Source organism: Diabrotica virgifera, chromosome 10, assembly GCF_917563875.1.
Source record: "Diabrotica virgifera virgifera chromosome 10, PGI_DIABVI_V3a".
Classification (NCBI taxonomy): domain Eukaryota; kingdom Metazoa; phylum Arthropoda; class Insecta; order Coleoptera; family Chrysomelidae; genus Diabrotica; species Diabrotica virgifera.
This window is the reverse complement of record NC_065452.1, coordinates 143,815,271-144,869,667: the sequence shown is the minus strand read 5'-3', so window position 1 is coordinate 144,869,667 and position 1,054,397 is coordinate 143,815,271. Positions and strand designations below refer to the sequence as shown.

At 33.2% G+C, this 1,054,397-nt stretch overlaps 7 protein-coding genes and 1 long non-coding RNA gene across 12 annotated transcripts; 2 read left to right on the top strand and 6 right to left on the bottom strand.

Moving 5' to 3' along the window:
• Positions 1 to 899: 899 nt before the first annotated feature.
• LOC126893163 (E3 ubiquitin-protein ligase Kcmf1-like) lies at positions 900 to 1,486 on the bottom strand. Its single transcript, XM_050663113.1, has one exon. It carries the CDS (start codon positions 1,299 to 1,301, stop codon positions 900 to 902), a length of 402 nt encoding a protein of 133 aa, XP_050519070.1. The 5' UTR covers positions 1,302 to 1,486.
• A 25,009-nt stretch (positions 1,487 to 26,495) lies between these two features.
• LOC126893222 (purine nucleoside phosphorylase-like) lies at positions 26,496 to 135,069 on the bottom strand. 4 transcript variants are annotated; one of them, XM_050663193.1, is made up of 5 exons: positions 134,988 to 135,069; positions 53,415 to 53,527; positions 37,696 to 37,957; positions 30,379 to 30,616; positions 26,496 to 26,839 (listed from the first exon to the last, which is right to left on the bottom strand). In XM_050663193.1, exons 1-5 carry the CDS (start codon positions 134,996 to 134,998, stop codon positions 26,573 to 26,575), a joined length of 891 nt encoding a protein of 296 aa, XP_050519150.1. In that variant the 5' UTR covers positions 134,999 to 135,069; the 3' UTR covers positions 26,496 to 26,572. The 4 variants fall into 4 exon arrangements, with proteins under 4 accessions (XP_050519150.1, XP_050519152.1, XP_050519148.1 ...); XM_050663195.1 differs by having other exon boundaries at positions 53,433 to 53,527; positions 134,988 to 135,065; XM_050663191.1 differs by lacking the exon at positions 134,988 to 135,069 and adding an exon at positions 83,699 to 83,933.
• Positions 135,070 to 145,930: 10,861 nt separating this feature from the next.
• Positions 145,931 to 175,981, top strand: LOC126893221 (protein-serine O-palmitoleoyltransferase porcupine). Its single transcript, XM_050663190.1, has 6 exons — positions 145,931 to 146,158; positions 146,207 to 146,358; positions 151,981 to 152,230; positions 159,133 to 159,358; positions 165,892 to 166,228; positions 175,494 to 175,981. Exons 1-6 carry the CDS (start codon positions 146,127 to 146,129, stop codon positions 175,898 to 175,900), a joined length of 1,404 nt encoding a protein of 467 aa, XP_050519147.1. The 5' UTR covers positions 145,931 to 146,126; the 3' UTR covers positions 175,901 to 175,981.
• A 9,148-nt stretch (positions 175,982 to 185,129) lies between these two features.
• Positions 185,130 to 247,669, bottom strand: LOC126893216 (AP-3 complex subunit beta-1). Its single transcript, XM_050663185.1, has 14 exons — positions 247,384 to 247,669; positions 246,144 to 246,219; positions 241,018 to 241,188; positions 240,696 to 240,856; positions 240,362 to 240,611; positions 236,651 to 237,206; positions 231,360 to 231,580; positions 225,821 to 226,067; positions 219,372 to 219,529; positions 209,369 to 209,550; positions 203,482 to 203,926; positions 199,150 to 199,288; positions 192,865 to 193,075; positions 185,130 to 185,446 (listed from the first exon to the last, which is right to left on the bottom strand). Exons 1-14 carry the CDS (start codon positions 247,506 to 247,508, stop codon positions 185,299 to 185,301), a joined length of 3,090 nt encoding a protein of 1,029 aa, XP_050519142.1. The 5' UTR covers positions 247,509 to 247,669; the 3' UTR covers positions 185,130 to 185,298.
• Positions 247,670 to 268,241: 20,572 nt separating this feature from the next.
• LOC126893223 (uncharacterized) lies at positions 268,242 to 272,038 on the bottom strand. The gene is made up of 2 exons (XR_007701086.1): positions 271,757 to 272,038; positions 268,242 to 268,523 (listed from the first exon to the last, which is right to left on the bottom strand). It is a non-coding gene; the product is annotated as an uncharacterized LOC126893223 (long non-coding RNA).
• A 9,208-nt stretch (positions 272,039 to 281,246) lies between these two features.
• Positions 281,247 to 859,141, bottom strand: LOC126893217 (cytoplasmic polyadenylation element-binding protein 2). Its single transcript, XM_050663186.1, has 7 exons — positions 858,008 to 859,141; positions 644,951 to 645,065; positions 467,588 to 467,629; positions 374,040 to 374,356; positions 341,294 to 341,504; positions 332,954 to 333,246; positions 281,247 to 305,836 (listed from the first exon to the last, which is right to left on the bottom strand). Exons 1-7 carry the CDS (start codon positions 858,995 to 858,997, stop codon positions 305,720 to 305,722), a joined length of 2,085 nt encoding a protein of 694 aa, XP_050519143.1. The 5' UTR covers positions 858,998 to 859,141; the 3' UTR covers positions 281,247 to 305,719.
• Positions 859,142 to 906,316: 47,175 nt separating this feature from the next.
• On the bottom strand, positions 906,317 to 962,224 carry LOC126893218 (OTU domain-containing protein 5-A). Its single transcript, XM_050663187.1, has 8 exons — positions 962,043 to 962,224; positions 961,686 to 961,780; positions 951,036 to 951,357; positions 944,263 to 944,575; positions 935,427 to 935,638; positions 934,200 to 934,464; positions 933,909 to 934,133; positions 906,317 to 921,329 (listed from the first exon to the last, which is right to left on the bottom strand). The coding sequence occupies exons 1-8, from the start codon at positions 962,112 to 962,114 to the stop codon at positions 921,202 to 921,204; spliced, it is 1,632 nt and encodes a 543-aa protein (XP_050519144.1). The 5' UTR covers positions 962,115 to 962,224; the 3' UTR covers positions 906,317 to 921,201.
• Positions 962,225 to 962,674: 450 nt separating this feature from the next.
• LOC126893219 (rab11 family-interacting protein 2) lies at positions 962,675 to 1,041,651 on the top strand. 2 transcript variants are annotated; one of them, XM_050663189.1, is made up of 9 exons: positions 962,675 to 963,052; positions 963,114 to 963,258; positions 967,862 to 968,025; positions 988,800 to 989,170; positions 996,115 to 996,325; positions 1,004,550 to 1,004,762; positions 1,027,275 to 1,027,360; positions 1,036,151 to 1,036,323; positions 1,039,121 to 1,041,651. In XM_050663189.1, the coding sequence occupies exons 1-9, from the start codon at positions 963,022 to 963,024 to the stop codon at positions 1,039,125 to 1,039,127; spliced, it is 1,401 nt and encodes a 466-aa protein (XP_050519146.1). In that variant the 5' UTR covers positions 962,675 to 963,021; the 3' UTR covers positions 1,039,128 to 1,041,651. The 2 variants fall into 2 exon arrangements, with proteins under 2 accessions (XP_050519146.1, XP_050519145.1); XM_050663188.1 differs by having other exon boundaries at positions 962,676 to 963,052; positions 1,027,209 to 1,027,360.
• The last annotated feature ends 12,746 nt before the right edge of the window (positions 1,041,652 to 1,054,397 follow it).

Here is a 1,054,397-nt window from a genome sequence, read left to right as displayed (position 1 = left end):
TTTAAGAAACTACAATCGAAAAATGCTGAAATTATGTTTCCGTTATGTTTACTGACAACAAAATAGAACATAAACTCTGTTTAGTCAATCCATGGCTCGCAGTCATTACAGTTTGGAATATTGTGTGTTATTGTCGTGTAAATGTATTTTTTATCTCTTCTAAACTGTGTTAAAATGTAGTTAGTAAGGGTTGTGTGTTAACAAAGGATACAATGTGCAATACCCACTCAAAATATCATTATATTTTTTATTGTAAGCACTATTTTAATGATTAAATTTATTTTTTTTAATTGAACTGCTTTAACTACACTTATCAAGCCCATTGGCTAATCTTAAGTTCAAATATCTTGTAATACATTAATGTAGATACTTTCAAAAATAAACTAAAAATATATTTTTTCGTAATTTAAAATAATATTGTTGAATATTTTTCAACATTTATCCAAAAAGTCATGTTGCAATCCATTTGAAATGTTTAATATGTGTGGAATTGTTAAACTTTTTCAAAAATAGTGTTATATAGGGTCATAAAAAATTGTAATTAGGCAGGTCTTGGTATAAGCCTTCCCTCTGGTGGAATGCTAGTCACTCGCATACAAGAAATCCAAAATAAATATTAGCATAATCTAACTTGTGTATACGATTATCTGATTGCACAATATACCACAATTTTAAATAAAATTAAGTCTAAAACACATTTAAGCACGTTTACTTATTTTTGTAATGTAGACACTTCTTCTTCGTCAGATGCAAATCCACTAATGGATGTTATTGATCACATTTTCCATTTTCAACTTGCAATGTGTATCAGATATTGTATGTCGTTAATCCCTGTCCATTGCCTTATGGTTTGGAGTCAGGACATTTTCTTGCGTCCTATTCCTTTCTTGCCTTCAATTTTACTCTCGATTATAAGTTGAAGCAAGTGGTTCCGCCATTGGATCCACAGAATCTCTTGAAGAAGGGGATGAAGATGACAATCCTCCAGAGCCAAAATGCATATTGCTTCTCCTTGCCCTTGAAGCAGTGGTTGAACCCCTACCCAAATGAGTGGTACCATGAGATGTATTATGTGAAATATGTCTAACATTATGTCTAGTTCCTACTGGCTCATCCAAAAAAGAAATTAAATCTCTTGCACCAGTACGATGTTCCAAAGTTAAATGGCCAGAGAAATCATCAGTCATTAAGTTTGGGTCACCGCCTGGTATTGCAGCGCAAAGTGGACAGACCACTTCAAAATTAATATCTTGGTGATCAGCAGTAACATGCTCTTGCAATGTAACATCAGTAAATCCCATACGAGAGCAATATGGACACGTGTAATATTGGGGTAATTCCAAACTGGTAAGAGCTTCACCACCATATTACAGCTCATAATCAGATCTTGTTAATATACACTGCATAGGATGATCAGTAGTATGTCTGGTATTAGTGGCTCCTCCTTCATAACATGTTGCACAAAGATCGTAATCATAACAAACTAGACATTATTTATAGGTTTGTTTCAACTCGATACAAAACCGTTCTTGAATCGTTACGCGTATGCGCAATAACGAATAATTATGCGCTGTAACACATTTCTCGTTACTGCGCATACTCGTAACCGTTCAAGAACGGTTTTGTATCGAGTTGTAAGAAACCTTATATCTGCTCCCTCTAAAGTTTCCTTTTAGGCAGGAATCGCAGCTGACACCTTCATGACGGCTCATGGTTATTGTCAACAATTTACCGCACAATTTAATTTAATAGCAATGTACATGTATAACATTTCACAATACTATTGCAAATAAGAACATATTAGTTGTACTAAAGATTTTGATTTTTGGTAACTTCGTAATTTGGAATTTCTAACAAAACTTCATCCGACCGAAATATAAATGAAATGCCACAGTCACTCCACTATGCTCCACTCACAAGACACAAGTGACACGAAGTGAGAAACCACTGTTGGGGAAAGCAACCAGTTTCATAAATAAAATTAAATATTTTATGTAGTGCTGAAATTCCCCTTTCATCCAGTAGTTTTCTGAAGGGATTTCATCTGGTCCAGGCCAGGTGCCTTATTGATTTTTGAATTTAATATTGCCTTTTCTATCTCCTCTTTAGTGATTGAAGGGCCAGTCAGCTGGTGGTCTGTATAAACTTCACTCATGGGTGTTTCGTCACGGAAGAGCTCCTGGATATAGTTTTCCCATATATCAATTTTCTCCTTTTCACCCAACACTATCTGGTTATCCTGATTAACTATGGTAGTTGGTATTTGTTCTTTGTATATTCCAGCAGCCTCCTTAAGCTTTTTATGTAAATTGCGGCCACCGAGCTGTCGTTGTAAATGTTCTAGATCGATACATTGTTGCTTAAGCCATTCATTTTTTGCTATTCTTATCTTTGTTTTTATTTGCCTATTAATTTATACATATTGGTGCCATCTTGGTCATTCTTGTGTCGTCGTTCATCCATTAGTAATGGGTAGCTAGTATTTCTTCTGTCATCCATTTTTGCTTCTTGTTCTTTGGTGTATAACATAAGTTGTTTTTCATGATGTCTGTTACAGCACTTTAATCGTATTCCATGTTGGTGTTAGATCTTCGGCAATGTTTGTCGTCAATATTTGAATTTGTGTGTTTATTTCATTGCTTATTTCTGCTCGGGTCTTTCAGTACATCCAGTGCTATCTGTTATTGAGTTTCAGGCTTGTTCTTGCATGAAAGAGCGATCTTTATGTCAGCCACTAATAGTACGTGGTCAGAAGGCGGCACATCTGCTCCAGGATATGTGCGAGCTCTTTTGACAGTTGTGCTGAATCTACCGTTGATAAGAATGAAGTCTATCTGATTTCTTATTATGTTCTAATGTTGACACAAAGAAGAAAAATTTGGAGTAGCCCTCGTAGTGACTATGCTATTACCGACCCTTAAAATAAGCCGTTCCATAGCCTGCTTAAGTTATTATTTTTTCGGAAGGCGTCTATACCATGCTTGACCTTGTAAGAACTGTATACACCAGGGAAATAAGGCAAAAATATACCATGTTCGGGACACAATTGCAGCCAGATTGCAAATGGATTTTTTGCGTACTATATACCTAATACATTATGAATACAAAAATGCCCGTCACAGTTCGGACAAGAATTTTAGTTATTAACAAATAGGGTCAAATGGCAGTTTTTTCGTTTAAATCGCTACAGGTAAAAATAGGGTAATTAAATATCTTATTTATAGTATCCTTCTTTTAGTAGATGACCAAAAGTTTAAAATGACAGTTTTTTAATTTTGGTCCGATCATTTGTTGCTTCGGAAATTTCAAAATAAAACTAAAATTTCGTAAATAAAAAATTTGCTTTAACTTTTGTGAAAATGACCTTAAGACTTTCAAATAGCATGAAAAGTTGAGTAAAATAGTCCGTATAATGCACAAACAATTTTAAGACTATTCATCAATTAGTTTAAATTTTATTCAATTTGTTTATCCCAAAGAGCTTTTTTTTGTAATGTTATTGTTCAGAAAATTATAATGATATAGCAATTCTGTGGAAACCACATGAAAGAAAAATAGTTATCTTTCAACGTATTTAAAAAAAAACATTAAAAAGTCATTTTAATCATACCGAAAACATTTTACTAAAGAACACTCATTTTTGGCTTATAAACAATTTGAATAACTTTGTTAATATCGACTGTAGATTAAAACTACTTTAAATTTGAAAATCTGGTATTTTTACACGAATTTTCAAAAATAAACTTTTTGTCTAGGTTAATTACGGTCAAAGTTATCCACTTTTTTTTATTTAATTCACAGCTACTTTGTTTATAACAATTAAGCAACCTAACTGGCGCCATTTTGAAGTTAAAGGTATATAGTTTATGTGTAAAAGTTTGAGTAAACTTTGATCTTCAACAGAGTGGTTAATAAAGCTTTAAAAATGACGTCCTAACGAAATCGATTCGTGGTCGGTGGAGGGGAAATATTAAAATCCGTGCACTCAAAAAATGAAATTGATTCTTCAAACATATGCTGCGATTAATATCTCCGGAGGTTGTTGATGGATTTTGATCATAATTTTTTTAATTTGCATGTACTCGTAGTCCTTTAGAGTACGTTATGTTTACATACCCCCACCAAACATTACAAAATGTTAGGGGGAACCCTCTTTATCACTCAGGGATATGAAAAATCGATTACGACCGATTCTAAGACCTACCGAATATACATATATAAGTTCATAAAAATCGGTCAAGCAGTCTCGGAGGAGTATGGCAACTAACACTGCGACAGGATAATTTTATAGATGTAAATATATAGATGGCTATTAAAAAATAGTGGTTGGGTATAGAAGAGTGAAAATTAAGGGTTGTATGTATTTTTTAATGCTACATAATACAAAATTAAGATATACAATTTTGTCCAAAAAAATAAAAAAAATCTCAGGTGGGCAACCCCTCTTACCACTTATGGGTATGAAAAATAGGTTAAAACCTATTCTCAGTCCTACAGGATATATGTGTAAAATTTCATAAAAATCGGTCAAGCCGTTTCGGAGGAGTATGGTAACTAGCACTGTTACAAGAGAATTTGATGTACACAGAAGTAACTGTGAATTAAATAATAAAAGTGGCTAACTTTGACCGTAATTAACCTACGCAAAAAGTTTTTTTTGAAAATTCGTGTAAAAATACTAGCTTTTGAAATCCCAAAGTAGATTTACTCTACAGTCAATATTAACAAAGTTATTCAAATTGTTTGGGAGCCAAAAATGACTCTGCTTTAGTAAAATGTTTTCGGAATGATAAAAATGACTTTATTGATTTTTTTAAACATTTTGAAAATATAAGTATTCTTCAAGAGGTTTCCACAGGATTGCTGTATAATTATTATTTTTTGAGCAATAAAATTTCAAACAAAAAGCTCTTTGGGATAAACAAATTGAATAAAATTTAAACTAATCGCCGAATAATCTTGAAATTTTTAGAGCATTATATGTACTGTTTGACACAACTTTTTGTGCAATATCAAAGTCTGAAGTTCATTTTCGCAAAAGTTATAGCAAATTTTTTATTTTCGAAATTTTAGTCTTTTTTTGCAATTAGCGAAGCAACAAATGATCGGATCAAAATTCAAAAACTGCCATTTTATACCTTTGCTCATCTACTAAAAGATGAATACTCTAAATAAGATATTTAGTAACCCTACTTTTACCTGTAGCGATTTAAACGAAAAAACTGCCATTTTTGACCCTTTTGATTTGTTAATAACTAAAACTCTCGTCCGAACTGTGACGGGCATTTTTGTATTTATAATGTATTAGGTATATAGTACCCAAAAAAACCCATTTGCAACCTGGCTGCTGAAGTGTCCCGACAAAAACCTTATTTCTCTGGACTAGTAATATATAAAATATCTATACTGTAGATTTGTACACTATGTATATTATTTCTGTTTCCTATTTCTTTTCCTAGTCTTTTATAATAGTAGTAATATTGTTTCATAATTTGCGTCCGTAATTTAGATACTTTTAACGACAGGCTGTTTTATTACTTAGCTTTAGGATATATTGTACATCCCCGTAAATAAGGGCTACTTTGCCGTTTCCAACAATAAAAGTAGTATATAGTGTATATGTACATTTTTTTGTTTACGTATGAGAAACCAATCTAGATATAGCAGCGGCACTGCAAAGATGTATTTTTGACAGAATTGTATTAACTTATAATGTTCTATGTATTTATTATAATGTTCTAACCCTCTGCGTTAAGACCTCACAACAACTAGAATTTTAGAGTAAAGTAGTACCAGCTATCTAAAACACTCATTAATATTCAGCTCGTTCGAAGTGTGGACTTCTATAAACAAGGCATCTACCTACCTGTTTTATGAAACGCTCCCTTGTTTACGTAATTTCACACCTCGAATAGTAGTACCCCGCTTAGCTGAATATTAATAATTAGTCTCTAAGCAAGAGCGCTCACCAATGTGGCAACCAATTGGCGTGCAAGTGGTGTGGTGTCCCAGTGGTAGGTAGAATTGCTAAACCTGTATAAACATATACAGGGTGTCCAGAAACTCTACCGACAAACGAAAACAGGAGATTCCTTATATAATTTTAAGACAATTTATCCTAATTCATCTAGTCCGAGCAAGCTAAAGGAGCTAGAGCTATTTTAAGATGGCGTCTGGTAATTAGTTTTTCTTAAATATATCCAGAACGCTTCTATTTAGAAAAACTAAAATTGGTACACATATTTATCTTCCAGAGATAAATCGACTCCATCCATTGCACATTTCTAGTACCGGTCATAGGCGTCCGTTTTGGGTAGGGCAACAGTTATATTATCGCATAACTATTTTGTTTTTAATTTTTAATCATTTTTGAGTCTGGATTATTGAAATGTAAGGTATTATAGTACTAAAAGCTACTCTTACTTTAAGTCGATAGGATACACCGTTTTCTAGAAAAATCAATTTGAAAATTTTTCGTTTTTTGACTATCAAAAAAATTCAAAAAAAAACTATTTAGAAAAACGAAAATCGGTACGTTTATTTATACTCCAGAGATGAATCGATTTCATTAATTGCGAATTTCTAGTACCGGTCATATGCGAAGTTAAAGACAAAAAAGATATGCGATAAAATAACCGTTGCCCCACCCAAAACGGACGCCTATGACTGGTACTAGAAATTCACAATGAATAGAATCGATTTATCTCTAGAAGGTAAATATGTGTACCAATTTTTGTTTTTCTAACTAGAAGCGTTCTGGTGGTATTTAAGAAAAACTAATTAAAAGGCACCATCTTAAAAGAGCTGTAGCTCCCCTTGGAAGCATTTTCGGACTAGGTGAATTTGGTTAAACTGTCTTAAAATTATCTGAGGAATCTCCTGTCTTCGTTTGTCGGTAGAGTTTCTGGACACCCTGTATAGTACCTTTCGATACGTGTGACTACATATTTTTATACAGGTTTAGCAATTCTACCTGCCACTGGGTCACCAGACCACTTGCCGATAGCTGGTATGGGTATAATAAATACTCAATGCCCTTTTGACTTTATCGATTTATTTATATACAGGGTTTTGTCATTAATAATTGAAAATATTTAATCCTGGACGCAAATAATTATGGTTTAACCCAAATCACCTAGTCTGAAAATGCTTGATAAGGGAGCTACAGGTCTTTGAAGATGGCGTCTTGTAATTAGTTTTTTTAATACCTCCAGAACGCTTCTGTTTAAAAAAACGACTGGTACGCCTATTTATCTTGTAGAGACGAATCGATTCCATAAATTGCGAATTTCTAGTACCGGTCATAGGCGTCCCTGTTGGGTAGGGCAAAGGTTATTTTATCGCATAATTTTTTCTCATTGACTTTTAAGCATTTTTGGCAGTGGATTATTAAATTGTGAGGTTTTCCCGTACCAAAGGGTACCTACTCTTGCTTTAAGTTGGTAGAATACACCGTTTTCTAGAAAAATTGATTTGAATATTTGTCGTTTTTTGAATGTGAAAAAAAATTGAATAATTTTTTCAAAAAAAAAACAGTATATTTTACCGACTTAAATCAGGAGTAAATTTTAGTCTAGAATATCTCATAATTTAATAATCTAGTGTCAAAAATGCTTAAAAGTTAAAGACGCAAAAAATAATGCGATAAGATAATCGTTGACCTACCCAAAGCGGACGCATATGACCGGTACTAGAAATTCGCAATTGATGAAATCGATTTTCCTCTGAAAGATAAATAGACATACCAGTTTTCGCTTTTCTAAATAAAATAGTTCTGGAGGTATTTAAGAAAAAACTAATTACAAGACGCCATCTTTAAAGAGAAGTATTTTATACCTTAGAAGTATTTTCGGTCTAGTCTAGGTGATTTGGGTTAAACCTTAATATTTTTGAGGCCAGGAATCTACAATTAAATTATTTTCAATTATTAATGAAACATCCCATATTCAGTTATACTGCACAAACTGAGAAAATAAGCCTTGGCAACACGCTCAATTGCCAGATTAGATGCCAGACATAGGCGAAGCCACCTAGGAATCAAAACCAAAAGCCCAAAACCTAGGAATTTTGTGCAGTAAGATGAATCGTCATGTAACTTTTTGCATTCGATTCGAGAGAGTGTCAGGCAATTTTGTGAACTAAATTCATCTCCGGCAAAAATTTTTGTGCATAAGAAAATGCATTTTTAAAGTGCGTCTCGAAGAGATGGAAAATGAAAAATTTAGAACTCAGGAAATATTGACGGAAATGAGTTCAACTTTTACTCTTGGTGGTTCGTGACGGCGATGGTCTCCGAGGTACCTGGTGCCCAGGGTGGAACTCGTCGCCTGGGACGATCGAATAATTCGTGGAACGATCGGATAAATCGCGAAATGAAGATTGGATCAAAAAACTGAAAAATACGGGTTTAATATTTTTCAAAAATCTTTCGAATGACACTAAACACGACCCCCCTTCCAACCCCTGGAGGTGGGGTGCTGGTAACTTTAAAATCTTAAATGGAAACCTCCATTTGTTATTGCAGATTTCGATTGCTTACGTAAAAATAAGCAACTTTTATTCGAGACATTTTTTCGAATTGTGGATAGATGGCGCTATAATCGGAAAAACAATTTATCGTGATATCATAGGTAAATTCTAGAAATGGTCTAATACCTCGAAATACACTTCCAAATAAAAAACCAAAAAATACGTGTTAAATATTTTTCAAGAACCTATCGAATAACATCAAACACGACCCTCCACTCCACCCCCGTTAGGTGGGGGGGGGGGGTAACTTTAAAATCAAATAGAAGTTCCCACATTTTGTTGGAGATTTGGATTCCTCATGAAAAAATATGTATTATTTATTCGAAACATTTTTTAGAATTGTTGATAGATGGCGCTAATAAATAGTATTTTTCCGATTATAGCGCCATCTATCCATAATTCCAAAAAATGTCTGGAATAAAAGTTACTTATTTAAGGGAATATAAATCTGTAATAAAAAATAGGGGCTCCTATTTAAAATTTTTAAGTTGCCCCCCATCCCACCTCCAGGAGGTGGAGTGCAGAGTCGTTTTTGATGTTATTCGATAGGTTCTTGAAAAATATTAAACAAGTATGTTTTTGATTTTTATTTAGAACTGTATTTCTCGAGATATTAGGTCGTTTCTAAATCTACCTATGGTATCACAATAAATCGTTTTTTCCGATTATAGCGCCATCTTTCCACAATTCGAAAAAATGTCTCGAATAAAAATGACTTATTTTTACGTAAGCAATCCACATCTGCAATAACAAAGGAGGTTTCCATTTTTTAAGATTTTAAAGTTACCCCCACCCCACCTCAAGGGGTGGAGTGGGGGGTCGTGTTTAGTGTGATTCGATAGATTTTTGAAAAATATTAAAGCCTATTTTTCAGATTTTCTATCCAATCTTCATTTTGCGAATTATTCGATCGTCCCGCGAATTATTCGATCTTCCTAGGCGACGAGTTCCACCCTGGGCTCCAGGTACCTCGGAGACCATCGCTGTCATGAAATTCGTGTTCAGTGACCTCCAAAACCCCTAAGTATAAAAATTGAACTCATTTCCGTTAATATTTCCTGAATTCTAAATTTTTCATTTCCCATCTCTTCGAGATGCACTTTGAAAATGAGTTCTTCTTCTTCTTAACTCAGGCGAGACTCGTTAGTCTCTGGCACTTGGTCATATCTTCTCCTTAAACTTTAATAAGTCGTGTGGCCTCAACGAAGGCCAACAGTTTTCTTATTGGTAGTTTTAGGATCTCTTCTGGTTCAAAAGTCCTGCCTTACATGACCTAGCACACTGCAATGGCATAGTAGGTGTATGGCAGTTTCTTCTTCCATTTCGCACTTTCTGCACCATGGTTCATTCATCTTACCTAGTTTGTATAGGTGATTTCTTAAACGGCAATGTCCAGTCACCATTTTAGTGACCGTTTTGATCTCTCGTTTATTGAGGTTCATCAAACTGTTCGAGAGTTTTTTATCATTGTTCTTGATTATTTTTTTAGTCTGGATTTGCCCTTGAGTGGTTCTCCATTTATTTTGATGATTCTTTATCAGCCATTTCTGAACCTCGTTTTTCATAGCATCTTTAGTGATGCCACAGAAAGGTTCTGGGCCTTCAAAAGTTTCTCTCGAGCCTTGTTTCGCTAACATATCTGCTCGTTCGTTCCCATGCACCCGTTCATGACCCGGCACCCATATTAAAGACACTTTATTGTCTTTCGCCAGGTTATTGAGGAGATCTTTGCAGTTTCTCACCAGTTTTGATTTGGTGAGAGGGTTCTTTACAGCCAGAATAGCCGATTGGCTATCTGTGTAAATGTTGATTCTCTTAGCTTTAGGGTCTTCATTAATGATTTCATCAATGCAGGCCACCAAAGCGAAAAACTTCAGCCTGGAACACCGTTGTATGTAAGATTTATTATAGTTACATGTTTGCCCAAAGACTCCTGATCCAGTACCATGGGCAGTTTTAGATCCATCAGTGAACCATATTAAGTCCCCATTAATGTTTTAGACTTTCTGTTCTCTAGATGGTATAATTGTGTTAATCTTCTCAGTGAAGATTAGTTCTGGTGTCATCATATCTGAGTTCATCATAAAGATGGATTCCTCAAGTATAGTCCCAGTAATGTTTGTGTGGCTATTCAATACATAATTTGGTCTCCAAGTATTGTTTGCTTTGAGCCTCAGGATGGTCATAAAGGCTACCGCCGAAATATATAATTCCAGCTGAGGGAGACCTGTGATAGCCTCTAATGAAGCCGTTCCTGTACTATTCAAGGCTCCTGTTATATTTAGAAGCGCTTGTCTTTGTAGGGTGGTGAGAGTGGTCACACAAGATTGCAAAGCCGTCTTTCTCCACCAGAGTACTGACCCATAAGTAACTGTCGGTCGTATCACTCATGTGTACAACCAACATATCACCTTTGGTTTCAATCCCCAGGTTTTACCTACAACTCGTCTGCAGTTCCAGAAGAGTCGCTTAGCCCTATTGGTTATATTGGTAATATGAGTATTCCAATTGAGTTTCGAATCCAGGGTTACACCTAGATACTTAACCTCATTCTTTCCAGTACCTCTCCAAATAATTTCAGCTCACTCAGTCCAGTAAGCTTCCTCTTATTTGTTAAGGCTACCAGTTTATTTGTAGAAGGGTTCACGGAGAGGTTCTCTTTCAGACACCAGTTCTCTATGTAGTGATGGGCATATCGCATCTGATACGCAACAGTGCTGGGAAATTTTCCCCTAGTTACTATTACGATATCATCTGCGAAACCCTGGACTCATATTCCTTGGGCGCTTAGCCCATGAATCAGATCATCGACAACTATGTTCCATAATGACGGTGAAAATACACCGCCTTGAGGGCATCCCTTAGTTGCCCTCAGATTTATGGTATCTTCATGCGTATCTGTGGATATTATTCTGCCCCGAAGCATCTGAATAATCCACTGCGTCCAAAATGCGTTTTCTCATGCACCAAAATTTTTGCCGGAGATCAATTTAGTTCACAAAAGGGCCTGACACTCTCTCGAATCGAATGCAAAAAGTTGCATGACGATTCATCTTACTGCACAAAATTGGTGTAATTCGTTGACTCGTTTAACAAGTTTTTAAACTCTGGGATAAGAAATAAACAACAATTGGGAGAGAATAGACAAAACCGCAGATTAAATAATGTTTTTAGATGGCAAAACAAGACCAAGTCGCAGATAGTGTTTATAAATGGAAAATAGAAGAAAGTGAACCGTAGTAACTTTATATTAGCTCTCATCATACTTAACTAATGGATAAGGGGAATTTATCACCACAAGAAGACGATGAATTGCCCTATATATCTGATCACTAACTTTATGCATTAATTGTTTTTCTCCAAAAGTGTTCCTTTTCATTTTTATGGCATTTATTAAATTATATGGAAATATATTTATAGAAATATGTAACAAATTTCAGAATTCATGTACAAATACTGATAAAATGGGTAATTATAACTTAATAAAATAGTTGAAGGCTTATACAGTTAGTTGATGTTCTCGCTTTATAGGGAAGTGAACAGGACCTTTACAATATTTTGCAATTACAAGATCAATATCCTGATTAAAATTGTGAATGTTCTGTTTTGGTCTAAATTATTATTTTGTTACATATCTGTTGAAGTAATGAAGCTATTTGTATTATTTTGTAAAAAGTGTAATTAAAAAAGAATTAGATTATATTAACTCAATATTTATTCACTTATTTATTGTTTTATTTGGTATTACATTAAAGAAATTACAATGAAGTGTCTAGTTTAATTATTTTAACAGCCAGCGTGATCAAACAAGGGCATAGCAGAAATAAGCATCCAAAAATTCCTGGCAAAGATTAAAGAGAAGAAAAGAGGATACACAAAAGAAAGAAACGAAACCGCTTAAATAATAAACTTACATATTTATTTATTTATTTAGCTCAACAGGCCTTGTAGGCCTAGGGCTACATTTCTAATTACATTTTATTTTAATCTTATAAAGTACCCTGTAGAAACCTTATGAGAAATGGCTCTCTGTCAAATGCTCTGAAACTTTGGGTTCTGATAGTCCTTGATGTGTAGAGCAAAACGCGATGAGCGCGTTGCTCCAAAAAATCATGGTTTCAAGATATAAGCCTCTGAAGTTATAGAGTTGGTGAGTTGGAATAAATTCATTTTCTCGAGAATGGGAGACTCTGGAGATAAATTACGAATCAGGTCGATTTTTATTTTTAAATTATAATTTTTTGGCATATATCTCATACTAGTGACGTCATCCATCTGGGCGTGATGACGCACTCGATGATTTTTTAAATAAGAATAGGGGTCGTGTGATAGCTCATTTGAAAGGTTATTCAATTCTCTATTAACTAATATATACATTAACATAATTATTTATACAGGGTGTCCAAAAATTTTTTTGAATTAAATTAATTGAGACAGAAAGAAGAATGTAAATAATTTATTTAATACGAAATACATTTTACTGTTTTCCGAAAACAGGAAAAAATGTTTATTTGATAAATAAATATTATTGCTCGCTTAAATTCAATATTAAAGCTGTCACCCACCTGCCTCTTAGCCGTTTGAACATTTAATTTAAACGAAAAGCAATATTCTCTACTCTTTTGTACGGTGTCGAAGGTTGGACTTTAACAGTTACTCTTCTCAAGAAATTGGAAGCCTTTGAAATCTGGGTATACCGGAGAATCCTACGAGTAAGTTGGGTGGATAGAGTTCGTAACGAAGTTGTTTTGCACCGGATGGGAAAAGTCACGGAAGTCGTCATAACAGTTAAAAATCGAAAACTTGAATATTTTGGCCATGTTATGCGACACCCAGAGAGATATAATATACTTCATTTAATAATACAAGGCAAGGTAGACGGAAGAAGAGGGCCAGTACCATACTATGTATAGCCAATTTGATAGCTAACACTCAATAATCGAGCACGGCACATGAAGAAGAAGAAAAGCAATCTTTATTTTTCAAATTAACATTTTTCTCTGTTTTCTGACAGCAGTAAAATGTATTTCGAATTAAATAAATTATATAAGTACATTCTTCTTTTTGTCTCAATTAATTTAATTCAAAAAAATTTTGGACACCCTGTATAAATAATTTATACATATTAATATTTATATTAGTGAATAGAGCTAAATAATAACCTTTCAAATCAGCTACCATACGACCCCTATTCTTATTTAAAAAATTCATCGATTGCGTCATCACGCCCAGATGGATGACGTCACTAGTATGATATACACTCACCGGCAGAGAAAACGGGCACCCCAAAAAATGGGTCATTTTTAATGTCTTGTATTTCCTAAACCTGATGTCGGATTTAAGTAATTTTTTTAATATGTTATAGCCTTATTCTTTATCAATATCGCTGTAATAATATTGTTGCTAGACAGGTACATTGTCATTGTATACAGGGTGTACGAATCAAACTGTGTTTTTTTTCTCAAACTTTGGAACACCCTGTGGAATGTTCTAGCTTTTATAAAATACTGACCAAACTATAGCCTCAGGTTTTCTTAGCATTCTGTTTTTTGATTCATTCGCTTATGTTGGATAATAAAAAAGTTAAGCACTTTAACAACTACCCCTGTTTTTCGTTAATACAGGGTGTTTTTAAATAAGTACGGCAAACTTTAAGGGGTAATTCTGCATGATAAAATAATGACAGTTTGCTTTAAAAACGTATGCCCGCAAATGCTTCGTTTCCGAGATAGGGGGTGTTGAAATTGTTCTTACAAACTGACGATTTATTTATTTCTCTAAAACGGTTTGTGATATGCAAATGAAATTTGGTAGATTTTAAGAGGTAGTTATTGCGCATGAGTCAATCTGTGTTTTTATTTACAAAAAATGGTACAGCTCTTACAAGAAAAAAGATATTCAGATAATTCAAAAAACAAAGTGTTGGTGATGCCTCCGGAAAAATATGACAGGACTATGAAACAAAATCAGCTATTCCATTTTTCCACAGAATTTTTTAAAATTAGGAGAAAATACAACGCTTCCTTTCACCCCTGTACAATGACATGCAAGCAAAATTTTTGAAGTTATACTTCTTTACGGGCGTAATGACGGTGAAATTTTATATGGTAAAACCTAGCGACCGGGCGCATGCGCATTATAACTTTGATCTCGATTGGATGTTCAAATGACATGACAAAAATTATCCAATATGGCAGCTGTGGGACTGTGGTTTGGTTATAATGTATGCTTGTTGCGTTTTAAAATTTGTAGGAAGAGAAACAACAAACAAAAAGTTAGTTAATGGTTATACTGCCTTTTTAAATAGTTTTCATATTATATTTTTGTACTTATTTACATAGAAGAGATGATTGTTGCATGCCAATGTGAAAGCTCATCAAACTGTGACTAGTATGAGTGCCGCAGATCTCGCTTATTCAAAGCTAAAGAATCTTTCACTGGTAAGTGTTTTATAAATAGTTGATCAAATTTTGTTATGATATTTGAACATAGCCACTTTGCACGACGCAAGTGATTGCGAAATTTATTAGTCGTTATACGGGCTCCGATACCTACCTTTAGTGTTGCCCAAATGCAAGACCAAGACGAGACTTGGACAGTCTTGGTCTTGGTCTTGCACCAGTACACCTGGTCTTGGTCTTGGTATTGCACTCCCAGTCTTGGTCTTGCAGCAAGAGTCTTGCAAGTCTCGCAGTTACCCACGAGCATATTGCTATTTATTAATAAACAACTCACATTAGGTGGGTTTGAACCCACGATCTAAACTATCCCTGCCTGTACTCTAACTAACTGGGCTATCTACCATGTCCCACGGGAGTCAGTCTGTTTCTTAATAAATGTTTGCATTTAATAACCTGACATGTGCTAAAACATGGTGAAAACACAAAAAACAAACAAATGACATAAACTTGACTGTATTTTAAAGAACATTATCTGTCTAGAAAGGGATTGATGGACTCTCACATTAGGTATATGAAATGAAATGGAATAAAAGAGTTCTACAATTTGCCATTTATTCAAATAAAAAATAAAAAAAATACAAATTAAATTACAGCACAGTACGCAATAGCTTTGACACTATTATTAGTTGATAATTTTTGTTTGCTGTTAGTTGAAAATTTTAAGATTGACTTTTTTTAACAAGAATTAATACAAAGTAATACACGCAGTTTAATTAAATAACATTTATACAGAGTGAGTTTTATGTATGGAACGCCTCAAATATCTCGGAAACGACTTGAACGATTTTTATAGAATTTTGTGGGTAAAGGTCTTCTAATGCGGCCGATATTATAGTGGTAATTACAGATTGTTGCCAGATCTTGCGTTTTTTTGAAAATATAATTAACTTTCGTATTTTGAATAGAACACCCTGTATATTTTTGCATTTTGAACCATAATAACTACCAATTAATTTTCATGTAATATTTCCTATACCGAAATGCCGTAATTTCTGAGTTATTTCTATATTTATTAAAAAAAAAATAAACAAATTATAAAAATCAATTGTTTCAGACCTGGCAGACTTATTTTAGGTTCTTTGAATCATATGGAACAAAAAATTTATAGTTTTTGTCTAAAGTTATTCGTTTCCGAGTTATAAACAATTTAAAACTGAAAAAAATCGAAAAATGACGATTTTCAAGGCTCAAAAACACAAGTAAAAAAATATTATTTTCGAAATCTCGAAGTGACTAAACTGAAGTTTAAACTTTATTTATCAGTTGTGGATAAGTAGTTTGTTTATTTCATTTTAAAAAACATTGTTTTTTAGTGTTTAATGCGCCCATCCTCTCATAAGTTCTTCATTAACAATAAAAAAAACAATGGCAAAATCACACATCGGCCAATATCTCTTTTTATATAATAATAAATATCTCTTTTTTTGAAATTTGAAGGATTTGTAACATTTTACCGTGCGCGAATGGACTATACAGGGTAGCCAGGCATTATCTTATCTAGTGCTTTTTCAGCAAACAATTTTGTTTGGCCGATTGATCTAATATCTAATTGCACACCCTGCAAACAGTTTATAAGTAGGACGTTTAGTCTTTACGATATGGATAAGGAAAGATAATTGAGTGGTTGTCCGTAACAGTGCATATGGTATTCGTATTATATTTTTATCACCTTATAGGCGACATACTTCTTTAAAAGTTTCAATGCGTTATTATTATACTGTCGTGTCGTGTCACACAACACAAGAAGATTATTTTATGAAAGGTTGCTATTCTCAAAATCTAGACAATTGCTCAATTGTAATTAATATTGGAGCGAAGGCGTCGTCTGATATTAGGAAAGAAAGAAATATTTTATTTTTACATTGTATAATAATTTATTATGACCTCTGAGTACGTATCCAATAAATAAGTGTTCATATTTTTAATTCGGTATGTATGTTCATCGTATTGTTCATAATGCGGATAAATCCAATTTTCCAAATTTTTGTTACATATTTTTTTGTATCTCATAGTCTCTAAGCATATACCCGAACTAATATACAGGGTGTAACAAAAATACAGTTCATAAATTAAATCACCTATTCTAGGACCAAAAATAGTTCGAATGAACCTAACTTACCTTAGTACAAATATGCACATAAAAAAAGTTACAGCCCTTTGAAGTTACAAAATGAAAATCGATTTTTTCCAATATATCGAAAACTATTAGAGATTTTTTATTGAAAATGGACATGTGGCATTTTTATGGCAGGAATATCTTAAAGAAAAATTATAGTGAAATTTGTGCACCCCATAAAAATGATATGGGGGTTTTATTCCCTTAAACCCACCCAAACTTTTGTGTACCTTCCAATTAAATTATTATTGTGATACTATTAGTTAAATTCAATATTTTTAAAACTTTTTTGGTTCTTAGTATTTTTTCGAAAAGGCAGTTTTTATCGAGTTGCGGCTTCTTTTCTAATATGTTTACGTAGAGATTTTATGGGGGTTTTGTTCCTTTAAACCTCCCAAATGGTTGTGTACGTTCCAATTAAACTATTACTGCGATACCATTAGTTAAACACAGTGTTTTTAAAACTTTTTTGCTTTGTATTTTTTCGATAAGGCACATGTTATCGAGATGTGACTTCTTGTTTAATATGGTTCAAAATATACCTAAAAATGTAAATCATAAATAAATTTTCCTATTATTATCAAGTCTCCATAATCGTACTCAGCCATATATCACAGATGAACATAACATAATATATGTGACCATATACAAATATGTGGTGGATTTGACAAATAATATGCAAAATATCTCGACAAATACTGACTTTTCGAAAAAGTACCAAGAGGCAAAGAAGTTTTTAAAGCATTGTGTTTAACTAATGGTACTACAATTATAATCAAATTGAAACGTACACAAAAGTTTGGGTGGGTTTAAAGGAACCAAACCCCCATAAAATTTTTATGGGTGTCTAAATTTCACTATAATTTTTTTAAGATACTACTGCCATAAGAATGCCACATGTTCATTTTCAATAAAAAATCTCCAATAGTTTTCGATATATTGGAAAAAATCGATTTTCATTTTGTAACTTCAAAGGGCTGTAACTTTTTTTATGTGCACATTTGTACTAAGGTAAGTTAGGTTCAATCGAACTATTTTTGGTCCCAGAATATGTGATTAAATTTATGACCTGTATTTTTGTTACACCCTGTATTATTCCATAAAACGACACTCAAACTGCAAGTCGCAACAGTCTCGCAGGCATAGTCTTGTTCTTGCTCAAGTCTTGCACGGTCAGTCTTGGTCTTGGTCTTGCTAAAATAAGGCGGTCTTGGTCTTGGTCTTGGTCTTGCTAAAATGCAAGAACAAGACCAAGACCGATTTTGGGCAACACTACCTACCTTGAACCTACCAAAATACATAAGTAGTATGTAATACTTTTATTTACATAATTTGATTACCATCAAAATTTCTATCAATATTCACCTAATATATTGTTTTCTTACTCTATGTTTTGTTGTATTTTTTCAATTCTAAATCATTTCAATTCAAAATCAAAATAATTTGATTTACATAAGTTAAAAATGTCAAAAGGTTAATCTGTTTAGTTAGACGATCTTCGCACATAATGACAAGCTGTCTCTGTGGCGAAGTTTTAATGCGAGTGAATCCCAATACAACGCAAATACCAGCCGCGTGGTAAGTTAGTTCGAATCCCAATAGAAACTTTTATTTTTTTTATTTTTTTTTATACATTTTATGATTGTAAGTAGGTATATTTATTGCTTATATAATTTTATTTTCAGAAAATACGTATTTAGTTAAAAAATTTTCCGACAATTAATATTCAGAAATCATTTGTGGCATTTTTAATGTGTTTGTGTGTGTTTTATTTTTTTATTATTTTAATTTTTGGCACTGTTTTAATAAAAATGTTTGAGAAGTAGTAAGTATAAATTAATTTAATATTTAAATAAAATATAAATAAAAAGTATATTAATTTCGTTTATAATCATATAATCATATAATAGAAGTATAACTTCTTAGGTGCGTACAAAGTACACACACATTCTTTTTTGTTACCGGAATAATACCAAATGAATAAATACATGTACCTACAAACTGGTGTAAGAATCTTGAAAATCGGAGCACAAATAATAAAGTTATAAATTGTCAAACTTAATCAAAAATTTTGGGTGACGGAATTTTGTGCCGGTGAGTGTAGCTTCAATAATATCATTTTGTATATCACCTGAAACTCTCTAAAAAAACATATGTTTCTAGATGTTGACAAAATTTTTGATCCTTTTTGGCAATTAATGTTAAAAATTCCCTGTAATTGCCTGGATTGTCAGAGTCGTCGCACTCAAAATGACCACGAAACGCTAGTTCTTGTTTGGCCCAAAAACATACAGCATCTATTAGAAGTGTGCTAAGGATATACCTATCTATTTTTTTTAACAAACTCATTATGTTTAGCAATATTTGCTTTAAAACCTTAGTTAAGAGAACTTTTGATTTTTGTTTTGCCAAACTGAGTCAAATTTTGTATACATCTTACATGTAGGTAACGGAGAAATTTCATGTCTCCTTTTTAAAAATCAAACACTATTTAAATCGTGAACCTGGTCCACCCATTTTTCTGTAGAAACCAGAAGACATGGCCAACAATACAGTACTTATATTTTTCTTGCAACCATAATCTCGAACTAGTAAAAGTCAACTCCAACTGGATAATCAACTTGAACTGTAACATATACACAAACAGAAGATCCTTTTTAGAAGATTTTTCTTGAAAAAAATATTGTCAGTGGCACTCGACTGGATCAAATTTTAATTTATAAGTAGAGTTAGTTAATTAATTAGCTACCTATATATGTACCTACAAAAATTATTTTCCAATTAAATAGGTACTTATAAAACTTTTTAAATTTCCTAATTAAATTACCCATTTTCTACAAAACATGTCCTTCAATTATATTAAAATTATTTGAGTAATTAACACTACTAAAAACTTAAATCGCAATCACACATTCAAAATTTCAGATTTTGTGTCAGGATAGCAGAAACGCAAGAAGGTCGTACGATTTTTGATCAGTCGTGTATCGACTACTTTAGTCTCTCCTCCCATACTTTGTACACGCCTACAAAATGGTATTAAATCGGTAATTCTGTGAGGAGACTTGTAGTCATCGTCACTATACCGACCCGTTACAGTTTCCTTCTTTCCTAGTTTCTCATTTTTACTATATATCACATAGATGGCGCCAAGTCAGACTAAATATTAAATTAATCCGTTAATATTATATAACATTATATATATTATTTGATAGTAAGTTTAATATTTTATATAAACTAATTACGTAGTTTAAAAATAAAATTTGAGTACAGTTTGAAATTGATTAATTACTAACTACTAACGTTAACTATCTATACACTTCCAGCAGCGTTTTGATCCCTTGATGACAGATGGCGACGATGGTTAATACAAAAATTAATATTATTTAAATAAAATACAAATTAAATGTTCAAAACATATTTATTACGCTGAATAATATTATAGTTACTCTAAAATACCATTATTTATTTATACCTAAAAGACTTCCAGATATTTAATACCTTGAAATTGGTAATATTTACAGTTTTGTCAACTCACCGGTAAAGGAAACTGTAACCTGTCGGTCAAGCAACGAGGATACCCAGTACTTCTCACAGTGTTGCCGATCTCACAACATTTTGTGGGTGTGTACAAAGTGTAAGTACAACGTGAAATGGAGCAAATTCAACGACCTCCTTTCATTTCTGCTATCCTAATACAAAATCGAGTACAGTCGTTGGAGGTTGAGACCGAAGCGTGAAATTACTGACGACTATATTATTTGTTAGGTTATTTCGGACAAATTTATTTTGTCTACACGGCATATTAATTCTAAAGTCGACTTTACATTACATGATTTATCATGTGATTTGTCACATGATTTGGTCATGGAGTGAAATTTATATGTTTACACTGTGTGATTTGTCATATGATTTTGCATTGTTTATACGGCTCGTTTTGTCATAAGCATTGTCATGAGGCTCGTCATGGGAAAAATCATATGACAAATCACATGATAAATCATGTAGTGTAAAGTCGACTTAACTGCATACTTCAATGATCGATTTTAACCTGTTTAACCTGCACCATTATAAAAAAAAAGAATGTGTGTGTACTTTGTACGCACGTAAGAAGTTATACTTCTACTACATATTATGTGATTTTTAAGACAATACCAAAAATTTAAAAAAATAAAAGAATAAAACGCACACAAACACATTGAAAAATGCCACAAAGAAAAAATGATTTCTGAACGATAATAATTGTTGGCAAAAATTTTAAATACGCATTTTCTGAAAAAAAAAATTATATAACAAATATACTTACAATCATAAAATGCATAAAAAAATAAAAAAATAAAAACTTGCATCGGGAATCGAACCCGTGAATTTACTCACTCGTCCAATTCCACATTATTTGTCATGTGGAAAATAGGGTAACTGAACGTTTTACTGTTTGACAGTTGTTTTGAATATAATTAAATTATGTAGTTTAAATTTTGTGGAAGAAAATATTAAAATATAACAAAACAGTAAGAAAACAATATATTAAATGAAGATTGGTAGAACTTTTGTTGGTAATCAAATTAAGTATGTAAATCAAAGCATTAGATACGTACCTACTAGATAAATAAATCTACGCCAAAAAATCATAATTTAAAAATAAAAATCGGACCTAATTTGGGATTTCTCTGTAAAATCCCCATTCTTGAGAAAATAAATGTACAGTAGAGCGTCGATTATCCGAACGTCGATCAACCGAACGACCGCTTATTCGAACTATCGACTCCCGCGTCCCGCACTCGAATACCGAGCAAGCGTTAGTAATTGACGCTTAAAAATATCTTCAATTTTCTTCAATATTGTATCCAAAAATAATTATGTTGTTGCAAAGACTGCACTTTTTTGTTTAGTTGCTAGTTGTCATTATCAAGATATAAATAAATATGTAGGTATATAAATATGGCTTTTATTCACTTGTGGATAAATATGTATGACTATAAATATGTATCAATATATTGTAATCGGTTTTCCGAACACCTATGTCCCCCAATTAGTTCGGATAATCGACGCTCTACTGTATTTCAACCTAATCCAAATGTATAATTACAATATGATTACTTATAATAAAAACTACTTACCAAATTAGAATGAGTTTTCCTTGTCCAAAATAGTCCAAAAGTCCAAAAATATAGGTATATGAAAACTATTTAAAAAGGCAGTGTAACTATTAACTAACTTTTGTTTGTTGTTTCTTTTTATACAAATTTTAAAACGCAACAACCATAAATAATCTAACTACAGCTGTGCCACAGCCGCCATATTGAATAATTTTTGACATGTCATTTGAACATCCAATCAGAACAAAGTTATAATGCGCATGCGCCGGGATCATAGGTTTTAACATATAAAAATTCACCCTCATATCGCCGGTAAAGAAGTATAACTTCAAAAATTGTCCAAAATCTCTCCATGAAGTCACCTCATTTTCTTTGCTTTCAAACCGCAAAGCAACTCCGTCTTTTAGATGGCTTCTTATAATTTCTTTGCAGTCTTCGAAGTTCTGTATATTATGTTGGAATTTTTTTTTAAAGATTTTAATGAAAGGTACCGGATGTCGTTTTTTAATATCCCCGCCAAATTGGATTCTGCTCTCATTAGAGCTGTTTTATAAGTTAAAAATACTGTTGTTATAAAAAACTTTTCAAGCATCAATCAAGATCGATCAAGATCCGAGTTCATAAATAACATTTGCTATCTATGAGATTTAGTATCAGGAGAACAGGAAAGGCTAGGAATTATCCAATTCTAGGACCGTCTACACTTCAGTCTTTTTACCTTTTACTTTGTACACGCCTACAAAATGGTGGCTTAATATTGTAAATCACATTTTAAAGAATATTTAAAACTGAAAGACTTTTATATAAAATATTATTAGTATTTAATAATAACTATAATATGATTTCAACGTAATTTCTAAATATTTTTTAAACAGTTTATCTAATTTTATTAAATAATAAATAAATTGTAATATTAACTACCATTGCCATCTGTCAGCAAAGGCTCAAAGTTTTACTGAAAGTGTACAGATTCTCTACTGACATACTATTATAATTTAAACGAAACTGTAACAGCGCCGGCAAAATGAAAACTGTAATTCGTCAGCGTTTAGTGTGTGGCGCAACTCAACTAATTCCAACTCATCGAAGGACATTTCATATATACCCAAATCGTATTAAAGGAGGATAATAGACATTTAGCACAAAATAAATAAATTTTTAAATACAGCACCTAAAGACTTGCAGTTTTTTGAATTATGTTCAGGATGAAGTCAGGAAAAAAGTCTACTATTCAAAAATGGGCGGAAATGCATAATTGTACTGTAAAGTGCATAAAATGCATCCAAAATGGCATAAAAATAAAAATAAAGTCAAAATCAGTACACTAAGGATCAAAATTTATTATTTGGGGGGGTTTTGGGGTCACTGAATACGATTACGCAATCAGAACTGACCCCCGGATCACATGGTGCTTAAGGTCAGTGCAAGAGACGTCATCTTCTGGAGTTTCGATGGTTTTCGGCATTAAATCGATGCAAACGGATTACTCACGGGTTTTAGGGGTCACTAAGTACTAATATGCCATCAGAATTGACCTCAGGAGTACCTGGTGCCCAGGGTCGCTACTAAGGCACATCATCTTCTGGAGTTTCGAGGGATTTCGGCACTAAATTGATACAACTGAACTATTCGGGGGTTTTTGAGGTGGTTAAACACGAATATGCCATTAGAACAGACCTCTGGATTACCTGGTGCCCAAGGTCACTGCAAGGGATGTCATCTTCTGTCGAGGGCTTTCGGTATTAAATTGGAGCAAACGGATTACTCGGAGGTTTTTGAGGTCGCCAAACACGAATATGCCATCAGAATAGACCACCGGATTACCTGGTGCCCAAGGTCAGAACAAGGGACGTCATCTTCTGGAGTTTCGAGTGCTTTCGGTATTAAATTGATGCAAACGGATTACTGAGGGGTTTCTGGGGTCGCTAAACACGAATATTCCATCAGAATTGAATTCATTCCGGAGTACCTGGTACCCAGGATCGCTATTAAGGTACCTACTTATATGGTTTGTTTATATTATTTGTTGATTATGTTATTGAGAGAAATAAATATTTAATTGATCCGAAGTATTTAAAAGAATTTTGAGGGATACATTCTTGTAAAAACTCCAAAAGTATAACTCGAACATATTATTTCAAATTTTAAACGCGTTTATCTCAAAACAGTGTTTTAGGACTTAACTCTCTTTACGCACTGATCACAGATTTATGCAATTTTGGATGCATTTTATGCACTTTAAAGTGCAATTATGCATTTCCACCCATTTTTGAACAGTAGACTTTTTTCCTGACGGTATCCTGAACATAATGCAAAAAAATGCAAGTCTCTATGTGCTGTATTTAAAAATTTATTTATTCGGGTGTTTTTAGTGCTAAATGCCCTGGTCTATAAGAGTCCGCACTTAGTTTATTTTGGGTTGTAGTTGTAACTTACGGGAAGAAATACATAACAATACCATATTTGTTGAATATCAATCTTTATTTCTTACGTAACAATAAAATCATATTTTATTATGTTTAAACAAAAAAACATCCCTGTAAAAAATATTTTGAAAAAGTGTCATTTGCGTACTCTTGAGCTGCAGGGAGGCTAAGAGTACGAATGAGTTAGGGTAAAAGTACGCACTAGCTAAGAGTCTTACAATGGTCGCAAACGAAAGGTCCGCTTCCTTCATACGCTGAACAGGCCTCATGCCACCATTCTGCACATATTCCACATTGAATCCAATTATCATTAAATGACTGTCCACATCCTGGGCACTCAACAGTCTCTTCTGATTCTCAGTTTAAGCTCGTAGATGGTTTGTTTTGCTCAATATCAAAAGTTAATTTAGTTTTAACGTTTGAAGCTTTCTTTTTTGTCACTATCTGTCATATTTTTTCTTTTGATCCGCTTTTCCATCTTTGAAATCTTTAGACTGCGTACTTTTAGACTCATGTGACATGATTCAAAGAATGGCCGCTATGTGCCTGCACTAAACAGACTCTTCTGTTTAACTCCACTCATTAGATAACTAATCGTATGGTCTTTGCCTTAATATTAATACAAAATATGCCTACCACTGTTAAGTAACCTTAAACTCTTACGTTTTAGAGTAAAAATATTAGGTACATTCCGAAGGTGTACAACAATTTACTTTGTAAGAGAACAATTTACCTTGTAAAATCCAAAGACAGAGTGTCAGGTGGATGACAATATGGCGGGTTCTTCTCCAGTTGAAAGCACACTAAAACGTGATATCACGAAATTCCTGCAGTGATGCTAAGTGTTTAACAATTCCCTGCGTACTTTTAGTCGACCGTGTACTCTTTTACCCTTCTTTACCTTACTAGATATTTCATATACATTCACATTAACCTTTTCCTACCTAAGCCTAAGTAAATATCATGTTTCTTCACGTTGTAAATTGGCTATATGTACCCAAATATTATTTTATGCAATAGAGACATATGAATTTATATACTACTTTTTCAACATAGATCATAGATATAATTTGTTGTGGTTTTTTGTTGATAACAAACATTAAAATATGATGTCCATTGCAATGGACAACAGGTCTATATTGATATTTTTATTACAAGTTTTAATCCGGATAATCCAAAAGATCAACAAATTTTAATGTTATTTTTATACGATGATGATGAATTGGAACACTTATTTGATAATGTACTGTTTCAAATTGAAGATCAATCTAATTGAAGTGGGAAACCCATAAAAGAAGCATTGGTTATGCCAAAATATCAACTGGGAATTCTCCCCACACTCCAAAAAGACCCAGAGAGTTGAAATTAGATCATTAAAGGAAATATAGGTACGCATAGATAAAATAGATCATAATATACCAGAGTACGATAACAAAAAGAAAGCATCCAGATGCAAAAATGTTGGGTGTAAAGGGGAAACTCATGTTCTTTGTGAAAAATGTAATATACATTTATGTTTTTTAAATGACAAAAACTGTTTTTAATATTTTCATTTAAATTAATTAACATTTTCGTGATATTGCCTAATTTCTTATTATAGTCCCAATGTCCATTACAATGGACATTCTGTCAAATGACTACCTATTAAACAAAAATGTCAAAAATGTGATTTTAGATTAAGTATTACAATCTTCCATTAAGAAGATTCAATAGAAATTTTTTTCCTGCAGAGAAAAAGTCAGGTCTGAAAGGGTTAACGACGGGTTTTGGCACAAAATCATAGGCAAATGAAAAAATTATGGTATTAAATTTTTTGTTGTACAATTTTTAACACACACAGAAGAAAATTGTGATATAAAAACACACATTTGGTATTAAATTAAATATATTTATTACGAAAAAATAATTTAAAAATTACATATTTACAGTTAATCCTAAAACGAATTATTGTTTGAATTCCTTCGTGGTTGCGATAAATTCAATGATTTGTTTCACAAATTTCTGGAGTACTTCTTGCCTTACTTTTCCAACGTCCAATACTTCTTCGTGATTAGGAAATTCTGTGTTGTCATATTCGACAAGACATTCATTGGTTACGAGACTGAAAGCTAGGACCGTCAAGTCGCAATGACGGGCTGTGATTACTTCGTGGACTGTGGACATGCCTACGGTATCAGCTCCCCACATTTTTAACATTCTGAGCTCAGCTACCTGCAACAATAAAAAAGCTTACTACAGAAAGCTGGTTTCGGATCTGGGAGGACCTGCTCTAGCCAGGTTCTAGCTCTGATAGAACACATCGAGAGCGGATTTGAAAAACAAAGATAACAGATCGTCGACCTAGGCGCCGCGTACGACACCGTTAAGCACAGAGCCATTATTAAGGATTACCAACTCGTCAAAATAATGTAATCACTAGATACTGCAAAATAGACGATTCTACGCGAATCTTAAGTAAAATTCACTGGCAAACCCAAACTAACGGCTTAGCTCAGGGTAGCGTACTGGCACCTACAATTTTTATCATATACACCAATGATCAACCAATGTCAACTTTTACTAGAAACTTTTTATTTTACACACAGATCCCTTAGAATTCAGGTCTGCGTTTTCAACCTTCAGTCTCGACTTGGCAAAAAAGAAACTCAACATCACCTGAAATAACATGTTGCTAGAGCACATCGAAAAGCCAATATATCTGGAATACAGGTTTCACTATGAAAAAAAAACCGAAAGAAAGGTGTATCCGCGCAATAGCAATAACCTTTTAAGGAAATTTAGTAATAGTAAATGGTTAAAGATAAACTGATAAACACAAATCATGGACACAATGTAAGAAGAAGATAGTGACTACAATAAAATATCCCAAAACTTATCGTATAGAACAAAAGAGAATACCACAAGAATGGAGATCAAGCATCCTAATACACCATTTCAGAAAGGGAGACAAATCGGACCCGGAGAATTACAGAAGAATTAATTTATTAAAAACAGCATTAAAATTATCAACCAAAGTGACAACAAACAAACTGAATACAATTATAACATTAGCAGAAGAATAACAAGGTTTTAGGTCGAGATCATACACCGACGCTATACCTATTTATAATGAGGCAAGTTTAAGAGAAGTCATTAGAATACAACAAACCGACATATTTATGTTTCGTGGACCTTAAGAAGGCATTTGATAGGGTAAAATTAAAGGATGTTATCCAATTATTTCACGCAAGAGAGGTACCTCTAGGAATAATTATGACGATAAAAAATAACTATCAGAATAACACAATAAAAGTAAAAGTAGAAGAAGAGCTAACCGACCCAACTGAAGATGACAATGGTATAAGACTAAGATTCAATGACTCCTCTATTGTTCAACCTGATCATGGACGAAATAATAAAAAAAGTAAGAACAAAAAAAGGATACCAAATGGGAGAAAACCCACTTAAAATAATCTGCTATGCAGACGAGGCAATACTAATCTCTCAAGTTGAAAATGATTTACAACGTATGCTCCAATATGCACCAATTTAATATCATAATCACACAGCCAAATTTGTCCACTGTCGGACATAGGCCTCCTCAAGATGTCTCCACCCTTCTCTGTCCTGGGCAGCTGCAATCCAGTTTGTCGCTATTCTCTTAATATCGTCGGTCCATCTGGTAGGTGGTCTTCCACGACTTCGTTTGTCCGCCCTTGGCCGCCACTCTAAGATCTTCCTTGTCCATCTGTTGTCTCTCTGTCTTGTGACGTGTCCTGACCATTTCCACTTCAACTTCGTAATGCGCTTTATGATGTCTTCCACTCCAGTTCTTCGCCGTAACTCATCATTTCGTATTCTGTCTCTCAAAGTTGGGCCAAGCATGGATCTTTCCATTTTTCGTTGTGCTACTTGTAATTTTCTTATTGATGTTTTAGTCAATTTCAGTGTTTCAGCTCCATAAGTAAGCACCGGAAGTACGCACTGATTAAATGCTTTTCTTTTTAGCTTTATTGGGATGTTTTCCTTGAACACGTCTCTTAGTTTGCCATACGCTGCCCATCCTAAAGCTATTCTTCTAGATAATTCGCATGTTTGGTTGCCTCTACTTATTTGTATTTTGTGGCCCAGATAGATGTATTTGTGAACTGTTTCGATATGGCAGTTTTCTAGTGTCAGTGGTCCGCTAGGTACTAAATTGGTCATCATTTTAGTTTTCCCAAAGTTTATTTCCAACCCTACTTTTTGAGAAACTCGTTGTAGTTCTTGCAGCATTTCGTGGGCTTCCTTTAAGTCGTCGGTTATTAAAACTATATCATCTGCAAATCGTAGGTGGTTCAGCCTTTCGCCATCGACATTCAAACCTATGTTTTCCCATTCTAACATCTGGAATGCACGCTGCATTACGGCATTGAATAGTTTTAGTGACATGTTGTCTCCTTGTCTAACTCCCCTTTTTAGTTTTATTTTTTGAGTTTGGGTATAGAGGTTTATTGCTGTTGTGGCATTTGCATATATATGTTGAATAATGTTGGAATATCGGTAGTCGACTCTACAATCTCTCAAAGCTCTTAAGATGGCTACCATTTCGATAGTGTCAAAGGCTTTTTTGTAGTCAACAAATACTAGAACTAGCGGCCGGTTGTACTCCACAGTTGTTTCGATTAGGACCTTTAGGCAAGTTAGATGGTCATTCGTACCATACCCAGGGCGACAACCAGCCTGTTCTCTCGGTTGGCATGTTTCTAGCTTGTTCTCAATTCTGGCAGTGATTATTCGAGCAAACAATTTATACAGGTGGTTTAGAAGACTAATTGGCCTATAGTTTTCGAGGTCTGTTTCATCTCCTTTCTTATGTATGAGGAGCGTTATAGAATTATTCCATTCAGCTGGTATGGCTTGGTTTTCTAAGCATATATTGAAAAGGTGTTTGATTGACCTGATCAGGAGAGCAGACCTCCGATTTTTAGCGGGTCTGCCACTACTCCATACTCTCCTGGTGCTTTGTTATTTTTCATTTTCTTTAAAGCATGATAGATTTCAGCCGTTGTTATCTCGGGAATATCCTCTGAACCTAATCCCAATTTATTATAACCGTTAGAAAATTTAACACGTTAATTTCCCCAAAAAAGACCAAATTCATGGTTATAACAGCAAATCTACAAAGATGTAAGTTAGAGCTGGAGGGCCAGATAATACAACAAAAGATGGAGTTTAAATATCTAGGCATCACACTATCTAGCTACGGAAACCTGGAAACAGATTTGGAATCAAGCGAATAAAGCAAACAGAGCCGCAGGTTGCCTGAATCAAACAGTATGGTGAAATAAAAATATCGGAAAAGAAATAAAAGGCAGAATTTACAAAGCAGTCATCAGATCAATAATGACATTCACCTAAGCGGCAGAAACACGACCTTATACAGAGAGGATAAAAGAAATGCTAGAAACAAAAGAGATGAAAACCCTACGAAAAATCGATGGTAAGACACTATGGGATAGAGCTAGAAGTGCAGATATACGACGGAGATGCAAGGTGAACAACAATAATAACTGGGCAAAAAACACAAGAGTAGAATGGAAAGACCACATAAGCCGAATGACAACAAATAGACTAGTAAGGACGGGGAGAGATGGTTCCCCAAGAGGAAGACGATCAGTGGGAAGACCACGAAAACGATGGAATGACAACTTACTGAAGGCACATTGAAAAAACAGATAGAGTAATGTCTACACAAAAAGAAGAAGAAGAAGAAGAAGAAGAAAACTTACCGTTTCGAAGTTAGGTCCTCCTAAGCAGGTGTAAACTCCTTCATGGATATCCTTTTCTAAACCGAGACCCTTAGCTATCCTTTTAGCTTCTCTTATCAGTTGTCTGTCGTATGAGTTGTTCATGGGAGGGAATCTCGGTCCGAATCTTTCATCGTTAGGTCCTTGAAGTGGATTATTTCCAGCAAAACCCATGAGGTTGATGTGATCTTTGATAAGCATAATATCTCCTACTTTGTATCTATAACACAAACATAAAAAATAAGAATTTTATTAGATATCAAATATTTCACTTAAATTTTTATATTTAACATCCTAGTTAAATTTTCCCCACCAGTTCGGCTTCATAAATGCTGTTGGTACGAGACAGGTTTTGTTCTCAATACAAGTCTTATTCCAGAGATGCAGATACGTCAATTGCGACGTATAAGCATGGCTGGTTGATTACGAGAAAGCGTTTGAACGAGTACAGCACGCCAAGATGATGCAAATACTAAAAGAAACAGGAATTAACAACCAAGATCTGAAAATAATAATTAGAAACCTTTACTGGAATAAGACTGAAGACTGCAAAGAGTTGAAGGTGAACACACCAACTCCTAGGTGAACTAAACGTAAAGAAGGCAAAGTTTATTATCATTAGCAAGAAAAAGATCACAGAAGGTCAGCTCTATGTCAACCAAAACCCTGTAGGCAGAGTGAAGCACTATTACGCCAGGGAAATAAGGCAAAAATATACCATGTTCGGGACACTTGAGCAGCCAGGTTGCAAATGGGTTTTTTGGGTACTATGTACCTAATACATTATAAATACAAAAATGCCCGTCACAGTTCGGACGAGAATTTTAGTTATTAACAAATAAGGGTCAAAAATAGCAGTTTTTTCATTTAAATCGCTAGAAGTAAAAATACGGTAATTAAATATCTTATTTATAGCATTCTTCTTTTAGTAGATGATCCAAGGTTTAAAATGGCAGGTTTTCAATTTTGTTCCGATCATTTGTTGCTTCGAAAATTGAAAAATAACACTAAAATTTCTAAAATAAAAAAAATATTATAACTTTTGCAAAAATGAATTAAGTCTTCCATATTGCATGAAAAGTTGAGACAAACAGTCCATATAATGCACAAACATTTTTAAGACGATTCGTCAATTAGTTTAAATTTTATTCAATTTGTTTATCCCAGTGGCGTGCTGGCCATATAAATGAATCGGTGCAATCACCGAGAGGCCGCGGCCTCTTGAGGCCGGTCAAATAGGATTTCACAAAAATATTGAGATGTAACAAAAAAATATTTTTTTAATTTCTAATCGGATGTTAATTTTGCTAATAATATTAATAAAACAAAAAAAAACAAATTTTTTTTGATTGTGAAATACAGTTTAAGTAAATGAGTAAGACGCTATAGTTTATATACATAAATAGATTGCTACAGACAATATTATTTATTTTTATACATACAAGTATATTTATGGTTTTCCAATTTCCTTCAAACATGTATGTACTCTGCAGAATTGAAAAATGGAAAAACATCTTGCTCATTTTTGACCGAATTATTGAAAGTATCTAAAAACGATTTGATCAAGACAAATCAAATCGTTTTATGATGATATAAGCACTCTACATCCTAGAAATTTTGATACAATAAAAAAATGGTATACCTTTGATGGCATTTAAATTTAAATCATTTACTGAACAATTAAGAAAGTTTTATCCTACCATATCTGCGACTGCAATTAGAGAAGAACTCATGGATTTTGCTGATAAATGGATTGTATTAAAATAGGATTTTGCAAAATACTGAGATTATACAAGATGGAGTTAATAATGAATATGTTCAGCTTACAGAAAATATGAAGGATGATATTATTAATCCAAGTGATAATGAACATGAAGTAACAAATGACAATGTTGATATCGTGAAAACCTCACCTCCGTGTGGTACTAAAAAGTGTAAAGATTGTATAGTTTGCTGTTACGCTGTTTTGCATAAGTACAGTGAAACCTCGATAAGTCTGATTAATCGGGACCGCGGCCGACCCGTGTTATCGAAAATCCGGGTTAGCCGGAGAATATGGTAAAAATTAATAAAATACAGTATACTTACAGATAAACTCCATTATAATTGCAAAAACCTGATATACATATGCATAGTACATCTAAATTACGTACAGTTGTATACAGTATTGTTAATTTCTTGGTAAAAACTCAGTCAAGCTGAAAAAATGTTTGTTTTGTCTGATGAAAATCGGTCCGGGTTAACCGGACTTCTGGGTTATCGGAGGCCGACTTATCGGGGTTCCACTGTACAACTTATATCAGTGCGTGCTTATCCAAATAATATAGTATAATATAAAGTATTATATTAAATAGTATAATATAAAGCATTTATTAACTCTTTCAGTGACACAAGTATCTTGCGAAAAAAGCTTTTCAACATTGAAATACATAAAAAATCGGTTAAGAAGTACTTTAACACAAGATCACTTTTGTGCTAATGGCTATAGAAAAAGAAGCTTTGTAGGAGCTTAAAAATGATGAAATAATCGACGGATTTGCTCAAAAATCTATTTTAATGCGCAAATTATTGATCGAGAGTTAAGTAATTATTTTATAAAATAATTGCAAAATAATATTTAGATTATTGCGTTGTATTAACATTTTAAATATCTATTGTTAAATTAAAGTATTTGCACTGTACTTGTATTTGTACTCTCTTGTATAATTGATTTACTAAAATGCAACTTAATACACAATTGAAAAATTCTCAATTTTATTTTACTTGTACCTTAATTATATTACATCAAATTCATATTATATTGATTTAGGAAATTATGGTTTCTGCCTTACTGCATACAATATTGTCATACATGTCAATTATTATTTGTAAGATTTATTTAAATGAAAAAATATAGCAAATTAGGAAAAAAATCATTGAATTCAAAGTTTTATGTTTGATTCAAAAATAAATTATATTTTTGTTTTTTTTTAAATACCGAATAAAACATCCTGATAATAGAAGGTAAAATGAGGATGGGAGGCCGCTTTTCTATAAAATCACCGGGCCGCTTGAAAAGTTCCAGTACGCCACTGGTTTATCCCAATGAGATTTTTTCGCAATGCTTTTGTTCAAAAAATAATAATGATATAGCAGTTCTGTGGAAAACAAATGAAAGAAGAATAGTCATATTTTCAACGTATTTAAAAAAAATTATTAAAAAATTATTTTTATCACTCCGAAAACATTTTAATAAAATAGAGTCATTTTTGGCTTATAAACAATTTGAATAACTTTGTTAATATTGACTGTAGGCTAAAACTACAATGGGATTTGAAAAACTGGTATTTTTACACGAATTTTCAAAAAAAAACTTTTCCCTAGGTTAATTACGGTCAAAGTTAGCCACTTTTTTTATTTAATTGACGGCTACTTTGTTTATAACAATTAAGCAACCGAACTAGAGCCATTTTGAAGTTGAAGGTATATAGTTTATGTGTAAAGGTTTGAGTAAACTGTGAACCTCAACAGAGTGGATAACAGTGGCGGCTCGTCAGAGGAGGCAACGGAGGCTTAGTCCCCCCATAAATTTTTTACACATTTTATGTCATCTCTGGGACATAATATTTCTATAATTACTGATGAAATGTCACTGTTTTGTTTATTTTGAATCACGAGAAACAACTAGCGCTCGTACTAATACAAAGTGTAAATTCTTGCACACTTGTAACTAATGCATCTGGAACGCATCTATATATCCACCTATACGCTGTGAGCAGCTCCTCATATCCCTACCAAGGGAGGCAGAAACCAGACTCGACTCCGTTGTGTTATAAGTTACGACAAACTTCTCGAAACCAGCAATATAGTTTCCTATGCGTACAATAATACTTGATAGAGAAACGTAATATTATATCGCTTCACGTCATACTACCCAGAAATATAAGGCAAGGGAGGATAAACCAGAATTAGGCTCTCTTGTATTTTTATTTATATTCTATAAGGAAGTTAATAGTCAGGGTATTTCTTGGTGTGATTTTATCATTTTATTTTTTTTTAATTAGTGTTTGGTGAATTTTTGTAATTCATATATTTTTATTTGTGTTGTTACTGGCTTGGTAAGGTTATTTTTACAATTTATGTACCGCTGTTTGTTTATATAAAATGGGTAAGTTAAACGAAATCAAAATATCTGAAGATATAGTTGACTGGCTGCTCAGGAATAATTTTAATACTTTAAGTATATACATATAATAAAGCTTATATTATTAAAACCTTAGGAAGACCACAGCTAAATTTAACTATTATTAAATCCTCAGGTAACCGTCAAAATCGTGCATATAATATTAATTGGTATAATAAATGGGACTGGTTAACCGGGTCTATTAAGAGGGAAAAAGTTTTTTGCTATCCTTGTATCTTATTTTCAACAAAAACCGAACATACAACTTGGTCTTAAAATAGGATATTCAGATCTAAAAAAATTACCTCGTTCAACTGAAAGACATTCCAAATCTAAAGATCACATATTTTCGTCGTGTAAATTAAAACTTTTTGCTAAACAAAATATAGTAACTGCTTTAGATACAGCTCAAAAAGAGGCCATAATTACTTACAATAATCAGGTTTTGGAGAATATGATGAATTTAAAAAGGCTTATCGATATAACAATATATTGGGCTTCGCAAGAATTAGCTTTTCGCGGACACGATGAAAGTGATGATTCCATTAATCGCGGCAATTACAAGGAACTTCTATCGTTGTGGGCTAAATATAACTCAAAATTCGAAAAATTTCGTTAATTTTAGATTTAATCCCGTTTTTATAAAGTTCTTTTAGTATCAATAATTCTAACAATATTATTATTATTAATTACAAAAGCTATTCTACATCTCAGTTATCAATGCAAGCATGCGGTAAGAGGGAGGGTCCCCGTAAGGTGAAATGTAAATAAAAATAATCAAAAACAAATGGAGCCTTAAATTACATTTTTGGTGCATTTTTTTGCTAGTGCAAATTTGTCTAGATTTTTTATAGTTAGAGCCTCCCCTATTGTAAAACTCACGAGCCGCGCTGGTGGATAATAAAACTTTAAAACTGACGTCCTAACGAAATCGATTCGTGGTCGGTGGAGGGGAATTATTAAAATCCGTGCACTCAAAAAATGAAACTGATTTTTCAGACATATGCTGCGATTAATATCACCGGAGCGTGTTGATGGATTTCGATCATATTTTTTTTAATTTGTATGTACTCGTAGTCTTGTAGAGTACGTTATGTACACACATCCCCACCTAACATTACAAAATGTTAGGGGGAACCCCCCTTATCACTAAGGGATATGAAAAATAGATTACGACCGATTCTAGGACCTACCGAATATACATATATAATTTAATAAAAATCGGTCAAGCGGTCTCGGAGGAGTATAGCAACTAACACTGTGACAGGAGAATTTTATAGATGTAAATATATAGATGGCTATTAACAAATAGGGGTTGGTGATAGAAGAGTGAAAATTAAGGGTTGTATGTATTTTTTAATTCTACATCATATAAAATTAAAGTAGATAATTTTGTCCAACACAATTTAAAAAAATGTCAGGGGGCAACCCCTCTTATAACTTACGGGTATGAAAAATAGATTAGAACCTATTCTCGGTATTATAGGATATACGTGTAATATTTCATAGAAATCGGCCAAGCGGTTTCGGAGTGGTATGGTAACTAACACTATTACAGGAGAATTGTATGTATATAGAAGTAACTGCGAATTAAATAATAAAAGTGGCTAACTTTGACCCTAATTAACCTAGGGATTTTTTTTACTCTACAGTAAATATCAACAAAGCTATTCAAATTGTTTATAAGCCAAAAATGACTATATTTTAGTAAACTGTTTTCGGAGTGAAAAACGACTTTTTAATGATTTTTTTCAATACTTTTGAAAATATGACTTTTCTTCTTTCATGTGGTTCCCACAGAACTGGTATATCATTATCATTTTCTGAACAAAAACATTGCGAAAAATTGGGATAAACAAATTGAATAAAATTTAAACGAATTGACGAATCATCTAAAAAATTTTTGTGCATTATAACGACTGCTTGACTCAACTTTTTATGCAATATGAAAGTCTTAAGGCCATTTTCGCAAGAGTTATAGCAAATTTTTTATTTTCGAAATTTTAGTCTTATTTTGCAATTTCCGAAGCAACAATGATCGGACCAAAATTCAAAAAGTGCCATTTTAAACCTTGACTCATCTATTTTTACCTGTAGCGATTTAAACGAAAAAACTGCCATTTCTGACCCATATTTCTTAATAACTAAATTTTTCGTCCGAACTGTGACGTACATTTTTGTATTTATAATGTATTAGGTATATAGTACCCAAAAAATCCATTTGTAACCTGGCTGCTCAAGTGTCCCGACAAAAACCTTATTTCTCTGGGCTATATAACGCACTACCTCATCACCATAATAAATGAAGAATAGACCAACAACCAAGAGTTAAGAGGGCGCATCGGAAAAGCTAGATCCACCTTCAACCAGATGTGGGTTTTCTTCTCTCTTGATAAACGTAAGAATGCTGAGATGCTACGTCTTCTGTCATAGGTTGTACTCCAAACTACATCAAAAATCTTATTATTAACTAGGTTGTAGCCAGATACCTACGGTAACAAAAGGATTGATAGACAATTCACGACTATTAATCTCACTGGTCGTTCTTTACCATAAAGATTAACCTTTCTACCATCAATAGGTAGGTACGCATGGATTATCTAGTAAAATACAAATTTTTATATCTTTATTGTATCGCAAATGTGAAACGTGACTTTTCATGAGATAAGGTTTATACCCAGTGTAATGTATTTGATTTTAAAATATCATTTTTGTTATTCTTTGAATTGAGAAAAATATTTCCGTTGTTTATGGTTCCACCGGTACCCAAACAAATGCGCCTGCAGATTATTTTTCAGAGAAGAGTGTTTTATTAGATTTTATGGCTTCTTTCAATTCTTTGGAAGCGGTTGTCGTGTAATTTAGTGTTGTACTGATGGCTTAAAGTTTAGAGTTAACAGAAAAAAATAATAAATAATAAAAAATACTTATAGATTAAATACAATAGGGGAGTCCATGTACCCGTTGACCCCCCTTGATTAAAACAAAATAAAAGATAATTTCGAACGCAAAATAAATTAATAATTGTTTCCTGAAAATTACTGAATAGGGACTAAAACCTATTAAATCATTAAAAGCTTTTTGGTTCCTCTTATAATAATTTATTATTCAAAATAATGACACTTAATGTATCTTACCTTGGATTTAATCCACCAGCAGCATTAGTAGCTATGAGATGAGTGATTCCTAATAGTTTCATTACTCGTACGGGCATCGCACATTTCCAAAGAGGATATCCTTCATAATAATGGAAACGACCCTTCATACAGACTACAGCAACTCCTCCAATATAACCGAAAACGAGGGCTCCTGTGTGGCCTTTTACTGTGCTTTCAGGAAAATTGGGAATCTTTTCGTATGGGACTGCTATTTTCTGATCCAAAGCATCTGCCAAGGTACCTATAAAATAATTAACGTCAGTCGAGCTGGTTTTATTATGAAAGAAATAAGATACAAATAAAGCACATGGTATATTTGAGATACAATAAGCCACTTTTACATTTTTTTCAGAGTACATAGAGCATATATGCGAACTAGGAATTGATCAAACTTGAATTCAAACAAGGAAAGATACCACTTAGCGTACCATTCTGTACTTCGGATAATGACGTTTATGCGTGTGTGTCATGCAGTAGCGTACTGATATATCCGCGGGCCCTGGTTCCAGTTATGATGCGGGCCCCCGACCAATAATGCGCCCCCCCGCCCCAATTATGCGGGCCCTCTGCCCAATAAAACACACATTGTATATTAAAAGTTTTTAATAAACATTAAATATAAATCATCATATATTTTTTATAAAAACTCAGCTAATTTAAAACAGTAAATTAATATTAATCCTATCGTTTTTCATACCAACGGAAGTGATACGTACCTGTTAGTTCAGTTGTCCTTACTTTTGTTTTAGACCAGGGCGCATCTGTAAACATATTAGTACATTTGGACGTTGAGAGGTGACTCAAATTTTTTGCAGAAATTGCTTGAAAATAGCTCAAATAATAATATTTGAGTTATCCTCCGACTCAAAAAGGTCCGGAACATTGTTTAAATAATTAAAATGTCAAAAAATGAAGGAAAAATTCGATTTTTTCTTCATTTTTTAATTATAACTTTAAACATATTCATTTCCTAGAAAAGTTGTACTGACCTAAAAGTTGCGTAATTAAATTTCCTACAATACAGGATTGGTTAAAAATTTAAAAAATTGTCACCCTTGTTGCAAAATAGCAATAATTGCGAAAAAATCATAAAAAACAATTATTTACATTTCACGTTTTTCAACCATATTATTCTACACTTAGGACCTTCATATTTTACCTAAAAAACTTAATGATATAATAAAATAACACTGTGAATTTCAGTAAGACCGGGTCAATAGATTTTGCAAAATAAATTTTGCAATCCAGCTTTCGCAAAAAAAAATTATTTTTTCCAAATGTTACAGGACCGAAAATAAAGCAAACAGCAAGTTGAATTTTTTACTACTTATAGAAAAATACTTCACCTTTCATCTACAATTTGCAAAATTAAAATCGGGTAACTACCACGGCGTCAGGAATTTTTTTAAATAAACAATAATTTTTGGTGCTACGCGCAGGACAGCGGATACGTTTGCTCTGATTGGGCATTCCAATGACCTTTGATAATTATTGATACATTTTAATTTTTAGTACATTGCGATATAAATAAGTAAATTTGTTTATTGCAAAATAAAAACACATACTCTGTCTTTTGAAATAACACTTTTTTAGCAATTTTTTAGCTTTTTTTTTGTTCATATATTTTAACTTAGAGAATAAAAGTTTATTATTTTTAAACATATGCAATTGTTTAAACAATATTTCACAAACAATAATCAAATTAGTTTGATTTTTGTGGAATTAAAATATTAAAATACAACAAACTATAGAGGAACAGAATATAGAGGAAGAAAATAATATAATAGATAAAGATTGGAAGAAATTTTGCTGGAAATCAACTTGTGTGAATCGAACACCGCTGTCCTGCGCGTAGCACCAAAAATAATGTTTATTTAAAGAAATTTAAATGAAATAAAATTTAAATCTAATGAAAGGTACAGTATTCTTCTATATGTAAAAAAAATTCAACTTATCTCCCTTATTTTCAGTCCTGCGAGATTTTGAAAAAATGAATTTTTTGCGAAAGCTGGATTGCAAAATTTATTTTGCAAAACCTATTGAACCGATCTTAATGAAATTTACAGTATTGTTTTATTATATTATACAGTTTTTCTGGATAAAATATAAAGGTCCTAAGTGTAGCATGAATGGTTGAAAACGTAAAATGCGAATACTTGTTTTTTTATGGTTTTTTCGCCATTTATTGCTATTTTGCAACAAGAGTGACAATTTTTATTTTCAACCAATCCTATGTTGTAGGAAATTTAATTACGCAACTTTTATGTTAGTGCAACTTTTCTCGAAAATGAATACTTTTAAGTTATAATCAAAAAACGAAGAAAAGAATCGAATTTTTAATCGAAATTAAACAATGTTCCGGACCTTTTTAAGTGGGAGGATAACTAAAATATTATTATTTGAGTTATTTTCAAGCAATTTCTGCAAAAAAATTTGAGTCACCGCTCAACGTCCATCTCAAAACAGATGCGCTCTAGACTATTTATATTTATTTCAGTTATCAAGAATTATTACTTAAAAGTAAAAGCTAAAGAATGATGATGCTATAAATACAAACAAAATAAGCATCTTTCGTCGAGGTAATTGTCTTGGGATTAGGCATTTTTATAACCCTGCCAAAAGTATAAAACTTGCAATGACTGTGTCAATTTGCAAAATTTTACAACTTTCTAGTTTACAACTAATCCATGAAACGTGCAGATATAAATATAAGTTTTTGAGTTAAAAGGTACCTACAGGCGGTAATTCTTTACATGTGTTGAAACCAGATCTTGCGTTTTAGTCACTTTCTTTTAGTAGGTAAAACAAGTACAGAACCTTCCAAAAGTTAGTTTTCCTTGTGTCTATTATTAATTTTGTTTTCAAATTTTTTGATAAATAGGTATTCTTCGTTTTTATTTATAAATAACTACACAAAAATAAAAATTTATTAAGAAGTTACATTTTCTAATGTGTACTTGTGTAGTGCAAAATGTCCCTATCAAATTAGAAAAAGAAAGCAAAGAGCGCGTTAGAGCGGGCCCCTGGTTCCGCGGAACCATGCTCAGTACGGCACTGGTGTCACGTGTGAACAAACGAAGGTAGAGGAACACGAAGAAGACCAACCGAGGTCAACCGAGGCGTAGGGAAGAGTTGGACAAAACCGGGTAGGTTGATAAAACCGGGTACCCCTTAATTCTTCTAACTGTCTGCTGCTATCTATTAGACAATGTTAAAATTAGTGTCCCTTTACCACCAACAGTCGTGTGTATTCATTTCTACCTAATTTGAGTAATCTGTGCCGGAGCAGTAAGACCTCACCTGTTTTTTGATGCAGGAAACTCGATTTTTAAGGTAAGTTGATAGCTATTTTCTCCTCTAATGAATAGCTAATGGCCATTTCAAAATTTAACACATGTAACCTAGTATATTACCTTTAATTTGGCCAAAAATTTTGAATATTATATCATAATTTTAAAAATTTAAATAACTTTTAATGTCTTGTTTACGAGATTGACAAAACGGGGTACCCGATTTTATCACACCTCTTGTTACTTCCAGTTTCTGCAGTGGTTTTTTTGCTTTTAGTTAACTACAACGTGTGGCTTCTTCTATTGAAGAAGTTAGTAAGAAAGCTAGTAGGAAAAATTAAAATAAATCTCCAGTCGTAAAAAAATTAAAACTAAATGAACTGGACAAAAAAAAAAAAAAGAAAAAACGTGGTAAAAAGGGCTGCACCAAAAACAAAGTTTTGGAGAGTTTGGAGGAAGAAGATAATGACGATGCGTGTCTATATTACAATTAACTATTTTCAAATTATAATGCGAAGGAAGGCTGGATAAAATGTGTGTCTTGCACCAAATGGGCTTATGACGCCTGTAGTGCCTATGATGATGTAAATTAAGTTTTTATTTGTGACTTCTGTTCATATATTTTCGATTTTTGTTCACATACTTTTAATAAATATTTTATTTTCTGCCCATTGGTATTTTTACATGGAAATAAAGTTACTACCCGGTTTTATCATACCGGTTGGACAAAACCGGGTATTTTGCAATATTTTCATAAAAATAAAAAAAATTAAAAATCTAAGAATATTCTTAAAAATTGGCATTGACATATCAAACTTAAGTCATTTGAGAATATCTGCAGCAAACATTTGCTACTCTCACATAGCAAAAGATACAGACGGTTTTTGGAGTGGTACCCGGTTTTGTCCAACTCTCCCCTACCACAGAGCGTCAAGATAGGCGATTTTTACTGGCTCTGCGAGACCGTATTGCCACTACACGTCAAATCGTTGACCAATGATTTGGAGTAGAAGGTAGACCTGTATTATACACTATTATGCGTACACTATACCGTCGCATTCGAGCCTTTGGACTGGTTTCATTCCGCCCACGGGCCACGACTAGTGCTTCCTTTGACTGCGGACTGCGGATCACTCATCAACGTTTGAATTGGTATAGAGAACAGCAGCGTTGGGTGGCAGTATGGCATAATGTAGCATTTAGCGATGCATCGCGATTTTGTTTAGGAATGCATGACGGTCGTAAGATGATAAGACGCCGCCGCACAGTGGTTCCAAATGCCGAAAACGTGGTCATGAACCTTTAAAAGCGTATATTGTTTATACATTTTGGAATTACTTTCGTTCTTAAGGGTTTTTAGTAGTCGCTGATTACTAATCTGGCATTATTTTTTCTGAAAAACAAAATGGCGGATCCAACATGGCGGAAAGAAATTGAAAATATCAATCAAAAAGGAAAATTTTTTGTCAAATTTGGTAGGTTAAGGTAGCTGATTACAAATCTAACATTACTTTTTTTTAAACAAAATGGCGGATCCAATATGGACGAAAGAAGTTCGAAAATTTAATTTTAGCCGCATTTTTGTTTAAAATGTTTAAAATGTTTTGTTTAAAATAAGGGACCTTTGAAGCTGCTGATTACCAATACATTTTCTTTATGAAGTACAATATTCAGAACCTATTACTTATGTACAACTGCCCATACATACTCAACAATCGCCAGAATCATGTAATATGCGTCATTTCCCACTTTTGTATTCAAACAACTGCCAGCAATGCATAGGCAGTTATAGGCAGCTAAACCAAAGTGATTCTGTATCTCCATACTATATATTTTAAGATTAATAAACATTAGTCGCAGAATTATGCAGAATTTTGTACTTTTGGAATGCATCTTTACAAATTGTTAATTATTTCAAGTATATTTTCACTATTTATGCATTAACAGATTTAAAGCATTTATTGTTAATAAATGTTGATTTAAGTTATATCTTACATTACTACATACTTAAAAAAGAAGAATCTGCTTTACAGCGCTAAAATTGATAAACTACAAAACGTTTTACAGCGTTTTCAATATACGAGTTCTTTTTCACTTTCTTTGCCGGCCAAAATAACCCCGGACATGGCCCACTTGTTCCTGAGTTGTGAACCAGAATACATCCAGTCTGATCCTCATACCTGCGTATTAGGACTCTACGACAGTATGAGAAAACAACTGTAAACATAAACATCCCTAAATAGGGACTCCTTTTTTCGCCTCATGACCACGTTTTCAGCATTTGGAACCACTGTGCGCCGTGGAGAGCGACGAGATATCGGGTTTGCTGTTGAGAGGCATGTATATAGGACAGTTGGAGTAATGGTTTGGGGGGCTATTGCCGATGGTAGCAGATCACCACTTGTGTTTATTCGAGGCAGTATGACAGCTGCTCGTTATATTGACCACATCATACAAACCACTTTACTGGCTTATCTAGACAGCCGTCGACACATGCTTTTTCTATAAGACAACGCACGACCCCATATATGGACTTTCTCCAAGAAGCTGGCGGTAATGTTTTGCCATGGCCACACCGTTCACCGGATTTAAATCATATCAAACATAATGTGTGGGTTATGATGGGAAGGAGACTGTCCACTTTGCACCATCCTCCACAGACTCTGGCACAGTTAATCCATGAAGTTCCAAGTTGCTTGGAACTAGGTGCCACAAGCAAACATCTATCATCTTATTTTGGCAATGCCTAGACCAGTACAGGAGTGTATTCAGCTATGGGGTCGCCAAATGCATTATTAATATTTTTGTGAAAACATGTTAATAAAAATTCCTTGCCAATGTTATCGACTGGAATATATAGAAATCAATAGGAAACATTCTTGCATCATTCTTTGTTTCGGTTTAAAGTAAACCCCATAAAAACACGAGATGCTTTATCTTTAACTGACCTGCGTCATGTCATCTCCCATATCATTATTACGACACTTCGGAGTGTTGAAAAGAACAAAACAACAGCTATAATTAACAGAAATATTATTCCATGACGCAATATTAATGCTTAATTAATAATAATCAGCTATAAAACACTGTAATTTTCATGTTTTTAATGCTTGTATAGGAATTTTATTGGATAATTGAACGATCGCAATGCTGTGGAATAAGTAACGGATCAAGTATTATAGTGTTATGTATAAAAACAATTGTAATAATATGAAAATATGGAAAATTTTATTATTACCAGCATTTAATGTTTAATCTAACCATTATTGTTTGTAAAAAACTAATAAAAGAAATTCATTTTGTCACGTGGAAAACCACACGACTGAAGTTTATAGTAAAATAAAATAATATATAATCAGGAGCATAGTTGGTCTTGATTTTGAACTTATAATTGGGGAGTTTCCCAAGCCCGACTGGGCAAAGATCATAACTCAGAAAGATAAATACATCTTTTTCTTGTGGTACTGTCTCCTTTATAGTGGAGATTAGAAGAAGTCACTATTGCTCTCAAGGATGTAAAGCCAGGTAAAGCCCCAGGTTTTGACAATATTCATCCCGAATTCTTAATTAACTGCGGCAATTGTGCGAGAGAATGGATAGCCCACTTTTTCACGGACATTATGAAGACCGGTATCATGCCAAAGGAACTCAAACGCTCGAAGGTCATTGCCCAACTACCCTAAGAATTACAGACCAATAGCACTACTATCGGTGACGTATAAGCTTCTAGAGCGCCTTATCTACAATAGAATTAGCCCAAAGCTGCTTGAAACAATACCGGTTGATCAGGCAGGTTTCCGACCCAAAAGAAGCTGTACAGATCAGGTTCTTTCACTTACCACATTTATTGAGGCAGTGTTCCAGCGAAAATTTAAAACTGCAGCCGCATTCATAGACCTAACAGCGGCCTACGATACAGTCTGGAGAGAAGGCATGATATACAAGCTCCTCAGGGATCTGTCCTGGCTCCTCTTCTCTTTAGGCTATACATCTCTAGTAGGCGCAGTAATAAGCACTGCCAAGAAAACCATCCCTAGGGGGTATCGCAAAGAATATGTGCCTGGATGGACTGAAACATGTGAAGACTTATACACGAAGTTTCTCGAAAGTGGTGACCGAGAAATAGCCGATGAGCTTTTACACAACATCGATACAGCTAGACGCCAAAAATGGATAAAGACTGTCGAAAACCTTGACTTCAAAAAAAAATCAAGCCGGCAGGCATGGTCCTTGTTGCGGAAAATTGGAGGAGCTAACCAGCTGGAATCCAGAGAGTCTAAAATGTCTCCTAACAAGGTTGCCTCCCATATAGTATCTCTATCCAGAGCTCCACGAGATCGAACACATACTACCAACGTGAAAAGAGACTTAAGGGCATTAAAACAAATGAACAGAACGAACTCCGAATATTCAGCAAGAATACTTATTTCTGAAATCACACATGCGCTGAAAGAAATGAAATCAGGTAAAGCACCTGGGTTTGATGGTATCCATCCAGAGTTCTTGATACACAGTGGTGCATACACGAAACAGTGGTTTGCAATGTTCTTTAATGATATACTTCAGTCAGGTAACATTCCTTTCTCACTTAAGCGAACAAAGATAATTGCAATTCCGAAACCGGGCAAATCAAACGATAAGCCAGAAAACTACCGCCCCATAGCTCTACTCAGCATGGTATATAAACTATTAAAAAAGCTTCTCCTCAACAGAATTAGTCACAGGATACTAGAAAATGTCCCCATTGAACAAGCTGGCTTCCGCCCTCATCGAAGCTGTACGGACCAAGTGCTGTCATTAACAACTTTTATAGAAGCTAGTTTTCAAAAGAAACAAAAGACAGCAACAGTATTTATAGATCTAACAGCAGCATATGATACTGTTTGGAGACAGGGATTAATATATAAACTGGCCCGCATCATCCCCTGCAGAAAGATAATTAACCTCATTGACAACATGCTGACCAACAGAGCCTTCCAGGTTATAATGGGAAAGGAGACGAGTAGACAGATGAAACTTAACAATGGTCTTCCACAGGGTTCTGTCCTTGCCCCTTTACTTTTCAGCCTCTATATTGCTGACATGCCTGAAACCGAATCTCGGAAGTTTGGATATGCTGACGACTGGACCCTTGCAACAAGCCACCAATCTTTAGAAACTACAGAAATCACTCTCACGAATGACTTATCCATCCTCAGCGAATACCTTAAGAAATGGAGACTACAGCCAAGTACTACAAAAACTGAAGTATCAGCTTTTCATCTAAACAACAAGTTGGCAAACAGAGAATTGCGAGTGTATTTTAATAACAAGCTGTTAAAACACAATAAATACCCGAAATACCTTGGGGTTGCTCTAGACAGAACGCTCACATTCAGAGAACACCTGACGAAAATAGCAGCAAAATTGAAAACACGCAACAATATAATACAGAAACTCTGCGGCACTACATGGGGGTCCACAGCATCAACATTAAGATCCTCTGCTCTTGGCCTGATATATCCGGTGGCAGAATACTGTGCTCCAGTGTGGCTAAATAGCAGGCATACCCACCTGGTTGACACCCAACTAAACCGTACTATGCGTATGATAACAGGCACAATTAAGCCCACCCCTACAATGTGGCTACCTACCCTTAGTAATATAGCACCACCCAACCTACGCCGCGAACATGCATTGGTTAAAGAATATAACAAAATAATGGACAGTCGCCAGCTTCTAGTCCACAACGACATCCCCGATATTCTTGGAAACCGTCTACGATCCAGGTTACCCCCTCTACAATCTGCTCAAGCGCTGCAGCAATCCAACTTTGACTTAAATACCCGATGGAGAGAAGATTGGGAAAGTAGGACAGATCCGCATTACCATAGTCTACCGGACATCATAGGGAAACCTGGCGAATTTGAACGTCCCCGTAAGATTTGGGCAGCCCTTAATCGAATTCGAACAAACTGTGGAAGATGCGCCGACTCCCTCCACAGATGGGGTAAACTCCCCTCGCCTTCTTGTGACTGCGGCGCTGCAAGACAGACGATCAGTCACATTGTTCAGGACTGCCCACGCAGAGCATACACAGGCGACCCTATAGACTTTGTAATGGCAACCGAAGGGTCAATCGAATATATAAAAAAATTGGACATCTGTTTGTGATGCATTGTATAATGCATAAATCTAAATATATTCTGTGATATACTTAAGCCATACGCTAAATAAAAAAAAAAAAAAAAAAAAAATAAATAAATATACATCTCTGATATACCAGAAACCAGATCAAGGAAGTTTGGTTACGCCGATGACTGGGTCCTTGCAACAAGGTGTAAGTCATTTGAAGAAACAGAAGAAATCCTCACGGCGGACTTACACATAGTGGGAAACTATTTCCGTAAATGGAGGCTCCAAGCAAACGCTACGAAAACAGAGGTTTCCAGTTTCCACCTAAATAACAAGCTTGCAGGAAGAACACTCAATATTCAGTTCGAAAACACCACACTCGCCTACAATAAAACACCAAAGTACCTTGGGGTGACTCTTGACAGAACCCCATCATTCAAGGAACAGCTGAAAAAAACAGCGGAAAAACTTAAATCCAGAAACAACATCATCCAGAAGCTGTGCGGCACAACATGGGGAGCATCGGCTTCCACCTTGCGATCATCTGCCCTGGGCCTACTCTTCTCAACTGCGGAATACTGCTCTTCAGCATGGCTTAACAGCCCACATGTACACAATACACAAAGTAGATGCCCAATTGAATAATACAATGAGAATGATTGCTGGAGTTATCAAATCCACCCCTACGCAATGGCTACCAGTACTGAGCCACATTCCACCACCCAAACTACGACGCATACACGCACTCACTAGTGAGTACAGAAAGATAGTAGATAACGAGAACCTGCCAATCCATCAAGATATAGATACCGCCAACGGTAACCGTCTACGCTCCAGACGACCACCAATGAAAACAGTAAAGATTGCTGTGGAAAATGAGTTCAATTTAACGACAACATGGACTCGGGAATGGATGGAACAACAAAATAGCAACTTACCCTGCATCACACAAAAACCACCAGGCTTTGACTTACCACGCAACACATGGTCTATGCTGAACCGAATCAGAACCCAACACGGCAGATGTGGTTACATGATGCACAATGGGGTAAACGAACATCCTCACTCTGTGACTGTGGACAACCACAAACCATCTATCACATCACAGAACAGTGTCCCACAAGATCATATCATGGCAGGTCAGAGGATTTCCTGATGGCGACTCCAGAGTCGATAGAATATGTAAATAAGTTAGATGTACGTTTGTAAACGTATTGGGAATATAATCGGGACGTTCATCAGATCTTTATAGACTTCAAACAGGCTTATGATTCAATTAATCGTGCAAAATTATGGAAGGCAATGATCGAGCTCGGCGTACCCAAGAAACTAGCTGCGGTAACACAAATGTGTGTAAGTAACTCCTTTGCACAAGTTAGAATAGGGGGAAAAATATCAAATGCTTTCTGCGTAAATTCTGGACTGAGACAGGCAGATCCGTTGTCCCCATTGTTATTTAACCTGGCCTTAGAATATGTCATGCGAAAAATTTATCCCAAAATCAAACCAGACATAACTGCTCGGGAGCAAAAATCATACTCGCCTTTGCCGATGACGTAGACGCAGTAGCACAATCAACATTAGAAATTAAGGATATTTTCTCGAGCTTTGAAGAAGCTGCATTAAACATTGGTCTAAAAATAAATGAAGACAAAACAAAATACATGGTCGTCTCAAAACAAGAACGACGGCGAATAAGGCAAAATATTACTATAAACGATCATAACTTCTAAGTGGTTAAAGAATTTAAATATCTAGGAGCAACAATCACAAATGACAACAAATTAGAGCGAGAAGTTGAAACGCGAATAATGGCAGGAAACAGATCTTTGAAACGAGGTGCAAAAATCCAGATATATAAGACCATAATACGACCAGCAGTCGCGTATGGAAGCGAAACATGGACGCTAACAAAAAGAGAAGAGACTAAATTGCTGGTGTGGGAACGTAAAATCCTTCGAATGATATATATGGCCCTTGCAGAGACAGCGTGACAAACGAATGGAGGCGCAGATACAATAACGAGCTAGAGTCTCTATTCGGAAAAGAAAATCTAGTCAGATATATAAAGGCTAATAGACTCAGATGGGCAGGGCATGTGATATGCAGTAACGACAATCGCCTTATAAACAATGTGTTCTGGGAAAGGCCAGATGGAAGAAGGTCTATTGGGCGGCCTAGAAAAAGGTGGAAAAATGCAGTCAAAGAAGATCTAGAGAAAATGGGAGTGCGACAATGGGAATAGGGAACTTGCACTAAAAATTTTTTTGCATAAAATTGTTAATTTATGTTTTAAAATGTTATATTCAAAATATTACGTCTTAACAATGAATAGTGTACGTACAACATCTAATCAAAGTTCCGCGCCTAAAATTTCCGTTTTAAACAACTTCAAAAGCGAGACCTGAGGTCTGACGTCACAGGCCACTCGTATCGTTTGTCCGTTCGGGGTGGGCCATTGCATTTAATGCAGTTTGCCCATAGATAAATAATATAGTTGAAATGTCTTGTTTTACTCTGTGGCAAAAATGATTTTTTCTGTGACAGGTAAAATATTAACATTTTATCTCTGTTGACATGTATCAAAAAGTTCTTTTTTATGAAATTACTTTGTTCGTTTCTTGTGTTGAAGAACAAAGAAGAAACAAGTAACTTAAAAATAAACAAAACTTTTAGTAATAAAAGTAAGAGTAACTAAAAAGTATTGGTGCTACTATAGTATGCGGTCTACAGTCAAGTTTCTACTATAGCTTGCGGTCTACCGAGGGATGAGGTGTAAGTATAAGCTGAGATGATAAAGATATTAACTTGTAAAATGACAATAATGATTCTTCTTATTTATGCGTATTATTAACTTTGTAAAGAAGGATTTTGTTGCTGCTAATCACCATAATCTTTTCTCAGAAGGCTTTGAACACAATAATGAAAGGCTCCAGTAGGTACTAATAAACATTACAATAAAATATAATCTTTATTATAATACAAATTACACCGTAATCTTTTCCAGGATATACGAAATCCTTCGATTAGAGGTAGGTAGATCAAACCCACGGGGTAAACCGTATAAGTACTATAATATAATGGTACCAAACTATTGTTATAAACGGTTTAAACATGCTTATTAATAACTCTTACTTATTTGCCTTGACACCTCGCATTTCTCCAATAGAATAGCTTTTACTACTTTTTATAAAAGTTGCCACGATGAAGACATCAACGGTAGGTAAGTTAGTCAGATTGACCTTTTGAAAAACCCTCGTCCGTCATATTATGCGTTTTAAACTCTTTACAAGGTAGCACTCAACTTTCAGTTTAAAACTAAGCTGATTGGGGAACTACTTATTATAATATATAAGATGAACATAAATAATACCTAGGAATTTTTCATTAAAGACGATTAAAATGTAATATACCCGTGATACCTACCTTAATCGCGTTGTTTCCGCCGGTTCACCGTGGCCGGTGACGTCGAACCAATAGAAGGACGTTCAAGAGCCTCCTAAGATATTTGAATTTTATAGCATTTTCAAAACGTCGTAATTAGCGTACGGGTTAAAAATATTTGTTTTTTTCACATGCAAGCGTTTTAAGATCATGTTACCTTATGTTTTTTAATATCATTTTAATATTTAAAAATTTTTGCAAGTTCCCTATTAGTGGCACAGGACCGACAAACATAGAAGGCAATAGTAAACGCGGCAAAGACTCACGAAGAGTTGTAGCGCCATTGATGATGATGATGATGATGATGATGATGTTGATACAAAGCAATGCAGAAAACGACATCTAAGACTGATATTAATGCTACTGTTACAAAATAAGCTTCTCATTTTGATAAAGCCTTGTCAGGCTACCTCCATTTTCTATTTCTTGTTTATAATCAAGTTGATTGTTAAATCAGCAGACAAGATATTTGTATTGGTCTACGTATTCAAATTGTTGGTGGTTCACATAATATGTATATTGGAAGCGGTAAATTTTTGTTCTTTGATATTTTCATAACTTTGGTTTTCGCAGTGTTAATCTTTATCCCCATTTTTTTATAACTCTCAGTGACTAAATTGAACAGTATCAGGAGACTATCGTCCGAATCAGTCATTAAAACAGTGTCATCTGCATAGCGAAAGTTATTTACTCTTTTTCCATTTATCCTTATACCTTCTGAACAGTACGATAAAACGTTGGCAAATATTACCTGATAACACACAACCCTGTCTGATACCTCGTTGTATTTCAATGGCCTTGACGTGTTACCATTGGTCTTTATGATTGCTGTCTGATTCCAATAAATAGCTTCTATAATTTGAGAATATCTTTTGTCGATTTCGATGCCGTTCAATCTGTCTATCAAGGTCCTGTGCTGTACCCAGTCTAACACTTTTTCAAAATCAATAAAACAGACAAAAAGATCCGCTTGTTGATCTTTGCATCTTTGTGCCAGAGTTTGAAGACAGAATATTGCTTTACGTGTCCCCATACTTTTCCTGAAGCCAAATTGTTCTTGATCGGTGACATTGTTACATCTTCTATACATTATGCTCTGTATGATTCGCAAGAAAAGCTTTAAAATATATACTTAGAAGGCGGAAGTCCTGGCATGATTTTGACGTTCTTCTTTTTTGGCAGTGGTATGAAGACGGATTACAGTTATATTTTAGGGATCGCTTCTGTATTGTAAATATTATTAAATAGGCCAAGGAGAAGGTCTTAATTTTCCTTGTTGATTAACTTCATCAGAAAGATCAATTTTCTTCGGTGTCAGTTTTTTCAGATTCTTCACCATGGAGGACTATCAGGGCCTATTTTACCACTAGACCCGTCCCGCATTTTGATGGGGCCCGGAAAGATCACAAAAATTTTTTTATTGCAATAACAAAATAAATTTTCAAAATTCTTTCATTTTACGAACAGGAAATGATAGATGATGACTCCGCAGTTGATTTTCAAGCGACTTCACCTGTCGCAAGTACATCTCCGTCTTCTCCTATAGAAAACGACAATGAGTTATTTAGAAGAACATTGGAGAAACGTTCTTCAGCGAATAATAGCAACCATTAAATTTTTGTCCAAGAACGGTCTATCCTTTTATGGTTCAACAACTACGAATAAATTATTTACAAGAGGAAATGACATATTATACATATACAGTTCAAAATGAAGACAGCCCTATATTTTGGCCATCAGAATAAATACAGCTTTGAAGTTTTGTTCACATTTTTTAAGATATTCAGCTGAAATTTAAATTTTAAACGCAGCCTACTGCCACTCCACAAACAGGGTAAATTGTCGATATTTTGCTTCGAATTCGAGATATCGGAAAAAGATATTTGAAAAATTTGTGTCGAATATTATTCTAACCCCAATAAATATAAATTCTAACTCCTAAATAATGTTTAATTGTTTAAATATAAATTTAATTTATTGCTAATAAATATTTTTAAATTTCTGGTGTAACTATATTTCTATTAAATATTTAAAAAAGTTATTACTATCTATTATTATAGCGGGGCCCGAAAATTGAGTACTGCCTCGGGCCTGATTTGAAGTAAAATAGGCTCTGCGGACTATGGTTTAGTCATGTTCAACGTCGAGACGTTAATCACCCAATAAGTATTGCTGATTTCGAGTTCCTGGAAAAAGTAGGAGAGGAGGGCCAAATAAAACCTGGGGAAAGGTACTTAAGCAGGAGATGTCGGTAAAGAGGACTGATATTGATATGACCCAAGATAGAAACTTATGTTGTTCTGAAGCTATTTCCTTGTGGCATTTTTATAATTAAGTATTTTCTATGGGAAATAAGCCACAATTTTACTAAAAAATGAATTTATTAACGTTTCGAAGCCCAAATCGGGTTTCGTTGTCAAAATACAAAATACTATTAAAATAAACAAAAATATTGTTGCTAAGTAAAAAAATTCTTCTAATAATTTATTTAATCTGACTCATTTAATAAAAAATAAAAAAAAAGAATTGCCAATATAAATGAGTCAGATTAAATAAATTATTAGAAGAATTTTTTTACTTAGCAACAACATTTTTGTTTATTTTAATAGTATTTTGTATTTTGACAACGAAACCCGATTTGGGCTTCGAAACGTTAATAAATTCATTTTTTAGTAAAATTGTGGCTAATTTCCCATAGAAAATACTTAATTACAGAACCTTATGAACCAATGTAATTAGGAAAGCCGACCCCTCATAGGTACAAAAGCAAAGAGAATGGTGATGATGACATAATGGCTAAGTCATGCACTGACACACACGAATAGAAATAAAACAAACTTCAATATGGACCTTCATTCCAATACGCACCCAAGCCTGAGCCACAGATGATACCAATCTTGGGCTTGATGGGAACCAAATTCTTCAAAAATTCTGCAGTTTCGTTTAAAGTTTCGTAAGTGTATCTGAAACAAAGAAAGATTGATTAATGTTTTATTCCAATGTTGAAATACGTTATTAAGGGTTTTATTGACTATAATAAAGCATTCTAAACAGCTAAAGCTGTAAATAACAGCATAATAGACTCCAGGTACAGGCAACTCTTACATAAACATAACATCTATAAAACAGCAACTATGACAGTCGAATGGGAAAATAAAAAAACAAAACGAATCCCATAGCCATTCGTAGAGACATAAGACAAGGAGATGTAATACATATCCTCAAAACTCTTCACCTTAGCTCTGGAAGACGTCTTTAAAGAACTGGAATGGGAAGACATGGGTATCAACATAAATGGGAAGAAACTCAATCACCTCAGATATTGCGATGATGTTGTTCTTATTACAACCAAGAAGAACTAGCCACAATGCTGACTGACTCAACTAGCACAAGCATCAGAGAAGATAGGATTAAAAATGAACATGAGTAAAACAAAAATCATGACAAAATACAAATGACAGAATAAATATAAATAATGTTAATATTGAGGTTGTTGACGATAAGAAAGGAGTCAATAAGAAAGGAGTCCCTGGTGAATATGTAAAGATTGTGAGGGATATGTATGAGGGAGTAACGACTAGTGTAAGGACAGGTGTGGGAGAGACTGATAAATTTCATGTGAAAGTAGGATTGCACCAGGGCTCGGTGCTTAGTTCGTATTTATTCTCATTAGTTTTGGACCAGATAACAGCGAAACTACAGGGTAACATTCCATGGTGCTTAATGTATGCTGATGATGTCGTGTTAGTAGGAAATAGTGAAAGAGACTTGGAACAAAAACTGGAACAGTGGAGACAAGCTCTGTAGGAAAAAAGTTTAAAACTTAGTAGGACATAGACAGAGTACATATTTGCAATGTTCATTTAAAGATGCAGTTACTACAAATAACATGGTATCTTTGGATAATGAACTGATTGTAAAAAGCAATAGTTTTAAGTACCTGGGATTGGTATTACAGAGTAATGGAGAAATAGATGGAGATGCATGCAGTAGAATTAGGGCTGGATTGATGAAGTGGAAGGAAGCGAGTGGTGTGCTGTGTGACAGGAAAATTCCAATGAAGTTGAAGGGAACATTCTATAAAACAGCCATAAGACCGGCTATGATGTACGGAACTGAATGTTGGGCAATAAAAAAGAAAGAGGAACAACGAATGCATGTGGCGAAAATGAGAATGCTTAGATGGATGAGTGGAGATTGAGAACCGCTGATCTAGAAGGTGAAGTGCGTATGTAGAAGTGTCTGTTTTTCTATGTTGAAAGCCCTTTTGTGTTCGGCTATCCGTTTGTCAAAGGTTCTGCTAGTCACCACAAATTAGTTTGTAGACACCACTCTGTAGTTGTTTTCTCTTTCGGCTCTTATTGTTCTTAATATATTTGCTTAAGTTGTTGTGAGTTCTGAAAGCTGGTGTTATTCCTTTCTTTTTTATGTATCTGGCTATTTTTGTTGTAATCTTGCCAGTATATGTGATAGAGCAGAAGGTACTGGGTTCTTTCGGTGGTGGTGGATAGACTAATTTCAGGGCTTTCTTATGGAGTTTTTGGTTTAAAATTTTATTAATTGTTTGATCGTTATAGCCATTGTTTACTGCTATTTGTTTAATGATGTTCAATTCTATTTCGAAGTTATTTTTTGACATGGGAATTTCTGTCAGTCTATGTATCATGCTATGATAGGCTGCTAATTTGTGTTGTGTAGGATGGGATGGCCTATGTTCAGAATTGGACGAATTAAAGGGCAAAAGAAGAAGAAAGAAGAAGGATGGGATGATGAATTGTGTATAGTTGTGTCAGTATGGGTAGGCTTGTGATATACGGAGAACTCATATTTGTTGTGTAGTCTGGTAATTGTTACATCTAGAAAGTTTATGGACTTATTCTGTTCTGTTTCTATTGTAAACTCAATATTACTATGAAGTGAATTAATGTATGATAGTTGCCTGTTAGTTCCTGTAGAGCATACTAGTATATCATCCACGTATCTCCACCAATATAAGAACTGTTTAAATACGGGATGTTTTGAAATTGTTGTTTCAAGCTGGTTCATAAATATATCTAATAGCAATGGGCTTAGAGGATTACCCATAATAATAAGTCCTGCACTGTTGTTTGTGTATATTTCATTATTGAATTCAAAATAGTCTTGATTTATGCAAATTTCAAGAAGGTGTAAAATTTCAGATGCAATGATCGAATTTGTACTATTATGGTCTAAAAGATTTTTAACTAGAACAAAAGTTTCTGTAGGAGGAACACTAGGAAAAAGATTTTTTACGTCGAATGAAATTAGTCTTGAGTTGTTGGACAATTGAAAATTAAGTATTTTATTAACTACTTTTAGTGTATTTTTTACGGTGATTTTAGGTGAAAATTTAGTGTATTCTGTAATAATATCTGACAGTTTTTTTGAAAGTTTATATGACGGAGCTGTATAAAAAGAAACTACAGGCCTTATTGGGTGGTCAGGTTTGTGTAGTTTAATAAAAGAGTATAATTTAGGAGGTTGTGGGTTCATAATATTAAGGTAATTCTGTTCTGTTGGATTTAATATTGATTTTGAATTTTCAATTGATAGTTTAATTTGTTTTCGGTATTTTTCTGTGGGGTCTTTGTTTAGTGTTATACTATTTTGGTTATTTAAAAATTCTATTGTTTTGTTATTATAGTCTCTTTTATCTATAGAAATAGTAGTCTGCTTTTGTAAATATCATGCCTTTGACAAACGGACAGCAGAACACGAAAGGGCTTTCAACAATAAAAAGACACTTCTACATACGCACTTCACGTTCTAGATCATAATCATTCTTTTAATGAAGAGTTTCAAATTCTGCATATTCAAAATAAAGGCCTTAAGCTATCTTTATTAGAATCTATGGAAATTAATAAATTAAAAAATACAGATATAATTCTGAATGACCAACTCGAGACAAACAACTCCCCACTCGTCAACCTCTTCAGTTAAAGACTTTAAAAAGCAAACACATAGTAAACTAAATCACTTGAGAAAGGCACTCTGCCGAAACAGCTGTAGTCACATAGTTATAATAAATTTTGTGGAAGTATAGAAAACAAACGTTTTCAGTGTTTTATTGTTAGATTAATGAACTTCCATCAAGTAACGGTCGAATCCATCAATTTTCAAAGTATTGTAATTAATTTAGCAGATGATAGCGATAATGACACTGACCTAACACATTAATATTTTTGTATAGCTGTATTATAATTTTATAAATAAATATTTAATTAATTTTTAATAGATAATTTCATATATTTATGATTTCTTCAATTTTTTATGTTCGTGTGCCTAATTTTTTTTATAAAAATTGGTAAAGAGTGTAGTAACTCTTTACGGTAATGATTTTATAACTCTAATTTTCTACGTAAATTGGGATATCTCGTATAAAATTCGTACGGTCCTTGGACTTAGCACGGCCCTCTTCAAAGTTCAAAGCTTCGTAAACCCCCTCTGCGTTTCTTAATTGGCTTAACGCTTATATCGCAATTATTATGCCTTAGTCTAGGCACTATATTTGTGAACCTGGTATAGGTACATTTAAGAAGGTGCGTTAGTTTTGGAGAGTAGTGTAGATATTTATGTATTTAGAAGCCCCCAGAGCTGATGGAAACCCTTTATTTAAAAAAATAAATACATAATTTCAAACCACATACTATATTTCCATGAAGTTTTTAGAGAAATGTGTATTTCATTGACTGAATTTCATCATGTGGGAAATAACCAGAGACAGCGTTTTATAGAAAAGCACTTTGTGGTATTTCCGTATTTATCTGTTATTGGTTCATCGTCCCAATAGTAAAATTATAATAAAGTTACTATTCAATTTTAAGCTTAGCATCTGAAAAATCCTTCTTTTTATAGTGCGTTGGCGAATTATCTATATATTATGCAAAAGCTCGCCAGTGTTATTTATGCTTGTAAAATTTTTTATATTTCGTAGCCACGACATTTTTTTGCGACCTACGTCTCTCTTGCCCTCAATTGTTCCTTGGATGATTAGTTGAGGGATTGCATATTTTCCCCTCAGGATATGGCCCAGACATAAAAATTTTCGTACCTTGATCAAATTGAGCAATTCTTTCTCAGTATTTTTTTGGTAGCTAACCAAATCTACAGGGATCTGAACGGTAAAAGATATTGCTCAGCAGCCTTCTTGGATATATCACAGGCATTTGACCAAGTGTGGCATAGCGGCTTACAATTTAAATTGAAAGATCTCTTACCCTATCCCCACTATCTACTACTAAAATCCTACCTATCAGACAGACATTTCTTCGTGAAACAAGGGAGTGAACTTACTGCATTACATCCAATATATTCTGGCGTTCCTCAAGGCAGCGTCTTGGGACCTATATTGTTTCTCCTTTATACAGCAGATCTGCCAAGAACAAGGACCACCACTGTAGCAACATTCGCTGATGACACGGCGGTCTTCGCATCCCACACTAATCCGGCCTCAGCCTCAAAGAACCTTCAGACAAAACTTGATAAAATCCAAAAGTGGCTAAAAAGATGGCGTATCAGAGTTAATGAAGCGAAATCTACACAAGTGACATTCACTTTACGCAGAGAAACATGTCCACCAGTAAAAATCAACGACTGCTACCTCCCACAAGCTGACGATGCTAAATATCTTGGCATGTATTTGGACCGACGGATGACTTGGAAGAAACATATATTCACCAAAATAAAACAGCTAGGCCTTAAATTTAGCAAAATTTATTGGCTGATTGGACGCAAATCTAAATTATCATTGGACAACAAAATACTGTTGTATAAGGCCATTCTCAAACCTGTGTGGACATATGGTATACAACTTTGGGGAACCGCCAGTAATTCCAACTATCTAGCATCAACTACTGCATACCATGTTCAGGGCCCCCGTAAGGGTTACTGGCGCCTGTGCGCAAAAAATGATTTTGGCGCCCCTTGAGGCATTTTGGATGATGTTTTTTTACTTATTTTTTTAAGGTAGGTAGGTAATAACTCAAAAAGAAAATATTTTATCGAAAAAATTATTCTAAGCAAAAATATAACTTTCAAAAATCGAATATTTTCACATGAAATAACCAAAAAATCGGTGAATAATATAAATAATGATGATAATATAAAATATAAATGATCGATGAATAAAATGTGAATAAACCAAAAGTGACTTATCGGGGAAAACTCATTATAATTTTTTTAAAGTGTTTTTTGTTTTTTTTTAAGTTTCTAACATCAAAAGTAAGTAAAATAATTTTATTTGGATTAATTTCATTTAGGATGCTAATGAGAGGGTGAGTTTTACGATTTTTTTTACCAAACAAAGGGACTAACTTTATTTTGAACGTAACTTACTTACTTTTGATGCTAGAAACTTTTTTAAAAAACAGAAATAAAGCCCATTAAAGCCCATTAAGTTGTAATGAGTTTTCCCCGAAAAGTGCTTAATTTTTTGGTTCTTTCACGTTGGAAATATTCGATTTGGAATTTGACAAATAAGAACCTACTTTTTATGATGTAAACCATTTTTTTTCACTTTGTTGCAAGCTATATTTTTGCTAAGAACTTTTTTTCAATAAGATATGTACTTTTTTAGTTATTTGCCAAAAACCGTCTAAAACGGGGTTTTTTTGTTGAAAGAAGAGCATATTATTCACTCGCAAATAACTCAAAAAGTATTGACTTAGTAAAAAAACTCTATACAACAAAAGTTGCTTAGAATTCGTCAGTTTATCCAATTCCTGACTTATGTTCGAACGTATATTTTTTCACCCCCAACAAGCAGGGCCGTAACTACCATTGGGGCAACCGGGGCAGTCCCCCGGGGTCCCCGGCAAAGGTGGGCCCCGCTGGGGCCCTCGTTTGGTTGACCGTGCATAGATTTTAACGAGGAAAATAAAAATATGTATTTCAAAAGCCGATCCCAACGAAATATTTTCAAATCACACAATTTTAATAAGACCTTATAGTGGCACCCTAGACCTCAACATAAAGTTGAGGAGGATAAGCAGGGGCCCCCGAGACCTTAACATAAAAAATTTAAATTAATACTTAGGAAATTAGTTATTTTGGCGTAATAAAACCTAAAATGTCATTGGAAGAGGAGGCCCGGGCTAAGCTGGGGCCCCCGAGACCTTTCGTTAAGATATACATTGTTACTGAGGAAATTAGTAATTTTGACGAAATAAAAACTAAAATGCAACCGGAATAGGGGCCCCCGGTCCCAGCTACTTTGTCTTAACCAATTTACCTCAGACTACATCTTTGTACGTGAAACGAACCACATTGTAGTTGAACAATGTAATTAACATTATAGTATATTTTTTATGAAAACAGAAAAGATGTTTATTGATGGTACTTGCAAAATTATTTAGCTTAAAATATGGTGTTTTCAAAAACTTTTGTGTAGGTCAACTAAAATAGCAATATGTAGGTACAAGACACTTCAGTCATGGAATGCATTAAAATGAGTTTTCAAGGGGTTAAATATCAAACATTATAAACTCATCGGTATGGCCCTAGGTAGATCACGTTTGCCCCGGGGCCCCCAACATCGTAGTTACGGCTCTGCCAAGAAGGGATGAAACTCGCCCCAGTGAATATCATACATCAGCACAATATCAGTTGTTTTTTTTTGACCTGTTACCTATGTGTAAGCTAAATTTCATGTCAATACAAGCAATTCTTTAAAATCCACAATCAGTATTGTAATAATGCGAAGTAGATGGTATTTAGGTCTTAGGTCCTCTAATTATACGACCGAAGTATTCTTGTTTTCTCCTCCTTTTCTCCTATTTACATATACCCTATTTAATTTCTTAATTTTTTTTAAATTAATTTTTTTTGTTTGTTTTTTGCAATTTTTGACCCCGGGTTTTGGCGCCCTAAAGGATGGCGCCCGTGTGCAGTAACACTTTGCACATACGGTAGCGGGGGCCCTGACCATGTTCGTTATCTGTGATTAGGGGATGATGGATTGAACAACACCGTGCAGAACCCTTTTCCTTTTGTATTTAGGTCCCCCGATATTGGGCACTACCCTTCCCAGCGCAGCGGCTTGGGCTGTAGTGCCATTGGATGGATGGAGTAACGATTAAAGTCAAAATAAATAAACAAGTGAACTAAATACTCTAAAACTACAAACTTAATCCAAAGCTGAAATCGAATTTTTCCATACCAAATAATCTAATCAAAATTATGTCATTTCGGATAATTATATTTGTCTAAGATTTGGACTAACCAATAATGAGGATATCTTATTTTTTATATTAAAAAACGGATTTCATAATCGTTGACTAAGTATAGTGAACTCAATATCGTTAGTGTTTTTCTAAATAAACATGACACAACAGTTTCTTACGGGCAAGGGTTAAAATGCTGGTTTTACCATACAAGAAAAAATAGATTAAGACTTGGAATATCTATACCTATTAGGACAGTTCGTTTAATTTTTCAATAAATAAAAAGGTATTGTAATACTTATCTGGGCAATGAATGAATAGAAATCTGCTGAGAAGAAGACTCTAAGTAAGAGAACAATGATGAACTTATACGTATAAGACCTTAATAAGACCTGTTGTTACATAGGTATACACCAGGCAGTGGCGTACCGATAGATCAGCGGGCCCTGGTTCCAGTTGTGATGCGGGTCCGCTCGCCCAATAAAAATACACATTGTTTAAGTTAAGTCAATACTTTTCGAGTTATTTGCGAGTGAATATGTTTATTTTTCGACAAAAAAAAACACGTTTTTAGACTGTTTTTCTCAATTAAGTCAAAAAGTATTTTATCGAAAACAATTTTCTTAGTAGTAGCCCTAGTAGGAGCAGAGTTGTAGGTAATACAAAGTAGGTTCTTATTTGTCAAATTTAAAATCTAATATTTTATTTGAAATAACTAAAAAATGAAGCACTTTTATGGAAAAACTCTTCGCAACTTTTAAGTGTTTAAAAAAGCTTTATTTTTTTTTTTAGTTTTTAACATCAAAATTAAGTATGTAATGCTCAAAATAAAGTTTGTTTCTTTTAAGTTATTGGAGATACTAAAAATATTAAGTATCTAGTAAAAAAAATATAGGTTTTGCTATTGTGAGTATTTTGGATTTTTGTTTTCCTTGAGACAAAAATTGGTTAGGATATGGCTATCAATGACTCGTTTAAGCCCAAGTAGATAACTACAGCCTTTTCAAAAATAAGCACTTTGAACCAATGAATCTTACAGATCTTATAAACAATAAATATGTAAAGTAATTTGTGAAGCGGTGACGATTAATTTTATTTCGGACGCTAATTGGAGCTTTCGGATACTAACAAAAAAAAATGGACCAACATTCTTTTGATCGTAACTAACTTACTTTTGATGTTAGAAACTTTTTTAAAAACAAAAATAAAGCTTTTTTGAATACTTTAAAAAAGTTGAGTTTTCCCAGAAAAGCGCTTGATTTTTTGGTTATTTCACGTTGAAATATTCGATTTTGAATTTGACTAGTAAAAATCCACTTTTAATAGCTACAACTCTGCTTCTACTGGGTCTACAAACTTTATACATACACCATTTTTTCATTTTGTTATAAGCTATATTTTTGCTAATAATAGTTTTTTTTGACAAAATACTTATTTTTGGGTTGTTTGTGAAAAACTGCATGCAACGTGGTTTTTTGTTGAAAACTAAACATTTTCACTCGCAAATAACTCGAAAAGTATTGACTTTTCGTCGAAAAAAAGATTGACTGAATAAAAAAACGGTATAGAAAAAAATACCTAGAATTAGTTAGTTCATCAAATTCCGGACTTATATCCAGTTCCCCGTGTTCCTTAATAAATTTTGTTTTTAAATTATTTGATGAATAGGTATTCTTTGTTTTTATTTATAAGTACCTACATTGAAATTAAAATTTATTAAGCAGCTACATTTCCTAGTGTGTAGTTCAAAATGTCCCCATCAAATTAGAAACAAAAAATGCAAAAAGAGCGTTATAGAGGCAGTGGCGGCGCCTGGTGTAAAATATTGGGGGTGCACACATAATGTTAACATATAAAAAGACCTTGAGACCCCATTTCCGTAGGTAAAATTTTTTGAGTGTCTTCAAATTATAAAAATCAGAGGACCTTATTAAAAATTACAATAAATAATGTATTTTATTGACTTAAAATTATAATTTAGTGTTTAAATGTTACAAGGAAGTTGTAACGAAAGTCAGTGGCCTGTTATTTTTTAGAAAAATTATTCACAAACAAAATCAGTAAAATTTGGAATTTCTTGAATCATTTTTTTAAATTGAAAACATTGCGAGTGCAGTTAATCGATTCTGGCCCATATCTATTCTAAGGAAAGTTTTGATACGTTTCAATGCAGAGAGACATCGTTCTGTTTCTGCAGTTGTCACTGGCATCGTAACAAGTACATAATTGGAGAATTCAAATTATTTCAGAAAAATCGTCTTGTAAATTATTTTCAATCAAAAATGTAGTTAAGTGGACTGCGCCGGATAGTTAAAATCGTATCTTCTATTTTATTCATTATGCTTCCTCTTCTCCAAATATGTGCTTCGCAGCTACACAATTTGTAAGTTTTTACACAAATCTCCATTTTAAATAATCATTTATAATCCCGACGTTATTCTTAATTAACAAATTAGACCAGTAAGGATCTGTTTTTAGGTGGATGTGAGAGGTGGCATTCAGATTTTTGCGGATAAAGTTAGGTGATAACTTCGTTAATAATAATTGATTTATGCTCCTTCTCAAATATGCCCGGACCTTAATAAAAAAAAAAAAAATAAAATATTTAAAAATTTCGTTTTTTTTCTACTTTTTTTTTGCTTATAACTTAAAAATTATTCATTTTAAAACAAAGTCGTATAAGAATAATACAAAGATAATTAAATTTTCTATCAGATCCGATTGGTTAAAAATGTCTTAATTTATCACCCTTACTTCAAAATAGCAACTAATATAAAATAAGGGGGCAAAACAAGCCTGTCCTTATTCAATGATTTTCGATCACTTAGGTTACACTTGGAACTTCCTAATTCGCTTAGAAAATTTTTGTAATGTGCTAAAACCTTACACCAAATTTCATTAAAATTGACTTACTAGATTTTGCATAATAATTTTGCAATCTAAACTTTTTTTGAAATCTTGCACAAGAAAAACTAGAACATAAAAAGATTTGTCAATTTTTTCACATATAAAGAAGTACTCCACCTATCTAATGCACTTTAAAAAATTGAAATCGGATTATTTAAGCAGCCTCGGCAATGTTTTAAAGTTATTAACAATTTTTTGGCTTATAAACAAATTAGTGCTGTGGCCAGGAGGGGGTGCTACGGGCTCCTTTATTTAGATGGACTTACCCAAGTTTTTTTATGTATTTTGACCCGTAGAACACGAATTTTTTGGCTAACAGTTGATCCGGATGTCGATAAGATTGTTATAAACAAAGAACTTGAGGAATTACATAACATCGATTTTTCGCAAAATAAAACATTTTTTTGTATTTCTTGGGTAATTCTAAGCAAACAATGTTCTTACAAGTTTTTTCGTAGGATGCATAGTTTTCGAGATAGACGCGGTGGAACTTTCAAAAAATCGAGAAATTGCAATTTTTGAACGCGAATAACGTTTGATTAAAAAATAAAAATAGCAATTCTGCTGACAGCATTTGAAAGTTTAAGTTAAATTAAACCGGTTTGAATTATTTGCATTGCTAAAAATTAATTTTTTTATTTTTAAACAAAGCTATTTGTTTATAAGCTAAAAAATTGTTTCTAAATTTAAAACATTGCTGAGGCCCCTTAAATAATCCGATTTTAATTCTATAAAGTGTATTAGATAGGTAGAGCACCTCTTTATATGTAAAAAAAGTAGCAGACTTCTAAATGGTTTACTTTTTGTTCAGAAAGATTTTAAAAAATTTGATCTTTTTTAAAAACATTTAGATTCCAAATTTATTATGCAAAATTTATTAGATCGATTTTAATGAAATTTGGTACACGATTTAAGGATGTTACAAAGAATTTCCTAAGCGAATTAACAAGGCTTTAAGTGCCACCAAAGTGGTTAAAAAATATTGAATAACAACAGACTTATTTTGCCCCCTTATTTTGTATTTATTGCTATATTGCAGAAAAGGTAATACCTTAAGACATTTTTTACCAGTCGTATGTCATACAAAATTCAATTATCTTTATTTTATTTTTCTACGACTTTGTTCCAAAACGAATCGTTTTAAAGTTATAAGCAAAGAAGCAGAAAAAAATCGATGTTTTTCGAAATTTTTAAATATTTTAATTTTTTTATTAATATTCCGGGCATATTTGAGAAGGAGCATAAGTCAATTATTATTACTGAAGGTGTCACCTAACTTTATCTGCAAAAATCCGAATGCCACCTCTCACATCCAAAAATATACGTTTTTTCGCAGATCCTTACTGGTCTAAATTTGGTTTCGGCATTTTTAATTTTTCTTCTAAATATAATGAAGAAAATTTAATTGATTTTAAATATTCCACGCTAACATTTACATCCACAAATCCTTATAGTTCCGAAATTCGAACTTCACGAAAGCAAAATTTAAACATACGTGTGCCGTGCACGTTGAAAACACCATAAGATCATGCCATAAGATCACAACCGACTTGTGATCCTATGGCCATCTAAACTTGTGGGCTATAGCGGGTAGCGGGGCGGGTGGTGAGTTGTATTTTGCGGTATGAAAAGTCATTGGTATGGGAACCACCTTGAGAGCGGTGAACGCGGGGTTCTGTCTAAGGCCTCGCATCCGTGAAGTTTCTCCTTTGAAATAGAATAAAAATAATTAAATGTTACCTATTAGATACTTATAAACTCCTTGAATCTGTTATTTCGAATTTAAATTACTGTATAGTTAGATTAAAATGTTATTTATAGAATGATAAATATTACATATATGAATGTTGATGTGAAAATAATTTTGGGGGTTCACGTGCACATGTGCACTTATGGAGAAACCGCCACTGTATAGAGGGCCCCTACGGGGCCCGGGCCCTGGTTCCACCAGGGAAATAAGGCAAAAATATGCCATGTTTGGGACACTTGAGCAGCCAGGTTGCAAATAGGTTTTTGGGGTACTATATACCTAATGCATTATAAATACAAAAATGCCCGTCACAGTTCGAACGAGAATTTTCGTTATTAACAAATAAGTGTCAAAAATTGCAGTTTTTCGTTTAAATCGCCACAGGTAAAAGTACGGTAATTAAATATGTTATTTATAGTATCCTTCTTTTAGTAGATGAGCAAAGGTTAAAAATGGCAGTTTTTGAATTTTGGTCCGATCATATTTGTTGCTTTGTAAATTTCAAACTAAAACTAAAATTTCGAAAATATAAAATTTGCTATAACTTTTGCGAAAATGGCCTTTAGACTTTAATATTGCATAAAAAGTTGAGTCAAACAGTCCATATAATGCACAAAAAGGTTTAAGACGATTCGTCAATTAGTTTAAATTTTATTCAATGTGTTTATCCCAAAGAGCTTTTTTTTGCAATGTTATTGTTTAGAAAATAAGAATGATATAGCAGTTCTGTGGAAACTACGTGAAAGACGAATAGTTATATGTTCAACGAATTTTAACAAAAACAATAAAAATTCATTTTTATCATTCCGAAAACATTTTACTAAAGTAGAGTCCTTTTTGGCTTATAAACAATTTGAATAACTTTGTTAATATTGACTCTAGATTAAAACTACTTTAGGATTTGAAAAGCTGGTATTTTTAAACGAATTAAAAAAAACTTTTCGCCTAGATTAATTACGGTCAAAGTTAGCCACTTTGTTTAAATTAATTCACAGCTACTTTGTTTATAACAATTAAGCAACCTAACTGCCGCCATTTTGAAGCTCAAGGTATACAGTTTATGCGTAAAAGTTTGAGTAAACTTTGAACTTCAACAAAGTGGTTAATAAAGCTTTAAAAATTACGTCCTAACGAAATCGATTCGTGGTCGGTAGAGGGGAATTATTAAAATCCGTGCACTCAAAAAATGAAATTGATTATTCAAACATATGCTGCGATTAATATCTCCGGAGCTTGTTGATGTTACTTGTAGTCTTGTAGAGTACGTTATGTACACATATCCCCACCTAACATTAAAAAATATTAGGGAAAAGCCCCCTTATCACTCAGGGATATGAAAAATAGATTGCGACCAATTCTAAGACCTACTGAATATTCATATATAATTTCATAAAAATCGATCAAGCGGTTTCAGAGGAGTATGGCAACTAACACTGTGACAGAAACTGCCATTTTGAACCTTTGCTCATCTACTAAAAGATGAATGCTCTAAATAAGATATTTAATTACCCTATTTTTATCTGTAGCGATTTAAACAAAAAACTGCCATCCTTGACACTTATTTGTTAATAACTAAATTTCTCGTCCGAACTGTGACGGACATTTTTGTATTTATAATGTATTAGGTATATAGTACCCAAAAAAAACCCATTTACAACTTGGCTGCTCAAGTGTCCCGACAAAAACCTTATTTCTCTGGACTAATATGGGATGGAAACAACGACGATTAACAAGAAAGAGGAAGACAGGCTTCTGAAATTTGAAAGAAAAATAATGAGAACGATACTGGGCCACAATGTAACAAGAAAGGGAGAAATAAGAATGAAAACAAATGCCGAAGTTGAAGAAAAATTAAAGAGAGAAAATATAGTCAGATATATAAAATATCTTCACTTAGAATGGATAGGACACATACAGAGACACCCACACTCAAATATGTTGAGAAGAATAACTAACTGGACACCGCTATGGCCCAGGTTAGAGGAAGATCTAGAAGAAGATGGTTGGATGATGTAGAAGAAGACATAGGAGCAATATATGATAAAGACTGGAACGTTCAGTGCAAGGACGGGAAGAAATGGAAAAGAGTGACGACAGCAGTAAAGACACACAGCAAGATATAAAAACGACAGAGGAGTAGTTCACCTCGACCAAGCATATGGTTTTGAACGCCATGGCGTTAGCTATAATACCTAGGGATTGAACTGCTTAATCAATGAATCAATTAATCTGGACAAATCTGGAGAGATAATTAAAAATCATCCAGAGTTCGAAATGGTACCGAAAAATACAGAATGGAACGAATGGGGGTGGAATAAAACGAAGCTCATAATGGCAGAACAATGCTCGTATACAGACGGCTGACGGCTCTAAAAACATTGAAGGAGTTGGAGCAGGAGTATATGGAGAAAAACCAAGTCTAAGCCTTAGTTAAAGCCAAGGTTAGGTTAGGTTTTCTTCCAAGAGGAAAGAAGAACTGCAGAGACAGATGTCTAAAAATGATATCTAGGCGTTATTAAAGGCACTGGAATCGAATGGGATTAACTCCATACTCCGGACAACTTACACATCCGAGGCTATAAAAATCAAGCTGAAAGTTGGCAGAATTGTTCAAAATACCATCATAAATGAAATCTAAAAAGTCCTCATAAATCCGACCCGAGCTAAAAAATTTAGGCGGGGTCAAAGGTCACCAAATATAGTTTTTAGCGATTTTCAGCGAAACGGTAAGTTTTATCATAAAATTAGATTTAACAAAAAATATAGATTAGATAATTATCTATAAAAAAGTCTTACTACTTTTTTTCCTAAGAGCCACCGTTTTTGAGATACAACGATTCAAAAAGTTGTAATCGTCATAATATGCGCACACGATTCCTCCTCACCTTTGAGGTAGTGTACATAGCGCGTTTTTTAACGTGGTTTCTCCAGTAGGCCTATTCCACGAATTTGTTATGATTCTCTTTAATTTGAAGCTATTCTTCTTCTTCTTCTACGGCACTACAGCCCAAATTGAGCCTTGGCCTCCTTTATTTTTTGCCTCCACCCTTGCCTGTCTGTGGCTGCTCTTCTCCATACACGGACTCCTAAAAGGGCTTGTGTGTCGCTGTTTACTGTGTCTTCCCAGCGCTTTCGTGGCTTCCCAACCGGTCTCTTTCCTTGCATTCTAGCATTCAGTGCTCGTTTTGGTAGCCTATCCTCTCCCATTCTTATCACATGTCCGGCCCATTGCAATCTTTGTAATCTAATGAAGTCTGACAGGGGCGTTTCCTTATAAAGTTGATAAAGCTCGTTGTTGTATCGACTTCCGAAGATTCCGTTTTCCCTCACAGGTCCTAGTATTCTCCTAAGTACTTTCCTTTCGAATGTGTCGAGTTTGTTTTTGGATGTTTCTTTCAGCACCCAGACTTCACTGCCATAGCATGTTATTGGTCGAATTAAGGTTTTATAGATTCTCATCTTTGTATTTCGGTGGACACTTTTTGACCGAAATATATGGGAGAGGGCAAAATAAGCTCTGTTTGCCTGCGTTATTCTCTTCCTTATTTCTCCATCTTCTGATCCGTCGGCATATATTTCTACTCCCAGGTATGTAAACTTTTCAACCGTTTCAATGTCATCTTCATGTATAATGTTTTCTGGGACTATATTTCTTCTCGTCTGAGTCATTATTTTTTTTTTCTGTGTTAATTTCCAGACCTAGCATTTTTGTTTGTGTTTTTAACTCTGCATATGTTTCCTGTGCTCCTGTTGATTTTCTACTCATAATATTAATATCATCAGCATAAGCGGCCAGTTGAACCGTTCGGTTGGTCAGTAGATTTCCTCGTCCAGTTTGCATTTGCCTAACCGCATACTCCAGTGCCAGGTTAAACAATGTTGGGGCCAGCCCATCTCCCTGTTTTAGTCCCTGCGAAATGTTAAAAAAGTCTGTCCGGTGGTTTTGTATTCGTACACATGCCTGAGTTTCATCCATTGTGGCTTTAATGAGTCTTATTAACTTGTGTGGTATTGCCAATTCAGCCAATATATAGTATAGTTTGTTCCTTTTGACTGAGTCGTATGCCTGTTTAAAGTCTACAAACACGTTGTGGACATCAATATCGTGTTCCCATGCTTTGCTCAAGATCTGTTTTACTGTGAATATTTGATCCAGTGTCGATTTTCCCCGTCGGAAGCCCGTCTGATACTCTCCAATAATATTTTCTGCTAGTGGTTGGAGCCGCTGGTTTATAATATACGTGAGGACTTTATATGGTGTACATAGTAGAGAGATTCCACGGTAGTTTTTGCACTGGAGTTTGTCTCCTTTTTTATAGATCGGGCATACTATACTTTTCTTCCAGTCGTCGGGTATTTTCTCTTCTTGCCATACGTCTCTGATGAGCGCGTGGATGTGACTTGCTAGGTGGTCGCCACCTACCTTATATAGTTCTGCTGGTATTTCATCAACTCCCGGAGCTTTATTGTTTTTCTGGGCCTTAATGGCTTTGAAAACTTCCTCTATGGTTGGAGCTTCTACTCCATTCTCTTCAATTTGAAGCTATTGAATAATTGATATTGGCAAGAGTTAAAAATGATAAAAGCTATAAAAAGCAGTATAAATTAAAAAAAAGGAAATTGATCCAGCTGGTTCATAATTTTCTAATACTTCTGCTTCCCCTTCTCCTTGTTCTTCTTCTTCTTCTTCACCTTCTAGTTCTTCCTCTTGTTCTTCTTCTTCTTGTTCATCCTGGGTGCAAGCAAATTGCCCCAATAATGACACATCGCATGGCTCCTCGATAGAATCAAATGAATCCTCAATTGTTGGTGATTCAACATTGGAGCACGACCACAGTTGGAGCACTTTTTACAGTTGTAAAAAAATTGTATTCAGGAGTTTTTCCGACGCAGGTGGGAGTAAAGTTTGAATTGGTTCTAATGAACTGTCGACTAATTTCCATCCCCAGTCTTTTGGATCTAGCTGATAACCAAGCCACACTTGAACTTGGTAATATACCCGAAAAAGATGTTGATGAGCAGCCGCTGAGGTTGGAGGAAGACAAGATAATTGCACTTGTTTTTTATTTCAAGTATTTTTAAAGAAACATGCAAATCGAAACTTATCTAAGCACGTAGTTTTTAGGCGCTCCATACATAGAGAGAAGAAAGCTAATTTCGTTGGAAATAACTTATTGTGGAGTTGAATTAGTTTTTTTAAACTTCAGCACATTCTAGTAACATTCTAGTAACACGTATTTTCACTCCGGAGTAGTACTCAAGACTAATTAATACCTCGAGGGTGTCATCTACCTGAAGGAGTTCGCCACCCAGGAAGATAAAGGTGTAATTTGCATAATAGTAAACAAACTAAATTTGCATAAAGTTTATTGTATATTGAAATGTTTATTAGTACTTAGCAATAAACATTTTGCCTAGAAAGTTGGCTTTCATTATTATGTTCAAACCCTTCTGAGAAAAGAATAGGTAGAGTGATTAGATTAGCCGACGTACCGATAGAACGTGTTTATTCCGACAAAACTCATCTTTACAAAATGAATAAGACGCATAAGTAAGAAGAATTATTATAAATTAATACTTTGTCATATCAATTTACTATTTTTGTTGGGAATAAGCCGTAAAATTAAAATAATACAGCTTATACATTGCATCCCTCGGTAGACCGCAAGCTGTATAGTAGAAACATTATCATATTTATAATATTTTATATTATTACATATGTGTAATATAAGTTAAGTTGACGATAGAATATTACGTTTACTTGTATTACAGCTTCAGTGATGTATATACGTGGTGTACTAATACATATTATGACAATTAGAACTCTTTCAACTCTTTGAATCGTTGTATCTCAAAAACGGTGGCTCTTACGAAAAAAATTATTAAGATATTTTTTGTAGATAATTATCTAGTCTACATTTTTTGTTAGAACTAATTTTATGATAAAACTAACCGTTTCGCTGAAAATCGCTAAAAACCATATTTGGTGACCTTTGAGCCCGCGTAAATTTTTTAGCTCGGGTCAGATTTATGAGAACTTTTTATATTTCATTTATGATGGTATTTTGAACAATCCTGCCAATTTTCAGCTTGATGGTAAGTATTGTAACCTCACTCTAGACCGAGTCTAACTAGACCGGTCTACCAAGTTAGTTTGGAACTGTCTTCAGAATATAATACGGTTTGGGGTGGTTACTGGTTACCTAACAAAGTAAGTTTACTCTGTGTGCCTGGGCATACTGGTATTGGAAGAAACGAAAAAACGGACTACTTGGCAGGCAGAAGAGCAAAAGAAATATTCATAGAACGAGAACCTTTCGTCTGCATAGCAAGAAGCTCAACCGAAAGAACAAAATCGGACTGGATGGCACGGTTGAAACGTAACCATTGGTACGAACAAATGGGTCTCAAGCATTCGAAGGCTTTTATACAAACCTTCGAAGAAGAGATCCAAAGACCAACATACTAGATATTAATAGGAATGATATGTGATTCATTCGAATTGCAGATTCTGTCAGGCTGACGATGAGACGGTGGAACACGTTCTGTGCAACTGTCCAGGGTTGGACAGAATAAGGCCCAATACATTTAAGCATTATCAACTAGATCCCTACGACTTCATATAAGTGTCACCTAAGTAAGGCTGTAATAGACTTTGTAAAGAGGCTGGGCTGAAGAAACAACTTTAACCTAGGGGTGAGTCATCATCATCATAGTCATTAACATCTTAGTAGATGTGTTGTGGTTCATAATTGGGCTTCAGCAGCTCGGACAGTTTGATTGATAATATTTCTCCACTGGTCGCGGTCATCAGTTACATGTATTGCCTCAGTATACTGTTTGTTGAGAAGCTTTTTAGTAATGTCCGCCCATCGCTGTGGAGATCTTCCGCGTTGGCGTTGAGTCTGAGGCCTTCCTTGGACCACCAACTGCTCCATTTTGTGATCACTTCGATGGATATGACCAAAGAACTTTAAAATTCTAGAGTAAACGGTACTGGAGAGACGCTGATCCGGTTTAATTTCATCCAGAACCGAGATATTTGTACGGCGAGCCGTCTATGGAATTCGAAGCAGGCGTCTCCATGTCCACATTTCAAAGGCGTCTATACGTCGTCTATCTGATTCTTTGACTGTCCATGTCTCGCATGCATAGTAAAATATGGAAAAGACCAGAGTTGAAACGAGTCTTTTTTTGTTTGTCATAGTAATGTGACGATCACGCCAGACCCCGTTTAGTTCACTCATTGCTGCTCTTGCTAGTTGAATGCGTTTTCTAATTTCGGGTTCACAACTGCCTGTGTTGTTAACTAGAGCTCCAAGATATATCATAGATGAGACTACCTCGCATCCCGCAATAGTTTGGGTTTCAGGAAACTGTTGTTGGCGATCAATAACCATGATTTTGGTTTTGTTGTAGTTAACCATGAGTCCAAATTTAGCACTTTCTACCTCGAGTTTTTTTAATAATTCAGTAATTTCTTCTGGAGTAGAGGCTAGAAGTGTAGTGTCGTCTGAGAAACGCAAGTTAGATATCTTAACACCACCTAGGTTTACTCCTCCCTCCCAACCATCCAAGACTCTGCGCATTATGAACTCCGAATAGATGTTAAATAATAAGGGAGATAAAACGCATCCTTGGCGTACTCCCTTCTCCAAAGTGCATTTGTCAAGACAGGTATCCGTCCATTCGAATATATGCCAGGTTATCTTGGTACAGTTTGCTAATAAGGTGAGTCAAGTGTTTAGGTACACCCATTATCGTCAATATGTTCCATAGTTTGTCCCATCTAACATTATCAAAGGCCTTTGTATAATCGACGAAACATATAAATATCGGGATCTGGTATTCTCTGGCTTTTTCTATGATGTTTCTTACATTAAGGATTTGTTCTCTAGTACCTCTGCCCTTTACAAATCCAGCCTGCTCAGGTGCTATTTGCCAACTTATGAAGTTTTCTAGACGCCGTTGCAGTATGTAGAGGATCACCTTACTGGCGTGTGATATTAGAGCTAATAGCCTGTAGTTGTTACAATTATTTGTTGAACCTTTCTTATGAAGAGGTATGATTATGGTCTTTCTCCAATCCTCAGGCCAGACGCCCGTGTGCCATATTTCATTACACAATCGATGTAATATTTTCACTCCACATTCCGGAAGATGCTTCAAGACGTCTGCAGTAATGAGATCATATCCTGCTGCTTTGTTTAACTTAAGTCTTTTTAAAGCGAATTCCACCTCGGAAAAAAGTATGTCTAAGGGGTGAGTCACATGTATGTAACTAGGTGAGTGAAAGGGTGGTTAAGCTAACGAATTAAAACTTCAAAAATTACAAATAATAAATGGAATGTTGTCCAGTAATACACATATCAACAGCATTTATTTTCCAGTTGGCATAAACTGGACTGTTAGTTTAAAACAGTATGGAATCAGAAACAAAAAATTAATAGCAGCACAAAAGTCCAACTTATTCTTCTTCTCACGCTGTCTATCCGTTTCGGATGCTGTCAATCAGCATGTCTATCCTTACTTTACTTGCAGCTATTCTGAATAGTCCGGTTGTAGATATATTGAACCATTTTCTCAAGTTTTGAAGCCAAGATATGGTTCTTCTCCCTGGTCCACTCTTTACAAGTACCTTGCCCCGAAGAATGGGTTGCAACATGCCATAAATATCTCTGTTCAACAACGTCCAACAAGTATTGAATAAGACAAACTAACGTACAATCACCAAGCCAAAGCACTGATTGACAATTGCATAATTCAAAATAAATTCTATCCAAATCTACAGGTATATCTTGAAAATTCCAAAAATATATTCACAGTAAAAATATGTTTACGATAAGTGACTCCAATAATAATTTATTTATCAAATAAACATTTTTGCAAGTCCCTGTTATTTAAAATTATGATGTAACTTTTAACCTTCTTTATCTAAATTGAGTGTAAAATCAATTTATGTAACTTACTTCTAACCTAATTATAAACATATCAGCAAAATGTACATCAAAAATTTTAAAAGTGGACAAATAAACAGTTACAATAGTCGACGCATTGAAGCACAAAAATAGGCCTTACTGTCGATTTTTGGCGCAGTAAGACGGATTTTAATGCAGTTTGGCGCGTTGGATTCGTGAGAATGTCAGGAAACTTTGTGAACTAATGTAATGAATAAGAAATCTCAAATTGCATTTGTGCATAAGAAAAATGCATTTCAAAAATGCATTTCGGTAAATAGTGGGAAAAATTGACTTAATTTTCTTACTCGGGGGTTTTTGGGGTCGCTGAAAACGAATATGAGGTCGGCGAGAGTGTGCAAACTACCTGGTACCTGCAGCGGGTGTAATAAAAGTCTTCCTCTGGAGTATTGTGGTAATTTATCATATAATTGGCTTAAACTCATTACTCGGGGGTTTTTGGGGTCGCTGAAAATGAATATGAGGTCGGCGAGAGTGTGCAAACTACCTGGTGCCTGCATCTTTGCAGTTTTTGTCGGTGGTCGTCTTAGATGGATTGGCATCCTCGATGTCTTGATCGATTGCCGGTTTATATTATTCATGATCGTTTTGTATTCATTTGTTAATGAGTACGTATTAGTAATGAATAGATTAATGAAACATGAGGAGTATGGGAATAAAATCAGGTGCTCAATAATTATATTTGTTTTAAGCGTCTACAATATATTCAGGGCTGATTTCATAACGCCCGATAAAGGCATGCGGTTACCATGGAAACGACAGGCAATAACTATACCTAATCTTTTCAAAGCACATCGCTCTACAGACACAGAGCTAAGATGATAATATGGTTACGACAATTAGACCGAAATCATTAGACCGAAAGCAGTAGACCGAACTCATTGGACCGAAAAGCACTTTACCGAAACCTCACTAGACCGAAATGGTACGTAAATTAAAAAAGATTGCAGTAAATTATGCTAAGATTTTGTATATATGTCTTTTTGTTTATTGTATTTTTTTTGTATTATTTTATATATAGGTAGACTGTGTAAATTGTTACTCTAAACAAAGCAAAAAAACAATCTCTAAACTATTTTTAGTATTTAAATTTTAGTATTGTATTGTACATAATAAATAAAAAAAAAAATAAACCAAAAACAAAAAAATAAACAAAAAACAAAGTAAAAAACAACCTCTAAACTCGCCAGTACTTTGTGCTGCCAGTCCTAAGCCTAGAAAAAGGGTGAAAGGAGATTGATGTGAAAGGTGGTTAATGCTTTTCGGTCTCCTACTGTTCGGTCTAGTGAGGTTTCGGTAAAGTGCTTTTCGGTCTAATGAGTTCGGTCTACTGCTTTCGGTGTAATGATTTCGGCCTCTTCAGTAAACGGATAATATGGGCGTTTAGAAATCAGCCTCGAGATAAAACTTAGCATTTGATTTGTTAAGTATTATAGATACCTACGTATCTTCTACATAATTGTTTTGTGTTCATAAATTATTTAAGTTGAAATCTTAAAACATGACAGAATGTAAAAAAATGTAAAACTATTTTATTTACTAAAAAATCTTCGAAACAACAAAGAAATAAAACTATAACAAATAATTATCAAAAGCGGAACAATATTAACCGGTGTCACGGATATAATTGAAAGATGGAGAGAACATTTTGAACAACTGTTGAACGTTGAGCAAGGAAAACAAAGGAAAATGAAAGCAGCGTAATTGGTCGATCAGAGAAAAACACGGAGGAAACATTTGTTTTGTGTTCATAAATTTAAGTTGAAATCTTGAAACTTGACAAAGAAATAGTCAAAAATGAGGAAAAGAAAAGCTTGGATAAGTTTGTAGAAGAAATTAATGGAAGAAAACAGTAAAGAAAATATAAAAATATTTTATCTACTCTATCTCATATTATGTATAAGTTTTTAGTTTGAAAACTGTCATTATACACTGTGTCCGTAAAGTATGGAACAAATTATTTTTTAGCTAAACAGAGCATTTTAAGAAATAATCCTGAAGCACGTCGATTTTTGATTTTAATTTACCGTATTTTAAAATAATATTCTAATATACAGGGTGAATTACTTTCGAGTAATGACGTCACCGTCATTTTTTTTTAAATGGAACACCCCCATTTTGTCTCAATTTTCGGATTACTCTAGCTGAGCTGATTCCAAAAATGTATCACATGTTGATTCAAATTGGTACAGGGTGGACAAAAATACAATAATTTTGTGTGTGCTCATAAAGTAACGCGTTAGTTAAATTAACAATATCAAAAATACTTATTGTCTAGCGGACAGAATATGAAAGAAATTATTTCTTATCAATTTAAAAGAAACATAGTAGGCTATCTGTAGGCTTCTGTCCGCTAGACAATAAGTATTTTTGATAATATTGTTAATTTAACTAACGCATTACTTTATGAACACACACAAAACTATTGTATTTTTGTCCACCCTGTACCAATTTGAATCAACATGTGATACATTTTTGGAATCAGCTCAGCTAGAGTAATCCGAAAGTTGAGACAGAATGGGGGTGTTCCATTAAAAAAAAATAACGGTGACGTCATTACTCGAAAGTAATTCACCCTGTATATTAGAATAAATAAAAAAAAATTAAAGGCACTCGTGGGAGTGCCGACAGAAGTGAAAACTTCTTATAGTATATAAATTACGAGCTCAATGCTTTTACCCCATCCTAAAAGATGTGCTATACCTATATCATATACGATATACGCGATGCGTATGCCCTATGCTATTTATGTATACATACACATAATTTATATATGTACAAAATATATTTCAGCGAAGTGGTGACGGTCGCAAATTCAATATTTTCCCCATCCATGAAGTGCACAACGTCCCTAAAGAAATTTTCAATTCAAAAATTTATTTCGTCGAAGCGATAACGGTCGCTAATTTACTACTTTTTCCCCATCCAAAAAGTGCACAACGTCCCTCAAGAAGTTCTCACTTCAAATATTTATTTCGTCGAAGCGATGATGGTCGTCGCTAATTTAATACTTTTTTACATCGAAAAAGTGCACAACGTCCCTAAATAAGTTTCACTTCAAATATTTATTTCGTCGAAGCGATTACGGCCCTAATTCAATACTTTTCCTCCATACGAAAAGTGCACAACGTCCCTATAAAAGTTTTCACTTAAATAATTTATTCCGTTGAAGCGATGACGGTCGCTAATTTAATAATTTTTCCTTATCCAAAAAGTGCACAACGTCCCTCAAGAAGTTTTCACTTCAAAAATTTATTTCGTCGAAGCGATGAAGGTTCGCTAATAATATTTTCTCCATCCAAAAAGTGCATAACGTTTCTCAAGAAGTTTCCACTTTAAAAATTGATTTCATCGAAGCGATGAGGGTCTCTAATTTAATACTTTTTACATTGAAGAAGTGCACAACGTCCCTAAATAAGTTTCACTTCAAATATTTATTTCGTCGAAGCGATTACGGCCCTAATTCAATACTCTTTCTCCATACAAAAAGTGCACAACGTCCCTATAAAAGTTTTCACTTAAAACATTTATTTCATCGAAGCGATGACGGTCGCGATGACGGTCGATAATTTATTACTTTTTTCCATCCAAAAAGAGCACAACGTCCCTAAAGAAGTTTTCACTTCAAAAATTTATTTCGCCGAAGCGATGACGGTCGCTAATTCAGGGTCTAGGACGTTTCATCGCCGCCGTTTCGATGCCGCCAGTTCGATGCCGATGCCGGCCGATTCATCGCCAGTCAATTAATCCCTATCTGATATATTTCCGAATTTTCGACAGTTACAATTATTAGTTATTTTTAGTATTAATTAAGAATTCTAGGAAATGTGAGATATGACGGCGATGAAATGGACTGGCGATGAACCGGCGGCATCGAAACGGCCGGCGATGAACCGGCGGCATCGAAACGTCCCATTCCGCTAATTCAATACTTCTTCCCCATCTAAAAAGTGCACAACGTCCCCAAAAGAAGTTTTCACTTTAAAAATTTATTTTGCCGAAGCGATGACGGTCGCGATGACGTTCGCTAATTTAATACTTTTTCCCTATCTAAAAAGTGCACAACGTCCCTAAAGAAATTTTCACTTCAAAAATTTATTTCGTCGAAACGATGACGGTCGCGATTACGGTCGCTAATTTAATACTTTTTTCCATCCAAAAAGAGCACAACGTCCCTAAAGAAGTTTTCACTTCAAATGTTTATTTCGTCGAAGCGATGACGGTTGCAATGACGGTCGCCTATTTAATACTTTTTCCCATCCAAAAGTCCACAACGACCCTAAAGAAGTTTTCACTTCAATAGATATACGTAGAAAATTTATTTCGCCGAAGAGATGACGGTCGCGATGAAGGTCGCGAAATAAATTCTTTTTCCCTATCGAAAAATAGGTTTTACATTTATTTTAAATTTAAACATAAATTTTAAATTTAAACACATACACATAATATAGATACGAACAAAATTTATTTCGTCGAAGAGATGACGGTCGCTATGACGGTTGCGATATAAATCTTTTTTTCCCCATCCTAAAATAGGTTTTACATTTATTTTAAATTTAAATATTTTATACAATTTATATAATACATACAAATAATATATAGCATAAGCGATGACGGTCGCGATGACGGTCGCAATGACGGTCGCAATGACGGTCGCAATGACGGTCGCGAATTCAATGCTTTTCCCCTATCCAAAAATCGCACAACGTCCCTAAAGAAGTTTTCACTTCAAAAATATGGCATAAAAAAACTATTGCTGTTGTGCTTATTTTTATTTATACAGGGAGTTGAACTTGTTACGATTTTCATACAAAATTGGTTCTAACTTATGAAATTATGAAAAGTATAAGGACAAGAAAACTGGAATATTTGGGTCACATTACCAGTGGAGAAAGTATGCGTTGCTGAGAACTATTATACAAGGAATGATCCAAGGAAGAAGACGCATCTCCTGGCTGAGGAACCTTAGAGAATGGTTTAACTGTAGTTCATTACAACCATTCAAGCAGCAGCAGACAACAAAGTGACCATAACCATTATGATACCCAACCTCCGATAGGAGACGGAACTGTAAGAAGAAGAAGATATATGAGTATTTGCAGATGACATAATATTATTCGCCGAAACAGCTGAACAACTTAAGCACAATATAGAAAAATGCAGCTTAGGGCTTAGAAGCAAAAAAATACAACCTAAACATAAATAAAGAAAAAATACAGATAATGAATACAACAAGGACAGAAGACACGGATGACCTAATCGAAGTGGTGATTGATCAACAAAAAATAAAGTAAATTACAAATACAAATACGCGGGACTTGTAATAAATAACAGAGGAATGCGCATTGAGGATGATCTCAACAATAGACTAGAGAGTACAAGAAAACTATTCCAGGCTCTAAATATAAGATTTCTTAACTTTATTAACAACAACAAAAATCGAGGAAAACGAAGATGACCATATAAGAAACAATATACAGAGCAACGTTGACAAACGAAGCAGAAACCTGGATATTAAACAGAAGACACCAGAATAGGATACAAGCAGTAGAGATGAAATACCTCAGATAAGGACAAGAATGACAGACAGACTCAAAAATGAAGAAGTAAGAAACAAAAAAAAGAAAGGTAATACGAATGGACATTAACAGGCAAGTGAAAATAGTGTGGGGAGCTGTGGGAAAGTGGGAAGAGTGTGGGAAACCAATATGGAGAAATAGAAGTGTCAGGTCATTAAAAGAGTGAAACAGCGGTATAGCAGAGATATTACAAAATAAGGGCAAATCTTGGCAAGAGGCAACATAAATAGTGAATAACAGAAAATAAGAAAGTAGAGAGATTTGAAAATTTGGGGACTATATTTTCGAGTAAACCAAGTATCCAGGAGGAAATACACAAAAGATTAATGCCAGGAAATCGTTGCATGTATGCACTCAATAGAATACTCAGTAGCAAAAATATATCCAAAGCAGCTAAACTAAAAGGGGCAGGCCCGACCCCAAGGGTGGGCGAACTGGGCGGCCTCCCAGGGCGGAAAAAATCCGGGCGCGCAAATTTTAGAGGACAGCCAATTTTTGAAATTGAAGAAATAATAACTGATGTTTTTAATATTTAAAAAAATCAATATTATGAACAAGAGCGGCAAAAATGTAACTGTAAAAACGAGAATTAAGTAAGTAAAACAATAGCAATTACAAGGTTCATTCGACGGAAAATCGATAACACGGCCTTCTTCTTCATCGCATAAGAATAGTAGGATCAGAACTAAACTAAATTCACTGAAATTCACTTAAAATTAACTTTACTGAAAATGGATATAACAATTAGCAAAATATGGCTAAAACATTGTCCAGCCACGCTAAGTATCCAGCTCATCTACAGTCACAGCGACAGTGGGTAGAACTAGCAATTAGACTAGAATCGGGCAAAATCAAAGATGAAGAAACACAAAAAGTTCTTAATTCAGAAAGTAGTCATTGGAAAAATGTAATACAACGACTTATATCAATAATAATACGGTTCTTAGCACAACCGTGTCTTCCAGTGAGGGGCGATTCTGATAAACATTTTTATCAAAACAATGGTAATTTTTTTAAGCTTTTTGAGCTCTTTAAAAATTTTGATTGTGTTTTACAAGAGTACATTAGGAGAATAACTAATAGGAGTAACAAGCAGCATCACTACTTGGGAAAACGAAATTATTCAGCTCCTCCATGACCAAATCTTTCTTTCTTTTCCTTAGTGACCAAAATTTACCACTTTTTCTCAGCATCTCATCGTTGGACTATGCTGAAAAATCATATTTCTAGAAAATCACATTGAAACCTTTGTCCGAAACTAGATGGGAAAGTAGAATAATTGATGCAATTACTCCCATTAGATACCAAATTGAAGAAATTTACGATGCTCTTGTAGAAATCACTGTGAATAAAAACAACGATAAAACATGAGGCAAGCTGTTTGACAAATCAAATCCGTGATTTTACTTTTCTTTGCTCTGTGGTAATATAGCATGGCATTTTACTTCACATCAACATTGATATGGGAGTGTATCAAGCTACCTATCAGTTTATTAGAAAAATCGGAAATCCATTTTAAGTCTCTTAGAGGACCCGAAAAGGGGGCACAGTAATAGCCAGAAAGAGGAAAGTGAAAAGACAATTTGACCATGAGGCTGAAGATGAAAGTATGTACCTAGATCCAGCGACACGATATAAAGTTGACTTCTATTTAAAAATTATAGACACAACCGTTAATGCATTAAGTGATAGATTTCAGCTAATTAAGAGCCTTGGTGAATTTTTTGAGTTTTTGGGTATACCAAGGGGCAAAATTCCTAGGGCCGGACCTGAAGAGGGTATAAAACTGTAATAAGACTAATAGTCACGTATGCCTCAGAAACCTGGACTATGACAAAAATTGAGCGATCAATGTTACAAGTATGGGAAAGAAAAATACTACGAAAAATATTTGAGGAAAAGATGAAAGATGATAAACAATCAGTGTGGATACAAAGAACAAACAAAGAAATGGAAGAATCATATAAGTAGCCTAATATAATTGCAGTAGTAAAACCACAAAGACTTGGATAGTTAGGAAATGTCCAAAGAATGACCCAAGTTAGTATGCCAAAAATCATGTTAAGCGCTACAATAGGTGGTAAAAAGAGAAAAGAAAGGCCTAGGACCAGATGGAGTCATGAAGATAATGACGACCTGAGTTATCTCAATGTAAGCAATTGGAAAGAAAAAGAGAAGAACAAACAGGAATGGAGAAAGATTGTAAACAAAGCTATGAGCCTGCTTGGTTCGACGTGCTAATATATTATTATCGTATATATATACAGGGTGTAACAAAAATACGGGTCGTAAATTAAATCACATATTCTGGGAACAAAAATAGTTCGAATGAACCTAACTTACCTTAGTACTAATATGCACATAAAAAAAGTTACAGCCCTTTGAAGTTACAAAATAAAAATCGATTTTTTCAAATATATCGAAAACTATTAGAGATTTTTTAACGAAAATGGACATGTGGCAATCTTATGGCAGGGTCATCTTAAAGAAAAATTATGGTGAAATTTGTGCACCCCATAAAAATTTTATGGGGGTTTGGTTCCCTTAAACCCCCCCAAACTTTTGTGTATGTTTCAATTAAATTATTATTGTGGTACCATTAGTTAAATTCAATATTTTTAAAACTTTTTTGGCTCTTAGTATTTTTTCGATCAGGCAGTTTTTATCGAGTTGCGGCTTCTTTTTTAATATGTTTACATAAAAATTTTATGGGGGTTTTGTTCCTTTAAACCCCCCAAATGTTTGTGTACGTTCCATTTAAACTATTACTGCGATACCATTAGTTAAACACAGTGTTTTTAAAACTTTTTTGCCTCTTTGTATTTTTACGATAAGGCACCTTTTATCGAGATGTGGCTTCTTTTTTAATATGGTTCAAAATATACCTAAAATTGTAAATCATAAATAAATTTTCATATTATTACTAAGTCTCCATAATCATACTTAACCATATACAAATATGTGGTGGATTTGACAAATATTCAAAATATCTCGATAAAAACTCGACTTTTCGAAAAAGTACTAGGAGGCAAAAAACTTTTTAAAACATTGTGTTTAACTAATGGTACTACAATAATAATTAAATTGGAACGTACAAAAAAGTTTGGGGGGTTTAAAGGAACAAAACCCCCATAAAACTTTTATGGGGTGTCTAAAATTCACTATAATTTTTTCTTAAGATACTACTACAATAAGAATGCCACATGTTTATTTTCAATAAAATATCTCGAATAGTTTTCGATATATTGGAAAAAATCGATTTTTATTTTGTAACTTCAAAGGGCTGTAACTTTTTTTATGTGCACATTTGTACTAAGGTAAGTTAGGTTCAATCGAACTATTTTTGGTCCCAGAATACGTGATTAAATTTATGACCTGTATTTTTGTTACACCCTGTATAATTAACTGTAAAGGGTAAACAATTTAAATTATTAGAAGGCACGCAGATCAATAACTCATAATAAAGTGCAAGTAAGAAGCTTCTTTAAGACAAAAATTCTTATAGTCAAAAAACTTAACAGTTTAGTTGCAAAACTAAAAATAAGCAGTAGATACGTACGAGTAATCATAATTGAAGGTAAATTTTTTTTTTCGGCAAAATACATAATAAACTATTAAATGAAACAGCTTACAGTACAAAAATATTTTCAAATAATGAAAACATAAGGTAAGTTTACATCATTTAAACGCAAAAGTTGTATGAAACTAAATCTAAGCAAAAGAAAAATAGTATGCTTACACTCCGTTATCTCCATTTTCTACGTTTGTGCCATTAGTTTTTCCATTGAGAGCTCCATTTCCATTCATCAGGATGTTACCGTTAAAAATTGTATTCATGTTTGCAATATATGTAAATAATAAATAATAATAAACCTTTCACACAAATCGTTCAAAAATTATGCAAAACTGCTCGAGTTAGGAGCTCCGCAACTCTTATATACCCTTCTATATCGTCTTGTACCAACGAGATAAAGAGACACATCGTACGTCACTATATAGTATTAGTTTTAATGTTTATTATTTTTTTTTGTTCTATGTAATATTTTACATTTCCAAGCCTTATCGTTTTCATCATTTGACCTTCAAGTGTTGGTAGCAACAGAGATAGAATTTATTTTGATGGATGGATGGTTGGATGATGGTGTAATATTGGTTTATTTTCGTCGGATCGGACGCAAGAAAGTCATATCACTGACAGTTAAAAATTTGAAATATATAGGTTGTCCAAAAGAAGTGGCATAACAAACTCCGTCGGGGCCCCTCCGCAGAATTGAAAATGGGGCCCTCTTTAAAAAATTACTAAATGCGACTTTTGTAACAAAAACGTATACATATAGTGTACTTGTGCACTATTTATAACAACTTTATTGGTATAGAGTATAGAACTATCATTTACAACAACTTTATTGGTATAGAATAAAATAGAACAAAAATTAAGAGCATAGTCGCAAAATTTCGTGCCACTGCTTTTTCGCAATCCTGAGAGAACTACACTCACCGGCAGGGCTGCTTTATCCATTAGGCAATATAGGCAGTTGCCTAGGGCGGAAAATTATGAGAGGGCGGCAAAAATACTGTACAAAAAATATTTGCATATAAAAATTAAAATCGAATAACATTTAAGTACATTTACATCACATCCATCAATGGAATATAAGTGGGCATTCATTTCTAGAAAACAAATTGCATTTTCTTAACACTATTCATTCAAAAAGGACAGAAGTCGTAAATTTAGGGATTATTGGGCCGCGGCCGTCGGCAGCACCGCAAAGGCAGCGGGCGCACTGTTCTGCATAATTTGTTTTAAACTGAATCCCTTTGGGTTTTATATGAATTCGTGGTTGAAAATTTGCCATTTTCATTGAAAAATGTCGCCTTTTCGGACGGTTTTTTGCGAATATCTTAAAAATTATGCATCTAACGAAAAAAACTATATAAAACATTTTTGTAGCTTATGAAAAATCAAAGAGATTCGTTCCTTCATAAGTCTTCTAGTGATAACATAAAAAGAGATATGGTAGGTGAAAAGAAATTTTTTTACGCATGCTCAAATGGGTGTGTTCAAATTAATAACAAAGAAACGGTCGATTTTAAGGGTATAATGCTATCAATATCTTTTATAAGTACTGCCTGAAAAGACCTTTAAAAGGACCGCACTGTTAAATTTCGATTACATTCAAACTAAGCGAGATATGGTGCAACAAAAAATTATGACTAATTTATTTTAAGATAAAATGCGAAGTATGTATATTTTAACCCCTCATCCACCAGATTTAAATGCATCGTTTTGCTTCTACAATATCTTTTACTACAGTGTTATTTCTATGTTCAACAAGTTGGACGGGTTTAAAATGTATGGTTTTTGAAAAAAATAAGATCAAATTATAGAGAGCATTTTTAAATTTTTTTTTCTAAATCTTCCTTTTTCTCCAACTCGAAAATGATAATGAGATACAGTAATGAAAGAAAAATAAAATTGTTATCTAAAAGAAAACCTACATTTTGTAAGGTATTTTTTACGTATCTCTTATCACTTTCGAATTACATGCAGAAAAAGGAAGATTTTTAAGAAAATTTAAAAATGCTCTCTATAATTTGATCTTATTATTTTCAAAAACCATTCATTTTAAACCCGTCCAACTTTTTGAATATAGAAATAACACTATAGTAGAAGGTATTTTAGAAGAAAAACGATGCTTTTAAATTCTGGTGGATGAGGGGTTAAATATACTTTTCATTTTTCCTTAAAATACATTAGTTATAAGTTTTTTTGCACCATATCTCGCTTAGTTTGAATGTAACCGACATTTAACAGTCCTCGTTTTAAAGGTCTTTTCAAGCACTACAAAAGGTATTCGTAGCATTGTACCCCTAAAATCGACAATGTCTCTGTTATTTTAAGTTGAATACACTGATTTGAGCATGCACCAAAAAAAATCTTTTTTCACCTACCATCTCTTTTTTTATTAAAACTAGAAGATTTATGAAAAAATTAATCTCTCTGATTTTTCATAAACTACAAAAATGTTTTATATAGTTTTTTGTTAGGTATAGTTAGGTATTGCATAGAATTAGGTTCTCTAGCCACCTTCCGGCGTTAGTTTGATAAAAAAATTTCCACCCCCGAGAACGGGTGGGAACCACCCCTAAGTTAAAAGCGTCATAGGATATAGCGTAGACTTTGTTTCTTGAGCTATTCCCTACTTACAGTGAAAATATCAAGTAAATTGATGCAGTAGGATAGAATTCGGAGCCAAGTACCCTCACTGATTGCACTAATAGCTACATCATTCATACATGAATGCATTCACTTAAAGGGTCATTTGGATACCACAATAGAATCACCAATCACCAATAATTGACATATCTAAATATTTAAAAAAGAGTGGATTGAAAGATATTTTCCCTAATTTTGATATTGCTTTGCGCATTTATTTGTACCTCCCAGTTGTCAACCAACGTGTCCGCTGAAAGGTCATTTTCGAAAATGTCAAGAATTTAAAATAGTCATGAAAATAATTTCCGATCAAGTATGACGCAAGAACGTCTTAACAATTTGTCGATTTTGTCCATAGATTTTGTCGATTTTGTCCATAGAAAGTAACGTAACAAAGGCGATAAATTATGACGACATTATAGATGATTTTTCCAAAGAAAAATCAAGAAAAAAATCTGATGTGATCGAACTGGAATGACAATTTTTATGTATAAAAATCTGCTTGCAATTGTTTTTCGCAAAAATGGTACATGCTAGAAGGGCGGCTACTAGAGAATTGCCTAGGGCGTCAATTGACCTAAACGCGGCCATGCTCACCGGCACAAAAAACCGCCACCCCAAAAAATGGGTCATTTTTATGTCTTGTATTTCCTAAACCTGATGTCCGATTTAAGTAATTTTTTAATATGTTATAGCCTTATTCTTTAACAATATCGCTGTAATAATATTGTTGCTAGACAAGTACATTGTCATTGTATACAGGGCACAGGGTGTACGAATCAAACTGTGTTTTTTTCTTAAACTTTGGAACACCCTGTGGAATGTTCTAGCTTTTATACAATACTAAAAATTAAAACCCAACTATAGCTTAAGGTTTTCTTAACATTCTGTTTTTTGATTATGTTGGATAATAAAAAAGTTAGGCACTTTAACAGTCACCCCCTTTTTTTCGTCAATATAGAGTGTTTTTAAATATGTTCATACAACTAAGAATTTTATATTCACCATTGACGTGCATACGGGATACATCTAAAATGTTTATACCCGTATGCACGCCAATGGTGAATATAAAATTCTTAGTTGTATGCCAAAAAATGCGCAATAACTATCTCTTAAAATCTACCAAATTTTATTTGCATATTACAAACCGTTTTAGAGCAATAAATAAATCGTCAGTTGTAAGAACAATTTCAACACCCCCTATCTCGGAAACGAAGCATTTACGGGCATACGTTTATAAAGCAAACTGTCATTATTTTATCATGCAGAATTACCCCTTAAAGGTTGCCGTACTTATTTAAAAACACCCTGTATTGACGAAAAACAGGGGTAGTTGTTAAAGTGCCTAACTTTTTTATTATCCAACATAAGCGAATAAAACACAAAACAAAATGTTAAGAGAACTTGAGGCTATAGTTGGGTTTTAATTTTAGTATTTTATAAAAGCTAGAACATTCCACAGGGTGTTCCAAAGTTTGAGAAAACAACACAGTTTGATTCGTATACCCTGTATACAATGGCAATGTACCTATCTAGCAACAATATTATTACAGCGATATTGTTAAAGAACAGGGCTATAACATATTAAAAGAAATACTTAAATCGGACATCAGTTTTAGGCAATACAAGACATTAAAAATGGTCCATTTTTTGGGGTGGCGGTTTTTTGTGCCGGTGAGTGTAGTAAGTATTTTTGAAAAAGTAAAACGCAGAATGAAAGATTACATTATTACCGAGAGCCGAAAATCCCCGAAAACTTCTATAATGTTTAATTCAGTAAGTTACAGGGGCGAAAAAAGAGAAAATTCAGTATGATTTGTAATTTCAAATATCCCATTCAAAAGAAACTTTTTGTTTATACTAAGGGACTTTCAGCTATCGGTAATAATGTAATCTTTCATTCTGCGTGTAAAGTTTTCATAAATATTTATTAGTTTTCTCAGGATTCGAAAAAAAATGAATGCATTTAAAAATCATTAGTCCGAAATTTTGCTCCTACACTCTTTAAATTATTACAATATTACACAGTATGATTCTATGAGATGAACAACTTTCTTCGTGCACTACTATCAGCGAATAAACTGCTCGTCAAAAGTTAGGGATATAGAAAATTCTGCTGAATTTTTATAGTAGATTTTTTCGTGAACAGATTAACGGATTCCGCTATTTTTTTTTATTATTTTAGATTAGTATTTACACAGTTATGCAAAGGTTTACTCAAACTTTTTTTGTACTTATACCGGGTGGAAGAAAAGCAATGTTTTTCTTATGTTAAGTTTGAGACGCCCTGTAGGGAGGACGAGGTACAAATGGGAGTATGTATCGAAATCGTATTGTAGTCTTATGTTTTGTGAACATTTTGTTTTTTGATGTCCCTGATATCGTTGGAAATAAAAAAAAATAGACGATTTTGTAATTTAACATGTGTTTTAACCGAAACAAAAGTTTGAGACACCTTGTAGGGAGAAAAAGCCACAAAGGTGAGTATACCTCGATACTTTGTTGTAGTCTCATATTTTGTGAATATTTAATTTTTTTAATTTCTCTGATATCTTTAATAACAAAGAAACTAGACGATATTACTCTTTAATATGTGTTTTAACTGACGACATGCGTCACATCACACATGTGAAACGTATAAAAACATATTAAAGAGTAATACCGTCTAGTTTCTTTATTATTAAAGATATCAGAGAAATTAAAAAAATAAAATATTCAAAAAATATGAGACTACAATATAATATCGGGGTATACTCACCTTTGTGCCTTTTTCTCCCTACAAGGCGTCTCAAACTTTTGTTTCGGTTAAAACACATGTTAAATTACAAAACTGTCTATTTTTTTGGTTCTAAAGATATCAGGGACATTCAAACAACAGCATGTTCACAAAACATAAGACTACAATATTATTCTGATGTATACTCACATTTTTACCTCGTTCTCCCTACAGGGTGTCTCAAACTTAACACAAGACAAACATATTTTTTCTTCCACCCGGTATAAGTACAAAAAATAAGTTTGAGTAAACCTTTGCACAACTGTGTAAATACTAAATAAAAGGCTAAAATAAAAAAAATAGCGGAATCCGTCTGTTCGCGAAAAAATCAACTATGAAAATCAGCAGAATTTTCTATATCCCTAACTTTTGACGAGCAGTTTATATCTACAATAATTATTTTATTAATATCTATCTGATGGACAAGCAGTTTATATCTACAATAATTATTTTATTAATATCTATCTGATGGACAACATCGTTTTCAATACTTATAGCGCTAGAGAACTTCTAACATTGTACTACGAAGATATGGTTTTATTAATTTAAGCTCAGAAAAATATCTCTCTGAACTAGTGGTCGTGACGGGTAAAGTTGAAAACAAAATGTACGCATGTCATACTTCTGGTATGCAAGATGCAAGCAATAGTGTAGTGAAAGTCTATAAGAATAATTTTGGCTGCATCATAAATAAGAGAGTTCGCCGATTCCAACTGTGTCGTCAATGATTTTCTAACAAATTGCAGTTGCTCCAAAAACTCATTACATACTTAAATCTGACGGGTACGCACTAACTAATTTACTGACTCCTGCAAAAACTTCTGGATCCGATTTGAAAAGATATCCACTTCTAGGATGTAAGACTTTAAAATCGTTGTTCACATTGTACGTACTTATAAATCTAGCTTGAATTTGTTCAATGACTACATCGAGATTTCCGAAAAACATGCCTATAATTCATCAAAATGCTTTTTAACTCTATCAAACCTTTTGATTTTAAAAGTACAGGGAAAGCCACAATTAGCAGCAAAATCTTTGGATTCTTGTAAAAATGACGTATACTTTTGTCTAAAGATTTGATAAAAAGTCTTTACAGTTGTAATGTAAACAGTTTGTTTACAGTTGCTCCAAAAACTCATTACTTAAATCTGACGGGTACGCACCAACTAATTTACTGACTCCTGCAAAAACTTCTGGATCCGATTTGAAAAGATATCCACTTCTAGGATGTAAGACTTTAAAATCGTTGTTCACATTGTACGTACAGTGGAACCTCGATAACTCGGATTAATCGGGACCGCGGCCGATCCGGGTTATCGAAAATCCGGGTTAGCCGGAGAATATGGTAAAAATTAATAAAATACGGTATATTTACAGATAAACTTCGTTATAATTGAAATAACATGAAATATATATATATGCACAGTACCTACACATCTAAATTATTAAAAACACGCAAACACAAACCTAAGCAAACGGAAGCAAACAATACAAGACTGTACTACACACAATACAGTCACAATCGGAACGATGTTATGAACAGTGAAAACTAAGACCATTGTTTAAAAAATAATTTTTTAAATAGTCTTCTAGTCTTTTTTAAAGCAGTTTGAAATAAATAAAGGAATAACAGGTGCCTGTTGTTTCGGATAAATCCGAGACAATGACCGCCGTGTGCCATGTGTCATTTTTACTATCGTATACATAGTTCAAATTACATAAATACACATTATCTCTCAAATATGATATTACATACTATCCCTTGCAAGATAATTCGGATGGAATTCCCCAGATTAAGAGACTGGGCCGATATCAAGCACAAAATAATCTGGGGAATTCCATCCGAATTATCTTGCAACGGATAGTACATTTTTATTGTTAAAATGTTTGTCTGATGAAAATCGGTCAGGGTTGGCCGGACTTCTGGTTTATCGGGGGCCGACTTATCGGGGTTCCACTGTACTTATAAATCTAGCTTGAATTTGTTCAATGACTACATCGAGATTTCCGAAAAACATGCCTATGATTCATCAAAATACTTTTTAACTATATCAAACCTTTTGATTTTAAAAGAACAGGGAAAGCCACAATTAGTAGCAAAATCTTTGGATTATTGAAAAATGACGTATACTTTTGTCTAAAGATTTAATAAAAAGTCTTTACAGTTGTAATGTAAAAGTAGTAGGTACTTTATTTTGTAAAATAGATGGGAAGACAAATTCAAACTGTTCTATAATTATGTAGGGATGGCGGTTTTTGAAAAAACACCGGTTTTCGGTTATACCGGTTTTTTTTTATTACGGTTTAACCTGGCGGTTATAACCGGCCAAAAAAACCGGTTTTTCCAAAAACCGGTTTTTGGTTTCTCTAATCCAATAGGTTACAATGTTACATTTACAATGCACTTTAGTTTGCGATACTCCACTCGACTCAATACTCGATATTAATATGATCAAAATTAGTACTATCGAAAGAACATTAATATCAATATAAATAAAACACAATTTTTAATAAAACCATTCTATTCTATTAATTATTATATTTATTTATTATTTTATTATTATTATATATTTATTGATTATTATTAAATATAATAAAGCGTAAGATTAATATATACCTCCTACATATTGCAATAATACACAATTTAACGTAACCATTTCAACTTATCAAAAATTTCCCAGACTCTTTCAAATGGGATTTAAAAAAATAATATCAACATAAATATTTTACTTAAAAATAAATTGGATAATGCAATTTATCTTTTATTTTTACTACCATCAAAAAAAATGTATCATGTATTTATTTTAACACGTTTGTATATTTTTGTATAATAACTTTTGTATAATTTAACTCATTTAATACTTCCTGTATGGGTGTATCGTTTTGAAAACGTAGGGAAATCCTTGGAAATTCGTATTCGTAATCGGTAATTCGATATTCATAGTCAGAACATTATTTTTGGTAATCAGAAAAAGTCATTCACCCACTTTCAATGTCAAGAGTCAAGTGTGAAAAATACATGATGTTTGTGTCTATTTCAACCAGATCACTTCTTATGTAAATATTATGATTACAAATACCTTTTCAACGAAATCTTATAACAAAACTTAATTTTTTCTGGCTGATGTGAGTTTGCACTTTCAGTTTGCTTCTGTAGTTATAAAATAAAATTTGAATTATGGTTTTGTTTGGAATAATTACTTGAGAATAATAATTATGATTGGGATCCAAAATAATACCTAACCTAATCCTAATCACCGTACAAACCTAATAACCGGTTTTTACTTTAAAAAGAAAAACCGGTTATAACCGGGACAAAAAACAACCGGTAAAACCGGTTATTGCTAAGTAAAAAACCGGTTTTAGGTTAAAACCGGTAGGTTTTTCCCATCCCTAATTATTAGTTGTCATTCTCTACTCACGATCTGCGGTAGTTAATATTATTTTAGACAATGTTTTTAAAATTGTCATGTAGCTCTGCTTTACACCAAGCACAGTTTGTAATCTGGATGACCACCTAGTCACCGATAACGTTTTTAGAGTAAGCGATTTTGGTTGGACGTTTTTCTGCATTGTTTGCTAAATCGAATCGAGGGAAATCAGAAGATGGGAAGTTGAAGATTTCCAGGCACTGCTGGAAAACGTTGCGTATGCATGCTTAAAAAATTTATCAATGACATATTTTTACATAATATGTTAGACGACAAGATGGGGCCCCTGATATATTGAGGCCCCCCGCAAGCTTCATGCTGCGGAAGCCTCTGTTACGCCCCTGTCCAAAAGTACTTATAGACCAGGCGGAATCTGTTTTGGTTTGGGTAAATCGAATATGGTCTTATTTTTGGCTTTAGTGTCTTTAAAATGTTATTAGAAATGATAATTTCACTATACGAACACTAAAAAGGTGAGCTAAATTTTGTATTAAACAATTTATGAGAAAATTGGAAAAATTCAATTTTTTTCTCCTTTTCGTTGCTATATCTCGTCAGCTACGCATTTTAGAAAAAAACTGTGAAGACAAAAAAGTTTGGCAATACAATTTCCAACAAGATAGAATACGATAAAATAAGATAATTTTTATTGCAAAATTAGCAAAAACCAATAAAAAAAAGGTCAAAAATCAATGTTTTTCAATAATTTTTTCAGGTATTTAAAAACCACATAGAACCTTTACCAAAATTTACTCAGGAAATATTTTTAAATATAAATTTTATAAACCCTACACAAAATAATGATATTATAGAATAGACTGTGCGAAGAATAAATCAGCTGTACACAGTTTGGTTTTCGGAATGCATTGGGTACAAGAGAGGCTCTCTTTAGTATACAAGTGCTATTTTAACGATGTAGAGACGTAAATTGCGATATTTAGGCATGCTTCATTGATTACCATAAAGCGTTTGATACAGCAAAGCATGACAAGCTAATGGAGATATTAACCAATATTGGAATAAACACCTGTGATTTACGAATGATCACCAATCTTTACTAGAATCAAACATCGTCTATCCGTACAGAGGCATGAGAATCCGACGATATCACAATCAAACGTGGGGTCCGACTGGGATGTATACTATCACCACTACCGTTTAACATTTCTGAGGCAATCTTTCAAGAATCAGTAGATGATGTTAAAGCCGGAGTTCAAATTAACGGAGAATGTGACAATAACATAAGAGATGCAGATAAAGTTTCACGATATTCGATAAAAATATCGATATTGTATTGATATCGTATCGAAAACCAATACAATACCGATACAATATATACCTTAGCAATATTAATGTCGATACGATACTCATTATCTGAAAACAATACAATATTCTTGTATTGTCGATACGCTTGCCTCGATATTATTGAAAATATCGATATCGAGAAAAAAAAAAAATAAAACGCCACAGTTGTTTGATTATATTTTGTGAAATAGGTATCTAAATCGTAATTATTTACATAAAAGTATAAGGGTGGTTCGCCAAAATAAGCGGCATATTGTGTAACTCGCTTTTTTCTTAAGTCCTTTACATACTGTGTTTCAAATTATGTTGCCAAAGTTAAGTTATACAATAGATGAATGTACGCCACTTAACATTAATTAAAAAAAAGTATTTTTACAAGCATTTTATGCAATTTTAATGTCAAAATATCAACTCCGAGGCTGTAACCCACCTTGTTTTTCGATCTGTTTTATAGTATTACACACTGAAAAGTTACAAAAGTGCAGATAATTTTATCAATAGTTAATTAAAAACATAATGTAATTTAAAACTGTCAAATTAATAACTTTAATTTTTAAAATTAAACCATAAAAATCTACTACTAAAAACTGTAACCAACTTTGTGCATCAACACCGAGGCCTCATGAAAATATATGAAAATTTAGGCCAAACTGCACTCTACCGTATGGCAGGCAGCTTGACAAGAGAGGAACGCTTCAGTCTAACCCAAATTGTGGAAGAAAGTGGACAAAAATGATATCGTTAAGCGATAGAAAATTTTTCAAGGTGTCTTAGCGTATGTTTTTATACAGTCAACACCGAAGCCTTCGTAAAAGCCTCATTTTGCTAATTTTTTAATATGCTTTTCTTCTAAGTATGCGCTATAAAGTATTTTTGACACACGATGAATAAAGCAGAATTATTTTTAATATTTGTAGAAAGTAGAATTAAAAATGTATGAAATTATCAACACCGAAGCAATCAACTCCGAAGCCTAGTCGTGCCTCGGAATTGACGAAAGTGCCTCGGAGTTGTTGAAAGTGTGTGAGTGGTCATCCCTAAACTAAAAAAATACAATTTAAATTTAGTCTGATATAGGAAAAGGGTTACTGGGTAAGCTCTCAAGATGTTTCGGTCGGTTTGGTAAGATTATCTTCTTTTTATAGAAAATGGCTCGTATACACTGGAGCACGACGGAAAAATGAAGGCGAAAACCCCCACAATGGTTAAATAAAGATTTTATAAAAGAAAATAATATTTTATGCAGCTATGCTTATTTCTGTAAGAATACAGTCGAACCCGCTTATTGGAATAGCCTTTGTGCAAGGCAAAAATATTCTTATAACCGGGATATTCTAATAACCGATCATTGGTGGCTAGTCGAAATAAGTGTTACCGAATATACGTAATAATATTATTTACATACTGTGCCAATGTGTAGTTTTACATACTATGCCAATATGTAGTTTTATTACATACTATGCCAATATGTATATCATATTATATGTACCTACATATTCAGTGTATGTAAATGGTTTTAGGTCTTTTTACGTCAATAATACAGTAGTGTAGCTAGTACTTATCTATGTATGTGTTAAATACCAAATTACATTACATGTATGTGAATGAATACATTATATAATTAATATGAAATGTATGCAATATGTAGATATGTAAATATTTTCTTATTAAAATGCATACCTATATAACAAAATTACTTTTTTTTTCTTGAGAAATTATTGGTAATTATAGCTTTTTCGTTGTTAATCCGTGTGGTCACCCTTAATCCATTGGTTGAATAGAAGTTTTATTGGCGTCAAGAAATGGATTGTTACATTCTTGTTCTTTTCTCTTCTTTTCGAATTTAACAAAGCCATAATTCCATCTTGCAAACAAGTAGGTACTCTCTGAGTGAATTCTAACTAAACTGCTTCTAACAATTTTATAACAGGCAACAGTGCCTTTGTGTAGACAAATAAAAATTATTTTATGACCCATGCATTTGTCGGCTATGCTAAAGATCGAATTGGTATTCCTAACAAAGTAATAAATATTTATTATTCTAATAATATCTAATCCAGCACTACCGGCCGTTGACGACAAACCATAATACCAAACATAATTTAAATTTTTAGTAAATTGTAAAAAAAATATTCTTTGACCTGCAAAATATGCTAATAAGCGGTATTATCTAGTTAGATCCTATTCCAATAAACAGATAAATTTATTAAGGAGTAAATGGAAATGTTTCGGGAACTTGAATTTATATTCCATAAACCGGGATATTCCTATAACAGGGATTCTAATAAGCGGGTTCGACTGTATACCATTTTGGGTAGTCTTTTCTAATGTTGATAAAAGAGAAATCTGTCTATGTATGTACATTATGTGAAAAAAAGTAGCTCATGTGTGGAAGCGGATAACAAATCATTATGTTGCGGAGAAAAGATAGAAGAATGTATAGAAAAGAAATGCCAAGATTGTGTTCAAAAGCAGATTAGATTTTTGAAGTTAAACGGAGAAGACACGGCTACATATTAGAAAGTTTTGTCAACACGAAGGCCGGTCTTAATCAACTCCGACCCAATTGATATTTTACCTATTTTTCATGTTTTTCAGTAGTCGTTTATATCAAAATGGAATTGTTTTGTACAGTTTTATTACATACCAATTTTTATTTAATTGTTCCTATCATAAATTTTAATTAACAGAGAATTACGTCAACACCGTGGACACTTAGTCAACTCCGAAGTCAACATTTCCGTTTTTCGAAAAATATTTAAAAATGATCTCTGCTGGTATCATGGGTAAGTCGAATAGCTCATTTTATAAAAAATATTTAAAAATGAACTAATTCTAAGCCATGTTTTAACTTAAATTTCTCTACCTCGAAAGTGCCGTCTATTTTGGTGAATCACCCATAAGTGATCTGCAACCCAAGCATCAGCTGTTAATTTTACAGTTGAGTGCCTTAACTTGAAACTCTTGAGAGTGATGAAATGCATTATATCATGTGGCATTTGTGGCAATATTATGGAAGTGAGTGATGATGACGCAAAAATAATTTTCAACAAATAGTGAATTGAGATTTATTCCGAATCTCCGGGGATTTCTCTATCTTTTCAAAAGTAGTTTTTAAACAATACAGAATTAGTAAGTATTAGTCGACTTTTAAACATTTCAAAGAAGCATTCAGTCATATTCAATTTTTATAAAAATCTATACCTCATTTATAAGAAATATTCGTAATATTTTTAGAATAATGTCCATTTGCCAAGCATGCAAAAGAGGACATGAAGAGCCTACACAGCTCAGATGTAAAATCCTTTTTATGTCGATATTTTATCGAGTATTGTATCGATATTGTGTCGAAATCAATATCAATACGATATCTTTATAAGAAAGTATTGCCCATATCGATACTCGATACGATATTTCATTGGCATAACCAATACAATACTCAATACTTAAAAAGTATCGATATTGTATCGTATCGTGAAGCTCTAGATGCAGACGACACGGTGGTATTCGCTGACAGTTCTGAAGCCATCCAGGAATTAATGAGTAGAATCACAGAAGTAAGTCAGGGATACGGACTTTCACTAAACATTAAGAAAACAGAATATAATATGATGATCTCTAAAAATAAACAGCAATTTGGACGAATCAGTGTGAACGGTCAACAAATAGAAAGAGTAAAAACTTACACCTACCCAGTGGCGTAGCGTGAGTGTCAGCCGCCCGGGGCGGAGGACAATTTTGCCGCCCTCTTATTTAGGTATTTTAATTTATTGTATAACATTACATACATTAATTATAGAGAACTTTTCGGCGAGAACAGTCATCATTATTTTGCAATATACAGGTTGGATTTTAAATAAAAAAGTTTATCTAAGTTTTACAATCACGTTTATGAATATAAAAGTCTTTTATTTTAACCAATTAGATACATTGATATAACATAGGTACCTATCACTTAAGATTAGGTACACCTTGACGATCGACAAAATTAAATAAAATCAATTTTTAATTAGAACTAGAACGATAGGTACTATAATGTTATATTTTTATTTTATTGAAAAGTAATATGAGTATTTGTTAGAATTAAAAACAAAACTTCCGTCTTCAATTAAAAATTTATACGTCTACCTACTTTTTTTAAGAGAAAGTCTTTTATCGCACTGTCAATGTCTATCGCATCAGTGGCGTGCTGGAACTTTTCAAGCGGCCCGGTGATTTTATAGAAAAGCGGCCTCCCATCCTCATTTTACCTTCTACTTAAAAAAACAAAAAAAAAACAAAAGTATAAATTATTTTTGAATCAAATATAAAACTTTGGGAATTAGGAATAATAATCTTACAAATAATAAATGACATGTATTACAATATTGTATGCAGTAATACAGAAACCATAATTTCCTGAATAAATATATATCTAATATGAATTTGATTAATTAAGATAAAAATAAAATAAAATTTTGAGAATTTTGAGAAGTTGAATTTTAGTAAATTAATTATACAAGAGAGTACAAATACAAGTACAGTGCAAATACTTTAACAATATTTAAAATGTTAATACAACGCAATAGTCTAAATTCTAAATATTCTTTTGCAATTATTTTATAAGATAATTACTTAACTCTCGATCAATAATTTCATCATTTGCAAGCTAACAGCAAGCTATACAATCTTTACACTTTTTAGTACCACACGGAGGTCAAGTTTTCGCGATATCAACATTAACATTGTCATTTGTTACATATTCATCATTAACTCGATCTTCTATAATCTCAGTATTTTGCAAAATCCTATTTTTAATACAATCCATTTACCAGCAAAATCCACGAGTTCTTCTCTAATTGCAGTTGCAGATATGCAAGAAATTTCTAGGACGTAGAGTGCTTATATCATCATAAAACAATTTGATTTGTCTTGATCAAATCGTTTTTCGATACTTCCAATAATTCGGTCAAAAATGTGCAAGACGTTTTTCCATTTATATTCTGCAGAGTACAGATTTGAAGAGATTTGAAGAGACATATTTGAAGGAAATTGGAAAAGCATAAATATACATATGTATGAAAATAAATAATATTATTTGTAGCAATCTATTTATGTATAATATAAACTATAGAGTCTTATTCATTTACTTAAACCGTATTTCACAATTAAAAAAAAATAAATTTTTTTACATGTTTTAATAATATTTGACCGGCCTCAAGAGGCCGCGGCCTCTCGGTGATTGCACCGATTCATTTATATGGCCAGCACGCCACTGTATCGCATCACACCACCTCTTGCTGAATAAACAAAATAGCCAAATTAGTTAGTCTTAGAGTACTCATTTTCGATCTTGAATAATTTTTAATCAATTTCAATTTTAAAAAACTCATCTCACAGCTGTCATTGCTTATAGCAACTGTGAAAAATATTCGGAACATTATTAAAATATTGGGCAGAGTATCTTCCAGCTTGGATTTAACAATAAATTTAAATAATTCAAGTGAGTCTGCATTAATCAATTTCGTTGCCTGTAACAGCAACGAAAGTCCGCAGTCGAAGTTTTTCCAGCTTGAAACCCTGCTCGTCAATTTCGTCAGATGCGTAGTCTAGATTACATTCAGTGTTGTCTGGATCTAATAATATAGCCGGCGTTAGATAAACAAACTTATCCGTTAAATTCTGTTGCTGTTGAAAATGCTCACGAATTTCTACAATAACTCTATACTGGGTTGGGATAAAGTATGGAACCAAGCAAATATCTTTGAAACGAAAAGAACAATATTTATGAAACTTTGCATGCAAGTACAGTGACGCAAAAAGCATCTGTTGCCATATTTTTTGTTACTATTCCACTTCCGGTTTGACCGGAAATACCCCTAACTTATTTAATTTAAATGGGACACCCTATATATTTTTGCGGATTTTAAAAGAACTTGTTATTTTTGATTCATACATACCAAATTTGGTAGAGAAAATTTGTTAAAAAGTGTCTGTAGATAATTTTTTGTATTAACACAACGTAATAGGAAATAAACGAGTACCATCTCTACTATAGATTAAAATTGTTGTTTGCAAGCACTGCATGACTTATTTGAATTTAGTATAGTAGGTAAAACTGTTACTGAACTAATTGACAGAAATAAGTTGTATTAAAAATGGTTCATTTAAGTGGAAAAGATCGTATAGAAATATTAATGATAATAGGTTATGGTGAATTTTCATTTTTTGGAAGTGAATTTTCCAAATCCATGGATTGGACGTAGAGGATTCATAGAGTGGCCCGCTCGTTCTCCGGACCTCAACCCGTTAGATTTTTTTCTTTGTGTTATCTAAAATTACGTGTTTACGTTAGGCGACCAACATGCTTGCAGGATTTGAGACAAATAATAATAATTGATGAATGTCAACTAATACGTGGAGAAATCTTGCAAAAAGTGACTCACGAATTTATTTATAGGCTTGCACGTTTTCAGGAGGTGAACACAAACGTTTTCAACATTTGAAATTATTTTTTTTTAATTTTTAATATCATTGGTCTAACGTAAATAAATTAACCTATTTTTTAACTGCAAAGAGATTTATTTCTTGTTTTAATAGTTTTTTCCTCCAAACTTGGTATGTATGAATTAAAAATAACAAGTTCTTTTAAAAGCTGCAAAAATATACAGGGTGTCCCATTTAAAGTAAATAAGTTAAGGGTATTTCCAGTGAAACCGGAAGTGGAGTAGTAACAAAAAATATGGCATCAGATGCCTTTTGCATCACTGTGCTTGCATGCAAAGTTTCATAAATATTGTTCTTTTAGATTCAAAGATATTTGCTTGGTTGCATACTTTATCCCAACTCTGTATAACGAAGAAAACAGCTTTCGTCTCAACTCATTTTCACAAGACAAGCTAAAGCTAGCACCTCTAGTTCCGTCATCAAAAATATGCTTTCTTGTTAAGCGCCTTTGAGGTTTTATGGAAATTCCAAGTTCTTCACACATATTTTTGCATAACCTACAGCGCCATTTGCCCATTCCTCTCTTTTCTCTGTCAATATCATCTGCAAAGCATTTTCTTTCTGAGCGCACAATCTTATGTGAAGTCCCCTTGTTTGTAAATATTTTTGTGCATCATTCACTTCATGAAGCACCGGTTGCCAGAGGCCCAAAAAACAAAGAAAGAAAATGACTGCATCGAAACTAGTAAAGCACCTGCATCTGTCCTAGTGTTTAAGCTTTCACCTGCCTCTGTCAGTTTTTCCAAAGTGACGAGAATGTCTTTGGAATGATGCCATGTCACATTTACGGCAGCGCCTCTTGCACTCCACCGCGTATCTTGAATCCTTCTTTTGCCTGTAGCTACTATCACAACTTCCCAACGATGTGTCGATGAGAAAAAAAAAAGAATAGCAACGTTCTAAAGTGCCGAAAAAAGTTGTGCTGATCGTTAGTCATAAACGGGGAATTACCACAAGTCAGTATAGACGTTGTTGCCAGTCGCTACAAAATATCATTCAAAGAAAAGGAATTCCTCGAATTCGTCACAAAATAAGTAATGAAAAATTCCGTGCTCCATTCAATCGGTCCGAATTTGTAGTTGCGATAAAAATATAAAATGGTTCAAATATTTACAAAATATTTTTATTATTTATTGTTAAATTTTGCCGTCCCTAAAAAGTGCCGCCCGGGGCGGCCCGCCCCTGCCGCCCCCACTACGCTACGCCACTGCACCTACCTTGGTACGAACATCAAAGAAAATTGGGACCATTCCCTAGAAATCAAATGTAGGGTAGAGAAAGCAAGATCTGCATTTTAAAAAAATGGCTAGGCCATTCAAATGTCGTGATTTATCAATACGCATAAAAAGCAGATTACTACGATGTTATATATTTCCTATGCTGTTGTACAGATTTGAGTCGTGGCCTCTCACAGACGCCACCTGCAGGAAAATTAAGGCTTTCGAAATGTGGCTTTGTGGTCGAATCCTGAAGATATCTTATACCGACACGATACTAATCAGTGTTTTATTAAGAATACAAACAGAAAAATAACTAAAAAATTAATAACCATTTTCAATTTCGTTGCAAAACGAAAATACAGCCGCAACATATTCCAGTCCAATCAGAGAGTGCATCAAGCACCTCTACCGGTTTCGAAACTTATTAGTCTCTCATCAGGAGGCACATATGCTGCTCTCCCTGATCCAACCAAAACAAACTCCGGCGTGAAGTCCCGGATTGCAACGAACGAAATGGCATAGATGCCCTAGCGGCAACTGCTACCAAAAGACTAAGTTTCCACTCTAATAGCATATAAAGCAACATAATGTTACTCTACATCCCACCAGACTGAAAACAATGGGAACCTTCTCTGGTTACACCTCCGAGGCTTCTACAATTTGCAAGCCATACGAATGCTGAGACTAAGAAAGATGAGGGAATTTTACAATTTATAATTCACGTCCCATCTGCTCAGCGCGGTAAATTTCCAACGAGAATGGTTTCCCTTCATACTCCAATCGGAGTAAACATATAAATCAAAAATGAATAACCATTCTCGTTGGAACTCTACCGCGCTGAGCAGATGGGACGTGAATTATAAATTGTAAAATTCCCTCATCTTCCTTAATCTCAGCATCCGTATGGCTTGCAAATTGTAGAAGCCTCGGAGGTGTAACCAGAGAAGGTTCCCATTGTTAGAGTAACATTATGTTGCTTTTTATGCTATTAGAGTGAAAACTTAGTCTTTTGGTAGCAGTTGCCGCTAGGGCATCTATGCCATTTCGTTCGTTGCAATCCGGGACTGCACGCCGGGGTTTGTTTTGGTTGGATCAGCGAGAGCAGCATATCCTGATGAGAGACTAATAAGTTTCGAAACCGGTAGAGGTGCTTGATGCACTCTCTGATTGGACTGGAATATGTTGCGGCTGTATTTTCGTTTAAATTTATATATTTCGTAAAAATGGTTATTCATTTTTGATTTATATGTTTACTCCAATTGGAGTATGAAGGGAAACCATTCTCGTTGGAACTTTACCGCGCTGAGCAGATGGGACGTGAAATAGAAATTGTAAAATTCCCTCATCTTCCTTAGTCTCAGCATTCGTATGGCTTGCAAATTGTAGAAGCCTCGGAGGTGTAACCAGAGAAGGTTCCCATTGTTTTCAGTCTGGTGGGATGTAGAGTAACATTATGTTGCTTTATATGCTATTAGAGTGAAAACTTAGTCTTTAGAAAAATAACTGTTAACCACAATGAAAATAGACAAATTCGAATACCTCGGTCACATCATAGTCCAGGGCGGATCTGTTTTGAGATGGACGTTGAGAGATGACTCATATTTTTTTGCAGAAATTTCTTGGAATTAACTCACATAATAATAATTGAGTTATTCTCCCACTCAAAAAGGTCCGGAACATTGTTTAAATAATCAAAATGTCAAAAAATGAAGGAAAAAGTATTCACTTCAGAGAAAAGTTGCACTGACATAAAAGTTGCGTAATTAAATTTCCTACAATATAAGATTGGTTAATAATTTTAAAAGTGAGAAAAAAAAACGTAAAAAAACAAGTACATATTCGCATTTTACGGTTTTCAACCATTTATGCTACACTTAGGACCTTCATATTTTACCAAAAAAAACTTTATGATATAATAAAACAATACTGTAAATTTGATTAAGTTTGGTTCAATAGATTTTGCAAAATAAATTTTGAAATCCAGGTTTCGCAAAAAAAAATCATTTTTTCAAAATGTTGCAGGACTGAAAATAAAGCAGATAGCAAGTTGAAATTTTTTTGCGTATAGAAGAATACTGTACCTTTAATTTGCAATTGTAAAATGTAAAATTAAAATCGGTTAACTATCACGGCTTCAGGAATTTTTTAAAATAAACATTAATTTTTGGTGCTACGCGCAGGACAGCGGTGTTCGTTTCACACAAGTTGATTTCCACCAAAATTTCTTTAAATCTTTATATAATATATTATTTTCATTCTGTTGTATTTTAATATTTTAATTCCACAAAAATCAAATTAATTTGATTATTGTTTGTGAAATATTGTTTAAACAATTGCATATGTTTAAAAATATTAAACTTTTATTCTCTAACTTAAAATATATGAACAAAGAAAGTTTTTGCTAAATAAGTGTAATTTCAAAGGACAAATGTATGTGTTTTTATTATGCAATAAACAAATTCATTTATTTATATAGAAATGTACTGAAAATTAAAATGTATCAATCATTATCAAAGGTCATTGGAATGTCCAATCAGAGCAAACGTATCCGCTGTCCTGCGCGTAACACCAAAAATTAATGTTTATTTAAAAAATTCCTGACGCTGTAGTAGTTAAACGATTTTAATTTTGAAAATTGTAAATGAAAGGTACATATTATTATTCTATATGTAAAAAAAACTCAACTTGCTGTCTGCTTTATTTTCAGTCCTGCAACATTTTGCAAAAATTAATTTTTTTTGCGATAGCTGGATTGCAAAATTTATTTTGCAAAATCTGTTAAACCGATCTTAATGAAATTTTGCAGTTTTGTTTTAATATATCATACAGTTTTTGTTAATAAAATATGAAGGTGCTAAGTCTAGCATAAATGGTTGAAAAACGTAAAATGCGAATACTTGTTTTTTTATGTTTTTTTTGCAATTATTGCTATTTTGCAACAACGGTGACAATTTTTAAAATTTTTAACTAATCCTATATTGTTGGAAATTTAATTATACAACTTTTATATTAGAACAATTTTTCTAGGAAATGAATACTTTTAAAGTTATAATTATTATATTATAATCTTACCCTCTAGGTAAGACATCATTTTTGGTGGCGAATTTGGATTTCTCATCCCAATAAACCCCCGCTTACCAAATTTCATTTTGTTATCCCATGCCTATCAGGAAATATTCAAGAATAAATAAAATAAAAGTTAAACATTGACACCCTGTATTTCGGTTATTATCAACTTTCGTACTAGGGTAAGTTAGCTTAAATTGGCCTATTTTAAGCTCAGGAATCTACGGTTAAGCTATGGCCCATTCTTTACCAAACACTCTGTATATTGTTTATAAGCAAAAAATAACATTTATTTAATCGTTTGCAGTATCTGCTGCAGTAGTATGTATTATTTTTATTGTAATAATATCAACGAAGGTATAATAAATAATTTATTTTTGCCTGTATATAATTAACTAGGAAAATACGGATTTAATTTTTTTAAGTAGATAGGTATGAAAAATTAATTTAACTTCCGAGAAAACAAATTGTCATTTTGAAGGTCTACAACGTATTATGTAAGAAAAAGAAAAAACGGAAGTTACTGATCTGGAAAATATTGATGTAATTTATAACAGCAAAAAAAGGAATTGTTAGTTATGCTCATTTGGTAAAGTCCTCATATTTTATTGAGATAATGGTTTTATATTATAATAAAAATTCAATATATGTATATTTGTTTATTTGAAAAGTCTACACTTGCGTCCGTTGATTTCAATATTTTCTTTTATTTATTCAAGTTACGCATGTTTTGGATAGTTCAAGCAACGGAACAAAAATATATTGTCTATATAAAAGGAAATAGGGAAGGTCAAGGGTTGTCTAAAATTACTATTAATAAAATAAAAAAAAAATAGACAAAATTATAAATTCATGTAATGAAGGAATAATCATCAATAGGGAAGTCATAAATAACAACGAAGACATTAGACAAGAACTAGGAACGAAATCACTAAAGGTTAAAGCAGAAGAAAAGAAACTAAAATGGTGGGGACACATGACCAGAATGAACGAAACTAGACAGGTGAAGAAGATATAAGAAGCGAGAAAAATAGTGAAAAATCGTAGAGGACTACCAAGAAAAACAGGAACAATAGCATAAACGAGTTTCTCGAAGAAAGAGGAAAGACATGGAGTGAGGCGAAGGAACTAGCTAGAGACAGAAAAGAGTGGCGTAAATTTGTAGAAAAAAATTAAGAGAGCTTGCACATCGATTATGTATGTATGTATTATGTATGTATGCTATAACTACGGTATATAGATTTATCATCATCATCATCATCAATGGTGTTACAACTCTTCGTGAGTCTTTGAAGCGTTTACTATTTCTTTCCATGTTTGTCGGTCCTATGCCACTATTTCCCATTGTCTCACTCCCATTTTCACCAAATCTTCTCTGACTGCATCTTTCCACCTTTTTCTAGGCCGTCTTACAGACCTTCTTCCATCTGGCCTTTCAAAAAACACATTGTTAATAAGGCGATTGTCGTTACTATGTATCACATACCCTGCCCACCTGAGTCCATGAGCCTTTATATATTGGACTATATTTTCCTTTCCGAAGAGAGATTCTAACTAGTGTTGCCCAAAATCGGTCTTGGTCTTGTTCTTGCGTTTTCGCAAGACCAAGACCAAGACCAAGACCGCTTTATTTTAGCAAGACCAAGAGGGAATATAGTAGTTCGGATATATGCTTAGAGACTATAAAAAGATATGTAGGTAACAAAAGTTTGGAAAATTTGAATTGTGCGGATTATGAGCAATACAATAAACATACATAGCGAATCAAAATATTCATTAAAAGAACACTTGACATATTTATTTGACACGTACTCAGAGGTCATAATAAATTATTACAATGTAAAAATAAAATATTTTGTATATGTACAATCTTTCCTAGCAGACGACGGCGACGGACGCCTTCGCTCTGAAATTAATTGTATGTTAATTGTCTAGATTTTCAGAAAAACTGTCCTTTCATAAAATAATCTGTGTTGTGACGCCGACAGTAATATTCTATTGAAACTTTTAAAGATATGTCGCCTAAGTTGATAAAACATATAATACGACACACACTCAATTGTTTTTCCTTATCAGTTAGTAGGATTCTAAATACCACATCGTATAAAGATTAAACATCGTACTTGTAAACTTTCTACAGAATGTGCAATTTTATATCAATGGGTCAAACAAAATTCCTTTCTAGACAGAACTATACTTCTTTAATACAGTCAAGTTTATGTCATTTATTTGGTTTTTTGTGTTTTAACCATGTTTTAGCACATATTATGTAATATAAGGTTATTAAATGCAAATGTTTAAAGAAACAGACTGACTCCCATGGATAGCTCAGTTAGTGAGAGTATGGGCAGGGATAGTTTAGATCGTGGGTTCAAACCCCACCCGATGTGAGTTGTTTAGACATTTATTAATTTGGTTGGTTTTTACTATGTCTACAGAGTGAGGCAGATAAATGTCCTATCAGAAATATCTCGAAAACTAAAGGCAACAGAATCATGAAAATGGGAAAGAAAGGGTTTTAAAGAGTGATCTATTTAATGAAAGTATTTTCATCTATTTCCTACTTCCGATTATACCGGATATTGCTTATAACTTCGTTTTTTTGAATGGGACACCCTGTATATTTTTACATTTTTAAATTCTTCTCGATGTCTTCGTTGTTAAAATATAAGGTTTTGTAATGTTATATAGGGTAGTTTAAAAGAGAATTACATTTTTTTTTCTTAATTTCGTAGCAATATTCACATCCTGTAGAATTGTAGTAGTTTGACATCAAAAACTCTATTTACGGTCATATGATTTTTAATGTAGTCTACTATTGTTAAGAATTGTTAGTAAAGCTAAATTTTTAATTTTAGAATAAAGGGTTGGTCGAAACTCGGAATGAGTATTTTCTGAGTTTTCTTAAATGGAACACCCTGTATTTTAGTATTGTAATGAAATGATATGTTATGGTACTTTTTTATTTCTTAAGCATACCCTATACTTTACTGCTTTAGTTTGTGAGTTATTGGTGATTCAAGCCAAATATTAATTGAAACAAAAAATAAGTGAAATTTTATTATTTTGGTCGTGAACATATATTCAATTGCAAATAATTTTTCGGAAATAGATACATATTAATCTAGACTGATCCTAAAAATTACCAATAATGGTTGAGCTATCAAAATACCTACGTAGTTAACATTGTTGGCGCGATTAACAATTAAGCACAAATTAAAGCAGTTATAAAATATCATTTCATTACAATACTAAAATACAGGGTGTTCCATTAAAGAAAACTCAGAAAATACTCATTCCGAGTTTCGCCCAAGCCTGTATATCAAATACAACATTCAGATATACATACTAATAATTTTTAACAATAGTAGACTATATTAAAAATCATTTGAACATAAAGTTTTTGATGTCAAATAACTACAATTCTACAGGGTGTGAAAGTTGCAACGAAATTAATAAGAAAACGTAATTATCTTCTAAACTACCCTATATAACATAACAAAACCTCATATTTTTAGAAAGAAGACATGGAAGAGAATTCAGAAATGTAAAAATATACAGGGTGTCTCATCTTAAAAAACGAAGTTATAAGCAACTTCCGGTATAACTTAAAGTAGGAAATATATAAAAATATTTTTATTAAATAGATCACTCTTCAAAACCCCTTTACTCCAATTTTCATTATTCTGTTGTCTTTAGTTCTCGAGATATTTCTAATAGGAAGGTTATCTGCCTCACCCTGTATGTTAAGTCAAGCTGAAAATGTACCTATACTGTTACGTTGTTCTAAGATCTAAAGTAACGTTTAATAAATAGCAATATGCTAGTGGGTAACTGCGAGACTTGCAAGACTCTTGCTGCAAGACCAAGACCAAGACCAAGACCGGGAGTGCAATACCAAGACCAAGAACAAGACCAGGTGTATTGGTGCAAGACCCAGATCAAGACTCTCTAAGTCTCGTCTTGGTCTTGCATTTGCTCTGCGCCTCCATTCGTTTGTCATACTGTCCCTGCAAGGGCCTTATATAATTCGAAGGATTTCACGTTCCCACACCAGCAATTTATTTACTTCTCTTTTTGTTAGCGTCCATGTTTTGCTTCCATACGCGACTGCTGGTCGTATTGTGGTCTTATATATCTGGATTCTTACACCTCGTGAGAGAAGTTTTGACTTATACTTGATATTGCATTGCAAAGTTATTAGATATTGCATTGCAAAGAAAGACCTGTTTCCTGCGTTATCATTCGCGTTTCAGCTTCTCTGTAGCCAAAAAGACTTTTTTTGCTAATTTTTCTGGTCTGCAACGAACATAAATATTTTCTTACGCGATATCAATGACCGAATTTACTATTAACGAAAGTCGATCAGGTCTGATCCCTGTCTGATCAGCACGTGATTCCAGTTTTTTCTTGCACAGCTATTCCGCGTGATTTTGGATGATTCATGTCAATATTTGTTTAACAGACATTACTTTTTTACGCGATTACTCGTCAAACACCACCACACACTACAGAAATCAGTGACGGATCCACGAGGAGGGAAAATAGGGAAATTTCCCCACCCCAACAAGGTCCAAAATTAAAGAAAAACATTATTAAAACATAAAGATAAACCAGCTGACATGAAACTTAAACCACAGACAGGCAAATTCATGTGCAGTGCACTGCATAGTGTCACACAATATCAAAAGGGTTTACTGTAAATAGCATTTTATTATTCGCGGTGTGCAAGTACTTGGAAGGGAAACGAGAAACGACCGTGCGCGAGTCGCGGAGAAATATTGCAACTATTTTAAATAATTCATATTGTCAATTGAAATTGTCAAATTGACGTATATTTCATACCTTCTGTCATTGAAGCAGAAAAATTATATATTGCTCCACAATATTGATATGATATGCAATTATTATATAAAGGTAAATTTAATTAATTGTATTTTGCTTGCAGTACTGCATTTTAATAACTAATTTTATTTACTACATACAATTGTTTACGTTTGCATAACATAACCTGCATCTTATTTTTTCTTCTTATTAATTTTTTGGACTATGGCCTGGACAATTATCCAGCAACCAGGACTAATATAATTGGCCAATATAATTAAAAGTGCGAATAAAAGTACAGAGCGTAGAAATAGAGGTCGCTTTGCCGAACTTGCACGGTCCCAATAATACTGTAAAAAAAGATTATAAAATAATTTTAATTCAATTTATAAATTGCTAGTTTCATACTTTCATTAATTGAGCAATTTACTTTCGTACTTCTTATTAGGTATCTACAGTAGAATGGACCAATGGTTGTAGGGTGTCTAGTGGTAATCCAAAACAATTACAAATTCGTGAAACATACTTTAAATCATTTATTGCCTAAATGTTTGTATATGTATTTGTATACCATGTCGTCATAGTTACGATGCAATAAAATAGAGTCAATATCTTTATAACAAGGATTTGAAAACACTAATATTTATTGCATAACCCATTGCACTTGGATTAAGTTTACTATTACCATAGATTGCAGGGGCGTAACAGAGGGCCCCGCAGCGTGAAGCTTGCGGGGGGCCCCAATCGCTTAAGGGCCCCATCTTGTCATCTGATATTATGTAAAATCTGTTATTGTTATATTATTTTTACGTTGTCTGTTTAAATTTAAAAACGTAAAAATTTCTAACTAGACGTATTTGCCAAGTGAATCATCTCATAATATCTAGAAATTTAATCCCTTCCGGCCTACCGAAATTTTATGGCAGCGACAATAAACTATATAATGCTTTGTACGTGACTATTGAAAGATTAGAATTGCAATTTGGCGAATTTAAGAACAATATTTTTAAATCTAAAATGGGTTTTCTTTCTCTCTGTTCTTTACCTACTTTTAGTATTTCGATACAATATTATCGCCAGTAATTTCATATTGGTTGTTTGCATTGAATGTTATTTATGTTTGTGTTGTTTTACGGTTATAGTTACATCAGTTTGGTGCGCATTTATTTAACAATTATTGACGACTTTTCTTGTGTAATCATTGGACAATCTCTCAACAGATAAACGCTAAGATAAGGAAATTATAACACTTACGCTTTAGGGGAGTCAATGTAGAAAAGCTTGCTTTGTTTCGGTTTCGGAAAAAATCAAACAAGCTTATATTTTTCTAAAACATTTTTTGTTAGTTTATATATCTTATCTTAAAGTGAAAAGTTCTACTCACAAATGCCTCTAATTGTTTATTAATTCTTTAAACAATAAAACTGTTTTATATTAAATAATTTTAAAAGATATCGGCGAATTCATCATTTTATTTTGTTCAAAAATGTTTCTATTTGCTTTTTGATTATGCTGAATTCGAACATGTCATTAAATCAGGGCCATAAGTACGATGTTGGGGGCCCCGGGGCAAACGTGATCTGGGGGCCCCCTACTGGGAGGTCTGGGGTTAATCACCCAGCAGAAGGAGTCCGGGAAAATTGATATTTAACCACTTGAAAACGCATTTTAATGTACTCCTTGACTGAAGTTTCCTGTACCTACCTACATATTGCTATTTTAGTTGACCAACACAAAAAAAAAATTTGAAATCACATTATTTTAAGCTAAATATTTACCATCAATATAACATCTTTTCTGTTTTCATAAAAAATATACTACATAATGTTACTTACATTCTTCGGCTATAATGTAGGTTTCTAATCGCGTTATATTGCCTATAGGCAGTATAACGCGATTACAATCGCGGGGCCCCCTTCGCCGGGGGCTTCGAGGCACTGCCCCGGTTGCCCCAATGGTAGTTACGGCCCTGTCAGACATTACAATTTGAAAATTCAAAATAAATTTTTTTGAGCACTTATACAGTATGTCTGCGTGGCTTCGAACCATATGGGAAACATTTTTATTATCAATTTTACGAAAAAAGTTATTCTTCATGGAATGCTCTGAATGGTCTTAAATCTGAGATACAAAATAAGCCAGATAAACCATCAGATATCAAAGCTTATCAATTTTATACGAGGTAAGTCAAAAAATAGGAATTTAACTCAAGGATAAAGTACTTTTATATTTAACAATATACGATTTTAATTTTAATATGTAGTTACATTCTTATTTAACAATATACGATTTTAATTTTAATATGTAATTACATCCTTGTAAATAAAAAATTAATTTTTCCAAATATTTCTCAAATTACCGATAACCAACACCATTTTATTACAATAATTATAATAACTATTTTATTATTAATTTTTTAATTTTACGAAAAAATTCTTTATAAAATTCTTATCAGATTCTTTATAAAAAGCTCTGCATTATCTCAAAACGAAGATTCAATCGTAATATATCACATTTTACCAACTTTATACGAGGTATGTCGAAAAATATGAATTTCTCTCTAAGAGTTAAGTACCTTTATAGTTCACAATATTTCAACTGGAATGATATAATTGCATATTTAAACATAGTTTTTAATTGCGAATAACTTTTTATAATAAAATTTTTCAATATTGTAAAATATAAAGGTGGTATAGGTACTATTGTGCGAAATTAATATTTTTTGATATACCTCGTATAAAATCAATAAAATTTAATATCTGATTATTACAACTTAGGTTTTATACCATGCAGAGCATTTTATGAAGAATAACTTTTTTTCGTAATATAGATATGTAATAAAAAAGTTTCCCATAGGTTCCAAGCTACGCAAACACACTTTTTTGGAATGGGTCTGTATGCCGATAAAGATGAGAAATGTAAGTTGTTATGAACAGTGAATGATAACGCTAACACAAAAAAGTTTTTGTTAAATAAGTCGTATTTAGTAATTGTTCAACGTGGGAGCTGTCGCGCTCACTTCTGTCACGTAAGCAGTCGCACGTAGAACAAAATCTAACAATACGAATTTAAAACAAATTTCAATTTTATAATATTTTTATTTGCTTGTTATGTTAAAAATATCTATTTCTAACAATTTTAAAACTAATTGGTTCCCACCAAAGCCATAAATTCCACCAAAAAAAATAAAAATCAAATTAAAAAGAAAAATAAAAAAAAATCCTAAGCATTACTACAATCTTCTTAGAGGCACTTACAAGTGGAAAGTTATGTTGCAAAATTATATATTAAGTTATCACGGAAAATGATAAAAAGTTGGATTTTTTTCTAACGGCGCGACTGCTCCCAGATTAAAAGGGGCCCATTTCAAATTCCGCGGGGGGGGCCCCGACGGAGTTTGTTACGCCACTGATAGATTGCATGTGTTTATCTTTGTTGGATGAAAACTTTTCCAAATTTTTTAATTACCTAAATCCAAGCTCACACTATTTCAAAATGCAAGATAATATTTTTGGTAAATAATTAGTAAATTTAACAGTGATAACGTTATATTAATAACATAACACTTTTAGCAAATTTGCACGCATTGTAAAAGTAGAAATAAAATACATATGTAATTTATTATGCAACATGGATTTGTTCTTAGATAAGTATCCAGGAGTTTGTAATGTTTGTAACGGTTTATGACCTATTCTATAATTTTTATTTGTGTCAAGTGATCTGTAATTCCACGACAATCATATTACTAAAGAAAAATATTTGAGGAAAATAAACGGTCCATGTTGTGAGGTCGGAAAAATTTTCTGACTCGGTTTCTTTGCGGATTCCTGTTAAAAAATGTCCCCTTTAAACAAATCAGATTTTATGACTAATTTATGACTAATCTGATTCCTAGCGGACATCTGATTATACGAGAACAAGAAGTAGAACTAGTGGAAAAGTACTTTTACTTAGGTTATGAAATCAGAATTCGCAGAGATAACCAAACATGCGAAATAAAAAGAAGATTAACTCTTGCTTGGGTAGCCTACGGAGCTCTGAGAGACATATTTAGGAGCAGTATACCGATCGGTTTAACCCTTAAGTACTAACATCTTAAAGTAATGGCGTAAACACTAACTAACCGTCTGGCAGACGGGTTTAACATTTTAGTGGTAATTTTTGTTTTTGTTAAATATTTTAATGCAAAAAAATATCTCAATGACTTACTGAAAGTATTGATTATCTAAAAAACACAATAATTAATCTAGTTTTTATGTACTTATTAAAATAAAAAACATTATAACAAGAATGGAAGGATTGTTTGTGTACCTTTTTACTCCTGAAAAAAAGTGTGATAAAAATGAAACAAATTAAAGAATCTTAATAAAAAATTATAATCAAGTTAAACAAAGAGTAAGAAAAATGAAAATAAAAAGGTTTTTAAAAAATGTCAAAACAAAAAAAAACTGACAGGTACTATAGTTAGTACAGTGTAGCAATGGTAGTCAGTGACAACATTTTCATCACAAATTGATTCCACTTCGCTTAGGTCGTCTTCTACCTCATCAAACCATTTCAAAAGAGTTTCCTCAGGGTCTTTATTCCCTTATTTGATGATTTTTGACGAACTGGGGCACATTATGTGTAATGACAAACTGGGCACAAACACTAACACCCCGTCTATTAGACGGAAATCACACTTTGAGCCTAAATATCTTTCGAATAACAACCTGCAGCCAATTGCCGAATTCAAAACTAATAAAGAACAATCCAACTTGAAAAGTCATAAACGGGTGACCTTCAAAATTTTCTAGAAAGGGAAATATCCCACTTTCGACAAGCGATGCCGTCTGAGAGACGGGGTGTTAGTACTTAAGGGTTAAAAAGACAAGTGTTTGATCAATATGTGCTACCGGTATTGACATATGGAGCAGAGACACTGACTCTAACCAAGGCAACAGTGTCGAAAATGAGGGTTGCTCAAAGGCGTATGGAGAGATCCATGCTGGGCGTAACCCTATATATATATATATATATATAATCGATAACCCTTCTACCCTAAGGTGTTGGGTATAAAGTCTAAAATAAAGTCTATTTTTATGCTTCGTACACAAACTTCCTCCAATCCTTCTTATTTCTTGCCATTTTCTTCGCTTGTTCTTTAGTGACTCCTCTTTTGTCTAGGATGGCAGCGATTTCATCGTCCCAGGTCTTCATGGGCCTGCCACTCGGTCTTTTCAGGTTTCTTCTCGCTTCCCAAACTTGTTTTACTGGCCTTCCTTTATCCATCCTAACAATGTGGCCGTACCATCTTAACTGGGCTGCTTCGATTTTCTTCTCTATTGGTTGGACTTTAAGGCGTTCTCTTATTTCCTCATTCCGTATCCTGTCCATCCTGGTCACACCTAGTACTCTTCTTAAATACTTCATTTCCATGCTTTGCAGTTTCTTCTTTAGTCTGGTGGTGAGCGTCCAGCTTTCACATCCAAATGTTAGGATAGGTACGAAAACTGTGTTGTAGATTGTTATCTTGGCTTTTTGGGATACTTCTTTTTTCGATAGGAATGTGCTCTTAATTGCATGGTATATGCGGGCTGCGCTTGCTATTCTGTTGTTTATCTCAGTATCGTGTGCACCCCTACTCTCTATTTGAACTCCCAGGTATTTGAAAGTTTCAACTTGTTCTAAGGTGTCGTTATTGATTTTAATTTTTGTACGTTTATCTGTTTTCCCACATATCATGACCTTAGTTTTACTTTCGTTAATCCTCAGATTACGTTTTTCAAGTTTATCCCTCCATATTTGGAGGTTTTTCTGTAGTGCGGCCTCATCTCTTCCAAACAGAACGAGATCATCTGCAAATGCACATTCTGCTATCTGTATCATTTCGAGATTTCTATGTCCAACATATATTTTCGATGTTTCTTCTCTGGTTTCCTTCATCACATCATCTAGAACAATATTGAATAAGATGGGGCCTAGTACACCTCCTTGTCTTAAGTCATCATTAACTATAAACTCGTCCGATTCCATATTATCTGTACTTACTCTATTTCTTGTGTTTTTGTATAGGCTCATAATAGCTTTTCTGAGTTTAGTGTCTACTTCCCTGTTCATTAGGCTTTTGTCGATTTCTATCCTTGGTGTTCTGTCAAATGCTTTTTCTAGATCTATAAAAGCTTGGTGTAGTTCTGTGCTTGTATTTCGCGTATTTTGTATTAGCTGCTTGAGTGTGAAAATATGGTCATGAATGCTTCTTCCCTTCCTGAATCCGCTTTGTGACTGTTCCAGTTTGTGGTCCACTTCTTGTAATATTTTTTTCTCTAGTACTCGTTCGTAGACTTTGGAAGGAATACTCAGGAGGGTTATACTTCTATAATTACTGCAGTCTCGTCTGTCTCCATTTTTGAAAATGGGTAGAACAATCCCCACTTCCCAGTCTTTTGGGATCTTACTCTCATTCCATGCTTTATTGCAAACTTTTCTGAGCATTTCATTTCCATTTTCTCCCATATTTTTTAGCATTTCCGCGGATATCTTATCATAGCCAGCTGCCTTTCCTCTTTTAAGCTTGCATATTATTTCTTTTATTTCATCTGTTGTTATTTCGGTTTGATTTTGGTTTTCAAGTGAATTTTATTCGGTGTTATCTGATTTATTATTGGAGTCTTCTTGGGTCAAGAGGTTTTCAAAATATTCTCTCCATCTGTTTATGATGCTTTCGTTCTCGCAGAGAATGTGCCCATTTTCATTTTTAATTTGTTTTGGTGTTTGTTGTACCTTCTCTGCTCTTAGACTTCTCAGGGTTTTGTAAAATAATTTTTGATTAGTGTGGTAGTCTTTCTCCATTTTGTTGCCAAAGTCCTCCCAGCTCTTTTTTTTTCGCTTCCATAACCATGTCTTTTACTTTTGCCCTCTGCTGTTTATATTTTTGATAGCTTTCTGGGCTCTGCTTCCCTAGGTATTTCTTCCACGCTAACTTTTTTAATTTGACCTCTTCTTTTATTTCATTACTCCACCAATTTGTGCACTTCTTGTTTTTATTGTTTATAGTCATTCCGCAGACTTGCTTGCCCCCATCTAGGAGTGCTTCTTTAAGTTTTTGCCAAGTTTCTTCTAAGTCATAGTTCTGATTCTAGTTCTGGTCAAAAAGACAAGTGTTTGATCAATATGTGCTACCGGTATTGACATATGGAGCAGAGACACTGACTCTAACCAAGGCAAAAGTGTCGAAAATGAGGGTTGCTCAAAGGCGTATGGAGAGATCCATGCTGGGCGTAACCCTACGGGATAAAATAGGAAATGAAGATCTCAGACAAAGAACCGGTATCGCAGATGTTATAGAACGTGTCACCAAGCTCAAATGGAACTGGACAGGACACGACAACTAATGGAATGAAGAATATTAGACTCAAGACTTACTTGGAATCAGCAGATAGAAAGAATAACGAAGAGAGCGGTAACTACGTTAATGGTAGCCAGACGTACTCATGAAAAAATGTGGGGTTTGAGACCAGACATGGTATATTGGACTTATAACATGGTGGTAAAACCCACAATTACATATGCATCAGTGGTATGGTGGCCAAAAGTGCAGCAAAAAAGTGCCATCATCAAATTAAGCAAGGTGCAAAGACTTGCTTGTCTCGGGATCACGGGGGCTATGAGGGGCACACCTACGGCAGCTATGGAGGCACTACTGGATCTCCCTCCTTTACATATAACAATAAGAGGTGAGGCGAGAATGGGATATTATACACTGCGAGAAAACCTGAGCAACGTACGAGATAAATCAGGACATAGTAGAATAACGAATGAAACTGATGATGCCGAATGGATGATGATTTCTGACCATATGACATCAAGATACAAGCCTGAAATCTGAAATCTGAAGCCTGAACCTTTTCAAGTGGGCATCTGCCCACGAGACAAATGGGACAGAGGAAACTCTCGACCCAGACTGCAGGGTTGCACATGGTATACGGACGGGTCTAAAACTGCAGACGGTTCGGGCGCAGGAATATTCTGTAGTGGTCGAAATTTCAACATTTCTATTCCACTGGGAGAATATACCTCCGTATTTTAGGCAGAGATTTCTGCAATCTTGCAGTGTGCAAGAGAAAACAACCTGAGGGCATTCGAACTGTAGCGGGTTAACATATGCACAGATAGCCAAGCAGCCATTGGGGCCCGTATAAGCCCTAAGGTGAAATCTAGGCTGGTGTGGGAATGTCGACAAGAACTTGATAGACTGGCACAACGTAACAGTGTTATACTGGTATGGGTTCCAGGTCATCGGGGCATATACGGCCAATGAAAGAGCTGATGCACTTGCCAAGGGAGCATCAGCATCAGCTACAAAATACCTGGGTCCAGAGCCGGCCGTGGGAGTTCCAAGACGCACCGTCCGTGAACGAAAAAAGCCTGGATCCGAAGCCAACACAACTCACACTGGAAGAGTGTACCCGGTCAAACACATGGCAAGATGTATATCGGACGGACATGTGCTAGTAGGGCTGAGTTACTGCTGAAAACAAGCAGGAATCAGCTCAGAATCATAACAGGTTTCCTCACTGGACATGCGCCAGTTAAGGGTCACCTGCATACAATGGGGCTGTTTCATGGAGACTTGAGCTGCAGACTCTGTAACAGAGAACCTGAAACAGTCAACCATATTTTGCATGACTGTGAGGCATTGCATCGGAGGCAACAAACACCTTTCGGAGACATCGAAGTGACTCCAAATTTATATGGCACCCACCCAATAGACCTGTACAAGCTGGTACAGGGTTCCAGAATTCTGGAATGGGTTTCATAAACGAATGGAAGATGTACAATAAGCCAAGTGGCTGCAGTACAACCGGTGCACAACAGACGGCTTCCAGGAAACAAAAATGGAATGAAGACCAAGAGAAGATAAACGCAGTAGAGGCAGGCCGCCTACACGATGGATAGATGATATCAGGCAGATTAGTAAAAACTGGCAACAATCAGCACAAAACCGTGAAGTGTGGAAACAATTGGGGGAGACCTATGTCCAGCAGTGGACGTAAATTGGTTAGATGATGATGAAACAGATTAGAAGGGTGACGAGCGAAATTTTTGGGCAGAAATTGTTTAAACAATTTTTTTAAACAAATTCAAAAGATTACCTTTTTGCTCTTATTTTGGTTCTTAATTCTACACGAAATCACTCATTGACATCGATGCACCTCGTTAATAAGCTACTAAGTGTTAGACAAGTTAATGAGAGTTCAACAACAATTAGCCGAAGATTAAATAAAAGCAAACTTGAAGCCTAGACGCCCTGCCATAGATCCATGTCTTCTCCAAATTCGCAAAGCTCGTCGTTTAGAATTTGCAGGAACACAACTTTTCTTTCTTCGAATTTCGATACAACCCTCTGTGAGTCTTGGCCTGCTTAACAATGCTCTTCCATTCTGCCCTGTCGGATACTTTCCTTCGCCACTTCCTGATGTTCATGGTTTTAAAATCCCCCTCTACGTCGTCTATCCATCTTTTACGGGGCCCTCCTCTTGTTCTGTGCAGGAACACATATTCAGTGAAATATCGACAACTGGAAAAATGTTTTTTCGCCAGAATCCTATTAACCTATATAACTACGTCTACAGAAGAGTTGGAGAATGATTCACCACCTGCAATCTCGCCCAGGCCGTTAGTTTTGGAGGTGGTAAAATAATTATTTGGGGAGGTAGAGTTGGGAGGGAGGCACCGCACTTGTGGAAGTTATTGTACGGATGACTTATGACTCTTACATTCAAAACATCCTGCAAGATCATGTTTTGGCATGCCATATACATTGGTTACATTGGATATGACTAGAGATTGCAATTGCTGGATCCAGCATCCAGCAGCGCGGATCCGCAAACATGTCAAATTCGAAATAAGTTACTGAATGTCTTCATTAGCCTCTTTATTCAAAGCCGTGAGTCGGCAACTTGCCATTATATACCCCTAGGAGTAGCTCAGTATGCTGGAAAGTTTCTACAGCCTAAAAGTTTGCATCGATAAAGCGTTGATAGACATTGATTCTGCGATAAAATTCTCTGCTGGCGAGTGGTCAATAATCAACGAGTTGATGGCCACTCTCTAACCGGTAAAACTGGCTGTAGAAGCTCTTTGCAGAAGAGAGTCCACTTTGATAACGGCCGACACAACCATGACAGTTGCCTTAGACAAACTAAATAGCCAGGACTCTAGCCTTAATGCCAATCTATCGGAAGCACTACGCAACATAATCGCGGAACAGTATCTCTCTGGAATTAAAGGTACATTAATGTACTTACAAAATCAAAAAAGTATAACAAAGGACTAAACAATCCTGGTTATTTCCCCATGCCGAAAAAGAATGCAATGCGACAAGAGATGAAAAATTTGTCGATTCGTATAAATAAAACAAGTAACTGTGGAACCAGTGTAAGAGGACATAATGAAAGAAGATGGGCCAACTAATCCGGAGTCCGTGAATTTTACTTTGGAACAAGAACTTGAATTGAAACGAGAAAAAGAAAACTTTTATAACCAAAAAAAATGGTTCTCAAAAAGATTACGAAATGATTTTGGAAAAGGAAATGGCAGTTTCTGAGGCCAAAAGAGTGGAAGGCGATCATATTTGTCAATGGTCTATGACTATTTGATGACCTTAAAACCGACCAGCACAGAGGCCGGAAGGGCTTTCTCCGCAACCGGCTATATGTGCAGTTCTGTGCGAAGTAGGTTAGGCCTATGTTTTTTAAGGTCTCACTTCCAAGAAACTAAATAATTCATAAAATAAAAATGTATACCATTTTTATTCCTCTAATGAAGAGCCTCTAAAAAGAGGTGAAATCGTCTATAAGAGTGCTGGCCGCGCTCTCTAACCTAAGTAAAAATTAAGACAGTTTTGGTTTCGCATTGCAACTGAATAAAAATGGTATACATTTTTATTTTATATTGGTATTACTCCTATAGAGTAACTAGGTCCATTTTCCGTTGGAACTTTACCAGCTGCAGACGGGGATGTGAATTGCATAGTGTAGAATTCCTTCCCTTTGTCTTCACTGTAGCATCCATTTGGCTTGCATATTGTAGAAGCCTTGGAGGTGTCACCAGGAAAATGGTCCAATAAGTTTTTCAATTAAAAATCTTTTAAAAATATTTTATTTTAAAAATATTTTTATTAGGTTGAAAAACTTACGACTTAAATAATTCATGTTTAAAAATTTAGAAATTTAAAAATTTAGAATACAGACAAAAGAACATTAAAATCGTGTTTTTATTGTGATTCCACAATTTGCTGGATCCGCGCTGGATCCAGCTGGATTCAGGCCAATTTTGCAAAAATCCAGCTGGATTGCAATCCCTAGATATGACAGATGTTAATGCATGATAATGCTCGACCACATGCCGCTGCCATCTGGATGAGGTCCAAATTCGAAGATTGGATTGGCCACCAGTTGGCCCGGATTTAAATCCAATAGAGCACATGTCGAATCAACTAAAACGCCCTTTCCCTTGGAACTTTTTGACCTGAAGGTTGACGTTTTTTGACCGGAAGGATATGATGCTTGATATAAGGTTGTGTTTTACATAGGAACGTTACCATGAATCGACATTATTGTAGTTCCACTGACCTATTTGTAGAGAACTTAACTAGAGAACACTGTATAAATTACAATCAGTATTCTCGAAAACATTGTTTCGACATATTTTTTATATGTACGAATATTTCATATAAAACAATAACATTGTGTTAAAAATAAGGACAGAAAAATATGTATGGCGTATTTTATTTGTTTGATGGACCCCAGTTGATTGCGAGATGCGCTATTCAGTTGATAAGTGAACTAGAATAACTTATGTTTAAAAAAATAAATGTTGTTTCTGTATTAGTCGGCTAATCGTATTTCCCATGATGCTTGTTTTGAGAAAAGTGAATATATTATGTACATTTACACCACTCATTCATTCATTAAGCATTACAATCCCTAGGGATTGTAGCTAACGCCTCGCCATGGCGTTCAAAATCCTATTCTTGGGTGAGGTTAATTACTCCTCTGTCATTTATATTTATAGCTTGCTGTGTGTCTTTTCTGCCGTCGTGACTCTTTTCCCGGACAAATAATCCCCGGACAAAAAATCCCCACAAAAAATTCCGGGCAAATAATCCCCACCAATTTTTTTTGACAAAATATCCCCACAAAAAATTCCGGACAAAATATCCCCAATAAATATTTGCTGCCGAATAATTCTCTAAAAGTTTTCCCGGGAATGCAATCGACGCAAATGTTTTTCAGCCTCAGTGCATGAGAGGAAGCTAGGACAAATAATCTCCGGACAAATAATCCCGGACAAAAAATCCCCACAAATTATCCCTGGACAAAAAATCCCCGGACAAAAAATCCCTGGACAAATAATCCCCGGACAAAAAATCCCCACATAAATCCCGGACAAATTTTCCCGAAATTTTAACAAATTTCGAATTCCAATTCCATGCTGAAAACTTCAAATTTTACATGACAAAAGAGTGTGAGTTTTTTCAAAAATCGTGGAAGATATGGGGAATGAGCTAAGGCCCCGTTTTCATGTCAGGCGCTTAACGTGCGTTTTGATAACGCGCGATTACAATTACATACATTTTACTGAAGACCGTTCACATGCTAACCTAAATGTCCTAAAACGAGCGTTAGCATGTGAACGGCCTCAAGTAAAATATATGTAGTTGTAATCGCGCGTAATCAAAATGCGCGTTAAGCGCCTGTCATGAAAACGGGGGTCATAGCTCATTCACCATATTTTCCACGATTTTTGGAAAAACTTACACTTTTTTGTCATGTATAAACAAATAAAGTTAACACAAATAAAGTTTTCAGCATGGAATTGGAATTCGAAATTTGTTAAAATTTCAGGAAAACTTTTAGAGAACTATTCGACAGCAAAAATGTTTTGGGGATTTTTTGTCCGGGATTTTTTGTGGGGTTAATTTGTCCAAAAAAAATTGTGGGGATTATTTGTCCGGGATTTTTTGTGGGGATTTTTTGTCCGGGGATTATTTGTCCGGGGATTTTTTGTCCGGGGATTTTTTGTCCAGGGATAATTTGTGGGGATTTTTTGTCCGGGATTATTTGTCCGGGGATTATTTGTCCTAGCTTCAGCTAACGCCTCGCCATGGCGTTCAAAATCCTATTCTTGGGTGAGGTTAATTACTCCTCTGTCATTTATATTTATAGCTTGCTGTGTGTCTTTTCTGCCGTCGTGACTCTTTTCCCGGACAAATAATCCCCGGACAAAAAATCCCCACAAAAAATCCTGGGCAAATAATCCCCACAAATTTTTTTGGACAAAATATCCACACAAAAAATCCCGGACAAATAATCCCCAAGAAATATTTGCTGTCGAATAGTAGAAAAAATTATACATGACAAAAAAGTGTGAGTTTTTTTAAAAATCGTGGAAAATATGGGAAATGAGCTAAGGCCCCGTTTTGATGACAGTCACTTAACGCGCATTTTGATAACGCGCGATTACAACTACAAACATTTTACTTGAGACCGTTCACATGCCAACGCGCGTCTTAATGACCTAAAACGCACGTTAGAATGTGAACAACGGTCTTCAATAAAATGTATGTAGTTGTAATCGCGCGTTATCAAGAAGCGCGTTAAGCGCCTCTCATGAAAACGGGGCCTTAGCTAATTCCCCATATCTTCCACGATTTTTGAGAACACTCACACTCTTTTGTCATGTAAAATTTTTAAGTTTTCAGAATGGAATTGGAATTCGAAATTTGTTAAAATTTCGGGAAAACTTTTAAAGAACTATTGGGCAACAAATATTTCTTGGGGATTTTTTGTTCGGGATTTTTTGTGGGGATATTTTGTCCAAAAAAATTGTGGGGATTATTTATCCGGGATTTTTTGTCCGGAGATTATTTGTCCGGGGATTTTTTGTCCGGGGATAATTTATGGGGATTTTTGTCCGGGATTATTTGTCCGGACCCCATGAGAGTTACAGATAGCAATCTCCATGAAACCGCTTTTCGGTACGAAAATAATGAATAGTAATTAAGATTAAGCATGAATTGTAATTTCGATTACCAAACTTCAAATTTTACATGACAAAAGAGTGTGAGTTTTTTCAAAAATTGTGGAAGATATGACGAATTAGCTAAGGCTGTGGGAATCATTTTGTAATTATTCGCTTAAATATTTTGCTCACTCTGCTTTGAATAATTATGTTTAAATCATTGCGTATTCGTGATGATAACTGCTGGTTTTGAAAACGATAATCTTGATTGTAATGCAAAAAAACCTATTCCTTTTTTAAATTTAACGTCAAAATTATTTAATCATCATCATCAATATAACTCTTCGAAAGATTTTTGAAAAAACTCACATTTTTTTGTCATGTAAAAGTTGAAGTTTTCGGCCTTGGAATTCGAAATTTGGTAAAATTTCGGAAAAACTGTTTGAGAATTATTCGGCAGCAAATATTTCTTGGGAATTTTCTGTCCGGGATTTTTTGTGGGGATATTTTGTCCAAATAAATTTGTGGGGATTATTTGTCCTGGATTTTTGTGTGGGGATTTTTTTGTGGGGATTTTTTGTCCGGGGATTATTTGTCCGGGGATTTTTTGTCTGGGGATTTTTTTCCGGGGATAATTTGTGGGGATTTTTGTCCGGGAGTATTTGTCCGGGGATTAATTGTCCGGACACCCTTCTGCTACATCATCCAGCCATCTTCTTCTAGGTCTTCCTCTACACCTAGGGCCATAGTGGTGTCCCGTTAATAGTTATTTATCCTTCTCAACATATCTGATTGTGGACGTCTCTGTATATGTCCTATCCATTCCAAGCGAAAAGATTTTATGTATTTTCTCTCTTTAATTCTTCTTAAATTTCGGCATTTGTTTTCATTCTTATTTCTCCCCCTCTTGTTACATTGTGGCCCAGTATTCATTATTTTTCTTTCAAATTTCAGAAGGCTATATTCTTCTTTCTTGTTAGTCGTCGTTTTTTCCATCCCATATGTAACAACAGGACTTATTAATGTCTTATATAGGTTCATCTTTGTTCTCTTACTTAAAATCTTGCTTCTGAGCATATTTCTATTCATTCCATATGTTTTTTTGCCTTTCAGAATTCTTTCCTCTGTTCTCTCTTTTCCGGTTTTTCCTAATGTTACTCCTAAGGGGCTGTCCATTAATCACGTGATGCTCGAAAGGGGGGGAGGGGTCCATAAAAAATCACGAAACATCACAAGGATGTAGGGGGGTGCAGTAATATATCACGTGTATTTTTTTTCGGAAAATGCCCGATCCTCAACCCGTTACGTGTATTTACTTTTTTGTCAAATGCGTACAAAAATCGAAAGCGGCATTGCTGTGACTAATATTAAAAAAAATCCATTTCTCTTTCATAATATACACAACCCAGCAAATTGGTTCCACCCAAATTATCTTGAATGTTATGATAAGAAGCGGCCCATTTTAAATCGTTTTGTTGTGAATGTAGCATATGTTTCCACTAAATAGGAATACTGACTGGGACTCTGTCGCCGTTTTCGACTTTTTATTTATGAGCCTTTAGTCTTACATATGTTTTACCTACTATCTGATGAATTGGAAATTCTCAAAATCCTGTCAGTTTTATATCGTTGTTTTGTCACTGAATACATGCGTTTAAACTGTTTTTAACTTCGTACTTTTTTCGTCACAATGTCTAGGTGATCTGTATAAACAACTAGGTATTTACAGAGTATAAGAAAGGAAAAAATCTTGGTGTCGCTCAAAAAGAATTTAATGAATTGTGGGTTAACGGGAACAAAAATATACAAAGGAAGAATTTATGAAGTGGGCCAATGATCTTTTACTAGATTACCGCCGAAAGAACCAAGCAAAGAGGTCTTCCAATATTCTCTTTTATTAATCTTCTACTAAAAAGATAAGTTAAAATTTGTATGTGACTATATATTTTTATGGACGTTGTTCTAATACCAAGAATTCACCTATGTAGTTTTATTTGCAGTATTATGTTATTGTTAAATCTTACATTTTTTATAACATTGATAAAATAAATGTAATTACTTTACAAATAAAATATGCATAGCGTACATACCTACAGTTGAGTCCACGAGTCTTTACCCGTGTTTCATCATTTAAAGCATACGAAATAAGTCGATGAAAAAGTCGGAAATTGAAATTTACTAAACGCAATAGCAAGTGACAGTAAGTAGCTACCTATCCTATCACGTGTTAAAATTTGAGTTATCAAAAATATGTGTTTTATCTCGCCAGGTATTAATAACGCACGGGTAAAGACTCGTAGACTGAAATGTACCTTAAATATTACTTAAATTCAAAACATATCTTTTAATTCGTGCCATTTTGAAGTCTTTATTTTAATATTATATGAAATAAAATTGCTGGGGATGATAATATCATTAACTTATTTGCATGATAATTACATATTATGTATAATACCTACATTTAGTAATATAATACTAATTTAGTACAAAAAGTTTCTCGCATTTCTTTCATTATTTTATGTCAGTCAAAAACAACCTCCAACCTTTCTGTCTACCTCTAAACGTTATTATTGTGGTCTTTAATTTTTTATAATAAAATTAGATGATGTGTATTTTACAATTATTTAAAAAATATATTTTTTGTAGATACTAAAAAATACACGTGATATAGGAGTAGGGGGGGGTTAGTTTTAAACCTCACCATGTATCACCAAGGGGGGGGGGGTTAAAAAATGCCCAAAAAAACATCACGTGATTAATGGACGGCCCCTAAGTAGCTAAAGGTGGATACAGTTTTAAATTTATGGTCCTGTCTTATTAGATAATTCGTAGTTGTTGTGTCATACTTCCCTATCGTCATGTATTTTGTTTTGTGCTGGTTTACCTCTAGCCCTATTCTCTTCGCTTCCTGATCTAATTTTTCAACCGCTTTTATAAGTGGTATCTTCGTCTTAGGTATGATGATGATGACTAGATCATCTGCATATGCTACTAATTGAAGTTGATCTGTAATAATGTTTTTGTTTGCAAAGTTTGTTCTCCTTATTATTATTTCCATGCGAGGCAATAAAGCAGTAAAAAGTCCAAAACCTACAAATGTTTTGCAGTTCGATGGATCTCAATGAAATTTGTTGCCTTCGATTCGTAAGAGAGTTACGAAATTTTGTGAATTAAAGTGGTGATATCTAAATGAAAATTGCATTATTTAACAAGGAAAATGCATTTTACAAAGTGCATTTCGAAGTGATAAAAACTCACCTGGTGCTCAAATGGACTTCGCGATCGTCTCCAAAGCACCTGGTACCCAATATGAGCCTCGTCTCCTGAAGTTTTATGGAAAATCGATACAAAATGGGTCCAAACTCGTTACTCGGGGGATTATTGGGATCGCTGAACACGAATATCATTAAGGCGATGGGATCATTTTAGGACCTTTTTGCGGATATGCATCGACAGCATAAAAGCATAAAAGCATTACGTGATATTTCGATTCTGGTTATTATCTCTTCATCAAAATCACAATTTGTCTTTGAAATATTAATTTAAGGCCTCTCATATAACTTACTTCACCGACTAGATTTACTAATGTCTGCAGATCTTATAAATTTTCTGCAAGAATACCTGTATCGTCAGCGTATCTGACATTGTTGATTACTTCTCCGCCTAGTCTTATTACTCCCTCTTAGCTGTCATCCAAAGGCTCCGTAAAGATTTCTTCGGAGTATGGATTAAAAATACTGGGTGACAAAGCACAGTCCTGTCGTACTTCACGCTTGATAGGTAGTTTTCAGTGCGGCTTTCTCCAATTTGACTAGTCGATTTGATTGTAATATATGTATTTTATCAGTCTTATATCGTAGTGGTCAAGTCCTGCTACAAAGTTAGTACAAACATTATACCAAAACGCCACAATGCATGTAAAACTACATGATACCACCAGAGAAATTCATATCAAGCGAGGTGTGAGACAGGGCGATACTCTCTCACCTAAATATGGAACTTGCACTAAAAAATTTTTTTGCATAAAATTGTTAATTTATGTTTAAAAATGTTATATTCAAAATATTACGTCTTAACAATGAATAGTGTACGTACAACATCTGATCAAAGTTCCGCGCCTAAAATTTCCGTTTCAAACAACTTCAAAAGCGCGAGCTTGGGTCTGACGTTTATCGTTTTCGCCCGTTTGCTTTGAATGCAGTTTGCTATTGCCAGTTGTGCGTGTCGAATAACTGTGACGTTTGCTCGGTATTTATGTTATTGTATTTAGTGTAGTTTAGTGTATTTAGTGTGTAATATACTTTATCAAAATGGAAAACAAATCTGCGCAATATAAGTACTGTATAGTGCCTGGATGCACCTGGATGCATCAAAAAGTTCTTTTTTATGAAATTACTTTTGTCGTTTCTTGTGTTGAAAAAAGAAACAAGTAACTTAAAAATAAACAAAACTTAGTAATAAAAGTAAGAGTAACTAAAAAGTATTGGTGCTACTATAGTATGCGGTCTACAGTCATGTTTCTACTATAGCTTGCGGTCTACCGAGGGATGCTGTGTGAGTATACCCTATTCCACGAACATACGCCTGTTTTCGATTACTTCGACAACGAATATTTTACTGTGCAAAATAAGAAGAACGAAAGAGTTTATTGGAATAATTATTAGCGCCATTTACTTTCATACTTCTTATGTTGTACAGTAAAATATTCGTTGTCGAAGTAATCCAAAACAGGCGTATGTTCGTGGAATGGCCCATATAAGCTGAGATGATAAAGATATTAACTTGTAAAATTACAATAATGATTCTTCTTATTTATGCGTATTATTAACTTTGTAAAGAAGGGTTTTGTTGGCTATCGGTACGTCTGCTAATCACCATAATCTTTTCTCAGAAGGCTTTGAACACAATAATGAAAGGCTTCAGTAGGTACTAATAAACATTACAATCAAATATAATAAACTTCATAAAAATTTAGTTTCTTTATTATTATGCAAATTACACCGTAATCTTTTCCAGGATATACGAAATCCTTCGATTAGAGTTAGGTAGATGAAACCCACGGGGAAAACCGTTTACTATAATACATATAATGGTACCAATTTCAATTTGAAACTAAGCTGATTGGGGAACTACTTACAATATATAAGATGAACATAAATAATACGTAGGAATTTTCAATTAAAGACGATTAAAATGAACTGTTGTACTTAATCGCTTTCTTTTGAAAACCCCTCGTGAGTAATAATACTTATACGTTATAAACACATTAGTAATTTCTAAAGATTTATAAATTTGACTTCAAAGTAAATAAACTGATTGTAGAACTATGCAAGAATACAAATAATAGATTAAAATGTAATACACCCGTAATACCTAATCGTAGACGTAGATGACTGTGGCCTCTGACGTCAGACCAATAGAAGGACGTTCAAGAGCCTCCTAAGATATTTGAATTTTATAGCATTTTCAAAGCGCCGCCGTAATTAGCGTACGGGTTAAAAATATTTGTTTTTTTCGCATGCAAGCGTTTTAAGATCATGTTACCTTATGTTTTTTAATATTATTTTAATATTTAAAAATTTATGCAAGTTCCCTATTATTTATAACGGTCCTAGAATACGCCTTTAAAATGCTAAAGTGGGAAAATAGAGGAATACAAATAGATGGAGAAATGCTCAATCATTTGAGTTTTGCCGACGATCAAGTACTTATTACCGAAGATCTGGGTGAAGCACAACAAATGCTACGAGAATTAGAAAACGTATCTTCAACAATAGGTCTAAAAATGAACATCAGTAAGACCAAATTTATGACAAATTTAGTTCCCAGCGAACACCTAACCATCCAAAATCAAGTGGTAGAATTGACAGAAAAGTACATATATCTCGGTCATGAAATCAGAATAGGCAAGGACAATCAGACCTGCGAATTTGAGCGACGAATAACACTTGCTTGGGCGGCGTATGGTTCACTAAGAGACATCTTTAAGAGCAGCATCCCGACAGCTATGAAGCGGAAGACATTTGACCAATGCGTTCTTCCTATTATGACATATGGAGCAGAAACTCTCACTCTCACAAAAACAATAGCACCAAAAATGCGAGTGGCACAAAAGCGCATGGAAATATCGATTCTCGGCGTGACAAAAAAGACAAAATAAGGAATTAAGATCTAAGGAAAAGAACAGGTACCACTGATGTCGAACGTATAGCCAAGCTGAAATGGAATTAGGCAGGTCACATAGCGAGACTGAAAGACTCAAAATGGACCAGAAAACTAATTGACTGGCGCCCAACAGAAGACAAACACAGCAGAGGACGACCACCAACACGCTGTATGGACGACATTAAACGGATATCCAAGAACAGAACCGTGGAGATTGACGAAAAATGGGAGAGATCTATGTCCAGCAGTGGACAGAAGAGGTTGCATGATGAAATCCTGCTGGCCGCAGGCAGTCGAGAAGTGTATCGTATTATACTCGGTCGAATACCTTCTCGAAGTTGATGAAACAAACACAATTCACAAGTTTTTTTTTAAGAGAACGCGCATACAAAATAGAGCTTCTCTATTGCTCAAATTGCTTATTACCCATTCTTCTTTCACACAGAAGGAATACTCGGTTTTGTATATTTCGTAAAAGTATCTTAAATGTGTGGCTCATCAAATTGATTTCTCTAAATCCGTTGCAGGGCCGCCGCTACCATGTGTGCTAAGTGTGCACCGCACACGGGCGGCCAACAATAGGGGCGGCCAACAATAGGGGAGGCCAAAAGCAGGCCACTGATGATAATACTTTTTTTAAAACGAAAATAAATTCAAATAATTAAATAGTAATGATTCAGATAAATCTGTAAACTATTATTATTATAAATAGAATGTTCAGCAACTCTCTCGTTTTGATTTATTATTATTATTACCTGATAATACTAAAATGAGTTGCATTTATCATTTATAGTTCTTTTTTTCATCCTAATGTAAACAAAAATATCAGAAAATATTATTTATTGTATGTACTGCCCTTTTGCAAGTACATATGGTCATAAAGCAGTTCCGGGAATACTTTTTCATTCAAAGCGGCTGGCGGCTTTCGGACTTTTGTCGTAAAAGGCAACAAATTGGAGCAGCTGTCCGCTCTCCTCTAGCCAAGCTCCTAACCTGGCCTTGTGTCCCTGTATGATAGTTAATACTACCAACTGTCATACGACACCCACCCCTACCCATCATAGGTACACGTCCTGATACCCAAACCTAAACCCGAGGAGAAAACCTCTGAAACCAGTGGAGGAAACCACTGAAAACAAACGGATATGCATAGGGATGACGGCTATGTATCATCCTAATATATCGCCACCCCAACCTCAAGGTCGAATCCATCATGCCGAAGGGGTGATGGCCCAGGGGTAACATAGTGGGTTACAAGCGATGCCTAAGGGAGATGGCGAACCCGAGTGGAAAATAGCCTTGGAGGGGCAAGGGCGCACTGCCCCACTGAACCGATCAGTACGACCCAACTCGTGGGAAGAAAAATGAGACAAAAAAGAAAACAATAAAGGCGGAAGAGAGAGCAGCAAGGGCGAAAGAGAAAACAAAAGAGGAAGGGAAAAGGAAGGGACGAAACTCGAGGGGAGAAAAGCTGGAGGCGAGAAGTGGAAAAAAAGGAATAAATCGGATATAGAACCAGTGCAATCAAAAGCAATGGAAAAGACAGAGAAGATAAGAGGGAAAAGAGGGAAGGAAGAGAGAAACAGCAAACCAAGAGAGAGGAAGAAAGAAAGAGAACAGGAAGAGAAAAAAAGAGAGAAGAGAACAGACAGACAGACATTTCATTTATTAAAAATAATAGGTGAAAATAGTTTCTATCCTTTGTGGAATCGGTACTCACCGGAAGGGCAGCATACGTTCAGATACAATTAGCGTCTCCTTGGAAAGACAATGAAGTCGACTTTTCAAAGTAACAAGACATTTACTCAACACATTACTTCTGCACATTTCTTTAAATAAGTACTAGTAAGGTACATTTTTCTAAAGTGTTGAAATTGGAGCAGCAAATATTAAGTTGCACACTGGCGGCCAACACCTTAGCGGCGTCCCTGATCCGTTGTATTTGGTGGTAATGTTATAAACAGTCATTCCAACCATGGTTTTTTTCTTTGGTTGTAAATTTTGTTAAAAAAGTGCTGGTTAAGAACTGAAGTAGTATGTCGTCTCTTTTAGACGTCGCGTCGTATGGACAGAAATGAACTAAATTATTTAACAAGATCTTGAAAAAGGAATAATTAGAAAGAAATAAGATACTGGGAAATAGCAAAAATAGTACCAATAATTAAAAACAGACTCAATAAAGATCGTAGACATTAAAGAAGAATGACATTAGATACTAAACACCGCAAAAGAACAATTACAGGAGATAATTGACCATTCACGAATCATAAAGCTTACCTAGAAGAGGAAGAAGCAGCTAAGAGCGAAGTTTGATATCAGAGATGCAAGGATGAGAATGACAATTTACTGGAGGCAGATTGAAAAACAGCTAGAGTCATGTCTACACAAAAATAAGAAAAAGAAGAAGGTGTAAAGTGAAAGTCGTAAACCTAAAAATTGCTATAGCAAACACTTATAAATGTGCTATAGCACATTTATACGTATAAACAGGGTGTTTCAAAAAGGTATGTCATAAATTAAATCACGCGTTCCGGGGACAAAAATAAATTGATTGAATCCAACTTACCTTAGTACAAAAGTGTACACAAAAAAGTTACAGCCATTTGAAGTTACAAAATGAAAATCGATTTTTTTCAATATATCGAAAACTATTGGAGATTTTTTATTGAAAATGGACATGTATGATTCTTATGGCAGGAACATCTTAAAACAAAATTATAGAGAAATTTGTCCTCCCCATAAAAATTTGATGGGGGTTTTGTCCCCTCAAACCCCCCAAACTTTTGTGTACGTTCCAATTAATTCATTATTGTGGTACCATTAGTTAAACACAACGTTTTTAAAACTTTTTTGCCTCTTAGTATTTTTTCGATAAGCTAATTTTTATCGAAATGCGGCTTCTTTTTCAATATGTTAACATTACAATTCTATGGGGGTTTTGTTCCTTTAAACCCCCCAAATGTTCGTGTACGTTCCAACTAAACTATTATTGTGGTACCATTAGGTAAACACAGTGTTTTTAAAACTTTTTTGCCTCTTAGTCTTTTTTTGATGTCACCTTTTATCGAGATGTGGCTTTTTCTTCAAAATATACCTAAAAATGTAAATTTTAAAAAAAATTTCAGATTATTAACAGGTAAGTATATCATAGGTACCTACTTAACCATATACAAATATGTGGTAGATTCGACAAATATTCAAAATATCTCGATAAACACTAGCTTATCGAAAAAGTACTAAGAGGCAAAAAAGTTTTAAAAACATTGTGTTTAACTAATGGTGCCACAATAATAATTTAATTGGAACGTACTTGGTGGGGTTTAAGGGAGCAAAACCCCCATAAAATTTTTATGGGGTGCACAAATTTTACTTTAATTTTTTTTAAGATACCACATATCATAAGAATACCACATGTCCATTTTCAATAAAAAATTTCTAAGAGATTTCGATATATGAAAAAAAATCGATTTTCATTTTGTAGTTTCAAAGGGCTGTAACTTTTTTTGTGTACACTTTTGTACTAAGGTAAGTTGGATTCAATCAATTTATTTTTGTCCCCGGAATGCATGATTTAATTTATGACATACCTTTTTGAAGCACCCTGTATACTACTAAGGATTTCCACAGTTTTCACTGTATTTCTTTACTCAACCGTTCTCTCCAGTTCTTTCTGTTTTGCCAGTCCCTTTCCTGTAGATTTCTTCTTTCCATTGCTTCGTGCACTTTATCTCTGAAAAATCTTCGGGGTCTGCCTCTCTATCTTCTTCCTATCGTGCTCCAGGCTGTTATTCTATTTATCCAACGATTTTGGTGTGCTCTTCTGTTCTATGTTCGTACCAGGTTTCTTAATATAGCTTCTGTTCGATGTAGTCTATTATATCTAAGTTCATTCCAATTCTTTTCTTAATCTCTATGTTATTTATTCTACACTCACCGGCAGAGAAAACGGGCACCCCAAAAAATGGGTCATTTTTAATGTCTTGTATTTCCTAAACCTGATGTCCGATTTAAGTAATTTTTTTAATATGTTATAGCCTTATTCTTTATCAATATCGCTGTAATAATATTGTTGCTAGACAGGTACATTGTCATTGTATACAGGGTGTACGAATCAAACTGTGTTTTTTTCTCAAACTTTGGAACACCCTGTGGAATGTTCTAGCTTTTATAAAATACTAAAATTAAAACGCAACTATAGCCACAGATTTTCTTGACATTCTGTTTTTTTATTCATTTGCTTATGTTGGATAATAAAAAAGTTAGGCACTTTAACAACTACCCCTGTTTTTCGTCAATACAGGGTGTTTTCAATAAGTACGGCAAGCTTTAAGGGGTAATTCTGCATGATAAAATAATGACAGTTTGCTTTATAAACTTATGCCCGCAAATACTTCGTTTCTGAGATAGGGGGTGTTGAAATTGTTCTTACAAACTGACGATTTATTTATTGCTCTAAAACGGTTTGTGATATGCAAATGAAATTTGGTAGATTTTAAGAGTTAGTTATTGCGCATTTTTTGGCATACAATTGAGAATTTTATATTCACCATTGGCGTGCATACGGGATATATCTAAAATATTTATACCCGTATGCACGCCAATGGTGAATATAAAATTCTTAATTGTACGCCAAAAAATGCGCAATAACTACCTCTTAAAATCTACCAAATTTCATTTGCATATCACAAACCGTTTTGGAGAAATAAATAAATCGTCAGTTTGTAAGAACAATTTCAACACCCCCTATCTCGGAAACGAAGCAGTTGTGGGCATACGTTTATAAAGCAAACTGTCATTATTTTATCATGCAGAATTACCCCTTTAAGTTTGCCGTACTTATTTAAAAACAGCCTGTATTAACGAAAAACAGGGGTAGTTGTTAAAGTGCTTAACTTTTTTATTATCCAACATAAGCGAATGAATCAAAAACAGAATGTTAAGAAAACCTGAGGCTATAGTTTGGTTATAATTTCAGTATTTTATAAAAGCTAGAACATTCCACAGGGTGTTCCAAAGTTTGAGAAAAAAACACAGTTTGATTCGTACACCCTGTATACAATGACAATGTACCTGTCTAGCAACAATATTATTACAGCGATATTGACAAAGAATAAGGCTATAACATATTAAAAAAATTACTTAAATCGGACATCAGGTTTAGGAAATACAAGATATTAAAAATGACCCATTTTTTGGGGTGCCCGTTTTCTCTGCCGGTGAGTGTATCTCTTCTGGTTACTCTTCATCTTCTCCTTAGGATTTCCATCTCTGTTGCTCTTATTTTGTTTTAGGTTTTATTTATTGTCCAATTTTTACACCCATTTTTAAAATAAATACATAGTAGAATTTTAATGTATAACTACATTGTAAAGAAAATAGTTGAGACTGTCTTATTGACTAAGTTACCCTGATACATTTATTTTATAGTCAGTTTTTATTTCATTCTTATTTGTGTAACTGTTTCTCTAATTATACCATATAATAATATGTGATGAATTAGTGTTTCTATTACAATAATAATATGTACGTACCCTGTATTCATATTTGATAACTTTTTATTAACACTACACAGGTAACGAAATAGTTTCACATCAGCAGTATATCTATATCTAACAAATGATAATACCGGAATAACTAAAATTCACACAATAAATTCCCCATTTATATGATTTGCAGAAAATAGTATTTACTATACACTTTTAAAATAGTTATTTGTTTCCCACATTTGTCATTAACCTTACTCATTGATTAATTGTAGAGATAATCGTTTAAAAAACATATAGGTATCCACGTGTAAAGTACTGAAAATTATAGATTTTTTATTTTTTATAATGTTTTTTGTTTAGATTTTGTGCATATTCAATTTTTCAGAAATAGAAATGGTGTATCTTTTTCTATATTAAGCCCCGTTTTGCGCTTCATTAACTTTTTGACTGCCACTGCCACCCACAATAAGAGGTTATTCTTCATATGCCAGCGAAATACACATATCAAAATAGGGGGCATCCATAAACTACGTAGTAAAAAATTTGAACTTTTTAATACCCTCCCCCCAGGCTACAAAAAGCGCTCTCAAAAGATCCACATCGGCATATCAGCATACTAACAAAGGAAGATGGAAGCAAAACTTCCAACCTTTGCGAAAGTGCTGAGGTCCTGATGAAAACACACTTCCCCGGTTCTAGCATTTCAAAAGCACCAAACTGGACGGAAGAAATAATCATACCCACACCAAATGACTGGCATCTTGCCAGAACATTAATTAGTGAGGAAAAGATAAGATGGGCCATATCGTGCTTCGCCCCTTTTAAGTCACCAGGGCCTGACGGCATATATCCAGCCCTACTACGGTGGGGACTGGATATTCTTTTGCCGCACCTTGTGGGAATGTTCAGAGCCTCCTTGGCTCTGAGATATATTCCTAGAGAGTGGAGAGAGGTACGTGTGGTCTTCATACCAAAACCAGGTAGGATGGATTACACCCTACCGAAGGCTTTCCGATCAATTAGCCTGACATATTTTCTCTTGAAAACGATGGAAAGGCTATGCGAGAGGTACATAAGAGATGAAGTTCTGGTTCATAATCCACTTCATCCAAATCAACATGCATATACTTCGGGAAGATCTACCGATTCTGCACTTCATCAAGTAGTGGGAAGAATTGAAAGATCGCTGGATAATAAAGAATCCACCCTAGGTATATTCATAGACATTGAGGGAGCGTTTGATAAAACAACTTTCCCAACCATCACCCAACAGCTCAATGTCAGGAATGTCCCCCTGGCCGTGAGCGAATGGATATTCAGTATGCTGTCAAATAGAGCAATAAGCATAAATGTAGAAGACGTTTTGGTTAGAGGGATGGTTACGAGGGGATGTCCACAAGTGGGGGTGCTATCACCACTCCTCTGGAACGTAGTGTTGGATACCCTGGTTTACCAACTCAGCAAGAACGGTTTCTACACAATAGCCTATGCAGACGATATAACCGTCTTGCAAAGCGGTAAGTTTGAGAACACACTATGCGAGAGATTACAAGTTGCTCTCAGACTAATAGAAACATGGTGTAAGGAACACTCACTGTCTATAAATCCAAAAAAGACAGAGATGGTCCTCTTCACCAGAAAAAGAAGGATCACGGGCTTAATACCCCCTAGGATTCTAAACTGCAGTCTGAATTTCTCTGAAGAGGTGAAATACCTTGGTATTACCCTTGACAGGAAGTTAACATGGAACTCTCACTTAGATAGTAGAGCTCAAAGAGCATATATTGCCTATGAACAGTGTCGGCGAACGGTCGGACGCACTTGGGGCCTTTCGCCCAGGGTGGTCGCCTGGATCTACACTACTGTCATTAGGCCAATGCTAACTTACGGAGCCATTGCTTGGGTACCAAAAGTGCTACAGGCAACAGCGATCAACAAACTAAACCATATTCAACGGATGGCTTGCCTAAATATAACAGGTGCCATGAAAACAACACCAACTGCTGCAATGGAGTTGCTCATTGGCATTATCCCTTTAGACATATATGTCAGAGAGGTGGCGCTGATGACGATGATGAGGTTACGCTCAGCGGGTGCAAACCTTGATGTAGGAATGGGACAATTGAGATGTCGTTTTTGGCGGGGTGAGCTGGAGGCACTGCCCCAGCTGCATGCGGGCCATGGATGCGACTCAATTAAACTTACGTTTGTCTTCGACAAACCCTACAAAATCGAAACAAGACAACATAGGGAGTCAAACGTGGCAAATGCATATTGCATCTACACCGATGGCTCCAAAACGAAAGAAGGCTCAGGATGTGGAATATACTCCAGATCATTGAACCTTAGTATAAAATGGGGCATGGGCAAAAATGTCAGCGTAGTTCAGACTGAACTGGCTGGTATCTCCATAGCCGCAAAAGAGATAATCGGGAAAGGTATAGCCGGCAAAACTGTAATAATCTGTACAGACAGCAGACAAGCGCTACTAACCCTGAACAGACCACGCGTCATATCAGGGCTAGTAATGGAGTGTCATGAATCACTAGCCCAAGCTTCGGATGGTAACAACATCATCCTGAGGTGGTTTAAAGGACACAACAGAAATAAAGGCAACCGCATTGCTGACCAGCTGGCTAGAAGGGCAGCAGGCCTAAGACTCTTGGGACCTTGTGATCTTTTTGGCTTGTCGACTACAACAATCGCGGAAACTGTCAAATGTCACTCCCACACGCAAACCGTAAGAAGATGGGAAGAAGGGCCAGGATGTAGACTTGCCAAGGTAACACTAAGGAACCTTGGGAAGTCAGCATCAGAAAAGTACTTGAGAATGACCAGGAAAAACCTACGCTTGACCGTTGGTTTTTTAACTGGCCATTGTCAACTAAGAAAACACCTCCACACACTGGGGCTAGTAGACACATCTCTATGCAGGAGGTGTGAACGAGATGACGAAACTGTCGAGCATGTCCTATGTGAATGTCCGGAGTTATCGTCAATACGAGAGTATGCGTTCGGCGAGCCTTGGCCTACACCTGCCGATATAGGGGAGATGTCACCAGGTGATTTGTCCACCTTCCTGGAAATGGCAGGATGGATAATGAACTAAGGACGACAACCCCCTGGGAGGATGTACAATGGGTCAATTGTGGCCTAAGTGCTGTGGGACTTGACTCACACTCCCTACTCTACAGATACAGATACAGATACAGATACAGATACCCTCCCCCCTCCGTCGTAATTCGTCGTTTATTGACGAACCCCCCCCCCATGTCGACGTCGTCATTGCAGTTCACGACCCCCCTTTCAGTGATTTAAAAAAATTTAATGTTATTTCTGTTTTTTTTAATCAACCTTGAAACTTTATTTGCGAATGTATCATAACAAGAACAATTAAGGGGGTAGGCGTAAAATCTTGGTCCGATGCTATTTAAATGCATTCTTTTTTCGAATCCTGAGAAAACTAATAAATATATTTGAAAAACATAAACGCAGAATGAAAGATTACATTATTACTGAGGGCTGAAAGTCCCTTAGAATAAACAAAAGGTTTCTTTTGAATGAAATTTTTTAACTTAAAAATCAGACTAAATATTCTCTTTTTTATCCCTGTAACTTATTAAAATAAACATTATAGATGTTTTCCGAAACTTTTGGCCCTCGGTAATAATGTAATCTCTCAATCTGCGTTTAAATTTTTCAAAAATTTTTATTCGTTTTCTGAATATTCGAAAAAAATGAATGCAGTTAAATAGCATTGGACCAATATTTTGCGTATAAATTTTCTCTAAGTATAAATACGACTTATTAACTAAATAGAACACAATATTTTATTTCCATTCGTTTTTTCAGAACTATTTTTTCACACACAGTAATCAGCACATAAATGAATTAACAATTTAATATTATTTGCTTCCAGACGTTGTCCTGTATATATAGAAGCGCTTGTTTAAACCCAAAGAACAATGTCTTATTGTTTGTTGTCCTGTACAAAAGTGCTACCTAATATATTATTTTAAGGCTGTTACTGATAAAAACGAAATGTATGCGATAAAAGTATCTATAAGAGAATTCTTTTTAATTTTAACAAATGTGTATTTATTCGTAAACGTTTTGTTTTATTTTCAATTTCATTTCAAAAACTATACGTTTTTATATGAATATCTGATACTTTAATGCTGGTAAAAGCTAGTAAAAAATTATATTTATAGAGACAATAGCGACAAATTTAAATATACCAATATATTAAACTACGTCGAATGTGCACTTATACACCCCACACCCCTGTCGCATTTCGTCGAAATAAGCAGGCCCCCCTCCCTCTTCTCAACGACGTCGTTTATGGATGTCTCCTAATCTATATTAACAGCTTTAAATTAATATTAACTGCAAATATAAAAATAAATTTATGATTTTAATATTTTCTGTTGTTTTTTCAATTATTGTACCAACTTCAACGATAATGCTGACAAGAATGACTATAAAAAAATTTAACAAAACTTTAATATGCGTTTTTGTCTATAAGATAAAAAGTAATATTTCTGTATTGGTACTTGATTTTCCATGTCTATCCGGATTTTTATTTAGTTTTGCAATTGCCAATAATGGAGAGACATAATTTATATCGCGAAATGCAGTGGCGTGCTATCGGGATGCTTGGCAGAAGTTAAAGAGACGTTGCTGAGGTCCTCCACACGAACAGTAATATCATTAATTGTTTGTGATTAAGGTTTCATGAAACTGGTGACGTTGCTCAACGTTATAGAGGCCATACAAGGATAACCAATCAGATTAAAGACCGTTTTCTTAGGTTGCAGGCTTTGCGAGATCTCACTATAACTGCATCACAATTATAAATGAGGCTGCAAGAGACCCATCAGGTGTTTGTAAGTTGCCAAACTATTAGAAGTCAACTGCATGAAGTAGGTTTAAATGCTAGTTGACCTGTGAGAGCGCCTGTGTTATCCAGAGGAAATCGCGCTCATCGACTTAAGTGAGCACAAGAACACGCAAATTAGGTTAGACGTGAGTAGGCCTCTACTTTGTTCACAGATGAGTCCCGATTTGGATTTGCACCAGATACGAGACGAACAAAAATTTGGAGACGATCTGGCAATACTGAACGATTGATCATCGTGCAGGAGGTTCATAGACAGCAAGGCGACAGTATAATGGTATGAAGTGACATCATTCTTGGTAGAAGATCCAATCTCGTTTGTCTGGAACGGTTTCTAAATGCGACAGACTACCGCGATATTATTCTCGAACCTATTGTTGTACGCTTTACGTAACAAGCTGTTTCCCAATTTCAATTATTACACGACGATGCGAGTCCAGATACTGCCAGGGTCTTGCAAACATTCCTAAAAGATAATGAAATTGAGGTTTTATTATGGCCTGCACAATAGCCAGATTTAAACCCAATTGAGCATGTATGGGACATATTGGGCAGATGCATTTTACAATAAAATATTGCGTTCAATACAAGACACCAACTGTTTGATGGCCTTTCAATGGAGTGGAGCAGAATACCGCAGCAAGGCACTGACCATCTGATCATGAGTTAGCCGAACAGATGTAGGGTAGTTATCAGGCCCGGCCCTAGGGATTTTGCCACCCTGGGCAAGATCGCTGACCCCCTTGGTATACCCAAAAACTCAAAAAATTCACCATGGCTCTTAATTAGCTGAAATTTGTCACTTAATGCATTAACGGTTGTGTCTATAATTTTTAAATAGAAGTCAACTTTATATCGTGTCGCTGGATCTAGGTCCATACTTTCATCTTCAGCCTCATGGTTAAATTGTCTTTTCACTTTCCTCTTTCTGGCTATTACTTTGCCTCCTTTTCGGGTCCTCTGAGAGACTTAAAATGGATTTCCGATTTTTCTAATAAACTGGTAGTTTGACACACTCCCATGTCAATACCCTGCATACGCGACTACGTTGATGTGAAGTAAAATGTCATGCTATATTACCACAGAGCAAAGAAAAGTAAAATCACGGATTTGGTTTGCCAAACAGCTTGCCTCATGAGCAATCATTTTATCGTTGTTTTTATTCACGGTGATTTCTACAAGAGCATCGTAAATTTCTTCAATTTGGTATCTAATGGGAGTAATTGCATTAATTATTCTACTTTCCCATCTAGTTTCGGACAAAGGTTTCAACGTTAGGCTAGAAATATGATTTTCAGCATAGTCCAACGATGAGATGCTGAGAAAAGTTTTAAATTTTTGTCACTAAGGAAAAGAAAGAAACTGCAAACTGTGAGGCTTTAGCAGCATCGTTCACGACTAAGTTAAGTGAATGGCTAGAACATGGGACAAAAAATACTCTAGGATTCATTTTCAAAATTCTGTTGTGAACTCCCAAGTTCTTCTCTTCCATGTTTGCCCCATTATCATACCCTTGTCCTCTCATATCTTCCAAAGGTATTCCCAGTTCATTCTGGGACTCTGTAACTCCCAAGCCAGTGGTTTTCACTACAGGCATAAGTCCAAGAAAATGTTCTTCAATTTTAACACTTTGTGAACAAGAACCTAAATCGACAAAATGTACAATAGTCATCTGTTCCACCCCATCAATATCAGACATACAATCTAAAATTATGCTATAATACTTTGCTGATTTCAAAAAGTTTAAAATTTTATTTTTGATTTTGTCATGGAGGAGCTGAATAATTTCGTTTTCCCAAGTAGTGATGCTGCTTGTTACTCCTATTAGTTATTCTCCTAATGTACTCTTGTAAAACACAATCAAAATTTTTAAAGAGCTCAAAAAGCTTTAAAAAATTACCATTGTTTTGATAAAAATGTTTATCAGAATCCCCCCTCAATGGAAGACACGGTTGTGCTAAGAACCGTATTATTATTGATATAAGTCGTTGTATTACATTTTTCCAATGACCAGTTTCTGAATTAAGAACTTTTTGTGTTTCTCCTTCTTTGATTTTGCCCGATTCTAGTCTAATTGCTAGCTCTACCCACTGTCGCTGTGACTGTAGATGAGCTGGATACTTAGCGTGGCTGGACAATGCTTCAGCCATATTTTGCTAAATTATTATATCCATTTTCAGTAAAGTTAATTTTAAGTGAATTTCAGTGAATTTAGTTTAGTTCTGATCCTACTATTCTTATGCGATGAAGAAGAAGGCCGTGTTATCGGTTTTCCGTCGAATGAACATTGCAATTGCTATTATTTTACTTACTTAATTCTCGTTTTTATAGTTGCATTTTTGCCGCTCTTGTTCATAATATTGATTTTTTATAATATTAAAAACATAAGTTATTATTTCTTCTATTTCAAAAATTTGCTGTCCTCTAAAATTTGCCGCCCCCGGATTTTTTCCGCCCTGGACGGCCGCCCAGTTCGCCCACCCTTGGAGCCGGGCCTGAGTAGTTATCAATAACCGTAGAGGTCATACACTATACTAACTTAACCTAAAGACTACTTTGTTGGAAGTTAAGGGGCAACAAATTAGTTTTTTTATTTTTCTTTGTTGCCAATTTTTGACTTATGGAGTTCTATATTAATTTTTCAAGATATATTACGATAATTCTAAGAAAAAATGTTTATTTTATATTCAGGACCCTTGTTTATAACTTGTTTTTTAAATATTTAAAATAAATTTTTTACATAAATTGGGTGGCTCCCCATAAATTTTTTACACATGCTACACTGTTTTGTTTACTTTGCTATTTTGCTTCGCGTTAGAGATATCGGAAAAAGTTATTTGAACAAGTTGTTCCAAATAATGTCCTAACTCCACATACCAAATTTCATCACAAAATTCGCACTTTTAGTTTTTTCATTATTTGTAGTCAGGATCCTAAAACTGGAGCGGAGGCTGCTGGCCGGAAAATCTCACTTGCTAATGCTCCGCGCAGCCCAGCAGCGTTTACGGAGACCCGGTCTCCTTAGAGCTGCATTAGGCCCGACGCAAATTGAACCTAAGCGAGACACAATCTGCACCGGCTAACTGCGTAGACAGTTTTGCGCATCCTAATATCAGTGCATTCGTTCACAGGTCTCGCTTGGGAACGTTTGTCATCGGCGTACAGTTTTCTTGGGCCTTGGGACGCGTGACTCACCGCCAGATGTTTATTTTTACTTGTTTTTGTTTGCGAGATGGACTTATCTGAAATGAATACGGATGGTACCTAAGTAAATACAATTTATTGTGATAAATAAAAATATTAGCATAGTAAACACCCCGAGTGAAAACTGCGTTGTCTTTGTCATTAAATTCTGATACCTTTTGGTAGACTAAATGAGCGGCGATCGGCGATACGAAATTAATAATCAAAGTTATGCCTTTACAAAAACACATTATTAGAAAAATAAGGTGAAAAATGTTTAATGTTACTTAAAACCAAGATCGATAAAAGTATTACCCTCAAATTCAACTTGTCGGCATATTACATTTTTGTTTATTACATATTACATTTTTTATGCCTAAAAATTAAAAACGAAATATGCAGTGTTATTTTTTATGATCGATCAGTAGCGGAGGGATTATGAATTATTATGAGGAGTTGAGTAGGAATTGAGGAATATCAAATTGAGGAATATGAGTTATGACCGAGCAGTAAGGGAGAGATTATTTTAAATATGTAGGTATTATGTGCAGAAATAAAATACTTAGTGTAAGATACCTTTTATGCACCCGCTTATGATCAAATTCGATGTTTTCGAAAGTCATACCGCTACGACTACTAGGGACGTGTAAGATATTTTTAAAACGTTACTAGTTACAAGTACGGAAATACCGATTTTAAGTTGCCTACTCAATTCAGTACAAGGATCAGATACATCAGTATTTTGTAATCAGTATTTGTACTCAGTACCATTGAGAACCGGTATCAAAAGTAACCGTTACATGTCCGCACTGATTTTGCCCGTCTCTATTCGCCACGTCGACAGCCAACGGTTGTGTTGGGTTGTGCTCAATATGCGGCACGCTAGAAAAATAAATGCACGGGTCACCCGTCCCGCCGGCGCAGGTTGTGTCTGGCTTAGGTTCAATTTGCGCCGGGCCTAATCTTCGTATTTTGTGCTAAGGTTTCTCCAGTTACTATATGGACAATTATTAATAAAACACCCTTTAAGGGCCGGTTGTTCGAATGCTAATCAACAATGATCATTATCAAATATTTAATTACTGTCACCAACTGTCAATGTCAACTTTGTTTGGGTTGCTGAAAACATAATTGATTACAATTATGAAATTACTTAATCAATTATGTTAATAATTGTTATCTTAATTGATTAACTAATCTCATAAATATAATCAATTATGTTTTCAGCAACCCAATAAAAGTTGACATTGACAGTTTTGGTGACAATAATTAAATATTTGATAGTGACATATACCTCGTCCAATTTACTTACCGTTGCACGTCATCCGCGTCATAGCCTGTGACACGATACCAACACGAAATATTTAGGCGGTGGGTGTGTTCTTTTTTAGAATCACAATGATTCTAAAGGGGAACACACCTACCGCCTAGATATTTCGTGTTGGTATCGTGTCACAGGCTATGGCGCGGATGACGTGTAACGGTAAGTAAATTGGACGAGGTATAGGCACCTTTACTTAACAAGCCATGAAGTTGAAACTTGGCAACATCTATTGGTAGACCGATTAATTCTGACAGTTCTCATTTGTTTTTAAATAATTTTCACTGTATTTACAGAGAAACTGAAATATTTTACAGTATTTAGTGCTCCAAATTATAAAGAACATTAAAAGGTATGTTATTAAGATGATTTTAGTTCAATATAATATATTTTTATATAAACTTGCGTGCATATAGAAATCCGTCCACTTAAACATTTCGTCACTTTTAATGTCTTACATTTCCTAAACCTGTTGGCAGATTTAAGTGATTGTTTTAATATGTTACAGCCTAGTTCTTTAACAATACCGCTGTAATAATATTGTTGCTAACCAGTTAAATTTTTATGGTGTACCGGGCATTTATAAAATACTGAAATTAAAACCCAACTATATAGACTCCGGTTTTCTTAACATTCTGTTTTTTTTTATTAATTCGCTTATGTTTAACAACTAGATTTGTTCTTTATCAAATCAGGGTGTTTCTAAATAAGTGCGACAAACTTTAAGGGGAAAGGAACAGAATGCAAAATTTTGACGCCTGTATTTTAAATGTAATCATTTTTTTCGAATTCTGAGAAAACTAATAAGTATTTTTGAAAAATTTAAACGCAGAATAAAAGATTACTTTATTACCGAGGGCCGAAAGTCCCTTAGAATGAATAAAAAGTTTTTTTTTAATGACATATTTGAAACTAAAAATCACACTAAATTTTCTTAGTTTTTCACCCCTGTAACTTATTAAAATAAACATAGAAGTTTTCAGGGACTTTGGGCCCTCGGTACTAACGTAATCTTTCACTCTGCGTTTAATTTTTTGAAAAATACTTATTAGTTTTCTTAGGATTCGAAAAAAATGAATCCCGTTTATATTCTTGTTATTGGTTTTTTTTTTGTATAATAAAGGTTACTTACAAGGAATTACTTTTAATATTATTTTGTACAAACTTCTAATTAACAATATTTTCTTGCTCGACTCAAAAAATAATATAAATTTTACCAGAATTTGTACTTTAAAATCGTAGTTTCGAAAGCGGTAGTCCGAAAGTCAGACTACCGACGTCATCAATTGCGACGTTGCCTTTTTCTCTTCATGGCTTGTAAAGTAAAGGTGGCTATGATAGTGATCATTGTTGATTAGCGTTCGAACAACCGGCCCTAAATATATTAAACTTAGGCACTGTTTTTTCTCACCCATTACATTAAACGCCCCACCCTTCCAAACGATCCACTTCGCAGCGTTGTCGCCGGCGCTAGAAAATCGCCTGTTTCAGCCACTCTGTGGATCCACAGAGTAGCGCTGCAGAGTGGCCCGTCTGGTTTCGCCCTTAGCAAAAATACGAAATCGTCTTTTAGTGTAGTTAGTTGCCTATATGTTGGTGCGCCAGTATTTTGAACATTCTGTCAGATTTATTTATTTACTTACAAACTGTCATTTTTTATTCACACACAGGGGTGAGGGGTGTGCTGTAATTGTAAGGATTATACCTTTGTTATTGGGTTTATGAATCGTTAACCTCACATTTAATTTAGAAATGTTCAAATTATTTCTTAAATTAAGACATAATGTCCGTTTCACTATTGGAGGAACATGAGAAGTAAGTATGGATGATTTTTTTTATTTTTTTTTAAATAATGTGTTTCAGCCCTGTAGATTTTGTATATGACCACACATATTTTGAAGAAACAAGTCAAGATGTTTGGGAATATTGTGTTATTCCTTCGGCGCTTAGTATTTTCCATATTTTGTATAAAATAATACTGACCAATTTTGTTTTTGGGATTGTAATAACAATAGGTAAGTCTTAAGGCACTCATTTACATTGAGATCAGTATCAATACATGTCACAAGTATCAGTATCCCAATACAAATTTCATAGTGTATTTGGCTGTCTCAGTATGGCTGCATCAGTATCGCAAGGTATCGCTGTCTGTATCACTGTAGTGAAACCTTGATACCGATTTTAGAGTCTAATATTTCCAAGTAATTGAGGAGAAATTGCCATAGCCCTTTCGTGACCTGCTGGCACGATCGTGAGCTCATGTTTATGTGGGTATCGATATCAAAATAAACATATTTTTACTAGGAAAGATGATATAAATGTGTTGTGTCTATCTTGTATTATCAGAGTAACTGAAATTATTTAAGGAATTCCCGCTTAGTTTGCAATAGAATATCCTTTAAAGAAGGCTGTGTATTTTGACAACAAAACCAATAGAGGTAAGTAAAAGATATCTTGTTTTTTATAAGTGTTTGTTATTGTAAGGGGGTTGTGGTATAAATAAAGTTTCAACTTCAAGATTATAAACAAAATTTAAGAAATTATTGGTTTGTTTGTAGAGATCTTGTCCCGTAAAATTTGAATATCACGATAGTGAGTTGCCGTCACACATTCAATTTTCAAAGCAGGAAATTAAAATACTAAATATTTATTGGTGTGACTTTTTATTAATTTTTCTACATTTTAATGATAAAAGTAGTTTTTCTAATTATTACAGGTGTGCCTCTCACCCACGATTTGGCTCTAGAGGTGTGAAATGATGGTAAATAGTCCGAAATAGAAGATTTAGATGGCGAAAATTATGTTGCTTTTGATGTTGAAATGTTTAAAAATAACACTGATGACAAGGATATTGAAGAAACTGTATTAGAAGAAGAACCTGTATTGAATGAAGAACCTGTTCCTTCAACGAGCTCTTCTTCAGCAAAGAGGCAATGGAAAGACATGACATTTCAGCAAAAAATGTTTGTTCTATTTTAGTTAGTATGTAATAGCATATTAAACAATTATAAAAATAATGTTTATTTGGCCCTAATGGTGTTTTACGTTTAATTAAAATGAATTTTTTCATACACTTACGATCCTGCATTCATAGAACATAAGCCCAGAGCGCACGAATGTGACATGTCATTTGTGACAGATTCAAACAATGAATTTTTTTTTCTGCATTTTTTACACTTTTTTTAGATACCGTATATCATATTTATTCAAAGGGAAACTTCATTTTCACTCAAAAAAAAATTCAGGCCTGAAAGGGATAGTAAATTTTAAATCTTCGTAGCTGTTCGCTGTATCCAAATATCTTTTTTTTATTTATTTATTTTACGAGAAAACCCCATTAACAAATTACAATTGAATGGTGGGCTACAACAATGTTGTAAGCAACAGAATTAAGATTATGCAGGAGATGGAAAAAACTTATTGACAAGTCATTTATGACAATACGGATACCAATATTGCGGTACGAAAAACTCGGGGAAGGTAAAATGTTTTTAGCCTGATTGAAAGATGCTCGCATTGGTCATTGGATATACAATAATATTGCATTAAAACCTCACTTTGACCCAATCTGTCGCTTACAACGTTGTTGTAGCCCACCATCCAATTAACAAAACAAATAACAATATGTAAACAGATTGAAAATAAACTTAATTCTAAATTAAAAATTTAAAATAAATTATTTCCATTATACATTATCATATACTTCCTTAAATAGAGACTAGGTTACATCACGTCATATTGCAATCTAAAAATTTATGCTCCTTAACAGATTTTTAAAATAATATAAACTAATACCAAAGACCTCTAGATGCTACTGATTTATAATTCTTGCATATCTATCTAAAGGAGAGTAGTAACCATAGTTTGTTCGGTGAAATGGTACAAAAAATGAGATAGAACGATTTCTCCTATTTCTTGAGGGAATCCCAATGTGTAATTGATTCACTAGATCTGTACAATATATTGTACAATTTACTAATTTGTACAGAAATATTAATCCAGCACAAATCCTGCGATCTACCAGGGATTGTAACTTAAGTTGTCACAATTAGCCTTTCTTCAGCACTTACTGCATCTTCAGCTCTTACTAAATCTATCAAAGTATTATTTTTCTTTATTTTTGATTTTATTATACCCAATAAATTATTGAAATTATACTTCTTTAGGCGCGATTGAGAGTAAAATTTGATAATTCTGCGCGCATGCGCACACAGACAGTATGGCGTTTAGTTGCTAAATCTTTCTAGTTATGTATAAATATATCAGTGCAAGAAAAGGTGTGAAAAGAATATATTAGTGTTTTTAGTAAATATATTTATTATAATTTTTGTGTCTTTGGATTTGTCTTCCTCAGGAGTAAGATGAGTATTATTAAAACATTTTATTGTATATTTATTATACATCACCTTGTCTGTTTGTTACAGTGAATTGTCATTAGGTACGTTCGAACTGATACAGACACAGTCTTCGTAGCGTATTTGGTGTAGCAATCGGCCAGAGATCGAGAGGTCTTGAGTTCGACGGAATGATAGATTCGCCTCAAATTTTACAGAGAGTAGGTCTTAGGGTTCCTCAAAGGTGCACAAGATCTAAGGACGTTTTTCACTTAGAATTCCAACAAACTATTGTCTAAATAGACCTATAAGACGAATGTGTCAATCTGGAAATTTTTTATCTCTGAATAGTTTTCGAAAAAAGCTGAAAAAATCTTTTTAAAATACAATGTAGCCTGTCACTGTAAACTGTCATTTAGGTATTTATTTTATTCATTTGTCTTGTGTAAATTGCACGTAATTATTATTGAGTTCTAAAACTGTTAATATGATATGAATTATTTAATGATTGACCTCGGTGCAAGAACGGGGCAAGTCCACTTTTCTGAATAGTTGGGAAGTCGACAAAAACTTAATATTTTTAGAAAATTTGAATAAATTATGCTTAATTTAATTAATCCTCCTAGAAGAATATTAGACAAGACTTTTCTAGCTTAATTTAATTAAGCATAATTTATTCATATTTTCTAAAAAGAATGTGTGTGTACTTTGTACGCTCGTAAGAAGATATTCTTCTATTATATAATAGTCCCAGTGGTTGTTCTTATTGTTTGACCATTGAAAAATTAAAAATTAAAACTAGCTTTCATCAGCCGGAGTTGTACAGTGGACCAGAATTAAAAATTTCTTAATGCGATGCAAGAAAATACATTCCTAAGTAGTTGGTACTTTTTATATATTGACCATTAGCTCTGAAGATGACTTTTACGTCGAAAGCGCTTAGCTAAGGAAATTAAAATACATTTACACACTTTAGTATACTTCTTTCACTTCTTTCATTTATTATATAATAGGTAATTTAAACGAAGTAAATATACTTAAAAGGTTATTTGTACTTATTTTATTTTAAAATCAAACTAACTTTCTTATCTACCACTTTCAAAAAAGAAGAATATCTTCAAAAATTATATAATAATATACTTACAATCATAAAATTATAAAAAAAAATAAAAAAATAACTTGCTTGGGGCTTGAACCCACTTCACATCTACCGCGCCGTACGAAAGTTGACGGCATTTCAAACTGCGCCACATTCACGTATACGTCATGTGGGAATATACACAAACTAAACGTTTACACCATAAATTTATATGAATTTAATAAAATTATTAGTTTGATTTTTGTCGAAATAAAATACAACAAAATATAGAGTAAGAAAACGATATATGAGATGAAGATTTGCAGAAAGTGTGTTCGTAATCAGATTATGTAAATTAAAGCATTGCCTACTAATAGGTAACTACATTATTTTGTTTACATTTTCCAAATAGATAGGTATTGAAACTATTAGGTATTTCCAACTAAAACATTTAGAATTACGTACCTGCGGCTTTTCAAAACTATTTAAAAAGTCACTATAATTATAAATTTTATTTTATTTCTGTCCACACATCAATAAAAACTAATATTATACAATATTTTTGTTTACCGATAACCTCCATTTTGAACAATTATTGACAGATCATTTCAAAATTTCAACACCCAATCAGAGCCCGTATAACGACTAATATGTCGGTGTGCGCATGCGCGCGGATCAATAAAATTTTACCCTCAATCGATTCGCAGCTAAAGAAGAATATCTTCAAAAATATTAAGTTTTTGTCGACTTTCCAACTATTAAAAAAAAGTGGACTTGGCCCGTTCTTGCACCGAGGTCTTCAATTATTGTAATTGGTATAATCGTAAATAAACTATTTATTTATTTATCATTCATTCGATAATAATAATTTTTAAAATCATTTGGTTTGTGCATTTTTAATTCTTGCAGTAAATTTGTCATCGTATATTTGCTTCTGTCACGTAACCATTGCTTTACCCATATTTTTTGTTGTCTTTTCCTTTTTGAAATATCGTGGGCATACTGGGAAAATCCACCAACTCCATTTTTTTTAAATTGTGACATTTTAATACGATTAAATCCACAAATATCAATATGTTAACAGGAAAAACCGTATATCTCCAAATTCGTCATCCACCGTGCTTAAATCTTTAAATTCAATGAAAAAGAAAATCAACTCACTCCATCTTTTTCTAAGTTTTCATGAATAAAATAATCTAAAAAGGGAAGTTCCCTAGGTTGGCTGTATACCATATAGTTAAAAAACTCTATGAAGTAAAAATCACTTCTATATAATTGGTATATTTATTAAAAATTTAAAAATCCCAATGGATTGAATAAAATGTGTCTAATTCAGAACGTTTTCGGACCTATCAGTCCATTATCAGTGAATTCGAATATGTACTTGCTAAATAGCCCCAGAACCAAACAATGGTTGAATTTATAATTCAATCTACATTATGTCATAGTAATATTGAACAGGCTACACGCCGATGTTGAAAGATATAACCTCCGGGAACATGGTGAAACCCTACCAGGAAACTTAAAGAACCATCTTATGGTTGTTTAAGGTTATATCTTTTAACATCAGCGTTTAGCCTGTTCAATATTACTACGACATAATGTAGATTGAATTGTAAATTCAACCATTGTTTTGGTTCTGGGGCTATTTAGCAAGTATTCGAATTCACTGATGATAGAATAATAGGTCCGAAAACGTTCTGAATTGGACACGTTTTATTCAATTCATTGGGATTTTTAAATTTTTAATAAATATACCAATTACATAGAAGTGGTTTTTACTTCATGTTAGAGTTGAATAAAATAATGTTTTTCCAAATATTTTTATGTACCGTATATGCACACCACCTTTGGTTAACATCCTTTAAAATCATATCCAGGTACCAAAACTTGAACAGCCAGTGTACCCAATTTTTAAGAGGTAAGCCATAAGATATAAGAATGTTTAAATGCGTTTTTCTCAAAACTTTACTTTTGTGTGCTGTGGATTTTCCCAGTATGCCCACGATATCTGACAATGTAACTGCAATACGCACGCAAAAATTTTATTTCAACTGATGTTTCATGAAACCATCTCAACAGTCAATTGTAGATACAGTACGGATACAGGTACAAATCTCATAACTTGTAGCCATAAATAAATCAACACTGATCTCAACGTGAATGGGGCTCTTAACAATATATAATACTAACATTTCTTACATTCTATTTTGTACTATTTTTAGTGAAACTACCACCATCACTCTATCATATTTTTGCTGGAGGAATAGGAATATATCTAATAAATAATTTAGAATCTCTCGAAGGAAAATGTTTAATACTAATAATATTTATGAAGTCTTATCTCCTTTTACAAGCGAGTAGATATATCCAAACACATTTTCGTTCTAACCAGTATTATAATAAAACTAAAGTAAGGTACTTAAGCACATCGAATATTATGAAGTACACATTGATAATTGTACTCATTGTATGGTAAGTTGAAAATAACTATAAAATCTTTCTACTGGGTAATATTAACCATTTGTATTTACCATATTAGGTCCAATCGCTGCAGCATCCGATACACAGAATTGTTTTTCAAATTCTGCTTAAATAGGCAGCTTGCTTTTGTTTCAAATTCAGAGATGTTCATGTAGTTCTACTGAAGATATCTGGAGAGACCGAAAGGGGCTGTTCAAGTATTACGTAACGCAGGTTGGGGGGGGGGGGGTTAAAAATCTTCAAAAATTGCGTTACGTAATACGTGAACGCCCCATTAAGGTGCGGTACATATAGGGAAGGCGGATCAAAAATCTTCAAAAACCGCGTTACGTAATACTTGAACGCTCACCAACGTATGTATAGGGATGGTGGATCATCTCTGTTAGTTCTCTCTAGTTCTAGAGAATTAACAGTATCACCTACCTTGGTTGTAATCTAAATGAGAACTGGGACATGAGCAAAGAAATTAGAATACGTATAGAGAAGACCAGAGCTGCATTCTTTAAGATAAAGAAACTTATGTGGAAACAACATTACTTTGAATTTTAAAATTAGATTAGTGAGATTTTATGTGTTCTCTACTCTTTTGTACGGTGTCGAAGGTTGGACTTTAACAGATACTCTTCTTAAGAAATTGGAAGCCTTTGAACTCTGGGTATACCGAAGAATCCTACGAATAAGTTGGGTGGATAGGGTTCGCAACGAAGTTGTTGCACCGGATGGGAAAAGTCACGGAAGTCGTCAAAACAATTAAAAATCGAAAACTTGAATATTTTGGCCATGTTATGCGACACCCAGAGAGAAATAATATACTCCATTTAATAATACAAGGCAAGGTAGATGGAAGAAGAGGGCCAGGTCGAAGAAGAACGTCATGGCTTAAAAACCTGAGAGAATGGTATAACAGATCCTCTGCATCCCTTTTCCGAGCTGCCGTTAACAAAATTGCTATAGCCAATTTGATAGCCAACGTTCGATAATCGAACACGGCACATGAAGAAGAAGAAGGATCATCTCTGAACTGAAATGGAACATGAGCTGTTTTTTATTTCTCATTTTACTCATATTTTGAATACACAAAATCAACTTTCGTTGGAATTTTTCCTAGATGAATAGACAGAATGCGACTGCATATTTTAGAGTGTCTTTCGTCTCCTTTATTCGTCATCTCCTTGCCTTATAAATTGTAAAAGGCAGAGATTAAGGATGTAACCAGAAAGTGGTTTTAAGAGAATTTTCAGATTTATTGTTTAAATCTGGGACTTTTCATTTCTCGTTAAATATTAGTTTAAAAATCGGCATGCCGAGAGACTTTGTTTTATTAAAAAAAAGGGGTTAACAGGGAGTGGTGGGTAAGATCCTCTCACTTTATAAGAGGGATAGATTAACTAGATTGTATACAGGGTGTTAAGCCATAGCTTAACCTCAGATTCCTGAGGTTATTAAAATAGGCCGATTTAAGCTAACTTACCTTTGTACCATGATACTATAATAAAGAGATAGTATTTTCCCGTAACTCAAATACGTCCGAGTTCGCGCATTGATTACGTAACTGGAGACCGGAAGTTGAATTTGAATTCTTGTTAAGGTGGTATGACACAATGTTAAAATTTATATAGTTTTTAGGTACAGTTACCGTCACTATTTCAAAACCAATCTTCAACTTAGGGGTATGTACGTGAACTGTAGACTTTCTATTTTAATAGTATCTAGTTAAAATTTCCAAAGAAAGCAGTATATTTTTTATAACTGTACATAAAGGAGTCCATGTCATAACTTACTTAGTAACTTGCTATAAAAATTCGTTTTGCATAATAATTTTTGAACTTGGGTGGAAAATAACTACCAGAAACGATTAACTATGCAAAAAGCTTTATTTTAAACAAAATTTCATTGTCCATACTGCCATAATTTTTAAATTAACTGTACCTAAAAGTAAAAATTTTAGTTAAAAGCTGCAATCTGGGGATTTTGTTGAAATTACAGCAATAAGTTGGCATTTTTCTAGTGATAAATTAGTTCCGCTGTCACTTAATAGATGAGAAGATGAGTTCACGTGTCATTTAGTAGATGGCAGCAGTGATGTATTAAATGGAGACAGATGCGCGTTTGCCGGATTTTAAGAAAATCTACAAACAATTGAAAACGAGTTTTGTAACCACGGAAATACGATGAATCACGCGGTTTTGTTTAGAAAAGTGGCCCCACCCCCTCCCAGTACGCATTTTGGACCTTGTTTGACTTTCACTTTCAATCATGATTGTATAACGTCACAGTGTCTTAACAATACAAATATACATTTTTTATGCTTGAAACCGTGACGTTATACGAATGGTTGAAAGTTAAACGAGGTTCAAAATGACTCAAAGTGTTTACTGGGGGATTATACTAGTTTTGACATAATACATAAATAACATAAGTAAGCTCTAGTATGTTATGTGGGGCGGATCTAAAAACAATTTCAGTTTTATTCACTTTCTGGCAAATTTAATTTTTATAGGGCCGCAAATAATGCATTGTTCGGATACAATTAGCGTCTCTTTGTAAAGACGATGACGTCGACATTTTTACACACATTACACATGCCAATGGCCATTAGTATTTGTTGAGGCATTATCCTAATAAAAAAATTGTAGACAAAACAATATTGTATAATCATTGATTAATTTATGTCAAATATTTCCGTAAGTGAAAAAAAATATTGAAATTTACTGGAGTAATAATTAGATAAACCGATATGCAGACGATACAGTTGTGGTTGCTAGCAGTATCGACAGGCCTGTCATACCCGGGTACCTACAAAGAGCGAGTGAAAAAAGAGATTTTAACCATCAACATAAATAAAACAAAAATGGACACTGGTGAGCAAAACTCAAAAACCTGCCAGACAATTGAAAATAAAAAACCAATTCAACACGTAGAAGTATATGTATACCTTGGAACAGTCGTCAACTAGAAATGGGAGCAAACAACCGAAATACGATGTAGAATTGAAAAGGCCAGAGCTACATTTAACATGAGAAATATATTCAATCATTGCGACATATCTGTCACACTAAAAATACGGCTGCTAAAATGCTATGTATTTCCAGTCTTGTTGTATGGAGCAGAGACCTGGACAATAACGGAAACATTATCGAAAAGGCTAGAGGTATTCGAAATGTGGGTGTACCGACTTATCCTCAAAATGTCCTGGACGACTCAAGGCCCCGTCTCACCATCAAATAATTGACAGTTATTTGATCAAACTTGACAGTTAGTGACACAAAGTGACAGTTAGTATGTATAGTTTGTGTCACTAGTCAAGTTTGATCAAATAACTGTCAATTATTTGATGGTGAGACGGGGCCTTTACACTACCAACGTAGAGGTATTGCGCTGAGGAGAAAACAAAAATGAGAAATCTGTTTCACAATAGAAACGGAAACCTGAATACCTCGTACATATTATGAGACATGATAAATATCGTATACTGCCACTGACAATACAGAGTAAAATAGAGAGCAAACGTGGACCCAGAAGAAGAAGACACTCATGGCTTCAAAACTTACGCCAATGGTTTGGACTAACGTGCCAATGTCCGCAACGGACGAGGCACATGAAGAAAAAGAAGAAGAATTTAAAATGAGATATTCTTCTTCTCACGGTGCTTATTCGTTCCGAATGTTGGCGATCAGCATGGCTATCCTAACTTTGCATGCTGCTATTCGGAATAGTCTGTTTGTCGATGTAGGTATTGAACCAGTTTCTCAGATATATTCTTCTTCTCCCTGGTCCTCTCTTCCCAATACCTTGCCCTGAAGAATGAGTAGCGGCAATCTCTATTCATTCCTCATAACATGGCCAAGATATTCTACTTTGCGCTCTTTGATAATAATGTGTGTTAATAATCTCGCATTCCTTGCCCATTCTACGTAAGACCTCAACATTAGTCACACGACCCATCCACGAAATTCTTAAAATGCGACTGTAATACCACATCTTGAATGCCTTGAGTTTTCTTAAAGAAGTTTCGGAAAGAGTCCAGGCTTCTACTCAGTATAATAATCTAGAAAATACATAGGATCTGATAATAGAAATTTTGTTAACAAGTGGTAAATGTGACTTCTGAAACGAGACTTCATCATTATGAACGCTGATCTCGCTTTTCCTATGCGTTGTTTTATTTCACTAGAGTGGTCTCATTGACTGTTTATGTAGGTACCAAGGTATGTGTAGCTGTCCACTCTGTCAATTGGTTGTTGGTTAACCAAAAGCCGTGTATGTAATATATTTCGCTCTTAATGACTACCATTACTTTCTTTTTTTTTCGTATTGAAATTCCATGTTCACTACTTATGTCTTATATGCGCGACATTATTCTTTGCAAATCATCTAGGCTATCTGCAAAAACTACTGCGTCGTCGGCATATCTAATGTTGTTTAGATCTATCATCTAATCCAGTTTCCTCCAAGATAATTTATGAGTATGTGCAGCTTATCATGTTGTACTCTATCAAACGCCTTTTTGTAGTCGATAAAACAAATATATAGCACTTAGACAGTCAATAGAGCCTCTCGGGTGCCTAAGGGCAAGGCATTGCGGAATCAAATCTTTGTCCGTGATACTTGTTCTTCGCATTTTTTATATAGGTATTCTGCAGTATATTACTTTTAAAAATGTTTTAAGTAAGTGGTTCATTAGGCTAATTATTATTCTGCCTCGCATGTTGAAATGAGAAATGAAATGAAAATGTGAAATTTTCCGAGGAAAAAACTTTCCCTGTTGAAAAAACATTCAATATGAAAAAAGTTATTGTAGTGACTCTGTTTTTCAATTGACTTACGTATTTTACATTTATTAAAAATACTAATTTTATACTCGATCTTCATTCTGAGAATTAGCATAATTCTTTTTTGGTCATTTAGATAGGCACTTACTTGTATTTCAAATAATTGCAAATTTCTTTAGTTTGAAATAAATCCTTTTGAGCAGGTAAAGAATTACGAATTGCCGTATAATACAATATTAAATAATAAACTATATCCAAATGAATGAACGTTTAGTATCTATTAATGAGAATTTACCCTAGGCAGGTAAAGAAAGGATTAACAACTGTCGTCTGTAAATACAAAGTACGATTAAGATCGAGATGTGCCGAGCCTAAGTTGCAATACATGGCATCAATGCGGTGTCGTTCAGAGAACTAAATTTAATAATAAAATATATGTACGTGCTGCCATCTATTCAAAGAACTGTTAAACGTTAGTTTAAAAATTGGCCACCTATTTTGACCATAGCGTACTAATACCCCCTTAAAGTTAAATGGGATTTGTATACATTATGTGATGAAATTATTGAATTAGCAAAATAACATTAAACTACAACGTATTCGAAAAGAATTTAGTGTCGAGATTCCAGTCAAAATAACTGTCAAAGATACAATATAAAATACAACCGCGAACAATTCAAAGTAATCGGCCATTACGAATGATTACGAACCATTACGAACTTGCCGGTCTCCAGTTACGTCACGACTTCCGGATGTGCAACATATTATCTTGTTATTTATAGTATCATGCTTTGTACGAAAGTTGATAATAACCGAAATACAGGGTGTCAAAGTTAAACTTTTATTTTATTGATTTTTTAATATTTCCTGACAGGCATGAGATATCAACACGAAATTTGGTAAGTGGGGGTTTTTTGGGACAAGAAAACTTAATTCCCCACCGAAAATTATGTGTTGCCCAGAGGGCGCCACATAAGTCTTTCAGCACTCATTTAATACATTCAATTTTTTTATCCCCCACTCTATATAATTTATTTATTTATTTATTCACGGGCAAGCCCTATTCAGATATAAATGTTACAGTGTTCTAAATTATCATAATACATATAACATAATAAAGTGGTTTGAGAAAAAATAATCCTATGAGTAGTACAGTTACAATAAAGAAAAAAAAATAAGATAACATATAGGTCAGCACAATTACAAACAAAAGATAACAAATAAATCAATTCAGAAATGTTCCAAGGTATAACGGTTTTGAGTTATCTAATACATACAGGTCATGTAACACCAATCACAATACAAAAGCTCTGGCCGAAAGTATTAAAAAGTTAGGGAAGAAATATGATTTTTAAAGCGGGAAACTGATATATTAAAAATTTCGAGGTTATTTAATGAGTTAGCTAATCGAAGAGTTCTAGGAATAAATGTGTTGTACGAATAATTGAATCTATTTTGAGATTAAAATTTGTATTCCCCTATTATTTTTACTTAGAAAAGGTATACTACATTCATCTCGCCTAACTCAACCGTTTTCGAGATTTTAAATCTGCGATGCAACATAATTTTTTGCATAATATCATTATAGTTACACCTGAAAAATAAAGTTGAAACCATAATAATCGTGCATGCGTTTATCTGGAAAACGGTTGAGTTAGGCGAGATGAATGTAGTATACCTTTTTTACGTAAAAATAATAGGGAATAAAAATTTTAATCTCAACATTATGTAGAGTGAGGAATAAAAAAAATTGAACGTATTAAATGAGTGCTGAAAGACGTATATGGCGCTCTCTGGGCAACACATAATTTCTGTTGGGTAATTTAGTTTTCTCGTCCCAAAAAACCCCACTTACCAAATTTAGTGTTGATATCCCATGCCAGTCAGGAAATATTCAAAAATAAATAAAATAAAAGTTTAACTTTGGCACCCTGTATTTCGGTTATTATCAACTTTGGTAGTAAGGTAAATTAGATTGAATCGACCTAATTTAACCTCAGGAATCTAAGGTTAAGCTATGGCCCATTTTTTACCAAACACCCTGTATAAAGTTCTAAATTGGTTAGTATTTCAGAAGAGACTAATTTTTTGTGTATTTATGAATGTAAACATATTTTATAGTGAATATTTCTTATTGAAGACTGAAGCCTGGATGGAAGCTAGGGGAGTGATAATGATATTTAGTATGAAACTCATCTCACTTGCTGAGGATATTGATAAAGGTGCTGTAAAATACCCATCCTTCTTAAATTATTTTGGTTATATGTTTTGTGGAGCAAATGTTATGTTTGGACCATGGACGTCATTTAATGAATATATAGCATTGTATAACCAGACCACAACCAAGGTACACATTTTTTATTTTTTTTTTATGTTAAATATCATTTAACTTCTTCTAAGTAACATTACATATTTTTTTTTTAATTTATAATTGGCTTTGCCAGATTTTTTTTATCCAATATAAATAAATTGATTGTTCAAATTCTCACGCCCTAGGATAAATGTTATTATGTTAGTAAAATGTGTGTGTTTCTGTTTAGTGCATTTTTTTTATATGTATATTTTTTATTTTTTTATTTATATTTTTTGTTTCTTTTAATGCTTTATTTATGTAGTCTTTTGTTTAGTTTTAATTCCTTTTTTTTTCATTTTTTTTATGTTAATTTTTTCGTGAACACACAATAATATTTTGTATCGCAGAATTGCTTACAATGGTGTTAGTTTTTTACAATTTCATTTTGCAACGAATTAAATGATTATACAAACATTGATATAAGTTCATATTATTACTAAAAATTATACAATTTAGACTGGTTGGCAAACAGATTTACCATATCTTCGAAAAATGAATCAAAAATCAAAAATGATTCATTACATAATGATTTATCGATTTTGTTCTGCAGTATTTATCAGTGGCGACGCGTGACTTTTTCGAAAGTGTTACCAAAACCACATGTAAAAAAATCTTATTTAAAAAAATTATTTTAAACCTCCCAAATATAAGTTTTTGTTTTTAATCCTGTGAAATAAAATTAAACAAATCACTATTCCCAAATTATATGTATGTAATTATGTATATGTAATAGGTATACCAATAAATAATAAACAAACTAAACAGATTATTTTACCATAAAATTAACATAAAAAATGAACGAGTAGGAAAAAGAACATATTTTGAAAACTATTTTTTATATTTTAAGTCTTCCATTTTCAATAATCCCATTTTTTTCTTCAAAAATATGAGACTCATCAGGCTTATCGTACGGTATTCTTCGCACTTTTTGGCTCCTGTTTTTTTTTTTTGGAAGTGCAATAAACTCAGACTTCAGCCATTCTGTTGGTATTTGTCCAGAGTTGTATATGTTGTTGAATATTGTGATTATTGCTATTGATTCGTTGTTCATCAGTTTGAGTAGTTCTGCTTGTATATTATCGGGACCTGCTGCTTTGCCATCCTTTAGCTGTGTTATGGCAGAATAAACTTCCTGCTGTAATATTCTTGGTCCATCATCTACCTCTTCTTCTAGCTCAAAGGTGTTATCTCTTTGGTCTTCAAACAGTTTTTCTAGATATTCTTTCCACGTTCTAATTTTACTCTGTTTATCTAAGATGATGTTTCCGTCAGAATCAGTTAGATTTCCTCCCTGTCTCCGTCTTAGTCCACCTGTGAGTTCTTTAACTTTCCTATGTACCGGGTGTCCCAATAAGAATGGCTCTCGGCCATATCTCAGGAACCGTTTATAGTAGAGCTTTGAAATAAAAAATTTTTTAACAAAAGTTGCCTCAGGAAAAGCCTGGAAATTATTTTCATAATTGTGGGTCCACCGCTAGAGGGCGTAATTGAATATCAAAAATAAAAAAATCTAAATTTTACAAAATTTTCCTAATGAAGGGGCACTGGAAATCCGAGTATTGTATTCTTCATCAAATTCTGCGCATATTTGATTTAACAAGTTTAACTCTACCTTTGCAAATAAGAGGTGGGGGTGAGTGGGAACCTTGTTATGAAAAAATGGCTGTAAGTCCGGTTCTGCTAAATCAAATTTTGAAAACTGGGTCTTGTTGAAGACAGATCTTTTTCTTCAATGTAAGCGTGATAATTTTGAACCATCCTAATAAGTAATAAGCCAGCTGGGAGGCGTTATTTAATTTTTTTCAGGAATTTAGTTTTCTTTGGAAAATATTAAATACAAGTATGCATTTTTAACAATACTTTATAAAATTAGATTAAATTAGCAATAGAATAGCGAACACCGCATGTCGATACCTTTTTTCTATCTCAAGATATCTCGAGAAACGTGTAAATTTTATACATAACTGTTACTATCACCGGTAAACTAAGTTAATGAAAAGTAGTGTGCTGTGGAAAAAAACAAAATAACATTTTCCAGATGTCAACGTATAAAAATATAATTAATTAAAACAACAATATAAAGAGAAACAATACTATTAAAATTAAATATAACACAGAACAAAAAGAACTACTTAGTGACGACCTAAATATTCAAATTGTTGCCCATCGCATCATACACTACTCTAGAATACATTATCCAGAGAATACTAAACGCCATTCAAAGCATATCGAGAGCAGAAATTGAGACTGCTGTTCAATCTACTCTTGAAAGAGTAAATGTTTGCAACGAAAATGATGGGCAAAAATTTGAACGTTTATGTCATCACTAAATAGTTGTTTTTATTTCTTTGTAATAGGGCTTTTCAACGCTTCTCATTTGTTTCGAGCCTCTGTCATATGCCGTATAATCCGTGTATAATATTAATATACGAGATATGAACGAGGCTCGAAACAAATGAGAAGCGTTGAAAAGACCTAATATACGTTGACAGCTGGAATATGCTTCTTTGTTGTTTCCATAGCACACTACTTTTAATGAATTTCGTTTACCGGTGACAGTAACAGTTATGTTTTTAAATTTACACGTTTTGTAAGATATCTCGAGATAGAAAAAAGGTATTAACATGCGGTTTTCGCTATTCTGTTGCTAATTTTGTCTAATTTTGTAATATGGTATTAAAAATGCATGTTTGTATTTAATATTTTCCAAGGAACACTAGATTTCTGAAAAAAATTAAATAACGCCTTCTAGCTGGCATATTACTCAGTAAGTTGGTTCGAAATCATAACTTTTACATTGACGAAAAAGATCTGTCTTCAACAAGACCAAGTTTGCAAAATTTTATTAAGCAGAACCGGACTCACAGCCAGTTTTTCATAACAAGGTTCCCACTCACCCCCACCTCTTATTTCCAAAGGTAGACCTAAACTTGTCAAATCAAATATGCGTAGAATTTTATGAAGAATACGACGATCGGATTTCCAGTGCCCCTTCATTAGGAAAATTTTGTAAAATTTAGATTTTTTAATTTTTGATATTCAATTACGCCCTCTAGCGGTGGTCCCACAATTATGAAAATAATTTCCAGGCTTTTCCTGAGGCAACTTTTGTTATAAAATTTTTTATTTCAAAGCTCTACTATAAACGGTTCCTGAGATATGGCCGAGAGCCATTCTTATTGGGACACCCGGTACATTATGACTATCGTACTTTGATTGTAGAATCTCAATTTCTTGGCATCTCTCCATTGCTTCTTTTTCTTTCGCTTCTCTAATTTTCCTTCTTATTGATATATTGATTGTTTTGTATGTGTTGGGGTCATTTTTGGCATTTCTTCTTTCGTCCATTAGTTTCAGGATCTCATCTGTCATCCATGATTTCTTCTTGGTTAATTTATCTGCCTTTAAGTGCCTATCCTTTACATTTTGAACTATTTCGGTCATCTGTTTGATCATTTGTTCTTCGTTCGATGCGTCTCTAATTGCAGTCACTTGCTCGTTTAACGTGGCTTGGAGCCTCATTTTCGTGTCAGGGTCTTTTAGCATACGTAGTTCGTATGATTGTGATTTCTTTTTCTGCACTATTTTGAGTTTGACGCGAAATACTCCCACCAGTGGAACGTGGTCCGTCTCTAAGTCTGCTCCAGGATAAGTCTTGACAGATGTAAAGCTGTTTCGGAATCTTTTGTTTACTAAAATGTAATCTATTTGATTTCTAATAATTCTCCCGGGTTTGTCTTGAGGGGATTTCCATGTGTACAGCTTTCGAGGTGGTAATTGGAAAAATGTGTTAGTGACAACGAGTTCTGAGTCTTCTGCGAATTTTTCTAGGAGGTCTCCTCTGTCGTTTCTGATTCCAAGTCCATGTGCGCCGATGTAGTGCGTCTTATCTCCAGCTCCAATCTTGGCATTAAAGTCTCCCATAATGATAAGAACTTTCTGTCGTGGAATTTTCTGTATAATTCTGTTGATATTCTCATAAAACTCAATAGCTTCTTCCTCTTCTTTGTCTGCAGTGGGAGCATAAACTTGTGTAATATTTATATTGACGGGGTTGGCTTGTACTTGTAGTAACATCATTCTCTCTGATATTGGCGTAAAGTTAGTAACGCATTGCTACAGCGGTTGCTCCTTCAAAATTTTCAGAAAAGAGCTAGTCTCGAGCGACGGCGAGTATTCTCCTGCGTTATCATACCCAAATGTGGTAACAGCATATACTAACGTGCAACGGATTCACATAATCTCGCCAATATTTTCGTGCGTCTAGTTGGCTATTTACTGAATTAGGTACTATTAATAAATATTTCTGTTAGTAAAAAATATAAATGGAATTATTTCATAGTAGTCATAAAATATTTATTTGCAAGATATTTAACTGTTACCAATGGTAACAGTGGTTACATGGACGCTTCGCCAGTGGTATTTTTTGATATGATTAAGTTTATAGTCAACAAAGTGTTGAAATCCACATCTACACTTCCTTCTTCTTGAATCCTCCTACTTGTGATTCCTTCTCCTATATAAAGTTGGTTATCATCATAGATCTTCTTCTTAAGTGCCGTCTCCTAATCGGAGGTTGGATATCATCATCACTATTTTTACTCTATCTACCGCTGCTCTGAAGAGCTCTATAGAAATATCCACAAGGAAGAATTTCCTGTAGCTGGCTGCATACCATTAATTACACGTAAATTTAATGAAAAATGTTTCTTGGTAAAAGGTATATTTATTTAAAAACCCTTAAAAGGGCCACAAATATCACAACAAAACGTTTTCGCTCTCTAAAAAGAGCATCATCAGTGTTACAAACCTAACAGGCTTAGCCACCCAAAAATACAAAGGTAAAAACCTTTTAAAAGTTGACAAAATATCTTACATAATTAAATAAATTATGGAATCCAAAGGATGCTTGGAAAATATACTTACAAAACAAAACACCAGAAAACTATGAAGAATATAAAAAACACAGGAGACTAGTAAACGAACTGGTTACAAAGGCAAAGAAGGACAAATGGACATAATTTGGAGAAAATATGGAAACAAACAGTAAAGAGAATCAAAAACTGTTCTATGGAGTATTAAAATCAATGAGAAAAGAAAAAATTCAAGAAATAGAAAACATAAAGAATAAAACTGGCGAAATTCTTACACAAGAAAATGAAATAATGAACAGATGAAGAGAATATTTCCAAGAGATGCTACGAACTCACTGCTCTCAAGAAGAAAACAATGTAGCGAACCAAAGAATAGAAGTAGACAATGTAGACCCTATAACCATAAATGAACTGCAAGAAGCTATTGCAGAAATGAAAAACAGAAAAGCACCAGGCTATGACAGAGTAACCAGTGAAATGATAAAAAAAAGGGACAAAATGCAACAGAGCTATTATTAAAAATATTTAATGCAGTTTGGAGAGAAGAACAGATACCGATGGACTGGCAGAAGACACAAATAGTGCCGATTTATAAAAAGGGTGATAGAACAGATTGCAACAATTACAGAGGAATAACACTGTTAAGCACTGCCATGAAAATATACGAAAAAAGACTGAACAAAAGAATAATCGAAAAAATTGACAGCACACTCGAGGAATCACAAAGCGGTTTCAGAAAAGGCAGAAGCACCCAGGATCATATATTTACAATCAAGCAAATAATAGAAAGCAAATAGATAGGGAAAGTCGAGGCTCTTTCATAGGGCTGTAGCACCATTGATGATGATGATAAGCCAAAAAATTGTTTAAAATTTTAAAATATTCCTGAGGCCGCTTAAATAGTTTAATTTCAATTCTGTAAAGTACATTGGATAGGTACAGTGTCGTTTTATACAAAAATCATAGTTATTCTTATATATCATAATTATTGTGATTATTACAGCGACCGTAAATTTTTAATTAACAATTCAATTGTTGCTAAACTGTCCATTCAATTTCCATCGGCTACTGGAATTATAATCTATACAAAAAGAGCTTTTATATTACCAAGCTATTTAATTGTTGATAAACAAGTACTTATCTAAAACTTTAGTTGAAAATTAAAGATTTTGTTGGAAAAACCCGAATTTTCCAAGGAAAATTTTCGTCGAAGTAAATCGGCAAAAACACGTCTCTATGCGGAATTTAATTGCGGTGAATTTTTAATTGGGCGTTTTTGGTGTAAAGTTAAAATCTTTGGAGTTATAGAGCAAAAATTGAAAAAAACACGATTTTCGGGCGCCATTTTGTTTATAAAAAAAGTAGCACACTATCTGCGGACTTTGCATACCTATATTATTAATGTATACAATCATAAGATTCGATTCCAGCTCCAGCAATAAAATTACTGGTAAATAACTTTTCCTTGTATTTTGCTAATTAGCCCAGAGTAATCTTGCATTTCTTAAGGTATCCAACTGAGTTTTCCAAATTCTTTGTCAAGTATCAGAAGTTTGCCTAGGTAGAATGTTTTCAGCAATTTTATTATAATGTGTTGTAATTTTTTGTATAATGTTAAGCAATGTCCAAAACTCATTATCTATTTGATTGCAGAATATCTGGTGGATATTAGGAATAATAAGAGCACTGACCATCTCAGTATTTTTTCTGATGATCTCGAATTGCTGGTCCACGTATTTTATACCAGACGAGTCTAACAGATGGTTGATAAGTTACAGAGAAGCTATGTCTTTTAGAACAAGCCATTACTTCATAAGTTTTTTATCAGAAGCTTCAATGTTAGCTGCTGGCTTTAAGGGTTCCAAAATTTGGCATGAACCAAAGAACTGGAGGTACGAAGTAGTTGACCCAATAAAAACAGAATTTCCAACTGCTCTTGCCATTGTTGTTACCAGATGGAATCGACCAATGCATGAGTTTTTAAAAAAATGTAAGTACATTCAACAATGTATTACTCGTAGATCAGTATGAAGGCAACTATACTAAAATCACAATAAAGATGCACTAGAAATAAACCAAGACACGTTGAATGTTACCAAGAACAGTCCTGAATCATGATTTACAATGTATTTAACATTGTAAATCATGATTTGGGATTTAAAATGTACAGGGTGTTTGGTAAATAATGGGACATAGCTTAACCTTAGATTCCTGAGGTTAAAATAGGTTGATTTAAGCTAACTTACCTTAGTACCAAAGTTGATAATAACCGAAATACAGGGTGTCAAAGTTAAAATTTTATTTTATTTATTTTTGAATATTTCCTGATAGGCATAGGACAACAACACGAAATTTGGTAAGTGGTGCTGGTACTGTCCACCCTACTAAATTATGTTAAACAAACATTTCTGGCTACTACCAGAGACGTACGACGGGGAAACGTGAATGGTTGACCCTTCCCAAATTCTACGCCACTTGTGGAATTGCTATTTTAGTGCAATTTTTTTTATTCTCGAATACTTTCTATGTAAATAACATACTCTTCATTCGTAACGATAAAGCCATTAGTTTTCAAGATATTTGAAGCTAAAAACGAAGGAGCATAATACATTAATCAAAATAAGTGTGCCTTTTCATTTTTAACTTCAAATATCTCGAAAACTAATGACTATCGTTACGAATGAAGAGTATATTATTTACATAGAAAGTATTGGAGAATCTAAAAATTATGCTAAAATAGCAGTTTCATCAGTGGCGTAGAATTTGGGAAGGGTCAACAATTCACTTTTCCCTGTCGTAAGATTTAACATAATTTAGTAGGGTGTACAGTACCTACACTTTCTGCCAAGTATCATAAGGATATGTCAAATAGTTTTATAGTACCGGGCACACATAGTTCTTAAAGTTTTAAATAAAGAATAAAAGATTTAAAAAAAATAATACTTATAAAAATAATTTGACATATTCATGTCATACTTGACAGAAAGTGTAGGCACTGTACACCCTACTAAATTATGTTAAATATTCGGTTTTGGCTACTACCAGATGCGTGCGACAGGGGAAAGTGAATGGTTGACCCTTCTCAAATTCTACGCCACTGATGAAACTGCTATTTTAGCATAATTTTTAGATTTTCCAATACTTTTTATGCAAATAATATACTCTTCATTCGTAACGATAAAGGCATTAGTTTTCGAGATATTTGAAGTTAAAAATGAAAAGGCACACTTATTTTGCTTAATGTTTTATGCTCCTTCGTTTTTAGCTTCAAATATCTCGAAAACTAATGGCTTTATCGTTACGAATGAAGAGTATGTTATTTACATAGAAAGTATTGGAGAATCAAAAAATTGCACTAAAATAGCAATTCCGCCAGTGGCGTAGAATTTGGAAAGGGTCAAATTTTCACGTTCCCCCGTCGTACGCCTCTGGTAGTAGCCAGAAATGTTTGTTTAACATAATTTAGTAGGGTGTACAGTACTAGCACCATTTACCAAATTTCGTGTTGTTGTCCCATGCCTGCCAGGAAATATTCAAAAATAAATAAAATAAAAGTTTAACTTTGACACCCTGTATTTCGGATATTATCAACTTTTGTACCAAAGTAAGTTAGCTTAAATCTAGTCAGGCGCGGATCCAAGGGGGGACAATGGGGTCAATTGCCCCCTCCCCCTTGAGACCTCGTCTGGTATCGACTGACACTTTTTTTAATAAAGAGATAATTACGATTGAAAATAACTGAAACATAAATACGGCAGAATTCCTTGGAATCGAAAATTATTAAAATGTAAATATCTTTGGAACATTAAATGAAAAATTCCCACAATAAATAATGTCTTTCTTACTATACCATCTAATGTCAGAGACCAGATAACAATAGTAATTGCCGCTGCTACGTTATGGTAATTTGTTTTCTAGAAAGGTTTGTATTGTTCATTGTTGACTGCTGTTCGAGCCATTTTAAATATCATATTAAGTGTTGCTTGTTTTGTGTGCACCCTGTATACAAAACCATTAGTTATTGAGAATTGTTAAAAGCGCTGGGTAGTGAATATTTTGGTAATATGGGCACATCAACATTCTTCGGTTTGTTTTGATAATAATTACGTCAGATACATATCATATTGTTTTGTTGAATCAGCAGAATCGCTTAGGGAAGAATGTACCCTTGAAATATGTAACGAGAATTTCAGAATCAGAGTGTCGTATGAGTATGTGAACAGACAAGACAAATACGGGTGATCGGATTTTCAGAGCCGATAAAATATAAGTAAGTTCCGAAGATACTGTAATGCACGTCGAAATTCCGGATTACGGTACAAGCACTTTAATTATACGCGGTGTGTTATATATATATCCATTTTAGAGATATACTGTTTATTTTTCGCTTTAATATTTTGCAACTCTTTTTACTTAAAGCTAATTATAGAAGATAAAAGTACAAAGGTTTTTATTTAATTTCGAATCTCGGGGGTTTGTCTTAAGATCGGGTACATTTTTAGAGGCCCCCACAACTGCAATAAAGTAACCGATTTAAAAATTGGTTGGTCCACAGAATCCTATGTATAGACCTAAAAGTGGAAAATACCCAACTAATAAATAAGTTAACTTTAACTACCTGCTGTTGTAGCTAAATGGCACGTGTACATAGACAGTAAGATTGTTTATTCTTCACCCTGATACAAGTAACTCATTGTCTTGAAGAATAGACGGTATGGAATAAATATTTTATCGCCAACCGTCACTAAAGTCATTAATTATTATACTCATTTGCCCCCATTTGCGACAGTAAAGTAACACTTTCTTGTACTGAAAGAAGAATTTTACTTTACCTGCCGCGATTAATCGAGGTTGAATGTAAGTGGTCGATGGCAGTAATCGATTCTTTATTTGAGTTAACTTACAATTTATTTACTTTAATTATTAAAAATATTGAAAAAAATTTACGACATTGTTAATTAAATTTATGTCAAAAAGTGAAATTCTGTAGTATTTTGTAATTATATTTATATAAAATAAATCAAAACTTTACTGATTTAGTAAATATTCAATATTGATAACTATCGATTAAAAATCGAAAGCGGCCATCATGCAAAAGCCAGCTGTCACCACTGTCAGGAAATTTTTATTACGTCTAAAATTTAAAAAATTCTTAAATTGTAAATTGTAAGTAAGTGTTAAAACCAATTTCCAATTGTTGGCGATAAAATTTTGTATGCACCACGTCAGCAAAGACTCTTTATCGAACTCATTTGTTATTCGCCTTGCTCGCTACGCTCGCTCGGCTCATAATATCAGACTCTTTCGATAAAGAGTAACTTTACTGACTTGGTACATAAATAACTAATGTTGTATTGAGTGGTCGTATTGCCAGTTCATTGAGTTAATTTGTTTACTTTAATTATTAAAAATATTGAAAAAATTTACGACATTGTTAATTAAATTTATGTCAAAAAGTGAAATTCTGTAGTATTTTGTAATTATATTCATATAAAATAAATCAAAACTTTACCGATTTAGTAAATATTCAATATTGATAACTATCGATTAAAAATCGAAAGCGGCCATCATGCAAAAGTCAGCTGTCACCACTGTCAGGAAATTTTTATTACGTCTAAAATTTAAAAAATTCTTAAATTGTAAATTGTAAGTAAGTGTTAAAACCAATATCAAATTGTTGGCGATAAAATTTTGTATGCACCACGTCAGCAAAGACTCTTTATCGAACTCATCTGTTATTCGCCTTGCTCGCTACGCTCGCTCGGCTCATAATATCAGACTCTTTCGATAAAGAGTAACTTTACTGACTTGGTACATAAATAACTATTGTTGTATTGAGTGGTCGTATTGCCAGTTCATTGAGTTCTTGCATACTACTAACACGTTGTAGGTAGAAGTCTTAAAATTTATATTGAGCAAGTCATCAGTGAAGGATTCGTTTTAAAAAGTAAGTGTTTAAAAAATATTAGTTCACTAGATTCAACTGAAATATTCGTATTATACATTCGTATTAAGAAAATATTTAATAAAAAATCGTTCTGGTATAAGTACATATTCCTTCTTTTCGAGATTAAGCAAAATGTATGTAAATCTATATATTTAAAAGAGGATATTTACAGTTTTTCATTTTTTTTGTCCTTTGTGTTATAAAAATTACAGGATTTTTTTCTTATTATACAGGGTGGTTCATCTTATTCGCCTCGGTGTCTGTACGGAAAACCACTTGATATTTTAAAAAAATTTCTGCACAGTAATATACAGGGCCATTAATACTACAATCTAAAAATAATGTGAATTATACAGGGTGCTTCAAAAAAGAGTGGTATATCAAAGTTATATTTTTTCTTATGGAATGCCCTATATATGATGACATTATTGAGTTGACCTTAAAAAATAAGCTACACTTTCATAAGGGTTCCCTATACCTAAATACAGGGTGTTTTGATTTATTTCGATTTTTATCAAAATGTAAGGTTTTAGAAAAAAAAATAAATATCTACGAATCTAACAGTCAATAACAAAGTATTTTTTGGATCTTAATAACTGACTATTTAGTATACTTAAGCAGATGTTTATTGCAACAAAGTTTATTACAGGGTGGTCAAAATATGAGATTGTTCTATTAACAAATTCAAGCTGTAATAACTTACTTATTTTAAATAGAATACCCTGTATCTTACTAGCCTATCGCGTAGAAAATTTATTTAGCTTTCAATTCGTATTAGGGTTTCCTAAACCTACCTCCCTTCATTTGTTAAATATTTAAAGATTTCCTAATTTGCAAGCTTTAAAAATTAGAATTAAGTAAATATGTCGTGGTTACATATTAATATGTACAACACATCACCAACACCGGCAATATACTTAGACATGATACTGTCATTAATAAAATTTTCATTGTTATCATGTAATCACACAGAGTGTTCTATTATTTTAGTTCATTTTGGCCTACATGGGACATTGAATAATATGTTTATATTAAACTGCATACCCTATATTAGATACCGTATTCTGGAAGATATTTAAATTATATTTCATTCCGTCTAAGTATTTTCCATATCTTTAGCCAACGGTTATTAAGTAAATTTAAGAACCCCACTTTTTGTTTGAATCTTTGAACCGCAATTACAAACAATTAAATGCAATGGCTACTATGACGAAAACGAGCCTATTGTACAAAAATATGTAAAAATGGGTATTTACAGAATAACATGGGAATTTACGTTTACAGAATAATATGTGAATTGAGAATGTTTACATGGAATTGAAGAGATTTTAAATATCTTCCATTATAAAGAATAAAATATCGAGTATGTCATTTAAAATAAGAACACTCTGTGTGATTAAATAATAAAAATTTGAATTTTATTAACGAAAGTATCTTGACTAAGATATTTAAGTATATTGCCAGTGTTGGTAATGTGTTCTACATAACCACATCATAGGTACTTAATTCTAATTTTTAAAGCTTACAAATTAGGAAATTTTCAAATATTTAAAAAATGAAGGGAGATAGGTATAGGAAACCATAATAAGAATTGAAAGCAAAGTAAATTTTTTACGCGATAGATTAGTAAGATACAGGGTGTTTCATTTAAAATAAGTAAGTTATTACATCTTGAATTTGTTAATAGAACAATCTAATATTTTGACCACCCTGTAAAAGATAGGTAGGGGAAGATGTTCAACAGTGAACCAGTGGGGTACAGTGAACCACTGAAATATTAGGAAATCTGGCAACGCCAGACACTTGCGTTCTACGAATATTAACCACAGTTGACTTACAAATCCATCCGGTCAGTTAGCCGGCACGTGCTGCAAAGTTTATAGGAGGTGCGAGCCAATTGTTGTTTTTAGAGGGAAAAACTTATATATTTAAAGTAAGTATTACGATTTTTAATGTCCTTGCGTTGATTATATTTAAGAGCAAACCTTTCACATAATTTTCTTTATGTATTTGGCCATACTTATGTAAAATAGTTGCAAGTGTGTTAAGCTTTTTTCTTATTTTTTCTAACCTAAAATATAATAATGTACAGGGTGGTACACAGTGAATCAATCGACCCTGTTTCACAGTGAACCGGTTCACTGTAGACCAGATACTTTTTTGTAAGTGTTTCTTTAAAAAAATGTGAACTAAGTTAACTTTGCTTAAAAAGTACATTTATGTTTATTGTTTTTATTTATTAGACTCGAACTAAACACGTTCTAGAATAACAATTTTACGTTTTTATTTTCTAGAATGCCGCGAAACAAAATTAAGGAAAAAATTTGGAGCAACTACACAGAAAAATATGAGAAAGGCTTTAGAAGTAGTAGAAAAAGGCATGAGTATACGAAAGCCAGCTAAAGAAGCCGAAATTCCTTATCCTACACTTCGCCGCCATGTAAAAATAAAGAGGCAACATTTCTTTGGTTCCCAACTACGAAGTAAATCGGATTTTTTCTTTAGAACAAGAAAATGTATTAATTGGATACTTCAAGATTTGTACACTAAAATTCTACGGACTCACCACAAAAGACTGCAGGCAAGCTACTTATGAAATGGCGAGGCTAAACAACATTAAAATGCCAGATTCCTAGGAAAGAAATTCCATAGCTGGTGTAGAATGGCTTAGATGTTTTAGAAATCGACATCTAGATATCTCGTTGAGAAAGCCAGAATCCTGCAGTCTTGCAAGAGCAACGTCTTTTAACCGAGAAAATGTGAAAACCTTTTTTGATAATTAATCAAATGTTCTTAACAGAAATGACAAATTTGCTGATGGCACACTCATTTATAATTTGGACGAAATGGGAACATCAACTGTTCAGAAACCCCAAAAGGTAATTGCCCCAACTGGTTTGTCGAATGCCGGAAAGGTTACTAGCGGTGAAAAGGGAACTTTGGTTACAACATGTTGCATGGTAAGCGCAACAGGGCATGCAATACCTCCTGCCATTGTTTTTTCCAGAAAGAATTATAGAGACTTGATGTTGCACGGAGCTCCCCCTAGGACGTTAGGATTGGCGGCTCCGTCTGGTTGTATGAATAGTAATCTGTTTGTTGACGTAATAAAACATTTTATCCATCATACCAATTCAACTCCTGAAAATCCGTCATTACTCATCATGGATAACCACGAATCGCATCTCTCCATAGGGGCCTTGGATTTGGCATAAAATTCTGGAGTAACAATTCTCACACTGCCTCCGCACACTTCAGCTAAATTGCAGCCGTTAGATGTTTAATAAGCACCATTTTTGTAATAAAACATTAACTAAATAAAAATCATATACTTTTTCCCACTTGTTTCTGATTATTGCATTGTTGGTTGACTGATAAATTAAATGGTTCACTGTAAAATTGTTCATGATTCATTGTGGACCACCCCTGGTCCACAGTTAATCAAATGACATTTAACAAACAAAGACTAATATCTATTACATAAATTGTTAAAATTAAAAATACACTTTAAAACAATAATTTAGAAACTCTATTCTGTAGTTTAAACGCAAAAAATATATTTTAAATTTTAATTTTACCTATTTTTTGAGCTTTCAAAAAAAAGTGGTTCACTGTTGAACATCTTCCCCTATAGGAAACCCTAATATAAATTGAAAGCTAAGTAAATTTTCTACGCGATAGACTAGTAAGATAGAGGGTGTTCTATTTAAAATAAGTAAGTTATTACTGCTTGAATTTGTTAATAGAACAATCTCATATTTTGACCATCCTGTAAGAAATTTTGTTGCAGTAAGCATCTGTTTAAGTATTCTAAATAGTCTATTATTAAGATCCAACAAAAAATTTGTTACTGATTCTTAGATTCGTAGATATTTATTTTTTTCTAAAACCTTACATTTTCATAAAAATCGAAATAAATCAAAACACCCTGTATTTAGGTATAGGGAACCCTTATGAAAGTATAGCTTATTTTTTAAGGTCAATTCAGCAATGTCATCAGATATAGGGCATTCCATAAGAAAAAATATAACTTTGATATACCACTCTTTTTTGGAGCACCCTGTATAATTTACATTATTTTAGATTGTAGTATTAAAGGCCCTGTATATTTCTGTGAAGAAATTTTTTTAAAATATCAAATGGTTTTCCGTACAGAGACCGAGGCGAATAAGATGAACCACCCTGTATATTTCTATAGATTTTAAAAGCTTATCCTTTTAAAAAAAGTCTTAACTCAAACTGATATACGAAATTCTATTGTTTATTTGTTTGAAATCCATAAATTTTTGCTTTTCTTCGGGACAAACCCTAAAAGCTCTGCCTACATGTCCTGCGTACCATAACGTATAAACATCTTTTTTTATTTTTGCTTGTCCATTCCATCTAATATCTTAAATTCATTTCATCTCTCTTGAATTCCTTCAATTTTTGCATCATTCTTATCTAGTACCTTCGCTAGTTTTTAAATTTTTGCTGTTAAATTAGTATACCTAATTTAGTCAATTAGGGTATTTGGCTCCGAATTCCATCCTACTGCATCAATTTACTTGATATTTTCACAGTAAGTAGGTAATAGCTCAACAAACAAAGTCTAACCTATATCCTATGCCGCTTTTATCTCGGGGGTAGTTCCCACCCCCTCTCGGGAGAGGAAAATTTTTGGTCAAAATAACCACGGAAGTGGAAGCTAGGGAATCTAATTCTAAGCAACAATAACATTTTTTTTTGTTTTTGATAACTCGATCCTTTTTGAGTTATTCGTGGTTGAACATTAGCCATTTTCATTGAAAAATGGCACCCTTTCGGATAGTTTCTTGCGAATACCTTAAAAGTTATTCACCTAACAAAAAATTATCTACACCTACAGGGTGGACCAGAGAAAAGAGTCCACTTGAATACCCTTTCACATGAGCTACCACACGACCCCTATTTTCTTTTTAAAAATAAGGTGTTGGGGATGTGGAAGGGAGGGGGTTGACAAATGACAGATGTATTTTATTTCATTGAGAAAAATCTAGAAAAAAATTATTTCATTGACCCCCCCCCCCCTTGCAAGGTTGCTGGATCTACTTATGCCGTTGGATCTACCTATTTTAACCTCAGGAATCTAAGGCTAAGCTATGGCCCATTCTTTACCAAACACCCTGTATATACAATGTAAATCATAATTTGGGAGTGCTTCTCGTAACATTCAAAGTATTTTGGTTTGTTTATTTCTAGTGCATCTTGTATTGTGATTTTAGTATAAGTCTAAAGTTTAAAAATGTTTTTAATTATTTTCGTTATTAACAAAAGTTTTTCTTTTCAGATGTTTACAGGTCTTGGTTGCCTCACGGTAAATTCTTTGCAGTATTGGCAACATTTATAGTATCATCCTTACTACATGGGTTTGAGCTGAAAGTATCTGTGGTATTAATATCCATAGGAATATTTTCCTATCTTCAGTTTACTGTTCGACGCCAGTTTTCCAAAGCTTTCAATTCTTGTATTAACGTGTATCCCTGTAAAGAATCATGCCGTCACAGGTTTCAAAGAAACAGTATCTTTTCCTGGATGTGCCGATTGGTGTTTTCTTTTACCACTGTTGTGCATTTAATTTTCTTGGGGATGCTGATGGATCCAAATACCGATGAGATTGGAATTTTTCAAAAATGGAGTAATTTATATTTTATTAGTTTTTGGATTATGCTTGTAAATATCCTTCTTATAATGTAGTTGGTACATTTTGTAAATAATATAAGACTCCTGTATTTTTATACTATTTTAATAAAAGTTATTTTTATTAGTATACAATAATTTTAATTCCGAATTCCTTACAATAAGTCTAAAACTAGAGGAGCTAGTGAGCATAATACAAATACAGAGAAATTATTTTCATAGTTGTAGGTCCGCCGCTAGAGGGCGTAATTGAATATCAAAAATTAAAAAATCAAAATTTTACAAAATTTACCTAATGAAAGGGCACTGGAAGTCCAATCATCGTATTCATAAAATTCTGCGCATATTTGATTTCACAAGTTTAAGTCTACTTAAGGCAAATAAGAGGTGGGGGTGAGTGGGAACCTTCTTATGAAAAAATGGCTGTAAGTCCGGTTCTGCTAAATCGAATTTTGCATACTTGCTCTTTTTCGTCAATGTAAGTGTCTTATTTTCTAAATAGCCTAATAAGTAATGTGCCAGCTAGTAGGCGTTATTTAATTATTTTCGGAAATCTAATTTTCTTTGGAGAATTCTTTCTATCTCGAGATATCTTAAGAAACGTGTAAATTTTAAGCAACTGTTAATGTCACCCGTAAACGAAGTTAAGGTAAAGTAGTGTGCTATGGAAAAAAACAAAAGAAACATTTTTCAGATGTAAACGTATATAATTAATTAAAACAACAATAAGACAAATTGTTCAAATTGTTGCTCATCATTTTCGATGCAAGCATTTTACTCTTTCAAGAGTAGATTGAACAGCAGTCTGAATTTCTAATTTCGCAATGTTTTGAATGGAGTTTCGTATTCTCTAGATTCTAGATAATGTTTTCTCGTGTAGTGGGCCTAGCGGCAAAAACAAGGTCTTTAATCCGTCCCCATAAATAAAATAAAAAAAGTCTAAAACAGTTAAATAAAAGTCTAAAATAGTTAAATATGTTGCTATTCAATCTACTCTTGAAAGAGTAAATGCTTGCATCGAAAATGATGGGCAACAATTTAAACATTTAGGCAGTCACTAAAACTAAGCGTGTAGTTGCTTTTATTTCTTTGTTATATTTTATAGTTTTGTTTGTCTTATTGTTGTTTTAATGAATGATATACGTTTACATCTGGAAAATGTTTATTTGTTTTTTTCATAGCACACTACCTTTAGTTAACCTCGTTTACCGGTGACAGTAACAGTTATGTTTAAAATTTACACATTTCTTAAGATATCTCGAGATAGATAAAAGGTATCGACATGCGGTTTTCGGTATTATGTTTCTAATTTGGTCTAATTTTGTAATACCAAATTAAAAATGCATACTTGTATTTAATATTTTCCAAAGAAAACTAGATTTCCGAAAAAAATTAAATAACGAATTCTAGCTGGCATATTACTTATTAGGCTGGTTCGAAATTATAACCTTTACATTGACAAAAAAGAGCTGTTTTCAACAAGACCAAGATTGCAAAATTTGATTTAGCAGAACCGGACTTACAGCCATTTTTTCATAACAAGGTTCCCACTCACCCCACCTTTTATTTGCTAAGGTAGACTTAAACTTGTGAAATCAAATATGCGCAAAATTTTATGAAGAATACGATGATCAAATTTCCAGTGCCCCGTCATTGGGAAAATTTTGTAAAATTTAGATTTTTTAATTTTTGATATTCAATTACGCCCTCTAACGGTGGACCTACAATTATGAAAATAATTTCCAGGCCTTTCCCGACGTAACTCTTGTTATAAATTTTTTTTCTCAAAGCTGTACTATAAACGGTTCCTGAGATATGGCCGAGAGCCATTCTTATTGGGACACCCGGTACAGCCTCCACAACACTATTAAATCCAAGAGCCTAACACCAATATAAAAAATTAGGATATATAAAATAGTGACTAGACCAGCGCTCATGTATGAGAGCTTAACTTAGTTATTTTGAGAGAAAAATACCTAGAAGGATCTTTGGATCCTATCACGATCCGAATAGTAACAAGTAACGAATGAATGCGAGGCCAAACAGATATATAAGGGCTAGCGACGTAGTCCAAGAGATTAAATGCCAACGTCTAAGATGGGCTGGCCATGTCCATAGACTCCCTAATAACCGCCATAGTAAGGGAGTTCAGTTATCCATCTACTCTAATTACGGTTTTTGTACCCTGCAACGTTATTTGATGAGGCCGATATATTTATTAGGTATACCTGGATTATGAATGTCTTCCAGCATTTTGTTTCTTTTCACATTATTAAAAGCTTGTTTAAATCTATATACATATTATATTAGTTGAAGCAATAAAGCACTGAACCTCCGAAAAAAAGGACAAGATGGATCTTAATAATTCTTTTTGCATTTGATTCGTGAATGCACCAGGAAACTTTATGAACCGGAAACATGATATATTATTGAAAAACTGCATACAAAAAATGCATTCTTAAAGGGCATCACAAACAGACAATAAAAAAATTCAGAACTCATCAATTATCGGCGGAAATGAGTTCAATTTTGTTACTCGGGGGTTTTTGGGGTCGCTGACAACGAATATGACGTCAAAAGTAATCTCCGGAGTACCTGGTGCCAAGGGTGCCTACTGTTTACCTCGTCAGTAAAATTCATTAAAAAATTAGTCAAAAATCATTACTCGGGGGGTTTTTGGGGCCGCTAACGACGAATATAACATCTGAAGGGATTTTCGGAGTACCTGGTGCCCAGGGTACCTACTGTTTAGCTCTCTTGTGGAGTTTTCGGCAAAAAATTTATTAAAAAATTAGTCAAAAATAATTACTTGAGCGTTTTTGGGGTCGCTAACGACGAATATGACATCGGAAGCGATCTCCGGAATACCTGGTGCCCAGGGTACCTACTTCTTATGGAGTTTTCGGCAAATTCATTAAAAAATTAGCCAAAAATCATTACTCGGGGGTTTCGGGTCGCTGACGACGAATATGACATCGGAAGTGATCTATAGAGTACCTGGTACCTACTGTTTACCTCGCTTTCTGGAGTTTTTGGCAAATTCATTAAAATCCATTACTCAGGGGTTTTTGGGGTCTGTGACGACGAATATGACATCGGAAGTGATCTCCGGTGTACCTGGTGCCCAGGATACCTACTCTTTATCTCGTAACTAATGATGTTTGACTAATTTTTTAATGAATTTGCCGAAACTCCAGAAAACGAGGTAAACAGAAGGTACCCTGGGTACCAAGTACTCTGTAGATCACTTCCTGATGTCATATTCGTCGTCAGCGACCCAAAAACCCCCCGAGTAATGATTTTTGGCTAATTTTTTAATGAATTTGCCGAAAACTCCATAAGAAGTAGGTACCCTGGGCACCAGGTATTCCGGAGATCGCTTTCGATGTCATATTCGTCGTTAGTAGTGTTGGAAAATTCTCGAGAATAAAAAATCGGAGAATATTCTCGATATGGAGAATTTTCTGAGAATGAACCCCATGACGCACTTAAGAATATTGTTGAAGATTGAAAAATAGAGTTTTAAAAAGCATGATCTTATATACAAAATTAAGAGACGAAACAACAGTGTTCCTTGTATATAAAAAATAAAAAACAACAGAAAACACAAAATTTCTTTGATAAAAAAATGAAGTTTTCTTCTTAACAGCAAATAATCGATGTGGTATGATTCAGAATCTATTTCTATCATTAGCTCATCCTAGTCATCTACAATCTGCATTTCAATGTACTGATGAGTTGTGGGATTTTGTTTTTCACAAGTGGCCAGCTCAGTCATGGATTGTTCTACGTCTAACAATTTTATATTGTGAGCAATAAAATTTACCTTAGGAGCCCGTTCAGCAGTGAGCCGGTTTCTTTTAGAGTGGATAAAAAAACCATAAGTACTGAAACTTCTTTCAGTCGCTGCACTGGATGAAGGCATGCTTAATATATCAACAACTATTTTAGTTAATTTTGTTCCGAAACATGCACCTTTTCACCATATATGATTAAGTCTAGTTTTTCAATTGATTTTACAACGTATGGTTTTCCAAAAAATCCCTCCTTAGACTGATAAAGTGCCAAATCTGCCATTATTTCAGCCGACTCATCACCATATTTTAAAGTTGCTAAATTATTTACGAACTCAGTTTCCTCAACTTGTTCTTCTCTGCTTAAATGAACACCATTCTAACGAGCGATCCACAATTATTGGGATCAAAGCTAGCCGTGCAAAAAATTACGTATGTCTTGTTTTAATCTGAATTTATATCATTGGTTTATCAATTAATTTTGATTAACATTATAAAACATAAAAAATCAGTCAAAACCAGAACTTTAATTAAAAATAAAAAGAATTAACAAAATTATAAGTAACAATAATAAATAAAATCAAACAAAATCTCTACATAACCTTACTTTTCTTGTTAAGTTGACGTACACTGCAAAGTTGACGTAAACTGGAAAGTATATCTGAATTAAGAATAGACATGCACTGTATGAATAGACATCTCTGTCGTTCAGAGCCACCTATGGTGACAATAATTTTGGATCACACGTTATCTAAATATTTGCACGTTAATATTACACCAAAACAATAAAGATTGACACTGTAAACACCCATGCTAGTGGTTCATGGGATTGGCAAAAACAATATACCTACATATTTTTTAAATTATAATAATTTGACCCGTAAGTATCTAGTTTTTATTTTTGTTTCGGTTTTTGAAAATATAGAAAAATTTTTCCGAGAATATTCTCGAGAGAATTTTCTGGCCGAGAATATTCTCTTGAGAATATTCTCTTCTAACATCACTAGTCGTTAGCGACCCCAAAAACCCCCGAGTAATTCTAACAATAAAACACTGAAAACGTTTGTTTTCTATACTTCCACAAAATTTATTACAACTATGTGACTACAGCTGTTTCGGCAGAGTGCCTTTCTCAAGTGATTTAGTTTACAATGGTGTGCCTATTTAAAGTCTTTAACTGAAGAGGTTGAGGAGTGGGGAGCTGTTTGTCTCGAGTTGGTCATTCAGAATTATATCTGTATTTTTTCTGAATGACCAACTCGAGACAAACAGCTCCCCACTCCTCAACCTCTTCAGTTAAAGACTTTAAATAGGCAAACCATTGTAAACTAAATCACTCTACCGAAACAGCTGACAGCCGTAGTCACATAGTTATAATAAATTTTGTGGAAGTATAGAAAACAAACGTTTTCAGTGTTTTATTGGTAGATAAAATGAACTTCCATCAAGTACCTAACGGTCGAATCCATCAATTACCCCGAGTAATTATTTTTGACTAATTTTTTAATAAATTTTTTGCCGAAAACTCCACAAGAGAGCTAAACAGTAGGTACCCTGGGCACCAGGTACTCCGAAAATCACTTCCGATGTCACATTCGTCGTTAGCGGCCCCAAAAACCCCCCGAGTAATGGTTTTTGACTAATTTTTTAATGACGAGGTAAACAGTAGGTACCCTTGGCACCAGGTACTCCTAAGATCACTTTTGACGTCATATTCGTTTTCAGCGACCCCAAAAATAATTGACGAGTCCTGAATTTTTTTTATTGTCTGTTTGAGATGCACTTTAAGAATGCATTTTTTGTATGAGTTTTTCAATATTATATCATGGCTCCGGTTCACAAAGTTTCCTGGCGCATTCACGAATCAAATGCAAAAAGAATTATTAAGATCCGTCTTGTCCTTTTTTTTTCGGAAGTAAGGCCGATTTTAGTGCTTTATTGCTTCGTCTATACAGGGTGAGGCAAATAAAGGGCCTATTAGAAATATCTCGAGAACTAAAGGCAACAGAATCATTAAAATTAGAAAAAAGGGGTTTTGAAGGATGATCTATTAAATGAAAATATTTTCATCTCTCTGCAACTTCCGGTTATACCGGAAGTGGCTTATAACTTCGTTTTTATTAATGGGACACGCTGTATATTTTTACATTTTTGGATTCTCTTCGATGCTTTCTTTCTTAAAATATGAGGATTTGTAATATTACACAGGGTATTTTAAAAGATAATTACGTTTTTTTTATTAATTTCGTAGCAAAATTAACACCCTGTAGAATTGTAGTAGTTTGACATCTAAAACTCTACTTACGTTCAAATGATTTTTAATATACTCTACTATTGTTAAGAATCATTAGTATAGCTTAATTTTTAATTTTAGTATACAGGGCTGGTCGAAACTCGGAATGAGTATTTTCTGAGTTTTCTTAAATGGAACACCCTGTATTTTTGTATTGTAGTGAAATGATATTTTATAGTATTTTTTTATTTCTTAAGCATTCCCTATACCTAACTGCTTTAATTTGTGCTTAATTGTTAATCGCACCAACAATCTTGACTACGTAGGTATTTTGAGAACTAAACCATTATTGGTAATTTTAAGGATCAGTCTGGATTAATATGTATTTATTTCTGAAAAATTATTTGGGTTTGAGTATTTTCACGGCCAACCTAATAAAATTTGACGTATTTTTTGTTGCAATTAATGTTTAGCTTGAATGACCAATAACTCACAAATTAAAGCAGTTAGGTATAGGGAATGCTTAAGAAATAAAAAAGTACTATAAAATATCATTTCACTACAATACAAAAATACAGGGTGTTCCATTTAAGAAAACTCAGAAAATACTCATTCCTAGTTTCGACCAACCCTGTATACTAAAATTAAAAATTTAGCTATACTAATGATTCTTAACAATAGTAGAGTATATTAAAAATCATTTTAACGTAAGTAGAGTTTTAGATGTCAAACTACTCCAATTCTACAGGGTGTGAATGTTGCTACGAAATTAATAAAAAGGCGTAATTATCTTTTAAAATACCCTGTATAATATTACAAAACCTTATATTTTAAGAAAGAAGACATCGAAGAGAATCCAAAAATGTAAAAATATACAGGGTGTTCCATTTAAAAAACGAAGTTATAAGCAACTTCCGGTATAACCGGAAGTTGCAAAGAAATGAAAATATTTTCATTTAATAGATCATCCTTCAAAACCCCTTTATTCCAATTTTCATGATTCTGTTGCCTTTAGTTCTCGAGATATTTCTAATAGGCCAGTTATCTGCCTCACCCTATATACACTCACCGGCAGAGAAAACGGGCACCCCAAAAAATGGGTCATTTTTAATGTCTTGTATTTCCTAAACCTGATGTCCGATTTAAGTAATTTTTTTAATATGTTATAGCCTTATTCTTTATCAATACCGCTGTAATAATATTGTTGCTAGACAGGTACATTGTCATTGTATACAGGGTGTACGAATCAAACTGTGTTTTTTTCTCAAATTTTGGAACACCCTGTGGAATGTTCTAGCTTTTATAAAATACTGAAATTAAAACCCAACTATAGCCACAGATTTTCTTAACATTCTGTTTTTTTATCCATTCGCTTATGTTGGATAATAAAAAAGTTAAGCACTTTAACAACTACCCCTGTTTTTTGTCAATACAGGGTGTTTTTCAATAAGTACGGTAAGCTTTAAGGGGTAATTCTGCATGATAAAATAATGACAGTTTGCTTTATAAACTTATGCCCGCAAATACTTCGTTTCTGAGATAGGGGGTGCTGAAATTGTTCTTACAAACTGACGATTTATTTATTGCTCTAAAACGGTTTGTGATATGCAAATGAAATTTGGTAGATTTTAAGAGCTAGTTATTGCGCATTTTTTGGCATACAATTGAGAATTTTATATTCACCATTGGCGTGCATACGGGATATATCTAAAATATTTATACCCGTATGCACGCCAATGGTGAATATAAAATTCTTAATTGTATGCCAAAAAATGCGCAATAACTACCTTTTAAAATCTACCAAATTTCATTTGCATATCACAAACCGTTTTAGAGAAATAAATAAATCGTCAGTTTGTAAGAACAATTTCAACACCCCCTATCTCGGAAACGAAGCATTTGCGGGCATACGTTTTTAAAGCAAACTGTCATTATTTTATCATGCAGAATTACCCCTTAAAGTTTGCCGTACTTATTTAAAAACACCCTGTATTAACGAAAAACAGGGGTAGTTGTTAAAGTGCTTAACTTTTTTATTATCCAACATAATCGAATGAATCAAAAAACAGAATGTTAAGAAAACCTGAGGCTATAGTTTGGTTATAATTTCAGTATTTTATAAAAGCTAGAACATTCCACAGGGTGTTCCAAAGTTTGAGAAAAAAACACAGTTTGATTCGTACACCCTGTATACAATGACAATATACCTGTCTAGCAACAATATTATTACAGCGATATTGATAAAGAATAAGTCTATAACATATTAAAAAAATTACTTAAATCGGACATCAGGTTTAGGAAATACAAGACATTAAAAATGACCTATTTTTTGGGGTGCCCGTTTTCTCTGCCGGTGAGTGTAGTTATATGTCGGATTCATAAGCTTTTTCTTAAATCATTCTTAGTATGAATATATTGTCTTTTTCTTCTACGGCACTACAGCCCAAATTGAGCCTTGACTTCCTTTATTTTTTGCCTCCAACCTTGTTTGTCTGTGGCTGCTCTTCTCCATAAACGGACTCCTAAAAGTGCTTGTGCGTCGCCGCTTACTGTGTCTTCTCAGTGGTTTCTTGGCTTTTCAACCGGTCTCTTTCCCTGCATTCTAGCGTTGAGTGCTCTTTTTTGTAACCTATCCTCTCCCATTCTTATCACATGTCCGGCCCATTGCAATCTTTGTATTCTAATGAAGTCTGACAGGGATATTTCCTTATAAGGTTGATAAAGCTCGTTGTTGTATCGAATTGTGAAGATTCCGTTTTCCCTCACAGGTCCGAGTATTCTCCTTAGTACTTTCCGTTCGAATGTGTCGAGTTTGTTTTTGGATGTTTCTTTCAAGACCCATGCTTCACTGCCATAGCATGCTATTGGTCGAATTAAGGTTTTATAGATTCTTATCTTTGTATTTCGGTGACACCTTTAGACCGAAATATATGGGAGTTGGCAAAATAAGCTCTGTTTGCCTGCGTTATTCTCCTTCGTATTTCTCCATCTTCTGATCCATCAGCATATTTTATATTTCTACTCCCAGGTACCTATGTAAACTTTCCAACCGTTTCAATGTCATCTTCCTTCATGTATAATATTTTGTGTGGCTATATTTCTTCTTGTCTGTATCATTATTTCTGTTTTTCTATTTTAATTTCCACACCTAGCCTTGTAAACGTCAAAATAAACGAATTTTCAATTAAAATTGTGTTGAATTCCCATTAAAGATAATAAATATTATATTGGTGGTCTCTTAGACAATAAAAATCAGACAATTAACTGACAATTTAATACAATAAATAAAAAAAATAATGTATAAATATATATAAATGAACTATGAATGAATAATATAAAAAAATTAACTTAATAATTTAGTGTACCTTATGTATTTTGAAAGAAATATACAATTTTATATTTTTTCATATTAAAACTATAATAACAGATTATAACGAGAGTATGGTTATTAACTCGTTGAGCATAACAGAACCAAATACAATATTTTCACAATTAACTATTAGATTTGTGGATTCTTCACTGCATTCAATAGATACTAGAACCAAAGATGAAGAGGTCATGGTTTGTCCTCCAAACCTACAAAATAACATCCGATTACAATTCACTGTAGTCTTGATTTCAAAATAAAAAAAAAGAGAAATCTAAAGTACAGAAGCACTATATAGATCTCTTACGCTGGAAAGTAAACACTCTGGTAACAACCTAAAATCCGAGCCTTCTAAAACTTGCAAGGTAAACTTTTAAAATCTAAACTCTGAAACAAATTAAATCTTAAGCTGCCTCTCATTGCCTCGTTCTACTCACATTTTGAGTACTTGGAAGCAAAAAAGGTTCGTTCCAAGACGACACATTTGTACGATCCCTTGAACCGTCACGAAATCGATTGGACTGTTTTAATGCGCAGAATCGCCCTTGTTCTTTCGATCGCGAACCGATTACCGGTACGTAACCCTCTTCGAACGTATTTGTGTACCATTTCAAGTTGGAGTTGCGCCTGAACCATTTTCAGTACGAGTACCACAGTACTACTAGTAGTTTGCTAGATGGTTAGAAATTATTATTTCTAACATTCCACGAGGAAAAAATTTCCTGTAGTTGGCTGTATACCATTTATTACAAAAAACCATAAAATCCTTTATAAAAGGTATATTTGTTAAAATCCCTATACAGGGCTACATCAAGAACATAACTAGTTTTCAATCGGTTGACCGATCATCATCAGTGTTTGCCTAAAATGTGTATAACCTGATAAAATGATGCAAAGTATTTAAAATTTTGACTACGATTTTAAAAGTTATAGGTTATACTCACTCAGAATCCAACATGCTAACCACCAAAGTAAAAATATTTGGGTAAAAACCCTTTACAAATAATCCTTCATAGGAACATAGAAAATTGATGTGACTTTAAACATGGATGTTAAAAATATCCAATGTTTCCTGCTCTAGGTACCATTGAGCTCGAATTTGACTTGTTCACCTCATGGCTGTATGGTAGCAAATGTATATCAAAGTCACAAAGTGAGTATAACCTATAACTTTTAAAATCGTAGTCAAAATTTTAAATACTTTGCATCATTTTATCAGGTTATACACATTTTAGGCAAACACTGATGATGATCGGTCAACCGATTGAAAACTAGTTATGTTCTTGATGTAGCCCTGTATAGGGATTTTAACAAATATACCTCTTATAAAGGATTTTATGGTTTTTTTATTTCTAACATGTTCATTAAACATCACTTCAACTTCAAAATCTTCCTCAGAATCGATATCTGACAAATCGCTACCTTTTATGAAAAAAAAAATTATCCATATTTTTAAGATTAATTTGAAAAAAAAAAAAAATTAATAATAATTTAAACGAAAATCAAGATTCACAGGTACTAATAGCGTGGATTGTGGATTATTTTGATTGAATCATCAGCTGATCTCATAGCAGTGACCAGTAAAAATGAAAACAATCCTAACTGCGCAAGTCAGTATAAATAGTTTCTGCTTGAATGCATGTATCAAAAGGATCGTTCAGTTACCGATTTCGAAGCGGTACATGGATCGCTTGGAACAACACAGTGTACGATACGAATCATCGTTCATGTTCGCTTAGAACGCATTTTTTATAATGCGCATGACGAGGGCAGTACGAAGGACGGTTTTCATGTCACTTGGAAACGCGCCTAAAATGTAACGCTACCAAAGTCAGTACATGAGACAAAATGCTCTCAGTACAGATAAAATTCTTTAATATGCCACACACTTAAGATATTCCTCAAAATATTACATGGAAGACTATACAAAATAAAATAGAAGAAGATAATGCTAGAGGACTAGCAACGAGAGAGGCTCTGTTCGGTTTTAACGTTCTCGCGCAAAGACGACTAGATATACTAAGAATCAAAATTAACGCACCACCTTAAAAATGGGACATTTTTGATGTCTGGTATTTCCTAAACCTGTTGTCCGATTTGAGTGATTTTTTTAGTATATTATAGCTTTATTCTTCAAGAATGTCGATGTAATAATATTATTGCTAAATAGATAAGTGCCATTGTATATCGGGTGTAACAATAATAGTGTTTTTTCCTCAAAGTTTGGAACACCCTGTGGAATATTCTGGCGTATATAAAATATTGAAATTAAAACTTAACTGTAGCCTTAGGCTTTCTTAACATTTTTCTTTTTGATTCATTCGCTTGTGTTGGATAATAAAAAGTTAGGTACTTTACTTGCAACTAGCAACGTTCTTCATCAATACAGGGTGTTTCTAAATAAGTGCGACAAACTTTAAGGGGTAATTCTGCATGAAAAGATAATGACCGTTTGCTTTATAAACATATGTCCGCAAATGCTTGGTTTCCGAGATACGGGATGTTGAATTTTTTATTACAAACTGACGATTTATTTATTGCTCTAAAGCCGGTTGAAATATGCAAATGAAATTTAGTAGGTTTTAAGAGGTAGCTATTGCGCATTTGTTGACGTACAACTAAAAATGCGCAATAACTACGTCTTAAAACCTACATCCTAATAACATCTGCATATCTCAACCGGTTTAAGAGCAATAAATAAATCGTCAGTTTGTAATAAAAAATTCAACATCCCGTATCTCGGCAACGAAGCATTTGCGGATATATGTTTATAAAGCAAACGGTCATTATCTTTTCATGCAGAATTACCCCTTAAAGTTTGTCGCACTTATTTAGAAACACCCTGTATTCACGAAGAACGTTGCTAGCTGTTAAAGTACCTAACTTTTTATTATCCAACAAAAGCGAATGAATCAAAAAGAAAAATGTTAAGAAAGCCTAAGGCTACAGTTGAGTTTTAATTTCAATATTTTATATACGCGAATATTCCACAGGGTGTTCCAAACTTTGAGGAAAAAACACACTATTATTGTTACACCCGGTATACAATGACACTTATCTATTTAGCAACAATATTATTACATCGATCTCTCTCTCTCTCCTGTCGTTTCCCCATTACTGAGGATCGTGATTTCTTCCAATATTCCTAACAATGTTTCTCCATTGGTCTCTATCTTCAGCTGCTCTAAGAGCTTCGCAGAATGAGTTTCCAGCTGAATGCTTTATTTGGTCAGACCATCTAGTTGGTGATCGTCCTCTTGATCTTCTCCCCGGAACGTTTCCAGAAACAATTAATCTCTCCAAACTGTCATCACCTCTGCGAACCACGTGACCAAAGAATTGCAGAATTCGTTGCAGACATATTGTGGACAGCCTTTTTTTAATATTGAGTTGGTTTAGAATGGAAACGTTTGTCCTATAAGCTGTCCAAGGTATGCGCAGCATTCTTCTCCAGCACCACATCTCAAAGGCATCAATTTTTTGGCGCTCGCATGCGCGAAGAGTCGAAGTCTCTGCTCCGTATAGAAATATTGAGAATACAAGGGCATTCACCAGTCTCATCTTGATATTTTGAGAGACAGATCTGTCTATTACATCGATATTCTTGAAGAATAAAGCTATAACATATTAAAAATTCACTAAAATCGGACAACAGGTTTAGGAAATACCAGACATCAAAAATGTCCCATTTTTAAGGTGGTGCGTTAATTTTGATGCTTAGTGTATGAACCAGGATCTCTATGTCTGCTTTTTAGATTATCAAAAGACTTTTGATAGAGTACGACATCAGAAACTCATAGAGCTTTTAAAAGAAATGAATGTGGTCAGTCGAGATATACGGGTTATTTTCAATTTGTACTGGAATCAAAAAGCTCAGGTTAAAATTGAAAATGTCGAAACAGAAACTATAGCAATCAAAAGAGGTGTTAGACAGGGTTGCGTGTTGTCCCCATTGTCATTCAATCTATACAGCGAAGCTATTTTTAAGGAAGCAATATCGCAGGAAGAACAGGGTATATCAATAAACAGAAAAATCTTGAACAGAAGATTCGCAAACGATACTGCTATTTTTGCAGACAATCTAGAAGCACTGCAACGATTAATAAATAGGTTACATCAAGTCAGTATAAAATATGGACTACAAATGAAAGTTAAGAAAACCAAGTTCATGATATTTCTAAGCAACATACAGTAGGAAGGACAGAAATTGAGGGAAAACAAGTAGAAAGAGTGAATAACTACAAATATCTGGGAACCTGGGTAAATGAAAACAATGACAAGGTAGAGAAATCAGGACACGCATTGAAATTGCAAGACAAGCATTTATAAAAATAATGAAAAAAATGTTTGTTAATCGAGACCTTCCTGTGGAGCTGAGGATAAGAGCCTTAAGATGCTACGTGTTCTCGACTTTGTTGTATGGAATGGAAAGTTTGACACTAAAAGTAGATAATATAAAGAAGTTGGAACCATTTGAGATACGGTGTTATAGAAGGATTTTGAAAATACCATGGATCCAACGAGTTACAAATAGAGAAGTGTTAAGGATGCTACAAAAGGATCGAGAGGTCATAAAGAACATCAAAACAAGAAAGCTGGAATATTTAGGCCACATTACTAGAGGTGCGAACTATGAGATATTAAGGCTCATAATGCAAGGTAAAATTAAGGTTAAAAGATCCATAGGAAGACGAAGAATTTCCTGGGTGAGAAACCAGAGAGTGGTATAGTTGCAGCTCAGTAGATCTTTTCAGAGCAACCGCCAATAAGGTATGGATAGCCGTGACGACACATTATGTGACATGAATCCAGATGTGCCCTCCTACAAGCCATCCTTGGAAAGCGAGGTCCAGGAAGAAGAACATCATGGTTAAAGAACCTCAGAGCCTGGTTCAACACATCTGTGCAGCTTTTCCGCGTTGCTAAAGATAAAGCGAAGATAGCCATGATGATCGCCAACATTCGTCACGAATAGGCACAATAAGAAGAAGAAGCTGTGATGATAGCCAACCTCCGATAGGAGAAAGAACTACAAGAAGAAGCAAACATTCGTTGGATGTTTACCTAGATAAATAGACGGGTTCGGCTCTAAAGGCTCTCAGTTCGGTACAGGTCGATTCATGGCTGGTATGGAACTGTTTGAATGTCCTCTCTCAGGTGGGAAGTCGAAACAGGTGGACACTTGCTGGGTGCCAGGACATAAGGGTCATCGTGGCAACGAGAAGGCCGATGAATTGGCCCGAGAAGGCCACAGGTTGTTCCGGAACCCTTCTTTGCAATCGCAAGTACGATAAAAAGAGCAGCTATACACAAATGGGTGCAACAGAAGGCTCTTGAATGGTGGAACAACTCCCCAGGACAGAGACAGGCCAGACAGTTCATCAAAGGACATTCGGCTAAAGTACCCCGCACAAACCTTATGCAAATTAGTGCCCAGTGGATTTCGTTCAAACTTTGGAAAATACTCTTTGAAGCATCTTGATATAAAGTTCTCATGGGCACAACCCAATCGTATGAAGGATTTTCAAGATATAGAGGCACAAACTCGGAAAATTATAAGATTTACTGGGATTTCCAATTTCTTGAGTTACTGGTTATCTGGCAACATGTAGAAGTTTGGATCAAGGAAAAGTACTAGTAGTCTAGGTTTTTTTCCTGGCTATCCAATGGCGGCCTTTACTTTGACCTTGACCTTCAACGGACGTCATCTTCTAAAGTTTCGAGGGTTTTCAGCAATAAATTGATATAAACAGATTACTCATGGGTTTTTGGGATCGCTAAACACGAATATGCCATCAAAATTGACCTCCGGAGGACGCAGGGCCACTGCAAGGGACGTCATATTCTAGAGTTTCGATGGTTTTCCGCATTTAATTGATGCAAATGAATTACTGGAGGGTTTTTTGAGGTCGCTAAACACGAATATGCCACAAGAACCGACTCCCGGAGCACCTGGTTTCCAAGGTCAATGAAAGACGCTCCTGTAGTTTCGAGGGTCTTTGGTACTACATTAATGCAAACGGATTAGTTATAGGTTTTTGGGGTTGCTGAACACGAATACGTGATCAGCACAGACACAGGAGCACCTGATGCCTAAGACAGGTTATCTTCTGGAGTTAAAAACCTTGGTTGAGTTAAAAAAGAGTAATCCATTTGATTCCTCCGAAACTCCAGAAGATAACCTGTCTTAGGCACCAGGTGCTCCTGTGTCTGTGATGATCACGTATTTGTGTTCAGCAACCCCAAAAAGCTATAACTAACCCGTTTACATTAATGTAGTACCAAAGACTTTCGAAACTGCATGAGCGCCTTTCATTGACCTTGGAAACCAGGTGCTCCGGGTGTCGGTTCTGGTGGCATATTCGTGTTTAGCGATCTCAAAAAGCCCTCCAGTAATTCATTTGCATCAATTAAATGCGGAAAACCATTGAAACTCTAGAAGATGACGTCCCTTGCAGTGGCCCTGGCCACCACGTCCTCCAGAGGTGAATTCTGATGGCATATTCGTGTTTAGCGATCCCAAAAACCCATGAGTAATCTGTTTATATCAATTTAATGCTGAAAACCCTCGAAACTTTAGAAGATGACGTCCGTTGAAGGTCAAGGTCAAAGTAAAGGCCGCCATTGGATAGCCAGGAAAAAATCATAAACTACTAGTACTTTTCCTTGATCCAAACTTCTACATGTTGCCAGATAACCAGTAACTCAAGCAATTGGAATATCCAGTAAATCTTATAATTTTCCGAGTTTGTGCCTCTATATCTTGAAAATCCTTCATACGATTTAGTTGTGCCCATGAGAACTATTTATCAGGATGCTTCAAAGAGTATTTTTCCAAAGTTTGAACGAAATCCACTGGGACCTAATTTCCATAAGATTTGTGCGGGGAAATTTACAGCAGACTTACTTTCGCGCAGTCGCAGCACTGTCAGAATGATAGTGGGTCTGCTGACTGGACACTGTAGACTCAATAGACACTTGAGTCTCATAGGCCTGACAGAAGAGGACACCTGTCGGTTCTGTCTGGAAGAAGAGGAAACCGCTCTACACGTTCTGTGTCATTGCGATGCTCTCGCACGAGTGCGGTTTCTAAAACTCGGGGAGGAAAAACCGGAAGCACCAGGCTACATGAAAAGACCACTACCAAGGCTGTTGAGTCTCATTAAGAGGACCAAGCTAGATGAAGTGCTTTAAAAGAAGGGGGAAACACAATAGATCTGCAAAGCTCGCAGTGTATCAGGCTCTATTGGCCGCCCCATTTTCTACATTCTAAATAGACGGGTTTGTGAAATACAAATTGTAGATTCCCCCATTGTCTATCATTTATCGGTCTGTTTGCCTTGCAAATTTTAGAAGGCTAGGATTTTAGTTTGTTATCAGAATATTTGCTTTCCTTTTCTGTATTTTAGATTTCTGTTTGTTTAAAAAAAATGTCGCTATTGCGTCCATTAGCAAATAATTTCGTATTATTTTGCTTACTAGACACCTGGATTTAGTTTTGATTCAGAGCGCACCACAAGGCCGTTCTGACGACTCCTAGAGGAAGAAACGTACGAAAACGAATAGTGATGATCTCTGAAAGAAATTAAATCTTAAGCTATCTCTCAATAAAATAAAAATACTTTACCTAAAGTATTTTGGATCGGATCGATCGCAAGGCCCTAAATTTGTACATTCCTTTATTTTTTCTTCAATGTCTGGAACACAATTAGGTACGGCTTTGGAATGTTCCGTCATACCACGTAATTTGGTCTGATTCTGCAGGAACAAAGCGGTGCTCATCGTGGCTGGCCTCAACAACTCGCCAATATTTGGTTTAAGAGATACATTAAATTTACCTTAAACAAAGACTACTATGAACGCCTGTCATTGAATTAAATTGTAATACAGTAAAACCTCCATAAGCGACAACTCCTATTAAGTTACCACCTGCGTATAACGACCGAGTCTTAATAGGGAACTTGCACATAAAAATATTTTTGCATAAAATTGTTAATTTATGTTTAAAAATGATAAATTCAAAATATTACGTCTTAACAATTAATAGTGTACGTACAACAACTGATTATAATTCCGCGCCCGAAATTACCGTTTCAAACAACTTTAAAAGCGCGCGCTTGGGTCTGACGTCACCAACCATGATATTTACCACTGTTCTCGTTTGGCTACTGCCTAGTGCCAGACGTGCACTCTGCAGATAATATCTTGTAAATATTTTCATGCATTCATAATATTATTTTTAGTTTAGGGAAATACATTTTTATTTTACAACATAGGTATCTCAAATGCCAAATTATATTATAAAGTTTGAACAAAATTAAATACCTACATTAATATCATATTTCTTAAAAAATGTAAGTACATAGATACTACTAAAAAATTACTTATAAAAAGAAAAAGAAAGAATGTTTTATTATAATATATAAATATATATTTAGTTTAAAATATGAATTTCATTTTCACATAAAGAAATAAAAAATATTTTATGGATGAAACTTTATTTTATCAAATTTTTATTCCATTTATTTTTAATAATTATCAGATCCAAATAGATGCGGGAAAATATTTACACTCCAAAGGTCTTGTGCTATACTAATCAAACTGTCGATAAGATCTGTGTCCTATTCTATCCAAATATAAGTAAATTTTGAATTATTTTTAAAGTGTGTATCTGGTACGCAAAATCAACACTTTTTTTTCAAATAGAAACATTATTTGCAACTGTACTTTTGCATTGTACATTGTAACATTGGTTATTTGGTTGTCTATTGGTTATTAAATGTTCCAAATATATGTACTTCTAGTCGTAATATTTTGTAATAAACAAAACTAAAACCTATAATTTATAAATATTTTAAATTCATAACAAAGAAGAAAGAAAATAAAAATAACTTAAAAATAACAAAACTTTTAGTAATAAAAGTCAGAGTAACTAAAAACTATTGTTATAAACAATTTAAACGTGTTTATTAATATAATAATACTTATAATAGGTACCTACTTATTTGCCTCCTCGCATTTCTCCAATAGAATAACTTTCACTGCTTTTTATAAAATTTGCCACCATGAAGACATCAACTACTGTAGATTGTCAGATTAACTTTTTGAAAAACCCTAGTCAGTCATATTATACATTTAAAAACACTACTTTATAAAGTAGCACTCAAAATGATCAATTTCAGTTTGAAACTAAATATACTCATTATGGAACTATACAAGAACACAAATACCTTGGAATTTCCAATTAAATAATATGATTAAAATGGAATTAATACAATCCCCAAAACAACCTTTTTTTGAACTTTTATTTACAATCAACTTCTACATGAGAGTTTTAAGTAAATGTGAATGAATTTGTAAATAATTTCGAAATATCCTAGCGGTTTTGTTGTCGACTCATAGAAATCTAGCAGGTAGACGTGCGTCGTGACGTAAGACCCGTTTACGCGCCTCTGAAGAAATTTGAATTTTATAGCTTTTTCAATGTCTCGTAATAAGCCTATGGGTTAACAATATTTGTTTTTTTTTGCATGCATGCGTTTTATGATCATGTTACCTTATATTTTTTAATATTATTTTAATATTTAAAAATATATGCAAGTTCCCTATTCCGGGTCATTAGAAATACAAATCCCCGCTCTTTTATACCGATCATTCTCTTTAACGACAGCGGGCACTCTCATCAGCGGAATTTCCTAGTACCCTTCACCGTCATAAGCTTTGATCGCGCTGGATAACCCGAACGTACCCAGAGGGAGAACGCCTGCGCATTACAAAATCGAGCGTTCGCGGAGGTCGAATTTTTCCCTCTGAACACCCTCCAGATTTTTAATTCGGTGTTCGCGCAGTACAGAAAAAAGATCCTGAACGTGTCCGGGGATCGACGTTCGAGGATTTTGTTTCGGATTTTAAGTTCGCGCAGGCGCACAAAATATTTGGGAAGAATTTCTTGACATTCTGACCATTATTCTGTTCTTACTCCGTCCAATTCTTAACCTAAAATATTGTTTTGTTAAACAACTTGTAGATGTAGATTCTGGTTTTTAAAGTTTTTAAATTATGTAAATTGTTGTATCATTTCAATATTCTTCAAACACATTTTAATATTTTTTATATTAAAGCTTTTTTAGTTGTTTTTGTCAATGTTTTCTATTTAGTATGTTTATAAATAAGTAGGTACCTTTTCTTTATTATCTTATTACTTTTCATTCGATATTCGATAATTATTATCTATTACGGTAGTATTAAAATAAATTGTACTCTGTTTTTACTTAATTTCTTCTATCTAGATGAGCTTATAAGTACCTACATATTTTTGTGATTTATTTTTCAGTTTAATTTATGAGTTAAATTAGTCTCTTATTGAATAATGAATCATAAACAACACATCAAACTTATTCTGAAACTATTTCTTGTGTATTGTTATATTTCATTATTTTTGTGGTGTAATAAACCACAACACAATGCCACAACCTATCAAATTCAATACATATTATATCAAAATTGGAAATGATTGCTTTACTAAATTATTCCTTAATGTTCAACCCTATGTTCAGATAATGTTCAACCCCCAGGAAGTTAAAAGTAATTTTTATATCTAAATAACAAGCTGCAATTTCCAAGTAATTCAACAATCTTTTACTCTCTACAAAAATTTAGCGGGATTTCGGCGTGGAAATACCAAATTATATTGTCGAAATAATAAAGACACTAATCAAATACTGTTGCTGTTATTCTCTTTCTCTTTGTTAAAATACAAATTTGTTGGTTGCATTTGCATTTTTTGTTGACATTGATTTCGAAATAAGAAAGGGACAAGAAAAGGCTTCCTTCTCTAACCTTAATGTATGCAACCCGTCATTACATTACGAATCCGAAAATTGCTCGTGGAGAGAAAAATCTTGAACATGTCCAGGATAAGTTTACGTTGACGCCTGCGCCTTGAAAACTAATCCCGAACTTACTCTGAATACATTCGGGTTGTACAGCGCGAATACTGCTCATGATAAAAACACCCTCAACAAAGGGCAATAAAACTCGACTACCCTTAAGAAATTATGAATAAGGTCTCTCTCTTCAATCCTGATCCCCCGGAGGGAGTGTAGTGGTCGACGTGATGCCGTGTATTGTCCATCTCCAAAGATATCTGCCTCTAGTCATTTCTTTTAACTCATGCATAGGTCTTTTGCATATTCCTGTAATTTGATCGATCCATCTTGTTGAGATTCTTCCTCGTGATCTTCGGCCTTCCACCTTTCCTTGTATAATGACATCTTTCTGTGTTTGCTCTCATAGCATGTCCAAAGTATTTTAATTGTTGGAGATGGACTTTACTGGAGAGTCGTTGGCTAACTTTTAGTTCTCTTGAAATTTGACAGTCCTTCCATAGTTTGGTTAATTTTGCTATGACAACTTTTGCTAGATCGCATCTACGTTTAACCTCTTCCTGTAATGACCCTATATTTGTGATCAATGATCCCAGATATAAGTATGAGCTCGCAACCTCAAACCGGTCAATTGCTTCAAGTGTTTTTCTCATAATATGCTCCCCATATATACAGGATGTTTGGTAAACAATGGGCCATAGCTTAACCTTAGATGCCTGAGGTTAAAATAGGTAGATTTAAGCTAATTTACCTTAGTACAAAAGTGATAATACCGGAAATACAGGGTATCAAAATTAAACTTGTATTTTATTTATTTTTGAATATTTCCTGACAGACATGGGACAACAACACGAAATTTGGTAAGTGGTGCTGGTACTGTCCACCCTACTAAATTATGTTAAACAAACGTTTCTGGCTACTACCAGAGGCGTACGACGGGGGAACGTGAATGGTTGACCCCTCCCAAATTCTACGCCACCGACGGAATTGCTATTTTAGTGCAATTTTTTTATTCTCCAATACTTTCTATGTAAATAACATACTCTTCATTCGTAACGATAAAGCCATTAGTTTTCGAGATATTTGAAGCTAAAAACGAAGGAGCATAAAACATTAAATAAGTGTGCCTTTTCATTTTTAACTTCAAATATCTCGAAAACTAATGACTTTATCGTTACGAATGAAGAGTATATTATTTGCATAGAAAGTATTGGAAAATCTAAAAATTATGCTAAAATAGCAGTTTCATCAGTGGCGTAGAATTTGGGAAGGGTCAACCATTCACTTTCCCCTGTCGTACGCCTCTGGTAGTAGCCAGAAACGATTACTTAACATAATTTAGTAGGATGTACAGTACCTACACTTTCTGCCAAGTATCATTAGGACATGTCAAATAGTTTTATAGTAGCGGGCACATATAGTTCTTAAAGTTTTAAATAAAGAATAAATTATTAAAAAAAAAAGAATTCTTTAAACTCATTTGACATATCCATGTCATACTTGGCAGAAAGTGTAGGCACTGTACACCCATGTAAATTATGTTAAATAATCGTTTCTGGCTACTACCAGAGGCGTACAAAAGAGGAAAGTGAATGGTTGACTCTTCCCAAATTCTACGCCACTGATGAAACTGCTATTTTAGCATAATTTTTAGATTCTCTAATACTTTCTATGCAAATAATATACTCTTCATTCGTAACGATAGTCATTAGTTTTCGAGATATTTGAAGTTAAAAATGAAAAGGCACACTTATTTTGATTAATGTATTACGCTCGTTCGTTTTTAGCTTCAAATATCTCGAAAACTAATGGTTTTATCGTTATGAATGAAGAGTATGTTATTTACATGGAAAGTGTTGGAGAATCAGAAAATTGCACTAAAATAGGAATTCCGCCAGTGGCGTAGAATTTGGGAAGGGTCAACCCTTCACGTTCCCCTGTCGTATGCCTCTGGTAGTAGCCAGAAACGTTTGTTTAACATAATTTAGTAGGGTACACAGTAAGAGCATCACCTACAAAATTTCGTGTTGTTGTCAAATGCCTGTCAGGAAATATTCAAAAATAAATAAAATAATAGTTTAACTTTGATACCCTGTATTTCGGTAATTATCAACTTTTGTACTAAGGTAAGTTAGCTTAAATCTTAACTATTTTAACCTCAGGAATCTAAGGTTAAGCTATGGAGCATTCTTTACCAAACACCCTGTATATTAAATAATTGTGAAGATAGTATACATCCTTGTCTGACACCCTGTTCTGGCTGAGTGTGTCAAGCACTTTAACTGATCCAGTAGTGTGTTCGTACAGTTCAATTATAAGCAAAATTAGGTATTGTGGTACGCCTACTTCTTTTAGTATTCGCCATAAGTGTCTCCATTGACCGTGTCAAATACGATATTTGAATACGGCTATACGATAATCTATAAAATATATTGAATCCTCTAGATTTTTCGATTATCTGTCTTATATTCAACAGGTGTTCTCGAATGTATCTACCTTTGGTAAGTCCAGTTTACTCTTGTGGAATTTCTCATTGTAGGAATGTTTTCAGTCTCTTATTGATTATAATTATGTAGCATTATCTTGCTGGCATGTGACTTAAGAGAAATAGTTCTATAACTGTCGCATTTATGGAAGCTGCCTTTTTATGTATTGTCGTTATTGTAGATTTTGTTCAGTATTTAGGCCATTATTTTAAATGCCATATTTAGCTACAGACTAGATGAAATAATTTTACGCCAGTTTCTTCTGTAGCTTTGATTATTTCCGCTGTTATCATATCTGGACCTGGTTCTTTATGAATTTATATAATATATAATATATAAATAAACAACGTAAAATACAGATCAGTTGCTTTAATTTTTTATTTTCTTAAACGGCCATTCCTTTTTAACGACTAGTTTTTGATTCCCCGAAGGTGGTCGTTATTGGAAGGTTTTACTGTATATAAAATAAACAGTAGGTATACGAAATAAGAAGAGTTATTTCAGAAAAAAACCTGAAAGGTGTGGTAAAAGCATACTAACCTAAGGAAGACACAATTTCAAAATTTGCAGGCTGTGTAGTATCATTGAAGTCAATGCCCAATGTTGCAGGAAGGGCACAATTAGGTGGCAACTTTGATATGCAGGCAAAATCGTGTAAGTTCATTCCGAATGCCAAATTCTGCAAAGAAAAAAGTTGGAAGTTACGCTGTTACAGTTATTTTAATAACTAACTAAATTACCGAATTATTTTTTTAAAATCCTCATTGAATTCTTTGTGATAAGCCCGCCCAAGTAGCACAATAAAAACATTTTAATTTTATTTAAGGTTTATAAAGGTTTTATTGAGGTAAATAGGAAGATGATGGTTTTAAAGCTACCTTGTAGATATACTGCCAGAACTTTAAAACTGTTAAGCATTTGTCACTAGTTTTACAGTACCTAATAAGAGTATCAAATAAGACTAATCAATCTTAATAGATAATTTGTCTTATTGTAGTTTTAAAATGGTTTATTCTCAGTTCACTTTAAAACTAATCAGTTTTATGAAGAACTTCCGGACCGTCTGGTTTTATTAGATTCTAGTTAGTGACCTTTTAGTTTTATTGTAGTTTTAAAGATTCTCCTAATATGACTATAAAACCTATTATTAAAACTACCTGATCTAAAGACTCTTATGTCAGTAAAACATATGCCTTAAAACTATTTTTTTAGTTTTCTTTAAAGTTGCTTTCTTAAAAGCAATTAGTAGGCTGTATTAAAACCAAACGCTTTTAACTGAATCAATTTGGTTATTGTAAACACTAAACTATGCGTCTTGTTAGAAACAATAAAACTGAACTCATACTCTCTTCTTTAATGTCCAAAATGGTCGGCCATTTGTTTTAGAGCGAAACAGTGTTGTAGTGTGTTGTAAAATGTGGAAGTGGTTTATTTTTCGAAGAATACAACGCACACACACAGTACTACGATGCCTTGATACTAGGTTAAATTCACATTAAAACCGAGTGGCATTATTGACAGCAGCATTAAAACTAAACTGTTTCAATTCCAAGGAAACCTTGCTTTTATGTAGAATATATGCTCTTCGAAACGTATAAAATAAAACCATTTGATCTTAACAATTCTTTGTCGACTTCGGCCATATTGCTTTCTGGAGATGCTGAAAGCCATGATAGATTACAATATAAGGCTTACATAAAAATTATAAATAAGCGACTTAAAGACATAAATTCGGTTTATTTTAACATTAAAACATTAAAATTGTAGATAAAATTATTTTTCTTTTCAATTAATATTTTTCGGATTTAAATTTTTTTATTATTATTTTTTAATCGCCAAAAGTCAGAAATTTTAGGGCGCGTGAGTTCTTTAGAACTGTTTTTGTTAACATTATCAATAAAGTTGGGTGCGCAAGTGTTTTTCTACCTTGACAGTCCGAAATATCTAAGTACTTTTTATTATTTTATGGTTACAATCTACCTATCATAGCACATGTAAAAATTTGTTTGCCTGTATGGAGTATATGGGTTTAAAGAATCATTTAATATGGTAAATTGTCTTTAAAAGTCTCCATTTAAGAAACCTTTTGAAGTTTGCTATAAAACTGCTTGCACTTAAAGTGTCTTTTACTATGGTTTTAAAAGCACCTTCACAGCAGCTTTAAAACCAGTTGCTTAAGAAAACAAAGTTTTAAGAAGGTTTTTATTTTTGGATTTATTGACCTCTTTCAGAGTAGGCCCTTTTATGCTGAAAGCGGTTTTATTGCCACCTTAAGGTTTACTTAAAAACCAAATGGTTTTAATTTTAGTTTTATTCTACAGTTTTAAAGCATCCTTAAAAGACTTAATAAACCCGTTCGGTGCTACTTGGGTATGGACTTAAATTAGAAACTAGATTCAGAACTGAGCAGGCCAGAGCCGCTTTTAGAAAGATGTCCAAGGAATTATGTAACAAGGACCTAAAATTGGCATTGTGGATCAGCCTACTTCGCCGCTACGTGTTCTCGATCTTACTTTTTGGTGTCGTGCTTTGGACTGTGAATAAAAGTGATCTAAATCGTCTTGAGGCTTTCGAAAAGTGGTGCTATAGAAGAATTTTAAAAGTCTCTTGTGTGAAGAAAGATTCGAAACTTCACAATACTAGAACGTCTTGGCAAGACTACTGAGATTATAAAAAGCATCAAGACCAGAAAGCTGCAGTAATTAGGACATGTAATGGGAGGTCACAAATATAGGTTGCTACAAAATATTCTGCAAGGGAAAATAGCAAGCAAACGCAGTTCAGGACGAAGTAAAACTTCATGGTTGAAGAATTTGTGAGATTGGTATGGTATTGATACAAGCATGCTATTTAGGGTGACAGTGAATAAAATTAAGATAGCTATGGTCGTAACCAACGTTCAAGGACGTAACCAAGGACATGGTACATGAAGAAGAAGAGTTAGTCTCTATTTTAGATTTTTAGAAACAATTGTACCGGGTGTCCTAATAAGAATGGCTCTCGGCCATATCTCAGGAACCGTTTATAGTACAGCTTTGAGAAAAAAATATTTATAACAAAAGTTGCCTAGGGAAAAGCCTGGAAATTATTTGCATAATTGTAGGTCTACCGCTAGAGGGCGTAATTGAATATCAAAAATTAAAAATCAAAATTTTACAAAATTTACCTAATGAAAGGGCACTGGAAATCCAATCATTGTATTCTTCATAAAATTCTGCGCATATTTGATTTCACAAGTTTAAGTCCACCTATGCAAATAAGTGGTGGGGGTGAGTGGGAACCTTCTTATGGAAAAATGGCTCTAAGTCCGGTTCTGCTAAATCGAATTTTGCATACTTAGTCTTGTTGAAAACAGCTCTTTTTCGTCAATGTAAGAGTCTTATTTTCGAAATAGTCTAAATAAGTAATATGCCAGCTAGTAGGCGTTATTTATATATTTTCGGAAATCTAGTTTTCTTTGGAGAATATTAAATATAAGTATGCATTTTTAATCCTGTATTACAAAATTATACCAAATTAGCAACATAATACTGAAAACTGCATGTCGATACCTTTTTTCTATCTCGAGATATCTTAAGAAACGTGTAAATTTTAAACAACTGTTAATGTCACCGGTAAACGAAGTTAAGGAAAAGTAGTGTGCTATGGAAAAAACAAAGAAACATTTTCCAGATGTAAACGTATATAATTAATTAAAACAACAATAAGACAAACAACACTATAAAATATAACAAAGAAATAAAAGCAACTACTTAGTGACGACCTAAATGTTCAAATTGTTGCCCTTCATTTTCGATGCAAGCATTTACTCTTTTAAGAATAGATTAAACATCAGTCTCAATTTCTGCTTTCGCAATGCTTTGAATAGCGTTTCGTATTCTTTAGATTCTAGATCATGTTTTCTCGATTAGTGGGTCTAGCGGCAAAAACAAGGTCTTTAATCCGTCCCCACAAATAAAAGTCTAAAACAGTTAAATCTGTTGCTATTCAATCTACTCTTGAAAGAGTAAATGCTTGCATCGAAAATGATGAAAGGCAAAGACTAAGTAAGTAGTTGCTTTTATTTCTTTGTTATATTTTATAGTGTTGTTTGTCGTATTGTTGTTTTAATTAATTATATACGTTTACACCTGGAAAATGTTTATTTGCTTTTTCCATAGCACACTATTTTTCCTCGTTTACCGGTGACCGAAACAGTTATGTTCAAAATTTACACATTTCTTAAGATATCTCGAGATAGAAAAAAGGTATCGAGATGCGGTTTTCGGTATTATGTTGCTAATTTGGTCTAATTTTGTAATACAGGATTAAAAATGCATACTTGTATTTAATATTTTCCAAAGAAAACTAGATTTCTGAAAATAATTAAATAACGCATCCTAGCTTGCATATTACTAATTAGACTATTTCGAAAATAAGACACTTACATTGACGAAAAAGAGCTGTTTTCAACACGACCAAGTATGCAAAATTCGATTTAGCAGAACCGGACTTACAGCCATTTTTTCATAAGAAGGTTCCCACTCACCCCCACCTCTTATTTGCAAAGGTAGACTTAAACTTGTGAAATCAAATATGCGCAGAATTTTATGAAGAATACGATGATTGGATTTCCAGTGCACTTTCATTAGGTAAATTTTATAAAATTTTGATTCTTTTAATTTTTGATAAATATTTAATTACGCCTTCTAGCGGTGGACCTACAATTATGAAAATTATTTCCAGGCTTTTCCTGAGGCAACTTTGGTTATAAATATTTTTTTCTCAAAACTGTACTATAAACGGTTCCTGAGATAAGGCCGAGAGCCATTCTTATTGGGACACCCGGCACAAGTAAATAAAAAGTGTACATTAATAAAAAAAATGACGTACCTTTTTTCCTATTCGGATATCATCAACATCCTCACCAGTAGTATTAGAAAACAACAGATTAATATTTGTCATACTAGGAGAATAAAGATGTGGCGTTCTTGTAAACCGAAACGTCGCCGATAGACCCTTCCCGTTTATCCTATTGAGTAATTCTACTGGTTTTGTACTTAGAAATACTGGCTGAACAATCTGAATACTAGTATTCACATCTAATGGAGTTGATGGGCTGAAGAAACCGCCTAGAGAAGGGGTCATAACTGGTGCTGGATTATCGATGTCGTCAAGGTCTAGGAGAAGGTCTAAATTGGATTTCTTGCTATTTGCTACAGATTCGGTGGTGGTATTGTTAGTAGAATTAAGACTTTGGTTTTGCTTAGCAGGAGCTTCATCCGCTGAGCTAGATTCTTCGCTGGATGATTGTGATTCTTCAGATTCAGATCCCTTTCTAAATATATATATATAAAAAAATTAGCTAAAATTTAACAAGTATTTAAGGGGGAAGTCTACTGTGACAAGGGAAAAAACAGGCCGATTTTCCGGATTTTTTTTCTAACAAAATATGACTCGTACATTAAATTAAATTAAACCATCATTTTTATTATATATTCAGTATTTGTAAAAAAAAATTTCAAGTCGAAATATTCAAAATTGCCGTCGTGGTACTCCTTCAAGCGCAGGTCCGTTTTTTAGGTGCCCAAACGGTGTACAGGGTTATTCACTATATTTTGAACCCCCTGTAAACTGCTTTATTTACAGAATTAGAAAAAAATGTAAAATGCAAAAGTTATTCGATTTTTAAGTTATGGTTTTTTGACATATATATCGAAATAGTGAAGTCATACATCTGGGCGTGATGACGTAATCGACTATTTTTTTTAAATGAGAATAGGAGTCGTCTGATAGCTCATTTAAAAGGTTATTTAATTCTCTATTCGGCAATATAAACATTAACATGATTATTTATAAAGGGTGTCCAAAAAATTTTTTTTAATTAAATTAATTGACACAAAAAGAAGAATATATGTAATTTATTTAATTCAAAATACATTCTACTGCTGCCAGAAAACAGAAATAAATGTTTATTGAACAAATAACCATTACTTTTCACTTAAATTCAATGTTCAAGCTGCCACCCATCTGTCTCTTGGCAGTTTGAACATTAAATTTAAGCAAAAAGCAATGTTTATTTGTGCAATAAATTTTATTTCTGTTTTCTAACAGCAGAAGAAGATATTTTAAATTAAATAAATTGCATACATTCCTCTTTTTGTGTCAATAAATTTAATTCAAATTTTTTTTTGGACATCCTGTACAAATAATTATCTTAAGGTTTACATGACTGAATAGAGAATTGAATAACCTTTCAAATGAGCTAGCACACGACCCCTATTCTTATCTAAAAAAATAGTCGATTACGTCATCACGCCCAGATAGATGACGTCACTAGTATGATGTATATGTCAAAAAAACACAATTTAAAAATCGAATAACTTTTGTATTTTACAGTTTTTTCTAATTCTGCAAATAAAGCAATTTACAGGGGGGTCAAAATATATTGAATAACTCTGTACATGAAATCTCACGTCTGGGTGATCTGAAACAAAAAACAAAATATGGTTATCCTCTACATAGTATTGAACCTTGTCTGACGGAGGATTTTGCCGATAAAAAATTTTGGCGCCGAAAAAAAAATTCTTGAAATTATTTTCTATTTTTTTGCCCAAATTTGATGTTATTATTGTTTATAACAATTAAACAAAAAACGATATCAAAAAAATTCTCCGTCAGACGAGAGTCAATACTATGTAGATGATAACCATATTTTGTTTTTTGTTTCAGATCACCCAGACGTGAGATTTTATGTACACCGTTTGGGCACCTAAAAAACGGACCTGCGCTTGAAGGAGTGCCACGACGGCAATTTTGAATATTTCGACTTGAAATTTTTTTTTACAAATACTGAATATATAATAAAAATGACGGTTTAATTTAATTTAATGTACGAGTCATATGTTGTTAGAAAAAAAATCCGGAAAAATCGGTTTTTCCCTTGTTACAGTAGACTTCCCCTTAAGTTCACCTGGTGTACGCAGACTTACAAAAAGCATATGACAGTGTGCCCCTCAATAAACTTTGGTCAACCCATTACAGCAAACCAACTTTACACATGGACTTATCACAGCCGTCCAAAGTCTGTATAATGGAACGACTGCAAAAATTAAAACTGGATCAAGGATATCTGAGGGATTTAAGGTCACGAAAGGAATGAAACAGGGTTGCTGTATCTCGCCTACCCTTTTCAAAATTTATCTGAAATAAGCACTCAAGCTATGGAAAAGAAAATGTAATGGCATTGAACTTTTTAGGTCAACTGTAAACAAGGTCAAGGTCAGGGTAGCCTTGATGATTTGAAATCGATAGGAGTGGCACAAGAAGAAGAATGACATGGGAATCCCTCTTAATGACGAGACAACACTATACACTTTATGCTTCGCTGATGACCAAATTCTGATTGCTCAGGATCATGACGACTTGAGTTACATGACGCAGAAGCTAATAGAAGAATATAACAAATAGGGTCTCGAAGTCAACATTAAGAAAACTTAAAAAGCCATGTGTATTGGAGGGTGTTCCGATGGTAGGTTACGCAAAAATTTTTACTTTGTTTTGACCTGCGTAACATGTCTGTTTACCGTATAACTCTCCCAGCAAACCAATTGGCATAAGTTGGACGAATTAATATGATAACAACTAAGTGGCAACGCATCCCTTGTAACGGCATGTGAGTAGGTTTGAACAATATTACTATCTATTTATTATTATTATTTTGAGTTGGGATGCATATTTAAGGTTGCTTAATGTTTTAATTTGTTTTTTAATAGTTAAAAAATTTAAATTTCAACAAATATTCACAAACTGCATGCACCCATTTGCTCATATATGCTTATGAGCATTTTAACTCATAGGTGTGCATTTGTATGTATCAATATTCTGAAATGTCAACAGTTGCAAACCTTTATTTCAAAAATTTTTTCGAATTTAGCTTTCTATTAATATTTGTGCAACCAGATAATGTTCTAATTCTGGTTTTCTTTTATTGTATTTAACTACTTGTAACGCCGACCTGAAGATGATCTGTATAATGTAGAGATCGAAACCGGTCGTCAAAGTATAATTAAATGATTGTGAGTAAGTCTGTGTTTCATTACTACATTTAATATGGACTCACATATGCAACCCATTCAATATTTGAGTAATATATTTATTTATTTTGGGTAAACAAGCGTGCTTCGTTTATTATCTCGTAAGGGTTTGTTAGCGAGGGTGTGTATGAATCGTTCGCCTGCTGTGTCGATACCGCCAGACCACAACACTCTATTATGCCATCATGCTTGCGGTTTTACAATATGGCTAGAAAGGCAATAAATTACTAACATCTGCGTTTTAAAAGATTAGAAACTTTCTGTATTTTAAGAAGTTGACATAAAAAGCGTGCCAATCTGGCCTCGGAATCTATTAGTGTTTCCTTGAAAAAAAAACATTAATTTTATATAATCTGCTTAGGGATACATTTCGTTTCTTAAACTTAACGGCCCTTGTTAGCATATGGTTTGTATATTAAATGTTATTTCGTTTTGACAAAAGTTATTAAAAATTTAGCAAAAATAGTAATTACAGTGTAAACACTTTTGAGCCTGGTCACCAAAACGGTAGTGATACCAACAAATGTCACTATTACGCTCCTTACTGTAGCTTCTATCTCTAGGATATGGTCTTCCTCTTGAGTTGCTGCGGTTACGACGGTATGTGTTAGCTTGTGCTTGAGCATTTGACAAGCTAGCTAGCTGAATTTTCATTTCAGCTAATTCGGCTGTCAATTTATCGATGGTACTTTCAAGCGCGTTAGAAGCTTCTGAAATTTGGGCTCTAGGAGCTATAGCTTCAGAGATTGTGTCAGCTAGCTCGGCAACTGCGTCCAAATTAGCTTTAGCTTGAGTAGCTAAAATAGCCTGTGTAGACGATGGCAGTCTACCTAACCACAGAGACCTTACAATATTGTCTGGTACCGTTATGCCTGCTAAAGACTGTAAATGTCGTAAGAATTGGTAAGGTCTTCGATCGCCCAGTTCTTCATGCTCAAGTAGTCTTTTAATTTTTTGTTGTTGAGATGCACTAAGTCTCTTAATTAACTCTGACTTTAATTTTACATACCTCTCTGTAGCTAGTGGTGGCACAACGATGTCCCTAATTTCTGATATGTAAGCTGTTTCGAGAGTAGCAACTATGTAGTTAAATTTTGTTGCGTCACTTGTTATGTTTGCCAGTGTAAATTGGTTTTCCACTTGCAGGAACCAAATTTCGGGATCGTTGGGCCAGAACGGTGGGATTTTAACTGAAATCCGATCGACTCCTGAAGCACTGGTACCGTCCGTCATTGTCACTGTTCACTGTTTTAACCGGCAAAAGTAAATTATTAACACTGTTTTTACAAGTTCGCGTCGTTTTATTTATTCGCGGGGTCACCAATGTTCTCCTCCGTGCAAGCATCAGGGAAACATCGCGGGCAGTCGGTAAGTGCGGCATCCGATTCAAGCCCAAAGTCTCGCCGCCTTTTCGTAACAGACTATGCAATTAAAAAACAATTTTTAATCGACACCGGTGCCGATCTGTGCGTTCTTCCGCGAAAATATGTACGGGATGCGCGCGAAAAGACTACATACGAACTATACACGGCCAATGACACTAAAATCGCGACATACGGTTATGTGAACTTGATTTTAAACATCGGACTACGGCGTGATTTTACGTGGCGATTCGTAGTGGCGGACACTTCAAAGCCTATTATCCGAGTTGATTTTCTTTCCCATTTCGCTCTCCTAGTGGACATTGCTAACCAGTGCTTAATAGACAGTACGACAACCCTTCGAACTAAGGGACAGTTAGACAGTGTTTCGATAGTAGCGTAAAAACTATCGCGGAAGTGTCGCGTTACCATGAACTGTTGCTACGATTTCCGGAAATCACGCGACCCGCCGGTATCGTGAAAGACATTCAGCATCAAACCAAGCACCACATCGATACAACACCAGGTCCACCCGTTTTTTCTAAGCCTCGACGATTAGCACCTGACAAACTGCAATGGGCTAAAAGAGTTCGAAAATCTTCTACGACTAGGCATCATAAGACCATCAAAAAGTAACTGGTCTACTCCACTGCATATGGTCCCGAAGAAAGGTGAGGAATGGAGTATCGACACAGCCGGCGAACGATTCAGACACACCCTCGCTAACAAACCCTTACGAGATAATAAACGAAGCACGCTTGTTTACCCAAAATAAATAAATATATTACTGTTCATTGTTTACACTTATTTTTAATTGATTCCGTAACCTACCATCGGAACAGAGGGAAAAAGCAGTCCATTTCATTAGACGATGGAGTAGAAATTAAACACTGTGATGAATATAAGTAGCTCTGTTGAACAACTCCAATTACTGCTAAACAAAACAGTTTCTGTGAAAAATATGGACTAAAAATGAATATAAAAAAGACTAGAAATGGGCATAGAATACGAAATAATAAACACAATAAAAAAAAGAAAGTTACAATATCTGGGATAGAAATATCAGCGATATGAACTGCTAAGACTGATAATACAGGAAAGAGAAGAGGAGGAAGGAGTATAGGAAGGAGAGTGTCCTGGTTAAAGAATTCAAGGGACTGGTTTAAATGCAATTCTATAGAACTGTTTAGAACAGCGGTAAATAGAATAAAGATAGTGATGATGATATCCAACGACTGGGAGACGGCACTTAAAGAAGTTGTAGTATTTGATCGACCAGGTCCGATTTAGTGACTGTAATTGTAATATTCCAATAATAATTACTTAGAAGTTTCTTCTTCGGAAGATTCTTCTTCACTTGTATCTTCCTCATTCATGTCGTCGCTCTCACTCGAAGAACTGGTACTAGAACCATAGTCACTACTATTGCCTCCAGAACTAGCTTCAGACTCCCAGCTTCCCCACATTCCAGATCCAGAGTTGAATTCGTCTTTTCTTTTCTTGTCCTAAAAATATATCAAAATACACAAATTATGTATATGCAGGAAGCTACAAATATACAGAATTATTAGAATCAATGATTTCGTGCACAAATGTAAATGTAACAAATAAAAATCAGAATAACCTTTGAAACCTGATTGATCTGACAACGCCGCGTAACGAAAATTCTCGATCGGCCTGACCTTGACGGTTTCAGATAGTTTTAGCCCGATCAAAGAACAATCTGACCCCAAAAAAAATAAAGGAAGGATAAAAATTTGGGAATAGGTAGTTGAAATTGTCTATTATTATATAAGAAAAAGTTTACAATTCTACATCCCCTCCATTTTACAAAAATGGAGGGGATATCCCCTTCTTGGGGGTGAAAAATATACATTCAAAATAAGTCCGGAATTGGATAAAATAACTTAATTTTAAACAACTTTTGTTCTATAGGTTTTTTTCACTACGTCAATACTTTTCGAGTTATGTATTTGCGAGTGAATATGTTCATTTTTAACAAGAAAAAACATGTTTTTGGACATTTTTTCGCAAATACCTCAAAAAGTAAGTATTTTATCGAAAAAAATATTCTTAGCAAAAAAGCTTATAAAAAATTTGAAAAAAATGATGTACGCATGAAGTATGTAGACCCAGTAGGATCAGAGGTGTAGCTAATGAAAAGTAGGTTCTTCTTTGCCAAATTCCAAATCGAATAATTCAATGTGAAATAACCAAAAAACGAAGCAATTTTCGGGGAAAATTCAGTGGAACTTTTTTAAAGTGTTTAAAAAAAGGTTTATTTTCAAAAAAAGCTCTAACATTAAAAGTAAGTGAGTTACGCTCAAAATATTGTTGGTTCCTTTTATTTTTTGGTAAAAAGAATCATAAAAATCACCCCCTAATTAGCACTCCAAATAAATTTAATCGTTATCGCTTCACAAGTTACTTTGATTATGTCTTCTCTATATGATCTGTAAGTTTCATCGGTTCAAAGTGCTTAGTTTTGAAAAGGCTGTAGTTAAAATAGCTCGAACGAGTAACTAATCACGAGTTTATGTAAATTTTGAACAGCCATAGCATAACCAATTTTTGTCTAAAAAGAAAACAAAAAATTCAAAATATTCAGAAAAAGCAAAACGTACATTTTATTACTCTTTGAGATTATTGGTATTACAAAAAATTTTCAAGTTAGTTTGAAAAAAAAGGAATTTTTTTTTCAAAATTAAAAAAACATGTTATATTTTAAAACCAATTTTTTTCAAAACTGAGCACTTTGAACCAATGAAACTTATAGATCATATAAATAATACATAAGTAAAGTAACTTGTAAAGCGGTAACGATTAATTTTATTTGGGAAGCTAATTAGGGGGTGATTTTTGCGATTTTTTACCAAAAAATAAAAGGGACCAACAATATTTTGAGCGTAACTCACTTACTTTTAATGTTTAAAGACTTTTTAAAAATCAGAAATAAACCTTTTTTAAACACTTTAAAAAAGTTGTTATGAGTTTTCCCCGAAAAGTGCTCCGTTTTTAGGTTATTTCACGTTGAAATATTCGATTTGGAATTTGACGAATAAGAATCTACTTTTTATTAGCTACAACTCTGCTTCTACTGAGTCTAGCGTCTTCATGCATACACCATTGTTTTCATGTTTTTATATGCTATATTTTTGCTAAGAATATTTTTTTCGCTAAAGAACTTACTTTTTGTGTTATCTCTGTTATCAAAAAACCGTCCAAAAACATGTTTTATTTTTGTTAAACATGAACATATTCACTCGCAAATACCTCGAAAAGTATTGACTTAGTAAAAAAACTCTATAGAACAAAAGTTGCTTAGAATTAGTCATTTTATCCAATTTCGGACTTATTTTGAACGTATATTTTTTCATCCCCGAGAGAATATTTTTCACCCCGTATTTCACAATGTTTGTAAGTAAAATGGAGGGGATGTAGAATTGTAAACTTTTTCTTATATAATATTAGACAATTTCAGCTACTTATTCCCAAATTTTCATCCTTCCTTTATTTTTTTGGAGGTTTTCGTAGTTTTGTGTTCATTGATAGGGCTATTTTGTCGACTTACATACATACATACATAAACGGTTGCCTCTTTTACCATTAGGTGTCGAGGATTCCTCCTTTATATAATACTCTCTGCAAATTTACGCCACTTCTTCCTATCTGCTGCTAAAACTTTTGCTTCTTGCCACGATGTTCCTCTTTTCTTGAGTATTTCGTTTACACTAGTGTTCCAGCTTTTCCTTGGTCTGCCCCTCGTGCTTTTACCCACTGCTTTGGCCTCCCATGTCATTTTCACTTGTCTCTCACCACTCATTCTTATCATGTGTCCAGCCCATTTTAACTTCTTTTCTTCAACTTTTTCGTTGAGCGATTTTACCTGTAATTCATGTCTTATATCTTCGTTTCTTCTTTTGTCTAATCTTCTTGCTCCCACCACTTTTCTTAAGTATCTCATTTCTGTAGCTTGTAATCTTTTTCTTTGTCTGTCATTAAGTACCCAGTTTTCTGCCCCATATATTGTATTTGGCATATATACAGTTTTATATACTGTCATTTTGGTTTTCCTCGATATTTCTTTTTTGTTTAGGAAATTTTTATACAGTGAATAATAAGTTCTCGTTGCCAATTTTATTCTGTTTCCAATTTCATCTTCTTGTGTACCTTTGTTGTTTAACATTATTCCCAAATACTTAAAGAGGTCTACTTGCTCGATTTTTTGCCCTTCGATTTCAATATTTACAGTTGCTTCTTTGTTGGCTATTGTCATTACTTTAGTTTTCTCCATATTTATTATTAGGTTGTAGTTTTTTAGTTCTTCAGCCCAGATTCTAATGTTATCTGCGAAAGCCTTTTCAGTTCTTGCAACTAATACAATGTCATCAGCAAATGCACAGGCTTCAATTTTTATTTGTTGCAAATTTCTATACCCTATAGCGCATTTTTTAGTTTTTTTCCAACACTTTTTAATAACTTCATCCATAACGGAAATAAATAACAGTGGGCTCAACACTCCACCTTGTCTAACCCCGTCGTTATTAGAAAATTCGCCGGAGATTAAGTTACTTGTCCTGACCTGGTTTTTTGTGTTGACATACAAACTCTTTATTACACTTACAAGTTCTTCATCTACTTCCTTGTTTATCAGGCTTTGCCATATTCCTTCTCTATTGACCATGTTAAACGCCTTTTTCATATCTAAAAACGCCAGGTACAGTGTATCGTTTTTTAACAGTGTTTTTTCAGTAATTTGCTGTAGTGTGAATATATGATCTTGTACGCTGTGTGATGGTCTAAATCCACTTTGTATATCCGCCAGTCGAGGCTTAACTATTTCTCGTAGTTTTTTTTCTAGGATAATTTCGTAGATTTTCAACGCTGAGCAGAGAAGTGATATACCCCTATAATTACTGCACTCTTTCGTGTCTACCTTTTTGTGTATAGGCAGTATTATTGAAATGTTCCAATCCTCTGGGATTTTTTTGTTTGTCCACGCTAAATTTAGTAGGTCATGTAATTCTTGTTGTCCAAGATATTTCAATAATTCAGCATCTATTCCGTCGATCCCTGCTGCTTTACCAACTTTTAGTTTTTCTAGTGCATCTTCAACTTCTTCCATCTTTATTTTAGTTTCATAAACGACTTCTTGCCCTCTTTCAGGTGTTTCATCTGTCATCTGTGTGCGATTCTCTGCTGTTGTATTTTCATTTGTTTAAAAGTTCCTTGAAATATTCTCTCCACCTTTCTATAATGGGCTCATCCTCAGTTATTATATTTCCGTTTCTATCTTTTATCTGCTGTAGTTTAATTTCCTTTTTACTTCTCATATTCTTTAATACTCTATAAAATAATTTTGTATTTTGGGTACTATTTTCTTCCATAGTTCTTCCAAATTCTTCCCAGGCGTTCTGCTTTTCTTGTTTTATCCTTACTTTAACTTTGTTGCGCTGTTCCTTGTATTTATCGTATGCCTCTTGATTTCTTTTTTGTATATACATTTTCCATAGCCTTTTCTTTTCTCTGACTTCTTTTTTAATATCGTTGTTCCACCAGCTTGTCTGCTTTTTATGATTATTTCTTCTGGTATACCCGCAAACTTGCCCTGCTGTTTTTAATAGTATTGCCTTAAATCTGATCCACTTTTCTTCCACATTTCTACTTTGTCTTCTCTTTTCAATCCTTGCAAACTGTTTTTCTGTTTTTTTCTATATACTAATTTCTTGTTTGCAAGTTTCTCAGCTTATAGGTTCTTATTCTTCCGCTATAGTTTTTGTTTTATATCTGTTTTCGGTCCTCGACTTTGTTGTTATTCTTGAATACTCCTTCTAGTAGATAATGGTCCTTTACTCCTTTTTTCTCGAGGAACAATTATGAAGCCTATTATTGATTTTTCATTTCGCTGGGGCATTTATCTTGTTATCTTGTGTATTTCTTTGTGTTCAAAGAAAGTGTTGGCTATAACTAAATCATTATCTATACAAAACTCTAGCAATCTTTTCCCGTTTTTATTAATTGTGTGTTCTCCGTGCCTACCTATAGCTCCTTGCCATTTCATGTTTTCGTTTCCCACTCTAGCATTGAAGTCTCCCAATATTATGAGTGTTCCCTCATAATCTTCTACTGTCTGCTGTTGTTGTTCCCAAAATTGATTTTTGTCGTTTGCTTTGTCACTTTCTCCAGGTGCGTATATTACAATCAAAGTTATAATATCGCTTTTACTACAATTCATTGATACTTTCAATAGTCTCTCATTGATGAACTCCCAATTTCTTATACCTTTTACTTTATCTTTGGGTATCAAACAGGCTACTCCTGCTCTGGCCCATTCAGTTTCCTTTACACCACTGTATATTAATAGATTTCCATCTCCTATTATTTGTGTCTCAGCTCCCTTTTTTTTGTCTCAGTAATGGCTATTGCAGCATAGTTTGTGTTGCTAAGGGTTTCTACTAATTCTAACTCTTTTCCACTTATTCCTCTAACATTCCATGTCGCTGTTCTCCATACCTCTTCTTTCTTATCTATAACTTTCAGTTCCATTTCTTTTTCCGCTTTCATTGCCGAATTTGTCATCATTTTGTCCGCCTCTGCTTTTATTAGTTTTTTGGATTAGCTCTGTTGCTCTCTTTTTCAATTGTGCCAGTTTCCATATTTCATCATTTATAATGATCTTCTGGTATTTAACTTTTACACCATTACCTTTTTGTCTCTGTTCATTTGCATATTCTCTTAGTTGTTTTTGAATCTCTCTTTCTTGGATCGTATAGTCATCATCAATAAAAAGTTTTCTTCCTTTAATATGTCTTAATTTGTTCTTATTTTTCATTATCTTTGCTTTATCACCATATGTACTCAATTCTAACTTGCACATTCTCTTATTCAGTTTCGTTATCTCTTTTATCTCACACTTTGTTCCAAGAAAAGTTTGCAACTGATTCTCTATATCAGTGGTTCCCAACCTTTTTCGGCCTACCGCCCATTTTTCCAAAAACAAAATACTTAACGCCCCCCTTAAAAACTCTTCCATTCTTAAAATTAGTAACGCACTTTCATTCACAATTGTTTTACCTTTTTTGGGTCAAAGGCTACCTTAAATATGATTCGACGACCCCTTAACTAATCCAAGCAACAACAAATTAAAAAAAAAAATGTTTTTTATTGATCAAACTTTAACTTAAATACATATCATAAAAAACAATATAATAATAATATAACATTTTTAATGAGAAGGCTGAGCTTGATGTAATGATAGTAATCTGTCAATATTTGGTTCCATACTTGTCATCAGCAATCTTAAATCACCGCGCTCCACTATGGACAGTCTATTTCTCTTCTTTGTTAATATATTGCTGACTATGCTAAATCCTCTTTCGGCTAAATACGATGAAGGAAAGGCAATGAAAAACTTCTTTGATGCAGCCCATAAAGCTGGATATAATACTGAAATTTGACATTGCAGCCAAAATTCTTGATATCCATTTTTAAATTTCACTTTTAACTCTTCATTTGTTGACAATTCTATCAATTCCTACTGTAGTGATAATTCTGCTGTTTCTAAACTTGAGAACGATTCTAGCACCCAATCTGGAATAATCAGACCAAGGATATCCTGAAATCTATTCCTAAAATGTTCTTGAAGTGCTTCCAAGTGCTGGCAATATACCAGAATGTCTTCATCATTTGTCTCCACAGAGGAAAGATTTTGAAACTGATGAAATTATCTCCGACCCAAATTTTGCCTATACAAATTAAGTTTTGACACGAACGAGGAAATAGTTCCTTTTGCTTTGATCAAATTCAAATTATCACCTTGTAGCTGTTTGTTTGTTTCATTAAATTTATCGTATAAATCAGTTGAATAAGCAATATCGCTCTTAAATTTTAATAAATTGTCTCTCAAAGAATCATCTTTGCTTTCAAAAAACTCTAAAACTGAGTCAAAGAGATCATAAAATCTTTTTAGGCAGGTACCCTTCGAAAGCTATCGAACTTCTGTGTGCAACAATAAACGATTAAAATTCTCGTCGTTTTCATCACACAGTTTTCTAAACAATCTATTATTGAGAGCACTGCTTCTGATCTTGTTAACTGCAGTAATTACATATTGTAGTGAACAATGAAGGCGATCACTAAGATTTTTTGCAACTAAATGCTGTCTGTGAATTACACAATGCACGGCGAGTATATTTGGTACCGCTTTTTTCAAATATGCTATCAGTCCGCGGTGTCGTCCAACCATTGCCGGAGCACCATCTGTAGCAACAGTTATGACATTTTCCAGAGGTATACCTTTATCTGTAAAATAGTGTTCCAGAACATCAAATATCGATTTGCCTTTAGTATCTGTTTCCAGTGTTCTTACAAATAACAGTTCTTGACAGATTTTTTCACTTTTTATGAAGCGAACGTACGCAAGAAGTAAAGACTTATTGTTTGGCAGAGTTGATTCATCAAGCTGTAAAGAAAACTCAGTAGTCTTTAAATAATCAGTTAGAGAACGCTTCACATCCTCAGACATTTCGTCAATTCGTTCCTGTACCGTATTATTGCTTAATGGAATTTTTTTAATAATATCAGATGCCGGCTGGTGCAGTACAGTCCGCAAAACTTCACTTACAGCTGGCAGTATTAATTCTTCGCCAATAGTATGGGATTTTCCTGATTTAGCTATAAGTAAGGAAATGTTATAAGAAGCACGTTGCCCATCATCGTCTTGCTTTGATGCTGCTGAAAAGATACTAGCTAAAGTTGGACGTTTGAAATGTTGTTTTTTGAGCATTTCAAAATATGATAAATTTCTGTCTTTTCTGTCGGGATGTATTTTGGTCAAATGTTCTTGTAATCGTGAAGGTTTCATGGCTTCATTTGAGAAAACTCTCTGGCAAATTAAACACATTGGTAATGCCTTATTAGAAGGCGACTGAATAAAACCATACTTCAAATATTCGACATTGTATTGTCTGCACTTTTTCTTTGGATCGGACATACTGTAGGTATATCTGTAAAAATAAATATGCTGTAGCCACCGCTTTGATAATTTTAAATAATAAACTTTTAAATATTTTTTTAGTTAGCAAAATCAGTATTTCAGAGTGGCGGAATATCCAAGCAAGTAGTCGAGAAATTTAAAACATGCCACAAGTAAATAAATATACACTGAGAGAAGAATTTGAGGAAAAATTACAAAACAACTTATTAAAAATTACCATACTGTACACATATTATAAAAATAACTTTATATTCAGTAAATAGTTTATTTTTGGCAGTCTATGATCAGATTACTATTCAGTATAGTAAATTTTATTAAGATTTTTTGTACTTTTTCCCCAATTCTTTTCTCAGTGTAGGTAGGTCCTAATTAACTTTTTACTTTGATCCAGTTTGTGCAAGTTGGTACTTTTTGAATATTTTACAATAACTATACATATAAGGAAACAAATTAAGATTTATTACATTTTTACAAATACCTCGTAAATTACGATAGGGAAAAATAATAAAGAATTATAGTAAGTGATATAAATGCCACGTAGATACTTACCTTTGTGACAAATATGTATTACAATAAAATATATTTCTAATAAATGCACTGCAACTTTCTGCAAATAACACACAGAAAATTTACCACCCTGCTTTAGCGAAACAATCTCGAATGATTAAGTTATGCCTGACCATGCCGCTGCGCGAAGGAGGAGCCAAAATTCACTTAAAGCAGAAAGGTTCTACTGGAAGTGGAATTATACTAACCAAACTGAAACGTTCGACTGCAACGTCGAAATTGTTGCAGTGTTGGACTGAGTGATAAATAAAAAATTGCACGGTGCATAACCAAAATGCATTTTGTGCATTTCGTTTATATTTTCGGATTCACCTTCTCTATTTCTGTGTGAGAAGCGAAAAGCAAAGTTGTTAGAAGCAAAGAAGCAATGAGTTACTTTAGGGGGGCGGCAGCTGTTCCTCAACGCCCCCCAAATTTTCCTTGGACCCAAAAACCCCCTTATATATCTTCAACGCCCACCGGTGGGCGGTACCGCCCCCGTTGGGAACCACTGCTCTATATCTTCTTTTAGCTCTATAGTATCTCCTGCAGTTTCAAATCCGGTGATAATAATGTTATTTCGACGTTCTTTCTTTTCCATAGTTTCAAGTTTATATTCTAGCACTCTGATTTTAGTTTTCATTACTTCATTTTCTCTCCTAATCTCTTTTACTTCTTCCAAATTCTGCTTCCATTCACTTGTCAAATCTTTGACAATTTTTATTAATTCTTTACGATCAGTTCTCATCTCTTTCATTTCATTTGCTATCTCTCTCATTCCGTTTGTTACTTCTTTAACCATCTCGCTCATTTCATCCATTCCGTATTCCTCTGATACGCCTATGGACATGTGTAATATGTGTTGCCTATCTGCTAGCGCCAACGATCATCTACAATTCAACCTTGCGAATAGATAAATCGCTACCAACAGATAAGACGCCACGTTATTTTGATTTCAGCCTACCTCGAATATTATTAGTCCTATTGTGTCACTATTGTGTCACTTAGGACATGAAATTCGGTTGGGATGAGATAACCAGACGTGCGAACTCCCACGTCGCATAGGATTAGCCTGGGCAGCGTTTGGTAAACTTAACTATGTATTTAAATCGGACTTGCCCATATGCCTCAAAAGGAAAATCTTTGACCAATGTGTGTTGCCTGTACTCACTTATGGAGCCGAAACATTAACACTAACAAAAAAGGTAGTGAACAAGATTCGCGTAACTCAGAGGGCTATGGAGCGCCAGATGTTGGGTGTCTCCCTGAGAGACCGAATCCCAAACGAAGAAATACGCCGTAGAACAAAAACAACAGACGCTGTCGAAAAAATCGCGTCGCTTAAGTGGAATTGGGCAGGACACGTCGCCAGATTGCCAGACAACCGATGGACAAAACGTATTGTCGAGTGGAGGCCGCGAGAAGAAGCACTACGGAGCAGAGGACGCCCACTAACCAGATGGGCCGATGATTTGAAACATGTTGTCGGTAACTGGATGCAAGCCGCACAAAATAGAGATGAATGGAAAGAGCTGAGGGAGACCTATGTCCAGCAGTGGACGCGTACGGGTTGATGATGATGATGATGATGATTGTGTCACTAACACTCTCAGCACTTTGTTGTAGTATATTATTTGCTCACAGTTCACTCTTACAATTTCTAATTCTCGATATTTCCGAAATTCGGATGAAATATCAGAGCACTCAAAATTGCGTTGTTTATCAGCACAGTGGCGTACCTCTTTCCATTTTTGTCGACTTATATATTTAAAAACTTTCGCTTACCGTACTCTTATGAACTTTATCCTCCTCCCCTGATAGTGGTTCTACGTTCCTAACATCCCCAGTAGGCGGATTAGCAGGAAAAGGAGGTAAATCTTCATATCCATTAGCTCGTTGCTTAATGTAATGAGACAGGGAGCCTAATTGTAACTCTTCATGACCTAAAAATTAAACATTATATGAGTTCTGCCCTAAAAGTAACCAACTTTGGTTTATAACTTCACAATGCTCTATTTTTCGCCACCCATGCTAAATGTTATCTACTGTATTTAATGCGAATTTTACAGAATTTTAATTAAAACTGCGTTATAATACACAATTCGGACATATTATATACATTTTAAAGAAAAGGACTTCATAAAATGAGGAAATAGAATGAAAACCTGCTAGATCCATCTTGTGACATTTTTCAGAAGACTAAAAAAACATTAAAAATGTAAATTTCCCAAAGAGTATCCGGCATTTCCTAATCAAAGTACCCCAGGCTGTGGGTGAAAAATAGGTCGATTTCAGGATATAATTCAGGAATTTTTGAAACCTATCAGGTGTTGTAAAGGACGATGCCAGGAATAACTTCTACTAAAATGTAACCAAAAATATTGTGCGCTTTTTTTATATTGCGATTTTCATTTGTTAAATTTGCAATTGTTAAAGATTTTTAATTTTGCAGCTTAGGATATTGATTTTAGAGAAAAACTTTTTAATAGAAAGTTGTAGTAAATTAAAAAACCTACAATTTGAGCTATGGTAAGTTTAATTTCGTTTATTGTTTACTGCAAAACAGCCTGCGAAAGGTCCAAAATGGCCGTTTTTTACAATTGCATTATTTATTGTATAAATCATTTTTTTATATTTTTTAAAGCTTTAAAATGAAGATCTTTCAATTCCAAACATAAAAAAAGTTGTAAAGCCAGATTAACGAATTTGTTGCTTAGATATTATAAATTGTTTATCCCAAGAGGTCAAATGTCGAAGGCTATAACTTTTTAAAAAACAATCGTAGAGAGTTGGTGAAACATCCAATCTCCTTCTAAAGAGTTATATTTTCATATTCTGATGTAATTAAATGCGTAAATCATTTTTAAACCTCTAATTTTTGGGTTTGAAAATAAGGGGGCAAATTTCGTTATAAACATTTAGAGCTGAAGTGGCCCTGTACATCCTATGAGTTTTTAACTTACAGATTATTGTTGCTGAAGACGAAACGAAGATTTATAAAAAAATTAAAATTTTCTACAACCAACTGAAGCCGAGATAATTGTTTCTCTTTTCTTAAATCGTAGTGCATTTATTTATAACAATTAAGAAATTATTTTACAGTGATTGACTAAAGAAAGACTTATATTATCTTAAAATAAAAATTATTATAAAATATAATTTCATTTAATTATTAAAAATTATTTTTAAAATCGGTGCTTATGCGAGCGGCCGAATTTTGCAAATCGCTCGGCTCGCTTCAAATCCGCGCGCTCGGAAATTTTTTACGTAACTTGTATTAAATTTTGACAGAAAACAATTTAATAATATTACCGTTATAATATACAGTCTGTTTACCACTGTATTTGTTTTACTTGATAAACTTTTATATGTGAAATCTCATTTCTGAAGAAATAATATTACAAAAATTATACATATAATAATATATGAAATATATAACTATATTTTTAATTTTTTCATTGTTATATAAATATAATAATAATAATGTTACTTCTTATTATACAATATAAAAATTTTCTTCTTGTAGTGACTATCCGTTTTGGATGTTCGCCAACATCCAAAACGGATAGTCACTACAAGAAGAAAAAGTTTTATATTGTATAATAAGAAGTAACATTATTATTATTATATTTATATACCAATGAGAAAATTAAAAATATAGTTATATATTTCATATATGTATCATTTTTGTAATATTATTTCTTCAGAAATGAGATTTCACATATAAAAGTTTATCAAGAAAAACAAGTACAGTAGTAAACAGACTGTATATTATAATGGTAATATTATTAAATTATTTTCTGTCAAAATTTAATACAAGTTACGTAAAAATTTTGCAAGCGCGCGAATTTGAAGCGAGCCGGTTTGCAAAATTCGGCCGTTCGCAAAAGCACCGATTTTAAAAATAATTTTTAATAATTAAATGTAATTATATTTTATAATAATTTTTATTTTAAGTTAATATAAGTCTTTCTTTAGTCAATGACTGTAAAATAATTTCTTAATTGTTATAAATAAATGCACTACGATTTAAGAAAAAAAAAAAAAAACAATTATCTCGGCTTCAGTTGGTTGTAGAAAATTTTTATTTTTTTTATAAATCTTCGTTTCGTCTTCAGCTCTAAATGTTTATAACGAAATTTGCCCCCTTATTTTCAAACCCAAAAATTATCTCGGCTTCAGTTGGTCGTAGAAATTTTTTAATTTTTTATGAATCTTCGTTTCGTCTTCAGCAACAATAATCTGTAAGTTAAAAACACATAGGATGTACAGGGCCGCTTCAGCTCTAAATGTTTATAACGAAATTTGCCCCCTTATTTTCAAACCCAAACATTAGAGGTTTAAAAATGATTTACGCATTTAATTACATCAGAATATGAAAATATAACTCTTTAGAAGGAGATTGGATGTTTCACCAACTCTCTACGATTGTTTTTCAAAAAGTTATAGCCTTCGACATTTGACCTCTTGGGATAAACAATTTATAATATCTAAGCAACAAATTCGTTAATCTGGCTTTACAACTTTTTTTTATGTTTGGAATTGAAAGATCTTCATTTTAAAGCTTTAAAAAATATAAAAAAATGATTTGTACAATAAATAATGCAATTGTAAAAAACGGCCATTTTGGACCTTTCGCAGGCTGTTTTGCAATAACCAATAAACGAAATTAAACTTACCCTAGCTCAAATTGTAGGTTTTTTAATTTACTACAACTTTCTATTAAAAAGTTTTTGGAAAAAAGACTAAGTTTTTACTCTAATGGTATATAGCATATCCCACCAGAATGAAAACAATGGGAACCTTCTCTGGTTACACCTCCGAGGCTTCTACAATTTGCAAGCCATACGGATGCTGAGACTAAGGAAGATGAGGGAATTCTACAATTTACAATTCACGTCCCATCTGCTCAGCGCGGTAAAGTTCCAACGAGACTGGTTCCCTTCATACTCCACACAGAGTAAATGTAAATAAAAAATGAATAACCATTTTCAATTTCGTTGCAAAACGAAAATACAGCCGAACCATATTCCAGTCCAATCAGAGAGTGTTGCAAGCACCTGCAAGAACCAGTCTCGTTGGAACTTTACCGCGCTGAGCAGATGGGACGTGAATTGTAAATTGTAGAATTCCCTCATCTTCCTTAGTCTCAGCATCCGTATGGCTTGCAAATTGTAGAAGCCTCGGAGGTGTAACCAGAGAAGGTTCCCATTGTTTTCATTCTGGTGGGATATGCTATATACCATTAGAGTGAAAACTTAGTCTTTTGCTAGCAGTTGCCGCTAGGGCATCTATGCCATTTCGTTCGTTGCAATTCGGGACTGCACGCTGGGGTTTGTTTTGGTTGGATCAGGGAGAGCAGCATATGTGCCTCCTGATGAGAGACTAATAAGTTTCGAAACCGGTAGAGGTGCTTGCAGCACTCTCTGATTGGACTGGAATATGGTTCGGCTGTATTTTCGTTTTGCAACGAAATTGAAAATGGTTATTCATTTTTTAAAAAGTTTTTTTTTAAAATCAATATCTTAAGCTGCAAAATTAAAAATCTTTAAAAATTGCAAATTTAACAAATGAAAATCGCAATATAAAAAAAAGCGCACAATATTTTTGGTTACATTTTATTAGAAGTTATTCCTGGCATCGTCCTTTACAACACCTGATAGGTTTCAAAAATTCCTGAATTATATCACGTTTTTTCACCCAAAGCCTGGGGTAAAGTGGCAAAAATAAATGTCATAAAACGGCACACTAATTTGGTAGTCATTTTTCTGCATGCCCCTTACATCTTCAGACATTTGTACTTTTTAGTTTGGATTTAGCAGATTTTGATTCTAACCTCACATAATATTGCTCATTCTCAACTGCTTTTAGGAGCAATGAATGCACTAAAAGTAGGTATTGAACCATTTTGATAGGAAAGCATCTTCTTCTTCTTAACTCAGGCTAGACTTGTTAGTCTCTGGCACTAGGTCATAAGACCTTTGTACCAAACCTTTTTTTTCTCCTTAAACTTTAACAAGTCCTGTGGCCTCAACGAAGGCCAACAGTTTTCTTATTGGTAGTTTTAGGATCTCTTCTGGTTCAAACCTCATTTGACCAGTGAAGTCCTGCCTTACATCACCTAGCACACTGCAATGGCATAGTATGTGTATGGCAGTTTCTTCTTCCATTTCGCACTTTCTGCACCATGGTTCATTCACCTTACCTAGTTTGTATAGGTGATTTCTTAAACGGCAATGTCCAGTCACCATTTCAGTGACCGTTTTGATCTCTCGTTTATTGAGGTTCATCAAACTGTTCGAGAGTTCTTTATCAATATTCTTGATTATTTTTTTTAGTCTGGATTTGCCCTAGAGTGGTTCTCCATTTATTTTGATGATTCTTTATCAGCCATTTCTGCACCTCGTTTTTCATAGCCTCTTTATTGATGCCACAGAAAGGTTATGAGCCTTCAAAAGTTTCTCTCGAGCCTTGTTTCGCTAACATATCGGCTCGTTCGTTCCCATGCACCCCTTCATGACCCGGCACCCATATTAAAGACACTTTATTGTCTTTTGCCAGGTTATTGAGCAGATCTTTGCAGTTTCTCACCAGTTTTGATTTGGTGAGAGGGTTCTTTACAGCCAGAATAGCCGATTGGTTATCTGTGTAAATGTTGATTCCCTTAGCTTTAGGGTCTTCATCAATGCAAGCCACCAAAGCAAAAACTTCAGCCTGGAACACCGTTGTATGTTGACCTAGGCTGTAAGATTTATTATAGTTACATGTTTGCCCAAAGACTCCTGATCCAGTACCATGAGCAGTTTTAGATCCATCAGTGAACCATACTAAGTCCCCATTAATATTTGGGACTTTTTGTTCTCTAGATGGTATAATTGTGTTAATCTTCTCAGTGAAGATTAGTTCTGGTGTCATCATATCTGAGTTCATCATAAAGATGGATTCCTCAAGTATAGTCCCAGTAATGTTTGTGTGGCTATTCAATACATAATTTGGCCTCCAAGTATTGTTTGCTTTGAGTCTCAGGATGGTCATAAAGGCTACCGCCGAAATATATAATTCCCGCGGAGGGAGACCTGTGATAGCCTCTAATGAAGCCGTTCCTGTACTATTCAAGGCTCCTGTTATATTTAGAAGCGCTTGTTTTTGTAGGGTGGTGAGAGTGGTCACACAAGATTGCAAAGCCGTCTTTCTCCACCAGAGTACTGACCCATAAGTGACTGTCGGTCGTATCACTGATGTGTACAACCAACATATCACCTTTGGTTTCAATCCCCAGGTTTTACCTACAACTCGTCTGCAGTTCCAGAAGAGTCGCTTAGCCCTTTGGGTATATTGGTAATATGGGTATTCCAATTAAGTTTCGAATCCAGGGTTACCCCTAGATACTTAACCTCATTGGTTCTTTCCAGTACCTCTCCAAATAATTTCAGCTCACTCAGTCCAGTAAGCTTCCTCTTATATGTAAAGGCTACCAGTTTAGTTTTAGAAGGGTTTACGGAGAGGTTCTCTTTCAGACACCAGTTCTCTGTGTAGTGAAGGGCATATCGCATCTGGTAGGCAACAGTGCTGGGACATTTTCCCCTAGTTACTATTACGCCTAGTTACAGATTCCTTGGGCGCTTAGCCCATGAATCAGATCATCTACAACTATGTTCCATAATGAGGTGACAATACACCCAAGGGCATCCCTTGGTATCTTCATGCGTATCTGGGGTATTATTCTGCTCTGAAGCATCTGAATAATCCACTTGCATGTTGTGTTGTTGATTTTCTTCCTCACCAGTGCGCTTTGTATAGACTCGATTGAGGTATTATCAAATGCACCTTCTATATCTAAAAATGCAGCAAGGGCGACTTCTTTCTGATGCAGACTCCTCTCGAGTTCCGACACTAGATTGTGCAGGGCGGCTTCACCTGATTTCCCTGCCGATAGGAAAGCATACAAAATGTACAAGAAAAAGAAGTATGTATTTTATTGTTAATAAAACTATGGAAATAGCAGAGTTTGATTCTAAGTTAACATTTCAGTGGCATTTTGAAGAGGATTTAGAAGATTTTGAGCCGAAACCTTATGCCTGTAGATTAATAGATACCTGAACTTTAAAACTGTGTAAAAAATGGAAAACGAAAAATTTAGAATTTAGAAGGTTTTGATTCTGATGGGCTCAAATGATGGTCAGTATTTTTGATGTGCATACATATGAAAAAAACATATAGATATTGTATCTTACCCGTAAGTTGGACGTTTAAATCAGGAGCCGGCTTTTGAGCCAAGAATATTTTAAGAGCTTGAGTTTTAATTTTGCCGTCTTGATTGGGCACAAATTGTTTGAATAATCTTGCTTTATCCCGTATATCATAGTTCTGATCATATTTGGCGAGGTTACAAACATACTGGCACAGCAAAGAGGTTTGCTCGGGATTTGTTATGTACAATTTGATAGCCAGGTTCATCACTTGAAGCTTAACAATGTCATCCTAAAATATGTGAAAAACATAAATCTTTGCACTAAATTATTTTTTTGCACTATATTAACAAATATTTTGTATACGCGTTCTCTTATAAAAAGTTCATCGACTTCGAGAACGCATTTGACTGAGATCAACACGATACACTTTTCGATTGTCTGCGGGCAGCATGACTTGATCACTACGATATAACAGCTAAAATACTTAATTATAATCAAGTAGCCTCTATCCAAATTGGAGATAGTCGTACTGAAAAACTACCCAACAAACGTAGAGTACGACAGGGTTGTATTTTGTCACCCAATTTTTGAAGTTATACTTCTTTAGGCACGAGGGTAAATTTTTATTTTACTGGGCGCATGCGCACACCGACAGTATGGTATAAACGTTATACGGGATCTGAATGGGTGTTAAAATCATCTGTCAATAATTGTTCAATATGGAGATTTTGGATAAACAAATTAATGTTGTGTATATTAGTTTTTATTGTTGTGATGGCAGAGAAAAAAGCAAGTTTATAATATTGTAGTGACTTTTTAAATAGTTTTTAAAAGCGACAGGTACGTAATAATTGTAAACGATTCAGTATCCTAATAAAAAATTTCATAGGTACAATACCTATTTGGGAAATTTAAAAAGAACCTACCAAAATAGTATGTAATGCTTTGATTTACATAATTTGATTACCATCAAAATTTCTATCAATATTCACCTAATTTTTCTTACTCTATGTTTTGTTATATTTTAATATTTCTTTCAATTCTAAATAGTTGATCTTCGCACATGATGACACATGGTCTCCGTGGGTAAAAGTTTAAGGTGAATGAATTTCAATACTAACTGCGCTGATAAGCGGGTACGAACCCCAATGGAAACTTTTATTTTTTTTATTATTCTTATACATTTTATGATTGTAAGATTATTTATTATATAATTTTTTTCCAGAAAATACGTATTTAGTTAAAATTTTTTCCTACATTGTTCAGAAATCATTTGTGGCATTTTTCAATGTGTTTGTTTGTGTGTTTTATTCTTTTATTATTTTAATTTTTGGCACTGTTTTAATAAAAATTTTTGAGAAGTAGTAAGTATTAAAATTAGTTTAATGTTTAAATACAATATAAATAAACTGTTTAAAGTATATTAATTTCGTTGAAATCATATAATAGAAGTATGACTTCTTACGTGCGTACAAAGTACACACACATTCTTTTTTTTAATCTATACTCTGAAGAAATCTTTAGGGAAGCTTTGAATGACAGACCAGAGGGAGTAAGACTAGGCACACAAGGAGTCAACAGTATACACTGACGATACAGCCATTCTTGCGGAAAATTTGCAAGACATGGGTAGTCTAGGCAGTGCAGCAAGTTATCAGAGATTTTCTTCTTCTAGTTCCTATTCGTTTCGGATGTTGAAAATCATATTGACAATTATAACCTTGCTCGCTGCGGCCCAAAACAGTTACGTTGAAGTTTTCTTAAACCATGTTCTCAAATTCCGCAGCCATGATATTCTCCTTCTACCGGTTCCTAGCTTACCTTTAACTTTACCTTGCAATATGGACTGCAGCAGGGAGTAACGGTGCTGATTTCTCATAACGTGTCCCAGATACTGCAGTTTAATGCGTTTGATGGTAAACACAATCTCCGATTCCTTCTTCCTTCTTTCTAGAACTTCCTTGTTCGTGATCCTTGCTGTCCAGGATATTCTCAGCATTCTTCTATAGAGACATCTCAAACGCTTCAAGTTTTTTAATAGTGGTCTCTGTAAACGTCCACGCCTCCGCTCCGTACAATAATATACAGAAAACATAACATCTCAAATGTCTCATTTTTGTATCTAGGGATATGTTATGGCTTTTGAAGATGGCGCTCATTTTATTAAAAACGGTTCTTGCCTTTCCTATGCGGCACTTTATTTCCTGTACGTTGCTCCACTGCTCATTTATAATAGTTCTCAAGTAGCAATACTGTTTTATGCGCTCTATCTGCGTTCCAATAATGTATAGATAAGCCCCGATTATATTATCCTTGCTGATAACCATTTGTTTGGTATTTTGGGTATTAATGTTTAGTCCTATACAGGGTGTCCAGAAACTCTACCGACAAACGAAGACAGGAGATTCCTCAGATAATTTTAAGACAATTTCACCCAATTCACCTAGTCTGAAAATGATTCCTAAGGGAGCTAGAGCTATTTGAAGATGGCGTCTGGTAATTAGTTTTTCTTAAATATCTCTAGAACGCTTCTATTTAGAAAAACGAAAATTGGTACACTTATTTATCTTCCAAAGATAAATCGATTCCATTCATTGAAAATTTCTGGCGTCCGTTTTGGGTATGGCAACAGTTATATTACCGCATAACTTTTTTGTTTTTAATTTTTAAGCATTTTTGAGTCTGGATTACTAAAACGTAAGGTATTATAGTACTAAAAGTTACTCTTACTTTAAATCGATAGGATACACCGTTTTATAGAAAAATCGATTTGAAAATTTTTCGTTTTTTGAACATCAAAAAAATTTCAAAAAAAAAACTATTTAGAAATGGTACGTTTATTTATATTCCAGAAATGAATCGATTTCATTAATTGCGAATTTCTAGTACCGGTCATATGCGTCCGTTTTGGGTAGGTCAACGGTTATTTTATCGAATAACTTTTTTGTCTTTGATTTTTAAGAATTTTTGACACTAGATTATTAAATTATGAGGTATTGTAGCACTAAAAGTTACTCTTCCTTTAAGTTGGTAAAATACACCGCTTTTTTTGAAAATATTTTTCAATTTTTTTTCAAATTCACCAAACGAAAAATTTTAAAATCGATTTTTCTAGAAAACGGTGTGTCCTACCGTCTTAAAGCAAGAGTAACTTTTAGTACTAGAATACCTCACAATTTAATAATCCAGTATCAAAAATGCTTAAAAGTTAAAGACAAAAAAGTTATGCGATAAAATAACCGTTGCCCCACCCAAAACGGACGCCTATGACTGGTAGTAGAAATTCCCAATAGATGGAATCGATTTGACTCTGGAAGATAAATATGTGTACCAATTTTTGGTTTTCTAACTAGAAGCGTTCTGGAGGTATTTAACCCGCGAGTAGTCGCGCCATTAGATAGAATCTCATATTTTATCCTTTTTCGCGATAACTTAATGAAAAATTTTGAAATTTTGAAAAAATTTCGGGTGTAGTAATGCGTAGGAATTTTTTTTCTTCTTCTTTTTGTGGAATTTATGGCTTTGGGGAGAGCCAATTAGCTTTAACAATTTTTAGAAATAATATTTCTAACATAACAAGTAAATAAAAATACTATAAAATAAAAATTTGTTGTAAATTCGTATTTTGAGATAGAATCTAACACGCGACTATTCACGTTACAGAAGAGAGCGCGACTACTTCCGGGTTAAGAAAAACTTGTTAAAATACGCCATCTTCAAAGAGCTCTAGCTCTCTTAGGAAGCATGTTCGGACTAGGTGAAATTGGTTAAATTGTCTTAAAATTATCTGAGGAATCTCTTGTCTTCGTTTGTCGGTAGTTTCTGGACACCCTGTATACTCAGAAATCAGCAAATTCAACTACATCTTAGATCTAAAGTTTTTGATGCAGGCATTATTCCGATATTAACATATGGGGCACAAACATGGACAATCACAAAAAAGAATATGAACATACTCAGAGTCACTCAACATGCGATGGAAAGAGTAATGCTTGGCATATCACTTAAGGACAGGAAAACAAACACATGGATAAGACAGAAAACCAAAGTTACCGATGTGGTACAAAAATCATTAAAACTGAAATGGGAATACGCTGGGCATGTAGCTAGGAGCGATCTAAACAAATGGCACAGAACAATTCTAACCTGGAGACCATACCAACACAAAAGACCCAGAGGCAGACCTCCTATAAGATGGACAGATGATCTGAAACTGACTGCCGGGACAATTGGGTACAAGTAGCGTACAACAAAAAACAATGGAAAGGAAGACTTGAAGAGGATTACGTTCAGATGTGGACGTGAATGGCTAGACGAAGAATGTTTAGTCCGCACTGTTGACTGTACTCATTAATTCTGTCCATTAGCCTCTGAAGTCCCTCTAAACTATCTGCTATCACCATGGTGCCATCGGCATATCTAATATTGTTTACTCTTTCTTCATTTAGAAGGATGCCTTCGTCTACTCCGTATAGATCCTCGTTAAAAATTCTCTCCGAGTACATATTAAATATCAACTGCGATAGGACACATCCCTGCCTAAAGTCAGAAGTCTACTATCAGAGATAGGTACCTTACAATCAACATTTTAAAGACAAACTGGATGGCAGCTGGAAATATTAATATAGATCAAGGTCTGCTTTCTCTTAATGGTGCTATCGACGGATTCTAAAAATATTATGGATTTTGCACACTTACAATGAAGATGTTCTTAAAATGATGAATTCAGAATGTTTAATCATAAACATCATAAAGAGGAGAAAAACAGAATACTTCGGCAAAATATAGTTAGAGGACCTAAATACCATCTACTTCGCCTTATAATACAAGGAAAAGTGGAGGGAAAGAGATGGATTGTTCGAAAGAAACTTTAATGGCTGCGTAATATTAGACAATAGCGTTGTTCCACAGTAGAAAAATTATTTCGTGCAACAGCCGATAGAAACAGGTTTAAGAAAAGAATGTGTGTGTACTTTGTACGCACGTAAGAAGTTATACTTGTAGTATAATATAATCTAACTTCATATTATGATTTCAACGAAATCGATATACCTATCTACTTTAAACAGTTTTTTTGTATTGTATTTAAATATTAAACTAATTTTAGAAAGAACAAAAAGAATACCAAAAATAAAAAAAAGGATATGACTTTGTCCAGATTCGAACAGGGGACCTCTCGATCCCTGGGCGAATGTTCTACCGATCAGCTACCACCGCTTTTGTATTCAGTCGATCATTTCTAGGACATAATTACAATCACAGTGATAGATACATTAATTGAAAATAAACATTTTCAATAATACTTATTAGGAGGAAGACAAATCCACAGACATAAAAATTATAATAAATATATTTACTAAAAACACTAATAATATATTCTCTTCACGCACACCTTATTTGCGCTACATAACTTAAAAGATGTAGCGACTAATACCATACTGTTGGTGTGCGCATGCGCCAGGGAATTTAAAAATTCACCCTCGCGCCTAAAGAAGTATAACTTCAAAAATTGTAAGTATGATGACGGCCAACGTCTGACGGACACGGCACCTAAAGAAGAAGAAATAAACAACACAATTACCTCATCTGGAAAAGTTTTAGCCATTTTCCGCAACACATCTGGTGCAACTTGTGGCACCTTTTGTGAATGTTCTCCTAGGAGCCAAAGAATGGCGGCTCTAGCTTGGGCAACTGTGATGCTGTCGAGCAATCTAGCCATATGAGTGATTATCTCTTTGGGGTCAGCAGCTTGTGTCTGCAAAAGTCTTTTAATAACTACTACACTTTCTGCTACAACAGCCTCTGAAAAATAGTTTTTGTTAATTAAATTATTATAAAAAATTGAATAGTTTAAAGTCTAATTTGTTTGCAACTGGTAGCTCGTTTAATGGTAGTGTTACAAAACTGACTTGACTTTTCTATGATCTTTTAGGCACTAATGTTTAATTTTAGTAGACTTTATTTATTTTTAATAACTTACAACTAAACAAATGAAAAACACTGAATTTATATCTTTTATTTTACAAACTACGATATCTAATTTATTTATTACACCAAATCTAATAATTTATCTACATAATTACAAATTCAAAAATATACCGCGCCCGATACCTATCAAAGTACACCGACGTATTCAAATTCGCAACTAAACTCTAATTCCAAAAATGTCTATTTATATAGTTATGTACAATTAGTCTACTGATTTCCAGAAAAATCGAAAGGTAAATATTATTTACAGAACAATAAAAAAAAAAGGTTTATTGATGGCTTTCTAGATACGCCGATTGTAAACAAGTTCCTTTTGTCTCGCCCACAGAAAGGGTCTCAGACAGTTCGCCGCCAGAAGCTTCCGGAATTGACAGGGCCGGCCTGCAACCGTGACAGTAGTACTATTATGATGAACTATTATATGAACTGTATAATTAGACTATGCTTAAAACGGAATTATTACGAATTGCAAGGCAACATAAATCCTACTATAAAAATATGTCAATAATTGACGAAATGCCAAAAACAAAAGGAATAACGGTATTACGTTTGCCACCTTTTCAATGTCGACTAAATCCAATAAAGTTAATACGGGCTCAAGTAAAAACTGAAATGGCCAGACAAAATACAACTTTTAAATTGAAAGAAGTTAAACAACTTTTATTAAATTCTATATGTAACGCAAGATAACTACCAATGCCGTAAACCATGCAAAGAAGAGGAAAAAAAATTGAAGGCACTCGTGGGAGTGCCGACAGAAGTGAAAACTTCTTATAGTATATAAATTACGAGCTCAATCCTTTTTCCCCATCCAAAAAGAAGTGCTATACCTATATCATATACGCGAAGCGTATGCCCTATGCTATTTATGTATACATACACATATTTATATACGTACAATATTTATTTCAGCGAAGTGCTGACGGTCGCAAATTCAATACTTTTTCCCCATCCAAGAAGTGCATAACGTCCCCAAAGAAATTTTCAATTCAAAAATTTATTTCGTCGAAGCGATGACGGTCGCTAATATAATACTTTTTCCCCATCCAAAAAGTGCACAACGTCCCTTAAGAAGTTTTCACTTTATTTCGTCGAAGCGATGACGGTCGCTAATTTAATATTTTTCCCAATCCAAAAAGTGCACAACGTCCCTAAAGAAGATTTCACTTCAAAAATTTATTTCGTCGAAGTGATGACGGTCGCTAATTCAATACTTTTTCCCCATCTAAAAAGTGCACAACGTTCCTAAAGAAATTTTCACTTCAAAAATTTATTTCGTCGAAGCGATGACGGTCGCTAATTTAATACTTTTTCCCCATCCGAAAAGTGCACAACCTTCAAGAAGTTTTCACTTAAAAAATTTATTTCTTCGAAGCGATGACGGTCGCCAATTTAATACTTTTTCCCATCCAAAAAGTGCACAACGTCCCTCAAGAAGTTTTCACTTCAAATATTTATTTCGTCAAAGCGATGACTAATTCAATACTTTTCCCCCATCCAAGAAGAGCACAACGTCCCTAAAGAAGTTTTCACTTCAAAAATTTATTTCGTCGAAGTGATGACAGTCGCTAATTCAATACTTTTTCCCCATCTAAAAAGTGCACAACGTTCCTAAAGAAATTTTCACTTCAAAAATTTATTTCGTCGAAGCGATGACGGTCGCTAATTTAATACTTTTCCCCCATCCGAAAAGTGCACAACCTTCAAGAAGTTTTCACTTCAAAAATTTATTTCTTCGAAGCGATGACGGTCGCCAATTTAATACTTTTTCCCATCCAAAAAGTGCACAACGTCCCTAAAGGATTTTTCACTTCAATACATATACGTACAAAATTTATTTCGCCGAAGAGATGACGGTGGCAATGACGGTCGCGAAATAAATCCTTTTTCCCCATTCAAAAATAGGTTTTACATTTATTTTAAATTTTAATACTTCTATACAATTTTTGTATAGCTACACATAATATAGATACGTACAAAATTTATGTCGTCGAAGAGATGACGGTCGCGAAATAAATCCTTTTTCTTAATCCTAAAATAGGTTTTACATTTATTTTAGATTTAAATACTGCTATATAATTTATATATATACATACAAATAATATATAGCATAAGTAGTGTGACCAACTCCAGTTCAGTCCAATCCGGGACAAGGCCTAAAAAAATACCTGATATTCGGGACTTTTCAATGAAAATCGGGCCATTTTTTAATATAGAAACTTCTTTTTTTTTCTCTGATTCTGGCCTTGGTTTAGAACTAGAACCTTTAGCCACGTAATTGTATAGGTAACGTATCACTAACTCAGGTGTAATGTGTAGTGTGTGTTGAGTAAGTGTCTTGTTACTTTGCAAAGTCGACGTCATTGTCTTTGCAAAGAGACGCTAATTGTATCCGAACGTCTGCGGGCCCTCCGATGAGAAACTTAATATCATGGTTTTATTGATTATTTAATATTTTTATGTTGACAATGATATTTTTATGGGATTAAACCACAATTGGTTGTAATGATAATTATTACATTTTTGTTAGTTTTTGATGTTTCAACTTCCAATCGGGAAATCGTTCTCAAAGAAAGAAAAATTAGAAAATCGGCTGATGTTGGATTTCTATGTAAATATAAATTTAGGTGAATATAAAAATGTAATTATCATTACAACCAATTGTGGCTTAATCCCATCAAAAATATAATTGTCAAACATGCCACAAGAAAACAGCTTCAGAACATCATTATGCTGATTACTTCTTACTATCATATTTGTCGAACGATTAAATTTACTTAAAAAGGATAAGAAAACCTTTAAAAATCAATCCAATCATATTTTAAATTGACCCCAACGAACAAAATATATTCATTGTTTACATTGCTTGTTTCTTAAAATATACAATTTGTCTTGCAATGAAATTTGCTTTATAACAATGACGGTGACCCACCATGAATTTTTTCGTCCCACCAATTCAGTTTCATGTGAGTTCTTAGAAGAATAGCGTATTCAAAATTTCAAAATATAATTTTACCAAAAAGTTGAAAATTCGGATGGCCCGGAAGCCTTGTCCGGGACACGACTTCGTAATTCGGGCCATGTCCCGGATTTTTCGGGCTACTTGGTCACACTAAGCATAAGCGATGACGGTCGCAATGACGGTCGCGAATTCACTGCTTTTTCCCCTATCCAAAAATCGCACAACGTCCCTAAAGAAGTTTTCACTTCAAAAATTGTGGATTGTTGAGAATAACACTGAAGAATTTGTCAATCTATGTCTATAATCATTCCAATCGGGCCGGACAACGAATCTGACACATAAGAAGAGGAAGAGATGGAAATCCATAAATTATATTTAAATCAGTAAGTTTTAATTCATACACATTGCTTAAATGTTAGTTATAAATACGATATATCCGTTTTAACATTAATTTTATTTAACATAATATACACTAAGCGACAAAAAAATGGTACATTTTTAATGTCTCATATTTCCTAAACCTGTTGTTCGATTTTAGTGATTTTTTTAATACGTTATAGCTTTATTCTGCAAGAATATCGATGTAATAATATTGTTGCTAAACAGTTAAGTGTCATTGTATACCGGGTGTAACAATGATAGTGTGTTTTTTCCTCAAAGTTTGGAACACCCTGTGGAATATTCTAGCGTATATAAAATATTGAAATTAAAACTCAACTGTAGCCTTAAGCTTTCTTAACATTTTGCTTTTTAACTCATTCGCTTATGTTGGATAATAAAAAAGTTAGGTACTTTAACAACTAGCAACGTTCTTCATCAATACAGGGTGTTTCTAAATAAGTGCGACAAACTTTAAGGGGTAATTCTGCATGAAAAAACAATGACCGTTTACTTTATAAACATGTGTCCGCAAATGCTTCTTTTCCAAGATACGGGATGTTTAATTTTTTCTTACAAACTGACGATTTATTTATTGCTCTAAAACCGGTTGAGATATGCAAATGAAAATTGGTAGGTTTTAAGAGGTAGTTATTGCGCATTTTTTGACGTACAATTAAGAATTTTATATTCACCATTGGCATGCATACGGGTCATATTACCCGTATGCATATCTCAACCGGTTTTACAGCAATAAATAAATCGTCAGTTTGTAAAAAAAAATTCAACATCCCGTATCTCGGAAACGAAGCATTTGCGGACATATGTGCATAGAGCAAACTGTCATTATTTTTTCATGCAGAATTACCCCTTAAAGTTTGTCGCACTTATTTAGAAACACCCTGTATTGATGAAGAACGTTGCTAGTTGTTAAAGTACCTAACTTTTTTATTATCCAACATAAGCGAATGAATAAAAAAGCAAAATGTTTACATGGCCTAAGGTTACAGTTGAGTTTTAATTTCAATATTTTATACACGCTAGAATATTCCACAGGGTGTTCCAAACTTTGAGGAAAAAACACACTATCATTGTTACACCCGGTATACAATGACACTTATCTGTTTAGCAACAATATTATTACATCGATATCCTTGAAGAATAAAGCTATAACATATTAAAAAAATAACTAAAATCGAACAACAGGTTTAGGAAATATGAGACATTAAAAACGTCCCGTTTTTAAGGTGATGCGATACGTTTTTGGCGGAGTGTATAAATCTGTTCCTTTTTGATTCTCCAACACTGACCCATAACTTTCATACCTTTTAGGTATATAATCCGTGGGTTTGTATTTTTATTTCTATTTGAACAGAGTGGACTCTTTGAAAAATAATATCTGAAACTACATTACAACAGGAGATGGATATTATTTTGAGTTATTTCAGGTTGACCACTTTACCTGCTGTTTGCAGATTAGCGAAGATTTGCATTTGTAATGAGCTGCCAGTTACAAACAAATAAAGTATAGACAAAATTCTTACCGTCTCTATTAGATAATAAAGAAACTAAACCATTAAGGCACGAGTCAGTGATTTCTGAAATAGAACAGGCACATCTTCCTATAGCTTGAATAGTGGCAGCAACAAAATTCTTATCACTATTAGAAATGTAAGTCTGCAACTCTCGTAAAATAATAGAAACATTTGAAACATTCGTAACGTTAGTGAGTATATCTAATTTCAGCAACTTAACATTAGTTGGATCGGATATCCTAACAAAAAAACTCTTCAGGTAAGGTTCGAACATCCCTTTGTTGGTGAGACTCATTGATGCTATTGCATTAAGAACTATGCTTTGTACTTCAACATGAGATCTCAGAAAACGCACTAAAGATTTTGCAGCTAAGATACTTTCACTTCTTGGGGAAGCATGATGATACAGTTGAGCAACTGACATGACCACTGCAGCATTTCTGGATTGCAGTAATGGCCTTGTAGATCTTAGAAGCAGTCGATGATCTGGATCCAAACTAGGTATGTGGTTTTCAGAGGCTTCAGAGTTTGACTCATAAAACTCTTTATCAGATTCGTTATTTTCCTAAAAAGAACAATTTAAAACAATTAGTAGAAAAACAAACAATTTGGCTCACTGTAATCAGATATAAATTTAGAATAGACATTGTTGGTGAATAGTATTGTGCAGTGGCAGCTGGTGACTCAAAAATTTGGTAGTTCTGCAGTATTTTTTGGTTTTTTTTAATTCAATATCTTTTAATCGTTGTATTTTACAACGAGGCTTTTAGTTTGATATTTTACACCATATATTTATTCATTATATATCTATTAAAAAATAATAAAGAACTTACCGATTTTCTTCTTTTCAAATTGAAGATAAATCCAATTATATCAAAAATAGCAATGGTACATTATGGCACACTAGTAATTGTTTTATAGTTTATGTTTTTAGTAGAATTTTATCGATAAATACGCGAAACTAAGGAATGCAAACGAAAAAACACTACAAACAAAATCGCCACAACAATAATTGCATTATAGGGTCTTACGAACTAACTACACACAGAGCCAAATATATTATTTTTTTTATAAATAAGCTCGATTCGTCGATTTTTTTTAAAGCAAACTTGTCTATAACTTTTTCATTAAAGTTTGGTATTTCTTTTATAAGTGTTTTTTCTACTGACAACATGGTTAATGCTACAAGTCGGTCTTCAGTCATGGAATTTCTCAAGAATGTTTTAATCCGTTTTAAACTCGAAAAGCACCTTTCAGCTTCTGCCGTACTCATGGGCACTGTAATTAGAATTTGAAGCAGTTTTACAGTTTCTTGAAAAGGCTCTGTTAAATTATTTTCAATTAAAAATTTTAAAAAAGGTATTGCCCCATTAATGTCTCTACAGTCTCTTCTAAAATAAATAACAGATAATTCAGTCTTCAAGCGCTCCCTATCTAAATTTGGATATGACGCGCAAGTCAGGCTTAAATTATCATCTGGGAAATTAGCACAATAATTATCAAATTGCTCAGGATAAAGCAATGAAGTTGCAAGTAGGTGATTTTTAAAAGCAAATCTATCATTTGCACAATTTATGATTATATCACAAACTTCGATAGATGCTCTCCGATGATCTACTGGACTGTTATCCTTCCGTAACCTTTTAGTTGGTAATGGTTCAACGCATAAACTAGAACCTTGGTCAATGGTATCATCTATTGAATTTCTAACTGAATTCATGTATCTTTCGAAATCTGTCACCTTTTTATTGATTTCCAAAGGATCCGTTTTAGTCTTTTGAAGGGCATTATACAAAACGTCTACTTGTGGCATTATGCGATGGAAAAATGTTAACCAAAAAACAAAATTTTGATCCACTAGTATTCTTCGAATGGAAGACGCTGAACTACAGACAGCTGCCTTATCAAACGATTCTTCTATTTCTTCCATACATTCGATAAAAGAAGATCGATGTTCAAACACAACATTAACAGTTCGAATATTGAAGTTCCAGCGAGTTGGAGCGCCATGAGGAATTTTCTTTTGGACGATTTTATCTAAAACTGCCACTCGTTGTGGCGAATTTTTAAAAAAGGTAGGGATTTCATTTAAATTTCCAAAAAAAAGTCTAACTTGAGAGTTTTCGGAACAAGCCTTAGACATTATTAAATTTAATTGATGCGCGTAACAGTGTACAAAATGAGCAAATGGATATTTTTCTTTGATTCTGGCTGAAATCCTGCGTGCTGTCCACACATGACCGCTGCCCCATCATAACTCTGAGCAATTAGTTTATTATTTGAGTTTTCCAGGATAGGATCCAAAACACTGAAAATGTTTTTGCTTAAAGTATCTGCATTTAATTTTGAAGGTACCAAATATGTCCAAAATCGTTCTACCGGTGCTCCATTTCGACAATATCTAAATACTACAACCATTTGTGATTTTGCTGAAATGTCTGTAGTCTCGTCAGCCATGACAGCTAGATATGGAGATTCCCGAATTTCCTCCAAAATTTTATCCTGGCATAATTCCAACATGCAGTCCAAAATATCATTTTGAATTTCTTTAGAAATGCCCTTAAAAACCGTCGATTCTTCCAAGTGTTGTGCTAAAGTTCTATCCAATTCAGCAGTAAAATTTATGAGGCCGCGAAAAATTCCAGGATTGTCGGATGTTTGTGTCTCGTCGTGTCCCCGAAGCGCCAATTCGAAAACACTACAAAATTTTATGCAGTCTATAATTTTTGAGAGAACATACCTATTTTTTGTTACAGCTTCATTGAATTTTTGAATATTTATCCAGTATGCAGAATCTAACTGTTCTTTAATATTCACGGAGCCTAATAAAGCATATTCCATTTGATTGTGCAAATGATGCTTAGAAGTTTCGTGCTTTTTTATTTTATCACTTAAATGTACTAAGTCTGTTACACCAACTTGCGTCCATGACTTATCACCTCCAAAGAGTACACAAGGAAAACAGAAAAGAGCGTTTTTTCTGTTGCAGCCACATATCCAACTATTTCTCGTATAAATATCGCAATTAAATTGTCGTTTGTAATTTTTCCCTCGGCTTGATCCTTCTTTTTCGATTTTAATATCCGGCAAAGGACGTCCTTTGCATTTTAATTCTAGTTTTTCGTCATAAGAATATTTAAAGAATCTCTTAACATTAATCAAATTATAAATAACATCCATCCTGAACAGCACTTTTATTCTCATATACTTAATATAAATACCGAATTACGTGCAGGACAACTTATTTTAACAGTCGTCGCGTCGCGATCACCGATTATTTAAAATTACAATAAACGTAGGTTTCTACACACTAGTTCGAACTGCGACAAATGCAGCTCAAATATTGCTTTCAGTCGTCACCTGAAAAGTGTAGGCGAGGGTTGAGCGGGTGTTATCGGGGATATCTTTAACAGTTCACAGCTCGGAGTAGCACCGGTCCGGTCAAATAAGTGGGACTTGCTATCGCCATGAGATGCGACGGACGACAGATTAAAATAAAGGCGGCCATGCACGAAAACCATCTAAATGAATTTAGATTTTATAAGTAGTGATATTTTTTATTTAATTTTCAAAGTAATTTTGTTTGGATTATTTTGGTGGTTCTGCAGCTCCGCAGCACTTATATACCAACCGCCACTGGTATTGTGTAGGAACTATGTATATGAACTTATGTAGAGCCTATATATTTTGAAGTTTAAAAGGAAATAATTTGATACTCACTTGAAGGTTTGGATCTGCAAACTGGTTCCTAGCATAGCGAGTAAGCATATTCACAATTGTCACCTGGCCCCATTCATCCACGTCTACCAACAAGGCACATAATTTTCTAAACACTTGATGAATCAGATCTACCCTTTCTGGACATACTTCAGTAAAAGCCATTACTGCCGAACCTATTACTAAAACAGTTTTATCCGCAAGTAACTTCTGGATGATTGTGATAAGTTCAGGTTTCATATCAGGATCTAAACTAAAAAATTAAATATATACTTTACTGAAGTAACTTATCAACCCACCACATATTTTTTATCCAATACAACAAATATTTCCTTACCTGTTCAGTTTTGGAATTGCATGAGCAGCAGTCTTTCTCACATAAGGAGACATATCAGAAGAGGCATCTTTAATTGCTAACATAACTATTGGTGATATCATTTTGACTCTCACACTTGATAAAACTCTTAATGCCCCTGCTCTTATTAGCTGATTCGGTTCCTAAAATGTGTATGAAGAAAAAAATTATGCACTAATATAGGAATTACAACACATTACTAAAAAACTGGATGAGCATTCATTTTTTATCCATACCCTTTTGCCCGTTTCGCGTTTCTTAACAAAAAATATAAAAAATGTTATTCTCAAAAGTATTATCTTACCTTTAAAGCTCTCTGGAATGTAGATATGGAAAGTAAAGCTAAGTCTTGTTGTTCTTCAGCATATCTTTCCAGGTAAACGTAAACCAACTTTTTAACTTCAATATTTTTAGATACCACATTTTTTACAACAGCAGGAAAGAGTACAGAAGCATCACGTCCCTTTGCTACCATCTAAAATTCAAGAAATATAAGAAATAATTAAATTTAGTCTAATTCCATTACTGGATTCAAGTTTTAAAACCTTACTGAGTTGTCACAATTAAAAACCCTTTAAATATTATTTTATCTCTGAAAACTACATTTAACAGCAAAACAATAGAAACAAAAAAAAAAACGGAAGACAAGAATAAAAAATGCAAGGAAATACAGTCGAACCCTGATTATCTGCGCTCCACGGGACTAAAAGTGGCCTGGATAATCAGAACATTAATTTCTTATATCTAACACATATTATGTACACACATAAATATGTACCTACTGTAAAAATAAAACAGAAAAAATAAATCTCATATGTTTAAACTAACTCACAGTTCAATCTTCTGACATTATTAAAAATCTCTGTTTGCTTAGCACACATTGGCTCAGAGATTGTTACACTCTTCAACCTTTTCCGCAGAAATGACTTGGTTTGATATGTTGAATCGATATATGATTCAACCTTCATCTATATGTTGAAAAGTCAGTCCTTTCAAGGATTTGCTTACAGTTGTTTTTAAGAGTTAGAATATGAAATTTTGTAGAATTCAGAGTTGGGTCGGATACTGAAAAAAAGTATCCGGATACCGGATACGGATACTCAAAATGTATCCGGATACTTTTTAAAAAAGTACGAATACTTTCATTTAAAAATGTATTCGGATACAAGTATCCGGATATTTTTTTCGGATACTTCCTAGGATACTTTGAAGGATACTTTTTTTAAGAAGGACATAAATTATTAATATTAGAACTATGTGATGTGCATGTATTTTTAATGTAATATATAATAATAAAAATACATTAAATGATGGAGAAAAAAATCAGAAAGTACTCAAAAAATTGTTTATTGCTTATGAATAATAAAACTAGAACATAAACGGGTCATTCCATTTCAAATCACTCAATTTTGGAGCAAAAAAAATTTTGGACCTCTGATTTTTTGAAAATTGTTATATAGCTTCTGCGGGACGTAGAAATAAGATATTTAAGGTCAAAAAATCTTCTTCTTCTTTTTTTCTCAAAATGTTATTTTATGCGATTTTACAGTGATTTGGTGTTTATTTATACAAATTTGCATTTTCTATCGTAAAGTATCAATGGAAAACATAATATTTTAATAGAAGGGACCGAAAAATGTCATTATATGGCATTATAACAAGTTACTTTGACTCAAAACTAGCTTTGATCAAATTTTATAGTGTAGAAAACGTTAAAATACCATTTTTTACATTTTTCTCCATTCCCAAAATACGTCATAATCGATTTGGCTGAAAATTTACCCACAGATAGACAAAATATAGGACTTTAAGTGGTGAGAATGATTTGAATTATATTACAATACGAAAAAAGTTACATGCAATATTATAGTCAAAAATATAGGCGTCTACTGTAAGTACAATTAACTCGAACATATCGACCTCACGACAAAAATTGTTAAAAAGAAATTGTAATAATTGTAAAAAAGATTTATTTGGAACAATTTCAGTTCCTACCATTTTTGTCGAAAAGTTAAAAATGGCGGAGATATTGAGCAAAACAGGTTCTCCTTTAAAATCAAGATGACGGCTAACATAACGGAGGAATTCATTCGTGATTTTAAATTTAGGCTACTATTGACTCCCCTTAAGATCATAAAAATAAAATTTTGGGCAGCTCGGCATTCAAGGTCAAATGCTATCCCGACTGGACTAATATATACTTTTGAGTCTGATATTACTGCATGTAACTTTTTTGGTATTGTAATATAATTCAAATCCTTCTCACCACTTAAAGTCCTATGCTTTGTATATCTGTGGGCAAATTTTCAGCCAAATCGATTATGACGTATTTTGGGAATGGAGAAAAATGTAAAAAACGGTATTTTAACGTTTTCTACACTATAAAATTTGATCAAAAGCTTGTTTTTAATCAAAGTAACTTGTTATAATGCCATATAATGATATTTTTGAGTCCCTTCTATTAAAATATTATGTTTTCCATTGATACTTTACGATAGAAAATGCAAATTTGTATAAATAAACACCAAATCACTGTAAAATCGCATAAAATAACATTTTGAGAAAAAAAGAAGAAGAAGATTTTTGACCTTAAATATCTTATTTTTACGTCCCGCAGAAGCTATATACCAATTTTCAGACAAATCGGAGATCCAAAATTTTTTGCCTGAGTGATTTGACATGGAATGTACCAAACATAAGTTTTCAAATTTTAAACTTTAGGGGGTGTACTTATTTCTACTTGTAGGTACACTAAAATAAAATTATAAGTATTAAGATGTACTTTATTATAATCCGAAAAATAATTTCTTTTAATTATACAGGGTACAAAAAGGGGTTCTTGAAAAGAGAGATATAGAAAATATAAAAAATAAATGTAAGTAATTAATTAAACAACGTACTTATGAAGATTTATAACTAATTAGGTAAAAACAAAGCTCCATTAGCTATATAATAATATTTTATAACGGTGACGAGTACGAAAAATGGAATTTAACATATTAGACACATCTGGATTGAAGGAATGGAATGGCAGTATTGTGCCTACCTACGTTAGGTGCATTATCGGCGGGCGATAAATATTTAAAAGTATCCGAATATCAAAAAAAGTATCCGGATGCCGGATACTTTAAAATTTGATCACGGATACGGATACCGGATACAAAATTTAAAAAGTATCTGGATACAGCTTTCGGATAAATAAAAAGTATCCGGATATTGTATCCGGATACAGAAGTATCCGGATAGTACCCAGCTCTGGTAGAATTATATATTTTTTGCTTGCCAACTTCATAGTTGTGATAATGGTGTGACACTTTCATCTTTCCACTTCTGTTTAAAATTTCTTATGTTTGTTCAATTGCTAAAACATTATCAATAAGCTCATACATTCAGCGTAACAAGAAGCAGTAGATGATAAGCGAATTATTTCCAGGGATTCCTTGAGCACTGTTGCTATCAATATTGCATTATGCATCTCCCTCAGAGCGCATAGTGCTATGCTCAAACTGGATTTTAAAAAGAAGACACCAGAGTAGGATACAAGTAGCAGAGATAAAATATCTCAGAAGAACAATAGGGGCAAGAACAACAGAAAAACTCAAAAATTAAAACATTCCTTGACACAATAAAGGACAAAAAATTAGCATGGTTCGGTCATATAACATGAATGCACAGTGACAGGCAAGTGAAGAGTGTGGAAAGCTAAACCAATTGAGAAAAACAGAAGAGGCAGATCAATAAAAGAGTAGAACAGTGACATATAGATATTACAAAATAAGGGCAAATCTTGGCAAGAAGCAACACAAATGGCTATGAAGAGAAAAGAATTGCGAAAATTCATCAAAAGCTAGACACTCATCCCTCAACACCTAACCATAGAAGTGGAATGATTATGTACATATCACACCCTCAGTGCAAGACTGCAGTAACTCAAAAATTTTATGAAAATGAAGTAATCATGGAATTCGATTATAAACATGCATATCTATCCCCTGTAAAACTTTAGTAACTTTCAAATGCTTAATCGGCTAAATATTACAACAACAACAGTTTAACTATTTTGCGTTTTTGCACAGAACATTGCAACAGCTTCGATAACAAGCAATGAAAGGCACGAAAAAAGTAAGATATTTGTTATTTTAATATTTATATCTGTGGTGTTTAATTTTAATATACGGTGTCTATGTAATTCATTATTGGCCAAGACAATAAACAAAGATTTATGAGACCAATCTATTCATGTAAATTTTATGTCCTTTGTGTGACATTATATTTTCCATAAGATGTGTGCGATGTCGTTTGACCATTTACTTGTTAGATTGGATTAAAAACACATAAATTGAAGACTAATTATTTACAACCAAAAAGTATTTTTTCCCATGAAAGGAAAAACAATTATCTTAAAACTGTGTATTAACAATACTGACAGGTCAAAAATATCTATTCTCAGAAAACTTGTTCTATAAAAACTAAATCCCAAATTGTATGAAATCATGTTTCAATCAATGTTTCCTTCCTGTTGAGAAACAACTATAAAATTGATCAAAATAAAGAAAATGTGAAGTGGACAGATATAAAAATTCTGCAATGTAGAAAAGATAGTCCGAACACAATTTTCTTTATGTACAACTATGATGACGAACTATGGAATTCTTTTAATCTAAAAAAATCATCACGGACTACACATAATATACGAGAAGTGCTGCTTAAACCTGCCTACAAAGAACAGCAAAAAATTCAAACGGCCAAAAAGAAAGATTTGGTATACTTATGCCATTCGGGTATGATACCAGAAGCCCACCATAGTTTTTATAAAAATATTTTGGCATAAGATGATGTACGAGAAGAGGACAACAACGAATAGTAAATGTGTCTACACTTTTTACAATTTTCTCCATGCAAAAGTGTTGCAACTTTGAAATTCTAATACTTAATGTGTAGTGATTAACAATTTGCTCCGTGCAAAAGTGTTGTAACTTTGAAATTCCTAATTTTTTAGCATTAATATTATTTTATTTAAATTTCTATTTTTGGTTAACATAATAGGTATAGGCTGAAAAGCATGCAAAATCATAATTAAATGTTAATTTTTCTTAAAACTTGTGTCTTATTTCACCGATATTAGCACGAAAATAAACAAAATCATCTTTATCTCAAAACTTACTTATTTTGACAGTCTTGCATTGAGGGTGCGATATATCTTTGGCCGTTATTATAATATAAATATTAAATATGTGTTGATAGTGAAAAAAACATGCTATGTAGATGTAGTTCATGTTGTCACATTTCAATCAGTTTACTTTGTTATCTGTTCAGAGAGTTATAAAGACAGATACTAGACTGGCTTCTATGGCCATTTATACTCGCACATATTCTTTTAAACAGAAAAATTATTATTATTTGTTATTGTTTCAGGAATGTTAATCTTACCCCAATTATTCTCTTCATAGCTTCTAATTTCAGACTATCTTTATTAGAATCCAGCATCTCTTTAAGATCATCATGCCTAAAAATTGAATATAACATGATAACATTTTCAAAAATATTTTAGCCCCAGAATACTAATACTGGTAAAATATATGACGCTGAATTATTTTTTGTGAAATTTCTCAACAACGGAAAATTCTACGAACTTGGGTCCCACAGTACATTCCTCTTTAGTACCAGAGTAAAGTTTGTTGTAGGTACACATGTCAGTTAAATTTTGTGAGGAAGTATGTGAATTAGGTATCCTGTAGTAAATATTATGATACTTTAGTGTTAACCTCAGTAAGATAAGCTATCTAAGTATGGCATAAAGATTGTTATGATTTGCGATTCATCCTCCAAATATATGATTCATGCCAGCCCCTATCGTGGAAAAACCACTGATACCGGACTCTTGCAAATTTTTATGTGAAGGAATTGACAAAATCCGTCCAAGTAAAGCTCCAGAAAGACACGAAGATCATCTGTATGTTATTTATGGGATGATAAACATAGGTAAGTACTCTCAATTCATATGTGATATACTGCCAAATCATAGGCGTAACCGGGGGGGTTTGGGGGTTATAACCACCCATTGGGATGGACTGTGAGCTCTATACGCTTAACACCATAATCCTCAGAGACCTTCCAGTAGTTGTAACCCCCCCCCCTTAGGATCATCCAGGTTACGCCTATGTGCCAAATTCCCACAAAGCAAACAGGAAGCCAGTTTCCTGCTGTCAGTTTGTTTGATTTGGGCAAAAGCCTTGCTAAACCATAGATGTTCCTAAGATTAAACATACCAAATTTACAGGAAAATATTCGACAGGACATAAATGAACTCCTAAATATACAGTCAGTCCCTCAAACAGATAATCCTATCAAAAGAAAAAGTACACTATGGTATTTCGTCCTAGTCGTCCAAGAAAAATGACAACAAACTTTTGTGTACAGACACAACTTTTGTGAAAACACAACAACGATTGCTGTCCCCGGTATGTCCATTTTCTTAGGAGATAATGACATTTATGCCGACCTTAATACATTATAATTTTATTAAACTTAATAACCACTGTAAAAATTTAAATTTAATTTTTTTTAAATGTGTTTTAATTGATGTCGTAAATTTTACGATATATCGGTATTAAAGGGTATTCAAATCATATTAGTACTCTAGGGTTATTATTATTAGCAGATCACCTACTTTTTGAAGTCTGAATGGAAAAAGCCTCCCGAGGCAGGATCCACAGCATATTCTGCTTCAAAACTTGAACCTCGATCGTTTGAATAACTATTATTCGTCATGCTATTTGAAGGGGATGACAACATTTTCAAATTCGCAATATTATCGAATTAAAATTAAATATTTCATCTATAAGAGAATAAATAAAACACCATCTAAATTTACTAATTTACTAATCTTATTTGATTTCACTGCTGTCACTGTCACTGTCACCTATTACAGACGCGGATAAACACAGTATAGGCAAAGAATACTAACACACCCACAAGAAGCGAAAGCTCTTGTCGGCTCTTTGATGTTCAGGGGACAGAAATATCGGTTGGAGAATGATCGAATAGCCACGTAGTGTTACACTAAGAAAAGTAATGAGGAATTCGCTCAAAACATAGTTAATTTTTGGTTACACTGAGAAACAGAGTAATATTTAAACCTGTAGTGTTTTTTATGTTTTTCCATTAGCTGTCTTAAAAAATCATATAGATTTGCCTGTGGATTACTGGAAATAACTATTGCAAACTAAATAAAACACCAAATAGCTATGTTTAAAATGTTTTTATTCTTTATTAAAATTTGGGCACTCAAAGGAGGGGAGGCCCTTATTGGTGAAATGGCGAAGGTAAAACCCCTCTAAACCTCGCCTGGGACCTAGTAAATCCCGAATTAAAAATATAATATAAAAGTCTATAAATAACATTACTTAACATGGCTTTAAAATTCAGACCTAACCTAAGTATGCATACATATATAAAGAAATGTCACTACATTACTCACAAATAAAATCTACAATAATGTTAAATTAACTGACGTTCTTGTTAAGCCTATACAACTATAATAAAAATTCAATACAGATACAAAACACAAAATACTTTTTTCAATACAAAATTTTACAGAATTAACGGCACTGAACTGGATGTTATTAAGAAACAAGAGTTGAAGAGCTCCTTTATGGGATAATGCTACTGTTTTATCTACGTTAAAATAGAGTAAATTAGAGTCGGTCCACGTTTAAGCTGAAACATAAAATCAGGTTTTTAAAAGGGAAAATTTTTAGATATAACATGTAAAAAACAAAACAGCACAAAACAAGAATTAAAACATTTTAAAAAAATATGTGACAAATTATTAATAAATTGTAAAATCTCAAGCACTGTTGCACTGTTATTAAGAAGCAAGAGTTGCAGAGCTCCTTTATAGGATAATGCTACTGTTTTATCTACGTTAAAAGAGAGTAAATTAGAGTCGGTCCACGTTTAAGCTGAAACATAAAATCAGGTTTTTAAAAGGGAAAATTTTAGATATAACATGTAAAAAACAAAACAGCACAAAACAAGAATTAAAACAATTTAAAAAAATATGTGACAAATTATTAATAAATTGTAAAATCTCAAGCACTGTTGCACTGTTATTAAGAAGCAAGAGTAGCAGAGCTCCTTTATAGGATAATGCTACTGTTTTATCTACGTTAAAAGAGAGTAAATTAGAGTCGGTCCACGTTTAAGCTGAAACATAAGATCAGGTTTTTAAAAGGGAACATTTTAGATATAACATGTAAAAAATAAAACGGCACAAAAGAAGAATTAAATTTAAATTTTAAATAAAAAAATATTTGACAAATTATTAATAAATTGCAAAATCTTAAGCACTGTTGCACTGTTATGAAGAAGCAAGAGATGAAGAGCTCCTTTATAGGATAATGCTACTGTTTTATCTACGTTAAAAGAGAGTAAATTAGAGTCGGTTCACGTTTAAGCTGAAACATAAGATCAGGTTTTTAAAAGGGAACATTTTAGATATAACATGTAAAAAATAAAACGGCACAAAAGAAAAATTAAATTTAAATTTTAAATAAAAAAATATTTGACAAATTATTAATAAATTGCAAAATCTTAAGCACTGTTGCACTGTTATGAAGAAGCAAGAGTTGAAGAGCTCCTTTATAGGATAATGCTACTGTTTTATCTACGTTAAAAGAGAGTAAATTAGAGTCGGTCCACGTTTAAGCTGAAACATAAAATCAGGTTTTTAAAAGGAAAATTTTTAGATATAACATGTACAAAACAAAACGGCACAAAAGAAGAATTAAAACAATTTAAAAAAATATGTGACAAATTATTATTAATAAATTGTAAAATCTCAAGCACTGTTGCACTGTTATTAAGAAGCAAGAGTTGAAGAGCTCCTTTATAGGATAATGCTACTGTTTTATCTACGTTAAAAGAGAGTAAATTAGAGTCTGTCCACGTTTAAGCTGAAACATAAAATCAGATTTTTAAAAGGGAAAATTTTAGATATAACATGTAAAAAACAAAAGGCACAAAAGAAGAATTAAAACAATTTAAAAAAATATGTGACAAATTATTAATAAATTGTAAAATCTCAAGCACTGTTGCACTGTTATTAAGAAGCAAGAGTTGAAGAGCTCCTTTATAGGATAATGCTACTGTTTTATCTACGTTAAAAGAGAGTAAATTAGAGTCGGTCCACGTTTAAGCTGAAACATAAAATCAGGTTTTTAAAAGGGAAAATTTTAGATATAACATGTAAAAAACCAAACAACACAAAACAAGAATTAAAACAATTAAAAAAATGTGTGACAAATTATTAATAAATTGTAAAAGCTCAAGCACTTTTGCACTGTTATTAAGAAGCAAGAGTTGAAGAGCCCCGTTATAGGATAATGTTATTGTTATATAAAAAAATATAGAAAAGTCCCAAAGGTCAGTAGATATTCAAAGGAATACAAACAATTCGCTCTCACATGATACTTTTTTGAACCTAAAGCTTAAAACTTTTTGAAAAAAAATCTTTATATACCTACTAAACGTTGTTTGAAAAAAATGATTGGAAAAATTGTTTGTAAACCTGGCTTAATTTAGACCTCTGTATTTAATGCTATCCAATTAAAAGTTAAGACTACGCCAGAATAAATGGATAAAAATTGTATAATATATGCATTGATGAAGCTGCGCTTAAGTCAAATGTTTATTTTCATTTGGGTCGTCATGAAATTCGTTGGATTCCAAGAAGTGGGGAAAGAAAAAAATAAATAAAAGTAAAGATGATTCAGATTTGATTACAGAATAGGGCCTCTACTATGTGCTTATACGTATTTCGGCTTTAAATTAGTGGACAATTCGATGTAAATATCAGCTTCGAATTGTTTTCTAATGCCCTGTGTCCGTTTCTTCTCGATCGACGATGATAAATATATGTTTAAAGTGTGAAGTAAAAAATATGGTTATATTGACAGCTACTGATTATTACACTATAGTTGTTGGTTAGGTAACTTTCTATAATAGACTGCACTCAAAAGAGCTCAAATCCCCAATTTATAATTTCACAAATAATGTATACTAATGACAAACTTTGAACTAAGAGCTTACAATACAATTTAATCGAGGACGTTATTGCAACACTTGAAAAGTTCAATTAGAAAATATAATATTTGTCAATTTATTAAATTTGCAGGTTGAACTCTAATTGAATGGGTGATTGGAAAAAGGACAACATTCCAAAAATTTGGCGAATTACACTAAGATACAAATATTAAGAGAATGGCTATCTAACTAGCGGCTTCGACGCAAAACATTTTTCTTTTTCATTTTCTAAAAATACGGTTGTCAGGAATCTTCTCCTTTTCCAATCACCCATTCAATTATTAAAATATTACTCGATATGTTTTCCAATGTTTCAATTATACACGGTGAAACTATACAATTTTAAGAAGTTAAGAAGAATGTGAGATTACAAATAAGGAATTAATTTGTGATTTAACAATTAGCATCATGTGAGCACCTATTGCTGTCTCTTTTGACTTACTAAAAAAATAAGTCTTTAGTTGCATAAAACGTTGCGATTATTGTGGCAAGATGATTTCAGAATTGCAAACAGCCAATTACTTTTTTTTTAAATACAACCTTTGACGTCAACAACTTCTCTAAAGTTAATGTGTTACCAAATTATCAAAATCTGGGTTACATGTTGAAAGTATTTTAACTGATTGGGGGTCAAACTTTATAAAACTGTCCGGAAAATTAAATGTCACTGCTTAAGCTTATTTATGTTGTTCTGAAGCTATTTCCTTGTGGCATTTTTATGATTAATTATTTATATGGGAAATAAGCCACAATTAAAATGAAAAAATAATAAATAATATGTGGTTACCCATACTGAAAGAGGAAGTCAATAGAAAGAAAATACCAAGATTAGTAAGTCAATAATATCGAGCTAGTACATATTTTATATTTTAGTATTACTTATATATCTAGTATTATTAATATTATTTATAATTTAAACATGTTACAAGTCAGAATTTGGTATTATTTTTTGAGAGTAAATTAATGTAAGACCAAATACTTACGATGTCGGGATAGTATCACAAGGTTTTTCCTGGTGTTCCCTTGTGATTTACTATGAAGTCTCTAACGCGAGAATTTTACTGTCGTTGCATTTGGTTGTCTTTTTAAAGACAGATCACATGCTATAATTTTTTATGACGGATATTCTTGAGTTGGGGTTGATTTCATGTAATCGTATGAACTATCTTTCAGTAAGTCGTCCCAGAAACGCAACTCATAAATATTGGCAATATCATTTTAAAGTCTTCTACTTTAAAATGTATAATATATGTCTGAATTGCCAATATAAATGAGTGAGATTAAATAAAGTATTAGAAGAATTTTTTTGCTTAGCAACAACACTTTTGTTTATTTTAATAATATTTTGTATTTTGACAACGGCACCCGATTTGGGCGTCGAAACGTTAATAAAATTATTTTTTTCATTTTAATTGTGGCTTATTTCCCATATAAATAATTAATCATAAGCTTATTTATTTTTTGATCCTCCAAATTTACAAAAAGCAACTAGAAATAACTAACGAGGCGCATATTCGACCAACACACTTTTCAAATACGACAGTTAAGTAAGCTACTCAAATTTTAAACGTAACAGCTGCAAGACTTATATACTATTGAAGTAATAAATAAATTTGATATATTCAATTCCACCAATATATATATGTCACCCAAATGAATTTAAAAATGTTTTAAAGGTCTGGACTACCATCTCAATTACCTCGAAGACATGTGGATATTTTTGGACAACTTGAAAATATGTAAACATCGATATAACATCAAGATCTACATTTCGTACCAGTTGATGGTAACAATATAATATGTAAAAGTTCTTTGGCAGCGACTGGAAAGAGCAGGATTTATTAACTTAAAAGTCAGACGAATAAACTAAGACCGTTTATAAAAAATTTTAGGAAAAGACAATAAGCACAAAACTGTAAACCGTACCCCAATTCAATGTGAAAGAACATTCAGCAAATGATTTTGTCTTAATTGTTTACATCTGGAACATATGAATTGTACAGATGAATTAGGGATTATATTAACCGGCTTAAATAATATCGAACATAATACTTTCCAACCTATAAATGTTACAAAAAATATAAATACCGTTATACCCATTCCAGATTCCAACCACAGGTACAGAAAGTGTCTTTATTTATTTATGTGGATATTTGATTAAAAAAGCTTTGCAAATGCACGATTGCACTGTTTGTAATAAAGTTTTTCAATAGGCTGAAATTAAGAATGCCAATAATTTATTTACTAGACTAAAAGCATACAGTACCAAACAAAAAGTTGTTTTGGCACTATAAAAAAACAAAAGTGGAATTTCGAAAACTCTGTTTAAAGATATGTCAAAATAACATTTTAACCATCCATGTCTTAATTTTCCAATATTGCACATTGTCAAAATATTTATCAGATTATGTATTATACAGAATCGTCTGTATTATTTTGTTGGCTTAACAGCAATAATAAAGTGCATAATAAAGAATGTGTAACTGAGGTAATCCTAAACATTGATTTAAAAATTTGAATTTTAAAGCAATAGTAAAAAGTGCAAAATGAAGAATTCGTAAATGAGTTATTCCTAAAAATTGTTTTAAAAAATTAAATCTTTACTATAAAATTTAATTACTATTTTATTTGATTGAGTATATTATTTACTATACATATAGAATAATAAAAAACTAACTACATATTAGACATACAGGAGTTCTACAAGATTTACTGTAGTATTGAACAAAGTGTGATATAAAAACTACGATAATTTTAAATATTTAAACATGGGATAATATTTTCAATTTTCTATCTTCCTTCTTTTTTTTACTCTTTTTACTTTTTTTACTTTTTAAATCCGCGTTAAAATATTTTAAAGAAAAAAATAATCTTACACGAATAAATAGTTTTAATACATATGTATATGGAAAGGAATCACATGGATGTTTAAAAGGAACTTCTTTCATTACTCTAAAGTATGAGTGTGATATTCCACCTTTAGTTAATATATCTTCATAAGAAGCAGTAAACATTTTTTCCAACTTATAAATATATTGGACAAAGTCCCTACTTGGAGTTCTCAGTCCCCCATAATCACATTGATCAATACTGTATGCTTTAAAATGTGTCAATAATAAACTACTATCTAGTTCTTTAATTTCCCTTGAATATTTATTACATATGTGACAAACATGAATATTAAGAGCCTTTTTAATTAAATAACCACATACATACTGAAAAGCATTTTGGGTTGTTAGATTTTCTGTTTTATAATCACAATCTGGAAGTGAAAGAGCCTTCATTGGCGAATATTGTTGACTATTAGAAACTTTTTTTACATTTAAATCCATTAAACGTTTATCTAAATCATCTTTGCAATTCATATTGTTAGAATGCATAAAATTTTGACAAAACAATTTTTTAAATGCCCTCTGAAATTGTATGGCAGTTGGATTGATGGAATTTCCGCCTTGTTGCCTTATACTTCCAAAATAATTTTCCACACAGTCTTGGTTAAGTCTTCTTGTTTTTAAATATTTAAAACCGCTAGATGATAAGTTATCCCAAAGTTTTTTAACACCATTAATTGTTACAATCCAACAATTTTTTGATCTAGAACGACATGTTACATCTTTTCCTGTTTTATCTAATATTTTCAGGTTATGTAGGAAATCTATCATGGAATTTAGGAAATTGATCTGAAATTCAGTTCCCTCAAATACATTTTTATATTTGTTAGGATTGTTCGTATCAGTAGAATTTAAAATGTCAAACAAATTATTAAATTTTTCAATAATCTCTATTGTTCCTGATGCCTCTGATGAAAGAATACCAAGAGCAATATATGTATTCATAGAACTTGCAACAGTGTTACTTAAAATTTGGGATGCCAGTTTTACTCGCATTTTCTCAAAAGATGTGGGGTATATATGAGAGTATGTTAATTTTGGCGCACACTTATAAAATTGTTTTTTATCTTCATGATAAAATGTTTCTATAAATAACCAAGAAGTTTTTTTGTTATTAAAATGAAAGACATTATTAATTAAGTTATTTCTAGTGGCTTTAATTAAATGACATGGGTCAAATAAATAAACAATTTTTTGTCCATTGGCATCAAATTCTGGGTTAGATGGAGAAATCCCAAGTAATTTACTCAATTTTAGAAAATTCGATCCCATATCAGTAACAAGACAATTCACATATAAACCTGATTGAAATAATTTAGAAATACATTCTTTTATAATAGGAAGAAGGTGATTTGCTTCAAAGGTAGTATTCACAAAGAAATATGCTAGTTGCTGTTTCCAATTTGAATACAAACCTCGAACCATTATCACAAGTACATTTTGTGCAACTATTGATTCCTTTTTCCCAGTTCCTATATCATATAAACCAACTATTTCATCACGACCTACATCAAAAAATAAATTACTTTTAATTGACATTTCATCAATACAAATACTACAGTGCTTGTCCTGATCTAACATTGTGTCCACTTTTAATTTTAGGGCATCAAATATTTGTTCATTATTTAAACCAGGTTTACATACCAAATTTTCAGTAATTTTTTGAAGACTTCGTTTTGAGGGCAAATACAATATTTTTTGCATAAAAGCATATGCTCTTGGACCCAAAAAATATAGTGTTAACGCAAATTGTTTATATTCATCAGAATACCTCCTACTTTTTGGAGGTTTACTTTTTAATAATGCCTGAGCTTTTACTATTTGTGCTAAAGGCTTGTTTAATAGTTTGTCACACATTTGATTAAATTTATTTAAATAAGTAATATCACTTTCCCTCTTCTTCTTGGACAACTGGCATCTCTTAATATTTTTGCGTAGTGATTTTATTTTCAACCTCAATTTAAGTTTTCTTGGGGTACTACAGGACAATTTTAGGGGGGTTTGTGTTCCAGCTGTTTGTACTGGAGTATGAGGTCTGGAAGACACTACCTTATTGATATCAACATCTGAAATATAAAAGTGTATTTAATACCCAAATAATGTACAAACATTCAAAGCAGATATGGTTGTTCCATTATATCTTTGCACGAACGTTAGATTCGTTTGCAAACAAACCAAAATGTTAAGTGAAATGTATGTCGATATGTAATGTCATTGATATTGTACTGTCAATGTAATAATTCAAGGGTTCGGTGTAACAACTGGTCAAAGACCACTTTTGTCGAAATTAAGTTTATAATATTTCTTGCCTTCAAAAATACCTTTGCACAGTTTGGAGCAAAAATTGTATACACTTCAGTCCATGATTCTTTACTCGTGCGTTATCATTCAAAGCATACAAAATAAGTCGGAAATCTATTCCACGCAACAGTAAGTGACAGAAAATGGCTATTACTAAGATCATGTATATAAAATTTGCCGTTATAAAATAAATAGAATTTAAAATTTTGATGCAGAATTATAGCTACATTTGAAGTAGCTTAATAGATTATTTTAATATTAGTGATAATAAAATTTAATATTTGTTATAATATAAATATTTGAAAATGAAATATTTTCTTTTTGTTGTTTATTTCACTTTTACGGAAATGTAAACAAAACCCCTTAAACATGAATGATGTTATTTTGTATGTAAATTAATATCAAAATAAAATACTTACCATTAAATTTCAAACTCTAGTATAAAACTAGTTGTAAAAACAGCTGTTGGTTTAATATAAATGACTTCTAAATGCAAAAACAGGACAAAAAACAGCAAAAAATCAATTAGAAAATGGCTATTATCGATGGATGTATTTTATTAAGTTATATTGTACACTTATAACTATGTTATAATATAATATATTGATATTGTTATAATAAATATTATATATTTAACACAATATAACTTTATAAAATAAACGCAATCAGCCCTGTGATGTATCACCGAAGTTATTTTTAATGTTTTGAGTTAAGTTAAGAAAACTTTGACAGATAACTTCCTCGATAAGTTTTAACATAAATTCCGTGTGATGTATCCTTCACTGTTACGAGATGAGTTATTTCCTAAAAGTCAAAAAGGAAGTAAGTATTGTGTTGTCTTAACAAAGAGAACATTATGTAGAATTACCACAAGTCGGGGTGAGAAAGATAATTATGAGAAGCTATACCCACCTACACCGAACAGCTGTTCGGTGTTCGTTAGGTAGAGCTATAGAACAGTAAAATCCCTAAATGCTTAAAAATTTAAAAACATTTTTATTCTTGTATAATTTATCTTTTGTACACTGACCGGCAAAAAAGTGGGCACCCTATAAATTTCGAAAAATAAAAATTCATTGGAAGTTTTACGCACTGTTTCATATTGGGTCTCAATTTATATATTTATCGCGATCATATATAACGCCAATTCGATAATTATAACTTAACCACAGGATAACTTTACATTATATTTAACATAATTTCATAACGTAATAATTTCATGCATACGCAAAGATATAATGGAAGAACTACAGTGATGTGCAATGAGCTAATAACCGGCAAAATAACGCAAAAGATGGAAAACTAATTAAGTTGTGAGATAAAAAAAAATGAAACTAGTGGAGGTGACAGATTTAGTGATAAAACCTATAAATTTACATTCTACTTATTGTTTTCCATCTTTAGACCTATCAGATGAGTTTGGCAACTGCCTCTGTGATAGTGGCAGTTTTAGTTGACATACTCCTCTGATACATCTAAAGGTGGGAAACAATAAATAGAATGTAAGTTTATAAGTTTTTATTGCTAAATCTCCCACCTCCATTAATTTCATTTCTTTTTATCTCACAACTTAATTTATGTTATCCATCTTTTGCTTTATTTTGCCAGTTATTAGCACGCTCATCATTGTATATGTTAATACTTATTAGTGATTAGTTGAATGCATAATAGAATTGTAGGAGCAATAAATAAAATTACCTGTTACCAGAGATTCTTCCATGATAGTATCAGGTACATTATCAGCGGCATCAATTGCAACTGGCTGCATAATATCTATTTCAGTTTGACCTAAAACCACAACATAAATATTACTTAGTATGTAACCCTAAGATAGGTTCTTACAAAATAGTGTTTTAAGGCTGATATTATTCATCCACTCTAACTTTTCCCATGCGTCACGATTCATTTTCAAACAAATTAAGTCAAAACATAAAGTGAAAGGAAGGTCGATGTGTATATACATTTTTTATACTGTATACTATTGGGACCGTGCAAGTTCGGCAAAGCGACCTCTATTTCTATGCTCTGTACTTTTATTCGCACTTTTAATTATATTGGCCAATTATATTAGTCCTGGTTGCTGGATAATTGTCAAGACCATAGTCCAAAAAAATAATAAGAAGAAAAAATAAGATGCAGGTTATGTTTAGCAAACGTAAACAATTGTATGTAGTAAATAAAATCAGTTATTAAAATGCAGTACTGCAAGCAAAATACAATTAATTAAATTTACCTTTATATAATAATTGCATATCATATCAATATTGTGGAGCAATATATAATTTTTCTGCGTCAATGACAGAAGGTATGAAATATACGTCAATTTGACAATTTCAATTGACAATATGAATTATTTAAGATAGTTGCAATATTTCTCCGTGACTCGCGCACTGTCGTTTCTCGTTTCCCTTTCCAAGTACTTGCACACCGCGAATATACTACACACATCGGCATATGCATACACTTTATGTTTTGATTTAATTTAATTTGTTTGAAAATGAATTGTGCCCCATAGGCAAAGATAAAATGGAACTACTATAAAAGATCATTAAATTTCAAAATTCCGGATCCTGTTATATTATGAAAAACAACAAACAACTTATATAGAGATAGTAAGAGAGTAAGTAGATACTGATTTTTATATGACTTTTATGAGGCACTATAATTGTGAATAAATAAACTGTACCTACCTTCAAGTCTTATGATTTTTCTTAGTGGTTCATCTGCAGATAGTACGTTTTGGTTGTGTGGTGGGAATATCTTGTGTGGGAATATCGTAGGATGGGCTAGCATAAATAAATTTTTTCTTTCATTTCCCCCCTTCGATATGAAATGGGGTTGAAAATGTTTCTCACATATTCTACAATATTTATGCCAGTCATTCACATGCTTTGAAAGCAAATCTTCTCTATTTGCGGCTTTTAGCCATAATTCAGCTCTAGAAAAAAGTATATTAAATTAAAATATTAATGTTCAAATAACTTTCCTAATGCGTTTCAATTTCAAATTTAATTTGTTTACCTGCTACGATCTCTTGGTATTGTAAAGAGACTTATTTGTTCCCCAGATCGAGTGGGGCATCCACGAACCACACAAGAAAATCCACCTTTGCCTTTTCTTGCAGCCATCACAATCACAATGAGTTTATTTTAACTTAACACTTAACTTTAAGTTTAATATTTATTATTTATTATACTTCTTTCTCCAATGTGTCTTGTCACGTTGAGAAATAGCACGCACTTACACATAAGACACTAAAAAGATGGCGGATAGATCGCACATGCGTAAAGAAATTTGGATCGTAAAATGGTCGATGCTTTCGCTTCTTGTGGGTGTGTTAGTATTCTTTGGTATAGGTAATAGGTATTTAGTCCATTCCGAAGTTGTAGTTTTGTTTTGACCATAGATATATAATACTCTAGATTGCGCCCTGCGATCTTAAAATGGGTGACGGTTGCGACAGAGATAAATGAGCCTATTTGGTCGGTAGTCTCTTTTTAATTTAAGGGGAATATCGACGACGTGACTATCCCACTTTATCGAGTAATATGTGTTGACAGTTGGAGCGGGTGGTGACGAGAAATGGTCTTAGGTCTTCGGACGTGGATAATCGTGGTTCGAATCCCATACCAACTTTACCTTTTTTATTTTTATTTAATCAATATTGTGTTTATTAGATATTTTTACATCTGAAAAATGGACCTAAGTTAATCTAGCAGATAATAAATGTACCTATGTATAGTAAGTTAATATTGGAATACATAATTTGTGAACTGCATAGTAAAATAAAAGTCATTCGTTGTTAATATAAATTCGTCCTTATTCGAATGATGTGAATAATATTTGTTTGGCTTCTACTTTTTTAAAAAATTGTAACAATAGTTTCATAAATAAAAATAATGTCTAATTACTTATAATTTAATCGGTCATTTCAAAAACAGCAAAGTCCACAATTTTGAGAAACTAACTTTTTGAGAGGAATAGACTACTTTAAGATAAACGTTGTGTGCAAAAACGACACCAGTCCAGTAAAAACATTAGGAACAAAACTACAATATAACTCTGAATTTTGATGTCATCCATTTCATCCATCTTTCGACTACATAGTTAAGTTTTCTTTGCTCTTCTGTAAAATTAGGAATATGTGACTCGTGTTGTTTTTGAAATGACCGATTCAATTAATAAATCGATGGTACATTATGTTGATATTAATTATTGGTAATTTTTTACGAATAGTTTTAATTACCTACTTTATACTATTCTACCATTAACTTATTAAAAAAAATAACATTGGCTTTCAGTTTTTCTTATTTGTTATATATATTTCTTTGCATAGATTTATTTTAGAGATGTAATAATATCTAATAAACGCAATATTGATTAAATAAAAAATAAAAAAAGTAAAGATTGGTATGGGATTCGAACCAGGATTATCCACGTCCGAAGACAAACGACCAGTTCTCGTCGCCATCCGCTCGAACTGTCAAACCATCTAAAATACTCGACGACAGAGTAGGATAGTGACGTCGTCGATACTCCCCTTGAATTAGAAAGAGACTACCGACCAAATAGGCTCATTTATCTCTGTCGCAACCGTCACCCATTTTAAGATCGTAAGGCGCAATCTAGAGTATTATAAATCTATGGTTTTGACATTTCCCTTCTGACTTAACCTATAATATGTGTATCATACATTGCACATTGGTATCATAAAATAATAATTTTTGCCTTTACACTTACTTGTGAATTGTTTTTTGTTTTATTTATTTACTGAATATAGAGAGAGACTTTTAAACTGTCCAAGGTTGTTCTAGCTTTGTTTTTTTGAAATTTGTGATGTTTGTTATAATGATAATAGGAGTCTTATTTAAATTGGTGCATTAAAAGGGATTTATTATATTATTAGCAGTAATTCCAAATGCGAATATTAGAGCAGGGCATTTAGCACAAAATAAATCGATTTTTAAATACAGCACCTAGAGATTTGCAACTTTTTGTATTGTGTTTAGGATGGTGTCAGAAAAAAGGTATACTATAGAAAAATGGGTGGAAATGACCCCCGGTGCTCAAAAATCCTCCACACTCCAGAAGACAACATGCCTTAGCAGTGATCTTGGGCACCAGGTAGTGCATCCAGAAGGTGACGTGACCATAGACACGTTTCTAGACACGAAAAGTTTAAAGTCTCTAGGTGCTGTATTTAAAAGTCGATTTATTCCTATGTTTTTAGTGCTAATGGTCTATATGTTTCAACACTATATCATGCCCAAAACACGCCATAATAATGTGTTTTGAAATATGTCATAGAAACCTCATTTGTGACATTATTTACTTTTAATATTATATGACTACTGCATATGCATTCAATTTTCTGTAATTTTTGACGTTTTCGTAATCGAATTTTATCTGCACATTCTTTTGGCACCATCCCTAATTCCTCTAATTTAATCTAATAGCCTTTTAATAGTCTGTTTAATGGATTAAAATTATTTGATATGTAATTTAGTATGTTTACAAATTATAAAAAAAAGGGTGCCTGATATAATTTTGTTTTGACTATAATTAATGAATAATTAAAAAATTACTTTTTTTATATATTAAATAGTTATTTATGTATCAAGGGCATTAAATAGATGTTTATACCCTAAGGGCGACAAGCTTATAAATTACATAATTATGCACGTGGTGAATATAAAATTTTGTGTCATAGCAGTTCATTGCGTCAGTTAAAGTTTTAATTTTATAATATAATAAATTAGAAGAAATACTGTATCGCAGCAGGTATTTAGTACCGTTGCTAGAAAAGTGATGTTGGTTAGCAATTTGGTATTAACATAAACAAAGTTTTTCTATGTGAAATTGTCAAAAAAGTCAGAATGCAAGAGAAATTCGATATTTCTGAAAAAAAAGCCAATAAAGCGACTGAGAATCTATTACCAAATAAACGTATCTATGACAAGGAATACGCTAAATTTCAACCATGGATGACAGAAAATAATACTGAATGCGTAAATGAGACTACTACTGGCATACACTGTACAGGACGACCAAGAAAAACATGGAACAATAGCATAAGCAAGATTCTCAAAGAAAGAGGGAAGACATAGAGTGAGCCGAAGGAACTAGCTAGAGACAGAAAAGAGTGGTGTACATTTGTAGAAAAAAATTTAAGAGAGCTTGTACACCTCGAGACCTTCGGGTATAAGAGGTTTTCGATTATGTATGTATGTATGCATGTTAATTATAGTCAGAACAAAATTATATCGGGCACCCCTTGTTTTTTATAATTGTTACCATACTAAATTACATATCCAATAATTTTAATCCATTATTAAACAGATCGGTGCAGATCGACATTATATTGGATCCTCTACTATAAATAAAAGATCCAAAGTACCAACAATACTGTCAGTAGTCTTAAAATATATTTATTAAAACATACCAACTGTAGAAAAATAATATAACATCAAATCTGTTTATTTAAAAAATACAGCTACTATTTATAATTATTATCAATATGATTTATACATAATCATTTGATTCTAATTTCACACTATCACTTTGGACGGTTATAATATTTCTGGCATTATTCGAATTTCACTTTTATCCAATTGCGGTTGCAACTCCAATAGAGAGTCATGTAACAGTTTTGTAACTTGATTTGTGGACGTCCGTGAGAGCGGTTGCAACTCCACTGGAGATTCCTGTGGCAGTTCTGTACTGGAAACTGTGTCAGAGAAATCCTAAAAAAATATTTTTGTTAGATTCCAAAGCCACAAGAATAATGGAAACATATAGCAAAGGAATTTGAAGCAAGATTGAACTTTCCCCATTGCTTCGGTGCTGTTGACGGCAAATATGTGCAGAGTATTCCACCAAATGGGCAAGGTTCCTATTTTTATAACTATAAAGGATTTCATAGTATGGTTTTGATGGTAGTTGTAAATGCTAATTATGAGTTCATAATATACGAATTTGGTGTGAATGGGAGAATTTGTGATGGAAGTGTTATAGAGCAAACAATATTTTACAACAAATTAAAAGAAAATACATTACAAATTCCAGTCTTTGATCGCCTCAGTGGTTCAGATAAAATGCTTAGTGATGTGTTTATTGGTGTTTAAGCTTTTGCCTTAGCGCCACATTTCTTAAAACCGTTTAATCAAAGAGAATTAACAAATGAACGCAAAATATTCAATTACCGCCTGTCAAGGACAAGGCGAGTTGTAGAAAATGCCTTTGGTATTTTAGCTAACAGATTTCGAATTTTCCATACCACTATTAATTTAAATCTAAAAATTGTATATATCATTGTCATGACATATTGTGTACTCCATAACTTTTTGAGAAGTAAATATGCTTCAACCTATACTCCCATTGGAAGCTTAGACGATGACAATAGGAATGGTTTAAGAACAGAAGATTCTAATCTCATTGATATGCAGAGATAACATTACATAAGTATTTCCAGAGACGCCAAGCAAACTAAGGATAAACTTTTTTTATGGTATTTCAATAATGAAGGTAGTGTACCATGACAAAATAGCCATGGTGTAATTCATAATATAGTTTAATTATAGAATTTAATTCAAGTTCTAAATATTGTGAACGTAGATATAGTTGAATAAAGAAATTTTTTAAATTAATCGTGGTTTTTAATTGATAGAAACTTACAAAATACCTTTTCAGGTAGATATGATTATTCCACAAACGCAAATATGCAACAAATATGTGTGTCAAGTGTCAACAATAGAAATAGCAGGAAATTTCTTAGACAGTTAGAAATTCGATTAGCATCTTTTATTTCGACAAAAATTTGGCATCCATGCCCAAAATTCTGCTTAAATTTTTGTAGAGAGTAGAAAGACTTCCGGAGTGGAAATTGAAACACCAACCAGTAGTAAATTAAGAAATGCAATTTTCTTTACACCTACAATAGTGGCTCAATCCCATATGAACATAATACTACATTAAATATGCCACAAGAAAACAGTGTCAGAACTTTGCAGAAATACATAAGTTGATTAATTATTATATTCTATTATTATAAGTATGTATATAAATTTTTTTTGGCAGTAGTACCCCAATATTGGAAAATTAAATACTAAAATGGTAAAAGAAATTTATATGATTTAAAAGAATTCTCTATTTTAGAATGAACTAAAAATATAAAAATAAAATATTGCCTCTTTTAATTTTTCAATCATTAAAGTCATTCTCTACTTTTCACCTTCCATAATGCATGCCAGCTCAAAAATTTGTACAACTCTTCAATTAAGAATAGCGATGCTTCTATATCACTCATTTCGACTGTCCACCTTGAAAACTTTTGCTGGACTGAACTTCTGACCACACTTCAAGTAAAACTGCACAGGTAAAATCTTCAGCATGTTGACAAGAGTATAGGCGGCGCTTGGAGGCTTACATGTGATACCGTCTTGCTACTCTTATGCTCTTACCTGCGCAAATGAGTCTCTGCAGACATGGTCTCAGGCAAAACGTAGTGTGTAGCCAGTGTATTATACTACAGACCTCAAGGCTCTGAGGATAGTCAGCATAATTTAGATTGCTCAGATTTCTGCATTATCATTATGAATGATATATGTACAATGTTATGCTGTCATGACATTTGCAAAAAAAATTGTTTGTATTGATGGTACCTATGGAACTAATCCATATAATTTTGAGTTAACCACTTTGATGGTTAGCGATGACTTCGGTGAAGGCGTTGCTGTGACATACATGATTTCGAATAGAATGAATACTACAATTTCTAAAATATTTTTTGACTGTATTAAAACCGCACTAGGTACCTAATAATATCACTACAGATATGTTTATGAGAGATATAATGGAAAGTTTTTATAACAAGTATGTATATAAGTGCTTGAAATTTATACAAAGTACTTTAGAAGTTAACAACTTTTAAAAAGATTTGTTGAATTTTCCAACTGGAGAATGATTCTGGTACTGTTAAATTTTATGAGTACCTGAGTAAAAATTATAGTTCGAATACTAAGTCCGGGTTCTACTGTTATAGAAAGGAATTACTAATAAATACAAATATGTACTTGGAGAGTATGCACAGTATTATTAAGTATGCATATCTAGAAGGAAAAAGGTGAAACAACTAGATAAAAGCATGCATAATTTGATACACTACACTCGAGATAAACAAGTGGAAAGACTAATTCAGATAACAAAAGGTTTGTTGTAATGTAAATATGTTTTGATTTAATTTTGTCAACATTTTTGTGGCTTTCAGGAAAAAGGACTGATTGATTGATTGCCATTAATTGTAGCCACAAATTATAAATTTGATACTGAAAGTGTGGAAGGAAATGATGAATTTAAAAAATGGATAATTAAAAATAAAAAACTCAAAAATATGTACTGTTACAGAGAAACTGTTAATGTACGTTATCTTGTCAGCTACATACTATGTAAAATATGCTACCATTCCTACTCATGTACTTGCCTTGATTATTTTATTAAATTAAATTCAATCAAATCTTTAATTCAATCAAATATTTGCCAGCACATTCACTACCTTTGTATTACATGAGTCACACTAAATAATTAAGTTCCAAGCAGTGATATTTGGGAAGAACTGGAGTCTTCAGCACCTACGCACAAATCAAAAACCGAGGGATAGATAGAAATTACATAAGATACTATCTGCTCAGCACTGTAAGTAATTGCATTAGGTCAAAAATGCAACAGTGAAGATATTTTAATGACAGCCATTAATCAAATTAAAGCTGTGAAAGCCAACAAATTTCACGTTGATCCAAATATGAGACTTGAGAAAATTCAGAAAGGGTGAAACAGGTGTCTTTTCTACCAAGAAAAAGACAGTGTCTACGTCTGGTAAGTGTCTACGTCTGGTAAACTATTAAGGAAGCCCAATATCGCAGAGTCCTCCAATTTGAATGAAGTATCCTCTAAATGGTATGTATTTGCCTAATGCCTGTACCTATGTGTTGTGAGTACACAATTAAGTAATCAGCAAACTGCATGCCCATTTCTTGTTTAAGTTCACCATTATCTATAAATAGTTTTTCTCAGATTTTAAAACAACAAAACTAGAACAACTTGCAACAGAACAACTCCTCTATATTCAATGAAACAAGAAACAATTCAATTTCAATATACAACTCGGAACAACTCCTCTATATTCAATAATTCAATGAAACAAGAATCAATTCAATTTCAATATACAACTCCTTGTATACAACCAAACAACAAAACATAGGTTAGGTTAAATAAAACGGAAATGTCAAAACAAACTACAACTTCGGAATGGACTAAATACCTATTACCTATACTGTGTTTAACAGACGCGGCTAAACACAGTATAGGTAATAGGTATTTAGTCCATTCCGAAGTTGTAGTTTTGTTTTTGACATTTCCCTTCTGACATAACCTATATGTGTATCATAAAATAATATAATATATTATATACAGGCATATTATGCCTTTTTTGCCTTTACACTTACTTGTGAATTGATTTTTTGTTTTATTTATTTACTGAATATAGAGAGACTTTTAAACTGTCCAAGGTTGTTCTAGCTTTGTTGTTTTAAAATTTGTGATGTTTGTTATAATGATAATAGGAGTCTTATTTAAATTGGTGCATTAAAAGGGATTTATTATATTATTAGCAGTAATTCCAAATGCGAATATTAGAGCAGGGCATTTAGCACAAAATAAATCGATTTTTAAATACAGCACCTAGAGATTTGCAACTTTTTGTATTGTGTTTAGGATGGTGTCAGAAAAAAGGTATACTATAGAAAAATGGGTGGAAATGACCCCCGGTGCTCAAAAATCCTCCACACTCCAGAAGACAACATGTCTTAGCAGTGATCTTGGGCACCAGGTAGTGCATCCAGAAGGTGACGTGACCATAGACATGTTTAAGTCTCTAGACACGAAAAGTTTAAAGTCTCTAGGTGCTGTATTTAAAAGTCGATTTATTCCTATGTTTTTAGTGCTAATGGTCTATATGTTTCAACACTATATCATGCCCAAAACACGCCATAATAATGTGTTTTGAAATGTCATAGAAACCTCATTTGTGACATTATTTACTTTTAATATTATATGACTACTGCATATGCATCCAATTTTCTGTAATTCTTGACGTTTTCGTAATCGAATTTTATCTGCACATTCTTTTGGCACCATCCCTAATTCCTCTAATTTAATCTAATAGCCTTTTAATAGTCTAATGAGATATGATGTAAGGTCCATCTGCACCGATCTGTTTAATGGATTAAAATTATTTGATGTAATTTAGTATGTTTACAAATTATAAAAAAAAGGGTGCCTGATATAATTTTGTTTTGACTATAATTAATGAATAATTAAAAAATTACTTTTTTTATATATTAAACAGTTATTTATGTATCAAGGGCATTAAATAGATGTTTATACCCTAAGGGCGACAAGCTTATAAATTACATAATTATGCATGTGGTGAATATAAAATTTTATGTCATAGCGGTTCATTGCGTCAGTTAAAGTTTTAATTTTATAATATAATAAATTAGAAGAAATACTGTATCGCAGCAGGTATTTAGTACTGTTGGTAGAAAAGTGATGTTGGTTAGCAATTTGGTATTAACATAAACAAAGTTTTTCTATGTGAAATTGTCAAAAAAGTCAGAATGCAAGAGAAATTCGATATTTCTGAAAAAAAGCCAATAAAGCGACTGAGAATCTATTACCAAATAAACGTATCTATGACAAGGAATACGCTAAATTTCAACCATGGATGACAGAAAATAATACTGAATGCGTAAATGAGACTGTACTACTGGCATACACTGTACAGGACGACCAAGAAAAACATGGAACAATAGGATAAGCAAGATTCTCAAAGAAAGAGGGAAGACATAGAGTGAGCCGAAGGAACTAGCTAGAGACAGAAAAGAGTGGTGTACATTTGTAGAAAAAAATTTAAGAGAGCTTGTACACCTCGACACCTTCGGGTATAAGAGGTTTTCGATTATGTATGCATGTTAATTATAGTCAGAACAAAATTATATCGGGCACCCCTTGTTTTTTATAATTGTTACCATACTAAATTACATATCCAATAATTTTAATCCATTATTAAACAGATCGGTGCAGATCGACATTATATTGGATCCTCTACTATAAATAAAAGATCCAAAGTACCAACAATACTGTAAGTAGTCTTAAAATATATTTATTAAAACATACCAACTGTAGAAAAATAATATAACTTATCAAATCTGTTTATTTAAAAAATACAGCTACTATTTATAATTATTATAAATATGATTTATACGTAATCATTTGATTTTAATTTCACACTATCACTTTGGACGGTTATAGTCTTTCTGGCATTATTCGAATTTCACTTTTATCCAATTGCGGTTGCAACTCCAATAGAGTCATGTAACAGTTTTGTAACTTGATTTGTGGACGTCCGTGAGAGCGGTTGCAACTCCACTGGAGATTCCTGTGGCAGTTCTGTACTGGAAACTGTGTCAGAGAAATCCTAAAAAAATATTTTTGTTAGATTCCAAAGCCACAAGAATAATGGAAACATATAGCAAAGGAATTTGAAGCAAGATTGAACTTTCCCCATTGCTTCGGTGCCGTTGACGGCAAATATGTGCAGAGTATTCTACCAAATGGGCAAGGTTCCTATTTTTATAACTATAAAGGATTTCATAGTATGGTTTTGATGGCAGTTGTAAATGCTAATTATGAGTTCATAATATACGAATTTGGCGTGAATGGGAGAATTTGTGATGGAGGTGTTATAGAGCAAACAATATTTTACAACAAATTAAAAGAAAATACATTACAAATTCCAGTCTTTGATCGCCTCAGTGGTTCAGATAAAATGCTTAGTGACGTGTTTATTGGTGTTGAAGCTTTTGCCTTAGCTCCACATTTCTTAAAACCGTTTAATCAAAGAGAATTAACAAATGAACGCAAAATATTCAATTACCGCCTGTCAAGGACAAGGCGAGTTGTAGAAAATGCCTTTGGTATTTTAGCTAACAGATTTTGAATTTTCCATACCACTATTAATTTAAATCTAAAAACTGTATATATCATTGTCATGACATATTGTGTACTCCATAACTTTTTGAGAATTAAATATGCTTCAACCTATACTCCCATTGGAAGCTTAGACGTTGACAATAGGAATGGTTTAAGAACAGAAGATTCTAATCTCATTGATATGCAGAGATAACATTATATAAGTATTTCCAGAGACGCCAAGCAAACTAAGGATAAACTTTTTTTATGGTATTTCAATAATGAAGGTAGTGTACCATGACAAAATAGCCATGGTGTAATTCATAATATAGTTTAATTATAGAATTTAATTCAAGTTCTAAATATTGTGAACGTAGATATAGTTTAATAAAGAAATTTTTTTAAATTAATCATGGTTTTTAATTGATAGAAACTTACAAAATACCTTTTCAGGTAGATATGATTATTCCACAAACGCAAATATGCAACAAATATGTGTGTCAAGTGTCAACAATAGAAATAGCAGGAAATTTCTTAGACAGTTAGAAATTCGATTAGCATCTTTTATTTCGACAAAAATTTGGCATCCATGCCCAAAATTCTGCTTAAATTTTTGTAGAGAGTAGAAAGACTTCCGGAGTGGAAATTGAAACACCAATCAGTAGTAAATTAAGAAATGCAATTTTCTTTACACCTACAACAGTGGCTCAATCCCATATGAACATAATACTACATTAAATATGCCACAAGAAAACAGTGTCAGAACTTAGCAGAAATACATAAGTTGATTAATTATTATATTCTATTATTATAAGTATATAAATTTTTTTTGGCAGTAGTACCCCAATATTGGAAAATTAAATACTAAAATGGTAAAAGAAATTTATATGATTTAAAAGAATTCTCTATTTTAGAATGAACTAAAAATATAAAAATAAAATATTGCCTCTTTTAATTTTTCAATCATTAAAGTGTATGCTTCATTCTCTACTTTTCACCTTCCATAATGCATGCCAGCTCAAAAATTTGTACAACTCTTCAATTAAGAATAGGTCTGCAATGCTTCTAATATCACTCATTTCGACTGTCCACCTTGAAAACTTTTGCCGGACTGAACTTCTGACCACACTTCAAGTAAAACTGCACAGGTAAAATCTTCAGCATGTTGACGAGAGTACAGGCGGCGCTTGGAGGCTTACATGTGATACCGTCTTGCTGCTCTTACCTGCGCAAATGAGTCTCTGCAGACATGGTCTCAGGCAAAACGTAGTGTGTAGCCAGTGTATTATACTACAGACCTCAAGGCTCTGAGGATAGTCAGCATAATTTAGATTGCTCAGATTTCTGCATTATCATTATGAATGATATATGTACAACGTTATGCTGTCATGACATTTGCAAAAAAAATTGTTTGTATTGATGGTACCTATGGAACTAATATTGGTGAAGGCGTTGCTGTGACATACATGATTTCAAATAGAATGAATACTACAATTTCTACCTAATAATATCACTACAGATATGTTTATGAGAGATATAATGGAAACTTTTTATAACGGATGGACAGCAGTGATAATGTGACAGCTGTGTCTAATCGATTATTTTGTTCCTGGCACATTGATTGTGCCTGGAAAACTAATCTAACAAAAATTTCTGTAGTTGAAAAAAGAATGGAAGTATGTATACAAGTGCTTGAAATTTATACAAAGTACTTTAGAAGTTAACAACTTTTAAAAAGATTTGTTGAATTTTCCAACTGGAGAATGATTCTGGTACTGTTAAATTTTATGAGTACCTGAGTAAAAATTATAGTTTGAATACTAAGTCGGGGTTCTACTGTTATAGAAAGGAATTACTAACAAATACAAATATGTACTTGGAGAGTATGCACAGTATTATAAAAAGGTGAAACAACTAGATAAAAGCATGCATAATTTGACACACTACACTCGAGATAAACAAGTGGAAAGACTAATTCAGATAACAAAAGGTTTGTAAATATGTTTTGATTTAATTTTGTCAACATTTTTGTGGCTTTCAGGAAAAAGGACTGATTGATTGACTGCCATTAATTGTAGCCACAAATTATAAATTTGATATTGAAAGTGTGGAAGGAAATGATGAATTTAAAAAATGGATAATTAAAAATAAAACAAACTCAAAAATATGTACTGTTACAGAGAAACTGTTTAATGTATGTTATCTTGTCAGCTACATACTATGTAAAATATGCTACCATTCCTACTCATGTACTTGCCTTGATTATTTTATTAAATTAAATTCAATCAAATCTTTAATTCAATCAAATATTTGCCAGCACATTCACTACCTTTGTATTACATGAGTCACACTAAATAATTAAGTTCCAAGCAGTGATATTTGGGAAGAACTGGAGTCTTCAGCACCTACGCACACATCAAAAACCGAGGGATAGATAGAAATTACATGAGATACTATCTGCTCAGCACTGTAAGTAATTGCATTAGGTCAAAAATGCAACAGTGAAGATATTTTAATGACAGCCGTTAATCAAATTAAAGCTGTGAAAGCCAACAAATTTCACGTTGATCCAAATATGAGACTTGAGAAAATTCAGAAAGGGTGAAACAGGTGTCATTTTCTACCAAGAAAAAGACAGTGTCTATGTCTGGTAAACTATTAAGGAAGCCCAATATCGCAGAGTCCTCCAATTTGAATGAAGTATCCTCTAAATGGTATGTATTTGCATAATGCCTGTACCTATGTGTTGTGAGTACACAATTAAGTAATCAGCAAACTGCATGTCCATTTCTTGTTTAAGTTCACCATTATCTATAAATAGTTTTTCGCAGATTTTAAAACAACAAAACTAGAACAACTTGCAACAGAACAACTCCTCTATATTCAATGAAACAAGAATCAATTCAATTTCAATATAAAACTACAACTCCTTGTATAAAACACAATAAAACACAAAACATAGGTTAGGTTAAATAAAACGGAAATGTCAAAACAAACTACAACTTCGGAATGGACTAAATACCTATTACCTATACTGTGTTTAACCGTGTCTGTGTTTAACCGTGTCTCCTATTACTGTCATGTCGACACATCTTATCTTCATCTGTATATTCGATTCAACCTTTCACTAGATGGTTATTCAACCACTTCAAATTAGTATTCATAAAACACGGGATTTCTTGAAAAATATCGGTGGATTTCCAATGCAGGAATCCAAAAACAATAATATTGTTCTGAAGCTATTTTCTTGTGGCAATTTACTATTTTTATTATAAGAAAAGTTGTTTCAGAAAGGGGATCCTCAAATCTATGCAACACATCATACAATGTATATGTGCATTTTTTGTTACATGTCTCAACGTAATTGACATGTCAAACTTTTAAATACGCGATTTGTATAAATAACAAGAACATTTAAATTTCTTGGTTTAAGTAATATTTTCTTAGTTCGTGAGATATAAATCCGGTTGAAAATATTCGTTTGTTGTTACGTGTCAAAAAAACTGTGATGTGATGAAATATGAAAATATACATAAGCAGAAAAAACTCAGCTATTTTTTGTAATGTAAGTATAACTTTAAGTTAATATAAATTATAAAGGCAAACTGTTACTAGGTTTAGTACTGTTCATTTGTGTGGCATGTGTTTCTGTGTACAAATTACAAATGTCACAACTCTTATTAAAAAAAAATATTAGAGACTATCTGGTGATTCCCATATGAGTCATACCTACAATTTTGCTATGATCTAGCTGAAGAATTAAATTTTTCGAATGCAGTTTGCACTTTTACAACACTGTCAACTTAATCGTTAAAATTGTCATCAGATATGTAAAAGATATAAAAAAATCAATATTTTCTAAATACCTAATTATTGATATAGATGATGCATTTACCTGGCTGTGTTAATTTCAGATAATGTTCAAGTAAACTAAAAATCTGCAGCACTATATTTGTCTAATTAATATAATATATATCTAGCATTCTGTTTAATGGAAAATAGCTCCCTGTATTATAGAGCTGTTTGACACTAAAAAAACATTTTTAGCCTCAAACCCAGAGTGTTGAATTTTACTAAAAAATATAGAATATGTATATTCAGGTAATCTAATCCTTTCTGAATATTCAACAATCAAATTATCGGAAAATTGTGTTTTAAAATATTTTTTATTAAATTTACAAAAAGTGTTACAAAAGTGTCCTAATTGACACAACAAAATGAAAAAAAGTAGTTCTTGACACATTCAGGGTTAGTAATTGACATTCAAATACAAGGTACCTACTGAGAACTTCATTAATAATTATGTAATTAGGAGTATAATTAAATATTAGATTTAACCCTCTTATCATCCACTGAGACTGGAAACAGTGGAAACTGATAGTTTATTTTTTCTCCTGAAATGAGTTGATGAAATTTTAATAATGTTGTTAGACTAATATCTTTATCATTAATTCAAGTTTTCTCATTATAATTAGCTTTACTTTATCAATGTTTTTGTATAAAGTATTTGCTGTGTTATTTATGCAGATCCTGCTCTTTCTTTAACCCATTCACAGACATGACTGCATATGCAGACACTTACAAAGGGACTTTACTGTCTTCAGATGAAGATGTGTCCGCAAATGTGTTAAAGAGTCTATTTTCTTATTGAGAAACATAGCACCAATATTCCAGGGAACTAAACCACATTTTTGGAAATCATTTTCTAAAAATGATGGTACTATTCTTTCCTGTATAACTGTTTTTAAAAACAGACAGAAATTTTCCATCAAACTGGAAAAGACTAATTATCAATCCCCACTAAGTACTGCATGTTTGCAACCCCTTTCCAAAGAACAAAATAAAGTAACATACATTGGCTGAATCACAGGTGTTACATTCAGATGAAGGGGTACTAATATAATACCATGTTCACAGCATAACACCTCTCTCCTATATTGCTATAGCTCAAGTTAGGCCCTGGACTCCCTCAGCATCCGCCTCCAAGTATCTCTGTTTCTGGCCGGTCTCCTCCAGTTTTGCAGCCTCAATATCTCTTTGGTTCGGTTCTCACTTTGTCTATCCACCTCTTCCTTGGTGTAATATAAGTAGGACAATCTGTATAGAATAATATGTTTTAAGTTAATTTTAAATAACCTTGTGACATTGACCGCAGGTGAACTTATGACCACAAAACATATGAGGAATCAATTATATTATTGTACGTAGAATTGCAACATGCCTCAGCTGATTTAATATTATTGTTTATAATAAACTTCGAAGACTTATAAATAAAGTATGTAGTTAGCAGATGAAGTAGTAATTATTTAATTAAGGACTTATTTATTTATTTATTTTATTTTATTTATTTATTATTTATACATATGACCTGGCCTCTAGTGACTAATCCAGGTCGTTTTTTCCTGATGGGATTACAGATATTTTTTTTTATATTTTTACATTTTTTACTCAACTATTAAATCTATTTTTACAATTAACAATTTGCCATAATCTATTAATTACGTTTAAAAAACAAATTTAAATAAACAATTTAAAATATTTTTGGTACTATCAACTCCTTTCTAAGTTATAAAGACAGTCCCTCTATTTTCAGAAGAGAGTTGGTAGTTTTTTTTTTTTTTTTTTTTTTTTTTTTTTTTTTAATTTCATGAATTTTGTATTGAATTATTATTTTTATTTATTTATTTTATATTGAATTATTATTATTATAATTGTAAATATCTATTTTTGAATTTATATTTTATTTTATTTATTTTAATTTTATCTTACTCAACTTCATCAGGGTTGGATTATTGGTTGTCTTCTTCTATTATTATAGATTTCTTGTTGTTTTTTAGATATTATTTGTGTGAGATTGTTTAATATTTCAAAATATTCTTCATTTTGTAATATATCTCTTATTTCAATTCTTTCTAATCTTCTTCTCATTTCTCTATGTTCTTAATTATTTAATTAAGAACATAGATAATTTAATTAATAAGTCCTTAATTAAATAATTAATTTTATTAATTATTTAATTAAGGACTATAAGGGTTAATTGAGTACCAACCCTTCAACATTTCTTTTCATTGGTCTTCCTACTGGCTGACATCCCACCATAGTTCCCAGGGCCGCCGCTACCATGTGTGCAAAGTGTGTACCGCACACGGGCGGCCGATTAAAGGGGCGGCCAAAAGCAGGCCACTGATGATAATATTTTTTTTAAACGAAAATAAATTCAAAAAATTAAATACATAGTAATGATTCAAATATTTCTATAAACTCGTAATATTTCAGACAATTTAAACAAAAATGTCAGAAAATGTTATTTATTATATGAACTGCCCTTTTGCAGTTGTAGTCATAAAGTAGTTCCAGGAATGCTTTTTAATTCAAAGTGACTGGCGGCTTTCGAACTGACTGTGGCTAAGGCTAAGTCCACACGAGCGATAATTTACGGCGCCGTAAGAGCAGTAAACCTTAAACCTGACGAGGCATTGGTTGACTAACTCCTATTTCATCTACAATTAATTTGTGGAGGAGGTGTGGCCTACAGGTCCATATGCGATTTTTTCAAATTCTGAACATTTATGATTTGTTAAGAGAGTACGATACGACAATAGGATACTTTCCGAGAATTTAGATAAGTGCTTGTTAAGTTGCTCTCATTGAGTAATAAAAAAGTATTTTTTATTATTCGATGTTTTAAAAATAGTTATTTATGAAACAGTTCGTGACGTATGCTTTTTGCGAACGCACGCGATTTTTAGAGCACGAGCGACAACGGAGCGAGTGCTATAAATCGCGTAAGTTCGCAAAAAGTACTTTACGCACAGTTTCATACAATATTTTATCTACGATAAAGAAATAAAAAAAGCTGTAACTCTTCGTCGCTGGAATTCATTTCTATTTTACAATTTTTAGAACTTTGACATTTAAAAATTCTAACTACTTTCAAACCACAAAACTGTCAAAACTTTTGTTGTAATTCATTGCTCATATTGTCACCACCATGACAGCGCCAAAGTTAAGGATTGTCACCATGACAACTCGAAAGTTAAAAACAGTGCGTAAAAGTAAATCCCATTTAAAATACATTGTTACTTCACGCACACTTTAAGTTCTTCACGCACTGCTGTCTATAATGACAGTTTTCACAAACTAAAAACTTATACATAATATGACATATAGTAGATAATAGTTATTTGTGAAACAGTTCGTGAAGTATGCTTTTTGCGAACGCACGCGATGTTTAGAGCACGAGCGACAACGGAGCGAGTGCTATACATCGCGTAAGTTCGCAAAAAGTACTTCACGCATAGTTTCATACAATATTTTATCTGTGATAAACAAATAAAAAAACTGTAACTCATTGTCACTGGAATTTATTTCTATTCTACAATTTTTAGAACTTTGACATTTAAAAATTCTAACTTCTTTCAAACCACAAAATTGTCAAAACGTTTGTCGTAATTTATTGCTCATTATGTCATCACTATGACAACGCGAAAGTTAAGGATATTTGATGATATGAAAGTATGTCAAAACAGTGCGAAAAAGTAAGTCCCATTTAAAATACATTGTTACTTCACGCACACTTTAAACACTTCACGCATTGCTATCTATAATGACAGTTTTCACAAACTAAAAACTTATACATAAATGACATAGAGTAGATAAAATCTTTTTTATTACTCGATGGTTGCTCTGTTATAATATTGTTCCTTTATGCTTATGTATGGTTATAGATGGGTTATAGTTCAGTAAAGTTGAAAATTTGATGATTTTAGACACGCTTTTGATAAACGATTTTGTTTGTAATTACATATTAGTGGTGTGCCCGTTTCTTTTGCACACTACTTTATTTCAAATAGGCCTGGATCGCGCATACCAAAAAAAAGTAGATTAATAGCAAGTTGAAAATTTGTTAATAGCTTAAAGGTGTCTAGTCGGACAAACTTTGATGTACGGGAACACTGGAACAGGGGAAGTTTTAATTGTGGAACAGTTTAAAAATTTGGAACGTTAGATTAGGAAAACGTCCCATGTATTTTGTCGGACAGAACATCCAATTGATTTGTTATCCTTTCATTAAACTCTCATGCAAAAATCAGACTGCTATTACTAGCCAACATGATTCCTGTCATTTGACATGTTCTTGGTGTTCCACTCATTAAAATGCCCAGTTGGTGATAAACACCAGTCTGATTGTTGCATGAGAGTTTAATGAAATGGTAACAAATCAGTTGGAAGTTATGTCCAACAAAATACATGGAACCTTTTCATAGTCTGACGTTACAAATTTTTAACCTGTTCCACAATTAAAACTTCCCCTATTTTAGTGTTCCCATACATCAAAGTTTGTCAGACTAGACACCGTTAAGCTGGTAACAAATTTTCAACTTGCTATTAATCTACTTTTTTTTGGTACGCGGGATCCAGGTCTAAAAGTAACGTCGATATCAGAGCAATTTTTATTCATATAGGCGTTACCTACGGTTACAATGTATCTCCTGCACATTTCGTTAAATACTAGTACCTATGTTGAAACAACTAAAGTGTTAAAAGAGGGGCGGCAAATATTAAGTTGCACACGGGCGGCCAACACTTTAGCGGCGGCCCTGATAGTTCCACTAAGAATTCTACTAGGTGTTCTGTCATTATCCATTCTTATAAGGTGACCTGCCCAGTGCAATCTTTGTATTTTTGCATAATATGCTATAGAGGGTTCTTTGTAATATTGTTACAACTCATGGTTGAACCTTATTCTCCATATACCATTTCCACAGATGGCTCCCAATATCCTTTTCAATATCTTTCTTTCATCAAGTATCGATAAGGTTTATTGTCTTCTCTGTCATGATCCATATTTCTATGCCATATGTTGATAATATTGGTCATACTTTGAATTAGCAGAAAAACCTTCAGGTATGGTTCTGAACCTATTTTTTTGCATGGAGTTTTAGCTTTTGACTCATACAACAAACTGAAACTGACTGCCCATGTAGAACTTACAGACATTACTTTAATGTTCCTCTCTATTTTATGTTTTGTGTTTAATATTCCTGTAGTTTATAAGTGAAGATTTTATCTTCACTTCCCCTCTGAATCATGGGGTTTTCTTTTTTGGTAGGTATGTTAGTATTTTTTACTTTGCTCTCTCCAAGTGATTCTGTTGCTGTGTTAATTATTATGGTATCTTTGAGTTTTTCCCAGCTTTCCTCGATGTTATCTTTTTCTAATATTTCATTGTCAGTAATCTTCTCTGATTTTCTGTATAAGTATTCTGTATTTTGTCCTTTGACTCTGTCAAAGGACAAAATACAGAATACAGAATAAGGACAAGATAAAAATAAAATCTGTCCTTTGACTCTGATTTTTGTTTGTGTTAGTGCTGCTCTTTGGGTGTGAAGTATTTCATGATGATTTTACATCAGAGGTCACCAAACTATTTTTTCTCGTAGACCACTTTAAAAAATTTACGGGTTTCGGTGGACCCCCTACTGCTACATTTTTACCATATTCCCAAAACTCATCCCAAATGTGAAGATTCATTCCCAAAATACATGTCCTTCTATTTGGCTGAAAATTTGCCGACAGATAGCCAAAACACAGAACTTTAAGTGGTTAAAAGAATTTGTATAGTTTTAAAATACAAGAAAAGTTACATGCAATAATATCAGTCAAAATTATATAGTCCAGTCGGGTTAGCATTTGATCTTGCATGCCGTTTTTGCTCAATTTCTCCGCCATTTTTAACTTTTCGACAAAAAGTGTACAGACTGAAATTGTTGAAAATATGATTATTTCCTATAATTTCTTTTACTATAAATTTTTTTTGTTCCGTTGATATTTTCCGAGTTATGGGGAGAAATAGTGACAGTTAGAGCATAATTATTGAATTATCTCGTTTATTATTAGTTTTAGAACAAAAATGTAGCTATACAAAAATGGAGAGAATTAAATGTTATACTATTTTGATGTTTAATTTTTTTTTCAAAAATCAATATTTCAGGTAGTACGTAAGACCTGATTGGCTTGATAGCAGTGGTTTTTGTTCAATATCTCCGCCATTTTCAATTTTTCGACAAAAATGGTAGGAACTAAAGTTGTTCCAAATAAATCATGTTTACAATATTTATTACAATTTTTTTAACCATTTTTTTCGTAAGGTCGATATTTTCCGAGTTAATTGTACTTACAGTAGACGCCTATATTTACGCCTGATATTATTCCACATATTTTTTTTTGTATTGTAAAACTATACAAATTCTTTTAACCACTTAAAGTCCTGTATTTTGTCTATCTGTGGGCAAATTTTCAGTAAAATCGAAGGACATGTATTTTGGGAATGGAGGAAAATGTAAAAACAGTATTTTAACGTTTTCTACACTAAAATTTGATCAAAAACTTGTTTTTAATCAAAATAACTTGTTATAATGTGTTATAATGACATTTTTGAGTACCTACTATTAAAATATTATTTTTTCCATTGATATTTTACGGTAAAAAAATGCAAATTTGTTGAAATAAATACCAAATCACTATAAAATTTTCGAGGACCCCCTCATATAACTTGTGAACCCCCATTTTTATTTCACGCCAACGTAGACCCCCGTTGAGTCCTACGTCGACCCCTGGGGGTCCACCTGGACCACTTAGGGAATCACTGTTTTACATAATACAAGGCCATGGTCGCTATCTACATCTACTGAGTTGAGACATCTTACTCAATTATTTTTGAAGGATGTACCTATATATGTGTTGGTTACAACATAATCTATCATATATCTTTGTCCATGGGTGATTATTGAATGTATATTTGTGTTGGTCTTTGTGGTAAAAAATGTGTTGTTTATTCTAAGTTTGATATTCATGCAAAAGTTTATCATCAGTTCTCCATTTTTGTTTTTAACATTCTCATTATGTTTTTGCTTTATTCCGGGTATGACTTGGTTGCTTATTCGAGCATTAAAGTCTCCCAGTATTATCATCTTCCCTCTAACTTGATCTACTTTGTTACAATTCATTATAAAATATTTCCCTTGTTGTTTGATTATTATTTTCTGGGTCATATAGGGGAGAGTTGGACAAAACTGGATACCATTCTGGTTTATTTTTATTATGGAAAAAATGTTAAAGGAATTATCATATTGTTATTTTTTATAGGTATAACATTTATTGAAGCACACAAAAAACATATTTTTAGCTATTTTTAATGACTGGAAAATAGTAAAAAAAAATATTTATTAAAGTCCTGCACATCCCGTTCTAGCATACCACGGTTGGATAAAACGGGATAGGTTCACAATATTTAATTTTTTGCATAAAATTATCTAAAAAGTATATTTAAGTAGATATAAGACTGCAAAGCAAAATTTACCTTTGAAAAAACAATATCTTCAGTAGTCAGAAACTTAAAAATAGGCCTTTTTTATGTTTTTTTGCAAAATGGGAAATAAGACCTTTTATTTAGGACTAAGTACGTATATCAGAACAAAAGTCACATAAAAATATGTTGTTCTTTTCTGCAGTATGAAAACACGCTTTATCGCTGTTTAAAAAATTAATATGCCAACAAATAAATAGGTGGATAAAACGGGACATAAAAAACTGTATCCCATTTTATCCAACTTATAAGTGTCCCGTTTTGTGCAACTCAGACATTTTTCAAAACAAAAATGGCTCCTGCCTAAACGTGAAAGTAAAATTAGATAGATACACATGAGAATATTCGTTAATGAGTGCTTAATTAAATGTAATAGTCACCGGAATTATATGTTTAGATATGTAGGCAATATTTTGTAGAAAACAACGCACTTAAAAGTACAAAGTACCACAAAAATAGAGTCAAACAATTCTAAACACAACAACTTTTCATCAAATAATGTCATCGAGGTAAAACGAACTGAGAATGTTAAAATGACGACTGAGAACAAGTTTTCGTCGTTTTCCGATTGATAGCAGCACTAGTTGGGTCTCTAGGCTAGGTATCCCGTTTTATCCGACTATCCCGTTTTACCCAACTCTCCCCTACTCCGATGATGTTCAGATTTTCCTTATCCATTATTATTTTTGCTGTTACAATCCTTTCTAATACATATTGATACTCTGATGTGATTTTTGGTATCTTTGGTGAATTAGTAAGGCTGCACTTTCTATGGCTCTGTTTTCTTTTGCTACTCCACTGTTAGATTTTTGTTTTCTGTAAATTAAAAAGTGGAGAATAGGAATTAAAAAAAGGCTGCAAGAGTTGATATTTCATATGTATTTATAAAAAAACATAAAAAGTCTGAATTCTAACAAAAATAGTAAACGAGGAACTTCCCAAGAAGTTGTACAAACCTTACCTCAAATTGACTAACAAACATATAAAAGTGTATAAAATAATTATAAAAACAATTTAAATATTTTTAAAAACACAGATACAAAAAATAACGAAATAATAATCTACTTTGGTTATTAGTCGAGCCAAGAGACTGAACGGACAAAAACCGAAAAACCAATGGCTAACAATAAGATTATTAAAAAAATTGACTATTCCTAGGTGGGCTAAATCCACAGTAGGCACAGCCCGAATATATTGCACTAATGGTAACTACTAATAAAGTAATACCTATGATATTGGTATTTACTTACATATGGTGACGGGCTGTTTGGTCAAACTAATGTTTACTTACCCCCTCCACACTCAAAACAACTCTCTGACCAGTAAGCAACTATCAAGCATAAATCAGGCGAACAAGCTGGCTAAAATCTCCCTCAGTGTTGATCTGGCTAATGTTTCTTAAGATTTTCTAGCAAATATTTAAAGAAATATGGACTATATGGTTGCTCATTTGTACTGAGAAGGCAAATCATTAAGCAAATCAGCTGAATAGGAATTTAGAACACTCTATATAGCCAATTGTGTAGGCTATAAAATTTTTGATCTATTATTAAGAGAAAATAGTAATTGCATCATTAAAATGGCACAAACAATATTGAGTAGGTGTTCTCCTAGTGAGATAGATCAGATTAGATAAATAGATGTCTTCCCATGTAATAGCCGATTTTTAGACTGTACTACATTGTTAATCACATCTAAGTTATTTTCTAATGTTTTTGTTTCTCATATCATCTATCAGATTATCTTATACATCATGTTTTTATTATTGAGGCAATGTTCCTAGTATGGTTAGTAGATCTAGACATTTTGCTATCTTTTGTAAATGAAAAAAATATGCCATACTATTTCCAACACATGTATGACAAAAATTAGATGAATATTGCTATAAATAAATTATAATAAAATAAATTATATTTTATATTTTATGCTTGGTATAGTTCGTTACAGCTTTTATTTTAAACAGGTTGTTCATGTTCATGATGTGGAGATACAATTAATATTTGCCAGACTGCTTTTGGGACAAATTTTTAAGTTGTGTCACTCTGATTATACTGAAAAACTGTATTTGTTATGCGGAGATAGGAAATAGTAGACAAAGAGGTTTCTAGTGTAGGGGTGATGTAAACAGTGGCCGCTGATTGCCTTATCAAAGTGATTTGACTGCAATCCTGGTCCTTTCACGTAAAAATCTTCTATAAGTAAAAAAGCTCGTTTTAAAATGTTATGAAAAGTAAAAAATATACAACTTTCAAGATTTCCAATAAATACAGAGTCTAATATATTAAAAAAATGAAGTGCATGAAACCAGTTTGAAATTATTAGGTCTCATACAGTTCTAAATCTCATAAAATGGTTAAAAAGTTATATGAATAGATAAAAATTACAACGGGTCTACAGAATATGATACAAATGTTGTGTAATCCACCATATTTATACCACTCACCCAAGCAGGGCAGGCAGGCAAATATACAAACAGTAGAAAAAGAGTGTAAATGTTTACAAATCATATCATTACTTATTTGTACCATGTTGTAAATGGTTATCCAAGCGAAAGACTTACCACGAACGTAGTGTTTTTTCTACGCTTGGTCTATTTACAGAATTACCTAGAAACCAATATTAATTTTCGGTAAATTCTTACAACGCCCACCCCACACCCCACAATTTCAGCAAAATCCCAAATAAAATAATAATGACTAAGTAGTATCTTTCTCACATCTCTTTTCCTATTTCTACACTGCTTGTTCGATATATAAATTCTGTTAATATAAATAAAAAAATACGAGGTTAAATTAAAATCAAACCGGAAGATCTAACGATTTTTTAAGAGTACATTGGAAGATATAGGTGTTAATAATGTTGATAATTTCATAAATAAAGTTGAAATTGACCATACTCTATTCGCTGTTTGGGTTTCGTAATGCTCTTTATACAAGTGGAATTTTTAGTCTACAGGTACTCATCCAGCGTTGCAGAGATATGAATAAGAACGTGTATATTTGCTTTATAGACTACGCAAAAGCCTTCGATAATGTAAAGCACGAAAAGATAATTCAAGTACTCCATAAGACCGGAATCGACTACAGAGACATTCGAACAATAGTGAGTCTCTATTGAGGCCAAACAGCCACAGTGAAAATAGAATCTACATTGACGAATAAAATTGAAATCAAGGAAGAGGTACGACATGGCAGTACCTTATCTCATATTCTCTTTAACATATACTCTGAAGAAGTATTTAAGACAGCGCTAGAGGAAAGCACAGGGGGCATAAAGATAAATGGTGAAATAATTAATAACATAAGGTAGGCATGGAGGAGCTGAGTTTTCGGATGGGTAACATACAAAGAAGAAGTGCAGAATACGGGCTCAAACTGAAGATTACAAAAACCAAATGGATGTTAGTAAGCAAAACCTAACAACGAGCAAGACAACTGAAATTAGACAATCAAAGAATTGAACAGGTGTATTCGTACACTTACTTAGGAACAATAGTTAATTCAAGGTGGGATCAGGCGAAGGAGACACGTTTAAGAATAGAAAAAACTACGCGTCGTTCACTAGCACGAAGCAAATTTTTACCTCTAACAGCCTCACCCTGCCTCTCAAAATCTGACTTCTCGAATTTGATGTATTTCCGGTTTTGCTATATGGAATGAAGGCGTGGACAATGACTAACGATCCTGCACCGAGTCCGTGACCAACGAGGAGGTACTACGCCAGATGGGTAAGGAGAGAGAATAACTATAAAGAAAAGAAAGTTGGAATACTTGGGTCACGTTATGAGTATATAGTATTCAGTGTATTGAAGCTAGCCCGAATACTCACTTGAGATTTGGTGTCTATCTGCCCATTTGATTTGTTCGTCTGAGCTAAGCCCCTCTTAATTAGAGTTTTAAATCTCTTCTCTTCCATTTTCCCCCTATTTCGTCAGTTCTTTTCTTCAAAAATCTCAATACCCAGAATATAGAGGTTTCAATTGGCGCTCAACGTGGGGCTCTTTTCTGACCAACTAAACTTGAACTCCGCTACGCTTTTTCGCATCGCGCACAGCAAGCTCAGGTGGCGACCTCTCTGCCAATTGCACAGCTCGCCATAGGCGGATCGAAGGCAAATTCCTGGAGGGAAACAATTAACCGTTAAAGCACAGTAAATATAGAGCTAATTATCCAAGGGAAATTATACAGCAAACAGGGTCCAGGGAGGAGGAGGATTATCATCTGCCGAACTATTTAGATCTGCCGTAAACAACGTCAGAATAGCCATGTTAATTGCCAACGTTCGGAACGGATAAGGCACGTGAAGAAGAATGTGTCTAATCAAGGGAAGAACCATAGACGTATATATTAACATAGACTGAGCCTACCCTCCACGCTTCCTGACGACAAGATCTCTTGGGCAGGTTTGAGGTATCTCTTTCTAGCACATTGTATCGAAAAACTAACATGAAACTAAGTGAGACTATAGGCACGGAAGGTGAAGACTACTGTCGCAGCTTTACTATGCTTAAGAGTGAAACAGATGGTGTCGTCACTTCGCTCAACATGATACTCTGTCTATACTAGAGTGAAAGACAATTTTCCTATTCAAAAATGCAAATGGGATGAACTTCTTCTCTTCCTCCACGCCAGATTAGCAGATTACTCAGTAACGTACCCTTTATAAATTGATTAGGGGTCAATAGTCTAAACGTAACAGACCACTTTAAGGCTGTAGTATACCAGAAGTTTCTCAGACAAGCAAAAATGTTTAATTTTTCGAAGAGAGGAAGTAAATATATCCGTTTTGTAAGTTATTTGCTGTATTCTTGATCAATTCAGAGTACTGATTTTTTTTAAATATGTACAACTAGAAGTTAAATATTATTAATTTGGGAATTTGCTGAAAGCTTTAAGAAGAGTGAGTCGAGGAGTTTTTAACAACAATCTTTAGTGTGTTATAAAGATAAACTCTACTCATCATCGAAACGTTTTTTTTTTGCGATTTTCCGCTTCCATTCGATTATTTCACACATCAAAACTGTTCTAGTCATAGTCACCATTTATAACAGTTTAGTATAAAAATTCAAATTTAAAAAATACAAAGTCTTAAAATAGCTGATACTATATATAATATATACTACTATACATATCCATGCAATTTTTTTAATACATTTAAGACGTTATCAGTATCACACATGATATAGGGATGATAATATCTGATTTCTTCCCCAAACGCACAAATAACACATTACACATTAGGTAAAGTTCAGTTTCCTTAACGAGTAACAGTTAATATTAATCCTCTGAAGAAGTAAAAATGGATATACCATACACAACAATAATTAATAAATCAAAACGGGAACTGGTGTATGTTTTCAAAGACTGATAGTGTGTAAATAAATTTATTAAAATCAGCTAAGTACTTTCAGCATTTTTAATGTCATCATCAGAGCTATCGTCTTATAATTGTAACTACCTCAAATGAAGAGAAAACTTTGAACAAACACATTCTAATATTAAAAATTAACCCAGGGATCTAACCATTGGTCAGGGTAAAAACTCTTAAATGTATAAAATAATCACATTTAATGTGTATTTAAAAAATGGCTACCATTTTTATAATCAACATGATTTACAATCAACATTTACGTTGATTGTAAAAATTGTAGCCATTTTTTAAAAACACATTAAATGTGATTATTTTATACCATTTTTACAATCAACATGATTTACAATCAACATTTACGTTGATTGTAAAATGGTAGCCATTTTTTAAAAACACATTAAATGTGATTATTTTATACATTTAAGGGTTTTTACCCTGACTAGTGGTTAGATCCCTGGGTTAATTTTTAATATTAGAATGTGTTTGTTAAAAGTTTTCTCTTCATTTGAGGTAATTACAATTATAAGACGATAGCTCTGATGATGACATTAAAAATGCTGAAAGTACTTAGCTGATTTTAATAAATTTATTTACACACTATCAGTCTTTGAAATGATGATTACCAACCTCCGTCGCGGAGATGGCACGTGAAGAAGAAGTCTTTGAAAACATACATCAGTTCCCGTTTTGATTTATATAGAAGTGTGTACAAGTCAAACAGTCTGTTTCTATTAATAATTCACGGATCACGTCCACAAAAAGAAAGAGAAAATAGATAATACTGAACAGAAAAGGGCGCGCCACGTCACTGTGGAATTAATAAATATTTACTTTTTGATAAATTCACTAGACCTACCCCAAAATGTGGCAGGATCATTCTGATGGAACATGTCTCCTCGAGTATCGAAGGTTTAGTTTAGTTTTAGCCTGTCGAACGCCACCAGTGTTGGCGGTAACGGTTTTAGTTGTTTAATTGCCCCAAAAAAAAAAATTAATCGTGAGAGGACTCAATTTTCTCTTCAATCCTATTTCAAGCATCATATATTAAGGTTTTATTTTTATCGTTTGGATCCTGTGGATTCCAAATACGTGGTTCGGCTTCATACAGTGATAAAAAATTCCAATATAACATCGTTAGACCACTCCATTTTAAAAGTACCACGTCACTGACTGTACTAGCCCCTAGCTGCGTCGGATGGGTTGGAGGGGTAAGTAAGCTGGAGGCGTTGGTTCCCGTGTTTAGATTTTGCCTTTTTCTATAATCTATTTTCTATTTCTTTTCGTCACTGTGAACCGTTAGATCCCGCCTTAATACAGTAATTCGAAAAAAAAATCCCTTTGCATCACTTTCGTGAACACCCCAGTAAGGTTCAAGTCGCTTCAAGTCGAAAAGTGGTCCTCATTCGTTAAAACAATTTTTTTAAACAAATTGCAAAATCAACGTTTTTGGCCCGGAAAAATTTTTTCTCTAAAGTTGAAAGTTTTCGAGTTCTAAGCAATTTAAAATTAAAAAAAAAAACGAAAAATGGCGATTTTCAAGGCCTAAAAGCACCAGTAAAAAATATTATTTTTGAGGTTACCAAGTGCCTAAATTAAAGTTCAAACCTTCTTGTATCCATTTCCGATGAGTATTTTGGGCTTATTTTATTTTAAACTATTGTTTTTTAATTGTTATTGTTTTTTATTGTTTTATTGTTTTTAATTTGTTACTACAAATTTTACAAATGTGTAGCAACTGGCAACAATCAGCACAAAACCGTGAAGTGTGGAAACAATTGTGGGAGACCTATGTCCAAAAGTGGACGTGAATTGGTTGGATGATGAAAGAGATTATGTAAAAATATCTCATGGAATTTTTTTAAAGGATAAAAACCATACGGGAAACAGAAAAAATGCCAAAACAGAGGGCCATAGCAAGGATATGCCCCATAAACAAAAAACGTGACAAAATTAGATGTGAAAATTATAGAGGTATTGCATTACTGGAACTAGTTTACATCTTGACACAAATCATAAGCAAAAAATCAATACACTGAAAAGATATTGGGCGAATATCAGGCAGGATTTAGAAGCAATATTTTATCTCCTGTTAGACAACAGATGTACGAACGAATGAAAGAGATAACACAACAAATGAAATAGTATGTCAGGACTCTAAATCCAATAATTTTGAAACAAAAGAAGGATTTCGACAAGGAAATCCACTATTTATGACTCTTATTAATCTGATACTGGAAAGAATAGTCAGAAAAATAAAATATGTATGTAAATATGCAGAAAACGATTTTTAAAAATTGCCATCAATGTATAGCATTCGCATGCGATCTAACACAATTAACGACAAGTAAGAAATAACTAAAAATATTAATGAACAATATAATAAAAGAAGCAAAAAAGTTGGGCTTCTAATAAATAAGGAAAAGACAAAATTCATGATAATGGGGGAAACACATAAAGAAAAGAAGACAATTTCACATTGGAGATGGAAGGAGAAAATACATGAATATTCAAAAAAGTTTCCTGGGTGTAAAATTAGATGAAAAGGGACATGGGGAAGGGAAGATAACGGCAAGAATAGTAAAAGGAAGCAAGAAGTATGGATAATTGCGATCATTAATGAAATCCAAATATATTCCAAGAAAAACAAAAATTAGAATCTACAAAACAAATAGCAATATATGGAGGTGTGAAAATAGATGGTCAATGGAGAAGAAGAAATAATAAAAAACTTGAAGGACTATACAACAGACCAAAAATACCTACGTCAATTAAAGCACAGGGAATACGATATTTAGGACACATTAAAAGAATGGGAAAGGAAAGAATGCAGAAAATGGTACTATTACGAAAGCTAATACAAAATAGAATAAAAGATAGACCAAGAAAGAGATGGAAGCATAGCGCATAAATATGAAGACTTGCAAAAAAGTAATATTAAGAATTAGAAAGAAAAAGCATTGGACAGAAAACAATGGAAGGAAGTGGTTGAGAAATGTATGGAAAGGCTATAATAAACATTAAGTGTATTTTGTACAAATAGTAATTGTAATAAAAAATTAAACTTTTCAGGCTAAGGCCTTCAAGACTTGTTGAACTTTATAAATAAATAAATAAAAATTTTTAGTATACCAAAATGGTCAGCCTAAATATCGAAGTTCCCTATTCAAATAGGTGAAATCTATAGATCTATTCGCGGAGCACATCCTGAACTTACCCAGAGGGAGAACGCCTGCGCATTACAAAATTGGGCGTTCGATAAGGTCGAATTTTTCCCTCTGAACAGCTAATGCGCAGGCTTACCCTCTGGCTAAGCTCAGGATGTGTTCCGCGAATAGACCTTGTATAAGGTTACTGTTATCTCACTTAAGGAAACTGTCACTTTTGTCTCTATTATATGGCTTGTTGGATAGTTTGAATGTGTTTTATGCTTTTGTGGTATGCAGGAGAAATCATGAAGTATGAAGGATGTGACACGGTTAGCGGACACTAAGCAGGAAGCAATTTAAGTTGAAAATAACATGATCCTTTAATTTGACATATCTTCCAACTCGAAATTTACTAACTGAGCAAATATTACCCACAAATTTCATTTACCTGGTCATATTATTTATAAGATTACATTTACACATCAACAATATAGAAACATGTAACATCTTTGGTACCTACATATGTACAAGTCAAAATAGAAAAATAATTTATAAAAATTCCTAACGCGAAATTGTTTTTCAAACAACGTTACTGCCCGTCAGTTTTTCTAGCACATCACATAATTCTATGATAATTCTCACTGCTGTTTTTTTTTCAGAAATAAAATGCCCACAAATCCATATATAGACAAGGTTTACATATATGTTCTATACGTCACATCAAATCGTTTATATTACTTGGTGTTTTCTCAATAACCCTGAGTAGATTTATGTTCCTATCTATGAGGGACATTACAACTAACACTCCAAAAAAATATGGTCCAGGGAAGTAAGATTTTTCTCAGGACTTTGAATAATACAGCTATCTGACAACTTTTTTAGTTATTGTAGACCTATAGAAAGCAAAACTACCTGATTCCTGCCAAGGAAAAACGCCATTTTTTCAATTTTTTGCATCCCATTAAAAAGCTAGGTGACATAAAATTACAAAATTTTATAATTCAAGAACTAGAACATTCAAAATAGCGATTTTTAAAAGCTAAAAAGTCAATTTGTTGCTCCGCAAACTGCAAAACAAGGCAAAATCATCATTTGTTAATAACTATTATTAACATTAACCTAAAACTTTGGTATTTCACCCAAAGTTGGATATTGAGATACTTAACAAACCCTCAAAATTTGAGACCGATCCATCAATTAGTTTAAAAGTTACTCTATTTGTTTATCCGAGAGACCTTTTTGCAATAACATAAGACAGAAAATAATGAAGGTAGTACATTTCTGCTGGTACCAAATGAAAGTAGACGACTTTTACTGTGAATATACATTAAAAAAAGATAAAAATGATTTATTATAGTCAAAAATCCTAATGCAAAAGTATTGACATTTTTAGTTTATAAACATTTAGAATAACTTTAAAAATATCAACCGTAGAAAAATATTTTTACTTATTCGAAAAACTGATAATTTTTTCACAAAGAAAGAAATACATATTTAGTTATTCTGGGACGATAGATAAAAAAAGAAATGATTTTTTTAATTCCCACTAATTTGTTTACAATAATTAAGAAAAGTAATTAGTTTCATTTTAAAGATAAAAACTTAAAGTTTTATCTTTTTTTAATATACATTGATAGCATAAGTCTTCTAATTTCATTTGGCACCCGCAGGATTGTCAGATATGTATTCATTATTTTCTGCCTTATGCTATTCCAAAAAAAGGTCTCTTGGATAAACAGATAGAATAACTTTTAAACTAATTGATGGATCAGTTTCAAATTTTGAAAACTTGTTAAGTACCCCAATAGCCAACTTTGGAAGAAATACCACAGTTCTAGGTTAATTTTCTTAATAGTTATTAACAAATATCAATTTTGCCTTATCTTGCAGTTTGCAAAGCAACAAATTTACTTTTTAACTTTAAAAAATCGTTATTTTGAAGCTTTTCAATGTTCTAAAAAATCAAATTTTGTAATTTTATGTCGACTATCTAGTTTTTTAATTGGCTACAAAAAATCGAAAAAATCGCGTTTTTGCACTAAATTGTTAATCATTAAAAAACGGCTCCGAACCCTAGGCAGGAAAGAGGTAGGTTTTCTTCCTATACGTTTACAATAACTAAAAGAAGTTGTCACATACCTGGATTATTGAAAGTCCTGAACAATGTCTATTCCCCTGGACTAATAAGCATATACGCGTTACTATGATAGTGTCTTACTAGATACTGCCATAGGTATTTAATTTTAAATTACTCGTAAGTAACTTTAAAAGAACTTCGTAAATTAATTCATCGTGAAGGAAAAACATCTGAAATTTATATTAGGATTTGTTTTGGCATTATGTCATGTCCCACTTCTCCAAACAACGAAAACCTTTCTGTTTAAATATTCAAACAAAGAAGAACTTCTAATCAACATGGTTTTTCCAAAAATCTGCTAGATCTGTGCAGTACAATTTTTCAATATGGGAATAATCCCAACTTAACTATAAAAATTGAAACTAATTTTTAAAATTCTATCACACGGAAACAATATTATCACTTTGAAAGTATTTACAAAGATTTAGGTGGTCAAACTTTTCTTCTTCGTTAATTGAAAACGAAATTTACAGTTTTTGGGAAAAAACGGAATTTATTTAACTCTATAATTGTTTATACGTGCCTATCAAATAGAAATGATAGAGAACTTGGTACAGACAGACACTGAAGCAACATGGACTGCTCAAAAACAAAAATAACAAAGATATAAGAAGAAAACATCTGGTTCAATAAAAACAACAGGAAACAAGAATAGATAACGCAAGAGAACAGAACAAAAAAAAAATTAGTAAATACTCCGGTCAACTTACACATCCGAGGTTACAAAAATTACCATCAAGCTGAAAATTGGCACGATTGTTCAAAATAACATCATAAATTAAATCTAAAAGGTCCTCATAAATCCGATCCGAGTTAAAAAATTTACGCGGGGTCAAAGGTCACCAAATATAGTTTATAGCGATTTTCAGCGAAACGGTAAGTTTTATTATAAAATTAGTTCTAACAAAAAATGTAGATTAGATAATTATTTATAAAAAATATCTTATTACTTTTTTTCCTAAGAGCCACCGTTTTTGAGATACATACAACGATTCAAAAAGTTGTAATCGTCATAATATGCGCACAAGTTTCCACACCACCTTTGAGGTAGTGTACTTAGCGCGTTTTTTAAAGTGGTTTCCCCAGTAGGCCTATTCCACGGATCTGTTATGATTCTGTTTAATTTGAAGCTATTGAATAATTGATATTGGCAAGGGTTAAAAATGATAAAAGTTATAAAAAGCGGTATAAATAAAAAAAAGGGAAATTTATCCAACTGGTTCATAATTTTCTAATACTTCTGCTTCCTTTTCTCCTTGTTCTTCTTCTTCTTAATCTTCTAGTTCTTCTTCTTCTTGTTCATCCTTGGTGCAAGTAAATTGCCCCAATAATGACACATCGCATAGCTCCTCGATATAATCAAATGAATCCCCAATTGTTGGTGATTCAACATTGGAGCACGACCGATTTTGACAATTAGTGCATGCTACCGAACAACAGTCCAACTGTTTTGCAACCACATTTAGCGCTACTTACATCCCTTTTTACAGTTGCAAAAAATTGTGTTCAGGAGTTTTTCCGGCGCAGGTGGGAGCAAAGTTTGAATTGGTTCTAATGAACTGTCGACTAATTTCCATCCCCCGTCTTTTGGATCTAGCTGATAACCAAGCCACACTTGAACTTGGTAATATACCCTAAAAAGATGTTGATGAGCAGCCGCTGAAGTTGGAGGAAGACAAAATAATTGTACTTGTTTTTTATTTCGAGTATTTTTAAAGAAACATGCATATCGAAACTTATCTAAGCACGTAGTTTTTTTTAGGCGCTCCATACATAGAGAGAAGAAAGCTAATTCCGTTGGAAATAACTTCTTGTGGAGTTGAATTAGTTTTTTTAAAAACTTCAGCACATTCAAGTAATATAATTGGTTTAACACGTATTTTTACTCCGGAGTAGTACTCAAGACTAATTAATACCTCGAGGGTGTCATCTACCTGAAGGATTTCGCCACCCAGGAAGATAACGGTGTAATTTGCATAATAGTAAACAAACTAAATTTGCATAAAGTTGATTGTATATTGAAATGTTTATTAGTACTTAGCAATAAACATTTTGCCTAGAAAGTTGGCTTTCATTATTGTGTTCAAACCCTTCTGAGAAAAGAATAGGTAGGGTGATTAGATTAGCCGACGCGTACCGATAGAACGTGTTTATTCCGACAAAACTCATCATTACAAATTGAATAAGACGCATAAGTAAGAAGAATTATTATAAGTTAAGACTTTGTCATATCAATCAACTATTTTTGTTGGGAATAAGCGGTAAAATTGAAATAATAATTTTTTCGTTGGCACTGTAATTATAATACAGCTTATACATTGCATCGCTCGGTAGACCGCAAGCTATATAGTAGAAACATTATCATATTTATAATATGTTATATTATTATGTGTAATATAAGTTAAGCTGACCGATAGAATACATATTATCTTTAATTGTATTACAGCTTCAGTGATGTATATACGTGGTGTACTAATACATATTATGACGATTAGAACTCTTTCAACTCTTTGAATCGTTGTATCTCAAAAACGGTGGCTCTTACGAAAAAAAGTATTAAAATATTTTTTATAGATAATTATCTAATCTATATTTTTTGTTATAACTAATTTTATGATAAAACTTACCGTTTCTCTGAAAATCGCTAAAAACCATATTTGGTGACCTTTGAACCCTCGTAAATTTTTTAGCTCGGGTCGGATTTATGAGGACTTTTTAGATTTAATTTACGATGGTATTTTTAACAATCCTGCCATTTTCAGCTTGATGGTAATTATTGCAACCTCGCTCCCATTTTTGAGTCTAACTAGACCGGTCTAAAAGGGAAGCTAAAGAAAACTAGAATGTCAACAAAATGCCTGAATAACTTGAAGAAAGACACGACACTTTTAATGTCAATAAGAAAGTGAAAGAAATGACAGGTAGATTCATAAAGAAACATGAAACAATATTAAGAAATAATAATAACGAAATAATTATAGGTAGGTACAGAAGACAAACTGGAGAGATGGAAAGAATACATTCATACACTTTTTGACGATGATAGACCGTGTTCTCCACCATGCATGGATGATCGAAAAAAGGAAAAAGGTCCAGAAATAACCAAAGAAGAAGTCATTCATGGAGTAAAAGCTCAGAAACACGAAAAAACCACCGGTTCAGATAATATCATTGTGTCTAAGTACTTACATTAATTGAAAAGCCTAGACTTAATAATAGCACTATTCAATAAGATATATGACACAGGGAAAATACCACCCCACTGTCTAAAATCAACATTCGTAAAGTGATCATCATCATCGCAACCTCTTCTGTCCACTGCTGGACATAGGTCTCTCCCATTCTTCGCCACTCTTCACGGTTCTGTGCTTCTTGTTGCCATTTCTTGGATATTCGGGTAATGTCGTCCATCCAGCGTGTTGGTGGTCGTCCTCTGCTACGTTTGTTTTTTCTTGGGCGCCAGTCAATTAGTTTTCTGGTCCATCTTGAGTCTTTCAGTCGCGCTATGTGACCTGTCCAATTCCATTTCAGCTTGGCTATACGTTCAACGACATAAGTGATAACTGTTCTTTTCCTTAAGTCTTGGTTCCTTATTTTCGTAAAGTGATGAATATCCAATATTAAGGTTGATGACTCATGTCTCTTAAATTTTTCTCAAAATGATCCATACACGAATTTATAAGAAGTGTGAGTCTCAGATGAGTGACACTTAATTCTTATTTCGAAACGGATTGGGAACACAAGATCTTTTTGCCTTCAATGTGTTAACAACGATTCACATGAATGTAGATGTCTATTCATGTTTTATTGGTAATCGAAAAGCATTTGACTGCGTTAACCATCAAAAGATGATCGAAATTATGAGAACAATTCAAATTGTCGAACAATACTTGCGAATTATCTCAGAACTATACTGGCACCAAACGGCAATAATTTAAATAGAGCACACAACATCCGAAGATATACCACTATTATTTAACGTGTATTAGGAATCTATATTCAGAGAAACATACGAGGTACAAGGTGGAATCAAGATTAACGAAACCATCAGGTACGCTGATGGATGATGAACCAATATGAACATATTTGTTACAGTTTTTTGCCTGGATTAGCCTAATCACCGATTTGTGACGAGTTCTAAAAGAATGGATATATGTATTAATTATTCGAGAACACTTTAATATTGTTAATTATGTTCTTTAGTGATTTTTAGCGAATATTTGACATGGACATTTTGATAGACAAGTTTGAGCACCGTATTTCTTGTAAAGGCGTAAAAATTACAATTATTTATAATAAAATGCATTAAGAATTCTTTAATGAGTTATTCAACGAATGAAACAAAAATCGAAGCTATAATTTTAGCAGTTCTCATAACAAATAAGAAAAAATAGAATTAAGGAACACAATTTAAGTACATTTCTGTACATTTGAAATATTTATATACCTATTTTAATTAATTACTTATATTGATTAGTTTCACTATAGTAGCACTAATTTTGAATTCTGCTACATAATTTTCTTACGATACATTTTCTAAAAGAATAAAGAAAATAGACTCGATAGCCAGCAAAGTCTATTTATTTTGAATATTTATTTAATAAGTAAGCTACATACTCACGGTTTTTTTTAATTAAAAAAGACTATAAATGTTTCAATAATTTGTTTAAAATCAATTTGAAATACTAGATTACCTACCAACAATAAAATTTACCTAAAACAATTCAAAATGCCGTCCAAATTTTTGATTGCACAAATCCAAAACCCTGTTTGTCTATTTTTAAACCATTCTATTTTGATTTTGAGACGGCGTAAAAAATTCAATGAAATAGTTGTCAGAATTTACCTACAATTGAGATTTCAAAATTGTACTCAACCATTTGATATGAATTGATTAGTTTAATGTATTTATTTACAACATTTTACTAAAACAACTTTTCACTAATCAGTTTGTAAAAAGGCTAAGGTCCCTAAAACGGGGTCGAGATTTTAATCCGCTTAAAACCCGAAATGGTTGCATGGCCCGAACTCGGAACAGGTAGAAATGCTCGATATTCGAAGGCGCTGTTGCCAAATCTACGGAATGAAACTATATTTGGTTCTTTCTAGTATTAATTGAAAATTTATTATTGTAAATTTATTTTAAATATCGTATAATAATAACAAGACATTATGTCAATGGAGGATTAGAACTCATACTCAAATCAAATTACAGTACAAATATAAATTCGGAGGAGGAATATTCCCGAATATATTCAGTTCCGTTTTGTTCGCGGAAGCAAACAGATCATATGCATATCAATTACACTGGTGTAGGACTTAATAATCCGGTACCGTGACATTCTTTTGATATGTCCAAACCATCTCTTTCATGAAATCAAACACATATTCTTCCACTTTTAAGTTGGCTAAATAATGGTTTGCATTGAGAAATTTTAAACATATACAACATTCTTTTGATATGCCAAATATTTGTTTTAATTCATGAAAGAGATGGTTTGGACATATCAAAAGAACATCAAAAGGACATATGTTTGCATCCGCGAACAAAACGGAACTGAGTATATTCGGGAAAATTCCTCCCCTCCGAATTTATATTTGTACAGTAATTTGATTTGACTATGACTTCTAATCCTCTATTAACATGCCTTGTAATTATTATACGATATTTAAAATAAATTTACGATAACAAATTTTCATTGAATACTAGAAAGAACCAAATTTAGTTTTATTCCGTAGATTTGGCAACAGCTCCTTCGAATATCGAGCATTTCTACCTGTTACGAGTTCGGGCCATGCAACCATTTCGGGTTTTAAGCGGATTAAAATCTCGATCCCGTTTTAGGGGCGTTAGCCTGTAAAAAAATTGGCGAATTTATTTATTCTATAAAAAGTTACATTTAAGTTATCAAAAAGGTACTAATTTTTTTAAATATGCAGTATATAATCTCGCATGCTTGGGTAACATACCACCTTGAGATCTTATCTCACTTGTCACCTTTACATAATTACACATATTTAACGAAAATCAACTAAGCTATAGAATTGGTATTACTATATACAAAAATGTATTATATTAGGCTTATTTAGTCCATACTTTGCTTAACGTAGCCTTAAAATAGATCAGCATAAGAAGAACACTTTATATCCTAATATTTCTTTTACCGCTGTTTTTTATGCCACGTACTCAACATATTGGATCAAACATTTGTTTATAATCAATCAAATTCATTTTTCTTTATGTAGTCTCCTAGGATGCCGAGTCAGATTCAGACCTTACAAATTTCTAGTCTATATGCTTTGTATTTGTATATTGTACTTCTTTGCAGTCAAAACTATCTTTGGTTTAGGGAAATAAACAAAAAGACCATATTAGGGAATAATCCTGTTATCTAGCAAGTTTTTTAGTTAATATATACCTATTGAAAGAACACCTACATATTCTGTGAAACACTTATAGGCTCTAAAACCGATGAAAGAGTTGGAGCTGAGTTGGCTAAGCCTCAGTGAAAGCCTATGTAATTACTCGTCTATCTTTCAAGCATAGGTTTATACTATAGAGATGAGCCTGCACGAACTAATAAAAAGGCAGGCTGCAGTACACGCGCTCGAAAAATAACAAAGTATGTCTACTCTGGATGTCTGGACATACTGGTATTAAAGGAAACAAAAGAGCAGACCTGCTTTCCAGGGGAAAGGAAAACAAGATTCATAGGTCCAGAATCTTTCGTTGGCATAGCACGAAGCACAACCAAAATAACAGATCGGACTGGATGGAACAGATGAAACCGTAACCATAAAACATAACCACTGGTAAAAACAAATGGATCTCAAACATTCGAAGGCTTTTATAGTGACATGTGAAGTATCGTAGGTCTTCCAACAGGACACTGTGGCCCCAACGGGCATATGAATAAAATCGAAGACGAGAGGTGGAACACTTTCTGTCCAACTGCCCAGGATTGGATAGCATAGGGCTCAATAAATTTGAACATTATCAATTCGAGCCTTCGTAGAAGTGTCACCAAAGGCCATAATAGGCTTTGTTGAAAAGGCGGGGCTGAAAGGACAACTTTAACCGAGAGATGAACCATAACAGACCTTTTAGTGAAAGGGTGGTTAAGTGTCCACTCATATCGAACCTCACCTAACACCTACATGCTTCTTGCTGAGATTTGGGTGATGTTTTTTAGTTATTAACAACTGTCACAGTTTTTCCGGTACCTTCTTTATTATCCTTCTCCAGCTTTTAGTGCTTTGATCTCAAGCCAGGATTTTCCCATTTCTTTCCCTTCGTCCAGTACTCTCCTTTAGTACCCTTCTTTTCAGAGATTTTTTAGGTCTACCTACTTTCCGTCGGCATTGAGGATTCCAAACCATTATTCCTATCATCCAGTCTTCCAGTATTTTTCCATCTTCCTAAATCTTCTTAATAAGCAAATTTATTAGCAGCTTTTCTGATTCTTTTATCATTATAGCTGATATTGATGCCACTCCAGGACTTTTCTTATTACCTTTCCAGGACCTCTGATGTCCCGCTTATTAGAATCCCTTCTTTATTTTTGCTGTATACTCTTTGATTCTGACTTTTCTGGCTCTTCTTACTAAATCTATGTATTGCCCAATATCTTCTAAGGTTGCTTTTATTATTATTGATTTCGTGCGTTCCCATATTCTGTCCGTTTCTGATTGTAGCCAACGCAGTTTCTATCTTTTCTCTATATTTATGTTTTATATTGCTCGTTCTTGAAGAAATCAACCACCACAAATAACAACTTTGCATTATCAAACGTGTAGGTTGATGTTGAAAAGACTTTTTTTAATAAAAAATCATTAACGATTTTGCATTATTTTGCAGTTTTCGGAACAACAAAATAATTTTACAACTTTCAGAAGGTCATTTTGAAGCTTTTTTGCAATGTTTTCAATAAAAAAAATTTTGGAATTTTATTTCAAATGTTTTAAATAAGCAAAAAATCGAAAAAATTGCATATTTGACACTTAATCTGTAATAATTTAAAAGTCCAACTAATTCTCTGAAGGAACCATATATATTTTTTAATATTTATAATCGTTCGTTCAGAGAGTGCCATAAGCACTTTAACCGGTTTCAAACCTTGTTATGTTCTCATCAGAAAATGCATATATGACTATCTCTGAACAAACTGACATAAATCGGCCCGCTAGTATCGAATTACAACAAAACAACGTAATACGGGTGTTGTGGCGACATCTGGTTAAAACAACCGAAAGTTTTACTTCAATAAAATTTTTGGGACCAACTGCTCTGGTAACATCTTCGTGGTTTCTAAAATTTGTAAACCAACGAATGCTGGAGCAAAAAAGGCTGAGGGAGATCTAAAAGTTGCATAATTTTTTTTATTATTAAATAAATAGCTTGCTAGATCCCTTTTAAGTCTTGAGAAAAGTAGTTGCTTCCCTGGAGTACTTGTGTAAGAGTATTTTTCAGCTACTTAATCATTTATTCAAAAATATAAAGAATGGACTAAATAAGTAATTTTTTGAGGATTTCGTTTTAGTAAACTCTTTGGTTTTACTGCTGTAATAATTCCTAAATTACACTACAATTAAATGTCAGTGAAAGTGACATCAATGTAAAAAATAGTAAAAAATCCATCATATGGCATAGTAAAAAAGACACTCAAGTAGAAAGATATAGCAAAATCACATAAAAAGTTTCGGACCATGTTCTAAGAGTTGAAAGATAATATGAATTTAGGTGAGTAAGCAATTTGCAGGATACAGGGTAGTCAGGTACTTGGAGCTAAGTGGTCAACACTATTTAGCGATTTTTACTCTGTCCAGCAATGGTATTCACAAAATCCCCTTAATGACACTACTACATTTTTGAAATGAAGCGCTTCAATATAATTAGAAAAAAGTTAATAGTATAATAGAAAATTTTGATTTTAGAAAAATGTAGCAATTTTAAGGTTAACAGGTTGATGGGTCTTAGTACCTATAGATTAGTTGTACTCTTGTTCATATACTGGCCAGCTGTTCTTAAAAAGGACCAAAATCTATATTCTGTATCAAACCCAAAAACCTATCAGGAGATTTGTGTTTGCAATTAGACTAGTATTTACAATACCCTGAAGTAACTGACTAGGTCGTGCTACAGGTAATAATTAACTAAGAACTATCGTTTTCAATGTAGCACGCCGTTTCTGTGGCCAGACCAATGCTGTGACAGTGGAAACAAGTTCGCTACCACCAGGCGCCATAAGATATTTTGGTTATATGTATTATGAGATTTTGAATGTTGTCCAAAAGCCATCGCACCTCCCTTCCACTAGACAGAAATCGAATTGAAAGATAAGTCCACTACAAAAATACTCCATTTATAAAATTACCACTATCAGCCGTTTACGCCATATGTCAAACGTCAAATGTCAAATATGTCACTTGCCAAATGTCAAATATGCCATTTGTCAAATGTCAAATTGACAAATAATATTACGTAAGAACAAATTATTTGATTTAAGTTGCTATTTTGAATAATATTTGTATGTTTTTCCTTTATTCATATCTACACATTGGAGTTAAGATGTTCGCATACTAGTTTATGCTCTTGCTATAATGGTAAATTTATATATTTCGAGTTTATTGTGATAATAATATGTAGTAATGTAACCTTCCAATTATTATTTAGCAAATATTCTATATAAGTGACTAGCAAGTTTACTAAATTACGTTATTATACACACATTAATTTATTTTATGACTATATGGCAAATATTTAATTATACTATATTAGTGTGACTGTGTCACATCTAAAATAATTATTGTTAAAAAGTGTGTGATTCCCTATGTTGCCAAAAAGATACCAGACGTCATCTATCTTCATTAAAAATCACAAAGTGTGTAGGGATTGCAAAATAAGTAATGTTAGTTAACGTTACTTGCCCAATTTGCTAAAACAGGTACATTCTAATTTTCCATTACCCCCTTTTTATACTACACAAGTATTTAAATACTGTTTGAAGCTTTTTCAACGGAAATTAAAGCTAATAATGAATTACATATATTTAAATGACGTTGGGTGATGTATATGTCCAAAATGACCGATAGAAGGCTAAGAAGAAGATATGTGTCATCTATCTGGATCTAGTAGATGACGTGTACTATATTCGTTGGCAGTCACTTGGTAGTCGCTTGAGATGTAGTGCATAAGTTTCTTTGAAACAGCATCATTAAATGCAGGTATTCCTAGACTGGAACATGTCGAGTAAGGAAGCCTGTTATGATGTTGAGCTGATTTCTGCAAGTTTTTTGCAGTATGTACTTCAGCCCTATTAGAGCATGTCTGTTCCTTTTTCCACTTGTTTGCTTCATCAATATCTTTCTTGCCAGTGATGAGCTATGTCCACAGTTAAATGTTTGATACCTATTTTAAAGGTTAGGTACTTCTAAGGCTCTTGGCAACAAAAACTAATGCGAGGTAGTGGTACCACTAATGATTTCCACAGTTTTCATCGACTTTCTTCTCTACAGCTCTTTGTGTCCTCCGAATCTCCATCTTACAAGCAGTTTTCTTTCCATTACCTCATCTACTTCATCTCTGAACAATCTTTCTCAACACAATCTCAAAGTTTTCCTCTATTTTTTTCCCATCGGAGTCCATTTTTTTGTTTTTCCCTGCATCCGCTCTTTTGACATGCTTCACCAAGTTTGTCTTTTTCATTTCAGTTTTGTTATACAGTCTAATGTTTGTCTTACTCTTTCCAGTCTCTTCGGTGGTTCTTCTGTGTGATATTATGAGTATTCAGAGTTTTCTTATACAGTCCACTGTTTGTCTTACTCTATTACTTACAGTCTCCTCAGTTGTTCTTTTGTGGGGTATTATGAGTATTCATATGGTTATTCAATTATATTGATTGCTCAGCAAACTATTGACACATTTTAACACTGAGAATGATAATATTATATTACATTGATATTGTTTCAAGTGAGATTGACTAATTTTCGAGCTATTAATTAGCTTATCAGCAATACATTTATCATTCAATCTTCGATTGTCCACTGCTGGGCAAGCCCATTTAGAATTATCTCCCTCATAAGTTCCATCTGTTTTGATCTTGTGTCTCTAGCATCCAATTCCTATGTCAACGTATCAGATCTGTCTAACGTGTTGGTGGATGATATGTGCTACGGTAAGCCCTATATCTTGCTCTTCATTCTAGTATCCGCTTTGTTCATCTGTTATCTGTCATTTGAGCCACGTGACCTGCCCAGTTCCATTTCAGTGTTGCTACTGTCTTTACAGCATCAGCCACTCCTGATCTTCGTCGTCGGTGGCAGTTTTGGATCTTGTCTCGCAGTGAAACGTCCAGCATAGCATGCTCCATCGCCCTTACCGGTATTACCCGGACCATTACCCGGTAAACAACAGGTAAAAAAAGCAATAGACTAAAAGAGTAATAATCTATTCACTATTTTTTCTGTCTCTACAACAGATTTAAACTGATAATGTACGAGAATTAATAGATTATTATGTTTCTTGCATGGAAGTAGTGACAGGTTGTATAAATTTAATATTTAAGTGTAGTAGTAAACTTTCTAAAGAACTTATTGTACAATCCCAGGAATAGCTTAGGAAATCTCTGCTGGTATGATACAAACTATTCGTATTTAAGTTAGCATTATAGTCCAGGGCGCATCTGTTTTGAGATGGACGTTGAGAGGTGACTCAATTTTTTTTGCAGAAATTGCTTGAAAATAACTCAAATAATAATATTTGAGTTATCCTCCCACTCAAAATGGTCCGGAACATTGTTTAAATAATCAAAATATCAAAATATGAAGGAACAATTCGATTTTTTGATTAAACTTTAAAACTATTCATTTCTGAGAAAAGTTGTACTGACATAAAAGTTGCGTAATTAAATTTCCTACAATACAGAATTGGTTAACAATTTAAAAAATAGTCACCCTTGTTGCAAAATAGCAATAATTGCGAAAAAAGCATACAAAAACAAGTATTCGCATTTTACGCTTTTCAACCATTTACGCTACACTTAGGACCTTCATATTTTACCAAGAAAAACTTTATAATATAGCAAAACAATACTGTAAATTTCATTAAGATCGGTTTGATAGATTTTGCAAAATAAATATTGCAATCCAGCTTTCGCAAAAAATTCATTTTTTTAAATGTTGTAGGACTGAAAATAAAGCAGATAGCAAGTTGAATTTTTTTTTGCCTATAGAAGTGTACTGTATCTTTCATTTGTAATTTGCAAAATTAAAATCGATTAATTACCACGGCGTCAGGAAATTTTTTAAATAAACATTAATTTTTGGTGCTACGTGCAGGACAGCGGTGTTCGATTCACACAAGTTGATTTCCACCAAAATTTCTTCCAATCTTTATCTAATATATTATTTTCTTACTCTATATTTTGTTGTATTTTAATATTTTAATTCCACAAAAATCAAACTAATTTTATTATTGTTTGTCAAATATTGTTTAAACAATTGCATATGTTTAAAAATAATAAACTTTTATTCTCTCAGTCAAAATATATGAACAAAGAAAGTTTTTACTAAAAAAGTGTTATTTCAAGAGATAGAGTATGTGTTTTTATTTTGCAATAAACAAATTTATTTATTTATATCGAAATGTAATAAAAATTAAAATGTATCAATCATTCTCAATGGTCATTGGACTGCCCAATCAGAGCAAACTATCCGCTGTCCTGCGCGTAGCACCAATAATTAATGTTTATTTAAAAAAATTCCTGACGCCGTGGTAGTTAATCTATTTTAATTTTGCAAATTGCAAATGAAAGGTACAGTACACTTCTATACGCAAAAAATTTCAACTTGCTATATGCTTTATTTTCACTCCTGTAACATTTTGAAAAAATGAATTTTTTTTGCGAAAGCTGAATTGCAAAATTTATTTTGCAAAATCTATTGAACCGATCTTAATGAAATTTACAGTACTGTTTTACTGTATCATAAAGTTTTTCTGGGTGAAATATGACGGTCCTAAGTGTAGCATAAATGGTTGAAAAACGTAAAATGCAAATACTTGTTTTTGTATGGTTTTTTCGCAATTATTGCTATTTTGCAACAAGGGTGACTATTTTTTAAATTTTAAACCAATTCTATATTGGAGGAAATTTAATTATGCAACTTTTATGTCAGTACAACTTTTCTCGGAAATGAATATTTTTAAAGTTATAATCAAAAAACGAAGAAAAAAATCGAATTTTTCCTTCATTTTTTGACATTTTGATTACAGTAGAACCTCGATTATCCGTCAGGACACCGGACCAGGGGTATGACGGATAATCGAAAAGACGGTTAACAGAACATTAAAAAAAATAAAAATTGATAATAAAACTCTCAAATTTTATTTGTATCTTTTGTTTGTTGGTATAAGAGAAATTTGTGTTCTTGTTAATATTGTCGAATTTGGTTTAAAATATTCTGAAATCTTTGTTTGTTTTACTGATGCTTCACATTTTGCAAGGGCTGATTTTCTTATTCAGCGTAAGATCATGCAATCTACTTTAGTGGATTCTTTTTGTCGAGAATACCACTCGATGAATGGTTGAATGGTTGCATGTGAGATGCAGCTTCTCTAGCTTTTTTAGGCAAATCTTTGTCAGTTGCAAAAGCATCATCGACATCGCCACCGTCAAATTCCAAGTTTGTGTCAGCTTCTAAACTTGTTTCGTCAGCCTCTGTTTTGCCATTTCAACAATTTCATCATCTGTCAGCAATCGATAGTCATTTGCGTCCTCATCACAAGTTAACCATTCGTCATCTTTAGGCAACAAAAACAAAACAGTTGATTCAGCCATAACTTCATCTGTTACCACACTGTACATTTCAGAGAATTTCGTTTGGCTTATCACAATGCTAAAAAAGTGGTTATGTACTCAATACAACTTATGTTCGGACCCTGACGGTTAACAGAAGTGACGATTAATGGAGAGACGGATAATCGAGGTTTCACTGTATTTAAATAATGTTCCGGACCTTTTTGAGAGGGAGGATAACTCAAATATTATTATTTGAGTTATTTTCAAGCAATTTGTACAAAAAAAATTAAGTCACCTCTCAACGTCCAAATGTACTAATATTTTTACAGATGCGCCCTGGTCTATTAAGGTTCTATGCACACTTGCGTCTTTAGAAGTAGCGTGCACGCTGCGAGCAAGCTGCCTTGTTCATTTTCCGTCATACATGCCAGAAATAAACAGCTCTCTATCTACGTTGAAATCAATCACGCGATCAATGTGTATTAACTGCCTAGCACAGACTGCCAAGCCGCGTGCACGTGGCGGCGTAGCAGAAATTGGCGTCCTCTCGGCCGACGCTTCTTGCAATGCGTGCGCGCGATTTGAAAACACGCAAGTTTGCATTGAGCCTAAGTTCAGCTTTAGTAGTTTTTGTGTTTTTAATGTTAAAGATGCGTGTGGTACCCCTGATTTCTGTAAAAGGTTCTGGGAGGTGTTAAAGCCCCGGTGTTTATAAAATCGCCTAATTGTAATCGGACTGATTCATGATCTCAAATATACTCGAAATTTGTATAATTGCTACTATTAAATTTTGGCCTAAGCAATAAACTGGAGGGTTGCTACCACAGTGGTATGGTAATAAGCTAAAAAGTGGCGCAACCCCTGGCCGCAGTACTAAGCGCTCCTGCGTTAACACCAACGGAATGGCACAGCCCTAGGCCTGTCAGCCCCCTCCTTCACCAGCGGTTTGTGGAACTCTCTGCCTGGTCTTGAGTGGATGGTGGCCCAGCAGTGTTCACAGTAGTACTAAAAAATAAAAAAATAATTATTTAACTTCAATATCTAACAAGACAATATTATTGCTGTTAGTTTAAATATAGAATAAAACAGATCGCATTGATCATGCTGTCGAAATTTGCGAAAGGCTCTACCATGCCTCTACACAAGTGGGTTTAAAAGATACCCCGTCAAAATAGCCCTGTCAAAAATGCCTCTACAAAATAGCCCCGACATAATATCCCGCACACAAAATAGCTCCGACAAAATAGCCTGCAGACAAAATGGCCGCGGAATAATAGCCCGCCGACAAAATAGCCCCGACAAAAAAGCGTCTTTCAGAATTCATCATGAAATAATTCCTTAAAAATACATTTTTTCGGAAATGGTAATTATCCTCTATTCAGATGTTTATCTTAACCACATAAAATAAAAATTGTCTTTTCAGAGAACTCGAGTCTTGTCTTTCCTGCCTCTTGGAAGTTTGAACATTTAAGTTAAGCGAAAATCAATGTTAATTTATGATATAAACATTTTTTTTTGTTTTCGGGCAACAGTAAAATGCATTTTAAATTAAATAAATTAAATACATTCTTCCTTTTTGTCAAATAATTTAAATGAAAAGTTTTTGGACACCTTGTATAAATAATTATGTAATTGTTTATAAGAGGTTGTTTTAGCCGGGGCTGTTTTGACCGGAGCTATTTTGTGTGCGATCTATTTTGTCGGGGCTATTTTGTTTGCGGGCTATTTTGTCGAGGCTATTTTGTGTTGGGGCTATTTTGACGGGGCTTTTTTGACGGGGCTGTTTTGACCGGGCTATTTTGACGGGTCACGATATGACATAGACCACCTAATTAGATTAATGCCCCATTCAGTAACTGAGTGAATAGAAAATCAAGGAGGAGCCATTAATTAATGTTTTGGCGAAAATGGCGTTGCAAATTGTTTTATAATGTTATCACATAATAGACCGATCAAAGAACAATCTGACCCAAAAAAAAAATAAATTAAGGATGAAAATTTGGGAATAGGTAGTTGAAATTGTCTATTATTATACAGTATGTCCCTGTAAGTTGTATCCATATGGAAAACTTTTTTATTATTAATTTTACGAAAAAAAGTTATTCTTCATAAAAATCTCTGCTTGGTCCAAAACCTAAAGTTTAACCATCAAATATCAAATTTTTTGAATATTATACGAGGTATGTCAAAAAGTTCGAATTTCACTCAAGAGTAAAGTAGCATTATTTTTCACAATATTGAAAATTGCTATTATGAAAAGTTGTTTGGAATTAAAAACTATATTCTAGTATGCAATTACATCCTTCTAATTGAAATTTTTTTTTTTTTTAATTTTGGATAACTAACAATATTTTCAGTTATTTTAATTCAGATAACTCTTTTATTATTAATTTTACGGAAAAAAGTGATTCTTAATAAAAAGTTCTGCCTGGTCTAAGACCTTAAATACAACCATCTTATGTTAAATTTTATCAATTTTATACGAGGTATGTCAAAAAATATGAATTTCGCTCAAGAGTAAAATACATTTATTTTTCACAATAGCAAAAATTGTTATTATGAAAAGTTATTTAGAATTAAAAACTATGTTTCATTATGTAATTACATCCGTTTAATTGAAATATTCTGAACTATAAATGTACTTTACTTTTGATCTAAATTTATCTTTTTTGACATACCTCGTATAAAATTGATAAAACTTCATATAAGATAGTTGTATTTTAGGTTTTAGACTATCCAGAACTTTTTATGAAGAATCACTTTTTTTCGTAAAATTAATAATAAAAGAGTTATCAGAATTGAAATAACTGAAAATAATGTTAGTTATCCATAATTTTTCAAAAACATTTTTTTTTCAATTAGAAGGATGTAATTGCATATTAGAATATAGTTTTTAATTCCAAACAACTTTTCATAATAGCAATTTTCAATATTGAGAAAAATAAAGCTACTTTATTCTTGAGTAAAATTCAAACTTTTTGACATACCTCGTATAATATTCAAAAAAATTGATATTTGATGGTTAAATCTTAGGTTTTGGACCATGCAGAGCTTTTTATAAAGAATAACTTTTTTCTGTAAAATTAATAATAAAAAAGTTTTCCATATGGATACAACTTACAGGGACATACTGTATATACATACACATAATATATAACATAAGCGACGACGGTCGCAATGACGGTCGCGATGACGGTCGCGAATTCAATGCTTTTTCCCCTATCCAAAAATCGCACAACGTCCCTAAAGAAGTTTTCACTTCAAAAATATATACAGTATGTCCCTGTAAGTTGTATCCATATGGAAAACTTTTTTATTATTAATTTTACGAAAAAAAGTTATTCTTTATAAAAAGCTCTGCATGATCCAAAACCTAAGATTTAACCATCAAATATCAAATTTTTTGAATATTATACGAGGTATGTCAAAAAGTTTGAATTTCACTCAAGAGTAAAGTAGCTTTATTTTTCACAATATTGAAAATTGCTATTATGAAAAGTTGTTTGGAATTAAAAACTGTATTCTAGTATGCAATTACATCCTGCTAATTGAAATTTTTTTTTTTAATTACGGATAATTATAACATTATTTTCAGTTATTTTAATTCAGATAACTCTTTTATTATTAATTTTACGAAAAAAAGTGATTCTCAATAAAAAGTTCTGCATGGTCTAAAATCTAAAATACAACCATCTTTTGTCAAATTTTATCAATTTTATACGAGGTATGTCAAAAAATATGAATTTCGCTCAAGAGTAAAATACGTTTATTTTTCACAATATCGAAAATTGTTATTGTGAAAAGTTATTTAGAATTAAAAACTATGTTTCAGTATGTAATTACATCCTTCTAATTGAAATATTCTGAACTATAAAGGTACTTTACTTTTGATCTAAATTTATCTTTTTTGACATACCTCGTATAAAATTGATAAAATTTGATATAAGATGGTTGTATTTTAAGTTTTAGACCATCCTGAACTTTTTATTAAGAATCACTTTTTTTCGTAAAATTAATAATAAAAGAGTTATCAGAATTGAAATAACTGAAAAAATAATGATAGTTATCCATAATTTCTCAAAAAAAATTTTTTTTTCAATTAGAAGGGTTTAATTGCAGATTAGAATATAGTTTTTAATTCCAAACAACTTATCATAATAGCAATTTCCAATATTACGAAAAATAAAGCTACTTTACACTTGAGTGAAATTCAAACTTTTTGACATACCTCGTATAATATTCAAAAAATTTGATATTTGATGGTTAAATCTTAGGTCTTGGACCATGCAGAGCTTTTTATAAAGAATAACTTTTTTTCGTAAAATTAATAATAAAAAAGTTTTCCATATGGATACAACTTACAGGGACATACTGTATAAGAAAAAGTTTACAATTCTACATCCCCTCCATTTTTGTAAAATGGAGGGGATTGCCACTTCTCGGGGGTGAAAAAATATACATTCAAAATAAGTTCGGAATTATATAAAATAACTAATTCTGAGCAACTTTTGATCTATAGAGTTTTTTCACAAGTCAATACTATTCGAGTTATTTGCGAGTGAATATTTTCATTTTTAACAAAAAATGTTTTTGGACAGTTTTTCGCAAATAACTCAAAAAGTAAGGATTTTATCGAAAAAAATATTCTTAGCAAAAATATAGCCTATAAAAAAATGAAAAAAATGGTGTATGCATGAAGTCTACATGGTAAGACCCCAATTTAACAGTCCCCGTTTCAGCGGTTCTCGATTCCACCGACCCGTTTCAGCGGCGTTTGGTTCTGCAGCATGCCGTTTGAGAGGCATCGTTCAGGAAAATGAGTAAAAACAGGACCCTCTTGGGGACAGTAGTTTTAACAATAAAAAATGAACATATAAAATTATTTTTTCTTTTTTTATATGCATTTTTTCATCAGCTTTTCATTGAGCCTACATACAAGCACGGAACATAAAAAATATCTAAGTTATTCTAATTGTTTATAAGCTAAAAAGTCAGGTCTTTTTCAAACAGTTTTTTTAATAACAATTTCAATAAAATGTTAAATTTTTTTTAATACGTCTTAAAATTAAAGTCTCAAATAATCGACTGCGATCTGCTAAATATCTCACAGAGTCACTGTAGGGCAAGAACAGTTGTATAAACAATTGCTCTCTGGGGTAAACAAATTGAATAACTTATAAACTATTTGGTCGATCTGGTTCAAATTTAGCACACTTAAATAACTCATTAATTGACATAATTTAAAGTCATTAAATTTTACGTCATTGTGCAAAAAATAAAGTTATTAATATTTATAATTTACTGCAAAAATGAGGGTTTTTTGCAATTATCTCGGTCAATTGTTTATATATTACAATATGCTTACCACCAAATTAAAGAACTTTTTAAGATATACATTTATTTGAAACATTTTTCTCTAAAATGTACAAGAAACGTTTTATAGTCAAAAAACTGCTTTTTTCATTCTTTGCAATTGTTTAAAAAAAAAGCAAAAACAGCTGTACGTCTTCACGGAATTGTCATCAGTTATCTCTCATCTAACGTTTAAAACTTTGAAAACCCTGTAGAACATTTTTACCTGAAATCGATGATTTTTTTCCCTATTAACTGGGGTATATACCAGATACTTAGATATTACCTGTATATTTTCAAACAAGAATAGGTTAAAATAATATCCTACAATAAAACTAATTACTTATCATTGTCATATTATTATTTTCTTATTGAGACCGCTCTATTGGGGACCGCGCAGTTTTAAAAAAATGGTTTTAAAAAAATGTTTTTTTCTAATTTTGAAAAAAATTTCATTTTTGTTTTCAAAATAACTTAAAAATTATTAGTAATACCAAAAATTTCAAAGAGTAATAAAATGTACGTTTTGCTTTTCTGAATATTTCGGATTTTTTGTTTTCCCGGTAGACAAAAATTGTTTATGCTATGACTGTTCAAAATTTGCATACACTCTTGATTAGTGACTCGTTCAAGTCATTTTAACTACATCCTTTTCAAACACACGCACTTTGAACCAATGAAACTTACAGATCATATAAAGAATTCATAAGCAAAGTAACTTGTGAGACAACAGCGATTAATTTTATTTTGGATGCTAATTAGGGGGTGATTTTCGCGATTTTTTTACAAACAATAAAAGCGACCAATAATATTTTGAGCGTAACTCACTTACTTTTAATGGTAAAAGTTTTTTTAAAAAACAAAAATAAACCTTTTTTTAAGCACTTTAAATAGTTATAATGAGTTTTCCCAGGAAGGTGCTGGTTCGGTTTTTTTTGTCATTTCACTTCGAAATATTGGAATTGGACGAATAAGAACCTACTTTTCATAAGCTATAACTCCGCTGCTGGTGGGTATGCAGACTTTACGCATACACCATTTTTTTCACATTTTTATAGGCTATATTTTTGATAGGAATATTTTTTCGATAATATCCTTACTTTTTGAGTTATTTGCGAAAAACTGTCCAAAAACATGTTTTTTTTTTGTTAAAAATGAACATATTCACTCGCAAATAACTCGAAAAGTATTGACTTAGTGAAAAAACTCTATAGAGCAACAGTTGCTCAGAATTAGTCATTTTATCCAATTCCGAACTTATTTTGAATGTATATTTTTTCACTCCCGAGAAGGGGTAATCCCCTCCATTTTTGTAAAATGGAGGGGGTGTAAAATTGTAAACTTTCTCTTATATAATAATAGATAGACTTAGGCAAATATGCAAATAAAAAAGTATGAAATATGCGCATAAATATGCAGTATTTTACCCTAAAATATGCATGTTAATCTAGAAAATATGCATGTAATAAAAACAGTATTTACAAATTTTTCTTTATTTACAAAAATGTTTAAAATATCTTCACATGTTTTATTAATTAACATGTACCTATATATTTTACAAAGAAAGCTTATGTAATTAAATATTAAAGTAATATTTAACTATTTTAACAAATAAATGATAATATTACATATTTCGAATTGTGGTAACAATAAATTATCAAATGCTGTTCAAAATTTTCAATTTTTCTTTCAAATTTACGATAATAGGTGGTTGTAAATTAAATGGTTCGGAAAATGTCCTAGCTAGTACATGGTTGCTTTAAATTTTTGGAAAATTTCCTTCCCAATATGTATTACTTTTAATGTTTTGACACAATGATTCAAATTCTTTTATTCAAAATGAACTGTCTAACAATGATAATTTGAAAGATTCTAACTGGGTAATAGTTTTCTGAACAAAACTATAGTTTGATTTTATGAATTGCACTGAAAAACTGTATTTTCGGTATTTTCAAAGCACAATAATTATTCACAATTACAAAGACACTGTTCATTTTACAACAAAAGTGAAATGGACCGTCAAAATACAAATTTTTACCTAGAGATATAAACTGGCAGATTTTGGAAGCCTTGTATCAAGGACAAAACGTGATAAAATGTATAAGCCGGTATCTTTTATTAGTTAGTACATTGCAATACCAAAAATTTGAATAGGTACCTAGATATTATAAAACAAAATATTGAGATTTCCAAGCTATTTGTTACCTGAATATAAAGAGATATAGTTACAACCAAAATTTCAAATTATATGCATTTTATGCACACTTATATAAAAATATGCAAAATTGTAAATTTTTGCATTTTTTATGCATAATATGCAAAATATGCAATTTGCATATTTGCCTAAGTCTAATAATAGACAATTTCAACTACCCATTCCCAAATTTTCATCCTTCCTTTATTTTTTTGGAGGTTTTCGTAAATTTTTGTGTTCCTTGATCGGGCTATAATAAGAATATTATAATCTATACTTCTACAAATAAATATTATCAAAAATATTTTAGGCCTGGATCCCGCGTACCAAAAAAAATTGATTAATAGCAAGCTGAAAATTTGTTAATAGCTTAACGGTGTCCAGTTGGACAAACTTTGATGTACGGGAACACTGAAAGAGGGGAAGTTTTAATTGTGGAACAGTTTAAAAATTTGGAACGTCAGATTACGAAAACGTTCCATGTATTTTGTTGGCCAGAACATTCAATTGATTTATTACCCTTTCATTAAACTCTCATGCAAAAATCAGACTGCTAATATTAACCAACATAATTTCTGTCATTAGACATGTTCTTCGTGTTCCATTCATTAAAATGCCCAGTCTGATTTTTGCATGAGAGTTTAATGAAATGGTAACAAATTAATTGGAAGTTCTGTCGGACAAAATACATGGAACGTTTTCGTAGTCTGACGTTCCAAATTTTTAACCTGTTCCACAATTAAAATTGCCCCTGTTCCAGTGTTCCCATACATCAAAGTCTGTCCGACTAGATACCGTTAAGCTATTAACAAATTTTCAGCTTGCTATTAATCAACTTTTTTTGGTACGCGGGATCCAGGTCTATTTGTCCTTCTATGTGATGCATTTTTTTGGCCATCAGTATAGTAAGTCTTTTTGGCCATCAGTATGTTATGTGTTGAAAATTGAATTTTATGAGTCGATTTGATCTAATCGGTTATAATTTTTGTTGTAACATTTATAAACGATAAAAATTAGACCTTTCGCCTGAAGTAGACTTCCTTAGTCACAATTTGGCACACACAAACCATTCAGTAGCGGTTTTCTTATAAATAGAACTCATCTAAAATACCGAAAATAACTGGGACACAGTGGCGTTGTTCAACGGCGATATTGGGTTAAAAGTATATCTAAAAACATACAACATAATTACATGTTTTCCATATAATGTTATTTTCTTCACATTTTATTCTGTGTCAGGTGTCACTCTATATTAAAAATCTTTTTGTATGGTCGTCTGTTTTCTGTTGTCTTTTCTTGGTCTTATTTTCCTGTTGTATTTTATTGATATTTTCAACCCAGACACTGCCTTATGCCAAATACAGCAGGGAAATAAGGCAAAAATAGGAAATAAGGCAGATTGCAAATAGGTTTTTTGGATACTATATACCTAATACATTATAAATACAAAAATGCCCGTCACAGTTTGGACGAGAAATTTAGTTATTAACAAATAAGGGTCAAAAATGAGAGTTTTTTCGTTTAAATCACTACAGGTAAAAATAGGGTAATTAAATGTCTTATTTATAATATATTTTTTTAGTAGATGAGTTTAAAATAGCGTTTTTTGAATTTTGTTCCGATTATTTGTTGCTTCGGATATTGCAAAATAAAACTAAAATTTCGAAAATAAAAAATTTGCTTTAACTTTTGCGAAAATGCACTTAGGACTTTCATATTGCACGAAAAGTTGAGTCAAACAGTCCATACAATGCACAAAAAATTTTAAGACGATGCGTCAATTAGTTTAAATTTTATTCAATTTGTTTATCCCAAAGAGCTTTTTTTTTCGCAATGTTATTGTTCAGAAAATAATAACGATACAGCAATTCTGTGAAAACAACATGAAAGAAGCATAGTCATATTTTCAACGCATTTAAAAAAATCATTAAAAAGTCATTTTTATCACTCAGAAAACATTTTACTAAAATAGAGTAATTTTTGGCTTATAAAGAATTTGAATATCTTTGTTAATATTGACTGTAGGCTAAAACTGCAATGGAATTTGAAAAACTGGTATTTTTATACGAATTTTCAAAGAAAAACTTTTCCCCTAGGTTAATTACGGTCAAAGTTAGCCACTTTTTTTTATTTAATTGGCGGCTACTTTGTTTATAACAATTAAGCAACTTAACTAGAGCCATTTTGAAGTTGAAGATATATAGGTTATGTGTAAAAGTTTGAGTAAACTTTGAACCTCAACAGAGTGGTTAATAAAGATTTAAAAATGGCATCTGAACGGAATTAATTCGTGGTCGGTGGAGGGGAAATACTAAAATACGTGCACTCAAAAAATGAAACTGATTCTGCAAACATATGCTGCGATTAATATCGCTGGAACTTGTTGATGGATTTTGATCATAATTTTTTAAATTTGTATGTACTCGTAGTCTTATAGAGTACGTTATGTAGACACAACCCCACCTAACATTACAAAATATTAGGGGGAACTCCCCTTATCACTCAGGGATATGAAAAATAGATTACGACCGATTCTAAGACCTACCTAATATACATATATAATTTCATAAAAATCGGTCAAGCGGTCTTGGAGGAGTATGGAAACTAACACTGTGACAGGAGAATTTTATAGATGTAAATATATAGATGCCTATTAACAAATAGGGGTTGGTGATAGAAGAGTGAAAATTAAGAGTTGTATGTATTTTTTAATTCTACATCATATAAAATTAAGGTAAATAATTTTGTCCAAAAAAATAAAAAAATGTCAGGGGATCAACCCCCCTTATAACTTATGAGTATAAAAAATAGATTAAAACCTCTTCAACGTCCTACAAGATAAACGTGTAAAATTTTATAAAAATCGGCCAAGCCGTTTCGGAGTAGTATGGTAACTAACACTGTTACAGGAGAATTTGACGTATATAGAAGTAACTGCGAATTAAATAATAAAAGTGGCTAACTTTGAACCTAATTAACCTAGGCAAAAGTTTTTTCTTAAAATTCGTAATTTTTCGGAGTGATAAAATCGACTTTTTAATGATTTTTTTCAATACTTCAAAAATATAACTATTATTCTTGCATGTGGTTTCCACAGAATTGCTATGCCATTATTATTTTCTGAACAACAACATTGCGAACAAAAAGCTCTTTGCGATAAACAAATTGAATAAAATTTAACCTAATTGACGTATCGTCTTAAAAATTTTTGTGCATTATATGGAATGTTTGACTCAACTTTTCGTGCAATATAAAAGTCTTAAGACCATTTTCGCAAAAGTTATGGCACATTTTTTATTTTTGAAATTTTAGTCTTATTTTGCACTTTCCGAAACAAAAAAGGATCGGATCAAAATTCAAAAAGTGCCTTTTTAAACCTTGGTTCATCTACAAAAAGAAGAATATTATAAATAAGATATTTAGTTACCCTATTTTTACCGGTAGCGATTTAAACGAAAAAATTGCCATTTTTTACCCTTATGTGTTAATAACTAAGTTTCTCGTCCGAACTGTGACGGGCATTTTTGTATTTATTATAATGTATCAGGTATATAATACCCAAAAAATCCATTGGCAACCTGGCTGCTCAAGTGTCCCGACAAAAACCTTATTTCTCTAGATTAAAATCCCTCGTTTTCATACGACGTTTTCCTGTATAATAAGTCAAAATAGTTTGTATTTAGTTTCTTTAGTTATATCATCAAAGCATTCTGTCTTTCTTCCTTTTATTTGCAATTTTTACCAGTTTATTGGTAAATATATTGATACTAAAGCTATGGTTTATATTTATCCATATATCCATATATCTGTATATACCTCTATTAATATACAGGGTGTGCGGTAATTGAACCGGATCAAATCAAATCGAATCGAATTAAATCGAATCTAATTTTAAATTCCCAAAAATATTAAAAATTTAGTAATAAGCAGACATAAGCAAAATTTCATTAACCTACATATTGTGTATAGTAATAACGCGCTATAAGAATTATCCACTTCGGTCGGCACTCCATAAGTTTTGTTCTGTCGACCCTGTACACTAGGGTTGTTATTCGTTTTCCATAACACCAGAGGCCTTCACCTACGTCCTATTCGTGTTCAGCAATCTCAAAAAACTCCGAGTGCCCTGTTTGCACCAATTTAGTGTCGAAAGCCTCGAAATTAGCCACCACGCGCACTAGGTGCTCCGGTGCTCCGAGGGTCGGTTTTGATGTCATATTCGTGTTCAGCAACCCAAAAAACCCCCGAATAATCTTCTTGCATTAATTTAGTGCCGAAACCCTCGAAACTCCAGTGTATTCGTCTTCAGCGACCGCAAAATCCCCCGGGTAACAAAATCTGTCCCTTGATTACTGATTTTGACATGTTTTCATAAAATTCGATATGGCCCCAAAAATTTCATGCACTTTTGGATGCGTTGTATTGTAACTGAAATTATGTATTTCAACCCATTTTTCTATTGTACACTTTTTTCCTGACGGCATCCCCAATACAATGCAAAAAATTGTAAGTCAATAGGTGCTGTATTCGATTTATTTCGGTGTTTTTTGCTCTAAATGTCCTGGTCTGTTCGAAATCTTCTCTATTTAGACCGCGCTGTATCGTCGCCCGCGTTCCGATTCGATTTTTTTGCACAAACTTACTCAAAAAGAGGTCCTATAACGCATCCAGAGGGTGTCGAGGTCGAAAAATTGTTTAAACAATTTTTTGAAGTTATACTTCTTTACGCGCGATATGAGGGTGAATTTTTATATGTTAAGACCTACGATCCGGGCGCATGCGCATTATAACTTTGTTCTGATTGGATGTTCAAATGACATGTCAAAAATTATCCAATATGGCAGCTGTAGCGCAGCTGTGGTTTGGACGGTTGACGGTTTGGTTATGTATGGTTGTTGCGTTTTAAAATTTGTGGGAAGAGAAACACCAAAGGTTAGTTAATAGTTATACTGCCTTTTTAAATAGTTTTCATATTATATTTTTGAAGTTATACTTCAAAATGTTTTAATTTATGTATGTATCAGTCCAGAAAAGGCGTGGAAAGAATATATTAGTGTTTTTAAATATATTTTTCTACAAACGTGTTAAAAATGCAATTTTTAGGACTCCATAGGAGCGTTAAAAATGCTACTTTAAGGCACTAGTGCTTTAAAATTTTTAAGGCACTGCAGTTAAAAGTGAACTGTCAAATTGTGAAACGTCAAAATATTTATATTTCATTTATTAACATTAATATTAATAATACAACTTGCGGAATTTGAAAAAGGTGGTTTAAAAGGTTTTTTATTATAATTTTGTGTCTTTGGATTTGTCTTCCTTGGGCGTAAAATAATAAAACATCTATTTTTATATTTCACTTGTCACCGTGATGTATAATTATGTATATCTGAAAGTTAAGTTGCATGCGGCTTGATGGCCTTGCTGGTAGAGCATTGGACCAGAGATAAAAAAATCGCGAGATTGCAGGTTCAAATCCCGGACGATTCATATTTTTTTCTTTTTTTTTAAATATTTTTCATGGTTAAGTTTTGGTTCATTTTTGGTAATTATTGTTAATTTTTTGTATTGTAACTGTTAAGAAGGTATATTTATTTCGTTGAAATTATATTATAATAGAAGTATAACTTCTTACGTGCGTACAAAGTACACACATATTCTTTTTTAAACAAATTCACAAAAATCATTTTTTTTATTTCGAACAATATTTTTTTAAATAATTTGGGACATTCTGAGCAAAAAAGGTCTCTTGTGATTTTTCTCTAAAATTGATTGTTGTCGAGTTATACGCGATTTAAAATTTAAAAAATGCGAAAATGGCCATATAACTCGACGACAATCAACTTTAGAGAAAAATCACAAGAGACCTTTTTTGCTCAGAATAACCCAAATTATCTAAAAATATCGTTCGCAATGAAAAAATTATTTTTGTGAATTTGTTAAAAAAAATTGTTTAGACATTGTTTCGACCACGGCACCGCCCGGCACCCTGTGGATGTGTTATAAGGACCTCTTTTTGAGTTTGTGCAAAAAAATATAATCGAAATAGTTTCGCTAACGGGAGCGACGATACAGTTGGATTATAGCGCTAATTGTTAATAATTAAAAATAGCAGCTTTGCTTTAAAATAATGACAAAAACCCCTTCAGGACCTTGAAGAAGGGGTTTTTGAAACTTGATTTGGACACTTTTTGAATTTCATAATAATAATTTTTAATCGAGTTATTAAGACTTGAAAATGGCCATTTCCGCATTTTTCAAATTTTTAATCGCATATAACTCGACAACAATCAATTTTAGAGAAAAATGACAAGAGACCTTTTTTGCTCAGAATGACCCAAATTATCTAAAAAAATATTGTTCGAAATAAAAAAATTATTTTTGTGAATTTGTTTAAAAAAAAAATTTAAACAATTTTTCGACCACAGCACCGTCCGGCACCCTGTGCATATGTTATAAGGACCTCTTTTTGAATAAGTTTGTGCAAAAAAATCGAATCGGAATAATTTCGTTAGCGGGGGCGATGATACAGCCCGGTCTAATTATCATTATTTTGCCTTCTGCTTTTTATTCTAAACTGTAATGCAATGTTTTTAGCTTGTACATATTTTTATTTTTTAGTATACTCAAATTGGTTTTTTTACTAATTATTACACATAGACACGAAACAGGTTTTTGTTCGAAAATTGAATACAATGCCGTGTCAAAGTAAACTTCTATTGTATTATTAATGACAATAATGTCGATAAAAACTGTACTCTGCAAAGGATACCCAATGTTTTTGTAACATTATTATATTATCATGTTTTAAGTACAGTTTATATTTGAAATAATATTGTTTTTTTTTCTATGAAACAGGAATATTTATTATTTTGAGAAAGTTGATTGCTAGACATAAAACTCTTATTTCAATATCATAGTTTCTCATTATATCAGATTTTTGTCTTTTTTATGTGCCATATCAAAGTTAGAAGAAGAACTAACTGACCCAATTGAAGATGACAATGGGATAAGACAAAAGGATTCCCTGAGTCCTCTATTGCCCAACTTGATCATGGATGAAATAATAAAAAAAGTTAAACTAAAAAGGATACCAAATGGGAGAAAAACAACTTAAAATAATCTGCTATCCAGACGATGCAATACGAGTCTATCAAAGTGAAGACGTTTTACAACGTATGCTGCACCAATTTAATATAACGGCCAGAAGAAGTAATATGTTAATTTCCTAAGAGTACATAGAAACAAAGGCCCGAATATATAAGTCAGTTATTAGGCCAATTATGACTTACACGGCCGAAACAAGACCAGATACAAGCAAAACACAAAGGCATTTGGAGACCAACGAAACGAAGATCTTAAGAAGGATTGCTGGAAAAGGACTACAGGCCAGGGTAAGAAGTGAGACAATCAGACTCATATGTGTAGTAGATAATATAGATACCTGGGTAAAGAACACAAAAGAAGAGTGGAATCAAAACAAGCAGGATGTCTGAATCAAGGATAGTAAGAATAGCCAGGGACAAGTCACCGTTAGGCAAAAGAAGTTTAGGACGCCCAAAGAAAAAATGGAACATTTATTTAGGGGCAGAATAAAAGGCACCGTTGAAGAAAAACAGGCAGTACTGCCTATATAAAAGAAGAAGAAGAAGAAGAATCATTTCCACACAAAAGACAAAATGCATGCTTAAAACAGCAAATCTACAAGGAGGATCAAATAATAGAACAAGTGATGGAGTTTAAATAAATATACGAACAATATAGCGAACCAACTCTAGCACAATACACTAAACTGAAGAGATTACGGTGGGCAGGGCACGTGGTCCGCATGCATGAGAATAGAATTCCCAGAAAATTGCTAAATGCAAGAATGCAAGGAAAAAGACCTGTTGGAAGACCAAAACAGAGATGGGAAGACGATTTGGGAATGAAGGACACTTGCATGTCCACTTTCACGTTTACTTTTAGACCTTTACAGTTCTACCATCTGAAAAAGTTGTCTTACGTTTTGTCACTCCTATAACGAAAGTCCTGGATGACTTGATTTCATACCTTGACGTACAGGGGGTAGAAATGCGAGCCCATAAAGAATAACCAACAAAGCCAAGCAAAGGATATGTGACAAAACATGAGGTATGAAACACAAACAGTCAGACATGTGATTACATATGACGCATTAATATGGTGGTCTAAATGGAACACAAAATAAATGGAACAGAAATGTAGAGCAATAGAAAAAAAAATCAAAACATGGAAACAGTTTTATAGGGGCTAGAAAAGACAGGAAAATAGTAAGACGGCACAAGATCCCACCTTAGTCTAAGAGCTAGTGAACCCTCCGACTAACGGTCTTCCTGTAAGGCTAGAAATTTGTATAGTGATAATTCATAGCACACCAAGGCTAAAAACCATGACCTGGCAGGCATCAGCCCTGCACGTGTATCTACTAGGTGAATCGAAAGGTGCATAGTTTAGAGGAAAAATAAACTTTCTCCTGTAAAGCTTAAATTTAAGTATGTGTTTGAGTAAGTCATTTAGAAGAAATGTGTACAATGACAGGCGATTCTGAACAGCACAAGACCTTGCCAGGCGAGCGGAAAGATTAGGGGTTTTCCTAAAATTATTTTTTTTGCATCGAACAAAGTTTTTTTTAGGTTTTTTGAATCATTCCAAACAGAAAATGTCTCTAGTGATTTTTCTCTTAGATTAATGGTTTTTGTTATACAGGGTGTCCCAAAAGTAGTGGAACGGTCGAATATTTCGCGAACTAAACATCGGATCTAAAAACTGAAAAATACATGTTCAATCATTTTCAAAAATCTATCCAATGACACCAAACACCAACCCCCACTAAACCCCCTGGAGGTGGGGTGGAGGGTAACTTTAAAATCTCAAATGGAAACCCCTAGTTTTTCTTGTAGATTTGGATTCGTTACGTAAAAGTAAGCATTTTTTATTCAAGACATTTTTTCGAACTGTGGATAGATGGCGCTATAATTGAGAAAAACCATTTATCCTGATACCATGGGTAAATTATAGAAACGGTCTAATATCTCGAGAAATACACTTCCAAATGAGAAACCAAAAAAAAGGTTTTTAATACTTTTCGAAAACCTATCGATAAACACCAAAAATGACCCTTCAACCCACCCCCTGGAGACGGGGTGGGGGGTAAATTTAAAATCTTACCTAACCTCACATTTCACACTTGCCGGCACACGTGGCATGTAAAACTGTTTTTAATTGTCTTTTTCTTATGTGTTAGTGTAAAAAATAATTTGTCAATTTAGTGTTTTACACCAGGTATATTTTAATATTTTACTCAATCAATGAGTGGTGCGTGAATTTGTCACCTGTGAGTATAACATCCACGGAAAGCAAATCTCAATAACGTAAGTTTTAAAACCTTTACACCTTGTATTATATGTTTTCGAGGATGCTGTACTAACAGTAGCACTTTATTTCAGTTATTTCTGATGATGAAAATAAACATTTTCGAAAGCTTGAAACTTAGTTAAAAGAGTACACTTATTTCACCGCTGCATATCCCAATAAACCTCAAAGCTCCGTTTTCTAACGTTGTCAGCAAAGACTTCTTTTTCCTTTTATATATATACACCCCTTTAGGGGTTACGCCGCTTACGCTCTCTAGATCTATGGTTTGAGGTAGATCAGTCCTCATGTTCGTTATTTAATTTTCTCGGTTATTTTTCTCCACACTTTCCTGTCTCTGGTTTTTTCTTTCCAATGTCGTATGCCCGCCTTGTTGAGATCACTTACTACTTCTTGTAACCATGTAGATCTTGGTATTCCACGTCTTCTCTTGCCAGCTGGTGTCCATTCCAATATTGAGAATATCGTCGTAGTTGATCCGGATCTCCATATGTGTCCTAGCCATTTTGCTCTTTGCTGTTTTATTTTACACACTATATCTTCCTTAATTTCATCCAGTAGCTCAAGGTTCGTTCTTTGTCTAAATTCATTGTCACTTATTTTTATTGGTCCTAGTATTGCTCTTAGTATTTTTCTTTCTTGTATTCTAAGGTTTTCCTCTTGTTTTTTTGTCATGCTAAGAGTTTCTGCTGCATACATCATCGTCGGTCGAATTATTATTTTGTATACTTTCATTTTTGATTTCTTACTCAATAACTTATTTTTAAGTAAATTTTTATTTGCATGGAAGCTCTTATTTGCTGTAATAATCCTTTCTTTGATTTCGGTTTATCTTTCTCCATTGTTTGTTATTAATATTCCTAAGTATTTAAATTTTTCGACTTCTTCAAAAGTGTATTCTCCTACTCTAACCTTTCTCTTTTCAAAGTTTTTGTCAAATCTCATTATTTTGGTTTTTTCTTGGTTTATTTTTAATCCCATTACTTTTCCTTCTGTTACCAATTCGTTTAACATTCGTTCCATTGTTTTTCTATTTTTTGTTATTAGAACAATATCATCAGCGTATGCTATTATTTGTCCTTCTCTCATTCGAAGGGTGCCTTTGTTGATCTTCCTGACGATGTATTCTAGGGCAAGATTAAACAGAGTTGCTGATAATGAATCTCCTTGTCTCACGCCTTTATTGATGACAAATTCTTCTGTGTCGCCTACTTGAGTTTTTATGCTAACTACAGTTCTACTCATTGTCATTTGTATTAATCTTCTTAATTTATTTTGTATTCCCATTTCTTTCAGAGCTACCATTAATTTTGATCTTTTTATTGTATCAAATGCTTGCTGAAAATCTATAAAAAGCAGTTCAATTTCTATTTTATATCCATGTGCTTTTTCGATAATTTGTTTAACCGTATGTATGTCGTCTATGATATTCGTGGTAGCTTCGGTCAGTCTTCGTTGTATTAAGGCGGACATGATTTTATATGCTGTGTGCGTCAGTCCTCTGTAGTTATTGCACATCTGTTGATCTCCTTTTTTATGAATCGTGATAATTTGTCCTTTGTACCATTCTTCCGGCATTTTTTCTTCATTCCATGTTCTTGTTATTACATACTCCGTGAAAACATTTTCAATTACTACATCGCTAGGAGAATAAAAAAGTTTCTACAGGAATTAAAAAACAGTGATGGTCCAAGTTGGTATTTGTTCTAAGAATTAACAGAGAAATGTATATTGTATTTATAGATTTTGAAAAGGCCATCAACTGGGTCGATAGGCACTAACCATTTAAAACTATAAAAAAAGAGGATACTCAACACACCTACTCGAATTGCACCCTGTACATTTAACACCACACTAGAGTATCCCACACAGAAACCAATTTAAACTGATAAACAATTAATAAAATTCTAAACCAAAAACTGCAAAAGAAAACCCTGAAATTAGTCTTCCCACCACCACAGAAAAACCCAGTATTTTCTGCTCTATCACATATTATAGAGGCAAGATATAAAAAAATAGACAAACACATAAAAAAGAAAGGAACAACACCAGCTTTCAGAATAAACAACAAACAACTAAAGCAAATACATTAAGAATAATAAGAGCCAAAAGAAAAATCAATTACAGAGTGGTGTATACAAACTTGCATGTGGTGACTGCCCAAAAACTTACATCGGTCAGACTGGCACAACTTTTGACAAACGTATAGCAGAAGACAAAAGGGCTTTCAATAATAGAAAAACAGATTCTAACTTCACCTTCTAGATCATAATCATTCTTTTAATGAACAGTTTCAAATTCTTCATAATCAAAATAAAGGCCTTAATAAAGCTATCGTTATTAGAATCTATGGAAATCAATAAATTAAAAAATACAGATACAATTCTGAATGATTAACTCGAGAGAAAAACCTCCCCACTCCTCAACCTATTCAGTTAAAGACTTTAAAGTGCAGACACATCGCAAAATACATCACTTGAGAAAGCCACTCTGCCGAAACAGCTGTAGTGACAATGGGTATATTGAATAAAAATAAGTATTTGCTTTTACTTACAAGTATTTAAGTATTTACTTAATAGTAATTGAATAAAGTCATTTCTTTAATGCTTTATTTAATTATTATTAAGTATATACTTAAATACGAGGAAGTATAAGCAAATACTTTTTTTTATTCAATAGACCCATTGATTTGTAGTAAATTTTGTGGAAGTATTGCAAACAAAAGAGTTTAGTGATTTATTGTCATGCTGGGGCCACAGTAACGTCTAATGCCGTTAATTAACGCGTTATTTGACTAACGCGTTAGGTGTAGCCATGACTTAGCGCGCTAATTTGTTAATGCCATTATTAATGCCGTTAAACCATTGATTATAGACACGTGTCTATAATCAATTGTTAAACGTTAGGCGATAGATCGGGTGTCGGTTTCTTTCGACACTACAAAGGAGTTACTCTGTTACCTATCGCGTTGTTGTGGCTACACTTGCACTGTTTCAACAAGTTCTAGCTTGCAACGCAGCAGAGTTATTTGTTTTGTGAAATTTAGGTACATACTATTCTACGAAAATGAAGTGAAGTAATGAGAAAATAATTGAATTTTAACAGTGTTTGAAACAGAACCTTGTTTATGGGATCTCCGACAAAAATCACATAAAAATCGTGGTGTTCATGGTGACGCTGCATTTTTATCATCCACCATCTTCTTTTGAGTCTTGGTTTTTGCTTGATCCGTTTATAAAATAATAAATTCATACAATAATAATTAGCAATCATAAAATATAACAGCGTAGCCGCTTCGACTTCCATCTTGAAATTATTGGATTAAAAAACGCGTTTTCTGCTGACTACGCGCTAAAATAAGTGTGGCCAGTCACTTTAACGCGCAGTTTATTCCATCATTTTTGGGGACATCTTGGATTTTAAAGCACTTCTCACCTTTAGTACCATCCTTGTATTATAAGCTTTCATTTGACACCTCATTTGTCATTCTACCTGGTATAGTGACGAAGGAGTTATATTCGCGGTCGGACGGACAGGCAGCCGGACATCTTGAATTTTAAAGCACCCTAATATATGTCTGTGTAGATATTGGCATTGAATCCGACCCGGGCCGACCGTCACATGTAACACCGTTGCCGTATCCTCTATTTTTTCATACTATCACGTTACAATTTTTTGTGATATTATATTTGTGTGTGAAATGTATCATTTTTGGGTATTTTAGGTATGTTCTAATATGTTATGTATATATAGGTTTTTACTTGATTATTTTAAATCATTGTGACGTTTAACTTGCTAGAAACCTTGTAATATTGTGTACCTAATGTGTTAAAAGTAAGTAGTTTTGAAACACCAATTAAGTAAAGTTTATTATGTTGTTGTTTTCACCAATTTTGAAAAAATGTGAAAACATTGAATTGTCCACGTCCGTCTGTCCGTCCGTCCGTCTTGTCTGTCTGTTTGCAAACTCAACTCCTTCGTCATTATACCAGGTAGAATGACAAGTGAGGTGTCAAATGAAAGCTTATCCAAGGATGGTACTAAAGGTGAGAAATTTAACCTAGGCTGTCTGTCCGTCTGTCTGTCCGACCGCGTATATGATTCCTTCGTCACTGTACCAGGTAGAATGACAAATGAGGTGTCAAATGGAAGCTTATAATCCAAGGATGGTACTAAAGATGAGAAGTTTGACATAGGCTGTCTGTCCGCCTGTCCGTCCGACCTGGTATAGTGACGGAGGAGTTATATTCGTGGTTGGACGGACAGGCGGACAGACAGCCTATGTCAAATTTCTCACCTTTAGTACCATCCTTGTATTATAAGCTTTCATTTTACACCTCATTTGTCATTCTACCTGCTATAGTGACGGATGAGTTATATTCGTGGTTGGACGGACAGGCGGACAGACAGCCTATGTCAAATGTCTCACCTTTAGTACCATCCTTGTATTATAAGCTTTCATTTTACACCTCATTTGTCATTCTACCTGGTATAGTGATGAAGGAGTTATATTCGCGGTCGGACGGACAGACAGCCTATGTCAAATTTCTCACCTTCAGTACCATCCTTGGATTATAAGCTTTCATTTGACACCTCATTTGTCATTCGACCTGGTATAGTAACGGAGGAGTTATATTCGCGGTCAGACAGACAGACGGACAGACAACCTAGGTCTAATTTCTTACCTTTAGTACTATCCTTGGATTATAAGCTTTAATTTGACACCTCATTTATCATTATACCTAGTATAATGACGGAAAAGTAAATGTTATTATTCTATTATTGTTGTAGGTATATTTAACATTGATTGAAATTATGAAAGAAATATAAAGAAAACAGCATGGCAACACTGTGATGCACAAATATAAAAATGCAGCCACATTCAGCTGTGCTAGCTGTGCGTTACATAGGGTGCTTTAAAATCCAAGATGTCCCATTTTTGGTGTGTTAATTAATACGATAATAGGCGTTAGACGTTAACGTTACTGTGACCCCAGCATCAGAGATTTGTAAAAGAATAACCACGACTGTTATTTCATGTTTCATGTTTTATAAAATATAATTATTAACATGATGAATTTATAATTTTCGAAAAGCTACCCCGATAAGCTGCAGTTACCCCAACATTCGGTTATTTGCGTGCGCCCCGCTAGCGAAAGTGTAGAAAGATCATTCACCTGAGCTGCCCTCCTGCACAAAGTTATCAGAATGTGTTCCATCGATTTTTTACGAACTCACACCAACTAAGACCATCATTTTTTATTAATCTCTGTAGAAACTTTTTTATTCTCCTAGCAGAGTGCTAATTGAAAATGTTTTCACGGAGTATGTAATAACAAGAGAGAAATTGCTCCACATACTAATAATTTATCAGTTTAAATTGGTTTCTGTGTGGGATACTCTAGTGTGGTGTTAAATGTACCGGGTGTCCCAATAAGAATGGCTCTCGGCCATATCTCAGGAACCGTTTATAGTACCGCGTCGAGAAAAAAATATTTATAACAAAAGTTGCCTCAGGAAAAGCCTGGAAATTATTTTCATAATTGTGGGTCCACCGCTAGAGGGCGTAATTGAATATCAAAAATAAAAAAATCTAAATTTTACAAAATTTTCCTAATAAAGGGGCACTGAAAATCCGATTATTGTATTCTTCATTAAATTCTGCGCATATTTGATTTAACAAATTTAACTCTACCTTTGCAAATAAGGGGTGGAGGTGAGTGGGAACCTTGTTATGAAAAACTGGCTGTGAGTCCGGTTCTGCTTAATCAAATTTTGAAAACTGGGTCTTGTTGAAGACAGATCTTTTTTTTCAATGTAAGCGTGATAACTTTGAACCATCCTTATAAGTAATAAGCCAGCTGGGAGGCGTTATTTAATTTTTTTCAGTAATCTAGTTTTCTTTGGAAAATATTAAATACAAGTATGTATTTTTAATCATACTTTATAAAATTAGATTAAATTAGCAATAGAATAGCGAAAACCGCATGTCGATACCTTTTTTCTATCTCAAGATATCTCGAGAAACGTGTAAATTCTATACATAACTGTTACTATCACCGGTAAACTAAGTTAATGAAAAGTAGTGTGCTGTGGAAAAAAACAAAATAACATTTTCCAGATGTCAACGTATAAAAATATAATTAATTAAAACAACAATATAAAGAGAAACAATACTATTAAAATTAAATATAACACAGAATAAAAAGAACTACTTAGTGACGACCTAAATATTCAAATTGTTGCCCATCATACACTACTCTAGAATACATTATCCACAGAATACTAAACGCCATTCAAAGCATATCGAGAGGAGAAATTGAGACTGCTGTTCAATCTACTCTTGAAAGAGTAAATGTTTGCAACGAAAATGATGGACAAAAATTTGAACGTTTATGTCATCACTAAATAGTTGTTTTTATTTCTTTGTAATAGGGCTTTTTAACGCTTCTCATTTGTTTCGAGCCTCTGTCATATGCCGTATAATCCGTGTATAATATTAATATACGAGATATGAACGAGGCTCGAAACAAATGAGAAGCGTTGAAAAGACCTAATATACGTTGACAGCTGGAAAATGTTTCTTTGTTGTTTCCATAGCACACTACTTTTAATGAATTTCGTTTACCGGTGACAGTAACAGTTATGTTTTTAAATTTACACGTTTTGTAAGATATCTCGAGATAGAAAAAAGGTATTAACATGCGGTTTTCGCTATTCTGTTGCTAATTTTGTAATATGGTATTAAAAATGCGTGTTTGTATTTAATATTTTCCAAGGAACACTAGATTTCTGAAAAAATTAAATAACGCCTTCTAGCTGGCATATTACTCAGTAAGTTGGTTCGAAATCATAACTTTTACATTGACGAAAAAGATCTGTCTTCAACAAGACCAAGTTTGCAAAATTTGATTAAGCAGAACCGGACTCACAGCCAGTTTTTCATAACAAGGTGCCCACTCACCCCCACCTCTTATTTCCAAAGGTAGACCTAAACTTGTCAAATCAAATATGCGTAGAATTTTATGAAGAATACGACGATCGGATTTCCAGTGCCCCTTCATTAGGAAAATTTTGTAAAATTTAGATTTTTAAATTTTTGATATTCTACCCTCTAGCGGTGGTCCCACAATTATGAAAATAATTTCCAGGCTTTTCCTGAGGCAACTTTTGTTATAAATTTTTTTATTTCAAAGCTCTACTATAAACGGTTCCTGAGATATGGCCGAGAGCCATTCTTATTGGGACACCCGGTACAGGGTGCAATTCGAGTAGGTGTGTTGAGTATCCTCTTTTTTCATACTTTTAAATAGTTAGTGTCTATCGACCCAGTCGAAGGCCTTTTTAAAATCTATAAATACAATATACATTTCTATGTTAATTCTTAGACCAACTACCAACTTAAACCATTATTTTTTATTAATCTCTGTAGAAACTTTTTTATTCTCCTAGCAGAGTGCTAATTGAAAATGTTTTCACGGAGTATGTACTTAATAACAAGAGGGAAATTGCTACACATACTAATAATTTATAGACCGGGCAGTATCGTCGCCCCCGCGCACAAACTTACTCAAAAAGACGTCCTTATAACATATCCACAGGGTGCCGAGCGGTGCCGTGGTCGAAAAATTGTTTAAAAATTTTTTTTTAAACAAATTCACAAAAATAATTTTTTCATTTCGAACAATATTTTTTCAGATATATTGGGTCATTCTGAGCAAAAAAGGTCTCTTGTAATTTTTCTCTAAAATTGATTGTTGTCGAGTTATATGCTATTAAAAATTTGAAAAATGCGAAAATAGCCATTTTCAAGTCTTAGTAACTCGATTAAAGATCATTATAATGCAATTCAAAAAGTGACCAAATCAAGTTTCAAACCCCTTCTTCAAGGTCCTGAAGACATTGTTGTCATTATTTTATTACAAAGCTGCTATTTTTAATTAAAAACAATTAGCGCTATAGTCCAACTTACTCAAAAAGAGGTCCTTGTAACACATCCACAGGGTGCCGGGCGATGTCGTGGTCGAAAAATTGTATAAACAATTTTTTTTAAACAAATTCACAAAAATAATTATTTCATTGCGAACGATTTTTTTAGACAATTTGGATTGTTCTGAGCAAAAAAGGTCTCTTGTGATTTTTCTCTAAAATTGATTGTTGTCGAGTTATACGGCCATTTTCGCATTTTTCAAATTTTAAATCGCGTATAACTCGACAACAATCAATTTTAGAGAAAAATCACAACAGACCTTTTTTGCTCAGAATGTCACAAATTATCTTAAAAAAGATTTGTTCGAAGTGAAAAAATTATTTTTGTGAATTTGTTTAAAAAAATTGTTTAAACAATTTTTCGACCACGGCACCGCCCGGCACCCTGTTGATATAGTTATAAGAACCTCTTTTTGAGTAAGATTGTGCAAAAAAATCGAATCGGAATAATTTCACTAACGGGGGCGACGATACATCCTGGACTATAGCGCTAATTGTTGATAATTAAAAATAACAGCTTTGTAATAAAATAATGACAAAAATCTCTTAAGGACCTTAAAGAAGAGGTTTGAAACTGGATTTGGTTACTTTTTGAATTTGATCAACATTCATTATACAATTGTCCAATATCAAACATTCATTATTCATATCCGATATTCAACAGTATATTTTTATCATCCCGTATATGACATGAACCAATTTGTTATTATATAATTACATGTACGGGTCTCTAATTTAGTTCACGAATTATAAATTGTAAACAATAATTCGGGCAATTGCATTATTTAATTTGACGATCAAATATATTTCTTTGTTCTCAATATTTGTAAATACCGCGTGGCTTGACACCAATACTAAGTGCCACCGCTGAGAAAGAATACACATTTAGAATCATTCTCAAGATTCACTTCTACCAGGCCAGAGGTGCCTCTAACTTCATTCCTTCATACATTCAATATGTAGCAAATAGAGTCTTCAACTGAAACGCGAATAAGTCATGTCACTACTCAAAGTTCTCCCGGGGTAACCACCCTTAGTGTAGGTCTCATTAATAAATTCTCGCATTACTATTTGGTGTTTCCATTCTCTCTGAAGAACAGCCTCCACTGAGCCCCACGAAATTTATACAACAATCAATTTTAGAGAAAAATGACAAGAGCCCTTTTTTGCTCAGACTGACCCAAATTATCTAAAAATATTGTTCGAAATGAAAAAATTATTTTCGTGAATTTGTTTAAAAAAATTGTTTAAAGAAGTTTTCGACCACGGCACCGCCCGGCACCCTGTGGATATGTTGTAAGGACCTCTTTTTGAGTAAGTTTGTGCAAAAAAATCGAATCGGAATAATTTCGCTAACGGGGGCGACGATACTGCCCGGTCTATTGTTTGTTATACCCATTGTTTACTGCTGTTTGCTTCATGATGTTTAATTCTATATCTCGAAGTTATTTTTGACAGGGGAATTTACGAGGACAGATTGATATAAAACTAGCCTTTGCTAGATGGCGTTACTTGATATCGAATTGCTCTCGGTTTTGACATTTGCCATTCATGACATGACGTCTGTCAAAATATTAAGTTTTAAAAACTATTAGTTTGGTTTTTACAGCCGTTAGCAGAACATGTAATAACTTTTAAAGAAGAAGAGCAATACATTTTTTCTTAGAACATTAAATTTGCATTTAATTTACACTTAATTATGGTATAAGAATTACTGTTCTGCTGACTTTGTTCTGCTAACTTGATGGACGTCAGTATTTCAGATACACATCGGAAACATAATAACGTTGTAATAAAAGATAAAGTTTTTCAATCCTAATAGCAACATTAATAATATTGAAAAATATTAAAAATATTACTAAAAGATTTTTAAATTGAAAACTTATCGAAGGCTTCTACAATTTGCAAGTCAAATGGATGCTGCAGTGAAGACAAAAGGGAAGGAATTCTACACTATGCAATTCACAACCCCCGTCTGCAGTTTGGTAAAGTTCCAACGGAAAATGCACCTAGTTACTCCACGGAGTAATACTGCTATAAAATAAAAATGTGTACCATTTTTATTCAGTTGCAATGCGAGGCCAAAAATGTCTTAATTTTTACTTAGATTAGAGAGCGCAACCAGCACTCTTATCGACGATTTCACCTCTTGTTAGAGGCTCTTCAGAGAATGCATAGGTTGCTTTCTCTAATCCAGTAAATTTTTCGACACATATTAGTCCCACACTGCAACTGACGTGAAAAACTTGAACTTAAGCTTATACCGACCCCCCTTAGACATAAAAAATTGGGTCATCTGAAAAATGCAACACTTAAATGGACTATTATTAGTGTTTAATCCTTTCACTGCGCATGGCTTAGTTTTCAGACAGTGTGCGTGGCATGGGTCCGTGACACATGCACATTTTCACTTTCATTGCCAGTAGGAACTGAGCTTCTGGGCATGTGTTCCAGCAAAATGTAGCAGTGAAAGGGATAAAGAAAGCAATAGTTTATATATGATTTGATGTATGTGTGTCCAGGCGTGGATCTAGAAATTCATAATAGGGGAGGGCCAGACTTACCTCAAATAAATATTATATTTTCCAGATTTAGCCACACGACTCACACTTACTCTAAGGATAAAGTACACTATAAATATAATCCCAGATACCTACGGTATCAAAAGGATTGATAGACAATTCACGACTATTAATCTCACTGGTCGTTCTTTACCATAAATATTAACCTTTCTACCATCAATGGGTAGGTACGCATGGATTATCTAGTAAAATACAAATTTTTATATCTTTATTGTATCGTAAATTTGAAACGTGACTTTTCATGAGATAAGGTTTATACTTAGTGTAATGTATTTGCATTTTAAAATATCATTTTTGTTATTCTTTGAATTGAGAAAAATATTTCCGTTGTTTATGGTTCCACCGGTACCCAAACAAATGCGCCTGCAGATTATTTTTCAGAAAAGGGTGTTTTATTAGATTTTATGGCTTCTTTCAATTCTTTGGAAGCGGTTGTCGTGTAATTTAGTGTTGTACTGATGGCTTAAAGTTTAGAGTTAACAGAAAAAAATAATAAATAATAAAAAAATACTTATAGACTAAATACAATAGGGGGGTCCGTGGACCCGTTGACCCCCCCTGTATCCGCGCCTGTGTGTGTCTGTGTGTAAAAATAATGTAAGTGGTTGTACTCACCTGTAAACAGGTAACGTTTGCACAGAAGAAAGGCGCAAATTTTCCACCACATCGTTGTCCTTGGCATTCATCACACATTTGGTCATCAAGAACGTACGGTTTTACTTCTACTCTCTTGTCGATATCGCCATGTTGCAATTGTACGAAACGAGCACTGATTGCTGCTATATAACTTTGTTGATTACTAAAAGCTACTCGTCCAGCGCCTTTGGGATATTTCAACTCGGGATCAGTGTCTATTCCAGCGTAACATACGCCACCATATAGTCTATCCATTATCATTGCTAATTCAACTGAAAAGAAAATGTCAGCATTTAATCAGGTATGTAAGTAATAACTAACATAGTTGAATTTTCACTAATTTTTAACTTATTTATACGAGGAAGGCAACCAGTCCAATACTCTTTTTGTTTTTATGGTTGCCTACTATCGCGATGTAAAAGAGGTTCGCTTAATTAGCGCAAAAAGTGAAGTCTTGTGTTTTTTGAAAAAGGCAAGAAGTCAGTTGCTCGAATACGGCTAGCTAGTGTGCCGGTGTTAAAAACCTATTTGGTAAGGTTTTCTTGTAGATGGGCTTTACGCAATTGTTGGTGATAACTGCAGTCGAGGGCCCTCGGAAGTCCGGATGGAAGTACCTACGACTATTAAACGGTAAGTGAAACTCTTCGCGAATCGACTATAGTATTTTTACTACAAAAACGATATTACGTAGGTCAAAATTTTTGACGTAATAGAACTGTCAAAACATTAGATTGTGACTTTTCATTATTGCCATGTTTATTATAAACATGGCAATAATGAAAAGTCACATTCTAATGTTTTGACAGTTCTCTTACGTCAAAAATTTTGAGCTACGTAATATCGCTTTTGTAGTAAAAATACTATATCTCCATTATTTTGTACTTTTTCTCAAATTTAAATTGTTCAAAGACCTGGTATCAAACCACATTGATAAACCAAAGAACCAGCCCTATGTTGAGATCTTTCTATCATCCAAAAGAGAAGTAAAAAACCACTATATATATATATATATATATATATATATATATATATATATATATAACAGGTATATAATCTTTGCTGAACAGTTAGGAAACAAGGTTGAAATATTGGGGTAGCAGCAATCTCAAAGAAAACTCTTTATAATAATTCCAAGCTTTCGATAATGTTTATTATCATCTTCAGGGAAACTACAAATATAAATATACAGTATTTAACAATTAGTCTAACTAAAATCAATAAAAATTGTTATCTTTGTGCCATCAAAAATCCAAAACACCATAGTTTTCTCTCACTAAACTAGGTGTCTAGGATCCCCAGAAACACAAAAATAACAAAATATTGCTCTGAGAAATGCAGAGCTAATACTCTCACTATAAACACCGCATATCACAGAACAACCTTACTAAAAAATTATTTATATGTTTTGGTACTTACATTATTTGAGGATGTAGAGCCTAGTTGTTAAATACTGACATAACAATGAAATTTTGTCTTGATAAATAGTAAATAATATAAATTTTTATAAGTTTTTATATAGTTTTTACTTTAATTTATATTATTTACTATTTACCAAGACAAAATTTCATTATTATGTCAGTATTTAACAACTAGGCTCTACATCCTCAAATAATGTAAGTACCAAAACATATAAATAATTTTTTAGTAAGGTTGTTCTGTGATATGCGGTGTTTATAGTGAGAGTATTAGCTCTGCATTTCTCAGAGCAATATTTTGTTATTTTTGTGTTTCTGGGGATCCTAGACACCTAGTTTAGTGAGAGAAAACTATGGTGTTTTGGATTTTTGATGGCACAAAGATAACAATTTTTATTGATTTTAGTTAGACTAATTGTTAAATACTGTATATTTATATTTGTAGTTTCCCTGAAGATGATAATAAACATTATCGAAAGCTTGGAATTATTATAAAGAGTTTTCTTTGAGATTGCTGCTACCCCAATATTTCAACCTTGTTTTATATATATATATATATATATATATATATATATATATATATATATATATATATATATATATATATATATATATATATATATATATATATATATATATATATATATATATATATATATATATATATATATATATATATATATATATGAATTAAACGAAAAGATTTCTCTGGTATACAGAAGAAATCTTTTCCGTAGCGGACGCGAAAATGTAAATTTCAAAGTCTTCATAAAAGACGATGAACGACAAAAGACACCTCTTTGTGTCACAGATTTGTCTACAAAGCCACGTTATTCGCTACACATTCGTCAATAACGGAGAAGAACCGTGATATGAAAGGAAACGGCAATTGCATTTTATTTCACTTCGACCACCACCGATATTCTACACGACGTGTTTCGAGCTCATGTCAAGCTCTCGTCAGGAACATCTAGGTGGATGGTCGAGGTGTAAGAAAATGCTTTTGGCCTTTCTGGTAATAATAATAATATATATATATATATATATATATATATATATATATATATATATATATATATATCTGATTCTATTCAAAAAATTTTTCCCAGCCCGAAGTAGTGGATGTGTGAATTGTTCGTAAGGGGATTTTTCCGCATTCTCTATTTCATTTGTTTGTTTTCGTACGAGTGGTCGTCCAAACCAGTAACTTTAGATCATTTGATCACTGAGTGTGTTTCAAAGATCTACATCTTTTGTTTTTAAAACATACACTTTAAGTAGTAATTAGGGAATTAAAACTTGAGAATGGCATTGTCAGGTTGGGCGTAGATTTACGTTCCTGCTATGTCTAGGTCTCGAATGTTGTTTTTTGATTGGAATGTGTCTGAAGATATTCAACCTCTCATCTTCACTGATGAGCCCAGAGAGGTTGAAGAGGGCGAAACACATTTCTAAGAACTGGTGTTTGGATCTTTGATTCTATTCAAAAAATTTTTCCCAGCCCGAAGTAGTGGATGTGTGAATTGTTCGTAAGGGGATTTTTCCGCATTCTCTATTTCATTTGTTTGTTTTCGTACGAGTGGTCGTCCAAACCAGTAACTTTAGATCTTTTGATCACTGAGTGTGTTTCAAAGATCTACATCTTTTGTTTTTAAAACATACACTTTACTTTAAGTAGTAATTAGGGAATTAAAACTTGAGAATGGCATTGTCAGGTTGGGCGTAGATTTACGTTCCTGCTATGTCTAGGTCTCGAATGTTGTTTTTTGATTGGAATGTGTCTGAAGATATTCAACCTCTCATCTTCACTGATGAGCCCAGAGAGGTTGAAGAGGGCGAAACATATTTCTAAGAACTGGTGTTTGGATCTTTGATTCTATTCAAAAAATTTTTCCAGCCCGAAGTAGTGGATGTGTGAATTGTTCGTAAGGGGATTTTTCCGCAGTCTCTATTTCATTTGTTTATATATATAGAGCGTGTCTACTTAAGTTGGAAACATATGGGAAACTTTTTTGTTATGCATTTTACGAAAAAAAGTTATTCTTTATAAAAAATTCTGCATGCTCTAAAACCTAAGATTCAATCATCAGATATCAAATTTTCTCAATAATATACGAGGTATGTCAAAAAATATGAACTTCGTTCAAGAGTAAAGTACCTTTATTTCTCTCAATATCGAAAATTCTTATTATGAAAAGTTGTTTGGAAATATAAACTAAGATCAAATATGCAATTACATGGTTCTAATGGGAAAAAAATATTTTCCAAATTTTTCTCAAATTTATTGATACTAACTTCGTTTTTATTTATTACACATAAGATAACTCTTTTATTATTACTTTTACGAAAAAAAGGTATTCTTTATAAAAAGCTCTGTATGTCCTAAGGCCGAAGATACAACCATCAGATATCACATTTTATTAATTTTATACGAGGTATGTCAAAAAATATGAATTTCACTCAAGAGTAAAGTACCTTTATTTTTCACAATATTGAAAACGGTTATTAAAAAAGTTGTTTAGAATTAAAAACTATGTTTCGATATGCAATAACATCCTTCTAATTGAAATATTGTGAAATATAAAGGTACTATAATCTTGAGCGAATTTCATATTTTTTTAAACACCTCGTATAAAATTAATAAAAGTTGATATATCATGGTTGTGTCTTAGATTTTGGACCATGCAAAGCTTTTTATGAAGAATAACTTTTTTTCATAAAATGAATAATAAACGAGTTATCATATTTTTGTAATAATTAAAAACGATGTTGTGTATCCATAACTTTGAGAAATTTTTTTTCCAATTAGAAGCATGTAATTGCATATTTGATCTTAGTTTTTAATTCCAAACAACTTTTTATCATAAGAATTTTCGATATTGAGAGAAATAAAGGTAGTTTATCCTTGACCGAAATTCATATTTTTTGACATACCTCGTATAATATTGAGAAAATTTGATATCTGATGATTGAATCTTAAGTTTTGGGGCATGCAGAACTTTTTATAAAGTATAACTTTTTTTCTTAAAATTAATAATAAAAAAGTTTCCCATATGTTTCCAACTTAAGTAGACACGCTGTATATAATATAAGCCACTCGGCTAGCGCCTTTGGAATATTTTAATTCGGGATCAGTGTATACTCCGGCGTAACATACGCACCATCCATTATCATTGCTAATTCAACGAAAATAAAATGTCAGTATTCAATCAGGTATGTAAGTAATAACTACAGCATATAATTAAGCAGGAAATAACGACTGAATAGTAAAATCAAACCCATAAAATAATTATATAGCAGATGTAATTAATTATCATATCGACCGTGGTCTAAATATACACTGAAAATATGTACACTTTATAATCAGTGATAGTCCTCAACTACAAAAACTTTAACTCTGTAATACTGATAATATTATTTAGCTATATAAAGGCTATACCCATGCTGGTCTGAAAGTATGTGGGGGGAGGAAGTTCTAAACTGAGCAGGACTTCACGCAGTACAGACTATGTGAATAATTTCCACTTTCCTTGGGCTACGTCATCTCCTGAGCTACAGCTACGTCATTAATAATTGGACATGATAAACTGACTCACATATATACGAATACGTAGTAGAAGCATGAGCTGAAACGAGTAGTCTCACATTAATCTGTGATCCTAAACTTCCACCATCTTTTCAGAGCAAAGTTTTGAAAAGAGGATATAACTTAAATATCTGTTTTCAAGTACCAACTCAGTAAACTCAGTAACTGAGACCAATTAGTATATAAATGTCTTTCCAATTGGCAGACTACAAGCTATCCCACTCAGAAGGAGATTTAAATTTAAATAGGCAAACTGAGAAAAGTATGCAGACATACTGGATTTTGAGCTGCTACGTCTTAAACTAAAATCAGAAAGCTACGAAAAATTTGTAGAATTAATAAAAAATGTATCTAGGAAAGTCCAGCAAGTCCAAAGAACTAATGAGAATTAATTCCCTATAATAATAATTAATTCCCTATAATAATAATCAATTATACCCTCTATGCAAGTCTGACCCTTTTAGCCAAGAAACGATTGACTGCAGGGCAGCCGTACTTTCAACAGCTAAGTCGAGTCAAAAAGGAAGAAAGAAGTGGATCGAAACCCTAGAAAAAATGGATATAACACAGTAAAGAAATAGCATGGAACCTTGCTAAAAAAACTTAGCGGTGATCCTAAGGAACATAAACCACCTTGTCAGGTTACAGCTAACTAAGCTGCTACTCAACACCTTGTGAATTGAAAAGCTAATAAATAAGATATAAAGATCTATACACTAAAGACTGAATCAGGAGACAAACCATTTAGGAACTCCGTTTACACTAAAAGAACTCCACAACGGTATGAGCAGTTAACAAAACGGGAAAGTTGATGGTGTAGAGTGTAGATGATAATATGCAGTAAACAAATAAAGCATCTAGGCCTAGGCCAAAGAGCAACAAAATGGGTCTTGCAAACAAGAATTATGCTGAGATTACTGCCTTCCCATTCCTGACATGTAGTACCATCGTACTCAGGAGATGCATTTTCCAGATGGAAAAGTGTTGTCTAAGCGATGCCTCACAGAACTGCTGAACTCAGGAGGATTATAGCCTTGGCATAGGATGTGAGCACTGTCATGCCTGACAGCATTTCGTCCCAATTCTTGGACATAAAGTAGACGCGGTGATAAAAGAAAAAAATGGATCAGAAGAGTGAATGTTCTGAATAAAGTAAGAAAACGAATGGAGAGACGATCCCGGTTGCAGACTCTACCCCAAATAGGTCCAATAGCCCCAATAAAGCCCTCGTCTGGGACAGGTAACTTCGGCAGAATTTATTGTTGTTATAACAAGGTTTTATGTTGCCTTGATATAAGAGTCCTGGGTTTACCAGGGTGTTTGCGGGCAGCTTATATATAGCATATCTTCCGACTCCCCGAAGACTTCTAAAATAGCTTCTTCTTCTTTTAGTGCCTATTCGTTTCGAATATTGGCGATCATTCTGGCTATAATTATTTTATTAACTGATGCTTTAAATATATTAGTTGTTGTTGTGGAGAACCATTTCCTCAGGTTCTTTAACCATAATATTCTTCTTCTCCCAATTCCTCGCTTTCCGAATACTTTACCGTGAAGGATTACCTTCACTAATCTGTATTTGGTGCCGTTTCTCATTATGTGTCCGAGATATTCTAACTTTCTCCTTTTAATGGTATAAATAATCACCTCTCTTTCGTTGCCCACTCTTCGTAATACGGTCTCGTTGGTTATCTTGTCCGTCCATGATATCCTTAGGATTCGCCTGTATAGCCACATCTCGAAGACTTCAAGTCTTATTGATGGACACGTTAAGGCCAAGACAGTAGGATGCATCCAGACAGCAACAACCCCATCTGTAGCAACACTCAACATCTTTCGCTGCACTGACCTAGGGCCACAACATCTGCCCAGGTCAAGAGAAGTCCAGAGCAGTACCATTCGACGTCAAGAAGTTACCATCAGACACCAAAAGCCATAAGTATAATCCAGAATTGTTAACTAAAATAGCTAATGGAAAATAAAGGTTTTTCAAGATGATTACTCTAATGTGTCAAATTCTTAGGATTAAAACGACCAGAAGAGATACAAGAAAAACATTTGTAAGACAAAATTACAGTTTCTGGACGAGGAATTACTTGACCTTACTTCAATGAGGAAAACGGAGGTCCAGAAGTTCAGGAGTTCTATAGCCTTAAGGTTTCATACCTTTTGTAGATAACCTTCAGAGGTTTTGCAGATAAAAAATAAGGCAATGTGTTACGTTGGTTACAAGAAACTTTCTGCAGGAGACGTTTGGAAACAGTGGATTTTTCTTTTCCATCTCATTCTTCGGGATCAACATCATTGTATGCATTCGTTTGGGTTATTCTGAAACTAATGGTTTTTCAAGATAACCTACCATTGCCAGTAAATGGCCTGGAAAGGGTGTGGAAAGTCAAGAAACAAACTGAATTGCCTTTGAAAAGTTAGGATGAGTGTTTATCCAGGTACGTCCACTAGGCTACCACTTACAACCAAAATGATTAATATAGTTAATGTGGAGGGTCGTAGCTCAGCAGCAAGATACTGGCTTCATAAGCCAGAGCGCACGAGTTTGAATCTCGGCACCAACAACGACATTTTCATTTCTAAAAATGATACGAGCCATTCACCGTGCTTCGGAGTGTACGTTAAGCCGTCGGTCCCCCAGGGCTAGTGTGTGCAACGGCACTAGCTACTTCAAACAGGGTTAAAGGTGCAAGTGGCGCCGGAACCTGTCCGAAAGGATCTCCCCGGCAAAAATGCCGTACGATGTCATTATAAGAGAGATGTCGCAAAGGCATTTTTATCGCACGTTAATAGCGGAACACGCTATTTTGACATGTACGCAAGCGCAGGGTGAATGTTACGCTAATACCGGATAACGTGTCCCGTTATTAGAGAGATATTGCAAAGGCATTTTTATCGCACGTTATTAGCGGAATACGCTATTTTGACATGTACGCAAGAGCAGAGTGAATGTTACGCTAATACCGGATAACGTGTCCCGCTATTTAGGTCGAAATAAGGGACGGTAATAATGTTAACGTTAATTTGACGTTTGGGATGAAACATAAAAATAATTTATAGAATACAAATTTTATAAAGTAAAAACTGTGAATCGTCTTGTTTCATGTGTTGAGAAACATGAGTGTTCTTATTTTGTCTACAATAGACTACTTTTTGTGGTTAGGATACTGGTTATTCAGATATTTTACATTGATGCATGCATGTGTTGAAATCAGTTGAAATAGACCGTTATCCGTTATTTACGTCTCGACACTCTATTAACGTTTGCCTTTGCGACATCTCTCTACTATAATATAGTTAACGACTTACCAGCCTTAAGGGGTCGTGGTACTCCACCGACGAATACAGTTTTTCGAGGATCTAAGGGCATTGATGCGTCCAAAACAAAGTCTGCATCTGATAATCTCCATGGTCGAATTTGTACAGGTTTGTCTTTGATTGTGGGTGAGGAAACGCACAAGTATAACTTGTCTTCGTCTGTTATACATGCATCTATTAAACTTTGTACAGAATTTTCATCCTGAAAAAAAAAACAAGGTTTTTACTTTTTAATAAAAAAATATTTATTCAATAAAAAATAACGTTTTTAATCTCTCAATGGAAGGAGTTACCCTATTTTTACTTTGTTTAAACTTAAACTCGCGGTTCAGCTTGTTAACATTTTAATTAACTACTTGTACAGGGTGAGGAAGATAAAGGGCCTATTAGAAATATCTCGAGAACTAAAGGTAAGAGAATCATGAAAATTTAAATACAGGGGTTTTCAGGTATGAGCTATTTAATGAAAATATTTTGGTCTCTTTGCTACTTCCGGTTATACCGGAAGTTGATTGTAACTTCGTTTTTTTTTAATGTGACACCCTGTATATTTTTACATTTTTGGATTCTGCTCGATGTCTTCTTTCTTAAAATATATACAGGGTAGTTTAAAAGATAATTACGTTTTTTTATAAATTTTGTAGCAAACTTCACACCCTGTAGAATTGTACTGATTTGATATCAACAATTTTATTTATGTCCAAGTGATTTTTGATATAGTCTATTATTATTAAAAATTAATAATATAGCGAAATGTTTAATTTTAGTATTCAGGGTTGGTGGAAACTTGGAATGAGTATTTTCTGCATTTTCTTAAATAGAACACCGTGTATTTTTGTATTGTAATGAAATGATATTTTATAGTACTTTCGACCAACCCTGTATACTAAAATTAAACATTTCGCTATACTAATAATTTTTAATAATAATAGACTATATTAAAAATCACTTGAACATAAATGGAGTTTTTGATATCAAATCAGTACAATTCTACAGGGTGTGAAGTTTGCTACAAAATTTATAAAAAACCGTAATTATCTTTTAAACTATCCTGTATAATATTACAAAACCTCATATTTTCAGAAAAAAGACATCGAGCAGAATCCAATAATGTAAAAATATATAGGGTGTCCCATTAAAAAAAAACGAAGTTACAATCAACCTCCGGTATAACCGCAAGTAGCAAAGACACCAAAATATTTTCATTAAATAGTTCATACCTCAAAACCCCTGTATTCCAATTTTCATGATTCTCTTACCTTTAGTTCTCGAGATATTTCCAATAGGTCCTTTACCTGCCTCACCCTATATAATTCTGCGGATATAGGGTGTTTCGTTAATAATTAGAAATATTTTAACTGTAGATTCTTGGGCTCAAAATATTACGATTTAACCCAAATCACGTAAATAAAATGTGGCTCCTTATTTAGTTACAGGATGTTTTACATAAAAATTTAAAAACCTAAACTATTTCAAATATCCTTGTCACTCTTGTCAGAGGAAAGTGAATGGTTGACCCTTCCAAAATTCTATACCACTGGCGGAATTGCTAATTTAGCGTCATTTCCAGTGGCGGCTCGTGATTTTTACAATAGGGGAGGCTATACCTAACTGTAAAATATCTAGACAAATTTGCACTAGCAAAAAAATGCGCCAAAAAATGTAATTTAAGGCCCCATTTTTTGACCATTTTTTATTTACATTTCATAATATCATCCTAATTCATAATTCCATGATATCCTATCATTTTAAAAATAGTTAGTCTAAATGTAAAAGTTTAATACCAAAGTTTGTGTCGTTTATTTGTTAACAATTCCATCTATTTGTAAATATAGATACCTATGCATATCAAAATAAATGCAGATTTGAAGTTTTGCAGTCCATACATAATGAAGCTTCAAATTTTTTAAGATACTCAACTGAATTTTTTTAATTCTAAACGCGGCCTACTGCGAATTCAAAAACACCATAAATTACCGATATTTTGCTTTGAGTTAGAGATATCGGAAAAAGTTATTTGAGCAAGTTGTTCCAAATATTATTATAACCCCACATTCCAAATTTCATAACAAAATTCGCACTTTTAGATTTTTCATTATTTTTAGTCAGGACCCTAAAATTCGTTGTCCCGAGACGCACGCAACCACGCAACGGAGCCGAGAAGCTACTCTGCCTCCCTTGGTATATCTCCGGGCAGCGTGTGATGGCGCCGTAGATGCCACTGTTAGGAGACCGGGTCTCCTTAAACGCCTGCTGCGCTGCACGGAGCATTAGCAACGGAGACTGCTGAGCTTCTCGGCTCCGTTCATGCATCTCGGGATAACCCAGGGTCCTGCCTACAATAATATGTAATAAAACTGAGACGCGATCATGCGTTCTAATGCTAATGCTTCGTACGTATGGATAATTAGTGATAATATGGAATTTACACGTTGTATAATTGTTGTTTTCGCGATTCATGATAAACAAAACAGTGTAGAGTGTGTAAAAAATTTATGCCTCCTCTGACGAGCCGCCACTGGTCATTTCTCGATTCTCCAATATTAATCAAATAATTGGACTTCGTAAAAGTCCTAGGTTTTCACCCAAAGTGATCGAAAGTAGAACCGGAAGTCGATATTTGAACTCTTCCTGTAACATTGCGTCGATTAATATACGATTTCACTAATTTTAAGCCATTTTTACTAAATTTTCGCTCATAATTGTTTAAACGGGAATGACTTAAAAACCGGATCTAAAGATTCCAGCTCGACTTTGCAATACGCTTCGATTGATATGTCACATGTACCTACTATTTCTGCGTCTATAATGTGGCACTTCCGGTTAGAACTTGTTCCACTAAAAGCGGAAGTCCGTGGTCAAATTTCTCTTCTTTAATACCATCCTTGGGTTATAAGCTTCCATTCGACACCTCATTTTCCATCCTATCTGTATTAATAACGGAGGATTATATTCGCGGAAGGAGGGACAGACAGTCATGAAACCGGAAGTATATATTTGTTCTCGTCTTGCTAAGGCGCGTCGAGTAATATATCGCTTGTACTATTCCGGTGACTTTAAAACATTACTTCCGGTTGCATTTCTAAAACCGGAAGTTCTAGGTCAAATTTATCACCTGTAGTATCTTTCTTGGGTTATAATCTTTCATTCGATACCTCATTTGTCATTCTACGTGGTATGATGACGGAGGAATTGTGATTACGGACGAACGGACAGACGGACGTTGATAATTCAACGTTTTCACATTTTTTCAAAATTGTGGAAATTGGGTGAATGGCCACACACCATTAGATGGTATAAGTGGCTCCTGATTATATATATATATATATATATATATATATATATATATATATATATATATATATATATATATATATATATATATATATATATATATATATATATATAATCTTGTGGGCTATATATCTATTTGTCTTGTGGGCCAAAATAGACTGCATCCTCAAGAATCACTGCTTGATATTTGAATATACAGTCAAGAATACCATAATCTTATATATATATATATATATATATATATATATATATATATATATATATATTTCTAAGAGGGCGAAACACATTTCTAAGAACAGGTGTTTGGATCTTTGATTCTATTCAAGAAATTTTTCCCAACCTGAAATGGTGGATGTGTGAATTGTTCGTAAGGGGATTTTTCCACATTCTCTATTTCATTTGTTTGATTTAGTTACGTTTGGTCGGTAAACCAATAACTTAGATCTTTTGATCACTGAGTGTGTTTCAAAGATTTACATCTTTTGTTTTTTTTGTTTTTCAAACATATATTTTACTTATAGTAATTAGGGAATTAAAACGTGAGGCTGTCATGGTCAGATTATGCGGCGTAGATATACGCTCCTGCTATGTCTGGGTCTCGAATGTTGTTTTTTGATGGAATGTGTCTAAAGATATTCAACCTCTCATCTTTATTGATAAGCCCAGAGAGGTTGAAGAGGGCGAAACACATTTCTAAGAACAGGTGTTTGGATCTTTGATTCTATTCAAGAAATTTTTCCCAACCTGAAATGGTGGATGTGTGAATTGTTCGTAAGGGGATTTTTCCACATTCTCTATTTCATTTGTTTGATTTAGTTACGTTTGGTCGGTAAACCAATAACTTAGATCTTTTGATCACTTAGTGTGTTTCAAAGATTTACATCTTTTGTTTTTTTTGTTTTTCAAACATATATTTTACTTATAGTAATTAGGGAATTAAAACGTGAGGCTGTCATGGTCAGATTATGCGGCGTAGATATACGCTCCTGCTATGTCTGGGTCTCGAATGTTGTTTTTTGATGGAATGTGTCTAAAGATATTCAACCTCTCATCTTTATTGATAAGCCCAGAGAGGTTGAAGAGGGCGAAACACATTTCTAAGAACAGGTGTTTGGATCTTTGATTCTATTCAAGAAATTTTTCCCAACCTGAAATGGTGGATGTGTGAATTGTTCGTAAGGGGATTTTTCCACATTCTCTATTTCATTTGTTTGATATATATATATATATATATATATATATATATATATATATATATATATATATATATATATATATATATATATATGTGGAAATTGGGTGAAAACAATAATATACTCTTCATTCTTAACGATAAAGTCATTATTTTTCGAGATTTTTGAAGATAAAAATGAAACGGCACAGTTGTTTTGATTAATGTAGGTCTTAATTATATCGGTGTTTTTGGGTCATAGGATTGTATTTATTACGCAAATGAAATTAGAATCGCTATTAACAAAAAAAGTTATTTATTGAAATTTCCTAACACGAATAGATGCATTCAACATTTAAAAACAAGTTGTGATTTTAAAAAGAACCATTTGTTATAATCTAAATAAAAGAACAAATAAACACAGAACAAAAGAACAATTTTAATAACACGCGAATATCAAAAAACACATTTTAATTAAACCTTTTATAATAAATGTTCAATGTGACGTCCATTTACGTTAATAAGCTTATCGATTCTTTCGTTAAACTTTTTCTTCCAACTTTAAAAAATATGTTCAACTGATTGGCAATAGAATTTACCAATTGCTGCCATAGTGCTTGACGATTATTTAATTCTTTTGAGTAGGTATACAATGGTTTTCATATGCCCCCAGAATTAAAAATCAAAGGGATTACATTCGGGTGTTCTAGGCGGCCACGGAACTTTACTACCTTTGCCAATCCGACAATGAGAAAATTACTAATCTAGATAGTTCTGTACTATTACAATAGGACAATGGGCGGATCTCCATTTGGGTGATTTGGGTTAAATCTTAATATTCTGAGCCCACGAATCTACAGTTAAAATATTTCCAATTATTAATGAACCACCCTATATATGTCGAATATAGTAAGTAACTGCAATTTGATGATTTATTATTTTGATCTATTTCTACTATTTTTTATTGATCAAATATGATCAAAAATTATTTTTAGTTGTACCGAAAAATATGTAAAAATAAGGACGGCCTAATTTTTATTTTGTTTAAATTAGTTTTATCTATAGATAAGGCCAAGGTCGCCAATATGGGAACATGTGCAAAATAATTTGCTACATTATTATTTAACAAGTTCAAATTTTTAGCAAATATAAAGGATATTTAATGGCTATAGTTTTCTGATAAAATCTGGGACAATGAATAATGAAGAAAATAAAAAGTTTCCGAAGGCGTCATTCTGCCACAGTTTTTATTGAATATAAATACATGTATCTATGTGTTGTTTTTTTTTGTATTTTTTTGTAAATAGGCCTTCTTTGTGTCCACTTCCACTAGTCTCTATCTAGTTGCGTCGATTCTGTTAGAGCATTCGCTCTGTAACGTTTCTCTAGGCATAAAACCAGTGGTTCATATCATTCTAACTATAGGCCAGGGTAATAAGACAAAATATACCCTGTTCGTGACACTTCGGCAGCCAGGGTACTGAAGCGTTTTTTCGACAAGTAATACACATATGAACAAATTGTAACTATTTCCTGCGTAGGATCTGGCGGCCATTTTTATTTATAAACAATTAACTGTCAAAAAATGGCATTTTTCCCTTTTTTTTCAAATTAATGGAAAACAGTGAAACTTATGATTTTTTTAATACAAATATCTTTGAGATTATGGAAAAAGCTTTAAAATGACATATTACAAAGTTTGATATACTCATTTATTGTTAATATAATTGCGAAAAAAGGTCGGAATTGCAAAAAAAAATATTTTCGCAATAACTGTTGTAAAAATTAGTGTACAGGTTTGAAATTTTTGTCAAATGAGGGTTCTTTAGTGCTTAATATGTGATAAAAATTTCAAAGCGATTCATTTAATTGTTTAAATTTTATTCGAATTGTTTATCTCAGAGAGCATTTTTTTTTGCAGTAACAGTCTGAAAAAAATGACGTTAGAGCCATTCCACAGGTGTCAAATGGAAGAGCATGAGCTATATTTTCAACTTGGTTTAAAAAAAGCGAATAAAAAATGCATTTATTAGTAATAAATAATTATGCAAAAGTATCGTAAATTTTTCCTTATAAACTTTTGGAATAATTTTTTCCAAAAAAATTAACTTTTTTACTCTGTTTTAAGTGCACAACTACCAAGTAATGTTATTTATATCATAATTGATAAAAACTTGTAATAAATATATATAATTTCTTATATAACAAAATAAAAAGTTTATAAGGAAAGATTTACGATACTTTTGCATAATTGTTTATTACTAATAAATGCATTTTTTATTCGCTTTTTTTAAACCAAGTTGAAAATATAGCTGATGCTCTTTCATTTGAAGGGTACAGGGGAAAAACGGGCTAAGTAAATTTTTGGCGAATTTAAGTTATTGACGTTTTCCTATAGAAAACACGTTATATTTTGTCGTAAACATACCGCTGAGGATAAAAACACGATACGTCAGAAAATATGTAATAGGAAAAATATCCTGTACAGGAGAATAACGTGATAAGTCCGTGCGGTACCGGGCAAAAACGGGCTAAGTCGGATTTTTCACTTCTATTCGTTAGCGTGCCACGTGTCGCTATTGTGATGGTTTTCTGTAGTTTTGTCAGTATTATTCATGTTTTTCGTTAGTAAGCATTGTAACATTCAGTAACTTGCAAAGTTTGAAAAAGTTCTGTGGAAAAGAAGCTCAGGATTATTTTACCTCACTGGTGCACAATTAATTAAGAATATGGGGGACATTTTTTATTTTGTTCGATGAAAAACCTTTTAAAATAATCGAAACAATCTTGTTATTTTCTTATAATAATGGATCTATTAATTTTTTAGTTTAACTATTTTTTTAGACGTAAAATTGTTTGTACAATAAAAATATACTTAAAAAAAAACAAAATTGTTACACATTCAGGGAAAAAACGGGCTAAGTCAGAACCAACTTTAAATAACTTCTTAATTTTTTTATCAAAAAATTTTTTTAATGTTTTCAGTTTTTAACCTAAAGATCTCAGATAGTTTAAAAACATAATGGTAAACAAAAGAAATTCTGACTTCAAAAACTTTAGTGTTTGTAGCGTTTTGAACTTTAAAATTGTTTTATCTAAAAATCATAAAATGTGACTTAGCCTGTTTTTCCCCTGTACCCTTCATTTGTCACCTGTGGAATGGTTCTAACGTTATTTTTTTCTGACTTATGTTATTGCAAAGAAAATGCTCTCTCGGATAAACAATTTGAATAAAATTTAAACAATTGAATGAATCGCTTTTAAATTTTTATCATATATTAAGCACCAAAGAACCCTCATTTGACAAAAATTTCAAAGCTGTACATTAATTTTTACAATAGATATTGCGAAATTATTTTTTTTTTGCAATTCCGACCTTTTTTCGCAATTATATTAACAATAAATGAGTATATCAAACTTTGTAATACGTCATTTTAAAGCTTTTTCCATAATATCAAAGATATTTGTACTAAAAAACCATAAGTTTCACTGTTTTCCATGGATTTGAAAAAAAAGGGGAAAATGCCATTTTTGACACTAAATTGTTTATAAATAAAAATGGCCACCAGATCCTACGCAGGAAATAGTTACAATTTGCTCTTATAGGTATTACCTGTCGAAAAAACGCTTCAGTACCGCTGGCTGTTGAAGTGTCATGGAAAAAACCTTATTACCCTGGACTACTAGTATTGAAAATATTTACATGGCATGTCTGTTTGCACGTTATGACTCATTTTCAACAGTCGAGACATATCATTAAAAACAAAATACCGCCTGTGAAATGCTACATATTTACAGTTTTGCTCACCCGTGTTGAGCTGCCCCCCCCCCCCCACTTGCAAAAATTAAAAAACAAATAGCCTTGATTTATGAGCTATTTATGAGCTCTCATATTCCGCAAACTAAAAATTTTGAGCTCGTTCCACTGAGCAGGAATTTAATACCCTAGTGGGGGGGGGGCTGAGTCAGCCCCACCCCCACTACTTAAAAATAGGAATATTGAATCGGTTTTTGCGGCAGAATTACGAGCTATTTATGAGCTCTTGAAATTATATAGTTTCGATTTTTGAGCTCATCCTCTTTACCCCCAAACAACCCTTTAATTGATTTAACTTAAGAGAAAGATGCTGAGAAAACTTAAAATATATCGTATTGCGGATATAATTTCTATAGCTTATATACTCTAAGAATAAACTATTAAATCAAGGGCATTTCGATTATTGAGCTACAACCCCTTCGCAAGAAAACCACCCTATCTTCCCGGCTTAAGAGAAAGTTGTATTTAAAATGCGTTAAACTAATTATTTGGCGACTACATATCATTTAATAATTTATAAGCTTCCAAATTACGCGCATTTAGATCATTAAATTGCAATTTATTTTGCATAGTGCAGTCACTGAAGGTAAAAATCAACGATTACCTTCAAGTTCGGTGAACCTTCATCGATTTTCACGAAAATTGGTCAGTGGTTAGAGGATACGTCAAGAAACAAAGGTGACATGGTACCACCTTGCGCCTTTACCCTGAGGGTGGATACCGCCCCTTCTCGGGGGTGAAAATTATTTTATAAAAAATAACTGCACAAATCAATAGATGAACAAATTATTAAAAGCAAAATTTATTATATAAAGTTAATAAAATAAGTCAATACTTTTTAAGTTATTAAAGATCAAAGATTTTAATTATTTGTGAAAAAAATGCATGTTTTGAAGAGGTTTTTTGTAAATCACTGAAAAACTGTAAGTTTTTACAAAAAAGTTAATAGTAGTTTAATTCGTATAGCTTATATTCTAAGAATAAACTCTTAAATCACGCACCTTTCGATTATATAGCTACAACCCCTTCGCAAGAAAACGACCCCATTTTCCCGGCTTAAGAGAGAGTTGTTCTTAAAATAATTTAAATTGATTATTTGGCGACTACATATCGTTTAATAATTTATTAGCTTGCAAAATATACGCATCTCAATTATTGAATTGCCATTTTCTTTCTATAGTGCAGTCACTGAAGGTAAAAATCAACTATTACCTTCGATTTCGGTAAATCTCCATTTATTTTCACGAATTGACAATAACAACTTGGGGTTTTAGCCTGGGGTATATGTCACCCCTTCTCGGGAGTGAAAATTACTTTATTAAAAATAACCCCACAAATCGAGAGAGGGACAAATTGTAAGCAAAATTTGTTATATAATGTGATTAAAATAAATCAATACTTTTTGAGTTATTAAAGATCAAATATTTTAATTTTTGGAAAGAAAATGCATGCTTTAGAGCGATTTTTCATAAATGACTCAAAAACTGTAAGTTTTTACAAAAAAGTTTTCATCACTAAAATTGAAGCTAATAAAAAATATAATAAATTGCTTACTTGAAAAACCTTTAATGTTAATTTAAAGTAAGTTATTGGTAATTAAATGTATATTTTTTTCCGCGACTGTTCAAATCTAAGGGTTCAAGCTTAAATAACGGGAAAAAGATGCATTTTATAACACTTAGGTACTAACTACTTGTCAAAGTACTTAGAAATACCCATCAAAAATAAGATCCAGAAAAAGTTGATAGTATCAAAATCCGCTCACCAATTTTCGTGAAAATGAATGGAGATTTACCGAAATCGAAGGTCATAGTTGATTTTTACCTTCAGTGACTGCACTATAGAAAGAAAATGGCAATTCAATAATTGAGATGCGTATATTTTGCGGGCTCATAAATTATTAAACAATATATAGTCGACAAATAATTAATTTAAATTATTTTAAGTACAACCCTTTCTTAAGCCGGGAATAAGGGATGGTTTTCTTGCGAAGGGGTTGTAGTTCAATAATCGAAAGGCGCGTGATTTTGGAGTTTATTCTTAGAATATAAGCTATACGAATTAAACTACTATTAACTTTTTTGTAAAAACTTACAGTTTTTCAGTGATTTACAAAAAACCTCTTCAAAACATGCATTTTTTTCACAAATAATTAAAATCTTTGATCTTTAATAACTTAAAAAGTATTGACTTATTTTACTAACTTTGTATAATAAATTTTGCTTTTAATTTGTTCTTTTATTGATTTGTGCAGTTATTTTTTATAAAATAATTTTCACCCCCGAGAAGGGGCGGTATCCACCCTCAGGGTAAAGGCGCAAGGTGGTACCATGTCACCTTTGTTTCTTGACGTATCCTCTAACCACTGACCAATTTTCGTGAAAATCGATGAAGGTTCACCGAAATTGAAGGTAATCGTTGATTTTTACCTTCAGTGACTGCACTATACAAAATAAATTGCAATTTACTGATCTAAATGGGCGTAATTTGGAAGCTTATAAATTATTAAATTATATGTAGTCGCCAAATAATTAGTTTAACGCATTTTAAGTACAACTTTCTCTTAAGCCGGGAAGATAGGGTGGTTTTCTTGCGAAGGGGTTGTAGCTCAATAATCGAAATGCCCTTGATTTAATAGTTTATTCTTAGAGTATATAAGCTATAGGAATTATATCCGCAATACGATATATTTTAAGTTTTCTCAGCATCTTTCTCTTAAGTTAAATCAATTAAAGGGTTGTTTGGGGGTGAAGGGGATGAGCTCAAAAATCGAAACTATATAATTTCAAGAGCTCATAAATAGCTCGTAATTCTGCCGCAAAAACCGATTCAATATTCCTATTTTTAAGTAGTGGGTATTAAATTCCTGCTCAGTGGAACGAGCTCAAAATTTTTAGTTTGCGGAATATGAGAGCTCATAAATAGCTCATAAATCAGGGCTATTTGTTTTTTAATTTTTGCAAGTGGGGGGGGGGCAAGCTCAACACGGGTGTTTTGCTCTACGGAATGGGAGTATGGGTACTAAATGTTGCATCTATGAATCGGCTCGAAGCTTTCGAAATGTGGTGTTATAGGAGCATGTTACGTATATCCTGCGTTGACCGAATTACTAACGTGGAATTTCTGCGTAGAATGGGGAAAAAGTGTGAAATTCTCATAACCATCAAAACAAAAAAATTTGAATATCTAGGACATGTCATGAGAAATCAAGAACGTTACGGCCTTCTCCAACTGATTCTCCAAGGGAAGGTAAATGGTAAAAGTGGACCGGGAAGAAGATGCATTTTACGGCTTCAAAATTTACGAAAGTGGTATAACACGACTACCACTGAACTCTTCCGCGCTGAGGTAAACAAAGTCAAGATAGCCATGATGATCGCCAACATCCGGAACGGATAGGCATTTTAAGAAGAAGAACCTCCATTGAGGAGAGGGTACTTTAAGAAGAAGTAGGAACAGGAACAGTCTGGAAAAGTGTGCACAATTTTTTGCTACAAAAATAGTAAATTCTCAGTATTCGTGTGATACTTTTTTGTTCACTTTCGACCAGGGCAGCTTTATCCATTAGGCAATATAGGCAGTTGCCTAGGGCGGCACATTATGAGAGGGCGGCACAAATATTGTACCGGGTGTCCCAGTAAGAATGGCTTTCGGCCATATCTCAGGAATCGTTTATACTACAGCTTTGGGAAAAAAAAATTTATAACAAAAGTTGCCCCGGGAAAAGCCTGGAAATTATTTTCATAATTGTAAGTCCACCGCTAGAGGGCGTAATTGAATTTCAAAAATTAAAAAATCGAAATTTTACAAAATTTGACTAATGAAAGGGCACTGGAAATCCAATCATCGTATTCTTCATGCAATTCTGTGCATATTTTATTTCACAAATTTAAGTCTACCTGTGCAAATAAGAGGTGGGAGTGAGTGGGAACCTTGTTATGAAAAAATCATTGTAAGTCCGGTTCTGCTTAATCGATTTTTACAAACTTGGTCTTGTTGAAAACAGCTCTTTTTTGTCAATGTAATAGTTATAATTTGGAAACAGCCTATTACGTAATATGCCGGCTAGAAGGCGCTATTTATTTTTTTTTAAATCTAGTTTTCTTTGGAAAATATTAAATACAAGTATGTATTTTTTTCCTGTATTACAAAATTAGACCAAATTAGCAACAGAATAGCGAAAACCGCATGTCGATACCTTTTTCTATCTCGAGATATTTTAAGAAAGGTGTAAATTTTAAACATAACTGTTGCTGTCATATAAGTGGAAATATATAGAAGCACGTAGTGTGCTATGGAAAAAAACAAAGGAACATTGTCCAGATGTCACCGTATGTAATGAATCAAAACAACAATAAGACAAATAACACTAAAAAATATAACAAAAAAAGAGTGTGTGTACTTTGTACGCGAGTAAGAAGTTATACTTCTATTAATATGATTTTAACGAAATAAATATATTTTAAACAGTTTAATTTTATTTTTATTTAAATATTACACTAATTTTAGTACTTAAAATAATACCAAAAAAATAGCGTTAATATGTAAATTTTTATGAATTGTTGCCTCCGCGCATTTGCTTTTCTCTCGATGAATCGTAGAAAATGTAAAAACGTCAGATTTTCTACACAAATTGTTAATTTTTATTTCATTATATTTTAATATCAATTATCCCATTCCCAACTAAGATACATACATAACTGTTATTATCACCGGTAAACTAAGTTAAGGAAGTCAAAGTGGAAACAAGTAGTGTGCTATGGAAAAAAATAGAACTATTAGAAGTATTAACTTCAAAAAGTCATCATGTGTCAAATTAGTAAAACATAAAAATTTGTTCATTGATGATTTGTTGCGGTTTGTTTCTATTAAATTTTATATAAAATTTATACAGAGTGAAATTCAAGATGATTCTTACAAACTAAGAAGCATTTGACATGATAGCCACATTTTTTGAATGCATAAGAAATGCAACTGTTGCGGCTAGAATATATGCAATGAAATATCCCCAGAGACGTCACCCCAGTAGTAGAGTTTTTCATATTTTGTTTTGATTTATTATATACGGTGACATCTGGAAAATGTTTCTTTGTTTTTTCTATAGCACACTACTTGCTTCTATATATTTCCACTTATATGACAGCAACAGTTATGTTTAAAATTTACACGTTTCTTAAGATATCTCGAGACAGAAAAAAGGTATAGACATGCGGTTTTCGGTATTCTGTTGGTAATTTGGTCTAATTTTGTAATACAGGAAAAAAATACATACTTGTATTTAATATTTTCCAAAGAAAACTAGATTTCTAAAAAGAAAATAAATAGCGCCTCCTAGCCGGAATATTACGTAATAGGCTGTTTCCAAATTATAACTATTACATTGACGAAAGAGAGCTGTTTTCAACAAGACCAAGTTTACAAAAATCGATTAAGCAGAACCGGACTTACAGCGATTTTTTCATAACAAGGTTCCCACTCACCCCCACCTCTTATTTGCACAGGTAGACTTAAACTTGTGAAATAAAATATGCGCAGAATTTTATAAAGAATACGATAATTGGATTTCCAGTGCCCTTTCATTAGGCAAATTTTGTAAAATTTCGATTTTTTAATTTTTGATATTCAATTACGCCCTCTAGCGGTGGACTTACAATTATGAAAATAATTTCCAGGCTTTTCTCGAGGCAACTTTTGTTATAAATTTTTTTTCCCAAAGCTGTACTAAGTATAAACGGTTCCTGAGATATGGCCGAGCGCCATTCTTATTGGGACACCCGGTACAAAAAATATTTGTATATAAAAATTATGGATCTGGGTTCTCTCATTAAATATTATTCAAATTACTCTTTCAAATTACTTTACCGCAAGGAAGCCAAAAAATTGTGCCCAAATAATACATATCGAGAAATAAGAAAAAGAAAAAGAAAAATTCAATTTGACGAGGAACCCGATGATGAACTAAACTTTTCAGCTAGTGATGAGATGAAAATCCACACATTCTATGTTATAATCGACACTCTGATAAGACACCTGAATAGACATCTGGAATCTTATCGACTTATTTATCAACGTTTTCGTGTTATTAACAGATTTGCCAAAATTAAGCAATGAAGAAATTATTAAAGAAGCTGAAAATTTGATACAAACTAAAGAAGACCAAGTAGAGAAGGCGAAAACGGCGGGTTCGTTGGGAAAAATATTCCCATCAGATTTTTTTGCATAATTACATTCGCGAGACATCCCAGAATAAGGTTCAAGAAGTCGCCCACGTGAAAAGTGGGCCAAAATTTTTTTAATCAAATTGCAAATATCAATATTTTTGGCCCGGACAATTTTTTTGTAGGTTTTTTGGACCATTCTGGATAAAAAAGGTCTGTTATAATTTTTCTCTAAAGTTGATCGTTTTCGAGTTATAAGCAAGTTAAAATTGAAAAAAACGAAAAATGGCGATTTTCAAGGCTTAATAACTCGGTTAAAAGTTATTATTATAAAAGTCAAAAAGTGACTAAGTCAAAGTTTAATGCCCCCCTACAAAATCCCGAAGAAATTTTTGTCATTATTTTATTACTAAGCTGTTATTTTAAGTAATAATATTGAGCGCCATGCACGTGGTAGGCGGCCGTAAATGTGAGTGCAAGTAAGATGCACAATTGGACTGCCGGAGTGGCATCTCTCTCGCACTCAGAATTTACTGCCGGCTACCACGTGCATGGCGCTCAATAGTATTACTTAAAAATAACAGCTTATTAATAAAATGACAAAAATTTCTTCGGGATCTTGTAGGGGGTCATTAAGCTTTGATTTAGTCATTTTCTGACTTTCATAATAATAACTTTTAACCGAGTTATTAAGCCTTGAAAATCGCCATTTTTCGTTTTTTTCAATTTTAAATTGCTTATAACTCGAAAACGATTAACTTAAGAGAAAAATTATAAGATAACCTTTTTTATCCAGAATGGTCCAAAAAAACTACAAGAAAATTGTCCGGGCCAAAAACATTGATTTTTGCAATTTGATTAAAAAATTTTTTTTTTTAAATTTGGCCCACATTTCACGTGGGCGACTTCTTGAACCTTATTCTGGGATGTCTCACGAATGTAATTATGCAAAAAAATCTCATGGGAATATTTTCCCAACGAACCTGCCGTTTTCGCCTTGTCTAAAGATACATCATTCATACATGAATGCATTTACTTTACTTAAAGGGTCATTTGGATATCACAATAAAATCACCAATTGACATAAGAAGAGTTAGTGCAGTCACTGAATGTGGATATGAGATATTACCTCCGATTTCGTTGAACCTCCATCGATTTGTATGAAAATTGGTGAGTGGTTAGAGGATATCTCAAGAAACAAAGGTACCATGGTGTCAAATTGGGCTTTTACCCTGGGGGTGGATGCCACCCCTTCTCGGGGGTGAAAATTATTTTATTAAAAATATCCCCAAAATTAGATAGTGTGACAAATTCTAAGCAAAATTTGTTACATAAAGTTATTAAAATAAATCAAAACTTTTTGAGTTATTAAAGATCAAAATTTTAATTTTTGGTGAGAAAAATGCATGTTTTTAACCGATTTTTCATAAATAACTCAAAAACTAAGATTTTATTAAAAAGTTATTATTACCAAAATTGAAGCTAATAAAAAATGAAATAAACTCCTTACTGGAAAAACCTTTTAATGTTAACTAAAAGTGAGTGATAATAGATAATTGAATGTATATTTTTTTCGGCGATTACCCAAATCTAAGTACCTATTCAAGCTTGAATAACGGGAAAATGATGCATTTTATAACATAACCTTATTAAACATTTGTCAAAGTACTTAGAAATATCTATAAAATGAGCCCCCGAACAAGTTGATAATCTATATTTTAAAAAAATTTTCAACAGTTATTGTTTTTTTTAAATAACTCCGTTAATTTTTACTATATCAGGTTTGCCTAAAAAACATTTGAAAGTTAATTTTAATGGCTATTAAACCACGTTTCTATCTCGGTTATTTTTTACCCTACAGAAATAGTAAAAAGGTAAAATATTTGATACAGAAAAATCTAAAATTTGGTTATACATATATCACTTTTTACGTATATTGAGTATTTTTGGAGTTATTATCACAAGACAATGAAAATTACGATAATTTTAAAATTCTGATTTTTTTAAATTATATCTTTTTCAAAAATATGAATTCTAAACCGGTCAAAATTGTTGAAATCATTATATTTTACAGGTATATTTTATAAAATGCATTGTTTTCCCGTTATTTAAGCTTGAATACTTAGATTTGCATACTCGTCGAAAAAAATATACATTCAATTACCCATAACTCACTTTGAATTAACATTAGTTTAGTTCTTTAAGTGAGGAGTATATTCAGATTTTTATTATCTTTAATTTTGGTAATAATAACTTTTTTGTAAAAGCTTATAGTTTTTGAGTTATACTTGAAAAACAGCTTTAAAACATGCATTTTTTTACGAAAAAATAAAAGCTTTGATCTTTAATAACTCAAAAAGTATTGATTTATATTAATAACTTTATAGAACAAATTTTGCTTAGAATTTGTCCCTCTATCGATTTATGGTATTATCTAAAAAATAATCATTTTCACCCCTGAGAAGGGATGGCATCCACCACCACGGTAAAAGCGCAAGTTGGCATCATGTCACCTTTGTTCCTTGAGCTATCCTCTAACTACTCACCAATTTTCATAAAAATCGATGGAGGTTAAACGAAATCGGAGGTGAAAACCTTCAATGACTGCACTAAGTGGATTGAAAGATATTTTCCCTAATTTGACATTGCTTTGCACATTTATTTGTGCATCCCAGTTGCCAACGTGTCCGCTGAGAGGTCATTTTCGAAAATGTCAAGAATTAAAAATAATTTCCCATCAAGTATGACGCAAGAACGTGTTAACAATTTGTCGATTTTGTTAAGAAAAATTTTTTTTTTTTGAAAAGTCTTTTTTTGAAAAGAATTCTCTGATGTGATCGAACTGGAGTGACGATTTTTTCTATTATACGTATATAAACATCGTAGTTAAAATCCATTTTTAGTGTATTCTTATTTAAATAAAAATTTCTGTAATTTTTAAATTGCTTTGCACATTTATTTGTGCATCCCAGTTGCCAACGTGTCCGCTGAGAGGTCATTTTCGAAAATGTCAAGAATTAAAAATAATTTCCCATCAAGAATGACGCAAGAACGTGTTAACAATTTATCGATTTTGTTAAGAAAAAAATTTTTTTTTTGAAAAGAATTCTCTGATGTGATCGAACTGGAGTGACGATTTTTTCTATTATACGTATATAAACATCGTAGTTAAAATCCATTTTTAGTGTATTCTTATTTAAATAAAAATTTCTGTATTTTTTTTTCGCAGGTACATGTTTGAAGGGCGGCTACAAGAGAATTGCCTAGGGCGTCAATTGACCTAAACGCGGCCCTGCTTTCGACAGTAATTATGAAAATTAGCTGATACACTTTCATTAGTTTTTCTGGATATTCTACTAATCGAAATATCACCCGTTCTTTTATTTATTGGCTTCTATTAGTGCTTCAGCTTTTAAAATTCAAATATTCCATTCTCGATCATGTTTAAAGCAGAATTTTTAGACCGTAGCCCTTAAATTTCTTTTAGCCATTCTGGCCCTAATGGTACGAAATTCGATGAAGGGACTCATTGGCACGTTTCCATAAAAACCCATAAAAACTTTTTAATCCATTAATGAGAAATTAGAACAGCTGTACCTACACAAATTTCCTTAGATGCAGCCTTCGCTGTCTCTCTGACGATCAATAAGTAGCTTCCACAACTTAAATGGACTGACTATACGCAACCCGGAAAACACCTAGTTAGTCACGTGGAGTGGCAAAGCATTTCACATTTTTGACATTGATTTTACATTCTGTCAGATTCTGGTCATTAAAATACCGAGGGAGTTATCGCTTATAGGGAGCTCAAACAGGACGGAAAAGGAGAATAAATTGAAAAATATTGAAAAATAAGCAATATAAATATACATATACAGAGTGATTCAGTAAGAATGTTCAATCTCTGAGTTGTAGGGGTGTCCCCGAAAATAGTGCGTTCCTTAAAGGTATAGGTAGAAGACACAATGTAGAGGAAAAAAGTCTTATAACATTTTTTTCTAAATTCTGCCGTTTGATCAAAAAACGAAAATACATTTTGATATGCAAATTGAAGTCTGACAACAACGTACAATTAAAAATAGTAGGTTTGTAGGTCAGTTGTATCCGGTAGGTAAAATAATGAAAATGTCAACCAAACCGATATCCACATCTGGCGTCTAGTCATATTATTAAAGCAAGAAATAACTATTTTGCATATAGGAGCCATGTCATCCATCCATCCATCCAATGGCACTACAGCCCAAATCGAGCCTTGGCCTCCTTCAACAAGCTTCTCCAATCATTTTGATTTACCGCTGTTCTTTTCCATGAACGCGTTCCCAGGAAGTTCCTGGCATCCTCATCGACTTCGTCTTCCCATCTCTTTTTAGGTCTTCCAACAGGTCTTCTTCCCTGCATTCTTGTATTCAGCAATTTTCTGGGGATTTTATTCTCATGCATGCGGACCACGTGCCCTGCCACTGTAATCTCTGCAGTTTAGTGTATTGTGCTAGAGTTGGTTCGCTATATTGCTCGTATATTTCTCTATTATACCTAATTCGCCAGTTGTTATTTTCACTTATTGGGCCCAGTATCCTACGTAATACTTTCCTTTCAAACACATCTAATGCATTGGCAGATTTCTGTGTCACCACCCATGTTTCGCAGCCATAACTTACTATGGGCCTGATTATTGTTTTATATACCCGGAGTTTTGTTTTCCGGTGTACGTCTCGCGATTTGAATATGTGGCCCATCGCGAAATAGGCTTTATTTGTCAGCACAAGCCATCTATTTATTTTCGGTTCTTCTTCATTGCTTGCAACTAGATCCATTCCTAGGTAGGTGAATCTATTCACATGTTCTATATCGTCAATAAAGTGTTGTTGCGCATGTCTATTTGATCTGGTTTGTATGAGTAGTTTTGTTTTATTTGTATTTATTGCTAGCCCTACTGCTTCTGCACTCTGTTTCAACTCAACGTAGGTTTCTTCCGCTGCATTCATTGTACTGCTCATTATGTTTATATCATCTGCGTATGCTGCTAATTGGGTAGATTTGTTTGTAAGTATGTTATTTCCGCTCACCGTCAACCGTCTAATTACATATTCAAGAACAAGATCAAAAAGCGTTGGAGCCAGTCCTTGCGTTATCGTAAACGCATCAGTGATCTGTCCTTGAATACATACCTGTGCTTCTGTTTCTGTCATTGTCATTTGCACTAGTCGTATTAATTTTGATGGTATGCCAAATTCTTCCAATATATTAGGTAGAATTGTTCTATCTATTGAATCATAGGCTTGTTTAAAATCTACAAAGAGATTGTAAACGTCCATGTCATATTCCCATGCTTTGGCTAGTATTTGTTTAACTGTAAATAGTTGGTCAATGGTAGATCTATTTTGCCTAAATCCTGCTTGATATTCCCCGATGATTTTTTCCGTGAGAGGTTGAAGTCTTCGATTAAGGATGTTTGTGAATATTTTGTATCCCGAACAAAGTAAAGAGATGCCTCTATAATTCTGACACAACAGTTTGTCTCCTTTTTTATGAATAGGGCAGATTATACTTTTCTTCCATTGTTGGGGGCTTTCTTCTTCTATCCATATCTCTCGTATTACAAATCTCCTCTCACAAATTTCCTTAGATGCAGCCTTCGCTATCTCTCTGACGACCAATAAGTAGCTTCCACAACTTAAATGGACTGACTATACGCAACCCGGAAAACACCTAGTTAGTCACGTGGAGTGGCAAAGCATTTCACATTTTTGACATTGATTTTACATTCTGTCAGATTCTGGTCATTACAATATCGAGGGAGTTATCGCTTATAGGGAGCCCAAACAGGACAGAAAAGGAGAATAAATTGAAAAATATTGAAAAATAAGCAATATAAATATACATATACAGAGTGATTCAGTAAGAATGTTCAATCTCTGAGTTGTAGGGGTGTCCCCGAAAATAGTGCGTTCCTTAAAGGTATAGGTAGAAGACACAATGTAGAGCAAAAAGTCTTATAACATTTTTTTCTAAATTCCGCCGTTTGATCAAAAAACGAAAATACATTTTGATATGCAAATTGAAGTCTGACAACAACGTACAATTAAAAATAGTAGGTTTGTAGGTCAGTTGTATCCGGTAGGTAAAATAATGAAAATGTCAACCAAACCGATATCCACATCTGGCGTCTAGTCATATTATTAAAGCAAGAAATAACTATTTTGCATATAGGTGCCATGTCATCCATCCATCCATCCAATGGCACTACAGCCCAAATCGAGCCTTGGCCTCCTTCAACAAGCTTCTCCAATCATTTCGATTTACCGCTGTTCTTTTCCATGAACGCGTTCCCAGGAAGTTCCTGGCATCCTCATCGACTTCGTCTTCCCATCTCTTTTTAGGTCTTCCAACAGGTCTTCTTCCCTGCATTCTTGCATTCAGCAATTTTCTGGGGATTCTATTCTCATGCATGCGGACCACGTGCCCTGCCACTGTAATCTCTGCAGTTTAGTGTATTATGCTAGAGTTGGTTCGCTATATTGCTCGTATATTTCTCTATTATACCTAATTCGCCAGTTGTTATTTTCACTTATTGGGCCCAGTATCCTACGTAATACTTTCCTTTCAAACACATCTAATGCATTGGCAGATTTCTGTGTCACCACCCATGTTTCGCAGCCATAACTTACTATGGGCCTGATTATTGTTTTATATACCCGGAGTTTTGTTTTCCGGTGTACGTCTCGCGATTTGAATATGTGGCCCATCGCGAAATAGGTTTTATTTGCCAGCACAAGCCATCTATTTATTTCCGGTTCTTCTTCATTGCTTGCAACTAGATCCATTCCTAGGTAGGTGAATCTATTCACATGTTCTATATCGTCAATAAAGTGTTGTTGCGCATGTCTATTTGATCTGGTTTGTATGAGTAGTTTTGTTTTATTTGTATTTATTGCTAGCCCTACTGCTTCTGTACTCTGTTTCAACTCAACGTAGGTTTCTTCCGCTGCATTCATTGTACTGCTCATTATGTTTATATCATCTGCGTATGCTGCTAATTGGGTAGATTTGTTTGTAAGTATGTTATTTCCGCTCACCGTCAACCGTCTAATTACATATTCAAGAACAAGATCAAAAAGCGTTGGAGCCAGTCCTTGCGTTATCGTAAACGCATCAGTGATCTGTCCTTGAATACATACCTGTGCTTCTGTTTCTGTCATTGTCATTTGCACTAGTCGTATTAATTTTGATGGTATGCCAAATTCTTCCAATATATTAGGTAGAATTGTTCTATCTATTGAATCATAGGCTTGTTTAAAATCTACAAAGAGATTGTAAACGTCCATGTCATATTCCCATGCTTTGGCTAGTATTTGTTTAACTGTAAATAGTTGGTCAATGGTAGATCTATTTTGCCTAAATCCTGCTTGATATTCCCCGATGATTTTTTCCGTGAGAGGTTGAAGTCTTCGATTAAGGATGTTTGTGAATATTTTGTATCCCGAACAAAGTAAAGAGATGCCTCTATAATTCTGACACAACAGTTTGTCTCCTTTTTTATGAATAGGGCAGATTATACTTTTCTTCCATTGTTGGGGGCTTTCTTCTTCTATCCATATCTCTCGTATTACAAATCTCCTCTCACAAATTTCCTTAGATGCAGCCTTCGCTATCTCTCTGACGATCAATAAGTAGCTTCCACAACTTAAATGGACTGACTATACGCAACCCGGAAAACACCTAGTTAGTCACGTGGAGTGGCAAAGCATTTCACATTTTTGACATTGATTTTACATTCTGTCAGATTCTGGTCATTACAATATCGAGGGAGTTATCGCTTATAGGGAGCCCAAACAGGACAGAAAAGGAGAATAAATTGAAAAATATTGAAAAATAAGCAATATAAATATACATATACAGAGTGATTCAGTAAGAATGTTCAATCTCTGAGTTGTAGGGGTGTCCCCGAAAATAGTGCGTTCCTTAAAGGTATAGGTAGAAGACACAATGTAGAGCAAAAAGTCTTATAACATTTTTTTCTAAATTCCGCCGTTTGATCAAAAAACGAAAATACATTTTGATATGCAAATTGAAGTCTGACAACAACGTACAATTAAAAATAGTAGGTTTGTAGGTCAGTTGTATCCGGTAGGTAAAATAATGAAAATGTCAACCAAACCGATATCCACATCTGGCGTCTAGTCATATTATTAAAGCAAGAAATAACTATTTTGCATATAGGTGCCATGTCATCCATCCATCCATCCAATGGCACTACAGCCCAAATCGAGCCTTGGCCTCCTTCAACAAGCTTCTCCAATCATTTCGATTTACCGCTGTTCTTTTCCATGAACGCGTTCCCAGGAAGTTCCTGGCATCCTCATCGACTTCGTCTTCCCATCTCTTTTTAGGTCTTCCAACAGGTCTTCTTCCCTGCATTCTTGCATTCAGCAATTTTCTGGGGATTCTATTCTCATGCATGCGGACCACGTGCCCTGCCACTGTAATCTCTGCAGTTTAGTGTATTATGCTAGAGTTGGTTCGCTATATTGCTCGTATATTTCTCTATTATACCTAATTCGCCAGTTGTTATTTTCACTTATTGGGCCCAGTCTCCTACGTAATACTTTCCTTTCAAACACATCTAATGCATTGGCAGATTTCTGTGTCACCACCCATGTTTCGCAGCCATAACTTACTATGGGCCTGATTATTGTTTTATATACCCGGAGTTTTGTTTTCCGGTGTACGTCTCGCGATTTGAATATGTGGCCCATCGCGAAATAGGCTTTATTTGCCAGCACAAGCCATCTATTTATTTCCGGTTCTTCTTCATTGCTTGCAACCAGATCCATTCCTAGGTAGGTGAATCTATTCACATGTTCTATATCGTCAATAAAGTGTTGTTGCGCCGGTCTATTTGATCTGGTTTGTATGAGTAGTTTTGTTTTATTTGTAACCAAAACCAGGCAAACCACCACACATAACCTCTTCCTATAGACCAATATCACTGCTACCCACAATGTCCAAATTATTTGAAAAGCTTCTTCTCAGAAGATTGCAACCAATTATAGTAAACAAAAAATTAATTCCAAATCACCAGTTTGGCTTTAGGCAGAAACACTCAACTATAGACTAACTTCACAGAGTCACCGATATTATAGAAAATGCACTAGAGGAGAGAAAAGTTTGTTCAGCTTTATTCTTAGATTTTGCCCAGGCATTTGACAGAGTTTGGCATGAAGGACTATTTCATAAATTAGAGAGTATTCTTCCAAAGTCATACACAGACATAATTAAATCGTACTTAACTGATAGATATTTCAGAATCAAGCAAGATGATGCTTATTCTGAACTTAAAGAAATAAAAGCCGGAGTTTCTCAGGGTAGCGTAGTGGGCCCGGTCCTATATCTCCTTTATACATGTGATCTACCAGAATTCGATAACTACTGTTTAGCTACCTTTGCCGACGACACCGCCATATTAGCAGTAGGTAAAGATAACGTAGAAACAGCCAATAAACTACAAAATGCGATGAGCAAATTCCAAAAATGGACTAAGACGTGGAAGATTACATTGAATGAAAGCAAATCAGTACATGTTGATTTCACTAATAAAAAAATTCTGTACGCACCAATAAAAATTAATGGACAAGACATTCCTTATGCCAACACAGCCAAATACCTGGGTTTAACCCTAGACACGAAGCTTCGCTGGAAAGCCCATGTAAAGAAAAAGAAGGAAGAATTAAATATCAAATATAAAAAATTGTACTGGCTACTGGGAAGATACTCAGGGTTGTCAACGTATAACAAGATGCTAATCTACAAACAAGTTATAAAACCAGTATGGACGTATGGTATCCAACTATGCGGATGTACAAAAAAGACAAACTTGAAAATAGTACAAACTTTTCAAATCAAAGTATTAAGGGACATAGTTAACGCACCCTGGTACATCCGTAATGACGACCTCCACAAAGATCTACGAATGGAGCCCGTCGACAAAGAAATCCGAAAACACGCAGAAAGTCATGAAAAAAGACTTCTTCTCCACGAAAATATTGAGGCCATCCAGCTCCTGGACAACTCAAACCAGAAAAGAAGACTGAAGCGGACCAAACCTCACGAGTTGGTGTAGTGTGCGACAAAGCTAATAGCGGAGCATTGCGCGACTATTGTGCAAGCAACGTGTTGGTGTAGTGCGTTATAAAGTGAAAAGCAGCGCTTTGTGTGATAGTGCGTAAGCAAAAGGTGCGCCAGTAATCATAAAGACAACCAAGAAGACATCAAAGGGTGACTCTTAGATATTAAGTAGTTAGTAAGATAGGATAGATAAAAAGTTACTCATTGGTCAAAGACCAGATTGTAGCACTTAGCAAATAAAAAAAAAGTGGCTCGACAATCCGTTGTGGATCTTGGCCTCCTCACAAAGAAGTCGCCACTCCTGTCGATTCCTGGCCACTTCCCTCTATCTTCTGACCCCTAGAATCTTTAGGTCTTCTTCCACATCATCAATCCATCTTCTTCATGGTCGTCCTCTACTTCTTGTACCCTCTGGTTTTAAAATGTTAATTTCTTAGTGTATTCGTGATCTGGCATCCTAGCAATGTGTCCAGCCCATATAAGTCTCTGCACTTTAACGAATTTCACAATATCTGGATCGGTGTATAACTGATACAGTGCAAAGTTGTATCTTTGACGCCATAGCCTATTTTCATTTACGGCCCCAAAAATCTTTCTAAGATGTTTTCTCTCAAAAATCCCAAGAAGTCTTTCTCATTTTGAGATGAGGTCCAGGTTTTAGCCCCATATATCAAAACCGGTCTTATTAAGGTCTTGTATACAGGGTGAGCCACGCTCAACGGGACGGAGCCTACCGGGAAAACGGCTTAAGTTATTAAAAATTCCTTCCGTAGGAATACGACGTAGGTCTGTACCGGCTACAAATTAAAATTTGTGGAATACAGGGTGTTAGTAAATAAGTATGAAAAATTTTAAGGGCTAATTCTACATGAAAAATTAATACCAGTTTGCTCTATAAACATATGTCCGGAAATGCTTAGTTTCGGGGATACGGGGTGTTGAAATTTTTATTTCAAACTGCCAATTTATTTATTACTCTAAGATCAGTTCAGCTATGAAAATGAAATTTAGTGAGTTTTAGGAGGTATTATTACGAATTTTTTGACATACAATTTATAATTTTGTATTCATCATTGGCGCGCCTACGGGCAATGGTCTGAATTTTTTTAAAGAAAAAAATAGTACGCCACTGAGATATTTCAAACTAAAAATTATTTTTAAATTCCAAGTCTAATTTATGATAAAAAACCTTTCTTGCCTTTTTTCATATGATGCACCGTTTTTATGCAGAAAAATAAAACATCTTGGCGCGTATTTTTCATTTCTTAATACATCATCAAGAACTATCCAATATAATAATACTAAACTAGAACAATAACAGAAAATATTACTAATAAGATTTCAACTAGGTGCAAAGCTGCAAGAAATGTTTAAAATGATCTCCTTTACAGATAACAGAAGAATTTTATATTCACCATTGGCGCGCGTACGGGTAATGGTCTGAATTTTTTGAAGAAAAAAATAGTACGCCACTGAGATATGTTAAACTAAAAATCATTTTTGAATTCCTCGTTCAATTTACGACAAAAAATTTTTATTTCCTTTTTTTCATACGAGGCGCCGTTTTTAGACGTGGAATTTAAAAATAATTTCTAATTCGAAATATCTCAGTGGCGTACTATTTTTTTCTTTAAAATAATTCAGACCATTGCCCGTAGGCGCGCCAATGATAATAACAAAATTCTTAATTGTATGTCATAAAATTCGTAATAACTATCTCCTAAAACTCACCAAATTTCATTTTCATAGCTCAACTGGTCTTAGAGCAATAAATAAATTGGCAGTTTGAAATAAAAATTTCAACACTCCGTATCTCCGAAACTAAGCATTTGCGGACATATGTTTATAGAGCAAACTGGCATTAATTTTTCATGTAGAATTAGCCCTTAAAATTGTTCATACTTATTTACTAACACCCTGTATATACAGGGTGTCCCAATTTGGCGTAATGATATAAAGTTATATATTTTTAAACGGAACAACCTATATTTCACTTTAATTTTGAATTCTACTGAACAAAATAATGTTACTTTATTCAACATTCCCTATACCTATTTTTGACAGGTTTCGATTTATTTGGGTTTTTCTGAAAATGTACTATTCGCGAAATTAATTAATTACACATTATCGCATGAATTTTAATTAACGTCTTCTTGTCAGTTAATTGTCAACTGTATATGCTTTACATCAGAATAATTACCATTTGAAACTAATCTACAGAGTGTTCTCAATCTGAAGTGTCAATGCTGTACAATATTTTGTATAATTACTTTCTTAACTTAAATGGGACACCCTGTATTTTACTTTAATTTTGAATTCTAATAAAAAAAAATATTACTTTATTAAACAATCCCTATACCTCTCTTTAATAATTTTCGATTTATTTGCGTTTTTTTTTAAATTGCACTATTCTTGAAATTAATTAATTACACTTTATTACATAAAGTTAAACAAAACGCCCTTAAAAAATTAATTTACATTAAATGTTCAAAATGGTGTCCATTTTCTTCAATACCTAACCTCACTCTGTGTTCAAAATTTTGTTTTACTTTTCTTAACATTTCTGGAGTAACTTTTGCAAACGCATTATGAATACGCGCTTTCATGTCTTCAGCGGTTGTAGGTGGAGTTTGATAAACCAAACTTTTAATATATTTCCAAAAAAAAAAGTCCATTGATGTTAACTCAGGTGATCTAGGGGAGCAATTGACAGCACCACACCTACCTGTCCACTTTCCGATAAATTTTCTGTCTAAATATTCTCTAACATTACGCGTGTAATGTGCTGGAGCACCGTCTAGCTACAGAAACATTGTTCTTCTAATATTTAAAGGGATATTTTGTAAAAGTATACAAAAGTCTCTTCGTAGAAATCTTAAAAACTTTTGTCCATTTAAATGGCCATTAAAAAATACGGTCCTATCACATGTTCTCCTATTATTCCACCATATTATACATTAAGGGACCATCGGTTTTGTCGATCAATACATCTATATTCATGTTGATTTTCCGTATTATAATAGTGATAGCTATGTCGATTCACGAGTCCATTATTATGGAAAGTAGACTCATCAGTGAACAAAATTTTATCAAAAAAATGTTGATCTGCTCCCGTTTTGTCTAGAAACCATAAACAAAACTCTAACCTACGTTCAAAATCAGTTCCATACAAATGCTGATGCATTTGAATATGGTATTATGGGTGATATTTATATTTCTTAAGAATTCTGCGTATACTAGTTTGGCTTACTTCAATCTCCCTGGCCATCGTCCTTGTACTTGTATTTGGATTTTCAATAACTGATTGAATAACTTCTAATTCGGTATTTTCATCTTCAGTTATGGGATTTATCAATTTTCGTTTAGTATAAACAACACTGCCAGTTTCACGAAACCTTGTTGAGACTTTCAAATACTTCTTTACGAGGATGACGTTTTAAGGGAAATCTCTCAGCATAGATTCTTGATGCTAACAAACTGTTTTGATCACATTCACCTAGTATTAAAATCATATTTACTCGGCCCTCAATTGAATAATTTGCCATTTCTATTAATTGAAAGCAATACAGTTATACAAACTAATACAAACTACAAACTAATAGTTTGACTATTAGTTTGACAGCTAGGCACCTTTTGTTTTTTCATGGCATTCTTTATAATGTATAATGAGCTGTGTAATTAACGACATTTAATGTTCCAGGTAACATAATGCAAATAGATCTGAAGATACTCGATGTTAATATAAAATTTTATAATAGTTTGATTATAATAATTGTTACAGCATTTAGATACAGTGTTTTGTTTAAGTTAGAGTAGAACTTTATGTAATAAAGTGTAAAATAAAGTGTAATTAATTAATTTCAAGAATTTTCAAAAAAACTCAAATAAATCGAAAATTATCAAAGATAGGTATAGGGATTGTTTAATAAAGTAATATTATTTTTTTGATTAGAATTCAAAATTAAAGTAAAATAGAGGGTGCCCCATTTAAGTTAAGAAAGTAATTATACAAAATATTGTACAGCAGTGAGACTTCAGATTGCGAACACTCTGTAGATTAGTTTCAAATGGTAATTATTTTGATGTAAAGCATGGACAGTTGACAATTAACTGACAAAAAGACATTAATTAATTTCGCGAATAGTACATTTTCAGAAAAATCCAAATAAATCGAAACCTGCCAAAAATAGGTATAGGGAATGTTGAATAAAATAACATTATTTTGTTCAGTAGAATTCAAAATTAAAGTGAAATATAGGTTGTTCCATTTAAAAATATATAACTTTATACCATTACGCTAAATTGAGACACCCTGTATATATTTCAAAATTTTTAATTTGTAGCCCGTACTGACCTACGTATTCCCACGGAAGTAATTTTCAATATCTTTAGCCGTTCCCCGGTAGGCTCCGTCTCGTTGAGCTTGGCTCACCCTGTATATTGAGCACTGCACATTTTATATTTTTATTTTTTAAACGTTTCTGGAGACCGTGAACAGTTCTGTTTGCTATTACTATGCGTCTTTTTATTTCGTCGCTTGTCGTGTTTATTGAGTTTACTAGCGATCCAAGATATGTGAATTCTTTGACTTGCTGAAAGGTATGGTTGTTAATTTGAATTCTCTGTTGGATATTTCAAGAGTTTTTAGAAACCAACATATATTTGGTTTTTTCCTCGTTTACCAGAAGTCCTAATTCACTTGCCGCGTCCGCAAGCCTTGTAAAACAGTGCACCATGTATCTCATTATTCTGCCCACTATAACTATATCGTCAGCGAATGCAAGAATTTGCGTCGATATATTCAAAATAGTTCCATTCATCCTAATATTTAATTTTCTGACTGCCTTTTCCAAGGCAATATTAAAGAGGAGACACGCCAGCGCGTCCCCCTGTCTTTCTTCTTCTTAAAGTTCCCTCTCCTATCGGAGGTTGGATATCATAATGGCTATGGACACTTTGTTGGCTGCTGCTCTGAATAGTTGTAATGAACTACAGTTAAACCATTCTCTAAGGCTCCTCAGCCAGGAGATGCGTCTTCTTCCTATGCTTCTTCTTCCTTGGATCGTTCCTTGCATAATAATCCTCAGCAACTCAAATTTTTCTCCTCTGGTAATGTGACCCAAATATTCCAGTTTTCTAGTCTTTATACTTTTCATAATTTCTAACTCCTTATTTAAACGTCGTAGCACTTCAACATTGGTAATCCTTTGAACCCACTGAATTTTCAATATTCTTCTGTAACACCACATTTTTGAACGCTTCTATTCTTCTTATGTGTTGTCTCTTTAATGTCCACGCTTCCATTCCGTATAGCAATATAAGAAAGTATGTAGCATCTTAGAGCGCTCAATCTGAGAGGCAACTGAAGGTCTTTGTTTGTAAGCAGTGGTTTCATTTTTATAAATGCTTGCCTTGCGGTTTCAATTCGGACTTTAATTTCTTTGCTTTGGTCATTTTTGTCATCAACCCAGGTTCCCAGATATTTGTATGTCTTAACTTTTTCTATTTGGGTTTGCTCTATCATTAACCTTTCATTTCCATGTTCTGTTTTTGAGACAATCATAAATTTAGTTTTTTTCTTGTTTATTTTTAGTCCGTATCGAATGCAATAATCGTTAATTATATTTAGCAATTCTTATAGCGATTCCCGGGTGTCTGCCTTTATAACGGTGTCATCAGCGAATCTTATGTTATTTACTATTCTTTTGTTTATAGAGATTCCATCACTTAGCTCCGCTATCGCTTCCTGAAATATGGCTTCACTGTACAGGTTAAACAGTAGCGACGACAGAACACAACCCTGTCTTACTCCTCTGTTTATATCAATATTCTCGGATTCTTGTTCTTCTATTTTTATAGTTGCCTTTTGATTCCAATACAGATTGATGATAATTCGTAAATCTCGTCTGTTTATATCTCTGTTTTTCAATAATTCTATTAGTTTTTCATGTCGGACCCTGTCGAACGCTTTTTCGAAGGTTCATATCTAAGCATCTTTGAGAGAGGACATTAAACGCAAACAATGCATCTCTTGTTCCAAGTCCTTTGCGGAACCCAAATTGGGTATCATCCATATCATATTATAGCTATTTTGAGGGTATGGCTTATTAGTGATATTGTCCTATAGTCCGAACACTCTTTGGGATATATTGTTTTTGGTATTGTTACAAAGGTGGACACCAACCATTCCTGAGGGATTTTTCCGGTTTTATATACTTCATTAAACAGATCTAGTAGTACCGGTAGCGTTTCATCTTCTAGACATTTCAGTAATTCCGCAGGTATTTCGTCCGGACCTACAGTTTTTCCGTTTTTTGCGTTTCGTATTGCTTGTTCGATTTCCTTCATTATGATCTCTGGTCCCGTTTCGCTGTCGATTTCTTCCGGTTCTTGTCTATTATCCTCAAACAGATCTGTTATGTATGTCTTCCACTTTTTTAATTTCTCTTTGATTTCTAAATAATTTTTCCATGTATGTCTCTAAGAAGGCCATCTTGCTTTTTTCGCTGTGTATTTGTGATTTACTTTATTTTCTTGTGCATGTTAAAGCTATCATACTTTTTAGAATATTGTTCTATTTCACTACATTGATTTGCCAGCCAGGTGGATTTGGCCTCTTTTATTTTCTTTCCTATTAATCTCTGGATTTCCTTGTATTTTGTCTTACTCCTGCCTTTATGTTTCCTTCTTTCCTCCATTAGCTCTAGGATTTCTGTCGTCCGTCTATATTTTTTTATTATTTTTGTGTGTCTTAGACCATTATTAAAATAATTGTTTCCGTCAACATACACCAACGGAAGATTATATTGGTGACCCCGCTAATATTTAAAACGCCGCGAAAATTTAAAAAGTTAGTTTTAATAATATACGTTTGCCGGTTTTAAATACAGTGAGCATCGAAAATGACGGACGGTACCAGTGCCAATACCAGTGCTTCAGTGCTTCAGGATAACAGTGCTTCAGTTGATCGGATGTCAGTTAAAATCCCACCGTTTTGGCCCAACGATCCTGAAATTTGGTTCCTGCAAGTTGAAAATTAATATACACTGGCAAACATAACAAGTGACGCCACAAAATTTAACTACATAATTGCTAATCTCGAAACAGCTTACATATCAGAAGTTAGGGACATCATTGTGTCACCATCAGCTACAGAGAGGTATGTAAAATTAAAGCGTATCGCTATATACCCCCTCGGAGAGACTAAGACGACAGATAATACGTAATATATACATATGATGAAAATTGAAAATAACAGGAAATAAAACAACGCAATGTTTATACGAGGAGAAAGAAAAATCATTGAATTCACTGTTAACCTACACTTTCTTGATAACTTCCGGTAAATTTTGCCTTTCTTTTAGGTCTGCTGTTTGTTTTGCTGGATACTGTCATTTTTTCTGGTTCGTGATGGGTACTTTCGTGAAGCTCGTACGCTGGTTTCAATCTGTCTACGGAAATTGTTGTTTCTTCTCCATTTACACGGACGACAAAAGTCTTGTCACCTCGTTTGACTACAGGAAAAGGACCGTGATATGGGTTTTCTAAGCTGCTTTTGATTGTATCACGTCGGGGTCACCAATATAATGTTCCGTTGGTGTATGTTAACGGAAACAATTATTTGAAATAATAAAAATAAGTGTAACAAACGAACAGTAAAATATTTATTTATTTTGATAACAAAAAAAAGTGTTTGCTTAGATCTCGGAAGAGGGTCGATTGTTAGCGAGCCGAGGGTTTATCTGCATTGTTCGCATGCTGTGAAGAAACTGACTAAAACCGCAACACTATTATATCGATGTATGCCTTTCTACAATATGGCCCGAAGAGGGCAATAAATTATTTAGATCTGGCGTTTAAAAACAGAAACACTTCTGCAGTTTTAAGAAACCTCACGAATGCATGTGAGTTGTTGACACATATGGCCTGATATGGTAATTAATTTATGGGGAATTCATTTTGTTAAACTGAACACACCAAAAACCATATGGTTAGGGATGCATTTCGTTTCGTAAAACCGTGTCTTTCTTAGCATCTGGTTTGTATATTAACTGTGACTTTTATATGACCCATATTATTTCGTTTTGAGAAATATTATTAAAATTAAAATTAGCAAAAATAGTAATTAAAGCGTATCGTTATATTAATATCAAAACTAAAAATAATTCTTACCTGAAATAACAGAAAAGCGTAACCTTTTGGCGGAAAATACGATTTGCTCTCTGCTTTGTGGGGCCAGTCCACAACCAAGGGTCCGAATCTCCTGAAACTGACAGTGATTTCGTCTTCATCAATATCCGGGGGCAGTCCTCCGACGAAAACCTTCCTAGAGAATCGTTCGCCGCCCTCGGAACCCTGCGAGTGAGGCGAAGACCTTGAAGGTGAGCTCAGAGGTTGCGTTCCTAAAGTGTTGTCTACTAAATGACTAGGTTCTTCTAGGAGGACAGGACCAGCTTGATCCTCCAGGTTTGGGAAATAGTGGGATTTTCCTGGAACAAAACCGTTCGTATTAACCCAGATATGCCTAAAACTTACGTTCAAATAGTTTTTAACATTTTTCTTCAAATTTACGTGTTATGTAAGGTAACAAATATTTATGTAAAATAAGTAAAAAAAAATGCTGTACAAAATATGGTACACACCAGGCATATAACCTACTATTAGGTTTGGGTATAGTATAAAACAAAACATTTGAAATTTAAGCATACGTTGCATTTTAAACACCTTATTTATGGAATATTATGGCACAAATCATACTATAGAGTTCTTTTTTCCTGTGGAATCACCAAATGGTCTAGTCGATCATAGCAAATTTATACGTTTTCATTGGCAGATGGACGACCTAATCTAAATTAGCGTCTTCTAAATTATAACTGATCCAATTTTGTCGGCATCACAAGGTCGCAACGCAAGAATATTAATTTATGAATAAAGGTCGGCTATTCTCAAAACCTGGACAATTAATTTCAGAGCGAAGATGTCGTCTGCCGGGAAAAACCGTAAAAATATTTTATTTTTGTATTGTAATAATGATCTCTGAGTACGTGTCAAATGTGGCAAGTGTTATTTTAATAGATATTTTGATTCGCTATGTATGTTTGTGGTATTGTTCGTAATGCGCATAAGTCAAATTTTCCAAATTTTTGTTTAAAATTTTTTTGCCTCTCATAAAGTATCTAAGAATATACTCTCTAAAACGACCCTCAGTTCTAACTGCAAGACGCAAGAGTCTTGCAGGCTTAGTCTTGTTCTTGCTCAAATCTTGCATGGTAAGTCTTGGTCTTGGTCTTGCTCAAATTAGGCGGTCTTGGTCTTAGTCTTGGTCTTGCAAAAACGCAAGAACAAGACCAAGACTGCAAGACCAAGACTGATTTTGAGCAACACTAACGCTATCATATGCCTGTCGAAAGTCTATGAAGAGATCAGTGGCGGCTGGTCAGAGAAGGAGGCAAGGGAGGCTTAGCCTCCCCATAAATTTTTTACACACGCTACACTGTTTTGTGTACTTTGCTATTTTGCTTCGCGTTAGAGATATCGCAAAAAGTTATTTGAACAAGTTGTTCCAAATAATATTCTAACCCCACATACCAAATTTCAGCACAAAATTCGCACTTTTAGTTTTTTCATTATTTGTAGTCGGATCCTCAAATCGCAAAGGAGGCTGCTGGCCGGAAAATCTCACTTGCTAATGCTCCGCGTAGCCCAGCAGCGTTTAAGCATGGTTTAAGGAGACCGGTCTCCTGCACATCGCTTAACGATGTACATCGCTTAACGCACACGGTGCCCGGAGGCATCTAAACATTCCGTATAATAGCTTTGATCGCGCAGTACGTCCTGGGTATACCCAGAGGGAGAACGCCTGCGCATTACAAATTTGGGCGTTCGCGGAGTCCAAATCTTTCCCTCTGAACACCCTCCGGATTTTTAATTCGGTGTTCGCGCAGTACAGAAAAAAGATCCTGAACATGCCCGGGGTACGCTCTCGACGTTCGAGGATTTTGTTTCGGATTTTAAGTTCGCACAGGCGCACAAAATATTTGGGAAGAATTTCTTGACATTCTGTTCTTACTCCTTCCAATTCTTAACCTAAAATATTGTTTTGTTAAACAACTTGTAGATGTAGATTCTGGTTGTTAAAGTTTTGAAATTATGTAAAGTATTGTGTCATTTAAATATTCTTCAAACAAATTTTAATATTTTTTATATTAAAGCTTTTTTAGTTGTTTTTGTCAATGTTTTCCATTTCGTATGTTTATAAATAAGTAGGTACCCTTTCAAGTATTATTTTCATTCGATATTCGATAATTATCTATTACGGTAGTATGTATTACAATAAATTGTACTCTGTTTTTACTTAATTTCTTCTATCTAAATGAGCTTATAAGTACCTAAATATTCTTGTGGTTTATTTTTCAGTTTAATTTATGAGTTAAATTAGTCTCTTATTGAATATAATGAAACATAAACAATACATCAAACTTATTCTGAAACTATTTCTTATGTCTTGTTATATTTCATTATTTTTGTGGTGTAATAAACCACAACACAATGCCACAACCCATTAAATTCAATACATAGATATCAAAATTGGAAATGATTGTTTTACTAAATTATTCCTTCCTTCAGATAATGTTAAACCCTCATGAAGTTAAAGGTAATTTTTATATCTACATATCAACAATGTTTTACTCTCTACAAAAATGTAAGCTGGATTTCAGAGTGGAAATAACCACATTATATTGTGGAAATAATAAAGAAAGACTCTAATCAAATTTCTACCTTCTAAGAAAGGCATTGAATTATTGAATAGAAAGTTAATCCTTTGCCTGTTGCCTTTATTCTCTTTTCTTTTTCTCTTTGTTGACATACAAATTTGTTGCATTTGCATTTTTTTGACATTTATTTCGAAATAAGAAAGAGACAACAAAAAGCTTCCTTCTCTAACCTTAATGTATGCAACCCGTCATTACATTGCGAATCCGAAAATTGTTCGCGGAGCGAAAAATCCTGAGCATGTCCAGGATAAGTTTACGTTGACGCCTGCGCATTGGAAACTAATCCCGAACTTACTCTGGGTATGCTCGATTTGTACTGCGCGAACACTACTAATATGTATTTGGACTATAGGAGTTTTCTATTGGTTCGTTGCAGCACGCGGTAATATTTTAACCAATAGGCGGCGAGGTTCCAGATGCATATACGGAATGTTAGTCGGTCCCAAATTCATGTTAAATATCGTACACCTAAAAAGATAAGTTTTTTTAGAATCTTTTAAAAGGAGATTGATTTTAAAATACTTGTTACTGTATTATTAAATAAAAATAAAACAATTATAGTATTTCGAATGTTATTTGGTGCGAAATTCATATGCGGAATGTTAATTATTCGTAAACCAAAATAAATATATAAACCAGAATAAATAATATTTAAAACACAACCGCAAACGTTATAACCAAGTTAACATTTATTTTCGTCTGATAGCACACAACCCTAACTTCAACAGAATTGAATTATTGAATAGCTGAAACAGATCTAAACTACTTAACAACACGTGCAAGTCATTAAAAATTCTGAGAAAGCGAAATCTTAGTCAAATAAAGAAATATGTCTCTCAAATCTATACCATCCCATTTATGAATTTCGCACCAAATAGGTACCTAATCATTGTTTATTTTTCTTTAATAATACATCAATAAAATAGGTATTCTAAAATCAGTCTCCTTTAACTGAGTAATAAAAAGTCCCATTTTTGGTTTACGAATAATTAACATTCCGCATATGAATTTCGCACCAAATAACATTAGAAATACTATAATTGTTTTATTTTTATTTAATAATACAGTAACCAGTATTTTAAAATCAATCTCCTTTTAAAAGACTCTAAAAAAACTTATCTTTTTCGGTGTACGATATTTAACATTCCGTATATGAATTGGGACCGACTAACATTCCGTATATACATCTGGAACCTCGCCGCCTATTGGTTAAAATATTACCGCGTGCTGCAACGAACCAATAGAAAACTCCTATGGTCCAAATACATATACGGAATGTTTAGATGCTGCCCGGAGATCGGGCAAGTGGGATTTTTCGGCCAGCAGCCTCCTCTGCGGATTTTAGGATCATGACTACAAATAATGAAAAAACTAAAAATGCGAATTTTGTGATGAAATTTGGTATGTGGGATTAGAATAATATTTGGAACAACTTGTTTAAATAACTTTTTCCGATATCTGTAATGCAAAGCAAAATATCGGTAATTTACCGTGTTTTTGCATTCGTAGAGTAAGCCGCTTTTAGAATTAAAAAAATTCAGTTGAGTATCTTAAACAATGTAAACCGTCAACCTGTATGGACTGCAAAACTTAAAAGCTGTATTTATTTTGATATGCATGTCTACTTACAGAGACAGAATTGTTAACAAATAAACGACACAAACTTTGGTAATACACTTTTACATTATACTAACTATTTTTAAAATGATATGATATTATGAAATAATTATGAATTATGATGATATTATAAAATGTAAATAAAAAATGGTCAAAAAAATGGGGCCTTAAATTAGATTTTTTTGGCGGATTTTTTTTTTGCTAGGGCAAATTTGTCTATATAATTTACAGTTAGGTATAGCCTCCCCTATTGAAAAAATCACGAGCCGCCACTGGAAGAGATTGTGTATGGGTGTGCTAGGACAGAAGGCGATGGACGGAAATAGGGAAGGCCTATTTCCAGCAGTGGATGCAAAGGGCTGATTGATGATGTCATAAACCTCTTACGTTAGATGTTAGATCCTTTTTATATGCCTAAACTCTAAACTGTCGTCTATCGACTCTGAGGAAACATTCTGTACTTCAGCCCTGTTTAAACAAACTAATTCTAGCCAATCAAAAATCCCACTAACATTTTTACAATACCATCAAGAACTTTAATTTAAAACTTCCTTTTAATTGCGTTTTAAGAAAATCGCAAGATTTTCTACGTTTTCTCCTTTAAATCCAATTATAGTGTAAAGGCTTAGAGCTTTATCCCCTCTGATAACTTTCAAGGACTGTTCGATTCATTGCATTGAAAGTAATATACACTTAGAAAAATAGTTTGACTAGAATTTTTGACTCATTTTAATTTGTTCTTACTCCTAAGTTTTTCTTTACCCGCTATTAAAAGTACATACTAAGAGAAATAAGTAACATAAAAGAATTTCGTTATTGTCGTACTTTATGTTGAATTTCTTCTACATAATATACGTAAAGTACTGGGAACGTTTTTCGAAAGAAATGATTGTTGAACATGATTTTTATGGTCTCCAAAAGGAAATATGGCACTTTATAAGAGGTCAAAGAACGGAGGTAAAGGAACTAATAGAACCAAAACACATCGAAAAGGATACATGGATTGACTATCTAAAAAGCTCTATGGAGAGGAAGAACAAATGATGCTAGAACCGGAAACGCCAGAAATTACCACAAATGAAGATGTTAATATAAGTGCACAGGAAGCACGAAAAACACCCGAAAAGCTGAAGAACAGAAAAGCTGCAGGTAAGGATGGAATACCAAACGAGTTACTGAAATATTGTGGAGCAGCAATGATAGAACAATTAACAAAATTAATTAACAAAATCATAAAACACAATAAAATACCGAAAGAATGGAGAACGAGCGAACTAATTCTACCATTCAAAAAAGGAGATAAAAAGCAGCCAGAAAACTACAGGGGTATCAACGTCTTAAACTTACAACTAAAATTTTACAAGACCTAATGAATCAGAAATTAAAGAAACTAACAAACCCAACAAGCCTAGTAAGATATACCTCGACCCCTTTAAAAACACCCAAACACGCGAACACATATCACAGCAGATAAATAGTAAAATGCACAGAATATCAAATATATCAAACGAAAACAGAACTATTAACGAATGTTGGTACGATATTCAAAACTCGATTTTAGAAGACGTAAGGGAATCTTTAAAAACACCTACAATGTTGGCAAAAAATGACTGGATGAACCAAGAAATTCTAGACACGATGGAAGTTCGACGAAAATACAAAAATAGAAATATTATCAAATACCGTGAAATCAACAAACTCATAAAAAGAAAAATTAAACAGGCCAAAGAATCCTGGCTCGAGAATTCATGTAAAGAAATAAAAGACCTCCAAAAAAAGCATGACAGTTTCAACCTCCACAAGAAACTTAAATATACCTCCGGAATTAGAAAACAGAAAAATGCTCACGTACTTAAAACCGCAGACGGAAAAATTTGTGATCACGAACAACAGTGCAAAGAATGGGAGAGACACACCAGTGACCTTTTTGACGGTGCTTCTCGAGAAAATACTTCAAATACTACCTGTGACAACCAATTAAACAGAGGTCCCAGTATACTGAAGTCAGAAAGAAGTCATAAAAGCAATACAACAAGCCAAAAACAATAAAGCACCTGGACCAGATCAAATCCCTGTTGAGCTACTTAAACTTTTAGATGAGGAAAGCATTACCTACTTGACTACTTTCTTTAACAAAATTTACAACGAAGGAAAAATACCAGATGATTGGTTGGAGTCACTGTTTATAACATTACCAAAGAAAAGCAGGCCCACCAAATGCAGCGATTTTAAACTAATCAGTTTGGTGAGTCACACACTTAAGATACTTTTACGTATTATACAAAACCGAGTATTCCTTATGTGCGAAACTAGAATTGGTAATAAGCAATTTGGATTTAGAAATGGTCTAGGAACTAGAGAAGCACTATTTTGTATGCGTTCTATTACAAAAAAGTTGTGAATTCCGAAAGAACGTTTATGTTTGTTTCATCGACTTCGAGAAGGCATTCGACCGAGTACAACATGATACACTTTTCGATTGCCTGCAGGCAGCAGGACTTGACCACTACGATATAAGACTGCTGAAATACTTATATTACAATCAAGTAGCCTCTATCCAAATTGGAGACAGTCGTACTGAAAAACTGCCGATAAAACGTGGAGTACGACAAGGTTGTGTTTTATCACCCACCCTTTTTAATCTGTACTCTGAAGAAATCGTTAGGGAGGTTTGGGATGACAGACAAGAGGGAGTAAGGCTAGGCGGAGAAGTAATCAACAATATTAGATACGCTGACGATACAGCCATTCTTGCTGAAAATTTACAAGATCTTCAGACACTACTAAATCTAGTCAGTGAAGCAAGTTATCGGAGAGGCCTTAAAATCAACATTTCAAAGACAAAGTGGATGGCAGTTGGAAAGATTAATATAGATCAAGGTCAGCTTTCTCTTGATGGAGAGGAGTTAGAACGGGTAAATCATTTCAAGTACCTTGGCAGCTGGTTAAATGTAAATTGTGACTCTGATGAAGAGATAATAACTAGGATCGAAATATCACGGAAGGCTTTTATGACCTGGAAACCAGTTTTATGTAACAGAAACCTGTAGATTAATATTCGAAAGAAGGTGCTGAAATGTTATGTGTGGTCTATCCTATTGTATGGTTGTGAGACATGGACGTTAAAAACCACAATGCTAAACAAAATAGAAGCAATCGAATTGTGGTGCTATCGACGAATCCTAAAGATATCGTGGGTTTCGCACACTTCCAATGAAGATGTTCTTCAAATGCTGAATTCAGAACGTCTGCTCATAAGCATCCTAAAGAGGAGAAAAACAGAATACTTCGGCCATATAATTAGAGGACCTAAATACCATCTGCTTCGCCTTATAATACAAGGAAAAGTGGAGGGAAAGAGATGGATTGGTCGAAAGAAACTTTCATGGCTGCGTAATATTAGACAATGGTGTGGCTGCACAGTAGAAGAATTATTTCGCGCAGCAGTCGATAGAGAGAGATTTCAAGAAATTGTAAACATGATGAAGGCCAACGTCTGAATACAGACACGGCACCTAAAGAAGAAGAAGAATGAATCAGAGGATAAGTTTAGCAGATGAACAACAGGGTTTTTGTACTGGAAAATCGTGTACAGATGCAATATTCGTCATAAAGCAAATTACTAAGAAATCACTAGAGTATAATAGATCAGCATTTCTGTCTGATTGACTTGAAGAAAGCATTTGACTTTGACAGAGTAAGACTCAAATATGTAATCCATCTTCTGTATAATAGAGAAGTCTCCCTAGATATCATAAAAACTATTGAAAACATCTACCAAAACAACAAAATGGAAGTCAGAATAGATGGACAACTTACAGAACCTATAGATATAGGTAAAGGAATAAGACAGAGAGACTCATTGAGTTCTATGCTCTTCAATTTAATCATTGATGAAATCATCAAAAACGTCAACAAAGGAAAAGGATATAGAATGGGAAACAAAGAAGTAAAAATACTCTGCTACGCAGACGACGCAATATTGATAGCCCAAGATGAAGATAGTCTGCGAAGATTAGCCCACAGATTTAACATAAGAGCAAAAGAATTTAAAATGAAAATTTCATCTCAGAAAACTAAAACAATAGTAATCAGTAAAGAACCAATCAGATGTAAAATAGAAATTGATGGTATCAGTATTGAACAAGTAATGGAAGTAAAATACCTTGGAATTACATTGTCAATTTACGGAGACCTGGACAAAGAAGTGAGAAATCAAGTACAAAAAGCAAATAGACTGGCAGGATGCGTTAATAACACTATATGGCGAAATCGACATATTAACACTGAGATGAAGTCAAGAATTTATAAAGCCAGTGTAATGACATGCATCAGAAAGAAAACCCGAAACAGCCACAAGACAAAGACTACTGGAAACAGCAGAGATGGGAGTACTGAGAAGAATTATAGGAAATACGTTGAGAAGTCGAAAGAGGAGTGAAGATATTAGAAGAATGTAACGTACAGTGTATAAACGAATGGATACTAAATAGAAAAATAGAATGGAACAACCACATAACCAGAATGGGAGAGACACGTGTGGTCAAAATACCAAGAGATAAATCACCAATCGGTAGAAGAAGTATCGGCCGACCGCGCAAAAGATGGAGCGACAACCTTCCATAGAGGTATCAATCCGCCAATGAACAAGCAGAATTGCTTATAAAGAGGAAGAAGAAGAAGAATATACGTAAAGTACGTAAAACAGGGGCATGGCATACACCACCGAGTATTCACTTCACATTTAAAATGTATCCCAAATGAACTACACACTTCACTATAATTAAACATAAATATACACTAATCACAAAAAATATCACATAATTTTTAAAACAGAAAAAAAATTTAAAAATAATTTTTAATTTTTAGCAGAGTGTTATAATATTCGTCTATCTTCTGCTTTAGGTGTCTACATACATACCCATAACATTGTAAGTTGAAGCGTGTTTTTGCCGGAAAAAAAATAGTAAACAAAACGTTAAAGGAGAATATTTATTTTGGACATTATTTGTGTTCGAGAATTTGATTTGTGCACTATGTCTACTTGATTTTTCAATGAGGAGGTGCGTTCTTACAAAAAATGGGTAATATAACGTCTGAACAAGCAGCCCAAATTGTAGGTTTAATTGGAGATGTATCGCAGCAATATCTTGCTGATGTTAGGGGAATCCACCAATCCAGCGTCTCAAGAGCTTTAAGAAGGTATAGAGGAAGTGGAGGATACACAAGAAGATCAGTTCCAGGACTTCTCAGGTGCACCAACCCCGCAGATGAACGTTATTTACATCTGCAGACTTTGCGTTCACATCATGTACAGCTAGAAAATTTCGAAATGATCTTTCCACAGTCCGTAATGTTCGAAGTGCCAATTCGGTTAGAAACAGATTAAGGGAATTTGGAATCTGAGCCAGAATGCCTGCTACTACTTCACTGTTAACGAGGGCACATCGTATGGCACGTTTAAGTTTTGCACCAGAACATGTCTTCTTCTTCTTCTTCTTTTTATATAAGCATTACTCTGTCTGTTTTTCAATGTGCCTCCAGTAAGTTGTCATTCCATCTTTTTCGTGGTCTTCCCACTGATCGCCTTCCTATTGGGGAACCGTCTCTCGCCGTCCTTATTACTCTATTTGTTGTCATTCGGCTTATGTGGTTCCATTCTACTCTTCTGCTTTTCACCCAGTTATTAATGTTGTCCACCTTGCATCTCCTTCGTATATCTGCACTTCTAGCTCTATCCCACAGCGTCTTACCATCGATTTTTCGCAATGTTTTCATCTCTGCTGTTTGTAGCATTCATTTTGTCCTGTCTGTATAGGTCGTGTTTCTGCCGCTTATGTCATTATTGATCTGATGACTGTTTTGTAAATTCTGCCTTTCACTTCTTTTCCGATGTTTTTATTTCTCCATATTGTTTCATTCAGGCAACCTGCGGCTCTGTTTGCTTTATTCACCTGATCTTCCACTTCTGTTTCGAGCTTTTCGTAGCTGCATAGTGTGATGCCTAGATATTTAAACTCCATGACTTGTTCTATTATTTGAACCTCCAGCTCTAATTTACACCTTATTAGATCTGCTGTTATAACCATGCATTTAGTCTTTTTTGGGGAAATTAACACGTTAAATTTGCTAGCGGTTATATTAAATTCGTGCAGCATACGTTGTAAATAATCTTCACTTTGAGAGATTAGTATTGCGTCGTCTGCATAGCAGACTATTTTAAGTTGTTTTTCCCCCATTTGGTATCCTTTTTTTGTTCTTACTTTTTATTATTTCGTCCATGATCAGGTTGAACAACAGAGGACTCAGGGAATCTCCCTGTCTTATCACATTGCCAGCTTCAATTGGGTCAGTTAGTTCTTCACCTACTTTTACTTTTATTGTGTTGTTCTGGTAGATATTTTCGATCGTTTTAATTATTCCTAAAGGTACCTCTCTTGCGTACAATAAATGGATAACGTCCTTTAATTTGACCCTGTCAAATGCCTTCTTAAGGTCCACGAAACATAAGTATGCCGGTTTGTTGTATTCTAACGATTTTTCTTGAATCTGCCTCATTATAAATATAGCGTCGGTGCATGATCTTCCCGACCTAAAACCTCGTTGTTCTTCTGCTAATGTTATAATTTTATTCAGTTTGTTTGTTATCACCTTGGTAGTTAATTTTAGTGTTGTGTTTAATAAATTAATTCCTCTGTAATTCTCCGGGTCCGAGTTTTCTCCCTTTTTGAAGAGAGGTATTAGGATGCTTGATGTCCATTCTTGTGGTATTCTGTTTTGTTCTATTATTTTTTGGATTAGTTTTAATAATTGTTTGGTCAGGTCTTGTCCTCCATACTTTAAGAGTTCATTCGATATTCTGTCCTCTCCTGGTGATTTTCTATTTTTTAATTTCCTTAATGCTTCCGTTACCTTTGCTTCTTCAATATTTATTTCTTCATTTTTGTCACTTCAGGTGTTGGTGGTTTGTTATCGTTATCTTTAGCAAACAGAGATCGAAAATAGTCTGCCCAAGTTTCCTTCTGAATGTGTTTCGTTTTTATTAATTCGTTCATCTCTTTTCTTTGTCCTCTGATCATTCTCCATATTTCCTTTTGTGTTCCGTAGAAGTCGTGTTCCATCTGTTTTGAGAAACTCTCCCAGTGTTCTCTTTTTATTTGTCTGACTAAAGTGTTTGTTTCGTTTCTGATTCGTTTGTAGTGGTTGTATGCCTGTTGTGTTTGTTGTGTTCTGTATTGTAAAAAGGCTTTCTTCTTTTCTTCACATTTTATCTTCACTTCCTCTCGAAACCATGGGGTTTTCTTTTTTGATATATTGGTATTCGTTACTTTCCTCTCTCCAAGTGATTCTGTTGCTGCGTTAATTATGTTACTTTTGAGTTTTTCTCAGATGTTATCGTTTTCTAGTATTTCATTATTAGCAATCTTCTCTGATATTCTTTTTCTATATAAGTACTCCGTGGATTCCGTACTTAGTCCTTCGACTTTGATTTTTTTTTGTGTTTGTGCCACTCTCTTAAGTGTGAAGCATTTCATGGTGATTCTAATTTTACATAATACTAGGCTGTGGTCACTACCTACATCTGCTGAGTTGAGGCATCTTACGTCAATTATTTTTGATGGATGTATATCTCTGTTAGTTACAACATAATCTATCATATATCTTTGTCCACGAGTATTATTGAATGTATATTTGTGTTAGTCTTTGTGGTCAAAAAAGGTGTTGTTTATTCGAAGTTCGTTAATCGTGGAGAAGTTTTTCATCAGTTCCCCATTTTCGTTTTTGACCTTCTCATTATGTTTTTGTTTAATTCCAGGTATTACTTGGAATTAGATACATGTCGATTGGGATACTAACGACTGGGCTAATATTATTTTTATTGATGAGTCAAGATTTGGACTTTGTGGATCCGACAGTGTAAAGTGTCTAATTCCTTTGAACTGTGTCGTTTTACCGACAATTGACGGGAAATAACGGGGGCCATAAATAGAGCGTTTGGTATTAGGTTCAGGGCCGCGTTTAGGTCAATTGACGCCTTAGGCAATTCTATAGTAGCCGCCCTTCAACCATGTACCATTTTTGCGAAAAAAAATTGCAGAAATTTGCAAAAACACTAAAAATGGATTTAAACTACGATGTGTGTATACCTATAACAGAAAAAATTGTCATTCCAGTTCGATCACATCAGACTTCTTTTCAAAAAAAACTTTTTTCTTGACAAAATCGACAAATTGCACATTTTTGCGTCATACTTGATGAGAATATTTTAAATTCTGGACATTTTCGAAAATGACCTTTCAGCGAACACGTTGGCACCTGGGATGCACAAGGAAATGTGCAAAGCAATGTCAAAATTAGGGAAAATATCTTTCAATCCACTTAGTGCAGTTACTGAAGGTTTTCATCTCCGATATCGTTGAACCTCCATCAATTTTCATGAAAATTGGTGAGTAGCTGGAGTTAGAGGATACCTCAAGGAACAGAGGTGACATGATGCCAACTTGTGCTTTTACTGTGGTGGTGAATGCCACCCCTTCTCGAGGATGAAAATTATTTTTTTAATAATTCCATAAATCGATAGAGAGGCAAATTCTAAGCAAAATTTGTTATATAAAGTTATTAATATAAATCAATACTTTTTGAGTTATTAAAGATCAAATATTTTATTTTTTCGTTAAAATGCATATTTTAAAGCTGTTTTTTACCTCGAACTCAATAACTATAAGCTTTTACCAAAAAAGTTATTATTATCAAAATTAAAGATAATAAAAAGTTGAATCCACTCCTTGCTTAAAGAACTAAACTAATGTTAATTCAAAGTGAGTTATGGTTAATTGAATGAATATATTTTTCGACGAGTACTCAAATCTAAGTATTTAAGCTAAAATGATGGGAAAAAGATGCATTTTATATAAAATATACCTACTAAACACTTGTCAAAGTACTTCGGAGTACCTATCAAATGAGCTCCAGTAGAAGTCAATATCATCACAATTAAGCAAGTTATGATGAAAATAAGAGAACCCTTTAGAACTCTTTAGGAAAAAGTGAAAAATAAAACATACGCCATTTCCACAAAAATTAAAGTTATAGTAATCCTTAGAAGAATTTCTTTATATTAGCATAAATAATGATTTCAACAATTTTGATTGGTTTAGAATGCATATTAAAAAAAGATATAGTTTTAAAAAAATCAGAATTTTTAAAATTATCGTAATTTTCATTTTCTTTTGATAATAACTCCAAAAAAACACTCAATATACGTAAAAAGTCATATATGTATAACCAAATTTTAGTTTTCTCTGTATCAAATATTTTAACTTTATATAACTATATAAAACTATAGGGTATATAACTATAGGGTAAAAAATAACCGAGATAGAAACGTTTAAATCTTAAATTTTGCTGCGAGAACCATGTAACCGAGGCCATTTAACCTTTTATTAAAAAAAAAGTAAAGGGTTTAAAAGATTAAATTCAACGTCGTTTAATAGTCAATAAAATTAACTTTCAAATGGTGTTAAGGCAAACCTGATATCGTAAAAATTAACGGAGTTATTTAAAAAAAAAAACAATAACTTTTTTGGAAAAATTCTTCAAAGATAAATTTTGAAAAATATTTGGTGCATAAATTTTAATGCTATTAACTTGTTCGGGGGCTCATTTGATAGATATTTCTACGTACATACTTTGACAAATTAATGTTTAATAAGGTTATGTCATAAAATGCATCTTTTCCCGTTATTTAAACTTGAATACTTAGATTTGGGTACTTGCCGAAAAAAAATATACATTCAATTACCTATAACTCACTTTTAGTTAACATTAAAAGATCTTTTCAGTAAGTTAGTTTACTTCATTTTTTATTAGATTCAATTTTGGTACCTAGTAATAACCTTTTTGTAAAATCTTATAGTTTTTGAGTTATTTATGAAAAATCGGTTAAAAACATGCATTTTTCTCACAAAAAATTAAAATCTTTGATCTTTAATAACTCAAAAAGTTTTGATTTATTTTAATAACTTAATGTAACAAATTTTGCTTAGAATTTGCCCCTCTATCGAATTCTGGGGATATTTTTAATAAAATAATATTCACTCCCGAGAAGGGGTGGCATCCACCCCTACGGTAAAATCGCAAGTTGACACCATGTCACCTTTGTTCTTTGAGATATCCTCTAACCATTCACCAATTTTCATGCAAATCGATGTAGGTTCAACAAAATTGGAGATAATAGCTCATATCCACCTTCAGTGACTGCACTAACTCTCTTTAAATTTTAAGATATGTCAATTGGTGATTTTATTGTGGTATCCAAATGCATTCCGAATGCATTCATGCATGAATGATATATCTTGGTGGTCTTTATTTTGTACCGGATTTTCAGCTTCTTTAATAATTTATTCATTGCTTAATTTTGGCAAATCTGTTAATAACACGAAAACGTTGATAAATAAGTCGATAAGATTCCAGACGTCTATTCAGGTCTCTTGTCAGAGTGTCGATTATAATATACGAGTAGAATGTGTGGATTTTCATCTCATCACAAGCTGAAAAGTTTAGTTCATCATCGGCCCCCTCGTCAAATTGAATTTTTCTTTTTCTCTTTCTTATTTCTTTATATGTTTTATTTGGGCATAATTTTTTGGCTTCCTTGCGGTAAAGTAATTTGAAAGAGCTTCGTACTCTTTAATGACAGAACCCAGATCCATAATTTTTATATACAAATTTTTTTGTACAGTATTTGTGCCGCCCTCTCATAATGTGCCGCCCTAGGCAACTGCCTATATTGCCTAATGGATAAAGCAGCCCTGATTAGGTTAAGGATCGTAAATAACAAATGCTGAGATAAATAACGCTACTTCACGTTGCGTTGATTCCCGTCTTTAGTTATCATCCTTTTCTATTACATATTTTTTATTTTGCAAATCGTGCCACACCACGTTCGTGGGATCCCAGCTTAAGAAATGATCGGCCGTCGCGTAATTGGTTATAAAACGGCGCAAGTTGCGTAGCATACGATAGATGAGTAAAGCGATGAGGCGGTAGCACTAGCACTAAGCGGTAAACGTGCCATCCGGTTCCTAAAATAGATTCCACGCATTGTGGTATATTAATAAAGGTAAGCACATATGTTTGTGTTTATCTACTGAATAGTCCGAGATGCGAATGCTCGAAGTGCCAATGATTCAGGAAGCAGACGACGAAATATGTGCATAGAATCTTAAGCAGTTCTGCCTCATTGACTGATGCATCATGTTACAGTTTAAGTGTAAAATGCGTAAATTCATATACTCACTGCTATTTGTAAGATAATATGATCTCAACTGAAAAATATAATGAACTTTTTGATTCTCTAGGATCCCATTATGTTGGAGATTGGAATGCAAAACATACTACCTGGGTTCAAGACTTATTACACCCAAAGGAAAACATCTCCTGGAAACAGTTCAACAAAAAAATATCAACTATTTATCAACTGGCGAGCCAACTTATTGGCCCACTGATAGAAATAAAATTCCAGACCTATTAGATTTTGCTATAATCAAAAGTATACCAATCCATCAATGTGATATTAAATCAAACTTTGACCTTAGCTCCGATCATAGTCCCATCATCATCAATGTGAGTAGTGAAATTCTGCAAAAACTTTCTCCTCCTAGACTATGTTCTAAATTCACACCACTAAATTACAAATGACTTTGTAATGAGCTTAAGATTAAAGTTTACTGAAACATCTTGATGGAAACTATACATCTATGATTGTTTACTTATCTCATAGTCCATTATTATAACAATAACAGGTAGAATACGTTTTAGGGCAGTGGTGCTCAGACTTTTACTGCGAGGGATCTACCACATAAACTGCAAGCGTCCAGCGATCGACTGCTAGGAAAAAAAGCAATTTTGAAAATAAATATCTTTATTGCACATTTCTATTTGATAAAAAGTTGTAACTATATAGAGTTGTAATTACAGCAATGTTTTTCATCTTAATTTTATTTGGATGTTGATGCATGGCACTGTATATCATCCACAAGTTTTTCATATATGATGGTACGTAATTGCCAAGCCAAAAGCAAGCATGATGAGAGATGTTCGTCAGTTAGCCGATTACGACATTTTAATTTTACCACCTTCATTAATTTGGGGAAATGCAGACTCTCACACAAGTACGTTGATCCAAAGAATGCTGTGAGCTGAAGAGCTACTTGCCTCAAAGAGGGATATTTTCCAGGCGATATGAAAGACCAAAATTTCGTATCAGTCGCTCTGGACTTTTATTTTCAGTACCTCATTTTGGGCGGAAATAATAGTGGCAATTTTTTCCACATCTTCACAAGAAAATTGATTAGACATGAATCATGAATGTTACAATATCTGTCAGTTTTTAAAAATTAGCGAAGCTTCTTTCGAAGTCTCTACGAAATGCTTGCAGCTCCATCTCATAATAAACAACTTTTTTCAACAATGGAATGTTGTGTAACTCCTTTCTCTTCCTTTGATCAATCAATAATTTCAATTTTTTGACAAAGGAGTCAGCAAGTGTGGTGAGTCAGCACAGTCCCCGTCTTTTTCCATTTGTATTTTTTTCAGTGAATCGCGATCGACCGGTCGATCGCGATCGACCCTTTGAGCACCGCTGTTTTAGGGTGTACGGGTGAAGTGCACAATTTTCTATCTAAATAAACGACAAAATATTAGCGAAAGCTGTCATATTGTCATCGTAGGGCAGGCACGGGTACTTAAATGTGGATACTTAATTATATAATATTAATAAATAATAATAATAAATCTTTATTAGTAAATACATATTATATAGTTAAAGGATTTATATAGCAAAAAGCTTTCAGTATTTCATGTACCCATCGCAAACATTATAATTTATATAATATAATTATAATGGATTGTGCATGTTTTTGTTAATGGAATTAGTATAAAATAGTATTAATATCATATTTATTAATATTACAGGTGTTGTTATATTTTATTATTTAAATTTTTCTAATATTTTATTATTTATTTTATATTATATTATAAAATTAACGGCTGTCTCCACTGCAATATGAGCTCACCCAAGGCTCTGTCTTGAGTCCTATCTTTTTCTTGATATATTTTAATGACATAATTAACCTCGATATTAATGGCCAGTTTACTATATTTGCAGATGATACCACAATTTTATGGCAAAACAAGGACTCTAAAGGCTGTATGACACTATACATTTTCTTGTATCATTTCTAATATCGTTTCTGATATGTCAAAAAAATGCATAGTGTCATACACAGATACAAGAAACGATATCAGAAACGATACAAGAATTTGAGTCAGACACAGATTCTTGTACAAGAACTGCGCCAATTTCTGCGCAAAGAGCAAAAACGTAAAACCTGCTGGTAAAACATCTAAAATGTCATAATTACTTACTCATAATGGCGGCTGAAATGAAAATGGGATCATGTATTGATGAATTTATTTGTGTTTTTGTAGGTATTATTTATAAATCTTTTATTGATACTTAATATACCGTTTGGTATGGACTACTGTTCTAGGTACTAATAACCATAAATGTATTTAGCTCCTAGTAAAGTTCAAACTATAAATTTAGGTTTCATGGTGCATAATTTTTTAATAGACGAAAATACAATAGTTCCTAATTTGGATCAAACTGAAGATAATTCTAATGAAAATATTTTAGCACAAATATCAAAACACAAATAATCAACCTCAAACAGTCAACGTAAAATTCTGGTTAACATTAAAATATTAATTAAAAGTTTATAAATTTTATCTTCTTCTTCTTAAGGTGCCGAGACCGCTTGTCGATCGTTGGCTCTCATGTTGTGCAGCATATTAACAATCATTGTCTTATTTACAGCCGCACGAAATAGTTCAGTGCTAGTTTTCCCAAACCATTGGCGTAGGTTTTTAAGCCAAGAAGTTGTACGGCGGCCCACACTTCTTTTTCCCATTATTTTACCTTGCATGACAAGGTGAAGTATGTCATATTTTTCTGGGTGACGCATTATATGACCAAAGTATTCCAATTTGCGCCTTTTAACCGTGTTCACTACTTCGCAACTTTTATTCAAACGTTGCAAAACCCTTTCGTTTGTGACTCTTTCTACCCAACTGATCTTCAGAATACGGCGGTAGACCCACATTTCAAATGCTTCTAGGTTTTTCAAAAGCGATTCTGTCAGTGTCCATGCTTCAACCCCGTAAAGTAGTACTGGGAATATATAACATCGGACCATTCTTATGCGAAGTTCCAAATTTAGATCATGACTGCACAGGATTTTCTTAAATTTCATAAAACTTGTTCTTGCTTTGGCAATTCTACTTTTTATTTCTGTACTAGGGTTCCAGCTTTCATTAATATGAGTACCCAGATATACAAGATTACTTACTCGTTCAATTGACATTTATACTAGAAACGATATCAGAAACGATATTAGAAATGATACAAGAAAATGCATAGTGTCATACTGCCTTAAGGTACTTAACAAGATTATTAGTAATGATATGCTAAAAATCTTAGAGTGGTGCAAAGCTAATCATTTGACATTTAATTTTTCAAAAACCAAATTAATTTCTTTTAAGAATGATCTAAACAACATTACTCTGGGTAATGAAGGCATTTGTTCTGACACTGTTAACAAATTTTTAGGTTTCTATGTTGACAATAAACTTAAGTTTGAGCAACACACTGTATATTTAAGCAAAAAGATATCATCGGGTTGTTTGCTGTCAAATCAATTGCACACCATTTGGATTTCAAGATTGCAAAAAGTGTTTATGTGGCCCTGATTGAATCTAATTTGAGATACGGTATTGCCTTTTGGGGTAGCTGTTCTCTTCATCATTTCAGTAGAATTTTTATGCTACAAAAGAGAGCACTTAGATATTTATGCAAGGTCAAGTTTGGTACATCATGCAGGCCTCCGTTCCGGAAACATGGTATCTTGACGCTTCCCTGCATATATATCGTTGAATTAGCGTGCTTAATTTTTAAAAAACATAAAGAGGATATTCGGACAGATTCCCTTTATAACACTCGTCTAACTTACGTTATTCCACTTCCAATTCCCTCTTCCACACTAATTAAAAAATCATTTATTTACACTGGAAAGAAAGTGTTTAATCACCTACCACACAATATAAGATCCTCAAGCAATATTTTTGTATTCCGAAGAGCAATCAAGAAGTTTTTATTATCTAAATGTTATTATAGTATCGAGGAATTTTTTGAGGACAGTTGCGCTAATTGATGGCTTTTTTATTATTTTTTTTTATTATGGAAATTTTATAGTTAGTATTTTAATGTATCTTGTACTGTGTTTGTACTATACCACGTTCTGTTTTATAAATGTATACTCATTTTTAGAAACAATAAATTTTCTCTCTCTCAATAAATTTTGTGCTAGAAAATATCAAAAATATAGTTGAAGTATTTATACAACAAAAAGCTTTGCCTATTTCATGTGCACATCGTAAACATAATAATATAAATCATATAATTTTGATGAATTCCACATGTTGTTGCTATGGAATTGGTATAAAATATATCAAATATAAATCATATTTATAAAACAATTTTCATTGTATTCTATTTATTTTATATAATATTATAAAATTAACTGCTATCTCCAATGCAATAAATTTTGGAGTAGAACATTCAAAGATCCTGTCATTATTACGGATTCTTTAAGTTCTTTAACTGCCTTAAATAACATATCCTCATCATGCAAATCTAGTACTTAGCAAATCAGCAATAGACCAACTGAAAACTAAGAACATATTTAATGAAAACCTTTATAGGAATTCATATACATCATAGGTATATCAAGCTTATGTAATCAAATAAAAAAACTTACAATAATGTGTAGCTGTCAATTGATGAAAGTACAGTATAAAACTGTACAGTACAGTATAAAACAAAATAAAACTGAAAGGGGGTTCTGATGGGGTAGTGATGCGTCTCAGATAGCCTCTCCTACTCAAATGTCAACCTCACCTTCACGTTGGTGAACCCTGTTACCACAAACGAGGCTCTGACGACCGAGTATCAGCGGAATAACTGTAACAACTGGAATTAAGGAAATGTAATTCCGATAAAAACCGGCCAACACATCTTGGCAAGCGCGGCAGGTTTTAAAATCACGCCAAATACCCCCTAAACAAAATGAAAATGTCATTATCTAAAAGTGAAGTACCCCAGGCGAGTAGGAAAAAACTTCCAGAATCTCGCACTAAACTGATAGTCTGTCCCACGAACTCGGATTCTGGGGGGGGGGGACAAGATTATGACAAGTAAACATACCAAGCCTAGAAAACCCTTAAAACTCAACGTCGCTACATATAATGCTAGATCCCTGGCAACTGAAGAACGAATCATAGAGATGGAAGCAGAAATGTCGAAAATCAAATGGGATGTGATAGACGTCAGCGAGGTAAAACAGAGAGGAGAAAGCCTGAAAAAGCTGAAATCAGGTCATTTATTCTATCAGATCGGTAGTGAAACTGAAACAACAGGAGGCGTTGGCTTCTTTGTACATAGAAAGCATGAAAGCAAGATCATATCAGTAAAAAGTTTCTCTACTAGAGTAGCTTCTTTAACCTTAAAACTAAATAAACGGTATGCCTTAAAAATCGTACAGATATATGCCCCAACAAGTGACCATGCGGACTACGAAGTAGAGGAATTCTACGATGACATTGTTCTAGCCTTAAATGATACAACAACACACTATACCATAATATGCGGTGACTTTAACGCTAAAATGGGGAGAAAGGCAGACGATACAGAAACATCACTGGGAAAATTTGGTTTGGGAGATAGAAACGAACGCGGTGAAACTTTACTTAGTTTCCTGCTGGAGAAAAATCTATTTCAAATGAATAGCTTCTTCTACAAAAAAGAACATCGTAGATGGACGTGGCAGAGCCCAAATGGAAAAACTAGAAACGAGAGCGATTTTATAATCACCGACAAGAAGCAAATCTTTAAAGACGTTACAGTTCTAAACCAGTTTTCAACAGGTAGCAACCACAGAATGGTAAAAGCCTCTATAGAAATAGACCTTGGGAAAGAGAGATACCGCATGATCAAAAAGAAGTCCACAACTACCTGGACCGAGCCTAAAAATATGCATTTGAAGAACATATCAACAGCATTCTCGAAAGCGACAGGAATACAGACCTAAATGTTAACACCCTTAATGACATTATAATACAAGCTATAGAAGAAAGCCAGAAGATACACTGCCAAAAGACATCACATAACAAAAGAGTAAGCCCCCAAACACAAGCATTAATGGAAGAGCGGAGAAAAATGCAAAGTAATAGAAATAAAGAACACCACGAACTTAGAGAGATAAGTAAAAGAATACAAAAATCTATTAGGACGGACAACCGAAAATATAAAAACGAACAAATTCAACAAACAATTGAAAATAACAAGAGCCTCAGAGTTCTAAGAAGAAAATTAACAAATGGCAAAAAAGAAATTACCAAATTAAAGGATAGAGATGGAAATATCATCATCAACAGCGATGAATTATTAAGGGTAGTAGAAGACTTCTATACAGAACTGTACAACAGCCCACAAAACCATGATGAGTCACTAGAAGATTCAGGAAAAAGGTTAGTCAACCAAGGATCGGAATTGATGCCTGATATATCAACAGACGAAATCAGGAACGCATTGAGAAAAATGAAAAGAAATAAAGCTCCGGGAGAAGACAATATCGTTATAGAAGCCGTAAAGATTGGAGGAGACAGACTTTTAAACAACATAAAGGAATTGTTCAACTTATGCCTGCACCAAAGTGAAACACCTACAAGATGGCACAGTGCACTTACCATCTTATTACACAAAAAGGGCGATCCAACAGACCTCGAAAATTACCGGCCCATAAGCCTATTAGACCACCTCTACAAGTTATTCACAAGAATAATAACAAATAGACTGGAAACAAAATTGGATTTTTACCAACCTAGAGAACAGGCGGGTTTTAGGAAAAACTTTGGCACTAACGACCACCTACACTGCATAAAAGGAATTATAGAAAAATCTATCGAATACAACCGACCATTGGTCCTGGCTTTCGTAGACTTTCGCAAAGGATTTGATACGATTGAAATTAACAGCATAATGAGAGCATTGAAGGAAAGTCGTATAGATTATCGGTACTCCAAACTGATAGCGAACATATACAATAATGCAACCATGGCCGTCCGACTACACAAAGATACCAAATCTATAAAAATCAAAAGAGGAATTAGACAGGGAGATACGTTATCTCCCAAACTCTTTACGGCAGTCCTTGAACATGCTTTCAAACAATTGGAGTGGGACGCCAAAGGAATAAATGTCGACGGTGAAAGGCTCTCCCACCTACGATTCGCAGACGACATAGTTCTTATAACAGACAACTTAAAAGAGATTAGAACTATGCTTACTGAGTTAGATGCCGCCTGTAAAAAAGTTGGTTTAAACGTAAATTTTGGAAAGACACAATACATGACAAACCTGGTACCAAGCGAAAATCCAAAGGTCGACGTCAACGAAATAGCATTGGTCCATAAATATAAATACTTAGGGCATGAAATCCAAATTGCCAGGGACAATCAAACTGCTGAATTACAGAGAAGGATTACCTTAGCATGGGCCGCATATGGAGCTCTATCAGACATCTTCAAGAGCAACTTGCCAAATTATTTGAAAAGGAAGACGTTCAACCAATGTGTGCTTCCAGTCATGACTTACGGCGCTGAAACATTATCGTTAACCCAGGCCACAGCAACGAAACTTAGAGTGGCCCAAAGAAGAATGGAACGGTCACTACTTGGACTGACTCTCAGAGACAGGGTCAGAAACGAAGAAATCAGAAGAAGGATAGGCGTCACAGATGTCATAGAGCGAGTAGCATGGCTGAAGTGGAATTGGGCGGGTCATGTAGCCAGAATGAAGGACGGGAGGTGGACCCAAAAAATTACAGTGTAGAGACCAAGAGAAGACAGAAGAAGTAGAGGTAGACCACCTACACGATGGACAGACGACGTCAAAAGGATTGCTGGGAATTGGTTGCAGAAAGCCCAAGACCGACAAAATTGGAAGAAATTAGGGAAGGCCTATGTTCAACTTTGGATGCAGAAGGCTGGATGATGATGATGATGACAGTATAAAAAGCTCAACTTATACGTACAGCTGAAGACAGAAATGTTTGCCACCATAATGGCCAATCTCCAATGATGGAGACGGTACATGAAGGAGAAGAATAGATTATACCGAAAAAACCTTTTAGATCTCAGTGTGGAAAAATCTAAGAACTTAAACGACCCATTCAAATCTACAATCTACAAATTGATAGTCTGTACAATTTTCCTATTTACAAACATTTTTGTATAGCCCAAGTACCTTATAGAAAAAAGGCTGCCAGGAGCACAAGAGTTGCATTTACTTCTAGTATATCTAACGAAGGCATATGACACGGTAACCTATTAATACGAGAGTAGACTACCCGTAGACAATGGGAAGTATTAGAAAAAACTAGCATAAATAATGTATCTATTATACAGGAACTGAAAAAACTATTATAGAAACTCGACATCCAAAATTAAAACTGGAAATAAAATATCAAAAGGTTTCCTGGTCACTAAAAGACTAAGGCAAGGATGCTGTGTATCGCCAGTAATATTCAATAGATATATTGATGAAGCCTTTGGACAGTGGAAGAAGTGCAATGGAATGGGACTACCGATAGGAGATACGATAATCTGCACGCTGCACTATGCAGATGACCAAATTGTAATTGCACAGGACAAGGAAGATCTAGAATATATTGCAAGGAAACTAATAGACGATAGAAAATGGGGTCTGGAGGTAAATACCAAAAAACACACTGTTTTTGCGTAGAAAGGGAAGAAATGGAAAACTTTAACCTGGAAAGGAGAAAATTTGCAAGCTGCAATGAGGATGTATATCTGGAAATAAAACTAACGACTACAGGACGAAACGAAGAAAGTATTAAAGAAAATATAGCAAAGGGAAGACATGTGATAGGAGCCCTGAATTCGATACTGTGGCAAAAAAATATAAGAACAGAAAATTAAAAACGAATTTACAACACGATATTAAAACCAGTATTAACCTATGGAGCTGAAGTCTAGTAATAAACACATTGAACGCCACGCTAGTTGTATTTAACTCGCGCCTTGTTTGTCCCAGGCGCTCAGCGAGTTAAATATAATTCACATTAACATTGACATTTTGCACGTGGAGCCTGACGGCACAAACAAAAAATTTTAGTGTGGCGGTTAATGTGTTAACCAAAAAGTAGATATAATGCTAAATTGCTATAGTCTGTTTTTAAACCAAGAGGAGTAATTCAAATTTCCCGCGCCGTAAAGCTTGTTTGTAATTGGCCCAACTTCAGCCAAGTTTACTCCACTGTTATCAAATTTTGACACTAATGACATTTAATGACATAATATGTATGTATTTGGTGATATTTCTAGTGACTTTCTGGGATGTGTATCTGCCTTTTTAGTCTACTCCTCTTGGTTTAAAAACAAAGCTAAATCACTGAGATGGATTTTGGGGAAGGTCAGCAAGAAGATCTAGACTAGAACCCATAAGAAACTACGACATTAGACAAAAAATGGAAATAGAAAGAACAATCATTGTAGCTAGTGAACAATCAGCTAGTATGGTACGGACGCATAAGATGAATGGAGGAAAGAAGAATCCCAAAAAAAGTGTTAGAATGGACCCCCACAAAAAACAAATACAAGGAAGACCAGCAACCACATGGATAAAGGGCATCTCCAAGGCGATGTCGGAAAGAGATTTAAGAGTGGAAGACTGTCACAATAGAAAGGAGTGCCGATTAGGAACGGAAAGGCGTAGAACTCTCTAAAACCGGTTAACATATATACAATTTTCCGTTACGCTGCCGGCTCTCGGACTATATAATAAAAAATATTTACTTTTTCGCAGATGTTGAAACGCGTGTTTTTAAAATATTTTTTGTCGGAAAATCTCAATTTTATCAGGAATTTGTACGATAGTGGCAACAGTGGCTTTAGACGGTTACTACTCTACTCCCCCTCGTGTCTTTGCATAGATCATTGATCTTTTTAGAATTTAGACACAAGCTGAGTATTTTTAGCAGGAAAAAATGTATAAAATAATTACTACATCTGGACAAATTGAGGGAAAAAAAGGAATACAGATAATAAAAATAATTTTATCTTTCAACGAAAATATTCATAGTTTTCTAAAATGTTTTCAATTTATTCACAGTGAGTATTTTTAGCAGGAAAAAATGTACAAAATAATTACTACATCTGGATAAAATTGAGGGAAAAAGGAATGCAGAAAATAAAAATAATTATATCTTTCAACGAAAATATTCATAGTTTCCTAAAATGTTTTGAATTTATAAACAGTCTGAGTATTTTTAGCAGGAAAAAATGTACAACATAATTACTACATCTGGACAAAATTGAGGGAAAAAAGTAATACAGATAGTAAAAATAATTTTATCTTTCAACTAAAATGTTTATAGTTTTCTAAAATGTTTTTAATTTATACACAGTCTGAGTATTTTTAACAGGACAAAATGTACAAAATAATTACTGCATCTGGATAAAATTGAGAGAAAAAGTGAATACAGAGAATAAAGATAATTTAGATCTTTCAACTAAAATGTTTACAGTTTTCTAAACTGATTTCAGTTTAGACCGAGCCTCAGTATTTTTAGCAGGAAAAAATGTACAAAATACTTAATGCATCTGGATAAAACTAAGGAAAAAACGGAATACAAAGAATAAAAATAATTTATATCTTTCAACGAAAATATTCATAGTTTTCTAAAATGTTTTCAATTTATAAACAGTCTGAGTATTTTTAGCAGGAAAAAATGTACAACATAATTACTACATCTGGACAAAATAGAGGGAAAAAGAATACAGGTAATAAAAATAATTTTATCTTTAATGTTTATAGTTTTCTAAAATGTTTTTAATTTATACACAGTCTGAGTAATTTTAGCAGGAAAAAATGTACAAAATAATTACTGCATCTGGATAAAATTGAGAGAGAAAAGGAATACAGAGAATAAAAATAATTTATATCTTTCAACGAAAATGTTTATAGTTTTCTAAAATGTTTTCAATTTAGACAGAGCCTGAGTATTTTTAGCAGGAAAAAATGTACAAAATAATTACTGCATCTGGATGAAATTGAGGCAAAAAACAAAGATAATAAAAATAATTTATATATTTCAACGAAAATATTTATAGTTTTCTAAACTGTTTTCAATTTACACAATCTTAGTATTTTTAGCAGGAAAAAATGTCCAAAATAATTACTGCATCTGGATAAAATTGGGGAAAAAGGGAATACAGAGAATAAAAATAATTTATATCTTTCAACGAAGATGTTTATAGTTTTCTAGAATGTTTTCAATTTATACACAATCTGAGTGTCTTTAGCAGGAAAAAATGTACAAAATAATTACTGCATCTGGATAAAATTGAGAGAATAAATGAATACAGAGAATAAAAATCATTTATATCTTTACGTAAATCACACTTTACATTTCACAATTTGACAATTCACTTTTAACTGCAGTGCCTTAAAAATTTTAAAGCACTAGTGCTTTAAAGTAGCATTTTTAAGGCTCCTATGCAGTGCTAAAAATTACATTTTTAACACGGTTGTAGAAAAAATATTTTTTACATATAAAAGGGCATTCAAACTTTCAAATAAAATTGGAATTATTGAAATCCGTTCAATAGAAGAGCCTGTGGATTTTTTTATACAACTGTAAAATTTTTACAATAAATAGAATAACTTTTATCTAAGATTTAGTGATTAAAACAATTAAAGGCATTATTATATTATGTATTTACATTATCTAGTAAAAAATACTACAGTTAACATTGATATGGTAACCTTACGACCGAAAAAAAGAGAAAAATAACGTAATTTTGCAAGTGAATTAATTTATACATAAAAACATGGAAATTAAATAATAAATTTAAAAGCATCATATTTGAAAGTTTTAACTCACGAAATCCAATTAAAAAAATGATTCAATTATTCTACTGAAAGCTAAGATAATTGACATTTTTAAACACGTCGCCATTTTTAACGCGTGAAAAAAATGTTAATTGAAAATAATTGAAAAAGTTATTATATTTTTATCTATTAACTGAAAATCGATATATTTGTTTAAAAAAATTCCCCTATTGAACGGATTTCATTAATTTGAATTTTATTTGAAAGCTTGAATGTCCTTTTATATGTAAACAAAATGTCAAATATCTAAAACTTTTTTGTTGGCTCTGCTTAACTTTGAAAATTAATTAACTTTTTTTCAAAAAAATATATTGCAAAATTATTTTGTGTAAAGTACTCGATCGTTCTGTACAGTGAAGCTATTTTTAAGAAAGCAATATCATAGACAGGGTATATCAATAAACGGAAAAATCTGGAACAACATAAGATTGAAGATGAACTATGAGATATGAAAATGAACTATGTACAAGAAAAAGAAGAAAAGTTGATTGACTTGAAATTTTGTGAAGTGTTTTTTTGTATTAAAAAAATTTCCTGGGTAAATTTGTAAATTTTGAAGATTCTATGTGGCTTTTAAATACCTGAAAAAGATTATTGAAAACATTGATTTTTGACGCTTTTTAATGGTTTTTACTAATTTTGTAATAATAACTATTATTTTTTCAATTTGAAATCAATTCTATCTTGTAAGAAATTTAGATGAAAGACTTTTTTGTCTTCACAAATTTTTAATAAAATTCATAGTTGCCGAAAAGCAACAAAAAGGTGACAAAAAGTTGAATTTTCCAATTTTTTTTTATAAATTGTATAATAAAAAAATTAGCACACCTTTTGAAGTGTCCGCATAGCCAAAATTTTCATTTCTTATATTTCGAAGCAGTTAGCAAAAAAATAGGATAATATACGATTTACCTAAATGAGGATGTTTTAGAACACTCATTAAGACTAGAATCATTCGTTTCTATACTAAATTTACATTCAAGATGCAGTAGAAATAAACAAACCAAGACATGTTAAATGCTAGTAGGAGTACTCCCGAATCATAATTTACAATCTATAGAGGGTGTCCAAAAACTCTCCCGACAAACGAAGGCAGGAGATTCTTCAGGTACTTTTAAGACAATTTAACCCAATTCACCTAGTCCGAAAATGCTTTCTGAGGGAGCTAGAGCTCTTTAAAGATGGCGTCTGGGAATTAGTTTTTCTTAAATATCTCCAGAACACTGTCATTCAGAAAAACGAAAACTGGTACACTTATTTACCTTCCAGAGATAAATCGATTCCATCAACTGCGAATTTCTACCACCGGTCATAGGCGCCCGTTTTGGGTAGGGCAACTGGTATTTTATCGCATAACTTTTTTGCCTTTAACTTCTATACCTTCTTGACAATGGATTATTAAATTGTAAGGTATTCTAGTACTAAAAGGTACTCTTGCTTTATTGCGATAGGATGCACCGTTTTCTAGAAAAATCGAGTTGAAAATTTTTCGTTGATTAAATTTGAAGAAAGTTTGAAAATTTTTGTCAAAAAAAGATGGTGTATTTTACTGATTTAAAGTAATAGTAACTTTTAATACTAGAATACCTCACAATTTAATCATCAAGTGTCAAAAATGCTTAAAAATTAAAGACAAAAAAGTTATGCGATAAAATAACCATTGACCTACCCAAAACGGACGCATATGACCGGTACTAGAATTTCGCAACTAAGGAAATCGATTTATCTCTGGAAGATAAATAAACGTACCACTTTTCGTTTTTCTAAATAGTTTTTTTTTTTGAAATTTTTTTTCAAATTCAACAAACGAAAAATTTTCAAATTGATTTTTATCGAAAACGGTGCATCCTACCGACTTAAAGCAAGAGTACCTTTTAGTACTAGAATACCTTACAATTTACTAATCCAGCATAAAATATGCTTAAAAGTTAAAGATAAAAAAGTTATATGATAAAATAACCGTTACCCTACCCAGAACGGGCGCCTATGACTGGTACTAGAAATTCGTAATTGATGTAATTGATTTATCTCTGCAAGATAAATAAGTGTACCAGTTTTCGTTTTTCTAAGTAGAAGCGTTCTGGAGATATTTAAGCAAAACTAATACCATGACGCCATCTTCAAATGGCTCTATCGCCTTTAGGAAGCATTTTCGAACTAGGTGAATTGGGTTAAATTGTCTTCAAATTATCTGAAGAATATCCAGTCTTCGTTTGTCGGGAGAGTTTCTGGACACCCTGTATACATTGTAAATCCCAAATCATGATTTTAAAAGTTTATACATTATAAATTATGATCCGGGAGTGCTCCTAGTAGCATTTAACATGTCTTGGTTTGTTTATTTCTACTGCATCTTAATTGTAAATTTAGTATACATAGTTTTAAAAACACACGTAATAAACAACAGAAAAGTTGAGAACAATTGATATGTTTCCAGAATTCTTTGTATCTAGCGTTCTTAGACAAGGCATTGTCTTTCTCTCCCTGATCAATAAAAAAACGGGAGAGGAACAACATTTTTATGTTTACACTCCAATTTGTAGAAGTTCATCTTCTTATTGTGTTTCGAGATAGATAATTTAGATAAAGTGGCTCAGATAAATGGAGTGAGGTTTTTAAATAGTTGTTTAAGCTACAAAATAAGTAAGTCTGCAAATATAATCTTAAACCATACTAAAGTGTTATGGACCATATGACAGCTGACAGAAATCAATGGAACCAAAATACGATCAGACGCTATAAGCCTATTCGTTAAGTATCAGCGATGACGTGATGAGCAGTCACGAAGACATCTCCGACCACTGCCACGGGCGCCCATACAAAAATTTTCAGGGGGGGCCAGACGTGAAGATGTTTCTAGAAAAAAAAAACGTTTCCAGAAACAATTAATCTCTCCAAACTGTCGACCTCTGCGAACCACGTGACCAAAGAATTGCAGAATTCTTTGCAGACATATTGTGAACAGCCTTTTTTTAATATTAAGTTGGTTTAAAATGGAAACGTTTGTCCTATAAGCTGTCCAAGGTATGCGCAGCATTCTTCTCCAGCACCACAATTTAAAGGCATCAATTTTTTGGCGCTCGCATGCGCGCGAAGAGTCCAAGTCTCTGCTCCGTATAGAACTATTGAGAACAAGGGCATTCACCAGTCTCATCTTGATATTTTGAGAGATAGATCTGTCTTTCCAAACTTTAGTTAGGAGACTCATCGCATTTTTTGCCATACCAATACGTCTCCGAACTTCTGCTTCACAGTTACCATCGTTAGTTATACTAGACCCGAGATAGACAAAGGTGTTTACTATCTGGTATTCCTGTAATATGTTCTTCTTCTTCTACGGCACTACAGCCCAAATTGAGCCTTGGCCTCCTTTATTTTTTGCCTCCACCCTTGCCTGTCTGTGGCTGCTCTTCTCCATACACGGACTCCTAAAAGGACTTGTGCGTCGCTGTTTACTGTGTCTTCCCAGCGCTTTCGTGGCTTCCCAACCGGTCTCTTTCCTTGCATTCTAGCATTCAGTGCTCGTTTTGGTAGCCTATCCTCTCCCATTCTTATTACATGTCCGGCCCATTGCAATATTTGTAATCTAATGAAGTCTGACAGGGGCGTTCCTTATAAAGTTGATAAAGCTCGTTGTTGTATCGACTTCTGAAGATTCCGTTTTCCCTCACAGGTCCTAGTATTCTCTTAAGTACTTTCCTTTCGAATGTGTCGAGTTTGTTTTTGGATGTTTCTTTCAGCACCCAGGCTTCACTGCCATAGCATGTTATTGGTCGAATTAAGGTTTTATAGATTCTCATCTTTGTATTTCGGTGGACACTTTTAGACCGAAATATATGGGAGAGGGCAAAATAAGCTCTGTTTGCCTGCGTTATTCTCTTCTGTATTTCTCCATCTTCTGATCCGTCGGCATATATTTCTACTCCCAGGTATGTAAACTTTTCAACCGTTTCAATGTCATCTTCATGTATAATGTTTTCTGCGACTATATTTCTTCTCGTCTGAGTCATTATTTTTGTTTTTTCTGTGTTAATTTCCAGACCTAGCATTTTTGTTTGTGTTTTTAACTCTGCATACTGTAATATGTTAGTCAGTTGAATAGTGTCAAATTTGTTGACTACCATTATTTTTGTCTTAGCTTTATTGATTTTCAGACCAACTTTATTGTTTTCGTAGTCAACTCTTCGCAGAAGATCAAACATTTCTTGCTCATTTTTTGCTATAAGTGTAGTGTCATCAGCAAATCTTAAATTGGAGATTTTCCTACCAGCTACTGTTACTACACCGGCCCATCCTTCTAAAACCATCCTCATGACATGTTCACCATAAATGTTAAATAAGTCAGGTGACAACATGCATCCTTGTCTAACACCTCTCTCGGTCTTGAATTGGTTTGAGAACGTCTGATCTAATCGTACTGTCGCTATATTAGACTGGTACAGATTTTTAATAAGTGTCACCAGGTGCATTGGTGCGCCCATTTTTATTAAAATTGACCACAGATTTATCCAGCTTACACAATCAAATGCCTTTTGGTAGTCAACGAATCATAAAATCATAGGTACTTGAAATTCTCTAGACTTTTCAATGAGTTGTCTCAGGTTCAGGATTTGTTCCCTTGTACCTTTATCCTTTACAAACCCCGCTTGTTCCTGAGGTATTTGGTAATGTAGATAGGTTGTTAATCTGTTTTTGATGATACGCAACAAGATTTTACTAGCATGTGTTATTAGTGACAGTGTGCGGTAGTTTTCACATCTGATAGTAGTTCCTTTTTTGTGTAGTGGGATATAAATTGAGGTACACCAATCAGATGGCCATTTTCCTGAATTCCAAAAACAGCGACACAGATAGAATGGATGATATGTAATCCTTTGTCACCTAGTAACTGTAGTATTTCACATGGTATTGAATTAATGCCTGGGGATTTATTTCTCTTTAGTGATTTAATTGCATCTTTGCCTTCAGCGTGTAAGACAGTAGGTTCTCTAGGGTAGTCAGAAGGCCACTGATTTTCTGCTGATACCTCGTTATTTTTATATAGCTCGCCACAGTAGTTTCGCCATGTTTCCAATATTTCATCAGTATCGGTCTTTAAATTACCTTCCTTATCTATTACAGACCACGTTTGAGGTTTAAATTCTCTGGTAAGGAGTTTGATGTTCTGGAATAAGTCCCTCGGTTCATTTCAACAGCCATGTTCCTCTATATCTCTGCATATTTGAGAGATGTAATCAGCTTTATCTTTGCGGCACTGTTTTCTGATTTCTCTCGATAACGCTCTGTATTCATCGTTTGTTCCGTATCTAGTTTTATGTTCTTTTCTGCGTTGAATCACAGTCCACGTATTATCGGATATCCATGGCTTACGGCCAGTAGAAACCGCTGCCTCACAGTCTTTTCCAGCCTTGATTAGCTTATCTTTGAGATAGATCCAAGTGCTCTCAGGGTCACTATCTACTTGGTCTAAAGAAAGAGCATCTTCTAGGTTTTGTATAATCTATAATAGGAAATAACAAATATCATCTTAGTGGTATGATAAGACATGGTCTCCTCACGTATTGCATGTCGTCAGTTAAAACGCATATTAAAGAGTAAAACCGTCTAGTTTCTTTGTTATTAAAGATATCAGAGAAATTAAAAAAATAAAAGGTTCACAAAATATGAGACTATAATATAGTATCGACGCATAACCTTTTTCTCCCTACAGGGTGTTTCAAACTTTTGTTTCGGTTAAAACACACGTTAAACTACAAAACCGTATATTTTCTTTGTTTCTAGAGATATCAGGCACATTCAAAAAACAAAATGTTCACAAAATATAAGACTACAATACAATTCTGATGTATACTCAGATTCGTATCTCGTCCTCCCTACAGCGTGTTTCAAAGTTAATATAAGAAAAACGTTTCTTTTCTTCCACCCGGTATAAGTACAAAAAGAAGTTTGCGTAAATCTTTGCACAACTGTATAAATATTAAAGAAATATCTAAAATAATAAAAAAAAATAGCGGAATCCGTTAATCCTTTTACGAAAAAATCAACTATGAAAATGAGAATAAGTTTTCTATATCCTTAACTTATGCCTCGCAGTATAATATATCTGTATCGCCATCGCCTATTAATTATTACGCAAGTTATCTCTTCCAAGTTTTCTTTCATCGCTTACTGTATTTCATTTCTTTTTGTAACATAGTTTCTGAATAAAACTGATTATCCATTACTTTATAACATTAATAATCACTGAACTTGAACATGCATAAAAGGGTTGATAAAAGTAGAAGATAACACTAATAACAGAATTTTATCGGTCGCATTGATAGCCAGTAATTTTTATTTTATAACATCAACGTCAACGTCTCTTGAAAATTACTGAAACCAGATTACAATTTTAATGAACTTATGGGTAATAATAGCTTTTTTATGTTTACTATAAACCTCTTGTCAACAGCTAAGGATATTATTCCCGTATCATTGGAATTTTCTGGTTAATGTTATTACAAAAAAAGATCCTTGGAATAAATAAATTGAGTAATTTTTAAACGAACTGATAGTGTAAAATATATAATAGTGATAAATTTTGACGATTTATTGTATTGATTATGTTCTTTAGAAAGGAACTACAACGTTGAAAGGGTTTTATTGTTTCATATGGTCAATGGACCCCCTCAAATATGGAAAAACCACGGAGTGCCATGCCACCATTTAAAGAAAGAGGGGCGTTTTTGAGAAAGGGATTGATTATTATTAGTCCATCTTCAATGTTGTATCTTTTAGAATTCTATGCACTTTTCTAAAATTGTTCTAGGATTTAAACACATTCCAACATTTTGAAAAATACCTACATTTGCCACAGTAGGCATGTGTGTAAAAGTTAGGCCCACGTTATTATTTACCTTATTTTTCGCACACTATTGACTGAATAAAACATCTTTATTATTATTACTTTCTCCTCAACTGAGGCTATCTTATCAATTTTATTATTTTTTAAACAAGAAATGATAAAATAAAAATTTTGACAGTTCAAATTGTCAATATTTATAATAACTTCACTGTGACGGAACGCAACCGATACACATTATGGTAATGTGTGTGGCCTAACTTTGGCGTATTTCTGTGAAAAATTCTTATTATATTTCTCATGATTCGAAAAAAACATGAATACATTTAATAAAACACATTCAACATTTTGACAGGCGACATTTTCCACCTATGTGGTTAATATTTCAGCAGTTTCGAATTTTATTGTAATACATAATATTTAAGTTCCACAATTATTCACTGTAAAAGTTATTCATTTTGTATTAATTTCAAATTTTAATTTTTCCAGTGTGTTTTATTTATTAATATCCCACAACTTTACGAGAAACCCTTCACATTTCTCGATTTTTAATTAAACATAATAATTTAATGTCATGTCTAGAGTTATTATCGGTCATTCATGTCATATCTGTCATAAATTATAATAGAACACGAATTAATTTATGGGTACTTAATTGAGATGATGGAACATTACAAAATTAATAACAGAATTTTTTAGGATGCATGTTTAAATAAATGTGACTGACTAATTGAGAATGCTCGATGTTGTTTTAATTTTTAGTAAACCTACTAAAAACTTGCAGTCTGCCGCACAGCCCTGCTTTTACCTGGTTTGATATAATATTTTAGTTGAACTGGCAACGTTGCCTAGAAATAAGAATGACATATGTGACAAGACCAATTTACACAACTAGAAAAACACGATTTTCGGTTATAAGACTTGTACCAGTTTTTTTGACGCGAAGTGTACCTTAAGAAGAGGTGTTGGCGAAAAACTAGTTCAAATCATCAAAAGGGTGTATAAGGGAAATAGCAATTACATAATACATAAAAACATGAAATCAACAGATTTCTAAACAACTGAAGGACTAAGGCAAGGAGGTGTCATAAGCCCAACCCTCTTCAACATCTTTATGGATGAAATCATGAAGATTGTACACCAAAATTAAAGAAATTGCATATAGGATACCTACAGAAATCTCCAAAGTGTCAGCCTTTCGGAATGTGCATTCGCATATGACGTAGTTGTTTTATCAGAAAAAGAAGAAGACTCGTAAAATAACCTGCAGCCGTGGAAATAACACATTGTGTAAACATGGTATGAAAATCAACACATATAAAACAAAGACAAGGGTAATTTCACAAGAACAACTCGTGATAAATATACAAATTTCTGAAGAGGAAATAGAACAAGTGAACCATTTCCAATACTTAGGCGTTACAATTGAAAATAATGGAAAACAGGACAAAGATAATAAAGAGAGAATTATTAAAACATCTAAACTGTTCCATGTAATAAAAAATAACTTCTTGAACAAAAAAGAAATTACAAGGAAAGCCAAATTAAATGTGTTTTAAACCATTTATAGACCAGTACTTACAAACGACTGCGAAGCATGGATACTAACAAGTATACTAAAGAGTAAGTTACAAGATCTAGAGATGAAATATTGACAAAGAAAAAAAATGTTAGGATATAAAGAGTCTAATGCTCATAATCTTATTGAAGGTTTTTATTTAAACAGTTTGCGAGCGACCGGTTTCGGCGTTTACAGTTTATACGCCATCATCAGGCCCTTTAGAAACTGAACAAGCTAAAATAAATTAAGCTACGTTAAAATACAGTTGCCCTAGGTTAAGTTTTAGGTTTAAGTTTAACAATAGGTAACACGTTATAGAAAGTTTCACAATGGTGTTCCAATAGACCAGTACTAATCTGATGTTAACTGTTTTAGTCAGTGATAGTTTTTACTGACTAAAACAGTTAACATCAGATTAGTACTGGTCTATTGGAACACCATTGTGAAACTTTCTATAACTTGTTACCTATTGTTAAACATAAACCTATCTAGTTGCCATCTAGGGCAACTGTATTTTAACATAGCTTAATTCATTTTAGCTTGTTCAGTTTCTGAAGGGCCTGATGATAACGTATAAACTATAAACGCCGAAACCGGTCACCCGCAAACTGTTTAAATAAAAACCTTCAATAAGATTATGAGCATTAGACTGTTTATATCCTAACATTTACACAATGTGCTCATATCAGCAACATGTTCATCATTATTTACAAAGAGTTAGAGGAGTGACAATGAGAGACAGAATAAGAAACACAGATATACGTACAGACCTTAAGACGAAATCAATACTTGAGTATATTGAAGAAAAAACAACTAAGTTGGTGGGGACACAAGAAAAGAATGAAAGACAACATGCCAGTGAAGAAAATATTATGGTACGGTATTCTAGAAAATTCTAGAAAAATAGTGAGGGAATGCAAACATGGCAATACTTTTGATGACGAGTGTACATTATAAAACATCACATTATAATTATTATAATTATCAGGAAATCCCTTCTTCAATTTTGAAGACACTCAATATCCGCAAATTTTAAGTACAGTACTTGCATACAACGAACCATCTGCGGAGATTTATCTTTTGGTTGTTGTATAATTATTTTATCTCTAACAAGGAAAAATCCTTGAGGTTTACTGGCTAACAAATTAATGAGACAACGTAAATAAACTATAAATTATATACATGAGCACACGTGACAACTGTTTTCCATTTTCGACAAGGAAAACCATTATATAATTATTTGGTCCCAATTAAAACAACAACAAAAATTATACATTTTTTTATGGAACACTCTATATCCTGATAATGCAGTAAAAAGGGAAACCAAGTTTTTTTTTAAACTATTAAGTACAAGGTTTCCTACAATAAACAATAAATTGCCACATATCTACAATGTTCACAACTGCAAAAATAAATTTTACACAAATAAACATTTTTAATATACATATTAGAAATATTTTTACTTTTGGGCCACTTCTGTAGGGGGGTCCGCGGATTTTTATCCAATTTTATTATATTAGTGTCCCTTAAGAAAGTAGCCTATAGCTATTTTTTATCACTCTAGGTCAGGGGTCGGCAACCTGCGGCTCGCGAGCCGAATGCGGCTCTTTGTATGTGAAGCTGCGGCTCTTTAGTTCCACACGCAAATATTATTTATTTTATCAAAAAAAAAACATTTAAAATGCCTTCTTAATCGATTAATAAGGATTAGACACCGATCCTCTCAGTCACTTACACTTATACAAAAAAAAAGGCAAACCATTCTCCGATGGTGAGTATATGAAAGACAGTATTCTGACCTCCTTCTTCACAATAAAGTGCGATGGCTTTCCAAAGGTAAGGGGTTGAAACCTTTTGCTTTGTGCTTGAATGAAATAAATACATTCCTAAATGAAAAAGGTATTAATCACCCTGAGTTAGGGAACGACAAATGGTTGCAAAAATTTTGCTTTATGGTGGATATTACAGAGAAATTAAATGAACTGAATCTAAAACTGCAAGGAAAGGGAAACCCAGCCTATGTTTTGGTGGAACAATTGGTTTGTTTTGAAGAAAAATTAATTCTTTTTGCAGAAGATATTCAGAGCGGTAAATTACTTGATTTTCAATTTCTAAAAAGCAATATCGCGATATAGTGCAACTATTGAGACGAATTATTTCAGCACAGTTACAAAAAAAATTAAATATGAATTTGCTGACAGATTTGAACAATTCAAAACCAACAAAACCACTCTAACATTCATAGTCAATCCTCTCAACACAAATCGTAACGAAATCCACGTTGAGCCATTTGGAATTGATACAGAATCTTTAGAAATGCAATTAACACGTTGACGGACAGTACGTCAAATGTATAAGCAAGTGTTGTTACACTATATCTATTTTGCAAAGTAGAATGAGAAAATGCAACGTCTACAGACGTTGTGTCAATCAATCGAAATTAGACGTCTATAGACGTTCTGTCCGTCAACGTGTTAATGATTTAAAACGTAAAGCTTAGTGGAGTGGAATATTTACAGAATTGAAAAGCAAGTTGGAAGAGTTGGAGGTCCAGAAATGTATGTACGTAACGCAACAAAACTGGACAGCTTTGAAAGAAATGCCACGAATTGAGGGACTTATATTCGACGCATGGAATAGTTTTTCAGATTGCTACAGTGGGGTGAAGAAGTTGGCATTTGGAGTGCTATCTTCGGATCGACATATTCTTGCGAGCAAGAGGCCTCTTGTATGAATATAATTAAAAGTAAACTAAGAAGCCAACTAACAAATGAAAATTTAGAGTCATGTTTGAAACTTAAAACAACACGTTATTAGCCAGATTTATCCAAACTTTCTAAAACCATACAAAGCCAACGCTTCCATTGAGAATATTTGCTCAATGGTTTGTCATTGGAGTACAAGTTAGTGTTGTAAGTGAATATTTAGTTGTTTTAATTTTTTACTTGAATAAATGAAATGTATGAAAATATCTACAGTGCGCTGGAATAAGTGTTACCCCCCTCCCCTCATCCATATTAACTTTATTTTTAGCACATAAGCAAAACGCTCGAACAGGTCGATTTTTAAAATAATCGTAGTATATTAAAGCGAACTTTCGAACTTTACATGATCCCTCTTCAGGTAACAGTCATAACTTGACACATGAGAGCATGTGATACCTCATTTAAAAGCTTTTGAAATACTGATTACAAAAAACACTATAGAAGTTTTTAGGAACTTTCGGCCCTTGGTAATGATGTAATCTTTCATTCTGCATTTAAATTTTTCAAAAATCAGTATTTCAAAAGCTTTTAAATGAGGTCTCACATGATGTACTTTCCCATTAAAAAATCAAAGTTACTGTCACCTGAAGATGGATCGCGTAAAGTTCGAAACATTGATGCTATAATATACTATGACTATTTTAAAAATCAACCTGTTCGAGCGTTTTGCTTAAGTGCTAAGAATAAATAAGTTGATATGGGGGTAACACTTATTCAAGCGCACTGTATGTGAAAAACAATATACGTATACATATGAATAAATATGTAGATTAATTTTTTTTTATCAAAGAACTTTATTTATGCGGGTACTATTTATTGTTGACAAAAAAATTTGTGGCTCTTTAAAAACTTTGAAATTTTGTAAATTGTAATTAATGACTCTTCCGGCTCAAAAGGTACCGACCCTCGCTCTAGGTGACTCTGCGCGTAAGATATACCCCTCGAAAGGATCAAAATAGCCCTTTTATATATTTGAAGACCAATATCTCTGATCCCACTGGACCTATTTTAGCGCGCAAGGTCTCACTTTTCTTGCTATAATGTCAATTTTTTGATGAATAATTTTCAAAATCGGAAAAGATAAGAAGTTGTAGTTTATAGGCTAAGAAGACCTAAAATAAAACTTAAAACTTTTATGATTTTCAATTAATTGTCAAAATTTAAGGAAGCGAGGAAAAAATGTAGAAACGGACAAATCAAGGAGTTTTTAATTACCTTTCAAACGAGCATTTGTAATTTAAAATCCATGTACTATATTCGAAGATACAGCTGTTTAGAAATAGCCAGTTTTTCGAAAATCGATTTTTTTGTCATTTGTAAACCAATAGTACTTTTGCCTGATAATCTCAAATTGCGTAAAAAATTTAAGTCAAGGTAGTTCTATATGTATACAACATACTTTACTTATTGGATTTCTTGGCCAGAACCTTTAAATATTTCTTTTGACCGCCTAAAATTTGAGCTTTTTGCTTCATAAGTAATCCAAGACACGTTGCCTTTAATGGTTTTTCTCATCTGTTTGACTATTCAGTCAAAAACATTTTTGACCGAAAAGGTCCTATAGGACAACATGCCAGAGGAAGATCGAGACTTGGGTATCAACAACAGAAGAGTTCTGAAAAACAAGAAGGAATAATTGTGAACTATGGAGTCATCAATAATTTGCGATATGCGGACGATACAGTACTCCGAGCTTCTACTCAAGAATATCTGCAAACATTACTTGACAGTGTCGTTGAGAGATGTAAGGAAGCACATCTGGATTTAAAATACACACTTTCCACACCTGAAAACCAAAATACTCGTAATAAGTAGACAACAGAATATAAAACCGTCTATATAAGTAAATAGCACCAAGCTTGAGCAAGTTGATCAAATTGATTAAACGAAAAGTTCTTCTGGAATTTAACGATGCCTATGGAATTGGTCCAGCTGAAGTGGAAGCTGGTCTTGCCGCTTATAGGTCCATTCTCACTTCGGACAGAATTATACACCTACAAAACTCAAGGGAATGTCACCGAAGTTATTATTCCACTGGCTCTCCAAAGCGAAATTTTTAAATAACACGACGTGTTCTGAGGGACTAGAAACCTCAAATTATTATTTTAGTGATGACAACTTTGGCATGGTTCTGATTGTTCGTTCTATAAGAAATAAAACTGATAAATTATTTTTGTTTCTGGAAGAATTAGGATTTCCCCCGATAGTTGCGGTTACAGAGCACTGGCTTGAAGTCAACTAGCCTTTTTTTGTAGAAAAATATACCACAATTATTGTCAGGTATGATCGTCCAAGTTCGGCTCATGGAGGCAACCTGATTCTTTCTAGAAATAATGATTTTTCTCTGGTAACAAAATATGACTTTTTGTTAAGTGAATCCTTCTTTGAGTTTTCCTTAGTTTATAATAAAAATCTTAATCTTTACATTATTTGCATTTATAGATCACCTGACTCCACCGTGAAACTATTTTTTCAGAGCCTGCTAAATTTGTTAGATGACCTGCCTCATAAAAGCAGAAAAATTCTATGCGGTGACTTTATTAATTATGCTGCTGCTTGTGCTACCCAAGTGTCCCTGGCCAACATATTTGAATTGTATGGTCTCTCAATGCACGTTAATTCTCCTACAAGGATTGCAAAAACTACCTCTACAGATTTTTGATTTCAGATTTCCCACCCCTTGATGTCTGCTCTACAATTATTAATGCGGGACTATCTGATTATGAAGCAGTGTATACGACGTTTAACATATTCAGCAAACCCTCCTCAAAAACCCGACGCCGACGTTTAGGTAGGATTTTTTCCGCCCAAAATTTTCGTAAATTCCAAAATTTATGCTTAACTTCTGAGTGGCACTTTCCTTCTATAGACGTGGACTATAATTTCAGTGTTTTCTAGATAAGCTTCTCCGCATCTTCAATAAGGCATTTCCTTTAATTCCTATTAAGCCAAAACATCGGAAACCTTGGGTTACGAAAGGTATCCGCATATCAGCCAAGAATATGCGTTCACTACTATACATCAAGAAATTTACTACCAATGTTCCTGTCACTGAATATATCACAAAGTACAGGACAACATATCTAAAACTTATCAAATCAGCTAAAAACGCCTATTATCAAAATCGTCTGGGAAGCTCTAAAAGTGTTGCAAAAGAACCTTGGTCTATAATAAACGATCTTCGAAATAAAACTCACACAGCTCAATCATTTTCCCTTCCAAATCCTGAAAGTCTAAACGATTACTTCGTTTGTGAGTAAAAATATAACATCAACTATTTTGCCGCAACAAGATCCCATTTCCTGTCTCCTTAATTGAAGAAAGGTATCGAATCATTCTTTTTTAAGACCAGTCGATAACTCTGAACTGATCCAAACAATCAAAAGCAAATCAACCTGTAATACTGATGGACTATCTATAAAAATTTTCTCTAATCTCATAGAAAATGTGTTGAAAATCCTCGTCTCACTAATTAATGATTCCTTCGAAAAAGGTAAATTTCCAGAGTGCCTAAAGACAGCCATTATTATTCCTCTTCATAAGGGTGGTGAAAAATCTAATGCCTGCAACTGTAGACCTATTGCCTTACTACCGGTACTTTCCAAAATTATTGAGAGACTCATTAAAACTCGACTTATGCCCTTTATCGTTGATAACAACATTTTATCACAAAATCAGTTCCGACTTTTTAACTAATAAATGTACCACTGATACCATGTTTTCTGTAGTATATAAGGTTTACCAGGTACTAAACAATAATCTTTATACTGCCACTGTTTTCTGTGACTATGAAAAAGCTTTTGATTGTGTAAATCACGACATCTTGATTAAAAAACTAAATTTCTATGGAATTCGAAGTATTTCTTTGAATTGGTTCCAATCCTACTTGAATAATAGGAAACAACTAGTTAGAGCAAATAGCAAATGATACTGACTAGTCTCAAAAACGTTGTATGTAGAGTACCACAAGGTTCAGTATTGGGTCCTCTTCTGCTCCTTATCTTTATAAATGACATGACTAATTTAAAAATCGATGGGAAAATTTTTCTTTTTGTTGATGATACCAGTATCACCGATAAAGATCTGGTCTGACTCTAATTTACTCTCTTTTAACGTAGATAAAACAGTAGCAATATCCTATAAAGGAGCTCTTCAACCTTTGCCTCTTAATAACATCCAGATCAGTACCGTTGATTCTGTAAAATTTCTTGGTATTTTTTTAGACAGCAACCTCAAATGGTCCCTTCATAACGATCCGTTAAGTAAGAAACTCGCCTCAGCTTGCTATGCAATAATCTCTGTCTCAAGGGAACTCAATTTAGCATCTTCTAAAATAACATATTTTTCGTTATTCGAGTCTCATCTTCGATATGGTCTTCCTTTTTTAGGTTCTAGTACAGCTGCCCAATTTGATGTTATTTTTAAATTGCAAGAAAGAGCAATAAGATATCTGTTTGGCCTCAGAAGATCTACACATTGGAGAAGTTACTTCAGAGATCACGGAATTTTAACACTTCCATCTTTATATATTCTAGAAACGGTTTGTTTAATTCGTAACCACCTTCATGTCTTTCCAGCAAGGCCCAGTCATCTTTACTCCACCAGAAATTCAATCTTTGATATTTATTTACCGATCCCATCCACTGAGTTAGTAAAGAAATCTATACTATATTCCGCAAAAAAACTTTACAACCATCCCCCTTTACAACTTAAATCTGCAACATCTTTCCCAAAGTTCCGTAAAATGACAAAAGCCTATCTATCTAAAAGACCATATTATTCAATAGAAGAATTTATTAGTGAATAACTAAGAAAATTGGGTTTCATACGCAGTAGCTTAAACTTGTCAGTTCCTAATATTGTATTTTATTTATTTATTTATTTGTTGTAAGTATGTAAAATTTGCAATTTAATAAATTTTGCAATAAATTGTTTTTGTCTTTGCTTTTATAGCTTATATACTGTATATTGACGATTTATCTAATTTTAGGAAATTGTAGTTGTTATTTGTTATTAATATTATTTTTCTTTTGAGTGTATGTAACCTTTGTCCATAAAATTGTAAAAAATTTCAGTGACAATAAAGCATATTTCTATTTCTATTCTAAATTGTTTACTTTGGATATCAGTTAAATTGTAACGCAGAGAGTCACGGTGAAATTATGATGTCCAAGGTATTATGTAACAGAGACCTAAAATTGGCATTGAGGAACCGCCTACTTCGCTGCTACCTATTCTCGATCTTACTTTATGGTGTCGAGTCCTGGACTGCGAATAAAATCGATCTAAATCGTATTGAGGCGTTCGAAATATGGTGCTATAGAAGAATTTTAAAAGCTTCTTGGTTGAGCTTCTTGAGATTATAAAAAACATCAAGTAGAGAAAGCTGGAGTACTTCGGACATGCAATGAGAGGTCCCAAATACATGTTGCTACAAAAGATTATGCAAGGGAAAATAGCAGGCAAATGGAGTCCAGGACGAAGAAGAACCTCATGGTTGAAGAACTTGCGAGGTGTTGATACAAGCATGCTATTTAGGGTGGCAGTGAATAAAATTAAGGTAGCTATGATGGAAATACATATTCTGAAAGGACATGGTAATGGAGAAGAACAGTTGCCAGAGACAGGGGTAAATGGAAGATTTTTCTGAAGAAAGATTTGGTTCATAACTAGCTGTAATGCCATTGATGATAGAAGTTGTTGTTAATTCCTAAACGTCACTAAACTAAACGTCTTGCAAATAAGAACTTCAACAGTGACAAACCACTAAAAGACAAACAAGGACAACTGCTTACAACAACAGAAGAGCAAACACGAAGATGGCATGAGTATTATAGCGAACTCATGACAGAAGAAGAAAATGAGCCGCTTTCCAAGAGGGTAACGACGTAGATCCAAATGAAACTTACCTAAGGATAACTGAAGCAATCCAGCACCTGAGGAACAACAAGGCAGCGGGAATGGACGATATCCCAGCAGAACTGTGGAAAGCGGATACTAAGGGAACCGTGGAGCTAATAGCTTCTCCTAAAGAAATCCTACCTACGGTAGGATGGAATGGAATAATGGAATTATAGTTAAGCTCCCAAAAAAAGGGTACGTACAGCTATGTGAAAACTGAAGAGAAATAACTCTGTTATGTTCCATAAATAAAATATTAGCATTTATTGTTCATCAAAGAATCAAAAATGTAATAGACACAACTCTCAGAAAAGAACAAGCGGGTTTCAGAAGGGGAAGATCCTGTATATAGACCAAATTTCGACGGCAAGAATCATCATAGACGAAACTATAGAGAAGAACGCAGGCTTGATAATGGCCTTTATAGACTTTGCTAAAGCCTTCGACAGCATAAAACATACAGCCCTGTGGAAAATCTTAAAGCTAAATAAATTACCTCCTAAGATCATTGGAATAATCAAAATGATGTATCAGCAAATGACATGTCAGGTACTGCATAAAGGGCAAATGACAGATAAAATAACAATAGAAGTAGGTTTAAAACAAGGTTATATACTGTCACCTTTGCTCTTTAATATATGTCTTAACCATATACTGGAAAAAACCATTGAAAGAAAAAACGTGATCCCTTGGAACTACCTTCAGAAGAAGAAACTAGCAGATATGGAATACGCAGATGATATCTGTTTCGTAGCGAACACAATAGATGATATAAAGAGCATTTTAAGGAAGCTAGAGGTAAAATCGGCAGAAGTGGGTCTTAAAATTAACACGAACAAAACAGTAGACATAAGAATAGGAGTATCTAACTGTGACAAACTATACATCAACCAACAAGAAATAAAACAGGTTCAAGAATTTTGCTACCTAGGCAGTATAATCAGTGCAAAAGGTGGAGCTCAAGCAGATATTAAACAGAGAATACGAAAAGGACAACATGCCTTTGGAACCCTCGCAAATATAAATATGGAAATCAACACAGATTAGCCAAAATACTAAAATAAGGTTATTTAATAGTAACGTGAAAACTGTGCTACTTTATGTGAGTGAAACATGGGCAATAACTGACGGAAATGTAAATAAAATCCAAGTTTTTGTAAATAGATGTCTACGTAAAATTCTCAAGCTATATTGGCCTAATACCATAACAGATGTAGCACTATGGAGGAACACCAAACAAGAACCCTTCAGAACAACAATAAAGAGGAAAAGATGGAACTGGGTGGGACACACCCTGGGGAAAGAAAATGCATACCTACATAACTAAACAAGCACTCAAATGGAGTGCAGTAGGACGAAGAAGCAGAGGACGCCCGACCAAGACATGGAGGAGTACCATTGAAGAAGACGACAAAAGTATGAAGAAAACCTGGGGAGAAATAGCAATCATGGCCAGAAATAGAGGGGAATGGAGAAGCTTCGTGGATGCCCTATGCTCCTTCAAAGAGTAACAGGATTGGATATATGATAATAACCAACGTTCTGAAAGGACATGGTACATGAAGAAGAACAGTTGCCAGAGACAGGGGTAAATGGAAGATTGTTCTGAAGAAAGATGTGGTTCATAACTAGCTGTAATGCCATCGATGATAAAAGTTGTTGTTAATTCCTTTCAAGATTTCATTTTTATAAACAGTAAATATCGTCATTCTGTTTTGTGTGCAATAAATAAAATTTTAATAAGTTTATAATATTCGAAATCATAATTAAAAATAAAAATATTGTACAACAAATTTATTATTTAATTAAAGCAAATAATAACGAAAATTTAATGTCTGAATTGATTGATTTGTGAAAGCCAACTTGGTGTTGGTGTGCGTACCTACATAAGCTATTAATCAGAAGCACTAAAAGTTTCAATTATTTTTTCTCGAAAACATCAGAACATTAGGAAAGACGTTATCTTGTATGTTGCGTTCAAAAGCGTGATTCCACGGCAGTTTCCACATTTCAATTGATCTTCTTTTGCATATCTTCTTAGTCTTCTATCGTCCATTTTTGGACATTTATGCCTCTCCCAACTCCTTCCATTGATCTCTATCCTGAGCAACATACTTCCCATTTGTTTTTGTATGTAATGTTACAATAATACCGTTATTCCTATGAGACGGTTATGAGCAATAGCCGTGTCATTTAACAATGGCTAAAATCCATGAAATAAAGTTCGAATTGTTGGAACATCCACCGTATTCACCTGATTTGGTCCCTAGCGACTTTCGTCCATTACCTAAAAAATATGCGTTCTTCATCAAATGATGAGGTTCAACAGCTGTGGAAGCGTATTTTTTGCAGCTTTTCCAGATTCTCACTTCAGGGATGGAATTCATAAATTGGAATCTCATTCGAACAAGTGTATTGATGTTCAGGGAGACTATAATGAATAATAAAGAGTATTTATACCCATAAAATTGTGTTTTTCTTATAGAATCGCAAAACTTATTGGACAGCTAATTACATAGCAAAATAAATCTTATAAAATACGTATATATTATTAGCAAACAATTATTTCCTATGTCAGTATAATATACAGGGTGTCCAGAAACTCTACCGACAAACGAAGACAGGAGATTCCTCAGGTAATTTTAAGACAATTTAACCCAATTCACCTAGTCCGAAAATGCTTCCTAATGGAGCTAGAGCTCTTTGAAGATGGCGCCATGTAATTAGTTTTTCTTAAATATCTCCAGAACGCTTGTATTTAGGAAAACGAAAATTGGTATACGTATTTACTTTCTAGAAATAAATCGATTCCACCCATTGCAAATTTCTAGTACCGGTCATAGGCGTCCGTTTTGGGTAGGGCAACGGATATTTTATCGCATAACTTTTTTGTCTTTAACTTTTTAGCATTTTTGATACTGGATTATTAAATAGTGAGGTATTCTAGTACTAAAAGATATTCTTACGTTAAGTCGGTAGGACACACCGTTTACTAGAAAAATCGATTTAAAATTTTTAGTTTTGGGAATTTGAAAAAAAAATTGAAAAAAATTAAAAAAAAACTATGTGTTTTACCAACTTAAAGCAAGAGTAACTTTTACTACTCGAATATCTCATAATTGAGTAATCTAGTGTCAAAAATACTTAAAAATTAAAGACAATAAAGTTGTGCTATAAAGTAACTGTTGACCTACCCAAAACGGACGCCTATGACCGGTACTAGAAATTCACCATTAATGAAATCGATTAATCTCTGGAATATAAATAAATGTACCAGTTTTCGTCTACCTAAATAGTTTTTTTTAATCTTTTTTTTTTAAATTCAAAGAACGAAAAAATTTCAAATCAATTTTTCTAGAAAAGGGTGTATCCTATCGACTTAAAGTAGGAGAACCTTTTAGTACTAAAATACCTCACAATTTAATAATTCAGAGTCAAACATGCTTAAAAATTAAACACAAAAAAGTTAGGCGATAAAATAACCGCTGCCCTACCCAAAACGGAAGCCTATGATCGGTACTAGAAATTCGCAATAGATGGAATCGATTCATTTTATGAAAGTAAAGAAGCACACCAATTTTCGTTTTTCTAAATAGAAGCGTTCTGGGGATATTTAAGAAAAACTAATTACATGACGCCATCTTCAAAGAGCTCTAGCTCCCTTAGGAATCATTTTCGGACTAGGTAAATTGGGTTAAATTGTCTTAAAATTACCTGAGGAATCTCCTGTCTTCGTTTGTCGGTAGAGTTTCTGGACACCCTGTATAGTTAATACCAGGGCATTTAGCACAAAATAAATCGATTTTTAAATACAATAAATACAGCACCTAGAGGATGATATCAGGAAAAAAGTCTACTATAGAAAAATGGGTGAAATGCATGATTGCATTTTAAAACGCATAAAATGCATCCAAAATGCACAAACATGTAAGTGTATCAAGGACAAGAGTTTGTTACTAGGGGATTTTCGGGGTAGCTGAAGACAAAACCCGTGTTGATCTGCCCCCCCCCCCCACTTGCAAAAATTAAAAAACAAATAGCGCTGATTTATGAGCTATTTATGATCTTTCATATTCCACACATTAAAAATTTTTAATGTTTAAGCCCCCCCCCACTACTTAAAAATAGGGATATTGAATCGATCTTTGCGACAGAATTACGAGCTATTTATGAGCTCTTGAAATGATATAGTTTCGATTTTTGTGCTCATCCCCTTCACCCCCAAACAACCCTTTAATTGATTTAACTTAAGAGAAACATGCTGAAAAAAATTAAAATATATCGTATCGCGGATATAATTCCTATAGCTTACACATTCTAAGAATCAACTCTTAAATCACGCCCATTTTGATTATTGCGCTACAACCCCTTCGCAAGAAAACCACCCCATCTTCCCGGCTTAAGAGAGAGTTGTACTTAAAATGCATTAAATTAATTATTTGGCGACTACATAATATCATTTAATAATTTATGAGCTCCCAAAATACGCGCATTTAGATCATTAAATTGCAATTCCTTTTGTATAGTGCAGTCACTGAAGGTAAAAATCAACTATTACCTTCAATTTCGGTGAACTTTCATCGATTTTCACGAAAATTGGTGAGTGGTTATAGAATACCTCAAGAAACAAAGGTGACATGGTGCTACCTTGCGCCTTTACCGTGAAGGTGGATACCGCCCCTTGTCTGGGGTGAAAATTATTTTATTAAAAATAAATCCACAAATCTATAGAAGGACAAATTATAAGCAGAATTTGTTATATAAAGTTATAAAAATAAATCAATACTTTTTGAGTTATTGAAGATCAAAAATTTTAATTTTTCGTAAAAAAATGGATGTTTTAAAGCGGTTTTTCATACATCACTTAAAAATTGTAAGTTTTTCCAAAATCTAAGAACTCCCCTGTCATGAATCACTCCAGACGATGACGTGATCCTAGACACCAGGTGCTCCGAGTGTCGTTCTGATGGCATATTCGTTTTCAGCAACCCCAAAACCCAGTGTTGCCAATCGGCGGATAATTATCCGATTTGCGTACCTTTTTGAGAGTTGTCGTATCTTCTTCGTACCTTTAAATAAATCGGATATTTGCGTATATTTTTCAGTGTATCTACTACCATCTACTAAATCTTTCTCATCCATATATTGAAATATATTCCCAACACCAACAACACATTAATTTTCTTTAGTTCCACCCAAATTTTTATACTGGATGAATGTTAGTGACATCCGACATCCGATACTTTTCATCTTTTGACAAAAGGGACATGTGCCAATTCTTTTGTTTAGAATTTAAATGCACAAGTACCTCCACTTAAGGCATACTAATCCAATTCAAATTTCAGAAATCGTCTGCCCTCCGATGTTATTAATGAGTTTTTAGTTTTTAGTCTTTAAACTTACGAAAGCTAATTCACGCACAATTTAGTTTTATTTTCATTTTATGTAGTGCAGTGCTTAAGTAAACGTCTGTTTGAAATAATCTTTAAACGTATTCATTTTTTTCGAATCCTGAGAAAACTAATAAATATTTTTGAAAAATTTGAACGTAGAATGAAAGATTACATTACTATCGAGGGCCGAAAGTCCCTTAGTAAACAAAATGTTTCTTTTGAATGAGATATTTGGAATTAAAAATCACACTCAATATTCTCTTTTTCTTTCACCCCTGTAACTTATTATAATAAAAATTATCTTCAGGGACTTTCGGCCCTCGGTAATAATGTAATATTTCATTCTGCGTTTAAATTTTTAAATAATACTTATTAGCTTTCTCAGGACTCGAAAAAAATAATGCATTTTAAAAGCATTGACCAGAAATTTTGGGCTTATGCTATTAATGTAGCTGTAGTTTTTTTTGTATAGATTTATTTATTATTTATTTTTCTAGTACCTAGTTTTAGGTAGTTATTACGTTTTAATAAAATAATATTTAAAAGTGTTTTTTTTTTACTTAATAATTAATAAAAGTTATAATTATAATAAATATAAAGGCCGCGTCCCACCATCAAATAATTTGATCAAACTGGTTTGAGCAAACTGAAAGTGACAGTTAGTGACGTCACATCCTGAGTGTTCATTGTGGATAATAATGAAAAATGTTAATAAAGTACAAACAAGTTAGACAACTCAATACAAAAAATTTGATCAAACTAGACTGATGGTGAGAGCACAGATTTTTATAATTTCAAAAAAACTGCAACTGTGACGTCACTTTGACGTACTTTCGGAGTTTGCTCAAACTGTTTGATCAAATTATTTGATGGTGAGACGCGGCCTTAACGATCCAAATAATGAAATATTTAGATTTATTTATTTATTTAGAATTTAACACTTACGATAATACAAAATACGAATAAAATAATAATAGTAAGTAATAGCTATTTGTATAACAAGGGAGGAAAGTGCTACATTTCCTCCCGAAAATGAAGTTTACTGCCCGACGCGTAGCGGAGGGCAGTAATCATTCAAGGGAGGAAAAGGCACTTTACTCCCATGTTATACATATGGTTTTTCCATCTTCCTCAAATAACAAGTCAATTTTTCATTTTTATTAATTTATTTATGTAACTAGCCAACAAAATTTATTAGAACTAAAACTAACAAGTAGGTACAATATAACTGTCAACTGTCAAATATAAGTCAAATTATTAATGTAAACATTGTTAAATCAAAATAACAATTTACTGTTTTTTACCATTCTACAAAATACAGGCTGTTTTATAAATAAACGTTAAAATGTATAGATACTTACGTAATAGAAAATAGATATTGTACAGGGCGTCAATAAGTTATATTTCATGAATGAAATACCATGACGCCACTTTTACTTTTCCTCCCTAGGGAGGAAAAGTACAACTTTGCTCCCTACAATCAGGTCCGGAAAAGTATACTTTCGGTAGAGGTAGGTGGAAAATAGTATTTACATACATGAATTAGGTAATCAGCTAGGATGCGAGATTTTCATCTATAAACGAAATTTTTTAAACTGTGAAACAGAGAATCCAGCAGATTAAAGGGCCGGTTGTTCGAACGCTAATCAGAAATGGAATCAACTGATCATTATCAAATATTAATTACTGTCAATGTCAACTTTGATTGGGTTGCTGAAAACATAATTGATTACAATTATTATGAGATTAATTTATTAATTAATCAATTATGTTAATAATTGTTACGTTAATTGATAATTAATAATTAATTAATCAATTAATTATGTTAATTATCATAATGATAAATGATTACAATCAACTGATTGGCGTACGAACAACGGATTTTGTTATTTGTTGGTTGTTAAGGAGACTAAAAGAATAACATTGGCAACATTGATTTTGATAACAGAATAATTTTGGACCTAGCGTACCTTTTCGTGACAAATCGGATATTTTTCGAGCGATCGTCGGATAATCTAGAGAAATTCGATTGGCAACACTGCCAAAACCCCCCCGAGAAATCTGTTTGCATTAATTTAATGCCGAAAACCCTCGAAACTCCAGAAGACGACGTGCCTTCTCTTCTTCTTCTTCTTAACTCAGGCGAGACTCGTTAGTCTCTGGCACTTGGTCATAAGACCTTTGTACCAAACCCTGTTCTTCTCCTTAAACTTTAATAAGTCCTGTGGCCTCAACGAAGGCCAACAGTTTTCTTATTGGTAGTTTTAAGATCTCTTCTGGTTCAAACCTCATTTGACCAGTGAAGTTCTGCCTTACATCATCTAGCACACTGCAATAGCATAGTATGTGTATGGCAGTTTCTTCTTCCATTTCGCACTTTCTGCACCATGGTTCATTCACCTTACCTAGTTTGTATAGGTGATTTCTTAAACGACAATGTCCAGTCACCATTTCTGAACCTCGTTTTTCATAGCATCTTTAGTGATGCCACAGAAAGGTTCTGGGCCTTCAAAAGTTTTTCTCGAGCCTTGTTTCGCTAACATATCTGCTCGTTCGTTCCCATGCACCCCTTCATGACCCGGCACCCATATTAAAGACACTTTGTTGTCTTTTGCCAGGTTATTGAGGAGATCTTTGCAGTTTCTCACCAGTTTTGATTGGCTATCTGTGTAAATGTTGATTCTCTTAGCTTTAGGGTCCTCATCAATTATTTCATCAATGCAGGCCACCAAAGCAAAAACTTCAGCCTGGAACACCGTTGTATGTTGACCTAGGCTGTAAGATTTATTATAGTTACATGTTTGCCCAAAGACTCCTGATCCAGTACCATGGGCAGTTTTAGATCCATCAGTGAACCATATTAAGTCTCCATTAATGTTTGGGACTTTTTGTTCTCTAGATGGTATAATTGTGTTAATCTTCTCAGTGAAGATTAGTTCTGGTGTCATCATATCTAAGTTCATCATAAAGATGTATTCCTCAAGTATAGTCCCAGTAATGTATGTGTGGCTATTCAATACATAATTTGGCCTCCAAGTATTGTTTGCTTTGAGCCTCAGGATGGTCATAAAGGCTACCGCCGAAATATACAATTCCAGCGGAGGGAGACCTGTGATAGCCTCTAATGAAGCCGTTCCTGTACTATTTAAGGCTCCTGTTATATTTAGAAGCGCTTGTCTTTGTAGGGTGGTGAGAGTGGTCACACAAGATTGCAAAGCCGTCTTTCTCCACCAGAGTACTGACCCATAAGTAACTGTCGGTCGTATCACTGATGTGTACAACCAACATATCACCTTTGGTTTCAATCCCCAGGTTTTACCTACAACTCGTCTGCAGTTCCAGAAGAGTCGCTTAGCCCTATTGGTTATATTGGTAATATGAGTATTCCAATTGAGTTTCGAATCCAGGGTTACCCCTAGATACTTAACCTCATTGGTTCTTTCCAGTACCTCTCCAAATAATTTCAGCTCACTCAGTCCAGTAAGCTTCCTCTTATTTGTAAAGGCTACCAGTTTAGTTTTAGAAGGGTTCACGGAGAGGTTCTCTTTCAGACACCAGTTCTCTATGTAGTGAAGGGCATATCGCATCTGATACGCAACAGTGCTGGGAAATTTTCCCCTAGTTACTATCACGATATCATCTGCGAAACCCTGGACCCAGATTCCTTGGGCGCTTAGCCCATGAATCAGATCATCGACAACTATGTTCCATAATGACGGTGACAATACACCGCCTTGAGGGCATCCCTTAGTTGCCCTCAGATTTATGGTATCTTCATGCGTATCTGTGGATATTATTCTGCTCTGAAGCATCTGAATAATCCACTTGTATGTTGTGTTGTTGATTTTCTTCCTCACCAGTGCGCTTTGTATAGACTCGATTGAGGTATTATCAAATGCACCTTCTATATCTAAAAATGCAGCAAGGGCGACTTCTTTCTGATGCAGACTCCTTTCGAGTTCCGACACTAGATTGTGCAGGGCGGCTTCACCTGATTTCCCTGCCTGATACGCCCATTGCCGTTGGTGCAGTGGATTTTCATTTAAATTGTTTTTCTTGATGTGTTCGTTCAAGATTTTTTCCATGGTTTTTAACATGAATGAGGTCAGACTTATAGGCCTGTAGGAACGACGTGCCTTAGCAGTGACACTGAGCACCAGGTGCTCCGGGGGGTCGGTTCTGATGGCGTATTCGTTTTCAACAACTCCCAGAACCTCCAAGTAATCTGTTTGAATCAATTTAGTAGCGATAACCGTCGAACCTCCAGATCACGTGCCTTAGCAGTGATCCTGGGCACCAGGTGCTCCGGGGGGCGGTTCTGATAGCGTCGCCGTGGTAAGCGACCCCAAAAACCTACCACTAAGAAAATATTGCGCTTAATATGCTTATTTTGACATATTCAGTATGTCCCTGTAAGTTGTATCCATATGGAAAAGTTTTTTATTATTAATTTTACGAAAAAAGGTTATTCTTTATAAAAAGTTCTGCATGGTCCAAAATCTAAGATTTAACCATCAAATATCAAATTTTTTGAATATTATACGAGGTGTGTCAAAAATTTTGAATTTCACTCAAGTAAGAGTAAAGTAGCTTTATTTTTCACAATATTTATGAAAAGTTGTTTGGAATTAAAACTATATTCTAATATGCAATTACATCCTTCTAATTGAAAAAAAAATTGTTTGAAAAGTAACATTATTTTCAGTTATTTCAATTCTGATAACTCTTTTATTATTAATTTTACGAAAAAAGTGATTCTTAATAAAAAGTTCTGGATGGTCTAGAACCTAAAATACAACCATCTTATATCAAATTTTATAAATTTTATACGAGGTGTGTCAAAAAAGATCAATTTAGATCAAAAGTAAAGTACCTTTATAATTCAAAATATTTCAATTAGAAGGATGTAATTACATATTGAAACATAGTTTTTAATTCTAAATAATTCATAATAACAATTTTCGATATTGTGAAAAATAAACATATTTACTCTTATAAACGTCTCGTATAAAATTGATAAAATTTGACATGATGGTTGTATTTTAGGTTTTATGGAGCGTTCAAGTATTACGTAACGCGATTTTTTAAGAATTTTAACCCCACCCCCTACGTAACGCACTGTTATGGGAGTTTAACTATTGCGTAACGCAATTTTTGAAGATTCCCCCCCCCCTCCCAACCTGCTTTACGTAATGCTTGAACGGTCCCTTAGACCATGCAGAACTTTTTATTAAGAATCACTTTTTTTCGTAAAATTAATAATAAAAAAGTTATCTGAATTGAAAAAACTGAAAATAATGTTAGTTATCCATAATTTTTCAAAAAAAAATTTTTTTCAATTAAAAGGATGTAATTGCACACTAGAATATAGTTTTTTATTCCAAACAACTTTTCATAATAGCAATTTTCAATATTGTGAAAAATAAAGCTACTTTACTCTTGAGTGAAATTCAAACTTTTTGGCATACCTCGTATAATATTCAAAAAAACTGATATTTGATGGTTAAATCTTAGGTTTTGGACCATGCAGAGCTTTTTATGAAGAATATTTTTTTTTCGTAAAATTAATAATAAAAAAGTGTTCCATATGGATACAACTTACAGGGACATACTGTTTATGTATGCACTTTTGGATGCATCACTTTAAAATGCAATAATGAATTTCCACCCATTTTTCTATAGTAGACGTTTTTCCTGACATCCTCCTGAACACAATGCAATAAGTTGCAAGCCTCTAGACCTAGGTGATGTATTTAAAAATCGATTTATTTGGGTGTTTTTAGTGCTAAATTCCCTGGTCTATATAGAGCAAAGTCAACTATACTGCTTGCTATTCAGGTAAAATAACTCTTTCTGCTACACGTTTCACGTAAGAACCTTTTCGTAAGTTCACACGCCTTTTGAGCTATCCCATAATATTATTATCTTTTCACGATAACTAAATCTTTCATCAGCTCTGAAGTTAGTGTCTGATGTCTGCATACACAGGGCAGCAAAACCATTTGTTGCACTACAAAAATAATCTTAGACATATCTATCATCTATAAATTGATTTTTCATGTCCAAAGAAGATGCTTATATTTCCGTAGTGAGTGCCATATTTCAATAACATCACATTATAATAATATGTGTGTGTGTAAACTTACATACATTTTATGGAAATAGAGATATATCTACATATATGATTTTTAAACGTTGTAGAAAGGTGGTAATATGATTTAGTGATTGCTTGATATAAAATTATAAATTTCACAAAAGTTTAAATGTAAAACATTCACACTCCCTATAAACATTTTTAATCAAACTAAAGAAAACTCATCGAAATTTAATATTTAAAAAAAGATAGTTTTAAAAAATTGGAAAGAAATACTTTGTAAAAGGTATAATTTTTTTTATTAAAATCCCTTAAAAGGGCTACATCACAACAAAACGTTTTCGATTTTTATAAAAAATCATCATCAGTGTTCGATAAACTGGATGCTAGCTGAGCCACAAAAGAAAAATATCTGGGTAAAAACACTTTACATATAATATAGATGCCTTAAAAGTGCATACTTCAATAAAAAGTCCTGTGATGGTCACATGGCAACCAGGATAATGCCCTAATAAGGTAATGTATACAGATTTCCCAACACGTGGGATCCAAATTGAGTTGATTACATTTCAATGACTTAATGGCGACTGGTTGCCATTAAGTCATTAAGTATTACAAGTATTATAATGAATCTTATATTTGTAGCATATTCTGTTTTTCCAAATTAAAACATACGATCAGTTACTGATTTTTCTTTTCCTTCTTATTTAATAATTTCTTGTTTTATTCCTTCTTCTTCTTCTTCTTTAAGACCGTCTCCCGAATGCGACGGTATAGTGTAAATACGCATAGTAACAAGTCTACCTACTACTCCAGTCCAAACGAATGGTTAGCGATTTGACGCGTAGTATCAAAACGGTTTCGCAGAGCCAGTAGTCTGAAGCGCCTATTTTGACGCTTTGTGGTACACCTGGGTCTTCTTCGTGTTCCTCTACCTTCGTTTATCTACACACGATACACACACGTAATCGTCATTGCCGTACAACTAACACGACTGCCAATTTCGCAATAGGGCAAACCCATATCTCTATAGGAAACGATTCTACCCCTGTCAAAATCGCTAACTTGATAGTAATTTTGGTGTCTTCAATTAGAATTCACTTGGAATACAATTAGGCTGAGGAATAATAACTAAAAATGTCTGTACCAGCCGGTCTTCATTGTCTCTTCACAAAAAAATTTAAAGATAAAACTTTTTTTTACAAAAGATAAAACATTTATATTGCTATCATAGCATGCTTTAAATATAATCATTCTATTGCCAAAAAATATATTCAAGAAATTATTTCTTCTGGGTGTAACACATCTAATATCACGAGTATATTTTTCAAAGAAGTTTTAACTGTTTTAAACAAGACCATCCTGTATTTAACTTGTGTTGATCACTTTCTCTGTATATGTTACATTTATATGGTCACATCCTGTATAAAGAGAATAGTACCTGCAGGAGCTATACCGGATGCTGTTGTTACAAATAGAAACCATGACATAATTGCGTGATTATCAAAATTACAGCAATGAAGCAAATGAATGGAACTAAAGAAGATATTGTCGCCTATTGGCCATATTTTAAACAATTTTAAACTTGCTTTCTGAAAAATCAATTAACTTTTTAATCAATTAACATTTTACCGTTGTAAGAATATCAATCAGATGATCAAGTAATAATGGCTCAATATTATGACGAGATAAACTACATTTGAGGGCAAAAAAATCGGCTCACTCGATATAATTATAGTTTATGTAATTTCATGCAGGGCCGTGCCCGTAACTACGATGTTGGGGGCCCCGGGGCAAATGTGATCTGGGGCCCCCTACCGGGAGCTCTGGGAAATTTACCCCCAGCGCAAGGGGGGTCCTTCTTTCTTTTTTTTTTCAGCATGTCCTGCAAAACTATAAAATTAGCAGCGCTAATGATTACAGTTTTATCTGTATGTGACATTGCGGACATATTATCAACGAATGCGTTCATTCGCTACAATGTAAATGGTCCTACTTTGTACCGAACGAATAACCAAGCGAACACGTACGAATTCATTCCTTCGTTCGTATTCACTTTAATTTAAAAGCACCTTAAGGTACCTTAAGCTACTGCAGTGTGAGCCAAGCACACTCAGTGAAGCTGGTCAGTGTACTGGTGGGACTCGGTAGGACTGATCCTAATGTGCTAATTTTATCTTATGTATACCTTTCTTTTCAATATGTGGTTTCCTTCACGTACCAAGATGTGGTCTGGGGTAAATTGATTAAGACAAAGTAGCTGGAACCTGGGGGATTCTAATTCCAATTGCATTTTAGTTTTTATTTCGCCAAAATAACTAATTTCCTCAGTCACAATTTATATGTTTACGAAAGGTCTCTGGGGGCCCCAGCTTAGCCCGTGCCCCCTCTTCCAATGGCATTTTAGGTTTTATTACGCCCAAATAATTAATTTCTTAAGTAATAATTTAAATTTTTATGTTAAGGTTTCGGGGCCCCAGCTTAGGTCAGACCTCAGTGACCCTGTTCTGTTCTAATTGAATTTTAGTCTAAAAGACTAATTTCCCCAATGAAAAATGTTGCGGTCTTTTTAAAACTGTGTCATTTGAAAATATTTCGTTGGGATCGGCTTTTAAAATATATATTTTTATTTTCCTCGTTAAAATTTATGCACGGGGCCCCCCTTGGTCGGGGGCCCCGGGGCACTGCCCCGGTTGCCCCAATGGTAGTTAAATACGGCCCTGATTTCATGTTGTGTTCTTTGAATTAAAACAACTAATGCAACAAATATTGTCCACAGAGTTGAACAAGTTTCACTTGAGTGTTTGAACTTGACTTGAGTTTGACTTAATTTCAAGTCAAACTCAAGTCAATCCTTCTGACAAATATTTCAAGTCAAGTCAAACTGGTCAATCGTACAGGTTTGAAAATTCAAACTGTTTGTCAAACTAGTTTAAAAGAGTTTGAAAAATAATTTATTTAGTAGATATACTTTTTTGTCGAGATAGACATGTTAGTTGCCAATTAAGATAAGAAAATTAATAATACAATGAGTGCCACAAAAGTCAAAATTTTCAATGTGTTTTAATTTAAAACTTTTAAATGTAGATATTTATTTTTTTCGAATCCTGAGAAAACTAATAAGTATTTTTGAAAAATTTAAAGGCACAATGAAAGATTGCGTTATTACCGAGAGCCGAAAGTCTCTTAGAATAAATAAAAAGTTTGTTTTGAATGAAATATATGCAATTAATAACAACACTAAATTTTCCTTTTTATGTTCACCAATGTAACTTATTAAAATAAACATTATAAAAGTTTTCAGGGATATTCATCCCTCAGAAATAATGTAATCTTTCATGCGGCGTTTATTTTTTTAATTCTTATTAGTTTTCTCAAGATTTGAAAAAAAAATAATACATTTAAAACACATTGAACATTTTGATAAGCGACATGGTACGTCTATGCTCTTAAGGGTTACAATAAAATCAGACTATTTGGTTTTTCAATGGACAGCTCAAAATAAAATTATTTTGAATTTTTATGACTTTCTTTTATTAAAAAAGGCATTTATTGATCTTAGGGAAAGTTCGAAAAAACATGTGGTACCAAGCTGCTAATAGCTCACTCGAAAATATGTACCACAATACAAAAGTTAGTACCTATATATTGCTGTATATTCGTTGGTAAAATTCGGTATATTCGTTGGTTTTATTTCTTTAAAATTCAAAACTCACCATAGGGTTATTAGACCTGGATCCCGCGTACCAAAAAAAGTTGATTAATAGCAAGCTGAAAATTTGTTAATAGCTTAACGGTGTCTAGTCGGACAAACTTTGGTGTACGGGAACACTGGAACAGGGGAAGTTTTAATTGTGGAACAGTTTAAAAATTTGGAACGTCAGGTTACGAAAATTCCCATATATTTAGTCGGTCAGAACATCCAATTGATTTGTTACCCTTTCATTAAACTCTTATGCAAAAATCAGACTGCTATTACTAACCAACATGATTCCTGTCATTTGACATGTTCTTCGTGTTCCACTCATTAAAATGCCCAGTTGGTGATAAACACCAGTCTGATTTTTGCATGAGAGTTTAATGAAATGGTAACAAATCAATTGGAAGTTCTTTCCGACAAAATACTTGGAACGTTTAGGTAGTCTGACGTTCCAAATTTTTAACCTTTTCCACAATTAAAACTTCTTCTGTTCCAGTGTTCCCATACATCACCGTTTGTCTGACTAGACACCGTTAAGCTATTAACGAATTTTCAGCTTGCTATTAATCAACTTTTTTGGTACGCGGGATCCAGGTCTATATGGTTTTATATCTACAATTTAAATTTTTTCGGATACAGACTACAATAATGTTGGGTTTAAATTAAAAAAAAATGTATAAATATGCATTAAGCTTTCTTCCTAACTGGCGCGTTTATTGGGTTTTATTTGTCTGTCTGCGGTTTAAATATCGTATCAGCCAATACATTTCTATGTTTATTGAAATTTGTCAAAAAAAAAATTTTTGGCCCTTGTTGGGAGAGGGGGGAGGGGAATTTCCCCTACCCCTCCTCCACCCCCGTTGATCCGCCAGTGAACAAATAAAGGCGTAGGCGGTCTCATTTAAAATTGAAAATAAACACGTTGCGTAATATTCAAACTTTTCAAACTGTTTGAAGATGTTTGAATTCAAGTCAAACCTAAAGATATCGAAATCAAGTCAAGTCAAACTTTTTTATACAAAAAGTTTGATTTTCAAGTCAAGTTTGTTGAGTAAAATCAAACTAGTTTGACTTGATGCATCTCTAATTGTCCATTATAGAGCTTCTAAAAAATAATTGTTTTATGCAAATTGGCAACGTGTTGTAAAATTTGTCTTCTTCTGTGTGGCATAACGACAACTTAATAGAGACATATTGAAAAACAGACAGATGAATGTCTACACAAAAAGAAGAAGACGAAGAATAGTATATTGTGCAACAAGTGCAGAAAGGTACTAATTTCTCACGAGTTTGAAAAGTTGCGGTACGAGCGCAAGCGAGTGCCGCAATTCAAACGAGTGAGAAATTACCTTTCTGCACGTGTTTCACACTATACTTTTTCTACAAGCACAGTTTTTCTTAAAAATAAAAATCACAATTTCCAAACGACGATTAATTATAATAGGTACCTATGTGATAAATTTTAAACTGTATTTAATTAATACCTACCAATCAATTTAAATTCCTTATACCTAAATAAATTGCACAGAAATCAGTTAAAAAATTAATGCACTGCCTTAATTTGTTTAAATTTAAACAATTATTACACATTATTGACATTATATTTATGCAGTCACAGATTTACACAAAACCTACTTCATTCGACGTCTCTTGCACAGGTTGCTAAATCCTTATTGGTTATTTGATAATTATAAAATGTTTAATAAGAATAAAATTGTAAAATAAAACAGTTGTAACATCCATAATTTAGTTTATATGCTATGGTTAAATATAATAATTGTCTTATAGGTTATATATTTGTCTAAAGTTTAACCACGGATGTAAACAGAATATAACGTTACTCAGAATGCGGTAGTCCACGGATGTAAACAGAATATAACGTTACCCAGAATAAGGTAGTCAACTGTGCAGAAAAGAACTTTGCGGCACAGAAACGTCACTTTGCGGCACAGAAACGTCACTTTTCTGCACACTAATGTCAAATATCTTATACTGTGAGAAAATATGAAGTTTGCTAACATAAAACCGTGCAGAAAAGTGCACTTTGAATAGTGGTTGTAGAAAAATATAATTTATACTTATTATAATGCAAGATTTAGGTCTAGAATACAAGGAATTTTAATTTATCGTTAGCAATTAAGAAAACTTGCTAAACGGCTGTTATATTATGTTGTAATCAACCGAATTCATTTCAAATGGATTTAACTGTGGATTTAAATGCATGAAAAATAAGGTTTCTAAAATGGAATCGACAATGAACAATGTAATTGTATCAAAAGTTATTTTAAAAAAATATGAAGGTTGTAATATTGTGCAACATCATGACTGCTCAATATCAAATATTGTAATAATATCTACAAAAGCTAAACTTCTAAAAAGGCTGTTGTTAATATTTTAATAATGTTTGTAAAAATAGCAAATAAATTAATGATAATTTATTATCCTATTCTTACAAGACTAGAGAATGATTTAAAATCTATTGAAATTAGAGCATGGAGAAGAGTTGCCAAAGACAGGGGCGAGTGGAGGATTGTTCTGAAGAATGCTTTGGCTCATAAAGAGCTGTGACGCCACTGATGATGATGGTGATAAATATAAAAATAATCAAATAAGTATTATAAACGTAAGGTTAGGGTATAGTTAGTGTGACCAACTAGCCCGAACAATCCGGGACATGGCCCGAATTACGAAGTCGCGTCCCGGACAAGGCTTCCGGGCCATCCGAATTTTCAACGTTTTGGTAAAATTTTATTTTGAAATTTTGAATACGTTATTCTTTTAAGAATTCACATCAAATTGAATTGGTGGGACGTAAAAAAGTCGACAATTTCTAAAATGTAATACTAATTTTTTTTCTTCTACGGCACTGCAGCCCAAATTGAGCGTTGGCTTCGTTTATTTTTTGCCTCCGCCATTGTTTGTTTGTGGCTGCTCTTCTCCATACCCGGACTCCTAAAAGTGCTTGTGGGTCGCTGTTTACTGTGTCTTCGCAGCGCTTTCTTGGCTTTTCAACTGGTCTTTTTCCCAGCATTCTAGCGTTTAGTGATCTTTGTAATACTAGTACCACATCAAAATTTTCCTTTTTTGAGAACGATTTCCGAATTGGGAGACGAAACGTCAAAAATTTAGAAAAATGTAGTTATCATTACAACTAATAATTGTCGCTTAATCCCAACAAAAATATCGTTGTCAACATAAAAATGTTAAAGAATCAATAAAATGATATTAAAGCTCTGTATTAAAAAAAAATGGCCCGATTTTCATTAAAAAGTCCCGGATTTCAGGTATTTTTTTCAGCTTTGTCCCGAGTTCGACTGAATTGGAGTTGGTCACACTAGGTATAGTTCAAATAAAAGTCCTCAAATACGGGATCAATTTACTCGTATGTTTCAATTTTCCTAGCGATTCCAGAGATAATATAGATAACAAGACATTTAAGCAATTACCCAAAAAGCAATATACAGGGTGAGTTTTAAGTGCGACATTGGTCGATATTCCTATTATGGTACAGGGTATCCAAAAAAGTAATTTAGAAAAAATGTACGCAATGATATTTTCCACGCTTGGAAAATATGCTAAATTCTACAGGATGATTCATACCTTCGTGCTAAAGCAAACATCAATTTTTTTAAATACAGGGTGAACTAGAAAAGAAAATTATTTTCTCATTTTTTTAAGTACAACCCTATATTTTATTTTTTTAATAGTTTATAATAATATACTATAGCCTTTTATTTTTATGTAGGATTTTAAGTGTTTTGTCATTTAATGCGTTCTCATAGAGGGCTAATGTCAAAATTTCAGCCAAATCGAAATTATAGTATTGTTGTGATTGCGTGTGAAAGTCCGCGGATTTTAATAAAATGGAAAAAGAGCAATATCGGTCGGTGATTCGATTCTTGTTTTTGGATGGAAAATCACGCAGCGAAATCAAAGAGCATGCTGTGTACGGTGACTCTTCTACTTCAATGGCAACTGTCAAAAATTGGTTTAATGAGTTTCAACGTGGACGAACGTCGGTTTTTTATAAGCCACGCGTAGGAATTGCCCCGAAAATGGCTACTACGGAGAATATCGTGACAAAAATCCAAGATCTTGTATTGGCAGTCCTCCGACTAAAGGTACGCGAGATAGCTGACACAGTAGGCATCTCAAAAGACCGCGTAGGTCATATCCAGCATACAATTTTGGGCATGAGAATGCTGTCGGCGCGATGGGTGCCGCGTTTGCTCACTTCAGACAATAAGCGCAACCGTGAGACCATTTCAGAGCAGTGTTTGACGCTATTTAAGTGTGATCTAAAGGAGTTTTACGTCGTTTCATAACCGTCGACGAAACATAGATTCACTGGTATACACCAGAAACCAAGCAACAGTCGAAAGTGTGGATAGCACCCGGCTAATGTGATCCGAAGAAGGCGAATACTGTCCAATCGGCCGGAAAGGTGATGGCCAGCATTTTCTGGAATTCACAAGGTGTGATCTACATCGACTACTTGGAGAAGGGCAAAACGATCACAGGGTCCCATTATTCCGAATTACTGCGCCGATTCGACGCCGAATTGAAGAAAAAACGACTCCATTTGGCAAAGAAAAAAGTGCTCTTCCACCATGACAATGCACCAAATTGGTCGAATTGGTCGCCATGGACAAATTGGTCGAATTAGGCTACGAAGTGTTGCCCCATCCACCGTTTTCTCCAGATTTGGCCCCGTGCGACCACTATTTGTTTCCAAACTTGAAAAAGACACTCGCTAGGCAGAAATTTAAGTCGTATGAGGAGGTCATCGCCGCCACGGGAGCCTATTTTGCAGACCTCGAGAAAAGGTATTTTTCAGACGGGTTAAAGAAGTTAGAGAATCGCTGGGTCAAGTGTATCGAGGTAAGAGGAGACTATGTAGAGAAATAAATTGCCACTTTTCCAAAATGTTCCTTTTTCTTTTGTAGGCTAAGTACTTATCGGACTGCTCTATCCCTTTCGTGACCGGCTGACACGATCGTGAGCTGAGGCTGACACGATCGTGAGCTGAGATGTTTATGTGGGTATCAATATCAAAATAAACATATTTTTACTAGGAAAGATGATATTAATATGTTGTGTCTATCGTGTATTATCAGAGTAAATCGTGTATTATCAGAGTAACTGAAATTATTTAACGAATTCGCGATTAGTTTGTAATAGAAATACCCTATAAAGAAGGCTGTGTATTTTCACGACAAAACCGATAAAGGTAAGTAAAAGATATCTTGTTTTTTATAAGTGTTTATGTTATGTTATTGTAACGGGGTTGTGGTATAGATAAAGTTTCAACTTCAACATAATAAACAAGATTTAAGAAATTATTGGTTTGTTTGTAGAGATCTTGTCCCGTAAAATTTGAATATCACAATAGTGAGTTGCCGTCACACATTCAATTTTCAATAGTAGGAAATTAAAATACTAAATATTTATTGGTTTGACTTTTTATTAATTTTTCTATATATTAATGATAAAAGTAGTTTTTCTAATTATTACAGGTGTGCCTCTCACCCACGATTTGGCTCTAGAGGTGTTAAATGATGGTAACTAGTCCGAAATAGAAGATTTAGATGGCGAAAATGCTGTTGCTTTTGACGTTCAGATGTTTAAAAATAACACCGATGACAAGGATATTGAAGACACTGTATTAGATGAAGAACCTGTATTGGATGAAGAACCTGTTCCTTCAACGAGCTCTTCTTCAGCAAAGAGGCAATGGAAAGACATGACATTTCAGCAAAAAATGTTTGTTCTATTTTAGTTAGTATGTAATAGCATCTTAAACAATTATAAAAATAATTTTTATTTGGCCCTAATGGTGTTTTACGTTTAATAAAAATGAATTTTTTCATACACTTGCGATCCTGCATTCATAGAACATAAGCCCAGAGCGCACGAACGTGAAATGTCATTTGTGACAGATTCAAACAATGAATTTTTTTTCTGCATTTTTTACACCTTTTTTAGATACCGTATATCGTATTTATTCAAAGGGAAACTTCATTTTCACTCAAAAAAAATTCAGGCCTGAAAGGGCTATAGTTATTTCGATAATGGCATATGAGCGGAAACATGGATTGTGCATAAGAAACATGAATCAATAATAAACGCGGCCGAGATGAAATAGCTGGAGTTACGAAGTTTGAAAGATTTAGAAATGAAGATATAAGGAGAGAGCTCGAGCAAGAACCGATAATGAGACTGATAATGAGATACGGTCGAAAACAAACAATTGAACTGGTTTGGCCACATAGAATAAATGGAGCAAAAGAGACTAACAAAGAAGGTACATGAAGCCAAAATGGGAAACAAAAGAAAAAATGGAAGGCCAAGGAAGACATGGATGAATCAAATCCATGGTATAGGCGAAAAGAGAGACATACATATAAGTGATATGAAGAACCTGGTCACCGATAGAAGTACACGGAAGAGATGGATAAGAGGCAGAACCCTACATCCGACGCCCTGAAAGGCACCAAAGATTATGAGAAAGAAGAAGATATATTCTGGATGCAAGTAGGCAATTTTTCCAACTTTCTCTCAATACCCAGAACATATATCTTTAAATTCTGTAAAGAAAAATTCATTTTTAAAATTAAAAACAAGCTACACAGGCCGATTAAAAAGGTAATAATATAAAAACTGTCATTAATTCAATGCCTACTCGTTTACAATTGTTAACTGATACAAGCGGCCATTTACTTATTAATAATTCGTCGTCACAATCGACATTTATGAATGTTTTATTAAAAATTTTCTTAGCTTAGAATTCTATAGATATAGCATTTAATTTAAAACGGTTGCATTTATTGCACATTGTTTTGATTTATGTTATTATGTTTTGTATTAGTTATTTCTTGAATAAGAATAATACACCAGGGAAATAAGGCAAAAATATACCATGTTCGGGACACTTGAGCAGCCAGGTTGCAAATGGGATTTTTGGGTACTACATATATACCTAATACATTATAAGTACAAAAATGCCCGTCACAGTTTGGACGAGAAATTTAGTTATTAACAAAAGGTCAAATGGCGTTTTTTGAATTTTGGTCCGATTATTTGTTGCTTCGGATGTTGCAAAATAAAACTAAAATTTCGAAAATAAAAAATTTGCTATAACTTTTGCAAAAATGAATTTAGGACTTTCATATTGCATGAAAAGTTGAGTCAAACAGTTCACACAATGCACAAAAAATTTTAGGACGATTCGTCAATTAGTTTAAATTTTATTCAATTTGTTTGTCCCAAAGAGCTTTTTTTTTCGCAATGTTATTGTTCAGAAAATAATAGTTATACAGCAATTCTGTGAAAACAACATGAAAGAAGAATAATCATATTTTCAAGGCATTTAAAAAAAAATCATTAAAAAGTCATTTTTATCACTCAGAAAACATTTGACTAAAATAGAGTCATTTTTGGCTTATAAACAATTTGAATAACTTTGTTAATATTGACTGTAGGCTAAAACTACAATGGAATTTGAAAAACTGGCATTTTTATACGAATTTTCAAAGGAAAACTTTTCGCCTAGGTTAATTACGGTCAAAGTTAGCCCCTTTTTTATTTAATTGACGGCTACTTTGTTTATAACAATTAAGCAACCTAACTAGAGCCATTTTGAAGTTGAAGATATATAGGTTATGTGTAAAAGTTTGAGTAAACTTTGAACCTCAACAGAGTGGTTAATAAAGCTTTAAAAATGGCGTCCGAACGGAATTAATTCGTGGTCGGTGGAGAGGGATTACTAAAATACGTGCACTCAAAAAATGAAACTGATTCTGCAAAAATATGCTGCGATTAATACCGCTGGAACTTGTTGATGGATTTTGATCATAATTTTTTTAATTTGTAGGTACTCGTAGTCTTATAGAGAACGTTATGTACACACAACCCAACATAACATTACCAACTGTTAGGGGGAACACCCCTTATCACTCAGGGATATGAAAAATAGATTACGACCGATTCTAAGACCTACCGAATATACATATATATAATTTCATAAAAATTGGTCAAGCGGTCTCGGAGGAGTATTGAAACTAACACTTCAACAGGAGAATTTTATAGATGTAAATATATAGATGGCTATTAACAAATAGGGGTTGGTGATAGAAGAGTGAAAATTAAGGGTTGTATGTACTTTTTAATTCTACATCATATAAAATTAAGGTAGATAATTTTGTCCAAAAAAATAAAAAAAAAATGTCAGGGAGGCAACCCCCCTTATAACTTATGGGTATAAAAAATAGATTAAAACCTCTTCAACGTCCTACAGGATAAACGTGTAAAATTTTATAAAAATCGGCCAAGCCGTTTCTGAGTAGTATGGTAACTAACACTGTTACAGGAAAATTTGATGTATATAGAAGTAACTGCGAATTAAATAATAAAAGTTGCTAACTTTGAACCTAATTAACCTAGGCAAAAAGTTTTTTCTGAAAATTCGTATAAAAATACCAGCTTTTGAAATCCTAAAGTAGATTTACTCTATAGTCAATATTAACGGAGTTCAGTTATACAAATTGTTTAGAAGCCAAAAATGACTCTATTTTACTAAACTTTTTTCGGAGTGATAAAACGACTTTTTAATGATTTTTTTCAATACTTTAAAAATATAACTATTATTCTTGCATGTTGTTTCCACAGAATTGCTATGCCATTATTATTTTCTGAACAATAACATTGCGAAAAAAAAGCTCTGCGATAAACAAATTGAATAAAATTTAAACTAATTGACGAATCGTCTTAAAATTTTTTGTGCATTATATGGAATTTTTGACTCAACTTTTCGTGCAATATGAAAGTCTTAAGGCCATTTTTGCAAAAGTTATAGCACATTTTTCATTTTTGAAATTTTAGTCTTATTTTGCACTTTCCGAAACAAAAAAGGATAGGACCAAAATTCAAAAAGTGCCATTTTAAACCTTGGCTCATCTACAAAAAGAAGAATATTATAAATAAGATATTTATTTACCCTATTTTTACCTGTGGCGATTTAAACGAAAAAACTGCCATTTTTGACCCTTATTTGTTAATAACTAAGTTTCTCGTCGGAACTGTGACGGGCATTTTTGTATTTATAATGTATTAGGTATATAGTTCCCAAAAAATCCATTTGCAACCTGGCTGCTCAAGTGTCCCGACAAAAACCTTATTTCTCTGGACTATAATTTTTTTACTTCTGTATGATTTTTTTATAATTTTGTTATATTATTACAAAAGACTAAGTTATTAATTTCTACTTACAAAATTAAAGGTACATACCTACTCTTATTCTCGAAATTTTAAGAAAACTTATTAAAAATATCTCGAATAGACACGAGTTTAGCTTTGGATTGTTTTTTTGTTTCTTGTTACTTTTTCTTTGTTTTCGGCAAATAACAATATAATGTTTACAGTGAGGAGCGCGTTAGTAACCGGCAAAATAACGCAAAAGATGGACAACATAATGCGTTGTGAAGTAAAAAGAAATTAAATACTAGAGGTGGGAAATTATCGGTATTAACCTATAAAACATTCTCACTTAGGATAGTTTCCCACCTTTCCCACACAAGGCAGATCAACAATAAAACACTGAAAACGTTTGTTTTCTATACTTCCACAAAATTTATTACAACTATGTGACTACAGCTGTTTCGGCAGAGTGCCTTTCTCAAGTGATTTAGATTACTATGGGTTTGCCTTTTTAAAGTCTTTAACTGAAGAGGTTGAGGAGTGGGGAGCTGTTTGTCTCGAGTTGGTCATTCAGAATTATATCTGTATTTTTCAATTTATTAATTTCCGTAGATTCCAATAAAGATAGCTTAAGGCCATTGTTTTAAATATGCAGAATTTGAAATTGTTCATTAAAAGAATGATTATGATCTAAAAGGTGAAGTACGTATGTAGAAGTGTCTGTTTTTCTATTGTTGAAAGCCCTTTTGTGTTCTGCTATCCGTTTGTCAAAGGTTCTGCCAGTTTGACCGATGTAAGTTTTCGGACAGTCACCACAAGTTAGTTTGTAAACACCACTCTGTAGTTGTTTTCTCCTTCGGCTCTTATTGTCCTTAATATATTTGCTTAAGTTGTTGTTAGTTTCGAAAGCTGGTGTTATTCCTTCCTTTTTTATGTATCGGCTGTTTTTGTTGTTATCTTGCCAGTATATGTGATAGAGCAGAAGGTACTGGGTTCTTTCTGTGGTGGTGGATAGACAAATTTCAGGGCTTTCTTATGGAGTTTTTGGTTTAAAATTTTGTTAATTGTTTGTTAGTTATAGGCATTGTTTACTACTATTTGTTTAATGATGTTAGTTCTATCTCGAAGTTATTTTTTGACATGGGAATTTCTGTCAGTCTATGTATCATGCTATGGTAGGCTGCTAATTTGTGTTGTGTAGGATGGGATGATGAATTGTGTATAGTTGTGTCAGTATGACAACAACACAAATTAGCAGCCTACCATAGCATGATACATAGACTGACAGAAATTCCCATGTCAAAAAATAATTTCGAGATATAACGAACAAACAATTAACAAAATTTTAAACCAAAAACTCCATAAAAAGCCCTGAAATTAGTCTATCCACCACCACAGAAAGAACCCAGTACCTTCTGCTCTATCACATATACTGGCAAGAAAACAACAAAAATAGCCAAACAACAAAAAAAGAAAGGAATAACACGAGCTTTCACAACTAACAACAACTTAACAATAAGAGCCGAAAGAGAAAACAACTACAGAGTGGTGTTTTCAAAATAACTTGTGGTGACTGTCCGAAAACTTACATCGGTCAAACTGGCAGAACCTTTGCCAAACGGATAGCAGAACACAAAAGGGCTTTCAACAATAGAAAAACAGACACTTCTACATACGCACTTCACCTTCTAGATCATAATCATTCTTTTAATGAACAGTTTCAAATTCTGCATATTCAAAACAAAGGCCCTAAGCTATCTTTATTAGAATCTATGGAAATTAATAAATTGAAAAATACAGATATAATTCTGAATGACCAACTCGAGGCAAACAGCTCCCCACTCCTCAACGTCTTCAGTTAAAGACTTTAAAAAGCCAAACCCATAGTAATCTAAATCACTTGGGAAAGGCACTCTGCCGAAACAGCTGTAGTCACATAGTTGTAATAAATTTTGTGGAAGTATAGAAAACAAAAGTTTTAAGTGTTTTATTGTTAGATAAATTAAACTTCCATCAAGTAACGGTCGAATCCATCAATTATTTAAAGAAACATAACGCAACCCCTCTTATTCTAATAACAGCTTCACATAACCTAGGCATGCTGGATATTAAGCATGCTATTTGATTTAGGTCTATGGAGTTTCAGTTAGCAGTAACCGTAGTTTCTATATCTTGCAGGAAAACAGGAAGGGGCTTCGGAGTCTTAATTGTCTACCGACAATATCCCATAAGTGATCAATAGGAGTCATGTGGAGACTGTGAGGAGGCCAATTCAATATCTGAATATTTACTTCACTTAAATAGGGAGTAACGACATGCGGTACATGAGGAGGCCATGTCTTATCATACACTAAGATGAAATTACGTCCTATATAAAGTGCGAAACGAACAAAGTGTTCAAAAAAAACTCTGTGTAATGTACGCTATTTAAAGAGCCTTCACGTAAAGACACCAAATCCGTACTTACTCACACGGAAATTCCACCCCAAAACATCCATTTTCCTCCATTAAACAATATCTTCTCTCTTATGTTGTGCTGTGCATACCGCTTACTTGGTCGACAAATAACTCTTATAGGTGTCGATCAGAACTGTTTATGTTATGTGCCTTTCTGTTTTTAAAATTTTGTTAACTGTCATTTTTTATTGTAAATTTAGTAGTGTTTATATATTGTTTTATACTCTTAGAGAATAAGACTGTCTATTTTCTTTGTTTCTAAAGATATCACGGACAATTCAAAATCAAAATGGTCACAAAACATAAGACTACAGTACGATTTCGATGTATAACCCTGTAATGAGGTCGTTGATTCATCATGGAACTAGCTGTATGGCAAATTGCCGAAGCCATAAAAAAATAAAGTCGTTGCGTTGTTGTTGCTCCAGGTAACTATCAGTCGAAGAAAAAGAGTTCGCTTTTTAAAACATTTTTATTTGGAATCAAAATAAACAGAAGATAATATAATTAGCATTAATTACACATTAAGTTCGTTAATAAAATATATTTATAATTTCTACGCATCGAGCTTACTGTTCGGGCCGATGTGACGATATTTTTGTACATGAATGAATGATTTTGACGATCACGCGAAATAGGAATTGCTTTTATTAATACGACATGAATGTATAAGGAAAGGGGAGAAAGGAGATCCCGCTCACCTCGCCGGATTGAAAAGACATATAAAGGATATACGATCACCGCTCATATAAGGATAGGTAAGAAGAAAACTGTCGGATTCGCTCAGCTCGCCAAAACGACAGCGGAAAATAATCGGGAAATACTACCTACATAAACTCACCTCTTGTACCTCGCTGTTGTCTATTATTCTTCGATCAACTCTCCAAGAATAATAATCAACTAGGCTTTTCGATCCGATTTATATCGTTCGAAACAGTACAAAAACGTGTTTTACTTAATTCATTGGCGTACTCTAGATGATAAAATTATATTATCGTCACAATCCCACTTGTACATTGTCCACTCTACAGAGTGTCTCAATCTTAACATAAGAAAAACATTTCTTTTCTTCCACTCGGTATAAGCCCAAAAAAGAAGTTTGCGTAAACATTTGCCAATAGTGTAAATACCAAAAAAAATCTAAAATAATAAAAGAATATTAGCGAAATCCGTTGATCACGAAAAAATCAACTATGGAAATGAGCATAATTTTAGGTGATGTATAACTTTTGAAACTGTGTGTATATTTAGATACACTGACTCCCAAATAATATAGTAGTTCTGTACTCATCTTATTTTTTTATAAATAATAAATTACATAATATATGTTTGGTGATCTAATTTTAAGTACAGGTCAATCCTCGTTACTGATAAATCTAAATTCTAAAATTACAATGCTTTTACTTATTTCACTTTACTTGATAAAATATCAGATTGATTTGTTGGTGACCTTGTTTAATACTATTTAAACACACTTGATAGAATTTCATTTCTTGGGAGCTCTAATACCCACGCCATGTCAAATTGTAACATAAAACAAGTATTTCTATCGTGAATTTCAAACTAAGAAAACAAATATTTTCCATAAATATTGTATTTACATTCTTCATTATCCAAACTACGTACATTTCTTGTTATAGATATATTATTTTCTATCTCCTTATCAAAGTATTGACATTGCCACTTCTTCCCACATTTCACCTCACTAATTAACGCCATACTAAAATTAAAAACTTTTAAACACGTACATTAAGAGTAACAATGATCTGGACTACACCCCATGTTGGTAGTGTTGCCCAAAATCGGTCTTGGTCTTGCAGTCTTTGTCTTGTTCTTGCATTTTCGCAAGACCAAGACCAAGACTGCCTAATTTTCGCAAGACCAAGACTGACCGTGCAAGATTTGAGCAAGAACAATATTAACCCTTCGAGACTCTTGCGTCTTGCAGTTAGGACCGAGTGCCGTTTTAGGGAGTATAGTAGTTCGGATATATGCTTAGATACATAGAGACTCTATGAGACGCAAAAAATATGTAACAAAAATTTGGAAAATTGGACTTATGAAGATTACGAACAATACCATAAGCATACATAGCGAATCAAAATATCCATTAAAAGAATACTTGACATATCTGATACGTATAAATACTCAGAGGTCATAAGCATACAATGTAAAAATAAAACACTTGGTATTTACATCCTTTCCCAGCAGTAATATCGTATCGAAACATTTTAAAAATATGTCATCTTAGCTTAGCTGATATAAAAATATAATACCACAAATCTTATCGGCGTAAATTATTTTATAAACTAAACACCCTTTGTGCTAAAATTTGCTGAAAAAGCCCACCTATTTTCGACTAACTATCAAACAACAATCTATTTCTATTAACATAATGAACAATAAGTTTCTTTTTCTACAACCACTATTCAAAATGCACTTTTCTGCACAGTTTTATGTTAGCAAACTTGATATTTTCTCACAGTAAAAGATATTTGACATTAGTGTGCAGAAAAGTGACGTTTCTGTGCCGGTAAGTTCTTTTCTGTACAGTTGACTACCTCATTCTGAGTAACGTCATATTCTGTTTACATCCGTGGTTAAAGTTTAGACAAATATATAACCTATAAGACAATTATTATATTTAACTATAGAATAGAAATTAAATTATGGACGTTACAACTGTTTTATTTTACAATTTTATTCTTATAGTCAGTTCGCTAAACTCAGACACAACTGGCTAGTGATTTTAGTAGGTAATTTTTTTGTTTTTTGCCAAACCTTTCAAACTCATGAGAAATTAGTACCTTTCTGCACTTGTTACACTCAATATACTATTATTTGATACGCAATTATTCTTTTATCTCTATTATCAATTTATATGCTGTTTATCACACCGGCACTTGTCGCGGTGTTAATCACGAAACATATTATATTACCTTTTCGGTTTGCTATCTTTGATAAAGAAATTCAAACTCATCATTCTTTAATTATTAATCGCGTAGCAGAATACAAACACAAAATTGACAGTTTATATTTCATTGCCACTTTCGCATTTTAAACTTAAAGATAAAGTTTCTATTTTCATGTTTTTTAAATTACTTTAAACATTGTAGTATTAGTGTTATTCAAAAGTAATGAGACAAATAATAACAGATAATTCTAGCTACCCTATAAACAAAATACCGAAATATTTAAAGTAACGAAGTAATAATTAACGGTAGAGTATTGGACTAAGGAAAGTAATAATTATCTACTTCAGGAATTGGATGGTAACGAATATAAAGAGTTGTATTATTTTGTATTAATTCTTGGTCAAAAAAAATTAATTTAAAGATAAAGTATATACACATTATATACCAGGGGTGTCCAAACTGCGGCTCGCGAGCCACATGCGGCTCTTTGAAGGATTACTTGTGGCTCTCGATGAATGTACCCAAGTTCTTTTTCAATTTTGTGTTATTATATTTAAAAAAAATTATTATCGTTCCATATGTTTCAAAATGTCTTTTAAAATGATATGACACATCAAAAACTGCACGAATGAACATTAAGTGTGGCGTGAAATAAAAGTCAGTAATCAACAGATTGATTTGTATAACTCTTGCTACGGATATAATTTGTAATTTGGATTACACATCTTAGTCATTAACGAGTATATAAAAAAGTCAGAAGGAGTATTGACCGAACTTCAAAATAGATTTCAAGATTTAAAATATTTTGAATCGTCTCTTCATTTTTTTCTGAATTCGTTTGAAATGAACATATGTAATTCATAAGGTGAATTTTTTATTACCAGTACCTATATGACCCAAATACCCCAAAGATCAAGCTCGAAAATAAAACTATATGTAATTAAGTTTTAATATTTCGTAAATTTATTTCTGTTTTCAATAAATAAAATTTCTGTTAAAAATTTGTAAATACCTTCTTTACATGCTTTTTTAATACGTATGTAGGTATTTAATTGCGGCTCGCGAAAAATTTCAACTTATGAAAAGTGGCTCGGGCTATCGAAGAGCTTGGCCACCCCTGTTATACTCGTATACCTAATAGTAATGTCAAAGCAATTGCGTACTGTTGTGTAATTTAATTTGTATTGTATTTTATTTTTTATTTAAATAAATTGCAAATTGTATAACTCTTTTTTCCATTTTATATAAGGTGAGGGTTGATCAATCCCTTTCTAGAGGAATAGTGTTCTTTGAAAAACAGTCAACTTTATATCATTAATTTGATTTTTTGTATTTTAACTAAGTTTTAGCACATGTAGGCAGGCGTGTTAAAAATGCAAACGTTAAGAAACAGACTGTAGGCTGTTTCTCCCGTAGGCCTTCATGGTACTACTCTGTTACAGTCAGTGTTGCCAATCGGCGTAAAATTATCCGATTTGCGTATCTTTTTGAGAGTTGTGGTATCTTCTTCGTATCTTTAAATAAATCGGATATTTGCGTATATTTTTCAGTGTATCTACCAATCTACTACAACAGACTAATAACAAAAACAAACTTAAAAAAGCCGCTTCTCATTCATGTATTCCAAACAACACATTAATTTTCTTTGGTTCCACCCAAATATCTATAAATAGCCTATATATTTGATGAATGTTAGCGACATCGGATACTTTTCATGGTAATTATTCCTAAGATGAGAAGGGATAAAAGGGACCTGTGCGAATTGTTTTGTTTAGAATTTGAATGCACAAATGATTCCACTTAAGGCATACTAATCCAATTCAAATTTCAAAAACAGGGATTCTGCCATCCGATTTTATTTATGAGTTTTTAGTCTTTGATAGGTACTGCACGATTTAATTTTATTTTATGTAGTATAATGCTTAGGTAAACATATATTATGTTGAAATAAGTTTTGGTTTGTGAAAATACTTTTTTATAATGGATAAATGGTAAAATTAAAAAATGAATTTAATATATATTTGTTTCCTAATTTAAAAAGTATTTTCATTGCTATTCGTTCTACCATTTTCAAACGCTAGTGTAGAGTGTACAAAAGGGTTTTCAGTAATGTATTCCATATAAAAAAATATAAAAGAAACCAGGATTATCCTAAGGAGGGGTTACAACTACTAGATGGTATCTGCGAGATAATCCTAAGAGGGGGGTTTCAGGTTTCAACGACTGGATGGTCTCTGGGAGGGGTCGCCCCCCAAAATCGCTACTGTCATTAACACGCCTAACTTCACGCGCGACTTTGATACGAGAAGTATAAAAAAATATTCATGGAAATCTAGATTCTGTAATTTTTTGAGCATTAAAAAGTGAGTACAAAGACATACAATTTTTTTTTTGTAATTCCATCTTCAATTTACCCTGCACGACTCGTAGACTATTATCGATAAGGTAGAGTTGTCACTATTTTGGGTCGCGCCCCTCTGAGTGGTATGGAATAGTAATGGTGTTAAGCATAGAGAGCTCAAAGTACATCCAAATGGGGGGTTTATAATTCCTGACCCCCCTGGCTACGCCTATGAGCGTATCTTTTCGTGACAAATCGGATCTTTTTTGAGCGATCATCGGATAATCTAGAAAAATGCGGTTGGCAACACTGGTTACAGTGCACATATGCTAAAGGTGCCAGTGGGGGATGGCCTCTATTATTCGCAGTATTATAGTCGGTGTATGAGAAAGAAAGTATTCGAAACAATAAAATAAGTAACAAATTTGATATTATCTTTTATTTCATTATTTCGAATACTTTTTTTCTCATACACCGACTATAAATAATACTGCGAATAGAGGCCATCCCTCACCGGCACCTTTAGAATCTGTGCACTGTATGTTGTTCTAAGATCTATAGTCTATAGTAACGCTTAATCAATAGCAATAGGCTAATGGGTAACTGCGAGACTGGCAAGACTCTTGCTGCCAGACCAAGACCAAGATCGAGAGCGCAATACCAAGACCAAGATCAGGTGTATTGGCGCAAGACCGAGACCAAGACTGTCTAAGTCTCGTCTTGGTCTTGCATTTGGGCAAAACTACATGTTGGTATATTGGGAAATGAAAAAGCAGTCCAAGCCGCTAAAGTAGCATATTTTTCTCAGCCTTCAAGGAAGTCCAAATATGGATCGTAAGATACTGATTAAACAAAGATCCTCAGCTCACGAGCTGAGGAATAAAACAAAAACTAAGCTGCACGAAGTTCACCCCAACTTATCTTGCCTGTCATCTAACTTGGAACAGGAAAGAAGATTTAGTTATTCGTCGACTATGAATAGGGCATACACGTCTCAGACATGGATACCTTTCAGCCAACGTATCCAGTCGTTTCTGTTCTGCCATTCTCCGTCTCTAAGGTCTCGTCTTTCCATGGCCTCGTCCACTTCATCCCTCCATGATCTTCGGGGTCTACCTCTTCTTCTCTTTCTCATTGGGCTCCAATCCGAAATCTTTGATATCCACCGTGTATGATCTGCTCTTCTCACATGTCGATACCAAATTAAACGTTTTTCTTAGATGTAGCTGAGTCATGTCTTGTTCTACTGCTATTCTTCGTTTTATCTCCTCATTTGTAATGCGATCTATTCTTGTCACTCTTCAGCTTCTTCTCATGAACTCCATTTCAGTTGCTGTAATTTTGGACCTATTTCGTTTGTTTATTACCGAATTCTCTGCTCCATAGGTTATTACACTACGTACCAAGGTGTTATATTCTCTTCTTTTTATTTCTGTTAATCTGTCTATCCCACAGTACCGTACTGTACATAGTACTGTACATTAACAGTAACAATGATCTGGACTCCATCCCATGTTGGTATATTGGGAAATGAAAAAGTAGTCCAAGCCGCTAAAGTAGCATGTTCTTCTGACTCAGCCTTCAAGGAAGTCCAAATATGAATCGTAAGATACTGATTAAACAAAGATCCTCAGCTCACGAGCTGAGGAATAAAACAAAAACTAAGCTGCACGAAGTTCACCCCAACTTATCTTGCCTGTCATCTAACTTGTAACAGGAAAGAAGATTTAGTTATTCGTCGACTACGAATAGGGCATACACGTCTCACACATGGATATCTTATGGCGTCAGAAAACACTTCAGTATGCCACTACTGCTGTAGTCGACTTTCCATCAAACAGTGATAAAGGACTGCGGTCAATTTGATTTTTCTAGAAACAGGCACAGCTTAAAAGGAAGCCTAAAAGATATTCTTAGTGTTCCAAACCGTTTTGTCAGAGTTCTAAGAATTCAAACCATTAATAAAGGAAAAGAAAACTGTCCTAAAGAAATACAACTTAACATTGATAGAAAGCGATAAGAAGGAATATATTACAAAGAGAAACATAGCAAAAAAAGCAGTCAAAATGCAAAAAGGGAAAGCTGGGAAAAATTTGGACATAGCTCGAACGAAAGATATAAAATAAATAACAATTCTGGACTCGCATAAAGAGGATAAAAGACAACAAAAGAGAAGAAATAAGAGAAATAAAAGACGAAAATGGTCAAACGGAGAAAATAGAAATATTAGAAACTTGGAAAGAACATTATACAAACAAATTTGGGAGCGAACTGGCAGAAGAATATTTAGAGGAAGCTATAATAGTGAAAATATTACCGGAGATTACAAGAGAGGAAGTGGACGAAACCATAAATAGAATCAAAACAGGAAAAGCATGTGGGGAGGACGAAATTACTGATTTTGGAAACAAATACTAAAAGACAAAAAAGTTGTAAAATAGATATTTCATTTCAATGGCGTTTTTAGTCCAATATTATACTACAAAGAGCCAATATTATACTACAAGTTTTGAGACCCCTCTAAATATCTAGGAAAATCGAGAAAAAAATGTTTCACTGTTTCGCATGAAACATTTCAAATATGTTCACCTGATTCATCGAAGAATGTGTAAGTTCATTGAAAAAGATAAGATAACAATTCCCACGGATATGTAACAGACGTTTCATCTGTACACAAAAACTACCTGTAGGGGGATTGTTCAATATTATATTTTCACCTTATCAAAAACTAGCGAGATAAGACTTTAATACATATTAAATATTGCACCTAAGTGTCCCTATCCTATTTTTTCCGAATTAAAATATTTATTCGATTTTATTTGTGTAACGAGAATTATTTGGAAAATTACTGGTGGGCTCTCTATTAATTGGTACACGTGCGATGAAGATGCAAAAGCATTGTGGAGATAAAAACAAAAACACAATATTAAGGTACGTATCCATTACGTAGGTGCTCCGTGTGGATACGGCATGCGCTCTAGTGATGTTGATTATAGTTACTTTCGAGTAATCGTTACAAATCGTTACTTTTGTATAAAGTAATCATTTACAGTATTCGTTACTTTGATTACTATGATTACTTTTGTATTTGAGTACCGGTAATCATATCGAGAATCGTATTTCTCAGTAGGTAGGTGTAACAAAAATAAGAAAACTTCTGTTGGAGTGAAAGTCAAAACAAAGATATACTCCAAGAGAAGTAAGGAAAACTGAAGTAACTAGTTGATGGGACAAAAATGAAAATAGATGGGATGGAAGAAGAGAATAGTGAAGTGGCTTCTACGTGGAGAAGCCGAAGTAGGAAAAATACTACTTTCCAGTAGTATTAGTGGAGGAAAGTGGAAGGATGTAGAAGTGAAGAGAAGGGCATATTAAAAGGGATAGCAGTAGAAGTATAAAGAGACAGAGGCAAACGGAATAGAGTTGGCTAGCATGAGATGCAAGAGAACAACTTGACACTCAAGGATGGATACGGCTCGTTTGCATGCCTGTCGAAGAACAGTAGCTCTAAGTAGATAGTAATGATGACTAAAAGATGAAATAATAAAATAAGAATAATGTACTGAAAAGGAATGAAGATGAATAATTGCTAAAGACGAACAAAATAAATAACTAACAAATCATGGGCGCCATGAAAATGATCTTCGATCATTCTCCCAGGTATCTTATACTGCTGTCAAATACTAAATATATAACAAATCTGTAATAATGAACATAAAGGAGTAATAAAATAATTGATATACAAAAATAAATAAATATTTATTAAAAATAACTACCAGATTTTTAACAATCTCTGAGTTAGACAAAGTATATACTGTGACTCTAACATGACAAAAGTTATACAGAGGTTATATTTAAGATAACAACAATAATGTTATCTGTTACAAAATTACAGGTATAAGTACCTCTTACTTACATATACAAAAAGAGAAAATACAATAATGAATAAGCAAAGTTAAATATACAAATGAATAAAATAGGAATGGAGTTGGGATAAATACTGAAACGATGACCTAAATTAACCGAGCAAATGCAATGAAATAAAGTAACGATGAATAAACCGAACAAATGAAATAAAGCGAATAAATAAGAAAATATTTGGGGAACAAGCAAGTAATATTACAAAATAAATATCAAACCAATAATACAATATAAAAACCTAATTTTCTAGGCTTATTACGTTGTGTACACAAGTAACTTACCAGAGATACAATAGTTTGGGAACCAAATATTAATATACAAATATGTAATATGTATACAAATATGTCATATAAAAAAATGAACGCTAAATCTGAAAAAGTAACTAATAAACATAATGTATCACATAAATGTCTGAAATATAAAAACCATAGTTACTCTTATCACCACACTAATTGTTCCCAAACGACTCCTAAAGAGGTTGCTGCTGCATCCTCAGAAATGAGCATCAGGATGATGCAAAATCATGCCTCCTGTAGACTCAGGTGCGAAGACGAAAATTGAACTGGAATGCTTCCCAAAGCTTGCTCCCAATGACATACTCCCAGATTGACTTGGCGGTGGCTGCAATAAGGTCAAGGTGGCTTCCCTAGGTGGTCAAGGTGGGTACGAGTTCACATGAGGGTTAGCTTTCTTCCAAATGGCGGTTAATTTTTTATTCCTCTTCCACTGATGGTACTCCCATCCTTACTCCAGGAAACCCGTACTCCAGGAAACAAGTGGTGGTAACTTTTCACTATACTTTAACTTAGTTGAAATAAAAATTAATTTTGAAGAAATTAACCGCCATTTTATGGTACTAACTACCAACACCAACCTGTCAACCTCGCAGCCACCGGCCAAGTGTCTCTCAGTCCTCTCTCAGTCAGCGAGGAAAACGTCAAACTCTCACGGAACACGAATTAAATGACAAGGAACGGTTCAACAACTATGTTCCGCACAGTGTGACGTCACATAAGGAGTCCTTTATGAGAAAATTAAAGAAATTAATTGGGAGGTCAAGAGAAAATAATTTTTTAAAAATAATTAAAGCGCTACAAATGATATTATAACGGGTGGACCGTTACATAGGTATTTTGTATAGGTATTCCGATATAACAACGACCTTCACCGATCTGTTTAAGGGATAAAAATGATTTGATTACTATGATTACTTTTCTTACTTTTGCATTCGAGTACCGATAATCATATCGAGAATCGTATTTCTCAAGGTAGGTATTTTGTATAGATATAGATATAGATCTAGATAAAAATATAGGATTCTCTCATTCGATCTTTGTTAATGAGATACATTACATATTACGTATACCCTTAAAACGCTTCATACCGATAACGATATTCGACAACACTCGTAAAATACCGGTCCCGTCCATTACTCGCTGGGATACGATTGGTAGAAAGTAATCAAGTGTACTGGTTGTAGATACAATAGTCGTTACTCGCTCTGATACAATTGGTACGAAGTAACGAAGTAATTAGAGTAATCAAAGTAACGATTTGCCTCTCTGTATAGTAATCGTTACTTTCGGTATTCGTAAGTAACGAGTACTTTGTAACGAATAGATACTTTTTCAACATCTCTAATGCGCTCCTCTACATATAAACCGTCACCGGTTGGATCGCAGAGGGTCGAGATCACCCGGAGCGGTGCTCATACTCGGTTGAATCCGGTTGAATCCATCCAATCGGTAGTGATGTTGATTATAGTTACTTTCGAGTAATTGTTAATCGTTACAAATCGTTACTTTTGTATAAAGTAATTATTTACAGTATTCTTTACTTTGATTACTTTTGTTACTTGTATTTGAGTACCGGTAATCATATGGAGAAGCGCATTTCTCAGTACATATTTTGTATTAGTAGGATATTTTGATTACTATGATTACTTTTGTATTTGAGTTCCGGTAATCATATCGAGAATCGCATTTCTCAGTATTTCGTATAAGATCCGATATAACAACGACCTTCACCGATCTATTTAATGGATAGAAATTAAATGATAATAATATGTAATCTATTATGTTAAAAATTATTAAAAACAAGGGGTGCCCGACATAATTTTGTCCAGATTAATTAATAATTAAAAATGAATTTTTTTTTATAAATCCTACTATACTAATTTTTTGGCCCGGGCAGATATTATTTTAGATTTTTGTCAAGTAACCTTTAGTAACCTTTTGTAAGGAATTTAGGAAAAAATAAATGATTTTTAGGGAAATAGTGAAACAGGAAAAATTTTCAATAGAAAAATGGGTGGAAATGCATAATTGCAGTATAAAATGCATCCAAAAGTACATAAACATTAATCCATGATTAAATTGAAGATCATAGGACTCAATGAGTCTCCCTGTCTTGTTCTCCATAGACCAAGCCTACGTTCTTTCCGATGAGGCTCCAATAAGAGCCGAAAATCGCGATTCAAGGGACTGGACTGCGCTCCGTATTCTAATTGAAAAGTAAGATTGTTTTGCCTTCGCATTGCAACTGAATTAAAAATAAAATTTTTATTTTATTTTTAACAATGGAAATCTTCAGAAATGCTGCAGTAAAACGGGCCATGATGATCACCAATGTTCTTAAAGAATGAGCCACACGAAGAAGAAGAAGAAATAGTCCAAGACGTGAGTGTATTGATTAAACTTTTAGTAGGTAGTGTACATCACAGGGAAGCCTTTCTAAATACGTAGAATATGTGGAGAATGGTCTTCGAACCTAAATAGAGTGCATAGACTGGAGGAAGTAACCAAATACTAAATATTATATTTATACGGGAAAATGCTTTACCTATGTTACACTATGCCCTCTCTTTACTCTGCTTACCTCCTACGCAAGAAGCAAGATCGTGCAATCGTCAGTGGTAGAAACCAAATATACACTATAGAAGAAGAAGCAGAAGACGCCTAAATGGGGCACCGATAAAAAGAAACAATTTACAACAAAAGCAGATCCACAAAAGACAAAATCATTAATTCGATAACGAGCCAAACCAGAAGGTAGGGTCATTTTATTGTTATGGCACCTACATTAGAAACAAGACAGCTACAATACAAAGGCTGTTGGAAACAGCTAGACTAAAATGCTAAGAAGAATTACAGGAAATACGGTGAGAGCAGGGCTGCTTTATCCATTAGGCAATATAGGCAGTTGCCTAGGGCGGCAAATTATGAGAGGGCGGCAAAAATACTGTACAAAAAATATTTGTATGTAAAAATTAAAATCGAGTAACATTTAAGTATATCCAGGCATCGTACATTCATCAATGGAATATAAGTGGGCATTCATTTCTAGAAAACAAATTGCATTTTCTTAACACTATTCATTCAAAAAGTCGTAAATTAAGGGATAATTGGGCCGTCGTGTCACCAGCAGCGCAAAGGCGGCGGGCGCACTGTTCTATAATTTTTTTTAAACTGAATCCTTTTGGGTTATTCGTGGTTGAAAATTTGCCATTTTCATTGAAAAATGTCGCCTTTTCGGACGGTTTCTTGCGAATACCCTAAAAATTATGCATCTAACGAAAAAAACTATATAAAACAGTTTTGTAGCTTATGAAAAATCAAACAGATTCGTTCCTTCATAAATCTTCTAGTGATAACATAAAAAGAGATATGGTAGGTGAAAAGAAATTTTTTTTGTGCATGCTCAAATGGGTGTGTTCAACTTAATAACAGAGAAATGGTCGATTTTAAGGGTATAATGCAATCAATACCTTTTGTAAGTATTGCCTGAAAAGACCTTTAAAAATACCGCACTGTTAAATTTCGATTACATTCAAACTAAGCGAGATATGGTGCAACAAAAAAGGATGACTAATTTATTTTAAGATAAATTCCGAAGTATGTATATTTTAACCCCTCATCCATCAAATTTAAATGCATCGTTTTGCTTCTACAATAGCTTTTAATATAGTGTTATTTCTATGTTCAACAAGTTGGCTGGGTTTAAAATGTATGGTTTTTGAAAAAAATAAGATCAAATTATAGAGAGCATTTTAAATTTTTTTTAAATCTTCCTTTTTCTCCATGTATCTCGATAATGATAATGAGATACAGTAATGAAAGAAAAATAAAATTGTTATCTAAAAGAAAACCTACATTTTTGTAAGGTATTTGTTTACGTATCTCTTATCACTTTCGAATTACATGGGGATAAGGAAGATTTTTAAGAAAATTAAAAATGCGCTCTATAATTTGACATTATTCTTTTCAAAAACCATTCATTTTAAATCTGTCCAACTTTTTGAATATAGAAATAACACTATAGTAGAAGATATTCTACAAAAAAAAGGGATGCATTTAAATTCTGGTGGATGAGAGGTTAAATATATTTCTCATTTTTCCTGAAAATACATTAGTCATCCTTTTTTATTGCACCATATCTCGCTTAGTTTGAATGTAACCGGCATTTAACAGTTCTCGTTTTAAAGGTCCTTTCAAGCACTACAAAAGGTATTCGTAGCATTATACCCCTAAAATCGACAATTTCTCTGATACTTTAAGTTGAATACACCGATTTGAGCATGGACCAAAAAATGTTTTTCACCTACCATCTCTTTTTTTATTAAAACTAGAAGATTTATAAAAAAATGAATCTCTCTGATTTTTCATAAACTACAAAAATGTTTTATATAGTTTTCTTTTTTCGTTAGATGCACAATTTTTATGGTATTCCCAAAAAACAGTCTCTGAAATGTGTAATTTTTCAATGAAAATGGCAAATTTTTAACCACGAATAACTCAAAAAGTATTGAGTTTTCACAAAAATTTATAAAAAAGTTATTGCTTAGAATAAGGTTCTCTGACCAATCCGGTGTTAGTTTGATAAAAAAAATTTCCAACCCCGAGAACGGGTGAGAACCACCCCTAAGTTAAAAGCGTCATAGGATATAGCGTACACTTTGTTTCTTGAGCTATTCCCTACCTACAGTGAAAATATCAAGAAAATTGATGCAGTAGGATGAAATTCGGAGCCAAATCCCCTCACTGACTGCACTAATAGATACCTACATCATTAATACATGAAGGCATTCATTTAAAGGGTCATTTGGATACCACAATAAAATTACCAATCACCAATAATTGACATATCTAAATATTTAAAGAAGAGTGGATTGAACGATATTTTCCCTAATTTTGATATTGCTTTGCGCATTTATTTGTGCCTCCCAATTGCTAACAAACGTGTCCGCTGAAAGTCATTTTCGAAAATGTCAAGAATTTAAAATAGTCATGAAAATAATTTCCGATCAAGTATGACGCAAGAACGGGTTAACAATTTGTCGATTTTATCCATAGAAAATGACGTAACAAAGGCGATAAATTATGAAGACATTATAGATGATTTTTCCAAAGAAAAATCTTTTTTTCGCAAAAATGGTACATGCTTAAAGGGCGGCTACTAGACAATTGCGTAGGGCGTCAATTGACCTAAACGCGACCCTGGCTGAGAGCGAAAGAATCGTAGAGAAATCGTAGAAAAAATCGAGAAACCGTACCAATCCCCCAATGAATAAATCAGAATTACCTATAAAGAAGAAGAAGAAGACATTGAGTAACTGTGTTAGCCGTAAAGTTTGGACTGCTTAGGCTACGGCTCCACGGGCGGGAAATTGACGCTAGCAGTAGCAGTAAAATGAACTTAAGGTTCCGCGGAAGGGAATGGGAATGGCCGAACTGAACCGACTACAGGACTTGTGCGTAGTCGGTTCAGTTCGGCCATTCCCATTCCGTTCCGCGGAACCTTAAGTTCATTTTGCTGCTACTGCTAGCGTCAATTTCTCGCCCGTGGAGCCGTAGCCTTATATCACGGCTGGACTGTAGGACAGTGACATTGACCTGGATCAGTTCACGAATGAACCTTTTTTTTTTCATCTTTAAAGAGGGGGTGTCTGGAATCTTCAAAAGACATCTCAGTCCAGAACGCCGCCTGACTACTTGCGGTTAGCGAAAACCAAATACTTTGGCTTCGGAGCTTCTAGACAATTGACAGTTACAATTATTGGGGACTTAGAAATTTTACACCCGTATTTTGAATTTCTCTAATAGATGGTTTGTTTAAACCCTAAATTTTCCTTTACTGTTTTTTCTTATTAATTGAAAACAATCATTTTTGTTTAAGAATATTTTTATTATGTGAAATATTTATGTTTTTCTTTGGTAGTAGGTACCTACTGTTTTTGATGTGGCAATAATATAACTTTTATAATATGGTTAATTATTTGACTGTAATTTATAACTTTCCTATGGTTAATTATTTTATAGAGAAATTCAAAATACTGGTAAAATTGATAAGTCCCCAAGAGGTACCGAACTATAAGTAACATATCCTATACATATAGGTACATATTATTATAAGGTACCTACATGACAAAGTTTTTTATTTAAAATATTGCTAATATGTACTATATAATTAGGTTAATAAGTATATTTTGAATTTCATTTACATTTATACATATAATCTACCAAGCGCAGTGAGGTTTTTCATTTACTGTCTTAAACTCAATGATGTATAAGTTGTATATGATGTATAAGTAGTATAGGTACCATATATATACTTTTCAAATTGCCCGCCAAATCCAGAGAACTGTCAATTGTCTAGAAGCTCCGAAGCAAAGTATTTGGTTTTCTCTAGACGCAAGTCGCCTGACTGACCTTAGTGCAGGATTCATTCTTCGTAGCCCCAGCGATAGTTCCCGAGGTACTTTAAAATCACTCTCTCGTCGTCGAGGCTATCACGAATGAACATAGATTGGTCTTGTATCATAAATAGCCATATTTGGAGGACGATACATTAATTTCTGGAGAATAATTTCTTTGGTGTCGAGCAAACAATGATTAAGCTACAAATTTGTTGATTTTTCATCAGTTTGTTCAAAATTTGGTTTTCGGACAATTTTTAGCTCTAGAAGAGCTCGGTATTACTCATATACAGGGTGATTGATTAGTAGGGTAAAGCTCAATAGCTCCGCTATAGTAATAGATAGCAATAAAAGTTATTAACAAAAATTTTAGCCACCTTTGAGCTTCACATTACAAAATTAGAATGTTACAGGGTGTTCGATAACACAGTGGCAGACCTAACTTATGTTTTTTTTAAATGGAACACCCTATATTTTATTTTATATTCGAGATTCTGTTAACTTCTCTATCACAAAAATATAAAGGTTTGTAATGTTATACAGGGTATTTACAAAGTTATAACCAATTTTGTATGGAAATCGTAACAAGTTCAACTCCCTGTATAAATAAAAATAAGCACAACAGCAATGGTTTATTAATGCCAAATTTTTTATTTATTGTCAAAATTTTTAAAAATTATTGATATTGCTAATTTTCTTTATATCAAATACAGGGTGAGTCAAAACGCAAGTACATTATTTTCTCAGTAATGTTAAATAGAACACCCTGTATTTTATATCATTACTGAAAGTAACATTAACGTACTTTAATTTTTATATAACATTCCCTATGCCCAAATTTATTAGTTTTTGAGATATTTTCATTTTTCAGAGCAAATTATTTTAAGTGTTTAAATTTATCTAAATTTTAAGTAAGCCATGACTGAATTGACAATTGAAGATTACCGATTATCAATCCGGTAATCAATGTAACACTGTAGCAAATAAAGAAATAAAAATAATTTATTAGTAATACATTTTACAAACAAAAACACAACCACTACATGCAACATTTTTGAAACAATTAAAAACTATATTTTTATGTAAATGCAACAAATAAACAAAGAAAATTAGTAATAAATTTTACAAAAAAACACACAAACACAAAATACAATATTTTGTGAAGACAATTAAACACTACTTTTGTATGTAAATGTAACAATGTAACAGATAAAGAACGAAACATAATTTATCAGTAATACATTTTGCAAATAAACATGTTTGAAAAAATTAGAAGCTACTTTTAATAAAATAGTTTTAATATTTAATTACATAAGGTGTTCAAAATTATCTCCTAACACATTTATGTACGCCTAAAAACGATCATTGAATGATCTACTTACTCTACGGAGCATTTGTAAATTAACACATCGAAATACACTTTTTATTCTATTTTTCATCTCATCCCTTGTTGTTGGAGGTATTTTATAAACTTCATTATTAACGTAACCCCAAAGAAATCAGTCCAGTTTATTAAATTCTGGTGATTTGGGTGGCCACGCTACTGGTCCATTGAAAAATGAAAATATCTCGAAAACTAATAAATTTAGACATAGGGAATGTTATCTAAAAATTAAAGTACGGTAATGGTACTTTTCAATAGTTATATAAAATACAGGGTGTTCCATTTAAAATTACTGAGAAAATAATGTACTTGCGTTTTGACTCACCCTGTATTTGATATAAAGAAAATTAGCAATATCGACCATTCTTGAAAATTTTGACAATACGTTAAAAAATATGGCATTAATAAACCATTGTTGTTTTGCTTATTTTTATTTATACAGGGAGTTGAACTTGTTACGATTTTCATATAAAATTGGTTATAACTTTGTAAATACCCTGTATAACATAACAAACCTTTATATTTTTGTGATGAAGAAGTTAACAGGATTTCGAATTTAAAATAAAATATAGGGTGTTCCATTTAAAAAAAACATAAGTTTGGTCTGCCACTGTGTTATCGAACACCCTGTAACATTCTAACTAATTTTGTAATGTGAAGCTCAAAGGTGGCTAAAATTTTTGTTTTAACTTTTATTGCTATCTATTACTATAGCGGAGCTATTGAGCTTTACCCTACTAATCAATCACCCTGTAGAGTGGTCCGCTCGTTTTCCAGACAGTAATCCTATCGAATAAGTCTGGGGCCGTGTTAAACAACAGCTTAATCTTTGTAATACTTATCTAGAGAAACTTTCTGAGGTTTTAAAAGAATATTGGCAAGCTTTGAAACAACGATACTCATACGATCACTGGTTCTCGACATGGCTAGAAGAGTATAGATAGTCTTAAGACACAGCAAGGGTCCTAAAAAATATTGAATGCAAGAGTCATCAATTTACACAAAAATAAAGGTGGTAATCTTTGAAAGAAAAGTCCCAAGGAAAATATTTGGACCTATTAACGAAGACGGAGTATGGATATCCAGGTACAACCTTGAACTCTACCAATTGTTCAAACAGACACCGATTTGAGAATTCGATAAAATAGAGTCTTTCATGAGCTGGTAATGTAGTGAGGATGAAGACTGAAAGATTGCCGAGAAGAACCCTAGCTAGTAAAATTCAGGGCGCAAGATCAAAACGAAGGCCACGGAAAACGTGGATCAAGTGGCAGTGGATGTGCAAAATTTGTTAGACGTGAGAACCTGAAGAAGATCGGCGCAGGATTGAGAAGGTTGGAGGCACAATTTGGAAGAGGCCAAGTGTCGATTTTGGGGCTGTAGCGTCATTGGAGAAATGTCTTAACATGCCCAGCCCAAAGAAAGTACAACCACTCTTAAAACGGTGAGGTCCTACGAAATATTTAATGGCATATTCGCTGACGAAATCAGTGATGTTTTTGTTTTTTTTATAAATTCTAATTTAAATAACTTTGGTATAATAATAACTGTTTTTCAATTTTTATCTTTCTGGTATAATTTTGACACTGATTATTAAAATTTCATAAGGCTTTCGGGATAGTCTCAATTAAATATAACTTTAAAAACTGTTTATTTTGAATTCTAATTACATACGTACGTCAAAAGACGTACAATGTACTTGTGTATATCTGTATGCTCATAAAATGTGTGTAAATATAATCAGGTAGTTGTTTATATACAAGCCTATAATTATAATTCTACGTAGATTATATTTAATAGTTTATTTTCCAAATTTTCCTACTGGTTGGTTTTTTCTAATAGGTTTGCCCACTCTTCCGTTGAAGACACAATAGAGTATTAATCCATTTTCTATCAAAGTAACATGTTTTTTTTTGTTTTAGCTCTAGGATTAGTCCATGCAGCCATAAACGAAGTAAGTATTAAGTCTAGCTTTTTTGTTTTTAATTTTTAGTGTAAGAAAAATACACAAATAAAATAAATTCTTATGCTGTATACCATTAATCACAAAAAATTACTAAATTTTTTTATAAAACCTATATTTTATTTAAAATCTCTTAAAGGACTACATCACAGGACGTTTTCAAGCTAAAAAGTTCATCCTCAGTGTTGTTTATAGGATTTTTAACATGCTTGAGCCACCTTGTGGTAATATGTGGTGAAAACCCTTTAAACCTCATACAATTATAAAATGTTTACATTATTATGTTAAAATGAAAGTGATGTTTAAAATATTTCTGAATATAATATCCCCACGACACGTGGGATGCTTTGTCCGGAGGTTGGATCCTCACATTACGGACAGTAACTAGCAACTAGACAACTTAGTATGTGGACTTATACAGGGTGTCCAGAAACTCTACCGACAAACGAAGACAGAAGATTCTTCAAGTAATTCTAAGACAATTTAACCCTATTCACTTAGTCCGAAAATGCTTCCTAAGGGAGCTAGGGCTCTTTGAAGATGGCGTCTTGTAATGAGTTTTTCTTAAATACCTCCAGAACGCTTCTATTTAGAAAAACAAAAATTGGTACGCTTATTTATCTTTCAGAGATAAATCTATTCCATCTATTGCGAATTTTTAGTACCGATCATAGGCGTCCGTTTTGGGCAGGGCAACGGTTATTTTATCGCATAACTTTTTTGCCTTTAATTTTTAGGCATTTTTGACACTTTATTATTAAATTGTGAGGTATTCTAGTACTAAAAGGTACTCTTATTTTAAGCCGGTAGGGTACACCGTTTTCTAGAAAAATCGATTTGAAAGTTTTTCGTTCTTTGAATTTCAAAAAAAAAATTTCAAAAAAAACATATTTAGAAAGACGAAAACTGGTACATTTATTTATATTCCAGAGATGAATTGATTTCATTAATTGCGAATTTCTAGTACCGGTCATAGGCGTCCGTTTTGGGTATGCCAACAGTTATTTTATAGCGTAACTTTTTTGTCCTTAATTTTTAAACATTTTTGACACTAGATTATTAAATTATGAGCTATTCGAGTACTAAAAGTTACTCTTGCTTTAAGTTAGTAAAATACATCGTTTTTTTTTGAAAATTTTTTTCAATTTTTTTCGAATTCCAAAAACGAAAAACTTTCAAATTGATTTTTCTAGAAAACGGTGTGTCCTACCGACTTAAAGCAAGAGGACCTTTTAGTACTAGAATACCTCACAATTTAATAATCCAGTATCAAAAATGCTTAAAAGTTAAAGACAAAAAAGTTATGCGATAAAATAACCGTTGCTCTACCCAAAACGGACGCCTATGACTGGTAATAGAAATTCACAATAGATGGAATCGATTCATTTCTGGAAAGTAAATAAGCACACCAATTTTCTTTTTTCTAAATGGAAGCGTTCTGGCGTTATTTAAGAAAAACTAATTACATGACGCCATCTTCAAAGAGCTCTAGCTCCCTTAGGAAGCATTTTCGGACTAGGTGAATTGGGTTATATTATCTTAAAATTATCTGAGAAATCTCCTGTCTTCGTTTGTCGGTAGAGTTTCTGGACACCCTGTATATTATGCCTTATTTTTATTTATTTTATTTACTTATTTTGTATGCCTATTTATATACAGGGTGCCCCTAAAAGATTGGTCATAAATTATACCACAGATTCTTGGGTCAAAAATAGGTTGATTGAACCTAACTTACCTTAGTACAAATGTGCACATAAAAAAGTTACAGCCCTTTGAAGTTACAAAATGAAAATCATTTTTTTTTTCAATATATCGAAAACTATTAGAGATTTTTTATTGAAAATGAATATGTAGCATTCTTATTGCAAGGCCATCTTAAAAAAAAATATAGTAAAATTTGTGCACCCCATAAAAATTTTATGGGGCTTTTGTTCCATTAAACCCCCCCACACTTTGGTGTATGTTCGTATTAAATTATTATTGTATTACTATTAGTTAAACACACTATTTTTAAAACTTTTTTGCCTCCTAATACTTTCTTGAAAAGCCAGTTTTTATCGAGATATTTTGAATATTTGTCAAATCCACCACATATTTGCATATGGTTAAGTACGATTATAGAGACCTTATAATTTACATGTTTAGGTATATTTTGAATCATATTAAACAAGAAGCCACATGTCGACAAAAGGTGCCTTAGCAAAAAAATACTAAGAGGTAAAAAAGTTTTAAAAACACTGTGTTTATCTAATGGTACAATAATATTGTTCTGAAGCTATTTTCTTGTGGCATTTTTACAATTTTAACTATTTAGAATGGGAAATAATCCACAATATTATTAAAAAATGATTTTTATTAACGTTTCGACGCCCAAATCGGGTGCCGTTTATTTTGTATAGTATTTTGTATTTTGACAACGGCACCCGATTTGGGCGTCGAAACGTTAATAAAAATCATTTTTTAATAATATTGTGGCTTATTTCCCATTCTAAATAGTTAAAAAAGGTACAATAATAGTTTAATTGGAACATATACAAACATTTGGGGGTTTAAAGGAACGAGACCACCATAAAATGTTGATGTAAACATATTAAAAAAGAAGCCGCATCTCGATAAAAACTGGCTTATCGAAAAAATACTAAGAGACAAAAAAAGTTTTAAAAATATTGTGTTTAACTAATGGTACCGCAATAATAATTTAATTGGAACGTACACAAAGGTTTGGGGGGGGGGGGGTTGAGGGAAAAAACCCCAAAAATTTTTGTGGGGTGTACAAATTTCACTGTTTTTTTTTTCAAGATGTTCCTGCCATAAGAATGCCACATGTCCATTTTGAATAAAAAATCTCTAAGAGTTTTCTATATATGAAAAAAAGTCGATTTCCATATTGTAACTTCAAAGGGCTGAACCTTTTTTTGTGTGCACTATTGTATACGGGTAAGTGAGGTTCAATTAACCTATTTTTGGCCCCAGAATCTGTGGTATAACTTATGACCAATCTTTTCGGGACAAATATACCGGTATATTCGGGTATAAAAAAAATATACCTTTTATATAGGATTTTAGCAATTTAAAAAAAAATACACATTACTAAAAACATTTCAAACTTACCGTGGAGCTGTAACGTTGGGAACATAGTGGTATTTATGAAACCTGAAACAAAATTATAAATTAATACAATTCTTCTTTTCTAAAAAAAAAACTTATGACTAATCAGCTTCGCGTAGTCAAACATGATGATGTGCCACATCTGTCTAAGCTCTAAACATTTGTACTCTAACGACAGTACCATTAGGTAGGTATGTTACGAAAATGCCACTGAACCTCTAAAAATAATACGAACAATCTGAATTTTGGTAAGAATATCAATTTTGGGACACCAAAAAGTTGCAAAAAGTCTGCCACTTTTACCCTCTGGCTTCCTCATAAACCCCCTCGTAGGGGGAAAACGGAAAACACCGTACCAAGAATCTGTTACCATCGACTTACCAAGCCGTAGAAAAAAATGTTTCAAACAAGAAATGTAGCTGAGATAATTTTGAACATAAATGTTTATTAGCACTTTTTGTGTAGAATGAACCTTTCTCTCAGAAACAACGCATGAAGCGACTGGCGATTTTGAATGTCAGTTAAGCGCGTGAAATCAATTATTCTTTAAATCAAATTTGTATCAACTCGACGGTAAAAATGTATCAACGGTAAAAATTCGATATCTTTTGATTAGAGTGTCCTATTCACAAAAATCATAATGCGTTGTAAAGGTAAAGAGTGTAGCTTTTGTATGAAATTCTGCATTTTGACGCAAATGAAGTCCGTTTCTATAAAGCTGTTAAATAAGTGAAAGTTGCGCGATTTTTGGAATTTTTTACGATTATGAGATCAATTAAATTTATCACTTCTATTGAACGGTTGGTGGTTGTTATGGAATTTCCATTATTAGAGCCTAATATTCAAAACCTATAACATGATATTTTGTAACTAAGTAGAGTAATCGTATAATATATTAAACAAATCTCTTTCGTTCACTTGCTGTCTCCTCTAAGAAAGTTAGAAATCAACATGGTAATTAGTATTTTTGATGCTGTTATTCTGACTAATTCAACGGAACTAAATCTAAACCAGATCCTCAACTTATTTAACCAGGAAATAAGCCCCATTCATCGGCTTCTTCTTCCCTGTGTTCCGCTTTACGTTATTATTTGCAGCAAGTTATAATCTTCACTTTTCATAGACATAATTCTTACGACGAGGCTTACATAGTTCAGCATATCTCTAGTTTAGCTTTAGAGGATGCTCTAGCATTTGTCCTTGTATAGCTTCCTGAGTTTTCTTTATTATATTCAAGTTGTTCTCTGGTGAATTCTGGAAATGCATTCTTCATAATCGACAGTTCTACACGACTTTGCAATATAAGAAAAGTCGCTGGAGGAATCAACATAATGGTCTAACTCAGGGGAGTGTATTGGCACCCCTGCATTATAACAATCTATACAAATGACTTACCGAGTTACCCTGCAACTATAGGTTGCAATTGCTGGATCCAGCCTCCAGCAATCCAGCTGGATCCAGCTCTTTTTTTTTACATGCTGGATCCAGCAAACCGTGCTGGATCCAGCAGCGCGGATCCGCAAACGTGTCAAATTCGAAATAAGTTACTGAATGTCTTCATTAGCCTCTTTATTCAAAGCCGTGAGTCGGCAACTTGCCATTATATCCCCCTAGGAGTAGCTCAGTATGCTGGAAAGTTTCTACAGCCTAAAAATTTGCATCGATAAAGCGTTGATATACATTGATTCTGCGATAAAATTCTCTGTTGGCGAGTGGTAAATAATCAATGAGTTGTGTGTGTGTGTGTGTGTGTGTGTGTGTGAAAAAATGGCTTGGATGCGAGTCCGTTAGCCACAGATTTTTATTTTATTTTTACCTCAATTTATTAGTTTTGTTATATTTACACGTATTTCACTTAAATGATTATATTTGTTTCTTTCAAGTAGTTTATGAGTAATTTAAATATTTCCATTTTATGACAACTTAGTAGATATTCTATACTAATTGGAAAATAAACTTGTGTTTGTAGTAAATTGTAATATAATTGATTTATATATCTCTCGTTAATTTTGCATTCCAAGAAAATATGGTTTAAATCTCTAATCGAAACATTATCACAAAAACATACTGATGAATTATTATTCCTAATTTGTGCAGATGTGCCTCATATTTCCCGTGTCGAATTTTTAATCTGACGATAGTAGAAATATCTTGCTTTGGCAGGTTATATTTAAATATGTATTCAGGTGGCGGAGGAAGTTCTTGATGTAAAGAAAAATATAAATTTTTTGACATGCTTGTAATATTTTTCCATTCTTTTTTCCATATTTTATTTATTCTAACTTTGACGTCATTTATTGCATCTGTCGATAAGATGTGAGTTAGTATCTCACCTTTTTTTATTGCATCTTTGGCCAACTCATCCACTTTCTCATTACCCAGTATACCGGCATGCCCTTTTGCCCATATAAATACTACTTCCACTTTAGACAAATTATTTTTTATATTACATAAAATGTTTGATTTGTATGAACTAAAATCAGTATTTTCAATTGCATATATTGCAGATCTGGAGTCTGTTATTATCACAGCTTTTTCAATATTATTCTCTTTGATCCATTCTAGAGCTTTTTCGATGGCTATAATCTCAGCTGTAAAAATACTACTAATACTAGATAATTTGTAATTATTATGTTGATGGGTATTTTGCACATACATAGCACATCCTACTCCTGTTTGATTTTTAGAACCGTCTGTATAAATTACTGTGTAATCCACAAAGTCGCTCAGTATAGATTTTACTAAAATATTATCAAGTATATTCAAATGGGAAATAAGCCACAATTTTACCTAAAAATGATTTTATTAACGTTTCGACGCCCAAGTCGGGTGTCGTTGTCAAAATACAAAATAATACTAAATAAACAAAAATGTTGTTGCTTAGTAAAAAATTCTTCTAATAATTTACTTAATCTGACTCATTTATATCGGCAATTCAGACACGTATTATACATTTTAAAGTAGACGACTTTAAAATGATATTGCCAATATTGATGAGTTGCAATCCTGGGACGACTTTACTAAAATATAGTTCATTCGATTACATGAAATCAATCCCAACTCAAGAATATCCGCCACAAAAAATCATAGCATGTGATCTGTCTTTAAAAAGACAACCAAATGCAACGGTGGTACTGAAATTCTCGCGTTAGAGATTCCATAGTAAATCACGAGGGAAAACTAGGAAAAACCTCGTGATACTATCCCGACATCGCAAGTATTTGAGTTTACATTTAGTTTACTCTCAAAACTAATACCAAATTCTGACTTGATATTTTAAATTTTAAATAATACTAAAATACTAAATATGTACTAACTCGATATGTTACTGATTTACTAATTGTGGTATTTTCTTTCTATTGACTTCCTCCTTTAGTATGGGTAACCACATCCTACTGCATTCTACCGAGGAATTTGCGACACAATTGGTTTCATTTAGCATAATTAGAGCCGCTTCTTTGATTTTTCTCTTTTTACTATCTGCTTCTTTTAGGACTATACTTGAATCTCTCCACTGAACTCTATGTTCATTATCCCATGCGTGTTGACATATTTGAGATCTATCAAATTCTCTATTTTTTATATAAGACTGATGTTCATTTACTCTAACGTCTAATGGTCTTGACGTTTCACCTATATAAAATTGTTCGCATTCACAAGGTATTTTATAAATACAATTCTTTGTTCTTTCTTGTTCACTGTTAGGTTTAGTTTTAGATAGAATAGATCTCAATGTGTTTGTTGTTTTGAATGTTGTTGATATGTTGAATTTATTTCCTATTGTTTTAAGTTTCTCGGATAGTCCTTTTACATATGGTATTGATATTTTCCTCGTATTATTTCTTATATATATATATATATATATATATATATATATATATATATATATATATATATATATATATATATATATATATATATATATATATATATATATATATGGTAGAATGCAGTAGGATGTGGTTACCCATACTAAAGGAGGAAGTCAATAGAAAGAAAATACCACAATTAGTAAATCAGTAACATATCGAGTTAGTACATATTTAGTATTTTAGTATTCTTTAAAATTTAAAATATCAAGTCAGAATTTGGTATTAGTTTTGAGAGTAAACTAAATGTAAACTCAAATACTTGCGATGTCGGGATAGTATCACGAGGTTTTTCCTGGTTTTCCCTCGTGATTTACTATGGAATCTCTAACGCGAGAATTTCAGTACCACCGTTGCATTTGGTTGTCTTTTTAAAGACAGATCACATGCTATGATTTTTTGTGGCGGATATTCTTGAGTTGGGATTGATTTCATGTAATCGAATGAACTATCTTTTAGTAAAGTCGTCCCAGGAACGCAACTCATCAATATTGGCAATATCATTTTAAAGTCGTCTACTTTAAAATGTATAATACGTGTCTGAATTGCCGATATAAATGAGTCAGATTAAGTAAATTATTAGAAGAATTTTTTACTAAGCAACAACATTTTTCTTTATTTAGTATTATTTTGTATTTTGACAACGACACCCGACTTGGGCGTCGAAACGTTAATAAAATCATTTTTAGGTAAAATTGTGGCTTATTTCCCATTTGAATATACTTGATTATAAAAATACCACAAGAAAATAGCTTCAGAACAACACTAAAATATTATTTAAATGATTTGATTCTGTATATTTAGGAGTTATGATTCTGGGTTTTTTTATCAAAGTTTTATACGGAAATTTATAAATTGGTAATAATTTACTCTTGTGTAAATCTGTATAATTCCTGGTTTCAATGAATGCATCTGTTAGTGGTGGTGAATTTTTTATTCTCCAATATTTACTAGTTAAGTTTTCCATGTTTAATAAAGCCAGATTTGTTAAAAGGTCTGACTCAGTGTTTCTTAGCTTTATGCAGTATTTTTGAGCTAAAAATTGTCTACGTAAATTTAATGGGATTTCATTACACTCTGCTAGCATAACGTTTATTGGAGTGTAATCAATGAGTTGATGGCCACTCTATAACCGGTAAAACTGGCTGTAAAAGCTCTTTGAAGAAGAGAGTCCACTTTGATAACGGCCGACACAACCATGATATTTGCTTTAGACAAAATAAATAGCCAGGACTCTAGCCTTAATGCCAATCTAGCGGAAACACTACGCAACATAATCGCGGAACAGTATCTCTCTGAAATTACAGGTACATTAGTGTACTTACAAAATCAAAAAAGTATGACGAAGGACTAAACAATCCTGGTAATTTCCCCATGCCGAGAAAGAATGCAATGCGACAAGAGATGAAAAATTACAAGTAACTGTGGAACCAGTGTAAGGGGACATAATAAAAGGAGATGTGCCAACTAATCCGGAGTCCGTGAATTTTACTTTGGAACAAGAACTTGAGATTGAATTAAAACAAAAAAAAAAGAAAACTTTTATAACCAAAAAAAAATTTGGTTCTCAAAAAGATTACGAAATGATTTTGGAAAAGGAAATGGCAGTTTATGAGGCCAAAGGAGTGGAAGGCGATCATTTGTCAATGGTCTATGACTATTTGATGACCTTAAAACCGACCAGCACAGAGGCCGAAAGGGATTTATCCGCAACCGGCTATATGTGCAGTTCTATGCGAAGTAGGTTAGGCCTTAGTTTTTTAAGGTCTCACTTCCAAGAAACTAAATAATTCATGTTTAAAAATTTAGAAATTTAAAAATTTAGAATACAGACAAAACAAGCTGAAAATGCGAGCATTGTCATAACGAAAACTTTGTATATTTACGTATTTTAATTCATAATATGGAAAATTTCTATTATGAAAAGTAGTTTAGAATTAATAATTATGTTTTAATGTGCAATTATATCATTCTAATTTAAATGTTATGAACTATAAAGGTAGTTTACTCTTGATCGAAATTCATATTTTTTATATACCTCGTATAAAATTAATAAAATTTTATACAAGGTGTCCCAAAAGTAGTGGAACGGTCGAATATTTCGCGAACTAAACATCGGATCGAAAACCTGAAAAATAAGTTTTCAATCATTTTCAAAAATCTATCCAATGACACCAAACACCAACCTCCACTACACCCCCTGGAGGTGGGGTGGGGGTAACTTTAAAATCTCAAATGGAAACCCCTAGATTTTCTTGCAGATTTGGATTCGTTACGTAAAAGTAAGCAACTTATATTCAAGACATTTTTTCGAACTGTGGATAGATGGCGCTATAATTGGGAAAAGCGGTTTATCCTGATAAACTTAATTTAAAATTTAGTTTGACATTCACGAAGTGTCAAGCTCAAATGTAAATAACCTATGCTTGGCAAATCGAGATTTAAAAAAAAGTAGCCTACTTCCTAATCAACCATTTGAGCTGACGTTTAGTGCGTCTGTAGGAGATAACCGGATTGTGACGTCACATTTTAGACTTTGAGGTCGATTATCTCGAAGACGGTTAGATATATCGAAATGCCGTTTTCAGATTTGGATTCAGAAGGCAAAACTACATAAGAATCCATCGATACACCTGATCTAAGTATTGCAGGAGCGGCAACGCAATAACACACAGACTTTTGCAAATTTATAAACGAAAAGTTTTCGTTGAAAAAAAAAACATTAAAATCGTGTTTTTATTGTGATTTCACATTTTGCTGGATCCGCGCTGGATCCAGCTGGATTCAGGACAATCTTGCAAAAATCCAGCTGGATTGAAAATGCTGCTGGATTGCAATTCCTACCTGCAACCAGACACTTTATGTATACTGATGATTCGGCATTGTTTGTCCAGGGAAACTGTATCAAAGAAATGGAAGAGATTGTCTACTTCACTAGAAGAACTAACAGAGTAGGTATTATAACAATAAATTTTTAAAACCAAACCATTCAAAGACCCAAGTTTGCAGTTACCACTCAGCCAGCATACTAGAAAAAAGTTCAACATAAAAGAGAAGGTGAGATATCAGATACAAAATATCTTGAAGTAAGCCTGGATTGAGCTCTCATATTTAAAAGCCACCGCCAAGGTACGTTAATTTATGCATTTGAAATTGAACTGGAGCAAGTTTGGGAGCTTAGTCGACTGTGTTACGAGGCTCAGCCCTAGCTTTATGTTGCTCTACAGCGCTGTACTCAGCTTCAAGTTGGTCCTGATATGCTCCAACACGTCGATCACGCCGTTATCGAGACTAGTCGAATAATATCTAGTTGTTCGAAACGTATTCCAGTCTCAAGATATTCTCTGTAATAGGAATTGCTCCTCCCAAAATCAGAATTATAATTAGAAGTAGGGATGGGAAAAACCTACCGGTTTTAACCTAAAACCGGTTTTTTTACTTCGCAATAACCGGTTTTACAGGTTGTTTTTTTGTCCCGGTTATAACCGGTTTTTTCTTTTTAAAGTAAAGGTTATTAGGTTTTTAGGGTGATTAGGATTAGGTTAGGTATTATTTTGGATCCCAATCATAATTATTATTCTCAAGTAATTATTCCATACAAAACCATAATTCAAATTTTATTTTATTTTATAAAATACATAAGCAAACTGAAAGTGCAAACTCACATCAGCCAGAAACAATTAAGTTTTATTATAATATTTCGTTGAAAAGGTATTTGTAATCATAATATTTACATAAGAAGTGATCTGGTTGAAGTAGACGCAAACATCACCTATTTTGCACACTTGACTCTTGACATTGAAAGTGGGTGAATGAATTTTTCTGATTACCAAAAATAATGTTCTGACTATGAATATCGAATTACCGATTACGAATACGAATCTCCAAGGATTTCCCTACGTTTTCAAAACGATACACCCATACAGAAAGTATTAACTGAGTTAAAATGTACCTATTATACAAATATACAAACGTGTTAAAAGAAATACATGATAATTTTTTTTATGGTAGTAAAACTAAAAGATAAATTGCATTATCCAATTTATTTTTAACTAAAATATTTATGTTGATAATAGGTTTGTTCTAGCAAACAGTCAAACTAGTCAGAAACCGTAAGCAAACAGTTGGTCAGTGAGAGAACATAATACAGTCACCAGTGCTATTCCCTCTACTTGCGCTGGTCCACTATTCGCTGATGGTTTCAAACCGTTTGAAAGAGTCTGGGAAATTTTTTATAAGTTGAAATGGTTGGGTTAAAATGTATATATTATTGCAATATGTATATATTAATCTTACGCTATATTATATTTAATAATAATCAATAAATATATAATAATAATAAAATAATAAATAAATATAACAGAGACCTGGTACAGAGATCTCGAAATTCAAATACGAAGACAATGGAGAATGCAAAGTACACAGACGATACCTATTATTATGTCTACTACTGGAGTCATTCCGAAGAACCTCCTCGAAAGCATAAAAAACTGGGTCTGAATGAACATCTTTACAAGACCATGCAGAAAGCAACGGCCAGATGTGTACGAAAATTTTTGGGAGATACACCTGCATACCAAGTCACCTAGGGCTCGATAACATGGAAAGAGTCCCACCAAAGCTCAATCCTTTTGATACCGTAGGTATCTGGGATGAGTCAATTTTCCCCTTAGAAGGAGTGTGAACCGTATGGTTAAATCTGGATAATATAATAATTAATAGAATAAAATGGTTTTATTAAAAATGGTGTTTTATTTATATTGATATTGATGTTCTTTCGATAGTACTAATTTTGATCATATTGATATCGAGTGTCGAGTCGAGTGGAGTATCGCAAACTAAAGTGCATTGTAAATGTAACATTGTAACCTATTGGATTAAAAAAACCGAAAACCGGTTTTTTCAAAAACCGGTTTTTTTGGCCGGTTATAACCGCCAGGTTAAACTGTAAGCAAAAAAAAACGGTATAACCGAAAACCGGTGTTTTGTCAAAAACCGCCATCCCTAATTATAAGAGCCGTGGTTTCTGAAATTGAGAAAGAGAAACAATAAAGTGACATGTGCTATCCCATGTTAGCCAAACAAGACATCCAACGATATTGACATCTCGTAGAAGTTTCAAAATTTCTACGATTTCAATTAAAACCACTTCAGCTTTGGAGGGAAACTCATCCGTTGGTGCCCCAGATCTTAAAGAAGAACAGGCTGAGGATATCCCTTTTCAATTAATTGATTGTGTTTGTTAATCTCATTTTAGCTGAATTTTCATACAACTAATGTATCTATTGTAAATTAACGAAATATTTATTTATAGTAGGTAGGTGAGTTGTTAACGTATATATTATTATAGGACAGAAACACATTAAATTATTACTGACACACCAGCAATAACCTTGTTTTGTGATAAATATAAATGTACTTATTATGACTTACGATATTGCAGGGTTAGTAACCTTAAGGCGAAAGTCTTCCACAAACAGGTGTTTTGATAAACTGTTGTTTGGAAATGTAGCAAAACATTATTCATTTTAAAAACACATAACAGGAAATTTTAATCAGAAAGGTCATCAACGATTTGGTTAGTTTTCGATTTGGATTTGGAAAAATCGAAAATATATTTATTATTGGTCTAGATAGGATCGTTTTAAAATAGTAATAGACAAAAATATCAAGGTTACGCATTTTATTATTATTGTAAATATATGTATTGCTTTTGACACCAAAAAATTTCGGCCAATAAGGTGGCATTTGTTTTTGTGTGTCTCGTTTTCTCTTTTCACTGATGGATCAACTGCTAACATTAATTAACAATACTATGACACAATAAATTACCAGAAGAATGAAAGACGTAAAGCGAGCTAATCGTAGTATTCAAAAAGAGTGATAAGAAACAACCAGAAAACTACAGAGATATCAATTTGCTAAATACTACCAGGGCAGCGTTTAGGTCAATTGACGCCCTAGGCAATTCTCTAGTAGCCGCCCTTCAAGAATGTACCATTTTTGCGAAAAAAAATTGCAAGCAGATTTTTTTATTTAAATAAGAATACATAAAAAATTGTCATTCCAGTTCGATTACATCAGATTTCTTTCTTAATTTTCTTTGGAAAAATAATCTATAATGTCGTCATAATTTATCGCCTTTGTTACGTCACTTTCTATGGACAAAATCGACAAATTGTTAAGACGTTCTTGCGTCATACTTGATCGGAAATTATTTTCATGACTATTTTAAATTCTTGACATTTTCGAAAATGACCTTTCAGCGGACACGTTGGTTGGCAACTGGGAGGCACCAATAAATGCGCAAAGTAATAATTAGGGAAAACATCTTTCAATCCACTCTTCTTTAAATATTTAGATATGTCAATTATTGGTGATTGGTGGTTTTATTGTGGTATCCAAATGAACCTTTAAGTGAATGCATTCATGTATGGATGATGTAGGTATCTATTAGTGCAGTCAGTGGGGGTATTTGGCTCCGAATTTCATCCTACTGCATCAATTTACTTGATATTTTCACTTTAAGTAGGGAATAGCTCAAGAAACAAAGTCTACGCTATATCCTACAACGCTTTTAAGTTAGGGGTGGTTCCCACCCGTTCTCGGTGGTAAAAATTTTTTTATCAAACACCGGATGTGGCCAGTGAACCTAATTCTAAGCAATAACTGTTTTATAATTTTTTTTAAACCCAGTCATTACTTTTCGAGTTATTTGCGAGTGAATATGTTCATGTTTAACAAAATAAAACATGTTTTTGGACGATTTTTCGGATATAACTCAAAAAGTAAGTATTTTAGCGAAAAAAATATTCTTAGGAAAAAATTAGCCCATAAAAAACTGAAAAAAATGGAGTATACATGAGGACTGTAGACCCAGTAGAAGCAGAGTTGTAGCTAATGAACGGTAGGTTCTTCGTCAAATTCCAAATCGAATATTTCAATGTGAAATAACCAAAAAAGGGAGAACTTTTCGGGGAAAATTCATTACAACTTTTTTAAAGTGTTTAAAAAAGGTTTATTTTTGTTTTTAAAAAAAACTTGTAATATTAAAAGTAAGTGAATTACTCTCAAAATATTGTTGTTCCCTTTTATTTTTTGGTAAAAAAAATCGCGAAAATCACCCCCTAATTAGCATCACATATTATACATTTTAACATTACCACTTCACAAGTTACTTTGTCGATGTATTATCTATATGAACTGTAAGTTTCATCGGTTCAAAGTGTTTCGTTTTGAAAAAGCTGTAGTTAAAATGGCTTGAACGGGTAACTAATCACGAGTTTAGGCAAATTTTGAACAGCCATAGCATAACCAAGTTTTGTCTAAACAAGAAAACAAAAAATCGAAAATATTCGAAAATATAAAATCGATTTTTTTCAAAATAAAAAAAAATGTTTTATTTTAAACCCAATTTTTTTCAAAACAGAGCACTTTGAACCAATGAAACCTATAGATAATATAAACAATACATAAGTAGAGTAACTTATAAAGTATTTATTTCAGAAGCTAATTAAGGGGTGATTTTCGCCATTTTTTTAACAAAAAATAAAAGGGACCAACAATATTTTGAGCCTAACTCACTTACTTTTAATGTTAGAAGTTTTTTTTAAAAAACAAAAATAAACCTTTTTTAAACACTTTAAAAAAAGTTGTAATGAATTTTCCCCGAAAAGTTCTCCCTTTTTTGGTTATTTCACATTGAAATATTCGATTTGGAATTTGACGAAGAAGAATCTACATTTCATTAGCTGCAACTCTGTTTCTACTGGGTCTGCAGACCTCACGCATACACCATTTTTTTTTTCAATTTTTTATAATCTATATTTTTACTAAGAATATTTTTTTCGATAAAATACTCACTTTTTGAGTTATCTCCGAAAAACCGTCCAAAAACATTTTTTTTGGTTAAAAATGAACACATTCACTCGCAAATAACTCGAAAATTATTGACTTAGTAAAAAAACTCTATAGAACAAAAGTTACTTAGAATTAGTCATTTTATCCAATTCCTGACTTATTTTGAACGTATATTTTTTCATCCCCGAGAAGAAATTTTTCACCCCGTATTTTCCAATTTTTGTAAAACGGAGGGGATGTAGAATTGTAAACTTTTTCTTATATAATAATAGACAATTTCGACTACCTATTTCCAAATTTTCATCCTTCCTTTATCTTTTTGGAGGTTTTCGTAAAATTTTGCGTTCCCTGATCGGGCTAGAAAGCACTTAAAAAACAACACTTTTTGGCAGCGTATATTTTTGGACACATTGCTCCAAATTTTATTCAAACATCCTGTTATATAAGCTTATCAACGGTCGTATTAATGCCCCATGAATTATTCTAATATGTGTACATATATTTGTATGTTTCAGACTGTAAGAACGATTGAGGTTGGTATACAAACAAAAACGATTTATAAATTTACTGAGTCACATTTCGAGTATTGGGTCAACTGATAAACTTTATAATTACCCGGTATATATTCATTTTATTTTAATGTGGCATTTGTTTCCTGTCGTTAAAATTTTGAATTCTTGCTTTTGTTTTGTAGTCTCATCAAATAAAATAAAATCAAAATGTAATTCCGTACGTATTGGAACAAATTCTATATTAAAGTTTAGGTGAAAACAAAATATATTTTCAAGAAAGTAGGTACATACATACATAATTGGCGTTCCTCTTATACCGGAAGTTGTCGAGGTGTCTTCTTTACTCGTTATTCTCTGCGAACTTACGCCATTTTTTTCTGTCTCTAGCTAATTCTTAGGCTTCCTGCCACGATTCTCGTCTATTCTTCAATATTTCCATCACACTTGTATTCCAGGTTTCCTTGGTCGGCATCTCCTGTTTTTCCCTATCAGCCTCGCTTCCCATGTCATTTTGACTTGTCTGTTGTCATTAATTCTAAGTATGTGTCCAGTCCATAAATTCCAGTTCTTTTCATAAATTTTTTCCTTTAATGTTTTTACTTTTAATTGCCTTCTAATATCTTAGCTACGGCTTTTATCAGTTCTCTTAGCTCCCACGACTTTTCTAAATACCTAATTTCCGTGGTTTGCAATCTCTTTTCTTGTTTGTCGTTCAATACCCAATTGTCTGCTACATATGTAGTGATAGGTACGTAAATTGTTTTAAATATTACCATTTTGGTTTTCCTTGTTATTCCCTTTTTATTTAAGAAGTTTTAAAAAAAGGGAATGATATGTTCTTGTGGCTGCTTTTATTCTTTTTCCAATTTCAGCTGCCTGTGTCTCCTTATTTAAAATTATTCCAAGGTATTTAAATGTCTCTTAAATTAAGAAATAGTGGAAGAACGGAACCCAGTATAGATGATAGAGTGACGAAGGCTAGAAAGGTTACTAGAGCCCTAAACCCTGTCTTGTGGCAACATAACATTACCTTAAATACAAAAATGAGGATGTACGACGCTATTCTGAAACCAATTTTAACGTATGGCTCCGAAGTGTGGCAAATGACAAAAAAATCCGAAAATAAGCTGCTTACTACCGAAATGGATTTTTTTAGAAGAGCTGCCAGAATATCGAAATTTGACCATGTTCGAAATGAAAATATCAGAGAAAAAGTAAGTAGGCAGAAAACAATAGTGGAAGAGGTACAACGGAACCAACTCACTTGGTATGGACAAGTTCAACGAATGGGAGATGAAAGACTTCTAAAAATAACAATGAGATGGATACCGCCAGAAAAACGAAAAAGAGGAAGGCCACCGACCTCCTGGAAACAAGGAATTACAAAAGCCATGTCAGAAAGAAATCTACAAGAAAGAGACTGGCTAGATCGGCAGGCTTAGCGATTGGGTACTTTGTTGGGTATTTTGTTGCCTTGGTTTTCATTATACAGTGCGGTGGAATAAGTGTTTGCCCCCCCCCTGTTAACTTGTTTATTTTAAGAATATAAGCAAAACGCTCGGACAGGTCGATTTTTAAACTAACCATAGTATATTATAACATCAATGTTTCGAACTTTACACGATCCCTCTTCAGGTGACAGGCATAACTTTGATTTTTTTAAATGGGAAAGTACATCATGTGACAGCTCATTTAAAAGCGTTTGAAATAGTGATCCCAAAAATGTATATCAATTTAATCCTTTTTGAGAGCGCAGGTGCAAAATTTCGATCAAATTCTTTTTAAACGTATTCATTTTTTTTGGAATCCTGAGAAAACTAATAAGTATTTTTGAAAAATTTAAACGCATAATGAAAGACTAGATTATTACGGAGGGCTGACTGTCCCTTAGAATAAACAAAAAGTTTCTTTTGAATTATATATTTGAAATTAAAAATCACACTAAATTTTCTCTTTTTTTCATCACTGTGACTTATTAAAATAAACATTATAGGAGTTCTCAGGGACTTTGGACCATCGATAATACTGTAATATTTCATTCTGCGTTTAAATTTTTCAAATATATTTATTAGTTTTTTCAGGATTTGAAAAAAATGATTGCATTTAGAAAGAATTCGACCGAAATTTTGCGCCTACGCTCTTAAACAGGATTACGTTTTTGAAATCAGTATTTTAAGAGCTTTTAAATGAGGTGTCACATGATGTACTTTCCCATTTAAAAAAATCAAAGCTATGGCTGTCACCTGAAGAGAGATCGCGTAAAGTTCGAAACGTTGATGCTATAATATACTATGGTTAGTTTAAAAATCGATATGTCCGAGCGTTTTGCTTATATTCTTAAAATAAACAAGTTAACAGGGGGGGGGCAACACTTATTCCACCGCACTGTATACATTAACTTCTTTGTCGGATATTGCCATCACTTTTGTTTCTTACATATTTATTATTAGGTTGTAATTTTTTAATTCTGTCTCCCAGATTTCTATATTTTCTTCCAAAGCTTTTTCAGTCTTTGTTACAATAACAATATCGTCCGCAAATAAACAGGCTTCGATTTTTATTTGTTGTATGTTTCTGTATCCTATGGTTTTTTTTTTTGTTTTTGCCCAGCACTTTTATTTACTTCGTCAATTACACAGATAAACAGTAGTGGACTCAATGCCCCTCCTTGTCTGTCCTTGTCCTTGTTTCAAGAAAGTATATGATTTCACTTAAAAACACGTAATAACGCGTACTAATCTAACGAACCCGCCACGAACGCGTACCGCACTCACGGCGCGCATATCTATACATACGTACCTTTAGGTAGGGGATCATTGTTTAAATAATGAAAAATGGGTAATTTTTGCACACAATTTACTTTTTTAACTGCTGTGGTAGGTAATTCATGTTTTTATGAAGGTTTTTGCGACTTTTTTCTGCAAAGCTGAAGGAAAAAGCTATCATTTAAGAACTGCTAAATTAAATTTGACCGGTTATTTAACTAAATAATTATAAATAAAGCTTGAAAAACAAATTTGAAAAAAACATTATTTGCGTTATAAATGAGCACTATAAAATATTTTATTTTGCAGTAGAATTCGAGCTATGTTATAAAGCAATAAATAATTGGTTGAAAAATATTCAATACTTCATGAGATATTAAATTTGTTTATTAAATGTTACTATTTTTTAATTGCAAAAACGCAGTTGTTTCCGATAGCATATTTATACACATTTATAAGGTCTCATTTTTTGTTTTTATGTATATGTTCGATAAATGCAGTGAGAAATAACAATTTCATTTAAACTCCTCTTCAAAATGGCATTTAAAAATTGTTTTAATTTATATATAACTCGTTTTTTTAAATAACGTTGCGGGAATTACAAATTTTGAAATGCTATTTCGATATTCGTGTTCCCGGCAATTTTTCACATATTTAAGAAAAAAAGATTTTATAGGACCATTTGTTGCCTAGATAGCTTTTCCAACTTTAAAAATTCATATTTTGTTTATTTATTAATATTAACATTTACAACTAAGTGATTCATCTATCAAGCCTACTACTTACCAATGTCATTTCTACATATAGTCCGTTCTTTAACGGTAGAATCTTGCAAAACCTCTAAATTTTAAAGAATCGCTTGGATTGACATGAAATTTGGCATACACATAGCTAACAAGTCAAACAAAAAAAGTGATATTGTGCCGATATGTTTTCACCCCCTCTTGGGGGTGAAAAAATGTTCGTCCAAAGAAAGTCAGGAAATGGATAAACTGGCTAATTTTAAGTAACTTTTGTTCTATAGAGTTTTTTCACCAAGTCAATACCTTTCGAGTTATTTGGCAAGGAATATGTTCATTTTTTCAACAAAATAACCACGCTTTTAGACGGTTTTTCGCAAATAACTCAAATAGTAAGTATTTTGTCGAAAAAATATTCATAGCAAAAATATATCCTGTAAAAAATTTAAAAAATGGTGTATATATCACGTCTCTACACCTAGTAAAAGCAGAGTTATAGCTAATGAAAAATAGGTTCATATTCGTCAAATTCCAAATTTAATACTTTAACGTGAAATAACCAAAAATGAAGCACATTTCGGGGAAAACTCATTAAAACTTATTTAAAGTGTTTAAAAAAGCTTCATTTTTGTTTTATAAAAAAAATTTCTAGCATCAAAATTAAACAAGTTACGCTCAAAATAAAGTTAGTCCGTTTTGGTTTTGGTAAAAAAATCGAGAAAATCACCCCCTAATTAGTATCTTAAATGAACTTAATCGTTACGACTTCACAAGTTTCTTGACTCGTGTATATATTGTTTATATTATCTGTAAGTTTCATCGGTTCAAAGTCATTATTATTGAAAGGGCTGTAGTTAAAAGGGGTTGAACGAGTCACTGATCACGAATGTATGCAAATTTAGAAACACCAAATCTTAATCAATTTTTGTCTAACAGAAAAACAAAAATATACATGATATTCAGAAAAGCAAATCTGACTTTTTTTGTTTTTCGAGATTTTTGGTATCTCTAACAATTTTTAAGTTATTTTGAAAAAAAGCATATTTTTAAAATTTAAATTTTTAAAAATTTTACTTTGAAACCAAATTTTTTCAAAAATAAGCACTTTGAATCGATAAAACTTACAGATCATGTAAACACAACATAAGTAAAATAATTTGTGGAGCGGTAACGATTAATTTCATTTAAGTTGCTAATTAGGGGGTGGTCTTCCCGTTTTTTTTTTTGCAATACCAAAAGGGACCAACTTTATTTTGAGCGCAACTTGCTTAAATTTATTGCTAGTATCTTTTTGTAAAAACAGAAATAAAGCTTTTTTAAACACTTTAAAAAAGTTATAACGGGTTTTCCCCCAAAAGTGCTTAATTTTTTGGATGTCACGTCGAAATATTCCATTTGAAATTTGGTGAATACGAATCTATTTTTCATTGGCTATAACTCTGGTTCTGCGAGATCCAGAGACCTAAAGCGTACACCATTTTTTTTTTACTTTTTTATAGGCTATATGTTTGCTGAGGACGTTTTTTTCGACAAAATACTTACTTTTTGAGATATTTGCGAAAAATCGTCTAAAAATGTGGTTATTTTGTTGAAAAATGAACATATTCACTCGCAAATAACTCGAAAAGTGTTGACTTGGCGAAAAAGCTCTATAGAACAAAAGTTACTTAAAATTAGTCAGTTTACCCATTTCCGGACTTATTTTGGACATATATTTTTTCACCCCCAAGAGGGGGTGAAAGTCATCCCCAGGGCAAAAGCACACATCGGCATGCAAGCTATGCGTATGCCAATTTCATGTCAATCCAAGCAGTTCTTTAAAATTTAGAGCAAAAACCGTGAAAGAATGGACTAATACTTATAGTAAAAATTATAGAATATTTTAAAAACTAATGATTTTTAGTAGCTACCTTAAATAGATTTTTTTCCCGGAAAAGTAGTGAAGGCAGTAGTTTGCAATATATCTACGCTAACAATAGATTAATTTAAATGTTTTTTTTTAATTCTTTAATTTGGAGTAGCATATAAAAATAATAACATCTGCATGACCCTATTTGCAATAAATATTCATTAATATTTTTTCAAACAAATTTTTTCTCTGATATTGTGATAAATAAAAATTGGCACAAAAGTGTAATAAAACAAGTTTTTATATTAAAAATTAAAAAAATAATATTGAATTAAAAATTTGTTTAAGAAACATAAAAACTTTTTTTAATGTGTGAAAAATTGTCAGGAACACGAATATCGAAACGTTTCAAAATTTTTAATCCCCGCGACGTTATTAAAAAAGAAGTATTAAGAAAAAAGAAGAAGAAACAAATTATGATAATTTACCAACGCCATTTTGGAGGGGAGTTATATTTTAGTATCAAATATGTAATATGTGCGAGCAACTAATTTATTTTACACGAGACATAGGAATATAAAGTGCGGTGCAACGTTGGTTGGGACGAACTAATAAATTCTTAAGTTCTACGGTTGGAACAAAATCGGGTACCGGTATATTTCGATAATACGTGTTCCCTAAAATATGTTAGTACCAAATATGTGCGAGCAACTAATTTATTTTACACGATACAGAGGAATATAAAGCGCGGTGCAACGTTGGGTGGGATGAACTAATAAATTTTTAAGTTCTACGGTTAGCAACAAAATTGGATACCAATATATTTCGATAATACCTGTTGTTTACCATATTTTAAAACCAAATATGTGCGAGCAAGAAATTTATGTTTCACGAGACACAGGAATATAAAGCGCGGTGTAAGGGGTGCTTGGGGTACACCGCACAAGGGCAGCATGCCCAGGGGTCGGCAAATCAAAAACCAAACAAATAAAACATTAATATGTACTGGCTACTCAATAGAACGTCCAAATTATCACTTAAAAACAAACTAACCATCTACATACAGGGTGTCCCAGACTAATTTATTGACGCTATATCTCTTATACGCCAGTCAATGAAAGCAAGAACAGGATATTACCGCCGAATTTTATCCTACAACCCCTAACTTTAAATTTTTTAATAGCACTCTGCACACTTTTTTATAATTTTGGAGGTGGTCTTCCATCGTCTATTCAACAAAGTTTTTAAAAATAAAATTTGTTCGTAATTAATCAAGGAAATATCATTTTATTTTTAAAATTAAAACACAATCTTTAAAAAGGGTAAACCCTGTAGTTGGCTGTATACCTTCGATAAAACAACGTGGAATGAAGTAAACACTTCTGTTGTATACTCGTATAGGTATATGAATTGTATATTTTATATTGTATATATATTCATATATTGTATAGAAATTCATATACCTATATACAACAGAAGTCTAACAAACAAACACTGAAAACGTTTTTTTTTCTATACTTCCACAAAATTTATTACAACTATGTGACTACAGCTGTTTCGGCAAAGTGCCTTTCTCAAGTGATTTATTTTACTATGGGTTTGTCTTTTTAAAGTCTTTAACTGAAGAGGTTGACGAGTGGGGAGCTGTTTGTCTCGAGTTGGTCATTCAGAATTATATCTGTATTTTTCAATTTATTAATTTCCATAGATTCTAATAAAGATAGTTTAAGGCCTTTATTTTGAATATGCAGAATTTGAAACTGTTCATTAAAAGAATGATTATGATCTAGAACAGGGGTGGGCAAAGAGCGGCAAAGCATTTTTTTGCGGCCCTCATTTTCATTTTAAGATTTTTTTGTTTAATTATGGCTAATATTAATAATTATATAGATAATGCAGCTTTTAATTAACACTTTCGCAGCGGGTGATTTTTCTGCAGTTTCCCGTAACTAACCCGTAACTACCTAGTAAGTGTAACAATTGACGGAGCACCAAAGGGCCTAGCCGGGTAAGATGATGAAAAGTGCCCCCAACTCGATTCGAATTCCATATAGGTCACCGTTTAGCATATATAGTGAAACCCACTTTCTGAAATTTTTAGCCCCCTAGGTGGTCATGTGACCCACCTAGAGCCTAATTATGGTTTTTATGTTTTTGTTTTTTATCTCAGCCGCATCGAGAACTAGCGAAAAACTTTAAATAAAAAAGTTGTAAGCTATAAAAAGTTCTGTACCCATTTTTTTTTAATTTTTGGCGGGAAATTTAAATTTTAGAACGATTTTAAAATTTTAAATGAGTATAAAAAAATAACTAAGACATTCGTTTTCACGAAAAAATATATAACGTGTATTTTTGCATAATGTTTCACCATGAATTTTTTCAAATTTTTAAAATTGGTGAAACGCACCTTTAAAAATAAAAAACCGCATTTTTTCGGTTTTTTTTTCGTTTTTTGATACAATTTTTTACATGTTTTTCAAAAAAGGTAACACCGTCACTATAATAAGTAAAAAACTGAAAAATAATTGGGGTTTGCTTAATAAAAATTTTTTGTACCGCCATTTTGTAACGCCTCCAAAAAGAATTCAGGCATGCTACAGGAGTCAGAGTATCGTTGGCTACAATAAGAAGAAGAATTTTAGACTCAGGTTTGAGGAGTCGTCGACCAATAAAAGTTCCTCAGCTTCAATCAAGATATGTTTTGGACCGTCTCTAGTGGGCTCAAGAACACATACAGCTCCCCCCACCCAACAGATTTGGAATTTTGTGCTTTTTTCAGACGAGACCAGAATCTGTTTAAATAGTGATAACCGGCGAATTCGTGTGTGGCGAGAGCCAACAAGAGCTGCACAACTAGCCACACACGAATTCGACGGTTATCACTATTTAAGCAGATTCTGGTCTCGTCTGAAAAAAGCACAAAATTCCAAAATTGTTGGGGGAGCTGTATGTGTTCTTGAGCCCACTGGAGGCGGTCCAAAACATGTCTAGATTGTAGCTGAGGAACTCTTATTGGTCGACGACTCCTCAAACCTGAGTCTACAATTCTTCTTCTTATTGTAGCCAACGATACTCTGACTCCTGTAGCATGCCTGAATTCTCTTTGGAGGTCTGGTACAGACAAAGAAGAATTTCTACAGATGGAAATTCTGATATATCTATTCTGTCGATCATTGGTAACTCGGGGTCTACCAGACCGAGCTCTATTCCGTATCGAGTTTGTCTCCAGAAGCCTATTCCACATCCGTTTGACATCACTCTGAAAAAACAACCACTCTTTCCACCACAAATCGCTGTGAATGGTCTTCTTCAACTAAATCGATAACTCTTGTACGGCCCAACTCAGAAATTAAAGTACGATTCATTTTTAATCAAGTTTTCAAAAATTTCACCAGAATATTTTTTTCAAATGTTTACACCTTGGCAAAACCAGGTCAATTAAATGGGTAATCAAATAAAATAAAAAAACAAAAATTGTATATTTTTATAAAAAAGGCCCATTAAATATGTGATAAAGATACGGATTTATAAAAGCGTAAATATCGTGCATACGAGGGGTGATGCATAACTTTTGAAACTATGTGTAGTACGTGTTCCATAAAACACTTTATGACTTGCAAGGTCTTGCCACTTGATTAAGACTTGCAACTACATTATTTATACGTTCCTGGTCACGGTTTGAGCAACAAAATTCGGATTAGAGCAACTAATTAGCACATATATACAAGTAAATTTTTCACCAAAAAAATCAAGAAGTTTGAACTTTTTTCGGCGTGGGTGGGTGCAACTTGCCATTAGGCTGGACCCCCCCCCCCCACATTCAACGCGATTTCCTGGTCAATGGTTTGAGCAATAAAATTCGGATTAGAGAAACTAATTAGTACATAAATAGCACTCATTTTTTTGCCTAGTCCGAACTTTATCCGCGATGGTGGAGGGTGCAGCTTAATAGAAGTGAAAACCTTCATAAAAACATAAATTACCGCAGCAATTAAAAAAGTAAACCTTGTGCCAAAATTACCCATTCTTCGTTATTTAAACAATGATCCCCTTCTACAGGGTGTCTAGAAACGGATACCGGAGATTCCTCAGATAATTTTATAAAAATTTAACCTAATTCAACTAGTCCGAAAATGCTTTCTAAGGGAGCTAGCGCTCTTTGATGATGGCGTTTTTTAATTAGTTTTTTTTTTAAATAACTCCAGAACGCTTTTATTTAGAAAAACGAAAACTTGTACGCCTATTTATCTTCCAGAGATAAATCGATTCCATCAATTGCAAATTTCTAGTACCGGTCATAGACGTCCGTTTTGGGTAGGGCAAATGTTATTTTATTGCATAACTTTTTGTCTTTATGGGAGTTTAGGGGAACAAAATCCTATAAAATTTTTATGGGGTACACAAATTTCACTTTTTTGTAAAGATGTTTATTAGCAACACATAATAGGAATTTAATAAAAAATTTTCTTCTTGGTAAAAGGTATATTAGTTTAAAAAGCCCTAAAGGGCTACAAACATATGAACAAAACGTTTTCGCTCTGTAACAAGAGCATCATCAGTGTTACCTAAACTAAGTATAACCACATTAAGTAAGCAAATGTTAAAGTTAAAATGATGACCAAGCTAAAAGAAAAGTTTGGTTTACTTACAAAAACATGGTGAGCCAACCAAAAAATACAAAGGTCAAAGCCTTTCAAAAAACAGACAAAAGTCATATAAATAAAAACATCGAAACATCCAAAGGATGGATGAAATTCCTAAGGATACGGCCCTAGGGCAACATATGACTCCCACACGTTGTAAGTGGGTCAAAAGGTAACTAGGTCATTCTGTTATAAGAGGTGGCAGGCAACTCTGTGTACTCTTGTAATTAATGGTATACAGTTAACTACAGGAAGTTCTTCCTTGTGGATTTTTATAATTAGAATGCCATATGTTCATTTTCAATAAAAAATTTCTAATAGTTTTCGATATATTGGAAAAAATCGATTTTAATTTTGTAACTTCAAAGGGCTTTAATTTTTTTATGTGCATATTATTGTACTAAGATAAGTTAGGTTCAATCGCACTATCTTTGGTCCCAGAATATGTGATTTAATTTATGACCTGCCTTTTTGTTACACCCTGTATATTCCACAACCAAAACTTAACGATATCACCGTCATCAAATCGTAAAATAATAAAAAGTTAAAGCCCGGTGGTTCCTTTAATGTGATATTAATTAGAAAAGCCTTTTTTTACCGGATATAATGGCAGCGAACGTATTAAAAATGAATTAACTTATCAGTGAAGGAAAGGTAGAAAAGTAAAGGCCAGTCGTTGACCTTTTTCCTTGCGTTGCACTGTGGTAAACGTCCATTTTCCTTAGTTTGCATAAGTAAAATAAATATATCAGTTTATGTGCAAAACAATGTTCATTCATTCCAGTGGATGTAGTTGATTTGATTGTATTCGCATTCAAAATTGCAAAAACAATTATATACAGTGTGTCCAGAAACTCTCCTGACAAACGAAGACCGAAGATTCCTCTAGCTATTTCAATGGGCTTGGTCATCATTTCCTTGTAGCCGGTGATTTTAATGCAAAACATACAAGTTGGGGTTCGAGATTGATAACAACAAGCGGAAGAGAACTTATTAAAAGCTTAAACGACAATAATTTGACTACAATTTCTACTGGACAACCAACCTACTGGCCTACGGATAGAAATAAAATTCCTGATCTCATCGACTTTGCTATCGTAAAAGGAATTAGTAGTGACTTTTTAAATATTAAACCATCCTTTGACCTTTCCTCGGACAATTCTCCCATATTTATTGATGTGATGGAACATGTATGCAATACAAATAAACACCCCTCCCTTTCAAATCATAAAACAAGTTGGGGTCTGTTCAAGACTTATAATAATAATAATAATAATAAAGACTTTTTATTCATTTGGTATGTAAAACAAATAAGCATATAGTTACAGCACATTGAAGAATATAGAACAAAAGCAAAAAAGTTAAACCCTATTGGGATAACATCTGGCGAAGTCTAGCTGAAGCTACTCTTACTTAACCAAATGTTAATCCCCGACGCTTCTAATTAATCTAAAAATAAACCTAAACTAACTAATTAAAAAGAAACGTAACTTCAAAAAAAAGGGGAAAAAACTAAATATTAACCAAGTACTCAAAAAAAATATTTTTCCACCTACCTCTACCGAAAGTATACTTTTCCGGACCTGATTGTAGGGAGCAAAGTTGTACTTTTCCTCCCTAGGGAGGAAAATATTTTTCCTCCCTAGGGAGGAAAAGTAAAAGTGACGTCATGGTATTTCATTCATGAAATGTAACTTATTCACGCCCTGTACAATATCTATTTTCTATTACATAAGTATCTATACATTTTAACGTTTATTTATAAAACACTCTGTATTTTGCAGAATGGAAAAAAGCAGTAAATTGTTATTTTGATTTAACAATGTTTACATTAATAATTTGACTTATTTGACAGTTGACAGTTATATTGTACCTACTTGTTAGTTTTAGTTCTAATAAATTTTGTTGGTTAGTTACATAAATAAATTAAGTAAAAATGAAAAAATGACTTGTTATTTGAGGAAGGTGGAAAAATCATATGTATAACATGGGAGTAAAGTGCCTTTTCCTCCCTTGAATGATTACTGCCCTCCGCTACGCGTCGGGCAGTAAACTTCATTCTCGGGAGGAAAAGTAGCACTTTCCTCCCTTGTTATACAAATAGCTATTTTTAAACTCATCATTAAGAAAAAAAATTCTTTCAAAACAGCCCAACCAAAAATATGTCCATGCAGCTCAATGCACAACATAATTATTGTTAAGCAAGTTATTGCTTATCAAAAAGATATAAACGAAATTTATACTTAAATTGATTAATTGAATATAGTTTAATATTATGAGGAATTGAATTATACAGCTTTACTGCCTTGTAGGTAAAACTCCTTTGGAACCAAGCTGACCTATGTTGTGGCATTGTGAAAGTGTCTTTCAATCTCACGTCTCGCATATGAATTTCCTTTCTTCGGACGAGCTTTTGTTTAAGGATAGTAGAGGTGTTTGGCATCAGAAGTAACTTGTGAATAAAGTTACCTAGATGATGTGTGCTTCTATTTTTCATATTAAGCCAACCGCATTCTTTTATTTTATGTGAAATGTGGTCATATTTTCTAATCCCGTAAATCAATCTACAACAGGAGTTTTGCATTTTCTGTATCCTATTCTTCTCCGCCTCCAGTAGACATGGCATAAAAATAAAATCACCATAAGAGTAATGAGACAGGACAAGGCTCTCACAAAGAAGCTTTTTTAAGTCTTTACTTAAAATGTGACGATTCATAAAAATGAGTTTCAATCATGAAAAAGCTTTTTTGTTAATGTTTTTGACATGTTCCTGAAATCTTAGATTTTCGTCAAATATAATTCCAAGGTTTCTAGCTGAGGCTGTGAATGGTAAACTAACATGATCGATTTTTAGGTTTGAATTGTTTTTTACAAGTTGACGTTGGCCTTCATTTGCGATACATAATAGTTTTGATTTGGTGGAATTAAGTTTTAAGTTGTGGTCGTCAGAGAGTTCTTTTATTATTTCAAGATCAGAATTAATTTTATCCAAAGCATTAAATAAATCTTCTTTATCGAAACTAAGGTACAATTGAGTGTCGTCAGCGTAAGCAACTATGCTGCAGTATTGTAAAGAGTTAATAATATCAGTAGTGTAAATTAAAAACAATAATGGAGAAATAATTGACCGTTGGGGTACACCTGAAAGAATATTTATTGGGGTAGATTGTTTGTTATCTACAGATATTTTTTGTGTTCTATTTAATAAAAAAGATTGTATTAGGTTTACAGACTCTGCCCCGAACCCATAGTATCGCAATTTTGAACATAACAACTCATGATCTACGGTATCGAACGCTTTGGAGAAATCTAAAAGAACGAGCAGACTTATTTGACCTTTATCAGATGCTCTTAGGATCTCATCCATAACCGTTACCAAAGCAGTAGCTGTGCTATAGTTTTTCCGGAATCCACATTGTTTATCAGACAGTATTTTATTGTTTGTAAAGTAAAGATATATTTGATCATATAGAATCCTTTCCAATACCTTGGAAAGGGCTGGAAGTATACTTATAATTCTTAAATCAGAGAAAGTCTAAGGATTGTTGTTTTTGGCTAATGGTTTACCAATAGCCATTTTCCATAAATAGGGAAAATATGTTTTTTCTATACAAGAATTTACTATATGGAGAATATAAATATCTATGAAGGGGCTACAAAGTTGAAGCATTTTAGCTGATATGTTATCTACTCCGCAAGAGTTTGTTTTAATGGAATGCAATGCCAAGTTGATGCTATTCAGTGAGGTGAGCGAAAAAGCGAAATTTAGATTATTATTAAATTTGTTACTATTGTAAAATTGTACCTTATTTTTACCCTTATTAGAAACATTGGACAAATATTTTTCAAAATACTTATTAATAGCTTCGGGGTCAGCTAATTTAGGGGGAAGATCGTAGTTTTTATTAGTTCGAACATTTAAATTTTTTATTGCATTCCAAGTTTTATTTGAATTTTTTTCATAACGTATATTTTCTAAGTAGTTCTTTTTAGCAGTTCTAGTTAAGTTTACAACTCTATTTCTTAGTAGTTTATAATTATCTCTGTCTTCCTGATCCTTACTTTTTTTAAATTTTTGCAACGCCTTTGATCTCTGTTTCTGCAAAAGTCTAATATCATCCGTCAACCAAGGTGCTTTATTTTTTGTTACTCGACATCTTTTATAAGGGGCATGAACATCAAAAAGTTCAATTAATAGTGTGTTAAAGTATTCGATCTTTTTGTCAATATTTGATATTCTAAAAATGTTATTCCAGTTAAGTTCGATTAAATCATTATAAAATTGTTGATAATTAAGATTTTTGAAGCAGCGATATTCTATAAATTTAGGTGGTGGTTTATGTGATTTAAGATTAAGCGTTAGATACACAAGATTGTGATCAGAAATATTATCTGTAGGAAGAGTACCTTGGTTAACAACAACGTCCGGACAATTTACAAAAACAGGATCAATAAGTGTGCTCGTTGTCCTTGTTATGCGGGTGGGTTCATTAAGAATTTGCAGTAGACCATAAGACTTAACATTCAAAATGCAATTAATTTTAATCTTCCTCTTAAAACAAATGAAAATATTGAGGAAGCAGTCCATCACCTTACAAAAATCATTCAACAGGCAGCTTGGAGAGCAACTCCAGATCTAAATCAGAGGAATAACTCAATAATAGAGGAATAATCAACGAAAAGAGAAAACTAAGAAAACAGTGGCAAACTTCCAGATCTCCTGGGTACAAAACTCAACTGAATAGGGCTTCTCGCATGCTTAAAAGAGAACTACACAAATACAAAGATCAAGACATAAATACATTTCTTGAAGGTCTCACTGCGACGGATGACACAAATTACTCAATTTGGAAACTCTCAAAAAAACTTAAACATCAGATCAAGCATGATGGACCCATTAGAAAGGAAGATGGTGATTGGGCCAAGGCAGATGACGATAAAGCCCAAACTTTCGCTAATCATCTCAGGCAAGTTTTTCAACCTCATCCCAGAATTGTCCCTACGGAAGAAGAATAATTCATTCACAAGAGCTTAGAGGTACCCTACCAGATGTCACCTCCTATTGAAAATATCAAAATAAATGAAATTAGAGATTTAGTTAAAAGTCTTAATATCAAAAAAGCTCCAGGGTATGATTTAATATCGGGAAAGATCTGCAAAAACTTACCTGAAGAAGGACTTCGGTTGGTTACGTACATATTCAACGCTATAATAAAGTTAGGCTATTTTCCGTTTCAATGGAAAATGGCACAAATTATTCCAATACCGAAACCAAATAAAGATCCTCACGAACTATCATCTTATCGTCCAATCAGTTTGCTTCCCGTTATATCTAAGATATTTGAAAGGTTACTCCTTCAAAGAATGAATCCTATAATCGAGAGACAAAAGTTGATACCGCAGTACCAGTTTGTATTCAGGCAACAACATGGAATAATTGAGCAGGTACATAGGGTTGCCAAGGTAGCAAGAGATGCAATTGAAAAGAAAGAATACTGCACTGCAGCCTTTTTGGATGTCTCACAAGCATTTAAAGGTATGGCATGATGGGCTGCTATCTAAAATAAAAACTCATTTTCCCCATCCTCTCTATACACTTCTGAGATCCTATCTTACCAATCGATACTTCCAGGTTAGACATAATGAAGCAGTATCAAACATAACTCCAATTCTATCAGGAGTACTCCAGGGCAGTATATTGGGACCAACTTTATACTTACTCTAGACAGCAGATATTCCCACAACAGCACACAGCACAATTGCTACATACGCAGATGATACTGTTATAATGGCCTCTAGCTCGGTTCCATTTAAAGCGTGCCAAAATTTACAACATCATTTAAATGCTTTAGTTTAGAGAAATGGTTAAAACTGTGGCGAGTTACAGTAAATGGCAGCAAATCTGTACATATAACATTCACTTTATGCAGGGAAAGTGTACCATCTGTGCATATAAACAATACCATCATACCCACAAGAAATGATGTTAAATACTTAGGAATACATTTTGGCAGCCGACTAAATTGGGGAAAGCACATCTGGAAAAAACGACTACAACTAGGAATAATATACAGGAAAATGTATTGGTTCATGAACAAAAACTCCAAATTAAGTCTATACAATAAATTATTATTGTATAAGTCTATTCTAAAGCCAGTTTGGACTTACGGTATTCATATATGGGGTACTGCATCTAATTCCCATTTACTGAAACTTCAACGTTTTCAATCAAAAGTCTTGAGACATATTACCAACGCACCGTGGTATATGCCTAATTATGCTATACATCGAGACCTTCAGATCCAAAACATTAAAGACACCGTTGTCTCACTCAGTGGAACCTACAAAAATAGACTACTGAAGCATCCAAATCCGCTTGCGCAAGACCTACTTAAGCGACCGAGGAGAGGAAGACTAAAACGCCGTGACCCATTAGACCTTTCTGTACCTGTAATTACTGAAATGTAGACTATACAGGGTGTAACAAAAATACAGGTCATAAATTTAATCACATATTCTGGGACCAAAAATAGTTCGATTGAACCTAACTTACCTTAGTACAAATGTGCTCATAAAAAAAGTTACAGCCCTTTGAAGTTACAAAGTGAAAATCGATTTTTTCCAATATATCGAAAACTATTAGAGATCTTTTATTGAAAATAGACATGTGACATTCTTATGGTAGTGGTATCTTAAGAAAAAATTATAGTGAAATTTGGACACACCATAAAAATTTTATGGAGGTTTTGTTCCTTTAAACCCCCCCAAACTTTTGTGTACGTTCCAATTTAATTATCATTGTAGTGCCATTAGTTAAACACAATATTTTAAAAACTTTTTTGCCTCCTAGTACTTTTTCGAAAAGTCAGTTTTTATCGAGATATTTTGAATATTTGTCAAATCCACCACATATTTGTATATGGCTAAGTACGATTATGGAGACTTGGTAATAATATGAAAATTTATTTATGATTTACATTTTTAGGTATATTTTGAACCATTTTAAAAAAGAAGTCACATCTCGATAAAAAGTGCCTTCTAGAAAAAATACAGAGGCAAAAAAGTTTTAAAAATACTGTGTTTAAGTAATGGTACCGCAGGAAAAGTTTAATTGGAACATACACAAACATTTGGGGGGTTTAAAGGAACAAAACCCCACATACAATTTTTATGTTAACATATTAAAAAAGAAGCCGCAACTCGATAAAAACTGCCTTATCGAAAAAATACTAAGAGGCAAAAAAGTTTTAGAAATATTGAATTAAACTAATGGTACCACAAAAATAATTTAATTGGAACGTACACAAAAGTTTGGGGGGGTTTAAGGGAACAAAACCCCCATAAAATTTTTATGGGGTGCACAAATTTCACTATAATTATTTTTTAAGATGTTCCTGCCATAAGAATGCCGCATGTCCATTTTCAATAAAAAATCTCTAATAGTTTTCGATATATTCGAAAAAATCGATTTTCATTTTGTAACTTCAAAGGGCTGTAACTTTTTTATGTGCATATTTGTACTAAGGTAAATTAGGTTCATTCGAACTATTTTTGGTCTCAGAATATGTGATTTAATTTATGACCTGTATTTTCGTTACACCCTGTATAATTTAATGTGTGTGTATTTTAACTATTGATGTTTTTTATATGTTTGTAAAATATGTCTTTGTAAATTGTTATTTAGATCTCAGATATTTTTATCAGAAATGTATCGCAAAGGATTTTCATCACTGGATGGATTTCCACTATGTTAATGTGGTAAACCTATTGCTTATTGTTTTTTTTAATTGTAAAAACAGATTGCAGTAAATAAAGGATGTTTAAAAAAAATTAGAAAAGCCTTTTTTACCGGATATAATGGCAGCGAACGTATTAAAAATGAATTAACTGATCAGTGAACGAAAGGTAGAAAAGTAAAGGCCAGTGGTTGACCTTTTTCCTTGCGTTGCACTGTGGTAAACGTCCATTTTCCTTAGTTTGCATAAGTAAAATAAATATATCACTTTATGTGCAAAACACTGTTCATTCATTCCAGTGGATGTAGTTGATTTGATTGTATTCTCATTCAAGATTGCAAAAACAATTATATACAGTGTGTCCAGTCCAGAAACTCTCCTGACAAACGAAGACCGAAGATTCCTCAGAAAATGTTTAGACAATTTAACCCAATTTACCTAGTCAAAAAATACTTTCTAATGCTGGGGCCACAGTAACGTCTATTGCCGTTAGTTAACGCATTATTTGCCATCTCTGAATGCAAATGCATAAGGGAGCTGAGCTCTTTGAAGATGGCGTCTTGTAAAATGCCTTTCTGTAAAAAAATGGCAAATGCACTATGCAACACAAGCTAAACATTTCCTTTATATCATCTCAAAGCCTGTCTCCTCCAATCTTTGCGACTTCTATAAGGGAACATCCATAAACTACGTCGTTGAAAAGGGGGAGGGGGTCTTTGCTTATTACGACGATATACGACAGGGGGGAGGGAGCCATGCGTGCACATCCGACGTCGTTTGATGTTCACGAATATAAAAAATAACCCTATTTTAGAATTAAAAAGAATTAGTAGGTACATTACTTTTATCGCATACTTTTCATTTCGTTTTTATCACTCACAGCCCTAATAATATTGCTAGCAGTTTTGTACAGAATAACAAACAATAAAACATTGTTCTATGTATTTAAACAAACGCTTCTGTACAGAACAACGTCTGGAAGCAATAAATATTAAACTGTTTATTTATTTACTGAATACTCTGTGTGAAACAATTCTACAAGAATGAATAGAAATAAAATATTCTATTTTATTTAGTTAGTACATTGTATGTATACTTCATAAAAGAAATGGTACTGAAATCAAAAGAAAATAAGTATCAAGATTTATATGATGCAGTTAAGAAAGCATAGGAACTGCGATAAAAGTATTGTCTTTTGTCCCAACAAAGCTAATTAGTTGTACAGTGAATTGAGAGAAAAAAGTACGCGGATATTAATGAGCTACATAGTAATACTGATTTGGATACATTCGTAAATAAACTTTGATAGCTAACTTTAAAAATCCAGAAATAACATGTATTTAAAAAAAAATCCCTAAAAAGGGAGGGTCAGAGTTGCAATTGCGACATCGGTATGAAGGGGGGTGTAAACGACGCTTTACGACGGAAGGGGGAGGGTATTAAAAAGTCCAAAATTTTTACGACGTTGTTTATGGATGTTCCCTAACGATATTATCTTCTCGTGGAGTTATATTGACCATCTATCACCAAAAGTTGAAAGAGTCATGCTTTGCAAATAGTAAGTTTTGGTTCCTCGTAGTTTTTAATCATCCATTTATTTCTGGTCTCCCTTATTTTCTTTTTAATTCGTCTCTTTATTTCTTCGTATTCTCTGTCATATTCATTACTCTTTAAATTCCTCTTTGTTTCAACCTAATTTATCCAACTTTCTTTGCTCTTTTTCATCTTTTATTGAAAGTGAGTATTGATTTTCTAGTTATTAAGATAAGATACTTTAGACAAACTTTTAGCAGACTGTCAGTGATAAAACTTTACCAAACATATTAAGAGACAAATTGTAAAAAATTTTGCACGAATAAGACTTCATTTGGAAGAAGCATGATACAAAAACTGTGCTTACAGAGAAAGAAGAAATAATTTGTTGGAGGAGGCTTTTAGAGGATCTCTCTTCAGTCCAGAACCCTCAGAGGGAATGTAATGGTCGAAGTGATGTCGTCTCCAGAGATATCTCTCTCTGGTCATTTCTTTTAACACATGCATAGGTCTTTTGCGTATTCCTGTAATTTGATCGACCCATCTTGTTGGGGATCTTCCTCGTGATCTTAGGCCTTCCATCTTTCCTTGTATAATGAGCCTTTCCATGTTTTCTGTGTTTGCTCTCATAGCATGTCCAATGGACTTTACTGGAGAGTCGTTGACTAACCAGGTTAAAATTAAATGGCAAAATAAAGTCTGCTACTGAAGCGTTAATTCGTGTTTCATCTACCTACTCGAATAAATTCATGTACAATACTGAGACAAGATATTTAAATTGTTTCTACTTTGGACAGTCCTATGTAAGGACCGTTGAAATCTTCTGCCATAATAACTGTATTATGTATCAATATTTTTCAAATACAGGATAGTATAGTGATTTTGATTGAAACTCGTCAAATCCACTTGTTATACAAATATTTTTAATTTATGTATAAACAGAATTATTCAATATATTAAAAGACCCGTTAAACTATTTTAAAAAATTACAGAATCACAAGTTGGTTGTTTGTTTCAATAAAAAATCTCATTCATCAAACTGTATTTGTTATTATGCAACATTTATTGGCCAACATTTTGAAACATGTCGTGAAATGTTTAACCAATTTTTGATAATTATAATTTAGTAACACGTTTTTTCTAAATGTACTACCTGACCTACATTCTGACAAACACACATTTGCATGTGCTAAAAATAAATAAATAACATAATATCGTATAGTTATTCGGTTCTCATCAGTTTGTCTTAACTTTCTGATAATCCCTTGCCTTTATCCCTCTGAATGAACTTTCAGGGGAATATGCATTCCTTAATCCTAAGTAGTCAAAGTACTGGCCAAATACTTACTTGGTTTATTTTGTTATTTTTGGACTTTAGGTATACAGGGTGTAACAAAAATACAGGTCGTAAATTTAATCACATATTCTGGGACCAAAAATAGTTCGATTCAACCTAACTTACCTTAGTGCAAATGTGCACATAAAAAAAGTTACAGCCCTTTGAAGTTACAAAATGAAAATCGATTTTTTTAAATATATCGAAAACTATTACAGATTGTTTATTGAAAATGAACATGTGGCATTCTTATGGCAGTAGCATCTAAAGAAAAAATTATAGTGAAATTTGGACACCCCATAAAAACTTTATGGGGGTTTAGTTCCTTTAAACCCCCCAAACTTTTGTGTACGTTCCAATTAAATTATGATTGTAGTACCATTAGTTAAACATAATATTTTTAAATTTTTTTGCCTCTTTAGTACTTTTTCGAAAAGTCAGTTTTTATCGAGATATTTTGAATATTTGTCAAATCCACCACAATTTGTATATGGTTAAGTACGTTTATGGAGACTTGGTAATACACAATATGATTTATTTATGATTTACATTTTTAGGCTACGGCTCCACGGGCGAGAAATTGACGCTAGCAGTAGCAGTAAAATGAACTTAAGGTTCCGCGGAACGGAATGGGAATAGCCGAACTGAACCGACTACGCACAAGTCCTGTAGTCGGTACAGTTCGGCTATTCCCATTCCGTTCCGCGGAACCTTAAGTTCATTTTACTGCTACTGCTAGCGTCAATTTCTCGCCCGTGGAGCCGTAGCCTTAGGTATTTTTTGAACCATATTAAGAAAGAAGCCACATCTCGATAAAAGGTGCCTTCTCGAAAAAATACAAAGAGGCAAAAAAGTTTTAAAAACACTGTGTTTAAGTAATGGTACTGCAGTAATAGTTTAATTGGAAAGTACACAAACATTTGGGGGGTTTAAAGGGACAAAACCCTCATAAAATTTTTGTGCAAACATATTAAAAAAGAAGCCCCAACTCGATAAAAAGTAAGTCTTATCGAAAAAATACTAAGAGGCAAAAAAGTTTTAAAAATATTGAATTTAACTAATGGTACCACAATAGTAATTTAATTGGGACGTACACACATGTTTGGGGGGGGGGGGTTTAAAGGAACAAAAACCCCATAAAATTTTTATGGGGTGTCCAAATTTCAGTATAATTTTTTCTTAAGATGTTGTTACCATAAGAATGCAACACGTCCATTTTCAATAAAAAATATCTAATAGTTTTCGATATATTCGAAAAAATCGATTTTCATTTTGTAACTTCAAAGGACTATAATTTTTTTTATGTGCATATTTGTACTAAGGTAAGTTAGGTTCATTCGAACTATTTTTGTTCCTAGAATATGTGATTAAATTTATGACCTGTATTTTTGTGACACCCTGTATATTATGTAGGACCCATATATGAGGCGCTCAGAGCAACAGTGGCCTAACCCACATCTCACAATTTTACCAAAAAGGCTTTTATTACATTAAAATTATGCATGACTAAGTGCTTTAAGATGCAGTGTGGCTCAAGCAACTATTGCTTGAGCTACCCTGCATCTAAAAATACTTAAATAAGGAATAACTTTAATATAATAAATGCGTTTTGGTAAAATTGTGGGATGTGGGTTAGGCCACTGTTGTTCTGAGCGCCTCATTTATAACAAGGGGTGTTCGACAGGGATGTGTGCTTTGCCCTCTTTTATTTAACATTTATTCGGAAGCCATATTTCAAGAGTCTTTGGAAGATGCAGAGATGGGAATCAAAGTGAATGGAGTATTGATCAACAACATACATACAATATGCTGATGATGGTGTCTTAATTTGTGACAACATAGTTGATCTTCAACAACTGGTCACTATAATCGGAGAATACAGTAACCGAATAGGATTAGAGATTATAGATTATACCAAAAACACCACATTCATGATCATCTCTAGAAACTTAATGCACTTGAAAACTTCACCATAACACTGAATACCAAGTCCATTGAAAGAGTGAGCAAATTTAAATACCTGAGTAGGCTTCGGAAAGGGTAGTAAAATGTCGCATTGAGCATTCTCGACAAGCTTTCGTAAAATTCAGGAAGGTATTGACCTGTTCAGAGTTCGATCTTCAACTGAGACTAAGGTTTATTAAGTGCTACGTATGGTCGGGGCTGCTATATGCCGTAGAGGGCTGGACACTCAAAACGAGGGATATAAGCAGCCTTCGAAATGTGGCTTTATCGCCGTATCCTAAAGATACCATGGCCGGTGAAAGTCACAAATGTAGATGTCCTTAAAAGAATCAATCAAGAACGCCAACTTTTCGAAACCATCAAGAAAAGGAAAACGGCATATCTGAGTCACATCATGCGAAACGAAAGATACCAGTTCCTTCAACTTATAATCGAGGGTAAATTTGAAGGCAAGCAAGGAATAGGACGCAAGAAAATGTCCTGTCTCCGAAACATAAGGCAATGGACAGATGGATTAACGACATACAACCTCTGATACACATTGCAAGAAACAGAGAGTTAATGGAAACACTCAACGAAAAAGGTACGTAATATCAATAAAAATGTTAATTCAAACGCAATACTTAAAATTTGTCCAATTCTTGGTTTTATTGGGACAACAAAACGATGTTCATCAATTCATTATTTTCGTTCGTTGAGCCAATGTATTACGTTTATTGAATGGATGAACATTCATTATGTATACCATAATATCACTTTATTGGTATTACGAACTCTGTTCACTGAGTCAACGAACACTATTTATTGAAACAACAACGTCGTTAATTGACCGATGAAGACTATTCGTTGTGTCAATAACAGTGTTATTTCTCCTAACGTATTTCGTTTATTTCTACAATTATTTCCATTTATTGTTACAATTAATTCCGTTCATTCCCACAATAAATACGGTTTTTCTTACAAGCAATTCTATTCATTCTTACAATCAGTTTCGTTCATTCCTACTATGAACGTATTTTATATTAATAATTACTGAATGCAATAGCCCAATGTATGATATTAATTGATTAATAATAATTTTTTAAATCCCCCTTTTTTGTCCTTAACCTAAAGGACTTTACACTGTGTGATTTTTCATATGATTTCACTTATACAGTGTACTGGAATAAGTGTTACACTCCCCCACCCCCTTATTAACTTATTTATTTTTAGCACATAAGCAAAACGCTCGGACCGGTCGATTTTTAAAATAATCAAAGTATATTATAACATCAATGTTTCGAACTTTACACGATCCCTCTTCAGGTGACAGGCGCGGCGCGTAACTTTTATTTTTTTAATGGGAAAGTATGTCATGTGACAGCTTATTTAAAAGCGTTTGAAATAGTGATTCCAAAAATGTATAACACTTTAATCCTTTTTGAGAGCGCAGGTGCAAAATTTCGATCGAATTATTTTTAAACGCATTCATTTTTTTTGAAATTCTGAGAAAATTAATAAGTATTTTTGAAAAATTTAAACTCAGAATAAAATATTACATTATTACCGAGGGCAGAAAGTCCCTTAGAATAAACAAAAAGTTTCTGTTGAATGGTATGCCTATTTGAAATTAAAAATCATACTAAATTTTCTCTTTTTCACCCCTGTGACTTATTAAAATAATCATTATAGAGGTTCTCAGGGACTTCAGACCCTCGATAATACTGTGATATTTTATTTTGCATTTAAATTTTCAAAAATAATAATTAGTTTTCTCAGGATTCGAAAAAAATGAATACATTTAAAAATAATTCGACCGAAATTTCACGATAATAGACACACAAAAACTTCCTTCTATTACGGACTACACTTGAAAACGAAATGCAATTATTATTCGGCACTTCGGTAACACAGGGAAGCTAGGGGTATCACGATAGGGAAAAGCCGTTAACTTTCAAATGGTCAAGCAAAACATTTATTGTCTCAACAACTACGATTATTGTCACAATGAACGCATTGATTGTGGGTATTAAATGCAGTAGTAGATTGATTAGTGCATTCGTTGTCACAACAATCAATTTACATCTATTCAATAATCATATATTACTCTATATTAACAACATTTGTACATTGTTTTAATGAAATCTGTACGTTGTCACGATAAACCAAGGTAATTGCTTGTCATCTACGAAATCAAGAACGTGAGTTGCTGCCAGAATTAACAGTATTTATTAAATATACGAAACTAAGTTATTGGCTGAATAAATTGAGTGTTATTGATTAATGTACTCTAGTTATTCTCACAATTATTATTCAATAATTGTGACAATAACCAAATACATTCGTCAATGTCTAAAAGTTCGTTGAAACAACAAATTAAATTGTTGTGACAACGAAATACTATTCAGTAATCACTGTTAATCAATATTACGAACTAAATTTTTTTGAGTGAAATGTGATCGCTAACATCCATTAGTGGATTTACATCTGAAGAAGAAGAAGAAGGAGGATCTTTAGGTCAGTCTATAATAGCATTATAAGATGTAAATTATAAGAAGCCATGAATGAACTTAACATTCCCGATAAATTAATAAGACGTGTAAAAACAACAACTATGATAGGTGATTTGCAGAGTCTAAATATGAGGCGATATGTCACGAACATTTGAAACTTATGCAGGGCTACGGCAGGGAGACGCACTGGCGTGTCTTCTCTTTAATATAGTTTTAGTATGCAAGGTATGCAAGATGCAGATTTAGTATGCAAGGTATGCAGTTGGTATGCGAGATGCAGAGTTGCACAATGGTGGAGTGGAACAATCTTTAATAAGTCTACGCAGATTATGGCTTATGCTGATGATTTTAATTTGATGGCTACCACACAAGGACTTAAAGTGATTCCAGAGTTTCGTTTCCAACTTCTTAACGGACGCGCAAAATGTGGGCCCTAAAATAAACCAAAATGTTGGTATTGATTCCAAATTACAGAGATAGAGCTCCGGTCCGATCCATACTTTAAAAGTTGAATGGAGAAACATATAGGTCTAGAAGCTCGTCCAGTTTTCACTGTCTTAGGACTTTCTTCACGTAAGTTGGTGTTATTGAATTTTCTTGTATAAAGGATGTCTCTGACTGGAAAGATCAGTCTTATCGTTATTAAGAACTTGTGGACGATCTTCAGTTAACAGACTTTGATAATAATATTTACAATACCAATACAGAAGTAAAAACTTGGAGATGTATTCTGGTATAAAATCGTTTATTTAAAACTATAAAATGTCATGGATTGCAAAACGTTTTCGTTCTAAACAGAACATCTTCAGTGCATCCTGCCGAGTATTTTGAAACTAGCACACTGTAAATAGTGTTAACATCATCGTATATGGTTTACATAATGTAATATATTAAAATGTTATGACTACAAGTCGATGTTGATAGATAAAGTGGAACACATGCTAAAAGGGTGCCATGGTTCCCTACTCGAAGATGCTAGGTACTTGCCAATTCAATGGGCACAGTTGGTCTGCAATGGAATTTGAAAAACAGGTATTTTTATACGAATTTTTAAAGAAAAACTTTTCGCCTAGGTCAATTACGGTCAAAGTTAGCTACTTTTTTTATTTAATTGACGGCTACTTTGTTTATAACAATTAAGCAACCTAACTAGAGCCATTTTTAAGTTGAAGATTTATAGGTTATGTGTAAAAGTTTGAGTAAACTTTGAACCTCAACATAGTGGTTAATAAAGCTTTAAAAGTGGCGTCCGAACGGAATTAATTCGTGGTCGGTGGAGGGGAATTACTAAAATACGTGCACTCAAAAAATGAAACTGATTCTGCAAACATATGCTGCGATTAATATCGTTGGAACTTGTTGATGGATTTTGATAATAATTTTTTTAATTTGTATGTACTCGTAGTCTTATAGAGTACGTTATGTACACACAACCCCACCTAATATTACAAAATGTTAGGGGGAACTCCCCTTATCACTCAGGGATATGCAAAATAGATTAGCACCGATTCTAAGACCTACCGAATATACATATATAATTTCATAAAAATCGGTCAAGCGGTCTCGGAGGAGTATGGAAACTAACACTGTGACAGAATTTTATAGATGTAAATATATAGTTGGCTATTAACAAATAGGGGTTGATGATAGAAAAGTGAAAATTAAGGGTTGTATGTATTTTTTAATTTTTCATCATATAAAATTAAGGTAGATAATTTTATCCAAAAAAATTAAAAAAAAATGTCAGGGGGCAAACCCCCCTTATAACTTATGGGTATAAAAAATAGATTAATATCTCTTCAACGCCCTACAGGATAAACGTGTAAAATTTTATAAAAATCATCTAAGCCGTTTCAGAGTAGTAAGGTAACTAACACTGTTACAGGAGAATTTGATGTATATAGAAGTAATTGCGAATTAAATAATAAAAGTGGCTATCTTTGAACCTAATTAACCTAGGCAAAAAGTTTTTTCTGATAATTCGTATAAAAATACCAGCTTTTAAAATCCTAAAGTAGATTGACTCTATAGTCAATATTAACAAAGTTATTCAAATTGTTTAGAAGTCAAAAATGACTCTATTTTACTAAACTTTTTTCGGAGTGATAAAAACGACTTTTTAATGATATTTTTCAGTACTTTAAAAATATAACTATTCTTCTTGCATGTGGTTTCCACAGAATTGCTGTCATTATTATTTTCTGAACAATAACATTGCGAAAAAAAAAAGCTCTTTGCGATAAACAAATTGAATAAAATTTAAACTAATTGACGAATCGTCTTAAAATTTTTTTGTGCATTATATGGAATGTTTGACTCAACTTTTCGTGCAATATGAAAGTATTAAGGCCATTTTCGCAAAAGTTATAGCACATTTTTTATTTTTGAAATTTTAGTGTTATTTTGCACTTTCCGAAACAAAAAAGGATCGGACCAAAATTCAAAAAGTGCTATTTTAAACCTTGGCTCATCTACAAAAAGAAGAATATTATAAATAATATATTTAATTACCCTATTTTTATCTGTAGCGATTTAAACGAAAAAACTGCCATTTTTAACCCTTATTTGTTAATAACTAAAATTCTCGTCCCAATTGTGACGGGCATTTTTGTATTTATACTGTATTAGGTATATAGTACCCAAAAAATCCATTTGCAACCTGGCTGCTCAAGTGTCCCGACAAAAATCTTATTTCTCTGGACTAATAGGAAGAATATAATTATATAATAAGTATGTATTACTTAAATATAAATATTGCCGTACCACTGTAAAATCTACTGCAGTGGTTGATTATGACTCTATAATTGTTTCCTTCAAGGATCAATCAATAAGTGGTCTGTAAAAAGTTTTTTTGTTTTATCAAAAGTAAATGTTAAATAATAAATATTATTTAGGCGATCTAAAACAACCGTTATATTTTGTTTTCCTCTAATTTTATTGTGCCGGTGTAACGTTAAATTTTTCTTCTTCTTCTGGATGTGCCTATCCGTGACCAACGTTGGCGATCATCATGGCAATCTTTATTTTATCTGCAGCAGCGCACAAAAGCTGCACAGATGTTTTGTTGAACCAGGTTCTCAGGTTCTTTAACCAGGATGTTCTTCTTTTTCCTGGACCTCGCTTTCCAAATATTTTTCCTTACTAACTAGTTGTAACTAACAACAACTTAAGCAAATATATTAAGAACAATAAGAGCCGAAAGAGAAAGCAGCTACAGAGTGGTGTTTACAAACTAACTTGTGGTGACTGTCCGAAAACTTACATCGGTCAAACTGGCAGAACACAAAAGGGCTTTCAACAATGGAAAAACAGACACTTCTACATACGCATTTCACCTTCTTCTAGATCATAATCATTCTTTTAATGAAGAGTTTTAAATGCAATATTCAAAATAAAGGCCTTAAGCTATCTTTATTAGAATCTATGGAAATTAATAAATTAAAAAATACAGATATAATTCTGAATGACCAACTCGAGACACAGCTCCCCATTCCTCAACCTCTTCAGTTAAAGACTTGAAAAAGGCAAACACATAGTAAACTAAATCACTTGAGAAAGGCACTCTGCCAACACAGCTGTAGTCACATAGGTATAATAAATTTTGTGGAAGTATAGAAAACAAACGTTTTCAGTGTTTTATTGTTAGATAGCATATTTGTGTTGTTAAATGCGATTGTCTTGAATATTTTGTGTACTAATTTTGGTTACTAATAAACAATTATACCACCGGGCTCCTCACGGAATGCAGCAATATTATTAAATACCGCACTGTAGGAATACAAAGGTTCAAAGAAGACAAGCATTATAAAAGAGCTCTTTTCATATACCCTATTATGAATTAAAATAGCTAACAACATCTTCATTAAATGTTTATTTGTTAATTACCAGCTTAATTACATAACCCCTCAGGCGCCTCCCTTGTGCAAACAAAAACAAATAAACAACGTGCATGTAGGTTAAATATTAATTGTCGTTTTTCCCACAGTAGTCTATGTAATATACAGAGACATTATAAATTGAGAGACTATGTTTAAATAACCATCAAATGGTTTTGAGTCTGTCTCGGTGATAAAGAAAATAGGTGGAGGTTTCGTAAGACTTCAAAAAATTGTTTTCTAATTGTTCCACTACTTTTCATTTCCACAAATCGGGGGAGAAACTAAACAAGCACTTAAATCTCTTTTTTAACATAGACTACATCAAATTTTCCAATGTGGTATTTACTCCAAATTAGAGAGTAAACTTTTAACACACAACATTTAACGTTACCATGTTGTGAGATTGTGGAACTGAGTTCTCTAGTAACTCTTCTTAATCGCTAACCTGATCAGGGATCGTGTTATCATGGGTTTTCATAACTTGATCTTGCTGATGTTGATCCATCCTTCTCGATTTTCCTAATCCTGCATATTCTGATAGTCGAATGCCAATGGATGAGACGATGTATCAATGTATCTGGTATCCCCTGGTGTTAGTTATCATGAATCCCAGGCACACTAGGTAGTTTACAACCTTGATGTCATTTATTTGTGTTAGTTGGTTTTCCTCGCTTTTGGCTCTATCTATTACCATGAACCTTGTCTTTCCAGTGTATGTTTTTGAGACCTGTCTCTTTATTTGTGTGTTCTGTTCTCGCCACTAGTTGGCATAATTCTATTGCCGAGTTGGTCAGACGAGTTGTGTCATCTGCATATCGTAAATTAAAAGGTTCAAAAACGATTTTTGAGGTTTCTTTATGTCAGAAAGTTTGGTATCTATCCATACATGATTTCCTATAATGCTATGCTAACTTGTTTTAAAGTTCAGAGACAGAGGATAATAGAACAAATTTTCAGTCAGCCCTTTTTATTTCTTCTTCTTCTTCAAGTGCCGTCTCCTAATCGGAGGTTGGATATCATCATCACTATCTTTACTCTATCCACCGCTGCTCTAAAGAGTTCTATAGAACTGCATCTAAACCAGTCCCTTAAATTCTTTAACCATGACACTCTCCTTCTTCCTATACTCCTTCCGCCTCTTATCTTTCCCTGTATTATCAGCCTTTTTATTTACTATGTTGTAAATCACATTAAATAAATATAAAGATTGCTTTTTTATAAATAACATTAAATTTCATGTTCCAAAAACACATCTAAGAATTAATAACAAAAACTGTTCTCAACTAATAAGACTGATTGTTCACCCATAAATAAGATGTTAGAAGAATGTAACCATATGATAATTAACTGTGATATAGACTTTTTAAATTCTTCTGTGAAACAAATAAAAGTTGCTTTTGAATCAAATTTCTAGTCTACAAAAGTTGTTGTAAAATTTTAATTAGATGTATAGTGTTTTTTGTTTTTTTTTTACATGTTTATTTACTTGTTCTATTCTGTCTAGGTTTAGTTCTCTTAATATAGGTATTAGTTTTTAGCAGTAGGAAGCACTTTTTTAGTGTATTAAAGAAGGTTAAATAAATAAATAAATAAAGATATTTCTTCCAACTATGGTGACACCGCCCCTACATCCATCAGTGATCTTTCGCCTTAAGATTGAACCATACTCAGGAGATGTAAATTGTTGCCTAAGAGAACTAGCGACCTCTTGGTAATTATAGCCTTGGCACACTTATACATAGCAGATCTCCCGAGGACTTGTATAATAGTTAATGCACACAATAAGTCAATTGGTTTCAGTTCGATCGGTCTAGACGGCTTCCAAAGAAGAAAAAAATCCCTATAAGTCCTCACCTATTTAATTGAGTAATTATTTCATTTTGTATAAAATCGAAACATTATAGTGGCCTGTCTTTTTAGTTTTGCATATAACCGCTTAGAGGTCGCCACCAAAACCTTCCGACACAAACGTAACTTCAATATTTTGTTGACATAAATCGAAAGTTTCATTGCGATACAACAAGTCGTGTAGATACAGTGATTTTTGAAATTAGAAAATCTATCGAAAAATGGATCTTAGCCGAGAACCTGAAATGGTGTCTTTGTTTGGGAATGAAGCATCACACCAGTCAACTATTTCCCACTGGTATTGCGAATTTCAACGTGGTCGCTCTATCTCAGCCAGTCCCGGATTAAGAATCTTTATGCCTCTAGGTCAGCGTTTCCCAAATGGTGGGTCGCGACCCGGTACCGGGCCACGGACGCAAAATGCCGGGTCGCCTCGCCGTTTCACATCTTGCTTTTTAATACCGCGCTCTGACTGACGCAGGCTTTTCCGAGGATCAAAGCTACAGCACCATAATGTGTTTGGGCGCATTGTAGCACCCATAGAGGCATTAGCTGTCAAAAAAATGCCACCGTTTTTAACCAAATCTATGTAAGAGTGTGTAGAACTTATCTTCATAAATCGTGCCCACTGAACTCAAGAGTATTCTCTGCTTTGTGCAAAGAAATGGGAAGTGAACATGAACATCTTCTTTTACACTGCGAAGTGCGTTGACTATAAAAAGGAAATGTTTTAAGAAGACTTATTGAATTGAATGAAGAAATTTCAATGTTCTTAGAACGACATCCATCAACGGCTAAGGATGCAATATTTCAATTTAAAAACAGTTGTCATGATGTCAAGTAGTTAATCAAGACAGCCTATCTTTGTGATATTTTTGACCTCTTGAAAAATTTAAATATGACCTCTCTAGGTAGCAATGTAACAGTATTTAAAGTACAAGAGAAGATGGAAGCTGTAACAAAAAAAAATAATTTGTGGACACGAGAAAATTACAAAGCTAACAGAACTACAAAAAGAATATAACGTGAATGGGTCATTCCATTTCAAATCACTCAATTTTGGAGCAAAAAAAATTTTGGACCTCCGATTTGTCTGAAAATTGGTATATAGCTTCTGCGGGACGTAAAAATAAGATATTTAAGGTCAAAAAATCTTCTTCTTCTTTTTTTCTCAAAATGTTATTTTATGCGATTTTACAGTGATTTGGTGTTTATTTATACAAATTTGCATTTTCTATCGTAAAGTATCAATGGAAAACATAATATTTTAATAGAACGGACTCAAAAATGTCATTATATGGCATTATAACAAGTTACTTTGATTCAAAACAAGCTTTTGATCAAATTTTATAGTGTAAAAAACGTTAAAATACCGTTTTTTACATTTTTCTCCATTCCCAAAATACATCATAATCGATTTGGCTGAAAATCTGCCCACAGATAGACAAAACATAGGACTTTAAGTGGTGAGAAGTATTTGAATTATATTACAATACCAAAAAAGTTACATGCAATAATATAGTCAAAAATATAGGCGTCTACTGTAAGTAAAATTAACTCGAAAATAACGACCTCACGACAAAAATTGTTAAAAAGAAATTGTAATAATTGTAAACACGATTTATTTAGAACAATTTCAGTTCCTACCATTTTTGTCGAAAAGTTAAAAATGGCGGAGATATTGAGCAAAACAGGTTCTCCTTTAAAATCAAGATGGCTGCTAAAGTAACGGAGGAATTCATTCGTGATTTTAAATTTAGGCTACTATTGACTCCCCTAAAGATCAGAAAAATAAAATTTTGGGCAGCTCGGCATTCACGGTCAAATGCTATCCCGACTGGACTAATATATACTTTTGAGTCTGATATTACTGCATGTAACTTTTTTGGTATTGTAATATAATTCAAATCCTTCTATCCACTTAAAGTCCTATCTTTGGGCTATCTGTGGGCAAATTTTCAGCCAAATCGATGATGATGTATTTTGGGAATGGAGGAAAATGTAAAAAACGGTATTTTAACGTTTTTTACACTATAAAATTTGATCAAAAACTTGTTTTGATTCAAAATAACTTGTTATAATGCCATATAATGACATTTTTGAGTCCTTTCTATTAAAATATGTTTTTCATTGATACTTTACGACAGAAAATGCAAATTTGTTTAAATAAACACCAAATCACTGTAAAATCGCATAAAATAACATTTTGAGAAAAAAAGAAGAAGAAGATTTTTTTGACCCTTAAATATCTTATTTTTACGTCCCGCAGAAGCTACATACCAATTTTCAGACAAATCGGAGATCCAAAATTTTTTGCCTGAGTGATTTGACATGGAATGTACGGAATTCATTGCCGGATGATATTCCAGCGGCTTTCAAGGAACACCTTCGAGAACTGGAGGCACAGCAACAAAGCATGGACAAGAAATCCATTTATAATGGACGTATAATCCGAGACAGGACTTCCGGATTTAGCTATTGAGTCAGTAATTGAACTATCGTGTGATTAGGGCACTCAAAGACATATTTGACAAAGTAGCACTGATAGGTTTTTGACTGTCTTTATAAAACATATATTTTTAAAAGCGATAAACTTTATAATTCCTTTTGTTACGACCTATAAGGATGAGGCAGGGTTTTCAACACTAGTTTTCCTCAAAAATAAATATAGGAACCGTTTGGAAGTGGAACCGGACCTGAGGATAAAATTAACATCTCTTCCTCCAAACGTGAAGCTTTTAGTTAACCAGAAATAACTGCATACTTCTCAAAAGTAATAGGGGTATGCAAAAAAATAGTGGGTCACGAAGGATAAGCACAAAAATAACCGGGCCACGGAAAAATAAGTTTGGGAAACGCTGCTCTAGGCAAACCAAGCTATGAGGCCCCTTAAGAAACCTCCTCCACATTCCTGTATTTGAGTATCACTAAATGTTTAGAAAAACACACAAAACACCAAATACTGAGTTCACTGACTCGTATGCTGCCAACCGACGCCGACGATCAGTAATCAGCTTATCCAAAATTGGTAAATACGTTTCAAACTTTAACTTTTCTCCACCCTGTAGAAAAATTTCATTGGAATTAGCATTATCAAAATGTAGTTTTCTTGCTCGTTTTCGTCTACTCTCGGAATATTCGAGTACCTATTGTAGATCTCAAATTCTGCAAATTCTGATCACTTTTTGGTCAAAGTCAAAATGGAGCAAATAATTCCCACAATCCCTAAGACTAGTTGCACAAAAATGAAAAGATATAACGGTGCACTACTTCAGAATGAAGAGGTTAAGAAAAAATTCAAGCAGAAAATTGAACAGAAAATAGAAAGCCAGACAACAGTAGATGATATAGAAAGCAGATGGGTACAGCTAAGGGGAAACATTCAAGAGGCAGCCGACTTAGTATTACTAAGAAAAAGACAAAGTAAACAAACAGACTGGTACGATGAAGATTGTAAGAAAGCAATTAGGGAGCGAAATAAAGCCAGAATAAACAGCATAATGAGAAATAATGAAGAAAGTAAACAAGCCTGAGAAGTAATGAGAAGTAATGAAGAAGATCCAGAGTTAGAAATTAGAACCACGAAAAGATGTAATGAATATAAATATCTCGGATCTATAATATCTAAAGAAGGCACTACCAAAAGAGACATCGAAAAGAGAACGCAGCAGGGCAAAAAAGCGGTAAACATTCTGAGCTCTCTACTGTGGTCTAAAGATATAAGGCAAGAAACGAAATTGACAATCTATCGTACCTTGGTAGAGCCTATTATGACTTATGGGGCAGAAGTTTGGCAGATGACAAAAAAAGATAGGAAAAGAATAGAAGTAGTAGAAATGGATTATCTAAGGAGAGCGTGTGGTATATCTAAAAAAGATCACATCAGGAATGAAGATATTAGAAGGAGGACACATACTGTATATTCCAGTGTAGATAAAATTGAAACTAGACAACTAGTGTGGTATGGTCACGTGAAACGAATGAATGAAGATAGATGGCCAAAGAAAGCTTTAAATTACATACCACACCAAAGAAGAAGAAGGGGAAGACCTTCAGTTGCCTGGGAAGAAAATGTACGGCACATCATGAAAGATAGAGCCATCAAAGAAGACGAATGGATGGACAGAAAACGATGGCGGTCGAAATGCGAGAAGCGGCAGAGGCTGTAGGAACCTCGCTGATAGATAGATAGAAACAAGCCTATGCTGAAAAAAGACGGGAAGCACAGAAGATCTGTAGAAGAAAGAAACGGTTAAATCTAGAGCAGAAATTAGACCGAATTGAAGAAGATTTTTTAAATAAACAAGTCAGGAATTTCTACCAAGAAATAAAACGCGACCGAACCCAGTACAAAACCGCATCAAGATATTATAAAAATGAAGAGGGAAATCTGATAGGTGGAATAGATGAAAAATTAAGATGGGCCAATTATTTCCAGAATATATTATGCACAGACGATCAAGACGAAATAGAGCAAATGCAACTACCACATGAAGAAGAAAGAGACCCAAATGTGAATGAAGAAGTACCTACCAAGGAAGAAATATAGTATAGATATCATAGAAAACTTAAAAAACAACAAAGCACCGGGAGAAAACGGTATCATTGCAGAGTTTTTAAAAGATGGTGGCGAAGGGCTTCAAGAAGAAATCACCGAGTTAATATGCGAAGTGTGGATCAAAGAAAATATACCCAATCAGTGGAAAGAAGCTATCCTATGTCCTGTACATAAAAAAGGAGACGTTACAGATTGTAGAAATTACAGGGGAATAGCTCTACAAGATACAGTATATAAGATTCTGGCCATATTAATTAGAAATAAAATTAAAACAAAAGTGGAAAATTGTCTAGGTGAATATCAAGCGGGTTTTAGAGCACAAAGATCGGTAATAGACCAAATTTTTGCAATGAAACAAATTTTATCTAGCTCATATGAATTCAACCTAGCATTAAATATGTTATTTATTGATTTTAAACAGGCATACGATACCATAAAAAGAAGTAAAGTATATGAAACACTAGAATATTTTGAATTTCCACCAAAAATAGTAAGATTGACTAAATGCATACTTAGTGACACTAAAAGTAAAGTTATGATAGAAGGACGGGTTTCGGATAGCTTTATCACCAATAGAGGCCTGCAACAAGGTGACCCGTTATCAACAGATTTCTTCAATTTAATTTTAGAGAAGATTATACGAGAATGCAATATCTATACTAAAGGCACAGTTTATCATCACAGGCATCAATGTGTAGCATACGCAGATGATATTACCTTAATAACAAGGAGACCTGCAGAATTAAGAGAAATCTTCAATAGACTAGAAAGAACAGCCAAGGAATATGGTTTAGAAATAAACGAAGAGAAAACGAAATATATGGTGATGAAGGGAAATGAAAATCATCTGGGACAGTCCTTTAAGATACAAAGCCCAAGTAAAGAATATAACTTCGAAATTGTCGGCCAATTCGATTACTTGGGAGTAACACTAACAAATAGGAACGAAGAGAACCAAGAAATAGCAAAAAGAATGGCGAAAGGTAGTAAGAGTGCTGGAAGTCTAAATAAGATACTGAGGTCGAAGATAATATCCAGAAAAGCAAAAAAACGAATATATACAACAGTTATCCGACCTACGGTACTCTATGCTAGCGAGACCTGGACATTAAATAAAGATATGGAAGTAAAATTAGATAGATGGGAACGAAAGATCCTCAGAAGGATATATGGAGGTTTAAAAGAGGGGAATATCTGGCGAAGAAGAACGAATGAAGAAATAATGCAAATATATGGACAACCAAAAATAACAACACTCGCCAAAATTCAAAGATTAAGATGGCTTGGGCATATAGCAAGAATGGAAGAAGGAAGAGTTCCCAATCAACTAATAAACACGGAGGCTGATACAAAAAGAAAAAGAGGACGCCCCCGAAGAAGATGGTTGGAGTCTGCAAAAGAAGATCTGAAGTCGCTAAGGGTACAAGATTGGAAAAACCTAGCACAAGACAGAAAGAAATGGAAAAAAACAATTGAAGCCTTGGGCCCCTAAGGCCTGTTGAGCTGAACTATATATATATATATATATATATATATATATATATATATATATATATATATATATATATATATATATATATATATATAAACAAATGAAATAGAGAATGCGGAAAAATCCCCTTACGAACAATTCACACATCCACTACTTCGGGCTGGGAAAAATTTTTTGAATAGAATCGAAGATCCAAACACCAGCTCTTAGAAATGTGTTTCGCCCTCTTCAACCTCTATGGGCTCATCGGTGAAGATGAGAGGTTGAATATCTTCAGACACATTCCAATCAAAAAACAACATTCGAGACCTAGACATAGCAGGAACGTAAATCTACGCCCAACCTGACAATGCCATTCTCAAGTTTTAATTCCCTAATTACTTTAGAGTAAGTAAGATAATGTTTATGAAAAAACAAAAGATGTAGATCTTTGAAACACACTCAGTGATCAAAAGATCCACAGGTACTGGTTTGGACGACCACTCGTACGAAAACAAACAAATGAAATAGAGAATGCGGAAAAATCCCCTTACGAACAATTCACACATCCACTACTTCGGATACAATGTTCGTAAGGGGATTTTTCCGCATTCTCTATTTCATTTGTTTGTTTTCGTACGAGTGGTCGTCCAAACCAGTACCTGTGGATCTTTTGATCACTGAGTGTGTTTCAAAGATCTACATCTTTTGTTTATATATATATATATATATATATATATATATATATATATATATATATATATATGTATATATATATATATATATATATGTATATATTGTAGATCTCAGGCCTTCTGTTTGTAGTAAGCAAAATTATCTCTGTGATTTTAAGCACATCAAAAATGAATTTAGAAGCTGAACTGCAGTTTGAAGTTCAATATCTTCTCTCTGTAATGATTTACTGCCAACGTTGATCTAATTCATTATGAATATTTCCTTTTTTGACATTTCTTTCAACAAACACATAACCCTCATGAACTGTTTCCTTTCCGATTAGTGTCTTCAGCAAGAGTATGAAGAGCAGATTTGAAGGCGTTGTAATCCTTAGACAAAGCTTTTATTGCATCTGCCCACTCCATCTAGGGCTGTTTGTTTTTTTAAGGACTAAATCGTGGCGAATAAGGAGTAGTATTTGGATTCTTTAATTTCTTTAACAATTGTATTCAAAACGTGTTTACCCATTACTTCTTCACAGATCTTTGAAGATAAGTAAGAAGGTGTTCCAGTACCCTTATTGCCACACTTAGCTAAATGAGAGCTTAAAAAAGCTAAGTAGTTCCCATTATTTTGTGAACCAAACACGAATAAATAAGAGGCTAAATGATAACTTCCGCGGCAATCTAGAGTGAAAGGCATGGGTAGTGGAAGAGAGTGTAAGGTGGAGGCGCTACCTCATTTTTTCCTCTTGCTGTTACTACTCTTTTAAGAAAGCCTGCAGACTAACAGGCAGTACTTACTGTTGCTTCAACCAAAGGGCATTCGTTAGCGACTTATTCTCACAACATAGGCTTTCTATGTGAACAAAAGTATGCATTGTAATGTATGTTTATACGTCCATTATCACTTTTATGGCGTTGCGCGATATTTTAATTGTTTAACATATATAATTTACAGTTTTTATTTAATTCTAATTATTATTTTTTCGTTTTGGGCCCTTCGAGGCCCCCTTTGGAGCCGAGGCCCCTAGGCAACTGCCTACTTTGCCTAATGGTTAATCCGGCACTGATCTCAGCAACGAATCCAGGCCAGGTCCATTAAAAACATCAGTCACACAGGAAAACATTGATGCGGTTCATCAGCTAATTAAGGATGACCGCCGTGTAATATACCGAGAGATAGAGGCATCTTTGGGCATTTCAAAGACCTCGATCCAGAGGATCCTACATGAAGAACTGGGTGTTAAGAAGTTCGTTTGCCGTTGCTCACAGAAGAGAAAAAAGCGGTTCGCGTCAATTGGTGTCGAAAGACATTGAAACGGTTCAACAAAGGAAGCTCAAAAAACTTTTATAGAATTGTTAGTGGCGATGAATCTTGGATTTACTCCTACCAACCGGAAAATAAACGCCAATCCGCTGTGTGGATGTTTCACGATGAGGAAAAACTAACAAAAGTGATCCGTTCTCGAAGTTTGTCAAAGAAAATGGTCGCAACTTTTGTGTCAAAATCTGGTCATGTGGCAACAATTGCTTTATAAAATCCAAGAACGGCTACTTCTGATTGGTATATAACCGTTTGCTTACCAGAAGTTATCGCGAAACTCCGACAAAGCAACACACAAAGGCGAATCATCCTACGTCATGACAATGCAAGTACTCACACTGCCCAAAAGACAATAGAGTTTTTGGAGCTTCAAAACATCGAATTGTTAAACCATCTACCGTATAGCACCGACCTATGTCCCAACGACTTCTTCACGTTCCCAAAGATCAAGTATTTAATGCGTGGGCGGCGATTCTAGTCGCCTGAAGAAGCCATCGATGCCTTTAAACAGCGATTTTGCAGGTATCAACTGAAGACTGCAGATTTTGCTGCATAGTGCAGCGTATAGAGCAGGGGTGGCCAAACTGTGGCTCGAGAGCCACATGTGGCTCTTTGAAGGATTATTTGTGGCTTTCAATAAATATCTGAATTACTTTTAATTTTTTTCTTTCAAAATGTTTTAAATAAGTTAGGTAAGTAATTATTACTGACAACAAAAAATATAAAAGACTAAGTGTAACATCAGGACTCAGGACTTTGACAAGGAGACGAGGAGACTCCTTATCACCATTGCTATTCAATTTGGCCTTGGAATATGTAATAAGTAAAATATCATCTGAGATGACAGAGGGATTTGCGAATCGATTATCAAAACTATTGTTGGCCTTTGCGGGTGATCTAGGTGCAGTTGCTTATTCTACAAGAGACGTGAGAGAGGTGTTTTCACAACTCAAGGAAGAAACAGGTAGTCTGGGCCTTCGAATAAATGAAGAGAAGACGAAATACATGCTAGTAACCAAAAATCCAAGACCAAGAGTTAGGCAGAACATAACTAATGAATACAACTTAGAAGTAGTAAAAGAGTTTAAATATCTGGGGGCGGTGATCATAACCACATATAAAAAGAGGTCTCGGCAAGGATAGCGGCGGTGAATAGAGCATCTTACTCCCTATCATTGTTAAGATCCAATATGCTAAAATTGTATTCTAAATTAGTACTGTACATGCCAATTATTCGCCCAATGGTTACATATGAAAGTGAAAGTGAAACATAGACTCTACATCAGCGGAAAATAAATATGCTGCTGGTTTTAAAAGGAAAGTTCTCAGAATGATATTTGGCCCTCAAAGAGATGAATTGACAGGAGAGTGGAGAAAGCGCCGCAAAGCTGAATTGGTGACTGTATGGTACTAAAAACATCGTAAGACATTTATAAAAGCTAAGATAAGATGGGCAGGTCATGTGGTAAGATCAGAGGAAGACAGAGTGTTACACACAGTGTTTTTTGAGAGAAAGTAGAAGATCAGTAGGCCGTCCCAGAAAAAGATGAAAGGATGATGAAGAATCTAAATATACTTTAATAGTAAAAGCTGCTTGTACAATTATTTCCATATTTGAAACAACGATGTGAACCATTTTATTTCACTTTAAAATTCGTGTAATCCAAACACTGAGAGAAAAATTTTATACCTTTTTTACACTTTCTAAATTTAAATAATTGTTTAATTGCGGCTCGTGAAAAATTTCAAATTATGAAAAATGTCTCGGATTATCATGGAGCTTGGCCACCCCTGGTATAGAGTATCGCATCTCCTATCGGTAGTCCCATTCCATTGCACTTCTTCTTCCATTGTCTAAGGGCTTCATCAATATATTGAATAATACTGGCGATATACAGCATCCTTGCCTTAGGCCTTTAGTGGCAAGGAAACCAGAATAACTGTTTTACCAATTGGTTTGAACGTATGCAAAAGTGTATCGATCTTGATGAGACATATTTTGAAAAGCAATAAAGTCCTTTAAGTGTATATATTTTTTGTTTTTATGGCTATATGCAAAACTAAAAAGACAACCTATCGTAACAGCCGTTCATTCTATGATTATATTTATTTTAAGCGTGCTTAGTTGTGTAGAAAAACAAATCGCATATCCTGCCGATTAAGTGCTGACTATTGCATACAACAAAACTGAAGTTATTAAAATATGTCTTAATTGTTTTTGCATTGCTCCGGGAACTTTTTCAACAAGAACAAACAGTGAATAATGTTCAGTATGAATGCAATCTTACTTAATTTAGATGGAATCAAGGTTTTGCTGCGTAATAGGCGTGAATTAGTTATTTAAATAAACACAACACACGACGGCCGAATACACAACCACAATTGTTTTGTTCTTTTAGATCCGCGGTTCTCAAAATGTGGATTACGATCTTTTCAAGATCATTTAATCAACGACAGGGCCCGCAAAAACTAAATTTTTTAAATAAAAATAAGTGTTTCGTTATAAATTTATGTCGTGGATATATATTTTAGAATAATGAAATTTATATAATGAGCAATATTTTTACTTTTCGACCACTTTTGTAGGTGGGGGTCAGCGGATTTTTACAAAATTTTACTATATTACTATTGTAACTTCAATACCTGACATAAAAGTTGCGTAATTAAATTTCCTACAATATGGAATAAGTTAAAAATTTTAAAAATTGTCACCCTTGTTGCAAAATAGCAATAATTGCGAAAAAATCCGTAAAAAAACAAGTATTCGCATTTTACGTTTTTTAACCATTTGTGCTACACTTAGGACCTTCATATTTTACCTAAAAAAACTACATGATATAAGAAAACAATACTGTGAATTTCATTAAGATCAGTTCTATAGATTTTGTAAAATAAATTTTGCAATCCAGCTTTCGCAAAAAAAAATTAATTTTTTCAAAATGTTGCAAGACTGAAAATAAAGCAGACAGCAAGTTGAATTATTTTACGTATAGAAGAATACCGTATCTTTCATTTGCAATTTGCAAAATTTAAGTCGATTAACCACTACGGCGTCAGGAATTTTTTTAAATAAACATTATTTTTTGTTGCTACGCGCAGGACAGCGGATAGTTTGCTCTGATTGGGCATTCCAATGACCTTTGATAATGATTGATAAATTTTAATTTTTAGTACATTTCGATATAAATAAATAAATTTGTTTATTGCAAAATAAAAACACATACTCTGTCCTTTGAAATAACACTTTTTTTGGAAAACACTTTCTTTGTTCATATATTTTAAGTTGGAGAATAAAAGTTTATTATTTTTAAACATATTCAATTGTTTAAACAATATGTCACAAACAATAATCAAATTAGGTTGATTTTTGTGGAATTAAAATATTAACATACAACAACATATAGAGTAAGAAAATAATATATTAGATAAAGATTGCAGTGAAATTTTGGTGGGAATCAACTTGTGTGAATCGAACACCGCTGTCCTGCGCGTAGCACCAAAAATTAATGTTTATTTAACAAAATTCCTGACGCCGTGGAAGTTAATGGATTTTAATTTTAAAAATTGCAAATGAAAGGTATAGTATTCTTCCACATGCAAAAAAAAATTCAACTTGCTATCTGCTTTATTTTCAGTCCTGTGGCATTTTGAAAAAATGAATTTTTTTTGCGAAAGCTGGATTGCAAAATTTATTTTGCAAAATCTGTAGAACCGATCTTAATGAAATTTACTGTGTTCTTTTATTATGCCATAAAGTTTTTCTGGGTAAAATATGAAGGTCCTAAGTTTAGCATAAATGGTTGAAAAACGTAAAATGCAAATACTTGTTTTTTTTATGGTTTTTTTCACAATTATTGCTACTTTGCAACAAGGGTAACAATTTTTAAAATTTGTAACCAATCCTATATTGTAGGAAATTTAATTACGCAACTTTTATGTCAGTACAACTTTTCTTGAAAATGAATACTTTTAAAGTTATAATCAAAAAACGAAGAAAATAATCGAATTTTTCCTTAATTTTTTGACATTTTGATTATTTAAACAATGTTTCGGACATTTTCGAGTGGGAGAATAACTCAATTATTATTATAGGAGTTAATTTCAAGAAATTTCTGCAAAAAAATATGAGTCACCTCTCAACGTCCATCTCAAAACAGATGCGCCCTGGACTATAGACTCATAACAAGAAGAATGTTTGTGTCATAAACTTTGTGTTTTAACATTCAGAAATTCTTGTAAACCCTCTTATCTAAACTTATCTGCGAGTATGGAAGTGGCATCAGCATAAATTATGTTGTGTCTCGGTTATTTTTATCCTCTTTCTTGTTTTTATCTTGTTTATCGTTCTCTTTTAAGACTAGTTTGGGCAGTATTTGATAAACTCTTTTATTCATTCATTCATTAAGAGTTAGAATCCTTAGGGATTATAGCTGACGCCATGGCGTTCTAAATCCTATTCTTAGGTTAGTTGGATTATTCCTCTGTCATTTAGATTGCTGTGTGCCCTTGCTGCTGCCGTGTCGTTTCCATTTCTTCCGCCCCTCTTACTGAACTTTCATTGTTCTTATATCTTCTTCTACATCATCCATCTTCTTCTAAGCGTTCCTCTACACCGGGGCCATAGTGTTGTGCAGTTAGTTATCCTTCTCAGCAAAGCTGAGTGTGAGCGTCTCTGTATATGTCCTATCCATTATAAGCGAAGGGATTTTATGTATCTAGAGTTTGTATATTTTCTCCCTTTAATTCTTCTTCTTCAATTTCGGCATTCGTTTTCATTCTTCTTTCTCACTCTCTCGTTGCATTGGGGCCCAGTATAGTTCTCATTATTTTTCTTATAGAAGGCTATCTTCCTCTTTCTTGTTAATCGTCGTTGTTTCTATCCCATATGTAAAAACAGGTCTTATTAAGGTCTTATATAGGTTCAAAACTGTTTTATACGCTAAAGAATAACAAATACTAGTTGTAATCAAAACATTGGTCGTCAATTAGTATGTATCACATACGCTCACATAAAAGTCTTAAATATGGACGTTCGCCAAGGACAATATAGAAAAGATAACATAAAGACAACGACCTGTATAAATACAAGTTGTCATACAGACAAAATACACTCACCAGCACAAAATTCCGCCACCCAAAATTTTTGATTAAATTTGACAATCTATAACTTTATTATTTGTACTCCGATTTTCAAGATTCTTGCATCAGTTTGTAGGTACATGTATTGATGTCGTTTTTTATTATTCTGGCAACAAAAAAATTTTGCTTATATGACATTATAGGGAGATGAATGGAAGCGTTGTATTTTCCCCCAAATTTAAAAAATTCTAATCTTGAATGGGTTGCATGTGAGAGTTCATTTTAAATGAAGTAAAAGTCAGACTTACTCTCAATCTTTATTATAACTTCCGACGACCGGTTTCGCTCTTTAAAATTTGTAGAGCATCTTCAGGTCAAAGGTAACAAGTTACAAAATGCTACAAATAAACAAAAACCAGAGTTAGGACATTGTCTCGTTGTAAAAGATACTAAAGATCCATAAGATCAAGCCAATGTTGAACAACATACATAAAAGTAGCGAAATAGCATACCAATGCACATGCATGCAATCATGGGGAGGTGGTAAAACTTCCCCCAAGCGCACAAACACGTGCCGAAGTATGCTATATATAATCATGCAATTATAACGTGTCGTACTTACATTCGGATACAAGGTGCTACCATCTCAGTATTCATTATCATGATGTTTCTGTTAAAGTTATGTTAACGGGATATGGTGGAATAGACGGAGGATGCAGCAAAGGTAAACAAATTTATGGGATTTAGGAATTCTTGAGGGTGATGAGATAGTTGGTGTAAGTCAACCAACAAATCTGTGCCTGTTATAATGTTTGTGTAGATCAAATTAGTGAATGACATATATACAATTTTAATGTGTGTTGATTTTAAAGATTTTGTTTTAATTTTATTTATATTTATATATATATATATATTAAAGAATTCTATTTATTAGTAGATGTAAGATTGACAACGTTTGGATCACAAATGTAGCGAGTATTTATTGTGTATGTCAGAACTGGATGTGCAGTTGCAAACTGAATATTTCAGGTCCGTACTTGATCTTTGACGAGTACTGCTCGTGTAGAATTATTGTTCGCATAAGAGTAGGTAGATCGAAAGCTTCAAATTGTAGTTAAAATGCTATATTAGCCGTCATATAATAAAAAGAAATAAAAGTAAAAATGTGAATGTGAATTAAAATATGAATTAAAACAACAATGTAGGTAAATAAAACATTATAAATTAAAGGGTGGAGAATTGGAATAGAAAGTAAATAGGAATATAAATGTAGTAAGAAGTAACTGGTTGTGAATGGCAACTATGTTTTGAGTGATATAAGCTATGGATAGATATTAATAATCTACTGAACCCGATAAAGGAAATTAGTAGTAAATTATATTTTCGTGTTTTCGTGGTATACCTACATTGTGTTATAATTACACGAAAATATAATTTACTACTAATTTCCTTTATCTGGTTCAATAGATTATTAATATCTATCCATAGCTTATATCTCTTAAAACATAGTTGCCATTCACAACCAATTACTTCTTACTACATTTATATTCCTATTTACTTTCTATTCCAATTCTCCACCCTTTAATTTATAATGTTTTATTTACCTACATTGTTGTTTTAATTCACATTTTAATTCACATTCACATTTTTACTTTTATTGCTTTTTATTATATGACGGCTAATATAGCATTTTAACTACAATTTGAAGCTTTCGATCTACCTACTCTTATGCGAACAATAATCCTACACGAGCAGTACTCGTCAAAGATCAAGTACGGACCTTAAATATTCAGTTTGCAACTGCACATCCAGTTCTGACATACACAATAAATACTCGCTACATTTGTGATCCAAACGTTGTCAAACTTACATCTACTAATAAATAGAATTCTTTAATATACAGGGTGAGTTTTTAGTGCGGGATCGGTCGATAACTCCATTATGGTATAAAATATCGAGAAAAGTTATTTAAAAAAAATGTAGGCAATGATATTCTCCATGCTTGGAAAATATGTCCATTTCTACAGGGTGATCAATAACAGCGTGGTATATCAAACATATAATTTTTTAAATGGGACACCCTATATATTTTTTCATATTTATATTACCCTCATAATTCTTGTTCATATAATATATAGTTTTGCATTACTATACAGAGTATTTAACAAATTATGACCATTTTTATTTCGAAATCACTATGAGATTAACACCCTGTATATAAAGAAGTAATTCGTAGACAATAATTAGTTTTATGTAATATGATAAAAAATATACTGTAGGTTTTAAATTAAGTCCAATTCACATCATTGACGAATATTTGTATACAGGGTGAACTACAAAACCAAATTACGATTTTCTCTATTTTTTAAATAGATCACCCTATATTTTATTTTTCATCGTTATTGTATTTAATATACTCTTTCATTTTTATATATCATTCCCTATATCTAAACTGATTACTTTCCGAGATATTTTTAGTTTTCTTCAAATTTCGGGAATACATTAAATTTTTCTAGTAGAAATAAGTTAGTATTGAGTGATAATTAAACATTATTTTTATTAGATAAATAACTAACACAAAATATAAACCATAGCAATATGCAGTGAATATACCAATAAATGTGATACTAAGAAATTATCATATTTCAATAATATACAAGAATCGTAAAATTCCTACAAAAAAAATTTGTATATAATAATATAAAAAGATTATTTTTATTCAATAAATAACTTACATGAAATATAAATCAAAACAATATACAACTGATGTAACAGTTTTTAGATTGGTATATCAACAGCATTCTAAGCCAAGAATTTTTTAGTAGAACATTCATTTTTATAAGCACTTTTAAACTACAAAACAAAATTACGATTTTCTCAATTTTTTTTTTAATAGATCACCCTATATTTTATTTTTTTTTTTTTTGAAATATTGTATTTATGATACTCTTTCATTTTTATGTAGCATCTCCTATACCTAAACTTATTAGTTTCTGAGATATTTTTAGTTTTCTTCATTTGCCGGGAATACATTCAATTCTTATAAATATAAATAACTTAACAAATAAGTATTATGATTATGTAATAATATAACAAATATTTTCATTCAAAAAATAACTAACAAAAAAATAATAAACCATAACAAAATTTAATGAACGTACCAATTAATGTGACGTTAAGGATATAACTCTAAAGTAAATGTTGAAAATGACCAGTTTCAAAGTCTATGCAATTTTGTAACCGATATTCAAATGACCGAGCCACATTTCTAACATTTTTGTAAGTTAATATTATTAAAAGCTTCTTTTATTCTATTTTTCATAACATCAAGCGTTGTTGGATGCTTCTGGTATACAAGGTTTTTTTATATAGCCCCACTTAAAAAAAAAATCAATTTTGGAAGGACTGGAGCACCGTCGTATAAAAACCTCAACCGTCAAAAAATGTGGACCAATCACATAATCTCTAACAATATCACCTTAAACATTTATAGATCACCTAGTTTGAGTGTTAACAAAGTAGGGATTTCTTGATGCATATTAATGAAATTTAATATGAAAATAATTATATTATTAATAACTGCGGGTCACAATCTGCAATTAGGAATGTGTTACTAAAAACTTCTTGGCTTAGAATGCTGTTGATATAATAATCTAAAAACTATTGAATTACTTGTATATTGTTTTGATTTATGTTTTGTGTGAGTTGTCTATTAAATAAAAATAATCTTGTAATTTTATTATACACAACATACCTATATTTTTTTGTAGGAATTGTATGATTTTTGTATATTAGGGAAATATGATAATTCCTTAATATCACATTTATTGATACATTAATTGCATATTGCTATGGTTTATATTTTGTGTTAGTTATTTATTGAATAAAAATAATTTTGTTTAATTATCCTTCAATACCAACTTATTTCTACTAGAAAAATTGAATGTATTCCCGAAAGTTGAAGAAAACTAAAAATATCTCCGAAAGTAATAAGTTTAGATATAGGGAATGCTATATAAAAATGAAAGAGTATAATAAATACAATATTTTTGAAAAATAAAATATAGGGTGATCCATTTAAAAAAATAGAGAAAATCGTAATTTGGTTTTGTAGTTCACCCTGTATACAAACATTCGTCACTGATTTCAATTTGACTTAATTTAAAAACTACAGTATATTGTTTATCTTACTACATAAAACAAATTATTGTCTATGAATTACTTCTTTATATACAGGGTGTTAATCTCATAGGGATTTCGAAATAAAAATGGTCATAACTTGTTAAATACTCTGTATAGTAATACAAAACCCTATATTATATGAACAAGAATTATGAGGGGAATATAAATATGAAAAAATATATAGGGTGTCCCATTTAAAAAATTATATATTTGATATACCACGCTGTTATTGATCACCCTGTAGAAATGGACATATTTTCCAAGCGTGGAGAATATCATTGCCTACATTTTTTCTAAATAAGTTTTTTCGATATTCTATACCGTAATGGAATGAGAATTAGCGGGTCTTCTCGGGACAGCGAGTGTTAAAAGTTGGTGTGAACACAAGTTGATTTGCTCTCTGGTGAAAAAAGTTGTTTTAGTACGGAAGTAAACATTGGTTTTTGGTGAAATTTTCACAAAGTGTGTGGTGAATTCAACATTTCAACTGTAAGTCATCTTTTTGTTAATTTGATGCACGTAAGAGAGGAGACTTGCAATAATATTATACAGAACAATATTTTTTTAAGTTACAAATACAACATTGAATATAACAAAAACGTGTATAATTAAACATTAATGAATATTTAATTAATGAAAGCCATAAATAAATTAGCAAACAGAAGTACGGCCAAATATTCTGCGACGTTGCCGGCGTGTGCAAAATATCTGAGACCTTACCAAAACGTAATTAAAAATAAGAAGATAATAATAATAATAATTACTATTAGACACAGGTTACATTTTCCTATTTTTTGTGTATATTATAAGCTTTAAGTGAACTAAAAATATATTTTTCTCGCATTATATTGATAAAGATTTTCAGTCTAGAAAACAAACAACAAGACAAATAGATGAACAACGAAGAAAATAAAACAGAAGGAAAAAGACACAAACCGGAGCACGACAGCTCGATTGAAGAAGACAAAGAAGAGCAACATAAAAGCAAAAAAGCTCCAGACACGCGCATAAAAAAAGTAAGTACAATATTAACTGACATGGAGGAGATTAAGATATTGCTGAGCCAGATGAGGCAAGAAATTAAAGAAGATATTCTGGAAAGCAAAACAGAGATTAAAGATGAAATCAAGGATATGAAAAACGAACTGGAAGATATTAAGCAGAAGCTTAAGCAAAACAAAGCAGAAACAGAAAATTTAAAAAGAGAAGTAGAAAAAAAAGAACAAAAATGGGAGAAAGAAAACGAAGAACTCAAAAAAGCGTTAACACTCATGGAGAATAGATTAGAGAAGATCGATAAAGAAAAAATACGCAATAAATTAATCATAACAGGAATTCAGGTAGATCTGGAAGATGAAGTTAGACTAAGAGAAAACATACAAAAAATGATGGAAACAGAGCTGCAACTGAAAATAGAAGTTAAAAGTGCGTTTAAGATAGGATACAAGAAATGTATAATAGAAACGAAGAGCTGGGAAGACAAACAGAAAATACTGCAAGAAAAAGGTAAACTCAAATACAAAAGAGACTGTAGAGAAATATACATAGATGCAGCGCTGACGTTCAAGGAAGCAAAGATACAAAAAGAAATCAGAGACATAGCAAAACAACAGAGAAGCAAAGGAGCAAAAGTAAAAATCAGATACCAGAAATTAGAAATAAATGACAAAGTGCTAAAATGGAATGCAAGAGAAAATAAACTTATAGAAATTGAAAATGTCCCAAAAAACTAGACAAAAGAGAACGGATGGATGAAAAGGAAACAGACAATGCAAACGAAGAGGTAAATGAGTCACGGTATATTCAAAATAATAAGAAAAATACAAAAAAAAGGAAGAGAATTAAAAAAATGACAAAAAAAATTGGAACATGGAACGTCAGGACACTGCTAGAAGAAGGAAAAATAGAAGAGCTAGCGACACAGTTGAAACAATACAATATAGATATTGCAGGAATTCAAGAAACCAGGTGGGGGGGACATGGAAAAATCGAAAAAGAAAATTATACAGTATGGTATGCTGGAGAAGAAAAACAAGGATATGGAGGAACTGCTTTTATTGTGTTAGGGGAAATGAGGCATAAAGTTATGGAATTTAAACCCATAAGTCAAAGATTATCATACATAAGGGTAAACAGCAAACCGAACAAGTTGTCCATAATAAATGTCTATGCACCCACAGAAAACAGTGATGACTTAATAAAACAACAGTTCTATGAAACACTAGAAGAAAATGCCGAAAAAATCCCGGGAGAAGATATATTAATTATTATAGGTGATTTCAACGCACAAATAGGTAAAGAAAAATGCTTTAGGGAGGTTGCAGGGGAAAACTCATTACATAGCACAACAAACAATAATGGAGAAAGATTATGTAATTTAGCAGCGGCATTAAACATGGACATAAGTAGCACGAGATATAAACACAAAAACATACACAAGATAACATGGATGAGACCAGGCAGTCTGGAGGGGAATCAAATAGACCATGTACTTATTAAAAAGTCACACAAACAGTCGATAAATGACGTGAGATCTCACAGAGGGGCAAACATCGATTCGGACCATATGCTAGTGATTGCAAAATGTAAAATAAAAACAACAAAGAATGAAAGACGAAAAGCACAGGGAAGATGGGACGTAGATAAATTGAAAGATAAAGGAGTAAAAAGAAGATTTGTAAAAGAAGTAAATGTAGAGATGCAGTTCAAGGAGGAACAAGAAATGGAGGAGCAGTGGAAAAAAATCAAACAAGGAATAAACACTGCAGCAGAGAAAGTAGTTGGAAAAATGCAAAAAGAAAGAAGAAACAATTGGTTTGACGAAGAGTGCAAACTAGCAGTGGATGAAAAGAATAAAACAAGATTGAAATGGCTAAGCACAGGTAAAGAAGAGGAACGAGAAAAATACCAAGATCAAAGGAAAAAGACAAAGAAATTGTTTAAATCAAAGAAAAATAAAAAAGTAGACGAAATTATGAACGAGATCGAAACAGAAAATAAGAGACACAATTCAAAACCACTGTACCAATACTTAAAGCTAGGTAGTAGAAAACGGACAGCTAATGTAGCCATAGAAGCAGGAACATGGCAGAAGTATTTCGAAGAAATGTATCAAGAAACGGATGTAGAAGAAGAAAGAGAAACAATAATGAACCCGGAACAAGGTGAAGAAGAAGAATTGACCTATACAGAAGTAAAAGATACAATATGCAAACTGAAAAACGGGAAAACAGCGGGAGACGACGGAATATGTGCAGAACTTATAAAATACGGGGGTGAAGCACTATACAGAAAGATTTATGAACTAATACAGAATATATGGAATAAGGAAACAATGCCCGAAGAATGGAAGAAAGGAATTATTGTGACAATCCCAAAACAAGGAGACCACAGGATATGTAAAAACTACCGAGCAATTAATTTACTGAATGTAACATATAAAGTACTGACTGGTATAATTAGAGACAGACTAACAATATACACAGAACAAAGCATAGGAGACTACCAGTACGGTTTCAGAAAAGGAAGATCCACGATAGATGCTATCCATACACTAAAACAAGCGATAGAGAAAACATACGAGTACGACGGAGAAGCACATATACTTTTTCTAGACTTTAAACAGGCTTTTGACAAACTAAGTAGAAGAAAAATGATCCAAGACTTACAAGAGAGCAAAATACCAAATAAAATTATAAGAATGATAGAAATGACAATGCGAGATTCCCAAGCAACAATAGACACCGGAAGAGAGAGAACAGAAATAATAAAAATTAAAAATGGAGTAAGACAAGGAGATGCGCTCTCAACTGTACTATTTATTCTATCATTAGATAAGATAATAAAAAAGTTGTCAAACGCAGGAACTATAAATAAAAATACAGTACAAATAATTGGATATGCGGACGATATAACCATAGTAGCAACAGATAAAAAGGCATTAAAGAAAACCTTTCAAGAAATAGAAAACGAATCCAAACTAAGAGGACTGGAAATAAATGAAAATAAAACAAAATACATGAATGTAAGTAAAAAAAAGAAGACGCAACTGACAGAAATGACAATAGACGCACACAGCTTCGAAGAGGTTGAAACATTCAAATATTTGGGAGTATTAGTCAACAGAAGAAATGAAAGTGTAGATATGAAAAGAAGAATTCAAGCAGGAAACAAAGCATTCTACAGAAATAAAAAAATTTTCAAAGATAAGAAGATAAGCCGGAATACAAAAATGAAAATCTACAAAACGACCATAAGACCAATAGTGCTATATGCTTTGGAGGCATTCACATTAACAGCAAGAGAAGAAGAGCAGCTGAAAGTTTTTGAGAGAAAAATTATGAGAAAAATTCTGGGACCAAAGAGGGAAAACGAAGAGGATGCAAGGCAATGGATGAACCACGAAATACAAGAATGGATGGGTCAAGAGAACATAGTAAGAGCAACAAAAGCACAGAGAATTAGATGGTATGGACACATAATGAGAAGAGAGAAGAACAATCCGTTAAGAGTTATAACCGAATGGATACCACCAGGTACAAGAACCAGAGGCAGGCCTAAACTCAGATGGAGACAACAAGTGGAAGAAGACTTAAGAAGTATGGAAATTAGAAATATAGGAAGCAAAATCAGAGAGAGAGAAGAATGGAGAAAGGTAGTGGAAACAGCGAAGTCACACCAGCAATTGTAAAACTAAAGTCAGAATGGGATGATCCCCCACAAAAAGGATCTTCAAGTGAAAACAGCTTCAGCTTCCTCGGGAGCGTACAGCTTGTATATATATATATATATACCGTAATGGAATTATCGACCGATCCCGCACTAAAAACTCACCCTGTATATACAGGGTGTTTCATTAATAATTGTCCATATAGTAACTGGAGAAACCTTAGCACAAAATACGAAGATTTAACCTAAAACACTTAAATAAAATGTTGTTACTTACTGAGTTACAGGGTGTTTTATCTAAACATTTAAAAACTATTTTTTCTTAGCATTTTAAAACTATTTGACGTATCCTTTTTATACATGGCAGAAAGTGCGACTACTAGACACCCTACTAAATTATAATAAACAAACGTTTCGAGCTACTACCAGAGGCGTACGACTGGGGATGGTGAATGGTTGACCCTTCTCAAATTCTACGCCACTGGAGGAATTACTATTTTACTGCCATTTTTAGATTCTCCAATACTTTCTACGTAAATAATATACTCTTCATTGGTAACGATAAAGTCATTAGTTTTCGAGATATTTTAAGTTAAATATGAAACGGCACAGTTATTTTGATTAATTTATGATATGATTCATATGATTAAAATTTAAAAATTATTTGTACCAAGTACTTTAAAACTATGTGACGTATCCTTATCATACTTGGCAATAAGTGTAGGCACTGTACACAGTATACACCCTACTAAATTAAGACAAATAAACGTTTCTAGCTACTACCAGAGCCGTACGACAGGGGATAGGGGCTGTTTGACCCTTCCCAAAGTCTACGCCACTGACGAAATTGCTATTTTAGTGTAATTTTTTGATTTTGCAATACTTTTTATGTAAATAATATATGTTATATGTAAATATATGTAAATTACTCTTCATTCGTAACGATAAAATGAGTTTTGGAGATATTTGAAATTAAAAATGAAGCGACACAATACATTAATCAAAATAACTGTGTCGTTTCATTTTTAACTTCAAAGATCTCGAAAACTAATGACTTTATCGTTACGAATGAAGAGTATATTATTTTCATAGAAATTATTGGAGAATCTAAAAATTTAACTAAAATAGCAATCTCGCCAGTGGCGTAGAATTTGGAAAGGGTCAACCATTCACTTTCCCCCATTGTACGCCTCTGGTAATAGCCAGAAACGTTTGTTTAACATAATTTAGCAGTTTGTACAGTACCTATACTTTCTGCCAAGTATGAAAAGGATACGTCGAATAGTTTTAAAATGCTGAGCAAAAATAATTTTTAAATTTTTAGATAAAACACCCTGTAACTCAGTAAAGAACCACATTTTATTTAAGTGTTTAAGGTTAAATCTTGGTATTTTGTGCTAAGGTTTCTCCAGTTACTATATGGACAATTATTAATGAAACACCCTGTATAAATATAAATAAAATTAAAACAAAATCTTTAAAATCAACACACATTAAAATTGTATATATGTCATTCACTAATTTGATCTACACAAACATTATAACAGGCACAGATTTGTTGGTTGACTTACACCAACTATCTCATCACCCTCAAGAATTCCTAAATCCCATAAATTTGTTTACCTTTGCTGCATCCTCCGTCTATTCCACCATATCCCGTTAACATAACTTTAACAGAAACATCATGATAATGAATACTGAGTTGGTAGCACCTTGTATCCGAATGTAAGTACGACACGTTATAATTGCATGATTATATATAGCATACTTCTGCACATGTTTGTGCGCTTGGGGGTATGCTATTTCGCTACTTTTATGGATGTTATTCAACATTGGCTTGATCTTATGGATCTTTAGCATCTTTTACAACCAGACAATGTCCTAACTCTGGTTTTTGTTTATTTGTAGCATTTTGTAACTTGTTACCTTTGACCTGAAGATGCTCTACAAATTTTAAAGAGCGAAACCGGTCGTCGGAAGTTATAATAAAGATTGAGAGTAAGTCTGACTTTTACTTCATTTAAAAAATTCTGTGGAAAAATGGGAGGGCTCATTTTGTTTCATACTCCTTTTGTATTATCCTGGAGGTATCACTAACGTTTTGTTTTTTTAAATTTTCCGAATATCCCTTTTCTTGTAAGAGCTGTAAATAAAAACACTGCTTTGAAGGTTTTTTAATTAAAAATATCAAACGCACTAAAATTAACAAAACAAAATTAACAACAAAACAAAACAATCCAATAGCGGGTATGTCCACCTCTTGCAGCAACGACTGCTCGCAATCTGTTAGGCATCGAATAAAGATGTGTTATCCTTGCCTGGGTAATAGCCCGATATTCCTCTACCAGGGACATAACTGTACCAAATTTTCTGGAGGCCTAGGATGACGGCGAACAGCTTTTTTTAATTCATCCCATAAATACTCACTAGGATTGAGATCTGGGCTGCATGTGGGCCATTCTAATGTTATCAACCCAACCTCTATTTTATGAGTCAATCAGTGTTTTTATTTACAAAAAATGGTACAGCTCTTACAAGAAAAGAGATATTCGGATAATTCAAAAAACAAAATTTTAGTGATGCCTCCGGGATAATATGACAGGACTATGAAACAAAATCAGCTCTTCAATTTTTCCACACAATGTTTTAAAGTTAGGAGAAAACACAACGCTTTCATTCATCCCCGTATAATGCCATGAAAGCAAAATTTTTGTGTTACCGGAAAAATACCATACGATATCAATACATATAGCTACAAACTGATGTAAGTATCTTGAAAATCGGAGTATAGATAAATAAAGTTATAATTGTCAAACTTTATCAAACATTTTGGGTGGCGGAATTTTGTGCCGGTGAGTGTATATAGCTGGAGTTGAATTATCAACGACGAAGAGGAAGTCCACAACTTAAGTGACATAAAAAAGATACTAGACTGAAATGGACGCAAATAGCCCATGAGACAAAAGGAAAAATAATTTTAATTCATTTCGATTTATTTTTTTGTCATTACTTGTACAGTGGAACCTCGATAAGTCGGCCCCCGATAATCCGGAAGTCCGGCTAACCCGGACCGATTTTCATCAGACAAACATTTCAACAATAAAAATGTATGTATTATGTTAAAACATTTTATCTGTAGCCTCTTCTGGAATGTCTTAAAAATATCGAGTTTCATTGATAAAACTTCGCTTCGACCATAATATAATATTTGAGAGATAATGGGTATCTGTGTAATTTGAACTATACGATAGTAAAAATGACTCATGGCACACGGCGGCGGCGGCAGAGCGATGTTCATTATCTCGGGCTATCGCAAACAACAGGCACCTGCTCTTCCTTTATTTATTTCCGACTGTCTTTTAAGAAATTATCTTTTAAACAATGGTGTTTTAAACAATGAAAGAGTCACTGTTCTAAAATAACATAACATTGTTCCGATGGCAGACAATATTGACACTACCGAAACTGACTGAATTTTTTTACCTAGAAATGAACAATACTCTACTATACTGTCTATACTATATTCTATACAACTATAGGTAGATGTGTACTCTGCATATATATTTCATGTTATTTTAATTATAACGGATTTTATCTATAAGTATACCGTATTTTATTAATTTTTACCATGCTCTCCGGCTAACCCGGATTTTCGATAACCCGGATCGGCCGCGGTCCCGATTAATCCGAGTTATCGAGGTTCCACTGTACATACATTTTTGTTTTGTTTATTTTTCATCATAGAAATTAACACTAGATGGGGTGTTTTTTATAAAAATTGTAACAAGCGGTGTCGTCACAATTGGTAGTGTTTAGTACATGATTGTTTGTAATAAATACATTCAAACTGAAGGTCAGAAAAAAGTATGTCAAATTGAATTTTAATATGTGACCGTAACCATCTCTACGAGGGACATTAAAGAACCGCATGGAAGATTATCATTATTTGTTTTTATAGATATTTGTATGTAAATGACCAATGAGTCATTGTTAGTCTAGTAGATGAGATATTTTAAGAATAGAACTATTTACATATTTTTATTCTGACATTTTACAGAATACAAGTCCCTTATGGGAATCTTTACATTATAGGACTAATCAGGAACATTATGTGACCCGTTTCAGCAGTGGCGCACCCAGAGGGGGTTTTGGAGGTTAAAACCCCTCCCAGGGCATATAAAAATATATAAAGAATAGTAAGAAAATGTAACTTGTCTGAAAATGTAAATGAAAATGTCTGCGGCAGTTCTGAAGAGTTTTATTGTTATTTTTCCACTCCACTTCTATAAATTTTTCAATCAAGACCTGCGTCGTCTACCCGGTCCTCTTTTTCCTTCCACTGGTCCTTGTATAACCAATCGCATCAACTCATATTTTCATTTCTTAATATGTGACCAAAGTAGTTTATTTTTAAGCAAACTGGAACATGAAGTAAAAACCACTTCTATGTAAAAGATATATTTATAAAAATTTTTAGAATCCCAATGGATTCAATAAAATGAGTTCATCAGAACGTTTTCAAACCTATCGGTCCATCATCAGTGAATTTGAATACTTGCAAAATAGCCCCAGAACCAAACAATGGTTGTGATTATAAATAAATCTACATTATGTTAAAATAAATTTAAAATGGATAAACGCCGATGTTCAGGGATTAAACCTCTGGGAACATGGTGAAACTCTACCTGAGGACTCAATCCACCATCTTCGGTCAACGACGACTACTGGTAGTAGACTACTACCAGTAGTCATCGTTGACCGAAGATGGTTGATTGGGTCCTCAGCTAGAGGACCCAATCCTTTAATCCCTGAACATCGGCGTTTAGCCATTTTAAATTTATTTTAACATAATGTAGATTTATTTATAATCACAACCATTGTTTGGTTCTGGGGCTATTTTGCAAGTATTCAAATTCACTGATGATGGACCGATAGGTTTGAAAACGTTCTGATGAACTCATTTTATTAAATCCATTGGGATTCTAAAAATTTTTATAAATATACCTTTTACATAGAAGTGGTTTTTACTTCATGTTCCAGTTTGTTTAACTATAAGGTATACAGCCAACCCAGGGAACTACCCCTTTTTAGTTTAGTTTATTTTTCTTTCTTTTATAGAGTTGAGTATTTCCCAAGTAGCACAATAAAAACATTTTAGTTTTATTTAAGGTTTATAAAGGATTTATGCTGGTAAATAAGAAGATAATGGTTTTAAAGTTACCATGTAGATGTACTGCCAGAACTTTAAAACTGTTAAGCATTTGTCACTAGTTTTAAAATATCTAATAAGAGTATCAAATAAGACTAATTAATCTTAATAGATAATTTGTCTTATTGTTGTTTTAAAATGGTTTATTCTCAGTTCACTTTAAAACTAATCAGTTTTACGAAGAACTTCCGGACTGTTTGGTTTTATTAGATTCTAGTTTGTGACCTTTTAATTATATTGCAGTTTTAAAGATTCTCTTAATATGACTAATAAAACCTAATATATAAACTACTTGATCTCAAGACTATTAATTATGCCAGTAAAACATATGCCTTAAAACTATTTTTTTTTAGTTTTCTTTAAAGTTGCTGTCTTAAAAGCAATTAGTAGGCTATATTAAAACCAAACGCTCTTAATTAAATCAATTTGATTATCGCAAAGACTAAACTATGCTTCTTGTTAGAAACAATAAAACTAAACTCATCCCCTATTCTTTCATGTCCAAAATGGTCGGCCATTTATTTTAGAGCAAAACAGTGGTGTAGTGTGTTGTAAAAAGTGGAAGTACAGTAAGTATGGAATAATCACATTAAAACCGAGTGGCCTTATTGACAGCAGCATTAAAACTATACGGTTTTAATTCCAAGGCAACCTTGCTTTTATGTAGGATATATACTCTTAGAAAAATATAAAATAAATCCATTTGATCTTAACAATTCTCTGTCGATAGACTAAATAGTTTTATTTGGATATCAGCCATATTGCTTTCTGGAGATGCTGAAAGCCATGATAGATTACAATACATATAAGGCTTACATAAAAATTATTAATAAGCGACTTTAAGACATAAATTCGATTTATTTTAACATTAAAACATTAAAATTGTAAATAAAATTATTTTTCTTTCAAATTAATATTTTTCGGATTTAAATTTTTTTATTATTTTTATTTTTTAATCGCCAAAAGACAGAAATTTTAGGGCGCGTGAGTTAGTTAGACCTATTTTTGTTAACATTATCAATAAAGTTGGGTGCTTTTAAAGTGTTTTTCTACCTTGACAGTCCGAAATAATAAAGTACTTTTTATTATTTTATGGTTACAAATACGTATCTACCTATCATAACACATGAAAAAATTTGTTGGCCTATATGGAGTATATAGGTTTAAAGAATCCTTTAATATGGTAAATTGTCTTTAAAAGTGTTACATTAACATGGTTTTAAAAGCACCTTCACAGCAGTTTTAAAACCAGTTGCTTAAGAAAACAAAGTTTTAAGAAGGATTTTATTTTTGGTTTTATTGACCTCTTTCAGAGTTGGTCCTTTTATGCTGAAAGCGGTTTTATTTCAACCTTAAGGTTTACTTAAAAACCAAATGGTTTTAATTTTAGTTTTATTCTACAGTTTTGAAGCATCCTTAAAAGACTTAATAAACCCGTTTGGTGCTACTTGGGTTCTTTTTCTTTTTTCATCTTTCTTAATGTTTCCTTGTTTGTTAGGTGTTGTGTCCATGATATTTTTCACGTTCTTCGATAACACCACATCTCAAAGCTGGAAAGTCTTTTTTCAGTTGCGTCCGTAATTTTGTACGTTCTAATTTCTATTCTCAGTGTTCAATTGCAAAATACTGTTTTCATCTTGAATGTGCTGGCCCAGAGATGCATGGACAGGAATCAGGATATTATGTACTTATGTTTTGTAGATTCGATAATAGTTATCGAATCATCGGCCCAACTGATAGCGTATGCAGACTTTATTGCACTGGTTACTAGAGATTTAAAAACCATGCAGAATATGATATTAATACAAAGAAGCAAAAAAGAGAGGGCTAGTAATAAACCAAAGCAAAACGAAATACCTCAAGTGCTCAAGAGAGAATACGAACATCGAGAAAGAAATTAAGCTTGGTGCATATACATTTGAAAGAGTACACCGTTTCAAATACTTGGGAGTGATGGTGAATGGCAGAAATGATAGACCGGATGAAATAAATGAACGAGTCATACTGGGTAGTAAAACATACTGGAACTACCAAAAATTCTTGAAAGAAAAGCACATTAGTAAAACAACCAAATTAAAAATTTACAAGACTGAAATCAGGCCAGTGATCACCTATGGTGCAGAAACGATGTGCCTAACCAAAAAGATGAAATGAGGTTAGAAATCTTAAAGAGAAAGATAATATTCAACGAAAAAGGGACCGGTGAGGATAAGTGTAGGCGAATTTAGAAGATTAACCAATGAAGAAATTAAAGAAGTCATCCAGGGTGAAGACATAATCAAGTTCGTGAAGGCGCAAAGGCTTAGGTGGCTGGGACACACATAAATAGTTAACCCAGACACTACGCTAAAGCGAATAACTGGCTGGAGAGATCAAGTCTTAGGAGACATAAAGAAGCTGAGAATCTACAATTGGAAGGAGCGCTGTAAGGACCGGAAAGAATGGAGGAAAATTGTAGACAGGGCCAAGTCACACACGCTGCTATAATAATAAAAGACAACAGCGGACTGATTCTCCGCAATAAATGAATCAGAGCGCCCAAAAGGGCGGCAAACACTCCGCCAGGAGTGAATACGCCATGATGATGATGATGTTTTGTAGAAGGCATTTTATAAAGTTCAACATGAAAAGCTTGTAGCAAAAATATGAAAAAGCAAAAATATTGACACTTCTGATATGAAAATTATATCTAATATATATTGGAATCAAACTGCCAAGGTAAGAGTTGACAACTAGGACACCCAAGATACCAAAATACAGAGGGGATTCCGTCAGGGTTGCCTGCTGTCTAAACTACTTTTCAATGTCTACAGTGAAGCGGTATTTCAAGAAGCGGTCTCAGATTCAATAGAAGGTATATCTATTAATGGAGAAGGTTTGAAGAACTTACGTTTTGCAGACGATACAGTAATAATAACGGATAACAACAATGATTTACAGAACGTAATACAACGCCTTAATGAACGCTGTCATGAGTACGGACTGAAGATGAATTTAAAGAAAACTAAATGCATGATCATGACTAAATCAGCACACGCAAACATGCAATTAACTATTGAAGTTACTGTAATTGAGAGTGTGGATAACTACAAATACTTAGGAACATGGATAACATCAAATGCAGACCAAACCAAAGAAATTAAGACACGTATTGAAATAGCACGTGCATCATTCATTAAACTTAAAAAGTTTCTTTGTTGTCAGGGTATAAGGTTAGAAATAAGCCTAAGGATGCTTCGATGTTACGTGTTCTCTACTCTTCTTTATGGCTTGGAAGCGTGGACATTGAAACAAGTCCATTTGAATAAGTTGGCCGCCTTTGAATTTTGGTGTTACAGATGAATCCAAAATTTGCATCCCTTCTCTGTTGTCCTCAAGGAGTATTGTATCGTCTGGATAACTGAGATTGTACACTAGTGTTTCGTTAATTGATACACCTTCACTGATGTCTTCTAGTGCCCCTTTAAGTATCTCTTCTGAGCACATATTAAAAAGTAGAGGGGATATAACTTTCTGCCTCTAATGCATGTGTTATTCTCCTAGTGAAATCGAAATTTTAATATTTATATGCATATACTACATATAATTGAATCGGTGAGTGAGATCAGAAAGAGCATGAGTCATTTGGTGGAAATTTCTAGAAAATTTCAGAAAAACTGTTCCGATCAAGCAAACCTTATTTATTGCAACTGCAATCTACCATACAATATACCATAGAATATATTGTAGTTGCAATACATAGGGTTTGCTTGATCGGAACAGTTTTCATCAATGTTTTTCGAAATGTCCACCAAATGACTCATGCCCATTCTGATCTCACCGATTCAATTATATACCTAACACAAACGAAATAAAAGGCCAATGCAGTGAAGAAACGAATGGATTTATTTATCTTTATAGTGGAGTAAATAAAGATGACGAAAAAGCTAAGTAAACAAAAAAGCTAAGAAGAAACCTAATAACTTTGGACCAGGTAATTGATAGAATATCAAAGCAAAGCTGCATGTACTTAAATGTAAAGGGCAAGACATTGAAACAATTGGCAATATGCAAAATGGTATCAAAGAAGTACATACTTTATAGGAACTTAACAGACCAAATTGATAATATAGGAACTAGAAAAGATCAAGGCATAAACCCCAAAAATATAACGCTGTGAAGAGTTTATACAGAGGTCTGACGGCATACATTAAAGTCGGAGACAAATTAAGCGGCAAAATTAGCTATAAGCAAGGGTCTAAAACAAGGCTGGTACATAGCTACTACTTTGTTGAAAATTTACATGAAGGAAGCAAAACAACACGCAGAGGTAAAATATAATCGGGCAGAAATAGTCAAACAAATTACATGACGTCACTACATATTTATGAAGGAGAAAAGATAGAGGACGAGGATTATTATAGTAGATAGCAGTGGACTTAAGGCGTCCTCATGTCGGATGCCATTTTTCCCGGCTAAGTATGCGGTATGTTTTTGGTTTATTTTTAAGTTTTATCTTATAAATATAATGTATTGTATTTTACAGTATTGATAAAACTGTGCATTTGCCTATTCGATAATAAATGGATGATGCCGGTTATTTTAATCTTGTCAACGCCTTATCCCGATGAATGAAACACGTTAATTTTGTGGCTTATTGTATTCGATGTATTTTTCTGTTATCTGTCGTATTACAAAGGCAACATCCGTGCTAGATTTTATGGTGGTCTTAATGCGCAATTCTTCTGAGATTGCACGTTATTGAAAAACTTTGATTAACTATAAAAAAAATAGGTTAGTACTTTTTTAGACCTCCATTTTTATACGTTCTTTAGGAATCACATATTAGGCCAGGGAGCATCTGTTTTGAGACGGACGTTGAGAGGTGACATATATTTTTGCAGAAATTGCTTGAAATGAACTCATATAATAATAATTGAGTTATCCTCCCACTCAAAAAGGTCCGAAACATTGTTTAAATAATCAAAATGTCAAAAAATAAAGGAAAAATTCGATTTTTGTCTTCGTTTCTTGATTATAACTTTAAAAGTATTCACTTTCGGGAAAAGTTGCGCTGGCATAAAAGTTACGTAATTAAATTTCCTACAATATGGGGTTAGTTAAAATTTTTAAAAATTGTCACCCTTGTTGCAAAATAGCAATAATTGTGAAAAAACCATAAAAAACAAGTATTCGCATTTTACGTTTTTCAACGATTTATGCTACACTTAGGACCTTAGACTTTTTTTTGTACACCCTGTATAAATAATTATGTTAATATTTATATTACTGAACCTCTCAAAGCGAAACGTAGAACAGGGGTTACTGAGAAAGTATCAAAGTTGCTTTCGTACGAAGGTAATTATTTCCATTTACTAAGGCTGAAAATCAGTATACACATTCTAAATTAAATATAAATAAAAGTTATTATAGTCGGTCAGCTGTATGACCGGACAGAGCCGGTCGGTCGGCCCCAATAGTCGATTGAGGAAATGAAGCATTTTGGCTCGCGATTTCTTCGTCCAGCATGGATTTACTTGAAATTTTCACCAAAGGTAGGGAATAGTCCAAGGATCATTTTATATATCATGCCGCTATCATACGCTAATACCTTGGGGGTGGTTGCCACCCCATCTCGGGGGTGGGAATTTTTTATTACATTTTAACCATTAACCATGTAATTCGATGGAAAAAGTGATTCTAAGAAAAAAAACGTTTTTTGCATTTCCTTTGTAAAACTAATATTTTTCGAGTTCTTCGCGCTTGAAAATAACAGTTTTTCGGCGAAAAAAATCGACTTTTTAGAGGGTTTTTTGAGAATACCTCGAAAAATATGCATTTAATAAAAAAGACTGTACATATCGAAATTGTATCTTTTAGTAACACAAACCAAATTCTTTTCCTATAATATCTTTACATAAGACCAATACAAACCGAGATACGGCATGTTAAAGGTTAGTTTTTTTCGTCAAATGCATAATTTGAAATATTTGAAGCCAAATAATGGGAAAAATTTGCAATTTTTGAGAAAAACTTAAATAATCTTTTTTCAAGTATACAATTAGACCTTTCAAAAAAATAATAAAAAGTTTCTAGCGTGAAAATTAAGCGACTTATAATCAAAAAATGTCGGTACCTGCTTTTCTCTACGAAAAAATCAGTGAAAACAACCGCCAAACTACCTTCCTAATTCAAAATTGGTCTTCAACTTTCTGTAATTCCTTTTATATTTATATTATCAATACACTCAAGGAGTTTGACCTATTTAAAATGCCTAATTTTGGAAAAATTGGAGTTTAAAAAAAATAGATTTTTTGAAATTTGGTATTTTTCATCTTTTACTTCAAAATATCTCCGAAAATACTGAAGATACGAAAAAAATTATAAACTACTAGATTGTAGCTTTTTTAATGACTAAAATTACCCTGTGCATAGATTTTCATTACAGTGAATAGTTAGCCAGATATAGCTGTTTAAAACCTCTATTTAGCAGCAAACACCCCCTTATTCGAGCCCTTTAAACCCGCCCCAATTAAAAACTAAGGGATCTTATGGAATTTAATTTTCACAGTTTTATAGCTCTTTAAAAATCCTACAAAATCATTTTTGAAGAAACTTTTTATCGCTAACAATATATAGAATATTTTTCGAGGTATTCTCAAAAAACCCTCTAAAATAGTAAATTTTTTCGTCGAAAAACTGTTATTTTCAAGCGCAAATAACTCGAAAAATATTAGTTTTACGAAGAAAATGCAAAAAACATTTTTTTCTTATAATCACTTTTTCCATCGAATTAAATGGTTAAAATGTAATAAAAAATCCCACCCCCGAGATGGGGTGGCAACCACCCCCAAGGTTTTAGCGTATGATAGCGGCATGATATATAAAATGATCCTGGGACTATTCCCTATCTTCTGTGAAAATTTCAAGTAAATCCATGCTGGACGAAAAAATGGCGAGCCAAAATGTGCTCAAATGCCAAAATGAGTTCCCTCAATCGACTATTGGGGCCGACCGACCGGCTCTGTCCCGTCATACAGCTGACCGACTATAATAACTTTTATTTATATTTAATTTAGAATGTGTGTTCTGATTTTCAGCCTTAGTAAATGAAAATAATTACCTTCGTAGGAAAGTAACTTTGATACCCTCTCAGTAACCCCTGTTCTACGTTTCGCTTGACCGACCGCAGTATGTTTATCTAAACACTCACAGTAATCAACTGTGAAAAATCTAGCTTTAGTAAATTCAAAGAGATGCCTCTCCGTCTATAATTGGCAAAAATTTTGATTGTGTGACCATGCTTCCAACGAAATCGAACAATTTGACCGCAGACAGACTGGCCTGTCTGCTGCAGTACTGCAGAATTGATATCATCTACGATCTTGTCGAACGACATCGCAGTAGCATGAGTAGCCGGATTTAGAAACTTGATAAGGCTAATTTTTTTAGGTAAAAACATAAAAGGAGACTCCTTCGAAGTAAAAAAATAAAGAAATACCTAATTATTAGAAAATATTTAAAATTAAATTTAAAAAAATTATTTAAAAATAAAGAAATACCTGATAGAAAAGTATTCATTAGAAAAGAGGCGTAATATCTAATGCAACTCAACTTACCACTGGCAACAAGATTTGGCCACGTGTTGTCATAAATACTAACACACTTGTCGGCATTGCTGCAAGACCGATAATTAAGTCAATATTAATATCATTACTGCTTTGTAATTTGTTAAATATAAATCTGGTATTCAACGATAAATTATAAAATGTTCTGTTAGTTGCCATCTGTTTGATTTTTGCTGTAAGATACATTACATCATATAATTGTTCCTTAATTTTATGAATATATTAAATAATGCATATTTGTTTCCTTAACATATCTTATTCAATTGATAGACCAGGGAATTTAGCACTAAAAACACCGGAATAAATCGATTTTTAAAAACAGCACCAAGAGACTTACAACTTTTTGCATTATGTTCAGGATGATGTCAGGAACAAAATCTGCTATAGAAAAATGGGTGGTAATATATTGGCTGAATTTGCAATACCACACAAGCTAATTAGACTCATTAAAGCCACAGTGGATGAAACTGAGGCATGTGTACGAATACAAAACTACCGGACAGACTTTTTCAAAATTTCGCAGGGACTAAAGCAGAGAGATGGGCTGACCCCAACTTTGTTTAACCTGGCACTGGAGTATGCGGTTAGGCAAATGCAAACTGGACGAGGAAACCTACTGACCAACCGAATGGCCGCTTATGCCGATGATATTAATTAATATTATGAGTAGAACATCAATAGGAGCACAGGAAACATACGCAGAGTTAAAAACACAAACAAAAAGGCTAGGTCTGGAAGTTAACACAGAAGAAACAAATATAATGATACAGACGAGAAGAAATATAGTCCCACAAAAAATTATAGATCAGTATGACATTGAAACGGTTGGTAAGTTTACATACCTGGGAGTAGAACTATATGCCGACGGATCAGAAGATGGAGACGCACAAGCCCTTTTAGGAGTCCGTGTATGGAGAAGAACAGCCACAGACAAGCAAGGGTGGAGGCAAAAAATAAAGGAGGTCCAGGCTCAATTTGGGCTATAGTGCCGTAGAAGAAGAAGAAGAAGAAGAAGAAGTGCCACGTCGCTCATATGTGAGAGACACAGATATTTTGACAGGAGCCACGTCGCTCATTTTTGATATACGCGTATGAATAACTTGCATGGCCGTGGATATCAGTGGACCCTGAGAGTAGTATCGCGATTAAAGCGTGGCACGCAATGTGTTAAGGACCAGCTTTTGATATTTGGGGGCTTTTGGGGTAGCTGAACACGACTACTCTATCAGAACCGACCCCCGGAGCACCGAGTGCCCACTGTCACTGCTAAGGTGTCATCTTCTGGCAGTTTCGAGGGTTTTCGGTATTAAATTGATGCAAATAGATTTCTCGGGGGGTTTGTGAGCTTGCTGAAAACGAATAGAGAGAGAGAGAGAGAGAGAGAGAGAGAGAGAGAGAGAGAGAGAGAGAAAATTTATTGTTTCTAACAATGAGTTTACATTTTATAAAACACAACGTAGGTATAGTACAAACACAGTACAAGATACATTAAAATACTAACTATAAAACTTCCATAATAAAAAAATGTAAAAAGCCACCAATTAGCGCAACTGTCCTCAAAAAATTCCTCGATACTATAGTAACACTTAGATAATAAAAACTTCTTGATCGCTCTTCGGAATACAAAAATATTGCTTGAGGATCTTATATTAAGCGGTAGGTGATTAAACACTTTCTTTCCAGTGTAAATAAATGATTTTTTAATTAATGTAGAAGAGGGAATTGGAAGTGGAATAACGTAAGTTAGACGAGTGTTATAAAGGGAATCTGTCCGAATATCCTCTTTATGTTTTTTAAAAATTAAGCACGCTAATTCAACGATATACAGGGTGTAACAAAAATGCAGGTCATAACTTAAATCACATATTCTGAGACCAAAAATAGTTCGAATGAACCTAACTTACCTTAGTACAAATATGCACATAAAAAAAGTTATAGCCCTTTAAAGTTACAAAATGAAAATCGATTTTTTCGAATATATCGAAAACTATTAGAGAATTTTTATTGAAAATGGATGTGTGGCATTATTATGGCAGGAGCATCTTAAAGAAAAATTATAGTGAAATTTGTGCTCCCCATAAAAATTTTATGGGGGTTTTGTTCCCTTAAACCCCCCCTAACTTTTCTGTACGTTCCAATTAAATTATTATTGTGGTACCATTAGTTAAATTCAATATTTGTAAAACTTTTTTGGCTCTTAGTATTTTTTCGATAAGGCAGTTTTTATCGAGTTGCGGCTTCTTTTTTAATATGTTTACATAAAAATTGTATGGAGTTTTTGTTACTTTAAACCCCCCAAATGTTTGTGTACGCTCCAATTAAACTATTACTGCAATACCATTAGTTAAACAAAATGTTTTTAAAACTTTTTTGCCTCTTTGTATTTTTTCGAGAAGGCAACTTTTATCGAGATATGGCTTATTTTTTAATACGGTTCAAAATATACCTAAAAATGTAAATCATACATAAATTTTCATATTATTACCAAGTCTCCATAATCGTACTTAACCATATACAAATGTGTGGTGGATTTGACAAATATTCCAAATATCTCGATAAAAACTGACTTGTCGAAAAAGTACTAAGAGCCAAAAAGTTTTAAAAATATTGTGTTTAAGTAATGGTACTACAATAATAATTTAATTAGGACGTACACAAAAGTTTGGGGGGGTTTAAAGGAACTTAACCCCCATAAAATTTTTATAGGGTGTCCAAATTTCACTATAATTTGTTCTTAAGATGCTACTGTCATAAGAATGCCATATGTCCATTTTCAATCAAAAATCTTTAATATTTTCGATACATTGGAAAAAATCGATTTTCATTTTGTAATTTCAAAGGGTTGTAACTTTTTTTATATGCACATTTCTACTAAGGTATGTTAGGTTGAATCAAACTATTTTTGGCCCCAGAATATGTGATTAAATTTATGACCTGTATTTTCGTTACACCCTGTATATATGCAGGAAAGTGTCAAGATACCATGTTTCCGGAACAGAGGCCTGCATGATGTACCAAACTTGACCTTGCATAAATATCTAAGTGCTCTCTTTTGTAGCATAAAAATTCTACTGAAATGATGAAGAGAACAGCTACCCCAAAAGGCAATACCGTATCTCAAATTAGATTCAATCAGGGCCACATAAACACTTTTAGCAATCTTGAAATCCAAATGGTATGCAACTGATTTGACAGCAAAGCAACCCGATGATATCTTTTTGCTTAAATATACAGTGTGTTGCTCAAACTAAGTTCATTGTCAATATAGAGACCTAAAAATTTGTTAACAGTATTAGAACAAATGCTTTCATTACCCAGAGTAATGTTGTTTAGATCATTCTTAAAAAAAATTAATTTGGTTTTTGAAAAATTAAATGTCAAATGATTAGCTTTGCACCACAAAATTAAATGTCAAATGATTTTTAGCAGATCACCACTAATAATCCTGTTCAGTACCTTAGAGTCCTTGTTTTGCCATAAAATTGTGGTATCATCTGCAAATATAGTAAATTGGCCATTAATATCGAGGTTGATTATGTCATTAAAATAGATCAAGAAAAAGATAGGACCCAAGACAGAGCCTTGAGGTACGCCACAATTAATAAAGATATTACTAGAATAGCGCTCATTGATTGATACAGACTGGCATCTGTCTTCCAAGTATGAACTGAACCACTTTAGAGTAGTGCCTCTAAAACCATATCTTTCCAGTTTATTAAGAAGTATTTTGTGATTGACACAGTCAAAGGCTTTAGATAGATCACAGAAAACTGCAGCAGCAACATAATCGTTATTTAAGTCTAAGTATAGTTTTTCCATGAATTCGAAGATGGCATCATATATTATGTACTTTTTAATGACTGGAAACCGAATTGGCAGGAAGAAAGTATCGTGTTTTTGTAAGAAAGTCATCATTCGGATTTTGACCAATTTTTCTACAACCTTTGAAAGCGATGGTAACAAAGAGATAGGACGATAATTAGCAGGTAAATCGTGGTCACCACCTTTATATAAAGGAATAACCTTAGCACATTTTAAACAATCGCTGAAGTGACCTGTTGAAAAAGATGTGTTAATTGCCTCCGCTAAAATTTTCAGAACATTATCAGGAAGATGGGATAAAACTTTAGATGGGATATCATCCCAGCCTGCAACCATAGGAGTTTTAATGCTTTGTATAATATTTTTTATTTCAGCCGAATTAGTGGGAATAAAATAAAAAGAATTTGTAATGTTTACTCCATTTAAAAAATGCATTGGATTAGAAGAAGAATCAATTTTTCCAGCGAGTTGGACCTACTGAGCAGTACTATTCATTCAGCTCACTAGGGTCTAAGACTACTTCAGTAGTTCGGGGAACTTTAGCTCTAAGATCATTAACTATTACGCCAAGATTCCTTTTGTTTATTATTGGCATTTTCCATTCTAGATTTAAAAGATATACATTTTGCTAATTTAGTAACCTTCCTATATATGGACCTATATTTATAGAAATATATCAAAAATTCATCATTGCATATTATATGTTTTTTAATAAGTTTTTGCAGGAAATTCTAATTCCTTTAGTAACCCAAGTTTTCTTATTTTTCTTTTTAAGAATTCTTTTTTGAAATGCCAAATTGAAAATCTTCATGAGAGTGTGATGAAATTAATGGAGCAAATCAGGAGAGCAAAAAATATTATTACAATCCTCCTGATTACATAATTTGATAAACCTGTCAAAATTTCTTTTGCTGAAAATTCTACCCCATCTGGCTGTATGAGGTGGATTCTTAAGGGGAAATTCACATAGAATGGGATCATGATCCGATGAAAAATAGGGAATCACTCTACACTCAGCCAGATCTGGATGTAGATTAGTACAAATATAATCCAATATGCTGCTATCTCTGGTTGGATCGTTAACCAGCATTCTCATATTAAAACTATTAAGTAAATTTGTAATGGTAATAACATGGCTGTGTGCTGAATCCAAATAATCAATATTAAAGTCACCTGTCAAGATAATAAATGCATTTTTTGGAATCCCTTTAAGCAAGGATTCCAATCTTTGAAAGAATAGCTGCACAGTAGACTTAGGGGGTCTGTACACAACAATGAGAAAAGTATTAAGCTTCTTACTGAAAGTAATAGAAAATTCGAATTCAGCTTCAACACAGAGGTGGTTAAATTTATTATAGTCAACAAAATTGAATTTATACTGAAATGTTATACTAATCAAAAATTAATGTGCCTCCGTGGATGCTTTCAGATCTGCAAAATTTTGTTATTACGGAGTAATTATTAACACATATCCATATATATGCCATCAAAACGACACCCACAGCACATGGTGTCTAGAGTCACGTAATCTTCTCAAGTTTCGAGTGGTTTCGGCACTAAATTGACACAAACAGATTACAGGAAGAGTTTTTGGGGTTGCTGAACACAAATTCGCCATCAGAACCGACTCCCGGAACACCTGGTGCCCACTATCACTCCTAAGGACGTCTTCTTCTGGAGTTTCGAAGGTTTTCGGCACGGTATGCATGCAAATAGATTACTAAGCGGTTTTTGGGGTCGCTAAGATGAATACGCCATCAGAATTGACCACCGGTTCATCTTGTGCCCAAGATATTTACTAAGGTAAGTTATTTTCTGGGATTTGGCGGGCTTTTGGGCACCAGGTGCACCGGGGGGTCGGTTCTGATGGCGTATTCTTGTTCAGCAACACTAAAAACCCCCAGAGTAATAAGTTTGCATCAATTTATTGCCGAAAACCCTCGACATTCCAGATGACGTGCCTTAGCACTGAAACTGGTCATCAGGTGCTCCGGTGGTCGATTCTGATGGCGTATTCGTTGTCAGCGATCCCAAAAATCCCCGAGAAACAAAATCTGGCCCTTTATATACCTACTTTAATAGGTTTATGCACTTTAAAATGCAACAAAATACTGGAACAGCATGAAAACAATGAGGAAATATGGAATATGGAAAAGAGATTTAAAAAAATTGAGAGACACGTTATGAAACACTGCAAAACAAGTATGTGGAATAAGAAAGAATGGGAAGAATAATAAAAGAACTGGATGGTGGAATAAGGAAATAAAGCAAGCAGTAAAAAAGAAGAAAGAAATGTGGAAGCGATACATAAACACAAATGAAGAGCAAGACAGAGACGAATACAGAAGACAGAGAAATATAGTGAAAGAACTAGTAAAAGATGCGAAGAAGAAGAGCTGGAAGGAAGAGCTGAACAATTGAACGAAGGTTTTGGGAATAACAATAAACAGTTTTGGAATAAAATAAGAAGCATGAAAGGAACAAAAAGGAAACAAATAAGAGGAATTAGAAATGAGCGAAATGAATTGAAAACAAACATACAAGACATACTAACCATATGGAATAAGCACTATAAAGAAAAATTCGAGGAAAGCTACCAAGAAAATGAGGAGAGAGGACAGCAGGCAAGAGAAGAGGATAGGGACAATCGAGTAGACGAAATTCATATCAAAGATGGATTGGCAAGAATAAAGATTGGAAAAGAGGGAGGTGCCGATGACATAGATCCGGAGATGATGAAGTACGTGGGAGAACGAGGCAAGCTTTGGCTACTGGAAATAATGAGGGAAGCATGGAGAACAGAAAAGATACCGAAAGACTGGGAAGAAAATTTATTGATACCAATACACAAGAAAAGAGATGAAGCGGAATGTGATAACTATAGGGCTATATGCTTATCATCAGTGGCATATAAAGTCTACACCGGGATAATAGAAAGGAAGCTCAGGAAAGAACTGGACGGAAAACGCGGAAAGAACAAAACGCGGTTTTTAGGAATAAAAGAGGAACAACAGATAATATATACATACTGAGAAATATAATTGAAAAGGAAAACGAAATAGGAGAAGACTTATATATTACGTTTATAGATATTAAAGCTGCTTTTGATTCTATAAATAGAGAAGTAATATGGTCAGTAATGGAAGATCTGCAAATCCCGCAAAAGATAGTAAGCGTTGTAAAAAGTACATATAGAAACGTACTTGCTACAGTACAAATAAACGGAAACAGATCGCCAATAATAAACCTAAGGAGAGGAATAAAACAAGGGGACAGTCTCAGCCCACTTTTGTTTGTATTAGTAATGGACAGAGTAATGAAGAGCGCTAAAAGAAGGTCAAGGCAATTACAGTCAACAATAGGGTATAGAAATTTAGTACTAGTGAGAATGGAGGGATTACTATATGGCAGATGACTTAGTAATAATAGCAGACAATAAAGAGAAAATGCAAAAATTAATCTATATCTGGGTGGAGGAAATAGAAAATTTGAAAATGGAGGTAAATGTAAAGAAAACGAAGACCATGATAGTAACCCAAAAGAAAAGGGAAGAAATAAACCAAACGATATTTAGGTGCAAAAACGAAATAATAGAAACAGTCTCGACGTTTGAATACCTTGGAGTAATAATATCAGAGGATGGAAAGATAGATCAAGAAATCTCATACAGAGCGAAAAAAGCAAATAAGATCTACTATGCACTAAATAAAACAATATTTGGAAAGAAAGAAATAGATAAAGAAATAAAACTGAAGGTATACAACGCAATCTCTGTACCAACTTTAATATATGCAAGTGAGACATGGGTAAACAATGCAAAAATGGACAGTATAATAAACGCAGCGGAGATGAAGCAGCTAAGAAAAATAGCAGGAAAAACGAAATTGGACAGAATAAAAAATGAAGATATTAGACAAAGACTGAAACAGGAATCGATAATAACCAAGATACAAAAAAGGAAAATTAAAATGGTATAGACACATTAACAGAATGGGCCAGGGAAGACTACCAAAGCAGGTGATGGAATCAAAAAGATATGGTAAAAGAAGGAAAGGGAGGCCAAGGAAGAGATCGATCGATCAGTTTATAGAAATTGGACAGGAAAAAGGGAAAACACATCAACAAATGAAAGTTAGCAAAGGACCGCAAGAAATGGAAGATATGGATAGAGGATGAATAAAACCTCCGACGCCCCTGAGGGGCATAAGAAGTTTCGAGAAAGAAGAAGAAAATGCAACTATGCAGTTCCACCCATTTTGCTATAGTATACTTTTTACGATTTATTTATTTTAAATCGATTTATTTTGTGCTAAATGCCCTGGTCTATGCATGTAAATATAAATTTCAAATTTAATAGCTTGCTTAACTTTTGAATTCAAATGTTCGTCTCTAGCCTGTAATCTGTCAGCTTTAAACAGAAAAAAACCATTACTTGATACCACAAAGATAAAATACGATAATATGTGCCACTGATTAAAAGGAAGTTATTTATAACGTCACTAAAATTAGAAAAACTCTTGTATACATTATATTGTATTATAACGAAAACTCAATTTCTCTCTGGCTATTCAGTCCTACATAATATATGGATGCCTCAGAAGTCAAACGGTGTAAGTCACATTTTCCCTAAAAATGATTTATGAGATGTAACACATATTATTATATAAATATATAATAATATTATAATTTCCTTGTTTGTATTTATGAATACATTACCCATATTATGACAAATAAAGACGGTTTATTTGTTTTTAATAACTACTTATTATATTTCTGGAACTACTTTTAGAAACATCTTAGTATCTCATTTTAAACACTAATTGACTTACACCGATTGGCTTCTGAGGCATCGTAATAGGTATCTTTAAAAATAAAATAGTTTTCTTTTTATATTCTTCTCTCGCACAAAAGAATAGACTTGGAAAGGGAAGACTAGACTATACATATTTACTATATAGGTACTATTTACTATACTATTACTAATGGATGAACGACGCGACGAAGACACAAGAATGACCAAAATGAGGCAGCAATATGTATAAAAACTAAAAACATTAACAGGCAAATAAAAGCAAAGATAAGAATAGCAAAAAAAGAATGGCTTAAGCAACAATGTATCGATCTAGAACATTTAGACTCTAGTTTGGAGACTCTGGAATATACAGAAAACGAATACCAACTACCATAGTTAATCAGGATAACCAGATTTTCAGTAAGAAAATTAATATATGGAAAAACTATATCCAGGAGCTCTTCTCTGACGAAAGACCCATGAGTGAAGTTTATATAGACGACCAGCTGACTGGCCCTTCAATCACTAAAGAGGAGATAAAAAGGCAATATTAAATTAAAAAAAAAATAAGGCACCTGGACAAGATGAAATCCATTCAGAAATACTCAAACTACTCGACATAAAATATTTAATTTTATTTATAAAACTGATTTCGGATTTCTTAAAACGGATTAGAGATTAATACCAAAAAGACCAAATTTATGATTATCTCCAGAAACTTGGATGCACTTGAAAACTCCACCATAACAGTGAATACCAAGTCCATTGAAAGGATGAGCAAATTTAAATACCTGGGAACGTGGCTTTTTAAAGCCTGGGCATCGGACAGGGAAGTAAAATGTCGTATTGAGCAAGCTCGACAAGCTTTCGTAAAATTCAGGAAGGTACTGACCTGTTCAGAGTTCGATCTTCAACTGATTCTAAGGTTTATTAAGTGCTAGGCATGGTCGGTGCTGCTATATGGCGTAGAGGGCTGGACACTCAAAAGAGGGATATAAACAGATTAGAAGCTTTCGAAATGTGGCTTTATCGCCGTATCCTAAAGATACCATGGCCGGTGAAAGTCACAAATGTAGATGTCCTTAAAAGAATCAATCAAGAACGCCAACTTTTCGAAACCATCAAGAAAAGGAAAACGGCGTATATAGTTCACATTGTCACATCATGCGAAATGAAAAATACCAGTTCCTCCAACTTATAATCTAGGGTAAAATTGAAGGGAAGAGAGAATGGGACGCAAGAAAATGTCCTGGACGCAAGAAACACAGAGTTAATGGAAAATGTGATCGCTAACATCCATTAGTGAATTTGCATCTGAAGAAGAAGAAGATTCCTTCAATATTTTCATATTTTCTACGCCTTTTTTTCTTTATACTAATATAGTATTAAGTTGATATAGGTAGTTAAAAGTAATCAAAGATAACTTAAATAAAAAATGTGCAAAATTTTGGGGCCGGTTTCACCAACAACAAATAAATCGGTGAATAGTTATTGGTCGAATAAAATTTATGAATCGATTATAGTATTGAGTTTCAATAACTATTTGTATGCCACAGCTAAGTTATTCGTCGAATAAGTTCCACCAATATAGTGTAATGATTTTTCCACCAACTATACTCTTTGGCGCAAGTGCATTAAATTTATTTACCACTGTAATCATATCCATAGTCTATAATCTTACACCAGGGAAATAAGGCAAAAATATACCATGTTCGGGACACTTGAATTGCACGAAAAGTTGAGTCAAACAGTCCATACAATGCACAAAAAATTTTAAGACGATGCGTCAATTAGTTTAAATTTTATTCAATTTGTTTATCCCAAAGAGCTTTTTTTTCGCAATGTTATTGTTCAGAAAATATTAATGACACGGCAATTCTGTGAAAACAACATGAAAGAAGAATAGTAATATTTTCAACGCATTTAAAAAAATCATTAAAAAGTCATTTTTATCACTCAGAAAACATTTTACTAAAATAGAGTAATTTTTGGCTTGTAAACAATTTGAGTAACTTTGTTAATATTGACTGTAGGCTAAAACTACAATGGAATTTGAAAAACTGGTATTTTTATACGAATTTTCAAAGAAATACTTTTCACCTAGGTTAATTACGGTCAAAGTTAGCCACTTTTTTTATTTAATTGACGGCTACTTTGTTTATAACAATTAAGCAACCTAACTACAGCCATTTTGAAGTTGAAGATATATGGGTTATTTGTAAAAGTTTGAGTAAACTTTGAACCTCAACAGAGTGATTAATAAAGCTTTAAAAATGGCGTCCGAACGGAATTAATTCGTGGTCGGTGGAGGGAATTACTAAAATACGTGGACTCAAAAAATGAAACTGATTCTGCAAACATATGCTGCGATTAATATCGCTGGAACTTGTTGATGGATTTTGATCATAATTTTTTTAATTTGTATGTACTCGTAGTCTTATAAAGTATGTTATGTACACACAACCCTATTTAACATTACAAAATGTTAGGGGGATATGAAAAATAGATTACGACCGATTTTAAGACCTACCGAATATACATATATAATTTTATAAAAATCGGTCAAGCGGTCTCGGAGAAGTATGGAAACTAACACTGTGACAGGAGAATTTTATAGATGTAAATATATAGATGGCTATATAACAAATAGGGGTTGGTGATAGAAGAGTAAAAATTAAGGCTTGTATGTATTTTTTAATTCTACATCATATAAAATTAAGGTAGATAATTTTGTCCAAAACAATAAAAAAAATGTCAGGGGCAACTCCCCTTCTAACTTATGGGTATAAAAAATAGATTAAAACCTTTTCAACGTCCTACAAGATAAACGTGTAAAATTTTATAAACATCGGCCAAGCCGTTTCGGGGTAGTATGGTAACTAACACTGTTACAGGAGAACTTGATGTATATAGAAGTAACTGCGAATTAAATAATAAAAGTGGCTAACTTTGAACCTAATTAACCCAGGCAAAAAGTTTTTTTTCTGAAAATTCGTATAAAAATACCAGCTTTTGAAATCCTAAAGTAGATTTACCCTACAGTCAATATTAACAAAGTTATTCAAATTGTTTAGAAGCCAAAAATGACTCTATTTTACTAAACTTTTTTCGGAGTGATATAAACGACTTTTTAATGATTTTCTGAAGAATAACATGATGTCATTATTATTTTCTGAAGAATAACATTGCGAAAAAAAAAGCTCTTTGCGATAAACAAATTGAATAAAATTTAAACTAATTCACGAATCGTCTTAAAATTTTTTGTGCATTATATGGAATGTTGGACTCAACTTTTCGTGCAATATGAAAGTCTTAATGCCATTTTCTCAAAAGTTATAGCACATTTTTTATTTTTGAAATTTTAGTCTTATTTTGCACTTTCCCAAAAAAAAAGGATCGGACCAAAATTAAAGTGCCATTTTAAACCTTGGCTCATCTACAAAAAGAAGAATATTATAAATAAGATATTTAATTATTAATTACCCTATTTTTACTTGTAGCGATTTAAACGAAAAAACTGCCATTTTTGACCTTTATTTGTTAATAACTAAGTTTCTCGTCCGAACTGTGACGGGCATTTTTGTAGTTATAATGTATTAGGTATATAGTACCCAAAAAATCCATTTGAAACCTGGCTGCTCAAGTGTCCCGACAAAACCTTATTTCTCTGGACTATCTTTGTTATTGGTTGATCTGTGTTTGATTAATAAAAGTGGACAGAAAACGTGAAAGAACCAAAAAATATTTAGAGGAAAAGGTTAATCTGGTTTCAATAATTGAGAAATTTAAAGAAAACAAAAATATGCAGTGTTTTAACTGACGAATTTTCTTTATTTATAGATATTTAAAGTGAGGTTAACTAAAATATTTAAAGACATTTAAAGTGAGGTTTTAGTCAATTTATTCGAAGAATAAATATTTATTTAACCGATAATGAACGAATAACTTATTTTAAGTTTATTCATAGAATAAGTCTCATTGACGTTCGCGTTGGTGAAACGTAAATGTGTCAGTTTTATTGGTCGAATAACTTTCTTCATCGGATAGACTACATATTATTCATCGTTGGTAAAACCGGCCATTAGCCAGACATATCAATAATTTAATATTTAATTATATTATTTCATAGAAATATATTCATTTTTTTATGCATAATTGTAGAAATGTTTTTTTTTCTATCTTTGAATTTGGTTCCTCATTATCTCTTGATATGTTTTCCCAGGATTCCAGAGCACATTAACACTCTGGAATCATTAAATGAAACATTAACTGCACTTAGCTCCAATTTTTGTGTATTTTAAGTGATTCTTGCGCCTCACCTCACGAGTGCCTGACAGCTAAAGGGAAGAAGGTCTATAGTCTAATAGAGTATTGTTTATCTTTTGAGCGGTGTTTCCAATGTGTTCACAATTAAAGAAATCTATGCATAGATCACAAATTTTAACGTAGTCGTAAAATATTTCAAAGGAAGTCCAAAGAGAATAATATTATTTAAATATTAATATTAATTAACACTAAAATAATGGACGTACAGGAAATTAGATTATGGATCAACAACCATAAAAAAGAGAATTAAACAAAATGTAGTTAGTCACTTACAATTTTATTCAGAACCTCTCGTAAACAAAAAAAAATGAATGAAAAGTTGTGTTAAGTGTTTTAAAACAACTGGAAAGTCATGAAAGAATATCGTAATATTTAAAGTGAAAATTTACCATAAGGTTAGCGTATGGTTTATATGGTCATGAGATTATTGAATGATTTGAGTAGACTGTTGAATTGGTGTAACTTACAGTGCACAGGGATTTACGGATTTAGACAAAAGGGACTTACGAATAATAACAATCCTTTACTGGAATCAAAGAGCACAAATTGTAATAGAAAACGAACCCAGTCCAGAAATTGAAATCAGGAGAGGAGTTCGGCAGGGATGTATTATGTCTCCATTACTCTTTAATGCATATAGTGAAGCCATTTTTAAAGAAGCATTGCTATCTCAAAGTGAAGGAATAATAATTAACGGAAGATCTATTAACAACATAAGATATGCAGATGACACCGTGATTATGGCAAGCTCTGCTAAACAACTCCAATTACTACTAAACAAAACAAACAGTTTCTGTGGAAAATATGGAGTAAAAATGAATATAAAAAGCATACATTTGGGAAATGCACCGATAGAAAGGGTTGATAAATACAAATACCTAGGAACCTGGATTTCAGAGAAAAATGATCAAACAACAGAAATAAGGACCAGGATAGAAATAGCAAGAAATGCGTTTGTAAAAATGAAAACAGTTCTCTGCAACAAAGACCTTAGCTTAGAACTGAGAGTAAGAGCTTTGAGATGCTACGTGTTCTCGATACTACAATATGGACTTGAAAGCTGGACATTAAATCAAGAACACATAAATAATCTGCAGTCATTTGAAATGTGGTGTTACAGAAGGATGCTTAGAATAGCATGGACACAGAGGAAAACGAACAAGGAAGTATTGCGAGAAATTGGTAAAGAATGCGAAATAATAAACACAATAAAAATAATAAAGTTACAATACTTATCTGGGACACGTAATGAGGGAACCGCGATATGAAATGCTAAGACTGATAATACAGGAAAAGATAAGAGGCGGAAGGAGTATAGGAAGAAAGAGAGTGTCATGGTTAAAGAATTTAAGGAACTGGTTAAGATGCAGTTCTATAGAACTTTTTAGAGCAGCGGTGGATAGAGTAAAGATAGTGATGATGATATCCAACCTCCGATTAGGAGACGGCACTTGAAGAAGAAGAAGAACAGTGCACAGATTCTAAACGTGCCGATGGAGGATGGCGCCTATGCGTCGTATTATAGTCGGTGTATGAGAGAGAAAGTATTCGAAATAATGAAATAACACATTTTATATTATTTGTTTTTTCATTATTTCGAATACTTTCCCTCTCACACACCGACTAAAATACGGCGCATGAACGCCATTCCCCACCCTAACGTTAAGAATCTGTGCACTGTCAAATGCCTTGAATTTGAACATAAATAAATATAAGTTAATGAGATTTTTTAGGAAAAAAACATCCAATTACTTTAAATACCATATTGGACTAAATATTTTAGAGACAATAACAATATTTAAGAATCTTGGGGTGATTTTTGATCATACAGTAAGCTTTAAGAACCATTTTCTTGCATTTCTAAGCCAAGCCGCACACCAAAGAAACATGAAACGAAAAACATGTTTCATGAAAAGAAAACACTGCTAAAAAAATCTCAAAGTCCGCCTACTAATGAAACGAGTGTGATTCATGCTCATGACACATTTTTATTTTCGGAGAGTCTCATAAATGGCCGGATATATATTTGTTTAGCAGTGGTTTATTTCCATGAAACGTAATTTACGTTTCATGTTTCTTTGATGTGCGGCCGGGCTAATAGATACATGAAACTTTTAGGTGTCATGAAACGAAATCCCTCTGAATTTGATATTTCATCCTCATCATCATCATTCAACCCGGATCTATCCACTGCTGGATATAGGTCTCCTTCAGTCTTCTCCATGCATTTCTGTCCTGTGCTGGCTGCATCCAGTTTCTGTCGATCCGTTTGATGTCATCAGACCATCTGGTTGGCGGACGACCTCTACTTCGATATGCTTCTTGTCTTGGTCTCCAGTGTATTATTCGCTGTGTTCATCTGTTATCCAACATTCTAGCTATGTGTCCAGCCCAGTTCCACTTTAGGGTCATAATTCTTTCTATTGCATCCGTCTCTCCTGTTTTCCGTCTTATCTCCCTGTTCGTAATTCGATCCCGACGAAAAATGCCTAACATTGAGCGTTCCATGGCTCTTTGGGTAACACAAATTTTATTTCTTACTTTCTTGGTTATTGTTAAAGTTTCTGCACCATAGGTAAGTACTGGCAACACACACTGATCAGACTTTTTTTTTGAGACACATTTCTGATTTAAGGACATAGCTCAGCTTTCAGAATGCCACCCGAGTGAGTCCTATGCGGCGGCTTAGTTCGCACGTTTGATTATCTCTTCCTATGCGTATCGCATGCCCTAAGTACTTATAAGAGGTGGTTTCTTCAATAGGCATGCCATTTACTGAAATCTTTTCGCTTAACACAAGATTTGTCATGATTTGAGTTTTTGTATGGTTGATTTTTAATCCAACTTGTAAGGAGGCTAGGTATAGTTTTTCCAGTTGCGATACTGCATCATCGATGCTCTCAGCAAAAAGAACAATATCGTCAGCGAATCTCAAATGACTGCACTGAAGTGTTTCTCCGTTGATATTAATTCCTTTTTCACTCAGATTTGCGTTCTTAAACATATGCTCTAATAATGTTGTAAACAATTTTGGCGAAATTGTGTCTCCCTGTCGTACTCCCCGTTTTATTTTAAATGCGTTGGTCTTTTGATCTGCCAGTTTCACGCTTGCTGTCACATTTTGATAGATGTATTTAATCATGTTTATATAGCGATGATCTATACGACACTCTGTTAAGGCTTTTAACATTTTTTGATGACTTATGGTGTCAAAAGCTTTTTCGTAGTCAACAAATATTAGGACTAATGGCTTGTTATATTCAACACTCTTTTCTATTAAGTTTTTAATTACTTGTAAATGATCATTTGTGCCATATCCTGCTCTAAAACCTGCTTGCTCTTTTGGCTGATAGAAATCCAACTTACTTCCTAGTCTGTTGGTAATATCTCTTTAGTCCAGGGCGCATCTGTTTTGAGATGAACGTTGAGAGGTGACTCAAATTTTTTTGCAGAAATTGCTTGAAAATAACTCAAATAATAATATTTGAGTTATCCTCCCACTCAAAATGGTCCGGAACATTGTTGAAATAATCAAAATGTCAAAATATGAAGGAAAAATTCGATTTTTTTATTGGTTTTTTGATTATAACTTTAAAACTATTCATTTCTGAGAAAAGTTGTACTGCCATCAAAGTTGCGTAATTAAATTTCCTACAATACAGAATTGGTTAAAAATTTAAAGAATAGTCACCCTTGTTGCAAAATAGCAATAATTTCGAAAAAAAAAACATACAAAAACAAGTATTCCCATTTTACGTTTTTCAATCATATACGCTACACTTAGGGCTTTCATATTTTACCAAGAAAAACTTTATGATATAGTAAAACAGCACTGCAAATTTCATTAAGATCGATTTAATAGATTTTTGCAAAATAAATTGCAATCCAGCTTTCGCAAAAAAAATTCATTTTTTAAAAATAAAGCAGATAGTAAGTTGATTTTTTTTGCTTATAGAAGTGTACTGTACCTTTCATTTGCAATTTGCAAAATTAAAATCGAATAAATACCACGGCGTCAGGAAATTTTTTAAATAAACATTAATTTTTGGTGCTACGCGCAGGACAGCGGTGTTCGATTCACACAAGTTGATTTCGACCAAAATTTCTTCTAATCTTTATCTAATATATTATTTTCTTACTCTATATTTTGTTGTATTTTAATATTTTAATTCCACAAAAATCAAACTAATTTTATTATTGTTTGTGAAATATTGTTTAAACAATTGCATATGGTTAAAAATAATAAACTTTTATTCTCTAAGTTAAAATATATGAACAAAGAAAGTTTTTGCTAAAAAGTGTTATTTTAAAGGATAGAGTATGTGTTTTTATTTTGAAATAAACAAATTTATTTATTTATATCGAAATGTAATAAAAATTAAAATGTATCAATCATTATCAAAGGTCATTGGAATGCCCAATCAGAGCAAACTATCCGCTGTCCTGCGCGTAGCACCAATAATTAATGTTTATTTAAAAAAATTCCTGACGCTGTGGCAGTATATCGATTTTAATTTTGCAAATTGCAAATAAAAGATACGGTACACTTCTATACGCAAAAATTAATTTCAACTTGGCTATCTGCTTTATTTTCAGTCCTGTGACATTTTAAACAAACGAATTTTTTTGCGAAAGTTGGATTGCAAAATTTATTTTGCAAAATCTATTGAACCGATCTTAATCAAATTTAAAGTATTGTTTTACCGTATCATAAAGTTTTTCTGGGTGAAATATGAAGGTCCTAAGTGTAGCATAAATGGTTGAAAAAACGTAAAATGCGAATACTTGTTTTTGTATACTTTTTTCGCAATTATTGCTATTTTGCAACAAGGGTGACTATTTTTTAAATTTTTAACCAATTGTATATTATAGGAAATTTAATTATGCAACTTTTATGTCAATACAACTTTTCTCGGAAATGAATACTTTTAAAGTTATAATCAAAAAACGAAGAAAAAAATTGAATTTTTCCTTCATTTTTTGACATTTTGATTATTTAAACAATGTTCCGGACCTTTTTGAGAGGGAGGATAACTCAAATATTATTATTTGAGTTATTTTCAAGCAATTTCTGGAAAAAAATTTGAGTCACCTCTCAACGTCCAAATGTACTAATATTTTTACAGATCCGCCCTGGTCTACTTGTGAATAGCTTATATGTATACCTGTGACAACAAGCTAATGGGTCGGTAGTTTCTAAGGTCGCTGATATCTCCCTTCTTGTGGAGTAAGACGATTTCTGCGTTGTTCCACTGCGTCGGTGTTATCGCTTCGCACAGACATTTATTAAATCACTTAGCAAGTGCCAGTAGAAGTTTATTTCCTCCTAGTTTTATGCTTTCAGTCATTATTTTGTCTTCACCTGGGGATTTATTGTTCTTCATCTTTTGAAGCGGATTTTTAATTTCTCCAATAGTAATGTTAGGCATTAACTCTGAGCCTTGATTCTCTATTTTTGGTAAAGCGCACCTTTCATCGGATTCACTTGTTTCATAAAGTTGTTTGTAGAAGTCTTCTACTGTTCTCACTATTTCTTCCTTATCAATCACAATGTCGTCTTGTTTATTTCTTAACTTATGTATGTTCTTTTTTCCTGTGGACATGTTGTGTCTTAGAACTTTCAGACTTCTATTTTCCTCTAAAAACTTTGTTACCTCTCTCATGTTATGTTGCCTTATGTCTTTGCGGATCTCTTTGTTTATTGTTTTACTGAGTTGAGTAAGTTCTGCGTAGTTTGTGTTTACCTGTCCCTTAGCCTCCTTCTTTCTTCTATAAGATTTTTAGTGTTGAGACTAATTTTTTCATGTTTTTTCTTCCTTTTAGGACAACACAACTTCTCCGCTTCTTTAATCGCATTTACGATATTTTCGTTTAGAACTTCGACCTCTGTTTCGTCGTTGATTTGTTGCAGATTGTGGTCAATGATGCCACGAAAGTGGTCTGTATTTTCAGGCGGGGTCCATTTACGCTTGTCTGATTTTATCATTTTTGTTCGTTCATTCTTTAAATTGAACAGAATTTTTGCTCGAATCAATCTGTGATCGCTTCCAGTTGTAAATCTGTTTAAAACGTATACATCTTGTACAATTTCTTTCTTATCAGCAATGATAGAATCTATTATTATCTATAGATAGAATAGAATAGAATTTGATATTTATTGTGTCAAAAACATCTACTGTTCCCTTATTAGATCCGTTTTGGAATATGGTAACATAACTGGTCCCCGCATTATAAATGCTACAATCAGGGCCGTGCCGTGCCATGATGCGGCGAGGCAATCGCATCAGGCGGCATCACAAGGGGGGCGGCATAATCAGTAAAATAAAAAAAATTGTCAGATTGTGTAAAAATGTTGTCAGAAACTATAGAAAAAATGTAAAGTTACAGACAATCTGGCTATGACCAAATGAAAATTACTGTTAATGAATATTGCAGAAAACCTTGATGTAAGTTCCGAATTTCCAGCAGAAAATAAAATTTGAGCCAGGAGAAAAAAAAACGTTTATTTGATTATGAAAAATCTGTGGACGAGCTCTTAAAGAAGCTAAATTTATAATAAATTTTTTCATCTATATTTTAGACATTGCCGTTAATTATTTGATTGATCGATTTTCGTTTGTAGAAACTCATAATAAAAATTTAAAAATTTTATATGATACATATTTTTAAATTGATGGAAATATATTATAAAACACTAGAAAATTATTGTATGAATCTTCATTCAATACTTTTAATATAAAAAGAAAAATAATCTGATACAGAGGCAAATGTCTTCTAGAAGAATTAATTTATGCCAAATTATAATACCATACTCCATGAAAGCTTTAGAGATTTTGAACTTTTTGTGTCAAAATAACCTAATTTCTTTATGCACAAATGTATTTGTATCACTAAGAATTTTATTAATACTACCTGTCTCGGTAGCTAGTGGGGAAAGAAGTTTTTTAAAATCAAAAATTATTAAAAACTATTAACGAAGACTATCAGATAAGACACAACTAAAAAATTTAGCACTCATTTCATCGAGTCCTAATTAGCTGCTACTTTAGACTACACCAATCTGATTAAGAGTTTGCCAAAATTAAAGTCGGAAGGGTAATATATTGCAATTTTTGTAAATGTTATTTAACGTAATGTTAAAACATATTTCATTTAAGAACGTGGGCGCAAAATTTCGGTCCAATGCTTTTTAAATGCATTCATTCTGTTCTCATCCTGAAAAAACTAATACCTAAATATTTTTGAAAAATTTAAACGCAGAATGAAAGATTACATTAAAATAAACAAACGTGAAGGTCCCTTAGAATAAACAAAAAGTTTCTTTTGAATGAGATATTTGAAATTAAAAGTCACACTCAATTTTCTTTTCTTTGGCATCCCTTGAAACATATTATTGAAATAAACATTATAGAAGTTTTCAGGGACTTTCGGCCCTCAGTAATAATGTAATTTTTCATTCTACGATTAATTTTTTTTAAATACTTGAAAAAATGAATGCATTTAAAAAGTATTAGCCTGAAATTTTGCGCCCTTAAAGTAAGTATGTTTTGATTTTAAAATAAGAGTTTTCGTTCATTTTGTGTAGTTTCGCTTAATAATAATAAAAGTTAATAAAATTATTTTTTTCATTTTAATTGTGGCTTATTTCCCATATAAATAATTAATCAATAAAAGTTAAGTTCCAATAATAGTAATTTAAGGGGCGGCATTTCGAAGACTTACACCATATTTAAAATATGTACCGCACGGCTCTGGCTGCAATGATCTGTTAGAAAGAGTACATGAAAAAGTTCTGAAGATTTATAGCTTTTAAATTGAGCATACCTGTAAATAAAATCGAAGAAGAAAGATGAATATTGCTAGATGTAGCCTTCGTTTATAAATTAATTAAATCAAATTTCAAATTTGGAAGCATTAAAGCTAGTGCTTGCTCTTTTGGAAAAGGTTTATTTCCCTACCATTATCGAACTTATGTATACTGCACATAAACCCATACTGAGAATGTGTAGAAATGCAAACAAAAATAGTATGTTTTTTTTAGCAACATCGTAACATGTTTTCATTACTTTTTGTAAGTAGTACTAAAAGTAGATTTCTTAAACACTGACGAAAAACGGAGATCAGGGAAAAATAAAATGCCCATTTGCATTCTGTAATAGAGAGGACACCTACAGAAGACGTAAATGTGTCAAAAAACGAATGAGTAAGGCAAATCTCGTGAAAAATATTCAACAACACAAACACCAAGGATTGTCTAAAGTATTGTAAAAAAGAAAATAATACGTATGTACAGTAAGATTATTTTGTATAAAATAAAATGATTATAAAGAATTTATAGAGGTCGTCTCCAGAGAGATATTTTTACGAACAAGTATACTATAAACGCTGATAAACAATATTGACCCAAAATGAGTAAATAGCTTAATCTATAAATCGATTATTATTGACAAGATTCATCATTTCGTTATCAAAACAAAACCAACATTTGTTGTTTAATTAATTTTGTTGATAGAAAATTTGTGGTAAAATGTGAGACTCAACTCTCTGCATAATATTATGTATTAATATTTTTATTTTTTATTTGTTTTATGTTGGGGCTAATGAGAAAGCTATACTAAATTTACAATCAAGATGCAGTAGAAATAAACAAACCAAGACACGTTAAATGCTATTAAGAGCACTCCCGAATGCTAATTTACAATGTATATACAGTCGAACCCGCTTATTGGAATAGCCTTCGTGCCAAGCAATAATATTCCTATAACTGGGATGTTCTAATAACCGATCATTGGTGGCCAGTAGAAACCTTTCGGGAACTCAAATTGTTATTCCTTAAAGCCGGATATTTTTTAACAGGTATTCTAATAAGCGGGTTCGACAGATAGAGATGAATTTGCAATGGTTTTAGCCATCCTTCATTAGTGGAGTTGACACTAGAAGAAGAAAAGTTGAGGCTGAGTGCTGAGTCAGACTTTCTTCCTCCTTCTGGATCAGAAATATGAAATTATATTAACAAATCTTCTGTTAAGGTGGATACTGGAGATGTACCGATAGAAAGGGTTGATAAATACAAATATGTACCTGGGAACCTGGATTTCAGAAAATAATGATCAAACAACAGAAATAAGGGCCAGGATAGAAATAGCAAGGAATGCCTTTGTAAAAATGAAAACAATTATCTGCAATAAAGACCATAAATTAGAACTGAGAGTAAGAATTCTGGGAGGCTTCTTTTCGATACTATATGGACTTGAAAACTGGACATTGAAGCAAGAACACATAAATAAGCTACAGTTATTTGAAATGTGGTGTTATAGAAGGATGCTTAGAATAACGCAAGTATTGTGGGAAATGGGTAAAGAATACGAAATAATAACCAGAATAAAAATAAGAAAGTTACAATATCTGGGACACGTAATGAGGGGATAGCAATATGAAATACTAAGACTGATAATACAGGGAAAGATAAGAGGAGGACAGAGTATAGGAAGGAGAGTCTCATGAGTATAGAATAGAATAGAATAGAAATATGTTTTATTGTCACTGAAAATTATACAAATTTTATGGACAAAGCTTAACATAAGGTCAGAGAAAAAAAATAATAACAATAACAAATTATACAATTTTCTGAAATTTGATAAATCGTCAATATAAAAAATATACAAGTTAATAAAGTAAAGAAAAAAAAACAAAACCGATATATTGCAAAAATTAATAGAAATTGCAAAGTGAACATACAACAAAATAAAATACAGACATAGGAATACTTGTACATTACTCTAATTTCTTAGTTAGTCATTAAGAAACTCTTCTACTGAATAACAATATGGTCTTTTAGATAGATGAGCTTTTGTCATTTTACGGAACTTGGGGAACGATGTTGCAGATTTGAGTTGTAAAAGGAGATGGTTGTATAGTTTTTTTCGGAATATAATATAGCTTTCTTTACTAACTCAGAGGACGGGATCGGTAAATAGACATCAAAAGTTGAATTTCTGGTGGAGTAGTCATGATGAGGGCCTTGCTGGAAAGACATGCATGTGTTTACGAATTAAGTAAACAGTTTCTAAAATATGTAAAGATGGAAGGGTTAAAATTCCGTGATCTTTGAAGTAACTTCTGCAATGTGTTGTTCTTCTGAGACCAAACAGATACCTTATTGCTCTTTTTGTAATTTAAAAATGACATCTAATTGTTCAGCTGTACTAGAATCCCAAAAAGGAAGACCATATCGAAGATGAGACTCGAACAAGGAAAAATACGTTAGTTTAGAAGATGCTAAATTGATTTCTCTCGAAACAGATCTTATAGCATAGCAGGTTGAGGCGAGTTTCTTACTTAACTAATCGATATGAAGGGACGATTTGAGGTTGCTGTCTAAAAAAATACCAAGAAATTTTACAGAATCAACGGTAGAGATCTGGCTGTTATTAACAAACAGGGGTTGAAGAGCACTTTTATAGGATAATGCTTCTGTCTTATCCACGTTAAAAGAGAGTAAATTAGAGTCAGACCAAGTTTTTATCGTAAGCAAATCAGAAGTTATAGTTGCATGAAGAGATGCAATAGTTGAGTTGCTATAAGTGATACTGGTATCATCGGCAAAAAGAAAAATTTTCCCATCGATTTTTAAATTAGTGGTGTCATTTATAAACATAAGGAACAGTAGAGGACCCAATAATGAACCTTGTGGTACTCCACATACAATGTTTTTGAGACTAGAGTCAGTATCATTTGCTCTAACTAGTTGTTTCCTATTATTCAAGTAAGATTGGAAACAATTCAAAGAAATACCTCGAATTCCATAGAAATTTAGTTTTTTTACTTTTACAGTAAAATACTTACTTTTAGTTTTACAGTAAAAACTTTAAGGGATTGGTTTAAATGCAGTTCTATAGATCTCTTCAGAGCAGTGGTGGATATGGTAAAGATAGTGATGATGATATCCATATATTCGATACTGGAACTCCAGCAACTTTTCCGACGCTTTAAGAGAGCAATAAGATCCTTAATTTTTCCTACAATCGTTCCTGTTCAAGGAAAATATTGAAGGTTAAAAATAACTGCATTTTGGATAGGTTGTGATGTTCTAGTATCACACGAAACAACAATTAAATGACAAACATGTATTATTTTTTAAACAGATAGAATTATGTTAACAAAAAGCTCACGAAATTTGTTAATGTAACAATTAGTGTTAATATTGTTATATAACGTTTCATTCATTACCAGTTTCCTATACTACTGTCGTTTGAATAGACAAATTAAATGTCCTTAAAAATTTATTGTTGTGACGTAACTAATGGTCTTGTTAACTTTTACCATTGAAAATAAATATGCCAATTTCACTCCATTGGCATAAAAATTGCTAACCATGTCAACTGATCATTACCAATTGATTTATTCAACTGAATACATAATGTGATAGTTTACATTCTTTATAAGATTTATTAAGTGTGTAAGTTTGTAAATCAAGTCGAATAATTTTGAAACTAACAGTTACATAAAGAAATGAAATAAAATTGTCACCTTTCTACCAGTTCCGCTCTAGCTCCCCTAAATGAGTTCAAGCAGAAAGTATTATTTCTAGGCATGTTGATGTTATAACGCGAGTCTTCTCTAATGGGTATTAAATAACCTTAAATTTACATCCACAAACAAGATTATTGAATCCGTATATAAAATTGTGTCGCAACTGTATATTTACATACACACATGAACATTGACAGAGAAAAATCACGAGACAACTTATCACAGCGCAACTGTACGTGGTAGATCGCATGCCATAGAACACATACCTTTAGGAATACTGTTTATATTGGGCATCCACAGTGGGAGCTGATGGGGGGTTGTTTCTGTGGGGGAGTTTTTTCCGTATGCCTTGAACATCGCGCACTCGGGTCGGGCACTTAGATTACACCCGCGAACACACCGAACCCGGACAACTAAAACCAACTGACAGCACTGCTTCAAGTGTTAAGTGTTTTAAAACGTCGCGCTATGTACATTATGTCGAATGCGAGGTTGCTCGTTTCGATTTTTTACATTTCCCCAGAAATAATATCATTTACGTAACCTTAAAACTTCGCTGGAGCCGAGTAGAGCGTAAAATCGGAAGGAAACTTTTGCAAAAAAAAATATAATTTATATGTATATTGTATATATATATATATATATATATATATATATATATATATATATATATATATATATATAATATAATACATTATATGTTTATATGTATACAAAAAACTTTAATTAATGCGAGAAAATAATACAAAAAGGACAAGGAGTAATGGCATAGCCCGCAACGAAAATACAAAAAAAATGAAAAAAGGCTTAAAAGCTGGAAGGCAACCCTAAAAAAAATTTAAAGCACTCATGGGAGTGCCGACAGAAGTGAAAACTTCTTATAGTATATAAATTACGAGCTCAAAGCTTTTTCCCCTTCCAAAAAGAAGTGTTATAGGTATATTATATACGCGTTGCGTTCGTTCTATGCTACTTATCTATATATACACACATACTATATATACGTACGAAATTTAGTTCGGCAAAGTGATGACGTCGCAAACTCAATATTTTTTCCCCATCTAAAAAGTGCACAACGTCCCTAAAGAAGTTTTCACTTCAAAAATTTATTTCGTTGAAGCAATGACGGGCGCTAATTTAATACTTTTCCCCATCGAAAAGGTGTAAAACGTCCCTAAAGAAATGTTCACTTCAAAAATTTATTTTGCCGAAGCGACGACGCGACGGTCGCTAATTCAATACTTTTTCCTCATCTAAAAAGGGCACAACGTCCCTAAAGAAGTTTTTACTTCCACAATTTATTTCGTCGAAGCAATGACGGTCGGGATGACGGACGCCGATTCAATACTTTTTCCCCATCTAAAAAGGGCACAACATTTCTACAGAAGTTTTCACTTCAAAAATTTATTTTGCCGAAGCAATGACGGTCGCTAATTTAATACTTTTTCCCCATCTAAAAAGTGCACAACGTCCCTAAAAAACTTTCACCTCAAAAATTTATTTCGCCAAGGCGATGACGGTCGCTATTTCAATACTTTTTCCCCATCAAAAAAGAATATAAAAAATATACCAGTTTTCGTCTTTCTAAATAGGTTTTTTTGAATTTTTTTTTTTGAAATTCAAAGAACGAAAAATTTTCAAATCGATTTTTCTAGAAAATGGTGTATCCTATCGACTTCAAGCAAGAGTACCTTTTAGTACTAGAATACCTCACAATTTAATAATTCAGAGTAAAAAATGCTTAAAAATTAAAGACAAAAAACTTATGCGATAAAATAACCGTTGCCCTACCCAAAACGGACGCCTATGATCGGTACTAAAAATTTGCAATGGATTGAATAGATTTATTATTTTATTATTTTTGTTTTTCTAAATAGAAGCGTTCTGGATGTATTTAAGAAAAACTCATTACAAGACGCCATCTTCAAAGAGCTCCAGCTCCCTTATGAAGCATTTTCTGACTAAGTGAATTGGGTTAAATTGTCTTAAAATTATCTGAAGAATCTTCTGTCTTCGTTTGTCGGTAGAGTTTCTGGACACCCTGTATATACATACACATAATATACTTATAATATTATGTACAAAATTTATTTCCCCGAAGCGATGACAGTCGCGATGATGGTCGCGAAATCAATCCTTTTTTCCCATCCTAAAATATGTTTTACATTATTATTTTAAATTTAAATACCTCTACACAATTTATATATACATACACATAATATATAGCATAAGCGATGACGGTCGCAATGCCGGTCGTGATGACGGTCGCGAATTCAATGCTTTTCCCCTATCCAAAAATCGCACAACGTCCCTAAAGAAGTTTTCACTTCAAAAACCTTTAATCTGAAAAGGATCAAAGGATTTTCCAAGTTAATTTTTTCCTATTCTAACTTGGCTGTGCCCTATTGATGACAATTAAATAGTCAGAAATATGTATTTACGGATTAACAAACGGATGGATCTCAAAGCACGAACTAAGCAAAGAAAAATGGACATGTTTATGGATTTAAAATTTGGAACATGGAATGTACGAACCCTGTTAAAGGCAGGATCTATGATAAGTATGGCAGAAGAAAAGAAATTCGTAAAAATAAATTCTCACTGTACTACTGAGGAAACGAAATGAGACAACCTGAAAGAGGAGTAGGGTTTATAGTAACAAAAAGACTTTGAAAACCCATTATCGTATTTACATCAATATCAGACAGAATTTGCACCATGAGACTCGAAAATAAACTTCACAACGCCACAATGGTTAATGTATATGCACCGACGGAAGAACCTGGTGAAGAAGAGGTTGAAAGATTCTGTCATTCTGTGAAGAGCTACAGGAATTATGTGATAAAATCCAAAGACACGATGCTGTTATAACATTAGGTGGTTTTGCTGCTATGCTGGGGAAAGAAGAAACTTTTGTAAATATATTTGGAAAAGATAGTTTGCATACTGAAACCAGTCAAAAAGGACTTAGGGTTGCACAGTTCGCAGCAGCAGTAAATAATTATATAGTTGTCAGTACAAACTTCCAGAGAAAATATATTCATAAACGGACGTGGAAAATACCGAGAACCAACGAAGTCAATCAAATTGACCTCATCTTCATCTCAAAGAGATGGACAACAGACATAGCTAATGTCAGAACGTGCCGGTCGAACTCTGACTCATATCACTATCTTCTGGATGCAAAATTGACAATGTTGATTGATTCAAAAACCCAACAAAGAGACAAGAATATCAAAATGCTCTCCAAGTAAAACTAAAAAAAACCAGAGAGGAACATACTGTAGAGGAGGAATGGAGACAATTATTAAAAACAATAATAACGGAATCTGCAGAGGAAACTGTCGGAAAAGCCAAAAGACAAAGAAATTCGGAATGCTATGATGATGAATGGAGAACTGCACTAGAGGAAAACAAGGCAAGCTAGACAACCAACTTCAATGAACAAAAGAAATAGCAGTGAAATTTTTGAAGAAAAGAGAAGAAAGCACATAGTAGTCGTTTAGACCAAAATTGACGATATGCAAAGACAAGGACGTAGAACTACTGAGAGGATAGAACTATATATAATATGTATATAGACTTTAAACAAACTTTGGTAGGTAGTGTGGAAAGTAACAAATATAACAAATATATCAGAGCAGAGGGTTCAAAAGCCTCAATTTAGAGTAGATGGAGAACTGTCTCCTCTATTTGACATTAATGTGTGAATGAAACGCACTATCAACCATACTGTTCAATCAATTTCTTGAGGCAGTGACACTCAACGAAAAAGGTACGTAATATCAATAAAAATGTTAATTCAGACAACAAACGCAATACTTAAAATTTGTCCAATTCTTGGTTTTATTGGAACAACAAAGCGATGTTCATCAATTCATTATTTTCGTTAGTTGAGCCAATGTATTACGTTTATTGAATGGATGAACATTCATTATGTATACCATAATATCACTTTATTGATATTACGAACTCTGTTCATTGAGTCAACGAACACTATTCATTGAAACAACAACATCGTTAATTGACCGACGAAGACTATTCGTTGTGTCAATAACAGTGTTATTTCTCCTAATGTATTTCGTTTATTTCTACAATTATTTCCGTCTATTCTTACAATTAATTCCGTTCATTCCCACAATAAATACGTTTATTCTTACAAGCAATTCTATTCATTCTTACGATCAGTTTCGTTCATTCCTACTATGAACGTATTTTATATTAATAATTACTGAATGCATTGGCTCAATGTATGATATTGATTAATAATAATTTTTTAAATCCCCCTTTTTTGTCTTAAACCTAATGGACTTTACACTGTGTGATTTCTCATAATATGAGAAATCATATTATGATTTCACTTATACAGTGCGCTGGAATAAGTGTTACACTCCCCCCCCCCCCTATTAATTTATTTATTTTTAGCACATAAGCAAAACGCTTGGACAGTTCGATTTTTAGTATATTATAGTATATTATAGTATATATTATAAGTATATTATAACATCAATGTTTCGAACTTTACACGATCCCTCTTCAGGTGACAGGCAAACCTTTGATTTTTTTAAATGGGAAAGTACATCATGTGACAGCTCATTTAAAACATTTAAAATAGTGATTCCAAAAATGTATACCACTTTAATCCTTTTTGAGAGCGCAAGTGCAAAATTTCGATCGAATTCTTTTTAAACGCATTCATTTTTTTTTGGAATCCTGAGAAAACTAATAAGTATTTTTGAAAATTTTTAACGCAGAATAAAATATTACATTATTACCGAGGGCTAAAAGTCCCTTACAATAAACAAAAAGTTTCTTTTGAATGGTATATTTGAAATTAAAAATCATACTAAATTTTCTCTTTTTCACCCCTGACATATTAAAATAATCATTATAGAAGTTCTCAGGGACTTCAGACCCTCGATAATACTGTAATATTTTATTCTGCGTTTAAATTTTCAAAAATACTAATTAGTTTTTTCAGGATTCGAAAAACATTTAAAAAGAAGTCGACCGAAATTTCACGATAATAGACACACGAGAACTTCCTTCTACTACGGACTACACTTGGAACGAAATGAAATTATTATTCGGCACTTCGGCAGAGGTAACAGCATTGTTTAACAAAGAATTATTTTTTAAATAATGGTAACACAGAGAAGCTAGGGGTATCACGATAAAGAAAAGCCGTTACATTTCAAATGGTCAAGCAAACCATTTATTGCCTCAACAACTACGTTTATTGTCACCATGAACGCATTGATTGTGGTTATTAACACAACAACGTTGTCACAACAATCAGTTTATATCTATACAATAATCATATATTACTATATATTAACAACATTTGTACATTGTTTTAATGAAATCTGTACGTTGTCACGATAAACCAAGGTAATTGCTTGTCATCTACGAAATCAAGAAAGTGATTTGCAGTCAGAATTAACATTATTTATTAAATATACGAAACTAAGTTATTGGCTGAATAAATTGAGTGTTATTGATTAATGTACTCTAGTTATTTTCACAATTATTATTCAATCATTGTGACAATAACCAAATACATTCGTCAATGTCTAAAAGTTCGTTGAAACAAAAAATTAAATTGTTGTTACAACGAAATACTATTCAATAATCACTGTTAATCAATATTACGAACTAAATTTCTTTGAGTGGATGAGAAAAATAAATGTAACCGTCCATATAAATACCAAAACAGTACAAATTAGTGCATATTCAAACGCCCCAAAGAGGGCTTAAAATAAGCGAAACAAACGAAGTATATGACCGTCGAAAGAACACCTGTCAATGAAAATAATATAGCAATAGACAACTATACCATCGAACGTGTGTAATTTATTAAATAGTGTGAAATCTGGTTCATTATGTTGCACTCTTTGGTCTCTGAGCACAGTACGGTCCCAGTATAGCTTGTAATTGCCATTCTTAAGCATACTCTCAGGGATGTATTGATAATATACAGAGAAGATGGTAGATTTGGAAAAGTCCCAGTTTGTTACCTATCTCTTGCTGAAGGATCTTTCCCACTGAGTTATGTCGTTCCTTATATTCAGTTTCAGCAAATGTCCAGGAAGCCCCCTGTAAGATGTTGAATGGTTTCTTGGGCTTGACATCAATATTGACAACATATTTTTATTAAAGATTTATTGTTGCATATTATTATTATTTCCATACGTTAATTCCATATTATTTTCATATTTTTGTTGTACTTATTTATTTTTCCGATGCCAGGTTTTCTTCTAATTTCTTTAATTGTATTTTCTCTTTTTCGTAGGATTTCCTTTAGTCTGTCTCTAATATTGTTTCTGTCTTTCTGTATTTTGTATCAATCTTTTCCTGCAAATTAGATGTTATATGTGTATTACTTAATAAAACGTCGTGATAGATAATAGAGATTAATCCTCTACTTGCCTTTTTCACCTATTGCACTTCTTATTGCATAAGAAATGAAGGGAAAATGTACAGAACCGATAATGACATACGTGATAGAAACACGATCTGACACAGAGAGGATAAAAATAATGCTAGAAACAGCAGAGGTGAAAACCCTTAGAAAACTCGATGGTAAGCTAGAAGTACAACAGATATACGACGAAGATGTAAGATGAAGAACATTAATAATTGTGTAACAAACAGAAGAGTAAAATACAACGGCCACATAAGCCTAATGAAAACAAATTACTTCATAAAGACGGCGAGAGACGGTTCCTCAATAGGAAAAGGATCAGTGGGAAGACCATGAAACCGATGGAACCACAAGTTACTGGAGGCACATTGAAATACAGATACAAAAACTATACTATACAGTAAAACCTGCCATACCCGGATCAATGTGGCGACAGACCGATCTGGATATGAAAAAATCCGGATATCAAGACCACTACTTCTTTTACAGTCTCTGAAATGTTTTCTCCTTCATACATTCCAGTAATCAACGCCGTCAATAACTTTCGTCGATAGACACGTTTTATAGATTCTATAATACATTATTTTGCCATCTTTTAGTTCTTCTTTTAGTGCGCTGTCCAACAGCAGGACTGCCCTTCTCGGTAGATTTCGGTAGATCCGGACGGCGCAGAACCGTCCGGATATGGGGAGGTCCGGATATGACAGGTCCGGATATAACAGGTTGTACTGTACTTATTGCCATTATTATTCTTCCAGTCTTTTAGGATTAGATCTTGCATTTAGTTGATTTCGTCGATATCAGCATTTTTTTCTTTACAAGTATGATTTTATAAATGGAATAACTGATTTTTGGAACCTTCCGTAGGTCATTTTCATATTTCGCCATTTTTATAAGCCTCCTCAGAGTAACACTATTTGGATTTCTTTTCTCCTCATAATACTAAACACAATAATTAACAATTACTATTTAACTATTTATTAAATCCAAAATTCAATTCAGTCTAGGACAAAACGGTCCTATCTAAAACGTGATAAAGGGTTTTGAGTTGCGAATTACATTCTCTCTGAGAGTCTGTTGTACGGTCTTTATACCACCTTTAGTTCGGTCAGCAATTTTAGTACAGGCATAAGCTACAAAGGGATACACGTTTTGGAAAACAATTATTCTACTTCAGATAATTCGTAGTGAAGCATGGTGAACGGTGACTGACAGCGAAAATTGGTAATATGCTGAGCTGAGATCGATATACAGATTGAAGCTGATGGGAATAAAAGACGTGATGAACCACGCCCAGAAATTTGTTACTATCTACTAAAAAAGTTGAAAATATGTTGCCCCAGAGTGCAATTATGAGATATTCAGAAGAACTATACTTAGGTACATTCAGATAATGTTTACAATAAATTATTATTCTATGCTCCTGACCCACATTCTTTCATTTTAAAAACCAAAATAAGAAAGAGTATATCAAAAAGTCGTATAGTGGAGCCTGTTCTTAATTGGAAAAAGAAACTTGTGAAGAAAAGCTTCTTAATACGAGATATAAAAAATCCATTTTATTACGTTAGGTAAAATGGTATTGCTTCGTTTCAATTATTTAGAAATTTAGTTTTTCTGCTAATCTAACAATATTTCTTCTTCTTTCTCGAATCTCCATATGCCCCTCAGGGGCGTCGGAGGCTTTATTCATCCTCTATCCATATCTTCCATTTCTTGCGGTCCTTTGCTAACTATTTCATTTGTTGATGTGTTTTTCCTTTTTTTTTGTAAAATTTCTATAATCTGGTCGATCCATCTTTTCCTTGGCCTCCCTTTCCTTCTTTTACCATATCTTTTTGATTCCATCACCTGCTTTGTTAGTCTCCCTGGTCCATTCTGTTAATGTGTCCATACCATTTTAATTTTCTTTTTTGGATCTTTTTTATTATCGATTCCTGTTTTAGTCTTTCTCTAATATCTTCATTTCTTATTCTGTCCAATTTCGTTTTTCCTGCTATTTTTCTCAGGTGCTTCATCTCCGCTGCGTTTATTGTACTGTCTATTTTTGAATTGCTTACCCATGTCTCACTTGCATAATTAAAGTTGGTACAGATATTGCATTGTATACCTTAAGTTTTATTTCTTTATCTATTTCTTCCTTTCCAAATATTGTTTTATTTAGTGCATAGTAGATCCTATTTGCTTTTTTAGTCCTGTATGAGATTTCTTGGTCTAGCTTTCCATCCTCTGATATTATTATTCCCAGGTATTCAAACGTCGAGACTGTTTCTATTATGGTCCTTCTTTTGGAATACTATCATGATCCTTCGTTTTCTTTACATTTACCTTCATTTTCAAATTTTCTATTTCTTCCATCCAGATATCGATTAATTTTTGCATTTTCTGTTTATCGTCTGCTATTATTACTAGGTCATCTGCATATAGTAATCCCTCCATTTTCACAGGTACTAAACTCCTATACCCTATTGTTGACTGTAATTGCCTTGACCTTCTTTTAGCGATCTTCATTTCTCTATCCATTACTAAAAGCGCTCTATTCACATGCGTATTTGTCCGGCGGATATGTACGGCGGACATACATGTATCCGTTGTTAGCTACATACAGGCAGATGTGTCTCCAGACAAATTCGTTGGTGCTACACATTCAGTCGTCGCGTCGTCTTGAACCACAGACGGCGAGCAAGACACATACGGCGTACGCACGGATACACACATGCGGATCTGTCCGGAGTATCTGTCCGCCGTACATATCCGCATGTGAATAGAGCGCTTAATAATAGATATGAATAAAACTGTGCTGAGACTGTCCCCTTGTTGTATTCCTCTCCTTAGGTTTATTATTAGCGATATGTTTCCGTTTATTTGTACTTTAACGAGTACGTTTCTATATGTACTTTTTGCCACGCTTATTATCTTTTGCGGGATTTGCAGGTCTTCCATTACTGACCATATTATTTCTCTATTTATAGAATCAAAAGCAGCTTTAATATCTATAAACGTAATATACAGGGTGTCCAGAAACTCTACCGATAAACGAAGACAGGAGATATTTTAGATAATTTTAAAATTATTTAACCCAGTTCACCTAGTCCGAAAATGCTTCCTAAGGGAGCTAGAGCTCTTTTAAGATGGCGTCATGTAATTAGTTTTTCTTAAATAACTCCAGAACGTTTCTATTTAGAAAAACGAAAATTGGTACGCATATTTGCTTTCCAGAAATGAATCGATTCCATCCATTGTGAATTTCTAGTACCGGTCATAGGCGTCCGTTTGGGTAGAGCAACGGTTATTTTATCGCATAACTTTTTTGTTTTTAACTTTTAGCATTTTTGATACTGGATTATTAAATCGTGAGGTGTTCTGTTCTAGTACTAAAAGGTACTCTTGCTTTAAGTCGGTAGGACACACCGTTTTGTAGAAAAATCGATTTGAAAGTTTTTCGTTTTTGGAATTTGAAAAAAATTGAAAAATTAAAAAAAAACACGATGTATTTTACTAACTTAAAGCAAGAGTAACTTTAAGTACTCGAATACGTCATAATTTAAGAATCTAGTGTCAAAAATGCTTAAAAATTAAGGACAAAAAAGTTACGCTATAAAATAATTGTTGACCTACCCAAAACGGATGCCTATGACCAGTACTAGAAATTCGCAATTAATGAAATCTATTCATCTCTGGAATATAAATAAATGTACCAGTTTTCGACTTTATAAATTTTGAAATTCAAAGAACGAAAAATTTTCAAATCGATTTTTCTAGAAAACGGTGTGTCCTACCGGCTTAAAACAAGAGTACCTTTTAGCACTAGAATATCTCACAATTTAATAATACAGTGACAAAAATGCTTAAAAATTAAAGACAAAAAAGTTATGCGATAAAATAACCGTTGCCCTGCCCAAAACGGACGCCTATGATCGGTACTAAAAAATCGCAATGGATGGAATATATTTATCTCTGGAAGATAAATACGCGTACCAATTTTTGTTTTTCTAAATAGAAGCGTTCTGGAGGTATTTAAGAAAAACTCATTACAAGACGCCATCTTCAAAGAGTTCTAGCTCCCTTAGGAAACATTTTCGGACTAAGCGAATAGGGTTAAATTGTCTGAAAATTATCTAAAGAATCTCCAGTCTTCGTTTGTCGGGAAAGTTTCTGGACACCCTGTATAAGTCTTGTCCTATTTCGTTTTTCCTTTTAATTATATTTCTCAGTATGTATATAATATTATCTGTTGTTCCTCTTTCCTTCCTAAAAGCCGCTTGTTCTTCTTCTAGTTTTTCTTCCAGTTCTTTCCTGAGCTTCCTTTCTATTATCCCGGTGTAGACTTTATATGCCACTGATGATAAGCATATAGCCCTATAGTTATCACATTCCGCTTCATCTCCTTTCTTGTGTATTGGTTTCAATAAATTTTCTTCTCCGTCTTTCGGTATCGTTTCTGTTCTCCATGCTTACCTCATTATTTTTTCGGTATCGTTTCTGTTCTCCATGCTTACCTCATTATTTCTAGTAGCCAAAGTTTGCCTTGTTCTCCCACGTACTTCATCATCTCCGGATCTATATCATCGGCACCTTCCGCTTTTCCAATCTTTATTCTTGCCAATCCTTCTTTAATATCTTTGATATTAATGTCGTCTACTCGATTGTCCCGATCCTCTTCTCTTTCTTGCTATCCTCTCTCCTCATTTTGTTGGTTGTGTGCCTCGTATTTTTCTTTATAGTTAAATAGAATTAAAACATAAATTATTTATCTAACAATAATTAGGTAATTAATTTATGTTTAAGGACACAAAGGATGGAGAGGACCACAAAAATCAAGTGGTGGATGTTAAAAGATCAGAAAAAGACCTATTTAGGGCAAGAATAGTACAAAAAATTTGGAACATGAAAGGAAGCCCTAATACAATTTGAATCAAGATGGTGGAGTAAAATTCTTTAATAGGAACCTCCATTGTTTTTTGCAGATTTTGATTGCTTTTGCAAAAATAAGTAATTTTTATTCGTGACACTTTTTCGAATAAAAATAAATTATTTATCCTGATGCTCTAGGAAAATTATGAAAACGGTCTAATATCTCGAAAAATACACTGCCAAATGGAAACCTGAAAAATACGTTTTCATTATTTTTCTAAAGTCTATCGAATGACACCAAACACGACCACCATACCCTGGGTGGGGTGGGGGTTAACTTTGAAATATTAAACCGGAGCCCCTATTTTTATTGCAGATTCAGAATCTGCAAAAATTCGTAAAAACGGTATTTAGTAATACCATAAAAATAATTTGCAGACTTCTGATCTGTATTTGTTTTTCTATTATCATAGGGCCATATATCGCGAATCGAAAAAAAAAATCAGATAAAACTTGCGTATTTTTTGATGTAGAATCCTAACCTGCAATAAAAATGTGGTTATACATTTAAGATTTTAAAGTTGCCAAGCCATCCCACTCCCAGAGAGTGGGGCTTCTGGATCATTTTTGTGTCATTCCATAGATTTTTGAAAAATATTGAACAAGTACACTGCGATGCAAAAAAATCGATCCACTAAAAATTTCGTCATTTTTGAAGTTTCGAAATTCCTAAACCCGTTGTTCGATTTAAGTGATTTTTTTACCACGTTATAGCCTTATTCATTGACAATATCGCTGTAATAATATTGTTGCTAGACAGTCAAACTGTCATTGTATATTGAGTGTACGAATCAAACTGTGTTTTTTTCTCAAAATTCGCATCACCTTGTGGACTATTCTAGCACTTATAAAATACTGAAATTAAAACTTAACTATAGCCTCAGATTTTTTTGCACCGCTGTGTATTTTTTGTTTTTTATTTGGAAGTGGATTTCTCAAGGTATTAGACCGTTTCTATAATTGTCTTAGGATATCAGGATAAATCTATCAAAAATTCGAAAAAATATTCCTAATACAAGTTACTTACTTTTTTATGAGGAATCCAAATCTGCAATAAAATATGGGGGTTCCCATTTAAGATTTCAAGTTGCGTCCCACCCCTCTCCGGGGAGTGGTGCAGGGGGTCATTTTTGGTATCATTCGATATACAGGGTGTAACGAAAATACAGGTCATAAATTTATTCACATATTCTGGGACCAAAAATAGTTCGATTGAACCTAACTTACCTTAGTACAAATTTGCACATAAAAAAAGTTACAGCCCTTCGAAGTTACAAAATGAAAATCGATTTTTTCGAATATATCGAAAACTATTAGAGATTTTTTATTAAAAATAAACATGTGGCATCTTTATGGCATTAGCATCTTAAGAAATAATTATAATGAAATTTAGACACCCCATAAAAATTTTATGGGGGGTTTTGTTCCTTTAAACCCCCCAAACTTTTGTGTACGTTCCAATTTAATTATTATTGTATTACCATTAGTTAAGGCGGGTTGACATTACTAGTGAATAACGAACGTGGCTCACGATTACGTATTTTGCCCGTGCTATTGTTAGATATTTTATTATCTATTTTCAAATTCGAGCAGTACATTTGTATCTATGCATTGCATAAATACAAATGTACTGCTCGAGTTTGAAAATAGATAATAAAATATCGTATAAGAACAGTATAACTAAAAATAAGGATCTTAATGGTAGGATCTTAATAAACCGAATAGAAGACGACTACAAGGAAATGGAGGCAGAAGAACAAGCAGGATTTAGAGCCGGAAGATCTACAATTGACCACCTTTTTGCAATCACACGTCATGGAAAAGGAAACATCGGTTAACCAAGAGATTCATTTCGTATATATTAATCTGAAAAAAGCATACGACAGTGTACCTTTGGTAAAGTTATGGGAGGCAATGGAGAATACAAATATAAACATAGAAATCATAAAAATAATTAAAAAATTTTATAACAACACGACCACGAGAATTAAACAAGGAAACAAACTCACCGAAGGATTTCTGACAAATAAAGGGCTCAAACAAGGATGCTGGCTCTCTCCAACACTTTTTAAAATATATTTAGAACAAGCTCTTAAAAATTGGAAACGGAAATGCAAGAACATGGTACTCCCGCTAAATGACCATACAGTATGTACTCTTTGTTTCGCAGACGACCAAATACTAATAGCACAAGACTACGATGATATTGTTACGTGACAAGAAAACTAATACAGGAAATGGGGACTAGAGATCAACATAAGAAAAATTAAATATATGCATATCGGTGGAACGTAGCAGGACTTGATTCTAGAAGGAGGAGAAACAATCAGTAAATATAACGAATATAAATACCTGTGTATGAAAATCACGAATGATGGAACACTGGACGGAGCCATTAAAGGACGAAATACTCAGGGCAGGAAAGCAATTACGCTCCTAAACTCAGTACTCTGGGACAAGCAGATAAACAACCAAAACAAGACAAAGATCTATAACGCCGTAGTGAAAAGCATCATAACATACAGCTGCGAAGTATGGCTTATGAAGGAAAAAGCAAAACGAATGTTAGAGGTCACCAAAATGGATTTCTGGAGAAGAGCTGCAGGAAGATCAAGAAGAGAACATGTCACCAATAAACGAATACGAGAAATAATGAAGGTCACACATACAATAAATGACGAAATCAATGAAATACAACTACGATGGTTTGGTCACGTACAAAGAATGCACGAAGACAGAATCCCAAAACAAATACAAAACTGGAAACCGTAAGGTAGAAGAAGAAGAGGTAGACCGAGGAAAAGTTGGCAGGCAGGAATAAACAAAGCCATGGATGAAAGAGGTCTGCAAGTAGATCAATTTGCGGACAGAGAGGAATGGCGAACGGGTATCGGAAGACGAAGAACGTTGTAAACCGAAAATATATATAACTAAAAATAATAATTTGTAGCTAATGATTATTATGTGTTGGTCTGAGACTGTCTGAGTTCGCCTTCAGTGAAAAACACAATACAGGAAGAACTGGATGAAGAAGTTCTTGTCCCCGACACTTCTTCTGGTTCTTCTTATCCAATGACTGATAGGGAACGTCCTATAGATACATACAGCACCATAAGATAAGTGGCGAACAGGTAATGGATTGCAGATACTTAGGTGTGGAAATATCTAGCGACATGCATCTGTGGCAAGAATCAAAATAGCAGGCAACGAAAGCAGCGAGAATAGCTGGTTTCCTGAGGGATATAATCTGGCGGAATAAATATATGAGCACCGAAAGCAAAGTCCGCATTTATAAGACATGTGTTAGACCCGTACTGACATACGCAGCTGAGACAAGGGCCGAGACAACAAAGACCAAACAAATAATGAGAACAACAGAGATGAAAACCCTAAGATCCATAAGAGGTATCACACTCAGAGATAGAATACGAAACGAAGACACATTGAGAGAGCTAGGCGTTCAAGACGTAGTGAGATGGACAAGAGCGCGACGACGCATGTGGAGAGACCACGTAGATCGGATGGACCCTGAACGTATGGCGCATTGGGCGAAAACACAGAAGCCCAACACCAAGCGACCCATAGGAAGACCCAAAAAACGATGGTACGAGAGTTGGAGCTCCGGATCGCAGCAAAGACTGTAACAGAAGAAACAGGACATAGTCCTATTACAAGAAGAAGAAGATAAGTGTGAATAAGGTATATCCAAATGACTAACCTCGGATCAACTGAGAAAGTTACATAACCCTGAAGCAATGTTATTAACTGTAGATTTTTTGATTAAATATGGCAAACTTCCATATGTAACAACTATCTTTCTCTCGTACTCACCCACACACATGCAGATCTCCGCCATTCTTAAGCAAATCACCAGACAGCCGCAAAATTGACTCATATGGTGAGATGTATTCTGCCACTACTGCGTTCCCCAATCTCAAGGTGTAAAGTTTGTTTAGCAGTAAATGGTTGACTTCAATGGTTAATACTTATACTGGTAATTCAATAGTATAAAAGGCCCGGTGTCAGGTAAAATTTAATTGAATGTTTGTTTTTCTATAATCTTAGCAATTAAAATAGATTTAATTTATTTTAAAACTCATTTGAAAACATTAATTTCGGGTTTATAAGGCAAAGCAATATATTTTACATTCGTTTTTTTTTTTGTTTTTGTCCTCATAATTATTGTAAATTTTCTGGATCCTTTGCTTTATTATAGGAGTACCGTCTAGTCAGTGTTAATTGTGAAAATACCAACTCTGTCTACCTGGTTTGCTTATCTCTCCGGGCCGGTCTTAACAATGGGCCAAGTCAGATAAAAATAATATTTACGACCGCACTAATTGAAGTCAGCCATTTACTGCTAAACAAACTTTAATACCCTCGTGTCTAGAAGAATCACGGCATAGTGCCAGGTCGCCTGAGAGGCTACTTATTCCAGCCACATACTATCAGGTCCACCTGACAGGTCTAACTTTTCAAGGGTACCTGATAGTAAATAGCCGGCCTAAGTGATGTTCCAGAGAGCTGGCAGAATATAGCTTGTCACGGTATGGACGCACTACTGTCGTACTAGGTTTGTTCCAACTCGATACAAAAACATGCAGTAACTGTTCAACGCATGTGCACTACATTATATTATGCGTTCCAACTAGATCTGTACGATGTGCAGAATGATCCAAAATACGCTCCAACTAGAAAATTGGTGATTTCGGAACCATTCATGTACGGTCAAATCACTGGCAGTTCCGACATGCGCAGCAAAACAAACAATTTCCGGTTGTAGGTTATTATTGCATAACATCGCAGCAGTTTATGTTTAAATAAATGCACTGCGCGTCAGAGAAATCGGCCCACCTAAAAATTTGGTCATTTTTGATGTCTCATATTTCCTAAACCTATTGGCCGATTTAAGTGATTTTTTGAACATGTTATAGCCTAATTCTTTAACAATACCACTGTAGTAATATTGTTGCTAAACAGGTAAATTTTCATTGTATACCGGGTGTACCAATCAAACTGTGATTTTTTCTCAAAGTTCACTACACCCTGTGGAATATTCTAGCATTAATAAAATACTGAAATTAAAACCCAACTATAGCCTCAGGATTTTTTAACATTCTATTTTTTTATGTTGGATAATAAAAAAGTTAGGTACTTTAACAACTAGCCATGTTCTTCATCAATACAGAGTGTTTCTAAATAAGTGCGACAAACTTTAAGGGGTAATTCTGCATGAAAAATAGTGACAGTTTACATTATAAACATTTGTCCGCAAATGCTTCGTTTCCGAGATACGGGATGTTGAATTATATCTTACAAACTTACGATTTATTTATTGCTCTAAAACCGGTTGAGATATGCAAATGAAATTTGGTAGGTTTTAAGAGATATTTTACCCATATTACCCGTAAGGATGAAAAACAAAAACTACTTGGGTAGGTAGGGGAAGTTGGGAAGTTCCTTAAACAATATACCCAGAGTTTTCGTTAATAATAGCAATACTTTTGTAAAAGTAAAAATAAACACATAGTTTTATACAAGGCATGGAGGCCAAATACCTATGAGATAAAGGTTATAAAATAAAAAATAAGATCAGATTTACAAGCGTTCCAACTGGTATTAAATTCAAAAACTATTCAAAACGGGACATGCGCAGTTCATCGTTCATGTACCAATACATGCATGATTCAAGAACGCTACAAAACATCAAGTTGGAACAAACCTTCTGTTGTCTCAGCTCATTGGACAAAAAAAAAAGAGGTGGCTCCAAGAGGACTCAGAAGTTAGCCACTTTTCTGAATCCATAACAAAAATGTAGAAGGAAGTCTGTATCAGGCAGGAACCTATATAGACGAACCTTCAGGACAATAAGGCAGTTCATAATTTGCGGTTCTAAAATTTGACACTCAGACCAATCCATTATATTCATAACAAAACAAGAAAATTTTTGACTTAACTTTTTAAAAATGCCCTAAATAAAATCTACTTGAGGAATTTTTATCATATATTATTCGTCTAAAACTCACTTCTTTATTTTTGTTTTTAATAAAATTCTACCAATCAAAAAATCATTTATAACGCTGATGATACAGAAAAATAAAATTATTTTGACGTTATGTTAAAAAAATAGTGGAATATTAATAATTATCTTTTTTTATTAAGATATGTTTTTAATTGTTTTATTAATAATAGTTATTTATAGATTTATAATTAATTATAAACAAACTAAACTAATGGAATAGAAATAATACATATTATACTTAAGAGCCGCTAGTGATTTACAGAAAGTAGTAATTATTTTGGAATTATGTCCACTCCTTCTAATCAATAAAGTTGGTATGAACTTCTGTCTTCTCTTAGATTTTATTCCAATAACCTCATTTCAATTATACAGGCTGTAGAAAAAAGGTAGGTTATAAATTAAATCGCATATTCTTTTTTATCGAGAAATATCGAGAAAATCCACCACATATTTGTAAATGATTAAGATTATAGAGACCTGGTAATAATATTATGAATATAATTTTCATTTTGTTAGGTACTCAGAAGTTGTGAAACATATTTAAAAATAAGCCACATCTCGATAAAAACTGGCTTATCGAGAAAGTACTAAGAGGGAAAAAAGTTTTAAAACATTGTGTTTTACTAATGGTACCACAATAATAATTTAATTGGAATTTACAAAAACATTTGGGGGCTTTAAGGGAACAAAACCCCCATAAAATTTTTATATAGTGCACAAATTTTACTGTTATTTTTTTAAGATGTTTCTGTCATAAGAAAGCCTTGTCCATTTTTAATATAACATCTCTCTAAAGGTTTTCGATATATTGGAAAAAATCGATTTTCATTTTGTAACTTCAAAGGGATGTAACTTTTTTATGTGCACATTTGTACTAAGGTAAGTTAGGTTCAATCGAACTATTTTTGGTCTCAGAGTATGTAACATAATTTATGACCTACCTTTTTGTTACACCCTGTATATGACCCTGCATTGAAATATTTATGAAATAATACTTTATTTTAAAAAAGATCTATTCGACTTCCAACAACATCCAAAGAATCGTTGCCGTATTTATATAAAGATGCTTGCGAATAACTGAAAAGAGATAACGAAGATAATGGTATCAAAAATGCTTAATGGGGTTGAAAAATAATACGGTAAGTTGAAAAATTTTAGTATAAAAAAGTATTAGGTTATTTTTTTACACGTACAGTTCTCAGAAAGTATAGAAATCATTCTGAATTAACCAATAATTCAAACTAAATTAAGTAAATTTACTATTGCAGGGTTGATTAAAAATATACAGCGTAATAGAAAACAGAGCATGATCGAGTTTCTCAAAGGGTGTAATATTTGACCACTAGATACGATTAATGTGGTATTAGCATACTGTCAAAACGTAATATTTGCTCTACTAGCCAGTGGCGCACCCAGAATTTTCCTCTAGGGGGGTTGACTTTTGTGTGGTTCGGACAAATAATCCCTGACAAAAAATCCCCACAAATTATAAAAAATCCCCAGACAAAAAATCTCCGGACAAATAATCCCCGAGCAAAAAATGCCCCACAAAAAATCCCGGACAAATAATCCCCACAAATTTTTTTCGACAAAATATCCCCACAAAAGATCCTCATGAAATATTAATTTGCTACCGAATAGTTCTCTAAAAGTTTTACCGTGAACGCAATCGACTCTAATGTTTTTCAGCCTCAGTGCATAAGAGTTAAAGCAATGGCCATGAAACCGCTTTTCGGCACGACAATAATGATTAAGTAATTAAGATTAAGCATGAATTATTGTAATTTCGATTACCAAATTTCGAATTCCAATTACATGTTGAAAACTTCAAATTTTACATGACAAACGAGTGTGAGTTTTTTCAAAAATTGTGGAAGATATGGGGAATGAGCTAAGGCTGTGGGAATCATGTAATTATTCGCTTAAATCTTTTGCTCACTCTGCCTTGAATAACTAAGTTCAAAACATTGTCTATTATCTGTGTGCATCCATGAAAAATTTTTGCGCTATTAAGAATATTTAGCTTTGTTATGAAAACGCAGAACACAGGTTTTTGATGACTAAATATTTTTCGTTATGTACTACTAAAAGGATTACTACCATACGCCGAAGAAATAGTTGGTGACTACCAATGTGATTTCAGGCCCGGAAGATCGGTTGTTGATCAAATATTTACTATTAGACAAATGCTTGAAAGGATTGGGAGTATAATCAAGACGTGCATCAGATCTTTATAAATTTCAAACAGGCTTATGATTCAATTAATTATGCTACACTATGGAATGCAATGGTCGAGCTGGGCGTACCCAAGAATCTAACTGCGGTAACGCAAATGTGTGTAAGTAACTTCTTTGCACAAGTTAGAAGAGGTGGGGAAATATCAAATGCTTTCTGCGTAAATTCTGGACTGAGACAGGGAGATCAGTTGTCCCCATTGTTGTTTAACCTGGCCTTAGAATATGCCATGCGAAAAATTTATCCAAAAATCAAACCAGACATAGCTGCTCGGGGAGAGGCCAGATGGGAGAAAGTCTGTAGGACGGCCTAGCAAAAGGTGGAAAGATGCAGTCAGAGAAGATCTGGAGAAAATGGGAGTGAGACAATGGGAAATAGTGGCACAGGACCGACACATGGAAGGCAATAGTAAACCACTCGCAAGGATACTCGAAGAGTTATAACGCCATTGATGATGATAATAACTAAATATTTTTGACGTTACATTTACAAAAAGTAACAGGTTTTTGAATTACAATCAAGATTATCGTTTTCAGGACCAGGAGTTCTCATCACGAATAGGCAATGTTATGTACATAGTTATTCAAAGCAGAGTGAGTAAAAGATTTAAGCGAATAATTACAACATGGTTCCCACAGCCTTAGCAAATTCCCCATATCTTCCACGATTTTTGAAAAAACTCACTCGATTGTCATGTAAAATTTGAAGTCTTCGGCATGGAATTGAAATTCTAAATTTGGTAATCGAAATTACAATTCATGCTTAATCTTAATTGCTAATCATTATTTTCGTGCCGAAAAGCGGTTTCATGGCGATTGCTATAGCTCTCACGCACTGAAAAACATTTGAGTCGATTGCATAACGGGAAAATTTTTAGAGAACCATTCGGCAGCAAATATTTCTATTGGGGATTATTTGTCCTAGCTTCGCTTGAGCACCGAAATTTTTTTGTATTTTTTCTGAAAGACAAGTTACATTTTCATACTATTCTTTATATTTTTATATGCCCTGGGAGGGGTTTTAACCCCCAAAATCCCACCCTGGGTGCGGCACTGCTACTAGCAATGTTAAAATAGAAAAACGAGACTAAGTCACTCTCCCTCATTAACCATGAGACCTTGAGGTCTTCTTTTTTGGCTCTTCATCTCTATACTAAAATCACAATAAAGATGCACTAGAAATAAACAAACCAAGACACGTTGAATGTTACGAGGAGCACTCCCAAATCAGGATTTACAAAGAATAAATAACAGAAGTAGAGCCAGACCCTGTATTTTTAGTAACTACGTCTTTACTTTAGTAAAGACGATCAAAAGTAACATGTAATCCAAAAGATTGTCATGTTAAAATGGAACTGGGCAGGACACATAGGAAGAATAGAAGACAACCGTTGGACAAGTTTGAACCTTGACTGAGTCGATGGTCTCCAATACACGCTGTGCGCAGCCTACGGCGTCTTTTGGAGACAACTGGCTAAGTTGGTGGTTACTTCAATACACTCCGTAATTTGAATTTGTTTTAGAATTACTCTTTTTTAACTATTTTCGGTTGTAAGATAGGTTTTGTCCCTCAAAGTTTATTAAAAGTAACGAAAATGAACAATTTTCCTACGGCATGACGCTGTACGCAGCGTACGGCATTTATAGGAGGCCATAGCCTGATTCCACTGGTTCTGCCAAGCATTGGGTATTAAGTTCTTGATTATAATATGTTTTATCTCTAGATGGAAAATGTATCTGAATTATACAGTGTGGAAGGCATTTATGGAATAAAATTAATTGTGTTCTTGTTTCAAAAAACTATAAAAAACGCTTAGATCCGTCGATTTTTAAATAAAAATGTGCACTTTTCAACGAAAACTTTTCGTTTATAAATTCGCAAAGTCTGTGTGTTATTGCGTTGCCGCTCCAGCAATACTCAGATCAGATTTATCGATGTATTCTTATGTAGTTTTTTCTTCTGAATCCAAATCTGAAAACGGCATTTCGATGTGTCTAACCGTCTTCGAAATAATCGACCTCAAAGTCTAAAAGGTGGCATCACAATCCTTTAATTTTCTGGCGACACACTAAACATCAGCTGAAATCGTAAGTAGGCTAGTTTTTTAATCTCGATTGTTAAGCAAAGCATAGGTTATTTACAGTTGAGTTTGACACTTTGTGAATGTCCAACTAAATTTTAAATTAAGTATTAATAAAATATCAATGACATTGGATAGTGAATTTAATTATTATATAAAATAAATAAGATGTTCAAAAATACAATTTGAGTATATTTTAAAAGCAATAATTTATTAACAGCTTTAAAAAGGTTTATACGAGTATACAGCCTCCCCTTTAATGCGAGTACCTAATGATAAATGGACTGTTCCATTTGTTATGAAATGAAAATTGTTATTATAGTCGGTTCGCCAAACTCGACACAACTGGCTAGTGATTTTAGTAGGTAAATTTTTTTTTGTTTTTTGCGAATTTTGACAAAATTGGCAAAATTACTAATTATTTAGTAATTATTAACTATTTAGTAATTATTTTTTTTTGCCAAATTGGCAAAATTATTGACTAAAATCACTAGCCAGTTGTGTCTGAGTTTAGCGAACCGACTATATGAAGTAATATTGTTTGGAATCAAAAATTATGGTCTGATATGTGCAATTACATCCTTCTAATGGAAAAAAATATTTAAAGATTTTTCTCAAATTATGGATACCAACAACATTTACATTTATAACTCTTTTATTTTTAATTTGACGAAGAAAAGTTATTCTGCATAAAAAGTTCTTCATGTTCTAAGATTTATGATGCAACCATCATATATAAAATTTTATTAATTTTATACGAGGTATATAAAAAATGTGAATTTCGATCAAGAGTAAAGTACCTTTATAGTTCATAACATTTAAATTAGAATGATATAATTGCACATTAAATCATAATTATTAATTCTAAACAACTTTCATAATAGCAATTTTCCATATTATGAATTAAAATACGTAAATAAACAAACTTTTCGTTATGATAATGCTCGCATTTTCAGCTTGTTAAACATAAATTTAAATGTACAGGGTGATTCATGTAAGTCTAGCAGAGTCCATAAGCTTTAGTTTTAATGAAACACCATATATATTTTTATATTTTTAAAAGCTGCTTAATAACCTGATTTCAACGAACTATATCATGTAGCGTGTGGCGTGTGTTATGAAGGTTGAGGGTGAAATTTTGAAATTAGAAAGTATGGAAACCACTTGTGGAATAAAATTGTTTATGTCCTTATTTTAGAAAATTATAAAAATTTACTTTGACACGTCAACTTTTAAATTCAAATGGGACCTTTGCAAACATAAATTTAAATATACAGTGTTATTCACGCAAGTACAGCATAGTCCATTATCTCTAGTTTTAATCAATCAGCCTGTATATTTTAATGTTCCTCGAAGCTATTTGATGACCTCATCTCAAAAAAGTGTATTATGTAGGTCTGTAGGTCCATTGTGAATAATACAAGGTGAAATTATGAAATTATTTATAAATTTCGTTAAGACATTTAAAACAAAACCCAATAGATTTATACTTAGTTTCGAAAATAAATCACTTTATCGAGCTAATTTAAAAAAATTTAACCATTATTTAAAGTATGATAAATTATTAATTTCAAAATTGTATGTAGGTATTTAATATCTTGACGAAAATGATACATTATTTTAAAATTTCACCTTGTATTATTCATAATAAGCCCTAAATAATACACTTTTTTGATGTGAGGTTGTTTAACAGATTGTAAAAACATAAAATATACAGGGTGTTTCATTAAAATTAAAGATCATGGACTATGCTAGACTTGTATGATTCATCCTGTATATTTAAATTTATGTTTAAACAGTGCATATTTGAATTTAAAAGTTGACATATTATAGCGTTTTTATAATTCTCTAACATAAGGGCACAAACAATTCTATTCCATAAGTAGTTTCCACACACTATAATTTTAAAATTTTACCCTGTAATATTCATAACACACCATACATGATACGGTTTGCTGAAATCAGGTTGTTAAGCAGCTTTTAAAAATATAAAAATATATAAGGTGTTCCAATAAAAATAAAGCTTATGGACTATGCTAGGCTGGCGTGAGTCACCCTATACATTCAAATTTCGGTTTAAAACGCGTATATTTATATTTAAAAATGGACGGATTTTAGCGTTTTTAAAAAAATTTTAAAACAAGGACAGAAATAATTTTATTCCTTAAGTGCCTTCCACCCTATATGTGAAGCAATCCATACAGTTAAACTTTACGTTCTTAGTTTGTAGTTGATGTAATGTTGATTTGATAAGTAGTAGACTTGCATGACGAGGATATGTTATTTAAGGCAATTACAGAACTTTATGAATCCGTAATAGTGACAGGGTTTTTGATATTTTCTACCACAAAATTTATTGCATTGGGGATGGCAGTTAATTTTAACAAAATATAATTAAAAACTTTTTAATAAATATGATTTTAATACTATTTTATACTAATTCATTATAATTATATTATTTATATTATTATGTTTGCGATGTGTACATGAAATACTGAAAGCTTTTGTTATATAAATACTCTAAGTATATGTGCATTTATTAATAAAAATTTATTATTATTCATCATCATCATCATTCTCTTTGCCTTATCCCTATGCGGGGTCGGCTTCCCTAATTGCATTTCTCCATACAATTCTATCTTGAGTCATATCAATATTAATCCCCTTTACCAACATGTCCTGCCTAATCGTCTCCCCTCACGTCTTCTTTGGTCTTCCTCTCCTACTCCTTCCAGGAATTTGCACTTCAGCAATTCTTCGTATTGGGTGATTAGCGTCTCGACGTTGAACATGACCAAACCATCTCAACCTATGCTCTCTCATTTCGGCATCAATTGGTGCCACACCTAGACTTCCCCTAATATACTCATTTTTAATTTTATCCTTTTTTGTCACTCCACTCATCCATCTAAGCATTCTCATTTCCGCCACATGCATTCGTTGTTCCTATTTCTTTTAAACTGCCCAACATTCAGTTCCGTACATCATAGCCGGTCTTATGGCTGTTTTATAGAATTTTCCCTTCAACTTCATTGGAATTTTTCTGTCACACAGCACACTACTCGCTTCCTTCCACTTCAAAAATTTATTATTATTATTTATTACTATTATATAAATTAAGTATCCATATTTAAGTACCCGTGCTTGCCCTACAATGACAATATTTCAGCTTTAGCTCTTATTTTGTTGTCTATTTGGATAAAAAATACTTGTACATATCTTTAGTATACCTAGATAGATGTACATCAAGGAATTACATTGATTTGTTGGAGGTCGTTTATTATAATCAGAATAGTTTTGTCCAATCAATGGCAAGCAACTAAATGGAACTGAAACATGGGCTTTTAACAACAACATAGTCCAAAAACTCCAAATAACTCAGACAGCTATGAAACAGAGAATGCTCAATATTAAACTAAGGGATCGCAAATTCAATGAAGAATTAAAAAGACAATCAAAAGTAGTAGATGTAAACCAAACGATTGCCATGTTAAAATATAAATGGACAAGATACATAGGAAGAATGCATATTAAACACAGTAGGTACTAAGTCTAGTTGTATGTCCATCTTAGTTCCAATTTTTAATGAAGGTTTATTTCTTATAATATTGGTCTAAATTCATAAAATACGTATTATAGATTAAAATCTACGGAAGTAGAGATGTCAACGAAGATCATGTCTAAATAATCTTAAGCAATGGATCAAAATGTCATTCACAGATCTGTTGAAGATTACATTTGATAAAATTCGAAAAATGTGATTGCAAACCTCAAAAATACTTGAAGTCGGTGTAAGTTCAAAAGTAAAAAAATAAGAGACAAGCATTCAATTTTTTTCTCGTGAAAGATAATTTCTGATAACACTTGAAACTATTTTATATCATACATAAAATACATCAATGAAATATAGTCATCAAATTCAAATCAATTAATACAAATATCGGTTGTGAACTAAGGTTAGAAAAAAATATAATTCCTCTCAATCAAACTATGTTACATTTATAATAAAATTCCGCAAAAACGTTTATTTTTCGTATAAATACAGTTTCATGCGAATATCAAAAATGACATAACAGATTTCCTAAGTTATACGAAAGTGATAAGAAGCTGGCAACGTGGCTTGCCTACATTGATATCACTGACTGTCTAGCTGTTTACATGATAGATTTCAAATGGCGCGCGCATATGACGTAACATTCGCATACTGCACCAAAACAGCTGCAGCGGGATTACGAACACTCGATGCGAGATGGCAAAACGAACCGTAGGCAAACTCGATGCGAATACGCATCGAAGCCAAAAAGTGATTACGAACTGGGTTCGAGTAGACTGTCAGAAAATCATCGGCAATTTTCGTATTTTTGAACCTACGGGATAATATTTCAAACAAATGGAATGATGTGCACGTTATATGTCAAGGAATTTCTCTCATTAACCTCAATCATTATTACAATAGAATATAAAATAAAGTTTTTATTACATATTGAATTGTTATAAACGTTTATTTTATATTCTAAGGATGATACAGTGAACGTGTACCTAGATATATAAATATATGATTTTCGAACTTGAGTAGAATTTGAGATTAATTATGATTTTTTACCGTTAAAGATTAAATGGCCAGGGAAAGATGGGAGACGTTATATAAAAATATTACTAAAGGTCGTAATGGTCACTGCTCTAACTACCTATTCACTTCATCGAATTCTGTCTCAGAGCTTTCCTTCACATATTTTTAAAATAGGAAAGTATGTATTAGAGAACTTCTGTCCGTGTAATGAGTGTAATAACACCTCACTGGGAGATTTAAACAATATATTTTTTTAATGTTCAAAACATGAGAATTATTATCAAAACCGTGTATAATCTAAATATCGTTTGGTTAACGATTTACATTATTTTTAAATTGAAAAAATCAAAGTATGAAGTAAGTAGGTTATGTCATTATGTATTCACTTTTCTTAATTTTTATACTTGGGCCGGCAAGAGAGAAAGCGTTATAGGAGATCAGCGATCTATCAGAGAGAGATAGATAGTTCGAGTTGGCAACTCGACAGGGTCGTAGGTATCGAGCAGTGCCTTCGAGTTGACTCGCATCGACAACGTAGGGAAAGAGGTTTTGTAATCACTCCCTACGGTAAACATGGCGGATACGATGCGTATCGAGTGTACGTAATCCGGGCCCTGGGCTCGACGTCGGCGAAGAGAAGTCACGACAAACTAAAGTACGAGGGTAGTGCGAACACTAGCGAAGAACGATATTGTTTAAATAAATTTTTATTTATAATGTTTATTAATGTAGCAATATTTATATATATGTATTGTATTAGTTGATTTAATTTAGGTCATGTCCTTGTGATTTTCAACGAAAAGTTTTCGTTTATAAATTCGCAAAATCTGTGTGTTATTGCGTTGCCGCTCCTGAAATATTTAGAGGCCACCTAACGATGGATTCCTATGTAGTTTTGTCTTCTGAATCCAAATCTGAAAACGGCATTTCGCTATCTCTAACCATCTTCGAGATATCCGACCTCAAAGTCGTCATTGTGACGTCACAAGCCTTCTTTAAATACTCATTTTCTTCCGACATACTCAACTCAACTTGCTTTCGTTTGACGCAACTAAACGTCAACATAAAATTGAAATGTCAAATAAATAAATTTTATTTATTTATGTTACCTAATGTAATGTTAAATTACAGTTCACTATTTTCAACGAAAACTTTGTTTAATTTGTATTTATTTATTTTTTCAATAAAATAGTTTAAATATTAACTTTCTGTCAAATATTTTTATATCAATAAATATAAATAATATATCCGCTTCAACATCACATTCGGCTATAAACGCATGTAGTAGTAATCATCACGGCTGTCCAAGACGCTTGTTTTATTTGAGCTGTCTACTGAATGATATACAGGGTGTCCAGAAACTCTACCGACAAACGAAGACAGGAGATTCTTCAGATAATTTTAAGATAATTTAATCCAATTCACTTAGTCCGAAAATGCTTCCTAAGGGAGCTAGAGCTCTTTGAAGATGGCGTCTTGTAATTAGTTTTTCTTAAATACCTTCTGAACGCTTCTATTTAGAAAAACAAAAATTGGTACGCGTATTTATCTTCAAGATATAAATCTAATCCATCCATTGCAACTTTCTAGTACCGATCATAGGCGTCCGTTTTGGGTAGGGCAACGGTTATTTTATCGCATAACTTTTTTATCTTTAACTTTTATACATTTCTGACACTGGATTATTAAATTGTAAAGTATTCTAGTACTAAAAGGTACTCTTGTTTTAAATCGGTAGTACACACCGTTTTCTAGAAAAATCGATTTGAAAATTTTTCGTTTATAATTTTCGTTTATTATGAATTAAAAAAAAAATTTCCAAAAAAAAGAAAATTTTTTTATAATTTTCGTTTATTATGAATTAAAAAAAATTTCCAAAAAAAAAACTGTTTAGAAAGACGAAAACTGGTACATTTATTTATATTCCAGAGATAAATCGATTTCATTAATTGCAAATTTCTAGTACTGGTCATAGGCGTCCGTTTTGGGTAGGCAACAGTTATTTTATAGCATAAATTTTTTGTCTTGAATTTTCGAACATTTTTGACACTAGATTATTAAATTATGAGGTATTCGAGTACTAAAAGTTACTCTTACTTTATGTTGGTAAAATACTTCGTTTTTTGTTGAAAAGTTCTTCTAACTTTTTTTCAAATTCCAAAAACAAAAAACTTTAAAATCGATTTTTCTAGAAAACGGTTTGTCCTACCGACTTAAAGCAAGAGTACCTTTTAGTACTAGAATACCTCACAATTAATTAATCCGGTGTCAAAAATGCATAAAAGTTAAGGACAAAAAAGTTATGCGATAAAATACTCGTTGCTCTACCCAAAACGGACGCCTATGACCAGTACTAGAAATTTGCAATGGATGGAATCGATTTATCTCTGAAACGTAAATAGGCATACCAATTTTCGTTTTTCTAAATAGAAGACTTCTGGAGGTATTTAAGAAAAACTAATTTCATGACGCCATCTTCAAAGAGCTCTAGCTCCCTTAAGAAGCATTTTCGGACTAGGTGAATTGGGTTAAATTGTCTTAAAATCATCTGAGGAATCTCCTGTCTTCGTTTGTCGGTAGAGTTTCTGGACACCCTGTATAATATATATTATGTAGTATATTATTGTATTATTATGTAATAATATATACAGGATGTCTACTTAAGTTGGACACAGAATGATGTGAAACTTTTTTATTTTTAATTTTACGAAAAAAGTCATCAAAAATTCTGTATGGTCTAAAACCGAATATTCAACCATCAGATATCAAATCTATATTATAGGGCTTTTCATCGATTGTCATTTGTTTCGAGCTTCTGTCATATGTTGCATAATCTGTGTATAATCTTAATATACACGGATTATACAACATATGACAGAAGCTTGAAACAAATGACTATGAATGAAAAGCCCTATACGAGGTATGTCAAAAATATGAAGTTCGATCAAGATTAAAGTATCTTTATTTTTCATAATATTGAAAAGTGTTATTATAAAAAGTTGTTTGGAGTTAAAAACTATGTTCTAATACATGCGATATATAAGATATACTTGTATATCATTCTAACGAAAAAAATATTTGAAAATTTTTCTCAAATTACGGATACCAATAACATTTTCATTTATAACTCTTTTACTATTGATTCTACGAAGAAAATATATTCTTCATAAAAAGATCTGCATGGTCTAAAATCGAAAATGCAACCGTCATATATCAAATTTTATCAATTTTATTCGAGGTATGTCAAAAAATATGAATTTCGCTCGAGAGTAGAGTACCTTTATAGTTCACAATATTTAAATTAGGATATACTTGCATATTAAAACATAGCTTTTAATACTAAACAACTTTTTATAATAGAAATTTTCCATATAATGAATTTATATACGTAAATAAACAAAGTTTTCGTTATGATAATGCTCGCATTTTCAGCTTGTTTTTTGTAAATTTCGTTATTAGTTTATTTCCAAAACTGTCTCTTTGAATTCTCAACTCTACTTCTTCTATCTGACATTCTTTACACCCAGATACGAGTAAATTGTTCCAAATTTTAAAAATATAGGTATCATTTTTCTTTCTCGACACAAAAATAAATTAAAATACGAAAGAAACAAGACAATCAGATTACAGACGGAACGTATGCAAAAATTGTATGGATAAATTATATAGATATTATTTAACAATAAATTAAAGAGCATAATGGATGAAAGGAATGTAGAATGCATGTGGGAACAAAGATGCAAATAAAGAAGCAGCAAATATTTCCAGTACCAGTGAAAACACAAACAAAAAAAAAAGAATGGTTTGATGAAGAATGTGAACAAGAATTAAAAGAAAGGGTCAGGTTACGATTAAAAATGAGATTTAAGGAACAAGAGGAGAGCAGGAAAATTACATCAACCAAAAAAATAAAACGGAAAAAATAACTACGAGAAAAAAGGAAACATTATGAGGCTAAGCTGAAAAATATATAAGAAAGCTTTAAAAATAATCAAATTAGGAACCTGTACCAAGAGATAAGAAATGAGAAACGAGGACATCAGCCGAAAACTGTACATTATATAGAAAAGATTGGAGAAATGATTATGGGAGAATCGGAGATATTAGAACGCTGGAAGCAGTATTTTGATGAGATAAATGGAGCTGAACAGACAGATGATAACAACGAGAAAACAATGGATCTAGCAAATAGATAAAACACAGAACTAACAGAGTGAATAACAAGCTCCGACTATAAGCGAAATTCGGCATATCATCGAGAATTTAATCAGATCAGTAATGGGATCCAAAAGTCTGAAAATTTAAAATTAATCATTTTAAAAAAAAATATGGTTACACTGAAATATTTTTGAAGTTTTTAAAACCATTTTTTTAAATGAGTACAAAACTATCAAACATAACATACGTAAAATTCGCTATATTAAAGTTTTTTCTATAAAAAAATCGTAATTTTTGTTAAACAGCAAATTGTAAGTATCTTCGATAGTTTTTTACTAATTTTGAAAATGGTATTTAAAAAAATAGATGGTATTTTTAAAAATTTTAAAAATATTTTTTCACTGTTACCATAATTTTTTTCAAAGTTATTCATTTTAAATTATTGAAACTTTTGAATCTCACTACTGATATATACTTAATCCTTAGTTCACTCATAGCTCTGTTAGTTTTATGTATGTACTACTTTTTTAAGTACTTTTAAAAATATATTACGAATTTTTCAAATTGTCACATTCCATGAGTTATAACTCGGTTTCTATTGGGCTTACAGCAAATAAAAAAATAATCCCTTTTATTTTCTATAAACACAATTTTATCCATTAAGTTTTTTTGATAAAATAAAAGTTTCTCGGTTATTCGTGAAAACTTAATTGAAAACATAAGAAAAATTAAACTTTTTAATCACTATCTAATAAATCTAAAAATAAGTATTAATTTTTTTGAAAAAATTCCGTAGAACATTTTTTACTTAGAATATCTCTTCCTATCGATTCTTGGTAATTATTTTTAATATAAAGGTTCCAACCCCTCAGTTGGGATGGATTCCACCCCCAAGGTAAAAACACACTTTGACAAAGGGTAAGTTTTACTCGCTAAAGTATTCCCTACTTACTGTTAAAATTTCAAAAAAATCGATGCATGTTGATAGAATTTGGAGTTAAAAACCTTGGTAAACTGCACTATAATATATAGGGTGTGCAAAAAGAAGCGGGACCATTGAATATTCCGCAAAATGAACATCGGATCGAAAAACTGAAGAACTCTTGTTCAACATTTTTCAAAAATCTATCAAAGGACACCAAACACGACTCCCACTTCAAACCCTGGAAGTGGGGTGGGAGGTAACTTTAAAATTTTAAACAGGAACCCCCATTTTTATTGCAGATTTGGATTCCTTACGCAAAAATAACTTTTATTCGAGACATTTATTTGAATTATTGATAGATGGCGCTATAATCGAAAAAAAAAACAATTTATCCTTATACCCTAGAAAAATTATGGAAACGGTCTAATATTTAAAGAAATACACTTAAATGAAAAACTGAAAACCACTTTTTCTTTGAAATATTAAATAGCAGATTCTGATTTTTACCCCATGTTTATTGCAGATTCTGATTCTACAAAACATTCTAAAAACTACTATAAAAACAGTACCATAAGAATTAGTTTGCGACTTAGGACCTGTATGTTTTTCTGTGATTACAACGCTTATAGCGCGAATCGAAAAAAAAAATCAGATAAAACTTGTTTATTCTTTCACGCAGAATCCTAATCTCCAATAAAAAATGTGGTCTTCTATTTCAGATTTCAAAGTTGTCCTCCGACCTACCCCCAAGGGTAGTGCAGGGTCGTGTTTGGTGACATTCGATAGATTTAGACGAAGCAACGAAGCACCAAAAAGCCCAAAACCTAGGAATTTTGTGCAGTAAGATGAATCGTCATGCAACTTTTTGCATTCGATTCAAGAGAGTGTCAGGCAATTTTGTGAACTAAATTGATCTCCGGCAAAAATTTTTGTGCATAAGAAAATGCATTTTCAAAGTGCATCTCGAAGGGATGGAAAATGAAAAATTTAGAACTCAGGAAATATTGACGGAAATGTGTTCAATTTTTATACTTGGGGGTTTTGGAGGTCACTGAACACAAATTTCATGACGGCGATGGTCTCTGAGGTACCTGGCGCCCAGGGTGGAACTCGTCGCCTGGGACGATCGAATGAATTGCGGGACGATCGAATAATTAGCGAAATAAAAATTGCATCGAAAAACTGAAAAATACGTTTTCAATATTTTTCAAAAATCTATAAAATGACATTAAACACGACACCCCCACTCCTTCCACTGGATGTAGGGTGGGGGTAACTTTAAAATCTTAAATAGAAACCCCCACTTGTTATTGCAGATTTTGATTGCTTACGTAAAAATAAGCAACTTTTATTCGAGACATTTTTTCGAATTGTGGATAGATGGCGCTATAATCGAAAAAAAACGATTTATCGAGACACCAAAATCTATCGAATGACACTAACTAAACACGACCCCCAACTCCACCCCCTAGGTGTGGGGTGGGGGGTAACTTTAAAATCTAAAATATGTGCCCCCATTTTTATTGCAGATTTGGATTCCTTACGTCAAAATAAGTAATATTTATTCTAAACATTTTTTAGAATTGTTACTAGATGGCACTAATAAATAGTGTTATTCCGATTATAGACCTATCTATCCATAATTCGAAAAAATGTCTCGAATAAAAGTTACTTATTTTTACGTAAGGAATGCAAATCTGCAATAAAAAATGGGGGCTCCTATTTAAGATTTTAAAGTTATCCCCACCCCACCTTCAGCGGGTGGAGTGGAGAGTCGTGTTTGATGTTATTCGATAGGTTCTTGAAAAATATAAAACAAATATTTTTTGGTTTTTTATTTGGAAGTGTATTTCTCGAGATATTAGACCGTTTCTATAATTTACCTATGGTATCACGATAAATCATACTCCAAAATATATTCCAACAATATGAGTTGAAGATTTTGAATGGTTTTTTCGCCCACAAGGACATACATAAATACAACTGGTATCAGCACACAAGAGGTCTAAAATCGATAATAGATTATTTCATAACAAGACAACAAACTAAGTTAAGAGTACAGGACGTAAAGGTGAATAGAGGAGCAGAGTGCGGCTCGGACCACTGCCTGATAATAGGAAAAATATATATATATATATATATATATATATATATATATATATATATACCATTCGTAGACAGGAACTACAGAGACATCAACAAAGAACACAGAGAAAAAATAGAAAGAACTACATATACCTTAGACAATCTAGATAACGAGAGCACACAGTTACTTTACTCCTGGAGACTAACACAAAAACTACAGGAATCACACAGATCAACGAAGGATGAATACGAACATATAAAAAACTGCATTAAAGACGCAGCGCTAGAAGCCTTAGGGCCACAGGTACGGAGAGTAGATAAACCATATTGGTGGGATAGAGAAGTGGAAGAAAAGATAAAAAGAAAGAAGGAAGTCTATCAAAAGTTATCACAACAGGGAGACGAGCAAACAAAACAACAATATAAAAACTTGAATAAAGAAGTCAAACGAGAAGTGGTTAAAAAGAAAAATAGTGCATGGGAACAAAAATGCCAATACCTAGACAACCATATAGGAGGGACAAAGAGCTCTGAAGCTTGGAGAACTATAAAAACGATGAGAACAACGACAAAAAACCAAGTCATAATAAATAGAATACCAGAGAACACATGGGTAGAGCATTTTGAGAACTTATTAACAGGGAGAAGAGAAAGGTTTAAACAGACAAATGAACAAGTGGAAGTAGAAGGAAGAATAGAAATATCAATAGAACAAGTGAAAGAAGCAGTTAAGGGAATGAAATTAAGAAAATCTCCAGGCCCAGGCGGCATACATCCAGAGTTGATTAAGTATGGATCATCAAAACTGTTTGAAATGATCCGAAAATTATTCGAAAGATGCTTAAACGGAGAAGAAGTTTCAGAAGAATGGAGACAATCGTATATCTCTCCAATACACAAGAAAGGCACAAAGACGGATCCTAAAAACTATAGAGGGATCGAAGTGATTGCGACTATAGGCCGACTATACTCAAAAGTACTACGAAACCTGATAGAAAATGATATTAACCCGCCATTACACGCGCTATGAGGGAATCCCTCACCATATTTGTTTATAACCAATGAAATTGTGTAAACTAATACGACAACCTTAAGCACCCACGAATGCCTTTAGCATGGTTCATGAGAGGGTATGAAAAAGTTATAGAATATTTCAGGCGGTCAGTGTGCTGTGTGATAGTTGAAAGAAGAGATATCACTCTTCAAGTGAGGGAATTCCTCACTGCGCGTGCAATCACAGTGAAATCACGTTTCTATTATCTCAAAGAAACTTTGCAGGTTTTTATTTAATATTTAGGTAGGTTTAATTAAAATATTATTGTTTGAATTAGGTTAGGAACAGTGGCACACCGAGGGGGGGGGGTTTGGGGGTTAAAATCCCACCCAGAGCATATAGAAATATATATAAAATAAAGTAGGAAAATGTAACTTGTCTTTCATAAATAATACAAAAAACTTTCGGTGCCCAAGCAAACCCCCTCTTCCCCCCCCCCCAGAGGAAAATTGCTAGGTGCGCCACTGGTTAAGAACCCATTTTTAAATTTACCTATTCTAATTGGGAAATAAGCCACAATTTAACTTGAAAAATTGATTTTAGTGACGTTTCGAATTCCACCTCGGACGTCGTTATCAAAATACAAAATATTAATAGTTAATTACATAAATGCCACAAAGAAATAGCTTCAGAACAGTTGTTAATTTTAATTTGTATTTTTAGTAAAATGAATTCGCGTAAAGAACGTTAATTTCTTCAGTGGCCTTCTGAAATTGAAAATTAAGAAAACTTGCTTTTGATTTATATTATTTTTACTTTTGTTTTGTTAAATTAATAAAAAAAAATTGGTTTACGAGACTTTCTATAATATGTGAGTACAAACCATTTCATATTTATACATGTTGACATTCAGTCTTCCTCGAAATAAGTCGAATTGATGTAGGTGAGGGCGACGCTCATACGCGTGCAACCACGTCACAATAGAAGACGCGTGTAACGGCGGGTTAAAGACAAACAACCCGAAGAACAAGCGGGATTTAGGGCCGGACGCTCCACTATGGATAATATTTTCACATTAAAAATTGCAATGGAAAAACGAGTGCAGAGAAATAGAGAAACCCATATAGCTTTAATAGACTTGGAAAAAACATATGACAGTGTACCGATCTCCCAACTGTGGATAGAAATGGCTAAATTGAAAATAAACCCAATTCTTATTAACGCCACTCAAAAATACTACGAACAAAACTTTGCAAGAATTAAAATGGGATAAGAAATCACCTCTTCTTTTCAATCAACAAAGGGACTAAGACAAGGCTGCTGTCTGTCACCCACCTTATTTAAAATCTATTTGGACAGATCCTTAGTGAAATGGGTAAAAAAATGTAGAAACATGGGAATAACGGTGGGAGAAAACACGCTATATACACTTTTCTTTGCGGATGACCAGGTAGTAATTGCCGAAGACATCGACAATCTTAGCTATATGGTAAGAAAACTGCAAGAAGAATATGAGGTGGCAGGTCTAAACATGAATATGACAAAATGTGAATATCTCTCAGTGGAACAGATGAAATATGTGACCTAGTTTTGGAAGACGACAAAATCAAAGGCGTGCAATCCTGCAAATATTTGGGGGTCATTTTCAACAAGAAGGGCAATAGCGCAGATGAAATCAGGTAAAGAATAAACAAGGGCAGAGCAGCGACCCGTGCCTTAAACTCTCTTCTCTGGCAAAAAACAATTCGACGAGAAACCAAAAAACACATTTACGGAAATATAGTCCAAAGTATTACACTTTACGGTTCGGAAGTATGGGACGTCACCAAAGCTAATAGAAACAAACTTATGACGACAGAAATGGATTATCTGAGACGAAGCTGCGGTAGATCGAAACTGGAGAGAGTTAGAAGCGAACAAATAAGAAACGAAATGAGAATGGAGCGAAATATCAATGATGACATAGAAAGAAAACAATTAATCTGGTTCGGACATGTTAAAAGAATGCCAGAGTACAGATGGCCTAGAAGAGTACTGGAATGGATCCCTCCTGAAAGAAGAAAGAGAGGACGACCACGGAGAAGTTGGCGCAACGATATTGATGAAGCAATGGCGGCAAGAGACTTAGAAGAGGCAACTGCTTATGACACAAAAAGATGGAAATTGGGGGCGGAGAAGCGGCCGTAATCAATCCGTTATATATATATATATCACTATAAATCGTTTTTTCTGATTATAGTACCATTTATCCAAAATTCGAAAAAATATCTGGAATAAAAGTTGCTTATTTTTACGTAAGAAATCCAAATTTGCAGTAACGAATGGGGGTTTCCATTTAAGATTTTAAAGTTACCCCCACCACACCTCCAGGGGGTGAAGTGGGGGGGTCGTGTTTAGTGTTATTCGATAGATTTTTGAAAAATATTGAACACGTTTTTTTCAGTTTTTCGATCCAATCTGTATTTCGCGAATTATTCGATCGTCCCACCCTGGGCACCAGGTACCTCGGAGACCATCGCCGTCATGAAATTTGTGTTCAGTGACCTTCAAAACCCTTAAGTATAAAAATTGAACTCATTTCCGTCAATATTTCCTGAGTTCTAAATTTTTCATTTTTCATCCCTTCGAGATGCACTTTGAAAATGCATTTTCTTACGCAAAAAAAATGTTTGCCGGAGATCACTTTAGTTCACAAAATTGCCTGACACTCTCTTGAATCGAATGCAAAAAGTTGCATGACAATTCATCTTACTGCACAAAATTCCTAGGTTTTGGGCTTTTTAGTGCTTCGTTGCTTCGCCTATAATATAAGTCAATTAAAGCAGCTCAAAACTACTCCAGGGAAATACCGCAAAAATATACCATGTTCGGGACACTTGAGCAGCCAGGTTGCAAATGGGTTTTTTGGGTACTATATACCTAATACATTATACATACAAAAATGCCCGTCACAGTTCGGACGAGAAATTTAGTTATTAACAAATAAGTGTCAAAAATGGCAGTTTTTTCGTTTAAATCGCTACGGGTAAAAATAGGGTAATTAAATATCTTATTTATACTGTTATTCTTTTAGTAGATGGGCCAAGGTTTAAAATGGCAGTTTTTGAATTTAGGTTCGATCATTTGTTGCTTCAGAAATTGCAAAATAAAACTAAAATTGCGAAAATAAAAAAATTGCTATAACTTTTGTGAAAATGACCTTAAGACTTTCATACTGTACAAAAAGTTGACACAAACAGTCCATATATTGCACAAACAATTTTAAGACGATTCGTCAATTAGTTTAAATTTTATTCAATTTGTTTATCCCAATGAGCTTTTTCTTCGCAATATTGTTGTTCAGAAAATAGTAATGTAATAGCAATTCTGTGAAAACCATATGAAAGAAGAAAAGTCATGTTTTCAAAGTATTTTAAAAACATCATTAAAAAGTCATTTTTATCATTCCGAAAACATTTTACTAAAGTCGGGTCATTTTTAGTTCATAAACAATTTGAATAACTTTGTTAATATTGACTGTAGATTAAAACTACTTTGGGATTTGAAAAGCTGATATTTTTATACGAATTTTAAAAAAAAAACACTTTTTGCCTAGGTTAATTACAGTCAAAGTTAGCTACTTTTTTTATTTAATTGACAGCTGCTTTGTTTATAACAATTAAGCAACTCAACTAGCGCCATTTTGAAGTTGAAGGTATATAGTTTATGTATAAAAATTTGAGTAAACTTTAAACTTCAACCGAGTTGTTAATAAAGCTTTAAAAATAATGTTCTAACGAAATCGATTTGTGGTCAGTGGAAATGAATATTAAAATCCGTGCACTCAAAAAATAAAACTGATTCTTCAAACATATGCTGCGATTAATATCTCTAGAGCTTGGTGATGGATTTTGATCATATTTTTTTTAAATTGTATTTACTCGTAGTCTTGTAGAGTACGTTATGTACGTAAATCAACACCTAACATTTCAAAATGTTAGGGGAGTTCCCCTTATCACTCAGGGATATGAAAAATAGATTACGACCGATTCTTAGACCTACCGAATATACATTATAATTTCATAAAAATCGGTCAAGCGGTCTCGGAGGAGTATGACAACTAACACTGTGACAGGAGAATTTTATAGATGTAAATATATAGATGGGTGTTAACAAATAGGGGTTGGTGATGGAAAAGTGTAAATTAAGGGTTGTATGTATTTTTTAAGCCTACATCATATAAAATTAAAATAGACAATTTTGTCCAAAAACATTTTAAAAAACTGTCAGGGGGACAACCCCCTTATAACTTATGGGTATGAAAAATAGATTAAAACCTATTCTCAGTCCCATAGGATATACTTATAACATTTCATATAAAATCGGCCAAGCCGTTTCGGAGTAGTATGGTAACTAACACTGTTACAGGAGAATTTAATCTATATTGAAGTAACTGTGAATTAAATAATAAAAGTGGCTAACCTTGACCGTAATTAACATAGGCGAAAAGTTTTTTTTTTGAAAATTTGTGTAAAAATACCAGCTTTTGAAATTCCAAGGTAAATTTACTCCACAGTCAATATTAACAAAGCTATTCAAATTGTTTTCAAGCCAAAAATGACTCTACTTTAGTAAAATGTTTTCGTAGTGACAAAAATTACTTTTTAATGATTTTCTTCAATAATTTGAAAACAAGACTACTGTTCTTTCATGTGGTTTTCACAGAATTTCTATATAATTATTATTTTCTGAACAATAACATTACAAAAAAAAGCTCTTTGGGATAAACAAATTAAATAAAATTTAAACTAATTGAAGAATCGTCTTAAAATTTTTTTGTGCAGTATATGGACTCTTTGACTCAACATTTTGTGAAATATAAAAGTCGTAAGGTCACTTTCGCGAAAGTTATGGCAAATTTTTTATTTTAGAAATTTTAGTTTTATTTTGCAATTTTCAAAGCAACAAATGATCGAATCAAAATTAAAAAACCGCCGTTTTAAACATTGGGTCATCTACTAAAAGAAGAATACTATAAATAAGATATTTAATTATTCTATTTTTACCTGTAGCGATTTAAACGAAAAAACTGCCATTTTTGACCCTTATTTGTTAATAACTAAAATTCTCGTCCGAACTGTGACAGGCATTTTTGTATGTATAATGTATTAGATATATAGTACCCAAAAAACCCATTTGCAACCTGGCTGCTCAAGTGTCCCGACAAAAACCTTATTTCCCTGGAGTAAACAGATAAATAATTCCTCTCTGTTGTCGCTAATAACAGTGCATTTTTTCTGCGTGTACTCATTGTTTGGGTGGATGAGACACTCTTTCCCATATCGAGCCACTTATCAGAATCCTTTAACGGAATTTTCACCCTGCCGCTGATTTTCACACATGCGCCTTTCTGGTGATTTCAAGCACTACTTGAGCTCTTCTCTTTTGTAACTAAAAAATGATACCTTTGCGAAACTTTTCAAGCTACTAGACGGAAAATGCTTACGGAACAAAATGAAAAGTTGGTGGCAAGGATATATGAATGATTTCAGTTCAAGAGAAAAATCAATCCGCGGTTGTGGTGTGGGCTGTGTGAGTTCCCGTGAAAATCCAATTAGAGACTGGCATTTGTTCTGCAAATCATTGTTCTTTTTTCATTTGTTTGCAGCAGTTATATATGATTGCAATATAACATATTTATGAACTATAATCATGACATATTTATAGTAAACACATCTCACTTGTGTGAAAATGTTGTTTAGATACACATACAGTGCAGGGCCGCGTTTAGGTCAATTGACGCCCTAGGCAAGTCTCTAGTAGCCGCCCTTCAAACATGTACAATTTTTGCGAAAAAAAAAATTGCAGCAATTTGCTAAAACACTTAAAATGGATTTAAACTACGATGTTTATATAACAGAAAAAATTGTCATTCCAGTTCGATCACATCAGAGACTTCTTTTCAAAAAAGACTTTTCAAAAAAAAAATTTTCTTGACAAAATCGACAAATAATTTTTAAAAGTTATTAATATCAAAATTGAAGATAATAAAAAGCTGAATACACTCCTCACTTAAAGAATTAAACTAATGTTAATTCAAAGTGAGTTATGGGTAATAGATGCATTTTATAAAATATAACTACTAAACACTTGTCAAAGTACTTCGGAGTACCTATCAAATGAGCTCCAGTAGAAGTTAATATCATCAAATTAAGCAAGTTATGATGAACATTAGAGAACCCTTTAGAACTTTTTAGGAAAAAGTGAAAAATAAAACATACGCCATTTCCACAAAAATTAAAATTGATAGTAACCCTTAGAAGAATTTCTTTATATTAGCATAAGTAATGATTTCAACAATTTTGACCGGTTTAGAATGCATATTAAAAAAAAGATATAATTTAAAAAAATCAGAATTTTTAAAACGATCGTAATTTTTATTTTCTTTTGATAATAGCTCCAAAAATACTCAATACACGTAACAAGTGATATACAGTTGAGTCCGCGAATCTTTACCCGTGCGTCATCATTTAAAGCATACGAAATAAGTCGGAAATTGACTAAACGCAACGGCAATTGGATATTATTCCGATCACGGGTTATAGTATAAAATTTGACGTTATTAAAAAATAGAATGTCAAATTTAAGTTTTGCTTTAAAATTTTGGTGCATAATTACAGCTACATTTGAAGTAGCTTAATAAATTATTTTATTAGAGTCGGTTCGCTAAACTCAGACGCAACTGGCTAGATATTTTAGTCGATAATTTTTTTGTTTTTTGCCAATTTTGCAAAAATTGGCAAAATTACTAAATATTTAGTGATTATTAACTATTTAAAAATTATTTTTTTGCCAATTTTACTAAAATTGGCAAAATTACCGACTAAAATATCTAGAAAGTTGCGTCTGAGTTTAGCGAACAGACTTTATCATTGATTAATACACTGGCGGGCAAATGACTTTATGGTTACGAGTAATGGCAATTCCGCCAGTAGCGTAGAATTTGGGAAGGATCAGTCATTCGCTGTCCCCTGTCGTATGCCACTGGTAGTAGCCAGAAACGTTTATTTATCATAATTTCATAGGGTGTATAATACCTACACGTTCTGCCAAGTATGAAAATGATATGTCGAATAGTTTTAAAATAGTGAGCAAAAATAGTTTTTAAATTTTTAAATAAATTTAAATTTAATTTTTTAATTTTAATTTAAATTTTTAATTTAAATTAATTAAATTTATTAAGTTAGTAGGATAAGAATATTATATTCTCTATTAAAATATTTAATTATATATAATTCTATTATTAACAATAAAATATATAATTAAAATTAAAAACAAGTATAAATAAATAAATAATAATAAGTAACTCAGCAAGGAGCCATATTTTATTTAAGCTATTTTGGTTAAATCTTAATATTTTGATGTCTTCTATCACCCATTAGCTAATGTCTAATTAATTATGGGACACCCTGTATTTGTTTTATAGACCAAAAAAGGCAATTGATAGAGAAAACATGATAAACTCATAAACATCTTGAAAGGAGCGGGATTAGATGACAGAGATTTGCAGATAATATATAATTTATATTGCAACCAAACTGCCAACATAAAGTGGATGACCAGTTGACAGAGGCAGTCTCCATATATAGAGGAGTGAGACAGGGATGCATACTGTCCCCAGTATTATTTAATATACACTGTGCACATATCTTCGAGCAAGGACTGGGAGAACTACAAGAAGTCAACGGAGTGCGTCTAAACAACATTAGATATGCCGACGACGCAGTTGTTTTTGCAGATAGCATAGATGGTTTGCAAAGAATAATGTCGCACATATATCAGATATAAATAGAGAACATTGGCTTGGCAAAGTACATGGAAGTTAGTAAGCGCGAAATATTAAATACACGCCTTTTGGTTAACCAACAGCTAATTGACAAGGTGGACAGCGACACATACCTTGGTACCAACATAAACAGCCAATGGAACGACTCTATTGAAATAAAACAACGCATAGGAAAAGCAAGATCTCTTTTCAGAAGTCACTATGTACCACTTGGTGTCAAAATTTCTATCATCAGATGCTATAATATATTTTCTACGTTATTATACGAAGTGGAGGCCTGGACACTTTTTGAAGCTTCTTTAAGAAAACTCGAGGCCTCCGACATGTGGTGTTACAGACGCATTTTAAGAATTTCATAAATGGATCGTGTGACTAATTTTGAGGTCCTACGTAGAATGGACAAGGAAGGCGAGATTATTAATACAATCAAAGAACGCAAATTAGAATATCTTGGTCATGTTATGATGAATGAACAGAGATATGGCTTGTTGCAACTAATTTTTCAGAAAAAGGTATTTGGAAAGAGAAGATCAGGAAGAAAAAGAATATCTTGGCTTCAAAACCTGAGAAAGTGGTTCAGTACATCTACAGCCAAACTATTCCGAATAGCAGGAAACACCGTAAGAAGAAGATATAGCAAGTAATACAGCATTTGATTTCTGATCCCATTTTCCCTGGAGTATTGCTAGTTGCTTTCCATATAAAGCCTTCTTGGAAGAACAGTGACATTACAAAAAACACAAAATTATGCATTGGTCGAACATTTAGTAATATTTCCTATCGCCACCTACGCTTCAAAACATGGACTACAAAAAAGCCGATTGGAAGCATATACTATTGTTTCACACTGTTAAAAATTTGTAATTTTCTTTTGTAATGGACAATTTTTAATTAACATGTGTTTTGAATAAAAAAAAAACATTAGATAGAATATTTTTGGAATTTTCTTATTGGTACTCATAAAATAGAACTGATGCCTTCTACAAAATCCCCGATCTACCAATTCATAATTATTTTCATCAGGATAAAAAATGATTTCTTCCTTATCTAATATTTTTTAAACGGTCTGGAGATAAAACACTATCTGCTGTACTTATTTCGTATCTTTTACGTAAGAGGTATCTATTTGTACTAGATGTAAACTGGAATAAAGTATAATATTTGAATTTGTGATTATATCACTAATGTATACTGTGATAAACTGATGGCGAAACTATTGCATAAAGTACATGAGTAATTATTAGGTGTATAAAGATATACCTATTAACTTTTTAAAAAATGATCTTTGTTGCTTAAATCTTCATATAATATGGTTTTGACGTCAGTATTTTGTTAAAATAAAATCAACAATCGTCTCTACTACACATAGTTTCAAAGCACACCCCTCGCATTCACGATGTTTACGCTTTTAGAAATCCGTATCTTTATCACATCTTTAATGGACCTTTTTTATAAAAAAATAGACAATTTTTTGGTTTTTTATCTTATTTGATTGCCCATTTAATTGACCTGGTTTTGCCAAGGTGCAACCATTTTGCCAAAGTGTAAACATTTGAAAAATTTATTCTGGTGAAATTTTCGAAAACGTAATTAAAAATGAATCGTACTTTAATTTCTGAGTTGGACCGTATAAGAATTATCGATTTAGTTGAAGAAGACCATTCACAGCGGTTCGTGGCGGAAAGAGTGGGTGTTTCTCAGAGTGATGTCTCGCGGATATGGAATAGGTTCCTGGAGACAAACTCTATACGGAATAGAGCTCGGTCTAGTAGACCCCGAGTTACCAATGATCGACAGAATAGATATATCAGAATTTCTATCTGTAGAAATTTTTCTGTGTCTGTACCAGCCCTCCAAAGAGAATTCAGGCGTGCTACAGGAGTCAGAGTATCGTTGGCTACAATAAGAAGAAGAATTTTAGACTCGGGTTTGAGGAGTCGTCGACCAATAAGGATTCCTCAGCTTCAACCTAAACATGTTTTGGACCGCCTCCAGTGGGCTAAAGAACACATACAGCTCCCCCAACAATTATGGAATTGTGCGCTTTTTTTAGACGAGACCAGAATCTGTTTAAATAGTGATAACCGGCGAATTCGTGTGTGGCTAGTTGTGCAGCTCTTGTTGGCTCTCGCCACACACAAATTCGTCGGTTATCACTATTTAAACAGATTCTGGTCTCTTCTGAAAAAAGGACAAAATTCCAAAACATTTGGGGGAGCTCTATGTGTTCTTGAGCCTACTGGAGGCGGTCCAAAACATGTCTAGGTTGAAGCTGAGGAATCCTTATTGGTCGACGGCTCCTCAAACATGAGTCTAAAATTCTTCTTCTTATTGTAGACAACGATACTCTGACACCTGTAGCATGCCTGAATTCTCTTTGGAGAGCTGGTACAGACATCGAAGAATTTCTACGGATGGAAATTCTGATATATATCTATTCTGTCGATCATTGGTAACTCGAGGTCTACCAGACCGAGCTCTATTCCGTATCGAGTTTGTCTCCAGGAACCTATTTTATATCCGTGAGACATCACTCTGAGAAACACCCACTCTTTCCTCCACGAATAGAGATGCATCAAGTCAAACTAGTTTGATTTTATTCAACAAACTTGACTTGACTTGAAAACCAAACTTTTTTTAAAAAAAAGTTTGACTTGACTTGATTTCGATATCTTTAGGTTTGACTTGAAATCAAACTTCTTCAAACAGTTTGAAGTTTGAATATCATATTACGCAACGTGTTTATTTCCAATTGCCGACTTTTGTTTTGACTTATTTGGATAGGTCGGAATGTGTACTCTGCTAATCTGTATTCTGCAAGAGAAAAAAATCTGTAGTCGAAGCAGAATTAATTAAGAAAAATAAATATACGGATTTATTTGATGTTGCGGCAGGTGATTTCAAAACAATTAAAATTGCAAAGTGTCATCATCATCATTCTCTTTGCCTTATCCCTATGCGGGGTCAGCTTCCCTAATTGCATTTCTCCACACAATTCTATCTTGGGTCATGTCAATGTTAATCCCCTTTACCAACATGTCCTGCCTTATCGTCTCCCCCCAGGTCTTCTTTGGTCTTCCTCTCCCTACTCCTTCCAGGAATCTGCACTTCTGCTATTCTTCGTATTGGGTGATTAACGTCTCGACGTTGAACATGACCAAACCATCTTAACCTATGCTCTCTCATTTTGGCATCAATTGGTGCCACACCTAGACTTCCCCCAATATACTCATTTCTAATTTTATCCTTCTTTGTCACCCCACTCATCCATCTAAGCATTCTCATTTCCGCCACATGCATTCGTTGTTCCTCTTTCTTTTTCACTGCCCAACATTCAGTTCCGTACATCATAGCCGGTCTTATGGCTGTTTTATAGAATTTTCCCTTCAGCTTCATTGGAATTTTTCTGTCACACAACACCCCACTCGCTTCTTTCCACTTCATCCATCCAGCCCTAATTCTACTGCATGCATATCCATCTATTTCTCCATTACTCTGTAATACCGATCCTAGGTACTTAAAACTATTGCTTTTCACAATCATTTCCCCATCCAAAGATACCATTTTATTTGTACTAACTCCATCTTTAAATGAACATTGCAAATACTCTGTCTTTGTCCTACTAAGTTTTAAACCTTTTTCCTCCAGAGCTTGTCTCCACTGTTTCAGTTTTTGTTCTAAGTCTCTTTCACTATTTCCTATTAACACTACATCATCAGCATACATTAGGCACCATGGAATGCTACCCTGTAGTTTCGCTGTTATTTGGTCCAAAACTAATGAGAATAAATAAGGAGTCAGCACCGAGCCTTGGTGCAATCCTACTTTCACCTGAAATTTATCAGTCTCTCCCACACCTGTCCTAACACAAGTCGTTACTCCCTCATACATATCTCTCACAATCTTTACATATTCGCCAGGGACTCCTTTCTTATTGAGTGCCCACCACAGAATCTCTCGAGGAACTCTATCGTATGCTTTCTCAATATCAATGAATACCATATGAGCGTTGGTCTCTTTATTCCTGTATTTTTCCATCAGTTGCCTTACAATGAAAATTGCATCTGTTGTTGATCTGCCCTGCATAAAGCCAAATTGATTATCGGATATTTCGGTTTCTTCACGTATCCGTCTATCAATTACTCTCTCCCATATTTTCATGGTGTGGCTAACTAGTTTTATAGCCCTGTAGTTTGTACATTGTTGAATGTCTCCCTTGTTTTTGTAGACAGGTCTAATATACTGCTTCTCCATTCGTCTGGCATTTGTCCAACTTCCATAATTCTATTAAATAGACCTGCTAGCCAACTTATTCCTGTCTCTCTCAATGCTCTCCATACTTCCCCAGGAATATCATCTGGCCCAACTGCTTTTCCTTTCTTTATCTTTTGAAGCGCTTGAGCCACTTCCTCGTTTGTTATTCTGTTAACAATTGCTGTTACTGTCTCCGTTAACTTCACAGGCTGTCTGTCAAATTCTTTATTTAATAAGCTGTCAAAATACTTTCTCCATCTCTTTTTGACATCCTTTTAGTGGATTAGTATTTTATTATTTTCATCTCGGATACATCTAATCTGATTAAAATCTCTTGCTTTCTTTGCTCTCTGTTTGGCTATTTTATATATCTTTGCTTCGCCTTCCCTGGTATCAAGTTTAAAATTGCAAAGTGTATACTTGTATTATGTAAAAATAAAGAACAGCGTTATAAAATGGCAAATAGTGAACTAATTCTTTAAAACGACATTGCAAAGTCGCAAAAAATCCATTAAACCTACTCTATCAAAAATATAATATTTTGTTGTTCCTTCACAAATTTTCGTTAAAGTAGATAAAATTACAATTGGTATGATAAAAAAAACTTCCAACGAATTCTTTGTTAATCTAGTAACCAGAAATAAAATTAAGAATTTATGTTGACTTTCATTAAATATAAAATATTGTACCCACACCATGAAATCAGGCCCGCCGAGAGGGCGGTACAGCCGGTACATTTTACCGGGGCCCGGCGATGTAAGGGGCCCGGCGTCGACCAGACCAAAGACGTAATTTTTCCCGTTTTTTTTTTGTTATTGACTTTATGTGCATAATTCACTTAATAATCGGTTATATTTAATATGACCTTTACCTCTATTATTGTATTTTGAAATATATTTTATTGCTTTATTGCTGCTGCGACATCATACGTTGTTATTTCACATATCATACGTTGTTCCGGTGCCGGCGCACTGCTTTCATTTATCGTCTGCTAGGGTTGAAAGCATTAAACCACTAGCACAGAAATTACCTGGAATTAATAAAGCTCTAGAAGAAGTAATTAAATTTAAATATAACATCGGTATACACATAATATACACATATATTATGTGTACTAATGTCATCGATTTGGTTTAAATTTTTAACAGCAATAAATCACATATTTTGGCCATGTTATGCGACACCCAGAGAGATATAATATATTCCATTTAATAATACAAGGCAAGGTAGACGGAAGAAGATGTCCAGGTCGAAGAAGAACGTCATGGCTTAAAAACCTGAGAAGAATGGTTTAACATATCCTCTGCATCCCTTTTCCGAGCTGCCTTCAACAAAATTACTATAGCCAATTTGATAGCCAACGGTCGATAATCGAGCACGGCACATGAAAAAGAATAAATCACAGGAGTCAAATATTACAGTGCAGTCAGCTAACTTTGGCTATATGGAGATTAAAAATATATCAGATCAGGGCTTCTTTAGATGCTGATTTGTAAACAAACGACCACATTTGAATGTCAAGTGGCATTTTGATTTTTAAAGAAAACTTGTGTGGCATATTCAGTAATAATAACTGACTTATCTTCCCTTTTTAAGAAGCCAAGAATATTAATAAAAGAATATTTAAAAATTACTAAAAACATCGTTTTTTTTTCTACTTTCGTTGCTTATAACTTCAAAAGGATTCATTTTAAAGCAAAGTCGTGCGGAAATTAAATTAACGATAATTGAATTTTTCGATACGGCTGGTTAAAATATTTTAATTTATTACCCTTGATGCAAAATAGACATAAATAGAAAACATGGGAGAAAATAAGATTATTTTTAATCTGATTTTCAACCACTTAAATTGCACTTAGTACCTTCATCATTCGCCCAGAAAATTTTTGTCATATAATAAGTCCACCAAATTTCATTAAAATCGATTTAATGGATTTCGCATAATATTTCTAAACTAAAAATGTTTAAAACCTTGCACAACAAAAACTACACCATATAAAAGTTTTCCATTTTTTTTTAAATACACTGCGCGTCATAGAAAACGGGAACCATAAAAAATGGGTCATTTTTGATGTCGCGTATCTCCTTAACCTGTTGTCCGATTTAAGTGATTTTTTGAATATGTTATAGCCTTATTCTTTGTCAATATCCCTGTAATAATATTTTTGCTAAACAGGTAAATTTTCATTGTATACCGGGTGTACGAATCAAACTGTGTTTTTTTCTCAAAGTTCGCAACACCCTGTGGAATATTCTAGCCTTTATAAAATACTGAAATTAAATCCCGACTATAGCCTCAGGTTTTCTGAACATTCTGTTTTTTGATCCATTCTCTTATGTTGGATAATACAAAAGTTATGTACTTTAACATCTAGTCATGTTCTTCATCAGTATAGGTTGTTTGTAAATAAGTGCGACAAACTTTAAGGGGCAATTCTGCATGAGGAAATAATGGCCGTTTGCTTTATAAACTTATGTCCGCAAATGCTTCGTTTACGAGATACGGGATGTTGGAATTTTTTTACAAACTGACGATTTATTTTATTGCCCTAAAACCGGTTGAGATATGCAAATGAAATTTGGTAGAATCTAAGAGATAGTTATTGCGAATTTTTTGACTTGCAATCAAGAATTTTATATTCACTATTGACGTGCATACGGGTAATATGACCGATCATATTACCCGTATGCACGCCAATGGTAAATATAAAATTCTTAATTGTATGTCAAAAAATGTGCAATAACTACGTTTTAAAACCCACCAAATTTTATTTGCATACCTCAACCGGTTTTAAAGCAATAAATAAATCGTCAGTTTATAAGAAAAAAATCAATATCCCGTATCTCGCAAACGAAGCATTTGCGGACATACGATTATAAAGCTAACTGTCATTATTTTTTAATGCAAAATTACCCCTTAAAGTTTGTCGCACTTGTTTAGAAACACCCTGTACTGAAAAAGAACATGGCTAATTGTTAAAGTACCTAACTTTTGTATTATCCAACATAAGCGAATGAATCAACAAACAGAATGTTGAGAAAACCTGAGGCTATAGTTGGGTTTTAATTGCAGTATTTTATAAATGCTAGGATATTCCACAGGGTGTTGAGAACTTTGAGAAAAAAACACAGTTTGATTCGTACACCCTGTATACAATGAAAATTTACCTGTTTAGCAAAAATATTATTACAGGGATATTAACAAAGAATAAGGCTATAAGATATTCAAAAAATCACGTAAATCGGACAACAGGACAATCGGACAAATTTTTCCTGAAAAATGGAAGGATAGTTTTATCACGCCCATCTTTAAAAGTGGGAACAAAAACGATGTTACGAACTACAGGAGTGTATGCATTCAATCATCACTTCCAAAATTGTTTGACAGTATTATCAGCGACCAATTAAACTGGATGTGTCGTGGGCTAATAAATAAGAATCAACATGGCTTCTGTTCAGGTCGTTCAACTCTAACTAATCTGTTACCATATCAATCAAAAATAATTAAAGCTATGGAAGAATTCAAGCAAGTTGATGCAGTTTACACAGATTTTTCAAAGGCTTTCGATCAAGTAGACCATAATATTTTTCTCAGGAGATTATTTGATATAGGGTTTGATGTTTCGGCTGTAGGTTGGATCAAAAGTTTATTGTCAGAGCGTAGACAGATGGTCAAAATAGGTGCTTTTAAATCGGATGCAATATGTGTAACTTCTGGTGTTCCCCAAGGGGGGCACTGTTCCCCAATGTTCTTCAATCTGTTTGTGGACTCAATTTTTGATTGTTTTGAAAACAGTGAAGGTCTCGCTTTTGCTGATGATTTCAAAGCCTACAGAATAATGAATTGCCAAACTGATCAACAACTGCTACAGGACGATCTTGACAGATTAACGCAGTGGTGTCACATTAATAAATTAAACCTAAATATATCAAAATGTTGTCTAATTAGTTTTTTTAAGGGTTCCAGAAAATATGACACTTCTTACGAACTGTGTGGGCAACCATTAAAAACGGTATCAAAAATAAAAGACTTGGGAGTAATTTTCGACAAAAATTTAACATTTGTCGATCATATTAACTCTGTCACAATACAGTCATCCAAAATGTTGGGTTTCATCGTGAGAAATTGTAGACATTTTTCTGTTGACACTGTCAGAAGCCTTTACTCTTCATTAGTCAGATCTAAACTTGAGTATGGATCAGTGGTGTGGTCTCCTTACCAAGCTGTCCATAAATATACTGTAGAAAAGGTTCAGCATAAGTTTCTACGATTTTGTGGATTCAAATTATATATTGGGATCTCTGATCATAATTATTCAATTCTGGAAAAACAACTGAATTTGAAAACACTTTCAGAAAGGAGAATCTGTGCTGGATTAAATTTTTTGCATAAAATTGTTACAGGGAAAATTGATAGTGCTGAATTGTTGGAGTCGGTTAACATTGAGATTGTCACACGAAATAGGAGACATAACTACTCTTCTTTTCATATACCCTATCATCGAACAAATTATGGTATGAATTTGCCTATAGAAAGATACTCGAGATATGTTAACCAACTTCATTTGGAAATATTTGATATGTCTGAGAGTGGGTTAAGGGCTCAATTTAATAGAATCAATTTCATAGAATAATTAATACTTCAGTTTAGTGTAAAACTTGTAATTATAAATTTAGGGTTGTAATGTTAATTGTTGGTTGTTTGAACATTGTTGCAGGTTGAATTATTTTTGTTGTTTTTTGATTATATTTTTTTTCTCAATCTATTACATACATCTTACATTTTACTATTTGTTAATTGTAACTGTTAATGGGGTTTTCCCGTAATATTAATAAATAAATAAATAAATAAATAAACAGGTTTCGGAGATACGCAACCTCAAAAATTACCCATTTTTTAGGATGCCCGTTTTCTATGACGCGCAGTTTATAAAAAAGCACTCAATTATCTAACGTACTTCATAGAATTCAAATATAATGATTTGGGCCTCTATGTCAGATTTACAAAAAATTAGAAATTCACGATCTCCATTATTGAAGAATCTAAATTAGTTCATCATCATCATTCTCTTTGCCTTATCCCTATGCGGGGTCGGCTAAAGAATCTAAATTAGTTGCCAGCAATTATGAAATAAATCCAGAATTTACATCAAATAAAAAACATAATGCAAAAGCCTGCGAATTTTTTTATGATTTGCCTGGGCCTAGTAGTAACGCTACTGATAATTTTGAGCCCGGCGCAATATTTCGCTGTGAAATATTTAATATTGTCAATTGTCGACAAGATGACGACAATATTGAGAAAAAAATTGATAAGGACATCAGTGAAGAATTGATAGATGAAATGTTTCGTAAATCTTATCTTTCTCCAATAGATTTACTTGTTAAAGTTAAACATCTCAAATTGGAGTCATTATTTCCTGCGTCGTTATTGCGTTAAGAGTATTTTACACATTACCGGTGATAGTTTCAGAAGCGGAAAGAGCGGAAAGATCCTTTAGTTGTCTTTCTCGCATAAACAATGCTAAGGGTGCGTTCACTACGGAGAGCAAAGGATGGTATCCTAGCCTAGAGCAAAGTATCCTACTCTTCATATTCGTGAATTCTTGCATTTAAAATAATGCATTTATTTTACATAACGATCGATAATATAAGTTTCAATCGCCAGGTAAAATAAATACATTATTTTAAATGCGAGAATTCATGAATATGAAGAGTAGAATACTCTGTTCTAGGCGAGGATACCATCCTTTGGTCTCCGTAGTGAGCAAACCCTAAGAGATCTATAATGAAACAGGATTAGTTAACTGGCCGAGCAACTTTGTGCGTTAATAATGATTTGATAAAATCATGCGATTTTTTTAAAATATAGACATCTTTGCCAATCGGAAAACTCAAAAAGCACCTGTATTATAAATATTTTCACTATTAATATAATCAAAATTTAATCAAACTTATAGTTGAAATGCTTCTTATTAGGTATGTATTTATTATTAAAAATTTTATTTCTAGAAAAATTAAACAATTTTTTTGCTCTTCGCTTTTTGCCGGGGGCCCACTCTTCACTTCTTACAGGGGCCCGACCATTCCTTTCGGCGACCCTGCATGAAATACCAAGAAATATTGCAACCATATTGTATTTTGTTTGTGTCCTTTATCAGAAACTCTCGTGTATAGAACTCTTTACCTACATATTTTTATTTCGTAAAAATAGGATATCTTTGAGTGCGATGACATCCGGATGAGAACATCTGTTGATTTTTTGACCTGTCTCTGGCCCTTCGGAGACTTGCCTTGCCAAATTAAATGCACTGACACCAAATTTAATATTTTTATTTAGAATGAAAAATATCCCTTGCTTGGCAGAGCGAAGTTTAGTTTTTTATGCATTATGTAGGGGTAGTGTCTACAAGGAAATGAATCACTTTCGTCATGATTTATTATCAATAATATTAATCAAGTCAATAATCAAGAAATCAAGTCAAATTAAGACTATTATATACCTAATAGGTAATATGTAGCAATTACAAAGCAATAACAATTTTACCTGTTATTATTCTTAGGAAATCTAAATAAACTTATTCCTCTTCCTATTTTAACGATAATGCTACTATATAATTATATAAATGCTTAAATAAACTTTTTAAGTTGAGTATTTACCATATCCAAGGGGAAAAAGTTTTCCTGTAGTTGGCTGTATACCACATATTACAAAAAACGACGAGGTCCTTTATAATACCTGCCCGCTTTACATCAACAATAAATTGAACAAGAAATTGACCAAGTTATTCAAGGCCAAATTTGACGTGTACAAAATGTATGGTTTTTGGTACAAAACACAATTTGACATCCAATTTTACCCACAGATCACTTAAAGTGTTCTGTAACTTTAATGTGAATCAAAAGAAAATGAAGGAATTTGATGAAATAAAACAATTGGATATGTTTTATTTTGTCAAATTTCATTATTTTCTTTCTATTCACGGCAAAATTGGATGTAGAATTGTGTTTTGTATAAGCCAAATTTGACCTTGAAGAAGTTGGTCAATTTCTTGTTCAACTTATTGTTGATGTAAAGCGGGTATAGAAGGTATATTTGTTAAAATCCCTAAAAAGGGCTACATCACAGAACTAGTTTTCGATCAGATGACCGATCATCATCAGCCAAGGGCGGATCCACGGAGGGGGCCATTGGGGCCATGGCCCCCTCCGAGAATTTAAAAAATAATTAAATTTAAATATTTGCAGTTCAAATATTTTTAGTTTCAAACACAGTATATAATGAACTATTTTAAATGGGAAATAAGAATTTATTAACGTTTCGACGCCAAGTCGGGTGTCGTTGTCAAAATACAAAATAATACTAAATAAACAAAAATGTTGTTGCTTGGTAAAAAATTCTTCTAATAATTTATTTAATCTGACTCATTTATATCGGCAATTCAGGCATGTAGAAGGCAAAGTAGAAGACTTTAAAATTATATTGCCAATATTGATGAGTTGCGTTCCTGGGACGACTTTAAGATAGTTCATTCGATTACATGAAATCAACCCCAACTCAAGAATATCCGCCACAAAAAATCATAGCATGTGATCTGTCTTTAAAAAGACAACAAATGCAACGATGGCAGTAAAATTCTCGCGCTAGAGATTCCATAGTAAATCACGAGGGAAAACCAGGAAAAAACCTCGTGATACTATCCCGACATCGTAAGTATTAGGGCTTACATTTAGTTTACTCTCAAAACTAATACCAAATTCTGACTTTAATGTATGTATGCTATTTTAAATTATAAATAATATTAATAATACATAGATATTATATAAATAAACATATAAAATATGTATCAACTCGATATGTTAATGACTTACTAATCGTGGTATTTTCTTTCTATTGACTTCCTCTTTTAGTATGGGTAACCACATCCTACTGCATTCTACCGAGGAATTTGCGACACAATTGTTTTTATTTAGCATAATTAGAGCCGCTTCTTTGATTTTTCTCTTTTTACTATGTTTCTTTCAGGAATATACTTGAATCTCTCCACTGAACTCTATGTTCATTATCCCATGCGTGTTGACATATTTGAGATCTATCAAATTCTCTATTTTTAATATAAGACTGATGTTCACTTATTCTAACGTCTAATGGTCTTGATGTTTCACCTAAATAAAATTGTTCGCATTAAAATAAAAAACATCAAGACTATTAGACGTTATAATAAGTGAACATCAGTCTTATATTAAAAATAGAGAATTTGATAGATTTCAAATATGTCAATACGCATGGGATAATGAACATAGGGTTCAGTGGAGAGATTCAATTATAGTCCTGAAAGAAACAGATAGTAAAAAGAGAAAAATCAAAGAAGCGGCTCTAATTATGCTAAATGAAAACAATTGTGTCGCAAATTCCTCGGTAGAATGCAGAAGGATGTGGTTACCCATACTAAAAGAGAAAGTCAATAGAAAGAAAATACCACGATTAGTAAGTCATTAACATATCGAGTTAGTACATATTTTATATGTTAGTTTTATTTATATAATATCTATGTATTATTAATATTATTTATAATTTAAAATAGCATACATACATTAAAGTCAGAATTTGGTATTAGTTTTGAGAGTAAACTAAATGTAAGCCCTAATACTTACGATGTCGGGATAGTATTACGAGATTTTTTCCTGGGTTTCCCTCGTGATTTACTATGGAATCTCTAGCGCGAGAATTTTACTGCCATCGTTGCATTTGTTGTCTTTTTAAAGACAGATCACATGCTATGATTTTTTGTAGTGGATATTCTTGAGTTGGGGTTGATTTCATGTAATCTAATGAACTATCTTTTATCTTATTATCTAATGAAATATCATTTTAAAGTCTTCTACTTTAAAATGTATAATACATGCCTGAATTGCCGATATAAATGAGTCAGATTAAATAAATTATTAATAGAATTTTTTACTAAGCAACAACATTTTTGTTTATTTAGTATTATTTTGTATTTTGACAACTACACACGACTTGGGCGTCGAAGCTTTAATAAATTCATTTTTTTGATAAAATTGTGCCTTATTTCCTATTTAAAATAGTTTATTATAAAAATGCCACAAGGAAATAGCTTCAGAACAACACAGTATATGTACAAAACAGGAGATAAATATGTTGTCTGGACTCTAATTGAACAAAAGCAGTAACGAAAGCTTCAAGAAGGACATAGGATGTTTTGCAAATCAAAATGTTGATAATTTTACAAAGTGCCAATTGTTAGAACGACCTTGGCAGCCATCAAAATCTTATCAATTTCCATATTCTGTACACACAAAGAATAGAAAAGAAATGAAGCATTATTTGGGTCACCAGCACTTAGAACAAATGTGTTGGTTGGTACTTTCGCACAGTCAAAAGGGCTTGTTTATCAAGTATTGCGTTCTATTTTTCTGACGAAAAATATGGTCACAATAAAGGGATGATAGCCCAGAGTCTTGTCACGAAACTTTTAACATCTTTCGCCAAACTTATGGTCAAAGACGGAGCCATACAAACACATGAAAAAAGAACATACCGCAAGGAGTGCCTTCAGGTTGGGCTGGATTTTCGACAAAGTTATCGCAACCCGCAAAAGTCAGTCATTAACCAGATATACTCTACAGAGGTCTAAATAGGTACAAGAAAATCGAGAAAGACTACGACTAATAGTAGAGTCTATAGTGTTCTAAGTCGACAAATATTCCTCTAAGAAGCCACCGTGATGATAGCCTTCTGCTTCTGGACCTAGATGCTGGATCTAACAATGAAGGGAATTATTAAGGTTTAAAATCGCCTCAGGAGATAAGACTCTTAAACAACACCTATTCACAGCATCCTCCAGAGCAACATATATTAGCAGCACCAGCCAAAGTCAATTGATAACATGTTGTTGTAAAGAAATAATTGAACAAATAATGAATCAGGTTCAAAGTGCAAATTATTACTCAGTCATATTTGACGAAATGACCGACGTATCCCACGTGAAACAGCTTTCTCTAAATCTGAGATACATACACAATAACAAGATTCGTGAAGACTTTGTCAAGATCATTGACGCTTATGAGAACATAAAAATAATTAGTGAAAATCAGAAAGAGAGGGAGAATAAGGCTTGGCAGGAGAAGAATTGGGAAAAGTAGCATTAAACTTGTTGAAAGAACTGCACTTGGATCCGAAAAAATGTGTAGGAATATTTACTGATTTTAGTAACTGATAAATTTTGAATGTCTTTATGGCACTCAAAAGTGTGTGAAAAGTGCCTTAAAACTTAAAACTCACCATTGTAACCCAAATTTTTAAAAATTATCTCCAGACCCACCGGTACCCCTCTTAAAAAAAAGTTCATGGTACCTCCCGAAAATCGGTCCTGGATCCGCCCTTGTCATCAGCGCTTACGTGATCTAACATGCTAACCACCAAAATACAAAAATATATGGGTAAAAACCCTTTAAAATTGATCCATCATGGAAACATGTGTACATAAATTTGTAAATACATCCATGTTTAATTTCACATATTTATATCTATGTTTCCATGACGGATCAATTTAAAAGGGTTTTAGCTCATATATTTTTGTATTTTGGTGGTTAGCATGTTAGATCACGTAAGCACTGGTGAAGATCGGTGATCCGATCGAAAACTAGTTCTGTGATGTAGTCCTTTTTAGAGATTTTAACAAATATACCTTTTATAAAGGATTTTGGTCTTTTTTTTTTTATTTACCACACACGCCTACGGACTATCGTAAAACAACCAGAGGGACAAAATTAGCATGTGTTGGTGACATTAAACCAATCAGATTCGCTCATGCGTCTACAAAAACGTTACACGTTTTAGTATGTTCGTGTCGCTTCTCTGTAGTCGTTGTTCTATACTGGTAACACTCAAATAAAAATATAGAAAAGTGACATCGATAAAATGACACTTGCCAGCAAGCAATTCTAAGCGTACAAGAATCATTTGCAAGAAATTTACGACCCTATTATGACTATAATCGCTTCTTGTATCAAGTTATTTTTATATGGTACTCATTGTATTAACTAACATATCTATCTCGACAAAAAAGTGTATCTACTAAATAAATTATTTTTCAAACTCTTTCAAACTAGTTTGACAAACATTTTGAATTTTCAAACCTATACGATTGACCAGTTTGACTTGACTTGAATTATTTGTCAGAAGGATTGACTTGAGTTTGACTTAATTTCTTAACTTGAAATTAAGTCAAACTCAAGTCAAGTTCAAACATTCAAGTCAAACTTGTGCAACTCTATCCACGAACCGCTGTGAATGGCCTTCTTCAACTAAATCGATAATTCTTAGACGGTCCAACTCAGAAATTAAAGTACGATTCAATTTTAATCACGTTTTCGAAAATTTCACCAGAATAAATTTTTCAAATGTTTACACTTTGGCAAAACCAGGTCAATTAAATGGGTATTCAAATTAAATAAAAAACCAAAAATGGTATATTTTTTATAAAAAAGGCCCATTAAATATGTGATTAAGATACGGCTTTATAAAAGTGTAAACGTCGTGAATACGAGGGGTGATGCATAACTTTTGAAACTATGTGTATTACGTTATGTGTCTTCTTCTTCTTCTTTTTGACTGCCTTTACAACTTGGGGTGAATCTTGTCCACATCCAGTATGGTCCTCTATCTTCTACTATTTTGCGCTTCTATTTCCCATTGTTGTATCCCAATTCTAGATAAATCGGCTTCAACATCATCCTTCCATCTTTTTCTGGGACGATCTACTGATCTTCTACCGTCTGGTCTCTCAAAAACACTGCCTGTAATAGTCTGTCTTTCGCTGGTCGTACACATGGCACATGGCATTCTTCAACAGTGTGACAAACAGTCTGTCGTAGCGTACCACAACTTACTCAGGAGTAAGGGGCAAATCTAAGAGCCTCATCTATGCAAGCTGTCAACACATCTACCACTGCTTGTCTTAGTCTGTTCAGCGTTGTCCATGTACTGCGAGCAGTTCAAAGCCTGGAGGTTTCTAATCAATACAGGCCATTTGGTGTACTTCTTGTGGTGAATCGCTCTCCCATCGTCTTCTTCAGGCGTTGGTGAGGCTAAAATGTTCTTGATGTAAGGAGGTGGAGGATATCTGGAGCGCAGTCTACTCATTTCGATATCAAGCTTGTCATGGTGAATGGGAAGTTGATAGTTAGCCTGGATGTATATATTTTTTCTGAGAAGAGAATGGCTTCTTCATAGTTTCGGCGCTGGGATGTGACTTAGAATCTTCTTCTTGATGTGCCTATCCGTGACGAATGTTGGCGATCATCATGGCAATCTTCACTTTATCTGCAGCAACGCGGAAAAGCTGCACAGATGTTGTGTTGAACCAGGTTCTGAGGTTCTTTAACCAGGATGTTCTTCTTCTTCCTGGACCTCGCTTTCCAAATATTTTTCCTTGCAGGATGGCTTGTAGGAGGGCATATCTGGATTCATTTCGCATAATGTGTCCAAAGTATTCCAACCTTCGAGATTTGATGGTGGTTAGTACTTCTCGGTTTTTCCCCATTCTTCTAAGAACCTCCTCATTTGTGACCCGATCAGTCCATGGGATTTTAAGAATTCTCCGATATAGATACATCTCAAATGCTTCCAATTTTCGGCACATATCCTCGTTCAAGGTCCATGATTCAACACCATAAAAAAGGACAGAGAAGACGTAACATCTCAGCATTCTTACTTTTATACCAAGAGAAAGGTTGTGGCTCTTGAAAAACGCCCCCATACGGTTGAAGATTGATCTAGCTTTTTCGATGCGCGCTCTTATTTCTTGGTTGTTGGTCCATTCTTCACTTATTATGGTGCCGAGATAGTTGTAGTGCCTTACTCTTTCTACAGGGTTTGGTTGATATAGAGTTGACCTTCTGTTATCTTTTTCTTGCTGAAGATCATAAGCTTTGTTTTCTTTACGTTTATATGGAGTCCATATTGTTGACTGTAATACGTGATTTTGTCCGTGAGGACTTCTAGGTTGTCCGCAAATACTATGGTGTCATCTGCATACCTGATATTATTTAGCCGGTACCCGTTTAGTAGAATACCTTTTTCAGTTTCGTGTAAAGCTTCGATACATATTCTTTCAGAGTAAAGATTGAAAATTAGGGGGGACAAAATGCAGCCTTGCCTCACTCCACGCATGATTTTGACATATTCGGTGAGTTCACCGTCAACTATGAAGTTTGCAGTCTGATTCCAGTAAAAGTTTCTAATTATTTTCAGATCTTGGTTGTTAATTCCTGCTTCTTTTAGTATTTGCATCATCTTGGCGTATTGTACTCGATCAAACGCCTTCTCGTAATCAACCAGACGTGCGTATACGTCGCAATTTACGTCTCTGCATCTCTGGAATAAGACTTGTATTGAAAACAAAGCCCCTCTCGTACCAACGGCATTTATGAACCCGAACTGGTTGGGCGAAATTTGACTTTCACAAAGCTTGTAAATTCTCGTATGGATTACCTTTAGGAACAATTTTAGGAGATGACTCATCAGGCTTATCGTACGATATTCTGCACTTTTTGGCTCCTGGTTTTTCTGGAAGTGCCTGGATAAACTCAGACTTCAGTCATTCTGTTGGTATTTGTCCAGAGTTGTATATGTTGTTGAATATCTTTGTGATTATTGCTATTGATTCGTTGTCCATCAGTTTGAGTAGTTCTGCTTGTATATTATCGGGACCTGCTGCTTTGTTATCCTTTATCTGTTTTACCTCAGAATAAACTTCCTGCTGTAATATACTTGGTCCATCATTTATCTCTTCTTCTAGCTCAAAGGTGTTATCTCTTTGGTCTTCAAATAGTTTTTCTAGATATTCTTTCCACGTTCTAATTTTACTATGTTTATCTAAGATGATATTTCCGTCAGAATCAGTTAGATTTCCTCTCCACCTTGGTCCACCTGTGAGTTCTTTAACTTTCCTATGTACATTGTGACTATCGTACTTTGATTGTAGAATCTCAATTTCTTGCCATCTCTCCATTGCTTCTTTTTCTTTCGCTTCTCTAATTTTCCTTCTTATTGATATATTGATTGTTTTGTATGTGTCGGGGTCATTTTTGGCATTTCTTCTTTCGTCCATTAGTTTCAGGATCTCATCTGTCATCCATGATTTCTTTTTGGTTAATTTATCTGCCTTTACATTTGTGTCTATCCTTTACATTTTGAACTATTTCGGTCATCTGTTTGATCATTTGTTCTTCGTTCGATGCGTCTCTAATTGCAGTCTCTAATTGCGTTTGACGCGAAATACTCCCACTCTAGAGTTATGTTGCTCGTCCAGGCGTCCGTTCCATACAAAAAAATGAGATCCATACAAAAACAGATCCCTGGATAACACAAATGCTTCAATTACTAACAATAAAACACTGAAAACGTTTGTTTTCTATACTTCCACAAAATTTATTATAATTATGTGACTACAGCTGTTTCGGCAGATTGCCTTTCTCAAGTGATTTAGTTTACTATGTGTTTGCCTTTTTAAAGTCTTTAACTGAAGAGGTTGAGGAGTGGGGAGCTGTTTGTCTCGAGTTGGTCATTCAGAATTATATCTGTATTTTTCAATTTATTAATTTCCATAGATTCTAATAAAGATAGCTTAAGGCCTTTATTTTGAATATCCAAAATTTGAAACTCTTCATTAGAAGAATGATTATGATCTAGAAGGTGAAGTGCGTATGTAGAAGTGTCTGTTTTTCTATTGTTAAAAGTCTTTTGTGTTCTGCTATCCGTTTGTCAAAGTTTCTGCCAGTTTGATCGATGTAAGTTTTCGGACAGTCACCACAAGTTAGTTTGTAAACACCACTCTGTAGTTGCTTTCTCTTTCGGCTCTTATTGTTCTTAATATATTTACTTAAGTTGTTGTTAGTTCTGAAAGCTGGTGTTATTTCTTTCTTTTTTATGTATCTGGCTATTTTTGTTGTTATCCTGCCAGTATATGTGATAGATCAGAAGGTACTGAGTTCTTTCTGTGGTGGTGGATAGACTAATTTCAGGGCTTTCTTATGGAGTTTTTGGTTTAAAATTTTGTTATTTGTTTGTTCGTTATAGCCATTGTTTACTGCTATTTGCTTAATGATGTTCAGTTCTATCTCGAAGTTATTTTTCGACATGGGAATTTCTGTCAGTCTATGTATCATGCTATGATAGGCTGCTAATTTGTGTTGTGTAGGATGGGATGATGAATTGTGTATCGTTGTGTCAGTATGGGTAGGTTTATGACATTACGGAGAACTCATTTTTATTGTGTAGTCTGGTAATTGTTATATCTAGAAAGTTTATGGACTTATTTTGTTCTGTTTCTATTGTAAACTCAATATTACTATGACTGGCTTCAATTACTGTTTTTAAGAAACATGAACATATCAGTTGAGTTCTACAAAGATGCATATATTTCTTTCTTGATATTTGCATCATGCTCCACTAACGATAAATTATAAAGATACTAAAAATAATTTTATGTCGCCTTTCTATTACTCTTCTAGTGACCTTTGGTGCCATAAACCTTGTCTTAATCTTAAACAGAGTCCGAACAGATTACTGCGTTGGTTAAACTGAATCATACATTTTTGTCAAAGATTCATTAATGGTTTAATAAAGTACGACTTTATACGATTTTGTTATTAAATATCTACTCCTTAATAAACCGTTTGACACGGTCAATTGGGTATATTGAGTGTGCTGGCGTTTTGCAACTAATGTTAATAAAGGTGAAAATTACTAGTTATGATTTTAACGTGGGTGATTAAACTTTGCAAGGTTTTGAACATTCATTAACTTTGGTTCTATTTATATAATAAATAAATAATTGAACGAATTTTTGTTAATTACTGAATATCGTTATAATTTATGTATGCATTTATTAACCTGTTTTTTAATTCTATTTTCTTTTGCAGATATAGTATTGTTTTGATCTTCCTGCAAATTTTTGAGGTGAGTATACTATACTTCTTCTTCTTTCAGTCCCATTTTCGAACGTTGGCGATAACATTGGCAATAATAACTGTTTACGGCAGCTGTAAATAGATTATCGAATATCTCTTGATACCACTCCCGGAGATTTCGGAGCAGTGGCGGCTCGTGAGTTTTACAATAGGGGAGGCTCTAACTATAAAAAATCAAGACAAATTTGCACTAGCAAAAAAATGCATCAAAAAATGTAATTTAAGGCTCCATTTGTTTTTGACCATTTTTATTTACATTTCACCTTAGGGGGACCATCCCTCTTACCGCATGCTTGCATTGATAACTGAGATGTAGAATAGCTTTTGTAATTAATAATAATAATACTGTTAGAATTATTGATACTAAAAGAACTTTATAAAAACAGGATTAAATGTAAAATTAACGAAATTTTTCGAATTTTGAGTCATATTTACCCCACAACGATAGAAGTTCCTTGTAATTGCCGCGATTAATGGAATCATCACTTTCATCGTGTCCGCGAAAAGCTAATTCTTGCAAAGCCAAATATATTGTTATATCGATAAGCCTTTTTAAATTCATCCTATTCTCCAAAACCTGCGATTATTGTAAGTAATTATGGCCTCTTTTTGAGCTGTATCTAAAGCAGTTACTATATTTTGTTTAGCAAAAAGTTTTAATTTACACGACGAAAATATGATCTTTAAATTTGGAATGTCTTTCAGTTGAACGAGGTAAATTTTTTAGATCTGAATATCCTATTTTAGACCACGTTGTATGTTCGGTTTGTGTTGAAAATAAGATACAATGATACCAAAAAACGTTTTCCCTCTTAATAGACCCGGTTAACCAGTCCCATTTATTATACCAATTAATATTAAAGGCAGGTTTTTGACGATTACCTGAGGATTTAATAATAATTAAATTTGGTTGCGGTCCTCCTAAGGTTTTAATAATATAAGCTTTATTATATATACTTAAAGTATTAAAATTATTCCTGAGCAGCCAGTCAATTATATCTTTAGATATTTTGATGTCGTTTAACTTATCCATTTTATATAAACAAGCAACGGTACATAAATTGTAAAAATAACCTTACCAAGCGAATAACAACACAAATAAAAATATATGAAATACAAAAATTCACCAAACACTAATTAAAAAAAAACATCATCAGCCTCTCTCAATCCACTGCTGGACATAGGCCTCCTCTGTTTGTCTCCAAAGTGTTCTATCTTGTGCTTGCTGTACCCAGTTTTTTGTTGTCCTTCGTAAGTCATCTTGCCATCGTGTTGGTGGTCTTCCTCTGCTACGTTTATCGGCTCTTGGTCTCCATTCAACTAGTTTACGAGTCCATCTTCCGTCCTTCATTCTGGCAACGTGTCCAGCCCATTTCCATTTTAAGTTACAGCTTCTTTCAATGACGTCTATGACTTTGGTCTTAGCTCGTATATCTTCGTTTCTAATCCTGTCTCGCAGAGTGGCCCCTATCATTGATCGCTCCATTCTTCTCTGCGCTACTCTTAGCTTTTGTGCGTTTTTCTTTGTGAGCGATAATGTTTCTGCACCATAGGTCATCACCAGTAGCACGCATTGGTCGAAAACTTTTTTCTTCATATTAGTTGGAATGTCACTCTTAAAAACGTTCCTAAGAGCTCCGTATGCTGCCCATCCTTGTATTATTCTTCTGGATACTTCGGTTGTTTGATTGTCCTTACCTATCTTAATTTCGTGACCTAGATATATATATTTGTCTACCAGTTCTATTTGTTCATTTTGTATTTCAAGGTGTTTACTCGGTACTAAGTTCGAAAAAAAGTACAAAATATATGACGAACTTAGTACCAAGTTAGTACCATTAAAAAAAATAAAATGATAAAATCACACCAAGAAATACTCTGACTATTAACTTCCTTATAAAATATAAGTAAAAACACAAGTGAGCCTAATTCTGGTTTAGCCTCCCTTGCCTTATATTTCTGGGTAATATGACGTGAAGCGATATAATATTACGTTTCTCTATCGAGTATTATTGTACGCATAGGAAACTATATTGCTGGTTTCGAGAAGTTTGTCGTAACTTATAACACAACGGAGTCGAGTCTGGTTTCTGCCTCCCTTGGTAGGGATATGAAGGGTTGCTCACAGCGTATAGGTGGGCATACAGATGCGTTCCAGATGCGTTAGTTACAAGTCTGCAATAATTTACACTTTGTATTAGTACGACCGCTTGTTGTTTCTCGTGATTCAAAATAAACAAAACAGTGACATTTCATCAATAATTAATTATAGAAATATTATGTCCCAGAGATGACATAAAATGTGTAAAACAATTATGGGGACGCTAAGCCCCCGTTGCCTACTCTGACGAGCCGCCACTGTTTCGGAACAGGTTGTTCTTCTTCGGCCTGGGCCTCTCCAACTTATCCGCAATACTCGTCGATAGATCCACATCCAGAGGCCTCCGATTTTTTCGTTAGTGTCTCTGTAAGGATCCAGCTCTTCATGCCATACAGCAATGTGTAAAATTGTAGAATATGTAGCACGTATTAATCTGATTTTAAGGTTTAACGCAATATATCTATTAATTAAAAGGGCCTAGCCGGGTAAGATGATGAAAACTGCCCCCAACTCGATTGGAATTCCATATGGGTCACCGTTTACCATATATAGTGAAACTAACTTTCTGAAATTTTAAGCCCCCTAGGTGGTCATGTGACCCACCTAGAGCCTAATTAGGCTTTTTATGTTTTTATTTTTTATCTCAGCCGCATCGAGAACTAGCAAAAAACTTTAAATAAAAAAGTTGTAAGCTTTAAAAAGTTCTGTCCGAAATTTTTTTTTATTTTTAGCGGGAAATTTAAATTTTAGAACCAGTTTAAAATTTTAAATGAGTATAAAAAAATAACTCAGACATTCGTTTTCACGAAAAAAATATATAAGGTGTATTTTTGCATAATATTTCACCCTGAATTTTTTCTAATTTTTAAAATTGGTGAAACGCACCTTTAAAAATAAAAAACCGCATTTGTTCGGTATTTTTTTTCGTTTTTTGATACAATTTTATACATGTTTTTCAAAAAAGGTAACACCGTCACTAGAACAGGTAAAAAATTAAAAAATAATTGGGGTTTGCTTAATAAAAATTTTTTGTAATGCCATCCATTTTCAAGATACAGGGCGTTAAAAAAAACAAAATTTTACACATTTTTTACGATTTTGCCGAAACTACTGGCAACATTGTAATAAAATTTGGCGAGTTTAAGATGTAGTTGTTGTGCATTTTTTGCATACAATAAGAATTTTATATTTATCATTGGCGCGCATAGGGGTAATGGTCTGAACTTTTTAAAGAAAAAGGATAGTACTCCACTGACATATTTCAAATAAACAATCGTTTTTGAATACCTCGTTCAATTTGTGACAAAAAATCTATCTTCCTATTTTTTCATACGACGCGCCATTTTTATTCAAAAAATACAATATCTTAACCATTACAAAGTATTCGAACTTATAGTAGTTTCTACGTCTACAGAAACTCGTACATCCATCATAAAAACTAATTCGAATACTTTGAAAGCGTTAAGATATTTTATTTTTGCAGCAAAACGGCGCGTCGTATGAAAAAATGAAAAGATAGTTTTTTTATCGAAAACTGAACGAGGAATTCAAACATGATTGTTAATTTGAAATATGTCAGTGGCGTACTATCTTTTTTTCTTTGAAAAGTTCAGACCATTACCCCTATGCGCGCCAATGATAATTATCAAATCCTTAATTGTATGTCAAAATATGCACAATAACTACCTCTTAAAACCCGCCAAGTTTTATTACAATGTTGCCAGTAGTTTCGGCAAAATCGTACAAAATGTGTAAAATTTTGTTTTCTTCAACGCCCTGTACCTTGAAAATGGATGGCGTTACAAAAAAATTTTATTAAGCAAACCCCAATTATTTTTTAGTTTTTTACCTATTCTAGTGACGGTGTTACCTTTTTTGAAAAATATTTAAGAAAATTGTATCAAAAAACGAAAAAAAAAACCGAAAAAATGCGGTTTTTTACTTTTAAAGGTGCGTTTCACCAATTTTAAAAATTTGTAAAAATTCATGGTGAAATATTATGCAAAAATACACGTTATATATTTTTTTTCGTGAAAACTAATGTCTTAATTATTATTTTATACTTATTTAAAATATTAAAATCGTTTTAAAATTTAAATTTCCCGCCAAAAATTAAAAAAAAATTTCAGACAGAACTTTTTAAAGTTTACAACTTTTTTATTTAAAGTTTTTCGCTGGTTCTCGATGCGGCTGAGATAAAAAATGAAAACATAAAAAGCCTAATTAGGCTCTAGGTGGGTCACATGACCATCTAGGGGACTAAAAATTTCAGAAAGTGCGTTTCACTATAAAACGGTGACCTATATGGAATTCGAATCGAGTTGGGGGCAGTTTTCATCATCTTACCCGGCTAGGCCCTTTTCTTTTAATCTATAGAAGGCGACTCTGGATTTTTCAATCCGTATTCTTATTTCTTTATTTACATCCCAGTTATCGTTAACGTTGGCGGCCAAATAGGTAATATTGTGGACTCTGTCTAACGTTATTCCATACGCTCTGGTGTTCATTGGTTGTAACTCCGATTTGCTGACAACCATAAGTTTTGTCTTAGAAGTACATATCAAGTTTTAGTCCATATGCATCACATCACATGCTTCGGTTACCCTGTTTATAAGTCGTTGCAAGTCTTCTTCATTGGATGCAATAAGTACTGTGTCGTCTGCGTATCTGAGATTGTTGACATTAATTACGTTGATTTTAATGCATGCATCTTCATAGGTATAAAGTTTCTTTGAAAATAAATTCTAAATAGTTTTAGAATTTTAGGGAAGAAAACATCTTTAAGGTGGTGCGTTAATTTTGCTGCTTAGGGTATATAATAATATGTTTAATACTAGGATAATTATAATAATAATAAATATTACTAAGATAATAATTGTTTGAAATTAGATAAAAAAATTTCTGTATAGATTAATTTATTTCCCGCTACGTTTGTGTCATTTTATCCTCAGTGATATAACATATCACAAGTTGGATATTTCCAATTGGTTATTATGTTTTTGTATTGATCAGCGGTGTCATGGTGCGGGAACGCCGTTCCGGCACTGGTTAAGAAAAAAAATAAATAGAGAATTTAGGTTTTGTAAACAAAAATTAGCAGTGCGTTCCGTCACTGCTAATTTTGCCATATGACACCACTGGTATTTATGTATACTCATAGACAAAAATATTGCATATTTGATCTTCAATCATTATTAAACGCTTTTCTTTAGTTCAATCTTTTGGGTCAAATCTTTAGACGTTAATTTGACTGCCTTTTCTTCAATGCAAATGAATGAAAATTTACAGACTAACTAAATTTATAAATTTAGTTTACATTAAAAAAACCGATTTTAATGGAAAATGCTTAAATTCTCTTGCTTTTTACAATGTAGAAACTTGAAACTTTTACAGATTGTAGATAATTATATGAACTATGCATAATTTTAGTTTTTACGTTACTTGTTTACGTTATGCTTCATAAATAAACAATAAAGTTTCAAACTTTTTGCCGATTCCGACTACTTTTCATGTTTGTACATCATGTTTATAAACATCCTAAGCGGCGGCGATTTTGAACGCTCATATCTTTGTTTATATAAACATCGGCGTTTATTCGTGTCAAATTTCAATACGATACTAAAACAAAACTTCAACCAAAACTCGAATTAAAAAAATTCGTGTTTTTAACCTTCGGATGATCAAGCGGGGGAAATTGTGACCCCAGCGTATGTTTTTCTTTAATAAATTCAAAAGTATTTTCAATTTTTAACTCATTATTTCTTTAATATCATTCTAGGTATTCTCATATTTTACAATAAAAAAAATTCCCTATATTTTACGAATAAAAAATATATTCTGAAGTTGATGTTTAGTAAAATACCGTCTATTATGTGTAATTCCAAGTAGTTTTACGCTAATGACGTCGACTTTGCAAAGTAACAAGACACTTACTCAACATACACACTACACATGACACTAATACTCATGTTGTGACTGGCTGAATGACATAAAGTCGATTCCATAAAAAAAACTTCGTTTTTTTGTTAATTGTCATTTTTGACATTTTTGACCTGGGGTCATTTCCCCCCCCCCCTTGGTCATCCGTGTAACAAAAAAAGGTTGGTCATCGGAAGGTTAACGTAGTCTTAGAAAAACCACCGGTGCTACAATTAACATTAGAATTCGTAATTCGCGAGAAATTAACAGGGTCTATACCTTGCAATAGTAAAGCATTAGAAGAGATGGAAAGACTGCGAAAATTGTAAGAGGTGTAAATAATGAGTTTGATTTAAGAAATTTCAGAAGAAATTACAGAAAATGTACAATGTATGTATCAAATGTTGAAATAAATGCAAAAACTCTGTCTATCTTATACATCCTTTTTTTTTTAAACATGACGATATATTTTAATGTTTGAAAAATGTAAGACTAAAAAGTAAAAAATAAAAAAATATGAAAATTTTTTTTAAGAAACGCTTTTCTTTAGTTACGAGTGACTAAAATTAAAAATATTATCAAAAATCAACTAAAAAGCAAAAAATAAAGAAATCCAAACTCGAAGGATTATTGGGAAAAACTGTTAGACAGATTAAATATACAAAAATCTCACACATTCGTTAAAAAATTGAAAAAAATCCAACACATTCGTTAAAGAAAAGCGTGGGGCGCGATAAGTAAAAAAGTATCTATCCTCAAACCGTTTATTCGATGAAAACGAAGCGCCCCACGCTTTTCTGTCACGAATGTTTTAGATTTTTTAAATTTTTTTAACGAATGTGTGAGATTTTGTATATTTAATTTGTCTAACAGTTTTTTTCGAATAATCCTTCGAGTTTGGATTTTTTTATTTTTTGCTTTTTAGCTGATTTTTTTATATTTTTAATTTTAGTCACTCTAAAGAAAAGCGTTTTTTAAAAATTGTTTTTTCATATTTTTTTATTTTTTGGTTAATTTCTATTTTTGTAATTTATTATTTTATTCTTGAATGTGTTGCAATGGAATATTTTACGTATATTACAATCTACTAGACATAAAATAATGATTAGACATGAATTCAAAAATTCCACAAAAATCTGAAGTGAAATATTTAGGGCTGCATCTAGATCACAAGCTTTCTTGAAAAACCCATATTAAAGCCAAATTTTACACCTGCTTTGTGGACTACCAAAAAGCATTTGATACAGTTCAACACCGAAAAATGATGGATGTTCTAAAAGCCCAAATGGATGATAAAGACCGACGTATAATACAAAATTTATACTGGAACCAATCAGCCACAATAAGAACGAATCTTGGAGGTGAACCAACGGAAGCGATCCAGATTCAACGAGGCGTTAGACAAGGTTGTATACTTTCACCTATATTCGGAAGAAATATTTAGTGAAGCCTTGGAAAATTGCGAACATGAAATACTTCTAAATGAAGAACGGCTAAACAACATCCGCAATACAAACGAAACCGTTATTTTTGCAGACAGTTTGAACAGTTTACAGCAACTAATAAACAAAGTAAATGAAGTAAGTGAAAGATTTGGACTTCAAGTAAATATTCAATAAAGGTAGAAGCATCACTAGATCCCTCAATTCAATTTTATGTGACAAAGATATCAGGAAGGAAACAAAGAACAGGATATATGAAAGTATAATGAAGAGCGCTACAATCTAGGGTGCAGAAGTTTGGGACATAAGTGCAAGAAATAAAAAGAAGCTACTTAGTACAGAAATGGACTTCTTGAGGAGAAGTTGTCAGGTTTCCAGATTAGAACATGTAAGAAATGAAACAATTAGAGAACGTATGAAGGTGGAAAAAACTATAATGGACGATATTGAAAAGAGACAGCTGACATGGTTCGGGCACGTTAAAAGAATGAATGAGACTCGCTGGCCGAGAAAAATATTAGAGTGGGTCCCACCGGTGAGAAGAAGAAGGGGACGACCACGGAGAAGCTGGAGGGACAATATTCAGGACGCAATGGATTCGAGGCAATTAGATGAAGATACGTGTTACGATAGAAAAAATTGGAAGCTGGGTATGGAGAGGCGGCGACAGCCGTAGAAATCCATTATACAGGGTGGTTCATCTTATTCGCCTCGGTCTCTGTACGGAAAACCACTTGATATTTTAAAAAAATTTCTTCACAGAAATATACAGGGCCTTTAATACTACAACCTAAAAATAATGTGAATTATACAGGGTGTTCCAAAAAAGAGTGGTATATCAAAGTTATATTTTTTCTTATGGAATGCCCTATATCTGATGACATTATTGAATTGACCTTAAAAAATAAGCTATACTTTCATAAGGGTTCCCTATACCTAAATACAGGGTGTTTTGATTTATTTCGATTTTTATAAAAATGTAAGGTTTTAGAAAAAAATCAATATCTACGAATCTAAGAAGCAGTAACAAATTCTTTCTTGAAACTTAATAATAGACTATTTAGCATACTTAAACAGATGCTTATTGCAACAAAATTTCTTACAGGGTGGTCAAAATATGAGATTGTTCTATTAACAAATTCAAGCTGTAATAACTTACTTATTTTAAATGGAACACCCTGTATCTTACTAGTCTATCGCGTAGAAAATTTGCTTAGCTATCAATTTGTATTAGAGTTTCCTATACCTATCTTTTACAGGGTGGTCAAAATATTAGATTGTTCTATTAACAAATTCAAGCTGTAATAACTTACTTATTTTAAATGGAACACCCTGTAGCTTACTAGTCTATTGAGTAGAAAATTTACTTAGCTTTCAATTCTTATTAGGGTTTCCTATACCTATCTCCCTTCATTTTTTAAATATTTAAAGATTTCCTAATTTGTAAGCTTTAAAAATTAGAATTACATAAGTACCTATGTCGTGTTTATGTACAACACATCACCAACACCGGCAATATACTTAGACAGGATACTGTCATTAATAATAAAATTTTCATTGTTATCATGTAATCACACAGAGTGTTGTATTATTTTAGTTGATTTTGGCCTACATGTGAAATTGAATAATATGTTTATTTTAAACTGCATACCCTATATTAGATGCCATATTCTGGAAAATATTTAAATTATATTTCATTCCGTATAAGTATTTTCCATATCTTAACCCAACGGTTATTAAGTAAATTTAAGAACGCCACTTTTTGTTTGAATCTTTAAATCGCAATTACAAACAATTAAATGCAATAGCTACTTTGACGAAAACGAGCCTATTGTTCAAAAATATGTAAAAATGGGTATTTACAGAATAACATGGGAATTTATATTTACAGAATAACATGTGTATTGAGAATGTTAACATGGAATTGAAGAGATTTTAAATATCTTCCATTATAAAGAATAGAATATCGAGTATGTCATTTAAAATAAGAACACTCTGTGTGATTAAATGATAAAAATGTGAATTTTATTAATGAAACTATCTTGACTAAGATATTTAAGTATAATGCCGGTGTTGGTGATGTGTTGTACATAACCACGACATAGGTACTTAATTCTAATTTTTAAAGCTTACAAATTAGGAAATCTTTAAATATTTAAAAAATTAAGCTAGATAGGTATAGGAAACCCTAATAAGAATTGAAAGCTAAGAAAATTTCCTACTCGATAGACTAGTAAGATACAGGGTGTTCCATTTAAAATAAGTACCTAAGTTATTACAGCTTGAATTTGTTAATAGAACAATCTAATATTTTGACCACCCTGTAAAAAGATAGGTATAGGAAACCCTAATACAAATTGAAAGCTAAGTAAATTTTCTACGCGACAGACTAGTAAGATACAGGGTGTTCCATTTAAAATAAGTAAGTTATTACAGCTTGAATTTGTTAATAGAATAATCTCATATTTTGACCACCCTGTAAGAAATTTTGTTGCAATAAGCATCTGTTTAAGTATGCTAAATTGTCTATTATTAAGAGCCAATAAAGAATTTGTTACTGCTTCTTAGATTCGTAGATATTTATTTTTTTCTAAACCCTTACATTTTTATAAAAATCGAAATAAATCAAAACACCCTGTATTTAGGTATAGGGAACCCTTATGAAAGTATAGCTTATTTTTTAAGGTCAATTCAATAATGTCATCAGATATAGGGCATTCCATAAGAAAAAATATAACTTTGATATACCACTCTTTTTTGGAACACCCTGTATAATTCACATTATTTTTAGGTTGTAGTATTAAAGACCCTGTATATTTCTGTGAAGAAATTTTTTTAAAATATCAAGTGGTTTTCCGTACAGAGACCGAGGCGAATAAGATGAACCACCCTGTATATATAGGTATATAAGTAAATATATCAAAAACTAAATTTATGATCATCAGCAAAAATAAAATTAGAGAAGTCCAACTACTTATCAATAATACACCAGTGGACCGAGTAAAACGGTATAACTATCTTGGAACAATAGTAAACGAACAATGGGATCACTCACATGAAATAAAATGTAGAATAGAGAAGGCTAGGAGTGCATTCAATAACATGGCCAAACTCTTTAAAAGCCACAATCTTAATCTGGAGATAAAAATAAGGCTCCTGCGATGTTATATCTTCTCAATATTGTATTACGGAGTTGAATCCTGGACACTCACTGAAGCAATGGAGAAAAAACTTGAAGCCTTCGAGATGTGCCTATACAGGCGAATCCAGGACGGACAAGATAACCAACGAGACCGTATTACGAAGAGTGGGCAAAGAAAGAGAGGTGATGTATACCATTAAAAGGAGAAAGTTAGAAAAAATAAAATAAAAATTTTATTTTTTTTTTAATTCAGTTGCAATGCGAAGGCAAAACAATCTTACTTTTCAATTAGAATACGGAGCGCAGTCCAGTCCATTGAATCGCGATTTTCGGCTCTTATTGGAGCCTCATCGGAAAGAACGTAGGCTTGTCCTCCATTGAGCCTACATTGAGGACAAGCCTACGTTCTTTCCGATGAGGCTCCAATAAGAGCCGAAAATCGCGATTCAAGGGACTGGACTGCGCTCCGTATTCTAATTGAAAAGTAAGATTGTTTTGCCTTCGCATTGCAACTGATTTAAAAAAAAATAAAATTTTTATTTTATTTTTATATTGGTCTTTACTCCTTCGAGTAACTAGGTCCATTTTCTGTTGGAATTTACCAGCTGAACAGACGGGATCGTGAATTGTAAGTTTTTTGAATTCCCTCTTGTCTTCTTCGCTTCAGCATCCATTTGGCTTGCAAATTTTAGAAGCCTTGGAGGTGTTACCAAGGAAATGGACCAATAAGTTTTCGATTTAAAAATCTTTTAGTAATATTTTAATATTTTCTAAATATTATTAATAATGCTATTAGGATCTAAAACTTCATCTTTTAGAAAGTTAGAATATCTCGGACACATAATGAGAAACGACACTAAATACAGATTACTGAAGGTAATTCTTCAAGGTAAAGTATTCTGAAAGCGAGGAATTGGGAGAGGAAGAATATCATGGTTAAGAACCTGAGGAAATGGTTCTCCACAACAACAACTAATCTATTTAAAACATCAGTTAATAAAATAATTATAGCTAGAATGATCGCCAATATTCGAAACGAATAGGCACTAAAGGAAGAAGAAAGCCAAATGGACACAACTAAACATAAAAGTTAGACAAATGTACTGGCTACTTGGAAACGAGTCGCAACTCTCACTCGAGAATAAAATACTGATTTACAAGATCATTCTTAAACCTATTTGTTCTTATGGAATTGAACTCTAGGGTTGCGGTAAACCTTCCAACATCAAGATTCTACAATCTTTTCAGTCGAAAACCCTTCGAACAATAGCCAGTGCTTCGTGGTACGTTTCCAACCATACAATACACAACGATCTTGGTATTCCATTCATAAGAGAAGTCATTGACCTTCAGGCAAACAGAGCCAAAGAAATTCTACAAATGATTGCCAAATCGTAAGAGAATTATACCAACCACCACTACCTACTAGACGTCTAAACAGAACCTGTCCGAAAACCTTGGGGTTTAGGCGAAGGCTTGGAGAACCGTTAATGGACGGTACTCACTACAAGTCACATATCAAGTAAAATTTAATAAAAAAATTTTGTCCTGGTAAAAGGTATATTAATTTAAAAAGCCCCTTTAGGGCTACAAACATCGAAACAAAACGTTTTCGCTCTGTAACAAGAGCATCATCAGTGTACAAGCACATGGTGAGCAACCCAAAAATACAAAGGTTGAAACCTTTTACAAATAGACTAAAAGTCTTATAGAAATATAAACATCCTAAAATCCAAAGGATGGATAAAATTCCTATGGATGCGGCTTTAGGGCAACATATGACTCCCACAGGTGGTAAGTGGGTTAATTAATTAGGTCATTATGTTATAAGAGGTGACAGACAACTCATCACTCACATATCGCAACTCACATATCACTCATCATATTTACTAAATACTACTGTACTACTGAGTAGATTGTAAATTAGCTGTAACAAAAAAAATAAAATAAAAATGCAATATTCTTATCTGTGAGTGTATAAACATTAATAAGTGTATCAACTTACCTTTCATATCAGTCGTGTTACTTTGTGGACTCATAATATCATTCAAATAATGTTCTAGTCCTCGCATATTTTCTAACGGGCTACTACCATTCGCACTAACTACACCACAACGCTCCTGTAACAAAAATAGGTTAATTAACCTTAACGATAATTATCAAAATGTATCAAAAACATCATTTTTAGTAATTAACAAACTCAACAAAAAATAATGAATGTCAATGAGTGTTCCAATGGTAGGTTACGGAATCAATTAAAAAATAAGTGTAAACAATGAACAGTAATATATTTATTTATTTTGGGTAAACAAGCGTGCTTCGTTTATTATCTCGTAAGGATTTTTAGCGAGGGTGTGTCTGAGTTCGCCCGCTGTGAAGAGACTGCAGACCACAACACTCTATTGTGTCATGATGCTTGCGGTGTTACACTATGACTAGAGAGGCAATAAATTACTAACATCTGCGTTTTAAAAGTTGAGAACCTTTTTGTATTTTAAGAAGTTGACATAAGGTCTGATAAGGTAATTAATTTATGGGGAATTCAGTTTGTTAAACTGAACACACCAAAAACATATTATTATGGTTAAAAATAGATTTGGTTTCGTAAAACGTGTTAGCATCTGGTTTGTATATTAAATGTAAATTTATATGACCGTTGAGAGAAAAGTTATTAAAAAATAAAATTAGCAAAAATAGTAATTAAAGCGTATCGCTATATGAGTTTTACTGTTAAATTGTGAAAAAATACGTAACGTTATTTTAAAACTGCCAAAATTTATCATCATCGTCATCAATCAACCAATCGCGTCCACTGCTCAAAAAGTAATCATGTTATCGAAAAAAATATTCTTAGTAAAAATATAGCTTTTAAAAAAAGTGAAAAATATGGTATATATACAAAGTCTTTAAACCCAGTAGGTCATGAAATATAGGTTCTTATTCGTGAAATTCCAAATCGAATATTTCAACATGAAATAACTAAAATTGAATCAATTTTCGAGAAAAAGTCATCACAACTTTTTTAATATATCGCACACCTAGTTCAATTGTGCCACAACTGCAAATAATTCGAATTTTGTGTTAAGGCTGTAAAATATTGCCTATATAATGCCCCATCTTATGCAATATAGCCTGAACTAAAATATTGTTTTGGATAAGTATAAAGTAAGTTACTTCGGTATTTCACTGTAAGGTTTTTGAAGGTTTTGAAAATGCAATATGGCCATAACTGGGAGATGTGGCGATAATATACACTGCCACAATTCAACCGATGTAATTATTCAATACGTTCAATACGGCCACAACTGCAAAAATCAATTGATTTTTTCATTATATTGCTGCCGTATCTCCTAGGTATCGTTTTATAAATGACTTTCTTCACAATTTTAATAAAATATAATAAGATCCAGCGAATAACTGTATAATTTGCTACCTAAATTGTAATTTTGAAGCCAGTCATTCTCAAAATAAATTATTTACAGGGCATAACGCGTTTGCTACAGAACGTTTTGCTCATTTCTCGAGAATATTGTCTTTTGCACTTGTGGCACTATTGAACTAGATGTGCGATATTTTTGTCATTTTTTAGTTTCTAGCATCAATATTAACTATGTAACGCTCAAAATAAAGTTGGACACTTTTTTTGGTAAACAAATCGTAAAAATCACCCCCTAATTAGCATTTCAAATGAAATTAATCGTTACCGCTTCACAAGTTACTTGACTTATGTACCTATTGCTTATATGATCAATCTGTAAGTTTTACCGCTTCAAAGTGCTCATTTTTGAAAACAATTTGGTTTTAAATGAAAAAAAAATTGATAATTGTGAAAAAATTTTGTTTTTTAAAAATAACTTTATTAATTATTGGTGATACCAAAGATCTTAATTAGTATAAAAAAATATAGGTCTTGCTATTGTGAATATTTTGGACTTTTTGTTTTGCTGAAGACAAAAATTGGTTATAAGATATGTCTGTTCAAATTTTGCATACACTCCTGATTAGTGACTCGTTTAAGCCTATTTGACTTCAGCCTTTTCAAAAATAGGCACTTTGAACGAACGAATCTTACATATCTTATAAACAATACGTAAAGTAATTTGTGAAGTGGTAATATCATTTCGGATGCTAATTAGAAAGTGGTTTTCATGACTTTTTTACCAACCAACAGAAACATTATTTTGATCGAAATTTACTTACTTTTGGTGTTAGCAACTTGTTAAAAAAAACAATAGACTATTAAAACAGTACATTAATATTTATCCTGTCGTTTTTCATACTCATATGATCGATCACTTTACGCCAACCGTTTTTATAAATAATGAAACTCAAAAATTTTCTACATCCAAAATTCCAGTCATAATTAAAAACCTTATGATTAAAAACCTCATTAATATCGGAAAACTAACACAGCTTTTAAAAAATGAACATTGGAATAAAATGTATATCAACAAAATAGATTCTGAAATTGCATAATATGATACATTTAGGTATAAATAAGTTAAATAATTACATAGAAACCTCTAGGGAGATAAAACGCTTAAAAAATATATCAAAAAAACCCCTGGATAACGGTGGGATTGATATATTTTATAAAACGACGAGATTTTCTTAAAAAGAAATTAGTGTCTATAGGTCTTGTTATCCTTACGACTATTGTCTATATTTAGAATTTAATTTTAATTTTTAAGAATTATCTACCTCTATAAAAGTACAGGCTGAATGATGAAGGTTCAATAAACACGAGTATCGAGCCTATTGTATTGGGATTATTTTTATGGCCGTATAAAACTTGCAATGCATATTTACAACTTTGTAGTTTACCTACATCTTATTCATGAATCTTGCTAATATACAAGTGGTTGAGTTTATCACGTGTAGGCAGGCCCTGTCGGTTAGTCTTTACAAATGTTGAAACATGAGCTTTGGAAAGCAGGTAAAACGTGTAAGGAACCTTAAAACAGGGTTCCCTGTATTTCAATAAATCTAGAGTGCTATGTATTAACAGTATAAGTCAAAAATGAAAATGTTTATCAGGACTTTTCAAAGTCTTTTTTAGCACTGATGAAATAACTATTACATACAACTAAATATCAAAATGGTGACGAAATATGATTAATAAATTAGTAATTAAGTATTTTAGTTTCTACTTTGGTAATACCTTATTAATTATATAATTCAAAATATAGAAGAATCCCGAAAAATCTTTTTTATGACTTTTTTTGTGAATAGGTATTCTTCGTTTTTATTTATTATAAGTACCTACACAAAAATTAAAATCTATTAAGCAGTTACATTTCCTATGTGTGTACTTTTGTAGTTCAAAATGTCCCCATAAAATTAGAAACAAAAGAAGCAAAAAGCGCATTAAAGCGGGCGCCTGCGGGGCCCGGGCCCTGGTTCCGCGGAACCCGCGGTACCTTGCTCAGTACGCCACTGGCCCTGCCCAATTCCACTTAAGCGTCGTATCTCTATCGATGGCGTCTTGAACTCCTCATCTTTACCTGATTTATTGGTTTGTTATGTGGTCTCGAAGGCTCACGTTCAGCATTGCACGTTCCATGGCTCGTTGTGTAACTCTGAGTTTATTTGCGGATTTTTGCGTCAGTGTTAAAGTCTCTGCTCCATAAGTTTGTACAGCAAAACATATTGGTTTTAAAGAAAGTCCGGATTATAAGCATTTTGCTTTTTCTGCCTTTTTTGCTTATAATTAGGATTTTTAGTAAAAATGCTTATTTTAAATATATGCTGCTTATCTTTGTTTATTTTACTTCTTATGATAAACTGTAGTTAAATTTCATGTATTACTTCTTGTCTTAAGCAAAATTCTATGAAGTATAAAACGTATAAAACTCTAATAATTCAATAAACCATAAGAATTTTAATCGCTTAGGCGTAGGAGATAAACGGGAGAACCCATCGTTATACGTGCCCATGTAATAAACTATTATTTGTCTGCAGACAGCCCAAATTTATTATATTGTTGTAAAATATCATTCAGTATCGGTACATTTGTTGAAAGAACTTTTTCTACGTATAAATATAAAGATAGAAGACATAGCTTTTTACAAGAAAATTTAGAAAACTATATTACTGTTAATTGTTTTTACGCTAATGGCCATGAATAAAAAATATATTAATATGTTAATTATTTTTCGATTTTTTTTATTATATTATAGCTTAACAGTTTTGTAATTTTTTATGTATTGTTAATAAGACGATAATTAAAAATAAATGTAATTTAATGTTAATGCCCTTTATTAATTTTTATATCATTATATCCATTTTTACTTACAGGTTTTCTTCTTGAACATTGCTTATTTCATAAAAACTTTGCTTATTTTTGCGACATTTTCTGCTTATACAGGGTGTTAGTAAATAAGTATGAAAAATTTTAACGGCTAATTCTACATGAAAAATTAATGCCGGTTTGCTCTATAAACATATGTCCGCAAATGCTTCGTTTGCGAGATACGGGGTGTTGAAATTTTTGTTTCAAACTGCCAATTTATTTATTGCTCTAAGACCAGTTGAACTATGAAAATAAAATTTGGTGGGTTTTAGGAGGTAGTTATTGCGCATTTTTTAACATACAATTAAGAATTTTGTATTCATCCTTGGCGCGCATACGGGTAATAGTCTGAATTTTTTTAAAGAAAAAAATAGTACGTCACTGAGATATTTCTAATTATTATTTTTAAATTCCACGTTTAATTTTTGATAAAAAACATTTCTTGCCTTTTTTTCATATGATGCACCGTTTTGTGCAGAAAAATAAAACATCTTGGCGCGTATTTTTCATTTCTTAATACATCATCAAGAACTATCCAATATAATATTACGAAACTAGAACAATAACAGAAAATATTACTAATAAGATTTCAACTAGGTGCAAAGCTGCAAAAAATGTTTAAAATGATCTCCTTTACAGGTAACAGAAGATTTTTAAATTCATCATTAGCGCGCTTACGGGTAATGGTCTGAATTTTTTGAAGAAAAAAATAGTACGCCACTGAGATATGTCAAACTAAAAATTATTTTTGAATTACTCGTTCAATTTACGACAAAAAATCTTTCTTACCTTTTTTTCATACGAGGCGCTGTTTTTATGCAAAAAAATAAAACATCCTAACGCTTACAAAGTATTTGAGGTAGTTTCCATATGCATAGAAACTTAGTTTTTTACATAAAAACGGCGCCGCATATGAAAAAAAGGCAAGAAAGCTTTTTTGTCGTAAATTTAACCAGCAATTCAAAAATGATTTTTAATTTGACATATCTCAGTGGCGTACTATTTTCTCTTAAAAAAATTCAGACCATTACCCGTAAGCGCGCCAATGATGAATATAAAATTCTTCTATAACCTCTAAAGGAGGTAATTTTTAACATTCGTTGTAGCTCTGCACCTAGTTAAAATCTTATTAGTAATATTTTCTGTTATTGTTCCAGTTTAGTATTATTATATTGGATATTTCTTGATAATGTATTAAAAAAATGAAAAATACGCGTCAAGATGTTTTATTTTTCTGCATAAAAACGGTGTACCATATGAAAAAAGTCAAGAAAAGTTTTTTATCACAAATTAGACGTGGAATTTAAAAATAATTTTTTATTCGAATTATCTCAGTGGTGTACTATTTTTTTCTTTAAAAAAATTGAGACCCTTACCCGTAGGCGCGCCAATGATGAATACAAAAATCTTAATTATGTCAAAAAATGCGTAATAACTACCTCCTAAAACTCGCCAAATTTCATTTTCATATCTCGACTGGTCTTAGAGCAATAAATAAATTGGCAGTTTGAAATAAAAATTTCAACACCCCGTATCTCGGAAACTAAGCATTTGCATACATATGGTTATAGAACAAACCGGCATTAATTTTTCATGTAGAATTAGCCCTTCAAATTTTTCATACTTATTTACTAAAACCCTGTATAAGTGCTTATTTTGACCTTTTTGTCATGCTTATAATCCGGACTTGACTCAATTGAACTTTTTAGAATATGGCTTAGTTTGCCAAATGCTGGCCATGTAAGGCCTATTCGGTTCTGTATTTCATGTGTTTGGTTGTCTCTGCTTATTTTGATCTCGTGTCCCAGATATTTGTAAGTGCCTGCTTGTTGTATGGTATTATTGTCAATAGTTATATTTCCACTTATTACGAGATTTGTCATAAGTTTAGTTTTCCCAAAGTTTATTTTTAATCCTGCTCTCTCAAACAGGGTTTTATGCGAATGTATCATAGAAACTGTATCTTGTAAGTTATCTGCGATTAATATTATCCGCAAACCTCATGATTATTTTTTAATCTCTCTCCATCTACAGGGTGATTGATTAGTAGGGTAAAGCTCAATAGCTCCGCTATAGTAATAGATAGCAATAAAAGTTAATAACAAAAATTTTAGCCACCTTTGAGCTTCACATTACAAAATTAGTTAGAATGTTACAGGGTGTTCGATAACACAGTGGCAGACCAACTTATGTTTTTTTTTTTAATGGAACACCCTATATTTTATTTTAAATTCAAAATCCTGTTAACTTCTCCATCACAAAAATATAAAGGTTAGTTGTGTTATACAGGGTATTTACAAAGTTATAACCAATTTTATATGAAAATCGTAACAAGTTCAACTCCCTGTATAAATAAAAATAAGCAAAACAACAATGGTTTATTAATGCCATATTTTTTAACGTATTGTCAAAATTTTCAAGAATGGTCGATATTGCTAATTTTCTTTATATCAAATACAGGGTGAGTCAAAACGCAAGTACATTATTTTCTCAGTAATTTTAAATGGAATACCCTGTATTTTATATCACTATTGAAAAGTACCATTACCGTACTTTAATTTTTAGATAACATTCCCTATGTCTAAATTTATTAGTTTTCGAGATCTTTTCATTTTTCAATGGACCAGTAGCGTGGCCACCCAAATCACCAGAATTTAATAAATTGGACTGATTTTTTTGGGGTTACGATAATAATGAAGTTTATAAAATACCTCCAACAACAAGGGATGAGATGAAAAATAGAATCCAAAGTGTATTTCGATGTGTTAATTTACAAATGCTCCGTAGAGTAAGTATAGCTCATTCGATGATCCTTTTTAGGCGTACATAAATGTGTTAGGAGATAATTTTGAACACCTTATGTAATTAGATATTAAAAATATTTTATTAAAAGTAGCTTCTAATTTTTCCAAACATGTTTTTTTGCAAAATGTATTACTGATAAATTATGTTTCGTTCTTTATTTGTTACATTGTTACATTTACATACAAAAGTAGTGTTTAATTGTCTTCACAAAATATTGTATTTTGTGTTTGTGTGTTTTTTGTATTTATTACTAATTTTCTTTGTTTATTTGTTGTATTTACATAAAAAGATAGTTTTTAATTGTTTCAAAAATGTTGCATGTAGTGGTTGTGTTTTTGTTTGTAAAATGTATTACTAATAAATTATTTTTATTTATTTATTTGCTACAGTGTTACATTGATTACCGGATTGATAATCGGTAATCTTCAATTGTCAATTCAGTCATGGCTTACTTAAAATTTAGTTAAATTTAAACACCTAAAATAATTTGCTCTGAAAAATGAAAATATCTCGAAAACTAATAAATTTGGGCATAGGGAATGTTATATAAAAATTAAAGTACGTTAATGTTACTTTTCAATAATGATATAAAATACAAAGTGTTCCATTTAACATTACTGAGAAAATAATGTACTTGCGTTTTGACTCACCCTGTATTTGATATAAAGAAAATTAGCAATATCAATAATTCTTAAAAATTTTGACAATAAATAAAAAAATATGGCATTAATAAACCATTGCTGTTGTGCTTATTTTTATTTATACAGGGAGTTGAACTTGTTACGATTTTCATACAAAATTGGTTATAACTTTGTAAATACCCTGTATAACATTACAAACCTTTATATTTTTGTGATGGAGAAGTTAACAGGATTTCGAATATAAAATAAAATATAGGGTGTTCCATTTAAAAAAACATAAGTTAGGTCTGCCACTGTGTTATCGAACACCCTGTAACATTCTAACTAATTTTGTAATGTGAAGCTCAAAGGTGGCTAAAATTTTTGTTATTAACTTTTATTGCTATCTATTACTATAGCGGAGCTATTGAGCTTTACCCTACTAATCAATCACCCTGTATATTGATGCTGATGCCCATATCTTGCCATTGATGCCATATAAAGAATAATACTGCTACAATTTAGCTTAGAGTCGATTAACGCTCTATATATCTACGGAATGATTCCTCATCAGCTCATCGAGAGTCCCCAGCAAGAGATTTAAGTAAGTTGATTCTTTGGGCATAGTTTCCATTAATTTACTGAGTATGCTGTCTCCAGGTAAGCTTTTTGTCAAAAATGACACCCACAAGTGGCAAAAAAGTTTCTAAACTGTTTCTAAACAAAGTCCAGTAGAGTTATACGAGGTAAACTACATAGATTTTTTTACGATTTTTATTAATTGAGAAAGTACTTCATGTGCACCTCGTTTAAAAGCTTTTAAAAAATTGATTTCAAAAATATGTAATGAAGTGCTAGCGGAAGTGATATCGAGCATTGCGCAAATCAATAGCTCTTAAAAATGTTTGCTTTAAAAGCATTTCAAACGAAATTTAAATTGGAAAAAATAAATGTCATTTGCGTTAGTGTGTCAGTTTATCAATTATATATTCTTTTAATGTTACAAAAGCCAATATGCAATTTGCTTTGATAACATCATCAAATAATAATTACCACATTTTCAATTTTCTAAAGGCGTATTCGGTATATTTATTAAGAAACATTTTAAAAATTGACAATAGATATTCACAAAGATTTTCACATATTAATAATAAAATACTATAAGTCAGACTCTATAAAGAGGAAGATCAAGCTATAAAGCATATTCGAAAGCACTAAGACATTTATTAAATTGAATAATATTTCAGGATTACCTTGAATACAAAATAAAATAAGGTCATACAAAATTAGGTTAGGTTCAATATCAGTGGGTGCCATGTGCCATCCTAACCATCCTTTCTTTCGAAGGCCATCATCTCATCTTTAGCCACAATAGACCTAAGGTTCTTCGAAGGTTCATGTATAAAAGCCTTCGAATGTTTGATACCCTTTTTTTCGTACCAGTGGTCAAACGGTGTTAAATTTGGCTAGAACAGTGGATGATCGACTAATTCGTTACCTTATACGTGTAAAATTGATCATGCAACGGCCATCTTGTCGTCCTATGGAGTTTTTTCTAACCAATCATGGCCAATTTGTTCTCAAATCGGCGTCGAAAATATACGTCGTTGATTTATGTATCCTTTTAAAATAATTAATTTGAATAATCTAGAAACACGATAAAGGAAAAACTAGACATACATATAAAGGAGAAAAGCGGCCAAGACCAAACAGGGTTCACAGCAGGAAAAGCATGCTTAGATGATATTTATACGGTCAAACAACTAATAGAAAAAGGAATGGCCAAAAATAGATCCGTCCATTTGGTTTTTTAGATCTTAAGAAGGCTTATGACTCGATACCTAGAACCAAGCTATGGGAAGCAATGGAAGACATCGAAGTTCCACGAAAAACAAGCAATCTACAAGAATAACAAAATATCTTAATCAAATGAAAACAAAAACTGCCTTTATCTCTTTAACAAAATATCTATTAAAACGGGCAATAGAATATTCAGTCAATTTAAGATGTCAAACGGACTGCTACATGGCTGCTCCACATCACCTATCCTGTTCAAAATATTCCTGGAAAAAAACCTGAAGCCATAAAAAATAAAGTGCGAAAGAATGGGTTTACCAGTAAGAAACGAATACCTATATATACCGGGTGGTGAATCGGAAAACGGGCCATAGGATACTCAATGTAAAATTCTAAACTGTTGAATTTCTGCTTCCCTAATTATGTTACATCAAAAGTCATGAGAAGTTATTTGTAGAGGATTGAAATCTGTATTAGAAACAGAAGTTACAATTGTTCTACGATTTAAACACATTCCAAAATTTTGAAAAATATAATGTATTTACCGCAGTAGGTATGTGTGGGCATGTTAGGCCACACGTTATTATTTAACTGACAGTGAGCACATTATTGACTGAAGAAAATATCTTTATTATTAATACTTCTCCTTAACTAAAGGTATCTTATCAACTTTATTGTGTTTTAAACAGTAATTGATAAAATAAATAAAAAAATTGACAGTTCAAATTGTTAATATAATAAATTTATTGTCAACAAATGCAACCTTATACACATTATGGTATTGCGTGTGGCCTAACTTTGGCGTATTACTCTGAAAAATGTATTATATTTTTACAAAATTTTGAATAATTATTGTTCGTAGAACAATATTAACAGTTGTTTTCAATACAGATTTCAATTCTCTACAAATAGTTTCTTATGACTTTTGATGTAAAATAATTAGGGAAGCAGGAATTCAACAGTTTAGAATTTTACATTGAGTTTCCTATGGCCCGCTTTCCAATTCACCACCCGGTATATATATATATATATATATATATATATATATATATATATATATATATATATATATATATATATATATATATATTCAAAAAATCACTATATATATATATATATATATATATATATATATATATATATATATACCCTAAGTTTTTCTGACGACCAAATAGTGATCGCACAAGACGAAGATAACCTCAGTTTTCTGATGAGAAAACTGGAACAGGAATATATAAAGAATGGGATCGAAATAAACCTAAAGAAAACTGAATACCTAACAACGGAGAATACAAAAATAAATCAGTAGTGTTGCCCAAATGCAAGACCAAGACGAGACTTGGAAAGTCTTGGTCTTGGTCTTGCACCAATACACCTGGTCTTGGTCTTGGTCTTGGTATTGCACTCCCAGTCTTGGTCTTGGTCTTGGTCTTGCAGCAAGAGTCTTGCAAGTCTCGCAGTTACCCACTAGCATATTGCTATTTATTAAATATTACTTTAGATCTTAGAACAACGTAAACGTGTAGGTACATTTTCAGCTTGACTTAACATAGACATAGTAAAAACCAACCAAATTAATAAATGTCTAAACAACTCACATTGGGTGGGTTTGAACCCACGATCTAAACTATCCCTGCCTATAGTCTAACGTCTAACTAACTGAGCTATCTACCATGTCCCACGGGAGTCACTCTATTTCTTAATAAAATTTTGCATTTTGTGTTTGGTGTCCTTCGATAGATTTTTCAAAAATATTGAACGTACTTTTTAATTTTTCGATCTGACATTCATTTCGCGAAATATTCGCTTTTTTGTGAAACTTTGTGACTCACCCATTTCCTTACGCCCCGCTCAAATCGTCAGATTTTTTAAATATACCCTCTTTTGCATGTACATACTAAACTTACCTTATCTTAATCTGACGATTTAGAGTTTTTCTAAGGATATATATTTTTTCGGACCTCCCTTAACGAATTCCCCTGTATTAAAAGACAATATATGGTAGAGGTACATTTACAGGGTACAAGGTTTCTCCCCATGTGATAATCTGACGCTCTCCAGTAACTGCAAAAATCCCCGCTTGGGTTCCCCTACCATTAAATGCATCATTTTATTTCAATTTTTTATAAGATATATTTTTGCTTAGAATATTTTTTTCGATAAAATACTTACTTTTTGAGTCATTTGCGCAAAACCGTCGAAAAACGTGTTTTTTTTTTGTTGAAAAATAAACATATTCAGTCGCAAATAGCTCGAAAAGTATTGACTTGGTTTATTAATTTGTAGATAAATAAAATAGAACAAAAGTTGCTTAGAATTAGTCAGTTTATTCAACCTTGACTTATTTTGAACTTTTGTTTTTTAACCCCCCAAGAAGGGGTGAAAGGTGAAACTCATCCCCAGGGCAAAATCACACATGCATCGTCCAGTATCTCTTTTTTGGCGTGTTAGCTATGTGTACGCAAACATGTCAATCCAAAATCCAAGCGGTTCTGTAAAATTTCAAGGTTTTGTAACATTTTACCGTGAGTGAATGGACTATACAGGGTAGCCGGGCATTATCTTATCTAGTGCTTTTACAGCAAAAAAATTTGTTTGGCCTATTGATCTAATATCTAATTGCACACTCTGCAAAAAGTTTATAAGTAGGATGTTTAGTCTTTACGATATGGTATTATTCCCACTAACCGACAAGGAAAAACAAATGACTGGGTGTCGGTAACAGTGGATATGCTATTCGTATTATATTTTTTATCAACAAAGGCGACATTATATCTTTAAAAGTTTCAATGCGAAATGCGATATTATTATACTGTCGGCGCGGCGTCACACAACACAAGAAGATTATTTTATGAAAGGTATTCTCAAAATCTAGTACAATTACTTTCGGAGCGAAGGCGTTGTCTGAGATTAGGAAAGAATGAAAATAAATATTTTATTTTTACATTGTAATAATAAACCTCTGAGTGTTCTTATATGGATATTTTAATTCGCTATACATATATGTTTATCGTATTGTTCATAATGCGCATAAATCCAATTTTCCAAATTTTTGTTACATATTTTTTTGCGTCTCATTGTCTCTAAGCATATTAGGTCTGGATCCCGCGTATGAAAAAAAAGTTGATTAATAGCAAGCCGAAAATTTGTTAATAGCTTAAGGGTGTCTAGTCGGACAAACTTTGATATATGGGAATACTGGAACAGGGGAAGTTTTAATTGCGGAACAGATTAAAAATTTCCACAATTAAAACTTCCCCAGTTCCAGTGTTCCCAGACATCAAAGTTTGTCCGACTAGACAGCCTTAAGCTATTAACACATTTTCAGCTTGCTATTAATCAACTTTTTTTTCATACGCGGGATCCAGACCTATATTCCCGAACTAATATATTCCATAAAACGACACTCAATCCTAACTGCAAGACGCAAGAGTCTCGCAGGCTTAGTCTTGTTCTTGCTCAAGTCTTGCACGGTCAGTCTTGGTCTTGGTCTTGCTAAAATAAGGCGGTCTTGGTCTTGGTCTTGCTAAAACGCAAGAACAAGACCAAGACTGCAAGACCAAGACCGATTTTGGGCAACACTATAAATCAGCTGAAAATAGACGAAGGTAAGAAAATCAAAGGGACAGACAAGTATAAGTATTTAGGTTTCATAATATCAAACAAAGGAACAACGAAAGAAGATATAAAAAATAGACTAGGACAAACAATAGACGGCGTACAAGAATTGAACCTGGTACTACTGTGAGATGAGAACATCAGTATAAAAACAAAAAGAAGAATGACACGACCACCATGACAAGAAGTATTCACACTTATGGGTGTGAAAATTGGATAATAAACAAGAAAACCAAAAACAAAATAAGAGCAACAGAGATGGAATTCCTAAGGAAAAGTTTCAGAGTAACAAGAAGAAATAGAATAAATAACATAGAGATTAAGAAAAGAATGGGAATTAACTCAGATATAATAGACTACATAGAGTAGAAGAGATTAACCGGGTACAAACATGTCAGAACAGCAGACCAAAAACGTTGGATAAACAAAATAACAGAGTGGAGCCCGATAAGAAGGAAGAGAGGCAGGCGCAGAAGATTTTTCAGAGATGAAGTGACCGAAGCAATAGAAAGAAGAAATCTGCAGGAAGGGAACTGGCAAAACAGAATGAACTGGAGAGAACGATTGAGTAAAGGAATACAGTGAAAACTGTGGAAATCCTTATATAATTTGAATAATTTACATCACAAAAAAAGTTGCCGTCGCCATTTCTCCCGATCGCAATGTCTTCGCCTTCTTTGGTGGATATTCGTCGCTTTTTCTTTAATGCATTGGCGTCAAATATCAACAAATCAAATCCTGCGGATTGTCAGGAGTGTTTGGTCGAGAGTGAGCAAACGCTACATCCCGTCACCATCACCGGGTAACTTGTTTTATGTCTAAATATTCGTATATGTTATGTACCGGGTGTCCCAATAAGAATGGCTCTCGGCTATATCTCAGGAACCGTTTATAGTACAGCTTTGAGAAAAAAATATTTATAACAAAAGTTGCCTCGGGAGAAGCCTGGAAATTATTTTCATAATTGTAGGTCCACCGCTAGAGGGCGTAATTGAATATCAAAAATTAAAAAATCAAAATTTTACAAAATTTACCTAATGAAAGGGCTCTGGAAATCCAATCATCGTATTCTTCATAAAATTCTGCGTATATTTGATTTCACAAGTTTAAGTCTACCTTTGCAAATAAGACGTGGGGGTGAGTGGGAACCTTCTTATGAAAAAATGGCTGTAAGTCCGGTTCTGCTAAATCAAATTTTGCATACTTGGTCTTGTTGAAAACAGCTCTTTTTCTTCAATGTAAGAGTCTTATTTTCGAAATAGCCTAATAAGTAATATGCCAGCTAGTAGGCGATATTTAATTATTTTCGGAAATCTAGTTTTCTTTGGAGAATATTAAATACAAGTATGCATTTTTAATCCTGTATTACAAAATTAGACCAAATTAGCAGCATAATACCGAAAACCGCATGTCGATACCTTTTTTCTATCTCGAGATATCTTAATAAACGTGTAAATTTTAAACAACTGTTAATGTCACCGGTAAACGAAGTTAAGGAAAAGTAGTGTGCTATGGAAAAAATAAAGAAACATTTTCCAGATGTAAACGTATATAATTAATTAAAACAACAATAAGACAAACAACACTATAAAATATAACAAAGAAATAATAGCAATGACTTACTTAGTGACGACCTAAATGTTCAAATTGTTGCCCATCATTTTCGATGCAAGCATTTACTCTTTCAAGAGTAGATTGAACAGCAGTCTCAATTTCTGCTTTCGCAATGTTTTGAATGGAGTTTCGTATTCTCTAGATTCTAGATCATGTTTTCTCGTGTAGTGGGCCTAGCGGCAAAAACAAGGTCTTTAACCCGTACCCATAAATAAAAGTCTAAAACAGTTAAATCTGTTGGTATTCAATCTACTCTTGAAAGAGTAAATGATGGGCAATAATTTGATCATTTAGGCAGTCACTAAGTAAGTAGTTGCTTTTATTTCTTTGTTATATTTTATAGTGTTGTTTGTCTTATTGTTGTTTTAATTAATTATATACGTTTACATCTGGAAAATGTTTATTTTTTTTCCATAGCACACTACTTTTCGTTAACCTCGTTTACCGGTGACAGTAACAGTTATGTTTAAAATTTACACATTTCTTAAGATATCTCGAGATATAAAAAAGGTATCGACATGCAATTTTCGGTATTCTGTTGCTAATTTGGTCTAATCTTGTATTATAGAATTAAAAATGCATACTCGTGTTTAATATTCTCCAAAGAAAACTAAATTTCCGAAAATAATTAAATATCGCCTACTAGCTGGCATATTACTTATTAGGCTATTTCGAAAATAAGACTTTTACATTGACGAAAAAGAGCTGTTTTCAACAAGACCAAGTATGCAAAATTCGATTTAGCAGAACCGGACTTACAGCCATTTTTTCATAAGAAGGTTCCCACTCACCCCCACCTCTTATTCGCAAAGGTAGACTTAAACTTATGAAATCAAATATGCGCAGAATTTTATGAAGAATACGATGATTGGATTTCCAGAGCCCTTTCATTAGGTAAATTTTTGTAAAATTTTGATTTTTTAATTTATGATATTCAATTAAGCCCTCTAGCGGTGGACCTACAATGATGAAAATAATTTCCAGGCTTTTCCCGAGGCAACTTTTGTTATAAATATTTTTTTCTCAAAGCTGTACTATAAACGGATCCTGAGATATGGCCGAGAGCCATTCTTATTGGGACACCCGGTACAAGCTCAGTTGACATGTTTAGAGCACCTGTTATCTCACGAATTTTGATTCTACATCCACAAAATTAATAGCAAATGTGGAAGTGCTTTAATTAACAAAAACAACCTAACCCATCATGAGGAGTAACAATACAAGACTGAACATATTCAAATATGTATCCATCATACCTACCTAATTCAATTAACAGATGACAAAAGCACTGACTGACTATTCACCCTGGAAGACGGCCAAATACATACCTCAAATGAGCAATGATTAAATCGACTTTAATCAGACTAGAAAATTGAAATTTGCGACAAATCATCAGGGCCGCCGCTACCATGTATGCTAAGTTTGCATCGCACACGGGCGGCCAACAATAGGGGCGGCCAAAAGCAGGCCACTGATAATAATACTTTTTTTAAAACGATAATAAATTCAAATAATTAAATAGTAATGATTCAGATAATGCTGTAAACTATTATTATTATTACCTGATAATACTAAAATGCGTTTCATTTATCATTTATAGTTCTTTTTTTTCATCCTAATCTAAACAAAAATATCAGAAATAGTATATTGTACAACAAGTGAGAAAAAAGACATATTTCTCACGAGGTACGAGGCGAGGGTCGCAAATCAATCGAGAGAGAAATATGTAATTTTCTCATGTGTTGTACACTGTACTTTTTCTACGCATGCGGTTTTGTCAAGAGTTCAAATTTCAAAATTAAATAATTTAGGTGCTTTTAAGTATATTATATGCATAAATTGAAATAAAATACATATATATATATACATGTAGATATTTAATATTCTTAAAATATATATACCTTATTTTTAAAAATTCTAATTAACAGTTATTTTTGAACAGTTTTGAAAGGCAATTCCTGGTAAGTTTTGCTTTAACCCATTTGTTTGACAGCATTAATTATTGCGTTTGTATTGTGCATGTTACCATGGAAACGGCGATCATAGTATGGAAGACCTTAGAAGAACCCGTGAGAAAAATATTTCTTACTGCAATGGCCGACTTTTCTCACTGCGTGAGGAATTATTCGTTTTGAATGTATGTAAGGAGTGAGAGAAGTTGCGTATTGTATAGCATCCATAGAAAAATATTATTTATTGTATGCACAAAGCGGCTGGTGGCTTTTGGACTTTTAGATATTTTTCTCATCCCCGTGTGGAGGCGGGCCGCTCAAGTAAAATGCCTCCACAGCTTCTCTTGCTCATCGTAAAAAGCAACAAATTGGAGCAGCTGTCCGCTCTCCTCCATCCAAGCTCCTAACCTGTCCCTGTGTGATAGTTAATACTCCCAACTATCATACGACACCCACCCCTACCCATCATAGGTACACGTCCCGATACCCAAACCTATACCCGAGGAAACCTCTGAAACAAGTGGAGGAAACCACTGAAAACAAACGGATATGCATAGGGATGACGGCTATATATCATCCTAATATACCGCCACCCCAACCGCAAGGTGTAACACCATCATGACGAAGGTGTGATGGCCCAAGGGTAACATAGTGGGTTACAAGCGATGCCTAAGGGAGATGGCGAACTCTAGTGAAAAGTAGCCTTGGAGGGGCAAAGGTGCACTGCCCCATTGAACCGATCAGCACGACCCAACTCGTGGGAAGAAAAATGGGACAAAAAAGGAAAAACAATAAAGGCGGAAGAGAGAGCAGCGGGGCCGACAGAGAAAACAAAAGAAGGAGGGAAGAAGGAAGGAAGTAAACTCGAGGGGAGAAAAGCTGGAGGCGAGAAGTGGAAGAAAAGAAAAAATCGGATCTAGAACCAGTGCAATCAAAAGCAATGGAAAAGACAGAGAAGATAAGAGGGAAAAGAGGGAAGGAAGAGAGAAACAGCAAAGCAAGAGAGAGGAAGAAAGAAAGAGAACAGGAAGAGAAAAAGAGGGAGAAGAGAACAGACAGACAGGACTTTTCATTTATTTAAAATAATAGGTGAAAATAGTTTCTATGCTTGTGGACCCGGTACTCACCGGAAGGACAGCAGACGTTCAGATACAATTAGCGTCCTTTTGGAAAGACAATGAAGTCGACTTTTCAAAGTAACAAGACATTTACTCATCACATTACTTCTGCACATTTCTTTAAATACTAGTAAGGTACATTTTTCTAAAGTGTTGAAATTGGAAGAGGGCGGCAAATATTAAGTTGCACACGGGCGGCCAACACCTTAGCGGCGGCCCTGCAAATCATCAACAAAAAGCAGAAAGATGAACAAATATAGTTCTTCCACTCTATATTTGCTCATCCCTGTAATTATTCACGAATTACTTTTTATACTAGATCTCTTTTTTACTCATAGAAACTAGTACCGTAAAATTAAGTCGCTTGTCCATAGAAATCACAATAAGTTAAACAAGGATAAACAATACAGCATGTCTTTGATACCTTGTTTACTATAAATTTTGACGTTTATCATTTTCAGTGACAGTGACATTAGCGCATTTGTTATTTTTATTGGTTTATTTCCATTTATTGCTTATTTGGTTTTATAAATCAATAAAGTTTTAATTATTTATCAATAAAGTTTATCTGGTTTAATATTTATAAAAAATAAATATAATATTTCAAAAAACGACATGTAAAAGGTATATATTTAAAAATCCTTCAAAAGGGCTACATCACAGAACTAGTTTTCGATTGGATGATCAATCATCATCAGTGCTAACATGCTAATCACCAAAATACAATATTATAAAAATATATCGGTAAAAACCCTTTAAAAGTGATCCGTCAAGGAAACATAGCTGAAATAAATGTGAACTTAATGCCATGTAATATGCTCTAGGTACCATCTGAGTCACTTGCCACCAGACAGTCAATATGTGAAGTCGATTTAGAGCTCAGATTGTACCTAGAGCATATTACATGGAATATTTTGAACATCTATGTTTAAGTTCACATATGTTTCCTTGACGGATCACTTTTAAAGGGTAAAGGGTTTTTACCCATATATTTCTATAATATTGTATTTTGGTGGTTAGCATGTCAGATCACATAAGCACTGGTGATGATTGGTCATCCAATCGAAAACTAGTTCTGTGATATAGCCCTTTTTAGGGATTTTTAAATATATACCTTTTATAAAGGATCTTTGTCGTTTTTTGTATTATATGGTATACATATACAGCCAACTACAGAAAAACTTTTTCCTTGTGGATTTTTATAATATTTCAGTTAATTAAAGTTTCATTTCTGACTTTTGGGTCCCCAGACGAAGATGAGTATTAGTAATATCGTAGTGTTGATACTCATAATTTGTGAAAAATTTTCATTGTGTCACTGTTTCCCCAAAGATGCGATATATTAAAAATATTAATTGTTTTTTACGTCAAAAAATATATAGAATGACAAGTGAGGTGTCAAATGAAAGCTTATAATCCAATGATGGTACTAAAGGTGAGAAATTTTACCTAGGCTGTCTGTCTTTCTGTCTGTTCGACCGCAAATATAACTCCTCCGTCATTATACCAGGTAGAATGACAAATATGAGGTGTCAAATGAAAGCTTATAATCCAAGGATATAAACTAAAGGTGATAAATTTGATCTAGGCTGTCGGTCCGTCTGTCCGTCCGACCGCTAATATAACTCCTCCGTCATTATACCAGGTAGAATGACAAATATGAGGTGTCAAATGAAAGCTTATAATCCAAGGATATAAACTAAAGGTGATAAATTTGATCTAGGCTGTCGGTCCGTCTGTCCGTCCGACCGCTAATATAACTCCTCCGTCATTATACCAGGTAGAATGACAAATGAGGTGTCGAATGAAAGCTTATAATCCAAGAATGGTACTAAAGGTGAGAAATTTGACCTATGACTTCTGGTTTTAGAAAAGCAACCATAAGTACTGTTTTAAAGTCACTGAAATAGTATAAGCGATATATCATTCGACGTGCCTTAGCACGATGAGAAAAATGTAACATTTTGGTTTTAATATTATTTCCGGTTAAAAGTTCTAACCAGAAGTGCCATTATCGTCGCAGAAATAGTACATGTAACACATCAATCGAAGCGTATTAAAGAGTTCAAATATCGACTTCCAGTTCTACTGTCGATTACTTTGGGTGAAAACCTAGGACTTACGAAGTACAATTTTAATTGTTTTATAATGTTTTTGACAAAAAGCTGTTTGCTGATGTGGACCAAGAGCAACATCGGAAAAACAAGTATTTTAAGACAGCTGATTCTTTAATATATTATTCCCTATGCTTCCTCGAACACCGTACCGGCTGATACAGGCTTTTATAAAAATAAAATTATTTTAAAATGAAATATTTTTGTCATTACATACTTTTTAAACCTTATTAGAAATATAAATTATAATTGCCAGACATTTCTGTGGTTTAAAAAGTAATGACAAAAAATGTTTCGCTTTAAAATAATTTTAAATTCAATATACAGGGTGATTGATTAGTGTGATAAAGATCAGTAGATCTGCTATAGTAATAGATAGCAATAGAAGTTAATAAAAAAAATTGTAGCCAACTTTGAGCCTCACATTACAAAATTAGTTAGAATGTTACAGGGTGGTCGGTAACATAGTGGCAGCCCAAACTTATGTTTTTTTAAATAAAATACCCTATATTTTATTTTATATTCGACATCCTCTTAACTTCCTCATCACAAAAATATAAAGGTTTGTTATGTTATATAGGACTTTTACAAAGTTATAACCAATTTTCTATGAAAATCGTAGCAAGTAACAAGTTCAGCTCCCTGTATAAATAAAAATAAGCACATCAGCAATGGTTTATTGGTGCCATTTTTTTTGTTGATTGTGAAAATTTTTAAGAATTGTTGATATTGCTAATTTTCTTTATATCGAATACAGGCTAAGTCAAAACACAAGTACATTCTTTTCTCAGAAATTTTAAATGGAACACAATCGAAAAGTACCATTACCATACTTTAATTTTTGTATAATATTCCCTGTGTCTAAATTTGTTAGTTTTCGAGATATTTTCATTTTTCAGAAATTAAATTAGGGTGTTCTATTTAAAATTACTGAGAAAATAATGTACTTCCATTATGACTCACCCTGTAGTCGATATAAAGAAAATTAGCAATATCAACCATTTTTATAAATTTTGACAATCAACAAAAAAATATGGCACCAATAAACCATTGCTGTTGTGCTTATTTAATTTATACAGTGAGCTGAACTTATTACGATTTTCATAGAACATTGGTTATAACTTTGTAAATACCCTGTATAACATAACAAACCCTTATATTTTTGTGATGAGGAAGTTAAGAAGATTTCGACTATAAAATAAGATATAGGGTGTTCTATTTAAAAAAAAACATAAGTTTGGTCTGCCACTATGTTATCGAACACCCTGTAACATTCTAACTAATTTTGTAATGTTAAGCTCGAAAGTTGGCTACAATTTTTATTATTAACTTTTATTGCTATCTATTACTATAGCGGATCTACTAAGCCTTATCACACTAATCAATCACCCTGATTTTGTATTTACCTGTACAGGTGTGCTGCGCAGTAATAAACGCAACCTGTATCAGCAGCCAGATGGCCGGTACGGTGTTCGAGGAAGCATAGGGAACAATATATTAAAGAATCAGCTGTCTTAAAATACTTTCTCGAAAACGTTGCTAGCTCTTAGACCAATGTAGGAAGGTAAAAAAGTTGGGTACATCCAGTAAAAACCCCCCGGATACCCCTTGAAAACATGGTCTTTCACATAAACGATGATTCTTTGAGGCCTAAAACTTTTTTTCCAATTTTTTTAAAAATGAATTGGAGACGCATTGATTCAGGTTGTATCGATCTTAAAAAACATTATTAACCCCGCAAAAACTGGCATATTATATTACATATATTAATGCTAGATTAATGCTCAACAACCTTCGGTAGTTTGTATATTTGTGGATAACAAAATGAATGACATGTTATTGCTCAACTGTAATGTTATACCCAGTTGTAATAGAGAAGGGTATTGCTTAAGAATTCATATACTCGGATTGTTTTAAATCTAAACATATTCTATTTCATTGCAGGGTCGTGCTTTAACCAGATACATGAAACGTTTAAAAACCATTTAGTCCAGTCCTCAAAGACCGAAAAGGCCACTGAACCTCTAAAAACATATATTTTTTGGATGCATTAAAAACATACAAGAATCAAATAAATTATATAATAGTTTTTTAACGCAATCTCCTCTAATATACAGTATTTGATATCTTTGGATTGGAAGAAATATTTGGGTTATTTATTGACTTTCTCACAAATTGTAAAATTGTATTATAATAGTAACTTAGGGTTTAGTTAGTGTTTGACACCTATGTCTAACCTTTTGTAAATTTACCTTACTTATCCGTGGCCTAGTCTTGTGTTGTATGAAAATGTCCTGATGGGTCCCTGGACGAGAAGTGTGTGTCCCAGTTAATGTTCCTTTTGACATAATTATTGATTTTTATTTCGAATATTCGCTTAGGGTAGTTAGGACTATTTAGGCTAGTTAGGGCTATAATATATATGTTGTGACTGGCTGAATCACTAATGTGTAGGTATACAAAAAAAAATAAAAAACCTCTAAAAACCATTCGAGCAAGCTGAATTTTGCTGAGAGTATCAATTTTGTAACCCCAAAAAGAAATACAAAAAGGTTTGCCACTCCCTGACTTCCTCTAAAATCTCCCTTGTATAGGGGAAAAATGAAAAACTTCGAAAGGCAAAGTTTTCAACCTTATAGAAACAATAATATTGAAAAATATTAAAAATATTACTAAAAGATTTTTAATTGAAAACCTATTGGTCCTTTCCCTGGTAACACCTCCATGGCTTCTAAAAATTGCAAGCCAGATGGATGCTGAAGCGAAGAAGACAAGAGGGCATTCAAAAACTTACAATTCACGACCCCGGCTTTGTATTTTAATTAATGTGGTCGCCAAATCATAGGAAGATAGACACCGTTAGAAGTAGAATACCATAGTTATCAAATCAACTCCTACGAATATGAAAGAAGAACAATACGAATGGTACAGTTGAGTCCACCAGTCTTTACCCGTGCGTCATAATTTAAAGCATACGAAATAAGTCCTATTCAATATGCTAATAGATGAAATAATAGAAGATGTGGAATCTCTACAACTAGGATACAGACTCGGCCACAGTAGAATCAGTATTATTCGCGGTTGCAAGTACTTGGAAGGGAATTGAGAAACGATCGTGCGCGAATAGCGGAGAAATATTGCAACTTTCTTAAATAATTCATATTGTCAATTATTGAAAATTGTCAAATTGACGTACATTTCATATCTACTGTCATTGAAGAAGAAAAATTATATGTTGCTCCACAATATTGATATAATATGCAATTATTATATAAAGGTAAATTTAATTAATTGTATTTTGCTTGCAGTACTGCATTTTAATAATAGTCCAGGGCCCATCTGTTTTGAGATAGACGTTGAGAGGTGACTCAAATTTTTTTGCAGAAATTGCTTGAAAATAACTCAAATAATAATATTTGAGTTATCCTCCCTCTCAAAAAGGTCCGGAACATTGTTTAAATAATCAAAATGTCAAAAAAGGAAGGAAAAATTCGATTTTTTTCTTGGTTTTTTGATTATAACTTTAAAAGTATTCATTTCCGAGAAAAGATGTGCTAACATAAAAGTTGCGCAATTTAATTTCCTACAATATAGAATTGGTTAAAAATTTAAAAAATAGTCGCCCTTGTTGCAAAATAGCAATAATTGCGAAAAACCATACAAAAACAAGTATTCGCATTTTACGTTTTTCAACCATTTACGCTACACTTAGGACCTTCATATTTCACCCAGAAAAACTTTATGATACAGTAAAACAATACTGTAAATTTGATTAAGATATATTCAATACATTTTGCAAAATTAATTTTGCAATCCAGCTTTCGCAAAAAAATAATTTTTTCAAAATGTTACAGGACTGAAAATAAATCAGATAGCAAGTTGAAATTTTTTTTACTTGTAGAAGTCTACAGTACCTTTCATTTGCAATTTACAAAATTAAAATAGATTAACTACCACGGCGTCAGGAATTTTTTTAAATAAACATTAATTATTGGTGCTACGCGCAGGACAGCGGTGTTCGATTCACACAAGTTGATTTCCACCATAATTTCTTCCAATCTTTATCTAATATATTATTTTCTTACTCTATATTTTGTTGTTTTTTAATATTTTAATTCCACAAAAGTCAAACTAATTTTATTATTGTTTGTGAAATATTGTTTTTAAACAATAATTATGTTTAAAAATTGTTTAAAAACAATTGCATATGTTTAAAAATGATAAACTTTTATTCTCTAAGTTAAAATATATGAACAAAGAAAGTTTTTGCTAAAAAAAGTGTTATTTCAAAGGATAGAGTATATGTTTTTATTTTGCAATAAACAAATTTATTTATATCGAAATGTAATAAAAATTAAAATGTATCATTCATTATCAAAGGTCATTGGAATGCCCAATTAGAGCAAACTATCCGCTGTCCTGCGCGCAGCACCAATAATTTAATGTTTATTTAAAAAAATTCCTGACGCCGTGGTAGTTAATCGATGTTAACTTTGCAAATTGCAAATAAAAGATACAGTGCACTTCTATATGCAAAAAAAATTTCAACTTGCTATCTGATTTATTTTCAGTCTTGGTAACATTTTGAAAAAATGAATTTTTTTTGCGAAAGCTGGATTGCAAAATCTATTGAACCGATCTTAATGAAATTTACAGTATTATTTTACTGTATCATAATGTTTTTCTCGGTAAAATACGAAGGTCACAAGTGTAGCATAAATAGTTTAAAAACGTAAAATGCGAATACTGGTTTTTGTATGGTTTTTTCGCAATTATTGCTATTTTACAACAAGGGTGACTATTTTTTAAATTTTTAACCAATTCTATATTGTAGGAAATTTAGTTACGCAAATTTTATGTCAATACAACTTTTCTCGAAAATGAATACTTTTAAAGTTATAATCAAAAAACGAAGAAAAAAATCGAATTTTTCCTTCATTTTTTGACATTTTGATTATTTAAACAATGTTCCGGACCTTTTCGAGAGGGAGGATAACTCAAATATTATTATTTGAGTTATTCTCAAGCAATTTCTGCAAAAAAATTTGAGTCACCTCTCAACGTCCAAATGTACTAATATTTTTACAGATGAGCCCTGGTCTATAACTAATTTTTCCACCTACCTCTACCGAAAGTATACTTTTCCGGACCTGATTGTAGGGAGCAAAGTTGTACTTTTCCTCCCTAGGGAGGAAAATATTTTTCCTCCCTAGGGAGGAAAAGTAAAAGTGACGTCATAATATTTCATTCATGAAATATAACTTACTGACGCCCTGTATAATATCTATTTTCTATTACGGAGTATCTATACATTTTAACGTTTATTTATAAAACATCCTATATTTTGCAGAATGGTAAAAAACAGTAAATTGTTATTTTGATTTAACAATGTTTACATTAATAATTTGACTTATATTTGACAGCTGACAGTTATATTGTACCTACTTGTTGTTTTAGTTCTAATAAATTTTGTTGGTTAGTTACATAAATAAATTAAGTAAAAATGACAAAATTACTTGTTATTTGAGGAAGGTGGAAAAACCATATGTATAACATGGGAGTAAAGTGCCTTTTCCTCCCTTGAATGATTACTGCCCTCCGCTACGCGTCGGGCAGTAAACTTCATTCTCGGGAGGAAAAGTTACACTTTCCTCCCTTGTTATACAAATAGCTATTATTTACTACATACAATTGTTTACGTTTTAATAACATAACCTGCACTTTATTTTTTCTTCTTATTATTTTTTTGGCTATGGCCTTGACAATAATTATCCAGTAACCAGAACTAATATAATTGGCCAATATAATTAAAAGTGCGAATAAAGTTGCAGAGCGTAGAAATAGGTGTCGCTTTGCCGAACTTGCACGGTCCCAACGGTGTGCTATGCGGATGACGCAGCCCTGATTGCAGAGGACGAGGATGGCCTACAAAGACAACTTTATCGATTCTATCAAGCATGTCGACGACTCAACATGAACATATCCACGCAGAAAACAAAATACATTACCATTGCGAAAGACCCAATTAGATGCAAGCTAGTGGTAGAGGGGAAACCCATAGAACAGCTAAACTAGTTCAAATATCTAGGCGTAGAGTTATCAAGTTATCATAACCCAGCCAGAGACCTAAGAGGACAAATTCACAAGGCCGCTGTCTTGTCCGGATGTTTGAGAGATGTGGTCTGGAATAACCCATATATGAGAATGGACAGCAAAGTTAGAATTTATAAAACTTGCATCAGACCTGTTATGACCTATGGCATTGAATCAAGAGAAGACACAAATAAAACTAAAAGCATGCTACGAACAGCCGAAATGAAGACACTAAGAGCAATAGCAGGGAAGACAAGAAGAGATAGAATACGAAACAACATCATCAGGGAACAATGTGGCGTGCAAGATGTAGTCAGATGGGGCAGGCAAAGACGAAGAGAATGGTTCAGTCATGTAAAAAGAATGGAGGAGCACAGACTACCAAGAATTGCTCTAGAAGGAAAACCAGCAGGTAAGCGTCCACCTGGGAGACCACCAAAAAGATGGAGAGATAGCTGGCAGTCTACCTCTCAAGAAATACTTCAACGTCGGAATAACAGATCGACAGATCTACAACAAGTATAAGAAGAAGAAGAAGACGAAATAAGTCGAAAATTTACTAATCGCAACAGCAAGTGACAGAAAGTGTTTGAAGTAACTTAATAAATTCTTTTATTACCAATAATTAATAAATAAATAAACAATTTTCTTATTATCACAATTATTATAACAATTATTATTATCATATTTTCTTTTTGTTATTTTACTCACTTTGGCGAAACATTAAACACAAGCATTCCTTAACTGTGTCAATGAGGTTAGCATTGTACGTTGTCAAAATTAATCTTAAAATAAAATTTCAAATTCCAATATAAAATTAGTTGTGAAAACAACTGTTTCTATACTATAAAAAATTTAAAAATACAAAAATTCGACAAAATAACAGCAAAAAATTCAACAAACTGACAGCCACAAAAGTAAACAAACCAAAACGTCAGAAATTTTACTTAAAATAAATATGTGAAAACATCCCCAATCGTCTTTTTTTGTACCTATCTCTTTTCAATGTACTGAGTCTAGATCGTTCATAAAAATAACATGCGTTTTTACTTAATAACAGGCGGTAGCTGGTTTGTCATTAGTTTCATGCGTGGAAGAGAATGATGCTATTAGTAGTCTAGTCGCAACATAGGGGGTCCCGTGGGCACTTTTAGGTCGCCGCGATTTGATGGTGGTATTATAGGTTTTTTGGGTCGCTGAATCCAATGGAAGTGGTCTGGAAGCCCAAATGTAGTGCGTTTAATTCTTCTTCTTCTTCTTCTTAGAATAGGCCTCTTGGCCTGTTCCTTACCGATTTTGAGCTTGTATTAGTAGCTGTGATGTTGACTGCCAGCTATCTCGCCACCTTTTAAAGGGCCTTCCTATTGGTCTCTTGCCTGTTGGCTTCGTATCTCTGGCTATACGGGCTATTCTCTCGCTGTCCATTCTCGTCACATGCTGATTCCACTCTCGTCGTCTCTGTCTTCCCCACCGTACTATATCTTGTATGTTACAGAGATCTCTTATTCTGTCGTTCGGTATTCTGTCTCTCAATGTTTTCCCAGTTATTGACCTCAGCGTTCTCATTTCTGATGTTATCAGTATCCTTTTGGTTTCTGCTGTGTCACATCTTGTTTCTATCGCGTACGTCATGATCGGTCTTACACATGATTTGTATATGCGTACTTTCCCTTCCAGCCTCATATCTTTGTTTCTCCAGATGACATCCCTCAGACATCCTGACACGTAATTGGCTTTATTTGCTTGCTTTCGGACGCTCTCTTTAACATCTCCATAACTACATATTTCGATTCCCGGATATTGTAATCTCGAGACTTGTTCAATTAGTTCGTTGTTAATTACTAATTTGCATCTTATGGGTTCCCATGACACTACCAGGGATTTTGTCTTGGCTGTTGATATTTTCATGTTGTAGTTCTTCGCCACTGTATTGAAAGTTTGTGCCATTCGCTGTAAGTTATCCTCGTTATCGGAGATTAAGATTGCGTCGTCAGCATAACAGAGGATTTTTATTTGTTTTTCCGCCATCTTATATCCTTTTCCAGTACCTTTAATGTTTTCTATGATTTTGTCCATGACTAAATTAAAAAGCAATGGGCTCAAGCTATCCCCTTGTCTGATTCCCGAGTTGATTTCTACTTCCGATGTTAGTTCATTCTCGACTTTTATTCTGGTTTTGTTCTTCGTATTAATGTCTTTAATAATCCTTATCATCTTGTTGGGCTAATTTTTCTCCTTTAGCAATTTTAGCACATCTTCCAATCTTACACAATCGAAGGCCTTAGTCAGCCTATCCGCTGTTGGGTGAACTGAGTAGCTCAGCAGCGGGTTGCCGGTCCCAAGCCCGGATAAAGGAGGAGGGTTCGAGGGTGAGGCTAGCGACCTACCACGGTAAAAACGAAAATGCTCATAGAACCGATCACCAAGCCTCGGATACCGTGCGTTTAATTGTTATTAACAAATTATGGTAAAATTAGATGTTTTTCAGGAATTATTAGAAGCCCTGTAAATAAATTGATAGTGTTAAGGTCTTCTCTGGCGTATTTTTGGTCGCTGAATCGAATGCGACTAGTCGCGATTACTCAAAATTAATGTGTTCTTGTTTTGTTAATAACAAAATAATTGTTTATTCGCCGAAAAGCTCGAAATGCGCTATCTACAGAAAGTTTGTAGTCTTTTTCATAGTATTTTTATACGCTAAATCGATTGCCACTAGTCGTGATAGTTTAAACCACGTTCCGACTTTGTTATTAATAAATTATTGCAAAAATAATGGTTTATAGTACGTTCACTCACGGTTTTTGCTCTAAATAAAAAAAAAAACACTTGGATTGACATGAAACTTGGCATACACGTAGCTAACATGTCAAACAAAACAAGTGATATTGTGCCGATGTCTGCTTTTACCCTGGGGGTGAGTTTCACCAAATTTTGGGGGTTAATAAAAGAAACCTTTAAATTAAGTCCGAAAGTGGATAAACTGATTAATTCTAAGCAACTTTTGTTCTATACAGTTTTTTCACTAAGTTAATACTTTTTGAGTTATTTGGTTTTTTTGTTGAAAAATGAACATATTCACTCGCAAATAACTCGAAAAGTATTGACTTAGTGAAAAAACTGTATAGAACAAAAGTTGCTTAGAATTGATCATTTTATCCACTTCCGGACTTATTTTAAAGGTTTCTTTTTTCACCCCTCAAACGGGGTGAAACTCACCCCCAGGGTAAAAGCACACATCGGCACAATATCATTTGTTTTGTTTGACATGTTAGCTACGTGCATGCCAAATTTCATGTCATTCCAAGTGTTTTTTTTTATTTAGAGCAAAAACCGTGAATAAACGTACTGTAAACCATTATTTTTGCAATAATTTATTAATAACAAAGTCGAAACGTGCTTTAAGCTATCACGACTAGTGACAATCGAATTAGCGTATAAAAATACTATGAAGAACTCTACAAACTTGCTGTAGATAACGCATTTCGAGCTTTTCGGCGAATAAACAATTATTTTGTTATTAACAAAATAAGAACTCATTTTGAGTAATCGTGACTAGTCGCATTCGATTCAGCGACGAAAAATACACCATAGAAGACCTTAACACTATCAATGTATTTACAGATCTTCTGATAATTCCTGAAAAACACCTAATTTTACCATGATTTGTTAATAACAATTAAACGCACTACATTTGGGCCAGACCAGTTCCATTGGATTCAGCGATCCAAAAAACCTATAATACCACCATCAAATCGCGGCGACCTAAAAGTGCCCACGAGACCCCCTATGTTGCGACTAGACTATACAGAGAGAGTCTGTAAAGTGGAATAAATTCAATATCTCAAATACTAATTGTTTTTTTGGAAAATGCTCAGACCCGTCGATTAGTATTTCAAATTGTCCTTTTTGACATTCAATAATAATGTATACAGGGTGTCCCAATTTAGAGATATGACGTCATCGTCGATTTTCTTAAATGGCAACACTGTCATTTTGATAGCTAATTTGATAGGGTTTGTAAAGTTATACATAACTGCAAAATATCAAATTTTTATTCTCTACCATTTACAAGATAATAGAAAATAACAAAGTTATATCTGTAATTTGGAATATATTCAATAATTAAAATACTAACTGTTTTTTTAAAAAATTCTCAGACCCGTCGAATAGTATATCACATTGTCCTTTTTGACATATAATAATAATGTATACAGGGTGTCCCAATTTAGAGATATGACGTCATCGTTGATTTTCTTAAATGGCAACACTGTCATTTTGATAGCTATTTTGATAGGGTGTGTAAAGTTATACACAACTGCAAAATTTCAAATTTGTATTCTCTACCATTTAGATGATAATAAAAAATAACAAAGTTATGAAAAAGAAGTAATCAACTAATAATTGAATTGAATTATTTCAATAAATTAAGCAAAAACTCATAATGTTGCCCTCAATTATTGTCAAATTGTCAATGGGCAACGTTATGAGCATTTTCTTAATTGAAATAAATAAATTCAATTATTATTTGATTACTTTTTGTTCTTCATAACTTTGTTATTTTTTATTATCTTGTAAATGGTAGGGAATAAAAATTTGAAATTTTTCAGATGTGTATAACTTTACACACGCTATCAAAATAGCTATCAAAATGATAGTGTTGCCATTTAAGAAAATCAACGATGACGTCATATCTCTAAATTGGGACAACCTGTATACATTATTATTATATGTCAAAAATGACAATTTGATATACTAATCGACGGGTCTGAGCATTTTTCAAAAAAACAGTTAGTATTTTAATTATTGAATATATTCCAAATTACAGTGTTATTTTCTCTTATCTTGTAAATGGTAGAGAATAAAAATTTGATATTTTGCAGTTATGTATAACTTTACAAACCCTATCAAATTAGCTATCAAAATGACAGTGTTGCCATTTAAGAAAATCGACGATGACGTCATATCTCTAAATTGGGACACCCTGTATACATTTTTATTGAATGTCAAAAAGGACAATTTGAAATACTAATCGACGGGTCTGAGCATTTTCCAAAAAAACAATTAGTATTTGAGATATTGAATTTATTCCACTTTACAGACTCTCTCTGTATATAAAATTCTAATTCGCAGGCTTTGTTACCGTACTCCTCCGAAACCACTTGACCGATTTTCGTGAAATTTGGCAGGTGGACTCGACCGGACATGGAGTAGGTTGTTATCTATATTTCATGTCCGTACGTCATAAGGGGGCTTTGCCCCCCCAATATATTTTTTTTATTTTTCGACAAACCGATTTTTCTTAATTCTATATGATTCAGAAGCAAAAGATACATACAATCCTAAATTTTCACTTTTCTGTCTTTAATCGTTATTTTTTTAAAAAAATTTCGTGGTTTAACATCTATACAGAGAGAGTCTGTAATTTGGAATAAATTCAATGTCTCAAATACTAATTGTTTTTTTGAAAAATGCTCAGACCCGTCGATTAGCATTTCATATTGTCCTTTTTGACATACAATAATAATGTATACAGGGTGTCCCAATTTAGAGATATGACGTCATCGTTGATTTTTTTAAATGGCAACACTGTCGTTTTGATAGCTATTTTGATAGGGTGCGTAAAGTTATACACAACTGCAAAATATTAAATTTTTATTCTCTGCCATTTACTAGATAATAGAAAATAATTAAGTTATGTCTGTAATTTGGATTAAATTTAATAATTAAAATACTAATTTTTTTTTGAAAAATGTTCAGACCCGTCGATTAGTATTTCAAATTGGCATTTTTGACATACAATAGTAATGTATACAGGGTGTCCCAGTTTAGAGATATGACGTCATGGTTGATTTTCTTAAATGGCAACACTCTCATTTTGATAGCTATTTTGATAGGGTGTGTAAAGATATACACAACTGCCAAATTTTTTTCCCTACCATTTACAAAATAATAAAAAATAACAAAGTTATGAAAAACAAGTAATCAAGTAGTAATTGAATTTAATAATTATTTCAATTAAACAAATACTCATAATGTTTCCCTCAATTATTGTCAAATTGTCAATGGACAACGTTATGGCATTTGCTTAATTGAAATAATTAAATTCAATTATTATTTGATTACTTGTTTTTCATAACTTTGTTATTTTTTATTATCTTGTTAATGGTAGGGAATAAAAATTTGAAATTTTGCAGTTGTGTATTACTTTACACACCGTATCAAAATAGCTATCAAAATGACAGTGTTGCCATTTAAGAAAATCTACGATGACGTCATATCTCTAAATTGGGACACCCTGTATACATTATTATTGTATGTCAAAAATGACAATTTAAAAAATACTAATCGACAGGTCTGAGCATTTTTCAAAAAAACAATTAGTATTTTAATTATTGAATTTATTCCAAATTACAGACATAACTTTGTTATTTTCTATTATCTTGTAAATGGTAGAAAATAAAAATTTGATATTTTGCAATTGTGTATAACTTTACACACCCTATCAAAATAGCTATTAAAATGACAGTGTTGCCATTTAAGAAAATCAACGATGACGTCATATCTCTAAATTGGGACACCCTGTATACATTATTATTGTATGTTAAAAATGACAATTTGAAATACTAATCGACGGCTCGGAGCATTTTTCAAAAAAACAATTAGTATTTGAGATATTGAATTTATTCCAAATTACAGACTCTCTCTGTAGATAAATAGTATGTGTTTTATCTCGCCAGGTATTAATGACGCACGGGTAAAGACTCGTGGACTCCAGTGTAGTTTTCCACAGTTCGCGCATACTTAAAAATCAGTCTATTCAACATTATGCGACAAATTTTTAATTTTTTAAATTGTTCGTAACGAGTTAAACGTGTATAATAATTATAATTAACTGACATCTTCTATTTAGTCAAATATATCGAAATATTTTGTTTTAGTTCAATGTACCGGCAATTAATTGGTTAAAAGTATTCATCGAACATTTTCCTGTCGGTTACATTTACAAATCTGACAGTTTGGTAGGTTTTGTTAATTTATATTAATTTAGTTAATCAGTTGCTGAATATTTAAATACAAATATCACATAAAAGTCGTATATACATATACATGCAATTGCAAGCTCTAAATATGAATAAATAATTATGTTCTAGTGAATCTATTAAGCTACGGTAAAAACCACTATAACAAACAGAAATAATATTGAAAAATTTAAAAGAGGTAGAATAAATAATAGAATAATTTAAATACATACATTATTTTTCTGCATGACGTCGGAATACTTTAATAGAAAATATTGAATGGAGAAAATGTGAGCAACTAAAGGTTTTTTGAAAAAATCACGATTTAAAAAAAATTTTTTTTTCGAATTTCTAATAAAACCACCTTTCTTCATAATATCTCAATTATAATGAAAGATACGTAAAAAAGTGTAATAATAAAAAAAAATAGGTAATTTTTTGGCAAAAATTTTGGTTTGTTTGTTTTTCCTATCACACAAAAATTGACGAAGATATGATTGATTAAAGAGCGCGCGGTAGGGCAACCACAGTCTCTCTCGAGCCCTTTGGCCCTTCACCGTTTCTAATAAAATTCTGTTGCGCTACATATTATAATGAAAAAAGTTGTAGCTCTTTTAATTACCTTCAAAATGGTTGTTTAAGTTGTGATAGCTTCAAAATTGAAGTAGTTATGGCCCAAAAACTATATTACAATGATTTTTTATGGTTTTTCTATCTATTTCAATTCTCTTGTTCCAGATTTTTTTATAATGTATTACTAATTTAATCTAGTACACTTTTACGTAACTTGTAAGTTTATATTTTATTCAATAAATGGTGATTTTTTACTGTCTATAATTGAATCATTTTTAAATGTATAATCATACATATTCGATGTTTTAATTTAGGGGTAGTTTTAAAGGTTAAAGAACTTGAGCATATGATTTTCCAGCATAACTTTTTCGAGAACGTGGAACGATATTTAAATCCTTTTTATTTTATCAAACGAAATTTTTTATACAATTTTTAATCGGGGGGTTGATTTTAAGGGTTGAAAGGGGTTAACAATTAAATAATTAAGATCTTTATCTCTAACGTAAAATATTATTTACTCTATATTTAAGTCTTCTTGTCAAACCAAATTAATTTTTTGTAATTTTTTTTCTATTTAGGGGTTGTTTTTAAGGGTTGAAAGGGGGTTAATAATATGATAATTAAGATAGAGAACGTAAAATATCATTTACTCTATATTTAAATCATTTTATGTCATACTAAATTAATTTTTTGTAAATTTTTTCGATTTACGGGTTGTTTGCAAGGGATGTATGGTTCTCAAGGGGATGAAAATGAGTTTAACATAAGGTTATTGTGTTAGAAACACTTCACAATGTCACTTTTATTATTAAACACGTTTTCTGGTGATAAAATGGCTCAATGTCAATTTTTCCATTAAGGGGTTGTTTTCACCCCTTAAAAATAAAAAACGGAGTTCGGGTCAATGTCACTTCTGAAGTTAAGGGTAATATAAGCCTATTTCCAAAATCTCATTTAAATCAGTTCATAGTAAAAAATTTCGGAGGTAAAAACCTATTTTACGCTTCAATGACTGCACTAAAAATTCATTCCATCCATGAATTAACATATAGTCTAAGAGCTAGTGAACCCTCCGACTAACGGTCGTCCTGTAAGGCTAGAAATTTTTCTAGTGATAATTCATAACACACCAAGGCTAAAAACCATGACCTGGCAGGCCTTAGCGGTGCACGTGTATCTACCAGGTGAATCGAAAAGTGCAAATTTAGGGGGTAAAATAAACTTTCTCCTGTAAGGTTTAAATTTAAGTATGTGTTTGAGTAAGTCATTTAGAAGAAATGTGTACAATGACAGGCGATTCTGAAGAGCATAAGACCTTGCCAGGCGAGGGGAAAGATTAGGGGTGTTTCCTAAAATTATTCTTTTTGCATCGAACAAATTTTTTTCAGGTTTTTTGAATCATTCCAAACAGAAAAGGTCTTTAGTGATTTTTCTCTTAAGTTAATAGTTTTTGTTATATAAGCGATTGAAAATTTTGAAAATTGCGAAATCGGCCATTTTTAACCCTAAATCGGACATTTATCTAAAAATTTCAATGTTGCCAAGGTACGTAGATATTCTTTAAACATTGATTGATGAAATCCCGAAGAGTTATTTGCAATAAAATATCGAAAACCCCTTTGTTTTTTTAATTGCTAATCAAGCGGGCGCGTCACTGTAGTATAAGTGAGGACGTTTGAGTTTGCATAAATTCATTATCTCGAGAATGGGCATATTTCAAGAGAAATCCTCAGACTGGTCGATTTTTATTTTTGAATTAGGACTCTTTGGCATATATATAATACTAGTGACGTCATCCATCTGGGCGTTATGACGTAATCGATGATTTTTTTAAATGAGAGTAGGAGTTGTGTGATAGCTCATTTGAAAGGTTATTTAATTATCTATTCACTAATATAAACATTAACATAATTATTTATACAGGGTGTACAAAAAAAATTTTTCTTCTATTTGTCAAATTTAATCAAAGTTAATTTAATAAAAAAATTGTTTTGTACACCCTGTATAAATAATTATGTTAATGTTTATATTAATGAATAGAGAATTAAATAACCTTTCAAATGAGTTATCACACAACCCTACTCTCATTTAAAAAAATCATCGATTACGTCATCACGCTCAGATGGATGACGTCACTAGTATTATATATATGCCAAAAAGTCCTAATTTAAAAATAAAAATCGACCTGTCTGAGGATTTCTCTTGAAATTTGCCCATTCTCGAGATAATGAATTTATGCCAACTCAAACGTCCTCACTTATACTACAGTGTCGCGCCCGCTTGATTAGCAATTAAAAAACAAAGGGGTTTCCGATATTGTATTGCAAAAAACTCTTTGGGATTTCATCATTCAATGTTTAAATAATATCTGCCTACCTTGGCAACTTTGAAATTTTTAGATAAATGTCCGATTTAGAGTTAAAAATGGCCGATTTCGCAATTTTCAAAATTTTCAATCGCTTATACAGGGTAAGTCACCTCTAACGGGACGGAAGATTACAGCGAAATGGTATAACAAAAACTATTAACTTAAGAGAAAAATCACTAAAGACCTTTTCTGTTTGGAATGATTCAAAAAACTTGAAAAAAATTTGTTCGATGCAAAAAGAATAATTTTAGGAAAAACCCCCAATCTTTCCCCTCGCCTGGCAAGGTCTTATGCTCTTCAGAATCGCCTGTCATTGTACACATTTCTTCTAAATGACTTACTCAAACACATACTTAAATTTAAACCTTACAGGAGAAAGTTTATTTTACCCCCCAAATTTGCACTTTTCGATTCACCTGGTAGATACACGTGCACCGCTGAGGCCTGCCAGGTCATGGTTTTTAGTCTTGGTGTGCTATGAATTATCACTAGAAAAATTTCTAGCCTTACAGGACGACCGTTAGTCGGAGGGTTCACTAGCTCTTAGACTAATACGAGATTCTCAGTACTGAATCTGTTCATTATTAAAATAACCTCTTCAATTATTTTAATATTACGCCAGATCTACAACACTCGGATCGTTTGTAAAACATTCGGAAAATGTAAACTGTGAGGAAAAAATCCGACGACCTAAAAACGTTCAAGGTGTTGCTACTTATCTGTGTTAATAGCTTTTTTGTTGCCTATATTTACAAACAATAGGTGCAACTCTTCAAAGTTAATTTAGAAGTGGCAAATATTTGTTTCATCACCGTGCGATAAGTGCCAACGCTAATTTTAATTTTTGAATAGTGCTGGAGTTATTTACACGTACTCAATTTTTAAGACTGCTTTAAAATAACCTCTGCGGATGTCCTTTGGTGTGTATTTATAAAAAGTTACGGTTATCCGACACTGCTTTTCGACTGTGATAAGAGATACTGTTTATACATTTAACCTCAGTTTTCCTTTTAATATAATATGGTCATATATTATTTTTCTCATTCAAATAGTGAAGGAAATCGAGAAAATGGAATCGAAAAGAAGAGCGTTGGAGGAAAGTCGTATAGATTATCGGTACTTCAAGCTGATAGCGAACATTTGCAATAATAGTCCAGGGCCCATCTGTTTTGAGATGGATGTTGAGAGGTGACTCAAATTTTTTTGCAGAAATTGCTTGAAAATAACTCAAATAATAATATTTGAGTTATCCTACCACTCAAAATGGTCCGGAACATTGTTTAAATAATCAAAATGTCAAAATATGAAGGAAAAATTCGATTTTTTTATTGGTTTTTTGGTTATAACTTTAAAACTATTCATTTCTGAGAAAAGTTGTACTGACATAAAAGTTGCGTAATTATATTTCCTACAATATAGAATTGGTTAAAAATTTTAAAAATGGTCACTCTTGTTGCAAAATAGCAATAATTGCGAAAAAAAAACCATACAAAAACAAGTATTCACATTTTACGTTTTTCAACCATTTATGCTACACTTAGGACCTTCATATTTCATCCAAAAATCTTTATGATACAGTAAAATAATACTGTAAATTTCATTAAGATCGGTTCAATAGATTTTGCAAAATAAATTTTCCAATCCAGGTTTCGCAAAAAAAATTCATTTTTTCAAAATGTTACAGGACTGAAAATAAAGCAGATAGCAAGTTGAATTTTTTTTTGCTTATAGAAGTGTACCGTACCTTTCATTTGAAATTTGCAAAATTAAAATCTATTAATTACCACGGCGTCAGGAAATTTTTTAAGTATACATTAATTTTTGGTGCTACGCGCAGGACAGCGGTATTCGATTCACACAAGTTGATTTCCACCAAAATGTCTTCCAATCTTTATCTAATATATTATTTTTTTACTCTATATTTTGTTATATTTTAATATTTTAATTCCACAAAAATCAAACTAATTTTATTATTGTTTGTGAAATATTGTTTAAACAATTGCATATGTTTAAAAATAATAAACTTTTATTCTCTAAGTTAAAATATATGAACAAAGAAAGTTTTTGCTAATAAAAGTGTTATTTCAAAGGATAGAGTATGTGTTTTTATTTTGCAATAAACAAATTTATTTCTTTATATCGAAATGTAATAAAAATTAAAATGTATCAATCATTATCAAAGGTCATTGGAATGCCCAATCAGAGCAAACTATCCGCTGTCCTGCGCGTAGCACCAATAATTAATGTTTATTTAAAAAAATGTCAGACGCCGTGGTAATTAATCGATTTTAATTTTGCAAATTGCAAATGTAGGGTACAATACACTTCTATTAGCAAAAAAAAATTCAACTTGCTATCTGCTTTATTTTCAGTCCTGTAACATTAAAAAAATGAATTTTTTTTGCGAAAGCTGGATTTCAAAATCTATTTTGCAAAATCTATTAAACCGATCTTAATGAAATTTACAGTATTATTTTACTGTATCATAAAGTTTTTCTGGGTGAAATATGAAGGTCCTAAGTGTAGCATAAATGGTTGAAAAACGTAAAATGCGAATACTTGTTTTTGTCTGGTTTTTTCGCAATTATTGCTATTTTGCAACAAGGGTGACTATTTTTTAAATTTTTAGCCAATTCTATATTGTAGGAAATGTAATTACGCAACTTTTATGTTAGTTCAACTTTTCTCGAAAATAAATACTTTTAAAGTTATAATCAAAAAACGAAGAAAAAAATCGAATTTTTCCTTAATTTTTTGATATTTTAATTATTTAAACAATGTTCCGGACCTTTTTGAGAGGGAGGATAACTCAAATAATATTATCTGATTTATTTTCAAGCAATTTCTGCAAAAAAATTTGAGTCACCTCTCAACGTCCAAATGTACTAATATTTTTACAGATGCGCCCTGGTCTATAATGCAACCATGACCGTCTGTCTACACAAATATACCAAATCTAGAAATATCAAAAGAGGAATTAGACAGGGAGACACCTTATATTCCAAACTCTTTACGTCAGTACCCAGTAGTTCAACATGCTTTCAAACAATTGGAGTGGGACACAGTGCCGGATTAACCATTAGGCAAAGTAGGCAGTTGCCTAGGGGCCTCGGGCCCAAACGGGGCCTCGCGGGACCAAACCGAAAAAATGTTGAAAGATTCAAATATCGCGCAATACCATAAAAGTTATGGTGGACGTATAAAGCTACATTACAATACATACTTTTGTTCTCATAGAAAGTATATGCTGTGGGAATACATCGCTAATGAATGCCCTTTGGTAGAAGGACCAGTACTACAGATGGAAAGAAGAATCGAAAGTGAGCAAAAAACACAAGAAAAATCAGGAGAAAGAAAAGATCCTTAATCAAAATTCAAAACAGAAGCAAAACTTATTCAAACTCAGTTTCGCACGGAAATCCATAGCTAGTGAAGCAGCAACCAATGAAAATGCACGTGATGGAATAGAAATAACTGCGGGAAACATAGCTTCCCTAACTGAAGAAGATGAAAAAACATATAACGACAGTTCTATTCTAGTTCAACAAGTTAAAGAACCAGAAACCGAAACTAAGTTAAAAATTGAAGTTAAAGATAAATTGGGTCCTAAATTTGGAAAACGGCATAGGATTACGGAATACAGTAACTAAAGAAGTAAGGACATTTTGGATTGGGAAAGGTCTTCGGAAAGTAAAATCCTAGATGGAAGTGTTTCAGCGTCAAAAAGAAATTTTGAAGGCATTACAAGATTTTTATACAATCTATGGTTTTTAGAATGGTTTTCCCTCAAATAGAATATCGTATGTTCAGTATGTGTACAACTTTTTTTCATCCTCTACCCACCGTTGGGAAGTTATGATCAAATACTTAAATTAAACTCCACTAAGCGATCTCATTCGCCACGATCTAGTCCTTATAAGAACAAGCAGCACATGCCATAAGACCTTTGCCTAAAGGTTAAAACGCTTTCAAATCTGCTCTTCATACTCTTGCTGAATTTCTAGCTCTGTCCCACAGTGCCTTACTAGCGATTTTCTAAGGGTTTTCATCTCCGCTGTTTCGAGCAATATTTTTGTCCTCTCTGTGTCGGGTCGTGTTTCTGCCGCGTATGTCATTCTTGGTCTGATGACTGTATTATAAATTCCGCCTTTCATTTCTTTTCCGATATTTTTATTTTTCCTTATTCTTTCATTCAGGCATGCTCTGTTTGCTCTATTCACTTGATCTTATACTTCTGTTTCGAGCTTTCCATATAGCTAAATAGTGTGATGAGTAGAGAGCGTAATATATGCAACACAACATTACCAAAATATGCGCATATATATGCATTACTTTTACTACAAATATGCAGGTATTTTTTCTAAATCTGTCTAAATATGCAAATTCATATTAAAAATACTCAAAAATAAAACAATATATTAAGTCGTAAGATCTTCAGAAAAGTTCAAAAATACGTACAACTTTCCTCAAACAATTGAAGCCCTCATTTTTTTCTAAAACATTTTTTAATTTATTTCTTATGGTAATCCCTGTATTTCCGGGAATTTTTTGACAATGAGCAGAAAAAGTGTTAACAAGATTAACCGAATCACTTAATTGTAAATTCCTTTGTTCTAATGACTTTATTAGATCTGGTAAAAAACTAAAATTAACTTTTATGAACATAAGTTCTTTAGCAATTTGTACGTTATTTAAAGAACAAAGTACGTTACTTAAGCTGAAGAACAAAAGCGGAATTGTCTACAATTTGATGAATTTTTGTATTTTGATGCTTCTCTCTATGTCCGTCTTTATAGAAGTAAAAGCGAATTTGTCGAATAAAAACACTCTTTCCAGAAAAATTTCTTTTGTGGGACATGATGCTTTTGTTTGTCAGTTCCTCATTTAAAAAATGAAATGTGAAAATGAATGTAACTTACGATTTTGGAACAGGCCTTGCAAAATACTTTGTCTCCACTTAGCTTTAACTCGGGAAAACACTTTATCCAAGCACTTTTTTGAATGGTAGACATATTTAAATTTAATATATACCAATCACTTCAAAAACACTAAATACGATACAACGTTTACTTTAAACAAATGTTGGCCGGAAACTGACAAAATAATTATTAGACCCTTAAAAGTAGGTAGGTACCTACGACTTGCTACGCTAATAAAATAATATTTTTCTGGGAACACCCATAATTGTTAAATTCAGGTAGTAATGGGAAAGTCCAGATGAGCGATAGATAGATAAATAACGAGCTTGTTCATATCGAAGTTATAAAATTCCAACTAAGAGAGGAAAATTTTAAACTTTTATATAATTTATTTTTAAAATATGCAAAATAAATGGTGTTTAGCTTAAATATGCAATGTTGTGTTTGTTGTCTGAAAATATGCAATATATGCATCTATATGCACTTTGCATATATTCCGCTCTTTAGTGATGAGATATTTAAATTCCTTCACTGATTCAATATCTAACCCTCCAACTCTCATTTACGCCTCGACTAGATTTGCTGTTATAATCATGCATTTTGTCTTTTTTGAGGAAATTAACATGTTAATTTTCTAGCGGTTTTATTAAATTGGAGCAGGATACGTTGTAAGTCTGGCTAAGTCCACACGGGCGATAATTTACGGCGCCATAAGAGCAGTAAACCTGACGAGGCATTGGTTGACTAACTCCTATTTCATCTACAATTGGTGGAGGAGTTAGTCAGTTTACTGCTCTTACGGCGCCGTAAATTATCGCCCTTTCGCTTAGACTTAAGAGTTAATCATCTTCACTTTCAGAGAATAGTACAGCGTTGTCTGCATAACAGAATGCCTTCCCTTTTGTCTTCACTGCAGCATCCATCTGGCTTGCATGTTGTAGAAGCCTTGAAGGTGTCACCAGGGAAAAGGACCAATAAGTTTTCAATGTAAAAATCTTTTAGTAATATTTTTAATATTTTTCAATATTATTAATGTTGCTATTAGGATTTAAAACTTTACCTTTCAATTGCCAGATGACGCTAGTCACCTAATCCATACACGTCAGTTGCAATGCGGAGATAAGCTTTCATGGTTGGTCACTTCGAGTAAAGAGCAGCAGGCCTAGGCCTCTCCGATGATGACTCCAATAAGAGTCGAAAATCGTCAATTCAGAGTGCTGGACTGCGCTCCCTATTCTAAGTGAAAAATAAGATTGTTTTGCCTTCGCATTGCAACTGAATAAAAATGGTATGCATTTTTATTTTTATTTTTCCCCATTTAGTATCCTTTTGTCGATCTTACTTTTTTATTATTTCATCCATAATCCGTTTGAACAATAGAGGACTCAGGTACTCCCCTTTTTTATTCCATTGCCACCTTCAATTGGGCCAGTTAGTTCTTCTCCTACTTTTACTTTTACCGTGCTGTTATGGTAGATATTTTCTATAGTTTTGATTCCCAGTAACTATCAAGCACTGGCGAAGCGTCCATGTAACTACTGTTACCATTGGTAACAGTTAAAAATCTTGCAAATAAATATTTTATGACGATCAATAATTCTATTTACCAATATTTTTATCAATAGAAATATATTATTATAATATGTGGTAATAGTACCTAACTCAGTAAATAGCCAACTACTCGTAGACACGAAAATATTGGCGAGTTTATGTGACTCAGTTACACTTTATTATACTCTGTTACCAGACTTAATTCTGGTTACAATGGTTATATACCCACGCTCGCGCTCGGGACCGGCTAGTGACTGAAAATTTTGAAGAAGCGACGGCATAAGCGCGCTGTGTATCAGTAGCGCTGTTACCACATTTAAAATTGGTGACAGTACCTATAAAAAGTGTGCGTGCAGTTAACCATGGATGAGTGTCGCTTCTTAATCGATCAACTACTTGAAAAGTAATTCTCCTTGTATAGTTTTGAAGAATAAAATGAGATTAAAAATGAATGACCTATTTTAAACAATTTAAAAAATTAATCAACAAAAGTAGTTCGATATTTTAAATTTAGTTGGTACAGTGAAAATCCTTGGTTATATTATGGTTGCAAGAAAAATATACTGTATTGTTGGCCATGTCTTCTGGTCTCTACAGAAAAATGGGTGGACCAGGTTCACGATTTAAATAGTGTTAGATTTTTAAAAAGGAGACATGAAATCTCTCCGTTACCTACATGTAAGGTGTATACCCAATTTGATTCAGTTTGGCAAAACAAAAATCAAAAGTTCTCTTAACCAAGCTTTTAAAGCAAATATTGCTAAACATAATGAGTTTGTTAAAAAAATAGATAGGTATATCCTTAGCACACTTATAATAGATACTGTATGTTTTTGGGCCAAACAAGAACTAGCGTTTCGTGGTCATTTTGAGTGTGACGACTCTGACAATCCAGGCAATTACATGGAATTTTTAACATTAATTGCCAAAAAAGATCAAAAATTTTGTCAACATCTAGAAACATCTGTTTTTTTCGAGAGTTTCAAGTGATATACAAAATGATATTATTGAAGTTGCACTCACCGGCACAAAATACCGCCACCCAAAATTTTTGATTAAGTTTGACAATTTATAACTTTATTATTTGTGCTCCGATTTTCAAGATTCTTACACAAGTTTGTAGGTACATGTATTCATATTTTTGGTATTATTCCTGTAACAAAAAATTTTGCTTGCATGTCATTGTACAGGGGTGAAAGGAAGCGTTGTATTTTCTCCTAATTTTAAAAAATTCTGTGGAAAAAAGGAATAGCTTATTTTGTTTCATAGTCCTGTCATATTTTCCCGGAGGCATCACCAACATTTTGTTTTTTGAATTATCCGAATATCGTTTTTCTTGAAAGAGCTGTACCATTTTTTGTAAATAAAAACACTGATTGACTCATAAAATTGAGGTTGGATTGATAAGATTAGAATGACCAGCATGCAGCCCAGATCTCAATCATATTGAGCATTTATGGGATGAATAAAAAAAAGCTATTTGCCGTCATCCTAGGCCTCCAGAAAATTTGGTACAGTTATGACCCTGGTAGAGGAATATCGGGCTATTCCCCAGGCAAGGAAAACACATCTTTATTAGATGCTAAACAGATTGCGAGCAGTCGTTGCTGCAAGAGGTGGACATAACCGCTATTGAATTGTTTTGTTGTTAAATTTGTTTTGTTTTGTTAATTTTAGTGCGTTTGATATTTTTAATTAAATAAACCTTCAAAGCAGTGTTTTTAATTACAGCTCTTACAAGAAAAGAGATATTCAGATAATTCAAAAAACAATACCTTAGTGATACCTCCAGGATAATACAAAAGGAGTATGAAACAAAATCAGCCCTTCAATTTTTCCACAGAATTTTTTAAAGTTAGGAGAAAAAACAACGCTTACATTTACCCCCGTATCCCCCCCATCTAAGCAAAAATTTTTTGTTACCGGAATAATAGCAATTGACATCAATACATGTACCTACAAACTCGTGCAAGAATCTTTAAAATCGAAGTACAAATAATAAAGGTGGCGGAAAAATTTTGGGTGGCGGAATTTTGTGCCGGTGAGTGTATATATACATTTAGCCATATCTTCATTTTTTTAAATAAGATTTTTTGCATCTGGTTTTGGTAACACTTCAGAAAAAGTCACGCGTCGCCACTGCTATCAAGTTATGTATGTAAATTGTATTGCAATTTAATTTGTCAAACTACTTTGCGTTCTGATTAAATAATAGGTTTCTAAAGTAACTTTTATAAATGCATCAAGAAAAATTTTAAATGTATCATCAAGATAATTTTCACCTCGGCTAAATACAAGAACTAAATTTATATCTACAGGAATTACCAAGTAATATTACTTTTGAATTATTCTTTTCCATTACAGAGAGAGAAGTCACAAAATAAACTCCGGCTGTGCTGTGTCGGTAAAGTAAGTGGCTGTGACAGCCGCAAGCTATTAAATCATCATCGTGACAAGAGTCATGTTACTTTTCCATAAATATTTTCGGCGACGCCACTGGGCGTGAAATAACTAATCTGTGCTTATTTTGCGCCAGAGGCGGACGAAGAAAGTAACAATTAATTTTTAATAAGCAGGAGCAATCATTTGGTTATTTTTTTTTATATTATATCTAGGTTGTTCAATAAAGTTTGCGATTCGATAAGAGAGGAGATAAAATTACAAGAGGCTAACAGTGTTTCCCAACATGCGGCGCACGCCCCACAGGGGGGCAATTTGATTGTTAAGGGGGGCAATTCGAATATGGTCGACCCGAGTTTAAATTTTTCGTCCCGGGCCATTTTAATGCAATGGTAGATTTCAGTGAAGGAGTGAAGATATTCATCACTAAAACTGGAATAAATCTTACTGTAGCAGAGAATTTAATTAATCCGTCAATATCAGCGTTTCCTAAAATGGTTTTTGAAAAAGATGACAATGATGTAAAAGTTATGTTCGTCAGTAATAACACTGTTAGTAGTTAGTCATCTGACAAAAAGAAGTTTGTCAAAGTGTCTTGAATGCATCGTGTAACAGTCAAATTATTGGCTTTTTCAAGTTCTTTTGAAAATATTTTCCATTGCAGAGTAAAGTGACGAAAATATGTAAATATATGTATTTACCACTTAAATATGTACTTTTTTCAAAAAATCTATAAATATGTAGTATATGTAAAAATATGTAACTATAAACCCCGCTCTACTTATTATCATTATCTTTCTCTTTTCTTCGTTTATTTCCATATTCATATTGTCTATTTCTTACTTCCAAATAGCTGTCGAAACGAAAGTGAAAGAGACGACTAGTAACGAAAAGATTATCGTGGTTAAGAAACATCCCACAATGAACAGGGCTAAATTTTGAACAGCTAATACGAATAGCTAAAGACAAAGAAGAGTTTGTAATAAAGACGGCACTTTAAGAAGAAGAAGACCAGTGTAGAACAGAGTGCTTCCAGAAATGAAAAAAAAATATTATTAGCTTTATATATTTTATAGATATGATTTTTAATGCATGCAAGTCTCCTATTGAAGTTTTTAAGCAATATCTTCCTTCAACATGAGTGATCTTAAGTGCGTCCTTCAATGAAATTGGTTTTCTTTTTCTATTACCTATCTATATTATTGAATCAATAATATGTTGTTACTTTATCTGCAAGCGTTCTAAATGAAACCCTCCTTAAAAATGTCTATTTTCGCTACTGGTTTATGTATATATAACCTAGTCTATTCAGGGCCACAATCTATTTCCAGCTTGTCTCACCTCACTGTCTAGTGTGTAAGCTACTTCGTGCATCTATCCCGTTAACTGCTATTTATGTTATAAAATACATTGCATGTTATAATAAACTGTACTTTACTGCGTTTATTGTGCGTATAAAAATTGCATAATGTTACTTAAAGTTACAAAATGTTCAAGCTGAGATTGTAAATCGGTATCTTAATAAAACAAATACCGGAACGCAACTCAAGCAATAAACGCTTGCTACATTCGGACTGCATTTAAAAACGATACAAATAAAACACAAAAATATATATACACTATCGGTTTACAGTGTTCTCTCTGTCCGCACATTGATCTACTTGCAGACCTCTTCCATCCATGGCTTTGTCTATTCCTGCCTGCCAATTTTTCCTCGGTCTACCTCTTCTTCCTCTACCTTGCGGTTTCCAGTTTTGTACTTGTTTTGGAATTCTGTCCTCATGCATTCTTTGTACGTGACCAAACCATCTTAGTTGTATTTCGTTGATTTCGTCATTTATTGTATGTGTTACCTTCATTATTTCTCGTATCCGTTCATTGGTGACATGTTCTCTTCTTGATCTTCCTGCAGCTCTTCTCCAAAACTCCATTTCGGTGACCTCTAACATTTGTTTCCATTTTCCTTCACAAGCCATACTTCGTAGCTGTATGTTATAATGCTTTTCACTACGGCGTTATAGATCTTTCTCTTGTTTAGATTGGTTATTTGCTTGACCGAAAGTACTGAGTTTAGAAGAGTAATTGTTTTCCTGCCCTGAATATTTCGTTCTTTAATGGCTCCGTCCAATGTTCCGGCATTCGTGATTTTCATACCCAGGTATTTATATTCGTTGCATTTACTAATTGTTTTTCCTCCGTCTAGGATCAAATCGTGCTGCGACCCACCGATATTCATATATTTGGTTTTTCCTATGTTGATCTCTAGTTGACATTTCCTATATTCCTCTATTAGCTTTCTTGTCATATAACAGATATCATCGTAGAATTATGCTATTAGTATTTGGTCGTCTGCGAAACAAAAAGTATATAGTGTTTGGTCATTCAATGGGAGTCCCATGTTCTTGCATTTCCGCTTCCAATTTTTCAGAACTTGTTCCAAATATATTTTAAAAACCCTTCGGTGAGTTTGTTTTCTTGTTTAATTTTCATGGTCGTGTTGAAACAAAATTTTTTTATTATTTTTATGATTTCTATGTTTATATTTGTATTCTCCATTTGTATTGCCTCCTATAACTTTACCAAAGGCATACTGTCGTATGCCTTTTTCAGATCAATATATACGAAATGAATCTCTTGGTCGACCGCTGTTTTCTTTTCCACGACCTGTGTGATTGAAAATAGATGATCAATTGTAGATCTTCGGCTCTAAATTCTGTTTATTCTTCTGCCTCCATTTCCTTGTATTCGTCTTCTATTCGATTTTTTAAGATCTTTCGGTATATTTTGCTGATTGTTGGTGTAACGGAAATACCCCTGTAGTTGTCACATTGTTTCCGATCTCATTTTTTGTATATTGCTGACATATACGATAATTTCCATTCTTGTGGGACTTCTTTGTTGTCGATCCATTTTTATAGTAGTTTCCTTATGTGCTCGTAAAGTCTTGGAGTTCCATTTTTTATCAATTCGGCTGAAATCCTCCTAGGACATGGTGCTTGACCGTTTTTTAGTTCGGTACATGTAATACTTTCTTTACTTCATTGGTGGATAGCGGAAGAGGATGTAGATCATCATCATAAGTGGCTCGACAATCCGTTGTGGATCTTTGCCTGCTCACAAAGAAGTCGCCACTCCTGTCAATTCCCAACTTCCCTCCATCTTCTGACCCCTAGAATCTTTAGGTCTTCTTCCACATCATCAATATATCTTCTTCGTGGTCGTCCTCTACTTCTTGTGTCCTCTGGTTTTGAAAATGTTAATCTCTTAGTGTATTCGTGATCTAACATCCTAGCAATGTGTCCAGCCCATCTAAGTCTCTGCACTTTAACGAATTTCACAATATCTGGATCGGTGTATAACTGATACAGTTCAAAGTTGTATCTTCGACGCCATAGCTAGCCCATTTTCATTTACTGCCCCAACAATCTTTCTAAGAATTTTTCTCTCAAAAATACCAAGAAGTCTTTCATCACTTTGAGATAGGGTCCACGTTTCAGCTCCATATATCAAAACCGGTCTTATTAAGGTCTTGTATATATTGAGCTTTACTGCACGTTTTATATTTTTATTTTTTAAATGTTTATGGAGACCGTGAACAGTTCTGTTTGCTATTGCTATGCGTCTTTCTATTTCATGGCTTGTCGTGTTTATTGAGTTTACTAGCGATCCAAGATATGTGAATTCCTTGACTTGCTCAAAGGTGTGATTGTTAATTTGAATTCTCTGTTGGATATTTCGGAAGGTTTAGAAACCAACATATATTTGGTTTTTTCCTCGTTTACCACAAGTCCTAATTCACTTGCCGCGTCCGCAAGCCTTGTAAAACACTGCACCATGTCTCTCATACTTCTGCCCACTATAACTATATCGTCAGCGAATGCGAGAATTTGCGTCGATCTATTAAAAATAGTTCCGTTCATTCTAATATTTAATTGTCTGACTGCCTTTTCCAAGGCAATATTAAAGAGGAGACACGTCAGCGCGTCTCCCTGTCTTAGACCGTTATTAACGTCAAAGAACGTAGAGTTTTCTCCTTGAATTCTAACGCACGAGCTTACGTTTTGCATTGTTAGTTGGGTCAACTTAACTAACTTAGGTGGGATCCCAAAGTCTATCATTGCATTATATAATGCACTTCTTTTAAAACTGTCATAGGCTGCTTTGAAGTCGACGAAGAGATGGTGGGTATCTATGTTATATTCTAGTGACTTTTCTAGAATCTGCCTATGTGCTTTGATCTATAGTTGACTTTCCAGCAGTAAATCCGCATTGGTATTGAACTACAATGTCCTTTGTAAAATGTTTAAGTCTTTCAAACAATACATTGCCGAAGATTTTATATGCAGATACTAACAAAGTAATGCCTCTATAGTTCTTACAATCCAGTTGATCACCTTTTTTATGCAACGGACATATTACTCCCTTTAGCTACTCTTCTGGTGCCAATTCATTCTGCCATATAAGAACTAGAGGATGTAGATGCTGGCCCAGAAATTTGAGGACACGGTTTGGATGCAGCTCAAGTCATCTCATTATAGCTCTTTCAGACGTCAAAATACCTTGATGGTAGATAATCTTCTTAGTGAAGATATCTGAAGAAGAAGAAGCAGTAAACTTAAGTGTTTCTATGCGTTCAAATTTCTTTAAATGAAATAGGGTCCGACTATATGTGATCCATTGATATCACTTCTTTCTTCTTAGCCCTCTATCGTCCATTTTTGGTCATAGGCCTCTCCAGGGCCGCCTAGAGGGCTGTGCGGGCCCCGGTAAAAAGTGAAGAGCGGGCCCCCGGCAAAATACAAAATTTTTTAAATAAAAAATTGGAAACATTTCAAATACAAATTTTGATTATATTAATTATAATAGTAAGAATATTAATAATACAGCTTTTCGAGTTTTCTGATTGACAGAGATGTCTATAATTTTCGAAAAATTGAATGATTTTTCCAAATTATTCTCAATGCACAAAGTTGTTAGGCCAGTTAAACCGATCCTGCTTCTCTGTTGTAGATTTTATGCGAGAAAGACAACTATTTATAAACGTTTTTCCGCTTCTGCGACTGTCATCAGTAATGTGCAAAATATCGTTATACATTCTTTTAATGCAATAACGACGTTAGGACATAATGATTCCAATTTGAAATATTTTAATTTTATTAAATAAATCTATTTAAGAAAGCCGAGATTCACCAATATTATCCTTGTACATAATAATATATCGCTCTCAAATGAAAATCGCATCTGTCGGTTTTCACTGTTGTCTTCTTTATATTGTCTCACGTAATACTGGGTGTCCACTTATATTTTCTCCCATTTTAACTGCCTATAACTTCTAAACGGCTTAAGATAAAAATATGCGGTTTTCGATGAGATATTTTATTTTAGTAAAAGTTTTGTCTGAATGGATTGAATTTTTTATATCGCTTTAAAATACGAAAAAAAAATGGCGGATTTTTGAAAAAAACTTGTTGACTTTTTTTTAATGGAACACCCAGTATTTTTTTTTTGTAAATTGAAAGAAAAGACATTCACCTATCCAGCGATATAAAGTTTTTCAAAATCGTTTGTCAAATCACTGAGTAATTAATTTTTAAAATGAGGGGTGCAACGTGGATATCACATACCTAAATAACATAACTAGAGAGCGGAATATATGCAACACAACATTACCAAAATATGCGCATATATAATATATATGCATTACTTTTACTACAAATATGCAGGTATTTTTTCTAAATTTGTGTAAATATAAAAATGCATATTAAAAATACTCAAAAATAAAACAATATATTAAATATAAACATTTATGTTTAAAAAATTCAACCTACATTTATGTTTAATACATATTTATTTTTCACATAAAAACAAATGAAATGACACACAAAAACTGATATTATAATTAAATTAAGAATCTAAATTATAGTATGAATTTATAATCAAATATTTTTCAAAATTTTCAACTAGCAACTTTTGCCTTCTATGCGAATTCGACAAATTCTCTGCGAATTTGTCGAATAAAAACACTCTTTCCAGAAAAATTTCTTTTGTGGGACATGATGCTTTTGTTTGTCAGTTCCTCATTTAAAAAATGAAATGTGAAAATGAATGTAACTTACGATTTTGGAACAGGCCTTGCAAAATACTTTGTCTCCACTTAGCTTTAACTCGGGAAAACACTTTATCCAAGCACTTTTTTGAATGGTAGACATATTTAAATTTAATATATACCAATCACTTCAAAAACACTAAATACGATACAACGTTTACTTTAAACAAATGTTGGCCGGAAACTGACAAAATAAATATTAGACCCTTAAAAGCAGGTAGGTACCTACCACTTGCTACGCTAATAAAATAATATTTTTCTGGGAACACCCATAATTGTTAAATTCAGGTAGTAATGGGAAAGTCCAGATAGATACTAATGAGCGATAGATAGATAAATAACGAGCTCGTTCATATCGAAGTTATAAAATTCCAACTAAGAGAGGAAAATTTTAAACTTTTATATAATTTATTTTTAAAATATGCAAAATAAATGGTGTTTAGCTTAAATATGCAATGTTGTGTTTGTTGTCTGAAAATATGCAATATATGCATCTATATGCACTTTGCATATATTCCGCTCTCTAAACATAACTAAGCAAAATGATATTATGTTATGTGATTTCCACATTGAATCTTTCATTTTAAAAATTATTAGCTCAGTCATTTGACAACCGATTTTAAAAAATTTAATATCGCTGGATAGGTAAATGACCGTTTTTTCAAGCTACAAAAAATATACTGGGTGTTTCAATAAAAAAAGTCAACAACGTTTTTTTTCAAAAATCCGCAATTTTTTATTTAAAAGCGACATAAAAAATGGTCATTTACCTAAAAACTTGAAAAAACGGTCATTTCCCTATCCAACGATATAATTTTTTTTAAAATCGGTGGTCAAATGACTGAGCAATTAATTTTTAAAATGAGAGATGCAATGTGGAAGTCACATAACATAATATCAATTTTGCTTAGTTATGTTATTTAAGTATGTGATACCCACGTTGCACCTCTCATTTTAAAAATTAATTACTCAGTGATTTGACAACCGATTTTGAAAAACTTTATATAGCTCGATAGGTGAATGACCTTTCTTTCAATTTACAAAACAATATACTGGGTGTTCCATTAAAAAAAAAGTCAACAACGTTTTTTTCAAAAATCTGCCATTTTTCTTTTCGTATTTGAAAGCGATATAAAAAATTCAGTCCATTCAGACAAAACTTTTACTAAAATAAAACATTTCAGCGAAAACCGCATATTTCTATCTTGAGCCGTTTAGAAGTTATAGGCAGTTAAAATGGGGGAGAATATAAGTGGACACCCGGTATATTAATTTTTCTCTTCAATATTGTCGTCATCTTCATCTCGAAATGTCCATAAAATGTTAAATAGCGAATGAATTTCAGAGTGAAATATCGCGTCGAGTTCAAAATTATCAGTCGCGTCACTTCTAGGACCAGGCAAATCATCAAAAGATCTCGCAGGCTTCTTGCGCCGTTTTTCCTTATTTGATGTAAATTCTGGATTTATTACATATATAATTGCTGGCAACTAATTTAGATTTGTCAACAATGGAAGACCATGAGTTTTGATTTTTCTGATGAGCAAATAAAAACGGAAAAAATTACGTCTTTGGCCTGGTCGATGCCGGGCCCCTTACATCGCCGGGCCTGGTAAAATGTACCGGCTGTACCGCCCTCTCGGCGGGCCTGGCCTCTCCCAACTCCTTTCATCGATTTCTACAGAATTAACCAATTGACAGTTGACAGAGTTACCAATAGTGAGATATTAAGAAGAATGGGAAAAGAACAATGAGCAGAAATAATAATACAAGAAATTGCAAAAAATACCTTACCCATTCTAAAAATGTTTCCACTGACCAACCATAGTTTTAGCAAAATACAAATTGTGCCACTTTAGAATTTACACACTGCAGAATTAATGCTATGTACGTAAAAGCAGGTTCTTCATTAAAACACGTGATTATCCAACTTGTATACAACGACATAAACAATATCGTAAAATTATCTTGTTTTACATTCAAACTTTATAACGAGCAGTCACCCTGAAAATTATATCCCTCATTTCGGATAACTTATGACTTTGATGCTGCCGATTCGATTGAATAAAATGGTTGAAAATAAACTGAAACATTACGAGAATAAAATTTCTTGTTGGGGTTATATGTTGCGGAAAACAAAATAAGAAAGTTCGAAACTTCAAAGGTGGGCGTACATGGATAAGAACTATTAATCCGGTCAACTTAGACATCAAAATAGTTTTGGTAAATAACAAAAATTGCCGGAGAGCCAAATTTTGGTGGAGAACTAGAGTTTACCATAACAAATGAAGTTTTAAAAGTCCCCATCGATCCCACATGTGCAACAAAAGTTATTCGGGGTCAAAGGTCAAAATTTGAGATTTTTTGGATTTTTCTCGAAAACGGTAAGTTTTATCAAAAAAAAACATCAAACCAAAGTTGTAGATCTTAACATTCTCTACAAAAATAGTCCTTACAATTTTTTTCCTGCATTTCCTGCAAGAGTTACCATTCCTGAGATATCGCGATTTGAAAAGTTACTTTATACATTATATGCACATATAAGCCACGTATATGCATATGCATAATGTGGCACTTAAGACAAGTATAAATGCCTATTTGTGTCTGTTTTATAATATAATATATTATACTATTCTGAAAATATTTCTTCAAATGATAATCAGTCCCAAACTGAATTTCCTCTATCCACGTGGCCTTGAAAAACATTTGGCTTTACCATTGTTTAAAAAAGAACAGATTGTCTATTGTAAACAATGGCTACAGTATTAATTGTCCGTAGGTCTTGTTCATATTATGTTTCTTTTAGTGCTAAAGGTTCAGTTCAAGTGAATATAAGTGCTTATTACAAGTGTCTACCATTTAGCAGACATTACGGGCTTACAGTGACAGTGGTATTTGACGGCTACAGTGACTCGACAAAGAATATTAAAGCTGCATAACAACGTCGTCGAACTACAAAAACATCATCGGGTTCCGAGATTATCTTTGATGAAAATATAACAGTTCCAGCGAATCAACAACAATTTTTCGCTAACATTAATAATAAATTTTGTTTCATTTCCATGTTAACTGACAAATTAACTGCTGAGAATATTGAATTGAAACAAGCTAAAAATGACGCAGATGTCCTTATAATTGAGACAGCAATTGAAAAATTTAAGGCAACAAACACAACAATTGTAGTTTGTGAAGATGTTGATTTGTTAGTACTGCTTACTGCAAGGACTCCAGTAGATAAAGTTACTGCTGTAAAGTTTTTACAGAACTTGATTCCACACCGCAAACAATAATTACGGAAGGAATTCGCTTTCTACTTGCGGTTTCTGGAGCTCAAAAAAAAAAAATTAGTTGTCTTGATAAATACCGATACTTAACTTTTGTAAAAAATACGCGAAACAAGAAACAAGTACAACTATCATGTCTTCCTTCAATATCAGCATCTGCTTTTCAACATTTGTATCGAGTATATTATCAGGTTCAAACATGGCTAGGCAATAAACTGAATCCATAAGACTGGGGTTGGAAATTAATAGATATTACTCTGGAACCGATTAAAACCTTACTCCCACCTGCTCCAGAAAAAGTTCCTTAACACTATTTTTTTCAATTGCAAAAAGATTGTAGTGCCAAATGTGGATGTAAAAAAGTCGGGTTGTTGTGTTCTCTAGCGTGTACCAACTGCCAAGATCAGTCTTGCTCAAATGTCCAGTTTAGTACAACAGAGGAAGACTCCTGTGATTTTAATGAAGAGACCAATAACTCAGTCACATTTGAACAATTTTTGAACACCCAGCAAGAGGAAGAGGAAGAAGATGAAATCGAAGAAGACTTGACTGTTGAAGTAGACTTTCAACAATATGAATCTGATTAAAATATCTAAAGAAATTAAAACAATAGTTAACCTTCTTCTTCTTAAGTCAGGCGAAACTCGTTAGTCTCTGGCACTTGGTCATAAGACCTTTGAACCAACCCTGTTCTTCTCCTTAAACTTTAATAAGTCCTGTGGCCTCAACGAAGGCCAACAGTTTTCTTATTGGTAGTTTTAGGATCTCTTCTGGTTCAAACCTCATTTGACCAGTGAAGTTCTGCCTTACATCACCTAGCACACTGCAATGGCATAGTATGTGTATGGCAGTTTCTTCTTCCATTTCGCACTTTCTGCACCATGGTTCATTCACCTTACCTAGTTTGTATAGGTGATTTCTTAAACGGCAATGTCCAGTCACCATTTCAGTGACCGTTTTGATCTCTCGTTTATTGAGGTTCATCAAACTGTTCGAGAGTTTTTTATCAATATTCTTGATTATTTTTTTAGTCTGGATTTGCCCTTGAGTGGTTCTCCATTTATTTTGATGATTCTTTATCAGCCATTTCTGAACCTCGTTTTTCATAGCATCTTTAGTGATGCCACAGAAAGGTTCTGGGCCTTCAAAAGTTTTTCTCGAGCCTTGTTTGGCTAACATATCTGCTCGTTCGTTCCCATGCACCCCTTCGTGACCCGGCACCCATATTAAAGATACTTTATTGTCTTTTGCCAGGTTATTGAGGAGATCTTTGCAGTTTCTCACCGGTTTTGATTTGGTGAGAGGGTTCTTTACAGCCAGAATAGCCGATTGGCTATCTGTGTAAATGTTGATTCTCTTAGCTTTAGGGTCCTCATCAATGATTTCATCAATGCAGGCCACCAAAGCAAAAACTTCAGCCTGGAACACCGTTGTATGTTGACCTAGGCTGTAAGATTTATTATAGTTACATGTTTGCCCAAAAACTCCTGATCCAGTACCATGGGCAGTTTTAGAACCATCAGTGAACCATATTAAGTCTCCATTAATGTTTGGGACTTTTTGTTCTCTAGATGGTATAATTGTGTTAATCTTCTCAGTGAAGATTAGTTCTGGTGTCATCATATCTAAGTTCATCATAAAGATGGATTCCTCAAGTATAGTCGCAGTAATGTTTGTGTGGCTATTCAATACATAATTTGGCCTCCAAGTATTGTTTGCTTTGAGCCTCAGGATGGTCATAAAGGCTACCGCCGAAATATACAATTCCAGCGGAGGGAGACCTGTGATAGCCCTAATGAAGCCGTACTATTCAAGGCTCCTGTTATATTTAGAAGCGCTTGTCTTTGTAGGTTGGTGAGAGTGGTCACACAAGATTCCAAAGCCGTCGTTCTCCATCAGCGTACTGACCCATAAGTAACTGTCGGTCGTATCACTGATGTGTACAACCAACATATCACCTTTGGTTTGAATCCCCAGGTTTTACCTACAACTCGTCTGCAGTTCCAGAAGAGTCGCTTAGCCCTATTGGTTATATTGGTAATATGAGTATTCCAATTGAGTTTCGAATCCAGGGTTACCCCTAGATACTTAACCTCATTGGTTCTTTGCATTATAGTTATCCTAATAATCAATAGCAATATCAATAATCAATATCAATAATAAGGTAACATCTAGAACTTGACCGGTATTGTTTCCTTAAATTATCCTAAAATTGTCAAAACAGTTAGTGGAGTAGGCCTACAGGGGAAACCACGGTAAAAGAAACGCGCCGAGTACACTACCTCACAGGTGGTGTGGAAACGTGTGCATATCATGTATAATGTGACTCTTAGAATCGCGATATCTCAGGAATGGCAACCCTTTGGAAAAAAATAGTAAGGACTATTTTTGTAGAGAATTTTAAGATCTACAACTTTGGTTTAAGGTTCTTTTTTGATAAAACTTACCGTTTTCGAAAAAAATCTAAAAAGTTTCAAATTTTGACCTTTGACCCCGAATAACTTTTGATGCACACATGGGATCGATGGGGACTTTTAATACTTTATTTGTAATGGTATACCCTAGCTCTCCACCAAAATTTGGCTCTCCGGCAATTTTTGTTATTTCAAATGTCTATATAGACCGGGTTATATGTGTACGACTGATTTGAAGAAGCACACTTTACTAATGAATGAGTTTTCAGCGTGTTGTGGTTTCCTTGCCTACATCTTTTATATCTTCTTCTTAAAGTGCCTATCCGTTCCGGATGTTGGCGATCATCATGGCTATCTTGACTTTGTTTACCGGGTTGGGATACTGGTTTGGGATAAAGTATGGAACCAAGCAAATATCTTTGAAACGAAAAGAACAATATTTATGAAACTTTGCATGCAAGTACAGTGACGCAAAAGGCATCTGTTGCCATATTTTTTGTTACTGCTCCACTTCCGGTTTCACCGGAAATACCTTTAACTTTTTTAATTTAGGTGGGACACCCTGTATATTTTTGCGGATTTTAAAAGAACTTGTTATTTTTAATTCATACATACCAAATTTGGTAGAAAAAATTTGTTAAAAAGTATCTGTAGATAATTTTTTGTATTAATACAACGTAGTAGGAAATAAACGAGTACCATCTATATCTATACTGTAGACTGTAGACTAAAATTGTTGTTTACATGCACTGCATGACTTATTTGAATTTGGTATACCTATTAGGTAAAACTGTTACTGAACTAATTGACAGAAATAAGTTATATTAAAAATGGTTTATTTAAGTGAAAAAGATCGTATTGAAATATTAATGATAATTGGTTATGGTGAATTTTAATTTTTTGGAAGTGAATTTTCCAAATCGATGGATTGGACGTAGAGGATTCATAGAATGGCCCGCTCGTTCTCCGGACCTCAACCCGTTAGATTTATCTAAAATCACGTGTTTACGTTAGGCGACCAACATGCTTGCAGGATTTGAGACAAAGAATAATTGATGAATGTTAATACGTGGAGAAATCTTGCAAAAAGTGACTCACGAATTTATTTTTAGGCTTGCACGTTGTCAGGAGGTGAACAGCAAACATTTTCAACATTTGAAATTATTTTTTTTATTTTTAATATCATTAGTCTAACATAAAAAATAAATTAACCTATTTTTTAACTGTAAAAGTAGAAGTACATACTGAAAAGTAGAAGTAACTGAAAAGTAACATAGAAGAAAGTTGGAGGAAGATCACAGATAATATCAAAATGGCAGCAACGGAAGCACTTGGAGAACGTAAGATAAGTAAACATATACGAAAGAAAAGGAGAACTCCATGGTTCTGTGAAAAAATAAAAATAAAATGCCAAGAAAAAAAGAAAATCTACCTAGAATACAAGTCCAAAAGAACGAGACAAACATATGAAGAATATAAAAGAGTACGAAATGAATTAAACTCAATAGTAAGAAGGAAGAAAACAGAACATTGGGAAGCATTTTCAAATGAGATGGAGCACGACTTTTATGTGATGCAAAAGGAAATGTGGAAAATGATAAGAGGTCAAAGAGCAGAGATAAAGGAATTGATAGATGCAAAACATATTGATACAAATATATAGACAACTTACCTAAAAAACCTCTATCAAACAGCTAATCACAAAGAACTGGAAACACCAGGATTAGAATCGGACGAGAAAACAGAAATTAAAAAGGAAGATATAAAGAACGCCTTAAAAAAGATAAAAAATCGAAAAGCTCCTGTGAAAGATGGAATAGCTAATGAACTTTTAAAATACGGAGGAGATAGACTTCACAAAGAACTGAATATCCTTATAAGTAAAATAATAAATACAGGAAGAATTCCAGAAGAATGGAGAACCACTCAAATGATAGCGTTATTTAAGAAAGGTGATAGGGCAGACCCCAGTAACTATAGAGGGATAACTTTACTGAGCACTATACTGAAACTCACAACAAAAATACTTATGGAGAAAATAATGGCGTGCATAAATATATCGGATGAACAACAAGGATTTAGAAGTGGAAGATCATGTAACGATGCAGTTTTTGTGATAAGGCAAATAACGGAGAAATCATTAGAATATAACAAACCAGCCTTTTTCTGTTTCATAGACCTAGAGAAAGCGTTTGATAGAATCCAATTAAAAGATGTGATACACCTACTATATGAGAAAAATTTACCACTGGATATCATAAAACTGATAGAAACCATATTATGTAAGAAATAAAATAGAAATGAAAGTCAATGGAATAATAACAGAACCCATAGAAACAAACACAGGAATCAGGCAAGGAGATTCACTAAGCCCTCTACTGTTTAACATAATCTTGGATGCAATAATAAAACAAGTGAAGAAAAAAAGAGGGTACAAAATGGGCAATAGAGAGATAAAAATACTCTGTTATGCTGATGACACCACGTTAATAGCAGAGTGCGAAGAGGACCTACAAAGATTATTGCACGAGTTCAACATTATCGCAAAAGAAATGAATATGAAAATATCAGCCCAAAAAACAAAAAGCTTAGTAATTGTCAAAGAACCAATAAGATGCAAATTGGAGTTAGACAATCAAATTATACAAGTAATGACTTTCAAATATCTGGGAATTAATCTATCAGCCGAAACAATATCGAAGAAGAGGTAAAAGACCAAATAATTAAAGCCATTAGAACGGTCGGATGCCTAAATGACACAATTTGGAAAAACAAACACCTAAGATTGGAAACAAAGGCCCGAATATATAAGTCAGTTATTAGGCCAGTTATGACTTACACGGCCGAAACAAGACCAGATACAAGCAAAACACGAAGACATCTGGAAACCAACGAAATAAAGATCTTAAGAAGGATTGCTGGAAAAGGACTACAGGATAGGGTAAGAAGTGAGGAAATCAGACGCATATGTGGGGTAGACAATATAAATACCTGGGTAAAGAACAGAAAAGAAGAGTGGAACGAGCACATAAGCAGGATGTCTGAATCAAGGATAGTAAGAATAGTCAGGGACAAGTCACCGTTAGGCAGGAGAAGTATAGGACGCCCAAGGAAAAGATGGAATGACAACTTAGGGGCAGAATGAAAGGCACCGTTGAAGAAAAACAGGCAGTACTGCCTATATGAAAGAAGAAGAAGAAAAATAACAAGATTTATTTCTTGTTTTTTCTTCCAAACTTGGTATGTATGAATTAAAAATAACAAGTTCTTTTAAAATCTGCAAAAATATACAGGGTGTCCCATTTAAAGTAAATAAGTTAAGGGTATTTCCGGTGAAACCGGAAGTGGAGTAGTAACAAAAAATATGGCATCAGATGCCTTTTGCGTCATTGTACTTGCATGCAAAGTTTCATAGATATTGTTCTTTTCGTTTCAAAGATATTTGCTTGGTTCCATACTTTATCCCAACTCTGTATAATGTCTATAAATATTTAAACTTTTATTATTAAGTGCTTCACAAATATCCACCGTACAAAAGTTTCAACTTAATTAAACCTTACAAATTGCTTTTATACGAAACCTAATAGAAGTGCCATAAAAATAAGAGCAAGAATAATCTACTCGCTATTATTGTAATTTGTAATTAAATAATGTGAAAATTAAAAATGTATTAGAAAGTTAAGGAACAATTGATATTTAATCAAGTGGGCGGACAAGTAATTCTACAACCGATTAAATATTATTTTCGTTATTAATGTTGGTAATATGGAATTGGGTGGCCTTATTATATGTTCGTGCAGCAAAACGCTACAGTAAAAAATAGGAAAACATTTTGGTACAAAGGTATCGATTGCCTGCAGTATTGATTTTTTGTCGAAACGAAAATAATGGATTTAATTGTTTCCGAATACGTTTTTATGGATTTTTGATGAAAATTTTATTACGTTGACCATATTTTTAACAAAACCAAAAATTGTTATTTCAACACTTGCAAGTATTGTTACGCACGGGAAGCTATGCTATACTATAAATATTATATCTCATATATCACAGATACAGTGTAGAACCGAAAAATAACGCAAAAGATGGAAAACATAATACGTTGTGAAATAAAAAGAGATGAAACTAGTAGAGGTGGGAAATTATCGACATAAACCTATAAATTTACATTACATTACCATTGCAGATAATTTCCCACCTTTAGACGTTAGCTTAAGAGCTAGTTGACTTCACATACACTCTTGTCAAAATGACATTGGAAATTAAAATAAAATGATGAAAAGGTTGCTGGTGTGAGCACATATTCATAGGCCAGGGTAATAAGACAAAAATATACCCTGTTCGTAACACTCGAGCAGCCAGGGTACTGAAGCGTTTTTTCGACAAGTAATACCTATAGGAACAAATTGTAACTATTTCCTGCGTAGGATCTGGCGGCCATTTTTATTTATAAACAATTAACTGTCAAAAAATGGCATTTTTCCCTTTCTTTTTCAAATCAATGGAAAACAGTGAAACTTATGATTTTTTTAGTACAAATATCTTTGAGATTATTAAAAAAGCTTTAAAATGACATATTACAAAGTTTGATATACTCATTTATTGTTAATATAATTGCGAAAATAAGTCGGAATTGCAAAAAAAATTATTTTCGCAATAACTGCTGTAAAAATTAGTGTACAGGTTTGAAATTTTTGTCAAATGAGGGTTCTTTGGTGCTTAATATGTGATAAAAATTTCAAGGCGATTCATTCAATTGTTTAAATTTTATTCGAATTGTTTATCTCAGTGAGCATTCTTTTTGCACTAACATAAGTCAGAAAAAAATGACGTACGAACCATTCCACAGGTGTCAAATGGAAGAACATGAACTATATTTTCAACTTGGTTGAAAAAAAGCGAATATAAAATGCATTTATTAGTAATAAATAATTATGCAAAAGTATCGTAAATCTTTCCTTATAAACTTTTTGAATAACTTTTTCCAAAAAAATTAACTTTTTTACCCTGTTTTAAGTGCACAACTACCAAGTAATGTTATTTATATCATAATTGATAAAAAATTGTAATAAATATATATAATTTCTTATATAACAAAATAAAAAGTTTATAAGGAAAGATTTACGATACTTTTGCATAATTATTTATTACTAATAAATGCATTTTTTATTAGCTCTTTTTAAACCAAGTTGAAAGTATAGCTCATGCTCTTTCATTTGACACCTGTGGAATGGTTCTAACATCATTTTTTTCTGACTTATGTTATTGTAAAAAAAATGCTCTCTGGGATAAACAATTTGAATAAAATTTAAACAATTGAATGAATCGCCTTGAAATTTTTATCACATATTAAGCACTAAAGAACCCTTATATGACAAAAATATTAAAGCTGTACACTAATTTTTACAATATATATTGCGAAATTAATTTTTTTTGCAATTCCAACCTTTTTTCGCAATTATATTAACAATAAATGAGTATATCAAACTTTGTAATACGTCATTTTAAAGATTTTTCCATAATCTCAAAGATATTTGTACTAAAAAAACCATAAGTTTCACTGTTTTCCATTGATTTGAAAAAAAAGGGAAAAATGCCATTTTTGACACTTAATTGTTTATAAATAAAAATGGCCGCCAGATCCTACGCAGGAAATAGTTACAATTTGTTCTTGTAGGTATTACCTGTCGAAAAAACGCTTCAGTACCCTGGCTGCTCGAGTGTCATGGAAAAAACCTTATTACCCTGGACTATCATGTATGGTTAGAGTTGCACAAGTTTGACCTGAATGTTTGAAATTGACTTGAGTTTGACTTAATTTCAAGTCAAACTCAAGTCAATCCTTCTGACAAATAATTCAAGTCAAGTCAAACTGGCCAATGGTTACAGGTTTGAAAATTCAAACTGTTTGTCAAACTAGTTCGAAAGAGTTTGAAAAATAATTTATTTTGTGGATATATTTTTTTGTCCAGATAGAAATGTAGTTGCCAATTAAGATAACAAAATTAAAAATACAGGGAGTCCCATATAAAAAACTTGGTACGGAAACCGATTCAAGTCAAAATAGAGTCATAAATTCAAGAAAATTATTCATTTACGCGTAAAATTGCTTGCTGGCAAGTTTCGTTTTATCGATAATCGGTGATAATTTTATGCATTATATTCACTTTTTTATACTTTTATTTGAGTGTTACTAGATTACAACAAAAAATTCGTTGGGTGGTTTTTTTATCATACCAAGTGTAATTTAATCTACTTCGACAAAAATTTATAAAGAAACAACAAAATATAAATATATTTTAACAGAGTAGGTTCAATGAATTTTTTGTGACTATACATCAGATGTCGTTTTAAAGAACTAGTTCCACTATTTGTCATTTTATATCGCGATTCTTTATTTTTAAATAATATGTACTTTGCAATTTTCATTGTTTTGCAATCGCCTGCCGTATCATCAAGTAAATCAGTATATTTCTTTTCTTAATTAATTCTGTTTCGTCTAAAGATTTTTTCCCTTAATTTTTGCAGTGAAACTACCTTCAAAATTAGACTCAATTTGTAGACATTATCGCACCCGTGTTGAGCTGCCCCCCCCCCACTTGCAAAAATTAAAAAACAAATAGCCCTGATTTATGAGCTATTTATGAGCTCTCATATTCCGCAAACTAAAAATTTTGAGCTCGTTCCACTGAGCAGGAATTTAATACCCTGAGTCAGCCCCCCCCCCCACTACTTAAAAATAGGAATATTGAATCGGTTTTTGCGGCAGAATTACGAGCTATTTATGAGCTCTTGAAATTATATAGTTTCGATTTTTGAGCTCATCCCCTTCACCCCCAAACAACCCTTTAATTGATTTAACTTAAGAGAAAGATGCTGAGAAAACTTAAAATATATCGTATTGCGGATATAATTCATATAGCTTATATACTCTAAGAATAAACTATTAAATCAAGAGCATTTCGATTATTGAGCTACAACCCCTTCGCAAGAAAACCACCCTATCTTCCCGGCTTAAGAGAAAGTTGTACTTAAAATGCATTAAACTAATTATTTGGCGACTACATATCATTTAATAATTTATAAGCTTCCAAATTACGCGCATTTAGATCAGTAGATTGCAATTTATTTTGTATAGTGCAGTCACTGAAGGTAAAAATCAACGATTACCTTCAATTTCGGTGAACCTTCATCGATTTTCACGAAAATTGGTCAGTAGTTAGAGGATACGTCAAGAAACAAAGGTGACATGGTACCACCTTGCGCCTTTACCCTGAGGGTGAATACCGCCCCTTCTCGGGGGTGAAAATTATTTTATAAAAAATAAATGCACAAATCAATAAAAGAACAAATTAATAGCAAAATTTATTATATAAAGTTAATAAAATAAGTCAATACTTTTTAAGTTATTAAAGATCAAAGATTTTAATTATTTGTGAAAAAAATGCATGTTTTGAAATAGTTTTTTGTAAATCACTGAAAAACTTTAAGTTTTTACAAAAAAGTTAATAGTAGTTTAATTCGTATAGCTTATATTCTAAGAATAAACTCTTAAATCACGCGTCTTTCGATTATAGAGCTACAACCCCTTCGCAAGAAAACGACCCCATATTCCCGGCTTAAGAGAGAGTTGTTCTTAAAATAATTTAAATTAATTATTTGGCGACTACATATCGTTTAATATTTTATGAGCTCGCAAAATATACGCATCTCAATTATTGAATTGCCATTTTCTTTCTATAGTGCAGTCACTGAAGGTAAAAATCAACTAGTACCTTCGATTTCGGTAAATCTCCATTTATTTTCACGAATTGACAATAACAACTTGGGGTTTTAGCCTGGGGTATATGTCACCCCTTCTCGGGAGTGAAAATTACTTTATTAAAAATAACCCCACAAATCGAGAGAGGGACAAAGTGTAAGCAAAATGTGTTATATAATGTGATTAAAATAAATCAATACTTTTTGAGTTATTAAAGATCAAATATTTTAATTTTTGGAAAGAAAATGCATGCTTTAGAGCGATTTTTCATAAATGACTCAAAAACTGTAAAGTTTTTACAAAAAAGTTTTCATCACTAAAATTGAAGCTAATAAAAAATATAATAAATTGCTTACTTGAAAAACCCTTTAATGTTAATTTAAAGTAAGTTATTGGTAATTAAATGTATATTTTTTCCGCGACTGTTAAAATCTAAGGGTTCAAGCTTAAATAACGGGAAAGAGATGCATTTTATAACACTTAGGTACTAAATACTTGTCAAAGTACTTAGAAATACCTATGAAAAATAAGATGCAGAAAAAGTTGATAGTATCAAAATCCGCTCACCAATTTTCGTGAAAATGAATGGAGATTTACCGAAATCGAAGGTACTAGTTGATTTTTACCTTCAGTGACTGCACTATAGAAAGAAAATGGCAATTCAATAATTGAGATGCGTATATTTTGCAAGCTCATAAATTATTAAACGATATGTAGTCGCCAAATAATTAATTTAAATTATTTTAAGAACAACTCTCTCTTAAGCCGGGAATATGGGGTCGTTTTCTTGCGAAGGGGTTGTAGCTCTATAATCGAAAGACGCGTGATTTAAGAGTTTATTCTTAGAATATAATCTGTAAAAACTTAAAGTTTTTCAATGATTTACAAAAAACCTTTTCAAAACATGCATTTTTTTTCACAAATAATTAAAATCTTTGATCTTTAATAACTTAAAAAGTATTGACTTATTTTATTAACTTTATATAATAAATTTTGCTTTTAATTTGTTCTTTTATTGATTTGTGCATTTATTTTTTATAAAATAATTTTCACCCCCGAGAAGGGGCGGTATCCACCCTCAGGGTAAAGGCGCAAGGTGGTACCATGTCACCTTTGTTTCTTGACGTATCCTCTAACCACTGACCAATTTTCGTGAAAATCGATGAAGGTTCACCGAAATTGAAGGTAATCGTTGATTTTTACCTTCAGTGACTGCACTATACAAAATAAATTGCAATTTACTGATCTAAATGCGCGTAATTTGGAAGCTTATAAATTATTAAATGATATGTAGTCGCCAAATAATTAGTTTAACGCATTTTAAATACAACTTTCTCTTAAGCCGGGAAGATAGGGTGGTTTTCTGGCGAAGGGGTTGTAGCTCAATAATCGAAATGCTCTTGATTTAATAGTTTATTTTTAGAGTATATAAGCTATAGGAATTATATTCGCAATACGATATATTTTAAGTTTTCTCAGCATCTTTCTCTTAAGTTAAATCAATTAAAGGGTTGTTTGGGAGTGAAGGGGATGAGCTCAAAAATCGAAACTATATAATTTCAAGAGCTCATAAATAGCTCGTAATTCTGCCGCAAAAACCGATTCAATATTCCTATTTTTAAGTAGTGGGGGGGCTGACTCAGCCCCCCCCCCACTAGGGTATTAAATTCCTGCTCAGTGGAACGAGCTCAAAATTTTTAGTTTGCGGAATATGAGAGCTCATAAATAGCTCATAAATCAGGGCTATTTGTTTTTTAATTTTTGCAAGTGGGGGGGGGGCAGCTCAACACGGGTCATTATCGCACAAAGCGCACACTTCAAAACGAACATAACAAACAAGCCAAGCATATACTTATAAATTAATATGAACTATGTATAACTAATTTGCGGAGTAGCAATGTACAGGTTCAGACCTATCCAAATAAGTCAAAACAAAAGGCTCTCAATTAGAATTGGAAATAAACACGTTGCGCAATATGATATTCAATCAAACTTCAAACTGTTTGAATAAGTTTGATTTCAAGTCAAACCTAAAGATATCGAAATCAAGTCAAGTCAAACTTTTTTACAAAAAAAGTTTGGTTTTCAAGTCAAGTCAAGTTTGTTGAGTAAAATCAAACTAGTTTGACTTGATGCATCTCTATGTATGGTAGGGAAATAAATCCACTACTCACAATCCTTTTACTAGGTTTTATTTAATTGATTGTAAAGAGTTGGGTTTCGCTGTTTACAAGTTCTACAGCATCTTCAGGCTTCAGGCCCACAGGAAACTAAGATTATGGTAGTATGGCTGGTAAACTAAGTACAGTAAAACCTCGATATAACGGACCAATTGGGGGGACGGGTTAAAATAAATCCACTACTCACAATCCTTTTACTAGGTTTTATTTAATTGATTGTAAAGAGTTGGGTTTCGCTGTTTACAAGTTCTACAGCATCTTCAGGCTTCAGGCCCACAGGAAACTAAGATTATGGTAGTATGGCTGGTAAACTAAGTACAGTAAAACCTCGATATAACGGACCAATTGGGGGGACGGGTTATCCGTTAAAGCCGAAAGTCCGTTATACAAAAATACGTTTAAAATGAATCAAAATACTTTTTTTAAGTTTAGTTTGCACTTTTGAAGTTTGCTTTTTTTATACCATTATTAAAAATATGTCCGCATTATGCTATAATAAAAATTTTATTGAAATTCTTTATAAAATACAGAGACGTTTTAATTTTTTTCACATTTGAGCGGATTTTTTTGTCCGTTATATCCAAAGTCCGTTAAATAAAGGTCCGTTATATCGAGGTTTTACTGTATTATGGTTTTCTGATATCAGTATAAATTTGTAATGAACTCCTAAATTAAAGTATACAAGGAATGGAAGAAGAATTTTTTAACTATAAGTTTGTAGAACTGTAAGTTTTCTATTAATAAAAAAGTATTATTTATATATTTTGATAAGGTCACTATGAACAAACAAATAGTTTGTTCAACCAAATACCAGAAATATGTCAAAAAATGTGTGAAATAAGGTGTGAAAAAGGGCACCATTTGTATATTATACTAAAGAGTATTGTAGTATTGTAGGTAGGAAGTGAATTTATTAAAAAGTAAATATTTATCAGTTTCACAGTGCCGTGCAACATTAAGGCCCAAACCAGATGGGACACAGCGCTACTCTGTGCATCCACAGAGTGGCTGAAACAGGCGATTTTCTAGCGCCGGCGACTACGCTGCGAAGTGGATCGTTTGGAAGGGTGCGGCCTTTAATGTAATGGGTGAAAAAAGCAGTAAGTTTAATCAAATGATTAAAAACTTGCCGGCTAATATTTTTTTAAAAAGTGTGTTCGTCAAAATCAGTGTTTGTAATGTCCATAGTTTTAAATATTTTATCAAATTTCAACGCTTTTGAAAAAATACCAATAAACTCCATTAAATGGAATTAAGAAGAACCAGACAAAAACATATATAATACTAAACAAACACATTGATAAAGCTGTAGTAAATTTCATTCCATACTCCAACCGAATTATCCTCTTACAATTAAATCAGAATAAATCCAAATTAAACATAATACAAGTTTATGCTCCGACTGCGGACAAACCAGAGAGCGATATTGAAACTTTCTACGAAGACCTAGACAATATTTTAAAATCCATTAAAACGCAGGATGTTACAATTATAATGGGAGATTTTAACGCAAAGGTTGGAGACGAAAAAGTAGAAGAATGTACAGGAGGATATGGTCTGGGCAACAGAAACGAAAGAGGTGACAGGCTTATCGAATTTTGTCAAAACAATAATTTTGTCATAACTAATACATTGTTTAAAATGCCAAAGAGAAGACTATATACCTGGAAGTCACCAGCAGATCAAGAAGGGAGAATTGTAAGAAACCAAATAGATTATGTATTGATTAGACAAAGATACAAGAACGCAATTATATCTTCAAAAGCCTATCCAGGTGCCGACATAGGATCAGATCACAACCCAGTAGTGACCAAAATTAGGCTCAAAATGAAAATAATAAAACGCAGAACAACAGATGTAAAAATCGATACAAGTAAACTAAGAAACCCACTCATAAAACAAGGCCTGACAGATGAAATTAATAACCGTTTAATGAATGTTAAAGAACAAATCCAGCAAAATACTGAAACAGAGACAAAATGGTTATTAATAAAGACAGAAATAGATAAATGTCAAAAAGAAATTCTTACACCAACCAGATACAAAAAGAAACAATGGATGACGGAGGAAATCTTAGATTTAATGGAAGAAAGACGTCAGTATAAAAACAAAGATAATCAGATGTACAAAAATGTGGATAAACAAATAAAATCCAAAATTAAACAGGCTAAAGAACAGTGGTTAAAAGAACAATGCGCAGAAATAGAAGAACACCAGAAAAGACATGATAATTTTAACACACATAAAAAAATTAAGGAATTAACTCAGATCAACAGAAAAAGAAAACGGGGAATACTAAAAGATACAGATGGGAAACTTGTGTTGAGTACTAACAAAAAATTAAAGAGATGGACAGAATACATAAATGAATTGTTCAAAGACAATAGAACAGAGCAGATGGAAGTCGAAGTAGAAGATAATACGGTTTTGAAGATATTAAAAGAAGAAATTAAATCGGCATTAAAAAACAGCAAAAATGGTAAAGCAGTAGGTCCAGACCAAATCCCAGTAGAAAGCTTAAAATGCATAAATGATGAAACCTTAGACATTATCGTAGACTTGTTTAACACAGTGTACAAAACAGGAAACATACCAAAACAATGGTTACTCTCAACCTTTTGTGCTATCCCTAAAAATACAAACGCTAAAGATTGCAGTGAATACAGAACAATATCATTAATAAGTCACATTCTCAAATTATTCTTGAAAATAATACACGGTCGTATAAACAAAAAACTAGAAGAAAGAATAGATGATAGTCAGTTTGGGTTCAGAAATGGACTAGGAACCAGAGAGGCGTTATTTGCTTTTAATGTGTTAGCTCAAAGATGCATGGACATGAATGTGGATGTGCATGTTTGTTACGTTGATTTTGAGAAAGCTTTTGACAAAGTAAGACATGAAAAATTAGTCCAACTTCTAAAGACAAAAAACATAGACAAAAGGGACTTACGAATAATAACAAACCTTTACTGGAATCAAAGAGCACAAATTGTAATAGATAACGAACCCAGTCCAGAAATTGAAATCAGGAGAGGAGTTCGGCAGGGATGTATTATGTATTATGTCTCCATTACTCTTTAATGCATATAGTGAAGGCATTTTTGAAAAAGCATTGCTATCTCAAAGTGAAGGAATAATAATTAACGGAAGATCTATTAACAACATAAGATATGCAGATGACACCGTGATTATGGCAAGCTCTGCTGAACAACTCCAACTACTACTGAACAAAACAAACAATTTCTGTCAAGAATATGGACTAAAAATGAATATAAAAAAGACCAAATACATGATAATAACTAAGAAAACAAACATACAAACAAGCATACATTTGGGAAATGTACCGATAGAAAGGGTTGATAAATACAAATACCTAGGAACCTGGATTTCAGAGAAAAATGATCAAACACCAGAAATAAGGACCAGGATAGAAATAGCAAGAAATGCGTTTGTAAAAATGAAAACAGTTCTCTGCAACAAAGACCTTAGCTTGGAACTGAGAGTAAGAGCTTTGAGATGCTACGTGTTCTCGATACTACAATATGGACTTAAAATCTGGACATTAAAGCAACAACACATAAATAAGCTACAGTTATTTGAAATGTGGTGTTACAGAAGAATGCTTAGAATAGCATGGACACAGAGGAAAACGAACACGGAAGTACTGCGAGAAATGGGTAAAGAATGCGAAATAATAAACACAATAAAAATAAGAAAGTTACAATATCTGGGACACGTAATGAGGGGACCGCGATATGAAATGCTAAGACTGATAATACAGGGAAAGATAAGAGGCGGAAGGAGTATAGGAAGAAGGAGAGTGTCATGGTTAAAGAATTTAAGGGACTGGTTTAGATGCAGTTCTATAGAACTCTTTAGAGCAGCGGTGGATAGAGTAAAGATAGTGATGATGATATCCAACCTCCGATTAGGAGACGACACTTGAAGAAGAAGAAGAAGACAAAAACAGCTATATCACAGAAAGAAGCACATAAAAAATCAACCAGTACATCTGGTATCCTACAGGCGTAAAATAGTTTGATACAACCTGACAACTGAGTGAAAGTGAAAAACATGTTAGCTTGCAACCCCCTTTTGATTGATATCTTATCGTTTTGTTTTCAACAACAAACAATGAAACCTTTTTTGACCTAGAATGGGACCCCACTATTTAACATAAATAAACAAACAAGATTGTGAGTATCTATTTGTTTTGTTCAGTTCAAATGCATCCAATGTATAATAAGATGTAAATATATATAAATAGAGAAAACATTGCTTATGGGATTTATTCTTTTTGATAGTCTACGTTCTTTAAATCCGAATTTTATATACTTATATGTCCTATATATATGTCCTCGGGTTCTTGTATCACATATTATATCCGGTCTGTTTTGCACTTCAATCAAAAACCGTTCAGAATGGAAATTCATTTTAGGTGCTCACCCTATAAATTCTCGTAAACATCTGCGGCAGCTACAAAAGTGGTCCGTCTGAATGGCGTTTGCCACTAGTGGACGCCACTAGCAGTGAGGCACGGCGACTGTGGCCGGCCACAGTCGCTCGTCTAGGGTGCGACGTCCACTTCACATAAGAACCCACGGTAAATCATCGGAAGCTGCTTTGTGGATCCACAGAGTAGCGCTGCAGAGTGGCCCGTCTAGTTTGGGCCTAACAAAGCACTTTTCTTTGTTTATAGAAAAGCTTAGCTCCTAAAGTCGAAATACTCGTATCGACATTTCTGACTTATTCATTGAAAAGTGGAAAACAGTCAGAAACAAGTGGAACAAATTCAATATTATTTTTGATTGACGTCTGATTTATAAACAAATTTACTTTTTTCCACTGAGATAACTTTTCATAACCTTCTTCTTATCATCATCAGTAGCACTGCAAACCTTTGTGGGTCTTGGCCTGTTCTAAGAACACATAACATATGTTACAGTTCAAGTTGATTATCCAGTTGGAGTTGACTCCAACTAGTTGGAGTCAACTCTAACGGCTGGTTTCAGTAAAAGTTGATTATAAATATAAAATGAAGATTTATATTCAACATTTACTAGTAAAAGTAGACTCCAACTAGGAAAAGTATACTCTTCCCAATGCCATTTAGTAAAAGTTGATTCTGATTCACACAAACAGCCGATTCTAGAAATTTAATGTTACTGAATATGTTCAAATTAGTCTAGCCTGTATCGTCGCCCCCGTTAGGTAAATTACTCCGATTCGAATTTTTTGCACAAACTTACTCAAAAAGAGGTCCTTATAACAAATCTACTGGGTGCCAGGCAGTACCTTGATCGATAAATTGTTTTTTAAACAATTTTTTTAGACTAATTCACAAAAATAATATTATTTTTTTGCAAAAAAGGTATTTTGTGATTTTTCTCTAAAATTGATTGTTGTCGAGTTATACGCGATTTAAAATTTGAAAAATGCGAAAATAGCAATTTTCAAGGCTTAATAACTAGGTTAAAATCCATTATTATGAAAGTCAGAAAGTGACCAAATCAAAGTTTATAGCCCCCTCTAGAAGATCCAGCAGAAATTTTTGTCACTATTTTATTACTAAGCTGTATCTTTAATTATTAACAATGAGCGCTAAGTGCGTATTAGGCGGCCGTCAATGGTGAGTGCTAAAGAGATGCACCATTCCAGCCGACCAATGGCGAATCTCACTCGCACTCACATTGACGGCCGCCCTCAATACACGTTTAGCGCTCATTTTTGATAATTAAAAATAATATCTTATTAATGAAATAATGACAAAAATTTCTTCAGGATCTTATAGAGGTAGCTTTAATCTTTGATTTTTTTTAGTTTCTGACTTTCATAATATACAGGGTGTAACAAAAATACAGGTCATAAATTAAATCACATATTCTGGGACCAAAAATAGTTCGAATGAACCTAACTTACCTTAGTACAAATATGCACATAAAAAAAGTTACAGCCCTTTGAAGTTACAAAATGAAAATCGATTTTTTCGAATATATCGAAAACTATTAGAGATTTTTTATTGAAAATGGACATGTGGCATTCTTATGGCAGGAATATTTTAAAAAATAATTATAGGGAAATTTGTGCACCCCATAAAAATTGTATGGGGTTTTCTTCCCTTAAACCCTCCCAAACTTTTGTGTACGTTCCAATTAAATTATTGTTGTGGTACCATTAATTAAATTCAATATTTTTAAAACTTTTTTGCCTCTTAGTATTATTTCGATAAGGCTGTTTTTATCGAGTTGCGAGTTCGTTTTTAATATGTTTACATAAAAATTTTATGGGGGTATTGTACCTTTAAACCCCCCAAATGTTTGTGTACGTTCCAATTAAACTATTACTGCGATACCACTAATTAAACACAGTGTTTTTAAAACTTTTTTGCCTCTTTGTATTGTTTCGATAATGCACCTTTTATCGAGATGTGGCTTCTTTTTTAATATGGTTCAAAATATACCTAAAAATGTAAATCATAAATAAATTTTCATGTTATTACCAAGTCTCCATAACCGTACTACTTAACCATATACAAATATGTGGTGGATTTGACAAATATTCAAAATATCTCGATAAAAACTGACTTTTCGAAAAAGTACTAAGAGGTAAAAAAGTTTTTAAAACATTATGTTTAACTAATGGTACTACAATAATAATTAAATTGGAACGTACATAAAAGTTTGGGGGGATTTAAAAGAACAAAACCCCCATAAAATTTTATGGAGTGTCCAAATTTCACTATAATTTTTTCTTAAGATACTACTGCCATAAGAATGCTACGTGTCCATTTTCAATAAAAAATCTCTAATAGTTTTCGATATATTGGAAAAAATCGATTTTCATTTTGTAACTTCAAAGGGCTGTAACTTTTTTTATGTGCACATTTGTACTAATGTAAGGTAGGTTAAATCGAACTGTTTTTGGTCCCAGAATATGTGGTTAAATTTATGACCTGTATTTTTGTTACACCCTGTATAATATCGTATGGCATTTTTGCCTTTCGGACAGATCCGGCGCCAATTACATCTTTAACCCTGTTTCAAGTAACTAGTGTCGATGTACACTAGCCCAGGGGGACCGACTGCTTAACGTGCTCTCCGAGGCACGGTGAGACGGCTCGTGTCATTATTGAAAATGAAAATGGTTTGTCTTTAGCAGGGCTCGAGGGTCAGGTCTTTAGCAGGGTTTGAAAATGGTTATTTTGGCGTTTTTCAAATTTTAAGTCACTAATAACTCGACAACAGTCAATTTTAGAGAAAAAAAAGCCCAACGGATCTAAAAAAAATTTGTACGAAGTGAAAAAACTATGTATTTTTGCGAATTTGTTTAAAATCATTGTTTATCGCCAAACTTCACTAAAATTATTCATTATTGTACTCATTTGCCCTCATTTTCGGCAGTAAAGTAACACTTTGTTGTATTGAAAGAAGAATGTTACTTTACCTGCCGCGATAATTAATCAAATTAACCGAGATTGAATGTAAGTGGTCAATGGCAGCAATCGATTATTTATTTGAGTGAAATTAAAACTTATTTACTTTAATTATTAAAAATATTGTACAAAATTTATCTTATTATTAATAAAATTTATGTCAAAATGTAAAATTCTGTAGTGTTTCGCAATTATATTCATACAAAAAAATCAAAACTTTACAGATTTAGTAATTAGGTAGGTATACAATATTGATAACTATCGATTAAACATCAAAACCGGCCATCATGCAAAAGTCATCTGTCATTACTGTCATTACTGTCATACGAATTCTTTATTTCGTCTAAAATTAAAAAAATTTCCTCAAAGTTGTAAGTATTAATGTTTTTTATGATTAACGATACAATTTTGTACGCACCCCCTCAATACTCTTTATCGAACGCGTCTGTTCCTCTGCTCGTGATATCAGACTCGTTCGATAAAGAGTCACTTTACTGACTGACTTTACTGAAATTGGTTAAACAATTTTTCGACCGCGGTACCGCGTGACACCCTGTGTATTTGTTATAAGGATTGTTATACGGATGTATTTCTTTGAGTAAGTTTGTGCAAAAAATCGAATCAGAATAATTTACCTAACGGGGGCGACGTTACAGACTATACTAATAAGTAGTTGAAACGGTCAAAAGAAAGAAACGCACACATCAAAAATGCACTTGAGATTCTCGTATAATCAACATTTACTGAATCGATCCAGGAAGAGTCAACTCCAACTAGTAAAAGTTGATTTAAGTTTTTAAAATCAACTTTTACTGCTCGTTTCAGTTGGAGTTGACTCCAACTAGTTGGAGTCAACTCTAACTGAGAATCAACTACTATCATTGTTTGATTTGCGTGTATAGATATAATGCTATGTGGAAATGCGATCAATGATTGTCCCCGTTTAGGATTTTGTCCTCTTCAGGGTTTGTAGTGAATGTATAGTGTTGGCAGCAAAAGCAAACAGTCCGAAAAACACACTGGGGCAAGCGCCGTGTCCTGGTGTTTTTGGATCCTGGGTTATGCCGGACGGTGGTGTCCAGAAGGCTAAGAAGTCAACAGAGAAGAAAGTTTGATGGATTGTTGTTGGTTCCATAGACATTTACGTGTACTGTCCGTGCTTTGCTCTCGACCAGTCTCCCTAGAAACCATTGTACAACGACAGGCGAACCTGCGTCCCTCGTCGGCGGTCAGGAGGTGGCTTTGGGCGCAGCGTGGACAGTGTGCGTTCGAGTGGAGAAAATAGTTGCGGCTATTTTCTTGGGACGAACAGGTATAATTGTGCAATGAAGTTGGGAAACCGCAAAAAACCAACTTCTCCCTGTTCGGGGTAGGGAAGAGGAGATGTTAAAGGTGGGTACGGTAGGCTAACGGGGTAGCCTCGAGGATGTTTTCGTACTCCACCGGGAGTTCGTCAATGCATGTTTGCATTAGAGCGGACGGTAAATGAATCTTTTTGCGTTTGGGCTTTCGGTGGAGTACGACTGAGAATCAACTTGAACTGTAACATATATATTATCTGTTTTTTTCTAATCACAATTTGATGTACCGTATTGCATAAACCGTGAAGGGACATAACCTCTATAACACCTGGGCGGTTATACACTCTGTTAACACTTCTTCTTGCAAAAGTTTATTGCACAAATAAACATTGCTTTTTGCTTAAATTCAATGTTCAAACTGCCAAGAGGCAGATGGATGGCAGCTTGAGCATTGAATTTAAGTGAAAAGTAATGTCCATTTGTTCAATAAACATTTATTTCTGATTTCTGACAGCAGCAGAATGTATTTTGAATTAAATAAATTACATACATTCTTTCTTTTGTGTCAATTAATTTAATTAAACAATTTTTTTTGTACATCCTGTATAAATAATCATGTTAGTGTTTATATTACTGGATAGGGAATTGGATAACCTTTCAAACGAGCTAGCACACGACACCTATTCTCATTAAAAAAAAATAGTCAATTACGTCATCACGCCCAGATGGATGACATCACTGGTATGATATACAGGGTGTCCCGAAAAGATTGGTCATAAATTATACCACACATTCTGGGGTCAAAAATAGTTCGATTGAACCTAACTTACCTTAGTACAAATGTGCTCATAAAAAAAGTTACAGCCCTTTGAAGTTACAAAATGAAAATCGATTTTTTTCAATATATCGAAAGCTATTAGAGATTTTTTATTTAAAACGGACATGTATGATTCTTATGTCAGAAACATCTTAAAACAAAATTATAGTGAAATTTGTCCACACCATAAAAATTTTATGGGGGTTTTGTTCTCTTAAACCCCCCCAAACTTTTGTGTACGTCTCAATTAATTCATTATTGCCGCATTATATGCGGCTTCTTTTTTAATACATTTACATAAACATTTTCTGTGGGTTTTGCTCCTTTAAACCCCCCAAATGTTTGTGTACGTTCCAATTAAACTATTATTGTGGTACCATTAGTTAAACACAGTGTTTTTAAAACTTTTTTGTCTCTTAGTCTTTTTTTTGGTAAGTCACCTTTTATCGAGATGTGGCTTCTTTTTCAAAATATACATAAAAACGTAAATTATAAATAAATTTTCAGATTATTAACAGGTCTCTATAATCGTACTTAACCATATACAAATATGTGGTGGATTCGACAAATATTCAAAATATCTCGATAAACACTAGCTTATCGAAAAAGTACTAAGAGGCAAAAAAGTTTTAGAAACATTGTTTTTAACTAATGCCAATACAATATTAATTTAATTCGAACGTTCACAAAAGTTTGGGCGGGTTTAAGGGAACAAAACCCCCATAAAATTTTTATGGGGTGCACAAATTCCACTTTAATTTTTTTTAAGATGTTGCCATAAAAATGCCACATGTCCATTTTCAATAAAAAATCTTTAAGAGTTTTCGATATGTGAAAAAAAATCGATTTTCATTTTGTAACTTCAAAGGGCTGTAACTTTTTTTGTGTGCACTATTGTATATAGGTAAGTGAGTTTCAATCATCCTATTTTTGACCCCAGAATCTGTGGTATAATTTATGACCAATCTTTTCGGGACACCCTGTATATGTCAAAAAATCATCATGTAAAAATCAAATAAATTTTGTATTTTATCTTTTTTTCTAATTCTGTAAATAAAGCAGTTTACAGGGGGGACAAAATATAGTGAATAACCCTGTACATACTTCCACACAAGGTGTGCATTAAAATATTTTACTATTCCGGAACCTAGACTTCTAATTAATGTATTTGTGTACGCCTGTGATAGTTTTATCGATCGCAACCATTCACCTAAATCTCTTGTGTATAAAATTAGAGTAGTAAAACACATCAAAGAATATTTTTGTTGCTTTAAGTATACATAGATCATTTTGTGGGTCACGAAAATGTAGCATTTTATTCCCAGCTTGAGTCATTAGTAATTTTGTACTTAATACCTTGCATGTGTAGAAAAATTTGACTTTGTATAAAAATTTTGTGGGTTTGGTTCTACAGAGCGTATGTATTTTTGTTTTTCTTTGTGGAAAAAAAGAACTCTTAAACAAACACTAACAAACTGCTGTACATACTGTATTTTAATAACAGTTCAAATTGCGATTCATTATCATTCAATCTTCCCTTGTTCACTGCTGGACATAGATCTCCCTCATAATATTCCATATAAAAATTCACAAGGAAAAAGTTTTCCTGTAGTTGGCTGTATACCATGTAATACAAAAAACAGTAAAATCCTTTATAAAAGGTGTATTTAAAATCCCTCAAAAGTGCTACATCAAAATCACATAACTAGTTTTCGACTGGTTTACCAGTCTTCATCAGTGCTTACCTAAAATTATTAAATCCACCCCAATATTAAATTCACCATGGAATTAGAGTCATCCCAATCAATTAACTTTCTTGACCTCACTATGACCAGATTAAATGACCACTTCGATTTCAGTATCTTTAGGAAACCGACACAGACTGACCATGTCATACCACTATCCTCTAACCACCCTGTGTCACACAAACTGGCCGCCTTCCACAGTGACATACACCGCCTTGAAACCATTCCCTTGTCACAATCTAATTACAATAAAGAATTAAACATACTTCGTCAAATAGCTTTTAATAACGGTTACGATTCACACATCATAGACAAACTCATTCATAAAAGACAGCTTAAAGTCTTACGACATGCTGCGTTCCCTAGGGATTCGACAACCAAACCTACTTATGCTTCTATACCCTTTCACCAAGATAGGCTATCTGGAGATATCTCGAACATTATCAAAAGATCAGTAGACAACATCCAAATTTATTTTAAAGTATCCAACAACTTAGGACATTCTCTATCCAATTCCAAAGATAGCATCAATTACATGAATCGTAGTGGTGTTTATAGACTACAATGTTCTGATTGTGATGCTACTTTTACATAGGAAGAACTTGTAGATCACTTGTTCTCGCTCTCTTGAACACACCAAAAGAGAGAACACCTCTACCTTTTCTCAACATCTCAAACAAAAAAAATCATACGTTGAATATCCCAGATGATGTCGCTCTACTTCACAACATCCCACAGAAAGACTTCTTAAAATTAGACTTGTCCGAGGACCTAGAAATAATCAAAGAAAAACAAAAAAGCCCGAATTGTGTCAACCGCCATGTTTCGTTTAATCGGGACTTCCAACCACTCCATCCACAACTTTTTTCTTAACACATTCACAGTATCACTTTTCACCCCACTTCTACTGCTTCGTTCACATTCACACTTATAATAATTTATCTGGTACTAGCCACAATAATCCTTTTGTCATCTTCAGCCATCTAACCACTTTTATCTATTCATAACATACATATAAATTACTGATATCATCATCCACAGACATCCACATTATACAAATTTTCATCTACATACAACCCACCACCATATTTCTACATATGGCTGTTCTCACCCTACCTATTCAATCTGTCATTACCAACATATAACACTCATCTTTAGTAAAACCAAATCAAAAGTCTAATTTTCTTTCCGGGTTTCGTTCATGTCCCTTTCTCACTAATTTCCTCACAGACATCTCATACCCCCCAGCCCCTACTGTCATCATCCTATTACGGTTTTGGTTTTTGGACCCTTATGGATCCGGGCAGTATGCGAGGTCTTTAGGAATTAGTCGCCTGAGTTTGAGCTTGTGCTTTCTTAATGATACATCCCCCTAGGTTATTTAAGACATTTTTACACCTCAGTCACCCTCATTGCGATTTCTTACACACTTACCTACACAAATTTCAACAGCTACCAATAAGTTAAATAAATTCGATAACTTTAAATCAACACAAAATTGCTTTTTTAAATCTTAGATCTCTTGATAATAAGATTTGATTACTGAATTTAGTTCTCGAATACAAAACTTTTGGGTAATGTGGTTTGCCTAACTAACTCCACTTACAGTATACGTGAATACATTTTTAACTACAACAACTAGTTTAATGAATTTTAAATGATAATTTTCACAATGGAGTGTGTTGTTACATCACTTCTAATTTTAGCAAGCTGTACACCATAGTCTTTAAATATGACAGGTTAATTTTCAACTTCCTGTGGAACTGTCATTTCTGTCTTGTCATCGTTCGGAGGTCTCTATCCATTTCATTGTCACTTGCTGTCATACTTTCACCATGTGAACAAGTCAAATCCACAGCTCAGATGTTACCTGGGGCAGATTAACAAAATATTTTAAACATCCACGCTTAATATAGCATTTTAAACCAATGTTTCCTTGACGTACTACTTTTACTGTGCTTTGACCAACATATTTTTGTTAAATAATATCTTGGTGGTTAGCATGTACATTGCAAGTGAGTATAACGTATAACTTTTCTTAACCCTAGTCAAAATTTTAATATCTATGCAATATTTTACCAGGTTATATTCATTTTAGGCAAGCACTGATGATGACTGGTAAACCAGTCGAAAACTAGTTATGTGATTTTGATGTAGCCCTTTTGAGGAATTTTAAATATACCTTTTATAAAGGATTTTACTATTTTTTTTTAATATTCCATATGTTTCGATTTTGCGCCTCTTGCATCCAATTCCTATGGGAACGTTTTAGATTGTCAGTCCAACGTGTTGGTGGACGACCTCTCCTTCGGTAGGCATCATCATTGGTCTCCATTCCAGTATCCGCTTTATCCATCTGTTATCTGCTATTCAAGCCACATGACCTACCCATTTCCATTTCAGTGTTGCTATTCTCTCTATAGCAACAACCACCCTTGATCTTCGTCGTAGCTAGCGGTTTAAGATCTTATCTCGCAGTGAAACGCCTTACAAAGCACGTTCCATCACCCTTTGAGCCATACGAATGTTTTACACTGTTCTCCTTGTCATGGTCAAAGTTTCCGCTCCGTAAATTAACAGACTGACTAATGGTTTTTCTTTAAGAAATATTTGTATATCGGACTATTTAAAAATGTGGTTCAACTTGCCGAAAGCTGCCCAAGTCAGTCTTATACGATGGAGAAGCTCAACGGTTTGGTTGTATTTTCCTATGCGAATATCGATATTAGCTAGATATTTATAGGCCATTTGTCTATGGATCTTGCTCCTACGAATATAATTTCGCCGAATACAAGATTTGTATATATACCTACGGGGGTCCTACATCCTCTGCCGCATCCCGCATTTCGATCTCCACCTTTTTCGGTCGGTCCATTCTTCCTCATTTATGGCTCTATCTCTCATTATTTCTCTGATTCCTTCTCTCCATTCCAGTGCTGGTCTTCCTCTTCTTCTTCTTCTATTCCATGGGACATAGTTTAAAGCCTGTTTTGGCCATCGTTCATCATCCATTCGCATTACATGCCCGTACCATAAAAGTTGTTTGGATTCTATTGTATCTACGGTATTTTAGATTCTTCTTGTAATTCTTCTTATTTATTCATTTGGGATGTGATCAAGTCTAGATATCCGACACGCTCTTCTCAGATAGTCCATTTCTACTACTTCAAGTTTTTTCTTTTCATTCATTGTCATTTGCCAACATTCAGATCCGTACGTCAAAATTGGTTCTACAACCGACTTGTAGATTGTCATTTTGGTTTGTAAACTAATTTTAGGAGACCAAAGTAATGAGTTTAGTGTTTGTACCACATTTCGACCCTGTTGTATTTTCTGCTGGATGTCCCGTTTCGATGTTCCTTCCTTTGCTATGACTGTCCCTAAATATTTAAATTCTTCGCATTGTTTTATATCTCTAATCGAGAGTTCTGGGTCTCTTTCTTCGTATTTAATTCTAAGGTATTCTGTTTTGTTTATATTGATTGTGGATCCCCAATTTTCGTATTCTTCGGTTAACTTTCGAATCATATAATCCATGTTTTCCTCATCATTTGCCATAATCACTTGATCGTCTGCGAAGAAAACATTTGTTAGGTACTTGTTTCCAAGTTCTATTCCCATTCCTGTGCATTTTCTCCTCCAGTTGTTTAATGCTTCCTGAATATAGATTTTAAATAGGGTTGGGGACAAAGAACATCCTTGTCTTAAGCCTTTTGTTACAGGAAACGGGTCTGAAATTTTATTTTCCATTTTAACGGCACTTTTTGCATTTATGTACATGTTCGTTATGGCGTTCATGTATGCCTTACTTAGGCCTGCCTTCGTCAATACTTCAAATAATCTTTTTAAGGGTACTGTATCATAGGCCTTCTCTAAGTCAACGAACACTAAATGAGTCGTTAAATTTCTGGCTGTTCGTTTCTCTATAATTTGTTGAAGTACAAATATATTATCAACACAAAATCTGCCAGCACGGAATCCACTTTGATCTTCTATTTCCTCATATTGGTTTTCGATTCGTTCTTTTATCAATCGACCGTGCAACCTCCCCAATGAGCTAATAACGCTTATACCTCTGTAATTTTTACATTTCTTCTTGTCACCTTTTTTGTGGATAGAGCTTATGCACGCCAAACTCCAATCTTCTGGAATATTATCTTGTTTGATTAGACATTTATTAAAGATCTCTGCTAAAAATTCTATTAATGTTGACGGTCCACATTTTATTAACTCAATGGGGATGTTTCCAGGTCCTGCGGCTTTCCCGTTTTTCATGTCCGTTAAGGATCGTCTTATCTCATCCACACTGATTGGCTGTACTTCGTTTTCGTCTATTGGATCTGTTCTTAAGTCTCTGTAATTTATTTCGCAATGTGGTCTTGCTTCTGTCAATAGGGATTTGTAATATTCTTCCCATTCTGACGTACTTATGGGGTTTAATCTCCATGTTCAACCAAGAACGCCAGCTTTTCGAAAACATCAAGAAAAGAAAAACGGCGTATTTGGGTCACATCATACGAAACGAAAAATGCCAGTTACTTCAACTTATAATCCAGGGTAAAATTGAAGGTAAGAGAGGAATAGGGCGCAAGAAAATGTCCTGGCTCCGAAACATAAGGCAATGGACAGGGATTAACGACATATAACCTCTAATACACATTGCAAGAAACAGAGAGTCAATGGAAAATGTGATCGCTAACATCCATTAGTGGATTTGCATTTGAAAAAGAAGAAGAAGCAAGGAAAGGTTAGGAAAGCGAGCTGATTTAGTAGTTCTTTGACCTCATCTGTCCTATCAGCTATTAGCACAATATCACCTGCAAACCTCAAAAGGCTTCTCCGTTTATGTTTATGCCCTTGTCGGTCAGTTTTGCCCTTTTACTAATATATTCCAGAAGCGTAGTGAACAGTTTCGGTGATATGGTATCCCCTTGACGTACTCTACGTTGTATGGGTAAATCTGAGTTTGAAGATCACCCACTCTAACACTAGTTTAGTTGTTGCGTTTTGGTATCTACATATATGTATTGAATTATATATACCCATAGTCAATTCGGCATTCTGTTAAGGCTTCCAAAAATTCCAACATTTTTTGTTGATTTATGATGTAAAATGGTAACAGTTCAAGGTCAATTGAAATACAATGAGGTGTCAGACAGGGTTGTGTGCTGTCACCGATACTGTTTAACGTCTACTCAGAGGTAATATTTGCTAATGCTTTATCGCACTCTTCAGAAGGTATCATGATATACTAAAAAAGAGTAAATAACATCCGCTATGCAGATGACACTGTTTTAATGACTGCTTCGGACCATAGTCTCCAGATACTGTTAAATAGGATAACTGAGAGTTGTGAAAAAATGGTGATGAAGATCAATACTGCGAAAACCAAAGCTATGAAAATATCAAAGAATAAAAATTTATCCCTTCCAATATACAGGGTGTCCCCGAAAATAGTGCGTTCTTTAAAGGTATAGGTAGAAGGCACAATGTAGAGCAAAAAAGTATTATAACATTTTTTTCTAAATTGATCCGTTTGACCAAAAAACGAAAATACATTTTGATATGCAAATTGAAGTCTGGCAACAACGCGCAACTCAAAAATCTAAAGATTAAAAAAGTAGGTTTGTAGGTCAGTTGCATCTGGTAGGTAAAATAATGTAAATATCAACCAAACCCATATCCATTATTTTGCAGGTAGGTACCTACAATGTCAACAACCTCAAAAATCACACCTCAAAGTAAATAAACAAGGGGTTATTAGGTTAAATTTCCACAGTCACAGCAAGTTCTTCTAGGCTACGTTGTCATTCAATGTCATTCAAATTTATGAAAATCAAAATTCACTTATATGGAGAACAATGTAATTTTTTCTTGGAAACCGTTAACTTTAGAAAAAATGTTATGGGACTTTTTTGTTCTAAATTGTGTATTTTATCCATACCTTAAAGGAACGCACTACTTTCGGGGACACCGTGTACATATATGTAAATCACCAACAGCTTGAATACGTAGACCAATACAAATGTCTTGAATGCTGGTTCAACAATCAACTTGATTATAAACAAGAAGTAAGAGCAAGAGTAGAAATAACCAGACAAGGATTTATCAAAATGAAAAGATTATTTTGTGACAGTAGCATTAATATCTGTCTTAGATGTCGTTAGACAGTAGCATTAATATCGTAAGAAGCTTTGGCTTTATAGAAGGATCGTGAAAATACCTTGGACAACCTCTACCACCAACGAAAATGTCCTGATGAAAATAGGTATATGTAGACAGGGAGCTGCTAAAGATTATCAAAGTTAAAAAAGTTAGCTACTTGGGACATATAATGAGAAACAAAAAGTACCGTCTCGCGCAACTGATCATCCAGGGGAAAATTGAAGGAAAACGGGACCCCGGTAAGCGAGATTTCATGGACAAAAATATCAGAGACTGCACCATTCTTGTTTAGAGCTGCTGGACAGAGACAGATTTGCCAGTGTAGTAGCTAACCTCCACTAAAGGAGACAGCACCACAAGAAGGATGGTGTCAAAGGCCTTTTCATAATCCACAAATATTAAAGCTAATGGTTTATTATATACAGTACATTTTTTACTAAGATTTTTTTATGAACAATAGGGGATCGTTTGTTCCGTAGCCTTTTCTAAAACCCGCCTGTTCTAAAGGCTGATAAAATTCCAATTTATTTTCTAATCGTTTCGTAATTATTTTTGTAAATAGTTTAGGACTATGGGAAAGTAGACTTATGGGCCTGTAGTTTCTGAGGCCGGTTTATGAAGTAGGAATTGGCGATCATTTGATGAAAATTCATGTTGAATTATAAAACTTAACACTTTTTTTTTTAAACATCTATGGAATATAGTCGATGAGACAGATTTCGCTGAAACTTCAGCTACTTCAGGAATGCTATATTTTTTACTATTCTCTTCTTTTAACTAAAATTTTGTGGTTTTGGCATTTTGTTTAGGGATGTTTCAGTCTTGTATTCTTGTTCATTACTATTGGATTGCGATTCAAGGTTGTATTCAACGTGGTAATAGAGCATTTGTATGTTCCTTATTAAAATTTAGTCTTGGTCTTGAGGTCACTCTCAAAAAACCCTAGATTATCCTATATAATTTTAAAGGAATTAGCCTAATCGATTATGAATCTAGAATCTAAGAAAGAACAGCAATTTGGACGAATCAGTGTGAACGGGCAACAAATAGAAATAGTAAAAGTATACACCTACCTTGGTACGAACGTCAATGAAAATTGGGACCATAAATGGAAATTTGAAAGGAATTCGCGTAATCGATTCTAAATCTAGAATCTAAGAAGGAACAGCAATTTAGACGAATCAGGGTGAACGGGCAACAAATAGAAATAGTAAAAGTATACACCTACCTTGGTACGAACGTCAATGAAAATTGGGACCATAAATGGAAATTTTAAAGGAATTCGCCTAATCGATTCTGAATCTAGAATCTAAGAAGGAATAGCAATTTAGACGAATCAGGGTGAACGGTCAACAAATAGAAATAGTAAAAGTATACACCTACCTTGGTACGAACGTCAATAAGAATTGGGACCATAAATGGGAATTTTAAAGGAATTCGCCTAATCTATTCTGAATCTAGAATCTAAGAAGGAACAGCAATTTGGACGAATCAGGGTGAACGGTCAACAAATAGAAATAGTAAAAGTATACACCTACCTTGGTACGAATGTCAATGAAAATTGGGACCATATGTAAATGGGGATTTTAAAGGAATTCACCTAATCGATTCTGAATCTATAATCTAAGAAGGAAAAGCAATTTGGACGAATCAGTGTGAACGGGCAACAAATAGAAAGAGTAAAAGTATACACCTACCTTGGTATGAACGTCAATGAACATTCAGACCATTCCCTAGAAATCAAATGTAGGATAGAGAAAGCAAGATCTGCATTTAAAAAAATGGCTAAGCTATTCAAATGTCATGATTTATCAATACCTATAATAATCAGGTTACTGCGGTGCGATGTTATATCTTTCCTATACTGTTGTACGGAGTTGAGTCGTGGACTCTCACATACGCCACCTGCAAGAAAATTGAGGCTTTCGAAATGTGGCTTTATCGTCGAATCCTGAAGTTATCTTATACCTACCGACCACGTTACTAATCAGGGCGTTTTATTAAGAATACAAAAAGAAAAAGAGCTGTTAACTACAATAAAAATAGAAAAAATCGAATACCTCGGTCACATCATGAGGAACAGCGGAAGATATGGACTGCTGCGACTAATTTTACAGGGATAAGTAGAAGGCAAACGTGGACCAGGATGGCGATGCATTTCCTGGATGAAAAATCTATGTATGTAAGAAAAAGATCAGTATATTACTTGCTGGCCATTTATTGAAGAGCAAATTGTCATAAAAAACACATACGCCTTACTACTTTTTGTGAATTGTTTCAGGAATAATTTCAAACAGTAAATAATAATTTACTATTTCATGATTTTAATTCTTTAATCCTGCGATTCGCCAACCAAATGAGGGTAAAAGCAAGTTTATAACTTTTTCATTTGTACAGTATTTGAGCTTCCTCCCTTGAGCTAAGGGAGCGTTCAAGTATTACGTAACACGATTTTTGGAGATTTTTGACCCCCCTCCCCCCTACGTAACGCACTGTAATGGGCGTTTAACTATTACGTAACGCAATTTTTGAAGATTTTTGACCCCCCAACCCGCGTTACGTAATACTTGAACGGTCCCTAATTTCTTGCCAATTTTTTTTTAATATTTTATTTCGGCACTTTCAGCCTAAAATAATCAGTTCATTGTTTAGTTCTCCCTTAAGCCAATCCTGGCCATTTTTTAAAACCGATATTTTATTTCGGCACTTTCAGCCTGAAATAATCAGTTCATTGTTTAGTTCTCCCTTAAGCCAATCCTGGCCATTTTTTATAACCGATATTTTATTTCGGCACTTTCAGCCTGAAATAATCAGTTCATTGTTTAGTTCTCCCTTAAGCCAATCCTGGCCATTTTTTATAACCGATATTTTTATTTCGGCACTTTCAGCCTGAAATAATCAGTTCATTGTTTAGTTCTCCCTTAAGCCAATCCTGGCCATTTTTTATAACCGATATTTTATTTCGGCCTTTTCAGCCTTAAATAATCAGTTCATTATTTAGCCCTCTCTCTCCCTCCCCATCTGTATGTTAAAAAATAATTAGATAGTCTGTCATATTCGTCACCCATTTTAATATTTCACTTCAATTCTACACCTGACGTACTTCTGACTCCCACTGTACAATTGTGCCCTACTTTATTAATTCTTACCTCACTTCAGGGATACGCACCCTGTAAAAGTTTAATTACATACACGCAAGTAAGAGACAGATACACCACCCTTTTCGGATGCTCGCCAACCGAATCTGAGCTCTGGAGAGGGGCGGGAAGGAGAGAGAGAGGTGGGAAGGAGCGGGCACACTGCCCCCGTTTAAAACGCAGCTTCGTATTCACACACTGTCCAAACGATATAAGAGTTAAGGATGGACTACGCCCCTTTTTTCAGCTGCTATCAGATTATTTTACAAACTCCGTGGGAAGCTGGAAAGTTTTTTTAAAAAAGTTGATACTACAAACTCTATTATTGATTTCTCTGTTTACCTCCCAGAATTGAGCGGCATATACACTCATGAACAAAAATATCGGATATTTTGGAATTTTCCAATTTTTTTTTTGAAAATAAATTCTGCTCAATCAAGGCTTTTATTGTGAAAAAGAATTTATTTTAACACTGTTTGATGAAAAATTTTAAGTTTTTATACGGAGAAAATTGTTAAAAAAATAATGCTTAATGTTAGGTAAATAAGGTTATTTTACTCTAAAATGCTAATTTAAATTGCTTAAACAAATCTTTTTAAGTGAAACAAGTCCATGATCAGTAATGAGTATTCCATTCCCCTCTAGCTCTTATTACTACTTGCATTGTTCTCGGCATTCTTCTTTTTGTAGTTCCTTCTCCTATCGGAGGTTGGCTATGATCACAGCTATCCATACCTTATTGGCGGCTGCTCTGAAAAGATCTACTGAGCTACAACTATATCACTCTCTTAAGTTTCTCAGCCAGGAAATTCTTCTTCTACCTATAGATCTTTTACCCTTTATTTTACCTTGCATTATAAGCCTTAATATCTCATATTTCGCACCTCTGGTAATGTGGCCTAAATATTCTAGCTTTCTTGTTTTGATGTTCTTTATCACCTCGCAATCCTTTTGCAGCCTTCTTAACACTTTTACATTTGTAATTCGTTGGATCCATGGTATTTTCAAAATCCTTCTATAGCACCACATCTCAAAGGCTTCCAACTTCTTTATATTTTCTACTTTTAGGGTCCAGCTTTCCACTCCATACAACAAAGTCGAGAACACGTAGCATCTTAAGGCTCTTATCCTCAGCTCCAGAGGAAGGTCTCGATTAACAAACATCCTTTTCATTGTTATAAATGCTTGTCTTGCAATTTCAATGCGTGTCCTGATTTCTCTACCCTGGTCATTGTTTTCATTTACCCAGGTTCCCAGATATTTGTAGTTATTCACTCTTTCTACTTGTTTTCCCTCGATATCCAACCTTCCTACTGTATGTTGCTTAGAAATAATCATGAACTTGGTTTTCTTAACGTTCATTTGTAGTCCATATTTTATACTGACTTCATGTAATCTTTTTACTAATCTTTCCTAGGCTTTCTGCGAATCTTATGTTGTTCAAGATATTTCCGTTTATTCATATATACTCTTATATCCCTAGTAGCCTAAGTCCATAGTCCATACTGACTTGATGTAATCTATTTAGTAATATGTAGTTGCAGTGCATCTAGACTGTCTGCAAAAATAGCGGTGTCGTCTGCGAATCTTATGTTGTTCAAGATTTTTCCGTTTGTTGATATACCCTGTTCTTCCTCTGATATTGCTTCCTTAAAAATAGCTTCGCTGTACAGATTGAATAACAATGGAGACAACACGCAACCCTGTCTAACACCTCTCTTGACTTTTATGGCCTCTGTTCCGACATTTTCGATTTTGTTGCTTTTTGATTCCAGTACAGATTGACAATAACCCGTATATCTCGACTGTCCACATTCTTCTCTTTTAAAAGTTTTATGAGTTTCTGATGTCGTACTCTATCAAAAGCCTTTTGATAATCTATAAAGCAGACATAGAGATTTTGGTTCATATCTAGTCGTCTTTGCGCGAGAACGTTAAAAGCGAACAGAGCCTCTCTCGTTCCTAGTCCTCCTCTGAAACCAAACTGGGTGTCATCTATATCTTCCTCTATTTTTTTGTACAGTCTTCCATGTATTATTTTGAGGAATATCTTAAGTGTGTGGCTTATTAAAGAAATTTTTCTGTACTGGGAGCATTCTGTCGCTTGTATTGACTTTGGTAGTGTTACAAATGTGGACAGCAACCAATCCTGGGGTATTACTCCTGTTGTATATACCTTGTTGAACAGATCTAAAAGTATATGCAGTGTTTCTTCGTCAATGCATGTTCTCGGCATGCTTGCAAGTAAATTTTGGGCATGTCCTAGGTCCTAGGTGAACTCATTCCATTCATCCTATGCAGCAAGCCGAAGCTGCTCTATCGTATTTAGAACTGGATTTTTTTGTCGTATGTGGCATTTTAGCTGATCCCACATGTGCTCTATTGAATTTAAATCCGGACTAAATGGTGGCTAATCCAATCTTCGAATTTGGACCTCATCAAGATATTTACTATGGCAGCGGGAATCTGTCATATCCAATATAACCAACATTTGGCCAAGCATGATCTTTCAGGATGTTGAGTCACCAGTTATCCGTCCAATCATTTCCACAAGTGGGGTGCGTCCCTCCCAACTAATACCTCCCCAAAGCAATATACCACCACCTCCAAAACTAACGGTCTGGGCGAGATTGCAGGTGGAGAATCGTTCTCCAACTCTTCTGTATACGTAGTTTCGACCAACTGGCTTCCATAATAGGATTATGGTCTCATCAGTGAAAAGAGCATTTTTCCAATTCCACTGGATATGTGCTGGCAATACTGTTTTTGAACTCACATTCACTTGTCTAACATTTAGTAGCTCATTTATGAGGTGCATCGATGTCAATGAGCGATTTCGTGTATAATTAAGAACCAAAAACGATCATCAATGGAGGTTGTGCACCTTGGGCGTTCTTGATCAAGCCTTCGTACAAAATTTCCTATCTCGTTGTACCTTTTTAAAGTATTCTAAACCGTAGCTTGACTTCTCCTGAGACGTCGTGCGATATCTTTTTGTGTATATCCTTTCTCATACAAAATTACAATCTGAGCTGCTTGGGCTTCATCGCATCGCAGTGTCAAATTGGTGGCATAGTTCATCTTCTTCATAATTTAGGCGAGACTCGTTATTCTCTGGCACTTGGTCATAGGACCTTTGTACCATACCTTGTTTTTCCCTAATCTCTAATAACTTCTGTGGCCTCAACGAAGACCAACAGATTTCTTATTGGTAGTTTAAGGATCTCTTCTGGTTCAAACCTCATTTGACCAATGAATTCCTGCCTTACATGATCTATTACACTGCAATGGCATAGTATGTGCATGGCGGTCTCTTCTTCCATTTCGCTCTTTCTGCACCATGGTTCATTCAACTTACCTAGTTTGTATAGGTGATTTCTTAAACGGCAATGTCCAGTCATACAATGTCCAGTCATGATTGGTGGCATACTTGTTTTAAACTTAGTTAAATCAAAACAATATTTAATTAAATTTAATAAAATAAACGAAAAATAACCGAATTACTATGGTTTTTCCTTTACCTGAAGGTTTTTTTATGATAAAATGCACGAATGACACTAAACCCTAAATAAACGTCAAAATTTTTCAAACCAATTGAGGACATCAGCAATATGAGTAACATCAGTAACTAAAATTATTTTAAAATAATAGTGATTACAAAAAAAAAATGGAAATTTCAAAATATTCGATATTTTTGTCCATTAGTGTATACAGGGTGTAACAAAGATACAGGTCATAAATTTAATCACATATTCTGGGACCAAAAATAGTTCGATTGAACTTACCTTCGTACAAATGTGCACATAAAAAATTACAGCCCTTTGAAGTTACAAAATAAAAATCGATTTTTTTCCAATATATCAAAATCTGTTAAGAGATATATTATTGAAAATGGACATGTGGCATTCTTATGGCAGTAGTATCTGAAAAATCAAATTACAGTGAAATTTAGACACCCCATAAAAGTTTTATGGGGGTTTTGTTCCTTTAAACCCCCCCAAACTTTTGTTTACGTTCCAATTTAATTATTATTGTAGTGCCATTAATTAAACACAATGCAATGTTTTAAAAACTTTTTTGCCTTTTAGTACTTTTTCGAAAAGTCGAGTTTTATCAAGATATTTTGAATATTTGTCAAATCCACCACATATTTGTATATGGTTAAGTACGATTATGGAGACTTTGTAATAATATGACAATTTATTTATGATTTACATTTTTAGGTATATTTTGAACCATATTAAAAAAGAAGCCACATCTCGATAAAAGGTGTCTTATCAAAAAAATACAAAGAGGCAAAAAAGTTTTTAAAACACTGTGTTTAACTAATGGTATCGCAGTAATAGTTTAATTTTAACGTACACAAACATTTGGGGGATTTAAAGGATAAAATAATATAAAAAATTATTTAAATAATAAAATTTTTATGTAAACATATTAAAAACAAGCCGCAACTCGATAAAAACTGCCTTATCGAAAAAATACTAAGAGCCAAAAAAGTTTTAAAAATATTGAATTTAACTAATGGTACCACAATAATAATTTAATTGGAACGTACACAAAAGTTTGGGGGGGTTTAAGGTAACAAAACCCCCATAAAATTTTTATGGGGTGAACAAATTTCACTATAATTTTTCTGTAAGATGATTTTAAGTAAGATTTTTTTGTACTAAGGTAAGTTAGGTTCAAATGAACTATTTTTGGTGCCATAATATATGATTAAATTTATGACCTGTATTTTTGTTACACCCTGTATATGTAGTGATATTTCTTGGTGAAATTGTAATAGTTTAGTTATATTTCTTGGTGAATTTTTAACAGGACACAATATAAATATTTAGACATAAATCTTAGTTTAAAATAATTTTAAAGCAACTACGGCAAATGGACAAACTTTCATTCCCATCGTGAGAATGATTTATAAAATAATTAAAAAATAAGATATTTCCAGCAAATTTGACAGTCCTTTTCCCTTAAGCATTATTATTCCTTAAGGAATATTCTTATCCACAAACATTTAAGAATCCTATTCATTGTATCGGCATGTAAGTAAAAACTTATTAAAATTGTACACCAGTACAACTGTACACATATAATATTGGCATAATTTTTATATATATTTTGTACCAGACAGTATGTTCTTTAAAAATATTTATTATAGTGCAGTCATTAAAGCTTTTTAGCTCAGAAATTTTTTACTATGAACAGATTTACATGAAATTTTGGAATTAGGCTTATACTACCCTTAACTTCAAAAGTGATATTGACCCGAACTCCGTTTTCACCCTGGGGGTGGTTGCCACCCATTTTCGGTGGTGGAATGTTTTTTTTTTTAATAACCTCAGATATCGATAGAAGACCTAATTTTAAGCAAAACATGTTGTATAAAGTTTGTCTCACGATTTTCAACAGTTTTTTGCAAATACCTCCAAAAATATGCATTTTAACGATAATATTATAATGAACAAAATTGTAGCAGGTAAAAAAATTAACAAATTGGTTTTTAAAGAGTGTTCTAAGTGCAATATTAAGCGAGATATTGAAGATCAAAGCCGGTTTTTATTTTGTGTGAAATTTAATCGATGTATTCAATGCCATCTAGCGGAGAGCGAATAAATTTTGTGCATGCTAATGAGAAAGGATTTTATAGTGCTTAAAATAAGCTTTAAAATGAGCACTATTAAAAGTCTTTTGTACGTAAAATGAGTGAGCTGTAATGAAAAAAAAAAGAGGAACATCTAATGGTTTTTATAATCAATGGATTTCATAAGTGCCATTTCCACCAAAATTAAAATTAATTGTATTCCGTCTAGAATCAACTTTAATATAAAGAGTTTGACGGATTCTAGCAGTTTCGCTGCTTTGGAACACATATTTTTTTAAAAAATCACGATTTCAAGAAAAAAAATTTCGAATTTTTAAAAGAACCACCTTCTTTTCATAATATCTCAAAAATAATGAAAGATGCGTAAAAAAGTGTAATAATAAAAAAATAGGTTTTTTTTGACAAAAATTTTGGTTTGTTTGTTTTTCCTATCACATAAAAATTGACGAAGATATGAAGATATGGTAAAACTTGAGCATATGATTTTCCAGCATAGCTTTTTCGAGAACGTGGAACGATAATTAAATCCTTTTTAGTTTATCAAAAGAAATTTTTTATACAATTTTTAATCGAGGGGTTGATTTTAAGGGTTGAAAGGGGTTAACAATTAAATAATTAAGATAGAGAACGTAAAATATTATTTACTCTATATTTAAGTGTTCTTGTCAAACCAAATTAATTTTTTGTAAATTTTTTCTATTTATGGGTTGTTTTTAAGGGTTGAAAGGAGGTTAACAATATGATAATTAAGATAGAGAACGTAAAATATCATTTACTCTATATTTAAATCTTTTTGTGTCATACTAAATTAATTTTTTGTAAATTTTTTCGATTTAGGGGTTGTTTGCAAGTGTTGGTCGGTTTTCAACGGGATGAAAATGAGTTTAACATGAGGTTACTGTGTTAGAAAAAACTTCATAATGTCAATTTTTATTGTTAAACACGTTTTCTGGCGATAAAATGGCTCAATGTCAATTTTTCCATTAAGGGGTTGTTTTCACCCCTTAAAAATAAAAAACGGAGTTCGGGTCAATATCACTTCTGAAGTTAAGGGTAATATAAGCCTATTTCCAAAATCTCATTTAAATCGGTTCATAGTAAAAAATTTCGGAGGTAAAAACCTATTTTACGCTTCAATGAATGTACTATTTTGGCAAAATTTGTTTCCGCGAGATCGCAACATTGTATATTTTTTGTAGAAAGTTAATTAATTAAGTATACTTAATAAAATACGAAATCAAGCATTAACAATAATGAAACATACAACTTTTACTTAAGGGACTACGGCTAGTCCCTCAATGGGAAATTTAAAATTCTTGCTTAGGCCCTTCACCACATTGGCCCAGTTTCGGTATCGATTTCTGTCGCACGACCCTCTAACCGAAAACCATGCAGTCATATACTTTTAATAATGATTAACCTATCCGGCAATATGGCGTATAACAATTTATGTTTCGGCGAACCTCGATAAACGGCTTCATTTTTGGTTTACAAGGGGATCGTAATGGTAATGAAACATTGCAACTAGAGCAGGACAGGTCTTCTCTCTTCAACGGCTTGTTTAATGTTGGAAATTTTTATTACGGCGCGACGTACTTTTATAGCCTCTTATAGTAACTCTCTACAAAACTTGTGGTTTATATACCATCAGACTAATTAAAAATGATCAATTCTAGGGGTAAATTCACTGAGTCATTTTATATTTTAGCATTATTGATATCGACTAAATTTATTCTCTTATACTAACCACCCTACAAAGACTCATCATCATTGTCTTTGCCTTATCCCTATGCGGGGTCGGCTTCCCTAGTTGTATTTTTCCACACAATTCTATCTTGGGTCATTTCAATGTTAATTCCCTTTACCAACATGTCCTGCCTTATCGTCTCCCCCCAGGTGTTCTTTGGTCTTCCTCTCCCACTCCTTCCAGGAATCTGCACTTCAGCTATTCTTCGTATTGGGTGATTAACGTCTCGACGTTGAACATGATCAAACCATCTTAACCTATGCTTTCTCATTTTGGCATCAATTGGTGCCACACCTAGACTTCCCCTAATATACTCATTTCTAATTTTATCCTTCTTTGTCACTCCACCCATCCATCTAAACATTCTCATTTCCGACACATGCATTTGTTGTTCCTCTTTCTTTTTCACTGCCGAATATTCAGTTCCGTACATCATAGCCGGTCTTATGGCTGTTTTATAGAATTTTCCCTTCAGCTTCATTGGAATTGTTCTGTCACACAAAACACCACTCGTTTCTTTCCACTTCATACATCCAGCCCTAATTCTACTGCATGCATCTCCATCCATTTCTCCATTACTCTGCAATACCGATCCTAGGTACTTAAAACTATTGCTTTTCACAATCATTTCACCATTCAAAAATACCATTTTATTTGTAGTAACTCCATGTTTAAATGAACATTCAAAATACTCTGTTTTTGTCCTACTAAGTTTTAAACCTTTTTCCTCCAGAGCTTGTCTCCACTGTTCCAGTTTTTGTTCTAAGTCTCTTTCACTATTTGCTATTAACACTACATCATCAGCATACATTAGGCACCATGGAATGCTACCCTGTAGTTTCGCTGATATCTGGTCCAAAACTAATGAGAATAAATAAGGACTAAGCACCGAGCCTTGGTGCAATCCTACTTTCACCTGAAATTTATCAGTCTCTCCAACACCTGTCCTAACACTAGTCGTTACTCCCTCATACATATCTCTCACAATCTTTACATATTATCCAGGGACTCCTTTCTTATTGAGTGTCCACCACAGAATCTCTCGAGGAACTCTATCATATGCTTTCTCAAGATCAATGAATACCATATGAGCGTTGGTCTCTTTATTCCTGTATTTTTCCATCAGTTGCCTTACAAAGAAAATTGCATCTGTTGTTGATCTGCCCTGCATAAAGCCAAATTGATTATCGTATATCTCGGTTTCTTCACGTATCCGTCTATCAATTACTCTTTCATGGTGTGGTTAAGTACTTTTATAGCCCTGTAGTTTGTACATTGTTGTATGTCCCCCTTGTTTTTGTAGACAGGTACTAATATACTGCTTCTCCATTCGTCTGGCATTTGTCCAACTTCCATAATTGTATTAAATAGACCTGCTAGCCAACTTATTCCTGTCTCTCCCAATGCTCTCCATACTTCCCCAGGAATATCATCTGGTCCGACTGCTTTTCCTATCTTTATTTTTTGAAGCGCTTGAGCCACTTCCTCATTTGCTATTCTGGTAACCATTGCTGTGACTGCCTCCGTTAACTCCACAGGCTGTATGTCAAATTCTCATTTAATAAACTGTCAAAATACTTTCTCCATCTCTTTTTGACATCCTTTTCGTGAATTAGTATTTTATTATTTTCATATCGGATACATCTAATCTGATTAAAATCTCTTGCTTTCTTTGCTCTCTGTTTGGCTATTTAACCACCCTACAAAGACAAGCGCTTCTAAATAAATTTAATAGACCGGTCTAGTTAGACTCAAAAATGGGAGTGAGGTTACAATAATTACCATCAAGCTGAAAATTGTCAGGATTGTTCAAAATATCATCATAAATGTAATCTAATAGTCCTCATAAATCCGACCCGAGCTAAAAAATTTACGCGTTGTCAAAGGTCACCAAATATGGTTTTTAGCGATTTTCAGCGAAACGGTAAGTTTTATCATAAAATGAGTTCTAACAAAAAATGTCGATTAGATAATTATCTATAAAAAATATCTTAATACTTTTTTTCGTAAGAGCCACCGTTTTTGAGATACAAGATTCAAAGAGTTGAAAGATCTAATCGTCATATTTATGTATTAGTACACCACGTGTATACATCACTGAAGCTGTACTACAAGTAAACATAATATTCTATCGGTCAACTTATATTACACATAATAATACACTGCGATGCAAAAAAATCGATCCACTAAAAATTTGGTCATTTTTGAAGTTTCGAAATTCCTAACCCTGTTGTTCGATTTAAGTGATTTTTTACCACGTTATAGCCTTATTCATTGACAATATCACTGTAATAATATTGTTGCTAGACAGTCAAACTATCATTGTATACTGAGTGTACGAATCAAACTCTGTTTTTTTCTCAAAGTTCGCATCATCTTGTGGACTATTCTAGCACTTATAAAATACTGAAATTAAAACCTAACTATAGCCTCAGGTTTTCTTAACGTTTTGTCTTTCGATTCATTCGCTTATGTTGGATAATAAAAAAGTTAGGTACTTTAACAACTGGCCATGTTCGTCATCATTACAGGGTTTTTTTTTAAATAAGTGCTGCAAACTTTAAGGGGTAATTTTACACATAAAAATAATGACAGTTTGCTTAATAATCATATGTCCCCATCCCAAATAAGTTTTACATTTATTTAAATTTAAATACTTCTATACAATTTATATATACATACACATGATAAATATACGTACAAAATTTATTTCGCCGAAGAGATGACGGTCGCGATGACGTTCGCCAAATAAATCCTTTTTACCCATCCAAAAGTAGGTTTTATATTTATTTTAAATTTAAATACTTTTAGCCGAAGAGATGACGGTCGCAAAATAAATCCTTTTTCCCCATCTTAAAATATGTTTTACATTTATTATTGTAAATTTAAATACCTCTACACAATTTAAATATACATAGACATAATATATAGCATAAAGCCTAGGTTTCCTCGAAAGCGGCACCGAGAAACAGCGACCGTAGCACTGCGATGAATTACGTCAGATTACGGTGAAAAATTCAAGGTTCTTCACTGGGGAAATGGAATGTGCAAGCTCAGCAAGCGGTGGCTTCCAACGCATCCTTGGAAACCAACGCTATTATTTTGCATGGTACAGTTTTTTATGATTTCATTCATCGCAGTGTTACGTTCTCAGTTTGTCGGTGCCGCTTTCGAGGAAACCGAGTCTTAAGCGATGACGGTCGCAATGACGGTCGCGATGACGGTCGCGATGACGGTCGCGAATTCTATGTTTTTCCCCTATCCAAAAAGTGCACAACGGCCCTAAAGAAGTTTTCACTTCAAAAACCGAAAGTATAGATATATTTGTTTACATATAAATGTAAACATTCTATAACTGTATAACATTTAAAGGGTTTTCACTAATGTAATTTGGTGGCCCAAGCATGTTAAAAACCTGTAAACAGCACTGATGCTGAACTTTTTAGTTCGAAAACGTTTTGTGATGTAGCCCTTAAAATATTTCTAAATATAATATACCCTTTACAAAAGATTTTACTGATTTTTTTCATAGTATCTGGTTTTCCAAATTTTCTTATTTTCTTTGTAAATTTTTTTACCAACTTGCATTTTTATGTCGTTCTCCTTGCGTTATTATATCAGTTTCTACGTATCAGCAACATATTTCATGTTCTAACAGTTTCACATATCATTTTTAATTGTCACAATTATTGATTGCTTTGCGGCTCAAAATTTTAAGCTGGCACCTACATAGATAGAAAAATTAGTTTTTTAGGTAGCCAGCAAAAAAGTTTTTCTTGGCACCTTAAAAGTTTTATGATGTTTTAACCATGCAAAACAATATGTTCTTCCTTGTTTTTCACTTTCTCGAAATAACTGCCAATAAATTTTCGTCGAGTTGTACAAACTTGAAATAAAGATTTCTGACACAGTTTTAACATGCCAATATTTCTCATGGGACCATAACGGAAAAAAATCAACAAAAATAAAAAACGGGTGTGTTGAAAGATCCAAAAAACAAAACTCTTTCTAAAAAGGATCTCTAACAGACCAACAAAGAATTACCAATCCTCAAAATATTGGGAAGGAAAATAACAACTGTGGATTAGGAGAAAGAAATACTAAAGGAGAAATACTATAGTCTAGGCGCCAGAGGGGTCACCGTGTCCTTTTCAATTCTGATGGACAAACTCAACGGTTTCTTATGGATTTTTGGCTGCTGATTACGAATTTCGAGGATGGATTTCGATCCGAGTGGTCAAAAAATTGTTATAAACAATTTAATTGTTTATAAGGCTCTGGCTCATAAACTAAAAGAGAAAGAAAAGTTTCAAATAAAATTTGTTCCTTAATAAAAAACGAAGAAAAAAACGTTTACTTAACTTAAATCCAACAATTAGAACTCAAGATATTGTAAAATTAGTGCACAATGCAAATTGCAAATGGCAAAATAAGTAATTTGCGCATGCAAATGAGCCGTAGAAGGTCTCATTTTAAAGCTTAATTAATAGGCTTCCAAACAAAGTTTGTTAAATTACTTTATCTTCATTTTTTTTAAAGGTATACCCGTTTGAAGTTATAATTTTCTTAAAAAAACTGTACATTAATTTGTTTATAAGGGTTTCAAGCAAATTTGAGCTATACATTTATACTATAATTAACAATAATGATAGAAAAACTCAAAAAGAACAATTTGAGCTTATGAAAATGTTCGTAAGTTTATTTTTGGCCAAGATATCAATATTTTAATGGCACGCTATGAGGCGCAAGATCGGCTCACAGTAAAGTAAGTAGTTTTTGACGCTTTATCGATCGTAACTCGTCTTCTACGCACGCCAATGAGCTTTTCAATGTCTCATTTTTAAGCTTAATTAATAGATAATTTTACTCATTTCGTCATTCCCCGTTAGAGGACAGTCTAACCACACTCTGCTGCAAATATTTTAATATATGCAGTTCTTCTTCGTTTCGTTATGATTCAATTCAGTCTACTTGCATAGCCTCTTTGAAAAGGGGTAGACCCCGAAACACGGTGTCAGAGGATGGCAAGAGACTCGAATTGAATCAAAATGAAAACGATTATTTTCTTTTCTTAATTAATAGACTTCCAAACAAAGTTTGTCAAATTACTTTATCTTCATTTGTTTTAAAGTTATACTCGTTTGAAGTTATAATTTTCTTAAAAAATGTGTACATTAATTTGTTTATAAGGGTTTTTAGTAAATTTGAGCAATAAACATTTATACTTTAATTTACATTAATAATAGAAGAACTCAAAAGGAATATTTTGAGCTTGGAAAGTGTTCGTAGGTTTATTTTTGGCCAAGATATCGATAATTTAATAGCACGCTCTGAGGCTTAAGATCGTCTCACAGTCAAGTAATATCACGGTAAAGACACCTATTAAAATATCGATATATTGGCCAAAAATAAACTTACGAACTAAGCTCAAATTGTTCTTTTTGAGTTCTTCTATCATTATTGTTAATTAAAGTATAAATTTTCATAGCTCAAATTTGCTTGAAACCCTTATAAACAAATTAATATACAATTTTTTAAGAAAATTATAACTTTAAACGAGTATAACTTTAAAACAAATGAAGATAAAGTAATTTAACAAACTTTGTTTGAAAGCCTATTAATTAAGATTTAAAATGAGACCTCCTAACGTTCATTTGCATGCGTATAAGCCGAGATACGATCGATAAAGCTTCGAAAAATACTTATTTTGCAATGTGCATTGTGCACTAATTTTACAATATCTTGAGTTCTAATTGATGGATTTAAGTTTAGTAAACGTTTGTTTCTTCGTTTTATATTAAGGAACAAATTTTATTTTATTTTTTTTATGTAATTATGTTTATTACAATCTACATCATTAAAAGAGTATTAAGTAAATTTTTCCATGTTTTTGGTCATGAAGAAGAGACTTCCAATGATGTCTCATCTTATTCTATTTATGTTTAAAATTTTAAAATAGGTCCTGAGGCCAGGTTCTATCTAGTCTCCTTGTGACAGGGCCATTATGAAATAATTCCCTTACTAATTCGTTGTCATGGTGAATGGTACGCTCGTTTTGTGATTCCGAGGCTCGATGGATTTCTTCTCTAATGAAAGGTATATTTAAGTATATTTGAAATTTTTTTTTGAAGTTATACTTCTTTAGGCGCGATCGAGAGTAAAATTTCATAATACTGCGCGCATGCGCACACAGACAGTATAGCGTTTAGTTGCTATATTTTAAGTTATGTATAAATATATCAGTGCAAAAAAGGTGTGAAAAGAATATATTAGTATTTTTAGTAAATATATTTATTATAATTTTTGTGTCTTTGGATTTGTCTTCCTCAGGAGTAAGATGAGTATTATTAAAACATTTTATTGTGTATTTTTTATACTTCACCTTGCCTGTTTGTTACCGTGAATTGTCATTAAATACGTCCGAAGCGATACAAACACAGTCCTCGTAGCGTATTTGGTATAGCATTCGGCCAAAGATCGAGAGGTCTTGAGTTCGAATCCGGAGCAATCCTATACTTTTTTTTTATTTTTTTGAAAGCGGTAAGCACAAAATTAGTTTGGTGTTTAAAAAAAATTAGAACAAACTGTTTAAAGTAAATTTATTTTTAAGAAATCATATAATAGAAGTATAACTCCTTACGTGCGTACAAATTACACACACACATTCTTTTTTATCTCTTTTAGTTTATGAGCCAGAGCCTTATAAACAATTAAATTGTTTATAACAATTTTTTGACCACTCGGATCGAAATCCACCCTCGAAATTCGTAATCAGCAGCCAAAAATCCATAAGAAACCGTTAAGTTGGTCCATCAGAATTGAAAAGGACACAGTGACCTCTATTTGGCGCCTAAACTACTAGTAAATTATGCAAAAGAGAAAAGCTTTTACCATACATAACCAAAACGTTCTTTAAAAACCCAAAAAAGAGAAGATGAACCTGGCAAAGCTCAAATGGGACAACAAAGAATGAAATAAACTATATATTATGCAATGACAGAACCGTAACATTAGATACAGTAGTGTTAAACACGATAAACACAGGTAGGAATCACAGAATGCTAAGAACACAAATAAGAATAGAAACCAAGACAGAAAGAAGAAAACTTACAAACAGATAAAAAATAGATATAGGCTAACTAAAACAGCAGAATATATAAGAAATTCAAAGAACAAGTATCATGGACACAGTTTGGATTCCGCGATGCCTTAGGCACACGAGAGGCTCTACTCGCTGTCCAAGTGCTTATGCAGAGGTGCAGGGATGTCAACTGTGACGTATATATTTGGTTTATCAACTACAAAAGGCATTTAATAGAGTAAAACATGATAAGTTCATAACCATCTTGAAAGAAGCGGGATTAAATGATAGAGAATAATATATAATTTATATTGTAACCAAACTGCCAACACTGAAATGGACGACCACTTGACAGAGGCAGTCTCCATAGATAGAGAAGTGAGACAAGGGTGCATTCTGTCCCGGTATTATTTAATATATACTCTGTATATATCTTCGAAGCAAGCTTCAGAGAACTACAGGAAGGCGTATTAGTCAACGGAGTTCATCTAAACAACATTAGAAATGCCGACGATGCAGTGGTTTTTGCAGAGAGCCTAGATGGTTTGCAAAGAATAATGTCGCGCATATCAGATATAAGTAGAAAACATGGACAAATACAACAAAAATTGATCTACATACAAAAAAAAACAAAGTACATACAGACATGGTAGTCAGTAAGCGCGAAATATTAAATACACGGCTTTTGGTTAACCAACAAGCAATTGACAGGGTTGACAGCTACACATACCTTGGTACCAACATAAACAGCCAATGGGACCACTCTTGTGAAATAAAACAACGCATAGGAAAAGACGTAAAGGATATTAGAATATCCACCCTATATTCCCGATTTCTCGCCTTGTGATTTTCACATCTTTGGACCACTGAATAAGATGTTAAAAGGTAATCGTTTTCAGTCGGACGAAGAAGTACAAAATGCCGTAAAATAATTCTTAGAGCAATAGCCACAAGAGTTATTTAAGCAGGGTATACATCGGCTGATGAAATAATGAGATACATGCCTTCATTGTAGTGGTAACTACTTGTACCTAGATACACAGGGTGTAACAAAAATACAGGTCATAAATTAAAGTACATATTCTCGGACCAAAAATATTTCGAATGAACCTAACTTACCTCAGTACAAATATGCACATAAAAAAGTTACAGCCCTTTGAAGTTCCAAAATGAAAATCGATTTTCTCGAATATATCGAAAACTATTAAAGATTTTTTATTGAAAATAGGCATGTGGCATTACTATGGCAGGAACATCTTAAATAAAAATTATAGTGAAATTTGTGCACCCCCTAAAAATTTTATGGGGTTTTGTTCCCTTAAACCCCCCCCCCCCCCAACTTTTGTGTACGTGCCAATTAATTTATTATTGTGGTACCATTAGTTAAATTCAATATTTTCAAAACTTTTTTGCCTCTTAGTATTTTTTCGATAAGGCAGTTTTTATCGAGATGTGGCTTCTTTTTTAATACGTTTACATACAAAATTTATTGGGGTTTTGTGCCTTTAAACCTCCCAAATGTTTGTGTACGTTCCAATTAAACTATTACTGCGGTACCATTAGTTAAACACAGTCTTTTTAAAACTTTTTTGCCTCTTTGTTTTTTTTTAGATAAGGCATCTTTTATCGAGATGTGGCTTCTTTTTTAATATGGTTCAAAATATACCTAAAACTGTAAATCATAAATAAATTTTCGTATTATTACCAAGTGTCCATAATCGTACTTAACCATATACAAATATGTGGTGGATTTCACAAATATTCAAAATATCTCGATAAAAACTGATTTTTAGAAAAAGTAATAAGAGGCAAAAAACTTTTTAAAACATTGTGTTTAACTAATGGTACTATAATAATAATTAAATTGGAACGTATACAATAGTTTGGGGAGTTTAAAGGAACAAAACCCCCATAAAATTTTTGAGGGGTTTCCAAATTCCACTATAATTTTTTCTTAAGATACTACTGCCATAATAATGCCAAATGTCCATTTTCAATAAAAAAGCTCTAATAGTTTTCGATATATTGGGAAAAATCGATTTTCATTTTGTAACTTCAAAGGGCTGTAACTTTTTTTATGTGCACATTTATACTAAGGTAAGTTAGGTTCAATCGAACTATTTTTGGTCCCAGAATATGTAAATAAATTTATGACCTGTATTTTTGTTACACCCTGTATTTACCAATAATTTTTTTCTGGGCCAAAAATATGTCTCAATTGAACAAGCCTCGTATTATCTATTTGATATCTATTTTTCCACCTTATATGCATTTTTTTAACAAGAATGTAGCGTGACATTTTTCTTGTATACTTTATGAAAGGTTTTAAAAATTAATAGATTCCACTACTTTCTGAACCACCTTTGATACAACTATCGGTTTGGAGTCCAAATGCGGCAAGTATCAGTATTGATTCTGAACATACCACACAATCCTTATGAATACACAGGGTACAAGGTCTCGATTTAACGGGAATTAGAATAGAACCTTGGTTTAAAATTACCGAAAATTTGATAGAAACCTTTTCATACAATCCATACAATAAAATTCTATTTTTATAAAGAGTTGTTTGATAGTTTTGTGTAGGATTCAGAGTTTAGAAAATTGAGTATGAGTATATCAAACTATATCAATAAAAATCTATTAGGGGATGTCTATTAATAAAATTTTATTATATGTGTATAAAGATATGAGAGTTGTGGTGAAAAATATTATAAAAGAAAAGGGAACATGAATGTAAGCTAAATGTTATTTATGTTAACAGAAATACACTGTGGATAGCCAATAATTTGAGCCAATAAATCATTACTATACAGGGTGTTTGGTAAAGAATGGGCCATAGCTTAACCTTAAATTCCTGAGGTTAAAATAGATCGATTTAAGCTAACTTACTTTAGTACAAAAGTTGATAATAGCCGAAATACAGGGTGTCAAAGTTAAACTTTTATTTTATTAATTTTTGAATATTTTCTGACAGGCATGGGACAACAACACGAAATTTGGTAAGTGGTGCTGTACTGTACACCCTACTACAGTGGGTGATCATATTATTAGAGCCACCTGAGAAAATGTTACTTTTGTTTAATAATGGTATTTAAGTTTTTTCTTTATACGGTCCACGTTGCCTTTGAAACTTTAGAAATGGATGTTATGTTTCTGTTGGAGTGATTAGTATTGAACATTAAAGTTTTTATTTCTGCTATTTTCCTTGGTGAGATGTCTCTGGATTTCCCATGATGTTCTGGTACCACTATGAATGTAATGAACGCGCAATTTTTACTAAATTCACAAAATATAGTAAAGGACTGTCAGAATATCACTAGAGAGCAATGGAAACTTACAAAGTTTATTATAACTCTAAACACCAAGGATACAAAATAATAGGCACACGAGTTGCAAGCTTAGGCTGGGCAGCACTGACGAACAATGACATCTGACGTCAGAAGACTATTTATTGCACTTTCATAAAGTGTAACAATACAGCCAAATGGAAACAAATGCATTATTATATGATACAGCTTAATTATATACCCTTCCTCTAAAACATTGAATTTTACTAGGTGTCTCTAATAATATGATCACCCACTGTAAATTATGTTAAACAAACGTTTCTGGCTACTACCAGAGGCGTACGACGGGGAAACGTGAATAGTTGACCCTTCCCAAATTCTACGCGACTGGCGGAATTTCTATTTTAGTGCAATTTCTTGATTCTCCAATACTTTCTATGTAAATAATATACTCTTCATTCGTAACGATAAAGCCATTAGTTTTCGAGATATTTGAAGCTAAAAATGAAGGAGCATAATATGTACATTAATCAAAATAACTGTGCCTCTTCATTTTTAACTTCAAATATCTCGAAAACTAATGACTTTATCGTTACGAATGAAGAGTATATTATTTGCATCGAAAGTATTGCAGAATATAAAAATTACGCTAAAATAGCAGTTTCATCAGTGGCGTAGAATTTGGAAAGGGTCAACCATTCACTTTCCCCTGTCGTACGCCTCTGGTATTAACCACAAACGATTATTTAACATAATTTAGTAGGGTGTACAGTACCTACACTTTCTGCCAAGTACCATAAGGATATGTCAAATAGTTTCATAGTAACGGGCACACATAGTTCTTAAAGTTTTAAATAAAGAATAGATTATTAAAAAAAAAGAATACTTTAAAATAATTTAACATATCCGTTTGATACTTGGCAGAAAGTATAGGCATTGTACACCCTACTAAATTATGTTACATAATCGTTTCTACCTACTACCAGAGGCGTACGACAGGGGAAAGTGAATGGTTGACTCTTCCCAAATTCTACGCCACTGATGAAACTGCTATTTTAGCAAAATTTTTGAATTCTCCAATACTTCCGATGCAAATATATACTCTTTATTCGTAACGATAGTTATTATTTTTCGAGATATTTCAAGTTAAAAATAAAAAGGCAGACTTAGTTTGATTAATGTTTAGGCTCCTTCGTTTTTAGCTTCAAATATCTCGAAAACTAATAGCTTAATTGTTACGAATGAAGCGGATATTTTTTACATAGAAAGTATTGCAGAATCAAAAACTTGTACTAAAATAGCAATTTCGCCAGTGGCGTAGAATTTGGGAAGGGTCAACCACTCACGTTCCCCGTCGTACGCCTCTGGTAGTAGCCAGAAACGTTTGTTTAACATAATTTACTTAATTGTATACAACCAGCACCACTTACGAAATTTCGTGTTGTTGTTCCATGCCTGTCAGGAAATATTCAAAAATAAATAAAATAAAAGTTTAACTTTGACACCCTGTATTTCGGTTATTATCAACTTTTGTACTAAGATAAATTAGCTTAAATCGACCTATTTTAACCTCAGGAATCTAAGGTTAAGCTATGACCCATTCTTTACCAAACACCCTGTATATCTATACAGGGTGTTTCATTAATAATTGTCCATATAGTAACTGGAGAAACCTTAGCACAAAATACGAAGATTTAACCTAAAACACTTAAATAAAATGTTGTTCCTTACTGAGTTACAGGGTGTTTTATCAAAAAATTTAAAAACTAGTTTTGCTCAGCATTTTAAATCTATTCGACTTATCCTTTTCATACTTGGCAGGAAGTATAGGTACTGTACAAACTACTAAATTATGTTAAACAAACGTTTCTGGCTGTTACCAGAGGCGTACGACGGGGGAAAGTGAATGGTTGACCCTTTCCAAATTCTACGCCACTGGCGAAATTGCTATTTTAGTTCAATTTTTCGATTCTCCAATACTTTCTGTGAAAATAATATACTCTTCATTCGTAACGATAAAGTCATTAGTTTTCGAGATCTTTGAAGTTAAAAATGAAACGACACGGTTATTTTGATTAATGTATTGTGTCGCTTCATTATTAATTTCAAATATCTCGAAAACTAATCATTTTATCGTTACGAATGAAGAGTATATTATTTACATAAAAAGTATTGCAAAATCAAAAAATTACACTAAAATACCAATTTCGTCAGTGGCGTAGAATTTGGGAAGGGTCAACCAGTCACTATCCCCTGTCGTACGCCTCTGATAGAAGCTAGAAACGTTTATTTATCTTAATTTAGTAGGGTGTACACTTTCTGTCAAGTATGATAACAATACGCCAAATAGTTTTAAAGTACTGGGTACAATTAATTTTTAAATTTTAATCATATGAATCATATCATAAATTAATCAAAATAACTGTGCCGTTTCATATTTAATTTCAAATATCTCGAAAACTAATGACTTTATCGTTACCAATGAAGAGTATATTATTTACGTAGAAAGTATTGGAAAATCTAAAAATAGCACTAAAATAGTAATTCCTCCAGTGGCGTAGAATTTGAGAAGGATCAACCATTCACCATCCCCTGTCGTACGCCTCTGGCAGTAGCTAGAAACGTTTGCTTATCATAATTTAGTAGGGTGTCTAGTAGTTGCACTTTCTGCCAAGTATGAAAAGGATGCGTCAAATAGTTTTAAAATGCTGAGCAGAAATAGTTTTTAAATTTTTAGATAAAACACCCTGTAACTCAGTAAGGAACCACATTTTATTTAAGTGTTTTAGGTTAAATCTTCGTATTTTGTGCTAAGGTTTCTCCAGTTATTATATGGACTATTATTAATGAAACACCCTGTATACAGTCAACCAAAAACCAAACTTATATGGAATCACTATATATTTGAAACCTGCAGCTTTTTGAAGCTGTAGGTGTAAATATTTTAGTTGAAACGATAAGAAGAAGCGTTGCCGTGCCCAAGGACTATATAACAGGAGAAAGTTACGGGATCCCGAGTTAACCAGGCAGCACAAGATTGATCACGTATTGGTGTCTTCAACACCAAAACTGGAACATTGGAAATTGGAAAAGTGTGCTATTTTCAAACGAAAGTAGGATGTGTAATATCAGATGGTTAACGAATTCGTGTACTTAGAGGCCGAGGAAGACAAACAAGAACGAAAACTTCCAGATTTGTTCATAAATATAAAAGAGGAAGGGCCATATTCTGGGGAGGAATTATGATTGGTAAAAAAATCATTTGCTTTTCATCCAACCAAGTTTAATAGCTCGCAGCTATGTTGTAGTGATGTTGATTATAGTTACTTTCGGAAATTCGTTACAAATCGTTCTTCTTCTTAACGTGCCCTATCAAGTCCCCTTGACGTTGGCGATTAACATGGCGAAACTGTCTCTGTCTCGAGCTATTCTAAATAGGTGTTCTGCTTTCTTTATTCCTGTCCACTCCCGGATATTCTTCAACCAAGAGGCCTGCTTTCTACCAATTCCTCTGCGTCCTTCGATTTTACCCATCATAATAAGTTGAAGAATATTATACCGGTCTCCCCTTACTACGTGTCCAAAATAGGCCATCTTTCTATATTTGATGTTATCAAGCAGCTCACGGGTAGCATTTGCTCTCTTAAGGACTGCCACATTTGTCAGCATAGCCGTCCATGGTATTTTCAGAATACGTCTGTGCAGCCACATTTCAAATGCCTCCAAACGGTTAATGGTGGATATTTTTAATGTCCATGCTTCGACACCATACAAGAGGACTGACCAAATGTAGCATTTAATCATACGCTTTCGAAGTTGAAGTTGCAAGGTATCATTACAGAAGAATGACCTCATTTTTAAAAATGTCGTGCGGGCTATCTCGATTCTACATTTTATCTCTTTATCTGGATCTAGTTGTTCAGTAATATGGCAACCAAGATATTTAAAACTGGTTACTCTTTGAATTATATGACCATCAACATATAAACGTGAATCTTGATGGGCCAAACGGCTAAATACCATGTATTTTGTTTTTGAACAGTTTATATTTAGGCCAAACTCTCTTCCCACTGTGTCAATGGCATTTAAAAGGTGTTGTAATCCATTCATATCATCACTTAAAATAACTGTATCGTCTGCATATCTGATTGTATTTATCAGAATTCCATTAACCTTCACAACCCATTCCAAATTATGCAGCGCCTCCTTAAATATTCTATCTGAATACAAATTGAACAACAGTGGGGACAGTATACAACCCTGTCTGACACCTCCCTGTATCTTGCATATTTCTGTTGATTTTCCATTTATGCAAGCTGTCGCTGTTTGACGCCAGTATAACCTTTCTATGATTCGCACATCTTGACTATCAACTCCTTTATCCTTTAATATTTTAATTAATTTGTGATGTTGTACTCGATCAAAGGCCTTCTCATAGTCAATAAATACAGCAAAGACGTCTTTCCTTTGATCTCGGCATTTCTTCAATAACACAATTAGTGCAAAGAGTGCGTCCCGGGTTCCCAGTCCATTTCTGAAGCCAAATTGTGTTTCATCCTGGTCTTCTTCACATTTATCTCTGATTCTACTGTGGATGATACGTAGAAAGATTTTCAAGGTGTGGCTCATAAGGCTTATCATTCTATAGTCGCTACAGTTTTTCGGACGTTGTTTTTTTGGTAGGGTTATGAATTCGGACTTTAACCAATCTTCAGGGATATCACCAGTCGAATAAACATCATTGAAAAGTTTGACTAGTATTCCAATGTTTTCCTCATTTATGAGCTTTAACATTTCTGTAGGTATGTTGTCGGGACCAACGGCTTTCTTGTTTTTTGCCAATTTTATAGCATGTAGTATTTCTGATTTTAGTATTTCTGGTCCTTCGCCTTCATCTAAAGTCTCCAGTTCTTCGGGTCTATCATCATTATACAGTTCATTTATATAATTATACCAGGTAGTTCGAATTTCGTGTTCGTCTATTATCATTTTTCCCGACGAATCGGTTATAGTATGTGGAGTTTTCTTATACAAATCGTTACTTTTGTTAAAGTAATCATTTACAAATTTACAGTATTCGTTACTTTGATTACTATGATTACTTTTGTTTCTTTTGTATTTGAGTAGTCATATCGACAATTGTATTTCTCAGTAGCTAGGTATTTTGCATAGGTATTCCGATATAACAACAACCTTCACCGATCTGTTTAAGGGATAAAAATGATTTTATTACTATGATTACTTTTGTTACTTTTGTATTTGAGAACCGGTATTCATATGGAGAATCGTATTTCTCAGTACTTAGGTAGGTATTTTGTTTTTTTGTATAGGTATTCCGATATGACAACGACCTTGACCGATCTGTTTAATAGTTTAATGGATAAAAATGATTTGATATGCAAAATCTAAAATGCCCTGTTTTATTTTTATTTTCATTCTGTGCATTTGTGATCTAATCTACATCGGCAAATCGCGTAGATCTAGATAAAAATATAGGGTTCTCGCATTCGATCTTTGTTAATGACATACATTACATATTTTACGTATACCATAGTACCTCCCTCTGTTTCATCTTCTATCTTCTCCTCACCCTCATACCCTTAAAACGCTTCATACCGATAACGATATTCGGTAACACTCATAGGATACCGGTCCCGTCCGTTATTCGCTGGGATACGATTGGTAGAAAGTAATCAAGTGTACTGGTTGTAGATACAAGAGTCGTTACTCGCTCTCATACGATTGGTACGAAGTAATCAGAGTAATCAAAGTAATCAAAGTAGATACACTAGTCGTTACTCGCTCTGATACGATTGGTACGAAGTAACGAAGTAAGAGTAATCAAAGTAACGATTTGCCTCTCTGTATAGTAATCGTTACTTCCGGTATTCGTAAGTAACGAGTACTTTGTAACGAATAGATACTTTTTCAACATCTCTACTATGTTGATTTGGTTCTATAACCTGTAGTTATGCTCCTAAGAGATGCGATGGAAGAAAATTTAATTTAGCATTAATTCGCTTAAAATAATAAAAAATATCAGATGATTCCATATAAGTTTGGTTAAGTGTATATCGGTATATTGTAAAGATGTATTGGTATAATTGGAAAAAATGTAGTTTTTATTATTTTTTTAAGTAAATATGAACTAATGATAAAATATCTACAAGAGTTGAAAATCAAATCAGTCAAACAATTTTTCGTAAATGTTTAATAAAAGAAAATGCAATCCAAATCACACAATATTCAGTATTCTTTGGTACAATATTAAGTAGATTTAACACTAATCTTAATTTTTTTAAACAGATCGTTTTTATGAGGCTACTTTCCATTTAAATGTCACGGTCAACAAACAAAACTGATCAGATGAAAATTCCCATTTGGAGGCATATACGCTCTATCTACAAAAGATCAATATGTGGGCAGGAATTATTAATAATACCACTTTCTTCTTCTTCTTCTGGTTCCTATCACAGCCATGATATTCTCCTTCTACTGAGTCCCCGCTTACCTTTGACTTTACCCTGCATAATACCACTATCGGACCTTATTTTTGGGAAAGAACAATGGATATTTTTAGAATTGAAGTTAATAAAATTAGCCTTACTCTTTCCTGATGACAAAAATCCTCATCTCGTTTCAATTGATCAATTTGATCAAAATCAAAAAAAGATCAATTTGGTTTCAGCAAGATGGAGAACCCTCATTATCTTCAAGGCGTTCGTGAGTTTCTCGACAATATATTTCCAAATCGTTCGATTGGAAGAAGACGACCTACCGAATGGCCAGCAAGATCCCCAGAGTTGAGACCTCTAGATTATTTTTATGGGGTTGTTTAAAAACCAAAGTGTATTTAAATAGGCCACAGAATATCCAAGAACTGGAAGACAGAATTACATAAGAGATCGCACTAATTTCTCCGAAAACGATAGAAAAGTGTTGATGAATTTTCATTCAGAATGGAGTTCTGTTTCCAAAGACAAGGTGACCACATTGAACACCACCTTTAATTTTTTTCTTTAAATACTTTTTGTTTATACTGCAATATTAATTACAAAATAAAAATGTTTTTTCCCAAGTTCTGCATATCAACATTGGTCATTAACAATATATGTTGCATCGGCGATAAAAAAACTAATAAAAAATGTAAAATATTCGTGAGGTCCCATTTAAAAACTCGCATATTATCCGCATATCTTAGAAACTGTAGTACATTTGGCAACATCGAAAATATAACTTTTTAAATCGCTGGTCCATCTAATAGTACGAGAGCTAGTGAACCCTCCGAGTAATGGTCTTCCTGTAAGGCTAGAAATTTGTATAGTGATAATTCATAGCACATCAAGGCTAAAAACCATGACCTGCACGTGTATCTACCAGGTGATTCGAAAAGTGCATAGTTTAGGGGGTAAAATAAATTTTCTCCTGTAAAGTTTAAATTTAAGTATGTGTTTGAGCAAGTCATTTAGAAGAAATGTGTACAATGGCAGGCGACTCTGAACAGCATAAGACCTTGCCAGGCAAGGGAAAAGATTGGGGTATTTTTTGTTTTTTTTTTCCTAAAATTATTTTTTTGCATCGAACAAAGTTTTTTTAGGTTTTTTGAATCATTCCAAACAGAAAAGGTATTTAGTGACTTTCCTCTTAGGTTAATAGTTTTTGACATATAAGCGATTAAAAATTTAAAAATTGCGAAATCGGCCATTTTTAATCCCCAAAAACTATGTGAAAAACTGAAAATTTCAATGTTGCCAAGGTAGGTAGATATTCTTTAAACATCTATTGATGAAATCCCGAAGAGTGTTTGCAATACAATATCGAAAACCCCTTTGTTTTTTAATTGCTAATCAAGCGGGCGCGACACTGTAGTATAAGTGAGGACGTTTGCATAAATTAATTATCTCGAGAATGGACAAATTTGAAGAGAAATCCTCAGACTGGTCGATTTTTATATTTAAGTTAGGACTTTTTGGCATATATATAATATTCGTGACGTCATCCATCTGGGAGTGATGACGTAATCGATGATTTTTTGAATGAGAGTAGGGGTCGTGCGATAGCTCATTTGAAAGGTTATTTAATTCTCTATTCAGTAATATAAACATTAACATAATTGTTTATACAGGGTGTGCAAAAATTTTTTTGAATTAAATTAATTGAGACAAAAAGAAGAATTTACCTATGTACTTCATTTATTTCAAAATACATTTGAGTGCTGTCAAAAAACAGAAAGAAATGTTTATTTGAAAAATAAACATTGTTTTTCGCTTAAATTCAATGTTAAAACTGCCACCCACCTGTCTCATAGCAGTTTGGGCATTGAATTAAGCGAAAACCAATGTTTATTTGTGAAATAAACATTGTAACCTGTTTTTTATGACAACAGTAAGATGTATTTTGAATTAAATAAATTACTTACATTCTTCTTTTTGTGTAAAATAATTTAATAAGAAAATTTTTTTACACCCTATATAAATAATTATGTTAATGATTATATTACTGAATAGAGACTTAAATAACCTTTCAAGTGAGTTATCACACAATCCTACTTTCATTTAAGAAAATCATCGATTACGTCATCACGCCCAGATGGATGACGTCACTAGTATTATATATATGCCAAAAAGTCCTAATTTAAAAATGAAAATCGACCTGTCTGAGGATTTCTCTTCAAATTTGCACATTTTCGAGATAATGAATTTATGCAAACTCGAACATCCTCACTTATACTACAGTATCGCTCCCGCTTGATTAGCGATTAAAAACAAAGGAGTTTTCGATATTGTATTGCAAAAAACTCTTTGGGATTTCATCAATCGATGTTTAAAGAATATCTACCTACCTTGGCAACATTGAAATTTTCAGTTTTTCACATAGTTTTTGGCAGTGGCGTAACAAACTCCGTCGGGGCCCCCCCGCAGAATTGGAAATGGGGCTCTCTTTAAAAAGTTACTAAATACGACTTGTGTAACAAAAACGTATATGTAATAGCCTAGTAAATGACTGTGAGATACGGAGATTCCGTGTAATTTTCAGTGTCACCACCGAAGTGATCAAGTCAATACTTTTTAAATTATTTGCGAGTGAAAATGTTTATTGTTCAACAAGAAAACCATGTTTTCAAGCGGTTTTTCGCAAATAACTCAAAAAGAATTTGATCTAAAAAATATTCTTAGCAAAAATGTAGCTTATAAAAAAATGATGTCTATCGACCCAGTAAAAACAAAGTTGTGACTTATGAAACTTCTTATTCTTCAAATTCCAAATCGAATATTTCAACGTGAAATAACCAAAAAATGAAACACTTTTGGGGAAAACTCATTGAAAGTTTTTAAAAAGAGCTTTATCTTTATTTTTTATAAAAGTTTCTAGCATCAAAACTAAGCGAGTTACACTCAAAATAAAGTTAACCCCTTGTTTTCGTAAAAAATCGTGAAAGTCTCCCCTTATTTAGCACCCCAAATTAAACTAATCATTACCGCTTTACAAATTACTTAACTTTTTTATATGACCTGTAAGTTTGACTGGTCCAAAGACCTTATTTTTGAACGAGTCACTAATCACGAGTGTATGCAAATTATGAGCAGCCATATCTTACCAATTTTTGTGTTAATAACAAAATAAAACCATAATATTTATAAAAGCAAAACCTACATTTCTTTACTATTTGAGATTTCTTGTATCACTAATACTTTTTAAGTTATTTTGAAAAAGGGCATTTTTTTAAATAAAAAAACCCTTTCCTACTAAAAAAACCAATTTTTTTTCAAAAATAAAAACTTTGAACCGGTCAAACTTACAGATAATATAAATAAACAATACATATATAAAGTAAAAATGGTAGGTAAAGCGCTAACTATTAATTTTATTTGAGGTGCTAAACAGGGGTAAATTTACACGATTTTTTTTTTATCAAAAAAAATGGGCCAACTTTATTTTGAGCTTAACTCGATTAGCTTTGATCTTAGATACTTTTATAAAAAATAAAGCTTTTTTTACACACTTAAAAATTTGTATTAACTTTTCCCCGAAAAGTTCTTTATTTTGGTTATTTTACGTTGAAATATTCGATTTGGAATTGGACGAATAAGAACAATTTTTATGAGCTTTAACTTTGCTTCTACTGCGTCGATTGACTTCATGAATAGGCCATTTTTTTGTTTTTTATAAGCTACATTTTTGCTAAAAATATTTTTTTGATAACTTACTTTCTAACAACTTTCTTCGTGTACCTACTACTATCAGCGAATATATCTACAATTTTATTAATACATATCTATCTGATGGACAACTTTATTTTCAATACTACACTGCTTAAAAAACGTTGCGTATGTACTTATGCCTATAATAATATAAAAATGACACATTTTTAGACGACAAGATGGAGCCCCTGACATATTGGGCAAGCTTCAAGACTCAAACATGTAATCCATCTTCTGTATAATAGAGAAGTTCCTGTAGAATAGATGGACAACTTACAGAATCTATAGACATAGGCAACGGAATAAGGCAAGGGACTCATTGAGCCCAATTCTCTTCAATTTAATGATGAATGAAATCGCAAACAGCATCAACAAAGGAAGAGGATACAGAGTGGGAAACAAAGAAGTAAAAATACTCGGCTATGAAGACGACGCAATATTGATATCCCATGCTACGGGGGCCTCTGTTACGCCTCTGGAAACTACTGCCGATAATTGTATCGAAATACTAAATGTAAGGAGAAAACCCATTTCTAGATTTAGAAATAATGTTGTGAAATTCGGCAAATTGCAATTCTCAAACCTTTCAATGGTCACGTACAAAGCAATATAGTTTATTGCCGTTACCATAAAAATTCGTGAAACCGGAAAAATTAAGTTTATAGATATCAGATGATTCACTTGCCGAACATGCCCATTTAGAAATTTACGTTCTTAAATTTAAACACACAACGTAAAATAATATAACAATAACAGATTTTTACATAATATCAGACGACAAGATGGGGCCCCAGATCGTTTGGGGCCCCCCGCAAGCTTCATGCTGCGGGGGCCTCTATTACGCCCCTGGTTTTTGGGGATTAAAAATGGCCGATTTCGCAATTTTTAAAATTTTAATCGCTTATATGTCAAAAACTATTAACCTAAGGGAAAAGTCACTAAAGACCTTTTCTGTTTGGAATGATTCAAAAAACCTAAAAAAAACTTTTTTTTTCACTTCACTTGATCATTTACGTCAAGAAAAAGTAATACTTCATTGCTTCATTCTTCGTTCTGCCTCCATATTTAAAATGTAGAACCTACTGGCAATTTAATTTATATGTTTGTCCCTTGTTCAGTGTGTAGTTAGTTGTTAATTTAAGTTTGCCACCAAAATGATCTATAATAATTAAATGACATTCGAGGATACCTTCTTTTTATTGACGAAATGCCCCTGAGGATGCTCTTGTGAGCGAAAGTATACTTGGGCAAGATTTAATTAAATTCAGTGCTCGATATCTGCCTTTTGACTTTAAAATTCATTTATTCGAGCATTCAACCATTTCCTAATTTTAAAAAAACTTTGTTGGATGCAAAAAAAAATATTTTAGGAAAAAAACAAAAAAACCCTAATCTCGCCTGTCATTGTACACATTTTTTCTAAATGACTTACTCAAACACATACTCAAATTTTAACTTTACAGGAGAAAGTTTATTTTACCCCTAAACTATGCACTTTTCGATTCACCTGGTAGATACATGTGCAGGGCTGATGCCTGCCAGGTCATGGTTTTTAGCCTTGGTGTGCTATGAATTATCACTATACAAATTTCTAGCCTTACAGGAAGACCGTTACTCGGAGGGTTCACTAGCTCTTAGACCATAATATACATAACCAACATTGTGTTACCATATCATAAGGGGTGTCACACATATCTTTATGATTCCATACTTTACGCACGCACTTTATAACGTTGTAATAATTATTATGGGAGTATAGATCATTTTTCTAATTGAAGCATTTATGTGAGTCGTTTGTAAGCAGTGTACGTATTTATCAGCTGCACACACATGCTAACGTAAGCTAAAAATATCAACACCAACATTATGATTCCCAATAACGAGTTAAACGGATTGTGTGGATATTTACGCTCCTCTACTATCCCAAAACATTTGAGTAACTAATCGGGAATTGGGAATCGATCTGTTTTGGAGCCACAGAAGCTGAACTGGTACATTTAATGTTTCGATGATACACTGGCTCGATGATTTTCGAGTTCGATAGCATCGCACTCGTTTAGTTTTTGGGATGATACGACTGTATCAATTTTATGACTAAAGGAAGCGCAAAAAATGGTAGAACGCAAAACGTGGGGATGTAATCGAATGTGTAGATATCGTTAGCTAAATCTATCAGACGATTCCACAAAAGAATTTTGATAATTTACAGGGTGTTTCATTAATAATTGTTCATATAGTAACTAGAGAAACCTTAGCACAAAATACGAAGATTTAACCTAAAACACTTAAATAAAATGTGATCCCTTACTGAGTTACAGGTTGTTTTATCTAAAAATTTAAAAACTATTTATGCTTAGCATTTTAAAACTATTCGACGTATCTTTTTCATGCTTGGAAGAAAGTGCGACTACTATACACCCTACTAAATTAAGATAAACAAACGTTTCTAGCTACTACCAGAGGCGTACGACAGGGGATAGTGGCTGGTTGACCCTTCCCAAATTCTACACCACTGATGAAATTGCTATTTTAGTGTAATTTTTTGCTTTTCCACTACTTTTTATGTAAATAATATACACTTCATTCGGAACGATAAAATAATTAGTTTTCGAGATATTTGAAATTAAAAATGAAGCGACACAATACATTAATCAAAATAACCGTGTCGTTTCATTTTTAACTTCAGAGATCTCGAAAACTAATGACTTTATCGTTACGAATGAAGAGTATATTATTTTTATAGAAAGTATTGGAGAATCCAACAATTGAACTAAAATAGCAATTCCGTCAGTGACGTAGAATTTGGAAAGGGTCAACCATTCACTTTCCCCCGTCGTACGCCTCTGGTAATAGCCAGAAACGTTAGTTTGACATAATTTAGTAGTTTGTACAGTACCTATACTTCCTGCCAAGTATGAAAAGGATACGTCAAACAGTTTTAAAATGCTGAGCAAAGTTTTTAAATTTTTAGATAAAACACCCTGTAACTCAGTAAGGAACCACATTTTATTTTAGAGTTACAGGTTAAATCTTCGTATTTTGTGCTAAGGTTTCTCCAGTTACTATATGGATAATTATTAATGAAACACCCTGTATAACGCTACTATGTAACTTTAATTTTCTAAAATTTTAGCAGGAAATTTTTAAACTTAATTTTTTTAATAGGAAATTTAATTTTTTCTGAACACCTTTCTTTCTTTAAGTACCTACCGTGCCCAAATTTTAGGCGTCGGTAGCTTCCCTGACAATTTGTCTGTATCGTTTCTCGATCTTGCGCGGCATGTAATAATTGATGTGCTGATAATTCCATTGAAAAAGGTTTCAGAGCCATGAATCTTTCTTCCTACCAATTCCTCTTTCTCCTTTTCTTTCTTTTTGAACAACACAGGAATTCAAACACTCGAAGGTCATTGTCATATTAAAACAAGGGAAACCAAATGATAACAACCCTAAGAACTACAGACCAGAACGGTGACGTTTAAGCTACTAGAACGACTTATCTACAACAGAATTAGTCCAAAGCTACTTAAAACAATACCGGTTGATCAGGCAGGTTTCCGACCCAAAAGAAGCTGCGAAGATCAGGTTCTTGCACATACCACATTTATTGTGGCAGGGTTCCAGAGAAAACTAAACTGTAAATCCATCGCTCGAATAATCAACAACATGCTACCCGACCGAACGATTTAAGTGGTCATGGGAACCGACATCAGCACCCCAAGAAAACTGAAGAATGGACTGCCTCAGGAATCTGTCCTAGCTCCTCTGCTCTTCAGCCTGTACATCGCTGATATACCAGAAATCAGATCGAGGAAGTTTAGTTACGCCGATGACTAGGTCCTTGCAACAAGTTGTAAGTCATTTGAAGAAACAGAAGAAATCCTCATGGCGGACTTACACACAGTGGGCAAGTATTTCCGTAAATAGAGGCTCCAACCAAACGCTACGAAAACAGAGGTTTGAAGTTTCCACCTAAATAACAAGCTTGCAGGAGGAATACTCAACATCCAATTCGAAAACACCACACTCGCCTACAATAAAACATCAAAGTACCTTGAAGTGACTCTTGACAGAACCCCCATCAAGGAACATCTGACAAAAACATCGGAAAAACTTAGTGTCTTCTCAATCGCGGAATACTGCTCTTTAGCCTGGCTTAACAGCCCACATGTACACAAAATAGATACCCAATTGAACAATATAATGAGAATGATTGCTGGCGTTATCAAATCCACCTCTACCCAATGTAGAGAAATGTGCAAGTTCATTTTTATTTTATGTACTGTCCAGCAATTTGTTGACTGCTTATTTAAAATTTGCGAATGGTATTAGGTACTATCTAAAGCTATAACAGATGGTTCATGTAAAGTTGGAAGCAGTTTTTCTTTCAACTATTTCACTAACATCTCCGTATTCTCATGTTATTGTGATAATCAGCCCATTTTGGTTTTGACGAAAACATAAGATCCCTCTATCAATAAAACTATGTTTTCCACCCGCATGTAAAATATGTCTCTTTTCCTTAGTATTGGTGTGTTTTATGGGTTCTATACTCTCGTCCTGCCAAAGCCAAATCTGTTTTATTCCACAACACCGTCTCTACAGAAACATGTTCTTTCTTTTTACGTGTTTATATTATAATGTCTCGAATTTCAAACTTACAACCCTCAGGAAGATCTTTAGTTTTTAGTCTTATATTGTACGACCTCTACTTCACTATTTACACTTTTTCTGTTGTTTCAAACTGACTTTAGAACTTAGTTTTGTTAGGTAGTTTTGTCTCACTAATACACGATTCATCACACACGTTTATGTTCGGATTGAGCTGATCGCAAACTTACGTTGTTGTCCTTCGTGGTTGCTTAAGGCACTGTTGTTACGCTTTTAAGTTGTTACGAACGCATAAGTTATACATCTCAGAGTTTTAAGTGCAGTTTAAATATCAGAGACTATTTGAATTAACTTCTTCAAAATAAAATGTATCTTTAATAATATAAAACTAAATACTGTGCTTAATTTCCATGGAATATACTAGTCATGCTGACATGTTTCACTGCGTTCTCTTTTATATTATGTTGTAAATTTTGTAATAATTGGATTACGAATTTAATATGTACCATAAATAATGGAGCCACCTGTGATGACTTTTCAGAATACCGTAACTTTTCATTAGAATATTTTTCCTGTTTGGTAAATATGTGAAACATTACTAATAACTACATAAATAATAAGTAATACAAATAATATTCTTACTAATAAAAGTAACAAATACATACTAACGAAAATGAGATTAAACGTTTTGTGCGTCACAAGATAATAATGATGATGATGACCCAAAGACAAAAAAGTTCATACTAATTTTCCACGCATAATTTTTAATAAATATTCATTTCATTAGTTGTAGTGGAGAGTTTGCCACTCAAAACTTTTTTAACTTCCAATTTATTTCCAAGCCATCCTACTATATATCTATATGAATCGAGTTATGCCATTCTGTGATGTCTTTCGATACCCCGTTAATATCCATCTCAGAGGCGTCTTTACCTATTGTGCAGGGTGTGCGATGCACAGGGGCACCGGGATGTTGGGGGCACCGAGCGCCAACTTTGTTTCAACATAAAATATGCTTTAAAACGATTAATGAAAAATTACCTTCCTAAAAGTACTATTTACTCGTGTACTCAAACCTGTCAAATTTCCTCAACCAATTTTCAACCTTACCTCATAGATAAAAAAGTTCATTAAACTAAATACTAACAGATTTGGGTAGGTCGGTCTGACGCCGTGAATACCTATTGGCTCCCGACATCATTTAATATTGCACTATTTGCATCTGGATTTTTGTTTACATTATATACCTAATACCCTCTAATAAGGCACAGAACAATTCTAACCTGGAGACCATACCAACACAAAAGACCCAGAGGCAGAATGAGATGGACAGATGATCTGAAACTGACTGCCCGGAAAAATTGGCTACAAGTAGCGTACAATAAAAAACAATGGAAAGGAAGACTTGAAGAGGCTTATGTTCAGATGTGGACGTGAATGGCTAGACGAAGAAGAAGACCCTCTAATACCCTATGTACTAGTACTAGGTAGGTACCTATTCGACTATTCTATTTTGACTGCGCGTCTACCAAAGGGCGCCAGGGCATCGACTGCACACGGGCGCTACATGGGCTAGAGCCGCCTCTGATCCATATGCATCTCTCCATGCGTCTTCATTCAAGTTGCTATTTCTAATTTCCCTGCTTACGCCTTTTCGCCATAACACGGTGCCAAACCAAAGTTATGTTTTTTTAAATAGAACACCCTGTATTTTATTCAAAATCTGATTTCTCTACATTTTTCAGATTAAAAAGATATAACACTTGTCTAGGGTTATACTGAGTGTTTCAAAGTTATGAGCACTTTTATCAAAAAATCATACTGATTTGATCGCCCTGTATGATTCTAACGGTGTAATATAAACTTATTTTTTTACTGCTGTTGACTGTCAATATTAAAGTAGTTTTGCAACAACGTACAATTTTTTTATCACTACACAAATTGTATACAGGGTAAGTCAAAATGCAAGTATGTAAAAGATTTTCTTCATATTTTTAAATGGAACACCCTGTATTTTATATTACCATCGGAAAGTTCTTTCATTATACTTGCGTATCTTTTAAATATTCCCTATACCTAAAGTTATTAGTTTTCGAGATATTTTAGTTTAATTGTTGATAACTCATAGATACGTTTATTACAGTAAATTAATTACCCTTAAAATTAGAAACCTCCAAAGAGTTTGTTAATGATAATTAAAATTAGACTGCATTTTATTTTTTCTCCAAGTTTATGGTAAATTCTATACAATAACGACAATTTTATATTTACTAACAAAATGATATTAATTGTCCGCGAAGAAATGGGAACTATAAATTGCTGCAAGTTCTTGTTTAAGGTGGCTTTGAAATAATTGACACAAGAACTGTCAGATGTCAGATGACTAATTTTAATTACCTGTACGTTTTTATTTTTGTTATTGATTATAATTGTTTGCCATATTGTTATAATTCTTACCTATCAATGAATTTTAATCGTGAAGAAATGACAGACATGATATGGATTTTAGGAGAGTGTTTCAAAAACTCATTAGTTCCACAAGAATTTACAAGGAACGGTATCCACAGCGTCGACAACCAAATAAGAGAGCATTTGACAACTTATTAGACAGATTTAATCGTACTGGTTCTGTTTTATATGAAGCAAAGGAAAAAACAAAAACCATTATTACGGATGAAAATGAATTAAATGTTTTACTGGCTGTTACAGAAAATCCTCATACAAGTATTCGAAATATTATTCGAAGCAAGATATAAGTTAGCAGGATATAAGCTATCCAAAACATACTCAAGAAAAACAACATGCACCCATATCGTATACAATTACATCAGGAACTTGTTGGGGATGATTTCGAACGAACAGTACAATTTTGTCAATGGTCACAACAACAAATAGTTATACAGAAAGATTTTTTTGAGTTTGTTCTTTTTTTGGAGACGAGGCAACATTCCACAAAGATGGTAGTGTAAACAGACACAATTTTCATTATTATTTCACAACCAATCCGTACTGTGCTCAGACACATAAGGTTTGTTCCTACAAAGAATCACAAACCAGTTCATGACAGTTTCTGACTGCTGCACAATACGCATGTGCGAATTCAACCAGCCGCGAACTAGTTTGTGATTTTTGTTGGAACAAGGAACAATATTCTACCGAGCTGGCAAGTTGCCTAAGAGCAGTGCCCAGAGAAAAGAAAAGAAAGAAGAAGAAAGCATTCTGGAAAACGAGGGAAACGAAAACTTTAACCTTACTACTTTACACCACAACACAAGCAACGAGTACACCTTTAACAAATACTATGGACAGTCCATAGTATTTGCTGTCAATCATTGTTACATAAATTATAACAAAAGTATAAAACACTCAAATACAATATGTACTTAAATCAACAAAATAACCAAAACAAAGGTAAAGGTACCTATTTGATATAAATATAAATAGTTATTTAGTGTGAGCATGTGAGTGAATCAAAATTAGACTAATTGCCCATGTCCGTGATTACCAGTTTGCAAAAAGTTCGGAAACTTTTCAAACTGTCAGAAACTAATCTCAAACTGATTAAATATTTCATGGAACAGTGTACTTTGTTGACTAGTAATCAGAGAAAATCTTGTTGGAACGGCGAAATTATTATTGCGCATGCGTCTGACAGTCGGTGACAGTTGGAAACTTCTGTAGGAACAAACTTATAGTCAAACAAGATGGTTCTTAAATGTTTGGGGTGGAATCATAGGCAATTACGTTATAGGTCCTTTTTTCTTTGAGGAATCGGTAAATGGTCAGGTTTATTTAAATTTTCTAGTGAATCATTTACCTATTCTACTTGAAAATGTACGATTAAACATCCGCCAACATATGTCCCGCCTTCACGACGGAGCCCCTGCTCACCACAACGCACTTATTAACGGTGAACTGGATGAACTATTTTCTGAAAGATGGATAGGAAGAGATGGGGCAGTTCACTGGCCACCCAGATCACCAGAATTAAACGAAGTTGACTTCTTTTTCTGGGGTTATATTAAAGACGTAGTGTATAGGACACATCCAACAACAGTTGACGATATGAAAATAAGGATTCAAAACGCCTTTCAAAGTGTCTCACAACAAATGCTCACAAACGTCTTTCGAAACTCGTCCCCAGGCTTGTGTAGACGTTATAGGAGGTCACTTTGAACAACTTTTATAACATAAGAAGTACGTTGAACATTTTTTTATTTAATTTAGTTTTCCTAATAAATTTTAATAAATTAAAGTATTGTTATTAATAACTAGTAATACATGTTGTTATCAAGAATAAAACTAAAATATCTCGAAAACTAATAACTTTAGGTATAGGGAATATTTAAAAGATATGCAAGTATAGTGATAGAAATTTTCGATAATAATATAAAATTGTACATTGTTCCAAAACTACTTTAATATTGACAGTCAAAAGCGTTAAAAAAATAAGTTTATATTACACCGTTGGAAACATACAGGGCGATCAAATCAGTATGATTTTTTAATAAAAGTGCTCGTAACTTTCAAACACTCAGTATAACCCTAGACAAGTGTTATATCTCTTGAATAAGAAAAATGTAGAGAAACCAGATTTTAAATAAAATATAGGGTGTTCCATTAAAAAAAACATAACTTTGGTTTGGCACCGTGTTATGGAAGACCCTGTATATTTCTCACTAATTTTAAAATGTGTACATTAAAGGTGTCTATAACTTTTATTAACAACTTTTTTCATATATTGTATAATAACAGATATATTGGACTTTGTCACAGAAGTTGATCACCCTGTATTTTCAAAAAACCTTTTTACCACATAGTGGTGTAAGGTAACTTTTAAAAAATAATAACCATCCAAATAATAAAATTATGATAAACGGTAAGGAAGTAGAAGAGCTAGACAAGTTCACGTATCTGGGATCAATCATCTAAAGGAGCGGAGTTGTAAAAAGAATATACAGACGAGAATAGTAAAGACTCAACATGCATTCAACGTTTTAAATAGAAGTTGGCAAACAAACAAAATATCAGAAACAACAAAAATTAAAATCTTTAATAGTTGCATCAAAAGTATACTACTCTACAGAGCAGAAGCATGCAAACAGGACGAAAATATAAACTTTTGCAAACTTTTCTAAACAAATCTCTAAGAAATATCTTGAAAAAATATTGGCCCAACAGAATAACTAATACAGAACTCAAAAATGAATAACCATTTTCAATTTCGTTGTAACACGAAAATACAGCCGCATCATCATTCCAGTTCAATCAGAGAGTACAGCAAGCACTTCTACCGGTTTCGAAACATAGTCTCTAATCAGGAGGCACATATTCTGCTCTCTCTGACCCAACTGGGACAAACCCCGGCGTGCAGTCACGGATTGCAACGAACGAAATGGAAGGGATGCCCTAGCGGAAACTGCTAGCAAAAGCAAATTATAAATTGTAATATTCTCTCATCTTCTTTAGTCTCAGCATCCGTATGGCTTGCAAATTGTAGAAGCCTCGGAGGTGTAACCAGAGAAGGTTCCCATTGTTTTCAGTTTGGTAGGATGTGGAATAGCATTTTTTGGTGTTGTTTTATGTGCTATTAGATTGAAAACTTAGTCTTTTGCTAGCAGTTGCCGCTAGGGCATACTTGCCATTTCTTTCGTTGCAATCCGTGACTGCACGCCGGGGTTTGTCCTAGTTAGTTCAGAGAGAGCAGCATATGTGCCTCCTGATGAGAGACTAATAAGTTTCGAAACCGGTAGAGGTGCTTGCTGCACTCTCTGATTGAACTGGAAAGATGATGCGGCTCTAGTTTCGTGTTGCAACGAAATTGAAAATGGTTATTCATTTTTTATTTACATGTTTACTCTGATTGGAGTATGAAGGGAACCATTCTCGTTCGAACTTTACCGCGCTGAGTAGATGGGATGTGAATTATAAATTGTAAAATTCCCTCATCTTCTTTAGTCTCAGCATCCGTATGGCTTGCAAATTGTAGAAGCCTCGGAGGTGTAACCAGAGAAAGTTCCCATTGTTTTCAGTCTGGTAGGATGCATTTTTTGATGATGTTTTATGTGCTATTAGATTGAAAACTTAGTCTCATACAGAACTATGGGAAAGAACAAAGCAAACTAACATATCTACTACAGTCAAAGAAAAAATGGAAATGGATTGGCCACACTTTGAGGAGAGATCAAAGCAACATAGCAAGACAAGTGCTTGAATACCAACCAGAGAGGAAAAGAAAGAGAGGAAGACCAGACAACAGCTGGAAAAGAAGTACAACGAGAGAACACGAAAAAATTGTACTAAGATGGGGTGAAGTCAAAACTAGAAGAGAATGGAAGGAACTAGTACACAATGTATCCAGAGAATAAACGCAAAAGAAGATGCGCTGTCCCGGTCAGCCAGCAATCTTACACTTTTGCCCAAGAAACGCATAATGCGCCCAATATTCCACAGAGAGAAAGAGAGCGAGAGAGAGAGAGAGAGAGAGAGAGAGAGAGAAATATTTACATTTACAAAATTTAACATTCAAAAAAATTACATCTTCTTCGCTGTGTCTCCATTTAATATAATATGACGTCGTTTACAAAAATATTAAATATACTTGAAAATGCAGCCGAACCACAATCAATTTATTTTTAAAACAATATCAAAGTGTACTATCTTATCTTGAATTTTTAATGACTAGGAACGTTTATCAGCATTGTATTTATAGGTTGCACGATCCGTTGGCATTATGTATTTTAACAAAATTTAAGCATATTTCTTGACAATTTACTGGCGGTTTTTTAGCATTCCCAAAATCTATTAATACACTTATTCCTTTTTGGAATGCCAGATTTTAATCATGTCTTCTTCTTCTTTCTCATATTCCTTAGTGCCCTTCAGGGCGTCGGATGTCGGGTTCCGCCTTTTATCCACTTCTTCCAATTGCTTCTATTGGTGGCCAGGTTCTTCATATCCCTCATACTGATGTGTCTCCTTTCACCTATATCTTGGATCTGGTCCATCCATGTCTTCCTCGGCCTTCCCTTTTTTCTTTTGTTTCCCATTTTGGCTTCATGTACCTTCTTTGTAAGTCTATTTTGCTCTATTCGTTGTATGTGTCCAAACCAGCTTAATTGTTTGTTTTCGATCTCCCTAATTATCGGTTCTTGTTCCAGCTCTCTTCTTATATCTTCATTTCTGAATCTGTCAAACTTCGTAACTCCGGCTATTCTTTTCATGTATTTCATCTCGGTCGCGTTTATCATTGATTCATGTTTCTTTTGGACAATCCATGTTTCCGCCCCATATGTCATTATCGGATTTACTATGCTGTTATATACTCTGAGTTTAGTTTTGTTGCTTATTTCTGACTTTCCAAAAATTGTATTATTTAAAGAGTAGTACACGCTAGTTGCCTTCTTCAGTTTATTACTTATTGCCAAGTCCGTTTTCCCATCATCTGTTATTATATTTCCCAAATATTCAAAAGTAGATACATGTTCTATTACTTTTTCCTTTACTATTATATTACTTTTCCTTTCTCTTTTCTCATCTTCATTTATTATCATAAGTTTTGTTTTGTTGAGGTTCATTTCCATTTTTAATTTATGAATCTCTTTTTGCCAAATATCTATTAGTTTCTGCATTTTCTCTACTGTGTCTGTGATTAAAACTATATCAGCAGCGTGTAGAAGGGAGTTGATCTTTATTGCATTTAAGTTTTTATATCCTACTATGTATTGAAGGTTTCTTGTTTGATCTTTGGTATTTTTGATTAAAGTATCCATGACTATTATAAACAAGAGGGGGCTTAGTCCATCTCCTTGTTTAATTCCCTTATCCCATTTAAAAGTGCCTGATCTTTCTCCATTTATTTGTACTTGGCCTTCTACTTCCATATATATAGATTTTATGACTTTTATCATCTTTTTTGGTATATTATAGCTCTCCAATATTTTCCACAATATTTCTCTGTTTATTGTATCAAATGCCGCCTTCAGATCGACGAACATGAGAAATAGTTCATTCCCTTTAAGGCATTGTCTCTCTATTATATGTATCTCTATTACATGATTTTAATCATGTAAAAATCAAAATTGATCGAAAAAGAAGATATAATGATAAATATAATATATAAGATCTTCTTCACGTGCCATATCAGAATCATCCGACGTTGGCGATTACCACCAGAAGTGAAGGTTTCTCTATATTTTGCAACGCTGAATAATTAATTACACTAGTCAACAAATAAACAAAAAAAGTTAGGACTGATGTTAAAATATCTGTATAATGTATAGGGGAGTTTAAAGCGTCCTGAATGCGAATTAAAACACCAAAATGTTCCACCACGTATATATTTTTTTTCTTTAAACACTCTGTTCCTTTCGTATTATTATGTAGGAAATAATTTCACCTTATAGTCCAGGGCGCATCTGTTTTGAGATGGACGTTGAGAGGTGACTCAAATTTTTTTGCAGAAATTGCTTGAAAGTAACTCAAATAATAATATTTGAGCTATCCTCCCACTCAAAATGGTCCGGAACATTGTTTAAATAATCAAAATGTCAAAATATGAAGGATAAATTCGATTTTTTTATTGGTTTTTTGATTATAACTTTAAAACTATTCATTTCTGAGAAAAGTTGTACTAACATAAAAGTTGCGAAATTAAATTTACTATAATAAAGAATTGGTTAAAAATTTAAAAAATAGTCACCCTTGTTGCAAAATAGCAATAATTGCGGAAAAACCCATACAAAAACAAGTATTCGCATTTTACGTTTTTCAACCATTTATGCTAAACTTAGGACCTTAATATTTTACCCAGAAAAACTTTATGATATAGTAAAACAACAGTGTAAATTTCATTAAGATCGATTTAATAGATTTTGTAAAATAAATTTTGCAATCCAGCTTTCGCAAAAAAAATTCATTTTTTTTTAAATGTTGCAGGACTGAAAATAAAGCAGATAGCAAGTTGAATTTTTTTTGCTTATAGAAGTGTACTGTACCTTTCATTTGCAATTTGCAAAATTAAAATCGATTAATTGCCACGGCGTCAGGAATTTTTTTAATAAACATTAATTTTTGGTGCTACGCGCAGAACAGCGGTGTTCGATTCACACAAGTTGATTTCCACCAAAATTTATTCGAATCTTTATTTAATATATTATTTTCTTATTCTATATTTTGTTTTATTTCAATATTTTAATTCCGCAAATATCAAACTAATTGTATTATTGTTTGTGAAATATTGTTTAAACAATTGCATATGTTTAAAAATAATAAACTTTTATTCTCTAAGTTAAAATATATGAACAAAGAAAATTTTTGCTAAAAAAAGTGTTATTTCAAAGGACAGAGTATGTGTTTTTATTTTGCAATAAACTAATTTATTTATTTATATCGAAATTTAATAAAAATTAAAATGTATCAATCATTATCAAAGGTCATTGGAAATGCCCAATCAGAGCGAACTATCCGCTGTCCTGCGCGTAGCACCAATAATTAATGTTTATTTAAAAAAATTCCTGATGCCGTGGTAGTTAATCGATTTTAATATTGTAAATTGCAAATGAAAGGTACAGTACACTTCTATAAGCAAAAAAAAATTCAACTAACTATCTGCTTTATTTTCAGTCCTGTAACATTTTGAAAAAATGAATTTTTTTTTGCGAAAGCTGGATTGCAAAATTTATTTTGCAAAATCTATCGAACCGATCTTAATGAAATTTACAGTATTGTTTTACTGTATCATAAAATTTTTCTGGGTGTAACATGAAGGTCCTAAGTGCAGCATAAATGGTTGAAAAACGTAAAACGCGAATACTTGTGTTTGTATGGTTTTTTCGCAATTATTGCTATTTTGCAACAAGGGTGACTATTTTTTAAATTTTCAACCAATTATATATTGTAGGAAATTTAATTGCGCAACTTTTATGTCAGTACAACTTTTCTCGGAAATGAATACTTTTAAAGTTATTATCAAGAAACGAAGAAAAAAATCGAATTTCTCCTTCATTTTTTGACATTTTGATTATTTAAACAATGTTCCGGACCTTTTTGAGAGGGAGGATAACTCAAATATTATTATTTGAGTTATTTTCAAGCAATGTCTGCAAAAAAATTTGAGTCACCTCTCAACGTCCAAATGTACTAATATTTTTACAAATGCGACCTGGTCTATTAGTGGTATGGTCTCCTCACGTATTGCATGTCATCAGTTAAAACACATATTAAAGAGTAAACCGTCTAGTTATTTTGTTATTAAAGATATCAGAGAAATTAAAAAACTAAAATATGTATTCGCAAAATGTGAGACTACAACATCATATCGATGTATACCTTTGTGCCTTTTTCTCCCTACAAGGTGTCTCAAACTTTTGTTTCGGTTAAAACATGTTAATTACAAAACCGTATATTTTCTTTGTTTCTAAAGATATCAGAGATATTCAAAAATCAAAATCTTGACAAAACATAAGACTACAATACGATTCTGACGCATACTCACATTTGTACCTCGTTTTCTCTACAGGGCGTCTCAAACTTAACATAAGAAAACCATTTCTTTTCTTCCAACCAGTATAAGTTCAAAAAAGAATTTTGAGTAAACCTTTGCACAACTGTGTAAATACTAAACAAAAATCTAAAATAATAAAAAAATATAGCGGAATCCGTTAATCTGTTCACGAAAAAATCAACTATGAAAACGAGCATAATTTTCTATATCCCTAACTTTTGACGACAGTTTAGTTTTATATTTTACGTTCTCTTTTATTACTACCTACAATAGTTAAATAATTACTGTCATTGTTTTCTTACATTGTGTCTATTTTTATTTGATATAATAAAGTTCTTTCCCACTTACTTTTTTAGTTCGTTCGTTAAATTTATTTAATTTTACAAATTATATCAATTGAACTACTACCGCATTTGTAGAACGTATATTATGTATACACTGTGCACCAAAATGAACGCATAGCTATAAAATTTTAATTTCAGCCTTAATAGATATATTTTATTTTTTAACTGGCCTTTAACGCCCATGCTTCTATTCCGTACAAGAGAACAGACCATACGTAACACTTTGCATCTTGTATCTCAGGTCGAAATCCAACTTGCGATCAATCAGTAATTTACATTTACGAAAGTTTCTACAGAAGTTTCAAAAAAGCATTCATGGATTGTTCTACTCTGCTCTGTATTTCAGTTTTAGGATTCCAGCTCTCATTTAGCAGACAACTGAAGTATTTAAACTATCTGATTTGTTCGATTTCTTCTCCAGCTACATATATCTTTGCATTTGGATAATTATTTCTACCTAGAATCATTGTTTTTGTGTTCTTGATATTTATTTAAGTTTAAAGCTTCACTTGCAAGGGTTAGTCCATTGTAAACAGAAGATTGTAAAATATAAGGGTGATAGTATTTAAAATACGCATATTATCCGTATATCTCAGAAACTGTAGATTTGGCAACGTCGAAAATATAAAATTTAAATCGCTGATCCATCTAAATATAGGTAGTCGCATTTTGTTAATACATATATCGTACGGGGTGTGACAGATATCTTTATGTTTCCATACTTTACTTACATACACGAGCACTGTACAGGGTGTTTGGTAAAGAATGGGCGATAGCTTAACCTTAGATTCCTGAGGTTAAAGTAGGTCGATTTAAGCTAACTTACCTTAGTACAAAAGTTGATAATAACCGAAATACAGGGTGTCAAAGTTAAATTTTTATTTTATTTATTCTTGAATATTTCGTAACAGGCATGGGATAATAAAACGAAATTTGGTAAGCGGGGTTTTTTGGGACGATAAATCTAAATTCGGCACCAAAAATGATGTATTACCCAGAGGGCGCCACATAGGCCTTTCATCGCTCATTTAATAGGTTTAATTTTTTCTATTACCCACTCTATATACTTTTTGAATCAAAACTTTTATTCTCTTAATATTTTTACTTAAAAAAGGTATACTACATTCATCTCGCTAAACTCAACCGTTTTCGAGATAAACGCATTTTAAATGTGCGAGGCAACATAATTTTTTGCATAATATCATTGTAGTTACACCCGAAAAATAACTTAAAACCATAAAAATTTACAAAAATGTATCGCTCTTCATATGGAATTTGCGATGCAATGCCTGTCAGGAAATATTCAAGAATAAATAAAATAAAAGTTTAACTTTGACACCCTGTATTTCGGTTATTATCAACTTTCATACTAAGGTAAGTTAGCTTAAATCGACCTATTTAAGTTCAGGAATCTAGGGTTAAGCTATGGCCCATTCTTTACCAAACACCCTGTATATCTCATTAGTATGATGCCTAAAATATACCTATTATCCAGTGGTGTCATGGCAAAATTAGCAGTGCTGGAACGCAGTGCCGGAACGCACTGCTAATTTTTGTTTACAAAACCTAAATTCTCTATTATTTTTTTTCTTTTCTTAACCAGTGCCGTAACGGCGTTCCCGCACCATGACACCACTGCTATTATCTACACTATAATATATAGGGGTGATTCCATTTCAAATCACTCAATTTTGAATCAAAAAAACTTTTGGATCTCCTATTTGCCTAAAAATTGGTATATAGCATCTGCGGGATGTAGAAATAAAACATTTAAGGTCGAATTGTCTTCTTTTTCTTCTTCTTCTTCTTCTTCTTCTTCTTCTTCTCTTTTTTCTCAAAATGTTATTTTAAGCGATTTTACAGTGATTTGGTATTTATTTAAACAAATTGGCATTTTCTATCGTAAAGTGTCAATGGAAAACATAATATTTTAATACAATGGACTCAAAAATGTCATTATATGGCATTATTACAAGTTATTTTGATTCAAAACAAGTTTTTGATCAAATTTTATAGTGTAGAAAACGTTAAAATACCGTTTTTACATTTTCCTGCATTCCCAAAATAAATCATAATCGATTTGGCTGAAAATTTGCTCACAGATAGCCAAAACATAGGACTTTAAGTTGTTAGAAGGATTTGAATTATATTACAATACTAAAAAAGTTACATGCTATATCATAGTCAAAAATATAGGTGCAAGTAGAATTAACTCGGAAAATATCGACCTCACGACAAAGATTGTTAAAAAAAATTGTAATAATTGTAAATACGATTTATTTGGAACAATTTCAGTTTGTATCATTTTTGTCACAAAGTTAAAAATGGCGGAGATATTCAGCAAAAACGGTTCTCCTTTAAAATCAAGATGGAGGCTAACGTAACGTAGTAATTCATTCGCGATTTTAAATTTAAGCTACTATTGACCCCCTAAAGATTAGAAAAATAAAATTTTGGCCAGCTCGGCATGCAAGGTCAAATGCTACCCCGACTGGACTAATATACTTTAAGTCTGATATTATTGCATGTAACTTTTTTTGTATTGTAATATAATTCAAATCCTTCTAACCACTTAAACTCCTATGTTTTGGCTCCTATGTGGGCAAATTTTCAGCCAAATCGATTATAATTTATTTTGGGAATGGAGGAAAATGTTAAAAAACGGCATTTTAACGTTTTATACACTATAAAATTTGATCAAAAACTTGTTTTGAATCAAAATAACTTGTTATAATGCCATATAATGACATTTTTTGGTCCCCTCTATTAAAATATTATTTTTTCCATTGATACTTTACGATAAAAAATCACTGTAAAATCGCATAAAATAACATTTTGAGAAAAGAAAAGAAGAAGAAGACTTTTTGACCTTAAATATCTTATTTTTAAGTCCCACAAAACCTATACACCAAGTTTCAGAAAAATCGGAGATCCAAAAGTTTTTGCCTGAGTGATTTGACATGGAATATAAGAAGTAATAATGTCAATTAATGATATGCTGAAATACTTCATAAGCAATGAAATAGAATGACATGAACAATGAAACCTATTGAATCATTTAACCTTAGCAGGATCTATATTAAAGTATATGTATCAAACAATATAGTGACAGACAAGTTTGACAAGACAATAAAGCATTTATAAACATAAAAGTGTTCTATGCAGGATGGCAGGACGAAAACGAAACAGGGGCATATCAAGAACATTTTTGAAAAACTCCAGCGACAGCACGATTTTTGGTTAAAGATGGACACACTTTTCTGGTATTTTCTATTATTTTACATTAACCTCTATCCACTATAACCCCCCATCAAACCAACATTGTTTAATAGCCATGGGGGTCAAAGAAGATATCGTTTGAAAGTCCTGGCAATTCCCTATATTTCTTCTTCTTCTTCTACGGAACTACAGCCTTGTTTGTCTGTGGCTGCTCTTCTCCATACACGGACTCCTAAAAATGCTTGTGCGTCGCTGCTTTACTGCGTCTTCCCACTCTTCCCAGCACTTTCTTGGCTTTCCAACCGGTAGGTGTCTTTCCCTGCATTCTAAGTGTTCAGTGCTCTTTTTGGTAGCCTATCTTCTCCCATTCTTATAACATGTCCGGCCCATTGCAATCTTTGTATTCTAATGAAGTCTGACAGGGGTGTTTCCTTATAAAGTTGATAAAGCTCGTTGTTGTATCGATTTCTGAAGATTCCGTTTTCCCTCACAGGTCCTAATATTCTCCTTAGTACTTTCCTTTCGAATGTGTCGAGTTTGTTTTTGGATGTTTCTCTCAGGACCCATGCTTCACTGTCATAGCATGCTATTGGTCGAATTAAGGCTTTATAGATTCTCATCTTAGTATTTCGGTGGACACTTTTAGACCGAAATATATTAAAGAGGGCAAAATAAGCTCTGTTTGCTTATTTTTTTCTCTCTCTTCCGTATTTCTCCATCTTCTGATCCGTCGGCATATATTTCTACTCCCAGGTATGTAAACTTTCCAACCGTTGCAATATTATCTTCATGTATAATGTTTTGTGGGACTATATTACTTTTCGTCTGTATCATTATTTTTGTTTTTTCTGTGTTAATTTCCAAAACTGGCCTTTTCGTTTGCAGGGTCTAGGACGTTTCATCGCCGCCGTTTCGATGCCGCCAGTTCGATGCCGATGCCGGCCGATTCATCGCCAGTCAATTAATCGCTATCTGATATATTTCCGAATTTTCGACAGTTACAATTATTAGTTATTTTTAGTATTAATTATGAATTCTAAGAAATGCGAGATATGACGGCGATGAAATGGACTGGCGATGAACCGGCGGCATCGAAACGGCCGGCGATGAACCGGCGGCATCGAAACGTCCCATTCCGTCGTTTGCATTTTTAACTTTGCGTATGTTTCCTGTGCTCCTGTTGATGTTCTACTCATAATGTTAATATCATCGGCATGAGCGGCCAGTTGAATCTTTCTGTTGGTCAGTAGGTTTCCTCGTCCAGTTTGCATTGGTCTAACCGCATACTCCAGTGCCAGGTTAAACATTGTTGGGGCCAGCCCATCTGCGAGATATTCCCTATACGTTAGTCTTAAATTTTTTGAATTCGTTCCCGTAATTGCCTCGTACTTAACATCTACCTGTTGTTATCAATGCTATCTGCACTTTCACTCATTTTCAAAGACTATAAAAGAATGCTTTCAACAGATATTCACAAGCGAGTCCTTTAATTCCATATTCTGTATGTGTTTATATCATATGATTTACTTAGTGTGACAAATGTGACAAAAAACACAAGCTGGGCGAAGAATAAAATTAAAATCTTAACCATTGGCGTACTAAATCAACTAGTTAAGCTGTTAAATATGTACAATTTAAAGTTTAAAAGTCTTTTTAAATAAAATAAAATATTGGACCGAATTTAAAAATGTACAGGAAATTGCAAGGGATTTAAAACGTTATCTTATTTGACCCTAATTGCCATTAAAAGTGTAAGGGTAAAACTAAAATAATCGAAAATACCGAAAAAATGTGTCCCCTTTTAATAAAAATTGACATATCGCTAGATTTTTAAAAATTGTTATAGTTCTTGATAATGCCTCTGTTTTGGTTTCGTCTGGTATATTATTTATCTCTAAAAGTATTATTTTTTTAATGGTTAATTTCTAATATAATAAAATAAAAGCATCAAACACAAAATACAGTAAACAAACTTTACTCTGCAAAATATTTCCCTGATGAAACACATTTTATAGAAAAACTATATATATAATAGAGAAGATCCCGGTTATAATCTTCTTCTCCATTTGACGACTACATTGATACCGTCATCCAAAAAGACGAACATGTAGGGTATGTGTTTAGGGACCAATGTTTTATGCAGTAGTTAGTATGCGATTAGTGAAATATAAAAGCTGCTGCTTAATGTTCTTTAAAAAATAATTTGCAAAAAGTATTGGTATATTTAAGTTACACCACAGTTAGATACATTTAGGCGAAGCAATGAAGCACTAAAAAATTCGATTCAGGAAAGTGTCAGGAAAGTTTGTGAACAAAATTCATGGTAGTAAAAGGAAAGTTGCATTTTTTGTAGCTCGTAGCTCGAGGACCGTCGTCGTCATCATATTCGTGTTCAGCTACCTCGAAAACCCTCGGAGTACATAGACAATGAAAAATTTGCAACCCAGAAAATACCTATTTTTGTTGCTCGTGATGTACATAAAGTTAACGAATGACTTCTCGCAAGTAATATGGCAATCACAATAGGAATTTGCCGCTTTTTTGCCGCTAATTAGTTGTGGAAAAATTAATTTTGCCTCTTTTTTATTTTTGTTTTAATATCCGATGTTTCGCTAACTTCATATGAACTTAGCGAATCACAACAGTGAATAATGTCTGAAATTTAAATTGAGTTGGTGCTGAATTTGCTGCTTTTTTGCCGTTAATTAGTTGTGGAAAAATTAATTTTGTCGCTTTATTATTTTTTTTTTAATATTAGGTATTTAGCTAACTTCATACAGGGTGGGGAATTGGTGCGAATAAGTCCAATTACTCGTTTATCGTAAGAGATACGAAAAAAAGTTAAAGTTGCTGGACAGATAGGACTATAACTTAAAAATATTTTCAAATATACAGGACTACCCGTATTGACAGAGTGACACAAACTTATGTTCTTTTAAATGGAACACCCTGTATATTTTTACATTTTTTGATTTTCCTCTATGTCTTCTTTCCTAAACAAGAGGGTTTTGTAATAATATACGAAGTAGTTTAAAAGATAATTACGTTTTTTTATTAATTTCGTAGCAACATTCACACCCTGTAGAATTGTAGTAATTTGACATAAAAATTTATATTTATGTTCAAATGATTTTTAATATAGTCTATTATATATTGTTAAAAATTATTAGCACAGCTAAACGTTTAATTTTAGTATACAGGGTTGGTCAAAACTCGGAATAAGTATTTTCTGAATTTTCTTAAATGGAACACCCTGTATTTTAGTATTGTAATGAAATAATATTTTATGGTACTTTTTTATTTATTAAGCATTCCCTATACCTAAGTGCTTTAATTTGTAAGTTCTTCGTGATTCTTTAAGCCCAACATTATTTATTGCAATAAAAAATACGTAAAATTTTATTAGGTATCCGTGAAAATATTCAATCAAAATAATTTTTCGAAAAAAAAACATAATAATCAAGACTGATCGTTAATTTATTAATATTGGAAGAGATATCAAAATACCTACGTACAATAATTGTTGGCGCGTAAAATATATAAAACACTATAATATTCTACCTAGTTGATTATGACACAAAATTTGCATAAACATTTGACATTATACTATTTTTATTGTTCCAGTTGCTTTATTACCATTATTAATATGAACTTTTCTAATGAAGAACTGAATAATATGGTTTTTGTGCTAAGAGAGTATAACAAGAATGTGCTACTAGCAATAAGAATTTATCATCAGAAACTCCCTGATAGACGACAACCAAAAAGAGAAACTTTTGAAAGTACATAATATACTAAAACGGTTTCAACAAATTTACACGCTTAGATATATGAGAACGGTCGTACTAATACGCAGATCCAGTGACAATATGGATTAGATACATATAATTCAATTTATTCATTTACAATAGTTTTTGTCCGATCAGATTTTTTTTAATATAATTACGTTCTGTAACGAACATTTCCATATTGAGTTTGATGGGTCTATCTGGCAGAATAAGCGAGATACTAGATATCCCGCTATAACGATGCTGTAAGATGTTAACTACCTATATAAAGTTAACATCTGTTAACGTTATTATTTTAACGCTAACGGTTATTTTCGAAAAAAACATAAAAAATCGTGTAACTTTTGTATTTCCCATTTTTTTCTAATTGACTGAAGTAGTTTTTTTCTAATTCTGTAAATAAAGTAGTTTAAAGGGGGGTCAAAATATAGTGAATAACCCTATACCTACCTATACTAAAACTAAACGTTTATCTATATTAATAATTTTTAACAATAGCAGACTATACTAAAAATTATTTGAATATAAATAGAAATTTTTTTGTCAAATTACTACAATTCTACAGGGTGTGAATATTGCTACGAAATTAACAAAAAGACGTTATTATCTTTTAAACTACTTTGTATAATACATAGTACAAAACCTTTTATTTTAGTATAGAAGACATAAAGGACAATCCAAAATGTAAAAATATACAGGGTGTTCCATTTAAAAAAACATAAGTTTGTGTCACCCTGTCAATACGGGTAGCCCTGTATATTTCAAAATATTTTTAAATTATGGTCCTATCTGTGCAGCAACTTTTATCTAAATAACTTTTTTCGTATCTCTCACGATAAACGAGTAAGTGGACTTCTTCGCACTAATTCCCCACCCTGTATGAAGTTAGCTAAATACCTAATAATAAAAAAAAATAATAAAGCGACAAAATTAATTTTTCCACAACTAATTAACGGCAAAAAAGCGGCAAATTTAGCACCAACTCGATTTGAATTTGAAACATTTTTTGCATTTGTGATTCGCAAACTTTATATGAAGTTAGCGAAACATCGAATATTAAAAAAATAAAAAAGCGGCAAAATTAATTTTTCCACAACTAATTAGCGGCAAAAAGCGGCAAATTCCTATTTTGCTTGCCATATTACTTGCGAGAAGTGATTCGTTAACTTTATGTACATCACGAGCAACAAAATTAAACTCATTTCTGTCGATAGGTATTTTCTGAGTTGCAAATGTTTCATTGTGTATGTACTTGGAAAATGCATTTTCCTTATGCAAAAAAAATCAATTTTCATTTTACAACCATGAATTGTGTTCACAAACTTTCCTGACGTGTTCGTGAATCGAATGCAAAAAGTTGCATAGCGATTCATCTTGTTGCGGAAAATTGGTAGGTATAGTCTGTTCGCTAAACTCAGACGCAACTGGCTACATATTTTAGTCGATAATTTTTTTGTTTTTTGCCAATTTTGCAAAAATTGGCGAAATTACTGACTATTTAGTGATTATTAACTATTTAGTAATTATTTTTTGCCAATTATACTAAAATTGGCAAAATTACCGACTAAAATATCTAGAAAGTTGCGTCTGAGTTTAGCGAACAGACTTATATAGTGCTTCATTGCCTCGCCCAATTGCCCACGACGCAACTGTTTTAAAATAACAGTTGAAAACTAGTTGGAAACCCTTTTCAGGCGGATCGCCTCGTGGGCAAATCCTCGTGTTTTTACGCTACCAACCTAACAAAATAGTAAAAGTGCAGTCTAGTCTAAGAGCTAGTGAACCCTCCGACTAACGGTCTTCCTGTAGGGCTAAAAATTTGTACAGTGATAATTCATAGCACACTTAGGCTAAAAACACACAAGGCTAAAAACCAGGACCTGGCAGGCATCAGCTCTGTACGTGTATCTACCAGGTGAATCGAAAAGTGCATAGTTTAGGGGGTAAAATAAACTTTCTCCTGTAAAGTTTAAGTTTAAGTATGTATGTGTTTGAGTAAGTCATTTAGAAGAAATGTGTACAATGATAGGCGATTCTGAACAGAATAATTAAGACCTTGCCAGGCGAGGGGAAAGATTAGGGTTTTTTCCTAAAATTATTTTTTTTGCATCGAAAAAAGTTTTTTTTAGGTTTTTTGAATCATTCCAAACAGAAAAGGTCTTTAGTGACTTTTCTCTTAGGTTAATAGTTTTTGACAAGCGATTGAAAATTTAAAAATTGCGAAATCGGCCATTTTTAACCCTGAATCGGACATTTAACTGAAAATTTCAATGTTGCCAAGGTAGGTAGATATTCTTTAAGCATCGATTGATGAAATCCGGAAGAGTTTTTTCCAATACGGTATCGAAAGCCCCTTTGTTTTTTAATTATTGCTAATCAAGCGGGCGCGACACTGTAGTATAAGTGAGGACGTTTGAGTTTGCATAAATTCATTATCTCGAGAATGGGCAAATTTCAAGAGAAATCCTCAGACAGGTCGATTTTTATTTTTAAATTAGGACTTTTGGCATATATATAATACTAGTGATGTCATTCATCTGGGCGTGATGACGTAATCGATGATTTTTTTAATGGGAATAGGGGTCGTGATAGCTCATTTGAAAGCTTATTTAATTCTCTATTCAGTAATAACATAATTATTAACATAATTATTTATACAGGGTGTGCTAGAATTTTTTCTTCTTTGTGTGTAAATTAATTTAATAAAAAAAATTTTTTGTACACCCTGTATAAATAATTATGTTAATGTTTATACTACTGAATAGAGAATTATGTAAATAACCTTTCAAATGAGCTATCACACAACCCCTACTCTCATTTAAAAAAATCATCGATTACGTCATCACCCTCAGATGGATGACGTCAATAGTATTATGTATATGCCAAAAAGTCCTAATTTAAAAATAAAAATCGACCTGTCTAAGGATTTGTCTTCAAATTTGCCCATACTCGAGATAATGAATTTATGCAAACTCAAATGTCCTCACTTATACTACAGTGTCGCGCCCGCTTGATTAACAATTAAAAAACAAAAGGGTTTTCGATATTGTATTGCAAAAAACTCTGCAGGATTTCATCAATTGATGTTTAAAGAATATCTACCTACCTTGGCAACATTGAAATTTTCAGTTAAATGTTCGATTCAGGGTTAAAAATGGCTGATTTCGCAATTTTTAAATTTTTAATCGCTTATATGTCAAAAACTATTAACCTAAAAGAAAAGTCACTTAAGACCTTTTCTGTTTGGAATGATTCAAAAAACCTAATAAACTTTGTTCGATGCAAAAAAATAATTTTAGGAAAAAACCCTAATCTTTCCCCTCGCCTGGCAAGGTCTTTTGCTGTTCAGAATCGCCTGTCATTGTACACATTTCTTCTAAATGACTTACTCAAACACATACTTAAATTTGAACTTTACAGGAGAAAGTTTTTTTCCTTAACTATGCACTCTTCGATTCATCTCGTAGATACACGTGCAGGGCTGATGCCTGTCAGGTCATGGTTTTTAGCCTTGGTGTGCCATGGATTATCACTATACAAATTTCTAGCCTTACAGGAAGACCGTTAGTCGGAGGGTTCACTAGCTCTTAGACTAATCGGTTTTAGACCAAGTTTTAAAACAATTGCGCTGGAACTTACTCTTCGACGGTTCTACCACAAGAAAATGATGTAACTAACCAAACAAAGAACGATGCCATTCCAAAAATCAACTATATGGCACGAGATCGCTCTAAAAAGGTAAAAATCTGGAATATGAAAAAATGGATTGAAAATTTTAAGTCATTTTTTTAAGACATTTTTATGTTATTAAGGATGCACTAAGCTTAAATTTTAGAAAAAAAATTAAAATTCAGTCATGATCAATTTTAAATTTGTATGGAAATGTTGGGGAAAACTAAATGAACTTAACAAAAATAACCAGTCACCTATTATTCTATAGACTTCTCATCAGAAAAACGTGTCCTACAAACCAAAAAGAAACCACGAAAAACTACAAAGAATAGGAGAAAAACAACAACCACATAATGTCATGACCTGTTAGCACACGAGTATACAAAACTTCTTTATTAGACCGGGCTGTATCGTCGCCCCCGCTACCGAAATTATTCCGATTCGATTTTTTTGCACAAACTTACTCAATAAGGGGTCCTTATAACATATCCATAGGGTGCCGGGCAGTGCCGTGGTCGAAAAATTGTTTAAACAATTTTTTTTAAACAAATTCACAAAAATAATTTTTTCATTTCGAACAATATTTTACATAATTTGGATCATTCTGAGCAAAAAAGGTCTCTTGTCATTTTTCTCTAAAATTGATTGTTGTCGAGTTATATGCGATTAAAAATTTGAAAAATGCGATCATGGCCATTTTTTAAGGCTTAATAACTCGATTAAAAATTATTATTATGAAATTCAAAAAGTGACCTTATCAAGTTTCAAACCCCTTCTTCAAGATCCTGAAGAGTTTTTGTCATTGTTTTATTACAAAGCTGCTATTTTTAATTATTAACAATTAGCGCTATAGTCCAACTGTATCGTCGCCCTCGTTAGCGAAACTATTTCGATTAGATTTTTTTGCACAAACTTACTCAAAAAGAGGTCCTTATAACATATCCACAGGGTGCCGGGCGGTGCCGTGGTCGAAAAATTGTCTAAACAATTTTTTTTAAACAAATTCAAAAAAATATTTTTTTTTTCATTGCGAACGATTTTTTTTTAGATGATTTGGGTTATTCTGAGCAAAAAAGGTCTCTTGTGATTTTTCTCTAACATTTATTGTTGTCGAGTTATATGGCCATTTAAATCGAGTATAACTCGACAACAATCAATTTTAGAAAAAAATCACAAGAGACCTTTTTTGCTCAGAATGTCCCAAATTATATAAAAATTATTTTTGTGAATTTGTTTAAAAAAGAATTGTTTAAACAATTTTTCGACCACGGCACCGCCCGGCACCCTGTGGATATGTTATAAGGACTTCTTTTTGAGTAAGTTTGTGCAAAAAAATCGTATCGGAATAATTTCACTAACGGGGGCGACGATACATTCTGGACTATAGCGCTAATTGTTAATAATTAAAAATAACAGCTTTGTAATAAAATAATGACAAAAATCCCTTCAGGACCTTGAAGAAGGGGTTTTAAACTTGATTTGGTCTCTTTTTGAATTTCATAATAATTTTTAATCGAGTTATTAAGCCTTGAAAATGGCCATTTTCGGATTTTTCAAATTTTTAATCGCATATAACTCGACAACAATCAATTTTAGAAAAAAATCACACAAGACCTTTTTGCTCAGAATGACTCAAATTATCTAAAAAAAAATTGTTCGAAATAAAAAAATTATTTTTGTGAATTTCTTTAAAAAAAATTGTTTTATTACGGCACAATTTTTCGACTACGGCACCGCCCGGCACCCTGTGGATATGTTATAAGGACCTCTTTTCGAGCAAGTTTGTGCAAAAAAATCGAATCGGAATAATTTCGCTAGCGGGGGCGACGATACAGCGCGGTCTATATCTTTCTACTTTTAGGTTTGCGCATGTTCCATCTGCTTATTGTATGTCCGAGTTACCTCTACACCTACACCTTTTTCTTGGCCTTTCTGTACTTGTTCGGTCAGTCTGAGATTTATTTCCAGCCATTTTTGCAACTCTGCTTTCCCACTCTAGTTATGTGGTTGTTCCTATACTTTTTTTCTGTCTAATAGTTTTTTAGGCATATTTCAAATGCCTCATATTTGATACCAAAACTCAAATCGAAATTTAATGTTATATGTTTGGAAGATTAGGCTCTAACAATGGAAATTCCACAGTGACTGGTCCATGAATTGAAAAATTGTATTGATCTCGTGAGAATGGTAAAAAGTTGCAAAAATTTCGCTACATTTATTTATTTCAACAGATTTACAAAAACTACTTTATTTGCGGGAGAATACAAAAATTTCATACGAAAGCTGCAGTCTTTACCTTTATTGCGCATTTTGATTTTTGTCGATAAGACACTCTGGTCAAAAGATATCGAATTGTATTTAAAAAATTGATTTCGCGCGCGTATCTGGCATTCAGAATCGCCGGTCGCTTCAAGCGTTTTTTTCGGAGAGAACGGTTTTATTCTACACGAAAAGTGCTAATAAACGTATTTGTTCAAAATTATCTCAGCTACATTTCATGTTTGAAATATTTCTTTGTATGGCGTACAGATTCTTGTAAAATCGATGTTTTCCGTCCTCCCACCCCCTACGAGGGACGGTTTTAGGGGAAAGACCGGGGGTAGAAGTGACAAACTTCTTTGCATCTTTTTTGAGGTCCCAAAATTGTTGACATTCGTATGATTTTTAGGGGTTCAGCTGCATTTTGGTCTCTGATGACTACACTAATAGTGAAACATACTTAAAACCGTACCATCACTACAGACGCACAGTTTCTGTAGCAACTCATTTTCTGCCCTGATAAGATAAAAGGCAGTAAGTGACATTTTTGTCAAAAATGAGATATTAATGTATCCTACCTAAGTAGTAACTGCTCTAACTTTTACAAAGGGTTTGGTGCACATTTATAGTCAATTCATACCAGAACTAGCAATGACAAAAAGCAGTAACTAACAAAGTAACTCTCAATGTAATGGTAACAGGCAGTATCCAACGCAATAAATAACTAATTACTGCTGTTTGCCTACACAGGGATCTGGAACATAATTTTTAATGTGAATTTAAATGGCAGTATTTACTTATAGTAAAGTAGATACTGCTATTTTCCTTCACATTTGTATTCAAAGTTTGTATTATATCATGACATAAGGCAGTATCTTCTCAGATACTGCCATTTTGCGTAAACATCACCTGATTTAACATTCGTTAAAATAAACACATGGCAGAAAATAAACTAGAAATTCCTAGTAAATTACGCGACAATTGTAGAGGTGTCCCTGCCGCAAAAGAAACAAGGTATAATTTCGCAACTGTGCCCTCTCATACCTGAAAACAGACGGCATTTTTGGCTTTCATTAAAACAAGACGACGTAGAAGACTTAATAATTTTCGAATAGTTTTTTCAATATTATGTAATTAATTAAGACTTTTTTTTTCTAATGTGAATTACATTTGATTACACTATCGCTTTATTCTGCATTTTTGTTTTATTTTTAAAACCGATATTTACGTAAAGCTGACAATTCTACATTTCTGCTTAAGAAAACAACTTCATTATTAGGGCAAACAGCAGTAACTGCTGAATTTGCAGCCAAAAAACAAGTAACACAATTGTTTGATTTGTCAAAAGTTACTACATATTTTTTAATGTTTTTGAATGTTTTTCTGCTTAAAATTAAAGAAATAATAAATTGTGTGAAAGAAAAAATCATAAATTACAAATAACTCAAAACCATTATTTTGGCATTTACTGCTTTTTACCTTATCACGGCAGTATTGATTGGAAATATTATTTCATTACAAAGAAAATATAATAAGAAAATCCTTGAAGAAATAGGTCATCCAAAGCACGTGTTGGAATGGCATTAAAACATTCATTTTCTTTCATGGCTATATATTCGTAGAAAATCTATTGTTTAATTTATTTTCTGCTTTAACTCTCGAACAGTAAACAGTAGCTTTAACAAACAAGTAGGCGTTGGAACACCTATGCAGCAACGTGACACAAAAAGCATGTTACCCACAACTTTCTATAAACTTTAGCTTGCGAAACGCAAAGTGAAAAAGTCTTAAAAAAGTTTGTAGGAAGGTTATATGAGGGTGTTATTTTGATGAAGTATGTAATAGAGTTCTTTCGAAGTTAGCTCCTAAAATCACTGATACTGTCCGACACGTGTAATACATTTCATAAGAAATCGATTTTTTCAAAATTACGCGATTATTAACACCTAGAAGGACAAATATTTTTTTAAATATTTATTTATGGAAGTATACCTCGTAATATTCTTATTATTTAATAACACTATCAACAAATTTTCAACGTCATTTTCGTCAAAAAATTAATAATGAAGTGGCTCCTCCCTGATTTTCTATACACTCAATTACTCTATGGGCCGTTGATCGAATTAAGTGGCCTGTATCATACTGTGAAATCATTATCCAGATTCTTCTTATGGTATGCCACAGGTTTTCTAAGTTTGCTGGAGAATGTGGCAATCGATTTAGGTTTCGACTTATCATATCCCACACATGTTCGATGTGTGACAAATCAGCTGATCTTGATGGCAACTCCAAAAAGTCTATACCAGATTCTTGTATGAACTCCATGGTTTCAATGGCATTGCGTTATCCTGTCGAAAGATCGCATTTGGAATGATTTATAGATAGGGATGTAAAACCGGTTGCAGTACTTCACCAATATATCGTAGAGCTGTCAAAGTGCCGTTAATAAGAACTAGAGGTGATCTACTTCCCAAACATATAGTATCCCATACCATAATGCTTCGTTGTCTTGCTGTATAACGTTCAACAGCCAAGGCTATATATTTCGTCTCTCACCTCGAAAACGTCTTACCCTTATGCGCCCACCTATCAGGGCCACCCAAACAAATCATAAATTCATCACAGAAGCAGACAATGTTGTTATTAACGGCACTTTGACAGCTCGACGATATGGTGAAGTACTGCAACCGGTTTTCCAAGCCGAACCAATTTCCTACAATATAGAATTGGTTGAAAATTTTAAAAGTTGTCACCCTTATTGCAAAATAGCAATAATTGCGAAAAAAAAACCGTAAAAAACAAGTATCCGCATTTTACGGTTTTCAACCATTTATGCTACACTTAGGACATTCATATTTTACCCAAAAAAACTTTATGATATAATAAAACAATACTGTAAATTTTATTAAGATTGGTTCAATATATTTTGCAAAATAAATTTTGAAATCCAGGTATCGCAAAAAAATCATTTTTTCAAAATGTTGCAGGACTGAAAATAAAGCAGATAGCAAGTTGAATTTTTTTTGCGTATAGAAGAATACTGTACCTTTCATTTACAATTTGTAAAATTAAAATCGGTTAACTACCACGGCGTCAGGAATTTTTTTAAATAAACATTAATTTTTGGTGCTACGCGCAGGACAGCGGTGTTCGATTCACACAAGTTGATTTCCATCAAAATTTCTTTAATCTTTATATACCAAATATATTATTTTCTAACTCTATATTTTGTTGTATTTTAATATTTTAATTCCACAAAGATCAAACTAATTTGATTATTGTTTGTTAAATATTGTTTAAACAATTGCATATTATGTTTAAAAATAATAAACTTTTATTCTCTAAGTTAAACTATATTAACAAAGAAAGTTTTTGCTAAAAAAAGTGTAATTTCAAAGGACAAAGTATGTGTTTTTATTTTACAATAAACAAACTCATTTATTTATATCGAAATGTACTAAAAATTTAAATTTATCAATCATTATCAAGGGTCATTGGAATGCCCAATCAAAGCAAACGTATCCGCTGTCCTGCGCGTAGCACCAAAAATTAATGTTTATTTAAAAAAAATCCTGGCGCAGAAGTAGTCAACCGATTTTAATTTTGAAAATTGAAAATGAAAGGTACAGTATTCTTCTATATGTAAAAAAATTTGCTGTCTGCTTTATTTTCAGTCCTGCAACATTTTGAAAAAATGAATTTTTTTTGCGAAAGCAGGATTGCAAAATTTATTTTGCAAAATCTACTTACAGTGTTGTTTTATTATATCATAAAGTTTTTCTGGGTAAAATATGAAGGTCCTAAGTGTAGCACAAATGGTTGAAAAACGTAAAATGCGAATACTTGTTTTTTTTATGGGTTTTTCGCAATTATTGCTATTTTGCAACAAGGGTGACAATTTTTAAAACTTTTAACTAATTCTATATTGTAGGAAATTTATTGACGCAACTTTTATGTCAGTGCAACTTTTCTCGGAAATAAATGCTTTTAAAATTTATTACTTTTTTATTTCCCATTCTAAATAGTTAAAAATGCTTTTAAAGTTATAATCTAGTGTAAAGCTAGTTCGCGTCCGTAGTAGAATACTACACGTGCACCCTGGGTAATGCTAAATGAACTAGCACAATAGGCAGCCAGACAATCTAGAATCTCTAGATCTCCTGGCAAGGAACACATTAAAATAATTAAAATAATAAGATATGCCTCCAACCAACAACTTAAAGGGACCTTCTCAGGACCAAGCAACAAAACGACTCGGACCAAGCGTCCGAATATGCCATTTAAATATAGAAGGTATTAGTAGAAGTAAATGTGAGTACCTTCAAAAGGTACTCATTGAAAATAATATCGACGTAGTCGCAATTCAGGAAACCCATGTAGAAAACGAGGAACAAATTCTCGCTAGAGGAAGAATTCATGGTTACGATTTACTGGGTGCAACTTACCATCCAGCTTATGGAGTAGCAACCTATGTACGAAACAAAATAGAAAATGCACACATATGTTCTACATCAGACATAAATAACATTCATACGGTTACCATACAAATTGGCGAAATTACTGTCAGCAATATTTATAAACCACCGGCAGTCCTGTGGCCTCCGCATGTTATTCACGCCCACCCACACCCCTCAGTGTATGTTGGAGATTTTAACAGCCATCACGAACTCTGGAAGTATAGACAAAGTGATCAAAACGGCGAGGCTTTGATAAATTGGAGCGAAGGGGCTGGCACGTATTTAGTCTTTGACGCTAAAGATAGGGGAACTTTTCGATCTGCAGCCTGGAGGCGAGAATACAACCCAGACCTATCCTTTGTCTCCACAAACGAAAACAATCAACCCCTGGCAGCTTCACGTACAGTGCTCCCAGATTTTCCACATAGCCAACACAGACCAGTTGTAATAGAAGTTGGCATCAAAATACCAATAATAACATCTTTCCCTCGACCTAGGTGGAACTTTAAAAAAGCAGACTGGGCGACTTTTACTGCGAGATTGGACAAATGTCTCGGATGGATAACCCCAACACGTACAAACTATATGAGGTTTGTTGGCGCAGTTATATCTACAGCGAAGAAAACTATACCCAGAGGATATCGTAGAGATTATGTCCCAGGATGGGATGAAAAATGCGAAAAATTGTATCAAGAATACAACGAAAGCCAAGACCGAGAAATTGCGGACGAACTGCTGCACAGTTTGGATGCAGCCAGACGGCAAAAATGGATGGAAACTGTGGAAAAACTAGACTTTAGTAAATCAAGCAGAAAAGCGTGGTCCTTACTTAGAAAACTTGGTAGTAGCAGACACTCAACTAGAGACAAAGTACCAATAGTTCCCAACAGAGTGGCCTCCCACATTGTAGCAAACTCAAGGGCACCTAGAGATCGTGACCACACCACCAAAGTAAAACAAGACCTAAAAATATTAAAGTCTGCATGCTCGCCTACATCTGAATACTCTGACGAGTTTACTCCAGAAGAAATTACCTCAGCAATATCAGAAATTAAATCTGGAAAGGCACCTGGCTCCGATAAAATACATCCAGAATTTTTACTCCATTGTGGCAAATATGCTAGGAAATGGCTGGCTGATTTCTACACAGATATATTAAAATCAGGAGAAATCCCCCATTTCCTTAAAAAGGCCTCCATTATAGCCATATTGAAACCAGGAAAAGCAAATGATCAACCCCAAAACTACCGACCGATTGCACTGCTGAGCTGTGTCTATAAACTGTTGGAACGCTTAATCCACAACAGAATTAGTAACACCATATTGGGGGTGATACCTATTGAGCAAGCAGGGTTCAGACCTAACCGCAGCTGCACAGATCAGATCCTATCCCTAACAACACATATCGAAGCAGGTTTTCAAAGAAAGCAAAAAACATCCGTTGCTTTCATTGACCTATCAGCTGCATACGACACCGTCTGGAGACAAGGACTAATCTGCAAACTGATCCGTGCCATCCCGTGCCAAAAGGTAACCAAACTCATTGATAGCATGCTCACCGACAGACCTTTTCACGTCACAATGGGCAACTTAAGAAGTGTCCAAATGAAGCTCAGCAATGGACTGCCACAGGGATCTGTTTTGGCACCCTTACTCTTTAATTTATACATTGCGGACCTACCTAGGACAACTTCGCAGAAATTTGGGTACGCTGACGATTGGGCCATTGCAGCAAGACATAATAACATGAATGTTACAGAGACAATACTGACGGATGACCTTGCTGTTATGGGTGAATATTTTCGCAAATGGAGGCTACGGCCCAATGCAACGAAAACTGAAGTGTGCTGTTTCCATCTTAATAATGCCCAAGCCAACAAAAAACTCTCCGTTCACTTTGAAAACAGACTACTCGCTCATAACTCAACACCAAAATATCTTGGAGTGACTCTTGACAGAACCTTAAGTTTTAAGGAACACCTACAAAGAACGGCAGAAAAACTGAAGACGCGAAATAATATAATCCAAAAGCTATGTGGCACCACATGGGGGTCCTCAGCCTCCGTACTCAGATCATCCGCTCTCGGACTCGTATACTCGGCGGCTGAATATGCTTCGCCGGTATGGCTCAATAGCAAACACACGAAGATCATTGACACCCAATTAAACCAGACAATGCGAATGATCTCAGGTACAATTCGACCAACACCGAACTATTGGCTTCCCATTCTGAGTCACATTCCACCGCCTAAACTAAGAAGAAGTCATTCTCTTCTCAGAGAATATCGAAAAATCGAGGCTAACCATCAACTACCCATCCACCATGATAAGCTTGATATCGAAATGAAAAGACTGCGCTCCAGATATCCCCCATTGTTAAGGGCCACCTCCCTACATCAGGAACATTTCGACCTCACCAACGCTTGGAGAAGACAATGGGAGAGCGACTCACCACAGGAATCACACCAAATGGCCTGTATCGATCAGAAACCGCCAGGCTTTGAACTGCCCCGCAATACATGGACGGCGCTGAACAGAATAAGGACAGGGACCGGTAGATGTGCTGACAGCTTGCATAGATGGGGAAAGGCCCTTACTCCTGAGTGTGATTGTGGTGCGCAACGGCAGACCATCCGCCACATTATTGAGGAATGCCCCCGAAGGCGATACCCTGGAGTTTTCGATGAGTTCCTGAATGCGACCGAAAATGTTTTACAGTATATTAATACATTAGATGTTCGTTTGTGATACTTCATGTAGTGTTTTATATACTTTTTTTTTTAAAATTATGTGTTCTTGTTGTATCTATGCCATACGATAAATAAATAAATAAAGTTATAATCAAAAAACCAAGAAAAAAATCGAACTTTTCCTTCATTTTTTGATATTTTGATTATTTAAACAATGTTCCAGACCTTTATGAGTGGGTGGATAACTCAAATATTATTATATGAGTTATTTTCAAGCATTTTTGCAAAAAAATATAAGTCACCTCTCAACATCCAAATGTACTAATATTTTTACAGATGCACCCTGGTCTAATAAAAAATCAAGGAGAAACCACTCATTGTTAATTTGTTGGCAAACATGATGTTACACATTTGTTTATAATGTTATCAAATAATAAAAATATTATAATGTATACTCCCATAAATAAATATTTAAAAAAATATTTGTCCTTCTAAGTGCATTTTTTTGAGCATCAGTATAATATGTAAAAGACTTAACAGGTTTTATATGAAATTCATTTTGCAGCTTTTTCATTGCATTGCTTATGGTTTAAAAGTACGTTAGGGACATTCAATGACATGAGCTAATTTATAAATTCATAATTTCCCTTTTTTTACTACATCATTCACCGTGGAATATAATAATTACGTTTTGATTCAGATTTGCACCAGTAATAGCTACCAAGACCACCGATAATCCATAATTCAATAATCATGCTACCAATTGGAATCTATTTAGAGAAATAAAGAGATCGGAGGAGTAAATGAAAGATTTGAATTTGCTGCCATTTGGGCAGTAAAAACAACAAACCAAAAACAGTTTGACAGCTGAAAGTTTAGGGTTAATAAAAATACAGCGTTACGCGAGAGATCGACGAGTTTTAATTGTTGAACAATATTTTAAAAATACATTGAAAGTTTGATGGTTATAGTTCGAAAATTTCGTACAAAATTTGGTCGAAATATTGATTTAACTTAGGCAACTATAAAGAGCAACAAGTGAAGTAGGGCTGAAGATTAATGAAGAGAAAACGAAATATAAACTTACGTGCATAGAAATCGGCCCACCTAAAAATTTTCTCATTTTTGGTAAATTTTCATTGTATACCGAGTGTACTAATCAAGCTGTGTTTTTTTCTCAAAGTTCGCATCACTCTGTGGAATATTCTAGCATTTATAAAATACTGAAACTAGAACCCAACTATAGCCTCAGGTTTTCTTAACATTCTGTTTTTTGATTCATTCGTTTATGTTGGATAATAAAAAGTTAGATACTTTAACAACTAGACATGTTATTCATGATAGAGAGCGGATTTATATGGGATCAATTTTGATGAAATATGCGCATATATATGCAGTAAAAAATTACGAAATATGCGCAAGATATGCACAAAAATTAAAAAAATGGGCATTTGGAGAAACCACAAATTTTCTGTTCTATTCTATTCTAAGTGGTTCTTTTATAGGGGGTGGGCGGCAATCTTATTTATTATCTTTCAAATAAAATCATTATTTTTTATATATGCAATTTATTCACATTTTCTACAAAAACTGATAGCAATAGTTACCTATTTAAAATAAAACAACAATATCACTATCTATGTCTTCGATTATAATTTACTACAATGTGTTTTTCCAAAATTTTTACGAGGAAACATTTTCTTTGGTCAGATAAAATATTTTTATAACTTGAAAAACTACTTTCAACATCAACAGAAGTAATTGGGGCGTATTTAAAATAACTTGTTAAAGCCGAAAATTCTGCACCAAAATCAATTTCAAAATTTCCATTAAAAATTTCGCATATTATGTCCTCGAAAGTTTTAAAGCCGTTTAAAGACGGGATCTGATCTAAAGCATGAATATTTCAATTCCGTTAGAAAACCGTAAAACTATGGTTAAAGGTGTAAATTATCTTAACAATAGGGGATTTAAAAGAATCACCAGAATTATAGGTACCTACTAAATTGGGATACAAATTGTACTAAATATAATAAAAGTAAATAAAATTCGGATTTCCCGGTAAACCGTCCTTCATCATTTTAACATCCTACAATCATTTCATAACGGCGTACTATAAGCACTATAAGTACTTTGTGTAAAGATAAAGTTTTTTCTAAGAAAATATGAAAAGGCAGTGAATGAGCCGTTTCTCTTCATGTAGATACGACAGCCTGTGCGGGGAAATATTGTGTGTCGAATTAAAAAATTAATTTTTTTTTACTTAAATTTTTTTAAATAGGCTCAAAATATGCATGTTTCTTTAAAAATATGCAAAATTTAGTAAAGTTCTCAAATATGCGAAATATGCATGCAATATGCATTTAGCATAAAATCCGCTCCCTAATTCATGAATATACGGTGTTTCTAAATAAGTGCGACAAACTTTAAAGGATAATTCTGGATGAAAAAATAATGACAGTTGGCTTTATAAACGTATGTTCGCAAATGTTTCGTTTCCGAGATACGGGATGTTGATTTTTTTTTTACAAACTGACGATTTAATTTATTGCTTTAAAACCGGTTGAGATATGCCAATGAAATTTGGTGGGTTTTAAGACGTAGTTATTGCACATTTTTTGACATACAATTAACAATTGAATATTCACCATTAGCGCGCATACGTGTAATATGACCGATCATATTACCCGTATGCACGCTAATTGTGAATAAAAAATTCTTAATTTTATGTCAAAAAATCCGCATTAACTATCTCTTAAAACCTACCAAATTTCATTTGCATATCTCAACTCGTTTTAAAGCAACAATTAAATCGTCAGTTTGTAAGAAAAAATTCAACATCCCGTATCTCGGAAACGAAACATTTGCGAACATTTTTTTTAAGCTCCATTTAATTTACAATCTGTTATCACTCGTAACAATAAGTAAATTTTATGACAATTATTAGAAGAACAAATGACATGTAGGAATTCTCTCCAGTGAGAGGCTTCCTTTAACATATAATTAACAAACAAAGTTAATAATGTAGTGGTAAATGTTAATTAACATTATTTAAATCTGTTTAATAAGTCTGTAGGCTTAAAACGCTTTAGTCGACGCACTTCATCGTTGTCATTAAACAGTTCGCGCACTAAGTGATTAGAGTGAGCACTAGTTTTGTTTTTGTATTTTTCACTGTACTTTGTGACTTCAGTTTTTACGGATTGAACTTGTAGGTCTTTTTCTATTATGTTGTTCGAAACATACCGCGGAGCACTGACTATAATTCGAAGAACTTTGTTCTGGAATCTTTGTAGGATTTCTAGGTTTGAATTATTAGCAGAACCCCATAATTGAATTCCATACGTCCATATTGGCTTCAGTACGGCTTTATATATTAAGAGCTTATTTGTGAGATTTAATTGTGATTTTCTGCCAATAAGCCAGTAAAGTTGTCTTAGTTTGAGACCCAATTGTTTTCGTTTTGTAAATATATGTGTTCTCCATGTTGATCTTCTGTCAAGATATAAACCTAAATATTTGACTTCATTTCTCTGAGTAATCATTTGATTATTTAATAACACTGCTGGACATATACCTCTTCTTAGTGAAAAGGTAACATGGGTTGATTTGGTCTCATTAACATTTGCGAACATACGTTTATAAAGCCAACTGTCATGATTTTTTCATGCAGAATTACCCCTTAAAGTTTGTCGCACTTATTTAGAAACACCGTATATTCATGAAGAACATGTCTAGTTGTTAAAGTATCTAACTTTTTTATTATCCAACATAAACGAATGAATCAAAAAACAGAATGTTAAGAAAACTTAAGGCTATAGTTGGGTTTTAATTTCAATATTTTATAAATGCTAGAATATTCCACAGGGTGATGCGAACTTTGAGAAAAAAACACAGCTTGATTAGTACACCCGGTATACAATGAAAATTTACCTGTTTAGCAACAATATTACTACAGTGGTATTAAAAAAGAATCAGGCTATAACATGTTCAAAAAATCACTTAACTCGGCCAATAGGCTTAGGAAATATGAGACATCAAAAATGACCAAATTTTTAGGTGGGCCGATTTTCTATGCACGTAAGTTTATATGTATAAATAGAACGACACGAAGTGACAGGATAGGACAAAATGTGACGGTCAACACCTTCAATTTCGAAGGAGTACACCGTTTTAAGTATTTGGGGGCCCTAATCACAGCTGACAACGATGTTACGGAAGAAATAAAAGACAGAATCCAATCGGAAAATCGCTGTCTATTCGCACTGAATAAGCTTAAAATCAAAAAATCTTACAATAAGTTCAAAGATCAAAATCTATAAATCCATCGTCAGACTTGTACTAACATCTGGACCATAACCAACGCAAACGAAGAAAAGCTCAGACGTTTTGAACGAAAAATACTTACAAACCTTTTCGGACCTCACCACGACATCACCACAAAACAGTATAGGATCAGACCAATATCGAATTAAAAACACTAAAAATACAATGACGCCGATATTGTCCAAGAAATCAAATCACAGCGACTAAGATGGGCAGGCCACGTGCACAGACTTCATAACGAGAGACTTGTAAGATTGGTATGGGAGGAGATTCCTACAGGCAAAAGACCACTCGGACGTCCCAGAATGCGATAGAGAGATTACATCCAAGCATATCTCCGGAAAATGAACATTCCATTTGACCCTAGGTTGATGGAAGACCGAAAAAATTGGAAAAAAGTTGTACAGTCAGCCAGGACCCACCCAGGTTTGTAGCGCTAAATGATGATGAACTATGAAGAGAGTAATTAAAAAATTCAGGGAGGCTGACGTTTTTTTTTCGTTTTAAACGTTTTCTTAACGTTGAGTTTTCACCCATACCGATCACAGTTTTGTTTTATTTTGTTCATTAGACTTTAAAGGCCTTCTCCACAATTAACCAGCACTAAGGTATCGTCAGCATATCTAATATTTACTCCATTGTCAATGCTACATACCTTCTGTTTTCTCCATTTTCCAGATTTCTTCTGAATACAAGTTAAAGAGTAAACGCGATAGTATAGATACAGCCTTGCCTCACTTCTTTTTTATATTTATTTCACCCTACAGTTCTTGTTCAACTTTTATTCTTGCATTGACGCCAGTATACATTTGTAATTATTCGTAAATCTTTATCATCCAATCCAGCTGTTTTCAATGTTTCTAGCATTTTGTTATGTCGGACCTTGTCGAAAGCCTTTTCAAAATCGATTGCACATGTGTATACATTTTGATTTATATCGTGACTCATCAGAGGTATTGTCCGATAATCACTGCATGTATTTGCACAATGTTTCTTTGGTATTGTGACAAATGTCGACTTTAGCCAATCAGTTGGTAATGTTCCAGTGCAGTGTCATAAATTCTGTTAAAGAGACCACACAGTGCTTTAATTTCATTTTCTGCCAAAAACTTTAGCATTTCAGCACTTATTTCATCGGGGCCAAGTGCTTTTTTATTTATGTGCCGTTTGTATTGTCCATGTAACCTCACTTTCTGTTATATATGGGCCTGTTATAGCAAAGGTGTATATAGTGTTCTACTCTACATACATACATACATCTCAAAGAAAATCAGTGCGGATTCAGACTGGGAAGAAGCATCCAAGATTTACCTAGTCTTCACATTAAGTCAGATAGTTGAAAAAACCGTTGAAAGAAATGGACAGGTATTTATGGGATTTATCGACCTCGAAAGTGCATTTGATCCAGTCCCAAGGCAAATCATTTGGAATTCCTTAATCAGGAAAAATGTCCCGGATAATCTAACTAGTGCAATTAAAAATTTCTATGCCGAAAATGCGAAGGTACACGTAAGACAAGGATATAAGATCTCGGAAGCTTTCAGGACAAGAGTTGGAGTACGTCAAGGAGGCATACTAAGCCCATTGCTATTTATAGCTATCATGGATGAAATAATGAAAGCATGCAAACAAATGACAAAAGCCTATCACATAGGATACAGACTCATGCAAACGGTTTCAATACACGCAATGGCGTACGCGGATGACCTCGTTATTCTAGCACCTACAGAAAAACAACTGCAAAGAAAATTTGTCTATATGGAATAAAGCATTCAGAGACAGAGGACTAATAATAAATACCAGGAAAACATAAGTGATGAGTATACCGCATCAACAAGATTTCCAAATCAGAATAGACGATGAAACAATTGAACAAGTATCATGGTTCAAATACTTAGGAGGGTTCATTAACGAAAATGAAAATATTGAAACAGAAGTAGACAGCAGAATAAGAAACACCGAAAGACTTTTTCATGTTTTAGGGAAGGCTCTGCTCAATAAAAAGGAAATCACCAGACAGACGAAGTTGAAGGTCTTTAATTCCATCTGCGTGCCGACACTAACCTGTAACAGCGAGTCATGGATAATAAACCAACGGAATGCTTCTATGAATGCTTTAACGGAATTCCACTATGTTCAGCAGTGGAATTTTTAGGCTGGATGATGATGAGTGCAGGTTGGAAATGCAACGGTAAAATACATCAAAATTATGTTACTAGTTAGAATAGTAAAGCCATACATATTGTAGGGATAAAAATCAGATGTCCAGCATATTATTATTCCTTGCAGACTATAATGTACTTACATGAAAAACAGAAACAAGCAAGAAAGAAAATTGTGATGTTATTTATAATAAATTCTTTGATGAAAATTGAAAATCTGAAGAAAATATGCCTGGTATATACTTATAGCGAGTCCTATATTATTATTGCATAAGGGCATAATCATTTTTGCATATTAAATAAATATAACTGATACTTGAGGCTTGAGCTACAGCCATTAAAGAAATAAGTACCTACAAACTGAAGTGGTCGTAACCACAAGAAAACTATCACCTTTAAATTTATAGCCTTGCATATAGAATTATGTTGTGAATAAGCACTATTATGAAGCGTGAGGTGCTTCAAAGCTTCATCTGCAATAAAACATAAAATATATATTTGTAGTAATTAAAATAACTTACATATTATTATTTAAAGCTTCTATAATAGGTAAATATCAAACTACAAGTACTGTGCAGATGGTTTTATATTGTTATGAATAATTTTGTTTAGAGATGCAAATAAGATATAGATGCGACTGTTTAGTAGTCCTATTCTGATGTTAACACGAGCATGACGCCCATTATGTTATTTAATTCAAATAATATTAAAAACATCCATTATATTTGACACGAACAGAATATTATTAAAATTTGCTATTTATTCACATCAGCGTGAACCATGGCCCATATGAGTATACGAGGGTCAGCCGAGAAGTGCATGAATATGTTCTGTTTCAAAATGTTAAAAAAACAACCGGTTTCAACTTCTCAGTTGCAAAAAATATCATCAAATTCAGCAGAAGAAGAAATAGATGTGTAGTCCAGGGCGGATCTGTTTTGAGATGGACGTTGAGAGGTGACTCTAATTTTTTTGCAGAAATTGCTTGGAATTAATCCATATAATAATAATTGAGTTATCCTCCCACTCAAAAAGGTCCGGAACATTGTTTAAATAATCAAAATGTCAAAAAATGAAGGAAAAATTCGATTTTTTTCTTTGTTTTTTGATTATAACTTTAAAAGTATTCACTTCCGAGAAAAGTTGTACTAAAATAAAAGTTGCGTAATTAAATTTCCTACAATATAAGATTATTGATTAAAAATTTTTAAAATGGTTACCCTTGTTGCAAAATAGCAATAATTGCAAAAAAACATAAAAAAACAAGTATTCGCATTTTACGTTTTTCAGCCATTTCTGCTACACTTATGACCTTCATATTTCACCCAGAAAAAACTTATGGCATGATAAAACAATAGTGTAAGATCGGTTAAATAGATTTTGCAATCTAGCTTTCACAAAAAAATTTTTTTTCAAAATGTTGCAGGACTGAAAATAAAGCAGATATCAAGTTATAATGTTTTTTTACAAATAGAAGAATACTGTACCTTTTATTTGCAATATGCAAAATTAAAATCGGTTAACTACCACGGCGTCAGGAATTTTTTTAAATAAACATTAATTTTTGGTGCTACGCGCAGGACAGCGGTGTTCGATTCACACAAGTTAATTTCCACCAAAATTTCTTCCAATCTTTATCTAATATATTATTTTTTACTCTATATTTTGTTGTATGTTCATATTTTAATTCCACAAAAATCAAACTAATTTGATTATTGTTTGTGAAAAATTGTTTAAACAACTGCATATGTTTAAAAATAATACACTTTTATTTTCTACGTTAAAATATATGAACAAAGAAAGTTTTTGCTAAAAAAGTGTTTTTTAAAGGACAGAGTATGTGTTTTTATTTTGCAATAAACAAATTTATTTATTTATTTCGAAATGTACTAAAAATTAAAATTTATTAATCATTATCAAAGGTCATTGGAATGCCCAATCAGAGCGAACGTATCCGCTGTCCTGCGCGTAGCACCAAAAATTAATGTTTATTTAAAAAAAAAATCCTGACGCCTTGGTAGTTAACCGATTTTAATTTTGCAAATTGCAAATGAAAGGTACAGTATTCTTTTATATTTAAAAAAAAATGAACTTGCTGTCTGCTTTATTTTCAGTGCTGCAACATGTTGAAAGAATGAATTTTTTTTGCGAAAGCTGGATTTCAAAATTTATTTTGCAAAATATATTAAACCGATCTTAATGAAATTTACAGTATTGTTTTAACATATCATATTGTTTTTCTGGGTGAAATATGAAGGTCCTAAGTGTAGCATAAATGGTTGAAAAATGTAAAATGCGAATACTTGTTTTTTTTATGTTTTTTTCCAAATTATTGCTATTTTGCAACAAGGGTGACATTTTTTTAAATTTTCAGTTAATCCTATATTGTAGTAAATTTAATTACGCAACTCTTATGTCAGCGCAACTTTTCTCGAGAATAAATACTTTTAAAGTTATAATAAAAAAATCAAGAAAAAAATCGAATTTTTCCTTAATTTTTTGATATTTTGATTATTTAAACAATGTTCCGGACCTTTTTGAGTGGGAGGATAACTCAAATATTATTATATGCGTTATTTTCAAGAAATTTCTGTAAAAGAATATGAGTCACCTCTCAGCATCCAAATGTACTAATATTTTTACAGATGAGCCCTGGTCTAGTGGTCAATAATTAAAAATTCGTTGCATAAACTTTGACATCCTTCTTACATCTTCTTCTTCTTGACTGGCTTTCTAGCTTCCCTTTCCCATTGTTGTAACCCAATCCTAGATAAATCGGCTTCAACATCATCCTTCTAACTTTTTCTGGGACGGCTTACTGATCTTCTACCGTCTGGTCTCTAAAAAAAACACTGTCTTTAACAAACGGTCTTCCTCTGATCTTACCACATGACTTGCCCAGCTTATCCGGTTAGCTTTTTTATGTTTGGCGATATTTTCAGTAGCATACAGAATCACCAATTCAGCATTGCGGAGCCTTCTCCACTCTCCTGTCAATTATTCATCTACTTTAGGGCCAAATATCATTCTGAGCACATTCCTTTCAATTACCAGCCGCTTATTTACTTTCCGCTGGTGTAAAGTCCATATTTTTCACTTCCATACGTAACAATTGGGCGAATAATTGACATGTACACAGTATGCAGTCTTAATTTAGATTATCGTTTTAGCAGCTTAGATCTTAATAATGATGATAGGCAGTGTAATGCTCTATACCCCGCATATATCCTTGCTGAACCCCCTTGTTCTATGTGGTTATCATGTATGATTGCCGCCCCCGGATATTTAAACTTTTTTACTACTTTGAAGTTGTGATCTACTACTACTACTTTCAACAATGGTTAAGAGGAGACCTAGAAAGCATCCTAGTTTATCTTTATATTATCTAGCAATTTTCTTTGAACTTCAGGTAATTTTTGTGCATAGGCGTAACCAGGGGGGTTTGGGGGTTATAACCCCCCATTGGGATGTACTTTGAGCTCTATACGCTTAACACCATAGCCCTCAGAGACCTTCCAGTAGTTGTAACCCCCCTTTCAGGTAGTTGTAACCCCCCCTTAGGATCATCCTGGTTACGCCTATGTTTTTGTGGGTGTATAATAATTGTAGAAGCCTCTAACTGTCAAGGTCGCACCAAAGGTTTTGAAATCTTCAACTTGTCAGTCGCAAGTCAGTAACAGCTTGAAACTGCAGCGAGTCCCTTAAGTAAATCATAACAAATTACATTTATCATGGATGCAAGGGCATAACGGAATTTCTGATAAACACATTGCTGACAATCTTACTAAAGAAGGAGCTAGTACCTCTTTTATCGGACCAGAACCATTTTGGAATATCTCAAAAAGCTGAATCATCAAAGACACCCAAAAAGCCTTATCGTGATAGATATTTCTTACATATCTAATCATGTGTTTTTTCTTTAAAGTCTGGTAATGATATTGCAGATGTCACAAAGCATTCAAGTAGCTAGATCGGTAATTTTAGCTGGATCAGTTGATTATATATCCAATCCTGTTACTCCGTGAAGGAGCATGGGGCATCCACGAAGCTTCTCCATTCTCCTCTATTTCTGGCCATGGTTGCTATTTCTCCCCAGGTTTTCTTCATACTTTTGTGGTCTTCTTCAACGGTACTCCTCCATGTTTTGGTCGGGCGTCCTCTGCTTCTTCGTCCTACTGCATTCCATTTGAGTGCCTGTTTTGTTATGTCTGCATTTTCTTTCCTCAGTGTGTGTCCCAGCCAGTTCCATCTTTTCCTCTTTATTGTTGTTCTGATGGGTTCTTGTTTGGTTTTTTTCCATAGTGCTACATTTGTTATGGTATTGGGCCAATATACCTTTAGAATTTTACGTAGACATCTATTTACAAAAACTTGGAACGGCGGCTCATTTTCTTCTTCTGTCATAAGTTCGCTATAGTACTCATGCCATCTTCGTGTTTACTCTTCAGTTGTTGTAAGCAGTTGTCCTTGTTTGTCTTTTAGTGGTTTATCACTGTTGAAGTTCTTATTTGCAAGACGTTTAGTGGTTCTATATAGCTCTCTCTGATTATTTGTTTCGGCTGCCTCTTCTGCTAAGCGCGCCATCTTCTCTGTCCATTTTCTTTTGTCATTTCTAGCGTTTTTTTACTTGTTTATTTGTATCTGCATACTCTTGGGTTATTCTGATTTTATCTTCTAATTTTTGTATTCTATTTAGTTCGGCTTTTAAGTCTTTCCTCTTTTTTATCAATTGCCATGTGTTATCACTTAGCCACTCTGATTTCTTTTCTTCGTTGTAGCCCAACACTTCTTGTGCAGTTTGGTGTACAGCCTCTTTGATCATCTCCCATTTGTTTGATATATTTGTCTGTGTGTTGTTTACAGTTTCTGTGTTCAACTTTATTTTGTTACTCCACATTTTCTGGGTTTCACTGTCTTTCAGTCGTTGTATATTGTATCTTCTTCGTTTGTTATCTTGTTTACTCCCGCGTTTTGCCTTAATTTTTACTTTTATTTCTGCTATTAGTAGGTGGTGATCACTTCCTACATCTGCTGATCTTTTATTTCGTACATCTAGAAGGCTACTTCTCCATTTTTTATTAATCAAAATGTGGTCTATTTGATTTTGCGTTTTATTATCTGGTGATATCCAGGTTATTTTGTGGCAGTCTTTGTGTGGGAAAATCGTTCCTCCAATGACAAGATTGTTTTCTAGGCTAAGTTCTATAAGTTTCTCTCCATTGTTGTTTCTATTCCCTAGTCCATGTGTTCCCATGCATGTTTCCACTCCCTTGTTGTCTTTGCCAACTTTCGGATCTCCCATGACTACTAGTATATCTCCTCTGTTCACCTTTCCGATAGTATCTGTTAATTGTTGGTAAAAATTTTCTTTCTCATCTTCTGCGCTTACCTCTGTCGGTGCGTAACATTGAATAATGGTTATCTTTCTTATTTGAGAATTGAATTGTGCTACTATTAGTCTGTCTGATATAGGATGCCATTTTATTAGCCCTCTTTTTGCCTCTTTACTAGAAGGATCCCAACTCCATTCCTCCTGTCTTCTTTTATATCGTTTCCTGAGTGTAACAGCACTCCTCCGTTTGATATTGTTGTCTCTCCTTGCCCAGGCCATCTTATTTCAGATAGCCCCATAATGTGTATCCTTAATTCTTCCATTTCTTTTACTACTTGCGCTAGTCTTGACGCTTCATACATGGTCCTGACGTTCCAAGCTCCGATTCTGTAACGTTTTTTGAGATAAAAGGTATTATTGGGTTTGTTTTGCTTCGCTTCAGTTTCATTGATTTTAGAGTTTAAGGTGAGTGAGTAATCAGCTCTCTGCACCCAGGATCAGTTGATTACGTTGATTAAACTAAGCTGCTCGTTGATCAATGTTGCTAATCCTCTTTATTTAGCTGATATGAATCTGGACAACAATAAGTAGGTTTACTGTTTTAACTACCTTTTAAAGTTATAGTTAATATTTTTTTTATTAAGTCGAGGTAAACAAAAAAAGTCGAAATTTTTTTTCATACGATTCTACGCTGATATCATTGATGATTTATGCTTTGAGATTATTGTTCCCATGTAATGATATTTGATGATTAATTTTAGTGGATTTATTATCAGTAATTTAAACACCAAATGGATCAGATAGTCCCCTATACGCCCTCTTGGGGTAGAAGGAGAAAATAATGCATTATAAACAATCAGTTTTGTTACAAAAAAAAAAACAGTAAAATCCGTTTATATATTATTGCTTCACCTAGAAAACATAACTATAGAGATAGTAGATACTTAACAAAAATTAGTTTATTTATTTTTGACTTAATTATACCTAAAGAATAAATGAATTTTAAATGTAATTTTTGTCATAATTAATTTATTATATCAGAAAATTGTTTTGGGGCAAGCAGAAAAATCTTCCCAGAATATTAGTACGAAAAAGTTGGTGCGGCTTTAGCGATTTTTAATACACATATATTTCGATTCAAACTAATATTTTATGTAAACTCATCGACTCCTGATATTAAATTTCGGCGTGAATTGGCAACGGGGTAGGAAAATCTTTGAGTATGTCATATGGGCGCAGAGTTGTCAAATTTATCACCCAGGTGGAAGATATCCGGAGTTATTTTCTTTTTGGAAATCAATACTTCTGCGCTCCTATTGCATTTAATCATAATACCATTATTTTTCTTCATTAAAATATTGAAAAAGTTTTTGCTTATAAATATATCGAGTAAAGAAATGTATGCTACAAATACTAGCCACTTAAAAAATCGAAAGAAAAGGGCAGGATAGCCTTATATATTTTGCAAGAAATGTGTGTTATTTATTTATTGTAGCGTGTATGATAAATTGATTCTCACTGAATATCATATTCTTAGTTTTCTTAAAATGAATCTGTATGCCGTAATTCATGAATACTCTATTCATATCTTTTATTAATCTATTGCTTATATACTTTAGAAAGGAACTACAACGTTAAAGGTGTTTTGTTTCATGCGGTTCAATTGATCCCCAAATATAAAAAAAAACCGCGGAATACTACCATCTAAAGAGGTGCGTTTTTGAGAAAGGGATGAATTAGTCTTTATGCACTAGGGTGCATTACGGTGAATTCTATGCACTTTTCTTACATACACATTTACATAAAGTTGTACTAAATTAAATTTTTTATCGAAGTCTCACCTTCTGAAGTCAAAAATATATGTTTTAAACATAGATTCTACGAAGCAAAAAAACACGAAAGAACGCGATTTTTTTTCTGCATGGATGCAGTGCTGCAGCTCTGAAAAATATCGTTGATTAACAATTATTGGTCTTCCAATGCTATAGTTTCCGACATATTCCCTAACTCTTCGTTTTCCCATCTTAGCATTGAAGCAGTGGCGGCTCGTGACCTCAGTATGCGGATAGGCTACACATATACTTCGGGTAGGCGACAAAAATATCCTACAATTTGTAATACATTTTGAGCCGTCTTGCAATACTAAATGTAATCTATGAGCGCAACAATGTGTAAAAATTGCTTTTGGAGCATCTACTTTAATTTTTGATTGTAATCCGTTTAAAGAGCCAGCCATTACACTTGCACCATCGTAAAATTGAGCAAATAATTTTTTTTTTGTAATCATATGGCTCAAGCACGTTTGAAATTAAACTATATAGAGCGTCTTCAGATCTATTCTCGCTAACATCAAAAAACCCTAAAAATCTTTCTGTTACCTGACCAGCTTTGTTAACAAAACGGATTGTTAAAGTACACTGTGATTTTTCGGTTATATCAGTAGTATCGTCCGCTAGTATAGAAAAAAATTGACTTTCATTAATTTCTGTTGAAATTTCATTTTTTACGTAATCGGCAAGGCAATCTATTAAATCATTTTGTATTGTTTTTGACAAACCCGTGAACACCCCTTCTATTTTTTAACATGATCCTGGATTTCCTGATCGCGTTTAACTACTAAATTAAAAATTTCTTTAAAATTTCCCATGTTTGAATTATGGCTCTCATCACGACCGCGAAATGCAAGTTCTTGTTTTACTAACAGAATTGTAACATCAATTTCTTCAACTTCTTCAACCTTTTTCAACTTTTTCATTATATATCTTATTAGACAGAGAAATTTGTCCAGCTAAAGCACTGTCAATAGTTTGTTTATTTTTTTCTAACCGTTTTAAACCTAAGCAATTGTTTAAATGTTCTTTCGAACATTCATGTTTTTTTACACTAGCTGATAAATTTTTCAAATCTGAATATCCCTGACTCACCCAAACATCTTGCTTCAAATTTGAGAGCAACAGACAAGGCCAACAGAAAATTGAATTTTTAAAATAACTTCCGCTTAGCCATTTATGATTTTCATACCATATTGTTTTAAACGATCTCGAAAATGGTCGATTGTCTTTTGTCTTATCTGTGGATAAAATTGTTGAATTTGGTAAAGGCCGGCCCATTGAAATAATTTCTGATCTTTCTTGATTTTGGCGCCTTGAAAAAGGCGTCTCGATTAAACTGCATATTACATCGTTTAAAATATTCATATTCGATGACTAAAGTTTTTCCACCAATAAAACTAACACACCTTCGTTTCAACAACGTCAAATATTACTTATTTTATTTATGTATCAAATAATAATTTACTCTTCGAATAAATTGATAAGTTAACAATTAACCTTGCTTTAAATTTTTAATTATCTATATAATCTAATAACACAATTCGTCAGTTTAACTTTAAATTATCCAAATTGTATTGAAACACAATAAAAATATAATGGACGACTGACAAATAACTATTCACAGATTTATTTGTCGTTAGTGAATTATTACTAAATTAATATAAAATTAAAATGCCCTTCGATAGACCGATCTCAAATTTACCTGTTTATTATTCAGTTTTCATAAACAAATTTAAATTGTCCTACCTAGTTTTATTCAATACTTAACCTACTAATAACAGCCAAAATCAAAAAACAATTATTTAAAACAGTTTCACAAGACACAAGAGAAGCAACTGATAAAATTTTGTAGGTCCGGCTATAAGACTCTGTGCCTATCCGCCCTTTCAAAATCGTCTCGCGTAAACAGAGAGAGATCGCACGTCAATTCGGTGTTGGCGTCGTTCTATTTCAGGCTACGTTTTCAAGTGCTTTACCAAGGAAGAATAAGAATCTTATACAGTACTACTGATACTACAAGGAGCGTACAATAATTATAACTACGGAGAAAATTTTTTGGATATTTTTAAAAATAATTTGGATAATTTTTGCTATTTTATTGTAGGTATTGTGTCAAAATTTATAAATTACAATTTTGAAATAAGTAATTTATATTAATAATTTATATTATTGTACTACATTTGAAGAGGATAGGCGGCGCCTACCTTGCCTACCCCGACGGGCCGCCCCTGCATTGAAGTATCCCATTACAGTATTGATGTGTTGAGCCTTTGTTGTTCTCATCATCTCTTCTAAACTTACATCAACTCACAGTTTTGAATACTGCGCATCACTTTCAAGTAAGAACACATAAAAATTAGCATTCTCTATTAAAAGTTAGACATATTGTGGAGTAACACAGAGCCACAAAATGCAGCGACTATCGCACCATCAGCCTAATGAGTCATGTATTGAAAACCTTTCTTAGAATAATTCATCAAAGAACATATAGAAAAATTAAGGAAAGAATCTCAAGTACTCAATTCGGTTTTCGCTGTGGCCTTGGAACGCGTGATGCACTATTCGCAACCCAAGTTTTAATTCAAAGATGCAGAGATGTAAATCATGACGTTTTCATGTGCGCGATTGATTTTGAAAAGGCCTGTGATAAAGTTCGCCATGAAAAAATGCTACATATTCTCACAACTACCGGTCTGGACGGTAGGGACATTAGAATAATCGCAAATTTGTATTAGGGCCAGGCTGCATGTGTTAGGGTTGGGAATCAGTGCTCTGAAGAAGTAAAAATCAAGCGTGGAGTTCGACAAGGCTGTATATTGTCACCAATGTTGTTTAATCTTTACGCTGAAACAATCTTATATGAAGTGTTGGAAAACGCAAAAGAGGGAATACTCATTAATGGTATGCTTATGAACAATATCAGATACGCAGATGACACCTTGTTACTGACAGGATCAATTGAACATCTTCAAGCGTTATTGAACCGAATGGTGGCATTCTGCGTGATATATGGACTCAAACTCAACGCAAGAAAAACAAAGTTTATAGTTATTAGTAAACAGTCAGCCGTAAATAATAATAACTATAACGCAACAATCGGTAATGACTCAATTGAACGAGTAAGTAATCTTGTATATCTGAGTACTCATATTAATGAAAGCTGGAACCCTAGTACAGAAATAAAAAGTAGAATTGCCAAAGCAAGAACAAGTTTTATGAAATTTAAGAAAATCCTGTGCAGTCATGATCTAAATTTGGAACTTCGCATAAGAACGGTTCGATGTTATATATTCCCAGTACTACTAGTTGATGCAAATGGATTACTGGAGGGCTTTTGGGGTCGCTCGACACAAATATGCCATCAGAATTGACCTCCGGAGTACCTGGTGCCCAGGGTCTCTACCAAAGCACGTCATCTTCTGGGGTTTCGAGGGTTTTCGGCCTTTAATTGATGCAAATGGATTACTGAAGGGTTTGTGAGTTCGCTAAGCACGAATATGTTATCAGAACCGACCCCCTGTGCACATGCACACCTGGGTGCACCTGTGCACCTGGAGCCCAATGTCACTACAAGGGACGTCCTCTTCTGGAATTTTGAGGGATTTTTCCATTGATAAAAATGGATTACTCGGGGGATTTTTGAGGTGTTAGACACGAATATGCCATCATAACAGACCACCGGATCACCTGGTGCCAAAGGTCACTGCAAGGGACGTCATCTTCTGGAGTTTCGAGAGATTTTGGTATTAAATTGATGCAAACGGATTAGTTACGAGCTTTTGGGGTCGCTAAATACGAATATGCCATCATAATTAAACTTTGGAATACCTGGTGCCCAGGGTCGCTACTAGGGCACGTCATCTTCTGGGGTTTCAAGGGGTTTCGGCATTTAATTGATGCAAATGGATTACTTTAGGGTTTTTGAGGTTGCTAAACACGAATATGCCATTACAACCGACCTCCAGTTCACCTGGTGCCCAAGGTCACTACAAAGGACGTTATCTTTTGAAGTTTTAAGGAATATCGGCATTAAATTGGCGTATTTGCGTTCATTAACCCCAAAAACCTATGAGTAATCCGTTTGCATCAATTTAGTACTGAAGTCTCCCGAAGATCCAGAAGATGACGCCCCTAGCAATAACTTGGCCACCAGGTACTCCGGCATTTGGTTCTGATGGCATATTCGTATTTAGCAACCTCAAGAACCCGTCAGTAATCCATTCGCATTAATTTATTGCCGAAATTTCTCGAAACTCCAGAAGATGACGTCCCTTGCAGTGATCCTGGGCACTTGGTGCTCCGTGGGTCTGTTCTAGTGGCATATTCGTGTTTAACGACCTGAAAAACCCCCCGAGTAATCCATTTGCATTCATTTTATGCCGAAAACCTTCGAAACTCCAGAAGATGACGTGCCTTAGTAGCGATCCTGGTCACTAGATATTCCGGAGTTTAATTATAATTTCATAATTGTGTGTAGCAACTTCAAAAATACGTAAGTAATCCGTTTGCATCAATTTAATGCCAAAAGCCCTCGAAACTCCAGAAGATGACGTCCTTTGTAGTGACCTTGGGCGATCGAGGAGTCTGTTATGATGGCATATTCATGTTTACCGACTCAAAAACCCCCGAGTAATCCATTTTTATCAATTTAATGCCGAAATCCCTCAAAACTTCAGAAGTGGACGACCCTTGCAGTAAGCTTAGGCTCCAGGTGCACAGGCACAGGGAGTCGGTGTTGATGGAATATTCGTGTTTAAGGACTTTAAAAACCCGTAAGTAGTCCGTTTGTATCAATTTGATACCGAAAGCCCTCGAAACTCCAGAAGATGACGTCTCTTACAGTGGCCTTGGGCACCAGGTGATCCTAAGGTCTGTCCTGATGACATCTTCGTGTTTAACCACCTCAAAAACCCCCGAGTAGTCCAGATACATCAATTTAGTGCCGAAATCCCTCGAAACTCCAGAAGATGACGTGCCTTAGTAGCGACCCTGGGCACCAGGTACACCGGAGGTCAAGTCTGATATCATATTCGTATTTAGCGACCCCTAAAACCTGTGAGTAATCCGTTTATATCGATTTATTGCCGAAAACCACCGAAACTCCAGAAGATGACGTCTCTTTTTGTGACCTTGGGCCCCAGGGGATCCGGAGATCAGTTCTGATGACGTAATCGTATTCAGTGACCCCAAAAACTCCCCAAATAATAAATTTTGTTCCTTAGTTTACTGATTTTGATTTATTTTTATATTTATGCAATTTTGGATGCATTTTTACAGTGCAATTATGCATTTCCACCCATTTTTGAATGGTAGACTTTTTTCCTGGCGTTATCCTGAACATAATGCAAAAAAACTGCAAGTCTCTAGGTGCTGTATTTAAAAATTTATTTATTCGGGTGTTTTTAGTGCTAAATGCCCTGGTCTATAATGGACCAACTAGATCCACACATAGAACTAAAATGCAGAATAGCAATGATTATAACGAGTTTTATGGAAATGAAGACAAAGAACGGTGCTATATTTGGTATGTACTTTTGTATGGTGTAGAAATTTGGAATTATCAAGCTCGAATAGAATAATTCTATTCGAGCTTGATACTTATTGAAGCATTATTGGCTTGATACTTATTGAAGCAATTATTGAAGTATTGGAAATGTGTATTCATAGACGGATGCTGAAGATACCTTGGTCAAAAAGGAAAACTAATGAGGAAGTACTAAGGAGGGTCGACAAAGATAGAGAATTGCTAAAGACTGTTAAACACCGGGAAATATCTTATCTGGGACTCGATCCCCTCGAGGGGGAATCGATATAGAATACTACAACTGATCCTTAAAAGCAAATAGTCCAGAGAAATAAGGTTTTTGTCGGGACACTTGAGCAGCCAGGTTGCAAATGGATTTTTTGGTTACTACATATATACCTAATACATTATAAATACAAAAATGCCCGTCACAGTTCGGACGAGAAACTTAGTTATTAACAAATAAGGGTCAAAAATGGCAGTTTTTCGTTTAAATCGCTACAGGTAAAAATAGGGTAATTAAATATCTTATTTATAATATTCTTCTTTTTGTAAATGAGCCAAAGTTTGAAATGGCACTTTTTGAATTTTAGTCCGATCCTTTTTTGTTTCGGAAAGTGTAAAATAAGACTAAAATTTCAAAAATAAAAAATGTGCTATAACTTTTGCGAAAATGGCCGTAAGACTTTCATATTGCACGAAAAGTTGAGTCAAACATTCCATATAATGCACAAAAAATTTTAAGACGATTCGTCAATTAGTTTAAATTATATTCAATTTGTTTATCGCAAAGAGCTTTTTTCGCAATGTTATTGTTTAGAAACTAATAACGACATAGCAATTCTGTGGAAACCACATGCAAGAATAATAGTTATATTTTTAAAGTATTGAAAAAAATCATTAAAAAGTCGTTTTTATCACTCCGAAAAAAGTTTAGTAAAATAGAGTCATTTTTGGCTTCTAAACAATTTGAATAACTTTGTTAATATTGACTATAGAGTAAATCTACTTTAGGATTTCAAAAGCTGGTATTTTTATACGAATTTTCAGAAAAAAACTTTTTGCCTAGGTTAATTAGGTTCAAAGTTAGCCATTTTTATTATTTAATTCGCAGTTACTTGTTACTTCTATATACAGTTACCATACTACTCCGAAACGGCTTGGCCGATTTTTATAAAATTTTACACGTTTATCCTGTAGGGCGTTGAAGAGGTTTTAATCTATTTTTTATACCCGTAAGTTATAAGGGGGGTTGCCCCCCTGAAATTTTTTTTATTTTTTTTTTGGACAAAATTATCTACCTTAATTTTATATGATGTAGAATTAGAAAATACATACAACCCTTAATTTTCACTCTTCTATCACCAACCCCTATTTGTTAATAGCCATATATATATATTTACATCTATAAAATTCTCCTGTCACAGTGTTAGTTTCCATACTCTTCCGAGACCACTTGACCGATTTTTATGAAATTATATTTGTATATTCGGTAGGTCTTAGAAGCGGTCGTAATCTATTTTTCATATCCCTGAGTGATAAGGGGAGTTCCCGCTAAGATTTTGTAATGTTAGGTGAGGTTGTGTGTACATAACGTACTCTATAAGACTACGAGTACATACAAATTAAAAAAATTATGATCAAAATCCATCAACAAGTTCCAGCGATACTAATCGCAGCATATGTTTGCAGAATCAGCAAACACATTCATTTGAATTCATTTCTTGAATGCACGTACAGTGGAACCTCGATAAGTCGGATTAATCGGGACCGCGGCCGATCCGGGTTATCGAAAATCCGTGTTAGCCGGAGAATATGGTAAAAATTAATAAAACACGGTATACTTACAGATAAACTCCATTATAATTGCAAAAACATGAAATACATAATAATATATGCACAGTACATCTAAATTACGTACAGTTGTATTTTATTTCTGGTAAAATTTCTTGGTAAAAGTGGTAAAAACTTGGTCAAAGTGAAAAAATGTTTGTTTTGTCTGATGAAAATCGGTCCGCGTTAGTTGGACTTCCGGGTTATCGGAGGCCGACTTATCGGGGTTCCACTGTATTTTAGTAATTCCCCTCCTGCGACCACGAATTAATTCCGTTCGGACGCCATTTTTAAAGCTTTATTAACCACTCTGTTGAGGTTCAAAGTTTACTTAAACTTTTACACATAACCTATATCTTCAACTTCAAAATGGCTCTAGTTAGGTTGCTTAATTGTTATAAACAAAGTAGCAGTCAAATAAATAAAAAAAGTGGCTAACTTTGACCGTAATTAACCTAGGCGAAAAGTTTTTCTTTGAAAATTCGTATAAAAATACCAGTTTTTCAAAGTCCATTGTAGTTTTAGCCTACAGTCAATATTAACAAAGTTATTCAAATTGTTTATAAGCAAAAAATGACTCTATTTTAGTAAAATGTTTTCTGAGTGATAAAAATGACTTTTTAATGATTTTTTTTAAATGCGTTGAAAATATCACTATTCTTCTTTCATGTTGTTTTCACAGAATTGCTGTATCATTATTATTTTCTGAACAATAACATTGCGAAAAAAAAGCTCTTTGGGATAAAAACATTGAATAAAATTTAAACTAATTGACGCATCGTCTTAAAAATTTTTGTGCATTGTATGGACTATTTGACTTTTCATGCAATATTAAAGTCCTAAATTCATTTTCGCAAAAGTTATAGCAAATTTTTTATTTTCGAAATTTTAGTTTTATTTTGCAATATCCGAAGCAACAAATAATCGGACCAAAATTCAAAAAACGCTATTTTAAAACTTGGCTCATCTACTAAAAGAAAAATATTATAAATAAGACATTTAATTACTCTATTTTTACCTGTAGCGATTTAAACGAAAAAACTCTCATTTTTGACCCTTATTTGTTAATAACTAAATTTCTCGTCCAAACTGTGACGGGCATTTTTGTATTTATAATGTATTAGGTAGAGTACCCAAAAAAATCCATTTGCAACCTGGCTGCTCAAGTGTCCCGAACATGGTATATTTTTGCCTTATTTCCCTGGTGTAAAAATAGAAGGCCGTAAAGCAGGGGTGGGCAAATACTTTTAAGCGCGGGCCAAAATGAAATTTTCAAAATGTCTCCCGGGCCGGAGACCTATACCCAATATGTACGCTGCGCACACGCTGTTTTTGGTGGAGGTTTTTCTCCGCCCAAGAAAGTTTTTTGACATTAATACTATAAGTATTATTTTAAAGCATTGGGACAAATGCATTTGACTGTTAGTAATAAATGATAGTAATATGTAATAAATTGCCTTACTTGTGTGTACGTACATGCTAACAATTTGTTCTCAGTAAAATTACGAAATTTTTAATATGGTCCATTATATTAAGCCATAACAGGGATCCAGATAAAAAAATGAAATTCAGAAATTCAAGAGCAGCCTTTTTGGAGATGAGGAAATTTCTGAGCAACCAAAGATTCAATCTGCAAATCTGATATGGGATGGTAAAATGTTAGGTCAAGTCAACCATCATAGTCGAAATTCAAAGGTGTCAACTGATCTAATGTGGTCATGTAGAAAAATGGACGACGACAGGCTGCCAAAACAAATTTTAGAATGAACCCCAAGGAAAGAAGGAAGAGAGGAAAGCCGAATCAATCCTGACTGGGTGGCATTCAGAAGGCAATGTCGGAAAGAAACGTTCATCCTGGCGAATGCAACGACGGACGAAGCTGGAAACTGGGAACCGGAAGGCAATAAAAATGTTAAGTCCACTTTATTCTTCTTTATTGGATTGTTAATGCTGACTTAGTGAGAAAGCTGGAAGCTTTTGAGATGTGGCTTTTTAGGAGAATTTTGAAAATACCATGGACCGATCATATTACGAACGAAATGGTGTTGCACAGAATGGAAAAGGAAGAGAGAACTTTGACCATCACTAAAGGGAGAAGGAGAGCAAGGAGAAAGGGCACATACTAATAAATAATAAGTACGTTGTTGTAAGTTGTTGCAGCAGCTGAATATGAAGGGTAAAATCGAAGGAAAAGGGTCCTGGTAGACGACAAATACCCTGGCCCAAAAAATATTCACGCCTAGACCGGGTTAAACACAGACGCTTTTAAGAAAAGCAGAAGATAGAGATTCATTATTTATATGAACAATACAAACACTAATACTGTTGATTTCAACAAAATCGCATAAGAGATTAAGAGCGTAAGCGCAAAATTTCGGACCGATGCTTTTTAAATGCATTCCTTTTTTCGAATCGTGAGAAATCTAATAAATATTTTTGAAAAATTTAAACGCAGAATAAAAGATTACATTATTACCGAGGGCCAAAAGTCCCTTAGAATAAACAAAAAGTTTCTTTGGAATGAGACATTTGAAATTAAAAATCACACTAATTTTTTTTTGTTTATCCCTGCGACTTACTAAAATAAGCATTGTAGAAGTTTTCAGGGACTTTCGGCCCTGGGCAGTATAATTTTCTCAGGATTCGAAAAAAATTAATGCATTTAAAAAGCATTGCGCATATGCTCTTAAAAAAAAGCTTGCGGGATTTTTCAACGGGCCGGATAAAGCAAGCAAAAGGGCCGCATCCGGCCCGCGGGCCGCCTTTTGCCCACCCCTGCCGTAAAGTGTAGGAAGAATACAAGTTAAAAACATTCGTAAATAGACTCAGACTCAGATATCAAATACAATTATTCCATTTGGCAGAAGATCGAGAAGCCTTCGCAATAATTCTGATATGGCACGTGAAGAAGAAGAAATTGTAAAACTTAAATTCACTTTTTATTTGAACATAACAGTATTTATTAACTAGTTTTATTATTTATATTGAATCCAAAACACTGGACGGAAGCAGGTCCGCCGCTACCATGTGTGCTAAGTGTACATCGCACACAGGCGGCCAACAACAGGGGCGGCCAAAAGCAGGCCACTGATGATAATACTTTTTTTAAACGAAAATAAATTCAAATAATTAAATAGTAATGACGAAAAGCCCCAGATACAAAGTTTACTACTTTTTAAACAATTAGAATAATTGAAATAAAAATATAATAAACAATATTTTAAATCTAAGACTTTTCGTTAATAAACTGCTTTCTGGCTGCATCCCATATCTCCGGATTTTACAATATATAATCACGTAGAGACGACGAAAATAGGAGAAAGCAAATAGAGGACACTTAGGCCACGCATTTACCTTCTCTTCGTCTAGGAAAAGGACCGAAAGACAGTTTCTAAATAGTCAAAAACTGAGTAAAATGGAAAAGATTAAAAAGGGTTCAAGGCAGGTTTTAAAAAAGGGTATCCGGAGATATGGGATGCAGCCAGAAAGCAGTTTATTAACGAAAAGTCTTAGATTTAAAATATTGTTTATTATATTTTTATTTCAATTATTCTAATTGTTTAAAAAGTAGTAAACTTTGTATCTGGGGCTTTTCGTTATTTTCCTCGTAATACGAGATATGTCGCTGATTTGCGTCTCAAAAGGTGGGTTCATTGCATCGCGATGTTTTGCCTTAAAAGAGGCAGAATGTTTATATTCCCTTCAGAGTTGTGACTGCATAATCTCCACTGATTATGCATAAGGATGCTGAAATAGTTGCTATATGGAGATGGTAGTCCAACTCTGAATCGAATATAAACAAAACCTGCCTTGAACCCTTTTTAATAAATAGTAATGATTCAGATAATTCCGTAAACTCTAATATTCCAAACAATAATTATTATTATTACCTGATAATATTAAAGTGCGTTCCAGTTATCATTTATATATCTTTTTTTGATCCTAAACTAAACAAAAGTGTAGAAAATATTATTTATTGTATGAACTGCCCTTTTGCAGGTATAGTCATAAAGCAGTTCCGGGAATATTTTTTCATTCAAAGCGGCTAGCGGCTTTCGGATGGCAACATCAAAATGAATTGATTGTTCTATTGGCAAACTCTGTTCAGGACAATATTCTAAAGCAAATTTATTTTTCTATTACTTATATTAGATTGTAGCCCATATATAACAGATATAACGCACGTAGAACAAACAACAATTGAAGTAAGATGTGTTTCAATTATTCAACTTCAACACCAGTTCGGATATTTGAATACTTCTTGGACTTTTTTCCTGTCACTGACGTAACTGGACAAGGCCTCTTTGACTTTATAGAGAATAATTTGGAAGAATTAAATATAAATATGAATAGATAACTTGCGTGGACGGAGTTACGATAATGGAGCCAATATGCGTGGTAAACACATTGGATTGCAGAAATATTCTCGAGCATTTTTTATTCCATGGACTTTTGGACTAATACAGAGTTGTCGGCCAATAGATTAAGAACAACACAGAGATCCATCGAACGAGCTATGTTGGGAGTATGCGGATCGATGCAATCGCACCAATAAAAACCCAGATAAGTGAAATATAATGCTTCAGAAGAATTGCAAAATGATAACAAAAGGGATACGAATACAACAACTTTAGCAAAATCCTATAAAAATAAAATTTGGAAATTCAAATTCATGTGTTCTGTTGTGGTGTGGTAAGATATTTTAAGTAAAATAAACGTGGTTAGCAAAATCTTTTAAAGTCCAAAATTTGACTTAAAATCTTCTACTGATGCACTTGGGCCCGGTACTTTATGTCTCGATTAACAGCCCGTTAATTAACCGGGGTTTAATCGGGACCTCTTAGGGTATCTTGCGTTGTAATAAATGCAATTACAAATATTATTATATTTATAAATAAGTATAATAATAATTATAATTGCATTTATTACAACGCAAGATACCCTAAAGAGATCCCGATTATTAATCGAGACATAAAGTGCCGATCCTAAAATCACTTAAAAAAATATTCCATAACCAAATGTTCTGATGAAAATTTTCAAAATTTTGTAATCGAATCCAGAGAGATGTCTACAAAAGCTAACATTGAAGAAGATGTCATGCATTTCATGCCAGAAAAGGGCATTTTGAGTATGAAGGAACTGATGAACCTATATTATCTCCGGAATTGTCATTTAAAATAAATTTTCATTTTAAGATTTTGGATGCTGCCATAACAGCAATTGAAGAACGGTTCCCATTATTTCAACAGCACACAGACATTTTTAGTGTAATATATGGCATAACCCAAGTTAAAGACGATGATGAACTTAAAACCAATTGTGAGAAAGTGTTTCAAGCTCTTACAGACATACCTAAACAGCAAACAGCTCAGACTGCAAGCCCTTACAGACATTAGTGGAATCGATTTATATGAAGAAATTAAAGCTATTCAACCATATTTTACCAAAGAAAAAAGTCCTAGTGATATCCTTTAATATATTTACGAAAATTCTCTTATATCAACATTTCCAAACTTAACTATAATCGTACGTATATTTGGAGGAAGTGTTGGAAGGGGGGCGGCAAATATTAAGTTGCACACGGGCGGTCAACTCCTTAGCGGCGGCCCTAGACGGAAGACGGAATAGATTTTTACAAATTTATTTTGAACAGTTAAATCAACAAAAAAAAATAAACTCAAGAAATGAAATATGGAGTTAATGTGTATTAAAAAAAAAGACCTAAATGAACTAACATTAGTTAGATTTATATTAGGTTATATAGAAGAAATGTTAAAAACATTTCGAGTTTATGAGATAAAACATCAACTTTTCAGGAATATAAGTTTTCTGTAGGTAAATCAATATGTGAATACCGTGATAAACGAAATTAATTATTAATAGCTCAAACTATATTCAGTTTTGTGTAACAGATAACAGATTCCAATAATACACCTCCGCACTACAAATTATTATTTTTGACAACTCGAGGAGTTGGGAGGTACAAACATTTCCTGTAAAAATTTTCTCCGAGTATGGCAACTCCGCCAGAAGTCGATACACTCAAGAAACCCCTCGTCACGTTGCCAAGCGTTCTGTTTTAATAGGAACCCGCACAAATTTAGAGGTCCGTGTATTTAACAGGAGTCCCACAATCAGACCTAGCGAGTAATAGACCAATAAAATAAAATCAAAATGTAATTCCGTACAGGTTGGAATAAATTTTTTATCAAACTTTAGGTCAAGACAAAAGATATTTTCAAGAAAGTATATGATTCATATGAGGGGATCATTGTTTAAATAATTATAAATGGGTAATTGTTGCACAAAAATTACTTTTTTAATTGCTGCGGTAATTTATGTTTTAATTAGGATTTTCACAATTTTTTCTGCGAAGCTGAAGAAACAGTTTTTTATATAAGACTTACTAAACTAAATTTGACCTTCAATTTATTTAAATAATTTTAAATCCAGATTGAAAAACAGATTTCCAAAAAAATATTATTTGTATTATAAATAAGCACTATAAAATATTTTGATTTACAGAAAATGTTGCGCTGTAGTACCAGTATAAAGTATAAAAAAAATGGTTGATAAATAATAAGTAGTTTATGAGATATTTAATTTGTTTATTAAAAATTGCCATTTTTTCAATTGCAAATACGCGGTTGTGGCCGATAGAGTATGTAAGTTTTTAAAGTCTCATTGTTTTTGCTTTTATATGTTTTCGATAAATGCATTGACAAATCAAAATTTTAAATAAATACCCCTCTAAAATGGTCTTTGAAAATGGTTTTAATTTGTTTAAAATTTGTTTTTTTAATAACATCGCCGGGAATAAACATTTTAAAATAATTTTTAGATATTCGTGTTCCCGGTAATTTTTGACACATTTACAAAAGAAAAATATTTTTTTTTGCCCAGATAGTTTTTCCAAGTTTAAAAATTCATAATTTGTTTATTTGTCAATATTAACATTTAAAAGTGCGTAAGTACATCTATCAACCCTACTACTCAACAGTGCGATTTATACATAGAGTAAAAATTGTAGAATATATTAAAAAGTAATGATTTTCGTAGCGACCTTAAATAAAAATTTTTTGCATGAAGAGTGGTGCAGTAGTTATTTGCAATATGTTCGTTAATATTGGGCCAATTTCATTGTTTTTTCTTTAGTTTAGGGTAGTATATAAAAATAATAACATCTAAATGATCCTTTTTACAATAAATATTCATTAATTTGTTATAAACAATTTTTTTACAATTTTTTTTTCTCTAGATATGATATTTAAAAAAAACTGGCACAAAAGTTTTTTTACAATTTTTTTTTCTCTAGATATGATATTTAAAAAAAACTGGCACAAAAGATAACCCCATAACAGTATTGAAATAAACTTTTTTTATAAAACAGTTAACAAAATAATACTCAATTAGCATTAAAAATTCGTTACAGAAACATAAGAATTTTTTCTTTGTGCAATAATAAAATATAAGTATGTGTATTTTACATTTAATTTTATAAGCTTTATACCAGGTAGTACACTAAGATGTGTATATAAAAATACTTATTTGTTAATTTTTATTCCCTTATGTACATACAGTAATACCTCCGTTAACCGAAACGGCTGACAGTTTCAATCATTTCGTCAATAAAAAGTAAAATTTTATCGAAAAACAGAAACAATTCGATGATAATTTGTCAACATCGTCAACATTGCTTTCATTTAACTAAAGAACGCAGTTGAATATACACAACATAACAAATTACGAAATCACCTCATAGTATTTTTTAATAACAACTTTGACCAAGAATACTCTTTAATTTGATACAAGAAGAATACAAAAACTAATGATATTTTTAACCGAGATTCTTGGTATCCGAAACGGCTCCTCCCCCCCCCCCAATTATTTCGGGAGGTATTACTGTATATGGATATATTAATATAGAGGTTGTCCTCCATTTTTTTATATATTTTCTTTTGTATTCACATTAACTTTGTGAGCGTTTGCCAGTGATTGGTATAAAGAATAAAATGTTAACAAAGTTTTAATTTTGTTAAATTTTAAAATAAATATTTGTTTTAATACTGTTTTGTGGTTATCTTTGGTGCCAACTTTTATTTATGGCAATTTTTTTTTATTAACTCCATTGAGTACAACAATCTGCCCATTGGGCATTAAGCCTTTGTTATGGTAAAAAAATACAGACATGTAGAGAGTTACTCCAGTGAGTAACCTCTTTACAATTCTAAAACTAAAATTTTATCAGTCTGAATACACTTGAATGCATTCAGTTGGTCAAGTCGGAAGGTAGTTGCTGTTTTAGTCTACGCACTTCAAAGACGACAAATTTAATTGTCTGGCAAACGCAATGACAATATTAAAGAAAAAAATTTAAAAAAAAAAGAAATAGTTTATAACAAATTAACGAATATTTATTGCAAAAAGGGTCATGTAGATGTTATTATTTTTATATGCTACCGCAAATTTAAAAAAAAACATTGAAATTGGCCCATTATTAATGGAGATACATATTACAAACAACTCCTCCACCAATTTTCAGGCAGAAAGTTTTGATTTAAGCTCGCTACTAAAATCATTATTTTTCGAAATATTCTACAATTTTTACTATATGTATAAATGGCATTGTTAAGTAATATGGTTAATAGATCTACTCACACACTTTTAAATATCAATATTGATAAATAAACAAATTATGAATTTTTAAACTTGGAAAAGCTATCTCGGCAAAAAAGGGTTCTAGAAAAAAATTTGCCTTTTGTAAATGTGTCAAATATTACCAGGAACACGAATATCGAAAAATCATTTCAAAATTTTTAATCCCGGCAATGTTATTAAAAAAACAAGTTTTAAACAACTTACATCAATTTATAAACGCCATTTTGGAGGGGAGTTTAATTGAAATTTTAATTTGCCAATACATTTATCGAAAATTTGTATACTCTATCGGCAACAACCGCATTTTTGCAATTGAAAAAATGGTAATTTTTAATAAACAAATTAAATATCTCATAAAGTACTCAACAGTTTTTAACCAATTTTTTTATACTTTATACTGGTACTACAGCGCAACTTTTTTCTGTAAACCAATATAATCTATAGTGTTATTTATAATGCAAATAATATTTTTTTGGAAATTTGTTTTTCAATTTTGATTCTTCTTCTTCTTTAAGTACCGTGCCCAAATTTTTAGGCGTGAGTAGCTTCCATAACAATTTGCCGATATCGTTCTCGATCTTGTGCGGCATGTAACAATTGATCTGCTGATAAGCCAGTCCATTGACGAAGGTTTCGGAGCCATGAATATTTCTTTCGACCAATTCCTCTTTTTCCGTCGATCTTTCCATTGAGTATTAACTGCAGCATCCTGTATCTGCTACCTCTCATTATATGCCCCAGATATTCAAGTTTTCTCTTTTTTATCATCTTCATTAAGTCACCTTCGCCTTGACCTACTCTGTTTAAGACTTCTCTGTTTGAAATACGTTGAACCCAAGATATTCTGAGCATTCTACGATACGACCACATCTCAAAGGCTTCTAATTTGTTCATCATGTTAACCTTCATGATCCAGGTTTCACATCCATATAGTAATACAGGATACACATAACATTTTAGGAACTTGATTCTTAGTTGTAAATTCAGCTGAGAGTTGCTCAGAATAGATCTAAGTTTCATAAATGCTCCTCTTGCAATTTCTATACGAGTTTTAATTTCTTCATTTAATTTTGATTCACAATTATTTAAATAAATTAAGAGTCAAATTTATTTTATTAAGTCTTATATAAAAGATTGTTTCTGCAGGGTTGCAGAAAAAAATTATGAAAACCATAATTAAATCTTGAATTATCTCAGCAATTAAAAAAGTAAATTTTGTGCAAAAATTACCCATTTTTAATTATTTAAACAATTATCCCCTCATATGGATCATAATGTAATCTTGAAAATATCATTTGTCTTGACGTAAAGTTTGATAAAAAATTTATTCCAACCTCTACGGAATTACATTTTGATTTACATGTGTTGTAATCTTATTTGATCGGGCTATAATTGCTACGGCCCCAATAAGACCTGATCATGTGTCTAGCATCAAAATTGTACACGTTGACACAAGTGTTAGTAGTTGTAAAACGTTGAATTTCAGATAATATAATACGCTACATAATCACAAAAAGTATCGCATAATTTTTTAAACGAAAAAGTATAAAAATAATTTTTAATTTCTAGCAGAATGTTACAATACTCGTCTATCGTCTTCTTTAGGTGTCTACAAACCCATAACATTTCAGGTTGTAGCGTGTTCTTGCAGAAAAGAAACAGTAAACAAAATGTTGTTAAACATTTAGAATTTGATCTGTGCACTATGTCTGCTTGAGTTTTCAACATGCAGGTGCGTTCTTACAAAAAAAGAGTAATATAACTTCAGAACAAACAGCCCAAATTGTAGGTTTAATTGGAGACGGACGATCGCAGCAATATCTTGCTGATGTTATGGGAATTCACCAATCCAGCGTTTCAAGTACTTTAAGAAGGTATAGAGAAAGTGGAGGATATACAAGAAGACCAGTTCCAGAACTTCCTAGTGTGCACGAACCCCGCAAATGAACGTTATTTACATCTTACTCCGGTCAACTTACACATCCGAGGGTACAAAAATTACCATCAAGCTGAAAATTGGCAGGATTGTCCAAAATACCATCATAAATGAAATCTAAAAAGTCCTCATAAATCCGACCCGAGCTAAAAAATTTACGCGGAGTCAAAGGTAACCAAATATAGTTTTTAGCGATTTTCAGCGAAACGGTAAGTTTTATCATAAAATTAGTTCTAACAAAAAATGTAGATTAGATAATTATCTATAAAAAATATCTTAGTACTTTTTTTCGTAAGAGCCACCGTTTTTGAGATACGTAATCGTCATAATATGCGCACACGTTTCCGCACCACCTTTGAGGTAGTGAATTTAGCGCGTTTTTTAAAGTGGTTTCCCTAGTAGGCCTATTCCACGGATCTGTTATGATTCTGTTTAATTTGAAGCTATTGAATAATTGATATTGGCAAGGGTTAAAAATGATAAAAGTTATAAAAAGCCGTATAAATTAAAAAAAAAAGGGAAATTCATCCAACTGGTTCATAATTTTCTAATACTTCTGCTTCCTCTTCTCCTTGTTCTTCTTCTTCTTCACCTTCTAGTTCTTCTGGTTCTTCTTCTTCTTCTTGTTCTTATTCTTCTTGTTCTTCTTCTTCTTGTTCATCCTGGGTGCAAGCAAATTGCCCCAATAATGACACATCCCATGGCTCCTCGATAGAATCAAATGAATCCTCAATTGTTGGTGATTCAACATTAGAGCATGACCGGTTTTGACAATTAGTGCCTAAAACTACCGAACAAAACAGTCCAACTTTTTTGCAACCACATTTAGCGCTACATTCCTTTTTACAATTGCAAAAAATTGTGTTCAGGAGTTTTTCCGGCGCAGGTGGGAGTAAAGTTTGAATTGGTTCTAATGAACTGTCGACTAAATTTCATCCCCAGTCTTTTGGATCTAGCTGATAACCAAGCCACACTTGAACTTGGTAATGTACTCTAAAAAGATGTTGATGAGACAAGATAATTGCACTTGTTTTTTATTTCGAGTATTTTTAAAGAAACATGCATATCGAAACTTATCTAAGTCTAAGCATGTAGTTTTTTATGGCGCTCCATACATAGAGAGAAGAAAGCTAATTCCGTTGGAAATAACTTCTTGTGGAGTTGAATTAGTTTTTTTTAAACTTCAGCACATTTAAGTAAAATTAGGTTTAACACGTATATTCACTCCGGAGTAGTACTTAAGACTAATTAATACCTCGAGGGTGTCATCTACTTGAAGGATTTCGCCACCCAGGAAGATAACGGTGTAATTTGCATAATAATAAACAAACTAAATTTGCATAAAGTTTATTGTATATTAAAATGTTTTTTAGTACTTAGCAATAAACATTTTGCCTAGAAAGTTGGCTTTCATTATTATGTTCAAACCCTTCTGAGAAAAGAATAGGTAGGGTGATTAGATTAGCCGACGTACCTATAGAACGTGTTTATTCCGACAAAACACATCTTTATAAATTGAATAAGACGCATAAGTAAGAAGAATTATTATAAGTTAATACTTTGTCATATCAATTTACTATTTTTGTTGGGAATAAACCGTAAAATTGAAATAAAAATTCTTATTACTTTCGCGTTATATTCACTTTGCAACGATTTTTTTGGTGGCACTGTAATATATTACAGCTTATACATTGCACCCCTCGGTAGACCGCAAGCTGTATAGTAGAAACATTATCTTATAATATCTTATATTATTATGTGTAATATAAGTTAGGTTGACCGATAGAATATTATGTTTACTTGTATTACAGCTTCAGTGATGTATATACGTGGTGTACTATGTAATACATAAATATGACGATTAGAACTCTTTTAACTCTTTGAATCGTATCTCAAAAACGGTGGCTCCTACGAAAAAAAGTATTAAGATATTTTTTATAGATAATTATCTAATCTACATTTTTTGTTAAAACTAATTTTATAATAAAACTTACCGTTTCGCTGAAAATCGCTAAAAACCATATTTGGTGACCTTTGACCCCGCGTAAAGATTTTAGCTCGGGTCGGATTTATGAGGACTTTTTAGATTTCAGTTAGGATGGTATTTTGAACAATTCCACCAATTTTCAGCTTGATGGTAATTCTTGTAGCCTAACTCCTATTTTTAAGTCTAACTAGACCGGTCTATCTGTACACTTTGCGAAATGATTTTTCCGCAGTCTGTGGTCCGTAATGTTCGGTTCGTAAAGTGCCAATTTGGTTAGAAACAAATTAAGGGAATTTGGAATCAAGGCCAGAATGCCTGCTACTGCTAGACTGTTAACGAGTGTACACCGTATAATAGCACGTTCAAGTTTTGCACTAGAACAGTGGCCGGCAAACTTTTTAGCCAAAGAGCGAAATATGAACATTACAACAATTTAAAAAAAAATTGGGCGCCAAATCTGCTTGTTTAGCAAACGTTTATTGCACCAAAAAACTAAAGGGTCTAGTCGGTTAAGATAGTGAAAAATGCTCCAAGCGATATTCCAAAAATAAAAAAACCACATGTTTTACATCAAAAAGTATTCGACCAAAACAATTTTTAAACCCATCCATAACCCCCCAAAAAATGTAAACGTGTTTTCGTTTTTGGCGATATCTTCGTTGCTAATAATCATCGTAGGAACTTCTATTTTCTTTCGTTTTGTAAGGTTTTATTTCCTACAACACTGTATTTTTTACAAAATTTTTGGCGCAAAATCCATTTTTTTAAATGTTGATATATAGAACCGAAAAGTGAAAGAACAGCAAACGTGAGCTTTTTCAGCTAATTATAAGAATCAGGAATACTATTCCAATCGTTGAAAATGATCATGCGTTCCTTCTCCAGGTCATTCAAAGCAGACTTGAGTTGTGAACATTTTTTTCTTCTCCAATATTTCCAATTCAACACAAAGACGTTCAAATTTAGAGCGCCATACCTAGACCTAACAATACCAGGATTCCGAATACCGGAATCCCGGACGATTTTTGTCCGGTATTGAAACCGGTATTTATGTAAAAATACCGGTATTTTGGTATTACATTAGCTGTTGATAAAAATTGAATTTATGCACAATTTAAATCTAATTCAAAATAATTTTAATTAATTACCTACAAGAAATTTTTTTTGAAGATAAACAAACAATTTCGTTATAAGTATTAAAATCTGCAATGCCACATTTCGCAAGAAAAAATAACCCGATGGAATTTTGGAAAAAATACAAATCTACTTTCCCTGAACTTTATTATTTGGCTATTCGTACTGTGCGTCTCTCCTCTATTTACAGTCACGTGACCCGCTGTCAGATTTTGTAAGGAGGTTTTAACATTCAGTCAAATATGATTATTTTGTTAAACTCGAATATTTTATTTTGTAGTGATAATAACTGAATACAATTTTTAGAATTCATTAGTTATTAATTTATAGTACAACAAAGATTTATTGACATAAACTGCGATAGTGAGGTTATGTATACATAATAATCAAACTGATAATCAATATTGGAAAGTGAAGAATTCATATCAGATTAAGTGTGTTTTTATTTTCTGTTTATAATAGATTTGTTCTAGCAAACAGTCAAACTAGTCAGAAACCGTCAGCAAACAGTTGGTCAGTGAGAGAACATAATACAGTCACCAGTGCTATCCCCTCTACTCGCGCTGGTCCGCTATTCGCTAATGGTTTCAAACCGTTTGAAACTGATGCTAGAGCAAACCTATTAACTAAACTGGAAAGAAAAGTGTCGGTTTATGCGATTTAGTTTATTTTGTCTATGCAAACAGTAAAACTATTTCAGGAAGTTGCAAAACAGACGGGACTGTGTACCAACCTAAAAGCAAAAAGTCCTACATAATATAGTACGAAAAAACAACATAATTGAAAATGAAAAATGATTGAAGGAAATTAAGAAATTTTGCTGTGTGGAAGTACAGAAATTAAGTAGGAAAAGTAACAACGTCAGTAATAATGAAGTGGTCACTTGGTACCAAAATCTCTATCATCAGATGTTATGTATTTTCTACGTTATTATACAGAATAAAGGCCTGGACACTTTCTGACGCTTCTTTAAGAAAACTCGAGGCCTTCAAGATTTGGTGTTACAGACGCATGAACAGATGGCTTTCTGCAACTCTTTGTTCAGGGCAAGGTATTTGGAAAGAGAGGACCAGAAGAAGAATATCTTGGCTTCAAAACCTGAGAAAGTGGTTCAATACATCTACAATCGGACTATTCCCAATAGCAGCAAGCAAAGTAAGGATAGCCAGACTAAAATGGAGATGTCTAAAATAACAGATGGGCGGTGACACATTATTATTGGAATGGTGACCAAGAAAATCGACTGACGATTTAAGAGGGCTAAACACATACTGGATAAGAGCGGTGCAAGATAGATAGGTTTGGAAACACGAGGAATAAGCCTGTGTTCAGCAGTGTACTTTCTAGGCTGGATGATATAATATACATAATATTAAAATCATTTAATATAAAAAATGTTTTTGGAAACATTTTTAAAGCCATTAATGCTATTGTAGGTATCTTTTATAGTATCTAACTTATTAACATTTTTATCTATTAAGAAAGTGTAATATATCGTTTTCCTTTTTTAAAACAAATAAAAAAGTGTGATCTTGAAATATAACCCATTTGTTAGTCACAAAAAAATCAATATACATTTATTATTATTATTATTATTATAACAATGATTTTATTAGAGTTTATGTAGGTACTCTACAATATAACATACTACAATAAAAAATAAAAATAGATGCAGATACCCAATTTCTTACATAAATGCTGCAAATCATAACTAATGTGATTTTCAAGGAACAAATAGGAATGATATACAGGGTGTAACAAAAATACAGGTCATAAATTAAATCACATATTCTGGGACCAAAAATAGTCCGAATGAACCTAACTTACCTTAGTAAAATATGCACATAAAAAAAGTTACAGCCCTTTGAAGTTACAAAATGAAAATCGATTTTTTCCAATACTCTATCGAAAACTATTGGAGATTTTTTATTGAAAATGGACATGTGGCATTTTTATGGCAGAAGCATCTTAAAGAAAAATTATAGTGAAATTTGTGTACCCCATAAAAATTTTATGGGGATTTTGTTCTCTTAAACCCTCCCAAACTTTTGTGTACGTCTCAATTAAGTTATTATTGTGGTACCATTAGTTAAATTCAATATTACTAAAACTTTTTTGTCTCTTAGTATTTTTTTGATAAGGCAGTTTTTATCGAGTTAAGGCTTATTTTTTTTAATATGTTTACATAAACATTTTATGGGGATTTTGTTCTTTTAAACCCCCCATATGTTTGTGTACGTTCCAATTAAAATATTACTGCGGTACCATTAGTTAAACACAGTGTTTCTAAAACTTTTTTGCCTCTTTGTATTTTTTCGAAAAGGCACCTTTTATCGAGATGTGACTTCTTTTTTAATATGGTTCAAAATATCCCTAAAAATGTAAATCATAAATAAATTTTCATATTATTACCAAGTCTCCATAATCGTACTTAACCATATACAAATATGTGGTGGATATGACAAATATTCGAAATATCTCGATAAAACCTGACTTCGAAAAAGTACTAAGAGGAAAAAACGTCTTGAAAACATTGTGTTTAACTAATGGTACTACAATAATAATTTAATTGGAACGTACACAAAAGTTTGGGGGGGGGGGTTTAAAGGAACAAAACCCCTATAAAATTTTTATGGGGCGTCCAAATTTCACTATAATTTTTTCTTAAGATGCTACTACCATGAGAATGCCATATGTCTATTTTCAATAAAAAATCTATAGTTTTCGATATACTTACATATAGGAAAAAATCAATTTTCATTTTGTAACTTCAAAGGACTGTAACTTTTTTTATGTGCACATTTGTACTAAGGTAAGTTAGGTTCAATCGAATTATTTTTGGTCCCAGAATATGTGATTAAATTTATTACCTGTATTTTTGTTACAGGGTGTAACAAATAGGTAGGTCATAAATTAAATCACACATTCTGGGACCTAAAATAGTTCGATTGAACCTTGCCTTAGTACAAAATGAACACTTACAGCCCTTTGAAGTTACAAAATAAAAATTGATTTTTTTAAATATATCGAAAACTATTAGAGATTTTTTATTGAAAATATACATGTGGCATTCTTATGTCAGGAACATCTTTAAAAAAAATAACAGTGAAATTTGTGCACCCCATAAAAATTTTGTGGGGGTTTTGTTCCATGTTTGTGTACGTTCCCATTAAACACAATATTTTGTGAGATATTTTATATCTGATATCTTATGTTATTTTAAATATCGAGAAAATCCACCACATATTTGTAAGTTAATGCCTAAATAAGATTAGAGAGACCTGGTACTTAATAATTTGAAAATTTATTTTGTTAGGGACTCAAAAATTTTGAAACATATTAAAAAATAAGCCGCATCTAGATAAAAACTGGCTTATCGAAAAAGTACTAAGAGACAAAAAAGTTTTAAAAACATTGTGTTTAACTAATGGCACCACAATAATAATTTAGTCGGAACGTACACAAACATTTGGGAGGTTTAAGGGAACAAAACCCCCTTAAAATTTTTATGGGTCGCACGAATTACACGGTCATTTTTTTTAGATGTTCCTGCCATAAGAATGCTATATGTCCATTTTTGCAATATAAAATCTCCAACAGGGTTCGATATATTGGAAAAATGGATTTTCATTTTGTTACTTCAAAGGGCTGTAATTTTTTGTATGTGCACATTTATACTAAGGTAAGTTAGGTTCAATCGAATTATTTTTGGTCCCAGGATATATAATTTAATTTATGATACCTTTTTGTTACAGCCTGTATATATGTATGTGTGCGTGTGTTCTATGATCTCGATGATGACGCAAAAAGATAACTGGATCTTTAAATTTCAAGACCTTGGGCGCACACTTAAAAAAAAACTATTACCTCCACCATGACACATTTTTTCATAAATATAGATGTTTCGAAACTTTGGTGCGTCTGACAATAATTGGAGTACCCTTAAAATTTGTCGGAAAATATTACCAATAAATTGTAAATATTTTTATCGTCAAACAATCCTGCAAAAAATTCATCATTTATGACTTCACAGTGCTCCTCCATATGGGGGGCGCACGCATCATGAATAGTCATAAAACTTCCTCATAGCTCTCAACCCTCACAGCTGATATTTGCAGGATTTTTTGATAAAAATATTTACAAGTAACTGGTAATATTGTCCGACAAATTTTTAAGAGTAGTCTAGTTGTCGGACGTACCAAAGTTTATATTTACGAAACGCCCCTTTCTGAAAATTTTCCGAAATAGAAAAATTCTCCAACTCGATATGAACAACTGAATAAAAAAAGTCTCATGAGGGAGGTAATAATTTTTTTAAGTGTGGGCCCATGACCTATTCTGTTAAATAACCTGTTGAATAAAGAGAACAAAAGAAAAACAGACAAAAACAATTTAGTTAATGTTTATTAAACAATATCACAGTTACAATGGTGAGTGTATTAGCTAGTGCTATGACGATGATCAACAAAATACAGATACGGTACATGAGCAAAAAAAATAGCAGACAGCATAGCAAGCGAAATGCAGAACGATTGTTGGTAAACTATGTTTTCGTGTTTTTTTTGTAAAACCCCGTATGGTACTATGGTACCTACTATATTAACAATTTTAGTGACATATGCGCTTGATTGCTGGCTAAAAGCAATCCATGCAAAAATGCGCATTTATACAGTGTTTCTGCGTAACTTGGAACCATATGGGAAAATTTCTTGTTATCAATTTTACGAACAAAAGTTATTCTTCATAAAGTGCTCTGTATAGTCCCTAAGGTCCCTATGGTAACCTAAGAATCGATCATAAATTATCAAATTTTATCAACAGTGTACGAGGTATGTCAAAAAATATGAATTTCGCTCAGGAGGAAAGTAGGTACCTTTATATTTCACAATATAGAAAATTGTTATTAAGAAAAGTTTTTTGGAGTTAGCAATTATAATATAATATGCAATTACATGCTTCTAATTGAAAAAATAAATTGAAATTTTTTTTCAAATTACGGATACCCAACATCATTTTTATTACGATAATATTCCCCGTTATTATTAATTTTACGAAAAAAAGTTGTTCTTTATAAAAAGGTCTTCATAGTCTAACAACTCAGATGCAATCCTAAGATATCAAATTTTATCAATTTTATACGAGGTATGTCAAAAAATATGAATTTCGCTCAAGAGTAAAGAACCTTTATTTTTTTAGAAGGATGTAATTGCATATTGAATCACAGTTTTAACTTCTGAGCAAATTTTTATAATAAGAATTTTCAATATTGTGAAAAATAAAGGTACAGTGGAACCCCGATAAGTCGGCCTCCGATAACTCGGAAGTCTGGCTAACCCGGGCCGATTTTCATCACACAAAACACACATTTTTTCACTTTGACTGAGTTTTTTACCAAGAAATAAACAATACTGTATACAACTGTACGTAATTTAGATGTATTGTGGTATTTCATGTTTTTGCAATTATTATAATCGAGTTTATCTGTAAGTAGTATAATTTTTACCATATTCTCCGGCTAACCCGGATTTTCGATAACCCGGATCGGCCGCGGTCCTGATTAATCCGACTTATCGAGGTTTCACTGTACATTACTCTGGAGAGAAATTCATATTTTTTGACATACCTCGTATACTGTTGATAAAATTTGATATCTGATGATTGCATCCTAGGTTTTAGACTATGCAGAGCACTTTATGAAGAATAACTTTTTTTCGTAAAATTGATAATAAAAAAGTTTCCCATTCCAAGTTACGCAGACACACTGTATACATACTTGCAATTATTATAAGCACACCACTCAATAAGTATGGGTCCGATGTATAAATGGGACTAATAATAACAAGAACAAATATTATTTAGAATATCGTGACAAAAAAATATCGTAAAGCGACAGTTAGTAATCCCACAAATCGTAACGGTCACTTCGTAACGCCGTCAAATCGTAACGGTCTGATTCATAACTGAATTGTTTTCTGAACGAACTGAAATATAAGACGGCTTTTGGTATCGTTTTGCAACGAAATGATTATTTATTTCTATTAGTTTTACTCGTAACTGAGTAAGGGGGACCATTTTTCATTGGGATTTTTTCCGCGCTGGACAGGCGAGAAGTGAAATGCAATTATTAGATTTCCTTATCCTTCTTTGCTCCGGCATTCGTTTGGCTTGCAAATTTTTAGAAGCCACGAAGGTATTAACCAGTAAAATGGTCCCAATAAAGTTTTATTTTGATATTATTTTATATTTTATTAAAGTAAAACTTTAGCTTGTTTGTTAAATTTTTCTGTTTATTTTTGTTAACGTGGAAACTAAATTTTATTACAGTTAACAATTAAAATTTGAAATGACGTTTATCAGTTAACGAACCAGCATCAGGATAAACATTTTTTACACGTTTCATATTTCGTGGAGAAATATATTTTTAAAATAATTGTGTCTTAAAATAAATAGATATAATCTACCTCTAACAGGAAATATAATTAAAGTTTATGCCTCTTATTATTCCTTAAATTTGCATACACCTAGATTTTGCATATAACTTTAAAGTGATACTTCAAGATAAAACATTAAAAAATTCTTTAGTTGTCGTATTAAAAAATATACATATTAAATTGTAATCAGAGAAATATTTACAGCAGTTATAAAATTATATGGAAAATATGTGTGAAATATATTTAAAAAGCAGTAGTCAAAAAAGTATTATTACTTTTTTTTTAATACTTTACTAGTAATATCCCCAAAACTCTTCACCTTAGCTCTGGGAGACGTCTTAAAAGGACTGGAATGGGAAGACATGGATATCAACATAAACGGAAAGAAGCTCAATCACCTCAGATATTGCGATGATGTACTTATTGCAACCAACCAAGAAGAAATAGCCACAATGCTGGCTCAACTAGCACAAGCATCAGAGAAGATAGGATTAAAAATGAACATGAGTAAAACAAAAATCACGACAAATACAAGTGACAGAATAATATAAGTATAAATAACGTAAATATTGAGGTTGTTGACGAATATATACCTGGGTCAAAGAATCAAAGCTAATGAAGAGAACCAAACAATTAAAGTATAAAGAAGAATCAGATTGGCGTGGGTAGCGTTTGGAAAATTAAGGTGAATACTAAAAAGCACAAAGAAAGATGCAACAGTACCTAAAACCATCAGTTTTCTGATCATTTGATAATTTGATCAGTGCATCCTTCCTGTTCTGACGTATGGCTCAGAAATATGGACATTAACAAAGGCCAACATAAACAAAATATAAATAACTCAAAGAAAAATGGAAAGATCCATGTTGGGAATAAAACTGCAAGAGAGAAAATCAAACAAATGGATAAGAGAGAAAACAAAAGTAAAAAATGTAACAGAACATAATATAACAGGGTTAAAGTGGAGATTTGCGGACCACAATGCGAGACAGGAAGCTAAAAGATGGAATGCTGAAATACAAAACTGGAGACCGTGGACAGGAAAAGGAGAAAGAGGAAGACCTCAGATGCGATGGAAGGACAGACAGATATGGAATGATTTAGGGAAGGCCTATGTCCAAAGTTGGATAGAAATGGGCTGAAGAAAAAGAAGAAGAAGTCAAAAAAGTGCCACTACTTTTAGTATAGGAAAGTATGCAAAATGCGTTTTTGTATAAATTCAGTAAAACTAAATTTGCTAAAAGAATTAAATATTGGCGTTACGAATTGTGCCGTTACGAATATGTATAGTTACGAACTGTCGCCGTTACGAAGTGTCATCGTTACGAATTGACGGTTGTACAAATTTTCCGTTACCATTTGTGGAGTTATGAACTGTCACGTTACGAGATGTTATGGAACCTTAGAAAATACAGTCATTCAAATGTCACCTGCAAAAATTACGCCGATTATTCAGTTATTAGCAGTGGCGGCTCGTCAGAGGAGGCAAGGGAGGCTTAGCCTCCCCATAAATTTTTTACACACGTTACACTGTTTTGTATCTTGAATCGCGAAAAACAACAAGCACTCTCACTATTACACAACGTGTAAATTCCATATTATCACTAAATATACATACGCACGGAGCATTAGCATTAGAACGCATGATTGCGTCTCAGTTTTTTTATTATTATTGTAGGCAGAACCCTGGGTTATCCCGAGATGCATGAACGGAGCCGAGAAGCCGGCCAGCCTCCATTGCTAATGATCCGCGCAGCGCAGCAGGCATTTAAGGAGACCCGGTCTCCTCACAGTGGCATCTACGGTGCCATCACACGCTGCCCGGAGATTTACCAACGGAGGCTAACTAGCTTCTCGGCTCCGTTGCCGTTGCGTGCATCTCGGGACAACGAATTTTAGGGTCCTGACTAAAAATAATGAAAAAACTAAAAGTGCGAATTTTGGTATTTGGGGTTAGAATAATATTTGTAACAACTTGTTCAAATAACTTTTTCCGATATTTGTAACGCAAAGCAAAATATCGGTAATTTACCATGTTTTTGGATTCGCAGTAGGCCGCGTTTAGAATTTAAAAAAATCAGTTGAGTATCTTAAAAAATGTGAAACTTCAACCTGTATGGACTGCAAAACTTCAAATCTGTATTTATTTTGATATGCATATCTACTTACAAAGATGGAATTGTTAACAAATAAACGACACAAACTTTGGTATTAAACTTTTACAATTAGACTAATTATTTTTAAAATGATATGATATTATGAAATTATGAATTATGATGATATTATGAAATGTAAATAAAAAATGGTCAAAAAATGGGGCCTTACTCTTACATTACATTTTTTGGCGCATTTTTTGCTAGTGCAAATTCGTCTAGATATTTTAGAGTTAGGTATAGCCTCCCCTATTGTAAAAATCACGAGCCGCCACTGGTTATTAGGTTACAAGTTAGTGGTTTATGTGACGATACTTTTGCAATTTTTTTCCCTTGGAAATCTCTGAAATCCATGTGTTGATAAAGAATTGCTTTCTGATGGGAATAGTGTAATCACTTTTGATAATAGTCCAGGGCGTATTTGTTTTGAGATGGACGTTGAGAGGTGACTCCAATTTTTTTGCAGAAATTGCTTGAAAATAACTCAAATAATAATATTTGAGTTATCCTCCCTCTCAAAAAGGTCCTGAACATTGTTTAAATAATTAAAATGTCAAAAAATTAAGGAAAAATTTGACTTTTTTCTTAATTTTTTGATTATAACTTTCAAAGTATTCACTTCCGAGAAAAGTTGTACTGACATAAAAGTTGCGTAACTAAATTTCCTACAATATAGAATTGGCTACAAATTTTAAAAATTATCACCCTTGTTGCAAAATAGCAATAATTGCGAAAAAAACCATTAAAAAAACTAATTTTTTTGCAGAAATTGCTTGGAATTAACCCATATCATAATAATTGAGTTATCCTCCCACTCAAAAAGTTCCGGAACATTGTTTAAATCAGCGGTTCTCAATCTGTGGTACATGTACCACTGGTGGTACATTTCAATATTTGAGGTGGTACACAAAACTCAAAACAGCCAAAATCAGCACCACTATTGGCACAATTATAGTTAATTAGATCACCTAGCTAGATAGGTATTTTAGTTAGGTGGTACCAAAAATAATAAAAAGTATTTGGTGGTACCTGCCTCAAAAAGACTGAGAACCGCTGGTTTAAATAATCAAAATGTCAAAAAATGAAGGAAAAATTCGATTTTTTTTCTTTGTTTTTTGATTATAACTTTAAAAGTATTCATTTCCGAGAAAAGTTGTACTAATATAAAAGTTGCGTAATTAAATTTCCTACAATATAAGATTATTGATTAAAAATTCTTAAAATGGTTACCCTTGTTGCAAAATAGCAATAATTGCAAAAAACATAAAAAAACAAGTATTCGCATTTTACGCTTTTCAACCATTTATGCTACACGTAGGACCTTCATATTTTACCCTGAAAAACTTTATGACATAATAAAAGAGCACTGTCAATTTTATTAAGATCGGTTTAATAGATTTTGCAAAATAAATTTTGCAATCCAGCTTTCGCAAAAATAATTCATTTTTTTTAAATGTTACAGGACTGAAAATAAAGCAGATAGCCAGTTGATTTTTTTTGCTTATAGAAGGGGACCGTAACTTTCATTTCCAATTTGCAAAATTAAAATCGAATAATTACCACGGCGTCAGGAAATTTTTTAAATAAACAATAATTTTTGGTGCTACGCGCAGGACAGCGGTGTTCGATTCACACAAGTTGATTTCCACCAAAATTTCTTCCAATCTTTATCTATTATTTTCTTACTCTATTTTGTTGTATTTTAATATTTTAATTCCACAAAAATCAAACTAATTTTATTATTGTTTGTGAAATATTGTTTAAACAATTGCATATGTTTAAAAATAATAAACTTTTATTCTCTAAGTTAAAATATATGAACAAAGAAAGTTTTTGCTAAAAAAGTGTTATTTTAAAAGACAGAGAATGTGTTTTTATTTTGCAATAAACAAATTTATTTATTTATATCGAAATGTAATAAAAATTAAAATGTATTAATCATTATCAAAGGTCATTGGAATGTCCAATCAGAGCAAACTATCCGCTGTCCTGCGCGTAGCACCAATAATTAATGTTTATTTAAAAAAATTCCTGACGCCGTGGTAGTTAATCGATTTTAATTTTGTAAATTTCAAATGAAAGCTACTGTACACTTCTATATGCAAAAAAAATTTCAACTTGATATCTGCTTTATTTTCAGTCCTGTAACATTTTGAAAAAAATAATTTTTTTGCGAAAGCTGGATTGCAAAATTTATTTTGCAAAATCTACTAAATCGATCTTAATGAAATTTAAAGTATTGTTTTACTGTATCATAAAGTTTCTATGGGTGAAATGTGAAGGTCCTAAGTTTAACATGTAAAATGCGAATACATGTTTTTGTATGTTTTTTTCGCAATTATTGCTATTTTGCAACAAGGGTGACTATTTTTTAAATTTCTAACCAATTTTATATTGTAGCAAATATAATTACGCAACTTTTATGTCAGTACAATTTTTCTCGGAAATGAATACTTTTAAAGTTATAATCAAAAAACGAAGAAAAAAATCGAATTTTTCCTAAATTTTTTGACATTTTGATTATTTAAACAATGTTCCGGACCTTTTTGAGAGGGAGTATAACTCAAATATTATTATTTGAGTTATTTTCAAGCAAGTTCTGCAAAAAAATTTGAGTCACCTCTCAACGTCCAAATGTACTAGTATTTTTACAGATGCGCCCTGGTCTATAAATGTTATTCATTTAAACGCTCTGGTAGCCCAGATTCGACAGTGGTCCCAGAAAACATTAAAAATCCATGAAATTTGGCCAATCATAAATTCAAGTTTTGGAAATAGCAGACGCTTTGAAGATATCGGAAGGTAATGTAGTCACAACTTTGCATGAATATTAGTCAATGACAATGTTCAAAGGTTGCTGCATTAGCTCACAGTCGATCAAAAACAACACCTTTTCAGAAGATTCAAAGCGTTATTTGCACCTGTTTAAGCGAAGCGGTCGTAGTTTATTGCATTGGAGTTGACCTTTCACAAGTCGTCCATCGTGTACGAGAACGGACAGTGGTTATATTGGAGCAAGTGGTCCATGTCCTGACGTTAGCCGCACGTGCATGTGTTATTTTCATCGAGCTGACCCCACCTTGCTCTGTTGGTCTTCACAGTGGTCACGCCTGATCTTATTTGGTTCAGTATTGCCAACGTCGGTGTATGTGGTTTCGATAGATATTAGGCAGGAAACGCCACTGGCAAAACCTTTCCTGAATTTCATCCGCAGGTCGTCGTGTGAGTTATCGTGACGTGTTTGTCGTCAAATTACTGTCTGGAGCGCTGGATGTGCTCCGTGGTTCATCTTCGCAGATCAGATCGGTTGATTCCTGCACATTGATACAGTTTCTCTGGTGGCGTTGCTTTCGGGCGCCCTGTTGCTATTCGGCGCGCTTCGTTTAGAGTCACATCCACTTTCTTAGGAGAAGCTGAGAGTCTTGTTTGCGAGTTGCGAAAGTTTGCAAAGTAGGTTGTTACGGAATGCTACCTGCAGACTGGTCTTTTGGCAGTGTGTTTTATACGTTAGTGTTCTATATAGCGTTATTCCGAGATATATTGGGTGTTCCGCGTGTTCCAATTGGTATCCGTTCCTCAGCTTTCTTTTTGCCTCTCTCCATCTTAGGAGGTTCCTGTCGTAGTAAATGGTAAGGTCCTAAAGTGCTTCCTCTCTCCTTGTTTCGACCCATTCCAAGGTTCTGTCCGGTACGGTCAAAATGATTCAGTTTGTTTTTAGTTATCAGCATTTGTGATAGCACGCCACACGACTCTAGGCCATTCTTCTGTTTCCGTCAGGGGATTTTCTTCCCCTTGAATGGGACATAGAATCTCCTGTTTTCAAGCAATAATTTAATCCTGTCTTCTCTTAATGCTCTGACCTTTTCAAGGAGTGGTCTATTGCTGATGGTATCATAGGCTGAGGTTAGGTCTATGAACGCCACATCTGTAATTACTTTGTCTTGGTAGCCCGGTTATATGTGTTATTGAGATGTAGGACTTGGTTAGTGCAGTTATTTCTCGTTCTGAACCCAGCCTGTTCGAGAATCAGGCGAACTTTTTGGATCGAGGATTGACTTTGCCCTCTCTAGTAGAATTATTTCGTAAAATTTATACAGGTGGCATAGTAGTGAGATTAGCATGTAACAACATCGACAGGTTTACCTGGTTTCAACAGGAACAAACAGCATCTAAGCGGAATAAACAGGAATTTTTACATGTATATGTGTATGAAACATAGATCCACTATTTCACTCAGCTAAGTGGAACGGAGCAGATGAAAGCCTTCCATAGCGACCAAAGGCGCAAACACCAACTTACAAGGTTTTGACCCTCCAGTGAGTACTGCCTATTTTCAGAACTCAAAGGGATACTCCATTAAAAGAGTTGTATTAAATGAGAATCCTACTGCGGAAACTAAAGCCTATTATGAGGCCAATGACAAATCATTTCGCAAAGAGTCATCGGATTGTGAAGATGTAGAAAAGAAATCAATGTACCAATCTAGAATGATACTATATCGATGAACAGAATCTAATATTTCAGAAAAGTTCTTGTTGTATGAGTTAGGGCCGCATTCATTGAGTGAAGTGGGTAATAATACAAAATATATTTTTTGTACCAAATGCATTGGCATTGTTATAGAAAATGAAAAGCACCTACAACATTTGTAAAGAGATATTTCCATCTTAATTATAAATACCGGCAGCCGAAGCCAGAAGTAAAATTATTTTAAATAGACGTTAAATAAAAATCTTTATCGCTGGTATTTCCAGTTGGACATAATCAATTAAGGCTTTGCGTTATGATTCTTTATACGCCTTCTGTAAAGATATAACTCTCAGAGCTTCACCAAAATCTATTAGTATTGAAAAATCAATGTAACCATTACTTGGTATCAAGAGGTTCATGTATTTTATATTGAAGTATACATAGGCGTAACCAGGGGGGGTTTTGGGGGTTGTAACCCCCCCCCCATTGGGATGTACTTTGAGCTCTATACGCTTAACACCATAGCCCTCAGAGACCTTCCAGTAGTTGTAACCCCCCCCCCTTTCAGATAGTTGTAACCCCCCCTTAGGATCATCCTGGTTACGCCTATGGAAGTATAACCCAATATTAGTATGTGACAGGCAAAGCTGCAGAATAAATAACTAAGTATTGGAATCTAATATTAAAGATTCTAATATCCAATATAAAAGAAGATAAATACAATAATTATTCTTCGATAATCTCTTACACAAAAGAGTCTCTTCTTCTCTAACCGATAGGGCAACTGATATACAACTATGTTTTGTGTCTATTTAATATTGCAAAATGAATTGATCTAGTAAGGTGCTATGTTTTTAAAGAAATAAGATGCATTGAAAACTTGTACTGGTATCTAACGGCACAATTAAAAATAGACAATTCTATATCTAAACCCATACATATAAGAAAGGGTGTTCAACAGGGATGTGTGCTTCCCCTCTTTTATTTAACATTTATTCGGAAGCCATATTTCTCTTGGGAAGAGGCAGAGATGGGAATCACAGTGAATGGAGTATTGCACTGGCGAAGCGTCCATGTAACCACTGTTACCATTGGTAACAGTTAAAAATCTTGCAAATAAATATTTTATGACGATGAATAATTCTATTTACGAATATTTTTACCAATAGAGATATATTATTATATTATGTGGTAATAGCACCTAACTCAGTAAATAGCCAACTACTCGTAGACACGAAAATATTGGCGAGTTTATGTAACTCAGTTGCACTTTATTATACTCTGTTACCAGACTCATTTCTGGTTACAATGGTTATATACCCACGCTGGCGCTCGGGACCGGCTAGTGACTGAAAATTTTGAAGAAGCGACGGCATAAGCACGCTGTGTATCAGTAGCGCTGTTACCAGATTTAAAATTGGTGTCAGTACCTATAAAAAATGTGCGTGTAGTTAACCATGGATGAGTGTCGCTTCTTAATCGATCAACTACTTGAAAAGTAATTCTCCTTGTATAATTTTGAAGAAAAAATGAGATTAAAAATAAAAGACATATTTTAAACAATTTAAAAAAGGAATCAACAAAAGTTGCACGATATTTTAAATTTAGATGGTACAGTGAAAATCCTTGGTTATATTATGGTTGCAAGAAAAATATACTGTATTGTTGGCCATGTCTTCTGGTTTCTACAGAAAAATGGGTGGACCAGGTTCACGATTTAAATAGTGTTAGATTTTTAAAAAGGAGACATGAAATTTCTCCGTTACCTACATGTAAGATGTATACCCAATTTGATTCAGTTTGGCAAAACAAAAATCAAAAGTTCTCTTAACCAAGCTTTTAAAGCAGATATTGCTAAACATAATAAGTTTGTTAAAAAAATAAATAGATATATCCTTAGCACACTTATAATAGATACTGTATGTTTTTGGGCCAAACAAGAACTAGCGTTTCGTGGTCATTTTGAGTGCGACGACTCTGACAATCCAGGCAATTACAGGGAATTGTTAACATGAATTGCCAAAAAAGATCAAAAATTTTGTCAACATCTAGAAACATCTGCTTTTTCGAGAGTTTCAAGCGATATACAAAATGATATTATTGAAGCTACAATCAGTGGCACAAAATTCCGCCACCTAAAATTTTTGATTAAGTTTGTCAATTTATAACTTTATTATTTGTGCTTCGATTTTCAAGATTCTTACACCAGTTTGTAGGTACATGTATTCATATTGTTTGGTATTATTCCGGTAACAAAAAAATTTGCTTGCATGTCATTGTCATTGTATAGGGGTGAAAGGAAGCGTTATATTTTCTCCTAATTTTAGAAAATTCTGTGGAAAAATGGATTAGCTGATTTTGTATCATAGTCCTGTCAAATTTTCCCAGAGGCATCACCAACATTTTGTTTCTTTAATTATCCAAATATCTTTTTTCTTGTAAGAGCTGTACCATTCTTTGTAAATAAAAACACGGATTGACTCATACAATTGAGGTTGGATTGATAAGATTAGAATGGCCCGCATGCAGCCCAGATCTCAATCATATAAAAAAGCTATTTGCCGTCATCCTAGGCCTCCAGAAAATTTAGTACAGTGATGACCCTGGTAAAAGAATATCGGGCTATTCCCCAGGCAAGGAAAACACATCTTTATTAGATGCTAAACAGATTGCGAGCAGTCGTTGCTGCAAGAGGTGGACATAACCGCTATTGAATTGTTTTGTTTTGTTGTTAAATTTGTTTTGTTTTGTTAATTTTAGTGCGTTTGATATTTTTAATTATATAAACCTTCAAAGCAGTGTTTTTAATTACAGCTGTTACAAGAAAAGAGATATTCAGATAATTCAAAAAACAAGAACTTAGTGATACCTCCAGGATAATACAAAAGGAATTTGAAACAAAATCAGCCCTCCAATTTTTCCATAGAATTTTTTAAAGTTAGGAGAAAAAACAACGCTTACATTCACCCCCGTATAATGCCATCTAAGCAAAAAATTTTTGTTACCGGAATAATAGCAATTGACATCAATACGTGTATGTACCTACAAACTCGTGCAAGAATCTTTAAAATCGAAGTACAAATAATAAAGTTATAGATTGTCAAACTTAATCAAAAATTTTGGGTGGCGGAATTTTGTGCAGGTGAGTGTATATTTACATTTAGCCATATCTTCATTTTTTTAAATAAGATTTTTTGCATCTGGTTTTGGTAACGCTTCAGAAAAAGTCACGCGTCGCCACTGGAGTATTGATCAACAACATACATACAAGATGCTGATGATGGTGTCTTAATTTGTGACAACATAGTCGATCTTCAACAAATTGTCACTATAATCGGAGAATACAGTAAGCGAATTAGAGATTTGATATGAATAGCAAAAATATCAAATTCATGATCATCTCCAGAAACTTGGATGCACTTGAAAACTCTATAACAGTGAATACTAAGTCCATTGAAAGGGTAAGTAAATTTAAATACCTGGGAACGTGGCTTTTTGAAGACTGAGCATTAGACAGGGAAGTAAAATGCCGCATTTAGCAAGCTCGACAAGGTTTCGTAAAATTCAGGAAGGTACTGACCTGTTCAAAGTTCGATCTTCAACTGAGACCTACTTCCTACTTATATATACCTTATCTATGACTGAGACTAAGGTTTACTAAGAAGTGCTACCTATGGTCGGTGCTGCTATATGGCGTAGAGGGCTGGACACTCAAAACGATGGATATAAACAGATTAGAACCTTTTGAAATGTGGCTTTATCGCCGTATCCTAAAGATACCATGGACGCCGAAAGTTACAATATAGGTGGTCTTAAAAGAATTAACCAATAACGCCAACTTTTCGAAACCACCAAGAAAAGGAAAACGGCGTATCTAGGTCACATCATGCGAAATGAAAAATATCAGTTCCTCCAATTTATAATCAAGGGGAAAACTGAAGGCAATAGTGGAATAGGACGCAAGAAAATGTCCTGGCTCCGAAACATAAGACAATGGACAGGGATTAACGACATACAATATCTGATACATATTGCAAGAAACAGAAAGTTAATGGAAAATGTGATCGCCAACATCCATTAGTGGATTTGCATCTGAAGAAGAAATACTATGTTGTGGCCCTCTCTCTCGATCTCCCGCCGTCTATCTTTCTTTAATCACAAGTTTTCCTTTATATGTTTTATTCTGACGTGATATGCGACAGTAGATATCTCAGCTTGTTACACTCAACAGACCTTTTTGTTCACCATAATCTTGATTTTTAGTTGCAATGAAAGCATTGATTTAGACGCCATTAAAAAACCTACGATTTTATATTTTTTTGTTAAAACGTGGCAACACTGACATATTATTAACTTCAAAAGAGATCGAGAACGCATTTTCTCTTTCTTGTTTTCGCGCAGCTTGCAGCAGGTTCGTTGCTATTCCTATTCTGATAAAATGATCATAATACGTACGTTTCTAGGTTCTCCAATTGCAATTTTGTGATAAAAATATGTAGATATACAATGAAATCAAATTTTTCTTTTATGATATAGAAGCATGATTGAAATAGGATGAAAGGCAACACAGGGAAAACACTTTCTAGATCAGGTTTACAATCGGTTTCTTTCCGAATAGACCAGGGCATTTAGCACAAAATAAATCGATTTTTAAATACAGCTAGAAATTTGCAACTTTTTGCATTATGTATGTTCAGGATGATGTCAAGAAAAAAGTCTACTACACCCATACCTCTCTATACGGCCGATCTGTTCACCCATACCTCGCTTTACGGCCTAGATACGTTCCACGAAACATGGCCGCAAAGCGAAATGCCGTATAACGAATCAATTATTATAATACAAATTCATAAAAATTTAATGGGATCGGTTAAAAATTTGTCAAATATGTTACATGGTTTGTCGTTAAAAATGCATTTTATCTGTTTATTTTATTTAAATCAAAAATACATACAAAAAGAGCACATACACTGGTATATAAAATAATAATAGATTCCAAAAACCAAAAATAATCTACAAACTCCAAGCTTTCTTGTTGTATTTCTATATAACGGGTAAATGATTTTTAATTAGTCATGTAATAATAGGCCTTGGATTTTTGGACAAATTAGAAGTGGTTTTAGCTTAAAATCACCAGTGGCATTTGCACCAAGTAGCAAAGTTAATCGTTCTTTAGACCATTTATAACCAGGAGCAGATTTTTCGGTTTTTGAAATGTACGTGCGATCAGGCATTTGCTTCCAACAAAGTCCTGTTTTGTCTACGTTAAACACTTGTTCAGGTGTATAACTACCTTTTTCTATAATTCCCTTTAAAATGTTAAGATATTCCTTAGATGCGGCCTTATCTCATTTTATTTTCAAATTATGCATAAACAAGTGGAAATAGAAAAGAGTGTGCATCGAGATTGCGTTTGCTCGAGAATGAAAACATGAGGCCGGTATAGCGAAACATTTTAGGCCGTAAATCGAAACCGTGCCGTAATTGAACAGAGCCGTTATAGCGAAATGCCGTATACACCCATACCTCGCTATACGGCCGCTCTGTATACGGCATTTCGCTATAACGGCCCTGTTCAATTACGGCACGGTTTCGATTTACGGCCTAAAATGTTTCGCTATAACGGCCCCATGTTGTCTTTATCGAGCAAACGCAATCTCGATGCACACTCTTTTCTATTTCCATTTGTTTATGCATAATTTTAACATAAAATGGGATGAGGCCGCATCTAAGGAATATCTTAACATTTTAAAGGGAATTATAGAAAAAGGTGGTTATAAACCTAAACAAGTGGTTAACGTAGACAAAACAGTATTTACTTTGTTGGAAGCAAATGTCTGATCGCACGTACATTTCAAAAACCGAAAAATCTGCGCCTGGTTATAAATGGTCTAAAGAGCGATTAACTTTGCTACTTGGTGCAAATGCCACTGGTGATTTTAAGCTAAAACCACCTAATTTTGTCCAAAAATCCAAGGCCTATTACAGGACTAAATAAAAATCATTTACCTGTTATATGGAGATACAACAAGAAAGCTTGGAGTTTGTAGATTATTTTTGGTTTTTGCAATCTATTATTATTTTATATACCAGTGTATGTGCTTTTTTGTATGTATTTTTGATTTAAATAAACGGATAAAATGCATTTTTAACGACAAACCATGTAACATATTTAACAAATTTGGAACCTTTTTTTTGACATTTCCAATTTGAAAATGCTTTTTTGTTTGTATTTTTGATTTAAATAAACGGATAAAATGCATTTTTAACGACAAACCATGTAACATATTTAACAAATTTGGAACCTATCCCATTAAATTTTTATGAATTTGTATTAGAATAATTGATTCGTTATACGGCATTTCGCTTTGCGGCTATGTTTCGTGGAACGTATCTAGGCCGTAAAGCGAGGTATGGGTGTATTCTAGTACTGCGGTAAACAGTTTAGGCGATAAGGTATCGCCCTGTCGGACTCCTCTGCCGATTGGTATATGGTCCGTGTTTTTATGTAGTTTCACCGACATAGTTGCGTTCTTGTGTGTATTGTAAATTAACCTTGTGTATCGGTAGTCAATGCGGCATGCTTGTAGTGCTTCCAGAATTTTGTCAAATTTTACCGTGTCAAAGGCTTTATGGAAATCTACAAAAGCCAGAACGAGTGGTCGATTGTATTCGATAGTCTTTTCTATTACCGTTTTAATGCTCTGTAGGTGATCATTTGTTCCAAATCCGGTACGAAATCCCGCTTGCTCCATTGGCTGGTAGAAATCAAGTTTTTTCTCAAGACGATTCGTTACTATTCTTGTAAAGAGTTTGTATAAGTGACTAAGAAGGCTTATAGGTCTGTAATTTTCTAATTCATGGGGATCTCCTTTTTGTACAATAGAATTACTTCAGCATTGTGCCATTTGTTGGGTATATTACTATCTAAAAGGCACATGTTAAAAAGGTTTTTTATTTTCTTAAGAAGACAAGTGCCTCCAATTTTGATTGCATCAGTAACTACACATCTTCGCCTGGAGATTTGTTAAACTTAGCTTTTCTTAGGGCTAGTTTTATTTAGTCTATTGTGATATCCGGTAGCAGTTCTGATCCTTGGTTGACAATGCCCTTTTTCCTTGTTAATATTTCTGGTACTTGATCTTCTTTGCTATTTACTTTGTGTTTGCTTGTGTACAGCAATTTGTAGAAGTCTTCAACTATTTTAAGGGTTTCCTCTATGTTGGTTGTAGATTTGGTTTGTATTTTTCTATAGTAGGTATGTAGTCCTAAAAAGTTGCAAGTTTTTAGATGCTGTATTTAAAAATCGATTTATTCCGGTGTTTTTAGTGCTAAATTCCACTGATCATGTGCTAAAATATGAAATATAGCTTGTAAGCTTACTGATAACCTAATTTCTCTTCAATTTGGTTTTTGGGAGTAAGCGTGTGTGTTTTGAAAACATGAAGATACTCGCTTTTAATTATATAGTAATATATTTTAAACATTTACACCCAGATAACTGGATATTTAGATTGTTTACACAACGATAAACACAATATAAAATTACAATAACAACTAAATTTATCTCCTAAATTTGAGGTAGCAAATTCATGTTTTTAGTCTCATTTGTGACCAATGAGAATTCTATCCCAGGAGAAATCAAATGGAGAAAACAAAAACTACTTTTTGAGAAGAGAAAAACCAACGACAAACGTGATAAAATTACACCAAAAAGTGAGGACGTAAACATTCAAAGAGGTGTCAGACAGGGTGATACACTATTACCAAAACTTTTTATAATTATAACTGCCTAGAACGTGCTTTTAAAACCCTTGAAGATTGGGATTATAAAGGGATAAGTGTCGATGAGGAAAGACTGCACTATCTAAGTTATACTGATGATTGATAGGATTGATATGAGGTGAAGTAGGCGAAGTCAACACCATGTTAGAAGAACTGAAAGAGTCTATAGATAAATCGGTTTAAAAATAAATATTGCCAAAACAAAATCGAAGTAGAACTTGTTAATAAATACATATAGCTTGGAGACGAAATTAGAATAGACAAGGACAACTAAACATCTGATGTATCAAGAACAATAATAGCACATGTATGGGCAGCATATGGACCTCTTAAAAACGTATTTAAAGACTGCAACAAATGAATTAATCTGAAGCAAAAAGTCTTCAATCAGTGTGTCCTGCATGTAATGATCTACGGTGCGGAAACACTGTCTCCAACAGAAAACAATGCTTTAAACTTAAGAATAACACAAAGAAGGAATGATGGTTCAATGATAGGAGTAACACTAAAATACAAGACCACAAACGAAGACCTGCGAAACATAACCAGAATTGCAGTTGTGGAGAGAGCTTGTAGATTGAAATGGAGATAGGCTGGCCAGCTGGCAAGGATGAATGATGGAAAGAGTACACGCAAGTCAACTGAATGAAGACCAAGATAAACGAAACAGATGAAAACCAAAAGAAAGTTTTAATAACTGAATCAATGCTCTCAAGTTGTATATAGACATTGTGTTTTACAGTGCCCCAAACGAATATAATTTCAGCTTTTCTTGTTCTTAATTATTAGTTTATCCTATCATATCTGCAATTATTCTATTTTTGTAGTCTTTCTGAATTTCTACGAATTTTTTACCTCTTCATCTTTATCTTTTTATTATTAATGTCCACTTCACAGTTATGTCTGTGTTTCTGGGTCTATTTTTAATTTTTACTGGTATTTCATTACTACTGGTATTTCAGTCACATTTTTGCCGTCTGTGTCATTATCCACTTCTCTTATATTTGTGTGTCTATTTTTAATTAATCTTTTGTTTCTTGATTCTTGGCATGTTTCCTGCCAAAACTGTGTCCTGAAACTTTCGGATTTACCAAAATATAGGTATTTACAAGCTTTTTCTGAAATTAGTATACAAAGAGATGATTTTTTTACTTCTGTTTTGTTTTTAATTTGTTGCAAGACGATTTAATTTCAGATTTGGTCCGTTTCCACATAATGTTTTATGGGAACTATAAAGATTTTTTATTGTGTGTTGCGGTATAAAGTTATTACATAGTCTAAAAATACTTATTTTAAAATTGTTCATTTTCTCTAGAAACTTATATTTTTATACCAACTCACGATATCAACAAGTACAAGTTTTTAATGCATTTTTTATCAATTTTGTCACTCTTCCTTTATATACGTTCTCAAGTAAAGTTATTTTAATGTAATAAACTATTATACCAATATACTAATCATATACTTGTAAACGAAAAGAAAACAGTACGAATGACTGAAGAATAATAAATTAGGTTAATTTTTTTTAATAGATACTGTAACATTAAAAACATAACAATAAAATTGTTAGGTTACGCGACCAACCAGGTCCAAATAGCAGTTAACCAAATCCATAAATGAACAGAAAATGGAAAATCGGGCTGAACGAAGCTAAATCTGTTCATGTTAATTTTACCAACAAAAAATACAATATAGTAAATGGTAGTATTCATGTATAACATTAATATGTTATACATAGAAGAACTAAGTATAGGGTATAAAAAAATGTATTGGCTTGTTGGAAGAAACTCCACCCTGTCATTCCATATTAAGTTATTACTTTACAAACAAACATTAAGACCTGTATCGACATATGGATGCCCACTATGGGGATGTGTTAGACCAAGCAGTATAACAATAATACAAAGGCTCCACAACAAAATACTGAGAGAGGTTGTAGATGCTCCTTGGTACGTGGTAAACACTGACCTCTCCTAGTCCATAAGGACCTAGGAACCGAAACTGTGAATATAATCAGCAAGAAGATGGCAGGAAGTCACGAGCAACGCCTTCATAGGCAGCAGTAGAATATGAGGCAATCCAGCTTCTCGATACTACTGGGCAAACTAGAAGGTTAAAGAAGACAAAGCATTTTGAACTAGTTTGAGTAATAGTGAAAAGCAGAGCATGGTGCTTGTATGCGTGTGCATGTTAAAATAGTGCATTATCGTTCTGATGATTATGGGAAAAATAATTGTAGGTATAGCAGATACGTATAAAGAAGTGTAAAGTATAAAGAGGTGAGCAAAAAGAGACACAAAAATAGAAACTAGCAAGTGTATAAATCGGTAATATGTGATTGTAATACTAAATGAAAACGTTTTTCTATAATTATTGTTACTGTGTATAAACGCCCATACCAGTCTGAGACTGTAGTTCTAAGTTCACCTCCATTTAACGTAGTACAGACTGGGTTGAGCAGTTCTCATACCCGATATGGCATATTCCAATGGTTAATAGGGCACGTTATATGGGTATATAGGATAGGTGTGAATGAGTTAAGTTATAACCAAATAAATACCTGCAGATCAACTGAAAACATGACATAGCAAAATTGTGTTTGATAATAGAATATGACACATATGGAAAGCTTTGTGCTGCAAGTACTACTCCCCAATTCCGAGATGATACACATTCAAGTCCTAGAGATCTATAGCACATTTATTGTGTTCTAAGCGATGCCCCAAAAAGCTGGCAAACCCTTGGGGATTATAGTCCTGGGGTATGGGCGCACTGTCGTCCCAACCCGTGGGAATAGCATGGATACGAGACAAAAAGAAATGGTCCGAAAGAGAACTCATAAGTAACTCTTCTGAGACAATAAATAAAATTATAAGGGACCATTTTATGATTGTTGCTGAAAACTAAATTGAAAGAAGACTTTGGTAACCAAAGAATATAAGTATGGGAATAAAGCATTAAGGCCATTATAAATGTGCAGGATAATAACATTGTTACAAAGACCATGCTCGGAAGAATCCTTATATAGCTCTGAAACGCCTGAGGGAGGCAAGACTGACAGTTTCCAGAGAAAAAACTAAGTTCATGCTCATGTCAAGGAACCAACCGGAAGCACAACATCAAGAAGCCACCTTGTATTTCACAAATGAACAGATACGAGAAAATGGACAAGATTCAAATACCTGGGTGCAGCTATAAGCAGTTCTTTAAGTTCAGAGTTGTCAATAATAATACAAAGATCTGGTACGTAAGCCTGATCCATCGAGTAAGGGAATATGGATGCGGAGCATGGATAAATATGAAGAGGCGCTTATAAGAATGTAGTCTGGGGGATCTAAGGAGAACTACGAACTGCAGCAATTGTTTGGAAAACAAGACTTGAAGACTGAAATAAAGAAAGAGCGGAAGTTGGGTTGGTCACGTATAGAGAGGGGGGGGGGGAGAATAGTCAAGAACGTGTTTCTGCGTGGTCCAAAAGGAAGGAGTAAAAAAAAACCCGACTCAGATATGTAAAGTAAGGAAAACTAGGCATGCAAAATGCAAACAAGAATATTCAGAGGAAAACTTATCAAGAGCAGAAGAAAATGGTAATATTGCAAACAACAATCAGAGAAAGGTTTACAGCAGTTATAAAATGTTCAAAACAGAAAAAAGAAATGTTGAGAGGTGCTCGGATGAGTCTAAGCAAGCTGATGAACGCTAAAGCAAATTAACATAAATATGACAGACAAATGATGTATTAATGAGCACGTACTAGAAATGCCAATTTATGATAATGATGATCTGGCATTTTATAATTAAAGAACAAAGCAAAATAAACGATATTATTTGTTAATGACTGTTTAAAAATGTATACTGATTTTATAAAAAAAAAGTATTTAAAACTGTATTATATAATAAATATAGGACAAATTAAAAACAGGGTTCTAAAGCAGCAATATATCAAATTTAGATATTAGGTATATACAGTGTGTCTACGTAACTTGGAACTATATGGGAAACTTTTTTAATATCAATTTTACGAAAAAAAGTTATTCTTCATAAAGTGCTCTGCATAGTCTAAAACCTAAGATGCAATCATCAGATATCAAATTTTATCAATAATATACGAGGTATGTCCAAAAATATGAATTTCGCTCAAGAGTAAAGTGCCTTTATATTTCACAATATCGAAAATTGTTATTAAGAAAAGTTGTTTGTAATTAAAAATTATGTTATAATATGCATTTACACTCTTTTAATTGAAAAAAAAATTGAAAATTTTCCTCAAATTACGGATACCCAACATCATTTTTATTTAAGATAACTCAGTTATTATTAATTTTGCGAAAAAAGTTATTCTTCATAAAAATGTCTAAATAGTCAAAAAACTAAGATGCAATCATAAGATATCAATTTTTTTTCAATTTTATACGATGTATGTCAAAAATATGAATTTCGCTCAAAAGTAAAATACCTTTATAGTTCACAATATTTCAAATAGAAGGATGTCATTGCATATTGAAACATAGTTTTTAATTCTGAACAACTTTTTATAATAACAAATTTCAATATTGTGAAAAATAAAGGTACTTTACTCTTCAGCGAAATTCATATTTTTTGACATACCTCGTATATAATTGACAAAATTTAATATCTTACAATTTTATCTTGATTACTAGACTATGCAAAACTTTTTATAAAGAATAACTTTTTTCGTAAAATTAATACTAACGGAGCCATCATAAATAAAAATGATGTTGGGTGTCCGTGATTTGAGGAAAATTTTCAACAAAAAAATTTTCAATTAGAAAAGTGCAAATGCACATTATTACATAATTTTTAATTACAAACATCTTTTCTCAATGACAATTTTCGATATTGTGAAATATAAAGGCACTTTACTCTTGAGCGAAATTCATATTTTTTGACATACCCCGTATACCGTTGATAAAATTTAATATCTGATGATTGCGTCTTAGGTTTTACACTATGCAGAGCACTTTATAAAGAATAACTTTCTTTCGTAAAATTGATATTAAAAAAGTTTCCCGTATGGTTCCAAGTTACGCAGACACACTGTATATACAGGGTGTAACAAAAATACAGGTCATAAATTTAATCACATATTCTGGGACCAAAAATAGTTCGATTGGACCTAACTTACCTTAGTACAAATGTGCACATAAAAAAAGTTACAGCCCTTTGAAGTTACAAAATGAAAATCGATTTTTTCCAATATATCGAAAACTATTAGAGATTTTTTATTGAAAATGGGCGTGTGGCATTGTTATGGCAGTAGTATCTTAAGAAAAAATTATAGTGAAATTTGGACATCCCATAAAAATTTTATGGGGGTTTTGTTCCTTTAAACCCTCCTAAACTTTTGTGTACGTTCCAATTTAATTATTATTGTAGTACTATTAGTTAAACGCCATATTTTAAAAAGTTTTTTGCCTCTTAGTACTTTTACGAAAAGTTAGTTTTTATCGAGATACATATTTAGAATATTTGTCAAATCCACCACATATTTGTATATGGATGTACGATTATGGAGACTCGGTAATAATATGAAAATTTATTTATGATTTACATTTTTAGGTATAGTTTGAACCATATTAAAAAAGAAGCCACGTCTCGATAAAAGGTACCTTATCGAAAAAATACAAAGAGTCAAAAAAGTTTTAAAAACACTGTGTTTAACTAATGGTACCGCTGTAATAGTTTAATTGGAACGTACACAAAGATTTGGGGAGTTTAAAGGAACAAAACCCCCATAAATTTTTTATGTAAACATATTAAAAAAGAAGCCGCAACTCTATAAAAACTCCTTATCGAAAAAATACTAAGAGGCAAAAAAGTTTTAATGATACTGAACGTAACTAATGGTACCACAATAATAATTTAATTGGAATGTAGACAAAAGTTTGGGGGGGGGGGGGGGTTTAAGGAAACAAAACCCCCATAAAATTTTTATGGGGTGCACAAATTTCACTATAATTTTTCTTTAAAATGTTCCTGCCATAAGAATGCCACATGTCCATTTTCAATAAAAAATCTCTAATATTTTCCGATATATTCGAAAAAATCGATTTTCATTTTGTAATTTCAAAGAACTTTTTTTTATGTGCATATTTGTAGTAAGGTAAGTTAGGTTCATTCGAACTATTTTTGGTCCCAGAATATGTGATTTAATTTATGATCTGTATTTTTGTTACACCCTGTATATATATACAAAAAAATGATATAATTTAAGAGAATAACACAACAAAAAAAGTCTGTGGATTTGATCCAGAGACTCACGATTAAATACCTAACTATTATAACCGAGCCATATTCTTTAGTAATTACTATAATGTTTACATAAAGTTTTTTTATGAATTCATTTATGAATGATTTTTATGAACTTATTTATAGGAAGATCCTTCGAAAATTGATCTAAAATCAATTTATTAATTTTTTCACGACCGAAATTAAATCGATTCTTATGACTTATATTTTTGTACCTATTAATAATGATGTGTGTAATAATTTAAAAAATATATAGAATTTTGTTTTTTTTTTGTAACTTTGAAATAAGTACCTGAATATTTATTATACGGAGAACACAAAAATGTTGGTTTATATCAAGATAATATGATACTCTTCTAAAAGAACTATTTATTGATGCATGCAGAGTGTGTGAAAAGATAATAGGATAACTAGAAAAACCATATGTTTAGCAATCAATCGTTCCACATATGACTATAGCACAAAAATAAATAATGTAAAAATACAAAAAAAAACTAAAAAATCTGGCAATGGCATCACAGTGATAAACGAAACAGTGCTTCAAGTGCCACACATTATTACCTGATAGGGTAGTAGCTCTCTGTTTTCGTCCATGTTGGTGATCTCGAAAGTGGGCGGCTGAGTAAAGGGTCCTTTTCCTGGATAAGAAGTGCTTCTCCGAAATTTGACAGGCGAAATGACCTGCTGTTGATTGAAAGTAGGACTAGGTTTACGGCCCGCCCCACTGAGACCTACTCCCATCTGTTGTAAGGGAGGAAGATTTGGAACGCTCCGGCCACGGTTCCACACGGAAGAATTGCCCGGAGACCAATTTTGACCCGGTGGAGGATTGGCCCAGGTACCGTAACCTTTATACAACGGATGATTCGACAGAGATTGTTGTCTTGCCATATTGTGGGGAAAATTGTGGCTAGCTGTGATGGCTCTCCGGCCTTGATTCACGTGATTCTGATTCATGTTGTTACCACCGAACATTTGTTGTTGAGTTGGCGAAGAATAATTTTGAAAGCCCATACCTCCGTTGACACTAGCGAAATTTGGAGCATATCCGTCTTCTATAGCCGTCGACCAGAGAGCTCCAGCTGGTGTGCTGGGCTCAGCAGGATGGAAGAGAGGTTGTAGAGTCGGTACTGCCTTGTTTCTTGAAACCGGGTCGTTTAGCTTGTCCGAGAGATCGTTGACAGAATTCTCACAGTCCTTCGAAGCCGCAACTGCGGAAGCTACTGCTGCAGCGGCTGTTGTACCAACGTTTTTGTCTATTGCGGAAGTGGTAACCGAGGTGGACGTCGGAAGAGATAGTTCTTCCGCGTTAGCACCACTGACGGAGACACTTGATGCTTGATTCTTCTCGGAGGCGGAAAGATCATCTTGCATCGTTGGATTGTATAATTTCGCCTGTTCTACTAATCCCGTCGCCACTGAAGACGAAGAGCTGGTAGGTGTGGTGTAGAATAACGTATTCGCAGACGGATTGCTCTTAGCGGAATTCACGGATATTTCTACTACACTCAAACCGATGTTCGCATTACCACTAGAACTAAACTCCCCCATGAGTATACGTCACTGCCTAGATGCGGAGCACGACGTCCCGTATCTGTATTTGCGTTATGTCATACACATACACCCGTCTATACGTGAACACACAACCAGTGAACGGCTGAACCACCAGCCTACATTCATGTTAGTGTCATTAGTTTGCATGGAGGACCACGATCTCCGAGAACTAACGATCGACCTCGATTCGGGACGAATATACGAACCTGCCAAAGATTGCATCGCCTGAGTTTGCGCCACCTAACTCATTTCTTCTTTTGTTTTTTAGTCCGGGAAATATCGGTTGCGTATTTTACGAAAATTCTATTTTCCATACCACCTTTATTGTAAAGCATTATAGTATTTGTCAATTAAGCTCATCAGTTTATACATTTATATCATCAAAATAGTTGTACGTTTATACAGGGTGTTTCAAAAAGGTATGTTATAAATTAAATCACGCATTCCGGGGACAAAAATAAATTGATTGAATCCAACTTACCTTAGTACAAAAGTGTACACAAAAAAAGTTACTTTAAAGTACTTTGAAGTTACAAAATGAAAATCGATTTTTTTCAATATACCGAAAACTATTGGAGATTTTTTATTGAAAATGGACATGTATGATTCTTATGGCAGGTACATCTTAAAACAAAATTATAGTGAAATTTGTCCACCCCATAAAAATTTTATGGGGGTTTTGTTCCCTCAAACCCCCCCCCCCCCCAAACTTTTGTGTACGTTCCAATTAATTCATTATTGTGGTACCATTAGTTAAACACAACGTTTTTAAAACTTTTTGCCTCTTAGTATTTTTTCGATATTGGGGGGCCAAAATTCTATGGGGGTTTTGTTCCTTTAAACTCCCCAAATGTTCGTGTACGTTCCAATTAAACTATTATTGTGGTACCATTAGGTAAACACAGTGTGTTTAAAACTTTTTTGCCTCTTAGTCTTTTTTTGATAAGTCACCTTTTATCGAGATGTGGCTTCTTCTTCAAAATATACCTAAAAATGTAAATTATAAATAAATTTTCAGATTATTAACAGGTATATCATAGGTACTTAACCATATACAAAAAATATGTGGTGGATTCGACAAATATTCAAAATATCTCGATAAACACTGGCTTATCGAAAAAGTACTAAGAGGCAAAAAAATTTTAAAAGCATTGTGTTTAACTAATGGTGCCACAATAATAATTTAATTGGAACGTACACAAAAGTTTGGGAAGGGGTTTAAGGGAGAAAAACCCCCATAAAATTTTTATGGGGTGCACAAATTTTACTTTAATTTTTTTAAGATGTTGCTGTCATAAGAATGCCACCCACATGTCCATTTTCAATGAAAAATCTCTAAGAGATTTCGATATATGAAAAAAAATCGATTTTCATTTTGTAACTTCAAAGGGCTGTAACTTTTTTTGTGTACACTTTTGTACTAAGGTAAGTTGGATTCAATCAATTTATTTTTGTCCCCGGAATGCGTGATTTAATTTATGACATACCTTTTTGAAACACCCTGTATATAGGGCGTTGAATTTTTATACGATAGGGGTAAGCGACGAATATTTTTTAATAGAAAACTAACTAATAAAATACATATAATTAGAATAAAATAATATCAATCCAGTGTTGACTGGATTCGAAAATACTAGCAACGTGGTATTCATATTATTATCGATAAAAAAAATCGGAACGTAACAATAACCTTATCACCGTCTACACACGCTCTGGCAAAAGCACCTGACTGTCGGGGCTGACAAAGTTACTCCATTTTTTTTACTCCAGTTATGACGTCAGACATTTAAAAATACGGCTTATACACATTAGGTTTAGAAAAAATGTAAGCAAAATGATAATTTTTCATAATATACCATTTACCATAATTTTGTAATACGTTGTTTATTTCGTTCTTTCCGTATTCGTTAATAATCTATTTATACACAAAGGACGTGTTAACTATGACAATTGACTACTTGAAGCTGTCTATTTTAAAACCCTTTGTGTACCTACTCCCAATTATGAGGTTAGAAATTAAAAAATACGGCTTATACACATTATGTTTAGACTTTATACAAAATGTAAGTATGTACATAAAATAATAATTTTACGTTTTGTCAGATACTTTTGTCAGGGCGTGTGTAGAGCCGACCCGACAAAAATGGTCGGGACATTTTGTCGTGCCAGGAGGTCAAGTTCAAGTTGTCTGGTTGTCAGAGCTTGTGTAGACGGTTTTAAGCTATTACAAAGTCATTTGTATTTGAGTGGTGTCTTTAAATTTCGAGATTTAAACATACTGAATAGCAGGTATAATAATTAAACCTACAATAGAGTAACGTTGATTACTTTCTACCTGTGCCAGAAACTTTACGGCACCACTACAATACAAATAACTTTTTTTTTTTTTTTTTTTTTTTTTTATTGAGAAATTCGCATCAACCCGAAGGTTATTAGCGAGGAGCAGATTTACAATATTAAATATTATATATTTACAAAATTAATAGCTTTTAAATAGTTTAATATATTTGTGAACGAACAATTTTCACCAAGTGCTTTCTCTAAGTTTGTTGGAATACCGTAAATTCTTCTTGCTGTGGAGAAAACTGGACAGTCTACAATTATATGTTTTACCGAGAGTTTAACGTTACACTGATCACATTTCGGTTCAGGTTCTTTTGTTATTAAGAACTTGTGTGTGGCACTGGTATGACCTAACCTAAGGCGGGTTATTGTCACTTGATCCCTTCTTTTGGTGGGGAAACATGTCCATGGTTTAATGTTCGGTTTAATATTCCAAAGATTGGACACTGAAAATTGCCACCGGTTTTGCCACTCACTTAGGATACGCGATTTGATAACACTTGAAACATCACTAGTTGTCACATATTGCACGATAGTAGAGTCAGCTGAGTTGACGGCTTCACGCGCACACTTATCTGCTTCTTCATTGCCTCTTATACCAATATGTGACGGGATCCAGATGAAGATTACCTCCTTATTACGATTTTGTATCTCGATCAGATTTTGTTTTATTTTTCCCAGAATGTAATTCTCTGGGTATATTTTTCCTATGGATTTTAGTGAGCTTAGTGAATCAGTCAAAATTATGTATTTCTGATTTGGTGAGGATATAATATATGTCAGTGCCCCATATATGGCATATAATTCTGCATTAAAAGTACTGCAGTGTATTGGCAACTTATATTTTTGGCACATATTCGAGGATATAACTGCTGCTCCCACGCCATCTGTTGATTTTGAAGCATCTGTATATATTTGAGAGAAGTTTGTATACTTTGATAATAAGTTTTGCAGATTTTTATGTATTATACTATGGTTAGTAGTATGTTTGTCCAATGAAGTTAAGGTGGTAATTATTTTTGGTACTCCCAAATTCCATGGCGTAGCAGGTTCAAAACTAACAGGATAGCAAGGAGGTAAGGTGGTGTTAAGAGATGAGAGATCCATTTTGATTCGGTGGTAGAAAGGTTTGTGTAGACGTGGTTTATGGGAGAAAAATGTTGATAATCGGTTAAGGTGATCATATTTGAAGGTGTGGTTATTAGGATTTGCATTTGATTTAATTGCATAGGTTAACTTTAAGTACATTCTTCTGTAATACAGTGATGGTTCAGCTGCTTCACAATACAGACTTTCTATTGGTGTGGTTCTGAAAGCTCCCAAGACAATGCGGAGTGCAGTATTGTGGATTGAATCTAAAATTTTAAGAGAAGACTCAGTAGCCGATGAATATGCTATCGCGCCATAGTCTAATTTAGATCTGATTAGAGTTCTGTAGAGAGAGAGCATAGTTTGTCTATCTGCTCCCCAGTCTTTTTTTGACAATGATTTAATGATATTAAGTCTTCCTTGGCATTCGATTGCCAGTTTCTTAATATGTTCTTTCCAATTTAGATGTTGGTCGAATATCATTCCTAAAAATTTTACAGTATTTTTCCGAACTAACGAATTGTTATATAGTGAGAGTGAAGGGTGATTAGGGCAGCTTTTCTTTGAGAATAATATAAATTGTGTTTTTTCTGTAGAAAATTGAAACCCACAACTTTGCGACCATTTCTCTAGTTGATGTAAGAACGTTTGTAGCATATTCGTGATGTTTTCCATATTTTGACTTCTCGCATAGATAACAAGGTCGTCTGCGTATAAGAGACCTTTCAGTGGTAAGTTCATATTGGTTAGGACATCATTTATTGCTACTAAAAAAAGTGTAGGGCTTAACACTGATCCTTGTGGAATACCATTCTCTAGTTTTGTTTTTGGTGATAGCATACCATTAGTTTTAAGTTGGAATGATCTATTGGTAAGGAAATTGTTAATGAACGCTAGGCAGTGTCCCCTGATATTTAAATTATGTAGTTTCTTGACTATTAGGTGTTTCCAAGTGACATCATAGGCTCCCGTGATGTCAAAAAATATAGCGACGCATTTTTGATTGACAGCAAAAGCTTCAAGTATGTCATTTTCTAATGCTAAAATATTGTCTATTGTTGATCGATTTCTACGAAAACCACTTTGATTTGGAATGATTAGGTTTCGATTCTCAAGAGTCCATAAAAGCCTTTTATTTACAATTTTTTCCATTAATTTACCCATAGCACATGTCAAAGATATTGGTCTATATGAATTTGGATTACTTTTTGGATTGTTTGGTTTTAAAATTGGTATAATAATAGATTCTGACCATTTTGGTGGAAATTTATGTTGAGTCCAGATTAAATTAAATAACCTTAGTAAGTACTGGTGAGCGTTTGAAGGTAAATTTTTTATAAATTTTACCGGAATATCATCAGGTCCCGCTGCCGAATCTTTAAATGAGTTAAGGGCTTCGTTGTATTCTTCCATTAAAAAAGGAGAGTTTATATTACTTTTATCTATCTCATCGAAGTTAATTAGATTACGTTCTTCATGTTGCTTAAGTGTAATAAAGCTCTGGTTATACTGGGTATTACTAGATCTGTGTTTATAAGTGTTAGCCATTTCTTCTGCGATTTCGTTGTCGGAGGTAATAACCTTATCTTGAATATTTAGTGAGTTGATTTTTAAATTTAAACTTTTTCCCGATATTCGTTTTATCTTCTTCCATATGTCACTCATAGGAGTAGAGCTGTTTATTTTAGAAACATAATCAATCCAGGATTGACGTTTAGCTGTCTTTATTGTCAATCTAGTTATGGCTCGAGTTCTCTTATATTCTAGTTGGTTTTCAAGTGATTTATTTCTTTTATATTTATTAAAGGCAGTTTTACTTTCTCTAATGACCTTTTTACAAGACTCGTTCCACCATGGAACTGGTGTTGAATGTTTCGTTTGAGCTGTTTTACCGATTGAGTTTTTAGCTGCCTTAATAATTATTTGGGTCAAATTGTCTAGACATTCTTCGACATTAATTATTGTTGTCGAGCACTTGTTTATATATGATTCTATCTGTTGGGCGAAATGCTTCCAATCGGCTTTATCTATTTTCCATTTGGGAGAGAAATGGGTTGTGCGTTTGTGTTGATTGTTTTCTATAATTAATGGATAATGGTCACTGTTGTATGTGTACTGCATTGGATACCAAGACAAATGTGGGTAAAGATCACTGTCACATATTGTTAGATCAAGTGGTGTAGCTTCTCCAGTTCTTATATTAAATCTAGTCGGGCTTCCGTCATTTAAGAGAGACAAATTAAGATGATCTATAATTTCTTCAATGGCGGTACCCCTTTGATCTTTATATGCTGATCCCCAGATGTGATTATATGCGTTTAGGTCACCCAAAATGATTCGAGGAGTAGGAATTTGTTTAAAAAGATCCTCTAGTTCGTTTCTGGAAATTACTGCTCCAGGAGGTAGATATATGTTGCAAATGTTTATATTAGTTTTCCCAATAACGGTGACAGCAATGGCCTCTAAGTTAGTATTTAGAGGTATTCTTATCGAGTCATATGAATTATTAATTAAAATTGATACACCGCCACTAGCAATGTTCTGGTTAAGTCTTATTTGATTATGACAAACATAGTTTCTTAAGGTTATATTTTGATTTGGTTTAAAATTGGTCTCTTGTAAACATACAAAAGCTGGATTTTGTTCTGAAAGAATGATCTGTAGCATAGGTAAATTATTGAAATAGCCATTTATATTCCACTGTATTAATTTATTAAACTCCATTTTAATTTATTAAATTTATTTATTGATTTGTTTGTGAGGAGTCACTTTCTGTATCGGATACTAGGTCCTGTGGGATTTGCATCTGTAAGTGTTTTAGAAGAATTTTCCTTAATTTGGTATTTCGGGTCTTTGTAGATCTGTCTTGAGTATAGGGATATATTTTGTTTAACATATCGATGAGAGCTGTAAAGTTATCTGTATAATTTTCAACGGTAATAAGTGGATCGGGTGAACTCTTTATGTTTTCGAATAGGTCTGTTATCTGAACATAGCTTAGAACAAATGGTGGCGACTGCTGGTTTATGAATGCTTCTAGAGATTTTCCTTTATTTTGTTTTTTCTTTTTCTTGGGATTAAGTGCTATTTCCGCTGGATTGGTAAACATCGGTTTATCAGTGGTATCATTAGGGAGCGGGGGAGGACTTAAGGTATCGTCGATCGTTCTTTTTGAACTATTTTGTGAAGACTCAATATTCATATGTAAGGTAGTTGATTCGCTCTCAGTTTCTTTGGGGTTCAGTTGATTGTTTGTAGTTGGGGTAGCTGATTGAATTGAAACAGATGCTGGTGTGATGGTTGATATTTCTGGAGGATTTAATATTGGGTTTTTTTCTACTGTGGTTGGAGCAATAGGATTTGGTTTTGGATTGATAGGTTCTGGTATGCTGGTTGATATTTCTGGAGGAGTGAATGTTGGGATGTTTTCTACTGAGGTCGAAGTGATAGGATTTGAGTTTGGATTGATAGGGTTTTTGCAGTTAGTTGCCGTATGACCATTTTGTTTACAGTTGTAACATGTCAAGTTGCCACTCGATAAGAATATTCTGTATGAAGTATTATCGTAGTTGATTAAAAACGATTCTGGAATTGTGAGGTCTGTTGGGCTGATAAAGATTTGCCTTCTGAAGCTCATTATATGACTAAATTCAGGTAACGGTGCACCAATTTTTAAAAAGGACATTGTAGATTGAATAACAAGTCCCATGGACTCGAGTTCTTTAACTAATACATCATGAGGAATTGATGGACAAACATTAGAGAGAATAATTCTTTCGGAAGGAGTTATATACCTTCGAGCTTGTATAATCTGATTGTTAACCACAATGTTGCCGTTATTTTCAGTCATGAATTTTTCTACGATATTTTCAGATGATAAATACAAACATATTCTATTGTTTGATAATCTAGAGCAGAATAGTATATTTTTTGGATGGATGATTTTTCCCAGCGGGAGGAGGTAATCTTGTATTTTCGCATCTTCAATGGAATTAAAAATGATTGCCTGGCGCTTAGAGGGATGTTTTTGTTGAATAAGCGCGGTAGAGTAACTTCTTGGTGTAGAATTATCCATTTGAGAATTTCCTGGTAAATTTATTTCACCGCTTTGTGACATCTTGATCGATTTTTAAACATTTCTAAGTACGGACCTGTCCCCGGCTGGGAAAAAAGCCGAGTGGACACACAGGTCGATGGTAATTAAATGTTTTTGTTTAACGTCAAGCAGATTTCGATATAAAAATTTACAATAATGTTAAATACTAATTAGATGTTTTCTGTGGAAATTACAGTAAAACTGTACTTACAAATTTGGAAAGTTGAGATTCAATTGATCACTAATAACTTCACCAAGTTTGGTTAAATTTTGAAAACTTATTCTCACTTAATTTGAACTATTTTGTAGAGCCAAAATAAACACACCGTTCCGACATACAGTCAGGATCGGCTTCACAAATAACTTTGTAATAAGCTTAAGATAAGGTTTTCTTCAATAATTTGTTGGCAAATATACCTAATATTAACCAATTTAAAATATAGAACTATATATATGTATAGCTATGTACAGCTGCGGTCACTGAATAGTTTACACCTTCATTTTTACATTTATTTTGATTTATTTATTTATCGTTTATTTTGACTTTCTAATTTTAATCAACTTATTCTATATCTGGCACTGGTAATTAACGTCACTTTGACGTAACAAATGCGTTTAAACGAAGCAAAAATTCAAAAAAAAATCAGCTATTTGATATATGTAAGGGTGTAAACTATTGCAGCTGTACTTTCTATCTGGACAAGGGGTGCAATTTCACCCCCTTGTCGCCCCCAATTTTCGTTTTAAAACAAATTGTTAAAAAACAAAGGGAATGTTAAGTAAAAACGCGTATTGCACTAAACGTGTGAATGTGTAACATTCGTCGGTTAATCTCCGGTTTAAAGAGTCGTCAGACAGGGATACATTCTAACCCCGCTATGATTTAATATCTACTAGGATTTAATTTCTTAGGTGGTTTAGTTTCTAAACCACTGCAAGATATGCAGAAGATATGCAGACGATGTAGTAGTCATAGCATCAAGTTTTGAAGAACTACAAACCATGCTAACCGAACTAGCAAATGAATCCGAACAAATAGGTCTAAAAATGAATTTTGCCAAAACAAAAACAATGACAAACACACAAGATAATAGAAACGTAATACTAAACGGCACCACAATAGAAGCGGTTAATGATTATATATATTTGGGACAGATGATAAAAATAAATAGGGAAGACCAAACAGCGGAGGTAAAAAGAAGGGTCAGATTAGCCTGGGCAGGATTTGGAAAATTAAAATGGGTCCTAACAATAAAAAAATACAATACTTAAAAACAAGAGTGTTTGACCAGTGCATACTCCCAATTCTCACATACGCATGCCAAACATGGACCTTGACCAAGGCAAACGTGGATAAAATAATGAAGACACAAAGAGCCATGGAGAGAGCAATGTTAGGAGTAAAATTGACAGACAAAAAGCAAAACAACTGGGTAAGAAATAAAACAAAAGTCAAAAGACGCAGGACAACATATAGCCAGACTAAAATGGAGCTTCGCAGGTCATAACGCTAGACAAACGGACAATAGGTGGAATAGCACGATACAACAATGAAGACCATGGACAGGAAAGAGAGCAAGAGGACGACCCCAGATGAGATGGGAGACGACATTAAAAAGATAGGAGGAACGCACTGGAAACAAAAAGCACTAAACAGAAGCGAATGGAGGAAACTGGGGGAAGCCTATGTTCAAAATTGGACGAATTAAAGGGCAAAAGAAGGATTTAATTTTCAAACAGGCTTTGCACGATAACGACGTTGGAGTGAATATCATTGGCGAACTGAATAATAATCTTAGATACGCTGACGACACTGTCATATTACGAGATTGTCTCCAGGGCCTCCAAGAGTTATTGAATTCCGTAAGGGGGCCAAATGCAGAATTAAAGCTCGCAGAACGTTTCTAAAAATGAAATCATTCTTCTGTAATCACAGCTTACACCTAAAATTACGTCAAAGAATGATCAAATGCTATATTTGGTTAGTGTTGCTACATGACACAGAGACCTGGAATCTGAAGACCTGGACTACACACATCAGCTAGCAATGAAGAAGTCCTCAAACTGCTTAATAAACTTTGAGAGCTTCTAAAGATTGTCAAAACAAGAAAATTTATATACTTTGGACATGTAATGAGAGGCAGTAAATACCATATATCTCAGCTGATTATTTAAGGAAATGTAGAAGACAAGAAATGGATTATGTAGTTGTAAAAGGCTCTAATGATTGTGAAATATAAGATGTTGAACCAGTCTGGGTGTAGGGCAACTTTTACAACAAACGATAAAGACATGTTTTATTACACTGTCATAGGGATAATAACTTATTGATATACATGTTATAAATCAATAAATTAAAAATATTCAAGTAAGTGACTGTTAAATCAAAGTTAGATAATGAGGCATTTCCGATGTGGTTGCATAGAAGAATGCTCTGATTGCCCTGGACAGCGATGCAGACCAACGAAGTTATATTAAATAGAGCAAATGCCGTTCGAAAGTTATTGAAAGCTATTTTAAATAAGAAAAAAATCATACCTGGAGCATGTTCTGAGAGAAGACAAATACAGATGCTTCAGCTTATAATGAAAGCTGAAATCTAGGACCAAAGAGGAATTGGAAGGAAGCAGATCTCATGGCTCAAAAACATTCGCACTTAGACAGGAATACGAAGTGCTAAACAACTATTCCAAGTAGCTGAAAATAATGAACAACTTGCCAATGTAATTGCCAACGTTAGGGAGACATAATATGACATCGAAAAAAGAAGAATGATAATAATTATTTCTGTTGCAAGACAAATTTTAATTATAGCATGGCGTATGTTTAGGGAGATGCACATAGTTGGTGTTGATATATTATTATGACGAAGTTAAACTGCTGATAGATACATTCATAATGCCTTGCAGAACCTATATAGCATCTTTGATGCTATATAGGATGAAAAATTTGAGAAAAAATTACAGCTGTGAAATACATTGACGAAGAGGGAAATATCATAATTAAAATACGGGAATATGTTTCCTTTAAACCTTCTTGCAATATAAAAATAACTTAAAAGCGCGAATCTACTCTCATTTAACATTGAAGAAATAAACAAAATTTCATTGAATATAGGTATTCTTCATTGGACTCCAGTCGACGCAGTTAGATCGAGCACTTTCTTATGTAAATTATCTAGGATCAGTAACAAGAATTGCCTGAAAATAGACTGAAGATTTAAAGATAAATTCTTTAAGGGCATCGTAAACTATACTGTTAAGTACTGAATGTTGATAATTGAAAAAATATAAGTACAACGAATGCATGTTACAGAAAAAGGATGACTGGGAGTGTCGAAAAATTATAAAAGATAGTTTGGGCCTGTTCAACGCAGAAATAATAATCTACCAATCCGGAAAACAGAACAACAGTGATTGCAATAATGTTTCTATACTTATATTTATTGACTCATTTTATTTTTCATTAATTGTTCTTCTTGCCAAATGAGCCTAATTTCATAAATTTTGTAATTATTGAGGACACTACATGTCCTTATTGAAATTTGTACTTGTCTGTCCATTCATCATCATCAGGGCTTTTCATTCCAGTTGGAATGTTTGCCGCTCTTACTTAGAGCTCTCTGATTCGCTTATTGCGGTGAATCACTCCGCATTCCACTTGTGTGTTGTCAAAGTTTGTTGTATGCCTTGGCTTTCGTTACAAGTGTCTTCCATTCATTTCGATATGTGCATAGTTCCCTCCAGTTTCTCACTTCTATAATTTTGATATCTCTCATGACCTGGTCCTCCCATCTCTCTCTGGGTCTTCCCCTTGATCTTTCAGTTTCTGGTTTCCATCTTGTGATCTTCTTAATCAGTAGGTCGTTTTTCCTTCTCTCTATGCGTCCCAGCCATCTCAGCTTCTGCGCTTTAATAAATCTAACTATATCTTCTCCCTTCATTATGTCTTTTAGTTCATGGTTCATTATTCTTCTCATTTCTCCGTTGTCCATTCTTATCGGGCCCATAATCCGTCTGGGGATTTTCCTTTCGAATATTCTCAATTTTTCTTCATCTTTTTCCGTGAGGCACATTGTCTCAGCTGCCTACGTAACTACTAGTCTGATTGCAACTCTGTCCATTCACTTGTGCTATATCTCTTGAAGAAAAAAATTTTGGAGTCATGAAACTTGGTATTTAAGTTTCTCTCAGTTCAAAGAAGAACCCTATTAAATTTGGGATCAATAGATCCATTCTTGTTCTTATAATATCCTTATGCTTTAATGTTTCCTGAAGGAAAAGTCCTGGAGTCGTGGATCGTGATAAGAGGACGTATCAAAAAATTCTTACCCTACTACAGCAAACAAAATTTGAAAGTCTTTTATTTTTTAAAAGTTATTTATTATTATTTAACATATTACAAAGAATCCTTTTTTACTTTGTAAACCAGGCCTTCACAGCTTCTATCACCTTTTCCTTGGATTAAATTGACTACCCTTTCGATATTTTTTTCGACCAAATCGACTACATACTGCATACGCGTGCAGAAAATATGGAAAACTTCAAGATAGAAGAACAGAGAGGAAGACCCAATCATTTTACAAGCAGAAGTAGAGAAGGCTCCCAATCAAATAAGAAATAAGAAACAAAAAACTTAGGGATATCACCAATAATTTGAAAACTATCACCAATAATTTGAAAACCTACTTACTTAATATTTCATGCATAAAAAATGAAAATATCTAAAAATCTAATAACTTTAAGCCTAGGGAATGCTTCATAAAAATTAAAGTATGGTAATAGCACTTTTAGATAGTAATATAAAATAGAGGGTGATCCATTTAAAATGTTCAATAAAATAATCTATTTACGTTTTGACTTACCGTCTATTCGATTTAATGAATGTTATCAAAATGAACTAATTTAATAATTTTTGACACTTAGTAAAAAACTATGGCTACATAGCTGTTGCTTTTGTAACCCTTTTCAATTATATGCGGTGTTGCCTTGTCCCTGAATTATAGGTCACCAAAGCTACAAAGAAATAAGTTATTTGCCGAGCTACAGTGCATGAGGGGACGCTACTTTTGTGATTATTATAAACTATAAATTGCAATGAGCATTGAGCAATGGCTCAAAGTGTGTAACCGGGATTCTGCTGCATCAATTACAACTATTAACCTTCGGATGACCAAGCGGGGGAAATTGTGACCCCAGCGTATGTTTTTCTTTAATAAATTCAAAAGTATTTTCAATTTTTAACTCATTATTTTTTTATTTGACTTTAATATCATTCTAGATATCCTCATATTTTGAAATAAAAAAAATTCCCTATATTTTACGAATAAAAAATATATTCTGAAGTTGATGTTTAGTAAAATACCGTCTATTATGTGTATGACGTCGACTTTGCAAAGTAACAAGACACTTACTCAACATACACACTACACATGACACTAATACTCATGTTGTGACTGGCTGAATGACATAAAGTCCATGTCATAAAAAAAAAACTTCATTTTTTTGTTAATTGTCATTTTTGACATGGGGTCATTTTTCCCCTCCTTGGTCATCCGTGTAACAAAAAAAGGTTGGTCATCGGAAGGTTAAACGATGGTTTGCTGAAATTTGAAGGCCGAATGAGGCCGTTATTCAAAAAATTATCGCTGAAAATTATTATGGAAAACCGCAAAGTACAGTTGCAAGAGATAGATGACATTCTAAAGTTATCAAAGGGTAGCATTATCACTATTATGCACCAACATTTGGGTATTAGAAAATTGTTTTCCAAATGTGTGCCGTGTTTTCTCACATCAGAGCAAAAACAACAACAAATTTATGAGTCTCGGCTCCATTTGGACATGTTTAATCGTAATAGCTCAGTTTTTGCATCGGTATGTCACAATGGATGACATGGATCCATCAGTTTACTCCGAAACCAAATCGTCAATCATCTAAGCCACCAAAGACGCAATAAACTGCCATAAAGGTTGTGGTCTCTGTATTTTGGGATCCGCAAGGAATTATTTTTATTGACTATTTGAAACATAGAGAAACAATCAATATCGACTACTACATTGGTTTATTGGACGTAATATAGAAGTATATTGAGATACCCAATAAGTTAGTTAAACTAATATACGAATGACGCTGGAGGGTTCCAAAGCTATGGTGAAAATAGTTGGAGATTTGACAGAGGCATTTAATATTGACAATGGAGTTAGGCAAGGTGATGCCTTATCAACAACACTTTTTAATCTAACTTTAGAAGCTGTTGTTAGAAAATTGGATATGAACGGCTGTATTAATACAAGATCTATACAAATATGCACATATGCGGATGATGTTGCCATAATAAGCAGCAACGAAAGGGTATTAAGCGAAAAAGCTGTAGAGCTGAAACGGGAAGCTCCTACGTTTGGTCTATATATAAATGAAAGTAAAATAAATTATACGGAGTGCACAAAGTCCAATCAACATGAGAATCTGAAGGTAGACAACCATAATACCTACCAATATGCCTCCAATTGTCCCTACCTAGGCTCAATAATAAATCTAGTCTTTTCCAATTCAATAATAAATGACAACTGACAACAACAACACCAGTCAAGAAATACAAGCACGGATTCTTAGCGGTAATAAGTATTTTTATGCATACAAAGACTTAATGAAAAGTAAATTACTGAATCGTGGGTCTAAGCTTAGAATCTACAAAACAGTAATTAGACCAGTGGTCACATATGGATGTGAAACGTGGACCCTCTCAATCACTGATGAAAATCAACTGAGAATATTTGAGCGCAAAATACTAAGGAAGATATTTGGACCAACACATTGCAGCGATGGTTCGTGGAGAATTAAAATGAACCACGAGTTAGATGAACTAATACAGAGCGCAGATATTGTTAGATTTGTCTTCTCACAAAGACTAAACTGGCTTGGTCACTTAGAAAGAATGCCAGATAATCGATCTGTGAAAGTAATCCAGATATGGAAGCCCCAAGGAAATAGAACAAGAGGAAGGCCACGTAAAAGATGGATAGACGACGTAGAGGGGGATCTTAAAACGATGAAGATCAGGCAGTGGCGAAGGAAAGTATCCGACAGGGCAGAATGGAAGAACATTGTTAAGTAGGCTAAAACTTACAAAGGGTTGTAGCGCCATTAGAAGAAGAAGATATAAGTAAATTGTGTTAATCTGGGACTCTCGAATTAACTTTTCTAGAGCAAGGTTCAATAAAAGACAAAATAGTCCATCACCCTCTTAGTCCATTTTTGCAATGGAAGGGTCTTGAAAGATCGTTCTGCATTCTGACCATGCTCGCTGCTACTTGTAACGGAGTTTTTTAACACAATTAAAAGGCAGGTTGTCATTTCTGGGTTATGTTACGAGAAGCGAATACCGCTATAGACTGCTTCAGTTGGTTTTACAAGGAAAAGTTTGGAGCAAAACAGTAGCCGAATTTCCTGACTTCAGAATTTGAAAACTTTGTTAATACGACAACCAATAACCACAGAATTATTCCGTAAAGCAGTCAGCAAAGGGCTGACTGCTATGATGATCGTTATCCGGAACGGATAGGCTCCGTGCAAGGTGCAAGAAAGAAATGTACTTTGCGATTATAGCTTAACCCTAGATGCCTGAGCTTAAAATAGGCCGATTTAAGCAAACTTACCTTAGTACGAAAGTTGATAATAACCAAAATGCAGGGTGTCAAAGTTAAGCTTTTATTTTATTTATTCTTGAATCTTTTGTATTGCTCCATAAATCTAAAAATGATGTATTACCCAGAGGGCGCCACATACATCTTTCCGCGCTCATTTAATACGTTAAATTTTTTTATCCCCCACTCTACATACTTTTTGAATCAAAACTTTTATTCTCTTAATATTTTTACTTAAAAAAGGTAGGTATACTACATTTATCTCGCTAAACTTAACTGTTTTCGAGATAAACGCATTTTAAATCTGCGATGCAAAATGATTTTTTGCATAATATCATTGTAGTTAGACCCGAAAAATAAACTTGAAACCATAATAATTGTGCCAGTTCTCATATTTGTCATTGCAAATCCCATTTGAAGAAATTTGCGAGACATTTTTGGAAATTTTTATGGGTTTAAGTTATTTTTCGGGTGTAACTACAATTATATTATGCAAAAATGTTGTTGCCTCGCAGATTTAAAACGCGTTTATCCCGGAAACGGTTGAGTTTAGCGCGATGAATGTAGTATACCTTTTTTTAAGTAAAACTATTAAGAGAATATAAGTTTTCATTCAAAAAGTAGGTAGAGTGGGTAATAAAAAAAATTGAACCTATTAAATGAGCGCTGAAAGGCGTATGTGGCGCCCTCTGGGTAATACATCATTTTTGGTGCCGAATTTAGATTTCTCGTTCCAAAAAACCCCTTGCTTACCAAATTTCGTGTTATTATCCCATGTCTGTTAGGAAATATTAAAGAATAAATAAAAGTTTAACTTTAACACCCTGTATTTCGGTTATTATCAACTTTCGTACTAAGGTAAGTTAGTTTAAATCGACATGTTTTAACCTCAGGAATCTAAGGTTAAGCTAAGGCCCATTATTTACCAAACACCCTGTATATTCAGGATCAGGAAGAGATCCTGTTTGTCGGATGTGTCGCAGGATTACAAATAGCCCTAGAAGTCCTGGGTTATAAGTTCGCTGACGTATACTACTCCTGGATGCGCACGCACAGGATCGAACAGCTGATGACGACACATTTATGGAGTATGGAGCAATACAACACTGTTTGTAAATATTCTTATATGATTCTTCTAGAGGGAGCCACCTATTCACCAAGATATTGGTTTTTCAATCTTAGGAACTATCGCAAAAGCTAGTGGTTATATTGCTTTTTCTTTATAAACTTGTAAATAAAATTTATCTTTATTTATTTCCTGATAAAATTCTGTATGATTCGATTGGAATAATACCGCAATGTTCACTAATTTACAAACGCTACGCTACATTTAAAACAATAAATCGATATTATTTGGTTCAAGCTTTTTGAGAAACAACTTTAACCCAGTTTGTATATGTTCCTTGTCCAATTGGAGAGGTCATCCCATTGTCATGACTATTGCAGATTATGCGGTATTGCCTTGCTGATGTTTTGAACGTATTTGTTTTGTTTTCGTTCTTGGTTTTGAACAAAAACGATTTTTAAGCGCAGAAGTCTTTTTTATATATTTTTTTTAATGTAGGAAATAATACTGACACTTTTTTTATATGGGAAGTCAATAATACTATTTTTTAAGACAACACCCTCTTTAGCTGGAATAATAATATTATAGCAATTTGTTCTAGTTAGTATGTTAGTAAACGAAATCAAAATGTTTTGTTTTTTTAACGAAAATGTAGGTTTTTTTATTATTTTTTAAAATTTAAGTCTCCACTTAGTAAAATTTAGAAAATAACAGACCATTAGGAACTGGATAAATTAAGTCTTTTTTTATCTTCCTTCTTGTATGTAGGCTCTAAAGCATGTTTCTTCTTCAATATTAGCCTCCTAGATTGTTTAGGTTATCGCACCATCTTTTTCTTGGTCTGCCAATACTTCTTCGTCCATTTGGTGACTCACTCGTGTTATTCGTACTATCCTATCCTCTGCCATTCTACTAATGTGCTCGTTCCACTCCTGTTTCCGTTTTGTCACCCATCCATTTATGTCTTCTACATTTCATGATCTTCTTATGTTTTCGCTTCTCTCCCTATCCAGCAGACATTTCCCTGATATTCGTCGAAGTATTTTCATCTCTGTTGTTTCTAGTAGTCGTCTCGTTTTAGATGTGTTAGGTCTTGTCTCCGCCGTGTATGTCAATATAGGTAGGTCTAATTGCTGCTTTATAGATTCTTGCTTTTGTGTCTTGTCTTAGGTGTTTGTTCTTCCAGATTTTGTCATTAAGAGATCTCGCCGCTTTACTAGCTTTTAAGCTTTGTTGTCATACTTCCTCTTCAACATCTCCGTAACTGGTTATATCTAGTCCAAGATATCTAAACCTTGTTTCCTGCTTTATTATTTTCCCATCAATTTCGATTTTACATCGTATTGTCATACATTTGGTTTTTTCTGCTGATATTATCATATTGTATTTCTTAGCTGTTGTATTGAATATGTGTGTTAATCTTTGGAGATCGTCTTCTGTCTCGGCGATTAATGCGGCGTCGTCTGCATAACAGGTAATATTTCGATTTCTTTGTTCCCCATTCTGTAACCATGACCTTTACGTACTGCTTCTAATATTTCGTCCATTATTATATTAAAGAGCAGTGGGCTTAACGAGTCACCTTGTCTGACTCCGCTTTGTACTGGTATAAACTGTGTTAGTTTTCCATTTATCTTTGCCTGTATTCGATTCACTGGCGGATCCAGGGGGGTGTCACGGGGGGTCATGACCCCCCCCCCCCCCCCATAATTGTAAACCCACGTATCCTAGGGTTGGTAAGATTAAGTGACCTTGCATCAGAGATAGGTAATTAAATCATTCTCAAGATCCATGACCCCCCCCCCAAACAAAATTTCTGGATCCGCCACTGATTCGATTATGGAAGTATATGTTTTCGATGGTTTGTATTGATTGGTATGTTTCATCTATACAGTAAGTGTAAGACGTCTTCGACTTGGATGCGATCGAAAGCCTTTGTCAGGTATATAAAACATAGATAATATGTCTGTGATTTGTGATTTGTCTTAGTACAAATACGGCGTCTACACGCAGGATCTTCCGGATCTGAATCCTTGTTGTTCATCTGATAAAGTTGTTAGTTTATTGATTTTGTTGGTTAGGACTTTTGTGGTTAGCTTAAATGCGGTGTTCAGTAGATTTATACCTCTATAATTGTGGGGGTCTTCTTTGTCTCCTTTGAGATAAATTAAGTAAAACTGAAAATTTGTAAAATAATAATTAATAAACCCGGAACACAATGCATCATTGTGGAATAATAATTTAAATCGTGGGTAAACAGGCCCTGATCCATGTTGGTTTTGATGCTCAGGCGCTGAAGCGTTGATAAACATTCTAGAAAGAACTTAGTATGAAATTGAGTAATCTGCTTCTTCTTCTTCTTCTTTTTCTTCTTCTTTTTCTTCTTCTTTTTCGGCTTTTTCCCACTATGAGTTCGCCGTTTTTGTCCTTCATAGCACTTTATTCTCCCAATCACTTTCTCTGAGGTCTCTATCTATCATAGCATTTCCTATGTACGTTTTCCATTTTGTAGCAAGTCGTCCTCTCCGTCTTCTTGCCAGCGATATTCTTTTTTCTTCTCCCATTCCAATATTCTTTTTTGCCATCTGTGCTCGGCCACCATGCCAGAGCACTGCAAGGCTCCTTTTTCCAACTTTTTTGTAATTCATCATTATACTTCCATTCTGTTCCATATTTATAAAGGAAATGAAAATATAGTATGTCAAAGTGTGTAAATAATTTATTTCTTTAGCTGAGCGCTTTCGACATAAACGTCATCATCGGAGCTAATGGTCAAATAATAAAAAAGTACCACTACATTGAGGTTTAAGTATGTGCATCTTATGAATATAAATATGGATTTTCATTGAAACTGCTTAAGTGTTATGTCCTCCTTGTAACCCCAAACAGCAAAAAAAAAAGAAAAAACGGCCACAAACACGTTACACAAATACATAAAAACTTTTTATCATGGTATAGGTGTAGGTTTTACCCATCCATTATTGGCCTAGTAGAGACAGCTGACTGACCAACCGACTGACTGACCTGGGTCAGTCAGCTGTCTCTACTAGGCCAATAATGGATGGGTAAAACCTACACCTATACCATGATAAAAAGTTTTTATGTGTTTGTGGCCGTTTTTTCTTTTTTTTGCTGTTTGGGGTTACAAGGAGGACATAACACTTAAGCAGTTTCAATGAAAATCCATATTTATATTCATAAGATGCACATACTTAAACCTCAATGTAGTGGTACTTTTTTACTATTTAACCATTAGCTCCGATGATGACGTTTATGTCGAAAGCGCTCAGCTAAAGAAATAAATTATTTACACACTTTGACATACTATATTTTCATTTCCTTTATTCATTCAAGTGTGTACAAACTTATCAGTTTTTCAACTACTGTTCCATATTTCCTCTATTCTTATTCTACCCGCTCTAGTGATTTGTAGATATCTTCTGATAGAGTCCAGTCCAATTGTTCTTATTTTATTTTTTATTGATGTTGTCATTTGCCATACTTCCGCTCCACATAGGGTCCACATCACTATGCTCCGAACGATCCTTTTTGTTGGTTTTTTTTTGTTAAAGTATCGTTCCATAGAATGCTTTTGTGGCTTGTTTTCTCCATGCTATTTTCATTTCTATATTTTTCATACAAGTTCCATCTCGGCTTATCATTGCGACTAATTACATAAAAGTGCTACAACTTCTAATACAGTAAAACCTCCGTTAACCGAAACGATTGACAGTTTCAATAATTTCGTCAATAAAAACTAAATTTGTATCGCAAAATAGAAACAATTCGATGTTAATTTGTCAACATCAACATTGCTCGATCGAATCAAATGAGGCAAAACCTTATGACGAACATTACGAAATCACTTCACATAGTACTTTATAAAAGGTATATTTTCTAAAATCCCTAAAAAGGGCTACATCACAGAACAGAACTAGTTTTCCATCGGATGACCGATCATCATCAATGTTTACGTGAATCTAACATGCTAACCACCAAAATAAAAATATGGGTAAGAACCCTTTACAATTGATCAGTCATAGGAACATAGATGAAAAATGTGAAATTGGAAAGAAATCCTTAGTAAACGGTATAAAATTTTTTTATTAAAATCCCTTAAAAGGGCTACATCACAACAAAACATTTTCGATTTTTATAAAAAACCATCATCAGTGTTCGATAAACTGGATGCTAGCTGAGCCACAAAAGAAAAATATCCGGGTAAAAACCCTTTACATATAATATATGTACATTTTTCATATATGTTCCTATGACGGATCCATTGTATAGGGTTTTTACCCACATATTTTTTATTTTGGTGGCTAGCATTTTAGATTCACGTAAATACTGATGATGATCGGTCATTCGATCGAAAACTAGTTCTCTTCTGTGATGTAGCCCTTTTTAGGGATTTTAACAAATATACCTTTTCTAAAGGATTTTATCGTTTTTGTAATAAGGTATACAGCCAACTACAGGAAAACTTTTTCCTCGTAGATCTCAGATTATTATAGTATCTTTTAATACTAACTTTAACCAAGAATACTATGTACATAATTTGATACTAGAAGAATACAAAAAAAACAATGTTATTTTTAACCGGAATTAATTAATGGAGGTTTTACTGTAGTCTCTTCTCCTAAACTTAAGTTCAAATCTGTAACATAGGCACATAGCACATAGGTTCCAATATATAAGTATTCGGTTGTATACATATTTATCTTAAGTCCCAGCGCATATTCCTCCTTTAATTCCCTTATTAAATATTCCATGTCCTGCCTGTCTTGCGCAAAATGATCATCTTCGAAAAGTATGTAATAAAAAAAAGTGAATGTAATTATATTCTATTGTACTGGTATATCTACCCATTGTTCGGCACTTTCTATGCCATGTAATGTATTCTATTGTACTGGTATGCCCATTATTCGGCATTTTCTATAGATTCTATACCATCTTTTCACAGCATGATCTATATACATATATGTTAAAAGTGTAGTTGATAGACCACATCCTTGTTTGAGGCCTTTTGTTGCGGTGATTGTTTTTGTTATTTCATTGCCTCTACCACTTTATTTGCTCCTCTATTTCTTTATACAGTCTTTCTGTTATATTCATCCATTCCTCTCTATTGTGCATTCTTCTCATTTCTTCCCAAAATTGTGTCCTGGGCACGCTATCGTATGCTTTCTCCAAGTCGATAAAGATCATATGGCACCTCCGCTCAAAGAGTGTCATAAGTCAAAAAAGCAAAGTTTCGAGAAAACGACGTTTAAAGTTTGTCCTACAACATTTTCGGGTTTAATTCAAAAACTATTAAAATTAGAATAATAACTATTTTAGTCAGTTACAACGGTTTTTGAAGCTCTATAAAATAGCGTATTAAGTATATAAAAAATAATAAAAAAAATTATTTTTTTGAGTTGTGACACTATACAGATTAAATAATGACAAATTTACGAAATATTATTTATCAAAGGTGACACTTGCAGTACAGAATATAATATCATTACTATTATCTGGTTAACAGATTTATACTTTTTAATGATGTAAGACGTACTTTAAATACAAGTAACAATATTAAACACAAAATACTGCAAAAAGAAAGATAAATAAGTGATAGATGTGTCACTTTTCTTGAGCACATACGCAGATTGTTTTGAATAAAGTAATCACATATACTGTCTTAACTCGACAAACAACGCTTTATAGGTACACATCTTAGATGGACAAATGCTGTGCACAAGTCGAAATGTGACACTGTTTGTGTTCGGTGCGTCGTTGATTTTGAATAATCGTATAATGACACTAGTGTCATCTAACGATAAATATTTGATCCATAGACGTGACACTTTATGAGATAAGAGTCTATAGTGTTATTTTAAACTGTTGGTGCAATAAAACCGATTTTAAAATTTTTTGAGTTACGACACTCTTTAAGCGGAGGTGCGATGTGTGTTTCAATATTTTTATCTTTGTTCTTTTCTATCACTTGTCTCATGATAAATACATTATCTAGACATGATTTGTCTTTTCGGAATCAGGCTTTTTCTTAGCCATAATGGTTCATGTGTTGTTCTGTTTTTTCTTGTACAACATGGAGTACTTCAGAAACTATATTGCAGGTTCTATTTTTTCTTACTTACCAATTTATGTAACTTTTTGGAGTAGTAATGTAGCTAATATGTTTTCTTTTTTTTTTCAGATCAGAAATCAGATTTGCCATCAAATTTTTTTAGAGGTAGAGGATGTAAACCAAGGCTCTGAAATATCATTAAGGGTTGCAGCTACAAGACATTCAGTTTGATCAGGACAAGATTTTGTCAGATGCAACTCCAACAAAAACTGTTCGACAAACAGATGCAAGTTCAAGAAGGCAATGATAGTCTTTAATTCTAAGTTCCCCTAAAGCATTTCATGCAAAAATAAATCAAAATTTTAATAACTGAGGTATAATTATTGTTTTTATAAAAAAACACTTATATTTTGTTATAATACGATTTCTTGTATTACCAATTTATTGTCCATTAGTTTTAACGAAGGATCATTATCGTTTTAATAAAAGTGATTATTTTTACAATTATAGAGTATTTTATTCAGTTTATCTATTTATTTTGGTTTTAGTTAGAAGTATGTATATTATAATGTTTATACTATCCATAAACGATGGAGAAATTGAATACATCATATTACGTCATAGAAATTGAATACGTCAGGAATTAGAATTGAAATAAAAATATGACTTATGTTTTGGAACAAAAAAATAGTTATTTATTTAAGGCCTTAGTCCAATTCTGATTTTTGTGTAACATCGGTACCAGTCAATGTCATTTGTGCATTAAACATTGATCATTTTGAAAACTAAAACTTACCTACTAAATTAAATGTATTAATTTGTATGAATATATAGATATTTGTAAGAATATAAAATTAACCCCTCTGAAAGAGAAATTGTTATTGTCTGAAGAGGCATACCTATTACATATTATAAACTGATATATCGATAAAACAATATGGTTAATAGCCTCCGTTTAAATATTTTGATTCAACTCTTCTTGTTCTTCTTCTTTTTGTACAGATAGGACTCTGTCTTTTGAATGACAGCCTGTAGAGTCAACGGAGACAGTAGCAGCAATGGTCACCAAAATAACAAACGAGGAAGTGGCTCAAGCGCTTCAAAAAATAAAGAAAGGAAAAGCGGTAGGGCCAGATGATATTCCTGGGGAAATATGGAGAGCATTGGGAGAGACAGGAACAAGTTGGCTAGCAGGTTTATTTAGTAGAATTATGGAAGTTGGACAAATGCCAGACGAATGGAAAAGCAGTATACTAGTATTACCTACCTGTCTACAAAAACAAGGGAGGTATACAACAATGTACAAACTACAGGGCTATAAAACTGCTTAGCCACACCATGAAAATATGGGAAAGAGTAATTGATAGACGGATACGTGAAGAGACCGAAATATCCGAGAATCAATTTGGCTTTATGCAGGGCAGATCAACAACAGATGCAATTTTCATTATAAGGCAATTGAAGGAAAAATACAGGAGTAAAGAAAGAAACGCTCATATTATGGTATTCATTGATCTTGAGAAAGCATATTATAGAGTTCCTCGAGATATTCTGTGGTGGGCACTCAATAAGAAAGAGTCCCTGGTGAATATGTAAAGGTTGTGAGGGATATGTATGAGGGAGTAACGACTAGTGTTAGGACAGGTGTGGGAGAGACTGATTAGTTTCATGTGAAAGTAGGATTGCACCAAGGCTCGGTGCTTAGTCCGTAATTTATTCTCATTAGTTTTGGACCAGATAACAGCGAAACTACAGGGTAACATTCCATGGTGCTTAATGTATGCTGATGATGTCGTGTTAGTAGGAAATAGTGAAACTTAGGACAAAAACTGGAACAGTGGAGACAAGCTCTGGAGGAAAAAGGTTTAAAACTTAGTAGGACAAAGACAGAGTATTTGCAATGTTCATTTAAAGATGGAGTTACTACAAATAAAATGATATCTTTGGATGGTGAACTAATTGTAAAAAGAAATAGTTTTAAGTACCTGGGATCGGTATTACAGAGTAATGGAGAAATAGATGGAGATGCATGCAGTAGAATTAGGGCTGGGTGGATGAAGTAGAAGGAAGCGAGTGGTGTGCTGTGTGACAGGAAAATTCCAATGAAGTTGAAGGAAAAATTCTATAAAACAGCCATAAGATCGGATATGATGTACGGAACTGAATGTTGGGCAATGAAAAAGAAAGAGGAACAACGAATGCATGTGGCGGAAATGAGAATGCTTAGATGGATGAGTGGAGTGACAAAAAAGGATAAAATTAAAAATGAGTATATTAGGGAAAGTCTAGGTGTGGCCAACTGATGCCAAAATGAGAGAGCATCGGTTGAGATGGTTTGGTCATGCTCAACGTCGAGACGCTAATTACCCAATACGAAGAATTGCTGAAGTGCAAATTCCTGGAAGGAGTAGGAGAGGAAGACCAAAGAAGACGTGGGGGGAGACGATTAGGCAGGACATGTTGGTAAAGGGGATTAATATTGATATGACCCAAGATAGAATTGTATGGAGAAATGCAATTAGGGAAGCCCACCCCGTATAGGGATAAAGGCAAAGAGAATGATGATGATGATGATGATGATGACTCTGTCTTTTCAATGCGCCTCCAGTAAGTTGTCTTTCCATCGTTTTCGTGGTCTTCCCACTGATCGTCTTCCTATTGGGGAACCGTCTCTCGCCGTCCTTACTACTCTATTTATTGTCATTCGACTAATGTGGTCATTCCATTCTACTCTTCTGTTTCTTACCCAGTTATGAATCTTCTCCACCTTACATCTCCGTCTTGTATCTTTACTTCTAGGTGTATTCCATAGTGTCTTACTATCGATTTTTGGAAGGGTTTTCATCTCTGCTGTTTCTAGAAATATTTTTGTCCTCTCTGTGCCAGGTCGTGCTTCTGCCGCGTATGTCATTGGTCTGATGTTTGTTTTGTAAATTCTGCCTTTCATTTCTTTTCCGATATTTTTATTTCTCCATATTATGTCATTCAGGCAACTTGCGGTTCTATCTACTCTATTCACTTGATCTGCCACTTCTGTCTCGAGCTTTTCGTAGCTAGATAGTGTGATGCCTAGGTATTTAAACTCCATCACTTGTTCTATGATCTGACTCTCCAGCTCTAATTTACATCTTATTGGATTTGCTGTTATAACCATCCATTTTGTCTTTTTGAAAGACAGAATGACTAAAGAATGAATAAAGAAATAACCATCCAAATTGGTGCAGCATACGTTGTGACTCATCTTCACTTTGAGAAATTAGTACTTGTCTGTTGCATCGTCTGCATAGCAGATTATTTTAAGTTGTTTTTCTCCCGTTTGGTACCATCTTTTCGTTTTTTTTATTATTTCATCCATGATCAAGTTGAACAATAAAGGACTCAGAGCATCCCCCTGTCTTATCCTATTGCCAGCTTTAATTGGGTCAGTTAGTTCATCTACTACTTTTACTTTCTTTTATTGTGTTGTTCTTGTAGATATTTTCGATCGCTTTAATTATTCCCAGTGGCGTAGCAAACTCCGTCAGACCCCCCGCAGAATTGGAAATGGGGCCCCCTTTAAAAAATTACTAAAATGCGACTTGTGTAACAAAAACTTATAATATGTGTTACAGCCTAGTAAATGAACGTGCAATACGGCGATACCGTGTAATTTTCAGTGTCACCACCGAAGTGTTCAAGTCAATCCTTTTCGAAGAGTTATTTGAGAGTGAAAATGTTTATTGTTCAACAAAAAAAAAACACGTTCTCAGGCGGTTTTTCGCAAATAACTCAAAAAGTATTTGATCAAAAAATATATTCTTAGCAAAAATGTAGCTCATAAAAAAATGAAGTCTATCGACCCAGGAAAAACAAAGTTGTAGCTCATATAAAATTGATCTTATTCGTCAAATTCCAAATAAAATATTTCAATGTGAAATACCAAAAAATGAAGCACTTTTCGGGAAAAACTCATTACAACTTGTTTAAAGTGTTCAAAAAAGAGCTTTATTTTTAGTTTAAAACTAAGCAAGTTATGCTCAAAATAAAGTTAACCCCTTTTTTTGTTAAAACAATCTTGAAAATCTTCCCATATTAGCACCCCAAATGAAACTAATCATTAAGCTTTACAAATTACTTAACTGTTTTCTATATGACTTGTAAATTTCTCCGATTCGAAGTGCTTATTTTTGAAAGGGTTCTAGTTGAAAGGGCTTGAACGAGTCACTAATCATGAGTGTATACAAATTTTGAACAGCCATATATTAACTAATTGTTGTCTTACAGAAAAACAAAATTAAACCAAAATATTTATAAAAGATAAACCTACAGTTCCTTACTTCGTATTACTAATACTTTTAAGTTATGTTTAAAATAGGGAATTTTTCTCAAATAAAAAATACTTTTTTTACTATAAAACCAAATTTTTTCAAAAATAAAAACTTTGAACCGGTCAAACTTACAGATCATATAAACACAAAGTACATAATATATAAAGTAAATGGTAAAGCGCTAACGATTAATTTTATTTGGGGAGATTTTTACGATTTTTTTACCATAGCTTTATTTTGAGCGTAACTCGCTTGCTGCTAGAAACTTTTATAACATATAAAAATAAAGCTTTTTTTAACATTTAAAGAAAGTTTTAATGACTCTTCCCCGAAAATTGCTTCATTTTTTGGTTATTTCACGTTGAAATATTCGATTTGGAATTGGACAAATAAGAACAATTTTTCATGAGCTACAACTTTGCTTCTACTGTGTTAATAGACTTCATAGACCATTTTTTTTTTGTTTTTTTATAAGCTAGATTTTTGCTAAAAATATAATTTTTCGATCATATTTAATTCGATAAAATACTTATTTTTTGAGTTGTCCGCCTGAAAACATGTTTTTTGTCGAAAATAAACATTTTCAATCGCAAATAACTCGAAAAATATTGACTTAGATAAAGAAACTCTATAGAACAAAAGTTGCTTATAATTAGTAAAGGGCCTTGCCGGGTAAGATGGTGAAAAGTGCCCCCAACTCGATTTAAATTCCATCTAGGCCACTTTTTAGCACATATAGAGGAACTCACTTTCTGAAATTTTTAGCCCCCTAGGTGGTCACGTGACCCCCCTAGAGCCTAATTAGGCTTTTTAGGTTTTTATTTTTTATCTCAGCCGCATCAAGAGCTAGCCAAAAACTTTATTTAAAAAAGTTGTAAGTTTCAAAAAGATCTATATGAAAATTTTTTTTTTTTATTTTTTGGCGGAAAATTCGAATTTTTGGAACAATTTTAAACTTTTAAATAACTCTGAAAAAAAAAACTGAGACATTCGTTTTTACGAAAATCAATTGTAATGTGTATTTTTGCACAATCTTTCACCCTGAATTTTTTCAAATTTTTAAAATTGGTGAAACGTACCTTTAAAAATAGAAAACCGCATTTTTTCGTTTTTTGATACAATTTTATACATATTTTTCAAAAAAGGTAACACCGTCACTAGAATAGGTAAAAAACTGAAAAATAATTGGGGTTTGCTATATAAAAAAATTTTTGTAACTCCATCCATTTTCAAGATACAGGGCGTTGAAGAAAACAAAATTTTACACATTTTTTACGATTTTGCTGAAACTACTGGCAACATTGTAATAAAACTGGGCGGGTTTTAAGAGGTAGTTATTGTGCATGTTTTGACATACAATTAAGGATTTGATATTCATCATTGGCGCGCATAGGGGTAATGGTCTGAACTTTTTAAAGAATAAAGATAGTACGCCACTGACATATTTCAAATTAACAATCGTTTTTGCATTCCCCGTTCAATTTTTGACAAAAAATCTATCTTCTTATTTTTTCATACGACGCGCCATTTTTATTCAAAAAATAAAAGATCTTAACCCTTACAAATTATTCGAACTTCTAGTAGTTTCTACATCTACATAAACTACAACTCGTACATCCATTATAATTAATTCGAATACTTTGGAAGCGTTAAAATATTTTATTTTTTGCAACAAAACGGCGCGTCGTATGAAAAAATGAGAAGATAGATTTTTTATTGCAAATTGAACGAGAAATTCAAAAATGATTGTTAATTTAAAATACGTCAGTGGCGTACTATCTTTTTTTCTTTGAAAAGTTCAGACCATTACCCCTATGCGCGCCAATGATGAATATCAAATCTTTAATTGTATGTCCAAACATGCACAATAACTACCTCTTAAAACCCGCCAAATTTTATTACAATGTTGCCAGTAGTTTCGGCAAAATCGTAAAAAATGTGTAAAATTTTGTTTTCTTCAACGCCCTCTATCTTGAAAATGGATGGCGTTACAAAAAATTTTTATTAAGCAAACCCCAATTATTTTTCAGTTTTTTACCTATTCTAGTGACGGTGTTACCTTTTTTGAAAAATATGTATACAATTATATCAAAAAACCAAAAAAAAAAACCGAAAAAATGCGGTTTTTTATTTTTAAAGGTGCGTTTCACCAATTTTAAAAATCTGAAAAAATTCAGGGTGAAATATTGTCCAAAAATACACATTATAATTGATTTTCGTAAAAACGAATGTCTTAGTTTTTTTTTAGAGTTATTTAAAAGTTTAAAATTGTTCTAAAAATTCGAATTTGCCGCCAAAAAATTTAAAAAAAATTTTTCATATAGATCTTTTTGAAACTTACAACTTTTTTAAATAAAGTTTTTGGCTAGCTCTTGATGCGGCTGAGATAAAAAATAAAAACATAAAAAGCCTAATTAGGCTCTAGGAGGGTCACGTGTCCACCTAGGGGGCTAAAAATTTCAGAAAGTGAGTTCCTCTATATGTGCTAAAAAGTGGCCTATATGGAATTTAAATTGAGTTGGGGGCACTTTTCACCATCTTACCCGGCTAGGCTCTTTATCCATTTCCGGACTTATTGTAAACGTATGTTTTTCATCCCCGAGAATGGGTGACTTTCACCCCCAAAGTAAAAGCAACCAACGGCACAAGTCCAACTTTGAAGTGGAGCGTAAGTAGAACCTAAATCTAAATTGTCAAGCAAATCCGTAGTGACGTTGATAATTAAACTCCAAAACAGTAATTTACTGAGCTATTAGTGTATTCATCCACTGATTATGACAACTTACATTTTTCATCTTTATTGGTATAGAATAAATTAGAACAGCGGTTCTCAATCTTTTTGGGTCATGTACCACCAAATAGTTTATATTATTTTTGGTACCACCAAACTGAAATACTTATCTGTAGGTGATCTAATTAACTATAATAGTGGTGCGGATTTTGGCCGTTTTTGTGTTTTATGTACCACCTCAAATAATGATTTGTACCACCAGTGGTACATGTACCACAGATTGAGAACCGCTGAATTAGAACAAAAATAATAAATGATCACATTATTACATAGTATTACTCTATGAGATGAACATCTTTCTTCGTGCACTACTATCAGCGAATATATCTACAATTTTATTAACACATGTCTATCTGATGGACAAACACTGCTTAAAAAACGTTGCTTATGTATCTTAAAATAATATAGGTAACATAACATATTTTTGCATATATTAGACGACAAGATGGGCCCCTGACATATTGCCCCCCACCCCGCAAGCTTCATGCTGCGGGGGCCTCTGTTACGCCTCTGATTATTCCTAGAGGTGTCCTCTTGAGTACAACAAATGGACAACGTATTTTAATTTGACCCTGTTAAATGTCTTCTTAAGGCGCACGAAAAATAAAGATGCTGGTTTGTTGTATCCAACTAGCAGATTAAATAAACCAGTTCGTTACAACCCATATTATAAACTTGTTGCAATAAATTGGAATGGAAAATACAGGGTGTTTCATTAATAATTGTCCATATAGTAACTGGAGAAACCTTAGCACAAAATACGAAGATTTAACCTAAAACACTTAAATAAAATGTGGTTCCTTACTGAGTTACAGGGTGTTTTATCTAAAAATTTAAAAACTATTTTTGCTCAGCATTTTAAAACTATTCGACGTATCATTTTCGTACTTGGCAGGAAGTATAGGTACTATACAAACTACTAAATTATGTTAAACAAACGTTTATGGCTATTACCAGAGGCGTACGAGGGGGGAAAGTGAATGGTTGACCTTTTCCAAATTCTACGCCACTGGCGAAATTGCTATTTTAGTTCAATTTTTGAATTCTCCAATACTTTCTATGAAAATAATATACTCTTCATTTGTAACGATAAAGTCGTTAGTTTTCGAGATACATGAAGTTAAAATGAAACGACACGGTTATTTTGATCAGTGTACTGTGTCGCTTCATTTTTAATTTCAAATATCTCGAAAACTAATCATTTTATCGTTACGAATGAAGAGTATATTATTTACATAAAAAGTATTGCAAAATCAAAAAATTACACTAAAATAGCAATTTCGTCAGTGGCGTAGAATTTGGGAAGGGTCAACCAGTCACTATCCCCTGTCGTACGCCTCTGGTAGTAGCTAGAAACGTTTATTTATCTCAGTTTAGTAGAGTGTACAGTACCTACACTGTCTGCCAAGTATGATAAGGATACGCCAAATAGATTTAAAGTACTAGGTACAAATAATTTTTAAATTTTAATCATATGAATCATAATATCATAAATTAATCAAAATAACTGTGCCGTTTCATATTTAACTTCAAATATCTCGAAAACTAATGACTTTATCGTTACCAATGAAAAGTAGATTATTTACGTAGAAAGTATTGTAGAATCTAAAAATGGTACAAAAATAGTAATTTCTCCAGTGGCGTAGAATTTGAGAAGGGTCAACCATTCACCATCCCCTGTCGTACGCCTCTGGTAGTAGCTAGAAACGTTTGTTTATCATAATTTAGTAGGGTGTCTAGTAGCCGCACTTTTTGCCAAGTATGAAAAGGATACGTCGAGTAGTTTTAAAAAACTGAGCAAAAATAGTTTTTAAATTTTTAGATAAAACACCCTGTAACTCAGTAACGAACAACATTTTATTTAAGTGTTTTAGGTTCAATCTTCGTATTTTGTGCTAAGGTTTCTCCAGTTACTATATGGACAATTATTAATGAAACACCCTGTATAAAAGAAAGCTCGAATAATGCCACAAAATTATATTTTGACGTATATTCTACAAAAAGCGTAATGCTAAAGCTGAGTTTTGGATTCCTTGTACATAATTTATAGAAATAGGTAGCTATATATCTTTAGCACACAACATGTGACAATGTTAAAAACCCAATAAAAATAAAAATAGAATAAATGAGTACAGTGCCAAAATATGCAAAGGTATTAATAGACGGTTCGTTTTTTAAGTGAATCTTGGATTGTAGCTTTTACGCGATATTTCCGTCTACGTAAAGCAAGTTTAAATATGAATTGGGTGATTAAGTAACTTCTAGGAAATATTCTAATATCTAACTTTTAACGTGAAGTAAAAACTCCCTTCTGTAGTTGGTATAACATTTAATCAAGAATTAAAAATTCTAAAATATCCAAAAGGATTACATTGATTGTTCAGAGAAAACGTTTTCGGATTTATTAGTCCATCATCAGTGAACTCCGTGTCCTTGCAAAATAGCCACAAAACCAAACACTGGTTGGATTAAATGTTCAATCTACATTATAAATAAAAGAAAATAATACGACTTAGTCGATGGCAATGGATTACCTCCAGAAACATGTCGCTCACTGAGTTCTATAGTGGCACATTTTCAGAAAATCGTGTTTTGTGATAACCAGTACCTAAACATCACGAAATTTCACTTTATAATTGAAAGAAACCGGCATAAAGGTAGCTTGCGTAGAATCCCCTAGATAGAGTTGTACCACGTGCATATTTCCCTCCATTTCGCTCGAGCGGCAGCACTATACCGTCACATATTTAATATGACGTTGACTGTAGGTGTGTTTGTGTTGCTTCTACGTGGAATACCGGCACATTTGCATAAAACTAATTTTATGCCACTTTTTAATTTTTATAACCTTCAATAAAAATATCTTATTTTTTAGTCTATACCGGCACATTAAAAGTTGTGCTAGTATGGAATGAATTTTTTGGCAAAAACATACTCTTTGTGTCACCAAAATATAAGGTTGTGTCGGTATAGAATTTACTTTAATTTAAATACTTTACTTTATGCCATGAAAGAACAAAGTTGTGTCAGTATAGGTTTACTTTTTCTTATATTTCACTCAGAATGTAACAAGAAGAATAATGTAAGAAGTGGATACAAAACAGAATTAAAGGCCTCTGAAACTCTTATCAAATGTAGAATGTACAACAGGAAGATAGACATTCCAGCCAGACCAGTTAAAGATCCGTGTGACATCACAAAATGTAGGCTAACATGTACCGGATATGTACATAAGAAGAAAAACGAGCATTTTTAAGTTATACTGGGATTTGGGAGACATTTCCAATCAGCTAAACATTATAATTGCATGATTGAACAGGTTAATGTAGCAAAGAGTGGTGGAAGAACAAAAAACAATGCTTTTTATTTTGTTAAACGAGGTACAAAAGTGAGGGTGTGCAAAGTGTTTTTCATTTCGACTTTATGTATTGATACTTTAGGTCTTTGGTCTTTGTTAAGTGATGTTTCAATACTGGAAATCGAAAAGGATAATCATAGCATTTTCCTATATAAAACTTCCTTTAATGAATTTTATTTTAAAATGGTCAACTTATTCAAAGAAATACGAACCATAAATCCTAACAAAATATTCTCTTTTAAAGACATTGAAATTAATAGGGTCTATCAAAATAAAATTCTAATTTCCAGAAAAAAGTATGAAGATCTAATGTATCTTATTCGATATAATGCAATAATTAATAAAAGTCAAAGTGAATTTTACATCAACTTACATTCCACGTTTTTATTCTTGTTTCTATAAACAAAGTTTTTCTATAACTGATAATCATTTTAAAATTCTTTTTTAGTTATTAGTAAGAAAAATATTGTTGTGTTCATATAGTATATCTTTATTTCGAATAAAAACATGATTAACAAATTAAAAAATAAAAACGTTTATTTTATGAATTTTTTATGCCACTACTTACGGCCGACCATCTTTGCCAAAACACTATAAAACAGGGGTGGCCAAACTGTGGCTTGCGAGCCACATGTGGCTCTTTGAATGATTATTTGTGGCTCTCAATAAATGTACCTGAATTACTTTTAATTTTTGTGTTTCAAAATGTCTTAAATTACTGACAAGAAATATTAAAGACTAATGGCCGGTTTCACCAGCGATAAATAGTAGTTTATTCTATGAATACAGTTTTTCGACCAATATACTGACATTTCTCCATTTTACTAAAGTCAAAAAATACTTATTTTATTTATTTATCAAATAAATATTTACTCTTTGAATAAATTGGCAAGTTAATCTTGCTGTAAATAAAGTAAATTCGTCAGTTTAACTTTAAATTATCAAAATTATATTGAAACAAAATATTTTTTCGTGGGTTTGAAACTTCAAAATTTGACAACAATTTGACATTAAATACCCTCAGTATAGAGGGCCAATAAAAAGAAAAAACCCTCAATATTAGTTCAGCCGAAATCCACGAGAGGTCGTCATTGTGAATTAAACATCGCGAATTCCTTGATTTATTTGTTTTTGGTGAAACCGGACCAAGTAACATCAGGACTTTGACAAGGAGATCTTTTAACACCGTTGCTATTCAATTTGGCCTTAGAATATGTAATAAAGTAATAAGTAAAATATCATCTGATCTGACAAGGAGATTTGCTAATCGATGATCAAAACTATTGTTGGTGTTGGCTATTGCTGATGATATAGGTGCAGTCGTTCATTCTACAAAAGACGTGAGAGAGGTGTTTTCACAACTCTAGGAAGAAACAAGTAGAATAAATGCAGAGGGCGAAATACATGTTAGTAACCAAAAATTCAAGACCAAGAGTTAGGCAGAACATAACTATTATGGACCACAACTACTACGAAGTAGTAAAAGAGTTTATATAATATCTAGGGGCGGTAATCCCAGATGACAATCACATATAAAAAGAGGTCTTCGTAAGGATAGCTGCGGGGAATAGAGCATTATACTTCCTATCATCATTATTAAGATCTAAGTTGCTAAAAAGACAATCTAAATAATTAAGACTGTAAATGCCAGTTTTTCGCCCAATGGTTACATATGGAAGTGAAACATAGACTCTACATCAGAGGGAAATAAATATGCTGCTGGTTTTTGAAAGGAAAGTTCTCGGAATGATATTTGGCCCTCAAAGAGATAAATTGACAGGAGGCTGGAGAAGGCGCCGCAAAACTGAAAACATAGTCAGACATATAAAAGCTAAGATAAGATGGGCAGGTCATGTGGTAAGATTAGAGGAAGACAGAGTGTTAAAGGCAGTGATTTTTGAGAGGCAGTAAAAGATCAGTAAGCCGTCCCAAAAAAAGATGTAAGGCTGATGAGATGAAGAATCGAAGTATCCTGAAATAGTAAAGGCTGCTTGCAGAATTATTTGCATATTTGAAATAACGATGTGAACCATTTTATTTCACTTTAAAATTCGTGAAATCCAAACACTGAGAGAAAAATTTAATACCTTTTTTACACTCTTTAAATAATTGTTTAATTGCGGCTCGCGAAAAATTTCAAATTTTGAAAAATGTCTCGGACTATCAAGGAGCTTTGCCACCCCTGCTATAAAACTTTAATTCAATACTGGCATATGCATATCAAAGTTCTCGAAATTCATACAATGGAAAAAAAAGTAATATGTAACCATTCATTGACAAGTATTTGGTTTCTTCTGTCGACCTCTTATCCATAAATTGTAATTTTGAATGGTATTTTATGATGTCACGAAACTTCATGGTCAATTATCTCAGAACTTCATTTTTGCGGTTGTGCCACTATAGAAATCAGTGAGCGTATGTGAGTACTCTACTTTTACATAATTTTAACGTCTGCTTTGGACCACGCTAGTCTGCCAAAATGATTTTGGCAGACTATCGTGAACAATAGATCTGAACAATCAATGTAATTCTTTTGGATTTTTAAAATTTTAATTCTTAATTAAATTTTATACCAATTACACCAGGGAGTTTTTACTTCACGTTAAAAGATACTTAACTAGATAGTATACAGCCAACTATCGGGAACTATCCCGTTTTATTTTTATTCTAATATATCTTCTTTTGGTGCCTATTCGTTTCTAATATTGGCGATCATTCTGGCTATATTATTTTATTAACCTATGATATTCTTCTTCTCCCACTTCCTCGCTTTCCGAACACTTTGCCTTGAAGGATTATCTTGTGCCACTTCTCTTTCTTTCCCCATTCTTCGTAGTATGGTCTTCGTAGTATGGTCTCGTTACGATATCCTTAGGATTCGCCTGTATAGCCACATTTCGAAGGCTTCTCCAGTTTTTTCTCCGTCGCTTCAGTGAGTGTCCAGGATTCAATTCCGTAGTATAATATTGAGAAGATATAACATCGCAGAAGCCTTACTTTTATTTCCAGATTGAGGTTTTAGCTTTTAGAGAGTTTGGCCATGTTGTTGAATGCACTCCTAGCCTTCTCTTGATGTTGTTTAGGCGTTCTCCAATTATGTAGGAGTATTCCATGTTCGCAATTTTCCAAGACTTCACTAAATATTTTCTCTGAATATAGGTTAAATAATACATATAGGTGAAAGTATACATCCTTGTCTAACGCTTCGCAGAATCTGGATCACTTACGTCGGTTCATCTTTAAGATTTGGAGCAACTCAAACATTGCAACTCTTCATGCTACTATAACTTCTGATATACTTACAATAAAAACCTGGTCTGACTCTAATTTACTCTCATTTAACGTAGATAAAACAGTAGCATTGTCTTATAAAGGAACTCTTCAACCCTTACCTCTTAATAACAGCCAGATCAGTACCGTTGATTCTGTAAAATTTCTTGGTATTTTTTTAGACAGCAACCTTAAATGGTCCCTCCATATCGATTTGTTTAGAAAGAAACTATCTTCAGCTTGCTATGCTATAAGATCTGTTTCGAATGAACTCAATCTAGCGTCTTCCAAAATAACATATTTTTCTTTGTTCGAGTCGCATCTTCGTTATGGTCTTCCTTTTTGGGGTTCTGGTACAGCTGCCCAATTCGATGTTACTTTCAAATTACAAAAAAGAGCAATAAGATATCTGTTTGGTCTCAGAAGAACAACACATTGTAGAAGTTACTTCAAAGATCACGGAATTTTAACCCTTCCATCTTTGTATATTTTAGAAACTGTTTGCTTGATTCGTAAACATCTACATGTCTTTCCACCAAGACCTAACCATGACTACTTCACGAGAAATTCTACGTTTAACGTCTATTTGTCAACCCCGTCCTCGGAGTTAGTAAAGAAGTCTATATTATACTCCGCAAAAAAACTTTACAACCATCTCCCTCTACAACTTAAATCTGCAGCATCTTTCCCCAAATTCGGTAAACTAACAAAAGCCTACCTATCTGAAAGACCATATTATTCAGTAGAAGATTTAAGAATTTACCTTAATCAATAACTAAGAAATTACAGTACCCTTTGCACAAGTAGTATTTTTATTATTTTTTTTTATCTATATTTGGGTGTCATATGCAGCAGCTTAACTTTTAAAACTTTTTCTATTAATTACTAGGTAGACTATGCATTTGCAATTTATTTTAAATTTTGCAATTGATTATTTGTGTTTAACTTCATTATTGTTATTATTATTTTAAATAGATACATTGACGATTTATGTAATTTTAGTAAATTGGATTGTTATTTTTTTGTTTTCTTGACTTTTCTAAGCTTTGTCGATAAAATTGTACAATTTTTCATGACAATAAAGCATATTTCTATTCTATTCTATTCTATTCTATTATATTCTATTCTATTCTATTCTATTTGTTCTTATTGTGGCTGACTGGTTCCAGTATAAATTTTGTAAATGAATAACCATTTTCAATTTCGTTGCAACACGAAACTACAGCCGCATTATATTCTAGTTCAATCAGAGAGTGCAGCAAGCACGTCTACCGGTTTCGAAACTTATTAGCCTCTCAACAGGAGGCACATATGCTGCTCTCTCTCTGACCCAACCAGGACAGACCCCGGCGTGCAGTTACGCATTGCAACGAACGAAATGGCAGGGATGCCCTAGCGGCAACTGCTAGCAAAATACTAAGTTTTCAATCTATTAGCACATAAATCAACATTAAAAAAATATTACTCTACATCCCACCAGATTGAAAACAATAATGGGAACCTTCTCTGGTTACACCTCCGAGGCTTCTACAATTTGCAAGCCATAACGGATGCTGAGACCAAAGAAGATGAGGGAATTTTACAATTTATAATTCACGTCCCATCACGTATAAATTTTGTATTTATACGCCCTGTAAAATGAAACAAATGATTAGGTACATATATATTTTTTTACTAAAAAATCGGTGCAAGGGTCTCATTGTGGCCCATGCTTGGGCCACAATGAGACACTTGCAATGATTTTTAAAAAACTTTATGAAACTGATTGAAATTATTCACAGATCATCAATTTCAATGAAAACCGGAGAGAAAACTTCAACGTTTCTAGAATACTAAATTTGAAAATAATCTCTCTACTGAAGAAAAATAAAAAAAATAATAAAGTGAATTTTGTTTCATTATGGCCCGCCCTCCCCTAAATAAACTGAATTATTTATTAGGGCATTAAATAATAAATACCAAATATATAATGTAACCACCAGTAATGACATTTTCCGTATTGAGTGTTGCCTATATGTTGAAACATAAAAATTTATTAGCTAACATGAAACTTAAATGAAAAATGCAATAGAACACCGCAATAATGTTGTATAATCCGTGTATATTAATATTATACACGGATTATACGACATTTGACAGAAGCTCGAAACAAATGACAATCGATGAAAAGCCCTATAGAAAGGTAAGTATTGGTTGTACTATCTCAGCGACTTTGAAACAGCAGTACTTCCGTTTGAAAATTTAAAACCGGAAGTACCAGATCAAATTTCTCATCTTTAATACCATCCTTCTATAAACTTTCATTCGACCCCTCATTTGTCATTCTATCTTTTTTGATAATGACAGACAGGTACAAAACCGGAATTATATATTTGGTCTCGTCTTGCTAAGGCTCGCCAAACAATATATTGTTTGTACTATTTCGCGACTTTAAAATAGTACTTCCGGTTACAACTCGAAAACCGGAAGTCGGAGAACAAATTTCTCATGTTTATTACCATCCTTGGGTTATAAGCTTTCATTCGACACCTTATTTGTCATTCTATATGTTTTAATAGGAGGTATATTCGCCGACTGACGGACAGACAGTCATGATACCGGAAGTTTTTATTTGTTCTCGTTTTGCTAAGGCGTGTCGAATAATATATCGCTTGTACTATTTCGGCAACTATAAAACATTACTTCCGGTTGCAACTCTAAAACCGGAAGTTCGAGGTCAAACGTCCCACCTTTAATATCATCCTTAGGTTATAAGCTTTCATTTGACACCTCATTTGTCATTATATCAGTTTTAATAACGGAGAAATTATATTCCCGAACAGACGGACAGACAGGCATGAAACCTGAAATATAAATATATTTGCTCTCGTATTGCTAAATCGCGTTAAATAATATACCTACAGCTGCACTATTTCGGCCACTTTAAAACAGTAATTTCGGTTGCAACGCTAAAACCGTAAGTCCCAGATCCAAATTTCTCATCTTTATTACCATCTTTGTGTTATAAGCTTTCATTCGACCCCTCATTTGGCATTCTATCTTTTTAATAACGGAGGAATTATATTCCCGGACAGATGGACAGACAGGCATGAAACCGGAATTATATAATTTGTTCTGGTATTGCTAAGGCGCGTCATATAATATATCGCTTGCACTATTTCGGCCACTTTGAAACTACTTCCGGTCTCAACTCTAAAACCGGAAGTCCCAGATCAAATTCCTCAGACCCCTCATTTGACATTCTATCTTTTTTGATAAAGGAGGAATCATATTTCTGGACAGACGGACAGACAGGCTTGATACCGGAAGTTTATATTTTTCTCGTTTTGCTAAGGCGCGTCGAATAATATATCGCTTGTACTATTTCGGCGACTATATAACAAAACTTCCGGTTACAACTCTAAAACTGGAAGTCAGAGGTCAACTTTCTCACCTTTAATACCATCCTTAGGTTATATATAAGCTTTCATTTGACACCTCATTTGTCATTCTATCTGTTTTAATAGGGGAGGAGTTATATTCGCGAACTGACGGATAGACGGACAGGCAGGCATGACACCGGATGTATATATTTGATCACATCTTGCTGAAGCGCGTCGAATAATATATCGCTTATACTATTTCGGCGACTTTAAAACAGGAGTCTTTACTCAGGAAACTTACTTCCGGTTACAACTCTAAAACCGGAAGTCCGAGGTCAAATTTCTCACCTTTAATACCACCCTAGAGTTATAAGCTTTCGTTCGACACCTCATTTGTCATTCTAGCTGGTATAATGACGGATGAGTTGTGTTTACAGACGAACAGACGGACGGTTTCCACACACTATAATTTCAAAATTTCACCCTGTATTATTCATAATACACCATACATGATAATGGTCGTTGAAATCAGGTTGTTAAGCAGCTTTTAAAAATATAAAAATATAGTTAGAGGGTTCCCCCCCCCCCCCCCCCCCCCCCATCCGCCTACGTAACGCACCTTATGGGGCGTTCACATATTACGTAACTCAATTTTTGAATATTTTTAACCCTCCTACCTGCGTTACGTAATACTTGAACGGCCCCAAATAAAGCTTATGGACTAGGCTTGCGTGAATCACCCTGTACAATAAAATGTAGGTTTAAAAAGCATTAAAAAGCGTACATTTGTATTTAAAAATGGACGAGTTTTAGCGTTTTTAAAAAAATTTTAAAACAAGGACAGAAACAATTTTATTCCATAACTGCCTTTCATTCACCCTATATAATAATATAAAGCCAAGTAACCAACCAACCTAGTAGACAGCCGTAAAAAAACAACAGGGTAAAAAGCCGTAAAACATTTTCAAAAATTCATTTTCATTTCACCTTCTATCAACAAGATTTTGTATCAGGAGAACAGAAATGCGTAGAGACCGTTGTATTCTCCACCCGTCGCGCGTCGCTAACCGCTAAAGTAACATCCACCCACACCTAACGTCGACCAAATCCCAACCCATCAAAACATTTAATAATTTTAGAGTTAGTATCAGGAGAACAGAAACGCATGAAGATCGTTAAATTTTTGATCCATGGCATCGGCAAAAACAACATCGACCGAATCCAACAAACCCGTCAAAACATTCAGAATTTCATATGTAGTATCAGGATAGCAGAAATTGAGATCGTCATCGATCCCTTGCTAAGATAAAGTCCAACCAACACACACACAATTGCCGCCAATGTCTAAAACGCTGAGAATTTCAGATTTTGTATCAGGATAGCAGAAACGCAAGGAGGTAGTTCAATTCTTTATCCGTCGCGCATCGACTCCGTCACTCCTCCCTATACTTTGTACACGCCCACAAAATGGTGGCTTGACAAACCATGTAAATATTAACATTTTCTCGAATATTTAATACTGAAAGACTTATATAAAACTATTAGTATTTTATAGTAACTATACAATATTATTTCAACGTAATAAATATATTTTTAAACAATGTACTTGTGTTTTATTTAAATATTAAATTAATTTTTGTATTAACTATCATCGCCATCTGTCATCAAACGGCTAAAGTTTTGCTTGGAGTGTACCGAAGAAAACTGTAAAGTAAAGTAGAAAACTGTAAAGTAAAGTGGAAAACTGTACAGTAAAGTAGAAAACTGTAACGGGGCCGATGCAGAGACAGGGTAGACATTATATTATAAATTTTATTAAAAACAGAAATGATAAAAATCTAGTGTAACGAATACTACTGTTACATTTCTGCTCATTTATATAATTTTTAATAAATAAATTTTACCTGCTATTAATTTGTTAACACAGTTACATGCAGTGGCTGTCATAACAACTAATGCTTGGCAATAATGCAATATACTTCCCGAAAAACATAACAATTTATTGAAATACTTTAATATAACTTATATAAATTGTTTAAAATTTATTATCATACAAGAGGATTATTATACTAATATTTTTATGAAAAACAGTTAATTTTCTTTGAAATTTTAAAATATACCATGTTGACCTGCCACCATTTTGTAGTCGTGTTTATAGTAAATCAGTCATTAAGTGACGCAGTAAACGGAACGAGGATCGGACGATCTTCTCACGTTTCTGCTCTCCCGATACAACGTCTGCAGACAAAAGCTAAATTTGCTTGAATGCGGGAGGGAACACGTGAACACAAAACGCCCTACGTATAAATAGTACCTAATAAAATCGATATAGCACCTAGAGACTTGCAACTTTTTGCATTGTGTTCAGAATAAGGTAAGAAAAAAAAGTCTACAATAGAAAAATCGGTGAAAATGGATATTTGCATTTTAAAGTCCATAAAATGCATCCAAAAGTGCATAAACATCTAAAAATAAGCATATTAGGGCCAGATTTTGTTATACGGGGGTTTTTGGGGTCTTTGAACACGACTACGCCATCACAACCGACTCCCGGAACACCTGGTGTACACAGAGTCACTGCTAAGGAACGTCATCTTCTGGAGTTTCGACGGTTACCGGCATTTAAATTGATACAATCAGATTACACGAATGGTTTTGGGATGGCTGAACACGAATACGCCTTCACAACCGACTCCTGGAGCACCTGGTGGCCAGTGTAACTGCTAGGGATCATCTTCTGGAGTTTCGGCATTAAATTGATACAATCAGATTACACGAATGGTTTTGGGATGGCTGAACACGAATACGCCATCACAACCGACTCCTGGAGCACCTGGTGCGCAGTGTCACTGTTAGGGAACGTTATCTTCTGGAGTTTCGGCATTAAATTGATACAATCAGATTACACGAATGGTTTTGGGATGGCTGAACACGAATACGCCATCACAACCGACTCCTGGAGCACCTGATGCGCAGTGTAACTGCTAGGGAACGTCATCTTCTGGAGTTTCGGCATTAAATTGATACAATCAGATTACACGAATGGTTTTGGGATGGCTGAACACGAATACGCCATCACAACCGACTCCTGGAGCACCTGGTGGCCAATGTAACTGCTAGGGAACGTCATCTTCTGGAGTTTCGGCATTAAATTGATACAATCAGATTACACGAATGGTTTTGGGATGGCTGAACACGAATACGCCATCACAACCGACTCCTGGAGCACCTGGTGCCCAGTGTCACTGTTAGGGAACGTCATCTTCTGGAGTTTCGGCATTAAATTAATACAATCAGATTACACGAATGGTTTTGGGATGGCTGAACACGAATACGCCATCACAACCGACTCCTGGAGCACCTGGTGGCCAATGTAACTGCTAGGGAACGCCATCTTCTGGAGTTTCGCTATTAAATTGATACAATCAGATTACACGAATGGTTTTGGGATGGCTGAACACGAATACGTCATCACAACCGACTCCTGGAGCACCTGGTGGCCAGTGTCACTGCTAGGGAACGTCATCTTCTGGAGTTTCGGCATTAAATTGATGCAAACAGATTGCGGGTGGTTTTTGGGCTTGCTGAATACGAATACGCCATCAGAAGCGACTCCCGGGGCACCTGGTGCCCAATGTCACTGCTAGAACACGTTATCTTCTGGAGTATCGAGGATTTTTGACATTAAATTGATGCAAACAGATTACTAGGAGTTTTTTAACACGAATATTCCATCAGAACGACACTCGGACCTCCTGGTGTCCAGGGTCACGTCATCTTCTGGAGTTTCGAGGGTTTTAATGCATTAAATTCATGCAAACAGATTACTAGGGTAGTTTATGGGGTTTCTGAATACGAATACGCTATCAGGACCGAATCCCGGAGCACATGATGCCCATGGTCATTCCTAAAGGAACGTCATCTTCTGGAGTTTCGAGGATTTTCGGTATTAAATTGATGCAAACGGATTACACGGGTGGTTTTTGGAGTCGCTGAATACGAATACGCCATCAGAAGCGACTCCCAGGGCACTTGGTGCCCACACTCACTGTTAAGGAACGTCAAGTCATCTGCTGGAGTTTCGGCATTAAATTGATGCAAACCGATTACACGGTTGGTTTTTGGGGTCGCTAAACACGACTACGCCATCAGAGCCGACTACCGGTGCCCAGTGTCACTGCTAGGGCACGGCATCCTCTGGAGTTTCACTGGTTTTCGGCATTAAATTGATGCAAACGGATTACACGGGTAGTGTTTGGGGATGCTGTACACAAATACGCCATCAGAACCAACTTCCGAAGCACATGGTGCCCAACGTCACTGCTAAGGCATGTTATCTTCAGGAGTTTGAAGGGATTTTTAAGCACTATGGTCAGTTCTTATGGCGTATTCTTGTTCAGAAAAACCCCCGAGTAATCTGTTACTGATTAATTTCCAAATCCGAAGAAAGGACGTATGGAAGACACTAAAAGAAAGGGGAGTCGACAGGCACATAATTGAAGTAATCAATGATATAATAATATGCAAATATAATACAAACACAGTAAGAACCAATAACGAGGAATCCTGAGAATTTACTATAAGTCAAGGCGTCAAACAGGGATGAGCTGTTGAGTCCACATTTATTCTCAGTACTACCATTGATTATAAACCCCCCATAGATACCTCACTCTAAGGTAAAAACGAATTCAGTGTTAAACTCCGCCCACTTACACATCTTTGCACCTCAAGCCTAAGTACTACCTGACTGTATGGTGGCGACATTAATTGAAATCTTTGCCAAGATTGAAAAATAAATTTGAGTTGCCTGCTCCGGCCATTGTCCAATGCAATAGACGACAATATAAGGATGGCATTCAGCATTTTCACAAATAATTTTAACGTGCTTGTAATCTATATTATGGAATATTATGTAATCTATAATATGGGTGGTTTATAATCAATGGTAGTACTGAGTCAATGCTATGGAAATGGGGTTTCTGAGGAAAATGGTAAACAGAAAGAGGACAGACAAAATACGAAACGAAACAATCAGACAAAATCTAAAACTCAATCCTAGAACCAATCAATGAAAGAAATAGTAGAGAGATAACTTGGATGGTTCGAGCACGTGTGTAGAATGTCGAACGAGAGACTAACAAAACGAGTGTTCAAAACGAGAGTGCAGGGGATAACCCAAAGAGGAAGACCAAGAGTTATGTGGGTAGATGAAATCAGGAAAGAAGTCGAGAAGAAAGAATTGACATTGAAAGTGCAAAAAACCTAACACAAGATCGGAAATCATCGAGACAACAAGGCCAAACTCAACTCCACCAGCCTTACATTTAAAGGTAGAAAGGCTTAGGACTAAGTAAGTACATAGGAAACAAGGCAGATTTCGAGGTTATAATTGACATTAGGTTTGTTCGTAGAACGATCAGCAACCGTTGCCAACCGTCAGACGCAAGCGCGTTCGTAGTCTACGAACTCGAACTGTTAACTGCGTAGCGCTAACTGTTAACTGCGCATGCGTCTGATGGTTGGCAACGGTTGCTGATCGATTGGATCGTACTACGAACAAACCTATTATAACCGGTATCATTAAGAGAAAATCCGAGTTAGAACGACTGGAGCAGAATGGGTGAGGCGGATCTCCACAATAGCTATAAATATAAAACAAAAAATATATAAAAAATAAAAAACAAAATAAGAAATAAAAAAATTAAAAAACATAAGCGTAGCAATCATGTAACATGAGTTGGTAAGTGTATAAATTCCTTTGGGCACAACCACAAACCCAACGTATTAACTTCCTCTGTATGTGTAAAAGTTATATTGGCACTCCGAAAAAGTCCACACCGTAATCCGCGTCACAGAAATATGACCCTAATTCTTCTAGGACTCATTTTATCCGCCACACTGCGAAACAGCTACCCAAGCCCTGCCGTTTTCAGGCAGGGTTTGGCCCACCTTCCTCCGTGTAGGAATCAGACTTTTTCTCTATTTAGTCCTACCGTTTTAGGCTGGAAAATAGACCCGTAAATGACCCAGTGCTTCTGGTTACTTTCTTTCAGACAGCTCGGGATATCCCCATGCATCGCTCCCTATGGAGCACGTCCAGGGATATTCCGGGTCGGAAGAGGGGGTGGTTTTAGTTGGTAGGCGGCTGGTCGTGGGGGGCACGCGAGACGCATGGGCCATACTGTGGTTGGTGCAAGGTCGGATCCAAGGAGGGGGCCATGGGGGCCATGGCCCCCTCCGAGAATTTAGAATATAAATATTTGCAGTTCAAATGTTTTCAATTTCAAACACATATATATGTACAAAACAGGGGATAAATACGTTTTCTGGACTAGAATTGAAAAAAGAAGTAACGGAGAAGCTTCAAGAATGACTTTTGGGTTTTTTATAAATCAAAATGTTGATAATTTTACAGAGTGCCAATTGTTAGAACGATCTTGACAGCCATCAAAATCGTATAAATTTCCATATTCTATACACACAAAGAATAAAAAAGAAGTGAAGCGTTACTTGGGTCACTAGCACTTAGAACAAATGAGTTGGTTGGTATTTTCGCACAGTCAAAAGGAATTACTGTTTTACAAATATTGCGTTTCATTTTTCTAATGAAAAATATGGTCACAATAACGGGATGACAGCCCAAAGCCTTGTCACGAAACCTTTAACATCTTTCGCCAAACTCATGAGCAAAGACGGAGTCATATAAACCCATGAAAAAACATCATACCGCAAGGAGTGCGTTCAGGTTGGGCTGCATTTTCTAAAAAGTTATCGCAACCCTCAAAAGTCAGTCATTAACCAGATAGACTCTCAGAGGTCTAAACAGAAACAAAAAATAAAGAAAGACTACGACCAATAGTAGGGTATATATTGTTCTTAGATTGAAAAAATATTCCTCTAGAGACCATCGTGATGATGGCCTTATGCTTCTGGACGAAGATGCTGGACCTAGGAATGAGGGGAATTGCTGTGGTATTAAGGCAAAACCCGATATGTCAAAAATGATCGATTTTTCGCTTTTAATGCCAATATGTACATTGAGCGATGAAGATTGTGATGACAAAACCCTACGGCTATGGCTAAACGCATCCATGTAACCAGTAGATAATAAAATTGTTTCCGATATGTCCACTATTACAACAACACCGCGAACTTTTAAACTCATCTGCTGCAAAATCAAGTTTTTTGACATATCAGGTTTTGTCTTAGCACCACAGTGTTAAAGGTTTAAAATCGCATCAGGAGATAAGACTCTTATTGCTCTTAAGACTATCCACAGCATCTTCTTGAGCAACATGCATTAGTAGCAGCAGTCAAAATCAATTAATAACATGTTGTGGTGAAGAAATAATTGAACAAATAATATTTGACGAAACGACTGACGTATCCCACGTGGAACAGCTTTCTCTAAATTTGGGATACAGACACAATAACATTCGTGAAGATTTTGTCAAATTTATTGACGCTTATGAGAGCCTAAAAATAATTAGTGAAAATAAAGAAAGAGTGAAAGAACAAGGCCTGGCAGGAGAAGCATTGGAAAAAATAGTATTAAACTTGTTAAAAGAACTGCACTTGGATCCGAAGAAATGTGTAGGAATCGGTACTATGGCAGGAATGGTGAGTTTTAAGGCACTTCTCAAAGTGTGTGAAAAGTGACTTAAAACTCACCATTGTAACCCTAATTTTTAAAAATTTCCCCCCGTACTTCTGGTACTCCTCCCCAAAAAAAGTTTATGGCCCCTCCCGAAAATCGGTCCTGGATCCGCCCTTGGGTTGGTGCGCCCTAGCGTGTTCTCCTCTCCTGTCCGAGTCCAACAGTACTAGGGACTCCTTCCCTAGTCTGCTAAGAGCGTTCCACCTCAATCCAAAAAAAAAAGGACTAAGTAAGTCTTGAGGAAAAAAAACTTTCAAAATACTTGGGAACGTTATATTTTACAATATATTTATTAACAAAAGAGCGGACCTGTGAAACACAACTAATACAAACTGTATTTAAACATCCTACTTCTAGAACTTAACAAATAATATATAAATAATTATCACATTAAAGTACCACTAACTCATACAACTTAGCATTGGATCCACCATATTGAAGAAAAAACAGATTATACAGGGTGTTAGTAAATAAGTATGAAAATTTTAAGGGGTAATTCTACATGAAAAATAATGGCAGTTTGCTCTATAAACGTATGTCCGCAAATGCTTCGTTTCCGAGATACAGGGTGTTGAAATTTTTATTTCAAACTGCGAATTTTTTTATTGCTCTACGACCGTTTGAGCTATGGAAATTAAATTTGGTGGGTTTTAAAAGGTAGCTATTGCGCATTTTTTGAAATACAAATTACAATTTTGTATTCATCATTGGCGCGCCTACGGGTAATGGTCTGAATTTTTTTAAAGAAAAAAATAGTACGCCACTGAGGTATGTCAAATTAAAAATCATTTTTGAATTCTTCGTTCAATTTACGACAAAAATTCGTTCCTGTCTTTTTTTCATATGAGGCGCCGTTTTTTATGCAAAAAATAAAACATCGTAACATTTACAAAGTATTTGAAATAAGTTTCTATGCATATGAAATAATCTACCTCGAATAATTTGTAAACGTTAAGATGTTTTATTTTTTTGTATAAAAACGGCGCCATATATGGAAAAAAGACAATAATGTTTTTTGTCGTAAATTGAACGAGGACTTCAAAAATGATTTTGAATTTGACGTATCTCAGTGGCGTACTATTTTTTTTCTTTAAAAAATTCAGACCATTACCTGTACGAGCGCCAATGGTGAATATAAAATTATTCTGTCACCTTTAAAGGAGGTAATTTTGAACATTTGTTGTAGCTTTGCACCTAATTAAAATCTTTTTAGTAATATTTTCTGTTATTGTTCTACTTTGGTATTATTATATTGGAGAGTTTTGAAAATGTATTAAGAAATGAAAAATACGCGCGAAGATGTTTTATTTTTTCGCATAAAAACGGTGCACCATGTGAAAAAAATACAAGAAAGGTTATTTTTCATAAATTAAACGTGGAATACAAGAATAATTTTTAATTTGAAATATCTCAGTGGAGTACCCTTTTTTTCTTTAAAAAAATTCAGACCATTATCCGTAAGCGCGCCAATGATGAATACACAATTGTTATTTGTTTGTCAAAAAATTTCGAAATAACTACCTCTTAAAACCCACCAAAGATATTGTTCTGAAACTATTTTCTTGTGGCATTTTTGCAAATAACTATTTTTGATGGGAAATAAGTCACAATTTTACTAAAAAAATGATTTTATTAACGTTTCGACGCCCAAATCGTTGTTAAAATATAAAAAATATTAATGAATTAAACAAAAATGTTGTTGCTTAGTAGCAACAATTCTTCTAATAATTTATTTAATCTGACTCATTTATATCGGCAATTAAGACATATATTAAAGTAGAAGACTTTAAAATCATATTGCCAATATTTATGAGTTGCGTTCCTGGGACGACTTTGTTGAAAGATAGTTCATTCGATTACATGAAATCAACCCCAACTCAAGAATATCCGTCACAAAAAAATCACGACATGTGATCTGTCTTTAAAAAGACAACCGCATGCAATGGTGACAGTAAAATTCTCGCGCTAGAGATTCTTTTTAGAGAATTTTTTAAAGGTTGTCTTGTTAAAGACAGATCAGAGTCATGATTTTTTTGTGACGGATATTCTGTTGGGGTTGATTTCATATAATCGAATCTTTCAACAAAGTCGTCCCAGGAATGCAACTCATAAATATTGGCAATATCATTTTAAAGTCTTCTACTTTAAAATGTATAATATATGTCTGAATTGCCGATATAAATGAGTCAGATTAAATAAATTATTAGAAGAATTTTTGTTTAATTCATTAATATTTTTTATATTTTGACAACGACACCCGATTTGGGCGTCGAAACGTTAATAAAATCATTTTTTTTAGTAAAATTGTGGCTTATTTCCGGTCTTAGAGCAATAAAAAAATTGACCGTTTGAAATAAAAATTTCAACAACCTGTATCTCGAAAACGAAGCATTTGAGGAAATACGTTTATAGAGCAAACTGCCATTATTTCTTCATATAAAAAAATACCCCTTAGAGTTTTTCATACTTATTTACTAACACCAAATATATATATATAAAAATAACATTCGATTCAGAGTAATACATAATATGATGAGAATGATAATAAAACTCTGCTCACCAAAATAAATGTCATTTGACATTGGTATTAGCCCTTACCCTTAACCACTGACATGCGGTATGCCATACCCCTACGAAAATATATTTTGTTGTAAAGCTTGTGTTATAAAAGATTCCTAGAAAACCATATGTGTAATTCAAGTGGTGTGTAATGGTACCTGCTCCCAGGGACAAAAATAAATAGGCCATTTTAATTGCCAGTTGTCTAATTTGTAAAATTCATATTAGAGTTTTCAAAAAGCTTACACAGGGTGAAATTTTTTCTAGGACCCAAACAAACTAATTTTTTAAAGCCGAACCTGATTTTTTTCTAGTTTGAATAAATCAGTTTAGTGGTAACATAAATTAAATATTTTTTTGAAAAAAATTAATTTTTGTAATAAAAGTTATTTTTTTTAAATCTATGGTTCATTTTACCAAACTTTTAATTCATAGTCAAATTTGATTTTTTTTTATAAAAAATTAAGTAATCGTGTGGGGAAAAAAATAAATATGCCATTTTAAATGCCTATTTGTCTAATTTGTAAAATTCATATTAGAGTTTTCAAAAAGCGTATACAGGGTGAAATTTTTTCTAAGACCCAAACGAACTAATTTTTTAAAGGCCGACCTGATTTTTTCTAGTTTGAATAAATCAGCTGATTAGGTGGTAATAGTGTAACGATTGACCAAAATAAGAGACACATCGATCTGACCGTTCAAAAATTATGACGAATACAAATTTCTGTCAAAATGCGAAACTCGCCCTGTATATTATTAAACAATGGGAGCAGACACTTTTTAATGGTCATTTGTTATTCCCCATAGGAGCCTCTATACGAGGTAGGAGTATGTATGCCTCATGACTCACCCTGTAGTACTGTATAGAGAATTGAATAACCTTTCAAATGAGCTAGCCCACGACCCCTATTCTCATTTAAAAAATAGTCGATTACGTTATCACGCCCAGATGGATGACGTCACTAGTACGATATATATGTCAAAAAATCATAATTAAAAAATCGAATAACTTTTGTATTTTACATTTTTTTCTAATTCTGTAAATAAAGCAGTTTACAAGGGGGTCAAAATATAGTGAATAACCCTGTACATTCATTGGGGCCGACCGACCGGCTCTGTCCCGTCATACAGCTGACCGACTATAATAACTTTTATTTATATTCAATTTAGAATGTGTGTAGTGATTTTCAGCCTTAGTAAATGGATTTAATTACCTTCGCAGTATGTTTCTCTACACAATCACAGTAATCAACTGTGAAAAATTTAGCTTTAGTAAATTCAAAGAGATTTTTCAGCGCTGCCTCTCCGTCTATGAAGTGTTAAATATGGAATAACATTTATATTGTTTAAGACACACAATAAATAAAAAATAAGAGTCTAAAAATAAAAAAATACAATCAAAGGCAGGCGTTTATTACCTACATCTGATCCGAACTGAGCTTCGAAATCACATTTTTTCAAATAGTTCTAAAAAGGAATCTCAGGAGCTAACCCATTACGCGGGTCCTCAACAAGGTCTCAACATATGTCCTGATCACAAAATGAAGTCTTATAAAGACGTTAGAAAAAAAATTTAAACAAAATCTAACAACAGTCTGTTTAAAAACTAAAAAGAGGAGATTTTGATTGTGTTACATGTGTATTATGTTGTAATTGTATGAAACACCACCAGTCTTGTATTTGAGGTTATACTAATCGATTTTACTTATTTATACTAAGCATCAAAATTAACGCACCACCTTAAAAAGGCGACATTTTTGATGTCTCGTATTTCGTAAACCTGTTGTCCGATTTTAGTGATTTTTTGTATGTTATAGCTTTATTCTTCAAGAATATCGTTGTAATAATATTGCTGCTAAACAATTAAGTGTCAGTGTATACCAGGTGTAACAATGATAGTGTGTTTTTCCCTCAAAGTTCGGATCCCCCTGTGGAATATTCTAGCGTATATAAAATATTGAAATTAAAACTCAACTGTAGCCTCAGGCTTTCTTAACATTTTGCTTTTTGATTCATTCGCTTATGTTGGATAATAAAAAGTTAGGTGCTTTAACAACTAGCAACGTTCTTCATCCATACAGGGTGTTTCTAAATTAGTGCGACAAACATTAAGGGGTAATATTGCATGGAAAATAATGACTGTTCGATTTATGAACATATGTCCGCAAATGCTTCGTTTCCGAGATACGGAACGGTTTCCGTATCTCGAAAACGAAGCATTTGCGGACATATGTTTATAAATCAAACGGTCATTATTTTTCAAGCAGAATTATCCCGTAAAGTTTGTCGCATTTATTTAGAAACGCCCTGTATTGATGAAGAACGTTGCTAGTTGTTAAAGTTCTTAACTTTTTTATTATCCAACATAAGCGAATGAACCAGAAAGCAAAATGTTAAGAAAGCCCAAGGCTACAATTGAGTTTTAATTTCAATGACGAAAAAACACACATCATTGTTACACCCGGTATACAATGACACTTACCTCTTTAGCAACAATATTATTACAATGATATTGTTGAAGAATAAAGCTATAACATACTAAAAAAATCACTAAAATCGGACAACAAGTTTAGGAAATACGAGACATTAAAAATGTCACATTTTTAATGTGGTGCGTTAATTTTGATGCTTGGTGTATTTGTCGTATTTTCGCCTTTACTTCAACTTTACATGTTACTTAAGGATGGAAATTCCTAAATACCTGGAAATACATGGACCTAATTTGACGATTACAAGATACAGTGTTTTAGTGAAAGGGAAGTGTCTTTCCCGAAGAAAAAAGATGCAAGATACTTGTCGTTGTCCAATGTTCATGAAGGAATATATGTGCAAACATGTTCTGAGCATGACCATTCGGTTTAAATATGAGAATACCACCTCCAGAAGCAAAAACCTTCCTATGGAAATGAAAAGAAAGCGGGGACCGACAGCTAGGCTAGGCCGACACTGAACAATGCGAAAGTGGTGGAGAGTTGATGTGCAAGGTAGCGTTGCCAGATTTCTCCCAATAAGTCGCACTCTTTCTCAGCGGCATAGAGAATCATCTTTTATGAATGACCTTCGTACATTCTTGATATATAGTATTTTTTGCTTAAAGGACACCACAGAAACCTTATGGGAAATGGCTCTCTGTCAAATGCTCTGAAACTTTGGGTTCTGGTAGTTCTTGATGTGTAGAACAAAAGGCTCAATTGGCGCATAGCTCCAAAAAATCATGATTTTAAGATATAAGCCTCTGAAGTTATAGCTACAGTGAGGACGTTTGAGTTGGAATAAATTCATTTTCTCGAGAATGGGCAACTCTGGAGATAAATTACAAATCAGGTCCATGTTTATTTTTAAATTATAATTTTTTGGCATATACAGGGTGTCCCCGAAAATAGTGCGTTCCTTAAAGGTATACGTAGAAGGTACCATGTAGAGCAAAGAAGTCTTATAACATTTTTTTCTAAATTCAACCGTTTGTCCAAAAAACCAAAATACATTTTGGTGTGCAATTTGAAATCTGACAACTATGTATACAAAAATCTAAACATAGACAATCACAATTCAAAAATAGTTGCAGCATCAGCCTTTAGTATTTACATTAAACCCTGTCTTCATCCTAAACAAACAAACAAATTCTTGTTTTGTTATTTTCAAACATGCGGTAGTATAATTATTTTCCAGGTGTACCTGTCTGACCTAACATTTTCTGGTGCCAATAACCTAAATCACTAAGAGTTCTTGTTACAGTGATGCCAAATTTGAAAATTTTATGAAAATAAAAGTTCGCTTATATGGCGAACAATGTATTTTTTTTTTGGAAACGGTTACTTTAGAAAAAAATGGTATAGGACTTTTTTGTTCTACATTGTGTATTATATCCATACCTTAAAGGAACGCATTATTTTCGGGGACACCCTGTATATCATACTAGTGACGTCATCCATCTGGGCGTGATGGCGCAATCGATGATTTTTTTAAATAAGATAGGGGTCGTGTGATAGCTCATTTGAAAGGTTATTAAATTCTCTATTCAATAATATAAACATTAACAATATTATTTATACAAGGTGCCCAAAAATTTTTTTTGAATTAAATTAATTAATTGTGACAAAAGAAGAATGTATATAATTTATTTAATTCGAAATACATTTTACTGTTGTCCGAAACCAGGAAAAAATGTTTATTTAATAAATAAATATTGTTTTTCGCTTAAATTCAATATTAAAGCTGCCACCCACCTGCTTCTTAGCAGTTTGAACATTTAGTAAGCGAAAGGGGTCGTGTGATAGCTTATTTAATTCTCTATTTACTAATATAAACATTAACATAATTATTTATACAGGGTGCCCAAATTTTTTTTGACTTAAATTAAGTGAGACAAAAAGAAGAATGTTTATAATTTATTTAATTCGAAATACATTTTACTGCTGTCAGAAAATAGAAAAATGTTAATTTGAAAAATAAACATTGCTTTTCGCTTAAATTAAATGTTTAAACTGCTAAAGGGCAGATGGGTGACAGCTTTAATATTGAATTTAAGCGAAAAACAATATTTATTTATTAAATAAACCTTTTTTCCTGTTTTCGGACAACAGTAAAATGTATTTCGAATTAAATAAATGATATACATTCTTCTTTTCGTCTCAATTAATTTAATTCAAAAAATATTTTTGGGCACCCTGTATAAATAATTATGTTAATGTTTATATTATTGAATATATAATTGAATAACCTTTCAAATGAGCTATCGCACAACCCCTATTCTTATGAAAAAAATCATCGATTGCGCCATCACGTCCAGACGGATGACGTCACTAGTATGATATATATGCCAAAAAATTGTAATTTAAAAATAAAAATCGACCTGATTTGTAATTTACCTCCAGAGTCGCCCATTCTCGAGAAAATGAATTTAATCCAACTCAAACGTCCTCACTGTACTTATAACTTCAGAGGTTTATATCTTAAAGCCATGATTTTTTGGAGCTATGCGCCAATTGAGTCTTTTGTTCTACACATCAAGGACTACCAGAACCCAAAGTTTCGGAGCATTTGACAGAGAACCACTTCCTATAAGGTTTCTGCGGGGTCCTTTGTTATGACTACGACAATTACATATTTTTATTGGCTTTTCAGGTAAAAACTTTAGATTTATTATTATTTTTTTGGCATTTTGAAACACTTGACTTTTGCGGCTAAGTAAACCAAAAATTGCGCATTTTCGGGTGTTTCTTAAGCTAAATAATTGCTCAAGCTTTACAAAATTGCACTTTTTAATTTCTAAACAGACCATAGACCAATAAAAATTAGATAAAAATATTGAAACGTGAATTTACATGAAAATGAAATTTGCAATGTATTACTCTGAATTCTCATTATATATACAACATTAGCCAAATAGGGTGCAGTGAGATACATACATACATAATTTCCTTTGCTTGAAAATTGCCCCATTTAGTGACAACTGGAGTGACACGGTGTCAGAAAGCTTTCCAATTTATACACCTGGTTTGGCGAACGCTGTCCCAATGATTTTGACATGCTTAAAAGATCGTTGATTAAAATACTTTAGTACTTTTAAATACTCTCATATTAACACATACATTTAGTAATTATATAGAAAAAAAAACGTAAGTGTCTTATAATGTAGTATTTAGAGTATCCACCTTAGGTTTAAATAAGAGAGTCAAAATGATTTGAATTATTATATGGGTGTTGTATGTAGTTATAAATAAAATTATCTAAAAAAAATGTAAATAAAATATGCTAATAAATATTATATCTATCGTGATCTTTATTCTTGCAAGAAAAATTAATTACATAATAGTTATTTGATCCCAACACTGGGACTTTGGGAAAATATTTATTTTCTTAAGGTCCAGAAAATCTCAAATTTTTAGAGGCAAATATTCAGTAATATACAAAAAGTTCGTCTCTAAAAGTGCTAAGAAACTATGAAAATTCGAGAACGAATATACAGAGTGTAACAGAAAGACTGGCCATAAATTAAATCACATATTCTGCGACCAAAAATAGTTCGATTGAACCTAACTTACCTTGGTACAAATGTACACATAAAAAAGCCCTTTGAAGTTATAAAATGAAAATCGATTTTTTCCAATATATCGAAAACTGTTATAGATTTTTTATTGATAATGGACACGTGGCATTCTTATGGCAGGAACATCTTAAAAAAAATAACAGTGAAATTTGTGCAGCCCATAAAAGTTTTATGGGGGGTTTTGTTGCTTTAAACCCCCAAATTTTTGTGTACGTTCCAATTAAATTATTATTGTGGTACCATCAGTTAAACACAATATTAGAAATTTGCCTTTTAGTAATACATATATTGTTTTGATTCTCCTTATTTTCTTTATGTAATATTTAAAAATTATACGTATGCTTATTTTCAATTATTAATGTAACAAAACTTTTATTGGGCTAGCTCAAATTAATAAATTATCTCAGGGTTTTACGTCATCCAATCACAGAAATGAAAGAACTGATACTCAGAAAAAACTCATGGAAAAATAAAATTCAAAAGTAAATTATAGCCGTATATTAAAAAAATTGATTGTACCAAAGAATTAAACACAAATTTTAATAATAGAAGAAACTGTAAAACAGTCTATGAAATGATTATGCAAATAAATGTAAACAAATATGAAAAATATCGCAAATTATTTTAAAATAGAAAGTTACCCAGTATAGATACAAAAATGAATTTATAACTGGTAAACAAAAATCAATTTCAAAAATTACGAAATTGTTTATGCAAAAGTTTATGTGCAAACTCCACTGGAGTCTTTATGTATACGTCGATGAAACCAAAGAACCGAAATCGTCGCAACGGAGAATATTGATAGAGAGAAACTATAGAGATCAGAATACCTTGTTACAACTGCCACTTTCACTGACTTTAATTTTGACTTTAAAAACATTTACTTAGTACTTTTTGTTTACGGGTACCTATAAGGGTTTGATTAACGAAGACCGACACTTTTTACTTTTTTCACAACACCAGCTGCTCCTTTTCTGCTATCTCGAATCTACCCCTAGTTCTTTCCTTGCCAAAAAACTCTTCGCTCAAATTCCCCTTCCATCAATGACATCCCTTCAGTTCCATTGGTCCAAACAAATGTCCTTACTACGTCATATATCAACGCCTCCAAATTTCTCAGTCGTCAGTACTTTTACACTTTCTCGGAAATCTAAAATTTCGACTTTTTCCAAATATTTCTCATAACTCCGAAAACAAAACGTCTTTCGTATACACGCTTTCGCCGGCTAATTGTTCTTAGAAGTACTTTCTATCAAATCTACCCGCACTGATAAAATTGTAAACATTTGTCCAAAGATCATAGAATTATTTTATCATTATTTAAAAAAGAAAATTATAACTAACAATACCATACTGGGTAATTTTAATCGGTTTCTATTTTACAGGGTGAATAAACAAATTAAATATTTTAAAAATGAACTATTTTAACGTAATACAAATTGACAAAATGTATGCATACAAATTGACAAAATGTATGCATACAAATAATTATACAATTAAATAATTAGATTTTCTTCTTCCTCTCTGCCTTTATTTATTTATGACAATATATACTAAGGATTTCCACAGTTTTCACTGAATTCCTTCACTCAATCGTTCGGACCGCTCTTTCTGTCTTGCCAGTCCAGTACTTGCCAGATATTTTGAACATTTGTAAAAGCCACCACATATTTATAAATGGTTAAGTAAGATTATAGAGACCTAGTAACAATATTATGAAAATAATATTCTATAATCTTACTCAACCATTTATACTTGGTGGTATAAATGTTCAAAATATCTCAATAAAATCTGGCTTATCGAAAAAGTACTAAGGCAATTTTTTTTAAAAAAACTAACGGTACAACAATAATAATTTAATTGGAACGCACACAAAAATGTGGGGGGTTTTAGGGAACAACACCTCCATAAAATTTTAATGGGGTGCACAAATTTAACTGTTATTTTTTTAAGATGTTCCTGCCATAGGAATGCCACATGTCCATTTTCAATAGTTTTTGATATATTGCAAAAAATCGATTTTCTTTTTGTAACTTCCAAAGGTTGTAACTTTTTTTATGTGCACATTTCTAATAAGCTAAGTTAGGTTTAAATCGAACTATTTTTGCTCCAAGAATATGTAATTTAATTTATGGCCTGTCTTTTTGTTCCACCCTGTATTGTTAATAAAAGTGTGCAGATTGTGGATTGGAGTATCAGTAAGATCCCAGTGTTGCAATGAAATATAGTTTGCACCTTATTACCTAAAATAAATATTTGCCCGTTTTTAAAACATATTGTGTAAGTATAAAGTGTCAACAGAACTCAGTGTTCAGTGTACTGGTGTATATCACGAGATTAATAGCTGATAAAAGACCCTTTCACTGCGCATGACACGGATGCGTGCCAGGCCGAGTCTTCAGACAGTGCGCGTGACACGTATCTGTGACACATGCACATTCTCACTTCCATTGCCAGTAGGAACTGAGCTTCTGGGCATGTTTTCCAAAAAAATGCAGCAGTGAAAGGGTTAAAGAACTTCTGGTATGCTATAAGACAAATACAAATATTTAAAGATACAAATGGACAAGCTGAAAGACATTAAAAAATAACATTCCAATACGATTGTCAATAGAACCTTCGAAATGTACAAAAGTCCAGCCAAGAATGAATATAATCTACAACGGTGATAGTAATTAATACAGAATCAGGCTATGGGTGTAATAACGGAGTAATCCCCAAAAATCAATTCTGTTTTCCTAGTACCAACCCACACAAAAAATTGGGTCTATCTCAAATTTTAGAACTAATTAATTCATTAATTTTAAGCAACTCTTAATATACTTCAATTGATTGAATCCAAAAATGTTTTTAAACAATATTATTGGCATTCAATAATTTGTATTTTGTGTGTCAAATCTTTTTCTCACTTTTATCAATATTGGGGTATCCGTTATTTTACTCATAGCCTTATATAGAAAAATGTTTAACATTCAGATATCTGAAAACAAAATAGAATACATAGCAGATAAACAGATCTTCTTTAACTTCTTAGCTACTAAAACGTTTAATTATGTCTATCTGAATATAGCGAAGGGACAACAAGATATAAGAACGCAGACTGTTTAAACCCAACAATACATAAATCAATTCCAAGAATTATACATGGTGTTTTATTGGGAAACGGAAATACTTGAATGGTGAATAGCCGAGTTACAGGGTGTTTTATCGATTCTGCCCATTTCTTTCTGGACAGATAACTTTAAAACCACCATGTATATTTTTTCGATATTTGGTACACATATGTCTCATTTACAACCCAAAACATTCGACTACTGCTCTCAAAAAAATCCAGGTCCGGACTAAAAAAAAATTATAAATTCATTGTGACCTTGAAACAATACCCTGTATATTGAAATTTTCAAAATCAGTTTGCATATTTGAAAAGAGCATAAAAAACTAAGTCTAACGGTTATCTTAAATTTTTCGGCCAGACTTTAATTTTGAAATTATATTGCAGTTTTTAAGAACTCTTAGATTAAAAAGCAGGTATTATTAACTTTTAATAATAAATTATTAAACTTAATGAACAAATACTCATTTTCAAAATAATCAATACTTATTTACTACATTATAACGACCCATTTGCGTTTATAATTTCAAAATTAAAGTCATTAAATTGTCTGCGCAAAAATTGGAAGCGTAGATTTTTGTGCTCTTTTCAAATGTTCAAACGCACTTTGAAAATTTCGATATACAGGGTGTTGTTTCAAGGACACTATTACTTTATATTTTTTTGTTAATCCGGACTTGGATTTTTATTGTGATTAGTATGTGGGTCGTTCCAATGTAGTAAATAAATACTGATTATTTTTAAAATAGGTATTTAGTCATTAACCTTATTAATTTATTATTAAAACTTACTAATACCTTCTATTTAATTTCAGAGTTCTAAAATATTTTAAATAGATTTAATTTTAAAATTATTAGTTATTAAATTTTCTGCGTAAAAGATTAAAACCAACCTATACTCAGTTGTTGTGCACTTTTCAAATGTGCAAACGAATTTTGAAAATTTCAATATACAGGGTGTTGTTTCAAGGTCATAATTACTTTATGTTTTTTTGTTAATCCGGACCTGGGTTTTTCTTATGCTTAGAAAATGAGTCGTTTTAATGTAGTATTTAAGTATTGATTATTTTTAAAATGAGTACCTATTTGTTCATTAAGTTTAATAATTTATTCTTAGTTAATAATACCTCCTTTTTAATCTAAGAGTTCTTAAAAACTTGAATATAATTTCAAAATTAAAGTCATTAAATTGTCTGGCCGAAAAATTTAAGCGAACCATTAGACTAATTTTTTTGTGCTCGTTTCAAATATGCAAACGGATTTTGAAAATTTCAATATACAGGGTGTTGTTTCAAGGTCACAATGATTTTTAAATTTTTTTTAGTCCGGACCTGAAGTTTTTTTGTGATTAGTAGTTGAATCTTTTGGGTTGTAAATGAGACATATGTGTACCAAGTATCAAAAAAATATACAGGGTGGTTCTAAAGTTGAGTTCAGAAAGAAATGGGCAAAATCGATAAAACACCCTGTAACTCGGCTATAAAAATCGGTGGGGCAATAAAGGTGGTATACCTAGAACCACCTCAGTGACCTCTATTCACCATTCAAGTATTTCCGTTTCCCAATGAAACACCCTGTATAAGATTTTGGACGAAAATAATATAATCGAGAAAGGTTTGACAATAATCTAGTCTGTGATAAATGATATAGGAACGAATTTATCTTGTTTTTGACATCTGTTATCCAACTCAAAACGCCTTTCAGAACTTTTAACACAAAAAATTACAACAGCCAAACTGACACCAATTTTACTGTGTTGATGATATATGGATCCATTTCTAAACGTTATAGACAAAGGATGCGATTTTTGGGGTAAGAATTGATCAACCGCCCATCGTATTGGCCAGAATTAGCTCTATGTGACTATTTCCTCTAAAAACCCCCGCGAAAGATGATGTCATAGCTGAAATTCACAATATTTTGTGGAAAAGTTAAAAGAAAAGAAGGCTACGTTGAACAGTAAATGAGTAAACAGATGAGAAACAGTAAACAATAAACTACCAAAATCGTACGTTTTCTGACTTAGACTAAGCTAATATTCAAACATCTTCATCCAACAGAAGGCCTGAAGATCTGGAACATGACTAAACAAATAAATATATAGAGTACAATACATAATAACTAAAAAAAGATAGCTGAAACGACAAAACGAGAATATTTCTTTATGAGGATAGAAACAGAAAAGAATAGCATCGGGAGTTAATTTAATGAATTTAAAGACTGGTTGAAAGAATGATGAAACAAAATGATCATACATATTATCTTTCTCGACCCTTCAAAGAATGTACAAAAAAATCATATGAGATCTATCACGTAGCAGCTCAAACTGATATATTCTCTAGGAAAGTTTATTTATCTGTTAAATGTTCTATTATGCTCTTCAAAAATATATTAGTATTCTATCGATTTCGTTGTCATTAATTTATTATATTCGTCAAGAGTGCTGTTTTGTCAGTTTATTACATTTTCCAACTTGGAAAAATATATTGGAAAAATACACCTATAGAGCGTTTCACGTTAAGAATAGAACATTGCGGAGATAGCCCCATGCATTTCTTATGGACGAAGAAGCGCGCCGATGCCACGCCGTACTGATTAGAATCAATCGTATATCGGCAGTCGAGTAGCGACCTGTGCCCGAGAGGTTTGGCAACACTGATGTCCATAAGCGTAACGTCCTATTCTTTACGTGAAATAAAGTACAGAACATATGAAATCTATGAAGGTACTAATGTATACATTAAAAATTAGAACATTATTTTAAAGATAAATGGGTACATTAAGAAATTGCTGACCATAGTACTATAACATCAGTAAATGCCTTTGCTTCTGCCATTCTCATGCGCATGCGATGATAAAGGTTTTTGTTGTGTCAGTTTGGAACAAACTCTATCAAGTTATTAATGTATACATTAAAAATTGGATCCTGGTTTTAAATTACAAATAACAAATGGATACATTAAGAAGTTGCTGTCCATAGTACTATAACATCCTTTACTTCTGCCATGCTCATGCGCTAAAGCAATGCGCATGAGAATGGTAGGAGTAATTGTTTTGTCGGTTTTACATTAAACATAAGTACACATAATTATTAGTCCTTATTGCAAACAACTAAAAGGAATTAGTTGATAAATTAACAAAATTATACAATAATTCTCAAATTTACAGAAAAAATTCAATATTGACTAAAATTAAGTAATCTGTGAAAAAATATATCACTTACACTGCTTTTCTTAAACCACTCTTCTATTAACTAGAATTAAAATACACGTTAGCGTTAAAGAGATTTAAGTAAAACAGTTCACAGATAACCCCACAATTAATGGAAAAATATACATATACACATAAATATTTGTAAATAAAAAAATTAATTCGAAATAGATATAAACTACTTTTTTGAAGCAACACCCAGCTCAATTTATCTACTAAGTTGAAGTGGACGGTTCTGGTGAACCGAACCTCTTCTTGGATTTCTGCTTTAGTTCGGCCAGGTAACTTTGCTGAGACTCTGCCAGCACTCGGGCCATGATTTCCTGATCCACATCGTCATAACCTATGCAAAATAAAGTAGTACTATAATAAAAATGATTTGAAAAAGTGATGCAATATACACTCGGGCGCAAAAAAATCGATCCACTGAAAATTTGGTCATTTTTGATGTCTCGAATTTCCTAAACCTGTTGTCCGATTTAAGTGATTTTTTACCATGTTATAGCCTTATTCATTATCAATATCGCTGTAATAATATTACTGCTAGACAGGTAAACTGTCATTGTATACCGGGTGTACGAATCAAACTGGTTTTTTCTCAAAGTTCGCATCACCCTGTGGACTATTCTAGAGTTTAAAAAATACTGAAAATAGCCTCAGGTTTTCTTAACATTCCGTTTTTAGATTCGTTCGCTTATGTTGGATAATAACAAAGTTAGGTACTTTAACAACTGGCCATGTTCGTCATCAGTACAGGGTGTTTCAAAATAACTGCGGCAAACTTTAAGCGGTAATTTTACACATGAAAATAATGACAGTTAGCTTTATGTCCGCAAACGCTTCGTTTCCGAGATACGGGATGTTCAATTTTTGAAGTGATACTTCTTTAGGCACGAGGGTGAATTTTTACATTCCCTGGCGCATGCGCACACCGACAGTATGGTATTAGTCGCTACATCATTATGTAGCGCAAATAAGGTGTGCGTGAAAAAAATATATTATTAGTGTTTTTAGTAAATATATTTATTATAATTTTTGTGTCTTTGGATTTGTCTTCCTCGGGAATAAGATATTTTATAATAATAGTAAGTATATTGGAATAAGATATTTTATAATAATAGTAAGTATATTTAAAGTATTTTTGTATACTTCACTTGGGGTCGGTTTCACCAACAAAAAATAAATCAGCGAATAGTTATTCGTCAAATAAGTTCAAAGTATAATGATTTTCCACAGACTGTACTCGTTGACACAAGCGAATGACAGTTCTTCTTCCTCATATTAGTTTGTTGGCCTCCACCTCTTCGGTGTTTTGCCAAGCACATTGCATTATTTTCCACTGTAATCATATTTAGATTAGGCATTCCAAACCACGTGACCTCTGGTTGGCACATAAACTAACAAAGAGGTTATGTTTGTAGGTATCTATTTTTCAATGATTTTTCATTGTTTATCGTCGTATTTTGTCTATTTTGGATTCATTTGGATTTCGTTTCCTGTTTTTGTGAACTTTATAAACTTAACCACAATGCAAACTGATTATTTAAGGAAATTATTATTGGAAACTCCAGATGTTGCGAGAAAGGTAGGCGAAACAATTTTTATTTACTGTTCATTTTGCCCCGATATTTATCAATAATGATGAATTTTGCAAGCAATAACATTATTTCTTTTATTGTTTTAGATATTTATTGAAGCTGAAAATAATTGGGGATTTAGATCCATACGCAATTCAGTCAGAATTGGATTTTACAGTAAAGTGCAGTCCATCAAGTTACTATTATAGATATTTATACATATCTGGTGGAGTCTCACAGTTGCTACTCTAAGCAGCAGATGAAAGCATACAAAAGCCTTCAGGCACATAAATATTTTACAGCTGGATTTGTTTTGCATGGAGTAAAAATTGTTAATGATTTCCTGATTTCCATATTATTGTTGGAAAGGTATGCCTTTATTTTATTTATTCACCATTAAGAAATATATGGATAACAGTATTAGTGTCTTTTGGATAAATTGGTTCTAAATATTAGATTTATTTACGTTTATATATCTGTATGAAACCAGACATATCGTCGTCCTAATCTGTAAACTGCGAACTCCATAATTCTCTGAAAATGATTTATTACTGCCATCTATTTGAATTACTGTCATGATTGTTCTAAAATTATACTATATGAATGTCTGATTTTAAATAAAATATTCTCAATCATTGTAAAGAACGCAAATACTCTAATAAAAATAAATTTTTGTAGTTGAAGAATTTCCAAAAAAATAAAATATTTTTTTAGGTGAAGCATTTCCAAAAAGCTAATGCTAAACGACTAAATGCTTGGGTGGGGTGATAGCCAGTTCTGATGACATAGCAAATGCACATTGTATGCATATGGCCGGTAATAGTGAAGTATGCCCAGGGCAAGACAGACGAAGAACCCAATGCATGTTCATATGTTACAGCTACATGGTTTGGAGATAGCAACATATGCATTCTCTGATGAAAAACTAATGAGTTTTGAAACTGTTCGGTCAGAGTGCTTGTTGCGCTCACTAAACGAACTGAAATATGAGATGGCTTTGGCATTGTGTTGCAGCGATATGAAAATGGTTATTCATTTTTAATTATAACGTACTTCTTCATCATGAGTAATTATGTATTGGTCTTTTAAATGTGTATTTATTTTTGTAATTAGTATCAACTTGTAATGATAATATACATTTATCGTTTAAGGTATGACTATGTTTTGACTCTAAAATAAATGTTTTAAAAATCGAATCCTGCCTCTTTCTGTCAGTAACTACCCATGGATATCACAAATTGTGCTTACTGATAGGTTTGTTCGTAGAACGATCAGCAACTCTTGCCAACCATCAGACACATGTGCATTCGTAGTCTATGAATGCTAACTATTAACTGCACAACACTAACTGTATAACTGCTCATGCATCTGATGGTTGGCAGCAGTTGCTAATCGTTTGTGTCGTACTATGAACAAACCTATTAGGTCTGGATCCCGTGTACCAAAAAAATTGATTAATAGCAAGCTAAAAATTTGTTAATAGCTTAACGGTGTCCAGTTGGACAAACTTTGATGTATTGTGACACTGGAACAGGGGTAGTTTTAATTGTGAAACAGTTTGGAAACTCAGATTCGGAACATCAGATTACGAAAACATCCCATATATTTTGTCAGACAGAACATCCAATTGATCTGTTACCCTGTAATTAAATTCTCGTGCAAAAATCAGACTGCTATTACTCACCAACATGATTCCTGTAGTTTGACATGGTCTTCGTGTTCTACTCATTAAAATGCCCAGTTGGTGATTTGTTCACCAGTCTGGTTTTTGCATGAGAGTTTAATGAATTGGTAGCAAATCAATTAAATCAATTGGAAGTTTTATCTGACAAATTACATAAACATTTTCGTAGTTTGACGTTTCAAATTTTTAACCTGTTCCACAGTTAAAACTTCCAGTGTTCCCATACATCAAAGTTTGTCGGACTAGACACCGTTAAGCTATTAATAAATTTTCAGCTTGCTATTAATCAACTTTTTTTGGTACGCGGGATCCAGGTCTATATGGAATAAATAAATAACAAAACAAATTCCCTGTCAAAACTGCATTTATTTTGAATAGAAGGAAAACAAAATAATATTGTTTTAACAAAATAGGGGATAAATGTTAAAATTTAGTATTAATAAAGTTTGTCACATTGGCCTAAAATTAATGTCACTAGTTACGTTAGTGTCACATATAAATAATTGTAATAATATTAATAAAAATCATAATTCTTAGCATGAGTGCGTCCTGTTTTTTGATAATTTAGTTAGGCGAGGAAACATACTTAAATAAGTTTCTAATAGGGCTTTTCATCGATTGTCATTTGTTTCGAGCTCCTGTTAGATGTTGTATAATCCGTGTATAATATTACTATACAAGGAATATACGACATATGACAGAAGCTCAAAACAAATGACTGTGAAGGAAAAGCCCTATAGAGGGAACACGAAAAAAATTAACATTATCCGATCAGCTCGACTTCCACAGTTCACTACTATACAAGTTACAGGCATGTTTTCAGCACTTAAAATCACCAAAAACGAAAAGTTTATAAAATAATCAATCTAATGAATGTCTTTAAATATTATATTAAGCTCAAAATCACGACAAAAAACAAATTAAAATTAACATTATTCTGATCAGTTGGACTTCCACAGTTCACTACTATACAAGTCACAGGCATGTTGTCAGCACTCAAAATCACCAAAAACGTAAAGTTTATAAAATAATTAATCTAATGAATGTCTTTAAATAAGCTCAAAATCACGACAAAAAACAAATTAAAAATTAACATTATTCTGATCAGTTGGACTTACACAGTTCACTATTATACAAGTGGCAGGCACTCAAAATCATTTGATATAATTACGTTTACCTGTTATAAAACATTGTAGATAAATTCAAGTTAAACTAATGAATTTTCTTTATTATTGATATTTAAAGTGAGGTTAGCTGTCAACTTATTCTAAGAATAAATATTTATCTGCCCGATATTGGACTAATAACTTATTTGGAGTTTATTCATAGAATAAGTCTTATTTGACGTTGGTGAAACGGAGATATGTCAGTTTTATTGGTCGAATAACTTTATTCATTGAATAGACCGCTATTTGTCGATGGTGAAACCGGCCTCTAGTCTATTAAATTTGTCAGTATATATGAGAAATTTTGTAACTTGTCAAAGCAAAATACAAATAACCTGTTGAAAGTGTATTTATTTCGTTGAAATCATATAATAGAAGTATAACTTCTTACGTGCGTACAAAGTACACACACATTCTTTTTTTTACAAACTGCCGATTTATTTATTGCAACCAGTTGAGATATGCAAATCAAATTTGGTGGGTTTTAAGACGTAGTTATTGTACATTTTTTGACATATAATTAAGAATTTAATATTCACCATTAGCGCGCAAACTCGTATTATGACCGATCATATTACCCGTATGCACGCCAATGGGAAATATAAAATTCTTAATTGTATGTCAAAAAATGTGCAATAACTACGTCTTAAAACCAACCAAATTTGATTTGCATATCTTAACTGGTATTAAAGCAATAAATAAATTGTTAGTTTGTAAAAAAGAATTTGAACATCCCGCATCTCGGAAACGAAGACATATAATTATAAAGCAAACTGTCATTATTTTCATGTGTAAAATTAACCCTTAAAGTTTGCCGCAGTTATTTCGAAACACCCTGTACTGATGACGAACATGGCCAGTTGTTAAAGTACCTAACTTTTTTATTATCCAACATAAGCGAATGAATCTAAAAACAGAATGTTAAGAAAACCTGAGGCTATAGTTGGTTTTTAATTTCAGTACTTTATAAACTCTAGAATAGTTCACAGGGTGATGCGAACTTTGAGAAAAAAACACAGTTTGATTCGTACACCCGGTATACAATGACAGTTTACCTGTCTAGCAACAATATTATTACAGCGATATTGTTAATAAATAAGGCTATAACATGGTAAATAATTACACTTTTATAAAAAAGAACTTTTTTATAATAAAACCTTTTTATTATTTATAGGAAAGAATATAAAATATTTTAACGATAAACTATTTAATGATAACATGCTTAAAATTCCAAAAATTACACTCTAATAAAAAAGTACTTTTTATATCACGGTTTTGTTATTGTACAGCTGGTTCCAAAAAAACTGATACGACTCTTAAAGAGTATTTTGTAGAAAATTGAGCAGTGTATTTTGAAGGATAAATACTCATTATTTACATGTTGTCACTGTCACTGCCAAATCTTAAATTTGTCAGATAACTTATTCTGTTCAAATTCAAAAAATGGCTGTTTGTTTGTTTATTTTATTATTTGTCTGTCACAATAAATATAATATAATGTCAGACCAATCATACACTGCCCAAAATGATTAAATCGTACTAAGAGTCGTATCAGTTTTTTTAGGAACCAGCTGTACAATAGGACACAACATGTTTGGAAAGAATAATTAACTTAATAAAATATGAATTTTTAGTAGGTGTATTAACTGTTATTTATTTATAATTATGATTCCAAAAATTATATATTCCATTATATATAATTCCAAAAATGGTATATCATAATTTTAAGTATATAAACTTGTAATTATTTATTAAAACAATTTAAAAAAGATACGCAACAGCCGGGTTCCAACTGGGGACCTTCGATCTGCAGTCTAATGGCACTGAGGCACCATCATCAGAGGCACAGTAGATATCGATTTATTAACGTACTTTAAAATATCATTGCATTAGTCACATTTTTAGAATAGTTTGAAAATAAAAACAAATCGATTTATCCATACAGTGTGATTGGTCAGTGGGGTAAAGCTTTGTAGACCCGTTATAAGTAATAGATAGTAATAAAAGTTAATAACAAAAATTGTAGCCAACTTTGATCACAGATTGATAATCAGTAATCGTAAATTGTAAGTTTTAGATAATTATTCAGTCATGGCTAGCGTTACCAGGTGTCCCGATTTGCGCGGGACGTCCCGATTTTCAGGGGTCTGGGGACGCGTACCGATTTGTACCTGATCGGGACACTAAATGTCCCGATTTTCACCCACGAAAATTAATTTCAGGAGGACTTGCAGTGAATTTTATAACTATGTTATAAAAACAAGGCACTCCTAAAAGCGGCAAAATCGAATGAAAAATATAATTTTAATAAAAAATAAATAATTTACTTAATTTACGATTTTTTTATAATATCGTCTGATTATTATTATTATTATGTAGGATTAAATACAGATTATAGAGACACCTTGTAGTCCAGTAAATGAACGGGAAATACGGCGATACCGTGTAATTTTCAGGATCAACTCCGAATTCCATGAAAATTTGGACGGCTTGTGCCGTTGGTTGCCTTTACTCAGGGAGTGACAGTCACCCCTACTTAGGGGTGAAAAACCGCGCCTTTAAAATAAGTCCGGAGATGGATAAATTGACTAATTCTAAGCAATTTTAGTTCTATAGAATTTTAACTTAGTTAATACTTTTCGAGTTATTTACGATTGAAAATGTGTATTTTTCGACAAAAAAATCACGTTTTCAGGCGATTTTCACAAATAACTCAAAAAGTAAGTATTTAATCGAAAAAAATATTCTTAGCAAAAATGTAGCATAATATAAAAAAATGAAAAAAATTGTGAACTCGTAAAGTCTATAAACCCAGCAAAAGCAAAGTTGTAGCTCATGAAAAATACGTTCTTATTCGTCAAATTCCAAATCAAATATTTCGACGTTCGAAAAAAAACCAATTAAACCTTTTTTAATAAAGCTTTATTTTTATTTTTAAAAAAGTTTCTAGCATCAAAACTAAGTGAGTTGCTCAAAATCAAGTTGACTCCTTTTTTTTGGTAAAAAAATTGTGAAAATCTCCCCTACTTAGCAGCCCAAATGAAATTAATTGTTACCGCTTTACAAACAATTTACTTTACATTGATTTTTTACATGATTGAAAGGGCCTGAACGAGTCACTGATCACGAGTGTATGCAAAATATGAAAAGCGACATTTTAACCAATTTTTGTCTTACAGAAAAACAAAATGAATCTATCATATTTATAAAAGCAAAACCTACCTACTTTTTACTTCTTGAGATTTTTAGTATCCCTAATACTATTTAAGTTATTTTGAAAAAATGGCATTTTCCAATATTTTAGGAAATTTTTTTTTTAATATAAAACCAATGTTTTTCAAAACTAAGGCACTCCCAACCGGTAAACCTTACAGATCGTATAAGCAATACACAGTAAATGAATGGTAAAGCGGTGGTGCTAAATAGGGGGAGATTTTCACGATTTTTTTTTACCAAAAAAGGAGCCAACTTTTTTATTGAGCGTAACTGGCTTAAATTTAATGCTAGAGACTTTTATATAAAACAAAATTAAATATTTTTTTAAACACTAAAATATTTTAATAGGTTTTGCCCGAAAATTGCCTAATTTTTTGGTTATTTCAAGTTGAAAAATTCGATTTGGAATTTGACGAATAAGAACGTATTTTTGATGAGCTACAACTTCGCTTTAACTGGTTTTAAAGACTTTCTGAACATACATTTTTTTTACTTTTTTAAATGTAATATTTTTTTCGATAAAATTACTCGAAAAGTATTGACTTAGTTTAAAAATTATATAGAACAAAAGTTTTTTAGAGTTAGTCAGTTGATCCATTTTGGGACTTACTTTAAACGCGCGTTTTTTTTCACCCCCCCCCAAGTAAACGCTACAAACGGTACAAGTTCAACTTTGACATAGACAGTAAGTAGAACCTAACACCAGATTTTCATGCAATTCGGAGTTAACTTTGAAAATTACACTCCAAAACGGTCATTTACTGGGCTATTGTTGTTTATTTGTCCCGATCTACAACCCTAAATCCCGATTTGTTTTTGCTTATGTACCGATTAAAAACAAATCGGACCTGGCAACACTGTCATGGCTTACTTAAAATTTGGAAAGATTTAGACCCGTAATTATTAATAAATTTACACATAGGGAATGTTATACAAAAATTATAGTATGGTAATGGTACTTTTCGATAATGATATAAAATACAGGGTGTTCTATTTAAAATTACTGAGAAAATAATGTACTTGCGTTTTGACTCACCCTGTATTCAGTATGAAGAAAATTAGCAAAACAACCATTTACGAAAATTTTGACAATAAATAAAAAAATATGACGTCAATAAACCATTGACCTTGTGCGTGCTTTTATTTATACAGGTAGTTAAACTTGTTACGATTTTCATATAAAATTGGTTATAACTTTGTAAATACCCCGTATAACATACCAAACCTTTAGATTTTTGTAATCGAAAAGTTACGAAGATTTCGAATATAAAATAAAATAGAGGGTGTTCTATTTAAAAAAACATAGGTTTGGTCTGCCACTATGTTATCGAACACCCTGTAACATTCTAACTAATTTTGTAATGTGAAGCTCAAAGTTCGCTACAATTTTTGTTATTAAGTTTTATCGCTATACATTACTATAACGGATCTACGGAGCTTCACCCCACTAATTATTAATCACCCTGTATAATAGCTGTAAAATATTGCATTGTTAGCTAGTTCTAAGCTATCCTGAAAATTTCAGGTGTATAGGTAGCCTAGAACTATTTTTAAAATGGATTTCAAAATTTGCGGAGTCCGTGACACCAACCAACCCAAGTATATAAAAAGGTTTTAAAAAATCACTTTAATCGGACAACAGGTTTAGGAAATTCGAGACATCAAAAATGACCAAATTTTCAGTGGATCGATTTTTTTGCACCCGAGTGTATATCTAAAAATAAACAGTTTGGTTTCATTTCGATCCAGAGTTGATCATGTAGGCCCTCTGATGAGGCTTGGGGAAACTGAAACGTAAATAAGAGGATTATTGATTATCTCTGAACTAAAATGAAACATAAGCTGTTTTTCATTTTCTCAGTTTACTTATACTGTGAGTACATGGAACCAGACTTCGTTGGATTTTTTTCCTAGACGAATGGATAAAATGTGACTGCATATTGTAGAGTCTCTTTCGTTTCATTTATTCGTCGTCTCCTTGCCTTATAAATTGTAAAAGGCAGAGATTAATTGATGTAGTCAAAAATTGGTTCCACGAGAGGTTCTCAGAGTTAACCCATTAACGCCCAAGTATTTTTTTATTTAAAAATCTTTACTTTTAGGGTTAATTTGATGAAAATGTTAATAATTTAATCCAAAAAAACAAGTTTTTCGGTTTCCTGTCTTAAAAAAAATTATATGGTGTTACCATATGGTAACGCTGGGCGCTTAAGGAATTTTTAGGATCGTTAAAACCAAAATTTTTAATTTTTTTTTAAATATTTATTTGATAATATTTTCATCGTCTGGTGTAGTATCCTATAAAACAATTAACACACAAACGAACGTTGCATTTTTTACACATTGTTCGTCCAGATGTTGTACATCTGTCTCCAGCACGTTACATCTTGTTACATCTGCTTGATGTAACAAATGGTCGAAGCGATCAAAACGAAAATCTGGCAAGTTCTGTCTATATAGACTAGGTCTTCCTGTATATAAGGGACGACTTCCATATCTTGCAAGAAGAACTTGGGCCAATTCTCTCCTAAACGATAGCAAGGATTTATTTTTTTTTAAATAAATGCCATGAATTATGGACTGCAACATCAAACAACCATGTTACAATTTGCCAGTACCATTTTTTACTGCAAATTGCTACTCAATAGGTTGAAACACCTTGATCCACCCAGTCGGTACCCACCATATTTTGTTGTATTCAGCAATATAGTGAGGCCAAACTTACTTGAATGTGGCCTTTTTCTTCATGAGAAAATCTTTTTACCGTGCTCAATGCTGAACCACCACAACTCGCAGATGCTATTGTAACAACAGAGTTATCTTTCCATCGCACCAGTAACACTATCGCTTCTGCTAACAAAAATCCACGACTGAAAAAAAAAAGATTATGACTCCGTAAGCGCCCACCGCAACCATATTTTATGGTAACGGCGTACTTTGACTATTCCTACCGAATTCGCTACATTTAATTGTTGATAAAATACAACAATTTATAATAAGTTGGGGTATAATAAACTTAAGTTTTTTTAAATATGCAAATATTATGGTTATTGCAAATATTATTATTATCCTTACCACTGAAAGAGGAAGTCAATAGAAAGAAAATACCACGATTAGTAAGTCAATAACATATCGAGTTAATACAAATTTTATATTTTAGTATTACTTATTGTATATCTATGTATTATTAATATTATTTATAATTTAAACATATTAAAGTCAGAATTTGGTATTAGTTATTTGAAAGTAAATTAAATGTAATAACAAATACTTACGATGTCGGGATAGTATCACGAGGTTTTTTCCTGGTTTTCCCTCGTGATTTACTATGGAATCTCTAACGAGAGAATTTTACTGTCATCGTTGCATTTGGTTGTCTTTTTAAAGACAGATCACATGCTATGATATTTTTGTGACGGATATTCTTGAGTTAGGATTGATTTCATGTAATCGAATGAACTCTTTTAGTAAAGTCGTCCCAGGAACGCAACTCATAAATATTGACGATATCATTTTAAAGTCTTCTACTTTAACACTTATAATATACGTCTGAATTGCCAATATAAATGAGTCAGATTAAATAAATTATTAGAAGAATTTTTTTACTTAGCAACAACATTTTTGTTTATTTTAGTACTATTTTGTATTTTGACAACGAAACCCGATTTGGGCTTCGAAACGTTAATTTAATCTTTTTTTGGTAAAATTGTGGCTTATTTCCCATTATAAATAGTTGATTGTTTAATGATGTTCAGTTCTATCTCGAAGTTATTTTTTGACATGGGAATTTCTGTCAGTCTATGTATCATGCTATGGTAGGCTGCTAATTTGTGTTGTGCAGGATGGGGTGATGAATTGTGTATAGTTGTGTCAGTATGGGTAGGTTTATGATATACGGAGAACTCATGTTTGTTGTGTAGTCTGGTAATTGTTACATCTAGAAAGTTTAAGGACTTATTCTGTTCTGTTTCTATTGTAAACTCAATATTACTATGAAGTGAATTAATACATGATAGAAATTGGTCAAGTTGCCTTCTAGTTCCTGTAAAGCATACTAGTATATCATCCACGTATATCCGCCAATATAAGAACTGTTTAAATCATCCCGTAAATCATCATGATTAAACATCCCGTATGTTTAGAAATTGTTGTTTCAAGCTGGTTCATAAATATATCTGAAACAACAATTTCTAACCATCCCGTATTTAAACAGTTCTTATATTGGTGGAGATACGTGGATGATATACTAGTATGCTTTACTTTACAGGAACTAACAGGTAACTTGCCCGATTTCTATCATACATTAATTCAGTCATAAACTTTCTAGATGTAACAATTACCAAACTACACAACAAACATGAGTTCTCCGTATATCATAAACCTACCCACACTGACACAACTATACACAATTCATCATCCCATCCTACACAACACAAATTAGCAGCCTATCATAGCATGATACATAGACTGTCAGAAATTCCCATGTCAAAAAATAACTTCAAGATAGAACTGAACATCATTAAACAAATAGCAGTAAACAATGGCTATAACGAACAAACAATTAACAAAATTTTAAACCAAAAATCCCATAAGAAAGCCCTGAAATTAGTTTATCCACCACCACAGAAAGAACCCAGTACCTTCTGCTCTATCACATATACTGGCAAGATAACAACAAAAATAGCCAGATACATAAAAAATAAAGGAATAACACCAGCTTTCAGAACTAACAACAACTTAAGCAAATATATTAAGAACAATAAGAGCCGAAAGAGAAAACAACTACAGAGTGGTGTTTACAAATTAACTTGTGGTGACTGTCCGAAAACTTAAATCGGTCAAACTGGCAGAACCTTTGATAAACGGATAGCAGAACACAAAAGGGACACAAAAGGGAACAGACACTTCTACATACGCACTTCACCTTCTAGATCATAATCATTCTTTTAATGAACAGTTTCAAATTCTGCATATTCAAAATAAAGGCATTAATCTATCTTTATTAGAATTTATGGAAATTAATAAATTGAAAAATACAGATATAATTCTGAATGACCAACTCGAGACAAACAGCTCCCCACTCCTCAACCTCTTCAGTTAAAGACTTTAAAAAGGCAAACCCATAGTAATCTAAATCACTTGAGAAAGGCACTCTGCCGAAACAGCTGTAGTCACATAGTTGTAATAAATTTTGTGGAAGTATAGAAAACAAACGTTTTCAGTGTTTTATTGTTAGATAAAACCAACTTCCATCAAGTAAGGTCGAATCCATTACTTACCTATATTGTTACTATCAGTAGATGGACCAGCAACTGCTGTGAAATCTGGAGATATGTTTTCTACTCCAAAACTATTTTCAGTCGAATCTGTACTTCTTGGTGAATTGTATAATCTATTTGCAAGACTATGTTCTTCTACTGTGGGAATATATGTCGAAGTTAAATTTTCAATACTGTTGAAATCGGGAATGAATGACATACTGCCAGAATTTGGCCTAGGGCTCGCTGAAAGAAAAATAAACATCAACCAATCAATAAAAAATCAATCTTAAAATGGATGTGTCAATTTACCTAAAGGCGATATGTTACTCCTGGGAGAACCCGGAGATTGCCCACCTTTGGGGGACACAGAACCTCTTCTAGAGCTCCTAGGGCTAGAAACCATGGATGATGTAATTGTAGAGCTACTGGCACTAGCTTGAACATTTCCTGTTGCCTTCAAACGCCGTTCGGTATCCCGAAAATATTGAATGTATGATTCTCTAGCAACCTGTTCCTCTATAGCCTCATTTGTAGCCTCCCAGTCTGTAGCCTTGATCTTGTCCTCCAACATAGTCTACAAAACAAAAGAAGAAAACACATAAAACCCTTCAACACATTTAGTAAAACTATAGTCCAAGAAGCGGCGCTGAAAAATTTCTCTGAAAATCATAATTAAAAAATCAGTCAAAAAATCATAATTAAAAAATCGAAAACTTTTGTATTTTAGATTTTTTTCTAATTCTGTAAATAAAGCAGTTTACAAGGGGTTCACAATATAGTGAATAACCCTGTACATTCATTGGGGCCGACCGACCGGCTCTGTCCCGTCATACAGCTGACCGACTATAATAACTTTTATTTATATCCAATTTAGAATGTGTGTACTGATTTTCAGCCTTAGTAAATGGATTTAATTACCTCCGCAGGTAAGCAACTTTGACAAGCTGTCAGTAGCACCTGTACTACGTTTCGTTTGACTGACCGCAGTATGTTTCTCTACACAATCACGGTAATCAACTGTAAAAAACTAGCTTTAGTAAATTCAGAGATTTTTCGGCGCTGCCTCTCCGTCTACTATGTATGTGGACCTCGGAGATAAACTACACTATGTCGACATGGTGTTGTTTTCAACAAGTTCCTTTAATCCACTTATGTTATAAGTTGGATTATACAAATTGTCTTTCAACCAATTTTATGGGATATATCAGATTTTTATTAACATCCTAAGTGCTCTAAACTTTGTTGCAAACACACGCTAAACACAGTTACTCGAAATGACATAGTGTAGTTTACCTCCGAGGTCCAGATGTATACTAAGGATTTCCAAAATTTTCACTGTATTCCTTCACTCAACCGTTCTCTCCAGTTTTTTCTGTTTTGCCAGTCTCTTTCCTGCAGATTTCTTCTTTCCATTGCTTCGTCCACTTCATCTCTGAAAGACCTTTGGAGCCTGACTCTTTTCCTTGTTCCTATCTTTTAGTATGTCTACCTTCCTATTTAGTAAAACTAAGACTACTATAAACACATGATACAAACCTGTTCAATAAGTAGTTCTTCACTGGCTCTCACAGCATCATTAAATCTTCTTCTGTCAATATCAACTGGTTTATAGTTAGGAAGGCCTAAACCTACACCAACTGAAGGGCTATTTGGATTGCTGATTGAGTTGTAGTGGCACATTCTATGATATGACAGCCTTATAGGTTCGTAGTTAGTACTCCTGGAGCCATTGAAAATATTAATGGGCTCTGAAAATAATGTATATTTGTAATGTATGCTCACTTTAAAAGTTATGTTGGATATGTTATTTCCCACCTCTACCACTTTATAGTAATACTCCAGGGAAATAAGGTTTTTGTCGGGACACTTGAGCAGCCAGGTTGCAAATGGATTTTTTTGGTACTATATACCTAATACATTATAAATACAAAAATGCCCGTCACAGTTCGGACGAGAAACTTAGTTATTAACAAATAAGGGTCAAAAATGGCAATTTTTTCGTTTAAATCGCTACAGGTAAACATAGGGTAATTATATACCGGGTGGTGAATCGGAAAACGGGCCATAGGAAACTCAATGTAAAATTCTAAACTGTTGAATTCCTGCTTCCCTAATTATGTTACATCAAAAGTCATGAGAAGTTATTTGTAGAGGATTGAAATCTGTATTAAAAACAGAAGTTACAATTGTTCTACGATTTAAACACATTCCAAAATTTTGAAAAATATAATGTATTTACCGCAGTAGGTATGTGTGGGTATGTTAGGCCACACGTTACTATTTAACTGACAGTGAGCACATTATTGACTGAAGAAAATATCTTTATTATTAATATTTTCTCCTTAACTAAGGGTATCTTATCAACTTTATTGTGTTTTAAACAAAAAATGATAAAATAATTAAAAAAATTGACAGTTCTAATTGTTAATATAATAAATTCATTGTCAACAAATGCAATCTTATACACATTATTGTATTGTGTGTGGCCTAGCTTTGGCGTATTACTCTGAAAATTGTATTATATTTTTACAAAATTTTGAATAATTATTGTTCATAGAACAATATTAACAGTTGTTTTCAATAGAGAATTCAATTCTCTACAAATAGTTTCTGATGACTTTTGATGTAAAATAATTAGGGAAGCAGGAATTTAACAGCTTAGAATTTTACATTGAGTTTCCTATGGCCCGCTTTCCAATTCACCACCCGGTATATTAGTTAGAGTAATCGTATTTTAGTAGATCAGCCAAGGTTAAAATGGTACTTTTTGAATTTTGGTCCGATCATTTTTTGCTTCGGAAATTACAATATAAAACTAAAATTTGAAAAATGAAAAATGTGCTATAACTTTTGCGAAAATGGCCTTAAGACTTTCATATGGCAAGAAAAGTTGAGTCAAACATTTCATATAATACACAAAAATTTTTAAGACGATTCGTCAATTAGTTTAAATTTTATTCAATTTGTTTATCGCGAAGAGCTTTTTTTTCGCAATGTTATTGTTCAGAAAATAATAATGACATAGCAATTCTGTGGAATCCACATGCAAGAAGACTAGTTATGTTTTCAAAGTCTTGAAAAAAATCATTAAAAAGTCGTTTTTATCACTCCGAAAAAAGTTTAGTAAAATAGAGTCATTTTTGGCTTATAAACAATTTGAATAGCTTTGTTAATGTTGACTATAGAGTAAATCTACTTTAAGATTTCAAAAGCTGGTATTTTTACACGAATTTTCAGAAAAAACTTTTTGTCTAGGTTAATTAGGCTCAAAGTTAGCCACTTTTATTATTTAATTCGCAGTTACTTCTATATACATCAAATTCTCCTGTAACAGTGTTAGTTACCATACTACTTCGAAACGGCTTGGCCGATTTTTATGAAATTTTACACGTTTATCCTATAGGACGGAGAAGAGGTTTTATTCTATTTTTTATACCCATAAGTTATAAGGGGGGTTGCACCCCTGACATTTTTTTTTAAATTTTTTTGGACAAAATTGCCTACCTTAATTTTATATGATGTAGAATTAAAAAATACATACAACCCTTAATTTTCACTCTTTTATCACCAACCTCTATTTGTTAATAGACGTCTATATATTTACACCTATAAAATTCTCCTGTCACAGTGTTACTTTCTATACTCCGCCGACACCGCTTGACCGATTTTTATGAAATTATATATGTATACATATTCGGTAGGTCTTAGAATCGGTCGTAATCTATTTTTCATATCCCTGAGTGTTAAGGGGAGCTCCCCCTAACATTTTGTAATGTTAGGTGGGGATGTGTTTACATAACGTACTCTATAAGACTATGAGTACCTATAAATTAAAAAAAATATGATCAAAATCCATCAACAAGCTCCGGCGATATTAATCGCAGGATATGTTTGCAGAATAAGTTTCATTTTTTCAGTGCACGGATTTTAATAATTCCCCTCCACCGACCACGAATTAATTCCGTTCGGACGCCAATTTTAAAACTTTATTAACCACTCTGTTGAGGTTCAAAGTTTACTCAAACTTTTACACATAAACTATATATCTTCAACTTCAAAATAGCTCTAGTTAGGTTGCTTAATTGTTATAAACAAAGTAGCCGTCAATTAAATAAAAAAGTGGCTATCTTTGACCGTAATTAACCTAGGTGGAAAGTTTTTCTTTGAAAATTCGTGTAAAAATACCAGTTTTTCAAATCCCATTGTAGTTTTAGCCTACAGTCAATATTAACAAAGTTATTCAAATTGTTTATAAGCCAAAAATGACTCTATTTTACTAAAATATTTTCTGGGTGATAAGAATGACTTTTTAATGATTTTTTAAATGCGTTGAAAATATGACTATTCTTCTTTCACGTTGTTTTCACAGAATTGCTATATCATTATCATTTTTTGAACAATAACATTGCGAAAAAAAAAGCTCTTTGCGATAAACAAATTGAATAAAATTTAAACTTATTGACGAATCGTCTTAAAATTTTTTGTGCATTGTGTGGACTGTTTGACTCAACTTTTCTTGCAATATGAAAGTCTTAAATTCATTTTCGCAAAAGTTATAGGAAATTTTTTATTTTCAAAATTTTAGTTTTATTTTGCAATATCCGAAGCAACAAATGATTGGACCAAAATTCAAAAAGCACTATTTTAAACTTTGGCTCATCTATTAAAAGAAAAATATTATAAATAAGATATTTAATTACCCTATTTTTACCTGTAGCGATTTAAACGAAAAAACTTCCATTTTTGACCCTTATTTGTTAATAATTAAATTTCTCGTCCAAACTGTGACGGGCATTTTTGTATTTATAATGTATTAGGTATATAGTACCCAAAAAACCCATTTGCAACCTGGCTGCTCAAGTGTCCCGAACATGGTATATTTTTGCCTTGTTTCCCTGGTGTATAAATAACTTGAGCCCATCAGAATCAAAACCTGCTAAATCCCAAATTTTCCGTTTTCCCTTTTTTTACACATTTTTAAAGTTCAAGAATATATTAATCCGCAGGCATAAGGTTTCGGCTAAAAAATCCTCTTTAAAATAATTCTTTTATCCGCTCTTTAATTGAGAAATGCCGGATACTTTTTGGAAAATTTACATTTTTAATGTTTTTTTAGTCTCCTGAAAAATTTCAAAGCATGGATCTAACAGGTTTTGATTCTATAGGCCTCACTTCATATACATTTTTTAAACCTGGATTTTTCTTGTGATTAGTGAGTGGATCGTTAAAATGTAGTAAATAAGTATAGATTATTATTAAAATGAGTATTTATTCGTTAACTTTAATTATTTATTATTAAAAGTTAATAATTATTAAAAATTTCAATTTAAACTGCGCGTCATAGAAAACGGGCACCCTAAAAAATGGGTCATTTTTGATGTCGCGTATCTCCTAAACCTGTTGTCCGATTTAAATGATTTTTTGAATATTTTATAGCCCTATTCTTTGTCAATATCTTTGTAATAATATTTTTGCAAAACAGGTGAATTTTCATTGTATACCGGGTGTACGAATCAAACTGTGTTTTTTTCTCAAAGTTCGCAACACCCTGTGGATTATTCTAGCATTTATAAAATACTGAAATTAAAATTCAACTATAGCTTCAGGATTTCTTAACATTCTGTTTTTTGATTCATTCGCTTGTGTTGGATAATACAAAAGTTATGTACTTTAACAACTAGCCATGTTCTTCATCAGTACAGGGTGTTATAAGTCTAAAGTGTTTTAGGGACTAAATAAGTTCGACAAACTTTAAGGGGTAATTCTGCATTAAAAATAATGACAGTTTGCTTTATAATCATATATCCGCAAAAGCTTCGTTTCCGAGATAAGGGATGTTAAATTTTTTCTTACAAACTGATGATTTATTTATTGCTTTAAAACCGGTTGAGATATGCAAATGAAATTTGGTAGGTTTTAAGAGATGGTTATTGCGCATTTTTTGACATTCAACTATGAATTTTATATTCACTATTGGAGCGCATACGGGTAATATGACCGATCATATTATTCGTATGTACGCCAATGGTGAATAAAAAATTCTTAATTGTATATCAAAAAATGTTCAAAAATTACGTCTTAAAACCCACCGAATTTCATTTGCATATCTCAACCGGTTTTAGAGCAATAAATAAATCGTCAGTTTTTAAGAAAAAATTCAACATCCTGTATGTCGGAAACGAAGCATTTGCGGACATATGTTTATAAAGCAACCGGTCATTAGGTTTTCATGCAGAATTACCCCTTAAAGTTTGTCGTACTTCTTTAGAAACACCCTGTACTGATAAAGAGCATGCCTAGTTGTTAAAGTACATAACTTTTGTATTATCCATCATAAACGAATGGATCAAAAAACAGATGTTAAGAAAACCTGAGGCTATAGTTGGGTTTTAATTTCAGTATTTTATAAATACTAGAATATGCCACAGGGTGTTGCGAACTTTGAGAAAAAAACACAGTTTGATTCGTACACCCGGTATACAATGAAAATTTACCTGTTTTGCAAAAATATTAATACAGGGATATTGACAAAGAATAGGGCTATAACCATGGACGTATAAACACAGATGGACTCAGCAATACCATACCTTGAATACACACTGTTTTGAAGCTTCGTTACTCCTGGGCCAGAGGGTAAAGGGGAGTAAAACGGGTATCGATAGAATGTGACGCTTCCTCAATGAGCATAAGCGTGCTTGAATTTGTACTCGTGGGGATAATAATTCAGGCGTTTATAATAATAATTGGAAGTAGTAATAATTTATAAAAATACGTTCAAAGAATTTAATTAAAAAAAAACAGCGTATAAATAAAATAAATATATAAATATATAAAAACAATCACGTTTTTATAGAAAAAATAAAATAAAATTTTATTTGTTATTAAAATTAATATAATGTCAATATAGTTCAAGCTCAAGTTAATTTTTTAATGGGTATCAAATAATACTACGATAAAACAAATCAATTAAAAAACATACATTGGTCAAATTAAAGTACATACCTATATTTATTAATAATGTACTAAAACATATTTTTTAAATTTTGACAAAGTAAGGATTTCTGCTACAATAGTTATTTTCCTAACTAGTGCGGAAAGTGATACTTTCACGCACGAGACTGCCGTTGACCCGAACGACGCGATAGCGGAGTTCGGGCAAGCAGTCGAGTGCGGGGAAGACACTTTCCGCATGAGTTAGGAACAATATTTTTTCTAGTGCCGTACGTTTGGAAAAAAGCCACAAAAAATAGAGTTATATCAATTTTTATTTAGAAGTGAAAATACACAAATTAATTCTTTGACAAGGTTGTCAAAACAAAACTTTCGATATAATGGGTTACCACGACGACGATATTGGTTTCCATGACGACGATTCAAAACCATTGTAATTGTCTACTGATCTGACTTTTAAATATTATGTCAAAATAATTTTATTTCATCGAATTATCGCGCTAATTTCATTAAAACATGAAACATAAGATAAATTTGAAATAAATTAGTAAATAATATCTAAATATTAGTTTATTGCATGTATTATAATATATTCGAAATATATATATTTCGGAAACGAAATGCGTGCGTGAAAGTGGCTCTTTTAGCACAGCCATAGCCACCTTTACTTTACAAGCCATGAAGAGAAAAAGGCAACGTCGCAATTGATGACGTCGGTAGTCTGACTTTCGGACTACCGCTTTCGAAACCGCGATTTTAAATTACAAATTCAAGTAAAATTTATCGTATTTTTTGAGTCGAACTAGAACTTTTGAGTAGAAGCTTTTACAAAATCAAATTAAAAGTAATTCCTTGTAAGTAACGTTTATTAAAAAAAAACAATGATAAGAAAATGTGTAAAATACTTTAATTTTAAATAAATAATATCTTATTTTAAATTATATGCAAAATATCGCTAGAAATAACAAAAAAATTTTTATTTCATTAGTAGTTCCAAAATGACACAAAATCTAGGCATCGGATAAAAAAGTTTATTTGAAGAAAGTGTATTTTTTTGTTCTTTTTAATGGCGGTACAGGCTCGTTTTTTTAATATTGTGTTTAATTACAGAGTAATTTCCACATATTAATATATTTTTCAAATTGGGCACTGTACCGCCATTATTTATTATATTACGAATACGTGTGCCAAATATCTCGAAAAAAAATTTAAAATTACAGCCGCAATCTTGGAACGCGTTTTTGCTACCTGTTGATCGCTACTGTTTCCTCTTAATCAAAATATTCATAAGGCTTTTAGCTCGTCTGTTGTAGATATTTAATGTTTTATTGAAAAATCTGAAATATTTTTCAGCTTCCTTACAAGCTTTAATAACCAAAAAAGATGCTTTTGAAAGGTTTTTATACTGTTTTCTCTGTTGAAGTTTAGAGTAAGTTTCATCATTTACATCAAATAATAATTGTTTACATCTAGCACATGTTATGATATTACTCAAACCCCTTGAAACAAAACCTAAAATATAAGAGACAATATCATCCACAAACACCAATTTGAGGAATTTAGAAAATTTAGGTTGTTAATATCATCTTCCAATTTTTGTCCACTACCACAAAACAGTTTTGAGGTTGCATCAAAGTTGATGATGTTACCTGTATTCCCAGCATTTATTTCAGACTGAACTATTAATCTTTTATATGCTCCTTCGAATTGTCTTGCGGTAGGGTTATTGTTGAATCCTCCACGACTCCTCACAGCAGCAAAAAATAATTCTAGATGGTCCTGAGAAATTTTATACGTTAGAATATATTGTAAATTATTATTTTTCACCAAATAAGTATCATATAGACCTTTCAGACTCTCTTTACAGACAACAAAACCTAGAAATCCAGTTTTTCTTCTAGTTTCTAAAATATTAACTAACCCATAGGATAGATTGATTATATATTCTTTAAGAACATGTAAATAGCTGAAAAACTGTTCTTTTGTTTTAGGGGATAATGGTTTTTTGTATAAATATTTAGGGAATATTTTGAAATCTTTGTTTTCTCCTAAATTTGCTACCCAAATAGTTCGATCGTCAATATTATTTGGAAACCTACATAGAAAAATAAATAATTTTTTATTAATTTCACTAATTTATTTGAATTCATGAGAAATATCAAATTAAAAAGCTACTAAACAGATCTTTTTTAATCAGATGATGTCTACTTACAATTTAAAAATATCTATACAATTTAATGAACTAATATCTTGTTCAATACATTAATATGAAGGACCCAATGGTACGCCTATGAAAGACACATTTCAAAATGTAAACAGACTTCCTCATCCTTCTATAATGTAAATAACCAGTACTTACAAATGAAATGAAAGATCCGGATATAAATGTTTAGTTTTTTTGCAAATGCAACACTGTAGCACCATTATTATGTATGTTTATTTCACTTTTCACAAAATATCGCTCAAAATATAGCCAAAATAGCGAAAAACAACTCTTCCTCAATTACCTTAAAAAGTAAACAAACATGGAATATTTGACATGGACGTTTGTAGACAGAAATGTAAACACCGTTGCCATTTATTAATAGTTTCAGTGCTTCTACGTATACAATAATTGGTTGATATCTATTATTCAATGATATGAACACTTGATATTTTAATTACAATTCAATATGTAAATTAGTATAACTGAAAAATTATTATTTTAGTTTGATAGCATCTGTAGACACGACATAAAAGAGTAACATTTTCAGCGATACGCGAATAAGAAATTTTAATAAAAATACGTGACAACATGTGAAGGTGTTTAGATTGTGACCTATTCAAATAATTTTGGCTTCAAAATTTTATGTAAATAACTGAGTCCATCTGTGTTTATACGTCCATGGCTATAACATATTCAAAAAATCACTTAAATCGGACAACAGGTTTAGGAGATACGCCACATCAAAAATGACCCATTTTTTAGGGTGCCCGTTTTCTATGACGCGCAGTTTACATACATACTTAATTTCAAAATTAAAGTCATTAAATTTTCTGCGCAAAAAATTGAAGCGAACCTACAAGCTTAGTATTTTGTGCTCTTTTTAAATGTGCAGACGGATATTGCAAATTTCAATATACAGGGTATTGTTTAAAGGTCACAATTACTTTACATATGCGTTATTTTACAATAATACAAAGTTCTATGGTTCATAACCAGTGACAAAGCAGGACAAACGTATGTCAAACATACGTATACAGTATTAAAAACTAAGTCTAAAAAAAGGGTACATCACTGGATGCCTTCCTGCATGTTATAATACTTGAATTGTCAGTTCATTACTCATTGTCTATTATCTACCCAAACATTTAAGTTGAGATTGTAGGTATGTATACATAGATTGTAATAAAATTGAGTTAATAAAAAAGCTGAACTCACCTAATTGATAACAATAGACTTCTATTGTTCTGTTGTATAGTTCACTCATAGCCTGTATCTCCAGATGGTTTCCGTGTACATGCCAAGTACGTTTTCGAGCAACATACTTCTCAAAATCTTCAGTAACATAAGGTTCAAAGTAGTCTCGGTTTTGTACGATGTAGTTCATACAATCTTGTCTGACTTGAAAGTGGAATTCTTGATCTCCAAAAACTTGGTCAGCAATTGAGCGAAATAAACAAGCCCCATCTTCATTCATATTTTTTATTTCATACCCTAAACTCGACATGCACCTTGCAAAGATGGCATCCCTCTGAAAAGATAAATACAGGGTGGGGCATTAGTGTGACAAAGTCCAATTACTCGTTTGTCGTAAGAGATACGAAAAAAAGTTATTTACGTAAAAGTTGGGGAACAGACAGAACCATAAAATAAAAATATTTTCAAATATACAGGGTCACCCGTATTGACAGGGTGACACAAACTTATGTTTTTTAAATAGAACACCCTGTATATTTTTAGATTTTTGGATTCTCCTTGATGTCTTCTTTCTATGATATGAATATAGGGTCTTGTAATATTATACGAGGTAGTTTAAAAGATAATTACGTTTTATTGTTAATTTGCTAACAATAGACTTCTATTGTTCTGTTGTATAGTTCACTCATAGCCTGTATCTCCAGATGGTTTCCGTGTACACGCCAAGTACGTTTTCGAGCAACATACTTCTCAAAATCTTCAGTAACATAAGGTTCAAAGTAGTCTCGGTTTTGTACGATGTAGTTCATACAATCTTGTCCGACTTGAAAGTGGAATTCTTGATCTCCAAAAACTTGGTCAGCAATTGAGCGAAATAAACAAGCCCCATCTTCATTCATATTTTTTATTTCATACCCTAAACTCGACATGCACCTTGCAAAGATGGCATCCCTCTGAAAAGATAAATAGAGGGTGGGGCATTAGTATGACAAAGTCCAATTACTCGTTTGTCGTAAGAGATACGAAAAAAAGTTATTTACGTAAAAGTTGGGGAACAGACAGAACCATAACATAAAAATATTTTCAAATATACAGGGTCACCCGTATTGACAGGGTGACATAAACTTATGTTTTTTAAATAGAACACCCTGTATATTTTTAGATTTTTGGATTCTCCTTGATGTCTTCTTTCTATGATATGAATATAGGGTTTTGTAATATTATACGAGGTAGTTTAAAAGATAATTACGTTTTATTGTTAATTTGATAACAATAGACTTCTATTGTTCTGTTGTATAGTTCACTCATAGCCTGTATCTCCAGATGGTTTCCGTGTACATGCCAAGTACGTTTTCAAGCAACATACTTCTCAAAATCTTCAGTAACATAAGGTTCAAAGTAGTCTCGGTTTTGTACAATGTAGTTCATACAATCTTGTCTGACTTGAAAGTGGAATTCTTGATCTCCAAAAACTTGGTCAGCAATTGAGCGAAATAAACAAGCCCCATCTTCATTCATATTTTTTATTTCATACCCTAAACTCGACATGCACCTTGCAAAGATGGCATCCCTCTGAAAAGATAAATACAGGGTGGGGTATTAGTGTGACAAAGTCCAATTACTCGTTTGTCGTAAGATATACGAAAAAAAGTTATTTAGGTAAAAGTTGGGGAACAGACAGAACCATAGCATAAAAATATTTTCAAATATACAGGGTCACCCGTATTGACAGAGTGACACAAACTTATGTTTTTTAAATAAAACACCCTGTATATTTTTAGATTTTTGGATTCTCCTCGATGTCTTCTTTCTCAAAATATAGCGTTTTGTAATATTATACGAGGTAGTTTAAAAGATAATTACGTTTTATTGTTAATTTCGTAGCAACATTCACACCCTGTAGAATTGTAGTGATTTGACATCCAAGTTTCTATTTATGGTCAAACGATTTTTAATATAGTCTACTATTGTTAAACATTAATAATATAGCGAAAAGTTTAATATTAATATACACGGTTGGTCAAAACTCAGAGTGAGTATTTTCTGAGTTTTCTTAAATAGAACACCCTGTATTTTAGTATTCTAATGAAATTATATTTTTTGGTACTTTTTTATTTCGTAAGCATTCCCTATACCTAAGTGCTTTAATTTTTGAGTTATTTGTGATTCTTTAATTAAAACATTAATTGTAACAAAAATCACGCGAAATTTTATTAGGTGGCTGTGCAAATATTCAATCAAAAATAATTTAAAAAAAAAGTAGATATTAATCTAAACCGATCCTTAATGTATTATTATTGGATGAGATATCCAAATACCTACGTAGTTAAGATTATTGGTGCGTAAAATATTAATAAAGACATACAACAGTCTACCTAGTTGGCTATGGCAATAAATTTGCTAAAACATTTGACATTATACTATTTTTATAGGTCCAGTTGCTTTGTTACCATTACTAATATGATTGTTTCTAATGAGTAATTGATGAGTAACTGATCAATTTGGTTTTTGTGCTAGGGGAGTATAACAAAAATGTGCTATAAGCAATAAGAATTTTTCATCAGCAATTCCATGATAGACGAAAACCAAGAAGAGAAACTTTTGAAAGTACACTAAAACGATTTTAATAGTCTAGATAGTTAGATTATAAGAACGTTCTTCCTAATATGCAGATCCTAGTTACACTAAGGATTATATTTAATTCATTTTATTCATCTACAATAGTTTTTATTCGTTCAGGTTTCTCGTAATTTAAGTATCCAGTCCGTTGAAACCGTTTTAGTATACTTTCAAAAGTTTCTCTTCTTGGTTTTCGTTTATCAGGGAATTGCTTATGAAAAATTCTTATTGCTAGTAGCACATTTTTGTTATACTCTCCTAGCACAAAAACCATTTTGATCAGTTACTCATTAGTTACTTATTAAACAAATATGAGTAATGGTAATAAACTAACTGGAACTATAAAAATAGTATAGTGTCAAATGTTTTAGCAAATTTATTGTCATAGCCAACTAGGTAGAATCTTGTATGTTTTTATTCATATTTTATTCACCAACAATCTTAACTACGTAGGTATTTGGATATTTCATCCAATATTAATAAATTAAGGATCAGTCTAGATTAATATCTACTTTTTTTTGAAAAATTATTTTTGATTGAATATTTGCACAACCACCTAATAAATTTTCACGTAATTTTTGTTGCAATTAATGTTTTAATTAAAGAATCACGAATAACTCAAAAATTAAAGCACTTAAGTATAGGGAATGCTTAAGAAATAAAAAAGTAGGGGAAGTCGGGGCAAAGTGAACCAGTTAAGATTTGTCATATAATATGACTTATACGAAAATAATAATTACGACTATTTTTTGTTCATACGATAGCAGAACCATTTGGCTACATAATCCAATACCTAAAAACTAAATATGTAACAGTTTTATGTAATATGCTGTAAACATATTTCCCAAAAGTCGCAAAAAGTTCACTTTGCCCCTCAGGCGGGGCAAAGTGAACTTTGGTATTGGGGCAAAGTAAAACATATCAGATCAATTAAATATTTAATCAAGAAAACAATTAAACAAACTTAAAACATAAAAGATTCTATATAAACTGGATTTTTCCATATCTGAGTCTTTTAGAGCGAAGCTTTCCCATGATTTGAGATGCAGTTATTACCGAGATATCATCTACCTCTGGAAAGACGAAGATGTTCCAGTTTCCTCTGTACTGTCTCATAAATTTTACTTCATACCCGTTTTTTAATGGATCTTTAACTTGGGCAACAAATTCTTTTTTTATTTTATCATTAGTTAGTTGAACTAATATAAAATTTTTCGTTTTACTGCAACTTTTTTCTCATAATTCCTGTCATTTGACATATTCTACATGTTCCACTCATTAAAACGCCCATCTGGTGATAAATAGCAGTCTGATTTTTGCATGAGAGTTTAATCTCTGTTCGAAGAGTTTGAGTCTGTTCTGTCGGACAAAATAAATGTGCCGTTTTCGTGGTGTGACCGTTCCAAATTTTTAACCTGTTCCACAATTAAAACTGCCCCTGTTCCAGTGTTCCCATATACCAAAGTTTATCCGACTAGACACCCTTAAGCTATTAACAAATTTTCAGCTTGCTATTAATCAACTTTTTTTTCATACGCGGGATCCAGACCTATAATATATCTATAGTAGTTTTTTTTATCCGGTTTAATTTTAGACGATACAAGAATTAGTAAATTAATTTCGGATAATTATTAAACCGAGATTTACAAATCCCGACTAAATATAGTATCTAACCTTCAACCTTCAATAAACACCTTCTACAAATCTATCTACTACAAAACAATAGTGGGGGCAAAGTGAACCTAGGATCACTTTGCCCCTTGCGAAAAACTTCACTTTACCCCACACTGGTACTTTTTTGACATTTGATGTTAATGTGAAACTGTCATCTTCGTTTTCTTGCAAAACTATCTCTAATTAGCTGATTAACATAATAGATTAACAACGTTTGAATGCAATAATAACTAGTTGAGTTATACATTAGATTACACACTTACCAGATTAGAATTTTACCACGATAAAATAAAAATTACATCCACAACTTAGCAGCTTTCGTCTAACGTGTTCTCGTCGTAAGCGCAATGTTACCAACTAAAATATCTTAAATTTACGTTTGAAACTGTATTACTGGCGCGAATAATTTAAAATTTAAAAAGATAGTTCACTTTGCCCCAACGGTTCACTTTGCCCCGACTTCCCCTACCATAAAATATCATTTCCTTAGAATACTAAAATACAGGGTGTTCCATTTAAGAAAACTCATAAAATACTCATTCCGAGTTTTGACCAACCCTGTATATTAATATTAAACTTTTCGCTATATTATTAATGTTTAACAATAGTATACTATATTAAAAATCGTTTGACCATAAATAGAAACTTTGATGTCAAATCACAACAATTCTACAGGGTGTGAATGTTGCTACGAAATTAAAAATAAAACGTAGTTATCTTTTAATCTACCTCGTATAATATTACAAAACCCTATATTTTGAGAAAGAAGAAATCGAGGGGAATCAAAAAATGTAAAAATATACAGGGTGTTCCATTTAAAAAAACATAAGTTTGTGTCAACCTGTCAATACGGGTAACCCTGTATATCTGAAAATATTTTTAAATTATAGTACTATCCGTGCCCCAACTTTTACCTAAATAACTTTTTTTTTGTATCTCTTACGACAAACGAGTAATTGGACTTTGTCACACTAATGCCCACCCTGTACTGATGTAGAGCAGAAATATGTGATTTAATATTTTTTTCACTCTAATATGTCTTCAATTCTACCAACAGTGAAGGAATAGAACAAAGTGATATATCAGCTTAACAAAATAAAGCAGGGGGAACAGACTGTCTAGTTAATGAGCAGATTAAACATGCAGGTACAGCTTTACAGCAAAGAGTGTATCACCTGATAAAACAGATTTGGATAAAAGAATTAATGCCTAAAGAATGAGAAAAAGGATTAATTGTTCCTATATTTAAAAAAAGAAACCCAAAAGTTTGTGAAAACTACAGAGGTATTACTTTTCTAAATGTGGTTTATAAGATCTTGACCACAATGATAAATAAAACATTGATGGAGCATACGGAAATCAAAATAGGAGAATATCAAAATGGTTTTAGGAGAGGAAGATCTACTGTAGATGTCATATACATAGTGACTCAGGCTATCAAGAAATTCTACGAATACGACATGTGGCTGCATATTCTTTTCATCTTCATTGACTTCAAGCAACATTTGACAACATTGAGAGACCAGAAGTAGTAAACGATATGAGGAAAATAGAAGTACCTGGAAAGATAATAAGATAGAAATGACGATGAAAAAATCAAAAGCATCAGTATTAACACCGACAGAACAACAGAAGAATTTGACTACAATACAGGAGTAAGACAAGGAGATACGCTGTCAACTACGTCCTTTAACATAACTTTCGATGCCATAATTACGAGGTGCAAACTCAAGGGGATGATCATCAACAATTCAGTCCAGATAGTACCATATGCTGATGACCTAGCAGTGCTGGTGAGAGACAGAAAAAGCTTAGAGGACATAACTAGACAAATTGAAAAGGAAGCAGTGAAAAGAGGCATATAATAAATGAAGAGAAAACTAAATACATAAAAATAGAGAGAGAAAACAAAAATATAGAGGAGTGACATATCAAAATCGGGAATTATAATTTTGAAATAGTAATTTTCAATACTTACACAATTAACAACAAAAATGAAAGAAATAGAGAGATTACCAACAGAATACAAGCAGGTCATAAAAGTATTTTGAAAAACAAAAAAATCAACAGAGATACGAAAATCCAAGTATACAGTGGTAACATATGAGGCAGAAACCATGAGCCTAACAAAGGGAAGAAGAAAAGTTAAAAATATTTGAGTGGAAAATGCCAAGAAGAATTTATGGACCAAAAAAACAGTGTAAGGAGATTATGAAAGCTCCTGAATTCAGAAATAAAAGATATATTAGGAGGTAAGGAATAAATCATCCAATGACCAACACACACAATATCTCAAGTTTTCTGAGAACCCAACTAAAATAAGAGAATACATATATGATTTATATAAAAAAAGTTAAAAAAAATATTATATAACAGCAAATTTGGTGTAATATTTTGAATTCTAAATTTTACAAATACTACTATATTATATTTTTTTAAGGATCTATTACTTTTGCAGTTACTCTATGTTTAAAATATAAAATATTTTTATAATTTATTACCTTAGCCCATTCCTCATCTGTAAGGTGAAGCTTTCCTTTAAAAAAGCTTTCATCATATTCGTCTTCGCTATTGAATCCAGTGCAGTCTTCTTTAATTTCAATCTCATTGTTATTGCAAGGAGTTTCTACAGGAGAAGCGTCCACAGGTGAAGGAGTATTGGGTTCATGCAAGGGTTCCGGCAATATATCACGCTTTAGTGTAATGCGCTCTCTCTTTTGTTCCCTCCTGACTTCTCTCTTTTGCTCCCGTACACTTTCTCTATCTCTTGGTCTTTCTGATTCTTTGTAGCGTTTATGGAAACGCTCCTTTCTTTCATTTTTGCTGCAACAATAGCAATATTATAGATTATACAAAAAAGTTAATCATGTTCTACATTTAAAATTACAAATAATACATCAAATTGTATTATTATTGGAATGTAATAATTGGAATGCATTAGATAAATACAGATTTTAGACAATTCTGCCGTGCTAGGCCCAAAGGCGGTAACCTACATTAAATTTACTACAAAATTTTTAGCTCAAAAATAATGCATAAAGCTAAGAAACACTGAGTCAGACCTTTTAACAAATCTGGCTTTATTAAACATGGAAAACTTAACTAGCAAATATTGGAGAATAAAAAATTCACCACCACTAACAGATGCATTCATTAAAACCAGGAATTATACAAATTTACACAACAGTAAATTATTACCAATTTATAAATTTCCGTATAAAACTTTGATAAAAAAACCAAGAATCATAATTCCTAAATATACAGAATCAAATCATTTAAATAATATTTTAGTAAAATCTATACTGAGCGACTTTGTGGATTACACAGTAATTTACACAGACGGTTCTAAAAATCAAACAGGTGTAGGATGTGCTATGTATGTGCAAAATACCCATCAACATAATAATTACAATTATCTATTATTAGTCGTATTATACAGCTGAGATTATAGCCATCGAAAAAGCTCAAGAATGGATCAAAGAGATAATATTGAAAAAGCTGTGATAATAAAAGACTTCAGATCTGCAATATATGCAATTGAAAACACTGATTTTAGTTCATACAAATAAAAAATTTTATGTAATATAAAAAATAATTTGTCTAAAGTGGAAGTAGTATTTATATGGGCAAAAGGGCATGCCGGTATACTGGGTAATGAGAAAGTGGATGAGTTGGCCAAAGATGCAATAAATGACGTCAAAGTTAGAATAAATAAAATATGGAAAAATATTTCAAGCATATCAAAAAATTTATATTTTTCTTTTCATCGAGAACTTCCTCCGCCACCTGAATACATATTTAAGTATAACCTGCCAAAGCAAGATATTTCTACTATTGTCAGATTAAAAACTCGACACGGAAAATATGAGGCACATCTGCACAAATTAGGAATAGTTAATTCATCAGTCTGTTTTTGTGATAATGTTTCGATTAGAAATTTGAACCATATTTTCTTTGAATGCAAAATTAACGAGAGATATATAAATCAATTATATTACAATTTACGACAAACACAAGTTCATTTTCCAATTAGTATAGAATATCTATGAAGTTGTCATAAAATGGAAATATTTAAATTACTCATAAACTACTTGAAAGAAACAAATATAATCATTTAAGTGAAATAGGTATAAATATAACAAAACTAATAAATTGAGGTAAAAATAAAATAAAAATTTGTGGCTAACGGACCCGCATCCAAGCCATTTTTTCACACACACACACACACATATACATTTTAGTCTAGTCGCAACATAGGGGGTCTCGTGGGCATTTTTAGGTCGCCGCGATTTATGGTGGTATTATAGGTTTTTTGGGTCGCTGAATCCAATGGAAGTGGTCTGGAAGCCCAAATATGGTGCGTTTAATTGTTATTAACAAATTATGGTAAAATTAGGTATTTTTCAGGAATTATTATTAGAAGCCCTGTAAATAAATTCATAGTGTTAAGGTCTTCTCTAGTCTATTTTTGGTCGCTGAATCGAGTGCGACTAGTCGCGATTACTCAAAATATGTTCTTATTTTGTTAATAACAAAATAATTGTTTATTCGCCGAAAACCTCGAAATAATGAGCTATCTACAGCAAGTTTGTAGTCTTTTTCATAGTATTTTATAAGCTAAATCGATTGCCACTAGTCGTGATAGCTTAAACCACGCTCTGACTTTGTTATTAATAAATTATTGCAAAAATAACGGTTTATAGTACGTTTACTCACGGTTTTTGCTCTAAATTTTAAAAAACCACTTGGATTGACACGTAGCTAACATGTCAAACAAAACAAGTGATATTGTGCCGATGTGTGCTTTTACCCTGGGAGTGAGTTTCACCCCTTTTCGGGGGTGAACAAAGAAACCTTTAAAATAAGTCCGGAAGTGGATAAACTGATTAATTCTAAGCAACTTTTGTTCTATTCAGTTTTTCACCAAGTCAATATTTTTCGAGTTATTTGCGAGTGAATATGTTAATTTTTTAACAAAAAACCCATGTTTTTAGACGGTTTTTCGCAAATAACTCAAAAAGTAAGCATTTTTTCAAAAAAATTTTCTTAGTAAAAATATAGAAACGAGAAATCACCCCCAAATTTTATCTCAAATGAAAGTAATCGTTACTGCTTCACAAGTTGCTTTACTTATGTTGTATTTATATGATCTGTAAGTTTCATCAGTTCGAAAGTGCTTATAAAACTACCAAAAACGTGGTTTTTTTGTTAAACAATGAACATATTCACTCGCAAATAACTCGAAAAGTATCAACTTAGTGAAAAAACTATATAGAACAAAAGTTGCTTAGAATTAATCAGTTTATCCATTTCCGGACTTATTTTAAAGGTTTCTTTTTTCAACCCCAAAAAGGGGTGAAACTCACCACCAGGGTAAAAGCACACTTCAGCACAATATCACTTGTTTTGTTTGGCATGTTAGCTACGTGTGTGCCAAATTTCATGTCAATCCAAGTGGTTTTTTAAAATTTAGAGCAAAAACCGTGAGTAAACGTAATATAAACCGTTATTTTTGCAATAATTTATTAATAACAAAGTCGGAATGTGGTTTAAGCTATCACGACTAGTGGCAATCGATTTAGCGTATAAAAATACTAGCGACCAAAAATACACCAGAGAAGACCTTAACATTATCAATTTCTTTACAGGGCTTCTAATAATACCTGAAAAATACCTAATTTTACCATGATTTATTAATAACAATTAAATGCACCTATTTGGGCTTTCAGACCACTTCCATTGGATTCAGCGACCCAAAAAAAACTATAATACCACCATCAAATCACGGCGAGCTAGAATTTCCCACGTTACCCCCTACCCCCTATGTTGCGACCAGACTATTTGACAAAAGGCTGGGAAAATTAACTTAAAAATTGAATGCTAAAATTTTGGCATAAACAGCCTTAACGTAACCTAAAGCAAATCGTAAAGTAATTTTTAAATTCCGTTGATATTAAAAAAATAAAACAATGTTCACACAATATACAATTAATATATAAATGTAAAAAAGATAAATGAATGATGAAATTGTATGGTTTTAATTGCTTCTATTTAAATATAAAAATATTATTTTTCCTTAGGTTAAAACTTTTATTTTTTTTATACCTACTTTTTAGTTGTAAATTATTGTACCTACATCAGAATTCCAGTATAATGTAAATAGTTTGGTAATATTTATTTGAAAATTTTACTGAAACTAGGTCATTTGTTTATCTAGTTATTAATTGTGGTGATCACTGTATTTCTTAAATTAATACAAGATTTGTTTGTTTTGCTTTATTAATAGACAACTTAAAAACAATAAAATTTTAAATCTATTATGAAGTTCCAATTTCCAATTTATTTATTTATTTATTTATTACGGGATGTCCCCATTTTTACAAATAACAAAAATAAAGTATCCTAACCATAACACAAATACTAAACTAAGTATTAAATAAGTAATAAAAATTGTTAAACAAATGATTATAATTTAAGTAAATTGAATTTTCTGAAAATATTATTAAAATAAAAATCTCTGACAATTAAAATCAAATGAAATGAAGACTCCAAGGTAAAGGTCACTCATCTTCGACTCCTTACATACTCAGTCAGGCAGTGCTTAAATCTTACAAATCTTGTATCCACCAGATCATAAGATCCCAGTCATTTCCCAGTGTCTGAATCCTGTTAATTGGAGAGAATTTGCCATAGTTGGTGTGATAGTGTTTTATAGAAAATACGGGCATGTCTCTAAGAATTCTAGTGCTACATCTAAAGTTGATAAGACTTAATAAATCAGAACAGTCGGTGGTATGATCAAGTAGTTTATAGAGAAAAATTAAATCACATTTAGTTCTGTAGTCTTCTAAGGAACTGATATTTAGCCTTGACATTAATTGCACTGAAGACATGTTCTTTAAGTTTAATCTATAAGCACAAATCCGGAGAAACTTATTTTGAATTTTTTCAAGGGTGTAAATATGGTTAAAATAGTATGGTGACCATACTATAGAAGCATAAGACAGGATGCTACGGACGAAAGTAAGATATAAAATTCTATATGTAGGTACGGAAAGATCTCGAGAGTTTCTTGTGATAAAGCCTAGATTACGGTATGCTTTATTTGACAAATTGTTAATGTGTGGGATAAATGACAAGGAACTGTCAAATAACAATTACAAACATAGAACAATTTTACTCAAACAGACTAAACCAATAACCAATATAACCTTAAAATGTTTATAAACGGGTAGTACGCTGATGAAATGTTCATTTGGATTTGGTAGGTAATCGGGCAAGATCCTCGTGTGCATTCGGTGACTTTCGTCTCGATAGGGATGCTTTCTCACGTACGTATCGGAGTGTTACTTTAGGTAATACGTATCGAGATACGGGAGTTCAACCATTAATGCGCAAGCGCATATGTCAAAATGATACGTTATGTTTATGTATTTGTGTGCACAAAAACTCCCTAATAATTTTTTTTGTATGGATATATGCTTCAGTTTATTAAGGAAACCATTAATTATATTTTTAAATAAAGTTTTATTGAAAAAAAAAAGTAGATACCTCTAAAAAGTTTTAATAAAGACTTTAAATAATGACAAATTTTGTAACACAAAAGTATATTTATTTCAGGTGGTGTTAAATTTTCTTACCTACACCTATCGTCTAAAGTCATTTTCTTAAAATGATTTAAAGTGTAAGCATTTGACTTAATATTGCTCAATGCATATTAATGGCAGAAAGGAAGGACCTCGTAACTTACAAATTTGCATAAAATGAGTTAATTCGGTTTTCGCTTTAGAATAAGTGTAGCGGCATCTACGCACACCCAAACTTATAAGGAATCATCTGATATTTCTTACTATTCCGTGCGAATTTAAAAAAACGAAGACACGAAGTCAAACAATAGCATACAAAATTTCAATGTAAAACGAATAATGTTTAACTTGTTTTTATTTATTTTTTTTTGTATTTTGTGGTAGTCAGTGTTATCACCTCTAGTCCTTATGCAAGCTTCAGTTTGCGTGGGCACGCTCCTAATCAAATTATCAACATTTTGTTGTGGTAGGTTGCTCCATCCTTTAAAAGCAGCTTGTACTAACCCTGCGGTGTTTTGTGGATTATCCCGGCGAGCTCTAATTTTTATTTTAACCATATCCCACAAATACTCTATAGGATTAAGCTCGGGTGAGCAAGCAGGCCACTCCAAACAAGGGATACCTTCTGCTTCAATGATGTCTGTAGTCACTCTAATGGTATGTAGAGGTCCATTATCATGCAATACAATTAAATTTTCTCCTCTTTTACCTCTCCAGAGCCTGACTACAGGTTATCAACATACCTGTGAGCAGTTAAAGTTGATTGGATGAAAATTAAAGGAGTTCTTTTACTGATCACAATTCCTCTCCAGAACATTACACTTCCCCTTGTATATTTGTGAACAGATGACAGTTTCTGTTCTTGCTTGTCTTCCTCGATCTCTAAGTACACAATTTCGTGGGTTATCTGATTTTCCATCTGATTACATTAAATCTTAACTGTTTTTGAAAATAGCACATTTTATCAATTCCCAATGTTCCAGTTTTGGTGGCGAGGACACCAATTTAGGCGATCAATTTTGTGATGCCTGAATAACTCGGGAACCCATAACTGTCTCCTGCTGTATACTTCTTGGTACGAACTCTTCTTCATATCGTTTCAACTGAAAAAGTTACACCTGTACCTTTCAAAAGCTGCCTTTGAAACTGCAGGTGAGAAATGGTGGGGTGTCTTCCAGCTGACTGGACAATTAAACGATCGTGGAGAGCCGTTATTACCTTTGGCTACTTTCCCTTGTTTATTTTTGAGCTTTCCTAGTTCCTGTTACCTAGCATATGTTTTAGACAGAACGCCCTGTATTACGCCTAGCTCTGCAGCTATGTCCATCTGAAAACATTACTTTCTCCACAAGACCAATAATCTTTCCTCATTGTAAGTTCTATAACCCCACATGAGGCATACTTTCGTTTTTGGACGCAAAAGTTAGTTTATTTATTTTCGTCCAACTTGCAATTCAAGCAAATAATCTATACCGTACCGGGCTGTACTATCCGATTGTCTTATATTTTGTTTATTTTCAATAAAAACCTTTAATCTTCGCAACAATAACAAGTTTTTTCAAAAGAAATAAATATTACTTTGAAATACATGGTGATTCCATATAAGTTTGGGTGTGTGTATTAACCAGCGGTTAAAGCTGGGAAAATTTCCTGAAGGCTTTAAATTACAGAAAACGGTACTACTAAACATACTAAGATACGCCCTAAATGAAAAATGATTGGGTTTTTTTGGTCTCCTGTAAAGCAGTTCCTGCTTTATTATCATGTGAATGAGTGTATATAGGAGCACATTTTCTTTTGTTTCTTTTAGTAAATTCTCGAAATATGACATGAAGAGAGCACTATCTACTAACGAATTAATGGCTTAGAAGATGGGTGCTATTAAAAAAATTAAAGTTAGGGGCTGTAACTAAGGGATGAATATTTAGGGGATGACTTTTTCTACGCCATATGAAAGTGTATTACAAATGCAATAGACCTGTTTTGTAGCCTGGATAAATTAGTCTGGGACACCGTGTGTATGTCAAAAAATCATAATATAAAAATTGAATAACTTTTGTATCTTACATTTTTTTCTAATTCTGTAAATAAAGCAGTTTATCGGGGGGTCAAAATATAGTGGATAACCCTGTACGGTCAGAAACAGATGAAGTTTCTGATATAGAAAACATTGATTATAAAGGAATAAAAACAGATATTGCAGGTACATACATATGAAATACACGTGAATGGGAATTCTGACAATTCTGATTATAATATTCCTCTGAATCACACATTAAAACATACAAAGAAGGAAGTAGGCAAAAATAATAAATCCAAATTTGTCCAAAGTTGGGTAAACCAGATACTGCTTCATACTCAGCAGTAATTCAACATCAGTCCGATCGATATTTATAAAATATAAAAGCCAATCATGTAGACAAGTCACTTATGGAAGTTTTTTCATAAAGACTTAATTGACAGCATTCTATATTTTACAAATACTTATTAAAGCTTATAAAAAGAAACAATAATAGTGTAAGAAAAAAACGTCGGATGTGCAAAAGTAATACTATTTATTTATGATTTATATATAAAGTGTTGTGCATCTACCGCCTGAATATTTCGAAAATTTTCTTCTTAAAATTTAATTTACGTTCAAGATACAATATCGACCCATGCAACGAAGACTATTGTAACTCACTTTTGGTTGAACTGAGATAATCGCGTTTGAAAATTTTTCGCAAAGAGATCGCTCTAAGAAATGAAGATATCTTTGGAAGGAATACGCCTTACAACCTGAAATTTCTGGTATATTATATGTCATCATCATCAATGGTGCTACAGCCCTATGAAAGAGCCTCGACCTTCCCAAGTCTATTACGCCAGTCAGTCCTATCCATTGCCAACCGTTGCCAGTTTGCTGCGCCTATTTTTCTCCCATCCTCATCTACACCATCTTTCCATCTAAGTTTAGGCCTACCCCTATTTCTACTTCCCACAGGTTGTGACATAAGGATTCTTCTAGGAGGGTTGTTATGCTGTGATCTTGCTAGATGTCCTGCATATCTTAGTCGTCTTATTCTTATAAGAGATACTACGTCTTTTCCACCAAATATATGTTTATATCTGTGGTATACCTCGTAGTTGTACCTCCTCCTCCAAATACCATTTTCACAGATGCCACCGAATATGCCTCTCAGGATCCTTCGTTCAGATATAAGCAGAAGGTTTTCATCTGCCTTGGAGATGGTCCATGTCTCCGATCCATATGTCAACACTGGTTGTATAAGGGTTTTGTATATGGTTATTTTTGTTTTTTGGCTTAAGTTTCTGCTTCTCATATGTCTACTCAGTCCAAAATAGCATTTGTTCGCTAGGATTATCCTTCGCTTGATTTCTTCTGTCATGACGTTTTCCTTGGTGATCAGGGAGCCTAAGTATGTGAATTTGTCCACCACTTCAAAGGTAGAGTTATCAGCAGAGAATTGGTGACCAATGTTTATGGCTCTATTGTTGGGTGTTGATGCCACCATCTTAGTTTTCTCCTCGTTTACTGTCAGGCCCATATTTTTTGAGGCATTTGAGAAGGTGGTATACATTTCTTCTAGTTTGCGTGTTGTGCGGGCAACTAGGTCCACGTCATCGGCATATGCCAAAATTTGGGATGATTTATTAAAAATATTTCCTCTGTTGTCTATTCGGGCATCTCTAACCGCCTTTTCCAGAGCTATGTTGAAGAGGAGACACGCCAGCGCATCTCCCTGTCGCAGCCCAATACTCGTTTCAAACGCCTGTGATTTTGCAAACTTTGCAAACGACTTTACGCATTGTAGCCTTAACCAATCTTATCAGTTTGTCAGGGATGTGGAATTCATCCATGGCTTCATACAATTTATTTCTTAGGACACTATCATAGGCCGATTTAAAATCTACGAAAAGATGGTATGTGTCGATATTGAATTCATTGGGTTTTTCCAGTATTTGTCTTAGCACAAAGATCTGGTCTGTTGTTGATCGACCAGGCCTAAAACCACTTTGATATTCTCCAAGAAGCTTCTCTGAATATGCACTTAGGCGACCATATAAGATGCTCGAAAATATTTTGTAAGCTGTATTAAGGAGGGTTATTCCCCTATAGTTTCTACATTCCAATTGATCACCCTTTTTGTGTAGCGGGCAAACGATTCCAAGACACCACTCTTCCAGGATTTGTTCCTCATTCCAGGCTCTTAGTATTATTTTATATATTTGATTAGTCAGGGTAGCACCTCCATATTTAATAAGTTCCGCAGATATACCATCACTTCCTGGAGATTTATTATTTCTTAGGTGTTTTATTACGTCCCATACTTCTTGAATTGATGGAGGCTCTAATGGTGTATTGTTGGTTGCTCTTTGGTTCGGTTGATTTGGATCTTCTACTTCGATGGTAAGTAGTTTTTTATAGTGTTCCACCCACCTTTTCAATATTTCTTCTTTTGTATTATATGTAAAAGGTTTTAAAAGGTTTCATAGTTTAAACATAACAAAAAACACATTTTTTTGCTAAATTTTGAAGACTTGCTATAGTTTTCGTCGAAGCAATAAAGGAAAAAAACATACTTACTCTATACTTAGTAACAGTAAATGACGTTATCTTTGGAAGAAATACATCTTACAAATTTAAATTTCCGTTATATTATATATTAAAGGGTTTTAAGGGATTTCACAGATCAAACATAACAAAAACTAGGTTTTTTGCTAAATTTTATAGACTTACTATAGTTTTCGTCGAAACAGTTAACGAAAAAATACTTATTCGAGACTAGACTTACTAGTTTACTAGTAACAGATTTATTGAAGCAAAGCAGTGATATTTAAAAAATTATAATAAAACACATTTCTATAGTTAATCGGAATAAGTAAAATTAGAATCTTACTAGAGAAAACTATAGTAAGTCAAACAGTTTGACTCAAACTTGCAATACCTTCCGCTGTTTCTTGCAACGAAGACTACAGTAACTCAACTTACTATGGTTTTCGCCTGCAGGAGTGTGGGTCAGTAAACTTACTATACACATGCAAATGCTTTACTGGTTGCCTTAAAATTCATACCTGATTTACCATACTTTTCTACCAAATAAAGCTTAAAAAGGATAATAATACCATAATAGTAAGTCAAATGTAACGTTTTTTGAGTTACTATAGTCTTCGTTGCATGGGTCGATATGTTCCTTTATTAAAAATTGTACCCGTATTTAGCCAAAGGTGCGTACATGCACCCATCTGCTTCTCCTTTCATGAGAAACAAATTCTTTTTGGTGGTAAATTAGTCTTAATTTATGTGTTTTTAATCCAAATAAATAAATTGTCAAATGTATCTTTGTTTATTGTCTTGGCCATTAATGGGTTAAAGTATGAGAGTAGAAAAAACATTTTATGAAATATACAAGAAAAATATTGATATTTGTAAAAATTATAAGCTAATTGAAAAACAGTTGTCCTCATTTATATAGTGTTAAGATCGATTGACAAGCTTTATATTCTCACTTAGATACATTGATTTGTTATTACTGCTATCAAAGAAATATATGTCCTACTTACTATGGGGACCTCCTTGTACTTGTAGTGTTATCTGAAAGATTCTGTATCTGGATAGTACTAATATCACTTCTTCTATTTGTTCTCTCTGTAGGAGCCTACAAATAAGAATATTTAGTATTTCCTTCAATCTACATATTGTAGTGATATTGACAAGTTAATTGCTTTGTGTAAATATGTTTACTTTTAACAAGTCCCTAAATACAAATATTGAAATGTAGAAGAACCCTTTCACAAATATGCAATAATAGTAATTTTATAACTAAATAACAGTGGTTATAGGCACAAATTTCAATGTCAATATGATTTATCTATTTATAGCCTTCCATTACAAATTATGTTCATCTTTTGTGAACCTACATTCTGCTGTGTCGTATCGTTATTTTCTTCGGAACTTGCTGATGCCTTTCGGATAGCTGGTAGAATCGTCATTCTGTTTGTAGAGGAGAATCAATTAGTTTTTTTAGAATTATTATGAAATTATTTCCAAAAAGGATTAAATATGTCTGTCTACTGCCACTAACTGAAATACTCAAAAGCCTTAGCTGTCAAATGTGTCAGTGTCAACCATTAATCGAACGATTGAAGTTATCGATTATACATCGATTAATCGGATAAGTACTCAAGAATAATTCAACATCAATATTTTAAACGTGGAGAATTTTTTAGATGCGCGTTTATGAGATGATTCAGATATCATCCATTTACTTTAATAGTCTTTATTTTTTAGAATAAAGACAAACACTTCCAATATCTTATGATGATTCCAACTGGAGGGTACTGTGTTTCTTTTTTCTTTGTCTCAGAACTTACAATAAGTTCAAAGGTATAAATATTTGAATCACATAAACAGACATAAATTATATCTTTTGTTGATAAACTTTTCTATTACAAACTTTTATATTTTAAATATTAATTTAAAAAACTTCGTTAGTTTAATCGATTATTTAATTTGATTAATCGTTGCTGTCTCGCTCATTCATTAGCCAGTGTCCGTTCGTTCTTCATTGTTCATTGTTTTCGTTTTCTGTTTCACATTCACATTTCTAAATTGGGATCGAGACGTCACACGTCAGTCAGGGCAAGTCAGGGTAAGAAAATATTCTAAAAAACAGTTATTTTGAAATGTCATAGTCCTCGAAATATTTGGAATACTTGCAGACTTTTCAACTTCAAAACGATGTTTACCTATTTTGTGTTTTAATTGTTTGATGTGTATTTAAATTGTGATATTCCATCTCTATTATCCCTATTTATCCAGTGATAGTAATCTGACTACCTGTAAACATCACATTATTTTTGAACAATTTTCTCAGCAGTTGTACCATTAAATTCGAAGATGTGGGTACCCACCCATGTTCAAGTAACTGGTAAGTCTTATTTATATGTCTCTTTAATATCTCATATATGTATTAATAAAATTTGTTTTAGTTCTAAGAGCAGAGAAGCTGCTTGTCAAAGGAAAAAACAATACAAATGATTGCTTTGTTACGATTGCTTTGGGGAAAACTAAGTTTCAAACATCAATTAAGGAAAAATCTGGGCAGCTAGTGGAATGGCATGAAGAATGTGAACTGTAAGTAATAATTGCAATAATTTGACCTACTTAGTTACATACCTTCATTTCATATTTCCATATGATGAGTAATCCATGGTTTATCATATCAAGATTATTTAAATTTAGAAATTATTACTATTAATTGACTTCAATATATATGAACTCATTCCATGCATGTTGTTTATCATTTATAGAGAAAGTATACATTGATGTGTAAGGTAAATGTCCTTATATTACACTTTTTGCTAATATGAGTTAATGAGAAATTATAAATGATCTACATTTGTATTAATATATCTGATTTCTTTAATTTTCTAAATGATTTGGTGTTCAAGTTTTAGCTTTCCTTAAATAGTGTAAAAGCAGCAGAATGTGACAGATAAGTTATTTGTTTTTTTCTGTAAATATTTGTTGTTCTTTTTATGTGGTCTTTTACTAATTAAACTAATGTTTAAATTATCTCCCATCCAGTAGATATAATGTTTGTAGTACATAAACTAATAATTTTAGAAAATATATATTTTATTGTCAAAAATATAGGTATAGAAGGTTCACAAATATAGTGCAGAATGGCCTCGTAAAAATGATGGTAAAGTAATAAAAATAATCCCCCTTATAAATCTTCTATTGTTGAAAATTTGTAAGTTATCAGGACTGACAAATCCTAATTACTTTAATAATTCTGGAAATATTGAAGGTTTTAAATGCTATGAATGTGATCTTATTAACACATTCATGGACACGCTTCCCATGTATACCTGTCTTCTTATGGAGTAAGTGACTTCATATGCAGTTGTGACCATCAATGTGTTAAACTACATAAAATGTTTACCTGTTGTATAATATCCTAAACAACAATGTACATGGTACATGAAATACAACTACAGTAGAACCCCGAAAATCCGAACTAATTGGGGGGACAGCCTGTTCGGATTATCCGAAAGTTAGCCTAACTACTAATTCAAAGCTTTCATTTTCGTTGATTTTGAGTTGCAAAACGTTTTCGCAAGAGTGTGGGCAATATGTTTGGACTTAAGTTGACTACGTGAGACCCGAAGTAAGTTTATGTTTAACCTTTATAAGCACTACATATTATAGTACATATTTATTTTTAAGAAATTTTAAGTGTCAAAGTCCTAATAATCTTACATATTATTTCAATTTTCTGGTTTTACTCTGTATAATAAACATGTTTTTAAGTTTTTGTCATGAGTTTTTTAATTTTTTTCACTTTCTGTTGGTTTGGATTTGCGAACGTTTGGATTAGCGGGGTTCGGATTTGTGGGGTTCTACTGTAGTTGAAAAATAGCCTTTGAGTGAACAATTTGTTAGAAACTGTGATATCATTATCAAAATACGGCTACAATGTGGCATCAGTGGAATTGTGATAATGATAATAAAGAAGTGAAACTTGCCATTGAAAATTGTCATTTAGAAGAGGCTGTTCTCATTTAAGAGCAAAAATCAGAAACGTGTCAAAAAACCCATCTGTCGTTTAATGCCAAAGAAATAGTTAATAATGTTTTTTTAACTTTAACTGATAGGCATTTAAGTCAAACTGTAGCTATAGAAGAAAGTGCTGCTCTAACTCGAGACACCAATTTCAATTATTTGAAAAATTATTAATAATCCAGTACTCCAAAGTGTACACTATGTATAAAGAATAATTGTAGACTAAGGCTAGGCACTATAATTGTGAACCTTGTATACTTGGTATTTAGCATAATTTTTTCTTCTTTTAGTATCTCTTTCCAATTATTTGAAAAAAGATTTTCATAGATTTCAGAAAAAATTATTCATAATTCATAATTATATTCATATTCATAATTAACTATAACAATTTTAAAACATTGACTTGGATAGAAAAACAAATAAATAATCTTCTGAATGCAGAATATTTTTTGTTGTTTTTTTTACAGTTCAGATGTAAAATTTGCTCCATTTGCCTATAACTAGATTTTTAATCAAAAACATGTTCTGTTTTGCTTATTTAAAGGATGTTAGTGTATATTATTGTTTTTTTAGTGTCACTGACCATTAGAAAAAATATTTATAATATATGTCAGCACATTCCTATTAGTTTGTTGACTTTTTTACTAGAGATTTCATTCACTTCAGCTATGTTTGTCTATTGGTGATTCATTTCAAGCATAGTAAACATAAACAGATATAAATGTAATGACCATTTAATCTTTTTTACAGGATCTTTAATTGTTTTTTGTAAAATGATCATTTAGCTAGGTGTACTAAGGACCAGGCCGTATCTGTTTTGGGTTGGGTAAATCATATATATGATCCTATTTTTTGCTTTAATCACTTTGAACTATTATCAACAATAATATTTTTACTATGCAGACACTTCAAAAGGTGGGCTAATTTTTTTATTAATCAATTTATGAAAACAATTAGAAAAATTCCATTTTGTTTTCTTCTTTTTGTTGGTATATATTTTTCTTTCTTTCCTTATGTTTTTCCAGAATTGTCTGTCCAGTTTTTACTTGCACAGAGAACAGTCGGTATTACTATTGGGTTGATATATCTCAGTTGTTTAAAAAATTCGCTAGGCTGTGCTATTCAAAGCAAAAAAATAGGATCATATAAAATATGATTTACCCAAATGAAGGTGTTTCAGAACAGATACCGCCTGGTATTTTAAAATGCATCAATCATATTTACTTAATTTTGGTAATCATATAAGAATACCGGGTGTCCCAATAAGAATGGCTCTCGGCCATATCTCAGGAACCGCTTATAGTACAGCTTTGAGAAAAAAATATTTATAATAAGAGTTGCCTCGGGAAAAGCCTGGAAATTATTTTCTTAATTGTGGGTCCACCACTAGAGGGAGTAATTGAAAATCAAAAATTAAAAAATCCAAATTTTACAAAATTTCCCTAATGAAGGGACACTGTAAATCCAATCATCGTATTGTTAATGAAATTCTGCGCATATTTGATTTCACAAGTTTAAATCTACCTTTGCAAATAAGAAATAGGGGTGAGTGAGAAACTTGTTGTGAAAAAATGGCTGTAAGTCCGGTTCTGCTAAATCGAATTTTGCAAACTTGGTCTTGTTGAAGACAGATCTTTTTCATCAATGTGAGAGTTATAATGTCGAATCAGCCTAATAAGTAATATGCCAGCTAGGAGGCGTTATTTAATTTTTTTCAGAAATCTAGTTTTGTTTGGAAAATATTAAATACAAGTATGCATTTTTAATCCTGTATTATAAAATTAGATTAAATTAGCAATAGAATAGCGAAAACCGCATGTTGATACCTTTTTTCTATCTCAAGATATCTTCAAAAACGTGTTAATTTTAAATATAACTGTTACTGTCACCGGTAAACTAAGTTAAGGAAAAGTAGTGTGCTATGGAAACAACGAAGAAACATTTTCCAGATGTCAACGTATATAAGTATAATTAATTACAACAACAATAAGACAAACAACACTATAAAATATAGCAAAGAAATAAAAACAACTACTTAGTGACGACCTAAATGTTTAAATTGTTCCCCATCATTTTCGATGCAATCATTTACTACATTATTTAAGAAAACATGATCCAGAGAATATGAAGCTCAAAGCATTTCGAGAGCAGAAATTGAGACTGCTGAAAGAGTAAATGTTTGCATCGAAAATGATAGCCAACTGTTATATTTTTATAATGTTGTTTGTCTTATTGTTGTTTTAATTAATAGGGCTTTTCAACTCCTCTCATTTGTTTCGAACCTATGTCATGTATCGTATAATCTGTGTATAATATTAATACACAACATATGACGGAGGCTCGAAACAAATGAGAAGTGTTGAAAAGCCCTATTATAAACGTTGACATCTGGAAAATGTTTTTTTTGTTTTTTCCATAGCACACTACTTTTCCTTAACTTCGTTTAGCGGTAACAGTAACAGCTATGTTTTTAAATTTACACGTTTCTGAAGATATCTCGAGATAGAAAAAAGGTATCGACATGCGGTTTTCGCTATTCTATTGCTAATGTAATTTAATTTTATATAATAATAATAGGATTAAAAATGCATACTTGTATTTAAAATTTTCCAAAGAAAACTAGATTTCTGAAAAAAATTAAATAACGCCTCCTAATTGGAATATTACTTATTAGGCTGGTTCGAAATTATAACTCTTACATTAATGAAAAAGATCTGTTTTTAGCAAGACCAAGTTTGCAAAATTCGATTTAGCAGAACCGGACTTACAGCAATTTTTTCATAACAAGGTTCCCACTTACCCCCACCTCTTATTTGCAAAGGTAGACTTAAACTTGTGAAATCAAATATGCGCAAAATTTTATGAAGAATACGATGATCGGATTTCTAGTACCCCTTCATTAGGAAAATTTTGTAAAATTTAAATTTTTTAATTTTTGATATTCAATTACGCCCTCTAGCGGTGGGGTCACAATTATGAAAATAATTTCCAAGCTTTTCCCGAGGGCACTTTTGTTATAAAATTTTTTTTCTCAAAGCTGTACCATAAACGGTTCCTGAGATATGGCCAAGAGCCATTCTTATTGGGACACCTGGTACAAGGTTTTAAATTTACCTAATGCACATATGGTATATTCCTTGTTTTCTTCCATTAATTTAATTTTTTTTAGTCCCATACCAGATCAAGGAAATACAGCAGAGATCGTTTTAACAGTTTTACATCACAACTATTTGGGAATAGATGAATTTTTAGGACGTGTTAATATCCCATTAAATACGTTAGATGTGTATGAAAGACCTAAAAATAAATGGTTTACGTTACAGAGCAAACCAGGTAAGAAATTTTTGTTTTACCATGTAAGAAAATCTGTTTTTCAATAAAATAATTCGCTGCAAAACAAAATTAAGAGACATCTTATAGTTCAGTTCGTTCAGAGAGGACCATAAACCCTTACATTCGTTTCACTCTTATTAGAAATCATCAGAAGGGTATACAGGGTGGTGCAAGTTGAGGCACACATAGTACCATAATTTAAAAATATTTTCAAATATACAGGGGCGTACGTATTGACAGGGTGACACAAACTTATGTTTTTTAAATGGAACACCCTGTATATTTTCACATTTTTCGATTGTTCTCAATGTTTCCTTTCTTAAAATATATGGTTTTGTAATATTATACGAGGTAGTTTAAAAGTTAATTACGTTTTTTTGTTAATTTCGTAGCAACATCTACACCCTGTAGAATTATAGTGATTTGACATTAAATTCTCTATTAATATTCAAACGATTTTTAATATAGTCTACTACTGTTAACCATTAACAGTATAGCGAAATGTTTAATTTTAGTATAAAGGGTGGGTCGAAACTCGGAATGAGTATTTTCTTAGTTTTCTTAAATGGAACACCCTGTATTTTAGTATTGTAATGAAATGATATTTTATGGTACTTTTTTATTTCTTAAGCATTCCCTATACCTAAGTGCTTTAATTTGTAAGCTATTCGTGATTCTTTAAGCCAAACATTAATTGCAACAAAAATTACGTGAAATTTTATTAGGTGGCCGTGAATATATCCAATCAAAAATAATTTTTCGAAAAAAAATACATAATAATCTAGCCTGATCCTTAATCTATTAATATTGGATGACATATCCAAATACATTCGTAGTTAAGGTTGTTGGTGCTTAAAAATTAATCATACATACAAAATTCTCCCTAGTTGGCTATGACACAAAATTTGCTTGAACATTTGACATTATACTATTTATATAGTTCCAGTTGATTTGTTACCATCACTAATATTAATTTTTCTAATGAGGAACTGATTAAAATGGCTTTGTGCTAGGAGAGTATAACAAAATTGAGCTACTTGCAATAAAAAATTATCATCAGCAATTCCCTGATAGACGACCACCAAAAAGATAATTGAAAGTATACTAAAACGGTTTCAACAGACTAGATACTTAGATTGTAAGCACGGTTGTACTAATATGCAGATCCTCAGTGACATTTTATTACAGGATTACATTTAATTCCTGTTTTCTTCACCTACAATAGTTTTTGTTCGATCAGATTTATCATAATCTAAGTGTCCGGTTCGTTAAAATCGTTGTAGTATATTTTTAAAAGTTTCTCTTCTTAGGTGTCGTCTATCAGGGAATTTCTGATGAAAAATTCTTATTGCTAATAGCACATTTTTGTTATACTCCATTAGCACAAAAATCTTATCAGTTCCTCATTAGAAAAATTCATATTAGTAATGGTAACAAAGCAACTGGAACTATAAAAATAGTATAATGTCAAATTTTTAAGGAAATTTAGTGTCATAGCCGACTAGGAAGAATATTGTATGTTTTTATTAATATTTTGCGCACCAACAATCTTAACTACGAATTTATTTGGATATCTCATCCAATATTAATAATTTAAGGATCAGGCTAGATTATGATGTATTTTTTTTCGAAAAATTATTTTTGATTGAATATTTTCACGGCCACCTAATAAAATTTCACGTAATTTTTCTTGCAATTAATGTTTGGCTTAAAGAATCACGAATAACTTACAAATTAAAGCACTTAGGTATAGGGAATGCTTAAGAAATAAAAAGTACCATAAAATATCATTTCATTGCAATACTAAAATACAGGGTGTTCCATTTAAGAAAACTATGAAAATACTCATTCCGAGTCTCGACCAACCCTGTATACTAAAATTTAACATTTCGCTATACTGTTAATGTTTAACAATAGTAGACTATATTAAAAATCGTTAGAACATAAAATAAAAATTTTATGTCAAATCATTACAATTCTACAGGGTGTAAATGTTGCTACGAAATTAACAAAAAAACGTAATTATCTTTTAAACTACCTCGTATAATAATACAAAACCATATATTTTAAGAAAGGAAACATTGAGGACAATCGAAAAATGTGAAAATATACAGGGTGTTCCATTTAAAAAAACATACGTTTGTGTCACCCTGTCAATACGTACGCCCCTGTATATTTGAAAATATTTTTAAATTATGGTCCTATCAGTGCATCAACTTTTATCTAAATAACTTTTTTTCGTGTCTATTACGACAAACGAGTAATTAGACTTTGTCATACTAATGCCCCACCCTGTATATGGCTACCCCTATGTATCCCTCTCCGAAGGGCGTTTATGGTCCTCTCTGAACGAACTGAAATATAAAATGTCTCTTAATTTCGTTTTGCAATGAATTACTTTATATTAGTTTTACTTCTAAGTGGCGGTTGGTATATAAGTGCTGCGGAGCTGCAGAACCACCAAAATAATCCAAACAAAATTACTCTGAAAATTAAATAAAAAATATCACTACTTATAAATTCATTTAGATGGTTTTCGTGCATGGCCACCTTTATTTTAATCTGTCGTCCGTCGCATCTCATGGCGATAGCAAGTCCCACTTATTTGACCGGACCGGTGCTACTCCGAGCTGTGAACTGTTAAAGATATCCCCGATAACACCCGCTCAACCCTCGCCTACACTTTTCAGGCGACGACTGAAAGCAATATTTGAGCTGCATTTGTCGCAGTTCGAACTAGTGTGTAGAAACCTACGTTTATTGTAATTTTAAATAATCGGTGATCGCGACGCGACGACTGTTAAAATAAGTTGTCCTGCACGTAATTCGGTATTTATATTAAGTATATGAGAATAAAAGTGCTGTTCAGGATGGATGTTATTTATAATTTGATTAATGTTAAGAGATTCTTTAAATATTCTTATGACGAAAAACTAGAATTAAAATGCAAAGGACGTCCTTTGCCGGATATTAAAATCGAAAAAGAAGGATCAAGCCGAGGGAAAAATTACAAACGACAATTTAATTGCGATATTTATACGAGAAATAGTTGGATATGTGGCTGCAACAGAAAAAACGCTCTTTTCTGTTTTCCTTGTGTACTCTTTGGAGGTGATAAGTCATGGACGCAAGTTGGTGTAACAGACTTAGTACATTTAAGTGATAAAATAAAAAAGCACGAAACTTCTAAGCATCATTTGCACAATCAAATGGAATATGCTTTATTAGGCTCCGTGAATATTAAAGAACAGTTAGATTCTGCATACTGGATAAATATTCAAAAATTCAATGAAGCTGTAACAAAAAATAGGTATGTTCTCTCAAAAATTATAGACTGCATAAAATTTTGTAGTGTTTTCGAATTGGCGCTTCGGGGACACGACGAGACACAAACATCCGACAATCCTGGAATTTTTCGCGGCCTCATAAATTTTACTGCTGAATTGGATAGAACTTTAGCACAACACTTGGAAGAATCGACGGTTTTTAAGGGCATTTCTAAAGAAATTCAAAATGATATTTTGGACTGCATGTTGGAATTATGCCAGGATAAAATTTTGGAGGAAATTCGGGAATCTCCATATCTAGCTGTCATGGCCGACGAGACTACAGACATTTCAGCAAAATCACAAATGGTTGTAGTATTTAGATATTGTCGAAATGGAGCACCGGTAGAACGATTTTGGACATATTTGGTACCTTCAAAATTAAATGCAGATACTTTAAGCAAAAACATTTTCAGTGTTTTGGATCCTATCCTGGAAAACTCAAATAATAAACTAATTGCTCAGAGTTATGATGGGGCAGCGGTCATGTGTGGACAGCACGCAGAAGTTCAAGCCAGAATCAAAGAAAAATATCCATTTGCTCATTTTGTACACTGTTACGCGCATCAATTAAATTTAATAATGTCTAAGCCGAAAACTCTCAAGTTAGACTTTTTTTTGGAAATTTAAATGAAATCCCTACCTTTTTTAAAAATTCGCCACAACGAGTGGCAGTTTTAGATAAAATCGTCCAAAAGAAAATTCCTCATGGCGCTCCAACTCGCTGGAACTTCAATATTCGAACTGTTAATGTTGTGTTTGAACATCGATCTTCTTTTATCGAATGTATGGAAGAAATAGAAGAATCGTTTGATAAGGCAGCTGTCTGTAGTTCAGCGTCTTCCATTCGAAGAATACTAGTGGATCAAAATTTTGTTTTTTGGTTAACATTTTTCCATCGCATAATGCCACAAGTAGACGTTTTGTATAACGCCCTTCAAAAGACTAAAACGGATCCTTTGGAAATCAATAAAAAGGTGACAGATTTCGAAAGATACATGAATTCAGTTAGAAATTCAATAGATGATACCATTGACCAAGGTTCTAGTTTATGCGTTGAACCATTACAACTAAAAGGTTACGGAAGGATAACAGTCCAGTAGATCATCGGAGAGCATCTATCGAAGTTTGTGATATAATCATAAATTGTGCAAATGATAGATTTGCTTTTAAAAATCACCTACTTGCAACTTCATTGCTTTATCCTGAGCAATTTGATAATTATTGTGCTAATTTCCCAGATGACAATTTAAGCCTGACTTGCGCGTCATATCCAAATTTAGATAGGGAGCGCTTGAAGACTGAATTATCTGTTATTTATTTTAGAAGAGACTGTAGAGACATTAATGGGGCAATACCTTTTTTAAAATTTTTAATTGAAAATAATTTAACAGAGCCTTTTCAAGAAACTGTAAAACTGCTTCAAATTCTAATTACAGTGCCCATGAGTACGGCAGAAGCTGAAAGGTGCTTTTCGAGTTTAAAACGGATTAAAACATTCTTGAGAAATTCCATGACTGAAGACCGACTTGTAGCATTAACCATGTTGTCAGTAGAAAAAACACTTATAAAAGAAATACCAAACTTTAATGAAAAAGTTATAGACAAGTTTGCTTTAAAAAAAAATCGACGAATCGAGCTTATTTATAAAAAAAAAAATATATTTGGCTCTGTGTGTAGTTAGTTCGTAAGACCCTATAATGCAATTATTGTTGTGGCGATTTTGTTTGTAGTGTTTTTTCGTTTGCATTCCTTAGTTTCGCGTATTCATCGATAAAATTCTACTAAAAACATAAACTATAAAACAATTACTAGTGTGCCATAATGTACCATTGCTATTTTTGATATAATTGGATTTATCTTAAATTTGAAAAGAAGAAAATCGGTAAGTTCTTTATTATTTTTTAATAGATATATAATGAATAAATATATGGTGTAAAATATCAAACTAAAAGCCTCGTTGTAAAATACAACGATTAAAAGATATTGAATTAAAAAAAACCAAAAAATACTGCAGAACTACCAAATTTTTGAGTCACCAGCTGCCACTGCTTCTAACTGAGTATCGGAACCAAGTTTCCGTTGGAATTTGGCCATGAGGAATAGATTGTAGTGAAATGTTTTAGACTTCCCGTTGTTTTCTTTCATTCCTTCGTTCGTTTGGTTTGCAAGTACAGAATAGAAACCATGAATAGGGGTGTAACCCGAAACTTGGTCCAAATAGAGGTTTTATTTCTCTGGAAATAAAACTTCGAACTGTTTTTCATTTATGTGATTTTTATGTGATTTAATGTGCTGAAAATGAAATGATATCAGAAAATGTATGGAAAATAAGCAAGGGCGCCCATATAAAAATTTTTAAGGGGAGGGGGCAAAACGTGAAGATGTTGCACATTACATTTTGTATATTTCGGATGACAATATACAGGGTGTTTCAATAATAATTGTCCATATAATAACTGGAGAAACCTTAGCACAAAATACGAAGATTTAACCGAAAATACTTAAATAAAATGTGGTTCCTTACTGAGTTACAGGGTGTTTTATCTAAAAATTTAAAAACTATTTTTGCCCAGCATTTTAAAACTATTCGACGTATCCTTTTCATACTTGGCAGGAAGTATAGGTGCTCTACAAACTACTAAATTATGTTAAACAAACGTTTCTGGCTATTACCAGAGGCGTACGACGGGGAAAAGTGAATGGCTGACCCTTTCCAAATTCTACGTCACTGGCGGGATTGCTATTTTAGTTCAATTTTTGGATTATCTAATACTTTCTATGAAAATAATATACTCTTCTTATGTAACGATAAAGTCATTAGTTTTCGAGATCTTTGAAGTTAAAAATGAAACGACACGGTTATTTTGACTAATGTATTGTGCCACTTCATTTTTAGTTTCAAATATCTCGAAAACTAATCATTTTATCGGTACAAATGAAGAGTATATTATTTACATAAAAAGTATTGGAAAATAAAAAATTACACTAAAATAGCAATTTCGTCAGTGGCGTAGAATTTGGGAAGGGTCAACCAGCCACTATCCCCTGTCGTACGCCTCTGATAGTAGCTAGAAACGTTTATTTATCTTAATTTAGTAGGGTCTACAATACCTACACTTTCTACCAAGTATGATGAGGATACGCCAAATAGTTTTAAATTACTGGGTAGAAAAAGTTTTTAAATTTTAATCATATGAATCATATATTATAAATTAATCACAATAACTGTGCCGTTTCATATTTAACTTCAAATATCTCGAAAACTAATGACTTTATCGTTATCAATGAAGAGTATATTATTTACGTAGAAAGTATTGGAAAATCTAAAAATGGTACTAGAATAGTAATTCCTCCAGTGGCGTAGAATTTTAGAAGGGTCAACCATCCACGATCCCCTGTCGTACGCCTCTGGTAGAAACGATTGTTTATCATAATTTAGTAGGGTGTATAGTAGTCGCACTTTCTGCCAAGTATGAAAAGGATACGTCGAATAGTTTAAAAATGCTGAGCAAAAATGGTTTTTAATTTTTTAGATAAAACACCCTGTAACTCAGTAAGGAACCATATTTTATTTAAGTGTTTTAGGTTAAATCTTCATATTTTGTGCTAAGGTTTCTCCAGTTACTATATGGACAATTATTAATGAAACACCCTGTATACAGTAGACTCTCTCTATAACGAACACGGATATAACGAGGTTTCGCTTATAACGAGGTACATTAGGTGTCCCATGAAATTCCTATTGAACTATAACGCTCTATAACGAGGCATATTTGGTTACAACGAGGAAAATTGAAATCGAAGAATACGTGTCTTTACCTGTTTTTAGCGTTGTAATGGTCATAAATAAATAAATGCCCCAACTGTCTGTACATAAAAATGCCCAACATCTGTCTTATTATCGAGGCCAGTGCGTAATAAACTCGGCCACCTGTAATAAACTTCTGCCTGTTTATCGACCGATATTGAATATTATAGTAAATTTACAATTTATGGCGGCAAAGTCTCATTGTTTACTGTTCAGGTTGACCATCGACACCTAATAAACTACGTAAGAGGCATCAAAACAAGGCATCATATTATTGTTGTTTGATATAACGAGATCCGCTTATAACGAGATAATTAGTCCACCATTTCAGTTCTCGTTTTAGAGGGAGTCTACTGTAGTTTAAACCACCTAAAAAACATAGTTTGAACCCTGTTGTGAGACATTATTCATACATTTAAATACTAGACCAAGTTTTTAAATGGAAATGTCATGGTTACCACAAAAGTTGCGCCTCTCTTTAAAACCCGTTTGAAAAGAATACAATGCTTGCAAAGCCCTGCCTTCAACTTTGGCGAGTAGACTAACCATGGGTATGTGTCGAACCAAGTTTTTACTTTAAAATTTTAAAAAGGAGCCCCCTTTATTTTTGCAGATTTAGAATCCCTATGAAAAATAAGTCACATATATTCCAAACATTTTTAGAATCGTTGATAGATGGCGCAAATAAATCGCATTTTTCGATTATAGCGCCATCCGTCAACAATTCTAAAAAAAGTTTTGAATAAATGTTACTTATTTTTTGAGGAGGAAACTCAATCTGCAATAAAAAACGGGGGTTCCTATTTAAGATTTTAAAGTTAACTCTCACCCCCACCTCCAGAGTGTGGAATGAAAAATCCTGTTTGGTGTCATTCTATAGATTTTTGAAAAATATTAAACACATGTTTTTTAGTTTTTCATTTGGAAGTATATTTCTCGAGATATTAGACCGTTTCTATAATTTTGCTATGGTATCACGATATATCGTTTTTTCCGATTATAGCGCTCTCTATCCACAATTGGCAAAATGGCTCGAATAAAATTTGCTTATTTTTACAAGGAAAATCCAAATCTGCAACAAAAATTAGGGGTTCCATTTAAGATTTTAAAGTTACCCCCCGCTCCACACCCAGGGGTTGAAGAGGTGGACTTGTTTAGTGTCATCGCATAGATTTTTGAGAAATATTTAACATATATTTTTCAGTTTTTCGATCCGATGTTCATTTCGCGAATTATTCGACCTTTCCGCTACTTTTGGGACACCCTGTATATAACACTCATTCGTCATGAAGGATCACCTGTTTTTCACTTAAATAAAATTGTTCTGTTCATCATAATGTACACTTTAAAATAATCTACTTACTAAAAAAATACTTTTGCAAACTAAAATTTGACTAACTATGTTCAATCAATTTTAAAAATTATATTTTTCAATATGAATTTATTTCTGCTTATCAAGATGGTTCTATTCGGTGTATATACACAAAACTCAAAACTTAATGTAGAATATATAAACAAATATAATCACTTCACAGATTTTACACTTTATCTTTATAGTGCCAGTTTTAAAGACAAATGGCTCATTAGTGATTATCGGTCAGAGATCGGATTTATTGCTGATATGATTTTCTTTGCAGTATTATAAATTATTCATTTAATTTGTAATTTTGGGTGTCGATTACAGTATATATTATGTTCCCACGTTTCTAATCTCTTTCAGTATTTTCGTTAATAGCATACCGTGACTGTGCGAAATGTGTATTATGCTCATTCCATATAGACTGCTGTCGCAGACACACAGATTTTCTGTTAAACTATTAATTACCCAATATGTGAATTTTTTTATTAATAAAATATGTTGTTTCCAATTTATGTCTAAAAATTATCCAATAATTTTTTGACAAAAATACGTTTATGTAATAAAAATTTAATTTTTGTTCTTTTCCGAGAAGCTAGGGGGGGCACGGCGGGGCACGGTCCCCCGTGCCCGTGTGTATGGGCGCCTATGAAAATAAGGATGTTTGACAAAATACAAATGCAGATTTAGTCCATTTTCCCTTGTCTAAGCTCATGTAATCTTGTATTTTGAATATAATTTTTATAGAAAGCCGTAAAAAATATATGTAATTAGGGCAGGCCTTCCTTCTGTTGGGATTTTGGGTATTTGTACTCATTTCTTTGGAATGAGTATTGGGCGATCTTGCGTTTCTTAGGCAAAAATGAAAGATGGTTGATTGGCATGATCAGCACATCCTCTTCTGTTTTATTCCTTCGAAATTTCCTTAACATGTCTTTTCCCATTTCTCTCTATTATTTCTCACTCCCGCTTCGAACTCTCTCCATCTCAGTTCAATTCTTTCATATCTCTTGTTACAATTTTTGTCCAGCTATTATTTGGCCTTCCTCTTCTTCTGTGTCTTCTAATTTGTTAATAAACAAAATAGCACACTTTACGCGGACTTTGCAAACCGATATTACTAATATATACGATCTTAAGATTCGACTCCATCAATAAAGTAACTGCTAACAAACTTACCCAAAAATGACCTTTTTCGATAATTTTCCCAGACTATTAAGCCTAGAACTGAATCTGTTCTTGTATTATGTGAGGCTATTGTAAACAATAGGTGATTGTGAAGGTATATCATCAATAATTCAATGTGATTACATACTGATAATTTTTTTGTATTATATTTTCCTCGTAGATTTCCACATTTTTGCCTTCAACACAAAATATACAATGAATTATTTTTTGTGTGAAAGTTGTTTATTGTAAAATTATAATTTTCTTTGAGAATAACTTTCTCATAAATTCAATAAATCTAATCCTATGGTTGTTTACACCCGCAAATTTATTTCTTATCACCATCCTACAAAAAGTTGTCTGCCAAAGGTGACCTTTGACTCCTATTGCTTAATGTTAAAGATATTTATTTTGGTGTAATCTGACTTTGTATGTGCAAAACTATGTTTATTACACATAACTGCACTTGGATGATTTATTTGATAGTAATTTTCCGAAATATTTTGGATACCATTGATGTGAATATATTTCTATGCACTTTTTTACTCTTACTTATAGCATATTTGTTTATATTAAATAATAATACACTCAGATGCAAAAAAATCGATCCACTAAAAATTTGGTCATTTTTGAAGTTTCGAATTTCCTAAACCTGTTGTTGGATTTAAGTGATTTTTTTACCACGTTATAGCCTTATTCATTGACAATATCGCTGTAATAATATTGTTGCTAGACAGTCAAACTGTCATTGTATACCGGGTGTACGAATCAAACTGTGCCTTTTTCTCAAAGTTCGCATCACCCTGTGGACTATTCTAGCATTTATAAAATACTGAAATTAAAACGTAACTATAGCCCTAGGTTTTCTTAAAATTTTGTCTTTCGATTCATTCGCTTACGTTATAGCCTTATTCATTGACAATATCGCTGTAATAATATTGTTGCTAGACAGTCAAACTGTCATTGTATACCGCGTGTACGAATTAAACTGTGCCTTTTTCTCAAAGTTAGCATCACCATGTGGACTATTCTAACATTTATAAAATACTGAAATTAAAACGTAACTATAGCCCTAGGTTTTCTTAACATTTTGTCTTTTAAGACGTAGTTGTTGCACATTTTTTGACTTACAATTAAGAATTTTATATTCACCATTGGCGCGCAAACGGGTATTATGACCCATAATATTACCCGTACGCACGCCAATGGTGAATATAAAATTCTTAATTGTATGTCAAAAAATGTGCAATAACTACGTCTTAAAACCCACCAAATTTGATTTGCATATCTCAACTGGTTTTAAAGCAATAAATAAATTGTCAGTTTGTAAAAAAATATTGAACATCCCGTATCTCGGAAACGAAGCGTTTGCGGACATATGATTATTAAGCAAACTGTCATTATTTTCATGTGTGAAATTACCCCTTAAAGTTTGCCGCACTTATTTCAAAAAAACCCTGTACTCATGACGAACATGGCCAGTTGTTAAAGTACCTAACTTTTTTATTATCCAACATAAGCGAATGAATCGAAAGACAAAATGTTAAGAAAACCTGAGGCTATAGTTAGGTTTTAATTTCAGTATTTTATAAGTGCTAGAATAGTCCACAAGGTGATGCGAACTTTGAGAAAAAACACGGTTTGATTCGTACACTCAGTATACAATGACAAGCAACAATATTATTACAGCGATATTGTCAATGAATAAGGCTATAACGTGGTAAAAAAATCACTTAAATCGAACAACAGGGTTAGGAATTTCGAAACTTCAAAAATGACCAAATTTTTAGTGGATCGATTTTTTTGCATCGCAGTGTATAATTAAGTAATAGTAATCATTAATCTTTTTAATTAGATATTTTTGCAATTTTTCTTGTTTTTTGAAAAGCTGTTTTTTAAACTGATTTGTATTGTTTGTAATACACTGAATCCAAAAATTAACTCTGCTTTACTGTATCTTCACATTTTTTCACAAATGCTGTACCTATATGTTTCCCCCAATGGTATTACTCAACTAGTTTCTAGTTTCGTCGGTCGTTCCATTCGTCAGGGTGAAGGTTCCTTTCCGACATTGTCTTCTGAATGCCGCCTAGCCAGGATTGTTTCGACCTTCCTCTCTTCCTTCTTCCCCTTGGCACCCATTTTAAAATTTATTTTGGTAGCCTGGCGTCGTCCATTCTTTCTACATGACCATACCAGATCAATTGTCTCCTTTGAACTTCATCTATGATCGTTGACTGGACTCCCAGGATGTCCCAGGATTTGGTCATTTTGTATTCTGTCAAGCCTTGATTTTCTAGCTGATCTTCTCCAGAAGTCCATTTCCAATGCAAGTAGGCGTCGTTCCAGGGATTTAGTAAGTTGCCATGTTTCGCATCCATAGAGCACTATACTTTTAAAGATGGAGTTAAATATGAGATGTTTTCTTTGATTTGATAGTGTATTATGAGAAGTGGTGTTTATAATTTCAAAAATTATTTTTGAATTCAAATGATCTTGTGAATTTACTTAAAATCGTTTCTTTAGTGTGAGCAAGGTCGTCTGCGTATGCTACGCATTGATGTGTGTGTGTAGTGATAGATCGAACCTTTAGTGTGAATATTGCTTTCTCTTAGCCCGGCCGCACATCAAAGAAACATGAAACGTAAATTACGTTTCATGGAAATAAACCACTGCTAAACAAATATATATCCGGCCATTTATGAGACTCTCCGAAAATAAAAATGTGTCATGAGCATGAATCACACTCGTTTCATTAGTAGGCGGACTTTGAGATGTTTTTAGCAGTGTTTTCTTTTCATGAAACATGTTTTTCGTTTCATGTTTCATGTTTTTCGTTTCATGTTTCTTTGGTGTGCGGCTTGGCTTAAGGGTCGTTTTCACGCTACGTCTTATTGTACGTTTTGTGTGTCATGCAAAACGTACGACAAAACGTACGTTTTGTCCAGTGTATAACAAGAAATGAAATGAATAGAAATGAAATCCAAGGTCAGATCGAAGATGTGATGTGAAAAGCATAAGCGCCGGACTCCACTTGCGATTTCTAGTCGCGCAATAGTTTTGTTGCGAAGATTGGAACACATTGTTTGAAAAACGTTAATATATACGGTAATATAACGGTATAAAATATAACGGTAATAAACGGGTACACTTGACAAAACGTACGTTTTGTCGTACGTTTTGCATGACACACAAAACGTACAATAAGACGTAGCGTGAAAACGACCCTTTAAAATTCTTTCCAATATTAAGCGTCATTTTCACGCTACGTCTTATTGTGCGTTTTGTGTGTCATGCAAAACGTACGTACGTTTTGTCCAGTGTATAACAAGAAATGAAATGAATCGAAATGAAATCCAAGGTCAGATCGAAGATATGATGGGAAAAGCATAAGCGCCAGACTCCACTTGCGATTTGTAGTCGCGCGATTGTTTTGTTTCGAACATTGAACACATTGTTTGAAAAACGTTAATATGTATCTATACACTTGACAAAATGTACGTTTTGTCGTACGTTTTGCATGACACACAAAACGTACAATAAGACGTAGCGTGAAAACGACCCTTAAGATTGAAAAATACAGTGGACAGGGGGTCACCTTGTTGTAGGCCTCTAGTGATGTTAAAGCTGTCGGAGATGTGACGTTCTATCATAACCACGTACATGAATGGTGTAATGAAAATCATCTGAATCTTAATGCCAATAAGTGCAAAGTAGTTAGTTATTCCAGGAAACAGTCTACTATATACCATCCTTATATTATTGATGACAATGAACTGGAACGTTTGAATAAAGTTAAAGACCTCAGTGGCGGTCTCAGAGTCAGATTTTGGGAGGGGCGATGGTCTGTTGCAGGGGGGTCTGGGGGGTGCAGCCCCCCAGCCGGAAAGGGGGTCCGGAAAATTTTTAAAAATATGGCAAGATTTTGAGAGTTTTAAAGGCATTTTATTCATTTGAACAGTTGATGGACCGAATATGGACTGACTGTCACTTAGTGGTTGTGACGAACGGAGAAAAAGGAAAATCACTTATTATTATTACAATTAGTATGAGTGGAAACAGTTTTACACTATAATAAAAAATAAAAAAGCTAGCCTCTAAAGCTTGTTGTAAATATTGTTCGGCTAACTTACAAATAAAATATTCAAAATATAATTGTATTCTTGTGATTGTATCAAAAACCAATTTAGAACTATTGAAAACAACTCAAAGTCTAATAGAAAAGGTTTGTGGGTGATAGTATTTTTCAATGGCAAGCCTCTGAAGCAAGTCTCATCTTTCTAAACCTTTGACGATTTAGGTGGTTTTACTTTATCACGAACAAACGTCAAACTTCAGAGGTTTGGTCTGACAATGTTAGTTTTACCCTTGAATTGAAAGAGCTCAAAACACATTTTACCTTTTATAATGTTAAAATTTACAATAAATATACAATACAAATTAGTCTATTAGAATGGAAAAAACTGAGTGGAAAATAGAGTGTTGCCACTGCTACTGTGACTTCAACGACAACATTACAGAAACGTCACTGTACCGTATTTGATGTTGTTATGTTACAATGTTGATATGTTATATCAAAACTAACCGTAGGCTATTAAAATAATCTGCCTACGGACGTTTTCACACTGTTAGATTATTTTGTCCAATAATAGCAATGCATTAGTTCGATGTCACACAAACTAAGGTTTCTGGGGGGGGGGGGGGCGATCGCCCCCGTCGCCCCCCCCCTTGAGACCGCCACTGAAAGACCTTGGAGTTATATTTGTCACTTTTGTTGAACATGTTAATGTAAAGGTTAGAGAAGCACTTAAATCTTATGGATTTATAATTAGAAATAGTCGAAATCTCACTAATACTAAGGCCGTTAAATTATTGTTTTACACTTTTGTACGCTTTAAACTGGAATATGCCTCTATCATTTGGTCACCATTTTATGATGTACATATCCACATTATAGAACGGGTACAGCGTAAATTTTTAAAATTTTTGTCTTACAAAATTAATGGTATATATCCTAGGAGGGGTATCAGCAATAATGAGTTATGTAGCGGTTTGGATGTAGTATCATTAGAATCTAGACGAATTAATGCCTCCCTGGTATTCCTGTACAAGCTACTACATAATCTCATTGACAGCTCTGATATCCTTCGACAAATAAATTTTAACGTTCCGTCTTATCCAGTAAGAAATTCGATTACATTCAGAAATACACAAGCTAGAACTAACCTTATGTTGAATTCTCCTCTATTCGTCATGTGCAGCTATTATAATGCCCTAAGTATTTACTGCGATATATTTAACTGCAGTATAAAGCAACTTATTTCTATGGCCATGATTAATAATTTATTTCTTTACGTTCAAATTTAGTTTTGTAAAATTTTTGATGTGTTATTGGTACCTATGAATTACTAACATTTCATTTAATTTTTTTTGTGTAATATTTTGTCGTGTAAATGGATTCTGTTGGACAGCAAATATTATTATAACTTTACTTTTGGTTTCATTCAGAAGGGATTTAGTTAATCGTATTATTTTTTTCGAAAAGTAAAAATATTTTAATGTGTCAATCAATCAATTTATGTCTGTTTATTATGTCATATTTATGTCGGGCTAACAATGAATGTCAAGAAGACAAAGTTTATGAGAATATCGAAAACTCAAAGAAATAACGAAAATCTCTTCATAAATGATCCAATATCGAACGAGTCGACCAATATGCATACCTTAGAATTTAGAACAATGATAAACTCCACAGGAGATTACTTACAGGAAATCAAAATCAGAATAGAAAAGGCTAGAGCAAATTTTAACAAAATGAGAAATGTGCTATGCTTAAGATATTTGAAATTGGAGCTAAGAGTTAGGTTGGCTAGGTGTTACGTTTTCTTGACTTTGTTTTATGAAGTGGAAGCTTGGACTTTGAATGCTGCATCAATGAAAAAACTAGAATCATTCGAGCTGTGGGTGTACAAAAGAATTCAGAAAATATCGTGGACAGAACACGTCACAAACAAAGAGGTCCTGAGAAAGATTAATAAAGAAATAGAAATCCTAAATACCATCAAAACAAGAAAATTGGAATATCTCGGACATATTACACGTGGAGAGAGATACAGCTTGCTCCAATGGATTATGCAGGGAAAGATTCAAGGAAAGAGAAGCATAGGGAGACGCAGAATATCGTGGCTGCGCAACCTGAGAGAGTGGTACGGATGTACATCAAATGAACTTTTCAGAGCAGCCGTCTCTAGAATACGAATAGCTATGATGATTGCCGACTTCTGCCGCGGAGATGGCACTTAAAGAAGAAGATTATGTCATATGCTTTTCGGAAATGTGGCTTTATCGCCGTATGTAAGTCACAAATGTAATGCCCTTAAAAGAATCAACTAAGAACGCCAGCTTTTCGAAAACATCAAGAAAAGAAAAACGGCGTATGTGGGTCACATCATGCGAAACGAAAAATACCAGTTCCTTAAACTTATAATCCAGGGTCAAATTGAAGGCAAGAGAGGAATAGGAGGCAAGAAAATGTCCTGGCTCCGTAACATAAGGCAATGGACAGGGATTAACGACATACAATCTCTGATACTTATTGCAAGAAACAGAGAGTTATTGGAAAATGTGATCGCTAACATCCATTAGTAGATTTGCATCTGAAGAAGATGCTTTTCGAAAATCAATAAACAATATGTTTAGAGGCAGATTGAATTCACATGAGTTAGCCAGAATCTGTTTAATTTTGGTCTATGTTATCTGTTTCCTCTAAACACAGCTTGGTATTCACCTAGGTTATCTTCAATTTTGGCATTAATTCTATTTCTGATCGATATGGTGAAAACTTTATACGTTGTGTCTTGTAATGCTATACCCCTGTAGTTTTTACATCCCGTAACATTTCCATTTTTGTGTATTGGACATAGCAGGCTTCTCTCCATTGTTTTGGTATTTGCTCTTTGGTCCATACTTCACGTATTAAATTTGTGATTTCTTCCTGTAAGCCTTGACCACCTTCCTATGATCCCATTTTCACCGGGTGCTTTATTATTTTTTAAACTCTTTTTTATTTCTCCTTTTGTTAGTATCCCAACATTGTTATTCCGGTTTATTGTTTCTTCTAGTGGCTGTTGTATTTGAAGGTATTGTTGTTCATCGGTGTTTAATACACTTTTAAAATATCGAGTCCACCTGCCCAGCTGCTTTTCATCTGTTCCTCCTACTAAATGTCCATCCTCATCTGTATAATATTTCGGTGGGGTTTTATATTGACTTCATTTTGTTTTTATTATTTGGTATAAGTTTCTGACTTTGTTTTTACAATTTCTTCATTATTATTTAATTCTTCTTCCAGGTACAGCCTATTCTTTGTTCTGCATATTTTCTTTGCCTCCTTTCTCTTTTCAGCATATAGTTATTCTTCCTTATGCTATTGATTCTGACTCTATTCCTCTCCTCAATGGTTCTCTTATAATTTTTTTTATTAGAAATAACCCGTATCAACTATAAAAGGTTATTAGCGGTGGTACAATGATACATATTAATGTATCTGTATACTCGGTGGTAATGTACGACCCAGCTCGATCGAATTCAACGATCAGGTTTAAAACCCGCTCAGAAATTGAACGTGGTTAAAACATACTTGCTGCCGCGATACATCGATATGCTTCAATCACCGACGATTACAATGAAAGCTCTGAAGGGTTTTGACAGGACTGTGCGTATAGCCGTGCGTAAGATCTGTCGTCTCAATCGAACGTGCGCCGACGCTTATATTCACACGCCGATCAAAGAAGGTGGTCTGGGCGTGCTGGCTATGGCCTTACACGTCCCAGCCATCATGAGAAGGAGGATGACTAAACTGATCATCTCAGCACAAGGCATGAATGCCGCCATCATGTCCACAAACTACGTTAGTCACCTCTGGGAGAAAGTTTTGAAGTGGACACAGAACAACGGAGGCAGTTCAGCGTTGATCGCACGTGAGTTGAGCGAGAGACTAGGCACTGGCTATTGCGGTAACGGTCTTGCTCAAGGGTCCAGCCACAGTGAGAGCTCAGCCTGGATCCATAATCCACCTCCCTACTGGTCGGGGCGAGATTATGTTAAAGCAATACAGCTGCGAGGAAACCTTCTACCAACGAAGGGCATCCCATCAAATCCACCACACCTACGGCGATGTAGAATGGGATGTGACAGAAACGAGTCTCTTAGTCACGTCTTGCAAAAGTGCTCTCGGGCACATTGGCAAAGATGTAAGAGACACGACCAGCTCGTTTCTTATCTACGAAAGACAACCGAAAAGAAAGGGTGGTTATGTGAGGTTGAGCCTCGGATTACAATGCCGAGTGGCGAGTTAAAAATACCTGACTTTGTCGCTGTGCTGGGTGACAGAGTACTGGTTGCAGACGTTGGCGTTCACTGGGAAGGCCCAGATCCGTTAAGTGTCGCCGCCGCACATAAGACGGCGAAATATACGGAGCCTTTATTCCTTCAGACCATGCAAGCCCGGTATCCTGGGAAAATCATCTGCATGGCACCTCTCATAATAGGGGCAAGAGGTACTTGGTGTCAATCGAATTCGAAGATTCAGCGAATTCTTAGTCTATCACGGCTAGACATTAGGAATCTCATTCTAAAGACCATTCAAGGCAGCCTGTTCATCCATAGTCACTTCATGAAGTCCTAACATGAGTGTACTTATGGAACAAATTCCGAGTCATCCCCCCGGCTTTTCCTAAGAGGGGATATACGTTTCGTCAGGGTCATATTTTTAAAACTTTACCCTCTAAGACTAATTAATGTTATGTGCATGTCTTTATGTTATTGTGAATGTCGGCGCTTCACGCCATTTTTGACCGGTTCTCGTAAGGGGTCCATTATTTAGTATTTTTACCTCGCTAATTTTTAATGTCAGAGCATTTCTCTTGGGAGTGGCGTAGCTACGCAACGGGTGCGAGCGATAATACTAACACGCCGATATTGTCTGCTGAAACATCACAGCAAAAAGAGCCGAACATCACTGGTTGGTCGGATCAGCGATTCGGAGCGCGGGTGCGACCAACCAGTGAAAGAGTGCTAGATCGATGACGAGGGGGGCTGATGATGAATTTGCCCCTCGACCGGCATGCCTAGGCACGCCAACTGAGGTTTGGCTCCACTCTGATACAAAATATAACCTATTTTACAAAGTTTTTTTACAGAGTTTTTCCAAAGTTGATTTTAATTTATGATTGTTCTGAAACGTAGCACTCATATTTGGTTATATAATGTAGTTTCCTTTGAAAACCTAATGATTTTGTCACAATCCGCACTGTTTAACGCACACTTTATATCACATGGTAGTCCAGTAGCTTGTCTTTGCAGATGATATAATGACAGTCTATAACAATGTGACCTACAGTTATATTGGTGTCACAATCATAGCACATTTATTGACTTTTTTAATTGAGGTTTTCTTGGAAAACATCTGTATCTTCGGAGTTATCATTTTCAGTTTGATCTAGATTTAGTTGACGACGTATTTTCTTCCTCATTCGTGTAATTCTAGATTTAATGCGTCTGTCTTCGAGTTTGGGGTAGATTTCTGTTAGCATTGTTAATAGTCCTGTTATGTTTTTCGTGTATTCTTGTGCGATACTTAATGGATTGGGGGAACCGTGTGCATCATCCAGAAAGCTGACTATCTCTGTATAGTTTAATTCAAACAGGTTTGAAGATTCATCAATAAATTCCTTTGCAGGTTGGATAAGTGATTCAGTAGAAACTGTTTCTCCAGTTTTTGTATCAGATTTACTCTTGGCTTTTTTGTTGATCTTGCTTTAGGTTTTGTAAAATCTATTTCTGTATTTTCTACCGGTGGTGTATTAACTGGAGACGATATTTCAGAATGAGAACGTTTCGGTATAGTAATTTCTGTAGGGAGTTCTTGGGAATCCATTACTTCACCAGTGTTTTCTGTTTGATTCTGGACAGAGTGATTTTTGTCTTCAGAGTCTTGGTCAGTTTGGGATGTAGGTATGGACGGGTTTGACTGGATGGCCGTATAGGTACATGTTGAGGCGATATGACCAGATTGATGACATTGATAGCAAGTGAGTCCATCAGAAAGAAAGATTCGGTAAGATGTATTATCGAAGTCAATGAGAATTGATTCAGGAATAACAAGATTGTCGACAGGTGTATAGTACACCTGCCTACGAAAGCCTAATACGTAACTATATTGAGGATCTTGAATTCCCGCTCTTAAGAAAGACATCGGTGAAAGAAGATGAAAGCCCTTCTCGGCAAGATATTTTTCGAGGATCTGATGAGGAATAGACGGACAGACACTAGACAGCAGGAACCTATTAGCAGAAGTGACTAGTCTTCTTGCTGTGATAACATTATCTCCTATTTTTATACCTCCGTGGTCTGTTAAAAAAGTGTCAACAACTTCACTGCTGGAAAGGTATATGCAGATTCTGCCGTTAGAAATTCGTGATGAAAAAAGTACATTTTTGGGTTGTACTAGTGATCCTATTGCTGTAACGTAGTCTTCTAATTTTAGTGTGTCTACTGCTGGGATAATAATGGCTTGTAGTTTCGAAGGGAATGTAGCTGCTTTCTGTTGGGTAATTGTAGAGTAAGATGGTGTTTGTTGATCGGGTAACATTAGAGGACCCCTGTAGTCAGAAGTACCAGCCATCGGATAAAATTGTTAAATATTTTTTATTTTAATTTTCTTATTTCGTTTCATTATATTGTAATTGGGTCAGTACGACTCTGTCAATTACAAAGTATTTAACTTATCGAAGATAAGCCAAAAAACAAGTTTTTGTTAAACACCTTTGAATTTACAAAACTGTATGACTGAATTGAAATTCTATAAGATTTTGATGAAACCGTAAATATATTGATAAAAGTACTTACGGCAATCAAATCACAACTAATAACTAAACTACTGGTTATGTTTCTTATAATTAATTTAAAGATTTACTATGGTAAAGCAATGAAAAACTTCGAGACTAAATTTAGGTGTACTTAATCAACTAAGTTCAGGACCGTACTCAATTATAATTTTTCTAATGGCTCTGTATAAAGGTTACAATCTGTGACTTCACCTTTTTATTTACAGGTAAACCAGCAAAGAGCAAAGAAAGAGGCAATTTAGAGGTAAAAATTAGATTCTCAGTAAAATCAGGTAGTTTAACCAATTTGAGCAAAAAAGAAAAACACAAGTCATCAGTCTCCAATGTAGCTCATTCTTTAGGAGGGAGTCTAATGAGTTTAGGAAGTGCCGAAAAAAGAAAAGGAATAAAGAAATTTGCAAAATCGATTGGTTCCAAAATAAATTTAAGAGGCAAAAAGAAGGATCATGATGACGATGGTTCTTCTATTGGTAGTATTGGGAGCTTGAATATTAGAAGCGCCCAGGAGAATTTTAAAAGTAAGCAGTCCATTGAAGATGCCGATCCTGGAGTTGTCAGTGACGATGATGATTTCACTGTAAGTTTATACTTTTTTTTCATATCACATATCGTCGTCATACAGGATGTAGCATTAGTGCGAGGAAGTCAAATTACTCATTAGTTGTAAGAGATAAGAAAAAAATATTTTGGTAAAAGTTGGAACATAGATAGGACCATACTTTGCAAATATTTTCAACTACACTGCGCGTCATAAAAAACGGGCACACTAAAAAATGGGTAATTTTTGAGGTTGCGTATCTCCTAAACCTGTTGTCCGATTTAAGTGATTTTTTGAATATATTATAGCTTTATTCTTTGTCAATATCCCTGTAATAATATTTTTGCTAAACAGGTAAATTTTCGTTGTATACCGGGTGTACGAATCAAACTGTGTGTTTTTCTCAAAGTTCGCAACACCCTGTGGAATATCCTAGCATTTATAAAATACTGAAATTAAAACTTAACTATAGCCTCAGGTCTTCTCAACATTTTGCTTTTTGATTCATTTGCTTATGTTGGATAATACAGAAGTTAGGTACTTTAACAATTAGCCGTGTTCTTTTTCAGTACAGGGTGTTTCTAAACAAGTGCGACAAACTTTAAGGGGTAATTCTGCATTAAAAAATAATGACAGTTTACTTTATAATCGTATGTCCGCAAATGCTTCGTTGCCGAGATACGGGATGTTGAATTTTTTCGTACAAACTAACGATTTACACTCACCGGCAGAGAAAACGGGCACCCCAAAAATGGGTCATATTTAATGTCTTGTGTTTCCTAAACCTGATGTCCGATTTAAGTAATTTTTTTAATATGTTATAGCCTTATTCTTTATCAATATCGCTGTAATAATATTGTTGCTAGACAGGTACATTGTCATTGTATACAGGGTGTACGAATCAAACTGTGTTTTTTTCTCAAACTTTGGAACACCCTGTGGAATGTTCTAGCTTTTATAAAATACTGAAATTATAACCGAACTATAGCCTCAGGTTTTCTTAACATTCTGTTTTTTGATTCATTCGCTTATGTTGGATAATAAAAAAGTTAAGCACTTTAACAACTACCCCTGTTTTTCGTTAATACAGGGTGTTTTTAAATAAGTACGGCAAACTTTAAGGGGTAATTCTGCATGATAAAATAATGACAGTTCGCTTTATAAACGTATGCCCGAAAATGCTTCGTTTCCGAGATAGGGGGTGTTGAAATTGTTCTTACAAACTGACGGTTTATTTATTTCTCTAAAACGGTTTGTGATATGCAAATGAAATTTGGTAGATTTTAAGAGGTAATTATTGCGCATTTTTTGGCATACAATTAAGAATTTTATATTCACCATTGGCGTGCATACGGGTATAAATATTTTCGATATATCCCGTATGCACGCCAATGGTGAATATAAAATTCTCAATTGTATGCCAAAAAATGCGCAATAACTAGCTCTTAAAATCTACCAAATTTCATTTGCATATCACAAACCGTTTTAGAGCAATAAATAAATCGTCAGTTTGTAAGAACAATTTCAACACCCCCTATCTCAGAAACGAAGTATTTGCGGGCATAAGTTTATAAAGCAAACTGTCATTATTTTATCATGCAGAATTACCCCTTAAAGCTTGCCGTACTTATTGAAAAACACCCTGTATTGACGAAAAACAGGGGTAGTTGTTAAAGTGCCTAACTTTTTTATTATCCAACATAAGCGAATGAATAAAAAAACAGAATGTTAAGAAAATCTGGGGCTATAGTTGGGTTTTAATTTTAGTATTTTATAAAAGCTAGAACATTCCACAGGGTGTTCCAAAGTTTGAGAAAAAAACACAGTTTTATTCGTACACCCTGTATACAATGACAATGTACCTGTCTAGCAACAATATTATTACAGCGATATTGATAAAGAATAAGGCTATACCATATTAAAAAAATTACTTAAATCGGACATCAGGTTTAGGAAATACAAGACATTAAAAATGACCCATTTTTTGGGGTGCCCGTTTTCTCTGCCGGTGAGTGTATTTATTGCTTTAAAACTGGTTGAGATATGCAAATGAAATTTGGTGGATTTAAGAAGTAGTTATTGCATATTTTTGACATACAATTAAGAATTTTGATTTCACCATTGGCGTGTATACGGGTAATATGATCGGTCATATTACCCGTATGCATGCCAATAGTGAATACAAAATTCTTGATTGCAAGTCAAAAAATTCGCAATAACTATCTCTTAGAACCTGCCAAATTTCATTTGCATATCTCAACCGGTTTTAGGGCAATAAAATAAATCATCAGTTTGTAAAAAAAATTCAACATCCCGTATCTCGTAAACGAAGCATTTACGGTCATAAGTTTATAAAGCAAACGGTCATTTATTTTTTCATGCATAATTGCCCCTTAAAGTTTGTCGCACTTATTTACAAACAACCTATACTGATGAAGTACATGACTAGTTGTTAAAGTACATAACTTTTGATTTATCCAACACAAGAGAATGAATCAGAAAACAAAATGTTCAGAAAATCCGAGGCTATAGTCGGGATTTAATTTCAGTATTTTATAAAAGCTAAAATATTCCACAGGGTGTTGCGAACTTTGAGAAAAAACACACTTTGATTCGAACACCCGGTATACAATGAAAATTTACCTGTTTAGCAAAAATATTATTACAGTGATATTGACAAAGAATAAGGCTATAACATATTCAAAAAATCACTTAAATCGGACAACAGGTTAAGGAGATACGCGACATCAAAAATGACCCATTTTTTAGGGTGCCCGTTTTCTATGACGCGCAGTTTACATTTCAACTACAGGCCACCCATATTGACAGGGTGGACCAAACTTATCTTTGTTTTAATGGATCACCCTGTATATTTTTACAGATTTGGACTCTTCTCGACGTTCTCGTTTTTGCAATATTATACGAGGTAGTTTAAAAGTTAATTACGGTTTTTTTATTAATTTCGTAGCAATATTAACACCATGTAAAATTGTAGAGATTTGACATCAAAAATATATTTGTGTTCAAACTATTTTTAATACATTCTACACCTGTCCACAAATTATTAACATAGCGAAAAATTTAATTTTGGTATACAGAATTAGTCAAAACTTGGCATGAGTATTTTCTGAGTTTTCTTAAATGAATTTTAATGATTGTGTTGTAATTAAATGTTATTTAATTTACTTTATTATTTCTTAAGCATTTCCTATACCAAATTGCATTAATTTTTGAGTTATTCGTGATTCTTTGACTCAAACATTGATTGCAACAAGAATTAGGTGAAATTTTATTAGGTTGGCCGTGAAAATATTTAATAAATAATGATTTTTAGAAAAAAAGTTCATAATAATGAGTTGGCCATAAATTTGACACTAAACTTGATTAAGTTTGACATTAGACTATTTTTATAGCTCCTGTAGCTTTGTTACTATTACTAACCTGAATTTTTCTAAGGAGGAACTGAAGACTAACAAAAATGTGTTACTAGCAACAATAATTTATCATCAGCAATAGACGACAAACGCGCTTTTCTAGAACAATTTTAACGGACTGTACACGTAGATTACGAGAAATCTGACCAAAAAAATATTGTAAATGAAGAAAATGAATTAAATGTAATTTAAAGGTCCTTTTTATGCTTATTTATTACCTACATAATTTTTTTCTTATCGCTTTCAAAAAATGAGTAATTGGACTTCGTCGCACCCTGTATATACTTCAGTGCTTAACATTTTTGGTATATTTTTACCAGTAAAACAATGTTTGTGATCCTTATTATCAATTTTATCTTGAATAATGTATCTCCTGTAGCTTTGTTACTATTACTAACATGAATTTTTCTAAGGAGGAACTGAAGACTAACAAAAATGTGTTACTAGCAACAATAATTTATCGTCAACAATAGACGACAAACGCGCTTTTCAAAGTTTACTAGAACAATTTTAACGGACTGTACACGTAGATTACGAGAAATCTGACCAAAAAAATATTGTAAATGAAGAAAATGAATTAAATGTAATGTAAAGGTCCTTTTTATGCCTATTTATTACCTACATAATTTTTTTCTTATCGCTTTCAAAAAATGAGTAATTGGACTTCGTCGCACCCTGTATATACTTCAGTGCTTAACATTTTTGGTATATTTTTACCAGTAAAACAATGTTTGTGATCCTTATTATCAATTTTATCTTGAAGAATGTATCTCCTGTAGCTTTGTTACTATTACTAACATGAATTTTTCTAAGGAGGAACTGAAGACTAACAAAAATGTGTTACTAGCAACAATAATTTATCATCAGCAATAGACGACAAACGCGCTTTTCAAAGTTTACTAGAACAATTTTAACGGACTGTACACGTAGATTACGAGAAATCTGACCAAAAAAATATTGTAAATGAAGAAAATGAATTAAATGTAATGTAAAGGTCCTTTTTATGCCTATTTATTACCTACATAATTTTTTTCTTATCGCTTTCAAAAAATGAGTAATTGGACTTCGTCGCACCCTGTATGTACTTCAGTGCTTAACATTTTTGGTATATTTTTACCAGTAAAACAATGTTTGTGATCCTTATTATCAATTTTATCTTGAAGAATGTAATACCCAATATAGACCAGGGCGCATCTGTAAAAATATTAGTACATTTGGACGTTGAGAGGTGACTCAAATTTTTTTACAGAAATTGCTTCAAAATAAATCAAATAATAATATTTGAGTTATCCTCCCTCTCAAAAAGGTCCGGAACATTGTTTAAATAATCAAAATGTCAAAAAATTAAGGAAAAATTCGATTTTTTTCTTGGTTTTTTGATTATAACTTTAAAAGTATTCATTTCCGAGAAAAGTTTTACGGACATAAAAGTTGCGTAATTAAATTTCCTATAATACAGAATTGGTTAAAAATTTAAAAAATAGTCACCTTTGTTGCAAAATAGCAATAATTGTGAAAAAAAAACATACAAAAACAAGTATTCGCATTTTACGTTTTTCAACCATTTATGCTACACTTAGGACCTTCATATTTCACCCTGAAAAACTTTAGGATACAGTAAAACAATACTGTAAATTTCATTAAGATCGGTTTAATAGATTTTGCAAAATAAATTTTGCAATCCAGCTTTCGTAAAAAAAATTCATTTTTTCAAAATGTTACAGGACTGAAAATAAAGCAGATAGCAAGTTGAAAATTTTTTTGCGTATAGAAGTGTACTGTACCTTTCATTTGCAAAATTAAAATCGATTAACACCACGGCGTCAGGAATTTTTTTAAATAAACATTAATTATTGGTGCTACGCGCAGGACAGCGGATAATTTGCTCTGATTGGGCATTCCAATGACCTTTGATAATGATTGATACATTTTAATTTTTATTACATTTCGATATAAATAAATAAATTTGTTTATTGCAAAATAAAAACATATACTCTATCCTTTGAAATAACACTTTTATTAGCAAAAACTTTCTTTGTTCATATATTTTAACTTAAATAATAAAAATGTATTATTTTTAAACATATGCAATTGTTTAAACAATATTTCACAAACAATAATAAAATTAGTTTGACTTTTGTGGAATTAAAATATTAAAATACAACAAAATATAGAGTAAGAAAATAATATATTAGATAAAGATTGGAAGAAATTTTGGTGGAAATCTACTTGTGTAAATCAAACACCGCTGTCCTGCGCGTAGCACCAAAAATTATTGTTTATTTCAAAAATTTTCTGACGCCGTGGTAATTAATCGATTTTAATTTTGAAAATTGCAAATAAAAGGTACAGTACACTTAAGCAAAAAAAATTTCAACTTGCTATCTGCTTTATTTTCAGTCCTGTAACATTTTGAAAAAATGAATTTTTTTTGCGAAAGCTGGATTGCAAAATTTATTTTGCAAAATCTATTGAACCGATCTTAATGAAATTTACAGTATTGTTTTACTGTATCATAAAGTTTTTCTGGGTGAAATATGAAGGTCCTAAGTGTAGCATAAATGGTTGAAAAACGTAAAATGCGAAGACTTGTTTTTGTATGGTTTTTTCGCAAATATTGCTATTTTGCAACTAGGGTGACTATTTTTTAAATTTTTAACCAATTCTATATTGTAGGAAATTTAATTACGCAACTTTTATGTCTGTACAACTTTTCTCGGAAATGAATACTTTTAAAGTTATAATAAAAAAACGGAGAAAAAAATCGAATTTTTCCTTCAATTTTTGACATTTTGATTATTTAAACAATGTTCCGGACATTTTTGAGAGGGAGGATAACTCAAATATTATTATTTGATTTATTTTCAAGCAATTTCTACAAAAAAATTTGAGTCACCTCTCAACGTCCATCTCAAAACAGATGCGCCCTGGACTAATATGACTCCTAGGTTATTGCCTTAAATATTTTTTACGATCTAATCTTTTAGTCTGATCACAAAAAGTATTTTTCAATAATCCACTAAATTCAGTATTAAAATTCAATAGTTCACTCCATTATTTAACAGGTTTGTTAAATATTCATTTTGGTTACCGAACCGCTTTATTTTTAAAAATAACTTTGGCTCTTATCAGTAAGTGAATATTATTAGCTTACTACTCTAGTTATTATACATGTAGTTAATGAATATATTTTCAGAAAATAGTTTGCATAAAAAACAGTTTAAATATTGTTTTCCTTTTTATTTTAAGTACTGTTTTTAACTTATTATTTGAGTTTAAAATTTTATGATGATTGTTTACCACTACAGTTAGAATTATGTCTGCATGTATCATGTGCCCAGCTGCCTCTGAGGTTTCCTTATTTTCTTTTAGTTTATCAATTTATATATTTATTAATAGAAGGTTTATTTGGATTACATTTTTGTTACTTGCAAAGCAAGACATTTATGACATGGGCCTGTCACATCAACAAAAATTATTGCTATTTATTATAAAAATATTACCAACATTTATTATAAATGTATTGTAAGTATTGTAATTTTTTTGCAGCTTGACGATTTGTCACACAAGAGTTCAGCTAGTTCTTTAAACCATCCAGTTGTTAATAGAACTGCTTCACCTATCTTAAAGAATCCTTCTGTTGAGAATATAGTTCATGTGGAGAAGAAAAGTACCGTAGCACCAGTTAAGCCTCCAAGAATAGATCAAAAAGAACCCCAGGATGAATGGGAATCCAAACTGGTTGGAAATAAACCTCGAGGTAAAATTTTTATCCACCATACGTTTATTCATTTTTTGTTTTCATTTTTGAGCTATTCTTAACAATTTTCGGTTGTAACATAGTTTACTAATCTCTCTCTTTTGTCGTTTCACCATTACTGAGGATCGTGATTTCTTCCAATATTCCTAACAATGTTTCTCCATTGGTCTCTATCTTCATCTGCTCTAAGAGCTTCGCAGAATGAGTTTCCAGCTGAATTCTTTATTTGGTCGGACCATCTAGTTGGTGATCGTCCTCTTGATCTTCTCCCCGGAACGTTTCCAGAAACAATTAATCTCTCCAAACTGTCGTCACCACAGATTTATCCAGCTTACACAATCAAATGCCTTTTGGTAGTCAACGAAGCATATAATCATAGGTACTTGAAATTCTCTAGACTTTTCAATAAGTTGTCTCAGGTTCAGGATTTGTTCCCTTGTACCTTTACCCTTTACAAATCCCGCTTGTTCCTGAGGTATTTGGTAATGTAGATAGGTTTTTAATCTGTTTTTGATGATATACAACAAGATTTTACTAGCATGTGTTATTATTGACAGTGTGCGGTAGTTTTCATATCTGGTAGTAGTTCCTTTTTTGTGTAGCGGGATATAAATTGAGGTGCACCAATCAGATGGCCATTTTCCTGAATTCCAAACAGCGACACAGATAGAATGGATGATATGTATTCCTTTGTCACCTAGTAACTGTAGTATTTCACATGGTATTGAATCGATGCCTGGGAATTTATTTCTCTTTAGTGATTTAATTGCATCGTTGACTTCAGCGAGTAAGACAGTAGGTTCTCTAGGGTAGTCAGAGGGCCACTGATGTTCTGCTGATACCTCGTTATTTTTATATAGCTCGTCACAGTAATTTCGTCATGTTTCCAATATTTCGTCAGTATCGGTCTTTAGATTACCTTCCTTATCTATTACAGACCACGTTTGAGGTTTAAATTCTCTGGTAAGGAGTTTGATCTTCTGGAATAAATCCCTCGGTTCATTTCGACAGCCATGTTCCTCTATCTCTCTGCATATTTGAGAGATGTAATAAGCTTTGTCTTTGCGGCACTGTTTTTTGATTTCTTTCGATAACGCTCTGTATTCATCGTTTGTTCCGTGTCTAGTTTTGTGTTCTTTTCTGCGTTGAATCACAGTCCACGTATTATCGGATATCCATGGCTTACGGCCAGTGGAAACCGCTGCCTCACAGTCTTTTGCAGCCTCGATTACCTTATCTTTGAAATAAATCCAAGTGCTCTCAGGGTCACTATCTACTTGGTCTAAAGAGAGAGCTTCTTCTAGGTTGTGTTGGAAGTCATTGATTTTTGATGGATTTAGAGACATGACTTTTCTCTGGGGTCTTCTTTTGGGAACTTTAAAACGAAGTCGAACGTTCAATACCAGGAGTTGATGATCGCTTCCACAGTCTGCGCCAGGATATGTTTTACATTTGATGGCCGACGACTTCCATCTTGATCTTATTAGGATGTAGTCTATTTGATTCCTTGTTCGTCCATCTGGGCTGCGCCATGTGTTTAATCTCCGTGGATGATGTTGATATAACGTGTTTGTAATTGTAAGATGTTGTTCTACACAGAACTCCACTAGACTGTCGCAATTCTCATTTCTCTGTCCCAATCCATTTTTGCCCAGCACTCCTTCAATATTTTCATTAGATGACCCCACTTTGGCGTTAAAATCTCCTAGAATTATGATGAGTTCACGATTCGGAATAGAGCGAACAGTTTCTTCTAGACGACCATAGAACCTGTTGATGTCTTCTTCTTGTGCAGCTGTTGTAGGAGCGTATACCTGGACAAGGTGTAGGGTATTGGTGGATATTCTCATTTTAAGGGATAATATCCTGTCATCAATAGTATTATATCCAATTACGCAGTCGTTAAGTTTAGAGGGTACAATTATTGCGACTCCATTTGTACTTTTGTTATCTGGGCCTGAAAAATAGACGATGTTGCCAGCAGTTGTTTTAAAATGCCCTTTACCTCTCCAGTGAGTTTCAGAGAGTCCCAGTACCGAAAGATTGTGGTCTGCCATTTCTTTTTCAATTATGTGTAACTTTCCAGGGTTTTGGATCAGTCCCTGGACGTTCCATGTACCAATTCGCTGACATTTTCTTAAATTAAATGAAAATTTGGATTCAGTCGCACAATTTCTGCCAGGTGCCTGGTCCCTCACACCTTGGCAGCCGGTAGCAAATTTCACACCATCCGACCCGGAACCGAGATTGCGCCGAGCGTGAGTCGGGTCGCTACACATTCCATCTTCACGTACTGAAATTGTCATCGTTATGGGAAGAAATTCTCTTGGGAAAATAGTGCAGTGGTTTCCCTTTGCTTTCTGCACCGCTGTATATGTGCCGTTTCTGTGGCTATGATTCTCGCCTCATGGTCAGTTTTGTAACAGCCAGCTGCACTGTCCAACCTATCACCATGTCTGGCTACCCTCACTTAGTTTAGCCTGCAGACTAATGCAGTTGCCCGGGATGTGGCACGTGGAGCCATAAGTGAGAGTTGAGTGCGTTATAAGGACCAGTTATCAAAAACAATCTCCCGTCGATGACGTTTGATGTGGTCGTTCCAATAAAAGGTGCTACCTCTATAACACATTCTTACACAGTTTACTAATGGATTGTTTGAAAACAATTTTTGTTGCTGTTTTGATAAGCGTTCGAGGCTTACCCTATCAGCATAGTCGTTGTTTCTTTGGTTTTAACGTCAATTGTAAACTGTTTGTCTCGTGTTGTCACTCTCTTCTTCTTCTTGTAGTTCCTTTTCCTATCGGAGGTTGGCTATCATCACAGCTGTCCGTACCTTATTGGCGTCTGCTCTGAAAAGATCTACTGAGCTGTAACCATACCACCCTCTTAGGTTTCTTATCCAAGAAATTCTTCCCCTTACATTTTAAGATTGGTAGTCTGATTTTGTGTTAAAAAACGGCATAATATTTCTAGACTGCAGCCTTGAATGAATAAAGCCATCCCTTGATTCTGGACCACAAATAGTAGCTGATGCTTCAGTTACTAACTTAACAGTTCTTTCCACGGATTTTGTATGACAAGGGCAGTTTAAGACCTCTATGTTGTTGTAATTCCCAGAATCAATCATATCCCTTACATCTTCATTGGAAATATGTTTTGGCAAAGGAGGAGTCGAAACTTTGAATCCAGATATAGAAATTAAGTCATTATAATCTGCAGCACTAAAATTTAATGTTGGTATTTTGAATCTCCGGATCTTTTTTTCTTTCTGACTTTCTCTAGCTTTCGGCACTCTGCGTAGTCCTAGCTCCCGTATATGTTTTCGTTCATCTTTCATCATACCGAGTAATACATTTTCGGGATGGGCCAAATAAGCATTCCTTTGGATAACGGCATCGACAATTTTTCTTTGGTCAACTGGTAGAAATCATGAATAATGGAACATTCGCCATAAATGTTTTGAACCATCAGAACAGCTAGGATACAGTTTTATATAAAACCAAACTGGTGCATACATACACTTTTTGGATGAAACTTACTAACATAATTAATTGGGGGCTGGGACATTCAGTTTCAACATACAATCGAAGCAACCGATTATCAACTGTCAGCCACCTTGCATGTGATATTTTCCCAGGTTTTTTAAGGCTCAAATCATTAGGACAATTTCCCGCAGCAACTGCTTGACTGATTTGGTACAAGTACTTCTGATCGGTACTAAGGTCTGTTGTTTCTAATAATATTGCTAGGTTGTTTTCTATTGCGACAAAATTGACAACAGCCTTCTCACAGTGTTCCAGAAGTTTCCCTATTAGCCCTGAAAAACCAAGTGGTCCACTGGTGCGTTCATCTAACTGTTGAATTAAATGACGTGGAGGTAGTTCATTGCAATGAAATAAGCTATTGAAGTGAAGTGCCGCAGTATTTGTGACGTAGATGGTTGGACTGTAACTGTTGACAAAGGAGCAATGAATTCTTCTTCATGATCATCTGCATCAGAAGAATTTGAGTCAGACAAGCTGCTACTTATGGCAGGATTAGAGGAATCAACGGTACATGCTTTAAAAACAATTTCGTCAGTATTACATTTTTGAGAACTTGCCTTTGCCTTCATGGTTCTTTCCATTTTCTTCCTTATTCCTGCAGATGCTGCAATATCCACTTGCCATTTTTCGACAGGATCGTTGATCTTGAAGAAAAATTCGCTCATTTTGTGGTACTTTCTTGATTTTATCACAAGTACACACACAGTTCCAGTCATGTTGCACTTGCAAGCCGCGATATTCAATAACTTTTTACACTCCTTTTGAAACTGGCAAATCTTTTCTATTTATGAATCAGATGCTTGCTGAGTTTTTGTGTACCTATGGCTAAAGATTTTGATACTCTGTATACATATTTTGAATCATATCTTAAATGCACTTATGCGATAATGTTGGAATAGAAACTTTTATTCATATTTGTTCTACTTTCCCTGCAACGGCATTCAAGACGTCGGCGATAGATGGATCTTTATTATTATTTGTCAACTTAAGTTCATTACGAATAAAGAGAAAGCACTTTGGAATATCACACTTAGTTGGTAAAACACGATCATTGAAATTTGATCAGAGCCATATTGATTTTTTCGACAAAAATAATATTTTTGTTTTTTCATTTTTCAAATCCAATATGGAACCTCAAGATATTTTTTTATTTCAAAATGCTCTCGCACCAATTGTTTTCATCACCTGACACAACTTTTAAACGATAGCCACAAGAATGTTTCTTTTCTTTTATTTTTTTACCTTTTTCGTTCCACCCTACTAAATATTCCAGCTTTCTTGTTTGGATGTTTTTTTATGATCTCGCAATCCTTTTGTAGCTTTCTTAACACTTTTGCATTTGTAACTTCTCGATTCAATGGTATTTTTAAAATCCTTCTATAGCACCACATCTTAAATGTTTCCAACTTCTTTATACAATCCACTTTTAGTGTCCAGGTTTCCATTCCATACAACAAAGTCAAAAACATGTAGCATCTTAAGGCTCTTATGCTCAGCTCCACAGTAAGGTCTCGATTAACAAACATTTTTTTCATTTTTGCTTATCTTGCAATTTCAACGCGTGTTTTCATTCACTCAGGTTCCCAGATATTTGTAGTTATTCACCCTTTTTTTCCTCGATATCTAGCCTTCCTACTGTATGTTGCTTAGAAATAATCATGAACTTGATTTTCTTAACATTCATTTGTAGTCCATATTTTGTTCTGAAGCTATTTCCTTGTGCCATTTTTATAGTTAACTATTTAGATGGGAAATAAGCCACAATTAAATTGAAAAAAATAATTTTATTAACGTTTCGACACCCAAATCGGGTGTCGTTGTCAAAATACAAAATACTACTAAATTAAACAAAATCTTCTAATAATTTATTTAATCTGACTCATTTATACCGGCAATTCAGACATATTTTATGCATTTTAAAGTAGAAGACTTTAAAGTGATATTGCCAATATTTATGAGTTGCGTTCCTGGGACGACTTTACTGAAAGATAGTTCATTCGATTACATGAAATCAACCCCAACTCAAGAATATCCGCCACAAAAAATGCAACGGTGACAGTAAAATTCTCGCGTTAGAGATTCCATAGTAAAGAGGAAAAACCAGGAAAAAACCCCATGATACTATCCCGACATTGTTAGTATTTGGTCTTACATTTAGTTTACTCTCAAAACTAATACCAAATTCTGACTTTAATATATAATATATATGTTCTTTCAATTATAAATAACATTAATAATACGTAGATATATAAGTAATACTAAAATATAAAATATGTACTAACTCGATATGTTATTGACTTACTAATCGTGGTATTTTCTTTCTATTGACTTCCTCTTTCAGTATGGGTAACCACATCCTACTGCATTCTACCGATCAATTTGCGACACAGTTGGTTTCATTTAGCATAATTAGAGCCGCTTCTTTGATTTTTCTCTTGTTACTATCTGCTTCTTTCAGGACTATACTTGAATCTCTCCACTGAACTCTATGTCTATTATCCCATGCGTGTTGACATAATTGAGATCTATCAAATTCTCTATTTTTAATATAAGACTGATGTTCACTGATGGATATTCTTGAGTTGGGGTTGATTTCAGGTAATCTAATGAACTATCTTTCAGTAAAGTCGTCCCAGGAATGCAACTCATAAATATTGGCAATATCATTTTAAAGTCTTATACTTTAAAAATTTATAATATATTGTTAAGATCTGCTTCTTGTTAATTTTATATTAATTATTATTTATTTGATTAATTATTTAATTGTCGCAAATCATACATAAAAAATGAATAAAAAAATCCCAGGGTGCCTTTTTATAATATTAAAAAATGTCTAAATTATCTTACGTTATACTTATCTTCTCTCGTGGTTTCAGTATCTCTTAGTTGATCCTAATCGGGATAAAATAGGAAAAAGAAATAAAGCAAAAATATAAAATAAACATACAGAATTGTCCTTTATTTATCAAAATCAATACTCTAAAAATATATCAAATCTGAAACCTGTGGACACAGATGTCCGAATGAAATTTTTACCACTTAAATTTATTCTAGTTAAAAAAAAACAATTTATCGGTTTGTTCCCGATGACTTTGGTACAACAAAATAAACAAAACCAAATTATGTATTCGCAAGATTAGCTATACTTCCTATTTACTTTTTGAAATATTGGAATTTTAATTCCTACGCTTTTTACTGAAAATTTTAGTTTCCGAACATAAAAATATCTTTCACATAAGTTGACTGACCTTTTGCTTCACTCACTCTGATGTCTTCTCGTGACCCAAAACAGCTCTCCCTCCTTGACTATGTTAAAGGCTACTCATCAAAGCCCTCTCCGCTCTCCAGCTTCAAAACTATCAGCATACCAGCACCAATTCTCCAACCAGCCAAAGCCTCTTTTGACCAATACTCGATTCACACAAACTCCAAAAATTCTCTGCTCTCCTTCTCACAATAATACAGAACCAAAGAGGTATTTCGTCTCAATTTGATCTGTCTCTCGTTCCACTTTTCAGCACTATTCTCCACTATCAAACAACCACTGGTACTTGCTAACTACTTATCCACGAAAACGTCGAACTGCTCCTCAGCGATGCCAATAACATACTGACTTCTTTCTCAAACTCACTCAACATTCAAACCACTTTTCCCCTTCCAAATTGCCAAGAATCAGAAACATTTCTCTTTTCCATTCGACAAACAGTCATTTTCAAAATTATTCCGACCATCCTAATTACTTTCGGAGAAACTCTACAACATTTACTCGGGGTGAAACAAAGATATTAAAATTTCAAACTTTCTTTTAAACCAGTTTTCTAGAAAATGATAATTACCTCTACCTGTGGATTCTATAGTTCCCGTAATAAACAATCTTTTTCCATTTTAAATCTAAATACATCGTCCTTTTCACTTTAATTATTCACAAAAGTCTTTAATGGTTTATCGGAAAGCTCATTAAAAAAGAAATCCACTTACATCCAAACTAAATTCTAATAAATATTTACAGATCAATATACAGGGTGTATCAAATTTATGTGCCCGCGTTATTTAAAAAAAAATTAATTTAATTTCCATTTTGCCTTTGATTGATAAATTGAAAACACAATAATATGTATGTCTGAATTGCCGATATAAATGAGTCAGAATAAATAAATTATTAGAAGAATTTTTTACTAAGCAACAACATTTTTGTTTAATTTAGTAGTATGTATTTTGTATTTTGAGAACGACACCCGCTTTGTGCGTCGAAACGTTAATAAAATTATTTTTTTAATTTAATTGTGGCTTATTTCCCATCTAAATGGCTAATTAGTCTACATTTTATACGGACTTGATGTAATCTATTTACTAATCGTTGTAGGGCTTCTAAACTGTCTGAAAAATAGCGGTGTCGTCTGCGAATCTTATATTGTTCAAGATTTTTCCGTTTATTGATATATCCTGTTCTTCCTCTGAGATTGCTTCCTTAAAAATAGGTCCGCTGTACAGATTGAATATCAGTGGGGATAACACGCAACCCTATCTAACACCTCTTTTGATTTCTACAGTTTAAGTAAACTATGTTACAACCGAAAATTGGTAAAAAATAATAATTTTTAAAATAAATTCAAATTAGTGGGTGATCCTACTTTTATGTTCGGCAGTGTATATTGTATTGACATAAGTTTTGTTTTTAGGCGTTTTGAGGCCTGGTAGTAGTGAATCATTAAATAGAAGATCTTGGGATTCCTCAAAACTAGCTTCACAAATAGAAGAAGAGCCTGCAGAGCTGTTAGATGTACCTAAGAAAAATTTTGAGACTATAAGTTTAAGATCCACCAAATCTCCAGAAACTCCTAGAAAAGAAGCAAAGGAGGGAATGTTCTCCAAATTTAAGAACTTCAGAAAAGGTATGAATATTTTTATTTATTTAGAAGTTGATTGCTAAAGTTTGCGCATGCGTGGAAGGAAACTTCTCTCTTTATTTTCTTGTATTTTCTCTTTTGAGGGAAGTTCGTGATAAACTTTCCCAGTATAAGCCTTTTTGCGCATATTGACATGTTCTTTTCCGCACTTCTCTATACTATACTAGTGGCATATTACATGACATATTTCAATTCATTTGGATATTGTGAAAAAACTACGCATTGTAGATGAAAACATTTAACTGACGACTTTCTTGAAAATACTTGCTCTTTAAAAATGGGATTTGCTAAATCAAAAAATGTGTTAAAATTTTTACACTTTTATAAAAAACAACTTTTTTTATAATAAAACGTTTTTAATATTTATAGGAGAGAATATAAAATAATTTGACGATATAAAATGCTTAAAATTCCAAAAATTACACTATAATAAGAAAGTACTTTTTATAATAACACGGTTTTGTTATACAGGGTGAGTCATGAAGAACTGTACATACTCCTACCTCGGATGGAGGCCCCTTTGGGGAATAACAAATGACCATTAAAAAGTGTCTGCTCCCATTGTTTAATAATATACAGGGCGAGTTTCGCATTTTGACAGAAATTTGTATTCGTCATAATTTTTGAACAGTTAGATCGATGTGTCTCTTATTTTGGTCAATCGTTACACTATTACCACCTAATCAACTGATTTATTCAAACTAGAAAAAAATCAGATCCGGCTTTAAAAAAATTAGTTCGTTTGGGCCTTAGAAAAAATTTCACCCTGTATACGCTTTTTGAAAACTCTAATATGAATTTTACAAATTAGACAAATAGGCAATTAAAATGGCATATTTATTTTTTTCCGCACACGATTGCTTAATTTTTTATAAAAAAATCAAATTTGACTATGAATTAAAAGTTTGGTAAAGTGAACCATAGATTTAACAAAATTAACTTTTATTACCAAAATTAATTTTTTTTGAACAAATATTTAATTTATGTTACCACCCAATCAACTGATTTATTCAAACTAGAAAAAAATCAGGCCCGGATTTAAAAAATAAGTTCGTTTTGGTCTTACAAAAAATTTCACCCTGTATACGCTTTTTGAAAACTCTAATACGAATTTTACAAATTAGACAAATAGGCAACTAAAATGGCATATTTATTTTTCCCCACACGATTACTTAATTTTTTATTAAAAAAATCAAATTTGACTATGAATAATTAACAGTTTGGTAAAGTGAACCATAGATTTAAAAAAACTTACTTTTATTACAAAAATGAATTTTTTTTGAACAAATATTTAATTTATGTTACCACCCAATCAACTGGTTTATTCAAACTTGAAAAAAATCAGGCCCGGAGTTAAAAAAATAGTTCGTTTGGGTCTTAGAAAAAATTTCACCCTGTATACGTTTTTTAGAAACTCTAATATGAATTGAAGACAAATAGACAATTAAATGGCATACTCTTTTCCCCACACGATTACTTAATTTTTTATTAAAAAATCAAATTTGACTATGCATAAAAAGTTTGGCAAAGTTTTTGCATAGATTTAAAAAAATTAACTTTTTTTACAAAAATTAATTTACAAAAACAACGTTTTTCTTAAAATTAAAAGTTTTAACATTTTTTTCTTCTATGACACGTCTAGATCTAAAACTCCCCATAACACTTCTTTTGGACTTTATAGTTTAACATTCATAGACGTGATCAAATAGATAAATTTTAAATTTTTTCACTTAATTTTTGCGATTTAACTTTGCAATTCACGAATCTGCACCTTTTATTTTTAAAAATTCATAACTTTTACGAGAAGAAGACTGAAAGTCTACAACAATTTTCATAGTCTTCACAATGGTAAGAGATATGTGCTGTAAAAATTTCAGAAAAAAAAATATTAAAATGGAACAGAGTTGTAGAGAGTTAAGCCGTGATTTCATTTTTTTTCATTTTTAGGTTAAAATTCCGATTTTGACAAATTTGTTTTTTTAATAAAAAATTAAGTAATCGTGTGCGGAAAAAAATAAATATGCCATTTTAATTGCCTATTTGTCTAATTTGTAAAATTCATATTAGAGTTTTCAAAAAGCTTATACAGGGTGAAATTTTTTCTAAGACCAAAACGAACTAATTTTTTAAATCCGGGCTTGATTTTTTTCTAGTTTGAATAAATCAGTTGATTGGATGGTAACATAAATTAAATATTTGTTAAAAAAAATTGATTTTTGTAATAAAAGTTGATTTTTTTAAATCTATGGTTCACTTTACCAAACTTTTAATTCATAGTCAAATTTGATTTTTTTATAAAAAATTAAGGAATCGTGTGCGGAAAAAAATAAATATGCCATTTTAATTGCCTATTTGTCTAATTTGTAAAATTTATATTAGAGTTTTCAAAAAGCGTGTATAGGGTGAAATTTTTTCTAAGACGCAAACGAACTAATTTTTTAAAGCCGGACCTGATTTTTTTCTAGTTTGAATAAATCAGTTGATTAGGTCGTAATAGTGTAACTATTGACCAAAATAAGAGACACATCGATCTGACCGTTCAAAAATTATGACGAATACAAATTTATGTCAAAATGCGAAACTCGCCCTGTATATTATTAAACAATGGGAGCAGACACTTTTTAATGGTCATTTGTTATTCCCCATAGGAGCCTCTATACGAGGTAGGAGTATGTACAGTTCCTCATGACTCACCCTGTATACAGGACACAACATGTTTCGAAAGAATTAAAATAATGAATTTTTAGTAGGTGTATTAACTGTTAAAATTATAATTCCAAAAATTACACTAGTATAAAAAAGTACTTTTTATAATACCACGGTTATTTAAAATGGTATATATAATATTTATATATTGTAATAAACTTATAAAATATGAATTTAAGTACATATATCAACTTTTAATTATTTACTAAAAAAATTAAAAAAATATACGCAACAGCTGTGTTTGAACTAGGGAACTCTCGATCTGCAGTCTAATGCCACTGACCCACCATCAATTTGTAGATATAGTCGGTTCGCTAAACTCAGACACAACTTTCTAGTGATTTTAGTAAGTAATTTTTGCCAGTTTGGTGAAATTGGCAAAAAAATAATTACTAAATAGTTAATAATTAGGTACTAAACAGTTAGTAATTTTGCCAATTTTGTCAAAATTGGCCAAAAAAAAAAAATACCTACTAAAATCACTAGCCAGTTGTGTCTGAGTTTATCGAACCGACTATATCGATTTATTAACGTACTTTAAAATATCATTGCATAAAATAGTTTAAAATAAAAAAGATCGATTTATCCATTTCAGGGTGATTGATTAGTGGGGTAAAGCTCCGTAGATCCGTTATAGTAATAGATAGCAATAAAAAACAAAAATTGTAGCCAACTTTGATTACAGATTGATAATCAGTAATCGTAAATTGTCAGTTTTAGACAATTCAGTCATGGCTTACCTAAAATTTGGAAAGATTTAGACCGGTAATTAATAATTTGCTCTGAAAAATGAAAATATCTCGAAAACTAATAAATTTAGACGTAGGGAATGTTATATAAAAATTAAAGTTCGGTAATGGTACTTTTCGATAGTGATATTAAATACAGGGTGTTTCATTTAAAATTACTGAGAAAATAATGTATTTGCGTTTTGACCCACCCTGTATTCGATATAAAGAAAATTAGCAATATCGACCATTTATGAAAATTTTGACAATAAATAAAAAAATATGGCATCAATAAACCATTGCCGTTGTGCTTATTTTTATTTATACAGGGAGTTAAACTTGTTACGATTTTCATACAAAATTGGTTATAACTTTGTAAATACCCTGTATAACATACCAAACCTTTATATTTTTGTAATGGAGAAGTTACGAATATTTCGAATATAAAATAAAATACAGGGTGTTCCATTTAAAAAAACATAACTTTGATCTTCCACTATGTTATGGAACACCCTGTAACATTCTAACTAATTTTGTAATGTGAAGCTCAAAGTTGGCTACAAATCTTGTTATCAACATTTATCGTTATCCATTACTATAACGGATATACGGCGCTTTACCCCACTAATCAATCACCATGTATAATAGCAGTTAAATATTGCATTTCCACGAGGAAAAATTTCCTGTAGTTGGCTGTATACCATTACAAAAACATAAAATCCTTTATAAAAGGTATATTTGTTAAAATCCCTATACAGGGCTACATCAAAGACAGAACTAGTTTTCGATCGGTTGACCGATCATCATCAGTGCAATCCTAAAATGTGTACAACCAGATAAAATGATGCAAAGTATTTAAAATGTTGACTAAGGTTATAAAAAGTTATAGGTTATACTCACTTAGAATCTACATGCAAGCCACCAAAGTAAAAATAACAGGGTAAAAACCCTTTACAATTGATCCGTTATCGGAACATATGACAAAGATGTGAATTATAACATGGATGATTAAGATATCCAATGTTTTTCGCCCGAGGTACCAATGAGCTCTATCTGACAAGTTCACATCATGACTGTACGGAAGCAAGGTTCATAAATAGACAGGTTGCATGGTAACTTTCCACCAATCAGCGTCGAGAATCTAATGGCGGGAGTGACGTCACCCAGAATGCTGCATTCAAATGCATTCACTTCACTCATTGAAATGAACTCGGAAAGTAGGAATGTATTGAAAATGTGTATATTTAAAAAAAAATATGTTTGCATTTTTAATGACTATTTATTTCATATATTCTTTAAAAAATGTGGTACATACCTGTAGAGTTACAAAAATCATAGAATATAATTGCAATTAAATATATGCAGTAGAATAGCATTACTACTTAATTAAAGCAGAAGGAGATTCTTTCTTGTGTATATATGGGACTAAATCATTCAAATATCCTAGGTATATTAATAATGGGTTGAATACAATTTACTTTTTTAAATGATTTTGAGTAGGTATATAATAATTTTGAATTGGGGATAATGCGTGTAGTACATTATTATAAATTCCTCCTAACATGTAAACCATGGTGAAAAAGAGATTCAACTAAAGATTTATGTATCAAAATTAGTAGTTTTTCCCTTAAGTTTAACATAAGAGCATCTGATTACGTTAGGTACTGGATTATAATATCTAAAACTATTAAAACATTATGATTCTATTCAATAGGTACCTGTGAAGTTTTACATTAACATAAATTATAAAAAAATACAATTTCAGTGCAATAAAGGGAATTTTCCCCATTTTATATATTCATTTAGTTTATAATTGTTTATTCAAACGATCTTCAGATGGCTGCAATATTTGTTATAATTTTATATGAAACAATTACATATAATAGATCTATTATCTATACTTAGACTTAATTAGATATATTGTTCAATAAGTCTAAGCTGAAGAACCGCAAGAGACATTACAGAACTGTAATGTCTCTATACAAGAATGGCCTTTACTGTACAATACAGCAGAAAGAAAATCCAGTAAGTAAGTAGGTACTTAATATAAACACATTAAAATGTATCTTAACACTTGTAAAAGAGTTTTGGGTAATATATAATAATATACGAATAATAATTCGTAAAATTGATCGTCTGGGTGACGTCACGATGACAATATTTCATTTGTCAATGTCAAAGTTACCATACAACCTATGGTATAGGGACCTTGGTACGGAAGTAAGTGATTTTGATAACGGAAATTCTGAATGGTGACATGACAGGAATGACAGTTCCACAGGAAGTTATAATTTCCCTGTTGTTTTGTGGTATTTATTGTAAAATTTGTTAAATTAATAACAATAAAAACAGTCGTTTCCACTGTGGTAGATAGTCTGTAAAAATGGAAATAGACTTGATGTAAATGTTAAAATATTGTAATGGAGGAAGTAGGCAAACCACATTACACATAATACAGAAAACTTAATAAACATTATCAAACCCTTTATATGTGATATCTAGGGCTTAGGAAAGCAGTTGTGTGTTTATTTAAAAGTTATCAATTATATTAGAATAATTGGAAGTTGTTATAGTATGTGGAAGTACCATGAAAATCACTGTGTGGGTGACAAAGGTGTAGAACTGTTTTCTGATCTGGGAGGGATATATAATACAAGCTAAGATACATGCCACCATTTCTCAAGATCCCTGCATATCGCCTGGAACTCTAAGGGTTCGACAAAACAGACCAATATATGAAATAGCTAACATAGGGGAGAGGGGTGGTGTTATAAATTTATGAGAATATAATTAAAATGTAACATGAACGGGACCCAGAAAGAGTAGTGAGACTATTAAATTTAGTTGCAGTATGATTATATGGGGTGGATATAATTAAATTATTGATAAAAATTTATAGATGAAACGGTATGTATGTGGGTGATGATAGCAGCTATTGGTTTGTGTGTGTATAATTGGATAGTGATAGTGGTTGATGGATAGAGATGAATAAGGAAAGAAAATCATTATGAATTGTGTCAAATCAACTGTAAATGTGGCTATGTGAAAGCGATAGAGTAATAAAGAGGTGAAAAGTACTATTGTAATTAAAAAGAAGTTAAGAAAAAAGTTGTCGATGAAGTGGATGGAAGTCCCGGTTAAACGAAACATGACGGTTGACACAATTTGGGCTTTTTTGTTTTTCTCTGACTATTTCCAGGTCCTCGTACAAGTCCAACTTCAGAAAGTCTCTTTGGGGGATATTGTGTAGAAGAGAAACATCATCTGGGATGTTCAGAGTATGATTTTTCTCTTTGAGATGTTGTGAGAAGGTAGAGGTATTCTCTCTTCTGATGTGTTCAAGAGAGCGAGAAGCAAGTGATCTACAAGTTCTTCCTATGTAGGTGGCATCACAGTCAGAACATTGTAGTTTGTAAACACCACTACAATTCATATAGTTAATAATATCTTTGGTGTTAGATAAAGACTGTCCTATGTTGTTGAATACCTTAAAAGAAATTTGGACGTTATCTACTAATCTTTTTATAATATTTGAAATATCCCCAGATAGTCGATCTTCGTGAAAAGGTATGGAAGCATAAGTAGGTTTGGTTGTCAAACCCATAGGGAACGCGGCATGTCGTAAGACCTTGAGCTGTCTTTTATGCATGAGCTTGCTTATGATGTGTGGATCGTATCCGTTGTTGAAAGCAATTTGACGTATTATATTTAATTCTTTATTGTAGTTGGATTGTGATAAGGGGATGGTTTCAAGACGGTGTATGTAACTATGAAAAGCACCAAGTTTGTGTGACATTGGGTGGTTGGAAGATGCTGGGATAACATGGTCGGTCTGTGTTGGTTTCCTGTAGATACTGAATTCGAAGTGGTCATTTAATCTGGTAATAGTAAGGTCGAGAAAATTGATTGATTGAGAAGACTCTAATTCCATGGTAAATTTAATGTTGGGGTGGATTTGGTTGATTCTAGAAAGTAATGAGTCAGCTGTATTTGAGTTGCCTGAGATGATCAGAGGAAATGATGGAGGAAATATTGCATTGTTAGCTAGTTCTAAGCTATTCTGAAAATTTCAGGTACCTAGGTAGCCTAGAACTATTTTTAAAATGGATTACAAAATTTGCGGAGACCGTGACAACAACCAAGCCAAGTATATAAAAACGTTTTAAAAATTAAAGTACGGTAATGGTACTTTTCGATAGTGATATTAAATACAGGGTGTTTCATTTAAAATTACTGAGAAAATAATGTACTTGCGTTTTGACTCGCCTTGTATTCAATATAAAGAAAATTGCAATATCGATCATTTATGAAAATTTTGACAATAAATAAAAAAATATGGCATCAATAAACCATTGCCGTTGTGCTAATTTTTATTTATACAGGGAGTTAAACTTGTTACGATTTTCATACAAAATCGGTTATAACTTTGTAAATACCCTGTATAACATACCAAACCTTTATATTTTTGTAATGGAGAAGTTACGAATATTTCGAATATAAAATAAAATACAGGGTGTTCCATTTAAAAAAACATAACTTTGATCTGCCACTATGTTATGGAACACCCTGTAACATTATATACGGAGCTTTATCCCACTAATCAATCCCCCTGTATAATAGTTGTTAAATATTACATTGTTAGCTAGTTCTAAGCTATTCTGAAAATTTCAGCTAGGTAGCATAGAACTATTTTTAAAATGGATTACAAAATTTTGTCGATCAGATTAGCCAAGCAGACTGAGGCGCACGATTGACAAATCTAGTGGATATGCGGTCGAGGCGATCGAGGTTCGAGCCCCAGCCCGGTGAATAGAAAAATAAAAAGGCTGACGTCGTAGTCTAAAATTCTTAAAAGAATCTACGACTTGGTCTGGAATAAGCTGGTGTCTGATCGGCCTATGGAGGAGCGGTACGGCAAGGGATAAGGGCTTGCGGCTAGGTGACACTCCTCCATAGATCCCTACCGGAAGGGCGTTGACGTATAAAAACGGTGTATATATATTACAAAATTTGCGGAGTCCGTGACAGAGACCAAGCCAAGTATATAAAAACGTTTTAATAAAAAAGTTATTAAACTCGAAAGGAAGCATTTTTTTTCAGTTATTTCTAATTATTATTAAAATAAACAATAAAAATCTACGTTGTTTTTACCTTTACAAAAAAACACAATACACCATCTAAAAGGTTATGAAAAAACACATAGTTTAAAAAAGAAGTCTGTACTATCTATAGAACTGGAGATATATTTTTTTTCAAATTAAAGGAAAAATCCCTGGAGCTGGCTGCATACCATAGTTATAAAAACTTACATAGAAGTAAAAACTTCAGTTTGTATGATGTTATTAAATTTTATTATTAAAACTTTCTTAAAAAGTGTCGTCCAAATGGAGTAAAAAAACAGAAAGTTTTCGATCTGATTCAGATCATCCTCAGTGCATTCCGTAAAGTAAAGGAAACTAGCACACTAGTAGAAATTAATTTGACATTTGTGGCAATTAAAGTGACCCTAGGTCGATGTTATAAGATTAATTTAAATACTTAAGGTACTAGTACACTTTAGAAGACCAAAAATAATCATTTTTTCAAGAATTTTTTTCTCAGAATATTTTGTCTCAGAACATGAATATAAAACTTTTTACATATCATATACAGGGTGTCCCGAAAAGATTGGTCATAAATTATACCACAGATTCTGGGGTCAAAAATAGGTTGATTGAACCTCACTTACCTATATACAATAGTGCACACAAAAAAGTTACAGCCCTTTGAAGTTACAAAATGAAAATCGATTTTTTTTCATATATCGAAAACTCTTAAAGATTTTTTAGTGAAAATGGACATGTGGCATTTTATGGCAGCAACATCTTAAAAAAAAATTAAAGTGAAATTTGTGCACCCCATAAAAATTTTATGGGGGTTTTGTTCCCTTAAACCCGCCCAAACTTTTGTGTACGTTCGAATTAAATTAATATTGTATTATCATTAGTTAAAAACATTGTTTCTAAAACTTTTTTGCCTCTTAGTACTTTTTCGATAAGCTAGTATTTATCGAGATATTTTGAATATTTGTCGAATCCACCACATATTCGTATATGGTTAAGTACGATTATAGAGACCTGTTAATAATCTGAAAATTTATTTATAATTTACATTTTTATGTATATTTTGAAAAAGAAGCCACATCTCGATAAAAGGTGACATCAAAAAAAGACTAAGAGACAAACAAGTTTTAAAAACACTGTGTTTACCTAATGGTACCACAATAATAGTTTAATTGGAACGTACACAAACATTTGGGGGGTTTAAAGGAGCAAAACCCACATAAAATGTTTATGTAAATATATTAAAAAAGAAGCCGCATCTCGATAAAAACTGGCTTATCGAAAAAATACTAAGAGACAAAAAAGTTTTAAAAACGTCGTGTTTAACTAATGGTACCACAATAATGAATTAATTAGTACGTACACAAAAGTTTGGGGGGGTTTAAGGGAACAAAACCCCCATAAAGTTTTTATGGGGTGGACAAATGTCACTATAATTTTGTTTTAAGATGTTTCTGACATAAGAATCATACATGTCCGTTTTAAATAAAAAATCTCTAATAGTTTTCGATATATTGAAAAAAATCGATTTTCATTTTGTAACTTCAAAGGGCTGTAACTTTTTTTATGAGCACATTTGTACTAAGGTTAGTTAGGTTCAATCGAACTATTTTTGACCCCAGAATGTGCAGTATAATTTATGACCAATCTTTTCGGGACACCCTGTATATTTTCAAAAAACCTTTTTAGCACATAGTGGTGTAAGGTGACAATACATTACATACAATACAATACATTATGTTACATTATAATACAATACAAAAACAACTTAATCTTAAATTTAACTAATTGCTATACATTTATATTATGTACAAATTTGACCCATTTTTTCTTATTTCTAGCCAGCGTCCTTGCTTCTATCCACGTTGTTCCCCTTTTCTCGATTATTTTGCCTAGTGTTTTATCCCATGTTTGTCGTGGTCTACCTTTCTTCTTTGCGTTTTTGCCTGCCAAATTTCTTTCACCAGTTTTGTCTGATCCATTCTCTGAAGATGACTTCTCACACATTCTCTAACTCTTAGAGAATACAAAAAATATATCTTTTTTCATTTATGCACGTACACTAATATTGTAGCACCAGGCTACAATATTGGAAAAGCACCAGGTGAAGATGGAGTCGTAATAGAGGCCATTAAAAACGGAAGCCACATTCTTATAGGTAAAATAAAAAAATGTCTTCAACTTATGCCTTCATCAAAAGTCGATACCTGAAAAATGGAAAACCACAGTAACAATACTTTTGCATAAGAAGGGAGATAAGACAGACTTAGAACATTACAGACCCTTTTAGCCTGCTAAACCACGTATACAATTTCTTTACAAAAGTAGTGACATCAAGAGTAGAAAAGAAGCTAGATTTTTACCAGCCAAAAGAACAAGCTGGATTTCGATCAAACTTTGGAACAAACGACCATCTACAGGCAGTAAAGTTACTAATTGAAAAGTCAATAGAATATAATAAGCCCCTTGTCCTAGCATTCGTGGATTTTCATAAAGCCTTTGACATGATAGAGCTGGATAGCATTTTAGAAGCTCTAAATGAATGCCGCATTGACTATCGTTACAGTACACTCATCTATAATATTTATAAAGAGGCAACAATGAGTGTTAAGTTACATGATAAAACCAAACAAATAAGCATAGAACGCGGCGTAAGACAAGGCGACACACTCTCGCCAAAACTATTCATAACTGTTCTGGAATATGCCTTTAAGATGCTCAACTGGGACAATAAAGGGATCACAATAGACGGAGAAAAGTTAAATCATCTTCGTTTTTCAGATGACATAGTCCTTAAAACTGATGCCCTAGGAGAATTAAAGGAAATGTGAAATGAGTTAGATGCTATCAGCTGGAAAATAGGCCTGAAAATGAACTTTTCTAAAACTAAATATATGACTAATCTGATTCCTAGCGGACAGCTGATTATACGTGAACAAGAAGTAGAACTAGTGGAAAAGTACATTTACTTGGGTCATGAAATTAGAATTGGCAGAGATAACCAAACATGCGAAATAAAAAGAAGATTAACTCTTGCTTGGGCAGCCTACGGAGCGCTGAGAGACATATTTAGGAGCAGTATACCGATCGGTTTAAAAAGACAAGTGTTTGATCAATGTGTGCTGCCGGTAATGACATATGGAGTAGAGCCATTGACTCTAACCAAGGTAACAGAGTCGAAAATGCGGGTTGCTCAAAGGCGTATGGAAAGATCCATGCTGGGTGTAACCCTTCGGGATAAAATAAGAAATAAAGATCTCAGACAAAGAACCGGTATCGCAGATGTTATAGAACGTATCACCAGGCTCAAATGGAACTGGGCAGGACACGTCGCCAGGCTGAAAGATTCAAGATGGACACGAAAGCTGATGGAATGGAGACCAAGAGAAGATAAACGCAGTAGAGGAAGGTCGTCTACACGATGGACAGATGATATCAGGCGGATTAGTAAAAACTGGCAACAATCAGCACAAAACCCGTGAAGTGTGGAAACAATTGGGGGAGACCTATGTCCAGCAGTGGACGTGAATTGGTTGGATGATGATGCTGATGATGGCGGACAGTTAATCTGTAATATATAAAAAGTTTTATGCTCATTTTTAATAAAGGTTCTGAGAAAAAAAATCTTGAAAAAATGCTTATTTTTGGTCTTCTAAAGTGTACTAGTACCTTAAAGAGCAACATGGCTTTCTTGATCGAATTAAACGCTAGGTTCTTGTTAGCTTGAATGACACATACCAAAGTATATACAGGGTGTTTCATTAATAATTGTCCATATGGACACTGGAGAAACCTTAGCACAAAATATGAAGATTGAACCTAAAACACTTAAATAAAATGTGGTTCCTTACTGAGTTACAGGGTGTTTTATCTAAGAATTTAAAAACTATTTTTGCTCAACATTTTAAAACTATTCGACGTATCCTTTTCAAACTTATTAGGAAGTATAGGTACTGTACAAACTACTAAATTACGTTAAACAAACGTTTCTGGCTATTATCAGAGGCGGACGACGGGTGAAAGTGAATAGTTTACCCTTTCCAAATTCTACGCCACTGGCGAAATTGCTATTTTAGTTCAATTTTTGGATTCTCTAATACTTTCTATGAAAATAATATACTCTTTATTCGTAACAATAAAGTCATTAGTTTTCGAGATCTTTGAAGTTAAAAATGGAACGACACGGTTATTTTGATTAATGTATTGTGTCGCTTCATTTTTACTTTCAAATATCTCGAAAACTAATCATTTTATTGTTACGAATGAAGAGTATATTATTTACATAAAAAGTATTGCAAAATCAAAAAATTACACTAAAATAGCAATTTCGTCAGTGGCGTAGAATTTGGGAAGGGTCAACCAGCCAATATCCCCTGTCGTACGCCTCTGGTAGTAGCTAGAAACGTTTATTTATCTTAATTTAGTAAAGTGTACAGTACCTACACTTTCTGCCAAGTATGATGAGGATACGCCAAATAGTTTTAAAGTACTGGGTACAAATAATTTTTAAATTTGAGTCATATGAATCATATCATAAATTAATCAAAATAACTGTGCCGTTTCATATTTAATTTTAAATATCTCGAAAACTAATGACTTTATCGCTACCAATGAAGAGTATATTATTTACGTAGAAAGTATTGGAGAATCTAAAAATGGCACAAAAATAGTAATTCCTCCAGTGGCGTAGAATTTGAGAAGGGTCAACCATTAACCATCCCCTGTTGTACGCCTCTGGTAGTAGCTAGAAACTTTTGTTTATCATAATTTAGTAGGGTGTCTAGTAGTCGCACTTTCTGCCAAGTATGAAAAGGATATGTCAAATAGTTTTAAAATTCTGAGCAAAAATGATTTTTAAATTTTTAGATAAAACACCCTGTAACTCAGTAAGGAACCACATTTTATTTAAGTGTTTTAGGTTCAATCTTCGTATTTTGTGCTAAGGTTTCTCCTGTTACTATATGGACAATTATTAATGAAACACCCTGTATACAGGGTGTCCAGAAACTCTACCGACAAACGAAGACAGGAGATTTCTCAGATAATTTTAAGACAATTTAATCCAATTCGCCTAGTCCGAAAATGCTTCCTAAGGGAGCTAGAGCTCTTTGAAGATGGCGCCATGTCATTAGTTTTTCTTAAATACCTCCAGAACGCTTCTATTTAGAAAAACGAAAATATGTATACATATTTACTTTCCATAAATGAATCGATTCCATCCATTTCGAATTTCTAGTACCGGTCATAGGCGTCCGTTTTGGGTAGGGTAACGGTTATTTTATCGCATAACTTTTTTGTCTTCAACTTTTAAGCATTTTTGATACTGGATTATTAAATTGTGAGGTATTCTAGTACTAAAAGGTACTCTTACTTTAAGTCGGTAGGACACACCGTTTTCTAGAAAAATAAATTTGAAAGTTTTTAGTTTTGGGAATTTGAAAAAAAAAAATTGAAAAAAATTAAAAAAAAAAAACGATGTATTTTACCAACTTAAAGCAAGAGTAACTTTTAGTACTCGAATATCTCATGATTATCTATGATATGAATAATCTAGTGTCAAAAATACTTAAAAATTAAAGACAATAAAGTTATGCTATAAAATAACTGTTGACCTACCCAAAACGGACGCCTATGACCGGTACTAGAAATTCTCCATTAATGAAATCGTTAATCTCTGGAATATAAATAAATGTACCAGTTTTCATCTTTCTAAATAGTTTTTTTTAAATCTTTTTTTTTTAAATTCAAGGAACGAAAAATGTTCAAATCGATTAGTCTAGAAAACGGTGTATCCTATCGACTTAAAGTAAGAGTCCCTTTTTGTAATAGAATACCTCACAATTGAATAATTCAGAGTCAAAAATGCTTAAAGACTAAAGACAAAAAAGTTAGGCGATAAAATAACCGTTGCCCTACCCGAAACGGACGCCTATGACGGGTACTAGAAATTCGCATTGGATGGAATCGATTCATTTCTGGAAAGTAAATATGCATACCAATTTTCGTTTTTCTAAATAGAAGCGTTCTGGAGGTATTTAAGAAAAACTAATTACATGACGCCATCTTCAAAGAGGTCTAGCTCCCTTAGGAAGCATTTTCGGACTAGGTGAATTGGGTTAAATTGTCTTAAAATTATCTAGAATCTCCTGTCTTCGTTTGTCGGTAGAGTTTCTGGACCATTATTTTGATGTCACCATTACAACTAGTGTGCTAGTTTCATTGACTTCACGGAATGCACTGATGATGATCTGAATCAGACCGAAAATGTTTTGTTTTTTACACCATTTGGAGTAGAAGTGTTAATAAGAAAATTTTATACCATCATACAAACTGAAGTTTTTACTTCTATGTAAGTTTAAGATGTGCTTTTTGATAAACATGCAGATGGTGTATTTTGTTTTTTTTTTTGCAAAAATGTTTACTTTCGGGTTTAATTTGCAATAAATTTATTGTTTATACACCTTTTTTAATTTAGAAAATCTCATTTTAATGAGTTGGACAAGGAGAAAACGGCGGGTTCGTTGGAAAAAATATTCCCATGAGATTTTTTTGCATAATCACATTCGTGAGACACCCCAGAATAAGGTTCAAGAAGTCGCCCAAGTGAAAGTGGTCCCAATTTGTTTAAACAATTTTTTTAAATAAATTGCAAAAATCAATATTTTCGACCTTGACAATTTTTTTTAGGTTTTTTGGACCATTCTGAACAAAAAAGGTCTCTTGTAATTATTTTCCTATAGAGCTGATCGCGTTCGAGTTATAAGCAATTTAAAATTGAAAAAAACGAAAAATGGCGATTTTCAAGGCCCAAACGCACTAGTAAAAAATAATATTTTTGAGGTTACCAAGTGCCTAAATTAAAGTTCAACCTTCTTGTATCCGTTCCCGATGAGTATTTTGGGCTTATTTTATTTTAAACTACCTATTGTTTTTTAATTGTTAATGCAGCGCTTATGACAGGGCGGGCGCTCGAGCTGTCGCGCGTCTGGACTATATTATATTATGTAGCTCGGGCGTTCTCGGCGCTTTTTTATATTTGTTAAATATATGTACATACGTTTTTGGTAACTGTTTTTTAGTTTTTATAAATCAATATTCTTTTTTTACTACTACTACTACTATCGGTTTACAGCGATCTCCGACGCCTTCCGACTCCTAACCACCATTCTTCTCTGTTTAACCATAGACCTGGAGGGATTTCTCTTTCCTCTAGTTCTTTTTCAATTCCCTCCCTCCAGCTTCTTCTCGGCCTTCCTCTTTTTCTTCTCCCTTGTGGTGTCCATGCCAAAATCTGCTTAGGGATCCTGTCATCTGGCATTCTCTGTACATGGCCGTACCATACTAGTTGTTTTGTTTTTATGTCATCAATTATTGTATGTGTGACTTCCATCAGTTCTCGTATTCTCTCATTTGGTATCCGATCTCTTCTTGATTTGCCTGCTGCTCTTCTCCAGAAGTCCATTTCTGTTACTAGTAGCATTTTCTCCGTTCTTTGTTTCAGTGGCTAAACTTCACTGCCATAGGTGATTATACTTTTAAGTATGCTATTGTATATGAGCTGTTTGTTTGCTTTAGATGTTGTGGTTGTCATTGGTCCCACAGAATGCCGTTCATCATGGATATGGCTTTTCTACTCTGTATGTTTCAGTCTTTTATAGCAGCATCGAGTGTTCCATGTTGAGTTATCTTCATGCCCAGGTACTTGTATTCATCGCAGTGTTTAATTTATACCCCATCGTCTAATGTAATGGACTGCTTTGTTCCTCCAATACACATGGCTTCAGTTTTCTTAATGTTGACTTCGAGACCACATTTGTTATATTCTTCTATTAGTTTCCGGGTCATGTAACTCAGGTCGTCATGATCCTGAGCAATCAGAATTTGGTCATCAGCGAAACATAAGGTGTATAGTGTTGTGTCGTCATTGAGAGGGATTCCCATGCCATTACATTTTCTTTTCCACAGCTTGAGTGCTTGTTCCAGATATATTTTAAAAAGGGTAGGCGAAATACAACAACCCTGCTTCAATCCTTTCGTGACCTTAAATCCCTCAGATACCCTTGATCCAGTTTTAATTTTTGCAGTCGTTCCATTATACAGATTTTGGACTGCTTTGATCAGACCATGTTTAATGTTAATTTGATGTAGGGTTGACCATAGTTTGCTGAGGGGCACACTGTCATATGCTTTTTGTAAGTCTACATATACCAGGTGAACTTCTTTATTGACGGCTGTTGTTTTCTCAATAACTTGCGTAATCGAGTACAGGTGGTCTACTGTGGACCTCCCAGCTCTAAAGCCAGCTTGCTCCTCTGCTTCGTAATCTCTATAGTCATTTATTCTTTTTTTAATGTTTATTATAATTTTTGAAGGTATAAATAACAATTAAAAAATTAATAAAGCGTTCGAAATTTTACAAATGTGTAGCAGAATTAATTTTTTTAGTTGTTATTATTGAGATCTAGAAAATTTTAAGATTAAAATTAAATTTAGTAATTTTTAAGATTAAAATTTTAAAAATAATTTAATGCAAAATAGCCGATATTAAAAATAGAGTACTTAATTATTTAGTTATAGTTTACGAATATATCGCCTGCATTAAACCTGTACGATGCAACAGGTCCCTGCTTGTATTTTGCGGTGTATACTGTATATGAATCGATGCAAATGAACAAAAACTTGTAAAACTAAATCATGTAATTGTAAGAAAAATGTTGTTGCTTGTGTACCTTTATGTGGTTGCAATGTAGATGAATGCGAAAACATGAATTGTTTCAAATAAATTTTGCTACACATTTGTAAACTTTCGAACGCTTTATTAATTTTTTAATTGTTATTTATACCTTCAAAAATTATAATAAACATCAAAAAATCATATTAATTTATAAAAACTAAAAAACATGGTTACCAAAAACGTATGTACATATATTTAACAAGTATAAAAAAGCGCCGAGAACGCCCGAGCTACATAATATAATATAGTCCAGACGTGCGACAGCTCGAGCGCTTGCCCTGGTATAAGCGCTGCATTAACAATTAAAAAACAATAGTTTAAAATAAAATAAGCCCAAAATACTCATCAGGAACGGATACAAGAAGGTTTGAACCTATGTAACCTCAAAAATAATATTTTTACTGGTGCTTTTGAGCCTTGAAAATCGCCATTTTTCGTCTTTTTCAATTTTAAATTGCTTATAACTCGAAAACGATCAACTTTGAGGAAAGTAATTACAAGAGACCTTTTTTGTTCAAAATTGTCCAAAAATCCTAAAAAATAATGTGTGTGTACTTTGTACGCACGTAAGAAGTTGTACTTCTATTATTATGATTTCAACGAAATTAATATACTTAACAGGTTATTTGTATTTTATTTAAATATTAAACTAACTTTCTTTACCTACCACTTTTAAATTTTTTTTATTAAAACGATACCAAAAATATAAAAAAAGAATATGAATCGTCCGGGATTTGAACCCGGGACCTCTTGATCTCCGGTCACACGCTCTACCACTGAGCTATATTCCCTTTGCTTTGACAGGTTACTAGATTTCTCATACATACTGACAAATTTAATAGACCAAGTGAAGTATACAAAAATACTTTAAATATACTTACTATTATTATAAAATATTTTATTCCAGAGGAAGACAAATCCAAAGACACAAATATTATAATAAATAATACATTTACTAAAAACACTAATATATACTTTTATATGATATAATATGACTTATTTACGCTGACAGCGCTGATACATACTGTTATGATCTGCTTTCTCTTACTTTTATAATAATTAGTATTTATTTAATTAATTAGTCAATTATCTCACAATCAAACACTGAAAAACGTTTGTTTTTCTATACTTCCACAAAATTTATTACAACTATGTTATTACTACAGCTGTTTCGGCAAAGTGCCTTTCTCAAGTGATGCTGTGATCACTTGAGAAAGGCACTTTACCGAAACATCTGTAGTAATAACATAGTTGTAATAAATTTTGTGGAAGTATAGAAAAACAAACGTTTTTCAGTGTTTTATTGTGAGATAAAATGAACTTCCATCAAGTAACGGTCGAATCCATCAATTAGTCAATTGTCGCAAATCATACATAAAAATTAAGAAAAATCTCAGGGTGCCTTTTTATCATAGAAAAAAAAAATAACTAAATTATCTTAGGTTATACTTATCCTTTCTCGTGGTTTCAGTATCTCTTAGTTGATCCTGATCGGGATAAAATAGGAAAAGGAAATAAATAGAAATACCATAAATAAGCACATACAAATATATTTTATTATCAAAAGCAATACTCTGAAAATCTATCAATTAAATCCTGTGGGCATAACTGTCCCAATGAAACTCTTACCACAGAAATTAATTTTAATTTAACAAATATTTATCGGTTTGTTCTTGATAACATTGGTAAAACAAACTAAACAAACAAATTTAGGTATTCGCAAAACTACTTATACTTCCTATTAAATTTTTGAAATATTGGAATCTTAGCTCATATGCTTTTACTCAAAAAAAATTAACTTCTGAACATAAAGAAAATTTATCACATAAATTATTGACTGACCTTTTGATTGACACACAATGATGTCTCCTCTTGACCCAAACAGCTCTTCCTTGTTGATTATGTTAGGCTACCCATCAAAGCCCTCTCCGTTCTCAGCATCAATCCAGCAGCATACCAACAAACTAATTCTCCAAAACACGAGCCAGGCCTCTTTTGACCAGTACTCGTTAAAAAAACTCCAAAATTCTCTCCTCTCTTTCTCACAATAATATTCTCTCCCTTGGGCTTTACAGAATCAAAGAAGTATTTCTTTTCAATTTGATCTGTCTCTCGTTCCACTTTTCAGCTACACTCTTCACTTTCTAACAACCACTGGTACTTGCTTCTGAACTGTTCACGAAAACTTTGACTGCTCTTCTCCGATGCCGGTCACATAATAATCTCCTTTTCCAAACGATCTGAACATTCAACCTTCTCTCATCCCCATTCCAAATTTTCATATGCATCCTTCCAAACAAATACTTCTACTCATGATAATTATTTTTCGGGAATTCTACAAATTTACTTGGGGCTTAAACAAAGAGCCTTAAAATTCCAACTTTCTCTACCTTATTTTTCTAAATATAATAATTACCTGTGGCTTTTGGCCTCGCTCGTAACAAAGCAACCATTTTAAAATTATAATCCCGAAATAAATTGTCTATTCACTTCACTTTATTTACTAATGTCTTTAATTCTTCAGGAAAAACTCATTAAGGATAAACCCACTGCTTAAAAGCTAACTTCTAATAAATAGTTACAAATCAATATACAGGGTGTATCAAATTTATGTGCCCGCGTTATATTAAAAAAATAAAATTTTTATTCTATCTTTGATTGACAAAATGATACACAATAATACATATCTTGAAAGATTAGAATGCGCCCGGCATTATAAAATTTCACTCTCGATCGTAAAAAAATATAACTTCAAAAAAATTTGTCCGGGCCGAAAAATGTTTAAACAAACCACTTTTTGCTTGGGTGACTTCTTGAATCTTATTCTGGGGTGTCTCACGAATGTGATTATGCAAAAAAATCTCATGGGAATATTTTTCCCAACGAACCCGCCGTTTTCACTTGTCTAAGTAAGTATTTTCAAGAAAGTCGTCTGTTGAACGTTTTCGTCTAAGCAGTTTTTTCACAATATTGAAATAAGGTAAAAGTCTCATTTTTGCTTCAATGTTAATAATAAAACTAAAGCAGTAAAAATTGCAATACCGACGAGCTGTTACGACTTTTCTGTTGACTTTCCCAAATATTCCAGCTAAAAAAATAGCGTCCAGAAATTTTTGGATTTTTCAAATGCTTTCGGCCTCATTTCTTGAAGTATATACCTTTGTATGACACATACTCACTGAAATCCAAGCTAAATTACCTAATTCAACAAATATTCTTTCAGTTTAGCGAAAATCATAAGATTCTGTTACAGAATAAAAGTTTACAATCTAAAAGTGAAATCTTGAGAAGCTTGTCAAACTTTTGCTTATTCCAATCTGAAACTAAAAACATTTTCTTGTAGTGTAGTAAAGAAAAGAGAGACGTTCTCACAAACAATTTATTTTACCACTGACGACCGGTTTCGCTGTTTACAATTTGTACAGCATCATCAGGTCCGGTTAAGGTAAAATCAAATGCTACAAAACACAAAAAACCAGAGTTAGTTAGTCTGGTTTGAGTAAAATTTAATGATACAGCCAATATCAAAGTACATCTGTTAAAGCATGCACATGAATACCCACATGTACGTGCGCATGGTGTATAATCCTTATACTCACAAACATGCACGCATTCATGTGCAGTGGCAAACAAAAGTATGTCAAGTATAAGATATATACTTACTTTCCGGTATAAGGGAAAAGTGTAGTAGTATTTAATATCATACTTTTAATGCACTTTGCTAGAGGGATGGTTGGTGAAGGGAAAGATTTCAATGTAATATATTAACTAAACATCGATAGGGTCTTGAAGGGTTTAGTAGGAAACTACGACATTACATTCCTGCTAAACCCTTCAAGACCCTATCGATGTTTAGTTAATATATTACATTGAAATCTTTCCCTTCACCAACCATCCCTCTAGCAAAGTGCATTAAAAGTATGATATTGAATACTACTACATTTTTCCCTTATACCGGAAAGTAAGTATATATCTTATACTTGACATACTTTTGTTTGCCACTGCACATGAATGCGTGCATGTTTGTGAGTATGAGGATTGTACACCATGCGCACGTACATGTGGGTATTCATGTGCATGCTTTAACAGATGTACTTTGATATTGGCTGTATCATTAAATTTTACTCAAACCAGACTAACTAAGGGTCGATTTCTCATACCTGCGGTAATCTATGGTTCAGTTGAACCAGGTTCAGCCGTGATCTTCGGTTTTGTTTGGAATGCAATTCTCATTTCACGTTCATGTCAGCGCTCGTTCTACAGCTTTCGAGAAATGCCAATAGATGGCAAAAGGTAAAAAACTGTCCCCATTTTGAACTACCTTTTTTATGCTGTTTTGAATAAAGTTAAATTGAAGTATTTATAGTCAAATAGTCATTTTAATAATTATAAATAAATATTATAAAAACAAAAATAATGTTATCGTTTATCGTTAGGCTTAATATAATAAAATAGGATATATTTATATTATGACAGCGTTTCGTGTTAATACAACGCATGCGTAGTCCATGAAATCATCTAAACTAAGTTCTGAAATCTTTGAACGGCCGAATTCCACCGTTCAAGCATCGTTCAAGTTTAAACTGCCATCGGTTGAACGTGCGAATTGAGAAAGACGATTTTGACTTTAAACTGACGTTTACTAGAAGTTCAGGTTAAACTGGAGTTGAACTCGATATGAGAAATTGGCCCTTACTCTGGTTTTTTGTGTTTTGTAGCATTTGATTTTACCTTAACCGGACCTGATGATGCTGTACAAATTGTAAACAGCGAAACCGGTCGTCAGTGGTAAAATAAATTGTTTGTGAGAACGTCTCTCTTTTCTTTACTACACTAGTATGGACTCACACATGCAAACCATTCATTATTTTCTTGTAGCTTTCAAGCATAACATTGGTGGTAGTGTAGTGTAAAATGGTTCAGATTTTTTTTTGGTTTTTGTTCCTATTGTCTAAAAACCTTTTGTATTTTTGTACTATCGGCTTCTTTTAGTTACTTGTGGTGCTGTGGATTTTTTGTAGTTCATTTATAATTACCTGACCAGTGTAGAATCAAGATATTGTTTGAGTGGTATTTTTGTGTTGGTAATATTTATTGTTTTAGTGTATACAAATATTTAGTGTAAACAATAGTATGTGCTTCTTAGACTGCTTGTTTTTAGATAAAAATGACTTTTTGAACGACAATGATAAACCAACAGGTAATTCAAGTCAACGTATTATTATAGGAGGTGAAACTGAAGTAAAAGTCACATCTCAAAATAATCGGATTTCAAATGAATTGCAACAAAAGTTTGAGGGGAAATCAAGAGAAGTAAGTATTAAATAAAAGTATAATACACCAGTGAAATAAGGCAAAAATATACCATGTTCGGGACACTTGAGCAGCCAGGTTGCAAATGGGTTTTTTGGGTACTATATGCCTAATACATTATAAATACAAAAGTGCCCGTCACAGTTTGGACGAGAAATTTAGTTATTAACAAATAAGGGACAAAAATGGGAGTTTTTTCGTTTAAATCGCAACAGGTAAAAACTGGGTAATTAAATATCTTACTTATAATATTTTTCTTTTAGCAGATGAGCCAAGGTTTAAAATACCGCTTTTTGAATTTTGGTCCGATCATTTGTTGTTTCGGATATTGCAAAATAAAACTAAAATTTTGAAAATAAAAAATTTGGTATAACTTCTGCGAAAATGAATTTAAGACTTTCATATTGCATGAAAAGTTGAGTCAAACAGTCCACACAATGCACAAAAATTTTTAAGACGATTCCTCAATTAGTTTAAATGTTATTCAATTTGTTTATTGCAAAGAGCTTTTTTTTCGCAATGTTATTGTTCAGAAAATAATGATGATATAGCAATTCTGTGAAAACAATATGAAAGTAGAATAGTCATATTTTCAATGCATTTAAAAAAATCATTAAAAAGTCATTTTTATCACTCAGAAAATATTTTACTAAAATAGAGTAATTTTTGGCTTATAAACAATTTGAATAACTTTGTTAATATTGACTGTAGGCTAAAACTACAGTGGGATTTGAAAAACTGGTATTTTTATACGAATTTTCAAAGAAAAACTTTTCGTCTAGGTTAATTACGGTAAAAGTTAGCCACTTTTTTTTATTTAATTGACGGCTACTTTGTTTATAACAATTAAGCAACCTAACTTGAGCCATTTTGAAGTTGAAGATATACAGTTTATGTGTAAAAGTTTGAGTAAACTTTGAAACTCAACAGAGTGGTTAATAAAGTTTCAAAACGGCGTCCGAACGAAATTAATTCGTGGTCGGTGGAGAGGAATTAATAAAATCCGTGCACTCAAAAAATTAAACTGATTCTGCAAACATATGCTGCGCTTAATATTGCCGGAGCTTGTTGATGGATTTTGATCATAATTTTTTTAATTTGTATGTACTCGTAGTCTTATAGAGTACGTTATGTACACACATCCCCACCTAACATTACAAAATGTTAGGGGAAACTCCCCTTATCACTCAGGGATATGAAAAATAGATTACGACCGATTCTAAGACCTACCGAATATACATTATATAATTTCATAAAAATCGGTCAAGCGGTCTCGGAGGAGTATGGAAACTAACACTGTGACAGGAGAATTTTATAGACGTAAATATATAGATGGCTATTAACAAATAGGGGTTGGTGATAAAAGAGTGAAAATTAAGGGTTGTATGTATTTTTTAATTCTACATTATATAAAATTAAGATAGATAATTTTGTCCAAAAAAAATAAAAAAAAATGTCAGGGGTGCAGCCCCTCTTATAACTTATGGGTATAAAAGATAGATTAAAACCTCTTCTCCGTCCTATAGGATATACGTGTAAAATTTCATAAAAATCGGCCAAGCCGTTTCGGAGTAGTATGGTAACTAACACTGTTACAGGAGAATTTGATGTATATAGAAGTAACTGCGAATTAGGGGTGTAATGCTAGTTCGCCTCATGTGGTGCACCCTGGGTAACGCTAAATGAACTAGCAAAAATTTGGCGGCAGACGAACGAAAAACAAAAACAATATCCTGCCAACATCACAGATCACAAACAGAAATCTTATCTATACGTAAACATACGATGGGAACAAATAAAGGTTCTTCTCAGAACCAACTGACTAGAGATCTCGGACCTTGTATCCGAGTCTTTCACCTTAACATCGAGGGCATAAGCCAGGCAAAATGCCAAGTGTTGCAAAAACTCCTACACGATAACGACATTGACCTGGTTGCCATACAAGAGACCCATACTGAAGACAAAGTCCAGCTTGATTTAAGGGGAAAGATACCTGGCTACGATTTACTGGGAGCCACCTATGATAAACATTACGGCGTCGCAACCTACATTCGCTGCAATATAGAAAATGGTTTCCTACTTTCTGCTTCCAATGAAAATAATATACATGAAGTAGTCACCAAGATTGGAGATATTACCGTAGTTAACATATACAAACCTCCAGCCACTACATGGAACCCAGAAGTGCTAAAGACTCATCCACATCCTACTATATACATCGGCGACTTCAACAGCCACCACGAAATGTGGAAGTACACCACGAATGATGAAAATGGGGAGGCACTAGTAGAATGGTCCGAAGAGCAAAACACATACCTAGTTTTTGATGCCAAAGACAGAGGAACATTTAAATCAGCTGCATGGAGAAAAGAATATAACCCAGACCTATGTTTTGTCTCAAAAGATACCAATGACAGACCACTAACAACTGCGAGAAGTGTCCTTGCAGACTTCCCACATACTCAACATCGTCCGGTGCTTATCACCATCGGAATATCAATTCCAATAATTAGATCATATCCTCGACCCAGGTGGAATCTTAGAAAAGCAAACTGGAAGAAGTTCTCTGAACAACTAGACCGAACCTTGAGCTGGGTCCCTCCAACCAGCAAACATTATGAGAGGTTTGTGGGCGCAGTAATAAGCACTGCCAAGAAAACCATCCCTAGGGGGTATCGCAAAGAATATGTGCCTGGATGGACTGAAACATGCGAAGACTTATACACGAAGTTTCTCGAAAGTGGTGACCGAGAAATAGCCGATGAGCTTTTACACAACATCGATACAGCTAGACGCCAAAAATGGATAAAGACTGTCGAAAACCTTGACTTCAAAAAATCAAGCCGGCAGGCATGGTCCTTGTTGCGGAAAATTGGAGGAGCTAACCAGCTGGAATCCAGAGAGTCTAAAATGTCTCCTAACAAGGTTGCCTCCCATATAGTATCTCTATCCAGAGCTCCACGAGATCGAACACATACTACCAACGTGAAAAGAGACTTAAGGGCATTAAAACAAATGAACAGAACGAACTCCGAATATTCAGCAAGAATACTTATTTATGAAATCACACATGCGCTGAAAGAAATGAAATCAGGTAAAGCACCTGGCTTTGATGGTATCCATCCAGAGTTCTTGATACACAGTGGTGCATACACGAAACAGTGGCTTGCAATGTTCTTTAATGATATACTTCAGTCAGGTAACATTCCTTTCTCACTTAAGCGAACAAAGATAATTGCAATTCCGAAACCGGGCAAATCAAACGATAAGCCAGAAAAACTACCGCCCCATAGCTCTACTCAGCATGGTATATAAACTATTAGAAAAGCTTCTCCTCAACAGAATTAGTCACAGGATACTAGAAAATGTCCCCATTGAACAAGCTGGCTTCCGCCCTCATCGAAGCTGTACGGACCAAGTGCTGTCATTAACAACTTTTATAGAAGCTAGTTTTCAAAAGAAACAAAAGACAGCAACAGTATTTATAGATCTAACAGCAGCATATGATACTGTTTGGAGACAGGGATTAATATATAAACTGGCCCGCATTATCCCCTGCAGAAAGATAATTAACCTCATTGACAACATGCTGACCAACAGAGCCTTCCAGGTTATAATGGGAAAGGAGACGAGTAGACAGATGAAACTTAACAATGGTCTTCCACAGGGTTCTGTCCTTGCCCCTTTACTTTTCAGCCTCTATATTGCTGACATGCCTGAAACCGAATCTCGGAAGTTTGGATATGCTGACGACTGGACCCTTGCAACAAGCCACCAATCTTTAGAAACTACAGAAATCACTCTCACGAATGACTTATCCATCCTCAGCGAATACCTTAAGAAATGGAGACTACAGCCAAGTACTACAAAAACTGAAGTATCAGCTTTTCATCTAAACAACAAGTTGGCAAACAGAGAATTGCGAGTGTATTTTAATAACAAGCTGTTAAAACACAATAAATACCCGAAATACCTTGGGGTTACTCTAGACAGAACGCTCACATTCAGAGAACACCTGACGAAAACAGCAGCAAAATTGAAAACACGCAACAATATAATACAGAAACTCTGCGGCACTACATGGGGGTCCACAGCATCAACATTAAGATCCTCTGCTCTTGGCCTGATATATCCGGTGGCAGAATACTGTGCTCCAGTGTGGCTAAATAGCAGGCATACCCACCTGGTCGACACCCAACTAAACCGTACTATGCGTATGATAACAGGCACAATTAAGCCCACCCCTACAATGTGGCTACCTACCCTTAGTAATATAGCACCACCCAACCTACGCCGCGAACATGCATTGGTTAAAGAATATAACAAAATAATGGACAGTCGCCAGCTTCTAGTCCACAAAGACATCCCCGATATTCTTGGAAACCGTCTCCGATCCAGGTTACCCCCTCTACAATCTGCTCAAGCGCTGCAGCAATCCAACTTTGACTTAAATACCCGATGGAGAGAAGATTGGGAAAGTAGGACAGATCCGCATTACCATAGTCTACCGGACATCATAGGGAAACCTGGCGAATTTGAACGTCCCCGTAAGATTTGGGCAGCCCTTAATCGAATTCGAACAAACTGTGGAAGATGCGCCGACTCCCTCCACAGATGGGGTAAACTCCCCTCGCCTTCTTGTGACTGCGGCGCTGCAAGACAGACGATCAGTCACATTGTTCAGGACTGCCCACGCAGAGCATACACAGGCGACCCTATAGACTTTGTAATGGCAACCGAAGGGTCAATCGAATATATAAAAAAATTGGACATCTGTTTGTGATGCATTGTATAATGCATAAATCTAAATATATTCTGTGATATACTTAAGCCATACGCTAAATAAATAAAAATAAACTGCGAATTAAATAATAAAAGTGGCTAACTTTGAGCCTAATTAACCTAGGCAAAAAGTTTTTTCTGAAAATTCGTGTAAAAATACCAGCTTTTGAAATCCTAAAGTAGATTTACTCTATAGTCAATATTAATAAAGCTATTCAAATTGGTTATAAGTCAAAAATGACTCTATTTTACTAAACTTTTGTAGGAGTGATAAAAACGACATTGTAATGATTTTTTTCAAAACTTTGAAAATATAACTATTCTTCTTGCATGTGGTTTCCACAGAATTGCTGTCATTATTATTTTCTGAACAATAACATTGCGAAAAAAAACATTGCGATAAACAAATTGAATAAAATTTAAACTAATTGACGAATCGTCTTAAAAATTTTTGTGCATTGTGTGGACTGTTTGACTCAACTTTTCATGCAATATGAAAGTCTTAAATTCATTTTCGCAGAAGTTATAGCACATTTTTTATTTTTGAAATTTTAGTCTTATATTGCAATTTCCGAAGCAAAAAATGATCGGACCAAAATTCAAAAAGTGCCATTTTAAATCTTGGCTGATCTACTAAAATACGAATACTCTAAATAATATATATAATTACCCTATTTTTACCTGTAACGATTTAAATGAAAAATCTGCCATTTTTGATCCTTATTTGTTAATAACTAAGTTTCTCATCCGAACTATGACGGGCATTTTTGCATTTATAATGTATTAGGTATATAGTACCCAAAAAATCCATTTGCAACCTGGCTGCTCAAGTGTCCCGACAAAAATCTTATTTCTCTGGACTATAATGAGGTTCCATGACATCTCGAAACGCGACAATTAGTAATCCAAAAAATGGTAACGGACAATTCGTAACAGCAACATTTGTTTTTTAGCAAATTTAGGATTACTGAATTTATACAAAATTGCATTTTGCATATCTTTCTATGCTAAAAGTACCTAATGGTACTTTTTTAAGACCACTTCTTGTTATATATATTTCACACATTTTTGCATATATTCTTGTTAACACGACAACTAATGAATTTTTTAAAATTGTTTATCTTTAATTATCACTTTAAAGTACTAAAACTAAGTGTTAAAAATAATGAATTAAATAAAAACAGTTTAATAATAATATATTTACTATAATAATTAATACAATTTACATTTCTAGATTATATTTATTTTAAGACATAATATATATTATGTAGTATACAGGGTGTTTTTTGGTAAAGAATGGGCTATAGCTTAACCTTAAATTCCTAAGGTTAAAATAAGTCGATTTAAGCTAACTTACCTTAGTACAAAAGTTGATAACCGAAATACAGGGTGTCAAAGTTAAACTTTTATTTTACTTATTTTTGAATATTTCCTCACAGGCATGGGACAACAACATGAAATTTGGTAAGAGGCGCTGGTACTGTACACCCTACTAAATTATGTTCAACAACCGTTTACGGCTACTACCAGAGGCGCACGACGGGGGAACGTGAATGATTGACCCTTCCCAAATTCTACGCCACTGGCGGAATTTCTATTTTAGTGAAATTTTTTGATTCTCCAATACTTTCTATGTAAATAACATACTCTTCATTCGTAACGATAAAGCCACTAGTTTTCGAGATATTTGAAGCTAAAAATAATACATTAATCAAAAAATAAGTGTGTCTTTTCATTTTTAACTTCAAATGTCTCGAAAACTCATGACTTCATCGTTACGAATGAAGAGTATATTATTTGCCTAGAAAGTATTGGAGAATCTAAAAATTGTGCCAAAAAAGAAGTTTCATCAGTGGCGTAGAATTTGGGAAGGGTCAACCACTCACTTTCCCCTGTCGTACGCCTCTGGTATTAACCAGAAACGATTATTTAACATAATTTAGTAGGTACAGTACATACATTTTCTGCCAAGTATCATAAGGATATGTCAAATAGTTTTATAGTACCGGCACACACATTTTAAAGTTTTAAATAAATAATAAATTATTAAAAAAAAAAGAATACTTTAAAATAATTTAAGACTTCCGTGTGATACTTGGCAGAAAGTGTAGGCACTGTACACCCTACTAAATTATGTTAAATAATCGTTTCTGGCTACTACCAGAGGCGTACGACAGGGGAAAGTGAATGGTTGACCCTTCCCAAATTCTACGCCACTGATGAAACTGCTATTTTAGCATAATTTTTAGATTCTCCAACACTTTTTATGCAAATAATATACTCTTCATTCGTAACGATAAAGTCATTAGTTTTCGAGATATTTGAAGTTAAAAATCAAAAGGCACACTTATTTTGATTAATGTATTATGCTCCTTCGTTTTTAGCTTCAAATATCTCGAAAACTAATGGCTTTATCGTTACGAGTGAGGAGTATGTTATTTAAATAGAAAGTGTTTTAGAATAAAAAAATTGCACTAAAATAGCAATTCCGCCAGTGGCGTATAATTTGGGAAGGGTCAACCATTCACGTTCCCCCGTCGTACACCTCTGGTAGTAGCCAGAAACGTTTTTTTAATATAATTTAGTAGGGTGTACAGCATTAGCACCACTTACCAAATTTCGTGTTGTTGTCCGACGCCTGTGAGGAGATATTCAAAAATAAATAAAATAAAAGTTTAACTTTGACACCCTGTATTTCGGTTATTATCAACTTTTGTACTAAGGTAAGTTAGCTTAAATCTACCTATTTTAACCTCAGGAAAGGTTAAGCTATGGCCCATTATTTACCAAACACCCTGTATAAATTAATATAAATATACTATACATACATATAGTATAGAGTATAGTAATAGAAATGGACTTCTGGAGAAGAGCAGCAGGTAAATCAAGAAGAGATCGGATACCAAATGAGAAAAAACGAGAAATGATGGAGTCACACATACAATAATTGATGACATAAAAACAAAACAACTAATATGGTACGGCTATGTACAGAGAATGCCAGATGACAGGATCCCTAAACATATTTTGGCGTGGACACCATAAGGGAGAAGGAAAAGAGGAAGGCTGAAAAAAGCTGGAGGGAAGGAATTGAAAAAGAACTAGAGGAAAGGGAAATCCCTCCAGGTCTATGGTCAAACAAAGAAGAATGGCGATTAGAAATCGGAAGGTGTCGGAGAATGCTGTAAACCGATAGTATTAACCGATAGAAGTAATAGACATAATTTTTAAGATTTATTTCTCCACGAAATATGAAATGTGTCAAAAATGTTTTTTCCACCTACCTCTACCGAAAGTATACTTTTCCGGACATGATTGTAGGGAGCAAAGTTGTACTTTTCCTCCCTAGGGAGGAAAAGTAAAAGTGACGTCATGGTATTTCATTCATGAAATATAACTTATTGACGCCCTGTATAATAACTATTTTCTATTACGTAAGTATCTATACATTTTAACGTTTATTTATAAAACACCCTGTATTTTGCAGAATGGTAATGATTTAACAATGTTTACATTAATAATTTGACTTATATTTGACAGTTGACAGTTATATTGTACCTACTTGTTAGTTTTAGTTCTAATAAATTTTGTTGGTTAGTTACATAAATAAATTAAGTAAAAATGAAAAAATGACTTGTTATTTGAGGAAGGTGGAAAAACCATATGTATAACATGGGAGTAAAGTGCCTTTTCCTCCCTTGAATGATTACTTCATTCTCGGGAGGAAAAGTAACACTTTCCTCCCTTGTTATACAAATAGCTATTCCTGATGCTAGTTCGTTACATTGATAAACGTAATTTCAAATTGTAACTGTAATAAAAGTTAGATTCCACGTTAACAGAAATAAACAAAATAATTCCATTGTGACGTTACGAATTGTCCCGTTACGAATATGTATAGTTACGAACTGTCGTCGTTACGAATTGTCCGTTACCAATTATTGTGATACGAGATGTCTGGTCGCGGTATAATGCCTGTGAATGTGTTTAATAATGGTTTTATTGTAGGACCTGATACTTTCTTTAGTGGAAACCCAAAATGCTTTAGAGAAACAGAAAAAGAAATTAAAAGACCTAGAAGACTATTTAGACGACCTGTTATTGCGTGTAATGGAAACATCACCTCGTATTTTGCAGAATCCTTATGTAACTTGCAAAATGGCAGAATACTCAAAAATGACGTAAGTCTATATTATTGATAATTTTATGTTTTGATATGTATAATAACAGAATGTTTTATAATCAACTATTTTCAATGGGAAATAAGCCACAATTTTACCAAAAAATGATTTTATTAACTTTTCCACGCCAAAGTCGGGTGTCGTTGTCAAAATAAAAAATAATACTAAATTAACCCAAAATGTTGTTGCTTAGTAAAAAATTCTTCTAATAATTTATTTAATCTGACTTATTTATATCGGCAATTCAGACATATATTATACATTTTAAAGTAGAAGACTTTAAAATGATATTGCCAATATTGATGAGTTGGGTTCCTGGGACGACTTTACTAAAAGATAGTTCATTTGATTACATGAAATCAACCCAACTCAAGAATATCCGCCACCAAATATCATAGCATGTGATCTGTCTTTAAAAAGACAATCCAATGCAACGGTGGCAGTAAAATTTTCGCGCTAGAGACTCTATAGTAAACCACGAGAGAAAACCAGGAAAAACCTCGTGATACTATCCCGACATCGTAAGTATTTGGGTTTACATTTAGTTTACTCTCAAATCTAATACCAAATTCCGACTTTAATATATATATGGTATTTTAAATTATCAATAATATTAATAATATATAGATAGTATATACATTATACTAAAATATAAAATATGTACTAACTCAATATGTTACTGGCTTACTAAGCGTGGTATTTTCTTTCTATTGACTTCCTCTTTTAGTATCGGTAACCACATCCTACTGCATTCTACCGAGGAATTTGCGACACAATTGGTTTCATTTAGCATAATTAGAGGCGCTTCTTTGATTTTTCTCTTTTTACTATCTGTTTTCTTTCAGGACTATACTTGAATCTCTCCACTGAATTTGGTATTAGATTTGAGCGTTAACTAAATGTAAACCTAAATACTTACGATGTCGGGATAGTGTCACGAGGTTTTTCCTGGTTTTCCCGTATGATTTACTATGGAGTCTTTATCTCGAGAATTTTACTGCCACCGTTGCATTTGGTTGTCTTTTTAAAGACAGATCACATGCTATGATTTTTTGTGGCGGATATTCTTGAGTTGGGTTGATTTCATGTAATCAAATGAACCATCTTTTAGTAAAGTCGTCCCAAGAACGCAACTCATCAATATTGGCAATATCATTTTAAAGTCTTCTACTTTAAAATGTATAATACATGTCTGAATTGCCGATATAAATGAGTCAGATTAAATAAATTATTAGAAGAATTTTTTACTAAGCAACAACATTTTTGTTTATTTTAGTATTATTTTGTATTTTGACAACTACACCCGAGTTGGGCGTCGAAACGTTAATAAAATAATTCTCTTGGTAAACGTGGCTTATTTCCCATTGAAAATAGTTGATTATAAAAATACCACAAGAAAATACCTTCAGAACAACAGAAAGTTTTATGCTGAGAGGAATATAAGTACAGTTGAGTCCACGAGTCTTTAGCCGTGCGTCATCATTTAAAGCATACGAAATAAGTCGGAAATTTATTAAACGCAACAGCAAGTGACAGTAAGTAGCTACTCCTCCGATCACGGGTTAAAATTTGACGTTATCAAAAAATAAAATGCCAAAGTAAGTTTTGCTTTAAAATTTTGGTGCAGAATTACAGCTACATTTGCTTGCAAGTAGCTTAAATTCTTTTAATAACATTGATTAATAAATAAATAAACAATTTATAAAAAAATTCAATAACATATTTTCTTTTTGTTATTTTATTCACTTTGGCGGAACATTAAACACAAGCATTCCTTAACTGTATCAATGAGGTTAGCTTTGTACGTTGTCAAAATTAATCGTAAAATAACATAAACTTACCATAAAATTTCAAACTCCAATATAAAATTGGTTGTGAAAACAACTGTTAGTATACTATACAAAACTTCAAAATGCAAAAATTTGACAAAATAACAGCAAAAAAATTAACACACTGACAGCCACAAAAGTAAACAAACCAAAACGTCAGAAGTTGTACTTAAAATGTGAAAACATCCCCAATCGTCTTTTTGAAGTTATACTTCTTTAGGCACGAGGGTGAATTTTTACATTCCCTGGCGCATGCGTACACCGACAGTATGGTATTAGTCGCTACATCTTTTAAGTTATGTATCGCAAATAAGGTGTGCGTGAAAAGAATATACAGGGTGAGGCAGATAAAAGTCCTATTAGAAATATCTCGAGAACTAAAGGCAACAGGATTATGAAAATCGGAATAAAGGGGTTTTGAAGAGTGCTATTCAATGAAAATATTTTCATCCATTTGCTACTTCCGGTTATACCGGAAGTTACGCATGGACCTTGACCAAGGCAAACATGGATAAAATAATAAAGACACAAAGAGTCATGGAGAGAGCAATGTTAGGAGTAAAATTGACAGACAAAAAGCAAAACAACTGGGTCAGAAATAGAACAAAAGTCAAAGACGCAGGCCAACATATAACCAGGCTAAAATGGAGCTTCGCAGGTCATAACGCTAGACAAACGGACAATAGGTGTAATAGCACGATACAACAATGGAGACCATGGACAGGAAAGAGAGCAAGAGGACGACCCCAGATGAGATGGGGAGACGACATTAAAAAGATAGGAGGAACGCACTGGAAACAGAAAGCACTAAACAGAAGCGAATGGAGGAAACTGGGGGAAGCCTATGTTCAGAATTGGACGAATTAAAGGGCAGAAGAAGATTATTGTTATATATTTTTGTATATGTATAGTATAATGTTTTGTATTTTTTGTTCCATTTAATAATTCTTCCTTATTTTTTGTTTCAGGAGTTAAACACATTTGTGCCTTAGCAGCAAAATTTAAGTGCCAGTAAATTAATGTCACCAGAAAAATTAAAAGAAAAAGTGGCCTGGAATATACACAATTTGATATTGCCTAGAGTTTAGTTTCATATTGAACTCAATGTATTTTTGATTGGTTGTTAATTATTAGTTTTTAAACTCCTTGTTAGTGATTTATCACTTTCAGTAATAGTGTAGAGTCTCCAGATTTGCAAAAAGGGCCAATAACAATTTTTTTTAATTTCATCCTTAGACATTCGTAAATTTTGAGATAAAGACATGCGTTTATAAGATTAAGTATAAAGACACGAAGAAATATCTTCAGGAATTTTTTAATAATGACGATTATTTAATAATTCTTTCATGTCTCAAACACATTTGCTAGACAATCATAGTCACGCATTTTAAAATATTTTTATTGTAATGCTCATTTGACTAGACTCAACTGAGTGCTATTTTTGACAAATGATTTGTATTGTTCTAGATTATATATTTTACATTTAAATGACATACATTTAAATGACATTAAATCCTTAAAAAAATAAAAACCCAAATGCTTCTTAAAGACACTAATAATTAAAATATTTAATCGATAAAGGATCAAATGTATACTGGACTTTTGTTACACATAATATTTAATAACTTATTCTCGTCCACAGCAGAACACAAGTCTCTTTCAATTTGCTTTATTTTGCCTCATATTTAAGATTACATTAGGTTAGGTTTTGTCAATCATTGCAAGCTAAAGTTGTCAATGTTTGAGAGCTTCCAGTATATGTCCAAATTAAAAGTCTTCTAATGTAAAAACTAAATGCTTGTTGATTTTGAAGCGAAAAAAAAAACAATGACTGATGCTCAGCAGGTTTCACCACCTTCCATATCCTTCATCATCACCAAGTAGGATACTTTTTACTGTTTTGTGTATACATATTTAATCCCCGTTGTTACCACAGACGAAAAATGAGAATGACATTGCACTTAAGTATAAAAGTACTAATAGTCCAAGAGGCAGCGCTGAAAAATCTCTTTGAATTTACTAAAGCTAAATTTTTCACAGTTTGTTACTGTGATTGTGTAGAGAAACATACTGCGGTCGGTCAAGCGAAACGTAGAATAGGGGTTACTGAGAGGGTATCAAAGTTGCTTTCCTACGAAGGTAATTAAATATTTACTAAGGCTTAAAATCAGTACACACATTCTAAATTAAATATAAATATAAGTTATTATAGTCGGTCAGCTGTATGACGGGACAGAACCGGTCGGTCGGCCCCAATGAATAGGGTTATTCACTATATTTTGACCCCCTTGTAAATTGCTTTATTTATAGAATTAGAAAAAAATGTAAAATACAAAAGTTATTCTATTTTTAAATTATGATTTTTTGACATATATATCGTACTAGTGACGTTATCCATTTGGGCGTGATGACGTAATCGACTATTTTTTAAATGGGAATAGGGGTCTAGTGCTAGCTCATTTGAAAGGGTATTCAATTCCCTATTCAGTAATATAAACATTAACATGATTAATTGTACAGGGTGTCCAAAAATGTTTAATTAAATTGTTTATTTAATAATTCAAAATCTTTTTTGGACACCCTGTATAAATAATGATCTTAATGTTTATAGTACTGTATAGAGAATTGAATAACCTTTCAAATGAGCTAGCACACGACCCCTTTTCTCATTTAAAAAAATAGTCGATTACGTCATCACGCCCAGATGGATGACGTCACTAATACGATATCTATGTCAAAAAATCATAATTAAAAAATCTAATAACTTTTGTATTTTACATTTTTTTCTAATTCTGTAAATAAAGCAGTTTACAAGTGGGTCAAAATATAGTGAATAACCCTATTCACTGGGGCCGACCGACCGGCTCTGTCCCGTCATACAGCTGACCGACTATAATAACTTTTTATTTATATTCAATTTAGAATGTGTGTACTGATTTTCAGCCTTAGTAAATGGATTTAATTACCTTCGTAGGAAAGCAACTTTGATACCCTCTCATTAACCCCTGTTCTAAGTTTCGCTTGACCGACCGCAGTATGTTTCTCTACACAATCACAGTAATCAACTGTGAAAAATTTAGCTTTAGTAAATTCAAAGAGATTTTTCAGCGCTCTCTCCGTCTATAACAGAGCACCAAATCTTACATTTTATACATCACATGTTAAATCACATTAATTGATGGCCCATTTTTGATGAGATTTTTCTACATGTCGTGTGTGAAAGTGATAAAAAATACTTTTCAAATCTATTTTATGCTTATTAACATGATATCAATAACTTAACTGTTGTACATAGAGATTTTTTATTATTCATTGTTACATAATATTAAAACATGTCGAATAGGTGTTATTTTGTTCTATTTAATATTTATTTAAGATATTCCTACATCATTACATCGTATTCTTTTGTTAATTAAAATAAGTTGTAACATTATCAATAAAATATTGTTAATACCTTTTGTAAAAGTTTATTTTGATACATTAAAGTTTACTATATCAAGCTGTGATTTTTTTTAAATGTATTCCTATTTTTATTCGAACCTATATTCTAGAAAACCAAAAAATAACTGAATTTGAAGTAAAAATGTAAAATGTACATCACTGCGATTAAGAAGACAACAGTCAATATTACCCCACATTTGCCAAAGGCAAGCAAAAAGGTTATTGAAGTTATATTTCTTTAGGCGCGATTGAGATTGAGGGTGAATTTATATTGATCTGCGCGCATGTGCACACCGACAGTATGGTATTAGTCGTTATACGGGCTCTGATTGGGTGTTGAAATGATCTGTCAATAATAAATAATTGTTCAATATGAAGGTAAACAAATGTATAATATATTAGTTTTATTGTTGTGAGGACAGAAACAAAAAAGTTTATAATTGTTGTGACTTTTAAATAGTTTTTAAAGCAACAGGTACGTAATAATTGTAAATGTATCATAGGTACCTACCTATTTGAACCTACTAAAATACATAGTATGTAATACTTTTATTTACATAATTTGACTACCATCAAAATTTGTATCAAGATTCACCTAATATATTGTTTTCTTACTCTATGTTTTGTTGTATTTTTTCAATTCTAAATCATTTCAATTCAAAATCAAAATAATTTGATTTATGTAATTCAAAAATGTCAAAAGTTTAATCCGTTTAGTTAGTCGATCTTCGCACATAATGACACGTCTCCGTGGCGAAGCGTTTAATGCGAATGAACCCCAATACAACGCCAATACCAACCGCGCTGGTAAGTTGGTTCGAATCCCAATAGAAACTTATATTTTTTTATTTTTTTTATACATTTTATGATTGTAAGTATATTTATTATATAATTTTATTTTCAGAAAATACGTATTTAGTTAAACAATTTTCCGACAATTAATGTTCAGAAATCATTTGTGGCATTTTTAATGTGTTTGTGTGTGTTTTATTCTTTTATTATTTTAATTTTTGGCACTGTTTTAATAAAAATGTTTGAGAAGTAGTAAGTATAAATTAGTTTAATATTGAAATAAAATATAAATAAAAAGTATACTAATTTCGTTTATAATCATATAATAGAAGTATAACTTCTTACGTGCGTACAAAGTACACACATTCTTTTTAGAAGCTTTTTCTTGGTATGCACAAATTTTCTTTGAACTTTCGAAGACCGAACAAGGCAAGGACGACAGAACAGCATGTAGATTTTACAAAAATGTAGAAGAAACATATGGTCTGCAACTCCAGAGTACCTGTTTGCCAGTACCTGGATCAGATTTTTTTAGAGCGTGACCAACAAATTATATCTCTCCTGACCGCGTAACAGGTGGCTTAGAAACCGAGATCATTTGGACTGAATGCAGATAGAGGGAAAGATTTTAATAAGTCACAGTGTGGAAATCTGTGTAGAAGCAGGCTTAAAGTTTACCAACTAAAAAGTTACCGACAGGATCGGGTCACAACCCAGCAGGCGCGGACACGGGGGGGGGGAGGTCCACGGACCCCCTATTGTATTTAGTCTATAAGTATTTTTTTATTGTTTATTATTTTTTTCTGTTAACTCTAAACTTTAAGCCATCAGTACAACACTAAATTACACGACAACCGCTTCCAAAGAATTGAAAGAAGCCATAAAATATAATAAAACTCTGAAAAATAATCTGCAGGCGCATTTGTTTGGGTACCGGTGGAACCATAATCAACGGAAATATTTTTCTCAATTCAAAGAGTAACAAAAATGATATTTTAAAATGCAAATACATTACACTGGGTATAAACATTATCTCATGAAAAGTCACGTTTCAAATTTGCGATACAATAAAGATAAAAATTTGTATATTACTAGATAATCCATGCGTACCTACCCATTGATGGTAGAAAGGTTAATCTTTATGGTAAAGAACGACCAGTGAGATTAATAGTCGTGAATTGTCTATCAATCCTTTTGATACCGTAGGTATCTGGGATTATATAGTGTATTTTATTCTTAGAGTAAGTGTGAGTCGTATGGCTAAATCTGCAAAATATAATATTTGAGCAGTGTTGCCACAGGTCTTGGACAAAATTTCGGGAGACTGAAGCCGAATTAAAATCTAACAAGACCAGAAGAAACGAAGATTTGTGCTACAAAAAATGTAGATCTATTAACCAACAAAAAAATGAAGCGAATAAAAGACTGCAGCAGCGTAGAACGAGATTAACTCTGGAAGATTATGAAAAACTTTGATAAGAAAAAAATAATGTTTAGAAAGAAAAAGAAAGAGCAATACGAAAATGTTTTAAACGAGATTTTTAACTTCATCTTCTTCTTCGTCTTATATTAGCCTCTTGGCCTGTGCTTAACCGATTTTGAGCTTGTATTCGTAGCTGTGATGTTGACTGCCAGCTATCTCGCCATCTTTTAAAGGGCCTTCCTATTGGTCTCTTGCCTGTTGGCTTCGAATCCCTGGCTATACGGGCTATTCTCTCGCTGCCCATTCTCGTCACATGCTGATTCCACTCTCGTCTTTTCTGTCTTCTCCACCGTACTATATCTTGTATGTTACAGAGATCTCTTATTCTGTCGTTCGGTATTCAGTTATTGACCTCAACGTTCTCATTTCTGATGTTCTCAGTATCCTCCTGGTTCATGATGTATCACATCTTGTTTCTATCGCGTACGTCATGATCGGTCTTACACATGCTTTGTATATGAGTACTTTCTCTTCCAGCCTCACATCTTTGTTCTCCAGATAACATCACTCGGACATCCTGACACGTAATTGGCTTTATTTGCTTGCTTTCGGACGCTCTCTTCAACACCTCCATAACTACATATTTCGACTCCCAGATATTCGAATCTCAAGACTGGTTCAATTAGTTCGTTGTTAATTACTAATTTGCATCTTATGGGTTCCCTTGACACTACCAGGGATTCTGTCTTAGCTGTTGATATTTTTATGTTGTAATTCTTCGCCACTGTATTGAAAGTTTATGCCATTCGCTGTAGGTTATCCTCGTTATCGGATATTAAGATGGCGTCGTCAGCATAACAGGATTTTTATTTGATTTTCTGCCATCTTATATCCTTTTCCAGTACTTTTAATGTTTTCTATGATTTTGTCAATTACTAAATTAAAAAGCAATGGGCTCAAGCTATCCCCTTGTCTGATTCCCGAGTTGATTTCTACTTCCGATGTTAGTTCATTCTCGACTTTTATTCTGGTTTTGTTCTTCGTATTACTTACTTACTTAGTCCTAAGCCTTTCTACCTTTAGGTGTAAGGCTGGTGGAGTTGAGTTTGGCATTGTAGTCTCCATGCTTTCCGATCTTGCGTTAGGTTTCTTGCACTTTCCAATGTCAATCCCTTCTTCTCGACTTCTTTCCTGATTTCATCTACCCACATAACTCTTGGTCTTCCTCTTTTGTTTTTCCCCTCACTCTCGCTTCGAACACTGGTTTTGTTAGCCTCTCGTTCGACATTCTACACACGTGCCCGAACCATCTAAGTTGGCCTTCTACTATTTTTTCATCGATTGGTTCTAGTTTTAGGTTTTGTCTAATTGTTTCGTTTCGTATTTTGTCTGTCCTCCTTCTGTTTGCTATTTTCCTCAGGAACCTCATTTCCATAGCATTGACTCTGGATTTTTGTCTCCCCGTCAATGCCCATGTCTCGCTGCTATACATGATTGTTGGTCTAACTACTAATTTAACGACTGCCGTTTTTACTTTTTCCGGTATCTCTTTTTTCCCAAAAAATGTTGTTTTCATAATGTTAAATAAGCTTCCTGTTCGTCCCATTCTCTCGTTTATTTCCATGTCTTGTTTACCATTTGATTCGATTATTACTCCTAGGTATTTAAAATATTTCACTTGCTTTATAGTTGTTTCCCGTCTAATTCTATTGCGTGTGTCTTCCTCGTATTTGAAATTATCATTGTTTTTGTTTTCTCTGTATTAATTTTCATATTTATGTTTGATAGTTCTTCTTCTAGGATTTCAATATTGTTCTGTAAGTCCTCTCTGTTTTCTGCTATCAATACCATGTCGTCTGCAAATAGTAGCTCCGATAGTTGAGTCTGTTTCATTTGCCAGTATCCTAATGTTAGTTTTCTCATTCTTCTCTTGGCTTTCTTTATCGCTTCATCCAGTACCACTGAGAATAGCAATGGACTCAGCACGCATCCCTGTTTGACGCCTTGACTTATAGAAAATTCTCTGGATTCCTCGTTATTGGTTCTTACTGTATTTGTATTATTTTTGTACATATCCTTTATTACTTCTATTATGTGTCTGTCGACTCCCCTTTCTTTTAGTGTCTTCCAAACGTCCTTTCTTCGGATTCTGTCAAACGACTTTTCCAGGTCAATGAAGCACATATGTATCTCTCTATTCTTCTTGATTACCTTCTCACTTACTTGTCTTAATGTGAATATTAGGTCTTGCGTGCTTTTGGCCTTCCTGAATCCACACTGTGTGTCTTGCATAGTTGTTCTATTTGGGCTTTTATTCTTGTCTCTATTATTCTTGCGAATACCTTCCCAGGGATACTTGATATGGTGATACCTCGGTAATTATTACAGTTTCTCTTGTCTCCCTTTTTGTGTATTGGTAATATAATGTCTTTCTTCCAGTCCTTTGGTAATTGTGCTCTATTTATGATATCATTCATTAGTTCTTTCATGCTATCCATTCCCTCTGTCCCCATGAATTTTATCATTTCCGGGGTGATATGATCTTTGCCTGGTGCTTTGCCCAGTTTTACTCTTTCTATTGCTTTCTCTAATTCCTCTCTTGTTATGGATTCCACTTGTTGTTCTTCATTCCTTTCTTGTATCTCCCCTATGTTGTCCTTGTCTACATGAGTTAGCTCTTTGAAATGTTCTCTCGATCTTTCCATTATTTGTTTTTCTTCTGTTAGTACGTTTCCATTCTTGTCTTTTATATTCGGCATAATGTGCTCTTTCTTTTGTCTGAGTTGTTTTAATGCACCGTAGAAGAGTTTTTGGTTTTCCCTATAATTTTTTGTCATTTTTTGTCCAAATCTCTCCCATGACCTTTCCTTTCCTGCTTTCACCGCTATTTTAACCTCTTTCCTTTTTTCTTTATATGCTTCGTAATCTTCCGGGTGTTTTGTGCTTAGGTATCTCTTCCATTTGTCTTTTTTGTTATTTATTTTCTCTCGTATTTCTTCCGTCCACCATTCTGTTCTCCTCATGTTAGTATTTGCTATTTTTGCTTTCCCGCAAGTTTCCTCAGCTGCTTTGATTATGCTGGTTTTTAGATGGTTTTTCTTCGTATTAATGTCTTTATAATTATCCTTATCATCTTGTTGGGCTGGTATTTCTCCTTTAGCAATCTTAGCACATCTTCCAAACCTACACAATCGAATGCCTTAGTCAGATCTATAAAGCACATAAATGCAGGTTTATTATATTCCAGTGCTTTCTCAGCAATTTGTCTGGCTATGAATATGGCGTCTATTGTCGACCTATTTTGCCGAAAACCTTGTTGTTCCTCACTAATTGTGTATTCTTCGTTTATTTTATTGGCAAGTATTTTTGTTAAAAGTTTAAGAGTTATGCTCAGCAAGGTGATGGTAGGGTAGTTGCTAGGGTCTTTGCTGTTTCCTCTCTTGTGTATAGGTATTGTTATACTCGTCCTATACACAAGAGAGGAAACGGAGTGGATTTTTAACAATCATAAGAAAAACTCTATTCGGCGGATATTCTATCAACAGATAAACAGTTACAGAAAGGAATTCAAATCCAGAATAAAAACATGTAATGACAGATGGTTCTGTAATTAGTGACAAAGAACAGCTACTTAACAGATGGGCTAACCATTTTGAAAAACTGCTGAATGGCAATCATAAAGATGGGATGGAGACTCCCATGTTTCAAATGAATGGAAATTAACAGCAGCCACTCACTACCGAAGAAGAAATTAGAGAAGCCATTTTAAAACTGAAAAATAACAAATCCCTGGTTCGGATAATCTCCCTGCCGAACTTTTTAAAAATGGCGGTGACATCATGTAATACAAAAATTAACAACTAAAATCTGGCCACAGAAAGAAGCACCAGCAGCCTGAAAATTAGGCATACTGTGCCCACTTCACAAAAAGAGGGATATGATGGTGTGTGATAATTATTGATAATTGCAGAGGCATCACTCTATTGCACAAAACAATACGTCGTCGAACCAATATTGGGAGGATGTCAGTGCAGCTTATTACCTAATAAATCAACAACGGACCATATCTTTACAGTGAGTCAGATTCTTGAAAAACCTCTTCCTGGAGAGACCTGGAGAGTTCCTAGAGAAAGAAATCCTGGCAATCGTGGAATTCCAAATACCGCTTCATCTTATTCAACTAACTGAACGTACACTCACAGGAGCAGCAAGCATGGTCAGAATCCAGAGCGATCTTTCAAGACTCTTCCATTGTGAAAATGGACTAATACGGGGTGATGGGCTATCGTGTCTTTTATCTAATCTTGCTCTAGAAAAGGTAATTCGAGAGTTCTGGAACACAAATATCACAAATCTATACAAGTTGGCGGATATGCAGATGACATTGACATCATAGTTAGGTCCACAGAGTCTCTAACCAATGTACTCCTGTCGTTAAGGGCATCTGCACAGAGAATGGGACTAATATAAATGAACAAAAGACCAAATATATGTGATGTACTAGGCTAGGCTACCAGACACATCGAAGAATAATAATTGACGATTTAGAACTGGAAAGTGTAGACACCTTCATATCCCTAGACTCGCCATTGACTAAAGATAACAACGTTAGTGAAGAAAATAGAAGAAGAATAGTGCTTGCTAATAAGTGTTTCAATGGATTGAGAAAACAGATGGTCACTTGCATAAAAGGACCAACAACTGCTTAAACGTTTCGAGCGAAAAATTCTAAGAAGAATATATAGAGGAATAAAAGAGCAAGGTTTGTGCACAGGACTTGCAAGTTTGAGTTGTACAGAAGTTTCGAGGAACCCGAAATTGTAAAATTCATTAAGGTAGCACGCCTTAGATGGATAAGACATGTAAACAGGCGAGAGGAAGGTGCAACAGTCAAAAAGTTTTTGACCAAACAGGACCGATACTAGAACAGGAGTAGTAACACTAGAAATGGTGTTGGTATAATTGTTGATAGTGAAATGAAAGATAACGTAGTAGAAGTTGTAAGAACGAGTGATATAATGATGTCAGTGATATTTGTAATTGATAAAGAGGTATTGAATGTTATGTGTGTATGCTCCTCAAACAGGTCTGGGTGAGATTGAAAGAAGATAATTGATGGATTCGACCGTTACTTGATGGAAGTTCATTTTATCTCACAATAAAACACTGAAAAACGTTTGTTTTTCTATACTTCCACAAAATTTATTACAACTATGTTATTACTACAGCTGTTTCGGCAAAGTGCCTTTCTCAAGTGATATATTTTAGGCAAACACATTGTAAAATATATCACTTGAGAAAGGCACTTTGCCGAAACAGCTGTAGTAATAACATAGTTGTAATAAATTTTGTGGAAGTATAGAAAAACAAACGTTTTTCAGTGTTTTATTGTGAGATGAAATGAAAGAAGAGATTTCTATGACCAATTAGGAGACGTACTGAGTGATATTCCAACAGAGGAGAAAGTTATAATAGGAGGTGATTTCAATGCACATGTGGGCCAAGCCAAGACAGGATATGAAACAATACATGGGGGATTAGGCTTTGGAACTAGAAATGAAGCTGGAGATGATATGCTAGAATTAGCAACAGCATTGGGTATGGCGATTGTTAACACATTCTTTAAAAAGAGAGAAACTCAACTTATTACCTACAAAAGTGGACAACATCAATCCCAAATAGACTACTTCATGATAAGGAAAGAAGACATACGTGAATGCAAGGACTGCAAGGTAATAGTTAGTGAGATAGTAAGCCAACAACAACAAGCTGCTTGTTCTGGACATCGAAGTAAAAAGCGAAACTAAAAAAAATATCGGAGAGGACCACAAAAAATTAAGTGGTGGATGCTAAAAGATGAGAAAGAAAGTCTATTCAGGGAAAAAATAGTAGAAAAAATATGTTGGAACATGAAAGGAAGCCCTAACACAATTTGGAGAAAAATGGCCAATATTATTAGAGAGACGGCTATTGAAATACTTGAGAAAACGTCAGGAAAGAAATTTGAGGATAAAGAGACTTGGTGGTGGTCAAATGAAGTACAAGGAAAAATAAAAGAGAAGGGAAAATTATATAAAAAGTGGCAAGAAACCAGATCGGACATAGATCTTCAAAACTATATGGTCGCCAAAAAGGAAGCGAAAGTAGCATTAGCAAAAGCTAAAGCAGAAGCGTATTCAAACCTATACGATCAACTTATTACCAGGGAAGGCGAAGCAAAGATATATAAAATAGCCAAACAGAGAGCCAAGAAAGCAAGAGATTTTAATCAGATTAGATGTATCCGAGATGAAAATAATAAAATACTAATTCACGAAAAGGATGTCAAAAAGAGATGGAGAAAGTATTTTGACAGTTTATTAAATGAAGAATTTGAGAGACAGCCTGTGGAGTTAACGGAGACAGTAACAGTGATGGTTACCAGAATAACAAACGAGGAAGTTGCTCAAGTGCTTCAAAAAATAAAGAAAGGAAAAGCAGTCGGACCAGACGAAATTCCTGGGGAAGTATGGAGAGCATTAGGAGAGACAGGAATAAGTTGGCTAGCAGGTCTATTTAATAGAATCATGGAAGTTGGACAAATGCCAGACGAATGGAGAAGCAGTATATTAGTACCTGTCTACAAAAACAAGCTAGACATACAAACTACAGGGCTATAAAACTTCTTAGCCACACCATGAAAATATGGGAGAGAGTAATTGATAGACGGATACGTGAAGAAACCAAAATATCCGATAATCAATTTGGCTTTATGCAGGGCAGATTAACAACAGATGCAATTTTAATTGTAAGGCAACTGATGGAAAAATACAGGAATAAAGAGACCCACGCTCATATGGTATTCATAGATCTTGAGAAAGCATATGATAGAGTTTCTCGAGAGATTCTGTGGTGAGCACTCAATAAGAAAGGAGTCCCTGGCGAATATGTAAAGATTGTGAGAGATATGTATGAGGGAGTAACGACTAGTGTTAGGACAGGTGTGGGAGAGACTGATAAATTTCATGTGAAAGTAGGATTGCACCAAGGCTCGGCGCTTAGTCCTTATTTATTCTCATTAGTTTTGGATCAGATAACAGCGAAACTACAGGGTAGCATTCCATGGTGCCTAATGTATGCTGATGATGTAGTGTTAATAGGAAATAGTGAAAGAGACTTAGAACAAAAACTGGAACCGTGGAGACAGGCTCTGGAGGAAAAAGGTTTAAAACTTAGTAGGACAAAAACAGACGGGGTATTTGGAATGTTCATTGAAAGATGGAGTTACTACAAATAAAATGGTATCTTTGGACGGTGAAATGATTGTGAAAAGCAATAGTTTTAAGTACCTAGGATCGGTATTACAGAGTAATGGAGAAATAGATGGAGATGCATGCAGTAGAATTAGGGCTGGATGGATGAAGTGGAAGGAAGCGAGTGGTGTGCTGTATGACAGGAAAATTCCAATGAAGTTGAAGGGAAAATTCTATAAAACAGCCATAAGGCCGGCTATGATGTACGGAACTGAATGTTGGGCAGTGAAAAACAAAGAGGAACAACGAATGCATGTGGCGGAAATGAGAATGCTTAGATGGATGAGTGGAGTGACAAAGAAGGATAAAATTAGAAATGAGTATATTAGGGGATATCAACGCATTTCAAACAGAGTAGGTCTTAAACAGAGTAGGTCAAGGCGAAGGTGACTTAATGAAGATGATAAAAAAGAGAAAACTTGAATATCTGGGGCATATAATGAGAGGTAGCAGATACAGGATGCTGCAGTTAATACTCAATGGAAAGATCGACGGAAAAAGAGGAATTGGTCAAAAGAAATATTCATGGCTCCGAAACCTTCGTCAATGGACTGGCTTATCAGCAGATCAATTGTTACATGCCGCACAAGATCGAGAACGATATCGGCAAATTGTTATGGAAGCTACCCACGCCTAAAAATTTGGGCACGGTTCTTAAAGAAGAAGATATTAGGGGAAGTCTAGGTGTGGCACCAATTGATGCCAAAATGAGAGAGCATAGGTTAAGATGGTTTGGTCATGTTCAACGTCGAGACGTTAATCACCCAATACGAAGAATAGCTGAAGTGCAGATTCTTGGAAGGAGTAGGAGAGGAAGACCAAAGAAGACCTGGGGGAGACGATAAGGCAGGACATGTTGGTAAAGGGGATTAACATTGATATGACCCAAGATATAATTGTGTGAAGAAATGCAATTAGTGAAGCCGACCCCGCATAGGGATAAGGCAAAGAGAATGATTAGGACCGATGAGGCAAAGATCTAGAGTAAGACCAAGACTTAAATATAAAGACAACTTAGAGGACGATTGACGTGAATGGAGAATTGTTCAGAAATATGCATTGGCTCATAACTCATTTGGCTGATGATGGTGAGCTACCAATATTATATTGCTTCTTAATGCGTCTGGCATTTGTCCTACTTCCATAATTCTATTAAATAAACCTTTTAGCTAATTTGTTATTGTTTGTGTATCTCATAAAGCTGTCCATACTTTACGAGGAATGCCATCTGCTCTAATTCCTTTACCTTTCTTTATTTTTTGCGTTATCAACTTTCTCGTTTGATTTTTTTTGACCATTGCTGTTAGCTCAAATACTTCATTTAATAAACTCTCAAAGTCATTTTACCATCTTTTTCGTTAACTAGTATTTTATTTTTTTTTCTTTGACGGATGACGCTATAATTATTTAGCGAATTATTTTTTTTTTCATTATTAAATACGTAAACAAAAAGTGGATTATTTTTGTTGTATTTTGTTGTGCTTCATCCATTTGGTAGGTACTTTTTAAAATACACATATTAGTTCTGTATTTGTTTTTCTGCAATTTCAGCGCTATCTATCGTGAATGAAAAAAAATCAGATAATACTTGTTTATCTTTTCATGTATAATCCGAATCTGTAATAAAAAAATGAAGTTTCATATCTAAGGTTTCACCTCCAGGAAGTCGTTCGGGGTTGTGTTTGATTTCAATCACAGATTTTTGAAAAATAAACAATTATTTTTTTGGTTTTTTATTTGGAAGTGAATTTCTCGAGACCATTTCAGTATTTTTTTCTGAGGTATCACGATAAATCGTTTTTCCCGATTATAGCCCCATTAATAAACAATTCTAAAAAACCTCTCTAATAAAAATTATATACTTAATAAGGAATCCAAACCTGCAATAGAAATTAAGGATCCCTATTTAAGATTTCAAAGTTACCTTCACCCCACCCCAGTGGGTGGAGAATTTGGAGATATAGGGTCGCGTTTTTCGATCCGATGTAAAGTTTGAGAAAGATTCGACCGTTTCGCTTTTTTAACATATCCTGTATATCTTTGCTTATATGTATACAGTATGTCGCATTTAAGATGAAGACACCCCTATATTTCGGCTATTAAAATAGATACAGATTTAAAATCTTACACAGTCATACAGGTTGATGGTTCACATTTTTTAAGACAGTCAACTGAAATTTAAATTTTAAACTCGGCCTACTGCAAATCAGTGGCGTACTGATATATCAGCGGGCCCTGGTTCCACTTGGAATGTCGACATGCCCAATAAAAACACACATTGTAGTTCTTAATCAATATCGTATAAATCATCATATATAATATTTATAAAAACTCAAGCTAATTTAAAACGTAGATTAATATTTATCCTGTCGTTTTTCATACTGACATATTTTTTGGATAAATTTGAAATTTGAAAACAAACAAATATAGGTATACAAATAAACAAACAAAAAATCGATAGAAAAAAGACAAACATCGTAAATTAGCATATTTGTAATTATAAACTTTTTCCTACTGTTGATGTAGCAAAAGATATTATAAGGCTGGATACATTCAAATGTTTTTCCATAATCTCATTTTCCATTGAGATAATTGCTAAATTAGATAGAAGTTCCTGACCCATTGTATTTCTCAGATAATTTTTTATTCATTTTAATTTTGAAAACGTTCGCTATGTTGTTGCAACTGTTACAGGAATTGTAAGAAACCATGTACAGGCTGTTATAATTTTGGAAAAACTACAGCTTGATGAGAAATTATCAATTAGTATAAATTTTTAAAATATCTTTTACAGAATTAATATTGGCTAGTTGTTCGCGGAAGCATTGTTGAAAAGATAAAATTTGAGCAGAAATTGCTTATTACTCCAGGGAAATAAGGTTTTTGTCGGGACACTTGAGCAGCCAGGTTGCAAATGGGTTTTTTGGGTACTATATACCTATAGTTTATTTTTTAACCAGGAGGAGTAAACTAAAAAGACAGATTCACAGCCAAGAAAGTCACTAGAATAATAACCAAATATACATCTTCTTTTTTGGTTGATCTAGTCGGCCCTCAACGGAAATCCATAAATATTATATTATACCAATACGTCGCTAAAGAGTTCCAAAAACAATTGCTTTTTATATAAAAGCAGACTGAAAATCTAAAAATTAAAGGAATAACACAGAAAACACAAAAATCGCCGATATAACTTAATTAACCTATGAAATGTCATTAGTGTCAAAATTTTATAACAGTGGAGTAAACTTGCCTGCGGTTGGACCAATTACAAACAAGCAATACAGCGCGGTAAAT

Excerpts from the sequence above, each read along its gene's own strand:
- LOC126893216 (XM_050663185.1), bottom strand. The coding sequence starts at position 247,508 with ATGTTGTCATCCCCTTCAAATAGCATGACGAATAATAGTTATTCAAAC. Across the intron at positions 240,612-240,695 it reads GCAATTCCAAAACTGAACAG|TTTAGATCCTGATATGAAAC; the intron begins GTAAGGAAATAT and ends TTAATTTTTTAG. Across the intron at positions 209,551-219,371 it reads ATAAAGTTCATAAGAGTACG|GACAAGAAAAGAAAAGACGA; the intron begins GTAAGCGAAAGT and ends ATATATTTTTAG.
- LOC126893163 (XM_050663113.1), bottom strand. The coding sequence starts at position 1,301 with ATGGGATTTACTGATGTTACATTGCAAGAGCATGTTACTGCTGATCAC.
- LOC126893221 (XM_050663190.1), top strand. The coding sequence starts at position 146,127 with ATGTCCGTTTCACTATTGGAGGAACATGAGAA. Across the intron at positions 146,159-146,206 it reads CTATTGGAGGAACATGAGAA|CCCTGTAGATTTTGTATATG; the intron begins GTAAGTATGGAT and ends AATGTGTTTCAG. Across the intron at positions 159,359-165,891 it reads ATAACCAGACCACAACCAAG|AATATCTGGTGGATATTAGG; the intron begins GTACACATTTTT and ends ATTTGATTGCAG.
- LOC126893219 (XM_050663188.1), top strand. The coding sequence starts at position 963,022 with ATGTGGGTACCCACCCATGTTCAAGTAACTG. Across the intron at positions 963,053-963,113 it reads CACCCATGTTCAAGTAACTG|TTCTAAGAGCAGAGAAGCTG; the intron begins GTAAGTCTTATT and ends AATTTGTTTTAG. Across the intron at positions 989,171-996,114 it reads GTGACGATGATGATTTCACT|CTTGACGATTTGTCACACAA; the intron begins GTAAGTTTATAC and ends ATTTTTTTGCAG.
- LOC126893218 (XM_050663187.1), bottom strand. The coding sequence starts at position 962,114 with ATGACGATTCTACCAGCTATCCGAAAGGCATCAGCAAGTTCCGAAGAA. Across the intron at positions 935,639-944,262 it reads AGTCTATTGTTATCAATTAG|AGCCCATTAATATTTTCAAT; the intron begins GTGAGTTCAGCT and ends CATTATTTTCAG. Across the intron at positions 934,134-934,199 it reads GAGTAACATATCGCCTTTAG|CGAGCCCTAGGCCAAATTCT; the intron begins GTAAATTGACAC and ends TTTTTCTTTCAG.
- LOC126893222 (XM_050663191.1), bottom strand. The coding sequence starts at position 83,796 with ATGAATACAATTTTTAACGGTAACATCCTGATGAATGGAAATGGAGCT. Across the intron at positions 30,617-37,695 it reads GCTGGTGGATTAAATCCAAG|ATACAAAGTAGGAGATATTA; the intron begins GTAAGATACATT and ends TTTGTGTTATAG. Across the intron at positions 26,840-30,378 it reads GAGGACCTAACTTCGAAACG|GTAGCTGAGCTCAGAATGTT; the intron begins GTAAGTTTTCTT and ends TTATTGTTGCAG.
- LOC126893217 (XM_050663186.1), bottom strand. The coding sequence starts at position 858,997 with ATGGGGGAGTTTAGTTCTAGTGGTAATGCGAACATCGGTTTGAGTGTA. Across the intron at positions 374,357-467,587 it reads CCCAACGTTACAGCTCCACG|GAAAATCCCACTATTTCCCA; the intron begins GTAAGTTTGAAA and ends GTTTTGTTCCAG. Across the intron at positions 333,247-341,293 it reads ACCACGACCCCTTAAGGCTG|TTGAATTAGCAATGATAATG; the intron begins GTAAGTCGTTAA and ends TTTTCTTTTCAG.